Source organism: Ornithodoros turicata, chromosome 4, assembly GCF_037126465.1.
Source record: "Ornithodoros turicata isolate Travis chromosome 4, ASM3712646v1, whole genome shotgun sequence".
NCBI lineage: Eukaryota > Metazoa > Arthropoda > Arachnida > Ixodida > Argasidae > Ornithodoros > Ornithodoros turicata.
The window spans coordinates 3,128,183-4,247,273 of NC_088204.1; the positions used below are offsets into that span (position 1 = coordinate 3,128,183).

The 1,119,091-nt window shown below is 46.0% G+C and overlaps 85 protein-coding genes and 7 long non-coding RNA genes across 164 annotated transcripts in view; 40 read left to right on the forward strand and 52 right to left on the reverse strand.

Moving 5' to 3' along the window:
* LOC135390677 (crustacean hyperglycemic hormones-like) overlaps nt 1-32,628 on the forward strand; it is a 45,619-nt gene extending 12,991 nt beyond the window's left edge. Inside the window, exons 3-4 of one of the 2 annotated variants that reach the window (XM_064620488.1) lie at nt 24,510-24,721; nt 32,231-32,628. In XM_064620488.1, the coding sequence (XP_064476558.1) occupies nt 24,510-24,721; nt 32,231-32,339 (321 nt within the window). In that variant the 3' untranslated portion in view covers nt 32,340-32,628. Of the gene's footprint in view, nt 1-24,509; nt 24,722-26,030; nt 26,968-32,230 lie in introns of those variants that run through there. The other variant, XM_064620489.1, reaches the window with a different exon arrangement.
* Nucleotides 32,629-54,311: 21,683 nt separating this feature from the next.
* On the reverse strand, nt 54,312-68,713 carry LOC135390682 (membrane-associated protein Hem-like). 4 transcript variants are annotated; one of them, XM_064620495.1, is made up of 25 exons: nt 68,518-68,713; nt 68,023-68,133; nt 67,852-67,944; nt 67,718-67,774; nt 67,400-67,633; nt 67,202-67,339; nt 67,047-67,095; nt 66,371-66,483; nt 66,067-66,261; nt 65,164-65,508; nt 64,357-64,562; nt 64,016-64,148; nt 63,521-63,780; nt 62,673-62,804; nt 62,492-62,607; nt 62,301-62,403; nt 61,697-61,827; nt 61,516-61,613; nt 61,287-61,380; nt 58,290-58,372; nt 57,414-57,491; nt 57,269-57,289; nt 56,643-56,727; nt 55,575-55,685; nt 54,312-55,495 (listed from the first exon to the last, which is right to left on the reverse strand). In XM_064620495.1, the coding sequence occupies exons 1-25, from the start codon at nt 68,620-68,622 to the stop codon at nt 55,194-55,196; spliced, it is 3,393 nt and encodes a 1,130-aa protein (XP_064476565.1). In that variant the 5' UTR covers nt 68,623-68,713; the 3' UTR covers nt 54,312-55,193. The 4 variants fall into 4 exon arrangements, with proteins under 4 accessions (XP_064476565.1, XP_064476564.1, XP_064476566.1 ...); XM_064620494.1 differs by having other exon boundaries at nt 63,521-63,792; XM_064620496.1 differs by lacking the exon at nt 57,269-57,289 and having other exon boundaries at nt 63,521-63,792.
* A 117-nt stretch (nt 68,714-68,830) lies between these two features.
* Nucleotides 68,831-77,603, reverse strand: LOC135390681 (zinc finger FYVE domain-containing protein 16-like). The gene is made up of 14 exons (XM_064620492.1): nt 77,281-77,603; nt 76,845-76,936; nt 75,276-76,693; nt 74,821-74,925; nt 74,630-74,729; nt 73,801-74,190; nt 73,358-73,411; nt 73,148-73,216; nt 72,677-73,069; nt 72,221-72,303; nt 71,148-71,342; nt 70,776-71,053; nt 69,592-69,732; nt 68,831-69,525 (listed from the first exon to the last, which is right to left on the reverse strand). Exons 2-14 carry the CDS (start codon nt 76,900-76,902, stop codon nt 69,258-69,260), a joined length of 3,552 nt encoding a protein of 1,183 aa, XP_064476562.1. The 5' UTR covers nt 76,903-76,936; nt 77,281-77,603; the 3' UTR covers nt 68,831-69,257.
* Nucleotides 77,604-77,782: 179 nt separating this feature from the next.
* On the forward strand, nt 77,783-84,438 carry LOC135390683 (putative phosphatidate phosphatase). 3 transcript variants are annotated; one of them, XM_064620499.1, is made up of 7 exons: nt 77,783-78,059; nt 78,673-78,824; nt 78,894-79,213; nt 80,559-80,616; nt 80,689-80,871; nt 81,874-81,934; nt 82,000-84,438. In XM_064620499.1, the coding sequence occupies exons 1-7, from the start codon at nt 77,969-77,971 to the stop codon at nt 82,002-82,004; spliced, it is 870 nt and encodes a 289-aa protein (XP_064476569.1). In that variant the 5' UTR covers nt 77,783-77,968; the 3' UTR covers nt 82,005-84,438. The 3 variants fall into 3 exon arrangements, with proteins under 3 accessions (XP_064476569.1, XP_064476568.1, XP_064476570.1); XM_064620498.1 differs by having other exon boundaries at nt 81,874-84,438; XM_064620500.1 differs by lacking the exon at nt 77,783-78,059 and adding an exon at nt 78,156-78,324 and having other exon boundaries at nt 81,874-84,438.
* LOC135390680 (guanine nucleotide exchange factor subunit RIC1-like) lies at nt 84,287-99,862 on the reverse strand. The gene is made up of 25 exons (XM_064620491.1): nt 99,577-99,862; nt 99,372-99,479; nt 99,191-99,270; nt 99,012-99,119; nt 98,759-98,895; nt 98,477-98,610; nt 98,180-98,271; nt 97,822-98,092; nt 96,406-96,525; nt 96,178-96,324; nt 96,077-96,115; nt 95,871-95,981; nt 95,384-95,473; nt 95,162-95,315; nt 93,408-93,763; nt 91,907-92,057; nt 91,738-91,835; nt 91,598-91,644; nt 91,013-91,137; nt 90,769-90,959; nt 90,508-90,698; nt 89,158-89,304; nt 89,002-89,099; nt 87,926-88,313; nt 84,287-84,928 (listed from the first exon to the last, which is right to left on the reverse strand). The coding sequence occupies exons 1-25, from the start codon at nt 99,715-99,717 to the stop codon at nt 84,775-84,777; spliced, it is 3,678 nt and encodes a 1,225-aa protein (XP_064476561.1). The 5' UTR covers nt 99,718-99,862; the 3' UTR covers nt 84,287-84,774.
* Nucleotides 99,863-101,210: 1,348 nt separating this feature from the next.
* On the reverse strand, nt 101,211-103,493 carry LOC135392622 (protein mago nashi homolog). Its single transcript, XM_064623334.1, has 4 exons — nt 103,347-103,493; nt 102,993-103,051; nt 102,804-102,914; nt 101,211-101,493 (listed from the first exon to the last, which is right to left on the reverse strand). Exons 1-4 carry the CDS (start codon nt 103,435-103,437, stop codon nt 101,311-101,313), a joined length of 444 nt encoding a protein of 147 aa, XP_064479404.1. The 5' UTR covers nt 103,438-103,493; the 3' UTR covers nt 101,211-101,310.
* Nucleotides 103,494-103,720: 227 nt separating this feature from the next.
* On the forward strand, nt 103,721-108,677 carry LOC135390686 (pre-piRNA 3'-exonuclease trimmer-like). Its single transcript, XM_064620503.1, has 2 exons — nt 103,721-104,780; nt 105,104-108,677. The coding sequence occupies exons 1-2, from the start codon at nt 103,785-103,787 to the stop codon at nt 105,734-105,736; spliced, it is 1,629 nt and encodes a 542-aa protein (XP_064476573.1). The 5' UTR covers nt 103,721-103,784; the 3' UTR covers nt 105,737-108,677.
* LOC135390685 (ubiquitin-protein ligase E3C-like) lies at nt 106,401-116,231 on the reverse strand. The gene is made up of 19 exons (XM_064620501.1): nt 115,998-116,231; nt 115,761-115,830; nt 115,620-115,673; nt 115,474-115,548; nt 115,284-115,397; nt 113,949-114,055; nt 113,488-113,875; nt 112,783-113,004; nt 111,873-112,213; nt 110,918-111,069; nt 110,673-110,824; nt 110,435-110,539; nt 110,112-110,193; nt 109,939-110,033; nt 109,668-109,875; nt 108,859-109,247; nt 108,679-108,777; nt 107,878-108,165; nt 106,401-106,871 (listed from the first exon to the last, which is right to left on the reverse strand). Exons 1-19 carry the CDS (start codon nt 116,006-116,008, stop codon nt 106,701-106,703), a joined length of 3,123 nt encoding a protein of 1,040 aa, XP_064476571.1. The 5' UTR covers nt 116,009-116,231; the 3' UTR covers nt 106,401-106,700.
* Nucleotides 116,232-116,420: 189 nt separating this feature from the next.
* Nucleotides 116,421-119,309, forward strand: LOC135392623 (DNA excision repair protein ERCC-8-like). Its single transcript, XM_064623335.1, has 6 exons — nt 116,421-116,785; nt 116,846-116,947; nt 117,028-117,233; nt 117,945-118,093; nt 118,168-118,361; nt 118,926-119,309. Exons 1-6 carry the CDS (start codon nt 116,613-116,615, stop codon nt 119,215-119,217), a joined length of 1,116 nt encoding a protein of 371 aa, XP_064479405.1. The 5' UTR covers nt 116,421-116,612; the 3' UTR covers nt 119,218-119,309.
* A 596-nt stretch (nt 119,310-119,905) lies between these two features.
* Nucleotides 119,906-123,260, forward strand: LOC135390689 (histone deacetylase 3-like). Its single transcript, XM_064620509.1, has 6 exons — nt 119,906-120,051; nt 120,193-120,275; nt 120,342-120,484; nt 120,543-120,624; nt 120,986-121,324; nt 122,281-123,260. The coding sequence occupies exons 1-6, from the start codon at nt 119,994-119,996 to the stop codon at nt 122,800-122,802; spliced, it is 1,227 nt and encodes a 408-aa protein (XP_064476579.1). The 5' UTR covers nt 119,906-119,993; the 3' UTR covers nt 122,803-123,260.
* On the reverse strand, nt 123,200-131,059 carry LOC135390692 (dual specificity testis-specific protein kinase 2-like). Of its 6 annotated transcripts, none has more exons than XM_064620511.1 (5): nt 130,884-131,059; nt 126,163-126,468; nt 124,760-125,275; nt 124,007-124,139; nt 123,200-123,930 (listed from the first exon to the last, which is right to left on the reverse strand). In XM_064620511.1, the coding sequence occupies exons 1-5, from the start codon at nt 130,926-130,928 to the stop codon at nt 123,830-123,832; spliced, it is 1,101 nt and encodes a 366-aa protein (XP_064476581.1). In that variant the 5' UTR covers nt 130,929-131,059; the 3' UTR covers nt 123,200-123,829. The 6 variants fall into 6 exon arrangements, with proteins under 6 accessions (XP_064476581.1, XP_064476582.1, XP_064476587.1 ...); XM_064620512.1 differs by lacking the exon at nt 130,884-131,059 and adding an exon at nt 128,291-128,438; XM_064620517.1 differs by lacking the exon at nt 130,884-131,059 and adding an exon at nt 127,903-128,022.
* LOC135390690 (protein artemis-like) lies at nt 128,786-130,833 on the reverse strand. The gene has a single exon (XM_064620510.1). It carries the CDS (start codon nt 130,255-130,257, stop codon nt 129,112-129,114), a length of 1,146 nt encoding a protein of 381 aa, XP_064476580.1. The 5' UTR covers nt 130,258-130,833; the 3' UTR covers nt 128,786-129,111.
* LOC135390688 (uncharacterized) lies at nt 130,400-132,953 on the forward strand. Of its 2 annotated transcripts, XM_064620508.1 has the most exons (5): nt 130,402-130,707; nt 131,408-131,605; nt 131,663-131,988; nt 132,068-132,493; nt 132,562-132,953. In XM_064620508.1, the coding sequence occupies exons 1-5, from the start codon at nt 130,468-130,470 to the stop codon at nt 132,830-132,832; spliced, it is 1,461 nt and encodes a 486-aa protein (XP_064476578.1). In that variant the 5' UTR covers nt 130,402-130,467; the 3' UTR covers nt 132,833-132,953. The 2 variants fall into 2 exon arrangements, with proteins under 2 accessions (XP_064476577.1, XP_064476578.1); XM_064620507.1 differs by having other exon boundaries at nt 130,400-130,707; nt 131,408-131,988.
* A 1-nt stretch (nt 132,954) lies between these two features.
* On the reverse strand, nt 132,955-135,269 carry LOC135390695 (large ribosomal subunit protein eL15-like). The gene is made up of 4 exons (XM_064620521.1): nt 135,245-135,269; nt 134,683-134,868; nt 134,363-134,499; nt 132,955-133,305 (listed from the first exon to the last, which is right to left on the reverse strand). The coding sequence occupies exons 2-4, from the start codon at nt 134,852-134,854 to the stop codon at nt 133,000-133,002; spliced, it is 615 nt and encodes a 204-aa protein (XP_064476591.1). The 5' UTR covers nt 134,855-134,868; nt 135,245-135,269; the 3' UTR covers nt 132,955-132,999.
* Nucleotides 135,270-135,468: 199 nt separating this feature from the next.
* On the forward strand, nt 135,469-137,326 carry LOC135390693 (nuclear pore glycoprotein p62-like). Its single transcript, XM_064620518.1, has 7 exons — nt 135,469-135,727; nt 135,810-135,974; nt 136,035-136,065; nt 136,162-136,479; nt 136,543-136,654; nt 137,076-137,142; nt 137,204-137,326. The coding sequence occupies exons 1-7, from the start codon at nt 135,622-135,624 to the stop codon at nt 137,284-137,286; spliced, it is 882 nt and encodes a 293-aa protein (XP_064476588.1). The 5' UTR covers nt 135,469-135,621; the 3' UTR covers nt 137,287-137,326.
* A 120-nt stretch (nt 137,327-137,446) lies between these two features.
* Nucleotides 137,447-140,498, reverse strand: LOC135390696 (PHD finger protein 13-like). Of its 2 annotated transcripts, none has more exons than XM_064620522.1 (4): nt 140,326-140,498; nt 139,986-140,032; nt 139,285-139,480; nt 137,447-138,179 (listed from the first exon to the last, which is right to left on the reverse strand). In XM_064620522.1, the coding sequence occupies exons 1-4, from the start codon at nt 140,372-140,374 to the stop codon at nt 137,881-137,883; spliced, it is 591 nt and encodes a 196-aa protein (XP_064476592.1). In that variant the 5' UTR covers nt 140,375-140,498; the 3' UTR covers nt 137,447-137,880. The 2 variants fall into 2 exon arrangements, with proteins under 2 accessions (XP_064476592.1, XP_064476593.1); XM_064620523.1 differs by lacking the exon at nt 140,326-140,498 and adding an exon at nt 140,216-140,265.
* A 406-nt stretch (nt 140,499-140,904) lies between these two features.
* Nucleotides 140,905-150,426, reverse strand: LOC135390687 (rho GTPase-activating protein 39-like). 3 transcript variants are annotated; one of them, XM_064620505.1, is made up of 10 exons: nt 150,294-150,426; nt 149,671-149,772; nt 149,440-149,578; nt 148,536-148,631; nt 147,508-147,600; nt 145,457-145,632; nt 145,221-145,387; nt 144,043-144,164; nt 143,117-143,356; nt 140,905-142,399 (listed from the first exon to the last, which is right to left on the reverse strand). In XM_064620505.1, the coding sequence occupies exons 1-10, from the start codon at nt 150,305-150,307 to the stop codon at nt 141,419-141,421; spliced, it is 2,130 nt and encodes a 709-aa protein (XP_064476575.1). In that variant the 5' UTR covers nt 150,308-150,426; the 3' UTR covers nt 140,905-141,418. The 3 variants fall into 3 exon arrangements, with proteins under 3 accessions (XP_064476575.1, XP_064476574.1, XP_064476576.1); XM_064620504.1 differs by having other exon boundaries at nt 143,117-143,365; XM_064620506.1 differs by lacking the exon at nt 148,536-148,631 and having other exon boundaries at nt 143,117-143,365.
* LOC135390694 (glucose-induced degradation protein 8 homolog) lies at nt 149,422-152,137 on the forward strand. 2 transcript variants are annotated; one of them, XM_064620520.1, is made up of 4 exons: nt 149,422-149,599; nt 150,709-150,783; nt 150,871-151,244; nt 151,791-152,137. In XM_064620520.1, the coding sequence occupies exons 2-4, from the start codon at nt 150,750-150,752 to the stop codon at nt 152,076-152,078; spliced, it is 696 nt and encodes a 231-aa protein (XP_064476590.1). In that variant the 5' UTR covers nt 149,422-149,599; nt 150,709-150,749; the 3' UTR covers nt 152,079-152,137. The 2 variants fall into 2 exon arrangements, with proteins under 2 accessions (XP_064476590.1, XP_064476589.1); XM_064620519.1 differs by lacking the exon at nt 149,422-149,599 and adding an exon at nt 150,283-150,650.
* Nucleotides 152,138-153,280: 1,143 nt separating this feature from the next.
* Nucleotides 153,281-157,440, reverse strand: LOC135390699 (nucleoporin NUP35-like). The gene is made up of 7 exons (XM_064620525.1): nt 157,277-157,440; nt 154,780-155,027; nt 154,638-154,659; nt 154,443-154,524; nt 153,964-154,017; nt 153,818-153,887; nt 153,281-153,721 (listed from the first exon to the last, which is right to left on the reverse strand). Exons 1-7 carry the CDS (start codon nt 157,311-157,313, stop codon nt 153,377-153,379), a joined length of 858 nt encoding a protein of 285 aa, XP_064476595.1. The 5' UTR covers nt 157,314-157,440; the 3' UTR covers nt 153,281-153,376.
* An 812-nt stretch (nt 157,441-158,252) lies between these two features.
* LOC135390697 (ATPase ASNA1 homolog) lies at nt 158,253-160,073 on the reverse strand. The gene is made up of 2 exons (XM_064620524.1): nt 159,476-160,073; nt 158,253-159,027 (listed from the first exon to the last, which is right to left on the reverse strand). Exons 1-2 carry the CDS (start codon nt 159,971-159,973, stop codon nt 158,524-158,526), a joined length of 1,002 nt encoding a protein of 333 aa, XP_064476594.1. The 5' UTR covers nt 159,974-160,073; the 3' UTR covers nt 158,253-158,523.
* Nucleotides 160,074-160,302: 229 nt separating this feature from the next.
* Nucleotides 160,303-162,044, forward strand: LOC135390704 (alpha-1,3/1,6-mannosyltransferase ALG2-like). Its single transcript, XM_064620531.1, has 4 exons — nt 160,303-160,422; nt 160,538-161,050; nt 161,115-161,315; nt 161,409-162,044. The coding sequence occupies exons 1-4, from the start codon at nt 160,398-160,400 to the stop codon at nt 161,924-161,926; spliced, it is 1,257 nt and encodes a 418-aa protein (XP_064476601.1). The 5' UTR covers nt 160,303-160,397; the 3' UTR covers nt 161,927-162,044.
* LOC135390707 (E3 ubiquitin-protein ligase MARCHF4-like) lies at nt 162,030-166,492 on the reverse strand. The gene is made up of 2 exons (XM_064620535.1): nt 165,712-166,492; nt 162,030-163,787 (listed from the first exon to the last, which is right to left on the reverse strand). Exons 1-2 carry the CDS (start codon nt 165,922-165,924, stop codon nt 163,353-163,355), a joined length of 648 nt encoding a protein of 215 aa, XP_064476605.1. The 5' UTR covers nt 165,925-166,492; the 3' UTR covers nt 162,030-163,352.
* LOC135390710 (uncharacterized) lies at nt 166,389-167,735 on the forward strand. Of its 2 annotated transcripts, none has more exons than XR_010421809.1 (4): nt 166,389-166,754; nt 166,993-167,151; nt 167,524-167,593; nt 167,653-167,735. It is a non-coding gene; the product is annotated as an uncharacterized LOC135390710 (long non-coding RNA). The 2 variants fall into 2 exon arrangements; XR_010421810.1 differs by lacking the exon at nt 166,389-166,754 and adding an exon at nt 166,825-166,929.
* A 44-nt stretch (nt 167,736-167,779) lies between these two features.
* Nucleotides 167,780-175,231, reverse strand: LOC135390706 (forkhead box protein N1-like). 2 transcript variants are annotated; one of them, XM_064620533.1, is made up of 3 exons: nt 174,835-175,231; nt 170,166-170,793; nt 167,780-169,417 (listed from the first exon to the last, which is right to left on the reverse strand). In XM_064620533.1, exons 2-3 carry the CDS (start codon nt 170,729-170,731, stop codon nt 169,054-169,056), a joined length of 930 nt encoding a protein of 309 aa, XP_064476603.1. In that variant the 5' UTR covers nt 170,732-170,793; nt 174,835-175,231; the 3' UTR covers nt 167,780-169,053. The 2 variants fall into 2 exon arrangements, with proteins under 2 accessions (XP_064476603.1, XP_064476604.1); XM_064620534.1 differs by lacking the exon at nt 174,835-175,231 and adding an exon at nt 174,578-174,786.
* A 95-nt stretch (nt 175,232-175,326) lies between these two features.
* LOC135390700 (cell surface glycoprotein 1-like) lies at nt 175,327-180,994 on the reverse strand. The gene is made up of 6 exons (XM_064620526.1): nt 180,175-180,994; nt 179,961-180,096; nt 178,937-179,052; nt 178,112-178,478; nt 177,332-177,386; nt 175,327-177,251 (listed from the first exon to the last, which is right to left on the reverse strand). Exons 1-6 carry the CDS (start codon nt 180,651-180,653, stop codon nt 175,717-175,719), a joined length of 2,688 nt encoding a protein of 895 aa, XP_064476596.1. The 5' UTR covers nt 180,654-180,994; the 3' UTR covers nt 175,327-175,716.
* A 197-nt stretch (nt 180,995-181,191) lies between these two features.
* Nucleotides 181,192-188,640, forward strand: LOC135390702 (eukaryotic translation initiation factor 2D-like). Its single transcript, XM_064620529.1, has 8 exons — nt 181,192-181,316; nt 181,467-181,769; nt 182,121-182,472; nt 182,869-183,057; nt 183,155-183,360; nt 184,261-184,350; nt 184,433-184,703; nt 188,405-188,640. Exons 1-8 carry the CDS (start codon nt 181,261-181,263, stop codon nt 188,582-188,584), a joined length of 1,647 nt encoding a protein of 548 aa, XP_064476599.1. The 5' UTR covers nt 181,192-181,260; the 3' UTR covers nt 188,585-188,640.
* Nucleotides 188,641-190,991: 2,351 nt separating this feature from the next.
* On the forward strand, nt 190,992-192,599 carry LOC135390705 (calreticulin-like). The gene is made up of 2 exons (XM_064620532.1): nt 190,992-191,170; nt 191,285-192,599. Exons 1-2 carry the CDS (start codon nt 191,083-191,085, stop codon nt 192,442-192,444), a joined length of 1,248 nt encoding a protein of 415 aa, XP_064476602.1. The 5' UTR covers nt 190,992-191,082; the 3' UTR covers nt 192,445-192,599.
* A 696-nt stretch (nt 192,600-193,295) lies between these two features.
* LOC135390701 (ATP-binding cassette sub-family D member 3-like) lies at nt 193,296-203,505 on the reverse strand. Its single transcript, XM_064620527.1, has 15 exons — nt 203,197-203,505; nt 202,292-202,331; nt 202,164-202,210; nt 201,735-201,786; nt 201,485-201,643; nt 201,363-201,389; nt 200,636-200,776; nt 200,326-200,579; nt 199,660-199,729; nt 199,507-199,576; nt 196,874-197,231; nt 196,130-196,271; nt 195,768-196,043; nt 195,532-195,693; nt 193,296-194,076 (listed from the first exon to the last, which is right to left on the reverse strand). The coding sequence occupies exons 1-15, from the start codon at nt 203,304-203,306 to the stop codon at nt 193,999-194,001; spliced, it is 1,986 nt and encodes a 661-aa protein (XP_064476597.1). The 5' UTR covers nt 203,307-203,505; the 3' UTR covers nt 193,296-193,998.
* Nucleotides 203,506-204,126: 621 nt separating this feature from the next.
* Nucleotides 204,127-207,004, reverse strand: LOC135390703 (uncharacterized). Its single transcript, XM_064620530.1, has 9 exons — nt 206,765-207,004; nt 206,510-206,709; nt 205,837-206,103; nt 205,671-205,769; nt 205,490-205,606; nt 204,898-205,184; nt 204,570-204,627; nt 204,395-204,504; nt 204,127-204,315 (listed from the first exon to the last, which is right to left on the reverse strand). The coding sequence occupies exons 1-9, from the start codon at nt 206,787-206,789 to the stop codon at nt 204,186-204,188; spliced, it is 1,293 nt and encodes a 430-aa protein (XP_064476600.1). The 5' UTR covers nt 206,790-207,004; the 3' UTR covers nt 204,127-204,185.
* A 245-nt stretch (nt 207,005-207,249) lies between these two features.
* LOC135390711 (UDP-N-acetylhexosamine pyrophosphorylase-like) lies at nt 207,250-224,332 on the reverse strand. 4 transcript variants are annotated; one of them, XM_064620537.1, is made up of 13 exons: nt 224,096-224,332; nt 221,976-222,165; nt 216,687-216,809; nt 216,436-216,599; nt 214,692-214,896; nt 214,427-214,586; nt 213,408-213,596; nt 213,151-213,344; nt 212,038-212,172; nt 211,297-211,482; nt 210,534-210,584; nt 209,003-209,075; nt 207,250-208,258 (listed from the first exon to the last, which is right to left on the reverse strand). In XM_064620537.1, exons 2-13 carry the CDS (start codon nt 222,020-222,022, stop codon nt 208,157-208,159), a joined length of 1,629 nt encoding a protein of 542 aa, XP_064476607.1. In that variant the 5' UTR covers nt 222,023-222,165; nt 224,096-224,332; the 3' UTR covers nt 207,250-208,156. The 4 variants fall into 4 exon arrangements, with proteins under 4 accessions (XP_064476607.1, XP_064476608.1, XP_064476606.1 ...); XM_064620538.1 differs by lacking the exon at nt 224,096-224,332 and adding an exon at nt 223,062-223,083; XM_064620536.1 differs by lacking the exons at nt 221,976-222,165; nt 224,096-224,332 and adding an exon at nt 218,356-218,869.
* A 15-nt stretch (nt 224,333-224,347) lies between these two features.
* LOC135390712 (cell cycle control protein 50A-like) lies at nt 224,348-226,897 on the forward strand. The gene is made up of 8 exons (XM_064620541.1): nt 224,348-224,446; nt 224,875-225,008; nt 225,072-225,206; nt 225,273-225,465; nt 225,658-225,789; nt 225,870-226,076; nt 226,154-226,319; nt 226,389-226,897. Exons 1-8 carry the CDS (start codon nt 224,410-224,412, stop codon nt 226,429-226,431), a joined length of 1,047 nt encoding a protein of 348 aa, XP_064476611.1. The 5' UTR covers nt 224,348-224,409; the 3' UTR covers nt 226,432-226,897.
* A 1,681-nt stretch (nt 226,898-228,578) lies between these two features.
* LOC135390714 (uncharacterized) lies at nt 228,579-235,534 on the forward strand. The gene is made up of 2 exons (XM_064620544.1): nt 228,579-228,817; nt 234,606-235,534. The coding sequence occupies exons 1-2, from the start codon at nt 228,626-228,628 to the stop codon at nt 235,482-235,484; spliced, it is 1,071 nt and encodes a 356-aa protein (XP_064476614.1). The 5' UTR covers nt 228,579-228,625; the 3' UTR covers nt 235,485-235,534.
* LOC135390713 (uncharacterized) lies at nt 228,944-234,336 on the forward strand. Of its 2 annotated transcripts, XM_064620543.1 has the most exons (3): nt 228,956-229,152; nt 230,163-231,203; nt 234,251-234,336. In XM_064620543.1, the coding sequence occupies exons 2-3, from the start codon at nt 230,165-230,167 to the stop codon at nt 234,301-234,303; spliced, it is 1,092 nt and encodes a 363-aa protein (XP_064476613.1). In that variant the 5' UTR covers nt 228,956-229,152; nt 230,163-230,164; the 3' UTR covers nt 234,304-234,336. The 2 variants fall into 2 exon arrangements, with proteins under 2 accessions (XP_064476612.1, XP_064476613.1); XM_064620542.1 differs by lacking the exon at nt 234,251-234,336 and having other exon boundaries at nt 228,944-229,152; nt 230,163-234,241.
* Nucleotides 235,535-236,729: 1,195 nt separating the features above from the next.
* Nucleotides 236,730-244,159, reverse strand: LOC135390715 (uncharacterized). Of its 2 annotated transcripts, XM_064620546.1 has the most exons (3): nt 241,918-244,133; nt 239,867-240,907; nt 236,730-236,819 (listed from the first exon to the last, which is right to left on the reverse strand). In XM_064620546.1, exons 2-3 carry the CDS (start codon nt 240,903-240,905, stop codon nt 236,767-236,769), a joined length of 1,092 nt encoding a protein of 363 aa, XP_064476616.1. In that variant the 5' UTR covers nt 240,906-240,907; nt 241,918-244,133; the 3' UTR covers nt 236,730-236,766. The 2 variants fall into 2 exon arrangements, with proteins under 2 accessions (XP_064476616.1, XP_064476615.1); XM_064620545.1 differs by having other exon boundaries at nt 236,730-240,907; nt 241,918-244,159.
* A 1,462-nt stretch (nt 244,160-245,621) lies between these two features.
* On the forward strand, nt 245,622-262,183 carry LOC135390717 (mucin-2-like). 7 transcript variants are annotated; one of them, XM_064620551.1, is made up of 18 exons: nt 245,622-245,701; nt 247,240-247,443; nt 248,447-248,517; nt 249,113-249,161; nt 249,418-249,472; nt 249,673-251,157; nt 251,479-252,267; nt 254,430-254,663; nt 254,739-255,017; nt 255,872-256,096; nt 256,655-256,726; nt 256,789-256,917; nt 257,239-257,337; nt 258,164-258,219; nt 258,310-258,458; nt 258,531-258,625; nt 258,696-258,798; nt 258,948-262,183. In XM_064620551.1, the coding sequence occupies exons 3-18, from the start codon at nt 248,505-248,507 to the stop codon at nt 259,694-259,696; spliced, it is 4,581 nt and encodes a 1,526-aa protein (XP_064476621.1). In that variant the 5' UTR covers nt 245,622-245,701; nt 247,240-247,443; nt 248,447-248,504; the 3' UTR covers nt 259,697-262,183. The 7 variants fall into 7 exon arrangements, with proteins under 7 accessions (XP_064476621.1, XP_064476622.1, XP_064476623.1 ...); XM_064620552.1 differs by lacking the exon at nt 247,240-247,443 and having other exon boundaries at nt 245,684-245,701; XM_064620553.1 differs by lacking the exon at nt 245,622-245,701 and having other exon boundaries at nt 246,467-247,443; nt 256,792-256,917.
* Nucleotides 262,184-262,494: 311 nt separating this feature from the next.
* Nucleotides 262,495-267,734, reverse strand: LOC135390723 (RING finger protein 11-like). The gene is made up of 4 exons (XM_064620568.1): nt 267,287-267,734; nt 265,669-265,823; nt 265,408-265,580; nt 262,495-263,905 (listed from the first exon to the last, which is right to left on the reverse strand). The coding sequence occupies exons 1-3, from the start codon at nt 267,395-267,397 to the stop codon at nt 265,409-265,411; spliced, it is 438 nt and encodes a 145-aa protein (XP_064476638.1). The 5' UTR covers nt 267,398-267,734; the 3' UTR covers nt 262,495-263,905; nt 265,408.
* A 1,248-nt stretch (nt 267,735-268,982) lies between these two features.
* LOC135390716 (transcription activator BRG1-like) lies at nt 268,983-283,008 on the reverse strand. 3 transcript variants are annotated; one of them, XM_064620548.1, is made up of 29 exons: nt 282,900-283,008; nt 282,159-282,402; nt 281,459-281,716; nt 281,100-281,348; nt 280,715-281,031; nt 280,427-280,495; nt 279,788-280,003; nt 278,028-278,609; nt 277,841-277,971; nt 277,697-277,763; nt 277,105-277,211; nt 275,918-276,217; nt 275,670-275,847; nt 275,370-275,498; nt 274,328-274,441; nt 274,118-274,231; nt 273,906-274,013; nt 273,619-273,752; nt 273,390-273,532; nt 273,138-273,325; nt 272,441-272,671; nt 271,579-271,656; nt 271,372-271,479; nt 270,500-270,610; nt 270,158-270,417; nt 269,979-270,084; nt 269,599-269,844; nt 269,393-269,474; nt 268,983-269,329 (listed from the first exon to the last, which is right to left on the reverse strand). In XM_064620548.1, the coding sequence occupies exons 2-28, from the start codon at nt 282,385-282,387 to the stop codon at nt 269,397-269,399; spliced, it is 4,851 nt and encodes a 1,616-aa protein (XP_064476618.1). In that variant the 5' UTR covers nt 282,388-282,402; nt 282,900-283,008; the 3' UTR covers nt 268,983-269,329; nt 269,393-269,396. The 3 variants fall into 3 exon arrangements, with proteins under 3 accessions (XP_064476618.1, XP_064476617.1, XP_064476619.1); XM_064620547.1 differs by having other exon boundaries at nt 271,579-271,674; XM_064620549.1 differs by lacking the exon at nt 280,427-280,495.
* Nucleotides 283,009-283,196: 188 nt separating this feature from the next.
* LOC135390722 (phosphopantothenoylcysteine decarboxylase-like) lies at nt 283,197-285,749 on the forward strand. Its single transcript, XM_064620567.1, has one exon. It carries the CDS (start codon nt 283,282-283,284, stop codon nt 283,909-283,911), a length of 630 nt encoding a protein of 209 aa, XP_064476637.1. The 5' UTR covers nt 283,197-283,281; the 3' UTR covers nt 283,912-285,749.
* On the reverse strand, nt 283,937-286,635 carry LOC135390720 (prolyl 3-hydroxylase OGFOD1-like). The gene is made up of 10 exons (XM_064620563.1): nt 286,385-286,635; nt 286,179-286,327; nt 286,066-286,112; nt 285,757-285,857; nt 285,319-285,656; nt 285,135-285,248; nt 284,985-285,064; nt 284,484-284,788; nt 284,358-284,416; nt 283,937-284,283 (listed from the first exon to the last, which is right to left on the reverse strand). Exons 1-10 carry the CDS (start codon nt 286,557-286,559, stop codon nt 284,131-284,133), a joined length of 1,521 nt encoding a protein of 506 aa, XP_064476633.1. The 5' UTR covers nt 286,560-286,635; the 3' UTR covers nt 283,937-284,130.
* A 41-nt stretch (nt 286,636-286,676) lies between these two features.
* LOC135390724 (U6 snRNA-associated Sm-like protein LSm4) lies at nt 286,677-288,294 on the forward strand. The gene is made up of 5 exons (XM_064620569.1): nt 286,677-286,792; nt 287,016-287,057; nt 287,124-287,222; nt 287,361-287,547; nt 288,118-288,294. Exons 1-5 carry the CDS (start codon nt 286,790-286,792, stop codon nt 288,201-288,203), a joined length of 417 nt encoding a protein of 138 aa, XP_064476639.1. The 5' UTR covers nt 286,677-286,789; the 3' UTR covers nt 288,204-288,294.
* A 491-nt stretch (nt 288,295-288,785) lies between these two features.
* On the reverse strand, nt 288,786-332,643 carry LOC135390718 (rho family-interacting cell polarization regulator 2-like). Of its 4 annotated transcripts, none has more exons than XM_064620560.1 (23): nt 332,499-332,643; nt 318,527-318,609; nt 301,081-301,296; nt 300,394-300,538; nt 300,259-300,337; nt 300,101-300,130; nt 299,863-299,916; nt 299,356-299,566; nt 299,112-299,281; nt 297,940-298,088; nt 297,740-297,872; nt 296,768-297,051; nt 295,968-296,151; nt 293,828-293,955; nt 293,563-293,764; nt 293,367-293,499; nt 292,858-293,007; nt 292,637-292,777; nt 292,396-292,545; nt 292,277-292,323; nt 292,125-292,208; nt 291,956-292,049; nt 288,786-290,658 (listed from the first exon to the last, which is right to left on the reverse strand). In XM_064620560.1, exons 3-23 carry the CDS (start codon nt 301,283-301,285, stop codon nt 290,585-290,587), a joined length of 2,847 nt encoding a protein of 948 aa, XP_064476630.1. In that variant the 5' UTR covers nt 301,286-301,296; nt 318,527-318,609; nt 332,499-332,643; the 3' UTR covers nt 288,786-290,584. The 4 variants fall into 4 exon arrangements, with proteins under 4 accessions (XP_064476630.1, XP_064476629.1, XP_064476627.1 ...); XM_064620559.1 differs by lacking the exon at nt 332,499-332,643 and adding an exon at nt 325,411-325,656; XM_064620557.1 differs by lacking the exons at nt 318,527-318,609; nt 332,499-332,643 and adding an exon at nt 313,759-314,077.
* LOC135390519 (uncharacterized) lies at nt 326,486-328,266 on the reverse strand. The gene has a single exon (XM_064620213.1). It carries the CDS (start codon nt 328,264-328,266, stop codon nt 326,830-326,832), a length of 1,437 nt encoding a protein of 478 aa, XP_064476283.1. The 3' UTR covers nt 326,486-326,829.
* On the forward strand, nt 330,589-335,355 carry LOC135390721 (UDP-glucose 4-epimerase-like). 3 transcript variants are annotated; one of them, XM_064620565.1, is made up of 11 exons: nt 330,589-330,846; nt 330,900-331,055; nt 331,801-331,925; nt 332,004-332,119; nt 332,182-332,295; nt 332,889-333,065; nt 333,141-333,321; nt 333,382-333,467; nt 333,536-333,613; nt 333,940-334,054; nt 334,404-335,355. In XM_064620565.1, exons 3-11 carry the CDS (start codon nt 331,805-331,807, stop codon nt 334,538-334,540), a joined length of 1,125 nt encoding a protein of 374 aa, XP_064476635.1. In that variant the 5' UTR covers nt 330,589-330,846; nt 330,900-331,055; nt 331,801-331,804; the 3' UTR covers nt 334,541-335,355. The 3 variants fall into 3 exon arrangements, with proteins under 3 accessions (XP_064476635.1, XP_064476636.1, XP_064476634.1); XM_064620566.1 differs by having other exon boundaries at nt 330,918-331,055; XM_064620564.1 differs by having other exon boundaries at nt 330,589-330,839.
* Nucleotides 335,356-335,508: 153 nt separating this feature from the next.
* LOC135390719 (26S proteasome non-ATPase regulatory subunit 2-like) lies at nt 335,509-342,621 on the reverse strand. 2 transcript variants are annotated; one of them, XM_064620561.1, is made up of 21 exons: nt 342,523-342,621; nt 342,141-342,197; nt 341,889-342,053; nt 341,709-341,830; nt 341,248-341,478; nt 341,024-341,182; nt 340,124-340,329; nt 339,915-340,064; nt 339,733-339,839; nt 339,166-339,293; nt 339,001-339,088; nt 338,224-338,386; nt 338,048-338,149; nt 337,897-337,967; nt 337,646-337,807; nt 337,107-337,275; nt 336,818-337,039; nt 336,630-336,748; nt 335,917-336,031; nt 335,742-335,810; nt 335,509-335,617 (listed from the first exon to the last, which is right to left on the reverse strand). In XM_064620561.1, the coding sequence occupies exons 1-20, from the start codon at nt 342,604-342,606 to the stop codon at nt 335,743-335,745; spliced, it is 2,688 nt and encodes an 895-aa protein (XP_064476631.1). In that variant the 5' UTR covers nt 342,607-342,621; the 3' UTR covers nt 335,509-335,617; nt 335,742. The 2 variants fall into 2 exon arrangements, with proteins under 2 accessions (XP_064476631.1, XP_064476632.1); XM_064620562.1 differs by having other exon boundaries at nt 335,738-335,810.
* Nucleotides 342,622-342,824: 203 nt separating this feature from the next.
* On the forward strand, nt 342,825-348,855 carry LOC135390725 (UDP-N-acetylglucosamine transferase subunit ALG14 homolog). Its single transcript, XM_064620570.1, has 5 exons — nt 342,825-343,213; nt 343,313-343,515; nt 343,601-343,741; nt 343,817-343,876; nt 345,084-348,855. Exons 1-5 carry the CDS (start codon nt 343,015-343,017, stop codon nt 345,252-345,254), a joined length of 774 nt encoding a protein of 257 aa, XP_064476640.1. The 5' UTR covers nt 342,825-343,014; the 3' UTR covers nt 345,255-348,855.
* Nucleotides 348,856-350,154: 1,299 nt separating this feature from the next.
* On the reverse strand, nt 350,155-489,458 carry LOC135390726 (twitchin-like). Of its 4 annotated transcripts, none has more exons than XM_064620571.1 (134): nt 489,267-489,458; nt 479,994-480,335; nt 474,873-474,894; nt 452,391-452,553; nt 451,448-451,589; nt 451,222-451,351; nt 450,403-450,587; nt 450,040-450,055; nt 449,111-449,321; nt 448,938-449,028; nt 447,906-448,132; nt 447,737-447,827; nt 446,606-446,826; nt 445,856-445,946; nt 443,077-443,373; nt 441,386-441,434; nt 441,259-441,307; nt 441,099-441,175; nt 440,673-440,839; nt 439,477-439,850; nt 437,550-439,118; nt 430,917-431,023; nt 430,696-430,814; nt 429,363-429,599; nt 428,880-428,919; nt 428,448-428,541; nt 423,492-423,762; nt 423,200-423,339; nt 422,191-422,332; nt 421,923-422,064; nt 421,676-421,800; nt 421,459-421,597; nt 421,261-421,391; nt 419,791-419,877; nt 419,461-419,667; nt 419,085-419,387; nt 418,866-419,023; nt 418,633-418,777; nt 418,407-418,551; nt 417,641-417,777; nt 416,257-416,562; nt 415,868-416,170; nt 415,197-415,481; nt 414,502-414,801; nt 413,152-413,454; nt 412,042-412,166; nt 411,823-411,979; nt 410,532-410,837; nt 410,154-410,456; nt 409,791-410,072; nt 409,424-409,729; nt 408,883-409,185; nt 407,803-408,090; nt 407,381-407,680; nt 405,690-405,992; nt 404,526-404,807; nt 404,070-404,369; nt 403,123-403,425; nt 401,398-401,679; nt 400,995-401,294; nt 400,618-400,920; nt 399,334-399,615; nt 398,958-399,257; nt 398,516-398,818; nt 398,162-398,443; nt 397,429-397,605; nt 397,215-397,337; nt 396,490-396,789; nt 395,739-396,020; nt 395,137-395,327; nt 394,897-395,011; nt 394,620-394,755; nt 393,806-393,972; nt 392,759-393,040; nt 391,243-391,539; nt 388,082-388,381; nt 386,094-386,375; nt 384,640-384,939; nt 382,816-383,118; nt 381,516-381,794; nt 381,317-381,422; nt 380,594-380,799; nt 380,359-380,531; nt 380,009-380,138; nt 379,603-379,890; nt 378,770-379,069; nt 378,363-378,467; nt 378,082-378,279; nt 377,705-378,007; nt 377,405-377,565; nt 377,117-377,240; nt 376,746-377,045; nt 375,729-376,031; nt 374,677-374,795; nt 374,423-374,588; nt 373,982-374,124; nt 373,747-373,906; nt 372,813-373,001; nt 372,592-372,705; nt 371,620-371,724; nt 371,273-371,470; nt 371,090-371,201; nt 370,284-370,459; nt 369,761-370,212; nt 368,739-368,868; nt 367,322-367,627; nt 367,083-367,194; nt 366,352-366,524; nt 365,182-365,469; nt 364,476-364,641; nt 364,271-364,392; nt 363,580-363,615; nt 363,427-363,492; nt 363,257-363,347; nt 361,985-362,188; nt 361,408-361,549; nt 361,126-361,325; nt 360,911-361,063; nt 360,801-360,846; nt 359,926-360,006; nt 359,735-359,840; nt 359,550-359,667; nt 358,722-358,894; nt 358,576-358,621; nt 358,320-358,467; nt 357,332-357,509; nt 355,952-356,533; nt 355,744-355,883; nt 354,006-354,162; nt 353,771-353,896; nt 353,490-353,687; nt 352,304-352,417; nt 351,551-351,790; nt 350,155-350,906 (listed from the first exon to the last, which is right to left on the reverse strand). In XM_064620571.1, exons 2-133 carry the CDS (start codon nt 480,316-480,318, stop codon nt 351,591-351,593), a joined length of 27,240 nt encoding a protein of 9,079 aa, XP_064476641.1. In that variant the 5' UTR covers nt 480,319-480,335; nt 489,267-489,458; the 3' UTR covers nt 350,155-350,906; nt 351,551-351,590. The 4 variants fall into 4 exon arrangements, with proteins under 4 accessions (XP_064476641.1, XP_064476644.1, XP_064476642.1 ...); XM_064620574.1 differs by lacking the exon at nt 437,550-439,118 and adding an exon at nt 436,434-436,715 and having other exon boundaries at nt 489,267-489,457; XM_064620572.1 differs by lacking the exon at nt 489,267-489,458 and adding an exon at nt 481,198-481,325.
* Nucleotides 489,459-493,230: 3,772 nt separating this feature from the next.
* LOC135390728 (U11/U12 small nuclear ribonucleoprotein 35 kDa protein-like) lies at nt 493,231-499,798 on the reverse strand. The gene is made up of 5 exons (XM_064620575.1): nt 498,905-499,798; nt 498,534-498,632; nt 497,587-497,797; nt 495,052-495,412; nt 493,231-493,401 (listed from the first exon to the last, which is right to left on the reverse strand). Exons 1-5 carry the CDS (start codon nt 499,019-499,021, stop codon nt 493,383-493,385), a joined length of 807 nt encoding a protein of 268 aa, XP_064476645.1. The 5' UTR covers nt 499,022-499,798; the 3' UTR covers nt 493,231-493,382.
* Nucleotides 499,799-511,482: 11,684 nt separating this feature from the next.
* Nucleotides 511,483-542,852, forward strand: LOC135390729 (zinc finger protein GLIS3-like). Of its 3 annotated transcripts, XM_064620577.1 has the most exons (11): nt 511,483-511,782; nt 520,498-520,563; nt 521,526-521,806; nt 533,634-535,096; nt 538,895-539,056; nt 540,205-540,315; nt 541,493-541,646; nt 541,742-541,847; nt 541,908-542,038; nt 542,105-542,357; nt 542,425-542,852. In XM_064620577.1, the coding sequence occupies exons 3-11, from the start codon at nt 521,527-521,529 to the stop codon at nt 542,432-542,434; spliced, it is 2,670 nt and encodes an 889-aa protein (XP_064476647.1). In that variant the 5' UTR covers nt 511,483-511,782; nt 520,498-520,563; nt 521,526; the 3' UTR covers nt 542,435-542,852. The 3 variants fall into 3 exon arrangements, with proteins under 3 accessions (XP_064476647.1, XP_064476648.1, XP_064476649.1); XM_064620578.1 differs by lacking the exon at nt 520,498-520,563; XM_064620579.1 differs by lacking the exons at nt 511,483-511,782; nt 520,498-520,563; nt 521,526-521,806 and adding an exon at nt 529,103-530,021.
* Nucleotides 542,853-544,932: 2,080 nt separating this feature from the next.
* LOC135390731 (cold-inducible RNA-binding protein B-like) lies at nt 544,933-545,751 on the forward strand. The gene has a single exon (XM_064620582.1). The coding sequence runs from the start codon at nt 545,061-545,063 to the stop codon at nt 545,703-545,705; it is 645 nt and encodes a 214-aa protein (XP_064476652.1). The 5' UTR covers nt 544,933-545,060; the 3' UTR covers nt 545,706-545,751.
* Nucleotides 545,752-546,083: 332 nt separating this feature from the next.
* Nucleotides 546,084-550,841, reverse strand: LOC135390730 (A disintegrin and metalloproteinase with thrombospondin motifs adt-1-like). 2 transcript variants are annotated; one of them, XM_064620581.1, is made up of 16 exons: nt 550,440-550,841; nt 549,706-549,736; nt 549,550-549,600; nt 549,336-549,392; nt 549,101-549,234; nt 548,943-549,026; nt 548,731-548,855; nt 548,621-548,670; nt 548,244-548,385; nt 547,936-548,073; nt 547,692-547,866; nt 547,196-547,291; nt 546,981-547,135; nt 546,852-546,918; nt 546,645-546,762; nt 546,084-546,571 (listed from the first exon to the last, which is right to left on the reverse strand). In XM_064620581.1, the coding sequence occupies exons 1-16, from the start codon at nt 550,542-550,544 to the stop codon at nt 546,192-546,194; spliced, it is 1,908 nt and encodes a 635-aa protein (XP_064476651.1). In that variant the 5' UTR covers nt 550,545-550,841; the 3' UTR covers nt 546,084-546,191. The 2 variants fall into 2 exon arrangements, with proteins under 2 accessions (XP_064476651.1, XP_064476650.1); XM_064620580.1 differs by having other exon boundaries at nt 549,101-549,237.
* A 3,051-nt stretch (nt 550,842-553,892) lies between these two features.
* Nucleotides 553,893-558,390, reverse strand: LOC135392624 (A disintegrin and metalloproteinase with thrombospondin motifs adt-1-like). The gene is made up of 12 exons (XM_064623336.1): nt 558,220-558,390; nt 557,811-558,009; nt 557,662-557,745; nt 557,338-557,465; nt 557,211-557,260; nt 557,000-557,141; nt 556,811-556,942; nt 556,579-556,738; nt 555,918-556,013; nt 555,567-555,788; nt 555,375-555,486; nt 553,893-554,291 (listed from the first exon to the last, which is right to left on the reverse strand). The coding sequence occupies exons 1-12, from the start codon at nt 558,249-558,251 to the stop codon at nt 553,906-553,908; spliced, it is 1,743 nt and encodes a 580-aa protein (XP_064479406.1). The 5' UTR covers nt 558,252-558,390; the 3' UTR covers nt 553,893-553,905.
* A 31,310-nt stretch (nt 558,391-589,700) lies between these two features.
* On the forward strand, nt 589,701-602,241 carry LOC135390732 (vitellogenin-6-like). Its single transcript, XM_064620583.1, has 26 exons — nt 589,701-589,787; nt 590,667-590,687; nt 591,743-591,885; nt 591,966-592,100; nt 592,802-592,993; nt 593,056-593,241; nt 593,306-593,448; nt 593,568-593,751; nt 593,813-594,009; nt 594,773-594,941; nt 595,025-595,195; nt 595,259-595,459; nt 595,519-595,736; nt 595,813-595,922; nt 595,991-596,280; nt 597,052-597,172; nt 597,280-597,526; nt 597,621-597,909; nt 597,995-598,492; nt 598,561-598,698; nt 598,796-599,023; nt 599,106-599,397; nt 600,012-600,169; nt 600,247-600,501; nt 600,587-600,770; nt 601,776-602,241. The coding sequence occupies exons 1-26, from the start codon at nt 589,745-589,747 to the stop codon at nt 602,057-602,059; spliced, it is 5,097 nt and encodes a 1,698-aa protein (XP_064476653.1). The 5' UTR covers nt 589,701-589,744; the 3' UTR covers nt 602,060-602,241.
* Nucleotides 602,242-606,155: 3,914 nt separating this feature from the next.
* On the forward strand, nt 606,156-622,439 carry LOC135390733 (uncharacterized). Its single transcript, XM_064620584.1, has 25 exons — nt 606,156-606,289; nt 606,608-606,750; nt 606,810-606,944; nt 607,730-607,867; nt 607,931-608,110; nt 608,614-608,753; nt 609,586-609,769; nt 611,055-611,287; nt 613,085-613,253; nt 613,316-613,477; nt 613,893-614,090; nt 614,184-614,401; nt 615,735-615,841; nt 616,006-616,274; nt 616,363-616,492; nt 616,552-616,771; nt 618,857-619,139; nt 619,850-620,059; nt 620,130-620,387; nt 620,473-620,610; nt 620,676-620,918; nt 621,206-621,497; nt 621,557-621,714; nt 621,843-622,079; nt 622,164-622,439. Exons 1-25 carry the CDS (start codon nt 606,244-606,246, stop codon nt 622,317-622,319), a joined length of 4,647 nt encoding a protein of 1,548 aa, XP_064476654.1. The 5' UTR covers nt 606,156-606,243; the 3' UTR covers nt 622,320-622,439.
* A 3,862-nt stretch (nt 622,440-626,301) lies between these two features.
* On the forward strand, nt 626,302-644,447 carry LOC135390734 (vitellogenin-1-like). Its single transcript, XM_064620585.1, has 25 exons — nt 626,302-626,456; nt 627,585-627,727; nt 627,792-627,926; nt 628,247-628,384; nt 628,450-628,629; nt 629,430-629,569; nt 630,732-630,915; nt 632,535-632,767; nt 633,643-633,811; nt 633,877-634,038; nt 634,803-635,000; nt 635,102-635,319; nt 636,408-636,514; nt 636,965-637,233; nt 637,321-637,450; nt 637,513-637,732; nt 638,333-638,618; nt 640,372-640,581; nt 640,659-640,916; nt 641,003-641,140; nt 641,206-641,448; nt 642,634-642,925; nt 642,985-643,142; nt 643,848-644,084; nt 644,172-644,447. The coding sequence occupies exons 1-25, from the start codon at nt 626,411-626,413 to the stop codon at nt 644,325-644,327; spliced, it is 4,650 nt and encodes a 1,549-aa protein (XP_064476655.1). The 5' UTR covers nt 626,302-626,410; the 3' UTR covers nt 644,328-644,447.
* Nucleotides 644,448-646,109: 1,662 nt separating this feature from the next.
* Nucleotides 646,110-658,726, forward strand: LOC135390735 (vitellogenin-1-like). Its single transcript, XM_064620586.1, has 25 exons — nt 646,110-646,233; nt 647,807-647,943; nt 648,019-648,147; nt 648,214-648,351; nt 649,055-649,237; nt 649,337-649,476; nt 649,908-650,091; nt 650,577-650,773; nt 651,583-651,751; nt 651,815-651,976; nt 653,056-653,253; nt 653,322-653,539; nt 654,477-654,583; nt 654,647-654,915; nt 655,053-655,182; nt 655,351-655,570; nt 655,656-655,920; nt 656,019-656,228; nt 656,452-656,709; nt 656,981-657,118; nt 657,243-657,479; nt 657,562-657,850; nt 657,916-658,073; nt 658,161-658,400; nt 658,493-658,726. Exons 1-25 carry the CDS (start codon nt 646,188-646,190, stop codon nt 658,649-658,651), a joined length of 4,581 nt encoding a protein of 1,526 aa, XP_064476656.1. The 5' UTR covers nt 646,110-646,187; the 3' UTR covers nt 658,652-658,726.
* A 4,895-nt stretch (nt 658,727-663,621) lies between these two features.
* On the forward strand, nt 663,622-678,343 carry LOC135390736 (vitellogenin-like). The gene is made up of 25 exons (XM_064620587.1): nt 663,622-663,735; nt 665,234-665,376; nt 665,437-665,571; nt 666,099-666,236; nt 666,307-666,963; nt 667,091-667,230; nt 667,398-667,581; nt 667,997-668,193; nt 668,400-668,568; nt 669,413-669,574; nt 669,669-669,866; nt 669,916-670,133; nt 670,203-670,309; nt 670,806-671,074; nt 671,146-671,275; nt 671,682-671,901; nt 672,372-672,669; nt 673,641-673,850; nt 673,927-674,193; nt 674,283-674,420; nt 674,497-674,739; nt 675,620-675,905; nt 675,980-676,137; nt 676,647-676,877; nt 678,093-678,343. The coding sequence occupies exons 1-25, from the start codon at nt 663,690-663,692 to the stop codon at nt 678,249-678,251; spliced, it is 5,103 nt and encodes a 1,700-aa protein (XP_064476657.1). The 5' UTR covers nt 663,622-663,689; the 3' UTR covers nt 678,252-678,343.
* Nucleotides 678,344-679,673: 1,330 nt separating this feature from the next.
* Nucleotides 679,674-698,192, reverse strand: LOC135390737 (ras and EF-hand domain-containing protein homolog). 4 transcript variants are annotated; one of them, XM_064620590.1, is made up of 19 exons: nt 697,771-698,192; nt 691,843-691,985; nt 691,017-691,347; nt 687,893-688,042; nt 687,742-687,832; nt 687,543-687,638; nt 686,819-687,015; nt 686,696-686,764; nt 686,549-686,630; nt 685,901-685,971; nt 683,190-683,326; nt 682,405-683,011; nt 681,848-681,928; nt 681,444-681,790; nt 681,306-681,387; nt 681,136-681,250; nt 680,854-680,973; nt 680,672-680,748; nt 679,674-679,916 (listed from the first exon to the last, which is right to left on the reverse strand). In XM_064620590.1, exons 2-19 carry the CDS (start codon nt 691,895-691,897, stop codon nt 679,829-679,831), a joined length of 2,796 nt encoding a protein of 931 aa, XP_064476660.1. In that variant the 5' UTR covers nt 691,898-691,985; nt 697,771-698,192; the 3' UTR covers nt 679,674-679,828. The 4 variants fall into 4 exon arrangements, with proteins under 4 accessions (XP_064476660.1, XP_064476661.1, XP_064476659.1 ...); XM_064620591.1 differs by having other exon boundaries at nt 681,444-681,928; nt 682,405-682,514; nt 682,581-683,011; nt 697,771-698,191; XM_064620589.1 differs by having other exon boundaries at nt 681,444-681,928; nt 682,405-682,978.
* A 1,786-nt stretch (nt 698,193-699,978) lies between these two features.
* LOC135392625 (protein FAM32A-like) lies at nt 699,979-701,620 on the reverse strand. The gene is made up of 4 exons (XM_064623337.1): nt 701,471-701,620; nt 701,040-701,178; nt 700,871-700,924; nt 699,979-700,558 (listed from the first exon to the last, which is right to left on the reverse strand). The coding sequence occupies exons 1-4, from the start codon at nt 701,533-701,535 to the stop codon at nt 700,490-700,492; spliced, it is 327 nt and encodes a 108-aa protein (XP_064479407.1). The 5' UTR covers nt 701,536-701,620; the 3' UTR covers nt 699,979-700,489.
* A 207-nt stretch (nt 701,621-701,827) lies between these two features.
* On the forward strand, nt 701,828-708,234 carry LOC135390738 (mitochondrial potassium channel ATP-binding subunit-like). 2 transcript variants are annotated; one of them, XM_064620593.1, is made up of 19 exons: nt 701,828-702,060; nt 702,129-702,197; nt 702,251-702,554; nt 702,622-702,807; nt 702,877-703,022; nt 703,075-703,150; nt 703,209-703,349; nt 703,424-703,509; nt 703,568-703,665; nt 703,732-703,837; nt 703,908-703,980; nt 704,046-704,165; nt 705,837-705,909; nt 705,990-706,123; nt 707,350-707,421; nt 707,501-707,679; nt 707,757-707,815; nt 707,891-707,979; nt 708,049-708,234. In XM_064620593.1, exons 2-19 carry the CDS (start codon nt 702,130-702,132, stop codon nt 708,133-708,135), a joined length of 2,097 nt encoding a protein of 698 aa, XP_064476663.1. In that variant the 5' UTR covers nt 701,828-702,060; nt 702,129; the 3' UTR covers nt 708,136-708,234. The 2 variants fall into 2 exon arrangements, with proteins under 2 accessions (XP_064476663.1, XP_064476662.1); XM_064620592.1 differs by having other exon boundaries at nt 701,828-702,197.
* A 986-nt stretch (nt 708,235-709,220) lies between these two features.
* On the forward strand, nt 709,221-711,682 carry LOC135392626 (uncharacterized). Of its 4 annotated transcripts, XM_064623339.1 has the most exons (7): nt 709,221-709,294; nt 709,447-709,490; nt 709,752-709,903; nt 710,368-710,982; nt 711,055-711,161; nt 711,246-711,336; nt 711,398-711,682. In XM_064623339.1, exons 3-7 carry the CDS (start codon nt 709,782-709,784, stop codon nt 711,531-711,533), a joined length of 1,071 nt encoding a protein of 356 aa, XP_064479409.1. In that variant the 5' UTR covers nt 709,221-709,294; nt 709,447-709,490; nt 709,752-709,781; the 3' UTR covers nt 711,534-711,682. The 4 variants fall into 4 exon arrangements, with proteins under 4 accessions (XP_064479409.1, XP_064479408.1, XP_064479410.1 ...); XM_064623338.1 differs by lacking the exon at nt 709,221-709,294 and having other exon boundaries at nt 709,385-709,490; XM_064623340.1 differs by lacking the exon at nt 709,221-709,294 and having other exon boundaries at nt 709,393-709,490; nt 709,742-709,903.
* A 242-nt stretch (nt 711,683-711,924) lies between these two features.
* LOC135390739 (coatomer subunit alpha-like) lies at nt 711,925-720,349 on the forward strand. The gene is made up of 14 exons (XM_064620594.1): nt 711,925-712,267; nt 712,793-713,177; nt 713,449-713,620; nt 713,726-713,883; nt 713,981-714,143; nt 714,261-714,462; nt 714,841-714,983; nt 715,064-715,288; nt 717,348-717,510; nt 717,570-717,716; nt 717,863-717,949; nt 718,035-718,220; nt 718,296-718,560; nt 719,029-720,349. The coding sequence occupies exons 1-14, from the start codon at nt 712,040-712,042 to the stop codon at nt 720,159-720,161; spliced, it is 3,657 nt and encodes a 1,218-aa protein (XP_064476664.1). The 5' UTR covers nt 711,925-712,039; the 3' UTR covers nt 720,162-720,349.
* A 15,275-nt stretch (nt 720,350-735,624) lies between these two features.
* Nucleotides 735,625-748,641, forward strand: LOC135390740 (endoplasmic reticulum metallopeptidase 1-like). Its single transcript, XM_064620595.1, has 14 exons — nt 735,625-737,892; nt 738,961-739,088; nt 739,876-739,981; nt 740,448-740,594; nt 740,678-740,770; nt 740,886-741,101; nt 741,926-742,167; nt 742,808-742,997; nt 743,061-743,251; nt 743,978-744,130; nt 744,206-744,402; nt 744,887-745,002; nt 746,244-746,422; nt 746,491-748,641. The coding sequence occupies exons 1-14, from the start codon at nt 737,301-737,303 to the stop codon at nt 746,659-746,661; spliced, it is 2,721 nt and encodes a 906-aa protein (XP_064476665.1). The 5' UTR covers nt 735,625-737,300; the 3' UTR covers nt 746,662-748,641.
* LOC135390746 (uncharacterized) lies at nt 738,554-757,707 on the reverse strand. Its single transcript, XR_010421813.1, has 4 exons — nt 757,489-757,707; nt 757,308-757,395; nt 741,911-742,146; nt 738,554-739,082 (listed from the first exon to the last, which is right to left on the reverse strand). It is a non-coding gene; the product is annotated as an uncharacterized LOC135390746 (long non-coding RNA).
* Nucleotides 750,444-753,641, reverse strand: LOC135390745 (uncharacterized). The gene is made up of 3 exons (XR_010421812.1): nt 752,683-753,641; nt 751,977-752,032; nt 750,444-750,628 (listed from the first exon to the last, which is right to left on the reverse strand). It is a non-coding gene; the product is annotated as an uncharacterized LOC135390745 (long non-coding RNA).
* Nucleotides 753,272-757,054, forward strand: LOC135390744 (uncharacterized). 2 transcript variants are annotated; one of them, XM_064620599.1, is made up of 6 exons: nt 753,272-753,335; nt 754,881-755,104; nt 755,830-755,970; nt 756,166-756,240; nt 756,347-756,406; nt 756,804-757,054. In XM_064620599.1, the coding sequence occupies exons 2-6, from the start codon at nt 754,906-754,908 to the stop codon at nt 756,995-756,997; spliced, it is 669 nt and encodes a 222-aa protein (XP_064476669.1). In that variant the 5' UTR covers nt 753,272-753,335; nt 754,881-754,905; the 3' UTR covers nt 756,998-757,054. The 2 variants fall into 2 exon arrangements, with proteins under 2 accessions (XP_064476669.1, XP_064476670.1); XM_064620600.1 differs by lacking the exon at nt 753,272-753,335 and having other exon boundaries at nt 754,680-755,104; nt 755,830-755,967.
* On the forward strand, nt 757,637-765,040 carry LOC135390743 (phospholysine phosphohistidine inorganic pyrophosphate phosphatase-like). Of its 2 annotated transcripts, XR_010421811.1 has the most exons (9): nt 757,637-757,868; nt 757,935-758,122; nt 758,703-758,856; nt 759,271-759,334; nt 759,710-759,802; nt 759,870-759,961; nt 763,017-763,145; nt 764,262-764,314; nt 764,858-765,040. XR_010421811.1 is itself a non-coding variant. In XM_064620598.1 (7 exons), the coding sequence occupies exons 1-7, from the start codon at nt 757,744-757,746 to the stop codon at nt 761,005-761,007; spliced, it is 834 nt and encodes a 277-aa protein (XP_064476668.1). In that variant the 5' UTR covers nt 757,637-757,743; the 3' UTR covers nt 761,008-761,054. The 2 variants fall into 2 exon arrangements, 1 of the variants encoding a protein (XP_064476668.1); XM_064620598.1 differs by lacking the exons at nt 763,017-763,145; nt 764,262-764,314; nt 764,858-765,040 and adding an exon at nt 760,890-761,054.
* Nucleotides 765,041-765,211: 171 nt separating this feature from the next.
* Nucleotides 765,212-769,053, reverse strand: LOC135390742 (tRNA N(3)-methylcytidine methyltransferase METTL2-like). Its single transcript, XM_064620597.1, has 9 exons — nt 768,779-769,053; nt 768,577-768,704; nt 768,420-768,511; nt 767,626-767,825; nt 767,500-767,549; nt 767,181-767,241; nt 766,965-767,104; nt 766,244-766,416; nt 765,212-765,422 (listed from the first exon to the last, which is right to left on the reverse strand). Exons 2-9 carry the CDS (start codon nt 768,654-768,656, stop codon nt 765,229-765,231), a joined length of 990 nt encoding a protein of 329 aa, XP_064476667.1. The 5' UTR covers nt 768,657-768,704; nt 768,779-769,053; the 3' UTR covers nt 765,212-765,228.
* Nucleotides 769,054-770,465: 1,412 nt separating this feature from the next.
* On the reverse strand, nt 770,466-778,637 carry LOC135390741 (BTB/POZ domain-containing protein KCTD9-like). The gene is made up of 11 exons (XM_064620596.1): nt 778,430-778,637; nt 778,210-778,331; nt 778,054-778,097; nt 777,876-777,981; nt 776,971-777,155; nt 776,000-776,067; nt 775,714-775,809; nt 774,400-774,549; nt 773,573-773,678; nt 773,369-773,502; nt 770,466-772,765 (listed from the first exon to the last, which is right to left on the reverse strand). Exons 1-11 carry the CDS (start codon nt 778,505-778,507, stop codon nt 772,649-772,651), a joined length of 1,206 nt encoding a protein of 401 aa, XP_064476666.1. The 5' UTR covers nt 778,508-778,637; the 3' UTR covers nt 770,466-772,648.
* Nucleotides 778,638-779,151: 514 nt separating this feature from the next.
* LOC135390747 (mitogen-activated protein kinase kinase kinase 1-like) lies at nt 779,152-797,822 on the reverse strand. Of its 3 annotated transcripts, none has more exons than XM_064620601.1 (22): nt 797,775-797,822; nt 790,751-790,901; nt 790,602-790,652; nt 790,243-790,422; nt 789,165-789,398; nt 787,915-788,031; nt 787,660-787,841; nt 787,334-787,452; nt 787,176-787,260; nt 785,804-786,269; nt 785,616-785,740; nt 785,444-785,535; nt 784,970-785,178; nt 784,676-784,897; nt 784,301-784,501; nt 783,818-784,229; nt 783,641-783,735; nt 782,842-783,154; nt 782,258-782,389; nt 782,049-782,191; nt 781,832-781,963; nt 779,152-781,318 (listed from the first exon to the last, which is right to left on the reverse strand). In XM_064620601.1, the coding sequence occupies exons 2-22, from the start codon at nt 790,883-790,885 to the stop codon at nt 781,103-781,105; spliced, it is 3,861 nt and encodes a 1,286-aa protein (XP_064476671.1). In that variant the 5' UTR covers nt 790,886-790,901; nt 797,775-797,822; the 3' UTR covers nt 779,152-781,102. The 3 variants fall into 3 exon arrangements, with proteins under 3 accessions (XP_064476671.1, XP_064476673.1, XP_064476672.1); XM_064620603.1 differs by lacking the exon at nt 797,775-797,822 and adding an exon at nt 797,704-797,722; XM_064620602.1 differs by lacking the exon at nt 797,775-797,822 and adding an exon at nt 791,594-791,723.
* A 471-nt stretch (nt 797,823-798,293) lies between these two features.
* Nucleotides 798,294-802,729, forward strand: LOC135390750 (AP-1 complex subunit mu-1). Its single transcript, XM_064620607.1, has 12 exons — nt 798,294-798,448; nt 798,776-798,829; nt 798,885-799,041; nt 799,369-799,436; nt 799,496-799,626; nt 799,707-799,851; nt 800,384-800,510; nt 800,585-800,727; nt 800,826-800,897; nt 801,195-801,353; nt 801,417-801,542; nt 802,395-802,729. Exons 2-12 carry the CDS (start codon nt 798,788-798,790, stop codon nt 802,491-802,493), a joined length of 1,269 nt encoding a protein of 422 aa, XP_064476677.1. The 5' UTR covers nt 798,294-798,448; nt 798,776-798,787; the 3' UTR covers nt 802,494-802,729.
* Nucleotides 802,730-803,581: 852 nt separating this feature from the next.
* LOC135390749 (protein aurora borealis-like) lies at nt 803,582-809,294 on the forward strand. Of its 2 annotated transcripts, none has more exons than XM_064620606.1 (11): nt 803,582-803,802; nt 804,576-804,894; nt 805,908-805,996; nt 806,135-806,268; nt 806,345-806,401; nt 807,242-807,298; nt 807,364-807,508; nt 807,581-807,644; nt 807,728-807,845; nt 807,950-807,997; nt 808,670-809,294. In XM_064620606.1, the coding sequence occupies exons 1-11, from the start codon at nt 803,786-803,788 to the stop codon at nt 809,023-809,025; spliced, it is 1,404 nt and encodes a 467-aa protein (XP_064476676.1). In that variant the 5' UTR covers nt 803,582-803,785; the 3' UTR covers nt 809,026-809,294. The 2 variants fall into 2 exon arrangements, with proteins under 2 accessions (XP_064476676.1, XP_064476675.1); XM_064620605.1 differs by having other exon boundaries at nt 803,583-803,802; nt 806,342-806,401.
* Nucleotides 809,247-830,293, reverse strand: LOC135390748 (proteasome adapter and scaffold protein ECM29-like). Its single transcript, XM_064620604.1, has 47 exons — nt 830,242-830,293; nt 829,715-829,845; nt 829,362-829,597; nt 829,099-829,248; nt 828,526-828,780; nt 828,370-828,411; nt 828,213-828,291; nt 827,639-827,758; nt 826,658-826,746; nt 826,516-826,597; nt 825,752-825,868; nt 825,466-825,692; nt 825,262-825,379; nt 824,371-824,454; nt 824,086-824,275; nt 823,927-824,018; nt 822,822-822,956; nt 822,614-822,743; nt 821,561-821,766; nt 821,369-821,473; nt 821,178-821,291; nt 821,005-821,103; nt 820,827-820,941; nt 820,644-820,758; nt 820,511-820,579; nt 820,328-820,445; nt 819,586-819,756; nt 819,431-819,510; nt 817,436-817,541; nt 817,308-817,355; nt 816,253-816,374; nt 816,040-816,196; nt 815,441-815,500; nt 814,962-815,118; nt 814,774-814,865; nt 814,432-814,498; nt 814,162-814,296; nt 813,873-813,926; nt 813,112-813,326; nt 811,870-811,913; nt 811,478-811,541; nt 811,270-811,416; nt 811,026-811,167; nt 810,506-810,611; nt 810,349-810,443; nt 809,553-809,624; nt 809,247-809,489 (listed from the first exon to the last, which is right to left on the reverse strand). The coding sequence occupies exons 1-47, from the start codon at nt 830,264-830,266 to the stop codon at nt 809,353-809,355; spliced, it is 5,514 nt and encodes a 1,837-aa protein (XP_064476674.1). The 5' UTR covers nt 830,267-830,293; the 3' UTR covers nt 809,247-809,352.
* A 2,356-nt stretch (nt 830,294-832,649) lies between these two features.
* Nucleotides 832,650-850,520, reverse strand: LOC135392627 (adhesion G-protein coupled receptor G6-like). 2 transcript variants are annotated; one of them, XM_064623343.1, is made up of 10 exons: nt 850,238-850,520; nt 840,590-840,805; nt 840,487-840,515; nt 840,231-840,343; nt 840,067-840,172; nt 839,295-839,451; nt 838,471-838,540; nt 834,714-834,863; nt 834,474-834,651; nt 832,650-833,704 (listed from the first exon to the last, which is right to left on the reverse strand). In XM_064623343.1, exons 1-10 carry the CDS (start codon nt 850,323-850,325, stop codon nt 833,528-833,530), a joined length of 1,284 nt encoding a protein of 427 aa, XP_064479413.1. In that variant the 5' UTR covers nt 850,326-850,520; the 3' UTR covers nt 832,650-833,527. The 2 variants fall into 2 exon arrangements, with proteins under 2 accessions (XP_064479413.1, XP_064479412.1); XM_064623342.1 differs by having other exon boundaries at nt 839,295-839,454.
* A 3,829-nt stretch (nt 850,521-854,349) lies between these two features.
* On the reverse strand, nt 854,350-890,494 carry LOC135390751 (receptor-type tyrosine-protein phosphatase mu-like). 7 transcript variants are annotated; one of them, XM_064620609.1, is made up of 20 exons: nt 890,179-890,494; nt 868,688-868,735; nt 868,497-868,588; nt 867,470-867,627; nt 864,867-864,954; nt 864,724-864,800; nt 864,621-864,657; nt 864,450-864,547; nt 862,660-862,683; nt 862,406-862,522; nt 860,690-860,844; nt 859,901-860,036; nt 859,666-859,815; nt 859,491-859,590; nt 859,194-859,261; nt 858,945-859,079; nt 858,748-858,873; nt 858,511-858,665; nt 858,304-858,439; nt 854,350-857,523 (listed from the first exon to the last, which is right to left on the reverse strand). In XM_064620609.1, the coding sequence occupies exons 3-20, from the start codon at nt 868,573-868,575 to the stop codon at nt 857,440-857,442; spliced, it is 1,923 nt and encodes a 640-aa protein (XP_064476679.1). In that variant the 5' UTR covers nt 868,576-868,588; nt 868,688-868,735; nt 890,179-890,494; the 3' UTR covers nt 854,350-857,439. The 7 variants fall into 7 exon arrangements, with proteins under 7 accessions (XP_064476679.1, XP_064476680.1, XP_064476678.1 ...); XM_064620610.1 differs by lacking the exon at nt 890,179-890,494 and adding an exon at nt 889,689-889,737; XM_064620608.1 differs by lacking the exon at nt 890,179-890,494 and adding an exon at nt 884,786-885,116.
* An 879-nt stretch (nt 890,495-891,373) lies between these two features.
* On the reverse strand, nt 891,374-914,128 carry LOC135390752 (myb-related protein A-like). 5 transcript variants are annotated; one of them, XM_064620616.1, is made up of 19 exons: nt 913,911-914,127; nt 907,765-908,065; nt 904,426-904,529; nt 903,273-903,401; nt 903,015-903,174; nt 902,860-902,923; nt 901,258-901,483; nt 900,827-900,996; nt 900,619-900,749; nt 899,926-900,042; nt 899,610-899,852; nt 898,548-898,675; nt 897,857-897,974; nt 896,296-896,409; nt 896,078-896,215; nt 895,867-895,995; nt 894,769-894,837; nt 893,511-893,627; nt 892,590-892,729 (listed from the first exon to the last, which is right to left on the reverse strand). In XM_064620616.1, exons 1-18 carry the CDS (start codon nt 913,934-913,936, stop codon nt 893,520-893,522), a joined length of 2,475 nt encoding a protein of 824 aa, XP_064476686.1. In that variant the 5' UTR covers nt 913,937-914,127; the 3' UTR covers nt 892,590-892,729; nt 893,511-893,519. The 5 variants fall into 5 exon arrangements, with proteins under 5 accessions (XP_064476689.1, XP_064476686.1, XP_064476685.1 ...); XM_064620615.1 differs by having other exon boundaries at nt 902,860-902,926; XM_064620617.1 differs by lacking the exon at nt 913,911-914,127 and adding an exon at nt 912,805-913,150 and having other exon boundaries at nt 902,860-902,926.
* Nucleotides 914,129-915,475: 1,347 nt separating this feature from the next.
* LOC135390753 (aldehyde dehydrogenase, dimeric NADP-preferring-like) lies at nt 915,476-928,596 on the reverse strand. Of its 5 annotated transcripts, none has more exons than XM_064620622.1 (16): nt 928,510-928,596; nt 925,941-926,030; nt 923,857-923,897; nt 923,654-923,797; nt 923,456-923,551; nt 921,585-921,806; nt 920,708-920,871; nt 920,415-920,645; nt 920,220-920,346; nt 920,049-920,119; nt 919,764-919,879; nt 918,997-919,132; nt 918,274-918,433; nt 918,103-918,149; nt 917,007-917,023; nt 915,476-916,018 (listed from the first exon to the last, which is right to left on the reverse strand). In XM_064620622.1, exons 1-14 carry the CDS (start codon nt 928,529-928,531, stop codon nt 918,120-918,122), a joined length of 1,650 nt encoding a protein of 549 aa, XP_064476692.1. In that variant the 5' UTR covers nt 928,532-928,596; the 3' UTR covers nt 915,476-916,018; nt 917,007-917,023; nt 918,103-918,119. The 5 variants fall into 5 exon arrangements, with proteins under 5 accessions (XP_064476692.1, XP_064476691.1, XP_064476690.1 ...); XM_064620621.1 differs by having other exon boundaries at nt 917,004-917,023; XM_064620620.1 differs by lacking the exon at nt 917,007-917,023.
* Nucleotides 928,597-934,166: 5,570 nt separating this feature from the next.
* On the forward strand, nt 934,167-944,192 carry LOC135390754 (GTPase HRas). The gene is made up of 9 exons (XM_064620625.1): nt 934,167-934,440; nt 936,000-936,048; nt 936,691-936,719; nt 936,799-936,883; nt 937,351-937,453; nt 938,805-938,844; nt 938,960-939,120; nt 940,567-940,646; nt 941,714-944,192. The coding sequence occupies exons 1-8, from the start codon at nt 934,410-934,412 to the stop codon at nt 940,639-940,641; spliced, it is 573 nt and encodes a 190-aa protein (XP_064476695.1). The 5' UTR covers nt 934,167-934,409; the 3' UTR covers nt 940,642-940,646; nt 941,714-944,192.
* Nucleotides 944,193-951,401: 7,209 nt separating this feature from the next.
* On the forward strand, nt 951,402-952,520 carry LOC135390520 (neurofilament heavy polypeptide-like). The gene has a single exon (XM_064620214.1). The coding sequence runs from the start codon at nt 951,402-951,404 to the stop codon at nt 952,518-952,520; it is 1,119 nt and encodes a 372-aa protein (XP_064476284.1).
* Nucleotides 952,521-952,798: 278 nt separating this feature from the next.
* On the reverse strand, nt 952,799-972,094 carry LOC135390755 (receptor-type tyrosine-protein phosphatase S-like). Of its 2 annotated transcripts, none has more exons than XM_064620627.1 (42): nt 971,992-972,094; nt 968,445-968,517; nt 968,301-968,367; nt 968,084-968,229; nt 967,605-967,654; nt 967,391-967,549; nt 966,848-966,976; nt 966,512-966,751; nt 965,841-965,972; nt 965,626-965,778; nt 965,412-965,558; nt 964,228-964,358; nt 963,972-964,170; nt 962,874-962,944; nt 962,506-962,713; nt 962,124-962,423; nt 961,749-962,042; nt 961,430-961,677; nt 961,263-961,338; nt 960,719-960,825; nt 960,471-960,660; nt 960,215-960,308; nt 959,866-960,145; nt 959,563-959,605; nt 959,366-959,459; nt 959,247-959,302; nt 959,023-959,186; nt 958,873-958,960; nt 958,731-958,807; nt 958,635-958,671; nt 958,464-958,561; nt 958,279-958,395; nt 958,071-958,219; nt 955,900-956,035; nt 955,698-955,832; nt 955,526-955,625; nt 954,676-954,734; nt 954,472-954,609; nt 954,229-954,348; nt 954,044-954,165; nt 953,188-953,323; nt 952,799-953,101 (listed from the first exon to the last, which is right to left on the reverse strand). In XM_064620627.1, exons 1-42 carry the CDS (start codon nt 972,053-972,055, stop codon nt 953,030-953,032), a joined length of 5,499 nt encoding a protein of 1,832 aa, XP_064476697.1. In that variant the 5' UTR covers nt 972,056-972,094; the 3' UTR covers nt 952,799-953,029. The 2 variants fall into 2 exon arrangements, with proteins under 2 accessions (XP_064476697.1, XP_064476696.1); XM_064620626.1 differs by lacking the exon at nt 971,992-972,094 and adding an exon at nt 970,107-970,212.
* Nucleotides 972,095-976,626: 4,532 nt separating this feature from the next.
* Nucleotides 976,627-979,176, reverse strand: LOC135392628 (receptor-type tyrosine-protein phosphatase alpha-like). Of its 2 annotated transcripts, none has more exons than XM_064623345.1 (10): nt 979,036-979,176; nt 978,829-978,964; nt 978,606-978,752; nt 978,419-978,515; nt 978,068-978,144; nt 977,867-978,001; nt 977,678-977,803; nt 977,446-977,597; nt 977,253-977,372; nt 976,627-977,018 (listed from the first exon to the last, which is right to left on the reverse strand). In XM_064623345.1, the coding sequence occupies exons 1-10, from the start codon at nt 979,089-979,091 to the stop codon at nt 976,967-976,969; spliced, it is 1,098 nt and encodes a 365-aa protein (XP_064479415.1). In that variant the 5' UTR covers nt 979,092-979,176; the 3' UTR covers nt 976,627-976,966. The 2 variants fall into 2 exon arrangements, with proteins under 2 accessions (XP_064479415.1, XP_064479414.1); XM_064623344.1 differs by having other exon boundaries at nt 977,237-977,372.
* A 49-nt stretch (nt 979,177-979,225) lies between these two features.
* On the reverse strand, nt 979,226-981,444 carry LOC135390522 (receptor-type tyrosine-protein phosphatase kappa-like). The gene is made up of 9 exons (XM_064620215.1): nt 981,103-981,444; nt 980,799-980,892; nt 980,633-980,718; nt 980,196-980,347; nt 980,047-980,134; nt 979,870-979,943; nt 979,772-979,808; nt 979,518-979,603; nt 979,226-979,387 (listed from the first exon to the last, which is right to left on the reverse strand). The coding sequence occupies exons 1-9, from the start codon at nt 981,380-981,382 to the stop codon at nt 979,226-979,228; spliced, it is 1,059 nt and encodes a 352-aa protein (XP_064476285.1). The 5' UTR covers nt 981,383-981,444.
* A 6,388-nt stretch (nt 981,445-987,832) lies between these two features.
* On the reverse strand, nt 987,833-988,608 carry LOC135392629 (uncharacterized). The gene is made up of 3 exons (XR_010422182.1): nt 988,325-988,608; nt 988,006-988,253; nt 987,833-987,914 (listed from the first exon to the last, which is right to left on the reverse strand). It is a non-coding gene; the product is annotated as an uncharacterized LOC135392629 (long non-coding RNA).
* A 1,001-nt stretch (nt 988,609-989,609) lies between these two features.
* On the reverse strand, nt 989,610-1,000,013 carry LOC135390523 (phosphatidylinositol phosphatase PTPRQ-like). Its single transcript, XM_064620216.1, has 24 exons — nt 999,677-1,000,013; nt 999,305-999,598; nt 998,986-999,233; nt 998,819-998,894; nt 997,847-998,146; nt 997,475-997,768; nt 997,156-997,403; nt 996,989-997,064; nt 996,017-996,316; nt 995,645-995,938; nt 995,326-995,573; nt 995,159-995,234; nt 994,187-994,486; nt 993,815-994,108; nt 993,496-993,743; nt 993,329-993,404; nt 992,357-992,656; nt 991,985-992,278; nt 991,666-991,913; nt 991,499-991,574; nt 990,527-990,826; nt 990,155-990,448; nt 989,836-990,083; nt 989,610-989,744 (listed from the first exon to the last, which is right to left on the reverse strand). Exons 1-24 carry the CDS (start codon nt 1,000,011-1,000,013, stop codon nt 989,610-989,612), a joined length of 5,604 nt encoding a protein of 1,867 aa, XP_064476286.1.
* A 2,439-nt stretch (nt 1,000,014-1,002,452) lies between these two features.
* LOC135392630 (uncharacterized) lies at nt 1,002,453-1,003,222 on the reverse strand. Its single transcript, XR_010422183.1, has 3 exons — nt 1,002,939-1,003,222; nt 1,002,620-1,002,867; nt 1,002,453-1,002,528 (listed from the first exon to the last, which is right to left on the reverse strand). It is a non-coding gene; the product is annotated as an uncharacterized LOC135392630 (long non-coding RNA).
* A 575-nt stretch (nt 1,003,223-1,003,797) lies between these two features.
* LOC135390524 (receptor-type tyrosine-protein phosphatase F-like) lies at nt 1,003,798-1,005,547 on the reverse strand. The gene is made up of 5 exons (XM_064620217.1): nt 1,005,496-1,005,547; nt 1,005,114-1,005,413; nt 1,004,740-1,005,030; nt 1,004,422-1,004,669; nt 1,003,798-1,003,833 (listed from the first exon to the last, which is right to left on the reverse strand). Exons 2-5 carry the CDS (start codon nt 1,005,247-1,005,249, stop codon nt 1,003,798-1,003,800), a joined length of 711 nt encoding a protein of 236 aa, XP_064476287.1. The 5' UTR covers nt 1,005,250-1,005,413; nt 1,005,496-1,005,547.
* Nucleotides 1,005,548-1,016,288: 10,741 nt separating this feature from the next.
* Nucleotides 1,016,289-1,020,729, reverse strand: LOC135390525 (receptor-type tyrosine-protein phosphatase T-like). The gene is made up of 19 exons (XM_064620220.1): nt 1,020,450-1,020,729; nt 1,020,146-1,020,239; nt 1,019,980-1,020,065; nt 1,019,531-1,019,682; nt 1,019,382-1,019,469; nt 1,019,205-1,019,278; nt 1,019,107-1,019,143; nt 1,018,850-1,018,935; nt 1,018,603-1,018,719; nt 1,018,368-1,018,513; nt 1,018,161-1,018,296; nt 1,017,942-1,018,088; nt 1,017,755-1,017,851; nt 1,017,404-1,017,480; nt 1,017,203-1,017,337; nt 1,017,014-1,017,139; nt 1,016,788-1,016,939; nt 1,016,579-1,016,714; nt 1,016,289-1,016,360 (listed from the first exon to the last, which is right to left on the reverse strand). The coding sequence occupies exons 1-19, from the start codon at nt 1,020,727-1,020,729 to the stop codon at nt 1,016,289-1,016,291; spliced, it is 2,238 nt and encodes a 745-aa protein (XP_064476290.1).
* A 3,966-nt stretch (nt 1,020,730-1,024,695) lies between these two features.
* Nucleotides 1,024,696-1,026,396, reverse strand: LOC135392631 (uncharacterized). Its single transcript, XR_010422184.1, has 3 exons — nt 1,026,337-1,026,396; nt 1,026,170-1,026,245; nt 1,024,696-1,024,803 (listed from the first exon to the last, which is right to left on the reverse strand). It is a non-coding gene; the product is annotated as an uncharacterized LOC135392631 (long non-coding RNA).
* Nucleotides 1,026,397-1,027,540: 1,144 nt separating this feature from the next.
* On the reverse strand, nt 1,027,541-1,030,989 carry LOC135390526 (phosphatidylinositol phosphatase PTPRQ-like). Its single transcript, XM_064620221.1, has 10 exons — nt 1,030,980-1,030,989; nt 1,030,770-1,030,916; nt 1,029,615-1,029,745; nt 1,029,373-1,029,562; nt 1,029,002-1,029,072; nt 1,028,634-1,028,841; nt 1,028,252-1,028,551; nt 1,027,878-1,028,168; nt 1,027,637-1,027,807; nt 1,027,541-1,027,551 (listed from the first exon to the last, which is right to left on the reverse strand). The coding sequence occupies exons 1-10, from the start codon at nt 1,030,987-1,030,989 to the stop codon at nt 1,027,541-1,027,543; spliced, it is 1,530 nt and encodes a 509-aa protein (XP_064476291.1).
* LOC135392632 (uncharacterized) lies at nt 1,030,990-1,032,163 on the reverse strand. Its single transcript, XR_010422185.1, has 3 exons — nt 1,032,118-1,032,163; nt 1,031,197-1,031,328; nt 1,030,990-1,031,136 (listed from the first exon to the last, which is right to left on the reverse strand). It is a non-coding gene; the product is annotated as an uncharacterized LOC135392632 (long non-coding RNA).
* Nucleotides 1,032,164-1,049,118: 16,955 nt separating this feature from the next.
* LOC135390527 (receptor-type tyrosine-protein phosphatase mu-like) lies at nt 1,049,119-1,080,047 on the forward strand. The gene is made up of 39 exons (XM_064620222.1): nt 1,049,119-1,049,162; nt 1,059,785-1,059,860; nt 1,059,930-1,059,999; nt 1,060,418-1,060,566; nt 1,060,650-1,060,699; nt 1,060,768-1,060,935; nt 1,061,945-1,062,076; nt 1,062,364-1,062,642; nt 1,062,722-1,062,853; nt 1,063,980-1,064,138; nt 1,064,202-1,064,354; nt 1,064,419-1,064,552; nt 1,064,623-1,064,815; nt 1,065,241-1,065,311; nt 1,065,628-1,065,853; nt 1,065,913-1,066,224; nt 1,069,185-1,069,478; nt 1,069,651-1,069,904; nt 1,071,226-1,071,298; nt 1,071,370-1,071,480; nt 1,073,739-1,073,990; nt 1,074,452-1,074,545; nt 1,074,626-1,074,711; nt 1,075,008-1,075,159; nt 1,075,221-1,075,308; nt 1,075,415-1,075,488; nt 1,075,550-1,075,586; nt 1,076,970-1,077,067; nt 1,077,206-1,077,322; nt 1,077,412-1,077,557; nt 1,077,629-1,077,764; nt 1,077,836-1,077,982; nt 1,078,063-1,078,159; nt 1,078,430-1,078,506; nt 1,078,573-1,078,707; nt 1,078,771-1,078,896; nt 1,078,967-1,079,118; nt 1,079,189-1,079,324; nt 1,079,544-1,080,047. Exons 6-39 carry the CDS (start codon nt 1,060,788-1,060,790, stop codon nt 1,079,616-1,079,618), a joined length of 4,896 nt encoding a protein of 1,631 aa, XP_064476292.1. The 5' UTR covers nt 1,049,119-1,049,162; nt 1,059,785-1,059,860; nt 1,059,930-1,059,999; nt 1,060,418-1,060,566; nt 1,060,650-1,060,699; nt 1,060,768-1,060,787; the 3' UTR covers nt 1,079,619-1,080,047.
* A 4,230-nt stretch (nt 1,080,048-1,084,277) lies between these two features.
* On the forward strand, nt 1,084,278-1,112,828 carry LOC135390528 (receptor-type tyrosine-protein phosphatase F-like). Its single transcript, XM_064620223.1, has 29 exons — nt 1,084,278-1,084,353; nt 1,095,361-1,095,436; nt 1,095,508-1,095,577; nt 1,095,972-1,096,120; nt 1,096,205-1,096,254; nt 1,096,323-1,096,490; nt 1,096,944-1,097,073; nt 1,097,190-1,097,476; nt 1,097,559-1,097,690; nt 1,097,909-1,098,067; nt 1,098,132-1,098,284; nt 1,098,340-1,098,470; nt 1,098,527-1,098,719; nt 1,099,146-1,099,216; nt 1,099,715-1,099,943; nt 1,100,010-1,100,321; nt 1,103,180-1,103,473; nt 1,103,649-1,103,902; nt 1,105,138-1,105,210; nt 1,105,282-1,105,388; nt 1,108,805-1,109,009; nt 1,111,058-1,111,151; nt 1,111,232-1,111,347; nt 1,111,634-1,111,785; nt 1,111,847-1,111,934; nt 1,112,039-1,112,112; nt 1,112,174-1,112,210; nt 1,112,382-1,112,467; nt 1,112,591-1,112,828. The coding sequence occupies exons 1-29, from the start codon at nt 1,084,287-1,084,289 to the stop codon at nt 1,112,723-1,112,725; spliced, it is 4,092 nt and encodes a 1,363-aa protein (XP_064476293.1). The 5' UTR covers nt 1,084,278-1,084,286; the 3' UTR covers nt 1,112,726-1,112,828.
* Nucleotides 1,112,829-1,112,859: 31 nt separating this feature from the next.
* LOC135390759 (receptor-type tyrosine-protein phosphatase alpha-like) lies at nt 1,112,860-1,115,410 on the forward strand. The gene is made up of 10 exons (XM_064620630.1): nt 1,112,860-1,112,942; nt 1,113,014-1,113,149; nt 1,113,226-1,113,372; nt 1,113,463-1,113,559; nt 1,113,887-1,113,963; nt 1,114,030-1,114,164; nt 1,114,228-1,114,353; nt 1,114,425-1,114,576; nt 1,114,647-1,114,782; nt 1,115,002-1,115,410. The coding sequence occupies exons 1-10, from the start codon at nt 1,112,887-1,112,889 to the stop codon at nt 1,115,074-1,115,076; spliced, it is 1,137 nt and encodes a 378-aa protein (XP_064476700.1). The 5' UTR covers nt 1,112,860-1,112,886; the 3' UTR covers nt 1,115,077-1,115,410.
* Nucleotides 1,115,411-1,119,091: the final 3,681 nt, after the last annotated feature.

The following is a 1,119,091-nucleotide window of genomic DNA, read 5'->3' on the forward strand; positions in this document are numbered from 1 at the left end:
TTGGTAGACAGACTGAAACCGAAACAAATCGGAAGGGGAGGGCTGGGTTCCACGAATGGGCACTTGTTCGCTGCCTCCTATAGACCTCTACCCGAGCAACGTCATCATGACGTTGGTAGACAGACTGAAACCGAAACAAATCTGAAGGGGAGGGCTGGGTTCCACGAATGGCCACTTGTTCGCTGCCTCCTATAGACCTCTACCCGAGCAACGTCATCATGACGTTGGTAGACAGACTGAAACCGAAACAAATCGGAAGGGGAGGGCTGGGTTCCACGAATGGGCACTTGTTCGCTGCCTCCTATAGACCTCTACCCGAGCAACGTCATCATGACGTTGGTAGACAGACTGAAACCGAAACAAATCTGAAGGGGAGGGCTGGGTTCCACGAATGGCCACTTGTTCGCTGCCTCCTATAGACCTCTACCCGAGCAACGTCATCATGACGTTGGTAGACAGACTGAAACCGAAACAAATCGGAAGGGGAGGGCTGGGTTCCACGAATGGGCACTTGTTCGCTGCCTCCTATAGACCTCTACCCGAGCAACGTCATCATGACGTTGGTAGACAGACTGAAACCGAAACAAATCTGAAGGGGAGGGCTGGGTTCCACGAATGGGCACTTGTTCGCTGCCTCCTATAGACCTCTACCCGAGCAACGTCATCATGACGTTGGTAGACAGACTGAAACCAAAACAAATCGGAAGGGGAGGGCTGGGTTCCACGAATGGCCACTTGTTCGCTGCCTCCTATAGACGAGTTCAGAAAATCCCAGAGTGCTTAGCGTCGCTTTGAACTGTGGGAGTTTACTAATACGAAAGAAACGATTTCTCCCCTACCGGTCCATTGCCCACGACATGTCAAGGTCAGCGAAAGCGAAATGCGAAGGATTATCCTTGGTTCCCCCGCTCAGCAAGCGCCCAGGATGCAATGCGTGCGCAAAGACCACTGGGATTTTCTGAACTCGTCTATTGAAAGAAAAGTAGGACCGAAGGTCGCGTCCCTTTCAGGGATCACCGTAGTCTCCTCAAGACCATGGCTTTCGAGCGCGACCTTGTTCGCCCTTAGCTTCAAGCGTAGTTCAACTCTACCAAATTGGTGGCGCTGTCGAACACTATGCCGTCATTTGTTTACAAACTTTACAAACCGGGAGGGGTCTATTGAAAGAAAAGTAGGACCGAAGGTCGCGTCCCTTTCATGGGCCATCGCAATTCCCTCAAGAGCATGGCTTTCGGGGCGACCTTGTTCTCGCCTGCACTCTTAAAAATGAACTTCACCGCATAGCACGCTCCTAGCCAACCATCATCTCGAATGATATCGTTATCTGCCCTGATTTGCTGAAAACTGGATGCGTACGCCTTTTTGTGACACGTATGCTGTTCATAATTGTCACAAAAAAAGGCGTACGCCTCCCGTTTTCAGCAAATAAGGGCAGATAACGATATCATTCGAGATGATGGTTGGCTAGGAGCGTGCTATGCGGTGAAGTTCATTTCTAAGAGTGTACATGCACTGAATTGTACTCAATACGAATGCGTCGATGAAAGGCCGGTAAATATTAATTATGCGAGAAGCTAAAGCGGCTCTGTAGTAAAAGTCATAAACGCAGCAAGAAAGTAAAGTAAAAATAAACATTTTACGGGCAGGATGTAACAAACACATGGCTATAGCTTCGTCATATATTACTCAGAATTAAACGACGTCTGGCGCTTCGCGCCAGTCTTGTACAAAATACTCACGAAAATGTTTAAGTTACGTTATTGATTACCGGGCAAAAAAAAAAAGAAAAAGTAATTGAGGAGAGTACTAAATACCCTACCTTAAAAAATATACTTGAGTACAGTATACTAAAACACTCACAAAAGTAACTCGTTACTTTCAAGATAACATCAAGTTACAATTTCTGAGAGCCCGGATCGAGGGTTCAGTGCCCTCATGTATGTAAATGTATGAATGAATGAATGCGTTTATGTTATTAATGAATATTTGAATATTGAATGAATATTTATGTTATTAATTAATGAATGAACGAATGTGCCCAAGAAGATCCACAAGAGCCTTGGTGTTGGCGCACTATCAAATTACAGTAACGTACATCAGCAACACTCGCTAATGATATAAAGGAAATTGCAGGAAGGCAATAATCCGAGGCACTAGGAGGTTAAAAGAACATATAGGGTAAGGTGATCCATGTTGAAGATAGTTGAACTATTTTGTTAATAGCAGTCAGAATTATCGCCTAAAATTGTACCATAATTCGTTAACTGAATCCCCAAACCGTTAAGAAATGATCCACAAATTACTGTGGTGCGAAAACAGATATTTATTTCGTACGGGCCAAAAATGACAGGCTACATATTTTCATCAACTTACGCCACCCTATCTATGGGTAAGTCGAGGACATAAAAAAAAAATAGTGCCGGGTTTAAATTTTGTCCGTTGTTTGGGCCAGCGGAAACGGTCAGCCACGAGTAATGCACGTGGAATGCACGTGGAAACACAGGGCAATGACACAGCATCATAATGGTGAAGTCATATTTTATTAGCCGAGGAGCAGAAATGAGCAAATTGGAAGTCAATGCTCGCCAAAGTTACGGATGGGACAAAAAAAAAAAAAAAAGGGCCCCTCTTATCTCGACTACATCTGCAAAACGGCGTCTAAAGCCACGTGCAGAACATCAACACGTTACTTCAAAGCCCAGATGACGACTGCGCGCAGCCTGGTGTCACAGATGAGAAAAAAATATAAAAAAATATTGCGAAGAAAATGCCACGCGAAAAACCCAAACTGTCCTCAAATTACCCCCGTCTTCAAGTAGCAAACATATGGGGGATATATAACAACAAAATGACAGGGGAAGAGGCTCCAAAAGTGCAATATTTCGGGCAATATTTGAAAGAGTACAATGAAAAAGAGAAAACGAGGTAACTAGACAACAAAAATGAAGAGACAGCAGGAACAAATAAGTCGGGTGAGGATGACTGAATTTAAGACAAGCAATACGTAAAGCTGCTTTTAAAGGCAGTATATTAGGAAAAAATTATCACACGAGGTAAAAAAAAATAAAAATAAAAAGAGTTCACCAAAATTTGACGGCATGCGAGCGTGTCATATAAGGACAGGTTTTACGTACATATAGGAGGTCGGTGGATTGCGAAGAACGACAAGAATATCGAAAATTTACGCAGCTTAGTAAGAGTGGAATGCGGCATCAGGAATTTGACGCCGCGATGTCGGGGGTATTAGTTTAACGTCTTTTAAGAGGTAAGTGGTATAGAAAAAAAAAAAAAAAATACACAAAGTTAATCGTTCTCTCGTCCGTCCTTTCTGAGGGGAAAAAAAGAGAAGAAAAAAAATCAAGAAACAAATGAGGTGTCGTATAGGAGTAACTCACGAAATAAGTACAAATAACTCCGAAAAGTATATATTTACGTCGGGGTACTAAATACCCACTTTTAAACGTATTTGTAAGATACCAAGTTACTTCTCAAAGTATTTAAGATGGTATAAGAACTTGCCATAGTAATGCTGACGCTTTAAATTTTCTGCTGTGTTTCGACTACAAAGTTGCCATTTTGATTACGCGGCCTACACTCTTAAAAATGAACTTCACCGCATAGCACGCTCCTAGCCAACCATAATCTAAACGATATCGTTATCTGCCTTGGTTCGTTGAAAACGGGAGGCGTACGCCTTTATTGTGACAATTATGAACCGCATAAGTGTCACAAAAAGGCGTACGCCTCCCGTTTTTAACAAATCAGGGCAGATAACGATATCATTCGAGATGATGGTTGGCTAGGAGCGTGCTATGCAGTGAAGCTCATTTTTAAGAGTGTATGGTCCCATCAGGACCGACGGCGTTTACCACGGCATATACCCTGTAAAGTTGGCTTCTTGTAATGGCCTACACCTCCAAGTTCACGTTAGCCTCATTATCATTCCACACTTCCGTTTTGCAAAATACGTATGGGACACGTGACGAACACGTGACGAACACTCAACGTTTACTACCAGTCATTAATTTAATTAATAAAACCTGCTCTATATAGCTGGAAATATTTAGTTCGAAAGGTGGCTCAGCCACACTGGAGGTTCGAAAGCGGGAAAGCCAGCTTTACAGGAGGCTTTAGGGAGGCTTAAGAAGCTTACAGGAGGCTTAAAGGGAGCTTTACAGCTCCTCCTTTTACTGCATTCTCTGACGCTGGAGATAGCACGTTGCTATGGTAACGGTACAAGGTAACCATAGTGGAAGGAATGGCCAAATTGATTTGCTTTCTAAGTAAAGTGGTATATTTAACGATACTATAGTAACATCTACACTCTTAAAAATGAACTTCACCGCATAGCACGCTCCTAGCCAACCATTATCTCGAATGATATCGTTATCTGTCCTGATTTGTTGAAAACGGGAGGCGTACGCCTTTTCTGTGACAATTATGAACAGCATAAGTGTCACAGAAAAGGCGTACGCCTACCGTTTTCAACAAATCAGGGCAGATAACAATATCATTCAAGATGATGGTTGGCTAGGAGCGTGCTATGCGGTGAAGTTCATTTTTAAGAGTGTAGTTACCCTGTGTGTAGCTGTAATAGCAATTTAATTTACAAAATATTTAAATGTTTACGTTTCGTGTTCGTGCTTGTAGCATTTCTTTGTGATTAGAAGTTTCAGGAGAGCTGATATACCTGGACATGCTCTTCGATGGGGACCAGGTCTGTCCTGTATCGACCTAAATTCAATCACATATCCACAGATAAGCGGGGAGACAACAGAACATTGGCACATGCAAAATCAAAGTTACGATATCGGATACTATCAGTGTTGTATCGGCGTTTTACGGTATCTGTAACGGAAGTAACAAGGGCATGGAAGAACTGACGTAGACGCTTTAAAGAAAAGTATAACTGATGAGTGACACATTGCCGATAATTTCTTACGGAGTGGATGTGTCTATAGATCAAAGTGAGTTTTAATAGGTTCGATGGTGTCCACGATAACACTATACACTCTTAAAAATGAACTTCGCTCCATAGCACGCTCCTAGCCAACCATCATCTCGAATGATATCGTTATCTTCCCTGATTTATTGAAAACGGGAGGCGTACGCCTTTTTTGTGACAATTATGAACAGCATAAGTGTCACAAAAATGGCGTACGCCTCCCATTTCCAACAAATCAGGGCAGATAACGATATCATTCGAGATGATGGTTGGCTAGGAGCGTGCTATGCGGTGAAGTTCATTTTTAAGAGTGTAGGAATGAGCCGATCAAAGTGGCTGTCGTCATGTTGCTGATCTTTGATTTGAAAGCTTCTTTTATCCCATAACAACAACAACAACAACAACTGTGATCTATATTAAAACTATCTATAATGTATCCAAAACACACACCGGTGGCATATCTCGCAATATGCAGTGAACATACCGAACTGAAAGGGGGCCAATGTACATCCTGAAAGACTCGCGAATTAAGCGAATGAAAATTTATCTCGAAATCTCGCCGAATGCGAAACAGAAATTGGGGAAAGCGATTTCCCGGCGGGCTCGCAATAGCCAATCGCAGTCGGAGGTCCCGCAAATCCTAATCCCGGTTTCACTCTGCGGCTGTTCACATCACACGGGACGAGCGACAGACCACCCGCCGCGGCACGTCACATCAGGATATCACGTGATTGGGAAGGAGTGGATAGTTGGCAAAACAACACGCGTGCACGTCGTTGTATAGCCGTCGTGTAACTTCGTGACAAGTTCGCACCCCACCTCATAGCCACAAACACAGACAAAAAAGGCACATATACAGTGAACCCTCGTTAATATGACCCCCGATAATCTGACATACGCGCTTTACGACCGTACATCTGGGGAACAATGGGGTGAAACCTCTGCAAATCCCCCCGTTAATATGACAATTCCGCATTATGACCAAAATTTTCGGGAACGACCATGGTCATAATAACGAGGGTTCACTGTACATACAAGACAGGACGAACTGCAACTCACGACTATCACTCTAAGGAAAAAAAAAAGGAGTACTTTTACTCCTTTTGGGGACTAAATGCATTGCCACAAAAAATAGTCCCTTTCGGGAGTAAGTGCGCCGGAGTAAATGAATGTTACAGGGTGGAGTCTGCGTTTCACGCGCTGTTGTAAGAGTCCCAGGTACGTAATTGGTGTGCATGTGCATGAAAATACTTCGAAGCAAACCGTCAACCGTGATATATCGAGTGATATAAAATCTTGCGCCATACATAGGGCACAATTTGCGAAGAAAGAGGCGCTAACTGTTTCTTACTCTGTGTAGCTGGAAAATTGCTTCGTTGTCTGAGTTATACAGCCTTATGCCATCAAATTGACCGAGGGCACATATTTACCTAGACTATTGCATTCGGGAGACCATTCGCGAAGTTCAGTGACAATTTGCAGTCCTGGGGAGTAAATGTCGGGTTAGGGGACTAAAATGGCGAGTAATTGCAGACTAGGGGAGTAGAAGCTGCAATTACTCCCCGTTTTACTCCTTTTTTTCTTAGAGCGTACACTGTAAACGTTTTCACCAGTGATGGCCACTAACTACTTCTACAATAGTTTAACTATAACTACTAACTACTTCACGATGGAGTAGTTTAACTAGTATTCAACTACTTTTCAGGGGCGGTAGTTAAAACTACTTCTTTAACTACTGCAATGTATTTTAACTACATTTCTAACTACTTAACGTTGTCCATTCTCACCAATCCCATTCTGTAGTGTTATTGAACGCCTAAATATGAATCACAAGCATTGATGAAAGTGAAGATTTATTACACATGCACGGCACAATTGCTCTGCACCTCCATTCTCATCAAACAAGTAGCTCAAGGTAAAAGTCGGAAGCTCGCTAGTGCCGTAACGCTTGCGGCAAAATCAGAAGTACACTCTAAGAAAAAAAGGAGTAAAATGGGGAGTAATTGCAGCGTCTACTCCCCTAGTCTGCAATTACTCCCCATTTTAGTCCCCTAACCCGACATTTAGTCCCGACATTTACTCCCCAGGACTGCAAATTGTCACTAAACTTCGCTCTCTGGTCTCAAATGGTCTCCTGAATGCAACAGGCTAGGTAAATATGTGCCCTTGGTCAATTTGAACGACATAAGGCTGTATAACTCAGACAATGTTGCCATTTTCCAGCTACACAGAGTAAGAAACAGTTAGCGCATCTTTCTTCGCAAATTGTGCCCTAGTATGGCGCAAGATTTTATATCACTCGATATATCACGGTTGACGGTTTGCTTCAAAGTATTTTCATGCATGCTAACCAATTATGTACCTGGGACTCTTACAACAGCGCGTGAAATGCAGTCTGCACTCTGTGAGATTAATTTACTCCCGTGCATTTACTCCCGAAAGGGACTTTTTTGTGGCAATGCAATTACTCCCCAAAAGGAGTAAAAATACTCCTTTTTTTCTTAGAGTGTAGTTGGCACCTGCAGTAACCTAACTACTGTAGTTAACTACTCGAAATAGTCGTTTAACTAGTAGTTGCACACTACATTTCTGCAAGTAGTTGATAACTACTTTTTAACTACAATCAGGTAGTTTAACTAGTAGTTTAACTACATGTAGTTAACTATACTGGTCGTCACTGGTTTTCACACTCTTAAAGGTGTATGCACATTCAACCTGGTTGCGTAACAATTGTATCTTGTATCCCCGGGATGATGTTTTACAAAATTCGGAAAGCATTACAAAAGATCAGGTGTCAGTGCAAATCTTGCTTTCATTATGTCATGGATATCGGAGATACGTGCTAATGCATATACGTATATGCATCGCACTCTTAAAAATGACACAGCGTGCATCTAGCCAACCATCATCTCGAATGATATCGTTACCTGCCCTGATTTGTTGAAAGCGGGAGGCGTATACGCCTTTTCTGTGACACTTATGCTGTTCATAATTGTCACAAAAAAGGCGTACGCCCCCCGTTTCAACAAATCGGGGGCAAATAACGATATCATTCGAGATAATGATTGGCTATAGGAGCGTGCTATGCGGTGAAGTTCATTTCTAAGAGTGTGCGCTACCGATAATAGAGCACGTGCAAGTGTCTACAATACTGTTCAACAATGTTGAGACGTTGCAAGACTGAATTTTTGGAAGACAGACAAGATTCGGGTAAAGAAAATTAGCGCTAAACCGTGCTCCATTATGATGTTACCAAGATTACACCGAAAAAGGCTTACGCCATGCACATTATTGCACCTTTGTTACAGCGTATTTTACCAACCCATTCGACCTACTTTTTGAGATAATACAATTCCTCAGGAATGAGGAGGGTAATCGAGGGAGCCCTGACACATTTTCCCCCTTTTTTTTTTCCTGAATCAGAAAGGCTTCATATATATCTCTCGATCCCGCTAGGATCGGACAATAATTTCTATGGAAGTTTTTTTATCAAAGGAAGGCGTTGGAAAGGTAATGTATAAACGTGCAGCTCAGGGGAGTTTCGAATCTCAGCTGAGAAAAAAAAATATGGGTTGGGGGTAATCCCGAGGATCTATACTCGTCTCTGTGGCGGATTAAGGATCTATACGGATCTACTCATATCTGTTCGCAAATGTAAGGGCTTACCGAAGCTTGATGGGAACCGCGTGGAGGGTACACCGGTCTCGATTCCCCATTTTCCCTATTTCCCTATTTTCGCGGACTTGCACACATAACATAAAGAATGTAGGTGTTAGACATAATGTTCCCGTAGTTATCTCAGCCCCTTGCAAGTTGTATAGCCTTTGCCCTATCACACAGAAAAATAACCATTCTTCACGAGTTCTTAATCGTGCTATAGAACCTTTCTCTGAACTTTTCCTATCTTCGAGAATGAAAGAATGGCTAAGGATATCCTGTCGTCCTATACTTCTGAAGAACGTTTCCACGGTGAAAAATACTGACAAGCCGAAGAACTTTAAAACGTTCTTTCTCGAACGGTTATTTTTCTGTGTGTATAAGGTGAACGAGCGGCTAAAAAGACAGGTGTGTAACACCGAACACAAAAACAGGTGGGTTGATTTCCGCCACACTCTAGGGAAAAAAAAGGGGGGTACTTTTACTCCTTTTGGGGACTAAATGCATTGCCACAAAAAAATAGTCCCTTTCAGGAGTAAATGAATGTCACAGAATGGAAACTGCATTTCACACGCTGTTGTAAGAGGTACATCAGGTACATAATTCGTTAACTGTAAAAAATATTTCTAAAATTGAAGCAGTCCAAAAGAGAGCACTTCGCTTTATTTTTAATAGATACGAGAGACTGAGTTCAGTGTCAGATCTTTACTACAAAGCGGATTTGGAGAATTTGGTCAATAGACGTAAAATTGCAAGACTCAAGACTTTATTTCTTATCCTCAAAAAATAAGCTTAATATTAATAGGGATCAGTACATTATACAAGAGAGAAACTGATGTTCTGAGGCTGGGAACAACATAGAAGGGACAGATACAAACAAAGCCTAAGACATTATGTACATTATGTTCCAGGAAATGAGATCTATTCGTAGTGTCCACGCTCTGCAGTTAAAGCCATACCAATGTAGAATAGACGCGTTTAAATTATCTTTTTTTCCCAGGACGGTAGAGGAATGGAATAGCCTACCAGAGGAGGTTGTCACGGCGAAGACTGTAGTTCAGTTTTTGTCGTTGCTGTCAGGGCAGTTGGCATAGATGTATAATTCCGTCATTGTTCGGTTTTGTTGTCTTTTCCCATTCCTACTTAGGCTTCCAGTAGTATTTCAAATAATTAAATAAAATTCGTGCGCATGCATAAAAATACCTTGAAGCAATACGCCAAACGCGATATATCGAGTGATATAAAATCTTGCGCCATACATAGGGCACAATTTGGGAAGAAAGGTGCGCTAACTGTTTCTTACTCTGTGTGGCTGGAAAATTGCTACGTTGCCTGAGTTATACAGCCTTATGCCGTCAAATTGACCAAGGGCACATATTTACGTATAGACTGTTGCATTCGGGAGACCATTCGCGAAGTTCAGTGACAATTTGCGGTCCTGGGGAGTAAATGCCGGGGTTATGAGAACAAAATGGGGATTAATTGCAGTCTAGGGGAGTAGAAGCTGCAATTACTCCCCGTTTTACTCCCTTTTTTTTTTTCTTAGAGTGCAGGGTGTGGTTTATAGTATTCCATTGTCCTGTGGAAGAGTGTACATCGGCCATATACGGGCAGGTGTATCAACACTATAGGCTACGTGAACAGGCGACGTTGTTGAAAGGGATGCCCCTACACTCTTAGAAATGAACTTCACCACATAGCACGCTCCTAGCCAACCATCATCCCGAATGACAACGTTCTCGCCCCTGATTTGTTGAAAACGGCAGGAGGAGCCTATTTTGTGCTCATTATGCACGGCACAAAATAGGCTCCTCCTCCCGTTTTCGACAAATCTAGGGCGAGAACGTTGTCATTCGGGGTGATGATTGGCTAGGTGCGTGCTCTGTGGTGAAGTTCATTTTTAATAGTGTATAGTCGGGTCACTTAGCATTCCATTGTGATAGATGTGGATGCAGCCTTCTTTCGATAAAACTTCGGTAGAAATTATTCTCCGATCGCAGCGGGATCGAGAGATATATGAAGCCTTTCTGATTCGCGAAAAAGGGGGAAAAAAATCAGAGTTCGAGGTAACTCGTTACTGTAACTAAGTTCCTTTTTCTGGTAACTTGTAACTTAACTCGGTACTTTTGCGCCGTGGTATAACTTTCAGAGGAACTCGTTCCTTTTTCAGGTAACTTTGCCAAAGTAACTTAAGTTCCAAGTTACTTTTAACTCGATTTTCACTCACGTCCCCATATTTTCTTGCTTTCTCACCGGTTCCTTCATGGCATTTTTTTGCCATAAAACGTGATATTCAATCCATGGCAGTATTTTATTCAGGAAGTAAGGGCCGCTGCCATTGAAATGAAGCTGAATAGACCTCTACCCAAGAAACGTCATCATGACATTGGTAGACAGATTGAAACCGAAACAAATCGGAAGGAGCGGGCTGGGTTCCATGAACCGCACTTGTTCGCTGCCTCCCATTGAAAGAAAAGCAGGACCGAGGGTCGCGTCCCTTTAAGGGACCATATCGTAATCCCCTCAAGACCGTGGCTTTCGGGCGCAACCTTGTTCACGTCTATAGCTTCGAGCGTAGTTCAATTCTACCAAATTTGTAACGCTGTCAAACACTATGATGTCATTTGTTTACAAATAGGGAGAGCTCTATTGTTGGACATGAACGAAAACGATTTAAGCGTGTTGCACTTCTCCGCAGACAACTTAGGGTCTAACTCAACTGCTCACTCGCGCTGCACCTGCACTCTTAAAAATGAACTTCACCGCATAGCACACTCCTAGCCAACCATCATATCGAATGATATGATTGTCTTCCCTTCTTTCATCTTTCTTCCCTGATTTGTTGAGAACGGAAGGCGTACACCTTTTTTGTGACACTTATGCTGTTCATAATTGTCACAAAAAAGGCGTACGCCTCCCGTTTTCAACAAATCAGGGTAGATAACGATATCATTCGAGATTATGGTTGGCTAGGAGTGTGGTATGCGGTGAAGTTCATTTCTAAGAGTGTGCGTAATGCTATTTTGTGTCCGAAGTAACTTGGAAGTAACTCGTTCTTTTTTTTAAGTAACTCAGTAACTGCGAGTTACATTTCAGGCTGAAGAACTTCGTTATTAACTTAGTTACATTTTGCACACGGTAACTTAACTTGAAACGAGTTCTTTTTGACCGGTAACTTCTCAATCTATGGAAAAAATGTGTCAGGGCTCCCTCTTTCACCCTCCTCATTCGGGAGGAATCGTATTATCTCTAAAAGTAGGTCGGATGGGTTGGGGAAACGTGTACCTGCTCTGGTATTTAAGAGTGCCTAAGCAGCACAACATCTTGGCCCAATATTGGACCGATATTGGCAATACTCGCCCAATATTGGACCGATATTGGTCCCATATTGGACCAAGATGTTGTGCTGCTTGGGTGTGTGTGTATTGAACAGGATAAAGTAGAGCCGTGAGTTACAGTTCGTCCTGTCTTGTATGTGCCTTTTGTCTGTGTTTGTGGCTGCGGCGTAGCTTGGAACGGCGTATAACGAGGATTTCGTGACAATTTTTTTTTCCCGCAAGTTACGTCAATTTTATTCCGTAAGTGTACATTCCGTTGCAGTCATCTTGCAAGTAATCACCTTTAAGTTACGCTCCAGTGTCGATGTTTACCTGAAAGTAATATGCGTCGTCGTCCCTGTTAGGCCTAGTAACGACAGCGAACACAGGCAAATAGCAAGGAAAACGCTATGGATGGCCAAAAATTTATTTGCATTTTACGACATACTTTTATTCATATACACACCTGTGCCCGTTCTTGATTCAATCCGGCTATGTTTCATAGTTGAAATACGTATAATACCGACAGTCTGTTCCAAGTAGGGGTTCTGCCGGCCAATCAGTTCTGCTAATAAGCACTGCTGCTTCTGCTTCTTCCCGACATGCCCCTCTCCATCCAGATGGCGCTGTTAAAAGTGGACGCAAAATGGGTCGTCAGGGAATATCCTATTCAATCTAATCCAATCCATACTATTGAAGTTTCTAGCTCATTGTATGCTGTGGCTTGGACGGCAATGCTGCGACTCAGCAGCAACCGAGTTTATTTCCTTTTTTTTTTTTTTTTTTTCAATTTATCGGGGGGAAAAACAAAGAGCCGTTTTCGAGCGATTCAAAATTTCCGAAAATTTTTCATCTCTACTTTACGCAGAACTTTATGGATAAGACAAGTAACTAAAAAAATATGAACTTTATGGAACTTTAGATGGCGCTAGTGGCCGCTTGTGTAAATCGTATTACGGGCGAGAGAAATATTCGTGTAGAAAACACCGAAGCTCGAACAGAACATTTCTGCAGCGCCACCATATTGATCCTGCTTATAGCCAGCGACATTCGTACGGCATCGTGACAGCCGACTGTTACCATGAACGGATTGAAAGGTTAAATCAGTTTCTGGTCCTGCAAAGTGTTCTAGCCAATATTACCCCGCCTTCCGACATTGTTTGCTGGTTTTTATTTATTTTTAAGTCGTCGCTCGTATAGTTACAGCCACTGTATGCAAGGTGTCCCAGAAAACGTGTAATTGAATTTTAATTAAAAAAAAAAAAAACTACGCCACCTCGAATCATGCGGTCAACGGCATTTGTTCTTACTAGGTTTTTGCCACCTCCTGATGTACATGTCGTGTAACCTAAGCCTATAATTATGTAAATTTTTGCGAACTGAACTCGGAAATTTTTCAGCGGAATCATTGTCAGTGCGACGAAAGGAGGTTGGAAACCCAGCCCACACCGCAGCACGGCAGTGAGAGTAGGGTTGCCACCAGGCCGGTATTATACCGGCACGGCCGGTTATTTGCTTCCTCTGCCGGTTGCCGGTAGGAAGGTGATACCGGCAGCCTTTTGCCGGTATTTGTGGCTCAAGACCTTTCATAAGGGCTTTTACGGGGTTTTTCCTTCAACATTCCATTACAGCTTGAATAAATCTGGAGCACAGACCACACTCCGCAGTCACCAGTCGTTTTCTTAGTTATTCATTATTATTATTATTCATTGTTATTATTATTATCATTGTTATCCATTACGTCTTGTGTTCGGAGGGTGCAAGAACAGTGGTTGTGCAAAGCTGTTGGTGGTTGTGTCGAGCCAGCTAGAACGTTCCTCGTTCCTCACCCACTTACCCTTTCCCACGAGCCTTTCCTCCTTTCCATCTATTCCACCTCCTCTCCCTCAGCCGGTATTTTTCACTCCGAAGGGTGGCAACCCTAAGTGAGAGAGATAACACAGACATAGCTTATCGCGTCCGGCATCGGCTGGGACCATATACCTTCCCTCTCCCAATTTCAAGAACTGTCACTTTTTCTACTATCGCTCTGTGGGCTGCAGGGTTACCAACCTCCTTTCGTCGGACTGACAGCGAATTGCGCTAAAAAAAAAGTCCTCGCGCGTTGTACTGAAGTGCCCCGAGAAGCGTAATGTTCGGCTATTTTTCCCGATAGCATAGATCCTGAATATCACTGTCAATTATCATGGACCAGGGTAAATTCGGCACGCTCTTCATGTTGGTGAGGTAAAAAAAAGTGACCTTTACACTCTAGAAACAGAACGTCACCGCATAGCACGCTGTGCTCCAGCCATTGTCAAAAATGTTAGGGTTATCGCTTGTGATTCGAAGAGAGAGGGGGGCGTACGCCTTTTTGTGACAATTTGCATGAAAATTGCCACAAAACGGCGTACGCCCCTCTCTCTCTTCGAATCACAAGCGATAACCATATCATTCGCGGCAATGGTTGGCGCACAGCGTGTTATGCGGTGAAGTTCTGTTTTTTCAGAGCGTACTTGGTGAATTTCCGAGTTTACTTCGCAAAAAATTTACATAATTAAACTTAGGTTACACTCTTAAAAATGAACTTCACCTCATAGCACGCTCCTAGCCAACCATTATCTCGAATGATATCGTTATCTACCCTGATTTGTTGAAAACACGGGGCGTACGCCTTTTCTGTGACAATTATGAACAGCATAAGTGTCACAGAAATGGCGTACGCCCCCCGTTTTCAACAAATTAGGGCAGATAACGATATCATTCGAGATGATGGTTGGCTAGGAGCGTGCTATGAGGTGAAGTTCATTTTTAAGAGTGTACATGACATGTGCACATCAGGAGGTGGCAAAAACCTCGTAAGAACAAATGCCGTTGACCGCATGACTCTAGGTGTCGTAGCTTTTTTTTTTTCTTCTTAGAATTCAATGACACGTTTATACTGGGACACCCTGTATACACAGCCTATAATACACACCGTTTATGCCTACTATAGATGTTCACCAGCAGCCTTCGGATATCGACACAGGCGCACACAGCGTGACGAACAGCGGTCGAACGACCTCAAACACTTCCGCTACAGTCTTTCAACGGCTTCGCGTTATTTGAAGCATGACGTCACAGTGGCACGAGAAGCCAATCAAGAGGCAGCGTATTGCGTTCGCTTCCTTTTGAAGGCACGCGTCGTTATACTGAGCCGAGCCAGTCTAACTGCGTTTGAGTGAAATAGGGAAATTAAGCTACTGTAACCAATGCAGATGTCTTCGGCGTATACCCCTTGAAGCATATTGAACCTGTTTTAAATACACGCTTAACTGAATGTGGTTACCGTACACTCTTAAAAATGAACTTCACCGCATAGCACGCTCCTAGCCAACCATAATCTCGAATGATATCGTTATCTGCCCTGATTTGTTGAAAACGGTAGGCGTACGCCTTTTTTATGACAATTATGACCAGCATAAGTGTCACAAAAAAGGCGTACGCCTCCCGTTTTCAACAAATCAGGGCAGATAACGATATCATTCGAGATTATGGTTGGCTAGGAGCGTGCTATGCGGTGAAGTTCTGTTTTAACAGTGTATATTGTCCGGTGTATAAGGCGCCCTTGCTGATGCTCCATCGAGTGTAAATAGTGCATATCCCTCTTGTATCAGCGTAGCATAATGCATATATCGCCCCTCATAGCCTCATAAATTGTAAATATTGTTTTGAGGCGCTGTCCATGTACTGACCGTTCCACGTCGTATTAAATTTTCCTACAACACTTGAAAGTGAACTTCACCGCATAGCAAGCTCGCTGGCCAACCGTAATCTCGAACGATATCGTTATCTGCCCTGATTTGTTGAAAACGGGAAGGCGTACGCCTTTTCTGTGACACTTATGCCGGTCATAATTGTCACACAAAAAAGGCGTACGCCCCCCTTTTTCAACAAATCAGGGCAGATAACGATATCATTCGAGATTACGGTTACGGTTACGAGATTACGGGTGTTTTAGAGGATCGTAAGCGGCCCTCCGTTTCCGACTGGGTATCGCTGTCAGCCAGATACCATCAGATACCAGCAGCGTGACGTCAGCCACTCCAAAGGAGTCACGCGATTGGCTCATCATGTTTTGGGAAATGTTAGTAGCGATCGAGTTTTGGTACATCGGAAGGGATCAACGAAAACGATACAGGAAGTTATCAGATCCAGGCTTATAGCAGTGTGACGTCACTGGCTTCGAAGAAACGGGGCGATTGGCTTATCATGTTTTCGGAACTGTTATCGTGAACACCTTCCGATGTACTATATAGAGCTCTCTATTACGTCCGAAGAGCTCTACACTCTTAAAAATGAACTTCACCGCATAGCACGCTCCTAGCAAACCATCATCTCGAATGATATCGTTATCTTACCTGATTTGTTGAAAACTGGGGGCGTACTTCTTTTTTTGTGACAATTATGAACGGCATAAGTGTCACAAAAAAGGCGTACGCCTCCCGTTTCCAACAAATCAGGGCTGCAGATAACGATATCATTCGAGATGATGGTTTGCTGGGAGCGTGCTATGCGGTGAAGTTCATTTTTAAGGGTGTACGTAAACGATATGATAAAAGAAGTTATCAAGTCCAAGCTCAGCAATGTGATTTCACCCTCTTGAAAAAAAAAAGAAAGAAAGAAAGAAATGGGAGATTGGCTTATCGTATTTTCGGAACTGTTATCGTGAGCACCTTCTGATCTAATAGCGAGTTTTAGTTTTAGCGTTGGTAAGGTTATCGTGCCTATATCGGTACCAACCGCAGCGCGTCTGTGATTGGTTCCTATTGATACGGTTCGACGCAAGCCACGTTATCAACGGTCTGATAAAACTCTCTGTTAACTCGCTGGTTAGGCTAGTGTGTATTAGCAGACCGCTACAGGTGTAAGCTACCGCGTCTGTGGAAGGCACATTTAGTAAAAGTAGTACAACAAAACTGCATATTATGCGAGGAAATTGTTTTAAAAACAACTAACAAATTAAACACATTAAGAAACGAATTAAATATCGTAACAAAGTTTGCGTTACTTTACTTACTTACTTACTTCACTTACTTACTGCGTTACTTACCAGCTGTTCCTTATTTATTTTACTTTTCTGTCTCTTTTTCACAAAGAATTAGACCAAGTTGCAGTTCTCCCGTAAAATTTTAGCACATAATATATATTTCAATGTATAATTCAGCTGGCTTTTCGATCACCTTCACATATGGGGTTTGTATTTCGTTTCAAAAACAAAATATACATACCGCCATTTACTGGCAGGTTTACGGCCTCTCAACTGTCGTGGCTTCTTCCCTTTTGAAGCGTTAGGTTCCCGAAAAACAAACTGGAGCATATCTTTCGCGTTGTTATGTCGGTTTCTCGAATTACCCCACGTCCGTGCTGTGGCGCGGTCGGTGTATGAAATACAACCGTGGACACGAGATACAGACACAACACAGTGGCTAGTGACCACTACAATGAATTGACGTCATCACTGAGAGAAGACCGCGTAACCTTTGGTCGAACACGACCGCTTAGGAAATGATGGGAATTTTTTCTTCGTAAATAATTCGAGCCTCAAGTCGAGCCAAGCATTGTTGAGAGCGACGTTATAGAAAGAGATATCTACACACAGTGAAAACTTTGTAGGAAGAAATCACTCTAAGAAATAAGGGCGTCATTGGGGTGCAACCTCCAGCACATATACACCCCAGAACATCTATGTACACCCCAGCACTGCTTCAGTTTTGCTACATGTGTTGCATATTCGAAACTGCGAGAAAAACACTAGCCCCTTTTCCGTTTCTTTTCTGTCAACAAGTTGTCCCACTTCCTGATTTTAAATAGCAATTTTAATAAATACCGAGCGGTAAAGAATTTGTTACATGCTTCATGAATGATGTTACTGAAAACACTCATTCTATTGGAATGGCTACACATCTTGGATTGCGTTCCGTGATCCATACGATGAAAGAAGGAAGTCACTGAAAAGGTTAGCCAACCGTATAGGACTCGAACCCACATCTTCTGGATTACTAGTCTAGGGCTCTTACCAAATGAGCTAAGCTCCTTCTTTCATAATTAATTTCTTAGGCACTTGAGGCTTTGTGTGTATTTGTCCTTTCTATGTGTTCCAGCCTCAGAACATCAATTGCCATCGTGTTTTGATCACGAATGATACTATATTATAACGACCATGTCAAAATCGGCAACCCCCTATGAGGCGTCCGCACGATCCGCTAGGGGCGCTACTCATCGGCCCGCGAGATCTACATCACGATTGGACGACGGAGATTTGAATTTTGAACGCGCAGAATCGGATGTACGGCTACCGTAGCAGACGACAGCAACAGCTCCTATGTAAACGCGTCGAATGATGATGATAATCAACTTTATAAATTGAAACATCTTCCGTGGGATATCCACCGCTTGTGCAAAAAATACTAAGGTAAGCGGAAGTACAAAGTATTGTAGAAGTTGAGGAAGCAATAACCGGGCCGATGACTAGCGCCACCGCTAGCTTCCAAATGCGGCGCAGGGAAGAAGTGCCTATGAAGTGGTCGCTATAAAGCACCCCTAAAATGCAGATAGTGACGCATTCAAAAAGAACCTCGTCGAATATACTTTTGTACGAGGAATCTCATTTAGTTTGTTTGTCCTAATCCCCACCAACTGTCATCGTGTGCTTTCTGTTTCTCTTCTCTAATAACTGTCGTCTGCTTGTGCTGCCTGGGTGCCCTCACGCGCACGAGCATTCGTTGATCGGGACTTCTACGATTGGTCATTCTGGGAAAAGAGTTCATCGGTGCAGCAGTGCGAGGAAATGCGTGGCATATAGGCCCTCGAGTTCCAGGCACGTACCGCGTGGTGGCGACACTGTGAGACAGGAAAAAAAAAAAAAAAAAAAACGAAAACAAACATAAACCGTAATCCAAATCTGGCCGACAAAACATGCCGTTTGGAAATGACACGTTCTGAAATCGAGAGTAATCATAGAATTCCCAGAAGCGAGTGTTTGGCGTCGTGCACTGATGCATCGGTGCAACACGTAGCAGACGACAGGAAAGAAAAAAAAAAAGGGGCCGGAACGTCGCGCCTTCTAGCGTGCGAAGTATAAGTATAAAACGATAATATTCCTTTCTATTTTCGGCCTCCTGAAGCTAATCTCTGTGCTCTGAAGCGGGTTTTGTTGCTGTCATTGGCTGTTTGCTTCTGACAAAATTAAGCGCTTCGTCTGAGTCTGAGTCGACTGCACAAGTTTTGTGCAAGTGCTTCTCTCTTCTGTCAACTATAAGCGCAGCAAATGCCAGGTCCGGTGCGCGAAATGGTAACAAGGAAACTGACTAACAACTCTCCTCTCTTGCGATTCCATGCGCTTAAGTATGCCAATTATAGACATCTACTGCATTCTAGCCATCGACACCCGCAGGCGAGGTTATCGGAAAGCCATTTGTAGTGCATTCTCTCCGCCGTCTTGCTCAATGGAACATTCTTTGCAATTATATCCGCGAGGAGAGACCTAGCAATAGTAGCGCAGTGTTGCACTGGTCTTTTCTCTCTTCCAATTCCGAATTATTTATTCCGCTTTACTAACGACACAACAGTGTGCTTACACGGTCTCGGTGTGCACAATATTAGCAGTCGAACTGGAGCATAAACTCCTTAGCTCATGGTCCCGTAGAGACATGCATAACAAATGTATTTTGCTTTCTACCTTTTTCTTTTTTTCACGGCTGCATTATGAAAAAGATCGTCTCTCAAATGGCATATTTCCAAAACATTAAATACCGTGCGCGCCACCCTTTTGATTGCAGCAAAAAGCCGCTCTCTTTGAATTGTCATTGCGTGCTGTGCATACTGAACATAGCAGACGATCATCTGCCCGGGATAGCTTTCCGGTAAAAGCAGACGATCATCTGCGTGTCTTAGCTTCCCGACAACGCAGACGATCGTTTGTGCGGTGTCGCTTCCGGATAATGCGTGTCAAACCAGAGTGTGTGTACCATAATTCATTTTTAATAATGAATTATGTGAATTATGTGCCGTGATTAAAGAACAGTAACACGGCACAAATACGTGGAATCGTTGACTTCAATGACAATCCGAAATCAAGACGAAAATCGTTCCATCGAATGCCTCGCGTTGCGATGCTCGAAATCATCTATAGTTCATCACTGGTTCAATAAAATAATTCAGTTTCGTAGCCAAACATTCAGACAGAGAAATGCGCAGCGGTTTGAAATGTTCTTCTTCTTGCCGTCTCGAGGGTTATGCCTGAATACGACACATAGGTTCGCTAAAGTACATTGTCAACTTTGAGATACGAGTACAATAGAGTCTTCAATATGACATTCCTCATCGGACCCAGCCCACAGGCGTTAACCAAGCGTATCTTATTTCGATCCTTCCACAATGTGTCCTCGGCTAAAGAACAGGAAGCACGCGATACCTCAGCTGCAGTATGACATTGACTCTGTAAGACAGTACAGACACAGTGTGACGGACGTCACATGCATCGCGCGAACACCACGTGACGCTGCTATTATTATACGCGACGCGGTAATGCGTGCACCCGCTTACACACAGTTGTGTGTTTGCGCGGTTCGTTATACTGATGTCTGTTCGTTATATTGCAACGCGAAGCATTTAGGGTCCGCTTTGTGTCCAATCCACTCCAAAGCCATCTAAGCAATGGCGAATTACGACCTAGCGCTCCGAAATTGGTAGCCTTGCGCCCGCGGCAGGTCACGTGACAGTCGTCACCCACGCTAACTTCGGCGGGCGGGCCAATCGGGACCAATGCGGACCCTTGCGGTGCGGATGTGACGACACCGGATATAGTTGGGCATCCCGCTTCCCGTCTGTTTCGAGGCCGGGCGAAAAAAAAATTTTTTTAGCTGGCAAATTCCTGGCGCTATAGGAAAGCGCCACGAGAACGTGCGCGATTGCCACGGTTTTGACCAAAGTTGCCAGGAAATGATCACGCAAATTCGCCGTAAGTTATATACCTTGCAACATTGGTGAGTCAGTCTTCGGATCTGCTAAAATAATAATAATAGCGGTAACTTAATAATATTTGCGTTCTGTTGTACACTGGCATAACGGTGTTGTTTGGTAGTTTGGCACAACATGTTTTGTTCTTTCATGATACAGTCAAACTCCTGTACAACGAAACTCAGGGGACAGCTAAAAAAATTTGCAATAAAGGTATTTTCGTTAAAAAGGATGTACATTATTGGACCTATAAGGCTCCAGCGGGACCGCAAAAAAATTTGCTGTAGTGGTATTTTCGTTAAAAAGGTGTTCGCTGTAAAGGAGTTTGACCGTACTAACGTCTCCGGTATGGCACACATAATACTCCCCGCGAACGTGCGCACGAAGGCATGCGGCATTCTTCAGCATTTATTATTAAGTAATAAATGCTGAAGCTGAAGCAGCGTTCTTCAGCATGTTTTATTTAAGTAACAACAACCCGCGTATATAACTTAAATAATTGCAGAAGAACGCTGCACGCGAATTTCGCGATCGCGCGGTATATTTTATTGATTCAAATTCCAGCAGGTTCCGCTGACAGTACCGACACAGAGCTGAATTCGTACAAGAAACCGGCTAACGCAAGGTTACATCAGAAACTTCTCGGCACACAATGACCGCATTCTATCCCGCTTGCCCCAATGATGTATTCTCTCCCTTACTCTCTGCAGAGACAGGTAATCATGTCACGTGATGGCACGTGCTCCGCGTCACGCACAAAATTATAGTACGTGCAAGCGCTCGTTTATTAGGAAGACATTTCATCGTTATAACCGGTCACGTCACGGCGTCTCGTGACGATCAGGGAATTGTGGTTTTTCCGGCGAGATTCAATGAGAGTTCTGAGAACGGCTTTTGTATAGACCGTCTGGTAAGAGACTGGATGCGGCAGCTTGAAGTGACAAGCGCAGTCTCGCAACACTGAGCACGAAGAAAGCGGCTTCTTTCGGTAGGTTTCGGAAGCAAGCAAGGAGAGGAACTTCGCAAACGGAAGGCCTGATACGCTTGGCCTATGGGCTGACGTTGACGCAGTATCGAATGGTCGCCAATCGCATTCATGTCTGAAGGTCAATGCGTTGTTAAACGTTCATTCTGACGTCATTATTCGATTGAGCAGAATCTTAGCATCAATTTCAGCATATGCGTTTTGCCAGAAAATTTCGAATAAAAGCATAACTGTATTGAAGAAATAAAAAAGAAAAAACTTTCGATTTGTCTACCACGTTTTTGTGCCACTTAGCTAATAAATACAAATGCATTCTCTCCACAAATTCGTGAACCAATCAGCGAGCATGTTTGTCGTCGCACCACGTCTGTCCAATAAAAAAAAAAGTGTCGAACCCTAAAAAGGATGAAAGATCGTTCGCTTACGGTCTGGTGGATTTCCGCACACTACGCAGTTTCAAACGCTAAATAAATCGGCATGGTCAGTATCTGTCGTTATATATCGTTATGTCAATAAAGTTATATACGAGATCAGTGAAAACGCTGCGCAGTGTTATTAACCCCTTTTTATGAATTACACTGAGACTAGCAGCGAGAGAAAGGCCGGTTATTTTCCGCGTGACGACACCTGGACAATCTTTTTTTTTTTTTTCCTACACGACCAGGCAATTAGGAGACGGACGAAAAAAGAAGGAAATGGCATGGGAAAAAAATCCCAACTAGCACCGGATTGCGTCAGCAGCAGTTGCACTTGCCAGTTCCACACTAATTACCGACGCATTCTAGTTAGAGTATTGCTTCATGCGGAATCTACTGAGCTACCAAAGCAAGATTGTTCTTCCATTCAATATGTGATCGAAACGGTAGAGATATGACGGCGGCAATTGTTGTTTCGCGTCGTAGCACAGGTGATATTAAATCGAGTACTACATATCGCACATTTTCAGAGGATGCGATATAGCGATCGCACTACGTCGAACTAACCCATGGCGACGAGGAGCCCATACTTTATTCAGGGGCGGAACCAGACCATCACTTAAAGTGGGGGGGGGGGGGCGGTTCTTTGACGCCTAGCGGGGGAGGGGATCTCTAATTTTAACCTGATGATTTGAACCTGGCGATGGCACAACCCCTTCCCCCGGTCTTGTCGTGTAGGCGGTGCGGACATAATATTTTTACTCGTTTTTGAACTGTCCGTTTTTGTAAACAAATCTGTATATACAAACTTATAGTTTTGTTCGTTTTCAAAACAAAACCTGTCTCACACGTGCACCTTTGTTTATTTTCTTCCAATGCATTTCACGACCCAACAAACACCCTCGCTCTCTACTCGTTGAAGAGCTCTTTTTTTACTACGAAGTACAGCGGAATGAAAACACAGCCACAAAATTTCCCGCTCTGGCGTCATTCATACCCCAGGCCACGTGACAGGTCGACACGCCCTGCTTGTCGACCAATGAGAGGGCGTCATGCGCCAAGCCCCCGATCGTACGAGAAGCGTCCTCTTGCCCTTCTCGTCCTCAGAATATAAAACCTGTGAGCGCGGGCACTTACTCGGTGCGAAGTAATCCAGTTCGAATCTTCGACGAGATATTCCGCGGCATATTTTCCGGAAGAAAAGAAAAAAAAAAAGTGTCACTGCGTTCGTCGTATATTCCATATCAGACGTTCTCGTATTGGCAGAAGTGGACATATTTTTATTTCGTTGTCGGCTGCTATAGCCGTGTGGTTTTCGGAACGAGTGACAGATTATTCAGCGGACGATTTGCCAACGATTTGAATTGCAAAACAGGTACGTGTTTTTTTTTTCTCAAAACATACTCGATAACAACCACGTCCCGATTAGCGGACGCCATGTTTAGAAATACTACTCTGTTTTTTGGTGCTTCCTTTTTTACACGAATGCTGTTTCCGCAGTTTTTGTTGTGTGGTTGGCGCCAAATCTGGTGGCTGGTGGAGAGAAATTCCAGATGGCCCATTCCGGAACACAGATGATAGCGCGATGTGCTTGCTTCGGCGGGCTGCAACATGTGAGGGTTAAAGCCACGTTGTGAGCATTAGATTCTTTCTTACAGAGTGATAAATAGTAGTTTTTTTTTAGTTTACTCTAACAGCGATGCGCGTTTGATGTCGCAGCAGGCGACACGTAACAGAAAATAGTCAACAATGCCCCGACACAAACAGTAACGCCCTGTTTTCACTGCCAGTGCTTCGTAATCGCATTTTATCGACTGATCCCCTCTTACTTTATCTCGTTTTCCTTTCCTCTGATGGAAGATGATTCAAGCTTTTTTTGCCTTCTAATTATAGCTGTTCCTTTATAGGCTTGAACTATTTTGCGTTACTTCCGGTTAACCAACCTCTTCCCTCCTCCCCATATGTCGCTGCTTCTGTTATTGTTTACATCTCTCTGCTACTGTGCTTTCCTGTTTATGCCTGAGCCCATCGTTTCATATCGCCGTCCTTCTGATTCTAGTACTAGTATAAGCGTGTGTCCTTGCATCTTGCATGTGCCTATTAACATTCATTACGTAGTCTGCTTTGTTCCGGGAATAGTGTCGGACGGGAGGATGAGCTGAGAATGCTGATTGGCCGTTTTTTTTTGTTTTTTTTTTTTGTTCTTGCAGATGAACGCAAGCCTGACGGTGTGTCTGCGAGTGCTCGTGTTGTTGGTGGCCATTTGGAATGGCGTCCAGGCACAACGCAACCTGCACAAAAGGAGTTTTCTAGAGCTCGGCTGTCGGGGTAACTTCGAGCAATCCTACCTGGCGCGATTGGAACGTGTTTGTGAAGAGTGTTTCCAACTGTACAGGGAACCTCAGGTCTACAATATGTGCAGGTACATATAACCACTTTGTCTGCAGTTATATCGCTCGTCGGAACCCGCGACTTGGCTAGACGTAGAGTATAGCCTCACTGCACAATACTAATCCGTGAACTATGCGCATTTTATAAATTTTTTTTTTAAAAGGCTAGTTAAATCCTACCAGTGGATAGAAAAAGTCGGGAAAAGAAAAAAAAAGCTCTGTAGCATCCGCATCACCATTTTTTTTTTTCTAAGTAGACATTCTGCAAACAGCTTTGAATGCCATTAGGAGTCATCACTGTGGAATGCACGAGCTCCTGAGTACCGCCCGCCGATTTCGCCTGTCTTCACCCCGGCCGGCGTACGTGCCACTTACTGCTAGTATTTTTCCGCCGACGAGAATGCCCCGCGGTTTAAAAAGGCTCTCTCTCTCCCTCCTCTCTTCTTGGTTTTTCATTTTTCCCGCAGAGTCGCGTGATTTTGGGGCGGACCCCTCACGCTCTGTGCCCGCACGGTATGCCAATTTGCAAAGAATAGCCGCAACGTCTTTTCGAAAGCCGTACGCATGTTTCGTCAGATGGTCGCTAGAGGCGCTGCGGTAGCGATCGTGTCGCGTGTTTGTTAGCGGGCCAAGAAGAATCCATTGTTCGTCTGCGTTGCGTAGTATGCTTCACGCTGCCAGTTGACACGTCAGAAAGCACTTAACGACGTGCATAGCAATCGTGTGAGTCTCGTGATGATTTTGCGCTAGGATACAGTTTGATTGGCAGTTATGGACGGTATAAACGTCCTCTACAACGCTGGTGTCGTAGAAGTAGTCATTCATACGCGAAATCTCGGCCGTTGCGGCCACTTTTTGTTTTGCAGACGACAATGTGTAGCAGACGAACGCATTTTGGACCGTGCGCATTGCCAACACCGCCTCGATACAGAAAGTCTGCTTACTCGTCGACGTGACGTAACAACTAAGGGTCAGCCAATTAGGATCGTGTTCTCAACGGCGGTAGCGAATCACGAACGTGCTTTCATCAGTCGTAGCCATGCAGACGAACCACCGTCGTCTGCGAGTAGTGATCGAACTTTGAATGGGAAAACTTTAAAATAAAGCGCAAAACTGTCCAATATCTCAATCAATCAATCAATATCTCAAGATTGGGTCCCTGCCATCATTTGCAGAAGTGCGCTCTGACACATAACTTCGCAGCTACATTCGCAGACGACAACTTGAAGCCCATACTTTTTTGGCATAGTGGCCAACAAAATCCAATCAGAGTTGACCGTAGATAGAAGATGTAATGCCGTCGTCGTCGTCTTCTAACTTTTCAGCTTGCTTTCCACACAGGGCGAGCTGCTACAAGAACGAAAACTTCGACTCGTGTGCCACGGCCCTGCTAATCCAGAACGGTGAATTGGATGAGATACGACGAATGATCAACTTTGTCTTCGGGTGATGAGCTCCATGACGCGACGGGAGTCACGTGACCCGATAACGACGCCGTGCCCAACTAATTTATCGAAACAATTGTTCGTGATTTTTGTCACGAATATCAGTCATAATATGTAAAAAATATGTGATGGATGAGTATTTTATACACCTGTTGTTAAAAACACCAAATGCTATTTTTGTTTAAGGCATTTTTGTTAGCTCACTTTATTGTACATATTTTGTTCTACCATTTCACCTATTATTTGTACATACTTTATGTCCGACAGAGAGAATCTCTATGTACACATACAAATATATATATATATTTACATGATTTCCTACGACATTTTCATCTGCTGCTCTTGCCTATGAGATTATTATAAATTCAACAGAAATTTTGCTGTAAATATCACATTAATCCCTGGGCAGCGATACTCTCACACACGTATTTAAATGCAGATTTCACCATGTGATTGTACCTAAATACCACAAAATACTCACTAGTACATACCTGCCCGAGCTTGTACAGTGTATAAAACGCGGTATTCTAACGCGTATTATTTATTTTGTTTTGGTTTGCAGCTTTGATACAGTATTATTGAATTTGTTCTCATTGTCACGTTGAATTTCTTTTTCTTTTTTTTTTGTTTTTTTTTTGTTTGATTTTGTGATTTACAAACATGTCTGTCTCAAACTGTGTTCAACACTGGCAAACTGTGATACAAACGCAAGTGTCTGTGCAAAAAGAAAACGTGGAACAAAAGAAAAAAATCAATAAAAACGGGACTCATATTCGAGTAACAGCTGCTTTTGCCCGGAAGCAGCAGAAGTGCAAAAGTTTCCCTTTTGTTTTGTTTTGTTTCTCGTTTTGTTGAGCTGACTGAATTGCTTGAGTTTCCTTTTTTCCTGAAATCGAGTTTCAAAGATTGGTGCGTCAAGCAAAATGGCGATAGATGGCGCGCCATCTATGGAGAAAGCGAGCAACTAGGCTGAGCTAGGCTAGGGTAGCCGAGCCAAGCCGTCTGGAAGGTCACACGAAAACTCCATTCAAAAAAGAATGGGCGCCCCCATTAGTGCTGCCACCCTGTGGTAGTCACAGGAACTGTGCACGTGTGAACCGCTGTTTGCCGAGTTCCTTCCCGTCCTATTTTTCGTTCATTTTTGTGTTCGTTCGTGTTTATTTCGTGCCGGTTCATTTTCTCCCACTCCGGAACCGGTGTAGAATAGATTCACTGGTGTAGAGCAGATATCGCACCGGCCAGCACTCCTCGCGTAAACAACTGTGCATATCGCACGCGGACGCAAGCAATCTTCGTTTTTTCCTTTATCTTTCGAAAGTTGATATGCCACTCAGATGTTCACTGGACGGAATGTTAAGTTATCGTCAGTGATACTCATTAACGACGGCGGCCACCAGTATTCATTCCAATAGGAAGAGCGGTTTTGGCAGTCCACCCCTGTTAATTGTGTCGTCGCTGGGAACGAGGCTAAGGAGCGCACTGAGACTGGTGTTTTGAGCGTAATGCGACAAGGTCTCATGGACCTTGTCGCGTTACGCTCCGGGCGACATCTGGTGGGTAATTATCGCGCAATTTGTCAAGCAACAGTCCTTCCTCTATGTGCCCGACTGCTCGTGACGGCTACGTAGCCGGCTTCTTTTGTTTTATACACAGTGTTACGTGCATGCAATGCAGTTTTGCCGCCGTATTTACGCCGTTACAGACAACACTGTGTCGAAGTAGCCGCCAACTGCGCATTGCTCGTCAAATACGGCGGTAAAACTGCATTGCATGCGCGTAACACTGTGTATAAAACAAAAGAAGCTGGCTACGTAGCCGTCGCGAGCAGCAAGCCAGTCGGGCACATAGAGCACTGTTGCTTGACAAATTGGGGTTTGTTTCCCACCAGACGTCGCCCCGAGCAGTTTTACCGCCAATTTTACTTGCAAATTGAAAATATTTAGCGCTCCCTGCCACACGTAACACTTTTTGTGCCGGGTTTACAAGCAACAATCTGTTAAAACTGCGCGGGCAACATAACACGTCTGTCTGCTCAACATTACGGGGCTTTAGTATTGTGCACAGAAACAGGAAGTGCAGTATAAACGGCACTTGATCGCACAAGAAAGAATTCACGGGAGTTTTTAATTTTATTTCTTTATCGTCACTTCTACGGTTTTTCAGCTTCGAGCTTTCAAACGTGTCCAGAGTTACGCGATATTGCGCAATGTTCTCATGATCTGAAAATATTGAGTTCGTGTGATTTAGGAATGGGGCCCGATTATTACCGGTGTTCTGCTACCAAACACTGCATAGTGATTTTGGTAGACAATTAAGTTTTGCAATAATTACTCACGAAAAGCATTCTCCAACGCTCGACAATAGAACACTTTTGGCGTCGTGAAACCAGCAGGCTACGACGTCACATATCTAGTGCCGTCGTTAAATGCGACTATAACTATAAGGAAACAAAATAACGCTCATCCCTAACTCCTAAGGAAACGCTAATATATATCCCTAAGAATTTACAGCGTTAATTCACAAATTATACAAAAACCAAGACAACACGCTGCAAAAACAATCTGAAATTTTACACACAAGTGACCACTAACTCTGTTGCCGACTTGTGTGCCGTAAATAGTTATTGCAAAAAAGGAAGAAAAAAAAATGTTTGGAGTGCACACTGCGTAGCTCCCATATACGAAGAGAGAGCCACTTCCATTAAATCACCAACACCACCAACAACAAAATCACCACAACGATTGTGACATAGGAGTAACCTTTGGGGTGTTCGGAACATACATACGAAATAGCGCGTTCCCAGAGTGCGCAGATTTCATTCGAACGAATTATTACGAAGTAAGCGCTTCGCCTCTGTGAAGCAAGAGGGCGCTGAAAGCAACTCTGTCGACGTCATCCTGCATGGAAGAATGCAAGCTTTCGTAGCAGACGACAATGCCTGGTGACATCCCTTCGGGCGAACCGCTGTGCGCTTTGCATGGTGGTTTCGATTTTGTATTGTCATCATTTACGAATTAATTACTCGCACAAAATGAATGCGAATGTTGTATTCAGTATCAAGGGATTCACTATAACCGTGTATTCGCCGTGTTCGGTATGATGCTCAACTGTCTCTTTTTCATTTTTATTTTCTTTTTTCGAATCCTTCCGAAGTCCTTTATTATCCATTGGTTATCCATTTTGCGGTTATGCGTTATATGCATAGCATGTGTGCAAAATTTCGGTTAGCGAACCCTAGTACAGTCAAACTCCTTTACAACGAAACTCAGGCGACTGGAAAAAAAATTCGCAGTAAAGGTATTTTCGTTAAAAAGGATGTCCATTATTGGACCTATAGGGCTCCAGCGGGACAGCAAAAAAATTTGCTGTAGTGGTATTTTCGTTAAAAAGGTGTTCGCTATAAAGGAGTTTGAGGAGTTAAAGGAGTTTGAAAGGAAATCAGAATGTAAAGCGGACCAATAAATATACATGCGGTTTTGAAGTAGTTTACGGCATTGTCGCGTGTCTCCTAGGTTATAATAAGTAATCAAAATAATCTACATCAAATAATGTAAACAATTAATGGAAAATTGTTCCCTGGATAGCTGGGCTGAATAGTTAATGACGAACTTCGACGGTTTTTGGAACAAAAATCAGAACTTCCAGGAGATATGACAACGAGAAACCCGGAAGCAAAATTCTATAATTAATAATTGATTGTGACTGTCATGCGAGCACTTTGCGTGCGAACACTGAAGGTATCATAAGCTGCGTTTCAGTTTTGAAACGCTTTGGAACAACAAAGCTTTACGTCCCGGCTTCAGCCGTTAGCAGACGACAGTGAATTTGGAGATCGCGGGAATTTCGCAACCGGGAATATCGAGGTCCTCTCGACGGCATTACGGATATTCTAATGTCCACAGTGAGTCCTTGCAGACCTTGAGTCCCCCGAGTTATAGTCAAGGACAGCGAAGTATCATTTTGAGTCCAGAGCGGTTGCGCGTTACGCCCCCTAGCGTGCATTGTCAAGGTTTCTCTTTGACGCCGACTTGTCTAGGAAGTCTCACATGCACGATCTTGTAATTAAGCGCCTGTCGTCTGCGTTTTCTTTTCAGTGACAGAAGGACCTGCCGGGAATCGCAACGATTTATCGAGGACAACGGTCTTGGTCAGCCTTTGATAATCGGCTGCCTTGATCCTTACAGAACCTTCAGACAGGAAGGATGTGTCTGCAAGGGATGACTTAGATGTGCTGTATCAAGAATACATTATAGAATTATCCCTATAATTCTGTGTGTTCTTGTAATGATGCAGCTCATTAAGCTTGTGGTATTTACGAGCCGTATTAGTAACTAGTTGAATAATAAACTCGCCCGCTCTGGTCAGGATAGATTTTTTTACGTATTTTCAGTTGATATGTTGCATAATACTGAAAACCATTTTCTTCGTGTTTCTTTTTTTTTTTTTTTCTTTTCCTTTTTGAGGCATATCTCTTCCATGTGTTAGTGTCGTCTGCAAATACACTTTCGAAGCTGACATGTCAACCGTATACTTAATTCAATTGCCTCCCTCTTTTCATTTTGAACAATACCTCTTTCATTATGTTCTAAATACACTTTCGAAGCTGACATGTCAACCGTATACTTAATTCAATTGCCTCCCTCTTTTCATTTTGAACAATACCTCTTTCATTATGTTCTAAATACACTTTCGAAGCTGACATGTCAACCGTATACTTAATTCAATTGCCTCCCTCTTTTCATTTTGAACAATACCTCTTTCATTATGTTCTAAATACACTTTCGAAGCTGACATGTCAACCGTATACTTAATTCAATTGCCTCCCTCTTTTCATTTTGAACAATACCTCTTTCATTATGTTCTAAATACACTTTCGAAGCTGACATGTCAACCGTATACTTAATTCAATTGCCTCCCTCTTTTCATTTTGAACAATACCTCTTTCATTATGTTCTAAATACACTTTCGAAGCTGACATGTCAACCGTATACTTAATTTAATTGCCTCCCTCTTTTCATTTTGAACAATACCTCTTTCATTATGTTCTAAATACACTTTCGAAGCTGACATGTCAACCGTATACTTAATTCAATTGCCTCCCTCTTTTCATTTTGAACAATACCTCTTTCATTATGTTCTAAATACACTTTCGAAGCTGACATGTCAACCGTATACTTAATTCAATTGCCTCCCTCTTTTCATTTTGAACAATACCTCTTTCATTATGTTCTAAATACACTTTCGAAGCTGACATGTCAACCGTATACTTAATTCAATTGCCTCCCTCTTTTCATTTTGAACAATACCTCTTTCATTATGTTCTAAATACACTTTCGAAGCTGACATGTCAACCGTATACTTAATTCAATTGCCTCCCTCTTTTCATTTTGAACAATACCTCTTTCATTATGTTCTAAATACACTTTCGAAGCTGACATGTCAACCGTATACTTAATTCAATTGCCTCCCTCTTTTCATTTTGAACAATACCTCTTTCATTATGTTCTAAATACACTTTCGAAGCTGACATGTCGACCGTAATTCAATTTCCTCCTCCTTTTCATTTTGAGCCATGCATATTTCATTATGTTCGAAATACATTCTGGAAGCTGACATGTCGACCATAATTCAATTTCCTCATCCTTTTCATTTTGAGCCATGCCTATTTCACCGTGTTCGTCTGGAAATACATTCTGGCAGCTGACATGTCAACCGTAATTCAATTTCCTCCTGACATCACCTCATCCCATTTATGTAGTTGTTGTTGCTTGTCAACACTAATTCAAGTGTTTCTTCCTCATTTTGAACCATGCCTCTTTCATCGTGTCATAGTTCGTTTGGAAATGCATTCTGGCAGTTGACATCTCAACCGTAATTCAATTTCCTCCCCCTTTTCATTTTGTACCATGCATCTCTCATCGTATCATCTGCAAATACATTCTGGAAGGTGACATGTCAACCGCAATTCAATGTCCTCCTCTCCATTTGGAACCATGTCTCTTTCATCCTGTTATAGTGTCGTCTGCAAATACATTCTGGGAAGCCGACATGTGAACCGTAATTCAATTTCCTCTTCCTTTTCGTTAATTTTTTCAGGGTTAATTGTTTCAAGAATGAGAATTTCGGCAAGTGTGCAGAAGCGCTCCTTCTCCACGACGAAATGGAAAGCTTGAAGAACAAGGTCGACTACCTGTACAGCAGCTAAACTGCAGACGACGCCACCGACTGTGACAATGCGAGCGACGGCAGCGCCCCCCTGCAGCTTCGTTCCGAGCAGACGACGTCCGAGCAGACGACGTCAACGACTCTGCTTGCTTTTCGTATCCGTTTCTGCGCGATGTTTTTTCGACTGACGATCCCTGAAGTGCTTGGGGCCTGTTGTTGTTTACCCGAAAGGAAATTCTATCGTTTTTGTTGCTTCAAAAAAAGGAAATGTGTTTCTTAAAGTTTAAAGTGTATATTCGTGACGTTGTCAATAAAGGTTTTTAAAGGCATTACGCCGTCTTCAGAAAGCAGATATCGTGCAGAGTAGCCAATAATCACCCAAAGGAATGGGTGTAAGTAATGCCTACATACCAGGAACCAGCTTATGATCTGTCCTAGATGAGTAACCAATGAATGGAATGGACCAGTAAATGTTTGGTAACTATGGTAGTGGTGGTGGTAACGCTGAAAGAGGTGGGCAACGTCGCGACTAACGCTCTGGGGGAATGTGCGTCCTGGGCCGACTTCGAAGCTTGGTGACGCCCGAATACGGGGTCTGCTGCTCCATAACCACTAACCAGACTAACCAGAGCGCTTCTTCTTCTCTTAACTGGGTGTTTGCTGGAGCTATATGTGGTGACTTCATATGTCGCCCGCAGCTCCATTTCTTGTAGGTGGTATAGGTGGTGGTATCCACAGAAAAGTCTTTAGCATGTGTCACTCTTCAGTGGAATGACGCGTGACACTTTTGGTTTTGGGGTCTCACGTTTCTGAGTCCTGGTTTGGAAGCGGTCTGCGATGCCGCTTTCTTCAAGAAAAACGAAGAGGGCTTTCTCCGCTTTCTTTTGCAATAGACCTCTACCCGAGAAAAGTCATCATGACATTGGTGGACAGAGTGAGAACGAAACAAATCGGAAGGGCTGGGTTCCACGAATGGCCACTCGTTCGCTCCCTCTTATTGAAAGAAAAGTAGGACCGAAGGTCGCGTCCCTTTCAAGGACCATCGTGACTGCGGCTTTCGGGCGCGACCTCTAGTTCAACCAGCTGAACTCTACCAGATTGGTGGCGATGTCGAACGCTACGACGTCATTTGTTTATAAACAGGGAGAGGTCTATTTTGAGCAGGGCCATTTACCTATTAGCTTACAAGAACTGAAGGGGCGCGAATCGAGCTTGCTTAGGGCAGCTTCCAGTCCTTCTTGGTGCTGCTTGAAGGGTGGGCATTGGATGATCACTTGGAGCGTATCTTCCCGTGTCTTACATGTTGCGCATGCGCATGCGTCCTGATTCGGTAAAGAGTCGCCTGAGCTTAGAGTTGTCCCCAGCCGATGGCTGTTTGGATAGACCCATGTTGATTTCTAGGGATGATATACCATTTAGTTCTGGATCGATGTGGGACAGGTAGTCGGACAATCTGAGGTTGCTTTTCCACTGGTGTACCAATCGCTGTGCTGTCCGCGTTGTCGGATACATGATTTGGCGTCAGCTTTTGTGAAAGGAATTCTCTTGGCGAGCGCTTCTCTGGCCTCGTTCCCTTGGATTCCACAGTAGGAAGGAACCCACTGAAAGGCTACGCTGTGTCCTGTTTGGTTGACGTCGCGGTGACAGTATAGTAAGGAACGTAAGTATACGAGGATTTTGTCACTCCCTACACTGATCACGTGGAGGGAGGACAAGGACTCGCTGCAGATGATCCGTTCTTTTCGTGTATAGATTCTGATATGGCACAGGGCTTTGAAGATCCCACGCAATTCGGCCATAGTCGATGATATGCCATGGGAGAGCCGGTATCCTTTCCTGAGGTCTTCGGCAATAAAAGCACTCGCAGATTTTCCCTCCGAGCAGGAACCATCGGTATGTATATCATTGTCTTGGCTGGAAACTTTACTTGTAGAAGTGTCAGGGCCAAGGAACGGAGTACTGATGTCAGCCTTCTTATTGATTCCTGGAATTGTCACGTGTACTCCAGGTTCGTGGCAAGAGCCAAGGAGGTCGGTCTCGCTTTGTCGGTCTTGCTTGTCTTTTTCTTTGGGAAACTTCTCAGTAGTTGCGAGGGCAAATTGGCAATCCACTTGATGGAACCATATGGGTGGGATTGGCTGTCCAAAACGGAGGCAGCCTGACGGCGAAATGGAACACGGCAGCAGGAGGGCCGATGGACGTATTGTCTTCCCTATGCGATGGGACGTTGGCAGTAGGAGGTGGGAGCGCCTGGTTTCCTGCATGAGGAGGCTCCGAAGCCATAATCACGTTCGGGTCACCAGTTTGTATAGTTGCTGAAGCCCTACTGAGAAAGAGACTCAAATACCGGGAGTCACTGCCTTAAATCCAGGAAGACAGTCACCGTCATGTATGACAGGGCTTTACAGGGCTCAATATCGTCACTTTCCCAATACAGCTGGTGAGGCTGACATGGGACGATAGGAGCTGATGTCTGTAATCGGTTTGCCAGGTTTGAGGACTGGGACCACTTGTGCTGTTTCCCAGTCCTTGGGCAGCTGTCCAACTTGCCATATGGAGCTGTAGTGTGGTATAGTAGGCTGTTCGTGGCTGTTGGGCCCAGGTTTGGCGGTTATATATATGTGACCTTGTCAGGCTGTCTTCTTGCTTGCAGCCTCGTGTATTGCTTGTCGCAGCTCGTAAGTCTGCATCCAGTTCTGGAGTTGCAGAGGGCGTTTTGATATTGATGAATATGAATATTGATAAATATATATTGTTGGTATTGATGAATTGATGTGATATTGATGAACCAGAGCGCTAACCACTGAGCCACGCGGGCCGGTGTACTATCTATGGCATATCGAGATCCAGCCTATGAGCTATCCTAGAAAAGTAACCAATGAGTAGACTAATGAGCGATTGGGGCGGTCTGTATCCTAGATCAGTGCAGCCAATCAGCGGACAGCGGCGCCCGAAAATGCATGTGATTGGTGTGATTGGCCAGCTCATCAGCGATCAGTACCAATGACGAAGCCCTTTCAACATCACCACCACCACCACCACCAATGACGAATGAGCGGAATAGACCAATCAACATTAAGGGGAGGGTCTCAGACGTATCTGGGATCGACGAATCAACGGGCTTTGAAGTGACCTGAAGTAAATTAGAACTGGCTTTAATTTGATTAGAACTGTCTTGAGTTTAATTAGTACTAACTTGTACTGTATTAGAAAAAAATGTGTACTGGCCCCATGTTACTCATGCCTCGGGTTGGTCATACTGTTGACAGAGTGGGCAAGGGAACTATATTTATACTATGGACATAAAGAAATGTTACTTAAACATAAAAATAAGGGAATCAGACCAACATAAGATAGCTTTCGTTACATAGACCTCTACCCGAGAAGCGTCATCATGACGCTGGTAGGCATACTGAAACCGAAACAAATCGGAAGGGGAGGGCTGGGTTCCACGAATGGTCCCTTGTTCGCTGCCTCCTATTAAAAGAAAAGTAGGACCGAAGGATCCCGTAGGACCCCGTCAACACCGTGGCTTTCGCGCGCCACATTGTTCGCCCCTAGCTTCGAGCGTAGTTCAACTCTACCAAATTGGTGGCGCTGTCGCACACTATGACGTCATTTATTTACAGACAGGGAGAGGTCTATTGAAAGAAAGTAGGACCAAAGTTCGTGTCCCTTTCAGAGACCATCGCAATCCCCTCAAGATCGTGGCTTTCGGGTGCGACATTGTTCGCCCCTAGCTTCGAGCGTAGTTCAACTCTACCAAATTGGTGGCGCTGTCGCACACTATGACGTCATTTATTTACAGACAGGGAGAGGTCTATTGAAAGAAAGTAGGACCAAAGTTCGTGTCCCTTTCAGAGACCATCGCAATCCCCTCAAGATCGTGGCTTTCGGGCGCGACATTGTTCGCCCCTAGCTTCGAGCGTAGTTCAACTCTACCAAATTGGTGGCGCTGTCGCACACTATGACGTCATTTATTTACAGACAGGGAGAGGTCTATTGAAAGAAAGTAGGACCAAAGTTCGTGTCCCTTTCAGAGACCATCGCAATCCCCTCAAGATCGTGGCTTTCGGGCGCGACATTGTTCGCCCCTAGCTTCGAGCGTAGTTCAACTCTACCAAATTGGTGGCGCTGTCGCACACTATGACGTCATTTATTTACAGACAGGGAGAGGTCTATTGAAAGAAAGTAGGACCAAAGTTCGTGTCCCTTTCAGAGACCATCGCAATCCCCTCAAGATCGTGGCTTTCGGGCGCGACATTGTTCGCCCCTAGCTTCGAGCGTAGTTCAACTCTACCAAATTGGTGGCGCTGTCGCACACTATGACGTCATTTATTTACAGACAGGGAGAGGTCTATTGAAAGAAAGTAGGACCAAAGTTCGTGTCCCTTTCAGAGACCATCGCAATCCCCTCAAGATCGTGGCTTTCGGGCGCGACATTGTTCGCCCCTAGCTTCGAGCGTAGTTCAACTCTACCAAATTGGTGGCGCTGTCGCACACTATGACGTCATTTATTTACAGACAGGGAGAGGTCTATTGAAAGAAAGTAGGACCAAAGTTCGTGTCCCTTTCAGAGACCATCGCAATCCCCTCAAGATCGTGGCTTTCGGGCGCGACATTGTTCGCCCCTAGCTTCGAGCGTAGTTCAACTCTACCAAATTGGTGGCGCTGTCGCACACTATGACGTCATTTATTTACAGACAGGGAGAGGTCTATTGAAAGAAAGTAGGACCAAAGTTCGTGTCCCTTTCAGAGAACATCGCAATCCCCTCAAGATCGTGGCTTTCGGGCGCGACATTGTTCGCCCCTAGCTTCGAGCGTAGTTCAACTCTACCAAATTGGTGGCGCTGTCGCACACTATGACGTCATTTATTTACAGACAGGGAGAGGTCTATTGAAAGAAAGTAGGACCAAAGTTCGTGTCCCTTTCAGAGACCATCGCAATCCCCTCAAGATCGTGGCTTTCGGGTGCGACATTGTTCGCCCCTAGCTTCGAGCGTAGTTCAACTCTACCAAATTGGTGGCGCTGTCGCACACTGTGACGTCATTTATTTACAGACAGGGAGAGGTCTATTGAAAGAAAGTAGGACCAAAGTTCGTGTCCCTTTCAGAGACCATCGCAATCCCCTCAAGATCGTGGCTTTCGGGCGCGACATTGTTCGCCCCTAGCTTCGAGCGTAGTTCAACTCTACCAAATTGGTGGCGCTGTCGCACACTATGACGTCATTTATTTACAGACAGGGAGAGGTCTATTGAAAGAAAGTAGGACCAAAGTTCGTGTCCCTTTCAGAGACCATCGCAATCCCCTCAAGATCGTGGCTTTCGGGCGCGACATTGTTCGCTCCTAGCTTCGAGCGTAGTTCAACTCTACCAAATTGGTGGCGCTGTCGCACACTATGACGTCATTTATTTACAGACAGGGAGAGGTCTATTGAAAGAAAGTAGGACCAAAGTTCGTGTCCCTTTCAGAGACCATCGCAATCCCCTCAAGATCGTGGCTTTCGGGCGCGACATTGTTCGCCCCTAGCTTCGAGCGTAGTTCAACTCTACCAAATTGGTGGCGCTGTCGCACACTATGACGTCATTTATTTACAGACAGGGAGAGGTCTATTGAAAGAAAGTAGGACCAAAGTTCGTGTCCCTTTCAGAGACCATCGCAATCCCCTCAAGATCGTGGCTTTCGGGCGCGACATTGTTCGCCCCTAGCTTCGAGCGTAGTTCAACTCAACCAAATTGGTGGCGCTGTCGCACACTATGACGTCATTTATTTACAGACAGGGAGAGGTCTATTGAAAGAAAGTAGGACCAAAGTTCGTGTCCCTTTCAGAGACCATCGCAATCCCCTCAAGATCGTGGCTTTCGGGCGCGACATTGTTCGCCCCTAGCTTCGAGCGTAGTTCAACTCTACCAAATTGGTGGCGCTGTCGCACTATATGACGTCATTTATTTACAGACAGGGAGAGGTCTATTGAAAGAAAGTAGGACCAAAGTTCGTGTCCCTTTCAGAGACCATCGCAATCCCCTCAAGATCGTGGCTTTCGGGCGCGACATTGTTCGCCCCTAGCTTCGAGCGTAGTTCAACTCTACCAAATTGGTGGCGCTGTCGCACACTATGACGTCATTTATTTACGGACAGGGAGAGGTCTATTGAAAGAAAGTAGGACCAAAGTTCGTGTCCCTTTCAGAGACCATCGCAATCCCCTCAAGATCGTGGCTTTCGGGCGCGACATTGTTCGCCCCCTAGCTTCGAGCGTAGTTCAACTCTACCAAATTGGTGGCGCTGTCGCACACTATGACGTCATTTGTTTACGGACAGGGAGAGGTCTATATGGAAAGAAAGTAGGACCAAAGTTCGTGTCCCTTTCAGAGACCTCCGCAATCCCCTCAAGATCGTGGCTTTCGGGCGCGACATTGTTCGCCCCTAGCTTTCAGCGTAGTTCAACTCTACCAAATTGGTGGCGCTGTCGAACAGTATGACGTCATTTGTTTACGGACAGGGAGAGGTCCATATGGAAAGAAAGTAGGACCAAAGTTCGTGTCCCTTTCAGAGACCTCCGCAATCCCCTCAAGATCGTGGCTTTCGGGCGCGACATTGTTCGCCCCTAGCTTTCAGCGTAGTTCAACTCTACCAAATTGGTGGCGCTGTCGAACAGTATGACGTCATTTGTTTACGGACAGGGAGAGGTCCATATGGAAAGAAAGTAGGACCAAAGTTCGTGTCCCTTTCAGAGACCTCCGCAATCCCCTCAAGATCGTGGCTTTCGGGCGCGACATTGTTCGCCCCTAGCTTTCAGCGTAGTTCAACTCTACCAAATTGGTGGCGCTGTCGAACAGTATGACGTCATTTGTTTACGGACAGGGAGAGGTCCATATGGAAAGAAAGTAGGACCAAAGTTCGTGTCCCTTTCAGAGACCTCCGCAATCCCCTCAAGATCGTGGCTTTCGGGCGCGACATTGTTCGCCCCTAGCTTTCAGCGTAGTTCAACTCTACCAAATTGGTGGCGCTGTCGAACAGTATGACGTCATTTGTTTACGGACAGGGAGAGGTCCATATGGAAAGAAAGTAGGACCAAAGTTCGTGTCCCTTTCAGAGACCTCCGCAATCCCCTCAAGATCGTGGCTTTCGGGCGCGACATTGTTCGCCACTAGCTTTCAGCGTAGTTCAACTCTACCAAATTGGTGGCGCTGTCGAACAGTATGACGTCATTTGTTTACGGACAGGGAGAGGTCCATATGGAAAGAAAGTAGGACCAAAGTTCGTGTCCCTTTCAGAGACCTCCGCAATCCCCTCAAGATCGTGGCTTTCGGGCGCGACATTGTTCGCCCCTAGCTTTCAGCGTAGTTCAACTCTACCAAATTGGTGGCGCTGTCGAACAGTATGACCTCATTTGTTTACGGACAGGGAGAGGTCCATATGGAAAGAAAGTAGGACCAAAGTTCGTGTCCCTTTCAGAGACCTCCGCAATCCCCTCAAGATCGTGGCTTTCGGGCGCGACATTGTTCGCCCCTAGCTTTCAGCGTAGTTCAACTCTACCAAATTGGTGGCGCTGTCGAACAGTATGACGTCATTTGTTTACGGACAGGGAGAGGTCCATATGGAAAGAAAGTAGGACCAAAGTTCGTGTCCCTTTCAGAGACCTCCGCAATCCCCTCAAGATCGTGGCTTTCGGGCGCGACATTGTTCGCCCCTAGCTTTCAGCGTAGTTCAACTCTACCAAATTGGTGGCGCTGTCGAACAGTATGACCTCATTTGTTTACGGACAGGGAGAGGTCCATATGGAAAGAAAGTAGGACCAAAGTTCGTGTCCCTTTCAGAGACCTCCGCAATCCCCTCAAGATCGTGGCTTTCGGGCGCGACATTGTTCGCCCCTAGCTTTCAGCGTAGTTCAACTCTACCAAATTGGTGGCGCTGTCGAACAGTATGACGTCATTTGTTTACGGACAGGGAGAGGTCCATATGGAAAGAAAGTAGGACCAAAGTTCGTGTCCCTTTCAGAGACCTCCGCAATCCCCTCAAGATCGTGGCTTTCGGGCGCGACATTGTTCGCCCCTAGCTTTCAGCGTAGTTCAACTCTACCAAATTGGTGGCGCTGTCGAACAGTATGACGTCATTTGTTTACGGACAGGGAGAGGTCCATATGGAAAGAAAGTAGGACCAAAGTTCGTGTCCCTTTCAGAGACCTCCGCAATCCCCTCAAGATCGTGGCTTTCGGGCGCGACATTGTTCGCCCCTAGCTTTCAGCGTAGTTCAACTCTACCAAATTGGTGGCGCTGTCGAACAGTATGACGTCATTTGTTTACGGACAGGGAGAGGTCCATATGGAAAGAAAGTAGGACCAAAGTTCGTGTCCCTTTCAGAGACCTCCGCAATCCCCTCAAGATCGTGGCTTTCGGGCGCGACATTGTTCGCCCCTAGCTTTCAGCGTAGTTCAACTCTACCAAATTGGTGGCGCTGTCGAACAGTATGACGTCATTTGTTTACGGACAGGGAGAGGTCCATATGGAAAGAAAGTAGGACCAAAGTTCGTGTCCCTTTCAGAGACCTCCGCAATCCCCTCAAGATCGTGGCTTTCGGGCGCGACATTGTTCGCCCCTAGCTTTCAGCGTAGTTCAACTCTACCAAATTGGTGGCGCTGTCGAACAGTATGACGTCATTTGTTTACGGACAGGGAGAGGTCCATATGGAAAGAAAGTAGGACCAAAGTTCGTGTCCCTTTCAGAGACCTCCGCAATCCCCTCAAGATCGTGGCTTTCGGGCGCGACATTGTTCGCCCCTAGCTTTCAGCGTAGTTCAACTCTACCAAATTGGTGGCGCTGTCGAACAGTATGACCTCATTTGTTTACGGACAGGGAGAGGTCCATATGGAAAGAAAGTAGGACCAAAGTTCGTGTCCCTTTCAGAGACCTCCGCAATCCCCTCAAGATCGTGACTTTCGGGCGCGACATTGTTCGCCCCTAGCTTTCAGCGTAGTTCAACTCTACCAAATTGGTGGCGCTGTCGAACAGTATGACGTCATTTGTTTACGGACAGGGAGAGGTCCATATGGAAAGAAAGTAGGACCAAAGTTCGTGTCCCTTTCAGAGACCTCCGCAATCCCCCTCAAGATCGTGGCTTTCGGGCGCGACATTGTTCGCCCCTAGCTTTCAGCGTAGTTCAACTCTACCAAATTGGTGGCGCTGTCGAACAGTATGACGTCATTTGTTTACGGACAGGGAGAGGTCTATATGGAAAGAAAGTAGGACCAAAGTTCGTGTCCCTTTCAGAGACCTCCGCAATCCCCCTCAAGATCGTGGCTTTCGGGCGCGACATTGTTCGCCCCTAGCTTTCAGTGGTCTTGGCGCATTATGGTCGTAGTTACCGCTGCGCCATTAAAACACGAATCATCATCATCACCTAGCTTTCAGCGTAGTTCAACTCTACCAAATTGGTGGCGCTGTCGAACAGTATGACGTCATTTGTTTACGGACAGGGAGAGGTCTATATGGAAAGAAAGTAGGACCAAAGTTCGTGTCCCTTTCAGAGACCTCCGCAATCCCCCTCAAGATCGTGGCTTTCGGGCGCGACATTGTTCGCCCCTAGCTTTCAGCGTAGTTCAACTCTACCAAATTGGTGGCGCTGTCGAACAGTATGACGTCATTTGTTTACGGACAGGGAGAGGTCTATATGGAAAGAAAGTAGGACCAAAGTTCGTGTCCCTTTCAGAGACCTCCGCAATCCCCCTCAAGATCGTGGCTTTCGGGCGCGACATTGTTCGCCCCTAGCTTTCAGCGTAGTTCAACTCTACCAAATTGGTGGCGCTGTCGAACAGTATGACGTCATTTGTTTACGGACAGGGAGAGGTCTATATGGAAAGAAAGTAGGACCAAAGTTCGTGTCCCTTTCAGAGACCTCCGCAATCCCCCTCAAGATCGTGGCTTTCGGGCGCGACATTGTTCGCCCCTAGCTTTCAGCGTAGTTCAACTCTACCAAATTGGTGGCGCTGTCGAACAGTATGACGTCATTTGTTTACGGACAGGGAGAGGTCTATATGGAAAGAAAGTAGGACCAAAGTTCGTGTCCCTTTCAGAGACCTCCGCAATCCCCCTCAAGATCGTGGCTTTCGGGCGCGACATTGTTCGCCCCTAGCTTTCAGCGTAGTTCAACTCTACCAAATTGGTGGCGCTGTCGAACAGTATGACGTCATTTGTTTACGGACAGGGAGAGGTCTATATGGAAAGAAAGTAGGACCAAAGTTCGTGTCCCTTTCAGAGACCTCCGCAATCCCCCTCAAGATCGTGGCTTTCGGGCGCGACATTGTTCGCCCCTAGCTTTCAGCGTAGTTCAACTCTACCAAATTGGTGGCGCTGTCGAACAGTATGACGTCATTTGTTTACGGACAGGGAGAGGTCTATATGGAAAGAAAGTAGGACCAAAGTTCGTGTCCCTTTCAGAGACCTCCGCAATCCCCCTCAAGATCGTGGCTTTCGGGCGCGACATTGTTCGCCCCTAGCTTTCAGCGTAGTTCAACTCTACCAAATTGGTGGCGCTGTCGAACAGTATGACGTCATTTGTTTACGGACAGGGAGAGGTCTATATGGAAAGAAAGTAGGACCAAAGTTCGTGTCCCTTTCAGAGACCTCCGCAATCCCCCTCAAGATCGTGGCTTTCGGGCGCGACATTGTTCGCCCCTAGCTTTCAGCGTAGTTCAACTCTACCAAATTGGTGGCGCTGTCGAACAGTATGACGTCATTTGTTTACGGACAGGGAGAGGTCTAAATGGAAAGAAAGTAGGACCAAAGTTCGTGTCCCTTTCAGAGACCTCCGCAATCTCCCTCAAGATCGTGGCTTTCGGGCGCGACATTGTTCGCCCCTAGCTTTCAGCGTAGTTCAACTCTACCAAATTGGTGGCGCTGTCGAACAGTATGACGTCATTTGTTTACGGACAGGGAGAGGTCTATATGGAAAGAAAGTAGGACCAAAGTTCGTGTCCCTTTCAGAGACCTCCGCAATCCCCTCAAGATCGTGGCTTTCGGCCGCGACATTGTTCGCCCCTAGCTTTCAGCGTAGTTCAACTCTACCAAATTGGTGGCGCTGTCGAACAGTATGACCTCATTTGTTTACGGACAGGGAGAGGTCTATATGGAAAGAAAGTAGGACCAAAGTTCGTGTCCCTTTCAGAGACCTCCGCAATCCCCTCAAGATCGTGGCTTTCGGGCGCGACATTGTTCGCCCCTAGCTTTCAGCGTAGTTCAACTCTACCAAATTGGTGGCGCTGTCGAACAGTATGACGTCATTTGTTTACGGACAGGGAGAGGTCTATATGGAAAGAAAGTAGGACCAAAGTTCGTGTCCCTTTCAGAGACCTCCGCAATCCCCCTCAAGATCGTGGCTTTCGGGCGCGACATTGTTCGCCCCTAGCTTTCAGCGTAGTTCAACTCTACCAAATTGGTGGCGCTGTCGAACAGTATGACGTCATTTGTTTACGGACAGGGAGAGGTCTATATGGAAAGAAAGTAGGACCAAAGTTCGTGTCCCTTTCAGAGACCTCCGCAATCCCCCTCAAGATCGTGGCTTTCGGGCGCGACATTGTTCGCCCCTAGCTTTCAGCGTAGTTCAACTCTACCAAATTGGTGGCGCTGTCGAACAGTATGACGTCATTTGTTTACGGACAGGGAGAGGTCTATATGGAAAGAAAGTAGGACCAAAGTTCGTGTCCCTTTCAGAGACCTCCGCAATCCCCCTCAAGATCGTGGCTTTCGGGCGCGACATTGTTCGCCCCTAGCTTTCAGCGTAGTTCAACTCTACCAAATTGGTGGCGCTGTCGAACAGTATGACGTCATTTGTTTACGGACAGGGAGAGGTCTATATGGAAAGAAAGTAGGACCAAAGTTCGTGTCCCTTTCAGAGACCTCCGCAATCCCCCTCAAGATCGTGGCTTTCGGGCGCGACATTGTTCGCCCCCTAGCGTAGTTCAACTCTACCAAATTGGTGGCGCTGTCGAACAGTATGACGTCATTTGTTTACGGACAGGGAGAGGTCTATATGGAAAGAAAGTAGGACCAAAGTTCGTGTCCCTTTCAGAGACCTCCGCAATCCCCCTCAAGATCGTGGCTTTCGGGCGCGACATTGTTCGCCCCCTAGCTTAGTTCAACTCTACCAAATTGGTGGCGCTGTCGAACAGTATGACGTCATTTGTTTACAGACAGGGAGAGGTCTATATGGAAAGAAAGTAGGACCAAAGTTCGTGTCCCTTTCCGAGACCTCCGCAATCCCCTCAAGATCGTGGCTTTCGGGCGCGACATTGTTCGCCCCTAGCTTTCAGCGTAGTTCAACTCTACCAGATTGGTGGCGCTGTCGAACAGTATGACGTCATTTGTTTACGGACAGGGAGAGGTCTATATGGAAAGAAAGTAGGACCAAAGTTCGTGTCCCTTTCAGAGACCTCCGCAATCCCCTCAAGATCGTGGCTTTCGGGCGCGACATTGTTCGCCCCCTAGCTTTCAGCGTAGTTCAACTCTACCAAATTGGTGGCGCTGTCGAACAGTATGACGTCATTTCTTTACGGACAGGGAGAGGTCTATATCGAAAGAAAGTAGGACCAAAGTTCGTGTCCCTTTCAGAGACCTCCGCAATCCCCTCAAGATCGTGGCTTTCGGGCGCGACATTGTTCGCCCCCTAGCTTTCAGCGTAGTTCAACTCTACCAAATTGGTGGCGCTGTCGAACAGTATGACGTCATTTGTTTACAGACAGGGAGAGGTCTATATCGAAAGAAAGTAGGACCAAAGTTCGTGTCCCTTTCAGAGACCTCCGCAATCCCCTCAAGATCGTGGCTTTCGGGCGCGACATTGTTCGCCCCCTAGCTTAGTTCAACTCTACCAAATTGGTGGCGCTGTCGAACAGTATGACGTCATTTGTTTACAGACAGGGAGAGGTCTATATCGAAAGAAAGTAGGACCAAAGTTCGTGTCCCTTTCAGAGACCTCCGCAATCCCCTCAAGATCGTGGCTTTCGGGCGCGACATTGTTCGCCCCCTAGCTTTCAGCGTAGTTCAACTCTACCAAATTGGTGGTGCTGTCGAACAGTATGACGTCATTTGTTTACGGACAGGGAGAGGTCTATATGGAAAGAAAGTAGGACCAAAGTTCGTGTCCCTTTCAGAGACCTCCGCAATCCCCCTCAAGATCGTGGCTTTCGGGCGCGACATTGTTCGCCCCTAGCTTTCAGCGTAGTTCAACTCTACCAAATTGGTGGCGCTGTCGAACAGTATGACGTCATTTCTTTACGGACAGGGAGAGGTCTATATCGAAAGAAAGTAGGACCAAAGTTCGTGTCCCTTTCAGAGACCTCCGCAATCCCCTCAAGATCGTGGCTTTCGGGCGCGACATTGTTCGCCCCCTAGCTTAGTTCAACTCTACCAAATTGGTGGCGCTGTCGAACAGTATGACGTCATTTGTTTACAGACAGGGAGAGGTCTATATCGAAAGAAAGTAGGACCAAAGTTCGTGTCCCTTTCAGAGACCTCCGCAATCCCCTCAAGATCGTGGCTTTCGGGCGCGACATTGTTCGCCCCCTAGCTTTCAGCGTAGTTCAACTCTACCAAATTGGTGGCGCTGTCGAACAGTATGACGTCATTTCTTTACGGACAGGGAGAGGTCTATATCGAAAGAAAGTAGGACCAAAGTTCGTGTCCCTTTCAGAGACCTCCGCAATCCCCTCAAGATCGTGGCTTTCGGGCGCGACATTGTTCGCCCCCTAGCTTAGTTCAACTCTACCAAATTGGTGGCGCTGTCGAACAGTATGACGTCATTTGTTTACAGACAGGGAGAGGTCTATATCGAAAGAAAGTAGGACCAAAGTTCGTGTCCCTTTCAGAGACCTCCGCAATCCCCTCAAGATCGTGGCTTTCGGGCGCGACATTGTTCGCCCCCAAGCTTAGTTCAACTCTACCAAATTGGTGGCGCTGTCGAACAGTATGACGTCATTTGTTCACAAACAGGGAAAGGTCTATTTATTCGGATGCCTTCTGGTCCAGCTGGCGCCTCGGCTACTTGACAAACAGTAATGGACGAATCATTCTATTCCCTCAAGTGGAAAGACGTTGTAGAACTGTCTATTTTGACAACACGTGTTTCTCCACAGTAGACGAACATTGTTCTTGACCAATCCGTGTCCATACTAGAAAGTTGTGGCTTTAAACTTGGGAACAGTTTTTAGGTTTGGGAACGGGCACAGATGACGTACCCGTTTGGACGGACGAGATGTTGAGATGAAGGAGCGAACCAGCAGACGACTTGAAGAAAGGGAAGACAGAGGCCTCTGGGATGGTACAGGACCGTATTAAGAGTTCACGGAATATGGCTACTTGTCGACGATGCCCGAGGAACTCCAGAGCTGCCACACGACGGTGATGGATGACACTGTCGCTGGCCAGAACCATCATCATCATCATCATCATGAGCAGTGGCGTCCCCAAAGCATACACGCGCTCGTGTAGTTCCTCGTCTGTCAGGGTGTTACCGTATATGCCAATTTAGCCAATTATGTTATTTAGTTAATTTAGGTTATTCAGTGTACAAATTGCGGGGTATCACGTCCTTCGAGGTTCATGTCTTTCATTGTATGTATCATCCATCAGTCGAGTAATTGTGTCCGTGTGCCTTCGTAAGTCGTATTCTTGAATATTTTTTCTTTCTTTTTTAGTTCTAGGCACGCAGAGAGGGTCAATCACGTTTGGGTCCATCTATACATCTTTCCGTCCATCCATCCTCTTCGCACTCTGAATCTGTCTGCATTATTCTGAAAACTGCACTCTTTTGCAAACTCATGGTTTGTTTTGCAGAATAAAAAATCTGAAGACCTTTGGGTGTCGTGAGATGTGAAGATGAGGACGTCCTCAAGGTTTCAGCTGCCAAGCAAGAGGTCGCCAAAAATTTTAGAAAGGAAAGATAGATAATACAAAAAGATGATTCGAACGAAACGAGTCACTCTGACTGATACGAGTAATAAAATACTTTTTCTTAACACTGTAAGTTAACAATTTTACCTGTCACGTAAATAAATATCACGAAACATTGCTGGCCCGTTTCAGTAACTACAAATCATTGGGAGTGTACAATGTAATAATCTGAAGTAGAAATTAAAAATATAAAAACTGCTTCATGTTTTTTTGTTTTTTTTTTGCGAAAATATGAAGACTTCGAAAACTAAGCACGAAAAGTGCACATTTCGCATTAAAGTTCGTCTTTTTGCAATAAATTCAGAAGGCCACCTAGCAGGAACGTCCTGAACTAATTCAAGGCCACGTTAAAAGTCAAACAAGGTTGAACAATGGCAAACAAGGTCAACCGTCTTCCAAAACTTTTCGACAACTTTTGGAAAATCAAAGTGGACTCGTCCGGGGAGGGAAGGCCACCCCTTGGACGAGTCCATTAATGAACTCGTCCAAGGGGTAGCCTTCCCTCCCCGGACGAGTCCACTATAAAAAGTGCCATGTGATGAGTAAGCTTTGTAGAAATCTCAATTTTCTTCTTAAGCGGCTTTTTTTTTTTTTTTTTTTCAGGCCATCACTATAGATATATTTGAAGTTTATTAGATCTTGGGTTTTAGTATGCAGTACTTTTACTAATATTAATGGAAAAATTTTAGGCTGGACCATTTTCCCCCAAGTCTCAATACTTGAAAAATACACCTACCTTCTCCACTATAGTCTTGTGCGTCATCTTGTATAGTCTTGTGCATCCTCCTATCTGCATGTATTTAGTTACGGGTTTAATAGATGTAATAATGTTCTTCTACGCTTCGTAATTCTATTTACAATTTATTGTTCAATTCTTCTCCTTCATAATTTGTGCAGCGTTAATACGAAAACGCACTCTCTATCGTATTCGGGTGAGTAGACGCACCGCTTTCCAGATACCTCTATCCATCGTTACGTCATCTGAAGAACTGTAGCACCCAATCAGACGCGAACGCGGAGGTGGTGGTGGTGCTTGTGAAAGGGCTCGTTGTTGTCGGCCTCACAGAGGTGGGCAACGTCACGACTGACGTACGCCCTGGGTACACATAACATTCTGCTTTACCCTATTCAAGATGAACTACTTCTTCTTCATCATGTAACTGGACGGTGTCTGGAGCTATGTCTTCTTCTTCACTATAACTGAGCGGAAGTTGGAACTTGGTGGCTGCCCAAAAGGGCGCCTGCAGCTCCATTTCTAGTGAGTCTGCCTCCCGGTGGTCTCCCTGATGGGCACCTGCAGCTCCATTTCTTTTAAGCTTCAGAGTAGCCAACAATCATCCCGAATGACAACGTTCTTCTCAGTTGTCTCGTGACGTAAACACCCATTGCTTCGCGGCGCTAACACGCAATCAAAAAAAAAAAAAAAAAAAAAGTAAACACCCAATTATAATATATAATATATGTTTAGCGAATTGAATACGATACGCTCTTCTAGCGAACTGACCCGTTTACATGGGTCGATTCGATTCGACAACTGGATACGATACGCTTGTGTCGTATTCGTGTAAACGCGGCTTCTGATTTGTTAAAAACGGGAGGCGTAGCCCATTTTGTAGCCGTGCATAATAGGTAGATACATAATAGGCTCCGCCTCTTGTTATCAACAAATCATGGGCGAGAACATTGTCATTCGGGAAGATGGTTCGCTAGGGGCGTGCCGTGTGCTGAACATACGCACCTATCATATTCACATATTCACCTATACACCTGAATTTTAGCCTCGACTGCAAGGCGCCGGCGGCCATATTTGTACTCTCGATACGGGACACTAGGGAAAGCACATTGACTGCGGGAACGCCGGAAAGCCCCTCTCTGGGTGAAGCACTGATCTCTATCTATAAAGGCTGGATGGCGCATGGGAGAGGGGCTCGCGGGGGAGAGGCGTGCATTCGGGCCGCCATGTTGGGAGGCCCTAAAGCGCAGTGTGCGCCCATAGAAAACAATGGGAGGCAACGGAGATTGTGAGTATTTATAGCGCTGCAGGCGTTGATCGTTGCTTGTCATCACACAATTTTGTAAGGTGCCAGTATACTGATGTATCCTAACAGTGTTTCACAGGTGTCCTGCCGTTCGATTCTTAATTACGTTATGTTTTGCATTCCGAAACTAGACCGTCACAGCAGTGCAGCGCTGGGGATTGTACTACAGTACGTTTCCCAGCCAATATTTCAACAAGAAACGATGTGAGATTAACAACCACCATGTATGTAATATCCCGTGCTGCGTTCTGGACAAAAATTGTTCCATAAAGAACGGTCCGGGAAAGGATATACTCGCATGGCAGAAAGAGATCGTTCTGTAGAATCACAGCCGTTGTTTTAGCCGTGTATCGGTTTCGTATGATTTATATCAAGCACCGCCGCAGAAAGTGTCTTTTAGTGAACGACTGCGGTGCTTTGCCTCGCAAATATGGACACACCGAAGCAGCCCAAATACGTTGTGAGCGTGATTTAATTGCTTTACGCAATTAGAACACGCTCGTTAGGACAGTTAATGAGGTAGTGATGTAAGCTTAATCAATTAAGTTACTTAAAAGTGGTAACACCTCCTTGAGACACAAGATTTACCTCTTTTTGAAGTACAGCCCTTCTATGTTTGTTTGTTTCTTCCTTCATTTGTTCTGATTATTTGCAGGCGCGGTTGTGCCAAACTGAATGTCCTTCTCGAGTACTCACATGCTTTTGCTGAATACAACTGCAGCGTGAGCAAAGCTGCTTAGGAACGGGGCCTGCTATCCAGTGCTGACTTTGTCATGCTTGTTATGTGGAGCACGTTCGAAAAAATGCAGCTGCACATCTGAAACTCCAATGAGTATCATCGTCATCTAAAAGAGAGCGCCGTAGCACCGTTGTGAGACCAGACACGCTTTCTGAATATCTTCTATGGCACCTTCCGCAGTTTGCACAATTTTGTTCAGCATCAAAGTCTCTCATAGGAACCACTTTGCATTAACTGTGACTCCCATCTTACATTTTGATGTGCAAGGGCCTTCTTGCACTACACACGTATGGTCTGCAACAGGATAATTGCAGCAGGACGATTTGGAGCTTGAAACAGTTGTGATTTTGTCATTTTGGCCCTCGTGTACACCGTCTGTGAAACGTAAACAAAAAAAATCTAACACGATATGCTTTTGTAAAGAAGGTCACTGATGGTGAGTAAAGAGAATATACAAGTTCAAGTTTATTCAACATTTTATATCATACATTATATTATTCAACATTTTATATCAAGTTTATACAACATCAAGTTTATTCAAGTTATTTCTTGCACTTATGCGTTTCAGGATACAATGAACGTGCAGGGAGGTCACAAAAGACTACATTTATTGTTTTATGACCTTGCTACAATGACAATACATATATTTTAGGAATGACAATGGACAGGTACTCTCTCTAAATTTGTAGCACTCAATTTTAGGTTAGAATGAGCAATGAATAGCAACTTCCCTCCTGGTATTTTCTTATATATGATGAATTTTGAATTTAATGTGATCAAATATGTGTTAATATAATAATATATATAAGAATATAATATGTGATAAATGAATGTGATCAACAGTAGATGTAAACAACACCAGTAGCCAGAGAAGTGCATTCTCAAGAAATAATTTTCTTCTTATAGCATATATGTGCATGCCTATTAACTGAAACAATTATCACGGTTCTCACGGTTTTAATTTCTGAGAGTGTACTGTAGAGACGGCTTAGATCTACAACAGTTAATACAAGGTATTATATACTGTGAATCCCATGTTAAAAATTCCATGTGACACATACTTTTTGGAGGTGCTGTGGTAATCAAAGTTTGTGGGCATTACGCAGGTTCTGCACCCATTTCTTGAGTATGTCGAGGCAGCTGTGAAGTAACCTGCATTGATGATGATTATTCCAATTTTTATGGTGCATCGACAACAAAGGAAATAATACATCAGAACATTGGTTTGGGTGCAACCAGTTAAAAATGAATATGTTGTTTAATAAATGCATTGGACAAATGTTAAAACATCAGTTTAAAACATGGTTTACAATCCCTGTATCTTCTAAAAATTCAAAAGATTAAAAACTATTCTAAAAAGAATATGGGGAACTCTTCTAAAAAGAATTATAATTATTATATTGCTGGGTGAAGGAGCCTAAAGTGTAAGGTGTGTTTCTGATGTGAACATGTAAGAAAATATGCAAAACTGAGAGAGGCTAACCACAGTGTGTGCACTGAGGTTGTTCCTTCCTGTAAAGTAGAAACCAGTGGATGAGGAACGTGATACTTACCTGTACACCCAGCCGTATCACACTACACAGATTATTCACTGGGTAGCCCTCATGACGAAACCTGTATTGAGAGACCACCCTTAAAAACTGCTTCAAATAGCACGACACGCTACAAATTATTACTATCGTAACAAGCTGACGATACAGCTCAGACAAAGGCGTTATTCAAGTCGCGCCACACCACCGTTACGTAGGATTCTTTGTCACAAATCAAACCAAGGCACAAAACAATACCAATACATGAAAAAAGGTGACAATCGTGGTCTCATTATGACGTAATACCGAACTTGTGCGCGAAGGTAATTCAAAGAAATGAATGTGGCACTTGCTTCCGCAGAGAACACCATGTACCATGCTAGCAATGCATGCAAAAATGCGCTCGAGTGCTCGCACATATATTGATGACAACACTACCTGTGTAGTGCAACGTGTTCTTTCAAGCATATTATGCACTCAAACTGTATTTGCCGCCGGGTAAAATGCAAGTGTGCTCCATTGAACGTCGGAAGAGCGATCAAGCAACCTGCATCCAGTGCTCGTTTTGGGCAAAAAAACACTTCATAATGGTCAACTAAATATACAGAATGAACGCCTATTTATTCCTCGATAAAGAGTGACTCACCTGTATAAATTTAGGCCCTGTAACCTTGCCAGTACGGTTGGTACGACCGTAATTGCAAGAAGTTGCCATGATCGCTGCGGCGACTGTTGTGAGCACCGTAAGATGGCGGCCGGTTTCTTCACGCTCGCGCTCCCTATCCGCGATCCAGCCTTTTACAATCGAGATCAGTGGGGTGAAGCGGTGTGTTGACAACGTGTTTTTTTGTTTTTTTTTTAAGTGAGCCTGCCTTATGTATAAAAGCTACTCCTCCGGGCGTCACTGTTCCGTTGTTGGCCGTGCAAACAACCAACGCAAGCGGAAACTTCTTTTAGAAGAGGAATGCGAAGTTCACGCGTGCAGAAGACGCGATTGCTCGTGGGCTGCCCCCGAAAGACGACGAGGATAGATCATCGCCCTAAACAGAAAAGATTTCGTGCCAAGCAAATTTGCAAAAAACGACGGCGGAACGAGGAAGAACGTGTTTGCATAGCGCTCTTTCTCAGTATTCACCCCGAGTCCAGTGTTCTACTTCGAAGATGGTAAGGAAATGACGAATATGAAAAGTGAGAAGTATCTAAAGTTCCTTTCTTTTCAGCGCCTGAATCACCACTTCCAAGCTGTATATTATAGCGACATTTCGTTGATTTGATGTTAATATACGAGTCTCATTTCAGATGACTCAGTTTGTGTGGGAAGTAATGAAAGTATGTACCAGCATTTGACTTTGACTAGCTGATCTTAATTGCACGTATCTTTTTAGATAATCAGCGTGTACCACCACCGGAGAGAGAGTATAATTATAGGTTCTGATAATCAGGCTCAGCCTCACTCACCTCTCACTGTATGTATTAGTGAATGTTGCTATTATGTTATCTTTCAGATTATGTAGGTCTGTTGTCATATCATTTTATGTAGACAGTAATAATAGCTGTTGTCTTTTGTTTTCAGATTACCCTGGCCCCCCTATGCAGCGTATGTATTAGTGAATGGGAGTTTGGATGTTGTTCTTAATATTAGGTTCTCTTTCAGATCATTGCTGCTACTGCTGCAGTGAGTCATCCGGCAATCATCATCATCAGTGAGTCATCCATGCTGCAGTGAGTCATCCATGAGCAATGTGACGAATGCTGATTTTATGTTATCTTTCAGATCCGGACGCCCTTAGGGGGATAATTCGAGAGGCTCTCATTGAATCATCATTACGTTTATTAAATATGGAATAAAAATATTCTCTGTTGCAGAAATGTGTACTGGCGTGAAGGTTTTTCCGCTGGGGTTTTCTCCTTCATGCAGATTGGCAACTCAATTGGCAATCCCCAGCACCATTGGCTTCAATTGGCATTAATAAAATATTTTTTCGCTTGTACAAATGTGTATGTCTGTTGATTGCATATCTTAAGTCGTGAGGAGGAAAGTATGCTGTGTTAAGTGGGGTAGGAAAACTCCCCTCGTTTGGGGATGCAATAAATGATGGTGGAAAGGGAATAAGATGCATTTTGGTTGGTGGTTATGTACTTTGCATGTTGATGCATGTTCAACGCGAGAAGGAAAGCCATTTGTACTGGTGTTGCCCCCAAGAATGCAGAAAGGGGAAAAAAAATTCGAAGGCATTGTTTGATCACTATTAGATGCCCGGAAAACAAAGCACGTGTCCCGCTGAAAAACTGCGTCTAATTTTACATTTAATTACATCATGTTAATTACATTTATATTTTTTAATTTTTTGAGCATTTTTATTTTTCCACGAATAATGAGAAAAACCTGAAGGTATTTTTCGCCTGGAAAATAAAGCCCAAACGCTGCTGGGTAGCTGCACATAATCTAACACAAATCTGGGCATATCTATTTTTCCGCAAAAAATGGGAAAAACAGCAAGTGGTCAGTGTTGGTGTTTGTTGGGCTTGGGTGGTTAGTTTTGTAGGTAATCCTAGTTTGTACAGAAAACATTCTTAGACAATCATACAAAAATGCTTCACGAACTAATTCACTTCAAGCATGCATTCACATTAGATTTTGCGAGTCATGCCCTATGAAGGTCACACCTTTATGTAGGTACTAGGTAAAATAATAAATAATATTAATTGCTTCAAAAATAGATGCGTGCATCATACTATTAACGTGCAAAAATATCCACATCACGTACAAAGTGCAATTTGTTTATTGACCTTTTTTAATTTAGGTTATATATATATAAAATGCTAGAACTTATCCAACATGTGAACATGTCTGCTGGCTGCCTGCATCATTCATAAATTATAGGAGAAAAAAATTGTCTATTTACAATTAAACATGGCATTGATCACCTCACTTTACCTCTATAGTTCCAACCAATCAAATAGGCTATCAAAAGAAGTAATATCTAACTAAAATGACAAGTTAACTATGCTAATCTGGCAAGTGAAATGGCCTGACATCCCAGAATGCAGCATGGAGCTCCAAAACACCACAACAACGTTCTATGATGTGCAGCGAAGGTCCGTGACACCCGCAACAAAAGTGCATTGCACCTTCAGGGTGATGTTACATTGTGCCTTTTCAGGGTCCTGATGCTTACAGCCCTGTGTTACTGGGTTAAATACGGTATAACTCATTTTGTCCCCAGTTTCCATTAGCATCACTGTGGACAAAACAAGCCAAACAGAAAATTAACTTTGTAAAATACAAATTCAGCCACCAATACAGGCACTATGCACTGCACATTCACCATTGCCGCTTGGCATCTTATTGTCCACCTAAAATGTGAGAAACCGGTTTCGATTTCAATTTTCAATTTAAAAAATCCGCTTTACCGCGCTTACATCGCCAGAGTTTGCAGCTCCCAAATTTCACAAAAATATGAAACCCCCCTCCCCCTAAAAAAACACAAGGGTCTATTCGCGCTGCGGTTCGAAGATGCGTAATGCACGTAAGGTTCGTCCGCAAACTTTCTCAACCGCGCCAACGATGATCGGCGGAGCTCCGCGAAGCTTCCTCGACGCCCGGCGACGCTCCGCGCGAGAGATACAGTACAGCTATTCGAAAATCAAGCTTCAACCTTGTACACAGCGTGAGCGGCGTTGCGGAGCAGCGCGTACGGGAAGCACGACTCCAGCAGGTCCATCGTGAGGAACGGCGACTCTTCGACGATGAAGTGGAGCAAGAGGAAGACCGACTCCCTCGCCGTCTCCCGCTCCGCTTCCTGACCCAGCCTCAGGAGACTGGAGGAGGCCAGCGCTAGGAACTCCTTGAGACGGTCCTCGATGTCTCCCTGCCCACAAAGGGTGAAGAGGGATCCTGCCAAACCATTGATGGCTTGCGCGAGGCAGTGGATGTTGTTGCTGTGGGCTGTCACAGAGAGTGGGGGGGTGGGGGTTAAGGTGGGTGGGGTTACGAGTCCCGAGGGTTTGGGTGGCGGGTGCCTTACCTTCCATGCTCGCCTTGTAGACGGAACCCTCGCTTCTGGCGAGCTTGGGGAGTGACACAGCAATGAACACCATCAGCAGGCAAGCTATCTGATACTCGTCCTCTCCCAAATCTGTGCCATGCAAAAAAAAACAACAAAAAAACAGATGGACATGGTACGTCAGAGCGATGGGCTCGTATAATCTGGACTGGAATATTATTTGCGGATATCGCAGAAACACTGCAGTAAAAAAATTTGTAAATTTGTAGTAACTTTTTGTAAACGTAGTAATCTAAATGTAGTAAATGTAATGTAAAAAGTAAATGCAAATTTGTAAATGTAGTAATGTAAAAGTAAACGTAGTAAAAATTTGTAATTTTTTTAAATGTAGTAATATAAATGTAGTAGATGTAATGTAAAATGTAAACGTAAAAAATGTAAATTTGGAAATGTAGTAATGTAAATGTAGTAAATGTAAAAGTAAATGTAGTAAAAATGTGTAGTAAAAAAAAAAACACTAGTAAAAATCCTTTCGGGAACTTTGAAGTAACGTACCGATATTTGGAGCAGAGTGCATTTCACTGTGTGTCTTAACCATCGACAGTAACATCATTTGCGAATGACATTCTTTTTTCTTCGTGTAGCTCGATGAAACACGAACGAATGCGATTCAATTTGCCACGTGTCAGGTGTATCATTAAAGCTGTTGTGACACCTTGATAGACGTGGTTCATTACACCATGCACACATTGTACTACACTCCAGAGTACCGAGGAAAAAAAAAGAATTATTCTTCGTATTTGGCGAAACACGAACTTTCAACACGTGCCCGAGTAAAGCAGAGACGCTTCTGTTACTCACTTTCACTGTACAGCTTGGAATGCAGGCCCACGTCGGTGCAAAGAACCGTATTTTATGTTTATCTGGGATGCTGTGTCGCAACCCCCTTAATTTAATTCGTTAATGTAACAACCACAGCAACCGTGGCCATGTACTACGAGACTGTCCCTTTAAATCGAACGAAATAAACGCTGCCTCGCACCTGCTGCAAGTCTGACAACAATGGTGCAAAATGATCGGTTGTCTCACCATTCTTTTGTGATCTGAGCGCTCCAACCAATGCAGGGTCTACCTTGCAGAGAATTCCCGCTGCTGACGCCATCTCGCTCACAATCTGCAAAACATCGTTGCGTCACAACAGTTCAACATTTTGCAATATTACTTTTTTTTTTCTGCAGATGTAAGTGAGGTGGCTACATCTAGTTGCATTAGTCATTAAAAAAAGAAAACACACACACACACACAGACATTATGGTTAGGTACGTGTCTACGATATCCGATAAAGAGGAGGATATTGATCTAGGAATGTTGTGAGTTAGCCTGTCACAATATGACAACAAAATTTGGACAGTGTCATTAATGCTACCATGTTCTAAATGAGAACGCAAAAAAAATGTGCGCGCGGGTTGTCCGGAAATTAGCATCACGCAGCAGCGTGTACTTTACCCGTCTGCGAACAGTGATCAAAGAACGACACGTTTTTTCAGTGACACAGTGTAGTATGCACAATCCAGGTCACTTCCAGCAACCAGCAAGTGCATGCGATTGAGCCTCCGAGCTACAACTAACTAACTAACAACCACTAATCTAGTGCTGCTACCAGGATGTGCAAGCATAGCTTTGTGCACAGTTAACACAAAGAAAGAATGGCTGACCTGCTCTCGAACGTTTTCGAGCTGAAACAGCATCAGTTCATCCGTTGAGAATAACAGGAAGACACTTGCCCTTGCAGTGTAGTACACTGCCCTTTTAAAAGCACATTGCACTCTGGTGTAGGTAACGTGAATTACGATGACTTACGATTGAGTCTCCATTTGAAATGTGATGCTTGAAGTCCACGACAGAACTCAACAGGAATGGAATTCTCATAGATAAGACCTGCAATGTTGTTTCGTTTCTCTCTCAAAATGTTGCCGCCTAATGTCCAATTACGGCAGACAATCGTTAAAGCACACCTACTTGTCATTATGTAATTATGTATTACACTTAACAAAACATTTGGCCATCACTGACCACCAAAAGGGAACTTTGTTATTTCTTCTAAGATATGTTATTAATATTAGTACTGTTGTCCTTATTATGTAGAAAGCGTTAAAATTTTTAACGTACTGGTTATCAAACTTCTCACTGCCTATATAATTGTTGTTGTATCTTAATTAGATTTTTTTGTATATTGTTGCATCTGGTTAAGCTTAGTCAGTACTTGCATATATATGTGGTATAAAAAGAATGCCAATTCTGTTATTCCTATAATGGCTGGACAATGTAAATGAAGGAGGAGCCATTGTCAAGCCTGATTGGCTTTTGGCCTCCCATTAAGGAAAAATAAACTAAAATTGAAATTGAAAAATGCTTAATATACTGCAGCGCGCTATTGGCTGCTGAATTGGCACTTTGCCAAGTTCGTTTTCAGGTTTTACTCGAAGTGATGTTGATGCAAATCGGGGGGTGAAAGCGGGTTTTACCCTAAAATACTGCGGCCTATATATACGGGAATCATTCATGTTAAACCTCGGACATTTGGGACTCCGTAGCGAACGACCACTTGGAACGCGACAGCCACAGGACTCACGAAGCACACAACATCGTACGAGACATTCAAATAGCTGTAACGATTTCAGTGGGACACATTTTGTACTATACGGGAAGGTATACGGGAAGATGACAAGTTCTTACATCTCTCAATGCTTCTTGCGCCAGAGCTCGGAAACACAGGATCACACCAATGATGGTCATCCTCTGCAACACGCTGTCTACATCTAATATGGCAGAACACAGAGAAAAATTAATGCGAGTAATGTAACCCTTGACTCTACCGTAGAGCTAATGATAATGGGTGCATGTCCCCTACTGATAGTATCACACACGTGGTGCTTGGTACAAACAGTTGTTTACTCTGAGTCACAGTTACGTCCAAGAACACCTGCTGCACCGGTGCCGCATAAGCCACATACACAGAGATGGTAAGTTGTATTGACACAAACATTTTAAAGGAGCAATGAATGCCCATTCTTGCGGAGGAGCGATGACCGTAGCTAACACCCCTGACACACGGGCTGATTCAGTGTCACCTGAAGTGAAGTGCACTTCAACCAAGCGAATGTCACTTTCACTAAGTGCTTGCTGTTACACGGCTTAGGTAAATGTCACTTACTTGAGTGTGTTCACCACACTCTCAAGCAAAGATGGCAATTACGATAGATAAGAATAAACGGTGGCAAAATTTTTAGGCGCAATACCTTCCTCAGAATGTTTTTCTTTGGTTTAGAAACACTTCCTGCAAGTCTTCTTCCAACATTAAACAAACTGGCCTCAAATGCGAGCCACAACAAAGATGGCGACCGCCGAATTGCCGGGACCGCGAAGTTGTCGCGGGCTGTTAACGAGAGTAGTGACACGTTTTTTCGGCACGACGTCACACCGCACTAAAATAAAATAAACGCGCTGTTGAAAATACTTGTCGAAAAACATTGTGGTGCCCTCACTTTTAGTCAATATTTTTACCTGTACCACAAAGCCGCAGACAAGTGAATAAGTCGTTAGTGCGCTTTCAGCCAAGTGTCACTAAGAGATGTTGTGTGACAGCATACAAACAACACTAAGTGCAAGTGTCACTTGTTGAAAGTGACACTAACTAGTCCGTCTGACAGGGGTATTACCTTTAGCACGGGAGAGAGTCCTTTGACCTGCACACTCTCTAGAAAGCTCTCAGGCTCCTTCAGAGAGCCCGGAAGTGAATCAGCGATGAGGACATCGCTGCAAGCAGTGCCACACTGTGTCTGTGGCAGACAAATTTTCAGTGGGACCTAGCACTTGTTTGTTACGCCACACCGATTTCATTGCCGGGATATTGGGTATTTGATTGAGTCGTGCCGTACTGCTCGTGGTCGGTATTTGGGAGTGTTTTTGTGGATTGAATTGCACGGTGACCAGCAGGGGTTCGAGCAGCGCTAATTGCTCCTTTAATACGTAAAAACGATGCACATACCGGCAATACTTTAGCGTCTAATAGTGGAAATAGAGGAGAGTACGTGGTAAAAAAACAATGATGGAATTTGAGGTTCTACATCCCTCCAGGCCTCCAATTTCCACCAAACTTTGGGGACGGGGATTCTCTAGATGCGAATATATATCGGAAGTCACATTCACACGTTCTAGGCTGTACAGCGGCTCAGCAAAGATTACGTGACTCGACAGCAATTCGGAGGGCGTGCTGTGCCCTCTGGTGGAGGTGGTGGGCGAGTGCCCCCTGTCTGTTAAATGATGCCCCTTTTGCGAGTCATCGGTAAGCTGTGCCAGCGTGGCGTAATCGGTCGGCACACTTGAAACCGCAAGTGAGGGGAGCAGCGTTTATTCCTGCCTCTTGCTTTTTCAACATCTGCCTACCGACTTCTCTATCCACAAGGTTTGGTGAAGAATTGGACGGGATGCCGGCCCTCAGATCCCCGAACCTAAGTGCACGAGCAACGGCTTTCGTGTGCAGTGCCACAAGATATAGCGGTACTAGTGCCCCAGCATTGTTAGTAGCTTCTGTCTGCTGAACATTACTAGAGATGCAAAATTTCCGGAAATTTTGGATCGTTAGAAAAAAAAAACGTCTTTTTTCGGGGGGTTTTCCGAAAAATTGGAAAAAATGGAAGCAAACGCGGTTACTGCTGAGTCGAAGCATTGCCGGCCAAGCCACAGCATACAATGAGCTAGAAACCTTAGTTAGTGTTTACCCTCTAGGCATAAATGCGGAGCAGAGCATCCCATGAGACTGCTTTCTCTACTCAGCGACAGGTAATTGGAACGACCCGTCCACTCCGACCAGAACTCAGCCATTATGTGAACGCGATGGCGATCGCTTGGAGCAGCCAGCTGGAGCTCCAAGTTGGTGGTTGCTGGCGGATTAGAACGCATTGAAGGCACGAAAATTTACATTCTTGAATTTTGTCGCCCGGAAATTTTGGTCAATTATTTCCGGAGACGAGGAAAAAAACGAAAAGAACTGTTTTTTTTTCCCCAAAAATTTCCGGTTTTTTTTCCGGGCCTTCGCATCTCTAAACATTACTTCAACGAGAAGAGCTCTACAAAAACACTAGAGAAGGTTGTACAGAAGGCAAAGAAGATGCAAAACAAGAAAAAACACGAAGGTAATGTGGAAGCAGGACCATGTCAAAGCATATGCATCCCAGGAAACACAGGACGGATATATTGGGTGGGAAAAAGCTGAGGCGCACATTCTACAGAGCATAGACAGATAGGATACAGAAAGGAAGAAACTTGTGTGCAGCCCTTACTTTGGGCGATCCTCGGTCCTGTTGGCGGACAAGGACATTGAGACACAAAAGAAAAAGAGGAGGAGTAGGTAACCCATGTCAATCATGTCTGACAGATCAAAGAAATAGGCAAGAAGAAATCAAACACCAATTTGCATTTCAAAGGCACGCTCGGAAAAGAGAGAAGATTGTATAGAGCTGGCGAAAGAGAGAGAGAGACAGAGAAAAAGAAGATGGTCGTAAACAGCTCAAAGCATCTTAAAGCAACAAGTGCTGCAGCGGTCTTGCAAAGCGAGACACTGCAGCAGACAACTTATCGTATCCTCGTTAGATCTGAAACGACTGATTTCGACTGATTTCAGATTTTACGCGACGATATGATTAAAGACAGTCTCACGAAAACGTCACTCACGTTGCAACTTTCGGAAGAGCTCCTTCATTTGCTCGGGCTTGTCGTAGTTCGATCGTAGTTCCATGAGGATGTCTCGATTTTGTACGACAATTTTCTGAAATTATCAGCGGCATGAACTAGAACCCCCAACATAATATTGAAGCTTTAACACTAATACAAGTTAAGATGCTATTTGGCATTAAGTTCAGCCATTATAAGTTTTTAATGACATTAAACTAGTGTGTCTCACCTTGAGTTCGTTAACCTGGCTCGCAATGTGCCACATCAAGCTCTCGTTCAGAAACTTCATTCCGTAAGGACCAATCAGTTCGGCTAGCGATCGCAGCTCTGCAAGGGAATGCCGTCCCGTAACCGCATCCGTAACCATAGCCGCATCCGTAGCCAGTTTTGTTCTCGCACTACGTCCTTACCGTTGACATCGGAGAACTCCTCCGCGGTAAACGGCACCTGCCCGTCGTTGAGAAGGTTGACAAAGGCACTCTGGAAGGGCGAGTAGCAGATCTGCCCCGCTGTCACCTTTCGTAGCAGAACTTCCAGGTACCTGAATTTCAATTGAAATGTCGTGACATCTTCGTAAGTGCTCCTAACTAGAGCCTGAAGTATTCGGGAAATATCTTTTTTCTGAATTTGGGGGGGCTAAAAAATCGGGTCAATAAACGTGCGCTCTAAATTCGTGCGAATTCGGGTGGAAAAACTTCCGGTACGCTAAATTCGGGGAGAAATTGGGCTCAGTTATTCAAACTAACTGTACCGGTTCGGTACAAACGGTGACGTAACTGCATTTGCCGCCAAACAAGTTAGTGTGCATTCCTACGGACGTCTCGGAGAGGGCAATTCGCCGGGTAAAAAATCGGGTTTCACCCTAAAGAGCCAACCTTCAATTTGGGGTGCAAATTCTGGAAAGAGTCGGGTTAAACCCCAACACTTCAGGCTCTACTCATAACCTGTCACGTTACGTCCGCTCATCACGTGTCGGGTCACGCTCACAAGGAGCATTCAAAGAGTATTCCTTACCAGTTGGTGTAAAGCGTAGCGATAGTTTTGTCGCCGTGACTGTCCTGTGCCTGCGTCTGTTGCAACAGAACGTTGTTGAAAACCCGCGTGATGTCGAGGTTCACTGCGGAGAGCGACACTGAAGATTAAAACTACAAAAAATACAAAATACAAAAAAAATACACGACAGGTGTCGAGTTTGACGACAATACCGTAATTCTCGATGCTCTGGAGCACGCTCATGTACGCCTGAACACTCGACAGCAGCTCGGAAGGCTTGGCAATTTCGTTGTTGTCCGGGTTGTACATCACCATGCCCACCAGTGCCCTGCGGGACGTGCCCGGTGATTATCGGTAACAGCACTCGCAACGTCATCAGCGTCGAGAACTCACTTGTTGAAGCGGTTCTCCAGGTGTTGCGACAGGTACTCTCTGGGCGCAAACGTGTGCTCCCAGACGTGGATCGTGCTGCAGTAGTTGATCGCAAAGCACAGCTCTGTCAGAGCCATGTGCAGTTTGTCCATCCTGAAGAAAGTTGAAGGTGCTTAGTGTGCTACTTAATGCTCTATCAAAAAAATGTAGGTACTTACGAACACCCAGATCACGCGACACCATATCCCTCTACCGTCGTACAACGAGGAAACTAAGCTTCCGGCAGTGTTTATGTTGTAGGAGTAGTGTCAGTATCTACACTTGTCTAACAGCTTCATGGATAATGAATAGTACTAAGGAATAATAATAATACTAATGCTAATACTAAAGGATGAGTGCAGATAGTACTAATGCCGCTAAAGTTGCCACGGGCATGTTACCACACAATATTTTTTTAAATGTTTTTTTTTATGTTTTATTTTTTTTTAATGTTTTGTGGCAAAGAAAGAGAAAGACCACGCTCCGCGGAAGTGTACATTGTTGGAAATCCCTCGGTGAGGTGTCCAACGAACTCTCTCCACGAAGCGCTCTACAACTTTTCAATTGACATCCCTGCCTCTAAACCAATATTTTAAAAGTTAACTAATTTCTCCTATCCAATTGATTAATTACGCGAATGAAAAGCTACTCGCAACTACGATATGCAACAGCCAACAACCCTCAGCTGGTCCTTTTTTTTTTTTTTTAATATTGGTGAGTGCTAGATGGGACATCCTGTACAATATGCAATTACATTAGTACGTAATAACACCTACTTCAATTCAATACTGGCTAACGATACAAGACAATACCAAAGAAACGTCGCTCACGTGAACAACTCCTCCCGCGTCCTCCGGTAACTCTCTGCTCCCGGGCGATCCCGTTCGCTGGGAGGGGGTCGGGGCTTCTTGTCCCGCTTCTTCTTGTTCACCACATGGGCTATCTGCGGAGCCACGTGTTTGGGAAGCAGTCGGTCGCTGAGCATGCACTGCTCGTCGCAGATGGTCGTGATGATGTTCTTCGCCTCTTTCGACATCTCGTCGAGGAAGGCGTTGACCAGGGTCAGGCTCCGGTCTCCGATATGGTGGCGCTGCGGACAAAGCTTGCAATACTTAATGCATAGAGCCTCGTGTTTTAGGGTAAAACCCTCTTGGTAAAACCGAGAACCGGGTAAAAACCCTCATCTTGTGTGTTCTTTTTTTTTTTTCAACCTTTTTTTCTCGCAACATTAAATCCGTAAACATGGGAGAAACACCGTCGAGACACGCCATCGTATTTGCAATTTGGGCAAGGTGTACGGAGGTGTTTTTCTGAGCACTACTCACTTCTTCTGGACAAAGCTCGTGCGTGCAATTCATGAAGTGGGAACAGATAAGGGGAAACGCTATGATGTATCGCGTCTGCGCTGGGAACTCCAAGCACAGGTGGAACTGGTCTTCGAAGATACGACTGAAGAAACTGCGAAAAAAAAAGAGAGCTTTATAAAGTGTCAGTGTATACTATAGTGTCAATTACGGCAATCAAAGACTAGTTAGTATCATAATTATAATGTTAGTGCAATTAATGTATTATGGCAATTAAATTGCAAATTACAGCATCGTGGTAATTGTAAAATTATAACAGATCCCATTAAGTGCGTACTAAAAGCACGTAACTCGAAGCGTACCAGAAAATGGAAAGGTCCGAAGTATCGACGACTACCCTGTCTAGGTAGTCCACCATCTTGGTGTGAAACACTAACGTGTTCATGAGAACAGCGAGCTCGGGATGTTCTCGCAGGCTGAGCGGATAGCGCTGAGCACTAGCGTGCAGCTGCAGTCGAAACCAGTCGAGGCGCAGGCCGCGCAGGTCAAGGGTCTGCTTCTCTTCGACCTGGTGGTTAATTACGAGGAAGTTAAAGCAAAGGCACGACCTACTAGAATATAGCGACCATGTCATGCGGACCCCTTCCCAGCACCGCACTCGGAGGCCAGTGGTGGCGCTACTCATCGGCTCTGTTATTGGTTCCTCAATTTGTACAGTACTCTGTACTTTAGCTTACCTTAGTATTTTTGTACAGGCGGTGGATGCCCCACGAGAGATGCTTCTTTAAGTTGATTATCATCATCATTCTAGGCGTTTTCATGGGAACTGTTGCTGTCGTCTGCTACGGTAATCGTGCGTCCGCTTCTGCGCGTTCAAAATTCAAATTTCCATCGTCCAATCGTGATGCAGATCTTGTGGGCCGATGAGTAGCGCCCCGTGGTGGATCGTGCGGACGGGCTCCTCGTTGGGTTTGCCGATTACGCTATAATCTACAGGTTTTCCCTGCGATTTTAATCCAAGTGCCAGCTAAATTAATCCATGTCCCATAAAGTTTGCATGGCACACGGATTAATTTCGATGGCACTTGGACTAAAATCGGTGGGAAAACCCGTAGTAGGTCGTGAGCAAAGGTACAATGCAGGTGCTAAACCACAGACAGAGACTTCACCTGTCGTGGTCCCAAAGCTCCGATGGTCGCACACGCCGTGGAAAGGAGAGCAGCGTCTTCCTCGGGAATGCCAGACAGTTGCTGAAGCAGAAGGTTCAGGGCCGGAGCATCAAAGCCCGCCAGGTATTGCACGTAGTACAGTTGGAAGATCTGAGCATAGCGCCGGACCAGCCCGCGGAGCTCTTCCATGTGGAAGAGCAGTTCGGGGAGCTGGCGGTCAATCAGGTCTTCTCCCTGAAGGCTCCGCGACCGTGCCGGAGTACGTGTTGGAGGGTTCTCGCAGTGTCGGATCAACCAGCAAACTTCGTCACGAGCCAAGGACAGGCCCATGAAGACATAGAGGGCCTGCGACAATGGTAAAAGCATTATTCCCGAGTTATGAGTAATAAAGGTAACAAGAAAAATGATAACGTTGGCAAATCGCTTGCGACTTCAAAGCCCTCGTTCGATTTACTGGTTTTCACGGATACCTGGTTTACCGAAATTGGCGACAAATTCTCTGACACGTCCATTTAATTGCAGTAGTTACGGTATGTAAGCTACCCCGTATTTCATTTCAGGCTTTCGCACTTCACGCACACATACACCTAGACAGAATTACCTAATACTGACTGATCACTCATTTGTGTATCTTTACTGCGTAAGTTCTTTTTTTCCTTTTTTTTTCCCGTTGACTGTCACAAGCCTCTTGGCTTAGGCAGGCCTGTTTTGTATTGTTTTTGGTTTTATTGTTCAACATAAACGGTATCGTTACTATTATTTTCGCGTCGTAATATGCCCATCAATCTCTGGTGGTCCGTACTACTAACCACCTCTTAACGGTACAGGTAAGCTGAAGCAGTCAAATCCAATTTTATCCGACCAACTCTTTTTTGAGACAACATTCAAAAGATGAATCCTTACCTTGGGTCCTAAAAGACCGGGCTGTTCCGCCAACACCAAGGCGAGCTCCTTCAGCGCAGATCGGAGGAATTTCCTTCGCTCCCGATGCACCAGTGGAGCCGTCTGGAGGGCTGCGCTGAAGGCTTCCTTCACTTCAGAAGCCCTCTTTCCGTGTCCCTTGAGGCTTTCGAAGAACTGCTGGGCATACGCGTGAACCTGCGCACGTGCATCAACAAGTTGTGTGAGGAGGGCACTAATTGATTGATTGATTGATTGATTATGTGTTTAATGGGGCACTAATGTCAGTTGTCAACGAGAGGCTCACCTGCAAGACTTCATCTCGGAATAGCGTCACGGCCCAACCGTTGGACAGCGCCCCTTGAAACAGAGCTTGAGCCGGTGGCTGTTGCAGGTATGGATGAATGAGCAGGAAACCGACTGCAAAAAAAAAACAAAAAAACGTTAATGTGTTAAGGTTAATGTGTTAATGTGTGCGGCGTAATGACATGTGCATGTTAAGTGTCTGTGACTAATAGTTAAAATTATACTGCTTAAAATTACTAATAATAGTTAAAATTATCACTGTCAATCAATCAATCAACAGTTAAATTATCAATAGTTAAAATTATCACTGAAGCAGTCATCCATGTTTAACGGGAAAATAGTGTCGCTGCTCCAATTAGAAACAGACATTCGATAGATGCCTCTTCTTGAAGGCTAAAGAGAGTCCAGTCGAAAACAAGCAAACAAATGAAAAAGTTTTCAGCGAAAGTGGCAACAAAATAGCCAGCCTTACTTCACACATGCCCTGTAATTCAAAATCCATTATTTATCAATAATGGCAAGCACTTGCGGCACTACACATTCACTGCTACACAGCTCCGTGGTATCTACATATCACGTAAATGCAAACCATTACCATCATTTGCAGTATACGTTGGTAGATATATGAGTATTAACTGGAGTGTAGGCGCAGAACATAGTATGACCTATTGACGTACATATGATCCAACGTTCCATGGTTTCCAGAGACAGGTATTCGCACGGCATCTGAAACAAAAAAATTGTTGAAACCATATACATATTTAAATTTTTGATTTAATTTTTACACATTTAAAAAATGCTCAGAATTAAAAAAGAGAGAGCGAAGTATTACCGTTTCAGTCTGTGCTGGTGTCAGCATCTGCGCAGGAGCCACCAGAAGACTCAGCATCTGACTCTTGCGCCAGTCATCCGCGGTGAGGTTCCTCCGTGGGAAAACTTGCTGCAGTGACATCAGCACCTGGAACAGCATCTACGAAAAGAGAAGCACAGACGTTATGGCACCGTTTTGCCGTCTAAGACGCAGCCCCACCTTAGAATGCGGCACAAACTCGTCCGACAGCTTCTTCAGCGGCGGATCGTACTCAATGATCATGTGACCCAGGCGCGGAAAGCTGTTGTCACTGTGGCCGTGCGTCATCTCGTGCGCGGTGTTGAAGAGGCCGAGGACGGCCTTGCGGTCTTCGACGCGTGACAGCAGGATCATCAACGTGACGTACGACACTACCAAGTCGAGGTACCCTTTTGCTATGTCGAAGTTTAGGGCCTGCAAGTGGTACGGCGCTAGTTACAAATGAACTCGAAATTCAGCCCGATTAAACCTAATGAATTTCATGGACATCAAGCTCACAATGTCAAGGTGAAGTTGGAATGAATCCATCGTAGTAAGGAGTTCGTTGACATGGTCCTGGAAATAATGGTAACAAAAGTACCATGTACAACAAGAGTGCTGACAACAGAATTTTTGTAACGAAAGAAGCTTACTCTAAAGTCGAGGAGGTCAACAAACGTGTAGTAGTATAACGACAAAGACTTCATAATATCCTGTCTTATACTGTAAACCGCCGTTAGTTGTGCCTGCAAATAAGTGTACAACAGTATCACGTTACGGGCATGTAATACATGCGCGTCAATCTATGTGCAATGTATACTAACGCTGTTTCCCCGGATATCTATGTTGGGAAAGCGCCGGACGACATGCTTGATTGCAGACTCCAGACTTTTGTCCGAAAGAAAAGACGGCTTGGACTTTGCGTCTCCACATGCCTGTTTCAAAACGAGAACAGGCAGCTTTAATTGTGACGAGTAATAGCTAGTGTAACGTGACAATTTCTGCTCGAAAGAAGCTGTTTTTTTATTGATCATGAAGCTCAAAGTTTAAAACGCGAATTTAGCAACAGGGACACTTTAAAGCGCCTTCTGCTTGCGGTATTGCATTCCGTAACTACCCGATAGCGCTTCATAGACACCCCTGTGTTATCATAGCGTTAGACACTTCCACTGCGCTATCACTTTATTGTACGACTATGCGTTATGCAATAACAGATATGTATGTCAACCTCGTACATTTCAACGTCAAATTGTTCGGAGGGGTGTCAAAAATATTAGCCCTAGGAATAGAAGTAGGAGAGTCCGTAGTCCAAAGCTTACCTTCTTGATGTTATATATTCTCGTGAGCATTCCAATGCCACGATCATTTAATATGGTTAGCTTTTCAGCTATTCTCTGCTGAGAAACTTGCAGAGAGCGAGCCATTGCGGCTTTTTGAGGCACAAAATTACTAACGAGTTCACATCCGGACCAATGATTCAGACGCCATGACAACTCCCAACCGCGTAGCCGTAGACACAAAACTATCCAATAAAATCCGAACTATAGACTTCGGTCCCCCTAGCGTGGAAAACGCAGAATAGGGTGATGGTGATGTGATAACAGACACAATAGGAACAAGGTGAAACTCTGGTCGTTCTGTACATAATTTAATTATCAAATCGTTGCGTAGGCACAATTTAAAAGCACGCGCCTACAGTCGGTACACTAGAAAGCATACAAAGGAGCACCAGCAAGTCATTCCAGATACAATTTATATCCTAGCATTGCATTCCCCTATCGTTCTGCCAAAAACAAAACTAATCCGTGGCAAACTGAAATATAAAAATATAGAAGACTCCGTATCTCCTTAGCCAAAGGGGGGCAGTCGAGAAGACGGGGCAAAAACTCGAAGTGCATCCTCAAACGTTATCCATGTATGCTGTTTGACTACATTAGTGTTCCTCTTTTGATTATAATTTCCCCCTCCCCCCCCCCCCGCCCAACACTGCAGCTTCTCCATTCTTCTATTGCATCTCATACTTGTCCATTATTCCACACAATGTGTAACGCTTATCGCGTCACTTCAATAAAACGTGAAAGACAAGTTCCACGGCTAGCCGTTCTTGCGCCGTCGTCAAGAGCGGCACCAGAGCACAGTCCAGTTCGCTGAGGCATGACGCCGGAAGCGGCTTTCCGTTGGACCCGGCTTCGTAGCCGACTCGTTCGGGCCCTAATTCGACTCGCAAGCCAACTACTCCCAAAGAGTGCAGTTGGCTCAGATGAGGCAACATGGCCATAGAGAAGCTCTTGGCTAAAGCTTCGGACACACGCTGGGACTCCTCGGACCTGGACAGATTATTAGGGGGAAAAAAATTAGTCTCGAGAAGGTTACAAAAAGTCACGTATGCTCACGTCTTCTTAGCATCGTCCATGTGGAGGAAGAAGACTTCGGTCCATCGGATAACGTGTCTTTGCGACGAGTAGTCAGTTGCGTTTCGTATTCGGACGCTGGGTACGCCTTCTCTGCTCTGGTTGTCAATTGGGCTGGTCACTCTAAACACAAAATAATCCAGCTGTGAAGGACATGCATTAAAGGTGTTTGCTAAACTACAGAAACAACACTGCTACCAGCAACAGTAGCGGGGATGGAACGGCAGTGATATTGGGCAATGCCTAGGTTAGGTTAGTTTAGCTTATAGTTTAGTCTACTTTTTTAGTTCAGTCTACTTTTATAGTCTAGTTTATATAGTCTATAGTTTATATAGACTATAGTTTACAGCTAAGTTTACAGCTAAGTTTACAGTTCAGTTTACAGTTCAGTTTACAGTTCAGTTTACAGTTCAGTTTACAGTTCAGTTTATAGTTCAGTTTAGTTTAGGTTAGTTTAGGTTAGGTTCGTGCAGCTTGCCTCACGGCTATGGTATGAGATGAACTTGTGATTCACATCCTCCAGGCAGTGCCGCTGAAGTGTCATTGCCGTAGTTTATCCAAGGTTTCTTTGATTTCACTGTACTCGATACATTAGTTCTAGAAAGCTCCGTGATGGTGCCTTGAGTATGCAGTGCAGCTTTGGCAGTAGCACTCCGTGGTTGTTTAAAAAATGAACGATCAAGTACACAGTCTTCACTCTGCACTGCGGCCACTGTTCTGCTCCTTGTTCTGCTTCTCTAATTATACTGCTGCAAAAACTGTGCCAACCTTTTCGACGCAGCGGTACGACATCATCGCCTGCCTGACATACTCGCACTCTTGCTGCACCACTCAATACAGCAAGTGCAGACTGGCTGTGTACTTTTCCAGTATACTAGCTGCACACTTTTACGAAACAAACGGGAAGTGTGCACAACATGCGCGGCACTGGAAAAACACGTACGAAAGTGACGCACCGCCTGAACTGGTAAAGTGTGCACCTCGGCTGTACCGGTTCAAGCAGTGCACCACTGCACTGCACTGCTCTGCTAAATCAAAGAGATCATAAATCTACGTCTAGTCCGTCTACGTTGCCCCTGAACCTACACCAGCTTACCTGCACCCTCCCCCTTCTTTCTTTAGTCCAATAGACCTCATTATTCTCAGTCATGGATCCGTTTTCTTACCCCACATTGCACTGCCGATCGTCCTCTTCCCAGACGACAGTTATGCTTTCCTCCGGCCCGCTCTGCGCCTCCCAGTCCTTCATCGCGCGCAGTGCGGTCCGAAGCGCCGCCATCGCCGTCGGAGACAGCTGCACTAGGAGTCCGTCTTCGACGACGCTGCACTTGGCATCTCCGGTGCCTTTCAAGGCGCCGCTGAACACCACAAACGTAGCACCCGTTATCTTCTGCTCCTCGTGTGCGACATGTACCGCTTGCGTCCTGTAGGTGCCCTCGTCTCCCTGCAATTTAGTCGCGCACCCAGTCAGGCCCTCCACCCCCCAACGCTCTCTTCACGCCAGGGTTGCCAACCATCCACGTCTGAGCGTCCCTTACCTGTACACAGACAAGATGGGAGTCCGCGCTGGGGCTGAGGTTGGCCCCGAGGGCCAGGACGTGTTCGTTGCTGTCCAACACGCGGCACAACGCGTCGTAACGATTCCGCGGCACGTGGACGGTTGTGCGTTGCCCCTCAATGTGCACCACCAGTCCGCCCAGAGAAGGTAGACCGTACTGGAAGTTCCGAAAGTCCTGGAGGGAGGCGAATATGTGTGTCGATTTCGGAGATTGATAAAAAAAAAAAAAAAAAAGAGGATTGTACAAGGTATTTTTTGTTTTATTCGTCGCAGAGATTTTATTTTAAAAAAAAATCTATTAGAGCTGCATAAATTTTTTTCGCAGGTGGGTTATATGGCCCGTATGACAGCGTATGCAACTACTGGACAACTAATTAGGTAAAAATCATTAGCTAACTTATTAATTAGATGTTTTCTGACAAGCGAACGCAGCTTGAGATAGAAATTGCCGAATTTTGCTATGCAAATGAGCCGAAACCAGAACTACGTACTACTCGAGCACACAAAGGGCGACAGGCATTCCACATGAGGGGGCCATATGCTTTGGAGCGATGGAGCTGACTGGAGTAGGCGCTAATCTGTTGGCCAGATAGGCCTTTCCAACCCAGATAAGGAAAATACCGCGTCGCTTATGCTCTCGAAAAGTGCGTCGTTTTGATTTCAGCCCATTTGCATAGCGAAATTCGGCAATTTATATCTCGAGGTACGTCTGCTTCTTAGGCCGTTTAATAAGGGCGATGGATTTCAATAATTACTAGCTCCAATTTTGCTATCTCACATTTCCCAAAACTACATCTAATTAATAAGTTAACTAATGAATTTCAGCTAATTAGTCCTCCAGTGGTTGCATACACTGTCATATAGGATGTCTGCCTGGCCGCATAACCCGCCTGCCAAGGTGGGTTGCATCAGCGCTGCTCACAGCATTTTTAATAACAAATCTGCATAATAAAAAAAATCTGCGTAATAATAAAAAAATTGTGTAATAAAAAAACACCCCATATAAAAAATATGTATAAGCTGGAGACACCCCTTAATGCCAAACCTACTCACCAGTAGAACATTCATGATGGTATGTCCCACTTCTCCGTAGACTGGTTTGCGGAATCGAGTGCTCATCAAGGGACACGGATAATCTGCAGAAACATTTGTCAGCCTGTTTACTCAAATTGTCTAATAAATAAGTGCTGAGTCTGGGATGCATCAAGGCACACAACGCAGTGCACTGGAGTCTTGAAACTGTGCTGCCAAGAAGCTCTATAAGGGCTCCAAAAATGTAACCATCTGAAAGTAGTCCTACTTTCCCCCTGAGGAATGAAAAGGTACATTCAATTTCATTATTGTGGATGATTCTGACCGTGCTATGAGTGGAGTGAGGGCGTGCATTATCGTTCCAGCCTCGACGTAATGAACCATGTACACCAACGTGTCACAACCCCTTTGTGGATCTAATTTTTAACTTTAAGGGCCTAATAAAACTCGACAACACACGACAATACTGGCACTTACAACGATATTCACTACCGAGCCTCAGAACAAGCCGCAACGGCAACAGCTTGGCCCAGGGGACCTCCCACCGATGCACCAGCACGGCTGCAAGCCACGGCGCACGTGGGAGCGGCAGTTTCTTGACGCACTGAAGCGTAGGGGGGACGAAGAGGAACCCACTCTGGTCGCGGCTGCCCAAGACGCCATCCGGAAACAGCAGATGACCCATGGACCCTATGGGGCCTCCCCCGTGGACCGCATTGTCGTGGAGGGTGCTGAAGAGGCGTAGGGCATCGCGGGGCACCGTCGACTCCACTTCGGTGTGGTCAAACAGGAGCAGCACTTCGTCTTGCCCCAGGGACGACAGGCCAGAGCTGCTGAAGCACCAGCAATTGCAGTTCATGCAGCAGTCCACTGCAGGGGACACCAGCAACATGGTTCAGCTTCCAGTTTTTGGTTATTGTAAGAAAAGAGTAGAGGAGCAGTTCTCACATTTCACTATCTTTGCAAAGACATGGAGATTCTTGGTCAGCGCAAAAGTTACGGGCTCGGCATTCTCATCTGCATGATGAAGAGGGGTTAGTTGTAACATCTGGCTTAAGGTTAGGCCTAAGGTTAGGCCTAAGGTTAGGCCTAAGGTCAGGCCTAAGGTTAGGCCTAAGGTCTGGCTGAAGGTTAGGCCATCTGGAAAAGCACATTTACCTTTCAGTACACTCATCAGCTTTGTGGCGTCAAAGTTCTCGTTGGATATTGAACCTATATGGAGTAATGGACACGTTCAAGCGTGTAAAAAAAGCACGTATTGATTCGTGGGACTGTCGGGATTGTGTCGGGAGTTCAACGTTTTGCAACGAAAAGGAACCTGCCGCATTTGGTACAACACAAACGTACCTGGTGTTATTATTTTGATGCAATTGAAGGTTATTGCCACACAGTATAAAGCCAAGCTAAATTTATGGAGTATCTTAGTACCTTTTATTAGGTACTTTCATTGCTAGTGTACTTCTCTAACAATGGTTTTCAGTGATTTTAACTAACATTTGACATTTCCGATCCGATCCGATAGAAAAATTGTTATTGCACTTTCGAAATATGTTCGAAATAATTATGTCGACAACCAAACACAGAAATCCAAGTGATCCTACCTGTAAGAAGTATTGGCGGCAACGTGCCTTCGGCATCAGACACCACCACCTTCTTGGCATGACGCCCCTGAGACGGGGGCGTAGCTCCCTCGTCCTGACCCCCACCCGGCAACGTCACCTCTTTAATGCCCCTGGGGCGAGACGCGGGCATGACCGACGGCCCGTCCGCTATCTCGGACAGGTCTCCGCCGGGCCGTATGCCGTCCGAGAACACCACCTGTTTCGGTGGGTCCCCCCCTGGCCGCGGGCCTTTCCTCAGCACGGGGACCAGCACAGTTAGAGGGGGACCCTCTCCATTGGTGGGGCTGCTCTCGAGGGTGGGGGGACCACGCGAACAGTACTCCTCGGGGTTGTTGGGATTGGGGCTGCTGAGGCGTTCCACTGCAGCAACTGTAGAAACACGAAGAGGAAAGGGTCGAGGCGAGATCCCACGACACGCGACAAGGAACACGCCGCGGATACTGCCGCGGGTGCAGCTAGCCGGTCCATTTTTTGGGATGCGGCAGAACCATATTTGCGAAAGAAACGTGCGTACTTATTAATTAATAAGTATATAACTTACTAATTAATCACATTATTTAATTTATTAACTTATTAATTTATTAAGAACTTATTAATTATATTATTTAATGTATCAGCTTATCAATTTATTAATTATTTAATAACTTATCGACTTATTAATTAATTAATTATATAATAAAATTTTTATTGAAGCACCCCAGAGAAATAAACACTAAGAGAAATTTACACTACCGTAAATTCGTTATGATATGCGCGCCTATTATGGCACTGTAGTTCTATCCGTTAACACACAGCAGATAAGGTTCACCTCTGTTGAGCACGGTGAGACAAGGCTGGCAGACGCGACCCTCTTTGTTTTCCAGGCAGGGCAGCTTTGACTTGTACCTGCAGCAGTTGCCACACAGCACCTAACATGGGTGAGAGAACACAATGTTGCTCACACTTCACAGCTCTTCTGCGCCAAACGGCAATGAAAAAAAAAAAGGGGCGACGGCATACCTTTCCGCAGGCTCTGCAGTGATGCCGCCGCTTCAGCACTGTAAAGCGTGTGTCGCACAGCATGCAGGCTGGAGCGTCCACATCCGGTATCCAGAATGGCTTCACCTGTTGCGGTTAACGGGAAACAATTTTTAAAATTTGGCCGCGTCTTTGGGGACTTTGGGGACCTATTTAAATGCTGTGGCCTCGTAGGGACACCGTTGGTGGTAAATTTTTTGTGAATCTCTTTCCTAAGTGTTATGAAGTCTTTGCAGAAGGCCTTTTAATATTTCACCATTCTTTAGTGTTTCTCCTAATGGTTTCTTTTTTGGACATTGTTACCGTGGGGGTTTACGATTTCAGCGTCTTACCAGCACGGTCTGGCAACCGTGTGACAGTGGCACTGTCACACGATTATTGGACCCCTATCGCCTCAATAGAGTCATTCTAAGAGAAACTAAAACAGCAAAACCTACTTTGCCCAACAGTTGTTCCTCCTCGCTCAACGGCGGGAAGAAGCTCCTCTCCCCCTCTTCATCATCCTGAGGGCTGCTGACGCTCCCCCTCTCCTCTTCCTCCGCCAGTAACGCCTCCAACTCGCGATCCGTAGCTTCCGTGGCCGGCTCGAAGTTGAGACCGGTCCTCTCGTCCTCCGCGGCGGGAACTTCGTCCTCCGTAATTATGGTCGCCTCGCCCGTCAGCGAGCACAGCGAGCTGTTCGTCGCCTCCGACCGCGCGTTCTCCAAATCAATTCCGTCGCCCGAAAGAAGTTGGATTTCAACGCCGTTAGCGACAGACACCCTCAGAACTTCGTCCTCACTGAAGTCCGGCAGAGTCGCTGAAGACTCCGACGACACGGGCCCTGTTTTGACAGGATGTGCCGTACAATCATCCCTGGAGCTAGGCTGCGGTTCCGCCGTCAACTCTTTCACGCCATCGTTGGCACAATCCTGCGCGGAGTCTGATGAATCAGGGGGGTTGCGGACACATTCTTCTGGGATAGTGATCGGTTCGTCGAGAAGAACAGATAGAGAGGCGCCGTCGGACGCCGCCGGATTGGGTCCGTGCGTTGCAGTAAGAGCCGAGGCGAGAAGCTCCGCGGGCTCCATGGAATCCGTCTTGTCCGTCGCTTCTTCTGGCACTCTAGGATTGCTGTCCACTGATTGCGGCTCCCCCAAACTGTCGTTCTGCTCCTCTGTGTCCTTTGACTGACATAATGCTTCGGACCTGTCTGCGTCGCTCTTTCCTTCTTCGGACTGGACTTTTTGATCCGGCACTCTCCAAAGTTTGTCATCCGACACTGCGAGCATGTTCCTGTTAGAATCCAATGCCTGCTCCTTTTTAACGACATCGTCTTCCTTTGTTGCGAAACAGAGTCGTGGGACGTCACTGCTTCTCTCGCCTCTTCCCTCCGTTGGTGGATCGGATGCCTGAGATGTTGGCAGGACTGGAACAGGTTGCTGTTGTTCTTTGTCATTCCATCTTATTTCATCCAATGGGAACATCCTGTGGGGCTGACTGACCGCGACGGACTCTTCATTTTGCACCTCGCCACGGACGAGGTCGTCGTGCAACGTCGATCCATTTTTCGAAATGTCTGTCTCTGCACTGGCGAGCTCGCACTCGGTCGTGGCAGTGGCCTCGTGATTGAGACGAAAACGTTCACAGTCCAGCACTTGGGCCGTTAGTACTGGGTAGTCCGATTGAAAAGGAGGAGGACGATCTAGCACATGGTTGCCGTTTGTTGTCAGCTGAATGGATGGTCTGTGATCACCGTTTTGATCTGGAAGGCTGGTAAAGGCCTTCGGCAAGCTTGCAACATGGTTGATAACGGCTGTAGGGGCACTGTCCTTCGTGAGTGGATAATTAGCAGGAGGTGTGTCCCCGAGTAGACCTGGTGAAACAGCACGATGTTGACAACTCATAGAATACACGTCACACCCCCGTTTACATTACTCATGAAGCAATGACGGTTAAATGGCCCGTCATAAGCTAGACCGAGTGAAACGACATTAGAACAGAGCTCTAAAGTAGAAACACATTACCTTCCTTTTCTTCAAACTCATCGAGAACTTTGTCTAAATCCACAGCGAACTTTTCCATTGCAGCTTCACATCCATCACAATCGTGAAGACGTCTGGAAAATGAAAAAAAAAAAAAAGAAACGTCTGGCGCAAACTATCTCCCTAATGCAATCACGCGCAGGTGATCGTGGTGTTTCTAGAGATAAGAAGCAGTATACCATCTAGGGACAAAAACTGCAAGCGCGATAGTATAGTTTTGGCACTCAGAACTGGAATTGTCTGGCTCGGTCCTATCTTAGGGGGGATGTATCGCACAGCCAGTCGGTGAAGCAGAATCACAAACACACGCTTGTAACATAAAACTTGCACTTGATACGCAGTTGTGTAACATCCACCGCATGATGCACATCCGATCCCCAACTGAGAGCAGACACTTGTAAAAGATTAGCAAGCTTACCCGAGATCGCTGTGGAATTCTTCCTACAGCCAAATATCAGGAAGTCGATTGTTTTGTCATTTGTATGCGGTTCACGGCCGACAACGTTCTGTATCGTACACCACAGAGCAATGATTTTACGAGCAATCCCGCGAGGGCGGACGATGTTCGAGCGAGATCGGAACGCGGAAATATTGTCGCCGGTTATACATCCAGAATAAACACAATTCTTACATCACTTAGCATGAATTTGGGCATTCAACCTTGAAAATATCATCGAACTTATCGCACTAATACGTTTTACACCTCCACAATCACGGGGTACACAAAAAAAACAAGCAGAAAGATTTCGCTACCCTGGTGACGATTCGTGGAGATGATTTGTTTTGGGAAAAACTCGTACTTTCAAAACAATCTACTCATAATATGAGTGATTTTACTTAATTTATTGATATAAGAATTTGTACAATTATATTGACGAATTTTTGTTTTCGCGTTGTTTCGATTCCGAGGTCGAATCGAATTTTGGCGCTTGCGTCCGTGAGAGTCCCTCTGTTCGTCTTCTGCTTTTCTGTTCCGATCGGTTATCGCTATTTTGTGGCAATTTGCGGTCCACGGATTGCGATACATACACGAAACGCGGATCTCACTGGATTTCCCGTGCGTGTTCGTGAGATTGGAAAGCGCTCATCATTGCAAACTTTTGCACATGAGTGACAACAACGTTCGGAGGAACGCCATGGCTCTTGCAAATAATCTAGCATTTGTGGTCGCGTTTCACGCCGTCTGCATTGCGATAGGTGGGTTTCGGTTTTGGTATTACATTTGCGAATAGAGATCGCGTACAGTTTATTACGCAGTACGTGCAATTCATTACGCTCCCCCGAGGCGTGGGGCGGAGGTACTACTAGTTTCAGGGTTCAGGGTTTGCCTCATCAATTTTGTATGAGAGATGCCACGGGCGGAAACCAGACAACAGGACTTGATTTTAGGAGAAAGACATTAAATTTAGTCTCTTGTTCACAAGGCTCACACTCGTGCGTAGAGGTCGTCCTTCAAATTGGGGTAAGAAACATTTTTGTCTGCTGCAGAATCGCATTAGAAACACGCAGCGTCCTTGTGAACTAGCTTAAAAAAGTGACGTCAAATAAGGTCAGGTAAAATGCAGCAATAACGTAGCCAGAGTGGGTTTTTTTTTTCTTTTTTTTTGGGGGGGGGGGGTGCACCTTCCAAAAAATCGTACCTTTCGTAGTGCATTTGGGAGAGGGAAACGAGGGTGAAATCCTCCTCCCCAATATAAAATCCCCATATAGAAAGCCTCCCAAAATATTTTTCTCGCGACACCGTACCAATATTATGCAGATTTTTATAAAACATTTTTACGAAGCTTTTATAACACATTCCAACTTCCAGTGGGAATCCCGATACTCATCTATTTCGTTGCCGGAACACCTTTCAAGCGTGGCTTCTTCTGCAACGACGAGTCTCTCATGTACCCGTTCCGAGAGTCGACGATCACCTCAGCAATGCTGTACAGCTACGGACTACTGATCCCGTCCTGTTTCGTAAGTCTGCACGCCCCCCCCCCCCCCCCCCTCATCCGGCACAGCCACTAATAAGTCCACGCTGCCCAGTTCTTCGTAGTGGAGTTCCTCCGCGTTCGCACCAAGGTCCCGGAGACGCTGCGGCTGTCGTCGAGGTACCTCGGACGGTGGCCCGTACCGGCTTCGGTCCAGGTCCTGTACCAGGTCTTCGGGTCGTTCTTCTTCGGTGCTTGCGTGAGCCAGCTCATCACGGACATCGCAAAGTACAGCATCGGACGTCTGCGGCCGCATTTCTTTGACCTCTGCAAGCCCAGCAACCTGGACCTCCTCTGCGGCAACAATCGGCACGCTTACATAGAGGACTTCACGTGCGGCAGCGGAGCTAGCCCGAGGCTTCTTAAAGAAGTCAGGTGAGGTGCGGTTTGTTCCGTTCCGGTAGGAGTTCCTCTTATTGACAAAATACAGGGTATTTCACAAAACGTGTCATTCGGACTTTATAAAATAAAGGAAGCGACGAAAAAATACGGGGTAAGCTGCACTTCTGCGGTAACAAAATTTGCCACCTCGCAAAAATATTTTCGTTTGATTTTAGTTTAAAGAAATTGAATTTCTTTAAGTGAATTCCAAAATTTCTGAAGTCAGCCTAACGTGTGTTTTTTTTTTACAGAATTAGAGAGCCCATAGAGAACTTATTCAGATCCACCGAGAAATCTGCTCGATATTGCAAATGGAACTGCTAAAAAAAGTCCCGAAATTGAGGCTTCAAAGTTTCGGGTATTCGACGGCGCACCAAATCAGCCGCAAAGCTGCGCGGAGAGGAGGACATGCTCCTGCCCCCATGAAGCTAGAACAATTTATCGTCGGACCGGCGTGCAGCACAAGACGTGCTGATAACAAGGCGGGTGACATTCCGCCATACGTTGATAAGCGGCAAAAAAAAAAAAAAAACATTCTGCCTTTTTTTTTTCTCTACCTTCTATATTTCATGGGGGCAGGAGCACGTCCTCCTCTCCGCACATCTTTGCGACTGATTTGGTGTACCGTTGAATACCCGAAACTTTGAAGCCTCAATTTCGGGACTTTTTTTGGGCAGTTCCATTTGCAATAACGAGCGGATTTCAAGGTGGATCTGACTAAGTTCGCTACCGGCTCTCTAATTCTGTAAACAAAAAAAACAAAAAAAAAAACAAGAACGCTAGGTTGACTTGGGAAATTTTGGAGTTGAATTTAAAAAATTCAATTTCTTTTAATTAAAATCTAATGAAAATATTTTTGCGAGGTGGGAAATTTAGTTGCCGCACATGTTTACCCCGTACCCCGCCGTTTACCCCGTATTTTTTCGTAGCCCCGTTTTTTTTATAAAGTCCGAATGACACGTTTTCTGAAACACCCTGTTTCGTACAGGTTCACCTTGTTTTCGTTTTACATATAAGACTGTTGGCGGCCGAGGGAGCGATGTGTTTGAAATTATGTCGGCAACAATTCCTGCACAAAGGTGTAGCGTAATAAATAAATAAATAAATAATAGTTCACAACAGCGTCCTTGCGACCGTAAGGTGATAATATCTCGAAGCCTTTTCAAGAAATTACTTTTGGACCAGGACTCTAGAATGGACTATCTACCACTTCGAAAATATCGCCGAGTACGGGTATGAAATACCGACAGAAATTTGCATGAATTTTTGCATGTTCCAAAACTACTCGATCGTGCAATCGTGAACAGACGTGTTCATCTGTACCTTTTCCTTTTTCAAGGTTGTCGTTTCTCTCCGGTCACTCGTCGTTTTCAGCCTACACGATGTTTTTCGCTGTGGTGAGCACCCGTTACGACGCGCCACCCTTGCGCAGTGTCACTTATACGCGTACCTGACCTTATACCTCGCAGCTCTACCTGCAAGCTCGAGTCACGTGGCGGGGCGGAGCCGTGAGGATTGGACGAGCAGTGGTGCAGACGTCGCTCGTGTGCTTGGCCTGGTACACCGCACTGTCCCGTGTGTCGGACTACAAGCACCACTGGAGTGACGTGCTTGCAGGTGCTCTGCAGGGCTACATAGTGGCCATACTAATTGTAAGGTTCTCATCGTTTTCAATATCAAAAATTCGTAGGGCCTGAAGTTTTTGCGGGGAAATTTTTTTTCTTTCTAAAAATTCGGGGGAGTAAAAAAAATTGGGTAAATAAACGTGCGCCCAAAATTCACGCAAGTTTGGTTGAAAAGACTTCCGGTACGCTAAAATCGGGGAGAAATCGTGCTCAGTTACTCGAACTAACTCGAACAGCTTCGGTACAAATGGTGATGTAAACCGAGTTTGCTGCCAAACAAGTTGGTGTGCATTCCTACAGACGTCTCAGTGAGGGCAATTTGCTGGATAAAAATTGGGTTTCACCCTAAAGAGACAACCTTCTATTCGGGGTGCAAATTTGGGGAAAAATCGGGTTAAACCGTAAAACTTCAGGCTCTACAAATTCACAGCCACATCATAACTAGAGCCTGAAGTTTTAGGGTTTTACCCGATTCTTCCCCGAATTTGCACCCCGAATTGAAGGTTGCCTCTTTAGGGTGAAACCCGATTTTTACATGGCAAATTGCCCTCACTGGGATGTCTGTAGGAACGCATTAATTTACTTGTTTGGCAGAAAAATCCAGTTACATCACCATTTGTACCGAACCACTACAGTTAGTTGAGTAACCGAGCCCGATTTCACCCCGAATTTAACATACTGGAAGTTTTTTCACCCGAATTCACATGAATTTAGTGCACATGTTTATTTACCCAATTTTTACACCCCGAATTTAGAAAAAAATATTTCCCGAAAACTTCAGGCTCTAATCATAACCCATCACAGAACATTACGTTGTGTAATTGCCATCACGTTGTATAATTTCATGTTCTGGTTAACACCAGGCATATTGTCACTCATGCCGTAGTTCAATGTCACATTCCATCACGGAACATGATTTTATGTGGTGGCAAATTTTGGATTGCATGTGGAACCGGCATGTGTAACCAAATCCACATTCAAATGTAAGCACATTTAAACGCTGATCAGTGTATTTCCCCCCGATTGCAGGTTTTCGGCACGTCCCCGTTGTTCAACCGGCAACGCGCCGTCAAGGACATAGAGTCCCCAGGTGCGTCATCCACAACACAGTCTTGCAACATATTCCAGCCCGAACATGCTTTAACCGTTCCACAGAATGAAGTGGCCACAAGGCGAGAGGACCGCAACTAGCTGGAACGCACCAACGGGTCCGGCAACATGTTGAATTTTTATTTTTGCCAATGACATTGAGATGTAGTGGTAAGCTCGGTGCCTAAATAATACGGGTGCCTAAATTTCGAACGTGAACGTTGCAAAGAGCCTGAATGTGGAATTCCACATGTGTTCTAAAGTGCTACAATTTTGCACACACTGCTGATACATGTTTAACCTCTGGCACCTTTGTTTTCCCACTGAATTACGACATTGTTGATTGACATTATGACGATGAAAATATTGATAGGGATCATGTCAAGCTCTCCTGTGCACCGATTCGATGTTGTGCTGTGATTTTATTGGTTGTTATCATTCTCATGATTGACGTTTTATCATGCACTTCATTGTCTTTTTGTTTTCTAATATGTGCGAGGAACTTGTATAGTTTCACTTCATTCGGTTTAAATGGATTTACATATGCGTTAGACATTTTATGAATGCTCCTTTTGGCACCTTTATTTTGGGCACTTAGTGCATTGAGATGATGCGACGATGTTGATAGTTATTATTTCATTTAATTTCTCAGCATCATTTTTCGTTTCATAGTTTTTTTCTCTTTAATGCATGCACATATAATTCCACTTCATTTACTTCAGGTGCGCTTCATCACATTTTCACAAACACTGACGTAAGCTCAAGTGGCGTTCCTTTGACTTAGTAAGTGCAATACACCCTGGCGCTCCTGTTGCCATAACACTTTCCTCTTTTTTTTTCGTTTTGCTCATACACAACGAGAGTTGCACTACGTTCTGGCAACATGATATTGTGCACTCCTAATCGTTCTCATGCATGGCTTTCTGTAGCTGCAGTTCGATTATGGTGCATGTAATGCAGGAAACAACAGGGAAATCGTACTACATGGAGCATTATATATTACACGCTTTATGTACGTCGTGTAAATTTTGCTGCGCAGTGTTTACCTCGACCCTCTGTGCCTTCAGACGTTGCACTAGCGTTAGATAGGACCTTCACTTAAAGCTCAGCTTCACGCATTTTCTCTTAAAAGCACTCTTAATAAAACGCAAGCATATTTTTGTACGGCAATGTTTGCTGTAAACTACCGCTACGTCCTCTAAGTGCCCTTGCCACATTGCAAAAACCATGCATTTGAATGCCACTCCAAACGGCCTTTGATTAACTTACGCGGCAGAATCTCGATGATGCGATCGCAGATTATACAAATTTCGGGATGATACAAACTTTTTTTAAAAGTCCCGGCCGGAATGCCTTTTTGTGTAATGGGTTACGTTTCTGGATAGTACGAACACTTTTCTTGGCCATTGCGGATGATGCGAACGGGTAAGACGCCGGGATTGCGCCGGGAAAAGGACGGCACTCCCGATTATATGTGGCCGACGCAAGCCCGATCACTTGTGAACACTGCAAACAACCATCTTTTGCCCTGCCAACGCAGGATGGTTGGAGCACCAAAACGTGGTCTTTCAAACACGACAGTGATGAAAGAAGCAATGTCTGGGCCGTAAATGACACAAACAGGTGAGGCGCGTCTCCTGTACTTGCGCCGGAAACAATGCGACGCTCCGCGACTCAGCGACTCCGCATGTGCGTGATTTTATGTACCCCAAAGCTGTCCGCAGGTTGATCTTGCGGAAGAGACAACGTTAAAAACCTCCAACTTCTCTGATCACAAGTAGAGAAAAAATGTACATCAAGTATGCGTTTCCTGCACATTTTTTGTTTACTCATCGACATCATTTCTGATCATACGAATACAGTCAAACCTCGTTAGAACGAAACGCGACATAACGAAATTCGCGATAGAGCGAAATCAATTTGGATTCCGTGATTAGGGTCGGGAGGAATCTGGTGCCTACAAAAGGAAGTTGAGTCGTCGGAACGTGTTGGATTTTCCTTCTGAGGTTTTTCCTTACCGCATTGGTTTTGAACAGTCCGGTTGCAGCCAGTACAGGATCTTCTAGGCAGACGCAGACGCGAATTACCGGCTATTTCACGCAAGAGTAAAATGCCGTAGGTGCTGTTTGGCGCTGTATTTGTAGTTGTCGTAATTTAATAAGATCGCAATTCGTGACCTTCAATTCGATACAACGAAATAAAATTGCGGTCCCCGTGAGTTTTGTTATATCGAGGTTCGGCTGTATTCTGCGCGACCCCGAGATATTCGTATCATCGAGATTCTACCGTATTTCCCTATCTAGGTGACCTGTGATGTTTTTAGCCATGCACATGAAAGAGATGCACCCACATGTATGCGACGCTCTTGATGTCGTTTTATTTCCCCCGAGTTAAATGCAGTTACGGTAAAATTATTTTCTTATATACAACGGGTCGTTTTAGCAACTTGTACACTGCCCCACCGTCCAGGCCAGGGATTATAAATAAAAAATTTTTAAAACTTTATCTTTGTCATCGTGCACTTGTTTGTTTCACAAAATAAGATCTATCGCAACATGTGTGTTTGTACAACAGGCTCCAGTCAACTTGCTTCAACATGAAGTTTAACTAGCGTAACGTAACGTAACGTAACGTAACGGGACGGGACGAGAGACATCTGTACAGTTCACGGAGAAACATCTTCAACGTCGTGGAAGAAACGTAAAATCGATCGCACCTAGCTGCCTTGCCTTCGGCTTGTGGACAATGTACAATGGGGACGGTTAGTACTGGTACTGGCTGCAGTCTGTTTCTGTTTCTCCGCTAAGCGGCGACGGACGGCACAATTGGGGACGGTTTCGCCTACGCCACGCGGCAGCCTTCTTCCGCGGTTCCTTCTTGCGGAGGGGCAGTGCGTGGGAGCCGGGGAGCCGGAACGAGCTCCCCTGATGTTGGCAACGACGGCTCTTCCGGGGTGTGTCCGAGAACCATCTGCAGGAAGCCCACGTATCCTGGGCTGCGGGATAGACAAAAGGGGGAAAACTCGTAAATAGAGGCTGAAGTTTTCGGGAATTTTTTTTTTCTTTCTAAATTCGGGGGATAAAAATCGGGTAGATAAACATGTGCTCTAAATTCGAGTTCGGGAGAAAAAAACTTGCAGTACAGGTGAATCTTGTTTATAACGAATTTGACAGTCGTGCAAAAACTGTTATATATCCGAAAGTTTGTTATAAATGGAGTTGAATGCACCGAGTTAAATATTGAGTGTTGTTTACGGCGTGTTTGTTATAACCGGAAATTTGTTATAAGTAGGGCTGTTATAACTGGGATTTACTGTACGCTAAATTGGGGGAGAAACCTGGCTCAGTTACTCAAACAAGTTAGTGTGCACTCCTACAGACATCTCAGTGAGGGTAATTTCCTGGGTGAAAATCTGGTTTCGCCCCAAAGAGGCAACCTTCAATTCGGGGTGGAAATTCGGAGAAGAATCAGGTGAAATCCTAAAACTTCAGGCTCTACTAATAAATGACTCATAGTAATAATAATAATACATATATAACAAAATGGAAGAGAAACAAGCCAATAAAACAGTCCAAGCAGTACAATGTACTGAAAGTGTGAGTGCATAGGGTGGACGGGCGGCTCTGCAGAAGAAAGCATTGCGCCGATAAGACGCCAGCCAGCCATAGCTGTTTAAGATACCCACAAGAGGTGAATAAGCTACAGTTACATGGCTCTGAAAGTAATTTGCGTACAGCAAAAGTTACCGAAACCAAAATGTAAAATCACTTACAGATGTAACGTCAATCAAATGTAATTGAGTTACTTCGGGTGCTGTCCATTTAAAGTGGACAGATAGTACAACTAAAATGTCCATTTGGGCTTGTTGGTAAGATACTTCAGTTTCGCTAAAAGCGCTAAAAACAGGACAACGCACACAGAGAGCGCTTACAAACACAGGTGCTCTGTGTGTGTGTGTTGTCCTGTTTTTAGCGCTTTTAGTGGAATGGAAGATGTCACAACATCTCCCGTGACATATTTGAAAATGATAATGTTGTTCATGCCAGAAGTTCATAATTTATGCAATGTACTTGATTATACAAATGCTTATGCAAACAACGAAACTTACATGCAGAGTACAGAATACCTGAACAGAAGCATGAAAGCACATTTAACATGGATATGCCACTATAGACAACACCAACATACCACCATAAAACAAATTTATTAAAGAGAGTGGTTAAAAATCTACCTAATTGATTCGGTGCAGTGAATGTTCACACAAACAGTTGCTACATTGTTTCAGTATATCATGTTCTAAATGAATGCTAAAACCTGCGCAAAGCCAGCAGCTATATGGAAAATGAAAAACCTGATCGCAGTTGAAGAGACAATACTGTAAACAGAAGTTTACAAATTTTTTTTTTTTACAACAGGGTTTTTAAACTGCAACAGAAAGTAACAGTCCCTTGAGTACAAGATGCAGGCGGGATATAATTAAATTAATTAGTCATATTGGAAAGTATTTAGGCACAGCAATTAATTACTCTGAAAATAATTAATTGCAGTGACCTAATTACTTCATAGCTCTGCTGCCAGCCACCCCAACATACTTTCAGAACATTGTGCTACTTGGGAGCCAAGAAGGTTGTGATAACTTATTTTTTAACTAGGATAGATCATAAACGGAACCTTGTGGTTTTGGGTTTTATGTGTTTGAAAATTATGTTCTCTTTTTTCTTTTCTTTTTTTTTCGTGACTTAAAATGGGGTACAATAGGACGGCATCACATGGAAAAGAAAGAAGAAAAAGGATGATGCAAATTGGGACCCAAAGCATGAGCAAAGCTTTGCAATAAGGTGAAAATCAGGATGGCTGGTAATCTCGAATAAAATCATGTCACGAACACTCTAATCAAACACAGTTCCGCGATAACCTCAGCTCTGGCCAAACCCAGACCGTGAAGTGACTTTTCGACACCACAGCTGCCTGTTTTCTCCCGTATATGAGGGCAGTTCAAAGGGTATCCAGGATGGATTTATATTTTAACAAAAAGTATAAGATATACGGACGCTAATTTACTTTTTCTTTCAACTGCATTCCGATTTTTTAAAGGAGAAAAACTTGCAGGCGTCAACTCGCGAGCCGAGACTAAAAAAATTGTGAATACACCAAAGTGCGATTGAAAATTAAAATTTTGGGATGTTCTTAAAGAGTCAAACAAATGGGCAAGGTAGTTCTTCGCAATTTCAAAACGAGGCTTCAAAAATGTTTCGATCAACTGAAAATATCAAATTATTTGACTTTTCAAACAGCCCTCGTATTTTTCTTTTTATATATCACACGCATCTTGTCCTAAACTACGTCTGTAATTCGCAAGGGTTAGTCTACAGCATTGATTGAGAAGTTACTCGTCAAAAAGAACTCGTTACAAGTTAAGTTACCATTTGCAAAATGTAACTAAGTTAATAACGAAGTTCTTCAGCCTGAAATGTAACTCGCAGTTACTGAGTTACTTAAAAAAAAAAAGAACGAGTTACTTCCAAGTTACTTCGATTTGTTTCAGTTTCAGTCTGTCTACCAATGTCATGATGACGTTTCTCTGGGAGAGGTCTATTCGAACGCTAGCATGTTACTCCCTGTGGGCGCACAATGGTTCAGCTTCATTTCAGTGGCAGCGGTTCTTACTTCCTGAATAAAGTACTGTCGTTGATTGAATATCACGTTTTATGGCAAAAAAATGCCACGAAGGAACCGGAGAGAAAGCAAGAAAATGTGTGGACGTGAGTGAAAAGCAAGTTAAAAGTAACTTGCAACTTAACTTAACTTACTTTGGCAAAGTTACCTGAAAAAGGAACGAGTTCCTCTGAAAGTTACCACGGCGCAAAAGTATCGAGTTAAGTTACAAGTTACCAAAAAAAGGGACTTAGTTTCAGTAACGAGTTACCTCGAACTCTGGTCTACAGCGCAGAAAAACTAATAAAAAAAAAAAGAACTTTGACATCACCCTCACCATTCCTTGAGTGCCCACTCCTCGAGTGCGGCCAGTGTTCCGTCCGGTGCCACGAGTGGCGCCACGAGCGAATCCCGCAGCATCACCGCTAGCACGAGCGCCCAATCGCAGCAGCGAGCCTGTCCCAGCACCTGCAGCATGTGCCTCGCCTGCGCCTCCGCCTGCGGCGAGCCTCGCCAGTCCGGTATCGGAGTTGCGGGCGCCTCTTCTTCTTCTGGCCACCAGCTGTCTTCGGAGGCACTCTCGGACTCCGCGGGAGATTCCCGAGGGAACCCGCGTCCCGCCGAGTTGTTCCCTCTCTCCGGCGACTGGTCTGCTCCGCCGCCGTTCCGATGCTGTGGCGGAACGTGTTCTTCGGGTGGTGTCGGCGCTGTTGTGTGGTTTTCTCCTGGTACCAAGAATGACCAGCTCTTTTTATGTCTCGTGTCTAAGTTATGCGCGTGCGGAGTGTGAGACGTTATTACATCAATGCAGAGTTCTTCACATTTTTGAGTACCACGAAGACACTGCAATACGTTTAGAGTCTCGTCTTTTACAGTGAAACCTGGTGGAAACTTGCTTTTTGTCCCCCGATTTGCATTATCATCATGTAGAGTAAAACCGGAAAACCAAATGCAATTTTCATCTTTCTGCTTTTCGACCTGGTATCATCCGATTTTACCCTATTTTACAACTCCTACAATAAAACCCGTTTTTTGGCCCCCTACGTTTGTGCAGCACTGTGGCAATTCATGTGACATTTTTAAGGGAGCAGTAAAGGCCCTGATAAAAAAAAAAAAAGAAAATTATATTTTGCTCCTTCTGGATGAATGAAGCAAGTTATCGAGCAACCCTGAAGAGCAATGCAAGGAGGAGTGCGAGGGAGAACACACAGAACAAAGTCTTATCTCGCACGCACCATGCTGGCTACGATTATCGTTCTCAAGAAAGAGCACGCGATATTTGTCGTATAATCAGTCACTGCCGAAAACGAGATTTCAAGAAAAAAGCATTTCTCATATGTCCATGCTGTAAACATACGCAAGTGATAAAAATTAGCCCGCAATTAAATGGCGGAAAAAATATGTGGGACGTACCATTCACGTTTGGCATACTGACGGGAAGCGGCCACTCAAAGTCCTGATGAACAGCCTTCAAGGCCACGACATAGTCGTCCACACGGCCAGCTCGCGTCCTTAAAAAGGCAGACGCGAATTATGATTATGCGGGAGACAGCTAACGTGACAACAGACCTCTCTTTCTGAAGAAATTCATCGAGCGGGAAGTCCAAGTGAGCAGCGAAAGAACCGAGCTTGCGCAGGTGACCGGCTGCCAAGAGTTTCCTTGCGTGCCTCGACAGGATGACGTCGATGAAAACTTGGTTGATCGTTTCGTCGTCACTGCGGATCCACAGATTTTGAACTGTCTCCTCACAAATATGTGCACAATGCAAAATTTCACACGTCGCAATTTGCAAAACAATACAGTGTGTATACAGTGAACCCTCGTTAATATGACCCCCCGATAATCTTGCCTACGCGCTTGTGTGACCTACGCGCTTTGCGACCAAGCCCCTAGGGAACAATGCAGTGAAACCTCTGCGAATCTTCCCCGTTAATATGACAGTTCCGCATTATGACCAAAATTTTCGGGAACGACCATGGTCATAATAACGAGGGTTCACTGCACTAATAAAAACTGCACAATTTGCAAAAGGTATATTTTGTAAAATACTTCGCATGTACAAGCGTAAGTATGTTGAGCAAGCATATTGCAAAGCTGCATATATTACAAAAAATCACACAGAGAAGGTGCAGATTTGGCAGAAGAGCACACAAAAAGCTGCATATTTTGCAAAAGGTATATTTTGTAAAATACTTCGTATTGCCACGAATCATCTTCGAGAAACTTCCAGGGCAGGCACGAAACGGTACATCTCATCCCGGCGCGTGCTGAAGAAGAAGCAAGAAGCTTCCAGACACATCGCCTGCTCTCTGGAAAACGCACGTGCTGTTTCTAGACTTTTCGGCGCGACGCTTAAATGCTTGTGCCCTCCAAGCTGGAGCATTCATTCTTTGGACACAGTTGTGTTCAGAGAGCTATCACTCTTGTGTTTTGCTACCAAGTAGTCTAATAAACCGTTCGCTGTTTATTCGCCGACTCGCCGACCCATTTCGCTTCGTGACAGTATGTACAAGCATAAGTATGTTGAGCAAGCATATTGTAAAGCTGCATACATTACAAAGATCACACAGAAAAGGTGCAGATTTGGCAGAAGAGCACACAAACAGCTGCATAATTTGCAAAAGGTATATTTTGTAAAATACCTCGCATGTACAAGCATAAGTATGTTGAGCAAGCATATCGCAAAGCTGCATATATTTCAAAAATCACACAGAAAAGGTGCAGATTTGGCAGAAGGGCACACAAAAAGCTGCATAATTTGCAAAAGGTATATTTTGTAAAATACCTCGTATGCACAAGCATATTGCAAAGCTGTATATATTACAAAAAATCACAGAAAAGGTGCAGATTTGGCATAAGAGCACACAAAAAGCTGCATATTTTGCTAAAATAAAAAAATATAATAAAAAATTTCATACGTGTGTGGAAGAGGTGGAGGTGGCGGCCCCAGGGCAGCACGGGGTGGCGACTCAGCGTCCGCGGGGTCGATGGCCCTCAAAAACCGCACCAGGTCCTTGGCCAGGGCCCAGCAACCCGCATCGAGCGCAGCACCGAGAAGCAACGTCGCATGCTGTCTGCTCACTAGCGCCACCTCGAGATTTTGAAGAACCTAAAGCACCATCCGAGAAAGAGCTCCGTATCACGTTGCACGAAAAAGCAGACAAAAAACACTTCTGTACCAGAAGGTAGGAAGCCGCCGTATCGAGCTGTCCTTGAAGCAGACACTCCTGGAACAAGTCCTTGGGATTTCCCACGGCCGCAAAGAGGTGAGGCCAGAGCGCCAGCTCCGTCTTCCGAGCACACTGGACCACGGTCTGGAGGAAGACCGGGAACTCCCGGATGAAGTCGATGACCCGTGGCAACAGGGCATCTGCGCGACGACGTCCAGCTCGGTGTGACGTCTTTAATCGCGGCGTCACCTACCTGGAATGGGTTCGGACGACATGGCTTCCTCTTCTAGCACTTCGTGAAGGAGGAGTTCCAAGGAATGATGGAAGTACGGAAGAGCGGAACAGCTGCGGGCGATCTCCCAGGCGTGGTAGCCCAAGCTACGGAAAAAACCGTAAGCGGCGTCAGATTGGGAAACGATTCTACCATTTCTGGAGGAATCACTTTGACGTCATCGAGAAGGTATCGCACGTAGAAAACCTGGCGCTGTGGGAGAGGCACGTTCACTCTCTCTCCCTCATTTCTTGGAAATATAATACGTAGTATTACCGTAGAAAATGACACACGCTTGTGCTTATGGGAAGGCACGATGCTTGTTTGTTCCCACAATAACTACTTGCTCGAAAATCCCCCGCCTGGTATCACGCTCTGTCTGTCGAACTTTGGAGAGTGCATTTTTTTTGTTAATTTTTATTACAAAAGCAGTGTGCTCCAGAGACAGGTATTGCTTTGTGTATCGAGAAGTATATGAACTACAATATTACGGACAGTTTGTGAAACACATGTGAGATGGCTGCTCAAACTGTTCAAGGTGAAAGAAAACACTAAAAGAGAACCTACTTTCGGCACAGCAGCTGACGGAGTATCGGGTGCAGGTACACCTGGCTCTGAAAGTGTAACAAATAACTGCTATAGCCGATTGAAGACTTCGCCAGTCGGCAACACTGCAGCCAAAAAAAAAAGAAGCCTCCTCACGTTACCGATTTTGAAACGACGCATAAGGGAAACAGGTCGTTGCTGCCACACAGAGCAGTGTCGCTTTCCGCCCCCAATACCACGGCTTCCTCAAATAGCACAGCTGAGAAAGAACAAAGACTCACGTTGCCTGCACTGCCCACTTGTGGACATCACAAAAAAGGAGTCACAAACCTAACGGGTAAATGTGAACCGTGATCGGAAGCATGATCCTCTTTGCCATGAAGTTGTGCCGAGGGAGGAACCCCGTCGCCCCCGGGACGTTACTTCCTGCTGTCGGAGCGCCGTTGGCACCACTCGGAGGTGGGAACAGTGGCAGCCATACCTGGAACACGTTTGTCGCGATTTTGTTCGCAAATAAATCGCATTTTGTAATGTATAAAAGTAATTTAAACTGTCGAAAGTTTCCAACATGATTAGTTAATCACGGATTAGTATTCATCATCGCCGTAACGCGAATTACGTGTGTGTAAAATCAATTACAGCATTGCTGGCATGGCCAGGGTGATGTAGCCTGTGAGAAGCTGTCTAGTTTTTCATATCAGATATGATGTTCATACTTGCTATGCGCGCCATGTCTAGCTCAAAGCAGTGCTCCTGATAGTGCTAAGTCTGCTATGGCCCTTAAGCGATGATAAGTGATGATGGGCTAAATCTGCTATGCCCTTTGCACTGGGCTTTCAGTGGTGAGGCTCTCACCCAGACGGCACAGTATCACCTCCTAATTACCTTCTAACACCACCCACTCAAATGTTGCCGACATGCGCACTGCTGACGACGGCCCAATTAATGCAGAAACACCTGCCCAGTGTTGGTATGGAGATGTTTGAGTACTTACGAACAATTTCTACTGTATTACTAGGGCCTGACTTTTTAGGGTTAAACCCGTATCCGCCCTATATTTACCCCGCCAAACGAAATTTGTAAAATTCGGGTTTAACCCGAATCTACCCGAAAACATCCGGATCGCGTGGCACACTCGTAAGCGTGCATTAAAATAAAGCTTGATAACATTGCTAAACATTAGTTCCATGTTAAGACAAATTTTTATTAAACAAACAAAAAAAAAAATCACCCGAATACACCCGAATTCCTGACGACAGAATATGCTTAGGGCCTGACTTTTTAGGGTTAAACCCGTATCCGCCCGATATTTACCCCCCGAACGAAATCTGCAAAATTTGGGTTTAACCCGAATCTACCCGAAAATATCCGGGTTGCGTAGCACACCCATAAGCATTCATTAAAATAAAGTTTGATAACATTGCTAAGCATTAGCTCCACGTTAAGACAAATTTTTATTAAACAAAAAAAAATCACCCGAATACACCCGAATTCCTGACGACAGAATGTGCCGTAACGGGATTTAACCCGAATACACCCGAATTTTCAAATGAGAAATATCACCCGATATTTACCCCCCGAATTTGGCCAAAAATAAAACCCGAAAAAGTCAGGCCCTAAATATGCTGTAACGCGATTTAACCCGAATACACCCGAATATTCAAATGAAAAATATCACCCGATATTTACCCCCCGAATTTGGCCAAAAATAAAACCCGAAAAAGTCAGGCCCTACGTATTACAGAGTATTGTACTGTATTGTAGTATGCATGCGTCACTTCCTAATACACTTCACGACGACGTTCCTCGATGCTTCGGAGAGGACACCCACCTGCATGCCATTGACGCCGCACGCGATCCACAAGGCTTGCGTCAAATGAGGCATCCTCGGATCCGGACTTCTTCCCGCCACCCAGACCTTTTCCACGCACGATGCCAGCACTGTGGGGGTGCTCCACCTGGGCCCCACTCTCGGGGGAGGGGGAGGAGGAGGAGGGGGCGCCCCCGAACCGGCCGGGGCACCTCCCACGACGGGCGCCTGGTCCTGTTGCAGCAACACCAGCCGCCCGCACACGTTCAGCAGAATGCCGTGCTTGGCTCCTCCAACGTGGGCCAGGGTTGCCGACACGACACACAGGGGATGCGGGACGATGTTCGTCAGGTCCATGTCTTGCAGACGATCGAGTCCTGACAACACGTTTAAAAAGAGCAGCGAACTCAGGATCGCTCGAAATACTGCTCAAATCGTCAGGCAAGCATATCAGGAGCAACCAAGCAAAGTAGTTCTGCTCAAAACTCTTTTATCGATGCTCGTGCACAAAAATGTCCCAAAAAAGTCCCAAAAAAGTCAGCCGTTTGACACGACAGATCGCGAGCACAATTCGCCTCATCGGCACCCCCGATAGAGTCCTGCCTCACGACAAAGTGACGTCAACTTCACTCACTCTTTTACGGGATCTTAGTTGGAGAGCGAGGGTGTACAGACCAAAGACCTTTCACGCACTACAGATCAGTAACTACGCCATATTTCTTCGCATAAGTTGTGCACTTTTTCTAAAAAAAATTGTCCGAAACTTTGCAGGTGCGAAAAATTTTGCATGAACATTTGTAACAATATTCGAACGATATTTCCACATTTTGTATACCAGTCATGTCGGCTATTGACTGGCGATGGCCGGGAGGCAAAATGCCGGCGGGCCCACTACTCCTCAAACTACCGGTGAAATACGGCGAGACGCTGCAAAGCCGCTGAAAGTTGCTCCTAGTCGCACTAACAATCGAAAGCGTGCTATCTTGGCCAACTTTAACATGTTGCGTTACAAGTTCATAGCGTGTTTCTCAAAGTAAAGTTGTTGGAGTTGCTCGTAGCGTATTTTGTCAAGCGTTTCTTTCAGCGCTCGTTTAGTAGTTCGGGTGACAGTGGACCTTCATCCAAAAGCAGGGTGCAAATCACGAGGGTGAAAGCCACGTGAGTAGCAGAAACCAATCGCTGCAGGCGCACTGAGACGCGCTGGGCCAGAGATCTGCGTGCAAAAATTACGCGATTTTTTTTTTCCTTTCACCACATTTTTCGTGCGAAACTGGGGATGCGCAAATCATGCGAATAAATACCGCAATTATCGTGCGAGAGCACACAGTATTTATTGTACAACCTGCTGCAGCAAAAGTGGTCTTGCACTGCCCCTTTAATTGTCTGAAATGCGACATCTTGTGGAAGGGTGATTGATAACCCTGATAACCCTGTCACAAAAGGGATAGGACAAGACTACTACTACTACCACTATCACAGCCAAGTAAAGTCAAACTCCTTTACAACAAAACTCAGGGGACAGCAAAAAAAATTTGCAGTAAAGGTATTTTCGTTAAAAAGGATGTCCATTATTGGACCTATAGGGCTCCAGCGGGACCACAAAAAAATTTTGCTGTAGTGGTATTTTCGTTAAAAAGGTGTTCACTATAAAGGAGTTTGGCAGTACATAAATGATTATGAGAGGAGTAAGATTGGCAGAATTGACTGCATCTTAGCAACATCAATACCGAGAGTTAGAAAACCCTTCGCAACATAGACTGATCGCGTTTTCTCACCTCCAAGATGAAGCTGATAAAGCACAAGATGATAATCCGCCAGGAACACCAACAGCCTGTCTTCGGAAAGGGACATCTGCAGCACTTGGTCATTAACCTTACAAATTCTCGAGAATGAGTTGTCCAGCTTGGTGTTCCGTGGATAAACCCGAATCTGCACCCGAGAGCCACGTCGTTATCTCTCGAATCTAATCTGTAGGTCGGATAAGATAAGCCGCTTACCTCGTCCCTGCCATCTTTTACGTTCACGCATCCGAGCACGATGAAGCTGTCCCACCAGAGCAGGCCGCCGGTCACAACAAAGTCTTGCTCCTGTGAGTAGAATTGATTGATCGATAAATTGATTGATTTGGTGTTTTTTGGTGCAAGTAGAATAAGTATCGCAGTTCGGTCCTGCTTTTACGAGTAACAAAGTCAATTTCCTTTGACTGCGTCATTGTTACTCATAAAAGCATCACAATTTCTTTTACAATTTTACAATTTTTTTTTACTGCTTGTTCTGCTTTAAGGGAGGAGTGAAATGACACTTCATATTGCTCATTCATTAATAGAGGAAACATGAAATAACATTGGCCAACCCTGAAATAATGATAATGTGTTACATAAGCTGAACTTGTGCAGCATGTAAAGACACTATATGTCTTCACATCATATGGCACACCCCTACAAGTTCCCAAGATCTAACAAAATGTAGAGTTATATGTCTCACCTGCGTCTCGTTGCCAAACACTTTCCACTTGTTGTGTGCCAAAGAGAAATGGGCAAGGCCACCCCGACCCGCGACGGCTATGTGGTTGCAGCCGGCGTCAATTGCAGAATACTAGAGGACATATCGGAGACAAATTCCAAACTGTCAATTAGTTATCTGAAGCACTAAAATAAACACGGAAATAAGACTTAAGCAAGCAGACTTGCCCGAATCGGCCAGTTGATACTGAGGTATGTGTGGGGCACCTGCGAACATTTCGTGCAACGTGTTACGTGAGAAGTTCTTCGTTCAAATTGACGCGCCTCACCCTTTCAACGGTCCAGTGTTTGTTGCCACGAGATCCCGCCCTGTCCTGAGACCACGAAAGCCCCGGACCAGAGTCCGCGAGGTCCGACTCGGAACTGATGAGCACGCAGTCGGATCCTTGCAGAAGGACGTGCTGCCTGCCTGATTGCTGTATTTTTTTTTTATAAAGAGAAGAACCAGCCTTAGCAATATTTCTGCGGTACCTGCAACGTTACGTTATGCTACTCACAGGTCCAGGATTCACCGTCGATGCACTCTTCACGAAATTCATCAAAATAATATCACGCTCCTCCGGTTTACTGCTCGGTGAGGTTACCATCCACAAGTGATAACCTTCGGCACCCCATTCCTATAAGAAGGCCAGTAAAAAGTAATATATAACTTTTAAAAAAGTAAAAGTAACTTAGTAAAAAGTAACATTTAACTTTTAAAAAAGTAAAAACGAAAAGTCAAAAGTAAAAGTAACTTAGTCAAAAGTAATATATAACTTTAAAAAAGTAAAAACTAAAAGTAAAAAGTGAAAGTAACTTAGTAAAAAGTAATACATAACTTTAAGAAGCGAACTTACTTCATAAATGTGCAGCATAATTATTCTTATTCCATCTTTAACTTTTACTGATCATTTTCTTTTACTTTTTATTTGTTCAATTTTAAAATGTTGCACAGGTTTTATGCTGTAAAGATTGATACTGACACCCAACGGAATAAAAAGGTGTGCTAGAAAATATTATTTAGGTAAACTGTTTGCATCTGTCAGTCTAAATCAGTTACATCTAACAGGTGTATTTGAATATTCCCCAAATTTTAAAAGGAAAAGGTCACCTCATTGTACCCTTTTGCTTCGTTGTCCCATTACTTCCATAAGCTACTATGTGCTAACATAAATTCAAATCTGAGATTAATTCAACTTTTTACAGTGCACACTGTCAATGCATCTGCCGTATCCATTTTCAATCGTATGAGAAGATACAATAAATAGCTGGACAGCTCCTATTACAATTATGCTCAGTGTACTAAAGCGAGCGCAGCAAGTAATATATATAACAAAAGTAATATATAACTTTTAAAAAGTAATATATAACTTTTAAAAAGTAAAAACTAAAAGTAAAAAGTAAAAGTAACTTAGCAAAAAGTAATACATAACTTAAAAATGCGAACCTACTTCATAAATGTGTAGCATAATTATTCTTATTCCATCTAACTTTTACTGATCATTTTCTTTTACTTTTTATTTGTTCAATTTTAAAATGTTGCACAGGTTTTATGCTGTAAAGATTGATACTGACACCCAACAGAATAAAGAGGTGTGCTCATAAATATTATTTAAGTAAACTGTTTGTATCTATCAGCCTAAATCAGTTACATCTAACAGGTGTATTTGAATATTCCCCAAATTTTAAAAGGAAAAGGTCACCACATTGTACCCTTTTGCTTTGTTGTCCCATTAATCCCATAAGCTATGTGCCAACATAAATTCAAAACTGAGATTAATTCAACTTTTTACAGTGCACACTGTCAATGCATCTGCCGTATCCATTTTCAACCGTATCAGAAGATACAATAAATAGCTGGACAGCTCCTAGAGCTCCTATTGCAATTATGCTCAGTGCACTAAAGCGAGCGCAGCAGGAACTACGTCGCATACCATTGAATGGACAGCAAAGAGGTTTTTGCAGGACACGGACGCGTTCCAGTTGAGCGAGCACACAAGCAGAGAGCCAAAGACGCTCCACAGCGCGAAGCCTCCCTTTTCCCAGGATACGGCTACGGCTGTGCTATCCGGGGTCCACTGCATCAGAGCGACGGCGCCACCTACGCTGCCGGCGTCGGGAAAATCCTTCGCGGACAGCGCAAGACGGTGGGACGTTATGAACTGGCCGCTGGCGTCGTCCAAGTAGAACACCACACCTTCACCACTTGCAAAACAGAGAATGCGATGAATGTTGCACGTGTCGAAAGGGACACGCGCGTAGAAGCGTTCCGCGTAAATTTCGACATCCTACCTCCTGAGGCCATAGGCGACGAGACGATATCGGTGATTGACGGCCGTTACCGTGGCGTCAGTCACGTCTGGTATCCAGATGCCATTCACGTCCTGTACGTCAAGCAATGAGATATAAAGGCATGTTTGTCAAGATGAAAATTTCTAAAAAAAATTACAAAATCGAACGTGAAGCAGCTGTGAGCAACAGAGGTTCTGGCACGACACGGAAATGTAAAATGTTGCGTTGAAGCTACGCTACACAGACGTTAACGTTGAGGCTACGAGAGAAAATGTGCACCGAGAGCCATTTCCTCACCTTCGGTTCAAAGCCCTGACTGGACGTCATAAGAACTGCGGCCCTGCCGCAGGTGAAGACCACGGAGAGTCCGCCGAGCAGCGGAAGGTACTGGATGTCGCGGATCTCGAAGGCGTCCCCGTGACAACTTTGTCCTGAAATTTAAATATTGCGGCACTTTTGAATTCCCATCCTGCGAAGCAAGATCGTTCTTTCTTTTCTCGGCTTTTTTTTTTCTAGCCAATGTCATACTTGGACTAGCAAGCAAACAAACAAACAAAAAACAAAAAATACTACACTTACTGCAAGACCCGCCACATGTGAACGGAACGTCCCGCAGGTCCAGCGCGAAATCTTGGTGCACCGAGGCGTCCCATCCAATGCGAAGAATATGTCCACTGGTGCAAGCAACCAAGAGTTCATCACCCAGACTTAACACACTGCAAATTCAAGAGCGTTTATAAGATAAGAGATAGAGATAGATAAGAGATAGAGATAGATAAAGATAGATAAGAGATAGAGACAAAAAGCACGAGACTTGTTACTCTGATCGTACTTTGCCACTTCTCCAGAAACGCAGATGTGAGACGCAAACTTCATGTGCAGGGGCAACACCGCGTCCCGAACGAAAAGTTCCGAACTTTCTCGTTTCAACGTTGACACACTGCAGAACATGGCAGACGACAAGACGTTACAGAATACGTTTTAACGAAGAAGTGGATTTGATCATCTTACCTACTGTCAACTTGTTCAAACAGCGGAGAACCAGACTCCTCGGTCTCGAGGTGATATAGTAATAAGTGACTTTTTGACGTCTGCGGAATAAACAAAAGAGCAGCGAGGAGTACAGTACAGAGCCTATAGAGAGTGAGTACAGAAACTGAGCGGGTGAAATATGGCCCAAACAACAACTCACCAAAACTGCTACCATAGTCGAATCCCTTTTCCATACAAGTTTCCAATTTTTTCCGTGTTTTGCGATAGATTCTTGGTCTCTGTGATGGCAGACGATTTGGATACATAGCTGAAAGCATAAACCGCTTTAGTAATCCTAACTGGCATCACAAATCAACGCGGTCACAAAATATAACGTCGTCCGCGTTTTATTTCGATCTGCTTACTTTTTCTAGCCATATCCCTATGCTGTCTTCTGTCAGCACTGCGAACAAGATCCTGTTGTAATCCGAATTGACACATACTAACGTGGCTCTCTCCTCCTTGCTGATATTGAGGAACTTGGGCCAACGGATCGGAAAATACATGTTTCCACTACGTTAGTGGTAATATTGGGTCACAAACATCTCGGAAAGTCAGCAACATCACTTTGTAATGCTCTGGATTCATTTCCTACATTGGGACACATGATATTCACTTCTTTGCTACTTTTTCTTGTTGTTTTTGCGTATTTTGGCGAGAGTGGCGTTCTCTGGCGACATTTTTTTGCAAATTCAACCATAAAAAAAATAACAAGAAAAAGTACTAATTCAGTTATCAAAGAGCTTATTTCTTACTGATACCATAATTCGTAACGATTCGTATCTATCCAAGCCATGATAAGTGTGATATATGTGATACAGCGTACGCGGTGGTCGGTCGCTGGTGTCTGCTTCGGTGCGTGAGTGAGTGCCGAGTCAGAGTGCGTGCTGTTTTCTGCAGGAAGTACCGAGAACGTTGCTTGGAAATCAGCTTCAAAATGTCTCTGTACGCAGGAAAGGTTCGGTCTAAAAAGGAGAAATCCGGCGAAATCGTCGCGTACAGCGAAGCAGCCATGAGGCACAACGGAGCAATACTAGAATATTGCCGTACCTCGGTGTCAGCCCTATCCGGTTGTACAGCCGGGATCCTCGGCCTGACTGGACTCTGGGGATTCCTTTTTTACTTCGTCATTGCGGCCGCCCTGTGGTTTATGTTTGTGTTGAGGTCGATGACGACCTGGAGGAAGTTCTTGCGAACTCGCACCACATTCCTGACGACTGGCCTTTTTGGCGGACTCTTCACGTATGTCCTCTTTTGGACTTTCTTCTACGGAATTGTCCATGTGTACTGAACTTCAAAAACAACCCTTTCGGTGTCGGATGTTGTGTAAATAAAAAATAGTTGGACGTCTCAATGCTAATGAGTTTGCTGTGTAAGGCATTCAACGTTTACACTTCTTCGAGCGTGCCTAGATATTTTCTATATACTGCTTCAATAAAATAAGTGAGTCTGCTTCTGCCAGGAACCAAGCCCACTCCTCTTGATTGCTGTGTAGGTGCGCTACCATTATGCAATGCCAACGTCACATTCTTGTCGACGTACAGCGGAGACATGAACCTCAAAGAGACCTGAACACATTCTCACATTTGTTCCAAGCACTCTCACATTCACACTCAGATGTACAAACGCATTATTTCCAGATGGCAACGTAAATTGCACGGGCTGAACCAACAGCTGGGATACAAACACGCATCAAAGCTTCCCCCACCAATGCCCAGGCAATAATCCAAGGACAGATCTTTGCCTATTGGATATAAATTTGTTATAAATAACTGGATTAAAATTTAATCGAAATATTTTGCACAGTGACTATGAGAGCATCCACATCGGACTGTTTGATTCGCTTTCCTTTTTGTATTCAGATCCTTCAGATCATTGGGGAGACTTCAACGTTGTATTTGTCCTAGCTGTCTATTCAGCCGCTGCAATTTGGCACGGCAAACCATTTTTGGTTTAACCCCATCAAAACATCTACACAAATCATTGAGAGGCTGCGAGATGATATAGGATGATGTTTCATTATTTGACTTGAGAACAAAAAAACAAAAAAAAAGACAGCATGAAAAGCACTGTGAGAAAAAAAAAATGGGGATGAGACTTTAGATGGGCTTGATCTTGAAGTGAAGTCCGATGAGGGAGAAGACCAGGCACTTGAGGTCCTGCACCAGGTAATAAAAGCATCGCAGACCCTCCTGGTCCTTGCTCTGGTTCACGTCCACGAGGGAACCAATCTTGGACGTTGTGAACGAGACGTGCTCGTCGCCCATCACAATTTCCAGCTCCTTAAAAAAAAAAAAAAAATTTTTTAGAGGTGATTAATTAATTAATATGGTTGCTGTAACAGTTAAAAAAGCAAGCTGAAGTGACACAACATGCAACGAGACGGCTTCGAGCTACCCAGTCCGTGCCTGTTAACAAAATAATGTATAATTATAACAAACAAAAATGAACAAAATAATTAATAAAAACCTGGAGGTGACTGAGTGTGGCAGTACGTCTTCAAAAAAGAAAAAAAATCTACACAAATCTACTACGCAGGTATCTGTGTTTGAAATTGTCTATAGCATGCCTATTGTCATTGTCTATTCGTCTCTCCAACTACCTATTCACCCCGAGATCGTACGGTGTCGGCGCGCTGCGGAGAACGGAAAACTACGGTAGTGTGGACGCGTCGTCTGCTTTTACACGTTCATTCCGCATTCAGTGGAGCATTTCGAGCATCGGGGAACCGAACAGTATCGTACCGTCGCGGCACGAGTGATCTTCCGGTGAATATACGCAAGAATTACGGAAAAGAACCATCAACTGCAAACATCGGCCCACGTGTTAGACACACTAGAAAGGTGACAGTGTCGCCCCCTGTAGGTCGATCTCGCAGCGAATAGAGGCGCGTGTGTCGTCCTCAAGATGGCGGAGGAAAGAATGGCTGCCGACGAATAAATCGCCCTGCTTTATGCCTTCTTCCACGAGACACGCTTCAAAACCTGTACAAATCACGTAACATAACTCGTGCAGGGTTTCCTGCGGTCTTAGTTGTTTTTGTTCTCTGCGCTCCTATGATAGTATTATTTTCCTCTCAACGTTCTCGACATTGAATATTCTTTTCCGTAGTAGTTCTGCACTGCGGAATTGAGCGGTGCTGTTGCTGTTTGAGATCTGTGAGCCGGGACACTCCACCGCACACGGAGGGGAAGTTGCGGCAGTTTCGGGTCAGCGCGAAATATACCTGTCGTTTGCTGTTACTATCATTCACGGAGTGCTTCCGCTGGGGTCCGCTAGGTGGCGAGCTGTCAGCTGGAGAAGCGAATTAGCTTCGTTTCACAGCAAGGGACTTTAGTCCTGTCACAGTATCTAGTAAATCTATGGTTTCGAGCCAACACAAGCTACGTTTTGAAGGCATGGCAAGCACCGAGGTCATGTCACGCTCAACTCATTCCACACTCTGACATTTTTTTCCTTTCCCGGCATGACTAGAACCGAAATGAGTTCAGATTGGTATGCGTTGAACGCGACATGAATTGTTCCCGTATGGGCTCTCTCGGTAGGAGTTGCGTGTGTTACGAGTTGTCTTTCTGAATCCTATGTAGCATACCTGTCTGCCGACTCTGTCTGGTCTTGGCCAATGGCAGTCGTCTTCTCGCATGATTTCCGAGTCTTCAATAACGCGTTTCAATTCTTCCATCACACATTTGTGGACGTATGCCTGTAGATGCACAATAACAATAATGAAGCATATAAAGAATATGATAAGGAAGGTTAAAAGGAAGACTGCAAGGCTTACTTCTTTCCGAATCATCGTATCATTCTTGTAGTTCGAGTTATTGGCATAACGAAGTTTACCTTGGGAAGAAAAACGTACATGTTATGGTCAGTTCAAACTAAATCTTACGAACCGATTTATTATTCGAACTTCACGGACGCTGTCCGCATCATAATTCTACATACTAGTCGTATTTTACGTACGACGTAAGCGTGTGCTAAAAAGTTGAATCGGGGTAATCCCATGGGCCTCACATGCACAACACGACGACAGAATTTATGAATAATCATTGATATTAATATGCATTTCTTACCGCCTGCACAGCGCGAAAACTGGAGTCGAATTTTGAACAAAAAGATCGCAAAAACTGCTTACCGTCCGGTCTGAATTCAAACTCGAGAAATTCGTGACCGAATTTTCCTTTGTGACCGACGTAATACCTCAAATAAAAGTCTGACGAACTCATTGTCGTTTCCTAAGCGTGCCTATCACGTCCACAAAAAAGTAAAAACAACAAGATGATGCCAGCGATGGCGATCGTGCTGGAGGAGGGATCGGTAGCAGATGAGAAAATTAAGAGACTGAAAAATCAGAAAACTACACAAGTTGGCTGACTACGATATTATTCATTATTTTTGTACCATAAAGTGACATGCTGCGAGTGTGATTCGCGATGTTTTAAGATGTTTTAAGTCTGATCAAGCGCGATAATCAGATAAATCATGGCAGGCGGCATCGAGTCATCGATATCGTGTTGTAATGGCGCTGTCAGCGACAGAAATTCGTGAAAACTGGAAAAGTTTCTGAGGAATTATGTCCGGTATAACCGAAGTAACCGCTTCAAACTTCGACAATCTGGTCCCCCAGATTGAGGACGCAATCAAAGGAGCTGCATACATCTCTCTGGACACAGAATTCACAGGCTTGATACGGGAACCTGACCTGGCACCAACCTTATTTGACAGCCCGGACGCTCGCTACCAAAAGCTACGACAGACTGTTTCAAGCTACATCATCTGCCAGTTGGGCCTCTCAGCTTTTACTCCGATAACCGGTAAAAATGAGTACCGAGCTTCGGTTTTTAATTTTTACTTGTGCCCACGATCATTCGGCATCATCGACCCTCAGTTCAGCATTCAATCTTCTTCAATCGAGTTTTTATGCCAGAATGATTTTGACTTCAACAAATTCTTCTACCAAGGCGTACCTTACGTGAACAGCGTCGAACGCGACGCTATCGATCAGTTCCTCGAAAATGTCGAGGCAATTAATTACCCGGACGAGAAACGAGTGCAAGAAGTCTTCGCGGAGGTTAGGAAATGGAAAATGCAGAAGGACAGCGAAGACACTCTGCGTGTTAACGTTCCCAACGGAACGAACGGCCAACTCCTAGCGGCGGATCTCCGTACTAGGTTTCCAGGCCTGTCCTGCGATCTTACTCCTAGTGGTTGTCTTCTGCTAACGAGAGGCAAAGTGACAGCGCACGACAAGTCGACACTGAGGGACTCACTCGTTGGTTTTACGCGCGTGTTCGATACGTTGACGACGTCAAAGAAGCCGCTCGTCGGACACAACCTCTTCCTGGATCTCCTGCTGATGTTCCACCAGTTCCACGAGCCACTGCCAAAGTCCTACTCCAGGTTCAAGGCGGAGCTGCACGCGTTGTTTCCCGTCATCTACGACACGAAGCACATGTCGCTGTCGTTGCGGCAGGAAGCCGACCCGTGGATCAAGGACGTGCTGCGTGCCGGGGATCTCGTCGAGTTGTACCACGGACTGTCTGGCATAACTGCGTTTTTCTCGCCGCAGGTACATAGTTCTATAATCGCAGTTTCTACGTGATGCTGATCGTGAAACCATTATATTTGTTATGCTATGTCAGTGGAGAGTATACTACCGGAATTTACGACCATTTTGTTTATTGGGTACTCTGTCAGGGTGAGTACCCGAGTACCCTTTGCGATCCTGTGCCAGTGGAAAATGCACTATCGGAACTTATAGTCATTTTGCTCCTTGTGTCCTGTAATACGGTAATCCAGAGAACACTCTCTTGTAAAAACACCCAAAGCACTACTACAGCCCTGCGCAAGTTTTCTACCGCAAGTTATTCAACGACACCTTTCCCTTCACAGATCAGCGGCGGACCATCCGCGATCCGCGCTCACGAGGCCGGCTGCGACGCCTACGCTACGGGCGTTGTCTTCCTCAAGCTGGCCCACCTCATAGCGACCCACGAGATCTCTCCAGACGTCATCGCACCCGTCGGACCTCCGCGTCCTCTCCAGTGGCGCGCGCACAGCGCCGCGGTTCGACAGTTCGCAAATCGGGTCAACCTCATCCGCGCCCAGAGCCACCACGTCAGCCTCGAAGGATCCGACCCGGCCCTCGAACGTCCTCCCTGGCTCTGCGTCGAGACCTTGAACGGACATCGAAGCCTGGACGACCTCAGTCGCGTCCTGGCGCGCTGCGGAGCGGTCGACATCAGGCAACTTTCCAAGTCCTGCCTCCTGGTGGCCACGGGGAACTACGGCTGCGCGCGCGATCTCGTCTCGGCGTTTCGAGACGACAAAGAGGTCAGGGTGACGAAGTACCGCCGTTCGCGGCGTGACCACGGACTCAGGGCTGCCCTGTGGAGCTTGCTCGTAGTTTCGGCGACTCTTACCTCTTACTGCGTCCTCAAGTTGAAAGGGACGAGTCTCGCGGGACTTCCGGATCTGGGTACTCTCAAGCCATCGTGGGGATTCGGTATTTCTAAACAGGGTTAGGCTTTTGTTTGGGCAGCGCCGCGATACTTCCAGTGCCCGCGATCCACTTGACGAGGATATCATTTTTAGCCTAGATGGTAAAGTTCCCATATGATGTAAATATGTTTTGCCTCATAATGTAGGCTTTGGAATATGCACTTGTTAGCACGAGCAATATTGTATTGATTGTTGTTGAATTCCGGTAGCATAAAACTGCGCGCGCAATTTAACTGTTTCGAATTCCAAGTTGTTACTTCTCTTCGAAATACAAGGCAACACTACGTTATCATAAAACCTCCTGCTTGAAAATTACTGTGATGTGCCAGCCAAAATGCGTGTGTTTCGAACAAAATTATTCGTAGTGCACCGTTAGCTGACACTGCTTACTGCAACGGGTGAGCCATCGAAGTGCAATACATCAAACCCAATCTGCGTCTTATTATCGTTACTCCATCTTCATTAAAATGATTTCAAGGTGATTATTACCGAGGCTTCTTTGTTTTTTTGTTGTTTTTTTTACTGTTTTTGTGGCACCTGCGCTTCTATTGAATTTTATTTTATTGAATGTTGATTTATCGTCCGGTCCTATCGACTTTGTTATGACGAGGGTTTACTGTACTGTACTTTGCCATACAAAGTTTATCCAATGCGGACAATGAGAATTGGCCGAGGCAGGCCACAAGTATGGATGACACATAAACTTAGTAAGTTTATTCAACTTCACTGGTGTAGTATCGCACCTTAACCTTGCAGCACGTGATTTCCGAGAAAATCACCGAGCCGCCAGGCATGCTCATCGATCGAGTCACCATCACGGGAGAGCCGCAACACGGAAGCAGTTAACGTCCTAAGTCTGTTATGTACACATATATATTACGGCTTTTAAGTCCATTCTTACAAATGTGGTCGGCGTTACATTGTCCTCCTGCACATTGTTTTCATCACACGATCCACACCTGGATGTTGCGAGGATGGAAGCCGGATGCTAGCTCAGCTCAAATCCGGCTCCGGACTCGATGGCGTAGAGCAGTTTTTCCCTCAGCGCGTTCTCGTCGTTGATTTCTGGAAGTTTGAGCAGGTTCATGCATGTCGATGCAGTTGGTAAGCGACTGGGTTCGGCACCGGCTGACTGGATGCAGAATCCCGGTACCAGTTCCTGAGACATAAAAGCAGTGGTGCAGTGAAATGATGTCCCGTCAATCGAAAATATTATAGGCTAGGCGTGTTCAAATAGTCATTTTAAATCCAGATGGAATACAAAGCGAAATAATAGTTACCTAATTGAGCATGCATGATATTGTTAAGTACGGAATGACGATTAAGTCTGACAGGAGGAGAGATGCAATAGAAGGTACTGTTTATGATGACTGATGATGACGATCGTGATGATGATAATGGTGCAGATTCTGTCTCGCAATCGGGGATCGGAACCGGTATTTTTTTCAGTCCGGTTCGGGTTCAGGGATATTGGGTCGGTTCCGATTTAGCTCCGCTGGACCGAAATTATCAGCTCGAACTGGTTCGGGTATATCGGTCCGGGTTCGACTCAGGGAGAACCCCACCCCCCTTCCCGCACACATGCAGACAAAAAAAAAAAAATCTGCCAGCGGTCGGGACATTTACAGGGATTGGAACCCCTACTTTTTTCGGTCCCGGTTTAACCGGTTCATGGGCAGTAATTTCGCTACATGAAAGCGAGCTTACGCTCACCATATACACGGTTCAAAAAGTGTGAGGTAGCCGTTTCAGGTGAGTCAAAAAAAAAAAAGGTCGATCAGTCGTTAGTACAATTATTTCACCTCCGAACCGATTCCCGAACCGGTAACCGTACGAGTTTTTTTTTTTTTTTTCGGTTCAGGACAAGCAAAAAAATTCTTCCGGTTTGGTTTGGTTCGGGTTCGTCAGAAAACCTCTTTCTTTTCTCGTTTTTCGTTCCGGTTTCAGTTCCGGTTCCGATCCCTGCTCACAACATCAACATGTTCTCCTCTCTGACACTGCTCTAATTTCATCTTCACATCACTGACCTAATCTTGCAGTATCGTAGGTGCTATAGGACAGTATTACAGAGTTCAAAGTCCCAGATAATTACGAGGACTTTTACGGTCCCTCTAACCCGCTTGGTCCAAGCGTAGTTACGTTCCTCTTGTCTGTCTAGAGCTCACCCTAAATCCGAGTAGAGGTGGTCTCGAGCAACTGGTGACAAACTTGAGCAGCAGTCGTCTGCGTCGCTCGTCAAACTCGTAGACGACGCGCCAAAACGCCACGATGACCGGGTGACCGCTCGTGTAACCTCCCTCGTAGTGAGTGTGCGCTCGGAGGTCGTCGAGGTCCACGGGAGTGTGCGCTCCGGAAATCAGCGTCTGAAGCTCCCTCGCCGAGAATAATGCCAGCCACTCCGGCTGGAGCACCTCCGCCAGCCCGCGCTTGAATGCTAGACATTGCGTTCGTATCTACGGAAATGTGACGAAAAAAAAGAGAAGAGAAACCGGTTCGTTTGAGCACTACGTTTCTAACGAGGTTGTTTATTGATATGTTTGTCGTTGATTCGATCGCCGATTTCTCTGTTCTCCACGTTGTTTCTTAAAGAGACTGTTCAAAACGGTCGAAAAACATTGACGAAGACGACTACGAGACAGGTTTTGTTTCTCGTATACCAACAACGCAATATGTCTATAAAAGGAGTGTTTTTTTTTCTTAAATTTCTCTGTTTCTTTTATATATCTTGGTTGTTAGCCATAGTGGTGTTTCAAGTGAGAAGCGCAGGTGCACCACCCTGATATATGAAAAAAAAAAACTGTTCTATTAGCAGAGTGGAGCAAGAGGCCTCCTCCATCTATTATAACACTCGCATTTTGGGTCCTCTAATCTCCAAAATCCTATTCCAAAACACTGTTAATACGTTAAGAAATGTGGCACATATTTATACTGTGTGACAAAAAAAGAAAATAAAAAACATCACGTACCTGTTTATTTAACCTATAGTCTGCCATGAGATGGATGTACTCTATACGATTTGCAGCGGTCACAGGAATGCTTGCGCCGTTCGGTTTCAGCTCTTCTATCTACGGCGAAAACAACGTAAAAACGACGTAAAAACAACGTTTAAAAAAAAAACGATCCGTCCCGTCGCATCAGACACACACCTTGCTCTCTCCGAGGTCGCTATTCGTCACCGTGAAGTCCAGCCCCAAGTCCGAGACGTCTCCCTCGTAACGTTTTAAATAGAGCAGATTTCTATACACCAACGGATCGAGAGACGCCAAATGATGAATATCTAGGTCGCCGGGACACAAAATCTTCTCCAAGAAGAACACGGCCAGCGGCAGCTCGACCAGCATGCCCTCGTAGATGGCCTTTGCCAGCATGCGTCCCGCAAACGCGTAGTGCCTGGCGTAGTCCCTGTAGTCCGGAAGTAGTCCGACGCCGGGGTTGGGGTAGAGGCGTCGGTCGTTTGTGCAACGGAAGAGGCCGCGGTTCGGATCGAACGTGGTGCGGAGGAGCTCGTTCATGAATTCGCGGAACACGCCACCGCCTGCAACGATACACGTCCAGCCTGCTGAAGAAGCTTCGTCGCAAATTATAATTAGGGCCTGACTTTTTAGGGTTAAACCCGTATCCGCCCGATATTTACCCCCCGAACGAAATCTGTAAAATTCGGGTTTAACCCGAATCTACCCAAAAACATCCCAGTCACGTGGCACACTCGTAAGCGTGCATTAAAATAAAGTTTGATGACATTGTTAAACATTAGTTCCATGTTAAGACAAATTTTTATTAAACAAAAAAAAATCACCCGAATGCACCTGAATTCCTGACAACAGAATGTGCCGTAACGGGATTTAACCCGAATACACCCGAATTTTCGAATGAAAAATATCACCCGATATTTACCCCCCGAATTTGGCCAAAAATAAAACCCGAAAAAGTCAGGCCCTAATTATAATCAATTTACCGTCAATCCCCGCTTCTTCGAGGCCCGCCGTGTTGATGAGCTGGATGCGGACGCGGTGCTTGAGGTTGGGCTCGGCGGAAAGGTTGTCGAAGGCGTCTTCGTAGATGTAGTTGCGTCTTATCTGCAGTTGTATCTGGGGCCCCATCAGGAAGTTTGAAAGTTCCCGCTGATTTTCGTTCTTATCTTTCGAAATTAACTGCTGAAATATCTGTGACCGGAAGAGGGGTTTACTTCAGCAAATTGTTTTCCTGGAATACGGGACAGGACTTACCCTGACTCGAGTTGGAAATGGGATGACAAAGGGGATCTCTTGAAGCACGGTGATGCTACGAAGCTCGCTCGTTGATAAGGGGGGCCCTTCCTCTTCTATTAAGGATAAAGATTTATGTCACACATACAATGTTGTATGGATGTTGTTCCGACCACGTGGGGCGACACACTCACCAAACTGTTCTCGTGTTTTGACGATGTTAGCGCTGGAAGCTCGGGAACGCAGCTGGGACCTCGTCAGGTTCCAATCCACTGCCTGCGAGCCAGGGTCAACAATTATCGTTTACATTTAACGAAGATAACAATTCGCGTGTAATAATGATGATGTAAATCTGCACATACTAAAAATTACCTAATGCAGCCATTGTGCATCACATAATTTTTATTACACGAACTGGCATAAGTTTATGTCTAGCATTGTAAGAAGATACGTCTGTAAGTTAACTGAACAAGAATCATCTCGTTAATTAATCGACGGACATAAATTGTTGAGATACCCTCTCGGGAACGATGGACACCCGGGACGCGATCCAGTGGTCGTCCGGACAAAACGACCGCCTCGAGTCACGTGCATACAGCTGGCGCAGGAGGGCCACCGATGACTATAATGAAAAAAAAAATTAAAAATTCTTCAACCTTCGTTGTTCTTGCAGAACATGTGCCAGCTTCCGGATAAAACATAGTCGGGTCATCGTACGATGCAAGCGGAACAAAGGTTAACACATATTTACCCACCTTAAAGAGCTGCACCCACACGATCGGGCAACCGTGTTGGTCGTGCGATCGGGTGTCCGGAAAGCAGAGCTCTATGAGTCCGAGGCATAGGTTTCGTAACTGGGCGGATATCTTCACCAGTTCGACCAGGTCGAAGGGTACGGCGGTACTTTCTGAACGAGGCAGCAAGACAAGTCTCGCACATCACAACTTATTATGTAAAACAATAATAATAATTTTAAAAAAAAGGAGACGAGGTAGTTTACCAGTCTCGTAGAACTCCACGTCGTGCAAAGTCGGCAAGAGATGACACAGCAAGCTGCAGAAGAGGGTCAGCTTTGGCACAAAGTTTTCCACGTCCCCCGGCGCCGGAGGAAGTCCCGATGTGAGTACTTGGAGCAGAGGGGCTTGCAAGTTCCTGAAATTTAGGGGTTGTGTTCCTGTACGCAGTTTCAGCTCAATCGGAGGAACCGAACCAATTTTCAAATTTGGAATGCATAGACGTAGAAATGTGCGCACAAACGTACACAGACAAGGATGACGATGACAACAAGGCCCGCTTGCATACAAGATGAGTTCGAGTCTCTGACTCAATCTCAACAGTTTTGGTAGCGCTTCTCGCATGAGCAGTGAGTGCGTGCTCAATACATTGCCAAGGGTATTGAGATTGAGTCTCAGACTCGTACTCAACTCTTATGCAAACAGGCCCAAATTTTAATAGAGCATGCGCATCTCTTTTGATGTGCAATACTCAACTCTTATGCAAACAGGCCCAAATTTTAATAGAGCATGCGCATCTCTTTTGATGTGCAAATGATACTATAGGAGAGGTCAGCACTTGTAACCACCACTCCCTGCTTCTTAGTTGTCCTTTCGCTCACTCATGCTCATTCACTCCCTACTTAGCTGTCCTTTTGCTCACTCACTCCCTGCTGAGCTGTCCTTTTGCTCACTCACTCCCTGCTGAGCTGTCCTTTTGCTCACTCACTGCCTACTTAGCTGTCCTTTCGCTCACTCATGCTCACCTACTCCCTACTTAGCTGTCCTTTTGCTCACTCACGCTCACTCACTCCCTACTTAGCTGTCCTACTCACTCATGCTCAACTCTCCATTTGCTCACTCATGCTGAACTCATTCATCACACTGAGCGTGAGTGAACATGCTTATGAGCGAGTTTTGCTGAGGTGTGCACCACAGTAAAGAAAAAGTTCACAGACTCACGAGAAGACAGACGTAGCTCTAGCGTTGCCAATCTCTTCCCAAAGCCGACGTAGAAAAGCGGGTCGAAATGCAAGCGTGTACAGCAGACGATACCGATGCATTGCCAAGGGCTTGTAACACAGCAGAACGTGCGCCACTTTGCACAGGCAGCTCAGCGAAGTGGTGCACGTGGATGCAGCCTCCACCATCACCGTCACCGTTTCCGGACTGTTGATCCGCTCCACTGCGTCGTGGCGGACTTCGTCTTCCAGTAACTCAATGTCCGTCGATGTCTCCGCATCCTGCATCTCTTCGTCTTCGTTGTCCGGGTCTTTCAAGTCCCCGTTGCCGTTGAGGAACACCTGTCATGTAGAGTTGGTTCCATTTTAAAGGTACAGTGACAGGAGGAACAAGGGTACCGTCAAAGGTACCAGAGGAGACAGACAGGTTATGTTGGCGGCGTAGCTCGACAGGTTGTTGCTTGTAAACCCAGCACAACAAGTTATACGTGCAACGGCGAGTGCTAAACATTTTAAATTTGTGAGTAAAATTGTGGTAAGACGGCTTGGGCCGACATCTGGTGGGAAATAATCCTCAATTTGTCGAGCAACAGTGATCTATGTTCCCGACTGGCTTGCTGTTCATGACGACTACGTAGCCGGCTTCTTTTGTTTTAGGACCCGGCGTTATGCCGGTGTTTTACCGTCGTACTTGAGGGGCAATGCGCGGTTGGGTGGCAGCTTCGACGCAGTATTGCCCGTAATTTTCGAATTTAGTTTTCTTTAAAAAAAAACTATACAAGCACAACTGAGGAAAAGATTGTGACTCGGGAGTATCGAGGGCTCGGGCCGTATGAAATAAACAGTTTTTCTTCCTCTACAAAATTATCTGTAGATGCGCAAGGACCTGAGAATGGCCACGTGCCACTTACTGGGAATATTCCCTTGGGGTCGGACTGGCAGTTTGCTGAGGCGACCAGGCACGGAGCGACGTGTGCCAGAGTGAGCAAGAAACGGGGGTCTGTAGGTGGCGCCATCTGCATCAGGGCATGAAGACTCCAAGGGGATGGATCCAGAGAGAGGAGGCCACGCAAGAGAGGTTCCGTCGGGAGGCTCTTCTTTGCGGCCAATGCGGGCACCACAAATCGCACCACCTGGAAAGATTTTTTTTTTGTGATTGTGGTGGTTGTTTTTTATTAACGGAACAAAAAGGCGATAAAGAATTGTGGGTTTACGAATTTAACAAAGAAATAGCACTTATTTCCCACAGTTTTCTCAAGTCACCCTTTCCTTCCGTTTTCTCAAGTGCGCTCTTATCATTGACATTCACCGTCACATCGTGGAAAATGATGTGACATTGAGTGATGAGATGGGATCTTTAGGCTGATGTTGAATGATGGCTTATGATGTGGCATTGAAGTCAAATGATGGGTTTTGATGTCACATGATGGTTTATGATGTCACATGATGGTTTACGATGTTGGCAGGTTACGATGTTGATATCGAATGATGATTTATGACCTTGATGCGATATGATGGGCTGCGATGTGACGTTGAAAAAAATGTCCAGATATGTGACAACCTATGGTCCACATCAGCACTACAGAGGTAAGCGAGCGCAAAAAAGGGCAATTCACCTGTGGGCTATCACCGATCAACCCTTTGAGGAGAGCACCAATCATTGCATCCCTGTGGACGAAGACATCCCCATTTCCCACCAGAGGCAATTCTATTGGTCGAAGAGCGAGCGCGAGCACAGCTTCGGCCAATGGCGTAGGAGGCTTAGGTCCGGCCCCTTCAGGGCACGGATCGGGAACCCGCAGCCGCAGGAGGCAGCAGAGGTGGCCGTAGAAGTTACGCTGCAGGACGAGAAAGCTCCACAGTTCCCTCAACCACTTGAGGGACGGAAAATCTTCGGCAATGCCGCCGTTGCCTCCCGGAGCAGGTCCGTATACGTCCAAGGACGTGAAAACTTCCAGGAGACGGAGCGACGGAGCTACGGTGTGATCCGGTCTGCTTAGGTGTCTGGGTATTTTCGATAAAGAGGCACCCAGTCAAGGGGGAGGTTGGAAACGGTGAGACGAACGAATGAACTCACTCGACGCTGAGTCCCAGGAGTTTGCGGATTCGTAGGCGGCACACCGGGTCTTTCAAGTTCCCCGCTACTTGGTCCTTACGGGTCAGGACCTGCTGACTCAGCCAAACCTGCGGCATCCATTATACGTTCAAGTGCATGCGTCGAGTCACGTACAACTAAAACGTATCTTAAAAAAAGATGGAGCGGTCTACGTGACTGAAGCCCGCCGAACGTTGTTAGCTGTCCTGTCTCCTAGTCTCCAGTATTTTTGTTCATTTTGCCAAAAAATAAAAATTAAAAATTGATGAATTAACTTCGCACTAACCAAGCTCGTTCATGTAGAACACTCTGTTTTCTTTTCAAATCTTAGTGCACGTTATTTTGGTCACCGTGTACGCACTTTTTTTTTTTTTTTTGCATGTGTTGGGTCTGACTTTTTTTGACAGAACTCGATTCTATTTGAGATTTGACTGTGAATTGATTTTGATATTGGTGTGTGGTGTTTTGGTGCTTTATGGCACAAGAGCAACTGATTTTGATATTGTATTGAATACAAAACCTGTATGCAAAATGGACACTCAGTCAACGATTTGGGGGTGTGCCCCCCTGAATTTTTGTGAGATTGCACAATATTTTGTCAAAAAGCATGAAAATACATGAGGGCAACCTGCATGCTGTGAGTGCAAACCACTGCACGCAATATTTCCAAATATGCGTGTCATAAGAACGGTCTGCAAGCAGCATTTGTCATCAAAAAAATTATTTTTTTGTTTTTATCCTGTTTCATTCAGCAAACACTACTACTTCACGCTCAAAATCGAACTTCACCACATAGCCCGGTGGAGGCCAACCGCTGCACCGTTGTCACTCCCAATCTGTAGAAAGCGTGGGGGCAAAGACCTTTTTGTGACAATCAACGTCACTGCGCAAGTGTCACAAAAAAGCTACGACTCCCATTTTTTCAGGGGACAGAACGATGTCTTTTGGGATGGTGGTTGGCTAAGAGCGTGCTATGCGGTGAAGTTCCGTTTCAATGGTGTACCCGGCACTAATTTATACTTGCTCACCCAATTTTAACAACACACAAATGTGCAAGTCATACTACATCTTTTTCCGGCGATTTTAATCCAAGTGCCAGCTAAATTAATCCATGCCCCATAAAGTTTGCATGGCACATGGATTAATTTAGCTGGCACTTGGATTAAAATCGGCGCAAAAACTTGTAGATTTCACCTCGAAGTTCCGATTAGATATAGCACCCGACTTTTCCCCTCGTGAATTTGTGGAAGGGGTTCAACCGGTAAAGGTCACAACGACGTATACGTGTTGATAGAGTGCGTAGAAGAGAAGTCGTACCAACAGTTGCGCGTCTTGCTTGGGGTCGTAGAAGAAGATCAGCCTGTGCAACAGCTTATCCAGGTCTACAGACACTCTTGACGCTGCCGTGAACATCTGTCGTTGTTCGTTTGCCTGTTTGTCGTTAGAGGATAATACAAGTTGCACGGGTCAATACAAGCGTGTGTTGTCGAACGTGTGATAGTCATACCAGTCTCCTTCTCGCCAAGAACCCACGGACATATGACTGTATCGTCACAGCGGCCTGCTGTTGTCGTCTGCATTCCTGAAACAGGACAAAGAGCATTTTGTGTACATATCACCAATCCACAAAAAAAGAACGCGATCGTAACGTACCTCTCTGCTCTGCCTGTGATAAGCACTTTCTTTGAGAAGATTTTCCCTATCAACCTGGAGAATGCACAACAAGTTGACGATTACCGTGCCGATCGACTTATGAACAGCAACCATGACTAAACTAATCTGCAACGACAATACCTTGCGTTTGCTCGCTCCTCCAAACGACTGCTTGGGCCTCTGTCGAAAGTCGCCTTCAAAACTGTACATTCTAAAGCAAGAGAATGTTGCCATTTCAAATGCACAATCCTTCACGGCAAGATGAGTCGCCTAGCTGCGCTAATCAGTCACTTTGAACAGCTGAGCACGGAGTTAATGACATCCGATGATAACTTAATTACGAAAACGTAGGGATAACGAAGAGCATGATCATCCTACTTGGTTTTCATTAGTGATTAATGGCATCCCTCGTACGTGAAGATCCACACGGTTGTAACTCGTGAACCTCCCCCGTTTTTCTGTCTTCGAGTTCACCAGGGTTTACGCTGCACATCCAGACGCTGGCCTTTGAACAGTTAATTTTTTTTTTAGACGAAATTGCGTACTTTGACGCTCGGCAGACCTAACTTGAATGGACACCATGGACATCATACAGACAGACTGCAATAAAAATAAATTTGCACGTCATGACAACTGCACCATCTGCCGAACTATTTCGCAACCTCCTCGCTCGCAAACGGCACATCGATCAAGATGAATCGCAACGAACGCGAATATGATTACATCTATTTTCACTGCTTATTTCACAGCGGAAAGGAAAATTTATAAAGCTCCTCGAAGACTAGCAGGAATTCGGGAAAAAAGTTGCAGACGACACATGAATCTCAGCAGACGCCATATTGCGACGCTTTGGAATTTCGATGTTCTGTTCGCATCGTTCAGAACATTATTCCCGGTACTTTTTCATCTTTTCTCGACACCATGACTAAATTAACAGCATAGACTCGACCAAATAACGGGTTACACGCCTCGTGACATGAATTTCCAGGAGGGATGTTGAGTGCCTATACTCATGTCCAATGTGGCCTTATTTCGCATGCCGCATTCACTGCCACAGAGACCACGAAGAGAGAATACGACCTAGAATTAAGCAGATGCAAAGACATCGAAGTGGTTCACAGCGCCGGCGTTAACTCTCTGTCACTAGATCCCGTTGATGGACGATAGTGAGTATCTGTGGACGAACGATATAAAACAAACGTTCTGACGCGCACAATTTTGAACAGTTTATTATCAGGAGCCGCAGATGGAAGTCTCTACATTCATGACCTCTTCAACACGTCCGGGAAAGTCCAACATACATGTAAAGCCATTTGCAAAGTTGAAAGGTTAGCAACCTCCCACTTTTAAAATAACTTTTAAGTGTTTTTAATGTTACTTTTATGTGTTTTAATTCATTTTTCTTCAGGAAATCACGCTATGCTCATTCGTTCAGCGTCGGGACCGTGCAGTGGTACCCCTTTGACACTGGTCTCTTCACTTCATCGGGTATGGATGGGAGGCTCAAGGTGTGGGACGCAAACGCGCTTCGTCCTGCGGATGTCTTCCAACTCGGGGCGAAGGCTTACAGTCACCACATGTCTCCCACGGCAACCCGTCAGTCCATTGTGGCCGGTGACTATCCAGCTAACACTCGGATAATATATTGTCTTATGTGTTGACATATGTTGTGCTTCTGCCGACCAGCTACAGCCAGACACACGTAATAAGCAAAGTTACTTTGATTGATAGATTACGTACAGTGTGTAAAGATACCTTGATAGGGCTGTGAAGTAACATACGTAAAGTTGCCTATAAATATGTTGAGTAAAGTAAATGAGGTTAACCGAGCATACATGTCAATCGAATATGTTACTCGACAAAATTTTGCAAAATGTACAAAACTATTTACGTCCATATGTACTTAAAGCAAGCAAAGTTACTCACGTAAATAGGCAAAAGCAAGGTTACTACTTACTAAAGTTGCTCATATTACTTTCTCTTCAGATACGCTCAGTTTATTTACTTGTACGCTATCACTAAACAAGCGAAATAGCTTGGAAAACTTGGTTACATTTTTAAAAATTCCGCGTTAATGTAGCTCTCTGGCTATGAGGTTGGTGTACCGATGGGTGGGGGGATACATGAGAAATAGCCTCATGTTTCTAAGCAACAATGCTGTGAAACAGACTAACTACTACTACTAAACTACTACTAACTAACTACTACTAAAGTACTAGACTAAACTACTGAAGTAAACTACTGAAGCACTAAACTACTGACTACTAAACTAACTAACAAAAGCATAAGACAAACATAAAAGTAGTTCCCTTCTAATTCCCGCAGTTGGAACGACAAACCCCTGGGTCACGCTGGTCGACCTCCAGAGCGGGACAATCTGCCAGCAACTCAGAGGTCACAGCGGACGTGTCTTAGCCGTACGATGGAGCCCGTGCGCTCCGAACCTCCTCGCTTCGGGGTCGCAAGACAATCAGGTGGAAACAGTTTTGTGCAGTGTAAGTTAGTACGAATAGTTACCCACTTTTTTTTTTTTTTTTCGTTTCCCCAGGTCATGTTGTGGGACGTACGGTGCGCTAAAGGCGCCTTGGCAAAGATCGACGCGCACGGAGGGGCAGTCACGTCGCTCGCGTTTGAGCCGGGCGGATTCGTGCTCCTCAGCCTCGGCACTGATGAGCGCATGCGAGCTTGGGACGTGGCAAAAGCTAAAGCGCTGCCGCTCAACTTTGGCCTGGTGCCCGTGGCGTAGGTACTTTTTTTGAGTCGTCGGACGCTTGGTCAAGACGTTGAGACACAAAGAGCACAACGGCGCTATACATATATGCATATAAACATAAATAAGGAATCTTTAATGTTACATTGCCAATGTACAAACTGTTTTTTGTTTTGCATATGTTTATTATATTTATATGTGATTATTTGTGCATCCTGTAATCAGCAGTATACTACTTGAGACTGTTTTTAGAGAATTTATAGATATTTTTTCGCATTGTGCTATTTTTACTTTTTAAATATTAAGACATTTTGTGATGCTTCTTGACCACCCAAGCTCCTTCAATCACATTCAACATACACACTTATGTTTACTTGATAATTTATGGATATGTACCTTCACGTAATCAGGACTATATATATATATTCCATATAATCAATCAACAAATATACTGATTGTTTTTCACTCCAGACCTTTATGTCACTTTTCTATTATCGTACATTTTATATTATTTAATTACCTCCGAACCCCTTCTCGTCACATTACTTGTACATGTAGGTACCTTGCTCGCTCTATTTTTTTCCTTTTTTCTGCAGACAACGCCCCCTTGAGGTGGCCGTGTCGAACAACCTGGCCCTGGTTCCGTCGGAAGGTGTGGTTCTCGTGCTCGACATCCGTGCTGGCGAACCCGTTGGCTCCCTGCAGGGCCACTTCAACGAAGTCAACTGTGTCACCTTCTGTCCGTTGACGCTGACCGCGTACAGTGGTGCTAACGACCGCAGCGTCCTCTGTTGGACGTCTTCTCCCGAACTTGAACGCGCATACTGTGCAGAAACGGAAGCCAGCAAGCGTTTGGCCGATGCCTGGAGCAGCGACGAAGGTGCCTAAAGCAGGAACCTACTGATATGGAAAAAGAACATATGTACGCAAAGCAATTGTAAATATTTTGTAATAAAAATCTGTGTTCTCTGCGGCAAAAACCGGACGTTTAGTTTTGCATAATTAAGAAAAAGTTAATGCAAAATAATAAAGTAAATCAGGGGCGGGTCTAGACCTTCGGTTTGGGGAAGGGCAGTTCCTTTGTCGCAGGGCGTAGCGGGGCGAGGGGAGATAGGGAAATCCCATGTATAAACTGTCTTTTTTGGGGGGCGATCGCCCAACTGCCCCCCCCCCCCCCCCCTCCCTTGGATCCGCCACTGAAGTAAATATAGTTAGGTAAATGCTTTTAACTGCCAGTCAAACAGCGTTCTTTGCTGAACTTTGCCAGCGAACACTGGTAAGGGCATGTTCATGGAACAACGCCTAACTTGTGCAAAAGCAGGGGCAATTTGCCCCACTTCAGATGAGATATCAGATATCGGGACGCAAAGCGATTTCAAACAGAGCGCCAGCGCCACTTTCCCCCGGCGGACGTCACCGACGTCACAGACCGATAACCGTCACGGCATAAAACGTCACTGCACCGCAAAAAACTGCTTCGATAAATTTGATAACAATATATATTTACGATTCCGCGGTCACTACATTTTAGTTAGCGAATTTTTATATATTTTTTTACTTCACAAGTCATCTGCGGTCTGCAAATCTATCAGTCATGTCGCCATGGTATCGTTGACACAGCACCGTGATAAAGGGAAGATGGCTTGACTACATCACCCGAAATCATGTCAAAAAAGAGCGTGATGTATTTTTGGGATCCGGACGTAGGGAACTTTCACTACGGTAATAGAACGAACTGAATGTTTTGTAGGACAGCTTTGTCCTGTCAATTTGACGGAGTGCACTTGAACTTGTGACCCGAGAACGGCGAAAGCTCTTCGCCGGTCGCGTTCTAAATATATGTTCTATTTCCCAAAAATAAAGGTCCAGGTCATCCTATGAAGCCTCAGCGACTCTCTGTCACTCACAGCTTAGTTCTACACTATGGACTTTATAAGAAAATGAAGGTAAATTAACCGCCTGGATTATTAATAGCGAAGGCAGATGATGATGCTCTGATTTTGTACTTTCAGGTTTTTCGACCTTATCGAGCAAGCTCGCATGACATGTGTAGATTCCATTCTGAAGAATATATAGACTTTTTAGAGAGAGTCACTCCTCAAAACATTCAAATGTTCACGAAAAGTCTCAGCCACTTCAACGTTGGAGATGATTGGTGAGTCTCATTAGTGACATGGATTTTTTTCGTTAAAAATCTTGTCATTGCGTTGCAGCCCAGTATTCGACGGGTTGTACGATTTCTGCTCAATGTACACGGGTGCCTCGCTGGAAGGAGCTGTCAAGTTGAACAACGAGGTACGTAATATACGTGTCCCATCAAATCTTTATCCACAGTTCCTTATATATTTTATATTATTATATGATATATATATATATATATATATATATAAAGTACACAGTCCTGAGGAAGGCGGAGCTTCCGCCGCAAAGTCTATTTTTTTTTTTTTCAAAGTTTCATAGTATACTGTCCCTTAACTTTTCATATGTAAATAAATAACTTCCCCCCTTTTTCCTACTTCCTATGCCTTTGTTGTCTGCCTCTCGTTTTTTTCTATTACCTATATATATATACATATATACCATGTATATATATATATTTATATATTTTATTTTATATGTATATATATATTTTTTGTTTTTCATTATATTTTTTCAGTGCTGCGACATCGCTATCAACTGGTCCGGGGGCCTGCACCACGCAAAGAAGTTTGAGGCGTCCGGGTTCTGTTACGTAAACGACATCGTCATCAGCATATTAGAACTGCTCAAGTACCACCCGCGAGTGCTGTACATCGATATAGATATTCACCACGGAGATGGGGTGCAGGAAGCATTCTACCTCACCGACCGCGTAATGACCGTGTCGTTCCACAAGTACGGGAACTATTTTTTCCCCGGGACGGGCGACATGTACGAGCTGGGCGCGGAGAGCGGACGGTACTATTCCGTCAACGTACCGTTGAAGGAAGGAATCGACGATAATAGTTATTTCCAGGTGAGAGTAACGTTTTCCTGTTTTTACCGGTAATTCGGTGCTGCGTTATCCCATTTTACGTGCAACCTTGTACTGCATACAAAATTTTGCTACATGAGGTCTTTTAACGTAGCATTGTAAGCTGCAACTATTATTCTTATTTTAAAACGCACCTCTTCCTCTCATACCCATTTTCTGAATCTTACCTCTTCCTTTGCACTTACTTTCCTCCACTGTGCAGTTAAAATATGTACCTCTCCACTTTGCACTTCCTTTCCCCTTCCTCCATTGTGTAGTTAAAATATGTACCTTTCCACTTTGCACTTCCTTTCCCCTTCCTCGTGCAGTTAAAATATGTACCTCTCACTTTGCACTTCCTTTCCCCTTCCTCCATTGTGCAGTTCAAATATGTACCTCTCACTTTGGACTTCCTTTCCCCTTCCTCCATTGTGCAGTTCAAATATGTACCTCTCACTTTGGACTTCCTTTCCCCTTCCTCCATTGTGCAGTTCAAATATGTACCTCTCCACTTTGGACTTCCTTTCCCCTTCCTCCATTGTGCAGTTAAAACATGTACCTCTCACTTTGCACTTCCTTTCCCCTTCCTCCATTGTGCAGTTAAAACATGTACTTCCCACTTTGTATTTCCTTTCCTCCCACTGCAAATTTGTATATGTTTGCACAGTTTGTTGTATCAAAAGCTATGAGGCGAATTCCAGTACGTAATGAGCAAATGGAGATTTGAGGTAAGAAAGTGCAAAGGGCCAACCCTTGGGACGACGCCTCGCTGGTCACAATTTATTACAAAACTCCGTCGATTTAACCCCAGATGCTCGAAAGTGAAAGAACTGCTCTTTATGAACTTTCATCCGAAGTTAAATCAATGGAGTAATTGTAATAAATTTCTTACCTCAAATCTTCACTTGCTCATCCAGTTTCCGAAAGCCTCTCCAGTAACCACTTCGCTTCCCTTCCAGGTTTTCAAGCCGGTCATCCAAAGCGTCGTAGAGTTCTTCCAGCCAAACTGCGTGGTCTTACAGTGCGGAGCAGACTCGTTAGCCGGTGATCGCCTGGGCTGCTTCAACCTCAGCATCCGCGGCCACGGAGAGTGCGTCAAGTTCGTTAAAGAACTGGGACTTCCCCTCCTGGTACTGGGCGGCGGCGGATACACGGTGCGGAACGTGGCTCGTGCCTGGACCTACGAGACGTCTCTCTTGGTCGACGAGCACATCAGCAGTGAGATCCCCTACAATGAGTACTTCGAATACTTTGCCCCGGACTTCACCCTTCACCCCGAAGTGGTGACGCGTCAGGAGAACGCAAACAGCAAACAGTACCTCGAGGCGATAGTGCGTGCGGTGACGGAGAACTTAAAATGCCTGGTCCAGGCGCCAAGCGTCCAGATGCAGGACGTTCCGCAGGACTTCATTGAGTGCAGCCGCAAGGATCAACCGGACAAAGTGCAGTCTTCCGCGGCGGAAGACGGCGACGAGCCGTAGACGGCGGTCGGACGTGGCCTGGTGCATTGGTGGAAATTGTGGTCCGATAGAAAAAGGTGCTCGCGTTTATTTTTAACGATAGGGAGGTTACACTTCGGGCGGGGGAAGGTACGGAGAACGTAGGGTATGCCGCTTCAGAGACTTTCAGCTTTTACATACCCTGCAGCGGAGTTGCTGCGGTTGTGTTCAGCCTATTTTGTGATAAGCAACAATCACACGACCGTATAGCCCGTAGGAAGATAAGCCAGGACAGCATATTTTAGGATGAACGCGAAATACTATCACCTCCATAGCGTCTAAATACGTTACTACGATATTGTTTATACTCTGTTTAACGAGCAAAGTCCAAAAATGAGATTACGTATAACGCCACTGCCTCCTTTCACAAGCCAAAACCTCAAGATTGGAAACAAAGTTGATTTCACTCAACTTCAATTTTAATAAAGGATTACAAACCAGTATAAGTGCAGTGTGTGATTTGAATGGTGAACACAAGGGTCTTTCGTTGCCGGCACTGCCCAGGGTATTTTCTGGCACAACCGCTAAAAACAGTTCACGGCCCATCTACTTTGGCAACCCTTTCTGCGAAGACCGACAAACAGAAAAACTCCACCGTGAAGACATCACGCAAAAAAAAAAGTAAAAAGTTAACTTTCACACGTTATGGTAAAGTCCGGGATGCCTCGTGGCCGAACACGAGTGTTTTTGTACTGCACATTGTGTATGTACATGCAGCAGGAAGCCTGCACTTCGGGTCGGGGAAATGACGTCCCCGTTAATCTCACAGTCCAAATGTAACGAAATGGTGCGCAGCAATATTTACAAACTGTTTTGAGAGAGGTAACTCGGTGGCGTAAAAAAAAGAAAGATCTCGGGAAGAATAAAAAGTGACTCGGTGTTGCACGTGTGACGCGAAGAAGACTCGGTCCCCCCCGTGCAGCAAATAAATAAATTAATTAATTCGTGCGCTTCACTCTTCATCCGCGACACTTCACACACACGCACAGACTTCGGAAGTGGACGGAGTTCACGATTGACTAGGCTCTTCCTCAACGACCTTCCGACCGTCCTTGAAGCGGTGCGCGGCGAATGGGTTGGAGGTGCTGCAGCGTTCCTGTTCCCGCCCAACTAAAAATACAGAGAACATTGTGAGCAACGACAACGTTGACGTCGAGGCCCTCCTCCCACAGGTGGCGACACTCACATATTGCCTGCACGCTGACGATACTGTCGTCTCCGTCCGTTGGTGCGGGGCTGCTGATGACTGGTCCGCTCGCAAACATCGCCTCCAGCTGCTTGACAATCTCTTGGAAGGAAGGACGTAGACTCGGTTCAACCTGACAGTGAACCAGGAACAGAGAACCATGAGTATAGCAAGACAAGTGTTCGCTAAGACCAGATATACCTAGGATTCTTCGTTTTCGGGTTAAACCCGATTTTTTCACGCTCAAAATTACGCGCTACCATTCCGCAAGTCGGCTTCACCTAATGCCCGCATGCTTTAGGAGAAGCTCGGTTTAGAACGCTGTCGCGCGAATCGCGGTAAAGCATGTGGTGGGACTCTTGAACCATCTCACGATTTTGGGCAGCACTGGCCCAAAAACCAAGACACAAAAGCGTTACGACCGACCTCGTTCACTGACAGTAACGGGAAAATGTATCGAAAACAGTCGCTGCGTATTTTCTTGGCTCAATTTTTAGTTTGGTTTAATTCTTTTGATACAAATTTTTTCCACTACCCCGTGAGATTCGTATCATCGAGATTCTACCGTATTAGTATGGACACTGTTCCTATTCCAGCAATACCTTCCTGAGATGATGCTCTCCTGCTGCTTCTTTTTCCTTTCTACGAGATCCATCCTTTTACAGGTGCTTTACGGGTGCTATACGGGTGCTTTACGGGAGTAGTAGCTATCCACTGCTGCGAAGAGGAACGCGACAACAGCCGCCTGCTCACCTGACAACACGACAGCGCCAGTCGAAGGAACGCCGGCGGACAGTCCGGGCTTAACCGCAGGAGAGCCAGCTTGTCCACTCCAAAGTCCTCCGTCCGGCTCAAGACGTCTGGATCCGCTTCCACCCGGCCAATCAGCTCGCAGAGCACGATGCCGTAAGAGAAGACGTCCGCCCTCTGGTCGTACCAGGACCCGTTGAGACACTCCGGCGCCATCCAGTAGGGCGATCCGACGATGGGCAACCGTAACGAGCCCTCCCGCTTGTCCGGGATCCTGGCCGCCAGTCCGAGGTCTCCGACCACGGCGGTCATGCCTCCGCCGGACTCATTCTTAATCAGAACGTTTTTAGAAGTGAGATCGCGGTGGAAGACCCCGCGAGAGTGGAGGTACTCCATTCCGCGGGCGATGTCGAGCGCGAGCCGCAGCCGCAGAGCCCAGGGGAGGAGCTCGCTCTCTCGCTGAAGAAGCTGTTCCAGGCTCCCGCCGTTGATGTATTCGGTGAGAGCATGAAGCTGGCCCTAGAAAGACGTTCGTCGGGGTTTTACAGACAAGTCAGTTGCCAAGCCAAGCCAATCCAAGCCATTGTCAGTATTCAAGTATTCCTGACAGTTTCTTCCGCAATATGTCTCTATATCTTTCGGTGGTGAGCAGAAACTTTCGTTCTCTTTCTCTTTTGATTGTAAGGTTAAAATCCAATTCCCTCGGGTCTTCCTATGGGCACTACATTTCGTAGATTGCTGGCTATTGAGCTATCCATTTATGTTTTTTTTTAGAGCTATCACTCGAGGCGCAACAAATTCTTCACTGGCAAAAGGGGCAAGGACGCAGGCAGTATGGTTCGTGATGTGAGAGACACAAAACCAGGAGACGAGGGTCACTGTCCTGGGTTGTGCCTCTCAACTCATCACAAACCTTTGTAGCACAACAGAGCCAAATATAATGAAAATTTAGTTACACCTTTAGTGGTAAGTCACAGAAAACCATTCTAGTTGATGGCAAAGATTGCAGGCAAAGCTGTTTCAACCGCTAAAATTACTCTTTTTTTTTTTTTTTCAGTCTGCAAAAATAAAAAATGTTCACTTTTTTTCTTAAGAACTTCAAAACAGCACTGTTTTAACATGTGCAAGGATTTCATCATAGTTACTACATGAGATGACAAAGCCCTGCCAGGTTTTAAACGTTCAAATTGAAGATTTTTGTTTTTCAGAAATGTTCTCCTCCTTCAAAATTTGACCATTTCAACGTGCGTAAGGAGTCCAGGAAATACATAAACAACTATAAAAGTTTACCTTACACAATTACTCATACAGTGCATAATTTTGTACATAAAAAGTACCGCACATAATTCTGGAGGAGTTTTTTTTTTTTGTTTGTTTTTTGTTTTTGTTTTTTTTTCAACACAAACCTGATGAACACAGACTCCGAGGAACCTGAGGATGTTCTGGTGCGAGAGTCGGTTGAGAAGCTGCACCTCCCTCAGCATGTTGGGCCGATTGCTGGTTGAGGTGTTCATCTTGAGCACCATCACCTGGCCCGTGGTACGGTGGGTGACCTTGTACACCTCGGAGAAGAACCCCGCACCAATTTTTTCCGAGACAAAGTCGTCCAGGCGGGTGAGGTTAGCCACCGCATGGCGCAGAGCCTGGCACGAGGACCGTGGCGTCGGGGGCTCCAGCGCACAGCTCCGCACGCAGGGCATCACTTGCCGCCCCTGCAAGGGGTGCAACATGCACCGTGGAGCGCCACAAAATGCAATGAACCGCGCAGCAACGTTACACACTCAATATGGTAATACGTTGCTTAAAGGAGAATTGTAGGGGCCCTGACATGAATGTTGCGTTGCGGACTACGGCATACTGCGCAGTGAAAAGATGTGGCAGGAAAATATGGCAGGATGCTATCCACTATAATCGGGGAGTGACCTTTTCGGGTTAATCCCGATTCCGCCCGGTTATTACCCCCCCCGCCCCGAACTGACCACCGACCAATTCGGGTTAAACCCGATTTCCCCCCGAATCTAAGAAAGGCATTTAACCCGAAAAGGTCACTCCCCTGACTATAATACCCTAGTCAGACGGCACAACCTAAGGCCGTTAGCGGAACGGCCGTAACCTCACCTGTAGCCCAACCATCATTTCGAGTGACATCGTTCCCCAACCCGATTGGTTGAAAACGGGAGGTGTGTGTGTATATACGCCTTTTCTGTAACAATTCTGAACCGCATAATTGTCACAAAAAAGGTGCGCGCCTCGAAATTTTCAACAAATCGGGGCAGAGAACCATGTCACTCGAAATGATGGTTGGGCTACAGTCGAAGTTACGGCCGTTCCGCTAACGCCCTTTACTTTGCCGTCTGATTAGGGTATACATGACGTAAAAGCAAAAGAGAAAGTTGCATACAATTCATGACATAGTAAAGTGCGAAAAGACATGTGAGGAAGTAGGCAGGATGTCCAGTACCATATGCAAAGAACAAAAACGAAAAGAAAATTGCTCGCGGCAGCTACTTACTCAAGAAGGTGCTTAGAATGTATCCCTATATCCGCAGCACACGTAGAATCTGCTCTGCACACATAAATCTGGCTACGTTCCAGATAGATACACACTACGTATATTACATAACATCACGTATTTATCCGGAGCATAACCTTGGCCTCGGTGCCAGTTTTGATTAATTCGTTTCCTATAACCGTACGCTACGCTGATATGCTACATGCTGATATACGTATACATGTACACCGCGGGAGCTAAGACCGCCGAGAGTGAATGCCAAGCAGTGGAAAAACACACGAAGCTGTGATTTACACAACAACACACATTTGCAACTGACCTTGTTCCAGCTATCGATAGCTCAGGCTGCGATTGTGTCACACACACACACACACACACCGGCCCGTACTAACACAGCCTGAGAGCTATGAATAGCTGCCAAGAGGTTCAACGGAATGCAGACGAAAAAGAGACGTTTCGCCTCAGGAATACCGCTCAACATTCTGACACCCAGCCACTTAAGAGATCGGTCGGGAGGCAAATAAAATTTAAAGGCAATAAAATTTACTGCACCCACAGGCCAAAGTCATGTGCGTCTTCGAGCCTCATCCTCCTCCAACACACACACACACATACACAAAAACGCAGACGATACCTTCGTAGTCACCTGGGTTGTTTGTTTCTTGCCTTTTTGACACGCGTTTTGCCAAAAGGCATCGAGCCAGTAAGCGCAGGCGAACGCCGATCGGCGAAAGATGCAGAGGACGGAGTTTGCGCGTCTATAAAACGGTAACTAGGTCGACAGCTCATCTTCTCTTTAATCTGACTTGTTGACACGTTGATGTCGCGCGACAATTCTCACGCCACAACGCACGCACAGTGGGCTGGAAGGCGACGCATGTGTTGTTATTTTCTTAATATTTCTTGGAGACTGTTCAAGACGTAATAGGATAGCGCTAGCATAGGCCTAAGCTTGCCAGAGTTAACATGCAGAGAGATGGGAGGACGCAAACTTTCGGAGCGCTCGCAAAAATTTCACTCACCGTATTAAAGAAAGCGTGCTGATGCAGCCGCACGAACTAGTGTGTCTAGAGGGCTTCTGCACAATTAGGCAGGCATACTTGTCCATCGTTCTCCTTAATTTTACCGATGAAAAGTATGATGAGCGGAGAGAAATGCTACCGCTACTGTTTATTGCCTACATCGTTAGAGGGCGAAAGTGGACTTTTTGCCGGTGGCGCCACAGAAGCTCTCCGTGTCGTCTGCTTCGGCATTCTTTCAAAACGCGCCAGTTTTGAACACTACGAAACTAATAGCTTCATTTATTTGGAATCGTGAGCTATTTTTTGCAAAAAAAAAAAAAAAAAAGATTTGGTGATTTTGGAATGTCAAACTCGAATTTGCAGCACTTCATGCAAACAGTATATAATGATTTTCTACCAACCAACCCACTCAGCCACTCTATGATGATTTTCTATAAATGCATTGGATGTAACATTCGTAACAAATATTGATATATTAAAATACATGACGCTATAAAAGGCACACAAGATATTTTTCATGAATTTCCGTGGCATGCATAGACAGGTTGATTACCTGACAAACATACATTTCATAAGTCATTTGCACATATTATACCAATAAATTCGTATTTTAACAATAAGATTCTGTAAAGCTTATACAAGGGAAAATAAACAGGTTACAGAACCCTCACAGACTACAGAAACAGTAACAACAGAAAAATGGGATAGTATTATGGAATCCACATGCTTGCATATTGTTTTTTGTTCTACTCAATCTTCTTAGACTTTGTGCATGTGTGTCCACCACCATGATGATGGTCATGAGTCTACAGATAGTCCACTTAGTCATTGTCAGAGTCATTTTCGTCCGAGCTCCAATACGACCACACCGGACCGGATTTCTTATCCTCGCTTACACTTGACGAATGACCGTTGTCCACTTTGTGTCTCTTACAAACACTACTTGGCTGCACAAGCTTAACTACGTCCCAGCCATCCAGTTTCACATTTGCACAAATCCTCTCCGGCTGGAGATCTTCCAGAAGGTTCCTCACCTCTGTCAGTGACGCGTGCATCGAATAACACACCCTGTAACTGTTCTTCGCAATTCTTTCCACCAAATTATTGACGGTCACATGATTCACAAACCACATAGTTGACAGCTTTACAGCTACATAGTTCACTAAAGGACAACGGCAATTGGTATAGCCCACTTTTGCATGAAACCTAGTCGAGCTGGCATCCAGCGTCATAGCTTCTTGGATGGACTCCAGCCCTTTGTAACGATTCATTTTGCCGGCTCCCACGTGTACCTTCATCCCAAAAGTGTGCCAGAGTACTTGATATAGGTGTTCGTAGCCGTACTGCGCGAATGTATCCAACAGAATATGGCAGTCTGTTTCGGCCAGAAAAGGCTTTACGAGGTTGACCAGCGCTTCTGAACAGTCTATCCGACCAGGTATATAGTTTGCGCCGGGAAAACAGAAGGTCGTGTCAACGTATGCGCATTTCAGAGGCTTGGGTGACCCGTCTTCGTCGTACAAGACTTGGAGCTGACGTTCACTTCCACTCAGTCTGAAGTCGCCCGTATAGAGGACGTTGCCCTGAAGTCCTTCGAGGTAAAACATAGTTGAACCAGGGCAATGCTCGGCTGAAATCAAGGTGACGACCACGCTGTAAGCTGGCTTGCTGGTGTCACTGGGCACTTTGATCGTGGTTGGACAGTCAACCGGAATGGTCACCGTGTACGGTTTGAGGTGTTCGTATTCGGGGTCATTAAGTAACAGAATGCAGGACACCTCGGAGAGATACAGCTTAACGTCGCTTCTGCTTTGTAAACGATCAAAAAACGGTTGGGAGCTCAAACCGTTCATGTGGTCCTTGTGACAGTGCGATAGGAGGAAGACTGTTGATCTGAGGTTGTGTTCGGTGAAATTGTCGATGGATATGCGATCGTACTCCTGCAAGGTTCCACCGAACGTACTCATGGTGATAACCTGGTGATAGCGGTGGAAAGTGATAAGCCGCCCAGCCCCAAACAGACAAGCTCACACATGTCCAAACAAACTCCGACAGAAATCGCAGGCCCGCGGTTACGGCTGAACAGCTTGGATTGGATTAAGACAAGCCGGTAGCGAAGCCAATAAAAAAATGCGCGCATTCGTTTGTCAACTTTTCAACGCGTGAAGTTGTGAGTTATGTCTGATACCTGCTGCGTTTTCACAAACAGAATATTCGTTGCACGCCTCAAGTCCATGGGAAGGCAGTGTAAGGTGTACATCTACAGTCAGTTCTCGCAGGAATCCAACTCTTTCGCGCAAAGCGAAACGGTAACAGTCACCGGGCTAACAAACGCTCGGCAGTGCCAGCTCGCCCGCGTCGACGACTTCGAAAGTCTGCTCAGACAGCTCGTGTTAGCCGTTTGTTGCGCAGAAAGCGTACGTATCTTTCGGTATAATCAGACGGAAAATGATTTCACGCCTTTGAAGGCCTTCAAGGTGGCAGAAGCCTCACCGAAAACTTTCGTTGTGTCAAACGTTCCAGCTTGGACGACGTTGAAAAATCGGCAACTGACTGTTTATCAACAGAATGCTGTGCAGAGCTTCAAACTCACCTGTGCCGCGACTTTCGTGTTGCATGCTTGCAGCGTACAGCTCATCTCGGAATCCGATGAACAGGTTGTGACACTGTACGCACTAGCAACATACACCGGTGTGAAGTTTGTGTCTGCTACTAAAGGCACGTGCCGCGAGATTGCAGAAGGGCGCTTCTTGCCCGATGTGTTTTCAGCGAACGTCTGCGCGCTTTGTGTGCAGTTCGAGAACGTTGTTTGTTACGTCACCAATGACTGTGACTCAGAAGCAGCGCTGACGTCAGCGTTTGATAACACCACTATCGCGTGCACGCGTGCTGGAAGTTTACTTTTGTTCAGAAACGGTGCTGTGACGTCACGATGCGAAATACATTATCGGAATGCCAATCGGATCCAGTGTATTACACGAGGCGGACGAGTGACTCACGTAGTCGTGTGGTCCCCAACGGACGGCGCATGCGTAGTGCAAGCGAGCAACAGGGATTTAAAGGAAAGTAAGGTTTTTTAAGGTAGTCTTAATTTATTTTTTTACACGCGCATTATAGGTGGTGCAGACCTTTCCACCGAGCCACTCCGTGATAGTGGGAGACATACTTGGACAAGGCTACGAACAAGTCGTCGGATTTATCGTCGGTCAAATACTGTCGGACACACTGTGGTACGACGCAGGTGGTAAAGCAACTGCTGAGGCAGTGTCCTCCGGGCTCAAGGATACCATAGCTTCGCTCCAGAAGCAGTGTTGTGTGAGTTTCTGGGAATCCCACACTTGCAAACGGCCCATATCTTCGTCTTCAACGCAGATTGGACAAACTGCCGTGGAGAAAACTAACCGCACGATAGCGGAGACGGATGCCTTGATAGAAAACCTGGCACGCGCTTTGAGGGAGAAAAATTTACGAGGCCAGGTACAAATCGAGGCACCGGACGCACGGGAACTGGCTTTCATAAGGAGGAGCACGGGCCTCATCTCCATAGTACCGTCAGACGACGGAGTCATCGATCATCCACCAACGCTCAGGGACGACGGTCCTGGATCTCAAACGACGATTAAGCCGGCTTCGTCTTGGGCACAGTTGTACGGGCCGAGACTTCTACTCGGCTGGATATTCAACAAAGAAATGCTCGGGTTAGTAGGAAATGCTTTACAACGTGACTTTATCAGTCCTGGATCTCTTTTCCTCCGTAATGTCTCCTCTTGCTTTCAGGAGAGAGCCAGACGTCCACGTCACAAGCCCAGACGTAACCTTCGACGTCCACACTGCCCTCTCTACCGATGCCGTAACCGTAGGTGCATGCTGCCCGCTCCCAGACTTGGAAAAGCTTCCCGTAACAATCCTCGTAGACTTCGCGGTACACTCCTGCACCGTCGACGTTGCCACCGTTCCGTCGATATCTAACCCAACGACCGAAACTGTTCTCTCTCTCCGATCCCAACAACTTCGGCACGACCTTCTGGTCGAGTCCCGCTCTGTTTCCTTGCATCAAGAATGGGACCAGCTGGTCAAAGACCTGTTCTTTGGCACCGGTCCCGGAGTTTATCTCTGCAGCGTCGCATCGTCCGTGCTGTACGAAGTTAACTTCACGATAGAGTCCGGCGGAAATTCTTGTACAAAGTTACAAGTTTACGTAGGGTGAGTATTATTTGATGCGGCAACGTGCTTTTGTACGGGATACCTCGCATTAACGCTCAAATTTTCAGCTTGGCTTCTCAGTACTCTGCATTCAAACGGTGGCTGGCTGACATTCTCCCGGATGATGCTAGCGCAGCCCCGCCTCCGGACGGACCGTCGGACTTGCACCTGAACGTCAAGCGCCGCCTCATGCGCGAAGCAGACGTTGCTCGGTCCATCGTACAGCGTCCGACGCGCGAATACGCGAGCCTGCGGCGACACCTGCTGGCGGCGGAGTGCGACACCGATGAAGCGGTGCTGAGGCTCCTGCACTGCCTTCCGACAAACTATGTTTCATGAAGAAAATGATTTGCGCGTGTGAATGTGGTAGTGGAAGGAATATTGTAAAATACATCTTTAGGCAGGCTGGCTCACGCATAATAAATGTACGTGGAATGAGGAAGCCTAGGAGAAAACGCAAGTTACAGTGCCAACATCTTTTATTTCCAACCGTCCCCACAAAGTGCTTAGCGCTTGCGTCGCAGCTGCAGGGTGTTCCTGCGCTTCCAGGAGGCCTTGCGGGAACCTCCGATCGTCTTAGTGTAACGGTGACCCTTGCCCAGACCGCGAGACTTGCGGCCTGCCGAGGTGAGACCCCGCATCTCGCGGTGCTTGTGCACAGCCTTGCAGATCCAGTTGATCTTGGGGTCTCGCCTGATGGCCTTGTGGAAGGTGTCGACGAGGATGACCTCGTAGTACTTGAACGTGGAGTCCTGGGCCACCCAGTAGGAGTTGAGAACTCGTAGGGCCTTGCAGCGACGGCCTACGCGGTCCTGTCGAATGACGGGCATAAGACGGGGTTACAACTAGGAAGGAGCTTTTTGTGAGAGAACATTGACTCTGTTGAGTCAGACATCCAAGGAAGTGAATACATCATTGTATATCACGGAGGTGTAGGATATCATCATATGACACACTAATGGCGATGTCCCATCGATAATCCGGGGCAGAGCCACAGCGACGGCGGCGCCCTCGTGAGACAGGGGTCGACTTTGGCGGATGTATGCAACGACTGCTGGCAACTCCGCAGCTAGAGCACGGTTGTTTTCGCTAATGGATGTGGATTAAGTCCCTCAGGCTCCAGATTGCTACGTTTTTGCTCCACATTCAAGCTCTCACTCCAGTTCGACAGGTGGCATTCATCATGAGTGTAACTGCCAGAAGCCTTCTTATCGAAAGCAAGGCCCTCTGGTGGACAGCCAAACCCACAAAATTTCTCACCCATTGTAATCCACGGGCCATTTAATTTAAGCGATAAATTTAATCCAAACAGTAATTTACAGAAGTGCAGAATATAAAAGACTGATGCCCTGCACTGATTATGTGAGCAAACGTGAACATATGTCCCATGTGAGTAAATGTGTGAGATCAGCAAATGAACGACATACAGTGTGAATGTCATACGCTGGAAATTGCATTCAATTTCCTGTGGGACATGGGTATTAGAATATGAAGACCATTATATCCAGCTATTGCAATAAATCGCATACCATTGCTCTGGGCAAAAGTAGTCGCGAGAAGTCATGGATTCGCTACACGAAAATAGCAACGATATGTAACAATTGCACGTAATTGCGCAGCATTGCGTATAAACTGGGTTGAGGTCGAAATCCTGGGAGTTGACGTGATTTTTCTTAGAAGTGACATCCTATTATTAGCCCGTATCTGTGTGAGTCTCTGTGTGGGTTGACTGGCATATTAAATTCAGTATTGCCTACATTAAACTAAGCGACCCAGAAGTTGTACGGTGCAAACTCTTCGTGAAACACACAACAAATGTGGGCTGTCATATTACATACAGCAGACGGAAAAAATCTTTGCCAATCGTACCTCAGCCAGGGCCTGGTGATTGCGGACTGGCTTCAGACTGTTCACACCGTGGTTCCTGGGCTTGCCATAAGTTGCGCCCTTGGGCACCTGCTTCTTGCGGCCCCCGCGACGGATACGGATTCTGTAGATAACGTAACCTAAAATAAAAGAAAAAAAAAAAAAAAAACAAGTAAGCCATCTCCACATTTTCTAACATGATGTCCCTGTTCATCTTCCTTCAGACATCCAAGGAAGTGATAAGGATCATTGTGTTTCACTGGGTTTCTGTGTTGTCATCATTGCTTATTAGGTACGAAAGGCAAAAGGGATGGATCCAACACCTTGCTTAGCCCTGTATCCGAGACGACGGGCCTTGTCTGGCCTCAAGGGACGCGGGGCACGATGGCAAGTGCTCAGCTGCCGGAAGTACCAGCATCGGAGACGGAGCAGAAACCGCATAACATCGGACTGTTTTTTGCGCCACAGCTCTTGCATGTACTTGTAGGCCCCCATGATGAGCTTTGGGCCTGAAAAACAACACGGAGCTGGAGAGACCGGCCACGCACTTCGCTGTCCGATTTACCAAACAGGAGTCACGCACTACCAGACAAAACATTTCGAACATTCTTTATCATACAACACGTACACAGAAAGTGTTATTTGCAGTGAGGGTGCTCGTATTATCGATGTATACGTGCCGTTAAGTGACAGCACGTATGGACACACAGTTTGGTTCGAAGAGAAATTACGGGTCTCAATTAAATCATCTATTGTAAATACGCGTCACAGTGATATCGGGATAGATAATAGAGTGCTACACAAGTTGGAGAAGTCCTATTTCAAGTTAATTTTTGATGATAAAAAGCGATTTCCAAAATACAAAGCTATATCATTCTCACTCACCTCACGGAAAACGAAGAGAAAAGGGCCGATCTCGCGTCTTCTCGCAGCTGATGGTATCCGGCGTGATCGCTTTTAGCATTTGAGAAGTTTTCTGCTTGAGAAATTTACTTTGTCTGTTTTTCACTGTGTCAAACGAAATTTTTGAAGCCACGAACTCTGTCCAGCAACTAAAAACTTTACATTTTTCTGTAACAAAAAAAGTATCAACAACAAGGCAGAAATTTTAGTACCAATATTGACCGTCCTACGCCACCACTATCACGCGTCGTTCAAAAGTTGTCTTTCTGTGATTTCTGTCAGTAAGACCAGTAAAACATTCTTTATAGTAAAGACTGTGAGCGCTTCCGCTTTGTCTTCCCTACCGTGAATACGTCAAGATGCTATTCAATGCAACGACCACAACAACGCAATCTGCTCCAACATTTTCTTTTGGACAGCCTACGCAAAGCCCCCTCACAGTCACAACAACCACTTCAAACCCAGGTTAACACACATTTCGCTAACGTACTTACACCACGAATGATCGACGAGTAGTATTTACGGCGTAATTCTTACCGTCATGCAGGGTTCAACTTCTTAGCGAGCAAACCGAGCACGACATCGTCCACAACATTCTCTCTCGGTCAGACCGGCACCAGCTTCGGCGTTACACCGTCAACGGCTTCTACGACAGCAGCTGGGACTTTGGCACTCAGCACAACCCAACCAACCTTCGGAACTGCGACCACAAGTAAGTTTTCGAGGAATCTTGCGTCCCACACTTCATTATGGCTTCACGTTGCATTTACAGCTACTACACCAGCAACTTCGAGCACGCAGACGTACGTAACTACCCAAAACTAAGTACTAAATTATCTCAAAACGACCACCAAGTTTTTCTCAAAACGACCACCAAGACACTTCTGTTCTTCACGTAGGATGCATTATCGTCTATTAGAAGAATCCGTGAACAAATGGAAACTGGAGCTCGAAGAACACGAGTCCGCTTTCCTCCGCCAGGCCACTCAGGTCAATGCGTGGGACAGGCTGCTCGTGGCGAACGGAGAGAAGATTGCCGCGCTCAGCGAGCTCGTCGAAAAGCTCAAGCTGGACCAGCAGCGCCTCGACCATGAACTAGACTTCATAGTGTCTCAGCAGGGCGAGCTCGCTGAGCTCATCGAGCCGCTCGAGCGAGCGGTTCGCGATGCCCCGGAGCTGTCTCTGCAGCATCATGCTGATCTTGAACGTGAACACACGTACGTGCATTGCGGTTCATGCCTCAAAACTTAAACGCGGTAACCTGCGTTTTAATCTTGCAGGTATCACCTCGCAGAAAACGTCAACGCCCAGTTGAAGCGGATGTCTCAAGATATCAAAGAAATCATCGAGCATCTTAATTCGGCCAATACTGCTGTCATTGAGAACAAACCCGTGAGTTGTGAACTTGACCGTCGTACAGAAAATTTGACCCCAAACACTCAGATAATTCGAGGAAGGTTCCAAGCTTATATGAACCTTCCTTCTAGTTTTAAACGATGTCACACCCGACACAGCTTGAATTGCTTTTGCTTCGGGCATTAATCATTTCATCAGATACATAACAGCACTAGGTTTCCCATGTCTTCGAATGTATGAAATAAGGAACAAGTCTGCCTTCATGGGAGCTCGAAAAGCTTCAGAGGATAGTCTTTGAGGACACTGATATAGTCTCCAAGGGTTACCAGATGAGATACGTAAAATATGGCAAAAAATTGTAAGAGTATCTGATAAAAAACCACTAGCAACACAAGGTGGCATCAACACTACAAAATCTTACTGTAATGAGACTAACGATAGTCTCCCATGCTTGCAGATCCACCAGATATCGAAGGTCCTGGATGCGCACATGAATGCCTTGACGTGGGTACAACAGAATTCAGGTGCGTACAACACTCTGCACGCATCTTGGAAAAACCCACATTTTCCCTTCTTTTTTCGCAGCTCTTCTGCAGCGGAAGACTGAGGAGGTGGAGCGCGCTTTTCAGCAGCAACAGGTCGAGCAGAACAAGTTCCAGAATAGGTAGTCTCGAGTATTAAGTGCAAAATAAACTCTACTTCTCCAGACATTGCCTCCGAATACCTCCTGGCCCAGTTTCGTAAAGAAAGGACATCTTATCTGACTCTGATAAGATTCCAACCCACGTGGCCAAAGAAATCATTTCTTCCACGTTTCTCTCAGGGGAATAAGGTCTTCACACTTTTACTCAACCACCATTCACACTCAATGCTGTGGTTGCCAGCACAACAAAAAAAATAAGCCAGAGAAAGATGTCCAACAACAGAGGCAAACGTGAACAAAGGCATAAATCCACTCTTTTTTCTTGTCGGGAAAAATCCACAATTTTCCACCTTCCAGGGTTGCCGACTCCCGGAAAGACGTGCGTCAACGGATCAAAACTCCAGCTCCCCTCCCCCCCCAAACTCCGACGCACCGTAAGACTGTCACTCGAAGTGCACTCGACGTAGTCCGGCAACCACCGTACAAAAGTACCGCAAGTTTTTTTATCCAGGTCGTCACCCCGTTGTAAAAAAATATACAACCTATATGTTACACCGTTATTGCGGGATGATGACTAGAGGGGGGCCGACGTCTCGGCGCCGCCGCCGCCGCGGAACAGTCACGTGCTGGGTCGGCGCCGGGTGGGGATCACGTCCGAGAGGGACGTGCCGCGTATCCGCTGCGACCGCCGCGTCGTGTGCTTGGCCTCTCGGCACCTCTGGCAGGTGAACTCTTCCGGAATGTTGTTCCGCCGGATCTTGGCGCACGACAGGTGGATCCAGGTGAGGCACTCGGAACACTCGATCATGGGACGACCCGCAAACGGCTTCAGGCAGAAGCAGGTGATGAGGTCGTGAGAGTCCTCGTCCGACATGTTCGACGTCAGCGGCTCTTCCGTCCTGTCGCTGCGAGACTCCCCTGGTGGGTGAACAAGAACATTTCGTCATTTGCGATAGTGGGGACCTCGAAAAAGGGGGGACAACAGAGAACGCTTGTTCGCTCAGAAACGGCGTAAAGTATCGTCAAAACAGAAGTACCGGCGTGTTCTCCTTGCTTTGCCCTCGTCGATGACACGTTTTGTAGAATTCTGGGACTATCCATTGATTCGTGTTGAGCCCGAATTCGCTAATATTTTAGTGCGCGACACTCTGTCGAGACTGCAGCACGTGTTCGAGACACAATTTATTGAAAATCAACGGTTCAACCTTGAGCATCATACCGAACACTGACCTCTCCCTTGATACAGAGTACAGCATTCGCATTCATTTTGTGCGAGTAATTAATTCGTGAACGATGACTATACCAAACCGAAACCAAAATGAAAAGCGCACGACGGTTTGCCCGGAGGAAGATACTGCGACGTCACCCGGCACTGTCGTCTGCTACGAAAGCTCGCATTCTTCCATGCCGGATGACGTCCGCTGCGTTGCTTTCGGCGCCCTCTTGCTTCACGGAGGCGACGCGCTCGCTTCGTAATAATTCGTCCGAACAAAATCTGCGCGCTTTGGGAACGCGATATTTCGCAATGTACGTTCCTGACATCCGAAGGATTACTGCTATGTCACAATATTTGTGAAGATTTTGTTGCGGAGTCCCACTTTAACGGCACAATGCAACCACCCATGCTGCTTGTCACAGTTACAGAGACTTCTAGCAGACATTGGATATATGGGAAGGCGAAGACGATGGCAGCAACGTTTTTATGGTACACTAGGTACTATAGTACGTCAGCATCAAGCTATGCGAAGAGAAGATAAGGGACAAAATGTCCCTTGTCACACTTGTCCTCGTTTCATATTGCTCCAATCAGAGTTACTGCATCATTGTTTGGTTTTTCCGAGACACTTCTCCAACACATACACTTCGCAAAGCGATATAACTAACGAAGATATCGAATTCACCTTCAGGACACACCTGACAATGTCCCAGACTACCCGTACTAAGCTGCGGCGGGAAGGCACAATCGTACCTCTCCGATATCTCAACGTTTTGGAATATCCATCAAAGGGGCAAGGAACCTTACCCGATTCTGCTGCGCCATTCTCGAGCGGCTTAATCCCGCTATCGGTGCTGTCCGCTGAACTCTCCGACGGACTGGATGCCTTCTGACGCAGCTCTTCCTGCTTGATTGCCTCGTAGTTCTCATACTCGAGGATGAACTTGCAGAATGAAATGAAATCTTCCGAAGTTCGCTGCCTTTTCGTTGGTGGTGGTTGATCCTACAAATTACAAACAGCGTGAATGAAGGAAAAGAACGCCGTTGTCGCGAAACGCATCGCATTCGTCTGCTCAGGCGCCGCCATGTCAGATTTTTTTTTTATATACATATTTTTTTTATGTCTGTCTGCCGTTTAACTTCGCAGAAGACAAGGATCTGAAGTAAACAGTTGCAGCGATCGACTGACACTTGACGCTTTTTTTAGTTTTTTTTGCAAAACGTGAATTCGAACGGAACTTTGGAAACTATCGCCGAAAAACTGAAACATTTCGAGTGAGCAGCGTCGGGAACATTTGACTTTGGTCACATCATGGTTCTAACGTAAGCGGCTTAAGACGAGACAACGGGAACAAGACAGTCGTCAGGACGACGATCTAATAAGGCAGAACCCGGGTAGTGAACTACGAATACTAGCATGAAACGGGAAACACGCGTAGCCTCCTCAATCGAATCCCTTTCTAGGTGGCAGATGATACCATCGCACGCCAAGACGAGGCACAACTTACCCCAGAAGGGCTGTAGCGCTCGGACTTGAAAATTAGTCCCTTTGAACCTGGAAATAAGAGAACTGAAGTTCATAATAATGGCAGCAGACAAAACTGGCACAGAATCAGCGTAGAGTCTCATGCATCCTACGAAGCGTTTGCACTGAGACTCAGATCGTGACATAACAGTTTTGTCAAGCGTTGTACTCTGCTAGGACTTGGAATACGTCTCGTAAACCATTTATGGTTACCGGAAGGTCCTGCAAGAACAATGTCCTGCTGCATCGAACGTTTGGCCCAAGACCTCGTAGAACAACGCCTGACATACGACGGAAGAACGCAGCCAGCCACAGCGACTTACCATTAACTTCCTCTTCCATACTCTTTAAATTAACTTCTGGAATAATCATCACATCGCCTGTGTATCCAGAAAAGTTCTGTCAAAAACTCCACTCAACGCACACAATCAAGAGACACAGCTCAGATCTAAACCAAAGTGTCTTCCCGTGATGCTTCGCGCGGGTTGGTCCATTTTCAAAGGGGGAAGGAGGGTTGTTCTCGGAGTGCTTCTGTATATTTCCTTGTAGCTCAAATTACGAATACGGCGCTTAGATAATCATATGAGCTAAATAATAGGTTAAATGGACACTTTATCGTATTTAATGCCATTACAAGTGATTTCGGTTGCCGTTCTAAAGCGCGAGCGTTGCGCCACCTGTGGTTTCCCACGCCGGTCTGAAACTACTGGAACTGCGTCGAAAATAAGGTCGTTTATGAACAATTTTCGTAGAAACCAATTCGTGGTGGTCATAATAGTGAAAAGATAAGCCATTCGAGGTCTAGAGGAAGTCCCGAAAATCCGAGCCTTTATGGAATCGTTGCGAATTACCTACATATCGAACCACCACTTATTACGAATTCCGATTCGTAACCAACAAAATGCTCACGGCATCTCTTTATTGCCACTAAACCGAACTGCAGAAACAGGAGAGCGTTACAGAATAAATACTTCAATAGCAAAAGTACTGTTGTCAATATTTAATCAATCTCTTTGTATTATTTTAAAACTATCTAATAAAAGATGTACAAACCTCTCAGCTCTAACAAGGTAGTGACAAGCATCTTTGTTCGTGCTCTGTAATGAAGGTTAGTGCCGACAAGCAGTTCTTAACATAACCCTACTTTTTAACGCGACACAATGGCACTCTCTGCCAAGGACAATATACCCTCTCTTTAAGATAAGCTTAAATCTGCATTCAAGTGTCAACTATCGTAAGTGTAACGAACAGGCTAGAATTAAATGCACAATTATCAGAGTCCTTGTGCAGTAAACCACACTATGCCTGTCTCCACGACGGGACATCCGTCATTTTGGCATCGTACGGGTCAAAATGGCTACGACCGTGACGAACACAAGCGTTTTACGACTAGAGCGTTCCTGCCGAGCTGACGGGTCATAGCAGTCCTTCCATAAACTTTGTGTCGAGAGTCTGTATGAGAATCCTAACAAACGCCATCTCCTTTCGAGTGTTGTCGAAGATGACCTGAGGGTCGTCCGACGTGCACCGCAGGCAGTTCGGCGCCATCACCATCGCCAGGTTGCTCGAGTCCATCTTTGTGACCGCGGCGTTTTCGGGCGCCGCAAAGACCTGCAGGAAGCGCACGAGGTACGCGAGAACGTAGCGGTTTATCTCTGGCAGACGGCGCACGACAGACAGCGCCACCTGGGGGTTGTTGCAGTTCTCGATGCACTCCTCGTAGAACGCCGTCGGAATTAGCGGTTCGTGCAACTCGCGGTACCACAGTTTGAGCAGGGAAGCCGGAACGTGCGGATCCGCGCTGTCGACTGCCTGCCACTGGTCCATCCTGACCTTGAGAGCGTTGACCTCGTCGATGTCTCCCGGCACCCTGAAAATTCCCTCGGTCTGCGCTCCGTTGAGCCGCAGGACCGCTTCCGACAGCGTCGTCTGGATCCAGGGAAGACAACGCCGAGGATATCTTTCTTGCTGCAGCGCCATCACTTCGTCGAGGGTGTTTCCAAACATGGATGGCCTGAAGATGTGGGCACGGGATTGTTCCACTTCCTCAACGGTCGGACGTCGCAGTCCGCGTTTGGCTCCGCTTTGCGCTCCACGCTCCAACCGTTGCGCGCAGGCAGCAGCGTAAGCGGCGACTGGGCTACTTGGGTCTCGGTGTCGCTGTATGTAGCTCTCTAGGTACGGTTTAAAAGTAGCAGACGGCGGGAACAGGCCCAAGCAGACGGCCATGAGTTCCCAGCCCAGGACGAGGCTTTCCTGACGCGGATTTTCTGTCGTTTGACGGCAGATCTGGATGTAGAGCTCATCGCGGATGGCCTGCTTGCTCCATCCACGGGTTGCAATATCGAGAGCAACGGCGTTGAATGTGGCCTTGGACTTGCGGTCTCCCATGTAAGCCTGCAGATGGAAAATACAAATGTTGCAACAAAATTCTATTTAAAAAAAGTCAAATCCTTTCTCAACCTTTAATGTGTCACTCTAGACTAAAATACATACTCTATCTGCGCATTCACACAAGCGACGTTCCACGGAATACTCCAGCGGAAGATGGGCAAAACGTCACAGCTTTCTTCTGCCACGTGAGCGCAGGAACTCAATCTCGTGTTTTTCTGTGCTCTTTCAACCATGGGGAATATCCTGTGGCTCCGCCACAAGACAGTCCATAGCAGACGACATGGCCAATCATGTCGTCTGCTACGTGCGCGGCACGCCACCCTTAACGTTCTGGCACAGAGCGAAAGCTCAACCTCAGACGTGGCGGATATTCCACTCCAAGAGCAGTTGCTCGCTTTTTCTTCCACTAGAATATTCCGTGGCGATGTCGCTCGTGTGAACACACAGTATACATCATGGAGTGATGTGAAAATCACTTGTGGGCTCTCTGAAGGAGCACTTTCCCTCTTGCACTCTAGAGGTCAGCTACTGTCATCATTCTTGCACAAGAGCACACAATGCTAACCCAAGCAGCACGACATCTTGGCCCAATATTGGCAATATTGGCGCAATCTTGGTCCAATATGCGCTGCATGGGAAGCAGGCCAAGAGACAAGAAACATTTACGGAGGGTACTTTCACTGCGTGTCTAAAGGACTTGCTCTCGTGGGTACACTGTACCTGAATGAGTTTGAAGAGATCGCAGGCATCTTGTTTGAGCGACTTGTCCGTGGTCATAATCATGGGCTTCCTGATGGGATCCTTGGACCAGGACAGCATGTCCCGCAGGGAGAACTTCTTCCGGAAGATTCCTCGCTTGTGTCGGTTTATGTTGTCCTGGGCATACTGCACAATGTCGCTCTCCGAGGGAGGCTTGCGGTCGCTCGACAGGGGCCTCGTGACCATGTTGTTCCCAGATGCCTGGAATGACTTTGATAATTATGGTTAATGCGGTGGAGATTTTTACGTAAAACTGCGCATAATTATTTTTTATCACGCGAGTTCTTTCGTTATTACGCGAGCCTATGCAATTTTACAGCACTTGCATATTGCATTGGCCTTGACTGTTTTGTCCCCAGGTGCCTGGGTGGACTTCGATAAACACCGTTAATGCTGCGGGGAATTTCTACATAACATTGTACAAAAATATTTATATTATCTCTTCGAGTACGTAATTTATTCTATGTAACTTTAACAAATAAACCGAAACTATTTACCTAGTCTTAGAAAGTTTGCAAGTTCTCCATATTTTTTTAATTTTTCAATCACTCAATCAAGTTTGCAAAATGTTTGCATATTTGAAAACTATTGTTCAAAGTTACGTAGTGCAGCTTTATATCATTTTGCAGCTTTCAAACTTGTCGACGCGTGAAAGTGTTCTTAAAAATTGGGGTGCACTTACCAAACCCCCTCCCACCCCCCAGAAAAAAATATTTAAAAAAATGTCCACCCACGATCGAGACTCGCAAAGCATTACGGGGCTACAACCTATTGGGTTTCGTTGACCAAAAACATATGAACACATCTCTCATTGAACAGTTCATTCAACAGTTCATGGACTAGTTTCCTGGGCTAACATCTAGAGTGAGGATATCCGAGGTGCCCACCTGTGACTTCTCGAGGGCCGCAATAGGCTCACTGTTACGGCTGTATTTCCGTAACGACGTGTGCTGAACACAGGGCTGCTGGGAAGGGGAGTTGGAAAACCAGCTGCCTGCATCACTTTCTCCTGCAGGAGTGAATGACACCCTTACTTTCACTCTCGAATCTCGTGGCTGAACTGCGATTATTATTGATACAAATAATCCTGCAATACGCTGACCTCGCTATATGTGGGCCTAACAAAGAAAAAAAATTGAGGAAAACAGCTCCAACGGCGTAAGGGAGTTATCACCACGGATGTAAGACTTTTTTATTATTATTATTGATTTATTTATATATATATTTTTGATTTTATTTATTTTAATTATGGTATTATATTATTTATTATATATTATATTATTTTTATTTTTAATATTTATTTTTATTTTTTTCTGAGTTCCTAGGTATACTGCTTCGGTTTGGTCAAATGTTCGGTGTGTCGGCCAGCAAAAAAAAAAAACTACATGTCATTAACATGTAAAAAATGACACGACGATAATAGACTAACTAATCTACAAAATAAATGTGAAAATAAATAACTGTTACCTAATTTCTTAATGTCTGTAGTGTTGCTTTCCTAAACAGTACTGCATTACAGGTACCACAACCTCACAGTCCGTTAGTACAATAGAAGTATTTTTTAATTAAAAACAAGATTTTTTTGCTGGGCCTCACCAATCAGATTTTAACTACACTCTAAAGGTAAAAAGCTGTCTTCCAAAACTACCCTTGAGTACTAAATCAAGTTGTATGTAACTAGCTACTTTTCTCAGTAACTGTTTACAATAACAAGTTACTTTTGGAGGAAGTTACCTGTACCTACAATTAGTTTGCATTTTTTGTGACAGCTGTATTATAAAAGTAACTGTAATTAAGTTACCCAAGGATGGTCATATTTTTTCATGTGTCAATTTCCAAACATTTCCGAAGTAGGGCTTTTGAGGGTTGCATTTACTTGTGTTTTATTTCTTAATGGGTGACGACTCTAAAGTAGGTGAGCAACTTGTCAACTGTACGTGTAACTAGTTACATTTAGAAGAAAGTAACCACAATTACAACAGTGTTATTATTCTTGCAAGCTAGCTGTAACTGTAACTTAGTTTCTTTTTAAATGTAGCTTACCAACGACAGTCAAAAAGCTCACCTGACAGTTTCCTTCCCTCACAATAAGTATCTTCCTCCTCCTCTTCGTCCTCTTCATCTTCCGCGAGACACTCCTGAGAAGAGGAGTCCGGATGACTCATGGCTTCATCATCCGCAAAGTCTTCCTCGTCGTCGTCACCCCTGCCGTCGGAGTTGTCTTCCGAATCGCTATCGACAGAAAGATTGCGTTTTCTTTTTTTCACTTTGTTGCAAGCAATTTCTTAGTTGCTCACTCACCTAGGCGACAAAGAATCCCTGTCGTCGAGTAGATCCAGCCTGTATCCCAAGAGCTTGGCCTGCTCCATAATGTAGTGATGCAACGGAAGCTGCGTTCCAAAGTCCCACAAGCCACCCCCGCTCTCCAGGTTGTTGTAGAGGGGCGTCGGAGAAGATCCGCACTTCCGGTGATGATGCTGAACGATTGACAACGTTCGGTTAGGATGAGCGCGCGCAAATTTTCAAGGCACACAGAATGTGTTGAGACAGCACTCCGCGTACGCCTAGCTATATATTCCGCGGCTTTTGTTTCTTCATACAAATTTGCGTAGCAGTTCGTTGTATAAGGGAAAGAGAGAGAGAGATTTTATTGAACACAACATAAACTGATGTCATGTAACAACTGGGACTGCTAGGTAGCCCTGCAATGCAGAAAGAGCTTGCAGGCAAGAGCCCGGTGCACTGAAGAGGTGTTCTTGCCAGTCTTGGGTAGTTACTTTTATACAAAAGTAACTTCTAACTGTAACTACTTACTGCTTTTGGTTAAAGTAACTGTAACTAAGTCACTCGGGTATTGCGATCCTTTCCATGCGTCCGTTTCCTGACGTCGTTTTGTCGAGGCTTCAAATACCCTTCCGTTTCTCCCCGAGCAGGACTTCACGAATTTTGTCATTCCACACGCAGCCTGGGTGGCCTTAGACTAACACCCACCGCGCTGTTAGGGCCCATGGGAATTCTTCAGTTCACTGTACGTATAACTATGCTTGGAGAGTACAAGTGTCTAAAACAATTTTTTATAGTTACATTTATTCCACTCTTTTTCTTTCTTAAAATGTAACTGGAAGGTAACTAAGTTACTTTAACGTGGTAGCAGTAGCTGTAATTAGTTACATTTCGAAAAGCCTACCTGTAACGAATTCGGTTACTATTTTGTCAGGCTAACTGTAAATGTAACTTTGTTACTTTTTTTGAGTAACTCACCCATGACTGGTTTTTGCGCAGCCAAACACTGAAGGTGTAGCGTACTAACGACAATTTTTTAGTTACATTTATTCCACTCTTTTGCTTTCTTAAAACGTAACTGTAAGGTAACTAAGTTACTTTAACGTGGTAACAGTAGCTGTAATTAGTTACATTTCGAAAAGCCTACCTGTAACGAATTCGGTTACTATTTTGTCAGGCTAACTGTACATGTAGCTTTGTTACTTTTTTTTGAGTAACTTACCCATGACTGGCTTTTGCGCAGCCAAACACTGAAGGTGTAGCGTACTAACGACAATTTTTTATAGTTACATTTATTCCGCTATTTTTCTTTCTTAAAATGTAACTGTAAGGTAACTAAGTTACTTTAACGTGGTAACTGTAGCTGTAACTAGTTACATTTCAAAAAGAGTAACTGTAACAAACTCGGTTACTATTTTTGCAGGCTAACTGTAAATGTAACTTTGTTACTTTTTTTTTGGTAACTCACCCATGACTGGCTTTTGCGCAGCCAAACACTGAAGGTGTAGCGTACTAGCGACAATTTTTTTATAGTTACATTAATTCCACTCTTTTGCTTTCCTAAAATGTAACTGTAAGGTAACTAAGTTACTTTAATGCGGTAACTGTAGCTGTAACTAGTTACATTTCAAAAAGCGTAACTGTAACGAACTCGGTTACTATTTGTGCAGGCTAACTGTAAATGTAACTTTGTTACTTTTTTTTGAGTAACTCACCCATGACTGGCTTTTGCGCAGCCAAACACTGAAGGTGTAGCGTACTAACGACAATTTTTTATAGTTACATTTATTCCACTCTTTTGCTTTCTTAAAATGGAACTGTAACGAACTCGGGTACTATTTTTGCAGGCTAACTGTAAATGTAACTTTGTTACTTTTTTTTAGTAACTTACCCATGACTGGCTTTTGCGCAGCCAAACATTGAAGGTGGTAGCGTACTAACGTTGCACACACAAAACAATAGTGTACGGGGAACTAAGGTTCGCTACAGAAGTAACTTCTCCGAGTTACTACTTTTAACTTACTTTTAACTACTAACTTTTAACAGAGTTTACTTTTCCGAGTCCATACCTTGCGGTGGTCCTTTGGCGACACAACTGGACTTGTCTGAGTCGACACCGTGCACATCTGGGGTCGAATCTTCGGAGACATGTCTTCCCTCACCTGCGAGGATCGGACCCTTTCCTTCGTACGAGTATACAGTCAAACTCCTCTATAGCGAACACCTTTTTAACGAAAATACCACTACAGCAAATTTTTTTTGCGGTCCCGCTGGAGCCTATAGGTCCAATAATAGACATCCTTTTTAATGAAAATACCTTTACTGCGAATTTTTTTTGCTGTCCCCTGAGTTTCGTTGTAAAGGAGTTTGACTGTATCACCAATCAATGCATTAAACAATCGAGACAACTTTTCTAAGCTGCGCCTACGATCCCACGACAGAAAATCGTTGGCGGTAAACCTACATACCCCGCAACCAACTTTACTTTACGTCTTGCGCTCCCGTGGGACTCTACTGTAACCAAATCTTGTGCCAAGAAACAAGACTGAACAAAATTTTTAACAAACTAATTTTTAAAAAAAACTTAAAAAAAAAACAAATTGATACAACATAAAGCTCTACATGAAACAACAGGCAACATAGCACAAAAAAAAAAAACGTCCGCTCAAACATTACTATTATCCGTACCGTAAACTCTATGCAATGGGGATGCCCACAAAGAAACCGCGTCTCGGCACAGCCCCGAGGCACGGTGCGAGTATCGGGAGAATTTACAAATAATTTATAATTTATAATATATATTTATATATTATATATATAATATATATTTATATTTATAATTTATAAAGGACCGATTTACAGGGCCTGCGCTCTCGGTCCTTTATTTGATTATATGTACGTTTTTGATGTTTTCAATAAACTATTGAACTATTGAAAAAAAGGGCGTGGGGTTTAGTGGGTAGCACGTGCAGTAGGTGTTAGCGTAGATGATAAAGCAAGCAGAAAAACAAGGCGTAACAAGGGGGTAGCTACGTAACGGAAAGAGAGAGAGAGAGAACGGAAGCAAAAAACGTAAACTCAGGCCAAAAAAACTTACTCTCGTCTGAGTACCCACGGACTCTTTCCTAACGGAGATCTCCTGAGAACCACTGACCTCCTCACCCTCTTCCAGTTCCGTACTCTGTTTTAACGTCTGCAAATCAATTTCACAGGGACAGGTCACACTCCCCTTTTTGTTGTTGTTGTTGTTGTTGCTACTTTCCTAGTATTGCATGGATGATTTTATTTGTCAACAGCGTCAATACATACGTGGACAGTGCCGGAACCGCCCGTGAAAAGGACGGCATAGCATTTTTTTATGTTTTTTTTATTTGTTCAAATAAATACGGGCCGCCCGGTGAAAGAAACTGGGTCAACGAACTCTGATCTCCCGAATGCCACAGATCTAGGAGAGGCGTACAATTTGCCGCGCAAACATCCTAACGTTTCAAAAACAACACAAAATATTATCTTTCAAAGGTCGGCACAGTTTCTTGCTTTCTTTTTCCTCGAGAAATGTGTACAGGTAATAGTGCACGCAAAAGGAACACCGTCACAGCTGCAAGTGTGGAAGCACATTCTTATTGTTCCCTCACCAGTTGTTTCTTTTTTTAGAGGGACTATCTAGTCTGCTCAAGTAGTGCTGACAGAACCAAAATCACTAATCAGAAAAGGTTTTTTTTTTTTTCCATTTTCTCCTGTTTTTTTTTCTCTCTCTCTCACAAACATAGCAATAACAAAAGGAACATAACGGTGCTCTGTACGGCTTCTGGCAGCAGGGAAGTGATAAACGATTTGATAAAACGTAACGAGGTAACATAATCTACAACACTTGACGGCAGAGGAAAACATTACGACACCTTGTTGACCTGGACACTGATATCCCTCATTATCAACCTATCAGACACCCACGGTGAAGCCCACTGATTTCGTAGAGACTCGCAGAGCTTAAGAGCACCAACCTGAAGCTTGGCCAGTGGTATGATATCGCAGTTCTTTGGCCTGTGCCACACGGTGACCTGACTGGATGCATTGTAGTAGTAAAATCTCGAAGTATTCTGGTCGAACAGTTCCCACCACTGGCTGTCATCCGTTAGCTTTCTGCAATAGGCAGCGCAGAAGGCAAGTTTCCAAAAGCACTGCTGTGCATGCATGCATGGTTGTCGATGCTATTACCCCCCAAAAAAACTTACATTTTAACTCCGGGTGGAGGGTCCCAAACACATTCACCGGTTGTCAAGTTTGCGTACATGTGTTCTTTTGTTCTGGGCTCAATTATTTCGACCCATTCCGTCCTACAACGTCAAGAAAGGGGACGACAATTACAGGCTGGCAGCTCATCGCTTTCAATCAAGGAACACGCGGAGATCCCGAGCAGCGTTTTGGCCTTCACTTCAAACTCGGCAGATGAGTTATCCTTACAAGGTTTCAACTCGGACACAACATATTCGTGCAGAAACGCGCACAGAAACAGAGCCGAATGCGTGAAGCAGCCAAAACAGCTTACTCTAGGCTTAGACAACAAATGGTACGGCACCACCCTGCTTTTAATGTGGTCACGCTTTAATTATTTCTCCAGACTTTTAAAAACAACACAAGCAATCTTTATGCATAATAATAATTTCGATAAAGCATTAACTGAACGTCGAAGATCAACACACTTTCCTCGCTTGTGTTCTCAGCGTTGCTCTATTTTTTGTATTTGTTTTGCGATCGTAGGAGCAGGCCAAAAAGTCTAGCAGACATCGGATGCTCTTCCAGACGCTATTCAGCTAATAACAACCACAGCGGAAAAGCATTGCGTAACATGCTGTACCTTTCCGAATCCATGGTGCAAAAACGATGTTTCACACGCAAAACCACCTGTAAACAATTATAACTTAACAATTTCAACCATGACCGAGATCGCCAACCGCTCAAAGCTCGCCATCTTGAACGAGTTTACGCGGGGCATTATGGGATGCGCGATGAAGATGTAAGATGTCTGCTTCTGTCGCAGCGGCTGAAGTTGCGTTGTTTCTGTGAGCCCCACTTTGTAAGTCGATATTGAAGAGGAGTCTCGAGGCATATCCACTTTCTACTGATAACGCGAGGCAGGAAGAACTTCCCCAACTGTGGAATGGACGTGTAAAAGCTCGTCGTGCGACTCAGCGAAGCGCACAGCAGGCGCAGGGTGGTGTAAACAAGGGGAGCGTGCTAAGCAAATATTTATAAATTCTGTTCCCCAATAGTGACAGCACTTGAAACGCACCCGGTGAAAAAGACAACCACAATGAGTCAGCATATGACCCAAGCTCCGAAAACCAGTAAGCTACTTACCGTAAGCTTACCGAATATCCTTGACAACTTCTATTATTAGTTCGATTACAGACACGTTTCCCTTTTTTTTTTAGGATCTGCAGAGAAGACTGACGAACCCAGCCAAGCAGAATGGTTAGAACGGCTCGAAAACGTTCACATCCAAAGAGCAGACCTCAACAGACTTATCATGAACTACTTAGTCACGGAAGGGTTTAAAGAAGCAGCAGAAAAGTTCCGTCTCGAATCCGGCGCGCCTTGTTCCGTTGATCTGGATTCGCTGGACGAGCGGATCAGAATCCGCGATCACATACAGCAGGGTCGCATGCTGGAAGCTATTGCTCTCCTGAACAACCTCAGGCCGGAGCTGCTGGATAACGACAGGTACTTGCTGTTCCACCTGCAACAACAGCACCTGATAGAACTCATCCGGGACCAGAAGATCGAAGAAGTGCTTGCATACGCGCAGGTAATGCTTTGTCCTTTAGGCAGCGTTCACACGGAGCAACTTTTTCGAGCAGCTCGAACCAACGCCTCATGAGCAACTCGGCAGCACCACCCACGAGCAACCTTACAGCAATCGAAGATTGTGGGTTTGAATCCAACTGATGGTGTCTTTTTCTTTAGCTGCCGTTCATCAAACTTTAGTCAGCTTATTACGCAAAAAGATCATCTTAAAAAAATACATTTCACAAAAATTATATATAAAAAAAAATATATATTGAGAGGTTTGTGTGGCATCAGTTATAAGAAAAAAAGGCTATTTCTCAGCTGCACCCGCAGGATTTGAGCCCATGAACCCACGAACAAAATCACATCACGCTATCGGGAGTCACATGGCAATGCTCCTCTTGCTGATTGGCCGGTGCACGAGCAACTTGAGTAGCTGGAGGAGGTTGCTGGTGTCTGCCAACTGCCAGCAACGCTAAAATTGCTCTTAGTTCCTGGAAAAAAAGGTTGCCCCGTGTGAACGCTGCCTTACCAGATTCGCCGTGACACCGCCGTAATGTTTTAGGAACACTTAAGCGAACGTGGAGAAGAAAACCCGGACGTTCTCTGCGAGCTGGAGAGGACCCTCGCCCTCCTCGCCTTCGATGAGCCCCAGTCGAGCCCCTTCGGCGACCTGCTCCACCCGTCTCACCGGCAGAAGGTGGCCAGCGAAGTCAACGCGGCGCTGCTCGACGACGAGCAGCGACCGCAGCTCACGGTTCTCCTCTGTCTCTTACTCTGGGCACAGGAGCAGTTGGACAGCCGCAAAGTCAGATACCCCAAGGTCACTGACCTTGCCGAGCCTTTTAAGTGAGCTGATGGAGTGTGTATTGATGATGATGATGAATAAAGGTGTTTATTGTGTTTTGCTCAGCGGTTTTGTCTGTGTCATCCCAAGCGTCGAACAGAAAAATTTACGGGTCCAATTCGGGGATTTTGGTCCGGTTCCTGTTCCGGGGGTCATTCTTGTTCGTAACGGGTCGGCGCATTGCAGAAAAAGAATACCTTCTAGGTGAATGTCCGCGCAGTTCCCCCCTGAAGTCGGACCAGGACGCATAGTAACCCCCCCTCCCTCCCTCTGTCCACGTCCATATGTCGCTCATAGCAATAGTTGCTTTGAGGCGCTAACGCAAGACTTAAGAAAAATGGGGCTTCGCCCCAAACACAAAGCACATGACCAAAACGATTACATGCATCATGTGCCACATTCGCATGCAGATGGAACTTTAATTAAACATTTGCAGCAAGAGGCACTTTTAGCCTTCATCTAGGGTGTCCTTCACATCTTTCATATCATCCTTGTCCAAGTGCATCACGAAAAAAATAAAAATGCTCAACCGTTTGCCCAAACTGGTTCGGAACAGTACTTTTCATTAGTTGAGGTTCACTTCCAAGATAGCAAACAAAATAGTGGTCCAGTTCCGGTTTGGGAAAAAAAAATGGCAGTGCAGTACCCGTTTTCGGTTTGGTTCCGGTTTCGACACCCTGGTGTCGTCTGTGATGGTTACCGTCTGTTTCTCTGTTGCACAGTGTTGCTCCCTTCCAGATAATATCTTAATGTTGTTTCACAACAACGAGGTGTTCTTGCCTCACAAATGAATAGTAATGGCATAGACCTCATGGTGGTAGGACTTATAGTCCTGGCACCTTTGAGACTTTGTAGTCGTTGAAGATGAAATCTCTCACTAGCGCGTCAGATTACTGCGAGGCAACCAGGTGATGTAGGAATGCACAGAAGCAGACGACATCACAATCACTGGTGGATCCACTAGACCCTAGTGACTGTTTCACAATCTTTGAACACCCTTCCTCCCCAGGGACCAGGGGCGGATTTAGGGGGGGGGGCGACCCCCCCCCCCATATGGTTGTGTTCCCTATGTAAAAACCCTATCTCCTGGACGATGCTGCGCCGCAAAGCACGAAATTTTCTTAAGACCGCCCCCTCCATGACAGACCCTTAAATCCGCCCCTGCCAGGGACCCAATACCCTTTAATGATATTCACGGAGACACATCACAGAATTCATCACCTTTCATTGCTATCTCCCTCACATTCATTCCATGATTCACCCGTCATATTATCTCCCCAAATTGCAAGTGCCATTTGTCGATTCTACCACCCGAAAACATATTCCATTGCTTTCGATACCACCGTGCTGTTTTTCCTCGGTGTGCGTTCCAGTGTCGAGACGTCGCGCTCCGCCGCGGAGGCCTGGTAGGCGCGGCTCAGGGGCCGCATGCCACCCGGTGAAAGGGGACCCACGTTCTCCTTGTAGTCGGAAGTGTCTAGTAAAGTGGTTTGCTGGACGGGGCTCGAACTGGGCAATGTGGTTTCGAGGCACGGCTTCACGCCCACCATGATGTTACCTCCAAAGATTTTGCCGTTTCTGCTGAGCGCCTTCTTTGCTTGTAGCCTGGATTGGAAGCGGATGTGCATCCAGTTCCCGTTGGAACTCATCTGAAAAGTTTGGGTTCTAGTTGATACGCTTCGATTGTACGGTGAAAAAATTTTAAAAATATTGCGGAGTCACAGAAAGCCTTTGTTTTCCATTACCCTGTGTTCGACAATTGTACCGCAGTTCGAGAGCTGTTGTAGGATGTACGAGCTAGCAGCTGGAGGAAACCTGCAATAGAATCCAAATCCAATCCGAACCTATCCACTAATAAGATATATGTGCATGCTACATTATGACAACTCACCCAAACACTGTAACCCACGTCCTGTCCAGCTCTGTCGTTGGTGTCAGTTTATCGCTGTAGGAAGAGTTACAAAACAAAAAATGTTTCCACTTCCGTTTCTAGAATATTATGGTTTTTATGGATCAATTTTTTTTGTAGCAATAAATTTTGTTTTCGTTTTACGAATATCTTTCCCAGCTATAAACCACAGTTTTGGCTTCATGGGTTGATGCTGTAGCTCTAATTTATTTTGCTTTTACGGATTTACATCCGTAGATAATGATTAGTTTAGTCTTATGGATTTATTACGCATATATAACTTTGTTTTCTTTTTACCAATTGAGTTATATAGCTATAAATAACGTTTTTTTTTTGTTTTACGGATCAATTCCGTAGTAGCAATCTATTTTCACAGCTATAAATTAGTTTCCATTTTACAGATTAAGGCTACACAGCAAGTACAATTTTTTAAATGAGAATGAGATGACTGCAGTTCTTACCCCTGCGTATAAAATGGGTCCACTTGAGCCGGTGATGCAAAGCTTTGGCTTTCGTTGAAACTTTTGCAAAATGAGGGGGCCTCTGTTTGCGAATAAACAAACGCGAATTAAATAAATACTTAATAAACGTACCAACAAAATAAACACTTAAGCTGGTTAGAAAAAAAAAATGCTAACAAAAGCTTAATAACGTACCTTCTGAAGATTGATTAAGGTCCTGCACCACGGGAAAATATGTGAAATAGGCTTAAATAAGTTACGTGAACGTGGTAACGTCTCCAAAATGAAAATAAAAAATTAAAATTGAAAATAAAAATCATGGTGGGGGGCGACCAACCTTTGGTGAACCAGGCTTGTCGAAGAGTCCGGAAGTCGGCGGGCCGCTCCGTTTGCCGATCGTCGGGGTAATCCTGGCTTCCGTCCTCTGGGTTAATGGCGACAGGAGAGGACTCCCCACGAACGTGTGGCGCGCGTCCCTGGGCGTCCCCGCAATGGACCCGAAGCGCGTCGCAGCCATCCGATCTTGATCCACGACCATGCTTGTCTCCCCCGTCAAGAAGGAAGGCAAGTATGACCCCGGTGTCGCTGGAAAGACGTCGCGAAAAACGACGGGGTGAGATTTCCTGTTCAGCCGTGCCACACCGACACCACCCAGACACAAGATGGCCACCTCCATGCCTTCTCTCCACACTGAACATACATGAACATACATGAACATCAAGAAAGGAAGGGGAAGGGCCCTCCCGTTTCATTTGTGCTAACTTTTAACTCAACTTAGCATCCAAACTTTTACCCCCGTACATTTTAAAATATCGCTCTAAGGGCTGTGATGTCAGAACCATGTATATGGTAAATTGAATAAATTGAAAACATCCAACCGAGGTGCTTCCAACTTGGTACAATGTCTGTGCCTTTTTTTTTTTTTCAACCTAAAAAAAAAGCCAGCAGTATTATTAAAAGTGCGACGTGACAAAGTGCAACGCAATTGCAGTCTAATTGTGTCTCGTTAGACGAAATTAAAAAATACTGGCAACTATGATACACGACCGCCAAAGAGGCCCACCAGGGCACAAAGTTACAAAGAGGGCCACCAGGGGTGCCGCTACGAATCCATCCATCCATCCAAGACGTTCAGTTGGTTTCACTCAGAGGGCTCAGTCCTTATTTTGGAAACCCTGGTACATGTTAGTTGTGCATAGAAAGTTCTCGTTGCACCCTTCTTTGAAACCTGATAGGGGCTTTAGCCATTCCCTAATTTTCCCAATTTGCTTACCAAAAAAGTTCCAGCATGACACAACCCTGTGCTACTATAGAAGTACCGAGAGACGTGTTCAAATAAATACTGTTTATTATATGAATAGAGCAGCGTTGAAAAGGTACAATACAATTTTCAGGTACCTGTTCCCCTATTTGAGGTACAAATTGTCGATACGTCTTATATTATTATACTATATCAGTCGCGTACGTGTACTTTGTGCTTCCATATTTCGAACAAGCGTCGACCCAGTCAACGGCGGTTACTCGCCCGCTGTCATTATGACAGTGCCATTAACGTGAGCCAGAAATTAAAATCCCCCTTCTACCAGTCGCTTGCACAGTAATGGCAGAAAGTTCTGCCCCGGAATAAATACGTTAACGCTACATCCCGCCGTTATCTTCCGTCTGCACCTCCCTGTCTTCCAAGCCGGCAGATCCAGATTTCCTTCCGATGTCCAGCAGTTCGCGCAAGACTTCGTTCTCGACCTTCAACTGCGCCAACTGCTGAGCCTGCTCCGCGCCGCAGTCCTCGTCCACCTGCGCGGCTTTTCTCATCACGGCTGCCATTTCGGACACCTTATCCGCCAGGTGATGGCACTGCGGCATGCTGGCCGCAATTTTGGCCTCTGTGGCCTGCGACTGTCCGAGGCGGATGATGTGCTCGCGGTACTTTGCCATGATGAGCTCGAGCGCGGACTGGTGTTCTTCCAGGGCCGCTACGAGTTCCTTGTTCTCCTGCTGGAGTTCCCGGATGTGGCGGTTCTCTTGTTGAATGCTGAGGATGAGCGCCGATCGTGGCCGCTGCGAGGCGCTGTTCAGCTCGGCGAGTTCCTCATTGTACTGGCGCATGGCCTCGACGTTTCTGCCAAGTGCCTGCGCTTGAGCCAGTAGCTGGTCGGCCGTGGTGTCGTGTTCCCGGAGGCGACCCACCAGGCGTTTGGCATCGCCCAGGAGCTGCTGAACGCTCACAGACATCAGTTGTGTCCTGCAGAGAGGGGGGCTTTCAGTGGCGTCCTCTTCCGAATTTCTCTAAAACCAACCTTGCTTCAAGAGAACTGTAGAAGCGCATTCTGGCGCAATGTAATTCTTCGAGCACTAAACCTCTACGTCAAATCATACGAAAAAGTAAGCGACGTCGCACAATGCACCTCTGACGTAGGACGCCCTCTCGAGCGGTCATGCACGAACTAGAGCATGTTAGGTCATCCCATGGCACAGCACTAATTACAACCTCGCAGTACGAATGACTGAGAACGTGTGCACAACGTAAAAGCCGAATTTTTTAAACAATACAGTGTAAAGAGCAACTTGCTAGTAGAAATAAAAGCATCCGGTTCCCACGGGATATGTGGATTTCTGAGCGTTCAAACACAATCTCAACGGTCATATACATAAAGCAAACAACAGACTCATGAAACAATCACGCGAGGTCCATAATTATGTGTACACCGTACAAAGTATACATAAATTGCTGGATTCGTCGCGCCTAATGACAGCATTTGCACCTGCTAACAGCGGCTATACGAAGTGCACGCCCGAATATGATTAGCACGTTTACACAAAGTGCAGAAAGTTACCTTGGTGCGACGTGTCTAATGGAGATCCAAAGCTCATTCTTCGATTAAAGGTGATTTTTAATGGTAAAAACTGGCCCCCGAACCCGTCAACTACACAGAAATGCCCAACACGATCACACACAACCAACACAACCGCGAAATCGGTTTGCGCTTCTTCTTCTGCGATTCTGTTGTATTCATCCGCGTGCGCTGATTGGTGGAATCGTTGCACCAGACCGGAAGGTTAGTCATAAACTAGATCTTACTTTTCGCGTATTAGCGATATTTTGTAAATATTATAAACAGTTCGAGTCAGTATGATGAAATAATTTAGGCAAGACTGAGTTACGCTAATTTTCATGTATGGGTTTAATTTACAACGCGGAATATGATACATACAACAACGCACAACAGCCAATGAGGACGAAGCAGCAAATTTAAAGCGCTTGATTGATCGGGAAATGGATTGATTTATGCATGCCTGGATTTCGGCAGGGAATTTATGTATTTATCCCGACCAGTTCACATGGTTCAGTGGTTAGCGTCCTGGCCATGGTTCGAACAGTTCGAATCACTCAACACACAAACAGAGACGAACAGCCCAATTTTTAACCATTTTCGATATCCTTGAAGCACTTCTCAGACTCCACTTAATTTGACCCCCTTTCACTATTTTTATTGAACCCTCCCCCGTTTATGTGTTTCTTAGATGCAAGCTCTCATATCACTTCTCTTGCTGATTTTCCCCGACGGGTGCTTCTGTACCGACATCGTATTTTTTTTTTAGCTTGTAATTCGGTGTTGCACGTTCGTACCAACATGGAAAATAAACCTCAAATACATACCAGCTCGAATTAGCCACTGCTGATTTTTCTATGGGTGCGGCACTGCAAGCGCGACTACCCACACGCACCCTAATACTGTACCTTGGCTGCACACGGGTCTTTCTGGTAATCTCACCCGCACAACTCACTCCTCGTTTTCGATGACCGGCATATTGCGCTTCACCTCCAATGCTTTTATTTATGAAATACCGTGATAACCTAATCGGAACAAACCAAACAGAGTATGTAGCTCGAACGCGTAGAAAGGAGGGTAAGTCGAAGTTGGTATCTAAGAAAAAGTAAAACTGTAAATTAAATAACAATAAGACAACTCAGACTTTCTCATTGTTGCACGATGACTTTGTGAAGTCTGCTCCAGAATTTTTTTTGTTTTTCCAGCGAAACATCTGATCAGATTGAATGGGAAACTTAACAACGTACACTTCATTCTTCCTTCGACGGAACGTAAGGTACAACGAGGTGGTGCGAAAAGCACTTCACTTGTTCCGCCCCCCGGACCTCCCTGTCCAACAGCGGAAGACGAGTCACGTGAAAGTCTTCGTAGAGGTCCGCTATTTGATCCAGGTACTTGGCCTGCAATTTGTATCTCGCGGCACACATGCGGCAGGTCGACCGCGCACTCGGGAACAGCAGCTGGTTCACGATGATGTTGTGCGTGTCAATGCCGCACTTTGTGAGTTCCTGTACCAGTCGTTCCGTCTCGTAGAGGGAGAGGAACTCGGCAATGCAGACGCAGACGAACGTCGTCTGGTCGGGGTCGCGGAACTGCTCGTTCACCTGGCGGATGACGGGTAGCATTTCTTCGACCTTCGAGGACATCATGTCGGCGGTCAGGTCTTGCAGTCCGAGCAGACCTGCCACTTGAGAGATGAAGGGACTCAGGTGAGATTTGAGACGGAGCAGCTTTCCGAGACCTTTCTCCATTACCTGGAAGACGGAATAAACGGATCAGTTATCAAAGACTGATCTTTGAAGGATGATATTTGCATCCTAAAACGTGATAAACCCCAACAACACCGAATGTCCTATGGATGTACGAATAACGTCATAACGAGCTCTTACGTCCGATGGATGTCCCTCAGACATCCACAGGACGTACGAATCCGTTAGGAGATTATTCGTACATCCAGAGGACGTTCGGTGTTGTTGGGGAAGGGACTTTTGACAAAAGTGTGGAAATCTATAAACAAAAATACGAATTTGCAAGTCACCCCGCCAAGAATTTCCACGACAGCAGTTCCCCACCATTGCTGTCGCGCGGAATTCCACCCCCCCCCCTCTCATTTTCCAGACTTTTTCACTCTTGGACACACAGGTTTAACCAGGGTCCGTGGTTTAACTTAAGCTGAAAAGATCACAAACACAACAAGACTACCTGCGGAAATGACAACAGCCGTAGCGTGTGGCCAGTGGGCGCTGTATCGAAGATGACCACCGAAAAATTCATGCTCCGCACCAGCTTCATGACTTCGGCATAGCTCATGGCCTCGTCGATGCCCGGGAATGCGCCCAGGATTTCTTGCATCATGTTTTTGCTGGCCCGGAGGGGGTCCCCTTCTTCGAAGTACTCGTCGGGGAGCTCGGAGAACCCGAGGTTCGGGTCGATTTCCATGGCGTACAGGTTCTTGAAGCCGTTCACCATTGTGGGTACTTTAGAAAACTTCTGATCGAACGCGTCCGAGATATTGTGGGCAGGATCCGTGGAAATTATTAAAACACTTTCCCGTACAGCCGCTAGCTGGACGGCAAGGCTGCAGCTGCATGTAGTCTTCCCGACACCGCCTTTACCACCGACGAAGACCCACTTTAAGGATTTTTGGTCTATGATATTTTGAAGTGACGGATCTAACGGCACCATTTCTAGTTCGCTCATTCTGCTTACAGGGATATTTTTATCGGCTGCGTTATGATGACGACAGCCGTAGAATTTTGTGGATACCGTTGGCCGTTGGCTTTGGATCCGCTCCCCATCCTCTCTGTCGTAGTCACGTGGTTGTGATGATGCATAAGCAATGCGAGCAATGCAATGCCAACAAGCCGACAACCACTGACAACCTTGTAGGTCTTCAAAACATCTGAGATCTGAAAATTACTGTTTATGAAAACAATATAGAGTATTCTGACGTCTATTTCGCGAAATTTATTGCTGTATTCTGACTGGATCTCGTAGTGTCCGAAACGTTGCGCAGCATCCCATGCGCACATGCGTGATCACATGGGCAAACAAAATGGCAGCGTCCATGTTTCTGCAGTTTATGCGCACGTAAGCGGATGATAACAACCAACACCACATCGAAATGCGAAAGAATAAAGGGAGTGGCGGTAAGTCAGTTCTTGTTCGTGTTTAGTAAACGTTCAAAAATGATTCCATGACGAGCTTGTGAGTAGAATTGCGAAAGGAGGCACCAGATCTGCTCAAACATGTACCTCGTTGCAGACGATACCGCTGAGACGAAACGAAACATCACGTTTGTCCACCTCGACCTTGGTGTAGGAGGTGCGGAAAGGCTCGTCGTAGATGCAGCCCTGGCACTGAAGTGTTTAGGCCACAACGTCCAGTTTGTTACTACGCATCATGACGAAAGCCATTGCTTCCCCGAAACCGCAGACGGTTCTTTCCCTGTCACTACAGTTTGTGACTGGATGCCGAGAAGTGTTTTTGGTATTTTTTACGCAGTGTGCTCGTACTTTCGCATGATAGCAGCAGCACTGTATATCGTCTGCTTCAGCGACATGAAACCGGACATCGTCGTCTGCGATCAAGTCTCCGCCTGCATACCATTTTTAAAACTAGGCAAACACAAAGTGGTTTATTACTGTCACTTTCCGGATTTAATGCTCACAGATCGTAAAAGTTTCCTTAAAAAATTATATAGATGGCCAGTGGACAGGATTGAAGAATGGACCACAGGCATGGCTGACGTGGTGCTCGTTAACAGTCACTTTACCGGTAAGCAGACGACAGCCATCGCCGAGAGATCCTTTTGTGACTTGTCGCTGCTTGTATATTTCAGGCCGCGTTTTTCGTGAAGCGTTCCCGTCTTTAAAAGACATTCCAATTAAGGTAGTATATCCTACAGTAGGCCTGGCTTTGCTGGACAGCCCACTGGAAGGAACACTGGAAGACGTCGGAATCAGATCGGACGGCGCGGTGTTTCTTTCTCTCAACCGCTACGAGAGGAAGAAGAATGTTGGCCTGGCCATACATGCATTGGGTACGCAGAACGGGATGCGGGTTCATCTTCGTGAAATCTCGCCACTGCTTTCGCACGGAACGTTCCGCTTATGAACGGCTCCTCATTTTTTAGGTCTTGTCAGGGAACAAGCACCAGCGCACCTAATCGTCGCTGGTGGCTACGACCAGCAGTGCCGAGAGAACGTTGAACACTACGAAGAACTGCGAACACTAGCCAAGAAACTGGGGCTGGAAGACCACGTCACGTTCCTAAGGTCTCCGACCGACAAGACCAAACAACTTTTACTCCACAGTTGCCGAGCTGTCATCTACACGCCGGAGCGGGAGCACTTCGGCATCGTTCCGCTCGAGGCCATGTACATGCGACGAGCGGTCGTCGCCTGCGACAGCGGAGGGCCCACCGAAACGGTTGGCCACGAAGAAACCGGATACCTGTGCAAACCGGAACCGGGAGACTTTGCGCAGGCTATGGTTAGACTTGCCAAGGACAGGAGTCTTGCGCAAGAAATGGGGATCAGCGGCCGCGAGCGGGTGCTGGCGCTGTTTTCGAGGGACAGGTTCATGCACGAGCTGGCCAACGCCATCGACCTGGCGCGTACTTCCGCGGATGAAGGTCATTCTCGCAGATGAAGGTCGTTCCCGCGAATGAAGGCCTTTCCCGCGGGAGACGTTGAAACGTGTCTGCGGGTAATGTCGACAAAAAAAGTTACGAGTTTGAATAAAAACTGCGGAGTAGTTGAGAAAATTATATTTGTCCTAAATGTACTGTACAGCATTAGTGTGAAGGTGCACATCGTACAACAGATATGATAATGGAGGAGAAATATGCTGCTCAGCTTTGCACATGGGATCATACAAAAATGGCTTCGTACACGAGTCGAAAAAAGTGCAGTTTCTCGCACATTCATTATATAAACATTGCACACATACATATACACACACATACGGGGCCTTTCCGCAGTTACATAACGCGCGTCGGCCGACCCACGGACTTTGTGCAAACACACACGGCTCATGTTAGTTTACACGTGGATATAGCTGAAATAAATTAGAAGTGATAATGGCACGCGCAAAGATGAAATGTAATAACGTATCACACAACCAAACTTAAGACTCGGGGGGGGGGGGGGGGGGGGGGAAATGATAAGATGATTGCTCCCTCAAGTTACGGGATTGTCCGGCGACAATATATAAAAAAAAAAAAAAAAAAAGAGGGAGTAATCCTCTGGCACATGTACTGCAGAGATTGAGAGGCATGTAAGATTGGCTTCGGCATCGGCTAATAGTCCGTATCACAAGACAGTTAACCTACGGCCTTCGCATGCTCTAAAGTCAAGTGACGGCAGCGGAGCTGCCATGGAGTACGAAAAGTAGCATAGTACTCGGTTCAGATCGATCTTGTGTAGGAAGCAACTTTTTCTGCTCAAAGCGGCGCGGCAGGAAAATTGAAGTGTGCAAGTTGTGAAACTGCATTTGTGATCGCTGAAGCTTAAAGTTCCTTCCACCACGGCAAAAGTACTCCTTATAGCGCTGCAGTTCTGCCGATACCGCACGTTGCGGACTGTGCCACCGTATAGATGCTCAAGTGTGGTACGGCTGGATCGGATTTAAAAAAAACAACACAGACTGTGGAAGTGCGGAACAGGCTATTTCAGCTCACTCGTACCACTACAGGTTTTCCCGGCGATTTTAATCCAAGTGCCAGCTAAAGTAATCTACGTGCCGTGCAAACTTTATGGGGCATGGATTAATTTAGCTGGCACTCGGATTAAAATCGCCGGGAAAACCGTGGAGCCGTTCAGATAAGCGTTCAATGCAAGTCCATCATGCGCATTAAACGTGTGCTCTTCACGACACACGAGAGATAACGTATGGAATCGTTTTTGGGATCCGGACGCTCGCGGAGACTCCGCAAGAGCGGGATTCGGCCCTTTTATGCCGATTGGTTGTACCGCAACGATTCAAACGAGGGGCACCACAGTTCTACTCCGCTGATCGGTATAATCGAATGAAACGAGCGTATAAGATGATGCGTGACAGAAGGCACCTCAGGTGTCTACACCGCGACTGGCCCGCGTTTCGCGTCGTACTCATCGATGTACCACTGCTGATTGAGATAAATGAATTTGAGCAGGAGACGGTAGAGAGTGTTCCGAGCAGTCACTTCGACGTACATGGCCACGAAGAAGGCCAGGAAAAAGAGCACCCCGCAGACGAGCGTGATGACCTCGGAGTCGGTCAGCTCGCTCCGCTGCGCCTTGGCAGCCGCCGAGCCGCCGTCCTGTTTGAAGCAGACGATGGTGACCGTGGCGCAGGCGACCATCACTGCAACGGCGACGAGGAAAAGGGTGTGGAGCACTTTGTCACGCGGTGAGCACTGGGGTATCTGCCAGGCACCGGCCCGGAACTTCTTGTGCCACTGGTACTGGTACTGGCACAGCTCGCAGCTGGGGGGCTTGCGGGATTTCTTGTTCAGGATCTCGAGCCATCTCTGCGTAAGAGGGAGGAAAAAAAAGGAAAGAAAAAGCCAGTAACGATGGTGATCGTGGAAGTATCTAACGGTACGATACGACAGTGTTTTTGAGGTGTGGTACACAATGTACCCCAATGCCCAGTCAAATCTGGGAGGACTCTCACTAAATGTTGTACACTCTTACAACAGAACTCCACCACATAGCACGCTCCTAGCCAGCCATCATCTCGAATGATATCTTTATCTGTGCTGATTTGCTGAAAACAGGAAGCGTACGCCTTTTTTGTGACACTTATGCATAATTGTCACAAAAATGGCGTACGCCTCCCGTTTTCAGCAAATCAGGTAAGAGAACGATGTCATTCGAGATGATGGTTGGCTAGGAGCGTGCTATGCGGTGAACTTCTGTTTTAAGAGTGTAGAAACATCACGTAGCTTTCGCAACAAAGAAAAAGAAAACTGGCACAACAGCTGCACCTGAAGAGGAGGGTACGGGTTGACGACTGTCCTAGTTGAGCAAACGTGCGTTGTTGTGGCAGTTGTGTAGATGATAGCCAAATTATTTTTGTTTATTTTTTTCTTGCACCAGACAAGACACACACAAATGCTGACTAGGCAGATTTCAAAGCCTAAATTTACGAGAAAAAAAAAAAAAAGTTTAGTCTCTGCACCACAAGACTAGTAGTATTCAATGGAGCTCTATTCCTGGTATGGCTAGGAAGCTATCTCTTAACGATTTCACCAGCAAAGTACCCCTACTGCTGCTGTACCCTTTTTTTTAAAGGTACGTAGAAATAAAATAAAATAATGGCAATGCGAGGATTAGTGTCAACTGCAATATGTGTCAATTTTTTTTTTTTTTTCTTTCTGCACCAGATTCTCATTGGCATGCCTTGCACATGCCTGGCGCACCTTCCATGTCAAATAATTCCAAATTATGCACGATCATATTTATTAGGTACTGCACTAGTTCGCGCTGAGCATTTATGAGCGTTGGGACAGAATGTGTTGCAACACCATAAGCCACTCACTGATGCAGGGCCAGGATGTGAGATTTCTAAGTGGTTTTGATACGGAATAATTTATCTTTGCAGTAACTCTTGTACTTAAGGGTACGTTTGAGGCACAATTTTAACAACGAAGGAGAAAACAGTTGATAAAACAGTAGTGCAGAATCTACAAGGTAATGAAGCAGTTATCTGAGTGTTTAGTGGTTCCTAAAAGTCACTGAAGGGGACTACATTGATTTACCTTGTAGCCCAATTGTAGCACTTCCCCCAAGATCAGTCAACCCAAAAAAAATTGCATCGATATACGTAACAGCCTTCTTTGTTGCTAGCTGTATCTAATCAAATTTTGCAACCGCGTACGTTAACAAATACGCGGTGACGCGATTAACATGTCTACCAGCTCAAGCGGCCCGCAAATAAATCTCATTATACATTTCACGGTAATGCGACGATGATATACCGGGGCATGAATTATGAATACCACTTCCTGGTGTTGATGGGGTTGCCCTCAAAGAGCGTAAACAACCGTACCGTTTCGCGTATAACATCCGTTGTCTGCACACTTGGGAGTCTTCAAATGCTAAGGCTACTTCATTAAGAATGATTAACATCATTCGAATTGACTACAATTGGGCCTTCTTTTGTTGTTGCCAAACGCAACGACGTTGCCACAGGGGAGGAACAAAAGCAAGTATACGGCGAATGACGCCATACTAGGACGACGGCATCCCCCAAGTGCATTACGTGAGCAGACGCACATTAGCACTGCTCTGACCTTATTACAGAGCAGAATACCGGTAGTGCAGTTGAGCGCAGAAATGTCAACGCTCTATCTGAAGCTCGTCGTCTGCAAACTGAAGCTTGTCGTCTGCAAACAGTTTAGCATTGCGAAGAGAAAACGAATTGGAAAGAAACGAAAGGGGGGTACAAACCATCAAGCATCCGCAGTGAATGTACTGCATGGTCCCCGAACACTTGCAGGGTGAGATGAGGGGGTCCCCATCCTTCGCAGCCATGTGGCAGATCTTGCAAATTGGTCTCCCATCTTCTGGACGCAGTTCGTCTGCAACTTCGATGAGTTCCTCTGCCTCTGCGGTCGCACCGTCCCAGATATGAACCTCCGGCAAGCTAGACTCGCCATTCATGCCGATGCAAGTCCGCGCAGCGCATATCCCGCTATGCTACACCGCATCGCACACCACTACATGGCCTCCGCCAGCTGAGCTTGCGTACCGACAACATGTGTGTCCGCTTCGAGATCGACGCCCTGACAACAACGAACGGCAGACGACGGATCCGCGTCGACCAATCGGAGAGCGGCAAAGAGGGCGCGGAGCTTGGCAACAGCACAAACGCAAGTTCACAAAACGCTTTGCGGGCAATTTGATCGGGAAAATGAGCTTCCCCCAAGAAGCGAGCACGTCGAGAACGTCACAAGCGCGGGAGGTACAAAATTGAAAAACGCCAGCTGTTGTTTTCACGTCGTACGGAGGTCACAAGGCGACAAAAACAATACATAAATAAAAGAATACGCATGCGTGACGCCGCCAGCCGGCGAGTTGTCGAACAACGAAAGACGGCCTTTTTTTTTCTCTCTCTCGATCATACGATGGTGGTTTGTCCATCAGGCAACGTGATGCACTCCGTGCCGCTCACACGTAACCCAAATACAACGAGAAGACTCCACAGCGAAACACGTCGGGCGTTTAATTTGCACGCACACGCATGGCAATAAGATGGGCGACCCCAGCAACCATACCAAGCGCGATATTGCGTCCACAGCGGGTTCGTGAAAGATGATGGGGAGGCGGGGAGGGATCAGCGGTGCACCTGGTCGGTCGGTCGCCTCCTCTCTCCGCTCACCGGGGAACATCCGTCCGGCGGTTCCCCATGAGTAGACAAGATAGTTGGTTCATCAGTCGCGACATGCCGTAGTTCTTTGTTAGTGCTCAAGAATATATTCTCTGCCAAAAATGTAAGTTTCCCCATTTTGCGCAAAAAAAAATGTCTGATTGAACACCCTTGAACCCTAGACGTGATCGCCACCGCTCGTATCGCCTTGGCCTTGGATGTAGTTGTTTGTGCTAGAATATGCTGTGTAGACGCGCCTGTCGCGTGGATCACGGCTAAAGTTAATTAATACTTTTGAGGTGTCGTACTGTAGTGATGCTAGGAAGAGTGTGTTTCTAAAGGTGTGTACGCGCTTATTGCAGATGCAGAATGATTCCGACAAGCAGAGAATCCGAAGTTACGGGGACGGCATGAAGACTTGCGTATTGGATCAGAATGATCGACCCCAACGTGTTCGTCGCACTCATTGTCGCCCTGAGTTTGTTCATCGTCGGCGCTATCATTTCGGCTATTTTATACTTGTGAGTTGTGTTCTTTGCGAGCAGACGACACTTGAACAGTTTTGCGCCTTTTGGTTAGTTTTGATTATAAAACGCAGACGACAGTTCAGATGTCGCAACTTTTCTCCATTTACTGCATAGCTTCGTGTACAAAGCGGTGTTGTGTTTCTTCAGAAAACTTTGGAATTTGTGCAAAGCATAAAGTAAGACATAAAATACGTAATAAAAATTGCAGAAGCGAATCGCGTAAGCGTCAGCCAATCGCATGGAAGTTGCCTCATCCGCGCAAACCACCGCCGACACCTTATTGGTGCGCGCGTTTAGCGTGCGCTCAAGCGCACAACGTTTCATATTCCTGTATCTGTGTTCAATATCTCGATGTATCGTTAACAGGTGCAGAGTCCTGAAAAAGGATGCACGCAGTAGATACAAAGAGGAAGAAGATCAAGTCATTGTGCTGGATGTAAGTGTTAAATGGTAGCGACTAACAGCAGAAATGTTTACACAACCCATGTATTTCAGGGCACAGAACCTCCACCACCGTACGCATAGCTACCCATGTTGCCAGGCGTTATAGCCTCAATATAAAATTGTTGTTTTCAACAGTATGTGTTTTGCATGAGAGAGTGAGTCACCACACCACACCATACAAGATAAAAAAATGTTCATTTTCCAAATGTAGAAAAATACTACCAGTTGGAAAAAATGTCTTTGTACACTTCCTTCCAAAAGATGTCAGAACACGTAGAAAAAGTCTGTACACAGCTTGGGCATTCGAGTGTGCTGTACCACGATGTTGTATAAATATTACAAAAAAAAAAAAAGAAGAAGGATATGGCGGCTGCCCTTTGGCTACTGGCCACACTGTAGCGAGCATTAAATAAATAAAACAAAATTCATAGTCTTCAACAAACGATCATTGACTGGCCCCACTACAATGTGCCGTAGAAAATGTACTGAGATCTAACCCTATCACAGCTTGCCACAAAACATGTGACTGGAACGTGGTCTGTGACGATGCCATGGGAATGAAAGCAATGAGGAGCGATGTTGAACATCAACATGATGATGATGCGAGAATATTAAATGCACACGATGGATATGGTGGGACGATAGCTACCTTGAGCTGTTCCCTCTGTCAGAGAAGGTGGTCGCAACACTCAATGTTTTTCAAGATTTCTCTTACACCCCTGTCACATAGGAAATAGAATGTCATTTCCAGCAAATGACATTCACAAATAAAGTCATTAACAAATTATGGGAATGATGATCCACAAGCATTAGGTATCATACCACAGCACAGAGCCCATTTCTTATTAATGTTGTGTCTTTTTTTTTTCAAAAACTTTTCTTGTCAGAGCAGTAGCGAATGAGATCCCCAAACTCATTCAACAAGCTGAATATTCATCAGCTGAAAGGCTTAATTAGAAGAAAAAGGAGTTTTACATGCTCATTAACGCTGAATCCTTAAAAACTGGAATGCAACTCCACACACATGAAACACCATGCACGCTGCTCGTATGAAACAAATTGGACAATGTAATAATATGTAACAGAAAGTACCACATATTGCTCTTGTTCAAAATGATGCACGTGTAAAAGATGCACCTGGTGCTGACCAAATTCACGTCTAAAAAATGTTTCGCTGCCCTCAAACTGAACACAATTTTCGTACGTCTACATAAAAACAAAATAAAAAATTAAAAATTAAAAATTTTTAAAAAAAGAAAACACTTGCAAGCACAGATAAAAAGCAGGGAACTTCAATCTAAAAGAAACCGATACCCAGAAAGACAAAAGGACACCCTATGTACAGGGTTGCTCGACCGTCGAGGGCCAATCAGCTAAAACGAAAGAGATGATATCCTATGTACACACACGCAACATGACTAGGGGAAGGAGTGTGAGCGGGGGCCTCCGTTGTCAGTCGGCCGGAAGGTCATCTTCATCATCCTCATCCGAGACGGATGAGTCCGGAGCCATGATCTCTACGGGGACCCCGTCCATCAACTTGGGAGCACTGAAACATCCACGCTCAAGCAGTTCCAGGCGTTCGGGGTTGGCCATGCTCCGTCGGATTGCGATGGGATCTTTCTTGGACCACTTGAGGACCTCCTCGGCCATCTTGTGGACTTTCGCGGGGTTCATGGCCCACAAACATCCCTTGCGCTGTCCTCCGCCGCTGCCGGGTTTCTCAATCTTCTCAAAGCACTTGTTGAGCGACAGGTTGTGCCGAACAGAATTTTTCCACCCGTTGGGAGCCGTTCGGAAGTAGGGGAAGTTTTCTCTATTAAGGAGGATGGGGATAAGATGGGAGGGGGATACGACGGAGATATTTAAAAAATGCACCAGTAAAAACACCATAGAAGAGCGTTTTGCATTCCTACATCACGTACAATGTCCTCAATTGTTGATTAGATTAAATCCTCAAGGTATGACTGGTTAGACTTATCATGAGTTATGAGTGATATAAGTATAATACCCGGGTCACACGGGGAGTCTCAAAGGTCATTTAAACTAACGGTCATTGAACATGTGCGTTAGCGCCACCCAGTGTATCACGTGCCAACCTCGGAAGGAGCAATGGATCCAATGCTCCTTGAGAGTTTGACACGTTATACACTAGGTGGCGCTAACACACATGTCCAATGGCCGTTGGTTTAAATGACCCTTGAGACTCCCCGTGTGACTTGAGCATAAGAGGATGATAGCCTTACAGGACTGTCATAAATATTCCTTCCGCAACTTAACAGCTACGCAAGAAGTGTTAAAGGTATGTCGATGCACTACACAACATTAAGTATCGCTAATTAGATAACTATCATCTTTACTCAATTGTCTACGCGCAACAGATACGTTATCTGCGTACAATTTTTAGATACTTGTATTATGAGCACAGTACGGGCAAGATTTTTATTTTTATTCAAGATATTTATAGTCAAGAATCCTCAAAAACCACACCGCATTGTGCCACGCTTCCTTTTCTTCGTTGCTTCGCAAGACGTCATTTAAAAAGAAAAGGAAACTCAACTCACAGCATGAAATTGTAAATCTCGTTGACCGGTAAACTCCCGGTCTGGCTGTTTTTCAGGGCCATGGCTATGAGACAGGAGTAAGAATAGGCCGGTTTAGGGTACATCTTGTCCTCGTCAACACTCTGCTGCCTCGGCGAGGGCGTGGGAAGCAGCGAAGACGGTGCCGTCATGTACGTCACCGAGCCGACGTTCTCCTCTTTCACCGTCACGGGTGCGACGGACGACACCGTAACGTTCACCACGGTCGTCTGGGACACCGGCGCCATCGACGGTGCCGTTGCCTGGAGCTGGTGCGTGGGCAGCCCCGTCTGGGGATTGACCAGTAGGCCTTCGAGCCCGTCTAGATCCGAGATTAAGGAGATGCCGTGCGATTCCAGCCACACGGACGCGTCGGGAGCGAGGTTCGAATCCAGGGAGTCCAAGCTGTCGACGGAACCCATGTTTGGCAGGTCGCCGAGGTCGGAGCCCAGGTCCATTCCGTTGGCGTTCACGAAGCTGTCCAGCTCCGACTGTATGTCGGACTCTATCATTTCTTGGAGCTTAAAGGCATCTTCGTACAGCTCCATGATTGTGCGTTTCGTGTTGGCAGTGCTGTTTCTTTTCTTTTTTTCTTTCCCTTAAGCTTCACCTACGACGAAAATAGTTTTTTTTTTTCTTTTGTAAGTGAAGTAAAAGTTGTATGTGCGATAAATGTTGGGTGACCGATTTGATTATTGATGGTGTGACTATCTGATTGTGACCTTGAATAATCTGTTATCTCGGTTTTGGTTAGCAGCTCCATGAATAAATATGAACACCAGTGATGGCCAGTAGTTAACTACATGTAGTTAAACTACTAGTTAAACTACCTGATTGTAGTTAAAAAGTAGTTATCAACTACTTGCAGAAATGTAGTGGCAACTACTAGTTAAACTACTATTTTAAGTAGTTAACTACAGTAGTTAGGTTACTGAAGGTGCCAACTACTTCCGATTTTGCCGTAACCTTTACGGCACGATTGTGCTTCCGACTTTTACCTTGAGCTACTTGTTTGATGAGAACGGAGGTGCAGAGCAATTGTGTTGTGCATGTGTACTAAATCTTCACTTTTAATGCTTTTTTAAAACAAGTTGTTGAACGTACACCATAGCTGATCTGTTCTGTTTCCCACCACTGTACTACCGCACATGCTTTATCTGTTGTTTTTTTGTAACGTCCGCAGTTTGATTCCAAAGCGTAAGGATTTGTGTAGTTTGTTGCAATCCTGTGAATGTGACCTTGTTGCACTTACTGAAACTTGGTTATCGCCAGATATAAGAGACAGTGAGCTGTTACCAGAGTGTCCTGGCTTTACCTTCTATCGCTGTGATCGCGTAAATAGACGAGAAGGTGGTGTTTGACTCGCCTTTAAAAACTGTTTTAAATCATATGCTGTTCATTGTACACTTCCTATCGAAGTAACATGGGTATTGATTGACTGCGTCACGTGTAGATTAGTAGTTGGTGCATGCTATCGACCTCCCTCAAGCAATGCATTCATCCCAGAATTACACAAATCACTACATCATATATTTCACAAATTCCCAAATTCAAAGGTTATTCTTCTTGGTGATTTCAACTACCCCTCAATTAATTGGAGATCCACCTCAGCCTCTGGCAGTGAAGAACGTTCTTTCATTGATTTGTGTCATGTGTTTGACCTTCATCAGGTGGTTCATGAACCCACTCGTGTAACTCCCACCTCATCAAACATCCTAGACCTAATCCTCACTAACGACCCAGATATAGTAGGTTCTGTATTTTCTCCATGCGCCTTGAGTGATCACAAAGTACTACACTTTACAATACCTGTCCCCAGCGTGCCCCGTCGTTCCTCGTGCAAACGCATAAGATCGATAAGGGTAACTACGACCAAATAAATTCTGAATTATCCAATTACTTGGCTAACTTTCTCGCTAATTTTGAAGTACGGACAGTTGAGGAAAACTGGTATTTATACAAATCCAAGATTAATGCACTTATTGAAGCCTATATACCCTCCATTATCATCAAGACACATTGTCATGCCCCATGGTACAATCATGAAATCAAACTGCTCACCCGTAAAAAGAAACGTCTGTACAGGCTTGCTAAGCGCTGTAAGTCTGCATCATCACTGCTAATATCAAGAGTGCGCACGGAAATACATCTCATTGGTGACTTCTTCAAAACGCAGGTTCTATAGCGAGGGCCTCGTTAACCTCTTGAAGCACAACCCCAAAGCATTCTACAAAGTTATAAACCCAAAATCTCCATCGGTAAACATCCAACTGAAAGATCGTGATGGTAATTTTGTTATAGATAACCAATGTTCTCTTATCTTCAATAACGCATTTGCAAGCGTGTTCACCAACGAAGACACAACTCCCCCTGCCGCGCCTCCCACATCCATCTTCAATAGCATGTCACCGATAGCGATATCTCCTGCTGGCATTGAAAAGATTATCTCTTCCATCAAGGTTTCCTCCTCTGCTCGTTTCGATGGAATAAACAGCAAAATTCTTAAAAACACAAAGGCTCACTCGAGCAGATTTCTTGCTGCAATATTCCGACAATCACTTAATAGTTCATAGATGGGTAGAAATCCAGCGAACCGGTAGAGATGTAGGAAGGGAGTTGCCTCAGGACAGAAGCCGCCGATATTTCGAACAGAGACTGTTCTTCTTCTGGGCACCGTCCTCATCATTGGCATGATTTAAAGGGACAATTCGCATGAACCTTTGAACACGTCACACCTAACCCTTTATATACCATGCCAATGATGAGGACGGTGCCCAGAAAAAGAACAGTCTCTGTTCGAAATATCAGTGGCTTCTCTCCTGAGGCAACTCCCTTCCTACTTAATAGTTCAGTTCTGCCAGAAGACTGGCGTCGGGGAATGATAATACCAGTGCATAAAAGTGGTGTCACTCATTCACCGTTGAACTATAGACCAATCTCCATTACCCGCGTCCCCTGCAAAATCATGGAACACATTATATATTCGCAGGTAATCAACTTCCTAGAGTCAAATGCTTACTTTTCCCCCTGCCAGCATGGCTTCCATAAAAATTTCTCACAACTATATCGCTGGTTTTATCCACGACCTCCACTCAAATATGGACAGTTCTACTCAAACAGATGCCGTGTTCCTGGAATTTGCTAAAGCCTTTGATTCTGTACCGCACGCTAGATTAATGGTTAAACTCTCACAACTAGGCTTTGATGCACATGTTCTCTCCTGGATTAATATGTTCTTAAGTGACTGCCTCCAGTCCACTTTCGTGAACAACCATTCCTCGTCCTTTTGTCACGTATCAACTGGTGTCCCCCAGGGCATGGCCTTTGGGGTATGTGAATAAATAAATAAATAATGCTTGTCTAGTGAAGCCTCATTTGCTGTGAAATAATTCTGCAATTTAGTTTATCGCGTAGGCACAAAAAGAATTTCGCCGCAAGCTTTGTGTTTGACGATCGTAGCAATGGCAAGAGCCAAAGTTTATCATTGCTTGTGATTCATATTTAGGTGTCCAAGAACACTACAAGGGATTGGTGTTGATGGACAACGTTAAGTAGTTATAGATGCAGTTAAACTACATTGCAGTAGTTAAAGAAGTAGTTTTAACTACTCCCCTGAAAAGTAGTTGAACTACTAGTTAAACTACTCAATCGCAAAGTAGTTAGTAGTTATAGTTAAACTACTGTAGAAGTAGTTAGTGGCCATCACTGATGAACACCTTCACCAAGTTTTTATGAAGTTATGTATTACATATCATAGGGGCACATTGCTTTTGTACCAAGAACAATTAAAAAATTTGCATATTTCGAAGATTTTTAGTGCATAGTTGCATGCATATTTTTGGATTTTTTAGCGCATATTTATCCATGCTCTAGTCATGACAAATGATAAATATGTCCCACAGAACATTTCGCGAAGAAGAGGAAAAAAAAAACAACCCAAACTCTGATTATTAGATTACAGAATTTATGAAGCAAGCATGCGAAGCCCAATACAAAGTCGAAGACAACAAAAAAAATTTATTCCGTCAGTAACAACGCGAACTGTTCACTTTGAAATCGCGCATCGGATATACTTCAGTATCCGCGCTGCTTCACGCGACAGTCAATATATAAGTCATAAAACGAACCAAACGAACAATATCGCTCATATTAAGACGTTCACGGAGCAGCAAAACAGGAGGAGGGTTTCCCTGGTTTCCCCACTCGCACAGTCATGACAAAATCAATAGCAGACGGGGCTATTTGTTCGTGTCAGTCACGGGTTGATATTAATCGGAACTAATCACCTCCGCCGCCACTATATGCGTCGAGTAACTGCCAAATATTTCCTAACACTGTCGCTGCTAATGTCACAAAATGACTTTAGGAGCCGAAATACTGAAAGATGCACATACGTGAGCACCCGTCCATTGCTCGAGCGGAGCGGGAATCAGCACTTCAAAAACACGGTGTCAAAAATTGCCTTTTACAGGGCGGAACAAACACGAGCGAGCGAGCGAAGATGAATTTCGTGCAATACTTATTGTAACTAGCGCACGCAGACGACGTTGCACGAGACGTTTTTGAGTTTCTGCAAATCGACTTCATCCAACCTCTGCTTTGTTAGCAGGCATTAGAAGTAAACAAAAAGCTAAACATGCGCGCGTCTTACCTTGATTTCGTGGTCACGCTGGCTGCCGCCATAAACGGGCGAGTACAGAGGACGATATTTACAGCATTGCTCGAAGTAAATTGACACATTTAGATCATCCGGAGGCACACCGGTTATCCCTGAAGATCGAGCAAATATTCGTTGCACAGACAGGACAAAGGCCCGAGAAATTTTGAAAAAGGCGCTTCGCGATTGGCGGGGACGGATCACGTGGGTAAGAAGCGCGCGCTACTATTGGTGGATGATCTCTTCGTGCTCAACGAAAAGGTGTGCTTGCTCTCCGGAGCACATGGAAATGTTTTCCTCTTGCGAAGCAAAAATCCTTGAAGCATTCTCATCTTGAAGAGTTCACAGCCTAAGGAGCTCATCACAAAACGACCAGAATTCGATATGGCGGTTTATTATCTCTCGTCGTTTGTGCCCGCGATTGTGAGCGCCCGTGATACACAAGATGCAAAAGAAAAGTGCCAAGCCACATCCATAACTAGCAGCTCGGATAAATAATGAATTTATGATTATTGCCTCTGAAGTGATAGACACAAAGAGAGAGCACAAACCCTCTGAGTTTTGCTCAAATATTGTTAAGTAGAATAAATACACATTACAAGTCCATTAAGCAATGACCAGAAAAGTTGTGCAAAAACAATGACTTCAATTTTTTACAGAATGATTGCAAAATAAATAGTGTATAGTACCATCTGAGACCCCCAACAGTGATTTTGTTTTTTTGCTACAAATTTCGTGCAAAAAAATAGACAAAATATCAAATATAAAAGTATGCAGAAAACAAGTATCCAGGGCGTATAACAGTTGCCATTGCATCAGGGGTGTAACAGTGAAAGGGGTGTAAAAACCACACCTAACTGGGATTGCCAGCTAGGCCTATGTTGCACCGGCCTTTTGCCGCACACGAGGTTCAGACGTGGTCTTCGGGCACACAACGGCCCTACGTCGCCTCATTGGAGCTCCTTGCGGTTTCATGGGTGCACTAGTTTGTTTTGGAACTGCCTGAGGTGGTTGCACTGCAGTAAGGGATGCAGAATCTGCACAAGTGTTCTCTTTCACCAATGTCTGATCATTATCTGTGAGAGGCAGACCAGCTCTCAGCTGTGTCTGTACGGGTTCAGGGGTGTCTTTGGGTGAGGGTCCAGAATTCAACTCCTCCGACGTGCACGGTGCTGTCGCCTGTCCAGCACTCCGCGGCGCACACTTTTTGCTCACGGGCAAGGGCGGAGACATAGGTTTTAATGTGGCCTCACCGTCACTCACCAACATAGTGTTCTCTCTTGGGGGTGTAGACAGGGGTGTACCTTTCTGCAATTGCACATGAGCACTCACTGGAGAAAATTTCACTCTCACAGATGTGGTAATAGGCTCTGACGACCTCGCATCAGACGAGTCCTGACACGTGGTGGTTTCTGCAGATTTCTCGCTCAGGGGTGTAGGCACTTTCTGTGACTGCTCTGAAACGCTCACTGCTGTCCTTTGGCCTTTTAATTGCTCGGCTGATGGGGACTCGTGGGAACCAGTTTCCAGGGGAGTGAGCAGGGGTCCCATTTTTTCCTTCTGAGGAGCTTCACAAACACTGACACTCTCGGGTGTCAGGGGTGTATCAACCCCAAGAGGTGCGGACACAGGTAAGGGGTCTTCCTGCAATGTTGATTGACACTCACAAGCGCCCTCTTGCGACAACAAAGGCTGCATAGATGTTTCAGAAACAGGAGTGGTGCCCTTCTGGCACATGAACGTGCCCTGTTGCCCAGGTTGCAAAGGTGATGCGTTCAGGGGTGTTATACCCTTTGGCAAGAAACTAACCCCTGGTGTCCTATGAATTAGGGAATGACTGGGCACACCTGAATACGCCCCATTTGTGCTGGCTTGAGCAGGCGGAGATGCGAACCCAACAAGGGGTGACCTCCCAGGTGTCCTTTGGGGTGTCCCCTGCTGGGCCCCTTTCTGCTGGCTCAGGGGCGGAGTGTTGAGACGGCTCACAAGCTCAGAAGCACTCACGTTTGCCTGAGGCGACACCACAAACACGTGCACCACCTGCTCTTGAGAATGGCTCGCATAAAACACCAACTGCCCCTGGGACAACACCCCTGGTGCGGGCGAAGATGCCGCCAGGGGCGTAGCGCACGCTTGAGGCACCGGGGGCGGAGTTGGCGCACGTTCCTCCTCATCGAGAGGAACCACGTTGTCGGCTGCCGTGTCCTCCTCAACCACTTCCATTTCAACGTCGATGACCGATTCGTCCGGGTTTTTATCGGGGGTTTTCGGCTGCCTGCCCTTCCTGCGTTTACGTGGGGCAGGAGAGTCGTGTCCGTTTTGTAAACCTCTCGGGTCGTCGGGATCATCCACCCGCTCCTCTTCTTCTTCTTCATCCTCGAGACCAACGGTGTCGAACTGCGTGGGATCGTCTGCCGCGGGAAAACAGGTGATTTAATCGAAAGGTCAACCTTCAGACCCAATCTCAGCCAACATAAAAATCTGCACTCACTTATAGTCTTGTCCACAAGTTCTCTATTAATGCGTTCCTCACGTTTGAACTTGTTCTGTGGGTAAAATGAAAGTGCTTTTAGAATCTGATAACATTGATAACAGATTGATAACAGGCTGATAACAGATTGATAACAGGCTGATAACAGATTGATAACACGCTGATAATAGATTGATAACACGCTGATAATAGATTGATAACACGCTGATAACATTGATAACGCCTGAAAGGGTAACACCTTATCAGTAAATCTGGTGTGCCTGGAAGGATGTGAGCACACTTGGTCACGAATGGTGGCACTGCTTTTGACATAACACCACGCATAATAACGACAAACAAAGTTCAATACTGACAAAACCCTTATGCTCAAGAAGCAAGGAAGTGGAAAATGAGACAACCTCATAGTATGAGGTATTCCAAATACTATATTTAGTTGCATAAGTAAGGTGCTCTCATATTTCAAGGGGCAGTGAAATCAAACGTTTTCAAATCTGCACAGATATCCGCTTCACCGTGCACAAATAACCATTAGTGTCTCTGCCGACGTTCCCCAGATGCAGCCACAACGGAGTAGTTAGCAAATCCAAAATGGCGTGTCCAAGTGCGTTGTGCGTTGCACTGCTGCACAGTCTTGGACAACCGCGGATTGTAGATTGTAGCTGTGAATATTAAGAGCTCAGCGTGGATGCGGATACCGTCAATATTATCCGCGCCCACCCGTACCCACAAGCACCCCCAGATTTTTTTAAACACAATATTACGAATAGAAGGATAACAAACCTTAAGGTCCTGTCGCGTACGTTTCGGAAAGAACGTCGACATGAGGGTGAAATCTGTGCCGCAGACGCTCAGCGCCCGGTAGAACCTCGCGGTCTCCCTCGTCGTCCAAGTACGTTTTCCGCTCGTCTTCTTTCGGAACGAGCCGTAGTGGGTCTCCGTTCCCGTCTCGTAGACCACCGCTCGGCTGTCTTCCTTTGTGGGGCCGCGACGAATGACCAGCGATTCTTCGTCGATCGTAATCTCGCCGTCCGGTCCCACCCTCACCCGCGGTCCTACGGATTCCTCTTCCCCGTTTTCCTCCTCTTCTTCTGGCGGGGCTTCCGTCGTCGTCACTTCTTCGACTACCGTTGTTTTTGACGGCTTCTCGCTGCGGGTGGTACGAAAGAACAACAGTTCTGCGATGTGACTGACATTGAAATAATGATCAATCGCTATCGATAAATCTAGAAGATAATACGTATTGTTACAGAAAACGAGACTCGCAATTGTTCATGAAAAGGTGAGAGCTGTGTTTGTCACCATGGTAGCTGGCTACTTGTCTCGAGGAAAACTTCCCATCAGGCATTGAGCTCTTGAGTGCTCTTTTTCTAAATGTTATCACGAAAGCAGCATGCACTGGACATAAGTAAGGCAGGAGGCCCATGTTGAATATTTCCGCAATAATACTGGAAATAATGCCTAAAACACAGGTGGTCCGAAGTGGTGACCGCGCTGATTGAGTTTTTCTTCATTCGAAACAAATTAGTGTACTCAATAATACTGATACATACAATGACGTGCACAGACAGCTTGTCAAAAATTTTACGAAAAAACTAAAAATCTTACGGCATTGGGTTGCCCGGAGGATTGTAATAAATCAAGTCCAGCATGGTCATAGAACTGCGATCCGGAGGATTGCTTTTGCTTCCGGTCCGATACTGCCTTCGTTTACGAGCTTGGAGCTGAAAGAAACAATAATAAAAAAAAAGTGGAGCATTCTGTGTAGACTGCCTTTCTTTGCCACTTTATATAGCTGAATCAAGGTGCATCATTACATGTATATCAGGTTAAAATATGAAAGTTCTGATGATTTTCAAGGCACAAGGAAAGGAACGAAAAGATTGTGTACTTGTACTAAGTGTTGGTACACTCCAGGAGATGCTGCTGAAGAAGGCAGAGCCACTGATGTTAAGTAAGCATTTTTTTTTTCTTCTTATCCTCCCCCTAGCATTTTGACGTTTTAACGTTTCATTTCGGGGAGGAGGAAACCCCATATCTGCTGTTTTTGTGACATTTTTGGCCTTTCTTGCTGGTATTTTGTGGGGCTGTTGAAAGAGTTTTGAGGGGTGTTAAGGGGGGGGTACTGGAAAAATTGCCGAGTCCAACCATTTGGACCTGCAGAGGACGGAAGGACCTTCAGTCCCAAAGTTAGTCAAAAAGTCACCCGGGAGATCTCTAACTCGATGTGGACGGACATAATGAAACGTGTGCTATGATTTCTGACGAAGACGTCGTTGACATTACTGGTTGCAATGACGGCACTGAAGAACTGCATTTGGTGACACTTCGAAAGTCCCGAAATGCACTCTGAACTGCTTCGGTGCTTTTTTTAGCAAAAGAATAATGTTCCCCTCCAAGTTAGTGCCACAACTAAGAGCTTAGGAGAACTTTGTGCTTATAGTAATATTGCGCAGATGAGTATGGACAATTTAATACGCATTACAAAATAAATACGGCCCTCGTGAACACCTCAAAATAAAGTGTTTCACTTATCCAGATGCCCCGCTATCTCACTGACCGTCTCTCTGGGAACGGTCAAGTCCCAATAAACGGGGGATCGACTATATATGTATTATATTATTATATGTACCTCCTTGTTTTCTTTCCGTGCCCGTTTCTCGATGACAGCTTTTCCACTCGTCCTGGATGGAGGAAGCATCGGACTCTCTGCGGGCGATGTTTCTTCGACAACAACTACAGGTGGTTCGGTCCTACGCTCCGCTTGTCTGCAAATCAATGAACAAGATTACCTAAGAGGCAGAGATTTTTTTCGAGGAGATCTCTGTGGTACTAATGATACGTACACGACACTGTCCTCAACTTCCACAACAGGTTCTGGTTCCCGTCGTTTCACGCCGCGGCCCGACGCCCCACGAACGTTCGGTTGCGGCTTGGACACTCTCCTTTTTTTCTTCACCGGCTCGGAGTCCTTCGTCGCTGCATCCGAAACATTTTCCGTAGCAGCAGTGTCGACATCCTCGGCGGGTTTTTCGTTGACGATTTCTTTTTCCGGGACCACGGGTGGAACTTCCTGTCTCACAGGTGAACAAATTACGGGCTGGTCCACGGACGGGGTGACAGAATTCGCGGTTTCCGTCGCCTGCGGAGGGGCCACCGCTGTCGCGTTCGCGGTGTTTTCCGACTGTTCGACTTCAACGTTCGGCGGCTTGGACACGGTCGACTTCCGGGGTGACGCTTTCGCGGGTGCCGGTTTCGCCGGTCCAGCGCCTCCGACACGTCCCGTATTGGGTTTTACCTGAATCCTCGACCGCCTCGTTGCCATTGTAGCCCGCCGCCCTCGGTTCTTCCCCTTTAAAGAAGCTCCGGAGGTATCCACACGCAGCACATACGGTTAACGCTCTTTTCGCAGAGGAGCCACGCTTCGAAGGAATGCTGAACTCGCTGCTAATTATCGGGTTGATGCTATCGTTGCCGCGCTTCTGCTTCGAGGCGGTGTAATATTACGTCATTTATCATTTCATTATCTGTCCTTTCCAAGCAGTTCAGAGGCTCACAGGACGCAGGAAATGCGAAAATGCTCTCAAATAGCGAGCTCAGGACGATGCATTCCATGTCGGCCGCACACACAACCTTCCGCAACTCTTTCCTCTTTCTGCTGTTGTGAAATGTTCGGGAAAATGTGGAGCCACTTTATGTATCACAAACATGAAAAAGTGCATGATAGGGCGGGCACCAAACTGAACTAGCTTGAAACTATAGATCAAAATACGAGAGCGTTTGTTTATGCTACCTCTTTGAATATTTTGAGCTTTTCAGTGCCGACGGTACGCTTTCGTGAGTTAACTAAATCTGAGGTATTCGCATCGACATCGCAAGCAAGTAATGGCCGCTCTGACTTTGCCAAACGAGCTTCACACGGTGAAATAACGATGTTTTTAAAACAGTTTCGCGTAAAGTCGAACGTACGCATGAAAAGTTCTGACCGGTAGGTACTCATCTCCCATCCTATATTTTTTTCCTACGATTTTTATGCATGGCGAACGCATCAACTCATGTTAATAACGCACTACCCGTAGCGGACGTCACTTGATCCGTTACAGTCACTTATGCTTTTGTCTTTTGTCATCACATTCAGGAAAAAGTTACGGGGCCTCATCGAGACCAGATACGTTCATCTATCACCTGAGGAGGTCTCTCTGCTGTGTCCTCTCAAAGAAGACATCATACAGCTCAAGCTCACGTGTCACGGCGGAGCCGCAGTAACAGCTTACCTGATCGGCAACGATCCGATGCTGTTCGAGCTGATAGGCGAACGTTTGTTTCCAACTGTGTACGCCCTGTGGCGTGTCCCATCTCTTCTTCCGCACATCACCACGTGGACGAACGTCTTCGAAAGACTCGCTGGAGGGGCTGACCTTATGGCACCCGGGATAGTCAGGTCTGTTTTTCACGTATCAGTATCGGGAGTAGCACAGGGGAGAACATTTATGTTTACGACGATGATTGTATGTTTATAAAGAACCCTCGATAACGTCCCGTCCGCTTATAGCGATGAAAGCGACATCCGGTTGCTGTATCGTACTATGCGAGGCAGCGAAAATTTTGCGCGTTCATTCTGTGGTCAAGAGTGCGAAAATTGCAAGAATCACAGATGAATCTACAAAAATGATACACGCCCCCTAGATGCGTAAATTGTGCACTAGTGTCGGTCTTCGTTGCTGTTACGGAAGTAACTGCAAATGTGAGAAACTGGATTGAGAAACTCATTACTGCTATTGTGACCAAACAGAAGCTGTCTCGACGGAGCAAAGACTGGGGACCCCGTCGCCATACGGCTCACCAGCTCCGGCGACTCTGCCGTGGCCGTCGGATCGCTGCTCGTGGATCCCGTAGATCTGCTTGGTCCGGACAGAAAGGGCAAAGCAGTGGCCGTAACTCACGTGTACGGAGACATGCTTTGGGCTCACGGATCCAAGACGACTCTGCCGAAGGCTACAGAAGCAGAAGACAGTGACGAAGGAGAGGAGGTTGAGGGAGATGGAAGCAAGGAGGAAGGGGAGGGAGAGGACGAAGTTGCGGAACTTGAGAAGGAAACAACGGGAGAAGACGCGGCAGCGCAGCAGACAGATGACGTAGTTGAGGTATTTGCGAAAACATAGATTCCTTCTCATGCTAATAAGTAGCATCGAAGGTTTATGTTTATTAAATTTCAAGACCTAAGTTCAAAGGGCGGTTAAGAGAATTTGGATGGTGCAGAAACATAAAATGAAGAAACTTTAAAAACCCGCAAGAACATTTTTTTATGTGACAGACTGTGCGTGTGCAGATGCAGACAGAGATTTTTTTCTCGCATAATGAACAAACTTTTTGTACGAAAAATATTCGTTCAGCGAGCATGTTAATTATGCGAGTAAATACCATACATATCCGGGTAGAGGTTTCACATTCAAAAAAAGCTTCAAGAAACAGGCACTGTCAGTTCAAATTAGTCCTGATGTTACCTACATGACAGGAACAATATATCTTCTTCTCTGCAGGAAGAAGACATGGACGCGTTACTGGAAGCCTGCGTGATGTCGGCGCTCAGTCGGAAACCAAAACTGCCAATGTTAACGAGTACTTTCTACTCCGGCCACGTGCTGCCTTCAGTCCCACCTGGAAGGACCCTCGACATTAAAAAAACAGCGCACAAGAAGCTGACCCCATACCTTGCCCAACTGCAGAGGGTATGTTAGATTACAGCAAGACCCCAACTGTTCATCATCATCATCATCATCATCATCGAAACTCGATCAGATATTGAGAGTTCCTAAACTGTTCCAGGAAGGACTTCTAGAAGTGAAAGAACTGAGCCCTGGGGTGCAGAGCATTGTATCTGTGAACGCTGGACACCCCTTGTTGAGGGGTGCCAACATACTCCCCTTGGTAGTCAACGCCCCCGAAGAGACGGGGCCTCGGTACACATTCCCTACGGTCAGGGAGATGAGGACCGTGACGGCGGCCGTACTGCCCCTGTTTCGGGGGTACAGGTGGGATCTGTTTTCGGAGACATATAATCTGACAATGACGCTGCTATTACACACTTAAGGCGAGAGTGTGGACCCAAAGCAAACCTAAGATAAGATAAGACAAGATAAGGTAGGAGAGCCAGAATTACCACGCCAAATATTAGTTTCTGTTTGTACCCAGTTGCTTACAACAAGTGATAGTCAAGTATCTTGAACCGCTAAATAAATAATAGTCGTATGAATTTAAAGTTTTTAAAGGGCTATGTATTTATAATAATTTGCTAACAAAAATTAACATAATATAATACGCTGCCAGTGACAGCACTGTCACTGTCAGCGGATTCCAGTTTTTGCTCTGCGAGGCATTTTTTGTAAATCTAAGGTGCCTCTAATAATTCAGTCACACACCCTTGTGACAACTGCAAGGTCCGCCTGTACGTAACGTATAGTCACATTACAGAACACAGTGCAATCAAGACTGGATGTGCACTTGTGGCCTGTTTTTCGAATTTGTCTCAAGAACTGCTAGGCTCCGCAGAATGAAATCCGCTATAGAATATCTCCAACGGATGGAGAGAAATTGTGCAGGAAAACTTGTACTGACACGTAATAGGGAACTGAGAGGCTCATGGAGACAAGGAAGACAACAGACAACAGATCATGAGATCTTCCCCATTATGTAGAATATCTCACTCGATGTAGAATATCTCAAAACCAGTTTCCCACACTGCACTGTGCAAAGAGTTTACAGTTAAGGAAGCATTTGAAGAGAAAACTTGTTTCAAGACTGGGTTCTGCTGAATACACATAGGATTAAGTGTGTCACACTGCCTTGCTTGATACTCGAAGTGAGCTCGCGTTTCACCTCAAGCGAAATGCTCTTTCTTGCAACTCTTTCAAAAACAAAACTTCCTTGCACAGCAAAGGTCATCCCTTGAGCATCGAAGAAGTGCGTAACATCGTGAAAAGTTACGTCAAAGCGAACGACGTACGGCTCACTGCTGACCGCAGGTACGACATCGCTTTCATACGGCTTCACCATGTCTGCGGTGCCGTACTCCGTACTGACCGGTACCGTAATAATTTCGTGCAGATCCGTCGTGCTCGACCCTGTGCTAACGGACGTGGCAACGACGCGCGACAATCGACCCGAGACGCTCGCGTGGGAAGAGCTCTTCCAGAAGATCCTCTCACGCATGCAGTACGCTCACGAGATTACGTTTCCTGGAGAGAAGCCACAGGTGCGCAAGGGGGCGTTGGAGCCCATCACGGTGTCCGTCGCGCAAAGGACGGGGAACAAGAAGGTGACGCTGGTCGAGGGGCTCGAAACGTATGGGATTGATCCGCATCAACTTGCTCATGAGGTGTGTTTCTGCTGTTGTTCAACTTACTTGAGAGGAGAACCTGTAGAATTTTGCAGTTTTGCAACACCTTGGAAATTTATTGCACTTGGACCCTTATATTTTGGGTTTTTTTTTTTTTTCAAAATCACTTTTTAGTTGAGGATTCGTGAAATTGTAGAATAGTACTGTTCACAGGGGCGGATCTAGGATTTTTCCGAGGGGGGGGGGGGTCCGCTACGGATAAGTGCCAGGTGCATGCTGGGATTGGTCCATTGAACCCTATATTCAAGTCTGGAATTGGGGGGGGGGTCAGGGCATCCGGACCCTCCCCACCCCCCAAAATCCGCCCCTGACATGCCTAATAAATAGTTCGTAGCGTTTTTGCAGTCAGCTATTCAAATGCTCTGGAAATCAATTGCTACGAGGTAGCAGCTCATTTTACGGTGCAATCACGTTAATTCGAAATCTATTAATTCGAACTTCCGGATAATTCGGACTAGCGCTCAAGTTCGGTCAAAGCCTTGTGTATTTCAATGGTGGGATACGCCTGGTAATTCGAACGTGTTAACGTGCGCAACGGTTTATCCAAACGAGATTGCCCGGTCGCGCGCTCGACTTCCCGACTACGCATCGGTCCGGAAGCGACCGGCCGCGAACAGCTCCCGCGTCAGGAACACGTTTACTTATTAAGCGTCAAGTTCACTAATTACTTAAGAAGACCATTACTTGTAAAAGCGATACTTGTGCCGGCGGAAAGAGGAACAACGAACGAATTATCGGATGGCGCGCGCAAACGCGCAGAAACGATGCCGCTCGCGTTCGCAGGGTTCGCGATTGGGTTGGCCGCTTCAAAATCACGAACATCGTTGATGACGTTGATGAGTCGCGGCTGAAGAAGCGAATGCAAACGCGTATAACCGATTACTTAATTTCTGTTTAGATGTTAGATGTTTAGATGCTTTCCTTCCAAAATAAAATATTTTGGAATATTTCCGGCATTTCCTCGCTTCCGACATCGCGTGCGGCAAGGCCTAACGAGCCATGACGCGCTACGAACGCATCGAGCTCTCGTTCGGAGCAGCTCCCTTTAATTCGAACCCCGCGTTACTCGAACAAATCTTCGGTCCCTTCGAGTTCGAATTAATGGGATTGCACTGTAGAAATATTTCTAGGCTGAACTTCTAGGGAGCAAGTTAGATGAAGGATCTCGTCGGCGTCCACATATACGTTCAGCATAAGTCTGCAGCTGAAACAGCATAAGTCGGCAGCTGTGGGTTCCCCTCCCCTACTTCCCCCTCGCAAGAAGAAAGTTCCGTGTAAATCCCTGCAGCTTGAACTTCTGGTGTTATTGTGTTCTGTATAGGGTTGTCAATCGGGAATATCCCGGGATCCCGGCCAATTTTTGACGTCCCGAAGTCCCGGGATTTTCTGGAAGGAAATTCTGGAAAGGATTTTCCGGTTTGCAGCTGAACGAACCTTCAGTTCGGCAGCCAGCAAAAGGTCCCTCCGAACTGGGGGACACCACCCTCGACGCTATGTGCTTTCTCAGGTCGTAGCACGCAGCGACGGTGTTGGGAAACCGTTTACTGTTTCGTTTCTTTCCGTTCGGTTTCTTTTTCTTTTCTTTTTCTTTTTTTCTGTTCTTCATTCAAGTGGAATGTTACACCGTTTGAGGAAGTTATAAAGTAATATTTCCTGTTACTTCAAGTGCAGCGAGACTCGCCTTCTTTTCAATTGCAACAGTGAAATGCAGACGAATAAAGAAGGAAGAATAAAGGAGGAGTGGGCATTATCATGACCCGCACGTCATTGCGGGTGACGGGTCTATGTTTGCTGTGTCGTGCGGGTAGCGGGTGGGGTGCGGGTAAGCTTCAGCGGGTGCTTTTCTAACACTATTAGAAAGTACACCGAGTAATACCCCAGTCAGACGGCATGCTCGAAGGACTTCGGGGAATTTTCATTGGCAAAAAATGACCTGTGACAGCCGTGTCAGACGGCAGCTCAAAGGACCTTTCTAAGAAATGACCATCAACGCGAAAGGAGGCCCCCAGCGACATTTGAGGAGCAGAAAGGAGCAATCTCGACAACAGTGTTATGCCATTGTACCCTCGCTACCTTCGCAGCTGAATGTAGGTAAACCTATAAAATGCGGATAATGGAGTGAAACTGTGTAAACGCATTTAGATCCCATTTAGAGAAGTGCATATGGCTTCTGCATCTTGATTTGTGGCGCAAAGACCAACTTCAAATTTCCACAGCAGACAGGGAAAACGAAACCGAAAAAGGGAGGCTGTCTGGCAGGCGCCCCCGAACAAAGGTCATTTGAGAGGCCGAAGGCAATTTCTCGCAATTGGCATTTGAAATGCTGTCTGACTAGGGTATTACTCAATTTTTTACGCGTCTGTACTGCAGTCGCTCGAAATATGACGTAAAACGTCGCTATGACAAGGGCGGAACAAACGTTCACATCGTTAAAGGGTGCGACAGCGCGCCTGTGTGTCCTTCTTTTGTCCGCGTCACGTTTTCTATCCATCATGCCTCAAGTCACAAACCAGCACGCATTTGCACCTTTTTGCCCCCTGCGCTGATGTTGTACAAGAAACCGTGCACACAGACACATGTACAGTCAAACTCCTTTACAACGAAGCTCAGGGGACAGCAAAAAAAATTCGCAGTAAAGGTATTTTCGTTAAAAAGGATATCCATTATTGGACCTATAGGCTCCAGCGGGACCGCAAAAAAATTTGTTGTAGTGGTATTTTCGTTAAAAAGGTGTTCGCTATAAAGGAGTTTGACTGTAATCATCAGGCAAAGAATCTCAGTTTGCTCGCCAACGTTCATCGCGTTGCGGGTGCGGGTGCGGGTAAGCTTTTAGAGAAAAAAAAAATATGCGGGCTGCCTGCGGATGCGGGTCTCAATTTGTAACGGGACGCGGATTGCGTGTCGCGTGCGGATTTCAACCTGCAGGTACGGGTCGGATGCGGGACAGAGAATTCTGACCCGCATAGGGATTATACTTGGAAGCAGCATCTGAACTCGTTACAAAAATAGCTCGGGATTTACAGCCCTAGTTGTGTACCATTGCGTTATATACTTAGGGATTGACTTTTTCGGGTTAAACCCGATTCCGCCCGGTTATTTCTACTGAGCTGACCTCCGACCAATTGGGGTTAAAACCGATTTCTCCCCTAATTCCAGTCACTATGAAATCCTCAAGTGACGTTTCCACTGAAGACGAACAAAGGTCTCCACGTGTAACGAGTGTGGGTCACTTACGTTCCCAGCAATACACCCATGTGTGTCAACACTGTCTATATATGCCTTTGGGGAGTACCGCTGGAAGGTCACGATCTCGCAAAAAACAACAACAACAGCAACAAAAGAAGAAAAAAAACAAATTAGGAGAGGACTTAATAGACAAGTAGTAGTTACTAGTAACTACAAGTAGTTAATAGACTCTTCCTCCCTTTGATTAATAGACAAGAGCAGAAACAAAAAACACCCGATAACACCCGAAGGCACAATAATTATCGCCCGATTTCTCCTGGAATTACAGATTTAAAAATAGCGCCCGATTTTTACCCCCCTGAATCTGAGAAATAAGGCATTTAACCCGAAAAAGTCACCTCCTAGTTACACTGTCCACTATTGTTTGTACGTTCGCAGTATATGCAGTGCAGACAGAATTGCACGTTTTACGGAACATTTTTGCCTGTACGCAGGTGCAAGTGGGAGTAGCAGCCAGCACTGCTGTTAATCCGGCGGCACGGGGTGGACAGCAGGTGCTAGTGCAAGGAAATCAAGTGCTGTTTTTGGAGAGGCTTCTGACGGGGCCAGCGTACGGAGTTCATCGCAAGTACATCAAAGGACTCGAGAATGCCCCAAAAAAGAAAAAGAAATAGCGTTGCGAAAGGATCTAAAAAAAGAAAAAAAGAAAAGAAATGTATTTATTTTAGTCTGGATGCGTTCTGTTTTTAGTTACGGTAACAATTAAGCGAGTGCTTTTGTTACAATGACAAAACAACACAGGGTTGGTTACCGAAACTATTATTGTTTCCGGTAACTGAAAAACTAGGCTTTTCGTTTCCGTTTCTGAACGATTTTCGGTAGCGGTTTCTGTTTCCTTTTAAGAATTTCGTTTCCGTTTCCGAGGTAATTTCGGTACTGGTTTCTGTTTCTCACCCAGAACTCGTACTGTCTGGTTTTGGCTTTTTTCATGCCAGATATTATACTTACATAATAGATGCAAAAGGATAGCCACACCATACGCAAACACGTACTATAAGACTTTAATGCAAAGTTCGTCACGAATCTTATACACCGCAAGTAGATGCCTCTCTACGTTGCGGAAATACATGCCTTTAAATTTCAAAAGTATCCGCTCGTGCGCAAAAATAACACGTCAACCAAAACTTTCGCGTCCATCTAGCTGCCCAGTGGGCTCAACACTAAAGAAAGTCCCGAAAATAAACGAACGAATGAATGAATGATTGGAAGAATACTGCGGATATATATATAATTTTCATATTAACGCGAAAACCCTGAGGGAAACGTCCTGCGAATTTAGTTTCCGTTTCGGTTTCTGGTAAGTGGAAACTAAAACAATTTTGTTTCCGTTTCCATTTTCGTTTCCTGTTAAATTTCGGTAATTACCGTTTCTCGTTTCCGTTAGTCAACCCTGCTGTAGATGTGCAACGTTTCAGTGGAAGGAGTGTACCAGCAAGCGCAAGTTTTACTAAGAACAGGCACACACTGAAAGAGAAACCACGCTACTCTGTGTTGTGCTGTTCGTCCATGATTACTTTGCAGACTTTAATCGATGCTCAAAGGTTTTAATTCGTGATAGTATCTCACTGCTCTATCTGCTGGACTGATGATAAGTGGTGTAGCCAGGGAAATACTCCGGGTAGGGGGGGTGCAGACTTTTGCATGGGGGAGGAGGATTTACCCCTCATTACCATCTCCCAAATGCACTACCACAGCTACGACTTCGGGGGTCGAACCCCCCCAACCTTGCTGATGATGGGTAACAACGGTAATTATATAGAACTGAGTGCGGGTAGGTAAGTTCTCCCCCGCAACCGCTACCCGCGCCGTGTGGTATGGGAATATCAATATACCCGCGGATGCTGTGTGGGCGCACCCGTATTTTGCCCGTAGCGTCACCGTATTTCTGCTCGCAAACAGCAAAATAACTACGAAGCGAATCGGGAGAACGATACCATCTACAATGAGCGTGTCACATACCCATATTCTAACAAAGCTTCAACAAGAGGTCAGTGTAGTGAGTACACCTGCGAACCCGCCGTGACACTACGCAAATCGCGAAACTGTGTGGGTACACCCGCACTCCTTTCCATGTAGAACGTACAGCACTAAGGAAGGTTCAACAGATGGGTGCCATCTTTAAATGTTGGACCCGCCCGCCTGCACGTGAGAAAATCGCTTAAAGGACATGAACAATGTGCCGACAGGTTCTTGTGTGTTTGTATATATATATATATATATATATTACTCACAAACAACATGGTGTATTTAAGAAATGTACAATTTGATGCCTAAAATTTTTGACAACTCGCGGAAAACTGTTTAGTTTTAGGTGCCAGCGATGAACTTCCCACAGCGTTGTCACGTATAATTTTGAGTTAATTACCATAACTCAAAAACCGGTCAAACCACACTATAGTCGAACGGATTTTCTCCACGTCAGTAAACTGTACAAGGAGCCACGCGTCAAATACAAGGAAATACACTTCATCAGTTGCCTTCCTGCCATGCCAGCTGTTCAGCACTGTGCAAGAATAAAGCTATCAGCGTAAATACACGTGGACCGTCGACAATACAACACGCTGGCCGCCCAAACCGAAATGCACACGTCAGTGTATGTATATGACATCATGTTTGAACGAAGTCAGAGCGGCACCGAAATTTCACAACATCGCTATCACCGACACTAGCGCTCCAATACGTAGCGGCTAGGCAAGCAAGCAGTAGGAAGTCCTGACAAAAACTATTCACAATAGCTAAATACATCCGTACAATCAGTTTAAATACAATTCCATTATTGTATTTTTTATTTTCAATTTATAGACAAAGAAAGGATGAACGAAATATAGTCATTCCAAATCAGTGATAGCAGAAGGAAGAGAAAATGGGCCAACAAATAGACCGCGCGAATTCTGGTACCACTACTTCGCGCGATCCTATGCCGGCAAACGGGGGAGCGCAGAGCGTGGTGGACGACCATTGGCTGCCACTTTTGAGCCAATCGAAAGCCTACATCTGGAGGGTCACGTGATCTCTGAGCTTTGATTTACCAGCGCTGAGCAGACGTCTGCCGGGTCTTTGAACGTGGAGAACCGGGCTCGAAACTATTGGTGATCACAGTATTAATTTAAACATGCGGATTTTACTGGCGCTTTTGCCCCTCTTTGCCGTCGTATCAGCTGATCCTAAGATCTACTTCAAAGAAGAGTTCGCAGATGGAGGTAAGCAACGATTTTTTTCTGGTATCTGACACGCCACCGTGGCTCAATGTAGGGCGCTGGTCGTTAATATTTACGGTTCTGATCAATTTTTCTTTACGTTTTCTTTCATCGCAGATGCATGGACGAGCCGGTGGGTTCCCTCTGAACACAAAAGCGATCTAGGAAAGTTTGTACTTACGGCCGGTAGCTTCTACGGAGATGCGGAGAAAAACAAGGGTCTCAAAACTTCGGAAGATGCCAGGTTTTACGGGCTCTCCGCCAAGTTCGAGCCATTCTCCAACGAAGGCAAGACCCTGGTCGTGCAGTTCACTGTCAAGCACGAGCAGAACATCGACTGCGGAGGCGGCTACGTGAAGCTCTTCGACTGCTCCCTGGACCAGACCAAGATGCACGGTGAATCCCCGTACAACATCATGTTCGGCCCCGACATCTGCGGACCTGGCACCAAGAAGGTCCACGTCATCTTCAACTACAAGGGCAAGAACCTGCTCATCAGCAAGGACATCCGGTGCAAGGATGACGTGTACACGCACTTGTACACTCTGATCGTCAGGCCCGACAACACGTACGAGGTGAAGATCGACAACGAGAAGGTGGAGAGCGGTGAGCTTGAGAAGGACTGGAGCTTCCTTCCTCCCAAGAAGATCAAGGACCCGGAGGCGAAGAAGCCCTCCGACTGGGACGATCGCGCCAAGATCGACGATCCCGAGGACAAGAAGCCTGAGGACTGGGACCAGCCAGAGTACATCGCTGACCCCGACGCGACCAAGCCCGAAGACTGGGACGATGAGATGGACGGCGAGTGGGAGCCTCCTCAGATCAACAACCCGGCATACAAGGGCGAGTGGAAACCCAAGCAGATCGACAACCCCGCCTACAAGGGTGTCTGGGTCCACCCGGAGATCGACAACCCAGAGTACAGTCCCGACGCGGAGCTGTACAAGTACAAGGAGTTCTGCCACATCGGCTTTGACCTCTGGCAGGTGAAGTCCGGCACCATCTTCGACAACGTCCTCATCACCGACGACGAAGAGTACGCCAAGGTGTTCGGCGAGGAGACCTGGGGCGCCACCAAGGATGCCGAGAAGAAGATGAAGGAACAGCAGGAGGAAGAGGAGAGGAAGAAGACAGATGCTGAGGACAAGAAGGATGAAGATAAGGAGGATGAGGACTTTGATGAGGAAGAGGAGCCAAAGGATGAGGAAGAGTCCAAGGATGAAGAAGCCAAAGAGAAGGAAGAGGACGTTCATGAACATGAGCACGAAGAGCTCTGATGTGGTGCAGAGGGGGGCAGGGGACTGTTTGGGGGGAGGGGGGTGGCATCACCTTTGAGTGTAGCTGGCTTTGTACAGACATCTCTCCATTTTCATTGTATACCTTTGTTACTGGTGGTAAATAAAACTAAAAATACTGTACAGAATTTTTTTGAGGTCTGTGGCTGTCCTACTTCATTTCTCAAGGCCCTCCCTTAAAGGAGCAAGGAGGTGGCATCAATATGGGGCTTAACATTAGTCAAGCTGTCAATCAGGAATCACCATGCAGTCTATTGTCTGATATTGTCATACGGGTGACTGATGGCCCCTTTTGCTGGTTTTTCTTAGGTGGTTATGTCCTTGAGCAACACCTGCAGTGTGCAAAAAATCTCACCTCTGTCCTCCCTAAGAGGGATAGTTCCTTTAAAGGGAGACTCCACACAGTGCAACTCCTCCACAGAAAAGCAGTCTGGCAACAGTAGAGATTCATGCATACTACAGAAGGTCAGAAGTTTTGGTTTCATTTTGAGCTTCTCGACTGCCAAACCAGCTGTATTTCTGCTTATTTACACTGCCATTGTAATAGTTTGATTGCTCCGGAGTCTCCCTTCAAAGGGGATCTTGCAAGGGATAGTTTGCTCCGAAAGCACGAATCCATTCACCTCTGTTGCACATTTTGAACTTTCTCAGACCAGTGATTTGTTGTAGGCATCTAAAAAAATAAGCAGACTTTCCTGCAGCCACAGGAAAAGACTAAAAACTCCGGAATATACATCTACTTCGAACGAAAGGGATTGACGGAGGGTTGTTCATTGCCTATAGCACATGCCCAGCAGGTCCCAAAAGCCCAAAATAGTGTCCTCCATACAAACTGAACATGACCTTATCTTTATTGATGATTCAGTATGCACCGAGGATATCACAGTGAGAATGATCCAACCCCCTTTCCCCCAATATGAAAGCCAATAAAAATGAAGGTACTAAAATCTGTATCGTGAACTGTATCACAGACCCCACACCACAATCGCTACTACATTTTACACAATTCCAATCTTAATCAAGGTAGCTGTCAACTCGTATAAGACGGTCTTTTATTTACAGATGCGCGATCACTGGGAACCGACGACGGCACATACTACCCCCTTTGGCCACCACATTTCAAAAAAACAACACTCCTAGCTTTCTGTATAGTGTGCGTTTTTCCGCAACGATGGCCGCTGGTGTCTCAGAATGTTCTCGACAAAGCAGCAGCACCAAGATTACTGGGACAAAGGGGCGCGACCTTTCAAAGTGCTGAGTCATTCGTAAGGGCTAAGGCACGTTCCATACCCGTCTCTTCCACTTTCCTCAAAAAAAAAAAAAAAGGGGGGGTGGAGGACATGAATAAACGACGAGACTTGGGTCGCTCCACAATTCGACGCTTTCGGAACACCACGATTTTCATCACCGGACGCGACGACGACAGACAGTCTGAGGAACCGTACGAGAGTCCGTCTGCGGATGGGGGAAGGCACTGTGCGTTTCTATGCGACGGAACAACAAAGGCAAGTCAGCATGCGTGCCCGGGTGCTTGGCCTAGGATCCAAACTCTAGGGTGTCCGGCGTGATCTCCTTGAACTCGTACTTGCCACGGCCGTCCATGTACAGGCTGTACTGTAATTCAGACAGGACTGGGAGTCAGAATATACGTCCGTGTGAGACGCTTTGGGGATTGGGAGGAATGGGGGTATGTTTCACTACGACCGATAAGGTGCGAGAGTTTGAGGCGACCAAATGTTCCCTGGTGGTGTGTGGGAACACAAACTTGTACCCATGTCACAAAAAATAAATAAATAATAATAATGTCATTTCCGCCAAATGACATTCACGCTGAACGTCATTCATTTTGCGCCACACAGAACTGCACAGCAAAAAGAAAATGTTTGCAAATGATGGCAGTGACAATCTGTAAAGCATTACGACCGCACCTCTGCACCCCTCCGCTGCTTGGCTATCTAAAAAAACTCTGCTGAAGGGTCACTATCGCCAGTGACAACATAACTTGACTGTATAGTTACTGCAACAAAGTAACTAGTTGCCGATACCACATTAAAGTAGTTTAGTTACTTTACAGTTACCTTCTACAGAAGAGCCGAATAAATGTAACTCTCAAAAGCCAATGGAGGTATAGTTACTGCAGAAAGTAACTACTTGCAGTTACCACATTAAAGTAGTTTAGTTACATTACAGTTACCTTCTACAAAAGAGCCAAATAAATGTAACTAAATAACTGATGGAAGTATAGTTACTGCAAAAAGTAATTACCGTAATTTCACGCGTACAACCCGCACCGCAGATAAGCCGCAGGACGCGTTTTTAGGAACGCTTTGAATATTTTCTGGCAGATAAGCCGTGGGCAATACGAGACGACTGATTTGAGCGACAAAGGAGACCACAGAGAAGGCCATAAGCCCTGTGGTCCATACTCCGGGGGTCGGCATAGTGTACAACAAAGGGGGTCAGCTCTAGAGTTCTACCAAGATCGGATTGTGCCCTTGCTGGGCGTTCTTCATGTATTGATGGGTCAGTGGCCTTCCAGAAGACGTGAATCACTGTCACCAGTTTCGTTAAAGCTGCTTGGGGGAATGCACCAGGAAGATCAATCTACTCGAATGTGGACCTGTCCCTGTTACGCACTGGTTGTGCATCCGCAGGGCAGCGCCGTTCCACAGACACTGTCGGCCCTTTTGTTAAAACTGGCGTATGGGGAAAATGCCAGAAAAAAATAGTCATCAGATAAGCCGCAGAGCGCCCGTGAGAAAAAAAAATTTCGCATAAGTCGCGGCTAATATGCGTGAAATTACGGTAGTTGCAGTTACAAGTAACCCCACACAAGAATTGCTCCGCGCACGCGAATGGAGGCGCGCAACGGGAGGCTGGCACCACATCGCGAAACGAAGGCGTCGTGCAGAGGCTGGTAGCCAATCGCAGGAGCCTTCCACGGATGAGTGGGCGGTCCCAATTGTGGGGCTTAAGTTGTCACTGACTATAGGACCTTGGGGGTAAGACTCATCTCTGACCCACACAGGATGGAAACCAAGAACGACCGGTGCCTGCAGGTATACTTACATCGTGGTACTTCCAGAGCGACTTTCGATGCGACACGGTGAACAAGGTTATGCCCACTTGGCGACAGTACTGGTACATGGAACCCTCCACGTCCACGCTCACCGCACTTGTGCACTCGTCTAATATCGCAAACTGCGGCTGCCGATAGAACAGACGGGCCATCTGCAAGGTACACGCCGCATCGTTAGACCCTCGCATACGCAGCGGCATCAACTTCTACGTCGCCAAACACTCACTGCAATGCGCTGCTTCTCTCCCCCGCTGAGGAGGTCCATCCAGTCTTGGATGGCATCCCATCCGCCCTCGCGGTCCAGTACGTATCCCAGCTGCACGACGTCGAGGTACCGCGCCAGGTCCGCATCCGTGATGCCCCTCCGCCGCATGTCCATGTAGGTGTCTGGGTAGATGACTTGGTCTCTCAGCGTCCCCAACGTCATGTACGGCCGTTGAGGGATGTAGAAGAGCTTGTCCTTGGCGGGTTTGACGAGCGTGCCACCAAACAACGGCCACAGCTGGCGGAAGAAACGGGGGAAGTTAATTTTTGCGACGGTCTCCCCCCCGACAACGTAGCCGGGAGGTACGTAGAGGGTGACGATACCTCGCCGAGAACGCGGAAGAGGGAGCTCTTCCCGCACCCGTTGGGACCGCAGACGAGGACGTTGCCGCCAGACTTCACCTCGATGCTGAGTTCATCGACGAGGACATCACCGTTTGGAGTTACTAAAGGAACCCGCTGGAATCTGTGTCGGAGCATGATGAACATGGACATTAGAACCAGTCTTGGGAAGTAACTGAGCTACAAGTCGCTTGTAACTGCAACTAGTTACTTTTTGCAGTAACTATACTTCCATCAGTTTTTTAGTACATTTATTCGGCTCTTCTGTAGAAGGTAACTGTAAAGTAACTAAACTACTTTAATGTGGTAACTAAGTAGTTACTTTCTGCAGTAACTATACTTCCATTGGTTTTTGAGAGTTACATTTATTTGGCTCCTCTGTAGAAAGTAACTGTAAAGTAACTAAACCACTTTAGTGTGGCAACTGTAGCTAGTTACATTTCAAAAAGAGTAATTAACTGTAACTCAGTTGCTATTTTTGCAGGGTAACTAACCGTAACGTAGTTACTTTTTTTTGTAACTTATCCATGACAGATCAGAACTTGAGAATCAATATGAATACGATACCAACACATCCTTCTAGTGTACCCCAATAAAATGGGTCTTCCCGCATTATTTACTGTCAGGGACGAAAGCTTGACAGAAAGGTGTTCAGACGCACACGAGTGCAGACCTTAATGAAAAAAAAAAAGACCGTTAAGGAGACAAGCGGAGAAAAACAGGCACCTGATGATGTTGTCCTGCGTCACGACACGCCCGGCACCGGGCACGAGTTCCATCCTCCTCGCGGGCTTCTCCCTGGCTCCGTTCTGCAACTGTTCCTGGGAGAGCATGGAGCGGACGTAGTGGCCCCGCTTGATGTCGCGTAGCACCCGCCTCAGCTGAGACACGCGGGCCGTGAAGCCGGCCAGGCGGCTCATCTCCCGACCGGCCAGCACCACCCGTCCCACGGCCTCTGCCAGTTTGACCAGCATGCGGCCGCTCTTGTAGTATTCCTCCAGTCGCATGTTCTGGTCCAGGGTCAGGTGCTTCTTGCCGAGGAACGGACGGCTGATGAGGAGGTACCCCACGACGGTTGCCAGGTCTAAAAGAAGAAATGTTTACGAAAGTTTAAAGGACCAATGAATTGGCACTTTGGGTTGTTAGCAGTGATGGCCAGCAGTTAACTACATGTAGTTAAACTACTACAGGTTTTCCCGGCGATTTCAATCCAAGTGCCAGCTAAATTAATCCACGTGCCATGCAAACTTTATGGGGCATGGATTAATTTAGCTGGCACTTGGATTTAAACCGCCAGGAAAACCTGTAGTTAAACTACCAGATTGTAGTTAAAAAGTAGTTATCAACTACTTGCAGAAATGTAGTGGCAACTACTAGTTAAGCTACTATTTTAAGTAGTTAACTACAGTAGTTAGGTTGCTGAAGGCGCAAACTACTTCCGATTTTGCCGCAAGCTTTACGGCACGATTGTGCTTCCGACTTTTACCTCGAGCTACTTGTTTGATGAGAACGGAGGTGCAGAGCAATTGTGTCGTGCATGTGTACTACATCTTCACTGTTAATGCTTGTCCAGTGAAGCCTCATTTGCCGTGAAGTAATTCTGCAACTTAGTTTACCGCGTAGGCACAGAAAGAATCCCGCCGCAAGCTTTGTATTTGACTGTCGTAGCAGTGGCTTGAGCCAAAGTTTATCATTCCGTGTGATTCACATTTAGGTGTCCAGGAACACTACAAGGGATTGGTGTTGATGGACAACGTTAAGCAGTCATAGATGTAGTTAAACTACATTGCAGTAGTTATAGAAGTAGTTTTGACTACTCCCCTGAAAAGTAGTTGAACTACTAGTTAAACTACTCCATCGTGAAGTAATTAGTAGTTATAGTTAAACTACTGTAGAAGTAGTTAGTGCAGGAGGTTTTCAATAAGTAGCAACATTTGGGCGTCCAAGGAGTGTGTTAGTTACGCGAGTAAATACTATTATTATTGTACTGTACTGTTCGCTTGTTATTATAGTATTGCTGTGGGCAACTATACCCAGACCTGTAAAGTAATGAATTATACATAACACAATTAGTGTAATTATTACCTCTGTGACTGCTTTCGATATTATATAAACTGTAAGAGTAATTTAATTACTTTTAAGAGCATGTAGTTGTAATTCAGTTACTTCTGAAAAAGTAATTCTAACTTTACAATTTTACTTTGGACACCTTCAGCACCTGTGCCATAGCAACCGATCAGGATTTTCAGCAAAAAAATATTCCTGAAAAAAAAAAATATTCTCACTTAGCAACTTTTTCTAGCAATTAATTGACTCTGATTTAATCTCTCTTTCGCGGGGTAGCAGAGCAAGCCAAGACAATCTGTGTCTTTCCACGTTCATCGTCAGCGTATGGTTGGCTGGCATATTTACTAACCAAGAAGGTAATGTAGATAGGGATCTCATCCTCGTGAGATAGGGATCTCATCACAACTTTTATCACGCAATCCCACATTCAAACAGACCGGATTCAAGACAACAATCTGCAATTACACACCTTAAACATGCAACGAGAGCTGTAGCTTCTATGATGGAAGGTTATGACAAGGCATCTGATAAGGACGCCACTAAAAGTTTCTTTACGCCTGAGTGCCAGTATAGTGGCAGACAAGAACTCTGAGAATATGTACCTTGGTTCTGAAGGCCAACTAACACTCCTGTCAGACTAGCACACTTACGGCCTTAAGACTAACGGCCTTATGAAAAGATTGTGGGGGAAATACGGCCTTAAACATGGGAGGCTGTCTGACGATATCCGTGAAGGTGTTTTGACAGTGATGTCTACAGCGATAAACACATTTGTGAACATTAAATGGAGTGTAGTGAAATCAGATTTGTTCTCGCCATAAGTGCTCTGAAATGACGACACTAACAGCACTTAGCCAATTTGTAAAATACAACAGCAAACGAGATTTGCTTTGTATGCTTTGTTTTGCATGCAAAGTTTTGGATGCAGACGACACAGATTTGAGTGTGTCACTATGAACTGAATATCGAGATAGAATGAGAAGTAAAGTGCAAAAATGCACCAGGAAATCTCTAGGCATTGAACACGAAAAACCTTTTCAGAACATTATGTCTCGTAAAAACATTTTATTTAGAATTGAGCGATATCTGCGACATCCTGTTCCGGACGTTCCTGTTCAAGGGTTAATCCCACTCATGCACATTTGCCCAGAAAGGGCCCTCGCGCTGCCTCGAGCTGAGATTCAGGGCCATTTTTTATAGTTTCCTTCCAGGAACTATCGAGGACTATTACACTACTGAAGCGACTACCTATCCAAAAGAAAAAGAAGACAGTCAGAGAATGTAACACTTACATTTTGCGACTATATCGTCCACGATTCCCAAGGTAAACCGGTATTCAAGAAAATCCCTCAGGTGGTCGACCTAAGGAAGAGCCAATATTGAGTGGATAAGCATGTACGTTCAATCGATAACGTCAATCAATCAATCAATAACGTGAAACGCACCAGCCTTTGGAAAGTACCGTCAATGGTGGCCTTTTCACGTTCATTGCCCTGATAGAACGCTATCTCTTCGCTGAAAGAGTGATAAGATCAATTTTAAATAATGTCCACTAAGCAGGTTTGTTGATGCTAAGGTAATTCGTAAAATAAATTCCAGAGCCATCGCAACCATGGGGAGTGAGCCCAGAGAATTTCTCACAGTACTATCGCAAAATAAGTTTAATTAAAGCAAAATAAAAACTACAATTTTCAATTTCACATCATATTTACCGAAATTTCCTGAAGAGCTTTGAGGTGCAGAGCATTTACGCAGCAAAAGAAGTGACTCGTTACGTCAGTAAATATATGCTAGGTAAAATATGAAGCGCATATACGTAAATTTTACACCTAAAACTTCTTTATGGCTACTGCGCAATCTTTTTTTTTTTTTATACAGTACTTCAGGAGTAAAACTGCCGAGGATTCTTGCTTATCCTGCCTCGGGCCGAAGTCAGCCACACGACGGCCCTGCCTCCGCCTCCCAATTTTGTTACACGTCCCTTCAACTATGATAGTCCTTATTATTATTTTTCTTTCAATAAACATTAACCACAAACATACTGGGGAATGACAGGAGTAATCCAAAAGGAAAATAAATTGGAATTGAATTGAAATTAATCCCCGCGTCACCTGTTTGTGATTAGACGAGAGTTGACGTATCGAAGCTCTCCTTCCAGCTTCTGTTCCTGCATGGTCATCCGCCCGACCGGACGTCTCATGTGCGTAAGCAGGAGTCCGGCAAACACCAGATAAAGCAACATGGCCCCGGGAGCCTCCGTGCCAATGGCGACGGACAACCACCGGACATACAGGATGATGTCCAACAGGGGTTTGCTCAGGTTGGAATATAAGTCCGTCAGGCAGCCGCAAAACTTCTCTACATCCTGTAAAACAGAGACTGGTCAGTGTCGGGCGAAATTGTTTCGCGAAAGCGGCGTACCTGCGTGAGAAGTTGGTCGGGATTCGAGATCCGATTGTCGAGATTACTCATCCGGTAGTAGGTGATGCCGCTGAGGTATTCCGCGTAGAGGGCGTTGTAGAGCCGCGAGCGGAAACGCAACTTCAGTTCGCTTAAGCTGTACTGTAAAATAAATCGGGAATGGGTGTGCCATTTACCTTCACTGTATGAAACCGTGTGCCTGTTTGTCATCTGCGATCTGAATGATAGTCTCGCAACATAATGTGCACATTGCAACGTGTGCACTAACACTAACGGTGCTAGTACTAATAAAGTACGTCCAAGATATAACTGAAACGGAACGAGCCAAGGGAACAGGGAAAGTAACAGACCGTTTAATAGTGCAAGGATGTGTAGAGCATGTTCAGCGTTTAATACATAGTAGCTGACGAAGCATTTAAGGTACGAACGCTAGAGATGTCAATGTTGCAGTTGAAGCTCCGCGCTCGGCGCAAACTGGTCCACAAACAGAACCGTCCGTGAAACATTTAGCTCTGAATAATAATTATTGAACGATCAGCATTTAACGTTATCATTCAACAACCTGTTTACTGGTTATTTTCCCCGTTCTTGCTGCCCGTGGCCCCCTTTTTTTTTTTTTTAGATCTGATCACTTCGCGGACATCCGACCTCTCGCGTTTCGACACACGTCTACGAAATGGTGGTGATGACAATATGACTTGCTACGAGCATAAAAAAGAACACTTACTTTGAGGACATTGTTGACAATCGCCAGCTGTTATTAAAAAAAAAAAAAAGAACATTTTTTTCATGAATGCATGTCGCGACAATCAACCTCGCAGCGCGACAAAACCTTGTAGCGGCTCTCACCATGGGCATGGCGAAGATGAAGGCCTGGAGAGTCTCGCGGAAGAGAGAAAAGTTGCGAGATATGATGGCTCGCTCGATGACTGTGCCGTTCTTGATGAGCCAGATGTCGCACAGGGTCCTTCCCACCAGGGACCCTGCTACCATCATCATGTAGCCAAACTGTGTAAAAAAAAAAAAAAAAAGTTTCAGAAAGTCTCTCTCTTTTCTTTTGTTTTTTCCCTTCACTTTCACAAAGTTGACGAAAGCGTACCTCTTTTGTGAACACGCCGGGCACCACAACCTTTATGAGTTCTCGTAACTGCCTGTAAGGGCAGGATATTAGCGAAAATAGTTTGATGAAATGTGTGTGTGTGTGTGTGACTCGATACGGGGCAATATACAGCTCCAAAGTGCGCAAGATATCTCCGACAACGTCCGTTCGCTTTACGAAGTAGCGCTAACTTGAACCCATTGTGTTTAAGTACCTGGCTGATAACAAACAGTTGCTCTCTGGATGCGAAAAGTGTCGTGTACGGTACGTTTACGGTGCGTAACAACGTACTGCCTCGTAAACCCGAGCCAATTTTGAAACTCGAGTGGAAAGAGCAAAAAAAAAAAGTCGAAGAAAGTGATTCGATTGAAACGCTGTACTATGTATTAGAAATACGAAATACATAACCAAAGGCTCTAAGATTCCTACCCCAAGAATTCGGCGTCCACGTGTGCTTTTTCTTTCTTCGCATCTTTCTGTCAAATAAAAAGATCAATTATATGAGAACTCATGCGGAACTGCACAACACAATGCACATCCACTTCGATTGAGCTCACCTTGTCATACACCACGGCGACTGCTGCTAGTTCTCTGCTTCTACAGGAAGAGGGACAAATTGATGTTTATTAAGATCTCGATCATATATATCCCAAGTATTTATAGAATTCATGCAGCACGAGTGCAGAAAAAAGTTTTTATCTCCAGGATTGCAGAGGACAGCCACACTGATACCTGTTTTGATATACTAAACTAGAGAATATGGGAAATATAGCAATATCGACACAGCTTCCTGGTAAGCAGGAATTTCCTTAGCTCTTCAGACTGAGGAGCGTGCACTGAAAAACTCGTGAAGGAAAAAGGTACTCGTGAAGGAAAAAAGTGCTGGGCGTTCAGGAGCAATTATGAGCTCCACACAACGACGCGTCACAATACGAATTGTTTTGCCAAAAAACGCGACAATGCTCTCAACTAGGAAGAACACATAACCTATTCTGCCTGTTTATAACGTCAGCGACAAACACGCAAACAACTCTTTGCTCCCGCCTTGCTTTTATTGCAACGAGAGACCAGCAAAATAAAAGACCTTTTTCACCTTTTCTAATCTCTCGCGATCTGTAGATTGTGACTAGAAGGTAAACAGGTGAATAATAAGTAACCCAAGGACTGGTGGGTTAATTACCACTCAAGCGGATAGTAATGTAGCTTTGACACATGTTGCAAATACAGGGAAGTATGCCTACAGGAAAATCCTGGGACCAATATAGCGCTAAACATCACTCGATAATGGATAGTGGTCTTCACAGTTCGCTGCGGCATTTTAAAGGTGGAAAAACCCAGAGCTCCTGCAGTAATTTGCATGAAATGCCACCACTCGAGCTCACGACTGCAAACCTCGACTGTGTTTTACTACTCATTGCTTTCTAACGCCTCTACTTAATTCGTATGAATGAAGGCCACTTACTTCTTTTGTTTCCTCAGGAACCGAAAATACGAGGCGAAGTAGACAGCCGTCACAATTCCAGCAACAATCACCGGTTTTCGGTTTGTAAGCTTGCTGAGCACGGGCGCCATGTTCCCCCCAAACTGTGTGCCAGCTGAGATGGTCAGCTATCTGTCACCTGCTATCGCAGGATTTCGCTTTACTACCTGTCGAAAGGGAACCCTCGTGCACATAGAGTTAAGGAGTGCGTCAAACTTGATTCTTTCCGCAGAATTTTTTTTTTTTTTGAAGGCCACGTTCAAGCGGCCAAACGGGTAGCGAGTGAAGGCGCTTCTCTCCCGCGTCACGTGATGAGGAAAGGTTGCAGACGACGCGACGACGTGCATCAAAATTAAGTTTCACGCACACATTTGATTGAGCAAAACCTATATTACGAACAGGTTCGTGGGTTGCACAAGAAAGTCAGTCATCAGCTTTCATTAGCCTTTCGATCGCCTTGTATGATGCGCTCTTTCGTCTGCTAGCCAAAGTTGTCACTTCTGCGGGCTGCATAGTTACAGGAAATAGGAAGTGTTTGTATGATTCTTATTCTTTTGTGAGACTTGCTGCGCAGAATTTGGGTCTGCACGACCCAAATTTTGTGAAGTAGCCATTCGCTCCACTAGCTGTGTCTGTGATTCGCCAATTGCGTGCGGGGCAGAGCACGAGCTCCCGTGATCTAGTGGCTACGACGGTAGCATTCCGTGCCGAGAGTGGGAGGTAGGATGGGAGATGACCAGGTTCGAATCCGGGCACCTGCTGTGCTGTACTGGATTTTCGTCAGACCCTTCAAGACCAATGTCGGCACAGTTCTCTGTGAAGTCGGCCCAGAAGGAACGTCCCCCCCCCGTGGGGAAATGGGAAAGCCATTTTTTTATATATATATATTTAGAAGTAAGAGTGGTACCACCGTTACATGAGTACCGAACTTTATTTACACGAGGACTGAAAGCTGCCTCGGAGAAAGGCAGTCATGTTGAGGGCACAACATACTGGCACAGACCAGGCCGTAGCTTTTCGGCATATGCCAGCACAACCTCGAAGTCTGACAGGTACGGAAGTGCTAAGGCAGACTGCAGGTACTTTGTGGACATAGATCTCCTGCAAAAAAAAAGAAAAAAAGAAAAGAAAGAAAATATGTTTGTTGCGATATCGTGCTACAGCATAGTAGCACTCTTACCTTGAACGTGAAGCACATTTTATGAGAGCCATCGCTTTAACCCTGAGGAACTGTTTGAAGGAAAGGAGGACGTGCTCCACAGCCCGGTCGTTGCCGGACACTTGTAGCATCTAAATTGCGACGTATGTTTAAACTTAAAAGGTGCACAGCGCCTTTCGGGCGCCAAAGATCTTACTTGTTGCACAAATATCGAGACGTGGGATTCCGGCACCGGGGTTCGCGCAGTCTTCAACCTAATTTGAATTTTTTAAGACAAACGTCATTCAATGAAAAAAAAACGTATACCTAAAACATATACATACATAAAGGCATGCGTAAAACATATATGTAAACGCATACCTCAAACGTATATATAACATAAAAATGTATATATAAAGGCAGACGTCGTAAATGAAAAAAAAAAAACAAAGCTAATACCGTCTTGAGCGTATACAATAAAGCACCACCGGCGCCACCGGTGACAGAACGTGAAACTACGAGGAGTTTGCACAATGAGTACCAACTTTCGTGTGAGGGGCCCACGAAATCCAACGTGCAGGGGTGAACGCCACACGCGCCCCTGCGACGCGTCAACCACTGTCGAGGGGTGCGGTGCCCAGAGCAGTTCTCGCGCCGACAGGGGTGACGCCGAGCCGTGCCTGTTCCCGTCTGGCGGACCCACCACCAGTCCCTGCAGGTACAGACCGGGCCAGTACTGAGGGACCGGTTTGTGACGATGTCGGTCCCAGGAGGAACACAGAAGTTCTTCGTGGTCAAGAAGGGATGTCATCATGTTCAGCACACTGTCCACCTTTTCGGGACAAGACGAAACAGATTACAACTCAGGGCAAAGGGTCACGACTAGAGCCCTGGACGCGCCGACTTTTTTCCAGCTCGACCGGGATCGCACGCATAAAAAAAAAGAAGGAACTGTCGACTCAGTAACTCAGAATGTCACCGCATTCTCTTTGGCAAAACGAGACTTTGGAATTTTTGCAAAAAATATATTCTTGCAAAAAATTTATGTAATCGAAAATCCTTCTTTTGTAAAATATTACCTTCAAATCGGATACCTATTCTGGAGCAAGACTATAAGACAGACAGTCAGATCCAAACCTGAGGGACGTTGTCACCCATGATGATGGAACACCTCCTGGTCTGCAGGTGGGACTGGAGCGCTCTCCTTGTCACGTCATTTGGAAGGTTGTCTTTGCAGAGCGAATTCATCGACAGCTGTCAATCAAACCGTGTCAGTTTAACATGACGATTCATTGTCGATTCATAATGTCAGACCCACCCTTCGATCCAGAGTCCGCGTCTTGAGGAGGGACTCGGACAGCTCGAAATAGCGGTTGAGGAGGGTGGTCGCGGAACTTATGCTCTTCATAAACTCTTTCTGCAACGGCAAAGCATCAACAAAGTGATCATAACGCACGCTTTTTGGGAAGAGCAAGAGCCCTTACCCCGGAAGTCTGGCATATGAGGGAAAGGCGTGCGAGGGTGAGGTCGTTGAGAGTGAGGAGGTGCCACAAGTCTCGCAGCACGTGCAGTGGAAAAATGGCCGCTACACTGACGGGGACTCCGGCCAGGGGAAACGTCACCGCTTGGACGGCAACTCGTTTGTCCGGCAACACTAAGAAGCAGGACCGGGTCTGCAGGCGTTCCAAGCAGCCGTGCATGATTTGGAGGACGCTGTGGACATAGCCTTCCGTCGGAGCTTTTTGACTAATCTACGGGGACAGCAAATTACACGTTGAAGCACACAGACACTGCTGGACACAGGGGCAGATTTAAGGGTCTGTCATGGGGGGGGGGGGGGGTCTTAAGGAAATTTTGTGCTTTGCGGCACAGCATCATCCAGGAGATAGGGTATTTAGACAGGGAACACAGCCGTATTGGGTGGGCGGTCGCCCCCCCCCCCCCCCCCCCCCGCCCCTTTAAATCCGCCCCTGACTGGACGTAGGAGTCTAATAGTAGCTTCTGCGAGCAAATGACAGTGCAGAAGACAGATAAAGGCTGTCGTCTGCAAAGTCTGATCTGTCAGGTGACCTCCGTATTTACTTGATTCTCCGTACTCCTGTTTTCTGTTGTTTTTTTTCTATGTAATGGAGAAATCTAAGTTTACCTACTACGTACCTGGGGTGCTTCATTGCGCAATACGAATGCTTCGGGATTCTCCAGGTACTGATGGCATTTTAAATAATGGGGACAATCTCCTTCGGCGTCGTGGACTTGGCGAGGGCATTCTAAACGCCAGCAGAAGAGCAGCTGAGGACCCATAACATGGTTCCACGACGACAAGTAGACGCATATCACGCCCTTAATGTCAGTTGTTTCTGAAAATTTCACACTTTCACACTTCTGCTTGTATAAACGATAGCTGGTTCTTACCGTCTGCTTTCGGTAGGACAGACATGTCAGACGACGGGCGAATCGACAAGTCCAGCTGATCGTCTGCGGGCGCCCGAGCGAGCTACATGTTTCGTGCACTACTTCACTGTGAAGCACTTTTCGGTATCTGCCGGACCACGAACTCAAAGTATTTAAGATACGGCTCAAGATTCTATAAACGTCCGCATTCCCGCTCGCATCACATGATAATCTCCGCGATTTGAATATTGGGTACCGGAAGTAAAATGCTCAAAACGGAAGTTGCATCACTTCCATCGTGAACGTGAGCATGCGCACAATCGCAGAATACAAAGAAGCCTGTTTTAGTTTCGGTTTCGGACTCTGTTATTTAGTGGACCTACAGCGTTCGCTTTCAATGCTGTCTAAATTACATCCCCAAATATGGCATTTCGGTCTCGGACTTCTTTTTACTTCTAGTTAAGCACTTACCTGGATCTTTTATATATGGATATATTGTCATGCTGTTTAAATAAAAATAAAAATTTATTTTTGACGACATCCAGACATCTTCAAACAGATCTTCAGATCGAGCGCTAAAATACACATCTATCAGACTTCTCCTTCATGTATATTTCCACGATTAAGCACTTTGAACATGCGAACACATGGAACGCAACAGAATATATTGTACAGTGTGGCAGGACTTCTTGACACAAAATAATCTCTGCAGACCTGGTCAAATCTTAGACATGCAATAATACTGCAACAGCTGAAAGTGAAGCGAGACACACTGTTTTCGAGGCATCGATTCAGTGTAAAAAAAAAATTGCAAGAGAGCGAGAGATCAATACTAGAAAGATAAGGAATGTACTAAGTGTGCCCAACAGCCCAGCATGACAAAAGAGAAAGGAGGATATCAACTGGCATATCTAAAGAGAATTGTGAGACAAAGATGTAAGAAACAGAAAATGCAGCTGTACAAAACCAAGTTTACACCCTTCCCGCAATGAATTATTAGCAACACGCCACGACGCTACGACTCACCACAGTTCCACAGGACCTTGCACAAGCTGAAGCTAACCTCTTACGTCACCAATCGGTGCTGCACCATGCTGCCCCTTTCCGGCGCGTTGCGTCAGGAAATCCACACGTACGGTAGCATCAACTGACTGAACACTTGCGCAATATTTTCAGCGATACACTACCTCACTGAAACATACGCGAAACGCAGCCAATCGGCTGTTCCGTAATTTGCGGCATGATCCACGTCCGAAAAATGTCCAAACGAAGTCCAAAAAACGTCCAGCCGAAGACCAATTATACATGAATACCAGACGTAGCGTAGAGTGCCGTGCAATGGCCAGGGCAGGTGCTTTCGTATGCCGCACGGCCTCAAAAACTTTATGGACAGACATTGTAGAAAAAGCTGCGCTAGTCTTTGCGAATTCCGTTCTGGAAGATAGATTCTTCATCGGCACTCTTGAGATGCAGAGGTGGTGTGAATTTCTTGCCCTTGACGTAGTCTTCTAGTCCCTGAAAATCAAACATTTTCCCGCTTTACATTTGTACGCAAGCAACACGTGATAGACGTTGACTTTCATTTTCATAGATAAGAGTCACTAGAAATCTGTGATAAGGGAAGATGTAGTGCGCGATGGCCACCGTGGTCATGTGGCGTTGATGAATGAGGTGACAAGGCAGCATACTTGAGAAACGGGTTTTACCACGTTTTATGTACTATGCACTTTCCCCTGTGCCTCCTAGAGGTGCAGTAAAAGCCAGGGTTGTCGGAAGCCAGTGCAGCAGTCGCCCTCCCCGAGATTTGGCCCTCTCAGGATCCCGCCACCCCATCTTTTATCCGTGAGCGTTGTCCGAGACAGATTCACTTTCAGCTCTGCCGCCGCAGAATGAAAACGAACACCGGTATAAAAAGTACGACATATTCACCCAAACGGGTGCTATACTACCCAGACACCCTGTATGATACCGTATGTGCAGACCTGCTGCACGAAGAGTAGAGACACCTGTGCTTTAGAGGAGCTGGCAATGATTTTTGTCCGTTATACCATGTGTACCGCTTGATGCGCACAGACGTAAAACTTGTGAGAACACTGCAAGTTATCACACTGAATCACAATCAGCGAATTTGCAATGAAATTGGGTCGCAATGCATCAAGGGCTTCTGACTATGTCTCCCTCCCTCCTTGTACTGAAGGACTTCTGACACCCCTGTTGTGAAACGTCCCTATCTAGCACACGTAAAACTGAAGCACGTACCTCGCCATCGTATGAAAGGAGCGGTGAGATCTCGCAGACGATCGGGTTTTCGTACTTCAGGTGCTCCTTCTGACTGTGCCATGAAAGAAACCAAAACCAGGTCAGAAAAGGCACAGTTGAAGCAACTCAGGAGAGAGACTTGAGACTGCAGAGACTACAGGTTTTCCCACTCATTTTAACCCATTGGTCACTCAGAAAGCGCTACCCAATTTAATCCAAGCAACACGTGTACATGTATTCTGTATGCATTTCGTCATGAAAATTGTCATGACTCATATTTACATGATTACGTATGAGTATGTATCATGAGTTTGTGACTACAGATCCAACAACCCCTGGTTTTTGCAGTGTCATGAGATGTTTATGAGTGCATTTCATCATTATGACATTTAATGACTATCTTCATGATATGTGTAATGAATTCATTTTATGGGACTACCGCTGCTTCAAACAGTGTCATATGGTGCTTTGGACATTGTGACATTCCATTTACTATTTTTATGAAATGGGCCATGACTCAACTTTATGCAACTACTGTAGCTACATACAGTGTCATTAAGTGTTTTATGACTATCTACTAATATCATAATGACCGTCGGCAGTCATAAAACAGTGCATGGAACTGCGTGAAGCAGCGGCATAAAGTCAAGCCATGACCCGTATCATGAAAACAGTAATGGAATGTCAAGATGAGCATCGATAGTCGTAAAACTCTGGATGACGCTGTTTAAAACACCAGTAGTCCTACAAAATCGATTCATGGCACCTATCATGAAAATAATCACGAAATGTCATAACGACAAGCAGTACTCATAGATCATCGCTTGGCACTCTTTGAAGCAGCTATTGTCGTGGAAAGTTGAGCTATTACCAGTACCTAGGAAATAGTAATCAAATGTTATAACGACAAGCAGTAGTCATGAATATACTTGTGTAGAATATTGCAGATACCAATTTAGTCATCGAATTTAGAGTCCTGCTAAGAATGCTAAAAATTTTAATGCAAACTCCAGTTTGAGACACTGCATTATGAATAGAGCCTGAAGTTTTAGGGAAATATTTTTTTCTAAATTCGGGGGGTAAAAATCGGGTAAATAAACGTGTGCACTAAATTCATGCGAATTCGGGTGAAAAAACTTCCAGTATGCTAAATTCGGGGTGAAATCGGGCTCAGTTACTCAACTAACTGTAGTGGTTTGGTACAAATGGTGATTAATTTTTGTAATGGTGATTAATGATTTGTTAAAAGTGATGTAACTGAATTTTTCTGCCAAACAAGTAAATTAATGCATTCCTACAGACATCCCAGTGAGGGCAATTTGCCGAGTAAAAATCGGGTTTCACCCTAAACAGGCAGCCTTCAATTCGGGGTGCAAATTCGGGGAAGAATCGGGTAAAACCCTAAAACTCCAGGCTCTAATTATGAATATACTGTTACTCGGATTAACTTGGTTGACCACGGGACTAAATCGGGTAGCGCTTCATTAAAATGAGCGGGAAAACCTGTAGATAGACTACTAGCATGCAGTACCTGTTGTGGTCTCCATGCCCGTTGTGGGCGCCGTTCTGAGACTGTGCAGAGCTGCGGCAAGAACAAAACGAGAACGTCGTGCAAAAGCAATACACATGCAAAAGCGTTCAGGACACCTTTTTGTCGAGCATTTCTTCTAAAGATAAGCGTCATGCACTGTTGCTTGCAGCATTTGAAATTGTACTGTCAAGTCTAGCTAATCTAGTAATGTGTAACACATGGTAGTAGAACTAAAACACAGACATGCAAAATCTTCTGAACAAGAAAAGAAAAGAACACAACGAGCTTCGTGCACAATACACATGCGACGACGATACAATAAATCATGCCTTTAGGTCTTGCAAGGATTCAGGCAGAAACACAGATGTTTTGCTATGGTGGGTGATTTGTATTATTGCGATTAATTTCAACTAAAATTAATTACGTAAAATTGAACTGATATGTTTTCATTGAATTCAGCTGTGTGTGGTGTTTGTAATTGAACAGCAAGTCCATTCAATGCAGTTTTCTTGCAAATTATTGCAATTATTTGTAATTCAGATACTTTGGTAATTTATTTAGATATTGCAAATAGCACATGACTCCCCCTTTCCGTACAAAGCTCCATGGCATAGTAATGCTTGAAGTCGAACAACAATAAATCTGTCATGAACAACTACGTTCACCCTGACACTGATGCCGACTTGAGTGACATGATACAGTGCAATCACCAAATTCAATTATTCGAGAATAATTATTTGTGATAAAATTGTCAAATTCTCACCTGGGAATGAGAGAAATTGGAGTGTCATCTTCGTCGACAAATTTTCCGCCAGCCCCGAGGACGTATCGCTGATGCAAGTTGTAGAGCGAGTGGCGCGCCGTTGTCGGAGTGTCCTTCTCAGCACCTTCCGCGTTCTTCAGCGGCGAGAATTCGTCCTCTCTCAAAACTTCCCACACAAAGAAGTTGCTGCGCAAATGACACAGAAATGATGCAGGAACCTTTTCTGGGTATCAATAAATGCGAGAAAACTTGATCAACATTAAATTTATAATTAATTTATAAATAATAATAGTAATACATAGATATGTATAAATAAAAAATACTTGAACATCTTAATGCAAACCTACGATTGTTTACCTAAATATAGCCACTACGAAGTAATAGCCCCTTAACTTGCAACGTTGTTGTAACTAATGTCCTAGTTAACCGTAATTTCTTTTCCAAAGTCTCGGTAATTTTTATTTCTACATAAAAAATAAAGGGGTACATATATATATAAATATATAATCAATCAAATAAGATTAGATGATAAGGTAGACGGTTAGGTAAAGCAGGCATAAGATAAAATTATTGGACAAAACGAGAGGCGATAAAACCAGATAAATTAAGACTATATAAAATAACTCCCGTGTCCTTCTCGTCTCGTGTTTTCGTTTTCCTCACACTCGAGGCAATGTTACCGTCGTCAATGATAAAACAAGATAAAGATAAAATCAGCTAACACACGAAACATTTACTCACTCTGCGTATTCGAAGACGTCAAAAACAAACATCTCGAGCTTAATTCCGTTTGGCTTTTCGGGGCGAACGGTCTCGCCACCGTCATTCACGTGAGGTACCTTCTTCTTTGCAATGTGGTACTTCAGGCTTTTACCGCTGCACAACAAGCGAATACCAGTGATTAGACAAATGACTGACGATGATGACTTTGATGACTTAGATGAATGACCGACTTTGAATTATATATAATTCAAATTGTTTTCCTACGTAGTAACGTTCCGTGCTTGTGCTGAAAACACACTTCAGTAGGTGAAATATTAGATGATCCAACCCTAGTCTATCACAGTGAGCGATTCAGTTACAGTCAACCCTCGATTTATGAACACCCTCGGTTCCCCGAAAAATCGTTCATAAATCGAGGGATTCATAAATCGAAAATTCCGTTAAGTGAGTACTATCGAGCAAATGGAACAGTATTTCCGAATTGGTATTGTGTTTATAATGCAATATATTGTGTACTTTTGCTTTCGACCATGCCTTCTGCTGTATCAGTCTCACAAAGCACAGATGTTAGCGCATTCACACTCTGTTTATTATGCAATACTAAATAGTTTAATTTTGCTTTGGACCATGCCCTCCGCTGTGTCAATCTTGGAAAGAGGAGATGTCAGCACATTCGCACTTAACGGGTCTCGGATTTCCTCTGGGGCTTTTAACCTACGTTTATTAATCTCCGGGTGACAGCGGACACCTTATTCATGAATTGAGGTCAGGAACACTTCTGCAAAAACCCGTTTGTTGTTCGAGGGGTTAAGAACCGAGGGTGCAATACCTGGAAAAAGTTTCGTCTGTTTCGGCGTCATTCATAAGACCATAGAATAATCCCTTTGAAGGTTTCTGTTGACCTCGGAACGATCCGTTCATAAATTGAGGGCAAAAACGCTGGGCAACTCCTAGTTGGTTCCCAGAAATTCCATTCATTATTCGAATATCGAAGTTCATAAAACGAGGGGAAAACGCATGTAAAAAGTTTGGTTCCTCGTGCTAGTGTTCATAAAACGAGGGAATTCATAAATCGGAGGTTCATAAATCGAAGGTTGACTGTATTCATTATTGCAAACATAGACAACTCACACACAAACACTTTTCAAGAAATCCAACGTGAAAAAGTGGTTGCAGATGGAGCCAGCGTTGAACGTGAGCCGCCCGTCCGGATTCCTCTTCTGAGCAGTCCGCAGGGAGACTTCGCTGTACTCCACCACTTGGTAATGTCCCTTCACGTTGCAGACCACTCCTACGGCCTCCGTAGGAAACGCCTTCTCCACCACCTGCACGAAAAAAAATTGCGTTAAATTCGAACCAATCCAAAAAGGTTTTTCAAAATACGGTACCTTTGCCGCACAGTCGGCTCCTTGGGTGATGCAGTAGCCCATGAACGTCGGGTCCGCCATCTTCACTAGGATGTTGTCGACGCCGTAGACGTGGATGTAGCGGACGCCACGTCGTTCCATGTCGGCGAGGATTCCTTTGCTTTGAAGAACGCTGTACAGGCCACCGTTACCGTCTGGTGACAGCGATACCTTCGCAAATGGAATTCCGTCGATGAAACGTCTTATCTGTTTATATTTAAATAAATTTCCGCACGCAGCAAAAACAGGTCTTGTTCTCCCGGAAAGTTTTACGTCGTGTTTCTATGGCGATTGTCATAGCGGGAAAAAAAAAAAAAACTATAAATGTTTCACGTTCAACACGAAGGAGACTATAATTTCTGGTATCTCAACACGTAAATTAACTGTGATGGTAATGAAGAGCAGCTACGCTAATGTTTTTGCATAAAAAGGGTAAACCTTTTGTGCGAAGGTGGTCGCATTCGCTAAGTGGGGCATTTTCATCATTGTGATAAATTAAATGAGGATGCACGGAGTCTATTGGCAAATTTATTGGATCTGCTGTCCAACTTCGTGTGTATCAATGAGATAACATCATCCCATCCGTGCGATACTGTGCACCGTGTGCACCTTTACATAACCGCCGCAAACCCAAACAAATGCGATGTTAATTTGCGATTAATTAAAATGCAATGTTAATTTTAAAAAAACTCAAACAAATGCGATGATAACCACAGCTGATGGCAAGGCGGACACCCCCGCAGCACAAGTGGGACAGTCGAAACACTCTTTCCCTTTATGTCTCCTAAGCGCCGCTAGGGCGGCTCACTTTCCAGCTCCGCCGCCCGATACGGCGTTCAAGTTAACTCTGCTTCTAGCTGTACATCTATGTTGCTCCCTCGTAGCTTTTTTTTCAATAAAAATTTTGAAAAGGATGAAAAAAAAATATGCCATGCACAATACGTAGACATCATTTGTTGACATCTTATCATCAATCATATTCTGCTTTATTAGTCACTTACTTGGTGCGTATTCTCAAGGATAACCTTGCCATCGAAAGTGAAAGCGGGCATCATGTTTTGTTCAAAGACTACGAGACTGTCTTCTTGCAGGCCGAAGAAGTCGTGCTTTGCAAAGAACTCTAGGGTTGGCTCCCTGGTGTGTTCGCTTGTCATGATGTACCTGCACCGTAAATGTTACAAACTTTATATTCGCAATCACGAATATTGCACCAATATATTGCACGAATATTGCCCCAATATTGCAGGCCATCGGAGGTAAACGTACCACGGAATGGAGCCCCTCTTTCCGGTGAGGTCTTCAGCCAGCTGCTCCAGGCGCAAGATCCTTTCACCCTGAAGCTGGTACAGGGTCTTGTGAGAGGGCAAACCGACGTCGTACATTCCTTTGGGGTAGGGTACACCCAGACGGGTACCCTGGCCCCCGGCAAGGAGAAGGGCTGCGACTCTCCCTTCCGCGATGTGTTGCAGACCTGCATGGAAACATAGACCGGCTAACTGCTTGCTACTAAAGACCAGTTTTCCAACCAAAAACTAAATAACTCAATATTGTGCGTATACAGTCAACTAAGTTCACCTCGACTTGTTTGCCTATCATGTATATAAGCTGCAGGACAATTGTTTTAGCACCCGTAGCAACACTTTCGACATGTAAGCTGCACCCTGTGATAAACCGCTCTTTGTATGCCAGGGAAAAACAATGCTTGAGAATTAACTACATATTCACGCAAACTACCAGGTGACGAGAAGTAATTCACATGAGAAGTAATTCACACCACAGGGTCATAATTATCGCAGAAATTGAATTTAAAGCACGCCGGGAACCTCGCGCTAACGCTAGGAGGATCACGCTCGCTGATTGGTCCGGAGAAATGTTGTCTGCTACTCCGCTGTCGCCTGCTACTCCGCTGTTCGGGGTTCTGAGAAAGCATTGCTCCTGGCTCAGTCATGATTCTGCTACTCCTTCTATCTCCAATTTTCCGGGAGAACTGACAAAACTGGTTTACGGCCGCAAAGGGACAAGGCGCTGACCCCCGCTGACCGGCGAACCAGAACTAGTTCTCCTTGTAACATGATTGGTGACGCTGAATCATACTTTCCCCTCCTCGTAGTACCCGGAGTGGCGAGAGAGAAGGGTGAACGCACGGAGCCATGTTTATGCGAGTTTTTTTTTTTTTTTTTCTTCTGGGGAATAAGTTCCACGCATCAAAACCTTTCGCGCTATTCGGCACTTTCATCAGACATCTTAATCTGATTTTTTTTTTTTTTATGGCCCTCCGTACTCCTCTAACCGTGTAAACTCTTTTTCAGTAGCCATTCACATGTTTCTGGGTATGCAGTACACTCATCAGGCCTGACATCACCCTGTGTAAAAAAAAAACAAAGTTCTGAGCCATAGAACGGAGGGAAGGCTGGAATGTATTCCGTGGCGGGCCTCATCATCCCACTGACCTTGCTCACAACAACCACCTTTTATTTTAATGATGATGATGAGTGGGTGATCCACTTATCCAGTTATGGCTTTCGCGTACTACGGTAATTTACTTTTGCCCCAGTTAAGGGGGAATCGCTTCTGCGCAAGACGATAGAGAACGCTTGTTCGTGCGGCGTTCTGAAACGGCGTAAAATATCGTCAAAACAGAACTACTGGCGTGTTCTCATTGCTTTGCCCTTGTCAATGACACGTTTTGTAGAATTCCAAGACTATCCGTTGAACTGTATTGAGCCCGAATTCGCAAATATTTTAGCGCGCGACACTCTATCGAGATAGCAGCACATGTTCGAGACGCGATCGAGATTTAATTTATTAAAAATCAGCAGCTACACGTTGTCCTCTAAAAAATATGTCATTTACTAGAGAAAGGCTAAGAGAGTATGCCAGTACCAATCTTATGACGATAGCATTCACGTGTCTTGTGCGAACGAAGATCACCCATAGATTTCTGAAGAAGTGATTCCCCCTTGAGCACAATTCCCACTCAACCATACGTTTTGTTCTTCTTGCCACCGACCTTCTGCTCTGTAGGCTTCCAACTTCTCCGGCGAACACCGCGACACGGATCCGTGTCGCTCCGGGGGAATGGGCTCCAGTATCTCGTCCAACTTCTCTGAGTCGCACGACGCAGTGTTTGTGGCCTCTTGGAAAACCCTCGTGGCATGTTCAAAGTCGATGTATCTGCAATACGATCCGAGTTTTCCATATCCCAAATCAAAACCAAGACCGAGCTGATGAGAAAGTTAAAGCATTACGCCTTATACAAACCTGAGGTCTGTCATAAGTTTACATCTCTCTTCTTCGTTCAGCTGGGGCCAAAACTTGAGCAGGTGCGACTGGCCAGTCTGCTCAAGGACTTGTCGCATCTCGTCCAGGTCTGCATTAGTATACCTGAGTGAAAGAGGAACGTTTATTTATTTAAATTATTTATTTAATTATTAATTTATCAATATTATTTATTTATTATTTATTTATATTAATATTTAATTAATTTTAATATTAATTAATTGTTAATATATATTTAATTTATTAATTTATTTAATTAAAATTTACTGAGTCCCCTTATTGCTTACCTACTTATAATTTATGTTATTTATTACGTAAAATTATAGGTTATTTATCATTTATCGCTGGTTAAACTGATTTTATTGAAAAACCTGCAGGATAGTTCGGCTGTGATCGTTCACTCCCTTCATGACTCGCAGCTATGTGCCGACACATTGTGAAGTGGGAAACAAAGTACTGCAGTGTACCTGATATCTCTGTTAGGTTTGCAGTAATGTTATCTAGAATGCACTTTGCCTGCTGATGATTTAAAAAAATGCTGTGTACATATGCCGCCTTCAACACTTTTGCTGAATTAAGACAGAACAGAAATGCACCTGTAAAATAACAATGATATACAACATGATACCACATTAAAAATAAGGTCTCCCTTTCTCAGATTTAACCCGATGGCTCGTGACTATTTCTTCCCGAATCAGTTTGGGACCAGTGCGGGTTAAACCAGATTCCTCCCCAAATTTGCACCCAGTACCACGTGCACAATTTTGTAGTGATTTGTACGCACATATCTGATGTAAATATTGTTTGAGTGCCACAATAAAGTGTGCAAAGCACACCTGATGTTACAACATATGGTGCTCACGGCATATACATGTTTGACCTTGAACTGCGGGCAGCCTCCAGCACGGAGAACGGAAAAAAATAACACCCGAATGTACCAATAACACCAGATTTCACCCCAAATCACAGGTTCAAAAATAGCCAAGCGATTCTTCCCTCCCGAACCTGGTAAAGGCATTTAACCCCAGAAAATCAGACCCTAATTATAAGTTATAATACGCTACATGTCTTGATGACATGATTTGACACTTGAAGGTCTACGGCCTCTATATTCAATAACTCTGTCACTAAACCTTCATCAACAGTCAGGTGAATACCAGGAGAGACAGACCATCTGGAGTGCTTGCCCTAGATATGCCCAACACAAGTGCAACAGCAGCACTCTTGCACAGCAAAAGGTTATGCCCTAGTGCTTAGTGGGTCTTTTCGGTGGCACACAGCTCTGGATGTGCTGCACATCCAACAGGTCAGGTCGCTCAATTTTGTGAGAGAGAATTTTTCAGAGCAGATATCATTTGCCAACCACATCTTGCATGCACAGTGGACAAAATCCATGTTTTTGTCATGCTAGCTACATGGCTCATGGTCTATGCGTGCCCACAGCTCAATCCACCGGGATCTGTTCTGCAAAGATGTGCATTTTGTCCGTCGCCACAGACTTCACATGGAGCTGAAGAGACGTAAAAGGAGACAGGAGCTTCGCGCCTTTCCAAACTTGTTTACTAGTATACGTGCTACAGCAAATTGCACAACGAGCAGAAATTCCCCGCATAACATTGCCACCAAACAACGTAAACAACTTTCAACTCACGGCTTCGGCTGTCTGGGGTCATCCTCAATCGAAAGCGGGGCGATTTTCTCGAACTTGCGGCTCCGTACGACGTACAAGCTCATGTTTTTCACGCGCGTGTGACACGTAAACACTTGGAAATGCCGAACACTATACTCTACCGGGATAAACAATAGAAAAAAACTCGACACGTCTGCTCCGCGTGATTCAGTGACCAGTGCTACCCGAGCTTGCAGATGCTCTCATTTAAAATTATCTGCTCCGGGTTATCTTTACAGCACGTAGAGCTGACGCTGCTCCTGTCTTATCAAGCATAGCTTGTCTGACAGTTCCGTGGTGACTTCTGTTCGCGGACGAACCAAACCAGTGTGTTTTGCGGTCTCTTTGTGCGTTACTTGTCGACGGGCGTTACGACGGGTCTTCTGCGTTCTACTTATTCCTGCTTCATGTAGCGGAGGAATATGACACGACAGCAGAGAACAAGGCAGGTGCAACTAGAGGCAAACCAACGCCTCCCTTCGAAACCAAAACAAACGTGATGTTGATAACAGTGGTGCCGCTCGTTTTGGTGATTGTTCTGGTTTCGCTTTCAAACACCAGCCCGGTTATTGTCTTGGCAATGTAAGAGAAAAGTGAAGGTCAATATAAAAAGAGGTGTTGGTTTGTTTTCTTCTTCTTCTTCTGCACCCTGATATTTCTCGTTTTGACTTCGCATTTGATTTGAAAAATGTTTCCTAACATATTCACCGCTGACACCACACATGATAATATATCCTTCGTGCGCAATATCTAACGGGTATAAAGCACAGCGCAAATATTGAGACTTATACCTAAAATTTCGTTCATTCTCCTAACGGAGCCACATATACCTCATCATGGCACGCGACATTTTATACAGGGTGTTTCACGTAAAATGAGTCCAAGCTTTTTGTTTGTTTTAATAGGGCTTATCGCGCACCAAAAAGATTGACTGCATAGTGTCACCAGTGGGTGTGAGTACACTCCAACTATTTTTTTTTGTTTTGCAATTGATTAACTAAGTGAAATTAATTAAGTCATTATAAATTATAAGGATTAGAGCCGAAATTCCAATAAGAAAGTGTCAACATCTGGCCAAAATGTCAATGGGAACTGTGACTAGTCTTCGTTCGATAACAGGATGCTCGAGAGAGCGGTTTTTCTGTTTTACTTTATTTCAGATTTTTTATTATTTATTATTTTTATTTTTTCAGACCCGTAAGTTAGGCTTTGGAGCCGAAAAAAGAAAAAAAGAAGGATCCGTCAGAGGTACAAAGTTGCAATCAACGGGTTTCTCGTCGTTGTATCGCCCGGTACAACTTTCTCATTGGCATTTTGTCTCTAATCCTTATAATTTATAATGACTTAATTAATTTCGCTTAATTAATTAATTTATTGAAAACAAAAATAGTTGGAGTATACTCACACCACTGGTAACACTATGCCATTTTCGATATATATATATATAGCTGAAATGAAAATTGAAACACAGACTACGAAGGTACGGGAAGTAAGAAAAAAGGGATAATTTATTTACATTTAAGATACTTGGAATGCTAAAAGGGTTGTCGACGTTTCGACAGTGGCACTGTCTTCGTCAGGACTAAAAAACAGGACTAAACAGAGACTAAAAAAGACAGGACTAAAAAAGGACAGGTTTTTTTAGTCCTGACGAAGACAGTGCCACTGTCGAAACGTCGACAACCCTTTTAGCATTCCAAGTATCTTAAATGTAAATAAATTATCCCTTTTTTCTTACTTCCCGTACCTTCGTAGTCTGTGTTTCAATTTTCATTTCAGCTACATATATTCGCGGTCGTCCGAACCCCATTCACCAAGTATATATATATATATATATATATATTTAAACTTTGGCTCATTTTCGTGAAACACCCTGTAGTGTGAGAAGCATGGTGAGATGCATGCGGAAGGAAATTTTTTTTCTTTTTTCATTCCTTCGTTTTCCGTTCGCACAAACGCTCTTTGACAGGTCCGACGGCAAACGCTTTGACCTTACAGACCTCGTCGCGCTTTGGAGGGTTATGCTCCAGTGATCCCGGTATCAAGACACGCAGAAGTCGTGTCCGGTGAAACCAGTGTTGTGAGTTATATAGGACACGAAACGCTTACGAGAACACCCTGCTGACAGCTTACGGAACCGGCATGACTGCGTTGTTAGAGCTCAAAATCCTTCATTCAAGGTGGACCAGTTATTCAACCGGAAAGAGATAAGCCTGAGAATTTTTTTATTTTTATTTTTTCGTCAAGGCACTTTGCTAGAGAAATACGAGTAAGTCTTTTTCCTAAATTACCTCGACAACAGCTCGACCTCGCTTCAATGTCTGCGTTAATTAACTACACAGTTATTACTTCCGGTAGCGCGGTTCTTGCGCGTTTATGATTTAGATCTGGATCCTGTAGATCTGATCTGTATATTAGCGCGACTACGATAATGTAGTCATTTCTTTGTGAAAAAGCGTAGCATTTGAGCTTATTGACAAACGGTATTTTAAAGTGCCCCGCATCGCTTTACTTTCGTAATGACCTATAACTGTCCCAATTAGATTGTAAGTTACGTAATACATTTCCCGTAGCGAACGGGGTTATCCAACCACCAATTCGATATCGAGGCAGGCGACCCAGTGTCGATGTAAATTTCAACCCAAATGCCATCGTCTGCTCCAACAATGACAGAATCGTCGATACAATTTCGAGTAGAACTTCCGTTAAGATTTTAAATTACTTCTTAGGCTTACCTTTGGTTGGATGACGACATGGTTGTTAGTATCCAATTTCCGTCACAAAATTGCAGTTTCGCTCAAAGCAGACGACACGCTTTTTCGATACGAATCGAAGCAGACGTATGTACCCCTTACTGAAACGGTACACGTGTGCAAGCAACACTGTGAACGGTTTTCGTGCTTTCTGCTTATGATGACACACGAAGTTTCGCTTTTGAAATGCACTTTTTGCGCGGGGAAGTGTCACGCGAAAGAGCCAGCAGTCGCGAAAGCGAGAAAGCCAGCCGGCGAAAGCGAAGTGCCTAAAAACTCACGAAACCGCTTGGCGGGAGGAAGGAGGGGAAAACGGGAGGGAGAAATCATTGGGAGAGGTGGTACGTAAGAGAGGGGGGAGGTAAGAGAATATACAGCTTGAGTGACCGACTTTGCTTGATCTGACGTGGAAGGGAATACGAAAGTGAAGGTGTGTTTCTAAGAGGAGGAGGGAATTGGGAAAGGGAAACAATTCTTTCTGTTTTCTTCACCGATAACGGTCGCTGGATCTCAATCGGATTGGTGTTACTTCCGTTTCTGCTTTGTTTCTTTTCGCAGACGACATTCGGGTCTAGACAATTTTGCAGAAAACAATCGCGACCTGTTCAAGAAGGCGCGCCTCTAATGTGCCAAATACTGTAGCTCCAAACATAGATAGCGTGCACGTTCCACGTACCTACCTCAGATCGTTCAACTGCCCAGCCGTGGCAGAAACAAATACATAAATCGCAAGCTAGAGCGTCAAGGCAAGGTCAAAATTCAGATCACGTCTGCAACCCACTGCTGTGCATGCCCGTCTGCAAGGACACCTAGTGATTGCTGCTGTGACCACTCCGTCTGCATACTTACCTTTTTATGCCGTCGCTATGACGATGATGTAACGCTTGAACAGGCATCTTGTGCGCAGACGTCCCACAGAAAAGTCAGCATTCGACGCGCACACGTAAGCAGACGACAGCAGTTTGAGGCGCGCGCTCGATGCACCACGACTTCAGGACGTGGCAGTTGTTGGAACCATCTTCACCTTTCTATTTCGCACCTGCAGTAGATACGGCGATTCGCCGTGGATTACTACATCGTTATTGACTCTAGAACCAAATAACTGCTACACGCTGCTCAATATATCAACATCATAATTCATCAGACAATACGTCTGCATCGATAGACTCATTCCTTGTGTTTAGTAGAATACAAAGCCGGATCTCTGCTCACTTTGTGTGTGGAATACTTCCACAAACTTTCCTAAAGCTGCAAACACATAGTTTCACGTATGTACGTACGTTCTAAAAAACAAGCAAACAAGGCCTTTCACTTTTGTGTTCCTCCCCCGCACACTTAGCGAGTCATTCAATAGAGCAAAAACCAGCACGGCACGAAAAGGCCACAAAAACTTGTAGCAGGCAAAACGAGGCCACAGAGGGCGGGATCCGGGGATGGTCGACCTCCCTCACCTCTGTTGCTTATTCATTTAATTCCTACACGCAGATGAAAGCCGACAAAAATTTACTGAACCGGTTCGGACGTCCGCATAAATATAAAAGTTGCAGACGACAACTCGTTCGCCGTGAAGATCTCCGAACACATAAAATCAACGGTTTCGAATGGGAGGTTTTGGAAAAAGCGAACTGTAGTTCATTTTCATTGGCAATATCATATGCTAGGATATCCAAATGTCGCCGACACTCTCAGAAGCAAGGTCTGCTTGCGTCGGATGAACACAATAACGCGTTATAAAATGTCGTCTGCTTCAAGTATCTTCTGCTTCAGATTGGCAAGAGGAAAGCGGAACTGCAAAAAAATATAAAAGAAAACAAAATAAAGCGAACAGAAAATTTGATTGGTCGTCATGATCCCAAACTTCGTACATTCATTCTTCCGAAAGCGTCGTGGTACTTATAAACCGAAATATAATTTTTAAAAAATAATGCTACGTACCATCAAATCCTAGCTACCGCCTAAATCGCTTACACCTGACCTAGCCTTTCAACCGTTTTCCAGGAACATGCCAGCACACCGTAAGTACCTCTTCAAGCGTGACAGCATAATCACCCCTGGTCCTAGTGCCCTTTATATGCATGTGTACCATTTGCTCTAGTGGATTACGGCTTGATTTACAGCCGGATATGCATGTCTCATCTCGTTATCTAGATCCTAGTTCGTTCGCCAAGCAAACCATCACGTAAATCCACAGAAGAAGAAAAAAGAGGAATGTAACGCGAACAATACACAAAGGAGCAGTAAGATACAAGTATCACAAGTACTTTCGTTCGCTAAAACTAATAAAGTGGAGATTTATTACGACAACTTCCACGTTGTTAACATCAACCAACGAAAACACATGTTCCCTCCTTAATGTTATGAGTTATTTGGTCACGGCATCTGTATCAGAACCATACTATACTCACTCGAGTTCATTTTCCCGACAAATAATTTATAATAGGTATAAAAGCACTGCTGCGCTAGCAGACGAAAATAACTGAAGTCAAGGTCAGTCACCTGTCGTCTGCGGCTGCTACAGCGACTGTCGTCTGCTAGCATTTCGCAACGTCAGGAACGCAACTTCATTTCGCGGCAAAAAAATTCGTTTTAGTTTCATTGAGCTTGCATATACTTTTAAAAATCCCCCTTTGTTTTATGATTCATCATCAGGAATGTTTGCGATCGGTTTTGTTTTATTTTTTTGGAAGCCTTCAAAAAGGCTGCTCTAGGCTTACATTGTAAATTGCAGAATGCACGCATAAGAACTCTAGAAGTTCGCCGATTTTATTCGCAGAAGTCTGAAAAGATACTTTAATTTCTATACATAATGTAAGCAGCACGGGCGCATATCTCTCCCAGGGTTACAGGCGGCCGGTAGATATAGTGGAACGGCACTATTGCGTATGATCTCAGTCTCACGTACTCTGCGTTGGATATAACGGTCCTTAAAATAACTCTATAAATATGTAGCAGACAGCACAGTATCCTACCTTTACAGTTGGAGGGTCAAATAGGAAGCTTTCCTCATGCCGCTTGACGGGTCACTTATCTGCCCTCACACTACCATTTTCTTTGACAGAAGCAAGAAACATTTGACGCACTACGCTACAGTACATCCTATTCCGCACCCCATCTACAAAAATCGCCTGAGACTGTCTGGATATGTAAAAAAAATTGCCGGCAGAAGAGACCGCAAAATCGGCCGCTACGCCTACCTCTCGCGTAGCATAGCGGAAGTTGAAAGACGTTGCTATGTCATGTGATCTGGCAATCGTTACATCACATCCGTTCGACTGAACGCAAAATGTCGAATCCGGAACGGAAGAGTAAAAAACCTTCGAGTGAGTTGTTTATTTCTTTCGTACGCTGTAGTAGTTTCTTACAGAAATAATTGAAACATCGGTTGGTTAAAAAGTTTTTGCTGGTTGCGTAGTCGATGCCTCGTAGTCGAGAAATGTCGGTGAATAATTATAGCTTTGAGTCAAAACTGACATCAAAGAAAAGGGATTGTTTATTTTGCGTGCTGTGAAGATGATAGTAATTGCTAATACTTCGAATGCAGACGTCTCATTTTTCATAAACTATCGTCTGCATCGAACGTTCCGAGCCACGATATTTTCTTGCTAAAACTAGGCCTACGCCGCCCAATAATTTTGTTACACTTCCGATGCATATGTTTCTGCCGTGTTTTCTTCCCAGGAGGAGCACTAATTTCCTTGCTATCCTATATAGTAAATCCTATATAGTGTCCTACGATTGTACTGTGCAGGCAGTGCCTTCAAACAGCAGAGGCTTTCAGCATGGCAGCCCATCCTAACTGCTGGAACTGTCCTACCGACGTTCTTCGTAATCGGTTTAGCATTTATTCCCATTGGTATTGGCCTTCTGGTGTCATCCAATGAGGTAACGTTGACGTTGTGACGCATTCAGACCTGTCCAATTAGAGTTCTGGAACCTATTTCGCAGGTTCAAGAGTTCCAGTTTGATTACACCGATTGCAAGGAGAAAGGGAGAAATGTTACCTGTGCATCCATTCTTCAGAGCAACATCAGCCAGACGTGCACCTGCGTGGAAAGGATAACGCTGTCTGAAGATTTCAAGGTTGAGCCCCCTGTTTCGAACGTTGCAGAACACGTCACATAAAAGCGTGCTAACTTCTCCTTTCAGTCCGACGTCTACGTTTATTACGGGCTGACCAACTTCTACCAGAACCACCGACGTTACGTGAAGTCACGCGATGACACCCAGCTTCTCGGACGCCCGCTCGAGACCAATCTGGACTGCGAACCTTTTGCCAAGGACCCTAAGACCGGGAAAGTTATCGCTCCGTGCGGAGCGATTGCCAACAGCATATTCAACGGTACACGTTTCCCTAGCCCGTTACCAACATAAGCACGGTCTAATTGCCTTGGTAAGGTCGACAATGCCAACTTACGTCACTAAGGTTGTCGCCTTTCAGATGAGAAGAGTCTGAATACGTAAGGAACTCTGCGACGAGAGACGCATCGCTTTTGCATTCACCGTTGTTAACCGTTGTTCTAATCTTATCTAGATACCATCACGCTGAAGTACAGGCGTAAGGACGAGAACCACCACCCCAGCGACGACTATTCTTACGTCAACTTGTTGTTCGACAATATTGCTTGGCCGACGGACAGGAAGGTCAAGTTCAAGAACCCGCCAGGTATTCCAGTCGAAACCACTTTGACGAAAAAATATGTTATCGCATTGAAATGAACATATTCTGTTGTTTTTTATTTGAAGGAATGAACTTCAACGGGACTGCCAAGCCCCCGAACTGGCCGCTTCCCGCTTCCGAAGTTGGAGGTTTCCAGAACGAGTCCCTCATTGTCTGGATGCGAACGGCTGCCCTGCCCACGTTCCGCAAGCTCTACGCCCGCGTTGACCACTCGCGGGAATACTTCATCAGCTCTTTGCCCAAGGGGGACTACGACCTCGAAATTCAATATCGTATCCTTTTTCCTTTTAGAAATAAGTAGCGGATGGCGCGTAAGGTTAGTTACTTTTTTCCTGAGCTGTTCGTCCAGGCTATCCCGTGACGGCGTTCAAAGGAACAAAGCGCATCATCCTGTCCAATACGTCTTGGCTCGGAGGTCGGAACCCGTTCTTGGGCATCGCCTACATCGCGGTCGGCAGCCTCTGCCTGGCGCTGGCTTTTGTGTTTCTCATCATCCACAGCAAATTCGGCAGGAAGTGCGTTGCGCTGTAGTACTAATTAGTACTTGAACATTACTCTAATTCTCTGTGCCTTCTTTTTTTCAGCACGCACGACCTCGTCAATATCACTCAGCGAACCCCCTACTGAAGTCGGCTAGACGTCGGCTGCCGGACATTCCGCCGATCTGCCACAGGGCATCGTGGCAGCACTGTACATAAATGACGATGATGATGATGATGCGTGTGTCACGAATCGTGCAACGCCAGAGCCTGTTGTTATTATGCGCGATGATTACAACTGCCACATCGTTGTTTACTTGATTGCTTGGAACAAGTGATGCACACTTGTCACAGTGCCTGATAGAATGAGATGTAATAAATGCTAGTCATCGAAGGGCAATGGTTGCACACATGTGAAACAAAACGTTGCAACGTGCGGCAAATTTAAGGAGGATACGTGAATTGCTTCGTTTAATTTTATTGGGGAAGAAATGAGTAAGGACTTCCTGTGAGGGTCAGTGGTGGGGAAACCTGAATTTTAAATCTGTGTGTGTGTGTTAATTTTGGCTGCCACTTGTAGATGTTGATATTATTAAAAATGAAGTGATAGCGTCGATAGAAAGTCTTTGGAACAATTTTCTTGCACACTGACATCAGCGACAGCTCATACCCTGTCACACGGGAAATTGATTAATGGAAATTGAATGCCACGGGCCTTGGCATTGTGGGATAGGAATTTTTGGCATGGAATGTAACAGGCAGGTATCAGATAATAGGGTTAGAGTAGACAGACAACCACAACTGCTTGCTTCAAACTGCACAGGACCCTCACATATTTTGCAAGATGTAATGTGGAATGGACACTACTGAACTTTGAAAAATTGATAAGTTTTAAAAACCAACAAACAAAAGGAAACCACAAGATATTGTACTGTTGCAAAGAGTATTACTCTCAGGATTGTAGCCAGAAATATATATATATATATTTTTTTTTTTTGGGGGGGGGGGTTATAGTGACCTTACATGAGAGAGGAGGATTCCCCCTTGTTTCCCTCTCCCACCTACGATTTCGGGGGGTTCGAACCCCCTTTCCCGCTGGCTACGCCAGTTTCCTCTCTCTTCATGCCACCACAGAAACATGGAACGTTCAGCAGTTTGCTTTTTCTTTGTTCCTATCTATGAATTTCTGCAAAACAAAAACACCGGGATTTTTTAAATAAAATGCCTATTAAAAAAAAATCGACTGCTGCATATTTAGCGCTACTCTCTTAGAAATGAACCTCACCGCATAGCACGCTCCTAGCCAACCATAATCTCGAATGATACCGTTATCTGCCCTGATTTGTTGAAAACGGGAGGCGTACGCCTTTTTCTGTGACACTTATGCTGTTCATAATTGTCACAAAAAAGGCGTACGCCTCCCGTTTTCAGCAAATCACTGCAGATTACGGTATCATTCGAGATTATGGTTGGCTAGGAGCGTGCTATGCGGTGAAGTTCATTTTTAAGAGTGTACTTTGAGCACCTCCTATTTTCTGTTCTTTATGGTCAAAAGGCACATGGGCTGATGAGTGCCTTCTCCAACTGAGTGCGTCGAATGTTTGTGAGCGCCGATATTTTGCGTCACCTGGTTAGAAAATGGCGGGACAAATATTTTGTATGTTTTGATTGTTTTTTATGCACGTGACGGGGAACACACAAAATAAAACCTGATCACAAATCCGTGATTATCGGGCCACCGACTTTTCTGAACGCTACACAGAGGGAGAGGGAAGAGGACTTGGCACGCGTCCTGGGCCCGCTTCGTGGAGACGCCCGAGGAAAATGTCGCGCCTGGTGGACCAGGTCCACCAGGTACTTGGACCAAGTAGGGCGCACGCAAGCAAAATTCGCGCTGCGCTTATGAGTTTCCATGAAGTGCGTCCGGCGATTGCGGTATTTTCCAAGATCAAGATATTCTGAATCCCAAACCGAAAGACTCTAGGTCACTCTCGAACTCAGAAAGTGTTGTCATCGCCGGACGCACGGCGGCGAGAGAGGGACAACGATTGGGTACTTTCCTCGTTCCCCAAAAGGTGAGGCGCGTCCCCATGAGCCGCTCTGAGATTTATTTGCGGTAAAATTTTTCGTCCCAGGCGGTGACACAATAAGCAGTCCCCTCACCCCGCACAGTCTTTTGTACAATCTAGAAGTTACCACCAACGAGCAGATGCTGTGTCGTCTGCAACCTGTCGTCTGCAACCCATCGCGCAAATAGAGCAGACGATGAAGCGCTGGGGCGCGTGCCCTCCGGCTCTCTATAGCTATGCGCCACTTTTGACGAAGAAGAAGAAGCTCTCTAGATGGGGCTTGTGTGGCCGCGTTGGGCGATTACCGCCTGGTACGCCACAGCCTTGCTTCTGCTGCAGTCTGTCATAGCTATAAAGCCTCAATTATTTGCCCATGTTAATGACCTACTCGCTGACGAAGATGCTATCCATGTGGATGTACCGAAAAACTTACAGGGGATGCTGCACGGCTGGACGCAGTCGCAGGTACTGTTATTATAGGTAATGCCCATCACAGTCCACTGTGGCGGTTAAGCTGTCAGTGTGGTGTATGCATTGGTGCGGGACATACACGTTACTAGGCCAGTATACAATTATATATCAGTATCCTCCAGCACTTACTATCATGTTTCACATAGCATTTCCCTCATGTTTCCGCTACCTACAGCCGTTTCAAAGATTTGAGAAAACAACCCTGGTCTGCCTCACTCTCTCCACTTTTTTGTCCCACTTTGCCATCTTTCCTCTTGGCTTCGTGCCGTACAGTCGTTTCCTGTTTACACTCGTCACTCTGTTTCAGAGTTAGGCATTTTGCCCATCCGGTGAGTATATTTCAATTGTTCATACATGTTAGCATGATACCCCCCTCGTCAGCAATATACGTACACTCCTCGAGTTGCCTTCTGTACGTCGTAGTCCGTACTTTCGAAACCCCCACGTGGGTTCCGAAACCAGTCATTATGTGTTGGGGGTATTAGACGAGAAGGCATTTTAGAGCTGTGATGTCATATATACTCGCTGTGTCTCTAAGTATGGTTCTTTGCCTCGCATAGGGCGAGAGACTGCTCCCTTAAGGAGCACGTTGCTCTTGAACTTTGTCTTGCCTCGTGCGCGAGGCCGCCCTCCTGAGACAAAAGGGACAAAAGTAACCGTATTTGCCTCGCCTTGTGCGAGAGGCCATTCCCCTAAGGGATGAGCTGCCTTATTTCTCGGTGTACGAGAAACCGTTCCCTTGAGGAATGCGCTTCTCTTCACCCTTGTTTGCCTCTGCAAAGTTAAACTGCCTCACATTTGCCTCGCTTTACGCGAGAGGCCATCCCCGTAAGGGACGAGCTGACTTCTAGTTTCCCCTCGCCTTGAACGAGCGGTCGATCATATTTGCCTCGTGTCATACGACGGCCTTGCCTTGCCTTGTGCGAGAGGCCGTTCTCTTAAAGAGCGAGCTGCCTGACATCCTTGCTACACCGCATGTAAAGCGCAGTTCTTGCAGAGCGGAGCTACCTTGTATCGCATTGTGCGATAGCTACTGAGTAGCTACCTTGTCCGAGGAGCATTGACGCAATTATCCAAGATGTCCCCTTGCACTGGATATGATATTCTCACTGCAGTCAAACAATACTACGTACGTACTGCGTACTGACTTGCTGACACAGGGGCAATTGCAATTCAAACCAAAGTACCCATACAGAGAAAGGAGTGCACTGCACCCCACGCAACTGACTTGCCCAGTGTCATTTGTGTACTTTTAAGCACGGGGAGTGGTCCGCTCAGACGGACTCAGCTTTTACTGGAGCTTACAGCCATCCTACTCTTTTACTTTATTTTCTCACAGTCATGACTTCTCCCAAGAAGGATGAGAAGTCTCGCCTGGATTCAGTGGAGCAAAACATGTCATCCATGCAACAGGGAATGTCTACAATGCAGCATGAATTGACTGGCATCTCAGCCCTGCTACATAATCTCCTGGGCAACCAGGATGTAATCATCGAGGGTCATGAAGAGGTGCCCATAGTGGATGATGTGGCACACCAAGAAAGCAATGCACAGGATCAAGATGGCCAGGACCTTGAACTCCTTGAGCAGGTCGGCGCTCCCCCTCTCCAGGAGCATGCAGAGCCACCTGTTGATGACGAATCACCAGCTGACCCACGAGAGCAACCAGGGACTGCATTTTTGCTCCCCCAGCCGGAGGATTCCTCCACCTCTTACCCTGCAGAGGTGGCGGACTTCATCTCTCGGTCGTGGACTCTGGAGGGCAGGTCGGAGAGGTCTAAGAGGCCAAAAGGCACGCCTACACTTAAATTGCCCTGCCTCCAGACCCCAATCCTGGACCGTGAGATTCAAACATTCGGGGCCGGTCGCTGCTTTCCTGTCAACATTTCACGGGACAGGAAGCTGCAGCATATACAAGAGGCCTTCACAGAGGCCCTGGAACCCCTAGCCATGCTCCTCACGGCCACTGTTGATGGACCCCCCTCAAAGGCCACAGTGGCAGCGGCAGTGGCAAGGGCTACCGCGTTAGTGGCACACGCCAATGCTCTGATGACCCGCGAAAGGCGGGAGTGGGCCCTGACCACATTCCCGGACTCGATGAAGAGCCTTATTCCAGGACTCCCGGAGCCAGCGGGGGAGGACACCGGCCGCTTGTTCGGCCGGCAGTTCCTAACCCTTTTACAGGAGAATGCGCAGTTGCTACGCTCACTAGACACCGCAGTGGAGGCGGGTCTGCAGAGGCCAGCAGGTGACACTCTCCCGATGACATCCAAGCGCCTGAGGCTACCATTCAGAAGCCAGCTGTCCCGACAGCCCTTTCCGTATGCCCCCCCCTCGCATACAAGCTTCAGAGGGCGGGGGTATGCTCGTCGCGCCAACGGTAAGTTCCTCAACACTACCTTCCTCCCAAATCAAAACTGCGGGCAGAATAGCACAGTGTCTTCCGGAATGGTTAAAGTTGTCTCAGGACCCTTGGATCCTCCAAGTAGTTCAGGGTTACCGTTTAGACCTTCTTGGAGTCCCCCACCAGCCCTCTCGTCCCCCAGCTCCAGCTATGTCCCTTGCTCAATCACACCTGGTCGAAGAGGAGGTATCCGCGCTCATTGCAAAAGGGGCTATATCAGCAATTCCATGCAAGGAGGCCACATTTGTATCTCCCCTGTTTCTTGTCCCCAAGAAAGACGGAGGGGTTCGTCCGGTCCTCAACCTCCGCCACCTGAACCACTTCATAAGGTACGAGCACTTCAAAATGGAAGGCTGGCACACAGTGAGATCCTTAATCTTGCCGAACGACTTCATGACACGGATAGATCTAAAGGATGCCTACTTGTCGGTCCCAATCCACGTCAAGCACAGGAACCTTCTTTGCTTCCACTGGCGAATGTGCATGTATCAATGGAACGTCCTCCCATTTGGCCTCTCCTCAGCGCCAAGGGTATTCACGAAACTCCTCAAACCATTCGTGGCCTTCTTTCGATCCCAAGGAGCAAGGCTAGTGATTTATCTCGACGATATTTTGCTCTTTCACCAAACCGCGTCAGACCTTCTAGCATTAACCACGGAAGTGGTGGCAATGTTGTCCTCCCTCGGATTTCTGGTGAACATGACAAAATCGCAAACAGTACCGTGTCAGTCACTCCAATTCCTCGGATTCGTTCTAGACACATGTTCCATGCAGATATCCCTTCCTCTGGAAAAGAGGAATTTGCTGTTGGATGCCATACAGGAACTCCTACAGAAGAAAGTGGCGTCCGCCAGACAACTGTCTCGAGTAATAGGGAAGCTCAATGCAACGGTCCTAGCAGTTTTTCCAGCTCCATTGTACTACAGGGCCCTCCAACGCCTCAGGAACTCCACTCTTTTGCACGGATCCTGGGACTCTCAGGTTCATCTATCCAAGGTTGCCCTGGAGGAGCTCACCTGGTGGGTGACAAATATCCACTGTTGTCTGGGTCGCTCCTTGCTAGAGGACCAGATTGTTCGAGTAATTCAGTCGGACAGCTCCCTATCTCGGTGGGGAGCAGTTTGTGGGGAGGAAACAATTGGAAATCTGTGGGGCCCCCTGGAGGGCAGCATGCATATCAACGATCTCGAGCTGAAAGCAGCCTTTCTTGCCCTTCAAGCTTTTACCAAGGACCTCAAACAGGGCTGTGTCCTACTTCAGATGGACAATACGGCGGCGATAGCAGCAATCAACAAGCTCGGCAGTGCGCGATCTATAACACTTTCAACCACAGCTCGCGACCTCTGGTCTTGGTGCTTCCAACAGGGGATTTCAGTCAGGGCAGAGCACATTCCAGGCAGGCTGAATACCCATGCAGATTGGGCATCTCGTCACCTCCTCGACAGCAGCAGTTGGCAGCTGCTTCCTCTGGTCTTTGCACAAATCAAACACCTCTGGGGCCCATTTGGAGTGGACCTGTTTGCCGACCACACAAATTACCAACTGCCAATTTTTTACAGCTGGAAGCCAGACCCACTGTCGAGTGGAGTGGACGCCTTTACAAAGGACTGGAGCGGGATGTCCAAGTACGCATTCCCACCTTTTGCCCTGATAGGGCGCTGCCTTCAGAAACTCCAATCCTCTCGACTGATCCTGTGCTTGATCACCCCAGTTTGGCCAACACAGCCCTGGTACCCGTCCCTCCTCCATTTAGCAGTCGACTTCCCACGACTCCTCCCCCACTCTCCCAACCTGCTACTGAACAGAGCAAACGCTGGACACCCCTTAATTTTGAGAGATGGTCTTCGGTTAGCAGCTTGGAGGGTATCCAGCGACCCCTCCCACCAAGTCAATTTTCTCAGTCAGCTGCCGCTCTCCTCTCAGCAGCCTGGCGACCAAACACCAAAGCGGTCTATACGGCATGTTGGAAAAGGTGGTCTAGCTGGTGTGGTAGGCAGCAGATTAATCCACTTTCTCCCTCTCTAACCGAATTTGTCAACTTCTTAGCATCTCTCCATGATGAAGGCCTCTCGTATAGAACCATTGGATGCTACCGTTCAGCTATCTCTCAGTCAGTCAACTCGGTTGATGGTCAGGACTTAGGGACACACCGTGTAGTTTCAAAACTACTAAAGGGTATCTTCAACACTTCACCTCCACAGACCAGGTATGCTGAACTCTGGCCAGTATCACAGGTCACGGTCTACTTGCGGTCTTTGGGTAACAACTCTGACCTGGCTCTAACCATGTTGTCTTATAAGCTGTGCATGCTCTTGGCCTTGTCCACTGCAGGTAGATCAGCAGACCTAGCCCTGCTGTCGACTCAAATTCTGTCTAAATCGCAAGGCGGTTGGACCTTGGCCCTAATGGGGGTCAGGAAGACCTCACGACCAGGTCACCATTGTGGCTCTATGCTCGTCCCTTCTCTGCCTCCAGAGGAACTTCTGTGTCCAGTATCTTGCCTTCAAAGATACTTGAATTTGACAAAACCACTCAGAGGCACAACACCCCAGCTCTTAATTTCCACACGTAAACCTCACAGAGCAGCCTCTAGGGACACAATTGCTCAATGGTTGAAGCGAGTTCTTAAAGCAGCAGGTATAGACACACGACACTTCTCTGCCCATTCCACACGTGGTGCCTCGACTTCTACAGCCATGCAGAAGGGTGTATCGATTGCTGAGATTTTGAATGCAGCAGACTGGTCATCTGAATCTACCTTTCGGCGCTTCTATCACAGGTCGTGCACGACCACAAACTTTGCCTCTCAAGTGCTGAGCTAAGCGTTGAACATGCTATGTGAAACATGATAGTAAGTGCTGGAGGATACTGATATATAATTACCAGTTTTAACGAATGGTACTTACCTGAAGTTGAAGCTGGAATTATATGAAGTATCCGGAAGCACTTACTATCATGGGGAACACTCCCACCCTTCACCCGGCCCTTAGTGTCATTAATGTTTTGGCATTCATACTTTACAGCTACCTCTACCTTTCGAGGCAATGCACGGCCACACCAAGCTCCCAGGAACTAACCAGATCTGAACACAATAAATTTTTTTTTTTAAGCTTCAATCTTTGAGTCGTGTGTCTCTCCTCGGACGATCTGTGTCTTCTGGCTCCTCGCCAAGAGTCAGATGGCAAAGTGGGACAAAAAAGTGGAGAGAGTGAGGCAGACCAGGGTTGTTTTCTCAAATCTTTGAAACGGCTGTAGGTAGCGGAAACATGAGGGAAATGCTATGTGAAACATGATAGTAAGTGCTTCCGGATACTTCATATAATTCCAGCTTCAACTTCAGGTAAGTACCATTCGTTAAAACTGGTAATTGTACCGTAGGTTGGCGTGGACGAAGAACTCGAAGATGATTCTGCCTGGGTACCCTACTGGCAGCCTGAACAGCCTGACGAGGCAACGACACCCGTCATAAAACATGACTTGGACTTCAAAGGGCTTGTCACCACACCAAAACCCGCACGAGGTAACACCATGTCGCCAAACAGCCTCAATATCAACTATCTGCCCGTCGAGGTCCACGGTCCTGCTGGCGACACTGCTTCAGGAGACGCTGGAGGCTTCCGGCAAGAAGCTCCTTCAAGAGATCTTTCTACGAGGCTTCATGCAGTCCAGGTAGCGTTTCCCCCTACCGTCAAGACCGACCGCAAAGATCCGGTGGCTTTAAGTGATGTGAGACCCGATAAACGTAAACCAGAACTCAAGACTAGTGCTGCAGACCTCCCAAGCCTTCTCGTACATCTAGGAAGAACTCGCACTAATGCATCCAGTAAAACCTTCAGCAATTCGTCTTCGGAGCGAGGAAGTGGAGACATCCAGACACATCCAGAAGGTTCCGAATATGGCTCTGGGACCACACGAGGGATTTCGAGTCTTAATGGCGCGTTCAGCGGGTCTTCTTCAACAGCTTCCCTCTCTCGTTTCTCGAAGACGAAGACGTCAAAACCAGGGAGGGGTGACTGGAATGCTCTGGTCATGCGGGAATCGCGCCGAATTTATAACTTTATGAAAGCACCGCTATCACTGTGGCCCAGCTTTGGCTTCCAGAAACAACTAGCACTGTTTTGCACCATCTTTTTCGCATTTGTGTACGTTTATACATGCTGCGTACAGGCAGTGTATGCGAAGCATTTTTATGAGATTGCGTTCAAGCAAGACCTTCAATATGTATGGGGGTCAAGCGAGAGTCAACGAAGCATCTAAGCGTTTGCTTTGAAGTGGTCGCGTTATAAATCTTAGATCTTTATATCTGGTTCGTTTGCACTTGTGGTTATTCCAGTTGTCACGGCAAAGTTACTTTAAAAAAAGTCCATGGGCATTCCCAGGATTTTTTTTTTCGCTTGGAGGGTGGGGGGGCGAGGGGAGGGAAAGGGTTCAACCAATAGACACTATAGATACTAAAATAACCACACTTGGAATTTCTTATATGCAGCAGCTCTGGCGGGGAAGGTTTAGATTATATATGACGACATATCTTGAGTTTTAAACCTGCGTGTAAATAAAGAGGGCAATTTCTACGAGTGACCTTGGTGCTCCAGGAGGGGGCAACGGCCCCCTCTTGCACCTCTTTCGATACGCCCATGTAAAAAGTCGTCCGCATTTTAGAAGACGAAGGCAAGAAAGAGCTCATCGCCCACGGACGGGAAAAAGTACGAAGCAGACGACAAAAAATGCAAGCAGAAAAATTCGTATCGGTCCAATTACGGCTTCGGTTTTGCGTACGAAAATTAATTTCAAAGCAAGCTTCTCCATCATTACTTCCAGTTCCCGGTTTCCAGCGTTATTTTTCAATTTCGTTAACAGTTTCCTTCGTCTGTTTTGTGTTCCCAACATCCGCATCACCCGAACCACTTCTGCTTCTGCAGGCGGCCGCGTGGTACCTTTCTATAAACCTCCTCCTCCTCCTCCTCAACCTTTTCCTTCCCTTCCATCATTATTTCTCCCTTTCATTTTGAATATCATTCGGGTCCTCAAACAAAAGTTATTTTCCCTCTCTCACTGGCGAGGGGCCCAAGATACACAAGCAAAACACAACAAAAAAAGAACGCACTAGGCTGGGCGGAGCTTGTGGCAGCAGACGACAGATTTGACTCCGAGGAGGAGGAGCTTTTTCTCTCTCCTCCACTCGCCCTACCATCCTTTCTTCCACCCCCTGCCGTTCCTAAACTATACCCTCACTTCTCAAAGTTCCAAATAGTTACCAGTTTTAACGAATGGTACTTACCTGAAGTTGAAGCTGGAATTATATGAAGTATCCGGAAGCACTTACTATCATGTTTCACATAGCATTTCCCTCATGTTTCCGCTACCTACAGCCGTTTCAAAGATTTGAGAAAACAACCCTGGTCTGCCTCACTCTCTCCACTTTTTTGTCCCACTTTGCCATCTGACTCTTGGCGAGGAGCCAGAAGACACAGATCGTCCGAGGAGAGACACACGACTCAAAGATTGAAGCTTAAAAAAAATTTATTGTGTTCAGATCTGGTTAGTTCCTGGGAGCTTGGTGTGGCCGTGCATTGCCTCGAAAGGTAGAGGTAGCTGTAAAGTATGAATGCCAAAACATTAATGACACTAAGGGCCGGGTGAAGGGTGGGAGTGTTCCCCATGATAGTAAGTGCTTCCGGATACTTCATATAATTCCAGCTTCAACTTCAGGTAAGTACCATTCGTTAAAACTGGTAATTATATATCAGTATCCTCCAGCACTTACTATCATGTTTCACATAGCATGTTCAACGCTTAGCTCAGCACTTGAGAGGCAAAGTTTGTGGTCGTGCACGACCTGTGATAGAAGCGCCGAAAGGTAGATTCAGATGACCAGTCTGCTGCATTCAAAATCTCAGCAATCGATACACCCTTCTGCATGGCTGTAGAAGTCGAGGCACCACGTGTGGAATGGGCAGAGAAGTGTCGTGTGTCTATACCTGCTGCTTTAAGAACTCGCTTCAACCATTGAGCAATTGTGTCCCTAGAGGCTGCTCTGTGAGGTTTACGTGTGGAAATTAAGAGCTGGGGTGTTGTGCCTCTGAGTGGTTTTGTCAAATTCAAGTATCTTTGAAGGCAAGATACTGGACACAGAAGTTCCTCTGGAGGCAGAGAAGGGACGAGCATAGAGCCACAATGGTGACCTGGTCGTGAGGTCTTCCTGACCCCCATTAGGGCCAAGGTCCAACCGCCTTGCGATTTAGACAGAATTTGAGTCGACAGCAGGGCTAGGTCTGCTGATCTACCTGCAGTGGACAAGGCCAAGAGCATGCACAGCTTATAAGACAACATGGTTAGAGCCAGGTCAGAGTTGTTACCCAAAGACCGCAAGTAGACCGTGACCTGTGATACTGGCCAGAGTTCAGCATACCTGGTCTGTGGAGGTGAAGTGTTGAAGATACCCTTTAGTAGTTTTGAAACTACACGGTGTGTCCCTAAGTCCTGACCATCAACCGAGTTGACTGACTGAGAGATAGCTGAACGGTAGCATCCAATGGTTCTATACGAGAGGCCTTCATCATGGAGAGATGCTAAGAAGTTGACAAATTCGGTTAGAGAGGGAGAAAGTGGATTAATCTGCTGCCTACCACACCAGCTAGACCACCTTTTCCAACATGCCGTATAGACCGCTTTGGTGTTTGGTCGCCAGGCTGCTGAGAGGAGAGCGGCAGCTGACTGAGAAAATTGACTTGGTGGGAGGGGTCGCTGGATACCCTCCAAGCTGCTAACCGAAGACCATCTCTCAAAATTAAGGGGTGTCCAGCGTTTGCTCTGTTCAGTAGCAGGTTGGGAGAGTGGGGGAGGAGTCGTGGGAAGTCGACTGCTAAATGGAGGAGGGACGGGTACCAGGGCTGTGTTGGCCAAACTGGGGTGATCAAGCACAGGATCAGTCGAGAGGATTGGAGTTTCTGAAGGCAGCGCCCTATCAGGGCAAAAGGTGGGAATGCGTACTTGGACATCCCGCTCCAGTCCTTTGTAAAGGCGTCCACTCCACTCGACAGTGGGTCTGGCTTCCAGCTGTAAAAAATTGGCAGTTGGTAATTTGTGTGGTCGGCAAACAGGTCCACTCCAAATGGGCCCCAGAGGTGTTTGATTTGTGCAAAGACCAGAGGAAGCAGCTGCCAACTGCTGCTGTCGAGGAGGTGACGAGATGCCCAATCTGCATGGGTATTCAGCCTGCCTGGAATGTGCTCTGCCCTGACTGAAATCCCCTGTTGGAAGCACCAAGACCAGAGGTCGCGAGCTGTGGTTGAAAGTGTTATAGATCGCGCACTGCCGAGCTTGTTGATTGCTGCTATCGCCGCCGTATTGTCCATCTGAAGTAGGACACAGCCCTGTTTGAGGTCCTTGGTAAAAGCTTGAAGGGCAAGAAAGGCTGCTTTCAGCTCGAGATCGTTGATATGCATGCTGCCCTCCAGGGGGCCCCACAGATTTCCAATTGTTTCCTCCCCACAAACTGCTCCCCACCGAGATAGGGAGCTGTCCGACTGAATTACTCGAACAATCTGGTCCTCTAGCAAGGAGCGACCCAGACAACAGTGGATATTTGTCACCCACCAGGTGAGCTCCTCCAGGGCAACCTTGGATAGATGAACCTGAGAGTCCCAGGATCCGTGCAAAAGAGTGGAGTTCCTGAGGCGTTGGAGGGCCCTGTAGTACAATGGAGCTGGAAAAACTGCTAGGACCGTTGCATTGAGCTTCCCTATTACTCGAGACAGTTGTCTGGCGGACGCCACTTTCTTCTGTAGGAGTTCCTGTATGGCATCCAACAGCAAATTCCTCTTTTCCAGAGGAAGGGATATCTGCATGGAACATGTGTCTAGAACGAATCCGAGGAATTGGAGTGACTGACACGGTACTGTTTGCGATTTTGTCATGTTCACCAGAAATCCGAGGGAGGACAACATTGCCACCACTTCCGTGGTTAATGCTAGAAGGTCTGACGCGGTTTGGTGAAAGAGCAAAATATCGTCGAGATAAATCACTAGCCTTGCTCCTTGGGATCGAAAGAAGGCCACGAATGGTTTGAGGAGTTTCGTGAATACCCTTGGCGCTGAGGAGAGGCCAAATGGGAGGACGTTCCATTGATACATGCACATTCGCCAGTGGAAGCAAAGAAGGTTCCTGTGCTTGACGTGGATTGGGACCGACAAGTAGGCATCCTTTAGATCTATCCGTGTCATGAAGTCGTTCGGCAAGATTAAGGATCTCACTGTGTGCCAGCCTTCCATTTTGAAGTGCTCGTACCTTATGAAGTGGTTCAGGTGGCGGAGGTTGAGGACCGGACGAACCCCTCCGTCTTTCTTGGGGACAAGAAACAGGGGAGATACAAATGTGGCCTCCTTGCATGGAATTGCTGATATAGCCCCTTTTGCAATGAGCGCGGATACCTCCTCTTCGACCAGGTGTGATTGAGCAAGGGACATAGCTGGAGCTGGGGGACGAGAGGGCTGGTGGGGGACTCCAAGAAGGTCTAAACGGTAACCCTGAACTACTTGGAGGATCCAAGGGTCCTGAGACAACTTTAACCATTCCGGAAGACACTGTGCTATTCTGCCCGCAGTTTTGATTTGGGAGGAAGGTAGTGTTGAGGAACTTACCGTTGGCGCGACGAGCATACCCCCGCCCTCTGAAGCTTGTATGCGAGGGGGGGGCATACGGAAAGGGCTGTCGGGACAGCTGGCTTCTGAATGGTAGCCTCAGGCGCTTGGATGTCATCGGGAGAGTGTCACCTGCTGGCCTCTGCAGACCCGCCTCCACTGCGGTGTCTAGTGAGCGTAGCAACTGCGCATTCTCCTGTAAAAGGGTTAGGAACTGCCGGCCGAACAAGCGGCCGGTGTCCTCCCCCGCTGGCTCCGGGAGTCCTGGAATAAGGCTCTTCATCGAGTCCGGGAATGTGGTCAGGGCCCACTCCCGCCTTTCGCGGGTCATCAGAGCATTGGCGTGTGCCACTAACGCGGTAGCCCTTGCCACTGCCGCTGCCACTGTGGCCTTTGAGGGGGGTCCATCAACAGTGGCCGTGAGGAGCATGGCTAGGGGTTCCAGGGCCTCTGTGAAGGCCTCTTGTATATGCTGCAGCTTCCTGTCCCGTGAAATGTTGACAGGAAAGCAGCGACCGGCCCCGAATGTTTGAATCTCACGGTCCAGGATTGGGGTCTGGAGGCAGGGCAATTTAAGTGTAGGCGTGCCTTTTGGCCTCTTAGACCTCTCCGACCTGCCCTCCAGAGTCCACGACCGAGAGATGAAGTCCGCCACCTCTGCAGGGTAAGAGGTGGAGGAATCCTCCGGCTGGGGGAGCAAAAATGCAGTCCCTGGTTGCTCTCGTGGGTCAGCTGGTGATTCGTCATCAACAGGTGGCTCTGCATGCTCCTGGAGAGGGGGAGCGCCGACCTGCTCAAGGAGTTCAAGGTCCTGGCCATCTTGATCCTGTGCATTGCTTTCTTGGTGTGCCACATCATCCACTATGGGCACCTCTTCATGACCCTCGATGATTACATCCTGGTTGCCCAGGAGATTATGTAGCAGGGCTGAGATGCCAGTCAATTCATGCTGCATTGTAGACATTCCCTGTTGCATGGATGACATGTTTTGCTCCACTGAATCCAGGCGAGACTTCTCATCCTTCTTGGGAGAAGTCATGACTGTGAGAAAATAAAGTAAAAGAGTAGGATGGCTGTAAGCTCCAGTAAAAGCTGAGTCCGTCTGAGCGGACCACTCCCCGTGCTTAAAAGTACACAAATGACACTGGGCAAGTCAGTTGCGTGGGGTGCAGTGCACTCCTTTCTCTGTATGGGTACTTTGGTTTGAATTGCAATTGCCCCTGTGTCAGCAAGTCAGTACGCAGTACGTACGTAGTATTGTTTGACTGCAGTGAGAATATCATATCCAGTGCAAGGGGACATCTTGGATAATTGCGTCAATGCTCCTCGGACAAGGTAGCTACTCAGTAGCTATCGCACAATGCGATACAAGGTAGCTCCGCTCTGCAAGAACTGCGCTTTACATGCGGTGTAGCAAGGATGTCAGGCAGCTCGCTCTTTAAGAGAACGGCCTCTCGCACAAGGCAAGGCAAGGCCGTCGTATGACACGAGGCAAATATGATCGACCGCTCGTTCAAGGCGAGGGGAAACTAGAAGTCAGCTCGTCCCTTACGGGGATGGCCTCTCGCGTAAAGCGAGGCAAATGTGAGGCAGTTTAACTTTGCAGAGGCAAACAAGGGTGAAGAGAAGCGCATTCCTCAAGGGAACGGTTTCTCGTACACCGAGAAATAAGGCAGCTCATCCCTTAGGGGAATGGCCTCTCGCACAAGGCGAGGCAAATACGGTTACTTTTGTCCCTTTTGTCTCAGGAGGGCGGCCTCGCGCACGAGGCAAGACAAAGTTCAAGAGCAACGTGCTCCTTAAGGGAGCAGTCTCTCGCCCTATGCGAGGCAAAGAACCATACTTAGAGACACAGCGAGTATATATGACATCACAGCTCTAAAATGCCTTCTCGTCTAATACCCCCAACACATAATGACTGGTTTCGGAACCCACGTGGGGGTTTCGAAAGTACGGACTACGACGTACAGAAGGCAACTCGAGGAGTGTACGTATATTGCTGACGAGGGGGGTATCATGCTAACATGTATGAACAATTGAAATATACTCACCGGATGGGCAAAATGCCTAACTCTGAAACAGAGTGACGAGTGTAAACAGGAAACGACTGTACGGCACGAAGCCAAGAGGAAAGATGGCAAAGTGGGACAAAAAAGTGGAGAGAGTGAGGCAGACCAGGGTTGTTTTCTCAAATCTTTGAAACGGCTGTAGGTAGCGGAAACATGAGGGAAATGCTATGTGAAACATGATAGTAAGTGCTGGAGGATACTGATATATAATTCCCAGCCAACACTGCTTTCACCAGCAGACGGGCACATTCGACGAGATGAACTCTCACAGAACTCAAACCAGCCGAATAATTTTCGCACCAATTTCCTCGTATTGATACCAGGTCAAATTGTTTCACCAACACGAATTTCTTTCTGGCACAAAATTCAGTCAAAAGCAGACTATGTACTGACCTGCTGCCTTATTGTATTTCACGCATTTGCGAGGTCAAAATGCATGTTCGTTTGAAAGCTGGAACGACATATATATGTAAGCAACGTCCAAATTATTAACTATCACTACGTATTCTGCAAACCGCAGACCTCATTTTGATCCCCGATTATTACAATATCCCGTAAAAACCTTTAATTTCGTCAACTCTGGGTGCTAAAATTCGTAGTTTAATTGGCTTACTTCGCGACAACCCCGAGGTTGGCCCTATAGCACATTTGATGAAGGCGATATTGCACAAGCTGCTATATGCAGTCGAACAGTTTCCCAGTAACCCGTACAAAAAAACAGCGAATATATGCGATTTCGATATAGTTTTGAAAGCGTTATATGTTGGTCCACATTTTCGCGCGCCTTTCAGATTCGCTAGTAATTTTTCAATTAAGGGCATTTCAGAGAAACATTAAGGGCACGGGAAAGATAAGTGCTTTACAGCAGCTCGCAAAGGCAATCAATTCCTAAATATATATATCTGTGGAACTATTCGTATCAGGATCAGGATCTCCCTTTAGAAAAGCACTATACAAGCGTGACAAAATGCTGGTGACCTGTCGTCTGCTAACAAATGCGGGTGTATCGTAGTTCAATGCGCTAGGTCTCCGACCTGCTTTACTAAGACGTGGAAAGAAATCATGATCCACCTTTTTCTATAGTTCGGACACATGCACCAGCAATGCCAACGAAGCAAGCCATTGAAAGCCACAATTAGTGCAGCATGAGTGTGGTCATGGGGACGTGGAAAGAGGTGTGTACACCGTCTAATGTGTGCTCACATATCACGCACTAGCTCCCTGTGAAGTCCGCCCAGGATGCACAATCTCTCCCTCACTGCAATCATTACCCGCCTCAGCGTGGCCGCAGACCCAATGTGTCTCGATATGTTCCCCAATAAATATTTGAACAACATACACCGTGTACTGTTTATGTCACTTTCACGTTGGACGTTGACCAAACCAGTGCAACTTTCAATTAAACGAAGATGGCTGAGGTACTGCAGCGCGTACCTTGAATACATATCACGACAAGTGACCATATAACCAGCCATGTCCACAGCATCACCAAGGCCGCAGAAGAGTACCCAAAAGTGGACACATGGAGAACGGATACGCTCGGGTTGTCTCTTTAAAAAGGGAAACGCTGTGTGGATTTAGGCGGATTGTGCAGCATGGACAGCAGACGACACCGCATTGCGACGCGTATTACGTAACCGAAAGCGTAAGTAAAATTTTGCGAACACTACGCACACGATTACAACACTGCAATAAAGTTAGCTCAATGGTCATTTGTCAAAATCATTTGCAGTATACCCCAGGCGAAAGCAGAAAGAACCCGTTCCACGTGCACTATAGGAACGAATACGCGTCGTGTAGCAGAAAGCAGACGACACAAAAGTTGAAGCAGAAACGCGTATGCGCTTGGTTCGTTTTGGTATACGAAGTTTCAAAGCTGGTTTTCTTTTTTTGTTATTATTTCCTTTCATTAGTGTTGTCGTTTTGTTATCATTAGTTTTTTTTAAGAACATCTCTGGCTTGTAATGTGTGGTGTCCAGTTTTTTTCTTTTCTTTTTCTTCTTCCTAGTTTTCGGATTCTGGTCAGTTTGCTGCCACAGACTGACAAAAGACTGACACTGAGGGCAAGATCTCATTCTGTTGCAATGATCTGCTACTAACACCATTTTACGCATACTACACTCTTAAAAATGAACTTCACCGCATAGCACGCTCCGAGCCAACCATAATCTCGAATGATATCGTTACCTGCCCTGATTTGGGACACTTATGCTGTTCATAATTGTCACAAACAAGGCGTACGCCTCCCGTTTTCAACAAATCAGGGCAGATAACGATATCATTTGAGATGATGGTTGGCTAGGAGCGTGCTATGCGGTGAAATTCATTTTTAAGAGTGTATCACCAAACGTGAAGACAGCGAGCAATACCAGACACTTGTCAACGTTTCAAAGTACCGCGCTGAATATGTTTTCCCTAGTTGCGCCAAGAACTTCCCTATTCATATGCATGCATTGCGTAAATAAAATTCTAAATGCTACGACACAAGACATATGTCATTACTGTACCAATTGCGGGTGAAAAGTCTGCACTTAACGCAGTGAAGGCAATTATTATGTCAAAGATGATGAGCCGTAGGTAGGTGAGGGAGGCGTTGGTAGAGGAATAAGTTGCATTGCAGTCGGCCGCAGTGGCGGATATGCGACAGCACTTTGGCAAATGCAAAATATTACGCAATATTCGCAAACAATGTAAGGCAGCAAACGCTTTTCGCATTCGTTCAGCGTCTGTTACTGAAAAGATACGTAGTACGCGGAGTGCCAGTGTCTGCTGGTATCGGCACTGGATGTCATTCTTAAGCTCTACGTAAACATAATAAATCGGACAAAGTAACGGGATTTATGTCGCAAAAAGAAACTACGTGAAAATCCAGCATCCTGAGATCGTTTCACAAGCGTTGGCAACACTATCACACGTAGCAGAAATTTCTGCAAACACCCGCGGTAGAGAAATAACTCACAGGCACAAAAAGAATTAGCGGAAGGATACAAAAAGTTCGTTTCGGCTCAGGAATTGCAGACGATATTTAATGAACTTCTCCGAGACACTTTTAGTGTTCAATCTCAAAACGGACACCAAATCACTTACGGAGCATCCCATTTTCTAGCATAGTGTAGGAAAACCAACGACGGCTGGGTGAGAGGAAGCATGGATGACATATAAAACAAAACAAAAACATAGAATAACGAAGGGCACTTTCAGGGTGACCGCAGAAACAGAACGCAGGCAACTGTAAACTCTTGTCGTCGTATTCCAAGCGATTGTGACGTTCTCAGCCCACACCACACTCTGTCCTTTGGAGACTGCTTTGTAGGTTGGGTCCCACTACAAAATACGACCGCCCGAGTTTATTTTTTCTTTCGGAACACTAATCACACCCCTCCCGCTCGGTCCTCGCCATCCTTGCTCGGATTTGCTGGAAGAAGCTCGTCAACGAGTGACGTCACACCTTACCCACTTTCCCCTTGGTCGTACGTCATCATTTATTGAGCACAAACCTTGGAGATGAGAAAATTTTACCGCCGTTTTATGTCTCCGCCTTTAATTATCGGGTATATTTTTTCATTCCACTAAAGCATGCAGGGAAATAACAAACATCTAAAGCCAGTAATTGTTGATGAGTTCGAGATCCCACGTTACGCAAATCGCCGCTTGACATCACCACAGCTTCGTCCAATCAGAACGAGTAAAAGATCTAACACTGGGTTAAGCTTTCTCTAGCTCAGCCAATCAGAGCACGGTCGGATATTGGCATGTTACATGACGGGTGAGTGTGTTTCTGAATATTATTTTGCTGATAAAATTTTCGGGGAAAACAGCGCGTACACGAGCCAGAGGAACTGGGAATGCTAGCGGTTCATGATCTACTACGAGCACCGAATAACCATCACGTTGAAAGCTCGTGCCGGACCGCGATCGAGCTCGCGACGCGGTTGTCTCATTTTCCTCGAATCGCCACTGAGGAGGGAGGAGTACCGAGAGTGGGGGGGGAAGCGGGCATCTATACTCTCCGGGTCATGTGCTGTCTGCCGAGCCCAAACAACTTCACTGCTCTTTTGTGTACCTCCCACGACGATTTGATTGTCGTCCCGGCTTCAATCATATGTAAAATAAAACCGACACGCGTACGGCACGCGATGCGTGCTCTGGCGCACGTAACCCCGACGGGGGAAAAAATATCTGCAAATGCCGCTGAACACGCTGAATATATCCGCACTGAAATAGCCAGTGTTCATAAATAGCACGAACACCGACCCCTTAACAGCAGACCTGGGCGGAAGATACTCTCAATATTGATTTCCTCATATACAACGCCATGCATGAGACAGCCCTTTTTAAGCCTCAAAATGGCGAATTACCTCCGCAGTCATCCGTTGAATTTTGAAACAGACGACAATGAGTCGCGCTATTAAACGGTAATTGGAGGCGAATATTGATCAAGTTTGATGGCGATTTAAATAATTACCGTCCACAAATCACACTCTGGAAGTGGTCGGTTTTTAATATTTCTCACGGTGTGTCTCTAGGTGCGTTCTTTTCGCTTGCACCTCCTTGCACCCAGCAAACCGGTTCGGAGGGTGCAGCACCTTTTCGTTCTTTTCGTCCCCTCCTCGGCGCACTCTTGCCCCGCCCGCGTTCTTTTCGTAGTTCCCTCTGCCCCAGTTTCACGTTGAACCCAAAAACCTCTGCACCTTCCCGTACGTGGGTGAAAAAGTGTGGAAGCAGACGACATCGTGAAATGGCTGCGGCGTCGGTCTTCGAAATCTGGCCCCTGCTCGATGGGTAGAACTCGGAGGCCTCGTACATGTTGGCAAGTTGCTGGACACGGCGTGAAGACAGTCGGAACAAACGTTTGTACTCGAATTCCATGTACTTCGGCACGACAGTTTCATAATACAGAGGAATTCGACAGCATTCATGCCTCTCGAGAACTTTGATTGTAGCACAAACCAAGCGCGATTCATAACACTCGTCTTCTGAGTCCGAATCAACTAGCTCCATAAAGGCCGACAGACTCCCGTTACACGCCATTACCGTCACAAGAACCAGAAGAATGTGGGACTGCGCGTACGAACAAAACTCCACGCTCTACGAAAACTCAAAACTACGCAGCTACAGCCCTGCTTCGTAGCAGACGACAGCCCGTTGTCACTGTCATGTGATTGCATTCTTTTCAAGGGTTTAGTCCCTTTGCACCTTTCACTAAACTGGTTTTCGCGGTCTTCCCAACCCAGAAAACCGGGGATTTAGGTGCAGCACTTTTTTTGCCGAAAAGAACGCACCTTCTGTTGACCTGATTTACAGCTGAAATGGCCAGGCAGCGAGCATAACAAACATGGCGGCCATGGTGCAGCCACGATACTGGCATTCGCTCGCGGCCACTTGGCCCGCCTGAATCGGATGCCCGTGGACAAATCTACAGTGTGTATCTAAAGCCCATCCAGACGTGTTGAGACGCGGATGGGCCGAGACGTTGCTCAACGACTGTAGCCCACCACCGAAACGGAGGTAAAAAAATCTCGGAATGCAGACGAGACATTTGGATTTCCCCCCGTCCAGTGCTATGCCAAACGTGTGACCTTGGTTCCGTGTTCAAGTGCTGTATGTCACGTACCCCCATGACGAAAACAAAGGAAGACGTCACAATGTGATCTTTGACGTGTGGCTCAGCTGTGCGACTATGATGTGTGTACTCGGAGGCTTCGTAACGGCCTCAAGGCACAGATACCGGAAAATTCCCCCTCGCCGTTGTACCAGAGAGTAAAAATTGAGCCGTGAAACCAAGCGATAAGAGCTGTCTTCTCGACGGGTGGGCAGCGATAGCACCGGCAGAAGATACACGACCTCGAACATCATGAGACAAAGATTCATTCGGAGCTAATGTGTAGAATGTCACGTACTACATAGTGGCACGTGAAAGAAAACGCTCGTAAAACGATATCTACGACGATGAAAACGGGGCCACGCGATCCAAACAGACTGTTTGAATATCGCTTCCTTTGTGTCGAGATACTGATTAGATTTGGGGAAGAGGTCGTACTTCATATAAAAAAAAAAATGGGGAGCCAATGTTTTTAGCTTTGCCACTGTTCCTATAATAATAATGTTATGCTAACAGATGTTTAAAACATATCGCTGTTATCACAAACAGCAAAGGAGTTGAAGCTATATGATAAGTTGAGAAGTCAAAAATAAAAAAAAAGATATGGATAGAGGCTGCCTTTTTGGAAAGCTTTTTTTGTGCATATAGGACATTGCATATGATTAGATATGTAGTCTAGAAGATTTAACTCGCATTAATTAATTTTATTTCTGTCAATCGTACAGTATCATGTACAAGCTGCTTGAGATAAGACCTTTTGTCGCGTTGCTGTACCTGCTGTCGCTGTCCTTTGTACAGAGGAACAAGCACGGAAGATACGGATATTGCAGCGCATAATTTTGCTTGATTGTCATTGATTAGGGATTGACGTTGATTGATTGTAACGTTTGACCCCCTCCACACTTGTAGGGCTGCTGCCATAGAGCCTCAGTAGCATATTCTGCATGGCCTATTCCATGTTAGCAGCATGTTCAATCCAGGTGACTTATTTTGCAGCAGTATACTCTGAGTCTTTCCTATCGTTATCACTACTTGCCTATCACTACCTATCTGTACTTATTCGAGACGTGAAAAATGTTGAAGGGTGATGTGAACTGATGTTGACAGCTGTTCACACACAGTGATACTACCAAAGAACTGGAACCATGTATTGAAAGCGAAACATAAATAATTTAAAAGCAGTTCTGTTCAACACCAAGAATCAAATGTGGAATCGATAAAAATAAAGATGGCACAAATTTTGCCGAGTTTCCTAGTAGGCACCGTCTACAATTTTGATTATCAAGAATAAGCCAAACAGAATTTGAAAAAATTGATAGAGATGATGTAAAACAGCACAGAACGATATAAGTACATAAATAACGTGTATATTTTGGATAAGCTCGAAAGAAGAAACTCTGCTGTCCTACTTCTGGACAAAATGCAACTAACCCTCTTCTTGGTAGCAGTGTCGGTTCTTCCCTGCTTGCACTCCTCTGACTAACATACTTCCTCTGTCGTTCAACTCTCTGCATGGAACTATTCCTTTTATTACTTTTGCTACTTGTAAACAAATGTGCAAAACCTACTTGACAGGCGCCATTGCAATGGATGATGGGGGCCGATGTCTGCTTGACGTTATAAAGTAAGTCCTCAATGTTTTTTTGTTGTGTCGCAAACTCAGGGATATTCCCAGCACCCTCCTAATAATGCCCTCCCAAAAATCTCGCAAATACTGGCCATACCGGCCAAAAACAGCGCAAAAGTAGCAGATATGGACGTCCCCCCCGCCCCCCGATATGAAAATCCTGGGAATATCGCTGCGTAAACTCGCTATAGATAACAGAATTCAAGTGATTTGTTGACGTTATCTGAAGCGATGATTTATTTCAACTGTGTAGCGACCCCCTCCTACTCCAGTCCTTCCTCGAAGATAAGAGCGAGGAAAGCGCAAAGGTAACGCATTTCTCTGTCTCTGGCGCAAATGATAAGTTACGTGGACGGCTCACTTAACCTTGATTAAAAGCACTAAAACACACGGAAGGACTACACACACACACGTTGAGCGCTTTTTTTTTATGCAGAGTTTTAGAGCTTTTAATCGAGATGCAATACCCAACGAGCCCGGTGAAACGTTCCGTCTTCCCTTTCCCCAGGAGCTCGGCACCCTATCTTCCGCAGCACTGGAAAATGTCTTCCTGGGCCACCAACAGCAGCAGGACCACGTAACCAGCACCACCACAAACTTGCTCCTACGTCAGTCCCCTGACTCAATGGGGTTTGGTTTTGACAAGTCTCTCAACATCGCTGCAGGCGATAGCTCACCCCGCGTCGCGGTCTCTTCCACCGTCCCCCTCCCTCCAAACGGGCAGCAACACCCCTCCCCACATTCCACGGCTCCCTCCCCCGTCCCTCCTGGTGGATCCCGACCCCATTCTGCCTCCCCACTACCTCCGCCCCACACTCCTTCTCCGGGGGCTTGGTCCCCGCAGACGCCCGGCCCTTCCCCACGTAGCTGCCAGTCCACGCCCGCCCCGACTTCGAAGGTCTCCACCCAGCCTGTTCCGCGATCGACAGTGGTGCAAATAGTGTCATCTGCAGGCACCAGTGTAAGGACTACCAGTGCAGGGGTAGCTGCTCCCCCGCGGATTATTCAACCGAAGCAGCCTCAGCTCCTCCCGAAGCCTGCAGGAGGAAACCTTCCGCCGCCGACTCAGACTGCTCCTCCGCCGAGGGCGACCACGAAGCCCCCGCAGCCGGCGCCCCCTCCCAACACGGTGCAGCGGGCACCCAGTGTTGGGATGGGGGCGGCGCCGGCCGCGCCTAGCCCGCTGCTCATTGGCCAGCCGGGCCAGCCGACGGGGGTGTTTCCTGCGGGGGCACAGGGGACCTTCCTGCTTAACCAGTACATTCCCGGGATCGGACAGAGCCCCATCCTCATCCAGGGCTCCCTCGGCCAGATCCAGGGCGTGCAGCTGGCGCTGCGTCCGCAGGCCACGGGGCTCACGCTGCAGTCGCCACAGGGCCACAAGCCTCACGGCCAGCCGACGTTTGTCATCCCGCAGAACCTCGGGACACGGCCAAACATTATTCTGGCACCGAGGATGGTTTCGTCGCCCTTGTCCTTTGCGATTGCCCCGGGCCAACCGCTGACGCTGCAGCAGCTGCAGGCGATGTTGCCCGCCCAACACATGTTGGCAGCACAGCCGACGCTGGGCACGTTTGCGCAGCACGCGGATCAGCAGCCCATCATGCACATCCCGGCTTTCACCCAGCCGCAGATGCTGACTCAAGACCATCATCACCACCACCACGTGACGCAGCAGACGCTACTTCCAGCTCAGCCGCAGGTGTCTGCACCCACGGTGGTGGTTTCGCAACCGGTGACAGTGCAGCAGCCAACCATGACACCTCAGCCCGTGTCCACACCGTCGGAAAGGCCAAAGCCTCCGTCGGTGAACCTTGCGGAGCTCCTCAAGGAACATGGGATCATGCCGGAGTCCGATTCCACACCACCTCCATCGCCAACTACCATCCAGGACTCCGTGCAGGTCGAAGTGAACCAGACGTCGCACAACTGTACTGCGGTTCCTGCGCAGCCCCTGCAGGTCGTTGCGACGCCAGACACAAAGATATCAAAGGTGCGCATATTATTGTATTTACGAATACTGTACTTGCAGGTGCTTTTACTATGGGACTGAGGCCCTGTTGTACCAACGCTGATTAACTTTGAACCGCGATTTAATGCTCAATTGTTCTTCACTAAACGGAGCTATCGTTACTGAAATATTCATCATGTCACCAACTAACATTCACAAAAAATAATCGAGCGTTAACCTCAAGTTTTAACAACGCACGAGACTCGGGGCAGTTGTGTCTCGGCCATACAGCTTTTACCAGCTTGCTTGCATTCACTTTTACTAGCCCAGCCCTGCATCTAACAGTCGTGTTTACCGTCGTAGGATTCTACGAGCAAATCCACCCTGATCACGACCAGCACGGTCACCACAACCGCCGCACCGCCGAGGCAGGCCCAACTCTCCCTCGCGCACGATGGCAGCGTCATCCTCCGCCAACCCGAACCCGCCCAGTCCGAACTCCAGCCCGCCTCCGCGAGCGGACCCGCAAGCACCGTTCTCTCGAGGACCCACTCGGCCCTCCTGGAGCGGCTGTCCGCGGCCCCGCCTGTCAACGTCCCCGACCTGGCCACCCTGACGGCCGCGAGCCGGCCCCAGGCCATCCCCACCCCCATCGTCGCACCCCAACACCTGACCATCCACGGGATGAACAACGGACTGGTGACGGCGCAGACGCTCGCGTCGCCCCACTCCTTCGTCACGGTTCAGGGTCCAGGAGTTGCCGTCGCCAACGTGCTCTGCCACGGCCCCGCCACCAGCAGTGCGCAGGTGAACCACGTGGTGGTGAGGCACGCCCCCCTGGGGGGCCACGCCTGCCACTCGCAGATGGTGACGGCGTCTTCCGCGCTGCCGATGACACCCATGAGTTCCATCTCGACGTCGGTGATGGCGCCGACCGTGAAAATGGTGATGGCGACCGCTCCGCAACCGGTGGTGGTGACGTCACCCGCAGTGTTCACGACGACGCAGGCCCCCATGGTGCAGGCCTCACCGGTGAGGTCGACGACCCCGGCCACAGTGACGGTCGTGAGCCCCCCCACAACGGCAAACAATGTTGTGAGACACACTTGTCCCAAGCACGGAGGAATGCCGCTCAACTCGCAGAACCAGTTGGTGAGGGTTTCGGCTAAACTTTTTTAAGAAGTTTAAAATGTCGTAGATGCTTCTGTGTATTGTGTTCGTATTTCATTTGTTAGTAAGCGACCGTCTTTGCACTCGAACGCACTTCGTGACCTCGGTGTGGACGACGTGCTTAACAAAACAACCAGGATGCATTGGAGTTTGCATTTATGGAGTCAGTTTTGGATTGGATAGAGTTTCCTGCATGTGCTGCCTCTGGGCATTAATCAACAATACACAAACAAGGTATGACAAGGAAACGCAGATCAGTGAAACCCGGAGACCGCAAGCTACGTGTTCATTCAAGATTGATCATCACTTTATGTCGGTCAAAGAAGCAGACAACACCTCGAAACGACACGTTACAGTCGCCGCCCTCTAATTCGAACCCCAATAATTCTGACTTTCCAATATTTCGGACAAAAACTTTGGCTTCATCAAAGCGCCCATAGAGCCAATGCATTTTCACTTCGGACCGTCTTGGTGGAGTCGGTGCTCAATAATTCGTACGGATCTTGGCCCGACGTTTTTTGTGCAAATCTGCGTTTTGAACTCCAAAATCGTGAGATCGTACTTCCGAGGCTGCCCATAGGTCCACTGACACTCCAGACGCGTCCAGGGAGACAAAGCGTGTGCGTGTGCAAAGTTGTGTCTCACGCGGCACAAGAAGCGAAAGTGATAAAATGTCGGCATCTACGTCCAGTGACGATGATGGAACTAGTACAAACATTATGTGTATAGACGACGGAGGCCCCGCTCGACAATCGCTAACAGTTTTTGTCACGTTGGGTTTTCTGCTGGTAGTGGGAGCACTGGAAAAAGTGACAACGATGACAATAGTTCAGTGCACAGCCTGGCGTTGGTTGATGACCTCCGCGGCATGGGAACGGTGATTCCAGCTGGCGTAACATTCCACGCTTCCGCCGACGTTGACCGGTGCACCGAATCTTGCGGCAAAAATGACAGATGATGAGATCGTCGCCCAAGGTTCTTAACTTGGCCGCGGATGGATCGGACGACGACGATGACAGCGGGAGTGACGCGGATTTTCGTCATTGGTTACTAATTCTGACAAATTTTGCGGTTCCTACAAGTCCGAATTAACGGTCGGCGACTGTATTATTGTGTCATCAGCTTCTTGCGGAGTGAGACGTGCTCAGCTACAGAAAGTCTCCTGGCATATGTTTTGCGTCTCTGCCACATGGGCACAAACAAGATGAGACTAAACGCTTTATACATTTTGATGTTCATGCGGTGCCCCACGGACAGCTTTAATGACATTTGCCTTAATTCGATTTTTTTGATGAAATGCTTATTCTCATTCCCATTGTTTGTGTAGAGTAACAACCTTATTTTGCATAAAACCACTTTTTACTGCGTAAGACAGGATGACTTCTTTCAGCTCGAAGCAAATAATTTTAAAACAGTATTTTTCGAGAAAGCAAAGTTTGGGTTAGGAATTTTCTCTGTTGTAAGCATTTCATACTGCAACATGCTAAAATTGTCGTAAACGACGAGAGTTAGCCGAGACGGGCCACAAATATGGACAAACACAAACACGTAAGTGTCGAACGCCCAGAAATTGATCCGCATAAAAAGTCAGCTTAACGTTAATACATTTCAAAATGTTAACTGGCGATGAGACTCTCAATTGATCATCTCAAAAGTTTTGTTTGTTCAACTTGTAAACCACATCTAATGTACTAGTCACATGTGGTCCAACTTTAAAAGTAACTTTACTAATTTTACTTAGTACTTTATGATTAAAGGGGCTCTAAAATGCCAAAACAAGTTCACTTCAAATTATGTTACACGCTGTGTCCATTTTGCACTTGTTGTCATAATTGAAAACTTCGACAAACAGGTTGTAATGAAGCTTCATAAATAATGGCCTTTGGGATCGGAGCCTTTGACATTAGGTGACAATGTCATTTTTTGTGCCTGTGTGGGACGAGTGTAAAAGCTGACTAAATGCGTCTATGTCGCTGCGTGAGATTGGGTAGATGCTTAAGCAGGAGGGAGCACCACCACAAAGTATGTGAACAGTGTAGACAATGTAAAAACGTCTGTTGATTTATAGTTGAGGTGAAGAAGAAAAAAAATCTTTTATAGTTACCACATTAAATGACAAACGCCGCATTATTGACTCCTTCCAGCTGTACGAGCAGTTGCAGACGCAGATAGCGAACCTATGTGCAATCAAAAAGCCGAGCCTGCAGCAGAAGCTGCTTCTCCAGCAAATGCTCTCCGTGGAAGAGAAGCTGCGGGACTCCGCCAAGGTACACGTCACTTCCTCCGCAACGGAACCCGCTGCGCCCGCGGTTACCGCGACGACAGCGGCGACGATACAACGAACGCATTCTCCAAAGCCGGTCACGGTGCACGCTAAGGTATGTCAACGCAACTCTTGCAGTTTTTTCGATTTCCCCATTCGAAGTAACGCCGTGCAAATTTTATATATTCAGAAACACCAGATGAACCCGCAGAACATGGCGGTCAAGACGACGGTCGTCACGGTGTCGCCGGCGCTTCCCACTCCGGTGGCGGCTGCCGTCACGGTGCCGGTGCAGAAGCAGCCGTGCGGTCGTGCACAGGGTGAAACGGTCGTGCACAAGGTGAACCACGTAGATACGAAGCTGGTCAGCGTGGCAAAATGCACAACCACCACGACGGCCTGCTCCACGCAGCCGATTGTCAGCAGTCCCCTGGTGAACGCAGGGAAGGTGAATGCCGCACCTCACCCGGTGAGAGCACTTTACCCTTGCTGGTCTCGTGTAGCGCTTTTTTTGCTCGAATTAATAGTACAACGTGCTCTAACAGTCATCATCTGCTGCATGCATGCTTGCTCACTAACAAGCACAGCTGCCATCTTTTTTTTTTTTAAACTGATTACTTGGTGCTTACTACAGACGCCCACTTATTTTTCGAACTGCTAAGAGGCACGAGATTAGTCCGGAGAGTCCAGATTTTTGGGAGACCGAATTGATCGGTCGGCGCCCGCGTCGCTAGTTTGACTCAGTGTGGACCTTTTGCTACTTAGCAGATTTCTAGAAATTCATACTTGGGAACATCCAGGTACAGCTCCCATGAACCTTAATAATAACACTGGAAAAAAAAATTCGGTCTCGTCTCCGGGCGCGATAACGCTCGACCTGGAGGCACCCGGGGAATGTTAACGTGAACAAAAATCCTCGCGTTAAACTAACAGAAAAATTTTGTTCAACTAAGATTTCCTCAGGTCCCCAAGGGTTGCTGTAATTGCGCTCCGGAACGAGATCATATTTTCTCTGGCGTTATCGTTAAGGTTGACGGGGAGCTGTACATGTCGTCCTCGCCACACCACTTATTGCAACATGCGCGCGTAATTTTCCGAAGTTGCTAGTCAGGAACAGAGCAGACTTACCTAAATGACGATGCTTTTGACTGGAAAGAAAAAAACGGGAACAAAACTATAGATGCCCGGGAGGCTTTGAATCAGGTTTCATGAATGAGGTGCAGTTTAATTAGTCGTTACATAATCTCCCCTCCCAGCCATAACACCTCTAACTAACGCATCTCTGCTGCCTCTCCTCCTTTCTCTCTCTGGCCTTCCCTTCAGCTACGGGTGATAGCCCCTGCTCCAAGCACTAGCGCTGTCGTCACCGCTGCGCCCGCTGTACCTTGCACTAGCAATACTACAACGCTGAGCTGCACTAGCAGCAGCAGCAGCAGCAGCAGCACCAGTAGCACTTTCAGAAGTACTGTCCCTCTAACAACCACTGCTACCCCTACCATGGCTGCCCTGCCTCCCCGTCCACTGTCTGCTATTCCCCCTCACTTACGGGTGAGTGATGTGAACTAACCTCATTTGAGGTCATTAGCAGCCTCACGTTATTTTTCGTAATTGAGGTTTAACATTTTCGGTGATGCTTAATAACAGATAATCGCGTTATAAGTAGGGCCTGACTTTTTAGGGTTAAACCCGTATCCGCCCGATATTTACCCCCCGAACGAAATCTGTAAAATTCGGGTTTAACCCGAATCTACCCGAAAACATCCGTGTCGCGTGGCACACTCGTAAGCGTGCATTAAAATAAAGTTTGATAACATTGCTAAACATTAGCTCCATGTTAAGACAAATTTTTATTAAACAAATAAAAATCACCCGAATGCACCCGAATTCCTGAAGACAGAATATGCCGTAACGGGATTTAACCCGAATACACCCGAATTTTCAAATGAAAAATATCACCCGATTTTTACCCCCCGAATTTGGCCAAAAATAAAACCCGAAAAAGTCAGGCCCTAGTTATAAGTTAGTCCTACTGCCGCCTTGTCTTTGCAATTATACTCTTGTCCACAAAGATTTTTTGAGGCAATGTGTGTTACACTCTTCCTCTAGGTTGCCAACCAAATGGTGAAGTTGTCTCCTCAACAGCAGCACCATTTGCACCACCATCACCATCACCACCAGGTACCTAATAGCACTCTCGTATCAGAAAGCAGTCATGCTCATTGATCGTAACTGTTTAACAGCAGCATCAGCCGAGGTCCCAGACCGTGGTACTCAGGGTACAGCATCCAGCAAACCATGTCGTAAGCCCTCCGGCAGGTACCGGTATGAAGCAGATCATGGTTCAAGTACCCGGGGTGGTCAGCAAGCAGGTATGGTACCACAACCTGAAGAGTGTCGCCTTTTCTTTTTCTTTTTTTCCCCAGTGAGTTGTACAAAAAATGGTGTCCAAGGTCCCTCCACAAACTTTTTCCTGTTTGATTGTGATAGATAGTGCAACAAATAATGTGCGCTGTTGTGCAAGAGTAACAATCGTAGCTGACCTCTTGCACGCACACACGCACATACACGAGAGAGGGAAAGAGAGAGAGAGTCTTTCATCTCCACACCCTGTAGAAAAACCCTTAGCTCCTTCAGGAAGCTCATAAGTGAATGAGTGATGCTGACGTTCTGCTTCACTGCCACTTTAACAGGTTGTAAGCAAGAACAACAACGCATCGGCAAAAGCATCCGCGGTGGCGTTACCTGGTAAGGTGGAAGCTGCAGGGCCTCTCAACCAAGTGGTGGAACAGGTATGTCTATCAGTGGTGGGCATCATCTGCGACAGATAGTGCCATTTGGTGCACACTTTGGGAGCCGTACTGTAATTAGTGAAAATTCAGGAAAAAAAGATAACAGCACAGCACTGATGATGATGATGATTTGTGACTATGTAGACCTCCGTTCCACTTGAGGATTTGGTTTATTTGATTCTTCATTTTCATTGCATGTAATGGGTCGCATCTATTAATTGCTAAAGACATAATAATGATTGTTAGCTGAAGAACACTTTGTTTAAAGGGGTTGGGACACTTTCATACATGCGGTTCATTACATCATGGAACGCATTGTAGATCAGAGCCTGAAGTTTTCGGGAAATATTTTTTTCTAAATTCGGGGCGTAAAAATCGGGTAAATAAACATGTGCTCTAAACTCGCGCAAATTCGGCTGAAAAAAAAAAAAAAAAAAAAAGGAAACAAAAAGACTTCCAGTATGCTAAATTCGGGAAGAAATCGAGCTCAGTTACTCAAACTAAGTGTGCCGCCAAACAAGTAAGTTAGTACATTCCTACAGAATCATTCCGTCTCAGTGGGGGGCTATTTGCCGGGTAAAAGCCGGATTCGCCCTAATGATGCAACCTTCAATTCGGGGAAGAATCGGGTTAAACCCTAAAAATTCACGCTATAATTGTAGTGCATGCCAAAATCTTAGATTGCTCACACACACACACACATACACGCACAGGCTAAATATATAGTACGGAACGTACCTTCTGCCAGCAGCTGTACTAATGTGCTGCTGCTAATGTGATCCCTGGTACCTTTAGTAATTACAATGTCTTTCCTCTACAACTTTAGCCAAAAGCTTGCCCCATCAAACCCAAAGTTCCTGATCGATATCAAAAGCTACACATGTGAGTATGCTACCACTTCAAGACACCTTCATGTCGGGTACTTTCTTCGGTCCAGTCATGGGCCCTAACCCTGTTACTCTTTTTCCGTAGGTTCCACCAGCACCTGTCTGAAGATCAAAACTGTACCCTCCGTCCAGACGCAAAAGTACCCTTTGCTTCAAAGCGGGATGCCTGTCAGAGATTACTTAGGTATCATGTCTATAACACTAGGTTACCCAGGGAAGAGGATCTCAATAAATGTAAGGCAGCTACCTTTTGCGCTTCCATTCACGTTGCGACGGTGGGTTAATGTGAAACGGCTCCATCCGCAGCGGATGAAATCTTTGCGGAGGTGTCTGAACGGCTGCTAGAGGAACGGCGAAGGTTGTACGAAAAGTTCCAGTACCTGATGCTTCTGGAAAGCATGGTGAGGAGACCATGGTACCCAGTGAATCTGAACTATTGTCACGACGATCGTTTTTATCATTCTCGTGCAGCGGGAGTACCCAACTGCGGAAAAGATCATGGTGGAGAAGCTTTTCATCCAGCACGAGAACGAGGCACTCGCGCAGGAGAGGAAAGCAGCGGAGGAGGCAAGATGTAAGCATGTGCCAAAGATTCGGTGCAACGTTTTGTACAGTGTTTGACCGACCTGAGGTTTCGTTGTGTTTGGGTGCCCTAAGTGGAGCGTGACCACAGTGTCGAATGCACTACAATGTATAATGCTTGTTGCTCAATGTGTTTTCCAGTTGAAGAGTTACCTACCATCGACCCGTGGCCCACAAAAAGTCCAGTTCCAGTAGAAATTCCGGAGTTCCATAACAGTCGGACGTTTAAGAAGGAACCACCCGACCACTGGTTTGACGACGGCATCGACCTTGAGCCGGCCGCAAAGCGCCGTTCTGTCAAGGATGACGTGGAGGAGATCGACCATCAACACCACCATCATCACCACCATCACCATGCACCTCCAGACGACGACCTCATGTCGAGCATCCGCAAGGAACTCGAAATGTCTCCCTCAGACGAAGAAGAGTTTGTTGCGGGTGACCTGGCAGACTTTGAGCCCCCCGTGGTGAGGTTCACATCTCCGGAATCGAAACGGACTTTGGCCTCGGCCGCAGCGAGTGCGGTGGACTGGACTACAAAAGCCTCCGGGCTTCCCAAAGCTCCAGAGTTGGACTTGTCCGGAATAGCGGGATTGGACGACGACGAAGATGAGGACGAGGACAGCCGGGCGAGCAGCGCAGGAGGTCTGGGGCTCGGAGGCTTCAGTGGCTCCAGAGTGACGTTTGTTGATGACGACGACGTCGACGTGGGCGGAGAACTGCACAATCAGGTGCAGAGTGCTATCAACAGTATCCTGGACTTTAGGAGCGGTGGCGACTTGGGCTGCGACAGGGGCAACCGGGGCGAGTCGATGGACTACGAGACCGCGGACGACGACACCCCGACGGACTCTGCGCTCGATGAGGCTGTGCGGAGTATTCTATTGTGACGTATTTGTTGGCTTTGCGATGCTGGGATGTGTGCATGCACCCCTGTGACGGTGTGCGGAAGAGCGCGTTGCTGCGATCCGCGGAAGATGCTGTTCGATTCAGTCCAGCTGTATCATCCTTTTTTCTGGCAGGTGTTGATCGTTATTAGAGATGACCGCGGAGGGCCTCAGGGCAGACGTTTTAGTAGCATTACCTTTATAATTTAATAGGTAAACGTTTCTTTTACTGTTGTTGACAGTCTTTTTTAAAAGCGTGCTCATTGTGTTCGGTATGTTTTGAAAGTATGCAGCAAAGTGCAACAATTAACCAGTTTTGCTGCAAAAAAAGAAAAACAAAAGCTGCCGAAATAAATTGGACTACAATTAAGGACTACAAAGGACAAAACAGGAACACTTGTTTGAAGCAAACAGTGTTTAGTTGTTGCTGATACTTTGGATCGTGTGAAGAAAATTTTTTCAGCAAACTGAGAAAGTTAGACTTAATCTTGCATCCACTAATCTATTTTGCTGCACCTTTCACAGAGTCACAGAGAATGGTTCCCCCGGATGGTCAGCCGGCCTGAATGCAAGGTTTATTACTAATCTGTCACCTCGGTTGAATTTGCTACCGGTGTGTGAAAGACGCCGAATCCAAACACTCGTGACTTAAGCGCGGACCCCATGACAAGCGACATGCTATAGATTCTGTCGCGTGTGCTAGTGCTGCTGTTTTCCGACCCATTTGAGCGTCGACAAAACTGGGAAACAACATTTTAGGAAAAAAATCTGCATTTCCCAACAATAACACCTCTCGACGTGAAGTGATTTTAGTTTATATACACCACACAACCAAATGTGGAGTCATCAATTAATAGCGTCAAATTATGTGTACATGTATTTTACGGGGCCGGCTCTTGGTGGCGCTGCGGTTCCCTTGCTTTCGTCGTCTTGTTCGTTTTCGTTTTTTTTTCCCGGCACTTTTGCTTTCGAAAGATCGCTTGCTTCCCACATACTAGCTCGAAATTTCATGCCCCCCACATTTCTGTCCTTTATCATTCACTTCAGTTACATACCGCCAAATCTAGCGGATTTGGGCACGGTCTCTGGCGACAAGTGACAAATATCTACGGAGAGTAGATGCAAAATTTTGTAGCCGCGGCAGAGCTCTTTTGTCGCTAGCGTGGTGGCGCCGCCGTCGTCGATTTTGTCGCTTGTTATGGGGTCCGCGCTTTATGACTGAAGTCGTTTCTCGGTCATGCTTCAGCAATTTAAATTAAACAGGTCACACTGGCGGCCCTCTATTGGTGCAAAGTCGGTTGACAACACTGGTAGTTGTCCAAAAAATAAAAGCTTTCATCAGTGTCAATGGAAACTTTGCATTGAGCTCCTTCGTGGCATCACTTCAAACGAACGTTCGACCGAGGGAACCAAGCTCTGGTGCTCAGTTGAGGGTGCGTTACGTTTTGTTGGCAACACTGGTCAGCACACCTAGCTCGCGAGCAGAGACTGTCCATACAAAGAAAGAAAAAAAATTAAAACTATCGACGGAGAAGCGATTTGTCGAAAGCGCACACTGTGATTCTCGGGGACGGTTCTGCCCCCAACCCCACACGTCGTAATTTATAGCAGAAGTGCACACTTTGCCTTTCTTGCCAAGTGAGAGCCAGACTCGTGATAGAAAGGGCTGGTTGGGCCCGGAACGACACACACATGTACATACTAGCAAACAGATAACAAAATGGAGCATAGAGGGATATGCAAGTCACGGTTTTAAAGTGTGGACGAAAAGAAAAAGGCATTAGTCGTGTAACGCGGTGTATTCTTCTGTGTTACTTTTTTCCACCTCTCTCTCTACTAGGCAACATTGTGATCACCTCTTGGCTGGTTCTGAGAAACTGACTGTGATGTGCTATGTTTTTATTTTTATTTTTTTTCCCTTCGCTATGTGCGTATCACCTCATTATGCAAGAAAAGGATGTCATTTCTGTGTCGTAACCAGAGGAAACGTACGTGCACGTTTTTCGCAGAGCGACTGTCAACTTCATTGTGTCTCTCTCTCAAATTATGTTTTCTTGTAACGACAACCCTTTCCCTGTTGTATCGTGTCATGCAGCTTTTTCTGCTCAATTCAACTACTTAGGGTGATAAGCCCTTCTACGAGTCAGAGTGTACAAACGTTTCATTCCTCGCCTCTTGATTTGATCTTGGTTCAGAAGATATACATAATATAATTGAGGGTGTACATATTGTAAATGTTACGTGCAGCTGACCAATGCAGCGACCTGGCTGGAGGTGACCCAAGATTTCTGAAGCGCATTTTGATAGTGCCTCTTTGAAAACGACGTTTCTTTGTTCGCAAGTCCCACAACAAAGATAGCAGACGACGCACGTGTATGCACACTTCCCAGCATTGGAACTTTTTATGTACAGAGGTTTAAATTTTTTCTACAAAGGTGATGCAAAAAAAAAAAAGTGTAAATATTTTATTAAAACACCTGCAAAAATTGACTCTCACGTGGAGCTGCGTCTGGCATGTGAAATGTAGGTGCTGTAGGTCGGTGCTGAACAAACATTTAATTTGAAGGGATGCGGGATTTTTGTGTGGGAGGGGAAGGAAAGAAAATTTTGTCACATGGGGTATTTGGAAAGGGGGGTGGGGGGTGGGAGGTGCCAACTAAAAGGGGAAATGTTATTTTTTCATTGGTGTTATAGGGAATAAAGCAAAAAAAAAGTGGAGAGAGTTTTTTGTTCCTGCCACAGGGAGTTCAGAAATGGAAGGTTGAGGGAAAGGAGCTTTTTTTTTTATAAAAAATTTTAGAGCAACTTTGAAACACTTTTTATTTACATGTTGAAGGCAAACAGACTGTAACCCCACCGACTACTAATGACTAGGCCACGACTACGGTTGCACGTCGCAGGGCTCTGCCACGTCGGCCGTTGAGGACAAAAAACTGTGTGACCACACGATACGAGATGCATCACAAAACGGTTTATACGCAGGCACATGAACAGCGACGCATTCCCTTCCCTTCACTTTGCTCTGTGCTTTTTTTTTTTTTTGGGGGGGGGACCAACAAAACGAGAAATACTAACGCGTAGTGTTACAAACAGAGCTATAATTGGTTACGACGTCTCGCCGTTAAAAAAAAGGCGGCACACTCGGGAAGACGGAATATTCCTTCTTCGTCCTACGTGGGCAGAGCCACCTGCGATCCTTCTCACATTGGAAGACAGAATTCTGCCTGCCCCACTAAAACTTAAAAAGCATTAAAATCCTCTTAGTTAAAATCGAGTCGAGGAAAACAAACCCATGCTGCCTACGTGATAGGATAAAATAAATAAATGCGAGACAAACAACAGGGGTGGTGAAAACCCGAGAGAGCGACTTTCCGATCGTGCGCCCTTCCGCATTTTTTTTCGTGTAACGATGCCTTACGTGTCTCATCGTGTACTGGATAGATACATGCGTATATATTTATATATATGTAGAGCCGTCGCACCAAACGTAGTAATCTGGTGCAGTACCTTTGTCCCATTACGTTACTCGAGTATGGCATCTGCAAAACTAAAGCGATACGTCGGTTCCGACCGACACAGGATAAGTACGACTGCCAGGTCCATAGTCTAAATATATATATATATATATATATGTGTGTGTGGTCAAACTCATAAATAAAACGTTTTAAGAACAAACGGACCGAAAGCGCTGCACAGGGCCAACAATTTCGTTGCAACAATTGTCGCGAACAACAATCAGAAATGGAGTCACTCCAAAACATTACACGACGCTGATTATCTTATCCCACACGAGACGGATCTCGAAATCCTTTTCGAAAACGCCCGACGTCACACTAAATCGTCAATGATTCCGTTGTCTCAGCGTTGATATTACCCGACGCGTAATATAACAAAGACAGTGTTCCAAAACGAGGAACAAAAAAAAGGAACTTTGTGTCAGGTGGTGATCCACATCATGTACACGTCTGCAGATGTCCGTAGATATGTACAAACGGACTCTCTGTGGCGCTCACGTGCACAAGCGCCTCCGACGAGTTCTTTCCTTTCAGCCTTCGCTGTCGGTGACGTATGCTACTTGTAACACTCCTAGTGGGAAGTAGGCAGGTCTTCAAAAAGGCCATGGCTAACCCTCACTACTCCAGGCACCTGACGCGACCCGTGCCCGCTTCGCTTGGTTTGGAGTTGGTGGCCGGACGATGTGTTCACCTCCTCCTGCGTGAATGTGCAACATGATTGTGTCACTGCACGGGTAGGGAGAGGCCAGTCAGAAGAAAGTTACAAGGAATGCGGAAGAGATCGCTTGCAACGACTTACAGTGGTACCCATCAAGAACTTGCAGTGTTGTCAATTCTCACCAAGTTCTTGCTATATATGCAGGAACAGAAGTTAAACACATGCACGGAAAGTCGTACAAAAAATGCTCGCAGAAGACAACTTATGCAAGCTCTCTGGACAAGAATGCATTAAAATCGACAAAAAGGGCCAGTGCAGGGCAACACTTTGAATGGATGACACAAAATGCGGCAATGAACTGACAAACACTTTAACTTTAAACTTTAACCTAACACTAAGACTTTATTACTCAACTCTAGCTGCCTATATCTGGTTTTCCCATTCCCAAACAACTTCTTTCCACCTTTTTGATTGCTTTGGTTATTTTCTTTTGTTGTTTAGGATTATGCAGTCAGTCCTTCCCGATGTGGCCCCTTCGAGATAAACTGCTATATATCAGAGGATAGACTGATGGGTTGCTGATGCATCAAAATCACTTGCTCTTTTAAAAAATCTTTACAGCCTCCTGATATAGCGATGCTCCAACTTTCTTGTGCTCTCAAAATTTGGTTCGCACCCTTTACGTGCCTTAAGATGTTCTCTCAATTTACCAATTTACCTGTTTTTTTTTTGTATTTTTTTGCTAGCGTTATGTCCTTTTAACCGACAGTTCACACGCCTTTTCCGCACCGCAAAGGAATGGTGTAAACCACCTTAACTTTACAATCAATATATTTCTTTTCACGTTTAATTCCGCATTCTTCTGGCTTTTGTTTATTGACCGCATCTACCATTTCCCTTAACCCGGTACTTTTCTTAAAAACCACATCTACATCAAATCATCCTACTAACTTCTTCAACCTATGCAGTGCTTGATGAACATACGGAATTACTCCTACCTTCTTACTTTTCCCTTCCATCTGTCCCTTCCATTTTTCCTTCTTTAAGATTTTTTTATCAGCCTTTTTGCTATATATCGTTAATTAGGTCCCTTGGATACCCTGCGCCTTCCAGTCTTTTTACTTGTTTTTTCACAGCTTTACCCCATTTTATGCTGGCACGGCCTTTTTATTGCACGACTGATCACACATTGGATCACTGAGATTTTTTTACCACTTTATATTGACATTACCAAATAATGACAACAGAATACTGAAAGGCAAAAGCAAGGTAGCGTAATGGTGTTGCATGTAGCATTATCTTTGTTTGAGGAGGTGGAAAGCTGTGGTGACACAGCAATATCTATCTTCACAATATGGTGAAATTCACTAGGTTGGGGAAAGGAGGATATTAGTGTCATCATCATCATCTATACTTCTCAATATCTTTACATCTCCTCAAACTAACGTTACGCTCAACAATGCCATTCGTTGCTTTCCATCTCAGAAGCACAATTTCCTTTTATTCTGCATCGCTTTAGAACATCAGACACATGTGCTCACCTCAGTTGGTCTGGTAGGTGGTGAGGAGGGCCGCATCAACCGGTTCCATGCAGGAGGGACACGTGAAGGAACGCATCAGCCAGTCATCGATGCAGTCCGTGTGGTAGATGTGCATGCAGGGCAGGAACCGTACCGCGTCGCCCACAGAGAACTCTCCCATGCAGATGACGCACCTGCGTGATGGCACACACAAGTCAGCCATTTTTCTGCCACACACGTCGGCCATTTTTCTGCCACAATCGCCGCGACTCTTTCGCTTACTCCCTGTTCTTCTTGCTGCCATCGTAAAGACCCGTTGGAAGGTGCTGGATGAGACCGATGCGCTGAGCGATTATTACTTGTTCTTCCTCCGTCAGCTGACAGGCGGGACGACTCACGTTGGGGGATGGGTAGTACACGGGCATTGATACTGTCTCCTGATTTGAAAGATTAGTATCTTGTGAGTATTTGTTGCCACTCAAAATTACTCTGTGTAAACCAAACATTGACCGGTTCGTGCCAAGGAATGTGTGCTCACGCCATGAACCTCTAATTATGCAATGCAGGGATTTGAAAACACTGTTAGCATTCGTACAATGCAACCAGGAGGAATGTAATGAGAGATGCACCTTTTCGTTATTCGTTTTGTGCTAAGGGTCTGCAGGTGTACCTTAATTATACAAAGTTATAGAGAAAGCAGTGGCATGTTCTCAATTGCAAGGTATAGTTTTTTTTCCCCCTACTAGGAATGCACTCAGTCTGTTGCCAACTACTGAGATGTGCAACATCATTTGAGGCATGATGCAGGACCAACTATCAAACGGTAGCAAATAACTGCGGCACAAGCTGACACGCATTAGAAGAATTTCGTCGACGTAAATTTATTAGAATTGCTATTATTTTTTTAGGCATGTCCGCATTCGAATGCTGGACCCTCGTTACAAAGAGGCCCGCCAGGGGTGCCACTACAATCCATCCATCCATCCATGCAAAGAACCAACGTCCTGCTTAAGCTTTCGCAAGAAAGTTTGGTGGTTCTTTTGATGGTGAAATTATGCTGGTATTATCATTTTGGTTCTTGCATAGCCACAGCAAGACGAAGCCAACCGAAAATAAGCACATTGAGTAGAATGGGGCATAGCTCCCACGTCTGATGCAATTAGCTACGAGGCAGACGACCATCATAAACCTACGCGCAGACGGAGTTTATGTAGATTGCTCTTTTCCGACGTTGCCAAAAACAGCCTACTCCACAGTCCAACGATCGCTACGCAGGAGACCCGTCTTGCTTATCCCGTCTGCGATTTTTAGACGGCCAACGGAGCATTTTAAACGAGGGTATCCAGCAGCAGCTGCTCCAGTTTACGAATCACGAAAGTTGCACCTGGGCCTCCACGCACCTTTGTTTTTCAATGTCAGACATTATATTTAACAATAACCACTAGCTCGACACTGATTGTGCCAGATGCGATAACGCCTGCTATCGCTATCGCAGAATCGTCCGCGAAAAACGATACAACAGCGAGCTGTCTGGGCAAACATGCTGCGTCATTACTTCCTTATCGTAGGAGACATGGACAGTGTTATGCATAACAAAGAATGCGAGACTAAAAAAACGTCAGCATTTCCTTCGCCACGGAATGCAAGAGGAAGACAAAAACGCATGAAACATGTCTTCTCGATCGTCTGGTTCAAATTGCGAAGACGACAACAGAGGATTTAGATGTTGAACTTTGTACAGCAGTTGAAATTGTAGAAGGGGGAAAAGACAAAGAACAATGAAGTTGACAGACACATTCTGGCATCTAACGCTGCGAAAGCGACAACGAAATGATTTCTGTTATTGATAGAAAGAGATATTGAACGCCATTAGTTGCCATTAGTCGCGGTTGCAGCTCACCTGGTAAGGTGGAGGGGGCCCTAGCTGATCAGCTGATGAGTCTCTTGCCCCTTGATTATCTCGAAGTAGTGAGATGTCATCAGAGGACATCGATTTTAAACAATTTCCCATGGTTGCTTATGACTCAGAGAACGACACGCGAGCCACTGGAGAGTGCAGAAGTCATCTCAACTTGAAAAACCATGTCCTTGTGGCTAAGTTGACGTCGAAATCAAAACACGTATCAGTCGGTAGGCCTAACAATCCGAGTTGTCATTACGTCGTGCTCATCTAACATCACATATCCACGGACTTTTTTGCACGTCTTTCGTTGGGAATTGCGCGACTGTACGGATGATGTTCAGGACGATGCATCACAAACACACAATTTTGAGATATCCCCTCTCATGCCAGGGAGACAAATATCAGCACTCTTTCCCGCAAGGTCTTGGATTACCTTTGTCTGCTAGAAATCGGCCAGATCATATGACATTTTATGTTTTTATTATTCCACGTTTTTCAAATAATTATTGACGTACAGCGGAATTTTTCTCCACAAATTTTCAACTCTGGAACAAATGAAGCCGATAATATTTTTAAAGAAGTTGTCGAATACGAAAGTAATGGCGTTTAAATCTACCTACTCGCAGGCGGCACCTATTAATAGCTTAATAGCGCGAAATTACTGAAATTATTGTGAAAACGATCCTAGAAGGTTCTATACAGTCACATACACCTGTTTCATTTTTTCATTATGCGTCACTGAATTAGTGAGATACGTTTCAATCACGAAGCAACCAGACTTGCTATAGTAGCAGACGACGCTCAAGTTGCGACTCGCGAGTGCACAGTCACGGTTTGTCAACGTTTTAAAACATTAGGCAGTATGAATCGATCACATTTTCGTCCCACTCGACAGAGGTCGCACACTTCTTTGCAAACTACCCTGCCCTACGCAAGTACCTCTAGACCGAATGTTCCGTATCGGCCACCGGGCCCACCATCGCCAGCTCCTCGTCTAGGAATACTAAAGCCACCCAAACCGCAGTTATTACAGAATATCCAGAATATTCCTAAACCACCGCTCCCAGTATGGTCGGCACCAGTAGCGCCTCTGCCCCCACCCAGCACTTCGAGGGTGACTTTTGCAGACTCTATTGCTATACCCAGTACCCCAGTTATATGTGCCACTCAGTGGGGTGACGCCGACGCCAGCGGTCTCTTCAACAAGAACCAAGTGATATCAACCAGTGGCCCAAGTCAAGTGCGTTCTATGGAAGGGGTGACAGAGTTATTTGGAATCCTGGACTCCGGAATGACAGCTTATCGTCAGGGAACAGCGAAGCATTTCACGGTACGACATGAACGATTCAGCATCAACTGCATCTTTTACCAAATGGACAGAAGCCCGACGCCTCTGCAGAAAGGCCAGTGGATCCGATGTGTCGGAATGATGAACGGAGTCGGCCAATTCCTCGTAGTATCCGTTCGCCTCGCGACGGAGCAAGAAAAACGCTTCATGAACGGATTTCTGAACGTCCAGGAACTCGCTTCTGCTGCTAGCATGTAGTCGTTTTATGTTACAAGTAATTTTTTTTTATTGGTGCGTGCAATGACAAACACTGCCGATGAGTACCTTCGCCACATGTTGAGCTCGGAAAGAAAAAGCGACGTAAAAGGGGCGGGGTCTTGTGTCGTACCTCATCAACCCAGGATGTAACAGTCTCTGCCACTTTTATTTCTTCTGTGGCACGCGTACACAAGAACCGGGCACACGATTATCGTTAAAATGAAGCACGAAACAATGGAATTCTTGCACGGACGACATGACACAAAGTTGCGACTAACGTAAAAGATTGAGGGAGCCATAGTTGGGGCCCCGCACGATGGAACATATGTTTCCGGGCAGTTCCTACTGAGGAGAGAGAGCGCACCTTATCAAAATAAGGCCATTCATAAATAGACACCACCTATGATACCCATAAGATACTCGAAGGGAAAAAAACTGTCCTTTCGCGACCACGATTCTCGGAGAGTGCACTCTGCAGGGGGCGCCACTTCGGTCTACCTGAAATGAAGGGACAAAGTTGTCATTCGCTGATGGGACGTAAAAAGCGTGGGGAACACCTACCTAGTCGCTTTCCTCGGTGTCATCATCATCGCTGATGTATCTTTTCACTTGCCTACTTTTTCTCTTTTTTGTTCTTTCCTGAAATGTCAATTGACACTGTGTACCTCTTCAACTGAAGTAAACATTTGCTAACTAATGCAAGATCTCCAGATCAATCTACATCGCTATCCACACCAAAGTCGGAGGTTTTAGAGACCCCTACCTCGGGGGGAGGTTCGCTCGATGGCCCTGCACCGTCCAGGTCGGAGTCCTGGTCGTCGGGTCCAAGCGCCAAGTCACCGTCCTTTTCTATGCGCTCGCGGGCGCTGGTGAATACTGACTGCAGCACAATGGAATCCTCGTAGATGAGCGACCCTTCCACGTTGTACGTCTGTGCGTTGATGCACAATAGCATGAAGTCGTCCTCCAGGTCGTCCAGAGTGCGGTAACGGTGTTCGCGGATGCGTGCCTTCAAGCGAAGCTTCGTGTTAGCTCATTGCGAATTTATTTTTGAGGAGTTAAGTACACGTGTGCGCATCAACCGGGAGCGCATTTAAAATATTGCAAATACGATATCATGTTCACATCGCATCAAGCACATACCTTGATTTTCTTAAGATCAACAGGCTTCTTTATGACCTCGTAGTAGTCTGGAAGCTCGCGCTTCGATGGCAGCTGCATGAACGCCTCGCTCAGCACACGGCCGTCGCTGCGGAACGCATCCAAAGAGCAACGTTATCTTCCGCAACAAATCGAAAAAAAAAAAAAAGAGAAGACCTCACCTATCCCTATAGTTGATGACGATGTCGATGAGTTTTCGCATCTGCTTCGTGAGGCTGGGTGGATTCGGCGATGCCTTTTCGACGGGCGGTCTTCCGCGACGCTTCTTGGACACCGGCTCGTCTTCCACCGGGGCCTGCTTGCCCGACTTACGCTTGCGTTCGCCGTTGCCGCTTCCACTGTTGCTGCTGCTTCCTCCTACGTTTGACTTGCGCGAGCGTTTCCTCGTCTCCATCTCATCCAAGTTTCCATCTTCGATAGCCTGCACCAGAAAACAAAATCACGTGTGACCGGCACTTATCGAAAAAAGCCTCAGTGTAAAGTGCGAGACGATCGGTACGCACCCGAAGCCACTCCTTGTCGGTAAGCGCGTCGGAGTAGTCCACTTCTTTTCTTTGTCGATTTCCCCGACCAAATATCTTGTCTTCCTCCTCTTCATTGGTAAGGCGTTCCACCTGTTGAGTGATTTGAATTTTATTGCTTCGTTAAGCGTTGACTATGCCAGAAAGACTGCTATCCAATATGCTATTTGGATGGCGAAAATGGTAATTGGGGCTGTGCAAATAGTTACATAACCATTGCACTACAACCAGCTGTGTAGATAAATGCATACTGATCTTCATATGAAGCAGGATTCACTTTTATTTTATAACCTTTCTGGTGGCATTTCTAGGCTCACACGTGCAGCTTCGGAGCTGTTATAGAATATATTTAGGGCCTGACTTTTTCGGGTTTTATTTTTGGCCAAATTCGGGGGGTAAATATCGGGTGATATTTTTCGTTTGAAAATTCGGGTGTATTCGGGTTAAATCCCGTTGCGGCATATTCTGTCGTCAGGAATTTGGGTGATTTTTTTTTGTTTAATAAAAATTTGCCTTAACATGGAACTAATGTTTAGCAATGTTATCAAACTTTATTTTAATGCACGTTTATGAGTGTGCCACGCGACCCGGACGTTTTCGGGTAGATTCGGGTTAAACCCGAATTTTACAGATTTCGTTCGGGGGGTAAATATCGGGCGGATACGGGTTTAACCCTAAAAAGTCAGGCCCTAAATATATTCCGTTCGAAAGAGACATTCCTTCGGTTCCAAATTCAAATATTGAAACCCACACTTGATTCGCAATTATCCCAAATCCTAAAATTCACGCGGCTCTAATAATAATGATTATTCTAACGAGAGTCAAACCGGAAAAAATCTGCTGCAACGTCTCACCTCAGCATCATCCTTGAGCAGCCATTTGGGCAGCTCATCCTCTTCCATGAGCCTCGGCTTTCGTTTGACGCTTCGAGCTTCTTCTCGTCGTCGGTCAATGTCCATTTTCTACGTACAAAAAAAAAAATAAAAATAAAAAACGGACGTGAAATTTCCTTGCATCCACTGCCGGGACGGACACGCAAACGTAACCGTACTAATGGATACCTGAAACAAGTCCAGCTCTTCCTCGTTGCGAGCGATCATCTCGTTGATGGTCTCGTCGTCCGGAACTTCGTTCTCTTCCTGGAAGACAAACACCGACTACCCATTCAATTGTGGTGCCCTTATCACGGACGCAATCAGGGACGGATCGTGATCGGGCTTTAAATTTCCCCGCATACGGTAGCAGACGGATTACGGAAAAAAAAAGTCCTAATAATACGGCAGTCTAAAAAAAGTCTGGCGATCAATAAATTAAACTTTATTTCGCCTCAACTGGACTAAAGAGGTCTGTAATTGCGCCCCGGTGCATGTGGTGGCTGCGTGTGATGATATGCGTTCGCGATATCATATGTCATATGATAACGCATCAAAAGCTGGTGAACAGCGACAGTGACAAACAGAAACTCAACACTAGCGTCCTGCACGGCGCTGACACCTAAAGCCGCAACACGCGCTCACCGCCACCGTGGAGTCACCTAGTGGTACGGCTCTGAAGTTTCAGAGCAGTTTCGCCCGTCTCGCCTAGGATTCCAATTATACCAATACAAGAGCACAATCCAAAATGGCGGTTTCGAAGTTGTTGCCGTACGCTGAAAATGGACTTATTGGTGCGTGTACGACAGCATTTTAGTCCGGAAAATCGGGCTTTTGTACTTCAATCTGACCCAAAAAAAAAAGAAAAAAAAATTTTGCAAAAATGTATTATTCCTATGGCAAAGGTCATGGTTCTCTGTGCGAGTCCAAAAAATCTGTGTCCAAAAAATGAGTCTGCGACTCACAAAAATTTGTGCCTTCCCGTTCTACGATCCATCCCCGATTTCACCTGCACCTTCCCTCGCCCGTAAGGAACAAGGCTGGGACACACCTCTTCGTCGTTTTCATCCTGCGTCAGGATGGCCTGCAGGAACTGCTTCCTCTCCGTTCCCGTCGACTTCTGGTCAAACATTCCGGCCTGGATGACCTTCTCGTCCAGGTTGAGCTTGTACTTCGCTGCAGCGAGGATGCGCTCTTCCACAGAATTTACCGTGACCAGCCGCAAGACTCTCACTTCGTTCTTCTGCCCGATACGATGGGCTCTGTCTTGCGCTTGCAAGTCCTGCGGGCGCAAAGGGTCGTATTATTCCGCAGTAATTCGACACGTTATATTATGGCACAACGATGCACGCGTTTGACATGGAATGTAAGAAACCACCGAGACAGTAATTAAATGATGTCATCTTTGTTTCTACTCAGACACTTCACGTTATTTCTAACCCGATTCGGGAGCGATGAACGCAAGAACCAACGTACGTGATGCAGAACATACTAGTTCGCAGCAATTCCAATCAATTTACGTGAACTTCGAAATGAATCGTAAAAGTCAGTTGTATTATCTCAAATTGGGTCAGTACGCTCTGCAGTTACACAGACCCCATCTTGCATTGCAACAAAGTGAAACACACACCATCGGGAATGTTGTAAATTAATGTAAAGCATATACAAATGGAAAAAGAAATATCAATAAATATTGAAAAATAAATATCAATAGAACACTAAGAAATGGCAAAAACTGGGACACGTACCTGATGCGGATTCCAATCAGAGTCGAAAATGATGACTGTGTCAGCGGCCTGCAGGTTGAGACCCAAGCCACCTGCGCGTGTACTCAGGAGGAAAATGAAGTAGGGCGAGTCCTTGGCGTTGAACATTTCTAACAGCTGACCACGATCCTCTGCCTTAGTCGTACCGTCCAGACGCAGGTATCTGTAACCTGCATCCGCAAGGCAACGAGGGTTAGATGCACGTTCCGCGGCGCTTACCGCGGCATGCCGCACCTCTGTACGTTAGGTAATCCTCCATGATGGTCATCAACGTCGTCATCTGGCAGAAAAGCAGCACACGATGCTGCTTGGTGCGCAATTTAGGCAGGATGCGGTCGAGAAGTTCAAACTTGCCCGAGACTCGGTACAGGTCGGGTCTACATAATGGGGGGGAAAGGGAGGTTTGACCAGACCGTAAAATTTGCGGGCGAATCAAATCGTATTTACAGCTAACAGTGCTCACCCTTGGACCACGCCGCCGCTGCAGCCGATGTGTTCCGCGTACGCCTCTTCAATGTGTTGAAACATGAAGGGATGGTTGCAGATCTTCCGCAGTTGCATGATGGTGTTCATCAATGTCTTGGTACCCCCTTTACCCTAGATGGTAGCGAGGCACATACACTGGCTTAGGAACACCTTACCCTCGGGAACAAAAAATACCACGGGCACAAACACGCGTTACGCTATTTTTACGCATATTCTCCACAACCAAGTCAGTCTCCAAGCCAAAGCAGTCCAACAGAACCCAACCTTTTTGTCTTTCTCCGAGCCATCTGTCAGCAGCACTCCTTTGCTCTGCATGTGCCTGTAGAGCAATCTCTGCAACGCAGACATGTCGCATTTCACGACATATTCCACCTGAAACGCAACATTCACATTAGACAAAATAAAATAAAATAAAACTTGAGAGACGTTCTACGTGTACATGTGTAATGCTTTGTAATGAGACACGACTAAGGTACCTTTTCGGGCAGCTGCGACTCCACTTCCTTCTTTAGACGTCGAAGCAAGAACGGACGCAGGACTTTGTGCAGACGACGGATAATCAGGATCGTTTCTTCCTCGTTCAGTTCCACCTAAGTGGACCAGTGCAGCGAACACGTTTCAGCATGACAGAGAAAACACACTGGACAGCATAATGAAAACAAAGATGTATATATATATATATGTACCTTTTCACCAGTTGTGGCAAAAGGAGCATTGAACCACTGCTCGAATGTGTTGCAGCTCTTGAAGATGCTCGGAAGTAGAAAGTTGAGCAGTGCCCAGAGCTCAGGCAGTTTATTCTGTGAAACAACAGTGAAAACACACTGAAAATAACTCGTAACGTGCCACATTAGGAGGAGGAACTAGCAAATCACATACTGTCACTGACCAATACATCGGGCTATTTGGACTTAGCAATTTTTCGGACAAAACTGTTGGCACCATCAAATGCCCAATAGAACCAATGTATTTTAGTGTCCAATAATTTGGACCGTTCCTCGGAAGGTGTGCTCGATTATTCATACTCGTCTAGCTTCAAACCTGCATGGTTTTTAGGACTTATTGTCTCCTGAGCACCGGAAATACAGCAGCAACAACGTGCTTTCACGCACGGTATTTCGAACCGTGTTGTGCAACGAAGGTCATTCCTGACATGATGTATGCGCAGAAGCACGTGTGTGGGAAGGCGGAGTGTGCATTGCACGCGACTTCGACTCTCTTCGAATCACCAGCGGTAGAGTATCGGTAGAGGCGACTCAAATTCACTGACAATCAAGACAAACATGACGTAGCCGTTAGACGCTTCAGCAGTGTTGGCATTGTTTAGCATCAACCTCTTCTTCAGCACCGACAACATAGCAAAGGGCGAAAGGTAAAAACAACAGTGACGAGGATGTTGATGATGCACCCCCGTCCACAGCGGCAATCCTTGCTGCAGTGATTACGCTGATGAACGCATACAAAGACAGTATACTGCACTCGCTGAAATTCGCAGAGACGCGTTGTTGCGGATTCGCGCTGCGGAGCAGACACGTATAGATACTTTTTTTTAAAAGACACTTTCAATGCTCTGAGTGAAGGCTTTCGAATTTAAGTGAATCTATAAAATTGACTAAAAATTTGGACTGACTTCGTGGGTCCTAGAAGTACGAAAAATCCGTTGGGGACCGTAATTAAAAAACTTTAGAATCACTCACGATAAACAGACAAACACGGTTGAGCACTGACCTGAAGCGGAGTTCCCGTTAGGAGCAGACGATGAGGAGCGCTGTAGTGTGTGTTTAAAATCTGGGTCAGTTTGCAATGATGGTTCTTCATTCGATGACCTTCATCAATTATCATATACTTCCAGCGAATCTGAAACCAAACGGAAAGGAATTCATTAAAGGCTGCCGGAAATTCCCCAGGCGTTTTCAAGCTGCATCGTGGCAGCTTTTTTGTCTGGGACCACCGCCATCTCTTGATGGAAACGGAAAAAAATAAAAATAAAAATTTTAAAAAATTATCGTCGTGACCAAAACGCCTCACCTTCGCCAATACGGCCTTGTCCTTGATGACGTACTCGTAAGTCGTGATGAGCACGTTGAACTTGCTGCTGCGCAGCTGTTGGGCGACCTGACGTCGTACATTGGGCGATCCTTTGTAGGACACCTTGATGACCGATGGTGCCCAGCGGTCAAATTCCAACATCCAATTGGATAAAGTCCTGCAGAGGAGGATTTGAAGGTTAACCGCTCGTCAGAACCTCCGCAGCGCGCCTCTTCCGCGGCACTCACGAGAGAGGAACGATGATGAGGTAAGGCCCATTGATCCTCTTCTTCTCCATGAGGTAGGTGATGACCGCTATGGTCTGGATGGTCTTTCCGAGACCCATCTCATCCGCGAGGATCCCGTTGAGGTTGTTGTTGTAGAGCGACACCAGCCACTCGAGACCCTTCACTTGGTACTCCTTGAGGGACCCGTTGACCATGAGCGAGGACTGTTCCTTCACTTCTTCTCTGATGGCGTGGGCAATGTTGTAATAGTTCTGGTAGCCGCCTGCTTTGTTGTATTCGTCGTCTTCCGCCACGGCTGACCTGGGGCGGAGGCGATTCAGTCGGAGGTTATTTTAATAGCCCTTTTGCTATTTTTACTACCTTTCTTGTAATCAGTTTTCCAGTTTGTTAGTGAGACAGTAGATTGATTTGAAACGCTTCGATTTTTTGGGCGCAAAATACTGGCAGAGCCAAACACCTCATAGAGCCAATGCATCTCCACTTGCAGTATTATTTTCAACCATTTCTTTTAAAAGAACAGCTCAATTTTATTATACACATTTCCTTTCAGACTGCATTATCTCCCAAATGATGTAGGCACTGCGGAAACCAAGCTCAATGTTTCAGACAGTTTCACTGGACAGACAGACTCGGATATTTCCGGAAGTAGTGATGCACTCATGCGCGAGGAAGTTGAGCTCATACACACAGACTACAGCACCTCGAATGTGTTCCAACATTATTTCTAAGTACAGGAAATAACGGTAGTTAAATGTGACAATGGCTCCCACGCTTCTTAGGTCTCAAGTTTTATGGCTACCAGAAGTCATAAAAATGGGTCGTGTGACTGCATTTTTCGTACGTTCAATAATATGCTAGATTAGAAAAATAAATCAGGAGTAAAGAACAGGACATCCTATTACGCCACTTAGATATAATAATGCCCACTTGCACACCACACCATTTTAAATAATTAGCACCAAAATACGGCGAGTTTGCCAAAAATATGCGTCTCACAAATGATGTCAGGCCATTTATACATGCTTTTGTGTTGGTGCGCTTAGTTATCGCTAGCATTTGCTATAGTGGTCCATCATCCTTTTAACCTCACGAATCCTCTGTCAGGGGACACTGTCGGATATAGCGGTCACCCGTGGGACTCTGCGATGATCTCCAAGTCAGATCAAAGCGGTGTTGGGTGTACTCACTGAATGACACTCTTGACGTGATCGTCCGCAGTGTTGGTTTTGTGTTGTGGTGGCAGCGGTGGTGGTGGTGCATGTGTCTCGGCCGGTTCTTCCATCTCCTCCTCGGACTAGAATAAATAAAATACACAGTCGCAGTTTTAGCTCTCATCATCTGCGACAATATCTTGCAGTTAAATTTCACATTAGTACAGCTGGGCTACAGGTATCATGCTGAGAGCATCGGCCATATCTTGCCAAATCTCGGCCAAATCTTTTGAAAAAAAGAATAGAAAAATAACAGAGAAACACTGAGTAATAACAAAGAAGAAAAAAAAAAGGCATTTGCTTCCAACAAACGAACACTACGAAGTGCAAATCCCGGAGTACGGCAATAAAATAAAACTTTGAAGCGCTGTATCTCAACTATACACTACAAGTGGAGCTTCCGGAACAGTTCACGCAATAAAGCATAACTCGAATAACTCGACGACAAAACATGTAAAACACTCACCACTTTCTGTACAAAAAAAAAAAATAAGTAAAGAAAGGCAAAATATTTAATTGACATAAAACTCATCATCAACATAAAACTCAACGAAGCCTTGAAACGTACCTCAGTCGAGTCGTCCGTCTCGCCTTCGTCCTCGTCGTCACTCGCTTCCCTGGGTGCGACCTCATAACTGGAGCAATGACACAAAACTGTTATCAGCATTTCCGTTCAGCCGTTCAGCCAAAGCCGTCGCGGAACGGCATTTACCCGGGATGCATTTCGAGCCAGGCATCCAGCTGGCTGGCCAGCGGAGCATCCTTGCCGTCGATCACCCGCCCGGTTGCCGTCTCTATCACGTTGACGCGGAGGTCGCTGTGCTGCGAGCTCTCGTCCATCATCTGGGAAGAGTGCCCGTTAAGATTTAGACAATTTTGACCAATTTTGCATTCCTTACCCCCTCGACGACCCCTTCGCCTGTGGCCCCTTCACCTCCTTCCCCAGTCCCCAGCTGTTGCTTCTTCTTTTTCTTCTTCTTCTTCGCGCGGAGCTTGCGGCGTTGCTCCGCCTTGTGCTGCTTCACCATGTCCGTGAGGTTCTTGATGTACTCGTCCGTCTGCGACAGCAGGAACGCCAGACGACGGTCTTTCTTCTGGTCGATCAGCTTCCTGTAGCCCTCTTCATCCTCCGCCATGAGCCTGCGCATACGTTCCTTCTCGATGCGCTCCTGCTCTTTCTTCTGCTCCCGTTCCGTGTTGGCGTGGAACGTCGCCACGGCCTTGTTGGCCTTCGCCACCTTGGCCTGCACGGAGCGGTGGAACTCTCGGAAGTCCTTGCCGTGCTGCAGCACGGCCGCCAGGTACTCCTGGTGCTTCTGGCGGCGCTTGCGTTCCTGCTCCAGCTTCTGCTGCTTCTCCAGCTTTTCCGTGAGTCGGGCCTCGCGGAGGCTCTGCCTCTTGCTGCGCTTGTACAGCTTGGGGTTGAGGGAGGTCTCCAGGGTCGTGTCTCGGCGCATGCACTGCACAACTTCGGCACGAAGCTGCGTTGGCAAAGAGCAAAAGGTAAGGTGAGGTAAGAGCAAGAGGTAAGGTGAGGTAAGGTAAGAGGTGTGACCACGACCTACTAAGTTATACCGACCATGTCATAAACGGCAACTCCAACGCAGGAGCATGCAGGTGCCCATTCGCATGATCCGCTAGGGGCGCTACACACCGGCCCGCGATAACCTCCATCATAATTGGATGGTGAAAATTGGAATTTTGAACTGACAGAAGAGGACATACGGCCGTAGCAGACGACAGCGTACAGCTCCCATTAAATACTATGGCAACTCCCATGCAGGAGCCCGTAGCGTAATTTTTCTGCCATTAATTGACACAAGTGAGACATCTGAAGTTTCTGCGGGAATCCCCTACTCTTTAATTTGACGCGATAGTGTTTTCCAGCTTTCAGCAGGCTTTCTTAGCCTGCTGAAAGCTGATGAGTTCTTAGATGAGTAGCACCATCGCTAGCATCCGAATTGCGGCACTGTGGTGGGGTGCAAAAGACATGGTCGTTATAATCTATTACAGTAGAATCTCGACGATACGAATTATTTTACGGTCCCGGACGAAATGCCTATTCTTCCCATGTATTACAGTTCAGATGGTACGAACGCGTTATCTTGTCTTTACGGACGATACGAATGAGCTGAGGGGGCGACAGAGGTCATTCCCGAGAGCACGCCAGTCATGCTTTTGACGGAGGAAGGGAGACTCTCAAGATCCTCACCACAAACTCCTTTACATCATGTTACGCAATTCAAGCAATGACTATCCCTTTGGTGGTGAAGCTACGTGATGTCGCGCTGGTTTAGGAAAAGAGCAACCTGAACACGTCAAGGGAACATATCAGGGCCAACTTCTTGCAACATTAGAAGTCACCATTCCGTAAGTCGGCTTCACCTAACGCCTGCGTGCTTTAGGAGAAGCTTGCTTTACGACACTGTCGCATGACTCCTGGGTGGAAAGGCCGTTTCAATCATCTGGCGAATTTCGCCCAAACAAAGACGTAAAAGCGTTACGACTGACCTTCTTTGCCGTCTATTTTCTTGCCTCAATTTTTATATCTGGTTTCATTCTTTCGATACGAATACTTTCCGTCGTCCCGAGAAATTCGTATCGTCGAGATGCTACTGCAGGTCGTGCTTACGACAAATGGTTAAGTGAATGTGCTTGCCTGTCTCTGGAAGTTGAGTAACCGCAGGGCGCGCAGTTCGATCATGGCCTTGATGCGCAGGTCTTCGGGCAGGTTTGCCGGCAACTTGGAGAGCTCCTCGATGCGGTGGGCGATACGGCTGGTCAGCCTGTTCTCCTTCTCTTTCAAGATTTCTATGGGGTCTATACCCTGCGGTTTGGCCACAGGTGTCACCCTGTTCTGCTTCTGTTGCTGCATCTGTGCACAAACAAGCTCGCTCACCTCAGTGGTTTCCCCCAAGTTTTCAAAACATGCGCAGAGAGCAAACACCGCCGTCTAGACTAAAAAAAGGCCCGAAGAAGTACTCGAAAAAGCCCTTCCACCTTTCAATCACGCATTCAGCAGCCACGATCGGGCCGCCTTTTCAGCCACGTGGACAGTCAGTTGTAGCCACGGCTCGTGTCGTCTGCAGCGACTGGCTCGAGCAGACGACGCCGTGACTCTACGTGCAGTGAAAGGAGGAACGGAGGAGGTATCGACCAGGCCTTTTCCAGTCCAGACGGGGGTTGGTTGGAGACATAATTATCGGCCATAACCGCACAAGTTTCAGTATTATAAATGCTGTACACTTTGCACAATGATTCTCTGTGGCTTATCAAGGATGTATTTCTGCAAGCTTGCCTTGGCCAAGTAAAATGCCCGAAGATCTCGTGGGGTGGCGCTGCCTGCATTGCCCAACTGGTGACATCCCTCCAGTCATATGTCGGAAAGAGAGAGAAAATTGGCACGTCTACCGATACGCTGCTGCGATGACGCCTCTCTGCAGTTAGCCCACTGTTGCCGTTATTGCCGATAACTACGGTGCCCCGTTAAGAATTTTATTCCGCACTTTTAAAAAACAAATTCAGGCATACAGTTTTGTGCTAAATCTACCAGAAGCATCTACGCAGGACCAGCGCTTCCCCTTACCTGCATCATCGAGGGCACGTTGGGAGGTCCTTGCATCCCTCTTGAAGGTGGAACCGCAGATCCCGGTCTAGGACCCGTTGGTGGGGGACCCTGCATTGGTGGGGGCGTGGGAGCCCCTGATGATCCCTGTCCACCCATGGGGCCCCCTACTTGAGGGTGGGGAGGAGGAACCCCTTGCGACGGATGCTGTCCTCCCATCATGCCTGGGGGCCCACTGCTGGTGGGGGGACCATACTGGGGACCTCCACCGTATGGGCCCTGCTGAGAGGGGTGTCCCCCTGGCTGAGGGGAAGGGCGCATCGAAGGCGAGGGGGCACCTGAAATTTTGTTTGAAGGGAAGAGGTAAGGGGGGACGGATAAGGGATAAGTGCCCTCATGAACTGACCGGGTGGCCTATGATACGCCCCCGAAGACCCCTGAGGAACGCCCTGTGGCCCTCCAGACCCCTGTGCAGCCAAGTTGATGTGCTCGGGGACTGGCTGGTTGCGAGCCAGCAGCTTGTAGGCCATGATTTGGGCTCTCAGCTGGTTCAGCTGAGGAGGTGACAGGAGGGAAGGCTTCTGCGGCCCACTGCCCTGAGTGGACGCATTGCCTTCGCCTCCCGATCCATTGTGTCCGTTTGCGGAACTGTAACCTACAACGGTTCAGGTTGTAACTTTGTGACTCCATTCAAACACGTACTAGAGGCACTTCCACATCCTCGAAATATCACAAAAACCCTTAACAAAGGAATCGCTAAAGTACCCTGGCAATTTGGATCAGAAGGCATGTCTGGCCCGGGAGTCCCACCATGGTGCGGGGGTGGGGCCCCCTGATGAGGTCCCATCTGGGGTCCCCCTCCGGGTCCCCCATGTTGACCACCCGCAGGCCCTGGTGGGCCCTGCTGCGTGTAGGGGTGCGGCTGTTGATAAGGCTGACCTCCTGGATAGCCCTGAGGCTGGGGGGGCACGGAGCCCTGAGGTGGACCTCCCTGCTGAGGAGGCATGCCGTAACCTTGATTGCCTGCAACAAGTTGTTATTATGCTACAAATGTAACAAGATTTTTCAGATAAAGTACTACATTTCTTCTACACTGTAAAAAATACAGGTGGCATGGCAGCTGACGAAACTTTATTTAAAGATGTAAAGTGTGCTTGAAAATAATGTAGATATTTTTTAGGCTCCAGATCTGCTTCCAAAAATTAAAAACCAGTTCATCATAAACAGAGTCAATATCATATTCTGTCATGTCTTTGAGCTATCAAAGAAATGCTAAGCGGTCAGCATTTTTTTGCGATTCGTCGAAAGAGTATTGAACCCAATTTTTGCAAGTTTTGTACGATCCTTAAGTATCTAATACGTTCTTCAAGATGTGACCTAGCTTGTAAGCAAGCTTTTACCAAATAGCTGTTAGATTTTTTTTTTTAAAGAGAGAAAGAAAAAGAAAAGATAGAAACTGGGATACCAGATGTCACGTGGGGTGGTGGAGGTTGTCCGTATGCGTGTGGAGGTCCGCTGTCCGGACCCATGGGGACGTGTTGCTGCTGTTGTGGGGTCGGTGGGGGGCCCATGATTGGACTAGGAGTTCCAGAACCTGGCTGAGGGGCTCCGAGGGGACTGGGCTTGCCCCCACGGTTGCTCATGGCTAGCATTTGGGAGTACCGGGGATCGTCCTGCATCCCCTTCTCTTCCATGCTGCCTCGGTATATCTGCAACAATTCTTTGGTCTGTCAAACTACAGGATCGAGTACGTATGGCGCGAATACTGTATCGATGCTGCTGCGAATAGCATCCCCGATATGCCCCGTTCCCCACAACCTCGACACTTCAACATGTTTCTTTTTAAAGAATCGAAAGACAATAAAAACATTTAGCTGAACTCTTTAGATACGAATACGCTTGATGAGGTAGAACAACTGAGACCCCCCATTCAGGGCAACAATGTAAGATGCTTGTTCACAGCTCAGTGGTATTTGGTGTACCCATGCGAGATACTTCACTGCGCGGTACTTTGCCTTTGACGTCAAACGCTGGCTACGAACGAAATACGGCAAAAGAGTAATGCGCGAACAACCCCGAGCAAACTCGTCAATTATGCTGCCGCCTAAACCTAAGCCGGGGCAAGGTAAAGGTACAACGATATTATCCGTTGTTACAAAGAGACAAGGGAAGTTCGTGAGACGAAAACGAATTCCCAGCGACCTACTTGTCAATGAAGTCACCAGAGTTTTAAGTTTGGACGTGCGTCGAGACAGAGATTTTCATAGATTCGTTGCGCCCTGCAACCACAGGCTGCCACAATGGCGTCCCTTGCACTTCTCCTTCTCCGCAATGCACAAAACTTTCCTTGTATTGCCTCAAGCATTATCATGTAATTTCAGTCAGAAACGAGCCTAGAAGTTTATAAATGCTGAAGTAAATGAGTAGTAGTGGTACATTACCCTGTTTTTCTTCTTTCTTTATTTTTTTCTTAAAGCGAAACAGAAACACAAACAAGCAGAAATCCAATATGGCGCCTATCATTGTGCGGCTCATAGGAATCTCGCACTTCGTACTTCGTTTGCGATAACAGACACAATGACACGTGTATGTGCAGTTTTCTAGACAAAAACCACACCCCAAGGTTTTCCTCTGGAATGGCATCTACTTCGATGGAGCGATCTTATAACGTATTGGTCTGCTGCACCGGGAGCGTTGCATCCATCAAGATTCCTCAACTTGTCCAAGAACTACGCGACGTAAAGACAGCCACGCTAAACGTCAGAGTCGTCGCCACTGAAAAGTCCCTGCACTTCTTCGATCGCAGTGAGCTCGGCGACACCGAGTTGTTCCTAGACGAGCAGGAATGGACATCGTGGAAGCAAATCCCGGACCCGGTCCTTCACATCGAACTCCGCCGATGGGCCGATCTGATGGTGATCGCACCTCTGGACGCGAACACGTTGGCCAAAATGGCAGCGGGTATCTGCGATAACCTTTTAACCTGTATAATACGGGCTTGGGACATGAAAAGACCTTTACTCTTTTGCCCAGCTATGAACACATTTATGTGGGAACACCCGTTAACCGGTAGGCACATTCAATCCCTGAAGGAACTCGGGTATCGTGAAGTGCCGTGTGTGAAGAAGAAGCTCGCTTGTGGTGATACTGGATTCGGTGGCATGGCTGCGGTGGGAACCATAGTATCAGCTGTTACGAACGCTCTATTGCCCCCTTGAATTTTCGGTCATATAACTCAAGTAATGCGCCGTCGAACCAGTATTTTATATAGGGTCGTACAACCGCTACATATATATATATCGTCGTTTCTTTACACATTTACAAACTTCTGTATGGGCGGGCAATTTTTCAACTTATAGGCAAATATGAATATTTTTGCGATAGAAGTCTGTCTTCGCAATATCCCTTGCTGGTAACGATAGCAGATGCGCAACTTGTCATTCATAGTAGACGAGAAAGAGGTCGTGGAAGCACTGTGAGTCTTTTGGCAGCCTCGACACTTCGTCGTTGATGTGCTTCACGAAGCGAAGAATACCCTGGTCCCGGTACACCAGTGCCAGCGAATTGGACGCCGGCCCCACCGTCAGCAACTGCAAAAAAAAAAAAAAAAACTGCACATTCCTTACACAATTCTTCCGCGATAATTCCACTACGAGAGTATTACCTCTTCATCCTCGTCCCTAGTAATGTACGTCGTGAATCCGCCGTACTCTTGCTTCCAGTCTGGAGAAAAAGAAAGGTTAAAAAAAAAAAGGATGCTCCCAGTTTTGATCGAGACGCAACGTTTCACCTCCGCAGTTGAAGTAAAGGACGGCGTCGAGCGCGCTCTCTTCCATGTCTTTGTCGTCGTCGTGCGCCAAGGTGTAATTTCCGTGGCTCCACCTGCGGAGGCTGTAGCGGCATCGAGGCCCGTCACCGCCGCTCCCGGCATCGTTGCTGTCTTCCGCGTCGCTGTCCGAGTTGCCGAACGTCGCCAGCTCGTGGAGTTTCAGGCCGGTCAGACTGGAGAGGATGAGAAACATGGCCTCGGAACGGAAGACGCGGAGGCATTCGTCCACGATGGGTGGGAGCTCGCCGTCTGATTCGAATATGTTCCTGTTTGGAAGAATACGTAAATAAATGAGGGAATAAAATCTGATAAATATTTTTGAAAATCAAGGAAAATGAAAACATTTTACAGTCGATCCTCAATTTATGAATGGCTACCGCGGGGAGGTGTTTCCGTTCACAAAGAGTGGGAATTCGTAAATCGAAGGTTCGATAAGGTACGAAGAGTGCGACGTCTGCTAACCTACGATTCGGCGGACCTCTCTTTCTCCACTTCATATCCGAAGCTCTAAGTGCTGCTTCCACGGCCTTACACCTTTCCTCCTGAATAGAAAGGCATTTAGATTTTTTTAAGAATATCTGTTTCATTAGCACCAAGCTCTCAAAAACTAACCTGCAGAAAGTCCTCTAGATGAATCTCGGACTCGTTCTTGAACCTCGTTCGGATCTGCTCGCCAATTTCGTCGATTAGATAAGTCGGATTAATCCACGACCGAAAAACCTCTTCCTGTTTGACGGAAGTAATACAATTAAACACACTCTGTCGAACGTGTGCTTTTCGCGAGTAATACCCGTACCTCGATAGCACAGTGTCCGTACATCAACGGAAGAGGCTCGACGTAAGGTTCGGGACGTTCCACTGGCGGACCGTGGAACCATCCGCCGACGGAGAGACGGACTTTATCTTCGCTCAGTACCTCCGCTACTTGGTGGAACGAGACGGGAGTCACTTCGAAGAAGACGATGGTGTTGGATCGAGGGACGAGCGACGTGACGACGTCCCGAGGTTGTCCGTCGGAATCGGTGTCGAAGAGATCTAAAGTCCCGCCGTCTGCTTTCTCCCAGTTGGGAACAAGGTACAAGATGAACGCGATACGTCGTCCTTCGAGTTCGTCGTCGTGGCACAGTAATGTATCTGGACGTTTGTGGAGAAATTAAGTTACACGACGAAATTTCAGTTGCAATTGACGGTGAATGAAATTAAACGAAACACGTCGAAGCTTGCCAACTCTTACCAGTATGAGTGTATTTGGAGCACGTCAAACTGATTGTCCCGTCCAGTGGGATACCTGTCACCTCTTTGAGCCAGGGATGCAGTTGGGTTGTAAGACACTGTCTGAAGTATTCAAAAAGGTAAACAGCGATGTAGTTTGTCTATTTTAAGTTAGAAAAGTACAGGGTTCCCCCCCACCCGAGATAAAAGTTTTATATTTGTAATAAATTGATCATGAGTTAAAAGGCCTTTTAAGATCTGGACCATATGCTTCAGGCCGTATTAGTACCTTTGAAAGCATTTTATCTCGGGGTGTTTTATGGATACGAACCTGAAGGCTTGTATGTACGGAGTGTCATACTCCTTCAGATCACCTGACTGCAACGTCACAAGACGTGGTAATTACTACATCGTTTCGCTATCACTTGACGCGACCAAGTTTACCTGGTGGAACTTGTACAGGTCATTATTCTTTGGGTGCAGGTCTATGTCAAACAGCTCGTTTTTCAGACCCTCTATTGCATCGGTACTACTCAGAAAATTGTGCAGTGAACATAAAGTGAAGGGCTTGCAGATTAGTTCGGCAACGTTTTCTGTAACGTGAAAAACACTGTTAAACCTTAATTAGTTCGTATCTAACACGCTCTTACCAATATAGCATGGAACCTTGTCAGAAAATGCTTTCGTGAGAGCAGACTTCGTCTGCACCGCGTGAAGCTCCTTATTTATATCTACACATTGCGAAGATCCTTTCAGTCGCTTGAAATTCCCGGGCCTGTCTTCGTTACCAATGAGCTCTTTCTTAAATTTCTTTGAACTACTCATGATAGAACTTCAACGTTTACACAGCGACTACATGGAAGCTACGAAGCTACCGAAGAAACAGACCACGTGCTGCAACAAGCCGGAAGTTTAGCTCATGTGGCGCCCTCATATACAAGATGTTGACTTCCGGTAACTTTTGGCCGGTGTGCAGTTTGATTTTGTGACGATACTTGATACAGTTGTTGTTAAACTCGAAGTTGTAACTGTAACCTCGCACTAGTGATTCGAAGATGGTAAGTTGACGTATAAAATATGATCCAACGGTGAATTTTATCGTTTCTGATCGGGCAAGATGCGGGTGATACCTCGCAAAATAAGCCCACCTTACTTGAGCAGAAACGTATGTGCTACGTTTTGAGTGCGCACCTCAGCTGACAAAAATTATTTCTGAAAGTTGGCGATTGATAATCGTGATAAGGCCCTCGTGACTTCAACCGGTGCTTCTTTTTTACTTAGCTACCTTTATCGCTGCTGAGGACAGCGCAGAATCACCCCATGGTGCGTGGACCATCAATCAGGTAACAAATAATTGCAAACGCCGCAATAACAAAGTATTGTTTCCAGCTGGTAGAGCTTAAAAATGGGGAAACCTACAACGGACACCTGGTCAACTGCGATAACTGGATGAATATAAATCTCAGAGAGGTTATCTGCACATCTAGGGTAAGCTGTCACATTTTTCTTCTTTTGCACCACCTTTTACCTTGGCATACAAATGACGGGTGCAGTTTCTTACCCGCACTTATGCTTTTTAAAAAATTTCAACTTGTAGTCAGACAGTTTTTCTTTCGACACATAAAGGATGGTGACAAATTCTGGCGCATGCCGGAGTGCTACATCCGTGGCAGCACCATCAAATACCTGCGCATCCCCGACGAAGTCATCGACATGGTCAAGGAAGAGGTGCAGATGAAAAGCAGAGGCCGCGGAGACGGTGGGAAACGTGGTGGTGGTCCTGGCGGTCGTGGAGGACGGGGAGCTCCAAGAGGTACCAATCGTGTTACGCCACATCTTTGCGCTTTTCACAGTATTGGGGGTGATTGGAAAGTGAACCCGAGGTGACATCCGATAACATTTTGGGGAGGCTGGTTCATAAGCAGAAATTTTAGTCACTTTTAATCGCCGTGCTGTCTGTGATGTTGCCACACTGGACAAACCATAAAACGAAAAGCGAATATTTGAAACCTGCAAAGTTACATCACATCGGGTCTTTTTTTTTCTGTAATTCCCTTACACCGGGCAAACCGGGGCAAAATTTCTGAACATACTGGGACACACACCATACAGCAAAGGACTATAGTAGTCACGTTTTACCACAGAACGGCCTTGGCGGAGTACCTCCTGTCCCTTCTGTTTATTAGTTGGAGGGCAACATATTGTTTGAAATGTGCTATTGATTTTTCGAAGTATTACTTACGTGCCAGCAACGTGGAGAAAAGGAAAAAAAACACACACACAACGGAAATGTTTAAGGTTCCTTTCTAAGCTTATCCCACAAGTAGGCAGGGTCTTATTGTCTGCACAAGGGACTACATAAACGGGCGATAATGTTTTTCAGGCGGGACCTTTGGTGGCCGTGGTGGCGGAAGAGGCGGACCGGGCCGCGGAGGTCAAGGACGAGGTGGAAGAGGAAGGCCTAATTAACGTTCTCATCGCGATGCAGCAAAGGTGTACATGAAAGCTTGCGGAGTCTTGCGTGCAGCCACCATTTTGTAAATAAACGCCTCATTTCATACTGGTGAGAATTGTAGTTGACAGCTTTCAAAAAAGTACCTTTTGAAATGTTGAATTAGTGTAACACTATTTCAATAACACAAAACGATTCCCACACTTATGGGCAAAGTCCTACGCCAATGCGTTGCTGTGCTGCAGGAAACGTAAACACACAGGGCAAGGGAAACTGGAGAGGGCACTCTCGGGAGTTTCGGTGTAACATTTTCCCCGCAACTAAGAAGCAGCGTGAAGACAAATCAGGTTTGCTCCATTTCTGAAGAGCCCAGCTCTCAATCAATCAATCAATGCCTCTTAATCTTTCGGGAAGTCTCAAAACGTCACACATGCACAAAGTGGGGAAACTACATGCGGTACCAAAGGGTACCTACACATCATTGCACATCCAGGCATCCCATCATAGCCAATCTAGTGAAATCCAGACTGGTACAACCAGGTACAACCTTGGAAAGGGGCGTTCATTTATTTTTATTTTGAAAGAATTGAAATGCATCCTCAACTCTAACTTTACCTTTATTTGGAATGACTCAGTGTCTTACATGCTTCTAAAGCCTGGAATATCTCTACTCTCGGTACCAAATACACTTTTGGGAGTACCAACGTGACAAGAACTAGGACTTATGCAGTGAGGCAACTACATTCTCAGCATGGCTACCTTTCAGTCATTTATTAAACAAACTATTTAATTGACACTTTGACAATTTCGGCGATAAATTGCAACAAACTGACTCGTTAGAAGTCTGCAGTCACCAAACAAGTGCATCTCCGTCATCAACTGCCAAACTGATATGCTACACTGTTTTGGACTGAATGGAATGCTGACTAGATATGTTGTTCACATGGGCAAATTATTCTCCATGCACATATACAGGGTGCCCCAACTAAAATATGCCCATATTTTAAAAAAGACAGTGCTCTATGCAAGCGGAGCTGGCTCAATTTGTTACTGACCATGTACTGACAACGATACGTGACAATATTCAGTTACTCTCATTCGCATAGAGCATCCTGCCTTTAAAATCTTGGTGCACTTTAGTTGGGCACCTTGTACATACGCATATATATATATATATATATATATATATATGTCATAGGGTTGTGTCTGTACAGGTTAATGGCACGTTTAAAGCTCTGAAATAGATGCAGACGTTTTGCGACGACGAGGCGCGGAAAAATTGCACTTGATACATTTCGACACTCTCCGTAAAAAAGCTGCTCTTGAAACATGCCCACTCGCATTCGTGAAATGAGCTTGCATATCGTGGGGGTTGTCACACCTTCGTAACTACAGGAACCACTCAATTAATTTAGTTAAGTCTGCTTAAACTGCTGTACTTAGCAAGGTAGAAAAGATGAGGAGGGAAATATGGAGTGTTTCACGTAAATGTCTGCTTTCAGTCACGTAATGGGACCTCCAATGTAACCAATGCAACGAAAAAGCAAAAAAAAAAAAGGAGCCAAGAGGTAACGAGGAACGAAACAGCAATTTTGAAGTCGAAGAGCAAAGTTACAGATAAAGCATGGCCACTTTGGCAGTGCTTCAAATGTAACCTGTTTGTCGCGCAGAAACTGGGACCGTAATCAATCCAATGCAAAATATGCAATAATAATAATAATAGTAAAAAACTGGATCAAAATGCAAAAAATTACTTTGAGTTGAAATCAATAAAAGGGTAGCTGCTTACATGCATTTAAGACCTGGAAAATGGTTACATATACTGAAGCTTGACCACCGTGCATTTCAGCCTGAAAGCTACCTTAACTTCACTTTCAGAGGGCAAGTTCATTAAACGTTAATTCCCTCGCAGTTATGTACGCAGATCCTAAGAAACTGCAAGTTCTGTCGAAGGTGTGACAACCGTGTTAGGTTAAAACAATGAAAACAAAAAAGCATATTAAAATGGATAAATAGGGACAACTTTTAAAATCCAAAGAAATGGAGACAAGGAATGCATTTTCTTTCTTTCTTCGAAAAAGAAATAGAAAAATGGAAATGTTCGACAAAGTTCGAGGTAAAAAAAAAAAAAAACACATGGCGGATCAAACCCACTACACATAATTCCGCATTGAGTGGGAAGGGACCAAAAGATTCAAATTATGTACAAGAAAAAAAAGAATCCAACGTAGGAACTTGAGTAGATATGTTACAAACACGGCAATCTTTAGTTGCATCAAAGCAGCACACTTCAGCAAAGCTCCATTGTCAGCCAGATGGCCCCACTCGTAATGACGCGATTAAACGCGTGACACGGAATATCCGTTTTTATATATGTCGTCTGCTCGTAGTCTGTGTTTTACTTGACGCTCCGGCCTTGAAAGCCGTGCGTGACCAGCTGTGACTGTTTGTACTCCTTCCTCCCACTTTCACCTGTAATGGTAATGGTACAGGGTCACCTTGCTGCAGTTACGGCACTGCCGTAGTCACTTCAAATGGCGACACGCGAGAGCTGCGGGAAAAATAACTTTCCATTCAACGCGTTGTTCTTTCGCGAGCTTCCTCGTAATACATGGTGGCATTCCCCAGAAAATGTCAGTACACAAATACCCTAGGCTACCAGCAGGCACACCTTTGGGCTCAGATATTTGAATATTTAAAGTTTTTCTTTATTTTTTAGGTTTTATATTGCCTGTAGAGCATGCAATTCGAGTCGTGAACAACAATTACAGTCGAACTTCGATATACAACGAAACTCACGGGAACCGCAGTTTCTTTCGTTGTATCAAAAGTTTTGTTATATCGAGCCGAAGGTCGCGAATCGCGAAAGATGAGCGTCGAGAACTCCCGCTACGATCCCAACGAGTTTTCCATGAAAAACAACAACAATGACAGACATAGTGCCAAAAGGCGCCTAGAGAATTTTATTCTTGTATGAAATAGGCGGTTATTCACGTCTGCGTCATGACTAAAAGATGTGGTGTCACACATTGTTTGTTTGTGTGCCGCCAAAGCCTCCTGAGCTTTCTCCATATCGTGTTGCGATTCCACAAACCTCTATGTACGTCTGCCTAACGTCAAAGTACGTCAACCACCTGATGAGCCGTCAACACACAAGGCTCGATGTCTTAGTCATTGTGCTGTTAGTCACCATCGTTCTCGGCGCCTTGCCTGCAAGTGGCCGCGACCATCTCCTTTTCCATAATGCTCTCCATTGCAGACTCCTCCTGGCCCTAATCGCGAGTGCCCTTCCTTTGCTGCAGGAACAGGACGCCCCTTTGCTTTCGTGACCCCGAGAAGTTGGCCTTGGGGTCGTAAACCTTATCTCGTTCTTTCGCTGTAACGAGGTGGCGGCTGAGACGGTGGCTAAAAAGGCCATTTCGTTGCAGCGGGAGTTAAACTTATACCTTGGTCTCTATGGCCCTCTGCCGGGGGATGCATATTAGTTCGCTCTATCATTAATTTTGTTATATCGCATTTCATTGTAACGAGGTTTGACTGTATACACTTTTTCGTGATGTTTTCTTGCATATTATACATCACACTGAAATGCTGCGCACAACAAAATGTTGTCACGGTGAGGAAACTCATCTAGCAAAACAGAAAAATTTGCAGAAAGCCGTAGCCAGTGGCACTCGAGAGCATCACTGCTGGCATCCCTAGAATAGGGAAGGAGTGAACTGCCCTTCAACGTGATAAGGTAGCGTAGGATAAAGGACTAATATCTCACCAAAAGAAAAGAGGGCATCCTTTGCTTCCTGACGTACTTTGGGAGACTCGTCCGCATAGGACAGGTGGACGAGCTGCTCCATGAATTCCTGAGCCTGCACATTTACGGAAAACACGACCCCTTTATAGCGCCGTCTGCAAAATTTTTTGCGTCGTTTCTTCGCGCCTACCTGGATAAGAGACAGGGCTCTGCAACAACCTTGTCTGGTGACAGCTGCGTCAGCCTCCAGTCCTTCTAGTAGGATGTTGCATGCCTGTTGAAACAAACAGAGCAGCACATTTTTAAAGAATGCACCCCGGATAATGTTTGTCGGGCATTTACCTGCTTTCTACCAGCCGATTTTGCTGTCACCATCTTCAAGTGTTGCTCTAAATGCACAGTACAAAAAACAGATATGAGCACGCTTTCGCTCTGCCAAAACGAAACGGGGAAAAACTCACCCGCTTGGCTCACCAACTGCGGATCTCCGCAGACGAGCATCTGCATCACGGCGAAGAACGTCTCCTTCGACGGCAAAGAATTTCTTAGCTGTGAGAGAGCTCTCTTCACTGTTGGCACTTCCTTTGACGATAAAGCATCTAGAACTTTCACTGCGAGATAGAATTGGTCAAAACGTTAAAAAATAAGTAAGTAAATAGAAAAGAACCACCCAATAAATGTAGAACATTATCGGAGACTCACGTTCATCCTCTAAGGTGGCAACGTGGTCCTCAAATACCTCACCCAGCCCCATGAGGTAAGATTCAAACTGCAACGCTGTGACCACCAGGTTTGGCTCTAGCTTTGGGACGTCCAGCATGCTGAACAGCACTATTGCAGTCACTATCGAGAAGCAAAATGCAACGACTCAAAGTGTTAGGTCATCCACAATTTTTTTTTTAGGGTAAAATAGCATCTTGTACCTCGATCGCTGAAGCTGGCATGGTTGAGGCAGGATCGGACCAGCCTGGTCAGGTTCTCGCGGATCTGGCTGACGGTGGACACGATGGCGTCTGGTCCGACGAGCTGTTCCCAGATCCAGCGTGTTTTGCTGTCCTTTATTAGCTTTGACCCTAAACGGGGCAGACAACAAAGATATCTGTACTCTTGCTAGCAGATAACGTATTTTGGAATTTATTCGAGAGGCAGAAAAAGTCAGAAATTAAAGGGAAGCTCCACTCATGCTTGCATGTCATGCCAAACGTCATATAATATGTTTCACATTAAAAGCATTGCACATGAACAGCCTTAAAACGAGTTCTCTTTTTTTTTATCTCACAGATATATACTGATATATAGCCCGATTTTACCCTATTTTAAAGCACCCCTGATGTAAGACCAGTTTTTTACTGCCCCGATTTTTGAAAGACACAAAAACACGAGGGCCTAAGCACACTGTGTCACATTCCAAGACTTATACAGAAACACTAACCACATAAGGGCTTCTTGTCATCGGAAATCTGCTTTGCCAGCTGCAGGTACTTCTCGATAACCTTCGATTGGCGCCGTAATTTTTCGAGCGCGTGTCTTTCACGGCAATGCAGCGGCCCAAAGGAGCCTAGAGTCTGTGCAAGTAGAAAAGCAGTTTTTAAGAACTGTTCCCAGTTGCAATATGTACAGCAACTCACTTCGAGAAGGCGATGACAGTACCAGCAGTGCGTCGACAGAGCCAAGTCCAGATGCTCGGAACCGGTCGTGACCGGTACCGGACTCGAGGTCACGGAGCTAGGAGAGCCACGCCGGCCAACCAGCGAAGACAGCCCAGAGTCTGCAGTTCCAGTTGTAGTGTGAGAGTCCGGCACTCCGTTCTTCTGCGGTCGATGTCTCGGACTACAAGGCGACGCACGGATGATGTTTAGAATGATGTTGGGAGAACGACAAAAGCTCTCGTACCTTGCTTCGGAGACGTCGGAGTCTTCTCCTTCGATGGCGCTGTTGAGGAAGTCGAAGCAGCCCAGTGCGCTCTCTACGGATATGCTGGCGGCCGATCCGGTTGAGCCGCGACGGACTCGCTGATGTTTCTAAAGCGAAATGGAAATACATTTTCGTTTTGCTGCATTTTAAAGGTTATGTTGGGTATGAGCTTGTTAACAATCAGGACATAGTAGTAGCAAGTAACTCAACAATAGTGCAATGTAAGAATGTATTACGGACATCTTAGTTACGGTTTGTATTCTGGAATGTAAAGATATGTTGGGTGAGGCAATTAGCGTACATTTCCGCTGAAAGAGTGGTTAAAGGGCAAGCGAGCTGGTGGCATAGATCCGTCACAAAAAGCAGGCACTAGGGATGTCAAGAAAAACGTACACGAACAAGGTTGTGCGCATTTTTCTTGTCATCCCTAGTCTTGGGGTTCTTCGTTACGGATCTACTTTTATGGTTATGTTGTAATAGTTACAGCTTTGGAGGGTTAGTGTGTCAAAAGAGCTTAGAAAAAGATGGGTCGGCTCCTCTTTCCCCATGTCAACATAACCCTCTTGTACAGGGTGTGTGCAGAAAAACATGACCCGCATTTTTACATGTAACTCGCTGTCTACTTAGCCGAGGAACTTCCGGTGGCACACGACGGCGTATTTGTGCGTGCGAAAGCTACAAAAAAATCCTGGAAAGCATACTCAGTGTAAAAAAATAAACACAGCGCGAAAACATGAGCTTCCATGCATTAGAATAGGGTGGTCATGACAGTGCATGGTAGTGCATTTCGGTCTCAGGAGAGTTATGTGCAGGCACCGCTAGGGGTACTGCCGATGAGCATCCATGTGGGACATCGTTTCGATTTATGCACCTATAGCTCCCCTAGCGGTACTTGGACACAACTCTCCTACGTTAACCGTGTTGCCCTTTCACATACACCCTGTTGTCCACCATGTTGCCCTATTCTGATGCACGGAAGCCGACGTTTTCGTTGTTCCGTTTATTTTTTAAGCTGAGTATGGCTTCCACAATTTTTCTGCAGATTTCGAACGCATAAATGCGCCATCGTGCGCCACCGGAAGTTCGTTAGTTTGGTAGGCAACAAGCTATGTGCCTAAATGCGGGTCATGTTTTTCTGCACACACCCTGTATATTTGGAAATATAGCTGGTAGAAAAATTAGTAAAAAAAAAATGCCGACCCAAGAAAAAAAACTCCAAACAAGCTGGATCTGTCCTGGTCAAGATGCATGATATCCTGTTTCTTTCTTTCCTGTGTACATGCTGTAATAAAAGCTTTGCAAGACCACACAATGTTACTGATTAGAATACCTCGTACCACTCATACTTACCAGGTACGCTGACTCATTGAATGACTTTCGAGAGCTAAGAGGTCTGTCATTATTAAATTTCCCGATGCTCGGATACGAAAGTCTCTTTTATTACTGAACAGTAACACAGTGCACGGGCAGTGGAATACGCGTAAGACAGAAGACAGGAACAGAAGGAAAGATCTTCGTTTTCAACAAACTAAGGAAAGATGTGAGAGAACTGAGACAGAGAAAGAGACAGAACAGAAGTACAACCCAAAGCATCGTTTGTATGTATGGAAAAATGCAACAGAAAATGAATTAACAAACAAAATTGTCAGTAAGCAAAGAAACAGAAGACATCTATTTCACTAGACCGTAAAAGTAACATATATCCCCGAGTTTTGAGAAAAGACACATGAACAACTGTTCACTTCAGTGTTCTGTCTGTCTGTCTGTCTTTTTCCAAAACTCATGGATATGCTACCATTGTCATATATTTCACGTCAGTATGTATAATTCACACGTAACATAATTCACACATTCAGTATGTGAAATGTTGATGGGACCATCAAAATGTGTACTACAAAACCATTAATAAATGCAATAAACCTGAGTGGGTGTTCAAACGTGTGAAGCAGTCTCATCCTGCTGTCTGTCCCACACACTTTCGAAGACAGGAGCACGTGACATAGTCACACGCAGAATGTGAAATAATGAAACCACACATGAGCACACCATGACACTGTCGATGCGAGGCTAGTTCCTCGAGTCAGAAGAAGAGAGAGTTTGCCTGAGGGACATTCCTCACCCGAAGTATCCTATCCAGCTCGGCTATGCTTTGTTCTAGGGAGTGTAATTCAGGGTACTGCCCCTGGATGTCCTCCAGACCTGCATGGAGGCCACGGACACTTTGCTGCAGGGAAGACGACGATCCATCCGCAGTGTCCACGCTGCTGCAGCACTCAGATCCGCTGTCCGCAGTGCCAGACCACCTGCGTCCAGAAATCGGCACGTTTGCACACTCGGTGGCATACAAAAAAAAAAAAAAAAAGAGGCCTACGGTACAGCAGCAACGTAAATAAGAGAGAGGGAATGAAACAGGATGAATGGAGGACATATTTCATGCATAAAATTTGTACAGGAACTGTTATTTGGTTCTATTCATCACTGATAGAAATCAAACTAAAAAGAAAAAGAAAAAAAGCACCGCTCACATGTGTGCAGGTTCAGTTAGCATCAGAGCAGCATAGACTTTGTTACGATATTCCTTTTTCTTTTCTTTTGTGTGTATATGTGATTTTGAGCCGTAACATGCACTAGTTTTCAGTTCTAGCACACACTCCACATAGTGACTCCATGACAGCTCAAGGAAATGGCTATACATACAGGAGAGAGCAGTTTTAATCCTGTCTTAATTTATGAAGAGCCCCAACATTTTTGGACGATTCTTAGGCACTACGAGCACCATTCACTGTAGTTCGAACATCCGCCGTACGGGCGGTATTCTTTATGGCACAAAAGAAATGCAGTACTTTATCCTCCGGGCTTCCGGAGAAAGGGATAACGAAAAGTGCGTAGTAACGATGCAGACGACGCTGACGATCTCACCTGTGAGATACGGTGGTCTCAATGGGCTGCAGTGTTGGACTGTGAGTCCTCCCGTAGACGTAAGCGTTGAGGAGCACCGTCTGCCCGGCTATCCTCGGCAGCTCCCCGTTGGGACTCGTGGCCGCGGAGCTGGGGGCGGACACGCTGCCTCCGTTGCTCCCTTGGTAGCAATGGAAACGGTGACCCTCCAGCTCAACTGTGGTGCGCAAGTCCCTCCCAGCGTGTGTCCCCACACTGTTATGCTGCCACTGCTGCGGGAGCCCGTTGTCGTAGCAGGGAAGGCTCTGGTAGTGTTAAGTTAATGTGCGTGTATGAGCCCACATTTTGAAATACAACATAGCTGTACATGTAATAACCCTGTCAGACGGTATTCTAAATGACAGTTAACATAAAGGACCTTTTGAGCTTTAAATGCCCTTTACGGAGTAGACCCCGTCAGACGAGCCGTAAAGGAGCCCCTCGTTGCCGACTGCTTGCGCCGTCTAGTTCGTTTCCGCTTAAATCTGTACCCCCGTACTAAAGTTGTCGTCTTACCAAAACCTTACCGACGTGGTTGTGATCTGTGTCCGAAATCTTTGCCACATTTACAAGTTTTATCTTTCACTTTAGCATTGTCGGAAGCGATGTGATCGGATGCTGTTGTCGAGAATTTGAATCTTTTCGAGTCATAAAAGCTGTTGGGGAGCTCAGTCGGGCCACGGCAATTTCTAGAAAGCGCTTTCACGCTGACGTCTGACATGGTTGTCGAAGGTCATTTTTTGGAAAGGCCATTTCTTCAAATGCCTTTCGGCTTGCCGTCGGACAGGGGTGTAAGTCAAGAAATCCGTGGCAGGGATGCCAAGGGTGCCAGCTTCGCAACATATCAGTGGCATCATGTGCTCGCCTAGGCCGATCACAGACACATCTTTAGATTTCTGGCCAGAGCTGACTTGTCCCAACGTACAGTAACATTATTGTATGGAGTGTGCTTACCCCTGAGCGCTCTGTGCTGTCGCCACGGAACGGTGACACGCCCCTTCTCTTTGAGAACGGCGACTTTGGAACGGCAAGGATGGGTGTAGTCTGTTTGGACGCGTGCGTATCCTCCATGCAGCCGTGCAGAGGACTGCAACAGGACAAGAGGACAACAACGTAAGGACTGCGGCTGACAACCACAGTTCGGTACGACTTACTTCCACGTGATGACCAGGTTAAGCTTGAGAGAGCCGCTCGAGTTGAGGTTCACCGTCATCAGCTGGGAGTGGGAGCTGAAGAGGTCCTTGATCTCGCAGGACTTGTTCCCCAAGAGAACATTCTTGCCAAGACCACGAACTTCGACAGCCTTGAAGCGAGAATATGATTCTATATCCGCGAGCCATCAACATCCGTAAGACATCCGAAAGAAACCCGTTGCCTTCTCGCTGAATAGGCGACTCCGTTCCACCTGTGCATTTAGTACTGCAGTAGACATGCATCGCGGGAGGAGTGCCTTAACGCAAAGCGCCGCTAATAGTGTTTATTTATTTGCAATTTATTATTTAGTGACTGTTTATTTATTTTCTGAAATACTGATTGCAGCACATCGTTTGAACGGGCCCATCTAGGCTCAGCATGTGTGATACTAGGTGCTGGGGGAGTTGCGACATAAATTACACACAACCAAAGGTAGGACAATTCACCAGCTAGAAATCTGGTACGTACATTACCTTACAACGATGATAGTAATCATAACAACAACAACAACAATAATAACAGCAGCAATAATATACAAGCAGGGCCGGCAAGAGAAATCACGGGCCCTGGGAATGGGTCATGACCGGGTCCCCCCCTCGCCACATCTCGATGACATAGTCCATTTCGATGTTGATTTCCATGTCCCGATGACATAGACATTTCCTCATTATATGATTACGACGGGCCTTGGGTTGTGCGGGTCCCTGAAGAGGCCCCGGCTGCAGCCCCCCCCCCCCCCCCCTTCTCACCGGCCCCGTATATGAGCCTGGAACACCTGCTTGGTCACGTAGTTGAAATATTATAAAACGAAAATTAATAACAATTTGAGACTACATCGCGAGACAACTATGGACATGGATGGTGCTGCAGTGATTGCCCTACTGGTTTACATAGCAATCCCCGAGGGATCTTGAACGTGTACTGAAATCTTACATACGGGACCCATACATACAGGACATACGGGACAATGGCATATGGGACCCATACATACAGGACATATGGGGCAATGGCCGAGAACCACAATAATCAGCGAGGGAACGTGTTCACAACTCGTGCACTTCACTCCAAGTTACACCAAGAGTAAGGGTGCCGCTCGTATGAGACGGATGTACAAAGTTAGTCTCTGGCTCACCTTAATGTAGAGAAACTCCCCAAGGAGCGCCTTGACGAGCACCTGCTGGTTGTCCCACACCTGCTGGCCGTTCTTCTGGACTCTTCCTCGGCTCTTCCACTTCTGCTCGCCGTGCTTTACGGTTATCTCAAAGTTATCCCCCGCACAGAGACGCGCAAAACCCTGGATGCCTGCAAAAAAAAGCCGCACAGTCACAAAGCGAAGCCCCGTAGACCCGTAAGAATTTGTAAGGATGTGTCTTTGCCTCTCATCTGGAACTGAAGTGTTCCCATGAGTTGCTCCAAGTGAGCTTCCAGGAGGCAGAGAGAGTCCATGCATTCCCGGTACCCAGACCGGACTCCATGGAGCGCAGTGTCTTTCTCGTCTCCAGGACTGAGTACATAGGCGTACGCCATGCTCCGTACTCCCTCTCGCATCCGCTGTTGCACCTCATATTGCTCGCGGAGCTCTTCAACCTGGTGATTGGTTTTTCAGTTGTCAATAAGGTAGAAACTATAAGCATGCCACGCAATAAACGAAGAGCGTTCTGTTGCACAGAAGTGCAACAGAGCTTAGCTTGTGTTTTGGAGTGTGTTCTTTTCTTATTTTATGTCGTGACTGTGCGCCAAACAGCATAAACACAATGCTCAAGTACTCGTGCAATTAGTTACATTAAACGCAGTACTATTGCAGGAAGTGTGATTTTATATAGTGCTTTCTGTGCAAGCAGAACCTCAATTTAAATTATGATTCCATTCAATTAGACAAATACCTTTGAAAGCTGGAACTCTAGCCTCTTCAAATACCTTTCAGCTGTCTTCAATTGCTAGAATAAACAAATGCGTAAATTTTCAACCATTCTATACAACCTGTTCACATGCTGTTTTCAACATGCCCACTGGAAGCACACAAAATAAGGGGGCACCCTGAAGACATGCACCATGGCATAACATGAAATCATGCAGACAGCGACATGCTGCAACACTTGCCATGCTATGTGCATGTCTTACCTTATCGCAATCATACAGCTTTCCCTGAGACTAAGGCAAGGAGTGAAAGGGAAGGGAGAGAGCAAAGGTGAACAACAGTCAGACCACCACCACAAAGTATCCCAAAATGCCTTAAGTAACCATAGCAACCACTGGTCAAACACTGAAACCCCCCTCACCTGTGAAGAGGAAAGGGACAAGTTGTCCATCGAAGACCGTAGGTTGAGGATGTCTTCTTGAGCAATACCTATGCATTCCCTGTGTTTGATAGATTTTATTACTTATTATTTAAAAAAAAAAAGAAAATCAATCACCTGAGCCCCCTTTCGATCGCATGGCAGATTAGAAGAGTCCTGGCTGGACGCGGAGACCTAGGGGGTTTCCCAGACCACGTTGCTGACAGCCCTTGAATGATGCGACGAGAGGCGTGCGGACTATGGTGTTGGCCTAAGACTGATCCTGTGTGCAAAGTGGCAAATGAAACGTACATGTAAATGATGGTGGTGAAAGACAAAAAAAAAAAAAGATGAAGAAGAAATAAGGAAATGAAAATGTATCAACTGGACGTACTCTTAAGGTTGGTTTTGTAATGTGTTTTGTGAATGTGGGAAAAGCCAGCTTTTACAATCCAAAAACGGTGAGTAAATTTAAACTATAGGGAAGAAAAATTTTTATTCACAAATTCTTCCTTGATATGCAAGACATAAAAGTATTTGAAAATTGAGCAAAATTTGCCTCTCGTTAATTTCAACTCCGTCACCTCCCGCAAATATTCGCTGTATCCGAACCATCGCTATAAGTGGAACCATCGCTATAAGTGGAACTCATCGACAGCCAAGTGTACACTTTCAAGACCGATTGAACCTGGGCACGACACTCTGAATCTCTTAATCATTTCAGCTCTGTCGCCTCTCGCGAATATTCACTGTATCCGGACAATCGCTATAAACGGAATTCATCGACAAACGTGTGCGTAGACCGTGAACACCAAACGAATTTACCTTTGGAGACGGTGCCGTTGCTACTGGAACCGCTGCTGGAACCGAGGCTGCTGGAACCGTCCGTCATGCTGCCCGAGAAGGCGGGGGTGGAGGACGCCGTCCTGCGATGGCTCATGAGTCCAACGAAGGAGCGGCTTCGAGCAAGCACACCACCGGGCGGGGGATCGGGGGATCGACTGGTAGTCAGTGACTCGCTCAATGACATGTCGCGGTTCACTGACGGGAAAGAAAAACGATTGTCACGCACGTGGTCGACGCCTCTTTTCTCTGTAACTCGAAACGAACGTCCCCCAGCTGCGCCTAGTGTCGTTGTAAAAGGAGAGATGAAACGCGGCATTTCGAAATACACTAGTCCTGTAGAACAACAGCGTGGTGACAGACATATTGTTTTCATTTGACGTGAATTTTCCTTCGTGCTTACTTTTGTTGGGATACATATTCAATGGTAATAAGAGTCGTCTTCACGCATAAATATTTCCTTTTTTTTTTTTTCGCGTTCATTGACACATATACGCACTCGTGCCAACACAAACGTAAATATGGCGAACAAAATGCCACCAGATATCGTAAGCAGCGTTTTGTTTCGTTTGTTTTTAATGCAATACCCTCTAGTTGTACGTATACAGTCCCTCCCCCAACTCCTCCATCGCGCCATCCGGGAAACGCGTAGCCCTCTGTGACCCTAAAAAAACAACAACAAAAAAACACGTAATTTTTTTGCGCATCCCTTCGGTGAATAAGTACACACACACAAAAAAAAAAAAACATTTAACGAATATTTAGCTTCGCCTTACGACAGTATAACTAAAAGAACGACTTCTACGAAAGCCTCTTTCTTGAGGTACTACCGCTCCGAATATACGAGTCTCCGAAACAAAGCTCTCGATTGAGTTCTAAAAGAAGGAGAGCATTTGCATGGACGCGCGGGTTATTCTGAGAAGGTGCATGGCAGGGCACGCATCAACCGAGATCCCCTTCCTTCCTTCCGGAAAGGGACACGCCATCTGCTGGAAGATGTCAAAGGAGGCTTTCCCCCTGATACAAGGAGGTGGCTTCAAGGCCGCCTCCGTGGGGGAACACCAGTGGGACGATGGCTCCGAGAAGGCAGGAACTCGTCTGCCAACGAAAGCAAAAAAAAAAAAAAGGTCTGCAAGGAAGGGTCGAATAGAGTCACTAAATAAACTTATTTAGTGACTCTCTAGGGTCGAAGGGTAAGCTGGGCTATAGAGTCAGCTGAGCGGCTGCAGAGATGAGACAGGTTGAAAGATGTGCCAAACACAACCCAACTAATGATATAGTTCGTCTCGATTTTTTTTCTTGATTTTCGTGTAGTTATAAGACATTGGATGCGTAATTACAAAGGAGAATATATACGGTGGAAATTGATGTTCTGAGGCTGGAACACGGAAGAAATAGGACAACGCAACACACGAGCCTCAACTTGCCTGGGAACAATGAAAGAAGGAAGTCACTGAAAAGGTTAGCCTGCTGTAGGCTTGATTTTTAAGAAGTTCACAAGTTCCAAAATGATTTTTTTTTAAATTGTGTCCCGGCAAGCACGAAAGAAAACAGTTTGTGTCTGTGTGTTGTTCGTCACAAAAATAACTTTCTATTAATCGATCACATTTTTCAATATTTTGGCGTATTTGCTGTCCCGACTGATACGATGCATTCGGTCAACAAAATAAGGCGAAATCGACATCGCTCCGGGCAACACCTACAATACACACGTATAAAAAAATGCACGTGTGTTTTCCGTACTGGTACTGATCACGTTCAGGTACAACTTTACAGTATTGTACAGATGGCACGATTTGTTGCGAACCTACCAGGTAATGCAGGCGCTGCATTTGTTGGCTATGGCGCCTCCGAGCCTCTTTTGGCGCCGCTACAGTACACATAAACTCGAAAATGAATTCAGTAAGCAATCAGATTTACTCCAAATCAAACCAGAAGGTATTTTGAAGGTGGCAAATATCAGGCCGAATCGAGATGTCCACTCGTATAACGAAAGCCTCATATAACGTCGAAAAGTGGAAAATCCAGAAATCCGGTGAGGGTAGACGGAAGAAAATGTATCAAGTCGGGAGTCTCCGACATTTCAAACAAACTGTTCTTTTCTCAAACAAATCCTACAAATAACAAAACGAACCACGATGTAAAGAATTCTACTTGTAACGAAACTAACCCCGACATAACGAATTCTACTTGCGACGAAACGAACCCTGACATAACGCAATCTACTTTTAACGAAACGAACTCTGATATAACGAATTCTACTAGAAACGAAACGGACCCCGATATGACGAATTCTGTCGTTACAAAATTGACTTCTGATATAACGAATTCTACTAGAAACGAAACGAACTCTCCTAGTAACGAAACAAACCCCCATACAACGAATTCTACTAGAAACGAAACGAACTCTCCTAGTAACGAAACAAACCCCCATACAACGAATTCTACTAGTAACGAAATGCACCACAAACGGCATCAGCTAACACCGGAATGTGCGCTCGTTGGTATAGGAAAGCGAGAACACGCAGTACGAAAACCAAACCCAACGTGTGTTGTTCGTTTATTTTTTTAATTTTTTTTTCTGTGCGTAATTTTTAGCCTCTTCTTTCGTGATGTCCACAAACGGCGTTGCTTGCGACAACGGCGTCAAAAGAACCAGACTCTTCCAGAAGCAGGAGGAACAAGAGAGTGGCTATGTTATCTTCTCCAAAAGTATATGTCGAATAAAAAAAAAAGAAACCAATTTGTCAGTGAAAAGCGTTTCCCAGATACATGCGCAAGTGGTGATGGCGGCCGTGTCATGACACTTCTCTGACAGAGAGGAACACCTGGCACACAAAGGCGGGCTCGCTGCTTTGCTCGCGGCTTGTTTGTCGTTCGGTGTTTGGTGACAGGTCCTCGTATGGGGGGGGGGGGGGGGGGGGGGGGCAATATACGGACGGCGCTCGGGCAAAAGGCGTCAAGGAAACCGTGCCTACGAATCACAAGTAGTCCGCGCACAGGAAGCTATCTTTGTTCTCGTTCATATTTAGTTTTTTTTCTTATACGCAATTTGTTTTGGTCTTCATGTCACGTTCGAAATGTAAAATACGCGTGACGAATGCGGTGCCTCGTCGGTTATCAGTTTTCAGGCTGAACTGAAGGTGATGGAACTAATGTATTTGCTTGACTGGATATTAGCAGTTACACCGACGCCCTTATTGTGAGATACAAATAGACAATGGGTACTAAACATAGGCTGTTAACGCTTCACTTTGGGCACTTTGGTACAGACCCATACTGAGAGAGGGGGGACGAAGACAGGACGGCCCACACACACATGGTCGTTGTAAGCATGCGCTGTGTGTGCGCGCCGTCCTGGGGGGGGGACAAAATTTTAGGGGTATTCTCCTGATTTTTTTGGGGGGTGTAGGGGGTTCTGGATAAATCACTGTGCAGCCGTCCTATGTCTCCGTCCCTTCGTTAGACGCGCTTCTCATAGTATATGGGTGCTAAAAGCTACTAAATACATGCAACGAAGTGTTTGTTCCAGTCTAGAGAAGTAAAAATTACGAACAAAATTGTTTTTCTTTCACGTTTCTTTTATTCTTCAGAAAAAATTTGAAATTTTAAAAAGGGAAATGTCATCCAATATATTTATTTTTGTGAGAATCGTAACATTTTCTGAGTTACAAGGTGACACGGAACGAAGTGGACAGCAAAGATTCAAAACCAGAAACGAAGCGAGTTGAAATGATAAAAAGGATTTCGAAGCTACGAGAACTCAAAGCATGCAAACTGGAAAACATGGAAACACGAAGCAAACTAACCAACGCTGTTGTCAATCCTAAAAACCACGATCATTCAGCCAACCTACATATTTACCCCTCCATGTCTCTCTCTCCACACCACCCCATTCTAAAGGTAGACCCCAATCCCGACCCAGAAAAAGAAAACCCGAAAGAGGAAAGCCACCCTCGTAACAAGAAAAGCAACGCTGTGAGGTTTCAACCGGGGACCCACCCCAACTGTTTGGATGTGACAGACAAAATAAACAGAGCGAAAAGAACCCGAAGACAGACATAAGAAAAGACAGGCCACTTAAAAAGTTGCGCATGCGCAAAAGAATATGTGTAGACAAGAAAGGGTGCCACCTTTGGCTTCTCAAAAAGAGGCAGACGAGAAACAAAAATAAAAAATAAAAAATAAATGAAGGAAAAACACACTGGTTGAGAGACAGAAACACTCTCTGGGAGAATAGAGTAAAAAAAAAAAAGGCTAGGAGAAAAAGAAAGATAACCTAAAAATGGGCCTTTGTCTGTCTCTGGCTGCCCTGAGAGAAAAGAAAAAACAAAAAGTTTTAGAAAGACAGAAGTCCAGAGATAAGGCCACTGATCGCAGATAGTGTCGAAGCAGAACAGCTAAGTCAACTTCCGGTGGAGCTGGTCGCTCGCGGGAATGGAACGTTCAGAAAGTGGAACAGAGTCCGAGACGAAAAGCAATCATCAGTTGGGTGCAGACGTTCCATTCGATGCAACGCCCTCTAGGATACAAGGCATCTGCCTCTGACCCCTTAATGAAGCGTCACCGCACCCTGCTTAATTAGTGGCTCCGCAGACAACAACACTCGTCGTCTGCGAACAAATACAAAGATCCGCCCGCGTTTGTGCACGACTGTCGTCTGCTACGACTGCCCACGGCCGCGCAGACGACAACGTTAGTCTTTCGTCTGCAAAGATAGTGATGTTACGATGCAACTCCTGCGTTCCACACCTCTCTCTGCATGCTGTCTTCTCTCCATCCTCTATGTCGCTTCGATGTGCTAAGCCGAGATACTTTCAGAATATAATTACTCACCTCAAAACGTAAAAAATTTGAAGCGAGCAATGCATGTCACGGTGCTCTACCGCGACTCGAACCAGGAAAACGACTGAAAAGCTAGAAATTCGTAACGTATCCCTGCAGGGTTTTATGGAGGCCTACCACGTGCATCTGAAAGAAAGTAAAGAGAAACGAAAAACCCGGCGCGGCATATCACGCCCGTGGAGGAAAAGGCTAAACGCGTGTGAAGGCATGCGTAACGACCGGAGAGATGATGCTGCTACACGACGGCTTTCGAATTCGAAAGACTCGAAGCCGATGAAGTTTCGAAAGCAATCTCTATGCATGCACACACGCTGTGGGGATGAGCCACAGTGGGTTGGAGTGGGTGATTCTTGTACTTGGGTGTTATGATGTCATTGGCGGTTCCTGTTTGGGTGGCAATCCAAGGAAGGAAGGTAAAAAAGAACAAGGTGATGGGTTCGCCGTCCGACCTACACGGCCTCTGTGGCTCGGTTATTGCGTGGTTTTGTCTGTGCGTTGGGCGTTGCGTTGTGTGTTTTGTTTGTCTTTAAAAGAGTCTGTGTGGAGTCATTATAGTATTGAGGGGTTCGTGACTTCAGTCATTGTTGAGTTGGAAACGGCTACGTCTAAAGTACACCCCTATACGTATACTATAAAGTAAGACATTTATTTCTCGCATGCACGCAATATCGGTGGGAGTATGTCGAAATTTTTGCAAGTGGAGTACGGAGCACGCGAAAGTCTCGTGAAAAATTTCGAAGTCATAAATTTGCCTCCGTAAAATAACTATCGCACTAAAATGTCTTTATAGTAAAATAACGTGGAACTGGATTGGATTAAGGATAAAAAAAATACGATTTTTTTTTCTGTTGAATTCCCAAGCAGCTATTTATACTTTTATTTTTCTTTCAAGTACTTATTTATTTGCAAGTGCAGTGATCTATCCTATAGGAAGCCCTTTAGATGCAGAGGAATACTCCATGTCGCGACAGCGAGAAAAAAAAAAAAAAGAGACGGAACATCGCAAGAACGAATTTGCTCTCGGAGGAGGTTATCTCCTAAAACGAAAAAATCCGATCACATCCAACCGCGATTCTATCAGCCTTCCCAGCTCCCTCGAGCTATTTTCTATGTGCTCGCTGGGTAAACGTTATAAACGGTTTATCCCAGCGGCGGCCTCTTTAATTCTACGCACAAGCGGCTTCTTCCTCGCGAAAGAACGTACCAAACAGAGGAAAACTTTCCCGTGAGGTTGGAAGGCGGCAAGCAAAGCATCGCTGTGAAAACAAGCAAACGCCGCCGGCAAATGACCCTTGTCGGAAGGGAAGTAATCGTCGGCTGCTTATATATTATCGGCTGCTGTCAACGTTGCCGTCGGTCCTGGGCTTACTTCAGGGGGAACTGGGATTCGCGTGACGTAGCTAAGATGATCGCCTTCCATGTAGATTCGCCTTCCACGCGGGTTCGAAACCCTGTGCACCGGCTGTGCTGTCTGCACAGTTCCCCCTGAAGTCGGCCCAGGATTTATACTACCCCCCCCCCCCAAATGTCCACCTATACTGCTTCCTGCTGTCATCTCTCCATTTATCCTAAGCCTATACGCCGCTCATAGAGACGCGAACACGGAATTAACCGTGTATTCACACGAGCGACGTCCTCACGGAATATTCTAGCGGAAGAAAAAGCGAAAACACTGCTCACAGAGCCGAAGTTCCGTCCCGTGTTACGTTGAGCATTCACACGGTGCGGCATATCGGGAGTGGCGTATACTGCGCATTTAAGCAGACGACACTTAGCAGACGACACCGTCAGCGTGTTTTCCTGTCGTCTGCTACGGAATATCTTGTGGCGGTGTAGCAGGATATCCCCCACGGTTAGCAGTGTACGTGAAGACACGACGTTGAGCGCTCGCGCTTACGTGACAGCAGAAAGCTATACGACGCTTCTCGCATCTTCCGCTTCTGGGGGAATGTCGCTCGTGTGAACACACGGTAAGAAGAAGAAGAAGAAAAAAAAAAGGTGGTGAATATAAAAAGCAGAATAGATGAATGGATGATTTGGAGAACCGACGCAGGCCACAAAAGACGAAAACACAAACAAGACTGATGAACGTAAAGGCCCCGAAAGGCCACAAACAAGACTGATGAAACGTAAACGTCGAGCCGCGCCGTCGTCGCCGCCACTCGGGCGTCGTTCGTCAAGTCGTTAAATGCTATGTCGCCGGAATAGATAAATAAATGTTACGCTTACATTAATATGTTCAACGTGCCTTCTCCCGTGATACCGGCTAGACCACGCGTCTCTTACAATGTATGCGCATATATCGGAATAACGTCTCCACCGCGTACCTAAAGGCGCGGCATTTCCAGTGCGTGCAACCTGCAAGATTTTTAGTGAGTTTTTAGTGAGCTTTTGATTCTGCACACGCGCAAGACACAATCAGAGTTTTGCGCATTGCGCAGAACCACCACGCTATTCCTTACGTACGCAAAGGCGACAGCGTACGTTACACCACCTGCAACCTTAATTCCGTTTTAGGACCGCGATTCAACTGTGGCTATAAGCGCCCTAGGACAGCTGGAGAGAACACTTGGCAGCAGGAGAGGAGATGGAGACGGAAGGGGGTCAGTATGAGCCCACGGCCGAGCTCATATGAAACTGTGGCGTCATTCGTCCGGAGAGTCGGCCGGAAAAACCCGCGAAAACCCGGTTACAACGCTACTGTTATGATCGTCCCCGGATGCGATTCCGGATACACCGCTGCAATCAACGATCTGCCGTTTTACATAGCGGGTCAGCTATATGACGATGAGCTCCACCGCAGGCAGTTCCAACTCCGGTTAGTGTCCAAGTTATCGGCGCCCTCGGCGTGGTTCGAACCCGACGACACCCTGGGATCGACAAACGAACACTGCAGAATGAGAAGTCAGCTATAGTGCTGGTGGCGGCAATCCAACCCATATTACCTATTATCTGATTGTCGTTCAGTGTGTGTGCTACCGCTACAACACGTCGACATCGCACTCTCGTTCAACATACCGAGATGGTGAGGTCATCTGGCCTCCCTCGCTGTTGTTTTTTCTAATTAATGCCACTCCTCGCGTTGCTGAACCCGTTCGCCATCCAGACCCTGCTTCTCCGTGCCGGATAGAGCTTGTCAGCGTGCGCGTCTTTCACCTGCCAGACCCTCATATAGGAAAACATGCCCTTATATCCTATAGGCCACGAAATGAGTCACAGGAGCTTTCTGTGCTTTCTGCGAGTCTTCAACTCACCGGCGACATTCAGCGACACGCGCGGCATATAATGCGGGTGAAGGTTGCCAACATGGTTTTCGCTAGATTCGCGAAAAAAGAAGAAAAAAAAAAGGGGGGGGGAAGAAAACCGTGATGCGTATATACATTTTTCTTCCGAGACAAACTCGCGCGTGTGTCGTACATTCTGCAGAAAGGCGGGAAGAAAATGCGCGAACACGTTTTCGGAGAAAAGTTCGTGCAGCGGAAATCAAAATGCGCGTAAGACTATATTTGAAGATATTCGTACGAGAGTGCCGCAGAACGAAATAAGTTATTCGTCGGGTCTCGCGGAGGACGTTTTTTTCTTGCGCCAAGCGTGTTCCTCATTAAAGGGGCAGTGAAAATCCCGGCACCGGCTGCATGCGCTGTCTGAGGCTTTCCCTGGGTTTTCCCGGCAGGTTTTCTAGACGAACGTCGGTATAGCGACGTTCCCCCTGAAGTTCGCGGCGCTAACACTGTATCAAGAAAGAAGAAGAAAGAAGAAAGAAGAAGAAAGAAGAAGGAAGAAGAAGGAAGAAGAAGGAAGAAGAAGGAAGAAGAAGAAGGAAGAAGAAGGAAGAAGAAAGAAGAAGAAAGAAGAAGAAAGAAGAAGAACAGAACTACCATTACCCTTCCCACCTTTCTTGAAACTTCCTTTACCTACACATAACCCGAGGTAAACAAAGTGCTGCGCGGGCACTCGGACACGCACACGCTTCCAATGTTGCCATATCCTTGCCGACACACGTGTCCCTCCTCGGAATGGCATATCCTTACGAGTCCTGCGGGAACGCAACGCGACGCGTAACACCGCATCGATAATGTCTCCAAACTCCCATTTCCGCGCGTCTACCACCAGATGGCTGCCTTTCTTTCGGCTTCAATGGCATTCCGAAACCCCCCCCTACCATCCATACGTATATACGAGTCCCTCGCGTCCATTCTTTAGTAGTGAACGCCAAGAATGCCCCGCGTACACCGTGTCTCCCTCTCTTCAAGGCGACTATCTTTGCTATAGCGTTCCGCATACCGGACATAGCGACGTTAGCGTTGTCGGTGGGGAGCAGCGAAACAGGTGCATCCTATAGCGCCACTGTTTGGCGTTAATGGAGCGTAGCGTACGCATTGTTCGGCGTCGCATCGCTACCATACACGGGGAGTTCTAAATGTCTCAGTGACGGGGTGAACTAAATGCTCCACGGCGGCTGGCGTTAATTGCCGCTGCGCCAGCGACGACCGAAACGTCGTTTGCGTCGCGTTGGTTATTGGAATTTCTAGACGGAGCCACTGACGAGTCAAATAAAGTGTGACCAAAGAGTTTGCGTTTTCCTCAATAAAGCTGCAATGTAACTTCCAAAAAGTATTTTTTTTTTTTTTTTGTTGCTGGGAAGCAACTGTCTGGCTATGAGCGGCATCCAGAAAGTGGGTCCCGATCTTGAACATTCACATAGCGATCGTTATCGTTATATATCGATATACAGTCAAACTCCTTTACGACGAAACTCAGGGGACAGCAAAAAAAAAATTCGCAGTAAAGGTATTTTCGTTAAAAAGGATGGCTATTATTGGACCTATAGGCTCCAGCGGGACCGCAAAAAAAAAATTTGCTGTAGTGGTATTTTCGTTAAAAAGGTGTTCGCTATAAAGGAGTTTGACTGTATATATATATCGTTATATCGCGCTCCCAAGCGCTTTGGTAAGCTCCCGCAAGAGCTCCAGGAGAATCACGGGATGAAGAGAGGACAGCAGGAAGGCGTGAGGAACACGGGGGTTAGCATGAGTCCTGGGCCGACTTCAGGGGGAACTGTGCCGACATAAAAAGTATTTCTGCAGTAAGACCAGCTTGAACCCTACAGTATACACCTAATTACGTCGCTACCAGTATATATACCCGTTGCACCAGTTCCACCACCAGATATATGTACGAGTACCTCTTATGAGCCGGACCTCTCCTGGGGTCGTGCTGAACAATCCTGACGTTGACTTTCGACGACAGAGAATGCACAGCGACAACAACGCCGATAACACGAACATAACGCCGCAGCAGAAGTCTTCCTCACAGACACACGTCCTCCAGTTCTGCAGCAGAAGTGAATAGTTCCCGACAGGACGGCATCATTTCGGAAATACAAAAAAAAAAAAAAAACGACACCAGTTGACGGACTGTCAAGGTACGCGTCGCACGATCACTCGTTTTCCCGCAAACGAACGAATAACGGGCAGACAACGCAGCGGTAGCAGACGACAGGATTCGCCGCTGAGTCCGATCAGTCGGCTGCTCACACAAGGAAGCGGCATCGAAGATGTCATCAATGAGTTGTCGTCTGCTTATTAATGGACAGAATGACGTTTCTAACGATAGCAGACGAACGCAAGCAGTCATTTGTTCATGAATGAAGTCTTCAATGACGAACCCAAAGAGCGAAGCGGTCATCCGCGAGACAAATCGTCGACGTCCGTCTGGTACATCACAATCAACGCTCTTGTTGCAGGACGTAGAGCGATGAAAGTACCCTATGCAAACACACGGAATATAGATGAACTCTGCTGACGCACGGGTGTTTGTAGAACGCAGAAGTATATGCAGAGAACAGGCATAGACGACGGCCTGGCGGCTGTTCGACCAGACCACAATCGAGAGGGCGGTCTGTCGCAGTGGTATGGTCCAACACACATCATTGACACCGGGGGCGAAACGATAGAGTTGGGGGATGGACCCGGAAGTGCTGTCCGCCTCATTGCACTTCCGGTCTCGCGCCTGCTAATGAGGGTTGTCTTCTGTCTGGCACCAGTCGCGGACGAAGACAGCGCGAGACCTTTAATCCTCCTTCTAAACAATGCTACGAAAGCGCCATATTTATATCGCTCCATCCTTTAGCAGACGACAAGTATCCAAAACAGCCGCACTCAAGGATAAGAGTCGACTCAAAGTTCCGGCGACCTAACAGAACCCAATACGTGTGGAATGCCTGCAACGTGATATCTTTGCAAACGGTATACGTCAGACAGGACAAAAACCCTCTCCATCACTCAGGCGAGAGAACAAAGTGCAATCGGGCTCCGTGCCGTAACTCAATCAGTTAACCAGCACGCATCACGATCAACCCGTCGAATCGTTCAACTCGACGAATAATAGAGAATCTGGAACACGTACGGGGGCAACTAAAAAAATGTTTGCGCAGCTGTAACGCCATTGGGGAAGATTATAGTACGGAGCAATATATATAGGTCGTATAGGTGAAGCGCTGAAACGAAGTCGGAGTCGCAGTCCGTGGACTTTAATCTGAACCTGAACCTCGACAAGAACAAAAAAGCGGGGGAATTCTGGGAAAGGAGAGTAGGTCATGGAAGAGGGGCACGTTTTTTTTTTTTTTTTTAAGAGTCATTGCTCCCTTTAAGAAATATTTCGAAGTTTTGGAAAAGGAGGGACTTTAAGGACTTTTTGGTCCAATCAATACGAAATATCCCATCTTGATTCTTGATACCACGTCTTGATTCTTGAAACGCAACGTACAGTGTCACGAAATTAACGAATTAGCCAATGGCGAATTATTTGCCAACAGTAAACATATTTCGACATTACCAGCGTCCATGCGTTCGTTTATTGATAAAACTCGAAAAACTCGAGAGTGGAGGGAGAGTAGACTATTTGTAAAAAAAAAAAAAAAAGAAAAAAAGAAAAAGAGCGTTGGCGTGACGTCATGCCCGTGGCCGTGACTCACTCCCATTCCAAAACTCGAGGATTCGACAGAAGAGAAGAGATATGTTCCGAGAGTCGATTTTCAGCAACTCTACTCTGGATGCGCGTCGCTGGAGTCGATGACGTACGATATGACTCAGCCTACGTCACGACCCCGACTCGCTGGTGGCGCGAGTAGAATGACAAGGAACATTTTATTGTTCTCGGTAGACAGGTGGTCGCCGTTCTGCAAATCCACCGATGTCGAGACAGCTCCGAGTACATAATATGACAGCTCGTCGCGTATCACGTGTCCTATACAAAGGAACACACACACGAACGGAAAATGGAATCACGGCAGGGAGTTTCACATTTAACAAGAGAGAAACTGATGTTCTGAGGCTGGAACAACATAGAAGGGACAGATACAAACAAAGCCTCACATTGCCTAAGAAATCAACGATGAAAGATTAAAGTCACTGAAAGATGTGGGTTCGATCCCTACAGCTGGCTAACCTTTTCAGTGACTTTCATCTTTCATTTTCACATTTAATTTGCGTTAAAATCAACGACGAAGCTATATAGTTACTTAAGAGACGCAGTAAGATAATATAACTCCCGCTACTTTTCATTTCCCCAATTTCGAGCAACCTTATAAAGAGAGGTTTATGAAGCCGCAATGCATGGCGTGTTTTTTTTTGTTTTTTTTTTCTTTTTTCGTAACAGCAGTGTCAACTTGTGCGTTTGGCCTATAGTGAACACTCTTCACCTTTCGGTGATATTTTCTAATACATCAAATAACCACCAATCAAATTCACCCGCTGTCCTCCACTTGGGGGGGGGGAGGGTTATCCCCCCCTCCCCCAAACGTCGCCGACTCACCGACTTCAATAGGGAAGCTGAACCTGGACACCCCGCTGCGTTTATTCCTCATCCGACGCTCCATCACACCACAAAACACCGTCACTTCACCGTCACCTGTTCCACCTTCCAACTGTTGTCACCATTCACTCGCGGTCGAGGAGTCCCTCGCTCCACCAACCATTAAATGCGCACCTCAAAGTATGGAGTCACCTCAGCAGGGAGGGGATGAATCTTTATCGGAAGCCGCGATGATAAGCACATTATCGCGATGTTAGCGCTCGTGACGCGCGGCAGACGAGGGGGCTACGGTCTGCATGCGCGTATCGGCGGTTTATTGGTTGGCTGCACGCCCAGCGACATCTATGTGGAAACAGCATGGAGGCGTCCCATTGTTCTGCCGCGCGCGCGACTCATGCAACACATCGGTAATTGGCCTCGATAAACAAAGCCTGATTGGGTGACACTTTCGAAGCACGCTTTCTCTGCTTCCTCCAAACGGGTCAATCATCGATCCCATTAATCGTCTCCTGTCCTTATCTAAAACTTCAGACTGGGCCTGTTGGTAAGGCATGGCAGAATAAAAGCGCTAAAAAGACGAGGACAACGGACACACAGTTAGCGCACTAACAACATTTATTTTTTTCAACAACACCGTTCCTTAAAAGGGCTCACGAATTCCCTTTCCTTCGTTGTCAAACCAATGGAAGCGCTGCTGACGCACTTGTCACCCCCCTCTGCTATCAAAAAAGCTTCCCAGATTTCCCGTTCCCTGCTATCAGAGAACCTGCCCTTTATCTGCGTGTCCTGTCCTTATCCTTCTTTCATCATCTCATCTTCAAGCTACTTCATCATCATCATCATCATCATCATCTAGTATCCAGATTATCCTTTTTTTTTCATTCCTGTCCACTGCGTTGTTGCCCTACGCCTCCTCAAACTAGAGAAAACGATGCCTTTTTTGACGAATACACCGGCACAGCCAACAACAATAACAAAGTATGTGGAGCCTGACGGGCAGGTGGCGTATTTCGACATCGGGAGGAACGGCACAGCCTTGAAGCGAGTGACACAGGAACACGAAAAGACTGGCTCGATGACTCGCGGTGCCTTATAAATAGAGCCTGTAGTTTTTGGAAAATATTTTTTTCTAACTTCGGGGGGTAAAAATCGGGTAAATAAACATCTGCACTAAATTCATGTGAATTCGGGTGAAAAAACTTCCAGTATGCTAAATTCGGGGTGAAATGGGGCTCAGTTACTCAACTAACTGCAGTGGTTTGGTACAAATGGTGATGTAACTGAACTTTTCTTCCAAACAAGTAAATTAATGCATTCCTACAGACATCCCAGTGAGGGCAATTTGCCAGGTAAAAATCGGGTTTCACCCTAAAGAGGCAACCTTCAATTCGGGGTGCAAATTCGGGGAAGAATCGGGTAAAACCCTAAAACTTCAGGCTCTACTTATAAACTGAGCACTAAAATACACACAATGCAGATGCGCGCAGAAGTGTGAGGTGCTTCCTATAAAACCACCTCATATAGTGTAGCCAAGTTGTGGTATAGAAAGATCCGATTTCACGACCAAGTTCTTAGTATCGTTATAAAAAAATAAAAAAAAAGCTATAACGTGCCATTTAGCTGCTGTGCCTACTAATATACGTAACTCGATATCTCTCATTGCAGTTTCAATAACTCATATAGTGGGCCAATAAATCGGAAGCAATCATGAGACAGATGGCTTTCGGACAGGATCGGGAGGCTGACGGCTCTGGTTGTGAACTCAAAAGAGGATCTCACCAGGGCACTATCTTATCTTGAGGTAAGAGGGAAAGGTAAGAGGGAAAGGTAAACGCTTTCAGCAACATGGCAATATTCATTCCTGAAGACCCGCGTCAACGTTTCAGGCTTCCATGTAACCCGAAAGATTAGATATATATATAGACCCGCTCCATCACGTCAGACTGTCCAACGTAAAACAATGAACGTGGCGACCGAGGCAGCACAATGTACTGAAAGTCGAGTGCAATGGGGGTGGACGGGTAGGTGGAAGGCCTTGAACGCACTCGTGAAGCTAAAGAACATTGATAAGACACATACCGTCCACCCCTATTGCACTCAACTTTCAGTACATTGTGCTGCCTGGGTATGTGTCTTATCAATTTTCTTTAGTTTCACGGGCCTGTTCAAGGCCTTCCACCTACCCGTCCACCCCCATTGCACTCGACTTTCAGTACATTGTGCTGCCTGGGGAGATCCTGCAATCACTCTTGAGGTGCAGTATCATTACAAGTGGTGAACGACAACAACGCGGAGACTATAGTGCCAGCACTCTCCACAAAATATAAGCAAAAAGATAAGGACAAAGTGACTAACTGATTAATCAGTTAGTCATTAACTGATGTGATCCAGACAGTGGTACATCCAGAACCGCAAACATGGAGGTGGGGGTGCAAAAAAATTGGGGGTGAGGAGATTATTACGTAACAGCTATATGTGTAATTGCTGACATGTATCCAAAACTCAAATAAAACTGCCCCCCCCCTGTAGGGGGGTGCACGGAAGGAAAGAAAAGTTAGGGGGGGTCGCAATAAAATTTGGGGGGTGTTTGTGGAGAAGGGGTGCAGAGGGGGTCTGGATAAATACATTGGATCTAGACAAAAAGCGAGACAAATGCAGCCATATGCTTCCTTATGATGTTCCGGTTCACCGTGCAAATTATTTCAATTAAATTCGTTGTCAATTATTTATAACCGAATTTCACAGCTAGCGCTTTCGTCATCATGACGTCACCGTCAGCAACTTCTGGTTCCCCTTCTGCTATGCAATCGAGCCACCGATTCGAGACAAAGCTTGCCGACTGCTGTATATCAAGGCCGTCCGCAGTCATCGTTATATCGGACGGACGGACGGACGGACGGACGCACACACACACCTCGGTGACGTCCACCAGGGTGCAGTAGCTGACGCTTACGTCACCGTGAAACCGAAACCGGATATTCACGTTTATCACAGAATCTCCGATGCTCTGCAACTTCGCATTTAGCACCTGCACGTAACTTTGTCGAATACAGCTATTATCTCAAAATCAGTTAACAGCTCGATGACTGTCCTTGTTTTTTTTTTTTAATCCATAATTCAGCCGGAGCCTTAAAATAAGTCTGGCAACAGCCACTTCGTCACTGACGAGGTCAGCAGACATCAAACGCTCCCTCTTTATAAAGGCGGCACCGACAGGGAGCACATTGCTCGTAGAGCGCCGTTCGTTGTCCTCAACCATGTGACAACTCCAGAAGGAACAAACAAGATCATTTGGCTCTGACGTATGGAGAGTATAAATACACACTTTCAAATCGGCGCACCCATTCGGGAGCGGCTAAAAATAGAAGAGGAAACGCGCGTGCAATATGAAAGGAAAAACGATATATTAAAAAATAAACCATAGATGACAAAAACACGGCATTACAAGTAATGTTCAAATGATCAACGAGGGCTTTTTTCGTGTCAGACAGTCAGTTAACAAATCCAGAAAGCGTTTTCTTTTTTTTTCTTTTTTTTACATGCAGATATTGTATGGCTGTATTATTACGTTCCTTTGATTCCATGTTAGCATGGTTGAATGTGGATGTGCCGACGAGGAGAGGTGCAGAGGGGGACAGCAGGAAGGAATGGGAAACGAGAGAAGGGTTAGTAAGCGTCCTGGGCCGACTTCGAAGGAGCTGCACCGAAATGCACGGGAGAAACCTCAGTCGGCACAGTCGGTAGTTCGCTTGACGTGATTTTTTTAAAGATGCCTCGTCAGGTATCGACGTTGTCGATAACGTTTAAGAGACGGGTGTAGCATCAACAGAGGTAGTGACTTTTTTTTCTTCTTTTCTTTACTTCTAGACGAGAATATTATCGTAGTGTAATACGTTCGATATTCTTGGGAATGTTTGCCGGGCATGGAGTATATAAAAGATACGACCCAAAAAACGACTACACTGGCGGTACGGAGCGCGAGGCAAGAAATGCTTTCGATGGGGTCAGGGACACGCGTTCGGAGAATCACTCAAGCATGAAGGCGAAATGCATCCAATCCAGCATGCACGGCAGAGAAATATGCGGCCTCAGAGTGTCGGAAAGGAATTGAAAAGAACACACACAAGTATTTTTCTCATACAGGATACGCCTCCTGCCATTTGGCCCTATCTTCAGACCCTACTCGGGTTAATTCCCTTATCAGTGACAGCAAATAAGAGAGAGAAAGAGAGAGGGACTCACGTCATATGCGCATACGGCAAAAAATATGTTGACATGTCACCCTAACAACGCTCTATCGTAAAAGGGAGGCGTAGAAATACTATATTCTTGCACCGCTGACCATTTCTTCGTCCCTCCGACGTGCGAAATAATCCTTCCACACTCCTTCCGACCCCACCATAAATCTACCACCTGTCCTCGTTGACGCCGTAATCCAGTCGTGACGTTCCAAATACCGCCCTTAATCGAATTACGATCCATGCGGATAAAAATATACCCGAGAGTTCTAATCCACTGAGTGCAGTCCTGTACGTGTAGTATCTCGCGTAATCTCTTGCGGCAGTGGCGCGGGAGACTTGCGCAAATAGATACGTCACCACTCGTCGGCACGGGGATTTGCGAGGCAGTAGTATATCATATTGATATATTATACGTGGAGGTGTTACAGGTATAATATGTGTTGGGGTTGAGACAAGTGGTCCTGAAGGATAACCTTAAGTACCAGCATCAGGTTTACGGAGTGTTTATAGAATCGAAGCGTCCTTACCGCGTGGAGGCCTTAGCCTTGATCCACACTGTGACACGGCTTCATGAGGGCTCACTCCACTGCGGGGTGGTTATGCGGGAAACCTAAAGAAGAAGGAAAGAAATGCAAAGTTATTATCCTGCACTGTGCACCACGTGATCGCTTGCAAAACTCAATAAACAATTATCCAATTATCGTCGAAGCTACCCGCAAAGAGGGGCAACCAAGTCCAAGCAGACGACGAACAAACATGGCTGGCCTTAGCAGACGACAACGCGGACGACGCAGACGAGACTCTTGCAGACGTGTGTTCTGCTACGTTCCGTCATCCAATCTCTGTACTTCCATTCCCGAGCGATCCGCGTCTTCCCAACCGCTCGCTAATTCAATTCACGCCGAGCAATCTACGGAGAAATCGGTGGGAAACCTCGAGGGAAATCACTTCTTTGTACGTTTGCTCCCGTGCTTATCGCTCGTCGTCTGCACCGGGCACCTTCCAGTGTCTTTTACCGCACTTAAACATGGCGTCTTCGAAACCAAACAAACATTGCTTTTTTTTTTTCACCCTCTCAAGGTCAAGACCAGATAAGAGGGGGTTCGCCAGGGCAAAAGAAATTCAACGCGCCCTAGTTCGTATAAAGTGGAGTACAAGGCGAGCATAATTTTCTTCTCAAAGAGCCGCTGGAAGAGGAACAATCGTAGTGCATGCTGGGAAGCGTAGAGCACGCACGTAATTGCAGCTTTCAGTGGCTGACGGGCCGTTTAATTTCGTGTTGCCTATTTTCCGGGGTCTACTAAGTGATATGTGCGTAGATGCTACTACTGTCCCGACGGCTTGTGCTGTATGCGTTAAAGTGGCCCGCTGTGTATTTTGGTCTCCTCGCCACGTACAATGTCACGGTTATGTTTTTCTCTTCTTCCTCGACGTTTCCGCTTGGCCGATCAACGTAAAACATTGTAGCGGACGCAATTTACGGGGAAAAGGAGTGAAGATGCGCGCTGGAAACGTACGAACGCGCAGCTTTTTCTCTGTAAGGCTCATCTGTCGAGTAGAAACAGGCGCACGTACGATTCCGAATAAGCAGACTGTACAGCTGCGCGCGCGGACCGTCTGTGCGTTCCGCTTAGGCAGCAACGACTGTATTCAATGTGCGTGTACGTGAACGCGAGCAAATATAAGACTTGTGACTTAGTTCGCTGGACGTTTGCGCTGCTTGTATATAACGTCAGAGACTATAGGAAAAACACCACATTGCAAGCTTTGATGTTCAGCTGATGCCGCACACGCAAATGTAGGTGATATCATTTCCTTTCGCCGCTCGTGTGTAATGGAAAGACTCTTCTTTTATTTCTCCGCACCGTCGAGAACACTACTCCACCGACGCGACTGAAACAAAAAACAAAAAAGAAAGGAAAGAAAATGTAAGTATCAGCACTTGGCCGAAGCATCCAGAAATTTGGCAATCTGCCGAACAATACCCAACAATACCAAGGTTACGAAAGAGCCCATCGCACAATGATATGGAGTGCCTCAGCGATCAAAGCCATATCCTTGTTGCGAAACTCAGCCTTTCGGTCAACTGTTCCGACCTTCTGTCCCCTCGGACGTATCTATATTTACGCGCGGCATGAACGGGACTCAGGAAGCACAGCGAACGACACGGGGTGGGACACCTTTGACGAACCGGAAGTGACGTCTGGCAAGATACCGGAAGCAAACGTCTCATTATACGTGCTGTCGGTCACATATGGGCAGCCTGTCAGTCCCCGAGACGGTCGCCGTCAGACAGGAAGTCAGCCGCACTTAAAACGGGTGCGAACAGCCTGACTTCGACGCTGCACTTACAACTTGCGCGCGCGCCGTGTAAAAAAAAAAAAAAAAAAACACTTCTAAAAGAGAAATATATATTATAATTATAAAAAAAAAATTCGTTATTTTTTTTTTTGTTTCCGCATCGTAGTTGACGATTTGCGAAATCCTCCGACACACTTTCGCGTCAATCTCTAACATCAGGAGCTAGAGCAATTCCTATTGGTTCTCGTAAGCACGTGACCTCTCCGGCGGTCGCCGCACTGGCCGAGGATGTGTTCCGTGATGTTATTTAGCAGGATTGGATTGGGTTGGATGATAAAAGCGCGAAGGACAAAAGTAAGTTGGACGGTGCCCATGCATGTTGAAAGAACCCGGAGCAGGCAGTTGTGTACGTGCATATAAGACTGAAAGCAGACTGCCATTGATGTTCTCATAGCAACCGACAGAGGGGCTAAAAAAAACAAGATCCATTCCTCCACATACGGGCCGACACCACTACATATATATATATAAAAAAGTAGTTTGATAGTCTCGACGTCGTCCGCTGAGTCATCCAGTCGATCAGACCTTCCCTCCCGAGAAAACATGGACGATCCCACGCCTGGTTTTATACACTTCCCGAACAGTAGCACTCTGCTATATATTGGGGAGATAAATTTCCGCATCATCATTAAGGATTCCTCCAAAACTTGAAGGATCGTATGACGAGCCCTTTAAACATAGGGGAGGGGAGGGGGGGGTATATTCATTAAACGAAAGCAAAAAAAAAAAAAAAAAACGGGAGAAAGGTCAGCCAAACGGGACACCGGCTTGCTATTCCGCAACAAAAAGAAAATTAATGAAGATGAAGGAAGAAGATAAATAAAAAAGGAAAGAAGAAGAATGAAGAGGAAAGAAGAAGATAAATAAAAAAGGAAAGAAGAAGAATGAAGATGAAAGAAGAAGATAAATAAAAAAGGAAAGAAGAAGAATGAAGATGAAGAAAGAAGAACAAAGTAAATGAAAAGAAAGGAATGTAGAAGAAAGAAAAGAATATAAACCTAGCTCTATTACTGTTCTCACGCAAAACTGGACGAAAATAAGTCTGAAATCAACTGGATTGTTTTGCCCAGAATCACGGGCGACGACAGAATACCTTCCCATGGTTTCCGTCTTTGTGCCGGCAGGAAAGACAAATGGCCGATTTACAAAACCATGCCGTTCACTTGACGACCAAACAATGCGGAAAGGATCCGGCGGCGAAACTGATTACGTATTCTGCCGTTGCATATATCTCGGAGCCTCTAAACAATCGACTGAGGGGAAAAGAAAAACGAAAGGCCTTTCCAGAGAACAATGGCTGCTTTCTTATCACCTATAGGAATAAAAACCAATATCGCTCTTAATCGGAACTTTCATGTCTAGAGCAGGAAAAAATATCTCTTTAAAACCAGACACTAAAACGAATGAATAGAAGACTGGCAAAAATAAAGTGAGACGGCGCGCAGTGCATTCTGGGAGTTTATTCAAAGTACACAACGTACCTTCGGGGAAGAAGAAAAAAAAAAAATCATATGCGTCATTTTCCTGTTCAGATGGGCCGCGATGTGCGCTGCACTATTTTGTACCGCGCCTTTTAAACATTAAACGGAACGTTTTCAGTTTCGATTAGCGTCCCTTTATCATTCCCGTTTTCCTGCTTTTTTATTTCGAGTTGCTTATTGGCTATAGGGGTGGTGCTTCGGTGCCACTTTTACGCAGCACAGCAATATAGCCTCGGTGAGAACCGTTCAGCTTAATCAGGACTGGCCGTCATTTTCACAGCTCCAAAAGGTGAGATTTGGGGTTGCTGGACGACAAAAATCACGTATAAGGGAGCCTGCCAAAAGGACGACCTCGAAACTAACACAACTGAATGAACGCAATAGCTGCGAGGAGGAAATACATCGCGCAACTGGACTGTAGTTTTGTTTTGTTTAGTTTCGGTTTCGAATTTGTTTGGCAACGCGGCTCAGTCCGCTCCGACCCTCTCACAACGCACATTACGTGTGAACCGTTTCGCGAACCGGTAATCGCCTAAATTTATTTAGGTTCAGTTCCGGTTCGGTTCGACGCGAGAAAAATATTTCGGTTTCGTTTTCGATCGCTGCTCTCGATTGCCGGTGTAGTGCGCCAACCACTACGCTAGGCTGACATCTGCTCATCGACGACGACTTAGTAGTACGCCTCATTCAACTAATGAGACTTCACTATCTTCACATTCTCTTCTACATTTTCTCTCTCTCACACGCACACGAATACGCAAAACACAAGGAAGAGGCAGCGGCATAAGCCCAACAGTTGCTTTCTATCTCTTCCTTCATGTTTACACCTTCACCGAACTTGTATCGGCTAGATACCGTGTATTCACACGAGCGACATAGCTTTCACGTGTCACTTGAGCGCTCAACATCGTGTCTTCACGTACACTGCTAATCGTGGGGAATATCCTGCTACGCAGCCACAAGATGTTCTCGTAGCAGACGACAGGAAAACACGCTGACGGTGTCGTCTGCTGCTAAATGCGCAGTATACGCTATTCCCAATATTCCGCACCGTGTGAATGCTCAAAATAACAGGGGTCGGAACTTCGACTCTGTAAGCAGTGTTTTCGCTTTTTCTTCCACAAGAATATTCCGTGAGGATGTCGCTCGTGCGAATACACGGACAGTGTCGTTCGTACGTGCCCGCCCCCCTCTAGCGTCGTCTGCGGACTCTTCGCTGAGGACAATGGCGGTGGACAGACACGTGACACGACTTCGGCGCATATTGTGTTCGCCACCTGGAAATAGCTGGAGGGCCGAAACGTCTCTTCCGCGTGCCAAGCAAAGGATTCTCTTTCTCAAGGACTCTCTCATCGGGAGGCTCTGAGGCGATTATCGTCGGGGAAAGTAAGCGAGGCAAAACGACGACGAAGAGCTCGTTAAAGCTACAGGTAGATTGTGAGGAGATACGTCGGAAAGTCCGCTTTCGGGTATTAGGAGGATTATCATTCTTATCCCTCTGTATCGCGTAGGGGGTGTTAGGTGAAGGTGAAGAAGCTGTTCGAAGGCGACGAATGCACGTGCCGCGGGGTTTTACTTTACGTTTTACCACCATTTTTTTTTTTTTAGATTCCGTGTTGGCGCCGCGCAGCAACTGTGGCAGGGGGTTAGTTTGCGTCCTGGGCCGACTTCAGGCGGAACTGCGTCGACATTGGTGATAATGAGCGGGGTGCTTCATCGACAGAACCGCTGTAGGAACCGCACCTTGTTCAGCACCTACCTGACGTGTTCACAACCAAATCACCCCGGAATTGAAAGTGCAGTTGTGGCTGATGTTGACACGCACCAATCCCACTCGGGGTTCGGATGAGTGCGTTACGAAACGCCAGTCACGTGATCCATTACGCAAACACGCGCCGTCGACGCGTTTGACGGGCGAAGAGTCACGCGCGCACGTGACCCAAGGATGGGTGCGATATGGTAACTACTTTTCCCACTCACTTCGCTGTCGTTTGCGTTGGCAGTGTTTCAAAGGGCGGAGACCGAAGCCCGGGATGCGTTGCCCCACCCACCTGCTAAATATATATCCCACAACATTCATCCGGGTTAAAAGTCTCGTGCACGGTAAATGGAAAAAGGCAAAGGGGACAAAAAAGAGAGAGAGACTGAGCTATCGGCAAAATAGTCGAATAACTGAATGTTTTCAGCAGCCGTGTGCCGCTGTCGCAGGTATTTATTTCATTGCGCCTAATTAATTAATTCGGTAAGACTGAGTAGCTAACTTTAAAGGACTTCGTTAAAGGCAGAGGTTGGAAAGTTGTGTAGCGCGGTACCCTGCAGCTGTCCAGTTATGATAATTGCGATATAATGCAGTGCGCAGACTGACTGTCACTAAAACCGGACCATGACATCATGATCAGAACGTCTACCCGCCTCAAAGCTCCGACAAACAAAAACGTGAGCAATTACTAAAATTATACATTAAAAAAACGGTGTCCATAATCCCCTGCCTTATCCATCAACTACCTGACGTCATAGTGACGTCAAACGACCTTACAACGCACACCGGCGAAAATTCCCCACCTCATCTTCCTCTCCCGAGGCAAACGAAAAATCGATAATGAGCCGGTATCTTCACGCAAATGCTTCTGCCAACGAGCTATGACCTTGAGTGATACAAAGCGTAGTTGCATATTAAGCGACAAGTAGAGGAAGTTTGACATTAGACACATTCTGCGGTTCGCCAACCAGAGATCGCGGCTTGCGTCGTCTGTTGCGTCGTGTCGTCTGCAATCCGTCTTCAAGGTCTCGGGTAGCAGACGACAGCGTATGCATTCGAAAAACCTTCTGCTTTTGCGCAATTCATTCATGATATACGCTAGAAAACAACACAAATGTTGTGGAAGAGAATTAACGGTAATTATGGAATTTTAGTTCATTTGTTGCAAATATCGGTCAGCGCAATAAACACTTCCTTTGCGAGTAATCAGCACCAAGAGCCCTCAGTAGTCAAATGTCCCGAGGAAACTGAATAACGGCCTGATAAGATAAGACACCCGCAGAACAGGAGGTTATATTGAGTCATTCATATAAACTACGACACCTGTACTTGCTTCCAACGTTATCTAAACACGGTAACCCGGGTGCTGACAGCGTTTACCGCCTGCACACAGCAGCATTATCTCTCTCTCCATGGTCATAAAATCACGTGACACTGTGTAAAACCGAAGGAATCGTTTGATATTGCGAAGTCTCCATAGGGTTTCCACGGTTACCATCAGACTAAAACCTCCGCCCTCCTTTTTGTCAATATCGATTTTCGCCAAGTATCAACCTACTAACACGCGTAATTCCGATTTTAAATGCAGACGGAGTCTGACATTTTATCACTTCCAATGATTGTACATACAAAACACACGACGCAGTCGAACGTCGCTCTATACAAGAGCTGGCGACAAAACGAACCATTGCTGAAGTCGTCATAAGCTGCAGCTGTCGCTGCGCTTCTCGAAAGTACCCGAAAATAACGGAGAGCTTTGAAAACACAGAAGATGCATTAGTCATATTTACCAGTCATTGCCAAAACTCACCCGTCAAGTCGAAGTAAAAACGTTGCAGGTAACCCAAAGATGCACAACACGTCGATCAATGTAACATATCCGTTCGTCGAGACGTTGTTACCGGTTAGCGACAGCGAAGCAGAAACCAATCCTCATTGCAGACGACAGAACACATAAAAAGCTTTCACACTGGTAGCAGAAGACGCGCGCGGAGAAAACGGAACAGCAAGCAACCGGCGAGCGTACGGGCCTACCCCCAACCAACGGAGAAATGATGAAAGCGGCCGTTTAGAAAGAGCGCGAGGTACGACGATGGCGCCTTCTCGTAGACGGGAGTTGAAATTGCACAGCAGACGACACAACGTGTTCCCGCATAACTTCGCGTAAAAATACGTCAATGCGTGTGGATGTTATTGACTTATTCCTTTTTGCAAAATCCAATCAAAACTCGTCGTAGTTTCGCCTTGTTCAGTGAGTTGGCAACCAGTGGTTTACCCAGAAATTTCGTCCTTGCGGGGTGTTGCGCTCCACAAGGGGGCTTTTTACAAAATTTACACACTTTTGACAAAATACCATATTGTGCACTCACATCAAATTTTAGGGGGATGTCGCCCACATTTTGTGAGGGGGGTTGGGTCTGGATAAATCACTGCTGGCAACTATTTCCAGCTCCCGAAAGCCGAATTCAATAAAGTTGATGACGTAAATAAAGTTGTCTCAGTGCTCTCCCCAGTGTCAAGTTCTCAGTCTGCACACACACACAATCACACAGTCACAATAAACAAACAAACCAATAAATAATCGAAGTCTTTAAAAAACACACGCACAGCAAGACTCAAAAGTGGCACCCGTGCTCATATACAACATTTGCAGATATTTTTATTCACGAGCGTTCTGATGCGGCAGGCAAGGCAAAAGTAAGCAATAACAGCAAGAAGCAGAAGAAAAGACGCGGTCGTACATATTTACAAAACAAACAACAACTTTATTTGAATGATGATGAGTGGGCAGTTAGCATGTACTTTGTTTATGCTGTTCGAAAAAAAAGAAAAAGAAAAAACTATTGTTCCTCTATCCTCCGCCTATTTGTTTCATTACTCGAAATAATATGGCTCCCGGATCCATATACGTATATATATATATAAACGCAAAGTCCCTACATTAGCAATGCCGATCGCACTGCAACTACTTGTTGTTTTAATAGCGTTTTGCCCTTGGCAAGAAAAAGAGTACGTCTACTTGAAGCGAGTACTTCACAGAAATTGCGCCGTTCTTCATGGAAGCACGGAAGCTGCCATTAGAACTGGCAACGGGGACAATTTCCAGGTAATCGGCGTCAACCGAGAATAACAATTCGAACGGAGCCAGGCATCTCAACTATAACTTCTCAACTTGCTGTGTAGGTGCATCACTGAGGATAGTCCAAGTCACGAAGCATGGACACCAGCCTTATTGGTACAAATGTGCTTTTAGCCAAGCATTCAGCCACATAACACTTAACGCAGTTCTCTTCCAAGCATCATCGATCCAACCCTGTACTCTATCCCACACTCCATTTTTCTGATCATCCTCACGTTCATCGTTAGCATCTGTGAAAAAGACTCCGGCTTCAGCCGGGGCATATTCGCCATTAGGCCTTGTATCATCCCCTCCAAAGCTCACGGCAACAACGCCTCCAATATGATCTGCGGGACTTGGGTTACCGTTGGCACTTTCGTCGCCAGTTACTTGAGAACTCGTCGCTAAAGCGGCGGCACTATCAACATCGTTATCACCAACAGCGATCGGACCATCCATCCATCCATCCATCGGACTTTCCGACGATCCATAACCGAAACTATCGGAACTAATAATGTTGCCAGCAGGAATACGGGGGGAACTGATACTATCAGTGCTGAGAGGCATCGACCAATCGTAATTGGCAGTTTCCGCACGTTCACTTCCTACGTCACTGTCACGTGATCCTTCCGCTACACCCGTGCCGGCTGGACGCTTCGTCGATCCAATGCCCAAGACAGCCAAGTAGGCCTGATCAATAGCGGCATCGTCACCACTATCATCACGTGGTCCTTCCGTCGCTTCCTGTCCTCCAAGCTGCCTTCCTGGACCTCTAGAGGGCTCAAAATCAAAAGGCCACGTGACAGAAAGGACACCGTAGGGCTGTGGTTGAAATGAAACCGTAGTGGCTACGCCAGCAGACAGGCTGCACTTGCCACCGTCTTTAGGCGAAGCGTCAGAGCCGTCCACCGTCGATAAGGAATAATTACAGGTAGCATTATCGGGTGCGAGACAAGAAATGTCAACTATACCACCACGGTTCGCGATGATATCCACGTCGTACGTACCGTACGGGATGTTATCGTTAAACAGCACACCGTATCTCGTCGGTATATTGTCGCTGAGCGTTAGGCTTGCCTTGGACGTTCCCGATACTTTCTCCGTGACCGATACAGTCCAGTTTACGGTAATTTTATACGGGCTGCCTCCGTACAGCGGCTTGTAGACTATCAGGGCTTCCGTGGACAGCAGTGGGACCAGCGTTGTTTCGTGATGGCCGCTCAGCGACATTACCGGTACCGTTCCGTCTTCGACAAGCAACGTATCGTAAACGTTTACGGGAAAACCTGGTATGGCATTGTCCTTCATCGCAGTGTTGTCGTACGCTATCAGCAGCAGCTTCGCGGAAGACCTGAAGCGGAAGCGGCATTCTTCGATGTCTTCTTCGTTCGAGATCAGCTGCTGGATGAGGACGCTGTGAGTTTCCGAATTCAAGTCAAACGTACCACCGCACGATACGGCTGAAGCATCTCCAGAGGCCGACAACACTGAGAAGTGGATGATGCTGAAGAAGAAGGCGGCGACGAAGACTGGAATGGTTACGGGCATGATTCAACGCGTCTTCTGCAAAGTGGAAAATCACGTTTCGTATATGCTTGTGTGAGAACCACCAGCACCACCGCCAGGTGGTGTTCTATTTGTATGTTAGGTCACGTACCCGTATGGGACGAAAAGCAGACAGCGAAATAGCAAAACCTTGTTGGAACACGCACAGGGTGCATCGCACCTGTGGCACAGAAGGCCGATATGGCAGCTGGGATCAAAATGTCCCATTGCACGTTTTCTCTTTTACCTCCGTTGCATTTCTGTGCTCTAATAAATATAACAGGGAGACCTCGCTAACTTTCCTGAAGGGACCACAGGGAGCCCGTGAAAATGCGTGGAACACAGACGATATATGTATATACGCGTACAGCTCGCGTCAAAGTGAACTTGAACGCCGCTCCAGCCCGCGAAGCGCCTAGGAGAAAACGACGATATGATCACCGCTCGAACTGCAATGAGATCTAAGCAGGGACCGCAGGCCGGAATGGCGTTCAAGTTAACTCTCATGCGAGCTGTACACGAGTGGCCGACAATCTCCTTTTTACTGCGTCGTGGTGGAAATATGTCACAGCAGGTTCTGTTTCCAAGGTCTTTCGTGCGCCCGTTTCAGACAATCGCAGCCGATTCCGAATACAGGAAGCCTGTGCAATGATGGCGGCATCGTTTCCATGGATACACAACCGCTACAAGAGGCGGCTGTGATTGGACGAACTCCTAGCGATTACTCGAGTCGAGACTCAAATCAATTCTACGTCACCGTCAATACTTTAGGCTATGGATGCGCGAATCTCGTGTTTCTTTCAAGAAAGTACAGATCGACGCAGGTCCCTCCAAGACGAACCTTTCAAAGTCGCTTGACGTACAAACCTCCCCTGCTAAGATTTTCTGGGCAATGTTTTTTTTTTTTTTTTTCACGAACTTGAAGGACCTTTGACACGGCATCCGACGCTGCACAAAAGGCCTTGACAAGGTGTTAGTACGGCACCATGGCACGCTTCCAGTTTTAGGCATGATCCGTCAGGCGCATCGTGCGGCCCTGTAGTTGCGCGGCACGAGTGAATGCATAAACAATCTTGCCGCATGCTCAATTAGAACCAAAACTATGACTTCCACGGAAAGCGATGCGTCATATGACTTCGTGTAGCCTCACAGGGAGGCTCTTTCGGTCAGAAAAGAGCGTAGAAATCAGCATACACGTCGATGCTGCACATCTATTGATATACCGTATTTTCCGGTGTATAACGCGCACCCCTAAAAGCTGGCCGAATTTGAAAAATGGCCGCTGTATAACGCGCACCGCGACGGTGCTACATGCCTCTGTACTTGCCACCAGTATACGCAATATACCAAAGTGGTGCATGCATATGCTATATTTGAAACACATTTATTGAAATCCGTCCCTTCTCAATCACGCCATTATTCTGAAATGAATTCAAGATTATATTGACTGCTGAATAGCATCCTTAAGCGGCATCATTAACCTTTCATGAACTCCAGTGCCCTTTCGCCAGTTTTGTCAACTGGCTCTAAGAGATATGGGAGAAAGCCACAGCATACTCTGGAAGAGGCTAGAATTTGTAAGTCCCCGACCCGAAGAGGAACTCTGCAGGGAAATATTTCCGTGTACAACGCGCACCGTCAGATAACGCGAATGCCCTCTTCAGAACACTTTTTTACTGTATAACGGGCGCGTTATACACCGGAAAATATAAATACACTTGCACTGTTATTAGAATAGTGCGAAGATCTACGGTGCAGACAAAATACGGGACAAATCCTGAACCATTTCGGGACTTCTCAGAATAAGGCCCCGTGCTTGTTGCCAATGTACACACCGCACACATCCCATTCTTCAACCTCGAACAGTCTGCTGACAGTCCGCTCCAACAGTTTTGATGCTCGACTGAAGTACCCCTGAGTTGCCATCAATCAGCGGGTGTACAGCGATTAGAGAGCAATCAGTGCCAAGCCAACGTGTATCTGGTTTGACCAGAGTCTTCTCGGAATTGTGCGCGTATATTCGGTCAGATCGCTGACCTCCGATCGGAGAAGCTGTTTGCTTCTGCGAGAAGGGACAAGCGAGGCTTGCGGGCATCATATGCAAGCGCTGGACGTTGACACCAGCTGAGCTAGCAACTACCACAAGGCTGAAGTGTTGTCGCAGCAGGAGCGTGCTCCAACCGAAACCTTTCACAGAAAGTTCACAAACTCCTCGGATGATCCAGCTCTGCCGCTTCCCCTAGTCGCTTCCTTCTCCCCCAATCACTCCCGACACCCTCTCTCGCTAATCTCATCCGCTTTCTTTCCGAATACCCTTGCTGCTTCCTACGAGCCCCCTCCAACCCCCTCCTGTCAAATTCTAATCTCCTCACCACCACAGGCAATCCCCTTCCTTCCTCCCTTCTCTCACTTTCGCTTTCATCCGACGCAGACGACGAACACACAGCAGTCGTACCACCACGCCGTAGCAGACGGTACAGCCGACCGCGGCAGACATTTTGAAACGGTTCTGTCTATGCCTTTCTCGCCAAACTTATTTTCCATCAAAGCCTATTTCTCCGAGTTTTACGCAACAGGTGACAAGTAATCGAGAGATAAACTGATGTTCGATCCCTACAGCTGGCTAACCTTTTCAGTGACTTTCATCTTTCAAGTAATCGAGTTCCTGACGGATTACAACAAGCGGTGTCTGCAACATAGGCCATCGCTCCGGTCGTCTGCCATCGAAATCGGATTTGCAACTGTGGGAGCAGACGAACATTGTTTACAAGGAACCACCTGCGCCTTGCCAGGTCTGTCTCTCCCCTTTTATTATAGGTCCTTCGTGCTTTTTTACAATTTTCGGCATGGTGATGTACTGCCTGATCGATGAGGCCTCTCGGTCAGAACGCACGAGAGCTGTGGCAACCCCAGTTGTGACCAGAGGTCACGTGCACCTTGTGACGTGTACGCTGTGTGTCGAACGCACGAAAAATACACAAGGGGGCGTGGCTCAGGGGCACTGCCGAGGAGCATCACTTTTGTGCATGTAAGTGCGTGCATGACGCGAAGTAATCCGTTTGCTCGTCGCTGACGGCGAACAAATATTAGTGTTGGAAACCAGAAGATGAGATCAGGTCAAGTGAACGTCGTCTTGCGTATAATCAAAAAGAGGAAGCAAAAACGATCGCGTGACCGCTCATTGGCTCCAGGTCAACTCAAAAGGTCAAGTGAAATACTTTCCTACAGCGACGGCGCCTTGACATGGTTGCCGCCGAAGCTGCCATGTATCTTTCATGGCGAATTACTTGGTCAACTGATACATAGCGGTCAGCGCCAAAATAGGCCTTACTTATCTCCAAGCGTATCCCCTTTACTGGTGTCGCACGCCAGTGTGCACGAAGTAGTGACGTCACATAGCAGAGGCCTGACGTCATCGCCATACACCTCCCTCTTGTTCTGAAACACGGACGGTGACTCACCGAACATACTAAAAAAAAAGCTTGTACCACCTTGTTTGTTTCTTGAGCAGTCATCACAAAGCATCTCTTCCCGCAGAACTATGCCAAAGACAGTATTTGTAACGGGAGCTGCTGGCTTCATCGGAAGCCACACAGTGACAGAACTGCTCAGAGCGGGATACAGGGTGATTGCCATCGACAATTTCGCGAATGCAGTTCCAGGTATGGTATATGAGCTGACCATGTTCAGTACGTGGGTATCACCAGGTATCACAGAGGACGGTATTTTCATAAAAATAGGCGAAGATGGCCATGCCGCTAGCCTCACGCGAGCTGAGCAACTCACGGGCAGGTCAATTACCTTCTACCAGTGCGACCTGCTAGAAAAGCCGGAACTGACTAAAATATTTTCAAAAGTACGTCGCAATAAGCAACAAGTTAGTATATGGTGTGGTAAACAACGCTTGTCATCTTGCAGCACAAGATAGACTTCGTCATTCATTTCGCCGCTATGAAAGCAGTTGGAGAATCCATGCAGAAACCGCTCTTCTACTACAAAAACAACATCGTCAGTACAATAAACTTGCTCGAGGTAAGTATATGTTCCCAATTGAAACAAAAAATCGGGTTCTGATAATCACTTCTGAAAGTGCGGGTATCAATTCATTTCAAAGTCTACCGCACCATGTCGAATGATGTCGAAAGCATGCGCACTGCGTTCGGTTCTTCGTCGCTGACCTAGGCCTAACACAAACCTGTCTTTCGCGTAAGTAGGTAGCAAACAATACAACTTACCGCCATACGAACGACAGCTCACTTCGTTGACAGCTTCGTTTTCCGCCCAGAGTCGTACGTCTTATCGTTAATTCGTCATATTGTGCGGTCAGAACAGACGGATTTCAAAACTTAAGACGCAGATGATAGCCGCTGGAAACAGCCGCTTGGGGCTCTAAGCGCGAGCCGCGGTTTCAACGCCAGCTCGCTCGTGCGCGCTCGGGTGTTAGTTTCGGTTTCGCGCATAGGCCGCACGCGAGCAGATCACGAACGGAACACGAATGGAACAGGGAGAGACAGAAATCCACGAAACACCTATACTATAGCTGAGATTTTATGGTACTAGTATTTTAAATCACTATATTGCGATGTCCATTCAATGTGCACACAAGCACAACTTCCATATTACAGGTTATGAAGGAACATGGTGTGTACAACATGGTATTCAGCAGCTCCTGCGTGGTGTACGGAAACCCGCAGTACCTGCCGATTGACGAAGCACATCCAACGGGCAACGTCACCAACGTGTACGGAAGGACGAAATACGCGGTCGAACAGATGTTTGAAGACATCTGTCGAGCAGAGAAGGTTCTCTGAGCTATACTTTCAACCTTATCAACCGTCTTGCATATACATTTTTTTTCTCTCTCCCTCAAAATCCAGCAATGGAACATAATTCCGCTGCGCTACTTCAACCCTCTCGGAGCCCATCCTTCCGGAAAGATTGGTGAAGATCCGATTCGAGCGTTCACCAACCTCATGCCACTGATTGGCGAAGTCGCACTTGGCAAAAGGTCCGAGCTCACTGTGCTCGGGGGCGACTACGACACCGAAGATGGGACGAGTACGTCGTTTAGAGCTGTTACAGAGATGGGACTGTCTGACACGCTTACTCTCAAAACAGGTGCGCGAGACTTCATACACGTCATGGACCTCGCCACTGGCCATGTGGCTGCATTAAAAAAGCTCGAGGAAAATCCAAGGTACAAGGTAGGTTCTAATTTTGTTTTTTTTTTTGTTTTTTTTTTTGATGTGGTAAAATGTGACGTTTTCTGCAGGTGTACAACCTCGGCACGGGCAAAGGATGTACGGTCCTACAACTAATCAGTGCATTTGAAAAGGTGACAGGGCAAAAGGTAAGCGTGTACTACTGATTGTCAATAAGACTTCGTTTCAAACATAACAACCACCCAGTACTACACCTCCGTTATTTTTTAGCATTAGTTCTACGAGGAAAATACCAGCGTGAAGTAACAGCTGCACATGAACACCGTGACCTAGATCAGTAGCATGCCAAAAGCTTGTTTGTGTGTACAGCTGCTCCGTGTCCTGACATATTTTCCGCAAAACTTTTGCTCTGTTAGGTATTTTAAACCGGGGATACGAGATGAGTGATAATTTCGTATACCCCGTAATAACGTACATAGACCGTGGTGTGCCATGCATTACCTGGTGTCTGCAGATACCGTACAAGATACAAGACAGGCGTTTGGGCGACATCCCGGCCATCTGGGGCGACTGCTCCCTGGCGGAACGCGAGCTCAACTGGAAGGCCGAGCACACCATCGAACAAATGTGTAAGCGGACCAGTTTCAAAAATGTGTCGTCTGCTACTAGCACAAGATGACAAGCTTCACAGTTTTGCTGTTGGCAACCCTGGTAAAAACAGCGGGGAAAACCTTGAGCATTACAACGAATCACCAGTCAAATACTAATAGGATGTGCACGTTTGGGCGAGGTCACCCAGCAATTAATTTACCCCAATTAATACGTAAAACCTCAAAGCTTACCGTAAGGAATATGACAAACAGTCTCTGGAGACGGGCTCGGTTTAATGGTCATGAATCGAATGCAAATTGACGTGAGCGTTGTCTTCGTTTTCCCAACGCTTGCCTTCCACTTAGACCTACCAATCAATAATTTCAGGTGAGGACTTTTGGCGGTGGCTAACCTCGAACCCAGCTGGCTACCGGTCGGACGACCCTGCCGTTAGCGCCAAAGACCGAGCCATCATCGACAGCCATATTTCGCATTCCACGGCGCTAGAGAGTGGAGACAAGTGATCGTCTTCTACGTGGGAGGGTGCAATCTCAAAAGACCTGCTTCAGTATTCAAGTTGTGACCAATTTTGTGGGCGGGGCATTATGGGAACAGGGTAGGAGAAGGTGGTACGTATTCAGAAACAGTCACGTACATACCGAGTTTTGCCAGATAAGGTACGGTATATCGACTCTGTAAGACGAGTATCGCCAGCATGGCAGACGTCGAAACTTTCGTCGGTGATGTATGGAGTGCTAAAAAAATTGTGTCAAAAATTTCCAGCTTCCGGATGTGTTGTTGATTGATTGCTGCAGTAACTTAAGAAAAATTAAAAACTGGTCGTTTCAACATGTTGTCAATGCTCTTGCCATTTGCTTGAGCTGTCTGGCCATTGCTGATGTGAAATTAACTCTAGAAGGCATGTTTACGAGAAGTGGAATAACGCAAGTGCATTGTTATGGTTCAAAATTACAAAAATGCAGCAGAGTAAATACCACAGAAAATACTGTATCAAGGTTTTGACTGCTATGAAATTATGCCAGTCCTGCACACTTATGAGGCTAAGCCGGTCAATGGAAATGTTAATGAAGTGGCACCTTTTTAAGAATATTTACGACTCATCAGCAAAAAGCTGGACAAGATGAGAATTTTAACACAAATTTTTATCATATATTACCCTCTCCAACCATCAACATCTAAAGCACATAGGTGTAGCATCCAAAGGCCATTTTCATTCATTTTTTGTTTCATTTCAAACCCCATACTTTATCTTGGAAAGCAAAGCACGTATGTATGAAATAGAACTTGTGGCCGAATACATATTTTTTGGCACTCATCATTTTCTTTGTTTCTCACTTACTGTTTGTTCTGAGGTAACGTATTACTCTTAGTGCAGGAGGTCACGTGTACAAGAAAAAATGGGGTAACACTCAGACACTGCAGTTTTGTCGATTTGTGCATTTTTGTAGTGTTTTGTTGAAAGCTTCTTCGCCAGGATGTTTTTATTTTTATTAAATTATCGCACGAGCTGACATAATACAAAAAGAAGAAAAACAAGTTACAGAGGCAACCATTTCATCCCTAGTCTTCCACCAGCCCACCTGGCAAAATTAGAAAACACACACACACAGCAATTATCGTTTTGAAAAAGAGAGACTTTCTGGTCAACAAACTGATAATGCACAAACTCGAATAAAATGAACAAACTTTCAATGACGTACCCACCTCAGGAGGTGAAGTTGGGGTTTTTCCGGAGAATCACGAACCCTTCCAACACGGGCGTCAATGCCGTGTCTGTTGTTTCGAGAATCCGTTAGGGAAAGCAACGTGCAAGACTAATACAGACTTTAAAGATAGACACCACGCACCAAATAAAAATTGCATCTCAAAAGAAGGATACATTCTTCTGTTGCCAACTCCGCTCTTTCACCATGCGCCAACAGCACTGGTGTCGTATGCGTCTGGAAACCTGTGATCGTTTTTGGCTTACCCGCCTGTCCGACCACGTCGACGGCCTGAAACGTGCACGGGAGACGTTATTTTCGACGACACACACACGTTCAACGAGAAATGTTAAACGTACTGTAAAGCTGCAGAGCCGCAATCTCAGAAAATTTATCTATTCTATAGCCTCGGTCCTCAGTACCCTCGGGCCACAATTTTCGTCCCAATTGCGCTCAGTTTTTTTTATAGAAAAATTAAAATTGAAAATTACGTGCAATATTGTGTCGAAGTCGCAACCAACTGCGGATTGTTTGTCACGTAGGGTGAAAAAACTACATAACACTGTCTAAGGATCGATTGACACGATGCAACAGTTGCGTGCAACCCTAAAACACAAGAAGTCGGCTACGTAGCCATCATGAGCCAGTCGGGAATATAGGTAACTATTGCTCGATAAATTGGGGATTATTTCCCCACCAGATGGCGCCCCGAGCCGTTTTACCGCAATTTCACTAGCAAGTTCAAAATATTTACTGTTCCTTGTCACACTTATAACTTGTTGTGCTGGGTTTCCAAGCAACAAGCTGTTAAACTGCGCCACCAACACAACCTTTACAACACCGTCAATGTGAAGTCACAATTTTTTTCTTCGAGAAAGAGTAAGCTGACCTGTCCAACTCTGACGGGCACCGTAAGCGGCTGCACCTTCTCGTCGAACGTGACCAGCATCCGCGGCTGTATCGCCGTCACCAAGCAGTAGAGGAGGTAGTGTGACTTGCCGAGGATGACTGCACATAGGCAGTGAGTGACATATCGATCAATATGTTACCACGGCGACTATGCACGGTATGACTCACTGTTCTTGACGTCGAGGAATGCCAGCAGCGTGGCTAAGAGTCCGGCCAGGGCAACGGGACTGAGCAGTTGCCTGTCGCTGTGGTAGGGACTGAGGGTGAGGGTTCCCTTCCCCATGTGCGCCAGGCCTTGAGCCAGGCGAACCATGAAGAGGTTGTTGGGGTCCTTGGAGTGGTACTGCGCCAGCTGGCGGAGCATCGCGGCAAGGCGGGCGTTGTTTGTCCCTGCAATTAGACGCGGGATGAGCGTCAAGCTGCGAAAAAGCCGTCGGGACGAGACGTTGAGACGTACCCGCGCCTACAACACCTAGGCCAAAGATGGCGTTGTGGGCGACTTCGTGGTCACTGTCGTGCGAAAACTTGCTGAGCGTTTCGAGGATGTTGAGACGTGGGTTTGATACGGAGATGAGGGCCAGGGCCAGGGGGACGGAACGCTTGATGACTGGCTCGCCGTACCGTAACTGGAAGGGGCTGGATGTTACAACTACAGTGCATACCCTTCTTGACAGTCCTAGAGGACTAACTTTGTTACACTTACTAAGTAACTAGTTACTGTAAGTTGTTTACAGTAACCAGATATTTTCATAAAGCATCTTTCAAGTGTAACTAGCTACTTGTTTCAGACACTGATTACAAGTTTTACAATAGCAAATTTGAAACCATAATTTCTGAAATCCATTTAGATTTTCCTACTCTGCCTGGTTAGTTGCTTAGGTTACTTAGTGACATTTCAGAGTATCTTCCTCATGACTTCACTGCCATTCAAACACAAACACGTGCACACATGACATAGTATTAAGGTAGGTAACTGTGACAGGCAGTGTGGCTCACCAAATGCCCAAAAGCCCTGAATGCCATCTCGGACCCAATTTCCTCGCCCATGGCGATGAGTGCAATGCCCAGGACGGCTACACTCTGTTGACTTGACAGATCTGGAGGAGATTTCTCCTCCTTTTTGTCCTCCTTGTCTTTTTTGTCGTCTTTCTTCTCCTCCTGAGAGATCACAAATCGATTACTCGAATACAATGTCATAAAAAAATAAAATAAAAAAGAACTCTAGCTGGTACACTGCGTCAACTAACCTTTTCTTTTGCTTCATAATGCTCACTACAGATGTGAAGCAGATGCTGTATCTTCAGAACGTTTCCGGTGCCTACACGGAAGACAGACTCCATTGTTTTAACACAAAAACAATCCATCATTCACAACGCCAACTCTGGTGGCACCACCTACCCGCGTACGCGCAGATATCGACGAGAGTCGTCGCCATGCTTCGGAAAGGCTCGGGCAGGACCTCGAGGGCAGCGGTGATGGTTTCGGCTCCTTCTTGCTTGCCTGTTGTTAGTGTTGGTGCAAACAGATGGATGTCAGCCCAGCCTGCTTTAGTGCGCGAAAATCGAGTGACGTACCAAGGTAACACAGTCCGAGACCCAATGGCAGAAACCTGGCATAAGAATCTTTCAGGTCGGATTCAGACTTTTCGAGGAGCGCCGTCATGATGGTGGACGTCACGTCACCGTTGCACGATCCCACGGCAACCATGCCGAGGGCGATAGATGTCACCGCCAGCACCTGCGACAGGTTCTCGTTGTACCGTAATTTCATGCGTATAAGCCGCGAAACCCGTTTTTAGCAAAGTTTCGAAATATTTCGGACAGATAAGCCTCGGGAAATACGACGTGACTGATTTGTGCGACAAAGGAGACCACAGAGAAGGTCATAAACCCTGTGGTCCATACTCTGAGGTCGGCATGGCGTACATCAAAGCAGGTCAGTTCTAGTGTTCTACCAAGATCGGATTGTGCCCTTGCTGCGTGTTTTTCATGGATCGACGGGTTAGTGGCCTTCCAGAAGAGATGAACCACTGTCACTACTTTCGTTAAAGCTGCTTGGGGGAAGACAACAAGGAAGGTCAGTCTACTCGAATGTGGACGCGTCCCTCTTACGCACTGTTCGTGCATTGGCAGGACGGTGCTGTTCCAAAGACACTGTTGACCCTTTTTGTTAAAGCCGGCGTATGTGAAAAATACCAGGGAAAAATAGTCATGAGATAAGCCGCACAGGTGGATAAGCCGCAGAGCGACCACGAGAAAAAAAAAAAAAAAATTGTGCATAAGCCGCAGCTAATATGGGTGGAATTACGGTAAATAATCTGCCACGTTACTACTGGCTTGACTGAAACGCACCTCCATGGTCGACTTTGAGTCCGTGAAGACCGGAAGCAGCAACGGGATGACTTCTTTGTTGTTCGAGCCAGCATAAGCCAAGCCAAGGCTGGGAACAAGACATTGCGTTAACATCTACGAAATGTTACGTGGAATGTTTTGATAGTGTGCTGTCTTGCAACGTACCCCAGGATGGAGCCGACACGCATCAACGTGCTGGGGTGAAGTACGTAGTCGGAGAGAAGGGCGAGAGCGGGATCGCACTCGTTGCGCACTCCGCAGTTGACGATGCCACAGGCAAGAATTGCACCTGCCTGTTGACGGCGTAGAGAATAATGCGACAATTTTATAACAAGTGTGAAATAACACGTATTGGCAGTATGCTACAAAGAGGTGATAAACTGAAACTCGGACGGAAATGAATTTTGTGTAAAAGCAGTATTACTAAGTCTCAAACATTATGAATTTGAAACACGTATGCGATAATCTTGAAAACTACATAACTGGAGAAGTGTTAAAGCAACAGTTTTATGGGGTCCACCGACGTCTATAGTAGTGTAGGTCCGTCCATAACAGTTGTGGAGAGAGGAGGAGGAGGAGAGAATTTTCACAATGGCACCCGAAGATCAGGATCAGATGATGGCCCTATCGAGCTATAGCCTAATGCTCTGGCATAATGGCTAAACATGCAGCCAATTTTTCAGTACTGGTCTCCTTTAAAAGTATATTCTAAACAACTGAGCTTCCACCCACCTTGATGTAATCTTCCGTAGAATAGAGGTACTTGTCGATCTGAGTAAGGCCGCCGTCGACATTCCACAACAAGATGAGGCCCAGAGATGCTGTCGCGCTCAACATTCCTGCGAGACCGGACAATTCCTTTAGCGTTATTTTTAATAAGAGACAATCCTAAAAAGGCCTCGGCCAATACGTACCATGTTCCTTGTTCTTATACAACCATTTGTTGCCGTCCTCCATCAGCAACTTGTCCTGACCAAAGGCGGCATTGACAAAGCCGTTGACGAAACTGGACGCCAAGTTCTGCCTGGCGGAGTCCACGCTACCCCCAGGTCCAAACGACGGCCCTGGATGTTTCACGGTTAATGCTTCCGGACCAGATCTAAGCCCTGGATTCAAAACTCACGAGTGTTGTCCAGATGCGATTTGTAAATATCTTCCGGAGTCTTCGGTTCCATGATGTCCAACTCTCTGGCAAGAGCCATGAAGTGATCGTTGATCGATGTGTTAGATACGATTTCCGCCAGGTCCTCGTAGTTATCTATCTTATCGTCCTGCTCAAGGAATATCTGCTGCCGTCCCAGCATGAATGCCATCTGCTTCTGTACATCTCTGCACAGAGTAAGCGTAATGCAAGCGCTGAAACACGAACTAACAATTTTATTTAAATTTTGTGCCAGGACCGCGAAGCAACGTGGCTATGAGCGGCATTTAGACGTAGAAAGATGGAAGGAGCGGGGGACAGGAGGTTTAGTATGCATCCGGGGCCGACTTCAGCGGGAACTGTGACGACATTCGTCTGCCGGAAAACCCGGAGAAAACCTCAGAAAGCACAGACAGCGATGGAATTCTAACCCGTGACACCTCCCGGTCTAGGCATGGAACACGATCATCCTAGCCACTAACCTATGCCAAATGAGCTGGTGTGTTTTCTGTGTATTCACGCGAGCAACATGCTCACGGAATATTCCGGTGGAAGAAAAAGTGAAACCACTGCTCACAGAGACGAAGTTCCGTCCCGTGTTATGTCGAGGATTCACACGGTATGTAACATTGGGATTGGCATACTGCGCACTTAGCAGACGACACCACAGGCGTCTTTTCCTGTCGTCTGCTACGGAATATCTTGTGGCTGTGTTGCAGGATATTCACTACAGTTACCAGTGTACGTGAAATCTGGACGCTGAGTGCTCACGCTCAGAAAGCTATGAACGTTTTTCGCGTCTTCCGCTTCCGCGGGGAACGTCGCTAGTGTGTATACACGGTATCTCTAACCGACGAGCTGTAACACCTTCCGATCACTTACACATCTTTGCACCGTATGAAGATTTGCTGTATGGTTTCCAGGTCGTTCAGCTGCATGGCCAACCGCAGCGCCTCCGGAAACTTTTCGTACTTGAGGAATATCTGCAGGGCCGTGCGTAGCAGGTTGGTGTTCTCCGGTTCGGGGACGTACGGCACGCAACTGCGGATAAGATAACGCAGTTTCGACGCCGCACAGATAATGTCGTAGAGCGGGTTGCTCCGTACCTCGTGAGGTAGAGACAGACACGCGGATAGGCCTCCTGGTCGACGTACTGCTCCACTAGGTCGAGCCGCTCGATTTCCATGAGCAGGTCGCACGCCTCCGCCTCGGCGTTATGCGCCATGTGGTAGGGGACGATCTCTTGGGCCAACTTCAACAGCTGGACCTTGCGCTCTACTTCCTCTGGCTTCTCGCCGATGTCTCCCCATTCTTGTGCAATCTCTCCCGCAAGATGCCTTTTGATAGAAACAGTTGATTAAGTGCAACTAAAGAAAGGTAAGGTTTTTTTTAAATACAACTTAAAAAAAATAAACTCCCAATGCTGGGTACACATTTGGACGATACAGGCACATTGCCCAGCACTGAAGCTTGCAGAGGTGCTGCCACCGAGTGACGTAAGGCATAAACTTCATACTGAATCGCAAGAGTGACCCACATTACTTATAGTAGTACTACGAATACTCACCTTACATATTCGTGACCCCAGGCACCGATTTCCTCCCTCGATCCGAGGAGACGATATTTCAGGCACTCCCTCTCCTCGCTGATTGTCATTGCCAGGATCGACACGATGTCAGCGCAAAAACTCTGCAACAAAACCAAACTTCAAATCGAATGCCAGATTTGATGTCGTCAGACGGTGTACCCTGGTTTCACTGTCGGTGATTTTTTCGTAGACATCTTTGAGAGTTTTGTAATGAGGACGAAGGAATTTCAAGGGCTTTGGAACAGAAGTCATGGATGTGGTCGACGCCTTGATCTGTGTGCGCAGGCTTTCCAACGCGGCGAGGTACAGCTTTGTGTCGTCTTCCTGGTAATCAAACAGGCATTAATCGCAACATTTCCAACGACCATTAAGATACATCCTTCATATTTCCTTTCATTTGAACTAACTTACCACCAAACGCTGAACGAGCATTTCAAGTTCTTCTTGGAGCTGCTTGTCTTCATCAGACTGCAAAAACGAGATACAGAAATTATTTTTCTAGTGTTTGATTACGAACTGCCATAAAGCTACATAGCTCAAGAGGACGCGACGGACTGACAATACAAGTTTACTGATGCAATCAATTGTGTTTATGAAAGTTCTAGCTCTCTTTAGTGAGCTGATGGTGTATGGTGTGTACTTAAAGCAATATTTTCCGAAAAGTAAGCGCCATGAGACAGCAGGTTTATCGTGTCATGCACTGTCACTTCAGCTTTTTTGTACCACGTAAAAGACGTTGTTCTGCACTGTACTGGCAATATATGACGTATCGGTGTTAAAATTGTTATTTTACCAGATCCAGCTCCTTTTCGCCTTCATTTTTCTTCTCTTTTGTGGGCTGCTCGCCTTCTGCCGGTGCACTAGCCTTCGCTTTCATGTTTGAAACTCTCGAACCGTGGTGCACAATGCAACTAATCTCGAACCCAGTCACGCCTTTATATATGAAAGTATCTTTCGCATTGACTTGGGTTTTAATTTCACTCAAACAGCTTTAATTCAAAACGACATTAAAACACATAATACTGAAAAACTGCTGATGTAAAACTGGTAAAACTCTCAATGCTCTCAATCACCTGTGAGCAACGCTGTGCAAGTTTTGTCATGGCGACGACATATCGCATGCAGACACTGGTGATCAAAGTTATAATGCCTTATAATTAGCTTCCGTGGACGCAAACAAGCTGGAAGAAACTTGCAAGATCTCTCCCGATCTCTCTCACTGTCTTATCTGCAACATGTAGCACTATCACCGTCTGCAGCCGGAAAATATTGTGTATACGTGGACATGGAGTCTGCTGCCGAAACCAGTGCTGACGCAATGGATTTTGCCGAGACGATGTCGTATCTACATCATTTACTGATCACTCTAGTCGTACTTCTTGTTTTTCGAGTCTTTCTCACTATGTACCGAATTTGGAATGCAGACGATGCGTGTAAAACGAAACGGCCAAGGCCAGTGAAGCTTATGATCGTCCTGGGTTCAGGTGAACACTTCTTGAACGCTTTGCATCGCTTAGGGTGCCGATAGAGGGATAAAGGTCCAGTCGGCTTTGAGGTAAAATGTTACTCTATCATTTTCACAGGGGGCCACACCTTCGAAATGTTGAAGCTCGTCGAAAATGTATCGCCTGGCGCGTACAGCCCACGGATCTACGTGACAGCTACGAGCGACAGCATGAGTGCGGAAAAGGCGAAACAGCTGGAGATGTGGAGGGTTGCATCTTCGTCTCAGGTTTTGCTCTTGAGGTTCTTGTCCTCCAAGAAAGATTCGAGCGATAGTCCAGAGGTTAGCTTACCTTCTATGGTAACTTTGTCTCTTTTATTTTTTTCAGTAGTACGTTTATAGTCTCCCCGTTTTACTTTCTGCACAGATGGAAGAGCCGTCGGACTACATTGTCGAAAGAATTCCACGTTGCCGAGAGCTGCATCAGTCATGGTTCACGACGGTGCCCACGACGTTCTATGCCATCCTTCGTACGATCCCAGTTTTGTACAGGCACCTTCCAGATGTTGTAAGTGCTGTTCTGATTTCTTAGAAATGCTGATTATTAAAAGCTATATACTATTAATATATATATTTTTTGCAGATTGTGTGCAATGGTCCCGGTACTTGCTTCCCGGTCATTTTGGTCTCTTTTGTCTTTGCGGTAAGTTGCCTTCAAACGGTACGTTCGATGGACGCTACCGGTGCGCCATCTGTTAGGCAAGAGCAGAGGCCGCAGCGCCCCGCCTTCCGAGTCCTCCTATTGGTGCGCATTTTGGAGGCGGAGCCTCCCTCGTTCTTGGTCAGCAAACTCAAGTATAGTCACACGATGACACGGTATATGGCCTGCACGGAAATGGGCACCTTGGGAAGACTCGCTGGTTGTGCAGTGCAGATTTCGGAAAGATCTTTCTCAAGAATCTGCTTCCATTGGGGGACAGCCGGTGTTTCCGCTGTCACGAACGCCTGCTAACTATTTGGTACGCTTAAATGCATGGCTGCACCAGTTCTGGAAAGTTGTGCTACGGTGCAGTGCTGATTCAGACAGATTAAACGCAGCCGCTGTTGTTGGAAACAGTATTCAACCAGCTGGTTTTCCGTGGGATAAAGTTGTTCCACACGCAAGTGCAGCTTCGTGATCGTTTCCAAAACGAAAGAATGCGTGGGCTAGCCGTGGGGATCTCGTCCAGAAATAGGTGCGCACCTTTACAAACACGAACGAGAAAGTGCTGCTCTGCTTATACTGGTGCAGCTAGACTCACTAAATAAGCTATGCTTCAGAGTATCGACACTGACGCGGATGGGCGAGTTGGAGCCGCCATGTTGTTTCCGTTTGATCTCCAGCCCCACCTCCACTTCGTCAGTAGAAATAGATGAAGATGAGAAGTTCGGCAGTGGAAGAAGACAACACTTCGAAGAGCGCTCCATGGATGGCGCTGGAGGTCAAAAGGAAACAACATGGCGGCTCCAAGTGTCCCTATTGCCTCAGTGTCGATACTCTGAAGCGTAGCTTATTTAGTGACTCTAGGTGCAGCGAGTGAATCCAGTTTGAAGATACGTAAAAACGACTGTCATATCCGTTCCGGTCGATTCTGAAACTATAGTACAGCACCAGTGAATGCGTGGGCAAGTTCGTGGAATGGTCTCTAAACTAGTAGGAGAAGCTTTGCAGCTCCTCAAGACTTAAAAGACACCTTGAAATGCTGGTTGTCTGACAAAAGTACATTTATAATTTGGTTTGGTTAAATTTTTTAATTTTTAAAAATTTTTTCAAGCTTCTGGAAAGTGCCTAAAATCTACTAAAGAATCGACATGTAACCCACATGCGTTTTCTTGAGCGAAAGCTCTGACGTTACACCATCTGCCACCAGGTGCTCGGCATCAAGAAGACGGTACTCATCTACATTGAGAGCTTCTGCCGTGTCCAGACGCTGTCCACCACTGGCAGACTCCTCTACCACATTGTGGACCACTTTGTTGTCCAGTGGCCTCAGCTTACATCCAAGTACACGAGGGCAAAGTACCACGGCCTCCTGGTCTAGACGTAACACGGTTCGTCGAGCTAACAAGCGCTGTACCACCTCGGAGCCGTAGAAGGGCTGGGTTAATTTTGGGGGCAGCAGCAATGCCTAATCTGTGCTGTTAGATACTAATGATTTGTTTATGAGCTGAATGGCTGCTAGAACGTGGTGGAACGAGCGGGTTTTGAAACCGTCGTTTCAAGCTTGGGGAAATACCGAAGGAAAAGATGTATTCATATAAAGGAGGAACCATAGATACAGGAAGTGGGCAGGTCATTGCCGGACCAGCAGCAGTTATGGAGTCGAAGCCGTACATTCTGTCTGTCGCGATTTCTTACCTGTACTACAAAATTAACGCGCAACAACGAAAACATTTTAAGAACTCAATTGTTTGATAGAATTTGATTCTGGGCGTTAGAGGCTTACGTGTCTGTGTCGTCCGTGTTTGTGGCCCGCCTCAGCTAATTTCTCGTTGTTAGCAAAAACATATCTGCCACCGTAGCATCTTAAATTAAATGGAGTCGAAAGCTGCAGACGATTAGAAAACGATGGCCACGAAATCAACCACACACTAAATATACAGGGTGTCCAGTGAGAAAGTGTCATTAAATTTCTAAAAATAGGTTTAACTTCAGAAAATTATGAAACCACTTCGAATACTGTCAAATTTTTGTACAAATCTTGTGAAGAAACCTGTGATTTCGGTTGGAATAGTGTGCTATGACCATTGGCTTCCGAATTCATCCAGAAAAACGATACCTTTGCTTGGCTAATTTTTGAGTTCAATTAGCAAAATAAGCTTGATTCAGTCTGTGTGTGTGTATTCCAAGTAGTTTCATAATTTTCTTAAGTTAGACCTATTTTTAGAAATTTAATGACACTTTCTCACCGGGCACCCTGTATGTAGAAGCATGTAAAAGAAATGTGGGAAACATGTTGTGCAAGTGTTTGTATAGTTTTTCGCTTCCATACTGCTGCGCTTTTATCTAACAGTGACCTGGAACTCACGAGCCCCATAGATCATCCGAGACCGAATATTCCTCCGACGAGACTCTGCCTATTTTACCCAGAGCTGTTTTACTTTTGCATATCAGTGCACGTACCTCTTGGTCTGGAAAGTCAGCGGAAGAGCTGGCGTCTTCGTCTTCCCCGTGGAGGACTCTGGAAGAATCGCGGGTTCGACCTCCGGAGTCCATGACGGGGTCGACGCCATTTCCAGTCGGACCTTCCTTTTCTTTTTAAAGGGGTCCATTCGCGTTAGCCTAGTCTGTTAGTCGGAAGGCTCCAGTAGAGCCGTAGTCCGTTCTGCTTGCTATGAGAGAGCAGCTATAGTAGAGATGTTATTTTGCACACACGGGCCGTTGCCGTGGACAGTATCTGCGAGGTTGCTTGACGTGCATGCTGATGTAGCAGAAAAGCTGCACTGTACGCGTGGGATTTGCATCCTAAATAATTTCGTGCTTTTTAAAAAAAAATTGTGGGAGGGGGGGACAAAACCCGGTTTTATTTCGGGAGCCGTAAAATGGGTAAAGCCGGGAATGTCACGCAAAAGACGAGATTTACACTTGAAGGTACGAATAGAGCTCTTTTTTTTTCTTAAAACCTTGGGAAAAAACAATTTTTACAAGTTTTACCCTAAGTGATGGTGATAAAAATCTGGGGGTAAAAAAAAACAGGTTTTACCCTAGATCATGAGGCTCCCATCAAAAATTACACGCAAAATATTAAAGAGGCACTAAAGTGTAAAAAAAATTGTCCCGAAGGATTCAAAACTTGAACTTGTTTATCTGCAGAAAGCAAGTATTTTCTTCGATACATAAAAGCATGCACATTTGGCACGATTTAATGATAGTTGACAGCATTTCTGATACATCCCCATGCACATAAACCATGTACGAGTGTCGGACACGAAAAATGACGCACGAGCGGTTGTTTGCTCACAAAGATAACAAAATATTCTCTATTTTTGACATACTACCAGATCAAAAGAACATTATATTTACTAAGCACTTCCAGCTGTGGCACATGCCAGCCGTACTGTGGCGTGTTTCTTTTCCAAATTTGTGCTTTTAGAAATTTAGAAATTGCGGGAGAACTCGTTCGCTCTTTATTCTGGAATACGCTAGACTTTCGTTAACCCGACACCGACGGGACCACGAAATTGTGTCAAATTATCTCGAGGTTCAATTAGATGGTGAGAAACTCAAGGTCACAGTGATCACCAGCGGGATTTAAAAAAAAAAAGTTCTGCCGCTACGCTCCACCGAATGAACACGGGCCTCCCCTGTAGGCGAATAGGGGTCAGAGCTCTGGCTTTCCTCCTCACCATGGTTCATGCCGCAGGTGTTCATTTGTGCTGTAGTGCCAGAATGCAAACTGTGATTTTGGTGCTTTTTCGGCCTAATTTCAGGTCCGTACAAATGCGTGTGGGTGATCGCCGGGACCTTCGAGCGTAATCAAATTAAGCAAAAAAAAAAAAAAGGAACGAACGGAAGCCTACCGTATTTACAGACGTTTAAAGTGCGGTTCTCGATAGTATTTCTGTCAATGTGCCCAAAATTTCCAGCAAGTACCGTGCCACATGCCCTATACACAGAATGTTAACGGAACGCTTCTCGTCACCGCATCCGTGTGCATTTAGAGTCAGTATTGCCTAATTTTTTTACGGAGATACTACGATACTACTACAGTGAAAGAGAAGCAAACATTGCACTCCCTTTGCTCAAGAATTCTTCAAGGAGGAAACAATATCACACATCCCCATATAGCAAACACGTACCACATCAGCCTTTTTTTCTGGGCACACAGGTTTAGTACCGAAGGTATTGTCTCGGCAGCTGTACTCTTCATATTTCGACTTAAAAAGGAATGCATGTTAATCCCGAAACGGGTGTCGGTGCTTTCGAGCTGGTCTCTCGGTGCCGGCGTCTGTCGATGTACAGGGAATGAGTGTCGAAAAAAAAAAAAAAAAAGAGAGAAGAGATATAACTGTTACGCTATAATAACCTGGTGAGGTTTTTTGTTTTTTGGCTAGTCCTTTGGATTTACACGCACGTTTAGAGTGGCTAACTTGGCAGTATATATATTCTGTGCGATTCAGGAGACCCAGAACGGCAGGTCCGTCACGGGCGAATGAGTGGCGCGACCACTTATACTGCGACTACCCCTAGCTAGTTTCGAAACGGCAATTATTTTTAGTACCTGAAGTGACAGATAGATTACACACGCACATCTGTCTTTTTTTTTTTTTTTTTTCCTCTCTCAACTTTTTTGAGGTGTTCCCGGATTCTTTGTGTTCAGGCTCCAGCTTCTGTGAGTTTTCTTTCTTTCTTGCTTTCTTTCGTTCTCATAATTGACGCATGTCAGGGTTCTTGGGACTGTCCGTAGAGACGATGGTGGAGCTTGCGTTTTTTTCGCGCAAGTACCACGTTTTTGTGTTCTTTGTGTTTTTGTGGTGGAAATCCTGACTAGATGAGTAGAGGGAGAGGATATGTTCTTGCTTAGAAATGCAACACGTTGCATGCACTGTGCGTTGCTTTAAACAAGGTTTGCCAACTGAGTGCACATTCTCCATTTGTAACCATTCTCTTGGCCACGAAATAAATTTCCTTCACACACTCAATACTGCTTGACATGATGTGATTACTTGTATATACTGCGACCCCTGGTTTGCCAATTCCGAACGATGCGCAGCTACCCAGAGCTGACGAGCCGCAAACACGGCGAAACACGTGTCCTCTGGTGCTGTCGCATCGTTCCATGAGTATCTGTATATACTTGTATAGACAGCTACTGTTGTGGATTTGAAATCTCAACTTTGGTTTGAATCCCAATTTAAATCCACGTGAAAGGCACGTGTATCTGATTGGCAGTCAAATCACTGGCAGGATTTGGATTGAACCAGTCTATTGCACAGGGATTTGAATTTTGATCAAGTTATTATTATCAGTTATTATCCAAATCACTTTTACACTTCGAAGCCATTCCCAAGCTTCTCAACTGAGGTGTTTCAGAGCACAACTCTCCGGGTTTTATGAGGGATTTGAATAAAGCCAGATTTCTTTGTTTACAGGGTTTCTGCTTGCAACGGGAGATTAAAGGGGGGAGGGACATTTCTAAATTGCCCTGCCCTGGGCGCAAGCTCGGCACGCAATGGCTCTGCCATCAGCGCATGGTAGACATAGCATAACCAGCTGTGCTGAGCTCTCTTCGCTGTTTTTGCTCTTCACGACACGTTCTATAGACACACAGTGTTTATAGTTTTTTTTTTTTAGAGTTGCAGAACATCGCCGTCATCAGCCGTACTGGTGTATCGGGACTCTGTTCCTTTAGAAAGCAGCATTTCTTAAACAGCGAGCTGCATGATGAGTCTCTGATCTTCACAGACCATTCGGAGCTGGCAAAGGCAACAAGTTGTGGAGGAAATCGCGGGAAGTTCTAATAAAATCAGCGGCATGGCCCAGCGGGTTAAAGCGTTCACTCGGTGGTGGTAGCCAAGGTCGTGCTGAAGACTTAGAGGTGGTGGGTTCAAATCCTACCACAGGTTGTGCTATCTGGGATTTTCCCCGGGTTTTCTGGTAGACTTTCCAGACGAATGTCGGTTCAGTTCCTCTTGAAGTCAGCCCAGGACGCATACTAACCCCCCTGTCCCCCACTCCTTCCTGCTGTCCTCTCTCCATCTGTCCACGTCTGCATGCCCCTCATAGCCACAGTTGCCATGGTCTGTCCTGGCCCATGTCTCTCTTTCTAATTTATATATATATGAGCTCATTATATGTGTGATACTCAGAGTCACCTTTCTGGCCTCCTCTGCAGCGCCACACTCTGCACAAAACTCTGAGTTGGTATTGGCGACATTTTGTTTAACCTAGAAATAAGTTTGACATTAATATGATTAAAAAAAAAAAATCGAAACAAAACATTTCATTCTCCACCTTTATTCACATATGCAAAAAAGGCCAAGCTACAAATAAAACGTCGCTAACGAAAGGCTGCCGAGTCCCGGCGTTACCGTGCACCCTGTCGGGACCTCCTCGAAAGCTGCCCCACTTCCGAAGGCGGTACCGCAATTTCTGTCGTTCTCCTATTCCGCAGCATTAAAAAGAAAGAAAAAAAAAAGAAAAAGTGCACAGGCCACGGAAGGACTCGAGCAGGGCAGAAAAGCAAAAAATGTAAGGGAGAGTGCGCAGAAAAAAAAGATAGGGCGGAAAGCCACGTGATAATGTAGGGGGCGCTTCGTGTACGTAACGGTGGGGAAAACACTCCTTTAAAAAAAGCGAACGGGTCAAACAGGAGCATTATAAAACAAGAAAGGGTAACGTGTGAGAGAGAAGAAAACTTTTTTTTTGTAGCCTAGCTCAGTCTTGGCCAGACAGCCAGTTCTCCCCTGACTGCCTAGAATATTTATAAACTCACTTATTTGTATGTAATAGCTGTCAGTATAAATATGGCACCTTAGATACACACTACGAAATCAAAAGCATGCATCCTTGTACGTTGCTCAGCTGTTCAGTCGAGGAGATCGTGAGGCAATGAGGGTTGTTTCTTGCTCTTCTTTTTTTTTTTTTTTTAAGGGGGGGAGGGGGTGATGACCAACACCCTCGACTGCACGCACAATAGGAAAGGGTAGAGAGAGAGAGGTTGATGACAGAATGAGAGCCTTTATAAAAAGACCTGAAAAAAGGGGGGAGAAGGAAAGAGAGAGAGAAAGAGAAGCAGAGTGTGAGATAACTGTCGAACGTTTGTTCGAAATCTGGTCAATGTCACACATCATGTAATTAGAGATCTTGTTCACTTCAAAAGTAAAAGAGTAGAAGTAAAAAAGATGGAAGTGCAGTTTGACAAATGTAGACCAATCTACTCCGTTTAAAATAAAGCTGATTGCTTAGTGACCGCCTGGAATTATAAGAGCAATGAAGGAAAATTAATCAGTGGTGCGATGTCTTTGGGTAAAAAGTGCGTCTTGTACGTGAGTAAATACGGTACTCTGCAGAACGTACAACCGGGTGAAATGGCACTTTTATTAGATGTGGGCAACCTCGGGCTTGTGACGAAGTAAGCCAATCAAGGGACAAACTTTAGCATCTAGTATTTGCTAAATCTAGTGGCCGCAAAGCATCCTGTGCCTCATTCGCCAAGAATATTGGTGCCTCTAAGTTGAAGGGATTTATGGCAGTTTGTTTGTGAGTACGGATGTGACTGGTTTGTAGGGACACGAGACCCGTTCAACTCACCGGAATTTCCCTTACGACAACAATCGTACTTACCAAATATGATACAAGATGGTAAAATTTCACCGTTACACTCTGGATAGTTACCTCTTTTGAGCCATGTCACTTAAGATCCGGATGAAACGCCTCAGAGCTGATCCGACTCGGACAGCACGTTGAGGGCGAAGGCAGCGACGGTTTCTCCGGTCTTGTCGACGGCAACAGCGGTGTACTGTCCTACGTCCGTTGTCCTGGCTTGCGTTATGACTAGAGTGTAACTACGGCCGTCCTGAGTCGTCTGGTGACGTGGGTCTGTTTCGAGGGCCTTGCCATCCTTTTGCCACCGCACTGTGGGACATGGAAATGTGTTGCAGAGCAGATGTACTATATACTTAGGGCCCTGTTTTTTCGGGTTTTAAGTTTTTTATTTTGAAAATCGGGGGGAGGGGGGGGTAAAAATCGGTTTTTATTTCAGGGGCCGTAAAACAGGGTGATATCGGGGGAAAATAAAAAAGGAGCCGTTCTTGCACTTTAGATTGACATAAGATGGCGGCTTTACCGGGCTTTACCCTAAAAACACAGGGCCCTAACTATGCTAGTGCACACCGTAATAAAAACAATAATAATAATTAAAAAATAAACAATGAAAGAAATAAATGATAAACAAAAGGAAGCCTCGACAAACTGACACGGCAAATAAGTTCGACGCCTCGGAATTTTGGAATTTACGAATATAAGTTGATGCCTCAGATGGCACAGATATCCGGGTAATTTGAATCATTAGGGCAAAAGTTATTCGTATCTCGAATGCTCGAAAGCTTCATAGCGAGCGTTTGAGTCTTTCATCGTGACATTCCTTACCTCCTAGTGCTTCCTTATCCGTGACACACTTGAAAGTGGCAGGCTGACCTTCTCCGATAGTAGCCGAGCGTGGATAGATGGAGAATCCGGGGCCCACGACTGGTTCACCTGGCACTGCATTAAATGTACATTTAGAAGCTTTTATAATCTTAGAGGTCCACTTTAGACTCGGAAAGATTATCTGTCTCATCATGTACGTTATAATTATAAACCAACGTCACTCGGAGGCTCAATAGTCGATACGTGAAATATTTTTGCTATATATCGATGAACATCATGTGGTAGCTCCAAATCTTTGACGGAAATGTCTAGCTTTCATTTGTTCTGCTTTCCCAAAACTAATTAAGTTTGTCTCCTCACAACGATGGAGGCACCTTCCCGGTCTGCATTGCAGGACTGTAGTGGACAAGTGCTGGGGGCTCCATGAAACAATGTTGCCAGGCGAGAAAAAGATGGCGCACGTTCTGACGGCATATTTTGCAAAAAATTTTTTATGTAATCGTTGCGCACATAGAGAAACGATATTTTGCAATTTACGACACAATGTGGTCTTTAAAGGAGCACTGAGGTGATCCCCACAAGTTTTTTGTTTTGTTTTTCGGTGCAAAGTGTGTTCTCCCAACTAATAAAATGAGTTCCTGCGAAGGAACGATGAGCGTAGGTGACCTACAGATCGAGCGCTCTCTTCCGCACACCTTTGAGAAATCCTCTTCCTCGTGAAGAAAGAGCGCATCGCAGAACGAGAGGACGTCGTGACGTGTATGCTACTCCCCTCACGTGACCGGTGACGTACAGCGGCACAGCTCATGCATGTATAAGCGGCGCGTGAGCTGCGAAGAAACAACGAAGAAACAAGGCACGGAGCCTTCACCACGTGATGAGAGCATCGTGTCTGCCATCCGCGGCTGCTTTCTTCGACCGTTGTCTTTTTTGTTGTTGTTGTAAATTCGATTGCACAGCTATAACGCAGCACAGAACAAAAATATTTTGCATGGCGCCTCCTGATGGACAGCTTGACAGACGAGGCGGGATTTAGAGCAATGGTAAATGTCACCTCGTTGCTCCTTTAACGGCATAAATGAGGTCTGAAGTCCGGAGTGGGACTAAATTGAGACTAAGATGGGACTGGACCACTAAACGTGACAGCGTCCGCAATATATCCATATTGTTTCACGAAATAACTAACCTAGAACATGAAGGGTACACGTGCTGAACGCCTCTCCGATGTCGTTGAAGGCTTCGCACGTGTAGGTACCGCCGTCTTCGGGATAAACTTCCGCAATGACTAGCTTGTGCACATCACCGTCGGCCACGTATTGGAAGTCCTTGCTAGATTTTATTTCTTTTTCATTATGCAACCATACGACGTCGAATTTGCCAGCACCTAGGAGAGAGCATATACCGTGGATAAGACTGCGATCGAAGCGGCAAGAAAGTGAGCGAGGACGGTTAGCGTAATCTACTGACCCCTGATGGTGCACTGCAACGTGACCTCCTTGTCGCCGTCTTTAACGACCTGGCTCTTGAGGTGTTCCGAAAACCTGGGTGATTTTCCATCCAGCCCTTTCGCGTCGGCTTCTTCCTTTTCCATGGCTGCAAAGATAACGACGTGACTGAATTATAGCTACGTTGAGTACGGGGGTAAAATGTGGAAATGATTATACGACGTAGATGATGGGTGAAACAAATTGAATGTTCTTACGGAGGACCGTGAGCTTGCATCGGGTTTCACTCTTTCCCTCGGCGTTTGTCGCAACGCACACGTACTCGCCCTCGTCTTCGGGGTAGACCTCGCCGATTGATAACGAGGCTTCGCGGTTCTTGTACTTCAGGCTCATGATGTCGGACGACTTCAAACTCTGTAAAGCGGTGTCACACGTATGATAAAAATAATCGAGTCCACTCGTACATGAAAGCCCCTAGTTTTCTGCGGCAAAAAATTAACATTTCCATGAAGCGAGACTTACAAATCCGCAAAAGAAAATAAGAAAAAAAAAATTACAGCTTTCTGCCATGGTCACTTACCGATTCGTCCCGCACGCTTTTCCAGCCTTTCGTAACTTTTCAGTGCGCAAAGAAAATTATACTCAACTCTGACAATTTCACTCCGGGCGTTCCCGTCGTTAAATTTTCTTTCGTCGCGGCACGTTCAGCCGTCTAAGTTCCAGTAGTATCGGCTGCGCTAGGCATTGCAGTCGCGACTGATAGCGTTTAACCCGCGAAAATGTCGCAGATCCATTGCAAATATTACATAATTCCATAATACATCGAATATTCTGCGAAAAAAAAAAACACGCGATTCTGAGGGGAACAGCAGGTTCCGCGAGACACGGCCAATTCTGCGAGATTTCACTGAATCGTGGAAATCTAGGGGCTCTACTCATAGTAATTCCTTTCACTACAGTAGCACATATACAGTAAATCTCGGTTATAACAGCCCCACTTATAACGAATCTTCGGTTATAACGAATGCCTCACGAACGACCGTCAAAATTTGTATTGAGTCTATGGAAATTACCCCCGCCTATTATGAACGAATTGCCGGGGAGCCTTCGGTTACTGCGACCGAAAGAGCTCCCTCGACCACTGGAGAAGGCGAGCGCGCGACGTCAGACGCCCGCGGATTTGTCAGGCGCCGCTTGCACGTGACCTCGCTTTGCAGCCAATGCGCTGTCACCATCAGCGCGCGCTGCACGTGCACCCGTTTGGCCGATGATTAAGGCGTCATGGATGCAGGTGAAGCGGGAAACTTTGCGAAACTGCTTCAGAAAAGCTGGATTTGTTCATCAGGCGCTGGCTACAGACGCCGATCGTGAAGTGGACTTTGGTGTGCGTGATACCGACACAGAACTTTGGGACAGAGCAACGGCTGCGAATCTGACTGACGGCTGTCAGTCTTTCGAGGAGTTCGCGACAGCAGATGACTACGCACAGGCCGTCGCGGACTTCAGTGATTCGGACATCATTGCCGACGTGCGCCCGCCGCCAAACGAACTTTCCGATGACGATGATGATGACACAGTGTCTTCCCCTTCTTACATTTTAACTACAGCGGAGGCACTCAAGTACGTTGCTTCGCTCCACGATTTTGTGTACGCGAAGGCGCTCGCCGCGGCCCACCTGGACTACCTTGATGACTTAGAAAACGCCGTGATCTCCGCAACTGTGTATAAACAGGCGCCATTAACGATGTATTTTCAATGAACGGCATACATGACTCATGTTTCTTACACTGCTGGCCTTTTGGATCAAATTTTTTGTCCATTCCATTTATAGCGAACTTCGGATATAATGAACGGGTTGCGCGCGACCGTCGAGTTCGTTATAACCGAGATTTACTGTAAAGTGATTGAAGGGGATAGCAAAGCGAAGGGGGACAGCACAGCGAAGGGGGATAGCAAAGGGGAAGGGGATAGCCACGGAGAGGTAGCGTAACACACCTCGCCGTTCTTGAACCATTCCACAGACGGCTCGGGTTCGCCCTCTACGACGGCAACAAGGGAGAGGGCTTCGCCATCCCTGATCTTGAGGTCCTTCAGCCCGGTCTTAAACGATGGAGCTGATACCTCTGTGTCTGGAACTATCGAAACGCAGGTAATATCGCTTGTTGTTGTACACTAGACCAAGTTACATTGACGAGGCACTCACTCTGAAGTTCTTGTGTGGCACTCCTGGACCGCACTGGGCTCGTTGCGTCCTTGGCGTCTTTCTTTCCGTACGGCTTCTGCACCCTCTTTGTCGCCGCTTCGGCGGAGGCCGGTGACAGCTTTGACGCCGCTGCTGATAGCGTGCTCTCCACGTGATCCTTTTTTGATCCCCTCCTTCCTATTGACGACGACTTGTAGTCCGAGCTCGACTTGTAGTCCGACGACAATTTAGATTGATAGTCCGATTTGTAGTCCGACTTATAGTCCGACTTGTACGACGAGGAAGACTTGTAGTCGGACGACGACACGTGTCTACTGCTGGAGTAGTCTTTCACGGAGGAAGAATAGTCCCGAGCGCTGGACGAGTACTTTGATGAGCGGTCCGAGGAATATTTAGATGTGTAGTCAGAGGCGGACTTGAGGGAGGTGCGTAGTCCGTAGTCGGAAGACTTCTTGTAGGACGAGACACCCGTGTCGTAGCTGGGTAGCTTTGGCGACGACGGGTATGTTGTGGGCGTAGCTGGTGTGACGGCAGGGAGGACGACGGGAGCACCGCCTTGGGCGGCGGTTCCACGACGTCGGTCTGCGGAAAACGTTGAGGGTGAAAGCGTGTTATTTAAGTATACTGCCACTAGGCGTTACGACGAGAAGTGAGCATGGAGAGCAGCGACAGCATCTGCATCCATACGGCGCCCCGGGTCCGTAAGATCCACAACTGTGCTACTTCATGTAGGCACATCTGAATCCGCAAAGATATTGTGCACATCTGCACATCCATGATCATTGCATTCATAGGGCCTTGCACTTTTCAGAGTTGTGCGTAACTCGTTACAAGTAACTCGTTACTTGGTAACAGCTGCTTTTTTTGGTAACGAAGTAACGATTCAGTTACTTTTTAAAAATAGGAATATAGGAATAGGTTTATAGGAATTAAACCTACACAATTAAAATGCGCAGCGAAAGAACATATTTACTTCCGAGCATACAAATTATTTTGGAACATTATGATAATCTAATATTGCTTGTATATTACCCCAATAAAAATAGTGCAACCTGCCACGAAAAGAAGGTGACGACAAGAGAGAGAGGTAAAAACTCTGCGCTCTTAAAAATGAACTTCACCGCATAGCACGCTCCTAGCCAACCATCACCTCGAATGTTAACGTTATCTGCCCCGATTTGTTGGAAACTGGAGGCGTACGCCTTTTTTGTGACACTTATGCTGTCCACAATTGTCACAGAAAAGGCGTACGCCCCCAGTTTTCAACAAATCAGGGCATGCAGATAATGATATCGTTCGAGGTGATATGGTTGGCTAGGAGCGCGCTATGAGGTGAAGTTCATTTTTGAGAGCGTAGGGTAGGAGGATGAATTCTCTCACCTTCAATAATGAGGAAGCAGTTTGTCTCGTCTTCACCAAGCGAGTTGGTAGCCTTGCAGACGTACTTTCCAGCATCCTCTTTCCTACAGGTGAGGATCTCCAGAGTGACAACACCGTCCGAGTGGGACATGTTGTACTCGTATTTGTTCAACTCTTTGCCGTCCTTGTACCACTTGATCTGGTAACGTAGGATACGTAACGATCAATCACCTCTCGTTTTTGCGCAACATAGAAAAATTGAGTGTCACAGGGTCTAGTCCTCGGCGAATTGTTTGCGGCAGCCGTGTCAACGCTTTACTGGTTGATACTTAGTTAAATGACACTCTTATCAATGCAATGCTCTGCATGATGTCGACAAAACTGTTTTCCGTTAAGTGTGAATAACTATGAGAACAATGTCTTTACGACATCATCCTCCTAGCACGATCGTCGTGACGTACTCAACGTACGCACTATAAGGTGGACAAGAAAAGTAGATAACTCGGACTTAACATAACAAAATAACGAGGTTTACTCAAACGTTTCGTCCGTTGTGCGATGGACAACGTCAGTGCCAAACTGAATGAGACATTATACTCAACCGGTCGCTATTTTAGGAGATGGGAGTATTGTTCGGGAAGGGAGCCATAGTTTTTGTTACAAACCTAGGGGTCACAACGCATGCACCAAGACTCGAGAAGCTTTCTGGGTCCCCATCTTTGTTCTCAAGCCAACGTCAGCGCGTTGTCTAAGTCAAAACAATGTCCCGTGTCCCAACAATGTTCAGTAAGCTCCGCCTTAAACCGTGTGGCGTGCAACGTGCTCTTTGTGTCCCACTTATATGTTCTTTGAAACGAGCGTTCCGAGCACTATAAGGTTAATGCGGAAGAATTGCGTCATGTGGGGTGGCACTACGAGCAGGCTGTCCACAAAAAGGGGAAAGATGTACATGGTAGGAAATTGTGCTGTGCCAAAGGTTTCACTTTTATATCGAGTGAAAAGTGCTGACCTCTGGTGCAGGCTTGCCAGACAAGCAGCAGAGGAGCTTTACTCCGAGGTTGGTCTGGATCACACGGTGACGTAGATGGAATGTGAAGCACGGAGCACTGTCCGGGGGCTCCTCCCACAGCTTGTACTGGAGCGGCTCTCTGCGACGCCTACAGGAAGAGAGAGAAATTAGTACAAGGTACGTGAGTGTCTATCCCCGTGATTCGCCGATAAGGTGGCACTCCGCGTACGCAAAGAAAAAAAAATGGCTGCCTCACCTGACCGGCTCGTCCAGACGTACTTGTGGAATCGTAAGTGGCATCGCTACAAGGAATAAACGGAAAGAGTTCGAAGTTATATCGATGTTTTTGACACTCTACCACTCCGGTACGGGATCAGACTGATCACTTTGATGAGAGCTTACACTGGACGTTGAGGAAGACGGGCTCTTCCCGGTAGCCGTAGGAGTTCTCGGCACGAATAATGTACTCTCCGCGATCATCCAATCGGCACCGGTTGATGATGAAGTAGTAGTCGTCTCCCTCGTAACGCTTCATATACTTCACGCTTTGCCGCAGTTCTCCGCTGTCACGGTACCTGCAGACAAATATTAGGGTGTTCCTTTCACATTACTGTAAACGTATTTTTATTCGCGATCGCTAAAAAATCGCGAAAAATTGTACTCTCGAACACAGCTCGACGTTGATCCTACTAAGGAAACAGACCTGGAATCGCGAAATTAAATACTCGCGAATAACTTCCCAAATGCGATTCGCGAAAATTAATACATCGCGAATAAAAATATGTTTACAGTAAGTAAACAAAGCTTTCACAGGGATGGTCATGCTTCTTGACTCTCGTATGAACAGTGGTCCTGGCGACCAGAATGATCTGTATGTCAGAATGTCACGACGTCAAAACGTCATGTATACTGAAAAAAAAAGCACTGCAGCTGAACAGCGCACATGACTCTGTTCCAGGTATCGTCAGGCCTGAGGTCGCCCCATCCTGCCTTACGGCCAGTGGTTTATCCAAAAACACAAGCACGGGAATGAGGGGGGTTTCCAAAAATTGGGGGAGGGGTCATTATTACAGTTACATTGAAACTGGGTACATAGGAAAGAAAGTGAGGGCGCATGTTGACAAATATTTGTGGGGGGGGGGGGGGGGGGTTAGGAGTCACAGCAAAATGGCAAACAGTTAAAAAGTCGATGGAACAGGAATTTTTACAGCTATAGGTACTCCCACTCACCATGTAACAGTGGCAGGTGCTGCAGCAATAACCCTGCAGTAGAACTTTGCACTCTGGCCTTCGAAAGTGAAGCTACTAGCTGGCTTGATGACAAAGCGCGGAGCTGCTTGCCTTCGGTCTGTCGACAACAAAACGACGGACGCTTAGAACTGGGCCACTTAAGCGTAGCCTATCCTTATACGTACCAAAGTAGAAGTCGTGAATGTCGTATTTCTTTTCGTGCAGCTTGCGGAGGGAGCTGTAGTTCGAGATGTGACCAATAGGGACGGTGCATGTGTCCCAGTGGTGGCCCTGGGAGTCGTAAAACAAGAAGAACTATTACTGATGTGTCACGTTGACTATGAGAGGACGGGAATACTATGAGCCGCGTACGTACATATTTCTCGCGGATGTGGTCTCGGAACTTGATGTACCGCTTGTTGGGTATTGGAATGGTTGACGAGTCCTTGATGTCACCCTGGGAATAAAGGGTCGTTTAAGAACTGGTGTTTCAAAATTATTGCGATATAACTAGTTATCGCTGTAACCGTAATATCTTGTACCCCTGCTGCGTGGCAAAGTAAATGTCATTCCCAACGAATGACAGTCGCGTTGATTTGTTCGAGGAAAGTGGAACTACATGGCAAAGAAAGGTGTCATCCGCAGACGACGAAAAATCGGTGAATTTGTTTGGCCATGCTATGTGTGGTTATTGGTGGGCATTTCTTATAAATTTATTGCCTACTTTGAAAACTATACGTGCGGACATTGTAGGCACAACTAAATCAACTACCCTATTTGCTTCGCTTTGACGATCGTGGAAGGCACAAGCCTAGACAAGTACGTGACCGAATCTTAGTCGACAGGCAAGATGGCATCTAGTACGGCTGCATGGTGCGGGAGGTCGCGGACGTGTCTGTTGCCACGGTAACCAGCGCCCGCACGCATCCGCATACAGCAGAACGCACTAGTGTGAACCATGCTTAAAACTCACTAACAACTATCCATTCGCGTTTCTTTCTCTTTTTTTTGCTGCCTGTCTGCCATCAAGGGTACGCAGTCGGTGCGAGAGGGAAAAGGGAATGAGCTCCCGAAGCTCATTCGCCGAGCGAATGCCAGTTTCCTGAAATGCGATTTGGTGTCACTGTGTGGTACTGAACGAATGTCATTCAGTGCGAATGTCATTCTCTCGGAAGGACATTCAATTTTCCATGTGGCAAGTGCACTACCCGCTGCTGTAAGCATGAAGACTTTGAAAGCAGTTAGGCTTACCTTGAGCCAAGGATGTGCCAGACATTCGTGTGCCGTCATGCGTTTCCTAAGCAAACAGAAAGTGTGGTAAGAAAAGTAGCTGTCATGACCTGAAAACCTTCCAGACTTACTCCTTCTGCCTGGTAAGGAGGCGGCGGATGAAGTCTTTGCCTTCGTCCGAAACGTTGGCGAACGCCTCGTCGTCGAAGTCCCAGTCGCAGGCCCTGACGTTCTTCAGCGTTTCCACGTCGTTTTCGCCAGCGAAGGGAGACAGTCCGCTCAGGCTGAAACATCGACGCGAATCTATTCTAATCACCGCATACGTCACGGAGAGGCGAACACTTACAGCACGTAAGCGAGAACGCCCACGGCCCACATGTCCGTGTAGAACCCAACGGGCTCGCGTTCTACGATCTCCGGTGCTGCGAACTCTGCTGTGCCCGTGGAGATCTTGACCACCTCATTTGGATCTAACTTGGTTGCCAGACCGAAGTCGATGAGCTTGACGTTGTTGCTCTTCTTGGTCTGGCACATGATGTTCTCAGGCTGAAGGAGAGGTTTAGTTTGTTATATCGTTGCGAGAGTTGGGAGTCACTAGCGGTACGTAGAGGATGATTTCGGAGCATACCTTGATGTCAAGGTGGATGATGTTCTTCTCGTGCATGTGTTTGATGCCTTCGCAGATCTGTCGCATGTAGTTGATGACTTCCGCTTCGGACATCTTGTAGTCTTCGGCGGTGATGCGTTCGAATAGTTCTCCGCCAGACATGCTGATTTTCAAGAAATTTTTGTGTTAATTGATGTCTGAGGGCACTTTGAAAAGGGCATTCAATGACACTGATAGACAGTGTGTACTGCTTGCAGCACACTTGTCTGAAATCTTCATTCCAAGGTACAGCAGCCCGTATTGGCTTGGCCGCCCCCTGAAGGAGCTGTACCATTATCCTCTTTGAGGGTGGGCAGTATGCCGCATGAATCTATTAGTTGGAAGAAGGAACCTTACAAAACCTGGAGATTCCCGGCAGGATAAACAGCGAGCTGTCATTTTCAGACAAGTATGTCGCAAGCAGTACATAAGGTGTACGCAGGTGCACTTTTAATGACAACTGACATAATGGTTACTGAGAAATCTATAATGCTATCATGCCACAATTTACAATCAGGCAGGACAAAATGGACATGATTTAATTCGAAGGTGCGCTCACAATTCGTAGATGAGGACCATCTCATCATCATCTTCAAAGGCATCGTGAAGACGGATGAGCTTAGGATGATGCAGCTGGTTCATGATGTCGATCTCCTTGCGGATCAGCGACTTTTCAAGAGGATGAGACACTGGAATGAACTTGGCCGCAAATATGTGACCTGTCTTCTTCTCACGGCAGCGGTGCACCACACCAAATGCGCCCCTGCAATAGCGAGACACGCGAGTCATGATTATGATGTCATAATGGACCTTTTCCGACAACGCGTATGCGCATGCTCAGCCCCTGTGTCCGCCATCTTTGAGAGGAAAACATCGCTATGGACCCACCTGCGGGCGACTGTCATGTTCATTGTGGGGAGATAATCGGTTTGAAGGTTACGCGGGCGTTTGAGGTCTGGTAATGAGTACAATGCGCTTTCACTCTTTCCGCATTCTTCTTCCAATCTTCTCTTGCTTATACTTTCCCACGCAACGTACCAGTCCGAAAAGTGTCACCATTATTGGGGGGAAAGACACGACGTTCGACATTCTGTCGCCAGGGGCGACGCGAATATGGAAATGGTCCATTAGTCATGATTAGTGTGTTCGAACGGTGATGCGTCACACATGCCGTCACAGTGTGCGTCATATGTGCACCTCCGAGTCAAAGTATTACAACAAGCACTCCGAGTACCGCTATGCGTGCCATATCCTGCCGTTCGTCTGCAACGTATATTTAATAAAGAGACTCCAGAGGGCGCACAGCAAGACGGCGTGCGAATGGAATCGGCCGTAATAGCAGACGACAAGAATTTATCTTAGTTCCACATGGACACCGATGAAATTATGACCTTTTTATTGTTACTTTCATTGTTTCATAATTGTTTAATTGTTTCGCCAATTAAAAAATTGTCGTAAGTGCTAATGCGTATCTAACGTGACACACTAAACTTACAAGTGTAATCGTTCCACGCTGTTTTGCCTTCACGGTGCGCCAACAGTACGCCGCCATTTGTTCAAACAAAACAGCCACTGCAAACTGTCGTCTGCTAAATTTTTAGATGAGTGCACCCTCCTCTGAAAATTGGTGCTGGCGCGAAGAGCACTCGGTGAAGTTTGCATCGGAGGAGACTTCCCAAAGTGCGCCTTCTGTGACGCACATATGCGCCTGAGGAGAATTTGGATGACACACCAAGATGGCAGCACTTCCGGTGTGCGTTGGCGCATCTCTGACTATTTGAACGCACCCTATATAATCGCGTATAGTCATGGCTATTATATTATCACTTACACTCCAATCTCTTCCAGAATGTCATAGTAGTCGTATACGCTTGTGGTCTTGATGTCGATCGGCTGAGGAATGAGCTTGTCGAAGTCGTGGACTAGTGAAAGATGATTTCATGTTAGCACAAGGAGAGTTCCTATCTTACCGCATAGCTGAAAGAGATTGTGAATGCTTACCGAACTGATCGTAGTTGGATACGGCGCCCTCTGGCTTGCCTCGTATCCTCCTGCCGTGTTCATCAACTGCAGGGCAAATTAGGTTATCAACATGTGCCGTCACACTGGGACTTTAAAGAGAGGACACGTTTTTACAGTTATATCCACACTTACCCATGTAGTGCTTCTTAGCCTTGTCTTTCTCTGATGCTGTTTGAAGGAGTAATGTACGTTAATTTTGACACGTGCATTCCCATTAAACCACCATATATACAAAGTGCAAGTTACAATGGTAGGCATAGGCCACTGCTGCTGCTCATTTCATACCAACATTTGTCAGTACAATGCTGAACCAGTTTTTGTTTAAATTTTGGTTCATGGGGTTAAGCAGGTGTCAGCTTTCTTAGACATGGGTATGTTACTTTGAAAAAGGAACTAAGTTAGAGTTACGGATAGATTTTTGTGAAATACATGTTGTAGTAACTTTGTTATTTTACAGTTACCGTTTAAGAAATGAGTGGCGACTAAACGCGACTCTCAAAGACTTCATTTTAGCACTTGTACTGGCAGCTAGTTACAGTTAAAAGTTACCCAGCTGGGCATTACTGCATCTGAAAACCTGTCTGCGACTACATTACATACGACATGGTTAATAATAATGCTTATATTCGATTAATGCACAACGCTAGCCCTTCCATTTAAGTCAATTAACCTACTGCTTCTAAAACTGCAGACTCTGCCGTAAAAAGAAAAAATACATTAACGGGACTATGCTACAAAATAACAAATAACGCTTTAAGCTAGCTACGCTTCAAACAGCATAATAACCAGACTATGCTGCAAGGGATAAAAACGTAGGACATACGCTTGCTCATGATTGGCGTTGTCGGCTCGCTTGGTTCGCTACGGCCGAACACGTTTTCGGCGTAGACTCGGAACTGATACTCCTTCGATGGGTTCAGACCCGTTACTTGGTGTGTCAAGAACCTAAACGTGAAAGAAAGGGAAGAAAAGAAAAAAATCTCCCTTGTGAGGCTGCAGGGACGTGTGAAAATGCAGCTTGGTATTACCTGGTGTTGCCACAACGAACCCATGTGGTGAGAGGAGATTCCCGCTTCTCAATCATGTAGTTGGTGATGTGGCTTCCACCGTCCCACAAGGGAGCCTTCCAGGACAGGATGCAGTTATCGGCCTGGATTGTCTCTACGATGGGATGTCTTGGAGCATCGGGACGGTCTGCAAGTGAGTTGAAACCGTCAGGGAAGGACTCCATTTAAGAGGAAACCTCCGTAGGTCCTGCTGGTAATTTAGCTTAACGTTGCTTTAATTCAGCGGTAACATCGCTACGCTTTGCCAGATCCTTTCATATCGTCAGCAATCACTTAGCGCTGACAAAGGTGATGAAAGGGGCAGCCTACGTGAATAATCTTGCACTTATGCAAAATTTTGGACGCATTTAGTGTACCCTAGCAAATGCAAGGATTGAGATAGTAAGACTTCCAGAGCGACACATTTATTTTTTGTGATATTATTTTAGATGTTTTTGTCGGTCACCTCCGAATCCGTTTGTGCAGTTGTAGTCCCGTTGTCGTGACGTTACATGTTTTCACTTGCAAACCTCGAATATATGTCACAAAAATATTTTGTATACCCGCAATTGCAAGCACACTCTGTTCCTGCTGCTCCTACTCTACACATTCAAAAACTTTGTGAACAGCCAGCAGTTCAAATTATTATTATTGCAGAGAGTATCACAGATCGGACGTAGGTACGTACCGCTGATCTGGACCTTGATGATGGCAGAATCTACACCAAGCTCATTTTCAGCGACAAGCCTGTAAGGCCCACTGTCGGCCTTGCTAGCGTCACGGATGGTAAGAACGGCATGGCGTTCGCCGACCTGGATATCGAAGTGGCTACCGCTTTCGATCTCCTCGCCTTCTTTGAACCACCTGATGGTCGGTTTGGGGAAACCAGTGAAAGGAATCTTGAGGGTAACATTCTCGCCCTTTTCGAAGCAGGCCATGTCACGGAATCGTGGTGGGACATTGATGTGAGGTGCGGCTGAAAAAAAAAAATTCTGTTAGTACATGCAGAACAGGCACATTGCTATAAATAAAAAAACTGAATAGCAACGTATGAAGTGAACCGTAATAAGTAATACAGTAGACGACCAATTTTCCGGACTTGGTGGTGACAGGAAAAGAACGGAACGATACGGGAGTCTGAAAAATCCGACGGTCACTAAATTAAACTCTCAACTGCACTAAAAAAATCCGTAGTTGTGCCCTGCCGCATGTGGTGCCTGCACGTGATGATATCCGCTGGCATTTGCGTGAGCGTCATACGTTCGTCGAAACAAACTTGACAATGGCGACAACAGTCGAAAACGGTGACAGCGTACCCAAACAGAAACTCGACTTCCAAAAGTGCCGGCGCCAAGAGCTGCAGCACGCACTCGCCGCCGCCGTGGCGTCACCTAGCAGTACGGTTCGGAAGTTTTAGAGCAGTCTCGCCTAGGATTCTAATTACCAATCCAATCCAAGCGCACAATCCAAAATGGCAGTTGCGAAGTTGCCGCCATAGTGCTGAAACTACAGGTTTTCCCGGCGATTTTAATCCAAGCGCCATCGAAATTAATCCACGTGCCATGCAAACCTTATGGGGCATGGATTAATTTAGCTGGCACTTGGATTAAAACCGCCGGGAAAACCTGTAGTCGTATTGCTGCTTGTCCACAAGCATTTTTAGTCTGAGAAATCGAGGTCTTCGGACTTCGATCTAACTGAAAAAATCATAGTAAAAACGTATTAATCCTGTGGTGAAGGTCACGGTTCCCCGTGAGAGTCCGAAGTATCGAACAAGTCCGAATAATCCGCGTCCAAAAAACAGTCGGCTACTGTATCGTCTTAACGGAGCTCTGGTTGTGCTTATGTGGATGCTTACTCTTGATGAGAAGTTCCGCTCGAGAAGTGCGGTTGCCTCCCTTGTTGGACGCACGGCAGGCATACTCATCCGCATCTTCTCCGAAGATGTCCGAAATGATGAGCGTGCACGTTTCACCTTCACGTGTCATGCTGTACTTGCCGCCCTCATGCAGCTCTCGCATGCCTTTGTACCTGTGCATAGAATGTACAGACGGGAACAATAAAGAGCGTGTCGCAGGAGTGAATGGCGCAAACCAAGACATAGACCGTGTAAACACGAGCGACATTCCTTCAGAAGCGGAAGATGCGAAAAGCGTCGTAGCTTTCTGCTGTCTCGTGAGCGCAAGCGCTTAACGTCGTGTCTTCACGTACACTGCTAACTGTGGGGAATATCCTGCTACACAGCCACAAGATATTCCGTAGCAGACAACAGGAAAACACGCCGACGGTGTCGTCTGCTAAGCGTCGTCTGCTTAAATGGCGTACTGTGCATTTAAGCAGACGACGCTTAGCAGACGACAGGAAAACACGCTGATGGTGTCGTCTGCTAAATGCGCAGTACGCCACTCCCAATTTTCCGCACCGTGCGAATGCTAAACATCACACGGGACGGAACTTCGGCTCTGTGAGCAGTGTTCTCGCTTTTTCTTCCACTAGAATATTCCGTGGGGATGTCTCTCGTGTGACTACATGGAAAGCTGTCCATTCCATACTCGAAGACATAAAATAATTGTTTAACGGCGTTCTCACCAGGAGATTTCTGGAGTCGGCCGGCCGGTAACCTTGCACGTGAACTGGGCGCTCTTGCCCTCGACGCCCATGACCTGCCTGAGGGGCGTGACGAACTCGGGAGGTGTCGCCGCTGGAAACGTACAGATACAACGTCCTCAACATAGTCCTCAACATAGCGTAAATTAGTCCTCAACATAGCGTAAGGTACCAGAAGCGATTCCAACTGGCTTCTGCAGCTTTACGAACAAGGAACGTACCATGTGGGTCAGCTATCTTGACCTGAGTGGAGTTGGAAGACGGAGGACTCTGACCAGCCTCGTTGACGGCAAAGACGCGGAACTCGTACTGGCGACTCTCGATGAGGTTGGAGATGTTTATCTGTGTTGGGGCACACAGGGTGATGGGGTTCACCTGTTGCCAGGCCTGCGTTCCGACTTCTCTCTTGTCTATCCAGTAGCCCTGGATTCTGGATCCGCCATCCGACTGTGGCTTCTCCCACGACAGGTTGACAAAGTCTCCGCCCACTTCCGTTACTACTGGTGTACCAGGAGCTGATGGTGGGTCTGAAGTGGACACGTAAGAGTAAGTACACAGAAGACGGTGTGCCGAAAGAACTAGCCACTCTATCTGGTAGTACATTTAAAGTGACCAGATGTCCCGCTTTTACGGTCGTAGTCCCACTGTGCTTGTGGAACAGCCTTTTGTCCCACTTTGGCTGCGACAAACCCAAAATGGTAAAAAGATGCTGTTACAGAGTGGAAACACTTTAACGTGGTGATCTCGTATCCACTTAGTGTGTTGGCTATTGTGCCATTCCAACAGTCGAAACTTGGTCAAAACCAAGGCTAACTTTCGCATGCCTTGTTTATCAAGCTGCTTCGGCGGGAGCACTGTCTCAGTTTGAGTTCATCGTGATGCTTACGACAATGATAAAACGGAAGTGCTAGTTCAGTGAAGAGTCAGGGAGAGAGAGAGAGAGAGGTCCCTTCATATCTGCAAATGTGAGGACATACTAAAGGAAAATACATTCTAGTCAAAGTATTTTATGAGCGTGCTAGGCAATGCGTAAGACTCAAGAAAGGAAGGAAAATGGTCAGGAAAGGAAGGTAAGACTCAAGGAAAGGAAGGAAAAGGGTAAGGAAAGGAAGGTAAGACACAAGGAAAGGAAGGAAAGGTAGGTAAGACTCCAGGAACAAAGGAAAAAGGTAAGGAAAGGAATGTAAGACTCAAGAAAAGGAAAAAGGTAAGGAAAGGAAGGTAAGGCTCAAGGAAAGGAAGGAAAAGGGTAAGGAAAGGAAGGCAAGGCACAAGGAAAGGAAGGAAAAGGGTAAGGAAAGGAAGGTAAGACTCAAGAAAGCTATGAAAAAGGGAAGGAAAGGAAGGTAAGACTCAAGGAAAGGAAGGAAAAGGGTAAGGAAAGGAAGGCAAGACTCAAGAAAAAGAAGGTGCTGACGCCAGGAATCAGAAGACCCAGCTTTGATTCCTGGCGTCAGCGCCGTTTCCCTGAGTTGCTTGAATTCGAGAAAGAAAGAGTGTGATGTGTTGATTGACAACCCCCCACACTCTCTCTTACTTTCTCCCCGGATGTAAAAGTTACGGTTGTTATAACGCGATTCCCATCGTGATTCTCGTTTGGAACGTTGGAATGATAGAAAAACCCATGGGGTACTTTACCGAAAGGCAACTTTGCAATGATGGGGTTGAGGCCTTCCAGTGGAACACTCTGTCCGTTTTCGTTGACAGCCATGACACGGAATAGATACTCTCCATTCTCGGTGAGTCCTTGCACATTGCAGTTTGTGTCCTGAAATGTAACGTATCTATTAGCGTCCACACAAGAAATGTAATATATTGAAAGCATGAGGACATTTTATAACACAGACAAAAGGTGGTATCAATACTGCCAATGTCGCATTGAGCACACTATAAATATTCAGACAGTAGCAAAACTATGGGTATCATACGTTAATGTCCACAGTGTTCCTTTACTTTAGCTCCTGGTAAATTTTCTTAGTAGTCCAGCAATGAATAGTGTTAGTATTTATAACTTCTGCAATCGACAGTGAAGAGTCTCCGTAGTACAATATTACGGGCACTCACAGAGATCCATAGTTTTTCCGTCTGATACTATTTAAATCTGGCATTCGGTCCGATGTCACTTCCAAGCAGCTTGTGCATTTGTCAGTGATATCAATAATTTTCTATTCAAAGGCACTATCTGTAGTTTTACTTCCACGCTACATATTCTTCGGCCCCCATTGTTAACTATTAGTAGGGCCTGACTTTTTAGGGTTAAACCCGTATCCGCCCGATATTTACCCCCCGAACGAAATCCGTAAAATTCGGGTTTAACCCGAATCTACCCGAAAACATCCGGGTCGCGTGGCACACTCATAAGCGTGCATTAAAATAAAGTTTGATAACATTGCTAAACATTAGTTCCATGTTAAGACAAATTTTTATTAAACAAAAAAAAAATCACCCGAATTCCTGACGACAGAATATGCCGTAACGGGATTTAACCCGAATACACCCGAATTTTCAAATGAAAAATATCACCCGATATTTACCCCCCGAATTTGGCCAAAAATAAAACCCGAAAAAGTCAGGCCCTAACTATTAGCAGTTGGTCATTTTCCCACTCCTAATATCAGCAGTACACCCAGACAGTAATCTGCACGCTGTTTTGTACTTACCCTACAGTAGGAGCATGCAACAACCCACTGGTTATGAGTTGTCTCCCTACGCTCAACCACGTAGTGTGTGACCTTGCAGCCGCCATCGTGCTTAGGTGGGTGCCAGGACAGGTGGGCGGTGTGCTGCGTGATGTCTGAAACTTCCAGAGGGCCTTCAGGAGGTCCAGGGAGTCCGGTAACGTACAGGGTGAACTGGGCATCCGCGGAGCCGCTGCTGTTCTTGATGGTAAGCTGGTATTTGCCCTCATCTCCCTTTTCGGCTTCGTGGAGGTAGACAATGACGTAGTCGTCGAACACGGTGAATTTGAGGCGGTTGCTCTCGGGCACCTCCAGACCGCCCTTAAAGAGAGACACCTCCAGAGGTCCGGAACCGCTGAAGTAAATCTTGACCTTGCCGTTGTCTTTCTCGGGAACGTACACTTCGTTGGGGCAACGTTCGATCCGCGGAGGAGCTGCCGAAGAAAGGTTACGTTGGGGACGCAGTTAGGTGACGGCATCCCCAGTGCAATTCAAAGAGCCTAACCTGCAATGGCGATGTCAGCGCTGCAGCGTGCAGCACCGAGCGGGTTGCTTGCCTCACACGTGTACTCGCCCTCGTCTCCGTCCTCAACTTCGGAGATGATCAGCTGGAAGACGCCATCTTGTTTGTCGACGAGACGGAAGCGATTACCTGGCCGTACATCTCTGCCGTTCTTCAACCTGAAACAACGACGTCCATGCTTAGTTAGAATGACATCCCATGTGAGCACTGTCAAGAGTTTTCTTAGGGACCCAGCCAGGAACGCAGCCCACCAAACTGCCTGTGGATCCACAATCGTGGATTTTACGTTGTGTTCCTTAGAATTAGTCTTGTTTTGTCAGGTAGTGTCATATCTTGAATTTCACTAAATGCAACGTAATGTCACACAAATGTGTTATAAGCTCATATCTGCTGAGTAATGGTCACAATTTTCCCTTCAGCCAGAGCGTTATACTAACTGATTTAATTCGTTACATTTTTTTTACCGTTAAAGCGATTATCCAGATTCACCCTCATAAAACAAATGTTTGGGGTTGCCCCATATGTTTGTATCTTGTGTGCTCCCCACAGGGGGTAATTTGTTCTTTCAGCTTCAGACACACGTCAGCAATAGATCACAGAGCACACAATAGCACAGAGCTTTTACAACATAACTGTAACAATGACGTCTGCTCCCAATTTTTTTCTGACATCATCCGTGCTCGCGATTAAAAAACAAAAAAACAGAAAAAACACCGCAGGTAACCATATCGAAGCATTGACAGTGTGCATGAAAATAGGTGACTCTGCCTCAATAATGGAGAACTTACCATCTCGGTGTAGGCAATGGCTTGCCAATGGCTTCGCATTCCAGTGTCAGCTGCCTGCCCAAGCTCGCATTCTTGTTGAACAGACGACGCACAAATTCGGGCTTGACTCCATCTGGACAACGGTGTGACCCATCATGTTTGCATGACAGATTACAACCTAGGTAGCGTGACTCGATGACTCACCTTTGTACTCTGTGGCTTTGACGGGCGACGTGCACGTACTAGGCTCACTCTTGCCAGCGGCATTGACAGCGTACACGCGGAACTCGTATTCGTTGTTCTCCCTAAGCCTAATGTCGGTGTATTCCAGGTCCAGAATACTGTAGTCGCTAGCCACGACCCAGAAAGGACTGCCCACTTCACGTCGTTCCATGATGTATCCTGTACGAAAGAGATGCAACAGTTGATGATGATGATGATGATGATGATTGAGGTTCTGAGGTTGAGGTTGACGACGAGGTTAAGTTTCGAGTGATGACAGTTCTCAAACAGGACAGTGTCTGGTTGGACATCTGTTTTCCAGGGCTTACCTGTGATTTTGCTGCCACCGTCGGAACGTGGTTTCTCCCACCTGAGGTCGCAGTAGCTCTTGCCTACCTTAACGACTTGTAGGTTGAGAGGAGCTGATGGTACACCTGCGTAAGAAAGATGGTCGGTTACTTTAGTCCGCTACAGAATCCAGCGAAGAAACGTAGGCCCCTGATGGTGACCACAAGCTCATGCTCAGGATTTCACCGTGTGTGACTTTCAGGCTTGTAACATGCACGTACATTGGCTGCAGCCCAGTAAGTAAACCCTGCCATTTCTAGTTCCAGTTCTACCTATTTATGAGATGCCCGCGGGCTGCTGGAATAACAACATAGTGAAATAGACTCGGTACGTAGGACGAAGCCATGAGCATTCCTAGTTTAGGGTCGTCTTATTGCGTGTTCCATCGCTCATCACAGTCTGTCCCTGCTGACGCACTGATCTTACAGGACTCGCAACATTGGAATCTCGTGCGCGTTAATATATACCAGGCATTATTAGCGAATTCGGATTTGGATCACGTGACCGTTGCCACCCGAACATGATTGCTAGGAATCTAGCAGTTTTAGGTACTTGGATCATGCTAGCGGCATCCCGGTCGCCCGTCTTCGAGTTCTGTCGTCTGCTAAAACACGCGATTTCAACATGCGGGCTACTAACCCACTAACCGGTGCGGGCCACTAACCGTCGTTGCAGTGCGGATGTGACGACACCGGATACAGTTGAGCAATCCGCTGCTCGATCGTTTTGAGTCCGGGCAAAAAAAGCGCTAGCTGGCAAATTCCGAGCACTCGGAAAGCGCCACGCGAACGTGCGAGATTTGCTTCATTTTGACCGAGCGAACATGACTGCTCGAGATCTGGCAAAAAAAGTTGCTACGAAATGACCACCCGAATTCGCCATATGTGTAGCAGTTCCATATAAATTCGGCCAACCAAGAAAAAGTGGTAGACAGGGTTATGGGTCATACTTACTGAACTTGGGTTTCAGTCGCAGTGTGGCTGTCGGCTCGCTCGGGTTGCTGTAACCAGCCGCATTCTTAGCCTTCACTCGGAACTCGTAGTCGTGTCCCTCGATCAGGCCCGGGACTACAAGTGACAGACATGATTACTGTAGTGATAGTGTACAAACTTTGCAACGCACGTTTCATTTCGTTCGACTATATACCGCATTAACGAGGTGCGAGGAAACTTACCGGTGTAATTAGTGTCCTTGATTGGCTTGTCATTTGCTATCCTCCATTTGCCATCCATTGGATCCCGGTATTCCACCGTGTATCCCTGGATCTTGGAACCACCATCACTTACAGGACGGTCCCATGTTAGGCTTACGCTCGAGACGTCGTAGTCCACAATGTTGGGACGGCCAGGTGGGCTTGGTGCATCTGTATAACGACATAACGTATTGCGTAGTTTTACTATTCGTAGTCTTTAGGGGATATCATAGTATGTTCGAGACTGTGTCTATGACACATACACCTTTGACATACACCTTTGAAATACACATTTGACAATAGCGACAATACGTCAAAAGCTGGTGAACAGCGACAGCGTGCCCAAACAGAAACTGGACTAGCGTCCTGGCTTCCAAAAGAGTCGGTGCCGAAAGCAGTGGCATGCACACTGCCTCAGTGGCGTCACCTAGTGGTACGATTTGAAAGTTTGAGAGCAGACTCGGCTGCGATTCAGATTACCAATCGAAAGTGGCGGTTTCGAAGTAGCCGCCGTGGTGCTGAAAATAGTCAGATTGGTGCTTTTCCGCGAGTCTTTTAGCTCAGAAAACGCCTCGGAGTTCATTCTGACCAGAAAAATGGCAGTGAAAATGTATTTATCCTATGGCAAAGGTCACTGCTCCCCAGGGGAGTTCGAAGTATCGAATGAGTACGAATAATCTGCATCTGAGAAATTAGTATCAGTACAGTTCGCTACTGTATTTGATGGTCGTTAAAGAATAAGCAAAGGTGAAACAGCCAGAAGACAGAGATTATGAGTCTGTCACATCTGCCGTAATGAGGTGTCGGCCCACAGAATATTTTCACGCAGGCACACAAACTACTCCGACTTGACACTCTTTCTCAGCATAGACTCGAGCGTGTTTCAGAAAACAATCCGTTCAAGATCCTGCCATACCGAATGGGAACTTGGCAGTAATGGCACGGTCAGTCTCCAGGGGGCTGCTGACGCCGTACTGGTTCTCGGCTCGTACTCTGAAGTTGTACTTCTTCTTGGGCTCCAAGCCGATCACGTCGTAGTGGCAGCCACGGACAAAGCCGCTCATCTTCGTCCAGATCTGCGGCAGAGATTAGCGGCACGAGTTACAAACCCCTCTCCCGACCACGTTCTCATTTCGAGTCGCTTTAGTTACCGTGGTCGTTGGATCTTGCTTTTCAACGATGTAGTTTGTAATGGGGCTGCCGCCATCATCCAGTGGGGGCTTCCAGGACAGTGAGCAGGTCTCTGGGGTCACATCTGTGGCTTCCAGTGGTCCCTGCGGTGGGCCAGGCTTGTCTGAAATGGATTGAACACTTAATGAAACACTGGATCCCGCTTGCCTCATCCTGTGTTGTATTTATGTGGGGAGAAAATATGTAGGAGACAATGTGAAGAGTGGGAGTTGGCAAGTCGTAGGTAAGCCCATAGACATGGATATGACTATGAATGGATAGACCAGAGGTGTGATTTTTCAAACAAAACGTATACATATTTCAATCAAAAATGACGTCTTCCTACCCAGTGGTGGGACAAGAAATTAAGAGTGCTCAAAGCGTGCAAAATACTAGGAGACCTCACCAGCATGTCCACTTACCAACGACCAGCACTCTGCATGATGCACTGGCAGAGCCTTGAGGGTTCTTCAGCGTCAGCGTGTATTTGCCGCTGTCTTCACGCTTGGCCTTCTTGTTCAGGAACACGGTGAAAGCAACGTTAACCTCCGTGTGGATACGATCGTCTGGCAGCAAGGGATTTCCGTTCTGCAACGCGCAGTGTGAAACAACGTTGAGACACCACGAGCAACGGGGGCAAGGAATGACTGGTTAGGAAATTCAGCGGAACCCTTACGATCGTCCAAGAAGCTTCCGGAGCTGGACTTCCGGTGTAGGGAACACGGATGGTGAATTCTTCGCCGGCAACGACAACGATGTCTCGGAGGGAGAAGTTGGGATCGATCTTTGGAGCAGCTACGTTTGAAAACGGAGAAGATGCGCTTTAATACGGCAAAATCCTCACGATGCCATATGTCTTTATTTAACATCTCAGAGAAGTTTCAGCAAACTTTCAGACTGCTTTCATCGTATGTATTTGTATTTTTTCTCGAACCACAAACACTGGACTGAAACCTGAAACTAGACTTATGCCTGTGTAACACCGTACGACGCGAGTCTTTGGGCATGAAAGAAGCGGAACAGATGAAGGGGGCAACTCGCTGAACATGTGGTCGCCGCAAAACTAAGTCACCCACGCTTAGAGCCCCTAGGTTTATGCAAATCTGCGAAATATTGCAGAACTGTCTCTCTCTCGGAACCTGTTGTTTCCCTCAGAATCTTGTGTTTTTCATGGAATATTCGGTGTATCACAGTGTTACGTAAGGATTTCAATCGATCCGCGACATTTTTGTGGGTTAAACCAGATTAATCGCAACTGCCAGCTGCAACTGATACTGTTGGCACATACACGGCTGAATGTGCCACGGCGAAAGAATATTTAACAACAGGAACGCCCGGAGAGAAAATTGTCGAAAGTTAAGCCGAGTTTTTTTGGCACGCTGAAAAGTTACAAGAGACTGGAAAAGCGTATGGGATGGGTCAATAAGCAAATTTTGGAAGAATGCTACAACATTTTTTTACTTGTTTTCTCTTGCCTATGGAATCCCGCAGATTTGTAAATCCCATTTTGCTGAAACATTGATTTTCTACCGCAGAAAGCTTGGGGCTTTACCCATGCTGAGACCATGCTGGAACCCACATGGTCTACCTCAGAATTGTTTTTGTCCCCCTTATTTGAAGCACTACCAACGACAAACACATCCTTCACAAATGGGGAAAGAAGGAAGCGACGCGCATCCCATCGACCTACTTTCATAGCGTACAACCACGTCAACATTGAAACGTCACCTGGTGGAGGTCGCGCGAAGATCCCGTCAGAAGCGTTGCTCCAGGGTGACTGTCCGGCAGCATTGAGCGCACAGACACGGAACTCGTACTCCTGGTTCTCCGCGAGTCCAGGGATCTTGTGGTTGAGGTCGGGCACGGCAACGGGCGTGACACTGCTCCACTTGCTGTCACCGACCTTGCGCTTCTCGACGAGGTATCCCGTGATTGGTGATCCGCCATCATTGCGCGGCTTCGACCAGGCGATCGTGATGGAGTCCGGAGTCGTGTCGATGGAGTGAGGTGCGCTCGGGGCTCCTGGTGGGTCTGCGTTGGAATCCGCGTGTTTGGTTAGCGGTCCATTAAAGTTACCGTAAAGCGGCAGACAGGCAGTTCATGTTGACAGCATTAGCTTATCAGGAACATGGAACAGGTACAGGAACATGGAACACTTGATATTGTTAATTTCCTAGCAAAATTGATGTAAAATGGCGATGTCTGCTGGCACATAGTCCCCAATTAGTCGAGCAACAGTGATCTATGTTCCCCACTGGCTTTCTGGTCCTAATGGCTACATAGCCGACACGTAGCTGACTTCTTTTGGTTTTTTAGACCCAGTGTTGTCCGCACGAAATGTAGTTTTCTGACGTATTTGATGAGCTTTGCGCATTTGGTGACTACCTTGACACAGCGTTGCCCATAATTTTCAATTTAAATTTTCTAAAAAGCTACGAGTCCAACAAAGAAGACAATTATGTCGCAAAAGTACTGTGGGTTCGAGCTATCGAGATATGTATAGAGAAGTATAGATAAGTACAGAGAAGTAAGAGAGCTATAGAGATAAGTCTTCCGAGATTGCTCCTCCACAGCTTTACGGTATTAATTACGGTATTACCAAACTTATGGATGTGAGCTTTTTACCAACTTGTCATAGGAGTGAAGGAAGAATATTCCACCGCAATCAAAAATCGATTTTCTTTCTTCTTTCTTGGGATCATTCACCACTCCTCTAAACTTTGTCGGGAATGACATGAAACTTACCGTAAGGCAACTTGGCCAAGATGGGCTCCGCGGTGACGGCGGGATCACTGGTGCCGTACTGGTTCTCAGCCATGACGCGGAAGTTGTAACTGTGCCCAAGAGTAAGGCCGCGGACGCGGAACGACGTGCCCACAACGTAGGTACCCACACGTGACCACGACCTGGAGCCTTCTTCCTGCTTCTCCACGACATAATTCGTGATCTCTGCTCCGCCGTCGTCCTTTGGTGGGAGCCAGCGCAGCGTCAGGGACTCGCCGTCGACTTCCTCTCCGCGGAAGTTCTCAGGGGGCGCAGGACGGTCTGGAAGTAACATTACAGCGTGATGTCACTCAAGAGACCACGGGGGGGATAGTAGTCTCGACGTATCTTACCCAAGACGGTGACTTTGCAGTACACAGTGTCAAAGCCATGCTTGTTCTTCAGGAAAAGCTTGTACGGACCGGTGTCGTCTCTCTTAGCCTTGGTCACGGTCAATGAAGCATTGTCGTTTGTGATCTGTGAACAACAACAACAACTTTATTTTGCTGATGGTGATTGTGGTGTTTGATAGCCTGAGGTGATAGCCCATTGTTAGCGGTAATTTGGTTGACGAGCCTCGCATGATGATGATGGTGGTACATCATCTTGTGTATCTCAAAGTTTCTATGTCATAGACATACCTTGTATGTCCTCCTTGGATCCTTATTATCGAGGTCAAGGTCGCCCTTTGACCAGATGGCCTCTGGCTTGGGGAAGCCAGTGAAAGGCACAGTGATGTTGAAGTCCTGGCCGGCCTTCACAACAATGTCCTTCACAGCACCCGCGTTGATACGAGGCTTGTCTATGGAAAGAGAAGTATTGAGGCATCCAGCCTTACTGAAAAATTGTTCCTTACAACAGTGACGCAAGAACCTACAACTGCCACTGCAATGTCTGCCATTTGGTCAGACTCTGATCCAAACAGAAGACGATAACCATACCGGGCTGTTCTTCAACCAGGACAAGTCCAGTAGGCTTGCTGGGCGGGCTGTCGCCGATGTCGTTGACGGCCACAACGCGGAATTCGTACTCCTTGCCCTCTTCAAGGCCTGGTACGGTGAAGGTCGTGTCGGGATGCGGCAGTATGTTGACCGGAGTCCATTCGTCAGAGTCCTTGGGCTTCTTCTCGACGACGTATCCCTTGATCTTGCTTCCTCCATCATTTGTCGGCTTGTTCCACGAGAGTGTCACCGAGTCCTTGGTCACCTTGTCCACACGTGGCACATCCGGTGCAGCCGGAGCAACTGCGGATGGATGGACACAGCGTTGCAGTTTCTGTGGCCCGCGTTCTGTCACACGCGTGCGCATGCAAACTCACACTTGGGTTCCTTGGCGACCACAGCAGCGCTGGGACGGCTCGGTTTGCCGGGTCCGCCTTCGTTGACGGCCGTCACTCGGAACTCGTAGGTCTTGCCCTCGTTCAGGTGAGGCACGGTGTACTGGGTGCCGGGTGTCGGCACAGAGTTCACCTTCACCCATTCGGGGTGACCCCTCTCTCTTTTCTCCACGATGTACCCTGTTCATGTCACCATGCTCACGTTTGTAAAAAAAATAAAATAAAAGAACGTCGAACTACGCTGCTAGGACACACATACTAACCTTGAACGGGTCGCCCACCATCGCTGACTGGCGGCGTCCAGGCAATCGTAGCGGCAGTCGGGCCAATCTCGGTCACCTTAGGCTGACCAGGAGAGTCGGGTGTCTCTGTGGTTTGAAAGGAAAATGGACTTTAGTGACTGACAGTATGTGCCAGTATGCCAGTATGTGCTAGTATGCTAGCCATGTGCCAGTATGTGCCAGTATGACAGTATGTGCCATTGCTGCTAATGCGAAACAGACATTTGCTGGATGCCTGGTTAGATGTCAATTTTTTTTTTGTTCTAAGTGAAATATTCATTAGAATAAAACTGCAGTTTTGAATTTGTGAAATTAATAACTATTTAGAACATCAGTTCTGAAAAAAAAAAGCATGACCCAGGCAGTACCGCACTAGGACGCTGACTTACCGAATGGATTCTTGGCCACGACGGATTTGCCTTCGAGAGGCTCACTGGTACCGTAGATGTTCTCGGCACGAACGCGGAACTTGTACTGCTTTCCTTCTTCAAGGTTGCGTACCGTGTACGTGGTGTTCGGGCAGTACCCGGGTACCGGCGTCCAGAGGTCGGAGCCAGCTTCGCACTTCTCGACCACGTATCCAGTAATGTCAGCACCGCCATCATCTAGTGGTTTCTTCCACTTCAAAGTCACTGTGCCACTAGTGACATCAGTGTACTCGAGTGGACCTTGTGGTGGTCCGGGCTTGTCTGCATTTCAAGAAGAAGTTACCATAACGGTCACAGCCGTAGAGGTATGAAGGACAGGAACAAACAGGGTCAAACCAGACTCGAGAAGGTTAACAATGAAAGATGAAAGTCACTGAAAAGGTTAGCCAGCTGTAGGGCTCGAACCCACGTCTTCTGAATTACCAGTCCAGGGCTCTTTTACCAGTTCTGGGCACGTTTCATCATTAATTTCTTAGGCAATTTGAGGCTTTGTATGTATTTGTCCTTTCTATGTTGTTCCAGCTTCAGAACATCAGTTCTCTCATTGCGAAGGTTAGTTACTTTTAGCAAACCGTAGCCAGTTACAGATACAGTCACCACGTTAAAACAGCTTGGCTACTTTACAGTTACTTTTCAAGAGACAAAAGTGCAGTAAATGCAACTAGTACAGTAAAAACTGTATAAGGCAACTAGTGGCACTCACAAGTTACTTGTAACCTAGAATTATAACCCAAGAATGGTTCAGATCCCTACACATCAGACCCGAGAGTTCTCGCTACTACAGAACCACTTGCCATAGACGAGGACGTCAATGTCTGCAGACTCCTCGCCGTACATATTCTTGGCCTGGATGGTGTACTTTCCGCTGTCGCCACGCTGTGTCACTGGGATGTTGAGGCTCACAGCTTCATCAGCAGAGTCTGTGCGTATGCGGTTGGTTGGAGTGATGTGCTTGTCGTTGATCAGCCACGTCACCGCCGGTGTTGGGGCTCCAGTCACGGGGATGTTTATGCTGAGCGGATCTCCGGCACGAACACGAATCATCTTTCCGTAAAGGCCGTCCAGGTGAAGCTTGGGCTTCTCTGTTAGCGGGGGAAAGAGTTTGGCTTTGAGTCTCAACAAGGATTTCTTGTCTTTCTGCTGATTTTTAAAAGGCTTAAAAGAGGCAGTACGATGCAAAAGCATGAAAACTGGAGGTACCTTTCATTGGCTTAGCTGCGATGGGCTTGGAAGCCTTGCTTGGCTCACTGGGTCCAGCAGCATTCTTAGCAACAACTCTGTACTCATAGTTGTGTCCGTCGGTCACGTCCTTGTCCGTGTATTCTGGAGTCTGCATCGCAACGTAATGTTCAGTTTCTGTTCTGTCTACTCCTCGACAGTCTGTCACTGTTTATTCGCGTGAGCGACATTTCCCTGAATACTCCAGCAGAAGAATGTAATAGCCCCCTGCTCCCACATAAGTGTAAGTGTTCAACGCAACTAAAATATTCAGCGGGGATGTCATCCGCTTGAGTACATGGTCGGTCTTGAGGATGACAAATTTTACTCACTCGCACCGGGTCCCTGTTGACACGAACCCAACGGTTGGACTTAGTGTCGCGGCGTTCGACGTCGTATCCCGTGATCGGGGAGCCACCGTCATTGTAGGGGGGATCCCATTTAATTTTGATGAAGTCCCGGTCATGGTCCACGGCTTCGGGTTGTCCGGGCTTTGCAGGCGTTCCTATTGAAAAGGACAGCGCGATTATTCATATAGTGTTCCGAGGACACAAAGGGACAGCGTACCGTAGGGGCTCCTCGCTTGGACGGGACGCGTGGTGGTGAGTGGCTCCGATGTTCCTTGAGCATTTTCCGCCATGACGCGGAATTCGTACTCGGTTCCTTCGATCAATTTGGGTACAGTGGCACTCGTTGCAGTGGCTGGTACCGCAGTCAAAGCTGGTACCCAAACTCCGCCGTGAGTCTTGTCCCTCTTTTCGACTACGTAACCCCTGGAATCATGTTACGTTTTTTGTTGCATTATTATGCCATATCCTAGGAGTATGTTAGGAGAGCAACTATCGTACACCGAAGTCACTGGCGCAGCGGTCTACTAATTAGAGCCTGAAGTTTTAGGGTTTAACCCGATTCGTCCCCGAATTTGCACCCGAATTGAGGGCTGCCTCTTTAGGGAGAAACCCGATTTCTACCCGTCAAATTACCCTCACTGAGACGTCTGTACGAATGCGCCTTAACTTGTTTGGCAGAAAACGCAGTTACATCACCGTTTGTAGCAAAATCAGTATAGTTAGTCGGAGTAACTGAGCCCGATTTCTCCACAAATATAGCATATTGAAAGTTTTTCCACCGGAAATCGCATGAATTCAGAGCGCACATTTATTTACCCAATTTTTACACCTCAAATTCAGAAAAAAAACACTTCCCGTAAACTTCGTGCTCTATTTATACCTAGTTAGAGTGCTTTACGCAATATAAAGTAAACTAAGAAGGTCTAATGAAAACACTTACAGCACATCGCTGCCACCCGTATCCTTAGGAGGTTTCCACGACAGCTTCACATTGTCCTTGTCGACTGCATCGATGTTCAGAGGACCCTCAGGTGGGCTAGGCTTATCTGAAAGCATTCGTACGACGTCACCACTAAAAACACGGGCATTCTCGAGGTCTAAAAATCACTGGAACTCCCTAATGAAGACAGCCGTCGTACCTAGCACCGTGACCTGGAGAGTGCCAGTGTCCTCCCCGTGCTCGTTCTTGAGATGCAGCGTGTACGAACCGCTGTCCGAACGCTTGGCATCCACAGTGTTGATGACGGTGTAGTCGTCGAAGTTGGAGATGGTGCAGCGGTCGTTTGACGTGAGGGGCTTGCCGTCCACGGACCACGTAACGGTCGGAGGCGGAGCTCCGAGGAACTTCACGTCCACGTGGAGTGTCTGGCCGGCCTTCACCTTGACCTCCTTTAGAGGGCCAAGAACCTTTGGAGGCACTGTGGGAGCGTACGTCATCCGTTAACGGAAACCACTTAGGGTGAGCGCCGTTAGTAGTGTGCGCGGGTGCGGATATATCCGTAGAGACTGAAGTTTTCGGGAAGTATTTTTTTGTGTGTAGATTCGGAGTGTAAAAATCGGGTAAATAAACGTGTGCTCTAAGTTCATGCGGATTTGGGTGGAAAAACTTCCAGTATGCTAAATTTGGAGGAGAAATTGGTCTCAGCTATTCAAACTATAACTGTACTGGTTTGGTACAAACGGTGACGTAACTGCATTTGCAGTCAAACAAGTTAGTGCTTGTTCCTACCGACGTCTCAGTGAGAGTAATTTACCAGGTAAAAATCTGGTTTCGGCCTAAGGAGACAATTTTGTGTCCAAATTCGGAGAAGAATCGGGATAAGCCCTAAAACCTGAGGCTCTATATTTCCATTAACCTGCGCGGACATCCTGGCTTACAGACAGGGTGTTTTAACGTTTGGCAATCCGCAGACATAAAATGCGGATGCACGGCTCAGCAGATCACCACTCCTTTCAGGTTGTTGCCAGCACTTTTCAGACGTACCCTATAATTAGGGCCTGACTTTTTCGGGTTTTATTTTTGGCCAAATTCGGGGGGTAAATATCGGGTGATATTTTTCATTCGAAAATTCGGGTGTATTCGGGTTAAATCCCGTGACAGCATATCCTGTCGTCAGGAATTCGGGTGTATTCGGGTGATTTCTTTTTTTTGTTTAATAAAAATTTGTCTTAACATGGAACTAATGTTTAGCGATGTTATCAAACTTTATCTTAATGCACACTTATGAGTGTGCCACGCGACCCGGATGTTTTCGGGTAGGTTCGGGTTAAACCCGAATTTTACAGATTTCGTTCGGGGGGTAAATATCGGGCGGATACGGGTTTAACCCTAAAAAGTCAGGCCCTACCTATAATGTCTCACAGCAAGTGCCGTAGTAAAAAAAACCTCAGTTCACACAATGGAGATGAAATATTGTTAAGAAACGTAGATAAACTTACAGAAGCGTGGCTTGCAGGTGACCAACTCTGAAGGCTCCGAGGGTTCGCTGTCGCCACCTTCGTTGACGGCTATAACGCGGAACTCGTAGTCCTGACCCTCTTTGAGGTTTGGAACAGATGCTTTGGTCTGCGAGGCAGGGACCTCCTTTGCCTTGGTCCACATGGGGGATCCTCTCTCCTTCTTCTGGATGACGTAGCTCTTAATTGGGCAGCCACCGTCATCTTCCGGTTTCTTCCATTCCAGGTCAACATGGTCCTTGTCCCAGTCTGTAACCTCTGGGCGACCCGGTGGGCTCGATTTTTCTGAAATGCCACATAGCCGTACATGACGCAGAGAACTCTGTCAAGACTGTCGAGAGAGACCATCATAAATACGGCCCCTAGCTTTCCGCGAAATGTCGTGGAATTGGTCATGTCTCGTGAAACCTGTTGTTTCCCTCATAATTGTCCGTATTTCGTGGAATATTCAATATCTTACAGAAATATGTAAGTGTTCCAATCGATCTGCGACATTTACGTGGGTTAAAGCTGATCAGTCACGACTGCAATGCCGCGACGGAGGGTAGTGTAACGACAACAATGCCTGGAGGGAGATTTACAGAGTTGAGTCTAAATAGTTTTCTTTGCGCACTGAAGTTACGAAAGGTTGGAAAAGCGTGTGATCTTGGGAGAATGCTGCACTTTTTTTTTTCTTGTTTTCTCTTACTCACAGATTTGTAAATCCCACTTCGTGGCAAAGTAAATTTTCCACCGCAGAAAGCTAGGGCCTTTAATCGTAAACATGTAAAAAAATGCCACGTTACCGTATTTGCACGATTCTAACGCGCACATTTTTTCGGCAAAATTGGTGCTCAAAACCAGATGCGCGTTACAATCGGGTGCCAAGAACTGGCGGCTAAGTCAAATGCTAACGAGTACTCGGTGAAGGGCGGCTGGCCTATCGTCATCGGCACAACCACCTGGTCACATGATCACGCGTTTGCTGATATCGGATTCGGATATCTGTTACACGTGGTTTCGGACGTGTGACAACGTGCTCCACGATGCCACAGCACCGCCGTCATTATCAAGCTTGTTTCAAGCGAAAAGTAATCCAGTCAGCAGAAGAGGATGGAAATCGAGCAGCTTCACGTCTCTTCAGTGTTCCGGAAACGTGTGTCCGCTCATACGAGATACCGCCATCTTGCTTTCGAGCCAGCCGGAGCTGGATCTCGAAGTTCATGAAACGAAAAGGGTTTTCGCTGAGGCGAAAGACGAGCATCTGCCAAAGGCTTCCCGAGGAATATGAGGAGAAGTTGACTGCGTTCCAGCAGTTTGTTATCCGACTTCGCAGGGCAAACGAACGACTACATGCCGGGTCAGATTGGAAACGCTGACCAAACGCCAATATTTTTTTATATGCCGTCGAACTACAGTGTGGACACTAAGGTGGGTGTATGGTGCTTGGAAGTCACTGCCGACATCCATGGTTGCAAAAGCATTTAAAAAAATGCGGGATTTCCAACGCTTTGGATGGAAGTGAGGACGACTACTTGTGGTCACTCGACAGCGACAAAGAAAACTCGTCCGGCTCCGAGAGCGAAACTGAATTATCTGATAACTATCTTTTTACTTCTAGTCATATAGTACTCATTTTGCTTTTTCACTGTATATGTGCTGGTCATATTCTCACCTGATTTTCACCATGTAACTGCATCTTTTGGTCATAAATGTGTTTTTGAAGAGTTGTGTAGCATTTTTGGCAAGTTTTTGATTTTTCTCAGATAAATTCACCTGCGCGTTAGAATCGGGGGCGCGTTAGAATCGTGCAAATACGGTACTCACCGAACTGGTCCTTTGCCACAATCGACTCCTTCAATTCGAGCGGCTCAGATTCTCCAATCTCGTTCACGGCTCGTACACGGAACTGGTAGCTCTTGCGGTGCACCAGCTTCGGCACTTTGATGCTGCAGGTCGGTGACGTTCCAGCTTCAACCCACGTTCCGCGAGACGTGTCCATTTTTTCCACAGCGTAGTGCCTGATGGGGGCGCCACCGTCGTCGACGGGTGGCTTCCAGGTCAAAGTGGCAGAGTTCTTGGTCACCTCTGTCACTCCGAGAGGACCTTGAGGTGGTGATGGACGATCTGCAACAGTAAGATTGATGTGTGAACACTGTGGCCATGATTTCTCAATGACAGCTCCCGTGGGAAATTTGTCACAAGGATCTTATTAAAGCGACAGTCGCATCCGTTCCGATCTATTTCGAAACTATGGTATCACTTCATTCCTCGCGGACCACTGACCACAGCATCGAAAATCCCGCGCAAAATACTGGTGTAGTTTCACTGGTATTCTACAGAATATATGAGAAGAGCAGACGACGGATGCTGAGAGTGTGCCGGAATTGTCTCTCTGGAAAAGCGAGATAACGTCATTCCGTAACCGGCCAATGATGACAGGACTTTGAGAAAAGGGAATGCCGCGGCCGTGCGGACGTCTCGTAGAGTTACGGGGAGTCTGAACGGCGCCTTTCCTCCTCTCGCTTCCTCCGCCCTCTCGCTCCTCCGCTTACGGAGTCACTTCAACACCGCAGGAGCTACTGCAGCCGTGGAGGTGACGCCGGTCTTTAAAATTCGTTTAGTTAATATCTAAGCACTTTTCGGGCGAGAAAATTAGCCAGGTAGACCGGTAGAAGGTAGAAACAGTGGTACAGTCAAAACTCGTTAATATGACCACGGCTGTACTCGCAGATTTTGGTCATAAAGCGAATTGTCATATTAACGAACACCACGTGTTACGAGTCGTACCATATACCCTTTACGTAAGCTCAAAAAAGTAGAAAACGATGTAAGCCGGTAAGAGCAGCAGGTCACTACGACAATATGACCAAGGGCACAGCTCTCTTAAGCACGTCAGACAAGGGGGCATCATGAGTCACCCTCGAAAGCGGTCCGGCGTTTTGGCCGCCATAGGTTAGGATAACTGCCAGTTCAGTGGCCAACGGTCGCAGTAACGAGGGTAAAGTACACGTGTTAGCCCCTAGTTTTGTGCTGAAAATACTGGTCACTGTCATATAAACGAAATGTCGTAGTAACGAACAAGAGTGACATGCGGAGGCCACTGGGAGGGAACAGTTCATGAGAAAAACGCTAACAAAGCGTCGTATTAAAGCGGATGTCGTATTAACGAGTGTCATATTAACGAGGTTAGACTGTATTGGTGTGGTTTCATAGATGGGTTTGCGGGTGCGACCGCCCCTTTAAAGGGATGCTGAATTCACTCGAAGGTGAGCGCTCACCGAGTACAGTAACCTTGGCGGAGGCCACAGTCTTTCCAGAGGCGTTCTCCAGGACGAGGCTGTATTTGCCGGAGTCCGAGCGCAACGAAGAGGGAATGTCGAGAATGGTCTGGTGTGGAGTGCTGGTCACGTCGATACGCTTCTCCGTGATCACCGGTTTGTCGTTCACAAACCATTCCACAGTCGGCGTTGGCTCACCCTTGATCGGTATGGTGTAGTTAATGGGACGGCCAGCTCTTACTTTGATGTCCTTCAGTGCACTTCTATCCAGTGAAGGCGCCACTGCAAGACACAGCAAACAATTTGTAATAGAACCTCATATGTTAGCCTCATCTAATCCTTCTCATCAATGTATTCATCTCTATTCATCTCTACAATAAGACCAGAGGGAATATGCAAGAATTCTTCCCGCTTTGTGCTATTTCATGTGCCTCGTGTTTGTACATTTTCCTTAAACCTGCGTCATTTAAGGAGGCTGTCAAACAGCATTTTTACTACTTATATGTAAACTGCACATGCAATTTCTTTGATTTTTTTTTCTTTTCTAGCGTATGACAAGTGTGTTTGGTTATTGGCATTTCTCTCCAGTGCTTTGTTGTAAGTTCTTTACTATTATTCGTTTCTTTCATAGACATCACTTGTGTTCCTGATTCTCTGTAGTTTTCTTCCCCACAAATTCTGTAGGCTTTTGTACTATGTCTACTGTGTTGTATTATTTACTGTACTGTGCGTGTTCTATACTGTGTATTTCATTTTGGAACTGTTCAACAGGGCTTGCCCTCACTCTCAGTATTCTTATCAATGTACACTGTAAATATCATGGCATAATAAAGTTAATACAGTTGAACCTCTATATAACGAATTTGTAAATGCTGGCTCTTTATTTCGTTAAATCGAGATATTCGTTAAATGGAACACGCCAAGTTAAACAAAGATGGCCGCCGCACTACCAGCGCCGCGCGTACCGCAAAACGTCATTTGTCATAAAACAGGTACTAAGGTAAGAAGGGCACAAAATATCAAGCTTTATTCATTACATAACGCTAGGTAACGCGTAATTTGTGCACAATATCGTTCTGAGCATTCATAACCTTCGTAACTCCGGATGACCTCGACTGCTTTCTCCTACGCGATCGCGTATCGAAGTTTCTTGGTTGGTTCACTTGCACTCATGACGTCCGGAAAGAACAACCGTACACCGCCGAAAAGAACGAGAAACGGGTACATGTCACGTAGACGTCTGCGCAGATGGAACCTTGAACGGCAGCGGCATCATGCCCATTTTACCACCGTCAGCATCAGCGGCGCGAACAAAAACAAGTAATGAAAAGGCACAAAACCGCAACGTACTGTCGTCTTCATCAACACAAGCAAATTCGCGAGATGTGCGTGCTTTCTTGTCCGAAAACAGGTGCGAAGAGACCCTCGCGCCGGTTTCGAAACAGCGTCGGCGCAACGATTACCGGCGGCGGAGACGCATATGTCGGCACGCTCGTGCCTACAGCACGTGACAACCGAAGTAACCAACGAAAACTCGCGTAAGGACAACAGAGAGGGAAGGTTTCTCCTCCTTTTCTTCGTGGTGAAGGGGAAAGACACGCGCAGAAGAGCCCAGAGATTTCGTTAAATAGAGGTGACCAAACGAATGTATTTCGTTAAATCGAATGCAAAAATACATTGGCGTCTATAGGGATGCGTTCGTGCAACGGAAATTTTTCGTTAAACAGAGGATTTCGTTAAATCGACGTTCGTTATTGAGAGGTTCAACTGTACTAGAAAATCTGAAATCTTATTAGCACAAGGGAGAGATGATCATATAGTCACTAAAATGATTACAAGTTCAACGATGTTGAATAACTGAATAATGTTGTGTTGTGATGTTCTCTTAGAAGTAGAACACTCTCACTTTTTTCCCCTTTCTGTTGTCGCCTTCAATGCTTTCTCCCCATATTTGTCCTTACTTGCTACAAAGTAAAACCTGTACTTACACTTCCTAGGCTTAGCAACCACAGACTGTGACGGGTCACTTGGCTCGGAGGGGCCAGCCTTGTTGAGGGCAACGATGCGGAACTCGTACTCTTCACCTTCTTTCAGGTCTGGTACTCGGGCCTTGGTAGCGTCACCTGGAACGCGGGCAGCTTCTTCCCATGTGGGGCTACCCTTGGGACGCTTTTCGACCACGTAACCCATGATGGGGGCGCCACCATCTCTAGGCGCTCGCCACTCCAGGTCCACGTGATCAGCATCCCAGTCGGTCACCTCCGGCGGGGATGGCTTGCTTGGTGCATCTGAAAAGAAAATAATTTGTGGCTTTACGTTGCGAGACAACTACATTAGAAAGAAACAGACCATGTTATTTATTTGTTTAAAAAAAATGTCCGAAAGCTATTGCGATGATGTCGTTGATGCACCCCTGTCAGCAGGGGCAGTCCTTGCTGCGGTGGCTACACCGATGATGAATTCGCTGAAATTAGCCGCGATACGTTGTTGCGAGTTCATGCAGCGAAGCAGACATGTATAGATTCTCTTTAAGAACACTTTGTATGTTCTGGGCGGAGGCTTGTTAAGACAAAGAGGATTCGTGCCATTCACTAAAAATTTTGACTTGCCGATAATTCAGACTGATTTCGTGGCTTCTAGAAGTCTTAAAAATCGGTCGTCGACCGCAGAAGGTTGGAAAATTACTAAATTAGCGCTCACAACATCGTTAATAATGTGATATAAAGTTGGAAATTACACAGAGACAAAAGTATTAAAATATTAGGGCTGTGCGAATATTCGAAAATTTCGAATATCGAATCAAATAGTGCTGTATTCGATTCGGCGTTCGAATCGAATAGTGATATTCGAAAATATTCGAGTTTTCTTTCGAATATCGCGGTCGCGGGATTGCTACGTAAGTCACCACGCGTCCGACGGGGTTGGCTCCCTTCCAATGCATTCGGCCTATCCACAATCGTGGAACACGCCAAGCCACCCAGTTTCAACCGCGTTATCCCTCCCTGTCTGGGGAACGCGCTCACCAGCGCTCACGAGTGCAGACAGGAAACGCACGTGATCTGCCCGGCGTGTCAAACCGAGGAGAAGTGATCGCTGTGCGCATGCGCGAAGTTTTTTTCTGTTCTCGGGCACCGCCTGGCACCGCACCCGGGCGGCTGGAGCTTCAGGCAGGCTGTAGCATGGATGGTTCGCGGTGGAGACGAACGCGCCGAGGAAGAACAACCCATAATAAGGCAGGAAGGAAGAACAACAGCGTTCACACTGGGACGCGTGTGTGTCCTGCTTTATGCAGCTTTGTACCTGAAGCAAATGGCAACCTCCAGCGGCCCTGAAGAGGCACGCAGAAGCGTGATTTGGAACTTTTTTGACCCCCGCGATGGTGCATCGAAGTGTTTAGTCTGCGGCTCATTGTTGAAGACTCCAACGGGGACGACAACCACACTGGTGAACCATTTAAAACGGCACCCCACTCAGTTTAAGAGCTTTGAAAGCCTGAAAGCCCAGGCCCAACTGACGACATCCGAACCTGCCGTGAAAAAGCGACCCGCAGAGAATGACATTGCGTCTTTCAGTGCCTTCAAACCGAAACTATCGCCAGACTCTCCACGTGCACGAAGGATAACTGGGAGAATCGCATCGTTCATCGTACGTGGGATGCATTCATACAGCATCGTCGACGAGCCTGGATTTCGCAGTCTCCTGGACTTACTCGCTCCCGAATATAACGTTCCTGTGTGTACTACGTTCTCAAGATCGGCCATACCCAAGATGTACAAAGAAGCGAAACAACGCCTGCAGGACGAACTGCTCGCTGTTTTGGAAAGATCGCCGTGCTGGTATAGCATCACAAGTGACAGCTGGACATCACGTGCAGGTGACAGCTATGTCTCAGCTACTTTAGCATGCTCAGCAAAGTACCCCACACTATCTGAGGTCATTCCCCTGCTGCACTGTGTGCAGACCTTCCTTGAAAGAGTATTGGATAAGTCAGAAGCAGACACCATAATGTTTGCCAGAAACGTCGTAAAGTCACTGAAAACAAGGTTTCCGGACTACAAAATGACTCCCCTGTGCATTCTTGCAACACTTCTTGACCCGAGATTTAAGGACGTGTGTTTTGAGACAGGATCAGAAAAGAACTATGCGAAAGTTCTGTTATGCAGAGAAGTTGAAAAAGAATCAGTGGAAACTCTTCGTCCCCAAGACACAGCTGTGGCACAGACAAGTGCGACTCCCGGAGGCAAGTCAACTGTGTGGGAAGTGTTTGAGGAGTTGGCAACTAGAAAGGGAGCATCCTCACCTGGAACGGACACTACAGAAGAAGTTGCTGACTACCTTGGATCATCGCTCCTGCCTAGGGTGAACAACCCACTTACGTGGTGGAGAGAAGTAGGGCAAAAGAGGTACCCAAGATTGTGTAAGGCAGCCCCAAAATATCTGTCAATACCTGCAACCCAGGTTGCCAGTGAAAGACTGTTTTCCGCATGCTCCAACACAGTTACAGATCGTCTCACTGACCTGCTGCCAGAGCATGTGGAGCAGCTGGTGTTTTTGAATGGAAATACTCTTTGAGTGTTCTGTGTAGCCTACCTTGCTTCAATAAAAGTAAAATCTTTGTGTTCTACGCATCGATTATTCGTATTCGATTCGAATATATTCAGTATTCGATTCGGTGGTACTCCATATTCGATTCGTATTCGATTCGAACTTGAAAACCACTATTCGCACAGCCCTATAAAATATACATTTTTAGAAAAGCAAGTGCCACCTGTGGCATGCAAGGGCTCATGGGAACTTAGAGCGCATTGAAGTAGAGGAAGAACAACAACATTCCCAGTGTGTGCAGCAGCAGCAGCAGCAGCAGCATCGGACGGGGTAAACCATAACAGAAGCAGGCAACGGAGCAGTGTCCCCCAAAGTTCCCATGCTGCTTTGTGCCGAGCACTTGGTGGCGCGCGCATCTTTTTAAAATCGTCTATTATGAGTACTAAAAGCAGGCAAAATAACAATATTACAGTGAAAAGAAAAGCAAACACAATTACGCGTTAAACATACTAAAAAAAAAGCTGTGGGCAGTAAGAAAATGCCTATGTGGCAGAGAGAGGAGCTTCTGTTCCTTCCACCATTCTACTTGCATTTAATGACTCACCGAATGGATTCTTGGCAGTGATGGACTCCTTAGTATTGCAGTAGGGGGAATCCCCTTCGCGATTCACCGCCTTCACCCTGAAGTGGTACTGGTGCTGGTCCGCCAGCCGATCGGCGTGCAGCTTCGTGCCCATCGTCTCCCCGACCGGAGTCCAGATTCCAGTGTCAATGTCCTTCTTCTCCACCACGTAATGGGAAATATCTGTTCCTCCATTGTCCTTCGGTGGCTTCCAGCAGAGGTCGCAACCGTCCTTCGTGATGTTGTCCACCTTCAGGTACTCTGGCGCAGTTGGTGAGTCTGGAGCATCGTGTCAATAAATGAATGTTTTTTTAAATCATTTTTTTATTATTTTTATTATTGCAAGTTTTTCCATAATGCTTTTCCCAGGAGTTAAGCTCACATTCAGCATTATGAAGACATCTTTCAAAAAGCTGACTGGCCTCCGTAAACATTGTCAGCCAGTTTGGTCTACCTAACAGTTAATGAACATCACAGCCCTTCGCCTCCCTAAGTCTCATACAGAGATATTGGCTAAAGTGTACTACAGTAGAATCTGGATGGTAGGATCACGGATGATAAGAACTGTTTTCCGGTTGGTTGGTTAGTTGGTTTTAAGGAAAAAAATAAAATGGATGGAACAAATAGAATGCCTATTCTTTCCATGTATTACAGTTCAGATGATACAAACGTGTTATCTTTACGGATGTTCCTCCTCCTTTTGAGGAGGGAGGGGGACCCTCATCATCCTTTCCACAAACTCCCTCATACCATGTCACACAATGCAAGCAATGACTCTCCCTTTGGTGGTGGTGGAGGAGATAAGACCAAAGAGATTACACAGCCTGGAACCTTATCAACTTATCTCTGTTTCGACCTTTTTATCCCCCTCGCAACGATAAACCCCGAAGCTGTGGCCGTCGCACTGGTTTAGGGAACGAGCGACACATGGAGGGAACATATCAGGACAACTTCTGACAACATTAGGCGTCACCATTCCGCAAGTCGGCTTCACCTAACGTCAGCGTGCTTTAGGAGAAGCTCGCTTTACGACACTGCCGCGCGACTCTCGGTTGGGATGCCCCAATTTTTATATTTGGTTTAATTCTTTTGATACGAATTTCAGATGATACGAATATTTTCTGTCGTCCCGAGAGATTCGTATCATCGAGGTTCCACTGAGCCTGAGTACTGTCGTGGTGAGTCTCGCGATATAACTCAACCAATCAGAGCACGACACCACTGCATTGTCATTACACTGCATTTCTCCGAGCACGAAAAGTGCATGTTACATGCTCAATACTTGTCCTCGGAGCTCCTGATAATTCGAGCCACCTGATTGGTAAATCAGGTACTTTTGTTAACGCTTTAACTGTATCTTGAAGCACATTACAAACACACTACATCATGCTGTGGCAAACACGTTTGCTAGCTCGCACTTTTTCCTTAATCACGCCGGACTCATTCGAACAACACGCGAATCAAGGTTAATGTGAAGTCGACGCAAAAAAGTTCTTACCAAGCACGGTGACATTGATCTTGGCAGTGTCCGTGCCGTTGACATTAGTGGCTGTCAGTGTGAGTGTTCCACTGTCTCCACGCTCTGCATTACGCACAGCCAGCTTGGTCTTGTAAGGTTCATGAGAGATTGCCCAGCGTTTGTTGGTGTCCACATCCTTGCCCTCCATGCTCCACTTCTTGGTCGGAGGAGGCTCACCCTGAACGGGAACCTCGAATTCGAAGTTCTTTCCCGCGCGGATCTTGATGTCATGCAGGGCATTGCGGTCAATGCGTGGAGCCACTGCATAATCGGGGACACAAGATCAGTGTCTGTACAAAATTTTAAAGCGACAGCTTTATAGGGCCCCCCCAACGTGGACAGCCATGTAGGTCCGTCCATAACAGTTGTGGAGAGAGAAGAAGAGAAGAAGGAAGAGGTTACAATGGGCACCCAAAGATCAGGATTGGAACATGGCCCTACAAAGCTACTGCGTTTAATGGCATCTGGTAAAATGTTCAAAGATGTAGCCAGATTTTTTTTTAAAGATTTGAAACTTGTTGGCGTGATTAGATCAGATTTCGCCTCCACTACTTTTTGTGGGTCATAGCTCGAGCCTGAAGTTTTAGGGTTTAACCTGATTCTTCCCCAAATTTGCACCCCAATTTTCCACTTGAATTGAATTCGGGTGGAATCCGGTATGCTAAATTCGGGGAGACTAACCGTACTGGTTTGGTGCAAAATGTGGTGTAACTGCATTTTCCGCCAAATAAGTAATTTAGCGCATTCCTACATACATCCCAGTGAGGGCAATTTGCCGGGTAAAAAATCGGGGTTTCATCCTAAAGAGGCAACCTTCCATTCGGGGTGCAAAATTCGGGGAAGAATCGGGTAAAACTCTAGAACTTCAGGCTCTAACAATAATGCATTTTCATCTTTGATAAACAGTCTCGATATTTCTCACAATGTTGATAACATACTAACGTTCGGCAACGAAACAGGTCAAACGCCTGTGTCTTTGCTACTGATGCAATTCCTGCACCCCTTATTGGTCAAGAAATGACTCACTGTTCTTTGGCTTTGCAATATGCTGTCCCGTTGACTCGCTAGGTTCGCCTTGACCGCCCTTGTTAACAGCACGAACCCGGAACTCATATGGACATCCCTCCACGAGGTCGGGTACCTTAGCTGTGGTTGCGTCTCCCGGAACTTCCGTAACCGGAACCCAGTCGGGGCTGCAAGCGACCAACGTTATGTGTTACCAGTGCTGTAGCGCAACTTCACAAAGCAGAAACAAATGTTTCCTTCAGCAAAGTGCATCTGTGTTTCAAGTTAAAGGGGCACTTAAAATCCCCACCACAAGTTCGCTTCAAATTATGTTACACAATACGTTAATTTCGCATTTGTTGTCGTAATTCAAAACTTTGATTCCGTTACGAAGCTACAATCAGAATGATACCGGACTTTTTCTTGCTTCCGCACTATGCAGTGAACACTGCTTCAGCACGTGCATCGGGTATACATAATTTAAAAGTGTCAAAAAACCCCTGTGCTGGGTACGAACAAGGCAGTACACGAAAAGACACGAAAGGACACAGACGCAAGCACTGAGTATACGGGTATACGGGGCTGGGTATACGGGGGACCACGGGTATACATCAAGTGCCTTTAGTTCATCCCTTAGGATCCCATTCGTTGCCACCAAAGACGGCTCTGTTTTTTTCCTTCTAAACGGTAGCGCTGTGTGAACTAATTTTGCTTGCATTACGCTAATTGAAAGACGGACTTTCGTTTGAGAGCGAGTTGTTTCTGCATTCTAGTGCCCCTTTAAAAACTAACCAGACACACTTTAACAACAGCTAACCAGAGAAATTGTGCATACTTGTACTTATCCTTCTTCTCAACAACGTATCCCGTGATGGGTGATCCGCCGTCACTCTCCGGTGGTGTCCACTTCAGCTTCACAAAGTCTTTGTCGTAGTCTGCGATTTCTGGCTTACCAGGAGCACCTGGTTCATCTGCACAGATATAAGCAAACATTAATAACTTAATTAGGTTAATTAGCAAACATTAATAACTTAATTAGGTTAATTAGCAAACATTAATAACTTAATTAGGTTAATGAAGAAGTCAAGACGTATCCACATAAGGAGCCGTACCAAACGGATTCTTGGCCAAGATGGACTTGTCAGCCTCAAGAGGTGCAGATTCACCCTGCCTGTTGGCTGCGCGGACTCTGAATTTGTAGTGCTTGCCAGGCTGTAACCCCTTGACCTGCATTAGAAAAAGTATGTTCAAAAACAAACTGATGGGACAACAGCCAAAGGAAGTGCGCTACTACCTAGGGTACCTACAACACTAACTTGAACAAGGATTCTGTGTTACAAATGCTCATGTACCTTCATCTCTGTTTCAGGTCCAATGGTGTCACCAGCTGGAACCCAGAGACCCGTGTTTGGATCTTGCTTCTCAACCACGTAGTGGTCGATTGGAACGCCTCCGTCGTCAACGGGTGGCTTCCACTTGAGCGTGCAGCCATCAGCGTGGACGTCTTCAACCTTCAGTGGTCCTTCAGGAGCAGATGGTTTGTCTGCAGAAAACAGAACGTTCTGGGAACTACTCAGCACAGCTGTTACCTTTCCACGGAGGTCATACGAAAGTCATACGAAGATTATTTTGCACCTATAGCTACATGTTACATACTTTGTCCAGCCACATTGAAATTTTTCTGTAACTCTCGACCTTACCGAAAGCCTCAATGAACCTTTGCAAGAGATTACAACTAGAATTCCTCTCTGGAGAAACTAGCAGGGCTCTGGGCACCCTTGTTTCAAAGAGTCAATCCAATACAAATATAGTGAACCAATAGCAATGTTTTTCAAACTATATTTCAATCGCAGATGTCCACAGTAAATGCCAAGACTGAACCCTAGCACACGAAACAAACTTGAGGAATTGAGTCCTTCGACAATCCTGTCCATTGTATACCGTGAAGACTCACCAAGGATGATAACTTCAACCTCAGCAACATCCTTGCCGTGCTCGTTTGTAGCAGTGATGATGTAGGTTCCACTGTCTGCACGTGTTGCCTGACGCACGTTGAGCTTCGTGTTGTAGGGTTCGTTCACCAACTTCACATGGTCCGAAGGTGTCACCTTCCTGCCCTTCAACGTCCATGTCACTTCCGGCGGCGGTTCTCCGATCACGTTGACGTCAAAGTTGAAGTTCTGCCCAGCCTTAATGCGAACCTTGTCCAAGTTGGTGCGGTCAATCTTGGGAGCCACTGCGAGGCGCGGCACATTTTAGGCTCCGTATATTCTTTGCTCAAGAATATTTAGAGCCTCAAGTTTTTGGGAAATATTTTTTTCTAAATTCGGGGAGTAAAAATCGAGTTCATGCGAATTCGGGTGGAAAAACTTCCAGTGTGCTAAATTCGGGGGGAAATCGGGATCAGTTGCTCAAACTAACTGTTCTGGTGTGGTGCAAAAACGGTGACGTAACTGCACATGCTGCCAAACAAGTCAGTGTGCATTCCTAAGGACGTCCCAGTGAGGGCAATTTGCCGGGTAAAAATCGGGGTTCACCCTAAAGGGGCACCCTTCAATTCGGGGTGCAAGTTCGGGGAAGAATCGGGTTAAACCCTAAAACTTCAGGCTCTAAGAATATTGTGTAAACATGTTACGACAATCACGTTGAACAAACAGTTGAACAGTGGACGTGATGACGGCTGCTTGATTTATCGATTTACTCACGTTTACGTGGCTTAGTGACGACGGGCAGCGTAGCATCCGACGGTTCTCCGGGTCCAGCCTTGTTAACGGCCCGTACGCGGAATTCGTAGGGCTGGTTCGGTGCCAGGTTCCCGACTGTAGCCTTCGTCTGGTCGGCGGGGACTTCCGCTGCCTTCTCCCAGTCTCCCCACTTGTCTTTCTTCTCAATAACGTATTTTTCAATCGGGGCTCCTCCATCATTTGTGGGAGGTGTCCACTTGAGGTCGACATGGTCCTTGTCCCAGTCGGTGGCCTTCAAATCCCCAGGTTTGCCTGGTTCGTCTGACAGTGGAAAGAGTGGCACATTACAGATCAATAGAAGGGTTAAAAAGTCAAAAATAATAATAATAATAATAATAATAATAATAATAATAATAATAATAATAATAAAAAAGTAAGATGTGACGGAGTAGCTCCGTTCACTTGCAGCGTTTCCCTTGTGAGATAGAGGAGTTGCAGGAGAGGGAGTACGATCGCAGTTAGGACGATGCTAATTTCACATGCCATCTAAGTTGTACGTTTAACGACATTCCCTCACAAGTCTAAACACTGGCAAGCCTCGCTGCTATGTGGCAAAGTTTGCCTGCAGGCTTGTCTTTCAAGGCCACAGGCATATTTGTGAATTGCTGGGCATACAGAAATGGTCCCTGCTGTTGGCTACATTGTTAATACTTCGAAGGAAAAAATTTGTTTCAAGGTCTTCTTACCGAATGGATTCTTGGCAACAATGGGCTTGTCGGTTTCGAGCGGTTCAGACTCGCCCTCCTTGTTGAGGGCCTTCACACGGAACTTGTACTCCTTGCCAGGAGTCAGGCCCGTCACATCCATTCCTGATCGTGGAAGAGGACAGAAATACAGTAAGTGATACACATGAGCAAAGAAATAGACGGAATCACATCCGTGAGAATGATCCGTAGGTACCTGGTTCCCTCGTCTTTCCGACTGGTACCCAGACACCGGACTCGGGATCCATTTTCTCAACAAGGTAGCCATCGAGCGGCATGCCACCGTTATCCTTGGGTCGCTTCCATTTGAGTTTGCAGCCGTCTTTGTGGACGTCGGACACTTCCAGTGGGCCTTCGGGGCTTGTGGGTTTATCTGTCATCGAAGCAGAATACAGTTATTAAATTGAATCAAATTTATTTGCAGTATACACCGATGAACTATGGAACAAAAGACCATAAGGCCCGACGAAGCCCCAAGCCCTCAAGTGTTCGTCCATATTTGTGGCCTGTCTCAGCTAATTCTCGTTGTTTAAGTCATATCTGTCACACGCAGCCAAGTTTTGCAAAGCCTTCTGAAAAGATGTCTGAAGATGATTTTGGCAAAATCTCATTATAATTGTGAATCTTTCAAAAATCCAATTCCATGATGGATTGAAACAAAATTAATACATGATTCCAGCGGCCAAGTTGAAGAAAAATCGTACGTAATTCCGTAAGTCTCAAATGGAAATTCCAGGAAAGCATTAAACCAGAATGAAATAGAAAGCATCAAATGTTCTATGAAATTCTAGAGACATAAAGACGTTCCATAGTATGTAAAGTCTGCAGGCTGCCCTAACATGATTCCGTATAATTCCATAAATGCACGGCTAAGCTTCTGCAAAACTCCTTCGAGGCACTATACTGTAGAATCCACGCTCGAAACGTACCAAGTACGGTGATGGTGACAGTGGCCTCGTCTCTGCCAGAACTGTTGGTCGCAACAATGGCGTAGGTTCCCGTGTCCGAGCGTTCCGCACGGCGGACTGAGAGCTTAGTGTTGTAGTCCTCGTTGTCGATTGAACGATGGTTGTCGGTCTTGAGCGTCTGACCCTCCAAGGACCAGATAATTGTCGGCGGAGGTTCGCCCTGTACGTTGACGTCAAACTTGAGCGGCTGTCCCGCTTTTATCGTCATGTCACGCAGATTCTTGCGGTCGATGCGTGGCGCCACTGTTGCGGAAAACGATCGTTCAGGCATGTTTGAACAAACAACGCCATCTACAAGCGCAAAATGCAACTCACGGAAGCGTGGCTTGGCCACCACGGGCCTGGAGGCTTCGCTAGGTTCCCCTGGGCCTGCCTTGTTAACGGCAATGACACGGAACTCATACTCCTTCCCTTCTTCCAGGAAGGGGGCGGTTCCCTTGCACTGGTCACCCGGCACTTCGGCTGCCTTCTCCCACTTGGGGCTGCCTTTTTCTTTCTTTTCTATCAGATAGTGGGAAATGGGGGAGCCACCGTCCTCATCTGGGGCGCTCCATTTCAGGTCGACCTTGTCCTTTGTCCAGTCCGTTGGCTCAGGCTTGCCTGGCGCTGAGGGTGCAACTATGGGCAGCGGAATTACAAAGAGCATGAGGAGAATAAAAAAAAAATAACAACATACATATAGAAGATGATGAAAACAATGTTGCCAAACTCGGCAACACTCAATGCGCCGAAAGCGTCTGCGTCTTTTGTGCCTCACCGAAGGGGTCTTTGGCCAGCACCGGCAGGACTGTCTCCAGAGGTTCAGATTCCCCTTCCTTATTAACAGCCTTGACCCGGAACTGGTACTCCTTGCCTGGTGTGAGTCCCGTCACTTGCATCTCGGGGCCATGACTGGCACCTACTGGTACCCAGACACCGGTGTCGGGATCCTTCTTCTCCACGACGTACTTGGTGATGGGTTCTCCACCGTCATCCTTGGGCTTGTTCCAGGACAGCTTACAACCATCCTTGCGGACGTCCGCCACCTCCAGTGGGCCTTCGGGCTTTGAGGGCTTGGCTGATAGACGGGACAAATGCGGAACGCCATAAGCGGTCGTACAGAAAACGTAACATCAAACGTTTCTAAAACTTACAGACGACGGTAACGTCCACTTCAGCTTCGTCAGTGCCATACTGGTTCGTGGCTACAATGCGGTACGTGCCGTTGTCCTTGCGTTCGGCCTTGTCACAGGTCAGCTTCGAGTTGTAAGGAACGTTATTCACGCTGAGCGTTGACCGCTGCTCAACGGGCTTGGATCCAAGGTACCACGTCACCGTGGGAGCTGGTTCGCCTTGAACTTTGATGTCAAACTCGAACGGCTGACCGGCCTTTACTGTGACCGGTTTCAGGTTACGGCGTTCAATCTTAGGAGCCACTGTAGACAAGCAATGATGTGAAACAACAAAATTGAGTGTTTTGTATTGGATCAACTTTTTTCATAACGTACAATTCAAGCCACAGAGCCATCCTTAGTGAATTCATCTATAACAAGCCCAGCTAGCAGACAGTGTACAAGTTCTTCATTTCTGGGAAGCCCCCCAAGACGTGGACAGAACATATGTAGGGCCTGACTTTTTCGGGTTTTATTTTTGGCCAAATTCGGGGGGTAAATATTGGGTGATATTTTTCATTCGAAAAATCGGGTGTATTCGGGTTAAATCCCGTTCCGTTACGGCATATTCTGTCGTCAGGAATTCGGGTGTATTCGGGTGATTTTTTTTGTTTAATAAAAATTTGAGTTAACATGGAACTAATGTTTAGCAATGTTATCAAACTTTATTTTAATGCACGCTTATGAGTGTGCCACGCGACCCGGATGTTTTCGGGTAGATTCGGATTAAACCCGAATTTTACAGATTTCGTTCGGGGGGGATACGGGTTTAACCCTAAAAAGTCAGGCCCTAAACATATGGCGAGGCACCAGAAATGAAGAAGTTGTACCAGCAGGCCAACAGGTCGTTGTAACCAATCTACAAACCCAGTAAGAGCAAGACGGACACAAAGAATGATAAGGTACATGACTTAAAGCATTAAAAATTCCAGTGCTGGGTGAAAGAACAGGACTGTAAAAGAACAGGACTAAAAAAAAGGGCAGACACAACGACACAACCTTTTAGTCCTTTCACGACGACAACCTTTTTTAGTTCCGTTCTTTTACCATGTACCTACTAGCCCAATTTTGGACGTTGCGATAATGAGTATGCAAGTGAACATGACTCTACTTATGTCCACGTTATAAGAGAACAGAAAAACCAGAGAGGTGAAAAGACAAAATCTAGCGATGCCCCGACAGTACGACGAGAAGAAAGCCACAGCTAAGAAGCCACTGTTACATATATAAGTTGCTTTCAGGAAAACACTCCTGTATAGTACTCACTCTTTCGTGGTTTTGCGACCATGGGCTTTGTAGTGTTGGATGGTTCACCAGGCCCTGCAGCATTGACAGCACGAACACGGAACTCATAAGCTTCCCCGGGGATGAGGTCTGGGACGCGAGCTTCACAACTTTTGCCATCGACAGTAGCAGCCTTGGACCAGACTGGGCTGTCCTTTTCTTTCTTTTCAACAATGTACTTCTCAATGGGAGCTCCACCGTCCTTCGCTGGCGGCTGCCACTTCAGGTCCATGTGGTCCTTGTCCCAGTCAGTGACCTCGAGGGACATTGGTTTTCCAGGTGCATCTGTCGGGAGCATTTATTAGTAGGTCCGCAATAGGAGCCACGTGGGAGCATCCTCTGGAAGTGATGCGGCTTACCGTAGGGATTCTTGGCCAGGACGCCCTTCTCGGCTTCCAGTGGCTCGGACTCTCCCTCGGGGTTGACGGCTCGTACCCGGAATTTGTATTCTTTTCCCGGTTCGAGGTTGCTAACTTCCATCTCCGGCTTCGTGGGGCGGCCAATAGGAATCCAGCGGCCCGTCTCGGTGTCCATTTTCTCTACGATGTAATTGTCCACGGGCTGACCGCCGTCATCGGTTGGTGGCTTCCACTTCAACTTGCAGCCTTCGGCGTGAACATCCGATACCTCGAGAGGACCTTCTGGTGCGGTGGGCTTGTCTGCGCAGAATTTGCGAAGTTTCATGAAAGATGTAAAAAAAAGATTTCCCCAAAGTTTCGAAGAACTATAAATCTCACTATCACTGCGAGGATTTTAACTTACCAAGTACGACCAGCTTGATGGTAACCTCATCTTTGCCCGAGCTGTTTTCAGCCACCAGCTTATAGTCACCAGTGTCTTTGCGCTCGGCACTGTGAAGAGTGAGCTTAATACGGTGAGGTTCCTTTTCCAGGGTGTACCGGCCGCCTTCTTTGATCTCTTCTTTGTTGACGAACCACGTCTTGGTAGGTGAAGGTTCACCCGTTACGCGGGTATCCAATTTAATGCCCTGTCCAGCGTGGATCGTCATGTCCTTCAGTGTCGATCTGTCGATCTTAGGAGCCTCTGTAAATAAAATGCATTGTCGAGCAAATCAAGCCTGCTACGTATGTGTTCGCCTCAATGCCGCATTATCTCGTCAGGTAAGGTCACAGTTAGCTGCAGGGTTAGTCCAGCAAACGTTACACATTTTGATCGCATCGTAAAAATAGAAGGCAGGGTTTAGCCCACCACTAACTTTGCATCTAGACTGATAGCCATTTGTCTAAAGTTTCGTTGGAATTTTTCGCAAGCGTTATGGTCCTGTAGAAAAAATAAAATAAAAATCAAGCAAAATCTCACGCTATGCATTTTTTATAGCCAATCTCACTCAAAAAACGTCATTTTTTTTTCCCTGCGTGCGCTTCATTTTCATTTCAGCACCCACAGGTGGCACCAACATACAGAAAAAGTGGATTAGTGCATAACGTCAGCATGGGTATGTCAGATATTGTTATAGGCGGGGCTGTATGAGGTGATGCGAATCAAGACGCAAGAAAAAAGAAGGAAAAAAAGGCCGTGTTTGTGCGAGACATGCCACTGAAAATGCACGGGGCAAGATTTCGCTCGATTTTTATTTTTCTCTCAACATGACTATAACGCCTGCAAAAAATTCCAATGAAACTTCAGATAAATGGCTATCAGTCTACAAAGTTTGGGGCAGGCTAAACCCCAGTCTTCTATTTTTACGACGCCGACATCAAAATGCGTAATCTCTGCTAGATTAACCCCGTAGATCCGTATACAGTCGCCGACCGATTTTTTGGACCCCGGTTTTTCGGAAATGCTCGATTATTCGGACCCGTTCGCAGAATGGCCGCGGGTCCCATAGAGTTGACGTATGAGAGCGTTCAAAAATTTCGGACGCTGTGCAGCTCCGTCGCTCGATATTTCTGACTCTGTTTGCCCAACCAGCGAATTTCTCTCTTGGGGTGACGGATAAATATTGATATCGTCCAAAATACGTATCGAAAGAAATCAACCAAATAAAATATTGAGGCAAAATAATAGGCAGTGATGATTGTTCATTTTCCATTCCTCTGAGTAGAAGAGGTCTGTCATGGCGCCTTTGATTTGGTCAATGGTGGCCCAGCACGTGCTTTTCGGCCGCGAGTCGCGCGACGGCGCTGTAAAGCGAGCTTCACCTAAAGCACGCATGCGTTAGGTGAAGCCGACTTGCGGACTTGATGACGGCGGTGCCTTTGACAGTGTACATTGACGAAATGTCGCTTCGGGAAATAGAAGCTGATGTCATCAGGAGGAGCTGGAAGCGCGTTACGAAAGTATCAACATATTTTTCCAGCCTACTAGGGCTTAGTAAAGTTTACTTTGAACCGAAATTCGTTTTTTCGGACTGCTCGATTATTTGGACTTTTGCGCGATCCCCGCCGAGTCCGAAACATCGGACAGCGACTGTAATAAGGGGCCGTATAATATATGCCTTCCACGATAGAAAAAAAGTACTCGTACCGTAGCGTGCCTTAGCCTTAACCACTTCGCTGGAGTCGCTGGGAGCTCCTGGACCGGCCTTGTTGACAGCCTTCACCCTGAACTGGTACTCCATGCCCTCAATGAGGTCGGGCACACGGGCCTCGCACTTGTCACCAATGATTTCGGCGGCCTTTTGCCACTTGCTGCTGTACTTGTCTTTCTTCTCGATGATGTAGCTCGTGACCGGTGCTCCGCCATCTTCCTTTGGTGGCTGCCACGACAGGTCCACGTGGTGCTTGTCCCAGTCCTTGGCGGTTGGTTTTCCGGGTTTGCCGGGCTCGTCTGGCAAAGTGAGAATCGAGGACAGTGAAAATTTAGATCTGGCATCCTCAATGCTTTTCAGATTTAGTAGAAAATTTACTGTTAGGATTTCCTCTGGAATTGTGAGAAATCCTCAGGATTAGATTGTACAACCTCTATATAGTGAACCTGTACGTAGTGAAGATATAAACGTAGCTTTTTGGAACCCCAGCCATGAACTACTGATATAGCGAAGACACCATGGTGTAGCCAAGTTTCTTAGTAGTCCGACCAATGGTCCTACTGTGCGAATTTGCGGTGAACAACCGTTAGCGCCGTAGTGAAATTATGGTGTGCAGGGAATAACACAAATGCACATCTTGGCAACATAGCGTGTACAGTGTGGAACAAAAGTTTACGGAACACGGCACCAGCGTATTTCTTCATCGGATACACCCCTGCTTGATATCCGGAAGAGGTTGAATAAGAAACATTACTCTATCCATCTCGCTATCTCTGTCTGCTCCTGTTTGCTGCTAGGATGTCGTCCCAATGGTCAAATGTGTTACTGGGGTGTTCCGTAAACTTTTGTGCCAAGCCGTACAACCCAGTCCAGTACAATGCCAAGTCCATTTAAACTGAAAGAGTTCCAAAAAAAGCCAGCCACAGGCTTGAAGCCTGCTTACCGAATGGATTCTTAGCCACAATGGGTGTGTCTGTTTCCAGTGGTTCTGATTCTCCTTGAGGATTGACCGCACGGACGCGGAACTTGTACTCCTTGCCAGGTACTAGTCCCTGCACCTCAGCCTCGGGCGTTTTGGTCGTAGTAACGGGAACCCAGCGTCCAGTATCCATGTCCATCTTCTCCACAGCATACTGCTGAATTGGTTCTCCACCGTCATCCTCCGGTTTGTCCCATTTGAGCTTGCAGCCCTCAGCTGTTATGTCGGACACCTCCAATGGTCCCTTGGGTTTGGCTGGCTTGCCTATGTGTACATGTTTTAGATTACATCCTCAGAATCAATGTCATATGATTATAACTAAAGCCCGAAGTTTTAGGGTTTAACCTAGGGTTTAGCCCCAAAACACAAGGCCCTAATCATACCCAGTAAGAACTGATGATGTTGTCACAGAAGTCTTACCTAGCACCGTGAGATCAACAGTGGCCTCGTCTGTTCCATGAATGTTCTTGGCCGTGATGGTGTATTTACCCTTGTGGGCACGTTTGGCACCAGTGAGTATGAAGAGAGTGTGGTAGTCCTCAATGTCAATCTTAATCTTGTCTGTTTGCTTGAGCGGTTCACCGTTGTAGGACCATTCAATTGTTGGACACGGTTCGCCCTTGACATCGACGTCAAACTTGATTGCCTGTCCACTCTTGATAGTCGTGTCCTTGAGGTTCGTGCGGTCGATGCGGGGAGCCACTGTGGTATGAACAAAAAAAAAAATGGTTTGTGATAATTTGTTAAGAACACCCGTAAGGACAAAACTGGAGGCACAGAGGAATAATGACGACATGTTTCCGTTTGGAAGCAGAGAAAATTGTATTGACAAGAAGATGTTATGAAAGCATGAGACACTACTGAGGGGATAGTTGCCCTGAAATGCATGGAATTGTATTGTCTGGGAGTGTGTTATTCATGTTTCACAGTACAGTCAAACTCCTTTACAACGAAACTCAGGGGACAGCAAAAAAAAATTTGCAGTAAAGGTATTTTCGTTAAAAAGGATGTCCATTATTGGACCTATAGGCTCCAGCGGGACCGCAAAAAAATTTGCTGTAGTGGTATTTTCGTTAAAAAGGTGTTCGCTATAAAGGAGTTTGACTGTATTAAATACAAATGTAAGAACCCAGCTATGCGCACTGCAATCACATCACAATGCACTCCTAGCTTATTAATACCTTTTGAAAGAGTTGCAATGAGGTAAGAGAAATTAGTGTGATGAGCTCACCATCTTATTGACAAGTGATTTAGTCTGCAAAAATCGGAAAGTGTTCCGAATATGCTATTTTCATTTCATAAAAAAAAATGAGCATAATGAGCCATTAACCAGGAGAACTGCAGTTTACCACGCAAAACAAAAACAAAAACCCTGATAGAAGTAATGCTATCAATAATATTACGCAGCTACACAAGAGGAAACATCCTCATTATTAGAAAATTAGTACGGACAAAGATTCGAGGACAAGCGGAAAAGCTTATGGGATATACTTTCAAAAACTCTAAAATTTGTATGAACTCCAATTTACGGAATTTAGCCTTTTTCTTAGTCTTAATTTAGTCTTAGAGAATACGAGGGCTCACGTTTCCTGGGCTTGGCAACAACGGGTCGGGAGGCGTCGCTGGGCTCGCTGGGACCTTCCTTGTTGATGGCAATGACGCGGAACTCGTATTCCTCGCCTTCTTCCAAGTCATCGACCGTAGCTGTGGTCTGTCTCCCTGGCACTTCCTTGGCCTTCTGCCACTTGTGTGAACCCTTCTTGCGCTTCTCAACGGCATAAGCCGTGATGGGAGTCCCACCGTCTGACTGCGGTGCCGACCACTGGAGGTCGACATGGTCTGTGTCCCAGTCGGTGGGTTCTGGTCTTCCTGGCTTGCCTGGTTCATCTATGTGATATTTTTTTTATGTGTAAGTATGAGGATATTCCGACTAACATCGTTTGGAACACTAGTTAGTGTGCCCGATGATGTTTAGCAATCGACATTGTACTGTAACAAGTGCCCGACAGCCTAGTTTATGGTGACGCAGTAAACCCTCATTAAAACGCACTTGCGTAAGCCGTAGTTCCGCTTTAAAAGCGCTCAAGCTCATTCAATAACCGCTTAAACCACAGTAGTTTTTCGCGTACGTGTCGGTTAATCCGTACTGTTTTCAAGTTGACCTGTTGTATCGGCCACCATTTTGGTTGCGTACAGGTTAGAGGGACTGTGGAAAGTTATCACATTATCCCTTCAGTACAGTCGGGCATTCCTCCTTTCAAAGTGCGAGGTCGGCCGAGGTCATGCGGAAACTGTAAGAACAGAAGGTCTGCCTTGAGCTTCTGCCTGCCTTCCCCACTAAAGCCTAGCCAATTAAGATGTGGCCTTCATAAATTAGGAAAGAGAGGAAGCCACGGGAAAGCACAGGGCGCTGGTGTCTCAGCAAGCGAAAACAGGGAAACGCGCAACATGTTGGCAAGCGAAAATTACAGATTTCTGCCAGTCAGCATGAAATAAGGGGTTAGGACTAGTCATGGGGGGGGGGGTCATTATTATAGTTACATCATTACATGTGTCTAACCTGAAATCACAAACGTACCCCCTGTAGGGGGTACACAGGTGAAAAAGTAAGGGGGTGTCACTGAACATTTCGGGGAGGGGGTGCTAGGGGGATGCAGGGGGGGGGGAGGGGTCTGGATAAATCACTGGTTAGGGCTGTGCAGCTTTTGTAAGTTGCCTCTCGAACAGTCTTTCTGATACATGGGCTGGCAGATGAGTGCGTACGTGCGATTTTCGGTTATGCCGCAGTGCCACTTTGTACGCATTTCTTTAGCATCGCCGACAGGTATGCTTTAAAGGGATCTACTGTATGAGAATAATCTGAGTGACGTCGTTTGACAGTGGACACTAGATGATATGCCCAATGATGTTTGGCAGTCAACATGTATTGTGCCTAGGCCTACATGTATTACACAACGCCTGAATGCATTACGATGCTCCCATAGAAAACTTGCGCCAAACTTGGCTTACTTATTTACCGCAATGGCACTCGCTAAATCGCTACAGAATGGCGACGATGTCATTGGATAGCAATAAGTTTAAAATGTCAATAACAATATGGTAATGAAATAGCCATTTATAGCGCATGATTTTTCAGAATTCAATTCTAGCAATAATTGGAAAATGGGTGTAATGCATGTAGGACTACAGTACAGTTTATGGTGACATTAAGAAGCAGTACAGTACAGGACGGTACTAAATGGCATGGTATCAGGTAATATAATGTGCCGGCTCACCAAATGGATTCTTAGCCAGTGTGCCAGTTTCAGTCTCAAGCTCTTCCGAGTCCCCTTCCTTGTTGCAAGCGCGGACACGGAACTTGTATTTCTTGCCAGGCTGCAGGTTCTTGACCTCGAACTGGGGCTCTGTGGTTCTTCCAGCTGGAACCCAGAGTCCCGACTCTTCGTCCATCTTCTCAACCTCGTAGCATTCGATGGGAGATCCGCCGTCGTCTTTGGGTGGCTTCCATTTCAGAGAGCAGCCATCTTTGCGCACATCGGAGACCTCTAGTGGGCCTTCTGGCTTCGACGGTTTGCCTGAAAGGGACTGTACTGTTAGTCTATACTAAGACACCACAGCAACAAACTCGGCTGAACCGTTACACCAGTTCCGAAAAGACCGCTACAAAAGTTTTACGCCGACTGGGTGACGTACTGACCCAGTACTGTGATCTCCACCGTTGCCTCATCCGATCCTGAATCGTTGGTGGCCTTGATGTGGTAGATGCCGCTCTCCTTGCGTGTGGCGCGCAGGAGGAAGAACTTTGTGTTGTAGTCCACGTTGTCGATGCGGTACACCTCGTCGGACTGGAGCTCTCCCGGACGGTTCTCCAGGAACCATTCCACCTTCGGGGGCGGTTCGCCGATGACGTCGACGTCGAAGTTGATGGACTGCCCAACCTTGACCATCATGTTGCGCAGGTTTGTGCGGTCGATACGTGGTCTCACTGGAAATAATGGATGGTCCCTTCAATTACGATGCCCATGTTAATGCGCGGGGTGTGAAAGCAGTGGGTTGCTAAGCTGAATAAAGATTGCAAAGGGGCGAGCTGGTACACGTGGGATAAAAATAGGTTTTACTCGGGTTAACCCCCCCAAAATGCACGGCCCTAATTATTATGAAGGGTAATGAATAAATAAAGAAAATGGTCACGTGCACAGCCAGACGATGTCAACCTCAAATTTTTACAGCGGTAGCTGTTAACGGGAAGGCAACGGGAAATCGCTGTGGCTGTACCACGGAACCCTCAGTTTCAGTTTCAGTTTAGGTGATGCAAAACGAGTTAAAATAAATTAATAAAAGCAGTTTTGAAATACTCAGAGATGATCACGTTGTCCCAAAAAGTGTCCCAATTTTCCAGCGTTTCCTGTCCCGCTTTTGTCCTGATTTTATAGTACCGTAATGTTTTTGTCCCACTAGTCCCAGCTCTACACATCACCACTCACTTCAGAGGTCACAAGGCAGTACTTGTCACTCTAAAGTAGTTGCGCATATATCAGCAATAAAAGTGTCAACACCCACACATAACAGCTACAGATGATATTTGCGTTACACAATCATAACTGTACTGTAATTTTTTTTGTTTGCAGAGAGAAGTGTTTTGTAGCAGCCTGTAGATTATGCGCTTTATAACGCCACAAACTTTTTTTATTGTTATAGAAAGTAGTGTTATAGCTGAGCTCTACATCCAGAACTACAAACTGAACCACTACCACTGAACGAACTCAAAGATACATACGGTGTTTGTGCTTCATGAGATGTGGAGCGGTTGCGTCACTCGGTTCACCGGGACCAGCCTTGTTGAGAGCACGCACGCGGAACTCGTACTTGTCGCCTTCCTGCAGGTTCTTGACTTTTCCTTCAGGAACATTACCAATAACTTCGGCGCAGGGAACCCAGTTGTCGCTGTACTTGTCCTTCTTCTCGATTTGGTACCCAGTGATGGGGGCTCCACCGTCGTTCAATGGAGGGTCCCACTTGAGCTCCACAAAGTCCTTGTCGTAGTCCTTGATGGCAGGCATGCTTGGCGCTCCAGGGGCATCTGTTGCATGAGGCAGATGGTTAAACGTTAGCTCCTTACTACCAATCGCAGGAAGGATACCTCAAAACTGAACCTGAATGGTTCATAGTATAGTTCTAATAAATTCAACATACTGATGTACCACATACCAAGCATAAAATGTACTCAGTGAAGTACTAGGCAGAAGATGCTACATAGTATGCTACATAGTACACCAACTTGTGCCTGCCAGTACTTGCTGCTACTCTGATGTCCTTACCATAAGGATTCTTTGCAAGAGTGCTCCTCTCTGTCTCCAGAGGCTCCGATTCTCCTTCAGGATTGATTGCCTTGACCCTGAATTGGTACTTTCTTCCGGGCTCCAAGCCGGAAATCTTCAGTTCAGTGGTGTCCTTGTCGGCTTTTCCACAAGGCACCCAGCGGCCCGTCGCTGTGTCCATCTTCTCCACTTGGTAACCTTCTAGTGGCAGGCCACCATCATCCTTGGGCTTGTTCCAGGACAGCTTACAGCCCTTGGCATCAACATCTGTTACATCTAGTGGGCCTTCAGGCCTCGTTGGTTTGTCTGTGAACAAGGACGTAGTTAGCCGGAAGTCTAATGGCAAGGCTCGCAACTAGCTACTCACCAAGAACCAAGATCTCAATAGATGCCTCATCTTTTCCTGAAGAGTTCTCTGCTTTGAGAGTGTACTTTCCAGAGTTCTTGCGTGTAATGTTGGTGATGCAGAGGAATGTCTTGTAATCCTGGTCCTCAATCTTCACCTTATCTGTGGGTTCCAGCTCTTTGCTCTGGAACACCCATGTCGTCTTTGGAGGTGGTTCACCGATGACCTCTGCATTGACTTTGGCCAGGTGACCTGCTCGTACTGTGATGTTCTGCAGTGTGTCCCGTATGATCTTTGGTGCCACTGTTGCAGAAGACATAATGACATCAATCTACGGTACTATTAATAGAATAACCTCACATGCGTAATCAGGAGTCCACTTACGGAAGCGTTCCTTGCAGAGGTGCATTCCTGTAGGCTCGCTAGCTTCACTGGGTCCTGCCTTATTCACTGCCCGTACACGGAACTGGTACTGCTGCCCCTTAACCAGATCTTCCACCTTGGCTTCTGGCTTGGAGCCGGTAGTCTCCAGACATGGTTCCCAGTTGCCGCCGAGACGGTCCTTCTTTTCGACGATGTATCCAGTGATTGGAGCACCGCCATCGCTTTTGGGAGGATCCCACTTGAGGTCCACGTGCTTTTCGTCATAGTCGGCAATTTCCGGTTGTCCAGGCTTTGTGGGTTCGTCTGGCAGTCAACATGGTAAATATTAGGTTGCCGCATATTAATGAGACTTCACCCCTGCATTGCTACCATACTCACCATAAGGATTCTTTGCGAGTACGGGAGAGTCAGTGACAAGGGGCTCGGACTCTCCTTCGGGATTCACTGCCTTGACTCTGAACTGGTACTCCTTGCCTGGAATCAGTCCCGTGACTGGGCACTCGGTCTCGTCCGGATCCACGCGTGCGACTGGCACCCAGGTGCCAGTCTTGGTGTCCATCTTTTCCACGACGTACGCCTGGATCGGCTTGCCACCGTTGTCATCTGGCTTGTTCCATTTGAGCTTGCAGCCCTTGGCGGTGACGTCGGACACCTTCAGAGGTCCACCAGGGCGAGTGGGAGCCGCTGGAGAGATTCAACATTGGTAGACTGTTGACTAATACAGGGTCATACCTCCGATAACGTGTCACACTTTGAAAAAAGTCTGGAGATAAAATGGTTCCAAAAGCTGCAATTCACAACATTACTGAGAGTACTCCAGTGAAAAATGTGCATAGCACATGATTGCAAGCACTGGTCATGTCTTCTGTTCGTACGTATGGCAAATATTCTGTAGCTCAGCCACAGGATCCGCAACAGACGACAGGGCTGCTGGTGTCGTCTGCTACGCGCACGGTATATCATTCTCGATATTCCAATGCTGCGTGAAAGCTCAACATACCGTGTATTCTCACAAGCGACATTCCCCCAGAAGCGGAAGATGCGAAAATCATAGCTTTATGCTGCCACGTGAGCGTGAGCGTTCAAGCTCGTGTCTTCACATCCACTGCTAACCGTTGGGACTATCCTGCTATACAGCCACAAGATATTCTGCAGCAGACGACAGAAAAACACGCTGATGCTGTCGTCTGTTATAAGTGTCGTCTGCTAAATGCGCAGTACTCAACTCCCGATATTCCGCACCGTGTGAATGCTCAACATAACACGGGTCGGAACTTCGTCTCTGTGAGCATTGTGTTCGCTTTTTCTTCCACTAGAATATTCCGTGAGGATGTCACTCATGTGAATACACGGATAGGACAAGGCAGAAACTTGCACTCCCATGAACAGTATTCTTTGTTTTGCCTTCTCTTTCATTAGAATATTCCTGGGAATGTAACTGGTGTGTATTCACAGAAACAGTCGATAAACAGTATACTGGTAACATGACACCCCAGGGCTCTAGGTTCAAATATGCCGCCCAGACGCTTGCTCAGTGGCTTCCCGTCTGCAAAAAGGAATTTTCTTTCCTGTTCTGTGTAATGCAAACAAGCTCAAGTGAAGTCAGAAACCAAGCCAGTGAAAGCCACTGGGTAAGCCCCCATGGCAAGAGTGAAGGTACCAGACTCACCCAACACAACAATTTCAACGTCGGCTTCATCCTTTCCATGTTCATTTTCAGCAATGATAGTGTACATTCCACTGTCCTTTCTTTGTGAGTCGGTGATGCTGAGCTTGGTATTGTAGTCAACGTTGATGACCTCAACATTGTCCTTGGTCTCCACCACCTGTTGACACAAAGATATGGTGTGATAAACATGGACAATTATGTGCATTTCAAAGTACCTACCTTGTCCTTCAACTTCCATGTAATCTTCGGCGGTGGCTCACCCCTAACATTAACGTCCAGACGAACGGGTTTGCCTTTCTTTACCATGAGTGGGTCCAGGTTGGTTCGGTCTATGTAAGGCTTCACTGGAAGAACCATCAAGAGGATGTATTGATGTGACTAAAGTGAAACTTCACGAATTAGCAGCAAATTTTGGTAAATAAATATTCTGAATTAACGAGAACTCAAATTAGCCAATGTTCTAATTAACCTGGGTTCACACCAGCAAGGTTACACCATGACTAAAGGAAACTTCACTAATTAGCAGAAAATTTTGGTAAGTAAATATTCTGAATTAATGATAATTCAAATTAGCCAATGTTCTAATTAACCTGGGTTAACACCAGCAAGGTTGCACCGTGACTAAAGAAAAACTTCACAATTAGCAGCGAATTTTGGTAAGTAAATATTCTGAATTAATGAGAATTCAAATTAGCCAATGTTCTAATTAACCTGGGTTCACACCAGCAAGGCTGCACTGTGACTAAAGGAAAGCTTCACTAATTAGCAGCAAATTTTGGTAAGTAAATATTCTGAATTAATGATAATTCAAAATAGCCCATGTTCCAATTAACCTGGGTTCACACCAGCAAGGCTGGACTGTGACTAAAGGAAAATTTCACTAATTAGCAGCAAATTTTGGTAAGCAAATATTCTGAATTAACGATAATTCAAATTAGCCAATGTTCTAATTAACCTGGGTTCACACCAGCAAGGTTGCACTGTGACTAAAGAAACACTTCACTACTTAGCAGCAAATTTTGCTAAGTAAATATTCTGAATTAATGATAATTCAAATTAGCCCATGTTCTAATTAACCTGGGTTCACACCAACAAGGTTGTGCTGCATTCCTCAACTGCAAAGAAACAGGGCTTCCGTATGTACGGTGACAAAGCGACTTGAACGGTGCAGGTCTCTGCGGTGCCGTTGGTTAACGTACAACAGCCAGGTTTGAGCATAAAGATTCAAGCCCTGCTGATGTGACATGTACTTCTTGACATGCAGCTTCTTCGTAAACATTGTTGTACTTTCAAGAGACCCACATGAAATGAATGTGGAACAATACTTACGTTTACGGTGTTTAACCACGTGCATCTTAGTAGGTTCGCTGGGTTCACTTGGACCAGCCTTGTTGATGGCAACGACTCTGAACTGGATTTCGCTCCTCTCCTTAAGACCCGTGACTTTAGCCTCCGGCTTGTTGCCAGGAACTTCAACGGCCTTCTCCCACTCTGTGCCGAAACGATCCTTCTTTTCCACAACGTACTTCTCGATGGGAGCTCCTCCGTCGCTCTTGGGAGGTTCCCACTTCAGGTCCGCACTCGTGTTGTCGTAGTCCGTAAGTTCCGGAGTGCCAGGCTTCGACGGCTCGTCTGCAGGTAACATAAAGATTTGCTCATCATGTAGAAGTTGAGAAAAATGCATGGTGGTAGAAATTAAAGAAAACACCTAATCTATTATGCAACTGTTTCCTGTGATACACAAACAAATATGAAAACAGTACATTTGTCTTTTTTGTAACGCTAACCAGCATTCCCGTTCCTCCCTATACCCATGTCGGCGAATTTAACGGTTACGGCCTTCTTGCAAGACGGTCAGCCATACGGCCTTTGTGACGAAACTGAGGTGAAAGGGCAACAACGTTCCCACAAGACAGTTTTACGGCGTTCTCTTGAAACTCTCGGAGCCTCGTCACCAGACACCATGAACAGGATGGTGCAGCTTTGATTCAAATCGAAACAAAATGTTTGTGAAATTACGTGGCTTCTGCTGCACCCTCTGTGTGTACTCACTTCACAATTAATGGCAACCCTGGTTTGCGCCCCGCGTTCGGACAATGGTACATTGACGCAATGGACGATGCTGTCATTAGAACTACAAAAGAGGCATGGAAAGGAACGCTGGATAAGGATGTTATGAAGTTACAACAAACATAATATAGTTGGTGGACATTGCATGCTTTCGGCTGTCAGTGTGCCTCGAGGAGGTTACCAGACGCATCAGCCATATTATTTTACTTATACATCACATACATTATATACATTATACATATTATACATTATATTACATACATTATATATTGCTTGTTGCATTTTCGGACTCTGATTATTTGGACTCATTCGATAATTCGGACTCCCATGGGAACGGTCACCTTTGCCATAGCTTGATACACATTGCAACTGTTTTTCCGGACAGATAAGAGTTCGAAGGCTCGAAGGACCTTTTCCAACTCTTGCGCAAATTATGCGTGTAAACACAGTATGTGTATTTGTTTAGCTGCATGTTTAGTCACCAGGGAGCGCAACGAAAGGAAAGGCTGGCCCTCAACTGATCCCTTTCTAATTATAGACATGTTTCAGTGTTTTTACGATGAATATTGCTATATAAAACCATTCTAAGTTCCAATTAAAAGCACTTACCGTACGGATTCTTCGCAACAGTCCCTTGGAGGGTCTCGAGAGGTTCCGATTCGCCTTCCTCGTTGATCGCAGTAACACGGAACAGGTATTCCTTGTTCGGTGTCAAGCCAGACACTTCGATTTCCGGCTTGTCAGTCTTCCCTACACGAGACCAGCGTCCAGTCTCTTTATCCAACTTCTCCACCTCGTAATGTTGGATCGGAACGCCCCCATCGTCCTTGGGCTTGTTCCACTTCAGCTTGCAGCCTTCCTTGTGGACGTCCTTCACTTCCAGAGGACCTTCAGGCCTGTCCGGTTTGCCTGAAATTTATTCAAATGGCAGGCTTTAAAAGCTGCGCTCGATGTACAAGAGGAACCCGATACAACAGCGGTCCATAGAAGTTTTGTGGACATTACGCTTTGCTGCAGAGTGATGTTTTATCGAAACAGTTTTCAAGTATGGCGTTGACGTGTAGCCACTCACCTACGGCAACATAAAGTCTAGTGCTGTCAATGGAATAACATGGTTGCGTACTTGGTTACGTCAGAGGACTACAAGACTGTGGTCTGGACAACAGTAACAATGTTGAGACACAGTGTTGCAAGCTGGGTGCAACAAACAATTTAGTGTCAATTTGCAAGTTTCCACTTCCGTCTGGTGAACGGCTAGCGGGTGAACGGCTGAAAAACTACACACTATGAGCAAGTTTACTCACCAAGGATGGTAATATCGACCGAAACGGAGTCTCGACCATTTCGGTTGGTGGCCGTAATGGTGTATTTTCCGGACTGCTTGCGCAGAGCCTTGGTGACCGAGAAGTCAGAGTGGTAGTCCTTGTTCTCAATCTTGGTGTGTTCGTCATCGCTCAACTTGTGAGAGTCATTGAAGGTCCACGTCACTTCCGGCGGAGGCTCGCCGATGATGTCCACTTCGTAAGTGTGCGATCGGCCCACCTTCAACATCACGTTTCTCAGGTTTGTCCGGTCGATGCGTGGCTTCACTGAAGGAACAGAGAAAATGGTATGGTCATTTAAACAATGTACTACTTGTGTTGTACTAAAAGAAACATTGCAAGACAAGTACTGCAATGTTTCAGAGACAATGGGAAAGAGATAGAACAGCAAAAGTTGTTGGCTGTGGTGCATTAGGGGAGAAGGTACTGGCAATAATACCTTTCAAGAGAATTCGATTGAATGCTTTCCCATGCAAATTTTCAGCATTAAGGAATCCTGCAATGCCACACTTTTAGCTTTTGTCCAGACTGTTGCCCCAAGCAGCTCAAGCAATGTTTATGTTTAAGCATCAAGTACAAGATCATAAGCCTGTATCAAGCTTCAGAATATCCTTCTTCATTTCACACTCGGAAATATCCTAAATGTCACTCACAGTTGCGATGCTTGACGATGTGATTGGATGTCGGATCGCTAGGTTCACCAACACCGGCCTTGTTGACGGCACGGACTCTGAACTGCATGACAGTGTTCTCTTTGAGGTCCTTGACAGTTGCTTCGCAGACGTCGCCCGGAGTCTTGAGGGCTTCTTCCCAGTCTGGACTGTGCTTCTCCTTCTTTTCGATAACGTAGTGTAGGATGGGACGGCCACCGTCATTCTTTGGTTTCTCCCATTTCAGGTCCACCTTAGTGTTGTCATAGTCCACGATCTCTGGTACTCCAGGTTTGCCGGGCTCGTCTGTCAAAAAAAATTGAGAGTTTCAAAGCAGGACTCTCAAGGAAGGCATCATCCTAGTGATGAAGATAACTCAGAAATGAACGAACCGTAGGGATTCTTAGCCACGACGGGCTCCCCAATTTCCAACGGCTCAGATTCGCCTTCCTTGTTCACTGCCTTGACGCGGAACTTGTACTTCTTGCCCTTGGTGAGGCCGTCAACTCGGGCTTTCGTGTCGTTAGGGCCGACTTCTCCGGCGGGTATCCACCTGTCGTTCTCCGTGTCCAGTTTTTCGATGACGTAGCCCTTAAGGTCAGAGCCGCCACTGTCCGACGGTTTCTTCCAGGACAGGTCGACGTGGTCCGCACGGACTTCGTCAATCAACAGAGGCCCTCCAGGCATTGTGGGTTTGTCTGAGAAGAAATATTTATCGGGGGGGTTAGATATCTTAAAGCAACCATAAAATGATTTTTGCGAATTCCGTCCGATTTTTCGGACTTGGCGGGGATCACGCAAAAGTCCGAATAATCGAGCAGTCCGAAAAAAACAACAACGAATTTTGCTTCAAAGTCAACTTTACTAAGCACTAGTAGGCTGGAAAAATTTGTCAATACTTTCCTAATGTACTTCCAGCTCTTGCCTGATAACATCAGCTTCTATCTCCCGAAGCCACATTTCGTCACTGTACACTGACGGAGGCACTGCCGTCACCACCATTCTGCAAGTCGACTTCACCTAACGCATGCGTGTTTTAGGTGAAGCTCGCTTTACAGCACTGTCGCGCGACTCGCGAGCGGACAGCAGTGCTGGGCCTCTTGAATCATTCCATTGGTCAAACATGAAGACGCAAAAGCGTTACGACAGACCTTTTCTACTCAGAGGAATGGAAAATGAAGAATCATTGTCTATTTTCTTGCCTCAGTATTTTAGTTGGTTGAATAGTTTTGACACGAATTTCGGATGATACCAATATTTTTTTTTCGGCAGCCCAAGAGAGAGACTCGTTGGTTGGGCAAACAGAGTCCGAAATATCGAGCGAAGGGACTGTACGGTGTCCGAAATTTTTGACGTTCTTATACATCAACTTTACGGAGTCCGTGTCCGTTCCGCGAACGAGTCCGAATAATCGAGCATGTCCGAAAAATCGGTCGGAGACTGTACTACCAAACAGGTCAAATTAAAACATATTTCGTGGCAACGTTTGCAAGCTTGTTCGCTAATTTTGTAATTTGCTCGCGAAAGACCGTCCGCGAATCCACAACATTTCCCGTGTAGGATGTCACGGCCAGTTCGCCACGCAGGCAGGTCGTAGCAGCTGCCGTTCACGGCCGTGGTTAATATCCAATACTGAACGATTTTCAACTTCCTATTTCACAGGGCGAATTCTTTCGTACAGAGGAACAACTTGAAAATCACCGTGGGCTCGTCAAATATCCTTTCACAGTCCCTTTAAGCGACTACAGGCTTACAAGGATAACAAGAAGTGCTTACCCAAGACGACGACATCAGCCTCAGAAAAGACCGTGCCGCTGCTGTTGGTCAATTTCAATGTGTATCTACCGCTGTCAGCACGGACAGCGTTCTTGGTGAGCAACGAGGTAGACTTGTCTGTCACCTCGATGGTTGTCCTGTAAGATTTATAAGTAATTTCGGGTGGATGTTCTCCCAATATGCACACAGTTGCGTCTCATATGACACAACACGTCAACTGTGTATGCAGGTTATCGAACACTCCAATGTGCTCCACGAAAGTGCGAGGCATACTAGAACGGAAGCAATTCCTCAGAGCATGAGAAAATAAAGAGATGCAGCGTATTAAACGGAAGTGCACATTAATCGACCACACATATTATGAGGTAAACTTTTAAGCACAAGTCTACGTCACTCATTGAGAATTGAGAATCGTCAAAAGCTCGTCTTTGCTACCTTATGCTATGCTACCTACCTACCTATGCTTTGCTACCTTATGCTTACTTTGCTATTATGAGAAACAGAGTATATACATTAGCAAATTTGCCATAAAATGCCCCAGTACCATCTGCTCCAGCACATTGCAAAAGGATCTTCGGTATCGACTGAAAGCGCGTACTATCTTAAAGCGTGCATTAACGGGTTTCATATAGCAAATGACCACTATTCCCGGCATGCAAACTGAAGCTTACATTTGGAGAATTTGGCTGTATACTAGTACTTTTACTACAGTACTTCTGCACATTAACCAAGGCTGGACATTGCATCCCTACAGGGGAAGACTTACCTCTGACTGGACACAAGCTTCTTGCTGTTTTGTTCCCAGGTGACTTCCGGAGGTGGTTCACCCTTAAAGTCTATGTCATACTTGATGGTTCCTCCCTTCTTGATCATGATGCTCTTTAGGCCGTCTCCAAGGATGTAAGGCTTGACTGGGGAACACAGTAAGAAAACATACTTCAAGCACACAGCTTCACGTTCTGCTTAATATGTGAGAAAAATTTACCACTTACCAAATCTTGGCTTGCAGACAACCGGCTTTGTCGGGTCACTGGGTTCACCAGGACCAGCCTTGTTGACAGCGCGGACGCGGAACTCATACTGGACTCCCTCTTTGAGGTCGGCCACACGTCCCTTTGTCTTATCGGCTCCAACTCTCTATAAAGTATAAAAACAACAGAGAAGCCAAGTTATAGAAAACTATACGATGACCCGGCAACCCCGAGAAACATCTCGCACGACTTACCGCGCCTTCGACCCAGTCCTTTGAGAACTTGTCCTTGTATTCAATAATGTAAGCTTCAATGGGGGCGCCACCATCCTTCTCTGGCTTCTCCCACTTCAGGTCAACGCGATCCGCGTCCCAGTCGGTGACCTCGACAGAGCCGGGCTTGGACGGTTCATCTGTAAGCATGTAGTTGGCAGAGATATAAGTGAGATGATTTCGTCCAGACCAATATCTCACCGTAAGGATCCTTGGCTAACGTAGTCTTTTCTGCAGTCAGAGGTTCCGACGCTCCCTTTTTGTTGACCGCGCGCACGCGGAACTTGTACTCCTTCTTCGGAGTGAGGTCCTTGACGTCCACGGACGTGTTCTCGGTGGTGAGGACTTCGGTCCAGCCACCACGGGCTCCCAGGTCTTGTCGTTCCACAACGTAATGTTGGAGCGGGACGCCGCCAGTGTCCTTGGGTGGCTTCCATTTGAGCTTACAGCGATCCCTGTAGATGTCCGTGACCTCCAGAGGTCCTTCTGGTGCCGATGGCACATCTGCACGTGGAACAGTAATTGTTACGTCCGCACCGAGACGTTCCAATGTCAGGCTGTTGCTCGTGTCACCTACCCAGGATGTTGATGTTGAGAGGAACTTTGGCTTCGCCCTGAGAGTTGCTGAGGCTGAATTCGTATGGGCCGGTGGAGCCTCGAACGGGCTTACGGAATGTTAGAACCACCATATCGTTCTTTACGGCCATGTCAATCTCGTTCCTAGGTACCGGCTGTCCGTTGCGCAGCAGCTTGGGTACGACATCCGACGTTCGTACACCGGTAACTGTGGTAGACGAGTTTTTAAAACGGCAATTATTGGGCAAAGAAAGCGTCGTGCAGGCAACAACAACAACAACAACAAAAGAGTGGGAGTGAAAGAAATACATCTTTGAGAATATTAGCTCACCTTGGTAGGGAATTTCAATTACCAATGGCTTGCCAGTGTCACCAGTGAAGTTGGTCTTGTCCAGCTTGAGCACCGGAGCCTTTTCAGCTGAAGAAGGGCAAGGTAGTGAAGAATTGACACAACACGTCACAATAAGGCACAACGCGTCATCCCTGAGAACGGCCTACACAAATCCGTGCTGTCCGTACCTTACCCTGTGCACTCATTTTGCTGCCAACTCAATTGACATTAAAGGGGCACAGAAGCGCAAAAACATCTCCTCGCGGAATGAAAGATACGATTACCCTGACAGCAGAACAAAAGGAACTGGATCTATCCAAAAACACAACGCACGATTTAAGTGCCAAGGCGACAGCAACTCGCACTTTCCCCTCTTTTCTCCTTCTCACAGGGTGCAACACTATAGGGCGGCCTCACGTTGGTCTGCGCAAACGATTTCTCGCGATAAGTGGGGACCCTATCTGCACTGTGTCTTATGTGTTTTATGTTTTTTGTTTTAGTCAGGAGGCAAAAATCGGGTTTTATTTCAGCAGTCATAAAGCAGGGTAAAATCGGGTGATATGAGGTGGAAAAGTAGATTTTCGGGAAAATAAAAAAAGAGTGCTTCTCGCATCTTAGATTGACATAAGATGTGGAACAGCTGTGCTGAATGTACGGTGCTTAGCCATCTCCAGTGCCCATATTGATGGCTGAACTGGCACTTTGCAGGGTCCATTTATGGCATTTTTCGTGTTTTACCCTTAGTGATGACGATGCAAATTGGAGGGTAAAAACGGTTTTTACCCTAAAACACAGGGCCCTAACCATGCTCTTCACACCAGGTGTTGGTCAGCTCACCATCAGGTGAACAGCTCCATTTGCAAAAGAACACAGCACGTGCGAGGCTTCTGTTCTGCACACCTTTAAAAAATCCTCCACTCGTGAAAAGAGCGTAGCAGAGAACGAAGGAACGCTGTGACGTAACACGGTCCGCAGGTATAAGTGGTGTGTGGGCTGAGGAGTAAGAAACAATGAACACACGGGGACATCCATACGGGGACTACCATACGGGGACTACCATACGGGGACCACCATACGGTGACTTCCATATAGGGACTTTAGTGGGAGCTCCCATACGTCATGCGAGGAACGTGTTGGCCACCCGTGGCTGCTTTCTCAGACTGTTTTTGCAAGTTTGATTGTGCAGTTAGAATAGATCACACAGCGAAAATATTTTGACCGGTGGCTTCTGATGGACAGCTCGACAAAACGAGACAAGATTTTCGGGCCACGTTAAATGTCACCCCATTGCTCCTTTAAATCACAAACGACACAACGGATGAATTTAATTCCTTTTGTTTCGCTGTCAAGGTAATGACATATCTTTCATTCCGTGTGCAGAAACCCTCGCATTTCAGTTCTTCCTTAAGCATTTTACGGGCACCCTTAGAAGACCCATCGAGCACCGTTCAGAGCAGCATCATCACGAACCTTCATTGACTGTCAGCCTGGCGGAACACTTGAGATCCTTGCACTCGACCGTGTATTCAGCATCGTCTTCCATTTCACACTTTGTGAAAACGAGCTGCTGGCATCCATCGTCAGTCGTCCTCATGTTCACCCTGGAGGACCCAATGCCTCTGTTATAGCACACACATAGATATGATGCAGGGGGGAGAAGTCGTATACCTCTCGTTGGGCTTGAATTCTTCGCCGTTCTTGTACCACTTAATAGGGGCATAGCGGTCCAGGAACTCCACTTCCAGGATGGCTTGTTCACGTTCCAGCGCTGTCACGTCCTTCAGCTTCTTGTTGAACTTGTTGGCCGCTGGGAATTGACAAGCGACGTTGTACTCGAGAGCGCTTCAAGTACGGTGCTCTTGCGTTCGATGACGTGGATACTTACGTTCGACCAGAAGTTCTCCGGTTGTTTCGTCTGCATTCGTCTTGCAGGTGTAATGGCCTTCGTCGGTGACTTTGGCTGACTTGATGAAGATGCGGCGTTTTCGGCCTTCTGCCGTGATTTCTAGGCTGCATTGCGATCAAGTATCAGATGAGTGAAGTAACATTGCCACAGGCTTTTCCAAAGCGAGGCACTGTCCGGCACAGAGATGGATCGCGGAGCGACATCTTTGTGCTATAAGATGACTTACTGTTTGCCACTCTTGATCTCCTTGCCGTCCTTGAACCACTGAACGGGTGCTTCCCATTCATCGACTTCACATTCGAGAGTGATGGTCTCCTGTTCATTGATCTTGAAGCTTTTCAGTCCCTTCATGAACTGGAACTGTCGTTCTGAATAACAACGATAACAAGAAAAACATTGCGTGAAATTTGTGAGCGAAGAAAACTACATTCTAGAGTAAACAAAAGGAAAATCAAAAAGGTACATGCATGCATGCAGGGAGGCGAGACAAGTACCTGCTATGGTCACTTTGGTTTTGGTTAGTTCTTCTGGACTGATCTTGCACATGTATTCACCAGTGTCTTCCAAGGTACAATTTAAGACTCTCAAGATCTTCTTTCCAAACTGATCTTGCTCTACTAGATACTTGTCACTCGTCTGAAACACCAAAAGCAAATGTGATTGCTTCGACCACTTCACTTCTTGAAACAGCTTTGTACCAAAAACGATGAAAAGAACCTTGGAACGGACAACACTTCCTCATGCCTGAGGAAGCTAGGTGACAAATGAGGACGGAGACACGACCAAGTTGACATGGAGACTTGATGGTGTCTCCGTCCTTATTTGTTACCTTCTTTAGGCTCCAGGAAATGTTGTCGGTTCCACGATACCACCACACAAGCTTGGTTTCTTATTGGCCAGACGTCGGCCCTACATCTGTCAGGTCGGCTCTCTACATTGGCCCGAGCTTGTGCCGGATAAGTCGGCCCGAGAGAGGCCATTGTCAATCCCAAACCTTGGCCCAAGCTTTTTCTGCAAGCTTGGCCCGACAACTTTTAGGTTGGAAGTAGACGTCGGCCTGGCATTTTGCCGACGTTGTTTTTCCCGCTGGGCAGCTCGCTTGGCTCCTGCTGCTGATGCAGACAAACCTGATACCTAAGGACTTCGAAGCTCAAGCAATGGTGAAGCAGAGTAAACTGAATGCCAGGTAATCAGTTGAAGGGTACAGAATGAATCTCTCGATAATTTCAAGTAGAGCATATGTCAGTGTGCTGTAATGATTGCACCGCTGACCGTCAGTCAGACACATACGGCAACGAATCCTGCAATTGACACTGACTGGCCTCCTTCTTCAACTGCCCTTCTTTCATAGTAAGCACTATGGAGGAGCGGACTGAAGCAGCGAAAGTGCCGTCCAGTTTCCAAAGAGCACCACTGTTACGACAATACCGTCTTGCCTGATGGTATTTCTGAACTCACAGTCCCACGGCCACATGGAAGAAGTAGATAAGACACACAACTCACCGCAATCTTCTTCCCGTCCTTCAGCCACTGCACGCGAGCCTTGTGACTGTTGCAGGTACATTCGAGCACCAGTTCCTTCATGGTAAACTGTTCCGTGCGTGGCGGCAGTTTCTTGACAAACTTGTACACTGGGTCAGGGTCTGGACACGAAGACAACACGTGTAAACACACAAGGTATACGCTATGCAAGTAGGTCAGCTGTGGGTGCAGCTCCCCAGTTTCCCACTCTCCCCTATTGGTGCCTCGTGAGTGAACAACGGACATTTTGTCGCTTGGTTCCAACTCCCCTTACCGTCGACTTCCAGCATGGCAGCGCAGCTTGTGTCCAGACAGGTAAGCGTGTATCTTCCGGCATCGTCCACGGTTGGGTTCATGATCTCCAGGACGTGCAGATCGCCCTGGCTTGTCATGTGGAACTTCTTGCCCAAGAAGATTTCCTGTCGGTTTCGGAACCATTTGCCCTTGATGCCGCTCTTGGAGAAGACGGCTTGGAAGCGGGCCTGCTTGTCGAGGCCTTCCTTCACGTGCACATTCTCCAATGGCTGGATGAATGCGTCTGGTTTCTGTGGGATAAATAGCAGGGAAAGATTGTGGTGAACTGCTTATGTGTCAAGGTTGTGCTGAATGGCATTCTTCAGATATGTCATTTGTGAAACAGTGATGTCAGTTAAAAGGCACCAAAGCTATACTACTGCACTGTCCCAGTGGAAAACAGTTCATGTGCCACACACTACCCCAAAAAAGGACAGACAGGCCTTTGAGAGGATGAACGTAGAAATTCACACAAATTATATACGTAATACCTCTGTCACATAGCAAACTGAATGCAATTCACAGCGAATGACATTCGTTCAGTGCAACGTGGTTGCACCAAATGCCATTTCGTGAAACTGGCAATGAATGAGTTTGGGGAGCTCATTTGCTTTTCCTGCTCGCACCAACTGCGTGCCCTCGATGGCAGAGAGGCAGCAAAAAACAACAACATTAAGTAGCAAAAAGAAAAGACACGAATGGAAAGTTATTGTCCGATAAATTTTTCCTTGTTTCTTTATTTCCAAAGTTAAAGGTAGTCTTTACACAATTTTTGAAACTACCCCTGTTCCCAGTCAACTTGTTCAGTGCCAAGCTGATCCGTTTCATGCCTAAGCACCATACGACCGCACTAACCGCCATCCTGCCTTTCCATTGGGATTTGGATATGTATTCTTCTAGGATTGTGCCTTCAATCATCATCGAAGCAGAGCAGATAGTTTAGTTGTGCCAACGACATCCATTACTATAGTTCTTAAAGTAGACGGTACATTTATAAGGGATGCCCACCAATATTCACGCACAACACAGTCAAACTAGTATTTCACAGATCGTCATCATATCGTTAGCGAATGGCATCTTTCTTTGCGGTGAAGTTCCACCTTGCTCGAACAAATGGCATTCAATGTAACTGGCATTTGTTGGGAATGACATTCACTTTGCCGTGTGACAGCAGGGCTATAGACCACTTTACTGTTTACAAAGAAGAGGTGCCATCTGCGCATGCGCCAGGTTGGTGTGGGCAAAACACACTGAACACAAGTGCGACATTAGCCATGTTGCACTGCTACGCTGATCTCTACTGTCTCCTTCCACAGTACCCGAATAATTTAGAGTTCTGAAGGAATCAGACAAGTGTTGCTACAAGACCAAGTTGTTTACGAACGGTAGACAACATGGTGATTGCACTGCACGTCGACAACTGGACAGCCCAGCCACAAAATATGCCGCCGGTCACAATCGCATTGTAGGTTATCTAATTTTTTCGCCGAGCCAGTTCACTGCTGATACTGTGCAAGTTTACATGTCACTGGAAGCGCACAATTACTTCACCTTAGGCGAGCTGTTTGATCGGGGCGTTTCTGAAAACACTGCTGATTTGCTACCGCGCACCTATTCATGTTAGCGTCTTTTTATAAATCGTTTAAAATAACTAGCGTCGTTTATTTGTACACAGGTATCGTGAGGGAATCTCACAGAGGCGGTGCCAGGGAATCTTTCCGTTTAACTGATCAAAATGATTCAAACACACAAAGACGATTCGCAATCAAAGGATTTCTTCGTTCTGATGAAAAGTGATTTCGCCACTCTTTTCCAATCGTGGTGTGTACCCGAAGAATACCTGGCTTTGCAGGATGCCCACTTTGCATGAAAACAGTCAGTCCAATCGCTCCAATTGATTGCTGTTTTGCCCACACCAAGCAGACAATCTGCTCTCTCCCACAGAAATATTGAAGAATGTGCTAAAGTTGGGGACTTTTCAGATAAAACACTATACATGTACATACCACACACAAAGAACCACGCTTCAAGAGGAGGACACAACATCAAAGCATATGCGCCATACACAGCAAGGGGAAAGGCGTTTATGTGGAGTCAGTTAAAAAAGAAGTATAAAAGAATGCGCAGATTTTAGGACGTCGCTATAGCACACTCTTTTTGTTGTAGTGGCAAAGAAAAAAAAGAAAAGAAAAGAAATGCCATCGAATGCGTTGATGACAGCAGCAATAATTGTGCAGGTTACGGGTACTTTCATCCTTTCTCTAAATTTTAATTTTATTATTATTATTATTATTATTTCAATAAGAATTTAATTATTAAATCTTATATTTAAACTAAAAACTACCTAAATTATTTTAAAAAGCTGACTCCACTCGAAATGAACATCACTGCGAGTGAGGGAAATAATGACACTCCCCAAAGCGCACTTTAAGAATATAAAAAGCACAATCTTCTTGCAACAGAGGCGGCATAGGCACATCAAGCGGTTGCATATAAAGCAGAAGTTGGTGCAGAGTGTACACGTGGCAGGAAGAGCAGACGCATGAGACTCGGAATAACAGTTGAGGAACGCGAGCCACGAGGAAAGTGGGACAGCCGGAGGGTGGGTGTCGAGGTCGAAGCAATTCCGCAACAAACGCTCGCAGTGCAACAGATCTGTCGGCAACAACAGCCAGAGAACGACACCGCGCGTGAATGCTGGGAGTCATGGCCACATTGAAAGCCACATAATGAGAGACTGTGTCAGTCCAACCTCGCTTCTGCGAACACTTTGCAACGTGGGCCAGTCTGGAATGAGGTCCGCCAGCGACGGACGGCGAGAGTCCCGTTGAATGATGAGGTCGGTGCTCTGCGGCGTGTGCGTATCGTAAACATGGACAGGGGAAAGAGAACCGTACAACGAGACAAAGACACAGATGACTGTATCGTGTACACACCACATATTGCACATAAATAGAGCCTGAAGTTTTCGGGAAATTTTTTTTTCTTCTAAGTTCGGGGGGTAAAAATCGGGTGAATAAACGTGCGCTCTAAATTCGGGCGAATTCCGGTATTCCAAAACTTCCAGTATATGCTCAATTCGAAGAGAAATCGGGCCCAGTTACTTAAACTAACTGTACTTTACTAACCAGTAAACCGATACTTTACTAACTGTAAAGTATCGGTTTGGTACAAAACGTTGGTGTAACTGCACTTTGCTGCCAAACAAGTAAGTGTGCATTCCTACAGACGTCTCAGTGAGGGTAATTTGCCGGGTAAAAATCGGGTTTCACCCTAAAGAGGCAGCCTTTAAATTGGGGTGCAAATTCGGGGGAAGTATCCAGTTAAACCCTAAAACTTCAGGTTCTACACATAAAACAAAAAAAGGTCTGTCAACTAGTCCTGGTACCGCATGGTTGTTCCGAGCATTTTAAAGGTGCGCAGAAAAGGGAGCCATTGTCGTACTATAAGTTAAACTATGCTATTCAATCATCCATCCCTGAACTACATTTGGACTAGGATTGGATTAAAATTAACGAGGCACTGAATCTCATTTGTGCTACGTAGTGGCTATAAAAAAGGCGTGCGTCATCAGCGGCACAATCGTGTTGGTCGTAGTGTTGCCGCGTTTGCTTACTTTGCCGAGGACTTACTCTAAAAGAGGAGGGAAGGCGTCTGCGGAGATCTAACATCTGCTAAGAGTACCTAAACAAACAACGAACTCTACAACAACAAATTCTGCATGATATGTGACGCTGTTTTTGCCCAAAAAGTTGACCTTGCTCTGGAATTACCTCTGGGGACTTTTTGGCACAGATGATAATCGTGAGCAGAATTTTGAAGCTGTAAGTGCGGCTGCGCTCGACATGTAATGTCACACATTTGTGATACACACACAAAGACACGTAAATGGAACACAAACAAAACAAAAAACAAGACGAAGGAAACAGAAAAAGCTATTCACGGACAGAACGTAGACACACATGCTAATGCAACTCGTCTAGTATTTAATTTTTATTTTTTTTCAGTCGATATAATTTTGGCAATTCGTAGTTTATCTATACTGTTCAGGTTCTATTTAACCGTTATCTAATCGAATTTACGAACCCTACACACATACAGCAGACGACAAATACATGGACAACACAGGACAAGCACAAAAAGGACAGAGAAAGAAGGACAGGGGTCGGCTGTCTTTACTGGTGTAACGCTACTGCTGTAGCAGCAAGCAGTACCTTGCCTTTTGAACGCTAAGCTAAAAAGAGGAGCTCGTTTCGCAGCAGGACGAGCAAACTTTAAGGAAAGAGAGTGAAAGAGGGAGAGGGTGCGACAGCAGGGCTGGAAGGCAATTGGCCAACCTCTGACTTCTGCTTATGAACCCGCTGGAGCGTAGGCCAGTCAGGGATAATGTCGGCCAAAGAACGGCGTCGGACTGGCACGACTGGAAGGGACAGAAGGTCGTCTTCCTGGATGTGGGGGGGACGTCCAATGTTTCCTCCACAATCGCTACCACAGACAACTGTGCTAAACTCACAGAGAGAGAACTCACTGCAGGTGGAGGAACAGAAAAATGGTCCAAAACAATGTTGCCAGCTGGAAAAGACGTGTGCTGGACAAAAGTGGGCCGTCGGTTCAAAAAGGCCGGCCCGAATGCTGCTTACTTAGGAATACGAAAGGTCAAAACGGTGTCAGCAGAAAGGAAGTGAGCACACACAAAAAAAACTTGAAAAAAAAAAGAAATGGAAAAGTTTGCAACACAAAAGCTGCACCACACAGGGCCAAAAATGTGTAGCAAAACAAAACCGTTAGTAGTAAAACACACGTAAAAATTGCCAGCAAATATGACAAAATGCGTACCAAAATGTAACAAATGGTCTACAAAATGTTGTATTGACAGTGAGGCAACGCTGTATTCAAGAAACATGAGCTCTGAGGTAACACCACACGCTGGCCTTACCTTCTTTCGAAGGTTTGCCAGTTCATTTTCTTCTTCTTTTGCCTTAAGTTGCCAGTCTGGATCTCCCTTGTGCATGCCCCACTTTGCATATTGTCTGTACGGAAACATTTGTCGATAAGTTTCACACATATACCGTGTTCCTCAACGACGCGTAACAAAATATGGTAGGATTGTAAACAAGTAAACGTGTCAACAGACTACCACTGTATATCCAATAATATCCAATAAGACAATAAATGAAAAGATCTTCCATAAAACCTGCACAAAACAGGAGCGAACCAACAGGGTCCATATAGTAGGGCAACAAGATCAAGGACAAACAACAAAAAACACATAAAGTGGGAACACACCAACAAGGCTTCACTCCATACCGACGAGATAAATGAAAATCTTCAACTATTGATTGATTGATTGATTGATTGAGGACCTAACCTGTGCTTCAGCATAGCACGGAAATCCATTCCGCTCTCGTCTGAAAGTCAGAGAACCATCACGTTAGCAGCAGGGTCTTCAAATTTCACGTTTGGATTAGAGCCTGAAGTTTTACAGTTTAACCCGATTCTTCCCCGAATTTGCACCCCGAGTTGAAGGTTGCCACTTTAGGGTAAAACCCGATTTTTGCCTCGCAAATTGCCCTCACCGAAACATCGGTAGGAATGCACACTAGCTTGTTTGGCAGCAAACACAATTACATCACCGTTTGTACCAAACCAGTACAATTCGTTTGAGTAATAGAGCCCGATTTCTCCCCGAATTTTGCATAGTGGAAGTTTTCCTACCCGAATTCGCATGCATTTAGAGCACACGTTTATTTTCCCGATTTTTACACCCTGAATTTTGAAAAAAAAAATAAATCCTGAAAACTTCATGCTCTAATTTTAATGCATCTTGAGAGAAAGATGACCAAGAACTCACCACTAACGAAGAGGCTCATGTTGACAGAGTCCTCGCCGTGCTTGTTGTAGGCCACTACCTTGTATTTACCCTCATCGGTGGATTTTGCTTTGCGAATACAAAAGCAGACCGTGTTTGTCTCTCCGTCCGTCATCACCTGGTAGCGACCACCCTCGTAGATTTCTCCCACGCCTTTGTAGAAACGGAACTGTGGCACAGGGTTGCCTTCCACCTGTATTGATAGGTAGGCTGTGCCTCCTGCGTACAAATAAATGAATGATGATGATGATGATTGGAGTTTTAATGGCGCATTGACAACACAGGGCAATAAATTAATAAAGGGATTAACAGTGGACTGTTGTGCAGTAGTTTTACCTTTTGTTTTAAGTTATTCATGTGGCACGCATGGTGCCCCACCATGTAATGGTAGAGAGTTAAATGCCTGTTACTGAATGTAATGTCATGAGTAAGACTAATCTCTCAGCAAGTTGGTAAGACACCATGGGTGAAAGAGTGGAAAAGCAAAGACAAGGACGAAGGAGGCAGGAGTTTGTAGCATTAGTGCCGTGTGTCCGTCTCCTAAGTCCCTGTCTTTGTTTGCCCTTTTTTTCTCCCATTATGTACTATTGTCTGTTGCTTTTTACGGAACTTCTCACTTAATCTGTCATCTTCTTAAAACCACCTCAGAGACTGTGGCCAATACTAACGTCAAGCAATGCACAACTGACCCACTTCTTACACGAGGCTCTTGAACCATGTGACAGAGCCTCATCCGTGTTCCACTAATGTGAAAGCGTGTGCCTTGTAACCTTTACGTTCACAGATCTGACATACGATTGGTGCGTGTTAAGTTAATACATGCATTGCTTTGCTCTCCCCGACGAACTCATGCACCCTCACCACATCCCCATCCTTCATCCTCCTCTATCCTCCATCCGTCCGTCCTTTCTTTGTGTTTTGTGTCCCTTTTTTTGAGGGGCTATAGTCGTGACGACGCCCACTTCTGTGTGGCCAACAACGGCGAGCCTATCCTGCCATTACCCCCTCCCCTCCCCCTCCCACTTAGTATAGTAGTGTCTGGGATTTCTCCTGGGTTTTCTCTCAGATGCTTTCAGATGTCTGTCGGCACAGTCCCCTTAGAAGTCGGCCCACGATGCACATTCCCCAGGGCGTCAGTCGTGACACCGCCCAACTCTGTGAGGCCGACAACGGCGAACACTTTCGCTAGCACCACCACTACCACTCAGTATACACGCTTACAAATTACGCTGCAGTATAAACACATTAATAGTTGCATTCCACTGGCATGATAACCCTCCGTGGCGACAAAAGCAATGGCAAGCTCCAACGCTACCTTCGAGGGCAGAAACATTTTCCTGGTAGTCGACGATAATGGGAGGTCCTTCTTCGGTTTCTGGTATGGGCCTCAATGGGGTGGATTCCTTCTCCACCTTGTCTTGGAGCTCGGATACACTGTGTGTGAAGAAGAAGAAGAAGAAAAAGCAAAAAAGAGGAGGAGTCAGATAGCAAGTCACATGACATAGGTACGCCATATCCAAGACATCAGTACTTCACCTAGCACGTCTGAGGTCAATGCTGGAGCGACGTCGTTGACGAACCTCTACCACTTCACCGGGTCGGAGCTTCTTCACTTTGCCAGCTTCGTCCACGAGGAGGCCTTTCTGTTGTCGAATTGTAAGAAGGGCGTTAATGTATTGCAAGGAATGCTGCTTACAGTCATGTTTTGGAACAAGTCCACCTGACGGAGACCAATTCGTTAAGTGATGAATGAATTCGTCGAAATTATTTTCTTTGTAATTGAAATAAAGGTTTTTGATGTTCCCCTCCAATAATGTCACGAAAGAATGTGAAACGAAAACCCTAAGAGTCCGATAACAACGGTTGGTTGGTGGCAGTATACAGTGCAGGTATCAACATGATGGTGCAGCAGTAGTATAAAGATGGTGCCAGCTCTTGCACCATGTGTCAAAAAGCATTCTAGCATTCGTTTTTCGAGAAGTGAAGGGATGAAGCAAATCGATATTCATCGACTAGTGAAGGTTCAGTATGGTGACAAATGTTTGTCACTATACCAACTGCAGTAGGAAGTTCATGAAGGGGAGAACAAATACAAATAATAAAATGGCTCAGTCTAGCTGAAGGAGACATTGAAACAACAAAACAAAACAAAGACGAAAACCACAAAGAATCAAGGATGTGACAACAATCTTAATGAGTGACAAGCATTCGTGCAGACCTTGCATAAAAACAATTCACCAATGCAATTCATCAGGTGTTGATGAAGTGCAGGCTCTGCTTGTAACCAATTAAAACCGTTTTGAGATGTCTCATTCATTGCACAAAATGCTCATCAGTTTTTGGTGCATGTTGCAAGTACGGCCTCCATTTTTAGACTACTGCTCTGTCGCCACACTGTTTTGCTGAAGTTTATTACCACTTGTCAGTTGCCTTCAACTCACAAGCATGAATGTACTAGTCTACCGAATGACCGATGGCCGTCTAAAATTTTTATTATGCAACATTTAATTTTGATTGTGCCGCATTTATTTTTATTGTGCTACATTTAATTTTTATTATAAATTTTTTTTATTATGCTGTATTTTGTCACCACGTGTCAGCTACCTTCAGCTCACAAGTATGAATGTACCAGTCTACAAAACGACCGATGATAGTCTCGAATTTTTATTATTACCTTAATGAATTAATTTAATTATTATTATTACTACATTTTAGTCTTTCAGTTGAATTTCAGTTCCAAACTTGTTCTATACTTGTGTCTACCTTGTCTTTTTTCTTTGAATGTGAAACATCAGACTTCCAACACCATGCTCACCTACGTACTACAAAAACGTCTGAGCACTACACAACCAATCCTAAGCTAGCAACCAGTTCTACTTTATGTAGCCAAACATATCCTACATAAACAAATACACGCTAGACAAAGCAAAAGTTCTACAGATGCAGAGTGAAGGAAAGAAATATGAACTACACATGCAACATAGAGAAAACAAGATATGTGGGGGGGCACACGTACATGCATGGTGAGTAGCAAGCTCTCGCACAGTGAGAACAGACAAGATGAAACACAAAAGTAGCAATATAACAATACCACCCAGGCCACTGTCTACCAAATGCACTGTTGCTTGCGAATTTTTTAAATACAGCCGAACCTCGTTCATAACGAATAGATTTTTTATATCCAAAATTTTGTTACGTCAGTGCGATAGATTTGAAAGAACTGCATATGCGCTGATCACTTTACACTGTGCCAGACACTTCCAAAATTTATGCGCGACATTTTTATTTTATTTTATTTACTTATTTTATTATTTATCTTTTATTTATGAATTTTTTTGCATTATTTATGCACATGTGTGGTACCATTTGCTACGGCGAAAAATTAAAATACACGAGAAGTATGGCACACTGTGCATATTTGTGAGCTATAACGAGGTTCTGCTGCATTTGCCAGCCTGCAAAAAAGGCCGCTGAGCATGGATCTTCATTAGACTCAACATGTGCACACATGCACAGCAGAAGCAACATGGAAATGAAAAGAAGCAACATGGAAAAGCGACATGTTGGCGTGAATAGCACAGTAAGGAGACTGAGACACATGTGTGAAATAAATGGCATAACACTGCAGCAACATCCTACAATGTACTGGGACAGAATGACACATACACACACTGCTGCTACAGTATGTGCACATATCAACTGTATCAGCATCAACGATAATGACAACAAATATGACAGCTGGGATCGTGAGGCCCCTCTGATGCAAGTTTGAAATCATCGTAGAAAATTTCCGCAGGGATAAAATAATATGATGGTACGGAAAACTGCATCAGAGGTGTCTCACTGTCCGTGTCGCTAAACACATCAGTATGCTACAACAGTTCAATGCAACTACTGCAGAACAACAGATAACAGTAAAAACGGAATATTTTACAAGCGGCAGCCTTACTACGAGTGTAGTTTTCATGCAACATTTTTTTGAAATAGGACATTGCTAGAATACACTGACATAAATTTTCTGTAGCGAATCTCGCCGTGTCCAGTTACATAAAAGTGTCGCTTTTTCTGACCAATGTTGTTGAAGATCTTCCTTGAAACTTCCCAGAAAAACTCTAACAAAAGTCATCTTATGTACACACAGTGCTGTATATCTAAAGTTAGCCCCGTAACATAAAAATTGGGAGACATCACAGAGTCTATATTTGAGAGGATAACAGCACACAAAATGAAACAAAAGGGGTAATTAAAGAAATCGAAGTGGTCAGCAGTAGCCTTCAGTTGGATGAATTGGTTGAACTTTTCCCACGCAGGGTTCTTGAAGGGTGGGAGAATGCTGTCAATACTCTTTTGGCCTGGTCAGTTGTTACAATATTGTGTGTTGAGTTGCAGTAGTGTTGCTGTTGAGCTAGCTAAGTAATATTACGCAGAGTAAGGGCATTCTTCACTCTGTTGTATCATGCAACAGTAGAATGTCAGCGCATCTTAATAAACATTATATTCCATCTTTTCTTCTTTTTTTTTTAGAAGCAAGGCAATAAATGTGTCATACAGCATTTTTGCAATTTGTACATATGAGTACGTGTAGTTATAAGCGCTGAAGCATTACTTCTCAAAATATAGAGTTACAGTTCCCTCATGCATTCGAACAACGTATTACTGCTTTGCTTTTTCACGAATGCTAATTATATAGAGTACTTCTTGGAGTAGAGCCCTGTTAAAAATTACTGTGCAAGTATGGCTACTCAGAGCCCACAATGTTAGAAAATAGTTAAGTCATTGCACTAGTGCAGTATTACTTTCGATGTTTACCTATTTATTGATCTAGCCCGTGTTATATTCTATGAAATAGTTAATTTGCGAAGCAGATAAAAAAACAACTAAAACTGCAGTGGAGACAGCTTGTAACATCACTGAACAGAACATTATATATATCGTATAACCCAGCCTGGATGTAATGTAATTCATATAGTAATTAAGGTTCCAATGCTACAAATCATGCTACTAGTCTCTCCTTGTACTGTACTAACCCTTTCTGTCCTTGGGATAACTTAGAAACTGTCTCCACTGACAAAATAACGGGGCAGCAACAAAAAGCGCTGCCGCCCCCACTGCTTGGCTACAAAGGCCATAAAAAGTGGACGACGTTTTGTGGAAGGCTTAAAACGGTGTGCCCAACAGTACAAAACATAGGCTGCTGCGCTCAAAAGTTGCTACCTACCTATACATAAAGTTTACAAAAAGGTCTTCACTGCTGGTACACATCAAATTTTTCTGCAAGAGGGGGCAAACATACAAAAAGGTACAAACTGGAGGAGTGTCAAGATGTACTCCAAAAAGATCTTTCTTTTTTTTCTTGGGAGCAGATGTGTGGAGATAAGACATGGATGTGCAAAGCTGTTCATGAGGGCCATGCAAAGTTCATCCATTTACATGCTTTGAGGAAGCAGCATACGAAGCTGAGAAAGCAAGCGAAGATTCCGGGTCGAGCAGCGGAAGGCATGCGATGGACTCAACGTATTACGGGGACTGTGAAAAGACTGAGTTCCTCGTGGTTTGTACCTCGAAAACGTTGCCTTTCATTTACCGCTCAAAACAGGCTACCATGGCTAACAGATGGCTACCGTGACGTGTGGGAAAATTTTTATTGTATTGCACGTAGCGATACTTTAAAATATCTGTTCACAGTCCCTTAAAACATCTCAGTGACTTTGCATGTGCTTTGTGATTGGTATGTTTGTGACGATGCAAGCGCGACTACGAAGCAGAGACTTCGGCACACTCCAACTATACTTTCGCTGAACTTGTCTGAATGGTCTTCGAGGTTACACCAAAGCTGTTGAGATACACTATCGAGTCATTCCGTCAGGCTGATAACCATCACAGGTGCCGTGAATTTAAAAGCAACTGGGTACATTACTGTACCCTGCCATGCTACTAGCTAAGAACTGAATTGAGTCGCTTGAATCTGCTGAAAACAGAGCAATCCGCTTAATCGCAAAAAAATTACTCATCATTTACCTCAGTAACAACATCAAAACACAACGTCGATCTCTTTCTTCTGGAATGTCTGCGTTGCATAGTCGAGTTACCTCTCCCTAATTGATTTTTTTTCACGCATTTCCATCAAATCAAAGTCCCATTCCTTGTTCCATGGTTACTTTTCTGTGCCTTGAACATCCCAACAAAGTTAAATGTTTCAACTGCAACACTAACTTGTTCTCAGTCGTCTTTTTTTCTTCTTCTTTTTTTTTTTTTTGTTGTAACTCCGCCGTCGACTGGAATGACCTCTCCACAACCCCTGCACTCACTGACAAAAACTGTACCTTCCGCAAAAAAAATAGTACTTACTTATATCGTCACTCACATCAACGTATGTAATATTTGTTTTCTGTTCTATGTTTTTATTGTACATAGTGTATTGTTGTATCGTAAACTGTGTACGGTAAACACTGTATATACTATTCAAACATACTTTAATACTGTTTAATATCTGCGTATAGCTAGCTTTCTCAATTAATTAATTAAGGTACATGTACAGCCTGAAGTTTTCGAGAAATATTTTTTTCTAAATTCGGAGGGTAAAAATCAGGTAAATCAACGTGTGCACTAAATCCATGCGAATTCGGGTGGAAAAACTTCCAGTATGCTAAATTCGGGGAGAAATCGGGATCAGTTACTCAAACTAACTGTGGTGATTCGGTACAAACGGTGATGTAACTGCATTTACTGTCAAACAAGTTAGTTAGTGCTTTCCTACAGACATCCCAGTGAGGGGAATTTGCCGGGTAAAAATTGGGCTTCACCCTGAAGAATCAACTTTCAATTCGGGGAAGAATCGGGTAAAACCCTAAAACTTCAGGCTCTAGGTGAACGTTATAGCCCTACCCTGAGGTACTACGTAATAAACAAATAAATAAACTACATTGCTGGGAATGCAAGGTCACTGATTTCAATAAACTCAAGCATGCTGAAGGAGGTACGCCCACAGAGATGGAAACAACGACCAGGCCAAAACACGACGACGGTACTCCACGCCGTGCATACCACACCAACCTCGTCAGCGGTCATGATGACCGACCCACGGCGAGATCCACCGGGCGACTGCACGCCTGAACCTCTACGGCCGACTTCCAACGAATCCTTGCGGTTCGGCTCTGGAGTTGGCTCCTTGACAATGGGCACTTGCATCTTGCGCGGCTCATCCTTGACGGGCTCCTGGACGGAGATCTCTGGTACACTTTCCTTCTTCTTGGATGGCCTTCGCTTGAGATCGGTCTTGACCGCGAGCTTGTCTTGCGGAACGGGTTCCGGCTCGCCATTGGCGACTTCCTGAGGCTAATGAGACAGGGGGATTATGTGTGACTGCGTGTACTAAAATGGGTGACGAGAGCACATGAAGTACTTGTTGACGGAAGCGGTGCGTCGCTGACGTGGTTGTTTGCAGAATATCTGAAAGGCAAGTTCTTGTCAGGATGGCTGCACAGTGTGCCATGCAAGCGTGATTGCTGTTTTGTGGTCATGAGGGAAAGGACCTTCTAGCACTGTTACTGATTGCATTCAACACTCCAAGGACTTCACTTCACCACATACAACAGTCTTGCCAAATTCAAGCGCAATATCGTGGGAGCCATTTTATCCGCAAATTTATTTGGTGCTGAAGGATGGCACAAGACCTATGAGGCTTAGATTCTGCAACCCTGTCATTACATATTCACCTCCGAATAAAACTCTTAACTGAATGAAGTTTCTGGACAACCTACAGGTCCATTCCGCCAACATTCAGCGCCTGTGAACTTCTCGACATTCATCGCTTGTATAATCGAGAGCTGTGACATACTATAAGGTGGAGCTTTGTTCTTAGAGTGTTCACAAAATTTTTGAGCTCTCTTACCGATGCGCAATTTCAGAGATCACTGCAGGACACACAGAAAACACACACAGACGCATTCGCACACCAGCGGAGAACTCTACTGCACTACAGTGCTGGAAGGTTCCCACCGTCAGACCACTTCCGCGAGCTTTGCGGAGCCAGCAATGTGAGGACACAGAGGGGAGCAGGAGGACCCATGGGACTGAGCGAGAATCAGCCAACCGCTCGGTTAAAACAGCTCAGGACAGAGACAGAGGAGACGTTCGCGGATTATGGTTCTGCGCATCCACCTTTCATACCTCTAGCATTTTTTCGGCCTCGTCCACTGTGAGTGTCACTCCTTGGATCATGACCTTCGCTTCGGGATTCAACCTCTTCAGTTCCTCCGCAGCAACGGACGCGTCCATTGCTGTGCAAACCGAACTCCTTCGCTCCCGGCCCTTTGGCTGCTCTTCGACCTTTTTCTCGGGTGAACCCGCCCTTTGAATTTTCTTCATTTTGGGTTTGGGCTTCTTTTCCACAACTTCTTCCTCAATGTCCTTGATCGATATCTCGGGGATACTGTCCTTCTTGCGTGGCTTTCTGGTGGTGTCGTCGACCATTATTGTCGGTACGGACGACTTTCTCGGAGGCGACGGCTTCCTCGGAGGCGATGGCTCCTTCGCTGGCTCGGAAATGCTCGCTTCCTCGTCGGACTCCTCGGGAGAGGCTGAACGCAAGCTCTCCCTTCTCTCGGAAGGCTGAGACCTCAGCCTAAAGCCTAATAGGGAACGGGTGTATTTTCGTTGAGGCTGCGGAGAGACAGCGCGTTGGGGTTCGTGGGATGGCGGGCTGACGTGGCGTTCAATGAGAGAATCCAGTGGGGCGACTGGTGCTGGAGTTGGGGGAGGGGGGACTAGGTCTCGAATCAGGGGTGCCGGGTATTCTCCTGGTGGAGGCGACGGAGATTTGGGGCGCTGTATGGCAGGGGCAGGGACTTCAGGGGCGGGTTTCCTTGTGGGCGTTACTTCTGGTTCTGCTGGCTTAAGGTCGGGTTTTGGAGTAAGGACAGGTTCAGAGGCTTTTTCAGGTTCGGGTCTTAACCTTGAGCCTCTTCGTGCAGGTTCGACAGGTTTGGGCTCGATCTGGGGTTCAGGGGGTTTAGCGGCAGGTTCAACCTTTGGCTCGGAGGGACGTCGCGGTGACACAGCCTTTGGCTCCGCCTTGGGCTTGGCTTCAGGTTTAGGTTGAGGCTCTGGCTCAACCTCTGGTTTTGGTTCTGTAGTGGGTTCAGCTTTCGCTTTGGAAGGTCGTCGTGGTAACACAGTCTTTGGTTCAGCCTTGGGTTTGGGCTCAGGTTCAACACGAGGCTCTGGCTTGAGCTCTCGTTTTTCAGGCATGGGTTCAGGCTTCGATTCATCCTTAGCACCAGACACCCTACGAGCAATTTTTGTTGGTGGCTCACTGGGTTTCTCATCCGTGGCTGGTTCAACTTTCGTTGCAGATGGTCTTCGAGGTGACACTGCTTTCGGTTCAGGCCTTGCCTTTGGCTTTGTTTCAGGTTCTGGTTCAGGCTTAGCTTCAACCTTAGGCTCGCTTGGCTTTGCCTCAAGAGCCGGTTCAGCTTTAGCTGTGGATGGCCTACGTGGCGATATGGGCTTTGGCTCTGGTCTTGTCTTTGGCTTAACCTCGGGCTCAGGCTCAGCCTTGGCTTCAGAGACCCTACGAGCAATCTTTGATGGCGGTTCACTGGGTTCTTCTTTGGACTCTACAGCGGAGGTGGGTGCAGGTTCTACAACTGCAGGCTTTTCTGCAGGGGGCACCTCTGGAGGACCAGGTTTAGGCTCAACTTTTTTGCTACCTTTACGCTGTGGAAGGATTTCTGGAGGCTGTAAGATAAGTGCTAGCTGAGAAAAAAAGGAGGTGACAGCACCGTCCATGGCTACGGTGAACGGTAGCGACTTGTTCTGCTTAAGGCTAGGGAGAAAGCACAGTTATCTTCCCGTACCCCTTCGAAAAAGCGAAACAGCGCAAGAATATCACCAAACAAGTTTCAGACGTACATGCCTGTCCCATTTGTCGTTCTCACAACTGAAGTACGAATGATGTTTAAATGCTTTTTAACTGCCTACATCAAAATGCACACATGAACTAACTAACACTATAGCAACCTAACAATTTCTATGTCATGATGCAAGTGCAACACCAATATCTATCGTGCAGACAAAATCTAAGGCTCAGCTCTACCTTTGCTTCTTTCTTTTCTGGTTTCTTTTCTTCAGGTTTCTTGATCTCAGGCACTTTCTTCTCTTCGACCTTCTTAACTTCGGCCTTCTTCTCTTCAACTTTTTTCTCCTCAACCTTCTTGACCTCAGCTTTCTTCTCTTCAACCTTTTTCTCCTCAACCTTCTTGACCTCAGCTTTCTTCTCTTCCACTTTTTTCTCCTCAACCTTCTTGACCTCAGCTTTCTTCTCTTCAACCTTCTTGACTTCAGCCTTTTTCTCCTCGACTTTCTTCTCTTCCACTTTCTTTTCTTCAACCTTTTTCTCTTCCACTTTTTTCTCTTCCACTTTTTTCTTTTCTTCGGGCTTCTTCTCCTCGGGTTTCTTTTTGGGAGGCTCTACACGAATGATGAAACACAACGTTATGAACTGTTACATTTAAAAGTAATAGAATCGTAGCTATAGTTATGCAATGTAATGCAAATTTCTGGGCCTTGTCCGGTCAAAGTACCTTGCCGGGTCACTTACTGTTACTTCCTTGGCTGGTAAGACACGTGTATGGGGTACTCAGGCTGTATGCCTCGAAACGATCTTCGGAACAGTGGACACGTGCATATACAATGACAACCCAGACCTTTGCTTGAGTGCAGAGGGGAGCTGTGTACTCACACGAATGACATCACCAGAGAATATTCCAGAAAAAAAAAAAGAGCTGCTCACAGGGCAGATGCTCCAGCGCATGTTCTATTGAGCATGTGCCGGAATATCGGGAGTGTGTCCTGCACACTTAGCAGACGACAGTGTCTGCATCTTTACTTATCGTCTGCTACGGAATATCTTGTGGCTGTGCTGCAGAATATTCCAACCTTTAGTAGTGCAGGAAAAGACATGACTGTGAGCACTGGCAGCAGAAAGCATTGACATTTTTTTCTAATTTTCCACTGAAGTATTCTGGGGAATGTTGTTCGTGTGGATACACAGGAAACCTTACAAACCACGGGGAAAAAAAAAAGGCAAATCCACAAAGAGCTGGAAACAGCTGGCACAGGAAACAATTGTGTCATCCGAGAACGTATAATAAAGGTTTCACTGCAAATCACCTCCCATGAGATGCCCAGATACAGATGGTGCAGACGTTATGAACGCATGACAACAGTGCATGTACTCATCGACTGCAACTAAGTCACCAGGGAGCTGTTCTTTAGATGCGAGTGACTCACCCTTGACTGTGAGCTCCGCAGACGACTCAGACTTTCCGAATTCGTTGCTGAGTTCCACAGTGTATTCTCCAGCCATATCCTCTGTTACGTTGCTGAACACCAGTTTCGCTATCTTGCCATCAAACTGGGTCGAGATATCCCTGGTCTCACGAACTGTACGCTTGTTCCTTCACAAAACAGTTTCAATATTATAGTACCAGAAGCATTATCAAAAATCGCATTAATGCATTTTTTAGGTTTGTATTGAGGAGACTGAACTGTGTTAGCGCCAGTGTTGTGATAAGTTTCCAGTAATACCTTATCTCCTGTTTGTTTCCATTTGGGAAGCAATGGGGAAGGGAATCAAGACATTGATTACAGCACAGCAGAGGTGAGTCTATATCTATATTCCATCTATATCTAAACTTGATTACGTTACAAACTCACTTTATCCACTGCACCGTCGTCTTGGTGGTCGACTCGACGACGCAGGTGAACTCGCAGGACTTGCCCTTCTCGACCGTCTGTCAATCGAGGTTATTCAAAAGTGTTATCTTCCTCATCTTCCGCTTCACAATCGGAAAGATAACAAGGTGTCCTTTCTCACCTGCGACTTGAGTGCCTCAACCACCTTTGGCTTCTCTCCTTTAGGCTTACTACGAAATAAAGGTGAGGCGTTTGTCAGAGAGGCAAGGGCAAGGTGAGGCAAGATTCAGAAGATAATTTGCACTCACGGCTCTTCTTTCTTTTCTGGCTCTTTCTTTTTTACTTCTTTCTTCTCTTCTGTTAAAAGTCAAGCAAAATTGTTGGTTTGTGCTTGTTGGATCTACGAGACCTCTGCTTCCTTATTGAAGCAGGGTGTTTCTGCATTGAATCTAAGCTGAACGAAACATTGTATGGTCCAGCAGAGATTCAAGGATGATCCGTCCTGTCCCTAAATTCCTATTCTCCACTGGTTCCCTTCGTCATTATCCTGCTACTCCTCAGACCCAAGGAAGTGCTACCTTCCTTGTTACATTCCTCATTGTGTTTACACCAGCTGGCTTTCATACTTGTTCTATGTTCTATGAAGGTCTGCATTCAAAAATTGCAAATGTGCACTGTTCACTGACAGCATCTGCCTATATTTCTTTATACAGAGTACTTCAGTGTCATTGATTCTTCACACAAAGTAAAATAAATACAATTTGTTATCCATTGTGGCACTTTCGAGTAAAGACGCAGTAGAATCTCGATGATACGAAAACCTGATGACGGAAAATATTCGTATCGTCCGAAAATTCGCATCAAAAGAGTTAAACCAAACATAAAAATTGAGGCATGAGAATAGACAGTAACAGTTCATTTTTCATTACTCTCTATAAAAGAGGTCGGTGGCAACGTTTTGCGTGCTTTCCACCCGCGAGTCGCGCAACGATTAATCGAGCAGTCTGAAAAAACGAATTTTGCTTCAAAGTCAACTTTACTAAGCACTAGTAGGCTGGAAAAATTTGTGGTTACTCTCCTAACGAACTTCCAGCTCTGCCTGATAACATCAGCTTCTATTTCCCGAAGCCACATTTCGTCACTGTACACTGATGGAGGCACTGCAATCACCACCATTCCGCAATTCGACTTCACCTAACGCATGCGTGTTTTAGGTGAAGCTCGCTTTACAGCACTGTCACGCGACTCGTGGGAAGACAGCAGTGCTGTGCCTTTAGAATCATGCCGTTGGCCAAAAATGAAGACGCAAAAGCGTTACTTTTTACCCGCCCCCCCTCTCTCGCAAAATGGCTTGGTCCCTAGGCCACATCCAGCACACCAATGCTCTGCCCTCAAGGCTCTCTTCACCTTTCTGGACACCACAGGGCTTCGATCCTTATTGTGAAGGGGCTCATTATTTCATTCCCCGCTCCACCACCAGCAATGGGGTAGAGTATCGCCCCGGCGATGAAACTCCCCAGCCATCATCCCGTAATAAAGTTGTTGTTTGACAGATATCTTCTACTCGGAGGAATGAAAAATGAAGAATCATTGTCTATTTTCTTGCCTCACTATTATAGTTGGTTGAATTTTTTTAATACGAATTTCGGATGACACCGATATTTTTCGTCACCCCAAGAGAGAGATTCGCTGGTTGGGCAAACAGAGTCCGAAATATCAAGCGAAGGGGATGTACGGTGTCCAAAATTTTGGACGTTCTTATACATCAACTCTATGGGGCCTGTGGCCGTTCCGCGAATGAGTCTAAATAATTGAGCATGTCCGAAAAATCGGGGTCTGAAAAATCAGTCAGCTACTGCATATTGATGGGCAAATTGAGCTTTCGATTTGTGAACAACAGCAGACAATCTCTGCTTTTATCCCTGGTGCTCCAAGTCCGCTCTTCTGTGCTTGATTCACTTTTATAAATATGTGATGCATCAAACCAGATGACCCTCACCTTCAAACTCAACTGTCACCGTCTGTGAGGCAGCCTCTCCCTTGGTGTTCTTTGCCATGAGCTTGTAGACACCCTTGTCCTGATCTGCAGGCTTGTCAATTTCCAGGGCGACCGCGAACTCTCCCGCAGACACCTGCTTGATGCGCACCTGGTGACGGGTGTCCTCACGCACCTGCGTGTTCTCCTTGTACCAGACGACCTCCGGTTGGTTGGCCGACTGCACGTGACACTCGATCACGATGGTTCGTTGCTGCTCCCGGCGGACAACCTTGGGTCGTTCCTTGATCACAGGAGCCACTGGAAGTTGTTGGAACAATGTAAAATGTTGGACGCTGTAATGTTGGACACTGTAAAATGCTCTACATGCATTGCGGGAGGTGCACCTGGCATACGGAGCGTGTTTTAACATGTAGAATTAGGGGAATCTTTTCTCTGTAGCCACTTCGAAGATGCTGGAACAATGAGTTTAGCACTGTAAAGTGCTCTACGTGTATTGCGGGAGGTGCACCTGGCATACGGAGCGTGTTTTAACACGTGGAATTAGGGGAAACTTTTCTCTGTACCTAAAGACTGGCCCCTAACCAGTCCTTACAATAACAACACTGACAAACTCAAGACTTGGTGGCCTGAAAGTAGAGTCTCGTGTTTTCGGGTTAAACCCGGTAAAACCTGTTTTTACACCCAAATTTGCATTTTACAACCCCGAAAACAAACTTGCAAAAGTGCAAATTCAGCCACCAATTCGGGTACTGGAGGAGGCTAAGCTCTACACAAGCTCAGCACAGCCTCTCAGCATCTCGTGCTCATCTAAAATGTCAGAAGCGCTCCTTTATTTTCCACCTGAAAATCTGCTTTTCAACACAATTTTACCCTGTTTTACAGCCCCTGAAATAAAACCCGGTTTTTGCCCCCAATTTTCATAGAATGAACCCAAAAGCACAAGGGTCTATCCGTAAGCTGATAACGAGTCCCCAAGAAGACTTCATCACAAGAACCCTAAACATGCTTCAAGCTTGTTGATGTGCACCACTTAGCATGTACCATAATTTCACGCGTATAAGCCGCACCGCAGATAAGCCGCAGGAGGCGTTTTTTGGGACGTTTTGAAAATTTTCTGGCAGATAAGCCGCACCCGCAGATAAGCCGCGGGGAGACGACTGATTTGTGCGACAAAGGAGACCATAGAGAAGGCCATAAACCCTGTGGTCCATACTACGGGATCGGCACAGTGTACAACAGAGGAGGTCAGTTCTGGAGTTCTACCAAGATCGGATTGTGCCCTTGTCGGGTGTTTTTCGTGGACTGATGGGTGAGTGATCTTCCAGAAGGCGTGAATCACTGTCACCACCCAAGTAACAAACAAAGGTTGGGCCAAGCTTGGCAGTGGTCAGGCTGGCATACCTGGCCTTGGTTGGTACAGCATCGGCCAACAAGCGTGTTTCTTGATACGGGTCTGTTCCTTGGCCAATGACTTGCCAAGCACTGGCTAGCCTACATTGTGCCAAGAGAGACCAAAACATTCCTGCGACGTTGCTCATTTACATACTCAATTGTCTCGCAACACGACTTACCATTCTTTGTTTGTTGCTTGTATTTCCCACCACGGACAGTGAGCACGGCATTTTAAAGCGCATAAATTGCCCACAATGGACAATGTGCGCGGCTTTTCAAAGTAAAAAAAAAAAGAGCAAAATGCCTTGATCACTAGGACCAAAAGAGCCCACAAAGAATAGCAATTGCATTTCTTTCCTGAGGAAGAACTGATACTCTATATGGGTTGCCTCGCGAACTTTCACAAATTCGAGAGCCCTGTTCACCTGATAGTCAAAATAAAGGGTGAGGTGTCCAAGTTTAATTAAATGCATGCTCAAAGAACATTGGAATGATGAACTGCTTGTCGTACTAGCACCCCATGAAGATGACGCCTCTGTTTCTTACTGCTTTTGATTTGAGATATTCACTTGGTCCATCGAAAGTCGAGCTTATGCACTGCTACACCATTCTGCGTTACCCTTTCCACGAGGCGACATACCGAGATTGGACCAAGGTTAGCAAGAGCTTGGCCTGCCAACCTAGCCGTGCTTGGAAAGTGCTTGGCCAACGAGCTCGTTTCTTGGTACGGATCTGTTCCTTGGCCGACGGCTTGCCAAGTATGTCGCTCTGCCTACCAGTATGCAACATTACGCCAACGTTGGCTGGCCAAAGGAGTCGTTGGCCAGCTGTCATCCAACTTTTTGCCAACCGTCGGCCATCGGCCATTGCTTGCTTGGGCACTTTCCTTAAAGCTGCTTGGGGGAATGCACCACGAAGATCAATCTACCCGAATGTGGACCCGTCCCTGTTACGCCCTGTTCGTGCATCGGCAGGGCAGTGCTGTTCCAGAGACACTGTCGACCCTTTCGTTAAAATCGGCGTATGGGGAAAATACCAGGAAAAAATAGTCATCAGATAAGCCGCACCGGTGGATAAGCCGCAGGGCGCCCGTGAGAAAAAAAATCGCGCATAAGCCGCGGCTAATACGCGTGAAAATACGGTAATGTCCCTTAATAATAGGTTTGTGGTGATGGGACACAATTCGAGTAACATCAATCATCAGTCAGCCAAGAACAGAAAGCTCTATCACTAAACGTGAACCACAACATGTTCTTCACAACCTCCGAGGGCACAAGCCTATCAGACGTCCGTAGTATCAGACGTCCTACTCCTCGCAGGATAGAGTATCATTTCCCCAATAATATGAAACATGTTTTAAATTTGCATGTCTTCTGAAGACACTTACGTTCAATGTTCAAAGTGAGATTAGCGTTGCTCTCTCCAGCTGAGTTCTTGACATTGCACTTGTAGATGCCGGCATCCGCAAATTCAGGATCCTGCGTGTCAAGATGAACCAAGTGAGATTCTACGTCGTCTGCTAACCCATGTGAACTTCGTCGTGCAGGCCAATGAGGGCCTTCGCCACACTCGCGGTGTGGATGTGACGACACTGTATATAGTTGTGCAATCCGCTGCTCGGTCGTTTCGAGGCCGGGCGGAAAAAAGTGCTAGCTGGCAGATTCCTGGCGCTCTGAAAGCACCAAGAGAACACACGAGACTGCTCTCAAGCAGCACAACATCTTGGCCCAATATTGGTCCAAGATTGGACCGACTGGATTGGATTGGACTTGGCTGGACTGGGATTGCATTGGACTAAAATTGGGCCAAGATTGGCCCATTGGTCCAATCTCTGCCAATATTGGTCCAATCTTGGATCAATATTGGACCAAGATGTTGTGTCCAATACACAATGTTGTGTCCTAATATTGGTCCAATCTCGGACCAATATTAGGCCAGTATTGCCAATATTGGGCCAAGATGTTGTACTGGTTTATGCTACGTTTCGACCGAGCGAACGCGGTTGCTCGGAGTCTGGCAAAAAAATCTGCCAGCAAACGGCCACGCGAATTTACCGTAAATATGAACCGTCTATCTTAACATCTTTCCTCATTTCTGTTCACACTTCTCCAGTTGACACAGGGGAAGAACTGCCTACCGTGAGTTCGAGGCGGATGTGGTAGACGTCCTTCTCTTCCCTGACCGTCTGCTTGATACGACTGGACTCTTTGACGACGGCTCCTTCTTTGTACCACGTGATTGTGGGACGAGGATCTGCCTTCACCTTGCATTCCATGATAATGAGCTTTCCATCTCTCTCGGCAGAGATTTGGGGCTTTTCCACGAAAGAAGGCGCCGTGCCCGTTGGGGCAGCCGCACCTGTCGTGAGCAACGGGATAAGTCGCAGGAACTGGGTTGGTACATTAGTTTTGACAGTGATGCCGAGTACTTATTACTAGTACGTTGCTCAGCATGTAAAGTTCGTACATCACTGGTGCAAGCACTGAAGACACTCTATTAGAGTCAAGCACAAACTGAAACACCAATTTTTGCAAGAACTAAGGAAAAGTCGTGTTGTCTGAACAAGTGCAGAGAGTTGGGCTAGTTGGAGAGATAGCAGATAGATGTGTTGTCTGGGATACCATGTTATCCACGAAAAGCACATACAGGCAGAAGAAAAAAAAAGAGGGAAAGAAAAGAGGGATATTAAATGGGAAACTGTGTAATCTGGGATTGTATTGTTGAGGTTTTGCTGCATATTAATTAATATTTGTTTTTGTTTATGAAAAAAACAGCATATTCTGTGCCATAAAATACAGTCATATTAGAGCATTTTTAGCACAGGGTATTTAAAAAAAAAAAAACAGTCTATAAGGTTCTGAGTCATACAATGCTGCAAATGGTTCTGGTTGATACAACCGCACCTCATTGATGTTACCAAAACCTTGCTAAAACTGCCTATTGCTACTCTATTTTAAACTAGACATGCTAATTTTGAGGCTTGGGTTTGATATTACTCATTTCTGCAATTATATACCAAAAACAAAGCCTCAAATGTCTCATTGTCGCAGGAAAGATCGATCCCCAAAAAGAAAGAAAGAAAGAAGAATCTAGACCGACAGCCCTGACAGAATGGATGCAGAGAGGATAGGATGGAACAGAACATGAATGAAAACGTGGAAGGTCAGAGACGACACACACATGGAAGCGTTCAGGATAGGACATAGGAAGGATAAAGGAAGGACATAGGAAGCGGATAGGATAGGACATAAAAGTGATAGAAACTTACCGGCAATATTGAGATTCAAATTAGCGTTGATGTCGCCGTGTTCATTACGGATATTACACTTGTATGCACCACCGTGATCTTTTCCGGGGTTCTACGGAAACACAACACTGATATTTTCCTACACATCACGAAACCACACTGAACATGCAAGAAAGCCTGAGACACAAACCCTAATTTCGAGAACAATTAGGTACTCTTCTTCCTTCTCCTTGACCATTTTGAACTTAAAATGTGCATCCTCTTTGAGCTGTGTCGTGTCGTGGTACCACGTGAATTCGGGGGCAGATTTCGACTTCACGTGGCACTCCATCAAGATCAGAGCTCCGGAGTCCTTTGGAATGATTTTAGGCTTCTGTGTGAACGAAGGGGCATCACCTTTCTTGCTAGGCTCTGCTCCTGTAGGAAGAACAAAAAGCGAGAAATGTTATTACAGTCGTGTACTTGCGCACAAAGAGTAAAGCCCTTTACATTCTATTTTCTTGTCCCAAGCCTGTTCCATAAAGTTGACCTGGACTAAGTTATGCACTAACATGTTTGTTATCAACCACTCTTAAACATTATGGTTTCTCGAGGACGAAAGTGGACGGCACTGAAAATATTTTTCGGTTAATATAAAGCACGTAGTTACACTTTTTTTTTAACTATAAGAAGTAGCGAATTTTAGATATCATGCAATAGCTTTATAAGCCTGTCAATTCAAATTATTTTCCTTTTCCTGGCTAATATGGACCGGATAAGGTTAAAGTTTGTTTACAGATAGAGCATGAAGTTTTCGGGAAATATTTTTTTCTAAATTCGGGGAGTAGAAATCGGGTAAATAAAAAGTGTGCTCTAAATTCATGCGAATTCGGGTGGAAAAACTTCCAGTACGCTAATTTTGGGGAGAAATCAGTCTCAGCTACTCGAACTAACTGTACTGGTTTGGTACAAACGGTGAAGTAACTGCGTTTGCTGTCAAACAAGTTTGTGTTTGTTCCTACAGACGATCTCAGTCAGGGTAATTTGCCGGGTAAAAATCTGGTTCACCAACCTTCAATTCGGGGAAGAATCGGGTTAAACCCTAAAACCTCAGGCTCTAATTATCAGCCTGTCAACTCGAATTCTTTCCCTTTTTCTCACTAATATGGACCGGATAAGGTTAAAGTCCGTTTATAGAGTCAAATGAATGTGAAGATGTAACATCATGAGTAGCAAAATGCACCTTGTAAATTGAGCGTGATGTTTGCATTGCTGTCGCCCAGCTCATTTGCAGCGTTGCACCGATAGCTTCCGCCGTCCTCAGTCGTTGGGTCCTGAAAGAAACGAATATCATCGTCAGAGTGTCCCTACCAGAATTTATACGTATTCAATTACTGAACCAATTGCACCACTCACCCTAATTTCGAGCGAGAGCAGGTAAGTGTGCTTGGAGAGCTCTTTCTTGGCCATCTTGTGGCGAGCCCCATCGGCTATCTGTTTGGCTCCCAAGAACCAGCCGATCTCTGGGAATGGGTGAGCCTCCAGGATGCATTCTAGGATCAAGGAGTCGCCTTCCTGACGTATGGTCGGCTTCTTTGGAAAACGGGGCGCCTTGCCCTCGGGTATTCTGAAGCGACGGACACGAGTTAATGCAGGTCCACTTATCCCGTTTACTCGTATGGATTAGCCCAGTATGTGTCTGCCCAAGAATTAAGCACCATAGAGAGGTGTACGTTGATTAGAATCTCGACACTCAACGTACAGTTACAGTTGAACCTGTCAATAACGAACGTCGATTTAATGAAATCCTCCGTTTAATGAAGAATTTCCGTCGCTCGTACGTGTCCCCATAGACGCCAACGTATTTTTGCGCTCGGTTTAACAAAATACATTCGTTTGGTTGGCTCTGTTTAACGAAGTCTCTGGGCAATGAAAGCCGATGAAAGCCTTTGCACGTGTCTTTTCCTTTCTTTTGTTTCATTCCGTGTTTTTCATTCCACACAATCACGTGAATTATGTTCGTAGACATAGCAGCTCTTGTTTGAGGGGATCAGTACAGGTTGGAAAAAAAAGGGGCTCTGTTTCACCAATGTCGATTAACATTTGAACTGAGGCCAACAGTCCCTTAACTTGAATTTAACGCTGAACTCTGGTTCACTAAAGGGATTTACTGTCATCAAAACATTTATCACATCACCAACTAACGTTTGTAAACAAGAATTGAATGTTCACTTTGAGTTTTAGCAACCCTTGATCTCAGTTCAAAGTGAACCAGCATGGATGAAACAGGGCCGAAGATGCCTAACTTTCTTAGTGTCTTAAATTTTGCAAAAGTTGGTACTTACTTTGGCTTTCCCGAGTCTGTAAAGAGAAACCAAGTAAGCGAGATTATTACATCGCAGTTTTCACGTGGCATCATGCAATCACATAGTCACGCAATCACAATCAGAAATAAGAAGACCACGTGACATCTTTCGCCGATGCAGTGGAGTCAGTTAGGGTTCGCTAAACAGTGTACGGTTTCAATTATTGCTCCTGGTCGGTGTGAGGAAAAAAAAAGTTTTGTCGTTTACTTTACTTAGTACGATTTGCCAACGCACATTATGCTTTCTTTAGACAGCTCGAAATATTCCCGATCAAGTTAATTCCTGTGCACGCGAAAGAGTCTGCTTGAGAGGACCATACGAATGGTCAACAAATTTGCTCACCTTCAAAGTTAAGCGTGATGGTGGCATGGCCGTCACCATGCTCATTGGTGGCCACGACCTTGTATTCCCCGCCGTCCTCCGATTTGACATTGGACACTTCTAAGCACACTGTGTGGTTGTGCGTTTCAGATACTATGGTGTACTTGTGCCTGGGACCCTCCTTCACTGGTTTGCCTTTGAGGAACCTAAAGTGGCCAATCATATTGTAGTATGTATTGGCAGGCAAAGGATATGCATCTCTGCAATGACGTCCAGGTTGTAGTGTATGTCTATGCTTAAGAAGGAAAAAAATAGTGAGGCTGCCAACGTCAGTAGAAGTGAAAGCGTATAGTTATCCCGATTAAGCCACGTTATAATCATTACAGTACTAATCGTACGTTGTAATCGCTATAATTAAGGTACTCTATCAAAAGCTGAAATGTGACTTAATAGTCTCCCACTGCCTCAAGTACGGGACAGAAAACTCATCAACCCATTACCAATCCTCTCTTACATGCTTCCTTCTCTCTCACACAGTGACACACGAGACGAAAAGTAGCTCGTTATATTTACGCCGGGTGCATGTATGCGTCTCACATGTGAACGTGTGAGTAAAGCAAGAAATATGTCAGGAAGGATAAGCAGAAGTTGTCGCAGGACCTGCCCGACCTGATGCCGACCATAGACCTACCGGGTCCAGGTTAGGAGTCCCAGTGCCGCTACACAGTGACTTTTCTAAGAACTATCTCAATTCCAATGCACATTATGAACAGCAACATACACGAGACTGCCATATTATCAGTTGCTTATATAGAATCCAAAGCAAGCCAAGGGACTTACCATTCAATCTTTGGCGTAGGTTCCGCTATTAGCCGACATTCGAAAATGATTTTCTTCCCGTCGTCTGACTGCTTAATGACAGGTTTTTCTACAAACGTAGGCTTTGCGCCTTCGTCGCCAAGGTCGTCGCCTAGGTGACATTAAAAAAAAAAAAAATATCGGGTAATCAAATAACGAGTGCCATATAAGACTGCGTCCAGCAGGTGTGCTTTACGGGGAGACTTACTGTCGAAATTGAGGGCTATCGTAGCGTTGCTCTCTCCGAGCTCGTTCTTTGCGGTTACCTTGTACTTTCCAGCGTCCTCAACCGTCACATCATCGATCTGCAACGTCGCGCTGTAGGAGTTGCCGTCCTTCTCGACGAACACCTGGGTTGGGTTTCATACTTATTAGGTCATTACCGGGTCATCCCAACATCCCATTACATCCCATTACATCTTACTGGGTCATCCCAAAGAATAATTTACCAAGAGCATCCTGAGTGCTTTCGAAATGCCCTGCCTATTATGTAAGACTGTGTATGGCGGCTAAAAAAAAAGATGACCGTTCTCTAACATGGTGGGATTCAGACAGTAAGAGCGGTGAAACTGAAGCAGCTACGCGGATTATGTCAGGGAATCTTCACTAGTAAGATTACAATTTTCAGTTCAATTCAATTCAATTTTATTTCCATCCAGTAGATGGTGGAAGCCGGGGCTAAAAGCTACAGTAGCTTGAGGGACATTTAAATAAATAACTTACCAAATGAGACTTTTAAGTCGCTAAAACATCCATTTGGGCTTGTTTGTAAGATGCTCCCATTTCACTAAAAGCGCTAATAACAAGGACAACACATATACAGAGCGCTCTGTGTGTGTGTGTGTTGTCCTTGTTTTTAGCACTTTTAGTGAAATGGGAGGCTTTTAAGGAGCTTTTTAATGAGCTTTTTAATGAGCTTTTTAAATATCTGTGGTAAGTAACTGTGAACATAAAAAGCTTAGCTAACAACTTATAAACTTGTGGAACAAAATTTTTTTGATAAGTATTTCTCCTGCATATGTCATGCTCATGTACAAGAATAAAAACCGCAGTTCAACCGGTCTCTCCCAGTGTTCTCACAAAGCCTTAGTTGCCTTTGTGTTAAAAAGCAAAGGACATTTATAAAGGACACAAAGTGTGTCCAGACATACTTTAAACCTCCCTTTGGCCTCAACTGGAGTTCCATTGTGTGCCCAGGAAATCTGGGGCTGCGGATCGGCAAGAATTCGGCATTCGAACAGAAGCCTCTCTCCATCGTCTTCTTGCCGTATCGTCGGCTTCTTGGCGAATGTCGGCGCAATGCCGTCGATTTGCCTGAAAGACAGGACACACCTCGACTTAGTGTGAGTCTCAAATTAACAACCTGTGCACTAACAGCTTTCAAATGAGCCGCCCTTTTGACTAACACTGTTGAATAAAATGTAAGCACCAGTGTCACTAAGATGCTTTTGAATGCTGTGCTACAATGCTATGTGCTACGGTGCTTTATGACTACTAAAGCTTAAAGTTCATAGTTATCACAAATGAGAGTTAACAATGCAGATCAACATTTCTATCAACATATCCAATATTTATATAAACAGCTTTTCAACTATTAAACTGTTTCCTATCCCTATCCCTTTCCCTATCCTTGCTGTCTCCATCTCATTTGTTTTCCATTTGATTCGTGACCAATCTTTCATTCTGACACATATAAACGTCACCGTGGCAAACAAATAAATAAATAAATAATGGCTCGTAATCTAGCTGTGGTTAGATGGTAGACTATATCATGGACTTAACAACATGATGACTTTGAAACTGTCGTGTTGCAATCACACAATCAAGCTATCGGACAGGAACTTTTGCGAGTCTTGCCAAAGTGTATCGGCAGAGAGCAGTGCCACTTGTGTATGTTATGCAGTGCGACACATTTTCCGGCTAAATATTTTTAACGACGTTTTATTCTTAATTTCAGGTGAAATAAGGGGTGCTTGTGCATTCTGCATTATGGAGTTAAAGTAAAAAGAAGCTCGGGCAAACATTTCGGCAAGTCATTGCACGCTAAGCATTTGTGTGGGAATACGCACACCGTGCTTTTCCACATATTCTATTCTTATATATGTTTTTGTTGTTTTTATTTGCAATTTTTGTGCAGTAGTCTAATAAGGCTGAAAAGAAAGTACATATGCGGTTTTAGCCCGCCCATACCCTGATTTATTCGGGATATAAATATAGAGTAAAATCGAGTCAGATGGGCCTTATATGGGCACTTGGGCCCTAAAAATTTGAGGGTACAATGCCTTAAGGCATTTTCTTTCAATTGAATTCCATGTAGTGCAGGCAAAGCACTTATTTCTAAGTCACTTGGAACACTTTAAAGAACCCTCATGTGGCTAAAATTAATCAACAAATGACCACTGTGGCGTCGCTCACAATCATATACAGGTTTTCCCGGCGATTTTAATCCAAGTTCCAGCTAAATTAATCCATGCCCCATAAAGTTTGCATGGCACGTGGATTAATTTCGATGGCGCTTGGATTAAAATCACTGGGAAAATCTGTAGTTGTATCGCGACGTAAAGCCAAAACTTATCAGCTCTATATCAAGAAAGGAGATTATGGAAAAGACACCAAAGATACACATTATAAAAATCTGTTGTGGGGGACTGCCAAGGTGGGTAAAATCATGACCAGCGTGATACAACTGACTGCAAAGTCAAGGAGCTTCCAAGTGCCCCACAATCACGTTCCTTCTACACCCCCGTTCCGCATGCGCCGTTGAGTGACGTACGTACTACTCTCGCTGGCACTGCCTCGGAATTTATGTCTGAGACAGCTCTTTTTCTGCTAAAAGCCAGTGGGGAGAGGGACTACCCTATTTTAGAACCCCAGAGTGCCCTGACCTCTGAACTCACTCCGGGAACACTGGGCTCCCTTTCTTCCGTTTGCCCCCGGTTTGACCAAAAATGGAGAGGCTACATGTTCAAAGACTGAGGGAATGGTGAGCAGTAAATAGCTTGTACTTAGAAGTGAGTGGCACCAAATCATTATAGATCTTATCATAATAGATATATATCTTAGAGAGAGAGAGAGAGAGATAGAAAAGGAAAGAAAAAGTGTGGTGGGATGAGGCGGTGCAGCTCGTCTTGTTACTATTTGCTCCCTGCTGATCGGATATTGTCGAAGGGAACGTATTCGTTGTCAAAATTCTCACTGGGGGGGTCATGCTGGTCACATGTTCTACATCCAGTATAGGTCTAACGAGAAAGAAATGTGATTCAACTCTAGCACAATACCGATTGGAATTTGTATGTTGTTTAGAGGGTGCTCCTAAAAAAAACGAAAAAAAAAAAAAAACTGCAAATGCTTCTTGCGGCAAACATGTCATCTTCCAACTGGCAATTGGGTGATTATGATCTAGCCTAATTAGCATCTATGAACTGAATTTTCACACAGAAAGAATATTGCTAATTCCGGAGATTTTTAGACTGTTGTAACATTTGGATCAGGGACTTTTGGAAGAGGGATTCACTGACAATGTTTACTGATTACTCTTGCTTCTTATTATAGAAAGATGACTAAATACATACTTATGATACATATTTGTATTTATACATCTTGTATTTTTGTACATATTTATACGTATTTGAAATTATGTTATCATATTCTGAGCTACAAACAGACTATCTTCATTTTGTATATTTAGAAGTTAAAATATCTTATTTTATCACATATTATCATATTTAAAAATTTTCAATAGCATTTACATTAATTAATTCATTAATGTAATTAATGCATAAATTTTATCTAAGAATGGAGCTACAAAGACATACTTATTGCAGAAAGGCACATTTTGCTTTTTTGCTATGCCCAGGATGGCAAGTAATTTCATAATTTGCATATTTCTTGAGCTAATTACAAAAATTACTCTATTACTTCTGGAAATATATTAAAAAGGCATTCTGTAGTGCAGTACAAAAAGAGACTGGATCAAGAATCCAGAAATGATGTCATCCCTGTACGCTGAGGTACAAGACCAATTAGTATTAGTCATAGCTGGTCATTATTAATAACTGCAATTAATTATTTCAGAATAGTTATTCATGCACTTCTGTGTTGATGTGCTCTAGGCCCTCAGCTCTGTAAACCAACCTTACTTTGATATTTAATACAATCTCTGTTTGAACTTTTAAGTTCAGCCCAAAGATAAATAAAAAAATAAAAACACTGAAACTACTATTTATTAACTAAAAAACTTTAATAAATAATTGAATAAAAACTTTACTTAGATGCAGTCTGAACAGCATCAACCCTGTGTGAAGCACACAGCTGCACATTAACATTTCAAACATTTGTGTACAAGAGACACAAAATTGTAACAGCAGCGAGGTCGTCAAGGCTATCTGCTTCCTCCGAATTTTATGTTTAAAGCTGTGTTCTTTAAACTGTAAGTATGATGACTATGTTAATTACTATGTCATTTTAGCTCCACCTATAGGTACACCCTTTAATGTCAGGATTAAATGACCAAACTGAATCTGACATGATTGACACTCAAGCAACAGCCTGGACACCAACCAGAGCTAAACAAAATCAGTTCATCAAAGCTAATCGAATCACACGATTCCTTATGATGCTCAGAGTCGTCATGCTAAATATCTTAAAAGTCGCAACCAATTATTTATAATTGAATTTTTTGGCTAAAGCTTTCAAGCCGGGGCATAACAAAGAACCAAACCATTGACGCAAGACAAAACTTGCCGATTACTTTTTGGCATATCTCCAAACATTCCTCAAACAACTTTACCTCGTTCACACCTCCTCATGAAGTCCGCTAAGGTGCGATATCTAATGCTTAAGTCAGTGTGAAACCGAAACCAGATGTCAACATGTCGTCTGTTTGTTTTTCTTGTCCATCCTAAAAAACTAGGTAACTCTGGCAGCTGATGTTTTTCCTTCGGCGTCTATACGCAGCCTGCACAGTCGAATGCAACTCTAATTTCGAAACTGGCCTACAACTCAGGAGTGTCCCTATAAAGATGCACCTCCTGGGGCTTACTTCTATCCAAAACAGAAACCAGATGTACAAATGCATCTTTTTATCTCCCATCCCATACAGCGTCTGCAAGATCTCCACACACTAGGAAGCAACATCAATACCGGTGGGGGTGGCTCCGGGATGTTCCTTTTAAGTATCAGACGGGTTTAGAACTGTAAATAACGCCTCGCGAAAAGATGTCAGGTGCGATTTCTTTCACTTCGTTGATTTGGGAGCTGTATAAATATATAAATATGCTGTTGAATGATAAAACAGGGAAAGTACCAGACCTCGGAGACTCAAAAATATCGTTCCCTGTTGGCACAACCCTCTCACAAACTCCTTGGCTCTTTACTAGACGACAAAGAGCGGCCCTTTGAAAGTCAATTACCTTTTGTTTGCGTTTTACCTCACCCTACACCTGAGGCACATCCAGACTTATCTCATAATTTTATGATTTGTACCTTATCAAGGTCGGAGAATCAACTGATAAAATGATAACCAATGCATCGAGAGATAATTCCCCGCAGCTTTTTTTTTTATATGCCCGTTACAGTGCGCGGCTCAGATGCGACGCGCCAGATGATTCAACCTGTGAAGCGTGCTTCACCGCATAACACATGCGTAGCGTAAGGAAGCTAACATTACAGGATCACAGCATTTGATTCTTCCGTTCACTCGCACCGATTGAAATTCATCGACACACGTTGTGACGCACCACGTGACCTGAACCCGTAACTCCTCGATGCCCGCAACTGATCCCAGGCAGCACAAATTCATTCATTCAGCCCCTAATTATCGCGAATTGAAAAATTCGCCAATTGTAAGGTTCGAGAACGATGCTGCAACCGCAAACTTCAGTTTCACAGTTGGATGTAAAGTTTGCTAATAAACATTTTAACTGCTTTGCAGCACAGACATGCCCGATGCCACATTCATAATCTTGGGCTTATCGCGAAGTGAGCCAGTCCAATTAAAGCATGGATTTCGCGAAATTTACTGGCCCCGAATATGGACCCCGAGCTCGATCGAGGAATAACTGACGGCCGCAGAGTCAAACGGGTCTTACAATACAGTGAAACCCCGTTATTATGACCATGGTCGTTCCCGAAAATTTTGGTCATAATGCGGAATTGTCATATTAACGAGGGGCAATTTGCAGAGGTTTCACTGCATTGTTCCCCAGGAGTATGGTCGTAAGGCGCGTATGTCATATTATCGGGGGTCATAATAACGAGGGTTCACTGTATACGACACTTTTCCTGTTTCAGAGAGAGAGAGAGAGAGAAACCATGGGAAAGGGAAAAACGATCATCATGTTGAAACACCAACTTGTCGAAACGATTGAGGAGGCTTTCGTTTCAAAGTACGCACATCTATCTTTTCCTCTCGCAACAAGATTCACCTAATCTTATTTAGTTACGCTATGTGCATACTACACAGCATAATACTTGATTTTAATGGAGACGCAGTGACCCCTTTGGACACGAGCCGTCATGTCATGTTACAACCTGACATGGCGGACCAACACTGTGACACGACGCAGTCGAGAAAGAAGGGAGACCATTGACCAGAAACCGGAGTCAGCAGACCGGGACGGTTTGGTACCCGGCGTTAGCGTGTCGCATCGTGACACAATGGGGACAGGTAGGTGACGATTCACAAACAGCTCCACCGTTATGTCTTCTTTCCTCACGAATGGAAGTAGGTGTTGCATGGTCTAGGAGAGAAACAATCGGGTTTCGTACAGAATAGCAGCGAGTTCCTTATTGTGAAGGGCAGGGTGTCTACCAAATTGCAGCCTTCAAATTCCCTGACTTTTCCAGGTTTTCACTGACTATTTCAAGCTAATTCCCTGACAAAAACAAAAGGGAACTTGGTGCCTGCTCCTACGTTTTGACACAGAACCCTCATAAAACAGACCATTTATTAAGTATTAGTGAGGCTACCCTACTTTTCTGCGTCAGAGCTTGTCGTACTGGCGAACTGCTATTCGCGGCAACGTTGCTGCGGCGTCGCCGCTCAACCACCGGTCAACACTCGCGATTCGCCGCGCATCATCACGGCACTCGTCTGCGATTTTCCCTGCGACTTGAGCTGCTTTTTGGCCAAATTCCCTGACAATCCCCTGACTTTTCCAGTCACATCAAAATTCCCTGACAATTCCCTATTTTCCAGGTTGGTAGACACCCTGAAGGGGCCCATTACGCCATTTCTCGCATCACCACCAGCAATGGGGTAGAGTATCGTCCCTGGCGATGAAACCCCCCTTTCATCATCTCGCATTAAAGTTGTTGTTTAGTAGCGAGTTTTAGAAGATAGGAAGGTGTTCACGATAACGGCTCCGGAAACGTGATAAGCCAATGACCCTGTTTGTTTGAAGCGGGTGACATCATATTTGCTAAGCTTGGATTTGATAACTTATTTGGAAGCGGGTGACATCACATTTGCTAAGCTTGGATTTGATAACTTCCTTTGAAGCGGGTGACATCACATTTGCTAAGCTTGGATTTCATAGCTTCCTTTGAAGCGGATGACACCATATTGCTAAGCTTGATTTGATAACTTATTTGGAAGCGGCTGACACCACGTTGCTAAGCCTGGATTTGATAACTTCCTTTGAAGCGGGTGACATCACTTTGCTAAGCTTGGATTTGATAACTTCCTTTGAAGCGGGTGACATCACTTTTCTAAGCTTGGATTTGATAACTTCCTTTGAAGCGGGGTGACATCACATTTGCTAAGCTTGGATTTGATAACTTCCTTTGAAGCGGGTGCAGCCTCACACAAAGCTCGCGTACACTCTCAACACCACTCTCTCTCTCATTTCTTTCTATCTTACGCTTCGTTGAGACATCCCAAGTAGTACAATATACAGAACTATACTGTACTGTACTATATACTGAAAGCGGGACTGCATACGGCTGGGGGGAGGGGTTGATCAAGCTTCTTCTTCTTTCGTGGGCAGCTCCGCGAAATAAAGCGCCGCACTGATAAGCCAGCTACACCTATGTACTTCAACTTTCAGTACATTGTGCCGCTTGGGAATTTAAAAAGAATACATTGGCGCGAACACAGCCGGCTCGTTCTCCCCGAGGAAAATCGGTTCCGATCGTACAAGCGCTTCAAACGATGTCTCAGACATGGGAGACATTACTTGGAAATAACGCTAACACAAGCGTACGTGCATTGGAGAGCAGAAAAATGAAACCAGACGAGTTGTTCCTGTGAGGCGACCCAGCCACTTCCTAGGTGGCCCCCCGGAGATGACTCGAAAATAGACCAATCTTTTCTTGGGCGGAGGCACCAATCTGGGTTGGAGCCCTCGGGATTATCGCCTCCTAGCCTCCCTCCATCAGCGGTTACTCGTCGGGACAATGAGAAATTAAGGCCGCTTACACAATGCACTTCCGTCTTCCGAAACAGATCAAACACCGACAAACAGGGGAAGCTGGAATCGAGACGCAAATAACGGAACAACAAGTTACTATTCAAACGAAATAATGCACCTATGGACTAGTTAGTATCCAATTCATTCGCTCATGGGTGCCAAGGTCGTGGGTTCGAATACGACCGAGAACGCCATCAACTTGGAATACAGCATATATATGACAAGGCTGAGAGAGGAAAAACGCACCAACAAGAAACTGCAAAAGTTTTCCCCACATTACAGTCATGTCTTACAGGCAAAGCACGCTTTACAGGAGCGTGGCACGCCGCATTGCCCTTCTGACCCATTCAAAGTCTACGGTAAACAGAGGTTGCCTTCTCTACACTGCAGAAAAGCTCTACAGAGAAAGCACGCTTTACAGGAGTATGGCACGCCATATTGCCGTTGTAACCCCTAACCGAGGTTGTCTTCCCTACGTTGCAAGTATGCCCTACAGAGGAAGCACGCTTTACAGGAGTATAGCACGCACACATTGCCGTTGTGACACCTTCGAAGTCTACGACACGATAATTGAGAGTAGACCTACGCGGAATGTATGTCAGCCTGCATTCGTGTGGCTTTGTTGCACTACGTGCCGCAGGATGGGAATACGATACAAAATGAATAATAGTATCACACCTGCAATAAACAGTTAACTTGTTTTCCCCGCATCACACTAGTGTCCTACAGCCAAAGCACGCTTTACAGTATAATAGCAAGTTTCACTGTACAAAAGTTTTTACGTAATACCTTCGTTGTGACACATGTGATGGACGGCAGAACGTGCGCTAACACAGAATATGCTCTTTTGTTCATTTTACCTCAAACTCTACACCGCGGCAACTAAAACAGTCATTTCATTCGACACAACCATTGCGTTTTGAGCATAGCTTAGGCTTCAGGGGTACTATCGATAAGGCCCTATCGTCTACGTCTTGTTACGCGATAGCGAATCGAACACATGAGACAGGTAAGACATTTTTTTTAAAGAAATCGTACGCTGTACCTGATAAGGGCAGCCTTACTAGACCTACGCTTTGAGTTAACGCGACAATACTGGGTCCGAAACGTCGCGAAATGCTTTTGAAGCAGCGTTTGACAACACTTTAATGTTTTCGAAGAGACAAGGAAAATTGAAAAAAAAAAAAAAAAAAGAAACACTGAAAATCCGGAAGCCTGAATTCATCATTTTCTTGTAGCTCACGAACTCTAAGCTACCGAACTCCGACTAAAAGACCAACCAGATTTATCGTTCGACGCCGACCTCTACGTTATAACCGTAACCACCAGACGAACTCGAAAGTAACCTTCCCCAAAATAAATTCTCCTGTAACTAAAGAGATGCCCTTCGTCAACAAATAAGGAGAGCCTGAAGGTAAAGGGGGGGAGACGAGTGCAGAAAGAAAGAGAAAAAGCTAAAATGTCTCGGAGGCGGAGTGATTCACACAGGCGGGGAAAGTCGGCTTCGCGGTGGCTTTGGGAGCGACGGAAGTCACGGGAAAGGTTACAAACGAACGACAAAAGGAATGTGACTGAGAAGAAGTCTGAAGAAGACACGGAGGCTAAGAACGAAGTTTATACCGCGCTCTGCAATCGTTGGTAACGACAGGTTATGTAATTCGAGGGAACATCCCGTTAATTTTGTAGTTCTATTTGAAGCACAGTATCGTTAACGCTGGGTTCTTTCCTCTTTTTTTTTTTTAGGTGAAGAATTACGTCGTCAATTTGTTCGTAAAAGACACCGGAGGAATTACAGCTGGTATGAATCGTTCTCCAGAAGAAATTTACTATTAGCTAATGTCACTATAAGAGATACATATTATTCCTGTATGGACGAAAAAAAAAAAAAAACGTTCTCACTAAACTAATTGGTTCAATATAAGCCTTTCAAAGGATCGAGAAAGCGAGAGAGAGAGAGAGAGAGAAAAGGGGAGGGCCATGACTTGTGACGTAAGAAGCCACAAGTGATTAGAACTCCATCACATATTCATCGAACACATCTCCCTAACCAAATAAGAAAAAAAAGAAAGAAAGAAAGAAAGAAAGAACTACACAGAAGACACCCTCCGGTCTCAGCCCCTCCACTTTTCCTCTGTTTCTGCGAAAACCAAAACCGAAACCGAAACAGAGGGTAAGCCGTCCTTCCTTCCGTTTCGCAGATATGCGTTTTTTTTTTCATAATCCTGGTTCACGTACGATTAAAAACCTCTCGCACCCACGCACAAGGCACTGCACACTGCATGTCGGGACCGATCTTTCTAATCCGTGTGAGAAAGGTCGTGTCCATTTACCGTGACGTCATCGCTCGTCGAGGATCGCCCGGCTCGGACGGCGGCTTCCTTCGAGGTTTGCTTCGAGGCTCAGCGAGATGCACGCAGTATCCAAGCGGGCACTGAGCGATGCCACATGCTCACGAACGCGAAGACGACGCTCGACGAAAAGCTTCGGGCGCTGCTGCGATGGGATGCCGTTAGCTACTTTTAATTTTGCTTCCCTTTTTTTTTTTTGTTTCCAGCGGCAACCACCGCGGCGCGCGCGCGCGTTCTACTTGAGAGAAGGGCTCACCCTCACCCGGTTTTTGTTTCGAGGGAGAGAGGGGTGGGTGTTTTCTCGGGTGGGAAAAAGAGTAGGGGAGAGAGTGCCGCTTGGTTTGAAGTTGAAGGAGGGATCTTTAGAGAAATGCCAATTTCTTTCTCGTTAGCGGGTGGAAATTAGCGCGAGTGCTGCTCCTGGAAGGCAGGAATGGAATTTGGCTGCAGTACCGAAAAAAGCGTCCGGCTGCGTGCTGCACGTATTGCCAGCGGGAGTACTAAGAGTAGTATAGCTTTTAATATTGAATGTAATTTCCAGTGAGTGACATTCATACTGAATGTGATTCGTTCGTGCTGCGTTGAGCTACACTGAGCAAAAAAAAAAAAAGAAGTTTTTTTTTCCTTAGTACTATTTGACGTCGCGCTTTCTGTCACCGTACCCCTTCCATGGAGGGTACGCTGCTCGTGCCAGATATAAAAGCGAGTGAGTTCCTCAAACGCATTGCTATTGAGGATATCACGGAATCAAATCAAATCAATCAATCAATCATCTCCATGGAGCGACACGCTTCCCACAATTACGCGAAAACTCAGCTGAGGTCCCGAAGAAATCAACGATATGTGACTGCTCTCCCGAAGGACACGTCTCGCCCAGGAGACCACCTGTCCTTCAACGAGGATCCTGTTGGTCCTATAGTGCAGGACAGACGCGCGTGCATGGTCCAACGTGTAACTGCAGGGGCACGCGCTTTCATTTTTCATTACGGTTTGCGTGTGCCACCGAGGACAGGACTACAGCCCTATTTCCTCCCAATCACAGTTGATTTGATTTGATTTGATTTGGTTTTATTGTGCCCATTAACAGCCCAATAAAGCGACATGACATGACTTGATGACATGACAGAGACGACAGATATAACGATGGTGTGTCATGGCGCGCCCGGATTTCATCGTCATGAAGCGAAGAAGATTGCATTGACTGCAGCATGGGTGAGGATAATGTGTGACCAAATCCAAATATACCGGGAGAATTAGCGCGCTCTTTCTTTTGGTCTGCTTTCTTCGAGAGCCGTATACTTATCTCTGTACTTATCTATACCTAGAAGGGAGAGAGCGCAGAATAACTGGTGCGTGATTACCAAGGTCGAAAAAACCGAGAGGCGATCGTGTCTATTGGTCCGTGTCTCTCGGTGTGTTTCACCTTCCTCATACAGCTATATATGTGAATGGTACGAACAGCATGCCTCTTGCTCATTTTTGTGCTATTTTGATTATGTCATAGATTGGGTTCTGCGTGTTCGGTTTCAACCGTTTTTTTTTTCGGAAACCGAAAAAAAAAAGGTAGATTTTTTTCATCGTTCGGTTTCAACCGAAAAACACCGAATACAAATGAGTGTCCGAGGAAAGATTAGGGGCATTAAACGCTGTACACGCTAAATTTCACAAAAAAAAAAAAAGAGAGAGAAGAAATAGCTCTGCTTTCACGACGTAGATACCACCACTTCGCTGTTGAGTGTTCCTTTTGTAATGCCTCACCGGGGGCTAATGTTGTATCGGTTTTGGTTTTAAGGCTGCGCCGAGACGCACAGTTTTGAAATCACGTTACGATTTATATTCGCCGATAACTGCAGGGTAAACCATGTACGAGCCAGAAAAATCACCGATAAACGCCGACCGCACGAAAATAAATAAACACCGAAAAACATACGCCGAATTCGCCCTAAAATAAACACCGAAAGCACGGAACCCTATTGCCATAGATTATCCTCTCCCATGCTGCACCAGTTAAATACCAAACCTCCAAAAGACAAGATCGACAGAAGCGAAAGGATCAGTTATGATGCTGGAACGGTTTTTCTCACATTTCAAATGAAGGGAAAACCGGAATACGAAACCGAAACCAAACAACCCTTCATCTGACGTCACGAAATCCCTATCAGTTCGAAAAGGCCTACTTCAGCCTACTTCTTTTCGACCTATCGGCGTTAGATAAACGCCGTTTTAACCGCAACTCTACAATCAAGGCTGTTTAGATTTAATCCACATGAATTTTATCCGGTGGATTTTTTTTATTTTATCCGCACAATTTAATCCGGACTTTTTAGAGATTTAAAGAGAGAGTTTTAAAACTCCCGCAATATTTTATTGTACTGTTCGCTGTTTACAAAACTTTTTTTTTAACTTTTCAGATTTAGCATTTTCCCGTTTTCTTCTATACTTCTGCCCATTCGGGGAGAGGCTTTCTTCTGCTTCCCTGAGGCATTGTAAGTGAAGTACGACAGCTAATCCAGGCGTGTATAGCGTCTATACACCATTCACCCACGCGTGCACGAGACTCTACCTTTGGAAAAACAGTGGAAACTCATTCAATGTTACTGGGACTGGCAGCTTCATGAACCGAAACTATGAGAGGTCACCCGAAATCAAGAAGAACAGTAAAACGCATCTGTTGTTACTCTGTGTCACCTTTCTAGCCTTGTCTATATATTCTCCAAAAATATCAGGGTTTTATTGAAAAAAGCCCGCTGGAGAGGATCTTTTTTTACAAATATACGATTTTTTTTCAACTACAATACGGCCAGGTGTCCTTTGTCCCCCCCTCCCCCCCACTACGCGACTCTCATTACATACCTCGAGAAAACAGAGGACAAACAGCCTTCTGTTCCGAAATACAAGTCCTCCCCCCAGCGAATCTCTGAACTGAACCAAGATTTTGGACAACGTTAAAAACCATTTGATGCGCATCTAATGGCAGTAGGGTCTATCAAAGAAGTCTCTTTATCCCTGCGCACACATGTAAGGCAGATACGGAGAGATAACATCATCGCGAGACTAGTGTCGTCCTTGGGGGGAAGTTTGTCGTTGCTGTGCAGCCGAAAGGCCTAAGCTCATCCCCCCCCTCCCCTCCCCCCGTCCTTAAAATACTCTCCTCGTAAATAGCATCAGAAAAGTGGCTCCAGCAGACTCGAGCGATTCGAGGGTCACGGGCGAAGAAATGCACAGGGAGGCTCTGTTCCTTTGTAACACTGCGAGGAATGTGCAACGCTTCTTCTTCTTCTTTGTACCGGTCTTTAAATGCGGGATTAATACCGCTGTCGCACGGGCGAGCATTTCACAATGGTCATTCAAATGAATGGTAATCAGCCGCTGCTACACGGCCGTGTCCAATTGTTTGAAGTTTGAAGTTTATTGAAGTATGGAATTAAAATGACTAAATACAAAGCTTAGGGATGAAATTATGGGTGTCATTAGCACAGGCTAGTATTGACTCCCACAGCTCATCCTCAATAACCTTAATTCACAGTCAGATAGAAAGACACTGAGAAGCAGTGCAACGACATTAAAAATATTATCCACATACACTTACACTACAATTTTACAGCAAAATAATTAAGATGAAAGAATGTTTGAGCTGTTCATCACATAGCGACGTAAGCTGCGCACAAAATGCTTGCCATATTTTAAGTCGGATGGCAGCATATTCCACAATCTGATACCATAGCTTTCTAGCAACCGGCTCCCATAAACATTGTTTGCTCGAAAAGGTTTGAAAATAAGACGTTGTACACTCCTGTTATTTCTAGGGCACAAATTAAATTAAATTAAATTAAATTTAATTTAATTAAATTAAATTGTAATGGACTGCTGTCTGCAGCCCAAGAATTCCACACCGGGAGCCGGCGCTAACCACGGACAAATTAAAGGGTACACTCTTAGAAATGAACTTCACCGCATAGCACGCTCCTAGCCAACCATCATCTCAAATGATATCGTTATCTGCCCTGATTTGTTGAAAACAGGGGGCGTACGCCTTTTTTGTGACAATTATGAACAGCATAAGTGTCACAGAAAAGGCGTACGCCCCCCATTGTACGCCCCCCCAGTGTACATACAAGCTTTTTCATGCGCGATTTTCGTCTATTGCAGTAGGGGGTATATATTGCACTTTTGATTTTGCCGGTGAAAATGTTGAAAAAAAGAAATGAAAAAATATAAAATTCGGCGAAAACGGCTCCAGTTATTCCATAAGCAAAGAATATTCGCCTGACATCAAATTGGTTTTATGCAAGAATAAAATTGTTACTCTGCGCAGTCAATGGGAGAGAGAGAGTAGGCATTTCATCGGCGAATGAGTTGTGGCGATCTCGTTTAGCAGAAACTGTCATTTCATCGAACGCCATTTCGTCGAAAATGGACGTTTCATCGAACGCTGATTCATCGAACACCGTTTCATCGAATCGGTGGCCGCCGCTTTTTCTTGCGGCAACGTGTGAAATACGTAAAAGGCTCTCCTGACCTAAGCTTGGTCACGCGTCGATTGAAACGGTGTTCGATAAAACGGCGTTCGACGAAACGGCGTTCGACGAAATGGGCAGACACCAGGAATAACTGAAGCGGTTTTCACCGAATTCTCAGTTTTTCATTTTTATTTTTCACCTACAAAATCGAAAAAGATAGCGTGACGGCGCCAAAAGGGTGGCGTTTTTTACAATAGTGGCTTTTTTTCACAGCTTCCGCCACAATTTTTTTGTGGAAATAAAATCACATTACATTACATTACAATCGTCATCATGACCTTTAATGTCATTACAAACTGACATGTGGCACGACCTTCCTGGGTAATGTCATCCGAGACCCCAATGGCATTATGCGATAATATCATTTGTTCTAGCCGTGGGGCACAGGTATAAGTGAAACATGCACGCAAAGGCGTTACGTATAGTATTAAGCTTAAGATTGCCGTAAAAAAAAAAAAAAAGAAAACGAAAAATACGACTCGGAACGTCAATAAGCGGATAACCGATGCAGGCTAACCATTATGAGTACAGGATTACCCAAGTACGGCATTTCTTGAGCCCCGTAGAAAATATCGCGGACGACGAAACTTTCCCCAGTGGTACAGGGAGCGCTTAGAACTCCTAAAAATCGTGCTTTTCAAACGTATTTCTCTAAATTATGAAGAATTAAATCCAACTCTTTCAAATACATCGTCATTACACTGTTCCACGGTTGTCTCGATCTGTCGGGGCATCGGTGGCGTTTTTGAGTTAATTCTAAAAGCCATCTTTATCGGGAGTGTAACAACTTCTGCATGCTTGTGGCTGTTATGGCTGAAAATTGCAAACCGGCACGAAATAAATTTCGTACACACACACGAGGCTTTGCAAGCGATAGGTGTCACTGAGAACTGCGTTTCTTTTTTCTTTTTTTATGATTGATTGATAGCAGATATCGAGGGAACAAGGGAAGTCAAGTCCAAGATGAAATGTAGAACACTAATAATAATAATAATAATAATAGTAACACTGAAGCGTTAAACTTAGAAAGCTTCGGTGTTGTTTAACCGACAAAGACGTGCACCAAATGACAATTTTTCTCAAACAAATTTAGAGTACATTCAAGCCTCAGTTTACGAATTCCCTCGCTTTATGAACGGTGCCCTCTGCGAGAAAACACTTCCCCTTCCTCATTCTAAACATCCATTTATGAACGATTATTTCAAGAACCTCAACCGTTTCATAAGTCGAGGGTTGATTGTATACTAGACTCTCCAACGTATAGCATAACTTCCAAATGATCTTCTTATCTATTTTATCTTCGTTACAAGCCTCGTACATCATCTTAGCAACCTTTGCATAGTACTACAACTACTACTGCGACTACTTCAGTCCTTAAAGCGTGCTTCACCTCACACACGCGATGACTGTAAGCAAGCTATCGTCTTTTAATTTAACGAAAATACTTAAAAGCTGCTTAAAGGGGTTGTAATGTGGGCTGATAGTATATGTAGTTCGTTACAACATGCTCGCACGCGAAAGTATATTGAGGGGGAAATTTTTTTTTACGATACATTACAAGACATTTTTTTACGATTGTGAAATACAAACCCTTGAACACACGTCCGTGTAAAGCTCTGACGTCAAAGGAGAGAGAACTACGGCCGTTCTTATTGGTTCCCGTAAGCATGTGACCTCTCCCGCGCTGCCTGACCGACGAAGACGCCTGCAGTGACGTCAGAGCTGGATGAACCAATCGGCAGCCTTCGAGCTTTTCGCTTCATCATCGACATTTACCGAGTTGTTTGCCCGCCAATATGTCGGCATGCCGGTCAGGGGAGAGGGGCATGATACGTACCGGGTCGACTTCATAGGGTACTGCGCCGAAATTTGCCTTAGAGCGGTTTGGCCGGGTTCGAACCTGGCCACCTCTCAGTAACACAGAACAGTGCCTCGCGTCATACAACCGTTTATCAGCCAATCAGCCGCCTCCTTTCATTTCCACCTGCTCAACCACAGCGACTTCTAACACTCGGTGAGTCACAATCAACCTTGACTCGCAAAATAATCCTCATGATTCACCCGTACCTTTTTTTCGAACAATGCCGCACCTTTCACTCATCCGTGACTCACATGAAAATCACCGGACTCTTTAACTGCCAATAAAAATTCCACGCAGGCCGTGGGGCTATAAACTGTTGCTTACGCCAGCGAATCAGATGAATAAGGAGGCTAGTGCTGAAAGAGAGGATATGGGGCCATTGAGGAAAGGGGAGAGGGTTTCCCTCCAACGAAGGAGAGGAGGTAATGCTGGATTTAGCACGCTCGAATAACTCGGGACACGGAAACAACAACTGTCGGCATTTCTGGCAACGTTCTGTTCTATGTATGAGGTTTGCTGTCATTGGATGTAGAATTGGAAATGAGTAAGAAGGGAGCCCCAGCCTGGTGAAAGGTCGGAGGCTGGTTCACTGGCTTTGACGCGATGATAAAGTACAGCGCCGCGATGCGACTGCGGCTATAAGCGCTGTACAGACATGCGAGAGCACTTAGGTTAGGTTAGGTTAGGTTGGGTTGGGTTGGGTTAGGTTAGGTTGGGTTACCTAACCGAAGTGGAGGGAAGATATGGGAGACAAGGGGTTGGGGGGGAGAGGTTACCAGGTGCCTTTGATAGACATTTAGGGTGAAACTGTGACGACATCCGTCTAAAAAATTTGCCGGAGAAGCCAGGGAAAACCTCAGACACTGTTTTTTTCCAGAGAGGAATTTCCGGTAAGGATATCGGGCAAACGCTGTGGATCGTACGCTGTGAGGCCGCGCAGTCCCACATGCGGCAAATGCGCGCGGAAAATTCTTGCCGCGTTGCGGGAGAAGCCGCCTCCGCGTTCCGCTTTCCCCTCGACCGCGCGATGCACGATTTTTAGCGGCATGCCGCGCGTCGTCGGCCGGTCAGGTTGGTCAACGGCGACTGCGTCACGCTTTTGTTTTCTTCCAGCCTCCCACGCAGTCTGCAGCACGTTGACGGCGTCGTCAGCGTCGATATCTTGAGAGCCGCTGAACCCGCAGGCTGTATAGCGGCAGGCGGCCCGCAGGAACCCGCAGGCGGCAAGCACACTCTAAAAACAGAACTTCACCGCATAGCACGCTGTGCGCCAACCATTCCCACGAATGATAGTGTTATCGCTCCTGATTCGAGAAGAGATGGGGGTGTACCCCTCTTTGTGGCAATTTGGATATATGATAATTGCTACAAAAAGGCGTACGCCCTCCTCTCTCCTCGAATCAGAAGCGAGAATCCTATCATTCGTTGCAACGGTTGGTGCACAGTGCACTCTTAAGAATGAACTTCACCGCATAGCACGTTCCTAGCCAACCATCGTCTCGAATGATATCGTTATCTGCCCTGATTCGCTGAAAACGGGAGGCGTACGCCTTTTCTGTGACAATTATGAACAGCATAAGTGTCACAAAAAAGGCGTACGCCTCTCGGTTTCAACAAATCAGGGCAGATAACGATATCATTCCATATAATGGTTGGCTAGGAGCGTGCTATGCGGTGAAGTTCATTTTTAAGAGTGTGCGCTATGCGGTGAAGTTCTGCGGTGAGTGCAGAGCGCGTGCGATATCCCCGTGAAAACGCAACCGGATGAGAACGTGCCGTTATTGTTTCTCTTGTGATTCTATCCTGTCTATGAAGATGAATATACGATAGCGAGATAAGACGTGCATAAAGTAGAAAGCCCCGCACACCGCCCCGGACGTGTGTTGACCTTTTACAACGATCGACAAAGCCAACATCAGAGTGAATGCCGACTCCGAATTAGCATCGCCCTTCGTTGGTGGTGAACCGCTGCTGCCTTGGAGCCTTCCCAAAATGCCTTCAAAATCCATTTCTCGGCTCCACTGAGCAGTTTGCTTGGCACAATGTTCGTCAGCCACACTGTCATACATATTTCACGGGTATATCGGGAACGCGACGGACCTCAACTTAGAATGAGGCTGGCGTCGCGCAATGCTACGGGGTATTTAGACGGGCTCGTGGCTAAGCCTCACGGTGAGTTATAGTCAGTGATGGCCAGTAGTTAACTACATGTAGTTAAACTACCTGATTGTAGTTAAAAAGTAGTTACAAACTACTGAAATGTAGTGGCAACTACTAGTTAAACTACTATTTCGACTAGTTAACTACAGTAGTTAGGTTACGGCTGGCGCCAACTACTTCCGATTTTACCGCAAGCTTTAAGGCACGATTGTGCTTCCGACTTTTGTACTTGCTTGATGAGAACGGAGGTGCAGAACACTTGTGGCCGTGCATGTGCACTAAATCTTCACTTTTATCGCTGCTTGTGATTCATATTTAGCTCTGCAAGAACACTATGGAATGGGATTGGCGTTGATGGACAACGTTAAGTAGTTATAGATGTAGTTAAAATACATTGCAGTAGTTAAAGTAGTTTTAACTACCTCCCCTGAAAAGTAGTTGAACTCCTAGTTAAACTACTCCATCGCGAAGTAGTTAGTAGTTAGTGGCCATCACTGGTTACAGGCATAGTTACGCGAATTACTCTATGTTTAGCTGTCTGCACCGATGTGGTTGCCGCGTAGCAACAGGGGCGATGTGCGAAAGTGGCGTATGCGAGCGATGCATACTATATTACTCGGGTTATCTCGACTTTAAAAATAACTGATCGCGATAAAAGCGATTCGTTTATGACAATATGGGACGAATTGTAAAGACGATAAGAGGTTTCTACGCGGAAAGGAGGGGGGGGGGATTATATATCGAGATGCCCGGCGAATTTCCGACGATTATTCTTAATTTTGTTTTAAAGGAGTACAGAGGGCCATCCAAAAAAAATTCAGATTAAGACATTTGATGAAAGTGTGTGTGTCATTATACCGAATAGCGCGAAAGGTTTTGATGTGTGCAATTTGTTTCCCAGAAAAAAACTCACATAAACATAGCTCCGCGCGTTCACCCTTAACTCGCCACTCCAGCTATAACGAGGATGAGGAGGTATGATCGCACGTCACCGATGACGGCATAAGGAGACTCGTTCTGGTTTGCCGATCAGTGGGGGTCAGCGCATTGTTCCTTTGCCGCCGTAAACCTGTTTTGCCAGTTTTCCCGGAGAATTGGGGATACAAGGAGCGCCCGAAGCTTTACCGAGCAAGGAGAAAGGCTTTATCAGAACCCCGAACAGCCGAGTAGCAGACGACAGCGGAGCAGCAGACAACATTTTTCTAGGCCAATCAGCGAGCGAGTCCTTATAGCGTCAGCGCGAGGTTCCAGGCAGATCACAGGCTGGTACTGCTCTTCACCACCGTTGCGCACGGTCGCTTTTTGCGGCATATTTTAAATTCAGTTTCTGCGATAATTATGACTCTGTGGTGTAAATTACTTCGCATGGTGCATCTTACTGGCAAACTTAACAGTTTTATAAGAAGAAAACTGGGTGTTAAAAATGACTTCTGTGCTACTTTAAATTCCACGTTAGCACCGCGAAGCAAATGTCGCCCATGAGCGTGCGTGCTGGGATTTCAACCCGCGTCGCCTCCCTGTAACGCCATGCAAGCTGGTATTCTAAAAAAAAAAAAGAAAAAGAAAACAGAAAAGAAAGAGTAATAGATGCGTATAAAATCGGCGCCGCGAAAACCGATTATCATCCAGCCGCAACATGACGGCGAGCGCGTACCTCCGCCGGTGAGGCGGCCGCGGGGCAGGTCACGTGCTTACGAGAACCAATAGGAACCGCCGAGGCTCTTCGTTCACCGGCGTACGGAGCTCCACGGGGAAACGCGTTCGAGGACTTGTATCGCTTCCACCACGAAACGTAGAAAATTTGTTCTTTTTTTTTCTATCTCTCTCTCTATCTCTCTCTCATTGCTCTGGCGTGCAATACCGCGCATCGAGGATTCAGTGAAGCCCTTTCTATAACACCAAATCCCTCTTTCCCCCTTTCCTTTCTTTTCCCTCTTTGTCTTCCCCTTTTCTCTTCTTCTTTTCCTTTTGCTTTCTTTCCCCTTCTGTCCTTTTTCTCTTCTTCTTTTCTTTTCTCCCCTCATTTTCCTTTTTTTTTAATAGCAAGCCGACCTCCGTCAGGTTGACCTTTCCTCTCTTTTTTGTTATTAAACATACCCCCCCCCCTCTCCCTTTTAGTCGGCCCTGGTCGCATATTAACTCCCCTGTGCCCCCACTCCTTCCTGCTGTCCTCTCTCCATCTGTCCATGTCTGTACGCCACTCATTTCCACAGCTGCTTCGTGGCGCTAACATGGAACTAAAAAAAAACAAAGAAAAAAAAAACAGATCCCTTTCTAAACTAAGAAGACCTCGAACAAGCGTTCAAGGAGCGCTAGAGCTTTTTCAGAACTGTACGCGAGGCACTATATCTGAGTGACGGAATTACATTCCGCGATTACTTCCCAGAAAGTAGTTATAGAATACGAGCTGCCTGTGACACGGTTAGTACCCAAAAAAATGCAACGATTCGCGAGGGCAAGTAAAATTTCGAACTTTTCGCGGGTCCAAAACAAACTTTTCGCGGACCGCTTGTCAGTCCTCCTTGCCCCCGAAATTCTTCGCAGCTTCGCGGACTTGGTTTTATCCTGCCCCAGTACGCGTAAGAATAGCATTATACGGCTCAACTGTGCCATCTGTCAGGAAGTGACGAGCTTTAAACAAATATGTTTACAAATCCCGAAAGGACACCCATTTCGCAACCTTTTGCTCTCAACATTTTGCGCGCGGCCGACACTAATTTCTGGCATTCGTGCGTCTCTATGCGACGCGCGTTCATTTTTATTTTTTAATACTAATATTTAAAAAAAAAACAGCTGCCATTTCAAAAGTAAATTAACGAGATGACTGATTGAGCGCGTGACGAATTATGTCGCGGGTGAGGCTATTTTTCGAAAAAAGTGCCGCGGTGCTAAAAACGCGAGACGGGGAATTTTTCTTCTGCCCTTTTCTATTTAAACGTTTCTTTCGAAGCAAGAAAGTAGCACGTTCGCACGTTCGGTCTGTTTTCTAAAACTCGAGTGGGTGGGCTCGAAATAGAAATATGGGATAGCTGGGCCGACACAAGCAGGTCTCGCTATCGAGGCTCTATACGCGGCCGTCCAGGTTACAACGAGGATCGCCTTGTGCAATCGCAGGAGCTTCGTATAGGCCGGAGCAGTTGACGCGTTGAACGCCGTGATTAGATATCGTAATGACGAAAAACGGAACACACAGTGCAGGGAAGAAAGGGCACAGTAACCACCGTCACATTAACCACTGTCGCATTAACCGATGGCATATTAACCACTGTCGCATTAACCAACAACATATTACGGAATGTAGCCTACACAAACAAACAACATATCAGTCAACGTAGCATACACAAACAACATATTAGTCAATGTAGCGTTAACCAATAATATTAAGAAATGTCGCGTAACCGTACAACATACTGTAAAACCCTTTTATTTCGCGAGCCCTTAATTTTCGTGTCTTTTAAGGGCACGCGAAAATTTCAAAGTAGAGAAGGAGGAGCTTGAGGAGCTCGCGAAATTTAGTGGTCGCGAATATATTCCCTGTTACTCGATTCGCGAAAATTTAGGATCGGCGAAATTAAAGGGTTTTACAGTATTATGCAGCGTCTAACAGCAGCCATATCAATCAACAACGAAGTAAGTAATGTCGCATTAACTGGTAACAAATTAATTCCACTCGCAATAACCAGTAACGTATTAACCAACCACTGTCATATTAACCAGAAACATATTAACCGATGTTACATAACCGACGCGTACTGTGTGATATATCGCGCATCTCCTATATGTTTCAATGACCTACCCAGAAATCAACCACGTGTACTGCATGGTTCGCAACTGCGGCGCCCACGGAAACCGCTGACATTAAATAGCTTTCGCTGAGTTTCCTAATACAGTGAACCCTCGTTATTATGACCGTGGTCGTTCCCGAAAATTTTGGTCATAATGCGGAATTGTCATATAAACGGGGGGGATTTGCAGAGGTTTCACAGCATTGTTCCCCAGGAGTATGGTCGTAAAGCGCGTATGTCAGATTATCGGGGGTCATATTAACGAGGGTTCACTGTATTCGCTAAGCCACTAACTTTCGCGAAAGATATTGCCAAAATTTTCAAAGCTACGCTGATCTCTGCGCGCTGTTAACGTTGAACATGACACGTACAAGGCCCGCGTTTACGTTGGAATAGATCTCATACGACAGACAGACGGAGGAACGTCGACAGCAAGACTGAAAAACATTGAACTATATTTCTTGACTGATCTGCCAGGTTCTTGACACGGCAAAACACAAGATAAAGGAGGCCCAAGAGCAAAAGGTAAAAATGTCAGAACAACTTACTCATCGTGTGGTTGATCCGCAGCTGCAAATAAATAAATAAATATAATTAGACACGAATTAGGCACTGCAGCAGCAACCATAAAGCATATACATCACATAACAAGCAAACAGCACGGCAACGTACGAATTTTTATCGTTATATCACCGAGGTATATCGTCCTGCCTTCTATGTAGGGTTCTGCGTTTTCGGTTTTAATCGAAAAACGCCGAAAAACATACGCCGGGTAAATTTTCCCTCATTCGGCTTTAATCGAAATACGGAGGGACATTCCAGGACATGACAGAGATATAAACTGCTGCACATGCCCAGCAAGTTGTTGATGCAGATCGGAAAACCATACATAAATACCAGTGTTGTACCCGCTACCCGAAAAAGGTAGCGCAATACCGATACGCGCTACCTGAGCAAAAAGTAACGAAATCCCGATAGCGTTACACGTACCTAAAAGTAGCGGAATACCGCTACCGTTACCCGTAAATAGTAACGCGATACTTCATGCGCTACTTTTTAGGAAAGAAAGAAACAGTATCGTTGATGACGTACCTCAAACGTCTTAAAATAATAAATAATGAAATGAAACAATATAATAAATCTCAAAATAATAAATCGACGTCCAATGGAGGTTACACGTTACACGTAGGTTGCCTGAAAACTTAAATTTTGAAAACCGTTTTTTTACAGATTTACTAAAGCCTACTCGGTATCCTGCATATCTTTTTCTCTTCCTCTAAAGCAAATAAAGGACAAAGCATGTCTACCGATAAAAGGCTCAACAGCTTTGTCACAAAAAGAACTCGGATTGCCCGGAACGAGAAGTTGGTAAACATACCATGGTGTGCTTTTTTCAAATTGAACGTTGACTTCCTTGACGCACAGATAAAGCTTTCCCACCGAAGCGCATAGTAGACATCTGAACACCACGCTACTGTTTTGTACTGTAGCAGGCCATGGTCCCAACATTGCAGCGGATAAGAAATGGCAACTGTCAAGCACCTAAGCGCACGTGGTGCAATGTCACGTGGAATGTCATGACTCATAGCTAGCGAGGACGGCTCCAGAATGGAGTGACGTCAGTTTGCAGACAACTCCGACAATGCACCAATCAAGAAGGTTCATCCCAAATAGGGAACACGTGGAGGACACATAAGATAAGATTGTAAGATAACGGCCTCTGTGCCCTCCTTTCGGCTATTTGCCCGCTCTCCCCAGAATGAGTTGTGATATCGGGCAGCTTGATCGAAGGCAGGCAGAGTGGAGGTTTGATGATAGGTCGAAGTCGTGTTGTCGCGGACCCCAGCTCGGAAAGTAGCGGTAGCGCTCAAAGATTGCGCTACCGCAAATTTGTAGCGGAAGTACTTCTTTCGTTACCAGTTTAAAAAAGTAGCGCGATCTCTACTCCGCTACCGAAAAAAGTAACGGATACGGTAGCGCCGCTACTAGTAACGGCGCTACGTACAACACTGAATTAAATACGATGGTCGTGAAAAATGTCCGTTTACGTTTTCGTTGGCCGTAAAACGCGCACCGCAGCTAACAACGTCATGGTCAATGCGCATCGTGCGGAAATTTACATTGCGATTTTTATTCGCCGGTAACTGTCGGGTGAACCATGTACACGGCCAGAAGAAAAAAAAAAAAAAAAACACATCGAAAAACACCGATTTCGTTAAAATCAATAAACACCGAAAAACATACGCCGAATCCACCGAAAAATAAAAACCGAAAACGCGGAACCCTACACATGGCGGCATAGAGCTCGAGGGAAATTTTCATCTTACACTCTTAGAAAAAAAAAAAATTCACTTTAACTCATTTTTCTTTCCACATATATCACTCCCTTTTGGAGAGTACAATTACTCTCTAAAAGGGAGTCTCCTCACTCCCACAAAGGAGTAATATTACTCTCTTACTCCCTACAGGAGAGTAATATTACTCTCCAGTAGCGTAGTATTAGAGCGTAACCCCTTTTAGGGGGTTTAGACTCCTTTAGACTCCTTTCTGAGAGTAATTGTACTCTCCAAAAGGGTGTGATATATATGTGGGAGTGATGTATAAAAAAATGATATATAAGAAAAATGAGTTAAACTACGCCCTTTTTTTTAAGAGTGTAAGGGGTTTCGCTTCCAAGGGGGGGGGGGGGGTTCATATCAGCGGCCTACTGCCATGTACAGGGTCTCCCAAAATAAAAGAGAATTTTAGTTCTCCCTGGTTTTCTTTTAAATAATCAATCAATCAGAATTTTAGTGTTGCGCACTGAATCCGTTTGCGTACACAGGGAAATAGCGGGCGCACACTCTCCGCATGCGCAGAACTTAGCCTTTGTGCTTAGCGCGGGCTCAGTGTGAATTGACGTGCTATTTCCATGCGCACGCAAGACGATTGCGTATGCTACAACTAAAGCTATCTAAAGTACGGCATTCCTTCCGCTTTGTAAAACAATACCGCCGGCGTAGTAGACGCTTTCATCAACGACGTATGGGTGCTAAGATAAAAAAAATTCAGCTACTAGGTTTGTTTCAGTAAATTATGAAAATTTAAAAGCTGATCTTGGCTACACGGTGTCAAATATCTTATTGCGTCATTTTCTTGAGCTCTCGGGGCATCGATGACGTCCTCAAAGTAATTCTAGAACGAATATTTACCTGAAGTGTAACAAGAGAAGTGCATCACGCTACGCTTAGAAATTGTAAAAGCGATGGAAAATAAATATTGCTCAGCGACCAGTATAGGCCATTGAAAATGATAAGACAGCAGCGCTTTTTTAATGTTCACGATTTATAAAAAAATAAAAATAAATGGACCAAATGACAATTTTTAGCGTATATTACATCCTCATCTGTCTACAGCGTATAGACACCAATAAAGTATCTTTATTCGTTTTTGGTTTATTTCAAACCCCCATACAATGTCTTGGGAAGCCCTGCATTTTATGCATGCTATGCATTCGTATCGGAAAAGTCTATTTTTTAGAGGGGGGTGGGGGGCTGTTGCAAGATCTTGCGCGGTGGAGGGTGGGTTGCAAAACCGCGGGTTCTGCCATGATGGACCATTGACGGTTCTTGAACCGTGATGGAACACGGCATATACACTAAAGAGAGGAATGTCGCATTAACAAGCAACATATTAACGAACGGGGGAGACTTCGATATTCCCGGTTGCGAAATCCCCGACCTCAAAATTCACGTTCTCGAAACGAGGAAAATCACGTTGAATGCTGGATTGGTTCGTAAGATGCAGCATGTTAGTTAGTTCACAGAAATCCCCCTGCCTCATGTCTGAATGAGTGAGTGAGTGAGACAGATGTAAGAGAGAATGGAAATAGCGTGATTGGTTGTCCGTCACCTTGTACTTCAAGAACTCTAACTCGGGTGAATGTCGTGGTGTAGCGTATATCTGACCGGAAATCAGAAGACCCAGGTTCGATACCTAGCGTCAGCACCTTTTACCTGAATTACTTGATTATTCCCATATAAACTACCTCCCCAAAGAACGTAACTCGCACGAAAGGAGAAGGCACGATGTCGCATTAACCAGCAACACATTAACCAATGTCGCATTAACCGGCAACATATTAACCAAGATTACGTTAACTGGCAACATACTAACCGCCCAGCCACAGCACCTAACCCGCCACTAAAAGAAATTCATTCCGCAGACTTCCGCCTCATTTCACTGGCAAGAGTCCAGGCAACTTCCCATTTACAAACATAAAGCAACAACGGTGCTGCGTGCGGTCCCACCCTCCGCTGCAACATACAGACAGTAAGATACGTCTTGTGAAGCAGAAATGTTTTCAACACTGAGACCGTCTGCTAAGATTCGCCGCGGGAAGAAGTGTTTGCTCCCCCCCTCGGTCTTCGAAGAAGCCCAGACAGGAATTTAAGGGCAAATTGACGAGTGCAGAGGTTCTTTTCATAACAAACAGGTCAGGAATAGGAATAGGCGAAGGCTTGAAAGCATCAAGGGGTGCACGCGTGGCAGCAAGAAATAGCTTTCTTCTTACTGCGATAAATATGCGAGACTATTCGGAAGTGATGCGTAACTTGTGGGCTTCTATCTTTTCGGTAACCAGCTTAGCGGGGGAGGTGGCCATAGACAATGCTGTTACTACACTAAAAGCGGTAGCAGACAACAACGTAATACTTCGAGTACTGTAACTGAGCTTAAAAAATGTACATCAAAGTACCATTTAAGGTACACTCTTAGAAATGAACCTCACCACATAGTATGCTCCTAGCCAACCATCATCCCGAGTGACAACGTTCTCGCCCCTGATTTGTTGAAAACTGGAGGCGGAGCCTATTCTGTGCCGTGCATAATGAGCACAAAATAGGCTCCACCCCCGTTTTCAACCAATCAGGGGCGAGAACGTTGTCATTCGGGATGATGGTTGGCTAGGAGCGTGTTATGTGGTACAGTTCATTTTTAAGAGTGTAGGGTACGACTTTTCAGAGTTTTCATTTGGCAAATCTGCCGTGGACGCTCCCCAATTTTTTGCCAAATGAAAACTCGGAAAAATCGACATCCTAATTTTTAATTTAAAATTAAACAAATAAGTAAATTAAAATTCTTTATTTCGTAAATTTCTCTCTTCTTTAGTGGGTACCCGTCAGTAACGCTCGATTTACCATCAGCTTGACAGTGACGGCGCAAACGAAGGACCACAAGATAAACGTATCACAACAAATTAACAATTCAATTGCTACTGCGTTCCAGTATGTATTTCGCCGCTGATGACGCAACGCGTACATCCTCAAAGATAACTACAAGCAGTACACGTAAAGGGTACTTTCCCTCTAGCATACCCTCCATACGGGAAAGCTGGCCTTACGGTGCTTCACTCAAAGACAAGTGACCGATGATGTAGTCGCTAGAGTTGTCGGGGCCTATGAATTCAAAATAGCCCGCGAAATTCCAACTTTTATTCGGTAAGTCTGCGAACCTTTTCGGATGTGGCTGAATCTGACTGAAATTTAGTTGGAAAACTCCTTTGAAGAGCGCCAACTAACGAGCTGGGAACGGTCTGGTTCACGAAACGTTGACAGCACTCGTAATAACAGCGTATTGATGACAAAAAAACACCCGCGGGACTGATAAGGGGTAAAAAAGCAATGACTCACGGGTGAAGTTGAGGTTGAGCGACGAGCTGACCTCCCCCTCTCTGTTCTTGGCCGTGATGGTGTACAGCCCACTGTCCTTCTCGAAGACGTCGTTAATCTCCAGAGAAGCGTGGTACTTGTTGGGTTCCACTTCGACGAGCCGCGACGAGGTCCGAAGGTCGTCCTCCACCTTGTGTCCGTCCCGTATCCACGTCACCTCGGGTCGGGGACAGGAGGTCATGTGACACTCGAACACAATTCGGTTGCCGTCATCTTCCTGGCGAACCGTCGGCTTGTCCAAGAAGGACGGCGCGCGAGCCTCCGACTCGGTAGGGAGCACTCCCATGGCCGGTCGCTCGCTCGCTGAAATTAAGATGAAACGTTAAACGTATTACAGAGTTTTAGTGCATCGTACTATGCTATCGCCTTTGCGTACGATGCAATAAAACTCACTGATAGTGAGTGTCAGTATAGACCCTTGGTAACGTGGCTTTCGAAGTACCGTATCTACCGTAACCAATCAACCGGTAAGAATGGTCCGCTAAAACTGATTATTATCTATAGCCATTATCCTTATATATCTACGCCCGTGATCCATCGTCATCGACAGCCACGATCTACACAGAAGTAGCGATCCCTATTATAGTAGATAGGAAGGTGTCCAACGATATCGGTACCGAAAACAATGCAGTCAAACTCCTTTAGAACGAAACTCCGGGGACAGCAAAAAAAATTCGCAGTAAAGGTATTGTCGTTAAAAAGGATGTCCATTATTTGACCTATAAGCTCCAGCGGGACCGCAAAAAAAATTTGCTGTAGTGGTATTTTCGTTAAAAAGGTGTTCGCTATAAAGGAGTTTGACTGTATAAGCAAATCGCCTCACTACTTTTAAGTGGCTGCCATCACGTCGCTGATCTTTGATCTGTTATCGTATCCTTTTCGTAGAGCGCTTGCCATCTAGTAGAACTTTCTATTTTAGCGGACCGGAAGTAGATACCATACGCCAAAGAAAGCTGCCCAATCAAAGAACAACAACGCGATGTCAGCCGCTTCGAAAGAATAAGGCGAAAACTCGCTAAACGTAGAAGTTTTACGATAACGTTTCCGAAAACACTGATTCCTTTGGAATATAGGTGACGTCACGGTGCCGATATCCGATTGGCTGACAGCCACGCGAAGTTGGGAATCGAAAGGTGTTTTACGATTCTCTTTAAAACTCTCTCACCCGATAATGAAGACCAGACTCTACAGGAGGATATATCCTATATCGCCCGTACTCCAAGAGAGCCTTCGCAAGGAGAAGACAACGACGTCAGAGAGCACCACCACCACACACACATACACACACACGACGGTCCGAGGGCAGAAAGCCTTCGGGAACCCAACGGTTCCTCACTTTTCTTGGCGTGCCGATCACTGCGACGCCAACACGCTCAAAAGCAAACAAACACTAAAAACATACAGTCAGCGAGTTCGGGCAAGGAGTTGCGAAAGTATAAACGTGAGACGGGAAGTGGCAGATTTTTGTTTTTTTAGAAAAAGAGAGACAAGTTTTTTTCGTGGAGTATCTGTGTAAAGATTTTTGTGCGGCCATCAGAAGGAAGTTCTTCTGCCGTCGGAGACAGATCCCTATTTTTGGCTGAGGGTCGTCTGGTCTGGGCGTTTTTCTTCCTTTTATTTTCGTTCACGCTGAACGAGAAAAAATAAAAATAAAATAAAGGTTAATAATACTGGTGGAAGAAAGCATTTGCCAGTATAATTTTGTCCGCTGCCGACAACAAGTGCAGGTGTTGTTGGACTGCGAAGCGCACGCTATGCAGATTTGTTGCCTCTGGCCCGATGATGGTGATGAAAATAGGATTTAGGGGGAGATGCGTCAGACGCAGAGAGTTTGACGCAATGAAAGAGTGATTGCGTAAGAGACACAGGCACAGTTGGAGAAACTTACGTCCAGGGGCTCTCTCTACGACTCTGAAGCACTCCTTATCGAAAGGAGAACCGCAGATATAGCGTAAAAGTAGAACTTTTCGCGAATTTCGCGATCGAACTTTTTTCGCGAAATTAAGGTCCCGCGAAATATAGGCAGCGGGGATGTAAGGGCATGGGCACTAGAATTCGCGACGATATATGAGCTCCACAAAAACAAATCGACTTACTTGACGACCTTTGTCCTCGTCAAACACTTCTACAATTAAAACGCCACTTCAACATGAGTAGTTTATTCGCATAGAGTATCACTTGGCATTGCAGATACCCGCTTTCACGAAACCAGCACGTATGTCATTGTTACGGATTTGAGTTCACGGTAAGGTTCTATAAGCCAGCCGGCATGTAGATGCCGGCTAATTCTCGTTGTTTACTGTCGGCAGTGTCATCATCCCCCGATCTTCCCGATCCCGCAATTTCCGCTTCCGTCCGCTTCCACACGAATTCGCGAAATTAAGGTCCCGCGAAATATCCCCGAAACGCGCTCCCGCACGAATTCGCGAATTATTAAGACCACGAAATTAACCGCTTTTACAGTATACATCAGTGATGGCCAGTTGTTAACTACATGTAGTTAAACTACTAGTTAAACTACCTGATTGTAGTTAAAAAGTAGTTATCAACTACTTGCAGAAATGTAGTGTGCAACTACTAGTTAAACTACTATTTCGAGTAGTTAACTACAGTAGTTAGGTTACTGCAGGCGCCAACTACTTCCGATTTTACCGAAGCTTTACGGCACGATTGTGCTTCCGACTTTTACGTTGAGCTGCTTGTTTGATGAGAACGGAAGTGCAGAGCAATTGTGCCGTGCATGTGTACTAAATCTTCACTTTGATCAGTGCTTGTGACTCATATTTAGGTGTCCGAGAACACTATATAGAATGGGATTGGTGTTGACGGACAACGTTAAGTAGTTATAGATGTAGTTAAAATACATTGCAGTAGTTAAAGAAGTAGTTTTAACTACCTCCCCTGAAAAGTAGTTGAACTACTAGTTAAACTACTCCATCGCGAAGTAGTTAGTAGTTAGTGGCCATCACTGGTATACATGGCAATGCGTACCCAGAGTGTGGAACCGCCTGAGGCTTGTCGCGCGCATGTATGGCGCCTCCGCTGCTAAACCGCCTCCACCTGTGACTCTCCACGGGGAGTTCTCGTCAAAAATGAGAACTTCGGACAGTGCGTCTAAAAAGACGGCGAACGACAGCGAGGTCGGGTTAATAACTATATGCGCAGAATATTCACCATGGTGAACATGCTAACATCCGTCTTGGCATGTCAATCAACCAATCAACCTTTACGAGTCAAAAATGATTATCGCATTAGCGGGCACGATATTTTGTTTCCGCTACAAATTTGCCGGTCGAGAAGACGCGAATTTGGCAACCGGGAACACATCGGGGTCCTCCCTTCACATGGATATACAGTTCAGAAGGTTCTCTGTCTTCGAGTAGTTGGTTAAAAAAGGTATCATTACAGGTAAGTATTTAATTCCCCGATAGCGACTGTGGCTACGAGGGGTCGACAGCGAGAACTTATCGAATTACTGAGCGTCCATGGCCGACTTCAGGTGGAACTGTGTGGACATCTATCTTGAAAGTCTGCTCAGGACTGCAGAGGAAAACCCAAGGAAAGCCACTGACTGCAAGCACAACCAACATTCCATTCCATTTTACTACCCGCATAATCTTGGTGCTTTAAAGCCTCGCTCATAATATAGGCGGGTATCCGCAGGGTACCTCCGGCTACGGATACAGTATGAATAATCATTGAGGTACGCGTGCAGCATATAGCGTTCTGCAATGCATAGTTGATCGGGAGCCAATTAGGATAAACCGCGCCTAAGTACCGAACCAGCCACGATTTTTTTTGCATCGCGCATCGACATTAAAGGGTTGGTTATGCTCGATATCAACTTATGCCGCGTTTATATGAGAGGTGCTTATAGTTTTGAATGGTTTTACGAGAAAGGAGGTTAAAGGAGGCGTAGAAAATGGGTACAGCGAATATCGAAGCTCATCTGGGCTCGGAAATCAAGGCATAGGCGACAGCGGGATTCAGATTTCGTTCCGTGTTCCCGATCCTTTCTTTCTTTTTTTTTTTCTTCTTTATTATGGGTTGTAAGAGAGGTTAGCCGAGCTAGGGCTGGCTTGCTACTCCTTTCACCGACCAGCGGCATGGCCGAGCGGCAAACAGCATCGTCTCTTTTTTTTTTTCAATCAATCAAACATTTTTTAATTCATTCATTCATACAATGCATACAATGACATAGAGCTGAAGGAACCAGAGGGAAAACCCCCTTTCTTTTTTTTTTTTCAATATCCCGGCTTTTGTGCTTACTCCAAGGTCGTGCCGAAGAAAGGGAAGTGACGGGTTCAAATCCTACCTTCGGCTGTGCCGTCTCACGTTTTTCCCCGCGTTTTCCCGCATACTTTCATGACGAACGTCGGTACAGTTCCCCTAGAAGTCGGCCCAGGACGCAAACTATAATCCCCTTGTCCCCCACTCCTTCCCGCTGTCCTCTGTCCACGTCTCTACGCCGCTCATATAGCCACAGTTGCCTCGCCGCGCTAACAAGTAATTACCGTATTTTCACGCGTATTAGCCGCGGCTTATGCGCGATTTTTTTTTCTCACGGGCGCCCTGCGGCTTATCCACCGGTGCGGCTTATCTGATGACTATTTTTACCTGGTATTTTCCCCATACGCGGATTTTAACGAAAGGGCCGACAGTGTTTCTGGAACAGCACTGCCCTGCCGATGCACGAACAGTGCGTAACAGGGACGGGTCCACATTCGAGTAGATTGATCTTCCTAGTGCATTCCCCCAAGCAGCTTTAAGGAAAGTAGTGACAGTGATTCACGTCTTCTGGAAGATCACTGACCCATCAGTCCACGAAAAACACCCGACAAGGGCACAAGCCGATCTTGGTAGAACTCCAGAACTGACCTCCTCTGTTGTACACTGTGCCGATCCCGGAGTATGGACCACAGGGTTTATGGCCTTCTCTATGGTCTCCTTTGTCGCACAAATCAGTCGTCTCGTATTGCCCGCGGCTTATCTGCGGGTGCGGCTTATCTGCCAGAAAATTTTCAAAACGTCCCAAAAAACACGTCCTGCGGCTTATCTGCGGTGCGGCTTATACGCGTGAAATTACGGTAAAAGATCCTTCTGTCTCAGGTTTTCGCTCGTTTTTCTTTTTTCATTTTTTTCAGATGATTCGCGGTGCTAAAAGAACTAAAAAAAAGAAGAAGTAGTGTTTCTGCGCTCTCTTGGTACACTGGAGCCCTACGCTCTTAAAAATGAACTTCACCACATAGCACGCTCCTAGCCAACCATCATCCCGAATGACAACGTTCTCGCCTCTGATTTGTTGAAAACGGGAGGCGGAGCCTATTTTGTGCTCATTATGCACGGCACAGAATAGGCTCCGCCTCCCGTTTTCAACAAATCAGGGGCGAGAACGTTGTCATTCGGGATGATGGTCGGCTAGGAGCGTGCTATGTGGTGAAGTTCATTTTTAAGAGTGTAGTGCCGAAAGATCCGGGAGACAAAAGCGGTTCGGGCGGCATATATCGGGCTCAATCGGGTCGTACACGAAAATATTTAAAAAAAAAACACCTAAAACGGCACAGAATATAGGGGGATAAGAATCTGGTATAGAGCAAATTACGGGCTACGTGGTGTCTGCGAGGTTGTTCAACCACACACACACACACACACTCCCCGCCGAGAGAATATTTAGCTCGGCAGCCCTTCTCAACAGCGTGTCTAGCATTCGCTGCGCGTTCTTAACAGGTATATTTTCGTCCATGAGAAAAACAGGCGCCTTTCTTGCCTGTCAGGCGCTTTTCTCCGGGATTACTTCCATAATAAATGATGTAAAAAGAAGAAAAACGTCGTGAAAAAATGCCTACACGGTGTCTTCGACCGAGCGCAAGTTGGTGCGGAAAAGAGGTACAAGAAATTCGACAATCGTGAGTTATATATAGTTACGGAGTGACTTTTTTTTCGGCTTAAATGTCTCTCTCAGATTTCCGGTGGGGTAAAAAATCGGGAGCTATTTTTAAATCTGTAATTCGGGGAGAAATCGGACGATAATTGTGCCTTCGGGAGTTATCGGGTGTTTTTGTTTCTCCTCTTGTCTATTGAGTCCTTTCCTAGTACAGTGAACCCTCGTTATTATGACCATGGTCGTTCCCGAAAATATTGGTCATAATGCGGAATTGTCATATTAACGGGGGGATTTGCAAAGAATTCACTGCATTGTTCCCCAGGAGTATGTCGTAAAGCGCGTATGTCAGATTATCGGGGGTCATATTAACGAGGGTCTGTATCTCCTTTTTCTTTTTGCGGGATCGTGACCTTCCAGCGGTAATCCCCGAAGGCATAGACAGTGCACAGGCAGCACAATGTACTGAAAGTCGAGTGCCATAGGGGATGGACGGTATGTATCTTACCAATGTTCTTTAGTTTCATGACTCTGTTCAAGGCCTTCCAACTACCCGTCCAACCCCACTGCACTCGCCTTTCAGCACATTGTGCTGCCTGGGTGTTGACGCACATGGGTGTATTGCTGGGAACGTAAGTGACCCATCCTTACATGCGTTACACGTGGCGACCTTTGTTCGTCTTCAGTGGAAACGTCACTTGAGGATTTCATAGTGACCGGAATTCGGGGAGAAATCGGGTTCAACCCGAATTGGTCGTAGGTTCAGTTCCGGGGGTAATAACCGAGCGGAATCGGGTTTAACCCGAAAAAGTCACTCCCTAGTTTTAGTGCGTCGTACGCTATCGCTTTTGCGTACGTAAGGAATAGCGCTGGTGGTTCTGCGCATGCGCAAAATAAAGAGATACCACCACGCTATACTTTACGTACGCGAAGACAATAGGGTACAATGCACTGAAGCCCACTAATATTTCGGGAGAAGATCCTGCAGGAGCAGGCCCTATATGGTACGGTATATCAGCAAGGTCGTAGCAATGTCTTTATAAACAGTAAGTCAGAAATGATACGGAGTAATCTGGTAAAAGACTATATACACGCGTTATACGTGGTGTTTTTAATTTGTTTTGTTTCACTTTGTACAAAAAAAAAATTCGTGCCGTTTCCGCGGCCTCTACGCAAACTATGCGAGTGTACCTCGAAAAGAAGTGATCGAAGTCCCCGCTGCAAAATAAACTACTGGAAATAAACGTCATTTGACTATAAAATGCACAAATCGCGTGCGGGAAACTGCCAAAAGCGAACTTAGTCTAACCTGGACAGAAAAATGCAAACACCAAACTTGGACTAACCTAATAATAAACTAACCAACGCAGCAGTACGTGGTTCATCCAGAACCCCAAGCATGGAGGGGTGTTAAAATTTTTTTGGGTGGAGGGGTGTTAACATTTTTTGGGGGGAGGTCATTAGTATAGTTACGTCATTACAGCTTAACGTATCATTACCGACATGTGTCCAAAGCTGAAATCGCAAGGGCACCCCTTGTAGGGGGTACACAGGTGAAAAAGCTAGGGGGGTGTCGCTGAACATTTGGGGGGGGGGGTGTAGGGGGGGGGTCTGGATAAACCACTGCAACGCTGTCTTCCGTCGTGTCTGCCCCGCTAAGCCTAACGGCTGCTAAAATTTGGCTTTCGTTCGCTAAAACGACTTGGACAGACATCGAAAACCCGTGAATTTGGGTGGTTAATTTCTGATACCGTGTTTTTAAACACGGAATATACCATCTTAAGAAGCAAATCGAGCATTCTCCTTCGTTTTCCATGTTTCGAGAACGGGAATTTCCAGATCGGATATTTCGCAACCGGGAATATCGAGATCCACCCAACTACGCGGCAAGCTCCTATATGATGTCGGCTCATTTGCATAGCGAAATTGAGCGACGGATATTTCAACGTACGTGCTCGTTTCAGGGCTTCCTTTAAAAAAAATACACTGATTAAAGAGTTAATGAATGAATTTTAGCCAATTAGTCATCGGGTAGTTATACACTCCCTTCGAGAGAATATCTACCTGGTCGGAAAACCCATATGCAGAAACGATATCTACGCCGCTCTTTTTATTTAAAAAAAAAGTAAAGCATAATAAGAAAAGACATGTCTTTCCATGCTCTTAAAAAAATAAAAAATGAAAAAAGACGGAGCGCTCTACGCGAATGACATCAAATGAATGTTCTTAGCAGTCGTGCGCTGTGGTCGCCAGAATTTTTTTTCATTACGCCAAGTTAATTAATTAGTTAGATAAGACTAATTAGCTAACGTTTAAAACGTTGGTTTAAGGGCTGAGGTGTCACTACGAAAGTTGTACAGAGCTTTGAAAAACATCCAACCAAGGAGTTTTCAAGGATGCAATCTTTGTGTCACTTCCTTTTCTTAATTAAATTTAAATTAGACCATTCAATTTACGTAAGCGTTAATCTAATGTAGCGTTCACTACACCGTCATCCCGTTGGAAATCGGAACCTTTTCGCGAATGTTGCATTTAATAGGTGTCCGGTTCGAAATAGCGGAGCAACAAGCAGAATTCGTTATAAGAGGAGCTCGCTTTGTGCGGGGCAAAGGGTCCGTCACGGTTCTTGCTTTCTTTAAACGAAACTGACACGATACCAATAGCAAATACGTTCTGCACGTCTTGTCTACCTTCATTTAACGGGGATGAAACCAGCTTGAACGAAATAAGAAGATGGCGAGAAGAAAATTCGCTTCCAATTCACGAACAACAGACGTAGAATATAGAGCTGCGCGCACACACACTGGCTCCGAGTCTGCCGAATAAAAATATATCGTCACATGGGAGGGGGGGGGAGTATCGTCGAAAATAAAATCCTATATCGAACGCCTACGGGAACTAAACAACAAATAAGAAGTCTTAAGTGTGTCAAACGAGAGCCAACGGGCTCCCATCAAATGTCAAAGCAACAAGTGCTCTCGCAAATCTACAATAGGTGCTTAGAACGATCGAACGAGTCAGAAATTGAAACTAAAATAGCAGCATCGCCCCCCCCCCTTGCAAACGTTTTCGCATATACTCTCTCCCTCATCTTACATTACAGCCAATCAGGCTGTACGATCTAATCTCCACCCATCATCTCCACTTCCTCCTCGCCATGTGAAGGTGAAAACCGCAGCGAAAGGAAGGGTATCCACTTCCTCCAATTTGCACACCACCCACATTCACAAACACGTGCGCGCGCATCAAATGACAAACATTTAAAAAAATTGTATCGCACAAAAAAAGCTCGCAATGTGTCGACATTATTTGCACGCCATCCTCGTTGTTCAAGTAACTTATCTTTCGCTTACCTCAATGCTCCGCTTTCGTTATCGAAAAATATCTCGTATCGAACGCTATCTTCGCGCACATTCACAATCTCACGGGCACACAACACGGATACACCAGAAAGGGGCTGACCACTCCTCGTCCCGTGGAGACTAGCTACGTTGCGTGATCGACAGCCGGTTGCACGCGGCACCGCGGCTCAACGGAGAGACACGAGCTCCAGGAAAGAAGCAGTCACAAAAAACAAAAAAACAAGATGGCTGCCGCCATCAAAAGACGAATGTCGCTTCTGCGCGTGCGCGCCGGGGCGGTATTATCTAATTTTACGCGACGCAAAAAAAAAAAAAAAAAAAAGGAATAAAAGAACGAAAATTCGTCTCACCCCCGCAGAACAGAAGTCGCCCGAAATACCTAGCTAGGTGAAGAAAACAAAATTTAAGAAAGAAAAAATAAAGCTAAAAATCGCGACGAGGCTTAGAAGTCGTTTTGGGGAAGGGAGAGTTTTGGGCGTCTCCGGGACGGGCAGTAATCCAACACCCGCCGTGGTGGAAAGGGGGTTACTAGAGGGCTGGCAGAGGGTAACACAGCCTGCCTTATATGACAGTGGAAGTCCCCCTCACCCTCTACGACTTGGGTTTAGCTGCGAGGCGAGAACTTTTATTCTGCATGTCGGTTAAGCGCGGACAACACGTTGCCCAAACTAAAAAGCGGGTACTAGCAACTTTTCCGTAGTTTTTTATAGTATTCGACGACGTAAGTCGTGTACTACAGTGTACTAATGATTTTCAATTAGTAATTGGTCGTCGTGTCTGGAGGCTCTTTGCGTAATGAACTCAGTTACCAGCAAAGTGTCTTTTGCGTTGGGCTACAAATGATAAAAACGACACATAAAACTCAGGTGTTTCTGTTGGTCTCTGAAACACATAATATCGGTTAGTACCGGTTCGTTCCGACACACCGGCTACCACTGGTAGTGTACAACGGCAATGTCACTTCACTGCGTAGCACAGTTGTCATGCGGTGAAGCCAGCTTTAAACGACGCTACGGTCCTGGGCAGAACGACGATTAAAATTTTTACTTTGTTTATTTTAAACGTTATATTATTGTAATTAGCTCGCAGAATCGTTCGCTTTAAAATATCACGCGGGAGAAATGGCTCACTTTCACAATTTCTTCGGCAAACTTATTCGAAATCCAAAAAAACTTTGATCACTCAGATGTGCAGAATGGAAGACCGTGCTTTAAATATGCATAAATATCCGCGCAAAAAAAAAAGAGCTTATGATTATTACGGACTTCCTTCTGCAGAGGCCTCACAGCGGCCGAAAGAAGAGCGAAGCAACCGAAACGTCCTATTGAGGCGCTGTCCGAGTAACACAGAGATCTGGTAGCAAGCTCTGCTCTTTCCAGAGACAGGTAGGGCCAGGAAGCCCAGAATAGCAGGGAGCGGCGAAAAGGAATCGTCCGCATTTTCGAACCGCTGACATCATCAGCCGCCTCGTCGTGCCGCCCGATTTGGAACCAGCCGCGGCGCGGTGTCCCTTACCCCTCCCCAACACGCCGCATCACTCCTCACGCGCGCCGTTGGGCGCTACTGCCATCTGGCGGCGAAAGGATGCAGAGAGGCCGCGTCCGAGGAGCACGCAATAAGTGAGAGCGATGACAACCGCCTTCGGGGGAAAATGTGGCGCTTCAGAATTGACAAAATGGGTGAAGATGCGAAGAGACCAAAGTGAAATCTTCGAGCACAACTCCGTGTGAAGTCGGCCCAGGACAAAGAAATTCTATTGTGTTTTCGGACAAAGCATACCGTAACACAATGAATGCACCAGCACTCGATTGATCTAGGTGAGATCCTGGCCACGTGACTGTTGCTAAAAATTTATCTACAAACATGGTTGCCAGTTGGACTCTCCATTGTTCAAAAACGCCTGAAAATCACCCTTGGCCAGCAGGCCTACATTCTATCCGCGGGGCAGTCTTTTCGTAATGTATGATGTCAACTTGTCAAGTGATGCAATAAGCCTTGTCTGAACATTTAGGGGTGGGTACTGCAAAGAGCACTGCCACCACACTTTAAGAATAATTCCTCAACTTACATACAAAGATCGCTACAAGTGAAAAATTAACACATTAAAGGAAGAGTGAAAGCCCCCTCCATGAATTTTTCATTTTTAATTAATAACAATAAAATAAATAAAAAATTTGATCAATCAACCAATTTTTCGTTTCTTGGTTGCGGTGGATTTTGCAACAAATAACGTGTATCCTTGTGCAAGAACGCTACTTGTAGCTCACTTCTACTCATACACAACTGGCGGTAACCGTTCATACCACCTATCCCCTATTCCCCTAGTACTGTAGAACAAATCTGGATTCCCTCCATTATTTGTCTACGTCTTTCCTCCTGTTATTACACGCTGTAGACTACCGTGCTCGCTGCAAAAGTTCATAGTGTCCACCAATACCGACAGCCACGCAGGTCCTTCAGTAGCAATTGCGGAGAGGGAAGAGAAGGAAAGGGATCGGGGTGGGAAGTTGGCCCCGTAAAAGCACTGCATTTAAAATGCTCACAGGCACAGCTTTCTTCTTTCTTTTCGCACGTTCACTCCATTCTGTTCCCCTGAATGCTTCAGCAAGGCTTATATGAGTAACCGCATGGGTTCTTTGCCACCTGTACAACTCCAAGCACTCTGACGACAGGAAGACCGGCCCTACCTCTACGGAAGAGTTAGCGTCATTAGAGGTATATTGGATCCAAAGCACTCGGCCCAAGTTCTTATCGGAAGGATCTACGCATTTAGAGGACTTCCGTCACTACAGAGATAGTGATGGAGTCTGGAGCGACAGCGCCGGAAGCTTGGCTTACTTTGCTCATCATAATGAGAGAGCATTCGTGAATATCGTACGCTGGAGCGCAAGAAAGTTTGCATCAAGGAAAAGAGGACTTCTGGGTGATAAGGGGACGACAGTCAGCTAAAGTATGCTCTCCACCAATGTTTCTTGCGTCGAAGATTGAAGACCCATTTGTGCATCGAACATGAGGCATCCTTACCAGCCGACACAGTCACCCTGCAGGCAGAGCACGTTACTCAAGCTTGATTGTGCATTCCTGTTCTCGTTACCGTTGAGATCAGTAAACCTGTGTCTATCTTTGTGCTCGCCTGCTCTTCCTCTACATAACAGGCCCAATTCGAATAATTTCGAATATTTCATGTTGAAATATTTTGTGGTGTTGTGCTCATTCTATGCTGCTCCGCTCCAAACTTGTAGGCATTTTCATCCGGCACACCGTATTGTGAGAGAAGAGTCCGTCTCTGTTGTGTATGGTAGACTTGCATGGGACGATGCATGAGATGCATGAGAGATGCATGACTTACGATGGGACCCGAAACGTTAACTGTATTTTGTTATGTTTGTTGAAAGCCGGTGCGGTTCAAACTAGTAAAGGGGTAGACTTGCATTAGTGGGATGAGCTGCACTGAGAGCTAGTCAACATGTTCCATGCAGCCTGCTTTGTGTGCACTCTCATCAATCATTAAAATGTGGTATGAGGGAAAAGATGGGTTCCATGGTTCATGTACAGTACTGCTTCTTTGATAAGACTGTCACTTGTCTTGAACCATGAACATATGTAAGTTTTCGAAATTGTGTTCCTTTTGCAACGTCTAATGCGGACATAGAAAATGTGCACGTAGTGAGCATTCTTTACCTTGGTCCAACAATGTATATTAAACGCGTAGAAACAGTGCAGCCTACCACTACTCAGAGAAGTATAAAATGTTGAAATTTCACTTACAAAGAAACCATGATGAATGAACGATGAGGAATGCGGATGAGTCCGGTGAGAATGCATTATGGTGACAGATGACTTAGAATGAATGACAGCTGAAAGATCACGAACAGAACATCAACATCAACGAACAACTGTGTCAAGTACGTGTGTGGATGAGAAGCATAAGAGCATCGAGACACGGTCGCGTGTATGAAATTTATGCGAAAACTTTATTTACAACATGTTTTTCCGGGATACCTCACCTCGTCACGTGAAAATGTGCTCTAACAACATGTTAACCATGTTATGATTCAGTCTGGATGTGCTGCAAACACTGTCCTGGATCAGCACTAGCTCTGAGAGTCAGTCGTAGTCAGAATGCCTGTGGGGGGGGAAAAAAAAGCCTTCAATTACAACATAAATTGCGGAAGACAGGACACTAGGAAGCTGGGAAAATTAGGACACACATAACGTTCAAGCCTCAAAAAAGCCTGACAGCATCGTACGCAATGATCCAAGGATGGCAATTGACAAAGTCAATGAGTACCAGCGGCAGGAATCGCATTTGTTGCTATGCAATCAGCCCCTGCAATTTCTGTCGCTTGCAGATCCAAGCTGGCGCCTACCCACGAGCTACTAGATTATACCGACCATGTCATAATCAGCAACTCCTACGCAGAAGCGTTGTTCACATGATCTGCCAGGAGCACTACATATCGGCCCGCAAGATCTCCACCATGATTGGATAACGGAAATTTGAATTTTGAACATGCAGAAGCGGAAATATGACCCTAGCAGACGACAGCAAGAGCTGATGACAGCACTAAATTTATAATTTTAGCAAGAACGCTCCGCCCGTCGGACATCCGCCCGTTGTACAAAAATCCTGATGTAAGCTGAGGCACAAGGTATTATGGTAATTGAGGAAGCCATAAACGGGCAGATGAGCAGCGTCGCCGCTAGCTCGAAATGCGGCAGGGGGAAGGGCTGCATACGACATGGTCGCCATAATTTATGGCAAATTCCGGCAGCCATTCCGTGGCAACATGGTCCAGCGCTTAAAAACTGCTAGTGTGGCGCCCGCGCTGGATCACCTGGTTAGGCCCATTGCAGCTGCTCGCCTTTGGGTTTCGTCGTCTGCTAACCATCATGAACTTTGATGCGCTGGCCAATGCGGGCCATCAGCACCCTTGAAGTGCGGATGTAACGACACCGGATCGGATATAGTAGTTGGGTAACCCGCTGCCCAGTTGTATCGTGGCCGGGCGAAAAAAAGTGCTAGATGGCAAATCCCAAGCGAACCACCAAGCGAAACTGTAATGTAAGTGTAAATGTAATGTAAATGTAAGCGAGAAAGTGCGAGAGCATGTGAAAGAAAGCAAGAGTAAACGAGTGTCCGTGTGTTTTTGAATGAGGCCTCGGCACAGTGACAAGAAGTGTGGTGTCACGGTGGTGTAATTGTTGCGCAGCTGAGCAGCAATCAGAGGAGCGTGGGCTTGATTCCCACCAATTGCACTCGCAGACTGACAGTGATCGCTGCAGTGAATTTCGGTTACACCCGGTAATTTAGTATGAGGAGAACACCAGATTGCCCCGCATCTCACCCGCTGTGTGTCCACACACGAAATTACAGTACTTCCAAAAAAAAGATGAAGCATTCGGAATGAAATGTATTTTTACAGATTTCACGCACCTCAAAACTCTCAAGACCCACGTATTTTCGAGTTTTATTTTTTTGAAGAAGGCAACAATTGCGTTTTATGTCAAGATATGTAATATACCAAATCGGGCAATACTGGAAATAATTTTTAAAAAGTGCTTCTCGGGTTACAGGTGAACACAAGATGGTGAGCGATTGTGCTGAATGCACTGTGTTTAGCACTTTTCAGAGCCCATACTGGTGGTTGAAGTTCCATTTTGGAAAGTCCCCAGAGATGAAATTCCAAAACATAACTGAATTAATGATTCATCGAACTCTTTATTGAATAGAGACACGCACAACCTTAATCCTCTGAAAGATTTGACCACAAACCTGCTGTCGTGATGTGATCTCCGTGAACCATGCTTGTCCTCCTGCCGTCTCCACTGTTGCCAGCCTTCCCCCCTTTCCTCGTGCCTGCTTGGATGATGCCTTCCCCTGCCGTAGCGGTCCCCTTGGCGATCCTGCCACCTGTCTCCGTCCATCCTTTGGCGCCTCCAACCACCACCTCCTCCTCCTCCTCCCCTGTGCCGTCTATCGTCGGAGCCGTCATCCTCGAAATCTCGCTCGTGTCCTCCCCATCCTCTTGACCTCCCGCCACCCTTCTTGTTCAGAATGATGGGTTTCTTGAAGGGACGATCGCGACCTCCGAACCTCAGCTGACCCGATTCTTTCTTGCCTCCAAAACCTCCCCCTGTAATGTAAATTATGCAACTTCAAGGCAGAATCACTTCTGCGCAAGACAATAGAGAAAGTCTGTTCGCACACCGCTCAGAAACGGCATAAAATGTCGTAAAAACAGAAGCACTGGTGTGTTCGCCTTGCTTTACCCTTGTCAATGACACATTTTGTAGAATTCCAGGACTATGCGTTGATTTGTATTGAGCCCGAATTCGCAAACATTTTAGTGTGCGGCTCTCTATCGAGATGGCAGCACATGTTCGAGACGCGCCAAACTTTAATTTATTAAAAATCAACGGCTAAACCTTGTCCCCTAAAAATACGTCCTTGACTAGAGAAAAGCTAAGAGAACACGCCAGTACCAATCTTAAGATGATAGTTTAGAGCTATCACGTGTCTCGTGCGAACGAAAATCGCCCATAGACTTCTGAAAGGTGATTCCCCCTTAACAATAACTTTAAAAAATAGTATGTGTAGGACGCCCATCATTTTTGGTGATTTGGAGATTTCGGTAAGACGCAAGAAGCTGGGCTGCCACAGACAAAGTGAGATCCAGCAAGAGAGGACTCAACCAAGGCTTTCGACAGACTCAACACGTTGCGATGTGTCCAACCAGGTTCAGTCGTCTATCACGTTCCTCGGTGCTACTGACACTCAAGCTACGTGACATTTTCAAAATTACATTTGACATTACAACTACTAACGTTAGACATTACAATTACACCCACGTTCACCCTAAGGTGTGGTACGAGATGCAGTCTGGCGACCCTGACTAAGCCCCTTCCACCAGAGAAATTGCACTGCAGCACTGCCAGGTGTTGCCCATTAGTTTCAGGGTTGGCACACTACTCATTGCAATGTATAGTGGTGTGGCTAGCTACTGAAGCAAAGAGAAAAAAAGCATAAAGCGGTGCTTAAATGTGTCATTCTTAGGTTGCATACAGCTGTACAACGCCAATACATGGATGGGCAGTGGTTCTCAGATGGTACTCCGCAGAACTTCTATTGCTTTTCCACACACAAGATTGTGCCAACCTTGTCTTACATGTTTCTGCAGAAGTGCATCTGTCATCTGTAGTATTAGCATAGTCATAGGTTCCTTAAAGTTATGCTTGGAAGTTATGAAGCATATATTAAAATGGTTTCATGGACATGTAAGTGGCCAAAGATGATGGTTAGTACCAGCAATTAATAGTGTTACACTGCAAGGAAACTATAAAAGCGTGAGTGATACTATGGTGGTGGTTAGTATGTGCTTCAACAGTTTTGCACAATTTGGTTTCTCTGGGGGCGCTTTGTTAACGTATTTGTTTTACTCAAAGGACAGAAAATATATGCAACTACTTTTGCCAGTGAAAACACACGAGCGAAAAGCACTGTACGTAATCTGTCTGACAGCACCCAACATAAAACAACTAAGCTAGAAGCTTCTGGAAGGAGATTCAAGTGATGCCCCTACTCCAGGCCCATTAGGAAAGCGTTGGAAGAACGAAGTACTACGGTACAAACCTAAACAACTAAAAATATGTTCATGAGAATACATTGCGAACTGCTGATTTCTATCAAAGAGAGAGCTGTACTTCTAGAAAATGCTGAGCAATTAAAAGAGGAGAAACAGCCCACATGTCGCTGTGGCATACATCTTCCACAGACACTGTCGGACCTAGATTTGCGTGAATTGCCCTTGTGTCCCTAGATCTGGTGTAGACTGGACCATTTTCTTTTTCTTCCAAGTCCAAAATTACTGGGCGCACATAGGGTTGCCACCCTTCGTAGTGAAAAATACCGGCCGAGGGAAAGGAGGAAAGGCTCGCGGGAAAGGGAAGTGGGTGAGGGGTGGAAGAGCACACACAGAAAACAAGAGAGAGAGAGAGAGAGATCTCAAGACAAGGAAACGTGTTCCTGTGTGCAATAATATTAATAATGAATAACTAAGGAAACAACTGCTGACTGCGCGGAGTTGGGTCTGTGCTCCAGGTTTGTTCAAGCTGTAGTGGAATGTTGAAGGGAAAATCCCGCAAAAGCCCCCTATCAAAGGTCTCGAGCCACAAATACCGGCAAAAGGCTGCCGGTATCACCTTCCTACCGGCGACCGGCAGGGCGAGCAAATAACCGGCCGTGCCGGTATAATACCGGCCTGGTGGCAACCCTAGGCGCACATGGTAAGACGGAAGCCATCCCCCTCACCCAGACGGCGTGGTATCCAGCCGGGTAGAATCCTCTCCCGCTCGAAGTCCACAAAGATCTTGTACTCGTCAATGTAATCCTGGTTCGCGTCGTTGGCCTCGACGGCGTCACGCTTGTCGTAGAACTCCACGAAGCCGTAACACTTTGAAAATCCCGTTATGACGTCCCTCACCAGGTGGCATCGCTTCACTTCTCCGTACCTGGAAAAATACTGTAACGAAGCCAACATTGTGAAATGCCGAAGACAGACGTGGACTAAATTAAGACGCACAGGAGTACAACTTTGAGGGCTATTCAACGAGGTTCTCTCACTGCTTATGTGCAAACAGAAAGCCCAAACAAAGATATATAAACCATGAAACTGCTCATATTGCCTTGACTGCAGTGGAAGATGCGGACAAAGGCAAGTTAGCGACGTAAATGGGACAAACCACCTGCAAAAAGACGGTGAATGACATTTGATGGACCTTTGTGGGATCCACAAGGTCAGGAGTATGACTGTACCCGTACATTTACAGGTTTGTCCCATTTATGCTGCTAACTTACCTTTGTCCACGTCTTTTGCTGCACTCAAGCTGATGTGAACTTGTACAGACTACCCCGCTTTGTCCCTCTTGTGCATGAAACTGCAACAGCAATAAAGCCCTGAGGATAAATAATGAAACAAAGAAGAAGGAGAGAGAACAAGGAGAGAGAAAGGAGAGAGAAAAGGGAGAGAGAAAAGGGAGAGAGAAAAAGGAGAGGAAAAGGAGAGCAGAAGGAGAGCGAAAGGAGAGCAAAAGGACAGCAAAAGGACAAAAAGGAGAGGAAAGGAGAGGAAAAGGAAGAAGAAAGGCAGTATGCTGGTGATAAGGTAAAGGGTGGTAAATCGAGGGTACATGATGCCCCAAACTATTTACTTTCTTTCTTCAAGCTGATTATTGTGGTTGTGCCAAAAATGAACTCACTTTATGAAGTCTCTCTTCGGTAGTCGAAGGGTTGAGCCTCGCAACGAATAGTGTCGACTCAGGATCACCTTCAACGTGTTTGTTCGTCTTGTATGTCGCCTAAAAAACGAAACAGAACGCGAAAGTATGCAACACGCTTGACAGCGGAGGATACCATTAACGCTAATATCATACAATAAAGATAACATTGCAATAACAATAATGGCATATGAACCACACCATCCAAGAGACCACCAAACCTGCTTTCTATAACGTTAACTGTGGCCGACAATATTTTGTTCACGCTACAACAACCATAAGCCAAGACAACGGCGCATAACAACACAGCACGGAGTACACTGCGCGGCATGTTCAAAGCGGTCGTCACTTACCTCCATGGCTCGTACGATTCCATGATCGTGAGGTTTGACGTCTGTGCCGTCGATGGAGCCCGCTTTCAGGGGGTCATACGTTCGCGGAATCGGAGTCCAGTTAGCGAGGTCGTCCATTGTGTCTCTGATAGAACGTATGGCCAAAACTGTAGGCCAAAACGCAAAGATTAACACGTTAAAGTAATCAAAACTAAACGCCGAAAAACTTCAAACGAACGGAGGACGCCATAGCGAAATGGCCATGACGATGCCACTGACTCAAAAATGTCGCAAATTTTGACACACTCCGTTGGCCTTGGCCTCATTGGGAATAAAACCTTGATAAAACCAGGGGACAAAGCGAATAAAAAACCAAAGCAAGCGAGCGAGATATGAAAAAGCTCACTCTAAAGAGCATGATTTAAGAGGTTGAAAAGTTATTGCCCTGTACCTGAAAAATAGAAAGAATAAACATGAAAAAAAAAAAAAGGCTAGGAAGCAAGCGAGCCTGTGAAGATGACGCATAATGTAAAACCCCCAGACTAGGGAATACGAAGGGACAGCATAGCATGTTATGATAACATAGAAATGTTAAGCCAAGCCAGCCAGCTTGATATAAGAAGCTAAGTCTAATGAGAATGATATAAATGGTGAAGAGATCTTTCTAGGGCTACCTGAAAAATAGAAGAATAAACATAGCATATATGTCATGATAACACAAGAAATAAAAGCCAAGCCAGCCAGATATAAGAAGCTAAATCTAATGAGAATGATATAAATGGTGAAAAGAACTTTGTAGGGTACCTGAAAAATAGAAGAATAAACATAGCATATATATCATGATAACACAAGAAATAAACGCCAAGCCAGCCAGCCAGATATAAGAAGCTAAATCTAATGAGAATAATATAAATGGTGAAAAGAACTTTGTAGGGTACCTGAAAAATAGAAGAATAAGCATAGCATATATGTCATGATAACACAAGAAATAAAAGCCAAGCCAGCCAGCCAAATATAAGAAGCTAAATCTAATGAGAATGCTATAAATGGTGAAAAGAACTTTGTAGGGTACCTGGAAAACAGAAGAATAAACATAGCATATATGTCATGATAACACAAGAAATAAAAGCCAAGCCAGCCAGATATAAGAAGCTAAATCTAATGAGAATAATATAAATGGTGAAAAGAACTTTGTAGGGTACCTGAAAAATAGAAGAATAACCATAGCATATATGTCATGATAACACAAGAAATAAAAGCCAAGCCAGCCAGCCAGATATAAGAAGCTAAATCTAATGAGAATAATATAAATGGTGAAAAGAACTTTGTAGGGTACCTGAAAAATAGAAGAATAAACATAGCATATATGTCATGATAACACAAGAAATAAACGCCAAGCCAGCCAGCCAGATATAAGAAGCTAAATCTAATGAGAATAATATAAATGGTGAAAAGAACTTTGTAGGGTACCTGAAAAATAGAAGAATAAACATAGCATATATGTCATGATAACACAAGAAATAAAAGCCAAGCCAGCCAGCCAAATATAAGAAGCTAAATCTAATGAGAATGCTATAAATGGTGAAAAGAACTTTGTAGGGTACCTGGAAAACAGAAGAATAAACATAGCATATATGTCATGATAACACAAGAAATAAAAGCCAAGCCAGCCAGATATAAGAAGCTAAATCTAATGAGAATAATATAAATGGTTAAAATATCTTTCTAGGGTACCTGAAAAATAGAAGAATAAACATAGCATATATGTCTTGATAACACAAGAAATAAACGCCAAGCCAGCCAGTCAGATATAAGAAGCTAAATCTAATGAGAATAATATAAATGGTGAAAAGAACTTTGTAGGGTACCTGAAAAATAGAAGAATAAACATAGCATATATGTCATGATAACACAAGAAATAAACGCCAAGCCAGCCAGCCAGATATAAGAAGCTAAATCTAATGAGAATAATATAAATGGTGAAAAGAACTTTGTAGGGTACCTGAAAAATAGAAGAATAAACATAGCATATATGTCATGATAACACAAGAAATAAACGCCAAGCCAGCCAGCCAGATATAAGAAGCTAAATCTAATGAGAATAATATAAATGGTGAAAAGAACTTTGTAGGGTACCTGAAAAATAGAAGAATAAACATAGCATATATGTCATGATAACACAAGAAATAAACGCCAAGCCAGCCAGCCAGATATAAGAAGCTAAATCTAATGAGAATAATATAAATGGTGAAAAGAACTTTGTAGGGTACCTGAAAAATAGAAGAATAAACATAGCATATATGTCATGATAACACAAGAAATAAACGCCAAGCCAGCCAGCCAGATATAAGAAGCTAAATCTAATGAGAATAATATAAATGGTGAAAAGAACTTTGTAGGGTACCTGAAAAATAGAAGAATAAACATAGCATATATGTCATGATAACACAAGAAATAAACGCCAAGCCAGCCAGCCAGATATAAGAAGCTAAATCTAATGAGAATAATATAAATGGTGAAAAGAACTTTGTAGGGTACCTGAAAAATAGAAGAATAAACATAGCATATATGTCATGATAACACAAGAAATAAACGCCAAGCCAGCCAGCCAGATATAAGAAGCTAAATCTAATGAGAATAATATAAATGGTGAAAAGAACTTTGTAGGGTACCTGAAAAATAGAAGAATAAACATAGCATATATGTCATGATAACACAAGAAATAAACGCCAAGCCAGCCAGCCAGATATAAGAAGCTAAATCTAATGAGAATAATATAAATGGTGAAAAGAACTTTGTAGGGTACCTGAAAAATAGAAGAATAAACATAGCATATATGTCATGATAACACAAGAAATAAAAGCCAAGCCAGCCAGCCAGATATAAGAAGCTAAATCTAATGAGAATAATATAAATGGTGAAAAGAACTTTGTAGGGTACCTGAAAAATAGAAGAATAAACATAGCATATATGTCATGATAGCACAAGAAATAAAAGCCAAGCCAGCCAGCCAGATATAAGAAGCTAAATCTAATGAGAATGATATAAATGGTGAAAAGAACTTTGTAGGGTACCTGAAAAATAGAAGAATAAACATAGCATATATGTCATGATAACACAAGAAATAAAAGCCAAGCCAGCCAGATATAAGAAGCTAAATCTAATGAGAATGATGTAAATGGTGAAAAGAACTTTGTAGGGTACCTGAAAAATAGAAGAATAAACATAGCATATATGTCATGATAACACAAGAAATAAAAGCCAAGCCAGCCAGATATAAGAAGCTAAATCTAAGGAGAATGATATAAATGGTGAAAAGAACTTTGTAGGGTACCTGAAAAATAGAAGAATAAACATAGCATATATGTCGTGATAACACAAGAAATAAAAGCCAAGCCAGCCAGCCAAATATAAGAAGTTAAGTCTAATGAGAATGCTATAAATGGTGAAAAGAACTTTGTAGGGTACCTGAAAAACAGAATAATAAACATAGCATATATGTCATGATAACACAAGAAATAAAAAGCCAAGCCAGCCAGCCAGATATAAGAAGCTAAATCTAACAAGAATGATATAATGGTTAAAATATCTTTCCAGGGCTACTTGAAAAATAGAAGAATAAACATAGCATATATGTCATGATAACACAAGAAATAAAAGCCAAGCCAGCCAGCCAGATATAAGAAAACTATACCTAATGAGAATGATATAATGGTTAAAATATCTTTCTAGGGTACCTGAAAAATAGAAGAATAAACATAGCATATATGTCATGATAACACAAGAAATAAACGCCAAGCCAGCCGGCCAGATATAAGAAGCTAAATCTAATGAGAATGTTATAAATGGTGAAAAGAACTTTGTAGCTAGGGTACCTGAAAAATAGAATAATAAACATAGCATATATGTCATGATAACACAAGAAATAAAAAGCCAAGCCAGCCAGCCAGATATAAGAAGCTAAATGTAATGAGAATGATATCATGGTTAAAATATCTTTCTGGGGTACCTGAAAAATAGAAGAATAAACATAGCGCATATGTGATGATAACACAAGAAATAAAAAGCCAAGCCAGCCAGCCAGATATAAGAAGGTAAATCTAACGAGAATGATATTAAGGGTGAAAAGAACTTTGTAGGGTACCTGAAAAATAGAATAATAAACATAGCATATATGTCATGATAACACAAGAAATAAAAAGCCAAGCCAGCCAGCCAGATATAAGAAAACTATACCTAATGAGAATGATATAATGGTTAAAATATCTTTCTAGGGTACCTGAAAAATAGAAGAATAAACATAGCATATATGTCATGATAACACAAGAAATAAAAGCCAAGCCAGCCAGCCAGATACAAGGAGCTAAATCTAATGAGAATAATATAAATGGTGCAAAGAACTTTGTAGGGTACCTGAAAAATAGAAGAATAAACATAGCATATATGTCATGATAACACAAGAAATAAAAAGCCAAGCCAGCCAGCCAGATATAAGAAGCTAAATGTAACGAGAATGATATAATGGTTAAAATATCTTTCTGGGGTACCTGAAAAATAGAAGAATAAACATAGCGCATATGTGATGATAACACAAGAAATAAAAAGCCAAGCCAGCCAGCCAGATATAAGAAGGTAAATCTAACGAGAATGATATTAAGGGTGAAAAGACTTCTCTGGGATACCTGAAAACTAGTAATAAGCATAGCATATACGTTATGATAACACAAGAAGTAAAAAACCAAGCCAGCCAGCCCGATATAAAAAGCCAAATCTAATGAGAATGATAATAACAGAAGATATAGAAAGCCAAGTCAGCCAGCCAGATATAATAGCTAAATCTAACGAGAATGATATAAAGGGTAAAAAAATCCTTACAGGTATCTGGAATACAAGAACAAGCAAAACATATTGTAATGACATTGGGAATAACACTCTACTTAATTACACTGTAAAACGCACGTTAACATCACGGAAGCACAACAAGAAACTCGGAAATACTGTCGTCTGCTAGCAAGATTGAACCCCGTAGGGAAACTGGCGGCAGGGGCCGACTCCGTGTCGTCTCCTGTGATATCCAACTGCACAAGCCCTAAAAACACGAGAACAATAGCAGTAAGAAAAAATGGAAGGACTAGGAATGAAAATAACAAGAGGAACTTCGTGTTACTAGATTAAATCAATTGTTAAGCATAGTACTAGTTTTCGAGCTCCCTGGTTTCTGTTCAGTATATTCAATGAGACGCCATCTTCCTCTTATGCTAGTACAAGATACTTAGTACTAGGCAAAAAAGTAACTGAGTAGAGTACTAAATACTCAACATTGAAAAATATTTGAGTATAGGATACTAAATATACCGACAAAAGTAACTCGTTACTTTCAAGTTACAATTTGTGAAATGTACTGTCAAACAAATAAATACAAAATGGAGATAAAAAGATATGCTCGTATGGACAGTGTTCTTATCCCGCAATACCTTCTTGGAGGATGCCCTTCATATTTTTTTTAGTTAATAATTCTAGCTTGTAATTTCATTTACTAGTTCATAATTTTCTCGTCCTCCCTGTCTCCCGAGAAAAAAACAAAGATAATAAAAATATCATAAATTAAGTAAGTTAAGAGTATACTTAATTTGAAATTAATTCACGAAATGAGTACAAGTTACTCCCAAAACATTAATATCCCGATTTAAATTAGAATAGTAAATACTCACTTTTAAAAGTGTCAGCAAATAGAAGGTGATATGTGACTACAGGGTGTTACCCTATAAAAGTATACCCGTGCCGCCATGCCGTACTCGCCAATTACTCAATGCAGGTGGCACATTGTGCGATCTTCATATAGAGCTCATCAGGACATTTAATCTTGGTAAATTTCGAAGTGATTGAGCGCCGCAGCACGAAGTTACAACTCAAAACGTGCAATTCCCGTAGTCAAAACAATCAAGATGGCGACGTTGAGAAGAGCACTTGACATGCTGCTCCCCTTGCAGACGACGACGTGTCGCATATCCTGCCACCCGGATGGAACTGTAGTTTTCATTTCGCTTTCGTGTAACTGTCGTATTTTGCTCAGAAGTAAGCAACGTGAGCAACGAAAAATGCCGACGTACTCGGCAGACGACACCCAAAAGGGATGTCGTCTGCTTACTGAGAGGCACCATCTTGGCTGTTTTGACTACGGGAACCTCACATTTTGCGCTATAACTTCGCGTTACGGTGCTCAATCACTTCGATATTTACCATGATGGAATGTCCTTATGAGTTTTACACGTAGGCAGCACATTGTACCGCCTGCATTGAGTAATTGGCGAGCACGGCATGCCGGCGCGGGTAGACTTTTATAGGGTAACACCCTGTACATTTACAAACACCTACATGTTACTAACACATCAATTTCTAACACCTCCATTTTAAAAGGGACGAGGCGAACTTGACCTGAACCTCAATGAATGCAGATATCGTCTGGTCATTATCGTCTCACCACTTTCTTAGATGAATTGTCCAGATGACAGCTATTTTTTGCTTAGTTTGCTAGTTCACTCGTGCATGAAGGTTTGTTGAAATTACATAAAAAGCAGAAAATACGCGTCCGCGCCGTCTGCTTTGAAAATGGAGCCCGTAGCAGCCGCTAGGCGAAGGGGTTTCAGAAATGACATCTAGATGGCGTTGGGTCCGTGCGCTATGTCGTCTGTCAAGAGGTGCCGCGATCATAGAGGCCGCGATTCGCTCCCGCCGCACTAGTTAGCCCAAGCATTTAAATACGAATATAAAAAATAAAAAAACAATAAATAAAGACGGAAAATATAGATGTGCATACAGCTGTCCGATACTTGTCCTTCCTTTCTTTATGGGTGGATGGGAAACGTCGACCGCGGAGAAGTTTCGGTTTTCGTTCCTTTTTTGACGACACCGCGTAACCGACAGTGTGGTGGACACTGTGGCCAGCTTTCGTGAGCCCGCTATATTTGTAAGCGTGATAGATTTAGCACCAGTCCCATTACTAGGAGAGTGCTATGGGTCTGCACGTGTTCATTACTTATACACGATATAAATAAACAAAACATCGAGCTTCCAGTACACATTCGAGTACGACGTTTCTGCGAAAGAAACCTCGCACACGCTCTCATAATCACTACCTTAACGTTGAACTTCCTAGAAAATCTGGAATGTGAACACTCAAAGGTGCAAATATTTTTGAGAAAACCTGAAGCTCTTGAGAAAGTTCAATTTTAGAATACATGGGAACTTCGACGCATAGAACCTATACAGAGTGTTGCAACTAACGTACAACAGGATTTAAAACAGACGGAGCGCTCTACGTGAGTGACACCAACTGAATGTTGTCAGCGGTAGTGTATCGTAGCAGAGAGCATTCTTTTTTGTGCGCCTAATTGATTAATTAGGTAAGGTTAATTAGCTACCGTTTAACGTATTGGTTTAAGGACTGAGGTGTCAACTGGAAAGTTGAAGGACGCCTTGAGAAACATTTGGCCGAGCAGTTTCCAACATGGTAAGCTTTGTGTGGTTTTTTACAAAAAAGAAAAAAAGAAGAAGAAGAAAAAAGAAAAATGGCGTAAACTGCAGAAAATGTTGACGCCGTTGGCACTTATTTTTTCTAAGAAGGTGGAGTAGCAACCCGGTCAATAGCCTAACAGAGTTATAATCTGACAGAAGAAGGGTATATATGGCTGGCGTCTCGCTTTTTTTTTTCTAAAAAATTCTTCCATCATACATTAGAATGTTTCAGCACATTACAAAACCGCCTTCGAGCATCGAGAGACACATTTTGATGTTGCATATTTGACGAACTATTCGTGAACATGATGATATCTCACCCTGTGAGCCTATGTGATAATTGCAGTGAGCATTAACGGGTCCCTGGGGAAAACACGTCGCAATATGAGCTTGAAACCGTTCCATAATTGCTTAGTCCTGTTCACTGTACTGTGAATATTTCGAAAAGCACAACATTGTATGTGTATATAGATAAAGTACACTCCTAAACGGACAACTACTGTTACGCACCAACAACTAGGATTTCTGCGATACTGTCGTCTGCTTCGAAAACAGGACCCCGTAGCGGAATATGACAGCAGGGAGTGCAATCTTATGTCGTCTGATACGAATCTGCGTTCAATTATGTTTGAATAATAATAACAAAATACTACTACTACTACTAATAATAATAGCGCAGCAATATAATTTTGTATCTTTTGATTATGCCAGCACAATACTGACAGGCTAGCTAACCTTCGCAAAGCGGTTAGGTTCTAGTGTGTATTAAATAACAGAAACGCTTAGTGCTTCTGTGACCGTTCTTGTGCATGTTTGTAGAAATGTTCTTGAATATTTGCGGGCACCGTTACTCACGTTCACAGACAGATTGACGTACAACACAATGAATTGCAAATATGTAGAATAACTGTGTGAAGGATCCACTGCGAACGCACTGGCAAACACTGTCGTCTGCTTCGATGGGTCCCCCTGGCGAACGGAGCGCTGTGTGCTGTCGTCTGCTACTATGCCGTGGTTCCCTACTGTTTTACTTGAGTGGAATAATTAAAATAAGAACAGAAATGACACTCTATAGGAAAATAAGTTATTGTATACGCTTTAAAGCGGAGATGGGGTACATTATGGGATTGAGTGCGGATTGCCCGAAAGAATGTCAGGGTCGGGTTTCGGTTTCTGGGTCCCGATCATATCGGCGTTGCTTAATAGGAGGCAACAATAGGAGGTATGCATGTGTATAGTATACGCGAATATATAAAACCAGGATGAACGCACCATCAGCGTGGCCGAGTGAATACAGTTTGCGCTCTCTGGCGGTAAATCTAAGGGAATGCGAGGACTGGGTGGTGGTGTGTTCGAATCTTACCACTGGCTGTGCTGTGTCAGGTTTCCTCTGGATTCCCGGCTGGCTTTCCTGACGGATGACAGCACAGTTCCCATGAAGTAGGCTCAAGTTGCGCACTAACCCTCCTGACAACCACTGTGCTTTCAGCAGTCCTCTCTCCACCCGTCCACATCTGTACGGCGCCCTTAGCAGCAGTTGCTTCGTCCTGCTAGCAAGGAAGGGAAAGAAAGGAAATTGGATAAACGCGGGTGCGCTTTGGGAGGAAAAATTAAAATTGGCTCCGCGTCAAGTTCGCTTTAAAATTCGTATAGCTCCTCACGAAGGAAAAAATTCCTTCGCAGCCATGTTATGTCCAGCGGAATGGAGCCAGGATGGAGAACATTTGTGCTGCACCGTCAAAAGCTCGCGTTTGATACATTGCATTTTGGGGCGCTAGAGTCACGTGACTGCATAGATGCGGCATTCTTATACCTTTGGTATATTTTGGTACTATACCTTAGTAGCTCAATATACCTGAGGTATATTATGAGCCGTTTCATTTTGAAACGGCTCAAGCTGACCTCCTCTCCCAGAAAAGGGTACCGTTGGTAGTGCATTTGGGAGAGGGAGACGACGTGGAAATCCTCCTCCCCCATGTGCAAAGTTGCCATAGAACTCCTCCCGAAATATTTTTCTGGCTACTCCACTGGCTCTCGCGAACAGAGGGAAGAACCACGAAACAAAATCGGAGTCACCGCGAAGTTTAGGTAACTTCGCTAAAACCGTCATTCTCTCTAAACTGACTTTCGCTGGTGGTGGTGGTGGTGGTGGTGGTGGTGGTGATAGGGCTTGCCGTTGTCGGCCTCACGTATGTGGGCAACGTCACGACTGACGCCCTGGGGGAATGTGCGTCCTGGGCCGACTTCTAAGGGAACTGTGCCGACATATGTCTGACTTTCGCTATAAAACGCGACGCAGTCGCCATTTTCGCATATAAACCGTTATTCTCTAAAACGCGGCTTTCCAAGAAGAAACCTCTCTATATAACGAGGCTCGCTATATAAACGGATATGGGCTCCGAGCGTGGGACACGTTCACAACTCTGCATATTAGGAAAATTGAAGCTGTGCAGGCACGGGCACTCAGGTTCATATATAATCGATATGGACCAAACACACAGGTCTGTGACCTATATACTTCAGGACAGAGATTAATACACTGCAAATAAAGAAGAAGATGCGTCGATTATACGTCGACTTATATTCCATTATTCCAACGACGGATTATCCGCAATACTAATTCAAGAAATCTATAAGGGAGTTCAATGCCAGAATAGATACTTTTAAAGTACTCTATTTTTTTCGTTTTCTTTTTCATTTTTTTTTCACGCTCTATATCGGAACGGAACGCACTGCCACATGGCGTTGTCACTGCACCTTAAATTGATGTTTTTTTCTAATTGTATAAAGTGATTAGTTAAAGTGTTTAAAATTGTTTAAGGTGTACACTCTTAAAAATGAACTTCACCGCATAGCACGCTCCTAGCCAACCATCATCTCGAATGATATCGTTATCTACCCTGATTTGTTGAAAATGGGAGGTGTACGCCTTTTCTGTGACAATTATGAAAAGCATAAGTGTCACAAAAAAGGCGTACGCCTCCCGTTTTCAACAAATCAGGGCAGATAACGACATCATTCGAGATGATGGTTGGCTAAGAGCGTGCTATGCGGTGAAGCTCTCTTTTTAGAGTGTATACACTCTAAAAAGAGAGCTTCACCGCATAGCACGCTGTGCGCCAATCATTGCCACGAATGATAGGGTTATCACTTTTGATTCGAGGACAGAGGGAGGCGTACGCCTTTTTGTGGCAATTACCACATATCCAAACTGCCAGAGAAAGGCGTACGCCCCTCTCTGTCCTCGAATCAGAATCGATAACCCTATCATTCGTGGCAATGGTTAGCGCACAGCGTGCTATGCGGTGAAGCTCTGTTTTTAGAGTTTAGAATGTCCGTCGCAACCCTGCTTGAACGTGAATGAAAAAAAAAAAAATGAAAAAAAAAGAAGATGAAAAAAGTAGGAGCTGCTCGGAATTAGTATGGAATCCCAGCGTCGTGCCGTGCGCTGCCTCGGAACGATTGTGTTTTCAGCCTAACGACTTTGTGTTGGACTCCGTTGAAATGAACCACGCCTGCAAGCCAGAGGTCGCTATTCTTAGATTACTCGAGTTTATTTCCGAAATGCAGCCGTAACTGTGAGCCGTATGCTAAGGAGTTCGCTCAAGAAACATGCGTATGTCTATATCGTTTCCCGAGAATAGCTGGCTCGTCGGAGAGCGGTTGCGGAAGATTGTACCCCGTTTCCGAAGATGAGGTACATTATTTCTAAAGAAGTCCAAAAAAAAAAAAAAAAAAAAGAAAAGAAGAAAAGGCTGATTACGAGTTACACTATTCGTACAGGGCGTATCAGACGCTCATGTGCTCGGTAGCAGCACATTCACATGTCACATTCATAATTTCACATGGGCATCTACACTCTTAAAAATGAACTTCACCGCATAGCACGCTCCTAGCCAACCATAATCTCGAATGAGATCGTTATCTGCCCTGATTTGTTGAAAACGGTAGGCGTACGCCTTTTTTGTGACAACTATGAACAGCATAAGTGTCACAAAAAAGGTGTACGTCTCCCGTTTTCAACAAATCAGGGCAGATAACGATATCATTCGAGATTATGGTTGGCTAGGAGCGTGCTATGCGGTGAAGTTCATTTTTAAGAGTGTAGGGACAAATCATATTAGAATGTACGCTTACGATATTCATGTTTCAACGCCCGGTCGAGACGCGGAGCCACTGTTTTCTGGACGTTCCGACGCGACACTTGTACAGGTGAAGTTCTGTAATACCTTCTATTGCACACACACACATACTTAGAAATGAACTTCACCGCATAGCACGCTCCTAGCCAACCCTCATCTCCAATGATATCGTTATCTGCCCTGATTTGTTGAAAACGGGGGCGTACTCCTTTTTTGTGACAATTATGAACAGCATAAGTGTCACAAAAAAAAGGGTACGCCTCCCGTTTTCAACAAATCAGGACAGATAACGATATCATTCGAGATGATGGTTGGCTAGGAGCGTGCTATGCGGTGAAGTTCATTTTTAAGAGTGTAGGGACAAATCATATTAGAATGTACGCTTACGATATTCATGTTTCAACGCCCGGTCGAGACGCGGAGCCACTGTTTTCTGGACGTTCCGACGCGACACTTGTACAGGTGAAGTTCTGTAATACCTTCTATTGCACACACACACATACTTAGAAATGAACTTCACCGCATAGCACGCTCCTAGCCAACCCTCATCTCGAATGATATCGTTATCTGCCCTGATTTGTTGAAAACGGGGGGCGTACGCCTTTTTTTGTGACAATTATGAACGGCATAAGTGTCACAAAAAAGGCGTACGCCTCCCGTTTTCAACAAATCAGGACAGATAACGATATCATTCGAGATGATGGTTGGCTAGGAGCGTGCTATGCGGCGAAGTTCATTTCTAAGAGCGCAGATTCAACATCCAGCCAGGCCACAATTCCACAAGAGCGTCAAACCAACATTGAGGGTCATTAACAATCTCGCGGCCATCAACAAATGTTTTTTTAAAGCGAGACCATGTTCTCGTTGCTGACGTATAACCAAGGTGGCTCCTGCCAAAAACACGGGCGCGGATAATTTTAAAACCGGCCGAGGTCAGTCAGCAGCACCCTGGCGCCCTCGGCGCGAGTGACGAAAACGCGGTGCAAGACGCGCAAACTTGGGGCTTCGGGCCCTGGGTCTGTCACATAGCTTTCACTGCCTTACCGCTTACAATGTTCTTACCCTGAACAGCAGTCTCGCTTCGCTGTGACAATGTCTCCTTCTGCTATCGTGGTGTCGTCTGCATTCTGTGTCGGTGGATGTGAAAGTCGTCTGCTTAGTGTGAAGCGCCCAGTGTTGTGTTGACGTATTGACTTTATTCAGTCAAGGTTGGAGGAATTGGATACATGTCACGCGGAACAGGTGAGTGCAAGTCATTCTAATGGTTGTTCGTTCTTCGAAGACGTCTTCGGCGAGGAAGGGCGTGTGGCGTCTGAGTGCCGGTTGTGGTTTCTAGCTGATTAGTCAAAGCTGGAGGGAAAGTGGAACATCGATGCCAAAAATGTGACGCAATGTTAAAATGCAGCGACGTTTCGCAATAGAAGGGGGTGGTTGATCGAAGGTTTAGGATTGTCTCAATAGCGGTTTGGAGTGTAATCACCTCAATCACAGGCAAAGACATTCTGGGTGGAAATATAATTCGTGTTACGCTTTACAAATTGTTTGATACACTCAGCGTCAGTGGTTTATTCTGAATCCCAAGCAAGGAGGGGTGTTGGAAAAAATGGGGGGGGGGGTCATTATTACAGTTACGTTATTACAGCTCAACATATCATTACCGACATGTGTCTAAAGCTGAAATCGCAAGGGCACCTCCGTAGGGCGTACACAGGTGAAAAAGTTAGGGGGGTGTCACTGATCATTTGGGGGTGGGGTGGGGTGTTAGGAGGGTGTAGGGGGGGGGTTGGATAAATCACTGCTCAGCGTGATAAACCAGCACTGAAAGACAGGACCAAGTGCTAGACTTCCAACAAAATATGTAATAACAAAACGCCACAAGCTTTTTCTTCTTTTTTCGATTAAATAAGTAATATTTAGTTTATCATGTTCGACTTGTACCAAAGTTGTCCGGTTTGCCCCTGCGATGCTATCCTTTGATACAATGTTGCCAGCAATATACATACGCATCCGAGCTACATCCCGTCCATGATAACTATCGTTGAATTAATCTAATGTCATTCATCATGAATTAATTTAATTAATCATGAACTATCGGAAAATAAAATTAAGATGAAAATGGCTAAATGAAGAACAACATTACATCACAGTTTCTTTGAACGATGTAACCATTCCTTGTTGAGGACTGTCGACACAGTATGGGACACCGATATGGGACACCAATATGGGACGCCTTTGTTTATGGCCCATATGGACATATTGGACAATTATGATGCCATATTATGACACTTATGTGTACGTTGGAATTTTACAATGGTATTGACGTATTGTCGAGTTTGGGAGGGGGGGGGGGTATGTAGAGTTAAAATACGCGGAGGGCTACCGGTAATATTCAAAGGAACTAAAACTTGGGCCATCTGCCCTTGCAACTTCGTTACACGCGCCAAGCCACAGAAGATTGACAAGGTATACCCGCCAGTTCTGTTTGAGAACGTTTACCTATGCACTCACCTATTCTTAAAGCAATCACTGTTTAAAGGGACAGTCCACTTTATCTTTATCAATTAACCTGCCTGAATCATCCGTTTTTTCCCCCTAATACAATACTTCATTATCCGGAATATTCTCTCGTCACACTCTCGCTGCCGTCATACGTCACAGTTACTCGCGAAGTCGGCCAAGGCACATATTAACGCCCTCTAGCTATAGGAAGCTTTTGTGAAGCCCCGCGCACACCCGTTCACACATGCATATCTCTTATGGCCAGAGTTGCTTCGCGGAATCGACGCAAACAGGTGTCTGCATGGAAACACCAATGAGGAGCGTGCTGCTGCTGACGTCAGAAGGCTGCGCATGAACTTGATGCGACTATGCGAGACACGACGTATCAGGAAGGACACAAAAAGGACTAATGAAAAGCGATATTTTCGTGACACGATTCCTTTCGTCCTCGCCGTGCGAACAATCGAAACGAAACCGAAACCGTCGTCTTCTGCGCGTGTGCGGGCAAAATCACGTGACACGATTACTTGACGGAGCAGACAAGGTACGATGAAAAAGCATTGTCGTGTCACGAAGGGAGCTCGGCAACGAGGCCGCCCTGAATATGGGGCAGGGGGAATCTTCTTTTAGCCGATCAGTCGACGTGTACTTTTCCTCCACGTCGTGTTTTGAGGGCCGCTTCCAAAACACGCGCACTCAGGGACCCCGAAACGCGCGCGGTTCGCTCGTACAGACTTCGCATGTCGTATTTAGCGCTATACGAAGCAACGTTCCGCATTTTTGCGATCCGAAGGCAACACGGCGGTCGATAGATTGTCGCGAAATGTATTCAACGCTTCCAGGGGTCTCCTGAAGATGGAGTTTCGGTTAATCTCTCGCTTTTGGTGGCTTTTCGGTTCCTGCGGGCATATGCTCATATATCATTCTTGCTGCTCTGTACGATACCGGAGACAAGGTTTTGAGCGATAACTATCAAATGGTGTACCATGAAAGGGCCGCTGTCCGATTAGCGTCACCCTATAACAGCGGACGGGAATGGACACACTTTCTGAGAGGTGCGTGGAATACCCAGTCACCCGTCTATTACCGTGTATTCGCACGAGCGACATCCTCACGGAATATTCTGGTGGAAGAAGAAGCGAAAACACTGCTCGCAGAGCGTCCCGGGTTGAGTTGAGCATTCAGCGTTTAGCAGACGACACTTAGCAGACGACACCGTCAGCGTGTTTTCCTGTCGTCTGCTACGGAACATCTTGTGGCTGTGTAGCAGGATATTCCCCACGGGGAAATGTCGCTCGTGTGAATACACGGTAGTATAAGTCTATCTGCTCCCGTTTGCTGCATACGGTATCGCTCCGATGGCGATATACACCACTGCGGTGTTCCGTAAAGTTTTGTGGAGACCTGTAACAGTACGATGTGCAACTTGCAAGGGCGACATGGACGTCTGGCTGTTGTATTCCGAAGCCCTGTAGGTTACTATGCCTGATAACTTGCAGCAACGTTGTCGTCGTATAAGACGCCCGCTGTTATATACCGCTGCTCCAATACCCGCTGTTGGCATTCCCAGCACGGCTACGGCACTGAAGATCAATGGATGCAGGGCTATTCCCAAGATTTTCAACTTGAGGGGATGTCGGTCTCCCGTAAGAGGGTGGGGGACGTCAATATCTACTGCTTTTGTACGTTTTTCGCCTTTCTGACAGTTTTTTTTTCTTTTTCTTTGTAGGGGGGGGAGGGGGTTGCAAGATTTTTTGGGTGGCATTAGGCAGTGCGGGTGGGGTGCTGGGAAAATCCCTGTATGGATGTAATGTGAAGTCTTCGTGATGTATGCAGGGTCGAACACCAACTTTTCAGACACCGAACAAGTGCGACAAGGACTGAAACGACACTTTTTTTTTAAACGAACAGAAGCAAACAAAAATGGCCCGTGTATCAAATTAGTGTGAATAGGTGTAGGGTCTTTCAACGTTCCAGACTCAGCTGAAGTCCCTTCAAGTTCAGCCTAGAGTTCAACGTCCCCACCAGAAGTCAACCAACACATGCACTACAATGTGTTTCTAACGTACACTCAGAACAACACCGGAGCAAGCACCCACAAGCAACCCCGTTGGAATCAGAAAGCCTCAAGGGGTGAATGTTCTGCCAAGCATATCAAGTTGCAGATACTTAGCCCTAACGCGTCGCATTCCTCATCGTCTGCTGCCACCATGACATAAGGACGCAAAAAAACGCGCAACAGGTGGCGCCTAAAGCAGTCGTCTGAAACTGGATCGTCTGCTAGATTATAGAAAGCAGGGGAGAAAAAGCCGTATGAAAAAACTTTCTGCTTGCTCGCTCGAAAGGAAAATTAGGAAATAAAATACGGAATGAATGTGGTTGCAGAAGAGAAGGAGAGACAACTTAACGACAGATGACTTTGGGCACGTCTGGGCACGTTTCTGCGCGAAGGTTTCGCGTTAGGATCAGCAGCGAGGGGCCGTTGATAAGATGAGGAAGAACTACGGACATTGGGCTGCCATGTTGTCAGTTTGTGTGAAAGGTGTACCTCGAAATAAACCGATCGAAATCCCTGATGCAAAAATAAACTGCTGGAAATAAATGTTATCTGACTATAAAATGCACAGTCGTGCGCGGGAAAATGCCAACAGCGACCATGGACTATCCTGGACATAAAAATGCACCGAACTTGGACTAACCAACATGGACTAACAATAAACTAACCAACATGCTGTTTCGTCGTGGCCGCCCTGCTAAGCCTAATGGGCGCTAAAATGTTGCTTTCCTTCGCTAAAACGACTTGGAGGGACATCGAAAACCTGTGAATTTGACTGGTTAAATAGCGATATCGGATTTTTAGACGCGGCATGTTATCTTACGCATTCAACGCATTCTTACGCATCTTCAAGGAGTCTTCTTCTTCCTTGCTTCGAAACCGTGAATTTCGAGATCGGGGATTTCGCAACCGGGAAATTCGAGGTCCTCCCAATCAGCGATGTGCAGACAAGTGGAGAGAAGACGTTAGCGTGTGTCCTGGACTGACTCCAATCATTTGATAGATTCATTGAAATAGATATGATAAGGACATCTCTGAATGGAACTGGATGATCTTCCTGAAGGCCAAGACGACAGCCAAGCGCGTGCCCAATGTGTGATTAAGAACTTTCTCGATGTTTTCCTTTTTTGGGGGGTTTTCCTGTTTCACGTTTTTCCGCCGGTAGGAAGTAATGAGTTGTTAGTAGCGCAAGTTGTGCGTGCATGTCCCTTTATGTTCTCTGGTCTTTCTTTTTTTTTTTTGTAAAATCGTACCAGCGCTCAGTAGGCCAACTGGAATGGATCATTAATTAATTAATTAATTAATTCATTCATTCATTCATTCATTCATTCATTCATTCAGCACGGTGGGACTCGATCCGGCCACCTGATGATCTTCTAGATTGATCTGTGAGCTACTACAAAGAGCGGTGGCTGTCCCTTTGGGTGCCTGAATACTACTAGCCCCCTCTGCAGGGTGGAGTCACCCATTACAGAAACGAGCACCGAGTAGCCGCCATTTTGAAGCCCTCGGTCACCATGCTTGGATGCTGTGCTGCGGATGCGGCCGCTTTTACCGACTTATCTGAACGTATAGCTACAGCTGTCAGCGTGCAACACGTGAGCGTCAAAATGGAGGCTATCGTAGCAGACGACACGGTTCACGCTATGCTGGGGGAGCCACTAGTCAGGCACCGTATACCGGGTGTTTCAGTTAAATCCCCGGGCTAAATAATTCGCGAACCGGTGCACCAATCGAATAACTTTCTTTTTTACAAGTATCTGTCCAATACCGTCTACAAGATGCGCACCGCGTGAATGAGCGGGAGGCGCTCATTATTTATATAAAAATTCAAATTAGTTTCGTGAAAAAAGCTAACTTCTAAAGCAGGGCGCCGTCGGCATTAAAATGGGTACTACCCCTTTTGGGACCTTCAGTGGACACCTTTTCGAGAAAAATCTGCCACCGAAGCGGGTCATTTGTTGCAGTAATTAATTGGTTTCGGTTTACGTATTTTTGTCGCGGCAGTGTCCGATAGTCCGTCTGCCGTTCGTAAAATCCACAGAGTGCTACCATTTCCCAGTGCCTTAGTGTCCCCCCAGACGGAATGAATGCCCGCTATGAGAATGGAGCGCGAATAAGGCACGGTGGCCTTCACGGGGCGAGCATCAGCGCTGGAAAGAGCGTGGACACTATTTTGAGCGATGCCGCCGTTCGACACTGACACGGCTTCCTACTGAAGGATGCGATGTAATTCGGGACATAATCAAAAGGGGAGACAACCCTGACATCCCCGTGTGTCGTTTTAAGAAAGACTCACAAGGTTATGCAATGAGATAAGAGGTAAATTAGAAAGGAACTGCTTCCTTTACTCGAAACAGGAGGGTTCAAATAATGCTTGCATTCCACACGTACACTCTTAAAAATGAACTTCACCGCATAGCACGCTCCTAGCCAACCATCATCTCAAATGATATCGTTATCTGCCCTGATTTGATGGAAACGGTAGGCGTACGCCTTTTTTGTGACACTTATGCTGTTCATAATCGTCACAGAAAAGGCGTACGCCTCCCGTTTTCAACAAATCAGGGCAGATAACGATATCATTTGAGATGATGGTTGGCTAGGAGCGTGCTATGCGGTGAAGTTCATTTTTAAGAGTGTATAGCTTGCTAGGATAACGGTGATATTTACAGCTTGTTTATGTGCTGCCATGTGTGTGTATAGGAGTACTCTGCATCAGAGCCGTTGGACGGGTGGCGGGTGCTAGGCTGGGCAACAAAGCTTATTGGGTAAAGGTAATTTTTGAGTTCGGATATGCAGATGAGCTCTTTCTTCAGGTTCATCCTGCCCCAGGCTCTGCTCAGCACTTTTACGGTTTGATAGTACCTACTCCTGAGTACTCATGCCACCGCAGCGACAAGCAGTGACAATAACATATAGCCATACCAATACAGAAAATTATCTGGAGTGAAGCTGTCGAGAGGCGCCGATCTTTCTTCTTCTTCTTCTGGGCACCGTCCTCATCAATAGCAGTGTATTTAAATACGCTGCCATTGAAGCCACAATGGCGAGGCCGGGCTGTAGAAGAAGAAGAAGAAGAAAAAAAAAGCTGGATTGGATTGGATTGGAAAAAGAAAGAAAGATATGGAGAGGTTAGTCCCGACCCAGTCAGAACTGGCTACTCCAAAACGCGTTTGTGGGCGAAAAAAAAAAAAGAACAAACAAACAAACAAAAAGCTATCGTAACTCGAACTCGTTAACTGTCACTTATATGTATAGTGTCCTGACTTTTCAGGGTTAAACCAGATTCCGCCCGATAGTTACCTGTGGAATCAGTTTCGAACCAATTCGGCTTAAACCCGATTTCTGCCCGAATTTTAATCACGTATCACGTAGTACCGTGTATCACGTACACGGTTTGGCAGCAATCTGTGTGCACATCTGATGAAAATGTTATTTGAGTTCAACAATAAACTATGGGAAACACATTCCATGTTACATCGTGTACTGTCCGTGACTATAAATCGCGAGGAATGCAATTTGACCAACACGTGGACCTCTAACTATATAGGGGTCGCTTGCTGGACAGAAAGCAAAAAAGTAACCGGATAACACCCGATTTCCCCCGAATTTCAGACTTCAAAATAGCACCCGAATCAGGGAGGAGCGTGTAACCCGAAAAACTCAGACCCTACGTATATGTAACTCATCTCCCCAAAGTCATACCCGACACAACGAACCGACAGATACGTCAAAACCATCCGGTATCTTCCAAGCATCCCCACACACATCCACTTTTAACGCCTATTAAACCACGCAGAAGAAGAACCCACATATAACGCGCACTTCGTCTAAAGCGGAGAAATAAGAGATGGCGCTGTCGTCTGCACGTGTCGCTTCCTTACGCGGAATATAAAACCACCTTCTGCCACATGTGCGCGGACTAAAAGACATCACGATCCAAAGGCCCACCCGCATAACCAGATCTATCCACAACTGCTCAAAAGGCGAGCAACACGTTGCGCTTGATTTATATGTATAAAAAATGTCTTTCCTTCTCGCCCTCATCCACTGCTTTTCCCCCACATTTGTTCTTGTTGTATAGTATGTGTCTTGTCGACGTGACGCTTAAGCAAAAAAAGAAAAAAAAAGAAAAAGAAAAGACAATACGACGGGACTATAGATGAGTGAAAAATGCACTGTTGGTTGCTGAAGCTATATGATGAGGAAAAGGGACGCACTTGTGTTGACATTCCCGAGAAGATTTATCGTGAAAGTACACAAGGGCTGGAACTCGAAAGGGTGCGACGGAAATAACTCCAGATTTATTGGTCATAAAAGGTGCGACCATGTCGGGAAAGAACAGTAACAGTTCGGAAATAGAATACGCGACCGCCATAGTATACTAAAGTTCTAATTTAGATTTTAAGCACGTTATATCTCAAAACTATCAGATAAGTTTGGAAAGTATACGGCACAGTCCTCATCAATAGGCCACAATGACGAGGTCACACTCTTAAAAATGAACTTCACCGCACAGCAGGCTCCTAGCCAACCATAATCTCGAATGATATCATTATCTGCCCTGATTTGTTGAAAACGGGAGGCGTACGCCTTTTATGTGACACTTATGCTGTTCATAATTGTCACAAAAAAGGCGTACGCCTGCCCTTTTCAACAAATCAGGGCAGATAACGATATCATTCGAGATTATGGTTGGCTAGGAGCGTGCTATGCGGTGAAGTTCATTTTTAAGAGTGTAGCTCAAACTGGTTTCGAAAAAAAAAGCTTGTAGAGCGTTTGATAAACCCAGTTGGCAACAAGTACACTCTTAGAAATGAACTTCACCGCATAGCACGCTCCTAGCCAACCATAATCTCGAATCATATCGTTATCTTCCCTGATTTGCTGAAAACGGCAGGCGTACGCCTTTTTTGTGTGACAATTATGAACAGCATAAGTGTCACAAAATAGGCTCCGCCCCACGTTTTCAACCAATCAGGGACGAGAACGTTATCATTCGGAATGATGGTTTGCTAGGAGCGTGTTACGTGGTGAAACTCATTTTTAAGAGTCTACACTGTTAAAACAGAACTTCACCACATAGCACGCTCCTAGCCAACCATCATACCGAATGATATAATTCTGTGTCCTGATTTGTTCAAAACAGGGGGGAGGCGCCTATCTGGGACAAGATAATCTGTCCCAGATAGGCGCCTCCTCCCATTTTCAACAAATCAATGCACAGAATGATATCATTCGGTATGATGGTTGGCTAGGAGCGTGCTATGTGGTGAAGTTCTGTTTTAACAGTGTACATAACGAATAGGCAGACAAACCTTTCGTGTAACATCGCGGCACCACCATTATTATTTATATAACGAATAGTGACGGACATAATATTGGTTTCGTTCATGCAGGTAACGTTCGAGACCACCATCTCAACAGAATCAATCGGAAGTCCGTTCATGAAAGTACAACTGAGAGTAAGTGGAAGCTGAACATATTCGCAGCTAGATACACTCTTAGAAATGAACTTCACCGCATAGGACTCGCTGTTGGGCACGTTGGTGACTATACATGAAGATCCAAAACACAGCGCGAGAGGACACGACGGAAGAAGAGAGGACAGGACAGGCGCTGGGTTTTGTGTTATTAAACTGTTCGTCTGCGCTTTTGGACCAAGGTGGGGTGACAGGGTTGGCGGCTGTGCGCCTGCGTACTGGGTTTTGTGTTATTAAACTGTTCGGTGGAGTCAGCGCCTGTCCTGTCCTCTCTTCTTCCGTCGTGTCTTCTCGCGCTGTGTTTTGGATCTTCACCGCATAGCACGCTGTCAGCCACCCGTCATCTCGGATGATATCGTTATCTGCCATGCTTTGTTGAAAATGGGAGGCGTGCGCCTTTTTTGTGACACTTACGCACTTGTGACTTTTCAATGCTGGGAAACATCCTGCATCATCATTATCATCATCCATTCATCTATGTTGTTGTTGTTGTTGTTGTGACACCTACGCTGTTCATATTTGTCACAAAAAAGGCGTACGCCTCCCGTTTTCGACAAATCATGGCAGATAACGATATCATTCGAGATGATGGTTGGCTAACAGCGTGCTATGCGGTGAGGTTCATTTTTAAGAGTGTACGGTACACTCTTAAAAATGAACTTCACCTCATTGCACGCTCCTAGCCAACCACCATCTCGAATGATATCGTTATCTGACCTGATTTGTTGAAAACGGGAGGCGTACGCCTTTTCTGTGACAATTATGAACAGCATAAGTGTCACAAAAAGGCGTACGCCTCCCGTTTCCATCAAATCAGTGCAGATAACGATATCATTCGAGATGATGGTTGGCTAACAGCGTGCTATGCGGTGAGGTTCATTTTTAAGAGTGTAGCTCTCAGAGATAAACTGGTCGTTACTAAATCGAATGACGTCCTCCCGCAGGATGACGGGTAAGGTGCCTAGCTTTGACAACTGCAACACGGACGAGGCTGGAAAGGAAGCCATGTTCCAGAAGCCCCAGGACAGCAGCGCCATGGAGTCATCTGCGTTTTACACTGCGGGTGAACGTCGAAAGGAATATTCTACGAGGCACCAGAACGCCGGCCAATGGCCCTCTTCGAATCCATTCCACAGTGATCCACACAGCCAATCGGAGCGGGCCTCCTGTAGTTTCCACTCTTCCACCTCATCGCAACAAGATGACGCCGGTGACGTCACTAGAGGTAGGAAGGTATATTTTTCCTCCTCTGCGTGCGGGAGAGATACGTGTTGAAACGTGGCTTATAAACAAAATGTCGGGCACCGGGATGAGAAAGAACGAGAAGGGTGGCGCGAGTGAGGATAGACACCCGCATCCGCTGACGTCAGAAGCTTTGTTTTGTCTCGAAATAACCGCGTTTATTCGGAGGGGTTGACCGAAGAAGAAACTATGCATCCTTCGCTGTATACAGACTAAACACACTTTTCAGTTATAGAGAACATTCGTGACGTCATAGAATTAGCAACCAAAATAGCGAAACTCAGAATATCTCAGCATCAGGGTCGCCATATTAGCCTTCTTACCGACATCACATGAAGAAAGGACGAATACATAAACTGTGTGTTTCACGCGTTATTATTTCACATATTTCCATATAATTTGTGGTGGTATTTTCCAAACATTACTGATACAAAGATACGTATACTAGGATGCCTACAGGCAACACTTTAGGGTTCTGGTGTAGGTATACAATATTTGAAGGAAAATCTCGTTTTGTTTTGTTACTTGCAAAGCATGCGGGCGAATCACGAACAATGTTCACTGTACATGGATCCATGGATCCTTGGTAGATGTAGATGAAGTAGATGAAGAAGAAGCGCGCGTACACTCCTTCGTCCCTGAAGAAATGTGCCTATAGTGACGCAGAAAATTTGCAGAAAGCAGAAATTTCCCCATAAAATCCGTCTTTCAATCGACGCAATAGAAAATGATGTGCCTATATGTAGGTAACAGCCCTTAGATATAGGGCGGCCCTAACTATTGCGTCTGCTGTTGCAAGTTCCGAAAGCCACTTTTCGCAATAGGAGGCTTTCAGGATGCAAAAACCTCTGGAAAGTCGCCAAACCAGCACGCGGCACCTCTTGCACCTTAAAGAGTTTGTGACACTTTGATAGATTTGTTCGATTTCATCATGCACTGCGCACCAGAGTATTGAAGAAAAAAGAACAGTGTTCCTAAGTGTCAGACCTAGCGAGATATGAGCTCTTGAATGCATGTCCGCGTCGAACTCTGTCCTCAGAGAAGCAGGAGCCTCCGCCATTGGTTCTCGCATACGCACGTGATCTCTACCACGACCCCCTCTCACTGGTGGAGCTACTCGCCATGATGTCACAGCCGGTTGAGTTTCGGTATTTACTGTGCCGATTTTCTACATCATGTGCCGAGGTTCACATGGAGGCACATCTTTTAGATATATCAGGCACAACTTGGGGTGTCTCCTGTGTGTCACGTGCCTCACGTCGGACGACGTAGATGCGCAGACACTAGATATTCCGTAGCAGACGACAGCGCAGATGGTGTCGTCTGCTATGTATGCGCAGTGTGCCACTCGCCCGATATCACAAGACGCGCCCGTAGCTTCGCCTTGTGAGCAGTTTTTCGCTTTTTTTTTCTTTTCCGTCAGAATATTCCGTGCCGCTGTCGTTCTTATGAATACAGGGTAAGAAATTATCTCCATTGCCTGAGTCGTCGACTAGGGTTAGAGTCCGCCACCTCGCGGAGAAGACCAAAATAACGCAGTCACCGTAACAGCGAGACAGTGGCGGGATCCCAAACCCACACCTCTCAGATTGCCATTCAAGTACACTACCAATTACGCAACTTGTGACAGATTGCGCGAAGCTTACGAACCTGGGCGCAATTCACCTAAATGACGCCACACCGTGTGTCTTGGACCGTATCCACTTTACGAATTCGCTGTCGAGACTTCTAAACGACAGTTGAACGCTGTTCGTTGTCTTATTCATGGAACGGCATGACTATGACGTGTATTCCCGAAGACGAAGTAGAGCTCGTCCGCTGCGACCCGAGAGCTTTTTGACGTCTTTCCAAGATGGAGACTCTCCAAGAACGCCATACAATCGGCGCTGACGTCAAGCGGCTTGTGTGAATGGACCTGGCGAGCATTCTACCTGGCGGATGTTGACGTCATACAGGGCCAAAATATAGGACCAACTCACTCACACACACGTGCGGGAAGGTCGTTAATGACGGTTCCGAAATACAACCCAGCAGTCTTTCATTAATTCACTCGGGGAGTGGACCGTCTAATACACCTGTTACGATCCTTAGGAAAAATTAGGTTTTGCTTCTATACACTCACGCTACACTCTTAAAAATGAACTTCACCACATAGCACGCTCCTAGCCAACCACCATCCAGGGATCGGAACCGGAACTGAACCCGAACCGAAAACCGGAAAAAACCGTTATTTTCTGACGAACCCGAACCGAACCGAACCCGAACAATTTTTTTGCTTGTCCTGAGCCGAACCGGAACTGAACCGAAAAAAAATGATACGGTTACCGGTTCGGGAATCGGTTCAGAGGTGAATTAATTGTACTACTGACCGACCTTTTTTTTGCTCACCTGAAACGGTTATCTCACACCTTTCTCTTACAATCGTGTACGGTGAGCATAAGCTTGCTTGCATGTAGCAAAATTACTGCCCGTGGACCGGTTAAACCGAGGCCGAAAACAGTAACTGTTCCAATCCCTCTAAATGCCCCGACCGCTGACAGATTTTTTTTGTGTCTGTGTATGTGGGGGGGGGGGGGGGTTCCCCCTGAGTCGAACCCGAACCGAACCGAACCGATATACCTGAACCGGTTCAAGCTGATAATTTCGGTTCAGCGGAACTAAACCCGAACCGAACCAATATGCCTGAACCCGAACCCGAACCGGACCGAAAAAAATACCGGTTCCGATCCCTGACCATCCCGAATGACAACGCTCTCGCCCCTGATTTGTTGAAAACGGGAGGTGGAGCCTATTTTCTGCCATTATGCACGGCACAGAATAGGCTCCGCCTCCTGTTTTCAACAAATCAGGGGCGAGAACGTTGTCATTCGGGATGATGGTTGGCTACACTCTTAAAAATGAACTTCACCGCATAGCACGCTCCTAGCCAACCATCATCTTTACTGATATCGCTATTTGCCTTGATTTGTTGAAAACGGGGGGGGGGGGGGGCGTACGCCTTTTTTGTGACACTTATGCTGTTCATAATTGATTGTTCATATTTTCATTTTTCATTTCATTGTTCATCATTGAGTTCATTCGGGATGATGGTTGGCTAGGAGTGTGCTTTGTGGTGAATTCCATTTCTAAGAGTGTAGGACCTCCGGAGCGTTAATTGAAGCGGTGATATACTTGCTTGCACGTAAAATCACTCACACGTATATAGGCTTCTGCTCCTTATAATAAGAGATATAATCAAAAAGAGAGATAATCAACAATATTACATGAGACAATCAACCTTTTCTTTGTCCTTTTCCTGTATTCATTTCAGTTCACTACGATGAATACACGCAGGGACTTGCCAAAAAGCGGCAACACTTACAAGCTATTGGGCAAGTGCTATTGGCACTATCCCAATCGAGCGAGTCCCAATAGCGCTTTTTGTCAGCATATACACGGTGCAAATTATGACAGAAAAAAAGCTATAAGAAGTTGTTGACAGTAAAGTGAGTGTCACTGAACACGACAGGCAAAATAAAGCAATAATGATATGATTCAGCAAACAGCCAGGCTCGCGTAAATCGGTGAGAGAAATACGCTCTATGTAGACACCATCAACACAAAAGCCATGTAGCCATGTTATTCATTCTACAGGGTTAGTCTAGCAAACGTTACATATTTTGATCGCATCGTAAAAATAGAAGACGGGGTCTATCCTACACCAAACTTTGTAGACTGGTAGCCATTTGTCTGAAGTTTTGTTGGAATTTTTTGTGAGCATTATGCTCCTGTAGAAGAAAAATTAAAAATCGAGCAAAATTTCACTCTATGCATTTTCTATGGCCTATCTCGCTCAAAAGCCGCTATTATCTGCTGCGTCTGCTTCATTTTCATTTCACCACACACAGGTGGCACCAGCATACAGAACAAGACTAGAACAAGAGGATTGGTGCATAACGTCAGAATCGGCATGTGACATCGTAGTAGGCAGCACTACCTGTGTGAAGTGATCTGAATGTGAAGCAGACGCAAGAAAAAATGGCGGTGTTGGCGTGGGATAGGCCATTGAAAATGCATGGGGCGAGATTTTGCTTTGTTTTTAATGTCCTTTCTACATGACCATAGCGCTTACAAAAAATTCGAATGAAACTTCAGGTAAATGGCTATCAGTCTGCAAAGTCTAGGATGAATCAAACCTAGTCTTCTATTTTTACAGTGCGATCGAAATGTGTAACGTAGCTAGAATAATCCTGTATGTTATCAACTGGTTTCTCTGTATATACCACTGTCATTCGTTGTATGTTATTAACCGGTTTCACTGTATATACCACTGTTATTCACTGCTTGCACTGTGCGTACATATTATCAGGTTAATGTAATAAATTTTCTTTATATATATGTAGTATTCTGGGTAGAGTAATGGACAACGACTGGTCGCCATATTGGGTTCCGGACGCTGGAATTTTTCCACTGTAAAGTATGTCTGCTTCGCGACGCTAGGTGTCGTTCCAATGCAAATAATGATAATGCGATTAAGTTATCATGCTTTATCGCTAACAGATATGCTCTAAGCAAATAGTATGCGCAGAAGTTAATTATTTTTAAGAATATGAAATCTGCGGAACAAGGGGTGCGTGTGGGCCGACACCTATGACGTAACACGGACGGCCCGTTTGTGCATTACTAGCAAGCTGTGTAAGTTCTTTTGTGAGGTTGTTCCTCAGACAAGAAAACAATATCTTAGTGTGGAGAAGACGAGGCAGTCATAGATCGTCACTTTAACCTTTGTAGGCAAGGTATAGCGTAAGCGGTTCATGAACCCAATGGTCTGCCTGGTCTGCGATTATTTTGTATTGTTATTGTTGTTGTATTGTAATAATTATTGTATAATGCCTGGTTTTATAACGCACAGGTAACAACCGGAGTTTCTAGCGATACAAAATACACTCTTAAAAATGAACTTCACCGCATAGCACGCTCCTAGCCAACCATCGTCTCGAATGATATTGCTATCTGCCCTGATTTGTAGAAAACGGGAGGCGTACGCCATTTTTGTGACACTTATGCTGTTCATAATCGTCACAGAAAAGGCGTACGCCCCTGGTTTTCAACAAATAAGGGCCGATAACGATATCGAGATGATGGTTGGCTAGGAGCGTGCTATGCGGTGAAGTTCATTTTTAAGAGTGTAGTTCGACGTAAAGCAAGATGGTATCTGCGCAACACGCATTTGCGCAGCCTAACACATCATGCGTGCATTCTTATCATTTGGTTTTTGGGGACGACGCGGATCAGATGCGGATGAAGCGTTCCACTTTGCGGATAGGTAAGTGCACGAACAGTGCGGTGCGGATTATGTCTGCTTGGGTGTGGTTGGCAAAAACTTGTTTACTTGTAGATTTGTTGTCATAAGAGACTGGAACATCCTTGCCTGTTGTCACTTTACTCATAATGGCCTGCAGCGTTGCCACGGTAACGATATGTTGAAAGAAAAGCAGAAGATATAACGAATGCATTCCATACGTCACGTTCACGCTGAAAGCAGACTTAGATCAACATCGCTAGTATACTCTCGAAGCGGAAATCTTCACGCACTAAAGCTTATTTTAGACCAATAAACAAACGTTTCACATCCATCCACAAAAAAACATGCGGTCTGCTAAGCGAATAATGACTCACACAAAAATAGTGGAGATTCTTTCCAACTTATTTATGGCGAACGATTGTAAACCTCTTATGTGTTGAGCGAATCGTTTTATTTTAAGCAGACGACATCCTATGCAGCTAAATACACCTTCCTTCCCGCCCGTCTCTCGCATTGCGCGCCTAGCTGCCACGTGGGGGAGCTGTCGTCGTTGCGAGGCCTACGGCACAACTGAGAGTTCCATATTTTTGTTCCTATTTCTGTTGTTGCCGAATTACATCTATCGGTAGGCTACGCGTGGGGCAAGACGGCCCGCACGTGCTTAAGGCAACCTAGAATAAAGAATTTTCGTAGATCTGCTCGTGCGGTGGTGAACGCGGAAAGGGAGTGGCAGTCCAGATGCACAGTGTTGTGTGACGAAGTAAAGTTTTCGAGTGAAAACTTGCCCCGTATTTTCTTTCTGCATATACTCGTTAATTAAGGGAAGGTCTCTGAGAACGCACTTTTAGCGTGCCTTCACGCTGGTCCATGTATGCTTCAAAGAGGAATAAGTGCGTGAAATGTCGTTGCTTTCATTAACAGCTTTTTTATTATTATTTGATATCATCATCACCATCATTATTATTTTTTGTTCCCTTCCCTCATCCGGCTCGCACAAATTTGACTGGAGGCAGGAAGCGAGGAAACACAGCAAGAATATCACGAAGAGATGCTATATAAAAAACGAAACTAACGACAATGACGAATATTATAAAATGCTAAAAATGTACATGTAAAATGTGCACGCAGTTATGAAACTGGCAGAAGAGATACATTCATGCATTAGTACGAGAACCTAATAAATTATAAGACTTCATCGTAACGACACACTGCCGTTCCTCAAGTTTAACTCCGCTTGCTTGCAGGATACTCCATCGCGATTGGACGAGCTGAAGTTAATTATATCCGAAAACAACCAACCAACCAACCAGCCGATAACAAGAGCGCGCGGAGCGACACGTTCTGCCATTGAAACCGAAACCGCGCCCAAGCAGAAAGCAGAAGACAAAGAAAGAAAGAAAGAAAGAAAGTGTGCAGAAGGGATTGAAATATGCACGAGAGACCCCCAGCGGATCAGTTGGAACCAGATGCAGGCAACACGCTTAGGGTTACGGCGCATGGCCACCACGTTTTGCCTTAACGGGGAGAAAGAAAAGGGGAAGAGTCTCCGATTTCCATTCATATCGAAAACGTACACGACGACTTCCTGTTCTTCGATTTGTGAAGCGTCTCGCAAAATAAGTTATCTTCTCCAAACCCGCGCTATAGTACGCCTTGAAAGTATATACGGTATAGGCACTTCGCGAACTTAGCAGGACGTGAGGACTTCCATCATTTTCGTCTGGTATTCGGCCGGCACCACCGAATATTTAAGCATACTCTTGCGTAGCTCCAAAGTTACACTAACCGTGTATTCACCCATTCACCCAGAGGCGGTAGATGCGAAAAAGCGTCATGGCTTTCTGCTATCACGTGAGCGCGAGCGCTCAACGTCGTGTCTTCGCGTACACTGCTGGCCATAGAGAATACCCTACGACACAGCCACAAGATATTCCATAGCAGACGACAGGAAAACACGCTGACGGTGTCGTCTGCGAAGTGTCGTCTGCTAAATGCTGCATGCTCAACACAACACGCGGGACGGAACTTCGTCTCTGCGAGCAGTGTTTCGCTTTTTCTTCCACTAGAATATTCCGTGAGGATGTCGCTCGTGGGAAAACACGGTAAAGAGCGAGAGAGGAAGAATCTCAACCTTGAGCTTTTTTTTTCTTCGCCAACATCAACATCATCAGTCTCAGCTTCTGCTGTCCAGTCCTGGTCCTCCCAAAACCTTCCGCCAGACTTTTCAGACGGATGTTGGCTACAGTTTCCCTTTGAAGTCTGCCCAGGACGCGCACTAGGTCCTGTCTTCCACTAACCCCACCTGTCCTCCGTCCATCAGCCAACGTCCGCAACACCGCTCATATAGGCACAGGTGTTTCGTGGTGCTCAATACGTACTGCGGACGTGGGACGTGTATTCTGAACGACCTCTGTTGACAAAATAAAGAGACGAGTCAGTGCGAACAAGCGAGACAAAATGGAAAACAACGTACGTTCTGTCTTGCGTGCTTCGAGTCTTCCTCATCGGCTCTACCGCATCTGTGCCACACAATCATGGTTGCTACGTACGTTCGCCGTCATATTCATTTCCCTTCACTGTGGCAGAACCCTATACGAACCCTACTGGGAGATCTGACCACCGGCTCTATTCCTAGCAGGAGCCTTGGCAGATGTCCCAAAATCTTTTAAGCAACAACCTGTTGAGGACTCCAGCAGTGGTCCTCCGAAAAAGGAGACCCACTGAGTCAACCACCTGTTTATTTTGAGATCGGGGAAAGGGTTTAAAAGGGTTTCTGCGTCGCACTACGAAGCAGAAGACACTTGTTGAATGCAGGAGGCCCTTTGCAGACAAGGTACGCTGTAGCTTACGAAGTGTTCGTGCGGAACCTGAATGGCCGCGTCTGGGACCACAGTGTTAAAGCATCACTTTGGAAGTAAGTCTCTATCTCTTTACTAGTCTCTCTTCCGGCAACTTACTTTACGATTTATCGAGCTTACTTTAATTAGCGCTCTAAAAACAATGACGACTATAGGACTGCAGTGCCCTTTTTTTTTTATTCTGGTGGAGGTATGACTATATGCCTGTAATGCATTACTATCAACACTTGGAAGTTGATGGTCATATGCACCATATCGTTAGGGGCCTTCTTCTTATTGCACCTTTTACTTTTAATTCCGTGAATCAACTCTAACTATAAGCTGTATACAGAGGGGGGAGGGAGGGGGGAGAGAGGGCGGAAATGAGGGTTAGTACACGTCACTGTTGCAGAAAGAAGGTTGCCCGCTACGATGTCCCAGATCACACCCCATGACGTCATATGACGCGGACACTGCGTCACTAGAGCAAGTACATATCGTTATAACAGTCTGAAAATGTCGACGTTGATGCTGACGGTGCAGACCGACTTTGTTGCAAGGTTGGCTATGCACTATTCTAAATGCAGTGGGCAAAATCTGGAAAATTCTCGCAGAAGCCGGGTAGCTGCCGATGAGAAGACTCTCACGCCGCCATTTTGGTTGCTCAACAGGATTCCAGTCTGGCCACCGCAGAGCCGCATACCGTCATCGAGCAAACATAAAAAAAAAAAGCAACACCGAAAAACAACGAAACAAGCAACGTGAAGAACACATGAGATTGCGAGAGGAAAAAAAAAAGAAGAAAACACTTTCTCATACTAAGTAAAGGGCATCGATGACTAACTAAACTTCCATGCCGCGCTGCGCAGCTACCCTATGTTCTAAAGGGTCTGATGGGGTGGTCATGTGGTTGCTATGGCATTGCTACTCCGAGCTACAACGTTCTCAACCCCATATGCAAAACACACACGAAAATTGTCCCCACCTGTTTCACACGTTAATCACTGGCATCTTTCGTTTTTTTTTTTCCAAGCTTTCCCTTTCTCGCAATATTCCATTCGCTTAACTTAAATAAAAATTCAGCGGAGAGAGGGCAAACTGCGATGAATTTTCTGTGTATGTTTCCCGCCACAAACAACAACTTCTTCTTCTGTTTTTCTTGGTCGCCATCTGAGGGTGGTTCTCAAAGTGCAGTAGAAGCAGTGCACATAGGACACTATCTGCGCTGCACATGTTGTGCTTATGTGTGGCAGTCCCCATGTTTTGCAAGGCCTCGAAAGAAAAAAAAAAGGGGAAACCGAGGCTCCCAGAGCACATCTGGTTTGGCACTTGCGGTTATATCTGTGGAGACAACATGTTACGCAATCATTACGCTACTATAAATCACGGTGTTTCTTGAATGAGTGACAGCTTTCACATTTCCGGTTTGCAGGGACGTCTATATCAAAGTGTCTTCTCGTTTTGGCCAACTGACAAACTGGGCATAATTTCTCCAGGGTTCGAACCCTGTAGCGGAGGTCCTCGTGTCGAGCCTCAACAAGTACTCCCGTAAATTTGTTCGCTCAACTTCAGGTTTCAGTATCAGGTTTACGAAAGCAGAAGACGGAATACGTCTATTCGGGGACATACTTTTTGAGCAGTCATACGTATACCTACACTCTTAAAAACGAACTTCACCGCATAGCACGCTCCTAGCCAACCATAATCTCGAATGATATCGTTATCTGCCCTGATTTGTTGAAAACGGGAGGCGTACGCCTTTTCTGTGACAATTATGAACGGCATAAGTGTCACAGAAAAGGCGTACGCCTCCCATTGTGCTGTGCTGTCTGGGGTTTTTCCTGGGTTTTCCTCAGACGCTTTCAGACATATGTCGGCACAGTTCCCCTAGAAGTCGGCCCAGGACGCACATTTCCCCAGGGCGTCAGTCGTGACGTTGCCCACATACGTGAAGCCGATAACGGCAAGCCCTTTCACCATCACCACCACCATCATTTTTAAGAATGTATTCCTAACTAGTCATAAGTGGTGACATAAGTAGACGTGGCTATGCTGGTAACGTGCTGAAAAATTAGTTTCCGCGTTGTACGCCACGACTTCATCTCTGTAGAGATCACGGTGCAGTGCGTATTCTGAACACTGAGCAGGTGGAAATGGGATGTTTTTCGCGCTACCCAGCGGTAAAATAGCTGTAATACTGCAGCTTAAGGGTACTACGGAGGTACAGGATGATACTGGAGAGCATGGAGGCACTAGGAATACTGGATAAAGCTACACTTAGAACCGTTTATTGCAGCCGATCGAGTCACTGTGGTCGTAATTGCTACAGATAATCAGCTTCCACAATATGCCAAAGTTTACATCCATTTCTGCTTTGAATTTCTGCATTTCTGCTCACGTTTGAGACTTTAAACGCACGATTTTATGTACTCGTCTGCATTCTGTTGCGTTACGGATTGCTATCAATGTTTGTTTACGCATTGTACAGACATCACCCACCATCATCATCATCAAAAGTCGTCTACATAATGTTGCAGAAGCTGCAAAAAAGAAAAAAGAAAAAAAAAAAAGAAAAAAATCGATGTGGTGCGACACACGCTCGGCAACTTCTGCCGCACGTGTTCCCCTTACCCCATTTTTTTCTTTCTTGCTCCTTTTTTTTTTATCCTCGCTCTTTTTTGGCGGGCCTCAACTTTTGGGGCACCAACCTCCGAAACGTCGCGCAGAAAGAAACGTTTTCATTGGCTCTCGGGCGAATCGTCTGCACCCGCCAAGACGGTTTTGGATTGGCGGGATGATAGGGGTTCGGATGAAAGAGTTTGAACCTCGAACTGTCTTGTTGCGACGCGGTGACTTAAATTAGTGTTGATGCGTTGACAAGACGTCTTGACGCTTTTCTATGGTGGGTGCCTTCTCTTCGTTGCTGTCCTTACTTTTTGAGACATTTCTTGCCGAGGCATAGAGCGTTTGTTTGCTTTAACTGAAAGTATAAAAAAACTGTATAAAACGCAGGGAGTTCATTATTAAATGATGCTTCGTTGCACGTTTTCTTTTTATTGTTAAAATAGTGAAGGGCAGAGGAGAATGAAAAATACAACGACGAAGCAGTTATTTAAAAATATTAGAATATTTACGATATGATGATTGTGATAATGACATCTCACCATTCCCTTGAGTTTTCTTTTTTTTTCGCACATACACATTTGAGGGAGAGTGCACTCTTAAAAATGAACTTCACGCATAGCACGCTCCTAGCCAACCATAATCTCGAATGATATCGTTATCTGTCCTGATTTGTTGAAAACGGTAGGCGTACGCCTTTTTTGTGACAATTATGAACAGCATAAGTGTCACAAAAAAGGCGTACGCCTCCCGTTTTCAACAAATGAGGGCAGATAACAATATCATTCGAGATTATGGTTGGCTAGGAGCGTGCTATGTGGTGAAGTTCATTTTTAAGAGTGTGGCAGCATGATCCCACTGTTTATGTGACCCATACGCAACAAGGTGGTCTAACAGGCCCCTTGTTACAGATATTTCTGATGTTATATCTGTACGCACTCATGTAGAACCTGGGTATTTTTATGCTGACCAGTGTATGTGTCAGCGTCGTATATACGTCTAGTTCCATAGTATGTCTCACAGAGTGATAGGACGTAAGCGCTTACATTGCCGTTCTTTCTTTCCAGACCAGGACTTGAGACCACCAGCGTCGCGGGACCTGCAACGGCCGCGCGCCAAGTTGACCCGTTCTAAAGCAATCACCACTATGCACTTGGACTTCTTACCTTCTTCGGACTGTGATAGTGAAGGTGAATGTTCAGGTGTCGCTTCGGCGACGAACTACTTCTGTGACCCAAACAACTACTTCGCTCCGTCCTCATTCTCCGACGGCTCCCCGTGCGGCCTGTCTTCTCCGGGCGAGCAACACGCCGGCTCCAACTGCCTGCAAACCTTTCCAGAAGACCTGTTCCGGCTCCCCTTGTCTGCCAGAGACATCGAGAGGCGTCCCACGGACGATTACGAAAGAGACTTGAGTGTACTGGGAATATACCTGCAACAACAGGACCTTCAACGAGAAGACTACGCATCGAGCACGATATCGTCCACGCAGCGTCCCGTTGAAGAAGATTCTCCCCTTGCCGAGCTGTTTGCTGCGGACGAACAGAACCGTCTTGCGATGGCACCGGATGTAGGTTCGAGCTGCTCCGACCTGTCGGCCCTTACGGGGTCGTCGCCGACGTTATCGAACTTCGCCAGTAACAGGTCGTCTGCCCGGTCTTCCTTTACAAGCCGCGGATGCCGGAGGAAGAGGTCTTTATCGATATCGCCATCTTCGTCTGACGGATTTGATATCAATACGATCATTCGAAGTTCGCCAACGTCCTTAGTTGCGTACCTCAGCGGATCGAGGTGTTCGTCTTCGAGTAGCATCTCGTCCTGCCCCGGTGCATATGGCCATCTCTCAGCTCGTCCAAGCAGCATTGGAAGCCCTAGATCAGGAACGATGGGACATAAGCTTAGCTCCGTGTATTCCCCCACGTTCTTGAAGTCTCTCGCAGACTGTGCCGCCGTCGACAGTAACACGGTGACGCTGGAAGCGATACGCGAAGTGGAGCAAGTAGCCATGCGAGAAGACATCACGGACTTCTTCGATACACACGGCAACTTGGCCGTCGTGGAACAACCGCAAGTCAAACAGGAAGAACTCTTTCAAGCTGAAGAGGAACTCGAGGAAGATCGCCTGCTAACAGCCCTTGACCTTCCGAAGCTCCCGCCATCTTACGACCAGCACATGGCTCGTAAGACCTGCTTCCAGAAGACGCACTCTTCCGACAGTCAGCCTTCGAATTACTCCAGCTTCGAAAGCACGAGCTCTGCCGACGGCGTTGGAGAACTTGCCGAAGTCGACTCGACGACACCCGAGTCGACGCGGTCGTACGATTGCCAGTGGATCGACTGCAAGGGTCTGTTCACGGATCAGGACAGCCTCGTGCGACACATTGAGAAGTGCCATATTGATCAACGTGTCGGGGACGACTACACGTGTTTCTGGCAGGGCTGTCCGCGTCGTCATAAGCCTTTTAATGCGAGATACAAGTTGCTCATTCACATGAGGGTTCACTCGGGAGAGAAGCCCAACAGGTGTACGGTAAGATCTTTTTCTTTTCTTTTCTCCTTGCTCTCATAGATATCGAACATGGGATAAATAGAGAGACAACCTTGGACCAGGACACGTCAGGATTTTAGAAGGCTGTTCTTCTACGTGCACTGTAAACTGAAAAACACCCTTATGGGTGTAAATGGCTTGTCCTATAACTGACACCTCTTTTTACACCATATGGTCTTAGAACACCCTTTTCAGAGGGTGTATTCTGTGTAAGACACCCTTTGAAAGGGTGCTTTTCCTTGAAAATGCTTTCTTTTGCACCCTTTAAACACCCTTCTAGGAGGGTGTAAAGTTGTTAAACACCCTCCTAAAAGGGTGTTTAAAGGGTGCAAAAGAAGGCATTTTCAAGGAAAAGCACCCTTTCAAAGGGTGTCTTACACAGAATACACCCTCTGAAAAGGGTGTTCTAAGACCATATGGTGTAAAAAGAGGTGTCAGTTATAGGACAAGCCATTTACACCCATAAGGGTGTTTTTCAGTTTACAGTGTGCCCAGATTGGGGAACAGTTTTCTCTTCCGAGTATTTGTGGTCTCGACCTCAGGTGCCATGATACAGTGCCGCACGATTTTTCTTCCATATAGTATTTAGATAGCATTAAGGGCTGCCTTGCGCTTGCTGGAAAACCCGCCAAGCAATTTTCACATCACGAAGCAGAATATATTTAAATGAAATGGCATAGACGTCGCCAGTTATAATTCAAATACGCTTCAGGTCTCAATATACTCATGTCTTCCTGGCACATTTACCTCGTAAAGGAAAGTGCATAGCGTTACGTGGTGGTGGGGGTCTTGACTACAGCTAAGAATCCACAGGTTCAAAATCTCAGACGTTCAAGATACCAAATCGTCACAGTCTAATGCTGGCACGTATCGCCTCGAACACACACAGCCTGAAGTCAATAGAGACTTGAAACAACCTTGGTCCCACTACAGCACCATACATAAGACCTCTACCTGTTTGTAAACAAATGACGTCATAATGTTCGACAGCGCCACCAGTTTGGTAGAGTTGAACTACGTTCAATGCTAGTGGCGAACATGGTCGCGCCCGAAAGCCACGGTCTTGACGGGATTACGATGGTCTCTGAAGAGGACGCGACCTTCGGTCCTACTTTTCTTTCAATAGGAGGCAGCGAACAATTGCCCATTCGTGGAACCCAGCTCTCCCCTTTCGATCTGTTTTTGTTTCGGTTTGTCTTCCAACGTCATGATGACGTTTCTCGGGTAGAGGTTTATAAACTAACCAATACGTCGCTTCGTTTTGTATTTCTCCTGCGCGTCCGGCCCGCTTAAGACTGACCGTCGTTAAATTTCATTCGTTAGAACGACTTGGATTGACATCGAAAACACGCCAATCTGGCACGTCGTTCAGTCATATCATACTACTTTGAAACACGGTCATTCTCAGACCTCACAGAAAAAAAAAAAAAAAAAAGCTTTATTTCATTTTGCAATTTCTGATTTTGGTATTATGGATCTAGAAGGCTGTGATGTCGTGGCCAGTGTTACAAGCGTGTCGACAACTGTACACGAACAAGTACTTTATTAGGCAAATTGAGGCTTTGTATATGTATTTGTCCTTTCTATGTTGTTCCAGCCTCAGAACATCAGTTCTCTCAAGTAAACTCATTGGGTTCTCGTCAGTCGAAACCAATAAATGATGGTGGAAATAATACATTGAAGAGTTTGAGTACATCGTACGATATCACCTTTGCGTACGTAAGGGATAGGGTTGATGGTCTTGCGCACGCCCATAACAGAAAGAGAGCCTCGCGCATGCGCAGAACCACCTACCCTATCCCTTACATACGCAAAGGCGATAGTGTGCGACGTACTAAAACTCTATAGTGTCCTACTGACTATGATCGAGGCCTCTGGATGCCCTTCTCCAGCAGCGTGTTTTTCGTCATAGCGTTCAATTTGTTAGCGTCACTCCTCGAAGCGTATACCTAAGCAGATTTCTGCCACCGTGCCAAACTTCTGGCGCTTGGGCAGTGGACGATATGGAGCTCGCGGACATTCTTGTCAGTGAGCGAATACGTTTACCAAAGTATATCACTACCATCAGTGAAATCGCTAAAAAAATGGGCAATGCACCCCGGTTGTTTTGTCGCGTTATACCAACCAATCGTGTTGTATAGGAGAAGGAAAGGACCAGAAACAGGACCTCTATACTTTGACTTCATTCGCCAAGCGGTGGCTCTGGAGACACCGCATACTTATACCAGGGTTGTAGGTTATAGAACCTGACTGAAGATGCCAGCAACTTATTTGGGGGTGGACCTCGATGTTCCCGGTCGCGAAATCCCCGATCTTGAAATTCACGAAACAAGGAAAATGAAGGAGATTGCTTCGTAAGATGGTATATGCCGTGCTTTAAAACACTAACCACCCACTATTTAACCACCCAAATTCACGGGTTTTTCGATGTCTGTCCAAGTCGTTTTAGCGAACGATAAAGCCAAATTTTAGCGACCGTTAGGCTTAGCGGGGCAGACACGACGGAACACGCACGTTGTCCATGTTTGGTGTTTGCATTTTTCTGTCCGGGTCAGTCTAAGTTCGCTGTCGGCAGTTCCCCGCACGCGACTGTGCATTTTATAGCCAAATAACGTTTATTTCCTGTAGTTTATTTTGCAGCGGGGATTTCGATCACTTTATTTCGAGGAACACCCCTTATTTGGTAGCATCGTATACAAGTTGCTTGGGCATCCTTGGATGTTCTTCGCTGGAGGACGTTGGACACATTTCGGTGCACGCTAAAGGACCGTCAAGTGGGCACTAATTAATTAGCGTTATTAATAAATACTATAAATTAACATCAATCCGCAGAGCGGACACTGGGATGCAAGCTCGTCGTCGCCGTTTTCAACCGAGAACCAGAGGATGGCACAGCATATCAGGCGTCGCTCATGATCAAAGTCGTTTTGCTACGTAAATGCCAAGAATTATATTAAACCGGGCGGCGAGAAAGCGCGCAACAGCCTACGTGCGCTATCCATTAGATAAATATAACCGCGTGCTAAACTGCGCAGAAATAACCTGGTAGTGACGTAAGCGTGAAAATGGCCCAGTACATTTTCTCACGCGCCCAGAGGAGCGATAAAATCATTCCTCACCAGCTTTGCAATGTCGGCCTTAAAAAAAATAGAAAAATAATAATAATCAGACGCAAAGCGCCACCCTGCCAAGCACCCTCCGCAAAAGCAACAACTTAAGCAGAAGACAAAATAGAGGTCGCATATCTGGTTACGGGAATGACTCGTCCGTGTGTTCTAGCCGTGCTTCAATCTCTTCTCGTTAGGCGCCTTCACCGTGGGAACATGGTTACTCGAATAATATACTCCCGGGATGCACACGGGGTAAAGGGGTGGGCGACAGCGACGACTTTCAAGGGTGGGAAATCTGCGCCGTTAGATTAGGGTGACTGTGAGTTTTGCTTGGCGTGGTTCCTTGTTGTGATTTGGTATAGAAAGTGAGACACGTAAACAGGGCTCTCCCTCTGCCGTCTGAGTGAGACAACAGAAGGGAGCAAGTCGTATAGTGTCGTCTGCTAACATGCGCGTCTGCTTCGTTTGTGTCGTCTGCTAACATGCGCGTCTGCTTCGTTTGTGTCGTCTGCTAACATGCGCGTCTGCTTCGTTTGTGTCGTCTGCTAACATGCGCGTCTGCTTCGTTTTGTATCGGGTAATTGTAACAAAGAAGGGCTAGGGTTATACATAGCCGGTTATACGAGGACGTCAACGCGGAAAAATAACGGGATCTACTTTGTCTTTCCAGTTCGAAGGCTGCACAAAAGCATTTTCGAGGCTGGAAAACCTCAAGATCCATCTCCGATCTCACACTGGAGAGCGCCCTTACTCCTGTCAGTTCCCCGGATGTCCGAAAGCGTTCAGCAACTCTTCGGATCGAGCCAAACATCAAAGGACGCACCAGGACACGGTACACTACCTAAACATAGGTTAATTCCAGCCTTTACAGTGGGTGAACAGATTGGCGAGCTTTAGTGGAACGTACGAATTCGATGCGTCAAGTCCGAACTCAGCATTGTGATATCAGCCATTTCAAATGGAGAGCTGCAGCCTTGACAGTGCTGATTCACTGTACATAATTAATTAATTGGATGAGAGAGAACAGTTTTTGGTTTTGAAGCCACAATAACAAGAAAATTACTAGCGCCTATTTGTGCCATTCACGTATATATAAATATGGATATATTTTCTCAATAACGCGTCCTGGAGTAGCCAGTCCCGAGTAGCTCGAGACTAACATCTCCATTTTTTTTCTTTTAAAAATCAATCAATCAATATGGAGGCAACAGCGCGATTCTCGAGGAAAGGTTTATTATATGTTAGAGGTTTATTATAAAGTATTTTATGTATTTTTTTTAAAGCCTAAACTCCGAGGCTCTCAATGTAAGCAACACAAACCGAACGCAATCTGTTGTTCCCTGTCGTCTTCACTTATCCTGCTTCATTTTCTTGTCGGTATGATTCCGTCACCAACCCTTATCTCCCGTTACTCATGTCAATCAAATCCCCATTACCTGCTGAAGAGGGAAAAGCTTTAATACTCGCATTGACCGCTAGGGCCGCTTCAAGAGTCTCTTTCCTATATTCCTGCAGTCACGCATTGTATACTATCTGACCGTGCCTTCTTTAAACCGAACGATGTATATCACACAAACCCAATAACAATTTCGTCATTGTCGTCTGCTTTGAAGTGAAACTGAAATCGAGAGTGAAACTGAGAGGACCCATCGAGGCGCTCTTGGGGCTCTCGGGATCCCCGAGGAGCGCGGGGCGAGAATATATACGGCGGCAACACTCGGACCAACGCTCCATTACTCGCTCTTTCGGGAAGCATCCGAAATATTCCGCTTTGCCGCGCCGCGCTATTATGAGCCGACGGAGTCGTCAACACCAGAAACCTTCGTGCGTCCGCCCAAAATACAAACAAAAAGTTGCACTATTTTTGCAACTTCTCAGCAAAGATGCAAATGCCGCCGTGGTATAACCTTGGCGTATATACACAGTCCCCGAATGCTTTGTAGATGCTGGCAAACTAATGGGATTCTTGCTCTTCTTCAGAAGCCGTACGCGTGCCAAGTTCCCGGCTGCTCGAAGCGCTACACGGACCCGAGCTCATTGCGGAAACATTACAAGAATCACACAGCCAAGGACGACAGTGCCAGGAAAAAGGTGCGAGGAATCATGCCATTCAGTTCCCCTCCAAAGAAGAAAAAAGACGGGGGCGGAAAATAGAGCGCAGTTCTTGTTGTAGCTGTACTTATTAGTAGTAGCTTGTCCTGTCCTGCTTGTTTTTAGATAACGCATGCGGTCGTATATTTAATGCTCGTGCGGTTAGAGGGACGGATTTATGGCCTAAGAGACTACACTCTTAAAAATGAACTTCACCGCATAGCACGCTCCTAGCCAACCATCATCTCGAATGATATCGTTATCTGCTCTGATTTGTTTAAAACGGGAGGCGTACGCCTTTTCTGTGACAATTATGAACAGCATAAGTGTCACAAAAGAGGCGTACGCCTACCGTTTTGAACAAATCGGGGCAGATAAAGATATCACTCCCGATGATGGTAGGCTAGGAGCGTGCTATGCGGTGAAGTTCATTTTTAAGAGTGTAGGTAAGGCAGAAGAGAATTTTGGAACGTTATTTCTTGAGGAGGTTGGGATTCATTTTTAGAATTTCATTTGTGGCGGTTTCCGGACCGACGCTAGGTGGATACCATTAGTCATACTTTTTTTTTATTGACTATATTTATTGGCCACGGTCGTCATTAATGAGCGTTTAATTGGGCGTGGAGGGCACAGCAACGAGAACTGGCTATTCCACTGTCTATTTGCACTGGATGTTCGTCTTAGCGGAGATGTTGGAATATTGTAGGGGGGGGGGGGTACTCGTCTCTACTTTGGCACCTGTGTGTGATACCCGTATGGGCTTTATTGGCTTTTGGGTAGAAATTTTTTTTTGGGGGGGCGTTAGGGGGTTTTATAGGGTTGCTAGGAAAATCCGTAGTCTGTTCTACGCGCAGAAGCAATGTAAATTTAAATGGTTATACAATGATACGAAGAAAAATAGAAAGAAAACAGCAAAGCAGCTATCGCAATACAGAGAGCTCTGAATGAGGTCTGCTCCTACGCTGACCTCTCCTCAAACAACGACGTTGTCGTGTTTATACCCGAAACCCAAAAGTATCAGTATCGGCGTTTTCCTTATTAATTAATCGCCTAATCAATATATTATTTTTGTTCTTCTGTTTACGAGTAATGACCCGACCAGTCCTCGAAAACGCAGGAGGTCATTTCTAGACTTCCTGCAGCGCCTACGGCGTTCTCACAACTCTGTACCTTGTAGATTCGCAGCGAGAATGAGTCGGAAGCGGTGGCCATCAATGACTGCTTGGACGTGCCACCAGCCTCAAGAGGAGATCGACCAAAGCTGGAGCATGCAGACAGCGGCATCGGAAGATCGCCAGGCGGAAGCTCCGTCAACGAATCTTGTTACGCAGGTAAGCAAAGCATGCATCAACAGGTCATCAACAGTGGCGACTATCGACATGTATCAATATTAGATGCCATCGCACGTGTCTGTCTTTTCGTGCAGGTCCTGGATACCCTTACACACATCTGAGCACCAGCGACAACGAGCTCAGTTGTCAATCTTCGCCGAGCACACCGTATGATCCCATTTCTGGAGCTGCAGATGACATGTAGGAATCAAGACGACGAGCGTACATTCAGTATGTCACACTAGACTTCCCTCTTTACAGGCTTCAACCGGGACATCCCATTCCCCAACTAAGACGCAGTCCCTCAGCCAACTGTGCCAGAAGTCCCACGCAGAGCTTTATCTTAGAGGTTCCTTGCTCGGATACCATGTCTCTTCACAGCTTTGGCTCTTGTAAGTGCTTGTGGCACAAGAAAGATGTCGAGGACTTGACGTCACAATGTCCCGTATTTCACGCAGCGCCCTCTCCGATGGATCGGGAGGGACAAGTATCTGAGGTGCAAATAGACGGCGACCTGGAGCCACTGATGACGCTGAGCATGTCGGACTTGATGATGCTGAATGGCCTCGGGGACTCCATCAGCTCCAGAGAGGATTCTGCCGACGAAGCCGTGCCGCACGCAGAGCATGAGCAAGCGACCAACAACTACAAACCTCTACCACCGTTCGATGCCTTCTACGCTAGCCTGGACGATTTGACACATTTTGGAGGGTAAGCATCTTGCTCGTCATTCGCGGTCACGTGGCGCCCCTATAGAAACTGTCATCAACTTTTACAGAGTGTCTTGAAACACCGGTCTACCATAAGAAGCGGTATAATGTTGTGTAGACCCAAAGACAGGACACAGCACCCCCGAAGAGGACTCCGGTGCCCTCATGAACCACAGATGGACGTCGTCCTGTGACGGTGCTGGTGTTGATAACAACGCGTTCACACGAAGCCCTTAAGTTCACAGACTGTTAGTGGTTGGGAAGACGCTGCAACGAACAGTGCTGAACAGTGCTGAACAGTGCCGTTCGTGTGCCCTCTCAGTATACTGTCCTGCAGTTCCAGGCGCGGACACTGCGATGTCACCCTTATTTATAGCTTCCTTTCCTCACTTATTTTTATATGCTCACCGAGAGTTTATTGACCTGGTCTTCAGCAGTAGCTACTGTGCTACGGACCCAACATGATGTTGTAACAAATAAATTGTATTTTATGATGTTGAAACACCGGTGCCGTGTCTCTTCCGCATCCATGAAGTACAACAGCAGCGTGCACCATGACATAAGCATAGAGAAAATAAATGGAGCAACACATGATTTTAAAGGCGTAGAGAGAGTTAAATCCCATGGTAGAGCGCATTTTGTATAACGCGATAGGTGAGGGCATCAAGGAGCTAATTACAGTCGCAGGAGATATGCTAATGTGTCCGTAGGAGTTCTCTACGAGGGCACTGGACGGACGATTATTATTCTTATTCATCTTCTCAAAAGATGGCCGTGAGCTAGGACCATTGGGTGGAATTACGTCTATACGGTCGTGATCATATTTAATGCCCGTAATAACGTGAACACAAGTGTCAAGTGACGTATGACGCATGCGCGTGAAAACATGTATTTGGGAATGTGTGTACGTGTATGTGTGAGAGAGGACGGCGAAGGCGTCTAATAGCGGTTCGAGAGAAGAATGTAAGATACGAGACCTACTGTCACAGGCCTATTGCGCAGCGCTGTAATGGATGGTCCGAGGGACAGCAGTGAAGCTATAGAGACAAGGGCTCTCAATAAACGCGGAGGCGTACGGAAGAGTTGGCCGTTGGTCTGGCGGAGTTGATGGAGAGCGACCAGTACGGTAGAGGTAAGGGGTATATAGCGCAAGGCATTGGGATTGCGTCAACCAGACTTCTGTCTCTCTTGAGCTGTAGTGGTTAGCGTTCCACGAGAAAGAGACATGTTCATAGGGTGTCGCGGGGGGGGGGGGGCAGCTCAGGACAGGCTCGTGAGAGTCGTCGATACCTGGCAACGAAAGCACGCCCTAGAATAGGGAAGAGATCAAATATCTCGCCAGAGAGGGACGTTTTAGCTGGGGAGTAAGCGGTTTCGATAAAGGTGAGCCCACGGTGGCCAGGAATCCACGTAATGATGATATCGTTATTGTGCCGCGGTGCAAGATGTACTAAGATTGACTAGAATGACTCTAATGGCGGCACCAGACCCGAGGACGACGCCAAAGCAGAAATGACAAATATAGAGCCAGATAGCAAGAGAACCCTTTCAAAGGAGGAAGGGACCGTCCTGTGAGGTCAAGGGCCATAGCTAAAAATTCGTTGTCAAAGGGGGGGATAAAGTCTGGGAGCCGAACCCGAAACTGGAAGCCAAGCTGAGGCAAAAACAAGCCAGCTCCAGCGCGCTCAGTAGAGACCGTCGCGTCAGCTGCGACTATTAGGTATTCCGCATACCGGTTAGGTGGTCTGTCAATGTCCTCTGTAGAGTGACCAATGGAATATGTTTGGCATCCGCATTAAATATATCAATGATTCGAACAGTGCGGGGTTCCGTGCGGGTACCCAGTATGCACACATCCGCCAAAGAGATTCTCGGTGGCGCGAGGAGATGTTGGGCGAAAAGGAGCTGCGGCGAGTTAATTTCAACCGGCGCTGCCACCGGCGTATCACACTATCACTATCACGGTATCACACACAGTATCACTATCACGGTCACGGCGTATCAACTCTTCTTCTTCTTCTTCTTCCCATTGAGAATGGCCATTAGCCACAAGGGGGCTGGCCAGGACTAACTACACTATGACATGACTATAACAATTTGGACGGATAATATGATGGTTGAGGGGACGGAAATGGTGAATGAGGGCTACCTTTTTGTGCTCGCCATAACACTCAATGGATGATGATATAATTATTATTACGGTCGACGGTACCTTCTTCGTCTTCACATACGCAGTGGTCGTCCTTTTCGACGCTCGACACAATGATGCATAGCAACATAGAGATAATATAGATATATAGAGGCATATATATAAGATATAGAAGCATATATAGAAGATAATATAGAGGCATAGCAATGATGGAAGAAGTTCCAACACACTGACCAATAATCATACGGTGGCGCTAGCGACGATTCGAAAGATAGATCGCTGCAGACACGAACATGTTAGGCGATGTGCAGTAGTAGCCGGTCCAATGGCATTACTAACGCAAGCTATTTTTGCCGTGCCTATTATAATGTAACGTGGCGCCGGAAAAGAGGTAAGGATTAGTCAATGGCACCGAAAAAAGACGAGGCGACACAGCACGCAGAGCCGCGCGCCAGAGCGACGAAGACGACGGACAGAACGTTCTCAGAGAGCGGACCGGGTGGTTTAGCAGCGAGCGTTTAACGACCAGCATCGCATGCCGTGATCCGCCGGAGCATGTCCGCCGCTGCCAGCCCCCCACGGCCGAGCGCCGGCACGACGGCTGGACGAATCTTCGTCGGCGGCTTGGATTGCGTCATGTCCAGAGAAGACCTGGAGCGGGAGTTCGGCAAGTACGGAAAGCTCAAGGAAGTCTGGATGGCGCAGAACCCGCCGGGATTCGCTTTCGTCGAGTTCGAGGAAAACTCCCGCGTGGACGACGCAGTGAAAGAGATGAACGGCACCATAGTCAACGGGGCCCTCCTCCGTGTGGAGCGGGCCAGGGACAAAGCTCGGAAGACGGCCAGAGGTGGGGCTTCCTTTCGAAGGCTACGACGTGGAGGTTCCTATCAGGGCTTCGCCAATGACCGGAAGGTTCGCAGGGCTCCTACTCCGACGTCACCCACGGGACCGCCTGCCCAGCCACTGGCACCCTACCCTAGTGCATCGTACGCGCGTGGCGGCTACGGCGTGCCCTATGCTGGTGCTTGGGACCCGACCGCCTACGCGGCACCGTCTCCGTATTACGCGGCTCCTCCTGCCTACGGAGCGTACTACGGAGACTTCTACGGGATGGGCGCATTGGCTACGCCTGGCATGCCGACGATGGCAGCCGCCTGCGATCCTGCTTCGTTCCAGCCTCAGGACTATGGGCAAATGTGAACGCTCCTTGTGTGTACATATAAAGCAGTGTGTTTTTGGATATTCAGTAACGCTCGTTAATTCAGTAGAAGGTACCCAATCTGGATGCTTCTCGCAAAGAATGCGCACATAACTGTCCGGGAGTCTGTTCTGGCGGGAGCTTGTAACGCAAATGTCGCGGGTGACAGTGTAGCTCGGCGAAGCTCAACGCACCCTTGCGCTGTAAGACTTAACGTCTGTGGAGCTTAACTTTACGCTGTGGAACCGATCTATCTACTGTTAACGTCCATAACGTCAATGTGTATTCGCGGGCAGCTAACTGAAGAGTAACGCTAACAGCGCAACGTACAGTGCTGGAAATCTCCTGTGAAAGCGAGCGCACTAACGCTGGCATAACGTAACTCTGCGCATTCTGTATTTCGCGTTAGACTGTAGCACGAGCTTTATTAAACGAATGCGACGAGGGTCGTGTGACCGAAGCGCTACCGGCCACCGTATATAGTGTTGTCATCGAGGCTTTTCTGCTACATCATCTGGGTCGTAGATCCTGTACGGTTTGCGCGGTATTTTCTTCAGCGTCGGCAGCTTTCGGCCCGGCACGTACTCTAGGAACTCCTTGACGAGTTTCCTGCCTTCTGGGTTTAAAACCCAGTCTTCAACGTTTATGGTTAACTCGTCCGCAGCGGTCTCTTTGTGCATGCCATGCATTCCGCGGAGCAGGGAAGAGCACTGTCTGTTCTGGCAGTAGAAAGGACTGTCCGCGTGACAGCGAGCACCGTCCGGTAGATAGGTATCGACCTCTGATACGTCATTGGTGCTGAATTTGGCGTTGATAAACCTGTCGCCTTTGTAGGAGCAGTAGATGGCACAAGAACGCCATGTTACATCTGGAAAAAAGGGAAGGTCACACATTGGCTGGGCTTGTACTGTTTTCCATCGGGGTGAATGCGAAGCGCTCACTCTGATCGTAAGGTAGCTGTGTGCCAGGCGGATGCAGATCAGGCTTGATTTTTGAGAACTGTTCGCATTTTGTTGCTATGTATTCTTTGTTTGTCGTGGTTTTCTGACATTCCTTTTTCTGGAAGAAATCCATCGCTGTTCTGAGCGACTTGATAAGCCCCTTGACTTTTGTTAATAATAAAAAGACACAAAGAAAAGAAGCCCTACCATATCTGAATTGCAAGGCCTGAACATGACGTCGTCCCCCTCGCATCCGTCTTCTGTGTTTTTCTTTCTATGTGGCAGAAGGGTTACATAAAAGAGAGAACATATTCTTATAGTACACCTATTACGTACTGCGGGTTCGTGCATGACCGTTCAAAACGACGCAGTGAAACACTGTCTTGAAGACAGGAACTGGTACAGTTCTTCATTTCAGTCCAGTCAGTCCATCCTCCCCGGATTACTTTTACTCCTTTTGGGAATGGTGTACACTTTCCTAATTGACACCACTGCACCAAGATTAGCTATATGTATCACGTGTAACAATTGCGATGAAAAACTTAACTTACATTTTTCCCCCCACAATAGCTACCTTCAAGTGCTCCGCCTGCGCCGTACAGACTCATCCTTTTAGGAGTTCTGCACTTTAATATTCGACAAATTGACTGCGAACGAACAAAAAGCGTGTGTTAAAACGGGTAAACTGCATAGAAGGTGTCCAATATCAGCTGCGCCGTAATTACACGGCGCGCTCTGTTGCAGACGTAGCGCAATCTTGAATTAACTGAGTCGTCTGCTATGCTGCAGCGTTGTCGTCTGCAACGCTTTTGAAAATAGGGATAGGAATACATTCTCACGCATTCCCACGTGTATACCTCGCCATTTACGTTTCATACTGGTATAAACTTTATCGCTGATGTACATACTTTCGAGCTCCCTCTTGCCCCGGTGTATCCGGCTATACACCGCGTCCAACAGACACGCGCGGCACCTAACCTGGCAGCCTTATCGAAGGCACATTTTGAACATCCGTTGCAGAAGACATGAAATGATGTTGCCTCTTACACTCATATTATTGTACTTGATGGCGTGTTGAGCAGCATCGTCTTTGAGGAATATCTTGCACTGTTCATCAGCGTCCCACCTCTGTCCTGGAAGTTCGTCTAACTTCCACCGGTTCAGCAACCTAGAGTTGTCGTCGTCTGCTGCGGTATTCTGCAGGCACGATACTTTTCGCGATCTGCAGACGAACATAAAACAAAAGAACACATGCGGTTTAACAACGTACACATTTTCTCTTTCAATGTACCTGTTGAGTTCATCGAGGAACTTCCTGCTGCACTTTGACCAAATAGAAAGGACGTCGTGGCTTTTCCAGGAGGACATCAGGAACTTGCGGTCCATGCAAGGGTCGTTTTTCGGAGGACCGTCGTGGTATAATCCGAGGCTGGACAAAAAAAATAAACTAAAAAATTAAAATCTCTTAGCAATGGGTACACAGTAACCGCGGGCGGTGAAGATGCAGGACTGACAGCGGAGGATTCTGAAGATTGAGGCGAGGGACAAGGGCGTATCTGAGCAAGTGATCGTAAAATGACGACGAGGTAAGGTACTAACTTGTGTCCCAACTCATGCGCAAGCACATGGCTGGCCTGAATACCCGAAGACATGGCGGGAACACCTTCTGGCCCTGAAGCCCCGAACTCGATTACCAGGCCGCTGTACTTGGGTTCGCAGAAGCCGTTTACCCACGACTTGCCTAAACGCAGTAGAGAACAAATCATCAACGTTCTGCGCTTCCTGCAGGACTTTCATTCCTCCAATCTGAAGAAATTAGGTATGATTATTGTCACTGAACCGGCACCACTATGCCGGAGGCAGGGTGGTAAGATAGTTGAAGTGCATAGTATCTTAGTCTAAATATTGGACACCCTTCCTCCCTTTGTCTCCCCAAGACGCCAGGAGGCGTTCAAGTCGTCAAGGCCATGTCTCACCAACAACTGTACTTGACTTCTGGCCGTCCACAAAATGTGTCATGTCAAGCCTATACAAGAAGAAAGAAGGACAAACATCATGGGTGTTCTTCGAGGATGTGATCAGTTACCCTGTAAAGAGCACAGCAACATCCCAGTGGCCCGGTGTTCCATCTCTGGGGTTCCTTTCCTTCTGGTACTGGGAGAAGGACTCCAGGAGCTTATCAGAGTCCCCACCATAAGTGGGAAGGTCCAACTACGAACAACCGAATAGGCTTTGCGGCACAATGAACACATTGCCGTCGAGCCTCGAAGCATGTTGCGAGACGCTCCATAAACTCACGGGTTGCTTTTCCAAGATCTCCATGTGAACTATCTTCAGATCCAGCTGCAGCGCTACCGACGGCGACTTAAAGTAAACTTGCAGCTTAAAGATATATAGCGCAACGTAAGCACGGAATGATCCCGACGTGAAATTCATGTTGCGGGACCCCGACGTACCTGGCTGAACACTGCGGACATGATATCTCGTAGCTTCTCTTTCGATTTCAAGAAGTCTATGTAACCTCGATAACAGGCCTCATCGCAGAAGGCGCCGACTTCCAATACCAATCTCGAATGAGCTTTTGACTTTTCTGCTGAAGGTAAGCGACATGATTGAGATGCTATGCTCGTGCGTCCTTATCGATCATCATATTATCGATCGATGCAATATTTGAACGACGAAGTATATTACCTCTTCGACCATTGCAGCGTCTTTGACTTCGTGGGATGACATGATGGTGTCCAGCTCCTCACAACAGAAGACGCAAATAGGGTCATGATGGTCATGTCAAGACAATGGGAAGAGATACGAGATAAGGAAGAAATAGCCAGCGATATCACTATGGATCGTTAACACTCCTAGTTCATCTTCAGGAGCGAGTGTTCGTATTCAGCTAAATGCTTACGTTCAAATTGGAGGCGGAAGTTTCTGTCCAAGAAGTAGTTCATAACCTGGTCTTCAAGGGAAAAGGAGTTATTGTAGTCGAACTTGACATCGTTTCCAGAAAGCTACACACATGCAGGAAATATAAAAAAGCAATTTTTAACGAAAAAATTTTTACGCGGTCCAGAGAAGCCCTCAGTCACCAGATGCTGAAATTAGAAAGGAAATATTTTGAGTTCAAAGATTGCACACAGCTCTCAGGCAGAAGATGTGCATGACTAAACGTTCAAAAAAAAAAAAAAAAAAACAAAGAGAGAGAGAGAGAGAGAGAGAAAGGTTTTCGGGAGTGTTTCTGAAAGACTTTTTCCTGTGTACTCCAGGAGAAAGGTCAAGTTATGGAGAGAGACGGGGAGAGAGAGAACAATGGACGAAATTAGTTTTCAAAGCATAGCCGATAGTTCGTCCGTAGCTTTATCGGACAACGTAACAGTGATCAAGTGACGAAGAACTAACCTTGGAGAGAGATAGAAATACATGATGACGATGATATGGGGATGGATCTATAAAGCCACTGCATTTAAACACGCTTGCCGCACTGCTCAAAGATGTAGGCTTTTTTAAAATAAAAATTCCGTACTAGCACCGGGATGTAACTGCGGCCATGAACAGTGTACAGACGTTGACAGAAGGAGAAACATAGGAGACAGAGAGTTTAGCATACGCCCTTGTCTGACTTCAGAGGGAACCGCTCTTGCATTCGACTGAAAGGTCAGTCGGAAACTTCCACCAGATAGCACAGACGGCGACAGTAGGATTGGAGATCACAACCACCACCACCCAGTTTCCCTCATAAAGTTCACGTTGATAGTCACCAATCCAAAGCTGAATTCGCAGACATCACTCCCTCCTTACCTTCTTCCTCGTTGCTGCGCATTCTCTCCACGAGAAAGCGACCACTGCCAAGAGTAGCAGCAGACGACACCAAGGCAGACGAGCAAGGCAGACGACACCCTTCATTTCGTATCAAACTTGCAGACGAACTATGCAGACGTACACAAGTTTTCTTTTACGCTGTATGTTCAAAGCCCCCACCAATTAAGGCCTCAATTATGCCGCTACTTCGTAACATGACATCCTGGCTATCGGCATACAAGTGTGACAATCTCTTCGCAGCTGCCAAACAAAGCTGCGAAAGAGAGCTCAGCGAGCCGTCGTCCCTACGTTGTCCCGTGGACTTTTAATTCCTGGTACGCAGTTGTTCCTGTTTGCCACAACCTTCTGCGTGTCGGAAGCCCTCTCCACAAGGTCTGCGTGTTTCCGCTGCCGATGTGGGGCCAATAAATTGTGCAGGTCTTGTCAACCGACCAACGGCGGTTTCGTTTGACCTGACCGCGGTACCCAGTTTTGGGCAAAGTTTAACAAAAGACGCCGATGGCGTTGACGGCGTTGATATGGAATAAGTGAACAGACGTGAAAGAAGGAACAAGAGAGTGTTCGTTAGTCAGACGTGTGCAGGTCGAGAGATAGCTGGAAGGAGACAGGGTGGATGTTTAACATGCATCAACTTCTGGGTAACTATGCCGACATCGGCCTGGGAAATCTGCAGAAAACCAAGAGAGCTTTCGCACTTGGGAGGGACCTGCACTCAAAAAAAAAAAAAAAAAAGGACGTGTTTTCTGGGTGTAAAGGGCATCACTTACACCCCCACGCTCACTCTGTACTTCCGGTGGTGTCACAGAACACCGCTGCAGAACCTCTTTTTTTCTTTTCTTTGTTTCTTTCGATGGGTTTGGGATGTATATCCTGCCAACTACACCCATGAGCACTCAGTACGTGGAAAGCGCAAAAGGCAATCATCCAGTTTGGGGCGCGCGTGACATCTGAGTGCGAATGACACACGACTTCAGATTGTCCAGCGTTGTATATCTTCACGAACCTTCTGAACGCCATTTTGAGCTTGAAAGTTTATGTTCACATTGCGTGACCAATCGCATACTGAGCTTGCCGTCAGTGTTGCAAGTCATGCGTTCCAAATCAAGTTTCAAACCAGTTTATAGCATCGCGATGCAGAGTTACAATGCAGACCGCACAAAGTCTTATGGCAGAAAAATCAAAGTGGCAGCGTTGATAACAGCTGATGAGGTGTTGCTCACGAGCTATATCTGTATCAAAGAGCGCGCTTCCAATAGGATCTTGATTGATAATTGTTATTTGTTACCATTTTGTATAATAAGCTTATTTCCTCTGCTTTTGACAAAAGTTAATGGGAATGCTGCCATTTGATTATTTTGCCTTTGGACTTTGCACATACTGCGATGGTTGAGTGGTTTGAAATTTACCATGATCAACATGTGTCCTTAGGCTCGACAGGTGACCACAACAATATTTCACCTGTGTCAAGCAATTGGTGAGTATGACGATAAAGGTAAACTTTTATAATTAGTTGCCTCGTAGTAAACTAAACCGAAAGAAGAGGTACTGAAATCACCAGTGTCATACTCCGACAATTTGCTCACAAACCATACATTACATTAAAGAGTTTTTTTTTAGTTCTTGTTTCTTTGTTTCGTAAAAGCTTCCTGTACTCCAGCACTTCATTCCACCAAGTGTACAAATATGTGCAATGAACTGTTTGCAATGAGCATTGCATTTGTTGTGACTTCTTGTTCTATAATGAACCACCGACTCCCGTGGAGGGTTGGGGTGTAGCACTAACACCCTTCAGTAAAAGGGACGTATTAGTACTCCCTCGGGGAGAGTGTGCAAGAACACCTTTTCGTAAGACGGGGTGTACTACCACTCTCTCAAGGAGGGTGTACAAGAACACCCTCCGGTAAACAGGGGTGTACTTAGCACTCCCTCAGGGAGGGTGTACAAGAACGCCCTTCATTCTGGGGTGTTCTTTGACGCTTATGGGGCGTCACGTACGGTACAATCGACTACACCCAAAAAGGGTGTCGGGGAGCCCTACCTTTTTTCTTACAGTGTGGAGTAGTGTAGAGTGGCGCAGACGCAGTTGCTGTCCTTTCTCCCACGTGTTCTCGCTCTCGCTGTACAGATCGTAGCGCCGACTACAGGCCAACTTTCGCATTTTGGCATCATGTGCTTCCAACGTCGCTCGTCTCTTTCACTCAAGAACGCATTACACTTAGTCAAATGTTGTCTGTATGCGACGTTTTCGTTTAATTCACCTCTCGAGTGGTTGATGCGCCATGCTCCCGCTAGGTGACAGCAAATGGAGACCTCGATCCCCAATGTAAAGTGTGGACGACAAGGATCTGTAAAACCGGAACTCCAGGCAGGATTTGCTACATGCGCGGTTTGCAAAATTTCATGCAGTGTGAAGAAGCCGAAGGCAGACAACAAGGTCGTATTCAAGACAGGTTTATCACGAGCTGTACAGAACAGGAACGCAGTAGGACTAGAACAACTTGAGATCGGGCGTTACCGTTCGTGAGCAACAACCTGAGGGATCTGGTTTTCCAGTTAGATCATAGAAACACCACGGAATTTCGTCCGTATACAACTCCTGAAAATCCAAAACCGAGTCAGTGTCCAATGAACTTTCGAAGAACCTAACACGTAACCAGCGGTCGTCAAACGATGGTCTGAAGCTGTCTGATACTGTGAGACATCAGCGTAACGTGGGTTCCTAGCGCCCGGGGCGAAACGACTGTCGCGCCCCCAAACAAGACACATAACAGGAATGCATCAGGTACCATAGCTCCCCCATTCAGCAGAAGGCGCTTCGTGGACTTTGCGCTTCGGTTGCTTCACTTTGAGAATATGCGCTGATGTCTCAATGCACATAGTCTACTTCCGCACACAGCACAAGCACACAGGATGCAATTTGACACCGGCGTGGTATATCGAACCCCGCTTCAATCGCCTCCGTCTTTGAGAAGATCGTTCCAACAGTGCCCAATGTTAAAAAATTGAGGGTTTTTTTTTCAATTGATAAACAGTTTAACTGTTCTTATTTCGAACTTCTTCTTCGCTCTGTCGATAATTTGCCCCCCCCCCCCCGAAAAAAAAATCTTACGGGGTGACTACTCCTACGCAAACCCCACTCCCCCCCTCACCCCCGTCCACGCTACGCCACTGTAACGCGAACAGACCCTTTTACCACTAGGGACACAGAAGGCTCCTAAGCGGCCTAAGGATAGGGGACTAAGGATACCGCCGCGTCCTAGGAGACTAAGGATACCTGACATCATGTAAACAATGAGCATTGCCCAAATGACCGCGAAAGAATCGCGGCGCAATCTCTTTCATTCGCAGAGTCAGTGTCACGTAACCTTCCCCCCCTCCCCTCGAGAAGCCTACCCTGGAATGGAACCACTTCCCTCAAGTTGTAACCACAGATCGGTGAAGAACCTCACGCAAAAGATACATAATCGTCGTCTGTGTACTCCTCTTCGGAAGGAGCCTCCTCTTTCGGCAACGAATTGTCCGACTTTGTATCGTCGTCGTCGTAAGAAAAGAAGTCCCTGACACTCGAAGAAGGCTCCTGGTCGCTCGGATGCGCGTTGCCCAGGATAGGCACGTCCGCACCGCCCTCTACATCACGAAAGAACAAGGAGCGTCCTTGTGCTTCCGGTTGGCAGACATGGTTCCGGCAGTAGTAGTCCCTCTTGCCGTCGTTGTGGCACCATGTACCGTCGGGGAAGAAGGCGTCTCCTAGGTCATTCAGTTCAGCACGCGGCGTGTACCAGGGCCCGTTGGTGAACTTGCAGTAGACTGCGCATGCTTGCCATTTGCGGTCTGCGAGAAATGTATCGCGAAATAACGCTCTTTAGGATACACACGCACGGCACATTGTTACTGTGGAAGATGCCACAACACACGAACTTGGTGCGCGGCCATACTTGTAAACAGACCAGCAAGGGCCAGTAAACCTGCTTTCTACTTGTGCTGGGACGTTCGATTGCTACACAACGCTTTGCAGACAGCCAGTCGTCTGTCTACACACAGCTCGCGTCACAGTAGAATGCGTGCGCTGAATATACTACGTCACGGGTTTGGGAACCACGGTCTGCTGTCGCGCCAGGATCTCTCCCGCAAGTGTGGTGATTTAAAATCAAATGACTAGAAAAGTCGCTCATGGTTTCTGTTCCAGAGGGAAGATGTCCAACTGAACGTCATATGCTTTGATAAACGTGGCTTTGACTGGGGTCGTCCACCGCGCATCTAATTGTCATGTCTTGTTTCTCTCTGTTTCTTCGTAAATATGTGTTTTGCGGACTACGGGCCTCTTAAAGAAACGGTCGCGTTCTTTCCAGTCGATTTCGAAACTATGGTTCCATTTTATTCCTCGTTGACCAGTAACCATGGTATCGAAAATCTCACGCAAAATAGTGGCACAGTTCGATTGCTATTCGATGGGATACATGACAAGAGCGGGCGCCGGATTATGAGAGTATGCCGGAATTCCCTCTCTGGAAAAAGGCGAAAACGTCATTCCCTACAGCATCAATCAGAGCACGACCTTGAGAAAAGGGATGCAGCGATGGTGCTGGGCGTCTGGACGGCGCCTTTCTCCTCTGAGCGAGGCCCTCTCACTCATTCTGTTAGCGAGTGACGTCACGCTGATCTCGTTGTCATAGGAACTTCCGCAGTTCCCGGAGGAGCGCTGAACTTCGTTTAGCAAATGCGTTAGCAAATTAGCTAAATTCGTTTAGCACTTTTCGGACGAAAATGTGGGCCAAATAGATTGTCTGTTGATGCCGTACATAGTGGTACCTGTATCACAGATTTCATAGATTGGCTTCTGGATGCGACCGTCCCTTTAAGGCTACGAGCCTGATACATGAGGTACGCAACATGACAGCAATAAGCGTTACGTACCTTCTTTATGTTTCACCTGTGTACCAGTAGATGACAGGTCCTTGACAACCTTCTTCCATTCTTCGCACTTGCGACTCGCATAAGAGACTGCACTTTCACGATCGGAGCACAACTAATGAAGCAAGACCGTGTCACCAAAGAACAAAAAGGACACGTGATCAATACACATTGTTGTAAAGTGGTAGCGCTTACGCTGTTATCGTCACAGAGCTTAATCCTGAATGGATCTCCGTCGCAATAATAGGCTGTATTTCTCGGTCGGGGACTGTCGCAACTCCTGTGGTCCCTGATGAAGCCTTTAGAATTGCTGATGCAACCCGACGTGCAAGTTCCGTAAGACCAGTCGCTCCAGCCGCCCTCTACCGGAACAAGACTTTGGTCTTCAGCAGTGACGCATTTCCCGTTACGACACCACTGCAACCAGGCCAACAGAACATGTTGAAGACCGGAGCAATTGCAAGAAACAGCTACTGAGTCCGTCCGCTTTTGTTTTATGCGCTCTTTTATTCGACTATATAAGCATCTACTTGGTGGCGAACTTACCTTCTGATCCCCACAAAAGGTTCCTTCCAGTGCGGGTCCCGCCTTGTAATACCCCATCCTGTTAGGTGTCTTGCAGGTGACACGTTCACAAACCTTCTGTAATGTCATTAAAGGGTCTTGTGTTACATCGAAAGTGCCTGTACTGAGTGACCTTACGGCCGCCCTCTGATTTAAGGTATTGATGGTTCCTGTGGCGCGCGCGCACGAGAAGACCAGCAGGAAGGAGTGGGCGACAGGGGGTTCTGTATGCGTCCTGGGCAGACTTCATAGGGAGCTGTGGTGATCCATGTATGCAAGTGAATCGGTTTCCCCGAATAACGTAGCAGCATGAATAACATCATTGGCGTTATGTTACGCTGATGTAGAAGCGTACGTCTGTTTGTGGCGGGCAATACCTTTGTCATGGATCGAGTCAGACTCTTCTGAAGGCGGGAAAAACAGCTCGAGGGATCTAAACTTGAATTTCAGAAACTCTGTTGTGCACACTTTACGTGTGGATAGGCTGGAATCGCCCTTGCGGTGTTCAGAGATCGCTGAGCAAGGAAACCTCCTCAGCACGATATACCCCGCAATACAGGATAATATACTTTCAGCTACTGCGTCCCGCGTTTGAACGGACTTCTCGGTAGGCAATAGAGTAGAATACAACTGCAAAACTTACTCCAATAACGGATGAATTAAAGAGAGCAGCATCCTCGTCGCGCAGGAATATCTTGCACTGATCGTGCGAGTCCCACTCCTGCCCTGGAAGATTCCCGAACTTATCGTGCTGGAGGGCGTCTTGTATCCCGCTCGGTTTGTCCGACAAGCAGCTTGTGTCGCTAAAAAGGTAAAAGCGACCTCTTAACAGACGCGATACTCTTTGCCACAGGAAAACTAAAGTTCCCACTCACCCCATCTTGATGACAACTTCCGAACTGCAGTCAGACCACGTGGTCTCTCCCTTGGTTCCTCTGCTTGGAGACATTATGTAGCCGTCGGACGGGCAGGCGTTGTTCGGTGGGCCATCGTGGAGCATTCCTAAACTGCAGTAACATTATGAGAGACACCTGGCCAGGGTATATTTTGGAAGTCATAATTACTTGTGCCCGATCTCGTGAGCAGCAACGAACGTTGACGTCCATCCAGCTGACGGGTACGGCTTCCCGGTGTCTGTGGTACCGCCAAACTCGGTGATGACGCAGTTGTGGTCCTTGTGACAGACGCCTCCTACGGGGGCCAGACCTGAAGGGAGGGGGGGGGGGAGGCACAGTGCCGTCAGCACTCGCTTCGTGTACGGCCATACTGACGTACCCATAGTCACGGCGTTCTTTTTGCCTCCGTCCATGCCGTAGAAGTTCAGTCTGTGAATGACGGTGTGGACGACGAAATGCAGGATTGATAGAAATCGGAAAGCGTAGTGCAGGGAAGTCTTACGTACCCAGAGAGATAAAGGGCCGAATCCCAGTGACCCGGATCAGAGTCGTCGCCTGGGTTCCTCGATGCCTGGTATTTACAGAAGGATGACAGAAGACTGTCACGGTTACCGTCGTGATGCGGCAGGTCATTCTGCAAGTCGTGGGGATACATAAAGTTCATGGGATGCGTGATAGATTTGGCGTGTCCGCTTTATGATTTATACATGGCGTATACGACTCGTAGAAGAGGAGGAGGAGGAAAAATTCGAATTGGGAGTAGATTTACACGTAAGGTAGGATGAGGAGGAAGTTCACGACACAGATGACGGATAGAGGTAAGTTCTTACGGGTTGTTGTTCTTGTAACTCCATGTGAACTAGTGATACGTGCACCTTCTCCTTCATTGAAGGCTGGAGATAAAGTGCTTGAACCTGCATGGGACAACAACCGCACCTCGTAAGCCCCAGCACGAGAAGAATGCGTCCTGGATGCATACCTGGTTGATGTAGCCCAAGATGATATTGGAGAACTTAGCTTCATCCTTGGTGAAGTCCATGAACAGTTTATAAGCCGCCTCATCCACAAATACGGCAAGTTCCAGAAACTTTGGCTTAGCGTTACTGCGCTGCTGGAGGATCTCTGACACCAAATCCATGACACCGGGATCCCGCTTGTCCACAGTGGTAAAATTTCGTCTGCAAGACACCCAACGTACTTATACAATTAATTAAGAAACCTAAATTGCTGAGGTTGCCCCTCCAGTGACCCACCAGGAGGACGCTTGAATCCCACAATGCCGACACAGGAACGCTATACGAGCTCGCACAGTACTATTCCTTCATGAAAATATTCCACTGCCCTTATCAGGCTACTCTGAAATACGGTGACCATAAGAGATAACGCACCTTTGTGGATGGGGATACCTTCTTGGTGGCATTAGAGGTCGCTTCTGTGGCGGTCTTCTAGTCCATCTGTCAGGATGTGTGTGTCTCACAGGAGGTTGACGAGGGTAACCACGGTTATTCCAACTAGGTGGATGCCACTCGTCATTCCAATTGAAGGGCGTCTTTTCTGCGGGGTTCAAAACATAGAGCACCACTTTAGCAATACACGAAGAACGAAAGACAAACGAGTAGCTGCGGTAACAATGCACTATATATCATTCCCCTTAACCCTTTCGACCCCCGTATTCGACATAATGCAACGGTATACCGCCACTCCTGGTGCAGAGCAAAAGCCGCGGAGATTTACTTTGCTGTGTCATTACACGACGGGCGAGTTATTAAAACGAGAAGCCATAATCGCGCGCCATATACAATAGGAGGGTCGTCGACGTCTCGCGGCAAAAGTGGATGAAGAACAGTTCCGCCCGATGTCTCAGAGGGCGTCCGCTCTTAAAAACGACCTTGTACAAAGAGCCGACGTACAAGTGACGACCTCGACATCTGCAGCGTTGTTTTAGAAGGCAGTGACTCAGTGACACACATCTGTAGGAAAACAGGGAGTGGACTTTTTATGGGGCCGAGCGATTTTGGGAGATGCCCGCTCAACTGGCAAATTGAGATGCCATATTCCTGTACGGCCAGGGTATAGAACGGGTTAAAAGTAGGTTGGAGGTGTTCCTGGGCATGATCACTTGCATGCCGCTCTTTTTTAGTACTACACTTCCAGGACGGTGACTGTGCGCAAGGCATCGGTTCCTTAGAATAATAATGGTGCCGTGACGTCACACATAAGGTTTGTCTGCCTATAGTATGGCGACATATGTTGCATTTGCCGCAGTGTAGGACTGCGGATAATTTCGACCACCAGGGGTTCTTTTGACGTGCGCCGGAAATCTCCGACACACGGTGCTGGAAGCAACGTTTACCTTCCCCATATTGCTACCGTCCTCGGCCGGGTTTGAACCCGCGATCTTGAGCTCCGCAAGCCAACACGTTACCGAGTGAGGCCGGCTCGTCGGTTCCTTGATTGCGATCCCAGGCAAGACACACGGTGTAGCAAGCAAAATGTGGAGGTGTTGGCTCCTACAACCGAGGCTATTCCCAATCGCTTGTAGTGTGATGAAAGAACAGATCATCTGCTATATTTGTTAACGTAATATTTGTTAATATTTGTGGAACGCCACTCCTGTGGGAAATACCGTTGCTCGATGGTTCTTATATAAATTTGTAGATTTTACAGCATATATGTGCTGTCTGCATTCATTTAAATTTATTCGCCACATCCATTCAGTTCATTCATTAAATTCACTTTCATTTACCTTGCCTTAGCGTCGATATTATAGCTTTTTTTGTTTGTATGTTGTTTTGCGAGCTGCGAAATTTCCTACACATCAGAACCGTATATCCGTGTTTTCCACATCAACTTCGACATGAAGCAGCAGTCAGGAAAGACAGTTTAACGAGTCGATGGTATTTCCCGCGTGCAGTTTCATTTACTATCTATCGTTTTCTTTTCTTTTTTTCTTTTGTTGACTTGCCTCCCCCCTCGTTCGTTCACACTTCCAATTATTTACTTACCCTACCTCAACAACAACTCAATATCCTGAATATGCCAATCCCAACGGACATTACGGACAGGTGGGCCATTCCAGAGGGACGTCTACCCAGCACTCTGTGAGCAATGTCATCTGCGAGGCGACGCGTCGTTGGCATTCGCTAGGCAATTCGTCCCTGGGTGCATCTCTCCTGCCAAAGGACGGTCTATCAGCTCCCCGTTCCCCGAATCGATTCATTGTGGAGCGGAACAAAGGCCCCCATTTGGTCCTGGCAGCCTTCCAGTGGGCGGCCGGAAGGCCAAGGGCGCTGGGCTTCCGCCTTTTTCGTGCCTTCACGCAAGGGCGTCAACTTGAGCAATGTGCGTCTGCTCCACTGGCAATGACCCATATCATGTTGCAATTTCTCCATCGAGCGTGTCTTCCAAGGAGAAAAAACATTCGGAAACAGATATGCTTAGTCGGAAGGCGATGACATGTCTTCGTGGACTTTTTGCTCCCACGCGACAGCCTTTTGAGAAATGCTTCGTTTATTTATTGATTGATTGATATTTTTATGGTACCCATGAACAGCAGTTGCCTACGTGATGGTGCACCCCAAATTGAAACATAACCAACAACGTAATAGAAACTAGTAAATAGTAGTAGATGGGTAGAAATCCAGCGAACCGGTAGAATGTAGGAAGGGAGTTGCCTCAGGACAGAAGCCGCCGATATTTCGAACAGAGACTGTTCTTCTTCTGGGCGTTCTTCTTCAGAAGAAGAACAGTCTCTGTTCGAAATATCGGCGGCTTCTGTCCTGAGGCAACTCCCTTCCAGTAAATAGTAGTAGTTCGTTACGGGTTGGCGACTGACAGTGGTGTGCAATCTGATAGGGTTTCTGTTGGGCACAAAGTACATGGGGCAGGTTGGTACATGTCTTGGAGCGAGGCGGCACGCGGTAAAGGACTATACACAGACATCGACGTCGCTGTTTTGGGCGTCGCTTAGTACTCTTGGGGGTCTGGGGAAGACTCTAATCAGAACACAAATAGTACGTCCTGGTAACCAAACGGAAGTGAAACAATTGTTGCCCTAACTTGCTGGTGAAGAGACTTGGACGTTCAGGAAAATGGGCGAGTAGTGGCCCCATGCTTCACATACAAGAACCAGCTCTACACTGTGGAAGTGAGGGTACATTCGCAGCAACTCCGCGCCCCGGAAAATGGAGCGGCAGGTCCTCGAGACCACGACGCGCATCGCAATGTCGCAACCACAAGCTGCACAGTCACGTGGCCATCGACGATTGCCGTGCAAAGATATCGGCAAAATAGCAAAGATACTGTAATCTATATCTTAAACACCACAACCTAAAACCACGACTACTTAAAGTGCCGCGTTACCGCAGAGCACAGAGCTCAATGATATCGCTTCCAGTTCTCGCACAGGACGAGTTCCTCGTACTCATAAACACCGTACTAAAAAAATGACACCGACATTTTCCCATCAGCATAAATCGAAGCGACGACGGTATTTTATCAGCGGGATTGCATCGGCAGAGTGAGACGTTGTCGTGGTCAGTCGTAGTACGACGCCTCATTTGCAAACGTAGTTTACTGCAAGGATATGGGATAAAACTGAGTACGGGTGCTGAAAGAAGCTACAAAGCGACGCACAGAAACAGTCTGTCGTATAGTTTACAAACAGTTCTGACTATTTGTGCCCACACTCTTAAAAATGAACTTCACCGCATAGCACGCTCCTAGCCAACCAACATCTCGAATGATATCGTTATCTGTCCTGATTTGTTGAGAACGGGGGCCGGACGCCTTTTTTGTGACAATTATGAACAGCATAAGTGTCACAAAAAAGGCGTACGCCCTCCGTTTTCAACAAATCAGGGCAGATAACGATATCATTCGAGATGATGGTTAGCTAGGAGCGTGCTACACTCTTATATATGAACTTCACCGCATAGCACTCTCATAGCCAACCATAACTTCGAATGATATCGTTGTACGCCCTGATTTGTTGAAATCGGGAGGCGTACGCCTTTTCTGTGACAATTATGAACAGCATAAGTGTCACAAAAAAGGCGTACGCCTCCTGTTCTCAACAAATCAGGGCGGAAAACGATATCATTCGAGATTATGGTTGGCTAGGAGCGTGCTATGCGGTGAAGTTCATTTTTAAGAGTGTATGCGGTGAAGTTCATTTTTAAGAGTGCACGTGTATTTGAACATTTGCAGCTACGTGTGGCGGACTTGTGCAAAGTGCCTTGCGTTACTCCTGAACCCAGTTTCTCTCATTTCTCTCTCTCTCTTTCTTCATGATCTCTGCGATCTCTCGCATCATAGACGCATAGATCTATATCCGAACCGCGATTCACCAACAACAAAATCGAGTGTATCCCGGGGCCACTTGACACGAATATCTGACACCGGAAAATGACACATCTCTCGCGGGGGTGTCAACAGAGAGCAGGACGGAGAGTAACACATATGGGACACCTGCCACTCGGAAGCCACCTCGAAGGGCAATGAGCCGTATACTTGGCTTCGCTTCATCGGTTCCAATAGCGAAATGTTGCCCATCACACTCGTTTGAATCACTCAACAATCCCCTCACGTATGTATTGGATGATGATCGTTCGAAATCCGGATGAAACGAGGGTGAAGCGGGAGTGATGTCATCGTGTGACGTCATTTGAATGCCGTGGGCTCCGAATCCATTGAGTCATAATCACCGCAATGAACGGTCTTTTCAGACTGGACGTGAAGTTATTCCTACCAGCGGCATGACCGAGTGGGTTAAGGCGTCCTGACGCTCGTTGGTGGTAGCCAAGGTAGCGCTGAAGACTTGGAGGTAGTGGGTTCGAATCCTACCACCGGCTGTGCTGTCTGATGTTTTCCCCGGGGTTTTCCGAATACTTTCCGGACGAATATCGGCACAATTTCCCCCTGAAGTCGGCACAGGACGCATACTAACAGTCCCTGTCCCCCACTCTTTCCTGCTGTCCTCTCTCCATCTGTCCTCATCTGTACGCCGCTTATAGCCACGGTCGCTTCGCGGCGCTAACAGGGAATAAAAAAACAAAAAGTTATTCCTCATTACTTTATCCAATGATTCTTTGTTAACCTATATGCCCAGGCCTCGGAAACCACGAGCATCCAGTAAGAATTCACGTGACTATAGGCCAACTTTTGAGCCTAGTCCTTACGTTGAACTTATCGACATCGTCATCATGGTGGTGGTAGTGGTGATGGTGAAAGGGCTTGCCGTTGTCGGCCTCACGTATGTGGGCAACGTCACGACTGACGCCCTGGGGAAATGTGCGTCCTGGGCCGACTTCTAGGGGAACTGTGCCGACATATGTCTGAAAGCGTCTGAGGAAAACCCAGGAAAAACCCCAGACAGCACAGCGGGCACCGGGATTCGAACCCGGGTACCTCCCAGTCTCGACGTGACAGCCTTTGAGCCTAGTCCTTACGTTGAACTTATCGACATCATCATCATCATGGTAGAAGCAGCGCAGCACAGCGTCGGTCCAATGAGGACGTAACAATGTACCGAGCTAGTGTACCGTACGTATATACCGACAGAAGAGATCTTGTATCCTCTGTTATGTTGCTTATATGTATGTATACGTAGTGCCTGGACTGTTAAGGCGGATTGTTTAGGCCTTACCATTGGGGATCCGGTTGTCCCAGTAGGGGTGCCATGCACTGTAGACGATGTGGGGTACTTCTTCCGTCTCCACTTCCTCCGATCGAGAGTCCAGTTTCAGAGGGTCGTACACCATGTGCCTCACACGAAATGGAAGAGGTCGGACCTCGAGGACCTCTTCTGGCATAAGCATTATACCCGTCTGTTTAGAGTGAATAAAAAAAAAGGTATCGGTATACTCATACTTTTCCTTTTGTCATCGTTGAATGATAAAGCGAATGAATAGCAAAGAGTCAATGCGACAATGTGAGAGAAATACGAGTGTCAAGAGGTCGTGTTAAAAAATCAATGGACATGACCAAGCGAATACTTCGCATATATCTTAAGAAAGAAACACTCCTTCAATATGATGGGTCATGCTCGAAGAACGTCGTGTAACCTCCCACGGTTAAATTATCCTGAGCTCATAAGATGTAACAACAAAAATATAAAACACTGAAGCTTAATTTATATATATATATATACATTTTTTTTTTTTGTTGTTGTTGTTACCTTTGCCAAGTTGACCTTGACTCAAACCTCTACACTCTTCAACTTATAAGATGTAGAAAGGCTGCATTAATGTACTGCTGCAAAGACATTGTGTGCTGATAGCGCTCAATGCATAGCCGTTTTTATTGTCCTCATGCCTGACGATCATAGACTATTTTATGTTGATGTGCCACCTGTAACTTTATTAAACTATAAACAATAAACGTCATACAGCGAGACCTACCTTTGTAACATCAGCTACACATATAATAGCAAGGATATCTTCGTGAACTATCATTGAACGAAGCAGCCTTAGTTTCCTACTCAACGCCGGGTCCACACCTATGAGTATATTGTGCGCTACTTTTCGTGTGGGAGCACATAAACGATACCTACAAGTCCGCTTTCGTCTTCGCATTCACTGAATGCAGCCACAACGCTCTCGTTAAACCCGATGTAATGGCAGTTCCGGATTTCTCCAGGCAAGAATTCTCTAGAACCATCGGCTCTTGTCTTAATCACCTGCGAAGACAACATACACGGTGTTCACAGTTGTACTAACTGCCTTTGACACAAATTAGAAACTACTCCGAGTACTATCCCATTTCGCGGTGCTCTTACAATATGGAGAACTCTTTGCTTTATCAACATTATCATCAGCCTTGGATGTGGCTGAGAAGCTGATATTTACCGATTTGCTCCGTTTCTACCATATTTATTCGGTTGGGATTCACAAAACACTACCAAGGACCTATGTATGAGGGTCCGGTGCAACCTGTACCCTCTAGGTACCTGAGGTGCTTGCGATGGAACTTTCGAACCGTTTCTTTTCAATACTTAACTCCTTACGCGACCACTTATGTGATATACTTTTTTGTGAGGCGCAGGGATATTACGGACTTGTACACGATGACCTGACCTGAAGAAGTGCAGCCTTCTGCACGAAAGTGTCGTCTCATTAAAATTTAGATGTTCTCAATCGTCTTCTTTCTGCTTTGCATCTCCATCGACGGACACTTGCACATTGCTCTTCTACGTACTACGATTGTACACGATAGTATAAAAATGTATTTAAATACGACGCCAGAGGCCGTAGGCACGACGTAATGAATACTGTAGAAGTGGTTTTTTCCGCATGGAAAATATTTTCGCGTTTTCGAGCAGAGCTGCTTTGAGGATTGATTCGCGAGAACTTAAATTCGCGACACAGGTTTCCGGGAGTGCTTTGCTCTTGCATATCGTGCCGCCGTCAATACTCGGGCATATTTCGGCACGTACTAAGACATCCGTTGTTCACGTGGATTGCGGCATTCTAGGTCTATTCCTTTCTTCTCCTCACAGGAGGAAAGGTCCTGTCAAATGGCCTTTAAGGACCCTGTAGGAGGCCATAGTACTGGCCGTGTGCAAGTTAGCCAGTTTATTTTAGCAGTTCTTATTATTAATTATTACTCGGGGCACTGACCAGTTCGGTTGAGATGTAGTACTATCAAGCTGGTTTTGAGAATGCGGGGAAAGGCATGTTCTGGCTTCGTGGTATAGTGGTATATTGCATGTATAGTGCAAAGCATTTATAGGAGTAACAAAAGCATGATGAATTTTCATTTCTTTTCATCTTGCCTGATGGGATAAAACAATCTTCTGTGCTTGCTTAAACTGCCTACGCTACTTGGAGTAGAAAGGGTCAGGTAGTCGCGGTATAGCGTCGAAGGGCGAAAGATTTTCGCCCTCATATGGCCAGAGTTATTCGCGGGAACTTAAATTCGCGATTTTGGAGGTGTGCGCGAAAAACGCGAAAAATAATTCCACGCGAAAAAAACCACTTCTACAGTATACAATACAAATACTTGGAACTGAAAGTAATTACAGTAGTAAATACTTCAGAAAGTATATTTCAGTTATGTTTACAAAAAATAAATAAAAACGAAACCTAATTATAGTACTCAGTACAGAAAATACTGAAAAAAATAAAGAATATATTAAATAGAGTACAAATCCTTTTCTGCTGAAGTACTGAACATGACTTCGAAATATTTACAGACTATTTAAGATACAGTATCTCGAGTACTCCATATTGAAGGCAAGGCGTAAGCATATGTATTTATACTGTTAGTCCTAGTGGACCGTTACAGGGCGGAAAGGAGGGCAGTATACAGTATATACAGGGTGTTTCAAAAAACGTGTCATTCGGACTTTATAAAAAAACGGGGCGACGGAAAAATACGGGGTAAACGGCACTTGTGTGGCAACTGAATTTGCCACCTTGAAAAAATATTTTCATTTGATTTTAATTGAAATAAATTGAAATTCTTTAATTGAACTCCAAAATTTCCCAAGTCAACCTAACGTTTTTTTTACAGAATTAGAGAGCCCGTAGCGAACTTAGTCAGATCCACTAAGAAATCCGCTCGATATTGCAAATGGAACTGCCCAAAAAAATTCCCGAAATTGAGGCTTCCAAGTTTCGGGTATTCAACGGCGCACCAAATCAGACGCAAAGATTCGTGGAGAGGAGGATTGCTCCTGCCCCCATGAAAGATAGGAGGTCGAAAAAACACAGGGCGGGAAAAAAGAGGCGGAATCATTTTTGTTTGCCGCTTATCAACGTATGGTGGAATGTCACCTGCCTTGTTATCTGCGCGTCTTGTGCTGCACGCCGGTCCGGCGATAAACTGTTCTAGCTTCATGGGGGCAGGAGCGTGTCCTGCCCTCCGCGCATTTTTCCGACTGATTTGGTGCGCTGTTGAATACCCGAAACTCTGAAGCCTCAACTTCGGTACTTTTTTTGGGCAGTACCCTTTGCAATATCGAGCGGATTTCTTGGAGGATCTGACTAAGTTCGCTACAGGCTCTCTAATTCTGTAAAAAAAACGTTAGGTTGAGTTGGGAAATTTTGGAGTTCAATTAAAGAAATTCAATTTATGTTAATTAAAATCAAATTAAAATATTTTTGCAAGATCGCAAATTCAGTTGCCACACAAGTGCCCTTTACCCCGTATTTTTCCGTCGCCCCGTTTTTTTATAAAGTCCCAATGACACGTTTTTTGAAACACCCTGTATATATACAGTGAACCCTCGTTAATATGACCCCCGATAATCTGACATACGCGCTTTACGACCATACTCCTTGGGAACAATTTAATGAAACCTCTGCAAATCCCCCCGTTAATATGACAATTCCGCATTATGACCAAAATTTTCGGGAACGACCATGGTCATAATAACGAGGGTTCACTGTATAGTATATATATAGGGCAGTATATATAATAACGCTTCAACGCGTCTAATTAGATTGAACGTACGAGTCACAATAAAAAAACACTACATAGATACGTCAACTAGTGCATTAGTGAAAACGTTTACATCCTCTGTCATGATTACCGACCGGGGTAGGGCGTTCAAATTGCGCAGTATGTGGTGTAATGTGCTTATGATGGTTAGTCCGATGACTAAAAAAATAAAGAAATACAAAAAAATGACATATGAATCGCAAAAAAAAAAAAAAAGGTACCTGCAGATCTCTCCTGAGCAAGACATGATTCTTTCGAAGATTCATTTGAAGATCTTTTCCCGAAACTTGCGCCTGGTAGAGCAGAGAGGAATCGACGTTCTCCGATCTAAGATGGCGTCGAAATAGTCTCTCGTCTCCAGAGGGGTGTCTTGGTGGAAGGGACCGTCTCAGGCGGACGTTCACCACTTCGTACTTTGGCACTGCGGAAGTAACAGGGTACACATGACCTCCGGGTGGGGGATCTCCGATAATGTTTGAATAGTAAATAGAAGGTTGGATGGCGTACCCTGAGCGTGGGATTCCACTTGAAATAATTGGGCCAATTCCTCTTGGGTGAGCACAGTATGGATGTCATGTTTTAGCTGTAAGGAAGGAGACAGTGGGGTGTATAGCGTTGCTTTCGGTGTTTGACACAGGGGCCGCATTTGTAGATCATCTTCCAGAAAACGCCCTTGGAAGGCTCTTTTCCTCCGCAGACATTGAAAGTATTGACACGGGAGTGAAGAAGCGTGCAGGTGGACAATGTTAACCCCCCCAGCAGCGAATTATATTATTATGAGACACGAATTATCGTTATACAATTCGAAAGAAGTTTGCGAAGAAGATGGTATATTTTTTAAATAGGTCGGGGATATGTTTCGTACATTTATAATATATTTCTCGCGAACAATAAGAACATGCGCCGATTTTTGTGTTTCACGGTGTTAGGTGTATTAAGTTATAAGAACAAAGAACGACGAAGGAGGACTCAGTCAACTGTCGTCTGCTAACGGAAAACTAGCAGACGACGTATTTTTAATTCATCATTCATTTATTTATACGACAAATACTTAAATAAATAAATATCTAGCGAATATAAATAAAGAAATATTTATTTACATTCGTGAAATATTTATTTAATAAACGCATAATGTCGTTTCAAAATAGACAGAAGACGAAGTAAAGAAGCAGAACGGCATACGATTCTCATTCTTTCTGACACTCACTTCTGTAAAAAAAGAAAGCGAATGTTACGAGGAAATGACGGATGAATCTGATTCCATAATTAAACTTAGGCGTCTCTGGCTTTTTTTTCTTCTTCTTCTCCCCTCCAGGTGGAAAGGAAGTGGCGGATTATCATTCGGGCAATGCATCACATTAGACGTCGTATACCGCTCCCCCGCCAGAATACGTGAAGAGGTCTCGCGACCGCATACGCTGCCAGGTCGCGGATCAGCTGGCGGTATTTCCCGGTAAAAATAGCGGTGGAATCGATGACACATCTTCACCAACGGGCCGGGATTAACTCGGCGAGAAGAAGAAGGAAAGAAGAGAGTGAGAGAAATAGAGGACTTAAAAAATTCGGACCAACTCAGCTTCCAGGAAAGCTAGAGGCAGAGATAGAAGTTGTATTCATCTGATTCGGCAGTTACCGAGACACTTGCAAAAATAAATAAATAAATAAATAAAATAATAAATAACATTCTATGATTTAATGACATCGTGTCTTTCTCCAGTGTCGCGATTCTAGATATATATATATAAAGATGTCCAGTTTCGTTTCGTGCAAAGATATTGCCTCTCTCAGTAACATACCTTCGATGAACTTTTTTTTTTTTGCCCTCCCTAAGAAAGCAGCGTAGAGTTTCCTTCTCTCTTTGAATTTTGAATGCGGATTCGGTGTCAATAATTCAAATCAATTAGACATCTTCAACTTCTGTATGTTTCTCTGCTGCTCGAAAAACCAACGAATTTATTGTATGGACAGAAAAATTAAAAAGCATGAAGCCAGAAAATTTTAGCCGCATATCCGGAGCCTTTTATAAATGTGTTTGAGAACGTGCATCTCAGTTTTCAACACCCCGTAGTTACCTCCCCCCCACTCCCCCCATGAAAATATGATATCTTCGAAACTCCGTCTTTCTTTCTAATCAGATAACACACGCGAGAGACAACCGCGTTCCCTTACCTCTATAGAGACAGCTGACTCACCTTGCGTTCAGCATCTGCACTTTCAAGTAGAGTCACCACCATTATCATCATCATCACCCAGGACACCCATCTCGCACGAATAACACCCATGCTTGCACCGTGCACGCCCTTCGACTCCACACACATACACTCACTCCACTTATTATTATTATATTCACCACAACGAAAAACAAAATAACTGCTCACAATACACGAGGCGATGCACACTCAGTAGCGTGAGCTACCGGCATTTTTATGTCTTCTACCCGCAGATGCAACCCTGCCGAACACCCCTGTGCACCCCTCCCCTGTCATCCTTCTCACCCCTCATGTGAGGGTATGACCCCGATTTCGCTGCTTCATCCGACATTTCGTCACCTCCTCGCAATTATTCCCTCCTCCTCTTCGGAAACAGTTCGGTGTTTTTTATTTTTATTTTTTATCGTTTTTTTTCTTGTCCAGGTGCATAGCTAGCAGCTACGGAAGCGCTTTCCTTGGTGTGTTTGTTCGTTTTTGCTTTAGTTTCGATTTCGGTTGCAATATGGGTTGTTCTGCGTTCTGGGAAAGTTCTTCTGTGAGCCCCCCACCTTGAGGTGGTCTCTAATTACTGGATGGGCCGTTGTAGTCATAATTCGTTCCTGGAAGATGAATTATCATTAAAGTTTGGAAATAATTGGACACGATGAGCTTCAAATTAGGCGCAACAGATGCGTGATTCGTCGTCCTCGCTTGTCTATTTGTTCTGACGTGTTCTATTTGTTTGTTCGTTTTTAATGCAAAACTTATTGTGGATGCGAAAAATACTCTATAAAAATACTGGGAGGTACCCGGGTTCGCATCCCGGTGCCGGCTGTGCTGTCTGGGGTTTTTCCTGGGTTTTCCTCAGACGCTTTCAGACATATGTCGGCACAGTTCCCTTAGAAGTCGGCCCAGGACGCACATTCCCCCAGGGCGTCAGTCGTGACGTTGCCCACCTACGTGAGGCCGACAACGGCAAGCCCTTTCACCACCCACCACACACTCTATGATTAGTACAATACACCGTTGTACTTCATAAATCTCGTTAATAATCGGTGCCTAATTTCAATGCGCAGCGTAGACGCTTCTTTTTTCATAAATACCGTGTCAGGACCAATATTTCTCCAGAAGGTACTCGAAGCCCGCAGAATGAACACGCATTATCCAGGCATTGCCCTCCGCAATAAAATTATGGCGATCACGAAAAAAAAAAAAATGTTCGCATTTTTTGACGCACGAAACTCTTCATTTCGGAGTCAACCCGCGGCACGAGGGCATTATTCCGAGAGGAACATATATCGTATCCATCATCCGTATTCAGTGTCAGTTGTCAGTTTGGCGGTCATCCAGTCATTTGTTTTCATCAAGGGACATTCCCCTACGGCATAATAGTTATGCGGGACGCCTAACCAGACCTGTGGGTTAGACGACATGATAGATTGCGAATGGTGAAAGTGCCTTTGCGTCAATGTCGACGACCTCCTCACTCGACACGAGCGAGGAAAGAATTTACATTTATATGCCATTACGATTAAGCGCGCGAACATTATACGCGATTGGGATACACTGCGGAATTAAACAGAATGCGTTGTATGATCAAAGATATCCAATCCAATCCAATCCGGGATAAAAAGATACAGATCCGTGCGCAGACGATCTGTCTTATATGGATAAATCGGGCTACAGCTCAACATCGTTGTGTTTGCCGACCCTTTCTGATGTAGTACACGGGTACACTCTTAAAAATGAACTTCACCGCATAGCACGCTCCTAGCCAACCATCATCTTGAATGATATCTATTGATATATATTGAAAATGGGAGGCGTACGCCTTTTTTGTGACACTTATGCTGTTCATAATTGTCACAGAAAAGGCGTACGCCTCCCGTTTTCAATATATATCAATAGATATCATTCAAGATGATGGTTGGCTAGGAGCGTGCTATGCGGTGAAGTTCATTTTTAAGAGTGTAATATGTCTGTGTGAAAAGTCCGTGTAACAAGTCTGGCGATGAAATTCCCCATTTATCACCTTGAAATAAAGTTGTTGTTGTTGTTGTGGCTAACTACAATCCAATCGCGTTCTAACTTCTTTTCTTCGCCCAGGCGGTAAGATGTCCGCTGTGCCTGTTGTGTCCTGCGTGTTGCTTCACTCTTAAAAATGAACTTCACCGCATAGCACGCTCCTAGCCAACCATAACCTCGAATGATGTTATCTGCCTTGATTTATTGAAAACGGGAGGCGTACGCCTTTTTTGTGACACTTATGCTGTTTAACTGTCACAAAAAGGCGTACACCTCCCGTTTTCAACAAATCAGAGCAGATAACCATATCATTCGAGATGATGGTTGGCTAGGAGCGTGCTATGCGGTGAAGTTCATTTCTAAGAGTGTTGAACTGCATCTCACTTAAAAGAGAACTTCGCCACATAGCACGGTGAAGTTTAACCAATGCAAAGAATGATACTGTTTTGTCACTCCTGATTCGTGCAAAGCGCCTTGCGTACGCCTTTTTGTTAAAATTATCGTACCAGTATCATTGTCACAAAAAGGCGTACGCTTCCCGTTTTTAACCAATTAGAGGGCATCAGAACTATGTCATTCGAGATGGTGGTCGGCTAACAGCGTGCAATGCGGTGAAGTTCTAAGAGTGTACAGGCGTGTTGCTTGGACGCGTGTCTGAGAATAAATGTTAGAAAAAACTGTTACTCGTTCTGTGTACTCGTCACAATAAGCTACTGGTTGGATCCCAAGCACATCAGCAAATTGTTCTCCACGGCGCTGCGAGTTGCACTGAGATTTCAGCGCCCGTTAAAAAACCTCCAGGTACACACTTAGAAATGAACTTCACCGCATACCACGCTCCTAGCCAACCCTCATCTCGAATGATATCGTTATCTGCCCTGATTTGTTGAAAACGGGAGGCGTAGGCCTTTTTTTGTGACACTTATGCTGTTCATAATTATCACAAAAAGGGCGTACGCCCCCCGTTTTCAACAAATCAGGACAGATAACGATATCATTCGAGACGATGGTTGGCTTGGAGCGTGCTACGCGGCGAAGTTCATTTTTAAGAGTGTACACTCTTAAAAATGAACTTCACCGCATAACACGCTCCTAGCCAACCCTCATCTCGAATGATATCGTTATCTGCCCTGATTTGTTGAAAACCGGAGGCGTACGCCTTTTTTGTGACACTTATGCTGTTCATAATTATCACAAAAAGGGCGTACGCCCCCCGTTTTCAACAAATCAGGACAGATAACGATATCACTCGAGATTATGATTTACTAGGAGCGTGCTATGCGGTGAAGCTCATTTTTAAGAGTGTAGGAAAGCTTACTCTACAAACCCACTGTGGCAGCACCACTCCTGGCTATAGCTGTCTTGCGACGTAAAACTTTGTAATATTAATTCAATAAAAACGGAACAAAATAAGAAATATGTTTATGAGTAATGTATCACGTGCGTGCCGCAAACACTAACATCACCCCCCTCTTCATCAAGGTCATAACTAATGTGGAGTAGGAAGCCTAATTGAGGTCTGGGACACCCTTTCACTCATGGGCGACGGGGGGGGAAAAAAGCCACGTTGATTCTGCCGTTTCCGGCAGAAAACAAGGAAAACATCACCACCTTGGGCACACACACACACGCGCGCGCGCAGTAACAATTGAAAACGGCATCCGTGCCGATTGTAATTGATATTGGTTGAGCAGTGTTGCGTACCGGACTGAATCGGGTTAATCACTCTGTTTGGATGGAGGATCACTGACGTGTGTTTTCGTTCAAATGACGTCACACGCGTAGGAATTTTTTGTTATTACAAACTGGGGTGATTCCATCTCGACCCTGGCAAGGTGGTCCGGACACCGTCAGTGATTTTTATTGAAAAAAATATATGTAGTGGCCTGACTCAGATTGAGAATGGGACAGCTAGAATTTTTCCTATAGTTTTAACAGTTCCCGAGAAAAAAAAGAAAAAAAATCCGGAAGGATATGGCAGGACCGACGCACTTCTCAGGTATAGCGATTTTGACATTCAATATCTTTCCAACGAACGCGTTCAAGGCTTTGAATTTTTTTTTCCCTCGCACTGTCAGCTATGTTGGCTTCCAGTGCGTGGGTCCAGTTCCGGCGGGGATTTTGTTATTTTGCTGCTAAAAATTCGCAAAGTTGGTGGCGACGACGAAAATCGCTCATATTCTTGCGCCTATTGCGGCACTTGTGTATGTACATGCCGGTGAAACGATAAAGGCATCGCCACGTAGCTGAGACTGAGCTCTATAATTTGGTATCAAATTTAGGTGTCTAGGCCAGTTTGCTGTCACGCATAGAGGCGTCTACAATACGTGACATAAAAAAAAGCGGTTTTTAAGCGTTCATTTCTTAAAAGAAAAAACGAAGAAGAAAAAGAAAGAAACAGACCTCGAATATTCTTATATGGCCACGCAAACGCTGCGAGAAATTAAGTTGAGTGTATTCACATGGACATGTAAGCAGTCTCGGGTAATATAGTACCTTTTTCAGTAACCAATTCGTTGGTGGGTAGCCAAAGTCGTGCAGGAGACTTTGAGGTGCTGGGTTCGAATCCTACCAGCGGCTGTGCTGTCTCAGGTTTTCCCCGGGTTTTCCGGCAGACTTTCGAAACGAATGTCGGCACAGTTACCCTTGAAGTCGGCCCGGGATTAACACTACCCTCCCCCCCCCGTACCCGCACTCCTTCCTACTATCCTCTCTCCATCTGTTCACGTCTGTTCTCCGCTCATAGTCACGGTTGCTTCGCGGTGCTAACATGGAACAAAAAGAAAAAAAAGTAACCGGTTCCTCTTCCGAGAAAGTTACTTTTTGATATAGAATGCGTTTACACTCAAGTTATTTTGTCTAAAGTCTCTAAGTTAAGTGTCTATTATCTGTAGGTAAAGTCAGACTAAAGCTATAGAAACTTACTAATGGTAACTGTAAAACAAACAAAAAATACCATTTAATGTAACGAGGGTGTGATGTAACTGCTGCTCATAGTACAATGCTCAGATTTTTTTAAAAAAAAGGTTATTACTCGGATATTGTTTCTTAACATGAACTACTGTGTACTAGGCTTTAGTAGCTATTATTTTTCTACAGTGTGCTCACTATTGCCTCGTCTTACCCAACTTTAACGCGGTAACTGTTACTGTAACTAGTTACAATTTGGGGTGAAAAAAAAGTAACTGCAACTTAGTTATTCTTTTCACGAGCTAGTTGTAAGTTCGTTTCCTTTTCTAACGTAGCTTATATCGGTGACCGCGTGTAAGTAACAAACATTACGTTTTCTTATTTCACACATTTCCTCTTCGTTGTCTCAGCACAACAACTAGCGCTTCTGCATGAGTTCCACAACTTGAACCTCAGCGAAGTCTTAGGTTCTAAGAAAGCGAGGCCAACAACCTCTGACACGATCGAATACTTCCCGCAACATATAATCTTTACAGGCAACAAAGTCGCCTTTGTTTTGTCATCAATATTTCCACTCTCCTATCGAAAATGGCTACTATTTGTACCCGACCCAACATTTTATTTCGGCTGTTCCGAGAAAACGTATTTATTGAGGCGCAGCAATCCGAGCTCAGTGCGATTGTGATTGGCTTTATGGTCGAGTACTATACGTGCGAATTCTCCCAACTCGAAATGCTCCGAAAAGGCGGTGCGGATGCCGTGGTCGCGTCACTTGACCTTGATTAGAATGGTGCTTCGCTACCGCTACGTGAAGTACTCCCAGAAGAGGGATAAAAAGTATCGTGTTTTACTTTATTTATTTATTTCATTATTGCTATTTTTTTTTTTTTTTTTGCAGACAACCAAAATCTCTGTCGTATCGTGTCTGTTCTCTGTCGGCTTATGAGATTGTATCGTTTCAGTTTCGTTTCTTTCACTGCCGATTTTTTTTTGCTTCTCTCTCTCTTCAAGTACTGGTGCCCAGCAAAAAAGAAGAAGAACGCACTTGATACTCTGTTATTTATTGATATTTTGATGTCAATAAATTTAATAAATATTATATATATATATGTGTGTGTGACGTAACGACGAAGAGACCGAACTCACGCTCGTGCATGGGCAGGATTATTCATTAAACTGATATTGCTCGGGACGGATGTTCCAGTGTTCATCACATATATATATATATATATATATATATATATCATTTATAGATATACAAATATAAAAATAATAAATATTTCGATGTCCACACCTCTTCTTTAGAACATCACACCACCATACACCACCACATATGTTCCCGGAGCTTGTAGGGAGCTTTCCATCTGAAAGTGTTCACGATAACGGCTTCGAAAACATGATAAGCCAATCGCCCTGTTTCTTCGAAGCGAGTGACATCACATTGCTAAGCTTGGATTTGATAACTTCCGTTATCGTATCGTTTTCGTAGAGTTCTTCCGAAGTACTAAATTTGCTCGTTTCTCGATGGTTCTCACCATGGAAAACTGATAAGAAACACTCTTTTTTTTTTTTACAACTGGTGTAACGCGTGAGGGTCGCCTGATAGGCATAATATTATCTAGTGATCGAGTGCTGTCGGTCAGCATATAATAACTTCATAGCAGCCGATGCAAACGGAGCATAGAACCGCGCCAACTGCTTCCAGATTAAACAAATGTGGGGCCCACCAATTCACAGCGTCTTTTCTTTTTCTTCTTTTTTTAATAAAAACACTCAGCACTTGAGCGGGATTGTCGAGTGATTGAATGGCAAAACAGAGGGGGTTTTTTCTTCCTTTTTTCTTTTCTTTATAACCTTCTGAATTGGACGCAAGGAAGCGCTAGACCAAAACGGCCTTGTCATAACCAAAAATATCCACACCAAGCACGCGGAAGTTGAACAACGCAGACGACATTCGAAACGGTAGCAGACGACCAGCCACGCCGTTCCAGATTTTTGTCCGAACACGTGCACGCCATTTTGCAGACGACATTTTTGTTTTTCCCGCAAAGCTTCTGGCGGTACACTTGTCGTCTGCTTTGAACATAGCCCAGCTGAATATGAGATGCAGGGGAGCAGGATGATTTCCCGCGGCTTTTTATAATCTGTCGCATCGTCTGCTACGGCGGATTAGTTTCCGTTTCGTTTTAGGCTGAATCCCAAGGTGCGTCAGAGGATCAAGGGGTCACGTGACCCGAATGCCATCGGTCCGACAGAAAAGAAGAACTGAAAAAAAAAGAAAATAAAAAAGAAGAAGAAGCAGTGGAAGAGGAGATTTACCGCTGGAGTAAAAAAAAGAAGAAAGAAAAAGAAGCGTCCCCTTGCGGCGGTTCGTCCGAAGCAGGCAATAAAACTTGGAATTACCCGGTCAAACAACAGGATACCAGGGGACAACTTCCGAACGTATGTACATGTTTAGAAGTATGAGTCACGTGAAGGTATTGTTCACCGTTCGTTAATGTGTCAATGTAAAGAACTTTAAATAAAATTATAAATGTGAACGCATATTTTGTTTGCGTTTTGTTCCCATATTTATTTGTTTCTTGTTTCTTCCTTCGAGGTTTCCAGGAATATTCGTTGAACTGAGACATACATGGCTATGGCAATATACGTATTAGGATTAAGCCCTCTGGAGGGATAACGTCAGTGAATAAACAGAAATAATAATAAGATAAATGATAAGATAAATGACGTCCGACTATTAATAGGTATGAAATACACAGATATCGCATATAGAACAAAACATCAGGAACCTAATAGCACGAGTAATTTATTTGTATTTCCAAATTTAAAAGTATAAAATAGTAGTTTAAAAGTAAGTATAAAATAGTAGTATAAAAGTATAAAGTTCTGTGACGTCAAAGCCAGCGTGAGCCTTATAAGATCGAATAAAGTCTCGCCGCCATCACTCTAAGAAAAAAAGAAAAAAAAAAGGAGCAGTGTTAGTCCTTTTGTGGACTAAATGCATCGCCACAAAAGAAAATAATTTGAATTGAACCGTCAACCGTGATACCGCTTTTTATGTTATACTAATGTACTTGCAAAATCATTTTTTGCCGCACCGTCCTATAGAATGGAATGACCTTCTAAGCAACATCGCTATAATAATACAGTCAAACTCCTTTATAGCGAACACCTTTTTAACGAAAATACCACTACAGCAAATTTTTTTGCGGTCCCGCTGGAGCCCTATAGGTCCAATAATGGACATCCTTTTTAACGGAAATACCTGTACTGCGAATTTTTGTTGCTGTCCTCTGAGTTTCGTTGTAAAGGAGTTCTAAGAGTGTAGAAACTCAAGAGTTTCATCTCTGTTCGGTTGTCGTAGTTGGTATCCGGTTACCTTCGTATGGGTTATGGGTATGGGTTACGTACCCATTAAAGTGTATCACATGATCCATTTTCATCGTAGCTGATGATGTACCCCATTGCTGATCCATCGTGCATAGAGTTCGTTGTATGATACCTTATTACCTCACATCATCATGGCTTTTTATTTTTTTGTATTTTTCTGTACTAAAAGTTATGTACACTCGCGATGCACTACACTATTGCTGTATCCCACACCCTCATGTAATGTCCTTCAAGGGACATTTGGAGGTATATCGAAATAAATAAATAAATAAATAAATATGTCGAGCGATGTAAAATCTTGCGACACGCATAGGGCACAATTTCGCAGCAAAGAACCTCTAACTAGTTTTTTCTCTGTGTGGGTGGAAAGTTGCTAAGTTAGCTAATAACCTAATAGTTTAATATAATTAGACTATTAATAATAACTAGTAATAATAACTAGTAACCTAATTCCATCAAATTCACGAAGCGCACATATTTACGTACACTGTTGCATCAGGATACCAGTTGCGAAGTTCAGCGACTATTTGTAGTCCTGGAGAGTAAATTTCGCTGTTAAGGGACTAAAATGGGGAGTAATTGCAAGCTAGGGGACTAGGAGCTGCAACTCCTTGTTTTCTTTTTCTTTTTACATTTTCTACTCCTTTTTTATTTTTCCCTTTCCTTCTTCTTCTCTTCTTCTGCTTCTTCTTCTTCTTTTCTTTTTTTTTTAGTGACATGAGTCTCACTCATGAGACGTTCTTGGCATGCGCGCTAGGCTTCCCTTCGCCAGATGAAAGCGGAAGCTATAATGTCTCGATCGTGGCCTGTCTAGCTTTCAGCAAAACAACCTCTTACTCAAAAGGCCTATCTGTTTGCTCTCCGCGGAGATCGGAAAAAATATTGATGTCTTTCTCGCGACGGATACTTGTTCGCATACGCAAAACAGGGGACAGATATGGAGAGCGCGTCCTTCCAAAAAGTCATGCAACGGGCAGGATGTGGCTACTTGTGGACGCGCAAATTGCGTGTGCATGCAGACTTTGTTCGAGGATTGAAACGTCATCATGCATGGCCTTGCGAGGATATATTGTTATCGATGGGAACTTTACATGGGGAAGGAGGATTTCAGCCTCGCTTCCCTTTCCCAAATGCATGCACCAGTAAAGGTACGGTTTCGGGAGGGGGTTTGAACCCCCCAAATTCCCCCCCCCCCCTCCCGCTTGGCTATACGCCACTGTGTTATCGGGATGACCAAGAACACTGGTTGATGCAGAATACTCTTAGCCTGATACATATTGAAAAGCCCGATACTATATATAGAAATGAACTTCACCGCATAGCACGCTCCTAGCCAACCATCATACCGAATGATATCGTTATCTGCCCTGAATTGTTGAAAACGGGAGGCGTACGCCTTTTTTGTGACACTTAATTGTCACAAAAAAGGCGTACGCCTCCCGTCTTCAACAAATCACGGCAGACAACGATATCATTCGATATGATGGTTGGCTAGGAGCGTGCTATGCGGTGAAGTTCATTTCTAAGAGTGTAGGTACACGAATACAACACACAGTTAGTTAGGCCTAGTTAGGCCTAGAATAGTTAGGCCTAGGGTGGTTCTCTGTCGTACGTTAGCTTATGGGCGACACTATGTTCTGTACAACGAAACTCACGATATTAACGTATTTCATTCGTATCTCTCTACCATAATTAAGCGTGTTTCTTCCGATAATAGCTGACGAAACCGAAATATCCAGTCTGAACATGCAGAATTCTGCATGTTCAGACTGGATATTTCATACTGGACGCGTCTTAAGACGCGTATGAATAGCATGTGTTTCGAAGGGCTGACTTTGCGAAGTTCATTTTGACGCTGTGGATACGATTTATTTTTCAAAGTTTATTTTGCAAAGTCCGATTTTTAAGAGATTTCTGTTTCCACATTTTTTTTAAATAGCTTATATATCAGTGTCATCCATCTGGCGCTCTCGAGTTGGTTATAATTATGCTGTTATTGCCAATCTCCCATCGTCAATATATACCCAGTGTTCCCGAATGCAACCCTTTCTATATAGCTTCTAACATAGGCCATAGGAAATTTTAATATTTTGAAATATAAATTTAAAAGCTGTGCCCTTTCGTTAAACGCATTGCGCTCGAGTAATTCAAGGCTAAATTAAAAAAAAAGAAAAGAAAAGGAGAAGAAACCCAGCCGTGTATACGGCGCATGGATCTCTGTCTTTGTCCTGTCTTTGGTGGTTGTACACTCTTAGAAATGAACTTCACCACATAGCACGCTCTTAGCCAACCGAACGGGAGGAGGAGCCAATTTTGTGGCCATTATGCACGGCACAAAACAGGCTCCTCCTTCCGTTTTCATCAAATCAGGGGCGAAAACGTTGTCATTCGGGGTGATGGTTGGCTAGGAGCGTGCTATGTGGTGAAGTTCATTTTTAAGAGTGTAGTGGTGGTGGTAGTGGTGATGCTGGTGAAAGGACTCGCCGTTGTCGACCTCACAGAGGTCGGCAACGTCACGACTGACGCCCTGGGGGAATGTGCGTCCTGGGCCGACTTCTAAGGGAACTGTCTTTGATCTTACTATATATAGGTATTGATTTCGAATGATTTCAACCCACTATGTCCAATATAGTATATCGAACCTGTTAGTGTGTGTGTGGCCATAATGTGTAACTTATCACCGAGTTTGTTTCTCTCTTTATGATGGTTTATTCCGGATATTCTCTGCAGTTTCTTCATATTGTAGATGGATTTCACACCGCCTTTTGGGCCTGAGCTCTGGAGGCCAAGTACAAATAAATAAATACAGCATAGCGGGGTAAGATAGTATTGCACAAACAACTGCATACCGAACTGAGTACAAATTGTGAATTATAACTTGAGACGCGAAGCTAAAGGCACACTACTTTCTCAGCACTCGTCCACCGCTGATCTCAACTCATATACATCTACCGTAATTCAGTTTCCCTTTCTATTTCAACCTCCTTGAAAAAAGAAAAGAAAAATGTCTCCCAGCCGAAGACAGCACTGACCATCCATAGTGTTAACATTGCTCATTACCCGGTCCATCCTGGTTGCTCGTGAAAACCGATAAAATAAAATTGAATCAAATTTAAATTGAAATTGTCACATCGGCACTCGCTTGCACCAATCAAATTCGCTCATCGCTCTATACTGCCGCTGATTATCTGACGAAAGTCGTCGAAAGGCAAAGTGAGCACTCCTGGAGCATTCTCCTTGGATTAATTACTGGAAATTTTTTCACGCTTCCACCTATATCATCGGTGACTTTCCCTTTTCGAGTGGGGCGGAAGAAACATCTCCACGTGTTTATTTTCCCCACCCGACTGGTTACGGCCTTCATCGGCCTGTGTATCACCCTTATCAGACAGACAGATATAGTCTCGGGTGGAGAGTTGGGCCATGTATACCGTCTGGAAGTACACGGCGAGCTTATCTTACGCACCAGGGCGAACTCATGGAAGCCAGCCAGCCAGACATGACCATTGATGATACAAGAGGTTACTCCGCTGGAGAGACCGCTAGATACGCCATACCCTTTCACTCGGTATATGCTACACTCTTAAAAATGAACTTCACCACATAGCACGCTCCTAGCCAACCATCATCCCGAATGACAACGTTCTCACCCTACACTCTTAAAAATGATGGTGGTGGTGGTGGTGGTGGTGATGAAAGGGCTCTTAAAAATGAACTTCACCGCATAGCACGCTCCTAGCCAACCATGATCCGGAATGATATCGTTATCTGCCTTGATTGGTTGAAAACGGGAGGCGTACGCCTTTTTTTGTGTAATTATGAACTGCATAAGTGTCACAAAAAAGGTGTACGCCTCCCGTTTTCAACAAATCAGGGCAGATAACGATATCATTTGAGATGATGGTTGGCTAGAAGCGTGCTATGCGGTGAAGTTCATTTTTAAGAGTGTAGATTTGCTGAAAACGGAAGGCGGAGCCTATTTTGTGCTCATTATGCACGGCACAGAATAGGCTCCGCCTCCCGTTTTCAACAAATCAGGGGCGAGAACGGTGTCATTCGGGATGATGGTTGGCTAGGAGCGTGCTATGTGGCGAAGTTCATTTTTAAGAGTGATACTCATGTTCAGATGCTAAAGGTTTAAGCGTAAAGAGAGAGAGAGAAAGAAAGAGAGCTCTGTTTTGTTACCTGTTACCACCGCGAAGCAAATGTCGCTATATGAAGGTGCATATAAATGAGGACAATTTCACTATGGGAAGCGGGAACGGTTTCATGATTTTTCAGACGGCCGGTTTCGGTCTAGAACAACAACAACAAAAACAACAATAGATGATGACGAAGAGCATGCTACGTACACTGTCTATAATATCAAATCAATCACTCAATCAGCCAATGATAGGAAGAGGTAAAAGGAGTGGGAAACAGAGGCGAGGTTGTACGCGCCTCCTGGGATGACTTCACGGAGAACTGTCATCGCACGTGTCTGTGCGGTTCCGACGGTAAACTCGGAGGGTAACATCGTACAACAGTGGGGTACAACGGAGGGTTTCGCAGGCAGCTCAATATCTCGGTCCAATATCGGCACGGTCGAATATTTTACCAAGATTCAGCCAATATCGTGTCAAGATGTTGCGCAGCTTGGGTTAATACGGCCTTTAAGGATATAAGAGTACACGACACCCTTCAGCCTTCATGGGATCTCCGTTCTAAACTCACTTCTGTGACCGGCCCCAAAATAATATTGCCTCAAACGAGAACGCATCCAACAATATTTCGTCTACAATCACCTACCTCCTACACGACCTTTTGTCATGCATAATGAGCTAATTCGCCAAGGTTTCATATTCAAGCTATACACTCTTAAAAATGAACTTCACCACATAGCACGCACCTAGCCAACCATCATCCCGAATGACAACGTTCTCGCCCCTGATTTGTTGAAAACGGGAAGAGGAGCCTATTTTGTGCCGTGCATAATGGCCACAAAATAGGCTCCTCCTCCCGTTTTCAGCTAATCAGGGGCGAGAACGTTGTCATTCGGGATGATGGTTGGCTAGGAGCGTGCTATGTGGTGAAGTTCATTTTTAAGAGTGTACACTCTTAACAATGAACTTCACCGCATAGCACGCTCCTAGCCAACCATCATCTCGAATGATATCATTATCTGGCCTGATTTGTTGAAAACGGTAGGCGTACGCCTTTTCTGTGACACTTATGCTGTTCATAATTGTCACAGAAAAGGCGTACGCCTCCCGTTTTCAACAAATCAGGGCAGATAATGATATCATTCGAGATGATGGTTGGCTAGGAACGTGCTATGCGGTGAAGTTCATTGTTAAGAGTGTAGGTGCAAAGTGTAACATAGTGACATGATAAGTACATGACACCAGGGCCGGCGATAGGGGGGTAGGCGAGTAAGGCGACCGCCATAGTCCCCACGCTTGCATAGGCCCCGCGCACGAAGCCCTCAACCGGGGAATATTTTTATTTTTAAAAATTTTTAACACAAATTTTTAATATTAAATTATTCATTTTAAGGGGAGTTTTTAATATAAAGTATGCACTTAATCGTGTGAAACAGGCCCCGCGATGTGCCTTTGCCTGAGGCCCCGGACACCCCTAGCACCGGCCCTGCATGACACTGTTGTTGGAGAAACAAGGATGGAGTGCACGTCCATTGAGTTTAAAGGAACACGCCGCCATGTTGGTCCTCGTCTGGGTTCGAATCCGACAACTTTGGGATCAGTGTGCTTACACATTACATAACCAATCTATCCATCGTATCCACGAAAGAGTAACCTGAGCAAGACGTTATCCATTTCACGGTACCGCGGGTCAAGCATGACAAAAGTTGTTTCTTGAACTCTACAGAGAAAATGCCTATATCAGCCTATATATATTATATGCATATATATATACATATATATGTATTATGTGTTCAGTCTACGAACGGCCCAAAATTTAGCGATGCCAAATTTACATTTTCCAGATGATTTCAATGACGCAGAAGAAAAATTCTAAAGCTGTTCAGCTTTTCGCTCTCATCTTTGTAATTTCAAAGTGGAGCTTGCATCATTCTGCAGAGTCAGCTTTTTGGAGTGCATCTCTAATATTCACCGTTGAACGTCGCGTGTTGTTCTTGAATCTTCAGTGTGCAGATAACGGAGAGTTTCCTTCCAAAGATCAGCGTCTCTCACTTCATTCTCCTTCCCAACTGTGAACCCGAACGATACTGTTGTCAGTTCGCTGAGGAGAGCGCACTTGAGAAACCCCCTCTTATTGTGTTATCCTGACGAAACGGGTGTTTGCAAGCTTCACGCCCATGCAGAGCGTCAATACAATGAAGTGTACCCGCGTCTCTGATTCCGTTTCTTTTTAGAGGGAAACTCGTACCAGACTTGTGCGTAACGCGTTACTAGTAATGGCGTTACTTGTAATCAATTACCTTTTTGAGTAATTTTTCGAGTAATCAGTTACTTTAGTGTCAAAGTAATTTTTCGAGTAATCAATTACTTTTCTGAGTAATCGATTACTCAGTAATTGATTACTTTTCCGGCAGAGATTAGCTTATCTTTCAGGTGTTCTGCCCCAAGTCAAGCCCCTGGTGCCATCAGCCTTTGTTGGGCTGTTCTACTATAGCAAGCGGAGGTCATTGTAATAACGCTCTGAAATTTCAGAGTCTCTCTCCCTACACCAGTGTGATGGTACCTGAAGCTTTGGGGGTTTAGTGAGTCATGGAGAAGTTCCACGCAATGCTCTTCCACAATCGGGTCAACGTCTTCCCGGTCGTACAGTCAGATCTCCTTGTCCTACGTGTTTTTGTTTGTCTTGTTATTTCAGCTGTTCCGCTGTTGAGCCTTTTTTTTTTTTTCTGAGGCACACAAAGATGGTTAATTTGCGTGAATGCAGAGTAACGACCGAAGTAACGCGTTACTTTTCTACTCGTTACTCAATTACATTTGAAGTCGAGTAATTGGTAATGGTAATCAATTACTTTTTCCACAGAAGCAACGGTAACGGTAATCAGTTACATTTTTCGAGTAACGGGCACAAGTCTGACTCGTACACAACATTTCTTTTTTTTTTTTTTTTTCGCAAAGAGCAACAACTTCCAATATTGACCGTCTATGAAACACGATATGTCGTCTGCGAATAAACGATTTTAAAAAGGTGCGCGCGCCACCGAGCGCGTGGCGCAAAGCAACATGGGAACTTTGAGGGACACTGCTCCATCGTCTGCTGGGAATGTTGTTGTTCTTCTTCTACCTTCCCATGCGCCCTTGCGCATACCACAGGTGGCGCTTGCTTTTCTAAAAAGGTCTATTCATGTGCCAAAATAAACGCATATCGTTTCTCGTTTTTTTTCTTCTTCCCTCCTTCTATTTTTTTGTCATGTCACGCACAATGGAATCCCTCCAGAAATCGCTCCACGTCTTCACAACTGACCTGTTCGCGTTTCTGCATAGACAAGGTAGCAGCGAGCTCCTTAGAGTTTGAGAGTGGTCCTTTTGGGCCAACACATCGTTACATCATTTGACCATCGAAGATCTTACTCATTTGGAAGCCATCACAGCTACTGGATATCCCTGCTTTCATTTGGGAAGAATAGATGACAACCCACGAATGCTGAGCAGCAGATCGTAATTTTATTGACACCATCCTATCTGCGTAACCTCCTTTTACAATATCTTCCCCCCACCGCCAGTGGTTGTTTCTGTGACGCGCACGGACATCACTGAACATCGCTGAAGAGCACAAGACAAGACATTATCGCTCTTACTTTGGAAAAGCGACAAGACCGCGAAGGTCCGCGCTTCTAATTATTTTACGTTTTGTCAATACAAAATCATAATCCAGTAACGCGAAAATAAATGCACACGAAAGTGCGCTGCGAACTTGTTTCTCTGGCCTTGGAATACGTAAAGACCATCTTGCGTGTCGTCACAGCGAATCGACTGTGGTTATAAGTGATGTACAGATGGACAGAGAAGTGGGAGAAAAGGGGGTGTGTACGCCTCCTGGGACAACTTCAGGGGGCACCGCGCGGACATCCGGGTCGCAAGATCCCACGGAAAACTCAGGGATAAGCTTACACCACCAGTGAGATGTCCCTTTCTGCCCTCCTTTTTTTCTTGTTCATTCTCCTTTCCTTTTCCTACAGAACAGCAGATAGACCTTGCGTATGACTAACCATTCCTTCCCTTCTTCCTTGGAATATTCCCTCTCCCCTTCAGACAGCACAGCCGGTTCAAGTATTTGCCTCAACGAATAATAATAATAATAATAATAATAATAATAATAATAATAATAATAATAATAATAATAATAATAATAATAATAATAATAATAATAATAATAATAATAATAATAATAATAATAATAATAATAATAATAATAATAATAATAATAATAATAATAATAATAATAAAAGTGCAGCACTTTTTTTCTTCTCTACGTTACCATGCGTCTCTCTTTCCTACAAGACTCAAAAAAGGTAGACGCTGAAGCTTCCTACATTTATTTACGACATCACGTAGGAAATGTTCTCGCCTATGTCTCTTATGCTTATTTATTTATTTATTTAAACATACTGCGACCCCTTTAAGGGGTTATTGCAGGAGTGCATCAAAGAAGCATTCACAGGAGAACTGGCGGACGGAACCATCCGGAGCGTTCCAGTCTTCAACGCAACGAGAAAAAAAAGCTATACTTAAAAAACGTCAACACGGGTACAAATGTGGACGATATTTAGCTGATGAGAGCTTCTTAGTGAGGATGTTCCAGCGTATGATAAATATTTGCTAAAAGGAATTCTTACTTTACCATGAATAATAGAATGCAATGTTCTAAGGCGAAGAGCACGCGCCGTCGAACCTTTAGTGGAGTAATGTCAAGATCACGAAGTGCTGCACTTGGTGAAAACCATGGATCGTAACGCGATAATATAAAACGTACTGCCTTATTTTGGAATGCTTATGCTTATGCTTCTTCCATTCGCCCTCGATGAGGTGTAGTTAGCAGGACGTATGAAATACATACGTCTCGCTAACTACACCTCATCGAGGCTAGATCATTCTTGTCATCTGTTGTCATGATTCATAGTTCGTGCACTCGTTTGTTTTTTTTTGTTTTTTTTTTCAAAACTATATCCGACTGTATGGAACGACCTGCCGCAGTCAGTCGTATCTATCATTCACTTTACCTCATTTCGACGTAATCTTGTTGAATTTCTTGAATGCTAGAGGCCTGCATTAAGTTTGTAGGTATATTTATTGCATGTATCGCCCAAGAGGGCATTTAAGGTTTTGTCATAAATAAATAAATATACTACGGCTTCCACGTCATGATCCCGTGGTTTCCGAGCACGTGAAGCGGTCGTTCAACCTATATCTCACCCTTTGATCGAGTCAAGCGCATAGAGTCGAGCAGCAGTGCGAGGTTCATTATCAAGCCGACCCTGGATTGCTTTTCTTGTTGTCCAGGAGCTCTTTATCGTACGGATGGTCGGCCACTATGACAGAGCGCGAGATGCCGCTTCCCTTATCACTGGTTGTACGATTTGCATACAAGAGCCCCCCCTCTTCTGTTACCAAATTATCTCCACTCGCTCCGGCAATCTTTGTGCGGATGCCGCGAGAGTTGCCGATAGCGTGGCTAGACTCGATTTGCAAGAAAGCACAATGTACTAAAAGAGTGGCGCTTCAATTGGTATAACAGTGGACGAGTGCATGGGACAACCCCTTGAACTAACCCCTTCACAACTCTATCCACTGCCGTTTTCAGCGCATAGGGTTGCTCGCTGTTTTCGACGGCCTGTGCAAGCGGAATAATGCACTGAAAGTTCAAATACATGGAGGTGGCTGACTTTCTGTTGGGCATCGTTTCGTAGACCACGAGCCAGAAAATTAGTCGGAAACGTAGCCAGAAAAAAAAATCGGGGAAAGGGTTCTGCGGAAACCCCCGTTTTCCCTCCTTTCCGCGTTAGCGCCGCGAAGAAACTGTGGCCATGAGTGGCGTACAGACGTGGACACATGGAGAGAGGACAGCAGGAAGGAATGCGGGTAAGTGTGCGTCCTTGGCCGACTTCAGGGGGAATTGTGCCGACATGCGTCTGCAAAGTCTTCGGAAGGCCCAGGGAAGACCTGAGACTAGCACAGCCGGTGGTAGGTTTCGAACCCATGCACCTCCTCCCAGTCTTCAGCACAACCTTGGCTGGACCAAAAAAAATACAAAATAATAAAAAAGTAATGAAAAATAAAAAGAAATAAAGTTGTTGCTGCATCGAGAGAAGTTGTTCTGCGTGTATTTCCCTTCCTTCGCCTTGACTGTGGGAAACGCGAGTCAAAACGTAAGGATTGATAACGTAGGTTGATAGTTCACGAGGTACACTTGCTTCAAGATTCTGTGGTACCACCGCGAAGCAAATGGAGCCATGAGTTGGGGACAGAAAGGGGGGGAATATGTTTATTAAGAAAAAAGAAAGGATGGTCAGCCAGACGGAGGTCGGCTTGCTATTAAAAAAAAATGGAAAATGGGGGAAGAAAAGAAACGGAAAAGAAGAAAAGGAGAAGGAAAAGGAGAAAAGGGCAAGAAAAGAAAAGGGGACGAAGAAAAGAAAAGGAAAAGACAAAGAAGAAGAAGAAAAGAAAAGGGGAAGACAATGAAGAAAAGAAAGGACAGAAGGGAGTGCTAAAGTGCGCGCCTGGATATAGAGTTTTGTCCGAAAAATGTGGTGGAGAAATTATAAGAAACTCGAGACCCCACAGGCTGGGGTGAGATTCGATGCTGGACGTGCGTGATTGATCGATTTTTAAAAGAAAAAAAATGGAAATGTTAGTCTCGAGCTACTCGTGACTGGCTATTACGCGTTATTAAGAAAAGAAAGGGAAACTACACAAATTCATACAATTTGAAACGGAATGGAAACGGAATGGATGGACGTGCGAGACTCTGGTACGGTGGGTATTCTTTTGCCACTACAGCTTGCACAGGGAAAACGCAAAAAAAGAAAAGAAAGAAAAAAGAAAAAGAAAAGAAAGAAAGCTGCGGTGCTTATGCATCTGGGCAGAATTTTCGCGCCATCTTTGGATTTATAAGGTACGTACACAAAAATCTAGTTTAAAATAACGTTACATTGCGTCAGTTCGCATATACTACGAATAAATGTTACGCTCTCGTTAACAGAAAATTAGTTAGCTAAATACGTACACGGTAAATTCGCTCGCTTACGCAAATCACGTCTGTTGACGGTAGCTTACAGACATAGCTAAGAAAATGGGGACCTGCAGTTAGTTAAAAGCAGAGAGATGGTTAACGCTGACCCAGATCAAAAGCAATAATGCGTCCAGCTGTAGCGTAAGCATGGTGGGGTGGGAGACACTTAGCAAAAAAAAAAAAAAAAAAGAAAGGGGAAAAAAAGTGAAATATACAGGGAACCGCACAGTACGACCTCTTTCCCTGTAGGATGTTGATTTAATTGGTTAATTTACACGCTTTTAGGATTGTTACGCACGTACAGATTCGCATGTGTATTCACACATGCATGTACAAACAACAGCTCAAATATAAACCTGCCGCGTAAGAAATCGAGTTATGTCCTCCTATCGAAGTGTCATATTCTGGCGGTACTACACAACTATAGAACCTAACCCTGAAGAAGCCGACAAACATACGATAAGTTAAGTACGAGCAGCCGTTATCACTTTGAAACGACTGGGTACGTTTACCCTGGTGACTTTTATGGCAACTTTTTATTTTGATGCGGCAAGGAAACCACTTCATCTCAAGACGTCCTGCCTATCGTCTGGTCTCCTTTACTCCTATCTCGAAAAAGGAGAGGCGCTCCCCGATTGGACAGCTGGAAACCACGTGAGCGGCTAGCGGTGAATATAAATTAGTCAAATCCGTGCCATCACCCATTATTCGGGGTTGGAGGATCCTTCGACCGCCGTCTAACATGAAGCTCCTCTTGGGATTCCTGGCCCTGGTGGCCGCTGCCGGTAAGTCGAACCGTCCGCATATTTTAGGCTTAGATTTTTAGATCTTTAGGCTTAGGCTTAGATCTTCAGGCTTAGGCATCTTCTAGACGATTTTAAAAAGATGCTCGTGCCACCAAGCGCACGGCGCACAGCAGCATGGGAACTTTGAGGGACACTGTTCTGTCGTCTGCTACGGTTATGGTGTATCTCGGCTGACGCCGCTGCCGCACACACCGGGAATGTTGTTGTTGTTCTTCTTCCACCTCCGCCTCTGGCCGCCTCATACTGCTTTAAGGCGCTCTAAGTTCCCATGAACCCTTGCGCGCCACAGCTTCCTTTGCCGCAGGTGGCGCTTTATTTTTGAAGCATGATGTGGGCATGCTTACGCTTGTCCCATCCTACAGTTGGCAATACAAGGTCTATTGGGTCGTCAAGGGAAGTCTTTCATGTTTTTGATCATCTTCGATCGGGTCTAACATGTGCATGAATTCCGTTTATATACCATTGATGAGGCGTAGGATTGGAGAGTAAAACTCGTATATAGAACAGGGAGGTCCAGGAGGTCTACCGCTGTTTCTTTTACCGTTACTTTACGAAAATTCGCCGGTGTCGAATGCTGTGTCTAGTGGTCTTGCTTAACAGGGCATTACACGGCATACAAAGACGACGTTGTCGTCGTGATATTCTTTTCCTCTGTGCGAAAGCATTATGTAATGCATGGAACAGCAATGCCAACGCCTTCGTATATTACTGTAGCTCCTATGGCAAGCGCTCAAGTCTCTAGGAACTTCACTTTATTGACTTGAGCAGAAACTGTCTGCTGGTTTGATATCATGTTTGTGACCATTTTACTTCTTCATCACATTTAAATGATCCATCTCTTTCCTTTTTCTCTTACAGTGTCAACGGCGAACGGCATCGGTAAGTATTCCTCGGGTCCTCCCACTGCCTTCATCATTTGATGGGACGATCTCGCACAGTCGGAGTCCCAAATCTCAAACTCAGTCGATATTTTAACCGTGCGTGTTGTGTAGAAACACAGCTGGGTAAATTTAATTCCCAATATTAGCAGCCGCTGAGGGTAGAGAGCTCCTCGTTAACACGAAACTACAGCGAATAGGCGATTTCAGATATTGCCCTTGTGCTCCGCATGGGGGCCCTCCGTCGCGCAAGTCACGCGCATTGCGTTGTGGGAAATGGTTTGCATTCTTGCTCGTCTGCCTGTTGCTTGAAGGTGCGGGAGGTGAAGGAGAAAGAAAACCGAAACCGTTTGCGCTCTTCTTCTTCTCTCTGACTCATGAACACTAAGTCCCAAGGTGCAGCGGGGCTTTCGCAACACGGCGCTCTCTGGTGGGCCATCCATGCAATTTCTGAAATCGTCTATTAACGCCGCCTTGAATACGTGCCTGCAGTTTCTCGTGTTCCAAAGTTTTCTCCGAGTACAGCAAAAAAAAAAATTGTCTTTTTTGTAGGTAGTTACCCGACATTACAGCCCACTATATCCATCGCTTCCTATGTTTGTTGGTCGTCTGCTGCCGACAGCACAAAAGAATTCGAAATTTTCGTATTTCCTTTGTCAAGACTGTGGTTCTTGTTTTTGCCAGCCTAGCTTATTCTGATAACCTATACATTTTTTATTAACTTAATTTCGTTCTTTAATAACCAGGGATGACGCTTTCGGTTGAGACAATCGGAAAGAGAACGGTAAAACGAGCTGAGCTGCTTTCATACGAGAACGTCCCTTTAAATTCATTTGCGACCGAGGGAAAGCATATTAATGCGAGCAAACGCTAACAAGCAACGATATCTCTATGGTAGTCTAGCTCGTTCAAGATAAAACCGTTGTGCTACTGAGGGGCTGAGGTCGCCGTATACACGGGACCATAGCCTCCTAGCATATGGGAGGCTATGACTGGACTAACATGCGGATCCACGATGCGAACGTCGCTTTTATAAGCCGTCGTACTTTCCACCAGGCTACGAGGTCGGCAAAGAATATGTGTACGAATATGTCGGCAAGATGTACACGCACCTTCCTGAAATGGAGCAGCAGGTCTCCGGAGTAATCTTTAAAAGCAAGATCATCGTTCAACCGAAGGGCCAATACCTCCTCATCAAGGCAAGACATTGTCTTCGTTCTCTACAAGACCACGTTGTCAAGGCCATCGCTCTGAAGTCCGACATATTTTCTCATTTCAGCCTGAGGATGTTGTGTTTGAAAAGGTCCACAAGGACGTGGAAGATTTCGAACACAAGGTCTTTAACTACAGGACGATCGGCGATCTGACGGAGAACTTCACCAAGCCATTCAAGGTCTTCTACGACCACGGCAAGGTAAACAGAGAGTTTGTCCCTTTAAGGCGCATATATCTCCTCTGGGACGTTGCCTACAGTACTTACTCCCCCAAAGGGACAACGCAGTCAGTCAGTCAAAAGGAGCCCATGTAGTCTTGCACGTCTGAAAGAGCAGAAACACAAAGATGAAAGATGGCATTTTGAAAATCGATTGTTAAATATATATAGTGTCTTTTTTGATACTTTACGGGTTTTTATAAAAAGGGGCTTGAGAACAGCATATAAGTCATTTTTGTAGTTGAGTTATACGGCTAAGCGGACATCGTCTCGAAGAGACTATATGTTATCTACAAGATAACTAATTAACTAAAAATAATTAATGTACTCTTTAATTTGCGGATTTCGTGCAAAAGCGAGATGGCAGGACAGTAGACAAACAATGGGAGACATAGCTTTTCACAAAAAAACCTCTAAAGAATAAAAAACAACACCCTACATATTCAACTTGGTGATTAAATTTTTTTAATACGCTAAAAATTATTCAATATAAGAAGGTACTTTCATGGGAGTGTGCAGCCGGAGTAAAATTTTCTTGACGTTTGGTCGAGCAACCTGCCAATGAACCGCAAGAAACAATTTCTTTTAAAAATCAATCAATCAATCAATCAACAATTTCTCTATACTACCATCATCATCATCACCACCAACCAGCAACGACAACAACAATCTCCTTCCCACAGGTGCGTAACATCCAGATCGGTCGCACCGAACCCATATGGTCCATCAACCTCAAAAAGTCCATCGCCAGCATCTTCAACCTGGACCTGGAAGCCATTCAACCGATCCTCCCTAAAGAGGAGAAGTTCTACGGCGAAGACCCCAGGAGGTACTCCCATATTCATGAACTGCCCACCAGCTACCGCGTGTATGAGGTAAGGATCTGTACTCTTCAGCGTTCCCTCTTGAACACTAACAACGCATCCTTGGAACGCAGGATGGACTCTACGGCGAATGTGAAACGCTGTACGACGTCCAAACTCTACCGTGGCCAGGAACCGTCTTCTCCACCGTCCTCAACGTGACCAAAGTGAAGAACCTGGAGGAATGCCGCAACACTCCGTACATTTTCTTTGGCGAGAAACACGGTTACAAGTGTGTGGAATGCGAAGGAGACGAAACAGTAAGGATCCACTCGAAGCCCCCTTCACGATGTGCTAACGCACCGGTTCTTCCTTTCTGTCCAGCACCCCATCACCTCCAACGTAGCCTACCACTACAACATCAAGGGCACGCGACACAGCTTTATTATTGAAACTGTCAAGGCCGATGGAGAAGTCATGTACACTCCATACACACCTGAAGGAAACGTCATTAGGATGCTCCTCAAGTAAGTTTACTATATCATCTACTGCTCACCTAAGGTCCTGGTAGCCTCAATATAGTGCCCTCAGTTGTAGCCTCAATGGTGCGTTGCTAATTCGAGTTTTCGAATTATCCCTTTTCTAGCCGTACACTGACCCTCACCGAGGTGCACGATGTTCGACTTGACATCCACATGGTTCCTGACCTGTTCACCTACAACGACCTCGTCTACGAATTTGTCGACCCCAAGTTCAAAGGGCGCATCGTGGACCTGAAGGCAACGCACCCTCTGGTTGCCACGTACGGACTCCATGCAGACGTCGATGAAGTATGTCGTGGTTATCTTGTCCAAGCACGCATAATTTTAACAAACACGTTCGACTCTTTAGGTTGGAAGGCTCTTCAGAACGTTGGCTGACTTCTACTACGAAGAAGGCGATGTTCCAGTCGCTATCCAGAAGGAACAGATCCCCGTAAAATTCCTGCAGCTCATCTACGCCTTCGTTCTGCTCGACTACCAACAAATCGATGATTTCTACCACAAATTCGTGGAAACCGGATCCGAGGAAGAGAAAGAAGTGTACAAGTAGGTATCTAACGCCAAGGTGACCAGTGCATGACGTCACGTTACACCTGAGCTTCCGCAGTCATGTCTGTTATGCAGCCGAGACCTATGGACTGCTTTTCAGTTATATGGACCTAACACTTAAAGTGCAAAGGCAATAGGAGTCTGAAGCATATTACAGAACGATATCAAAAATGAGAACAAGAAAAGCAAAAGTAAGATAGACACGAACGTAAATGTGCAAGACTACCGACAATGGTAGTCGCTTAAGACGGAGAAGCACGTGTGTTTTCCTAAATGACCTGGAGTAGCCGGCTCTCGTAATGAGTGCTTATTTCTCTTTTTTTTTGTTATTTTCTTATCAACTCAACTCAACTGGGAGAAGCACGTGCGTAAAACGAACTTATCGTGCACCTTCCCTTATTTCGACCAGCATGTCATTGATAAAACGTCGTATTATTCGAACACAACGCCAATTGAATACATTAGAAGTATCCGAGGCTTTGGCCAGACGAACAGAGACCCCAGACCCAGTAGACGAACAGTCCCTGTTCGAAATATCAGCGGCTCCCTGGTGATTTCGCTTCATCCGCGGATCGCTGGATTCTTCTCTTTCTGCAAGTGAGCAGAGTTGTCTTCAGAGGGTTTATTCGACTATTCGACTTCAAGGGTTTTTTTTTCAGTCACCAGTAACCTGCAGGGCTGAAGGCTTCGCCTTAATTGCATGACTGTTTAGCGACGAAAACATCGAAGCGATACTAAGAGACGGTTTACGTTCACACAGGGACGTCTTCGCCGATCTTCTGAAGGTTGTCGGAACGAACCCTTCTTTCCTTTACTCCAAGCACTTGATCCACACGAAGAGGATTGGTGAGGATGAGGCTATTGAAATTTTGCGAGGAATGCCACTTCACATCCGCGAGCCATCCGAAATCCTCTTCGACGAATACTACGTAGGTGTTTGCGCGTAGCGTTCGACACTGTTCACCCTCAATGCGAAAGACGTGCATTACATACAAAAAACATCGAATTGCAGCGTCTCTGTGAGGGCAGCTCCGTCCGGGACAACAAGAACCTGCACTCTGCCTGCCTGCTCGGATTCAGTACCCTGGTATTCGAGACATGCATCGCCAAGTACCACAACACCTGGAACGCTGGCAAGGAAAAAGTTATCTGCACCCCCGCCGTTGCAGCCAAGTACTTCAACGTAAGTTTCCACATACAAAACCAGGCGGACCGTGCGTTCATGGATAACCTTTTTTATTTACAGTACCTCGTGCCTCAGTACGAGAGGGACTTGGAAACATACGATAGGCTCACCTACATCAAGGTTGCTGGCAATTTTGCCGTGAAGGAAGCCCTGCCGTACCTCGAGAAGTACGCCGATGACACTGCCCACAGGTACCCCAAGTACGTCCGTATGGCTGCCATTTGGGCTCTTGCCAAGGTCGCCTCATTTTACCCAGAAAAGGTACGGTTAATTCTCCCCTGAAATGCGATGCGAGGCCTAAAGGCTAATCTCAACTTCAGGTTCGTGAAATCGTCCTGCCAATGTACAACAACTACACTGAATCTCACGAAGTCCGACTTGGATCCTTCATCGTCTTGATGAAGACAAACCCAGACTTGTACCTACTCAAGGCCATTGTGGCTGGCTTGCTCAAGGAGCCCAACACCCAGGTCATCACCTATGTGTGGACCATGTTCAAGTACCTGCAGAAGTCAACACATCCCTGCCACTTTGAAGTGTGAGTAAGACGCGCCGTGTCCTGACACAGAAAAATAATACGCGAGTGGCCTGTAATATGTTTCCCGCCACTGTAGTGCCCAGAAGCTGTGGTACGCTCTACCCATCGCCGCGAATAACGAGACCATCAACAAGGAGAAGTTCGACTGGGCGTATTCCCAATTCTACATGGACGCTGGATACGAACGTACGTTACTGCGAGAACGCTTACGATTTTTCAGTTCTTCTACAAAGACTCTTTTTTTTTTACCACAGCAAAGTACGACTACGGAGGTTACACTCAACTATCCTACATCATGGCCGACGACAGCTACCTGCCCCGATCAATTTTCTTCAAGGAGAATGACTACAAGAACAATTTCAACTACGACACCTTTTCCATGTCCTTCGAGGGATGGGGCCTGGACGGTATTCTGGACAAGGTCTTCGGTCCCAAGATAAAGGGTGATGTGAGCCCATCCCGTAGCCTCTGGAACTACTTTGGAGGCAGGAGGTCAACGCGCGATATTACGGCCAACAAGGAGGTCAAGGAGATTGACCAGAGCGTGAGTGTACATTTAGTCACCTTGGTGCACCCTTGCGTGCATCTTAGGTTAATACGGTACAGGTGGGGACAGAAGTTTACGGAACACGCGAGAGGCGTACTTTTTCTTCGGTGCAGCACCGAAGCGGCTGGCTGAAGCGGGTGAGTTAACCGTTTCGGAGGGGCGGAAGGATGCGCTGTTAGCGACACACAGCGGTAGCTTCCACGTCCCAGACGCCCCCAAGCGACACCGGAACTGCCACTGTGTGTCGCTAAAAGCGCACCCTTCCATCCCTACGGAACAGTGAACTCACCGGCTTCCGCCAGCCGCTAGGGTGTCGCACCGAAGAAAGAGTACGCCGCTCGCGCGTTCCGTAAACTTTTGTCCCAACCTGTAGGTTTGGCTAGGAAAAGAAAGATGTAGCGATGTTGATCTAACGGCGTTCTTGTCATGATTCTACAATGTATGTTCAGAAAGTGGTGTTTGGCCAATGGGGCATCTTGTTTTCGTGATCCATTCAAGATCGCGTACCGACGCACTTTAACCATAGAAGTGTAGTTACTGATCAGGTACAAATGGGGTACTGCAATGGCGAAAGTCACAAAGGTCCGGAATTCCTTTGAAAATGCACTGAACGTGACTTTGTAGACAGGAGATAGATAAGTGCTTTATTAGATAGATAAGTGCTTTATTTAAACATTCTATACATTGCAAATTATAAGCGGGACCGCTAGGCACGCCTGTAAAGGGAGGGAGGGCTTATGCCAATGCTTAACGTTTACGCATTTACAGCTGCACATTGAGCCAAGGGAATACGAAGAGCCTTTCGGAACGTTCAAGTTTGAACTTTTCAACAACGAGATCGCCTTCTGGACATTCAACAGGACTACCTTCGAACATATCTTCGGTGAAGGTAAGATACGAAATACTCGTCTTGTAAGCTCTTAAAAAGCGTTTGCTTTTCGGTTTTAGTTTGTGTGGTATATTTGCTGACACTACTCCTCTTTCTTCCCTCTTTAGAGGAAAGAAGTTTGCCATGGATCAGGTCATTCGCCGGTGATGTCAAAGACTTCAAGATCACTTCATTCGACATGCAGCACGACATGTCCTTCTTCCTCCCTACCGAGATTGGTTTACCCTTCTACCTGGAGTACAAAGAGCCGACTTTCTTCTACTACAAGAACAAGGACATCACGTTTGACGTCAAGACTAACCCTGACGACAACACCGTCACAGAGGTCGGAGCCAAGGTGCACGCCCATGTCATGTAAGTTGAAAGAAAAAAAAAGTTGAAAAAAGAAACAGTGGCTTTGCACTTAAATTGCTTCAACGACGCTAAATGGCATTCCTTCCTTCCGCAGGCTAGACTCCCATGCCATTGAGACAGTCAGCATTCTAGTGCCCTTCGAGAAAGTCAGCGTCGGCGTAGGATACGAAAGTCGCACAGCTGTTTCTGTTCCAGTCAACATTGAGGGGTCAGTCGACCTCATTGGGCATAAGTTCGGCTTGAAGTCTAAGCCTCAGATCCCACACGATGTCTTCTACTACGACTTCAAGCCTTTCTCGTACATCGAAGACTACGAGAACGCTCTGCCCGTGGTTCACGAAGACACTAAGATTGACTTCTTCAGGGAAGAGGATTTGCACAAGGTAACTTCTACACCTCTGGTGTTAGATCCTTAGCTGCTTCAGGACTTTGCTTTCTCCTGCTAACTCTTGATGTTCTCTCGTTCAGTTTGAGAAGGAATACCTGCACGAGGTTCTTGGTGTTGGCATCAAGGTCGACGGACACTACATCGAAACTCCAGACTTCTGGGGAAGCTGGAAGAAGTTCTGGCACACCAACGACTTCCGTCAAAAGTACTACTATCTCTACGAGAACCCACACTGGCACCCACGTAAACTGAGGGTCGGGCTTACACCTGCGAACAGAGATGTCACCAACGAGATCGAGGTTGTCTTTGACTGGTCCACTCTTACACCTGAGACGCGCGGCAACACCATATTCAAATCCAAGCTCTTCCCAACGGAAGCCGATGGCACTTTCCCGATTAAGGATGAGCTCAAGTCTTACACCACTGTCATCGACACAGAAATCTTCCTGAGGGGACAGAAGGAACGCAAGATTAGCTCTGAAATCATTTACACTCGAACCAAGGACCTCCTTCTGCACAACATCAATTTCTTCGTAACTCGTACGCCGTTCAAGGTGACGGAGACAGATGACACGAAGGTATGTTATCTACGATAAAAAGCTAAAACAAAAACCGTGGCTGACCTTGCTGGTATGTGCATTTGTAGATATGCTTCCACGGCAGTGCTAAGTTCCCTGTCATCGATGAAGATACGGTTGACGACCTGAACGTGCTTACGCTGGACAACGTGATCAGCACAAACTTCGACCTATTCTTCGGCAAGGACTGCAAGACGGACCAGAAGGTATAGTCACGCAGTTGCTCAGAGTACCACGCGACATGTGATCTGCAACTGAAGCAATGACCTGAATTTTCTTGTCTTTTTTTTTTTTGCACATTAGGTAGTCCTACGAGGTATCTGGGAGCACACTGTGGAACAGAAATACCTCCTGGAAACTCGTGAACTTGAAGAGCCCGTCGGCAAATTCTTGAAGAACCCTTACAAGGAGACCTGGAAGAAGTGCCTGCGCTACAGAGAGAAGGGAGTCCTGTGGAACAAATTTTGCCTCATCCATTTGTACGAAGCATCGAAGCTCAACCACTTCAAGGGTGACTTGGAATACGAAAACGTAAGCTCAACCACGCAGGAACCTTTCTGACGTTGCTCGGATTCGCCGAAAGACTGTAGATTAATGGTAGGCTTTCGTTTAGCTGTCCGAGCAATTCCTGTGGTACGTAAACTACATCAGGCGCTACATCCGCCACAAGTACTTCCCATGGGTGCACCATGTCGACGACCTGCACGTCAACAACCCAGAAGGCCGCGTTCATGTTGCCGCCAACTTCAGCTACTACGACCCTGTCGTGGATGTCGAACTGCGTCTCCCGCACGAAAACATCTATTACAAGCAAGCTCCCGTGCCAGAATGGATCGTCACCCCGAGGCATTACAATTTCTTGGAGTACACCATGTTGTCGGAGTACAGCACACTATACAGACATCGTAAGTTCTTCAAAGCGCATTAAGCTACTGGGGCAGGTTTCTTCTACAAAAGTCATTGGTTCGGCGGCGTGCGTCTTTATACCGAAAGCTCAACAGTAGTGATGAGGTCATTCAGTCCATATCCATGTAAAAGACACAAGAGCAGAAGTGCTAAGGCTAAAGCCGCTCGCTCTTTATCGACAACTAAGAAAGAGAGGGACTGCCTCAGCTCAGGCGATGCTAGCTCTCCGGAAAAATATTATTCTCCATTCTTGCATTTCACTGGCACCAGGGGCGGATTTAAGGGGGGCGGGAGGGGGCGACCGCCCCCCATACGGCTGCGTCCCCTATGTAAAAACCCTATCTCCTGGATGATGCTCTGCCGCTAAGCACAAAATTTCCTTCAGACCGCTTCTTCCCCCCATGACAGATCCTTAAATCCGCCCATGACTGGCACTGTCCTCAACTGGTCGGTACCCATCAGGCACATGCGAACGAAAGCTACGCAATTTTGAACACGTTTCTAACTGAGTTTGTAAGTTGCAGAATGCCATTTTACGTCATCCTGCAATCCTGTGTGTCCGAGGCACGTGAAACATTACTTTTTCCTGACAGAAAACATTTTATTTATGTAGGTAACTGCGATGTCCAAGGCCCGTCTATCAAGACCTTCGACGGTGTCTTCTATGACCTGCCGGACACTGACTGCTTCAAGGTACTTGCCAAGGACTGCTCACCTCACGAACACTTCCTTGTCCTGGGCGCCAAGACCCACAACGTCAACTTCCAGAAGGTAAAGTATTCTTCGTAACTCCCGAATTATAGAAATTCTCGTGCAGCACTGACATGTACGATGCTGTCTCCCTGCAGGCCCTTCGAATGTTCATCAGCACATTCAAGATTGAGATCATGCCCGTAACTCCAGATACTGAGCCCATCGTGCGCATTAACGGAAAGAAGGTCCCCATAACTATTGAGGAGCCATTCAAGCAGTACATTAACACCGGAGTGCGCGACGTCGAGCTCTTCAACATTGAGCGACTTGGCCAAAACCATTTGTACAAGCTCGTCTCTGAAATCTACGGTCTCCGAATCTTCTACGACGGACAGGGCATCTTTGTCCAGGTACGTTACCTTACAACTTGGCCAAGGTTCACCACCAGATTCACTAGAATTACGATGCACAAAACACGTCTCCTTCGTTGGCCAGGTGGCGCCCTACTACAGAGGCAAGGTATGTGGCCTCTGCGGTGACTACAACATGAACAAGTTCAAGGAACTCGTCGGCCCCGACAAGTGCGAGCACTACAACACCACCACCTTTGGATATAGCTACGTTATTCCTTCGAGCGAGTGCACTGCCCCCGAGTACAAGAGCCCATGCACCATCAAGCGTAAGTGACAGATTTCTGATTTTTTTTCTTTTTCTGTGTGTGAATGAAACAAATTAGGTTGTGTAAGGTGCAGCTGCAAGAGCTTTCCGAAGAAACAAATTCCGAGATTGCAAAGTACCATTCCCCGTTCAGGATCACACTCGAAGGAAAAGTTCGCGTCTTTGAAGATAAGGAAGATAATGGCGGTTTGGCAAGCGGTTTGGTCAACTTACTTACCTGGGTTGTCATAATACGCTTCTAGAGCAGAGGCATCCTGGTACTAAACCGGCTATATCGCTTCGTTTTAACTTTCGCGTCGCTGTCTCACAGACGAGCGACTCAAGGAAATAACCGACGACAGAGCCTTAGGGCCGTATTGTTAAACTATCCTTGTCGGGACCTCGACGTTGCTCGAGTTGCTCCCCAAGACCGGTATTGAGCTTCAAAAATCGACCTTGACTCGAAACGTCCACGGAGCGCAGGGTATCCTTGGCACTTCCCTCGATGTACGGTACACTCGGTACTCCCCTCGGCGACACGGTAGCACCGGCGTTCCTATGAAGCCCCGTGGCGCCTCAAGAGGGGCACAGTGCCTTCCACTGACTGCAGTGGGTCGAGTGGCCGACGATCGTTTAAAAATACAGCCGTTACCGTACCGGTAACATTACCTTAGACGATGGTGGCATACCTTGAGCTTGAGGGAACGAGAAGACACACGAAGAAGTAGACAGGACGAGACTCAAAACCAGCAACGAAAACGTTTATTGATCAGGAAAGAGAACCAGGAGGGGGAGAGGAGGTTACAAAGGGCCTCAGGGAGAATGACCGAGGGCTGGCTGACGCAAGCATTATCCGAGTCCATTGCGGCGGCTTCAAGAATGACCCGGTTACCTTAGTTGGGACTCTCGAAGGCAAAGTCCCTGCCTTCCACGGTTCAGTATTCAGACGTGCGATACTATACGTAGGCGTATTTGAGCGTACCACTATGCCTTACATATGCTTCTACAACTCTCATCCTCGTTTCAGCTGGAGAAACATGCACGGTAATGCGCACCAAGACAATTGAACTTGGAACCGGCAAGAACCGCCAGGTGTGCTTCTCCATCGCCCCGGTTGCCCACTGCTCAGACTCCTGCATTGAGACCCGCTATGTGACCCGCGAAGTGAGCTTCCACTGCCTTCCGGCCAAGGACGCCACCACCAGGAACCTCGTAGCCCAGTCCAAGGTCCGACCACTCATGGAGTTCCGTCGCAAACGCGAGGACCACAGGGCCGTCATCGAGTACCCAGAGGGCTGCTACAAGCCCTGAACGTTCTCCAAGGTTCTCCGAGGAACCCCATGACAGCATTTAGAACCTTCATCGCGTCCTCAAGAACATTCCACTGTTCATATACATAGTGTGTAGTCCGTTTCCAGTCATGCTTGTTTCTTGTAAAAAAAGAACAAAGATCTAAGATGCCAATGTGAATAAAGAGAATGTGAATATATAAAGTTGAACTGTCATCAATTTGATTGGCGTGGGGAAACCATTTACGGAAGATTACGGATGTCTCGCATGAAAGCAAAAACCTGAGAACGGAAACCGTCGAGATTTCGGACAGACACCGTTTTTCGGCGTATATCTCACTTCTGCATGCCATCTGCAATGCAATGGGCTTTGCAGTATATAATTTGTGGGTACATGAGTTGTGAGTCGGGTAGTGGTGACTTCCACGACTAAGGATGATTGTTGGAAGCACTCGTTTCGCGAAATGCGCAAAAAAGTATGTGTTCTTGGCCTTATGGTGCAATTGCAGGGATTAGTAGACGACCCTATATGTTACTGCTGGAACGGTGTCCCCATTTGTTGCTATGGCATGACATTGGTGCGATTCGTTTATGGAACGAAGTTCAACAGCAATCCACGGTATCCGATGCGATGCCCATGCTCCAAATGTGGCGTCGTAGCGAACGTTGAGCACGTCCTAATAGAATGTAAGCTCTACGAAACGGAGAGTTGGCAACTCTCTGCTCAGATGAGTGGTGCTAGCCGACAGACGTTCAATCTGGCTGAAATGCTTGGCCCATGTCAGAGCTATGTGCAACACCGTGGAGGTCTTCTGATGTTCTTGGAGTTCCTATTGGCTACCGGTTTGCTCCAGACGCTGTAGGGTCCTCCCCTGCATCTTAAGGACCATTGGCGCTTCTTTCATGTGTTTCTTTCTTCCTTTTGTGTGAAGTAGCGCTGCACAGCCAGTGGAGGGGAGTTCAAGAGTTGTACTTGCACACAACTTCATTTTCATATTTCACATCTCATGTTTCGCGTGTAGCGTTGTAGTGTACTGTTCTCAATCGGTGAATCACCCCAGGCCATAGTCATGATTTATTTGTTGTTGACGCGAAAGTTGAGTTCGTCAACATTAGAACATAACTTTACATGCTTGGTAGCAAGTCTGAGCAACAGTCATGTTTCCACCACGTCAGCAGCTGGGTCAGCAGCTGGTCAGCAGCTGGAACAGTGATAATATCTGACGTCTCCACCTTGGCCGCCTCTTCCTATCGGACGGCATGTTTAAGGAAAAACTTGCATGATGCTACCGAATTACTAACGCACCATCTAACAACGGCGAGTCCAGTGAGCAGACACGTTCAGCAGACAGCCCCCCAAATGTGCATAAATGCGTCTTTTAGAGTCACCGACAGAAAGATAGTGCATCCGATTAAACAGTGCAGATTCATTGCTGGTGGCAAACGACCTTAGGGTGAATACTGTGTGAATGAACTGCGTGAATACTTAGATGAAATCTGCTCCATGAACAGACCAAGGGAACAACGACTGTCTGCAAACGGTCAGGTGAATATGCATAATTTCCAATCAGCTTACGACTCATGTTCAGTAGGCCCGTAACATCACGTTGGCGTAATGTTACGTCTAAAATATCACGGCACGGTGGAATGTGGCATCCACATCAATCTCGTTCGCTTCCTATACCAGCTGGCTGGCAACACTGCCGTCGAACCGCCGGTACCTGCACTATTTACTGTATTTATTTTCACTATACGATGTTGCAAGACAGCGCAGACTGCACACGACCGTTACGCTGTTGACAATGAGATAAAGGAACCTTCTTATCGTCCATATCAGACTTGTAGACCGGTCAATGTTATATCAACATGCCTCGTGCGGCTCTTATAAGGTGACTGACGGTCACTGAAACACCAGCCAGTTTATCTTAGCTCCTCGACTGGAGGAGATAGCGGTTAAACGTCATTCTTCACACGTGCATGAGGGGGTCCGACGGAACTGATCCAAACCCACTGAAGAGTAGTGAGCCACTACGGCTGACCACTAATGTATGTTTTGATTCCGTACGTCACAAACCTCTGTAACGTTTGCTTTTACTTTGTTGTCAGTGACCGATAATTTCAAACAGCTAAACATAAAGCTCTCAATCCTCGCTTAGAGATTTATAAATGGGCTCTGTGACTCATCTATAATTATACACTGCATCACCGCCCTTCCGCATATTAAGTTATTAACCACCGAAATGATCGTCTTACACTGTTAGACTCCCTGGTCCGACAACTAATTTTGGACTGTTTACTGCCGTATTTTATGATGCTGATGTTTGGAATTCGCTGCCTTTAAATATACGACCAGGCCACGTCAGTTCGTAAATTTAAACAGGATGTCAAGCAGTTATTTTGCGATGGCATACTCTTCATTTTTGATCTTGTAAATGTTGAACAATAGGCTGTAATTGTTGTTGTAATTAAAGTTGTTGTTGTTGTTGTTTAGTAACATGGTTGTATTGCGTGTAGTGTGTGCTATTACTCGTGACTGTTCCTATCGAGACAATGTTACTTTGTTGTATCATGTTTGAATAAGGGACTGCACCACGTGCTTGCCCTGCAGACCCAGTTGTTCCATGTCTATGTTCTCTCTGTCATGAAATAAACTGAAGCTGAAACTAGATTCGAACCCAACACCTCCCAGTCTTCAGTACGACCTTTTGGCTACCACCAACGCGAGGAACACTTGTTGAATGTATAATAAGCCAAATTTTTAAAAAGTCCTTGCTGTTCAAATTATTTGAAGAGGTGGAGTACCGTTAGTCGCGATGGAACACTCCGTTCCATCAGAGTGTCGTTTTAAAAGGCAGTCACAGAAGTTCTGGGACCTTCCCGATGTCGTTGCAGTAAAAACAAGAATTTGTAGTTGGCGGGCTCTCGCACTCATTCGTTGAAAGTTTCTTTTCTTCGTTGTACTTATTTCTTCGTTGAAAAATATTTTATTGTTGCGAGTCATTGGGGCCCTGTCATGCAGGCCTCTACTCGCTGGGTCACCGGGCGGGGACGGACCGAGCCACGTGAAAACAGGAAGGTTCGTGCCCAGAAAAGTCTGCTCGTGTAGAACTTTAGTCGTCCCAATATATCGTACACCAGGAAGGAGAGATTTTTTTTTTTCTCCCGTACTGGAGTTGTTCCTATGTGCAATCAAACAACAAATACGTGAAGTGACGATAAATGAGGAAATTTGACGCAAAACGTGTGGCCCAGTTCCAAAGGCAGGATCCACCGCATGCGCCTCGATGTGGCCTTTACAGCTCAGTGGCGTTACCGCTTGAGACAAATTGATTCTCCCACCTGTTGCCACTGCGGTGCTCTTGAGGATCTGGAGCACATTCTTCTTCATTGCCCTCACTACGAACCTTCCCGAATCACACTCTCCGAGTCTCTTCGTCAGCTGGACTCTCGCCCTTTCTCCCTACCGAAATTGCTTGGTCCCTGGCCCAATCCAGCCCAGCAACGCTCTGCGCTCAAAGCTCTTCTGACATTTCTGGACACCATCGGACTTCGATCGTTATTGTAAAGGGGCTCGTTATTTTATTCCCCCCATTCCACCAAGCACTGGGGTAGAGTATCGCCTGTTGCGATGAAACTCCCCACTCTCCAAGGCCGAAAATAAAGTTGTTGTTGTTGTTGTAGTTCCAAAGGGCAGTACGCTGGTCAGTTTGTGACATAAAATGATGATTGAATGATGATGTGAACGATGGCGATGGGTGAATAATGATCGAAGTCCTTGGTTTGTCACATAATGGAATCGACGGAATCGCTGATCGAAGCAGAACGTCCTGGTGGTAAGGAAAAAATAAAAAAAGAAAGAAAAGATGAATACGAATATGTTGTCCGCATCTTATAAATCGAATGTTTCGCCAACAGATAAGATACAGATGTTCTGGAAATCAAAAAGTAAAAGCAAGAAATAGGCAGCGTGTCTTTTTCGGAGAGCCTACACCAGTTGAAATCCATAGTCTCTCGAAGCAGGCTTGGAAATAGTGCCCTATCTGCGTCGGACTCTCATCCGGGCAGTCAAAAGAAACGCTTTCAAGAGTCTGCGAACGTATCAGTTCAGGAAAATCTTCGAGACAAGATAGGAGGAAAAATAACAGCGAGTCCATCAAGGTTCCATACAGAAGCAGGATGATCTGCTGGTGAGACTATACATCTACTATGGAACTCGTGCTACTATCCTTGCTGGTCATTGGATCCGTTTCAGGTAAGAATTTATGATAAAGTACAAACTTATAAAACATTACGGCAGCACTTGCTACTTTGTTTTTAAATTCGTCAATTACACCTCTCACCAAACCTTTAAAAAAAAGTCACCGCCGGGGCCTTCAAAGAGGGCCTTCGCTTAGATCCAGACGTTTTAGCTTTATACTGGGTCTTGTAATAACCATCGATGATGACGTTTCTCTCTCTCCTGTTTCGTCGTCCTTTTTGGTGTGTCTGCAGAGACACTTGCGCTAATTGCTTTCCTGAGATGCGACACGTCGGTGAGAATTGTGCCTCAGATAAGCATTTTGCTCTTCAGGCTTCCAAGTGGGCAAGGAATATCGCTATGACTACGACGGGACGATCCAGATCACCGAATCTGGCATACCGGCGGACACAGTCGGATTTGCCTTCAGGTGCGAGGTCATCGTACAACCTCAAGAGGATCACACGCACCTAAAGGTACGTCTCTCAATCTTCCACTGTTCAAAAGTCACGTGACTCGTTGCACCGTATCGCAGGTCGTGAATTTCGAACTGGACATCGTCGATAAAGGTGTCGCCGATTTCAACGCGTACGAATTTTCCTATCGGTCCTCGGCAAGCCTGACGGAACACATCGAGAAGCCGTTCGCCGTAAAGTTCACCAATGGAAAGGTCAGTTCAGCTTACGGACGGATACGTCATGCACCAGCATTCTCTCGTTAGTGGTAACATTCGCAAGGCCATGCTGAAGATTACTAGGTGGTAGGATCGAATGCTGTATTCCGCCCCCCCCCCCCCGTATTATCGTATTAATCCCCGGCCTTCCAGTGCTTCCTAATCTCCTCTATCAAGAGAGAACTGATGTTCTGAGGCTGGAACAACATAGAAAGGACAAACACCATACAAAGCCTCAATTTATCCTCCTCTATCAATTTGTCCACATCATGATCTCAAATTACATTAGAGCATGTAACTTCAGAACCACTGGAATTTATTTTAATGATTATGAATCCGGTGTATCACCGTAACTTCAAGTACGTTGAAATGGGAAACAAAAAAAAAGTAGAAAAGACACTGACAAGGATCCCGCAATGAGGGAATCACAAACGTAACATGAAAACGGTTACGGGCAACTAAGGTTTATTTGAACGACAGCGTTCGTGCAAGAAGATGTACTTCTTCAGGTTACACAAATAACTGCGACACAAGTACATGTAACCAAAGAAACGAAGATGCAATAAAAGGGGTTTCCAGGAACAAGTACACAGAACCACCGGACAGGAATACAATGTACCACACGAACAACCGTCACTTTTCCCACAGCTCACGTTCAAATAAACATTGGTTGCTCCTAACCGTTTCCATGTTACGTTTGTGATAACTTCAAATACGTTTAATTGCGAGAGCATCGGTTCTAAACTAACACCCTTCATAACTCTCCTCCTTTCAATGCCCAGTTTGTAAACATCGAACTGGACGAGGACGAACCGCTATGGTCTCAAAACGTGAAACGAGCATTGGCGAGCCTCTTTCAAGTTGACCTGACGGAAGGCAGAAACGCCGATCCTCATGCCAGAGAGTACAGCACTTTTGAGGTATTCTGATCAAGGATTCTTCCAAAATAGTGTTCCTGAACCATCACACTGCGTGTCCTTTAGGAGAGTATTAGTGGCAACTGCGAGACGCTGTATGTCCTCTCCGACGACGTCACTGACGACCACGAGGGCAACTTTGAAGTTACCAAAGCGAGGAACCTGGAGAACTGCACCTACACGGCCATGGCTTTTTACGGAAATTTCCATGCGAAGACATGCCAGTCGTGTGGCTCAAGGGAAGCAGTGAGTACCTGGGGTATCTATCTAGAGGAAACAACAAACAAACAAACAACAAATTCTGCCCCCACCCCCCACCACACACACGCATATACACACATAAAGAGATGATGATGAGATTGGGCTGACGCTTACTCCCACGAAATCATTACCTCTGCACATGCACCTCTGTATCAGCCAGTGGCGTATCTAGGGTGTGGCAGGTGTGGACAGGTGCCATGGGCGCCAGGTGAACAGGGGCGCCATTATGTGGTCGGGTGTGAATGTGCCAGGTCGGGCACTCAACCTGGCACATTCATAAATGATCTAAAGCACCCGCCATTAGAGAGGTTGTAGCGTGAAACCTAGTGCGGACCACACGAAAACGCATCCCCAAGGACATCATGTTAACCATGTTGCCATGGGCGCAGGTAGCTCTAGATACGCCACTGGTATCAGCTGTCCTGCAGCTCCGATAAAGTAGCGTAAAGTGCATGACACGTTGTGTTACATTTCCCTACCTCTTTCAGCGTCCTCTGATACTCAATGCTGAAGCGAAGTACAAACTTCACGGAACGCCCGCGAACTTCGTCGTTGAAAGTGCCGTTGCAACAGCAAGCAAAGTCCTCAATCCTTTTCGTAGTGGCAAAGTGACCACAATGCACGAACGGTACGTCAGTGCTTCTGATATGCTTCTGCACCGAGTTATCAACATTGTCTGGTTTTTACCAGTATGGTGATTCGACTAATTAACGACAATTTCACACGTTTCGCCACCGATCCGATGAGTGCCCGGGTGGCAGCTTTCGAGGAACAGTGGATCTTGAAGCGTATCTCGACACTTCACACTCGACATTTGCGCGAAGCTAATGAAAATATCGTGAGGCAGAAGACGCATGGCCAACACGGATCGACACGACTCAACGACTGGAGTCGTGTCTTCGTGTAGTTCCCCTGTGTGCCGAGACTGAGGCTTTTACATTATGGAGTTCAGGTCTAATAGCCCCTGGCACTATTGGACACGAAGAAACTGTGATGAGCTAATCATTTTACAACGCAGCGGACATTGGCTTCGTTAATTAATTAATTAATTATCAATAATAATCATTATAATAATCAATAATAATCATTATTATAATCAATTAATTATTAATCATATTAATCATACTCATTAATCAGCGCCTGGGGCCTGTCAAGCTACGTGAGCAGCTTTTTCGACAGTGCTCTGGGTTCATTTATTGGACCAAATAAAGTTGAAGTTGAAGTTGAAGTTAATCTAGGATTGGCTTTCGTAAAATTTCAGAAACCCGACTGACGAGCTCTTACCAGTAAAGCGTTCTTCAGGGAAGGACACTCGCAAACTTTCATTTCAGCCAAATGTGTTCTCGCGTTGTCTGTGCCATCGTCTTCCGTTATTATCGGGCTACTAAAGCACTAGGTCTCGAACAATCCATGAAGACGGCTTACTACCACTGACTCTGTATTGTTTGCCTCCGATACAGCCGCTCCCTCCACTTGGCTGCCGTAGAGGAAGCCATCACAGACACCGCAACCTCCGACAGTCTGCAAGTTCATACGAGTCTCGCAGAGAAGCAGCCTACCAGCACGTCGCTCCAGAAGAGGGAAGACCTCGGGAACAACAACGCATTTCTACATGGTTATAACATAAGCCTCAACAGACAGAAGGCAGGTGCAACTACTATTCTCGTATATTTGAGCTGATGCCGCGGCAAGAGTACTCGGTAGAAACGCAAAGCACGTTCCCCTTCACTTTTTTATCGTCGACCATATTGACAGCACTGGACCATTTCCCAGTAAGCGCATGCGCATGCGGAGCTGCATGCAGGCGGACGCTATGCTATAGTTGGGGGGGAAATCATGCGGCGCGTTAAGTAGCAACTCTGCAGAGCATGTTCTGCCCACTCTGTCCCTCTCGCTCCAGAGCATCTGCTACACTGGAGCGTTGCCCGTGCAAAGTATCTCTATCTCTACCCAGAAGGAGTGCTCTCAGCAAACACCACTTAGATAGAAAGCCTGCACACTCGTCGACGTGACGTAACTATTAAGGGTCAGCCAATCAGGATCGTGTTTTCAACGGCCGTAGCCAATCACGAACGTGCTTTCAGCGGTCGATGGTCATGGAGAAGAACCACTGTCGTCTGCGAGTTGTGATGGAACGTCCCCGCGTACTAAATAGGAAACTTTGAAATAAAGCGCAAAACGTGTCAATCTTTCTCAAAACTGATTGCACTTGCACTTTTTGGACTAAATACTGATTTAGGTCCGCAGGTTCCAGATCAGCTGCAATCATTTGCGGGTTATTGAATTCGCAGAACGGTGAATCGCAGTAGCAGACGATTTCTGACTCTTAATGGCCACGTAGGGTAGGAGGGAGAGGAGGCAATGCGCGGGCTTTCTCTATCCACTAGGTGGCGTTGTCTCAGCACAGGAGGGCGGAGAGCACGAGAAACACTCCCACTTGCAGGCAGGAGCACGGGAGCGTCACACTCTGCAAGAGGGGATGTCCCGTTTAGTAGGAAGGAGCGGAATCCCACGCGCTCCCGAACCACGGCCTAATGCTCCCGTGGACTTCCAAGGATGCGTAGACTAGAGACTCTAACGTAGACTTGAGACTAGAGGTCAAGACTTGACGACGCTTTTTAGTCTATGCGCATTCATTCTTTCCGTACGTCTTCTCTTGTTAGTTGGTCACATGGCGTGCCAGTGCGTATGAGCCAATCCGATGAGATTAATGGGGGTGGGGGGGCATGATGTTCGACAATGAGCCCCTATGGGGGCATTGCGTTTGTGGAGTTCCCGTACAACGACGAAAGGGACGAGGAGACAGACAGTCTCTTCCTCTACTTCCCTGTATGTTCGTCCTTTTCGTCATTCTTTCGGGACTCCACAAGCCCAAGGAGATGCTACCGTCGTCTCACTTTCTTATGGCTACTTTTCTTCTGGGGAACAGTACCCACAATATTTTGATGCACTGGCTGACCTGCACTTCAACGAGGATGACTACAAGGACGCTCTCCACAAAGGAAGTCCCGCCCAAAGGTTTGTAGGTGTGTACCACACATTCATCGGCTTCGACTACAATGAGACCGCCGGGCTTTTCAAGCCTGACTGGGATAGTCAGCTCGGAGGAGAACCGGAGGAAGACGACCAGAGTCCAGAACGGAAACACGAGAAAGACAAAAGGTATGCAACAGACGTCAACGAACTTGACAGGATACTATCGGTCCCCTGGCGGGAGGACCTCGATATTCTCGGTTGCGAAATCCTCGATCTCGAAATTCACGATTTGGAAACGCGGAAAATCAACGAGAATGCTCGGTTGCTTCGCAAGACGATATGCCGTATCTAAAAAAAAACACCACTCCACTATCAAATCACTGAAATTCACGAATTTTCGATGCCCCTACAAGTCTTTTCAGCGAACGAAAGTCACATTCTAACGGCCGTTAGGCCTAGCAGGACGGACACGACAGAAAAGCACGTTGATTAGTTTATTATTCGGTTAGTTACTCGATTAGTGCAAGTTCTGTGTTCGTTGCGGGCAGTTTCACGCGCGTGACTGTGCGTTATATAGTCAGATAATATTTATTGACAGCAGTTTATTTTGCAACGGGAATTTCAATTACTTCAGATCGAGGTACACTCCTACTGGCTAGCCCCCTTTAGCTCGAAAGACCGTGTAGGTGCTGTTCGAAAGGGCGCGCTGGTATCCTTGAAGGACAGGGTACCGGTCCATAAACATCGCTGTCCTTGCCTTCGTCTGTGAAGTCAGTCCCGAGACGAGGAGTTGAGACAAATTCTCCTTACACAGCAAAAGTTTATCTCTCTTTATTTAATTATTTTATTTGTTTTTTCTCTTTATTTTAAGCCTCGTTACACAGCAAAAAGCTAAGGAACAGCCTCTACTTTACCCCCGCCGCACATACGTAATTCATACGTTTGGTAGAAGTTGTAGACCGAGAATTGGATCTTCCAAAGGTTTTGTTCAGGTGTGGAAACAACGCATAGGGAAGCCTGTAATTTGCTCATTCCTTCCTCTTGATTCGTTTAGAGAGGATCTCCTGACTAATTTGTGCTGGAAAGCCTCAGAAAAAGGAAGGAAGGAACTGTACAAAATTAGTAGATGTTTTAACTATTCGTATTAAGTTGTGTCATTGCACATACTTTGGCCAGAGTGGAGGGGTCACAGTCCAACCCATGACTACCCTTTCCCCTCTTCGCCTTCCTCTCACCAACCCCTTCCCTCATCCTATAGACCCAATGGCAAGGTAGTAGCCTCGAGGGGGAGGAGGAGTGTCGTTGGGAGGAACCGAGAGGTCTGCCTGCCTGAATAGGCGGCATGTTTCTCGGGAGGGGAAAGGTGGTGGAGAGGAGGAGAGGAAAGGGTGAAGTGGAAGACCGAGCGGAATCCGCTCGGGGGGAGTATAGCTGCGTCCATGGGCCGACTTCAGGGGAACTGTGCCGGCATACGCCTATTACACATCTGAGGGAAACCCAGGAAAAACCCCAGACGGCACAGCCGGCCCGCGGATTCGAACCGCGGACCTCCCAGTCTCCGAGGAGGAGGAGTGTCGTTGGGAGGAACCCGAGAGGTCTGCCTGCCTGATTAGGCGGCATGTTTCTCGGGAAGGGAAAGATGGTGGAGAGGAGGAAAGGGTGAAGTGGAAGACCGAGCGGAATCCGCTCGGGGGGAGGATAGCTGCGTCCATGGGCCGACTTCAGGGGAACTGTGCCGGCATACGCCTATTACACATCTGAGGGAAACCCAGGAAAAACCCCAGACGGCACAGCCGGCCCGCGGATTCGAACCGCGGACCTCCCAGTCTCCAAGCGCACGCGTTACCGCTGCGCCACCGGAGCTGGTCCCAGTCTCCAAGCGCACGGAGCTGAGCATTTTCCCGCATCATCATCATCATCCTGTTGTTGTTGCTGTTGTTGTTATTGCTCCTATACTACTTGAGGAACCGGAATCGTTTCTAGAGCCCTTTTCCTGGACCTCCTGAAGGCTTCAGGTGTCAACCAACACATCAACCTGTTCATCAGCCTGGTAGAGGAACGCAAGCTCACCTCAGCGGAGGTCGAGGACTTCATCAGCAAACTTCCACTCAACGTGCTCGAGCCAAGCGAAGCCGTCCTGCACGGAATCATAGTAAGGAACCTTTTACGCGGAACTAAAAGCGGAACTCAAAACGAACGTATTTTTTGTGACAGGATCTTTGCAAGCTCCCTTTCGTCAAGGAACGCGAGCGCTTGGAAGGTGCCTGCCTTCTTGTATTGGGCACGCTTATCGAAAGGAACTGTCAGCGAGCTGATATCGATGATAAAGAAGACGGTGGATTTTGCAAGCCCGAAATTGTGGAAAGGTTCTACGACGTAAGTGAAACAATATAGGGAGATGGGAAGGTGTCCCCGATAGCGGTTCCGAAGATATCATGGGCCCAGGCAGCACAATGTACTGAAAGTCGAGCGCGGTGGGGGTGGACGGGTAGGCGGAAGGTCTTGAACAGACCCGTGAAACTAAACAACGTTGATAATACCCTAATACCCTCCACCCCTATTGCACTTGGCTTTCAGTACATTGTGCTGCTTGGGGGGCCCATTGCCTTATTCCTTTGATATGGGCGGCACAACGTTGGAGATGAGTCGGCGTCGCGTCGGCGTACAGCGCTTGCGATGTACCAGAACTCCGTTCTAAACGCTAAGCTACGAAACAATGTGGACTAGTGGACACTGCGTTCTCTGCCATAATCACGTATCAGCGTCTAACACCGCTGCCCTTACCTTCCAGTATAACATAGTTCCAGCGGATGTGAGGAATCAAAGCCACTACCTGTCCGGAGTTTATTTTGAAATAGCTGGAAGACTAGCTACGAGACGAGCTGTCCGCCAGCTGTCACGATTTGTCAGCCCACAAGTTCAATGCCCCGAGCTGCGGCAAGGATCAGCGTGGGGACTCGTACGTGCTGGTACCAAGCATCCGAACCTGGTATGCCTCCCTAATACACTCCTTAGCAGATTCAATCTCAATCCTCCCGGGGGCATTTACTTACTCGCTGACTTTCTGTATTCTGTTCCACAGGTACGACAAATCCTGCTCCCGATCTTCAAGAACACGAGCGAAAGTCATCCTATCCGTATCGCTGCTTTCGTCGGTGTGACAGCCACGCACCCCGACCTCTACCTTCTCCGCCATATTGCCCGAGAAATCATCCACGATCCCAGCGATCAAGTAGCGTCCTACGTCACTAGTTTCTTCCGGGAGATGGCCAAGTCCAAGCATCCGTGCTACGCGGATTTGTAAGTATACGCTCTTAAAAATGAACTTCACCACATAGCACGCTCCTAGCCAACCACCATCCCGAATGACAACGTTCTCGCCCCTGATTTGTTGAAAACGGGAGGTGGAGCCTATTTTGTGCTCATTATGCACGGCACAGAATAGGCTCCGCCTCCCGTTTTCAACAAATCAGGGGCGAGAACGTTGTCATTCGGGAGGATGGTTGGCTAGGAGTGTGCTTTGTGGTGAAGTTCATTTCTGAGAGTGTAGAAGCGCTACCGGACGTGTGGATACATTTCTATTTAGAACTTACTCCTAACAGACCCCTCTATTCAAAATGAAAGGACTACCTTTCGTTCCCGTTAAGAAACTTGACTATCCACGACGAAGGGATAGTGACAAATTTCCTATCTGAATCCTAAACAGGACATGCACTGGACGTCCCGAATGTCGTCCGTCTGAGATATCGAGGGGACATCCTCGGAACGTTACATCGGGATTTTTCCCTCTCCTGGATGTTATGGGGCCGTGGATATACCCGGAGGATTTTTTCTGTTGTCTGGGTTATTCCGAACAGAGTCGCCTATTCAAAATTGAACGGCTACCTTCACTGCGTTCACTTTATGAAACTGTCCACGATGTAGGGATTCGTCGTGATTGTTTAATCGAGCGCTTTGGTTCGGTGGTGTCTGGGTCTGATGGATAAACGTCCTTAGGTTGCTGTCAGACTCACCAGAGTAAAGTTCCCCCAATATTTCAGGAAATATATTGCAGCAGTCGACATTTAATAAGCGCAAACTTTATGCAACGAAGTCTACATGTACAACTTAGAGAAAGCACGTGAGCGTTGGGCCGACTCTCCTTGGTGGCCTCCGCTAAAACTAACCCTTGCTTTTCTGGTCTTTCTAGTTTTCTTTTCTTTTCTTTTTTTTTTTTTTTCGGTGTCGTTGACATCCCGTCGGCTCCTCTCAGAACGCAGCGCTCCCAAACTGACTGTACCTGACACCCCGAGCGGCTTCATCTATTCTCACTATCATATAAACACAACATCCACATGCCTATCCCGCATCCGTTTCAGATTCTAATAACCAGGCTCGAAGCTGAAATCATTCATCCAGCCTGCAGTTGCGAGTCATCAGTGACGTCTGCCTGATCCGTCCTCGTAATCATATTGTCGCTAGGCCATCCTGCATACGACTAAAACACGTGTATATTGTGTCATAAACAGCAGTATGCCACATTTCGGCACATTCCCACCAGCAATGGGGTAGTGTATCACACCTGGCGATGAAGCACTCCAATCATGATAAAAATAAATAAAATTAAGGATGTTGTTGTTATTATTATTTTCAGGTCACGTAAACTGGAGTACGTGCTCCCTGTCTGGAACGGGGTAAGTCGATTCGCCAGGACACCGGGACATACAGAATCTCGCTTCACTATGACAAACATCGATTACGGTAAGTTCCACTTCAAGACTGGTATTTATTGACCAGGGCACGGGCAATCTCGGAAACCGCACGCTGCGACTTCTCGCAATAAACGCCACGAATTGAAGGTTTCACGATAGACCTGCATATATTCTGACCGTGAACGCTTATACAAAACACCTTTCACATTGCAGAAGAGTACGGCTACTATGGAGCTGTACAAACTTCCATAATCATGTCCGAAGACAGCTACCTTCCATTGTCCGTTCACTACGCCAAGACCGATTGCTTCAATGGGTTCTGCTACGACACTATGTCACTAACCTATCAGGGCTACGGAGTCGACAGACTGTACGCGGCAATGGTTTCACCTCGCCCTGGTAAAAAGCAGAGCTTGTGGAACTTCTTCGGTAGACGGAGGACACCAAGGGGCGCGGAGGAGCACCAAAAGTTGGACAGCAGCGTACGTCCCAATTATTCATCTATGCGCTCCAGTGAACGGAACTACCTACAGAACTGGTCTCTCGTAATAAGACAACGGGTTGTTTCAGCTCCCGATCACCCCGAGAGATTTCAAGCCCATCAGTGCACGCTTCAAGTTGAACTTTTGGGGACATAGGATAGCAACTTGGGACTTGGAGGAGACGTTTTCGCACCTCCTCAGAGAGCCTTCCAAAATAGGTACGTATTCTCACACAAGACGAAGTCGGTACAACACAACTTCTATGTGACCTCAACAGGCGAGAACCTGGCACACCTGTTCATCACCAAGCTGCAACGCGCCGGGGAAAACAAGTACTTTTCTCTGTTCCCCGTTATGGTTGTGCAAATTCCCACCGACATGGGCTTGGCAGCCTATCTAGAACTAAAAGGGTCAGGCTTCTTTTACGTCAACCGCCGCCCAGCAACACTCGGGCAAGAATTCAACAAGATCCGGGTGGAGTTCCAGAGGCACTACCTGTAAGTAAGATAAGACCTCACTCTTAAAAATGAACTTCACCGCATAGCACGCTCCTAGCCAACGATTATCTCGAATGATATCGTTATCTGCCCTGATTTGTTGAAAACAGGGGGCGTACGCCTTTTCTGTGACAATTATGAACAGCATAAGTGTCACAGAAATGGCGTACGCCCCCCGTTTTCAACAAATCAGGACAGATAACGATATCATTCGAGATAATGGTTGGCTAGGAGCGTGCTATGCGGTGAAGTTCATTTTTAAGAGTGCTTGCGCCACACGCCTATGGCTGATAGCAGAGTTGTTCACGTTACTCGAAAAGAGTAATTGATTACAATTACTGTTACTACTGCGCGAAAAGCAATTCTTTACCGTTAGAAATTACTTCATCAAAAATGTAATACGTTACCGATTAAAAGTGCAACGCGTTACTTTTCCCGTTACTTTTAAATTGTGGGCCATAGCAAAGCCAACAAGCCTGGAGTGAATGCAATCATATGCAGCTCTTGTTGCAAATTCTAATATGAGACACCAACATACATGATAAGCGAAATTCCCAAATACATTTGAAAGCAACATACAAAACACATACACGCGTTTATTACAGATTTATATGCACATTTAAAACAACACCGAAACATCCGCTTCGTTTTGTTACTATCGTTATGTTCAGCCCGCACGATTTATCGATACACTATTTACTGTTGCTCCAGTAGGTCGCGGTTGTAAGGGATTATCATATTACTGTGGTGTGCGTGGAACACGTGTGGACTATAGAGATGACCGTCACAGTGACCTCTGCGTCATTGCTTCAGTCGAACTCGTGGTGGAACAGAAGAACAGATTGGCTCGCTGAAAAGGGTTGCCATTGTTGACAGAAGGTTAAAAAAGTACTCGATTACTCAGTAATTGATTACCGAAAATTGTAATGAGATTACTTGGAAAATTACTTGCTCACAAAATTAATTGGTTACGTTAAAAAATTACTGAAAAAAGTAATTGGTTACTAGTAATGCGTTACGTACAACTCTGGTTGATAGTAGGGACGTGCCAACCGAACCCGCGAATTCACGAATCCTCGAATCCTAGGCAGGGATTCGAGATTCGCCAATCCGAATCCCAGAACGGCGAACCGAATCTTTCGAATCCACCAACCACGTTCGTTCGTTTCTTTTTCAAGATGGCACCTCCGGAATCCGCCGAAAACCTCATTGACCGACGGGTGTTTCCTTGTTTGTTTGTTTACATTGCTCTGGACCGAAAGAGTTCACGCAGGAACTGTTACGTTACAAGTTTAAAAGTAACCTTGTTTTGCTTTCGATTGTTGCTTAGTTTTATGGAAATAAATTCAACACTCGAGAATTTATTAATTTCTTGTAGTCGATGAACAACGTGTGAAATAAATTACGTTTAAGAACTACACTCTTAAAAATGAACTTCACCGCATAGCACGCTCCTAGCCAACCATCATCTCAAATGATATCGTTATCTGCCCTGATTTGTTGAAAACGGGGGGCGTACGCCTTTTCTGTGACACTTATGCTGTTCATAATTGTCACAAAAAAGGCGTACGCCCCCTGTTTTCAACAAATCAGGGCAGATAACGATATCATTTGAGATGATGGTTGGCTAGGAGCGTGCTATGCGGTGAAGTTCATTTTTAAGAGTGTATACGCGTATATATTTGCTCCTGAAACTGAATTTTTTTAATTTGTATTTTCATTTTAAACAAATGTATCATGTTCTGCTTCAAAACACTTTTCAGTAGAAGTGTTTCTTATTTTATTTTTTCTGGCTTTTTAAACTCTTTTTCAAGAAAGGATTCGTAAGATTCGTGGATTCGTAGAACCTTCCTTGGATTCGGATTTGGATTCGGATTCGAAAAATTCTGGATTCGTCCCACCTCCAGTTGATAGAAAGCACGCCCCCATCTGTGATCCGCTTATACAGTGCACCCCCCACTTCGGATTCGAACAACTAAAAGACAATTTGAATAATAAGAATAGACTTAAGTCTAATGAGAAAACATAATAAGCCCCAATTCTTGCGAAGTATGTCTATAGACAGTAACGCGTCCTGTTGCGCAGAATGGACGTGTACCAGTACGGGTTCTTCGGCATCGATCTCCCGTTTGACCAGGCCTATGTTGGCGTCGGATTCGAAAAAAGAGTGGCTTTCTCGTTGCCTCTGCACCTGCGAGCGACCTACGACTTGATGGCGCACAAGCTAAAACTGGAAAGACCTCTGTCCCTTCCCATGGACGCGCTCAACTATTACTTCAAGCCTTACGCAGCTTTTGGATATTACAATGACTCGATTTCCATGGAAGATATTGGGCTGGCAACGTACAACGACGAGGAACTCACTTGGGTAACAGATTTGATACCTTATCAAAGCTTGTAGATTGTTCTCGTAGCATGAGCGCTCCCAAGCAGCACAACTAGAACTACTAGCTATGATAAGGTAGATGGGTAGAAATCCAGCGAACCGGTAGAACGTAGGAAGGAGTTGCCTCAGGACAGAAGCCGCCGATATTTCGAACAGAGACTGTTCTTCTTCTGGAGGAAGAACAGAACAGAAAGAACAGAAAGAACAGAAGAACAGAAAGAACAGAAGAAGAACAGTCTCTGTTCGAAATATCGGCGGCTTCTGTCCTGAGGCAACTCCTTCCTAGCTATGATAAGACATGATAAGATGGAAGAACAGCGGATAGAAAACGGCATTCTGGTACCCATCAAACGTTGTAGGTACATGAGGACTCTAAAATGGAATACGTTCAGACAGGATAACGAGCCTAGGCCAGCCCCCACGTAGGGACTAACACAAATACCGCACCATAAGAGCCTATGAGACAAAGTGAACAAGTAATTCAGGAAAAAGCCAACGAATGCCTTCGTAGGGGGATTCCTAGGTGATGTTGTATGTTCATAATTGTAATATCTCAAAAGAGTGGAACATGCAACTGAACACCTTTTACTTAAACAGTAAGAGGAGGGAGCAGTCAGCGTTACACATACGCTATGGAGAGTTTAATACTGGCTCGCGCACTAGCAATTCGTACAATTTGTCTCTTTGTCTAGCACAACAAGACGTATTTGACGGACTTCCTTGGCTTCGGTTACGACGTGAAGAGTCGGCTACTTGCTGGAGGTCTGAAGAAGTCACTGCATCATTTCTGGTACGACCTGAGCTTTTTCCAGAAAGCCTTCCACGTGGACGTAAATCCCCATGGGTACCAGAGGTACTTAAGTGTTCAGGTCGTCCCAGCAGAGGAAGACACCACCCACACTGTAGGGACCCACACGCTGGACCGTAATTTGTACACTGGTGCACCAAATAACTCGTAACATTCTTCGTCAGATTGAGGTTGACATTGACTACAAGGCGTACGGCCCAGACGACGTGGAACGTCACAGCAGCTACGCACCAGTCGAAGGCACTCCTGGAAACACAACATCGCGCGTTCTCATTGTGGACTTCGTTTACAAGGGGGAGACCAAGACCCGCACCGTAAGAGCAGAGCTGCAGGTGACACATACAAGAGACCTTCTCAAGCACTGGGTCAGATTTTACTATGACAGATCACCTTTTCACGATGTAGAGCTGAACCATACGACGGTGAGGGTCTCGCTACAGTAATACTTGACGAAAGACATTGGTTCAAGCCATTGGTTGGAGATCTAATCCACCCGCCTCTCCGTAGGTTTGCTTAGACACTGCTGTAACGTTCCCAGCAAAGGACTGGCAAAAGTTCAGCAATCTGGTCACATTCTACCAAGGAAGCACTGTCGAAGCCAAGGCTAATCTTATCTATGGTGCTAACTGCTCTCAGGGTTCCAGGGCAAGTATTTCAATCTCATAAGCCATAATAATCACTTCCTGACGCCCCATCGCAAATACGAGCAGATCTCCCTTCATGGTACATACGAGCACACTGATGCTGATGCTGAAGAGATCGAAGACATCGCCAGCGGCAAACCACCGAGCAAGAACAGATTCAAGCAGAACATACTGCGAAACCTGTACGAAAAATGCCGCTTCTACCAGGAACAAGGCATTCCTATGAACTACTTCTGCAATAAGTACCTGTACCAGAGCAGCCGCCTTGGAAAGCTCAACCTTGACGTCGAGTACCATAATCTCGAATCGGTATGTAGTATTTAACTCCTCGAACGCTACACATCAGACGCAAGGTCTTTGTGTTCTTGTGGAGTTTTTGCTCTCCATCAGTCTGGCCACAGATATTTAAAAGTACCCTTTGCATCACGAACCCCAATTCGTTTGCGAAAAAAAACAAAAAAAAACAATGGGGCAGTGTACTGCCACAACGGCGGCGAATCAACATCCAACATGTATCTGCGTATGTGTCTAACAGAATGCTTGTGAGTACGATTCAGGCGGCCAAGCTACATTTTGTCTTTCTCGTTGACATCCAGCCACACGGCCCTTACCTCCTCCACGTTCTCCATCATCACAGCAAGAAACATCCCGACTTCTTTAGCACCATTCTCTCCCACTTCCGCGGAACAGATGGCAAACTTCGTGTTGTTTCCCAAGTTCCGACACAAAAAGAGTCTCATCAGACGACGCGCCTCGTCGTCACAACTGCTGATGGTCACGTGTTCCATCATGACCACGTACCCGTCTACACGCATCTTCTAGAACCACGTGTCTTCCACATGCCTGGGTACACCAACCTCCAGGAGTGCCTTACGTCCTACAAGCACGGTAGGTGGTCATGTGTGAACTGCTCATATGGTATGTCATCTCCATGCTTCCTGTCGCAGAGCACTGTGACCTCCAGGGACACAGCGTGCGCACCTTCGACGGAGCCTTTACCACACTGCCCAATACGGACTGCTACAGCGTTTTTGCCAGAGACTGTTCGCCTGGCAACCACTTCGTCATTCTCGCTAGGGCAACAGACATCCCAACGTTCCCCAAGGTCTGCTACGTCCCTTCGTGTTCCCTAGTCTCTGTGCTTTACATTATGCATCAAATTCACCAGCTCACTAGCTTCTTCCACGCGGTTGTCCACATTGTACCTTGCTATAAATTTTCACAACCCCGCAGGCATTGAAGGTATTCATCGCAGACACCGTTATCGACATCTTACCCTCCAATGAGGGCACTGGAGGAGTTCTGCAAGTGGACGGCGAAGTAGTGTCAGTATCCCATGACCATCCGTACAGCCACGTCGTCAATGATGCTGAATTATTCTACGTTGAAGACGACGGCCCTTCCTTCTCGATCCATTCAGATACTCACGGGATCCACGTCGTCTTCGACGGCCGCATATTGCTTGCGCAGGTAAGACTCAATGTTCCTCGTGTGTGTGTGACTGGAGGGCACCCGTGTCGTCGTTGTTATTACACTTGAACCTCTCTGTGACAGGTTGCTCCATTCTACCGAGGCAAGGTCTGCGGTCTTTGTGGTGACTACAACTATGACAGATTCAACGAACTGCGTGGTCCTGACAACCGGATCTACAATGACACTGCTGAGTTCGCCAAAAGTTATGTCGTTCCGTCTGATACCTGTACCTTGTGATGTCATATTGCACGGAAACAATAATATTTGTCTCGTATAATAGGTCGTATAAGAAAAACGAAACGCTCTTTGTTATATAATGAATAAATGCAATAAAATGCATAATGTCGTGCACAATTATCCCCTTGTCATCGCCATATCGTCGTCATCATGTATTTCTCTCTCTCTCTCTACCTCCTTGTTTGTCGCTGCGACGCGCCCTGTGGCGGTTTCGTCTTGGTTCGAGGTGCCGGTGCAGAGTGCACGTATACGTATGTCCACGACGTGTCTCGTACCCTTGTACCTTGTACCCGCAACTTATACCCTGCCACCAAGTTGCTGGCGTCCATAGGTCGAGAAGTTACCCGTCAAAAAGAACTCGTTACGAGTTAAGTTACCGTGTGAAAACTAAGTTAATAATGAAGTTCTTCAGCCTGTAATGTAACTCGCAGTTACGGAGCTAATTAAAAAAAAGAACTAGTTACTTCCAAGTTACTTCGGATACAAAATAGCATTACGCAAGTGCAGCGCGCGTGAGTAGTTGAGTTAGACCTTGAGTTGCCTGCGGAGGAGTGCAACACGCTTAGATCGTTTTCGTTTATGTCCAACAATAGACCTCTCCCTGTTTGTAAAGAAATGACGTCATAGTGTTGGACAGCGCCACAAATTTGGTAGAGTTGAACTACGCTCGAAGCTAGAGGTGAACGAGGTCGCGCCCGAAAGCCATGATCTTGAGGGGATTACGATGGTCCCTGAAAGGGATGCGACCTACCTTCGGTCCTACTTTTCTTTCAATAGGAGGCAGCGAACAAGTGCCCGTTCGCTTAACCCAGCCCTCTCCTACCGATTTGTTTCGGTTTCAGACTGTCTACCAGGGTCATGATGACGTTTCTCCGGTAGAGGTTCATTCGAACGCTTTGCATCTTTTACTCCCTGTGGGCGCACAGTGGTTCAGCTTCATTTCAATGGCAGCGGTTCTTACTTCCTGAATAGAATACTGTCATTGATTGAATATCACGTTTTATGTCAAAAAATGCCACGAAGGAACCGGAGAGAAAGCAAGAAACTATGTGGACGTGAGTGAAAAGCGAATTAAAAGTAACTTGGAACTTAAGTTACTTTGGCGAAGTTACTTGAGAAAGGAACTTAGTTCCTCCATCGAGTTACCACAGCGCAAAAGTACCGAGTTAAGTTACAAGTTACCAAAAAAAGGAACTTAGTTACAGCAAAGAGTTAGTTGTAGCGAGTTACCTTGAACTCTGCTGGAGTCCTCGGCCGGGTTCGAACCCGCGATCTGATTAGGTAGTATAGGTAAGCATACTGTGCCACATATATCACCAAGATAACACCGCAGTGTTGCTTTTGTAACGTTGCTACAACGTAAAACAGCGGGTCACTAACAATGTTGCATTAAGATTGCAGTGTCACATTTTTGCAATGTTGTTTCTGTAACACTGTTGCGAAACAATTAAGGCGGTCCCTATAGCAAGGTCTCATTTTTGCAGTCTTGGTTTCAGAACATTGTTGCAGCATAACGAAGGTTGTCATTGGTAACGTGACATCAATATTGCAGGGGAATATTGGTGCAACGTCACTGCTACACTTTGTGCTGACTGGGACATTTGGTCTCAAGTTTGGCCACCGACTCGAAACTTGTATTTATGCCGCCGAATCGCTGACTCACCATCTTACAACTGTGAGGCCAGTGAGCAGAACCGTTCAGCCGGGTGCCGCAAAATTTGCAGTAATGCAAACGGTGCTGCTTTCAGGGTCATCGACAGAAATAGTGCAACCGGTTAAACAGAACAAATGCAGGGCTGGCGGCAAACGACCTCAGGATGAAAATTGCCAATGTTTTATCACAATGCCTCGTGCGGCTCTTATAACATGGCTGGCGCGGTCATTGAAATGCCAGGCCAGTTTATCTTACCTACTCGACTGGAGGAGATAGCGGATGAACGTCGCACTCCACGCATGAGGGGGTCCGACGGAACTGATACAAACCCATTGAAGAGTAGTTAGCCAGTAAGGCTGACCACTGTCAGTCCGAAGAGAAAGTTGAATGTATTTTTTATTCCGTGTTGGCGCCCCGAAGCAACTGTGGCTATGAAAGGCGCACGGGCGTGGACGGATGGAGAGAGGACAGAAGCAAAGAGTAGGGGACAGGGGGGGGGTTAGTATGCGTCCTTGGCCGGCTTCATTGGAAGTGCGCTGACATTCGTCTGGAAAGTCAGCCTGAAAAGCAAGAGAAAACCTGATACAATCCAGCCGGTGGCAGGTTTCGAACCCAGCCATAGCCTCCTATATACATATAGGAGGCTATGACCCAGCACCTCCAAGTCTTCAGCACGACCCTGGCCACCACCAACGAGCGAGACGCCTTGACCTGCTGGGCCATATGCTGACGGTTGAATGTATAATAAGCTGACTTGTGCCCGTTACTCGAAAAAAGTAATTGGTTACCGTTATACCGTTACTTCTACACAAAAGGTAATTGATTGCCGTTACCAATTACTCGACTCCAAATGTAATTGAGTAACGAGTACAAAAGTAACGCGTTACTCCGGTCGTTACTCTGCATTCGCGCAAATTATACCCGTCTTTGTGTGCCTCAGAAAAAAAAGAGAAAACAAACAAAAAAGTTAAAGAAAAATTAAACAGGGAAACAGCTAAAATAACACAAAAACAAAAACCGCGGGACAGACAGGTACATATGTACGTCTACCGTATTTATCGCCCGGGAAGACGTTGACCCGATTGTGAAAGAACAATGTGTGGATCTTCCCCATGACTCACTAAACCTCCAAAGCTTCAGGTACCACCACACTGGTGTTGTAGGAAGAGATTAAGGAGAGAGATCTTGAAATTCCGGAACGTTATTGCAATGACCTCCCAACAAAGGCTGACGGTATGAGGGGCTTGACATGGGACAGAACATCTGAAAGACAGGTTAATCTCTAAAGTAATCTCTAAAGGGAAAAGTAATCAATTACTGGGTAATCGATTACTCAGAAATCTAATTGATTACTGGAAAAATTACTTTGACAGTAAAGTAACTGATTACTCGAAAAATAACTCAAGTAATTGATTACAAGTAACGCAGTTACTAGTAACGCGTTACGCACAAGTCTGATTAATATGTCATGGAACAACGGCATACGCGATGGAACATTCCATTCCAAAGTGTTGTTTTAAAAGGTAGCACAGGAGCACTGAAACCTTTCCGACGTCGTTGCAGTAACAATGAGAATTTGTTGTTGGTAGTCTCCCGGATTGATTCGCAAAAGGTTTCCCGTGTTCTTGTAATCCTTTATCGTTGTGAGTCACCGGGCCCTGCCGTGCCGGGCTCAACCCACTGGGCCACCGTGCCGCGAGAAGGACCGGGCCGCATAAAAGCAGGAAGGTTCGGGCCCTGTCAGGGTTGGGCCAGGAAAAATGGAGCGTCCAGAGCTCTAGCCGTTCCAATACATCCTACACCAGGAATGAGAGATATGTTTTCTGTTCCGTACTTGATTTGCTCTTGGTAATCGTATAACGAATACGTAAATGTGACGATGAATCAGGAAATTTCACTCTATATTCGTGGCTGTAGTTTCAAAGGGCAGTGCACTGGCCAGTTTGTGGCATGAAATGATGAATGAATGATGATGTGAATAATGGTGACGCGTGAATCATTATCGGAGTCCTTGGTATGTCAGACAACGGAATTGAAGGAATTGCTGAAGAAGCAGGGAACAGAACGGTGTGGTGGTAACAAAAAAATGAATAGGGATATGTTGGCTGCGTCTTGTAAATCGAATGTCCCAACAACAGATAAAGCAGACAAGTTATGACAATCAATAAAAAAAAAAGAGAGAAAGAAAAACACGCAGTATGTCTTTTTCGGAGAACCTCCACCAGTTCAAATGAAGAGTCTCTTGAAGGAGGTTTGCAAATAGTGCCATATTTGCGTCGGACTCTCGTCCGGGCAATCAAACGAAACGCTTCCAAGAGTCTGCGAACGTATCAGTTCAGAGAAATCTTCGAGACAAGATAGGAGGAAAAATAACAGCGAGTCCATCAAGATTCCATACAGAAGCAGGATGACTGACTGGTGAGACTATACATCTACTATGGAACTCGTGCTACTATCTTTGCTGGTCATTGGATTCGTTTCAGGTAAGAATTTATGATAAAGTACAAACTTATAGAACATTAGGCCAACACTTGCTACAGTGGATATTTCTTTTAAGATTCGTCAATTGCACTTCCTATCAAGCATTTAAAAAATGTCAGGAATGGTAGACGTTGATGATAACTTAATCAAGGTTATTCTTGACATGGATCTGTAGAGGGAACATGGCGGAGATAAAGCGCTATTTTTAGCCCACTTCACGTCTCGTCAGAACCTCATGAAACGCCGCCGGGGCCCTCAAAGGTTTACGGAGTTGCTGACGACCATCGGTTTGCTCCAGACCTTTAGTCTTACGCTGGGACTATGTCCCTCGATGATGACGTTTCGCTCACCCCCGTTTTACTCTCTCTCTTCATTTCGTCCTCTTTTTGCTCTGCAGTGCAGAGCCTGCATTTCCTTTCCACTCCATTCTCCTACCATTCACCTAACAACCCTGGTATAATGTGGTAAGGTACAACCAAGAGAAACGCAGTGTCTCTCCAGGCTTTCCAAATTCAGTTTCGCAGGGCTTTCCCCTAAGATCGCACACCATATTCATCCCCTATACATGCTTAAACTTACTCCTGTTACCTTACTTTGTATCTCACTCTTTGCTCCGTCTGCATAAGTCCGTACATTGTCCTCCAATACTGTAAAAACGCTTCTTACAGCATGGTGTTCCTCCACAAGCTCGCCTGCATTTATTGCTGGCCACACTGTTCATCGCCAAGCTGGTAGGCGATGCCAGCACGGTATTAAGACCAGCCCCCGAGCTGTAGACATATTTCAGGGGGAGGTAAAGACGGGGACGTGGGCCTGTGCAGCCACCTGCTCCAGAAATACTGGTGTGTCTTTGCGAGCCCAAAGCGCTAATTGCTTTTCTGAGATACGCACCGTCGATGAGAAAGACACACACACACATATAAAGGGAGGGTGATGAGATATGAGGCAGATGCCGGCCAGCAGACTGGGCGCTTCGCCAGTGCGCCATTTGTAGATAGTGAAAGATGATGATGGAGAAGAGGGTTCAGATGATCAAAGCAGGGTGGAGAGGCCTGTCGATCGCAAAAAATCCCAAAGGTGACGGAGACCTTGGAGAACCGTGCCTCAAGAAAAGCGTTTTTCCGCTTCAGGCTACCAAGTGGGCAAGGAATACCGCTATATCTACGACGGGACGGTTCCGATCGCACAACCTGACATACCGGCGCACGCTGTCGGATTTGCCTTCAGGTGCAATGTCATAGTGCAACCTCAAGACGATCATACGCACTTCAAGGTAGGTCTCTCCACCTTCCACTGTTCAAAGTCACGTGACTCGGGTATATTGCACCGTACCACAGGTCGTGAATTTCGAACTGGACACCGTCGATAAAGGTGTCGCAAATTTCAACACGCACGAATTTTCCTATCGGTCCTGGGCAAGCCTAACGGAACACATCGAGGAGCCATTCGCCGTAAAGTTCACCAATGGAAAGGTCAGTTCAGTTTACGGATACATACGTCGTCAGGCACCGGAGGCACGACCAGGTGGGTTAGTGATACAGGGCCGCCCGTTAGGGTTACTCCAACCTCCAAGGTCAAGCAGAAGATTAGCAGTAGTGGGATCGAGCGCGCTGTCCTTGCTCTTCCGACAGACCTTCCAGACGGGTGTCGTCCCAGGACGAGTATGTCTTCTCCCAGTCCCTACAAGGACGCGTCTGTCTCCCGGTGCTTCCTGATGTCCTCCTGCCCTCGTCTAGCGACAGTGTCTGTTTTAGACTAACATTCTCACATCTCTCCTTCTTCCGATACCCAGTTCGTAAACCTCGAACTGGACAAGAACGAGCCGTTATGGTCTCAAAACATGAAACGAGCTTTGGCGAGCCTCTTTCAAGTTGACCTGACGGAAGGCAGAAGCGGTGACCCTCACGCGCGAGAGTACAGCACATTTGAGGTATATTCTGATCAAGGATCCTTCCAAAATAGTGTTCCTGAACCATCACACTGCGTGTCTTTTAGGAAAGTATTAGTGGCAACTGTGAGACCCTGTACGTTCTCAACGACGACGTCACTGATGACCACGAGGGCAACTTTGAAGTTACCAAAGTGAGGAACTTGGAGAACTGCACCTACGCGCCCAGGGCTTTTTACGGAAGCTTCCGTGCGAAGAGATGCCAGTCGTGTGGCTCAAGGGAAGCAGTGAGTATACTATATATAGTATCTAGATTAAGGATTAGGAAGTGGACGGGCGCTTGACCTTAGTATATACCCGCACCTTCGCTGAAGTAAGCTTCATATAGACCAGCGGCGTCTCCGAGCCGTCCAGCTCGATGGTGGTAGCCCAGGTCGTGCTGAAGATTGGGAGGTGGTAGGTTCGAACCCTGCCACCGGCTGAGCTGTCTCAGGTTTTCCCCAACTTTTCCGGCTGACTTTCTGGACGAATGTCGGCACAGTTTCCCCTGAAGTCGGCCCGGGACGCATACTAACCCCCCTGTCACCCCACTCCTTCCTGCTGTCCTCTCTACATCTGTCTACATCTGTACGCCGCTCATAGCCACAGTTGCTTCGCGGCGCTGACACGGAATAAAAAAGATTGGGAGGCGGGTTCTTGGGTGGCCGGACGGCAGCTTTGTCATGACAGGTACTGGGAGTACAAAACGATTAATCTACATAATGGAAATATACATAATTTGTAATGTATGGAAAAAGACACCTTTGTGTGTACCTACGATACGCAATCTTTTATTATTATTATTCGAATGGGTAAATAAAATAATAATAATAATTATTATTATATGGGTTCTTACCTTCACCGTTTCTGACAGAATAATCATGTCACCGTTGCTTTAGAAAGGACTGACGTCAGGTTCGATGCCGAACAACAGTCCGAAGCAATCATCATCACCTCTGCACATATATGTGCAGGCCGTCTTGCAGTGTCAAGAAAATTGCATAAAGTGCTACGACACCGTCGCTTTACTGTCTGTTATCTTTTTCAGCATCCTCTGATAGTGAACGCTGAAGTAAAGTACAAACTTCACGGAACATCTGCAAACTTCGTTGTTGAAGATGCCCATGCAACAGCTAGCCACGTCTTCAGTCCCCTTCCTGGTGGCAAAGTAATCGAAATGCACGAACAGTACGTCAGTACTTCTGATGCTTCTGTACCGAGTTACCCACATTGTCTGCGATTTATATAGGAATATGGGATATATGGGTCCTCTATATAGGAATTCAACTCATTAACGGCAATATCGCGCGTGTTCCATAGATTTCGAGGAACAGCGGGGGGTTCTCGACACTTCACACTCGACGTTTGGGCGAAGATAATGAAAACTTCGTGCGGCGAAGGACACACGTCTAACATGAAGCTTATATTTCATCAGTCCTCCTGTATGAATCTCAACAAGCTATGTCTCTGCATTATGTCATATTATTATTATTATTTTATCATTATTCCTCATTATTTACTCACCACCGGCAACTTGACGTCGACATTTCTTTTTTTTTTTTTTTGCCTTCTTATCTTCTTACGTCATACCAAGGAACTGGTTTATAGTCTCCTCGTCACGTCACACATCGTATTGGCCAGGGCGCCTGGAGGGGGGGGGGGAGGCACAAATTAAGTGGGAAATTTCCTCAGTCATCGTTACTGCATGCGTCTGCTCTTGTTCTGTGTGTTTGAGAGAAATTTAGTAAAATATAATTTAGTTTATATATATAATGTTATATAATTTAATATTTGTTGATGTCTGCATGTGCTCAGAGTGCCTCTTATCCATTAGTGCGCCCCTAATACCCCTGTCACACCGGCAGTTTTCAATGGTCATTGAACACGCGCGTGGCGCCACCAAGCGTGTAACGTGGCAACTTCGCAAAAGGCATTGGTTCCAATGCTCCCTGAAAGGTTGACACGTTACACCAGAGATGGCGCTACGCGCGTGTTCAATGACGATTGGTTTCAACGATCATTGAAGAGTGCACGTGTGGCAGGGGTATTATAGTTCTAATAGCCCCTAGTACTATTGGACACGTAGAAACAGTGACGTGCAAATCGTTTTGCTACGCAGCGGACACGTGCTTCAATAATGCCTAATTGGCTCTCGTACATTTTCAGGGAAACCTGATTAGCAAGCTCTTGTGAGCAAAGAAGTCTTTTCAGGAAAGGACACTCCAACATGCTCATCTTAGCAAAAATGTCACGCCTCGTTGTCTGTGCCACCGTCTTGCGCGTTCCCTAATTTAGCCTCGAACAATATCCATTAAAACGTCTCACTTTGTATTGCTTACTTTTGCTACAGCCGCTCTCTCCATTTGGCTGCCGTAGAGGAAGCTACCACAGACACCGCAACCTCCGACAGTCTGCAAGTTCACGCCAGTCTCGCAGAGAAGCAACCTACCAGCACGTCGCTCCAGAGGAGAGAAGACCTACGGTTCAACAACGAATTTCTACATGGTTATAACATAAGCCTCAACAGACAGAAGGCAGGTGCAACTACTATTCTCGTATATTTGAGCTGATGCCGCGGCAAGAGTACTCGGTAGAAACGCAAAGCACGTTCCCCTTCACTTTTTTATCGTCTGCTTATAACGTTAACCCTCAACAAGCAGAAGGCAGGTGTAACCATTATTTCGGTATATCTTAGCTTATACGGCAACGAAGGTATCCAGTAGAAACACAAAGCACGTTTTCTTTTCCTTTTTTTTTTTTTTTTATCGTGGAAAATAGTAACAGCATTGGACCATTTCTTAGTAAGCGCATGCGCAGCTGCTTGCGGGTGGCCGCTATGTTATAGTTTGGAGAAAGACATCGGCCGCGTTAAGTAGCCACTCTGTCCATCTCGCTCCGGATCCTCTGCTAAACGTGCTTTGAAAGCGTTGCCTGTGCGCGTGATGTGTGCACGTTGCGTGTGCAAAGCGCCTCTAGGCTCCCCGGTGTCACTGAATGTTCTTTTCCGGTAGAGACGGCTTCAGACCCGACTGTCCTGCAGCCGTTTAAAGTGGGGCTCTGCAACAAAATCACCACAAAGATTGTGGCATAGCACTGGTAACCCCTTGGGGTGTTGGGAACATACGTACATACGAAATATCGCGTTCCAAATGTGCGCGGATTTTATTCGAACGAATTATTACGAAGTGAACGCTTCGCCTCTGTGAAGCAAGAGGGCGCTGAAAGCAGCACTACTGACGTCATCCCAGCATGGAAGAATGCAAGCTTCGTAGCAGACGACAATGCTGGGCGACGTCACAGTGTGTTCCTCCGGGCGAACCGCTGTGCGCGTTGCATTTCGGTTTCGGTTTCGTATTGTCATCATTTACGGATTAATTACTCGCGCAAAGTGAATGCGAATGTTGAATTCGGTGTCAAGGGAGCGGTCCCTGTTCGCTGTGATGCTTACCTAATTTTTTTTCGAATCCTTGGGAAGTCTGCCTTTAAGGTGCAGATGCGTCCAGACGGAAAGGAGTGCGAGAACCACTCCGATTTGTCGGTATGAGCGCAGGAGCGCCACACTCCCGCAAAAGGAGCCCGCTGCCGGCTGTGCTGTCTGGGGTTTTTCCTGGGTTTTCCTCAGACGCTTTCAGACATATGTCGGCACAGTTCCCTTAGAAGTCGGCCCAGGACGCACAATCCCCCAGGGCGTCAGTCGTGACGTTGCCCACATACGTGAGGCCGACAACGGCAAGCCCTATCGCCACCACCACCACCACCACCACCACCGCAAAAGGAGATGTCCCATTTAGTAAAAAGGAGCGCTCTCCATGCGCTCCAGATCCGTATCCAGATCCGGTCTGTATGTCCTCTCTTGTTAGTTGGTTACATGACCTGCCAGTCCCTATGAGCGTCTCCATGATTACTGGGGGAGGGGGGACACGATCTTCGACACTGAGCCTCTAAGGACGACACGAATATTGATATGGTCCATTGCGACGAGTCCATTGCGTTCGTGGAGTTCCTGTACGACGACGAAAGGGACGAGGAGACAGACTCTTCCTCTTCTTCCCTGTCTGCTCGTCCTCTTCGTCCTTTTTTCGGGACTCCACAAGCCCACGGAGATCCTACCGTCGTCTCACTTTCTTATGGCTGCTTTTCTTCTCGGGAACAGTTCTTGCAATATTTTGATGCACTGGCTGATCTGCACTTCAATGAAGATGATTACAAGGACGCTCTCCACAAAGGAAGCCCCGCCCAAAGGTTTATGGGCGTGTACCACACATTCTTCGGCTTAGACTACAATGAGACTGCCGGACTTCTCAAGCCTGGCTGGGAGAGTCATCCTGGAGGAGAACAGGAGGAGGAGGACCAGGGGCCAGAACGGAAACACGAGAAAGACAGGAGGTAGGCAACAGTAGTACCCGCGCCGTCAACGAAATTGACAGGATGCTATCGAACCACTAGCTAGCCCCCTTGAGCTCGAGAGTTCACGTGCTCTGCGAAGAGGCATGCTGGTATACTTGGAGGACGGGGTACTAGTTCATAAAATCTTGATGTGTTTGCCCTTGTCCTTGAAAAAAACCGAAGAAGACTCGGATGACTTCGTGTAAGCTGGTGCGCGGTCTTCTGGTCTTCGTGAGCCATGAGCCTTCCTCTCACAAAGACCGAAATATATTCTCTCTATATCTTTGTGTGTGTATTTTGCACCTATTGCTGGGTATTTCCGCACGTGCGATTCGTACGTGAGGTGACAGTTTGTATACTGAACAATGGATCTTCCGAACGTCCAGTTGAAGTGTGGAAACGACGGAGGCACCCCTGTAATTTGCTTATACCTTCTTCTTGCTTTGTTGAACCATTATGTCTCGATTAAGTTGTGCTGAAAAGCCACAGCAGGAAGAAAGGAAGGAACGTATATGCGTATACGCTCTGCAAGTAACCGAGCGTTCCGCGCATATCTCCTCTCCCGGTTACTCCACTCGGGAAGCCCCATTGGCTACGGCGGCACCCTCCCTCTTCCCTCTCACTTCCTCCTCTCATGCGCAGACACGCACTTGCACAGCGTATAGACGCACGAGAGGGGCGACGTGACAGTCCAACCCATGACTACCCCTTTCTGAACCTTCTTCTATCGCCATCCCTTACTCTCACACTAGATCCAATGGCAAGGAAGCATACCTCTGCTTCCAGAGCTGAACATTTCCCCTCACCATCATAATTTTTTTGTCGTTGTTGTTGTTGTACCTATACAACTTGATGAACCGGAATCGTTTCTATAGATCCCTTTTCCTGGACCTCCTGAGTGCCTCGGGCAACAACCAACACATCAACTTGTTCATCGCGCTGGTAGAGGAATTCAAGCTCACCTCAGAAGAGGTCGAGAACTTCATCAGCAAACTTCCACTGCACGTGCTCGAACCAAGCGAAGCTGTCCTGCACGGGGTCATAGTAAGGACACACAGCCTTCTACGGAACTAAAAACGGGACTCAAAACGAACGTACTTTTGTGACAGGATCTTTGCAAGCTCCCTTTCGTCAAGGAACGCGAGGGCCTGAAAGGGGCCTGTCTTCTTGCACTGGCCTCGCTTATCGAAGGGAACTGTCAGCGAGCTGATATCGATGATAAAGAAGACGGTGGATTCTGCAAGCCCGAAATTGTGGAAAGGTTCTACGACGTAAGTGAAACAATATAGGGAGACGGGAAGGTGTCCCCGATAGCGGTTCCGAAGACCAATCAATATAATATGATCGCCCACTTCATATTGACTAAACTTGTTGCATTCAATATGGCAGACTGTCCCCTCAATCAATGGACAATTAGTTGTACACCCTAAATTTTACGAAATTCCTGCAAATTTATCAGAGTTAAACTTGGAAAAAGGCCTTGAAACATCTTCTTGGTTTTCAACTTGAATACTAACAGCAAAATACTCACTACCAGCAAAAGCATTCCCACTAAAAGATTGTTTATCAGGACAAAACGATACCAAAGGTGGCAACAAGGAATACCAGAGAAGCATACCATACAAGCAAACGGCTTTCTTTGTGCCAAATTTAAATATAGTCCCATCATAGAGCCCTGTGAAAAATCAATTATGATAGCATATTTATTAATTAAATTTAATTCTGTTTTTTAAATATCTTTGTAACTAGACCCCTATTTTTAGCAACTAATTCCATGAAGACAAGACGGGGCAATCGCATTATTCCTTTCAAGTTGGCATAACGTCGGGGATGAGTCGGCGTGACGTCGGCGTAGAGTGCTTCAGATCTACTAAAACCCTGTACTATAAACGCAAAGCTGCGAAACAATGTGGACACTTTGTTCTTCTGGACACTTTGTGGACACTTTGGCTCCAGAGGTCACAGTGTACTACCTAGATTTAGAGACTTCCCAAATAACCGCGTATGGACGTCTAACACTGCCCTTACCTTTCAGTATAACATAGCTCCAGCTGATGTGAGGAATCAAAGCCACTACCTGTCCGGAGTTTATATTGAAATAGCTGGAAGATTAGCTACGAGACGAGCTGTCCGCCAGCTGTCACGATTTGTCGGCCCACAAGTTCAATGTCCCGAGCTGCGGCAAGCATCAGCGTGGGGACTCGTGCGTGCTGGTACCAAGCATCCGGGCCTGGTATGCCTCCCTAATATACTCCTTAGTAGATTCAATCTCAATCCCCCCCCCCCCCCGAGGGTATTTACTTACTTGCTGACTTTCTGTATTCCGCTCCACAGGTACGACACGTCCTGCTCCCGATCTTCAAGAACACGAGCGAAAGTCATCCTATCCGTATCGCTGCTTTCGTCGGTGTGACAGCCACGCATCCCGACCTCTACCTTCTCCACCATATTGCCCGAGAAATCCTCCACGATCCCAGCGACCAAGTAGCGTCCTACGTCACTAGTTTCTTCCGGGAGATGGCCAAGTCCAAGCATCCCTGCTACACGGATTTGTAAGTATACGCTCTTAAAAATGAACTTCACCACATAGCACGCTCCTAGCCAACCACCATCCCGAATGACAACGTTCTCGCACCTGATTGGTTGAAAACGGGAGGTGGAGCCTATTTTGTGCCATTATGCACGGCACAGAATAGAAGAAGAAGTAGAAGCCCTAGGGGGCGTGGGATATATTTCTGTTTACAACTTATTCCAACTCTATTCAAACTGAAAGTGCTACCTCTCGCGTTCACTTTATGAAACTTGGTCATCCATGACGTAGGCATTTGTTGTGATTGGTTAATGGAGCGTCTTGGTTCGGTGGTGTCTGATTTTGCTCGGTAAATGTCATTATCTTGAAGCCAGATACGTCAGGCGCGCAACTGGAATCGTTTATCCAGCTTGTCGTTGGGAGTTCGTCAATGACGTACAAGTAAAAAGGCTGAAGTCGCCCAGACAAGCAAGCCAATCGAGAGTCGTCTGTTTAATCGCGTTCCTTGTCGGCGGTTGCCGATCGGCCGGGCTATTCTGCATATCCTCTATTGGCAAGGTGCTAGACAAATTATTAACATCGTACGCAGTACGCTCTACTCGTAAGTTCGCCATTCATGTGTTCTCTATATTCAGAGGTCCACTGTTCACATGTTCACTATTCGCAATTATCTACTATTCACAATTATCATAGGGTCATGCACAGAGAATCCTAGAAGGGGTATCCTTTATTTCCCAATTCTTTTATTTTCTTCTTCTTTTGCTTATTTTTTTCTTTTCTTTTTTTCTTTGTGGAATAGCAAGCCGGCGTCCCGTTTGGCTGATATTTCCCCTTTTGTTTCATTTGTCATAATAAACATATGCTCCCCATAGAAGGGGTGGGGGTGAGAATTTAAGGTAGGAGTAGCAGAACCAGTCGGAAGACGAGTTCAATTTCTTCTCTTTTTCTTTCCTTACCAACAAACATTATTAACATGCGAACGTTGCATCATAAACTGTAGTGGTTTGGCACGTTATCACCAGCAATGGGGTAGAGTATCGCCCCTGCGATGAAACTTCCCTTTCATCACGCAAATAAAAATAAAGTTGTTGTTGTTGTTCTCATCTTCAGGTCACGTAAACTCGAATACGTGCTCCCTATCTGGAACGGTGTAAGCCGCTTCGCCAGAACACCGGGACATACAGAATCTCGTTTCATTATGACACAAGTCTATTACGGTAAGTTTCTCTTCAAGATTGGTAATTAATTAATTAACCGTGGCACGGGCAATCGCGGCAACCGCGCACCCTTCACACAATTTGACTTCTCGCAAATAAGGTTGAAAAGTTCTCCTCCCCGAAAGAGGATGCCAGCAACTTTGTGCCAGCAGGGTACAAGTTGATTGGATACGCCGTCGTATCCCCGATGGACGTTAAATAAGGTGCCGTGTGCTGAGATTTTTTTAGTGCACGTTTTAGCCCTCATGCGGGCAAAATTGGTCCACCGACCGGCCCCTGCGTCCCGACGTAAAGCTACGTTCTTCTCTCACCCCTTTGATCAGACATACATTCTGATCCTGGCATCACGTTGGGGATGAGTCGGCGTCACGTCGGCGTGCGGCGCGAGCACGATAAACCTACATGTATTCTGATCGTAAACAGTGATGCAAAATACCCGTCACATTGCAGAAGAGTACGACTACTACGGAGATGTACAAACCTCGATAATCATGTCAGAAGACAGCTACCTTCCATTGTCCTTTCACCACGCCAAAAAGGATTGCTTCAGTGGGTTCTGCTACGACACCCTGTCACTAACCTATCAGGGCTACGGAGTCGACAGACTGTACGCGGCAATGGTTTCACCCCGCCCTGGTAGAAAGGAGAGCTTGTGGAACTTCTTCGGTAGACGGAGGACACCAAGGGGCGCCGAGGAGCACCAAAAGTTGGACAGCAGCGTATGTCCCAATTATTCATCTGTGCAGTTCAGTGAACGGAACTACCGCCAGAACTGTCTCTCGTAATAAGACAACGGGTTGTTTCAGCTCCCGATCACCCCGAGAGATTTCAAGCCCATCAGTGCACGCTTCAAGTTGAACTTTTGGGGACATAGGATAGCAACTTGGGACTTGGAAGAGACGCTTTTGGATCTCCTCAGAGATCCTTCCGAAATAGGTACGTATTCCCACACAAGACGAAGTCGGTACAACACAATTTTTTTTCTGTGTCCTCAACAGGCGAGAGACTGGCACACCTGTTCATCACCAAACTGCAACGCGCCGGGGAAAACAAGTACTTTTCTCTCCTTCCCGTTATGGTTGTGCAAGTGCCCACCGACCTGGGCTTGCCAGCCTTTCTAGAACTAAAAGCGTCGGGCTTCTTTTACGTCAACCGCCACCCGACAACATTGGAGCACGAAGACAACAAGATCCGGATGGAGTTCCAGAGGCACTACCTGTAAGTATGGGCGCGTTGAGGCTATATCCGGAAGCCGAGCGCCAGAGCCGCTGAGCGCGCGCCACCTGTCGAGCTTTCTTCTGTCGTCTGCTTTTAAGTAAACATAGCGGTTGACCATAGCAGTCCTCTATAATATTATAACTATTTACCGCCGACATCCGATGATTCCGGAAACACAAAGAGCATGGGCGGTTGCAACGTGTTGCAACGGTTGCGCCATTTCGAAAGGCAGTGCACCGCAACATGCGTCAAGCTCCGGAACTGGCCCCGCTCTTCTCCAGCGTTCCCTGGCTCCCCAGCACCGAAGAAGGGATGCGCATGGTGCACCCTGGAACGTGCACCGGAAGTCACTTTGGAGGTGTTAAGTGATCCCCTGAAAGAGGGAATGTTCCCGGAGCACGAACCTAACGCGCCCTATGTCATATTTTGCGCGACACGCCTATATATGGTTGATAGAAACCACACTCCCGCCTGTGAACCTCCCACAGTGCACCTTCCACTTCGAATTCGAATAATGAGAAGAAAATTTGAACAATAATCCTAATAAGCAAACATAATGAGCTATAGTATGTCTATAAACATTAACCTTCTATTGCGCAGAATGGATGTGTACCAGTACGCGTACTTTGGCGTCGTTCTCCCGTTTGACCAGGCCCACGTTGGCGCCGGATTCGAAAAACGAGTGGCTCTGTCGTTACCCCTGCACCTGCGAGCGACCTACGACTTGGAGACGCACAAGCTAAAGCTGGAAAGACCTTTGTCCTTTCCCATTGACCTTCTCAACTATTACTTCAAGCCTTACGCAGCTTTTGGACATTACAATGATTCGATTTCCATAGAAGATTATGGGCTGACAACAACGTACAACGAGGAGGAACTCACTTCGGTAAGTGCTTTGATGTAACTTATTGGAGCCTGTAGATTGTTCCCGTACACGAAAGCAAGAATTACTACTAAGAATTACTAGCTGAGGCAGGTATGATAAGCTGGAAGAACGGCCGATAGGCAAGCGGAATTTTAGTACCCGTCAAACGATCGATGTAAGGTATAGAGACCAGGGTTACGGAATGGGATCTCCCATTCCATTCCAATTCCATTCCTATCAATTCCTCGGAATGAAAATGTATGGTCATTTCCTACTCCTGGAATGGCGTGGCAACTCCATTCCATTCCTTTAATTCCACCAATAAAAGAATTAGGACCGCTAACCGTACTAGCTAGCCTAGCAGTGCTACACAGGAGATTGACATTACCCAGCACGGAAAAAGCACGAAGACGAGATTATTTCGCCTTCCTCCTCTCCTCCTCCTCCTCCTCTTCATTGGCATCACCATTACAGGATGACTGATTGATTATTTAAAAGAAAACCATTAAGGGCAACCTCGATGGAGCGAATCTTTGCAACGAAGTTCGCGCGGCAGACTGCCACGCGCGTTCCGCCGCCAGTTGTTCCCCGGCACCAGCTCCATGGAGCGAAAAACCAGCGGACGGCGTCGGGAAGTCATGCTGTAATGTCACTGTTGCCAGGGTATAAGGTGAAAGCTTAGTGAAATCAGTAGCTGGAAAAACTGCATTTAATGTCACAAATTTTGCAACTAAATCCAACATCTGTCTGAAAAGATGCGCCCAGTAACGTACCGAAAGGCATATTCACTACTGCGAAAGGAAAACATGTTTCTTGGCAGAGAATGCCTCACGTTCTAACGATGCAGTTGGCGAAACAGCGAGCAGACGACAGCATCCAGTTGCAAGAAGAGGACGATGACGATGATTCACGAGAGCAGACGACCACGTGCAGGCGATCTGGCGTAGATTCGTAGCGGAAGTGCACTTTGATTGGTTCATCTGCAGTTGACGCTTCCGGAATCGCGGACGCTGGGCGAAAATATCTGGCATGGGCAGATCGGCGGCGGACGCTCACATTTTTGACGCGTCGCCCAGGGCGTCTGACGCTGAGCGAAGTTCGCAGCTTTTTCGCTGTACATTCGCTCCATGGAGGTTGCCCTTTACAGGAGTTTTCCACTAAAGTAATTGGTGCAAGTGATGTGGGGTTGCGGGCCTCACACTTAGTGAAGCTAAAATCTCCATTTTATTTTTTTTTCTTAAAACCAAACCAAACCATCGTCCTTGACCGTGTGGCACCCAGACCATTACATTCCAATTCCATTCCGCCTGCGAAAAAAATGCCTAATTCGACTCCCATTTCATTCCCAGGACAGTTTCCGGGGTTCTGATAAATTTGGAATCATTCCGGAATCATTCCAACCCCGGAGTGGCAACTCCGCAAACCTGGTATAGATCACCTCCTTGACGGTGGCACTTGAGAAAGGACTCTAACATCGTATGTGTTCGGATAGGAAAACAAGCCGATCCGAGGCCCATCTAGGAACTCACACGACACAAAAAAAATGCCTCCTAGACAAAGTCAACAAGGAGTTTACGAAAGCGCAAATGAGTGCCTGCGCCAGGGGGATTCCTCGGTGACGTTGTATGTTCATTACTGTAGTAACTCAAGGGGTTGAATCATGGAACGGAACACAGTTATGTAAGCAGCAAGAGGAAAGTGTAAGCGTTACAGCTCTTCAATGTAAGATATCGATGCAGGCACTATAATTCGTACAATTTTTGTCTTTGTCTAGCACAACAAGACGTACTTGACGGACTTCCTTGGCTTTGGTTATGACGTGAAGAGTCGGCTACTTGCTGGAGGTCTGAGGAAGTCGCTGCGTCGCTTCTGGTACGACTTAAGCTTTCTTCAGAAGACCTTCTATCTGGACGTCAATCCCCATTGGCATCCGAGGTATTTAAGTATCCATGTCGTCCCAGCAGAGAAAGACACCACTCACACTGTAAGGACACACACTCTGGATCTCAATTTGTACAACAGCCACTGGTGCACCAAATAACTCGTAACGTTCTTCGTCAGATTGAAGTTGACATTGCGTACAAGGTGTACGGCCCAAATGACGTCGAACGCCACAGCAGCTATGCACCAGTCGAAGGCACTCCTGGAAACACAACGTCGCGCGTTCTCAGTGTGGACTTCGTTTACAAAGGAGACACCAAGACCCGCACCATAAGAGCAGAGCTGCAGGTGACACATACAAGAGACCTTCTCAAGCACTGGGTCAGATTCTACTATGACAGATCGCCTTTTAGCGATGAAGAGCTGAACCATACGACAGTAAGTGCTTCGTGAAAGCAAGGCTTCACAAAAGACATTGGCCCAAACCATAGAGTTGGAGATCTAATCCGCCCGTCTCTCTGTAGGTTTGCTTAGACACCGCTGTAACGTTCCCAGCGCAGGACTGGCAAAAGTTCAGCAATCTGGCCACATTCTACCAAGCAAGCACTGTCGAAGCCAAGGCTAATCTTATCTATGGTGCTAGCTGCTCTCAGGGCTCCAGGGCAAGTATTTCAATCTCATAAGCCATAATAATCACTTCCTGACGCCCCATCCCAAATACGAGCAGATCTCCCTTCATGGAACGTACGAGCACACTGATGCTGATGCTGAAGAGATCGAAGACATCGCCAGCGGCAAACCACCGAGCAAGAACAGATTCAAGCAGAACATACTGCGAAAGCTGTACGAAATATGCCGCTTCTACCAGGAACAAGGCATTCCTATGAACTACTTCTGCAATAAGTACCTGTACCAGAGCAGCCGCCTTGGAAAGCTCAACCTTGACGTCGAGTACCATAATCTCAAATCGGTATGTAGTATTCAACTCTTCGAACTCTACACACCAGATGCAAGGCCTTCGTGCTCCCAGACAGAACACCATCTCCCACAGACGTCCGAAATAGATCCCAATGTTCATACCCGAGAATGGACCTCCGTGGGACTCTCCTGAGATATTTATGGAGGGATATCCGCAGGAGGTCCTGTTACGACTGTTTCACGGATCGTCCGGATCACCTCCGTCATGGGATGCTGTATGGATCATGTATTGCAAGAGAGAGAAACGCGGGATGATGTAGCACTGCGCAAATTCGACTTTCTATGGATCAACTAACTTTCTGAAACCAAATGAGTAAGAAGCAGAGACTCCACGGTGACTTAATACGCCAAGCATCTTCTCATGTCATCGTTGTCTGTGTACGCAATCGAATTAAACTTAGACATCTCACCCTTCATTCCGACTCACAGGCGAACGGGGCTCTCGAATGTGCAGAAGCTCGCGAGAACACCCATATACAGTGTCTGTTTTCTGTTTCGAAGTGAATGCCACTTCATTTCCAAAGCTTTTCGGCTGAGTGGCCCAGTCGCTCGTTGCTGTTTCTTCTTTGTTGAAGCGCCGCGCTTGTTTTCCCTCATGGGAAAGAAAGCGGAGCAACAGAAAACAAAACCACGGGCGACGGCGGCAGATGTTAAAAAAATGGCGGAAAGACGCTTTATATTCTACTACAAAGCGTGTACTGACTTCTAAAAGATAAAAAAGTAACACGCGCTCGAGATACACGCTGCAACCCAAAGAGGTCCTGCTTACGTCCGTTCCTCCTGGTCATGTCCGCAAGGTGGACGTTCGTAGGAAGTTCGAATCCCGACCAAGTGGATCTCCGTAGTATACCCGCTGGAGGAATTTCATTATTCTGTGGATATCCGTATCTCCGTGAAAGTATATCCGATTGACATCCGTGGGACAGAATTTTCTGACTGGGCTCTCGCGTAGTTCTTGCGCTCCGTCAGGCTAGCGACCGATCTTTAAAGTGCCCTTTCTATCACCAACCCCAATTCGTTTGCAAAAAAAAAAGCAATCAGGAGATGTACCGCCACAACGGCGGTGAATCGCCCAGCTCGTCAACATTCAACGTGTATGTGCGTGTGTACTAACAGAATGCTTGTGAGCACTATTCAGGTGGCCAAGCTACATTTTGTCTTTCTCGTTGACATCCAGCCACACGGCCCTTACCTCCTCCACGTTCTCCATCATCACAGCAAGAAACATCCCGACTTCTTCAGTACCATTCTCTCCCACTTCCGCGGAACAGATGGCAAACTTCGTGTTGTTTCCCAAGTTCCGACACAAAAAGAGTCTCATCAGACGACGCGCCTTGTCGTCACAACTGCCGAAGGTCACGTGTTCCATCATGACCACGTACCCGTCTACACGCACCTTCTAGAACCACGTGTCTTCCACATGCCTGGGTACACCAACCTCCAGGAGTGCCTTACGACCTACAAGCACGGTAGGTGATCATGTGTGAACTGCTCATATGGTATGTCATCTCCATGCTTCCTGTTGCAGAGCACTGTGATCTGCAGGAACACCGCGTGCGCACCTTCGACGGAGCCTTTACCATACTGCCCAATACAGACTGCTACAGCGTCTTTGCCAGAGACTGTTCGCCTGGCAACCACTTCGTCATTCTCGCTAGGGCCACAGACACACCAACGTTCCCCAAGGTTGGTGTCTGCGGGTTATCCTGAGTCAAACATAAAGGTTTTGGCGAAAAATAACATAGTAAAGAGTCACTATGGACAAAAATACATGTAGTATTAATCTTATTTCTTATCATAAATCAACCTCTCTAAAAGCTTCACTGCGCGGTCTCCGCTCTCCATCCCACGTTCGAAGGCTGCCAGGAGCCGCGGTGAGTTTTCTCCAAAAAGATTTTTGGAGAATACATCGCGAGACACGTGGTTTGCAATAGCATGAACTAGGCAGGATTCTGTGGACAGTAGATTTAGATTAGCGTAGATTAGATTAGAGCTTAGGTTAGAGCTGATATTAGATGAGCTTCGAAACGGAAACTAGTGATAACAGTAGTATGGGTGCGCCACCGAGCTGTTTTGTTTGCGCATACGATGACATGCGGTGCGGAGAAGCATGCATCCCGGGCCGACTTCACGAGCGCCTTTTCCGATATCTCCCCGAGAGCGTCTGAGGAAAACACAGAGGAAGCACTCAGACAGCAACACCCGAACAGGAACTCTGTTATCGTTTGTGGCTTGAGAGGCAGTGTTCGCCAATGGTAGCCGAGGCTCCATTTTGCATCATTCCACATACTCGTCATCGAATACATAGAACGAAGTTCTCAAAAAAAGTGTCCGCGAGTTTCCCATGGTTGTCTACATTGTACCTTGCTATAAATTTTCACAAACTCGCAGGCATTGAAGGTATTCATCGCAGACACCGTCATCGATATTTTACCGTCCAATGAGGGCACTGGAGGAGTTCTACAAGTGAACGGCGAGGTAGTGTCAGTATCCCATGACCACCCGTACAGCCACGTCAAGGACGATGCTGAATTATTCTACGTGAACCACGACGGTCCTTCCTTTTCGATCCATTCAGACACTCACGGGATCCACATCGTCTTCGACGGCCGCATATTGCTTGCGCAGGTAAGACTGAATGTTCCTAGCGTGTGTGTGACTGGAGGGCACCCGTGTCGTCGTCGTTGTTGTTATACTTGTACCTCCCTGTGACAGGTTGCTCCATTCTACCGAGGCAAGGTCTGCGGTCTTTGTGGTGACTACAACTATGACAGACACAACGAACTGCGTGGCCCTGACAACCGGATCTATAATGACACTGCAGAGTTCGCCAAAAGTTACGTCGTTCCCTCTGATACCTGTACCTTGTGATGCGTTATTACACGGAAACAATAATCTCTGTCTCGAACAATAGGTCGTATAAGAAAAATGAAATGCTGTTTGTTATATAATGCATAAATGCAATAAAATTCGTAATGCCGTGTACAATTACCTCATTGTTTGTGAACGTCCTCTGCGTCCTCTGAACGTCCTCACGGCATTCTACTGCAGTCTTAAAAAAAAGGGTGTAGTTTAACTCCTTTTTCTTGCCACATATATGACTCCCTTTTGGAGAGTACAACTACTCTCAACAAAGGAGTCTGCACACTCCCTCAAGGGAGTAACATTACTCCCTTACTCCCTACCAGAGAGTAATATTACTCTCCAGTAGGGGGTTAGAGCGTAACCCCACTCTCTAAAGGCAGTGAGGAGACTTTCTTTTTTGAGAGTAATTGTACTCTCCAAGAGGGAGTTATATATGTGGCAAGGAAAGGAGTTAAACTACACCCCCCTTTTTTTTTAAGAGTGTGGCTCTTCGTCACGTTGCTTCTTCTCCAACACGCCTCTCGTGGGTGATATTCACTGATTCGCGGGCAAACTCGCTGGTAATTCGCACTGCCTTTTTTTTCCGTGTGTGTGGGAGAGATTTACTAGACGGATTTCACATGGTACTATACAACAAGCACAACACACACATAACATACACAACACAAGATCAACGATACAGGGCGATGCAAATTGCGGATATTAACAAATGAGAAGCAATGAATGATAAATGATCATGGATGGGTCAAAATATGGAAGGTGAAAAAAATATGTACAAAATATGAATTCGCCTATGACGGGACGCCGGCGATGGTGACGAGACCGCCGACAGCGAGAACAGAAGCGTGATGGCCCCAACAGGGCACAAAACCATCCTCCCCTATCCCCATCCTCCCCTTTTTTTTCCTTGTCGCAGTCTAGCACCTATTGCCCACGACGTCGTATGCCAGTATCACTCTACTGCTTCAAGAGGGCACGACATCGTTATGCAATTGATCCCAGCTCACGTATAGGCGTTCCCGGAAATGAAGCTGCCGGATGCTTTGGCTGTAAGGACACACTTGAAAACGAGCAAGACCCTTGTGTATACTCCACGGCGTCGGACGCCGAAAGAATGCTACGTAACATACATCACGATGCCGGCAGACGTACATTGGTTGGTTGACGCGGAGTCCAGCTTTCAAGCCAGAGTCGACACGAATTTACGCTTCTGTCTTCCGAGTCGCACGCCGCGTGCCATTGAATCATTAGTGCACCGCCATCGACTAGACGTCCCTTTCAGCCGTGCCCTGTTGTTCAAGATTGGAAAGGTAAACTCGCCGAACTGCGCGTTCCGTATCCAATGAAATGACAGAGCAGGATCCCAGTTACAATCTGCCCTGAAACGTGTGCCAGTAAAGAACGCGCACGATAAAAACAGAAATGCGTTGATCTCATCAAAATGCAAATCAATCAAAAATATCCAGCGCTTCGTTTCCTACAACCGGGGTCCACGGACAACATATGCCGTGCGCGATAAAGGTGAGCAGTATATAGGAACGTCATCGTTCTGCACAGAATGTATAGAATGAAGAATTGTAGTTACTGGAACTGGGGTTGCCAGGTGAACATCCTGAAAAGGCAGCGACGCCTGCCCTGAGGCAGAAGCCATTTCGCGCCAAAATAGACCCTTCTGGAAAACCTTGACGGGGAGCCTCAAAAGGAGCTCGTGATAACTAGCCTACCATTCTCACTACGATAAACACCTACCAACCACTCGAGATAACCCTATTTATAAGGAGAGTCGTTCAGAAAAGACACTGCTAAGCAGTTTCTTGCTACAAGACCTCTTCAAAAGCATGTCTTCTGGGAAATAAACCAACAAACATGATCGTCGTGCTCTTGCCTCTGCTTCTCGTTGGATCTGTCTCAGGTAGGAATATCGCTATAAAGCGACTAAAATTTATATGAGATATTCTCTTTCTATTGTCTACGTATATATATCTCTATTGGCCAGCCTTGGGGACCATGTCCGTTATACTGTCCGCAAGCTGTCACTTCCTTACGCGAATTCCGAATGTTTGTGAGCGGTAACTCATATACTCAAACACCCGTTGCGTTGTGCACTTCTTTTCTGGGCCTCAACGTCCGAGCAGTTCTCTCTGGTGTCAATTTGAACGCATACTCGTAACTGCACCACCGGTGTGTCCTGTGCTCAAACGTCTATATGGCAGGGTAATGCGCTGAATCAACTGCCAGAAAGATGAGGACACGGAACACAGAGTTAATCTAGACTTCTAGTACACTGTAAGGAAAAAAGGAGTAAATGCATTGCCACAAAAGATAGTCCCTTTCGGGAGTAAATGTATGTGACCGACTGGAGTCTGCATTTCACGCTCTGTTCTAAGAGTCCCAGGAACAAAATTCGTGTGCATGCATGAAAATACCTCGAATCAAACAGCCAACAGTGATATATGTCGAGTGATATAAAATCTTACGACTGACATATAGGGCACAATTTGCGATGAAAGAAGCGCTAACTGTTTCTTATTCTGTGAGGGTGGAAGACTGCTAAGCTGGCTGAGTAATACAGCCCTATGCCATCAAATTGACCAAGAGCGCACATTTACGTAGACTGTTGCATTCGGAAGACCATTTGTGAAGTTCAGTGACAATTTGCAGTCCTGGGGAGTAAATGTCGGGGTTAGGGGACCAAAATGGGAAGTAATTGCAGCCTAGGGGACTAGAAGCCGCAATTACTCCCCATTTTACTCCCTGGCTGTTTGAAATGCCGCTCTCCAACCGACAAAAGCATGGAGAGGGTTGAGAGTGGTGCTCCGGCCCTCCAACAGATGGCGCCACGCGTCCTTAATCGCATTTTCAAATTCGCGCGTATTTTCTACCTCGGGCCGGAAACTTATGGAACCACCCTCGTATATCTTCTTGCTCATTCTGTCAAGTTTTTCACTGCAATGGTTTCGTAACGAAGGATGTATGCCAACATCGCTACAATAATACATACTCAAGGATTTCACCATGCCATATACCTGTTCTGTTCTGGTAGTTGGTATCCGGTTACCTTCGTATAGGTTATCCTCGTGTCCACTTAGGTACCCATTAAAGTATATCACATTATCCATTTTCATCGTAGCTGATGATGTACGACATTGCTGATTTATTTATGCGTAAAGTTCGTTGTATGATACCTTATTAGCTCAAATCCTCATGGCTTTGTATAATTTCTATTTTTTTGTACTAAAAGTTATGTACATTCGCGATGCATTACACTATTTCTGTAACCCACACCCTCATGTAGTATCACCCAAGGGACATTTGGAAGTATATTGAAATAAATTGAAATAAATACCGTGGTCCTCCCAGTCCCTCTCCACTTTCACGGCTCTCCGGGATAGAAGAGATAGTGCTCACAAAGACGGCCTTACCAAACCCATTACCCTTTGTATTTGGCCTGTGTTGTATCTTTATACCGAATATTGGCATTTCAGGATATGACGTCGGTAAGGAGTACTTGTACACGTACGATGGAACACTTGAGGTTACCCAAGCTGATGCCCCATCTGTTGGACTCGCCTTCAAAAGTAAAGTCTTAGTCCAGCCAAAAGATGTGCATGTGCACTTAAAGGTAACATCAAATGTAAAAATTAGCGTCTGAAGAGGGATGCTTATAACTTTTTTTAATGATTTTTAATTTTTACAGATAGTAGACTTCGTGTTCGATACTGTCAGAACAGACGAATTCGCGAGGCATCATTTTTCCTACCATTCTTCACCGGCCTTAGAACGTGACCTTGAAAAAGTATTCGCCGTAAGGTTCACCGACGACAAGGTAAGCAGCCCAAAGCGATCCGAGCCGACAGATCGTTCCTGACGCGGATATTATCTGAATCTTCAGTTTGAAAACATCGAGTTCGATAAGAGCGACAGTCTCTTATCGAGAAACATAAAGCGAGCACTAGCAAGTCTTCTTCAAGTGGACCTCAGTCACGGAAGGAGCGACGATATTCGAGCTTCTGAGTACAATGTTTTCGAGGTAAGACGCGAAGGGGACACACACACTCATAATCATCCAAATAAGGTGCTCTTGTGGACAGGAAGCCCTAAGGTATAGCTTTATCAGATAAAGCACTACAAAATGCGCGTCATAAACGAACCGTTCACACCTTCGGCCATATTGACGGAAGAGCATGAACGCAGTTTCCTTCTTTAAAACCCGATTAAACCCGAATAAGCAGACTGGATGGAATGTTCACCGTTCGAGGCGACCGGATATGTGACGCCAACAGCGACGGGAAACACGTACAGGATGTGCTTCACAAAGAAAGTGCTCTACGACTTTTCGATTGAGACATCGACCATTGAAGTAATACTTTAAAACTTGGCTAGTTAATCTTATCTGATTAATTGATTAATTGGCCACAATGAGAGTAATACTGGCGACTAGAATATAAGGATTGGATTGGATTGGATTGGAAAAGAAAGAAAAATATGGAGAGGTTAGTCCCGACCCAGTCAGAACTGGCTACTCCAAAACGCGTTTGTTGGTAAACAAAAAGAAAGAAAAAGGTCAGCTACGAAAAATAGGACAAACAATATAAGGATTCTATCAACATTTTGTTGGTTTTTCTCATCTGAGAACGGCTTTTTTTTTCTCTCTCTCTCTCTTTTAAGGCAAGTTATTCGGGACAGCCTCTACATGTGTGTAGTTTTCGCTGTTCTTAATTATTATATTTCAGGAGGGCATCCACGGCGTTTGCGAAACGCAGTACGTCGTTTCCAATGCCGTCGATGGCGATGACGCTCAAGTTTTCCTCGATGTTACCAAAGTGAGGAACTTGCAGAACTGCTCGCACTCACCGGGGGCTTTCTACGGGAGTTTCCGCGGTCAGAAATGCGACTCCTGCGAATCGAAGGACAAGGTCAGTGTGAAATGGTGTAAATCAATAGGGGGTGTAAAGTACAATGGACCGAAAGACTAGCGCCATAAGTAAACGTCGCGTTTCTCATCCATTTTTCAGCATCCTCTTATCATGAATTCTGCCGTAGAATATCGTGTGCGTGGAATTGCGGACCGCTTCGTAATCGACAAAGCTCTTTCAACAGCCAGTAAGACCTATAATCCTTTCAACGAGGGCAAAGTGGTTGTCATAATCGAAAAGTAAGTACGCGGTAAACTCTGTTACAGCCTACAGTGTGTAACAGGGCTGTTTCTTTTTTTTTTCTTTTTTTTTTATAAATAAACACTCTTTTTCGCAACTGAAAGGTGTAGAAGAAGATAGTTGAAGAAGGTGTCTTCAAGACACCCGTCTGAAATAGTGTTTTAAATTGAATACACGTACCCTTATGGATGGTATTACAAGTGGGATAGGCCTTTTGAAATGGTGCTTTTTGTAGACCACACCATTTACAAGGGTGTTTTGGAAAACGTCCTCCTGTATGGTGTAAATCCTACACCACAAAAAGTACAGGTTATGCAACATATGACGAGACATTTGTACCCGAAAGGTGCAAAAGAATACCGTTAGCATGAGAGGTAAAACAACTAAGGATATCCGTAGAGGCAGTATAACTCGATTATTTACTTTGTAGCTCTGCCCTAAGCTTAGTCGAAGTACGGGAAGCTACCACAGACACAACAATGGCCGCCGATACAGATGTTCACACATCGCTGGGAGAAGAACAGCCCGTCAGCACCACACTCCGCGTCGCTGAAGACCTTAAACGCCCAAACAACTACGTCAGCACCTTCATAGGCGACTTCAGCATTGAGGAGGCAAGTCATTTCATCGTTATTGTTAGCCGCATATTTTTCATAAATAATTCGATAATAATTAGCAATGATTCCCATAACCGTGTGTATTCACACGAGCGACATTTCCCACAGAAGCGGAAGACGCGAAAAACGTCATAGCTTTCTGAGCGCGAGCGCTCAACGTCCAGTGCTCATGTATACAGTGCTAACCGCTAATGTCCTGCGACACAGCCACAAGATACTCCGTAGCAGACGACAGGAAAGACGCTGACGGCGTCGTCTGCAAAGTGTCGTCTGCTAAATGTCGTCTGCTAAATGCACAGTACGCCACTCCCGATATCCCGCACCGTGTGAATGCTCAACATAACACGGGACGGAACTTCGTCTCTGGGAGTAGAGTTCTCACTTTTTCTTCCACTAGAATGTTCCGTGAAGATATCGCTCGTGTGAATACACAGTAAATAGTGCACTATTAGAGAAAAGTCGTCTTGTTTTCTGTCCTACAGTTTCACAGAGGATTCCAGGAGCTGGTGAACGCGGACTTCACCGAGGAGGATTACCAAAACGCTTTGCACAGGGACAGCACTGCTTATAAGTTCATGAGCGCCTACTTTTTAGCCTTGGGCCTCAGTTACGATGCAACGGACGAATTTTATAAAAATTACGTCCAACATGCACCCGAAGAGCAGAAGGACAAAACCAAGTGAGCTATTAAGATAGTATAAATAATTGGGAATAGATTTACACGCAAGATGAGAACCGGGATATTTTGTTTATGCTTCGTGTACTGTCCCAGCAGCCATAGGCAAATGCACATTCTCATGGTCCAGGCACATTAGTACTCACATAGTTGATAAGTGGAAACTGCACTTCACGCTTTGGCCTGACAGTCCTGTCTACGTAGGCTCTGTGCATAAATGAAAACGTATTGACTGTGAATTGGACTGATATGTCAAGTTATAAAATCCTGTGATACGTATATAAGGGCACAATTTGGCAAGAAAGAACCCGTATAGGCAAAAAATTGATCAATTACATGTTTTTCCATTAAATTCCCGCAGAGCACATAATTACGTGGATTGTTGCAATCAGCAGGCCATTTACGATGTTCAGGGGGTGCTTGCAGTGCTGGGGAGGAAATCTCATTGTCAGGGGATTAAAATAATAAGTAATTGCAGTCTAGAGAACCACACTCAAAGAAAAAAAGGTAAATTTTCTACCCATCTCGGTAGAGCTGCATTGCAACCACATTTCTACTCAAACCAATTTTACCTTTACCGCGCGTGGACTGACCCGAAATGGTACCAGTTTGGGTAGGACATTCTACCTTTTTTTCTTAGAGTGTAGAATGTAATTACACGTTTTCACCTTGAGGTGTGCTTCTTTGAGAGCGGCGGCTTTATAGGAGCAACTGCCACGTGACACCCTATGACCACGTGGCGGCTACCTGTAAGGCTGCCATATTTAAACGCACGATGCTCGATGACGCAGCTTTATTTCCTTGTCTCTTAGACACCTGTTTCTAGACCTACTCAGCGCCACAGGTACAAACCGTCATCTAGTATACGGGCTGCACCTCATCCAAGAAGGACAGCTAACCGTTGAGCAGGCCAGGCGCTTTCTGAACCGAATCCCTTTCAACCTCATCGAACCCAGCGAAGCCGTCCTACGTGCCATCCTTGTGAGCACCGTATAAGGACCGTCTAAGTGTCCACTTAGGCCTTACGAAAATTTTGCTCTTCAGAACGCCTATGAGTCGGAATTCGTAAGGGCCGACGAGCACCTCGAAGGGACGTGTCTCCTGGCTGTGGGATCTCTGGTAGAGAGCGACTGTCAGCGGACTCAAACGGATGAAAAGAGCGACGGTGGGCTCTGCAGGCCGGATATTGTGCAGCTCTTCTTCAACGTTAGTAGCGTCTTTGTTTACTTTAACGGGAGGGAAACTGTAGAAAGTGTTGCTTCTTCGGTGTAGAAAACGCACCTTGGGGATTACGTCCTCTCTGCCTGTGAATGCGATGCTGAACAAGTCGTTCCATGTTCTGGCCGTGCGTTGAAGCACTGTGTTCTCGATACTATCGAGAGTAAACCGCTGACAACGTTACTTGCGTAGAACCGTACCAACCGGAACCAACAATCGGGGGATAAGATTCTGAGTCATACACGACTGCGATTGATTACCATAGGCACTATAACCTTATACCAATGGTTTACTAAAACTGCCTAAAACGTCTTGCAATGATGTCCGTGTGACCGATCTAGTTTCCTTTATGACTGGATTATTTCCAAAGACCTGTGACAACGCCTCCTAGACAGGGAAGGCCTGCTCGGTGCTCCCTGTGCTTCACCCAATCGCTGCAGACAATTTCAAGATTAGAAATGGCGTGGTTATCAGCGGTGGTCCATGTGACCGATGGCGGTTTGGACCATAAGTATGACTGCTAGATGCATGGCCGTGATTGGTGGAATCTTGTACGGGGTCTGACGTCTACATCACGTCGATAAAACGACCAAGCAATATGTACTGCGGAAGGTGTTTGTGGCCAGCAATATCATCGGATAGGATTCCAGCAGACTTTTTTCTTTCTTTCTCTCTTGTATTTTCTTTTTCTTTTTTTACGAGCTTCTCTGAAAGAAAGACTACACGTCATTGGACTTTGGATGATCCGAAGAACATTGCAGACGACACCAACGGTAGTGACAACACCATCCTCCAACGAACGGCTATATAGGAGCGACGTGTTCGTGTGTGTCTTCACATTGAGGGATGATAGTTTCAGCATTTATTGTAAAGAGAAGCGATTTCCAAGCAATATTCAACATTTGACAGGCCTTACCCTAGAGAAAACAAAGCGGCCCGTATACATACATCTCAACCGGTACTGCTACACGCAGAAGATTACCCTCAAAGAGAAATTGCCTATAGCCCATATAGGCGAAACTTATTAGATTTTCCTCGTGAGCATGGCATATTCTTCTTCTTTTCAGTATTCCACGTCTCCTAATGACGTGTGGGAGAAGAGCGATTACATGTGGGGAGTTTATCTGGAAAACGGCGGCAAACTTGCCACCAGACAAGCTATCCGCAAGTTGGCCCGATTTGCCAGCCCTCGGGTCCGTTGCCCCCTGAGACGACAGCTAGCGCTGTCGGCCCTTGCTCAAGCTGGCCCCAAGCAGCCCCGACTCGTACGTCACATCTACGACGCGGCATGTCACGTGATATTTTTTGACGTCACGTTCTCTGGCCTATACAGGTCCGCCATGTACTCTTGCCCATCTACGTGAATACAAGCGAGAGTCATCCGACACGCATAGCAGCATTTGTGGGGCTCGTCGCCACCAATCCCGACCTTCACCTTCTCCGCTACATTGCTCGAAAGATTATCCTCGACCCCAGCGACCAGTTAGCATCCTACGTCACGAGCTTCTTTCGAGAGATGGTCAAGACTAAGTATCCATGTTATTCTGCTCTGTGAGTACGTTTCCCTTGAGTACTTTCACCACTTCAAAGCACGAGACCCCGTGACACAACTTCAAACACTAAACAACTTGCTTTCGTTTAAAAGGTCCTTCCTTACGCATTGCTTTGCATCTGATGCGCCGTCTTCTCGTGGGGCAGAGTGCGTTTCTGTAATTCTGTCACTGCTCTCTTCAAGACAGGAAATTTTTGATTGGTCTGGCTTGATGGAAGGAAAAAATTAAATGAAGAGTGTGGAGCTCACGAAGGTTGTCGGCTACTCTAATTCTCGTCATTGCAAGGGGAAAGAAAACAAGTAATAGAACAAAAACAGAGTGGGGAGGAGGACACGGTGACTCCAGAAGTCACTGTCGTGGTCTCAGTAAGTCCGCCAACCATGTGTCTGTAAAAGACCGCACAAACCCTGCGGTCTTGGAGATGTTTTATGACAGACCAGGAACGCAGGATCTCCGTCATGCCAATAGGTCTGTTGCCCAGTCGTGCCAAGGCTGATGCTGTCGATGCTGATGACATCGTCGGCAAGAGAGCAAGGTACGCCCTGTGTCCTCAACAGCCCCACAGATTCGGCCAGCTAGGGAAATCCACCTTCCCAAGCCTGTACAGTAGTCCATAATCACAGGGATCAAACAAGCTCCACATTCAGCTGTACAAATAGTCGTCTGCTGTAGGACGCACTAACGCGAAGCCGGTGAAACAGCGTACAGAAGTACGGGTTAATTTTCTATGCGAATGAACCTTAATTTCGTGTGGATTTCATCAAGTCATTCGTATCTTTAGGCAGAGCTTATCTGTATCATTGCTTGACACCAGAAACGTGCCTTTAAACTATGTATTCTACAAGTACAATTTTCACATACACGCTTCGCTTAGTCAGCCCTTTGCCAGCGAAAAATATCCTGCGTCAATAGATGGTACGCTTTCATTCCTGAAGGGCGCGAAAGCTCAAGAACGTCGTTCCGCTCTGGAACCACGTCAGCCGCTTTGCCAAGAAACCGGAGTACACTCGATCTCGCTTCGTCATGACATCCACTTACAACGGTACGTGTTCCTCATACAGGCCTGCATCAAAGACGCTTATCATTCCGCCTTTAATCCCTGCAGAGAAGTACAACTACGGTGGGACCACCGAGGTGTCTACTGTCATGTCCAAGGACAGCTACCTTCCGCAGTCCTTCCACTACGTAGTCAAAGACTTTTTTGCGGGATTCTCCCATGACGCTTTGTCGATTACATATCAAGGCTGGGGGGTAGATAGGTTCTTCGCTGGACTCGTTGCACAGCGTCCAGCCACCAGGCGAAGCCTGTGGAACTTCTTTGGCAGACGCCGGATAGCCAGAGGTGCAGAGGAACGCCAGAGGGTCGATGCTAGTGTAAGTCTACGTTGATGACACGCGGAATTTTAGATTGATTGATTGATTGAAAAATAAAAATATGTATTTTAGATTGATCACGCGACTCGTGGGAAGCTAGCGATGTTGAGGTTATAATCTATTGTGTGTAATTCCAGCTACCTATCACTCCGAGGGATTTCAAGCCGTTTGTGGGGAGCGTCAAGTTGAAGATTTTTGACCATACCGTAGAGACATGGCCCTTTGACGAGAGACTCTTGGACGTCTTGAAGGAACCTTCGAAATTAGGTACGTTCTGCGGCGAAATACCTCACCCCATCCTCATGCACGTAGCCATTGTTGGGTAAATTCTGCTTTATAGTTTACGAAGCATTGAGTAAATCAACTTCTGTGTTGTTGACTGGGAATCCAGCCAAACAGGGAATAGGTAAAAGGAACTACTTGTTCTCTGCGTAGGCGAGAACCTTGCTGGAAGAGTCATCAACCTCCTGCAACGAGAAGGAAAGACTACGCACTTCTACCTCACCCCTACCTTGGTTTGGCAATTTCCCACTGAAATGGGCTTTCCTGCCTTTCTGGAACTAAAGCAAACCAACTTCTTTCACGTCAACCGGCAACAAACGACTTTCGCGACGGAAGACGACAAACTCCAGTTGGGCCTACAAAGACACTTCCTGTAAGCCGTTTCCTGTCGTACCAATGGGTTACTGTAACCTATGCTTCTAGCAGCCACATATTACGGCCATTATGCTATTGTGCAGGTACGACACCTACGCGTACATGTACTTTGGCTTCGGACTGCAGTCTGATCGCATCTACCTCGGCGCCGGATATGAAAAGAAGCTGTCCGTCTCTCTTCCATTGAAGTTCGAAGCGACCTACGACTTGCGGACGCACAAGTTGAGTTTGAAAAGACCGCTGCCCATTCCTGCCGACTTGGTCAAGTATTCCTTCAAGCCTTTCACTTCTCTCGACTATTACAATGCCAACTTCACTCCCATCTACAACGAAGAAGAACTTTCTTCGGTAAGTTATTGGGCAAGTCGTTAACGCACTGAATTATCTCGTGAGCTAGAATGGCCATTGCAATGCTCTTTCATGTGTGTTTCGTTTATTACCTATAGCACAACAAGAACTACCTCACAGGTAGCCTCGGATTTGGCTTTGATGTGAAAAGTCTGTTGTTTCCTAAACGGCTCAAAGAGTCTCTGCACCATTTCTGGCACGACTTGGACTTTCGCCAGAAGATCTACTATCTTGATGCCAACCCCCATTGGCATCCAAGATTCCTAAGTATACGGGCTGTTCCAGCTGAGAAAGATCCTACGCATACTGTAAGCGTGCACATCCCGTTGATTCTTGTTGTTGATACGTGGGAGAACACACCAACATCGTGGCAACAGTAGCCATATGCGGATACGATGTTTTCTATTCCAGAAGACCTCACTCAGCAAGTTGTGTTCACCAGAACCACACACTTTGTGATCCCAGATACCGTTGACATTCCTAAGGACACATTACCTAGCACTGCTATAAAATATGTCATTTTCACGTAAGGTGGAGGTGGACGTCGGCTACAAGTCCTACAAGCCAGAAGACGTCGAGCGCCACAGCAACTTTTTGGAGCACGAGAACGCCCCTGTCAACACAACATCGCATGTCTTCAACGTGGACTTTCGGTTCAAAGGAGACAACAAGACCCGATCCATAAGAACAGAGTTACAAGTAACGCACACCAAGGACCTCCTCAAGCATTGGGTCGCTTTGTACTACGACAGGTCACCGTTCCACGAGGACGAAGAGAACCATACGAAGGTAGCCTCCCTCTTAGCTCGGTTCAAACAACGCATGCTTACACAGGTCAAACCAAACGAACTCCGTGCACAATATAATGACGTCACTGCAACAGTGAGGAGGTACAACCTAGAGGGCGCTCGTGCACCTGTCTTGTACATAGGAGAGCTAGTCTTAACGGTGACGCGTACCCATAGTACATTATATGTGATAAAGGCTTTTCTCGATAATGCATTAGTGTAACGCGGACGGATTTGTAGTACTTGTGACAATGATGGGGCGTTTCGCGCAGGTCTGCCTACGTACCGCCGCCACGTTTCCGGCGACAGATTGGAACAGGACTGACAGGATCGCCACGTTTTACCAGGGCTTTACCATAAACGCGGAAGCCGAGCTCAACTACGGGACCGACTGCGTCCACGGATCGAGGGCGAGTTGCTATTTTACCCACCTTATATTAGTAAAGCTCTAATACCACTGAGTCACGTACGTAATTCAAAATCGCGAACACTTCACGCATCTGATGTACTTTCCGTTGCTGATCGATTGTGCAGATTTCCGCCCACGGAACGTATGAGCACACTGATGCAGAAGCTGAAGAAATAAACGACATCGTGCATGAGACGCCAGCGAACAGGTTCGAGCCCAGCTTACTCCGGAAACTCCACGACAAGTGCCGCATCTACCAGGAACAAGGCATCAAGTTGAACTACTTCTGTATCAAGTACATGTACCACACCAGCCGTCTTGGAAAGCTCAATTTAGACGTTGAGTACCATAACTTCGAACCGGTATGTGACATCTGGATTCCTCACGAGTCTTTGATGCTTCGTCAACGGAAACAATACCTTTCGTTATTTTGCTAACTTCTAGATACATTGTCCGTACCTCCGTGCTGCCCTTCACCGCGGCGAGGAGCGTCCCGGCTTCTTCAGCACAGTTCTCTCCCATATGCAAGGGGCTGAAGGCAGGTTACACGTTCTGTCCCAAGTCCCAGCACACACAGAACCTCATGGTACAGCAAGCGTCCTCGTCTCAACTGCCGATGGTCACGAGTTTGTCCACGACCACGTGCCCACATACACGCGTCTTCTGGAACCACGTGTCTTCAAAGTGCTTAGCTACACCAACCTTCAAGAGTACTCTACCAGATACAAGCACGGTGAGGTCTCTTGTTTAGTGCTTGGGTAGGTGTATGTCTTGGCGTGAACAGAGCTGTCTGCGCAGCGAGGTGTGACCTCCAGGGCCAGAGCGTCCGCACATTCGACGGTGTAGTGGTCCCTCTACCGGACACGGACTGCTATAAGCTAGTGGCCAGGGACTGTTCGCCGCACAACTCTTTCATCGTCATGGCTCGAACCACGAATGTAATCTCATTCCCCAAGGTACGTGTTGAAAGATAACCTGGGGAGGGTTCCCGCCTTGGTATTCGTATAGCATAACCTCCCACTGCTGTTCCTTTCGAACCTCAGGCCCTGAAGATGTTTATCGCCGACGCTGTCATCGATATATTCCCCTCCGACGGAACTGAAGGGGCAGTGTTGCAAATAAACGGAGAGACGGTTCCTTTGTCTCTCGACCATCCGTACAGCCATGTATCGGACGGTGCTGAATTATTCTACGTCGAAGGACAAGGTCGCTTCTTTCGCATCAACTCAAACTCTCGCGGTGTCTACGCTTTCTTCAACGCTCGACACGGCTTATTTGTTGAGGTAGAATTTATTATTTTTTATTTTTATTTTTTTATTTCACAACGACTAGAACGATTACGGATTTGTTGAGATGCGTATATCCTCTCTGGCAGGTTGCTCCATTCTACCGAGGCAAAGTGTGCGGCCTCTGCGGTGACTACAACTACGACAGGCAGAACGAGTTACGTGGTCCTGACAAGCGCCTCTACAATGACACCGCAGAATTCGCCAGGAGCTACGTCGTCCTCTCGGACGACTGTCGACTGCTTTAAAAGTCAATAAACCATCGCGTTGTTGATAAAGAACATTCCACTGTAACGACACATAAACCAGTGAGATATTGTTCAGAGCTTGTAAACTTTCGTTGCTGAACAGATGTGCTTGATGCCCGAAAACGCACAAAAAAATAACTTCAAGTGATGATGAGCGGTAGTCTTCCCCATTGCTGGCGGTAATGGTGAATGGCATTTAATTCCAGAGTCATTTAATGCTGGTGAAATAGAATAGTGAGTGACCTCACAGCGAGGACCGCAGTCCTACGGGGTCCCAAAACTTTAGAAGTGCTTTTAGAACACGCACATATGCAAGCGACGTACCGAGTTTTCAGTGTATAACTCAGCGTTATCGTATATCCTCTTGTGTACATCGGAGTTTTTCTCGGAAGAGCCGTTCCTAAGAAGACGTCGACTAATCTCTATCATCGCGCCTTGGTCCAGCCACTTGACTTGAATCATTCTTGTACGTGCCGTCACGCCCGAGAAAAAGGAGAAGAAAACTGGATGGAAGCCGATGAGCACGAGGACACGAAGAAAGAAAGGAAGGGGAGGGGAATATGTTTATTGAAAGGGGAAAAAAGCGGGGAAAGGTTAGACAGGCATAGGCCGACTTTCTATTCCTTCCATAAAAAGAAAACTTAAAAAGAAAGAAAAGGAAAAGAAACAAAGAGACAGACAGACACACACACAAAAGGGCCTTAGAGGCTGGTCGAGAGGCCGGTGGCACGGAGAAAGTTCAACAGGGTTGTCGTAACTGCCCCCGGTTTGTGCAGGTCCGAGCCGAGCAGGGTAGCCAAATGAGACGTTAAGGTAGCCAAGTTGTCGCAAGTGGCGTTGGAGGACGAGTCTTTGTGAGAGGTACCGGTTGCAGGATAGGAGGCAGTGCTCAATGTCGGCTTCCAAGAACGGATATGTGCATCTACACGCCGACGTATATCCAGCGCTATGGCGCGTTATTACTAATGTCCTGCGGACATCCCTTTATTGGCATATGTATCTCCTCTGGACATTCATGGGACATTACATCAGGGGTAAAATAAGGGCTCCTGGATGGTCCACGTACGTTTCTAGGCTTATATCCCAAGGATATTCGAATCTCCGCTCCGGGATATTACATGGATATCCCCAGGACGTCTGTGGTCTGCTGGGAAGTGGCTGCGGGAAGCATATGGGACGCTGTCGAGGTACCACTGGTCCTGAACTTGTTAAGAAGGCCAGTGTCACTGACAAGTTTGAAAAGAAAGTATCCATGGCTTCGAATGAATATTTCGTCCACGACAAACGTAATAAAAAGTACACATAGTCGTCACTGGGCTTTGATTATTGCAGGCACTAACGGCGTTGTAGTGTCTAGGGCTCCCGTGCACTGCTAGTGTAGCATTTCGACCTCTGTCGTGAGCATTATGCACTGGAAAATACGGGACGTAGTAAACACCTACACGCTATATAGTCGCATTCTTTCCATTTCCAAATTGTATGCTCTTCACACTAATCCTGAGCGTTGTATTCGGAAGCGTGTGGCAGAGTACACCGTAACGTCCAGACGAAACATGATAAGCTAACCCTCTTCTGGCTCTCACAGTATCGCACTTGCGATTCTATTTCAGTAGTACGGAGACGAAAGGGGAATTTGTGAGTAAGCCAAGCGCCCATGTCCACCTTATCTCCTCTGGATGTCAACCGGGCGTGGTCTGACATAGATAGCGGAGAGTCCTTCGAACTTGAACTTCATGACGCCGTGCGTAACCGGAGACTCGCTGAAAAACAGTTGCGGGAAATCATCGCTGCACATCGAGGGGATGTGTCAGACGCTTGACAACGTTCATGAGGACCACGGGTTTTTAGCCCGTTTGAATAACAACCGTTACATCTTGACCACGTATACCCAGCTGCGTTGATAACACGTGCTAATGTTTCTGTTACATATGTATGTTTATGTGACTGGATGATTTATTATTTCCCTAAAGTGCTCGAAAGTGCATGAGAGAACTGATGTTCTGAGGCTGGAACAACATAGAAGGGCCAATCACATAAAAACGCCTCAAGTTGCCTAAGAAATTAACGAGGAAAGATGGAAGTCACTTAAAAGGTTAGCCAGGCTGTAGGACTCGAACCCACTATCCATAACCCGGTAATCCAGAAGATGTGGGTCCGAGTCCTACAGCTGGCTGACCCTTTCAGTGACTTTCATCTTTCATTGTTCGGAAGTGCCATACTAAGAGAAGCGCGTCGAACGAAGGGACGAAGACAGGACGGCACACACACCTGGATCTGACACACAGATAGCTCCTGGATTAACGTTACATATATGTTCAGCATTCACCCCAGCACTGTTTGCTGTACCGCTCCTACACCAGATGCAGAAGTCACTGAGCGTGCAACATACAGGGCTTCCCAAAAATAACGTATGGGGTCTGATATGAAACAAAACTAACAGAAGTAGCTTTTGAGAACTCCCCAATACACCAGGAAGCCTGCTACACGCTGGAATTTTGTTTAAAAAATTCCCTTTTTTTTATAAGTCACTAAAATAAAGAAAGAAAAAAAAGCCGCCTTCTTAATATTTCCAATGGGCTGCGTACGTTCGTAGCTGTAGAAAGTTTGTCACCATATTTATTTTGCTGCTTTTTTTTACAATACACGCGGTTTTGCCGTTTCTTTAGCAAATACGAAAAATTCATCTTAATTAATTAATCCTTCCAGAATTAATTTGAAAGCACCAGCTCTAGATGCTTTAGCACATACGAAGAATTCATCTTAATTAATTAATCCTTCTAGAATTAATTTGAAAGCACCAGCTCTAGATGGGCGGAATAGTGCATTGACACCGTACAACGAAGATCAGCTTTTAGTTTTGCATAGTTTGCTTAAACAAATTTCAAAATTGTCTGACACGATTTTTTATCACTGCGTGCATCATAGATGAAAGTTTCAACACCAGAGCGTAAGTTTTTGCAGAACGTAAGAAATAGTATTCAGTCCCTTCATCGTATAAGCAACCACGTTGAAGTGGCAAGAACTGCTGGGTCACTATGCGAGGTCTTCAGCAACATCAAGTGCGGAGCACCAATTATTGCCTCCTTGTAGACGTTTTCTCTGGAGTTATTGGAGAACTAACCCATCAGAAAGCCGTCTGGCAACAGACGGGCAAGAAACGTCAGTCATCGTCTAGTTACTGACTCTCGAGACCCTAAGAGCGGAGGACGCTTATCACTGCATCGAGTGTCACCCTTGCGTTCTGATTACATACAGAGTGACCCGACCTTTGCCTTATCTTTCCAGAAGCTGTAACTTCCTATCGGAAGGCTTGTTGACGGTTAAACCGCAAGTTTGGTGACGGACAAAGGTAGTCCAGTTAAGGGTGGTTATCTGCTTCCTGGGGACATTGAGCTTTCTCTACTGTCACAGCTAGGGTAAACAGTCGTTCAGTTGGTGAACCAAGTTGGGTCAACATGGCGCGGAAAAGTTTCCGCAGCGATCGTTTGGTCAGCTGAGCTGTACTTGCATTACACCGTCGAGCAGGATGCTCCGTTGTCTGGTGCGTAAGCTGGAAGCGCCTGCATGTCTGTTACAGGAAGAACAAAAGGAGAAAGAGATTTTCAAATGCCTCCGTAGACAGCATGCACCTCGGCTTGTGGTGCGAAAAAGGAATACGCTTGGGAGTGTCACATCTATAGCCAAATGTTCTAAGAGGCCTCACACCATCGTCCGTTGTTTGCTGTCCGCATGATTTTTTTTTTCTTTTCTTTGATTGACTTTTTCTTTGATGTCAGAAGTGAACTTCGCGTACACCAGATACGTGTCTTTATCGCGAACGCCTAAATGCAGTCTGTTGCGTCTGGCCTGCGGTTTCTCGTTACTGCATAGCACAAAATAGCGGTCACGAGGCGAGACAGAGCCGAGAGGGTTGAGGCGTGCCTCTCTTTGGTGGTAGCCAAGGTCGTGCTGAAGAAGGGAGGTGGTGGGTTCGAATCTTACCACCGGGAGTGCTGCCCCCCCCCCACCCCCGTCTTATCAAACGACCGCGAATAGTAGTTTATTATAAGGAACGTGCGAAGTAATGGCATCGTTGAAAGTCAGCGCCACCAGCGGTTGACTGAGCATTCGACATCTTCGGCAAATTCGACATCTTCTCGTTAGTGCAAGCTCCAAAAGCATGCTAAAAACTGGAAGGTGGCGGGTTCGAATCCCACCACCGACTCTGTGCTGCCTGGGGATTTCCCTTAGGATTTCCCGACATTCCCGGTGACATTTCGAGGCGGAATGTCGCCGGCACAGTTTCTACACTGAACCATGTTCAACAACAGCAACAACAACAGATAAATTAGTGATGACGAATGGGGAAATTTCCCATAGGAGGTGAGTCCCATAGTAACATAGTAACTCTCCTATTTCCCATTCCTTCCTGCTACCATTTTGTCGTATGTCCACGCCTGTACTCCGTTTATAGCGACAGCTGCTTCGAGGTGCTAACTCAGCGTCACTATGTGTGCGCCTCTCGTTAAACTTCGCTGCACTGAACTACCCGAAAAATGCGAAAGCTGTCATTTAAGGTGGGGTGGGGGGGAACGCAGCCACCCATAGCAACAGTAGATGCTACGATGCCTTAACTGGCGTTGTCTTGTTTTGACTTTCGTTAAAGACTTTGGTGGAACTCCGAAAAAGCTAAAAAAATATATATAAAAAAGGCTTCTGAGCTGTTTAGTGTACATCCGATAGTGCTCGAAACTAGAGGCGTGTTGACATTCAAAACCTATTCCGTGCACAGTGGAGTGATATGCATGGAATTCCCCCCACAAGGGACTCGGGTGATCACTCGGTCCGTTACAGAGAGAGAGAGTTGGGGGAGAGAAGAGAGAGGGCCGGGTATCGTCTGCATCAGACCCTCCGTGGTCCATCGTTTTCTCGAATCTTCCTCCTCGCCGTAAATGGAGGGAAAGTGTATATAAGGAGCCAGCTTTGAAGGTCCGCTTGCTTCTGAAATCCGGCAGTGAAGTTTTCGGAGGATGAACTCAAGGTGAAAGAGTCCGTGACGATGAAGTTTTTCCTCCTCTCCATCTTTCTAGTCGGAGCCGTTACAGGTAGGGGAAGCATTGAGTGTACCTTTTTGTCACGAACCGCGTTCTTGGAGCTCATACGGGTATTCAGCAAAATGTAACGTCGGACCGCTCGGTTTAAACGTGGTAAAAACTTGCTTTCTTGTAAGCCTCGTGGGAAATGTGCTGTAGAAAGTCACACAAAAAAAACGGCAGGAAACTGGTATTAAATACTTCCAGTGAATTAGATTGATTGGAAAAATGAAAACATTGGGATGCTCGTGCAAAGCTTCCTGGTCCCCTGAAGTCGCTCATCCACGGGCTACGTCTGAATGTGGTCTTCACTCCGTTCTATCGCTACCAGCTATAGGCTGTGAGGCTAGCCCTATGTGGCAACGAGTGTGTTGTACTTGCCAACGTAGAACACATACTCATCCGCTGTCGGACTTTATATCAACGAGAGGCGTACACTGCAGTCACAGCTTGCCACCCTTGGCTGCCGCCCCTTCAACTTGTCGAGCATCCTCAGCCCTTGGGACACCGCGACCCACTACTCCAGGGCGGCCTTACGTCATGTAATTTGCTTTTTTGAGGAGACTGGCCTAGAGGATTCATTGTGACCCCAACAGCGCTCTCGGACATTCCCACCATCACGATCACGATCAGGAACGCCATCGCCGTTCCGATCATCCCCGTCATCGCTCATCATTGTCAACACTCATCATTGTCACCACTCATATTAGACACCCTAGCTATGGGGTAGCGTTCCACTCCCAGAGTGGAAAACCTCTCCACTTCATCGTCACAATATATCTGTTGTTGTTGTTGTTGTTGTTGTTGTTTGGATGCTCGCGGCATCAACGCCGGGTTGTATCAGCCTATCAGGGTAGTATGGTAGTAGTAGCACCGGGTAGTATGGACAGGACACCGGGTAGTATCAGGAACGTGCTGGATCCTGGAGCGAACTGTTTTAAACGTATCGAGGAACTTATTAACGTTTTTTTTTTACGTAACGTATTTTATATCATTTATTTTATTGACGTATTTTACGTTTTTTTTAAGTATTCATGTATTTTTATTGACGTAACGTAACTAACGAAACATATTGACGTTTTTAACGTATCTTAGCTTCCGAAAAATAAAATATACTTCGGGAACTCTGTACGTAACTGAAGGAGGTTCTGCGGTATCGGCGGTAGTTAGTTAGTTAATAAATTAGTAAAATTTATAATGTATAGTAATTTTTATATTGCGGAGGGAACGTTGTATATTATCTTGGGAAAATCCCATACGTGCCTGTGATACTTATTTGCTGCTGAATATATATGTTGTTGTTGTTATTTGCTGTGCAGAAGAAATTAAACATCAAATGAATGAATCGTGATGACGACACACTAAGCGTTGATAGTCACCGTTGGCTCATAATCATCAAAAGAAAGTGTTGTTTGTATCAAATTTTGATTCAAGGTTGAGGAAGGATTGAATGGCAATCACGCTTGCGCATTTCAACCTGAGGTGATTATGTGGACGAAACTCTTTGCAGGCTATCAAGTAGGAAAGGAATATGTTTACGAGTACGACGGAAAAATCCACGTGACTCAACCTGAGGTCCCGACCCAGTCTTCGGGACTTGCCTTCAAGGGTAAAGTCATCGTCCAGCCAAAGGCAGAACACCTGCACTTAAAGGTAAAAGACAGACGATCGCAGCAATGCGGTTCACCTTCATGACTTGGTCCGTGGCTCTAGATCGAAGACTTCGAAACGGCGACCGTCAACTGGGACGTCGTAGACGTTGCGACGCACCAGTTCCCCTACCAGACCCATCCGTCTCTGACGGAGAACCTCGGCAGGCCCTTTGGACTGAAGTTCACGGAGGGAAAGGTAAGGGGTACCAAGTACCAGAAAGTGGTGCCAGCATAAGGACGTCCGACTCCAATTACGCCAGACGAACTCACGTACACCATGAAGGGTACTGTGTATGGCAGATTAATACCTCGCGACAGTAATAGACCTGGGCTTGTGGCGCGACGGATACGGATCAGAAGATTCCAGGTTCAAATCCTGGCAGGCTCGGCGATTTCTTCTCCCTATCATCTCATATTTTTTCGTTGTGATTTCACATTAGTGTTTTTTCTTGTCAAGTGTTCAAATTGCTTCTCCTGTTCTGTATTATATACTTGCTGATGTAACCTCCTCCTCACACAACGCCCCCTGAGGGCACGTGAGGTATTGTCATAAATAAATAAATAATTTGATGTAGCCGGGGGGGGATATCTTGAAGCCCCTGAATAGCGCACTGTAGACTTCTTGGCCAAAAAGGGCGAACCTTGATTGTGATAAGAGCCAGTTCTTCACGCATTAGGTTTTACAGTCGTACGATGTTACAAGCGAATCCTTCGACTCTGCAGTTTGTGAACATCGAGCTCGGCAATCACGAACCTCTGTGGTCGCAAAACGTCAAGAAGGCTGTGGCAAGTCTCCTCCAGGTCGATCTCAGCCATGTGAAGCGCGCTCATCATGCTGATTCTGAGTACAGGGTCTATGAGGTGAGCGCGGCCTTTTGAACGTTCGATAGCTGTACAGATATTGACAGCGTTGCTTTGTCCTGTCTTCTAGGAAAACCTGGACGGTGTCTGCGAAACTCTGTACATTCTCTCTGCTGCAAGTCACGGTACCCCAACTCACCATGGCGGGCATGGCGAACATGCTGGACATGGTGGGCATGGGGGACATGATGGGCACGGCGAACACACTGGACATGGTGAGCATGGCGATCATGCTGGACATGGTGGGCATGGGGGACATGATGGGCACGGCGAACACACTGGACATGGTGAGCATGGCGATCATGCTGGACATGGTGGGCATGGGGAACATGGTGAGCATGGCGAACACACTGGACATGGTGAGCACGATGGACAAGGCGGACACACCGGACATGGTGAGCATGGCGAACACGCTGGACATGGTGAGCACGGTGGACAAGGCGAACACGCTGGACATGGCAAACACACCGGACATGGTGAGCATGGCGAACACGCTGAACATGGTGAGCACGCCGGACATGGTGGGCATGGCGAACACAGCGGACATGGTGAGCACGCCGGACATGGTGGGCATGGCGAACACAACGGACATGGTGAGCACGGTGGACACGGTGTGCGGTTGGAAATCACCAAAGTGAGGAACAGGGACAAATGCACAAAAGCCCCTGTGGCTTTCTACGGACATTTCCGCGGGGATAAATGCGAGAACTGCGAGTCGACGGAACACGTAAGTCCGCTGACGTCCTGCACGAGAACCTATGCTTCTCGAGGTCGTGCGTTTCTCGCGACTTTAACGCCGATTGGCTGGAAGAGCTAACAGGCCTTCTCGGTTTCCCTTTTGTTCCATCTTTCAGCGTCCTTTTGTAACCACCGCAGAAGTGAAGGTTGGCCTACATGGCACGCCGCAGAACTTTGTCGTCGATCACGCCTGCTCGACAAGTAGTCAAGTTTACGTTCCTTTCAATCAAGGAAAGGTGGTTACCATATACGTCAAGTAAGTTTCGTGAATGTGTCTTTCCATCCATTCCACACGTTCACAGATTCCTACTGATATGTGGGATGGTAATGTGCGTGGTCGCACGGCAGACACGTTGAAAAAATTTGCTGCATCGGACAGACAGTTTTACATGATTTAATCTGACAGTACATTTCGTCTCCTAGCCGAACCCTGGTTCTTCAAGAAGAAAGGGAAGCTACAACAGACACCTCACTTCCAGAAGAACGAGGAATTATCACGACTCTGTCTCAGACCCTACCCGAAACAGGAAACATTCAGAATCCAGACGATCTCAAGCACCGCAATGTCTTCTTCGATATCTTCCATCTTGCTGTTGATAAGGACAAGGTACCACGCGCCGTTTTATAGATCATGTTAAGAAGTCGTTTCAAGATGGAGAAAAAACATCGAGCCTTAACTGGTTACTGCCTCACTTTGCAGCAAATGAGTTATGTAAGACGTAAAACAACACACGAAGTGTTTTACAGTTAATGTTCTGCAGTCAAATACTCAACAACGACAACAAATAAATTAATGATAATGAATGGAGAAATTCGCCACGTAAGGTGCGGCCCACTACCCAGAGGCACAATGGGGCAGGATGAGAGGTGTCCTGATGATGAAATGATGAACGATGCTAGATAGGGTCGATAGTCAGTGCAGTCAGTTAGACATCAGAAGTACTCAAACAGCATCTTGTTCTAGTCAAATTGCGTGCATAGTTACTGAAATGCTGTCTTCATGCCTGATGATCTTCAAACAGCTCATCAAGGAGTTCAACGAACTGGCCGACGTCGATTTCACGGAAGAAGATTACAAGGACGCCCTGCACAAGGCGAGCGCACCTCAAAAGTTCACTGAACTATTTCACTCGTTCGGCGCCCTCACCTACGAAGAAGTCTCACAGTTCTACGAGAACAACGTTGTCAACGCCCCCGAAGAGAGGAAAGAGCATCTCTTGTGAGTCTGTCGTTCAATGATTCACTCACATAACCTTAGAGCAGTATCATCGCAGAAGTACTCCTCACGATATGTAGTAATACATTCTGCAAGAAGAACTGCTTCAAATAAGATTGTTCCAGAGCTGTGTGCTTGAGATATCGTCAGGACTGATGTTCACCTTTGGCATTTGTCCCTTCATTCGACCTTGTGTTGTCGATTTTCAGAGCCCTCTTCATCGACTTACTGAGTGCAACCGGCTGTAACCAACAAATCGCTTTCGGTCTTCACCTCATCAACGGAGGACACTTAAGGCATGAACATGCCAAGCGATTCCTCAGCAAGCTTCCTTACAACGTCAAGGAACTCAGCGACGCCCTTTTGAACGCCATTATTGTAAGTATTGTAAGCATAAAAGGATTATGCGAGCGAGCTGACGTAGGCAACATACCCCCGAGACTGGGGTGAAGACAAGGGTACGATGTGTGGTGCGTTCGTTTATTCGTCCCCTTGTCTTCACCCCAAACTCAGGGATATGTTGCCTACGTCATAGAAGACACCTTCCTTTTTACCGATTGGTCGCCACCTGGTCGCGGTGAAGGGTAAAGGGACGCTCTTCCACTCCCTTATCCACCCATGAGTTAAGTCCTTATACCAATGAGTTACAGTAAAGAATTACGGCGTTGTACCCTTTGTCGCGACCAATCGCGACAATAGTATGTAAACCTAATCCAATTAATGACTGCAAGAAATGACCCTGTAAGTTGGCAGATTTTTCTTTAAAAGGTGTCCACTGAAGGTCCCAAAAGGGATATCACCCATTTTAATGCCGACGGCGCCCTGTTTTAGAAGCCATGCTTTTTTTTTTTTCACGAAACTCATTTGAATTTTTATTCAAATAATGAGCGCCACCCATTCATTCACACGGTGCGCAGCCTGTAGTTGGTCTCAGACAGATATTTGAAAAAAAAAAATCTTCGATTGGTGCTTCTGTTCGCGAATCATACAGCCGGGAGATTTAACTGAAACACCCTGTGGATGCAACTACTATTGCACCACTCTCTCAGAGGATGTCTGTAAAATTGCTTGAAAGCAAATAAAGGCAGTCCTATAGAAAAGAAACGTGGTTAGCGACTATATCGAATTCACCAACAAGCGTAGACTGTGGTTATTTCTTTCGTCAATACTTAGGTTCTTTATGGTTCAGTAACATATTCTTTGTCGCTCTACGATACTTCAGGACACGTGCAAGACTGCCTTCGTTAAGTCCAACGACCGCGTCGAGGCTGCTTGTCTTCACGCTGTCGGTTCTCTGATCGAAACGTCCTGTCACCGGGCGAAGGCAGACGAGGAGGAAGACGGAGGGTTCTGCAAGCTGGACATTGTAGGAAGATTCTTCAATGTAAGTTCATAATTACCCTAGTACTGCGGGTTGCCGCCTAGGCGGCGCCACGTAGCCCGCCTCCAGCGCTGAAGGTCTCGTCGTTTCTCTATAGTACTCTGTGACACCGGAAGACGTCGCGCACCAGAGTGACTTCCTGAATACAGCCTACATCGAGATCGCCGGCAAGCTGGCCACGCGAGGCAGCATCCGAACCGTGGCACGGTTTGCCTCTCCCAGAGTGCACTGCCCCGTACAACGTACCGCGGCCCTGTGGGCACTTGCCCAAGCTGCACTAAAGCAGCCACAGCTGGTACGTTCCTCAGTTCGCCAAGCGCAACGCGTGACAGGTCATCTCGCAGGTCCGTCACATTGTCCTGCCCATCTACTTGAACACCAGCGAGGTACATTCCATTCGTATCGCCGCTTTTGTTGGCGTTGCGTCTACGTACCCTGAGCTGTCTCTTCTACGTCACATTGCTCTGGAGCTCATTCATGATCCCAGCGACCAGGTGGCTTCCTTCGTGACGAGCCTCTTCCGAGAGATCGAGAAGTCCAACTTCCCTTGTTACGCCGCTTTGTAAGTATACGATGCATCCCCCGGGCTCCGCGAGACAAGTACTGAAGTTTCTCTTCGAACACTCCTTAGGGCACGCCGGCTCAAGTACGTTGTGCCTCTCTGGAACAACGTCGTACGCTTCAACAAAAAGCAAAAGGAGACGTATTCGCGCTTTCAGATGTCCTCTGGTTACGACGGTAGGTAAAGTAATGTACTTACTCTGTATACCGTAGCTTAGCAATATCTTGTTTTTTTTTTGTTTTTTTTGTTAAGTCATTCGTACTCATAAGATATAACAATCTTGCAAGTTCCAATGCCCAACCGCTTTCCGCGGCTTTTCCCTATCCCTATATCCCCTTGGCAGTGGCCCATAACGTAAATAACTAAATATTTAGCGTCAATGGACGTTCGACAATTTTTTGCTTGCAGACATTTTATGGAAATATTTTGCGAAGCTGTCTTTGGACAAAAAAAAACAACTGTCAGTAACCGTCATATTCTGTTCTATTTCACCTACTGCAGCCAACCAATTTGCCTATAGAAACACGTTGCAATCTTTCAAGTTGACCAGATGCTACACTTGTGATAAGATATCACTAATATCTAATCATATGATACTCAGTAAAAAAAATGCACAAATGCGGATAACTTGATAATCTGTTGACTCAAGAAACTACACCGGTTTTCCTGCAGAAAAGTACAACTACGGTGGCGCCACCATGCTCTCTGTAATCCGATCGGAAGACAGCTACTTGCCACGGAGTGTCTATCTTGCCGCTCAGGATTACTTTGCTGGCTACACGCACGATACATTCTCGCTGGCCTACCAGGGCTGGGGCGTGGACAAGCTGGTCTCGCACATTGTGGCCCCTCGTCTTGGTTCAAAGAAAAACCTGTGGAACTTCTATGGCAAGCGAAGGACCCCCAGAGACACAGACGAACGGGAACAACTCAATCACGCTGTAAGTATATGTGGACTGTGGAGTAACAATGAGGCTCCTGCCCTGTCTGATGACCCGCTGCGTCCTTTCAGCTACCAATAACCACGCGGGGCTACGATCCGTTCCACGTGGACATCAAGGTCCACCTCTTTGGACACAATATAGAGACGTGGGAGTTCAATGAAAGAACTCTGGAGATGTTCCACAGGCCCGGAGATCCTGGTACGTTTTCTTCTTAAGAACGCTACAGGGTATAGGGGCAAAAGAATAAGGACAAGCTTGGTGTGTTGCCATGACCGGCTTTAGTACCTATCACAACAACCAAATAGTGTAGCTAAGGTACCTCAGCATTTTGGATGGGGATCAACATCCTTTTTCCTAAGGTGTGGCCCCAGGAAATCCTCGATGTGTAAATATGGATTCTAAATTTTTATTTTTATTTTTTTATGGAGCGCAAGGTAGGAAACAAAATTATTATAACTGTCATTTTGACAGTGAGCACGGACTTTGCTCCCTCCAGCATTTCGATCTTGCAGTTCTGCAGGGCCAGTGCTCGCCCTGGTGTCCCTATAGGGCCTGGCATTCTGACTCCAGGTTTAGGTAACGCAAGCGTTCTTATTTTCAACAGAAGGCGGTCTGGTTGACGTTTTCACGCGGGTCCTTGGCCGCGAAGTGAAGTCAAAGAACTTCTACATGTCCCGTGATCTCATCTGGATATTCCCCACCGATGTCGGATTTCCGGCTTTCTTGGACGTGAAACAGGCGAACTTCATTTATGCAAACCGTCATCAGATTACAGTCCAGGAGGAAGGACCTGCCTTACAGTTGGGGCTTCAACGTCATTACCTGTAAGTCTTCAATGGTACCGCGCTGTCTTGGAGACAACGCGGTATATTTCTGGATGGGGAAACTCGTAGAATACGTCGGGCCATATTCTTAAACGATCCTTAAATGGACCCTCCACTCAAGCCGCTCCTATCCAGACCGGTTTTATGCTTCAAGGACCGACCTTGACTCGAAACGCTTTCTGAGCTAGGGAAATCCCTCGCGCTTTCCTCAGGTACCACACGGTGATGCCGGGCTTTTCTTGAAGTCCCATTCCTCCTCAAGGGGTGCATTGCTTCTTTCCCCTACTCGCTGGAGTCCAGGCGGGGTGTCCTTTAAAAACACGGACCAAGAGATTCTAGTTCTTCTCTATCTTCTTCTAGCATCAATGTACCAGTGTCTCGTGCTGGCCGTTAGACGTGGCAGATATAAGTTTTATCTCTAAGCCCCAAAGAGTGTGTCGAGCACAACTAACCTAGCGTTACGTTCACAGCTACGACAGCTTCGCTTACGAAACCTTGGGAATCGGCCTGACTTTCAACAAGACTTCTTTCGGCGTTGGATACCACAAGCGTCTGGCTGTGTCCTTGCCTCTGAAACTCCACTCCACTTACGACTTCAAGACGCACAACTTCAAGTTGGAGAGGCCTCTGACACTCCCCGTCGACCTCTTCAATTATTACTTTAAACCTTATTCCTTCATCGAGCCTTTTGACGACACCGTAGGGAAGGGCAGTTCAGAGTTTGCGCTCACGGAACTCCCACTCTATAACGACGAAGAGCTCAGGCATGTAAGTCGGCGTGTGTTCTCCTCATACTTTACTACGCTCCCCTTTATGTTATCTTAGCTGAGCGAGCTTCTTCTGGTTGGCTACATGGTGAAGGCAAAGGCAGAGCATGATGTAGGAAGAATCGTGGTTATGGGATATGCTATGGGCATGAGCTACTAGATTATAGCGACCACGTCATACGGACCCATTCCCAGCGCCGCATTTGGAGGCTAGCGGTGGCGCTAGTCATCGGCCCGGTTATTGCTTCCTCAATATCTGCGATACTTTGTACTTCAGCTCACTTTAGTATTTTTGTACAAGCGGTGGATGTCCCACAGAAGATGCTTCCTTCTAAGGTTGATTATCATCATCATTCTACGCGTTTTCATAGGAACTGTTGCTGTCGTCTGCTACGGTAGTCGTGGTGGTGGTGGTGGTGGTGGTGATAGGGCTTGCCGTTGTCGGCCTCACGTATGTGGGCAACGTCACGACTCACGCCCTGGGGGAATGTGCGTCCAGGGCCGACTTCTAAGGGAGCTGTGCCGACATATGTCTGAAAGCGTCTGAGGAAAACCCAGGAAAAACCCCAGACAGCACAGCCGGCACCGGGATTCGAACCCGGGTACCTCCCTCTCGGTAGTCGTGGATCCACTTCTGCGCGTTCAAAATTCAAATTTCCATCGTCCAATCATGATGCAGGTCTCGCGGGCCGATGAGTAGCGCCCCTAGCGGATCGTGCGGACGGGCTCCTCATTGGCTTTGCCGTGTATGACATGGTCGCTATTATCTACTAGGTCGTGGCTTTAGGGTGTAGCCCAGGTAGAAACCAAAAGTAACCTAACCAATTCCTTCAGTAACCGCTGGCCGTTTGCGCCACTGACCTCAACTTTGTTTCGTTCCTGGCTTCATATGAACTGATAACACTAGACAATACTCCGCGGATTCGCTAAGGTATTCACGCCTTTCTTGTGATGGCTCCGTCTTTGTTCTAGTTCGATAGGACGTACTTCACTGACTTCTTGGGTTATGGAATCAACGTAAAAGGTCACTTGATCGACAAAGGTCGTCAGAAACACCTGCACCGGTTCTGGTACGAGATGGATTGGCGTCAGAAGTTTTACTATCTATACGTAAACCCGCACTGGCATCCGCGGGCTCTGGCCATTCAAGTCATTCCAGCGGAGCAGGATGCCACGAACACCGTAAGAATGAACGATCACCGGTTCTTTTCCGAGTTTGCATAAACGTGAACTATGAACGCGAGTAATTGCTCTTCAGATCGAGCTGGACATCGCCCCCAAGTGCTATGGACCAAAGGACGTTCAACGTCACAGCGAATTTGCCCCGAACGACATCGCGTCCTACGGAGGACACAATACTTCCGCTCACGTCCTCAACGTGAACTTACACCTGAAGGGAGAAACGAAGACGCGCTCTGTAAAGACTGAACTGACGTATACCTACAGCAACGACCTGCTCAAGCACTGGGTTCGCTTCTTTTACGACAGGACGCCTTTCCATGAACAAGAGAAAAACCACAAGAAGGTAAAGAACTGCGTGCTGAACAATAACTAGGTGTACATTGTATTTTTCTTTTTCTTTTTTCTGCTGCGAATAATTTTTCTACCCATCAGATCTGCATTGACACTACGGCGACGTTCCCAAGACCGGAATGGGCCAAACTGGAGAAATTGGCTGCTTTTTACCAGGGGAAGACTGTCGACGCCAAGGCCAACGTTGCATACGGTGCGGACTGCGCTCACGGATCGCGGGCAAGTATTCCAAGAATGCGCAAGCTCGGCCTGGAATCCCTACTAAACCAGTTTTTTTCAATCACTCTGCGTATAGATCTTCTTCCATGGCACCTACGAGCATACTAAATCTGACGCTGAAGAGATCAACGACGTTGCCAGCGGCGCACCGCCGAGCAAGAACAGGTTCAAGCAGAACGTCCTGCGAAGGCTGTACCAAAAATGTCGTTTCTACCAAGAACGAGGCATCAAGTTGAATTACTTCTGCGTTAAGTACCTCTATCACAGCAGTCGCCTCGGTAAACTCAACCTCGACGTTGAGTACCACAACCTCAAGCCGGTGAGTGACGACCATACGCACTTATATTCCTGGTTCCCCTTGTAAAAATTCGAGGATTTTCCTCTGAATGTCACACGGCACTTTCAATGCGGATTGAATCCGATCCGCATCGAGTTTCTCAAGAGCGTTCGGTGCGCGGTGCTACTACATGGTCCAACTCAATGCGTATTGAAAGGTTGGCTTGCGCTAACAGCCCCGGGGGCAGCACATTGAGACTGACAAATATGTTCCTAAACAGTCGACAATAACCGCTTCCGCATTGTGGTGTCTGCTAAGCCTTTATGTGGGGCGCGGTGTCGAGAATGGTCGAGATTAAACAAATTAGCAAACTCAGTCGCCCGTCATACCTAGACTAAAACTGTAACCGTGAAATTACATGGCAATTGTATAGAAACATTTGCAAATTAATGTGTTTTTTTGTTGTTGACTACAAAAAATTCGCTGAGTACGAGGATGCCAATGACGGTCTTCAAGCCGTCTCGAGAATCTCAATCTCTCTCCCCCTGTCACACGGGCAGTCTTCAACGATCATTGAAATCAATGACCATTGAAAATGTGTGTAGTGACACCAAGCTTGTAGCGTGTCAACTCCCCAAGGAGAATTGGATTCCGTGTTCCCCGACAGGTTTAACTCGTTACACGCTAGGTGGCGCTACGCGCATTTTCAATGACGATTGGTTTCAATGGTCATTGAAGACTCCCTGTGTCAAGAGGGTATAACAAACTGGATCGGGTTAGGCAGGATCGGAGTTGGATCCTACTCGAACGTGTCCGTGTAGCAGCGCCCGATCCGCATTGACGTCGATGAGCATTGGCTCAATGCGGATCGAAAGTGTCCGTGCGACAGGGGTATAATAAGATTCACGTTTATCGCAAGCAGTTGCTGCCACACCTACACCACGCCTACCACCAGCACAGCAAGAAACATCCTGGATTCTTCGCTGCCATCTTCGCACACGTGGGGGGACCACAAGGAAAGTTGCACGTCGTTTCCGAAGTGGAAGCGTTCAGCGGATGCCGATCTGCCGACGTTACCGTGACAACCGGTGACGGTCACGTCTTCCGGCATGAGGGCGTGCCCACGTTCTCCCACCTTCTGGAACCGCGTGTTCTCAACATGCTCAGTTACAGCAACCTCCAGGAATACTCGGAACAATACAAACTGAGTAAGTACCCGAGTAAGCTGCTGAATCATTCCGCGGCGTCATATATGTCACGGTTTGTACGCTCTCGCATGCAGGAACGTGTGATCTTCAGGGACACAGCGTCCGTACGTACGACGGGGTTGTAGTTGATCTACCGGAAACGGACTGCTACAAAGTGGTGACGAAGGACTGCTCCCCGCGCAATATCTTTACGGTGCTGGCTAGGGCAACGCAGTCTCCTACGTTTCCCAAGGTTAGCATCCCATATCTCATTAGCGAAACAACACAACACGCATACTTCCTCCACTATTCCGACCTTTAGGCCCTGTTGCGATTTCTAACGGCTTGAAAAACAATCTGTAACCATTTCTGACCAATGAACCAACGAACATTAGAGAGAACTGATGTTCTAAGGCTGGAACAACATAGAAGGGACAAATACATTCAAAGCCTCAAGTACTTCAGTGACTTCCATCTTCCATCTTTCAACGAACATTGTTCCCATATGCTCGAGACTACGTGTGCGGCAGGTTATTAACGTGATTCTCAAAACGACGATGTTTAATGCACCCTATTCTGCCACTATCTGCACAAGCATATACTTATCATTGTTTCGTTACGTTCCTGTTAAATCAGAAACAGGCAAGTGTGCCACCGTTGTCTTGAATGGCCATTGTAGCCGCATTAATGTTATCTCGCTGCAATTACATTATGGTACGATTGTAACCGCAGACACCGTGTGCTTGATGCATTTCTACCCAGGCGGTGAAAATCTTCCTGGCCAACGTGACAATTGAAATTGGTCCCAATGAATCTGGCCCCGTGGTCCTCGTGAACGGTGAGAGGGTGCCGGTCACCAAAGAGCAGCCATACAGCCACGTGGTGGAAGGTGCTGAGCTCTTCTACGTCGAAGCCGTCCAGAGGTACTACCTCCTCCAATCAAACTCTCATGGGCTCTACGTGCTCTTCAATGGACAGATGCTGTTTGTACAGGTAATGCACTCAATTAACTTCATGCGCCTTTGCGGCTTTAAGACTTTAGTGATTTGAGAAGGGCATTGGTGCTGACTGCGAAGGGGTTGGTAGGTGCGTGCAAAAGCGTTACAGCCGCCCCTCACTAAGCCTAAACGGCGGCCGCCTCGCCCCAGCTTCATGCACGGGTGTTGGACAGGGCGTTTCGCTTTAGGACGCAGAATTTTACGGGATTTGCGCATCCATTCGTATTAATCTCGCAGCTATCGTTCTCTGATGTAGTAAGGATACAATCAATTAAGTCGCATAAAGTATTCACTGATATTCACGTACAGAAAAAACTAGGCGTTGCGCAATAAGAAAATGTTGTAGGTTGGAACACGTTTTGAGTCACTCCGCAATGTGTGTGGTATATGTCCCCGTATTTTTAAGAGTAGCCCAGAAGTCATTTTTAACACCCTGTTTTCTTTCTATAAAGCTGTTAAGTAGGCCAGTAAAGTGCACCATGAGAAGTAATTCACCCCACAAAGTCATAATTATCGCAGAAATTAAAGCAGCCGGTGACCTTGCCCTGACGCTATACCGTCCGCGCTTGCTCATTGGTTCAGAGTATCGTCTGCTAGCCAGCATTTCAGGGCTCTGAAGAAACATTGCCCACAGGGAAACTCCCGCGGGACAATGAAATCCTTCATGCCCACGATCACCCTTTCAATCCCCCCCCCCCTCCCGAGGGAAAATGTTTACGGACTACAAAAGAAAAAAACAAAAAAGCCCTCACCCACAAAAAGGAAAAAAGACAGGCGCTGACCTCTACTGACCGTTATGACGTCATAAATCGTCCCTCTCCCGCTTGTCACACCCCGGGGGGCGAGTCGAGAGTGAACAACCGCGGCTGTGTTTGTGTACGTTTTCTTTTTTTTTTTTTTTCATCTTCTTCTTATTTTCTCTCTTTAAAAAAAATGTATGCATCAAAACATTTTGTGCTCGGCAAATTGATGCATATACTTTCATCGGATGTCTTGAACTGCAAATATTTTGGATGGCCCTCTGTACTCCTTCAATGTACCAATATTTCGAGTGTGTAGTCCTTCAGGCTTCGGCTTGCTGTTGTTCACAGAATTAAAAAAAAATCGTGCGAATCCTGCCTAGCTGACTATCAAACGGGTCGTTCGAATTCTGAGACTGGTATTCTTTCTTCTTCTTCTTTCTTTTTTTTTTTTTTTTTTTTACCTGCAGGCTGCACCATTCTACCGAGGCAAGCTGTGCGGTCTCTGCGGCGATTACAACTACGAGAGGCACGACGAGCTGCTCGGTCCCAACAAGCACCTTTACAACGACACGCTCGCGTTTGCGAGAAGCTACGTCGTTCCTTCTGACAACTGTCACTTGTCGTGAACATACCATCCAGTGTAATCATTCCATTTTCGTTGCCATTTTCATTTCCGGGGCAACGTTTGCTCGGGGAAATAAATGTGTCTTAAAGACTCCGTGCCGAGTTTCTTTGCGTTGGCAACACGTCCCTGAGCCTTGGAAGGAAGGACAAAAGACACAAACGAACAGCATTTACGTTCGTCGAAAAGACATGCGCTGCTAAGCCAGGTGCTTTGTGACGTATACCGCCGTAGCGTACTAAAAAGATTGTGTAGGTGTTACAAACCAGCGTTCTCTCGTTGACGGTATAGCCAGGGTCATGCTGAAGACTGTAAGGTGCCGTGTTCGAATCCAACCACCGGCTGTGGCGTCCGAGGTATTTCCCTGGGGTTTCCGCAAGGACATTCCGGAAGAATGTCGGCACGATGTTCCCTGTGAAGTCGGCCCAGGACGCACACTAACCCCCTCCTCCCCCCAACTCCTTCCTGCTGTTCTCTTTCCATCTTCCACGACTGTACGCCATTCATCATAGCAAGAGTTGCTTCGCGGCGCTAACACGAAATTTAAACGAAAAAATGTTACATAGTCAACGGTGCGATTGGAATTCCGGACTAATCCAGAATCCAACCTTAATTCGTGTGGTTAAAACCGACGCGTTCCACAAAGTACTGCTTAAAACAAAAACAAAAAAATGAGCACGATTCCGCCTGACAACAATGTTGCTCCAAGGTTGCCTTCGCACCCATTCCGGGAGCACGCCTGAGCCGTTGCTAGGAGACAACTCAATATCGTAAACTTAACAGAATCTTAATATCGCCACGTAAGAGGGGTTTATCTCAGAAGCATTCTTGTGAAGGCATTTTAATTGCAACGGAGGAAAACAGTGAGACAATGTGAGTAATACAGTAAGATCAGTAAGGCAAGACACAGAACTGAAGGGCTGGTATGCACGTTTTACGTTTCCAATGTAACACGTTGCGACTGTTCACCTCACGCGTGAACGTATTCACGAAATACCTTAATAATTCGCAAAATTGTTCATAAATTTATTCTGCAGTCTGCGAAATAACCCAATAATTCGTGCGATCATTGCACACGATTGATGTATTATTAGAGCGCGACACACACAAAGAAAAAAAAAACGTGTACAGTGACACGTAAATTACACGATTTTCACCTGAACACGCAAAATCGTATTAAGCAGGAAATCGTACTAAGCGGAAATTCGTATTAAGCAGGAAATCTCTATAAGAGGTACTCCTGTCGTCCTTCCTCACCAGCCTATCGCGGTTTTTCCAAGTTGACCCTTTCCCTTTTCGCAATGCAGCGTTAATTCGTATCATCGAAGTTTGATTCAATTCAATTCGTCGTACTTACTCGAAACACACGAATACCAAGTCGAAACCATGTGACAAAATATATCGTTCTCAAATGATATGTACAACATGTAGTTAAAAAATATATTCTTAACGCTCATTGTGTGCATTTATATATTCGCTATACTCCGCTTTAGAAATGAAGAGTTGAGGTTAGCCCATTCGATACGAGATGGTTCTCGCAAAAACTAGTTGTCGCGCGAGAGAAATCAAATGGCGTGATGGTCACTTGTTGCAGCACTTTGACTTGCTGGGCGTTTGTGCGAGTTGGACGTCTCCACTTTCCCGTGGAATCGATTTAGCGATCATGGCTCTGGAGAAAAAAAAATATATATCACAGGGAGGATTTTTAATCTATCTTCCATACACAATGCCAGACAGTGGCTGTAATGGCTCATATTACGCCTGTTCTAACGAGATATTGTTGTTACATCCACCTGTAAACCACCTGTCTATACAATAGGAGACATACAGACGGTTTTCGATTTTCAAATTATTTAAGCACCTGTTATTAATGTATCCCTGTATGCCAAATTGCGCATCATGAAGAAATGGCATGCTTCAGTCGTGCGCCTTCATAATGGAACATGCACGTGTGAACGTGCGAAAATGTGCATGTGAACATGTACACATGAATATGGGTATGCACACATGGAACATGTATGCACACACTAACATATAAAGGCTTGTGCATCTGAATATGTGCACTGGAACACGAACATGTGCATATAAATATGTGCACTAGGACATGTTTGCTAACATGTATAATTGGAACATGAACATGTGCACTGGAACATTTACCTATAGAAATATGACACGTGTATGCATACATAGGACACGCACATGTTAAAACATTAACGTGTGCATGTTATCACATGCATGTGAAAATGTATATTGGCATATTAATATGTGCACTGTGAAATGTGTATGTGCACTTGAACACGAACATGTGAAGGCACAGAGTGATACGTAAGTAGAGCTAAGAGGGGGAACAGGATTAAAATCTATTCATAGACCATTCATGAGGTGAGGTTAGGTTAGGTTGGGTTAGAAAAAGACAAGATATACCTCGTCAGCGATGCTACAGCCTCCTGGATGTTGGACCCGTCTTTGGCACTGGTTTCGATGAAAATGGCTTTAATTTCCTGAGTGTGTCCAAAAAACAGTGTGATCACCGAACGTCACGCACGAAGTCTTCGACATGAACCCGTTGAACATGTTGATCATGATAAATATACGGAAGTCGTTACCTCCGCTATCTTCTCTCCCTCCTCACGGCTGATAACAGTGTTGCCCTGCGATAGAGCCCACTCCCTCAGGTCCGTCTTGTTGCAGACTAGCATGATAGGGACGCCTCTGGAAGCGGCCTCCTGGCATTTGAAACAAACAAAAAAAAAGGATAATCTTATCCTTGCGTCACTATCTCGGACTAGGTCGATAAACGCCCCACGTGCCTGGGGACGCGGTGGGCGACAGCTCTGGAAGGGACGATGGCAGAAAAGAGGGTACCCTACACACATAACACGGCTTACCTCCAGGTCATTCGCCCACTGTCGGACATGGACGAAAGATTGTTCGTTGGTGCAGTCGTACATGAGCATGACGCCGTCGGCTTTCCGAAAGTACGACTGCGTGATGCACCGAAACCTAGAATATATGGCTGTCAAACAAACGCCGACCCCGAAGTCGTCGTCAGGTCTACCTTTCTTGGCCAGCCGTATCCCAAAGCTGAAGGCAGATGTTTTTCTCGTCTATGGACACGTTCTTCGTCTGAAAGTCAACGCCTGCAAAAAGAATTCTCTTGGACGTTATCGTTGCGACGCGGACAACGCGGACCTACCCAAAGTTGACGTCAGCTGCGGTAGGAAGATACCTTTGCTTAACCGCATGATGAATGATGACTTCCCGACAGAGGCGTCCCCGACAAAGACAACCTTGAACGTCTGTTCTGGAGGTCCGGAACAGAACCCGAAGACTTCCCCTGTAGCTTCCGTTGCCTTGGGTGACCCCGAATCACTCATGGTCGGCTGAGACGAAGACCTCCTCGACATCTTCCTCGGAACCGGTGTAGGGGGCTCCGAACTCGCTGAGACTTCTTCTTTGACGAATACGTCGTCGCATGAGGGACTTGAAGCCAGCTGTCGTGAGAGGTGCTTTCGGGGTCTCGTAGCAGGTTCTTGAGGTATGCTGCGTGTACGTGGTAACGGTACTGGAAGGGATACGGGCTTCTGGGGAGAGAGAGACCTCTGACGTCGTGTGTAGGCGGCGACGTTGGGATTGGATGGCCGCCGGAAGATGTCGACGGGGCTCGCCGTACGGTGGTACCTGCATTAGGACGACGGATGCATGTCAGTGTCCCGACAGAAATTATGAAGGTACGGCTAATCTCGATATGCCCATGTGCGCGTAAAAAGAGCGTCTAGAAAGCACAGTCCACAACACCTACGTATTTTACGTTTCAGTGCACTGCCCTGCTAAGGCAAACCACTTTCAAGTTACCTCGCGATGAAGGTTGTCACGTAAGCATCTAAGACACGGAAACAACGCCGGTGAAGAAAATAGCAGCGCGTTTCCAAACTTAGCCTGAAGACATGTGCTAGCGAAACTTCTGCTTCTTCGGAGAGGAAGGTCAAACACAGCCGAATCAACATGTGGCGCTGGTGTTTGTGCAGAAAGATTTATCTACAATATCGGAGAGCACAGGAGCTCAACTTCAGGATCACCTTCAGTTAGTAAAATGAGCGGTTCCATGCGCCTATGCATATATATATATATATGGCGTTATAGAGGGTTTTTCTTACCTCGCAGTGGTAGGATCCACACCCAACTGACGTTTAATCTCGCTGATCCTCCTGGACGACAGGGCCGCTCTGCTGGGCGTCGCCTGAGGTGAGGCTTCCACACTCTCCAGCTGTCGACATGAGTCATCTCCCCTTAATGACCCCCTCGCAACATTACCCACATTAACTTCACTCACACTGCACCAGGTGTTTCTGCTGCCTATTCCACTCTCACTGCTCGCAGAGATGCTCAAGTCCGGAGACACACTTTCACCGAGTGCAACGGGCAAGGATTCTGTCCCCCTCTCTGTCACGGAGGGACGCTTGGTCCTCGGGGCCGTCGGTGGAGGCGTCGCGGAAGCACGAGTTTGAACGGGAACGGTCACCATTGTTGGTTCAGGTTGAACCTCGTCTTCGGGAGTCGCTGCCTCTAGCGTCTGAACGGGAGACGAAAGGGACGAAGATGTCGAACTTCGCCGGCGTTGCCCAAGCGTCTCGTGGACGATGCGAGGCTTGAAGGTAAGGCTGTTCCCATCCTCTGGCTCGTCGAGCGATGAAAGTGGCGCCATCTCGGCAAGGCCCGGTTGATCAGCTTCTGCAACGGACCGAAGTGTGGACATGCCACTGTCTGAAACAGGATGGAAGAAGCGGAGGACGGCTGGCCTTAGTGTACAAGAGAGGATACCTCTTGTATCTGGTCCAGCCTTCTCGTTACAGAATACAGGTACTCCGGGGTCTTCTAGTCATCACTGTCTCTAAGACTTCTGTGTGTTTACTTCTGTGTTTACGATATGCAAGAGGAGTACCTGTGCCTTCAGAGACGGGAGCCAATGGGAGTTCGTTGGTCATCACTGGACTGGGTGGAGACCCTCCTTTTGACCATATTGCGGAAGCTCGCTCTTCTTCGTCAGGATCAAGGAAGTGAGGCCGATCCCGCAGGCTCCTATGAGAGTGATCACGTGTGAGGTCAGGAAACCGTGAACACTAACAGACCAACAGCATATGCTCTCAGCGCTCTAACCACTGCATCCATCTGAAACCGCAACCACTGAGACAAGTCTTCCCAATTGACGATTCCGCAAGCCAAGTCGTGGTGGAAGGTTTCCCCCTTTACCCATTTGGGAATCCCCCATATACGCGGGTTCAAACGGGTCTTACAACCCCCTCGCTTTAGTTACACGACCTGCCGCACAGATGGCGCTACGGAGGCAGATACCTGTCGCCCCACGTGATTTCCATCGAAGGCGATAGCCGCAAGCCCTTACAAATCACTTCACTGCACCTGCGACATCATCCATCAACTTCGCCGAAGATTCTTCGTTTCCTCAACAAAGACCTGACACAGACTCCGTCTTGCGTATATTGTTCTCACTTCGCTTGCAAAGATCGCGTCACTCAGGCGTTGTAGTTCACAGTCCCATCGCCAACACAGAAACTTGACGGCGTTATGTAATTTCAGCTCTGCGCCGAAATATCTGGCCGCATTGAGTGCGATCTGGAGCGTGATACAAGAAGCGGGACGCACCTGCGCGTGACTCTTCGATGACGGCTCGGAAGACAGGCGTATGCTAGTGCTGGAGGGGGAAAGGTTTCCGTGCACATGTGCGGCGAGACAGGTACACACTTGTGCACTTTTGTTCCTTCCTTATCCAAGGCCTCTTACTATGACAACTAAATTAGAAGTTTGTATACGCCGCTCAGGTCGTTCGAAATGAAAGAAATGAAAGCTGGAGACTATTCCTTCCACACTCTAAGAAAAAAAAAAGGAGTAATTTTACTCCTTTGGGGGAGTAAATGCTTTGCCACAAAAAAAAAAAAATAGTCCCTTTCGGGAATAAATGCACGGGAGTAAATGAATGTCGCAGATTTGAGACTGCATTTCACGCGCTGTTGTAAGAGTCCCAGGTACATAACTCGTGTGCATGCATGAAAATACGAGTACTATGAAGCAAACCGTCAACCGTGATGTATCGAGTGATATAAAACCTTGCGCCATACATAGGGCACAATTTGCGAAGAAAGATGCGCTAACTGTTTCTTACTCTGTGTGGCTGGAAAATTGCTACGTTTGCTGAGTTATACAGCCTTATACCATCAGATTGACCTAGGGCACATATTTATATAGACTGTTGCATTCTGGAGACCATTCGCGAAGTTCAGTGACAATCTGCAGTCTTGGGGAGTAAATGTCGGGACTAAAGGTCGGGTTAGGGGACCAAAATGGGGAGTAATTGCAGTCTAGGGGAGTAGAAGCTGCAATTACTCCCCGTTTTACTCCTTTTTTTTTCTTAGAGTGTAGGATGCCACAGTGCTTGCAGAGCTGTGTTACCAGAGTTTGTTTGTTTTTGTTGTTGTTTGTTTGTTTGTTTGTTTTTCCCTGATATCTTACGCGTGCTACATGTTGTTACGTATATACGTGTCACATGAGCGCTTGTTATCCAACGATAAATACTGAGCCTGCATTCCTAGTTTCACGCGCAAGGAGACAACAGCTGGACGCGAAGAAAATCAGCGCAGCTAACACCGAAAGTCGCGCGGCTGACATCTCCACCATTGTGAGGTGCCCGCGGGAGAGATCACGTGATTACGAGAACCAATAGGAATGGCCTAGGCTCTCGTTCCTCTGACGTCAGAGCTCTGCGCTCAAGTTTCTTCAAGTGCTTGTATCCCGGATTAATCGTTATTTCTTTCCTCGGTACTCTGGGGCGCAGTACGGTGTGCACCATGATTAACAAAAAAAACATATTACACCAAAGTGTCACAACCTGTTTGTGAGAAGAAAAAAAAAATATTTTGTTTTGGAGTCGTACTTGTTCTGACGTCATTGTGAACTTCGTGAGCAAAATTCGCTCATGGCAAGGATGGCTTCCTTGACGTGCTTCGACAGCGTCAGCGCATGTAGGACGCGCAGCAGGTACCTACACTGTAAACTGAAAAACACCCTTATGGGTGTAAATGGCTTGTCCTATAACTGACACCTCTTTTTACACCGTACATGGTCTGGAACACCCTTTTTAGAGGGTGCATCCCGTGTAAAACGCCCTTTGAAAGGGCGCTTTTTTCTTGAAAATGCCGTCTTTTGCACCCTTTATACACCTTTTAGGAGGGTGTTTAACGATCTTACACCCATCTAAAAGGGTGTTTAAAGGGTGCAAAAGAAGGCATTTTGAAAGAAAAGCGCCCTTCCAGGGGTGATTTACACGGAATACACCCTCTAAAAAGGGTGTTCCAGACCATGTACGGTGTAAAAAGAGGTGTCAGTTATAGGACAAGCCATTTACACCCATAAGGGTGTTTTCCAGTTTACAGTGATACCGCGCCCTTGCGTACCATAGAGCAAACACAGGAGGGCTCAGTGCTCGGCTCAACTGTATAACGTCACGATAGCTGTTGGAGGTAACTGTTGCGTACAGAGAGCAAGTGGTGAATACATAGTCATCAGGGTGACCTGCATAACCGTTTTAAACTCCGTGTCCTTCATTTGTGGAAGAAAGCGTTCCAAAGACTTGTCGCTCACCTGCTAGGGGCCCTAGGCGACAAGAAGTCCTGTCCAAAGTAGTCGGATAGGATTGATTCCCGGCGTGGCACCTAAACGACGAACGAAAATTTCCTTGAAATGTAGTAGGGGACACTCAATAGCGGAATATGGACAACAACGCAAGTGGGCAAACCGCTTATCGCGTGACTATTAGCGAATTCGGGTGGTCATTTCGTAGCAACACGTCCGAGGGCTTGGAAATTGCTAGTCGGCGACCGAGCTGGATCACGTGACCGTTGCCACCCGAACATGATTGCTAGGAATCTAGCGGTTTTAGGTACTCGGATCACGCTAGGGGTGTCGCGGTAGCAAGTCTTCGAGTTCTGTCGTCTGCTAAACCACGTGATTTCAACATGCGGGCCAATGAGGGCACTCGCCAACGTTGCAGAGCGGATGTGACGGCACCGGATACAGTTGAGCAATCTGCTGCTCGATCGTTTTGAGACCGGGCAAAAAAAGTGCTAGCTGGCAAATTCCGAGCGCTCGGAAAGCGTCACGCGAAATGCGAGATTGCTTCATTTTGACCAAGCGAACATGACTGCTCGAGATCTGGCAAAAAAGGTTGCTACGAAATGACCACCCGAATTCGCTATATGATGGAGTTAACGGACGCCCAAGACAACTTGCCTGTTGCGGCGACATTTTCTCGGCTTTTTCCAGCACGCTACGCAAGATATCGTTGGTGTCCTGCAGTCTCTTGTTAGCGTCCCTGGAAGCGATTAAAAAAAGGAGCTTCAACCTATACCACAGTTCCTTCTGCAGCCGAAGACTTACTGTAGATGCTGAAGCTGTCTCGTGACGAACCCTTGTTCTTGCAACACGTTCATGATCTTGTCGCGTTCGCTGCAAGGGCACATGAACGGTACAGTGGGGAAATAAGTGAGCGTGAACACTTACTCGTATAGCTGCTTGCACTTGTTTTCGTACTGGGTGCGTATCTGCGCAAGTTCGCTCCTGGTCAGGGCTACGTTGGACTGGGTGTCCATGAGGCTCAGTCTGAGCTGGCGATTTTCTTGGAGTGCTTCGTCCAGCTTAGAATGGACGGAAGTGAGCTTTTTGTCGTGGCTTTCATTCGCGCGAAGCCATTTTTCGACCTGAAAATGCAGTCACTGTTTTGCATGAAAGGGACACTCCGGTCTCGAGCACAAACCCGGAAACAACTGTCACCTCTGTACAATGTCCGCTCGTGATCGCGACCAGTATAAAACGAATATTTTGGAATGAATCCGTGACGTATAGTCAAAAGTCGAAAGGAAGCTGGAATTTTATTCCCAAATTGTATCCAAATTGTTCCAAACTGTTAAAGACTAGTGCAGAATAGCGAGATTGTTTCTACTATACGTATTTGTGCTATACGTAAGGAAGCTAAGAGATCATAGCAACGGGCCCTCAAAGATTGTGTCCAAGTGTTTCGTCTTCTTTTCTCGAGACGCAGTGTCGTAGCCAGGAAAATATTCCGGGTGGAGGGGGGGGGGATCCTATGGGGCCTTTATATGGGAAAACTCCCAAATAAAAAAAAAAATTCTTGGAACCCTCCCCCCAACCCCTGACTACGCCACTGTCAAACTGCACGTGTTCTTAGAGAGTCATGTTCTACCATGTACCAGGCCGTCTAATTTACCTTTTCGAAGAGCGACACGTGAGACTGCAGCTCGTCCATTTCTTCCGACATTCGAGCTTGCAGATTTTTTCTTTGAGCTTCAGCTTCTTCTTGGGCCTGTGAGGAAGGCTTCATTTGTCATATGCCGTCAACCCCCCACCCCTTCCCGACGGAGCTTGGGCTGCCTTGATATCGCTATACCATCCTTAACGCATGTTACCTTTTCTTTGGCCTGCTGCTCCATAATCTTGACCTGGCTGTCCATCTCTTCTTCCATTCTTCTAAGATGGCTCTCGTGTTCTTTCTTCTCTCTGCGTTACATTCGTCATTATCGTAGACAACGGGTGCATACAAGTAAGTAAGGCGCGTACCGTAGCCAAGTGCTTTCAAGTTGACAGTTCTCTTCCTGTAGCCTCTTCATGTTGTCCAGAAGATCCGCAATGACGTCTTCGAACCGTTCGACTACTTGAGGCCTGTCCGTCTTTTGCAGCTCCTTGTACAGAGCGTTGAGCGATTCTTGGCTAGGGGGTTCAAATGTTAATTAGTTCACGTATAATTATCGTTAATTCAGCATACACACACACATAAAGAGACGATGACGAAGTACGCGGATGCAGAACAGCGCAATCGCACGGATCGCAGGAAACAACACGCATAGCTGTCGTCTGCTAGAATAACAGCGAAAGACCTGGGCACCAATTGAAGAACTGCGCCAGTGACGCTGTTGCAACTATGGATATGGATATGGATATGGATATGGATACCCGGCTAGGGATCGTCATTCGTCAACTCTTTTACAATTCCGCGGGGCATGCAGGACTAACTTGACCAGCTATAAGAAAGTGAAGCCTGCTTTCGACGTACGAAGTTTAACACCGTTAACAATTAATGTCCGTATGTCGCGTGCAAACGAATTGTGTAGCAACTCTATGCTGAAGCATGCGACACCGTATTTATTTTATCATTACTGCCATGATATCAGTCTCTCTCCACACAAGCATCTTGTAAATAATTAATGGACTGGGTATATTTTTATTATTTTATTTTTATTTTTTATTATTCTAGTATGTTTTTTTTTATGCTGAGCAACCCATTTTCTTACTTAAGGGGACCATAGAAGAGACTCCCGAATAATCTGAGTTCTTAGCGGAGAATAGCTCTCAATGATGACTTTTATCCGAAACGTGTTTGATGTTTGTCATCATTCAACGCGGGTACAGTTCACGTGCAAAAGAAGCGTAAGTAATGCCCCCCCACCCTACATAAAGCGGCCTGGCGTCACTTCCATCATTGCAGCGTGGAAAGTCACCTGCTTCTGACGTCACATCTAGTTTCTCCGACGCGCCGGCAGTAGTCGGGTCGCAGCAGTCGCCTTTTTCTTTTCTTCTTTTTTTTGCCGTGGTTTTTAGAGAGTACCTCCGTTATTTTAACCAGTGTTTGGTTTATACTCCGCATGATGAATGTATTAGCGGCCGGATTGAGGCACATTTTTGTCTTTTGACTTTTCAGATGTATTTCAGATGTATTTTCGGGTCTACTGTGGCACTTGCAAAATAATAGCCTTTCACGTATTTCTTATATGGTACATAGGGTTCTATGCTACCCAACCAGTATGCTACCCAACAATTCAGCCATGTAGGACCAGCCGCGGTGTGCTTGCTTCACTGACGCTGTGTTTTCGTTCAGGTATTCCCATACCTGTTCCTGGTACAAATTTATGCGACCTGTAAGGTCTTTAGTTCATCCACTTTTCAAGAGCGGAAACGGGATGCCGTCTTTCTCGACTCATCGCCTCCCAACTTCTAACCAAATACCCTCGAACCCAGACGCGCGCCTCTTTCCTTTCAAGGGCGATAGGTGGCGCCAGTTCTTCCGCAAAAAGTGGTAACACAGCGAACAGCCAACTGTACTCTCAGGCGTCTCTCGTGATCACAGGTTTAATGCGCCACTAAGGTTATACGTATTATCATTATATTCTCGTATTACTCTCACTTTCCAGCTCAAGAGAGAAGAAAACCCGTGTTGCCCTCTTCTTCAGTTTCTGGGAACTCCAAGAACATATTTCGTCTCGTTGCAAAGAGACCGCGCAAGAGCCCAGGAAAAACGAAGTGCGCATATATCCACATCGTGACCCATTCCACCTGTTCTATTCACGACAGCGCCTTTCCAGCATTCAGCGTTGCCAACCTATTTGTTCGATAGGTTATGTGTTCACACGCATAAAAGAGTATCCTTGCCGCACGAATGCCGCTGGTGAAAGTGTACGCGAGATATATTGCCGCAACTAATATACCCTGCACATCGCCAGGGTTGTTATACCTAGATTGTAATTTATGAACCGTTGAGTGTGAACGAACAGTCCTTTTGCAGGAATGGTGAGATGACAAGCGAAGCTGGTGCCAAGGATTCACGACGAAAAAAAAAAACTGGAGACTACACAGAGAACGTAGAAACAACTAGAGAACGGTAATGATATCGGAAACCGAAACGCTTACCGCGGTCCTCCATTACCGTAAACAGAAATATCGTATGAGCGATTTTTCGTTTTATTTTTGTGTTTTGGTGATTCCGTTCCTCGTAATATATGCCCTGAATATCACACGAGAGCACGGAAAGCGCTCTTCTCAGTCTGCATGACTCATGACGCCAAACACATGCGACCTATACGCAACAGACTCCACGACATATGAAAACGCAAGCATATATATAGGTCGGGTCACGCCGCATCTTGAGTTGCTGGACTCGGACCTTGAGCGCGACACTGACGTGTTTGTGAAAACGACGATAAAAACCAGAGACACGAAACAGAAACAGACAACACGACACGACACGTTTGAGAACGTGTCGTGTTGTCTTTTTCTGTTCCGTGTCTCTGGTTTTTATCGTCGTTTTCAAAATGTACCAGCTCGCCTGCACCCTTGCACTTCTACCACTGACGTGTTTCTCCATATCTTTTTTTTTTTTAATCCTGCAAGTTGTATGCGTCCCACCGATGCGAAATTACATCTGTACAGTGTGTACGCGTGACACCGAAGCAGCACTTGGGCAAAATAAACGGTGTGCCCTACTGGGATGAACGAGCTGTCCTGCCGCTGCGCAGTAACAGCGGTTCCCATTACCGGAAACAGTAAAGGAAACGAAATTGAAAGGATTCTATCAGAAACGGATATAACGGAAACGAAAACACGCCCGTTCCCCTCCCTTGGAAATAACCTGGCTAGTGTTGTTCTTGCTGCATTCCCTAGTCTCGGAGGCAGGTATTTTGCTTCATTAATCCCCTTTGCTTAATCCGTTCGCCCAGTAGTTGATTTGCAAAAAAGAGCTGTCGAGGTTTTCTTTTCTTTTTTTTGTGAAGCTCTACAAGCGCGATGTGCTTCCTGTAGGTGCTTGCGCTTTTGGTTGCGGTGGAAAAAACTTCTTCTAAAACTCTCTATATTGACCTGTACATGACTCCATACTGGAAATACACTCGAAAGTATCTACAGATTAGCTCACTTGATCATGTTCCCTGCTTTGGCCAACTCGGTGGTTAAATTCTGCCAGGCCTTGTGAGTGGTCCACACCTTGTCTCCCAGCTGACCCACATCCGTGACAGACTCCCTGCGATCTGTCGCTTCCTCAACGGAGGAACTCCGCGAGGGACTCGGCGTGTCCCCGCACGTACCCGGGTACTGCGTTAGGAAATCCGAGAAACCCTGCTTGAAGTCGTTGAAGTCGATCTTGCCGTCACGGTCGTGGTCCAGGTCTTCAAAGATGGCGTCGGCGTCTTGGCTGGTGATGCTGAAGCGACTGCAAAGTTTGCGCAATTCTTCTTGGTCCAGGAAGCCTACAAATTAGAAATAGGGGTGGCGGGCGTGCCTCAAGAAGTGTATGGTAGTCTCCGAACGTTGATATTGAAGAAGCGAGGCTATGGTACGACAGACATACCATAGACGAGTATGTGCTCATAAACGCATGCGTGTGCTTACTCGTACCTCGGTTAGGCCTAACCGAGATACGAAGATGACACTGACCGTGTATTCACACGAGCGACATTCCCCTAGAAGCGGAAGGATGCGATATTCCGTAGCAGGCGACAGGAAAACACGCTGACGGCGCGTCGTCTGCTAAGTGTCGTCTGCTATAGGTGGGCAGTACGCCACTCCCAATATTCCGCACCGTGTGAGTGCTCAACGTAACACGGGGCTGAATTTCGGCTCTGTGAGCAGTGTTTTCGCTTTTTCTTCCACTAGAATATTCCGTGAGGACGTCGCTCGTGTGAATACGCGGTGAGAAGATATTCGGATGTCCGAGGCTCACATTCGGAGGAACATCTACTGACCTGTACCACTCGTGTCGCAAGCCTTGAAGAGTTGTTCCAGTTGCAGCGTAGCCATGTTTGTACAATTGTAACGGAGGCGTGAAAGTGCCTCACTGTCCGATAGCCAAACCCGACCAGTTCAGCTCAGTACAGACGGCCATCACCTGAGTATGCATAGAGAGAATAGTCTTATAATATTATATATTAATTATATATTCTCTAAATAAAAATGTGTAACTGTAGAGTGACTACAATTACACCTTTTGAGACGCCCATGCGATGTTTAGGGACCATGTGCAATGCAGTGGAGTAAATACCAGGCTCGGGGGACTAAAATGGGATGTAACTGGCGTGATAGGGGATGCGATAAAAGCTGTAATTAGTCTTCCAACACTATTCTTTTTTTTTTTCTCAGAGTGTATGGTTATGGCAAAGCCATTAACAATCAACGAGAACAATGCGAAGCATGTGCGCTTTGACGTAAATATTGCAGCACATTGCACACGGGCTCCGGTGGGCAGTTACGAACATATATTCCGCTCACCAAGCCAGTCACAAAGGAAGATTACGAGTAGAAAATATTGCCCACACTGACTGTGACAAGAACACAATGTGAGATTCACTTTTGAGGTCATTTTCGTCCCGAATATTTTTTTCTTCTAATCTATATCAATCACCTATAGCTGCTATTCACTTTCATCCCCGACATAAATGCCCTATATCCAAGCTGCAATTATGGATGAAATAAATACTCGAGAAATTTTATCAAATAAATCTGAATTAATTTAAAACTTTCAGCTGCGCTTTCTTGTTTGTTTGTTTGCTTAAGCACTGAACTGAAAGAGCTAAGGCAGGAACGCTTAGATTACAAGTATAAAAGTATCAGGGTTTCGCTTTTGATTGTGGAAAGAATTCAGACTCGAGAGTTTATGTATTTCCGATGAACAATACGTTAAATAAATTACATTTAAAAGTAAGTATGTGGGTATGTTTGCTCCTGAAAGTGAACCATTATTTAATTTCTTTTTCGTCAAACAAAGATACCAAATGCTGCTTCAAAACACTTTTCAGTTGAAGTGTTTTTCCACTGGCCTTTTTTAAACTCTTTTTCTTAAGAAAAACACAACAAAGGATTCGAAAGATTCGCGGGTTCGCAGAACCCATCCTTGGATTCGGAAACTTCTGTATTCGTCCCATCACTAATATAAATGTAGATACACTGTAAACTGGAAAACACCCTTATGGGTGTAAATGGCTTGTCCTATAACTGACACCTCTTTTTACACCGTACATGGTCTGGAACACCCTTTTTAGAGGGTGTATTCCGTGTAAATCACCCCTGGAAAGGGCGCTTTTCTTTGAAAATGCCCTCTTTTGCACCCTTTAAACACCCTTCTAGGAGGGTGTAAGATCGTTAAACACCCTCCTAAAAAGGTGTATAAAGGGTGCAAAAAACGGCATTTTCAAGGAAAAGCACCCTTTCAAAGGGCGTTTTACACGGGATACACCCTCTAAAAAGGGTGTTCCAGACCATACGGTGTAAAAAGAGGAGTCAATTATAGGACAAGCGATTTACACCCATAAGGGTGTCTTTCAGTTTACAGTGTATGCATATGTAAAAGAGAATGAGCGCACGGCCTCTCAGCTCTCTCACAGGTGGCTTCGAGTAGCAGAAATACGCCATTTTATGTTCTCCGGCACCTGTTTGCGGCAACTGCGAATGTGTTTCCCGGGAAATAAGAAACGCGTCTGCCCACTAGGGGGACGTCTCTCACTAAGTACGCACAACTCAAAACGTACGTTCTCGCACTGTAATCTGAAAAACACCCCTATGGGTGTAAATCGCTTGTCCTATATTTGACTCCTCTTTTTACACCGTATGGTCTGGAACACCCTTTTTAGAGGGTGTATCCCGTGTAAAACGCCCTTTGAAAGGGTGCTTTTTCTTGAAAATGCCGTCTTTTGCACCCTTTATACACCTTTTTAGGAGGGTGTTTAACGATCTTACACCCTCCTAAAAGGGTGTTTAAAGGGTGCAAAAGAGGGCATTTTCAAAGAAAAGCGCCCTTTCCAGGGGTGATTTACACGGAATACACCCTCTAAAAAGGGTGTTCCAGACCATGTACGGTGTAAAAAGAGGTGTCAGTTATAGGACAAGCCATTTACACCCATAAGGGTGTTTTCCAGTTTACAGTGCGGGAACGTATTCAAATGGCCTGCACGCAAACCTCGGTTTCCGCACTGTCGATCGCGTGGCTTATGTCCGGGTGCAAAGTATTCCCGGATTAAAGAGATTAAAGAAAGGGTTAAACAAGATAAAAGTGCGCAAAAGGAAAAGGGACGCAATACAAACAATTCTTCTCCGTTTTCGGTTTTAATCAAAAAACACCGTAAAACGTATGCCGGGTAAATTTTCCCTTATTCGGTTTTAATAAAAAAAACACCGAATACAGAGGGACATTCTAGGACATGACAGAGATGAATTGCTGCACATGCCCAGTAAGTAAGTTGTTGACGCAGAACAACGAACAGAACAACGTACAGGTGGTGGTGGTGGTGGTGATGATGGTGATGGTGAAAGGGCTTGCCGTTGTCGGCCTCACGTATGTGGGCAACGTCACGACTGACGCCCTGGGAAATGTGCGTCCTGGGCCGACTTCTAGGGGAACTGTGCCGACAAATGTCTGAAAGCGTCTGAGGAAAACCCAGGAAAAACCCCAGACAGCACAGCCGGCACCGGGATTCGAACCCGGGTACCTCCCAGTCCCAGGGGAACAACGTACAGAAATGCGATGGTTGCGTAAAATATCCGTCGAATAACGCGTCCTGGAGTAGACAGTCCCGAGTGGCTCGAGACTAACATCTCCATTTTTTTTTTTTTTTACAAATCAATCAACCAATCAATTCGTTTACTTTTTCGTTAGCCGTAAAACACTACCGCAGTGAACAACGCCATGTTGAATGAGCGTTGTGCGAAAATTGCATCGTGGTTTCTATATGCGCCGATAACTGTCCGGTAAACCATGCATACAAGCCAGAAAAAACGTCGAAAAACGCCGATTGCGTGAAAATCAATAAGCATCGAAAAACATACGCCGAATCTGCCCGAAAATAAAGACCGAAAATTCGGAACCCTATACCTATCAGTACTCCGCCGTCCCATATTACCGCAGTTGCGCTTTCAGGTTCAGGTTTCAGGTTTCCGGTTTTATTTACTCTTTCTGAGTTTCAATGAATTACAAATGGGACTGTGAGGGCATTAAAAGTGTTTAAAAAAGGCTTTAAAAGTGTTGTGCCAATATTGTAGTTGAAGGTGGACCATGTGGCTGCGCGTGTTTATTACTGGAAAGAAATAGTCTCGCAATACCTGGAGATAATTGAGATGAGATAAACCACTGAGTGCTGATTTTTAGACAGCCGTTTCCCCATACAGTACCTGCACACTCTCTCGCCTAATTATTTATGGTCTTCGGACTACCTTTGCGTTTGCTAGTGGTTTATCCAAAAGTGGAAAAATTCGGCTATCTGGTAAAGGCCTACACTCTTAAAAATGAACTTCACCGCATAGCACGCTCCTAGCCAACCATTATCTCGAATGATATCGTTATCTGCCCTGATTTGTTGAAAACACGGGGCGTACGCCTTTTCTGTGACAATTATGAACAGCATAAGTGTCACAGAAACGGCGTACGCCCCCCGTTTTCAACAAATCAGGGCAGATAACGATATCATTCGAGATGATGGTTGGCTAGGAGCGTGCTATGAGGTGAAGTTCATTTTTAAGAGTGTAGATAGAAGGAGAAACCTCGGGTCAGGAGGCGCCAATATTTCGAACGGAGTGTGTCGTTTCACCTGGCCCATTAGGCCCTTCTGCTTCAATAAGATAGCGCTTTATTTGCTAGGACGTCATCAAGACCAGCTTTCTTCTTCCTTTTTCGTGAAACTGACAGTTAGCAACAGAGTAGTTTTGCTTCTTTTTCAAGTAGAAGCAAGATCCTAAAGATTATCTTCCGGCTTTGCACGGAAACAAAGGAAAGTATGCCCTTCTGTCACTTTCGCTCGAAATTTGGGGTCTTGTCGAGGTTTGTGTCCCTTTAAGTACAATATAACGATACTCTAACCATCGGAAGAATCGGCAGAACGGAAGATGGTGACGTTTCGGCCAGATGGATTTCACCCGACGTATGGCACAACTTCAGCAACTATACCTTGAGCAACCAGCTAGAATTTCGTAGTTCGAGGTATCGTGCCTGTGCTGGATCGAAGGTACGGGGTACTCTCGGTGGATATGTTGCCAGGGGGAAGGGAGAAATTATGCGAGGGAACAACTCGAACGCCTATATGAAGGGAATAGACGATTTCAGAAAATCCCAGCGCTCCTTGCGGCTCGCATTGCATCCTGGGAAATTACTGGAGTAAGGAGTGGTGTACGTTTCGTTTTCGCTGACCTTGACTCCTCGTGGACAATCGGCTTAGAGAGAAAGAAACAAAACAGCCTAGAGACTTTCTCCTCAGCCTTTGTTTCCAGCAAGTTCCCAGAGTTCAAAGCGGCGCTAAGCTCTTTGGGATTTTCCTAGCAAACTCGGAGTTGGTCAATCAATATTTCCATAAATCAATTATTCACTCTCTCTCATGAAATGTGATTCCTTTTCTCTCTCTCTCTCTCTCTCAGCCCAAGTTCTCAGATAAATTGGTTTTAAAACAATAAAATTGATTTTAAGAAACAGCGTGTGCAGACGTTTGTGAAGTACTTCGCACCAAGTATATGCTGCCGAGAGTACTATAAGCTTAGCTGGTACATCACAAGCTGGGTCCCTCCCCCTCTTACCGCCCCTCCCACTCCTTCTCTCCAGATTGAAAAACACACCTTGACATAACGCGTGACCACGTTAAAAGTTGAGTTGTTAAATCTCCTGGAACAGGAGTATAGATGACAGCTCTGCGGGTGATTCTTCGCAAGCTTATATGACAACGAAAAGTGGGGGTTCTGTCCCCTTTTGCAGGTCAATAATGAATAAACAAACAAACAAGAAAAATGCCTGCGTGAATTTCTTTTTTTTCTTTCGGTATAATGAAGGACTCAAAGAGGACGGTAAACAGGACAGGGCACAGCTGTCCAAACCGATTAGTCATCGCTCCCGGGAAAGCCGTCGTCCTTGTGGAAACCGTTGCTGACGTATATCTACGTATCGATATACAGTCTACAAAACGGGGAATATGGGAGACAAGGATACCGATGAGCAGTGGAGTCCTTATCAGTTGCGCACATACTCCATCAAATTTGTCGAAGCACTCCAGATAAAAATGACCCGACGGAGCGGTATCACTAATAACAAAAAAAAGGATGGAGATGCCATACTCGTCATATTGCTACTGATCTATTTACTCTAGGTGAATTACTGTGAAAGTTATTTAGGAAATCGCCGTGTTATCTCGAAGAGTTTTAAAATTATTAGCGTGACAACATGCTGCAACAGCACTGGTACCATACGTCAATCAAATTCGACCAAAAATCCGAGACTGTGTATACTGCGCTACTTCGCAGTCGAAGCTTCAACATGTTACTTCCCTTAGCCCACAATGATTAATCGTGAAGAACGAGAATTAGCCGAGGCAGGCTACAAATATGGATGACACAAAGACGTGTGGCTCCATGTGCCCAAGAATCAATGAAATCAAACAAATCAGGCAAAGTGTGCTGACGACAGGACTCGAATCTACACTGGTGTAACCTGGTGTAAACGTAGGTGTAACGCACCGCTGTCGTGGTGTAATGGTAGCACCCCTGATCGCAGATCGGGAGGATCTAGGTCAGCACCTTCTTCCTGAGTCGTTTGATTTCAGTGATTATAATCGTGCGGTCTCAAATCTCCGCACGATATGGATTACGCTACAACGGTCTATACACATAGCAGCCTGGTTTCCTGGAGTGAGGCAACGGATACTCACAGAGATCCAGTGTTTGCACCACCTTTTTTAACGTCGGAAGACATACGCGCACTTGTTCGACGAATGGGTATCCACAAGCACTATATCCCCCACGTTGACGCATGCACGAACACAGATACAATAAAAGCAGATTGCAATATACAATTCCAGCGGCGCCACGACAGGTGCACAAGCTCTCTACGCGGGCTTTGACGCACGTCCAATGGTAAGGCGGGAGCAGTTAGCAGACGAACGGCAAAACGCGATACTTTCACTTTTCTTTCCTTTTTTCGATGCTTACTTGATACAGACTTTTTTTTTTTTTCCTTTCTACGAGAAATCACGTGATCTTAATACGAATCTCGCCCAGATTGGAGGAACATAGCGACAATCGCAAACTTGAGTAAACGAACGCAGCTGTGTATGCCTGTCGTCTGCTTCTGATGCTCACGCAGCGCGCTGGCCCTGGCGTGAGAGTATAGCCTCGTAGCATACTGAGTGAGGGCCGCAAGAGAGGGAACACGCGCTTGATATAGTAAATTTTTCCACATCATGCTGCAAAACATTTCGTTGTACGTCATCTTGTGTTCTGCTCCTCCGAGCTTCCGCGGAAACAGAAACCACATCACTCCCCTGGTATTCAACTAGCAGACGACAACTGACCGGGACATAAAATAGCATAAACCAACGCCTCCTGCATATAAACGCGGGCTAGCTGATGATGAAACGAGCCCAAGAGGCTTTTTGGAAGCCGCTTAGGTTGAGTTGGTTTCCCGAATTCTGTCTCGAAGTCAGTTTTCTCGAAACAGCAACGACAACAACTTTATTTTTAAGATGATGTATGGTTAGGTTCATCGCTGGGGACAATACTCTACCCCATTGCCGGTGGTGATGTGGAGAATGGAATAATGAGCCCCTTCACAACAAGTATCGAGCTTGAGACTTCGTTGTGTTTGTCCCCTTTTTCCGTGTCCAGCTTGGGAGAGAGTCCAGCTGATTAAGAGACGCGGAGAGAGTGCGAAAACAATGCTTGGTTGTCTGCGAAGAGGAAGAATCTTTTCCGCTCAATAAACCTCTACCCGAGAAACGTCATCATGACGTTGGTAGACAGACTGAAACCGAAACAGATCGGAAGGCGAGAGCTGGGTTAAACGAATGGCCACTTGTTCGCTGCCTCCTATTGAAAGAAAAGTAGGACCGAAGGTCGCGTCCCTTTCAGAGACAATCGTAATCCCCTCAAGACCGTGGCTTTCGGGCGCTACCTTGTTGACCACTAGCTTTGAACGTAGTTCAACTCTACCAAATTGGTGGCGCTGTCGAACACTATGACGTCATTTGTTTACAAACAGGGAGAGGTCTTACAGCAAGTGCTTCCTTCTCTGTTGTCGTATAATTTATTTCAGTGTTAGAGAACGTGTGTGAGTGGTATCCAATGACACTTAGTCGTTCGTCCTGTTTGTCTTTACGTCGCTGGTACAGGATGGCTCCAGTCCCGTTCAGTTTTCCCAATTTTTCATTGCTCAGTCTTCGTTTCATCATGGAATCCACCAGTCCTCGTGTGCTGTGCGCTCGCCACAAAAGACTGGAACTACAAGTCGAGCAAGATGACTTGCACGTAATATGACCGATTGGTCCCGGCAGTGGCGAGTCCAGGGGGCGATTGGGGGATTCCCCCCTCCCCAAAGTGGGGGTCTTGGTGATGGTCCGACCCAGAACTTGTCGTTATCCCGAAACGCGCGTGAAATACAGCACTTCGCCCGTGATTCGCTAAGAGCTCTCGCGCCAGGGCCAATCGCAACGTGTACTGCAATTGCGGCCTATCACAATGGTTTCCACCACGTGCTGGCGTGTGACGTTTGAAGCGGTTTGTAGCGCGCCGACTTTAAAAATAACGACAACGCTCGCTCTGCGAGAGTTGCGGGGGCCCTGGTATAGCTGTTGAGTTGAGTGCAGTGACGTGGCACAGTATATTGCGAGTCCAACCGCGTCCAGTGCAAATTAGAACTTTACAAGACACTCTGTTTCACATCATGTAGACTATATATTCAACTTGCAAAATGCTGACCGCCGTCTATAAATCACCAACAACAGCCTTTGGGAATCATGGGAAATATGTTCCTCATCCATATGATGCCCATAGAAAATGGAGTTCTTCCCTTTTTTTATTACTATTCCGCATTAGCGCTGTAACATTAATTTCACGTAACATTAATAACATGCAGTATCATATGTGGTGTGATGATTCCATTTATTTCATTCGCACATACATCAGGCAGTAGGTTCATTTTCACTGAAAAGTTTATTTCGAACACAGACAAAATTAATAGCAAAATGCTGTCCCGTTTTTTTCCTTTATGACTGACACAGGAAATGTTGTGTACGACATACTGGTCTGGAAAAAGTCGCGTTTAGACATCCCTCACGGCACCAGGGTTAACAGCACAATTTCAAGGGCACAGGCCACCTGTTCATGGAAACCCTGAATCCGGACACGTCTGCTGCTGTGTTACACATAAATGACTCATAGTCACAGCCTTGCCCCACTTTGTGAAACTCCGTATTCAATCACCCCACAACATGACTCTTCTGCAGTGTTCAATTCTTCCTTAAGACCCAACTTAATCTAATAGAACAAAAACCTCAAGATTAAAAAGAAAGTCCTCCTGGGAGGCTGTAGAATGTCCTCATATTTCGCAGGGTCTTTCACAGGGTGCACACAGCAACGTGCTGAGCAGTCGTTTCACTTGGTCCAGCTCACTTTGGGGATGTCGTAATGCTCGGTCAACAAATCCAAGTGCCGGTTAAATTCCTGAAACAAACAAGATGGCGTCAGTAGATAGTTTTTACGCACCAGCCCTTTCCAATGGCTTGCCCCGCTCATTTCTTCATGCATGTTTTTCCAGGCAACTGAGGCGCAACCCAATAAAATGGTGATCACAGAGTGATGGACTTACAAACGAGTTAGGTTTAGCCGAGCCCATTTTCGTAAACATTATATATGGTTTAAATAAAACTGCACGTCAAGCGATTCATTGACATTGCATGCCAATCGATTGATCTCTTGATTCCGTAACAATATCTGAAGTTTTCTTTTTAATAAAATAGTAAAATATAGCCTCACCTCCACCCTCTGCTTGTGGGTCTTTGATGCCTTCTCCATAATTCTCTCGATTTGCTAAAAATAGCAACGTATTGTACGTTAGAGTCCCATATCACAATGATGTTCCAAAGTATCATAATAAGATATTTCGATCAGACACTTCAATGGGATGGAGTGGTGTGGGTCATACCCTTTTCTCTTGCATCTTGAGAAATGCTTTTTCAGCTTTCGTTTTATGGATTGCGTTCACTTGCGGTGTATATGTCTCTGCCGGTGCTCTGGCAGCTTGTTCCATTTTCTTAGCAAGGTCCTTGTCCTTCTTCTTCTTCCTGCGGGGCGCAAATCGTATTCAGTGTGCCATGTTAGCACTGTCACGTCAACACCAAGCATGACTACAGTGCTGACGAGTAAAGTAAGCAACATGTCGATCAAAGTCAACAGTTATACAGTGGTACGTTCGAGTCAATATTCAGGATAATGTAAATGCAGTAGATTAAGGCGTAAGGTTGCGTGGGGAACGCAATATCCATACTGTTCTCATGTGTAAACAATGAACTGTACTGTTCGAGAAAGTGCTGGTAACTCACGCTAAATCAGATAAAGCAACGAAAATTCACTTACTTCTTGATACCCGAACTACTTTTGAACTTCAGAGGTCCTCTTGCAACGGCTTCGTACTCAGACATTTTCGATAATCCTGCTTTTACAGGAATCCGTAGACGTTCATAACACGCACAAACTCGGGAAAACGATATGAGAGATTCAGCCGGTATAATTCAACCGAAGCGTAGTACAAAACAGGTTGGAAAAACGAAAAACTATGGGAAAAACAAAGGGTACAAAATAGTTACATAGTTCGCATTTTTTTTACTCCCAAAATCAACTCTTTTTTTGAAAAGTGATTAATTAATTACATATAAAACTACCGCACTTTCTTATACGACACTTCTCCCCGGCTTGTTCAACTCGAGAGAGAATTCTAGCAGAAGACAGAACACTTTCCTCGCTTTTCCCTGTTTGGAAGTCACCTCTGCATGCGGGGTTCCTAATATGAATCCTGACCATCGCACATGTTGACCGCGAAGCCTGCGTTTTATTTATTTATTTTCGTCATGATCGCTTCTCATTATAGTACCTTATTTAACTACTATTCACCTGCACAAATAAAGTCGAGGGGCAGCTAGAGGCAGAAGCGATCTTCAGCGCGAAGAGTGAGAAATCGTTCTGTCACATCTGCTTTTGAAGCCAGACTTATCGCAAGTACTGCCACTTTTTACAGCATGATCTCGATAGCATCTGCATCGTGTAAGCATTGGTGTAACAATACGGTCAAAACACTTCTTGTGAGGTGAGCTTTATATAGCTGCCTTGTCCATAATCAGAGACAAGTTTCTATTTCAGGAGACCAACGTTGAATACTCATGTCTGGAAGCAGATCCCACGCAATGTTACAAGGTCCTTACACGCTCCGCCAAGCGGCAGGCAAACGAAACTTCCTTTCCCATCGGTTTGGCTCTTCGGCAGTGGCTGCGTTGTATTTGGAGCCGCCAAATGCGCGCTATCCCCAGCAGCACACTGCAGAGTGGGTGGCGGCCACAAGACCAGAGTATACGACGAACCCAGAAACAATAATGTGAAATTTGACTGGAAAACATTTTTCCACTACTTGAAACCTGACTGGCTCCTCTTACTTATCGCTGTCTTTGTGAGTATATTACCACTTTGTTTTTCAGATTAGATCGTAGATGCTCAATGTGGTATTCTACTTTCAGAGTGCACTGGCAGTGGCATTCGTCAATATCAAGATACCCGTATGCCTGGGCGATGTCGTCAACGTGCTGAGCCACTTCACGAGAAGCGCAGGTGATGAAGCCGCGGACCATGCCGACAGGGTGGCACAGTTCTTCGCAGAAATTCGAGAGCCGGCGCTGAAGCTTGTAGGCATCTACGTGATGCAGGTAACTATGCACATGTGAAAGGAAACACAAAGATTGTATTCCTGATGCACGACGTTCGCTTTCACACAGAGTGCCCTGACAACAATCTATATATCTACATTGGCTCACGCTGGCGAGAGGTTTGCTACCAGGCTCCGTCAAGCCATGATGGACGCTATTTTGAGACAAGATATAACTTTCTTCGATAAGACCAAAACAGGCGAAATTATGAGCAGGTACGTCCTGTGATGTAATCTCGGCCTCGTACAGACTTCGTGCTTTTTACAGCCTGAGCGGTGACGTACAAGACTTCAAAAGTGCCTTCAAACTCTGCATCTCGCAGGGCATACGGAGCGTCGCTCAAGTATGAGGCGATTGCACGGCTCCACGTCGCAATGCTCTGACGTAGCCTTCTCTTACAGACCGTAGGTTGTGTCATGTCCCTATATTACATTTCGCCAGAAATGACAACGCGAATGTTGACGGTACTGCCAGTCATCATCGCGGCTGGTACCGTCTTCGGGTCGCTTCTTCGATCACTGTCGAGAGCAGCTCAGGAACAGGTACTGAACAGGAACAGAAACCCTCAACAGGGATGATTTGAGTTTCTCGTTAACAGAAAATTTATATCTTTCAGACGGCAAAAGCTGTCGGAATCGCGGACGAAGCCATCGGTAACATACGAACGGTCAGAGCTTTTGCTATGGAGGATTCTGAAGCGAAGTAAGTATAACTTAACAACATAATTTAAAAGGTTTGTTAATATTGTTCGACTTTGTAGGTTCTTCGAGACAGAAACGAAAAAGGCTGAGCAGCTTCATGCCTCGCTCGGCGTCGGGATTGGTTGCTTCCAGGGCGTTACCAACTTGGCCATCAATGGTGAGGTGGCTCGGAACACCAATTATGCAGCGATTACTCAATTGATTGCATAATCAATTATTCCAGGAATAGTGCTCGGAGTCCTCTATATGGGGGGCAACATGATGGAAGCCAACCAGCTATCGCCAGGAAAACTCATGTCGTTTCTCGTCGCAACGCAGATGATTCAACGGTAACACAGTGTATTGAGCATCGTTGTTAAAACTATTATGCTAAATGGTTTCTGATGGACATACTTTCAGGTCCCTCGCACAGTTATTCATGCTCTTCGGCCACTATATTCGTGGAATTACATCTGGTGCCAGAGTGCTTGAGGTATGATGTTTTTGATGTCTTTAGAAGCAAATGTACTTCAGACGTGCTTCTCTTTTCTTGAACAGTATATCAACATGAAGGACAACATTACAATAACAGGAGGCATACAACTTCCCTTAGAAACATTGCGTGGCGACATTGTGTTCAAGAACGTATCCTTCGCGTACCCCAGCAGGCCAAAACAGGTAGGTTGCACGTTTTGGCACTCTGGGCAGAATGGCTTCTATTTGAAACCCATATGTAGATAGAGTAGTAGGCTCGTAATGAAGGGGAAAGTCAGCTTCGAATTGAGCTGCACGTATCAGGAGCACAAATTTCTTACAGAAATTTGGACTCTAGTCAGACCAGTCACTGTGCCCTGTGAATGCATGAGTTTGGGTAGCTTTGTGGAGGCGCTGTGTGTAGCAGCTCCGGTGGCGCAGCGGTAACGCGTGCGCTTGGAGACTGGGAGGTCCGCGGTTCGAATCCGCGGGCCGGCTATGCCGTCTGGGGTTTTTCCTGGGTTTCCCTCAGATGTGTAATAGGCGTATGCCGGCTCAGTTCCCCTGAAGTCGGCCCATGGACGCAGCTATCCTCCCCCCGAGCGGAATCCGCTCGGTCTTCCACTTCACCCTCTCCTCCTCTCCACCACCTTTCCCTTCCCGAGAAACATGCCGCCTAATCAGGCAGGCAGACCTCTCGGGTTCCTCCCAACGACACTCCTCCTCCTCCTCCTCCTCTTGTGGAGGCAAACTTTGTTACAATATTTCTTTCGCTGCATTATTGTACATTATAATGATGAATTTATTTATGTATCAACTTTTTAATGTCGAGTCCGTCTATTACGATGTTCGATATAACGGTAACTCCGATATTACGATATAAATGTTAGTTCCCGTCAGGTCACCCATTGAAGTGCACGCAAACCAGACATCGATATAACGATCGGCGTGAAAGCGTTTGTAGCGTATAGCGATCAGAATTCTCCCGGTGGTCGGTAAAACGTGTGAAAATCGAGAAGCAAGATTCAATTTTTCATTGCAAACGATTTAAGGAAATATTTTTAAGATCATCCATGAGCATCGAAGTGAGGACACTTGCATTTATTTGCACATCATTGAGGGGGAACGCGTTGATGAACCCGTTGACGACGTGCGTTCTAATGGGCGATGCAGTTCCGATAGTGAGAATGATGACGACTACGACAAGGTATGACGAACAACGGACGAAGTCGTCGATGTCAAAAGGCGCGAAGCCTCACGCGGCATCGGCTGTTATGTTGTCCTTGGACAAGCTTTCGACACAAAGCTACGTCAATTTAGAGCTAGATAAAATGATCTTGTGCCCTCAACAAAGGTGCATGTTCAGGAGCGTTCGTTTACGTAATCCCGACCGGCGATTTCGCGAACGTTCACGTATATAACGATATTCTGATATAACGATCGGATTTCCCGTTTCCGTCATTATCGTTGTAAGCGGGCTCGGTTATAATGTTTTTTTATATATTTTATAGGATTCTGATAGCTGAACTGCACTTAATATCAACCATAACATGCACTTTTGTTGTCTAAGATTCACAGCTTCAGTAAATATTCCTAAGCAGAGCTGGTTTCAAAGTGACAGTGATTCTCTGACATCTGAAGAACATAGTGAAATTGTCTACTAAACCTATATAGAAGAGAGAAGTTGTAATTTTTCTCATTCCACAAGAACGAGTCTGGAACCATAAAAATTCTGACAAGATTTTCGAGCATCTATATATATTGTTGAGAAATGATTGGTGTGCGTCATACCAGCGATATCGTTTACAGCGTAGGAGAGCCGTAGTACTTTATTTCAGCAAACCATGTAATTCGACGTCAAATTTATTTTCCCAGTACGTTCTCGAGGACTTCTCTCTGCAACTTCCTGCTGGCAAGGTGGTCGCAATTTGCGGGCCGTCTGGAAGTGGTAACGTTTGTACCCGAAGCATGTCGTCAGCATGCGTGGGGAGTTAACCGCACGTTTTAACCGTGCAATGAAATATTCAGGAAAGTCGACAGTCGCTGCTCTGCTCGAAAGGTTCTACGACCTCAAAGAAGGCAGTATTACCATAGATGGGCACAACTTGTCCGAACTCGACCCAACTTGGTTACGAGGAAAAGTGATTGGCTTTATCAGCCAGGTAAGTGGTTCCTGGTAATAAGGCTTGATCCTTTGAGGTACTTAGAGGGAATATGAAATTTCCCGAACACCCTACAAAATGTTCGCTGAAAACGGTTCTTCCTGTCTAGAAACTCGTACGCCATATTCCTCCTCCGCTCTTATGTTCCTCCTCTCTCTCTTCTCGACTATATACGCGCGTGTTCCCAGTGCCTTCTCATGTTGGGCTTGCACACGGCTCGCAGGAAGGAGCGTCGACCAATCATGGGTGTACCATTCGCTGAGAGATGACGTCGTCGATTGCGTAGTCGCGTACAGCGATGACAGGATCAAGTCTCTTCTGCCGCCGCTTGCCGTCGCCAGGTGTACCAGTTTCGCATAACTTCGGTACTTCGTTTGAAGGGAACCTCTCCGGAAACCCTCCTCCCCCTCTCTCTCCTCCCCCACTACGCGCTCCGACAAAGAAACCGCCCCCCCCCCCAAAAAAAAACGAGGGTCTGGATCCGCCCCTGTGTGCACCCCCTGCAGGGGGATATCTGTTATATCAGCTTCATGCTCCTGTCGATTTAAGCTGTTATGACGTAACTGTAATAATGACCCCCCCCCCCCCATTTTTTGCAATCTCCCCGTGCCTGCTATTCTGGACATACCACTAGGGAATGACGTTTTCGCCTTTCTCAAAAGAGGGAATTCCGGCATAGTCTCAACACCCGGCGTCTTCTCCCGTCATATATTCCATCGAATAACAGCGGGTCAAACTACGCTATTATTTCGCGTGGGATTTTCGATACCGTGGTCAGTGGTGCACGAGGTACGACACCATAGTTTCGAGATCTACTGGAGAGGATACGACTGTCACTCTAAATATTCGCTTAAAAAAACAAAAAAAAACGTTTGCTTTCTGAACTTTCGACTTTGCTTGTGTGGTTAGGAACGTCTCTTGTGGCAAACAAAAACGAGAAAAGGTCGTTTCAGCGTCCCTTTAAATGTGTATTTCGGTTGTTTATAACACATAAGTGCACGCATGCTTTTGTAGCTTTTGCTGTGCAGCTTTCCTGATCCCAGTTATTTGTGACCGTTATAAAGCAAGTGGCCAAATCCGGAAAATATATAGCTCCTAGATGGATGCATCGTTATATGTGGCATCGCTTTATCCGGCGTTCGCTTGCTTCGCGGGTTGTCGCTGCGCTCGTTGGCTATGCGAGACACAAAAGAGAGGCTAATATGGTTAATAATTGCAAATTTCAGGAACCGGTGTTGTTTGCCACGAGCATCATGGAAAATATACGCTATGGACGACCAGATGCGACTGATGAAGATGTAAGCCGTCGTAACGCTTGCTATTGGTATTGGCGGGAATTGTCATTATAGTTCAGTTCAAGCTGCACGGACGTTGCAGGTATACGAAGCAGCGAGACAAGCACACGCTCACGAGTTCATCACGTCCTTCTCCAAGAAATATGACACCGTCTTGGGAGAACGCGGTGTCACCATCTCCGGTGGACAGAAGCAACGAATCGCCATCGCCAGGGCGCTCCTAAAAAATCCCCACATTTTAATACTCGACGAAGCCACTAGGTGGAGCTACCTTCCCTTGCGTTTTATTCACCGTTCAAAATCTATCGCTCAGTATAACATTTATTTTGTGTCTCTAGTGCCTTGGATGCTGAATCCGAAAAAGTTGTACAAGCGACGCTGGATGAAGTTGTTAAGGGTACTTTTCTGAATTGCGCAATTAATGTTAATTCATATAATTACTCGCAACAATATAAAATAACTTTCACTACAGGTAGGACAGTGCTCGTGATCGCACACAGACTTTCGACCATCAGAAACGCGGACATAATTGCCGTGCTCTTGGACGGCAACATTGTCGAGGTATAGCTTTAGAGGAAGTTTAGAAGAAGTGTTAACAACCCTGTGTTAACAATGATCTTTGCTTTGCAGATCGGTGACCACAACTCCCTGACCCGGCAGAAGGGCATGTACTGGAAGCTGACGCACCATCACGAGCACGTGCGGCCTAGTGGCTAAGCCTAAGCATCGATAGCTACATATTTGAAGAAGATGAAGAAAAAGCTTGCCAAAATATATCGATGAACGACGCAAAATATATATTATTTACAATTACAACGTGCCTGAATGTTTGAGTGACAGCACTGGGTGATTTGGGGGAACACAAGCGTGTGTGGTTTGTCTTAGATATAGTGCTGCTGAATAATGCAATAGCCAGGGATTTACCAAATACTACTTACAGCACCAATGAAAAACAAAATGCAAGAAAGGCCGAAAACATGGCGAAAACAGTTGCTTCGCAAAGCTAACACACAGACTTAGATGCACCGGTACCGTATGGTCATAGCGCCAGATGGAAGCGTCTATTCCTACATATCCTTCCCCTACGCCTATCACCCACTAGTGGAGCCCCCACACAGAACCCTATGTACTGATTCACGACTTCGGACAACATCGATCACCATAGTACAGCACAACAAGCTACTCGCAGATTATGCGACGGATAGCAATAACCATACATCATTACAAGAACATGTGTGTACGGATTGTAAGCCTGACTTCGAACACTCGCAAATTCTGTACCAAGGATAAGGGATAGATCTTGCAGAAAACCTTACTCCTTCCCAAGCAGCACAATGTACTGAAAGTCGAGTGCAATAGGGGTGGACGGTATGTGTCTTATCGATGTTCTTTAGCTTCACGAGGCTGTTCAAGTCCTTCCACCTACCCGTCCACCCCTATTGCACTCGACTTTCAGTACATTGTGCTGCTTGGGTTCTTGATGCGAACTGAAGAGATAAAGATATCAGATTAATGGATGTCTACAAGAATCTGCCAGGAGGCGGGAAACGGTAAGGGAGTTGAAGAAGACATACTATTTCCATAATGTGTCTAAGGGCTGATTCACACTGCGTTTACGGTTGCGCTTGCGTATTACGTAAGCTGACAGCGAACCATTACAACGGAACATCTTTCAGGATAGAACGAAGGTACACGTAAGACGCTGTACGCAGCCGTAAACGCAGTAATGTGAATCAGCCTTTAGTTGTAAGTACAGCGCGTATCTTATGGTACCTGCCTTTTACGCAGCACTGGAAGTTTTGCAGATTTTGAGCAAGTAACACCACCTTATCGCCGCTGAAAAACTAATCTCGTGTCTTTCTTCAGATCGCAGACGGTAAAGCGTCTCTTATCTCCAATTACATGCGTCGGTGCATCATGCGGCCGATAGCAATGAATAAGCAGTTTCGTACCCTCGGCGAATTCGGGTGTTATCTTGATTGATATTTCGTTCTTCTGTTTTGGTGGCGTGTGTTCGTGTCTTTGCAGATTGACCAACGAAGCGGTGGCATCGTCTGCTGTTCAGACCCGAAGTAAGTGATCTTATAGTCGTCTGATACTTACTTCTAGATCGGAATCGATTTGCGGCTCGTGGATCGTATTTCTGATCAAGCAGAGCAGTTAGAAGCGTGGATTTGACACTCGTACAACACAGCGTTCGCTGTGCAATGATCGGTATGGCTAAAGCTGACAGTCTAACATTAGGCCTAACGTGATCTGCTGGGAAAGCCTGTCGATCTGCCAGTTGGGCTTGTTACACAAGAGGCATCTACGATATTCGCAGAATTTTTCAGAGAGGAGTATTGCTGAAGAGTTCGTCAACGATGCATCAAGCTGAGTTCGAGCGTCGTTGGGCCGCGCTTCACCACCACTCGACAGTCCGCGTCTGTGATGGTGCGCCGACGCAGGAAAGATCCAGCCGAGCAGGCTACGCAGCCCTGCCATGGTGAGTCTTTGCTCGAAGTGTTTTGAATGGATGATCGATTGACGTATAGGCTTGTTCCGTTGTGGGACTCTGCGATGATGGAGTTCTTGCTGAACCAGCTGCGTATTACATTTGAACACACCGTCTGTTCGTTGGTGGGTATATACCTTCGACGTCGTGCTAAGGGTCGTGCAGTCATCTATGATGTCACAGTGTGGAGTTTTTCCTGTTCACTCTGATATAAAAGGGGATCTGAATCTTCTGAGACTATAGGTGCACTACTACAGCTGTTACTCCCTTTCGGAACTACTCACACGGAAGTTTGTGCGTAGTTAACTCTTGCGTCGCTCAGGACGCTCTGGTTCCCATTGGGTAATCGTCGATGACGATATCAATTATATGAGAAACGTATATGTCACTGATTATTTTTGCAAGTGTTTGCCTTATCAGTTAAGCACTGTACAGTTCCACTATCTCCTCAACAGGTACAGACATATAGCACCTAGACTTCCTCTGCCCCCACCTTTGGCATTCACCGAAACACGACGGCTTGCCTCACTCCATGACTGGCATGTGGGCTACCCCAACGTCGTACCTAGACCCTTACCCGGCACAGAAGTCCAATTTCGAGCCGAACACCCACGCTTCAATCACTCGTGGACACCACAACCCTACACTGCTCCACACCAGAACGTCCAAGTCGCCTTCAAGCCATTAGACACCAGCCCTGTCAAGCAGACGCCGCAGCGAGCACATACGGCTGCTGTCGAATGCTCTGTCGACCACGGCAGTTCGCCGTGTTCTCTGTTGGAATGTCATACAAGCTCTGATGAAGCCGAGCCGTTCGATAGCAATCAAGAGTCAGAAAGATTGATCAAGATCCATAACCTTGCTGAAGAAATTGTGGCGAAAAATGCAAATACTGAAACAGATCAGGAGGACATAGAGTCAAAGCCGATCAACGTGCCACGAAGAAGAAAACAGAAGTCCCCAAGAAAGAGCGCTGTAGCTAATGATCCAGATTTTCGAGGAGCTGTGCTGGGCATGAAATTCAAAGTAGTCAGTGGAGAACCGAGACTATCGCTAGAGCATCATTTTATGTAAGTGTAGACAACTTGGAAGTTACGAGTTAGTAAATTTTTCCGGTACACAATTGGTCATTTGTTTTTCAGTAACCTGACGCGGAGACGTGTTCTGCGTCCGAGATTACGGTACTTTTCTGGCGACTTCAGTGATTCAGATGACGAGTATGGAATCAAGCTGCCCGCGGGCTCGTCAGGTATGTCGCCCTCTTTGAAGCAGACGACAGGATGTGAGGCCGTAAATTTAATTACTTTGCTCATGACTGTAAATGTTGCTTTAGGAAAGCAATGTGCCTCCTGCTCAACCAAGGTAACACCGCTGTGGAGAGACGCTGAGGACGGCACGCCGTTATGCAACGCTTGCGGGATCAGGTTGGTAGCAGACGCCTTAGTTTCGGTTTCAGTTCGCTGATGTTTCGACCTTTTTTTGCAGGTACAAAAAGTACAAAGTCCGATGCACTCGTTGCTGGCACATTCCAAGGAAGACTGAGAACACAGGGGTGCGGTGTAAGGTGTGTGGAGCATCGTACCGCTACCCAGTATTCAGAAAATCTTCTTTGCCATGCTGACGAGCGGCGAGTCGTCGAATAAACTCTTAATCTAATCCATAGTTTCTTTCCCATAACTCTGTTTCTGTTTCATCGTTCATTGTTACAGTTTTTATTTCATTGTTAATACGTTCAACATATTTGCAATAATAAATGTATTTGGCGTTACACGTCCACTTTTTTCGTTTTCGGAACTCTAGCAGACGACACGCAAACCTGCATGATTGATGCTTGTTTGCCGCTATTGTTTGTTTCTAGGTGTGTAAAATGTGTGTGTGTGTGTGAGTGTGTAACGTGTTAGTTTAACTATAGTTCTCCATAGTTTGACTGTGTCTCATAATTCGCACGCGCGTGAAGCAGACGACGCTCGAGCTTGTGATCGCAGCTGGCAGGGGGCATCCCAGCGGAAGTTGACACCAGAACGGAAATGATGGTGGAAGTTGGCTGCGGCGGCTGACGTGCCACGAAGCCGACGTTCATGTTTGGATGAAGTTTTTGCGTGAAAATACTACCGTATCAATTCCACAATGTTGACGAAGTTTGAGACTAAGTCGGCACGAGTCAAAGGACTGAGTTTTCATCCAAAAAGACCGTGGATCCTTGCCAGTCTTCACAATGGCATTATCCAACTCTGGGACTACCGAATGTGCACATTGCTCGATAAGTTTGACGAGCACGAAGGACCTGTAAGAGGCATTTGCTTCCATAACCAACAGCCCTTGTTTGTTTCTGGTGGCGATGACTACCAAATTAAGGTGAGTAGACGTCTGAGAACCTGCAGAAGTAATCACCCCGCCTACTGCGTCGCTGGGCAGTGTATCGCCGGACCGAATTGTTAAAACAGGCATAGAAAAGGCTTTAAAGTGAATCGTGTTGCTACTGTTTTACACAAATAATGTTTCGTGCAATTACATCTCTACTATTTTACGACTTCCACTGCTCGTCTCTGCACGTCGTGAGAGATTTGGCTGAATGCATGTTACAGCACCCAACCAGAGCACTCCATTCACCGAATATAACGTTTCTTCCTGTATATTTCACTTTTTGCATTTTATTATGCTACCACTTTTATGTCACGTGACATCACACACACGTGAGGACTATTAAATATGGAGCGCAGCTCACGAACGTAACAATATACGCAGGTAAGTTACCACTATGCTTTCAAGCTGGATATACAGTTGTGCTTTACATTTATGAGGTGTCGTTATTTTTATGAAGCTTCACACTCTTGAAGCACAGCCCAATATTTACCGAAACGTGTGTCTGTGAACCTACAGGTGTGGAACTACAAGCAGCGCCGCTGCATCTTCACTCTGCTGGGGCACTTGGACTACATCCGCACCACCACTTTCCACCACGAGTACCCGTGGATTTTGAGCGCTTCGGATGACCAGACCATTCGAGTCTGGAACTGGCAATCGCGGGCATGCATATGTGTGCTTACAGGCCACACGCACTATGTAATGTGTGCCCAGTTCCATCCCACGGAAGACCTCATGGTGTCAGCTTCACTGGACCAGTCCATCCGCGTGTGGGACATGGCAGGCCTCAGGAAGAAAAATGTTGCTCCAGGACCTGGTGGTCTCGAGGACCACCTCAAGAATCCTGGCCATACGGACCTGTTTGGAACGTCTGATGCCATTGTTCGGCACTTCCTTGATGGTGAGGATGATCACGTTCTGGATGTTTCCCGTAGCCAGAACTACAGTGGGTTAGTCTTGTTCCAGACAGAACATGACCAGCATGTGAACGTGCATAACCAAGTTATAACATACATGAAGAATATCCAGCATATTGCACGTTCACAAGCACATTGCAGCTGATAGCAGACTATCTCTATGGAGCTTGTTACTGCAGTTCTTTTTTTTTTAAATATATCCAAATAGCACTAGTAACCATATCTAATGAAGTGCTGCCACATTTCTCTCTGCAGGCCATGAGCGTGGTGTCAACTGGGCAGTCTTCCACCCCACCATGCCCCTGGTGGTGTCCGGTGCGGATGACCGTCAGATCAAGTTGTGGCGCATGAACGACACCAAGGCATGGGAGGTTGACACTTGCAGAGGTCACTATTGCAATGTGTCATGTGTTGTCTTCCACCCTAGGTAAATCATTTTCTGCATGGCATAGCACGGTACACAGTGTGGCAGTGTGTGGTACCAAATAGAATCCTGAACGAAAGCTCATTGTTACCATTTCAACGATTCTAGACAAGAACTGATCTTGAGCAACTCGGAAGACAAGAGCATCCGTGTATGGGACATGTCCAAACGCACCTGTCTTCACACCATGCGCCGCGAACAGGATCGCTTCTGGATTCTCGCTAGTCATCCCAGTCTGAACCTCTTTGCCGCAGGTCATGATAATGGTCAGTAATGTCTCTTAAGTAAAGTAATGTCTCAGTAAGTAAAGTCTTGTTTGCGAACTGGAACCTTGTGGTACTAGTCTCCTTGCTTTTTTTGCAGGCATGATTCTCTTTAAGCTGGAACGCGAGAGGCCGGCCTTTGCCCTGCACGGAAACCTGCTGTACTACGCCAAGGACCGTTACTTGAGACGCCTGGATTTCACCACTTCCAAGGACGTTGCTCTCCTGCAGTTCCGTGGAGGCAACCGCTGTCCAGTGTTCAGGTGTGCTAGAACATCTTATTCACGCGCGTCGTCTTTTTGTCTTGTAAGCCTCGAACACTTTTGAGACCTCCCTGGCTCTGTGCAATCTAAAAATAGTCTTTCCTCTTGCGGGGACAGCATGTCCTACAATCCTGCAGAGTCCTCTGTCCTGCTGAACACGCGGACTTCCAACGCTGACAACAGCACCTACGACCTCTGCTCTGTCCCACACACTGTGGACTCTCAAAACCCAGAGGTGGTAGAAGGGAAACGTTCTTCCGGACTCACCGCCGTCTGGGTGGCCAGAAACCGCTTTGCCGTGCTGGACCGCAATCACAATGTAAATATCACTCTTTTCCATTGTGTTTTATTTTTACTTTTCTTCCTTTGCAATTTTTCTTTTTTTAAGGTGTAAGAGCAGCACTGATGCCATTTTTGCGGGCAGATTACGCGGCCAATCATTAATTAACTGCTTAATTAGATGCTTTCGCAAAAATGTGAGACAGCAGAATTGGAGAAATCCTGAAACAAGCACATACCTTGAGATATAAATCACCAAACTTTGGTATGCAAATGAGGCTACTGTTACTCTGATAGAACCTAAATTTCCATTGTTATTCTGCGATAGAAGTCCCCTCGCAATATATTTTTTGTGCATTCATGCGACAATTCTTTTATTGGCATTTCGCCGTGCAGTGCTAACTTACCATACATCTAGGTTGTAATCAAAAACATGAGGAATGAAGTGAACAAGAAAGTGCAGACCCCACCAAACGTAGACGAGATCTTCTTTGCCGGAACCGGAATGCTGCTTCTCAGGGACTTCGACGGTCTCATCCTGTTTGACGTCACCCAAGGAAGGTGGGTTTCGTTGCTTTGGTGCCGGGAAGATTTCCGTTCGTGGTATGGAGCACGTGAGACGTCAACGCTGTCTTTCCCAGGCACCTGGGATCCGTGAAAGTGGCCAAGGTGAAGTACGTGGTGTGGAGCGTGGACATGAACCACGTGGCCCTGCTCTCGAAGCACACGCTGACTGTCTGCAACCGACGTCTCGAAGTCCTCTGTAGCGTCCAGGAGAGCACCAGGGTCAAGAGTGGCGCGTGGGACGACTCGGGCGTTTTTGTCTATACCACTTCCAACCACATTAAGTACACTCTCACAAATGGGTGAGCACTGAGCCGTTCCTATTGGTTCTCGTAATCATGTGACCTCTCGGGCATGCACCTCACTGGTTGAGATGCCTGCCGTAACGTTACGGCTGGATGAGTTTTGGTGTTTGTTGTGTCGATTTTCTGTGCGCGGGTTCACTTCGATGCGGAGAGCCATCTTTTCATTTATCCGGCATGACTTCGGGAGAAGTGTGACGAACCATTTAAAGGAGCATGGAAATCATTTGGAACATATATTTTTTCACCGCTTGATATGAACATACTACCTTCATAAACTGTTACGGAAAATATTTCCTTCGAAAAGCGCGAATTTCCTGAGAAAATTAGTTTGGAAGAATGCGCTCCGCGGCGACAGTCTCCCCCAAGCCGAGTCTGGCGTGTGGTGACGTCAGGCGTCCGAGCACTTCATTGGCTGCCGGAAGCGTCCGCTCCCCGCCAGAATCGTCTGCTAGCTCTGGAATCATGGCAACTTACCGACTGAGACGCTGTTGCTATTTATTTGCGTTTGACATTCACTTGCGTTCTTACGTGATTTGTCTCGTAAGTTTTGCATGAAACAAGACTGCGGGCAGTGTAAAAGGTGTAGCCAGGCCTCTGTGTTGCAGTGACGGCCCGGGTTGAGGTGGATCGTACGCGGTTGTGATTTCTGTCCCGATTGTGCTGAGGTGTCGTTCAGTAGTGAACAGTATTGTGCCTGTGTGTGCAGCATATATATATGTGATACGACTAAATACGTTCCTGTCAGTTGGAGATTTATTCCATGTGCCAGTGTTGTATTCTGCGTATGACCATTCAAAAAAGAAAATGATTATTTGACCATGTATTTTGGGGTTTCCCACAGATCGCTAGCAGATGAACTTTACTAACTTTATTTTGGTATTCATGTTGTAGTGTTTGTGGAGACGTTACGCTCCTGGTATCACTAAGATATGGTAAGCGCAATGTTACACAGCTATGCGTTCATCGGTCCGCTCTTTCGCCTCAGAGATGCCAGTGTCCATGCGGTTCAGAGCCCATAATGTTGACCACAACACGGAGAAGTCATGATGGTCGGCAACATCTTCAAGTGAAAACACTGGTCACTGCGCCGCGTCTTCATGACTATGCATTTGTAAACAAGAAGAAGCACTATATTTCAATCCGAATGTTCGTTCACACTTAGCAGCATCACTTACCAGCCTCCGGTACATTCGTGTGGCGAAATCGAAGCTCGAGGAACTTAGCCTCCAACTCCATAAAACGTTTCGTCGAGAAGAGCAGACGTGTCGCCTAAAGAGTGTTCAATTCATCACCTGTCCTTCGCACGGCGTCCGATGAGCAACAACGCTTCCTTCCCGGTCGGCTTGCCAGCGCGCGCCGGAGAAATCGCAAAAAATAAAGAAAAAGACGGCGCGGTCACATGACGTCAGCGGCTGACAGCCGCTGACAGTGAGTGAGGGGGCATTTCTGCCGCGAGATTCAAAGCTCCCTCGCGCTCCAGGATTGCGCGCTACGCTCAAACTTTTTGTGCGAATATGTATCACAGGGCTCAGAATCATAATTTCTACTTCTCCCGTCATATTTTATTCCGATCATTTCCATGCTCCTTTAAGGTGTTATGATCGGCAACATCGGCGCTATGATGCCTGAAGCGGCTAATATTACGGCTAATGTGTCATCAAAAGTCAACCTCCTATAAACCTGCTGTTACACTTACTGTGTATTCGCATGAGTGACATCTCCAAGGAATATTCTAGTGGAAGAAAAAAAGCAAAAAAGCTGCTCATGGGACTGAAGTTGCACTGGATCTTACGTTAAGCATTTCCACGGTGCTGGAATATCGGTTAGTGACAAAGTGTGCACAAAGCAGACGACACAATTGTCCACGTCGTCTGCTATGGCATATCTTGCGGTGAAGTAGCAGGATGTTCCCCCGTGGCTGAGAAGAGCACAAAATGACACAACGTTCACGAGCTATGACGTGCGCATCTTCTGCGGAACTATTCCGCGGAATATCATTCGTGTGAATACACAGTTAGCGATACTGTACGTCATGTTCCGCAACCTCCTCTTTCAGCGATCACGGAATAATCCGTACCCTCGACCTGCCCATCTACATCACCCGTGTCAAGGACTCTAGCGTTTACTGCCTGGACCGAGAGTGCAGACCCCGCGTCCTGGGCATCGACCCAACCGAATACCGCTTCAAGCTCGCTCTCGTAAACAGAAAGTACGAAGAGGTCAGTCCTTGCAAGGCAGTGACGAATCCTTGGCGCCGACATTACGCCGTTTTTTGCAGGTTCTACACATGGTGCGAAACGCCAAGCTCATCGGCCAGTCCATAATCGCCTACCTCCAGAAGAAGGGTTACCCCGAAGTTGCTCTGCATTTTGTTAAGGACGAGAAGACTAGGTTTGCACTGGCTCTCGAGTGTGGGAACATTGACGTAAGCTTTTTTTCTTCGTTGCGTTTTAGTTGTTACAGCGGAATTCGCGCTATTGTTACTTGATTGACGTGACATTGAACTTATTTGTTATGGTATGGCTAGTAGAGCTGCGGGGATCATGTTTTTTGTTTGTTTGTTTCAAAAAGGTCGCACTTGAAGCCGCCAGAACGCTGGACGACAAAACCTGTTGGGAGAAACTGGGAGAGGCAGCGTTGTTACAGGGAAATCACCAGGTATAGTTTTAATTGTCGCTAGTGAACACACAAAAAGATTTTAGGTGGCGAAACCTGCCGTAACCTACAAATATCGCCTCCGCAGGTGGTTGAAATGTCGTACCAGCGGACTAAGAATTTCGACAAGCTCTCTTTCCTGTACCTCATAACTGGCAACTTGACCAAGCTGCAGAAAATGCTGAAGATCGCAGAAATTCGAAAGGATGCCAGCGGACAGTTCACCAACGCCCTCTACCTGGGCGACATGCAGGAGCGTGTCAAGATCCTCAAGGTACGGTAAAAGGCGCGGGTACAAGCCAAGGAAAAGGTGGGAACGGTCACTAAAGGTCAGTTTGTTTTCCCGTAGTCCTGCGGACAGGTGTCCTTGGCGTACCTCTGTGCAAAGACCCACGGCCTGACTGAAGAGGCAGAGGCCCTGGCCCCACACATTCCAAACCTGGAGTCCTTGGGACAACCAGACCCTGATGCGGAGCTCCTGGTGCCTCCGCCACCTATCCAACCGTGTGACGAAAACTGGCCTCTCCTGAGCGTCACTCGTGGCTTCTTTGACGGAGTCAGCCACGGAAAGAAGACAGCTATGGCGGCTGAGGTCACAGAGGCAGAAGCCGAAGGTAAGTTAGCTGGGGTTATTTATTCTCTGACATTCACAAATTGTGGATCATCTCAACTAGTTGAATCCTCTGAGTGAAGTATGGAGAAAGGATTATGGGAGATGAAAACTCTCTCCCTCGACCTGTAATAAAACCAGCCAATAGAACGTTGCACTGATGAAACAGGCTCCAGTGGAACATAACCATTCTCAAGACCGTCGTCTGCTTAAATGCACCAGAAGAACAGGGCTGCTCTTAGAGCCTTGTGTTGAACAAGTTGCACTGTGTAATTGGCATGCATTATTTAGATAGATATATATTTTGCGGCAAACATTGTTATCATTTCTCAGTAAGTCTACACCCATCAAAAGCCAGAAACCACCTTTTTCTCACTTCTTCAAATTGACCATTTCTGGTCACTTCTGGTCCTTCTCTTTGGTGTGATGTGGTTACCATAGCCAGTCTGACCCTCTGAATTCCATCTTGCAGGCTGGGGCGACGACGCTGAACTTGCCCTCGACGAAGACGGTGTGTCGGGCGAATGCAAAGTTGTGGCTGACTCTATGGAAGCTGGTGAAGGTGGCTGGGACGTTGATGAAGACCTCGAGTTGCCACCAGAACTGGCAGAAGCTGGCGGCCCTTCCGCCGGAGCCGGCGACGAGGGCTACTTTGTTCCCCCTACACGTGGTGTGTCTCAGGGCCAGCTCTGGGTCAACAACTCCAAGCTCCCAGTGGACCACGTGCTTGCTGGATCTTTCGAATCCGCCTGCAGACTCCTCCACGACCAAGTGGGCGCCGTCTGCTTCGAGCCGTTGCGTTCCCTGTTTCTTTCCACGTATGCACGTTCCCACACAGCCTTCACCGGCCTTCCCCAGCTCCCGTGCCTCTACGGCTATCCGGTGCGCAAGGACCCATCCTCAGCCAAGGGAGGCTTACCAGCTGTTGGTTGCAAGCTGTCAGACCTGCTGGACCGTCTTCAGCTCTGCTACCAACTGACCACGTCTGGAAAGTTTGCTGAAGCCGTCGAAAAGTTCCGTTCCCTCCTCCTGTCCGTGCTCCTCCTGGCTGTCGACACGCGGCAAGAAGTGGCGGAAGCGCAGCAGCTTCTCGAAGTCTGCAGGGAGTACGTCATCGGGCTTTCACTCGAGACCGAACGGAAGAGTCAGCCCAGAGAGACGCTGGACCAGCAGAAGAGGGCGTGCGAGATGGCCGTGTACTTTACCCACTGCCAGCTGCAGCCAGTGCATCAGATCCTAACCCTACGAACGGCCCTGAACCTGTTTTTCAAGCTGAAGAACTACAAGACTGCTGGATCTCTGGCACGAAGACTCTTAGAGCTGGGGCCACGCCCAGACGTCGCCAGCCAGACGCGCAAGATCCTGCAGGCGTGCGACAAGACACCCACGGACATGCACGAGTTGAACTACGACGAGCACAATCCATTCTCGCTGTGCGCCAAGACCTACGTGCCCATCTACAGGGGAAAGCCCGAAGTGCACTGCCCGCTCTGTGGAGCCAGCTACGTGCCAGAGTTCAAGGGCACGGTGTGCACCGTCTGCAGTGTTGCGGAAGTCGGAAAGGATACGATCGGCCTGCGTATCAGCACCATCCAGTTCCGTTGAGACGAATCGGACAGGTTCCGTAAGACGGACGCTTAGAGGTCCCACGCCGGAGCTGTCTCGGAATTCCACTTTCATTTTCCTTTCGAGGTCCGCTCCAGTGGATTTGTATGTAAAGTTAACGCGATGTTTACACCAGTTGGGTGGCTTGTGGAGAAATATGCGTGAAATAAAAGATTTTTCTTCACATGCGTGGGTCCATGGGAAATTTTCTTTGTTTTCGTAATTTGTGAGCGGGTGTAAACGGCGCTGGGACTTTCCTAGGACTTTCATCTCGGGGGGGGTTGGGGGGGGGGGGGGGTTGGAACTTCGTAGGGGTGGTGACAGCCCACATCTGCTAGCTCTTCAGACTTTTTTCTTCCCCTTTTTGGCAGACATGTTAAGGGAATTGTAACATCCTTGGGGTGCTGAGGGGGGACTGTAGAGCACAGTTTTTGAAAAGTTTCATGTTCTCGTTCTCAAGTGCAAGAGGCAGCACCATTACCGAAACAGCCAGTGATGTGCAGTACCAAGTATAGTAAAGTGCTTCTTTACTTTGTACTGTACTTTAGTACTTTTGTCTGGTACTTTCCCATCCAGTACTCAACCTGAAATGCAGCGATGATTGGGGTTTTTATGGTGTACAAACTAAATGCAAAGACAAAAAATGGAAAATATCAAGCAAGTTTTCTGTCTAGAAGCAGCATTTTTGGACAAAATGGATCGCTGACCCCCCTTTTTCATAGCAGAGTGAATAAATCCGGAAATGAAAATAGTTTCCGCTAGCACAGCTTGTTGCCACAGCAGCTGTATGCGGAGATTATGCCATCTGTTACAGTTGATATTTGTGGGTAAGTACTAGCTAGCTGAGCTTTCGAACTAGCATTGGTCAAAATATGGGCACTTTATCAAATTTTGTCACCACCAAACATTGACACTTTGCGCTATATGCAAACTAATGTTGCAAATTAGAAGAGCGGAAAAAAAAACAGCACAAAAAAAAAAAAAAGCTCTGACCAATGAAAAGACTCAGCACGTCCTCTTCCTTAATCTCGTTCTCTGCATGCACGTGCATTACATTGCAAGTTTTCCCTCTTCCTGATGAACATTACTGCTGTAACTGGTGGTGGTGGTGATGGTGAAAGGGCTTGCCGTTGTCGGCCTCGCGTATGTGGGCAACGTCACGACTGACGCCCTGGGGAATGTGCGTCCTGGGCCGACTTCTAAGGGAACTGTGCCGACATATGTCTGAAAGCGCCTGAGGAAAACCCAGGAAAACCCTGTTCCTGCTGTAACTGAGTTGCAATTAAGTACATCGCTGTACTGTACTTCAGGAGCCAATGCCATTGATGCCAGGTACTTTGTACCTTATTTTAAGTACAATTTTAACCTGTTCCGTAATAGTGCCTAATCTGGTTATATAATATGAGGGATAGCGGGGGAACCAGGGATATTCCCAGGATTTTCGTGTTGTGTCGGGGTCCGTAGGTGGGGTGACACCATATTTGCTTTCTGGCTTTTTTTGCCCTTCTTGCACGCATTTTGGGGGTGTTGCAAGTTTGTTTTTTTTTGGGGGGGGAGGTTTTTTTATTCCGTGTTGGCGCCGCGAATCAACTGTGGCTATGAGCGGCGTGCAGACGTGGACAGATGGAGAGAGGACAGCAGGAAAGAGGAGGGGGGGGGGGGGGCGAGGACGAAATGCGTAAGTTCCTGTTGCTCGTAAATAAGATTGAAACAGTGGGGGGGTAACGCTCGTCCAAAAGCTCCCCCATGCCCGGAACCTATATAGCTACCCCCCACTGACTCACGATCCGTTGCACCTGAATTGAAAATCGTGAGCCCAGAGAAAGGAAACGGGAGCGTCAGTCAATTTAGAGGTCAGCAACAATAGAGAGCGCCACTGCGCAGACACGCGTGGCCTCATCGCGGGACGGAATTGGCAGCCGGCCAAAAAAGCAGTCATATGTATGGACTATGGAATATGCTTACGTTTATTACTTTCGTTTTCTCGCTTTCACCTTCCTCTCCTCTTTTACGTCCGCGGGGATCAAGGTAAAGACCTGTCTATTCGTAGACGGATGCGCGAGCTTGTATCGCTCTCCTACACGTACGCGTCTATTCCGGCTCGTGACAGCTCTGCTCTGTCAGTCTGTGAGGGGCGTTGTGTCCAGGAGATGCCTAGTCGTTCTGTTTGAAAGTACAAAAGGCATGCTGGGAAGGCAAGTGGTCATCCATCAGCCACGGAATCGGAGCGACCTGAGGGGGGGATACTTTGGACAAATATGGCTGGGTTTTAAGAATGCAGAACGCTGCGTGACGCAGCAGCATGCTGAAGAATGCAGACGACACTATATACTGGATGGACTCGTACTACGTTGTTTGGACACGTTCCGATTCCGCCGTACATTTACCGCCACGAATCAACTGTAGTGCGGACCGAGAAAAACCGATTTTGGGGGAATTATACCTTCTACACTCTTAAAAATGAACTTCACCGCATAGCACGCTCCTAGCCAACCATCATCTCGAATGATATCGTTATCTGCCCTGATTTGTTGAAAACAGGGGGCGTACGCCTTTTCTGTGACAATTATGAACAGCATAAGTGTCACAGAAATGGCGTACGCCCCCCGTTTTCAACAAATCAGGGCAGATAACGATATCATTCGAGGTAATGGTTGGCTAGGAGCGTGCTATGCGGTGAAGTTCATTTTTAAGAGTGTAGCGCGCGCGCACACACACACACACACACACAAACAAACAAACGAACAAAAAAGCAGAAAAGTGCTCTTCCAAGAAACACTCCCTGCGTGTACGGCATCTATTCCACGGTAATGGCAAAAACTGAGGCGTTCCTCGATTTTCCAGCACATTTAATGTTGACACGCGTTTGCACTGTTTCCCCCCTGAAGTCGGCCCAGGACGCGTGTAATAACCCTCTCCTCCTCTATCCTTACTCCTTCCTTCTCTCAATCTCTTAACGCCGTTCGTAGCGAGAGTTTCTTCGCGGCGCTGAAGCAGGACTTTCACGGCAAGGTGTGTGTCAAACAACATTATATAAATACTTATATAAAAAAAAACATTTTCTTTATATACGCGGCCACCCTAATAGAGTAGAATATATCTCTCTCGAATACAATGCGACTATAAGATAGTCGCCAAAAAGCAAAAAATAAAAATAAAAAACATCAAACAGCAACTGTGGCTCAATCTTCGCTGGACCGCCTTTCTCCACGCCAACCCCCCATTCCCGATGCCTACACAAAAAGTCGCTGTCCCTGACGTTGCGTGCATTCAGCCCAAGGCGGGCCCATCAAGTCAGTGTCAATCCTTTGACCGTTGCACGTGTTTATACGGTCCACATATTCGACGTATTGATCCAAAGGTGCCCATGCAGGAAAAACGCAAATGCGTCCACAAGCGCCCCGTATCGATTAGCTCAGTCCGATACACATGATGAATGTCGTGCTACATGGCGAACGGTCATCAAGTTATGATCCTGATATTGCTGATAAGGGACAGGTAGTATACGGGGTGTACAAGCACGCTTATAGAGGTATACGTTACTTTGTACGATAGCTACAAAAATGATAGCGTGCGCCGTGTACGGAAAACTGTACGGGAAGTTTATTGCCCGCAAAGAGCGCAAGAAGTCGCGGGAAGCGATCCGGGGAGAGAGACTTGTCGTGAAGCGACCCTGGGTTCGAATCTCGAATACAATGCGATTAGACTCGAATAAAATGTGGCTCGATTCGGTCGTGACGTTTTCGTGAACGTCGCTAGAAATGTTGGCAAAAGTTGCCCGCGAAGTCGGCCCAGGACGACAGCAACACCTCCCACGAGCAGCCCCCGGTGGGAGGCAGATCGCTCGGTAAATACGTATCCCGGGAGAAATAGAGGAGGGGGAGGGAAGGAGGGTTACGATGGCGCAGGAAGCCTCCTCCAGTTCAGCGCCTTCAAAAAGAAAAAGAAAGAAAAAAGAAGAAGAAGGAGAAAAGAGCGTAGGGGGTGGCTCTCTACGTCATGGAAGTCTGCAGGGTTTCGGGCGCGTAGAAGCTACATTGGTGACTTTTAACTTAATTAGCTTATTTTATTAACCATCTATGTAATACCCATTTATCTAATAATTCCGCCAATTTACACCACATACTAAACTAGTTAATTATACTGCAAATGGCATGGTTCTGAAATTGACTATTTTTAACTTTCGTACAGCCAAGGTGCGCGTATTGCCAAGCTCATCCTGAAGACTATAGGAGGTGCTGGGTTCGTGTCCGTCCACCGGCTCTGCTGTCCGAGGCTTTCCCCTTCTTTCTTTCTCTCTCTTTTTTTTTTTTTTTTGCACAGTTTCCAAGTGAAGACAGCCCAGGACGCATACTAACCCTTTCCTACTGTCCTCTCTTCATCTGTCTAGCCACAACAGCCTTATATATACTGCCCAGCAGGCTGTTATTCAGCTGTTGGCATGCGCGTCATTTCAATAAATACAAATACAGTTGATTCGCGGTGCAAACACACACACGTCCCGGCCCGAGCGAATCCACGACCGCCACTATAGCATCTGAGAATTAATCTTGATTACGCAATTAATGACCCGAAGGATGTGAGGCGCACGTCTTTTTCCGAGGCCGCCGCTCGGTGGGAGCTCCTCGGTCCGCGCAAGTGGTGTGCCACGTGCTCTTAGATTAATCTAATAATCTAATACAGCTGGGAAAATAAGAGAGGCCTACACGAACATGTGCATGTCTACAGACAAGTGAAAGCGCTCAGGCCCATCATCTCCGTTTGGGCAGTCTGCAAAAACGCGACCGGGATTTTCCCGATTCTGATCTTCGAGTACCGTTGATCTGATTACGTTTATCACGTACGTTGATCGTTGAGCTTATCAAAATAAAGTTGTTTGATTTTTCGAGCGCGTGCACCCGTTTCTGTAACTTCTTTATTCCCTCTCTCCACGACTGTTATGGACGGACAGACACGGCTGCGGATATTATTGGGTCAAAAATATGTGCCCGAAGGAGTTTTTGGCATTTATGTTAGGAAACCGAGAATAACCTAACGTGAAAACTCGAAATTATGGCAGTCGTCGCAGAGTGCGCTAAGCAATTACGCTACGCTGGCATATTCCTTTTTTCTTATGCTGATTTTAATGCGTCATTGGCATATACAAGATGTTGTGTAGAACAATACATATGTACATTACAGCACTAGTTTCCAGTGATACTCTGCGAACGGGCACCTAACATAGCGACCACGCCATAATCGGCAACCCGAATGAGGAGTCCGTCCGCACGATCCGCTAGGGGCGCTACTCATCGGCCCGCGAGATCTGTATCGTGATTGGACGATGGAAATTTGAATTTTGAACGCGCAGAAGCGGACCCCACGACTACCGTAGCAGACGACGGCAACAGCTCCTACGAAAACGCGTAGAATTCTGATGATGATCAACTTTAGAAAGAAGCATCTCCCGTGGGACATCCACCGCTTGTACAAGAATGTTAAGGTACGCTAAAGTACAGAGAACTGTAGAAATTGAGGAAGGCAATAACTGGCACGATGAGTAGCGCCACCGCTACTTTCTAAATGCGGCGCTGGGAAGGGGTGCCTATGACGTGGTCCTTATAATGTAGTAGGTCGTGCGCCTAACATACAACACCACCAAAAAGGGGCGGGAGGGATGGAACAGTACAAAGGGAAACACAACCACTGTCTCAGTAATCAACGGGTCCCGCCCGAAGGAGGTCAATCACGTGCAGCCACTTCTAGGATGTGTCCTCACAAGATGTGCTGATTAAAAAAAGCACCCAGCGAAAACAGCATTCGTCGAAATATGGGCCACAATCCTAGAAGACGGTTCGTTGGCGTCATATATCCTACTTTGCGACCCACAACGCATATAATCCCGATAGGATTAAAAGATCCCGGGGCAGTGCGCTACCACTCCGCACAGAGGAATAAGATAGCGTATTGAACGGGGAGAGAAGAAAATAGCTTCCGGGTAGTTTCATTTTAAATCGAACAACGTGTGAAAGTCGTATTTTTTAATTCGCCCAGAAAAAATATATGTTAGAGGACAGCTCAAACGACGCAAATTGCGCCACGTGCGACGCTCGTGCGTGTCGTATTTTCCGCGTAGGAGAGGGGGAAAGTCTGATGCTGCTTGAGCACGCTTTCTTCTGGACCGACTTTGGCGGGATCTAGCACCGCTAATTTTATGTCTACGAACTGGAGGTTTTTTGTGATTATAGGCTGCACCATAGACACTGTCGACAGTCACCCACAGAACTCTGAGAGCCACAGATTTTCTGTTAAAAAATACCAAACTTGGCGTAAACGTTCAAAAGGGCCAAACTTTGTTACCAATTTGCTTCATGACGGAACCTCTGAGAACATCGAGCTTAGTGCCATTCGATAGGACATTGAAAGAGCTTTCGTGCTGTATAGAGCTCATTTTTCTCAGCCCAGTTGTTTCTGTGTTATTAGCTTGAGAATCACACATGGTAGGCGAAAATTGCCAATGTTGCATCTCAGTTTTCTCAAAAATGCCATCTTCGATTTCCTTGATTATTTTTCAAAAGGTGGCGTCATGTCTCTACTTTAGGCGCCAAGTGAGACAATCTTTTATTTTTGCCTGAGAGATGCGCAGCGATTTTTTTTTTTTGTCAGGCAAGGTGCACGAGGCTGCGGCCTTGCGCGCCCCACTCACGAGCACGAGACCTTCAACCTCTTCTTTGCTACAAGTGTCCCGCTGACGGAGAAATCAATGACCACACTGCGTGAGCTTGTTGTAGTGTCCCCAGAGCATCACTTAACGTTTACCCAATGGCCTCCCAGTTCCGTCAGGCTCATTCAAACCGTGGGAGAGTACATGAGTTGTCTGTGCGCCCTTGACGAGAATCCCCAGTTCGACGAACATGCCGACAAAGCAGTGAGAAGAAACGAAGCGCTTCGTAGAGATCTTTATCCACGGGTAACATCTTAACTTTTGTTTCAGGTTGCCGCCAGTCCCCCAGGAAGTGTGGAAGTCACATCCTTTTCATTGGTAAAAGAACGAAAAACGGAAGTTTCGAAAAACGTAAAATGTGCCCATTGCGAGACCCCTGCAGGTGGTGGCTGCCACCATTGGATTAGCATCATCCGATAGCTTTACACATGTCCTTTCACATGATATAAAGTGAATGGGTTCAAGCGCATGGATGCCAGAAGGAGTACTGAAGACCACACCGAGGGTTTAAGGTACCTACGGCTACCGGAAACGAGGGATTTTAGTTGTGCGTTGTTCTGTCGGAAATTTGGATTCCCACGGTGACACTGACACATCTCGGTGAGGGCTAACGTGTTATACTTGAGAGCAGCAACTGTCATCACAGCGGTCTTACGGGTTTTGTACCACTCGTCGTGGTTCCGAAATAACGCTACGGAGCATAAAACTAATTAAAGAGAGCATGCACACCTTCGGAACTATCACTTATTGCGCCCAAGCTAAGAGGCGACTGCAACCACGCGACCACAAGTTTGTATTCTCAGATGTTGTAACTTTCTGTCCCCTGTGGCCGTAGTTCTGCCTTCTTAATATTAACTCGCACGACAGCCTCATAGCGTGCGTATGTGGAGGCTCAAGCACATGTGCGGGAGAATAGTGAATATGCGCACGTGCGTATACGCACACGTCGTGCGTGCGACTCCCATGAAAGTGCGTAATAGCAAGTTCAAGTCGCCCACGAAAGTATCGCCCTGCGTCTCCAAAGGAAAAAATAAACATACGTACCATAAGTGCAAAATAAGTACATAATGCAACATCTGGGCATTGAATTACAAAGCAAAGACTACGAAGCAAAACGCGCTCGTAAACATACGAAGAGCGCCTTTGTCTGGAAAAATCGCTCCGCGGAAAGGTAGACCTACGTCTCAATCAAAAAGAGAAAAGGTATTTTACCAGCAGCGCAAAGTACCGGCATAATTCTGCCCCTGTGGAATAAATCGTGAAAAATATTCCGGGTTTTCAGAAATAATTAAGATCGAACATGCAAAATTTTCGCGTACCACTCGTGGTTTTGCGATACTTGGCGGACAAGGAATGCGCTTGAACCCAGTCACTTTATATCATGTGAAAGGTCATGTCTAAAGCTATCGGATGATGCTAATCCAATTGTGGCAGCCACCACCTGCAGGCGTCTCGCAATGGGCACATTTTACGTTTTTCGAAACTTTCGGTTTTCGTTCTTTTACCAATGAAAAGGATGTGCCTTTCACACTGCCTGGGGGACTGGCGGCAACCTGAAACAAAAGCTAAGATGTTACCAGTGGATAAAGATCTCTACGAGGCGCTTCGTTTCTTCTCACTGCTTTGTCGGTATGTTCGTCGAACTGGGGCTTCTCGTCAAGGGCGCACAGGTAACTGAGCCTGACGGAACTGAGAGACCATTGGGTAAACGTAAAGTGATGCTCCGGGGACACTACAACAAGCTCACGCAGTGTGGTCATTGATTTCTCCGTCAGCGGGACACGTGTAGCAAAGAAGAGGTTGAAGGTCGCGTCCTCGTGGGTGGGGCGCGCAAGGCCGCAGCCTCGTGCACCCTGCCTGACAAAAAAAAATCGCTGCGCGTCTCTCAGGCAAAAATAAAAGATTGTCTCACTTGGCGTCTAAAGTAGAGACATGACGCCACCTTTTGAAAAATAATCAAGGAAATCGAAGATGGCATTTTTGAGAAAATTGAGATGCAACATTGGCAATTTTCGCCTACCATGTGTGATTCTCAAGCTAATAACGCAGAAACAACTGGGCTGAGAAAAATGAATTTTATACAGCACGAAATCTCTTTCAACGTCCTATCGAATGGCACTAAGCTCGATGTTCTCAGACGTTCCGTCATGAAGAAAATTGGTAACAAAGTCCTGCCTTTTTCAACGTTTACGCCAAGTTTGGCATTTTATAACAGAAAATCTGCGGCTCTCAGAGTACTGTGGGTGGCTGCCGACAGTGTCTATTGTGCAGCCTATAATCACAAAAATCCTCCAGCTCCTAGGCATAAAGTCAGCGGTGCTAGATCCCGTCAAAGTTGGTCCAGAAGAAAGCGCGCCCAAGCAGCCTCCGGCTTTCCCCCTCTCCTACGCAGGAACTACTACACGCACGAGCATCACACGTGGCGCGATTTGCGTTGTTTGAACTGTCCTCTAACATATATTTTTTCTGTGCGAATTAAAAAATACGACTTTCATACGTTGTTCGATTTAAAATGAAACTACCCTTCCCTGAATGTACGCTGGACGAAGATGGCATCCCTACAGCCAAGAAAGGCCCTCCTAAGGGCAGAGACGGCGATTGAAATTATTCCACGGAACCCAGAAGCACGCGCGTAGCAGGCATCCGCTTTCCGACGACTTATCAATCAACTAACGGGACATGCACTCACTCCAACATGCAACATCCCCTGCAACATGCAACGTCTCCTGCATGATTGATACATGCTTTCCTTCACCAAGATGCCGCTGTCTCGTACTTGTGTTGTATGTATGTACAGCTCGCATCACAGTTAAATTGAACGCTGAACGCAGTGACTTTCATCTTGCATCGTAAATTGAACGCCATTCCGGCCTGCGTGCCCTGATGGTGCATGGTGCTTAGTAGAAATAACGGCGGAGCGTGTTTTGGTACAGTTAGAGGTGTGACCCTCGTTATGAAGGCGTTGTTTTCTGCTAGGCGCTGCTAGAGTTACTAAGTAGGGGTAAAATAGAGTCACTAAATAGGGCTAGTAGGGGAAAGTAGTCGCTGAATAGGGGTGATAGGGGATAATAGAGTCACTAAATGGGGGTAATAGGGGAAAGTAGTCACTGAATAGGTGTGATAGGGGATAATAGAGTCACTAAATGGGGGTAATAGGGGAAAGTAGTCACTGAATAGGGGTGATAGGGGATAATAGAGTCACTAAATAGGGATAATAGGGGGAAGTAGTCACTGAATAGGGGTGATAGGGGATAATAGAGTCACTAAATAGGGCTAATAGGGGAAGTAGTCACTGAATAGGGGTGATAGGGGATAATAGAGTCACTAAATAGGGGTAATAGGGGAAAGTAGCACTGAATAGGGGTGATAGGTGATAACAGAGTCACTAAATAGGGGTAATGGGGGAAAATTGAGTCACTAAATGAACCCCCTATTTGGTGACTCTAGTCGCTACCAGGGTGGCTCTCTTCCCGCTTCACAGGTTGGAACGGTGTTCAAGTTAACATTGAAGCGAGCCGTACATGTGTATGTGTGTGTGTACGAGAAGAAATGTGGGAGAGAATGCAAAGAGAGAGAGAGTGTGTGTGGGGGGGGGACGTGTCCCCTGTTGGGAAGCCGTCGAAAAGCGGATGCAAGCGTAGCACGTATAGAACGTGGCACGTATTATATATATATAGAAAGCGATGCACGTGATTGGAGGCGAATATACATGCCGCGTTGAACTCTCATCGCTGCACGTACATCCGTGCAAGCAGATGGGGGAGCATGCGCAGAGACGTGGCCGATGCCATTGTTTTCACTGAGAGCCTTTTCACTTGGGAACACCTGTCGGTAGTTAAGAAGCAGCAGCCGTGCTGGGATACCGTTGAAAAGGTGTTTTCGCCACCTCTACATCCTCAGCTCACGGTTTACATAGCAGGAAGGCAAGCTTCTTCGCAGACTGGAGGTCAAAACGTCGCTTTACAGAATTGAATTGAATTGATACTTTACTGAACTTAATTAACTCGAACTTATTAACTGAACATTATCCAGCTCTTGTATTAGATCGACCTCTAAAAATGTCTTCATAAAGCTGCACGCCGTGGGTCAAGCGCGACCTTTATGGTTAAAAACGAGGCGATGTCCGACGTGTTTCTGGTCTGCAGAACCGCCTTCGTTTTCTAGACCGACTTCAAAAAAAAAAGGAAACTGTTCAACTCGAATTTTGACGTCGACTGGCAGCCGATCAAGTTTTCGGACCCGCAGAAAATCTGAACCATACCGTTGGAATGGGTTAATTGTTATGGATTGGATCTCTTTGGCTGACGCGGACAGCTGCGGCTAATCGGGAAGCGAACCTGAAGTTACCCCGGGAATACATCAAGTTAGCCGGGGACTGTGCGCCAGCAGGGACCATTGACGGTGTATAAACGCGTGGTTTATTGTTCTATCCGTTAAGAGGTATAGGAAAGTCCTCGAGCTCAGCAAATGACAGGAAACACAGTGTAGAGTAGACATGGTAAACTTAATCCTCCAAAGACTGCAATTCGCTCTATACTGTACCACGTGTCCGTGCAGTGTAAATGCTGGTAAATTGTAAATATAAAGTATCTTCCCTTAAAAAAAAAAAAAAAAAAAGACATGACAGCGTGGCGGAATTGGTGAACGCTCTCTACCAGTAACCGGGGAGTAATTGCAATATGCAGGGGACTAGAAGCTGCAATTGTTTCCATATTTCGTCGATTTTATTTTATTTATTTTGTTTTTAAGAGACGCGAACAGCGACTGACGTGGGCCGACAGTATTGTTAAATAAATAAATAAATAATAAACAGTCTGGCGATCACGTATAGCGGTGGTTGACGTGGTACACTGTGGCTGATACTTATAAAGCCATCCCCTTAGAAAAAAAAAAAAAAACGTAGTAAAAAAGATAAGAAAGAAAGCCCCGTGCGACAATCTCCAACCGACAACGACAGTCGTGCCAGAAACCAATTGGAGTGGCTTCCTATACTTTTGAACGGGGCTTCCCATACAGCATCGCGCGCACACAAAGCACGTCCGTGCATTAGAATACAATACAAGCTGTACACACACAGAGACAGAGGAACAATGGCCGGATAGGACGCCCTCTGTTGGCAGCTCGATGGAGCGTCGCATTAATCACATTGGGAGGACATGGACTAGAGCATGACAAGATAAAGAAAGCGATGCGCTGCAGCAGCAACGCCACGAAGCGCAGGTGGGAACTTTCCTTCCGCTTCGCTTTTTTTTTATATTTATTTATTTATTTATTTTTTTTTTTTTTTCTGACACTCGTACGTTGAAACAGTTGTTCCATGAGTCGCGTGGGTTAGCAACGAAAGGAAAGTTATACGCTGTGCGTGAACTGAACATGATTTGCTTCTCTTTTTTTTTTTTTTTTTTGTCTGAATATGGATTTTTCGGATTAAAAAGAGAGAAAACGAGGAAAACTTCGTAAATGTACCGCGGTAGCTGTTAAAAAAGAAACGCGATTTGTTCGAGGCATCAGACGTATATACAGAGCTGTAAGTCTGACGGCTTGTCTTCGTCGCTGCAGGTGATCAAACAGGAATATTCCTCAAAAATAGATATTTCGCGCGCGAATATTCGCCGAATAAATAAATATAAAGGCCCGATACTTACCAGAAATAGATATCAAACGCGAATAAATTATCAGAGTAGACGTGAAACACGAATGTGGCACATCGGTTTATATTTACGAGTTGCTTATATTTAGGGTTCCGCGTTTTCGTTTTTTATTTTTATTTTTTTATTTTTGGGCCGCATTCGGCGTATATGCTTTTCGGTGTTTATTGATTTTCACGAAATCGGAGTTTTTCGATGTTTTTCCTGGCGTGTACACAGTTTACCCGACAGTTACCGTCGAATAGAAATCACGATGTAATTTCCGCACGGCGATCATTCAACGTGGCGTTGTTCGCTGCGGTGGTGTTTTACGGCTAACGAAAAAATATATACGGATATTTTTCGCAACCATCGTATTTCTGCACGATTTTCTGATCTGCGTCAACAATTTGCTGGGAATGTACAGCAATTTACCTCGGTCATGTCCTGGAATGTCCCTCCGTGTTCGGTGTTTTTCGATTAAAAAACCGAATGAGGAAAAATTTACCTGGAGTATATTTTTCGGTGTTTTTCGATTAAAACCGAAAACGCAGAACCCTACGTAAGTGTGCCCTGTTACACTGCTCATCTCAAATAACAACGCGCCGATAAGCGCCTAAAAACGTATGCAGCAAAAAAAAAAGAAAAGAAAGAGAGAGAGAGAGAAAGAGAACGTTTCCTTTTTGCGACTCCGTTTTATTTTTATTTTTTATTTTTTTGAGTGGACCGTCCAAACATTCACTGCGTCAACGTAACAGACAGAGGTCATTTTCCTCGCTCGCTTGCCAACTCTATACTACTTAGTTTTCCTGGGTTTTCCTCAGACGCTTTCAGACATATGTCGGCACAGTTCCCTTAGAAGTCGGCCCAGGACGCACATTCCCCTAGGGCGTCAGTCGTGACGTTGCCCACATACGTGAGGCCGACAACGGCAAGCCCTATCACCACCACCACCACCACCACCACCACCACCATACTACTTAGTAAAATACATAATGCGAGCTTGCACTATAATTATGACCCGCAACTAAAACATCCGTTAACGATAATATCGGCGCTAGAGACAGACTTCGTGAGACAAGGATGCGATCGCATTGCACGATCAACGGACGGCGCCATATTCCGATAAAAAAACTAAAAAAAGAAAATTATCGGAGTAGTAGTAGTACTCATGAGGTCTTGAAAACACGTTATCGGCGCGTTCTTGCATGAACAATGAGAGCGAGCTTCGGAGATTTATCTCGTAAACGTTTTTACTAGCAAGCAGAACGAATGCGGATTACCACGAGAGTGACGTCAAACTCTGTAAGATATCGGAAGCAGACAAAGCGCTTGCAGAAAAGCAAAAGGTGGTTTATTCGCACTAACTGGGATAGGGGTGCCGACGTTTGGGCGCTGGCTTTCCCTCAGGACTGACCTCAATCAGAGAAGCCAAACAGGATCATACAATTGTACACAACACAGTATGTTACGCAACCACATTTCAGTGATTTATCCAGACCCCTCTTACACCCCTCCAAATGTTCAGTGACACACCCCTAACTTTTTCACCAGTGTACCTCCTACAGGGCGTGCCCTTGCGATTTCAGCTTTTTAGATGTGTGTCGGTAATGATGTGTTAAGCTGTAATGACGTAACTATAATAATGACACCCCCCCAATTTTTTCGAACTCCCTTCCATGCTTGGGATTCTGGATAAACCAGTGCCACATCTGTTAATCTCATGACGTAGGCGGGGTCTTTTTCTATTATTATTATTGTTATTAATTCCACGGTGACACCACTAAACAACTAGGTACAGTCACGGACTAATTGAGAGAGAGATGAAAGAACGGAGGCAACATGAAGAAGTAGAAGAAAGATATGCATCGTCCTGGGCAGACTTCAGGGGCAACTGTGCCTATACACAGCCATCCGGAAAGTGAAAAAATGGCTAGGAAGCAAGCGAGCTGGTGAAGATGATGCATAATGTAAAAAACCCCGAGACTAGGGAACACGAAGGGACAGACACAAACACGAAGTCTCAATAAGAGAGACTTCGTGTTTGTGTCTGTCCCTTCGTGTTCCCTAGTCTCGGGGTTTTTTACATTATGCATCCGGAAAGTGTCTTTTAAACCGAGAGAAAGCTCATATATACAGCACCGGTGCACACGGCCACCTTGCCTGTGTTTACGCGGCCGCAGAGACACGCGAGACAAGGAACGCAATAAGGACAAAAATACTTCCTCTCTCCCTCTTCACGTAAGATGAGATTCGTGGCAAGGTTAACTGCTGCAAATGAAGGAAAAACGTTGGCATATAGGCATGAGCTTTTTGTCTAGCGTTCGTCATACAACAGGAAGACTACACTCAACAGGAAGACACGCTGCGCTGGTTCAGGAAAAAGTGTTTCTTTTCCGAAATTTTGTCAGGGAGGCAAAACTTCGAGCAAGAAACTTCGTCGTATTGAAAAAAAATAAATAAATAAATAATAACTGGTAGTGGTAAGAGTGATGGAAATTGGAATCGTCTAACATGAAAATGTTAGCTTTATTTTCATCGGAACGCTGCGCTGTCGTGCAGGGTGTTTGGGCCGCTGCAAAGGTGGAATTAGGAACCATTCGCCGCCAACGCCGTTAGGAACCATTTTCTTCATATGACATAAACCGTGTTTTGTTTGACAGTTTGTTTCTCGGCTACAAATGCTTTGTTCCTGTTTGTTTGTTTGTTTTCTCACATGTATGAAGTTTCTCTTATCATTTGATTTTTTGCACTTGAGATTTTGTGCATTTCATATTGTGTCACCTTGTTTATTTTCTTTTTGGGTACAATTAGCTTATTTTATAGGTATTAACTCTCTTTTGCTGAATGACATATGTACTTACACTTTGCTTTCAGTTTTACTACTTTGTTATTACCACAATAACACGTATTTCCATTTTTCGTCTGCTGCTCAACCTCCACCTCCATACTTCTTTTTTTTTTCTGAACAATCCTCACAAGACTCATGTAACATTGTTATATACCCATGTTTCTTCCTGGGCTGTTCGACAGGGCTTGCCCTCTCAGCCCAATTTTCTATGTACTTGTACCGTACCATTTCTAAGCAATAATAAATAAATAAATAAATAAATAAATAAAAAAAATTAAAAAAACATAAAAAAAACAGTACGTTTGAACCAACAACGTTGGTTCGGTTCAATGCTCGAGCACGTGCACGACACGACAAATCTACCGGTGCCGGGCACGAGCCGGATATCCGCTACCTTTTCACAGTTCCAATCATTCCTCTGGTGCGTGAAGTCGAAGATGAGTTATGTAATGAAAAATAGAGAGATAGAGAGAGAGAGAGACCTTATTGTACATTCTTTGACACTCCCACATTCGTCATTATTACATTCCTGATTATTTGGACGGGCAGCCCAAGGAGAAAAATGAAAGAACGGCACGCGAAATGACCTGATTCCAAATCCATTCCGCCTCCGGTCACTCGGCTGACCCGAATGGAGAGAGAGTACGGCTTGTCGTGTCGGACAGCCGTTTTTTCTTTTTTGGTAAAGATGTTAGGGGAATAAAAGAGCGGGAAAGTGTCCGGAAACAGAAGACACTCGACGGCCGGATGGAGAGAGAGCGCTTCCGGACAAATTCGAGCAGTGGGTGTTAACTTCGACGCTACAACCTTACGGTTATTTGTGCCAGTGTGTTTCGTGTTCAGACAATAACTTCGCAATGTCCAGTACATGTATAGAGGACGCTAAAGCCCTGCACTAGCCGCAGGTGTACATCCGCGGGCATCGGTACATTACTTTCGGATCGCGGATAAAGTGTGAATAAATGCGTTTGCCTGCGTTTAGAACGCTTGCAATGCATCCCCTTTTGCAAGCACAAATAATAAAAGGAACATCTAGCAACACGAAAACGAGAAGATGAAGTCTCTATCTCGTGAATCGGATGCGGATATGAAAGTGAGCCACCACTGCGGATGCGGATTCTTCGCCGACCCAGATTTGGAAGACGTCCGTCGTCATACGTTGTATAAGGCAAAGCGGTTGTCGACCCCGTATCGACCCCTCCCTGTGCGCTTGACAACTGTCCGTCCGCGAACTTGATGACTGAAGAACGCCCATCCAATGCCAGGCGTGCGCCCGGCAGAGAGCCTTCAGCAGCACTCTGGCTTAACGACAATACAATGCCCCAAACAAGCAGAAACAGCGCCAAGAAGAAACCGCGCAACGCAGACGAAAGGGATAGCAGACGACGAGCACAACTTGACTAATGTCTCCACTATATACGGCTGCGCGCAAGATACATGTCCACCGTTACACTCGCAATAAAAGGTTCATCTAGCGGAACCACAGAGGGCCCATTTGTTCCACTTTCTCCTATCTTTCCCCGAGCAGAAACGTCGTTCGAGGTAACATCCGCTTCTTCCGCTGCGCCCAATCATTTATCTTCAATTGCAGAAAGAAAAAAAAAGTATTAGAGACATAAGACGGACAACGTCATAGTGACAAATCTTTTTCCATAAAACACAGTAATATGTGTTCGTTGCCAGCAGAAGACATGGGCAAGACGACACCGCGCTCGGACCTAAGATTGCAGACGAATTCCTGCAGCACCCTGTAGCAGATGTCAAGTAGCACTGCAGTCGAGATCCAACTTAAAATAACTCACCTCCCCATCAGAAAAGCCGAACGCACAACAAAATATGCGCGAAACAAAACTGACATGTCAAATTTTGGAAGAAAAAAAAAATGAAGATCCCCGGCGAGTGTCCACGTCAGCGTGACGTCACCCAGAGGGTCACGTGCGCCAGCATCGCGAACCAACATGGCGGGCGCGATGCAGGACGGCGTGCTTCGGTTCCGCCAAAAAGGCTCGAACGGTGTGCATAATTCCCATTGGAATGGAACATTAGAAGAAGGAGCGAAACATGAAAGTATGCGAAGGCGGCACTACCTCTTGAGTGGCGATTTTTACTTTTATTTGCTCCTGTTTTACATCATATCCGCGTGCGCGGCACACTACGCACAGAATACCCTGCCGGATGCCGTCAGAGAAGTTCCGGGGAATCAGCTGGGCCGAACAAAATTCATCGGCAAGCGGGCCAAAAATTTCTTGGTCGAAATCGTCTCGCTTGGTCCGCGTTCAGTGGGCAGCTACGAAAACGAAGTTGCTGCTGTTGACATCATTCAGCGGCAGCTGACGTACATTGAATCACAGGCCGATCCCGTGCACTTCATCGAGAGCGATGTGCAGAGAGCAAACGGATCCTTCTACCTGGATTTCATCGACGGATTCACATCCAGTTACCGTGCCGTGAAGAATGTTGTGGTTCGCCTCTCTCCCAAGGAAAATGCCTCTAGTGCGGGACCTACGCTTTTGCTCAACTGTCACTACGACAGCGCTCCTACGAGCCCAGGTAACGTGAACCAAATATTCTGATTACCGCTACTTTTTTTTTTTTTCCTTTTCTCTCAGACATTGACCCAGAAAAGAACGCTCTCTTGAAAGTGGGCAAGAGCAACCCCACCTTTAATGGCCAGCCGCAACCAGCTAACCCAACAATAAAGAAAAGGGCGCTATGCTAGCAGAAGCGCGGAACTTGCAGATAGTCTTCTTGGATTTTTCTGAAAACGGATTTTTTGCTTTCTCCTGTTTCTTTTTCCGAAGTTATCCCACCATGAGCGGATGCGAACATATAATGCAAGGGCGGGGTCCCGTTTAAAGAAACAGTGCGACAAAAATTGCGCTTTGTATGCACATTTATTCTTGTGTGATTTAAAAACGAAGTTTTAGTTTGGGGATATCGTCGTTTTTTTTCCGCGAACCGTTCAAAGCTAGCAAAAGCCGCGACACCGAAACTGTCGCCTGCGGTAGCAGACGACATTGACCCGTTACCGGAAGCGGGCTTCTTGAGTACCGTAAGTTGGCCGCACTGCAAAACGCGCTGTCAGCGCGGCTTTTGCAGAAGGTCGGTGGTGAACAATTTGCAATAAACAAACAAAATTACGCGAAATCACTGTGCGCTTTGCAATGGCAATTCATGTGGGTGAGCGCTAATACGACGGATTCCAATTGCTTTTTTATAAATTGATCCAAGTGATTCACTGTCAGATCCAGGGGGCGTTCCCCCCTCCCCCCCAAAAAAACGTCTGATTATACGTGGGATTTCCTTTTCTACCCCCCACAAACCGAGGGTCTAAACCCGCCCCTGAAGTAATTTCATTCCTGTACAGTATACTGTCCCTACTTTAAGTAATGCAATTTCTTTATTGTCACCACTTCAAGTAAGTTAAAAAAAAAAAAAAACTTTCATGGATCGACACAACAGCCATCATGTAACGATCAAGAATGGATAAAAATATCCAACCGGTGCCATTTTCAAACAAGCCATATCGGCACAGCAGTGAAACATTCGGGCCACTGGGAATGCCCTATGCCTCCAACATCGCCGGGCACTCATCACGTAACGTCGCATTAATTTCAGGAGCCAGCGATGATGCCATTAGCTGTGCCATCCTGATGGAGATCCTGCAGGTGCTTTCGCGGAGACCAACACCATTGCCCCACCCCATCATATTCTTGTTTAATGGAGCAGAAGAGAACATCCTGCAGGTAATCCAAATATAACATCCATTTCGACAGCGCAAATGACAGACAGCCATCATCTTTGACATGCCTATTTCAATGCACAATGCAAAGAGCACAATCAAGATTAGGTCTCTTGGCACAACAATAGGCAATATGGCATATATATCGCAATCAGTCCTTGTAGGTCCTCAGTGTTCTGAGGACCTCCAAATAGGAACACCTCATAAAATGACACACGCAAAACAGGATTTTCCCTGGACATATCTTGGAAATACTCTACTCAAGCTACTTTAACTTAAATACTTTTAAAAGTCAGTATTTAGTATGTAGCTTAAATACCTTTTTGGAAGTAAATTGTTGCTCAAGTTGCTCCAAAGGCACTTCCCTTCATTTTTTTTTTTTTTTGAGGGGAGACAAGGAGTTCGGGAAAAAGATGAACTGTGCGTGTTTTGGCTGGGCACTGTGTCAAACATTTCATCCGAGATACTCCGGGTTAACCACTTTTGAACGCATCAAAAACATTGAGTATCGAACAAGTATATTCTTTAATCTGCCCTTTTTTGTTTGTTTGTTTGCCAGTGAATTTAACATATTTAACTTGATAGTAATGAGCTACATTTATGAGTATTTAGTATTTGCTCAAATACTTATCTAGGTTGAGCATTCAGTACCTATCCAGTTACCCTCTTGCCAGGCACTCAGTAACTTAACTTAACTTATCAAAATACTTTTTTTGAGTTACTCTGAGTATTCGGAGTAGCAAGCCCAGCTTCCATCTGAACGGGCTTATGGTTTTCTTTCGCACACCAAGGGATCCCACGGTTTCATAACTCAACACAAGTGGGCGAAGGACGTCAAGGCATTTGTGAATCTCGAAGCATGTGGAGCTGGAGGGAAAGAGCTACTGTTTCAAGCCAGTAAGTCTGCTCAAAACGTTCTCTTTGTGAAATACTGCAGTGGACTGGGTTGTATAAGTAAAGAGTATGGTATCATGAACTGTAATGTGTTTTTCATTTTAACTGGTACTTAATTTCTTCAAGTTTTGGAAGCACAATGCTAGACAGACGAAGTCAGAGCGATGAACAACCACCGTTGGAACCTGCCTCGTAGTTGAACACTTTAAAGAAGCTTATGAACCAGAATTATTTGTAAATGCTACAAGCAAAGAATAGTTACAATAAGCTGCAAAATAAATACGCCGTTTTCTAAAGGCCGTTAGTGGACTCCGTTAGCCGAAAATGCCAGTTATTGCTAGGGGGTCATTTCTAAAGGTCACAGACACAAAGGTCCTTTATCCTAAAGGACAATTACTAAACTGCCATTTAGTGTGTTGTCTGACAAGGGTGTAAGACTGCTGGAAGAATTTTTAAAACTGGTCTGCAGGCTCCGGCGACCCCTGGCTCGTACGTGCGTACGTCGAGGGGGCCGTACGCCCCTTCGGCTCCATCGTGGCGGAAGAGATCTTTCGGAGCGGAGTGATCCTCTCGGACACGGACTTTCGAATCTTTAGGGACTTTGGCCACATACCTGGTTAGTGGTCATCTACACCGTACGATACATCCTGCTCTATATATTTATTATTTATTTATAAATTGTTTTCTTAAATTTTCCAGGCCTCGACTTTGCTTTTGCCAAGAACGGCTACGTGTACCACACAAAGTATGACAACATGGATTACATTGAAGACGGATCCATTCAACATGCAGGTAAGCGTGCTTTTTCTACAGTAGGGAGCAAAAAACACGTCCTCTACCCATGTATCACCAATGATCACACTCTGCCATGGCTGAAGTAGGCTAATCGTTTCCGCTTTGCATCCAGGCGACAACATACTGGGACTTGTCACGAAAATCCTGGAAGCACCAGAATTCGCAACCGATCTTCCGCGGACAAACAAGCCTCGCGCAGTCTATTTCGACTTCATGTGCATCTTTATGGTGACCTACTCGTATCCAATGGGCAACCTTCTTGCAAAGCTTGCCATTGCTATCACCTTCATTTCCTTGGCGTGGCGAATCAAAAAGGCTGCACCAAACGGTGAGCAGACGACAGACCTTCTCCTGACGGAACATGCTCGTGGTCAAACATTACAAAACACAGGGTCTGCTAAAATAAAGTACTGCACGCCTCCTCTGGAACAAAAATACTGCTGTATAGCATTTGTCAGGACTTTTCATCAGTGATGCCAGAAAATTGTATAAAAAATTTAGATTCCAAGCTTGTTGCCATAGCTTAGAAAGGAGTAACAAAATGCTCTCTACTGTACAGTGTCAGCGACGAATTCTACCATCTTAGCTCTCGGGAGAATCACTGTCACCTTGAAATTAACTCTCGAAAGCATACCTACAGAAGGCTAAAAGTTTGTGTTTCAAAATTATAATAAGGTGTTCAAAGTAACGCAGTAGGAAAGAGCGGCTAAAAAGCGGCCGAGCTGGTGGATAACGTATATCCATAACGAATCCTGAGACTGGGGCAAAAAGCATACAAACACAAGTCTTGTGTTTATATGCTTTGCCCCAGTCTCAGTGTTTGTTATGGAGATAGTAGCAAAGCTTACACTGCCACAAAACTAACCACACCAGTGTGCGCAGAAGGCTCACGAGGTCGGCAAGAGGTCGGCAACCAATTTCCACGATTCATACGAGGAAAATTAAACAGTGTGGCAATTTTCGTGCAAATCTTGGGCATCTGACACATCCCCCAATGCAGAGTTGTCTTCTAAGCCGCCTCTATCACCAATTTTATCACTCGGTGACGTGTAGTGTATTATTTTATCTGAGAGCTTCGTCGAGACGCACAAAAAATATACACGTAGCAAGGGGCGACACAGTCTCAGCAAATCTTACCCAATCTTCATCCAGGCAACAAGCACGGCATGATGCTTGTGGCCTGGTGTCGTGCCAGAGCCTTGGGAGTCATCCTCGCATCGATGGTCGCTGGTGTGCTGACCTCCGTGGCTGTGGCACTTGTCCTGACCCTGTTCGGCAGCACCATGTCCTGGTACGCCAGGCCGTACCTGACCATTGGCCTGTACTACTGCTCCTGCGTCGGTACCATGCTGGCAGTGCACTGGAGGATTGCGCTGTCGAGGAGAAAAGAGAGGGTACTCGAACACTTTGTCTTTTACTTCGACGAACACATTTGATGCTGTACACAGTAACTGGATGGACATCTAAGTCAAACAGCAGCTACACAAAATGAAAGCATCTCCTCTTCATTCTGTGGAGCTTCTCGATGCATTCTGTCGCAAAGTTGTTTGATCGTGGCATCCGCTGTTCAGCTGGATACCTGTATGTCATTATAATATGCAGTGGCTTTGAGTAGCTCGATACTGCGATGCAGGTGGAACAATTTTCTTGCACAAAAAAGAGGCTTCTCCAAGCCTTACGTCATGGCGGATCCAGGAGGGGCGCGGTTGGGTGATGCCCCCCCCCCCCCCCCCCCCCAAATTATAAGATTAAACATTAATGGTTTCTCCTCTCCCCTTCCAAAAGTGAGGGTCCAGATCTGTCCCTAGCTTTACGAGATGGATAATGGCCTGCTCATTTGAACTGCTGTTCGACTATGATATCCATATCTGTTACAATCTTCCCCTACATATGTAGGTTGGCAATGTCGGCTTAATATCGGGCCATGATTGGACCAATGTTTTGCCAGTATTGCCAATATCGGTCTAATATTGGGCCAACATGTTGTGCTGCTTGAGATTTCTGAAGCTATTCGATAGTAAACAAATGTTCCAGGACTGGGAAGATGGAGAGTGGACAGCCCTGGAGCACTACCAAGATGCCAACCAGCTACTGTGGATCGCTGCTCTGGTCGTGCTCATGGCTTCGGGTGTAAACGGCATCTACATTCCCATTGCTTGGGTTGTCTTCGCGGGCACTGTCTTTTCTGCTGCTTCCATCTGGTTCCTCAGGCTCGGAAAGCAAGGTATTTACCCCCCCTTTCGTGGAGGGGTTAGATTCCACAAAATGGTATCATCTTCCGTTCCAGGACAGCACGGGTGGCTGGTGCTCATCGTCATAGTGGCAAGCGTGATTCCTTTGCTGTTAACCATCTGCCTCAGCATGAACATCGAAGTAGCGCTGTTTCCCATCATGGGACGCATTGGCACACTGACAAATCCGGAGATTGTTGCAGCAGTCATCTGTTCGTTCCACGCCATTTTCTGCACGTCTTACATGGTAAGATAACGTTGATAAGATAGCTCTTTTAGGAGAATAAATTGCCTTTTGCCAGTGTTCTCACATTGTGGCTTGCCCACTTTGCTCATTGCGAGCAGCTGTGTAGTGATCGCGACCTACTAGATTATGGCGACCATGTCATACGGACCCCTTCCCAGCGCCGTATTTGGAGGCCATTTTTGGAAGGGAGTGGTGGCGCTACTCATCGGCCCGATTATTGCTTCCTCAATTTCTTCAGTACTCTGTACTTTAGCTCACCGTAGTGCTTTTGTACAAGCGGTGGATGCCCCACGAGAGATGCTTCCTTCTAACGTTGATTATCATCATCATTCTGTGCGTTTTCATAGGAACTGTTGCTGTCGTCTGCTACGGCAATCGTGCGTCTGCTTCTGCGCGTTCGAAATTCAAATTTCCATCATCCAATCCTGATGCAGATCTCGTAGGGTTCGTCGATTATGACATGGTCCCTATAATCTAGTAGGTCGTAGTAGTGACGTAGCATTTCTTTTGAAGCAGTACGGATATCAGCCACAATGCTACAAATAGTGCACTGAAGACAAGTTATCGCTGGTTTCTGAACCCTCCTTAACCCTGCTGTACATCTGCCAGACTTGTTTATAACTGCATCACAGCAAATCAAACAGCTCAGGAGGGTTATATGCCTGTGTCGTCCGTGTCTGCTCTCTTCGGCTCATTTCCCCATCGTTCTGTTTTACAAAAATGCAGATACCCTTCGTCCACGTTTCCAGCAATGGCTCCCGTTTGGTCTACGTTCTGCTTGGAGTGTGCGCAATCTCCATGGCGACAGCCGTTAGCCCACTCGGATTCCCCTACTCCGCTGCCAACGGCCGCGCGTCCCCGCAGAGGATACTGTTCTTTGTGAGCCTGTTCATTGGAACATTCCTTCCAGTCTCGCGCTAGATCGACAACTGACCCGCGTCCACTTTTACGCAGAACGTCGAACGGACTTTCCACAACCAACAGCAAGAAAGGATTGGAGAGGACAGTGGCATCTGGGCCGTGCCGCTCGACTACAACGGACCACGCAGCCTGAAGCAAGTCGCGAAGGGCCGTAAGATAGCGAAGGTTGACTGCACTCAGCACATCTACTGCGGCATGCCGTACTATTTTCCAGTCATCTCCAAATTAAGGTACACTGCACTGCTCGACCGAACGGCGTCATAAACAACACCACCTAGATACAGAAAGCCAGCACTCTCGTCGACGCGACGTAACAGTTAAGAGCCGGCCAATGAGGATCGTGTTTTCAACGGCCGTAGCCAATCACGAGCGTGCTTTCAGCGGTCGCGGCCACGGAGAAGAACCACCGTCGTCTGCGAGCTGTGATCGAACGTCACCGCGTACTAAATGGGAAAACGGTCTCAATCTTTCTCAAAACTGATTTTCTGGAAAGAGTCTCGCACTTTTTTGTCTAAATATTAGGTCTGCAGGTTCCAGGTGAGCCGCAATCATTTGCAGGTTCTTGAATTCGCGGAACAGTGAACCGCGGTAGCAGACTCTTCCGACTCTTATTTGGAAGAGGGAGAGGAGGCAATGCGCAGGCTTTCTCTGTCTAGGCGGTGTTGCCATATAAAGCTTGTCTCTCCACTAATTCGTAGTTCCTGTGCGTTCCAGAGAAACTTACTACATCGATGCACCAGGGCCCATCTTTCACAGACAGCGAAAGTTCCAGTTGGTATCTCAAAAAGCTGGAACTTTTGGCACGAGGAGGCTGACGTTTAACCTCACAGGCGAGTGGAACTATTTTTCAGTGATGGCCAGTAGTTGACTACATGTAGTTGAACTACTAGTTAAACTACCTGATTGTATAGTTAAAAAGTAGTTGTCAACTACTTGCAGAAATGTAGTGGCAACTACTATTTTGAGTTAACTACATGTAGTTAACTCGAAATAGTAGTTAGGTTGGGTTAGGTTAGGTTAGGTTAGGTTAGGTTAGGTTACTGCAGGCGCCAACTATACTTCCGATTTCGTCGCAAGCTTTACGACACGATTGTGCTTCTGACTTTTACCTTGAGCTACTTGTTTGATGAGAACGGAGGTGCAGCGCAATTGTGCCGTGCATGTGTACTAAATTTCACTTTAAATGCTTGTCTATAGTGAAGCCTCATTTGCATGAATTTGCACTGAAACCGCATACGATGGCTACATGGTCGTTCATTGTGGCTAAGCGACCATATTTTACGGTCCACAGTGACGCAATCGGGACCCACCACAATATTTGTACGTGGCGCATTGATCTGTGACGTAGTAGGAGCCTGAGTGTAATAACCCTGTCACACGGGCAGTCTTCAACGACCATTGAAACCAATGACCATTGGAAATGCACATAGCGCCACCAAGCGTGTAACGCGTCAACTTCTCCAAGAGCATTGGATCCAATGTTTCCTGACAGGTTGACACATTACACGCTAGGTGGTGCTACCTGCATTTTCAATGGTAATTGATCTCAATGGTCCTTGAAGACTGCCCGTGTGACAAGGGTATAAATCTTGTACATGGTCCGTCGCATGTTGTATACTACCTTTATAGCGGAAGCTTTCACTCCATAGAAAATATTTCCGCAGCAAGCTCTTTTGTCAGCGCGTACTATACAAGAGACAGGCAGTGGATTTTACGACATTACGTGAATTAAGCGACGTAGGCACGAGAGTATATTTTAAATATCGTTATCACCGCTCGTGATTCATATTTGGGTGTCCAAGAACACTACAAGGGATTGGTGTTGATGGACAACTTTAAGTAGTTATAGATGTAGTAAAAATACATTGCGGTAGTTAAAGAAGTAGTCTTAACTATTCCCCTGAAAGGTAGTTGAACTACTATATAGTTAAACTACTCCATCGTTAAGTACTTAGTAGTTATAGTTAAACTACTGTAGGAGTACGTTAGTGGCCATCACTGCTATTTTTACGCGTAGTATTTTTTGTAAAACGTAATGAGGTTATGCAAAGTCTTTCTTTCTTTCCGACAGGGCCAACGCACATGGGGATGACGCTGTCACCTCGGAAAGGCGTCAACCTGTCCGGCTGGTCGTTCACGAGGGGGCCCGTCGTGAAGGGGCATCCCTGGGATGGCGGACGCCCCACTTATTTTGTCTATTTGTCTCAGGGAGAGGACCTGGGACCGTGGGAATTCTGGATCGATCTTGACGTAAGAAACATGTTTCCATGCACGATGCTCATCCGTCATAAACCCTTCTTTCCCGTTCCCTGTTCCAGGTACCCACGGACAGACCAAGTTCGGAGCCCGTCGTCGACCTGGGGTACTACACGTATTACATGCAGCAAAATGATCACCGCCAAATGGCCTTCCAGCTTTTCCTCAAGGAACTGCCTGACTGGATACACCCCACACCGTGGGCAGCCAGTGCAGACTTCTATATTTTCTGAACAAGACGGTTGAAACGTTCCTTGTGGTTTTTAAAGACAAATCAACAGTGCTTGTGGCTGCAGTCAAGCAGGAGATGAGGGTCTAAGGTATTTATTTAGGAAGGTCACCGCACACATCTTTTTATAATGAATTCCAGCTGAAGTGTGGCAATTCTGGACGACTTCCGCTGTTGTTGTTTTTTTTCTTCTCTTTTTCCTTTTCATCTCAGTTTCGAAGAGTTACGTCTAGCTGAGCTGGGAGGTTGTTGCAGGTTCCCTTAAAGCATCTAAGCCACCCTGCCACTTTCGCATATCGCATCTCAAGTCGACTTGGTTGTGGACGTCGCGCTCCGCAACGAACTACATATAGGGACCTGAACCGTGCCGAGCAGACAGACATACAAAGCGTACACACGTTCTGTATGTCGGGCGAACAGTCTCACGTTCATCCGCCGTTGTGACTTCCCGACTCCTCAAGCTTCCTCGGCACGCAACGACGGGCTACACGTAGTCGACGGCGGCAGAGTAGAATTTCCGTAGCTTTTGAGCCGACGAGTTAGCCCTTTTTAACGCAGTTAGCGGAGTTATTAATGTGACTAGAAGTAATAAAGTAGCTGTCCCGGGTAAACTGAGGCACAGAAGTACCTGAGGAAGTATAGCGTGACTTAAGTTAGGAACTGTATTTCGATGAGGAAAAAGGTGGCTGCATCATGAACAAACGTGTGTGGTACTGCCCCCACTCTGTACCTTCACCACTCTGCGCATGTCTTTTAGTCGACAGCTCACGTGTGTGACCATCTATGCAACATATCATTGCTTTTCCCCCCTTCCCTCCGCAGTTGTTCTCAAGTACGAGGTTAGTTTTGACTGTGTTTGACTGCGACAGTTGTCAACATCGGTGTGGGAAAACACTGCCCTCTCATCTGCACACCGCAACGTGTGTGCAGGCAGCTGCACTGTCATGCCAACAGGTGCTTGTGCTATTAGCTAGTCAGTTTAATCCAACACCATTATAGTGCTGAACATGACACAGGACTGCACTTCTGCACGGTGAGGATAATGCATTCAGCCTCGTTCATTGTGCCTGTATGTGCGTGGTATTTGTTATCGTTTTTCTAGATAGAGTATTTATTTTGCTGTTATTGTTTCGACGCCATTTACCTAGCGCTCTGCTTGCGGTTGCAATGTTTTTTACCGAGTATTGACGCTATGCTGCCTTACTGTTGACTATGATTTGTTGCGTCCGCTCTCGATAAACTTTTTGCTGTGATTTCGTGCCGAACAGGGGGTGTGTGGCAGAGCTATTGTTGCGCACAGTGTTGTTGGCAATAACCTTGGAACAAACATTCCTTGTAATGCTGTAGCTGGCCACCACCAATGGTTTTGCACATTTCTTAGCTTTTGCACTTACAATCTAGCCTTGCGGAAGTGGTGTGTTGTGCCGGGATTGTTTAACGAGCTAGTTGAGCAAACAGAAATTTCCTTAACAATCTGTGACATCCACGATGAAATAACACGTTTCATGAAAGTGCGAAACGATATTTGTGGTCTCAATTCATGTTATATATAGCTCGGTATTTCTTCATCCTTCTTCATCCAGAGCCAAACAAAATTCAAATGTGAATTTTGCATTAGCTTTTTTCTTTGTGTCCATTAGCTCCAAAGTGCAAGGAGCCAAGTTTCAATCGATATTCTGAGAGGCTAGTCGTATATACGTGTGCTATTAGTAAACAAAAAAAAATGTGCACAACATACATAACTAGCGTACATTATGGACACGAGCACTAGATAGCACATTAACGTTAATTTGGAGTGGTGCTCCACATAGTGTGGTTACGTTTGTATATCAGACTGCAATGTACCTGTTGTGCGTGCGGGGACCAAGCCTTCGCGGTGTTGGTCTCAAAATGTTCTGTGCTTTGAGTACCATCGAACACTTGCCGTCGCAAGTGGGTGTTCTTGTGCCTTTGTTTCGCTGTCAATACATGTTTGCGCTTTTCATGGCTGTGTTCAACATTCCAGTGGTGTTTTTGAGAGCCTGTAGATACCTTGAGCTTGGGACCAATATGACAGTATGCTGTTATATAGTAGATGTTAGGATTTGATAAGTGTATTTCTAGTACGTTAATAAAATAGCTTTGGCAGCAAACGGTATACACATAAGCATGTCAGACATGGGCGACTGTCAGTCAAGAAAAGCTGCTGGCCATGCCTAGATGTCATTTTGCAGTAAGGAGAATAACAAAGGGGCAACAAGGTTCCAGCTGTGGAGGTTATATCCCGATAGGAATTTTTCGGAATGTGAATGTCCATATTTGGTTAATGGGAGCCAGGTAGTGCTTAAAGCTTTTGGTTGTGCTGTTTTCGGAACAGAAGTAATATACACTCACACATGTTCAGTGAATAGCCGTGTTGAATCATTTCACCTGCACCAGACCATGGGCGTCCGTTGTGGCAGACGACCGGAAACTGATTTGCGCGCCTTTTTAATCTTGCTGAGTCTGCTTTCGTGTTTTTAAATTGAGACCAACAGTTTTGTTTCTTAAACACCTTTACAATGTGTTAACCGTCGCTAACTTTCATTTCCTGCTGTGTCGGGAAACTCTGCTAAGTTTCCGGTTTCTGCGCTTTCTTTCTGATTAACGATAACGAGCAATCCCCCCTACCATTGACAAGTGCATCAACCGTTCGTTCATATGTTTGTCACTCACCACGCTTTGAAAACATGTACCCATACAAACCTGTGAGAAGCACTTTCCGCGAAATTTCTGCAACAATGCTGCTTTCTCGTAACTTGCAAGTGCGAGAGAGTGTCTGTGACGGTGAGATCTGTGCAAGAGAGACCCTGGCAAGCCTAGTTTCGGTTTCGCTGCTCTCACGCGCTCGTTTTGGTCGTATCACAGTTGCTAGACTGTCATCCGGTGTTGCGCTATCGAGCTTTATCTTTTTATCTGTATGGTCGAATCGAAAAGGTGGACCATACGAAATGGATCTGGGAGAGGGCTCATTCCAAGGAAGATCGACTGTGACGCTCAATCCAATCTACGCCGCCTAGATGCAGAAGGCCTGTTTATTGCCTCCTGCAGGCCTGAATATTTAGACCAAAAGTGGAACACGCTTTCCAGAAAATCAGTTTTGAGAAAGATTGGGACCATTTTGCGCTTTATTTTCAAGTTTTCCCATTTAGTATGCGGGGTACGTACAATTACCACTCGCAGACGACAGTGGTTCTTCTCCATGGCCACGACCGGTGAAAGCGCGTTCGTGATTGGCTGCCGCCGTTGAAAACACGATCCTGATTGGCTCATTTGGTTTATTTTGATTAAGTGTATTAATTGTTAGTTTGTTTTTATTAGTTGGCTCTCGTTTTATGAGTTGTTACATCACGTCGACGAGCAAGCAGGCTTTCTCTGGTGTTGGCTCAATGTGGCAGACAATAACGTGGTTTATTCAGAGTCCTCCTCCTTCAACCCGTAAAATATGGAGGAGACCCCTCCTAATATTTTGTGAGATCGCACAATATGTTGTCAAAAGCATGTAAAATACACCCCCTTGCGGAGCCGATGACCTTTTTGGACACCATAGGACTTCGATCCTCATTATTTCATTCTCCACACCCTGGCGATGAAACTCCCCATTCGTTATCTAAAATAAAGTTTTCGTTCTTTTCTTTTCTGTTCTTTTCGTGGTGTTCGTACATCCTGCGTCCTTGCATTGGCCTTACAAATGGCGCACATATATATGCAGCTTTTTTTGTAGGTTGGGGAACGTTTTGGATTCAATGCATTGAAACAATCCCACGCTAGCACGAAGTAAGATTTTTATTGACTCGTTCAGGGCCATCGATTTATGTAGTCCTCGGAGCAGAAATTTTTGCAGCTGTACTCGCAGCAGATGTACTGACAATCAGTGTCCGACTCACAAGAGTTGTAGAACATCATGTGGAGGCACTCCAAAAGGGAAATTTTCCCCGGACAGTGGAGAATTCCTAGGACGAGACGGAGATAACGGTAAAAAAATGGTAACCAATTATTTGAAGCACAAGAATTGGTTGCATCTTTGGGCATTGTGCCGCACGCGTTTAAAGTAGCGCGGAACTCATTTTCAACACCCTGTTTTCTTTCTATAAATGTGTTAAAATGCACCATGAGGAGCACCTCAATTGAAATTGAATTCAAAAATCGAAATTGAATTTAAAGTACGCCGCAAAAAAGCGACCGTCCGCAACGGTGGTGGAGAGTTGTATACCCAGCTTGTGATATCTGCCTGGCCTGTGACCTCACGCTGACGCTACACAGTCTGAGCTCGCTGATTGGTTCGGAGAAACGTTGCCTGCTACTCAGCTGTTCGGGGGTTTGAAAGAGCATTGCTCCTGGCTCGGTCATAGTTCGGCCGCTCCTTCTATCTCCAATTCTCTGGGGCCACTGGTAAAAATGGCTCAGTGGTAGCGTGCTGGCCATGTCACGTCGACACGTTGCCCACCGCTGTGAGGCCGACAACAGCGAGCCAGGACTACCACCACTGGTTTACGGCGGCAAAAGGACAGGGCCATGACCCTCCCATTAACCAGCAAACCAGAACGCGCGGAGCTATGTTTATGTGAGTGTTTTTTTTTTTTTTGAAACAAATTGCACACGTCAGAACCTTTCGTGCTATTCGGTAAAATGACACACACACACACACACACACACATATTCATCAGACGTCTTAATTCGATTTTTTTAAGGCCTTCTGTACTATCGCATCCGTCCGTCCCAGTCGATTTCGAAACTATATAGTGCCGTTTTTGCTCCGCCTTCGTCGCTGATAATAACCCCGAAAATCCGACGTGAATTGGAGACGTTGTCGTTGCCCAGTTTGATGTAACACATGGCAAGAGCAGACGACGCATGTTGAGAGTATTCGGGGATTCCCTCCGTGGAACATTCGAATTCTCCAAAAGTAGGCGGCGTCATCGGGCGCCTCCGCTCCCCGCCCAACGTTGGAAGACTGCGAGCAGCTGTGGTGAGGAGACGGAGATGGACCTTCGAGGAGCAATGTTACCAGACGCATTGTGGATTGCGCACCCTGTATGACGTCATTACTTCTCAAAACTTTATATTAATTTCTAAGATACTTCCGGCTCATCTCGATTATTCCGTACGATTCCACGCGAGGTTTATTCCGTGAGCGGCAAATTTTTCGGTCACGTGGTCCTCTAAAGCTATGGACGGACACACACGGTGGGAAAGGAGACCCTGCAGCAAAGCGGAACTGCAGTACAGGACTAGAAATTCGGTACCGCCAACATTGGAAATGACGGAACTGCAAACAAATAATGGAAAGCGTTATCTTACCGAGTGCTGTCGCGGAAAGGCCCAGCAGGAGAACGGTGAGGCCTACGATGCCCATCCTGTAGTAAAATTTACTAACATTTGAAAAAAAAAAAAAATATTACCTTGTCTCGTGGTCCCTGCTAAAACTAGGAGCTAGTTATATTGTGCTCTTGTCGAAGCTCTCACGAGATTAGTGGCCCACTGCTTGTACATCTCCATCGATTGCCTTTCTTTCTTTTTTTCTATAATGGACGCCATGGACGTACCGAGAGGGGGGGGGGGGGGGGCGTGGCCCCCGTGGAACTCCAAGGTCGCATGTGAAAACCGTGCACTCTTTAGTCATAGGCCGTAATGATTATTCTCAGATGTCATAATAGGAGCCTCTGAACACAGACACAGTGCGCGACGTCCACCTCTAGAAAAAGATGTGGTTGGGGGTTTGGACTCCTGACCCCCCCCCTAGAAGCGCTTTGCCCCCCCCCCTCCCAGGTAAAAAATCCTGGTAACGCCCATGATGGGCGCCAGGGGCGGATCTAGGATTTTTCCGAGGGGGGGGGGGGGGGTCCGCTATGGACAAGTACCAGGTGCATGCTGGGATTGGTCCATTCAACCCTATGTTCAAGTATGGAATTGAGGGGGGGGGGTCAGGACATCCGGACCCCCCCCCCCCCCACACACACTAAATCCGCCCCTGATGGGCGCGTAAACAAGTGCAGTAAATAACTACCTGAATGATTCGATGCGCAGTCACCCCCAGGGAATGAAAGCTCCTTACTGGTATTTGTCTGTGCTCCAGCAGACATCTGTGCTCAGTAAGTTGACTGCTTACGGACTTTACTTACTCTTTATAGCTCATTTCGTTCCGTTTAACAGGCTCGTGATAGAAACATGCTCATAAACGCCATGACTCTACTCATACTACGGCAAGCAGGTGTCGATGCAGAAGCAGTGATATATACAAGCGATCAGACGTGAGAGCTGATTTTAAGCCGTAAGATTTGAGCCGTGGCGTTCTTGGTCGGCTAAATTCGCTGTATTCCATTTTCAGCAATGGGCAATCGAATGGCGGACTTTATAGGGCAAGGTGGAACAAGACGCGACATTTTCTTCTTGCACGACACTTTCTTGCTCGACGCCGCCTGTCTCAGAGACGCGTTGCTCATTGCGCTTGAAACTTTACTCATAGGTGGCTCTACATGTCCGCTTTATTGCACGTGAGAATTGTGCGTATTGGTGTATACGTTGAAGAGAGAGAGAGAGAGAAAAAAAAATCTGTTAGTTTTGCCTGGAATGTAAAGACCCACCAAAAAGGCGCAATTTTTCTGTAGTCCATTTTCTTGTAATCTGTGCAGCCGCGTTTCGCAGGATTTTTCTGTCCGTGTAAGTTCACATCCTATTTCTTTATGCATTCGTCTAGATACGTATATACAAAATATGGGCACTCTTGGTTATCCGGCGTTGAACAGAAAAATTAATGCATCCGATGACATGCACGCGGGGCAAGACGCGACAATTTAATGGAATTTAAATTTAATGTGACATAGAAAGGGATAAGTCGACTATTAGGTGGCTTTGTGTTCGTTCCTCAGAGATTTTTTTTTTTTTTTTTTTTTGCATATTGCCTAGGATTTTCCATCAAGGTGCGACAATCTGCGTTTTCGAATTTTTCGTTTGTTTGTTCTGTGTTTACATTAGAACGGCTACGCTCGTTCTGCATTTATATATTAGAACCTCTAGACCGCTGAGAATGTGTCTGCCATTTTTTTTTAAACACAAAAATAAAAATTTCACGTTCAATTGCAAATTTCTGTCTCATCTTATCCCACCTTACCCTAAGTGGTCCAGAGTGTACGATTGGCATTCTCTTAATCACTCCTAACTTGCATTAGTGTCTCTGTTAGTGTGCGTTGCATTAATAATGATATGGTGCATTTAGATTAATGGTGATGGCTTCAATTATTTTCCCCGTGACCACTCGCATAACTTCTACCGTTTGTGTCGCATTATTGACTCTACAATATTCAGTTGCCTAATACTGGAAATACATTCATCAATTGAGTCTGTGCGTCCATAATTCATCTACGGAACGCGAGAAACACATCGCAAATACATCTTGACAATGAAAAAATGGCTAGGAAGCAAGCGAGCTGGTGAAGATGATGTATTATGTAAAAAAAACCCCGAGACTAGGGGACACGAAGGGACAGACACAAACACGTCGTGTTTGTGTCTGTCCCTTCGTGTTCCCTAGTCTCGGGGTTTTTTTTACATAATACATCTTCCCGAGTTGCATGTGCAATCACGCTTTCACCAAATCTTAGCTAAGGACCTCCCCCCCCCCTTTTTTTTTTTTTTTCTTTTCGGCAAACTTCCTGTTTCTTTGCAGAATGCGGAACCAAAGGTTCTGCACGCTTCCGCACGATTTCAGGCAGTACGAGGATTATGACGGCGCAATCGTGTTTTGTGACCCCTCAAAATATGACAATGAAAAAATGGCTAGGAAGCAAGCGAGCTGGTGAAGATGATGCATAATGTAAAAACCCCGAGACTAGGGAACACAAAAATTTACCGCGAAAGACAGATTTGAAAGAGGGCACCACCGGCGCCGTCCCAGTCGGTATAGCCGAGTAGCAGACGACAATAGCAGACGAGAGAATCGCCGCGAAGCGGAAGCGGAAGAAGCCACGAATAAAATGGCAGAAGAGGGGGACGAGGGAAACGCAAAGTGTGCGAGACGAAGTCCGCACTTCACATTCCAAGATTACTCAATAATTTATACGGCTTCACAACAAAACCGAACGGCTCCGAATGACTATTAATCAATAACACAGCGCCTCCCAAAGTAACTTTTATTTCCCCGATAAATACCGAAAAACGCCGAAATCCCGATCCTTCATTTCCGGTGCCCAACCATTTTTTCTTCAGGCATTCGGGAGGGCAGGCTTGCAACATGGGTCGCAAACGCAAAACAGTGCAAGAGTACGTTCTAGAGAACCAGGATTTCGAAATTTTGGAAACCAGCGAGACAGATATTATCTGCAAGTATTGCCACGTTGTTTTAAGTCTCGATAAATCACATTTGAGCACTCGAATCGCCGAGCATATCCACTCCGTCAGGCACCAGCGGCTGAAGAAGACCTGGGTTGATGGTAAGTCGATCAGTGCTCCACATATCAAGTTAGTTTTTTAGTTCTCGCTGACACCAATCGTAATATATCGCTGCTAGTCGAATCTTGCAACAGGACTTTGTGTTATATCACACAGATATTGTTCCACGTATGGTCAAAATGAGAGATAATAGCAGAGATGACTAAATGGACTACCCCCTAGGGGATTCCCCTCAAAGTTTGGCAAGTTGCCAATATCTTTTCTTGCGTGGAGGACCCTCTGGGGGTTGAAGATAGGGATGTATGGCTTGTTCTTATGAGTGTTAAGTTGCAATGCAATTATTATCATTATTCACGTCAAGGTCTGTGGATTTATTCTGACACACTGCATCCTGTATTTAACATCCTTTGAAGGGGATGATGTGTTCCAGCAACTTGTACCTGCATTGCTTGTAAATTGACAATAAAATGGACTCTCAGGTACACAAAACGAACTAATAAAACATCGGACCTGACGTATTCAAAGGGGAAGACGAAGAATGTGTGGGAAAATAACAGTTGACGTTGAAGAGCGAGTGTTTTTTTCTGATTAAGAGTGTTTGTTTGAACCGTCAACCGGTATTCCTGTTATTTTTTTACTAGTCCCGGTGTTTTACTCTTGCTTGTGAATTTACAACTTGTACCTGCTTCAACTTGGGGTGTAGAGCGCGCAAACAAAGTGCTCGTGGTGTGGCTGACATCTTTTTTTCATATATATGTTGTTGCAGGAATGGGCATTGCGGGGTACCTTGCTCAAACAGCTGCTGCAATGATGCCAGCTGCGACAGACCTTGGAAAAGACGTACCCGACATGGCCGAGCACTGCTGTGTCAGCATAAAGGAAGAAATTTGCAACAGTGGTCCAGGTGGTGAGAATTTTAATTGTTTCTCGAATTTTTGTTCGCCACAGCCTGTGAGTGGCCGAAACGTAGCTGGGGCGATACCTGCTTAGACTGCAGTTGCCTTGCTTTTACGTGCACGCTAGTACCATTGAATGTTATAAATGACATCGACATGTTTGTATCTTGTTCGGTATATAAATTAAATATGCTATTTGTTTTCAGAAGCAGAAGTGCCCGAGGAGCTAATCTCGCCGGATTTGACTGTGTCCGAAGAGGAGCCCCCGAGGGAGCAAAACAGTATGTGGGATTTGTGACCGCGCACATAATGATATAATGACCGCTTAAAGTAATATTAATAAAGTAAGACGTAAAGTTACTATACATAGGCTTCTAATTTTGGCAGGACTGCGCATACCGGAAGCAGACACCGCCGTCAAGAACAGTCCCGGTGCAGAATCTCCCGGTAAGCTTTATCAGTTCCAGATTTGCCTCGTCTTCAGTTACGTTTATTCGGTCGCTAAAAAAAAATCAAGATGCATCTCTGCATACTCGTAGTCCTGTAGTGTCCCTACCGTGGAATGACTATATAGTAGCGTCAGCGTTGCATAGTTACACAACACTGCTAGAACTCTGACGCGTTACCTGTTTGAAAGAAAACGTTATCTCAACTCGAGTGCAAACTGAAGTGCTGCTTCAAATATGGGGTACTCAACAGGTCACGGGTACCTGATTCTACAACTCTCTATTGGCTCCCGTAAAAATCCTGGAATGTACCTTGCATAATGTATCAGAGGCCGAAATTAAAAATGAAAATGTTCTGACAATTTTCAAAATCTATTTGTGTTGTGGATTTTTTTCAGCTGCAATCAAACCTAAGACGCATCGCCCCGAAAGGAACGCTGGTGACAGTCAGGGCGAGATCGTTTCCTGCCTACGTCGCATCATTGCGATTGGAGAACAACACATCCAGATACAGCGTGAACTTCTGAAGCTGAAGCGAGCAAAATATGCAAACACAGCTCTCATCAAAGATACCGGGCCTCCGAGTTCTTAGCACACTAGTCCTTTCTCGCCAAGTCTCACTAGTCAAAATAAAATGCGTATTTATGTGTCTCAGCAAAGCTGCATGTGTCATACAAACACTGTGAACATTGTGTTTCAGGGTAAAACCAGTAAAACGCGTTTTTGTATTATAGTAACCATGCATCATGCTCGCACGGGCGTCTCAGCATGATCACAGTTGTCTCTCGACGTAATGCCCCGAATTATTATATATCGTGAAGAATTATATCATGTGTTTGTCCTTTCTATGTTGTTCCAGCCTCAGAACATCAGTTCTCTAGCTCATATTATATCATGCTCACGGATCTACGGCTTGTCCATTCCCACTTTTCGTTGTTGCTGCTTTTACTGGGTAGTGGTGTGTAGTGAGCCTCAGACGCTCGAACAGACCTGTCACAAAAAAATGAATTCAATAAAATGTGACATCGGACGATCGGCTCAGGACGTAGCTGAGGCATCAAACTATGCAATGGTAGAACATACCGTTGACTGTGCGGACAACGTGGGTCCAAGACAAACTCACGACGTAATCAACGCAACATGCTGCGAGAGTGATGTCGTCTGCTAACGTTGTAGGCTTCGGCCCGTACTTGAATTGGATTGCATTTACATGAATATAGCCAGTCCGCAATCAATTCAATCCAAACCAATCCACACCGTTTTTCTGTTCGATTCTTGATCTTAATTCGTAGAGCGTAGAACGAACAGTAGAACTTACAGCACGATTACAAAGTCTTTATGCGCTTCAACATGATGTCATGGCTAAGAAAGCCGATCAAAGGCGTCCTAATGGACATCACTGGCGTTCTGTATGAAAGCGGTCAGAAGAAACCAATACAGGGATCGGTAGAAGCTGTAAAGATGTAAGTTGCCACAGTTCGTATTTGCTCCGCTTCACGTGTACATTTATTCGCGTTTTCTCATTGCAGGCTGCGAGACGCTAAAATACCATTTCGATTTGTCACAAACGAAACAACGAGAGCAGAGTTGGAGCTTCTGGAGTTGCTTCACCGTCTTGGGTTTGAGATAGCCGAAAATGAAATTTTATCGTGCGTCCCTGCAGCTTTGAGGCTCATCGAAGAAATGGAGTATCGTCCTTACCTGCTGGTACATCCTAGTGAGTAATGCAGAGTAACGTAACCAGGCTTAATTGTCGTTTACTGTTGCTATACGTCACTTGGGTAGAACGCGAGCCGCCGACTATTGGTCCTGAGATGAACGGGACCAGTGACGTCACAGCTGCGTAAGTTTCGGTATCCCCATGTATCCGATTTTCATGGTGGCTGTTGCTGCCTTTTTCTACCAAAGTTCTGCTTGGGAGTTGTCTTCCAACGTGGTGCGGACAGCGGAGAGCAGAGATGCGCATTGTTGGTAGGGGGTTGACGGGCAGTTGATGGTCATGTCACCACTCTTGGAGCATCCAAGAGTAGGTTTTGCAGCTTTCTTCGAATATCCGTGGAAGCACTGATGGCATTTTTATTTTCCCTATTGTGTCTTTAAGCGAGGCTTATTTCTTTAAAAATAATGAAGTGTGTATCTCATTTTTATATGTAATGGCACTTCAGATATTGTGTATTAATTGGATGTGTTATTGTTCTTGAAATAATTGTTTTAAACAGATATCTTGTTATTTCATGTTTACATTGCTGCAATTTCGTAGGCTTGTCTAAAACTAACACCAGTACACACTTTTACAGATATTTTACCAGAATTTGAAAATTGTAACACGACCAAGCCCAACTGTGTTGTACTTGGCGACGCTGGTGAAAATTTTTCCTACGAGAACTTGAACAGCGCCTTCGAAGTGCTGGTTGATAACCCTGATGCTGTCCTCATCACCTTAGGAAAGGGGTATGTTTAGGATCTTTTATCTGAAATTGTAGCGTCGATTGGTGAAGTGCCGCGTAGATGCCAGTTGATTCCCTCACTCCTGCTTTATTTTGCTCTTCGAATTAAATAGGCACTGCAATTTGTGTGTGCTTTACGGGTACTGCATTATTAAAAATGACATAATAGTAAGAGAAAAAAAAGTGATGCAAGATACAAAGTGGAGTTAGTCAAGTATAATAGACTCAGTGGAAGGCAGCCTGTATGTGTTGACTCATTAAATGGAGAATGCATATTTTTCATCTTTTCTCCGCACGTGCCGGATTATAAGCAGGCGCACACATAGAACATTTGTGTAGCCTAATACATAGCCTGCTTGTGGAGAACTGGCATACTCTTAATAAATCTGGACTTTATTGTATTTTTTTTTTATTACAGCAAATATTACAGGGAACAAGGTGAACTCGTTTTGGATGTTGGGGCATATGCAGCAGCCCTTGAAGTAAGTTTAGATTTTAAGCGGGAGTTCTAACCACAGAGAGGTACACCAGGCATCACACCTCGAACCACCTTTTGCTCCACTTCTCATATGTGCCGAATAACTTTAATTGCACAGCTGCAGTGCCATTCTTTAGCGGAAGAGAGTACTTAAATCAGATTCCTCTCAAATTATATTTTACATTCAAATCACTCTCAGTACATGAGTCGAAGTAAAAGCTGCTGACGTGGACCCCATGTATTTTGGACAAACAAATGTTTTTACCCGTGATTTTCTGGGTGAAGATTAGGTGAGATACTACGTACAAGACACACACGAGCACCTTATTCCGATGCATTAGTTGCGACTTTACTTGCTGAATCTTTTATCTTCGTACAGTACGCCTGCGATCGTCGAGCGATTGTCATCGGCAAGCCGGGAGAAAAATTCTTCAAAATGGCAGTGAATGACCTGAAATTGCGTACCGAGGAGGTATTTGCAGTTTTTGTCCGAGTGCTGCCAGTGAGTTGACTTCTTCTAAGCGACTGCGTTATCTCAGGTGGTGATGATTGGAGACGACGTCGTCTGCGATGTTGGTGGCGCCATGAGTGCTGGGATACGTGGTGTTCTTGTCAAAACAGGAAAATTTCGGTAAGCGGGATATCGACCAGTAAGAATATCAGTGAAGAGAAACGAAAGGTACGCACGAAGGAAGACGTGCAAGTGCCACATGCTTAGACCACGACCTACTAGATTATAACGACCACGTCATAATCAGCAACCCCTATGAGGTCCACACGATCTGCTAGGGACGCTACTCATCGGTACACGAGATCTGCACACGATTGGACGATGGAAATTTGAATTCTGAACGCGCAGAAGCGCATGTATGACTACCGTAGCAGACGACAGCAATAGCTCCTATGAAAACACGTAGAATGATGATGATAATCAACCTCAGAATGAAACATCCGTGGAATATCCACCGCTTGTACAGAAATACTAAGGTAAGCTGAAGTACAAAGTATCGTAGAAGTTGAGGAAGCAGTAACTGGGATGATTAGTAGCGCCACCACTACCTTCGAAAACTGTCAGCAGGTGATGGGAAACGCTAAAGACTTTCAGCTAAGGTGGCTTCAGTGCAACATCTCTTCTCTTTTTCCTATGTCCAATATGGCCGCATAAAAGTATATTTCACGATTGGAAGCTTCGCCGATTATTAAAATTGAACAGAAGGCGATATACCATTTAAAAATCGAGGCTGTAATGCCGTGAAACAGTTTCGGTTCCACGGGGTTCCGTCCTTCCATTACGCTACCTAGGAGTCGTGGCACAAACAAGGATCAAACGTTGCAGACGACGGCATTCCTTTTGCCCATCAAATATATCGGATAATGATTTAGTTTGGCTGAACACCCGCGTAAATGGAACTGAACCCATAACATTGGAACTGGAGCAATGTTTTTTTCAACCTGCTCAAAATAACACTTTTTATACATCCTTCAGTGTGATGGAATCTAATGTTTGGTGCAAGTAGTAGTGTTGTTCAGCTTTAGCAATTAATCTTTATAATTTACAGGCCAGGAGATGACGGTCGCACAGACGTGAGGCCAGACGGAGTGGTCGCCAACCTTCTAGAGGCGGTGCAGCGTATTGTTGCGCAGCGGCCACAGTCTCCTCCTGGTGCAGTGTTGTAGTTGTTTGTATGGAAGTACGATAGATTAAACGATTTTGTAAATGAACAGTCTGGCAACAGTGATTGTGTATCTCCACCTCCACACACATGTTCCACAGTTATGTAGTGGCAATCACAATAAAGGTTTGCAGGTGTGGAGTCCGGCCAGGTTTTTCTCTGGTTGTCAGTATCGCCCGAGAACCAAAAATGAGACTATGCGTGTAACTAATCGGAACCTCCTCAGCATTACAGCTTATACTGAATGACAGGCCTGCTCGAGCGGACACTCGAGTTGGTATTAACATCCTCAACAAGCGCTGGCGAGGACTCTATGCTCTGCCCGTAGAGTCCCATACAAGTCCAATGCTACAACGGGCCTCAACGGGAAAAAACAAACAATTCGACAAACTCCCCTTCGTTGCTGCGACGTCACCATTATTAAGGCTTACATATAGTTGTTCGTGGGCTCATTAAAATGAAGTTTAGTTTGAGTCACTGTTAGTGTCGTCACTTAATGAGTCACTGTAAAAATGTTAATAACATTTGGCTTCTATCATGCCAAGTGAACCACCGGTTCGCTCATAGCTAGGGTCCGACTTTTTCAGATTATTCCCGATTCTGCCAGATTGTTCCCTTTCCCTCCCGAATCGGTTTTGGACCAATTCGGGTTAAACCTGATTTCTCCCCGAATTCTAATCACGTATTATGTTGTATCACGCACACAATTTAGTAGCGACCTGTGCACGTGTCTTTTGAAAATATTATCTGAGGGCAACAATAAAACTATGCGAAACACATTAAACGTTAAATCATGCGCTGTTTGTGACTATAAATCATGAGGAATGCAAGTTTGACCAATATGTACACCTCTAACTCTGGGCCGCTTGGCGGACAGAAAGAAAAAAAAAAGTAAGCCGATAGCATCCGATAGTATGAACGGCACCCAAAATTCCAGATTTCAAAATAACACCAGATTTTGCATCAGCTCCAATAGCAGCTGAATCCACGCTACATCTATTATCCCCTTCGCTATAAGACTTTGAACGCAGGTTGATACAGGTGCATATAATCCTGTCCTGTAACGTATCATCTCACCTCAAACACACTTTGTTTTACCACCTGATATTAATATACAACCTACAGGAACCGTAAAATATTTCCATTGGGAAGCGTGGATTTCATGAGAAAATTGGTTTACACAGCGGCTTGTCCCAGCGCGTTGCAACATCAGCTCATCCAAGTTCTACAGCACGGTGACAAGTAAAACCGTAACAAAGAAAGAGGAAGAAGGTGCATGCCTGTTGGTCGGATGAGCTGATGTTGCAGTCGAGGGAAGAGGCTTTTCGGACACGCAACGTTGAAAGCTCTCTTGAGCACCAGGGTTGCGCACTCGACTCTTACTTCTTGCGCGAATATGTATCCCAGGGCTTGTAATCAGGCGTGGGTAAGTTACTAAAAAAGTAACTGAATTACAGCTACTTATTCTCTCAAATGTAACTGGTTACAACTCCAGTTTCAGTTTTTCTACTTTCTACAACAACTTTTTTGTCTGTTTTTCTTACGCACATGTCGGACACCACCGGAATTCTCCACCGGGGGGGCAACGGCTTCTCTTCACGCTTTCACTGTTTACTTCACTTAAACCCTTTCACTGCTTCCAAATAGTGAAAGGGTTTATCTCAAATGAGTGACACGGCGTGGCGCCACATGCAGCCACTCACTCTGGGAACCCTAGACAACTTCCGGTTGCGCCCTCTGTTTGTAAACAGTGAAAGGGTGAATAAAGGGTGCAAATGTCATTCAGCATCATTATGTACCTGATTACCACGGTGAAGGATGCTACGCAAATTACTAGTGGGTGCTACTTTGTTGCACTTGTATTGCAATCGTGGTTAAATGAACCTAATAAGCTCCCGTTGTGCTGCAACGAAAAGACACCCCTAGATTTTTTTGTTTTTTTAGTTGTGTTTTACTGTTTTTGTCTTTCCTCTTTAAGGATAATTTATTGCCACGCACGTATTTTACAACCAGGTGGTATAACGGCTGCTGCTAAGGATGGTTTTCTTCCAAGTTTACGAACTGCCGTGAAGGAGGAGTACTGCCGAAGAGATTTCAAAAGAATCTTCCACTACCTGGGGAGCAGTTGTTCAGAAAACAAAAGTAAGTCATTATCCTACGCAATATCGTTAACTTGCGCATCATACGTGTATGTACGAGCAGACACGACGGCATCCAATAAAACCCCCTTACGTTGAGCAAAACATGCACTCGTCCTACCTAAGCTCTTTATTTCATATCGCACGAACCACACCGTTTCGGAGAGCCGGATCAATGCCAATGTTAACGAGCAGACACGACGGCATCCAATACATTTACCCATTTACATTGAGCAAAACATGCACTCGTCCTACCTATGCTCTTTATTTCGTATCGCACGAACCACACCGTTTCCGAGAGCCGGATCAACGCCAATGTTCATGCCACAGGTGGGGTCATCCCACAAAAAATAACGAAGAAAATCGAAGACCCAGAGGGCGAGGACCTGCCGAAGTCCAAATGAAATTGCTTTGAAACGTTTGGAGTAATTACGTTGATGCAATTTTTGACTGATGCTATGGCAAGGGGCGAGGGAGGACAATACTGACCATCCACACCCGCAGTGCAACCACGCTTCAACCGCATACACAGTGCTTAAAATAGACGTGTCCATACGCTCGTGATCATATTACCTTCGTAGGGAAAAAAATCAAGAGGACGAAAATGTTACGTGACAAAGGCTTTTACTTCTGAGCATAAAAAGTGACGTTATATATCTCCCACCGTCGTCCAATAATAGCAGTTCACTGCGCAGCAACGACTGGTATTTTCCCAGCCTTCATACCCTCCCTCCCCTAGTGTTGGGATCCGGGATATCCCGAAATCTTGGCAGTTTTTTTACGTCCCAAAACCCCGGGACACCTCTACTCCTTTGAATCAGTAATGTTGTGACGTCCTTGGTTGTCGTACCTTTGATGCTACAGAACGGGGGATGAAGTGTGGCTGTGGCCACTCAAATGCCTCCCTCGTGCACCAGGCGAGACATTGCATAGATACCGTAGTGGAACTCTATGTTAATCATGCATCATAGATTTACATGTCCTATAGTCATAGTCATAGATCCAGTAATAATGTCCTAGGTCATTACGATGTATTCAGCGATTGTTTCGACAGGCGCATAGCGCATTGAAGAAAAAGTCTCAGAGCATCCTAAAACATAGGTGTTACGTCTTATTTCAGAATGCGCGCCACAGTAATCATTCTTGCGTTGTGCCTTTCCAAGGGAGTTTTCGGTACAGTAGCATTTCTCATTACTTAAATTGCTTTTTTCTCTCACATATGCAACATTGTCCACGAGAGACATTACATGGGGTATGCGTAACAGTTCAGCAGAAAGCATTAAAACATATCGTATACATGAAAGTAACGGACCAGGTACATAATAACAAAGAGATAATGAGTGAATGACAACACCTAAATTAATAATGTGCAGTACATATTACAAACAGAAGGATGAAGTAATTACAAAACTGAGATGCAGCAATGAAGCTCGTCAAGATCTGTTACCATTGTGATGTTGTCGGGTAAAGTTTTTCCATTCCAGCACTTCAAAGATAGTGGTCAAGTCTAATTTGGTGACCTGGACAAGGAAAAACAATGCCGCTACGGCCAATAGCATATTGTAGGAATGTTGAAAAAAAAGTTGAAAAAAAAATGTTGAAAAAAAAAAAAAAAAATTGCGGAAAAAAGTTAAATGTGTCAAGACAGCGGATAGTTATACCTAGTTCCTTTGGTCGTAAGTTGACCTGTTGTGTTAGTCTCTCGTTTCTTTCTAGGTGTTCTCAACTGCCCCCTAAAAATCACCCTTGGGTCGTGCATCGCGATGATGTTCTACAAATCCTGCAAGTCAGATGAAGACTGCGTGTACCTCTGTTGCGAGTACAAATGCAAGAATTTCTGCTCCGAAAACTACTAAAATGACCACAGGTTCGACGTGCGAATAAAATTTTTAAAAATTGGTCCTTGGCCCTGACATTTTTAGCAACTCGTATTATGTTTCAACTAATCAAGGTTAGCTAGCTCACCATCATAAAACTTGTAAACACTTGCCAAAATACAGCACACTGTGTCCTGTCCGTCCGTCCTGTGTCCTGTCCTGTCTGTCCGTAAGAGAGGCACCATTTAAGCTCTCTCGTTTAAAAACGTTTTAATGCCCCTTGTCTGTTTGTGGTAAGACGGGGTCAAGAGTCTCCTTCGTCACCACAAGTGGCTTTCTGTAGCGAGCTTGTACCCAAACCCTGTACATCTGTAGCAGCTTCCCTCTGTTGACTTGCAGCCTTCGGTCCAGATGATTGAGTTCTTCATATAGCCCAGCCTTCTCAAACATCTCCTTCAGTTCATCTGTGTGAGAAACCACATAAAATGCCGAGACTGTTTCTCGTCACGGATGGTGACAGACACCCGACAGGTGTTGCTCTTTTGCAGAAGGGGAAGACCGCCCTCTATCTGCGTATTCATGGGAGCGACATCCCCGCAGAATATTCCGGTGGAAGAGAAAGCAAGAAACTGCTCACAGGGCGGAAGTCCTACCTCATCTCGTGTTGAGCATTCGCACAGCACCAGAATATAGGGAGTGGCATACTGTGCACTAGCAGACGACACTATCAGATTTGTCGTCTGCTACGGAATATTTTGTGGATGAGCTGCAGGATGTTCTCAACAATCAAAAGAGCATGCAAAGACAGGAGCATAGGTGGGCTTCCTGGACGTTAAGGCACTAAGGTGATATTTATGCGTGATTGTGTGTATCGTGCCGTTTCGTGGTATAACGACATATAATGTACATAAGTTAGGCCAGGTGGCGCCACCCGCTATTAAAGAGGAAAGGCGCAGTATCTACCCTATAGCACGTATGACTCTATTATTTAGTGAGCTATTCACTAACATATTAGCTGGTTGTGATCAGTGCAGTGAGATTGTGATTCAGGAACCTTAAGATGCCCGACTATTGACGAGCGAAAGAGCCTTCATTAAGAACCATGAGCCTAATAACAAACAGGGCATTTGCAGCATCATGGTAGTAGAATGGCAGCTTGTTGACAGTTTGCTCAATGAAAACTAACAATATAAAGCTACGCTAGTTATCGTAAAGACACTGCATTCTTCCAAGGCAAGTTTCTTGCAGTAATGCAGCCCTTGCAGGTATAAACATGTCGGCTTACCTTGCGTAAAGAAGTAGCACCTGGTACCATCTCCTCGGACGTAGAAGTTGTCGCTGAGACACCGTCCGCGCTTGAAACGAAGCTGTGCCATATCGAAGCGCCCGTAGTCCCGAAAGATTATGCAGCCACCGGGCTTCAGGTATTGCGCTGCACGATTGATGACTCCCTGCATTCTAATGGCCAATCACGCAGTTATCAGCGGAGAGACGCAATGCTTGCTAGGCAGGGCGTATCTTATCATACGGCATACAAAAAGTACTACTGTGTTGAAATTGTGGTCATAAGGGGGGACAAAAGATACAAACGCACAGAAATGAGTGCGTCAGCCCAAAGATCAGAACATGAAGACTGCCCTATGGTGTTACCAGATTTGAACATGTCTGGCAGAATACTCTAAGGTGCAGCCAATTTTATAATAGCTGTCATGTACAGCACTCTTATGGTAACAAGCCCAAACAGAACTGTATGTGATAACATTGAGGCAATAAATGCACACCACAGGGAGTGTACCGTTAATGAAAGGTTGAATTTCAATACAGTAATCTTGAGTTTACCAAGATTTTTTAAGTTGACAAACGTATAAAAAAATCCTTTAAATTAGGCAAAATCTCGCGTCAACTGATATCAAAGAAGTTTAGCTACGTTATGAGGAGTGAGAGAGAGTGAAAAAAATAAAAAATCCTTTCTACACTAGCGGTGGTTATAAAAGACTTGCACTTACTTATCGGGGCTGACTGCACTCAGCACGAAGATAAGGATAATGATATCCAGGCTTTCGTTTGGAAACGGTGCATCCCAATTTTCTCGAGTAACATCGCACACAAAGGCTAGGCATCGCTGGGGATCGTATTCCTTGTGTTCCTGCGTCGGGTGAAACGGCAATATTATGAAAAGGCACGTGTGTGTGTCTGCCACATGGCACAGGCTAATCTCTCACCTTGAGCACTGACACAGCCGTTTCGGAGAAGTCGCAACAGTACAAAAACAACCCTGGGTCCCTGCGAACACGGACAAACAACATTTATTTCGAGCCCACGCTATAACAGTGGGTTCAAGTAGAGTGTGACCAGCGGAGCTTCTGCAGGCACGGACGCAGTGTTGACCTTTAAAATTTGTTTATTTAGCATCGAAGCACTTTTTGGATGAAAAAATCAGCTGGCTAGATTGTCGCCAGATACCAAACGCGGTGGTACTGGTCTCTTGTATGGGTTTCCGTTCGCGACCGTCCCTTTAAGAGCTCCACGTATGAAACTTACTTATTTATTTCCAAGATCGGGAATACTGTATTTCCAACTCCACACCCCACCTGAGAAAGATTGAAACATAGTTTGTTAGAGAAAAAAGAAAGACTCCTTATTCAGACACACAGTTAAGGCACGTACTTCCAAAACTCTGAACCTTGATGTTGAGCCCGGAAACGTTGCAGCCGGCAGAGAGTCATTTTCAGTGACAGTGGGAGGCGCATTTTCTGGGAGAAGTTCGGGAAATTCCACAAAGAGCCAGTGGCGGTCCTTGAAGAAACGGTTGCTGTGGATGCCATAGAACTTGTCCCAGTATTGCACAGCATCTTTCTCGTACTCCTCTGCAAGAACACGAAAAAGCAGCTCATTTGAGCTGTGTACGGTATGTCTGGATGCTGTCAAAAGTCCAATCCAAGCTTGATTCTTGTGATGGTCTCCAGTATGACCAGTCTGTATGTCGTTGATAATGGTCAGTCATACTAATACGTAGAAAATTAAACTAAAAAAGCTTAACCAGTACAGTACGTGGTGTCATGTGTAAGACACAATAAAAAAAAAAAGATGTTGGTACCTGCTGCCAGAAGGAACATGTTGAAATCTGTCAGAATGCATACTAAAGACCATGTCTGTAACAGCAGACGTTGAACATGTAGTGTGCATCAATGGCAGGAGTGGATAACGTGTGGAATGGGACATTAAAAATGCGTGATTATAACGAGCAAATGTAGTTATAACAGTTACTGCAGTAATTGGTGCATTATGCTAACACAGCATCAACTTGCATGTCATCATTGCAGTCGACAACACTACACTTTCATAGCTGACACTGTTTCTGCTGAATAAAGTTGTTGTTTGCTGAATAACGTAACCAAGCTTCTTGTTGGTCCGTATGAATCTAAAACAGTCACGCATTGTCGCTCTGGCAATTATCTCACCTTTCTGTGCAGCATCTACCTTTTCCTCCGCATTTTCTGAGATCTTTTTCTGAGCTGCGTCTAGCTGCTCTTGAGTCCAAACTACATCATCCCTGCATGAATGTCACAGAATTATTATGTGCAGCAACCGTCCTTAGAGTCAAGGTTAGATATTCACCATGCGTTATGCTCAAAGACCTTCTCCTTATCAGTGAGGTACCGTTGTCCGAACTGAGGTCTTTTGTCTTCGCAATTCATTGCTGTTTTCAGTGCTTTCTTCTCTCAGTGGTTGGTGTAGAACTCCGCCTAAATTGACCCGTTGTCAAGAATCATTCTCATCAATTTAACGCGACCAAAAGCGTGGAAATCCTTGAACGTACCATAAGCTGTGCGGATAATGCTTGTGTATGCTTCAAGCTTTTGGGCAGCTACCACATGGTTGATCCAAGCAACAGGCTGGGAGATATAAGTGGCATATCGGATGTTTTGAGGTCTTCGTGATCCTCTCTAGCGCATATCCTGTGTCCGGTACTTTTTTAAGAATGCGACACAGAGTTCTAGCTTCATATGTCAAGAAAGTACCCTGCCCGTTCTCCGAACCCGCATGTCGACTGCTCACGTTGTCGTCTGAAAGGTGTACTCGGATAGAAATCAGGTTGTGGATTCATATCAACAGCCAAGTCAATCCTCTGGCAGTTCAATCCAAGCCGGATAGTTCGTTTCGGTATGGTCGTATGGTTTTGTTCTTTTTTGATAGCGTGAGGACACGTGTACCGGAGTTTGTCTGACTCATGTCCTTAGATCTTGTTCTACCTTCCCAAGCAGCAAAACGTACTGAAAGTCGAGTGCAATAGGGGTGGACGGGTAGCTGGAAGGCCTTGAATTGACTCGCGAAAGTAAAAAACATTGATAAGACCACGACCTACTAGATTATAACGACCATGTCACAATCAGCAAACCCTATGAGGTGCCTGTCCGCACGATCCGCCAGGGGCGCTACTGACGCACCCTGGCAGACTGGCGCACGATTGGACGGTGGAAATTTGAATTTTGAACTCGCAGAAGCGTATGTACGACAACCGTAGCAGACGACAGCGATAGCTCCTATGAAAACGCGTAGAATGGTGATAATAATCAATCTCAGAATTAAACATCTGTGGAAGTCCACAGCTTGTACAGAAATACTAAGGTAAGCTGAAGTACAAAGTATTGTAGAAGTTGAGGAAGCAATAACAAGGACGATCAGAAGCGCCACCGCTGCCTTCCAAAAATGCGGCGCATGGGAGGGGTGCGCCTGACGTGGTCGTTATAATCTAGTAGGTCGTGGATAAGACACATACCGTCCACCCCTATTGCACTCTTCAGTACATTGTGCTGCTTGGGTTGGTGCCTTTTCCGGATTGTTATCTGCTTCTTTTTCTGTCTACGACTGTTTAAATTTGTCTGTGCACTGTGATCAGAGTTCAGTTGAGAGTTTGCAGTTTGTGTTCTCTGTCTAAGTGTGTGTCTGTTCTGGCTGCAATGAACACCACGTTGAACTTGAACCAACTACCCCAGCTTGCCACCCTTAACGAGAGGACAGAGAGGTTTCTTTGTCCCCTAGTCTCGGGTTTTTAAGTTATTGCTACCCTTGTCAACATATTCGAGACCCGCAGAAACCGTCCATCCCGCTCGGCGGTCGCAAGAGGCGCTCTGGCTGCTCCCTGATTGGACCGTACGCGCCAAACGGGGCTCACCCATTAGCCTTGTCCGGGTGACGTTTTCTCTCATTTCCAGAGAGGGAATTCCGGCATACCCTCAACGTCCGTCGTCTGCTCATACATTACATCAAATTGCACAGAAACTGAAGCTGCTAAAATAATTCGCGTCGGATTTTCGGGATTATTTTTGGTGATGATAGTAAAAATAACTGCACTATAGCTTCGTAGATGACAGTCCCGTATCATTTCGGTTTCTCACTGGTAGTTTTATTGATCGCTGTTGCTTTCACAGGTGAGATAAACTGAATGGAGCTGTACATGTGTGGCTGACATTGACTCAAACGCTTCAGCTGCACCAAGCCTAGGCTAGAGGAACCATCAATTTTATTCACAGATTCATTAGCACCATTCGACACACGTTTTGAACCAGAACACACGAAAATTCCAAGGGTTGTGACGTGAGCACAACTTCCCCCAAAGCTGAACAAGCCTTGCTCATGGCAAACAGCGTATGTTAAAGATCAGAACAACTCGGCTTTTTGAAGTTCTTTTTTGCTTCTTTGGTAGTGGGAATTCTGCGCATTCATGTTCTAGATAGTGAGAAGGTCAAGAGAATATATTTGTGATAACGCGCGCAGCATTCTGCCAGGCGAACAATGATTCTACTACATGTCCATAGGAGGTCCTGCTACGATATGTGACGAGAACACAAGGGCAGCACAGAGGAGAAGTACACGTCCAACGTGGAATGTTACCATATCCGGACCGCTAACAAAGCTTTGCTACTGGTACAAGCATAGTTGTGCTTTTTGCATATCACAGTTTATGCAAAGTGTGTCAGGAAAAATATACTGTGCCGCAGCTTTCCTCGCAGGTACGTAAATAATTTCATGATCCAAGATCAAAATCACATAAACAGTGCTAGAAGAGGCAAGGTGTGTACAGTTTCTATCCACACACACGTCAGGAAGCGGAAAGGAGAAAGCATAGCAGCATTTTGCAGTCCCAGTTACCAGTGGCAGATCTGGAGGGGGGATCGCCCCCACCCCCCTTCAATCTTAGTTTATACGTTGGATTTCCCTCTCTCCCCACCCCCAAACCGAGGGTCTGGATCCGCCCCTGTCAGGTTCACATGCCGTACTAAGGAGTAATATACAGATGCACATTGCACATGAAGCAAAACTATTCCTGGATAGTATTTCCTAAATGTTATACGAAATAACAGAGGGACAGTGACACGTCATCAACTGGTTGTTCGATTACACATCACATGGGGGTGGTCAAGATGAGACCCGTCGAAAAGTAATCTGCTAGTCCGATCTTGCATCGGAGCTTCCCAGAGGTTGGAATCTGATTGCATCAATGACATCACAACAAACCTGCTGGCTATACAATTAGATTGAAATTGGCTGTTTTTCCTTTTTTAGAATATTTTGCACAGTGTTTTTAAGCATCTCAAGAAGCTTTTGCTGTTGAAAGATGGAAGTCACTAAAGTCTTAAGTCACTAAGTCTTAGGCAAATTGAGGCTTTGTATGTGTTTGTCCCCTATATGTAGTTCCAGCCTCAGAACATCAGTTCTTTCAAGCTTTTGCTGTCTGGTTCTTCGGTCCAGAATGACGCATTGAATAGGGCCACAGTTATACTTTGATTTTGTGACAGAACCAAACAGGGATATGCACTGATATGGAAACTACGTGACTACCAGAAATAATCAGCAAAACTCCTCGTACGCTCTCAGTGAACACTTGAATAGGGTATGGCTACACGTGTGCTATATGTTATACAATGTATGTGGGAAGGTATTGCTGGTTCACCAACATCCACTATCTAGATAATTTAAGTTATATCGTCACGCATAAACGTCAGGAATTTGTATCAGTTTCCTGACAGATATGTTGCGTAGCACAACTGACAGCTAGTATACATGTGGTTGTGTTGCTAATTTCTCGATTGACAGACTACATATGCAGGCTACGATCAGCATGACATATGCAACGCCTTCAACGCAGGTAAATACGCTCTCTATACTTAAAAAGACTTCCTTCGCCTTTTCGCCAATTCAAGAAGAGTCAAGTATATTACCGAGGCTTATTCGAGCTTTGATTCTCGAAAAAAGAGAGGAGATCACCAAAATCTTCCACTGTGTCAGCTAGTGCAAGCACAAGAACAACAAGGTGCTCTTCCCTGCATGAGAAGAGGCTTCCCCTTAAAGCATGGAGCAATCCTATGACATGTTCTCCTCTGTTCCATCTGTTAGAGAGAACTATACCGCCAAGATCTTATCGTTATTCACGATTTCGGTTTTCACGGCCTTGTTCTTGCCGTCTGCAGTGAAGGACATAACGGTTTTTGCCTCGTGTTACGAGGTTTCGAAATAAATAGACAAATAAAGTATCCGTATCTAAGTTATTCTGGTAGCATTCAACATAGAAAGTCAGGAAAGGAAAAGTGGGTAAGACAGGATTATGGTCTCCCAACCATGGTCAGCCCCTCTCAGCCATCCATTATTGCTTATGCCCTCTTGTAGTGATAAACTGTTATAGCGATGTTCAGCGAATGGCCTGTGCCATGTGTAAGGGTGTCAACATGAGCTCCATGGTTGCATCCTTGAGGTTTGCGCCGCGGAGGTTGGCTTCGTGGAGGTCGCTGCCTGAGAGGTTGCAGTTCTGAAAGGAAAAACTTTATTAGGGTGAAGAGGCTTTCCTGCGACTTTTTTGTTTTCCTCTCGCAAGAGTGTTTTAATGTCTGAAACATCAGTTTGAGCTACGCCCATTCGACACAGTCTGTCTTCCCTTGAGTCCTCGATCAAAGGGACGGTCCAAATCTATTGACTGCCTCCGATGGTACAGACGTGTAGATCTCAGGCGCAAAATTCCATTCAGCAGAGCCTCATAATTTTTTAGAGTTCAGTTTCACTGTGAAGTGACCTGACATGCCATTGCAGTCTTCACAGAGGTGTGTCGCGAAGTTTTTTTTTAGATTTGCAAAAAAACGTAACTGGCAAGTGTCACCTCACACCAATATGGCTTCAATGCTTGGCTTAGTGCAAAATGGGGGACTCTGACCGCAACTCTACAATCGCATAATTTTAAAAAGTCGTGGTGCAGATATGTCGTGCGTGCAGTGAAGCCTTGGAAAGTAAATTGGATGAGAGGCCATCAAATATTTGCCAGTGTTCCATTGTGCTCCAGTGGAATGGTTATCAACGTGATCTCCAAACTACTCACACCATTTACATACTCTACACCTTTAGTTGTCTGCACCCTCACCTCAAGGTCAGCTCCGGCAAGCACGGCTTGGCGCAGGTGGCAGTTTTGCATGTTGGCGTTCTTTAGCGTGGCTACACGCAGGTTTACACCGGCCATTTGGCTGTTCTCTAGGTTGGCGTTTCGAAGAATCACACCTAGAGCAGGTAAAAGGTTGAAGCATGCATAAACCTTCCTATGTAGGCTTTGGACACGCCGATAAAGCACCTTCTAAGTTGGCACTGTTTCCGGCAGGATCTTCCATATTGCAGGACCTCAAGATGGCACCTTCCATGTTTGCACACATCACCTTTGCACCAATCAAAATAGCTCCCTGCATGAAACAGTGTTCATGTTCGTGTCAGACGGGATCGCAGGACCACAGAAAACGATGCAGCAGATTGTACAACTTTAACTGCCCGTGTTTATCAACATGAAATCGGACATCAAGAAAGGGATTAGAACTAAGCAATAAAGCTTTCGGTGCAGTCTTTTTAAAAAAGTCATTTTTTAAAAGCCTGTGTTGAAAGTTTTATAGCTTACAACCAACAAGCCTGGATTCTTATGGTCGGGGATGTAATATGTAACTGGAGCCTGACTTCTTCAGGTTTGCAATATAAAATTTCATCCAGTGGCAGATCCAGGGGAGGGGGCAATCGCCCCCACCCTCTAAAAACATCAGTTTATACATTGTATTTCCTCTGTCCCCTCTCCCACTACGCACTTCGACAAAGTAACCCCCCCACCCCCCCAAAAAACGCCCCCAGCCACCCACACACGCACACTAAAAAACTGAGGTTCTGGATCCCCCACTGATTTCATCCGGGCCGAGTTAAACCCGATTTTTTTCCCGAATGCCTGATAATATGATGATAATTTTTCAGTATTGTTATCACTTTGCCTGATCACAGAGTTTTGAAACATGTTTTAGTCCTTTCTTTTGACTGCCATCACACCTTACATATGCCTTGTGGTTTGTACATTTGGGAACCAACATCTCCTCGACCTTGAAAGCACCACATTTTGCCGCGACAGCCTTTTGCTGATGAACTTACCTCGAGATTAGCTCCTGACAGATCGGCACGCTCTAGACAGCAGTAGCTCAAATTTGCCCAAGTAAGCCTCGCCTTCTGCAGGTTGGAGTATTTGAAATTGATGTGCCTCAGGTCTAGTCGTGACAAGTCGGCTCCAGACAAGTTCACACTCTGGAAGGGGAGTTACGTGCACATCAGGAAAAGGTGACCTTTCCTGATTAGCCTTTTTTCCCCAAAATATTTACAAAATATACAGATACATTTCTATCCCTGAACAGCCCCTTCCTCTGGAATTTTTCTTCCCCAAAATAATGAACGGCTGAAACCTCCTTCCCTAACATTCCCTTTCACGCATCTCTTCTTCGACATAGAACCTCTAGCCGAACTCCTTTTTGTCTCGTTACGAAACAAAAAGGAGTTAGGAGGAGTTAGGATAAATCGCAGTGTAAAAGAATGGAGCTAAAAGCTTGGAACTTAACTGCTTGGTACTAAAAGCTTGTGTGAACCTTAGTTTGTTCAAGAGTAAGATAAAGAAATTTCTTTTGTGTACATAGTTCCAGTTGCAATATATGATCTACTTTGTCATTGTAGTAATTTTTTTTATATATTTTGCATAGCAGTGAACTTTTTATTTTCCGTTGCTGTTGTAATACCCCTGACTTATCTTGATATTTTTCTTGCTGGTTAACCTTGTGAATAGATGAAATGTTGAGTAGATAATGGATAAGTGGATAATGTCCCAGTGGGTCCTCCATCCTATTTGTATCTGATGGTACTGATGCTTTTGTACGCAAAATAAACTGTCTATCCATCCATCCTACATAGCCGTTTTACTCAAGAGGCAGCTACATCATCATTGGAGCCACACATTTCTTTATTAACATGCAAGATATCAGAATGTCCGCTATGTAGAGAACATTTTTCTTTAACATAGCCCATACTGGCGTCATGCTCATAACCCGTCATGAGCATGCAAACGTTATTAGCATGCCCCTTCAACAACAACAAAAAAAAAAAAATCCAGATAGTTTAGTCATATTAATTAATTAGTGATTATTACAAGCAGTAATTAGTAATAATTAGTGATTAATAAGTCTTTTAGTACATAATTTGTAATTAAAATATTATAATAAAAAAAGTCATTTTTTAAATTAAAATTAAAATTTTAAAAATTAAAAATTAAATTAAAAATTAATAAAAAAATTAACATGATTGATATTAAACAAAAATTGATATTAAAATTGACATTTTTCCAGGCAGTTTAGTAACGATAACTAATTTACTTTAATGACTTAATTGGTTTACCCCCTCTCGACTGCACAAGAGGAAGCCTACCTGAAAGCGGAGCTCGGCGAGGTGAGACGACGAAGTCAGGATCTGCACCACGTCCCGCCTTGTCAGCGGCGTGTGGTCGCCCGGCCCAGCATCCTTCTAATTTGTGCATCATAAACTGGTGTCACACACATCGTTATGCTAATACACGTATTCGTTACTCAAAAAGTATATAGAAAATAAAAAGTACTACTATAACAGAAAATATTCAAGTAGTGGGGGGGGCTACGGCATATAATTCGTGAAGCCCCTTGCAAGCACACAATGTGCAATGCATGTTTTTGCTCACCAAAACCATCTGTTCCAGCGTGGGTACGAGGGACTCGATGCCAAAAAACTTGGCCTCTTCCAGAACACCTGAAACAACCATTTATTTAGTGTTCTACGTCCTCGACGATCTTAGGTACATCATTAACATCATCATATTACGTAATCATTTGAGGCTGGTATTATCGTCGGTAACGTGCGTGTGGGTAAATGTACACGAGCATTTGTAAGCATACTGGATGAAAACTAAAGATGAGCATCCACAATGAGTTCGTAATCTTTACTTCATACTCAAGGAAAAAGATGAAGGGCCCAAAGTTCATCGTTTCATCACCCTGTTACGTACATCAAATGCATCACTTCTCGTTCAGTGACGCATCACGAGCTCCCACGTGAAGGCCAATTGCGACAGTTTTCACGTGACAGTAGGTTAAAAAGCAATAAAAATTTTATCGATTTTTAAAATTCAATTCAATTAAAAATAAGCGATTTTATCGCTTTTAGAATTCACGTGACGTTTGGAGCATGCCAACTTAAAAAATAACGGTAATGATTCTTACATGCTCAATTTAGTATAAGGCCCCACGATATGATCAAAAATACCTCTAATTTCAATTTAAATTTTATTTCCTTGCGGTTGGGAGGGTGGCAAAAAGCCAATGAGGCAATTAATATTAGATTATTAGAGCAATTATTATTATTATTATTAGAGCAATTATTATTATAGGTAATTATTACCAGATACACGTTTAAGAGAGGTCTTACACGAGCCTACACAGAACCTATGAAACCCGATGGACTCAGAGCCGTAACAGCATTGGATACATCACTGAGCCGAAGGAATACACAAACGACAACACAGAACGAAGTGTACGACATTCCATGCCTTCTCTGTGCTGTCGAGGAGATGCTACCGCATTCTACGGCACAACAGCTCGTTTGCACACTTGTTCACGTTTTTCCTCGTTATCGGACATCAAGTGAAAAACACACCTTGCGGAGAGATGTTCTTGTCCAAAATAAGCTGCCCGTGGCGAAGGTAATTTAAGATGGGCTCAAAGTAAGCCGGACATCGGTCAATCAAGTAGGCGCCGTCGGAGTCCATCGCGCTCGGCCACATCGTATCCGCAAACATGCGTGCCAGCATGGAATGCGGCTCTTTGGAAACGAGCGTGCTTCTGTAGAAGAAGCAAGGAGTCTATGAAACTCACGCAGCAACATTTCTTATGTGACCATGTGCGCGTCAATATAATATGAAATGTCTATACGGTTTCCTTATAGTTCTTCACAAAACTCCCTCGTATATGTCAAATGAGACAAAAGCCAGATTTAGCTGCTGCATGAACTCTAGGTTAAGGGAACACAGGTACACTGTGTCGACAAGATTGCAGACTCCTTTTGAGCATGTGTCATCCTGCGGGGATGTGTTCGGCGAAGTTTTGCAACAGTAGGGGAAAAGGGAAATTTGAGAGGCATATCTGATATCTTGGAGGGATAAGGAATGGGAATGTTTGCGTGATTTTAGGCGTGTCTGCGCGAATAAACTTTATCGTTAGCGTGCTACTTCTGTTGTCTCATCCTTTCTCGTTGTTTTAGCGCTTTTAGTTGCAACCTCAGACGTTGAATGCATGTTTCTGTGTGCACATAATTCCTGCAGATTTTCTGGCAGCTCTAGTCAACCTTGCGAAGTTGCTCAAGTTCCACAAACACACCGAAACAGTAAGCAATTCAGCTTAATCGTGATTACAAATGTGGTCCAATTTAGCAACTTTGTCGTCGCGTGTGCGCAACCAACAGCAGAGTTCTTGGGTCTGGTTGCACGCGAGAAAGTCGATATAAAATGGGACAATTTATTCATTCAAGGAAAGTAACCGCTAACTACAAGGCATATTCCTTACCTAGTAGTCGCAAACTGTCGACCACCAACATTGAGCAGAACCCATTCTGTATTGCCTGGTACTGAAGGCGGACCACTGAGTCGTCCATAGGTTCGCCTAACACTAGCTGTAAAGAGCAGGACACGTAAGTTTTTCTTGTTCATGTTTCGAGCAGCAGTGAATGAGCAATGCCCAGTACCTATAAAGTCCTCCCCCGTTGAAACATACAGAACATCTTCGTCCCTGAAAAATATAGCTTTTATGTACAGGTTTATGTGGAAATAGTCGAGCAGTAGCGATTCAGTCACTAAGATGGCATATTCACACAGCTGAGGGTATCGAATGCACACAGTACCTTATAAGTTGCACATCATCGACTTCTCCTCCCGTCGCCGTGAATACCCTTTTAGCAGTGATACGGAACTTTGTACTTGCTTCCTTAAGTAAATCTACTAGAGAGTTTCCTACAAGAAAGACCTGAGGGAAAAACAAGCGGACATTTCAGCTTGTACATTCGTAAGTCGTGACACTCAAAATCACAAGATGCGACCGTTTGCGAGGTCACGCTAGCTTACCTTGCCGTCAACTGTCGTACCGTTTCGGAATAACACGACTCTCTTCATGTTATGGTCAGTTAAACAAAACTGTGGCATGCATTAGGGCATACTGACACGCGAAAACAGCGAACGCCGCACAAAATTAATAATGAAAATGCATTGCACTCCACGGACGCTCCACCTTCGATCTCGAGTTTAGCGTTGCGTTGCCACGGCGCTTCGATCTGTTGTCGTCTGCTAACACAGTATCAACTGTAACAATTCAAAATCAATTGACCACGAAGAAACTATTTTCTTATGCATCATTTAAAGCAAAATATACTATGGTGCATTTTAATAGCAAGAATATTTAAATTAACGATTGTGCAGCCACCCTGCCACACATTTGCTACACTGTTCCGGTACGACACAGCGACATCGTTTCATTCAGTTTCTGTTTCGCAGTATTTATTCGCTTCGCTTTTTTTTATTGTTTGTTATTTGTTTATTGTTTTATGGCACTGAGATTGAAGATGAGAAGTTATCCCGGCACGTCAGGTTTTAGCGTCTTGTCACCTAAACCACTCATCTTCCTACTAAATCTCCCCAACCCATCCACGAAACGACTACGAGCGCCGGAAAACCTCGAAGATGGCTCCCAAAAAGCTATCGCATTTAAATTTGGATGCAGACAATACTTTTATTATTTCTTTGGTTGCCAACTCAGTTTAAGTGGGAAATTTAAGAAGAGAGGAACAGCATGAAAATCCCCAAACGGGGAGACTTAGTTTTATTTGAAAAATACTGTCACAAAGAGGCATATTATTATTTTTTATATGCTGCCGCACAACCTGTGCAGGTTTGACGCTCTTGTTCACAAGATTCACTAAGGCACCAGCGACTCGGACAAACTCTGACTTGGAGTACGCACATGTCACAACCCTGTTCCAATTGCGTGAGCTAAATGCACGACGTAGGTTTTCCGACACGGGAATGCGAACAATTTTTTTTAAACACAAATATCATCCGCCGCGTAAAAATATGATGAAAGGAAGAACACGGGAGACAAAAGATTATGATGATCTAAAATGCTAAAACCACTGTTCTTTGCTTGTCGAACACTAGACACAGACAGATGAAGGATAAATGACCTTAAATACAAAATCAACAATGATAACAGATTAACTTAATGACGTAACAATAAGTGTCTCGACTAAACAGGTTCAAAATCAGACACAAAAGGGGATACAAAGTGTGCACAAAAATCCTGCCACAAAATCTCAACTGGCAGCAACACAGCAGTAAAAATATATATATATATCATGCAACATGCATTGGTCCCACACTAGTATAATGACTATTTTTTCTGCTTTTTTCTTTTTGTTTGGATAGTAAAACAACTAAACATCACAAACATTCTCTCTACAAGATGAAGTGGTCCTCCAAAAATTCTGGTGACGATGGGTGCCTTGGTCCTTTCCACGCGAACAACATGAAAGTAATGAGAGATTCGTGCCCTAAAAATGAGAATTCAAATAAATAAGGACTTAAATGTGCTGGGTGATCACTTTAAACAAAGCTATATTTTCTTGTCCTTGATGATTTGTAAGTACAGAACAATGAATTTTTTTTTGTATTTTTCTAGCAGTCTTAGCAAATGTTTGTGCTATGCAAGTGACTATGACGAATGACGATGGTAGTGAAATGTGGACAAGCTTAAAACCCTGCAGGGAAGATTCACCCTTATGAGGTGAGCGTCTAAGAGTGGAACACGCATTTTTTTTTGTTAATGACGACCGGTCTTGGTGCTCCCGCACGATTTTTACGGCATCTAGCCGATGTGCCACCACACTTTTGTAAGGGATACATATCACAACTGAACTGAGGACAAAATCTTGCCCCAATGGCACAAATATTCTTTCCTTGAACTTGACTGTTTCTCTCTTTTTTTGTACGCAGTCACAGCTTGGAATACCGTTGCAACGAACGCTTCAACGCCAGGAGAAGCTGCTTTTTTTTTTTCAGAATGGCACCAAATTTTTGCCACGGTTGTGTGGTCGTTTTGGCACAAGGTGGGTACAAAGTGAGCATCCACAGAGTGAGAAAGAAAGAAAGAGAGAGAGAGGGAGAGCCACGGATGAAAGACGAAAGGATAATCGCAAAAATGGTGACAGTCACAGTGAATCAGGTCCCAACAGTTTGGCACTTGTGCATCGAAGAAGGGTATCACTGGCAAGCAGGTACCCGTAGGGGTATTCTAAGCCTCGCTGTGAAATGTATGCTCCGCGTTAACCAGGGATGCAGAGACAATTTTTTAAAATGTCTCTGGAATAAGGGGAAAAAGAGATTATGGGTTTCATGGCACAAAGGCAGCAAAGGCATAAGGGTGGAATACGGGTGTACGGGAATAAGGGTGTACGGGTGTAAGGGGTACGGATACGGCACACAGGAGAGGACAAGGTAGATGCTGCCTTGCAATGTGAAAAGACAACGTTCGCCGTATTAAAGGAACGCTCCACATCACATGCCTCCTCCTTTCGAGAAAAAACACGATACTATAAATTTCCCGTGTAGCCTTTCGCGGACAACGTGAAATCACACCCCTGCATATGTGGCTCTGAAAACAAAAAAACAGAGAAGGAACCCCATCAATATAAGAAGACAGCTTGACGGTAGGTGCGAGTCGGGAAAGGAAGATACGAGAAGAGCGCCTCAGCAAGTTGCAACAGCTTCTCCGCGGTCAGAGCTGGAGAACACGCCCGCGGAACTTTGAGGAATGATGCCCGCGTGCTTGAAGCAGGGGTGGGAGAGCAGCTGAGCTGCGGTGGGACGGGCTTCCGACTGGACACGCAGGCACTGCAGCACCATGTTACGAGTGGAGAAGCTCAGGTAGTCCGGGACGTCGGGAGGTGCCGTCGATCGCGCTATCTGTATCGAGAAAGAACAACATTTCGATGTGCACGTTGGCAGTGCCATACTCTGCCGAAGCTTCTGCCAGCACCGCCTAGATACAGAAAGCCTGCGCGCTAGTCGACGTAACGTAACAATTAAGAGTCAGCCAATCAGGATCGTGTTTTCAACGGCCGTAGCCAATCACGAACGCGGTTTCAGCGGTCGTGGCCACGGAGAGGAACCACTGTCGTCTGCGAGTCGTGATTGAACGTCCGCTCGTACTAAATGGGAAAACCCGGAAATTAAGCGCAAAACGGTCTCAATGTTTCTCAAAACTGATTTTCTGGAAAGCGACTCGCACTTTTTTTGTCTAAATATTTAGGTCGCGGGTTCCAGGTGAGCTGCAATCATTGGCGGGTTCTTCAGTTTGCAGAACGGTGAATCGCGGTAGCAGACGAATTCAGGCTCTTAACTCAAAGAGGGAAAGGAGGCAATGCGCAGGCCTTCTCTACCTAGGTGGTGTTGCTTCTGCTCGACCTTCGCACTCACTCTGAATATCAGCGCGAGGTGATTCGACATGTTCTCCGCGTCCCACGGGGCTAGCGTGGTGACCATCTCGATGACCACGCAGCCCACGCTCCAGATGTCGCAGGAGCGCCCGTAGCTTTCACCACGCAGTACCTACGTTAGACAAACGTTTTTCGAGCGTTAGGCCTAATCCGAGCCAAAGCAAGACCGGAAGAGCAACGACATCCGCGTCCATTACCTCCGGCGCCATGAACGCAACCGTGCCGAGCATCTGGCCCTGAAACTCTCCGGTCACCGTCGACTTGCTAGACAGCTTCGTAGCCGACCCGAAGTCGGCTATTTTCAGGTGACGTCCCGTGCTGTCCACCAGGAGGTTGGCGCCTGTGCGGGAAGAAGTTGAGGTTGTCAAGCTCATCCTTCCCCTCACTTCAGCTACGCGCTTCAAACCTTTGAGATCTCTGTGCACGATGTGGTTCTCGTGGAGGTAGGCCAGACCGTGGAGCACTTGGTGCACGTACCGCAGTGTCACCCCTTCCGAGAATGACCCGTACCTCTCCAGGAGGGACGACACCGAACCTCCTGCAAAAAATGCACCCCATTGTACTCCACGTACACGGCGCGTTTTATAAAATGTTTTGACGTACATGAACTACTCAACTCCAAAACTTTTTTTACTGAAATACTATCTTTGAAACTAACAGACTCGAGAGTGTATGTGGTCGATGCATGACACGTTAAATAAATTACATCTAAGAAGTAAATTTGTATGTTTTCTCGTGAGAGTGAACCGTTATTTAATGTGTTTTTCAAATAAAGATATGAAATTCTGCTTCAAAACACTTCTACTTCTCATTTTTTTAAGAAAGGATTCGAAAGGTTCGTGAATTCCCATAACCTTCCTTGGATTCGGATTCGGATTTGGATTCGGATTCGTCCCGTCTCTACTAAAAATCCGCTACTGCGACACGTGCTATCAGCAAAGGAAAGTTAGCTTGGAACCCAAGTTCCCCCGATACAGAACCTGTCCTCACCAGACATCCACTGCACGAAGACGTTGTAGTGGTTCCCGTGGCGCGTCGCCCCCACCAGGGGTAAAATGTTGCGGTGGTCGAGGCGGGACATCATGAGTATCTCGTCCCAAACCGACTCCATCACCTTCTCCTCTTCCTCCTCGCGGTTTCTGCAGAAGGACACCTGCTTGACGGCCAGCAGGGTACCCGTTGTACGATCCACTGCCTGGTAGCAGGTACTGAAGGCGCCCGAGCCCAGGGGAGGTCCCCGGAGCCAGTGTTCCCCTTCTGTGTACAGCCTCGTCTTCAGGTCGAAGCGAATCGGAAGGCTCTCCTGTCGAGGTTAAAAAAAAAAAAAAGTATTAAAGGTGCCGTCGCAAACTTATCAAGGGTTATCAGTAGAGCAGATGTTTTAGGGTTAAACCCGATTTTTCCCCGAATTTGCACCCCGAATTGAGGTTCACCTATCTCGGGTTAAACCCGATTTCTACCTGCGAAACTGCCCCTAGGCTAGGCACCTCAAGGCATCGACATACTAGTTACACACAAAATATGCGACTGCCCCTTACTTCTGGCACTCTGGATAAACGGTACGGTGAACGTTTATTCTACAATAATGCCCGATTTCTCCCCGAACTCAGTCTGATGGTAATTTTTCTGCCCGAATTTGCGTGAATTTTCGACATCAATTTAATGACCCGATTTCTACCCCCCGAATTTGAAAAAATATAAAACTCGAAAACTTCAGGGTCTAGTTACCAGGTCGAGGTTATCGACTAAAATATCCCGCTTCAACAAAATTTCGTCGGAGCAGACCTACCACCTGACGCAGGACAATGAACTGGTCTTCCACCGTGTCTTGCAGGATGGGCTCTTCCAGGGCTTTCTTTTCCTCCGCAGCTTTCAGGGGTGATCCTGAAGGAATGGCACAAAAGACTATCGTATTTTTCCCCAGAGCAATACTAAAGTGTCGCATGTACTGATAATAATATCTCACCGGCAGTTCTGACCACTCTCGTTTCCTGCGGAAGAGCGTTTCTGGCGTTGAGCCTCGTTGCTGCCAGGTCCGGCGAGCAAGGGGTGGCGATCTCCTTTTCGAACGAGACGGGGGTGTTGACGCTGCAGGGAGTGGTGGAGGACGGCGTGCAGTCTGCCGAGTTTGGAGTCCACCCGGACACAATGTACGAATTGTCAGGATACTCCGAGGAGGTAGTTCGGTAGAGGGGGAGGAAGTTTGGTCGACGTCCGACAGGGGGACTCGCGTGACTGAAGCTCACGGCGGAAGAGGAGCTCGACCAAGACGACCGCCCCGAAGACCTGTCCGACGAGTCGAGGCTTGCCATGAGTCGTCTTTCGAGTGTCGAAGGTTGCAGCCTCTTTGCAAAGGGACACTGCACTGGTGGCCTTGGCTATAAGGGAAGAAGAGTCGCAGGAAGTGTATAAAAGACGGAACGCAATTGTTTGGCAATGTAACATGTACCTTATCGGGAAGCAGAGGACGAACTGATGGTGATTTCTGCGCAATCCCCTCTTGGCCCCCAGGGTCCACTGTCGGAGGAGGTATCTCGAATGTCGGAACCCTGTGCACCGAGGAGGACCGCGTCGGACTCTTTGCGCAGCGAGACGGTGACCGAGAAACTGCTCCACAGTCCAACAACTTTGCCCGGACTAGAGCCGTCTCCTGCGACAAAACAGCTGCGGTCATCGTCTGCACGTAACAACTCAAGCAGCACATCTTGGCCCAATATTGGCAATGTCGGACCAGTATTGCCGATGTCTAGCCAATGTTGGGCCGTGATGTCGTGTTTTCCGGGAAGAGAGGAAAGGAAGGAGCACGCTGGATGCCGAGAGCTACCTGCAGTCGTTCCATCGAATTCCTCCGTACCACTGGGAAGCCGTGCGAATCTCTCAGCGCCCGACTGATGCGGCTGGCAAGGACTGTCCGCAGCGGTGACGGAAGGTCCGTCACCTTGCTCCAGATGTACGCCTCCGCTTCCGCACTCCTCCAGCACAGTCCCCCCAACGATACCAGCAGACTTCGGCCGTAACGCGACACCGTAGCGTGATTGTGCTTCACCTGCGTTGAATATACACGTAGCTCGATTAAAGGAGACAGAGGCGCGGAGGTAACGGAGTAAGAGAAACGTACAGCCTCTGCTGTAAGGTCGACGGCCTTTATCATGTTCGGGTTCACCGTGCTCGAGCCGGCGCAGGAAGGCATCAAGAGGTGCGGGAACTCTTCGGCAAGTCGCTGGACCACCATGACCCTTCCCAGAAGCCCCTGCCACAAGGACGTGGCCTTTGCACCGGCGTCCAGGACGACATCGATCACAAAGTCTGCCCCCAGACCATTTGGTGCTGCACATCAACGAACAAAAAAAAAGATTTGACAGGGCACATTCAAAAACTACAGCCAAGGACTAAAACAAGGACGGATATGTGGCTACTGTAAGGCATCAGCCGCAGGTAGGAGAAAAGAACAATTTCTTGTCCTTAACTAAACACTCCCCGCTGACTAGGCACGTGGCTCCTTGCGGACCAGAAATTTGTGTGTTTCTCTAAGATGCACACTGTCACTTTCTCTAAAGCGTAACAGTCACGCAACGAAGTGAGTGTCGCCTACCGGGATAGTCTGTCATGTTTCCCACAGGAAGCGCACCCGCTTGTCCTCGTGCAGCCTCGACCAGCGTCGCCACACTCAGCTGACGGCTCCTCCTGCATCAGCAACGTTTTTATCGTCTAAAATTGAGACCAGAAGTTCCGATGAAGGAGGAAGTGACGGAAGTGCTGCTCACTTATTTCTGCCATCAGCACACTGAAACAGCACCGCTGCCAGGACATGACGAACGTGAGACTGCAACTCGAACAGGTCTTCCTGCGTGCTGCATGGGCTGCACGACAGCATCTTCCGCAAGCAGCGCTGCATTCGCACGAAATAACATTTGCACTCCCTTTCCACTTGCAACCCGCTGGGTTCACTTACCAAAGCCTCAACGTAAACATTGTACACAGGGTCGGCCACCGCAGCTGCCAGCACGTCGCAGCACGCGCCCTGAATGGCGGAGCGGCCGCCCCAGGGGGTGAGCCGCGTCCGGTCGTCCTGCGACATCCGCAGGGCGTGGCCCACCTGCGCCCCGACCTCGCGGAGCGCGCTCTCGCGGTCCGACCAGCGATGAGATGCCAGGCATGCTGCAACGTCGTTGCCAAAGAAGTGACTCCAGAGTTCCGACGGGACGGCGCTCGCCCTGCCGTAAGGGGACGGGGGCCTTGGGAGCGGGCTCGGAAGAGAGGAACGCCGCAGGAGGCAGTGCAGGGGCCGCGGAAGCGGATGCAGGGGTAGCGGGGGACGGGATGGGTGTACACTGGCGGGAGGTACACTGTTGGGTTTATTGAGGGGCGAGAAGGTGGAGGGCGTTCCCTGAGGTGAAGGTTCCACTTCAGGCGAGGACCTTGAAAAGGTGTGGAGCAAGTGGGTTAGGACTAGGTAGCACCCATGATGTGGTTCATGACGCAGTTTTCAGGTAATGGGCACGTAAACGCTTTGGAATTTTAAACGCAATTACAGTAGCCGACCAATTTTCCAGACTTTCTGGTGACACACAAAAAAGAAAAGAACAAAACAATACCGCAGTCCGAAAAACCTGCCGATCACTAAATTAAACTTCATTTCACCTCAACCGCACTAAAAAAAGTCTGTAATTGTGCCCTGCCACACGCGGTGACTACGTATGACGATATCCGTCCTGACTCCCAAAAGATCGCCGAAAGCCACGACATCACCTAGCGGCATGGTTCGGAAGTTTAGCAGTCTCGCCCGGCATTCCAATTACCAATCCAATCCAAGATGGTAGTTTCGAAGATGCCGCCGTAGTGCCAAAAATAGTCGTATTGGTGCTTGCCCGCAAGCATTTTTGTCTGGAAAATTGGGCCTTCCGCGGCGATCTTTACGACCATTACTACGCTCGGGGAAGTGCATCGCGACAAGGCTGCGCTAGTAGACATTCATCGCAATGTCTTCTCCCGCGTGCGTGCGGCAGAGCAAACTTCCGCCGACAGTTATTTTAAGTCAGAGTGTGTGCTGAAATAAAGTTCCTTTCTTTCAATTTTTTTTTTTAAACGCTGCAGATTTAAGCCTTTGTCTAAAAATTCCCGACTGATTTGATGACTCCTTCAAGTCCTTCCTTCAAGAATTCTACGTGAGAGAACTGATGTTCTGAGGCTGGAACAACATAGAAGGGACAATCACATACAAGGCCCGAAGTTGCCTAAGAGTATTCTAGAGTATTCTATTCTATTCATTCTAGTATTCTAGAGTATTCTACATTTTGCGCATTGCCAGTTTGAGCCACACTTACAAAGAGTGAGAAGATTCGTCCTGCCAGGGACGACGACAGAGGGGGCACAGAACGACATCTCCGTTACGCTTGCATTCTTGAGCCCCTAAAAAGACGTAGACTTGTGAGTAACGGGTCAAACTCCGTGCTGCAAAATAGAAAAAAAAAAGGTCACTTACACACAGCAATGCAGTGATGATGAAGCCGGTTGCCGCAGCCTCTCTTGCAGACGACGACAGATTCTCCATCCAGCATCTCCAGGAGGCAAATCGGGCAGGTCGGACATTCTTCCGCAGGGCTTTAATGATGCCAATGTTGAAGTTCTTACACGCGTGTGACACTCGCGCGTCATTTCTAAGGCCCGACTCCCCCCCCCCCCCCCCCCCGATTCCACACATTTTAGGACGTATCACGGAATCTTGGGTTTTACGTGGAATCTCGCTGAACTACGCATCGTCCCTGAGGAACGCGGCTTGACGTGGCGGAAGAGAGGAAAAAACCTCACCTTTCTTTCAGCTCGGAGTCTGCTCCCTGCGTGGCCAGCGGAACGGAGGCTGACACCGAGAGCGATAGACTGTCACCCGACAGGGAGGAGGCCCTGTCGGTGTCGTGGGGTTTCGGCGAAGACGTGGTTGGGAGCGAAGCTCGTCTTCGTTGATTCGCATACTCCTTCAGCAGGTCGTCCACCTGGTGTCAGAAGACGCACTGCAGTTAGATGCGGTCTGCCAGAAAGAACTGCCGCTGAAATTAGATGCTTCACCTCGTAGTCCTTGAGTGTTTTGCTGAATAGCCTCGCGTCCACGTCGCTCAGCCTGAGCACTCGAAGCAACACAAAGAGCAAGTGGACGCAGTGTGGCCCTTTGCCGCAGGTGCACGTCTGCAAGGGAGAGTGTCAGGAGTGCGGACTTAACACTTTCCCCAACGTGTTTGTTCTGCTGTGTACTTTTCTTTCCTAACGAACGCGTCACTGGAGGCAACCCTTAGGTTGGACGTGAAAAACACGGAACACTTGGAACACTCGAAAGTGTCCTGCTCCATTTATCGACAACACTGAGCAAGTACAGCGGAGGCACTACTTCATTCCGTTGTGATCTGGGCCCGAAGTCAATTCATTGTGCAGAGTTCCAGTTATGAAATTAGTGGGGGCTGAAGAACATACCGATGCGAATGACAGCTAGGCATAACAGGATGTTCACCTTTGACATTAAAGTGTTGTAGCTATATAGTGTAGGCTGCTAGTAAACCTCACAGAAGTGTTATTATACATCCGCTTGTTTTCCCGTAAACACCAAATTGAAGTACAAAAAAGTTGCCATAATCACATCGAGGCTAGGTCTTTTACAGGTACACTGATAAGAATTTTACTGCCAATATGTACGATCACTTCAGACTCCCTCAGATAAATCCAAAGTGTATTACCGGCACGAAAGATGCGATACCGTCAAACCCCGATATAACAAAACTCGCGGGGATTTCTTGTGCCGAGCCTCACGAAATACGGAAGCCAACTGCGGCAGGGAATACCTATTGTTTCGCTGTACCGCGAATTTCGTTGTAAAGCGCTTCGTTATATCGAGGTTTGACTCAAACGTTGCAGTAATCAGGGAGAAACAACCGCAGCCACAAGAAGCACGTCACATGCTTAGAGCCTGAAGTTTTCGGGAAATATTTTTTTCTAAATTCGGGGGGTAAAAATCGGGTAAATAAACATGCGCACTAAATTCGTGCGAATTCGGGTGTAAAAACTTCCAGTACGCTAAATTCGGGGAGAAATCGGGCTCAGTTACTCAAACTAACTGTAGCGGTTTGGTACAAATGGTGATGTAACTGCATTTTTCTGCCAAACAAGTAAGTTAGTGCATTCCTACAGACATCCCAGTGGGGGCAATTTGCCGGGTAAAAATCGGGTTTCGCCCTAAAGAGTGAGCCTTCAATTCGGGGTGCAAATTCGGGGAAGAATCGGGTAAAACCCTAAAACTTCAGGCTCTACACATGCTTATCACGAAGTACCTGCGGTCCGACGACGACCCTGAACCGATGTTCGGGCATGTCAGCCGCGACGAGAAATGACCTGGGGCCCGGCTGGTGCAGCAGATAGAGCCTGGCGCCACGCTGCACCTGTGCCGCCCTGCGCCGAATGGCCGCCTGGACTGCTGGTGGAAAATCTTGGTGGCCTGGCGACGGACTGCGGCGGCGACCATTACAGGGTGACGGGCTACGCCGCCTCACAGGGGACTCTGGACGCTGAACGAAAGGGAGAATCTCGTGACGATGTACGATTGTGATACAGTCAAACTCCTTCATAGCGAACACGTTTTTAACGAAAATACCACTACAGCAAATTTTTTTGCGGTCCCGCTGGAACCCTATAGGTCCAATAATGGACATCCTTTTTAACGAAAATATCTTTACTACTTAATTTTTTTTGGTGTCCCCTGAGTTTCGTTGTAAAGGAGTTTCGACTGTACACGCAATGTAATCTCGCCTTCGTCAATTCAATCTGTCAACCGATTAAATCTATGTATGGAATCTTTCTGTGGTTCTTACAGTATCACACCGTCGAACTGCACTTCGGTCATGTTTAAATGCACACAAACACGCAGCACTTCCTTCATTAAGTAGCACTCACTCACTGTAGGTGGCATTCATTTCCATTCAATGCCTAGTAATAATAATGGGTTGGAAAATGATGTTCTGAGGCCGGAACACAGGAGGAAGGAGCCCCGTACCGGCAATCCAGAAGATGTGGGTTCGAGTCCTACAACTGGCTAACCTCTTCAGTGACTTCCTTCTTTTATTGCTCTCGGGTACTCGAGGCTTTCAATAATGGGTACTTTCAAAATACAATCGCTGATTGTAATTCTTTACTGCGGAGCACTGCCAGTCCTCAACGTTCTCACTTCAGTCCTCAATGTTTCCGCGATGCGTTGCACCGCCATTTTTCTGCGCATTTATCTTAGTGTACACCCTGCTACTACACCCCGAAGGGCCCTCGTGCGCACTTGGGGTGCAACGAAGTACACAAATAAACGTAAAAACAAACGAAAACAAAAAACAAAATTGGTGGCACTAAAATCTGCTGGCTCACCGAGGGCGGAGTGGGGGGTCGCTGAGGAGAAGCACGCCTGGATTCGCGTCGTCCCAGGTTCGAGGTTCGGGAGACTTCGGGGGTTCGGGAGACTTCGGGAGTTCGGACGGGAGACGGAGACCGTGGCCTCGCTGTCTGTTGTGGTTTGATAACGGGCTTCCTCGCCACTTGGGGCGCCACCTGTTACACAACGTGAGGAAGATAAGGAGTTCTGCAGGTTACTGCCAAAAAGGGAGCCTTAAGGGTGTCACAAAGTTCTTAAGAATTAAACGTCGCAAGAGATAAGTACGAAACAGAAATATGTGCTCATTAATGTGCCGTAAGCCCAGAGTGTTATCAAGGTAAATAAATATACCCACCAGCGAATCAGGAGGTGCTCCATCTAGGCTGATTGCTAGACGTCTGGCCACCTGGTGGTGAGAAAATGATGCTTTTGAAAAGGGGAAGGCTACGAGCGGGGGCAACGTTTAGAGACATAAAGAGAGCGGGTTACGATATTCCAACGAACCAGTGGCGCCGCCTGCTGGTGTCCGACCGCACCGAGCGAGCTTGGCTTTCGTTTCTTGAGAGCTTGGAGCTTTTCTTTAATGTCTTTTATGGACACTGGATGGATCTGTTGCAATCGATCCAGTTGAGCAGCCATCTTGTATCAATGGCTCCTGCACACGCAGAATGAATAACATATCAGGGCCGAGACAGATTTCGTTTAAGAAAAAGACACCTTATATTGGGCAGAGTTTTACTTTTTTACGGTGTAGCATATTTTACCACAATATCGTGTCACAGGTGTCTGTTTATGACAACACTGCTATTTCATGCACACTTGTGGGAACTTGAACAATTCATCCGGCGCACCAATGTGTTTAAAACAGCCTTTGGGGCCTGTGGGTAGATCACTGATGTGGTTAAAAGTGCCAAAAGAGGCGAGGACGAGCCACAAACACTGAGCGCCAGCTCTCAACGGTGTTAAGAGCTGGCGTTCGGTATCTGTGGTTCGTCCTTTCCTCTTTTAGCGCTTTTAACCACATCAATCCACCTGTGTGTGTTTTAGTGTAGCTATAACAATTCACAACGCCACAAATGCGCAGCAAAAATTGGCTGCGCATGCTGCTAGTAGAGACAAATCTGGCAAACATTTGCAGGAGAGCCTCCTGACATTTCTAGCCAACAGTCAACCAAGCTGCATCAAATGCATCCTACTGCATCAACTTGTGTAGTCAAAACCCGGGCAAATACGTTTACTTCTGACGAAATTCCACGCAGCTGAAGCACAATGTCGCATTGTACAGCACCTCCCTCAAACAAGATCATCCTACAGCTGCACCAGGCACTCCCTGTTAATGTTACGCACCGTCGAACATTACAGAAACGTTGTCCCTGCGCTGGTGAGCGTGCCATTGAGGAAGATTGCACTGCATATTGCACGACGAGCATCCCCCAGTCACACAACCGCTCTCACACAATGACCGAATGCATATATGCAAGCCAACATCGGCGGAAAGCAAAAAAAAAACAAAGAAAGAGAGGCATCCAGGAAGGAGGAACGAGAGAGGGAAAGCAACAAGGTCACACTGCGCACCTAGGCACACCTGCTGCTAGTTGCCGGGAAAACAGCCGTCAGCAGACGCCAAGCAGTCTCTCGAGTCAAGGCACTGAATTGCAGACCCACAACGTGCGTTTGATCAGGCGCATCTGGTCATGCGACCGCCGAGGCTTTGCGATACATTTTGTCCTCTCCACGTTAAATATTTTTCTGGTAAACTGGACAATCGTAAACTGGACAATCGGTTGTACGTGTTCATGTTCCCATCATATGTAATTTCTTCTTCGCACAATAATGCCTGGAACGCAGCTCAAACCCAGTCGTAGTACCTGGAGTCTACCTGGAATCGATCTATTGTTCTTAGAAAGTCAGTGTAATCAGTGTCAATTTCCTGCAGTAAACAACGGCAGAAGGTGAAAAGAATGTCAAAACACCTTCAAGTTGTGCAACCAAGCCCAGATTCACTGATTAATGCTTTTGCAACGCTACTGATATTTTACATTCAGACATAAACCCAGGAAAACAATTCCTAGTCACCTGATCTCACAAAAAAAAAAAAAAAAAAGGAAAGAGAGAAAAGAGAAAGGGAACACTTTTGCACCACTTTCCTTAAGGGGGAATCACTTCTTCAGAAATCTATGGGCGATTTTCGCTTGCACAAGACACGTGATAGCTCTAAACTACCATCTTAAGATTGGTACTGGCGTGTTCGCTTAGCTTTAGTTAGTCAATAGTTAGTCAATAGTCTTTAGTTAGTCTCTAGTCAATGACGTATTTTTTAGGGGACAAAGTTGAGCCGTTGATTTTTAATAAATTAAAGTTTGGAGCATCTCGAACGTGTGTTGCCATCTCGATAGAGCGTCGCGCGCTAAAATGTTTGCGAATTCGGGCTCAATACAAATCAACGGATAGTCCTGGAATTCTACAAAATGTGTCACTGACGAAGGTAAAGCAAGGACAACACGCCAGTGTTTCTGTTTTTACGACATTTTACGCCGTTTCTGAGCTGTGCGCGAACAAACTTTTTCTATTGCCTTGCGCAGAAGTGATTCCGCCTTAATGGAAGAGCCTTCTGTGTTAAGAACACTGTCGTCATAAGGCTGTAATGAGCGTAACCGCATCAATCAATCAATCAATCAATAACTTGCACCAATCTGCTTGTCCCTCAACGGAATGCACAAAGTACATTCTGTTTGTTTTTTTGTTTGTTTTTTTACCCTGTCCAGGGTTCTCGGTGGCTTACATGTAAAAATCGACCTTGTTCACGGCTGCTTATGCGCATGCGCTGCGGCGCCGGTGACCTTGGGGTCGCCGGACGGGGTTATCTCCGTACTCAATCGATGGCGCTGGATGGGGCCGACTAAACTCCAGGGACGACGGGAGTGGGGGGGGAGTGGGGGGAGTGGGGAGAGCGCGTGAACTCTTCCCCCGTTTTAATCCCCTGTGCTACCACGTGGGCTTGTTTTTGCGCGCGCCCAGGGTTATTGGATGGAGGGACGCCATGGCTAGGCTACGACGCGAGTGCGGAAAAGGTCCATCACTTTCCAGAAGCAACTGAATCACAATTACAACTACATCATCACAAAAGTAAATAAAGCAGCTACAATTGCGAAATCATAACGGTAACTGGATTACGATTACTACATTAATTGCGAATTTAATTTGGTAGTAATTTAAACAGAGTTACATTCATTGCAATATGTCATTTTGACGTTTTACCTCGTTCTTCCTCGAATAATGCTATACTCGTTGATAGGACAGGTGGAAATGACTAGCGTTGTACAATACCACGAAATATCGAAGGTAGCGACAACGGGTAAAAATCGCGGACGTCGTGAAAGTTACTCAATATTTCGATTCACGTCGAAATCCCCGAACTGCAAGTTATTCTAAATGTAACTCCACGTGCATTACAATTCACTCGCAAAAGTCAGCGGCAGTTACAACTGCACAATAGCGAAAGTAATCGTGGGACTAAATTGTTCGTGGAAATGTAATTTATTGCAGCAATTGCGTCATTTGTCATTAATCACTCTGCAGGTCTGGCTACAAGTCACTAATATCTCCGCCTGCCAGGAATCTCAGTCATCTTCTCACGCTTCCTTCCGAGAAAAGTGATTATGTGATTTCTGAGATATACAGGGTTCGCCAAGATAAACTTCGGGGTTTGTAGCGAAGATAAAACAAATAAGAACAGTGTCGGAAAGTTAAAGTAGACGTTAGAGGACGTATTATGCCCCCAAATTTTATGTCCATAATGCGGCCTGGTCTGTTACTCTGCGGATAAATCGTGAAAATTAAAAAACCGCCGCTGCCTAATCGGCTATACCTGTGTTCCAGCTACTCTCCTCAGCTAGCGACACGGTCGAAAGCGGCGTCGCAGAGAACTAGTCTGCATTCAGTTCCACATGTTCGATGTCGTCTGCAACATCGCGCTCGACTGCGTCGCCATCTACGGAAAGGAGCCGAAAATAATACGTCCTCTAACGTCTACTTTAACTTTCCGACACTGTTCTTATTTGTTTTATCTTCGTTACAAACCCCGAAGTTTATCGTGGCGAACCCTGTACTACAACACTGAGATCAGCTAGGAGAGGTAGACGTCGTAGACGCCAGCAACTACTCCGGGCATTCAATTCCAAATGGATTTTGCCTCCCAAAAATTATTGGGAAAGCAGCTCTGTGCTGTGCTTTGAGGAAAGAGAACATGTGAAACCTGAATAGCCATGCACCTAAAAGCGAGACAAAAGGAAAGATAAACTGCACAGGACCCCCAGGAGGAGGTCGAGTTACCCCCATGTGAGCTCAACCTTGCTCCCCTGACTTCTGAAATATGACAAAGCACCTCCGCCGCACCGGAAACCCTCCCTCTCCCCTGTGAAAGCCGATGTACTCCGTCTGGTAAACAATCGTCTTTCCGTCATGCAGGTGTATCGCTGAACTGAAAACGCTGTTGCACAACACAGGCAGAACGAGCTTACTGGTACAATGAAAAAAATGGCTAGTAGTACTGGTACATTCCCAGAAAGCATCATCTCCCCCTCTCGGCGCAAAAACAAACGAAATGTGTGGGGACAATTTGACGCTTGCGAACATTTGTTGATAAAAAAAAGAGAGAGAGAGAGAAAAAAGTGAAGGTTTCGAAACAGCAACGTATTACAGACTACAACGGTACCTAAGGTACCTAAGACGGTATAGTTGTTTGGCGGCAGGTGCGCGAACAGGATTATAAAAGATTCCTCATCAGCAGCTTCAAAGCTTTCGATGACTCATCCCCAGCACTTAACCTTGAACCCAACAACAACTCTTGGGAAAAGTGGTGGCTTTCCCGGAAGACTCCCCACACCGTCCGACCTGTCATTCTCCCGTGACCGGTGTGTTTCCGTGTTAGTATCCTGTAGAGAAGTTTTTGTTTCTTTCGGCGTGTGTGTTTCAGATTAAATAAGTGAAGAAGTCTTTCTCAAAAAGAAAGAAATCAAGACGAAGAAAAAAGTCCGTCAATATGTCCGTTGTATACCTTTAGCACGTTGCAGGAAAGGCCTTTCTATCAAACTGTAGCAACACTAAGCAAATGCTACACTGATACAGCGTTACTTGGAACCGTATTCACATAACTATTCAACCTCACACAGACAAAGTTTATTCGGAGCTCAATCAGACCCTGTTGGATTGTGCTAGCCGATACAAACACAAAGGCGATGCCGAAAAAATGAATAAAAAGAAATGACGTGTGTAAAATTACTGCGTGTATAATTTCGTAGATAGAAAGCTCTCAATAGTTCGTGTCGTTACGAGCGAAAAGCAGCGAAAGCCCAAACGTTGGCGGCAGGACACGGCAGCAGACGACAGTCTGCTGCCGTGTCTTTCTCTGCCGTGTCGTTCTCTTTTTGCAGCTAACGAAATAAACCAACACCCCATGCATGCTTGAAGACTTCTACTTGTGTCGAAGATGTTCACGTTCAATTCCACGATATCGCGCCCATGCACCAAAGCAGGGTAGACAAAGAAAAAAAAAAAAAAAGAAGAAGAAGAAGAAGAAGGGAGGGGATTATGGGGGACCGGAATTGAGGGAGGAGCAGATCTGCCGTAAAATCGACCGAATTATCTTTCGCAACTGCTTTATTCACATCGGGCCTCGTCTTCCTGCCCCGGGAACCGCAACGACTGTAATAAGACTTCTGATCCCCGCCAATTCGCCTTCCTTCGTGTGTAAACGCAACATCCGCGACTCAAAACCACAAGCAGACGATAGCACTAAAACGTGAAGCAGACGACAGCAGATCGCGGTTCGCATCTCAAAACAGGCTGAGAAATAAAAATAATCCCGCGGGCCCGCGTGGAAATAAAAGTCAATAAACAAATAAATAAGGGGAGTAAAAGAAAATATACACGCGCCGCCAAAAGTGGGGCTTCTCCTTCCTGTCGTAAAAAGGCCTCCCCGCAAAGAGAGGGCTGTTTTTCATGCTGAACGAGAACGGCAGAAAATGCAGTGCCCTCCCTTCGTAACCTCCACCCGTATCAACGCGAGGTCAATGCTTGATTTCCCCCTCCGTGGAGTCGAAAGAGAAGGCGCTGTTTAGAAACACAAAGGTCGAACTTGGCGTGCTTACAAAAGATCACATAGATAATACTGTACCGCAGATTATGTGATAAATTGTAATCTATCTATGCCGGCTAAGTGCCGACGGTCGTGCTGGTATAGAAACTGTAAACAAGCATCTGCCTGGAGGGGGCTGAGGATGTGTAGCTCGGCTCAGTGCCTCGCTGACCGAACACATGTAAATAGAGCATAACTCACATGTCCAACAATGGATAAGGACATGTTGTAATTAAAGTTGATTAGCTTACGAACAAAACGAAGTTGTGGGAACAAATTATTCACGATATTGTGTACGTGGTGGTGGGGGAATCATTTTCTGCATTTCACGAAATCGTCTGCAACTTTTCATTTTTTTCGTCAGTGCTATACCGAATGTTATCGGTGCCTTACTGATCACTCATTTTCCTCATGTGCCCCTAATGATAGGCGAAAGGGTTCAGTGACCTTCATACAATCTAACGGTTCTCAGTAGAGAATTAAGCGGCTCATTTGCACATTCATGAGGCCAACCGGTTTGCACAGTAGGGCACAAACATTACGAAGTTCGTATATTACGTATTGCTCGCCACCTGGGACGGTTCATAGATGACTGCCTTGAAAACATGTTTAGACGTGTGTAACGTAGCTTTCTGTGAAGAGCCTATTCTGGGAAACGGCGTACACCTGACCTCTCTGCCTTCAAGCCGCAGTAAAGTTTCTTGGGAACGTCCTAATAATCTAGACAGACAACGGTGACAGATGATGTGAAGTGGAGGCATTACAATGCTCAGCATTCCAGAATAAATATAGCGACCTCATTAAGAGTGAAAGAGAACGACTGCATGGACACCCGTCTTTTTACTTTAAAATAGAAGCAGGTAGTACGTTTGTACACACGCAACATTAATTGCTGATAAAACATGCCACAAAGATGTGCATTGTGTAACTGATGACAGTACAAAACTTGACAAGAGATCTCACATCTCGATCTCATTCCTACCAACAGTCCCGACGTGATTCCCCGGGGGACCTATCCTATTTCAGGAGGCCCGAATTCTCAGGTAAAACAAAAGATGTCATGAACCAACTGACGACTTAAACTGTTTTGTCATGCACAAACAGCAAGAAGAGACCATGATTTGCACCCGATATGGGTAACGCAAACGTTGACATGGAATGTTTACTACCAAAACCAATACTTGGACTTTACTCGCGCTAAGCGCTCAAGATTAGGCTTAACAAAGCCGCTCAAACGGCAAGACAGTGCAACGCAGAGTTCGTCAACATTAATAGAGATGTCTGCAACTTTACTGATGTGCATTGAAGAGAAATGACATACACGGTTCACGTGGTGCAGCACACGACCAAAAACACTCGCGCTTGTTGATAACATACAAAAAGTAAACTCACCCATAAAGGCAGGCACATCACAACAGCCAACTCTACAGTAATCGCAACGAAGGATGAAAGCGCGATTGTAGATTTAACAACTTTTTAAGCAGCTCCTATTTATCTAGTTAACCACTTTAATCATACAGTTGTGCAAATTATGCACGTTATTCACTGTAATTGCAGCATACCTGCGCGGATTAGTAAATAAATATTTATTTTCTTTTCAGCGCCTAGTAAAGTCACCAAAGTCACCGCAAGAAGGCGCAAGATTCGAAGTTCGAGTGGTGCAGTATAGAGTACGTCTATCCAATATGAGTTGCTGCGCGCCTAAAAGATCGTAACATCGAATCGTAGAAACATCCCATAAATACTGCAAGCTACCCCAACAAAATTTATGTGCGCAGTCACACAAGTTTGTTTTCTGAGTAGCTTAGGAGGCATAAACAAAATATTGTTTGTGAAAGCTAACATGTAAGTGTATTGCTACGCGACATCGGCTAGCGGTGATATTAGCGTGTCCGGCATAATATAGCTGGCAGCACCGTCGCTCTTTTACGGTGTCATGTCTGCTTAGAATGATAGCGAAGTAAAATATGTGTAATAATATAGGCCGTCTGATCTTAAACAACGATAAAAACTAATATTTTAGCCGCAGGACAACAGCTTCTAGTCGGTGCAGCCCCGCTGTTGCGGTAAGCTTTCTTTCCTGTACTGTGTACGCCCTATTATTTGATATATGATGCTACGCTGCTCGCAATCGTGTACTCACGCTGGATCTCGCACAACAGCAAAATTCATCTTGGAGTAGCCCGATTTTGATTGAGTTCATTTCGTCTCTACGTTTAATTCGTTCCACAACGACAATTCTGACATGTACCGGCTTGATTAGCCGCGTAATGTTGGAGTGTGCAACATCCTTGTGGACTTTGAAACAGGTGTGCTCACTGTAAATCGAGCGATCTGTTTGGTATTTCTTGTCACTGAAAGCCTACTCAGTGCTGCACTACACATTTATGCAGGACGAGTGCATCATGTCGGCTTCAGCTATCTACATACTGGACTTGAAGGGCAAGGTAAGAAGCTGGCGTGTAAGGGTACCGGTAAAGCGTCACAATGCAACACACGCAGGTGCTCATATCCCGAAACTACCGGGGTGACATTGACTTAACCTCGATCGACAAGTTCATGACACTTCTGATGGAGAAGGAAGAAGAAGGCTGTGTCACTCCCATTCTTCGTCACGGAGAGGTGGCCTTCATGTACATCAAACACAACAATCTTTACTGTATCCTTCTGCGTCATGTTTCCGACATGGAGCACATGGTACATGCTCTGATTTCAAGGATGTGTGAGAACTTTGCAGCATCAGTGTCACTCAAAGCAACACACAAACATCATGAAATTTTCAGGCACCGTCAATTACGGAAGCATTGTCATGTCCTAAAGATGTAGTTTTGAAGTCTTCTCTGCTACAAAGCACATTTCGGAGTTATAAAAAACATTTTACGGAGAACAGAACCATACTTTGGCTGAAATACAACGAGCACTGTGGTGAAAACAAATAGTATGTGCTCGAAACGCATTGTGGAAACCTTAACTTCACCATCACCAGTGGTGGCAACATCAAAGAAGAACGCCAATGTGGCTCTTATCTTTGCTTTCATGCACAAGATAGTGACGGTAAGTGCGCACTGTCCCTTATAAATGGATGGAATCACAAAAATGTCTTTAACCTCCAGGTGTTCAGCGAATACTTCAAAGAACTGGAAGAAGAAAGCATCCGGGACAATTTTGTCATCATCTACGAGCTGCTGGACGAACTCATGGACTTCGGCTATCCGCAAACTACGGATAGCAAGATACTCCAAGAGTAAATGTCGCCTCCTTATTTACAGAAATGTCTTCGGTAGATATAAAGTGCTGATAAGAGTTTATGCCTAACACACACAGGTACATCACACAAGAAAGCCACAAAATGGAGATCCAACCCAAGCTACCCATGGCAGTGACCAACGCCGTCTCCTGGCGCTCTGAGGGGATCAAGTACAGGAAGAACGAAGTGTTCCTCGACGTTATAGAATCAGTCAACCTCCTTGTAAGCAGGCAATTCAAAGACAACTAACAGGATATACGTACTAGGGCCTGACTTTTTTTAGTTATATTTGCCAGCAAAATAGGGGGGCTCCGCCGTCTTCAGGAGTCTTGAGGAAGGCGGAGCACCCGCTGAAACGTCAATCGTTTTTCTGCAATGTTTTTACTCTATTAACCTTAACCAGATACTTAATTTCCCCTTCATCTCCGTCTCAGACTCGTTCCTTTATATTATTTTGTAGCAATTTGACTCTTTTCTCATCTGCTTCCATACAGGGTGTTTGCTCTAACGTGTCCAGAAATTTAAAGCGAGCGATAAAAGAAAAGGCAAGTGGTACTTTTCTTCTGCTACTCGAGTAAGAAACAGGTACTGCTTTACTAGTAGTACCTGTTTCCTAGTCAAGTACCTGAAAAGTAGCGTTACTCTTTCATCGCTCGCTTTTTAATATAATTTCTGGACACGTCAGAGCAAACACCCTGTACATAGACATACACGTAAATGTACACGTTAATAAGGATGTTCCTTGCCCATGCAGGCGAACTCCAATGGCAATGTCTTACGCAGCGAAATTGTGGGTTGCATCAAGATGAGGGTTTATCTATCTGGAATGCCAGAGCTCCGCTTGGGTCTCAACGACAAGGTGCTCTTTGAGAGCACCGGACGTGAGTGCACGTCTCTTAATGTGATGTACTTCACGTGTCATTGCGTTCCCATACCCGTTTTATTTTTGGTGTAGGTGGCAAAAGCAAGTCCGTGGAACTAGAAGACGTCAAGTTCCACCAGTGTGTGCGGCTGTCGAGGTTCGAAAACGACCGGACGATCTCGTTTATTCCGCCGGACGGAGAGTTTGAGCTCATGTCGTACAGGCTCAACACTCACGTTAGTGTTCATTTTATCCAGCGTGAAATCAACGGTGGTTCAACCAACGGTGGTTCACACGGTAGGTGGATTTATGAAGTAATCGTGGCTTCTTGCAGGTGAAACCACTCATCTGGATTGAATCTGTCATTGAACGCCACGCTCACAGTCGAGTGGAATACATGGTCAAGGTGAGAGAATGCTGTTTGTTGTTTAGAGCTTGTTTTTTAGAACCTTGATATGTTTTTTCTTCCATGGGAGTGATGTGCTTAAAATTTCAAGTTATATGGGTTTGAACCGTGCAAAGCGTGTTGAAATTTGTTTATTTAATATCTAAGCACTCTTCGGACGAAAAAAAACTTTGTCGAGTAATTTGTCTTCCTGTGCTGAACATAGTGGTTTCTGTTTCATAAATGGGAGTGAACCCGTATATCTTATGGGAGTGAACCCGTAAAACCCCAGAAAGTTGAACGGAACAATCCTTTTAGGCAAAGAGCCAGTTCAAGCGACGCTCGACCGCAAACAACGTGGAGGTCGTTATACCAGTACCCACGGACGCTGACACGCCCAAGTTCAAGACGACCGTCGGCAACGTCAAGTACGCCCCCGAGCAGAGTGCAGTCATCTGGAGTATCAAATCGTTCCCTGTACGTTCTCTATCTGGCTGAAACCACCGTCGTCGTCTGCATTTTGGGTGTTTCTCTTCTTAGGGAGGCAAGGAGTACCTCATGAGGGCACACTTTGGCCTGCCAAGTGTCGAGAGTGAGGAGACAGAGGGACGCGCACCAATACAGGTCAAGTTCGAGATCCCATATTTCACGACGTCAGGCATACAGGTAAGCAGCGAGCTCCGACTAGCTTTAATGTACAGTTGTACCACGTTTATCCAGTCCAGACGGCTTCTACTGTTTGGATAGCTGACACTTCCAAATAGGCGATTTCAGATATTGCCCTTGTGCACCGCACGGGGGCCCTCCGTCGCCCAAGTCACGCGCATCGCGCAATGCGTTGTGGGAAATGGTTTGCATTCGTGCTCGTCTGCCTGTTGCTTGAAGGTGCGGGAGGTGAAGGAGAGAGAAAACCGAAACCGTTTGCGCTCTTGTTCTTCTCTCTGACTCATGAAAACTAAATCCCAAGGTGCACCGGGGCTTTCGCAACACGGCGCTCTCTGGTGGGCCATCCATGCAATTTCTGAAATCGTCTATTGATGAATGAAGTGTGGGAAAATGTGTGGCCTCTCACCCATCCCCAGTAACATAGCTAGAAAAATATGTCGGGAGGGGTTCTATGAGAATTTTACCTTCCTCTTCCGTTTCCCCAATAAACAAATTACCTTGAAGAGGAAAATGCATAACGTGCATAAAAGAGCTCCCTTTCATGCCATATAAAAGTGTGCGAAAGACACAGTAAAAAAAAAAGTCTTCCGACACAGGTAATTTCTCGGTGTGTGTTCTTTCTCCTTACATGCATGCGGCGAGATTTTGCTTTATTTTTAATTTTCTTTCTGCATCACCACGGCGCTTACAAAGAATTCCAACGAAACTTCAGATAAATGGCTATCAGTCTGCAAAGTTTGGGATGGGCCGAACCTAGTCTCGTATTTTTACGACGCGATCGAAATGTGTAACGTTTGCTAGAATAACGCTGTAGTAGGTCGTGCTCTGAACCCTCAACTGTTTCTCTTGTAGGTCCGCTACCTGAAGATAATCGAAAAGAGCGGCTACCAGGCGCTGCCCTGGGTGCGGTACATCACTCAGAACGGCGACTACCAGCTGAGGACAAACTGAGCAGACAAACATTCCATTTGTATCTTACTCTGCCACCCCCCCCTTCCAGACTGCTCTCCTGCTCCAACACATATAACTAGCGTGCTCCCCCCCCCTCCCTAGTAAATTATGTAAAAAAAAAAATGTTTGTTCTGTGTTCAAGTTATAAAAGATAGTAGAAATCTCGAACATGTTCTCACATATTTATTTTTGACGAGACTATTCATTTGATAAAATTAATAAAACAAATAAAATTAGTCGAATCGTGCAGAATAAATAGGTGACATCAACAAGACGAAATGCTGCTGTACGATGCGATGCTCAGCGTTCTACTTGAGGGGCATTCTGGAAAGAAAGTAACTCTGGTTTGTGTTGCGTATGCCAATGGACTTGTAAAATTGAACAATTCAAAGCTAGGTAGAAAACATCCAAGAGTCCAACCTGTGTGTTTGTGACGTACTGTCGTAAGCCTCTCACAACAGCGGCGAGAGCTACCGGGTCGATACCGTTTTCACACAGTCGAAGGCATATTGCGAGGGTTTCGGGGTCAAGGCCAGTATTTAACAGGTTTGATACCTCTTGAAGTACTGAAGCGAAAAAGAAAGTAAAGCTGACATTTTCCTGCATGTCGACGTGTTTGACATTCGTGATGATGCACCGCGCCAAACAACGATGTCCATCGATATGTGGTTCACAGCATATTTATTTTGAAGACTCCATCAAGGTAAGTTCACACGATCAAGTTGGAGATCAATTTGTTTAACACCTCCATAGCGTGTTCGAAGCTATTGCTGTCTGAACAAACCAACTACACAGCCGCCTGCAATACATGTCGTTACTTTTAATTCCCTGCGTTCAAGCGTTAGCAGACGACAACAATGTCACGTACTTTTCAATACAACTTCAAAAGCTCTAAGAACGAACGGAAACCTTTGTTACCTTCAAATGTTTCTTTGGCTTGAAATTTCGCATCACCGCCGGAATCCACCATGATTCTCGTGCAGGTTAGACGCTTCCTATTGGACAGTTCAAATAGGAGGTCGATGCTGATTGGTTGTTTCAAAAACTTCTTTCTTTCCTTTTTCAAAGGCCCGCACCGATTGGCGGCAGTTTTTAAAATCCAAGCACATGGATGTGCGAACTGCTTGCCATTGACCGCGCTGCATAGCTTTGCATTAGCAGGCTACTTGTAATCACTCCTACAGCCACAAAGGCACTGCACATGACTGACTTTTAAGTGTGAACGCGACCGGAAGCCTATTCAGCAACGAACTGTGATAGTAGAAGAAATATAACGCAACATTTTAGTGGCAATGACAGACTACAGCAGGTAAGTTTGCCAACGCTTGTATCGTTTTCAAATACGCGCATTTAGACTTCACCTTCCTTTCATTTCATGCAAGCATTGGTTGTGACAAAAGCCTATGTTTACGTTTACGTAACAGACAAGATTTTCTTTGCTGTCCAGTACACTTTGCACAGTTTGGACAACCCCTTAAACTGCTTATAGTTCCAGTTGAAGAGACGAAGCAGTTTGAAAATTTTGATGAAGTCTCGTAAAACTTTACAGACGTATAAGTTTACCATTCTTACTTTGAAAAATTGCGTAACTTCACCACTTGAATATGGGTAGTCATACGTACTGTTCCTTCCATTTTGTTGTATCTTTCGTTGTATCAAGTGGAGTACCCTGAAGAGGGATTGCTAGCCATGCTCCTCGACCAAAACCAAAGCAGCATCGAATCTTCTTTTGAAAAAATGGCTACCCCCCCCCCCCCCCCCCCCGCACACACACAATGAAGATTAATTTCTAATAATCATCCGCCGTAACATCATCACATGACATTGTTGCGAGATGCACACATACACTGCATTGCAATCGCACGATTTTTATCTTTTTATTTCCAAAACAAAAAAATTTCAAGAAAACAAGGTGTGGACTGCAAGGCAAAACACACATACACACTCCATTAGCGACTGTTCAGACCACCTAGAATTCCTAGACTTGTGGACAACATTTACATTCTTATAAGAATTCTCACACACTTGGCATCTGCGTTGTTATCTTGCCCATTTTCCAAACAAACGTCTCGTCCTGCCCAGGTTGCAGACGACACCCACTCGAACGACGTACTCCAGTACGGAGCGAACAAAGGGAGCACCTCACGGCTCGCACCCGACGCCCACGAGTCGCGTTCCAATCTATGTCCAGAGAAGTCCCAGAACCCCGGCGAATAAGCCTGGAGCCGGCTGGAAAAAGTGCAGCGTTCTCTGCACGAGCCCCTCCGAAACGGACCGGACGGCTTCCAACTCCACGTCCAACCCGTTTGATGTCGACCCTGACCAGCTGACGATGCCGTCTTGCTCGCCGTCTGTCTTTTCGTCGTTTTTCTCTTCAAAAAATAAACCGGGTTCTAGTTCCGTAAGTGGTTGTGTGAGAGACACGCCTGTTGTATCTCGTGCCAGTCTCTACTTGTTATCTACCAGAAAGCGTACGTCCATGCCCCCCTTTCTAGGCTGTTGACGTGATTTCTGATGAACCGTCGGTGCACGTCTAGCCTGATCGGAGGATTTTGATGCGTGTTGTTGTATTTGGTCTTACAATATTTGTTGTGCAACAATATCCGCGTTCTCAATTCTCTAATGTCCATACGATCAACGTAGGGGTGTAAATTCTTACGGAATGTTGTATTTGGCCTTACAATATTTGTTGTGCAACAATATCTGCGTTCTCAATTCTCTAATGTACGTACGATCAACATAGGGGTGTAAATTCTTACGGAATGTTGTATTTGGTCTTACAATATTTGTTGTGCAACAATATCCGAGTTCTCAATTCTCTCATGTACGTACGATCAACATAGGGGTGTAAATTCTTATGTAATGTTGTATTTCGTCTTACAATATTTGTTTTGCAACAATGTCCACATTCTCAATTCTCTAATGTAGATACGCTCAACTTAGGGGGTGTAAATTGTTACGTAGAACTGTCAGGTTTTTAATACAGCGGCACCTGCTACTGACAACGTTCACGGCGACGAAAAATCCCAGAAATTTTCCAAAATTCGCAGAAGCTGTATCGACGCCGTTTTAACGTCTCGTGGTAAGCCACCTAATTTAGCTGCGAAACCTACTTCAAGGTTAACAACTTTGTTAATCCATGCATTTCATTAATTTACAGAAGCGGGTAAGCCCAACATATTTTAAAATGTTTTCAGCGTACCTTATTTGTACCAGGGGCGGATTTAAGGCTCTGTCATGTGGGGGGTGGGGGGGGGGAGCATCATACAGGAGATAGGGTTTTTACATAGGGAACACAGCCATATGGGGGGGTCCCCCCCTATTAAATCCGCCCCTGAATATTACACACCCTAACGTACACCATTTTGAATTAACGCAACATGCTGCTAACCTTTGTTTATTCGCATTGTACAGAAAAAATCATTTCGGTGGTCGATTGAGCAACTGTCAACATTTTGGCCGGTGGACATCGATGAAGAGTCAATCCAGTATGTGTGCTCGAGGTACGCTATTTTGCTCTTCAAAATTGAGAATATACTTGCTTACAGGTCCTTACTGTCAGGTTCTTGTTGTTCCTTGTTTCCTCTCTTGTTGTTCAGGTTGTTTGTCAAAATCAGTAACAGTCAGTTTTCAATTAACAGGGACGACAACGAAGAATACGAGGTGCAATCGCAACAAGCCATTGAGAAGTACTTCTCTCAGAAAGACATTGTCCCGTCTCCGTGGGTTGTTTCCAACAAGAATGCAGTTCCGCTGAGTTCGTCGCCAATAAGCAGTGAGTACTTTCTAGATACGAAAATATGCCAGCTAAGAGAATTGTGCAATTTAAACGTGGGAAAACCTTGCAGCAGCCTCGTGCAAGACTGCAACCCGTCCCTTGCGTGACAGGAAGAGTCGAAAACGATCGGGTGAGTACGGCGGAAGGCAGTCGTTTGAAAGATTACGGGATATATCTTATCTCTGACTTTAGCTGCACATTAAAAAAGTTACTCGAATATAAAGCCCCTAGCTTTCCGTAAATTTTGCGGAATTGGCAGTGTCTTGCGGAACCTGCTGTTTCCCTCAGAATCGTGGAATCTTCAATAGGTTAGAGAATTATGTAAGGATTTCAATCTATCTGTGATGTTTTCACGGGTTAAACCCGATCGGTCGCGACTGATACTGCTGGCACTTACACTGTTGAATGTGTCGTGATGAAAAAAATTTATCAATTAAAATTTACGAATAAATAAATAATAATAAAATAAATATAGAATAAAATAAATAAAAACGAATAAAATTTAAAAAAAATCATCAAAATTTAAAAATTAAAAAAATGTTAAAAATTTAAAATCTAACAGGAACGCCCGGAGAGAAATTGGAGAAGTTACAAAACGCTGGAAAGCAATTGGGAGCAACATTTGTAAATCCCACTTTGTGGAAATTTTAATTTTCCACCGCAGAATGCTCGGGGCTTTACTCAGATGCCAGCATAGAGGATTGCAAATGGACATGCTGTATATATGTGTGACATTCAGGTAGTTTCATACAAAAATATTTACTGAAGAAAATCACACATATGTTGCACAAAATAGAGGGTGCCCCTTCATTCCAAATCCACCGGATCAACGTCCTTACAATATTCTACCACCTAAATTCCATATTTCCGTCTCTTTTTATTCAATGTACAATTTTTTTTCAACTGAACTGTTTTGTTAAGGCTTCAAAAGTTTCATTACATCATTCAACTGTTCTGCTAATTTTTCCAGTGTGGAGCCAGACTGTTCTTACAATTCCACCGTCCGTGGACGTGGAAGCTATTCTCGGTTAGTGTACAAAATAATTTCGAAATTTATTTTGCGTGTGTTGATTACTTGACTGTTATTTGTAGGTCAGTACTTTAAGTTTGACTGCGACCAACAGCAATCGGAGCCGCCGTCGGATCGTAGCATGTCGTTCCGCGATACTTCGAGCGGGTCGCTACGACGACGGCTCTTCTGCAATGGCATCAACGAACACAGCCCAGCTCCCGATGAGTAAGCATTTTGCTGGATGCATCTGATTTCTTCCAAAGAACACCGTTGCATAGACTGCACAAAATATTTCAGGAAGGCCACCACTTTTGCTTCTAGTCACGCGGAAGAATGCGGAAAAAATTGCTCACCGCAATCGGTAAGTGATTTTTCTCAAGTTTTTTTTCTCTCTCTCGAGTCACCCTTTTTTGCTGAAAAGAGAATTTCTTTTTAAAAAATCAGCTGAACCTGTGCTCAAGTCCGATTGGGCCGGTTCAAGCCAGCTTCCAAGCCGGCACACCAGACAGTGAGCCTATGCAGTTGTCCCCCATTTGTAGGACTGACAGACGGACCGCTCTTGGTGAGGTTTTTATGGATCTGTGTGGAGTGGCAATATTTCCTATTGTACAATACTGAACAAGTGTTTGTAATACATAAATTTTTATCGACGAATAAATGTTTTAGGTGACAGTGCCAAGAAAAGATCCGTGCCAATTAGGATTCCTTCTAAATGTAAGTTACTCCATGCACAACCCATTTTTGCTTAATGTCTCAATTCAACTGCGGAGACTGGGATCCAATACTGGACTGTGTCAGAATGTCCAAGGGATTGGGAGCGGACTTTTTGAGGCTTGAATGTCTTTGCATACCAGGTCAATCATCTTTAGTGGTTTTGGACGAAATCTGGCGCCATTTATGCATTCCGGTGTTATGGGGTTGCGTAAATAATATTTCGGACAAAGTGCATCAAATAACACTCATATTGCCGATATTTCAAACAGAGTATGTTCTTCTAGGCCAAGGAGAACATTATCTATCCGAAATATATTGGCAGCTCGCTCCTGTCCTCCCCTTCCCTTAACACTACAATGTGCAAGTGCTTTCTGGTGGAGAAAGGTCCCATCAGATAGAGTGTCGTGTCCTTTTAGTCCACCAGAGTTGTTTCAGTAAAAATGAGGTTTCTGGTTGTCTAACTTGATGCATGATGTGTGTTTTTCATGTCATCCTTGGTCGCTTTCTTTTTTTTTTTTTAAGTTATGGGTTAAAAGCGGATTTAAAAAAATATCGTATAAACTTTGCAGGTGGAATATAGTCCATTTCTGCAAGTGAATCTTGAAAATTTGTGGCCTATTTACTCCCAAAATTTTCTAGAACCGCAACTGACTTCTCTCTCTCTCTCTCAAGGTGTACATGACACACCTGAGAAGTCTGCCCCGGCCACGCCGCCTGATGAGGAGCCTTCTGAGATGACGTCTGCCGGGCTTCAAGACACGGACATGTCTACGAGGGAAAAGGACCCGAAGACCTCCGACCCGTTTGACAGCACGTCCTCCTCCTCGTCCGACATTGACTCTCAGTGCGGTCGGATAAGCCTCACGGGACCAAGGTTGTCCGACATGGACACCGGATATCAGACGTATAACTCAAACGGGAAGCTGGACTCCATCAACCTCCGCCTCCCGTCCGTCGGATGCAGTCGGACTGGGGAGTCCGGGGGATGGGGTTCCCTGGTGATCTCTCAGCAAACTGACTCCGTTTGACACAGGTGGCTTTTAGTCAATTTTAGAGAAGCACGAAAGGTGTATTTGTACAGTATTATTACAACGTAAAGTGACATTGTCTTAGAAGGCATGTGCCAATCGTGTGCGCACATTTTGGAGTCATAATCGCAGCATCACCGAAGCACGATACATTTTAGTCAATTTTATGAGGCAAGGGGAGAACCATCGATCATATTTTTTCACCGAGTCTACCTCGTGCATAGGTATTGAGGGTGAGGCTATTTATAATAAAACAGCTTTACAATCTTTCCAAGCATCTATTCACTCAACAAAAAGTTACCTAAGGGCACGTACGAGAACGTGCGCCTAATTTACGAGGACATCCGTCAGCAGTTCCTGCGCCAGGTCCTTCACCGCCACGTTGCCGTCGCTCGTCGCCATTTCTACGGACGTCCGCAGTTTGCTCGATGATGCTGAAGACAGGACGCCGGTCTGCTTGCTTTCTGCGTGACGGGAGTATGGAGCGTCAAGGAACATTGAACTCTGGAAGCGTCACAAAGTCTTACTTTTTAGGCGAGAGAGAAAAGCTTTGATAAGTTCTAAAGCTTCTGTCCTTAGCGTAGCATATTTTGTCATTTCTGGAAAAGAGGAGAGATTGACATTTTGTCTTTGACAAATGTGAGGGAACCGTGGGTAATAACTTTTTAATCGGATCAATTTGGCGGTTATTTCTCCTCGTAACATTTTCATCTTTACACACATTTCTGAATTCTTTGAGCCTCTTTGTCGAATCATCTATTGCTTGGAGAAGGTTGAGATGAAAGAGTGCATCTATCCTTATCAGTAGCGCATGACTTTTTAGGTTATACCCGATATTTTTCCCCCCCCAATTCAAATCAGCAAAACCAGGGTTTAACCTGATATCCCGAAAACTGCTGAACCAGGGGGATCCGAAGTCATCACAACTAACACAGAACTTTGGAAACAGTGTTGTAAATTCATAAATCTGCTCATGCAAACTGTCAATACAGGGACCCCACTGCTTCTTACATGCATGGACATATTGACACACTGTGGATGCTGGTGTGTCGGTTGTATTCCACCGAATAAACCGAAGATTTACACCTGGTTGAATCAGGTTCAGCTCAACCACATTACACCCGAATTACTGAAGCAAAATATGACCCGATATTTTCCCCCCAAATGTTGCTGAAAAATATAACCCGGAAAAGTCAGGCCCTAATCATACAGCATTCAGAGTCATGTCAAACTGTAATCTATTTATAGCAACGTCAGTGGAGTCTTAATTTCCACATCCCTACACCACAGAAACTGGTTCGAAACAGATGAGTCTTCTGTTACCTAGAGCATGGCAGGACACTGTGACAATTCCAGCAGAAATTGAAGCTAAGTGGTCACTCTTCCTTTCTTTGCATCCTGCTTGCAAACAATCCAACCTGCGGAACACATAGCCAACTTCATCGTTATTGCTGACTATTTTAAAAAGAATTGACCTCACCTCGTTACAAAATTCCTCAGTGACTTCAGTATGGAGAGTTGTACCTTCCATGTACTTGCAGAGAAATTACATACCAGCAGGTCACAAAAACGAGCCTGGTATTTGGCTGCAAAATGTTACGTTAAAAGCATCAAGTTGTTGACACGAATCCATAAAAACAATAGAACGGTGGCCTCACCTTAAGACAGTTGCCACACACAAAGCGATACTACAGGTTTTCCCGCCAATTTTAATCCAAGCGCCATCGAAATTAATCCATGTGCCATGCAAACTTTATGGGGCATGGATTAATTTAGCTGGCACTCGGATTAAAATCTCCAGGAAAACCTGTAGTTACAAAAGATTGCTATCTGCTTATCTCCACCTCGACTTTTTCCTGAACGTATGGAACATTTTTTGGTATATCTTTGCGTCTAAGGTCGAAAGATGACCTCCACGTATCCTTAATTCCAAATGTTGAGGCAACTAGCCAAATGTTGAGCCGACAATAGCATAGAATCAAGTACTACGGGTTTCAAACCTTGTGTGTCCGGTGTGAGGGGCCATGCTTGTCCGAGAGCCTCGTAGCAGACGGACTGGAACTGCAGCTTTGACTCGAGACCCTTTTTACTGTCGTCTTCGTCATCGCTGATCTCTTCGCCTGCCTGGTTTCTACCGGTAGCCTTAACAGTAAGACGGAAAAAACAAAAAAGAAGATAAGAAAAAAAAAAGAACGTGAGTACGAGGAGAGTGCAGACAACGACGGAAGCTAAATTTCGTCTCACCTTCCTAAGGAGGGGTTCCAAGATTTCTAGCAGGGGTGCAAAATAGTCGAGCTTATGCTTCTCTAGGACTGGTGCAATAGCCTGGATGGCTTCTTCCCTGTACACTGGGTTCTCTTTGCGGCATTCTCTTAACAGTGCCTCTGCAATCTGGGGAGGAGGGAAATAAGCACAGCAGAACTAACTAAATCCTGACGACGGCACAGCCTACCTTGTCCAGAAAAGCTCGTCGTGCGTTTGCGTCCTCGCCTTGTTCTGCTACCACAGTACAGCTTCTGGAGGAAAGACGCGTAACAAGCTCTAGTTACAGTCCCGCAACAAAAGTGCTAATGCAGCAGTCTCAGTTTTGTAATATGTTACGTCTGTCCATTTAACTGCGTCATCCAGTAGAACGTTAGAACATTACATGAGAAAGATCCCGCTTGCCACGAATGTGGGAGTGACTGGCAACAATGTAAGAAAGAATGTGTTGAGGGTGAGGTGCAATGTGGCTTTAAAGATGATTTTAATGCAACGAAAGTGATCCAAGGATTTCAGCTGACACCCATGCTGTTGCTCAGGGGGAACCTTTGACCCGATGGTACGTCAAATGTGCATACTTACATGCATTCCTTGCATATCGCAGAGATGGCCTTCAGTATAGATTCCTACAAAAAGAACAATTTGTATCGAATTAAAGTAATGGGAACTGTATTTATTGGCCTATGAGATGCATCGCGAAGGCGCATCGTCTGACTGATAGTACCAGGCCAACGTACACCATATCATCAATTTGCTCCGAGATCGACCTATAGGGGGAGACACCGTCACCTTTCTAGTGTCTATGACTAGAGCTCGAAGTTTTAGGGTTTTACCCGATTCTAACCCCGAATTGAAGGTTGACTCTTTAGGGTGAAATCCGATTTTTACCCGGCAAATTCCGCTCACTGGGACATCTGTAGGAATGCACTAACATACTTGTGTGGCAGCAAATGCAGTTCCATCACTGTTTGTACCAAGCCAGTACAGTTAGTTTGAGTAACCGCGCCCGATTTCTCCCCAAATTTAGCGTACTGCACATTTTTCCACTTGAATTCGCATGAATTTAGAGCACACGTTTGTTTACTCAATTTTTACCCCCTTAATTTAGAAAAAAATATTTCCCGAGAACTTCTGGCTTTATCTATAACTAGGGCCTGACTTTTTAGGGTTAACCCGTATCCGCCCGATATTTACCCCCCGAACGAAATCTGTAAAATTTGGGTTTAACCCGAATCTACCCGAAAATATCCGGGTCGCGTGGCACACTCGTAAGCGTGCATTAAAATAAAGTTTGATAACATTGCGAAACATTAGTTCCATGTTAACACAAATTTTTATTAAACAAAAAAAATCACCCGAATACACCCGAATTCCTGACGACAGAATATGCCGTAACGGGATTTAACCCGAATACACCCGAATTTTCGAATGAAAATTATCACCCGATATTTACCCCCCGAATTTGGCCAAAAATAAAACCCGAAAAAGTCAGGCCCTATCTATAACACATGGGCCGATGTTTGGCCGTCTTTCTCACGGAAGATCATTTGTGCTACGATGGTACGATACTGTTCGGTTCCCCAATGCTCCACCGACTGCACTGAACGCGGAATAAGCGTGTAAAAGCAGACGACGCGTCCACATTTAGGGTAGTTCTCCGTTCTCCGCAGCGCGCCGACACCGTTCGATCTCGGAGCGAATACCAGTACAGTACTACCATGCACTGACACTGGATGAACTCAGATGTTACCGCATGTCACGAAGGAACGGAGCAGCCAATTACATCACAGCGAACGCGAGTGAAGATTTTAGGATGCCACTGACCTTTCCTGTCCACGTTCTTCCCGAAAGGCTGGCCAGAAGGGCGTCCAAGAGCGGCCTCATATGAGGCGTCGTCCCCAGTGCGGGTCCCAGCTTTGCTCCGAGTTTGCAGGCAGTTTCGCCAGCCTGACGCTTTATGCCCCAGGACCCACTGTCCAGGCCCTGCTGTATGAGCGCGACCACTTCGGCCAGGTACAGCTTCAATCCGGATTCATACCCTGTATTTTTTTTTGCATTGACATTTCTTTACATTTAACATACACATTTTTACACTTTACATTAACATTTTTTACATTTAACATACATACATTTTTTACATTAACATTTTTTACTTTTTACACTTTTTACATTTTTTTTACATTTTATGTACACATTTTTTACATAATTTTTTTTACTTTTTAGCTTTTACATTAACATTTTTTTACATTTCACATACACATTGTTTACACTTTACATTAACATTTTTACATTTAACATACATATATCTTTTACATTAACATTTTTTACTTTTCACACTTTTTACATTTTACATACACATTTTTTTTACATTTACGTTTTTTCCACTTTACATTATCATTTCCATTCAAGTACAAGGGGCATAAGGACCTTCTCAAAATGCTGGTCAGGAGCGCAGAAAAGGGGCAGTGCCAAGAAGACATCAGCCCCAAATGCCCCTGCCCTCTCCCTGGATCTGACACTGTCACAAACCCCCTCCAAAGAAAATTCCTGGCTACGCCGCCCCCAGATTCGGGAATATTACTCACCTATTGTGAATTCATTCCATATGTCCTCCCAGAGGGCAGCAGGACTTTCCGCACCTGCAAACAAAAATGTTTTCGGAGAAATTTTTTTTAGAAAGAAAGCACACTGTAAGCTCCAAAGCCACCATCTTCCTACACCACTGGAGTACAGGGTGTAAGTTTACAGTTTACTCCGTGTGTCCTGAAACACTCACGCGCCTTTTAACTGTTCAACGGGAACAAGCGTGAAGTTTGTCCCTCAACACCCTGTACAAATGGTTTACTACGTTTCGTAAAGAAAGCGCCGACTCACCCGGCTCCAACACCGTGGCATGCATTGCAAAGAAGGACAACGGCAGGATGACAGCTGCGTGGTCCCGTACTACGTCGGGAGCGTACCTTGCCACCGCCTGCATCGTGTGCGCGACGGCCCACCGAACTGTGTCATCTGCAAGATGCTAATTGTCATGTCTCTTCGTAGCTGCACCTGGCTATTCGCATTGCCATAAAAAGAATGTGCTCTGGCACGATTTAATGTTTTGCATTTCATGTAAGAATCATTCTTCTCATGGTAACAGCTTACCATCTTTTTCCATGTACCACGTCTGCATTTTTCCCATCAACTTTTCGACACTGCTTGGTTTGGCCACCTATAATTTCACCCACGATTCCAACTTATGTTAATACACGTTATTTTGTAAATATTTAATGCAATGTGGGTCACTTACAGTAATCCCGCACACAGTTGCAGACACATTATTTTCACAAATAAAATATTCAGATTAAAAATAATGAAAAGCTTGCACAAAATATTGAACACACTATCAATGTATTACTAAACCAAATGCTTTAATCTAAAAAAAAAAAGTGCAGTAAACAAGCAATCAGAATAACCTGTTCAAATATAACATTCACAAAATCTCACCTTGGTTAAATTACCAATGGCAGTTGCGTAGCTCTTGCGCACTGTGGCGTTCTTGTCATTTAGACCGTGCACAAATGCACCTAGAAGCTTTCCTGGAAAACAGTTTGTACTTTACAAATAAAACAGTAAGCATTAAAAAATTCCAAAATTACTATTGCACCAAGATAATAATTTTTGCAGACGCTCACCCACGTGTGGCTGGAGCTGAATGGGTGCCTGATGAGTAAGGGATATGACCAAGTGCGAGCAACCAGCCTTTGTGCCAAGTCCGATGGAGCTCTTCATCTGGTCCACAAGTCGTGGGACAAGGTCTTGGAGCACACCTTCATCAACATATTGCACACACTGCAAGTAGAAGACATGGCAGTGGCTCTGCATATCCTCAGGATGCGTATCAACCATTCCTTCAAACATGTATCAGCCCAAGCAGCACAACGTGTTGGCCCAATATTGGACCAATATTGGCAATACTGGCCCAATCTTGTGCCAATATTGGGCCAACATGCTGTGCTGCTTGGGAGTGAACAGAGCACAGATATTGGCAGACGGAAAGAACATAGCAAGAAAAGACAGTGTGTGCTCCAAGAATACAGGTCAACTGTTAATCGGATATTTGTACTTTGACATTTGGAAGACAAGCTAGAAGATCGGTTCATTCTTTACTCACGTGGTTAATGGTTTCCATCATTGGTGAAGACCTGCAAGCTGCAACTCTGGCAGCATCCAGCTACATGGGGTGAATGAACAATTTTTTTTGTGAGTAAATTTCTCATTGCAGCACACCATATCCTGAAGAGTAAAAATCATGGCCACAGGACTAACACCATGGTATTTCTCAGAAAAAGAGCCGCCTTTACCAATGCCCAATTTTTACATTTCATGCATCGCATCTGAGCTGCAGACTAACGTCATCTAAACTGAACAAGGCCTGCCTGCTAATCAACGTGACATGGTGATTAGGAGTCCCGCCAATGACGGCGCACTCGTACCGGCCGTACTCGCGGAGATGAGCCGTTACCAGCTGGCAACCCGTTCCAGCCGCAGACTTTCAGCATATGAAACCATCTGCGTCAAGTGGCAGGAGCAGACGACACTCCGAGCACAGTGCGTGTTTACGTAGTATACAATGAACGGAGCAAGCCTTGTGTGCTCTAGAAGGCACCAACTAAACATGCTCTTACTCTTAAAATTACTTAGACTTATCATTAAGCTTATCATTTGTGGCCACTCTCAAGCTCCACACCATCACCTGCCCCATCACCTCACCTTGTCCTTGTTCTCTGCACTGGTTCGGACGCTGAGATAACTGAAGACCTGGGGCTCCAGCTCGCTCAGGGCATCCAGTAATGCGACGAACAGCAAGGGTAGATGGGGCCTCAGCAGGAGGCCCGCGCTCTTGCTGATTTTGACGACCGTGGAGAGGCTACAAGACGGTTGGCCACATCGTCCCTTCAAACCCCACTTGAAACGGGACCTTACCTAATTTCTCTCACTTCGCTCACTTGGTTAGTGAGCCCGGTTTGCACCAAGCAGGGCAAGATCACCGCGACGGCCTGCTCGCCCGACTTGCCGCTCGAGACGTCGCACAGCTTCACGCATGCCTGTTCGTCGGTACATCTTGTTAGATATAATTTTTGATAATAATAATAATTTTTAATGCGTCGATGTTAGGGCTGTGTGAATGGTAATTTCAAAACCGAACAAATACTAACTGCCACACTGAGTCAACAGTTCCGTAGTTAAAGCGGATAGATACATATACGACCGAACACATGTACGCTGTGTATATACGGATGCAGCATATACATAGGGGGAGTGACTTTTTCGGGTTAAGTGCCTTTCTCGGATTCGGGGGGTAAAAATCGGGCGCTATTTTTAAATCTGTAATTCGGGGAGAAATTGGGCGATAATTGTGCTTTCAGATGTTATCGGGTGTTTTTGTTTCTCCTCTTGTCTATTAAGTACTTTTCTAATCTGTATTTTTCTTTTCTTGTTTTTCTTTTTGTGGGTAACCCATTAGCACTAATCCCGGAAGGCACAGACAGTGCTGACGCGCATGGGTGTATTTCAGGGAACGTAAGTGACCCATTCTTACATGTGTTACACGTGGCAACCTTTGTTCGTCTTCAGTGGAAACGTCACTTGAGGATTTCATAGTGACTGGAATTCGTGGAGAAATCTGGTTTAACCCGAACTGGTCGGAGGTCACTTCGGGGGTGGGGAATAACCGGGCGGAATCGGGTTTAACTCGAAAAAGTCGCTCATATACAAGTAATACATGCACATGGATATCCGTATGAAGGAGCACTTTGTTTCATGTACACTCTCTTGCAGTATTTTTGGGCTTACAAATGCAGCTCTGAAACTATTCGAATATATTCGGTCTGAAATGTTCTATGTATTCGATCCAAAATTCGAATACGAAATTCCATATGCAATTCGAAGTTTGAGGATACACAGTTAATCGGTTCGGTACTCGAAAAAATCCTAATATTTACACAACCCTAGTTAATACATGGACAGCGAGTGTTTACCTTGCTCAGTGTCTTCAGTGCGCCATCGGCAGCATTTCGAACAGACTCCTGCGATTGCACGAGAATTTTCGTTACAGGCGTAAACTTTTCTCCACAATGCAACAACTCCCATGAGAGTTACCGCTCACTTTTATATCATCCCTGACTCTGAAAAGTGTCTCCCAGAGGGTAGGCAAAAATTGGAGAATGTCGTTGAGCCTTCTTCCTCGAAGCAGGTCACTCAAGGCTAGACAACTATGAGGCAGAAAGACGTACACGGTCAAGACACCAGTTACCCATAATCACTTGCGTGTAAATAAATGCTCAAAAATACTGTACTCCTTTTTTTACTCCGCATATTCGTTTTTACCGTTTACTCGCGTATTGAACACGTCCCAACTTCAGCGCCGAAACGCTAGTACCGTATTTTCACGCGTATTAGCCGCGGCTTATGCGCGATTTTTTTTTCTCACGGGCGCCCTGCGGCTTATCCACCGGTGCGGCTTATCTGATGACTATTTTTTCCTGGTATTTTCCCCATACGCCGATTTTAACGAAATGGCCGACAGTGTCTCTGGAACAGCACTGCCCTGCCGATGCACGAACAGTGCGTAACAGGGACGGGTCCACATTCGAGTAGATTGATCATCCTGGTGCATTCCCCCAAGCAGCTTTAAGGAAAGTGGTGACAGTGATTCACGTCTTCTGGAAGATCATTGACCCATCAGTCCACGAAAAACACCCGACAAGGGCACAATCCGATCTTGGCAGAACTCCAGAACTGATCTCCTCTGTTGTACACTGTGCCGATCCCGGAGTATGGACCACAGGGTTTATGGACTTCTCTATGGTCTCCTTTGTCGCACAAATCAGTCGTCTTGTATTGCCCCGCGGCTTATCTGCGGGTGCGGCTTATCTGCCAGAAAATTTTCAAAACGTCGCAAGAAACGCGTCCTGCGGCTTATCTGCGGTGCGGCTTATACGCGTGAAATTACGGTACTTTATTGTTCCTCGCACGTTAAACGCACCCAGACTTTAATAGCATGGCCGGATCGTGTCGTGCAGTGCCAGCCAGCATATCGTGGCCGCTCGTACCGCACTGTCAATGAGATGGTGCACCTGGTGCCAGGGTGATGAATGAGAAATGGGACAGACATCGAGGAGTATTTCATCCACGCCTGATACAACGGAAGACCGTTTGATGTGGGAGAATAGCGACGTTTGATTCCAGGGAGATCACCGTGGATATCTTGGAATAAAAACGGGAGTTAAGTGCACCTCAAGTGTTGGGATCCAATTTTCTCCCGCGTATTGAACACCCCCCTCAATGGCGCGATGCTTTTGGGTAAAAAAATGTGCATCTTATACGCAAGTGAATACGGTATGTGCATTCTAGTAGCAGCTACCACACGGATGACACAAAGTAAACTTTTCTCGCTGTAAAGTTTAATTTATAGTTAACTCCTAATCGAGCCCTTCCACCTGGCCACAGTGCATGTCTGGTACTGCAGCATAGTATTTGAGTTCTGAGACCTTTTGAAGGATTCAATGCATGCCAAAGTCTTGATGTAAGTCACAGATCAGACAAGGACAACTCTAAGACAAGACTAACTAATACGTCGTACCTGATACGTGGTAGCTGATGATAATTAGACCCTGATGTTTTAGGGTTAAACCCGATTTTTCCCCGAATTTGCACCCCGAATTGAGGTTCACCTCTCTAGGGTTAAACCCGATTTCTACCTGCAAAACTACACCTAGTCTAGGCACCTCAAGGCATCGACATACTAGTTTCTCACAAAATATGCGACTGCCCCTTACTTCTGGCACTCTGGATAAACGGTACTGTGAACGTTTATTCTACAATAATGCCCAATTTCTCCCCGAACTCAGTCTGATGGTAATTCTTCTGCCCGAATTTGCACGAATTTTCGACATCAATTTATTGACCCGATTTCTACCCCCCGAATTTGGAAAAATATAAAACCCAAAAACTTCAGGGTCTAATTATAATCAACACATAACAAGCATTTTATGCTATCTGATAACTGTATGTAACTGATGGTAACATACACGTTTGGCAATAATGGATAGGGTGAAGACAATTTATGTGCGATAGCTGATCAGCAAAAATTAACCCTAACCTGGACTCTCTCACTCTCCACTCATTGCTGGTCAAGTTCTGGATGAGGTCCTGCAGAATCTCACGAAGGTACTTGTCAACCTGCAAGTAATTCATCGTCTCAAAAACTACTTGTCGGAAGTACTTCGCACATTGTTTGAGAGAGGCACGGCTTACCGTCTTCTGAGGTTCCTTGACGAGTGCCCCCCAGATTGACGTGAAGGAGGCCCGGATGCCCGGATTGGGATCGTATTGGTACCTGTACAGCTTCGGCACGATCTCGCCCAAGTGTTCGGATAGTTGTTCTCCCGCCTTCTCGGCGATGCTGCCGAACCCAAATGCCGCTCCCTTTACGAACAATGTAAGTTTTTCTTAGAAGCATTAAAAATCACACTTTTTACATACGTAAACTTTCTCCGCAATTCTCGTACCATATAAAGGAGAAAGGTCGAACTCTCTTCAAAAAGCACATCGCAGAGTCCCCTCCCCTTACGCAGGGGTCACTGGCAGAAGAAGAGTCTCACAACAATGGGTGGCAGGCACAGTTACCAATCTAAGGTAGTCGTTTTGGGTACGAAGCTTCCTTTTTTTACAATTTGCGAGTTTTTTTCTGATTCACTTTGTTAGTCCTATACAGTTGCCGACCGATTTTTCGGACTAAAAAAACAATAAAATAATAATAATAACAAATAAACTAAAAAATGCCAATATTTAGGACAAAAGTTGTGGCTTTATCAGACGACCCATCGAGCCAAAGTATTTTGACGTCCGAAAATTCGGACCGTTTTTCGCGCATCTTCGCCTCAATTTTTTTTCCTTCTTTCCCTTCGCCTTTGCTGACGGCGCGCGCCTGTATTCCAGCTCGACCTCAGTTCCGGCCTTATATGGCCACAGTTCTATAAACAGAATCTCCTGGTACCTTTTTGGAGTTCCACATGGCATGATGATTGGCAAGATGCATAAACTTGTACATTAAGTCCGGCTGGTTGAGGTCAGTCGCGAGTGAGCAGAGTTCCTTGTAAGTCGTTAATCCACCGCTGAAAGTTTCGATAAAAGATTAATAAAGCGACGGTCGCTAACCCCCTACAGCCGCGTAACGTACCCAGTGGGGGTACTGCCCAGTGTACCCTCATCGAAGAGCCTCGTATCTTCCGTAACTGTGATATTGGCCCTGAAACGTTTTAAATAAATGGCAATTAGCTTTAATTATTGAGAGACAGATAAGTAATAAGTACTTCCTGCCCGTCGTAAGCGTTTCCAGGAGGAGAGACACGAGTTCCTTGCGATCTTCCTCGTTGCTCATTTCATAAAGCAGGCTAAGGCCCTTGGAAGCAATACTCTGGGTCAAGTCTGCGTGAAAGTAAAAGGCTCTCGGCTAACATATCTTGATCTAAAACACTGTCGTCTGCTGCGCTCACCACTCCGGTCTGCTAGGAGGTTCAACAGGGACGTCTGGATCAGCTTGAGCCTCGAAAGAACAGGGCCGTATCGGCTGCACCTCTTCAGCAAACTCAGTATCCAGATGCACGCGGCCTGTAACGATGACGCTCGTTGTATGCTCCTAAACGAATGTACCTCGCGTTTGAGCATGCATACCTGACGCACGGCAGGTTTAGGATTGCGAACAAATTTCTCCAAGATTTCGTTCACGAGCCAATCCATCGGTTCCATGGGAGGCGAGTAGTCCGACGGAGCCTTGAGAGAGAAAGCGGCGTCGGAGGTCAAATCTAAAGACGCCAGAAAGAGAGCGGGTCGAAAAAGCTGCTCACAACAAAGTCTTTCTCGGACACGGTCCAAAAATCTCGCGCTTGAGGCGAGGCCGGTCCCAGCAACGCAGAACAAATGGCCTCCCCAACCGTGAAGTGAACTTCAACATCTGCAGCCTGAAAATGAAAAAAAAAATGTTTGCTCTGGCAACACTACCTCTGCAAAACGTTGAACTCGTTGAATTAGACCTTACTTCGAAGGTGATGCCTAGAAGGACGTCCAAGACAGCCCTTGTATGAGGAAAGCCCTTATCCCCCAAGCACAAATACCCTAGCGTCTGTGCAGCCTTCTCCCTGGACTATAGGAAACGCAAAATTGGAAAGGGTATGTGATGTTACAGTGGCAAACATTCGTGGCCAATGAGAACGTCGAGAGACTCGCAAACCTTTGCCGGCAGCTTGTTGTTCTTGAGTATGTTTGCCACGGCAGTGACGACGGCCATCTTTGTGACCTCGGACTCGGAGGAACCCTTATCGTTATCGTTATCTCTGGCCCCGGGAGGCAACGGCAAGGCGCCGTGACGGCTCACTTCGCCCAAAGCGGTGCAGGATGCTGGCATGAGGGCCCCCTGGGTGTCCTTGAGGTGTCGAACTACATGCGAATGCAGAAGTATCAAAACCAGTAAGCATAAAGGGCCCTATGTTTTTGGGTAAAAACACCTGGGGCCCTGGGTAAAAATCTGGTTTTATTTCAGGATCCATAAAACAGGGTAAAATCAGATGATATCGCGTAAAAAGTTTATTTTCGGGTGGAACATAAAAAAACGAGCGCTTCTCGCATTTTAGATTGTCACAAGATGCAGAACAGCTGTGTCGAATGTCGAACGTGCTTAGTGTTCTCCAGTGTCCACATTGTTGGCTGAATCGGCACTTTGCAAAGTTCGTTTTCGCATTTTTTGGGTTTTACCCTAAGTGATGATGCTGCAAATCAGGGGGTAAAAATGGGTTTTATACCCTGAAACGCTGGACCTGCGTTGCTATAAATTTGTACAAGCCCACCCCGTTTATTCACTGCAATCGTGCAGGGCTCATCCGGCAGGGATACGACAGTGCCACAACAATACGGGTCTCGTCATTACAGATGTTCAGTAATAGATGTCGTTGCCTGAAAGCTTCACAACTTTCCTGAACATCCCAATAATGACACCAAAACGCTGGTCGCCAGACCCTTCTGTGTAATTCTTTTTTTTTTTTCGCGGATTACCGCAATCTTTCGTATCACGACAACAAAACGAGACACACACACCAGTATTACGAGGAATTTCGTACAACTATCAGAGCTGCTGAACTTCACAGACGAAAACTTATCAGGACAAATATACAACAGATGTCCATTTGGAAATGGTTAAAGGACGTAGCAAGTGAAAAAGCTTTTGAAAAGTGAGGTTTCAACTGGTTTCGATACCGGTAAGAGCATAATAATTAAATCTGAGCAGTACCAAAAAGGGAACAGGCGCCAGTGACGGCCTCTCTCATTTTGGGATCACCGAGCGAGCTATTGTTTGTGTAAAGTTTCCTGCCCAGTGCGTAACCCAATGCCAGAATGCTTCCTTGTTGAAGTTCTGGGTTCTAGAAAGAAAAGGAAAACACAATGAATACAGTCAAGAACGGTAACAAAATACTGAGAGAATGAAGCGACCGCATTACCTTTAGGCCAGCGTCAGTCCGAAGACCTTCGACCGAGCGAAGGAACGTTGTGTCGTCGCTCGTGTATGTCAGGATTAGGGCGTACAGCTGCGCGGCGTGTTCCCTCAAGTCTTCTTTGGACGATGCCAAGAGGTTCTGGAACGTAAATTTGAACTTTAGCACCGAGCGCTGCACTTATGCGTGGCCTCCAACAGGGTATCGTGCGTGATCAGTTCTGAAGCTGTCAAGTGCCTGTGGTTGACAACAGTATATTTAGGGCCCCGTGTTTTAGGGTAAAACCCGATTTAAACCCGTGTTTATCCCCCGATTTGCATCATCATCACTTTGGGGTAAAAACCCGAAGATGAACTTGCAAAGTGCCAATTCAGCCATTAATACGGGCACCACACACATAAGTTACTTTACTTACTTTACTTTATAAATATGAGGGCACCGGAGAATGCCAAATGGACACTCAGCACAGCTGTTCTGCGCCTCATGTTCATCTAAATGCGAGAAGCGCTTTTTTTCACCCGAAAATCTGCAATTCCACTCAATATCGCCCGATTTTACCCCGTTTTACGGCTCCTGGAATAAAACCAGATTTTCGAAAAACATAAAACCTGAAAGGGGCCCAGGTACATTGTGCCCTAACACAGGGCCCTAAGTATGTTGAACATTGCAACACATTATTTCAAGGAACAACTCCCACGAAGGTATTGGTCTCTCAGTGAACAAGAGATAGCTCCCACCCACCCTGCATTTGATATTTGCTGGGCAAGGACATACAGCACACATTGCACCTGATAAGACCTTAGCAACTTAGTATTATCTTAGACATCCTGAAAATTACTCAAGCATGGTCTTCAAAGAGATATGGACACATTTTTTTTGTAGGTGATAATGTGGATGAGACAATGTTCCAGGACATGATGAGATAAGATAAGGTGAGGTGAGGTGATGCTCATGATCAAGATAAGGCAATATACAGCATAAAGATAAGATGACCTAGTGATAACAACAGGGCAAGACACAAGTTGAGGAAAAGATAAATCAACATACTGCTGCTTCCTTGATGCACGGAAATGAACAACAAGAAAAAAACAAGCTCATCGGAGATCCTTACCTTGACAGTATTCATCCTACCAGTGAGGCCCGGCGCCACCTCATTCGGTATTAAAGCCGCAAGCTCCAAGAGTGCGTACAGTGCCGAAGCATCTGTGAGGGAATTCGAACATCGAAACTGCAGCTCACTAAGTTACGCGGGTACATTACGGAACCGTACCCGAGAGGCAGGGAAGGAAACGTTCCAACATGGAGCAGTAGAGGCGTGGAGCCGGAGAGGACTCCTCCGTCAATTTCCGGATGTACGCGGACACCAGTGGAGACTGGTCCTGGAGAGATCCGGTGTCGCGGACGTCCAGCGTCGGAATGCCCGCACTGGTACACAAGCAGCAGCGGAGGTACCGCAACACCTGCGAGATGTGTACGAGGAGAGAACCCCTGTGTTAGTGTGGGGTGCAGTGACTGTGGTCAACGACGACGTTATAATAAGAGTGACGATGCTGACCTCTATAAATTGTGGGGGATTGAACGGCAGCCGTACACCTCCCTTGACGTAAGCTGTCGTGTTGGAGGACATCCTCGATGTTGCCTGCCGAAATAATGCAGATTTAATAGCAGCGTGATTTTAATTTTTTTTTTTTTTTTTTGCAGAGAGGATTACAACACTACAAAATGTGCACTAAGTACTTAAGGGTAGACTAACCACACAAGATATGCACCAAACGATTAAAGGTAGACTAAACACTGCAAAATACACTGAATGCTTGAAGGTAGACTAAACACGGCCAAATATGCACTAAATGCTTAAAAGTGGACGAAATACTACAAATTGCACACTGAGCGTTTAAGGGTAGACTAAACGCTGCAAAATATACACCAAATGCTTACAGGTAGACTAAACACTGCAAAATACACTCAATGCTTGAAGGTAGAGTAAACGCTGCAAAATATGCACTAAATGCTCAAAGGTGGACAAAATAGTACAAATTACACACTGAGTGTTTAAAGGTAGACTAAACGCTGCAAAATATGCACCAAATGCTTAACGGTAGACTAAACACTGCAAAATACACTCAATGCTTGATGGTAGACTAAATGCTGCAAAATATGCACCAAATACTACAAATTACACACTAAGTGCTTAAAGGTAAACTAAACGCCACAAAATATGTATAAAATGCTTAAAGGTGCTCCGGTTCAAGTTTGCAAATCATCAGAAAACATTTGAAGTGGTTAGTTCAGAATTTTGGATAATCACTACAAGAATTTAAGTCTTCAATTGGGAGGGACCTTAAAAAATCTACTCCTCATTCAACCAAAAATACCTCAGAGTCTGAAGCGTTCGCACACTTCAAAGTTGATCACGCAAAACTGAAAGCACCACACAATGGATTACCTTCTCGCTTACATACTCCATGACTGCTGGAAACGACGGATAAATGTCGGCGGCCTTGGCCCCCTCCATCTGCTGCGGATGCAGCGCCTTGACTGCCTCACGCCTAATGTCCTCTTTACTGAAGAAACGAAAAAAAACATTCTTCACATTCTGAGTGAACTGCGAAACACGCTTTGGTCGATGCACATTTAACACAACACTTACGCATCTCCAGCGGCCAGCAGGAGCAAAAACTTTGACGGGATGTGCGTCGGCTGAAAGACGGTAGCTGCATAGTGAACGGCCGTCTGCCTGGCCATCGGGTCAATGCTCTCTATGGAAGATCCAATGAGGGACACCAAGAGGTTACCGGTGGCTTCGTCGACGTTGGTGAATGCCGGCGCCACCAACGAGAGGGCTTCTTGGACAGCTAAACGCGCGTCACCGTGCTCCTGTCCGATTTATATCGACATGAAAAGCGATCCAAGAAAGGCCGCACGAATCCGCTAACCTTGGTAAGGCCTTCGTACAGCCTGTACAGGTAGCTGAGGTCACCGGTCACGAGCTGTGGCACCCTGCTTCCGAGCTTCCCGATGGCAACGTACGCCAGGGCTCGTAGCTTGGCGTCCTGGAAGAATGGCACTTACGGTAAACCAAAGGTGTGGTACTACGTGAGAGCAACAATCCCCTGTAAGACTACAAATCTAGCAGCTGCTTCAATCTAGGGCTGCATGAAATACTTCAATTCACACATTAAACGTGCGTGTGTGATAAAATGCTTAGAGCCTGAAGTTTTAGGGTTTTACCCGATTCTTCACCGAATTTGCACCCCGAACTGAAGGTTGCCTCTTTAGGGTGAAACTCCGATTTTTACCTGGCAAATTGCCCTCACTGGGATGTCTGTAGGAATGCACTAACTAGCTTATTTGGCAGAAAAATGCAGTTACATCACCGTTTGTACCAAACCGCTTCAGTTAGTTTGAATAACTGAGCCCGATTTCTCCCCAAATTTAGCGTACCGGAAGTTTTTTTCACCCGAATTTGCACGAATTTAGTGCACGTGGTTATTTACCCGATTTTTAACCCCCGAATGTAGGAAAAAATTTTTCCCGAAAACTTCAGGCTCTAAAAATGCTCAGATATAACGATCGGACTTCGCATTCACGTTCAGCGTTGAAGCGTTCAGCGTCAGGTGTTCAGCGTCAGGTGTTCAGCGTTGTTATAAATTGGCTTGAGTGTATAAACAACAGTCGAAACAAAATATGTCGCACGTACTGGTTCCTCCTCATCCTGAGTGATGCGCACCATGCCTTGGATGAGAACTTTGGCCACAGCCTTCATCTGCTCTTGAGTATTGCTGGGAAAAAAGAAGAATGAACATTAATTTCCACGTGAGCACGGTGAACATTGTACTCACTGATGGCACATCATGTGAACAAACTGGAGTCCCATCGATTTCAACTTGGGGTTTGTGTCGGTCTGGCCGTAGATGGTGCCAAAGGTAACCTGGAAGACGTTTTGAGTTTACGATCGTTCGCATAAAAGCTGCATCGACCAACAGGGGTTCGTTACATCGTGTCACAGCTGGACGAGTCTTTCGTACTCAAGGTGCCAATTTTCTATGTGTCTATTACTCCTTTTGCTGTAAAATGTGGACAGCTGCTTCACGTCGATGCAAATAAGCATCTTTCACATTTCTTCGGGATATCCTGGAGCGAAGTGTCGCAGCTAGAGCCCCCAGCTTTCTGCGAATCCGTGGAAATTTCACGAAACTGGCCATGTCTCGCAGAACCTGCTGTTTCCCTCACAATAGTGTGTTTTTTCTTTTTTTTTTGCAGAATATACGATGTACTATAGAATTATGTAAGGATTGTAATCAATCTGCTACATTATGGGTGGGGGCTAAACCTGATCAGCCGTGACCGCAATGTCTGATGCAATGGATACTGCTGAATGTGACGAAAGAAAATTTAACGACAGGTATGCCCGGAGACAAATTGTCAGAGTTGATTCCAATTTTCTTTGCACACTGAAAGCTTTACGAAAGGCTGGAAAAGTGTGTGGGGTGAGTCAGTAAGCGATATTGAGAGAATGCTGCAACATTTTCTTGCCTGTTTTCTCTGGCCCAACTTCGCCGAAATGTGAATTTGCCACCGCGGAAGACTAGGGACTTTAATCACGATCATCACTACGCTTCGTATTATTAATACCAACTCTTCCTCCACAAGAGAGAGCACTTTGCAAGCATGATGTGTGCGATACGCAATTTTTTAGTGGATACGGCATACATCCATGTCATATCTTGATGAAGCTAGTACGTTTCATTTGTGGTAGCTCCATTACCTACTGTAGCTTTCACTATAACGTAAGGTGAAATAGCACCTGACAGGCCACTCACAAGCATGGCTCCTGGGAATTGCGTTGCTGCTTGCCGAGACTTGAGGAAGTAGGGGAAAAACTTGAGGCGAATCCTCGTGTTTGCTGGCGAGCGCCGATGTTCTGGTCGGACCGTGCTTTTCTGAGGAACGGACAAGAGCAACACAGCTCATTGTGACGACACCCTGTAAGTTAACCTTTCCGGCGCAACAAATAGCTACAACGCGGCAGAACGTCGATGACACGGATCTCTTAAGGTCGTGAAAAAACATTTGCGGAATCCAAAATTTATTAGATTCTTTCTATACACTTTCACGCTGCAGAAAAGAGTGTGCGTGTATCGCCGGTAACGTTAGCCGAGCTCACAATACGTCGTAAAATGTTGAATGCTTGTAATGTTTCATCTTCTGGCAGCTACTCATTACTTTGCCTTTCTGCTCATGAAACATGACCATCCCTGGGTCGTAACTGACTGCGTTTATTGCGCTGGCTGGGTAACGGCTGCAGACCGGCTCGCAACGGATTCGACCCTGAACGTGTCATCGACATCTGACTGTTGTTAGATCAGAGAAGATCTCGTTTAGTTTCAGTCCCACCTCATCTTTAGGCACCAGAGTGCCAAGGTAGATGTTGAACAATCTTGATATCAGCTGACTGTCGTTCCAGTCCACGGACCTAGAAGTGACGTACCCAATATTCGCGGATAGTTCAGTGCACGGAAAACATTTAAATACGACATCTACATCCGCTCACCCGTTCACGCGTTTCAGCTCCATTTCGGCTGCACTGGCCACACTGCCAAGAAAAAAAGAAACGTAGCTCGATTTCTCACAGTACGAAACTATGCGATCAACTAACGTTGTTACCGCTGTGAATTATCCTCGTCAGTAGTGACCAAATGGTTCCCACCTGTGTCTGGTATCTGCAGAAGCGACGAGCAGGTGCGGCAGAATAGACGAAACAGGGTAGACCCCACTGGCCACAAAACGCACTGCACCCAGCTTAGTCTTTTCCAACTCCTCCGGGGAGAACTGAGTCTCTCCGAGCAGGCGCTTGACGGCCAGCTCGCTCAGTCCTGCGGGAGCCTGTCGCGGAGCATCCGATGCAGCGCCACCTTCTGGAGTGACTTGAGCTGGTTTCGCCAAAGCAGTCTGCAGGGTCATGCTGCAGCGATTGCATAAAATATGAAATCACCATTTTTAAAGGGAAAGCTCAGTCCCCGTCGTAATTAAAATATGTCTGGCAGGAGCATTAGCCTGCAGCTTCTAATGAAGTGTTCTTTTAAGGCCTTAATGGTGACCTTTAAGGCCTTAATGGGTGTCTATTGTATAGACTCCTAAATGTCACTGTAACGCCCGTAACGCTGAACCCAAATGCCAAACGTCAATGCTACAGCAAGAAAGGGACTAGGTATTGGCTGTGTCCTTACCCATACTCCATCCCATCCCATCCCATCTTCTCTAATTTTAATCTAATCCTTACCCATACGGGAGGAAGAGGAGGTCGAGAATTATTTCGCTGAGCATCTTGGCAGCTTGAGGCTTGTCCGAAAGTCCCAAGAGGTGGACGCATTGCTCAGGGTCTTGGGGAATTTTAACGTGCGGCAACGTGAGCAGGGCCATGAGAAGGAGGCTGAAACGTCAACATTAGACAAGATTATAGAAATGTGCACATGCATCCTCCCTGCAGTGTCTCAAAGTATTACTACCAAGCTACCTCAACGCAAGAACAGCAGACTACTTCACCTGTCCTGGTGCTGCTGTGGCTTGCCCCTGATGCAGTTCAAGAGCACCGGCAGGAGCTCCACTCGGCGCGAGACTTCGAGTCGTGGATATCCCATTTTAATGTAGATCACAGCAAAGTTTATAACGAAAGACGTGGCGGCCGGGTCCTCATATTGCACGAGAAGGGCATCCATTGGAAGTTGGACCTGAGGTCTCGTCTTGAGGCGCTTGTTGACGTGAACCAATAGTTCCATGACCTATATATTGAAGTCGGAGACGAAAGGCAGACGAAATAGCTCAGGAAGGTACTTAGAAGGGCCATTAAATCTCTTACTTTCGTAAGCGATTACGGAAATTTCGTAAGTTCTATATACCTTTTTGCGAACACCGTCTTGAGGACTGGACAGCTTGAGCAAAACAGGTGGCAGGAACCTGGCCAGTGCATTCTGCAGTTGTTCGTCGGTGTCCGCAGCTGCGATTCTCAGGAAGACACGCTCGACGAGCACTAACGTAACATGAGAAGCTTTTCCTTAGCACGAATAAACGTCATACGCCACGTTATTCCAATCCAAACTCGCTACGCATGCATAAAACTCAAAATCGCAATCAACAGATCACACCCCGGCAATGTATCTAGTTTTAATTCGATTGCGGGACACTGATTGTCAAGTTGGATATCAGTAAGAGGGACGTCCTCTGGTAAGCCGGTCAGTAGCTCACTTCCGTGAGAAAACACTTGTCATGTTAGTTCCTTTCGCAGCAAGCATGCGTGCTGCTGCAGAATCGACTTGAATGAGTTGTTCTATTGCAGAAAGCATGCTTGACACACTTTAAATACAAGAAAAACATTGCAGAAAAGCACTTGATGCGGAGAATTTTTGCAGAAGTTTTTGTTTCTCACCCAACTCGTCCTGCGCCTCCGCCATGTTTAGAAAATTCTTTTGCGACTGGTGCGCCACCACACTTCGATTTTCTTGTTCTGCTACCACTATTACAATTAATGCAGTACTTCGCCAAGAATTGGCAAACGAGGCACGCAGAAACAGATGTTGCCCCGTGTCTACAACGTAGGTACGTTCGTGTTTCACAAAAACGAAAGTCCGGATGACGTCTGCTAAAGGTGCTGTGCCCAGCACCCCAGCAGTGGCCCAGGGGTGGATCCAGACCCTCGGTGTTTTTGTCTTTCTTTTTTATTTGGGGGGGGGCGGTTTCTTTGTCAGAGCGCATAGTGTGGGAGGGGAGAGATGGAAATCCAATGTACAAACTGACGTCTATGGGGGATCGCCCCCCCCCCCCCCTCCGATCCGACACTGCACGTACTTCACCGTGAAACCAGAGCAATGCAGATCTAGGGGCGGGGGGGGGGGGGGGAGATCTGGATGTCCTGACCCAATTTCAATTTCTATCGTCTCAACTTTATGTCAGATGTCTCAGACACGCAGCCCGCAATGGCCAATCTATGGGGCCCGATATAGGGCCATGAGCGATGACCTTGAACACCAAACAGAAGGAAGCTATAGCCTCTGAGAAACATTACTGAAGAATTAGGTATAGAACTATATTTTCAAGTATTGTTTTCATCTGTGCCCGGCGTAGTGCTGCCCCATATGACAGGCAAAACATACGCATTGTGAGCACTCCTTGCGGCAGCCTCTACAAGTATACGGACACAGCAACGTGGTCTTCGCGTGCACTTTGGTAGACTACCACTGTAACTAATGTGAGAATTAAGATGGGTTCATCTTATTACCTGAACAAGTGAAATATGACGCACTAAAAAATAGAGCTAATATAGTTTGAATAGTTTAGTGGTAAAAAATCGAGGCACTTGGCTAGCTGTCTCTCTCTATATGTATTTCCTTTTTCCAGGTTGAAACTGTGAGCAAAGGCAACGGTACAGTATGTAAATAGGAGACAGTGCTGATGAACACTCTCATCGTCGTTTCTGAAGAACTACGTATTTTTCTCGAACCGTTCTACATATTTTCAATGTCCGGTTTGGGAAGCTAAACTTATTTATTTCTCTTGATGTGTGGAGTTTTTCAGCAATTCTGCACACACCGTCCGGCTCCACGATAACTACACAACTCCTGTTTTTTTTGTATATTTTATTTTATGATATATTAGGGTACTTTGTGGTAATTACCGTCATTTCTGTTCTGTGTGGCACCCTATGATATGTGGTCTAAATGAGGGCAGACGCGGATCCAGGGGAGTGATCAGGATGTCCTGGTCCCCTCAAGTTCTGTTGTTACATACAGTGGCAATTGCCCAGCCTTTTCAAGGCAGCCCCCCCCCCCCCCCCTCAAAAAAAGAAAAAGAAATCCTGGCTCCGCCTCTGAATGCGGGCCGCGACTTTATTTCAGTTTGAGGTCCATGCTCCCTCTCATAAATATCCTGGATCCATCCCTGCGTGATGCTGAACCAGACATATGCCGTTAACTATACTTGTTTGTCTCAAAAACGACGACGTTCTGATAGAATAAATTTTCCAATAGGCTTAGGAGTCGAATGCAATTATTCTCTCAGAATCAGTCGCAGTCCCCGCTCTATACATTCCAGTTTCCACTAACGCCGACTCTGCATCGATGTGCTTTTCAACTTTCATGTCTGGAATATACTTCGATACAGTTGTGTGTTCTTCATTTGTTCGCACCTTGAGGATCAGAGTTAATTGGTTCTTTCACATTTAGGATTCATCTAATTAACGGTGAAAATTTGTTTGAATTCGTAATAAGTTCCGCTTTTATTACCCAATTCGCAAAAACGAAAACGCCGCAGGCAGCTCCTTGGTCGCCCTCTGGTCGTGGGTGTGTGAGCAGCAGGAAGGGCTAACAGTCCTCCTCTCTGGATTTCAAAAACACTGTTCCATTACCTGTCCATGTCCTGGGCCGACATCATGGGGAGTTGCTCGGACATTCGTCGGGAAAGCCTGCCGGAAAACCCAGGGAAAACCTCAGACAGCACAGCTGGTGATAGGACTCGAACCCACCACCTCCCTTTTCAGCACGACCCTGGCTACCACCAGGTAGCGGACGTTACACGCACGGCCATGTCGCTCTGGTTTCGTTTTCGTTTCTGTTAATTCGACAAAACAGAAAAAAAGAAAAAAAGGAATGACCTTACTCGATAGAAATACGCTACTAACTTGTACGGCTGCCACAATTAAAACTTTCAAATTTGTTTTAAAAGAGTTTCAAATTAGCACGGCGATTTAGCAAATTCGTGTGTCTCGAGATTTCATTTTCACCATATTTCATCATGTAGCCTGCGTTTCGTGTCTTCTCCTGTGTAGAAACGTACACTGTCTTTCATATATGTTTTTATTATCTTTCTCTTAGTAACAGGTCCTCTGAACCTCGTGTGAAGTAAATATGTGTCTCAGGTACACGGAAGATGAATGAAAAAGTATCTGTACTGGTAAGTAAATGCACAACGTATTAAAACTCACGAACCTATCTACGTGACGATCTTTACACGACCCCATTCCCTTTGACTCAGTCTTGCACCGTCGTCAGTGTAGATAACAAATGAAATACAGTGGAACTCCGGATACGCAATTTCCCGGGAAATCGTATTATCCGGAATAACGCATTATCCGAGAAATCGTATTACCGAAGATTCACCGTACGTCGCTTCGTGGACACAAAAACTTTAACAAAAGGCGACATTTCCAACCTTGCCAGATAGTTCACTCTTCCGTGGGTCTTAGTTTAAGGCACTTTCATCGCTATCTTTCAAACATTTTTCGCTCAACCAGCTATACATCTCTTATCGTTCGGCTTCATTACTCCTTGGCACTCAACTTCGGCAATGTCAGATTACGAAAGTGTCTGTGCGTATAAAATTGATTGTCATCATTAATTGAGTCAGGTGCCATCACTCTGGCACAGAAGGAACAGCTTTGCAGTATGGTGGTTGCATAAATGGCACTGAATGTACACTAGTCTTCATGATTCGGCATGGGTCACTTGGTGCAACAATGGCGGCAGCAAGTCACGTGCTCCTACGTGTGGTCGCGCTCTGTAGCTATTCAGTGTCTCTGAACACTAGACAAAGATTTCGGGACACGCTGCCAGACGTAAATTATAACAGACATCGTTGTGTGAGCAGTATAGAAGTGTCAGGCATCAGTCCTTCCGCAGTACCAGCTGCTATCCTTCCTAGTTGCATATTCGATGCAGCCATTACTTCTTAAAGACCTTGAGGCTTTGCTGAGAGCCGTAAGAACTGGTAACTGTTGACACACTTCCAGAGAGCGAAAAATCGCTGTCGATGCTTCTTCTCTGTGGCCACTGCTGAACCGCAGACGAGTCTCCCACGGAGCCGTTCAAGCCAACTTTAGTCATCAAATTCTTTCGAACCTGCAAACAGCAGACAGCTTTGTACAGATACAAAAAAAAAAAAAAGATGATCCAGATGATCCTTTTGACACACACACACACATTGGATGATGATGACGTGGGCGATTCGCCGCCGTTGAGGCGGTACACCGCTCTATTGACCCCTCCCTGTTTGTAAACAAATGACGTCATAGTGTTCGATTCGACAGCGCCACCAATTTGGTAGAGTTGAACTACGCTCGAAGCTAGAAGCGAACAAGGTCGCGCCCGAAAGCCACGGTCTTGAGGGGATTACGATGGTCTCTGAAAGGGACGCGACCTTCTGTCCTATACTTTTCTTTCAATAGGAGGCACCAAACAAGTGTCCATTCGTGGAACCTAGCCCTCGCCTTCGGATTTGTTTCGGTTTCATTCTGTCTACCAACGTCACGATGATGTTTCTCGGGTAGAGGCCTATTGCGCATTGGGAACGGATGAGGGGATGATGATGGGGACTTTCAGGGACAAGTACTCCGCAAGAAGACGAAGGCCTTGCCTGTGGTGGGCAGCGTTCGAACACGCGAGGTGTTGCGATTCTCTTGACAAAATTCGTATGCAGAGTGCATTCTCTGGTTTCGCTATGCCATCGCTGTGCCATCACGTTTATGACACATGTTGCACGTGCAACCGGTTGTGGTAAGACATTTGACTCGAAAACCAGCCCTTGGTTCATGTCCTGCTCGGTACATGAGATCATATGCCACAAAGATTCCGTGTTCTCCAAGTGAGAATGCATCTCAGACAAAGTTACCTGGTCTTCAGTGGATATCCTGAAGGTGATAAGGAACACGCCCAACATGACGCTAGACAAGGAAAAGGTGACGTAGAGCCCGCGTGACTTTTGCTGTTCCGCGACCACCCCCGTTGCCCAAGACACCGTGGTCGACACCAGAAGGACCATGGAGGCCCATTTGGAGGCCAGCTGGGTCCTGTGGGGAGATAAATGGTTAGCGGCGGCCATAACTGATATAGGGTCATATATATAGTGTACCTGGCTCTCCTGAATTCTAAGGATGTGAGGTAGTGCTGTGGTCCATCGGAAAAGAATACGACGAGCAAGCAAATGACGTGCACGGAGGCGAATGTCGCGATAGGGGCAATGGTGGCGTAAGAGACTACTTCGTCCATGTCCATCCAGCATCTGGAATCAACAAGAAGGAAGAAGCCAATGGAGCAAAAATGGATGAATGACCCAAAGGATGTGTTAGGTTGGACGTTTTCTGCAGTGATGGCTACTAACTACTTCTACAGTATTTTAACTGTAACTACTAACTACTTCGCCGATGGATTAATTTAACTAGTATAGTTCAACTACTTTTCGGGGGAGGTAGTTAAAACTACTTCTTTAACTACTGCAATGTATTGTAACTACATCTATAACTACTTAACGTTGTCCATCAACACCAATACCATTCTATAGTGTTCTTGGACACCTAAATATGAATCACAAAGCAGTGATAAAAGTGAAGATTTAGTTCGCATACACGGCACGATTGCTCTGCACCTCCATTCTCATCAAAGGAGTAGCTCGAGGTAAAAGTCGGAAGCACAATCGTGCCGTAAAGCTCGCGGCAAAATCGGAAGTAGTTGGCGCCTGCAGTAACCTAACTACTGTAGTTAACTACTCGAAATAGTAGTTTAACTAGTAGTTGCACGCTACATTTCTGCAAGTAGTTGATAACTACTTTTTAACTACAATCAGGTAGTTTAAGTACTAGTTTCGCTACATGTAGTTAAAACTACTGCGGCAATCACTGGTTTTCTGTAATGACGCTGGCACAGCGAATACACCCAAGGGCCATCGTCTGCCAAACATAAAAATGCAGATATATTTTGTTTCGTGAATGTTCCGCATTATAGTTTTGAGTTTTTATGAGTTTTTACCTTAAAAATTCTGACTATACACGTCCACACCTCATATCTCCTCTCCCGCAGACCCATCTCACAAAACTACGCCCATCATCGTAACCACAATAAACTTTAACAATCGGTTTTGTACCCTAAGGATCATTTTTGGCGAGCGGCCCATCGACCTGGAAAACGCGCAACCCGTACACAATGGTCCATATTGCACCTGCCCTTCCGTTTCATCTGACTGTAGCAAACGAAAAGAAAAAGAAAAACACGTCAACTCTATGACACTGCAGCGACTTATTGATTGATATCGACTTGAGAATATACAGCGAGGTTTCATGCGAGGGAACAGAGCTTGCCATTGTGACCTTCTCTGTGGCTCATCAGTGGGCGTGCTGAACGGTGTCTGGTATCGATTGGCAGAAATAAACCCTGGTATGCGGTAATGAAACCGAGGTATTACCAATGTGTTTTCTCGTTGTGTTTGTATATACTAGCTCTATCCAATCACATTGTAACTATGTGACCCAGCCCTTTGTCAACAAGGCTGGTGCCTGGAATATTGGAGGAGAGTAATCATGAGGCTACTGATGTTCTGAGGCTGGAACGCATATACGGGGTTAGTCTATAGCAAACGTTACACCTTTCCATCGCATCGTAAAAATAGAAGATGGGGTCTAGCCAACCCCAAACTTCGCAGACTGGTAGCCATTTGTCTCAAGTTTTGTTGGAATTTTTTTGTGAGCGCTATGGTCCTCTAGAAGAAAAATTAAAAATCAAGCAAAATCTCACTCTGCGCATTTTCTATGGCCTATCTCACTCAAAAGCCGCCATTTTCTCCCATGTGCGCCTCATTTTCATTTCTCCGCACACAGATGGCACCACCGTACAGAACAGGAGGATTAGTGCATAACGTTAGAATCATGGTCAGAATAAGCATGTCACATCGTTGTAGGCAGCGCCGCCTGTGTGAGGTGATATGAATGTGAAGCAGAGACAAGGAAAAATTGCGGTGTTTGCGTGAGATAGGCCATTGAAAATGCATGGGGCGAGTATTTGCTTGATTTTTAATTTTTTTTTCTACATGACTATGGTCCCTACAAAAAAATTACAATAAAACTTGAGATAAATGGCTATCAGTCTTCAAAGTTTGGGGCAGGCTAAACCCTGTCTTCTATTTTTACGATGCGATCGAAATGTGTAACGTTTGCTAGACTAACCCTGTAGAAAGGACAAATACATACAAAGCCTCAAATGCTTAAGAAATCTCTAAGCCTAAATGTCCTAAGTAATCGTCAGGGTAGTTTTCGTTTTTGTTTTTTCGTGGTAGCGCCACGAAGCAACTGTGGCTATATGAGCGGCGTACAAGCGTGGACAAATGGATAGAGGACAGCAGGAAGGACTGGGGGAATAGGGGGTTAATATGCATCCTGGTCCGACTTCAGGGGGGACTGTGCCGACATTCGTCTCGAAAGTCTGCGGAAAAACCGGCCGGTGGTAGGATTCGAACCCACCGCCTCCGCCAGTCTTCAGCACGACCTTGCTGGTAGGAGGCCTGATGTGCCCGCTTAGCCAATCACAGACGTTTCTAGCTTTGTGGGCGGGGTAGACCTGTAGGAGTTAACGTGTCCCGATGTATAGCGCTCTCATCATCATTAGGTTCTGCTAGTCTTGTTGATGGACGGACGTCTAGCATCTAACGAAAGACAGACGTGCATAGTGTTCTTCCTGGGCGGACTTCGTGGGAATGACAGCGTCGTGAGATGAGATTTGTGCAGATGCGGGCCACTTTCACAAAACTGTCATACCCTAGCAGCTTTTCAGCAAACGATAAATGGGGAGTTTCATCGCCAGTTTCAAACTGACGTCATCACCATTCCGCGCGTCTCAGTGGATTTCGAAGTGCCGTCATGTCGTCTGCTACCGCTGTGGTGGTGGTGATAGGGCTCGCCATTTTTGGCCTCACAGATGTGGGCAACGTCACGACTGACACCAAGAGGGGAATGTGCGTCCTGGGCCGACATATGTCTGAAAGCGCGTCTGAGGAAAACCCACGAAAAACTCCAGACAGTACACCCGGCGCCGGGATTCGAACCCGGGTACCTCCCAGTATCGACCTACCGCTGTGCGTCCGCTTCTGCACATTCAACATTCAAATTTCCACTGCCCAATCACGAATAAGATACCGCGGGTCGTTGCATAGCGCCTCTAGCGGATCGTGGACGGGATTCTGCATAGAAGTTGCGTATTATGACATCGTCGCCACATCACCACCAGCAATGGGGTAGAGTATCGCCCCCTGGCGATGAAACTCCTCATTCATCCGTTGTTGTAGACATCGTCGTTATAATCTAGTAGATCGTGGGCGCGGGCTAAAACAAAGCCGTCTAGATGCCTTGCGGATGTCATAGGCATAGCGCGTGTGCAATAACTATTGCACGTTGATGTTTTACTATCGCATAGGAAAAAAGAAAAGAAAAAGTAATATCCAGCAGAAAATCACCGATGAGTACCAATAGTGTCAAATAGAAAATCATCTCCAGCGTTACAGAATTTCATACAATATCGGATGTTGGAAATATTAATAACACGATATAAATACGTAGATAACACAATTATGAGCATTAAAACTATTGGGTTGTAATGACGACCGACCTTCGTGATCCTTTGGGTTTGTGGTGAACAAAAAATAAATAACCGAATTATCTAGATTATCGGTTCTGCTGATTCGCTGGTACACTTGCATTGTGCCAGCTGCAGCAAATTGAGCGGTATAACATGGCATGGTTATATCAACGCAAGAGACACGGATAGACGGCACACCGCTGAGCAGTACCATATCACGCAGATAAGATTAGCCGAGAGATTAGATTAGATTAGATATAGGTACTCACACGAGACCATTCTTCGTGTACCTGTCTGAGAAGGACGAAGCAAATACTCCGGCAATCACCGCAGGAATTCCTGTTCAAAAATAACACACACGCATACACAAAAAAGGTAAGTCACTGTCTGATGCAGAGCGTAAAATCAGTGCAGGTATATACAGTCAACCCTCGATTTATGAACACCCTCGGTTCCCTGAAAAATCGTTCATAAATCGAGGGATTCATAAATCGAAAATTCCGTTAAGTGAGTACTATCGAGCAAATGGAACAGTATTTCCGAGTTGATATTGTGTTTATAATGCAATATATTGTGTAATTTTGCTTTGGACCATGCCTTCTGCTGTATCAGTCTCACAAAACACAGATATTTGCGCATTCACACTCTGTTTATTATGCAATACTAAATAGTTTAATTTTACTTTGGACCATGCCTTCCGCTGTGTCAATTGAGGTCAGGAACACTTCTGCAAAAACCCGTTTGTTGTTCGGATTTCGAGGGGTTAAGAACAGAGGGTGCAATACCTCGAAAACGTTTTGTCTGTTCAGGCGTCACTCATAAGACCACGAATAATCCCTTTGAAGGTTTTTGTTGGCCTCGGAACGATCCGTTCATAAATTGAGGGCAAAAACACTGGGCAACTCCTAGTTGCTTCCCAGAAATTCCATTCATAATTCGAATATCGAGGTTCATAAAACGAGGGAAAAATGCATGTAAAAAGTTTGGTTCCTCGTGCTAGTGTTCATAAAACGAGGGAATTCATAAATCGAAGGTTCATAAATCGAGGGTTGACTGTAGATGTACTGAGATGAGATAAATGGCAGTGACGGACCCCATCCTGCAACGAGTACGGTAATCCAGGAAAACGGGAGTCCTTCTGGCACGCAGGACCCCAACAGGCGGACCATGTACAGAGCTTCCAGTAGTTGAAACAGGAACAGGCACAGGAAGAAATATTGCAGGCACACCGACACAGTTAGGCACTGCTTCTGCTGAAAATAGACATAAGTTGGATCAGAGTTTTGATCATTCCTATCTCACTGATATATAACAGTGTTGCACTCGCTGGTTTCAACTTGCACGGTTACTAATATCGTGTGTGTTCCTGCGCTTGTATATACACTACATGTGATGCATGCATGCCACTGGTATACCACCACACATTACACATGCGTATGTCGTAGCACCACTACACACGTATATCTAACATACGTGTGTAGTGGTGTGTACTGATGTGGAGCAGTAGGGTATGATCGATAAATAAATAAATAAATAAATACGTGTACATATTGGGTACTAAATACTGACTTTTAAACGTATTTTCAAGGTACCGAGTTAGTTACTTCCAAAAGTATCACAGGTAGAGTATAACTTAAGTATCTGAATTTATATCGCTCCTCAAATATGATAAACAATAACAAAACAAAAAGTCGGTTGATGGGAACGGAAAAAGCGTGGGATTTGAACTGAACGCGAAAGTTTTCGATTTCCGTTTTCGGTGCGATTATAACTGTTGCTGCTGTGAGACCAAGTATTTAAAATTCAGCATTCAACTATGGAAACACGGAGCAACGTTATACGACGTAAGACACGGTAATTGTCACCTGGGAAAGTATAGATGTATCTGTCGTTGTGAGTAGTATGCAGGTATAAGCAGCCATGATGCAGATCTCTGAGCACACCTGGGCCACGATGTCCGGGTACATTGGACTGCGTACCGTAAGCTTAAATATTAACGTCATCGTTTCACGGTGACGTCACTTCCTACCTTGACGTGAGGAAGACTATGAGGGTGAGTCCCGAGAGGATGAGCACAACTGAGCATCCAATGATCCTCAAGACGAGCACCGAGCGGCCCATTGGACGATCGGGCGGGTCCGGCTGGAGACAAAGAGACAGAGAGAGGGGAGAGAGGAGAGAGAGAGAGAGAGGAGAGAGAGGGGAGAGAGAGAGAGTCATTGTCACGTCGCAACTTCCCAAATAGTACACCGTTTGTTAAACCACGTGTGCTTCGTCGGACTTACCAGAACTTTTACGCTTCGAGATGATGGAGCTGTACGAAAGTGCGCGAATTAATAATTTCATTTTTAATTGAATTCGAAAGGAAGGTGCTTCTGAGCTGCTTACCTTGCTGACTAGCCTTCGCCCTAACAGAAACTGCACTGGAGACTACTGCGTAGGCATCGAGTGTAGTGACGCTATGTGATGGAAGCGGGTATTCTCGAAGCGATTCCGAAACCGGAACTCCTCCCGAGTCGTTAGCAGAAGATGTGAGGTTGTCAGACGACAACGAAAGGTTCCACCGCACGTCAGGCACGGTCGTGTTTTCTGCCTCATCGGCGGCTGAAAAGCAGAAGAAATTATTTTTTATTAAGTAGGTTAATGGTGGCGTGATATTGTGATATTTCTATCGGGGCTGTATGGATATTCGGATCTTTCGAATATCGAAGCGAATAATTGCGTATTCGACGCGAATTGCGAATCGAATATAGAGTTACATATTCAAATTTGGAATCGAAGCGAGATCTCTTCCGTACTGAATAGGCCCGAAACGTTCCCTATATCCCAATACGTGCTGTACATATTCCGTTAGGTTATATAACTATTAAAATTACTATTTGCGCGTGCCAGACCTAGTTCATACATACATACATACATATATGGTTCTTCAAGAGCTTCGCAATTTCACAAAGAGAAAGAAACAACGTAGCTTGGAAGGCGCCGCAAACGAGGCAAAGTTAAATGGGAGGCGTACACTGCCTGTTTTGAACGAGTCAAAAGACGGAACGATACTATCCAAAATGACGATTGGCTGCGGGCGGTGTTGTGTGGTGAAGTTCTGTCTTAACAGTGTAGGGTAGAATCAAGGACGAAGACAACACTTAAGCCTCGCAAAACATGGTGGCGCATTTAGAATAAAATAAAAGAACGAAAGAAACAAGATGAAGTGGAAGAAACGCAGATTACGCCATCTGAAAGACGAGAAAAAAAAAAGCAACCCTGTAAAGAGTACTTCACCGCATTAAGACACATGTTACGGCGAAGTATGATTTACAGAGGTGCCGGACGTGGCCGTTCGGTCAAATAGGTAATTAATGAAGGACGGATGTTGTATTAGTGCAACAATCGTTTGTGATTAACGGCGTTCGTGTGAGAGAGCTTATGAAAAAGAGCACAAATCTTTGCGGTGATATCGCGGTAGTTTTCGTTTATTGCATTTTTTAAAATGCTATTTATAATTTTTATTGGAAGACTTTTAATGCTTTGGGAAACGTTTATTTATTTTATTTTTATATTTTCAGCGGTGGTGGTTAGCTAAAGTTATCGCTTTAACAAGCAGTGCCCAAGTTTGTTATACACCTACTGTATACACTCCTTTCAAATGTCTCTGTCGAAATGCACTATAGCCTTATAGCCTTTGTCGCTGCTGCACCATAAAAATACCAATCACCATCATCATCGAAGTGCACTAATTCGCTGTCAGGAACGAGATGCTATGCGAGCGTACAAAATGGTACCGTACGTTCTTGTGAACAAACAATCTTGAAATCTGTTCGGTGAATTACTTATGAGCTAGCGCATACCACCAGTGGGTCTTACAATTACATGCATAATCCATGCTAGGGCGTAGCGGGTCGATGGAGCGATCGTCTCCGTTAGAGACTTGTTGCGCCAAGCGGTGAAATGGGTCCGTCAATATTTCAACGCGTGACGACGTTATCTGTGTTCCTGACAGCTGCGCAATGAAATATAATGGATTACTGCGCAATAAGAGATTACGGAGTTCAAGGCCTGCCTCTTAGCGCGGGGCATCCGAGTGCTTTGGGCGAAATTGAGGAGTGTCAGTTGCGTGTACCCGTAAGTTATTCCGCGTTTTGGGTTTTGGAGGGGCACGATATTTTTCGAAAATAGCGTGGCGAACCCCAAACTCTATGTCCAAATGAGCCGAAACCCAAACAAGCGCGTCGTAGAGCGCAGGAAAAAATACGCACATTTCATGTTGGAAGGCCATGTGCTCGATAAGGCTGATTGGAGTAGGCCCTGATCTGATGAGAGGATTTCAGAAAGTCTCACTGCTCCTTGCACACGCGTTGCATCCTGGGAGATTACTCGAATGAGGAAGGGAGAACTGCCCTTCGCGTTTCATTTTCGCTGACCTTGACTCCTCGTGGGCAATCGACCCGGGGGGGGGGGGGGTAAAAGGAACCAAAACAGCTTGGAGACCTTCTCCTCCTTTGTTATCAGCAAGTTCCCATAGTTCAAAGCGCCTCTGAGCTCTCTAAGATTTTCTGAAGTCGTCTATTTACGGCCCAAATAAGCCACCGACGCCGAAATACATGACTTCAGAAAATCCCAGAGAGCTTAGCATCGCTTTGAACTCTGGGAACTTGCTGACAACAAAGGGGGAGAAGGTCTCCAAGCTGTTTTGGTTCCTTTTACCCCCCGGTCGATTGCCCACGAAGAGTCAAGGTCAGCGAAAAACGAAACGTGAAGGACAATTCTCGCTTCCTCATTCCAGTAATCTCCCAGGGTACAACGCGTGCGCGAGGAACAGTGGGATTTTATGAAATCGTCTATTTACGGCCCAAATAAGCCACCGACGCCGAAATACACGACTTCAGAAAATCCCAGAGAGCTTAGCGCCGCTTTGAACTCTGGGAACTTGCTGACAACAAAGGAGGAGAAGGTCTCCAAGCTGTTTTGGTTCCTTTTACCCCCCCGGTCGATTGCCCACGAGGAGTCAAGGTCAGCGAAAAACGAAACGTGAAGGACAATTCTCGCTTCCTCATTCCAGTAATCTCCCAGGATACAACGCGTGCGCGAGGAACAGTGGGATTTTATGAAATCGTCTATTCATGTCCGTCCGGCGCTCTCGATCCGCTTGGTTTCGGTTTCGGATCATTTGTATAGCAAAATTTGGTCACGAATATCTCAATGTACGTGATGGGAAGTAATTGTTCTGAGGCAGGAAAATACAAAGGAAGAAGCACAACACGAGCCTCAAGTCAACTAGGGACAGAACGGTTCAAATATGGCAGTGGTCGAAAATTGTCGTGAACGACGCATGCGTGATTCACCAGATACGTGGTTCGAATCCTACCGCTGTCTTGCGTTTTCGACGACTGCCATATTTAAAAGTACGTGTACGTTTCAGGACATGTAAAGAAGAGCGTGGTTTCAGATGATGGCTTCCTCCAATTCTGCTATACCCATAAATATCGAAATAACGAGATAATTAATTAATTTTAGGTAATTATTCGACTAGCAGTTACGTACGATCTTCGACAGAATCTCCTCTGGCTGAATAACCAACGTGCAAAAACGGACATCTCGTAACTTAAAAATAAATAAAAAAATCTTTAACGAATAAAAAACACCCTGTAGATATTGAAGTAGCACAGACGTAATTTTTTGAACACCCTGTTTTCTTTCTATATAACTGTTAAGTAGGCCAGTAAAGTGCACCATGAGAAGTAATTCACCCCACAAAGTCATAATTATCGCAGAAGTTGAATTTAAAGTACGCCGCAAAAAGCGACTGTGCCCAACGGGGATGGAGAGCGGTGACCTTGCGTTGACGCTACACCGTCCGCGCTCGCTGATTGGTTCAGAGTATCGTCTGCTAGCCAGCTGTTCAGGGCTCTGAAGAGGCATTGCACACAGAGAATCTCCCGCGGGACTAGAGATGCGAAGCCCCAGAAAAAAAAGTTTTTTTTTTTCGGTTTTCTTCCTCGTTTCCGGAAAAATAGTTCAAAATTTCCAGGCGACAAAATTCAAAACTGTAAATTTTCGTGCCTTTGATGCGTTCCAACCCGCCAAGAGTGCCTTAGGTGCCTCTAATCCGCCAATAACTACCAACTTAGTGCTCCGTCTGGCTATTCAAAGCGATCGCCATCGCATTCACATAATGTCGGAGTTCTGGTCGGAGTGGACAGGTTGTCCTAACTACCTATCGCTGAGTAGACAGCAGTCTCATGGGATACCCTCCTCTGCATTTATGCCTAGAGGATGAACACTACTAAAGCATTCTAGATCATTGCATGCTGTGGTTTGGCCGGCAATGCTTCGACTCAGCAGTAACCACATTTGTTTCCACTTTGTCAAATTTTCCGGAAAAAAAAACGAAACAAACTGGTTTTTTTCGAGCGATTCAAAATTTCCGGAAATTTTGCATCTCTATACCAATGAAATCCTTCATGGCCATGGTTACCCTTTCAATTCCTAATCCCCCCCCCCCGTGAAACAGGTTTACTGACTACAAAAGAAGAAAGCCCTCGTACACAAAAAGAAAGAAACAGGCGCTGACCTCGACTAACCGTGCAGACATTATGACGTCATAGGCCGTCCCTCTCCTCCTTGTTACACCCCGGGGAGCAGTTCGAGAGTGAAAACGAGCGCGGTGGTGTTTGTGTACGTTTTTTTTTCTCTAAAAAAAACTGCATGCATCAACACCTTTTGTGCTAGCTGGTCGGCAAATTAACGCATGTACTTTCATCAGATGTACAGGGTGTTACCCTATAAAAGTCTACCCGTGCCGCCATGCCGTATTCGCCAATTACTCAATGCAGGTGGCACATTGTGCGATCTTTATATAAAGCTCATAAGGACAATTAATCTTGGTAAATTTCAAAGTGATTGAGTGCCGCAGCACGAAGTTATAACTCAAAACGTGCAATTCCCATAGTCAAAACAAACAAGACGGCGGCGTTGAGAAGAGCACTTGACATGCTGCTCCCCACACGACAACGTGTCGCATATCCTGCCAGCCAGATGGAACTGCAATTTTCATTTCGCTTTCGTGTAACTGTCCTATTTTGCTCAGAACTAAGCAACGTGAGGAACGAAAAATGCCAACGCATACTCAGCAGACGACACCCAAAAGGGATGTCGTCTGCTAACTGAGAGGCGCCATCTTGGCTGTTTTGACTACGGGAACCTCACGTTTTGCGCTATAACTTTGCGTTACGGTGCTCAATCACTTCGATATTTACCATGATGGAATGTCCTTATGAGTTTTATACGTAGGCAACACATTGTACCGCCTGCATTGAGTAATTGGCGAGCACGGCATGCCGGCGCGGGTAGACTTTTATAGGGTAACACCCTGTACTTTCATCAGATGTAAACTGAAAATATTTGGATGGCCCTCGATACTCCTTTAAAAATACGCGGACCCCTTCACGACGAAGTCCTTCAGGGCTTACCAAAACAACGCTATCTACCATCATAGATCACGCGCGTGCTTGACTTCCGTCCTTCAAACTTCCCTTCCTTGCATGACCAGAAAAAACAACATTCCTAGCTCACGCACTAGAGCGATTGGGTCGGTCCCATACATTCCTGTATTCACCGGTGTGTGGCGTGGCTGGAACCATTAAGCGAAGACGGCCACTGTTATTAGATTACATAAAGAGATGTCAGCTGGTCGTTACCAGATGCGAGGAATGTACCGCATTATTTGTCCCTGTGGACAGCACAAAAGATGTATTGCAACCAACACAATGCGCGTGTATTGACTGCGGAATAAAGGAGGATGTCGTGACTCCCAGCTGTTGTCTTGGGTTCAACATTTTCTTCCGTTGTGAAAGGGTCGGCGTGATTCTGTGCCATATGTGTTGGCAAAGGCAGTACTAGTGCTGTAGTTCATTATTTTTGGCACGGAAGGAAGCATCTGATATGTGGGAGAGAGAATTGAAGACATAGTATCGCAGGCAATGTTTACTGATGTAGTACGAGCTTTACGGGAGTACGACTACTTATTAATTCAAATTAATATGAATTAGTTCAATTCTAGCTAGTCGAGAAGCATTCTCGTTGTTTGTACTGAGCGTGTACGGGCGAACCGTGATTGTACCATTTTACGAAGACCCTCATTTCATTTATCATGGAGTTTTGAGGTCCAAATTGAATTCCTATTGTATTCGCAGCCAATCCTGTATTATTCTATTTTACAACTAGCACCTAGCACTTCTGCTGCTATCATGCCATGACGTCACTGTCAGTCTGCTGTCACTGCTACTCTGTTATGTGAGCAGAGCCCCGTAACAATCTTTGCTCTTTTTTATTTTTATTTTTTATTTTTTTTGCGTGAAGATGTCGCTCACGCGAATATGCGGGTAGAAGAACATGATGCCAGACATGTAGGTCTCAACGGCATATATTAGGGTAAGATTTCGAAGACAGCGTCTTTAGTGAAACATGGCATTTCTTTTGCGCAAAAACTCAGTTGAACGTTTCAGAGCAACACGCACTCCAGTCGCCAAGAACAGAACGACGCGGATCAGACTTCCAGGGAGAACCAATTGACTCGGATGACTGGTCACGTGACTGAAGTGAAAGATATGAGCACGTGGTGTCCTTGGGCCTTCATTTTCGAAATCGACCGCGCCTTCGTTCGGGACAGAAAATCGATGTGGGGGAAACCAGATAATATACTTTCTTATGAAGGTCAATATGCGTGTCTCGCGAAACTTCGGAATACTGTACCGTCCAGATTGTATCTCGCTTATCGGTAACCGAACGAGCTCTTCCACGAGCCGTTTAATGTAGGGCCGTATTGATTTCTTTTTCACATCGCACTGCCTCTTATGCGCTGCGGAGATTCGTAACGTGATTTATTTCGCCAAGGTTACTCGTATGGACAGGTGTATCATCCCGACATTTGGTGACGTCATATTTGGAGAAGAACTGCGCGGCTGTTTCGGAGTTTTCATTTTGAGGAAATTGCGGTAAATACGGGGTGTTTATTTTTATTCCTTAGAGAATTTTTATTAAAAAAGCTATAAGGAGCAGCACAGATATCGTTTTTCCAATTGAGCTACACGGCCAGGCCGGTATCCTCTGCTTCGAAGAGAGTATGTGACTACAAGGTGACTAATTACCTAAAATTGATTAATTAGCTCTTTAATTAGAAACTTTTGGGCCAAAGCGAAGTAGCTGAACGAGAGACAGTCCTCGTTGAAAACCATTCCATCGTTTAAAGCTCCAGAACAAAGCACGTGTCGTGAAACATGAATCCTTGAATTTCGGTATCCAAATGAGCCGAAACCGAAAATGCTCGCCTCAAGAGCGCGTCAGCTACGCCGATGGAAGCTTATCTGGGCCGGAAAGCGGCTTATCTGGCCAGCAGAACGGCACCTACTCGAATGACTTCCATTGCTCCAAATCACGTGACCCTCGACGTGAAATGAGCGCTGTGCTCTCGGCGTTCGCGGTTGCCGAGGTTTCGGTTTCGCCTACGCCTGGAAACGGCTACGGTATCAGGTGACCGAAGGGACATGATGTTCTCAATGGGACAACATCGTAGCTTTTATAATTAAAAAGCGAATTATTGAAAGTTAATTAGGTCATTGCCTTAGGAGTTTGCTGGTGCCCTCTTAAGGAGGGCCCTTCAGCATAAGCTATATTGCAACTGACTTCATCTCGAAAAAGTGATATATATATATATATATATATATAAGGAAAAAAAATGCCAGAGCTCTTTGGCTGCACGTATAGCATATGTTTGTAACTCAAACGTCGCCATGCCAGTACTGGACAGCTGTTTCGGCCTTGTTGGGCCTCATCAACAGTACGCAGGCAGGCAACGTTTGAGTGGATGGCGTCAGACGGTCACGTAACACGTGATTCCTCCCGTCAGGGTGAGATAACTCACTCACTGAAAGCCCAGTGCAAAGCCAGTGTATAATGCCATTATATAATGCTACTCTCATTAATGGTAATCTCATTAATGCTAGATTGCCGCGCTTCGACCAAGCGATCTTAACTGCCAGGGATCTGGCAAAAAAAGCTACTACGAAATGACCACACGAATTCGCCATAAGACAGGATGCAATGAGATAATACCTATATCATCCCTTATAGAAGCGCCATGGAGGGGGCTGTGTTTAAAGTCAGCACAGCTGACGTCATTGATAAAATGGGTCGATTGTGATTTTCAGGTTTTACAGATGGTAAGTTGACCTAGCGGGAAAGAGCACGCAGGCTATGCGAAGCACGCGATACAGTAGTTGGTTCGACATTGATCCGCCTTTTTGAATCCACTCAGCTGCACGCGCACGCGAATGAGGTTTTGTCACTGTATCACAACGTCGCAACCATCCTTTTTCAAAGTATGCACATACGAGACACGAACAAATAAATAAAATGTTTGCCAGCCTGACCGATTAGGTGAAGCGAAAGTGTCAAGGTCGGCTAGGAAGCACGCATTAAAGGGACGGTCCAGTCGTGGAAATGTATTAAGGCTAGTGAACCGCTGATCAACATAAAGTGCGATGTGAAAACGTGCTCATCATGTGTTAGAATGTGTGGGGGGGTGGGGAGGGGATTATGTGTGTATTCGAAGAAAAAAAAAGAAAAGGAAGAACGGAGGAAAAGTCAGACAAACGCAAGGCCAACTAGCTACGCCATTGGAAAAGAAAAATGATGAAAGAAAAAGAAGCAAACTTGTATGCTGTGTATAATGCTAGAATATGCACGCCGATGGGTTATGTGCATTGGTCATGGTGATAATGAGTCCAGAAAATGTATTGGAGTAACTCGATCTTTATCTGCTTCGACATACTAAACAAACAACAACAGCTTTGCTACTAATTGAGTGAGGGAGGTACAAAGTAGTTTGTTAATAAAACTTGAGTGATAAAACGATAAAAGAACTTCTATTTATTATCGTACAAGCTTTCATGCAGTGGATTGCATTTTATCGAGTACCTATTCCAATGCAGTCCACTGCGTGAAAGCTTGTACGCTAGTAGAGATAACTTTCGGCGTTTTTATCTTTTTATCACTTGTGTTCACCGTGCTTGACTGAAAGTTTTTACAGCAGCTGAAATAAAAAGTTACCAATGTTCCGCTTGATAATGTTCAGTTTGATAAATTCATCAATTAATTTTATTGGCTTACACGTTAAGCGATATTAAATACCTATCCGTCCCTTTTGAGACAATTCTAAGAAGCGTAAAGTTGGCTTCCCCACAGCAGTTTTCTTCCTAGCGGGAGAAACGGCTTTACAGGCTATTCGTAAACGTGTCTCGTCCAGGCACGCACTGGCAGACGACAGAAGCACTGTGCAGACACAGGTGCAAGACTTCCTGTTGTACAGGTACACATCGTCTGCGTGTCTCACCAAATATCCGACCGTACGTTGTCTAACCATTGTTGAAATACGAAGCGGCAACACTTTGTCGCATCCGTTCTTCGGCAACAAATGCGCTCGAGCAACATAAACCAGTATGGGGGTTTACAAAGTGACGTCTCACATAGAAGTCGAGTGTGTTATCTATCTGTATCACAGTGTAAACTTCAGACTCTTTGACTGTGCCATTGAATACTGGCGGATCTCATTAATGGCCTTGTGCAGTACACTTACAACGTTGTATTAAAGAGACAATAATATATTTTTGTGAGAAAATAAATGATAAGCACGTTCTCTTCTATGCATTTTTATGAGTATCACGGGGTCCTATTGCCCCTAGGAATTCAGCCGCTAATAGTTAAAAGAGAACACTCCCTCTGGCTTGGCAATACAGGTTGTCTGAAAACTTTTCTGAGACGGCACGAAGTGTTGAGCGGATGAAAGCAAAACGCCAGGTGAATAAAGTTCAACAACCCGCTTTCGGATTCCCTATGCACAGCACACTGCGTACCGAGAATCAATAAGCATCCGCTTGCGTGCATTTGCTTCACTGTGAAACGTTAATTCCCTACTTTTGATGACTTTTAAAAAGTAACAGACGTGAATTCCAGTAGCGCTGGACAGGTAAAAGTAATACTCACCGCTGCTGTCACAGAACACCATCACTGTCGACAGTGCAAGCAGCGAAACTTGAAAGCAGACGACAGTTTTCAGTCTGACATTCCGCATGCCTGCGTCGTCTGCTTCATGGAACCGCCAAATCTTTCTTCCTTGCACTCCACATTAATAAAAACGACGAGGAACAGTAAAATACGATCCTATTTTCACGGAACAACTAACGGCAAGTAATCACGAGCGTAAACGGCATGAAACTAAACGCGAGCTCCATAACTTTACGGCCGTACCGCGCTGCAAAATAATCAAACAAAAGTACGGATAGCAGACGACATTTTCGCATGCTCGCGCAGCGACGTCTAGCGGTTGCTACGGAAAATAAGAAAGCCAGCTTCTGATTGGCTGCTGTTGAATGAATGGCTGATATTGGGGGGAAAAGAAGCGCTTAAATACTGCTCTGTATTGACCCAACGGTGATGTCAAATGTATGGGAAGGCAAGGTAAAAGGAATAACTGGAAAGAGAAGCCATTCGGGAAGATAGGCTTTTGTGCGGCGCAAATCAATGGGTGATGGAAACGTTTCATGAACGTGCTCTTTCGAAACGAACGTGGTGCTTTCGAAAAGCTTTCTTTTTAGTTATCATCCCTGAGACATCGGCCAAGAGCTGAGCAGTGAGCGGCTCATTTGCATACGCTCATTATTTAAATAAAAGTACTAACTTTTAAATTGTACTTCGGACGCTTTCGGAACCTCTGATTTACCGATCGGGACATTCACCGAAAACTATATTCCAGGAAGAAACCCACGTCGACAGTTAGTGGTCTTTTCGAGTAGCTAATTGGTTTCTGTTTACATACTTTCACTCAGCTGTTCGGCTGCCAATTAGGTGTTCATCCGCCTGTTTCACACGCGGGGGTGACGGAAGACAGGCAGAAGAGACGCTTCCTGTCTGTTCTATACCTTCCGTCACCCCCCCCCCCCCCCCGTGTGAAACAGGCGGATTTGGGTATCCCAAATAAATAAGGGGTCGTCATGCTCAGGACCCAAACAGCGTTTTGAGCGATGCACAGTGACGACCCCTCTTTTTTTTTTTTTTTAGGTCCCCATAACACTTGAGCACCCAATTCTAAAACTGCATAATAGCGCTGTCAAAGCGAGAATACGGACGGACGTTAAAAAGTCCCTGTCGTGTCATGCCTCCTTGTGCTCGGAACCACGATGCAAACCCTGGAATACCAAGCCGGCTCTTTTCCTGGTTAACCTTTCCTTTTTCTATTTCTTTTTTTTATATAAACATATTCCCCTCCCCGTCTTCAATCAAGTTTATAGGGAATGATTTATAAACTTAATTTTAGCCTCATTTACTTATCATCTACATTTCATTTTAAATGACCACTATAGTTTCGAGTAAGGATGGTGGGTAACGTCACAGAGGTGGATAACGTCATGACTGACGCACCGGGGGATGTGTGTCCTGGGCCGTCTTCAGCACCGCTCTACAAACACCTCAGGAAGTGAGTGAGTGATGTGACGTCACTGAGCGTCAAGTAGCGCCGCACCGTGGTCGTAGCAAGCGAATTTTGTGTAGGAAAATGAGACAGCAAGCGTTGGAAGCATGACATCGGAGCGATATCCTTCTTGCAGTAAACAATGTAGTACGAAATATCATCCGACTTTTTTTAGTCGGATAGTTAGTTTTCGCTTAGTAGGTAAAGTACTAATAAAGAACGGGCAACCGATGAAAAGTTTTGTTCGTGTCATCGCCGCGAAGTAACGGTGGCTATAAGCAGCGTGCAGACGTGGACAGTTGGAGAGAGGACAGCAGGAAGGAGTGGGGGGGGGAGATTAGTATGCGTCCTGGGCCGACTTCAAGTCTGCTGCAGGGAAAGCCTGGGAAAACCTCAGACAGCACATAGCCGGTGCCGGGGCTGACGAAAAGGAATCGGCAAAGCATCACCAGCAGATTTGCACGTCCGTGTGTTAATGTGAGATGAGCATTGAGGATGAGCGCGAGAAAGAAGGTGACCCGAGTGAATGCGCGTGTCCGGTGTCTTGATCTATAGACTTCAGTATGTTCAAGAGAGCGCGATTTCAGCGTGGCACAATTTTAGTACACACTTCACTGACAATCAAAGAGGTGTGCGGGTTCGACTCACTGCCCTTGCTCATTTTTCGTCTACTGCAGTTTTCGTCTACTGCTATCCCAGTGCTCTTTGCGCACGCATTGCATCCTGGGAGCTTGCTGAGCGGGGGAACGAAGAATAATCCTTCACATTTCGCTTTCGCTGACCTTGACACGTCGTGGACAATGGACCGGTAGTGGAGAAATCGGAACAGTTTGGAGGCCACCCGTTTCTTTCGTATTAGTAAACTCCCACAGTTCAAAGCGTCGCTAAGCACTCTGGGGTTTTCTGATCTCGTCTCGAACAAAATTATTCCGTTAGTTTATCGCGAGGAATTTGGTCACTTAACATTCCTCCAGTGCCCCCAGGGTGGTTGTTATCACGCTCGAATATGAGGCAGAATTTTTTTTCCAGTTGTTGTTATTAAGTTTGACGTGAGTTGTACTACGTCCGTTTGCAGGTATACTTCCAGGGTTGCCGGGTGCGTACCGAGCAGAAAACGCCACGAGCCTGGGTCGACCACTACTGCGAGTTCTCAGTGGTAGTTGTTATAATTAGCAGTTATGTCGAAGAGACATACAATGCCGAATTACTACATACAGGCAGACATAGATCTGGAGGGTGCTTGTAACAAATAAATGCTGTAACAAATGTGACCAACTTAAAACTTTTAAAAGCGATAAAACCCCAGTGCAGGGGACACGGACGGACGAAACACAGACGAAGCACTGTCTGTCCGTGTCCGCTGCACTGGGGTTTTATCGCCTTTAGAATGTACCACCAAACAGTCCGGTTTTTATCGCTTTTTGAAGCTTTATATGGGGAACTGTACGGTGAACCGAAAGGGACCACCAGATGGCGCAGCCACCGAACTTTCCACTGAACGGACCATTGCTACGTGTCGTGTGTCTTGGTGTGTCCCGTTTTGTCGTTTTTTTTTCCTAGTTTTTTTCTCTCTCTGTGGCAACTTGTCGCTCGTCTTGGCAAGCAGACCGCTCTCTCTTTCTGACCTTATGTCTTTCTTTTTTTTTTTTTTTCGATAAATGATGCACCCTTGTGGTGATTTCTAGTGAAAAATATATACTTACCTGAATGAAAAAAAATGTAACTTCGTTAAAAACTCTCGATATGCTGATAAATGGACCATTTCCGACAACGCGTATGCGCATGCCCAGCCCTTGAGTCTGCCATTTTTGAGCGGAAAACATCGCCATGGACCTACGTGCGGCCGGGCGACTGTCAGGTTCATTGTGGGGAGATAATCGGTTTCAAGGTTACGCGGACGTTTGAGGTCTGGTAATGAGTACAATGCGCTTTCACTCTTTCCGCATTCTTCTTCCAATCTTCTCTGGCTACTTTCCCACGCAACGTACGAGCCAGTTCGAAAAGCGTCACCATTATTGTAGGGAAAGACACGATGTTCGACATTCCGCCGCCAGGGGCGACGCGAATATGGAAAAGGTCCATTTTGGACTGGAAAGGCACATCCGTCGGACGGCCACTGGATGTCCGCCCTTTATAATGCACCGAAGGATAAAACTCCAGTCCCAACAGTCAAAAAAATGAAGAGCTTTTTATTGCACAAATAAACTACTTTTACAAATGCTTCTTATGCCCCCCCCCCCCCCCCATATCGCTCTCAACAATAACTTTTTTTTCTTCCAAAATGTACAAAAATGTGCGTTATCATCCGGAAGAAAAGCACCAAAGAATAGAACATTGCTCAACATTCTGACGAAATAATTTACAGGGTGTCGAGAGATATGATCTGCAGTTGTTGACACCGACCATATATGATTGACTTAGGCGAGAAATCGGAACAGTTTGGAGGCCACCCGTTTCTTTCGTACTAGTAAACTCCCATAGTTCAAAGCGACGCTAAGCACTCTGGGATTTTCTGAATTCGTCTATTCCAAGAGAGACTCATCGCCTCCTAGCACAATCAGGAAGGATCTAGTCTTCAAACGAATGGATGGATGGATGCTGGAGCCCTTTTTTTCTTTTTTCTTCTTCGTCTTTGTTAGGGGTTCACGTGTCAACCATGGTTGGCGCTGCAGTGTAACACTCTCAACCGCCGTTGAGTTCAACTGTGGTCGACTCAACCGTGGTTGAGAGCGCTGTGTAACTATATAGGGTATTAGGCCCGGTTTCACCAACGCCGGTTAACTTTGAACCGTGATTAAGGGTTGCTAAAACCTGAACCCAACACTCAACGCTTTTTTTACAAACTTTAGTTTGCGACGTGATGAATGTTTCAATGACACAAACTCCCTTTATATAGTGAAGCAGAAGCGAGCGTCAAATTCAAGCTAAGTGACCGTCGATCTCGGTTCAGATGTTAATCGGCGCTGGTAAAACCGGGCCTTAGTATAAGTCTAGTTATGGGTGGTTTTAGGGAGGGTTTTAGGGAGGGTTTTAGGGTATAGGCTTGCGTGCATCTAGCAAGTTGCACGACTTCAACAGGTATATTCTACAGAAGACTCCATTTCGGGGGGTACGATCTGGAACAGTGTTTCAGAAGCACGGTTACCTGAACTTTCAGGAAACCTGAAGCCTGTGAAGTTAAAACAGGGGTGTTTCAACCCTTAAACGTGCCGAAAGGTATAAAAAATTACTGCGCAGTCCCATTATGGGGTTGCCAGTCCTACCCGAAATACAATCACCCGAATTAACGCAGTTAATGAAACGAAACTTTCCGTGACTCTTGCACAGGGACAGTCAAGAACACTCACAAGAACATACTCAACTCAAGGACAGTTCTGCGCAGAAACAACTGCGAATTTTATCTCCGAACATATTTCATAGTCAGCAATATACAAGAGCAAAATTTTTACCTTTATTGCGTGCCTATAAATGCAAGTATATATCACAATGAAGAAAACCGTAAGCAACATTGAAAATTGTGCTCGTGTAAAGAGGGTGTCTTCCGCTACTTCCTTTTTTGTATAAGGTGGAGCTAACTTTGAATAAAGTTCAAGCACACAGTCCCACTTACTATATCGACTAAATAACTTTGGATCAACTATGGTCTACACTATTTACACAGTCCTTTGTGCGTGCGAAACTATCTCGTGTCCAACAATATTCCTAGAACCTACGTGACTGCCGTATAGCACTAAAAACCGAACTACCACGGTGTGACTGTTGTAGCTATTGTCACTCACTACTGCACACGAAAGAAAGAAAAAAAAAGTGCGTAAAATAGATGATGTTTTGCCTGTACAACAAAATAAAGTAGAGGTTACAAAATGTACAACAAAAAATCACATGCAGGCTGTGAAAAAAAAATGTGACACAGTTCTGCCACAATTGTTGGACACCATCCCGATTGGCTGAAAAGTCATGACGTGTGGCGATGGGGTTGCATGATGGCTCCAAAGGCAACCAATCATCGTTTGGGACGGCATCAGAAAAGATGGAGGAGTCTTTATATGACCTAAGCGTCTGCAGTTAGGGTCTAACGCATCCAGAGTATTGCTTCACATACATTCGACAGGATAATAGTCACAATATACAGGGTGTTACCCTATAAAAGTCTACCCGTGCCGCCATGCCGTATTCGCCAATTACTCAATGCAGGTGGCAAATTGTGCGATCTTTATATAAAGCTCATAATGACATTTAATCTTGGTAAATTTCAAAGTGATTGAGTGCCGCAGCACGAAGTTATAACTCAAAACGTGCAATTCCCACAGTCAAAACAAACAAGATGGCGGCGCTGAGAAGGGCACTTGACATGCTGCTTCCCACACGACAACGTGTCGCATATCCTGTCAGGTGGATGGAACTGCAGTTTTCATTTCGCTTTCGTGTAACTGTCGTATTTTGCTCAGAAGTAAGCAACGTGAGGAACGAAAAATGACTACGCATACTCAGCAGACGACACCCAAAACAGATGTCGTCTGCTAACTGAGAGGCGCCATCTTGGCTGTTTTGACTACGGGAACCTCACGTTTTGTGCTATAACTTCGCTTTACGGTGCTCAATCACTTCGATATTTACCATGATGAAATGTCCTTATGAGTTTTATACGTAGGTAACATATTGTACCGCCCGCATTGAGTAATTGGCGAGCACGGCATGCCGGCGCGGGTAGACTTTTATAGGGTAACACCCTGTACAACTTTCTATGGCAGCTATATCGATACTCTAATAGTGTACGTTCTATCTACAAATATACTCTAAAAATTTCTTCTCCACAAACGCCGTCTGGCGGAGCGCAGCGCGGACTTTGAAAAACGAAACAGCTAGCGTCCTGGGATGATTCGTGATGAGGCATCGCGCAAGGGCATTCTACGTGGGCAATGAAACACTCATTAGCAGAAGATAAGGCAATAAGCTTGCTGCTATCGTCACTATATGTCGCTAACGTCGGGGCGGAATGAGATAACTTGTGCTTTGATTGCGCAACACAAGATGGCTGACACATACGTGACGTCGAACAGCGCTTGCATAACTCTTAGCAAGGCAAAAGACTAACATGATGGGGTCTTAAATGCATCAAAATGGCGACGTGTGTCGGTGATATCGATGACAATGACGATAAAAATTCGAGAATGGAACATCAGTGTACACTCATGACCACAGTTAACTGGAACAGGTTAGCTGCCCAGGCGTGCGCGTCTATTTGGGCGTGTAACATATTAAACGCGGGCGATTCCTCGATACTGCTGTACGCGTACGTGTCGTGGTACTTTTCGAAAGATCTCGAACCTCAGACTTCATCCGCGTATTTACCGTACTAAAATGCAGATCCCTGCCGCCTCGATACACACACATGTTCCGTGCATAGTTATGGATACTTAAAGTACACAACGTGTGATACAAATATACATCCGCCCAATCGCAGTCAGTCGCAGAAGTTACGTCAGTTCTCGGCTGTATCGTCCGTTCTTTGCCATGGCCCAGGAGAACTGTACGATGGGCTATAATTATACAGTGGGCTAGTTATCGTGACACACAACTTGATGGAACAATGATGATGGCCTGAAAAGTCCATGATGTCACAGGCACAAGTTGAATAACCTGCGCCTGCGGGTCATGGATCTTGCCGTACAGGTCATATAGCACATATAGTTACAGATCAAGGAATGTCTCGTGGGCTTCATTTCCTTTGGCTTCGACGGTTGTGGCCTTGCTTGGCTTCAACCAGGGCGCACGCTATCTCGTACAGCCATTTGTACTGGGTCTGGAATAAAGACACACCATTGAGAGAAGCGGTATTCTACGAGCGTGACAGTGTTTTATGGAAGTACCATAAGATTCCGCTAGCCCCGTGACCGATTCCATGTACTTGTACGGGTCCTTGTTCTCACAGAGAAGCCACCTTGGCCCTCACAATATACGCTCTGCAAGTAGGTTACGCCGCCGGACAAAGTCGCAGTCTAGGGGAATCTGGGAATTTTTTTCGTCCAATCCAATGAAAAAAAAAATGCGAATGTAGGTTGGCAACACTGGACCATGCGAACGAGGCTTAGCCCGAGACTCGTGAGACGCTTGGGTCAGGCTATCACGGCTGAGTACCTCAAAGTTCCTATAGTCTCTCGATTCCTTCAAAACGTATAGTCTCACCACTATCTAACAGTGCAGTCAGTTGAAACACAAAATGCTTGAAAGATGAAAGTCACTGAAAAGGTTAGCCAGCTGTAGGGATCGAACCCACATCTTCTGGATTGCCGGTCCAGGGCTCTACCAATTGAGCTAAGCTAACACGCCTCTCCAGCGACTTTCAGGGTGCGTCATCTGAAGGGACGACAAACCAGCCACTCACCCTCCTTTCACTCTTACATTGGACTGGCAATCCAGAAGATGTGGGTTCGATCCCTACAGCTGGCTAACCTTTTCAGTGACTTTCATCTTTCATCGTTGATTTCTTAGGCTATTTGAGGCTTTGTTTGTATCTGTCCCTTCTATGTTGTTCCAGCCTCAGAACATCAGTTTATCTCTTGTACAAAATGCTTGGCCGTACCAGATGTGGAATAAAGGTAGGTCTGTGTTCCCTCACAGTCCTCGCGGCCATAAGTATATCCACCTTGCGCTCCGCTTTCAGCTGGTCGGACAGGAAGGACGCCGCGCAGAAGAGGCCACACGCCGTGGCACCGTTACTGCAAGGACAGCATAATCTTGGAAGGTCTTCAGGCAACAATGGAGACTAACGAGAGTAAACGAAACTAACAAGCAAGACACTATAGTAGGCGTTTTCGAAGTCTTGTTCTGCCAGTGCTCCACTTTGCCCAGGAGCTTGAGCAGCAGTTCCACGGACGGAGGGGACAGTTCTCCCTTGTGCCACCCCTGTAGCTGGAACAGCTTCACGATACGGGACTTTGGAGACTGCACAGGTAAGAACGTACCGAGACTCTCAGCGCCGCCTTCTTGTAGGTGCCCTGTCCTGGACTGTCCGCCATATACGTACCTTGGCTGTGTTCTTTACTTTGAATTTTCTTAGCAAGACGCCGCTTGTAGAGTCATTAGACACGTGGTCTATCCGCAGGTGTCTATGGTGCATGCAGCCGGTCTGTGGCCAGAACTGCGGACATGACTGCGGGACATAGTTGATTTTTAGATGAAATTGTGTATGTCAGCAAGGAATCAAGAATGTGAACACCGTACGTCATCTTTTGGTTCAATGTCATTGAGCAAGACGATCGTTTGGGAGCCAGAGTCGTAAACCAGCTGCCAGAAGTCTTCGACGGTGATTAGAAGAGGGTACTGCGTGGCGATGTATTGTTTTCTCTTTGCGTATCCCTGCAATAATGTCCACATACAGTCTTAACTTCACCATTTCCGCGGTACAAAAAGAAGCAATATACGTAAGTACAGTAGTTGGTGGACGCAGCAAACGGAGTACCGTATGCTTACGTTAGCGTAAACCGCATTTATGTAGATGGATGAGGCTCCAGCGCCCAGAACCGGTCGACCAGTATCGTCTGCATGGGATATATCACGAGTTACCGAAGATAATTCGATTTTGCACTACGCCCAAGCAGCACAATGTACTGAGTCGAGTTGCAATAGGGGTGGACGGGTAGGTGTAAGGCCTTGAACAGCCTCGTGTAACTAAAGAACATTGATAAGACGCATACCGTCCACCCCTATTGCACTAGCCTTTCAGTACATTGTGCTCCTTGGGACAAGTCTTAGAGGGCTGAAATTTACCTGGTAAGATTTCGATGGATCGATTCTTGAGCCGGTTGTCAGGTGTAAGAGCGAATTTGCAGAGCTCTTGAGATAGCGGTGGGGATAGTTGCTTCAGTTTCTACGTGGGTAAAAATTACCGTTAGATAAAAGGGCCGTATGATGAGCTGGAGAAAACGCGTCAAAAGTGTCTTACATCATACTGAAGTTCGAGGTCGGTTTTCTTGCAGTCCGGTTTTTCTTGGCGAATACGATTGAAGTATGGAATGATCAGCTCCTGGTGCTTTCTGGTGGGCTCGGCAAACAGACGGTCCAATAAAGCTTCGTGAACGAATTGGTACTGTTCCTGAAAGTCACAATGAAAGCACGCGTGCGTGGACGTTGCAGAAATGTCTTCAGGAGTGGCACCCGCATCCTCATATTAGATTTACCAGAGTTTCGACAAGATTGACTCTCTGCTGGCGAAGCTTGTAGAGCAGACCCATGACGTCAACCCGTTTTTCGGCATTCGCCATCGCCAGTGCCATGTCCAAGAGGACGATCGTACCAGTACGTCCGACGCCAGCACTACAAACAGAAGTTCCGGTTCAGTCCTCTTACAACTATACTGTCGACACCAGTCTGAGCCCGCTTATAACGATGTTGTGAACATCAGTGTGTATGTTTCGCTTCAACGGAGTTGTAAACGTCGTATTCTGCCTTGCGTCAATGAAACGTGGTGCCAATTTTTTTGCTATTTTTTGGCGCAATGGCTGTGATGCGCAAAACTGGGTAGCGAGTGGTCCAGTGCTTTAGACAATGGTCTATGGTCTACTAAGATGACTTTCGGCCTACTCCCACTATTTGTGAGGTTCTACACAGTTTGTTACAGCTGAACTGCATTTGCGCAGTTAGGCAGCGCAAAAGTTCACACTGTACCACTCAGGAATGAGGCAGATACGCCGTGTCTACTCGGCATATTTCACTTTGCTAGGACTGAGTTAGGACACACATATGTTAGGACAGTGTTTATTCTGTTGGCAATGACAAAGACCAGATTTAACCGCATGTCCAAAAACTACAGGAGCTGCATTGCCCTGGTGTACTTCGTCCTATTCGACCATAAGCTGCAAAATGGTCTCAACCGAAGCAGACCACAGCAATGGCGTCTGCTTGGTTCGATGTCGTCTGCCAACAACGCACTTTTCTCGATATACAGTAGACGCTGTACTTTCGCTCACCTGCAATGCAACAAAAGCGGCGCCTTGCTAGAAGGAGCGGTAGCCTTCGCCAAGTCCAAGACTTCCATCAGAGAGAACGGGTAAGCCGGCACCCCGTGATCGGGCCAGGCCGTGAAATGAAACTGTTTCACCACCCGCTTTGCAGCTGCTCCAGACTGTAAGGAAGACACAGTGGTTCACGTGATCACGCGGCGGTCCCGTTACTTTCTATTGGCTATCCTGTTAGTGACGCATGTGACTGCACCCGAAAGGTTCCTGCTTTCCTGAACGCTTTATTGCTTTCCGGGCGTGCTGTTGAGGGGAAAGGGGGACCAGATTTCGTCTGTCCCGTGCCGATATTTACATGAAAGTAACTGCAAAGGAAACCCGCTGATGGCACCGCTGGTTCCGGGATTCGAAACCGAATCACCTGCACATCTTGTCTCGTTGGGCCGGATAACAAATAAAAGGCGAGAGAAGGAAACTTATGCACGACAACATGGCAGCGGCATAGATGTGATGTAAATGTACCTGGATATAAGAACATGACTATATCGTTTAAAGGGACGGTCGCACCCGGAAGCCCATCTATGAAACCGATACCAGTGTGTTCGGCATTAGAGTCACTAAATAGGGGCAGAGTAGCGACACTGAGCCACGCCGGCGAGCGAGCCCGCCATCTTGAGTCCGGCGAGGCTTCATTGCCTAGCAATGGGACACCAATCTCCTTCTTCGCCGAAGAACAGCGCAGTCGAGCCAGCCCGCAACCGCGGAAACAGATTTTGGAAGGAGGGGACTCAATATGGACGGCGCGTTCTTGGAAAGGGAAAACACGTGACACGATCAGCCCAATCGCAGACATCGAACGGCGGGTCCGGCGCGGAAAAGGAATGCGTACCCCTGTAATGTACCCCTATTTAGCGACTCCATTTAGCGACTCCATTTAGCGACTCCATTTAGCGACTCCATTTAGCGACTCCATTTAGCGACTCCATTTAGCGACTCCATTTAGCGACTCCATTTAGCGACTCCATTTAGCGACTCCATTTAGTGACTCCATTTAGTGACTCCATTTAGTGACTCCATTTAGTGACTCCATTTAGTGACTCCATTTAGTGACTCCATTTAGTGACTCCATTTAGTGACTCTATTTAGTGACTCTATTTAGTGACTCTATTTAGTGACTCTATTTAGTGACTCTATTCAGCATCGGCCGACAATCTACACGGCTGATTTTTTTCGTCCGAAAAGTGCTTAGATAATAACGAAACGAATTTTGAAGATCGGCGCTGCTTCTACGGCGGGAGCTCCGGCGGCGTGACGTCACAGCCTAAGTGGAGGAGTGAGAGTGCGGCGCTCAGAGGAGGAAAGGCGCCGTCCAAACGCACGGAACTCCATGAGACGACCGCACGGCGACGCGGTATTCCTTTTCTCAAGGTCGCACCCTCATTGGTTCTTATGGAGTGACGTTTTCTCTTTTTCTGAGAGAGGGAAATCCGGAACACTCTCAACATCCGGAGTCTGCTCTTGTCATGTATTCCATCAAATAGCGGTCAAGCTATGCCACTATATCACGTGGGATTTTCGATGCCTTAGCCAGTGGTCCACGAGCTTGTTTCAGTTCCATTTTTACTTCTCTCCTTTCTTCTGCATAAGTGTTAGTGACGGACATACATGGCTGTCGACGTCGGTGGGCCCTATAAAGCTTGCGCTTCAATATAAAGAAAATACACGAACCTTATGAAGTTTGAAGCTTCGAATAGTGTAGTCTACGAAGACATCCTCCGAGATGAGGGTGACCATGATGTCGCCGTACTTGCAACAGGATTCTGGCCAATAGCGTTCCACCTTGCGCTACACATTTCGAAAAAGGGGAGGTTTCAGAAATCACTTTCGTCATTTTTTTATATTGTCGGATGGAGTTGTACAAATAAGGAGATAACAAAGAGGGGACGGAATTAGTGCGGGAGATTAATGAGACAGGAACTCACAGAGACGTCGGTTATCTTGAGCGCCTTGAGAGCCAGAAGAAAGCAGAGATTAGAAAAAAGAAGAGATAAGATAAGCAAAGAAGAAGAAGAAAGATGTGCCAGTTTGAATAATAGATAGTGACATTCCTGGATCCATGCCAACCGTTTTACTGGAAGGTACTATTTTTCCAGGACAGACCTCATGGCCCGTGGGGTGAGAGGTGTCTTATCGCAGCATCTTTATCAATAACTCTTAACAGAAGGGATGCTACCTTCGTAAGGTTAGGAAACATTAATCAAGTTAATGTTAAGTTGTTGTTGTTATAAGGTTAAGCAAGGTAACAGATGTACCGAAGGGGCCACATGTGAGACCCAAGGTAAGCGGAGCCTTGCTGGGAACCATCATGCCAAGGGTACTCAAAACACATTCTTAATCCTAGTGCTTCCAACGCAGTGACCTTTTACGATAGATTGACTTCCATAGCAAAGACTAGAATAAGGCCATGGAAACACACATGTCACGTTGCAAATGTTCGTGATACCAAGAACTGGTGCATGTTTGTACCTGTGTGTGGATCTGCTCTGCTAATGAGCAACTAACAAGAGCACGCTGATAACAAAACGTCATTAATGTGGAAATGAGACTGCTACAATCATGCTTCCATATCCGGCAGAAAACATTGATGTCACGGGTAAGCTATTTGTGTGTCCATTCAAGTAGAACAGACACGCAGACGCGTGTGCTAGCTGCATCTGTTGAATAGTTGGAGGTTTCCCTGTATTGGCTATGGGCGCAACCGCTGCAGTAACAGTTAATTGGCGCACCCTAGGGCGGTTAATTCGCTTAATTAGCTTCCAGGAATTACGTCCTAATTGATGCGAACGTGTAGGAACGTGCATGTTTCGTGACATTCATGTTTTGCGATGAGGAGACAAAGAATTTAATAAGTACAGTGACGTGTGAAAATGGCATTGATGCCCCCTTGACAGATCAATGCATTTCACCCGTAATCACAGTCTCAGAATTAAACTAAAAAAAAAGGGGGGGTAAGTTGGGAAGTAATTGCAGCCTGTATAGTCCCCTATATGTTGTAATTATATGCTCCCCATTTTAGCTCCTGACCCTGAATTTTACTCACCAGCACAAAAGTCCCTAAATTTGGTACTATAAACTTTCATGCATTTAGTCCCAAACAGCCCACCAACGCTTTGACCATTTTGGACGTAATAGGAATTTGATCGTTATTGTGAAGGGGCCCATTATTTCATTCCCCACATCACCACCAGCGACGGGGTAGAGTATCGCCCCCTGGTGATGAATCTCCCCTGTTGTTGTTGTTTAGTCCTAAAAAGGACTAAAAGGTGATAATTTTCTCTCAGGGTGCAAGAAGTGCGAACTCTAATCCTGTCGTGGCATGGACGACGTCCCCGTGCGGTCACTTTGATTAGACGCCGTACCGAAGCATGCTTTCCTAACGGGTGAATAGACCTCTACCTGTTTGTAAACAAGTGACGTCATATAGTGTTCGACAGCGCCACCAATTTGGTAGAGTCGAACTACGTTCAAAGCTAGTGGCGAACAAGGTCGCGCCCGAAAGCCACGTTCTTGAGGGGATTGCGATGGTCTCTGAAAGGGACGCGATTTTCGGTCCTATACTTTTCTTTCAATAGGAGGCAGCGAACCATTTCCCATTCGTGGAACCCAGCCCTCCCCTTCCGATCTGTTTCGGTTTCGGTCTGTCTACCAATGTTATGATGACGTTTCTCGGGTAGAGGTTTATTGCACTCGAAATGTATAATTTTTATTCTACCTTTCCATCTTCGATTAAGTTTGCTGCCATGATGAACTTGGTAATTTCTTCTTGCCAAATGAGACGCCAGAAGTCAGCTACTGTCTTTTCGACGGGACCTGCGTTTCGTGAGAAGTGAGAATACAGTCTCGTAAAATTGTTGGTCAAACACTCGGCGCAGTACGAGGTTACCTTGAGTACAGATGTAGGCCTTCGGTCTGTCGTATCCCTAAAAGGGCGTTATTATTATTATTTTTTAATAGCAGCAGGGTTACGATCAATTAACATAACTTACGCTGATGTAGTTTGCATTGATGTAGTCAGAATGGGGATCATTCTTGAACGGATGCAAAATCACCCGTGTGTCATCGTCTGCAAAGAACGCGTCTCGTCAACGCACCAATCAGAGACGTGGGAAGCGGGTGTATAAGTACTTACAAGGCAGAAGGTCCGAATATCTGTTCTTATTTTTATTTTCCTGTTTTTGGCCCACCGTCCATGGTTTGAGTTGCCCAGTTTTTAGGGTCTGAAAAAAATAAATAAATAAGACACACGGACAATGTTAGTGTTTCGCGTGTTGTGGCTCGAGACTAGGTTAGTAACAGACTGTCTTCTGTTAAAGTGACACTGCGAACAAAAATTATGCTCGCGTTATTTCGTAGTGTAAATCAGGCTCGCGCAACGACTTAGTACGCAAAATACTATTGGCAACGAGGAATTGTAACAAGTAAATGGTAAGTAAGAGAGAGTCTTGGAGGCTGTATGGGTTGTGTTTGTCCTTAGATGGAGCCAGCCTCGGCTCGTATGCCTATCTATAAATGGCGTCAATACGGGCTTCTGCGAATAAAAGAAACGCAGAACTTCACAGTTTCTGGATCCTTTTCGCAACGGTGCGCGTCTCCGCTCCCCGGCCCACGTTGGAAGATCGCCAGTAGCTGCGGTGAGAAGGCGGAAATCGACCTTCGAGTTGCAACGTTGCCAGATGTGTGTCCTATATGACGAGATATTGCTAGAAATTAATTTTATGGTACTTCCGCGTCACACACACACACACACACAAAAAAAAAAGGAAAATGGGACAGTGTGAGCTGGGACACGCATAAATTCGGTACGATGCCTTTTGGCTCTTAAGGTATTCTCTTCAATTCAATTCATTTATTCCATTAAAATGAAAATGCTCAAGAGACGAAACGTATATAAGTAGTGGCACTTTAACGTCCGAGTTACTACCAGTGACGATTACGTATAGCTTTCTTCTCTTTGTTTCAAAATGTGTCGCATTTAATTGTTCCGTAACGCTTCTTCTGCTTTTTTAAACAGCGACCTCAGAGTCACACTTCCGTGAGGGAGCAACGAAACGTAATACGGGGCACAGCGTGTGAAACGAGCCGCCGCCACCGCCGGAAAAGCGCGCGCGCGCGAGCTACTTTCCGCGGCGCCTCCTGAACATCACGCGTCGGAAGAGTCCGCCCCTCCTCGTTTGCACAAAAGAAAAAAAAACGTGCAAGGAGTCTTAGAAACGCTAATATAAATCAATACAAATCAATTATTTTTCCTTTTTCGGAAGCGCGCTTCCCAACGCCCACATATTAAACGAGCGATGTAGAGAAAAATAAAGAAGCCGTTTGCGTTGAAAGCCGGGGAACTGACGCGTGCGCGCGCGCGGGCGGGCGTTCTTCGAAAGCGGACGCGTCGAAGCGAGATGGGAAACAGCTTCTACCGTTTCGTCATCACGACGAGCCGATCTTGTTCCAAGAGCGCGACCCGCACATACGATGTGAAGGGAACCAGGGGGGAAGAGCAGAAAGTTTTCGAACATATGTTGCTGTGACGTGATGCGAAAAAATCTTACTTTAGTTCGTGTGTTTTTGTGCGAGTCCCCGAAGTAAGTGCGTTGTTGGCGGTAAGAAGGTTTTGAGCGTTGCAAAGTGCTGGAAAGTGTTGAAGTAAACGAGGCTACTGTACTTGTCATAAATGACAAGTGTTGCGGGGAGAATTGGGGAGGCAAAACTAAAACAAGTTTTTCGATAAAACTGACAAAACAGGTTCTGTGTCGTGGTTGTCTCTTTGTGTATTCCCAGTCTCAGGGTTTTATGCTATGGAAGTTCATTGATTACTTCAAAACACGACGTTCGTACGCGAGGAGATTATACCGATGGCCACTAGATTACAGTAGGATTCAGTAGGATACAGTAGGATACAGTAGGATACAGTAGGATACAGTAGGTTACAGTAGGTTACAGTAGGTTACAGTAGGTTACAGTAGGTTACAGTAGGATACAGTAGGATACAGTAGGATACAGTAGGATACAGTAGGATACAGTAGGATACAGTAGGATACAGTAGGATACAGTAGGATACAGTAGGATACAGTAGGATACAGTAGGTTACAGTAGGTTACAGTAGGTTACAGTAGGTTACAGTAGGTTACAGTAGGTTACAGTAGGATTCAGTAGGATTCAGTAGGATTCAGTAGGATTCAGTAGGATTCAGTAGAATTCAGTAGAATTCAGTAGAATTCAGTAGAATTCAGTAGGATTCAGTAGAATTCAGTAGAATTCAGTAGGATTCAGTAGAATTCAGTAGGATTCAGTAGAATTCAGTAGGATTCAGTAGAATTCAGTAGGATTCAGTAGGATTCAGTAGGATACATACTCCATGTCATTAGTTATCATTTATCTGTTGTTGTTGTTGTTTTTTCTCGATATCCTGGTGTGTTTGATAAACCAAATAGTAATCTTTTCCACTCCACTCTAAATTCACGTCCTATTCCACTGACGTTCTGCAAGTTCAGCTGTAGGCAGGGGCGTATCCAAAGTAAGGGGGGGGGAACTAATGTGTAACCTATAGTGTGTGTGTTTTTTAGGGGGCAATAGCATCCCCCCCTCCCCCCTGGATCCGCAACTGCCTGTAGTGACTCAGATTCCGTGTCATTACATCCTTTTGTCGAAAGCAACCTTCAGTGCTGGGTTGTGACAAACAGAACGTGCTTCCGAATAAAACGGTCTCGTATAGGGCGTGAAAGTCACTTCCTGTCTTACCGACAACTGCTCTTGAAATCCTCCCGATTCTTTCATGGAAGCCACGTAGCGTTCGAGGTCTTCCAGAGGAACCACGTGTTGCTTCTCAGATCCAGGTGGCGCCTCGTATTTCTGTATCACCAACGTCATCTTTACCGAGCCCTCTTGCTTTACTTTCTCTGCAGACCGATAATTAGACAACTATAGAGACACACAGGGACAAGATAGGTAGATATGAATGCAGCGATTTTTCTTTTTTTTTTTTTTTTGCGTTCGGCAGGAAAGACAACGGACGGGAATACGGACCGCAACGATTGGTGCAACTACAGTGAACCCCCGATAATCTGACATACGCGCTTTACGACCATACTCTTGGGGAACAATGCTGTGAAACCTCTGCAAATCCCCCCGTTAATATGACAATTCCGCATTATGACCAACATTTTCGGGAACGACCATGGTCATAATAACGAGGGTTCACTGTATACATAGAAGCGATGTTCCAACATCTTCGTTGAGTATAACGCATTTGGACTACCGGCTGGGAAGAGATCCAAGACGCTTTAGATCTCTTACCAGTTTAGACCGAACAGAACCGCTTTAATCATGCTTTACCGTGCGCATGACGCGCAGATTTCGGCGACTAAAGGCATGTTCCGAACATATAGCGGCGCGCTAATATAGCGCTACAAAACAGCGCACAAAAACAGCGCTCACTGTTATTGGACGGCTCACACTTGCAAAGCGGCGCTAAGTGCAATAATTTAGCAGACGTTCGGTGGTTTCCGGTCTCTCTCATCATGGCACTGTAGTGAAAATACTGATTCGAGAAGCATGGGTACCGCGCGGATACTGTCAATAGAGTTTTAGCGTACCGTATACGCTATTGCCTTTGCGTGCGATGCATTAAAACTCACTAATGTTATCCGCGCTCACCTCTTTCTTCGACCGCTAATTATACCCCTGCCACAGTGACGTCACAGAGCTCGTTAAATCGCGCATCTAGAAAACTGGAAAGTATAACCGGACCAAACCGGTTCTTCCATACCGGTCTTGCTTCCATTGATGGTAAGTTTATTGCTGTTGCTCTGCTGGTTGTTGTTCTGTTCCTTGACAACCGACGTCATCTTGTACTTGCGGCTGAAATTACACACAAAGGCACAGATTGCGTTATACGCACCGAGTAAACTAAGTAGTTAAAAAAAAGACTACTATACTGAGTAGTTTAAAAGTATTTACAGCCTGTAGCTCGTCGCTTGGGTCAAAACACTCCGATTCCAGGCAGAGCTGCGTTATTGCCAGGTTTTTTCGGGTGGAGAAAAGAAAGAAAAAAACTATTTCACTTCATCTTCTATAGCTCACGTGCTCATTAATAAATGAAATGTGTCATTTAATAGTCGCACTGGATTGCACTCGTTATTTTTATTAGTTTATTATGGCCCTCCCTATGTATTTATTTATTATTTTATTTATATTTTTATGTATATTATTATTATTTATTTATTTACCTCGAGTTGACGAGCATGATACCATGGAATCTACTTATACTGCTACTACTATCTACGGGCAGGCCGGGCCCGGCACTGGAATTCTGACGACACCGAAAGCTCGGTGGCTAAAGCGCTACCAAGTACAAACTTCGATGCTAAATGGCTTCAAGGATGGGTTCATGGACAAATAGCATATACGTGACACACATCCTCCACAGACTAAAGCTTTAGGGGAGGCCGCATATCCCGGGTCTCTGCGTAGAAAACCTGACCACAGAAATCTCCTACGGTTTATACCATTGTTAGCGCTCGTTTCTGAAGCGGAACGCTTGGGTGCCATTAGGAATCAGCACGGAGAGAGTTAATGTGCGACGTTCCCATTGTCTAGAGATCAATTGTATACTTTCTCTCCATTACGAGAAAGGCCGGAGTAAAATGCGGAGTAAAATGCGGAGTAAAAAGCCAAAAGAAGGATTCGGCTCCTGGAAGGCAATATGTCTTTGGGATAAGAATGAAGCCTTCATCGAATGTGTATGACCGGTATATAGCTTCGGAGAGCCCCCCCCTTCAGATACATCCGTATTTATGGGTCCGCTATTTTCTTTTCTTTCTTTCTTTTTTTTTTTTTTTCTCACTGAGGATTTAAGTTGTCGGGGATGAACGGGTTAAGAGCGTATGACGCAAAACCGATGCGAACAGGAATTGAGAAGAAGAAAAAAAAAACTAATGGGACGGGATAGGTTGTTTCGAGTGTGTTTTTTTATTTTGCATTAGCACCGTGAAGTAACTGTGGCTATGAGGGCCTTACAGAAGTGGACAGATTGAGAGAGGAAAGCAGGAAGGAGTGGGGGTCAGGAGGGAGGTCACTGTGCGTCCTAGGCTGACTAAAGGGGGAACTGTGGTGACATTTGTCTGGAAGATCTGCTGCCGGAAAACCCAGGGAAAACCTCAGACAGCGCAGCCTGCTGGTGGGATTCGAACCCACAACCCTCCAGTCTTCAGCAAGACCTTGGTTACATCAACGATTTTTTACTTTAGTTACTTTACCTTACGTTACTTTGGTATCTATCCCTCGAATGCCAAGAAGGAATTTGGTGATTTGATCTTTTTACGCTTTTTGTGACGGTTTACCGTGCCCCGCTCGATAAGCGATCCGAAGACACTGTTTTATTTATTTATTTATCCAGTAATACTGTTAGCCCTACAGTATCGTTACCGGAGTGAAAAAAAAAAAAAGAATATAACACACAAACGAATACTGTTGCAAATGAGATATAATGAACATAACGTTATGTAATGTTATCAAGAAAACAATGTAGGTTATCTGAGTATACAAGTTTAGGAGGAAGATAATTACATTTCTGGCATATGTAAGGAAAAAAAATGAGTGCTCGTATTTTTTGTTGGACAGGGTTGAAGTTTGATGGTTCTGCTGTTATATTATTCGGTTATAATCAGTTATTATGCGGTCATATTCCTTCGAAGTGGGTTGGCATCACGTAGCTGATTTTTGACTTGACAGCTTCCTTTTCCGTATAGTTTCCGTAGAATTCTTCGCACCCACTTAAACACCCTAACCGCCTACCCAAGCAGCACAACATCTTGGTTCAATATTGGATCAATATTGGCAATACCGGTACAAGATTGATCCAAAGATTGGTCCAAAGATGTTGTGCTGCTTGGGTACTTTCATTTTTTACTGCCAAATTTTTTAGGTCACGTTTTGACTGTTGGTACAATTTATGATCTTTAATCGTTTCAGTTTTTATGATCATATTTTTATAATCGGCAATAATTGCTTCGCCCCATTTTTTTTTCTTTTTTACACAGGGTGTGGGTGGTGGTGATGGTGAAAGGATTCGCCGTTGTCGGCCTCACATTTGTGGGCAACGTCACGACTCACGCCCTGGGAAATATGTGTGTCCTGGGCCGACTTCTACGGGAACTGTGCCGACATATGTCTGAAAGCGTAATGGAGGATGTAATTTCTGCATCGCGAGTATGCGTTCAATAGGAAGTGAGGCGTAACCCTTATGACCTCCACTTTCTCTTCCTCGTAGTGGGGTGTCGACAGGCATTTCTGTAGATCTTTCATTCGTAACTGTATCGGAAACAGGTACATATAAAAGAGGGGCGCATACCCTGATAATTTTTTTTTCTCTCAGAGTCACGTGACCCTCTCAATCACTGTCTATAAATACTTGTAGAAACGTTCTGTCTCCTCCCCGCATCTCGATCTCTTCCTGGTTGTTCCATGTAACTAAATATCGTTTTTCTCCGCAACATTCCAAAGGGTGGGTAACATACTTATACGAACGTGCCTCGAGGGTACATCACACGGAATCGGAACAGGAACGAGAAAAAAAAGAAAAAGCAATAGAAACGATATATCGCTATCTCGACCATATAAATCGGCAACACTAAAATGAAAAAGACGAACAAAAAAATGCATAAAGCGACGACGAACGCGGAAATTTGCCACCGAATTTCTCGCTCCCTACTCCAGGGCACGCTGGCCAGTGAGATGAAATGATCCAAGTATAGTTCAAGATCTTACACCAGGGGGTGTAAGCTTCGCAACCGTCGTACGCGTGTAACTCCTGAGTAAAAGAAAAAAAAAAGAAACGGAATTCTCGTAGCTGTCGTAGGCCACATTATGTCCCAGGTCCCGCTCTGGCCAAGGGAGTCGAGGGAACACGTCTTCACACTTGGAGCTTCGAGAACAGACTCTCTTATTTCACGTCTATATGTACAGTAAACGGAAATCTAGGCATAGGATTACGTGAATTACCTGATTATGCTGTGTTGGGCACGTACGGACCACCCTGCCAGAGAGAAGAACCTTGACCCGTGGTACCACCTTGCAAGTTATGGTTAGGGCCTGACTTTTTAGGGTTAAACCCGTATCCGCCCGATATTTACCCCCCGAACGAAATCTGTAAAATTCGGGTTTAACCCGAATCTACCCGAAAACATCCGGGTCGTGTGGCACACTCGTAAGCGTGCATTAAAATAAAGTTTGATAACATTGCTAAACATTAGTTCCATGATACGACAAATTTTTATTAAACAAAAAAAAATCACCCGGATACACCCGAATTTCTGACGACAGAATATGCCGTAACGGGATTTAACCCGAATACACCCGAATTTTCGAATGAAAAATATCACCCGATATTTACCCCCCGAATTTGGCCAAAAATAAAACCCGAAAAAGTCAGGCCCTAGTTATGGTCTACATCACAAGGAGGGCAAACGCACACGCTAGCCGCGTTTATATCTCACGTGTCGGAGAGCAGCTGGTACGTATGACGTAAAGTTCCGACAGTGCGCTGTGTAAAATCCACAGCGAGACAGACGATCAATGAGTGGAGGTAATAGAAAATGTGTTTGTTACACTGGCTATCATCTATGACTCCTCGCCGCTAGAGTGTCTGCACAGTCACTCGGGATTAGGGTGCCTGAATAGGGAGCTAGTGTTCAGGCACCCTACTCGGAATGCTAGGATGGGATCCACAACGGAGAGCTCTTTTAGCACGGAGGGCAGCGGATAGGGTGGAAACACAGGATAGCCCTGTAGTTAGAAAGCGTCTACATGGACCTGTTATTGCACTGAAGTTTCGCCTGGTGACCGCAGCGCCAGCTAACTGCCCTCATCTAGTGCAGAGCGTCCTTACTAGACGGTCGTGTCCGGCATGCTCTCCCTGCCGTACCGCCGCACCGGGAAAGTCTTCTCTCTTGTGGATATCCTTGGACCACGATTTTTTCAGAGCCGCAGTGTAGGCGCGATACATACCTGTGTACGGGAAAGCATCCCGTTACACGACCACAAATGGCGCTGCAGAATACGGTTAGGAGCGCACCCAGACGTCGTGAAACAGGCCCATGGAGAAGTCAAAATTGGTAATGTCTATAGTGGCAGGCGGCGGGCAACCCTTGTGCCTCACAGAAAGGAGCGCTCGCCAAGTGATCTTTCGGTACGGTGTCCATGGGCTACATGATGTCTACTAAGGAAGGGTTTGCTGACCCCAGATCGGAGTGCTTCGAGAAGTTCATGCTGCTCTCGCGAGAATAGAGCGAGGCGCATGAGGGTCGCACACCTGGAGCCGTTGACGGGTTTCTTTTCTAGACCTCGGGTCTCGGTGCGGGAGATACGAATGACACATTAAAAGCGAATTGTCCTTAGAGAAGTCGGTAGTGGATGTAAAGGGGGCGGTGTGCTGCGTACGTGCCGTCTGCTGTTGGCTCGTATAGGTGAAATTTCCAGACGTGGTTTCATGTGACCTGTCGACGCACCTACATGAGCTTGGAGGAGCCATGAATGTTGGCGTGGCTCGATCTACTTGCGACGCAGTCAACCGTTTCCCCGTATGCACTTGTGGAAGGGTTCTGCTGCTTGGGTACTTTCATTTTTTACTGCTAATTTTTTCTGTAGCGCGATGGAAATGAGCACTAGTCAACGCATTTGAGTCCGAACTGAGCCCGATAAGAGGTATTCTTCGCACCTCGTAGTCACGTGAAATGCGATCCGTGGCTGCTTTGGACACACACACACATAAATGGGATGATGATGTGGTGGGTCAGGTGTGGTGGGACTTGCGCTTGTGGAAGGGATGAGAAAGTGATAGTGATGTAAAAGGTGTCTTATTAGAGTTCGTCCATTAGTTCAGTGCTGGAGAGGAACACAGCAACAGCTCGTAGGCCTTGCATCAGATGTGAGGGGTCCGACCATGGCCCGAGAATTTTGACTATGTCGAACTGGCGTTGATCGACGCGTTGGAGGCTGCTTTGGAGCCGATAAGGGATTACTGGCTTTCTTAGAAAGTACAGCCTGAGAGATGGCAGATAGCTCTGCCTCCGTTGAGGAGAGAACACCGGCAATGCACTCTGCCCAGGTGAAGCCGCGGAACGTAGTGGGCAATCGCGTTCGTCCGCCTGGGTTTCCCTGCACCTGTACCAGGGTGCGAGCCTGGTGCGAGCCACGCAGTCTACAACGGCGGATTCCTTAATGGATGCAGCGAAGTTGAGTGACAGTTTATGTCTGTAATGCTTCAGCTCTGCCTAATGCTCTGGGGCGTCCTGTGGGGGAGCACGGCAGGTCTGAGGAATTGGCTGTCAAAGATTAGCAATGTGACTGTAGGTCGATACTGTGCGCGGTTCTTTGATTGCGAAAGAGGGGCTTCTCCTGTTGTCTCATGCAGCTGCGCTATTTTGTAGAATACCTTGTTGAGTGGCAACAAGTTGTTGAGGAAGAGAGAAGTCTTCAGCGTGAGACGGCGTCGAAAGGCATCGTTTGCCCTTGAGGTGTGCCCTCACTATGCCGATCAGCATAGTGATCAGCATAGTGAGGTGCAAACGATGCCTTTGGCTACAGACGTGAACAAATGGAGAGAGGACAGTACCAAGGAGTGGGGGACAGGGGGGGGTTAGTGTGCGTCCTGGGCCGACTTCAGGGGGGAAACGTGCCGACATTCGTTTGGAAAGTCTTCGGAAAACCCAGGGAAAACCTCAGACAGCACAGCCGGTGACAGGATTCGAACCCAGCACCTCGAAGTCCTCAGCACGACGTTGGCTACCACCAACGAGCGGACACCTTAGCTCACTCAGCCATGCCCGCTTGTGCAATACTTTGGATATGCAGCATATCGGAGGTATATGGCCGTTCCCTTGGTTGAGCGCGCCATAAAGCAGTCGATAACAATGGAAATTTCATGGGGGCTTCCAGGGACGTTGCTGAAGCCAATGCTCTCCTTCTCGAATTCGCCGAAAAAAACAGATGAGACCTCCACATTTCACGACGCGCTCACGCAGAAGGATATAAACTGCCGTACTACGCACACACTGCACGAGAGCATTCGCTCCGAAGATTTTCCATCATCCATTCGGATGGGATCTTCGGACCATTTCGGCCGACCCGCTACGCGCGTCCCAACGAACACCCTCGCGGACAACGACCTTTTCCATTGTTGTGCGCCCTGAGAAAGTGTACGCTTAACGACCCTGCGCAGACGATATGCGCAGTGGACGAAAAAGGGGGGCACAAACGGACCGGTTACCCGGCGCATTCTGGAACAACCCGAATGGTGCAAGACACTTTGGAAAGTTTAGCCTCTTTTTATTTTTCGGCATATTAATTGGCAAGTCGAGAAACGCGGCGTGGAATTATATGCGCGAAAGGTATCCTGAATACTAAGCAGAAACCGAAACTGGGTTGGGGTCAGGCGGTGGAGGAAAGGAGTAAAAGTGAAGGTTGGTGCAGTGGATGGCTGTATTTATGTATGGATCTACATTTTTAAAAAAGGAAATGATGTTATTAAGATGCGGAGAAACCAGTCATACGTCCCAATTGAGAGGAGGACGCAGTTGACGAGATTGGGACTGAGAGGTGGCGCTGAAGCGTTCCTAGGGTGCCTCAATACTAAGTAGTATTGAGGCGCTAATATTGAAACACCCTAAGCTTTCCCATAAGGGTACCAGCTAGGGATAAGACGCATTAACTGATTAACGCATTAACTGCAGGCTGACACGAAAGATATGAAACTGAATCACTTGAACTCTGAACCACGTTTACACATAAAAGATGCGCTTTGCGATAAGGATCTATAATATTTCCATACCCGTTATCTCTATTCATATTTCGCTGTATACTACCATCATAGTAATCTTTTTTTTATTCTGTGTTAGCGCCGCGAAGCAACTGTAGCCATGAGCGGCGTACAGACGTGGATTGATGGAGAGAGGACAGCAGGAAGGAGTGCGGGACAAGGGGGATAGTGTGCGTCCTGGGTAGACTTCAGGGGAATCTGTGCCGACATTCCAGACTTCATACATTCGTTCGAAAAGTCTGCCGGAAACCTCATATCATCGTTATCATTCTATAATACTGTGCTTCGTTCATTCTATAATACTGTGCGTACAGTCGTGGGCAGGTGAAAGAAAATAAAAAGAAGAAAAGAGAAAGGATGCAAGACGGACGAATTAGTAATCGTCCTGGGCCTACTTCAATGGGAACCGTGAAAACAGCTACCCGGAATGCCCCCTGGAAAGTCCAGAGAATACAGCCTCAGGGGTTACTAGAATTGGAAGCCTTCCTGTCTTGACCTCGGAGATGACGATGTACCATCTACCATGCACTCAGCCACATCGATATCGACGCATTCTGGGTACAAAGAGTCGGCCGTTACTGAACACACACACACAATTTACGTATATGGAAACCACGACGATGTCGCATTTCAAATGGCTTGGATGACAACGTGTCATAAAATAAAACTAAGCAACAAACCTCAAATAGGGGGCGTTGCAGTCAGGCTTCCCATAATACCACTCCAACACCCCTCCACACGTCCAGGTACTATACAGATGAGGTATCCGAAAAATTACTCGCAATATGGACCCGGTCACTGCCCCTGTAATCAGCCGCACGAACCCTGTACATGGACCAGGTATACGCACGAGACATGGAACCCGTACACTATGGCATGAATACAAATGCAATTACCTCCCAGGAACATGTCGGCCACTCGCATGCTTGATTATGTTCCGACTATATGTATGGATGCAATCACGCGCTTATAATGCCGCTGCTTTCAGCGGGAACACAATCGATGTTGGAAACCTTGGGCGCGTGGTTGCGATCGAAGCGTACACCCTGGAAACGATAGTTGTCGTGTTTGTGCTTAAAACGAATCGAATAAGACCTACTTATCGATTAACCTTGGGAATTAATGGGCGGGGAAGAGAGACAGAAAAGCAGGACGGCTTCGCTCGATAGCTTATCAGGCTTTTCTTCACATCGCATTAAAGTGTTAATATCTGCCTGATATTTTATTTTATTAATATGAAGGCTAGTGTGGTGACGCATAGGTTTATAGAAACGCAAGGAAGAAAACAAATTAACGAGTAATTGATAGTGATGATGATGATGGTGGTGCGAACGAGTGATTGGAGAGAGAGGCAAGACGTCGAATTAGCGTATTGCGAATTAACCCATTTTGAATTTTGGCAAAACGCTTTCTTCTGGCACAACAATATCGATAAATCAAAACATTAAAATACAATAGCTCTGCGACAACACGTAAATAAATTAGTACAGATCAGTTAGTTAACGAATTTTCACGTTAATTTGCGATATCGGTATACGGTTGCCAACATCTGTCGGGGCACTGAAAATATAAGCGATGCACACGCAACGAGTAGGTTTGTTCATACACCTTGTTAATACGAATTTGTTAGCATAATGTACGGTTTATTCAATATTGATTTAAAAGCAATCAATCGCGTTCGTACGTTCCTTCTTTATTGTTTTTCACAAGCATCACTTCTCCTTGATAAATATCTTGTATATGAATGAGTAATTTGGTTAATTTGTTTGTTAACAGGAGGTTTAGGTTAATTCGAACATCTATCGGAAAGTGCGGGCCGTAGCGATCACACGTGAGTACATTTGCTTACATTGAAACTCGTTCTGCAGGCCCTGGGATACCGTTCTATTAGATTATGAGGAAGACAAAGCTGGAGATCTATATGGGTCTGCGCTGACAACTTTGCAGCTTCGATTACCTGTTAAATACGTATCGTCAAGCGCAACGTAACGTTGACCACTCTGGCGGCGATAGAGAAGTTAGGTCCGGGAAATAAGGACTGCGAAATGACGTCATTGCGACATCGGGGATGACCCACTGAGGAATTTGCTGCCGGCAAGATATAACTTCAGTCTACCGTATCAGAAACAGGCACCAGGAATATAACAGTTGAAATTATTATTTTCTCGATGTACATGCGGTTTAGTTTATTGACGGTACTTTTCATCGCAATTTATGAATTAAAATTATCAAAGTGTCATACGACCCCTTTCACTTGGATTGGCTCCTGTCATAAATGTCAATCCACAGTACACAGCGGCGTGGACGCTGCACCCTTTCTCCTGGTGGTGACTCCACTGAGGTTATGCTAAAGAATGGAAAGTACCGGGTTCGAATCCCACATCCAAGTATGCTGCGCTTGCAGCAAAAGAACTTCGGCACGGTCGTCCTTGACCATGAAGAGCAAAGTGACCAGCATAGTATATATTATTATCAGATTGACTAATGCTAGTTCATAAGTGTCCACACCCGGGCTTCCTGGTAATGCATTATGAAAACGATAACAATAGTTCAGTGCACAGTCAGACACACACCTACACAGCGCTGCACTTCCAACAACTGATTTTTTTTTTAAAGCTTGTAGCAAAGCTACCGGTCACACATAAGCTAGGAAGAGTATTGCCCGAGTAACAAGAAATATAGTTCATAAGTGGCCACATCCGGGCTTGTTGGTAATGCATTATAAAAGCGATAAAAAATAGCCCAGTGCAAACGTAACACCACACAATAAATCTGTTGTTGAAAGTGCAGTGGCAATGCTCTGTGTATGTGTGTGTCTGACTGTGCCCCTGCGTGATTTTAAGATTTTCACTGAACTATTTTTATCGCTTTTATAATCGACTAATGCTGCTGCGAATGCTACGTATCTATTATTAGGGCCTGACTTTTTCGGGTTTTATTTTTGGCCAAATTCGGGGGTAAAAATCGGGTGATATTTTTCATTTGAAAATTCGGGTGTATTCGGGTTAAATCCCGTTACGGCATATTCTGTCGTCAGGAATTCGGGTGCATTCGGGTGATTTTTATTTGTTTAATAAAAATTTGTCTTAACATGGAGCTAACGTTTAGCAATGTTATCAAACTTTATTTTAATGCACGCTTACGAGTGTGCCACGCGACCCGGATGTTTTCGGGTAGATTCGGGTTAAACCCGAATTTTACAGATTTCGTTCGGGGGGTAAATATCGGGCGGATACGGGTTTAACCCTAAAAAGTCAGGCCCTATCTATTATGCATGCCCTGCCGAGCCGAGAAAAGACACTACGCAGTAGCGACATATTATCAGTTTTTCCACTGCCACCACCAGGTCAGTAATTAACCTTCTCCGGAAACGAATCTGCACAGATCGATTCCGCAATCGATTTCCGCGCTCAGAAAAGAAATCACGCTTCTACCGTTTCTGTTTCCCCCCCCCCCCCCCCCCCAAAGGACATCATATCACGTGACCTCACACGGCAATTACTCCACCGCTAACGAGGCCTGACCAAGGATCGAGCAGACGACTCCCCTGCTTCCTTGGAAGGCATAGAAAGCGCGATTCTATCCACGCAGCGGCATATAGGAACTGGATGGGGGTCATCTTTTAAAACGACTGCAGGTCACACGAGGTGGCGTGTAAGTCCGCGACCGGTCAATCGTGAATGCTCCATCATGTGTGGTGGCCGCCGTCTCTCTTTTCTCTGCTTCGAGTCGCTTTCGGGTCGTTAAAGATGACCCACGTGGCCGTCGCGGATCGTTGTGCACAAAGCGCTCTGGCGGTTATTTGTTATTGTTTCACTGACCCTCGAGTGGGAAATAATGCAAAAATAATCGATAATACGGCGCACGTGCGAGGTGCTATGCCATGCGCCAATGACGGTGCCGTACAAGAAATGGCGCAGTTTTTCTCTGCAAGAAGTGGGAATGGGTGGACGTCGAGTAAATCTCTCATTCTCTCTCTCTCTTTTTTTTTCTTCTGCCTGGAGGATTTTCAAACGTGAACTGAGACCTCAGCACACCGCATCTTCCACCCTGCAGTTCAAACTGCCACACCTCTCTATATTCTCTCTATCTATCTCTCCACTTCTCCTTTCGCTCTCCAATCCTGATCGCGCTCCTAGCGAAGCATTCGAGAGCCTTTTTTTTCTCACAACTGAAAGTAAACGAAATGTCTGAAATAACTCAAAGCTCATCGGCATCGTAGAAGACGCACGATACGGGTGCGCGCCTGTCAGCAACCACACGCTGCCAGCAGCACGCGCAATGGCTCCTCTCATTATTTTTACGGCTCACATTTATGTACATATATACGATTATCATTTTATCTCTCCCCCTCTAGAAGACACTTGGCGTTCCGACATCGTCGTAAAAGAAGGCTCTCTCAATGCCACGTGCTTCCATAAATTAGCGGCGGAGGATCGAGCCATACCGGCTGCGTATGCGCGTAAGTGAGAGAGAGAGAATAAGGACCAACAAGTGAGAGCGGAATGGAAACGCGGGATTCGCCTTCGGCAACCATCTTTGGGCGACGAGGTCGCGGGAAAGTTGAGCAACGTCGCGATTGAATTCGGTCCTGGTGAGAAAAACAAGCGAAAGACAGACCTCAGTGACGTAGTATCGAGAATACGTCACGTATGGTTTCTGTAGGATATCAGTTAGGTTAGAGAAGGGTATAGGCTTCGAGGATAAATGGCGAAGTTTGCACTGACCGGAGCTAGTAATGTTCACCGGATTATAGAATTAGGTAAATAATGGCAAAAAGTTGTCAATTAGTGTAGCAAGAATAAGACAAGGGCTGTACCAGCAAAATAATGCGTTCGTAAATAGCGTATAAGGTACTTATAAATAAGGGGGTGACTTTTTCGGGTTAAACGTCTTTCTCAGATTCGGGGGGTAAAAATCGGGCGCTATTTTTAAATCTGTTTTTCGGGGAGAAATCGGGCGATAATTGTTGCTTCGGGTGTTTTTGTTTCTGCTCTTGTCTATTAGGTCCTTTCCTAATATCTCTCTTTTTCTTCTTTTTTTCTTTTTGTTTCTGTTTGCGGGATCGTGACCTTCCAGCGGTAATCCCCGAAGGCATAGACACAGTGTTGACACACATGGGTGTATTGCTGGGAACGTAAGTGACCCATTCTTGCATGTGTTACACGTGGCGACCTTTGTTCGTCTTCAGTGGAAACGCCAATTGAGGATTTCATAATGACTGGAATTCGGGGAGAAATCGGGTATAACCCGAATTGCTCGGAGGTCAGTTCGGGGGAGGGGGAATAACCGGGCGGAATCGGGTTTAATCCGAAAAAGTCACTTCCTTATTCCAAATACACCAAAAAGAACGAAAAATGAAACAGAAACGAACCAAACACGACCGAGTCCCGACTAAGTACCGACCAAGTACCGACCAAGTACCGACCAAGTACCGACCAAGTACCGAGAAGGAGTGGTCAAGTTCTATGTATAAAGTTCAAGTACTCTATACACAAAACAACACAAAAAGGTACTTGAAAGTGTGAGAGATGTTCAATTCGAAGATTGCTTCGGAACCCTGGGTTAAATTACTACGTACATTCGCCTAACAACGTGCGAGATGTCCTTATACAGTAAATAAACGATGTAATTACAAAATATGCCTCGGCTTCACATTCTCCTATGATAAAGTATACGTACTATTTACCTGCCGATTTTAACAACACAGGAGCCGTACAGTTCATGAACAATGTGAACAACAGGAGAGCACAGCGGAGCGTATAAAGACGCCGTGCGCCGAACTTCGAATTTAATTATTTTGTTGTCACTTATGTAACGTCTTAATAAGAGATTAGGCTCTTTATATCACTGATAGCTAATAGATGCAGCGAGTGGCCTTTGCATGTCCGTGCTCTCTATAGCGGCAATCGATTAATAGTTCAGCAGGGCCAAGATCAACCCGTCGATATTCCGTAGCGAGCGAAAGAATACATCTCCTTTCCATTCGTCATGATTCGCCAGGAGCTCAAACGCGAAGGCCAATCGAAAATGACATTCACGTGACGTAGCGTGACATTAGGAGCTCGAAACAAACTTTAAGAATAACGATAACCCTCGTTACATGCGAAGTTCAAGATCTCTGGGTCCTGAAAACTATTTCGAGGAACGCGGTGACCTTCACTTTTCTGTGTGTATACGTACTCTCACTCCCTCCTTGGTCATTTTGGTCATTAGTTCTTATCGGGACTAAATGCACGGAAGTGTACGCCAAATTTGGGGACTATATATTTGTAGTCTTCCTTTTTATTCCGTGTTAGCGCCGCGAAGCAACTGTGGCTATGAGTGGCGTATACAGACGTGGACAGATGGAGAGAGGACAGCAGAAAGGAGAGGGGGTTAGTAATATGCGTCCTGGGCCGACTTCAGGGGGAACTGTGCCGACATTCGTCCGGAAGGTCTGCTATAGGAAAACCCTGGGAAAGCCTCTCAGACGGCAGAGCAGGTGCCGGGATTGAAACCTGCGTCACTTCCTCTCTCTCAGCCTCCCTCACTCTCGGCGTGTGGAGGGGGGGGGGGCGATCACCCTGGACACTACGCCGCGCGAGCTGGTATATATTTACAGTGCTGCGAAGTAAATGTCAGTGTTTGGGGACTGAAATAGGAAGCAATTGGAATTCATGGGGACTATTGCTCCCCTAATGTAGTATTTTTTTTCTTCTTCTTCTTCCTTAAAGTACTGTTGGGAACACGCGGTTAGCTAAAATCACCTGTCAGTACTTCGCCGTCCCATATTAACTCTGTTGCGCTTGAAAGTGTTGTGCCAATATTGTATTATTTGGAGGTGGACCATGTGCTGCATGTGTTTATTATTCGAAAGAAATAGTATTGCACAACACCTGGAAATTTTTTTGAGATGAGATAAACTATGCACGGAGTGCTGATTTTAGACAAGCGTGTCCCCTATACAGTGCAATGGCGCAAGTTCCGAACGGTGCAAATGTATTCTTTCTCGATTTTTGTCACGCCTAGCCGGATATCTGTCTTTTTGGGCGGTGCTCTCCCAAGGGACTTCCTAGTAAACATACTCACTTTCCTTCAAAATTTCTCGAACCCTCGCCCTCGGTAGCGCGGTTCTTCTCCAGCACACCCGTAACTCGAACGAGCTTTCCTACAAAGCCTCGCTAATTCGAAGGATTGCCGCGCGAATTAGCGCTAATTCGAATTTGTGCCAGTTCCAATGAATGAGGTTTCTCTGCACTTACGTTACGAGAATGCTGACACACTGGTCGGTTTGTATACGCTGACTTAGATGGGCCTCTGTATATCCTCTGCCTTAGCGATTCCTCTTGCTGGTTTCAAGGCTGGGTGGTTTCAATTCTGCCGCAAACAGCTTGATGGCACGGTATAGCTTACACCCATCGCCCTCCGACGTTAAACACGTACACTCTAAAAAAAAGGAGTACTTTTACTCCTTTTGGGGAGTAATTGCATTGCCACAAAAAATAGTCCCTTTCGGGAGTAAATGCACTGGAGTAAATGAATGTCACAGAGTGAAGACCGCATTTCACGCGCTGTTGTAAGAGTCCCAAGTACATAATTGGTGCGCATGCATGAAAATACTTTGAAGTAAACCGTCAACCGTGATATATCGAGTGATATCAAATCTTGCGCCATACTAGGGCACAATTTGCGAAGAAAGATGCGCTAACTGTTTCTTACTCTGTGCGGCTGGAAAATTGCTACGTTGTCTGAGTTATACAGCCTTATGTCCTTCAAATTGACCAAGGGAACATATTTACGTAGACTGTTGCATTCAGGAGACCATTCGCGAAGTTTAGTGACAATTGGCAATCCTGGGGAGTAAATGTCGGGACTAAATGTTGGGTTAGGGGACTAAAATGGGGAGTAATTGCAGACTAGGGGAGTAGAAGCTGCAATTACTCCCCGTTTTACTCCTTTTTTTCTTAGAGTGTATAGTGCCGCAAAAAGAAAGTTTTACCTGTAGCGTACGCAATAACATCGCTTTCGCAAAACTGTTTCATATAGGAATGCTGTTCGAGACAGCGGTATCGTTTGCTATACATACACGACGGTTATGTCATCTTGTGCTCACGATTGCCAAGAGTTTCGAATTCGAATTAATTGCATGAACTACGAACGTCATACGTGTATAGCACGATGTTAGAGAGTTACTTCGACTTATCCCACTGTAACCCCCCCCCCCCCTCTCTCCCCCGCTGTCGTCACACTTTTCACCCGGTACCGCTTAGCGGCGCAAGGCAAACATATCAGACCATATAGGTCGTCGATTTATCTTATCAATCCTGGATAACAGGCGGTGAATCTGTTAGAATGGATAAGCTAAGATAGAGAGAGAGATCATGCTCGGCAAGGCGTTTTTGCTCACTCGTGAATTTGGTGAATATTGTGTCTTGGACTACGGATGTACGGTACGATCCGAGAGAGGTAAACATTGAAGGATGTGTATGGTTATAAATAATGTGCAGTTTCTTTTTTTATTTTTTTCTTTCACCCGAATGCCAGATATTGGGAGGACGAAGGAGGTCAAAATATTGTACATGAATGATACAGCTAATTGGAATACATACATGGACAATAAATTATATGCATATTCGCTTGGCAGTTGGTGGGCAAATACAGCAATAAACAACGTCTATATATACAAGGACTATTTGCTATGCATGGTGACATTTGTAGTTTGGCGCACTATAATCCAAATAGCTTTTGCGAACTCTAATCAGCAGCAGCAGCATGGTGACAATAGAGGTGACGACAACGTGACAGTACATGGCGTGCAACGTTATCTCAAAATATCGCCTTTATCTTTTTTTCCTGGCATCTTTCCTTGTTCTTTACGTTTGCCTTTCATTTTTTATATCATTTTAAGAACATTGTTGACCCGGTCGCATAGGTGTTAGTAGTCTGACAACACACGAAGAGCCGCGATTAAATTCTGGCAAGAAGCTCTCACAAATTTGCACTTGCGCACATTGGAAACATCGTCATTCTTGTGCTTTGAAACTTGTCGGTCTCCAGATAGATTGGACCGTTCTCGTCAACTGCACAGCTGGGTACGGTCAAGCACCCGTCAACGTCTCGAATCCTGCGGACGTAGCTGTACAGACCGTACCTTAAATTCTCCAACACAGAATTAGGTAATGTGTGTTTAGTCTAGCGTGCCATACGAAGCCGGCGAAACTGAAAACCGGTTCGACGCAAAACAAGCCAGAAAGACCCACCTCTGCAGTCCCACCGAAGAAAGCAAAAACGATGCAGACGGCAGCTGTAGCAGACGAGGAATTCCCTAGCAGACGACAGTGTTGGTCTGCATCGAGCGGGAAACTTGGAAGATGCACACACTGCCTGTTTCGTGAGGAAAAATATTTCCGCTTCTTTCAAGGATCTTCGTGATTCGCTTCCGGCTGCTTTTCGTGCAAAAATCCGCTCAGATACATGGCAGCCGAACAGACGGTAGAGTACGTAGAACGCGCGTGGTCGCTCCACTACATGCCTCTTCGAGAACGATATCAAAACCGTTCGAAACTGGGTGAAGGAGGAGGGGAGGAATAGGGGGAGGGAGACTCGGTAGTAGCGGCAGGTGGGGATAGGTGGCGCGAAGTGCGCAGGAGGAAAAATGGCGCGAAAACGCTAAGGGAAGGAGGGAGAGAGGGGGGAGCGAAAGAAGGAGGAGGAGTGACTGTTGTGCACGTTGCTCGAATGCTGATAATATGTGGGGAATACGAAGGTAATATCGGGGGTTTTATTGACTGATTCGTCGTCAGTGGAGGACATTATAGCGGTGGTAAATGGCGGTGTCTTTCTTGTTCGTGGGTAAGAGTGATGCTGAGGCTACAGCAGGGAATAATAAACGTATATACAAGCTTTCAATGTCTAATAGCTTTCAGTTAAAATATCAAACACGAGCCACTGGTATAGTATCGCGATTATACTCGTTATTTTAAGGGTTTTAATTAAATTTGTAATTTCGAGAATTATCTAGTTGGTCCTCAAATAATCATCTCGATACTGCAGAAGCCAATAAAGCTGCGAGCAGAAAATAATTAATCGTTACCACAAGAAGAAAGCAACGCTCCAGGATATGCTATAATCCATCCACAATCACCGACACATTAACAACAAATCACTAATTCTAATTTCCTAACACAACTCCGCAGTACCTTTACGGGTACATAAGACAGATGACCGATGCCCGAACGCAATACGACGACGCACAAATCAAACAGGTTCATCTCCGAGTTCAATGTTGGCAACCTTGCGTTGGGCGGAAAAACGTCACGGTCCCCTAACCATGTCCATGTCGGACTGGTCAATCGATCAGAAGGTCATTTAAGGGGAGATAAACAAGAAGAAGAAAATGTCGATGATAGCTCGCATGTTCGTGTTCGCGAACACTCAGAATAGAAAATTCGATCGCAAAGTGGATCGAGTCACCTTGTCAAGCGGTATTCGTCAACATGGCCGCCATTGAAGAAATGTTCTCATGAAAACAAACGGTTTGTGTATATATTGTGGTGGAAGGTCATTGGAGTAAGAAAGGGAAAAAGAAATGTTAGATGGGGGAGAAGGAAGAGAAGGGGAACATGGACACATCTCAACGTGAGACTTTTTTCGGTTCTATAGGCCACCAGATATCAATTCCAATTAATTAACATTCAAAACAGCAATGATATACCGATAAAAAAACAAGTTCGATCCGTCTTCATATACTTCAGAAAAGCTGCTGCACGCGCAAATATTTGTTTCCGACAAATATAATTTGGGACCGGATGACATATGGATTCCCGTGTGTTTATTTTTGTTCGTTTTATTACTGTCACTGTCTACGTGAAATAGTAATACTAAAGTATTATGGTACTGCCGATGCAGCTGCACGGTGCACGAGTTTCCTTTTTCCTTGCAAGACCAAGAACTATAAACAAAAAGGGTAAGGGAAGGATGAACGAGGGAGAGAAGGATGATGGTGGTACAGGAGAGAGAAAAAAAGAGAGAGAGAGGTAGTCCCTCTTGTGCTGGGATTCGGGTAGTCCCACGCAGAACTACCCACCACAGAAGACATGCCAGTATCCATCAGTAGCCTTCATTGGGATTCCCCCTGTGTATATACCAACGGTTTGTTTGTTTGGTTACGGGTGTAACGGTGATGTTAGCTGGAGACTAGCTGGCTTGTTACTCCTGAAACGCCAGCATTATATTGGCGGAGTTACCCAATCCCCTTTCATGGTGAGAGGGTCTGTGGAGCGTGCTATTCTGCACACCATCAAGACCAGGAGATGACGAAATCGTGGCGTGCGTCAGATGCTTCTACGAGCCGTTTCGTAGACAAAGATGTAACTTTTCCAACACCGAAGTTTCCTATACTGTTGGGCTAGTATGGCCCATTTAATAAACCAATAAACAATAGCTCCAGATAACAACCACAACGGAAACAATAAACCACGGAAACAATAAACGGAAACAATAAACCAAAAAATAGCTCCAGCTCCAAAGACAGTGTGTCTGAAGCTCGCCTCGGCACTGTCAAGGGTTGCCCTGGTATTGCACTACCTCCAGGTGTAGCCCACCCGTCTCAAAAAAAAAAAAAAAGCAGCACAGTACTTATTGATGGATTAGCATTGTCTCATCCACTGGTTTTCAATAAAGACACTAAAGCCCAGATTCACCAACGCTGATTTACTTTTAACCGAGATCAAGGGTGGTGTGAGGTGATCAATGTTTCAGCGACAATAACTACCTTTTGGTGAAGCAGAGTTATGGGTTCAATAGACCTCTCCCTGTTTCTAAACAATTAAATGACGTCAAAGTTTTAGATAGCGCCACCAATTTGGTAGCGTTGAACTACGCTCGAAGCATAGAGGCGAACAAAAGTCTCTGAAAGGGACGCGACCTTCGGTCCTACTTTACTTTCAATAGAAGCCAGCGAACGAGTGCCCATTCGTGGAACCCAGCCCTCTCTTTCCAATTTGTTTCGGTTTCAGTCTGTCTACCAACGTCATGATGACGTTTCTCGGGTAGAGGTCTATATTCAAGCTCAGGGACCGCCGATCTCAGTTCAAATGTTAATCGGGTTTGATGAAACCCGGCCTAAATAAGCTAGTTTCGATCAGCAGAGTTATTTTGCGGAATTACTCCTCTCAACCCTAACACCAACGGGTGTGGTCCATCCAGGTATAGGGTTGCCACCTTTCGGAGTGAAGAATACCGGCTGAGGCAGAGGAGGTGGAATAGAGTGGAAGGAGGAAAGGCTCGTGGAGAAGGGAAAGTACGTGAGGAACATTCTAGCTGGCTCGACACAACCACCAACAGCTTTGCACAACCAGTGCCCTTGTCTCCTCCGAACACAAGACTTAATGAATAACAATGAATAATAATAATAATAATAATAATAATAATAATGAATAACTAAGAAAACGACTGGTGACTACGGAGTTGGATCTGTGCTCCAGATTTATTCGAGCTGCAGTGGAATGTTGAACGGAAAACCCCGTAAAAGCCCTTATGAAAGGTCTTGAGCCACAAATACCGGCAAAAGGTTGCCGCGGTATCACCTTCCTACCGGCAACCGACAGAGTGCGCAAATAACCGGCCGTGCCGGTATATAATACCGGCCTGGTGGCAACCCTACCGTCCAGGTGACCACCAGTGTCTTTTTTACGCTGATGTCGGCTCAGATCCCAACCGAAGTCTGCTAAACCGTCCCATTCTTTTCTACTTTCACCATCTGCTCTCGTCCGTATCCGTGTATTCACACGAGCGACATCCTCACAGAATATTCTACTGGAAGAAAAAGCGAAAACACTGCTCACATAGACCAAGTTCCGACCAGTGTTATGTTGAGCATTCACACGGTGCGCAATATCGGGAGTGGCGTACTGCGCATTTAGCAGACGACACTAAGCAGACGACACCGCCAGCGTGTTTTCCTGTCGTCTGCTACGGAATATCTTGTGGCTGTGTAGCAGGATATTCCCCACGGTTAGCAGTGTACGTGAAGACACAACGTTGAGCGCTCGCAATCACGTGACAGCAGAAAGCTATGACGCTTTTCGCGTCTTCCGCTTCTGGGGGAATGTCGCTCGTGTGAATACACGGTATATGCATATATCGCTCAAGGCCACAGTCGCGTCGTGGTGCTAACGCGGAGTTTAAAAAGATTTAAAAAAAACATGTTATCCTACGTCACCCTGTATATTTTAGAGGCTGAACAATACGGAAGTTCACTTGACAAATTTCGCGAGATTCGATCGACGTCAGCATTCGAAACACCACCGATTATCCTTCGATTATCTGGTTTCTCCTACGTACAAAACACCGGAAATCACGTGCCGATATTATGCGCAACCTATACCTGCCAAGCCACGATGCACGACCAAAATGCGCGAATACATAGAAATCAAGGGGGGAAAGCCAGAGTAACACGTGACCTCCCCCCGAAGAATATGGAAAGAAGTGTCGATACTCCTCTTCCAGCTCGCACTTTCCGAATGACACAAGAACTGCGCTCTTTTACCTGATTTCGATCTGCTAGCACGAGAAGTGTGTTGGCGAAAATACTGTAGGTGCATCTGTGGCGCTGAGGTTTCAAAAGTCCATTGTCGAGCTAAAAGCCATTGTTACGCTATTTCTGCTATTGTTGTATTGTGTGGCATTAAAAAAAAGAAGAAAAAAAAAGAGAGATAATGAAAAAAAGTCGTGGCATTGAAGTTTAACTTATCCTATGGCGCTTTTTTTTTTTTTTTTACTTGTGACTGATTTAATGTAGTGGCCAGTGCTACATTTAACTTAAAAAAGTCGTGACATTGAAGTTTAAGTTATCCTATGGCGCTTTTTTTTTTTTTTTTACTTGTGACTGATTTAATGTAGTGGCCAGCGCTACATTTAACTTTCGTCCTCTGCTTAATACCCCACGTCTACAGCTGTAACTCGATCTATGGGTATCCAACTAATATAGCGGCATTATTATTTGACATTGTATTTGTCATAGCAAGATTTTATCACTTGTGATGTGAATACGATTGTGTCAATCAGCACAGGGGGGTGGGGTGGCGCCAGGTTTTGAATGTACAACAATTTGGGCTGCTATAGTTCTCTAACACTATGAAGCCTGAAAGTCTCTGCGCTTACCGTCATGTTCCACGTGGCTAGATCACTATTTTGCGCCGTGAGACAGCGAGCATTACCTTTTCCTGAATGACATTGCTATCGAACAATTCTCCAACATGTGGTCGATAACAATACCGCCTATAACTTTTATGTTTGTCTACGCAACGGCATAACACCTGTCGCCCAATGAATTTACCGGCAGCAGCAGGCTCCGAGAGTGCATATCGCTCACGCTAGAAACGTGTTTTCCAAGGCGCACAATTTGTGTGACACCTTTTTTTGCGTCCGTAACGTCGTAGAAGAAGCCCTTAAAAATCAACTGTAACAAACTTATAGCCTCTGTCCGTATAGGTAGAAAAATCAGTCAGTGCTGTCTCAGCTACACTTATGAGCAACATGTATTGAACTGCAACGCGAATTGCACGCCTAGACGCCAAAACATGCAGGTATTTTTCAATGTTACCTCATCCAACCGTAACCCCCAAAATACTTCCCTTATCGCGTGACTCACCAAGGCGGTCGTCTGCAACCATAAAGGTTGATTATCGGTCTCCCCAACTTGCGAGGTCGATGGCTAAGTACAGTGATGGGCGATAGCAGATGAAAAGCCAGCTTCCACGTCGAACAGAGCTTTCGCAGACGACACCACGCGAGCCACTCTTCTTGTCTTCTGCTTCAAAAGCGCACCCGAATTCCAATGTTGACGGAAGCGTGCAGGCCTAATCTGAGACGACCGCCGAGCAATTATGCCAGTAGGTGTTAGATCAGTCAATAAGCCACTGGATAAGCTGGTTTCTCTGAAGCCGCCTAAGCGACGCGATTTGACTGGAGGACAGAGTAGCGGTACAGTCGATCGAACATCGCGGGCTTTGCCTTTTTTTTTTTCTTTTCTGAAGATACTTTAAACTCGAGCGTCAAGCGCTCCAACTTTGACCCTCAAGCCTGAAATATATTCCACTACACAACACTGGAACACACCTTTATTCCGTGATTTTTATTTAGCAGGTGAAGCAAATTGCCAGTTTTCGTGCTTGCTTTCGATAGCAGACGACGCGAGCTGCAGTGAAATGCTGCGCGTGCGCACCGCGAGGAACCGCCGCTCGTATCCGTTCGCGGCTGAGATTTTTCGAAAATAGCTACGTATTCGGTATTAGTAGTTGTATATGTAGTTCCCTTCCTTTCTTTTTTTTTTTCTGTCACTTTTGTCAGTTCAGTATTTCACGTACCCCCTACCTGCCTTCCAAAGCAGACGACGCAGGGCAGATGCGCATGCTCACGCAGAAACCTCGGTTGCCTCAGTCTTTTTTTCTTCTTCCCGCTCGGCATTTTCACGCTCTCGCGTGGGTTGCTTGTTGTTACCCAATCGCCTTCGGCATATTTAGCAGTACCAGCTCCCGTAACATAGTAGTTGAATGATCGACTCTCACGTAGAGACTGGGAGGTGATGCGGGTTCGAATCCTTGCACCGGCTGTGCCGTCAGGCTTTTAGACCGCATACTAACCCCCCCTGTTCACCACTCCTTCCTGCTGTCCTCTCTCCCGCTAATACGGAATAAAAACAATATTAACCACTTCAGTCGGCGGAAGTGTTAGAAGGTTGGCAACCGTGTAAGAAACATACCCACTACAAGTGGCATTATCCGCACATTTCAAATGTTAGTTCTAGCACAACTCATCTTGAGAACTTTGGAAACAGCAATGACAAGTTTCCTTTAAACGACTTTATTTTCAACTAATCTAGTCAAGCGTTCACAGCTTCTGCTGCAGCATTGCCTTGCTGCCTCAGTTTGAAATGCAAAAGTTACACAATCTCTTTAAATGCTGCGCTTTGTCTTGAAAGGCGTTCTATAATACAGATCGTTCGACATCTACCGCTGCTGCGCAGTCGAGAGAAGCGCGTGCAACACAGGTTAAGTAAATGCGTAATACAAAATATGTGCTTTTTTTTTTCAATTTTTCTCTACCACAAACAAACGCCACAGGCATATGTACACAGGACGACAGACATCCACACCAAAGCTGTACAAACAAGTTTGAATTTGTGTCGAAGAAAGCACTGGTATTCGTCGGTTCTCAGAACTTCTAAGAATCGTGTTGGTGACACTCAACGTCTCTTGAGTGCGATATAAATTAATAATAAATGCTCTCTGATAAAACGTCTATCAAATGCTGGACAACTGCGTTGCCTCAGCAAAACATAACACAGGTCACGATACAGGGCTCACGGTCTCCGAGGCAGAAATTCTAGCCCAAAAGCTTTTTAAAAGGAGAGAAAAAGAAAAATGTACTCTCACCACAGCCACGGACGCTCAGGTCACGAGGCAGCATCACTCAAAAATACTTTACGCCAAGGTGTTCAATACTTGAGCACAACCAACTTTACGGTACCCTCAATATTGAACCGCTGCCAAAATATGCATTTCAATATCAAGTACCTACCACCAAAACATCGTATACAGCTTTACGACATTTTAACAATGAGCACTACAGATACTGTCAATTTCACACTGAATACTAGCGGTAAAATTATTGATGCCCACAATGCTTCTTGCATTGCCCTACTCCAGATATCTACAAACAATGTACTATGCCACAAAACACCAAAAAAATGAGCACACACTTTTTGTAGAGTGTCCTTTTTAAAAGCGTGGAATAATATACTTCCGTAAAAAAATTTTGGAGCTTCCAAAAGCTTGGCACCAGCCTGCCATAAAAAATATAGTATCAAAAGTCATGTGTGATAAAGCGACTGCCGCACGTAGTCCGCGAGAAAAGGTCTATACAAAGTTTAAAAAGGAGAGGCAAGCCATTTGTACTCAATATGGATCAGTTCCAAGCTTGCAAGGTTCACCTGCGGTTAGGCGAAGCAAGCCTTTTGCTCCGGGAATTTTAAAAATATGGACGATAGCTGTAAAAACGTAGTGCGCTAAAAAACATGGAGGGGGGGCTAAAAAGTATGCTAAAAACTGCTAAAAGTATTGTGTTGGCCCCGTGTAAGGCTCATAGTGCTGGGGATGCCTGTAGTGGGGGTAGAAGTGATGGTGCAGTCCCCCGAGGTCCACCTTTGGAAGGAAAAAAAAAAATTGAGCGGATTGTCAGAAAAAGAACTCGACCACGAAAAATAGAACTTTCAGTGCTGATGTGTTAGGTAAGCATGCAGTGAAGTCGGTGAAGTCTGCGAATTTCAGTCATGCGGCGGCAGAACGAAGTGCATCCGTCCAAAATGGGTGCACAGAGTGGAACGACAGAGTGCAGACAACTTGCATGCAGACACATTTGTGTGTATCATACTATGTAACACTTAACACTACCAGAGGTCTGACGGCTACTAAGTGTACTCCGCTGTACAGGCATACAGATGTACGTGAACATTAAAAGAAACCCCCGCTCGGAGCGTGCAGCAAAACCCTCTCAAAATAAACTCTCGCATTAGAGACTATGATGTTCGCGTTCATCCCAGAGCATCAAACCGAACCGGAACCGAAAATAATCGTTACTTTCTTGCCGGAACCAGAACCAAAAAAGCCGCCGCCATATTGGAGCTGAACCAGAACCGAAACCAACATACCTGCCCCAACAACACCAAATATCCTCTGGATGTACGAATAATGTCCTAACTGATTCGTACGTCCGATGGATGTCCCAGGGATGTCAATCGGACGTACGAATTCGTTAGAACATTATCCGTACATCCAGAGGATATTCGGTGTTGTTGGGGTGTACCCGAACCCAACCGGAAAACAATTTCGGTTTGATGCTCCGGTCCATTCTGGTGTCCGGCAAGCGTCCATTTTGTGAAGGTTTCGCCGCACCCGTCCGAAGCGCAGTTGTGTGGGGACGTACCTCCTGGTATCAGAGGTTGAGCGATCGGGGTCTGAGGGTCATCCAGAGTCGTGCCTGTTGGGTCAGTTCCACTTGGTCCCGCGTCTTCCCGCACAGGACGGCCCCGTACTTGTCCAACTAATTCACACACACACACACACTCGTCCTTAGCTACTGGCCTCGGATTGTCCAAATTCATGCATCAATCACATCATCAAATGAGAATACAAGGCTTATCACCGGGTAGAGCAATAATTGCTACCATAAATTACGGCTATAAGGTACGGTATGTTGCCACGTCGCAGTGTACCATGTGCGCGGTGCAATCTTTTCTCACAGTTACAACGATAATTGCTGCATGCACAAATCGTAAAATTTTTCGTTGCAATTCTCGGTGTTGACCGTGGGACAATGGCTTTGTAAGAAATCAACGCGGAAGAAAAGCTGTGCATCCTGCATTCTGAACTGACATAGTCTGTTAATTATTGACTTAGTCTCCAGCAAACAAACCAATGTTTTGGGGAGCAATAATTCCTTGCATATAGTGCGTATAGAGACAGAAACACCACCTCCCCGTCAGTACTTTTACAGTCTGCTGTTTAGTAATTAAAAGTAACTTAACTTGAACTGAAGGTTACTGAGCATTCACACAAGGCAAAGAAATCAAAACCAGTATCGTGAAAGTCACAGCGAGGCTAACGTTCTGCATACTATGCAATTCTAAACGTAGAGAACCCAGTATTCCCCATGTGATGTCGTAGCTCCTGACCAGTACATTCCCAGCAAGAAATACGGTGACAATGGCATGCAACTTTTTGTTACTGCAGAGCTTTTTAGACAAAGTGACAGGCACGTACGAATAACAAGTATTCTACGATTGAAAAGCAGAATGAAAACTGCATCCTAAATACCAATACTGCCTAAAAAACTTTAAAATCGCAATAAAATCGCGTGTGAGCTTAACTGCAAAAAAATTATGAAAAAATAAGAGTTAAAAATTAAAAATAAAAGTGTAATTAGCAAAAGAAAGTAATGCATACCCAAAACTGTAACCAAAGAGCTTTGAAATCCTGTGGTAACTAAAAGGCTAATCCCGCAAATTAAGATGGCTTGTTTACTGCGTCCCCGACGAACAGTTTCGGTCAAACACTCAATACGTACGCAGCAATAAATAAATAAATAAACAAACTACAAGAGGAACGTGTTCAAGGGTGCAGACTAAGCGAAAGAGAGGAAGAGGAGGAGGAGGGAAGAAAGGGTGAGGCTCGGGATCACCGACCTTGGAGCGAAGTTTGCGGGGTGTAACATCTGCAAGGGTGCGCGGTGCCATGCGGGAAGCGTGTTTCGGCTGCAACAGAGTGGGTGAGTTACCCGGACCCATCAACCAGAGAAGCTCCCACTAGTGCACGTACAGTATTTACCCGCTTCCAACGCACACCCAATCCTCGTGGTCGTGAAAACACAAAAAGCAAAATTCATACACCAGTGCCAGGCAACGTTGATTTCTTCGGCACTAGACCTGGTCCCTCTCGACCAGTTTTTCTTTTCTTTTTTACCACCGTCCTTGCACCACGGCGTATCGTCCTAACGTACCGGTTCTACCGTCTCCACCGAGACACCGGAGAAAAGGGTGCGCATTAGAATCGGGTAAATATGGTATCCTAAGTGCAGAGAAGTGCGGAGAAAACGTGAGAGCACACGGGACGGGATTATGGTGGACAAAGAACACATACATTTCACCTTGCAAACAATGTTAAACGTCTTCCTCTTACAGGTGGAGTCAAAGAGATTCCAAAATGAAAGTCTCATCAAAACGAGGCTACACTATCTCACTAATGAACCACAAAGGAGCCTAAACTATGCAGTTGTGACCAAATAAAAGGGTGGAGGTGCAATCTTAAAAAAAAAAAGTAGCCACAAGTACTGGCTACGCCATCAATTTTAGAATCTTTTTGCTTCCACATATGAAGCAGAAACAGAACTCAGGTGTGAACATTTACAGTTCTGTCTGCCTTTAACTATGACACAATTGTACAAGACGGTGGAAGAACCTCCATAACTTACGACTCGTGAAATAATTTTTTTAATTAAACAACATAAAATGATAATTTATTTTACGAAATATTGTGTTTAATCAAATGTTGTAACTGGACAGATTCCAAGTAAGGAGACAAGCTGCCGATGATCTACCAACATTCTGCGGAACAACTGCAAGAACGGATCTTCGCCGAAGTTATGGAAGTTCGTTCCACGTAGAAGAAGAACATACCCCTTTTTCTAACTGAACGTCCAGAACAAACTTTCCTCGCTACTGTGACTGCGGTACGTGCAACTGTGAAGCATGCACCTATGCAAAAAACCTGCTACACTCTCATACCTTAGGCTTTGAAGGCACGGGTTGAATAAATGCATCGTTCAGCGACTGCGGTTCTTCCTCGGGAAGAGTCTCGCGAATGATCGATGGCGGAGAGAACAGCACAGACGAATCTCCGAGCAGGGACTTACTCTGGACAAGCAAAAGAAATGAGACATTAGAAAGAAAAGATACTAGAAACATTGTCCGTCAACACGTCGAATTTTGAACGTACCGGAGTTTCTGGCAGAATGATAGAATCCGGTTCCAAAGCAGTAAACCCAGTGGCAGTGAGACCCGGGACCGGGATCTCGCCCGGCGTGGACCATGTTTGATGCAGGGCCTTTCGAACCCGTTTCGAGGGCGAGACATTCTGTACGAAGGGAGGATATTAAATGTACAGCGCGTAAATGGGAGGGCGTTCGGCGAAGGCGTATGTTGAGATAAGCTCACCTCTTTGTTGTTCCGCCGTTTCAACGCGTGCTCAGCGTCCAAGACGTTGGAGATGTGCTCTGTGTTCGTGAGAAGGTCCTGCAGGTCCTCCATGGTTATGATGGGTGTAAGTGGCTGCGTGAAGGAGAACATGGAAGACATTATATTCGCTGCAACGTACATCAAACACAATCCCACTGGGCAACAAAACACAGGACCGTGCAAAGAGTCACTTTAGGACCAAAGCGAACAGTTACGTAACCAAACTGAATGTAAAAATAACAGCAAACATACGTGATACACGTTTATGCGATCTTCGCATGGAAAACCACTCACTTCATCGTACTCACTTCATCGTATACCTTTCTAAAGCCAGGCTGACATCCTCTCGAAGAAAGTGTGCAACTACAAGATGACTAATTACATAAAATTCATTAACTCTTTAATTAGGCGATATCGGGCAAAACTGGGATAGCAGAATGAGAGACTATCCTAGTTGAAAGCCACTCAACGTTTAAAAAATCCTGAAACATGCACCTGCGTTTAGATTCCCGACTATTCCGAATAGACTATCCCCGAATTTTGATGTGCAAATGAGTCGAAACTGAAAAAGCCAGCCTAAGAAGTGCATCACCTTCGCCGACGGAGGCTTATCTGGGCGGGAAAGCGGTTCATCTGGCCCCGCAAGTCGGGACCTACTCCAATGATCTCCGTCGCCCCAAATCATGTGGCCCCCTGACGTGAGATGAGGGCTGTACCCCCTGCGTTCCAGGTCGCCGGGGTTTCGGTTTCGCCTCATTTGCATATCAAAATTTGGGGGTGGATATCTTCACGCACATGCACGTTTGACGACTTTTTAAACGTGGAATGGGGATAGTCTCTAATTCTGCTATCCCACTTTTGCCAGAAAGCCCCTTGTGAAAGAGTTCATTAATGAATTTTAGGTAATTAGTCATCTTGTAGTTGAACACTTTCTTCAAGAGGACGTCAGCCCGGCCAGAGACCTCAACCGCAAAAAACGACATCTATGCTGCTCTCATGGCTCTTTCATAAAAATTCTGTAACTGATTAAAAAAAACAAATGTATACTATTATTGTTATATACAGAGGAAGGATGCAGGAATTACTAAAACAAAGTCAGGGTGAAGGCATGTACGCAACAGAATATAATCTTGTGAAAGTCTTAAAAAAAGATAAAAGGCTCACCGACTACTACCCACTAAACAACAACTTTATTTAATGGTGGTGAATGGGGAGTTTCATCGCCAGGGGGCGACACTCTACCCCATTGCTGGTGGTGATGCGGGGGAATGAAATAATGAGCCCCTTCACAATAAGGATCCAGGTCCTATGGTATCCAGAAAGGTGAAGATCTCGAGCTTTGACGGCAGAGCATTGGTGGGCTGGATGTGACCAGGATTGAGGATGTGCCAAAGAGGATTGTGCCAATTGATTGAAACGTCGGTAAGCTACCCACCAGATACCCATTACATGACTGTAAGCAGCATCACCAGTAAAAACTGTATATTCACAAAGCCAAGCACACACTGAACTGACACACGCAAGCGTAGCTGCAACGTACCATCCTCCTAACTGGCCCGCTGCGCTTCTCCAGTTCTGCCATGGCGTCCTTGAAAGGTGTGGGTGTCCGCGGGGTGTACTCTGAACTGTTTCTTCTGGACTTGGGGGTCTGCAGGGCGCTGCACAACATAGATTCAACCGCATGTTACGTTACGTCTTCCTCGTTGACACACTAAGAACAGTGGCCTGCAATTCAAGGGACAGCGCGGACCCATGTCAAAGCTAGACAAACACCATCATGTTTTCTTACGATGCTCCTAACCACCGAGCAAAGTATTTCAACTGAATGCGTAGCCGCTTATTTGTGATTGAACTTTACATCAAGCGCTTTTGCTCCCAGTTTCCCTTTTGCCAAGCAATCGAGCCACTGATTAGAGACAAAACTTGATTAAGTTTTGATTACAATCCCCCAACCACCTCTATCTCTGTTGTGACATCTGCCAAAGTGCGGTAGCTCAAGCTTATGTCACTGTGAAATCAAAACTAGATGTGAAGATGACATTCGTTGTTATTCTTTATCTCAAAAACTATGACACTCTGCTAGACGAAACATTTCGTTTGGCATCGACACGTAACTTAGTAACATACTACCCTAATATCAAAATCGGTCAACAGGTCCAGGCTGCCCCTTTAATTTGGGCACTCAAAACCCTAAAAATGGGGCAACAAGGGCAGTGACAAATCAGCTATACTTTTCAGAGGGTGTTTCTTGCAGGTGGAACTCTTGAAGCCCGTTGTGAGGATGCTGGTGATTCCTGCTGCGCACAGGAGTGGAGGTAAGGTTCCCAGAGTTCATTTCGACACCAGGATTGTTGAGGAACTGTGACAAAAAAGAAACAGCTTTAGAGCTAATCCTCAGACACGAAGCCATACTTGTGCCGCAATACAGTACAAAACAAATACAGTACAAAATAGTTAGATTATATAACACATTACATATATATATATATTGTCTTTATAACACATAGTTCTATAGATTTTAGAAACATGCTCCGACTGAACCTCTGACAAATGGGAGGTTAGAAGTTGGCGTCTGCAATGTATGTGAGCAGACGACGACAATAGACACTCATTATTTCAGACAAAAGAGGTCAGTGCGGTTAGCTTGCTCTTTCTTATGCACCATAAGTAGAGCCAAAAGTTTTCGGGAAATTTTTTTTTCTAAATTCGGTAAAAATCAGGTAAATAAATATGTGCACTAAATTCATGCGAATTCGGGTCAAAAAACTTCCAGTATGCTAAATTCGAGGAGAAATCTGACTCAGTTACTCAAACTAAGTGTAGTGGTTTGGTACAAACGGTGATGAAACTGCATTTGCTGCCAAATAAGTAAGCTTGTGCATTCCTACAGAGATCCCAGTGAGGGCAATTTGCCGGGCAAAAATCGGGTTTCACCCTAGAGCGGCAACCTTCAATTCGGGATGCAAATTCGGGGAAGGATCGGGTAAAACCCTAAAGCTTCAGGCTCTAAAAATAGTTATCTATTATATAACACGTTACATATATATATGTCTTTATAACACATAGTTCTATAGATTTTAGAAACATGCTCCGACTGAACCTCCACCAAATGGGAGGTTAGAAGTTTGCGTCTGCAACGTATGTGAGCAGACGACGACAATAGACACTCATTATATCAGACAAAAGAGATCAGTCCGGTTATCTTGCTCTTTCTTATGCACCATAAGGTATATATACAGAGTTCTTCCGAATACCCCAGTTCCTTTACTCATGAACCAAGTGCCTCATAGTACCTGCGAGGGGGAGAACGGGAGAGACTTCTTGGGCGTCCCACTGTTGCCGGGGGACACCTCGCTCCGCCGACAGTCGTGAGAAGACATCAGGAGCTCCATTTCATTGGCTGCCAATAGCTGCACTGGGTACGGCCCCGCGGCGACGGAGTGGACCTCGACGTAGCTGTCACCGGAGTGGTGGATTGAGGGCACCGGGCGATCCAGTCCGGCTGCGCTCGCGCCACCTCCCCTTTCTTGATGGAGCTGCGGTGCAGATCGACGTGGTAAGACGTCTGCTCGAAAACTACAGATCTTTCTGCTTCGGGAGAGAACTTACAGAAGGAAACCCGATGGGATCCATTTCTAGCACTTCGTCCCTGCTCGGACAGTCGTCGAACGTGGTGCTGTCTGCCTCCAGGTGAGAATAGTCCGAATCTTGGGACTGCACAGAGCGCTGTTTGCGCCAGTGATTGAAACGTCAGTCATACAAAACGGGTCACAGTAAATTTCGAGGAGAGGCCACTGTATAAAATATGGTGCACCGTAATATTACACCTAGGCACGAAGTTTTCGGGAAATATTTTTTTCCCAACTCGGGAGGGGGGGTAAAAATCGGGAAAATAAACGTGCGCGCTGAATTCATGCGAATTCGGGTGGGAAAACTCCTACTATGCTGAATTCGTGGAGAAATCGGCATTCAGCAGTGCCCATATTGGTGGACGAACTGGCACTTTGCCAGGTTAGTTTTCACAAGTGCGACACAAGTATATGTGTGTCGCACTTAGTTGTGTAACCTGAAGAAGTGCAGTCTCTGGCACGAAAGTTCTTGTTCAAATAAATCTTAGTTGCTCCTAACAGTTTGTGATGTTACGTGTGTGATTCCCTCTTCGCGGGCTCCTTGACTGTTTTTTTTTTTTTTTCGACGTAAGTGAGGAAAGTACAAATCGGGGTAAAAACTGGTTTCATCTTAAAACACAGGGCCCTAAAATATATGACGACAGTACCTCAACATAGGAAAGTGGAAACTTACGAGCCTACGCCTTCTCCCTCGACGCAGTATCGGCGGAGTCACTAGCCGAGAGTTGTTCTGCGAGGTTGATGTGACTTCGACTATACCTTCGCGCTGCGTCGTTCCTTCCGAAGGAGTTTCCTCTTCGTTCCCTGTACGGACACAGTTAATTGCACCAACGAGCAATTCAATGACATTACGATTGAAATGTTGTCAAAATAAATTGTACCTGCAGTTTCTTTCTTCCGAATGGATGTGAACTTGATAGGAGTGACGCTGGGTGTGACCGTAGTGCCGCAGACCAGATCCAGCGCAGTCAGCATGCCGAAAGATCCCCTGCTGTCAGTAGATCCCACAGATCCCTGAGGAGCTGTCTGCAGTTCTTCCACATTAATGTCCCTGAAATGGATTAAATGACCGTTGTCACTTCCATTCAGCTGTCGAAAGATTACTGCAACCACCATCAGCATCTGCTATGTTGTGCGGTTGTTTCACATACACATACTTCTGCGCTGATCACACACCCTCTAACGCTAGAACGAGTGCAAAACATGAACCTTAGTACACTGTGTACACTGCCACATAAACCGTACTCGTGTAGTACTTCTGACTTGTCAGTCAGTGTCTGCCCTGTCACACTTGGGGGGGTCATCAACTTACTTTAGCGGCGACAAGAGGTCGTTGATGTCGACATATTCGGGTGTTGACTCCGAAGGCTGCGATTTTTCTACTTCCGCGGGAGCTTCCGGAGCTAGGATGGGTTCGAAGTCTGTCTGCCAATAAGATGGCTGCGTCGGGACGTCTGCTTCCACTTCTTGTTTACACAGCGACGTTGCCACATTTTGTATGAATGTTGTGTATTCCGGCGTAAACTCCACCTGAAGATCTATGGAGCAATACAAATTCCTTACTGCACACATTTATGTACCTCCAATGTTTCAGTAAGCCAGCAATATCCAAGGCCCAGCCCAAGAACATGGAGGAAGATGTGAGCACTAAGTATTGAATGAATGTTACACACATGAATATTTGGGACATAGCATTGATATCCGCATCTCCCCCAAATGCTGAAATGTAGTATTGACACTGCAGTCATCATAAAAAAAGATACAGGTATCATATGTAGTCTCTTCCAATACCATAGAAATTGTGCATGAAACGCTTCTAGTACAGTAAAACCCGCGGATAGCGATATCGCGTATCACGATATCCCTCGTAAAACGATGGTTCATGGTTTCACCGTCAAAATATAAATTGTTTCTATGGGGAAACGACCCGCGTATAGCGATGGAGACCGCACTTCCGAGTACTCATATTACGATGTTGTACACTGTCCCGTGCGCGTAACCTCGCGGCGAAAATCGCCGCGAGAAGATACAGCAGAATCTCGATGATGCGAATCTTACGGGGTAGCGGAAAAAATTCTTATCACCCGAAATTCAGATCAAAGGAATTAAACCAAAAATAAAAATTGAGGCAAGAAAATAGACAGCGACAGTTGATTTTCCAATACTGTCAGTGAAAGAGGTAGGTGGTAACGCTTTTGTGCCTCCGTATTTGGCCAATGCTGCTCAAATTCGCGAGATGTTTCGAAAGGCCCAGCACGTGCTTTCCACCCGCGGGTCGCGCGACAGTGTTCTAAAGCGAGCTTCTCCTAAAGCACGCAGGCGTTAGGTGAAGCAGACTTGCGGAGTGGTGACGTGTAGTGTTGCCAGAAGTTGTCCTGCTATGCTCCCTGGCTCCCTCCACGAGTTCTGATCACTGTTTTCCCAAGCCAGTGCGATGTCACACCGCCTTCGCGTTTTTTAAGCATCTGTTTCTTTTTCTTTTGCTACATGCAGGGTGCCTCGCGACCTTTCGGGACGCGCTGTTTAGGTCAGCCCTCGTTTAACGATGTACCCTGTATAACGGTGGAATTCGCGATTACAGTCAATATCGTTATATGCGGGTTTCACTGTATTCACATCCGCCATACGTTGCATTGTTGAGACATTTCTGTCCTGCATAAACACAACAGAGATTAAAAAGCTCCGCATATTTTTATACGTATTGACAGAGTTCATCGCCCACGGATTTCCAAATATATGGAACCTGAGCTCTAGTGCACATGTCCCAGATGTTATCTAGGACCCTTTGTTACTGTCAAAGATTATATGTGCGTCAGATTGATTTTTTTTAAAACGTTTTCTGGCACAACAACTGCATTGAAAGAGTTTGCGCATTTATGCTACAGCACTTTAACTGAATCAGCTGGATACGCACCTTTGGACGGCTGGCTCGCTTCAACTTTCACTGGGAAGACCTGATGTCTCACAACTGGTGCGGGCTGCTAACCAAGAAACACACCAACATGTTTTATAAGGCCCTCAAAAAAACCTTTTTTCTGTAAGAATCTGTTTCAGTAAAATGACACACACCCTCGGCGCTGATGTACTAGACGCGGTGCTCGCTGATATCTGACTGCTTTCCCTGGCCACTAGCTTTCTCCGTGGGGGTGGATCTGCCCTGTAACCTTCCTCGGACTCCACTCGTTTCTTCAACGTAGAATTCCAATGATTTTTGATGGCGTTGTCAGTCCTGCAATATCAGGATCCGAGGCATGCAATGAGGTGATGTCCCATGTGTGACCACACCGTGCACAGCTGGGTCAGTATTGAAATGCGGCGAATGCCTACCGTCCTGGAAGAAGCTTCGCAATCTTTGCCCACTGGTTTCCCCAAAGTTTGTGATACTCAAATATGATTGTCTCTTCTTCTTCAGTCCAGGCACTTTTCTTGATGGCTGGGTTCAAGTGGTTGTGCCAGCTGTAAAGTACCATAGCGATTGACTGATCCCTCCAAATCATATCATAAAAATTTACACTATTTTGTTGTGTTATTTAAAAAGCGTTTGTAACATTCGATAGACTTTTCATGAAAAATATGTGAGAGCAGCATATATGCTTTTTTTGCAGGTACTACTAGACTACAGTCAAACTCCTTTATAGCGAACACCTTTTTAACGAAAATACCACTACAGCAAATTTTTTTTTGCGGTCCCGCTGGAGCCTATAGGTCCAATAATGGACATCCTTTTGAACGAAAATACCTTTACTGCGAATTTTTTTTGCTGTCCCCTGAGCTTCGTTGTAAAGGAGTTTGACTGTACTAAGTACCTAAAATCCATTGATTTTGGGAAAATGTCATACAGAAGAATCAGAGCAAGTCATTAGTTAAAGCCACCTTTTTTTTTTATTATCTTGAAAGAGCTTGAGATATTCATCACCAAATAGTATTGTTATGGAGATGACCCGGAAATGACACCAGGCGTGTCAGAAAGGACAACGTCCATTCAACGTAGGAGGTCTGCATGCGCTGAAGCCGATTGGGGACAAGCGTCGATCTGCTGGTCAGATAAACCACTTTGGGACCCAGATAAGACATCGACGGTGAAGGCAGTGTCCTTCCTACACTTTTCATTGTGCTTACTTCCGGTTTCAGTTCATTTGTGTAGCAAAATTTTGTGATGGACATGTCAACGTACGTGCTCATATCAGGGCTTTAGAAAGTAGTGCGGCTTTAAATAATGACTGTTCCAACTCTACCCCACATTTATTTGAAAACCTATAAAGTTCATCATTGCATACTCGGTCTAGTAGTTAATAGTAGACCAGTAGTTAACTCTTTGACAGTGTGTTCACTCAGCCGTATAGCCCACCCGCAAAAACAGCGTCTATGCTGCCCTCACGGTTTTAAAAACACTATCGAACAGAAAATACCCCATATATTAATGACTGTCATTTATTCAAACACCTATTCTTCACAAAGATCACATTCAAACACTGCATACCGTTCCCTGCACTGTTTCCCAATACGGCCCTTCAGGTGCTTGGCGATTAGGGTCCACTTCTTGGGACCATACTTCTGAACAAGTTCCACAACTTTTTCATCTTCCTATGGGAAAACAATACCAATGTTGCATGTAAGTTATTATCCCACGTACGGATCATTACGTACGGTAATTGTAGTCGTCAAGTCGCACGCAAAGAGCTAGAAAAATGCACTTCAAGTTCAAGGTTATAAAGATACCACACAGGAAGTTGAGACAAAGGATGCGGGGAAAATACTACAGTGCTGTCAAACAGGTGAGAAGATAAAATACGTAAAGAGCTGCTTCAATCTGAAACCAGTTTTCATGCTGCTGGCCTTGAAGGGTTAAACGCGCACCGCCGACTGTTAGCGCGAGTAGCGCAAAGAGAGAAGGAAGTTTTCAAGATCGCAGCTTTCCCTTCTTCAGAAGATAGGCAATGCACGTTCCGTTATCAAACACGTGACGCTATGGACTTGACATACGTAAAAGACGAATGGCCACTTTTACGTTGAAATTAATATTTTGAGGATCCCCGTAACGCTTACTGTGGATTCACTTAAGCCGCATTTCCAGGTATACAGTATTGACGGAAATTCGTATTCTGTAATATTCTGAATACTACAGCGGAAGATGCGAAAAACGCCGTAGATATTTCGTAGCAGACGACAGGAAAAGACACCGTCGTCTGCTAAGTGCGCGGTTTCGCTACTCCCGACATTCCGGCACCACGCGGATGCTCAACACGACACGCGACGGAACTTCTGCACCGGGAGCGGTTTTCGCTTTTCTTCCACTAGAATATTCCGTGCGTACCCACTCGTCACTCGTGTGTACACATTACACGATTACCTGAAATAGCAGACGACATGACCACGTGACGTGTCGACGAACACCCAAGTTCGCCAGCATGTAACCATGACTACGTACCATGTACCATGTAACCACTTCCTGTCTCGTTTATATGCTGCACTTTCTAACAAACAATGCAGCGCTTTTAATTGTTTCGCGACGTCACCCTTGACTTTCAATCCCATTTTCTTTACAATGTTCGGCCGAGTGAAGTGACGTCTCGAAGCTGACCGTCCTCACTTCCGGTGCCAACATCCTCCATTCATTGAAGACTCGTCTGCTTGACCATTGTTTTCGCAGACGACATCCGGTTCCACAAAGGTGTGATCAGTGAACCGCGGACTGAGGGGCAATTCCTGTGTCCGGTGCAGAGAACAAGCCAAAGAGCTCTACTCTCGCGTTGACACCTACTAGAGCCACAAAGTACACGAAACTACTAAATGGGGTCTAAGGTAAAAGTCAGTGCATTTACCTTGTGGCGTCCGGGAAAGAGTTTCTTTTCCCCCTCTCCCCTTTTTTCGACGTATACTTCCCCCTGTGCGTCTCAATCACACGATTTTGTCTAACTGCATCTTTTCACGTTGCATATTTTCTGCTTTAGTGTTTGTAAAACGAGACCATCGTATATACGGATCAAGGTTCATTACGTCCAAAAGCACGTAAAATTTCCAAAATTAACAAATATTTGTGTGCGCTCGAACAGAAACACTACCGTGATATGGCAGAACTGACCGATGATGCACTTCGAAGGCCTTTTGTAATTTTTTTTGTATCCGTTTATTGCGAAATCCGAAAAAGAAAAAATAGTACGCGAACTGAATTCGAGAGATGCAAACCAGAAGACTAAAAGCAAAAAGCCGCTATCCCACGGTGCGAGAGTTGTATATCCTCTCTCCCACTCCACTGCAGGTGAAGAAATGCCACCACTTGCAGAACACCTGACAGACCCAATCAGGCGTAACGAACAGTAAACCAGAACAGAACTAAAACCCTCCTGACACTATACGACTTACGGACTTATTGTTTCGACACACTTCACGTACGTTTCGAAGGTAGATTCTACCCGCATACACAGGTCGCGCCACGCACTGTCAAGTCTACCTCATGACGTCACGGGCCATGCGGAAGATTTACACATCCCTGAACAATGCAGCCCATGCGAATCAGCGTCACGTGATCTAATTACACAAACAGCCATTCAACCTGCTGAGAGAGCTCATTAAAAATCGCGCCTTTCCCACACTGGCCAGCAGGCATGCAGCGCTACGCCACCTAGCGACAGAGGATGAAAAAACCCGCCATAATAATAATAAGAGGAAGTCAACCGTGAAGTCACTTCCGCAAGAAAGAGCACGCGCACACACACGCCAACTTCAGTACAGTAATTTGACTTCATGCGTCATGCGCACATGTTAAGATTTCACTTCATCTGCGAACCACTCAGCGATATACTAGAGCTATATTTAGCAGACGACGCGCAGCGAACACATTTCATCAAAATGGAACGGCCTTTGACTACACTGTATATGCCGTGCCATCGAACTGTGATCGCAAAGATGTGACAACAAGTGACATGTCCGAGAACAACTATCACTGCAATCACAACGCTCATTCTGGATTGACAGCAACAGCGCCATTAATCGCAGACAAGTTAGCAGACGACGTGAACCCTGGAGCCAAGCGAAGCAGACGAAAAATATGCGTGCCTTTCTCTTTCATCCCTCTTTTATGCGAAGAATTTTGTTTCGCAGTACCTCTAGGTGGTCCAAATGCTTTGACGTCCCGCGGTTCGAACCCTACTTTAGTTGACGTACAAGGATTCACGCTGCTCCATTATTTAGTAGGTCCCTGGGTCGCCTGCTAGAAAACGCTAGACTAAAGAACGACAGGAAGTGTACTCGTAAGTGGCTTCGTAATAGAATGTGGGAACTGTCGTCCTTTCATAGCTACAAGGTCACGGACGGAAGAGAACTCGGCGGGAATCGCTGGCAAGGGTCCACGTCATCGTTTTGCACTGAACCGTAGAGGAGGAATTTTGTAGTCTGTCCGTGTGTGAGATACGTAGCGTGTGACAAGGGTGTGATCCAGTTGAACGTGTATTATGGGACAAAAACCTTGTAGCACGGATACAAGAAATTTCCCATCGTCGTGTGTCATCATGAGATGTTAGCCATAAAATGAGAGAAAGAGAGAGAAAGAAAAAAAACGTGGTTAGCGCGGAAGACAGCGACATATGTAGCGGTTGCGAACACATCAACCAGTCGAAACTATCAGTAAACGGCGTGGCCCATCGCCATCGCGATACGCCGTTACAAGGACGACTCTCAACTGGCTTGTCTTGGCTATCACGAGCAGACGTCGTGAGTGCTCTATCATACAATTTCGTGACAGCTTCGCAGAGCGTCAGTTGTCGGGTCCCACGACAGCAACAATACAACGATTTCACACAGCTGCGCCGAGTCTACTGACCTCCTTAGACCAAGACCCCTTGACGAGATCAGGATTGACGACCTTCTGCCACCGCTGCTGACACTGGACGTCGGTGCGGTCAGGAAAGCAGAGCGCTATCGTTGCCCAGTCGGCAGTGCCGTGCACTTGGACGGTCCTCTTGAGTCGTTCATCCTCTTCTTTGGCCCATCGTCCCTTATTGACGGGCTTCCTGCCAGACCGCGACGAAGAAGGTAGACCGTGAAGCGGCAGGCTGGCCGTCTCATCCCCACTGCCGGACCCGTAGCTACTACGGCTGTCGTCGTCTGAGCTTGACTCCACCCTGGAATAACAACGGGTGTTGGGAAAAGGATAAAATGAGCTTATTTTTCGGGTATTCATAGCTTGTGTGTCTACCAGAATGCGCTTTTTAAAGCAGACGACACTATGAAAGGCAAAAAGGATTGATTTTCCAAAACGGGGCTCTTGCTTTGTGTGTATTTTTGTTGTATTACTGCACGACAAAACCAACACTAGGTTCTGAACTTTGCAGTCTCTTTGTAAGACTCGTACGACGCAGAGAAAAATAGCACGTGATAAAAGCATGCAAGAGCAGACGAGTGGGAGCAGAAGGGCTGCGTTCTGTGCAGTTCCTCTATAGTTATCTATATATGGCTTATCTTAATATCTTATCAATGTCTATAAAGGCGCATATATACCTTTGTCAGATTACCAAAAACTATTCCATCTACTACCATCCCCGTACCACAACGGTGCTAAACTCTCTCTCTCTCTCCCCCCTTCAAGAACCCTTCCCCACCACCACACTCTTCAGAAACAGAGTTCAAGACACCACCCACGCATTCATCGCGGCTCAGATGGCGCCCCCACGCGGTATCTCGTATCTCTATCGCTCGAGTAGGCCTAACTTTAGGCCAAACACCGTCGACAGCCAGGAGCATGTCCAGCAGACTCGCCAGAGCGTGTGCTGAATGCCCTCGGCCGGGGTCTGTATCCCTTCTGGCGATCAAACATCTGCTACGTCCCCGCTCAGCAGCTGGTTGCCACCCCTCCTCCCCTGCAACCCCTCTCTCTTCGCACAGAAAATAATGCCTCCCCTCTGAAACCCCCCTGGACAGGCATCAGCACTCCCCCCTCCACTGCTGCTAAGAAATAATAATAAATAATAAAAAAAAGTCACCCTAAGGATTCATTTCGGGAGCTTTGAGCTCGAGGGGTTTACATGGACACACACAGATGGGAAATTTCTGCTGTGAACGGGGGATATTCCGCATTATTTTTATTGTTGCGTTTACGTGAACTTCAACTATATATAGTTGCGTAGTCTGTTATGTATACAACTTTCTGCATACATATATAATAACTGCCTTACGCGAAATTTCGTGTAAATATACTTAGTTCCTTCGTAGGTAATTCTCACATATCACAGAGACCCGCTGCAAGCAACAATACTCAGAACAAAAGTCACACTCAACAACGTGAAACCTCAGAAATGATACGAAGTATCGCTTTGACGACACACAACGTGTCAGTTCTTGAACGTCACATGACCGACGACTTGAAAGTAACACATTTTGAACTCAGTTAGGCGCTTTTCTCCAAATAATCACTTTATCGCGCGCAAAAAATATAAAAAGTTTCTTGACCCTCAACGATGGCTGGTTCATTAAGAAGTCCGTCAGTATTATCTGAATCCTGTCTACCCATCGTAGCGCACACTATATAAAAAAAATAAAAAATAAGAGAAACTCTGCAGGCCTCTTGTTACACTTGACATTCGAATCGATCATTAGGAACAACCAACGAAAAGGTGCAAACGATTTCTCAAAGCGCCGCAACCAAAGCGAATTGCATAACATATATCGCGTTGCTGGGGGCAACCGTGATACAACAAACCCTGCACGCACTACGATTTTGGATTATCGGAGGTACGCCTCATTAAACAGTACCGCGCCAGATGGTGCCCTCCCGCTGTGTACATTAGCATGGCCCTCTTTCTTCCAGATATCCATCACGTGGGATAAAACCTATTAGTCCGCATTTCACGGCTGTTCGTTTGTTCATCAGATTACGTGGGGCGGTTCGTGTGAATCTCGCCTTCGTAGGCACATACAAAGTTGTGCGAAAACTGCCGAACCTTCCTCGCTAGGAAGCAGAACCTAAACCAGATGGTAAAAAAAAAAAAAAAGGATGGGCTTGCAGGGAGGAGAAACAGCGATTTGTTTGTTTGTTAGGTTAGGTTACGAGTTAGGTACACAGGCAATATTCCTGTACTTGCTCGTTTCGAACACATCAACAGATCAACGAAACAGCAGCGAATACAGTCTTTCACCTGCCCCTTTTGTGTGGAAAGAAAACTATTTGGCGATAGAATGTTCTTGCTGAAATGTCTTACAAATCACGCGATATGCTCAACATAAGGCGACGACAACATATTGACGAGGTTGATTGGTGGGTGTCCTCTCTTTCGTCGTGATAAGATAACAGCTGACTGTGAACTTGCCGATGCGCACGCATGCCACTGGCAACATTGGAAGCGAATCGATAAACGTGTAAACGCGTCAGTCATTATCACGCCATGAGAAAGTGCATTCGTAGAGGTAGTGCCTCCTAACTTTTATCTTATCACCAGAGGGAAGTATAAGGATGCAGTGGACGTCCAAAAAACGAACAGTGAAGTCTTCCTTATTTCACGAGCTTTCGTGTAGGCCACTGCATTTATACGTATTATATATGAAGAAATGTAGTCTCCTACATGAAAGCTTGTGTGAAACCCATCAATCACCATCGTCAAAATAATGTCCTCGACTTATATTCAGCATATCACGTGATTTGGTAGACACCTTTCCGGTAAGAGTGACTTTCAGCAAGAATATTAAATCGCCAGATAGTTTTCTTTCCATACAAAGGAGCAGGTGAAAGACTGTCGTTGTGCTTAGCACTCGTGCATCTGCTACGCCGCTCCCGTAGCAGACGAGTTGTGGTCGCAGACGACATTTGCCGTGGCACGTGGCAGACGACAGGTGGAACGCGACCGAAAGACTAATTGCGTCCATCATAGGCTTCACGCAGAGTTGCGCATCGCTTAAAATGGGCAGATCACGAAGAAATGCAGGGCTACGGTGAAAACTTTGACGCTGCGAATGTTTAGCATGACGAAATGCTGTACAACCTTGCAGAATTGCATCATTCCAGGGAACAGGAAAAAAATTTATAGCAACATAAAGGGGACAAAATGCGACAGTATCAGGACTAGACGTGTTCAAAAAGTATCAGAAGGTTTGAATGGTTGGAAACTTTCGCATCTCGGAGAGCATCGCGCACTCTACAGCTCACCATTATCCAGCTACTAAAGCAGACGACCGTATCGCGCCAATCAGAAGCTGCATTGATGAAGCCGCACGCGCGCCGCACGTGCCAGGAAGTTGTCACAATGTGGGCAGAAATGTATAGCACCACTAAATCGAACCAGCTATAGTACGGCCCATACAAGCCCCCCCCCCCCCCCAAAAAAAAAGAAGAGGAGGAAGACTATTCTCCTCCTTCTATGAGTATCCAAAATCAAAAGGTAGGGGGAGGGGGCTTTCGTTTTGCATCTTTCGCCTTATTTCCAGGTGGGACGCTGACGGCCTCCCTTTCACCTCTCGTGAGCATGTATACGAAAAGGGCAAATCGCATTGTAACAATTCCCTCCTCACCCTGCGACGAATTCAAGAAGTAATGGGCGGAAATGACAGCACGCGACGCTAGTCTGTCCTCCACCACCACCCCCTCGTTGTTTAGTCTTTTTTTTATCCATTTGAGAGAAGCAGACGAAGCAGATCGCCAAAAGCAGACGACATAGCACGCGTCCGTCGTCTGCCAAAACTCAGATAGCAATATACCAGAAACAAAGACTCAGTGCCTGGTTACACATCAGTGAAATAAAAATTGGAAACGAAATTTAGGCGGATTGGTAACTAATCATGACGAAGGGAACTGTAAACTGCGCACAGAAAGTGCGCGTTCAACGACATCTTCACAGTTCGCCTCGTTGTTTTTCACTGTCGCAGCAACGATATCTTGCTCAAAGTCGGCAAGCAGAAGAAACATCGCTAGTCGTGTTTCAAACGCAGACAAAACGTACCTAACAGGCGACGTTCAAAAAGGTGAGACAGAGCACGATTGTGAAATCCCCAGCCTCGGACCCCTAGTTCAAATTTTCCGATCCCAAATATGTTGCATCACATAACCGGAGGTCTGTACCCCCTCTAGACATTTCACAATACTATTCCCCTCCACGTCGCCGTACCCGTGCTTAGGCATGGGTTGTTACCCCTTTCTCGCTGCTCGTGAGGCAACGGGGCATAGTGTTGCGCTTCCCTGCAGACAAAAGAACAGGCTGATCGCAAACACAAAAGAAAATAAAGCACACATGCAAATCAGGAGACTGCAAGTGCCCATTCAACTGAACCACTTTTTCAGGATTGACTAGAGAGAAAAAAAAAAGACAAGGACCTGCTCCGTGAACACACCCTGAGAGAAAGAAAAAAAAAGAAAAGAAAAGAAAAAGCAGCAGTACGGGAGAACGGGAAGTTGCACAATTCCTCTATCTGAGGTCGATCCTAGGTGACCTCAGGATACCCTCCCTTGATATTCTTTCATTGGTTTTTTTTTCCTCAACTTTTTTTTTTTTATTATCTTGTGTATCTCACGACAATGGCTAAGAAAAGTGTGGCAGCATATCTACGAGGAGAAAGAAAAAAATACGCTGCCATTAAAAGTCGCCTCCACCTGTTCACAGCCCCTAAACGATGACCACAAAGGAAAACGTGCTCAAGCAGAAAATGGCGAATTCTTATCTATTGTCCTTCTACGCATCCCTGCCTCATCACATTTTCCGAACCGTGTGACACCACGATACAAAGGAGGGTGTGTCACATCCGACGGCAGGTCGTCATCTTTAGCTACCTTCTGCAACACCAGCGCTTCACAGTTGTGACATACCAGACGTACAAAAACAGACGACAAACTGCGCGTGTTTGTGCATCAAGACAAAACCTGCAACCCGTTGAAGCTCACCTGGAGGAATCAAATAACATCCTCCGGTTGTCAAGAGGTGGTCTGAGGAGGCGTCCGAAAAATGTTCACGTCATCTCGTCATAACAGGCACAGGGATCCCCACAAGTCGTCCCCACGAAGAAAAGCAGACGACAGTCAGACACACCACGCTGTTTCACGACACCGCTCGACACTGCATAGTTTCACGGTGGATATCATACCTCACGATATTGGAAGTTTTCAAAGACGCGCTGTATCTGCACAACCAGCATTTACCTTGTGTTTACTATCGCTAATAAAATAGACCGCCACAGCTCGCGAGACCCCAAGCCAAGACAATGAGCTTGGGCCACGCGCGCATACGCGTATTTCATACCTCATCGTCACATGACCAGACACAAGAAAAATACGCTTGGACGGTTTGCTGTTACGGACGAGGAACTGCGGTGGGAACAAACAAACACAACAGCGTACATCAGCAGAATCTCGTGCATGATAACGATTTGGAGACCAATGCAGAGAGATTTGCCGCATCCTCAAGCAGGGACTGTCCTTGCGCTTCCATCCTTTATCAGCTGCGTATTATTCAGCTGCAACGGGGCATTTGAAGGCGTTGCCATAATCGTGGTCATGCTCGAGTTGGATAACTCAGTTACGAGGATCCGATAATTTCACGAAGGTTGTCACGCTGTTTAATAAAGCACCGCGTGGCGCACAAACATGCGGTTGGACCATATCTGAAGGCGTCGATAACAGTATCAAAATGTAAATCGACATCTCGCGATTACGACAGACGTGGAACGCCCGGGTGTTATGGATCGTGGGAAACACTGCGAGTTCCCCGTATGTGTCAAATAATTAGGATCATATCCAATGACATGGGTTCACGCATCACAGGGCTGCGCCAGCTGTGCAATGGTACCGAAGAAAGGGAGTCAATCGTAAAGTTTACATGACTATTTACACTTGCAATTTCTTGTAAACTATGCACGTATTCGTACAAAGCACACTGAGTGGCTGACGAGACTCTTTGGAAAACAGTACAACAGCTACGTAAACCATTATGCCTTTCACATTGACGTCCGGGGGCAGTCCCACTATAAAACATCGCAATATCGGACACTTACCGGGAATGAAGCTCTTCTTTGACCATATTATTCGATCGCTAAGTGTCCATTGCTCGTTAACTTTCTTAGAAACTCGCAACACGTCTCAAATGTCGCGTACTCGCGCTGCTACGCACCACCACAAACTTTTTCTCGCGCCATGCTGAAAAATGTAATGGCGGCGTTGCAGTCTCGAATTTGCGCGCTCTGCTTCCAGGTAAGTTTCAACGCGTTCTATGATTGGTCCATTGATGCAATCTGAACTCTCTTTTCATTGGTGGTCTCTACAGGAAGCTTGCAAAGCACGAGACCGGAAGTAGAGTGCTGCCACCGCGCGCTAGAGCTGCGCAACTTTGCTTCGCCATATTGGAAGTTTTCTGCTGGAAAGGACGTTTCGAAGGTGATCGTTTGATTTTGAGCGCAGAATGTACAGACAAGTCACAAACAGCTCTTGGGCAAGATTTCTGTTCAAGCAGCGAGGGTATAACAAGCTTGGCCTGTTAGCACACGACATACTGAACGAAACCCCAGTAGTGGCCGAAGCAATCCGTCGTCTGCCTAAAGAGGTGCAAGACGTACGTAACTACAGGATCCTGCGTGCCGTACAGTGCAGTATCACCCATACCATCCTGCCACAGAGCGAGTGGACGAAGTTTGATGACGATGTTGCCTACTTGGAACCTTTCATTAAGGAGGTAGAGGCAGAAGAGGCAGAGAAGAAGGAATGGTACCGAACCCACTAAGACGTTGCAGCCTCGCAGTTTTTGAACTCTCTGCTGTAATGGCGTAAACGAAATCTGTAGGAATTATATTTGCTTCCTTGTAACAAAGCGTACGTTCTTAGTCCACCTTGTGCGTTTTGTACTCGTGTTCTGACGAACAGGTTCAAGGGCAGATAAAATGTCATAGTGAGTGCTACATATGAGTGAGTAGCTTCTCGAGTGAATTATGATTGATTCTTCAATCAGTTTTTCATGCTCAACACGGATAAGTATAATCCACAGCACTGCACTCAACCGAGAAACTCAAGAAAAACCCTTTTCACACTGTACTATCATTAGTGAAGATAGCTAAAATATCATACAGCATTTTGTCAGATCCTGGAACACGTCGTGTGTGATCATTTGTCATCGTGTCAGCACAGTTATTTTAAAGGGACGGTCGCACCCGTTCCAGTCGATCTCGAAACTAGTGCGTCACTTAATTTCTCGCGGACCTCTCTCCACGGTATCGAAAATCCCACGCGAAATACTGGTGTAGTTTCACTGTTATTCGACGGAACACGTGACAAGAGCAGACGACAGATATTGAGGGTACGCCGGGATTCCCTCTCTGGGAAAACGTCATTCTGTAACGGGCCAACGATGGCACGCCTTTGAGAAAAGGAATGGCACCTTTCCTCCTCTCCCCGTCACCCTCTCACTCCTTCTCTTACAGGGTGACATCACACCGCTGGAGCTTCTGCAGCCGCGGAGCCAGGTAGACAGTTGGCGGATGCCGAACACGGTGGTATCGGTTTCATAGATGGGTTTCCGGATGCCACCGTCCCTTTAAGGGGGGAAAAAACAGCCATGCCACACAACCAGATTTGTGTAAAATCCCTTTATTCGAGACATTTCCCCAAAAACTTTAGTCTTTCCCGCATCAAACTCGGGCACATACATCTCGGAGAGCTCGGAATGTGGTAAGAATGCTCTCTCATCTCCAGCATCTGATTTGCAAGACGTTCTTAAGTTCCCCAGCCGTTCGACCCCTTATATGCTGTACATATACTTTCTTAGCGTACGTATTTATCCAAACGTCCCTGAACTAGACGAGGCAAAAGTCGACGCTTCGAAGTTCGCACCAGAAAAAATGGTGCAAAAATGATAATACATACGCACTCTTAAAGTACATACAAGAGGTTAGCCTTTCGAAGTGAAATACAAAACTATTAAAACACAACCAGAAGCAATACATAATATAAACACAAGTTCAAGTGGTCCAGCCATTCAAAATCAACATAACAGATGACACTATCTCAAAGTGAGATGAGCCAGCAGAAGGTAAACCGTAATTGATGGTCGGATGGTGCAGCTAAACGTTTTGTATGTGTTTCCCCATCTTGCTCAGATATCCTTGCCGAATGCCTGCAAATTAAAAAAGAAGATAGTTGTAATTGTAAATTGTTTGCTTCTACAAGGTGTAGGAACATAAAGACACAGTTACAGCAATGTCCACATGTTATTTGCCAAATGTATGGCATTGTTCTGTGCTTTAGTTTGGGTTATGAAGGCCCTGTGAACCCTCTTTATCTCGCATACATATTTTCAAGGGCATATTTCATATGTATTTCACAGAAATGCCTGTAAGCCACACTGTGACCATTTGCAAGCAGAATTGCCCACGGATATGACCACAGATCAAATATTAGGCTCGTCCATGGATGCTGTGTAATGAGATGTCACACCCTACATGATCTAAAGAAATCCCTATAGATTTTCAAAATAAGATACGTACTAGCGTCACGAGGAATTGTTCAGTTTTCACTAAATTTGCTTTGTGACGTTAGATTGTGTGCCGTGAGCCTTAGAAACTTTTATATGGTAATGAAAAAATGGCTAGGAAGCAAGCGAGCTGGTGAAGATGATGCATAATGTAAAAAACCCCGAGACTAGGGAAGACGAAGGGACAGACACAAACACGAAGTCTCAAACGATTGAGACTTCGTGTTTGTGTCTGTCCCTTCGTGTTCCCTAGTCTCGGGGTTTTTTACATTATGCATCATTTTATATGGTGCTAAGATGATGACAAAAAAATATAATTTCATGATTTTTTTCACTCTTACAACCGCTCACAAAATAAAGATTCAACAGTTCTAATCCCGCATAAGGTAAAAACAATCATCTAAAATTGCTCTTGCGATTGGGGATAAATAAAATGAGAGGAATCAAATGAAAATCAATATACGTCCAAAACAATGCTGTATTTACTCTCGATACATGTTGCCGCATGAGGGAAAAACAATAAGAGCAATCCACGACTGCAGAAAGCAGACGTGGAAGCACACAAGAAGCAAGCAACTCAATGTGAAACACCAAGCAGTTTTTGGCAAAGCACGCCACACTGACTTACCACGAAGAGATGCTTGGATGCTGCAAAAACAAGAGGTGTTAGCTCACCTATAAACACCATATCCTTATCGTTTGTCACCAAAGCTAATGTTATCTCATGTTTCCAAGAGTCTTTAAAATTGACAAAACCCACTACGGTATAGGTAGGCACAACTTAAGGATGATGCAGGTCCGAGTGAACGCTGTCGCGTTAATGTACCGTAATTTCACGCATATTAGCCGCGGCTTATGAGAGTTTTTTTGTTTTTTTTTCTCCCGGGCGCTCTGCGGCTTATCCGATGACTATTTTTCCCTGGTATTTTCCACATACGCCGGTTTTAACGAAAGGGCCGACATTGTCTCTCAAACAGCACCGGCCTTCCAATGCACAAACAATGTGCAACAGGGGCGCGCGTCAACATTCCAGTACACTGACCATCCTGGTGCCTGCCCCAAAGCAGCTTTAACGAAAGTGGTGACAGTGATTCGTGTCTCCTGGAAGGTCACTGACCCGTCGATCCACGAAAAACACGCAACAAGGGCAGTCCGATCTTGGTAGGACACTGGAACTGACCTCCTTTGTTGTACACCATGCCGACGCCGGAGTGTGGACCACAGGGTTTATGGCCTTCTCTATGGTCTCCTTTGTCCCACAAATTAGTCGTGTTGTACTGCCCGCGGCTTATCTGCCCAAAAATTTTCAAAATGTTCCTAAAAACCGGTCCTGCGGCTTATACGCGTGAAATTACGGTAAGTTAATTGGGTGGAAAGGCTTCATTAGGTATTTCTCTTTGGGCCCTCGGGGTATGCTTCCCATAATATTACCTCGTAAAATATTGTTTATGTGATGCAGGAGCTGTACAAAACGCAGTTTGAATTGCAAATTCTGTACACAGCATTGGTAAGTTACGTGTAACATGTCTACCGGACTGAGAAGTCCACTGGAATTTTGTCTCAACTCCTTTCATAAACGATAAACCAATTAGAAGGTATATAAGCATACCATGACCTCACAATATGCATGCAGCACTGCCAAACCCAAGCAACATTACCGACGTAGAACGCATTGCAACTAAAGGCGTGTCGTAAGCAGGTGCTAGCGAAAATTGATCTCTCTCTACCTGTTAAAGTGCGAAACTCAATTCTTCATACTTTCTTCCTGTTTATTCTGCCGAGAAAAGGAACGTTAAGACAGTGAGATGCAGGGTGAGGGAAAGTGCCGGTGTTAACGACGTAGACAGTTTGAGAGAGACCTATGCCTATGCTGGGAGGGACTGTGCAAGATGACTTACGTGAAGGACGAAGCGCAGAAGGAATGCAGACGCAATGCCGAGCAGGAAGACTATGATGTAGCCCGTAAAGGAGAAAAAGCCGCCAAACGGAGACCCTCGTTTCAACAGGAGCTGCTTGAAGTAGGAGAGCTTGAAGTCGTCCAGTGGAGGGTATCGTTTCCTGATGGGATGAGCAATTTCTAAATCACTTTTTGGGGAGGGTCAAACATATATCCAGAGACTTAATGGAATTACACAAAGGGTGTGTATGAAGCAACCTTGAATTTCTGTAAAGCCCTTTCATTTTGTGGCCATATTTTTTTTTTTTTTTTACGGATCTAACACAGGACTCATATTCGTGGCCACTGAAGTTATCAGATGATATGTGATGGGTGATAAAACTCGTGGCTTCATTGGCTGCCACAATACTGCCTGAAGTTGCAATATACCACATTTGTTACAAGCAAAATCGTGTATGTTTGTGCTTTAAAGTAGTTCAAAATGCTTACCAGTAACCTGTACGACAAATTGTGAACACACAGTTTGCAATTCTAACGTAACCAAACTGTGCTAGAAAGTTTTATGAGCCTTAAAATTTGCATATTTTTTAATTAACAAAAATTAGGGGCTCTCAAATGTTAACGGTTTTAGAGTGTGGGCAATTTTGTGCTCTTATAAGCCTCAGATTTAAGTTCTTAAAATGTGAAAGTCCTTCAGAAGATACAATGTATGAACAATGCTTGCCTTCCGAATGCTTCTCCGATTGGATTGTAATTCCTAAGAAGAACTGCCTTCTTATTAGAGAAGGCATCGAAGGAATACTTCCCGTGGTAGCGACCCATCCCGCTCGGTCCAACGCCCCCGAAGGGCAGGGTGTCGACTGAAAGGTGAGACAGGCAACCTTAGAATCAAGACATATAGTCACTGGCCGATTTCAGATGCTTCTAGAAAATTGGTATCAATTATTCCATAGACTAAACTTTTTGTGGAAGGTCAACACTTAGTCTAATGGCAAATTCGATGTCGAACAGCTTCAATTTCTACGTTACACAGAGTAGCGTATTTTGCTCCCCAGCAGATAACGCAGGTTTCACTTTTGGATCTGGGTCGATTTCACGGGTGTTTCCAGGATTTTTTCGAAGGAGGGGCAAAGTGCTTCCGAGGTGGAGGTGGGAGCAAACCTTGCAACCCCCCCACCTCTTTTCTTAGAGAGAGATGTTACGGACCGTGCCGGCGTTCCGAGGTTCACATTATTATGACATCTGAGAAAGATCATGACGACCTATGAATAAAGAGTGCACAATTTGCACAAGTGACCTTGAGGCCTCAGGGAGGTGCCCCACCTTGCCCCCTCTCGGTATGCCCACGATCAGGTTTGCTTGTTTCCCTGGTTGTCTAACACCAACTCACTCCGCGGAAGACCACTCATCGTTGCTCTGGCACCACCTTCTTACTCCTTTAAAGCTAGCACACTAGACCTTGAGAAAGGCGTACAAAGAGAGTAGACCTACTGGAGAGATGAACAAGTGTGTCGTTAGCACACATGCTGCCGCTCGACGTCTCGTTCATGAACCTGTTGATAACTTTCTGATCCTTCGAAAATACGTACAGTGTCAATGGCTTCTCCCTGCATAGGAGAGGTAGTACTATACTTATAAAAAGTCCATCCATATTGCCGAGACAAGACTTGCATTTCAGGAACTTCTACGATGTTTTGCATCACCGGCACCACTGAATAAGTATCAATCTATCATATCAAAGCATCGATATATATTGTGATCAAAGAGTTGGCTTACCTTTCATTAATAAACTGAATGGCCTCATCAGCACTGCTAACTCGAAGGATCGGAAGCACGGGGCCAAAAATCTACACCAGGGAGTGAAAGCAATCTATGCTTATCTCTCTTAGCTCACATACTGCATAGATATCTCTCAGGATGAGAGATTAAGTAGGAACCTTCGCATACCTCCTCTTGCATAATGGGATCGTCCGGACCAACATCCGTCAAGAGCGTAGGAGCGACATATTTGTTGTCGATGTCCACCTGCCCACCGACAGCAACGTTTGAACCTTCAAGAAGCTTGGCTATCCTCCTAAAAAAACAAAAAAAAAACAAAGGTCGGCATCCCATCGGCCAAACGTCGTTCACAATGTAACGCACTTGACGTGGTTGCCGTTGACGATGCGGCCGAGATCTGCACTCTCCTTTGGATTTTCGGAGTAAAACTCAGTGATGACACGTTTGCAGGTCTCCACGAAGGCTCCGTAGACGGAACTCTGACAGAGGACGTAGTCTGGTGCCACGCACGTCTGCCCGGCATTTACGTATTTGCCCCACATCACTCTGTGACAGGCCACCTCCATGTCAACGGTCTCGTCGAGGTAGAGGGGACTATGGATACAGAGAAACCACTGTACTGAACCATAGTCGTTCAGCGTGAATTATTCTCTCACCTCTTGCCACCCAGCTCCAGTGTGACGGGCGTGAGGTGCTTCTGCGCTGCGGCGTAGATTATCTTTCCGACGTTGATTGAGCCCGTGTAGAAGATGTAGTCAAACCTCTCCTGGAGGAGTTCAGTGGACTCCTTCACTCCTCCGGAGACGACCATAAAGCACTCCTGCGGAAGTGACGCCAGACTTTAATTTATCTGCATTTCGAAACTTCTCTGTATGCGTTCGATCAATGTTCAAACCAGACAGAGCAGATGAGAGTCACTTATCGCCGTACCTAATTGGTTAGATGAGACTGATTAGATAACTTAAAATACTGGTTTAAAGGCGAAGATGACGTAGACTGCCTCCATAAATGCCTGGCTGAGGGCTTTCAACGAGGTTTGCTTTGCACGAAACATTAGTTTCCTTTTTTGTTCTTTGTGACCTACAAGACGCATGTGAATAAAAAGTGCAATGACAGATGAAAGTCACTGAAAAGGTTAGCCAGCTGTAGGACTCCAACCCATATCTTCTGGATTACCGGTCCAGGGCTCTACCAATTGAGCTAAGCTAACGCGCCTTTCTCAGCGACTTCCAGGGTGCGTCATCTGAAGGGACAAACCAGTCACTCTCTCTCTCACTCATCCTCCTTTCACTCTTACATTTTTGCACACTCATACGACAGGGATCGACGCAAGCGGCAATTGTTGAACATGAGAGAACTCTCATGTTCAAAAAGAGCAAGCCCATGTGCAGGAGCACACGGGCATATTGTCACGTGGCTTTCTTTTTGCGTATTTCACCTTTGACCAGGGCTGCGTATTTAAGGGACTAAACAAAACGTCAATAAGAATATATATCAGTGACAGCCTTATGATAGCAGCACAAGAAGACTTGCCGGATCGAGGTATTTCGGTACGAGTTCACCGATGACTTTAGCTGTGGCCGGAGCGTGCTCAGAAGGCTTCAACACGGCACAGTTTCCGGCTGCAATGGCTCCAATCAGGGGACAGAGAGTGAGCTGCAAGGGGTAGTTCCAAGCCCCAATGACGAGAGCGACCCCATAGGGCTCGCTGTGCACCAGAGCCTCGTCCATGATCAGCATCATGTTCTTTGGTGTCTGCATGAGGCACATTTTGTCAAATACAGGTATTTTGTTTTCCAGGCAGTCGCTGACATTGGCAACACTGTATTTCTAACAGCTATACACCAGTCTAAATTGGTTCTTAAATCTTGCATTTTTATGTACATGTATGTCAGAGTGGTGTGCAGGGAGATGTACAGAAGTAGGTAGTGGGAGACAGCGAGGTTAGCGTGCGACCTGGGCAGACTTCAGCGGGAACTGTGCAGACCTTTGATAAGAAGGCCTGCCAGAAAAAATAGGGAAAACCTTCAACAGCACAGCTGTTGGTAGGATTCCAAACCAACACTACCCAGTCTTGAGCCTAAACTGAGAAATACCACCACCGAACAACTGCTGTACCTGCTCAGTGGTACCAGTGTGGTTTATAAAAGAAGAGTTTGCAAAAAGACTTTTTCGAAACTTTATAGGTTTCTACCAAGTACCAAAATATCCACTCTTTGAAAAAAATTCCCAAGCGTCTAAAAGCGGGTATTTTCCCAGCATCTCGACGGAGCCCTCCCCAGAAATTGCCTGATCCAAAGTATGTCGTACGGGGCAGAAGGTACGTGAATTGGGCGTCGACACCCACTCCATGGAGTTCAGACACCCCTCCCGAATCGAGCCTACTCTTTGATGGCAAAAATTAAAATTCTGCACATCGCACTGCCTAGACGGTCTGTGTCAGCTCCTCCTGATACAGCTCCTTGGCCTCAAAGCTGCCATACTTTATTTTCTTGTGTGTTGCTTCCGAGCTAATCCTGTGTATTTGTACTCTGTTATCTGCGCTATTATCACGAAGACAGGAAAGCATTCCGGCCTTCGACCTTGTGGATGGAAAGGCAGATGTCCTTCCCCACGGCCTTTGTTGCAGAAATTTGTGGACGCTGTCCTCAATACTGGGTTTTTAGTCATTTCGTGGACCTTTAACATGAGAATCAAGTTGAGATTCTGTAACAAGTGAATCTGTTTGTGTGTTTGTACATGCCTATCGGGGCGGGGGAGAGAATGTGGAAACACATCGATTTGTTGTCCCAATTAACGACTGTGAATCAGCTGTTCTGAAAAGAGTGTTATTACTGCTGACTGGCGGCAGAACTTTTCGGGTGGACCATGGTATTTTACGCTTTAAAAAGGCAGGGGGGCTTTTGTTGTCTAACACTGTTGTAAACTAACTAATGTCTGACCCACGAGCGAACCATCTTGTATGAAGGACCATCCAGGTCTGTTATAAATAAATGTACGTATAGTCACTGCTATCGTCGCTCGAGTTCTTCACAAGGCGTCCGATGCAAGGAAAGTAACCAACGTTATCCCAAGAAAGGGAAAAACCAACTGTCTGGAAGGAAAATGTTTACAGAGGAAAGATTACAGATCGACCAAGGGCAGGGACAACTGACAAGACTTGTTTCCGAGGAAGGGGGCTCAGGCTTCCTTCATCATAGGGTCCGAATTATTACGCAACCTGAATTTTTAATGATACGCAAAACAGTTTGACTTGTGGCTAACTCGATCTGGAACAGTACTTTTTAATTTCTCCATGGTGGAGAATGCAGGTTTCAGTAGTTGTTCTGGGTAGGAATCTTATGACGAACTGGTCAAATGAATCATGTTACCACTGACTCCTATGTGACAGCACAAGATTTTACCTTCTCTGGCTTAACCCACTTGCTGAGTTCCATCAATGTCCCCTTGATTTCATTTCGGGTGAACTGAATCTCAAAGAGTACGCTTTCAAACTTGTTCTGAAAGGGGAAAGAACATATGAGTCGCACGCGCGAGAAAAACATTGGCAGGATACCAAGCCGTGATCGAAGCGTGGAAATACCGAAAAGAATGACACTGACCTTGTTCAGATCTTCCTTCAGCGCAAGAATGAGCGCTTGTTCATAGTCGACGAGGAATTTATCCAAAGCCTTCAACTGTTGCGTTCTGTAGCTAAGTGGCTTCGTTTTGCCAAGTTTAAAAGCCCGTCTGAGTTCGTTCAGTCTCTGAAAAGTCACGCGTGTTTGAAACCTACACATACGCAAATCATGTTCCATAGACATACCTTCGAGTACTGCGTTGTCATAGCTGTACTTCCTACGGGAGCTGAAGCAGAAAGCAGTCAACGTTCAATATCTTTGTTACAAAACAATCAGCTGACCGTAAAACTGCCCTCATCTACCGTGGAAACCCACAACACTGGCAGCGAAAATGAAAGCTTTAGAAAGTCGAGCCACGATCAGAGGCCGGTCGGAATTCTGCTTCGGGGAAGACTTTGACACCGAACAGGATGAAAGTGGAAGAATGAGCTAACCTAGATCCCGTTTCGCGAGCAATGAACGAAATAAGGTTGGTATTCAACTCACGCTATCATATAACCATTCATGTTACTCACCTGACAGCGACATGGTGCCCGAATAACGTCAATGAAAGAAAACCAAAAGAAACAGCCACTGCCGAAAGGTGATAATTGAACGTCTACTTGGAACAGATTGTACGCATTTCCGAACTTCTGCTATCGTCACTATCGTCTGCCTCCTTTCGTGAAAAACGATCGCAGCGCCATCGCAGCTGGGCTTGCCCGCGACAGAAAAATCAAGGACAACCGCTGACCTCTTCTCGGGGCAGGTAGACGCCTTCCGCGTCGGCTACTTGTTCACTTTCTTTCTCGCATTATTCACAACGCACAAACAAACACGAGGATAAACATCAAGTTCAAATGGTACACTCAGCAGAAGACTGCAAGCGCTGCGCTGCGAGCAGACGAGCAGGAACCGGAAATGGGCTCCTTGGCGCGAAAAAGTACGAATTCAAACGCGTCTTCTGCGTGAATCATAAGCGTTTTATCAGTGAACTGAAGCTGACCCGATAAACGTACTGGCTTGAAGCTGTTGAAACACATAGAGCCTTTCAACAAGATAATAAATGTTGGAAAAAGATGCAACGTGCATTTTGCATGGAATCATGATAGAAAAGACACGAACGTACATCACGGCTGCAGAGAGATGGGACGCACAGAAGTATGGTCGTACGCGCTCACTGCAGACGTTGACCGTGACTCTGCGTTTTGGTTCAAGCGAAATTTTGAGGAAAGGCTCCGGAGGAAACAGAAAACAAGCGCAGAAGACACACAGGAAAGAGCGGTCAATTACTCAGGAAAAGATAGATGCACCGAACACAAACTTTCCTACATCGACCCTCAAAGGCTGTTGGGAACGGTTGGCTCAGCTGGCAAGGGAAAAGGCAACTTGTGTAAAGGTGACGCGTGAATTATGGGGCAAGCACAAAAATAGCGAGTCCTACGTAGACACAGTGCATAGGATATTTATGTACGTTGAGAAACGAAAGGTCGGGCGGTCTCCAAGGTCTCATAAAATCACTGAGGTACAGAAAAGACTGTCAGGAAAAGTCGCAGACAGGAAGTTAACGAGAATAGCTACATAATTTTAATGAATATCGAGATATGACTAGGGTTTCGTGTTTTCGGTTTTAATCGAACAACACCGAAACACATACGCCGGGTAAATTTTCCCTGATTCGGTTTTAATCGAAAAACACCGAATAGAGAGGGACATTCCAGGAACGGTGACAGAGATAAGTTGCTGCACACGCCCAGCAAGTTGTTGATGCAGATCGGGAAAACCATGCAGAAATACGATGGTTGTGAAAAATGATCAGTTCACTTTTTCGTTAGCCGTAAAACGCCATGTTGAATGAGCGCCGTGCGGTAATTACATGGTCATTTCTATTCGCCGATAACTGTCAGGTAAACCATGTACACGCCAGAAAGAACACCGAAAAACATACACCCAATCCACCCAACAAAAAAAAGAAAAAAAAAAAAGAAAAACGGAAAACACGGAACCCTAGATATAACATATTTAGTATGATGAAAGTAACGATGAAAGCAGATCGGGATGAGAGAGATGAGAGGGATGAGAGATTCATGTTCATATTTAGTATATCTACGGTGAGAATATATATTTCAATATCTATGAATACACACAATTTCAGCTTTCAACGCTTTATAATCACACCATCCACATTGATGTACACACAGGTAATATATATATATATATAAATTTTAACTCGTCTGTTCATTCTTTATCTCGTCGGCCAAAACGAGGATAGAAAAAATAAGGCTCTCACGTGGTGTCGCTGTATTCGCAGGTGCATCGCCGTTGGGCATGTCAATCCTCACGTCGCCATTGCCATGATTCTCCACCACTTCTGCGGGAGCTGCAAATGTTTATTAGAAATTTAAAAAAAAAACATTCGTGTTTTTTGGCCATTGTACCAAAATAGTTTAAATGGGTTAGCTTGAGGGGACAATCGTTGGCAGTAAGTTCTTTTCTTTTTTTTAATTGAAAGTCGTTCTACTCGACTTCATTTCTTTTTCTTTTCTTTTTTTCGTTGTTCTTGCGGTGGTTGCACGAACATAGTCTGGTGATTACGTGATAGATCACTGTCACGTGATTTATGAAGTCGTGGACGAACACACACGGTCGTTGATCCCATAAAGCTGTGAGGACGATGACACACGGCCCGTCTTCCACAGCAGATCATCTACTGATCGAACAGACTAATGGTTTTCCCAGTAAATATAATTTATGCTCGTTTAAATGCTCCATTTAACGTTGAAGCTCGCGGCAAGATTCCTGATATTGCTGAGCATCGAAGCGTTTATCGAGAGAACACTTTCGTATGGTTACTCCTACAAGCGCAACACGAAGGAAACGCAGAAGCACAGTTGGCCCCGATGCATTTGTTTTCAAGGCGCTGTTGTATACTTCCTTGTGCAAAGATCTTTATGCTGTACTTATTGATTTATTCAGTTTATTCTCGTATCTTCGGGCATCTGGGATAGGATCATGCAACAGAAACACGCACAGCGGCTGAACATTCACTGTCTCGTATATTGTTTGATTGATTGATTGATTTTAAAAGAAAAAAAAATAGAAATAGAAAAAAAGAAATATTTCGACGATATACTTTACTTGCTCTTTCGCACGATATATTATACCAAGTGACAAGAAGATATAACGGCGAAAATAAATGAGTCCTTTACCACATTTTTCTTTCCATCTTGGTTCTTATCTTTTCTTTTTCTTTTTTTGTCTATGTACTGATTTTTTAAATATTTTTTTTTTAATTTCGACTTGGCATCTAACAATAAAAAGGCTTGTCAGAGAGTCCCCGATGGTGGTCACGAGATCGTGATAGAGCTAGCGGAGAAAAAAGAAACCCCGCGCTGCTTTTTGTTTTGTTTTTATTTTAGTGGAGTAGATATACGCAGGATATCTTTCTTATTCTTGACAGATTTTTTTTTTTTTACAAAAAAGCTATGAGACAGTGGAGTAGATAGAAAGGGGGGTTTCGTGGGCTCAAATTCCCCCCCCCCTCCCGGAATCGTACCGTTGATAGCGGATTTGAGAGAGGAAAACAAGGAGGAATCCTCCTCCCCCATGTAAAGTCCTTATAGAACCTCCCCGAATTTTTTATTTTTTAAATTTTTTTTTTCAGACTACGCCAATGCTATGAAAGCGGGATATACGGCGTTTTTGTCGTTGAACCATACGGCCAAGATGGACACCCTCTCGAAGAGGGTACGACTAGATGACTCGTTATGTAAAATTCGTCGATTAACGCTTTAATTAAGGGCCTTATCGGGCAAAAGTGAGGTAGCAGAATGGGAGACAATCCTCGCTGAAAGCATTTCCGTTCTGCCTTTCAAAAATCCTGAAAAGGCCACGTGCGTTGAAATATTTATAAATATTCAAATGAGCGCAAACCGAAACTGAGCGCCTCAGGAACGCATGAACTTCGTCGCCGTCGGCTTCTCTGAATCGCAAGAGCGACTGATCGGGCACCTATACTCATTGTCTCAATCATCTCCACCACATCATCTATGCTCCATCATCGTCTCCATCACCTTCTCCAACCTCTCAGGCCCCCTGACGTGGAATGAGCTTCTGACGTGGGCGGTGATAAGGACGGCGAGCGTGGCGCCATCTAGAATCGGGAAAATCGTGAATCGGAGTTGCTCCTCGACTGGTATGACCTCTTAAAAAAAATAATAATAATAAATAAAAGAAAACCTTCAACGAGGACTGTCTCTCATTTTTCAATCTCACTTTTACCCGAAAGCTCATCATTAAAGACTTAATTCGTATGTGTTCGTATAATTAACTCACCTGCAAAAACGGTATCTACACCGCTCTCATAGTTTTTAAATTAAAAAAAAATCTATAAACAACATGAAAAACACCCTGTACTGTCGATGCATTTTCAAAGACACTCATGTTACATGTAAAATTCTCCGTCCGTAAAATTCTGTTCTGGTGTTCTGCTGTTGAGCAAGAGATTCACAGTTCGAACTGAATATGAGCCACTCGTCGCACAAAATGGATGTCATAAGCAAAATTAAATGAATAACTCATTTGCTTCTGGAACTAGCTTGTGGCCCCTGAGCTCCAGGACAGACAAGAACTGTTTTGATGCCGTGCACTTTAGTTTGTTTGACTAGCTGTGTAAATACTCTACGGAAGGAAATGTGACCGGCAGACAACAATCGAGATCAAGGGCACATCTGCTTCTGTCGTCTGCTTTACGCAGATCTCCCATTGTTGTTGACTGTTCTAGCACTGAATCACGCGATAGTTAGCGTAAATAATTGTAATTACTCAGCAGAGCATAGAGGGAAACTGTGAATATTTACCAACTTCGTTGTTCTTCCCCATCCTTGCAGAACTTGCGTATTACCAAAAAGGCCTGAGGAGGTTGGTGGCCGTAGATGGACAGAAGGCACAGGGAAGAGCTAGCGCAAGCCGAAACGGCAGGGCGGTCGATGTTGACGTCGCGTGAGTAAAGACAGTTAGATGGTGTACAACCTGTGAAAATGAGGTGTCACTATAATCACATATATTATAAAAAGAAGGAAAAAAAGTAGTTGACGAAAATATCCCGGTTCACGTTTAATTTTTCTAGTTCCCTTTCCTCGGTGAGCACAATACGTGTGCTTTGCTGGTATATAGGTCTAAGCTACTACGTGAAAGTCGGTAATCAAATAGTGGTAGTGATTTGTCGGCATAATTGCACGTGATAGGCAGTCGTAGGACGAAGTGAACGATGAAATTCTGCATAAAAAGATGCCGGCAGTGTCTTCATTGCCGCAGCGTGATTTCTTGCGCAGACGAAGCATGAACCAGTAACCACCCGTAGCACGATCACGGTGACCGTCATATTACTGTCCTCAGCGTATCAGCTTCTTTTTACCAAACTATCCTCTCAAGCTGAAACATATCAGGCAAAATTTGGCACCTACCTCGTTTTTTTCGCGATGGTATCCCGACAAAGGAGTCGACCAACACTGTGCACGACAGCGTCGTCTGCTAAAAGTGAATCTTCTGCGATTCGCTAAGCCTGTCTTAACTTACGGCTTCTTTTGAAACCATTAGTGCGATTTACATGTAAATATATCCAAAGAAAGCCCTGGGCGTGGTAAACGAGCTTTTAATGCTAGGATGCGTCTCTTTAACTCGCAAATGTCACATCATGTGTACACCAAAGCTTCCATTAAATGGTCATCATCTTTTCGTTGTCTGCTTCTGAAATTCTGTTCCCTTTTACTGGTCACAATGCTTGCTGTCTTTTCGCACTGTGTTCTCGTATCTGCCGTTACGAATCGCTGAGTTCTGATTGCGGCCAAGATAACGCTTTTGCGTTTCGTGGCGCGGATCTAGCGATGAAGCACGGCCGGTATCTCAAATAAGGACAAGGAGAAATCAGACAACCTTGATGGTTGTGCCAAGGCTCAGTAATTGTATAATAATTTCCTAATTCTTTGTGCTACATAACGTAAAAAAAGGTGTTTACGCCGCGTAGTGTTTTAGTAATTTATATCGGAGGAATGGACAGCCCCTAAAAATATCACATTGTCCTAAAAACAAATACTATTTGAAATAGCCCGTTTGATAATCTTCTGAAACGACTTGCTTGATTCCCGTAGCTGGATGGCGCTTCTGGTGGACCACACGCCAGGTGACGTAATCAACTCCACTCTACGACAGTTCACTTCAGTGGATTGTCTCCTACTCGTGAAGTCTCAACTGGACTGTAAATATAGGTATAGTGGTAATATCACGTGACGGATTTCCGGATCAATAAAAACTATTCGAACGGCCATTCCCCGAAATGATCCCTTTAATGATAAAATGAACATGTCTCCTCTGTCGCATGATAAGAATTCTCGAGACGAAGCATTAATTATTTCTCGTTTTCAAGTCCCCTCTTCATTGATTTGTCAATGATGCATGCTTTGCACGTCATCCTATGTACATCTTACATTGTGGTACATGGAAGATTATTTCGTGCATTGACTGATTCGCCAAAAAATAAAAAATAAAAAATGAAATGAGGAAAATGATATTTCAAAGAATTTTAGATACGATACACTTTGAAAAGGCAAACCGACTTGGTTATTCGAATAGCAGACGATCGGATATTCGTGTAGCAGACGATCGGACATTCCCATAGCAGACGATCATTGCAACTGTCTGCTTCGAGATTATGCCTCAGATGGCTACACCTAAGCGATGCTCATGCCACAGTGCGTAAACAGGAAATACCGAAATAAATGATAAGCGTCTACCATCTTGTGATGTATTTATAGCTATATACTTGTTAGAACAGATATGACTTTTGTGCTACTGCCTTCTGCTTGCAATTCGGTGGCAGATGAAATGCGCGTTATTCAATGACGTGTGAGACGTTCTTTGTCATCGTTGGTGTTGATGACCAACTTTCCGGAATACACATCAGACAAAATTTTGTTTTGTCGGTTTGGAAATATGCCGAGAAATATGTATATTGTATCTGTATTGTAGATTGATTTGGTAATATGCATGTTCCTTTTGGTCGAGAAAGCCCAGACCGGTGATTTATCCACAACCCCCCCCCCCCCCTACACAGCTTTAGACACATGTCGGTAATCATATGTTAAGCTGTAATGACGTAACGATAATAATGCCCACCCCCAACTTTTTCCATACAGCCCTCCATGCTTGGGATTCTGGATAAACCACTGGCCCAGACTCCATCGTATCCGAAGTTTTTGCAAAACTCCGTCTCTGAAACGGTTCATGCTATTACGAAAGATGCCCTCAATTTGCGCAGTTCAAATACAAAATAGATATCTTATGTATCAAACCCATATTTTCGATAACTAAAGAAACAGGTTAACCTTATCGACTATTTGAGTAACTAGTGTGGGATGTTCAATATGCACACAGACGTGTAAACGCTTGCATCACATCGTTTTACAGACCGGTTTGATGAAGAAAAAAGTTTGGTGCTTCCACAGGAAGAAATGCATGAAACAACAAGTCCGAATGGTACAGCTTTCAGATTGTACAACTTCGTCCTTTCTTTTCTTTAGCGACCGAATAAAGTTATAACATTTATTTATTTGTTTTTCCCCGTAGTCACTGTCATTCATGACCACGTGCGAACGGCGTCCGTGAATCTCCCTCTGCTGAGGCCATGGCTGAGGCAGTATTTTTTTTTCCGGGTCTCAATATAGCATTCGGCCGTGAATCAACGAATGGGGTTGGCCACATTGGGAGCGAGAGTCGTCAAGAACGTGGTCGTCTGCTTGCAAAGTGGGCCACTGGGTGAGCGAGGAAAGTGTTCCTTCGGCGTGTCGTCTAGTCACGTGAGCTTTTTAGGTTTCTTTTTGCCGTTTTTATAGCAGTATTTCCATTCGTCGTCTGCTACGTAACGTGTAGACACGTAACGCCATCTGGATTCAGAAAAATATTGCATAGCAGACGAGCACGCGCCTGTAACAACATCCGTCACGTATAGCAAACGGAATTGATTGGCTTGGCTCAGCTCCGCGTAAAGCTGTAAATCCAATGCTTCTTGAGATGAAGCATCAATCCACCGAATGGATTCGAACCTGGTTGCATAATGCCAGTCTGGAGCGCAAGTATCTCGGTCCGAGAAGGTGGCCTCGGTTCTCACGTTATTTTACGGGCTTTCTGCAATTTCGCAGCACTTCCACTATGATTTCTGCGTGCCATGTACTCATACACCCTACAGTTTGAGCAATACGCGGGCTTATTTTATTATATTTTCTGAGGTATAACACAATGTGCTATGTCTATGCCCCTGTTATGTAGGGTTACGGTAGACCGTAAAACTCCCATACACTCCAAACTAATTTTCGTGCACTTCCAGGCAGTAAACAGAATATTAGAAAATTTTTGGGACCCGGAAAGTGATCGGAGCTGTTCCACTTCGTTAGGGCGCGCATCACCAGTAGTCACTTTTAAAGAACGTACTGTAGGTTGACGCTCTAGAATATTATTTATCACAAACAAAAAGAAGAAAAAGAAAGAAGGAAAAACTATTACCTGACCAAAATGATTTAATGCTAACGTTTTTCTTGTTGTTGTTTTACCACTAGTGTCACCCTGTACATTAGTATCAGTTCACCCCCCCCCCCCCCAATATCCACTCGCGATTTGATCTCCTCATATACACCCCGTGACAGGGTACACCCCTGTCACCCCTTGACACCCCTTCCAGCGCTCAGTCATCGGGGTTCTTGCCCCCCTTTCGTGCCCGCGGGGATTGGACTGTCCAGTATGTTTTTTTTTTGTTTTTTTTTACAGGGTTCGCATGCTCACTTGTATGAATTTTGTTTCACTGCAGGTAACGTTTTCTGAAGTGGCAAGAAAGAAACTTATACTGCACATGACCAAAAAAAACTGGCACAGCTTGGGACAAAAGTTTACTGAACACGGCACTGGCGTATTTCTTCACTGGAGCGGCCCCATATGCTAGCTATTAGGAAGAGATCGAATAAGAAACGGGAGACCGGCTATTGTATCCACCCCATAGTACGCGTGTCCGCTCCTGTTTACGGCTAGGGTGTCACCCCAATGGAGGAGAAATGCGACACCCCGGTGTTCCGTAAACTTTTGTCCCAAGCTGTACCACCGCCGTGGCATTGAACACACTTCAAGCCTATAGGAATGGCTAATGATGATGACGATGATGATGGATAGAAGCAAAAAATAGGGAGGTGAGTCACGACTAAATCGGACAGGCTATCCCAGTACAAGAGAGAGAGAGAGAGAAAAAGGAGAATGGCGGCAAGAAGAAGAGTTCCGTCGGTGAAAGAAAACGAACAGCCACACTCAGAGCAGAAAGTCAAATACTGTGTCAATTCTCTATTTTTGCAATACACGCATAGAAGAACTAGCCATTGCCCAATTAACCAAAGCTGAAGGCACAGGACATATTGGCACACGTCAATCCTTCGGACTTCAGTCCGCCCCCACCCACCCCACGCCCCCGCCGGCGGGGGACTCCCGACGCCCCTACACCATCCACAAGATATTTGACAAGTGAAAACGCGAACCAAAACTCACCGAAATCCCCGCACTGTCCTGTCGTCTGCCATTCGGACTGCGCCCTGGGGCGCCCCCTTTCGGCATCAGACGCATCACGTGGTCCCTCATAACGAGTCGCATAATTCATGGTTCCTGCATGTGTTTTTCTCATTCACTGAGCGATGTAAGATACATTCGTAAAGGGTGGGACCACATACTCGGAAAGTCCTTGAACTGTTGTCCGCAATCTGCTGCTTTACGACGGCGTCCTCTGGATGTGCTGTTTTGTCTACCATGACACCATGACTACCATGACATTGGCTAAACGTACCTGTCTCGTTCAGGATGTCGGACGGTATGATGCCGAAACACAGCAAGTCGAGCATTGTCGGATGCATGGAAAAAGAAAATGAGGAAGTGAAAGACAATTGTATTTGATCTTCACGCATGCAAGAATGATTGAGTACTGTCTCCAATAAAACGGATAAAAAGCTGTCGTGAAGTTGAGCTCAGCGTCTTCGAAGAAGTGTCAACTACCTTTGCTGTTGCCTGGAAGCAGTTACAATACAGGGAAAGGAATAACGTGCTGAATAAAAAGTGGCAACTTGAGTCGTGTTTTCGTCCTGTCCCTCTAGTAGTGCACAGACTTAGGCTTTTCACGATATGAAATTCGTCCACCAGATAGTTTGCATCTATGCCCTACACTCATTTGCGGCAATTTGTATGAAACGGAATGTAAATCTTAGAAAAGTATTAGAAAGTCTTAGAAAAGAAATCTAGAGAAAAGTTAGACGCCAGTCAGTCCAACGCTTACTGGTTGTGTGTGAAGTAGCAGGAAAAATTACTGAATTCGTCCCTAAAATAGAGTTGCAGAATACCGAACATTCCTAAACATTCGAATTGCCCGCCTACAACCAGTTTCTTCACTTTCTCGTTTCCCAGCCCACCCACTTAGCGCTACCATGGCGCCATCAAGTGGCGAACAGCTGCAACTTGCGCATGGTGGCTGGTTGCCGTTTTGTTTGATCCCATTGTCGCAGGCTACAAACACTACAACAGGTGCTGTGAGAAGTACAAGTGCGGACGCGCATGTGTTTTGAAGGTGCACGCGGATACGGAAAGCGCAACAGTGAACTGACCTTGAGACCCTGGACGTCGACCCGCAGCGTAGGACTTGTAGTGCTCCTCACCCAAGAGGAGTGGTGCCCCCCATCCTACAATGACGGAATATAAACTGGTGGTAGTCGGCGGTAAGTCGGATTTTCTATGTACCAAAGCTCAGAAAAGAAAAGTGCACCGACAGCATTTGTATCGGACCTAGAACTCAGACTTCCAAGGTGGGCAAACGCAGGGCGAATTCACGACATCGGTGCTTTTTATGCGGTTTAGGGTTAGAATTAGGCCTAAGCAGTGGTCGCCGTCTGCTCTCTTTGCTCTGCAGATATCCCACTCTCACGCATGTATTGTGTCAGTAGCGGCAAATCCTTCTTTGTAATGCTGAGAATATTGCGTGTATCAATTCTGACCGTATGGCAGCGCATAGTTTAGCTGAACACTTATTTTCACTTTGCATTCGGCTGGTTTCATCCATTGTCTCCCCATCCTTTTTTTTTCTTCTTGTGTTATGTTTTTAATCCGTGATGCACTTCTCCATTATAACGCCGTCCCCTCGTCACCCTCGTCCTCGTGCGGGTTTGTTTTTATTTTGTCGTTGTTACTTGTTCGCCGAAAAAAGACGGGAGAAGGTGAAAGCGTTTCTTCGGCAACCGCTGTTGTCCGGTTTCTTGCATGAGATGCTGCAACGCATGCGACATGTAGATTGCCCATATTTTTGATAACCCAAAGAAAAAAAAAATTGACATTTAAAAAACACCAGAAAAAAAATTTGTGTCACAAACACGCCTGCTTTTTTTATCTTGCGAAGTCTATGACAATCGCAGACGACAGACGTCAAACTGGTGAGGTGCTATTCCTACAATTTCACGGACTGCACTGCGTGTATTTTTGTACACCATTGCTCCGAGATGTGCAAAACAATGATGACGAAAAAGTGCAATCTCTCATCATTTCTTGTCACAGAACACTTTTTGTTTTGCTTCAAGGCGAAGCGCGTAGCGTGTTGCCGCTGACGTTGCCTTGAAAATCGTGATTCATTCAACAGAAGTGCGTGTATGAGTGGGTTGATTTCCTTTTTCTTGCAATGTCTCCGCTTCGTTGCCGGGTTTAATGACTACCCACAACAGCTACGGAAGTAGCTGGTGGTAGAAAACATTCTTTCCTCCTCATATTCATTTTCTCCATTCTTTGGGATGGGCATGTTGTCGGGATAAGATAAAACGAGCATCGCCGAGATTTGTACCGATGACGCAGAATGCTGTAGAGCCCATGACGTGCCTCACGATCTCTTCTTTGCTTTTCCAAATAAAACAGATACTCCATGCATGCCACACAGGTCAAGTAAAAAAAATAAAAATAAAAAAACGTGAAAAAAATGATCAAATTTAGTAGGTGTATATAAGGGCAGATGGATTTGGCTTTTGATAAAATACTAGGCAGTGCAGGCATGGGACTCTGCCACTGGTTGGGTCCTGGGAACCTCAGTAAACCGGCGATAAAATTTAATTTTTATACGTTTCAAACCTTATACAATGCTCATTCTTGTTTAATTTCTCATGTTATTTGTTCCTGTTTGAGGTCAAAACATATATTCTTTGTGTTAATCTTCTATCATTAAAACGAGTGGCCCTGATATGGAACTACATCCGATAAAATCATTTGTGGCAGTTGAGGCTATCTTTTCCTGTTCCAGCTGGAGGTGTTGGGAAGAGTGCCTTGACCATCCAATTAATACAGAACCAGTAAGTATGATTTGATAATCTTATAAATGCAGCAACAACAGTACACCACGGCCTTCTAGATTATAGCGACCATACCACTAGCACCCCTTCTCAGAGCCGCATTTGGACGCTAACTACTTGCTCATCATTATGCTTCCTCAATTTCTACAGCAACTTGTATTTCAGTTCACCTAGTATCTTTACCTTTACCTAGCTACCTTTTTATTTTTACCTAGTATTTGTACAAGTGGTGGATGTCCCATAGGGGATGCTTCTTGCTAAAATTGATCATCATCATCATTCTATGCTCTTTCGTAGGAGCTGCTGCCGTCGTTTGCTGCGGTTTGTTGTATGTCCGCCTCCTCCGCATTGAAAATTCAAATTTCCATTGTCCAATCACGATGGAGATCTCGCGGGCCAATGCGTAGCACTCCTAGCAGATCGTGTGGACAAGCTCCTGCATAGGAGTTGCCGGTTATCAGATTGTCGGTATAATCTAGTAGGTCGTAGGGTTCTGTTATTAATCTCTAACGAAATATATCTTATCTGTAGACGATCTTTTATCTTATCAGAGCATTTGTACTGCACGTAAGCATTCAAATGATGGGAGGGGATTGTAATTGTAATGCCTCGTAACAACCCTCTCGTTTTGTACTCTTCCAGCTTCGTGGATGAATATGATCCAACCATCGGTAAGCTTCAGTTCCTTGTTATGACTGCAGTTTGCAGCACTTTGCAGTTGCTCATGACATTGTTTCTCATGTCTTGCAGAGGACTCCTATCGCAAGCAAGTCGTCATCGACGGCGAAACGTGTTTGCTCGACATACTTGACACCGCAGGTCAAGAAGAATATAGGTTAGGATCCCTTGTGCTTAGGGTTGCATCTTTTTGCAGTATTTGTGTTTAGTCATTTGGACAGTATTATTTAAGATTAAATATCGGAGTGCAATTTGAAGCAAGCGACACCGAATGAACTCAACTTGAGGCTGTCACAATCAACAGTATCCAACAATGTGCCGGAGCATGTATCAGTTATCACGTATTTAAGATGCCACGTAAATACGTATGTGCGGATTGCATGTGCAATATGCCAGTGTTTATGTCGGTGCCTTTTTAAGTTTCCACACAATAATAGGTTGCACCTTCACTGTAGGAATGAATATTTGGTTGAGCGATTTGAACGATTTGATTGAATTTGATTGAATGATTTGATTTGATTGTTTAGTTTCTGCTTGTGGTTGGAGGGTACAGCAATGGGACGCTTTCTGCAGTGTTCCTAGAAGGCTGACGTTTCGTGTGCTGACGTTACCTTCTTGTTGCAGTGCAATGCGCGACCAGTACATGAGAACTGGGGAAGGTTTCCTCCTTGTGTTCGCAGTGAACAACAGCAAGTCATTCGAAGACATCAGTATGTACAGAGAACAGGTGAGGCGCGACCTGTTCTGCCTCCTGTAAATGCAATACTAGTACAAGGGCGCGCACTTGCTTGTGTACGGTAGAAATAAATTCCGAGGAGATGCAGTATAGCGAACAACGTAAACAACGAGAATGGGTTGAGGCAGACCGCAATTAGGGATGATGAAAGACACGTAAGCCTGAAGCACAGACAGACACAAACCTCTCGTGTACTTAACGTGATGAGCTGTAGTCGTTTGCAGCTCAGCTCCTGTGCCGGCATGTGCACCTCAATGTGATGTGATCATGTGATGCGATTCGTGTGAGCGATCATTACTTGGCAACGGTAGTAATTTACGCTCCATGTAGGTGGAAGCGTATACGAAGAGGGGAGTCAAGTCCTGTAGATCACATAAACAAAATACAGAAACCGACACTGAAGATTTTTGTTTAAGTTTAATTTGTACAAGCTTAAGCGTGGACCTCCACGCGAAAGCTTGTACAAATTAAACTTAAACAAAAATCTACAGTGTCGGTTTCTGTATTCCATGTAGGTGGCACAAAATAGCATTCTGTGAGAGCGATCAATGATGCCTGGCAAAACATGACAAATGCGGGGAAAAAAAGAGACGAATTGAGGTTTGTTTCTGGTATGTACAGCTCACATCAACCTTAATAATAACACACACAAAAAAAATATGGTCTCGTTCTCGAGCGCGATTACACCAACCCTCGGGGCTACGAGGAAATCTTAATCGAACAAAGTTATTACGTTAATTTAACGCGAGGATCTTGTTCACTTAACATTCCCACAGTGCCACCAGGGTGGATGTTATCGCGCTCGGAAATGAGACTAATTTTTTTTTTTTTCAGTGTTATTATTAAGGTTGACGGGAGCTGTACCACATTCTGTTCCGTGCTGGAAAGCTTACGTAGAGTGCTGCTATTTGAAATCGCGTAAGACTCAGGACATTGTGTCCTATGACAGAATGTTGCCCCGGGTTATAAATGGAGCCTGTAGCTTTAGGGTTTAACCTGATTCTTCCCCGAATTTACACCCCGAATTGAAGGTTGCCGCTTTAGGGGTGAAACCCGATTTTTACTCAGCAAAAATTGCCGTCACTTAGACGTGTGTAGGAAGGCACACCAACTTGTTTAACGCCAAATGCAGTTACATCACAGTTTGTACCAAACCAGTACAGTTTGTTTGAGTAACTGATTCGCCCGAATTCGCACGAATTTAGAGCACACATTGATTTACCCGATTTTTTACCCCCCCGAATTTAGAAAAAAATATTTCCCAAAAACTTGAGGCTCTAATTATAAAGCGTGACACCATCACATTACGACGCGTATTTAATGCAGCAAAATTACATTGCAGATAAAGAGAGTGAAAGATGCAGACGACGTTCCCATGGTTTGTAAGTACGGCATTCTAAAGCACAACTTTAGTTTGGATACGTGTGACGTTTTAATAACCGTATCATATCGAGTCGGCTCGTACAAAAAAGCAATCTCGTTATCCAATTTCTGCAGTGGTGGGCAACAAGTGCGACCTGCCAACGAGAGCGGTGGACATGAAGCAGGCCGGCGAAGTGGCACGCAACTACGGCATTCCCTTCATCGAGACCAGTGCCAAAACTCGCATGGGGGTCGACGACGCCTTCTACACCCTCGTCCGAGAGATACGCAAGGATGTGAGTGGCGCTTGTCTCGCGCAACCGGTTGAAACTGGGGGGGGGGGGGCTTTTATGTCCGGAGCTCCTACACTCTAAAAACAGAACTTCACCGCATAGCACGCTGTGTGCCAACCATTGCCACGAATGATAGGGTTATCGCTCCTGATTCGAAGAGAGAAGAGGGGCGTACGCCTTTTTGTGGCAATTTGGATATATGAAAACTGCCGCAAAAAGGCGAATGATAGAGTTACCGCTTGCGATTGGATGAGAGAGGGGGGTGTACGCCGTTTTGTGGCAATTTGGGTGTACGAAAACTGCCACAAAAAGACGAATGATAAGTTACCGCTTGCGATTCGAAGAGAGAAGGGGGCGTACGCCTTCTTGTGGCAGTTTTCGTATATCCAAATAGCCACAAAAAGGCGTACGCCCCCCTTCTCTCTTCGAATCAGGAGCGATAACCCTATCGTTCGTGGCAATGGTCGGCGCACAGTGTGCTATGCGGTGAAGTTCTGTTTTTAGAGCGTAGCTTTCCATGAATTCGCGCGGTTCCGCAAAATTACGCGGAGTCGGCCGTGTCTCCTGTCTCCCTTGGGATCGTCAGTTTTTTGCGGAATGTTCGACGTATTACGTGATTCCGCGAGCACCTCAATCCATCTGCTACACTTCCGAGGGTTAAACCGGATCAGTCCCAACTGCTGTGCCTCAGACCACTGATAGTGCGGGCACCACGACCTACTAGATTATGACGACCATGTCGTGATCGGCAACCCCTATGAGGAGCCCGTCTGCACGATCCCCTAGGGGCGCTACTCATCGGCACGCAAGATCTGCATCATGATTGGACGATGGAAATTTGAATCTTGAACACGCAGAAGCAGACGTACGACTACCGTAGCAGACGACAGCAACAGCTCCTACGAAAATGCGTAGAATGATGGTGATCATCAACTTTAGAAAGAAGCATCTCTTGTAGGACATCCACTGCTTGTACAAAAATACTAAGGAAAGCTGAAGCACTGCAGAAAGTATTATAGTATAGTATAAAGTATTGCAGAAATTGAGGAAGCAATAAGTGGGCCGACGAGTGGCGCCACCGCTAGCTTCCAAACGCGGCACGGGGAAGGGGTGCCTAAGACGTGGTCGTTATAATCTAATCGGTCGTGGCAGGCACACAGCAGGCTGAATGTGCCGCGATGTGGGGAAATTTAACCACAGCAAAGGCCGGAGAGAGATTGACAGAGTCTGAGTCCAGTTTTTCTTGCACACTTAAATGTTATGGAAGGCCGGTAAAGCTCGTGGGATGATCCTGTGTGCGATCTTGGGAGAATGCTGCACTTTTTGTTTTTGCTCGTTGTCTCCTGCCCGCGGAATCCTGCGGATTTGTGAATCCCACTTTGCGGAACAGTAAATTTTCCGCCGCAGAAAGCTAGGGGCTTCACTTACGTCTGCCCTTAATCATTCTAGCGGGAGTGGAAGGGCAAGGACAAGAAGCGACACCGCAAAGAGGGAGGCAGGAAGAAACGTTGCTTCATCTTATAGATCTTGTGAGTATCTTGTTTCTGTTGCACTGTGAGTAAGTTCTGTGCATTTCATATGTCTGTCATCGTAGTTCATTTGCTTGTTGGCTCATGCTTTGCATTGGGAACGTACAGCCGGTGGCGGTGGATTGTTTTGTGAATTTTGTAGGTGCTGAATCGGCGGCATAGCCAGAAAAATATCTTGGGAGGGGTCCTGGGGGAACTTCACATGGGAGAGGAGGATTTCTTCTTGTTCCTTCTCCCAAATACCCTACCAAAGGTACCATTTGGAGAGGGTTTGAAGGCCCAGGACACCTCCCTCTGGCTACGCCAGTGTGCTGAATGATGCATGGTGCTCATAAACACTATAATCTGCTTGCACGACGACCCTGCTTGTACCTGCTTGTATGTACGAGGTAGCACATGTATTGCATGTTGCACTTGCACGCGTGGGTCCCTGCCAGCCTCGTCCGCGTACTTGGACGTAGAAACTACAGGAAACTATTTCCTATAGTTGACGAAGCAACTCTGCATGTACAAACTACAAGTTTTTTTTTTAAGGTTTGCTTGCTTCTTTTAATTCCTTTGTGTGAGATGCGTGAACACGTTTGAATTGTAACAAACCGGGAAATGGCATTGCATTTTGTAACTGTACACGTGTTATGTCATTGTCAGCATCCCCTGTGACTGAATTTGCATCCACTATTATCACAGACTACTATTGCCGCATAATTCACTGTAGAATACTGCACTGTGCTTAAACTTCAGCATTCCTCAACGATCTACTTCAGCAAACCGTTTTTTTTACTACCGGCGGTCGTTGCCGAGCACTGCATGTTTCTATGGTCTGCTTCATTGCATTAACCAGCACTCATCAAGCGTCGCTTCTTTGGCTCTCTGGTTTCTGTGCACGTTGCTACTGCTGTCTCACATGCATGTTACACATTCACATCAAACGTGAGTTTCCGTGTGTTCACGTAGTCACAAATCCTCCTTTTTCGAAGCCGGTTTTGCAGTTTAGTCTCACTTTCATTGTATCGCTCTTTCAGAGTAACTTGAACTGAGATTGGTTCTGTCTTGTTTGTACATTACAGGAAGATTCATAGCTAGTGCTGGTGTGCTCAGTTAAACTAAAAAAAAAGAAATACGACAAAACAAAATGGACGGCAAGCAACAATGGGGGCGAAGAACAACGCTGTAAATGTGTCGGACACCAGGACTCCCTCGGACTGCTGGTGAAAAGTGTCGCAGAACCTCGGACCGCTCATTCCTTTTTCTGGACTCGTGCCTGGAACAGAATCCTACGGATTTACCTTCCTCTCTTTCATCTCTTTCTCTCTGTCCCGTCTCTGCCGCTGCCACCCGCAGCTCTCCGCCGTCCCTCGGTGCGGAAAAAACGAACGACATCGCCGTCTGCGACTGCATTGTACCAGCTTGGTGTTGCTCCCTTTCTTATCTTTAGCTTTATCTTATCTTATCTTTCCGTGTCTCCCACCTGTGTTGCTTGAGTTGCATTTTGTTTCCCAACCCGTCCCTCCCTCCCTCCCCTTCTCTCAACGCTGCACAAATCTTTCACTACATTAGAGCATCAACCCTCTGAAGCCAGAGATCTTGCTACGAGGGTTGGTTTGTGTAGATCCTTCCCCCATTTCTTTTTGTTATTGGTGGAGGTGTTAACGAATGCTGATTTGGGACTGCGTTCTCCGCGGCATCAACGGAAGTTGCATCATTGCGAGTGTGTACTCCCCCCCCCTAAAAAAAAGTTGTGAAGCAGCAATCATCCGCGCGATGCGATACACGTGCCATACTTAAGCATTCCTGCATGAATGGGGGAAACCCCACCCGAGTTCATCCTGGTATTGCGGAGGAATTTTAGGAAAGACAGAGGGGAAGCTCATTTTGTTTCGGCCCATCTTTGCAGACGCCGTACACTCATTGCATCATCAAAGTAATTAATTATTAATTAATTAATCTGTTTTACAGATAAGCTAAAAAACATTGCGCAGGAAGCCATCTTTGCCCCCCCCTTTCGGACCGCGTCGCACGTCGGTTATCTTTTGGTTGTGTTCTTGTGACCGCGGCGGAGGCGTCGGGAACTCACCGCCCTCGCCCGTCCGATAGATTGTTTATCTTTTTTGTTGCCGTTTTCACAGTTTCTCGCCGTCGTAGTGATGGACGTTGGTGGCGAGGTAGCACTTTTTTTTTTTCTTTACTCGTCATTTTGAGGCTGCGGTAGGATTCATGCCGATGTGCTTCGAAGTATTTGCAATCTGATTTTTTTAGGAAAGGGAAACACTTCCTACGATTTCTACATTTTCTGGCTCCGGTCGAGCAGGGACCGTCTACTTATGCACAACATGCCGAGAGACTGAATCGTTTGTGGGCTCCGCACCGTGGCCGTTTATCTACGTGGGGGTGATTGTTTTTTTTTTTTTTTATTCAAGTTGATACTTTATTATAACGTTTGCCCTTCGTCTGTGCTTGTCCAGTGTTGTCCTTCTGTGGCGTCGGGCGTCGGTAGATTTCTACCACGGCCACATGCCTTCCCGGGCATATCTCGGCACATACGGCCAGTTGCCGCTGTTCGATTTTAAGCTGCTTTAACATTTCTTTTAAACATTTTCGATTAACTTTCAATTAATTTTTTAACATTTTCAATTAACACTGGGGGGGGTTTCATGGAAATGCTTCGATGTCGGCGTTTGGCTCGATAGCGAGTCATTGCCCTCCAGCTCACAGGCACATATTTTTTCTGTGGGCATTGTGCGAGGCTCAAAAGATTTCACCCATGTTTGTGCGCTGGGAACATGTCCCGCTAGTAGATTAGTCTTGAACGACTAGGACAGTCCACTGGTCGGACACCAGGTGTTGTGACAACTAAATTTGCTACGGCTCCACGTGCGTACAGGCACGTGCTTTTCGACTGCAGTGAATTTAGTGGAGATGTTTCCACGAAAGAACGCTTTATTTTTACGGTAACAACAATCACGATATAATGCATGTAGAGTACGAAAACGATTCCCATCAATATCACCGAAAAACAGTTATGAAGGCGACTGGCAATATGACATCGGTGGCTGGACTGGCAAAACACGTTCTAGTTTCACAGCACGGATGTGATTCGTATTCTGCAGTCTGTGGGTGGAGCCAGTAGGGCAGCGACAACGGGCCGTCCCGATGTGCCCCGCGTGTGGCCGTGCCTCCGAGACTACTGCCATTCCTCATTTTGTGTGTCCAGCTGTTTAATCTCCCTGTTTTGCCCTTCTCTCGCAATATGCAATCTCACTTCTACAACCCTTCTCCCCCGTCCCATTCATTATCCGTTTTTGGTAGATTTTTTTGAATTTTTTTTTTTTGTCGTTGGTTTATTACTGTTGTTGACATCCCAGCATCATGGAGAAGAAATGGCGAAGAAGCTCCGCACTGAACGTTTCCCTCGTCTCTTCCTTCTCCGCGAACGTTTTCGAATCGTGGGGGAGAGAGAGAGGAAAAAAAAACAAAAAAACGAAATAATTGTTTTGAGTGTTTTTGGATATCGCATAATTTTTCCTAATAAAAAAAAAAGGAATCAAAGTTGTTTTCTTTTCAGCAGTTCAGACGGTATTCTCCATTCGATCAGCATGTGGGTGGTTATGGTCCATTGAGGTTCAAGGTCTGTTGAAGTGCGCGCTTCGTGTCCTTCCGAGAGTGTTGGAAAATTGGGAGTAGTATGGGAAACTGATGAAAGCAAGATGCTGAGAGGTCGTATTTGTGGTCTGTAACATAATGCAGATAAAAGAAGACTCGCTACGGTGCTGTTACTGATAAAAATATTTTTTTTTAAATTTCACCTTTGAAATATTGAATATTTGCACCTCTTCAAATATTCACTACACATGATGTGAATGAGGGTGATTGGGGTGTTACCTCGCCAGGTGCGACACTTTACCCCATTGCTGACGCTAATATGATGAAAGGGAAATGGAATGAGGAAGTCTCCTCAAGGTGGCGTGCCCACGAATTTCTGAAAGAACCCGCAAAATTTCGTAGTTCTTTTTTCCGAGAGTAGGTGACCATTCCATGAGCTCAGGTATCTGTCCCCCTAGCAACAGAGAATGAATGCACCTCCCAAGCGACATACCGAGATTGGGCCGTGCTTTGCCAACGAGCTCGTTTCTTGGTACTGGTCTGCCCTCTCGCCGACGGCTCGCCAACCATTGGCCCGCCTGTGTATTGCCAACCTAATGCCAAGCATGGCAAACTGTCTTCCTTTCGCGACGCCAGGCTGCGCCAGCGCGCGCCAACTGGAGGTGATGTGCTCCTGCTCCACGTAAGTCTTCTGGTTTGCGACGGTTGTTTGCAAAGACCCCCTTGCCGGCTCCGCGTCGCCAGGGTGCGCCAGCTAGCGTCAATCGGATTTGCCGTCCCTACGTGTTCCCGTCGTAATGTCATTCTGGCCTGAGGGATCCCTGCGCTTCCAGGGACCCTTTCAGGAGCTTTGGCAGCGTGGCTTCCTGCACGCGCAGCGAGCGCGTGCCCAATGCATTGCCAAAGCTACTGGAAGGGTCCCTCAAGGCACAGGGATCCCTTAGGGCTGAATGAGAATATGGCTGTTCCAGTTGGCGCCATTTGTTTGCAAACAGTGGAAGTGTCTGTAATGTGGGCATACAGACAATCACGTGACACCACTGAGACTGTACGCTGGCGCCAGCTGGGCGCCAACCCTCGTTCTGCGTAGCACTATGCAACATTGCGCCATCGTTAGCTGGCCGACGGATCGTCGGCCAACTGGCATGCGACTTTTTGCCAACCGTCGGCCATTGCTTGCTCGGGCTTCCCGCCCGGACTCCTCACAACGTTGAAAGGCTGCCAACAGCTGGGCCATTCCAGGCCAAATGATCCAAACAGATCGCTCGGCCATCAGGTATAGGGCTTCACGGGGAGGGTAGTTTCGAATGTCTCCGTTTAAAATATAAAAGTTTTGTCTTCAATATTTGAAATTGCTCGAAAGGTTGTGCCGAATGAGGAAAGTGTTGTCGGGACGTCACAAACAAGATAACGAGAGGAGGGAAGAACTGCCCTTCAAGAGGATTTCGTTTTGGAAAGCGCGACGTGTTGGGTGTCATTATGCCTCCTGTTCTCGCCTCTCATGCACGGATCGGTGTCGGCCGGCTCAGTTATTGCTTCATTTCAGTTTGTAGGCAGCATTGTAGAAACAACCATAAACTCCTTTCGCGTATACAGGGTGTCCCACCAAAAGAGGGCCATGGGCTAAAGAAATAACGGAGTGCTCTACACAAGTGGAACCAACTGTACATGCTTGGCAGTTGTGTGGTCTAGCCAAAAATATTTTTTTCATCGCCCCTCGTCAATTAATTAGCGGTAATTAATTTTCTAACTCTTTAATTATCGGTTTTAGCTCTCGGACGGCAATGAGGAAGTTGTAGTACATGTCGAAAAAGACGCAACTGAAGTGGTTCGAGGTCGCTATGGCGTGTGGTTTCATTCTTTCCCGGGTTTAAAAATTAGTTTCAGAAGCCGCGCGCACCACAGCTAGAGCGCTCCCCATAATTCGGCGCCCGCGCGCGACGATTCCAGCACCCTCCGGCGTACATTGACCTTGAGATTAGCGCTTGGAGACCATCCTTGGGCCACGTCACACAAGAGGAAGATATTTCACCTGTTTCACGGCACACCTATCAGAGTGCACAGCAATCGTCGCGGGCGGGGGCCGAATTATGGGGAGCGCTCTAGCTGTGGTGCGCGCGGCTCCTGAAACTAATTTTTCAACCCGGGAAAAAAACGAAACCACACGCCATAGCAACCTTGAACCACTTCAGTTGCTTCTTTTTCGACACATACTACAACTTCCTCATTGACATCTGAGAGCTAAAACCGATAATTAAAAATTTAGGAAATTAATTACCGCTAATTAATTGACGAGGGGCGATGAAAAAATATTTTTGGATAGACCACACAACTGCCAAGCACGTACAGTTGGTTCCATTTGTGCAGAGCACTCCGTTTTTTCTTTAGCCCCTGGCCCTTTTTCGGTGGGACACCCTGTATAAAGACCAGCACGGCAGGAAGGACGACGATGATGATTATGGGGACTATTCCCTTTTATATCGAGCGGACAGCGCATATGCGTACGACGATGATCACATCAGTTTGTTGTGATGATGACGATTGGGATGTTTCACCGAAGGAGTCTCCGCTTTCAGTTGTGCAAAAGAGTGGATTGCTTTGACAAACACTTCTCAAACGAGACGCTCGCCGTGAATGAACCCATTCTGTGAAAGAAAAGTAAAGTTGTATTATATTATATTGCCCTTGTCTCAAACTTCTAATATCTTCTCACTAACTGTCTACGCCTGTACACCGTCCATATGGCCACAGTTGCTGCACGCAACACCCCTGAAGTGGCATAGCCTGGTATGTTAGTGTTCTTACGTTATTGTATGCACAGCGTCGAATGGGTGCATCGGAACAGCTTGCTTCTGCGTGAAGATTGTGTTTAATACCCATTACTTAAAAAAAAAAAACAATTAAATTCTGCATATCGGAATACGCTAGTAGCTGTCGTATAAAGAGTGCCTACGAGCAGTGGCGTCACTATAGGGGGTGCGCTCCGCTCCAGTACCTCAGAGTACCCTGTATAGGGCTCTGCAGTACTTCTCTCTTTCTGCGTGCGCGTGATATTTTCTTTTTTCCTTTTTTTTTTTTACAGCAGTCTAGCAGCAGAGCAGTCTAGAGGCCCACAACTTTGTTTCTGTTTTTGGTCAGTATGGAATGTTAGGCGGCCGAAAACAGTTTTCCCACAGTTAGTGCAACCGTAGCGAAATTGGGACGCCTGCAATAGCTCCCCGAACCTCCCGTGCGCGAAACACCTTCCTTCGCCTTCACGATAGGCACGTGATGAGCGCCACCACGCGCGTCATTATGTGACGCAAGTGGTAAGGACGCTCCTCATTGGACCTGGGATCACATGACCGAGGTGAGCAACATCGCGCAGGCCGGAGCGTCTGCTACCGCTTCGGAGACGCCATGCGTTCTCCGGCTACGTGATGTCCGAAACGGAGGGTTTGAAGGCTGTCCACGACACAACCACGATTTTTTTTGGGACCGCAGACACCACGGGAAGAACGAGTGGTGCAGCCCGAAATTAACTGCGCTTGTACAGCGAAAACCCCGTGCTTCCTGACAGTGTGCAGCCAGTCCGACCGTTTTCACCGCGCAGTTGGTTCAGTGGCTAACAGGTGGCGCCACAATACCGCCTCTGGCCTCCATCGCTTGCTTTCTGCTACTGTGAATACTGAGATTGCACAGAAGCCACGGATATATTACTCTTGTGATCGTAATCTTATTTTCCCAGGCTGCATATATGCTTTGTTTTTTTTTTAGAAAGCGTGATATAAATCATAAAGAATAGAAGTAAACAGGAAACAGCTCGCAATGTTCGTAGCAGACGATTTTTCCTACGAACGAATGAGGGGCTCTCTACCACCAACGTCACAGTAGAGTGGGTGTGGTCTGCAGTTGGAGCGCTCCGGCCTGTCACCGCGGCAGCGATTTTCCAAATTAATTGCACCGTGGTGAAACAACTTTGGACAGAAATATTTTGTGGAAATGCTTTTCACATACTGCTTTACAAGATGACAGCAGTTTTTTGCCATGTTAGATACCACTTTAATGCTCCTTTAACGCGTCGACGTTGACACAAAACCCTCCCTTTGCGTTCCTCCTCCCTGCATTCGTGCGTGTGGTGTGGTCTCTCTTACAGTCAATAAATATGCTTGTTTAGTGACTCTAGTCTCTTCTGTTTGTGGAATGTGTTGTCTAGGCGCCGAAACAAGGGAGGCTTTCGCTCCTCCAAATCGTGGCGCAGAAGTTTGGGAGTCGCCCCCTGGTGTTCACCGAAGGAACCGCGTCGTGGGGATGTTCCCGGGCAGCATTCCCACATTGCATCGCGAATCAAGACATTGCACATCTAAGAGGCTGTCCAGCGTCGATATTTCCTGATAATGCATGACGAAAACGACATATGTGTTCGAAGTAAGTCGCATTTTCATTCCTATAGACCTCTACCTGTTTGTGAACAAATGACGTCATAATGTTCGACAGCGCCACGAGTTTGGTAGAGTTGAACTACGTTCAAAGCCAGTGGCGAACAAGGTCGCGCCCGAAAGCCACGGTCTTGAGGGGATTACTATGGTCTCTGAAAGGGGCGCGACCTTCGGTCCTACTTTTCTTTCAATAGGAGGCAGCGAACAATTGCCCATTTGTGGCACCCAACTCTCCCCTTCCGATCTGTTTCGGTTTCGGTGTGTCTACCAACGTCATGATGACGTTTCTCGGGTAGAGGTTTATTTGACAGTTTTTACTGTAAGTAACAGAAACGAAACCGAAACGAGGATCCCCACCAAGAGAGGCGGCACAGCGGGTGTCCCTAGTGAAGGTCAAATCTAGTCCGTCAGCTACATACGCCTTTGGGGATAAGGAGAAGCAATAGCGCGCCAGGAGAAATGCTGCAGCGCCACCATACGCCGTCAGTAGGGGAGCGCACTTTCTGCCGCAGCGTATGTCATGTGGCCAGTCCTAACAGCCAACACGGATGGCAGAGCGATTGTCGCTTGCACAACAAGCTGCCTCAAAAGAACCGCGCCGAGCCAAGCAACGAGAATGGATGCAACGAGCCACAAAGTAATTATTCTGCTGGATGATTTCAACGTGGCTGCTAATAAGACCACATCTCCAGCCGAGTTCGCCAACCAGATGGCATTGTATCTGTGCAACAGACTGACAGAATCCGCCACAAACTACAATTCGTGCATCGACCTGGTCTTCGAGAATCGAACATATTGGTGCAAGAAGCGTCAACTCTGACGACGCATTTCTCAGCTCACGAAGCTGTCATCGTCATGCTACGCGAGGGACAATGAAATAAAATACGCGCAGTAGAAACTCTGTTATAAAATTCTTTAATCACCATTTGTCAACAATGTAGCGACGAAGGTGTCTACCCCCCCCCCCCTCAGCGGCTGCCGCTGAAGGGTTCCTGAATTTTTTCTGCCTTTGGTATGATATTGTTATGTATCGCGTACCGTCTGGTATGGTGGGGGGGGGGGGGGGGGGGCGGGGAGGTGAAACAAAGAGCTGCAGCACTAGTTGATGCAGGACTCTGGGGTGATGCGTACCCTACACTGTAAACTGGAAAACACCCTTATGGGTGTAAATGGCTTGTCCTATAACTGACACCTCTTTTTACACAGTACATGGTCTGGAACACCCTTTTTAGAGGGTGTATTCCGTGTAAATCACCCCCGGAAAGGGCGCTTTTCTTTGAAAATGCCCTCCTTTGCACCCTTTAAACACCCTTCTAGGAGGGTGTAAGATCGTTAAACACCCTCCTAAAAAGGTGTATAAAGGGTGCAAAAGACGGCATTTTCAAGGAAAAGCACCCTTTCAAAGGGCGTTTTACACGGGATACACCCTCTAAAAAGGGTGTTCCAGACCATACGGTGTAAAAAGAGGAGTCAATTATAGGACAAGCGATTTACACCCATAAGGGTGTTTTTCAGTTTACAATGTAGTGACGCCACTGCCTATACAAGTGCTAAGTGTTGAAGGCATAGGCGGACAAAGCACTTGCCAAGTAGACTGTGCCGTCACTCTGCATGGGTACAAGTGCTTGCCGTCATGCTGGAGGGGGCTCCACACAGTGGGGCACGCATTTGCGCGGGAAATAACCACGTCTTCGAAACAATCAGGACCGTCTGCGAACAAATGTCTCACCACGGAACCAATGCTTCTTTCTAACACTGCTCCGAATGTCCAAGTCGCAGTTCAAGAACGCCTCTGATCGTTGTCTGTCTTCGTGTTGATTGCCGAGTCTAATGCGACGTATCCGCAACGTAAAAGAACTTTCGTTACTGGTGCTAGTAGTCTGTCTTCAAATTCATCTCCGATTAAAGATAACTACGCTGCAAGCGCGTGTAAACAAGTTAATCACTGAACGGGCTTGCTCTGTGTGCCTATTGTCGTCCTGTCTGATAAACATGGGAGCACACCGCGAGATGCCAGAACACACTGTACCACATGTTCAGCACGGTTAGCAGCTGTGGTCGATAACCCTCACGTGGGGCTTGACTGATAATCGCACAGTGATACCGTGGCTTCCCAAGCAGCACAGTGTACTGAAAGTCGAGTGCAATAGGGGTGGACGGGTAGGTGGAAGACCTTGAACACACTTTTGGAACTAAGGAACATTGATAAGACACATACCGTCCACCCCTATTGCACTCGACTTTCAGTACATTGTGCTGCCTGGGTTAACATTATCTGCTTCCCGACAACCGAATTGCAGTTGCGGTGGGGCGTCCTAAGAACCCACGTGATACAACATGATCAATATCAGATAAACCTACTTAAACGAGGGAGTTGCAAGTGCCGCTGCTCAGTCTGGCGAGGCAAAGCACCGGGGTGTCTGATTTCCATCTTGCTCACAGAATCTTGCGGTAAGCTCTTGTCTTGTGTCGTGTAGCCGGGGGGCGAGGTTGCTGACAGTGCCCGGTTTCTCCTTGCAGCTCATGAGTTCGGCAACAGTAGCTTTGCTGTCCTGCGTCTTGTACGGCGTATGGCTTCAGGTCGTTTTGGGAGGCACGTTGCTTCGCGTTGAACGGGATGAAGAGCCGCAGACGACAAATGTCACGGAGGCGGCCGATGGGACTATAGTGGCGGCGTCTGCTTCAGTGCTAGGGAGGGGAAGCTGGTCCGGCTACGGCGGAGGTCGGGGTTCCGGTTATGGCGGTGGACAAGGAACTGGGTACGGTGGTAGCAGAGGGCCATGCAATGGCGGCAATTGCGGAGGCTCCGGCTATGGCAGCGGTCAAGGATCTGGCTACGGTGGCGGACAGGGATCTTGTCAAGGTGGTAATTGCGGCGGAGGCCAGGGTTCCGGGTACGGCGGTGGCCAAGGATCTGGCTACGGTGGCGGACAAGGATCCTGCAAAGGCGGAAATTGCGGCGGAGGCCAGGGTTCCGGGTACGGCGGTGGCCAAGGATCTGGCTACGGCGGCGGACAAGGGCCCTGCCCAGGTGGAAATTGTGGCGGAGGCCAGGGTTCCGGATACGGCGGTGGCCAAGGATCTGGCTACGGCGGCGGTCAAGGGCCCTGCAAAGGCGGAAATTGCGGTGGAGGCCAGGGTTCCGGATACGGTGGTGGCCAAGGATCTGGCTACGGCGGCGGTCAAGGGCCCTGCCAAGGTGGAAATTGTGGTGGAGGCCAGGGTTCCGGATACGGCGGTGGCCAAGGATCTGGCTACGGCGGCGGTCAAGGGCCCTGCAAAGGCGGAAATTGCGGTGGAGGCCAGGGTTCCGGATACGGTGGTGGCCAAGGATCTGGCTACGGCGGCGGTCAAGGGCCCTGCAAAGGCGGAAATTGCGGTGGAGGCCAGGGTTCCGGATACGGTGGTGGCCAAGGATCTGGCTACGGCGGCGGTCAAGGGCCCTGCCAAGGTGGAAATTGTGGTGGAGGCCAGGGTTCCGGATACGGCGGTGGCCAAGGATCTGGCTACGGCGGCGGTCAAGGGCCCTGCAAAGGCGGAAATTGCGGTGGAGGCCAGGGTTCCGGATACGGTGGTGGCCAAGGATCTGGCTACGGCGGCGGTCAAGGGCCCTGCAAAGGCGGAAATTGCGGTGGAGGCCAGGGTTCCGGATACGGTGGTGGCCAAGGATCTGGCTACGGCGGCGGTCAAGGGCCCTGCCAAGGTGGAAATTGCGGCGGAGGCCAGGGATCTGGATACGGCGGCGGATCGGTGTCCTGTGTCGGTGGAAAGTGCAGTGGTTCCGGTTACGGCGGCGGTCAAGGTTCTGGACACGGTGGACACTATAGCCACGGACGCTAGCGTACTCTTTAGTTAGTTGAAATGTTTTTAATGCTTTTCGCGCTTGTGACCCGAAGTTTTTAAATCTGTATATTGCCTCGGCTTAGAAATAAAATGATTTTAAGGACCTCAACATGTCCTGCCGTTTGCAGTATGAAAACTGCAGCGAACACTAATTCCGCTCGCTTGCATCGCGCGCCAGATATCGAAAGTCTGGCGAACATATAACATTGAATTGACCGTTTATTCATTTAGTGAACCCCATACAAGTGTCTTGGGTTCTATAGTGAAGTAACTCTCAAGCTCGAAGATTGATCAAATCGCAGTGCACTTTATTTAAACTATTAACACACGTTAAAAATGCGTGCGGTGTGTCGAAACAACGGTCTTCATCAGTCTCTTCAGAACCTTAGGACTTGGCCGAAGGGTTCGCTTAGAAGCATCCGTATGACGTTTAACAGGCTGTGAGTATTCGGTTTCCCCATCAGTCGGCTCTTGCTATGTCCGCTTTATGTACAGTCGACTGTCCACGACTTGGCGCTTTCTTCAGAAGTTCGCATACATTTCGAAGGACTCGAGGAACGCTTGAGCCACGTTGTAGCAGAACTCGTACTGCTCCTGCGGAGAAATGTCTGGAGTTAGTCCTAAGTTTATTAACGCGGGGAATCCTATGTAAATTAGAACGCGCTCACGAGCAAACGTACCGCGTTCTTGATGAACTGTGGCCTGTTCTTACGAATGGCGCGGGCAGCGAGGAATACGTCCACCTCGTGTTCTCCTTTGAGCTTCTCGAGGAAGAAAGCGCAACAACAGAAGACACCGCTGGCGCTGCATCCGTCCCTGTGTGAGGAAGAAAACATGAAACTGCATTTCTTTAGGTATACGATATGTACACGCAGATTGCCGAATTAAAGGTATTGGAAAGCAGTCATACAGGCAGTTTATGTCAACGGCCTTAATCTAACAGCTCGTTGCTTGTAAACCCAGTGCAAGAAGTTACAAACGTGACAGAACGTTTACTATGTTTAATTTGTTAGCAAAATTGAGGTAAAATAGTGTGCCTCAGCCTCCTAGCGTAAAATAGAAAGAATACTAGTAGGGAACTATGGTATTCAGCCATCCTAAAATAAATAGGGTGCCTGAATACTAGTAATGAGGCATCATAAGGTAAAACTGCTGGTGGCGACGTATGGTGGCAAATAATCCCCAATTCGTCAAGCAACAGTGATGTATGTTCCCTGACTGACTTACTGCTCGTCATGGCTACGTAGCCAACTTATTTCGTTTTAGACAGTGTCGTTCGCACGTAATGTGGTTTTGCCGCAGTATTTGACGAGCAATGAGCAGTTAGTGACAGCTTTGACACAATGTTGCCCGTAAGTTTCAGTTTTAATAATAATCATAAAAAACTGCAATTGTGACGCAAGAATACTGAGGGATCAGACTATCGAATTGATAAATCTTCCGAGATTGCACCTTTAAAATCAAAGGAAAAGCATGCTGCAGCAGCTTGAAACCTCCTGGTGTAGCCCTGAAGGCAGTAGGACTGCCTTCACGTACCTGCATAGCACTATCGGGATGTTGTTGCCCGATTGCCGTTGCCAGCGTTCTACCGCGTCGATGAGACGTAGCATGATGCTCGGTGTGTCCCATTTCACCAAGTGGAAGTGCTTTATTGTTGTCTGCAATAAAGTCACGTCATCACGATTTACAATCATGCTGCTGCATTCGTCATGAATACATGCCTTCGATTTTGACGTAACCTTGAGCGTTTGCGTGCTCATCGCACCTTCCGAGCTCGATTCCACACACTCGACCCTCGAGTCTGAGTAGCGTACAGGGCCACTCACGGGCCAGAAGACAGTCTGCGTCGCGACAGAAAAAGGCGGGAACAATGATATTGCATGTTAGGCAAAGTTAGGCTTAATCACTCTGTGTTGAAAGCAGGCAAATATTCCACTCCCGGACAACGCTAGAAAGGAACCCACGGCATCGGAGTCCGGTGAGAAGTCTTCGAAAGTGACGATGGTTCTTGAACCGCATTCCTGGACCATTTTCCAGAAGTCCTCGACGGTCTCCGTCGAAGGTGTTTGCGTCACCACGAACGCTTTCTTCTTGTACATGCCCTGCAAGACATCGTGCCGTTTACCTTACCGCTGTTGCGTTCTTTGATTCTGGCCGTCATGACTCACGTTCACGTAGACAGCATTGATGAAGGAGCCATCTTTCAAAAACACGAGACCAGAGTTGGCTGCGAGGCGTTGAGTTGAGTTGAGAAGAAAAAAATGGAGAAATAGGCATTCATTACGAGAGCCGGCTACTCCAGATCACTTAGAAAAACAAAAATGACTACAATAAGAACAATGTGTGACAGAGACACTCAGTCAGTCACTCACACACACACTGTCACACACTGTCCGCCAACTTGGAGTCTGCGCAAAATCGCACAAATGCCTGGGTCGGGTGACCGAGGACCCAGACCCTTAGCAGCATCGAAGGGTCTGCCATCCAGCCGAGCTAAAGAAGCTTGTAGATACAGATCGGCGTTGCTGGTATCGTGGACATTTCATGCAACCGACACTAATTTCAGTGGTTATTGTAGACAAGGAACACGCAGGAGCGCACACTATTCCAGGACCTAGAAGACTGCGCACAGATTGATGACATGTCGTTCTCGCGCTCGTGAGGTGCTCTACTCCTTGAAGGAAAGCACAGTGAAGTCGGATAAGACATTACGGAGTTTTGAGTCAGAGAAAGGAGGAGGAGGAGTATTGGTCACTAATTCTACGGATATGAGCCGTATGCGATACGCGAACATGGGGCACAAATGAGCTACGATGCTTGATAGCCTTCAGGGTAAATGCGTAAGCCGCAAATGTCAGGCAGGAGCATTGCTACAGACAAATGGCTTTGGACGAACGGCACTGGCTCTCGTACGGCGGAGTTACATGCCCTACGCGCTTACATATACAGGACAGTGTAAACTGATGTACCTAGCGGACAACCATAGGTCCCATATTATCTGCAAAAGGGTATACTTACGAGGAAGAATGTTGGCGTATCTACACCTGTTGATATTCTCTGGTGCTTTGGCGATGGAGAAGTCCGAACTCATGAAGCGTGGTCTGAGCTCCTCCAATTTCTTGATGAACGGGAAAAGGTCAGTCTCCAACATGTTCCAGAATTTCAGAGTTTCCAATCGCAGTCTCGTTACCTGGAATTCGATGTACAGCTTCGGGGTCCGAGTACGTGCGTCGACGTGATACTGCACAAACTTGGAAGTGGACATGCAGAAGTCTGGCACGCAGATGCTCTCCGCAAGGGCAGAATGGAGGAAGTTGTACTGGCCCTGAAGTCAGGAGTGTTTTTAGTGTCCGGCACGACGCTCGACCCTCGTAGAGTATATCGTTGCTCACCAGCGTTTCTACCATGTTGATACGGCACGTTCTCAACTTGTACAACTGGCTCGATATGGTAACGGCATTTTCCGCCAGGGCTTGTTCGTGAAGTATGTCGAAGAGGATGTACGTACCGGTGCGTCCCACACCTGCGCTGTTGTGTTGGAAAAATTACGCGTTCTGGAATGCTTTGATAGGCCACTCTCATGTTAAAGGGACTATGAAACGATTTTTTTCTTGGTTTCGTTCGAAAGAAGACATTTTTCTGAGTCTAGAACCGAAATTTTACTTTCGTGGCGCGAGCGGATTTCTCGGGAGCGAATTTAAATGGAGCGGCGAAGGGAGGACAGCTGGCGCCGCGCCGTGACGAGCTGCCGAGCGGAGACACAACGGGTAACTTGACGCGACCGCGGCCGGCTCAGCAACACGTCATCGTGACGTGTTGCCGAGCCGAGGAATCCCGCCAGGAGCATGCGCCGTAGGATCCCGCGTATGCGTTCATCGGGAGTGGAAATCTCCATGACAGCAGCTTTAGCGCGATCGGCAGATTTCGGCAGTGGCGGCAGCCACAGCGCGAGCTCGCGGCATTACTTGCCATTGTGCAACACTGGTGACGTAACGGGGAACCAAAGAGCGGTCCGTACAGTTACACCATCGGCAGGGAAATATGCGCGGGAGAGGAGGAACGTGGAAGAGACATTTCCAGCGCGCGCTCCTCGCAGAGTGGAGCGATTTCGTCCGGAAAAATTTGTGGCATATTAGTTTCTCTGCGGGAAGAACAGTTTCCATCGAAAAAAAGTATGGGGGTTCGGGAAATTTCATAGTCCCTTTAAAGCAATCTTGTCGCTGCGATCCACACTTTATTTGTTGTAGTACTACCGGTGCTACACGAGCTTTAATCGGTGTTATTCGTAACTTTTTTTTTTTCGCAGTGGATCACAATTATGAACGTTCCGTGGCCAGCGTTCTCAGGTCTAGCTGGAAATGCTCGTAAAAGCGAACAGACCTCATAAAACAAATAAATGATGACAGTTGAAGAAAAGCCATCTCCGGTTTTTTCTTTTACAAATCAATCAATCAATCAAGAAAAGGCAAAAGCAGTGGGATTTGAACACACACCCTCTGATTGAAGCTTATAGATACTACCAATTACGCCATGCTAGCTACCCTCTCTTCAACTCCCCTCCCCCCCCACACACAAAAGTTGTCAATACGTTTTCAACTCATGCAGGGCAGAACGGCAATGCGTACAGCAGTACTACCAACACTCGCTTGATGCTTTTCCATAATTAAAGCGCTTTTGATACACGCTTAATGCTTATCGCCGCAAAACGGTACACGTGGAATGTATCTGTGCTTGGTAGTTCAGTGCTTGTAATGCACCATAATCAGTTGCATCATGAGAGCCATCATTAACATGGTGTACCAAAGTGGTCGTTACCAGACATGTACAAGATACTCAAAAATGTATTTAAGATAAGATAATAAATACTGAGGTTAGAATGTAATTAAGATAGAGTATAAATACATGAAAATTAAAGTAATTAAGATAGAGTACGAAATACTTCAAAAAGTATTTGAAATACAATTAAGATACTATTTATCCTTGAACGCAAAAAGTCACCAGTCACTGGTCAATGCGGCATGTCGCCGCTATGTCACGTGGATCACCTAAACCCCGCGTACTACGCAAGCCGTCCCTGTGTGATAGGAGTAATCTAAACACAAAGTCCCAAAAAGATGACAAAGGGACACCACATAACTCCACTAAGTATACGTGACCCAGAACAAAGCAAACTTCTAGCAGGTCCCTGCTCGGCGAGGTGAGAATTCGGCGTTACCGCGTCAGGGCACACATAATAGAACCCTGACTCGCAAAGGATTAGCACACGGGCTAAGATCTATGGAGACTTCCAAGAAAGGGCAATATCCGGGTCAAGTCTGAAAAATTCAGGAAATCTCCAATGACCAAGCAAGATAATGGAAAGACGACACACAGAAAGTTTGAGAAGGAGATCCAAAATATGTAATTAGAGTATTGAGTAGAAAATACCATAAAATGTATTTTAAATAGAGTACAAATACACAAAACAAAAAGTATTGAGTAGAGTACCAAAATACCGCAAATTGTATTTAAAATACAGTATTTTAAATACAATACTCCAAATACGTACAAGTCTGGTCGTTACCTGCAATGAACCACGATGGGCGCCTCGTTATACGTCCTGTAAGAGCTGACTTTCTTGTGGAAGGCAAGCAGGGTACTAGGGTACAGTGGCTCGCCGTGGTCCGGCCAGGTCTTCAGGTGGAAATGTTTTACCTCCCGGGTTGTCCCTTCCTGACAATGGCAAAAGACACTTCCATCATGCCGGGAGGTGGGGGAGACTCCCCGTTTACCTTAGCGACCTGAAGCAGGTTGACATCGTACTCCGGAAACACTTCGGTCTTCATGAGGGTCACACGGATGGCATTGTAGGTTTTCGATTTCTCGGGCCAATATTTTGCGCACTTTGACTAGGAGAGAACGTCATCAACGTAATTGATCCCAAAACGCATGTAAAGAGAATATATATGCCGTGTACCCGCGCTTCTTCGAAGATGTTGGTGAGCATAACAATTTTGCAGACGTTTTCCTGCCAGATCATTCTCCAGAAGTCTGCGCACGTCGAAGGTTTGGGACCTGCATCAAAGAGAGTCTGTGTGTCTCGTGTCTTGGGTACGATAGGGCGCATGTAGATAATGACAGGCCCTGCCTTGTGTCGCGATGTACTTCTTTTCGTCCTTGTAGCCCTGAAGCAGAAGGTTCACGCATACTCAGTGTGACCAAGCACGACAAGCCGATGACTTACGTCAATGTAGTTTGCATTGATGTAGTCCGAGCCAGGAAGGCCTTCAATGTCTTCCAGCTTCACACGGGTATGGTCAACTGTTATAGGACATGTTCGCACGTGTGACGATATGTGTGCAGTTCCATCAGCTTGCGGAACTTACATGGAAGCATGTTCCTGTACCGGTTCTTCCCTTTGTTCTCTGCTTTCTTCCCTTCATCAGATGGATACAGCTGCCCCTTGGGTACACTCTGGACAAGATGAAGGCAATTTAATGTTTGATTCTTCAGCAACAAACGCGGAAAACATGTACCATGTACTCGTGCTTGAGACCGTCGATGAGTATCATCCGTTGGACGTACTCCCAAAGCTGCGATAGGGGAAGTCTGGCAACAGTGACGGGCCCGTTGCAGGCGACTTCCTCCATTTCTATGTCATCTACCTCATCCAGACACTCAGCAGTACTAGAACTGTGACCTGGGACAGTTCGGTTAATTTGCGTGTTAGAAACTCGCAAAGTTTGACGGGTGTACCAACCCTTGTCGATGGACTGCTTCATCAAGAGCTGAGGAGCCAGACATCTTCTTGCTTTCCTGAAATTTAAATGATATAATATAAATTTGAGAGAGGGAGGCAAGACGTCAACGTAATCTTACCATGTACTCAAGAACACAGCCAGCACCACCACAAGAACGAGGGCTGCGACTATGCCTGTGATGACAGAGCTGGACACAACTGCAGTATCGTCCACTGTACAAATAAGTGTCACAGTATTTTTGCGCTAACTGCGCGTCCCCACATTGAAAAAAAAAAGAAAAGGAAAGGAAAGAGGTTTATAAGGCTATCCACTCACGGTTGATGGGTTCAGCAAGCAGGACATAAGACATGCGTGTGTCCTGGAAGGCACTGGCGTGTTATCATGTGGAGCACGAACAATAGCGCGAAGGACAAGAAACATGACAAGACCTCAACCATAGGTACACAGTCATAGTCATGAACCTTGCTTGAGTACATGTACATACTACCTTGTGGCGGTGTCCACAATGATTTGTAAATAGTGTTGACAGACGTCTAATAAATGTCCTTAACTGTCCTCACGTGGTGTACCTTCAATTTCTGTTTCCACATAGCGGTGCGGATTTATGCTTCCACGTACCCCGTTGAAGTCCACTTCCGCAGCCATGCCAATCTGGTAGGTGCTCCTGCTGTCAAGAGGTGCGTTGTAGTAAGCGCCGTAGTAACGACCGTCCCCAACGGTGAAGTCCTGCGCAGTGTGAATATCCTCTGGAGACAGTTCAGCAGCCATGTAGAAGGAAAGCCCCATAGCCATCGAACTATTGTAGTCTACTTTGCCATTGACCCACTCATTGGCAAAAACGTCATCGGCTGATCTTTTGGTTCTCGTCTTGAGTTTTTCTACGAGCACGTAATAGTTCCTATTGGAAATGGCAGGTCATATATCGTAGCTGTATTGAGGCGTAGTCACAAGGGGAAAGCGTCCTTACTTTATGTTGTATTTCGCATCTGCAGGCGTCAACGTCACCGTCACTGCGTTCTTCTGGATTGTCTTGACTTGTGGCCTAACCTTCAGGGCGATAACTTGAAGGAACAAAGAAAGAAGTTGGGTACCGTTTAGCATGTTACTTTAAAGTTTTCGAGCGGTTCGCCTCTTGGAGCATCGTCTTGCATTCCTGAGGACTTGGTGTAACACCCTACATGCGTTTTCTCCAAGCGTGCATATACTATTCGAAGCCAACGTACCAGGAGCTTTGGTGAAAGCAAGAATACTGATTGGATCTCCGTAACCCACAGCCGTCGCTGCTTCGATGGTGATGTTGTAGACAGAACCTGCCTGGAGACTACCTATAGTCTCGTTGAAGACCATACCTTCTAGAGTAACTGAAAACAGGAACTCTGTTTCGCCATCGTCTTGAACGCTGCTCACGTTCACCTGAACAGGGTAGACGCCAATTGTTATCTTGTGACCAACGTGGTGAGAAAACGCGTACCCTATAGTTCGTGATGGCACCATTGGGTTGCTGTGGTTCCTTCCAAGATACTGTAATTTCCTTGTGGCCCTTTGAAGTTTGAGAGAATTGGGTAGGTGGGCCAGGTGCTGAAGCAGAAAATTATGTGCACTGGATCAGTCATTACTTGGAAACTATAGTGAGGTGGACAAGAGATGTGGAACCTGTTTGCAGAGTCATTCTCAGAGCGGTATTGTGCTGAACGTAACTGCCGCAATTCTTTTGTTTGCTGTTTCATTCAGAACACAATGACTCGGGATTCCAGATGTCGCATACCCGCTACATGTCCACTGTAGCGGACACGAAAGCGGGGATAGGAATATACTGCACTCAATTGAGGACAGGCTGAACTGGCATCGCGCCCGCACTAGGACAGAGCACAAGGCACATTCTGCTGATGAACTCAACATTCCACACTTCCTCGCTCGCGCACTGTCCATTTCAGGATTAAAGACTGTTCCCCAGTTCTTCCTTACAGCTATCTTCGGCTCTGAAAGGATAAAAGGAGAGCGCTAATGGTCCTCACCAGCACTTGGTGTTGTCACAGTAATCTCGTTGCTTGGCTTGCTCCATTGGTCAACGAGCTCATTCTTGGCAGTCACCTATGCGTGTGTTGGAATAACAAAAAGAAAAATAAAAGAGACGTGGCCTGAGTGTCCCTCATGAGCTACAGACTAAGAAATATCTACTCACAAAAATGTGGTATCTAGTGTTATGCGTGAGGTCTTGAATGGCGAAGCACTGCCGTCCGGAGCGGGTTGTCGCATTACAGTATGCTGGTGCAGGAATCTCGTTAATAGTGGACTCCGCATGTTCTGACGTCCTGTAGTATACATGATAATGCTGTAACTTTCCCGTAAGCGGTTTCGGTGGAAGCCACGAGATGGCGATCGATGTGCTCGATGCGCTGTGCGACGTCAGGTTCGTCGGCGCGTTAGGCACTGAAACGGAACACGTGATTGGTCAGCATAATCGGTACTCTTCGTTCGTTGCTTGTGCCGTTTCGTCGTACCGGAGGGTCCTGTCCTGAATACTGCGAAGACTGCAGGTCCGTCCCCTGCTGTGTTCCATGCGGACAGCTCTAAACTGTAGTTGGTGAAGGGACTGAGCCCGTTGAAGGTGATAGATGTCACCGTGGTATTGTACGCACGATCCTGTCCTTTCTGCGGTGCGTCCATCCTCAGCTTTAGTTTGTAGCCCTTAATAGCGCCGTGACTGAGAGCACAGTCCGGTTCCTTCCACGTGACCGTAGCGCCCGCAACGAAGACGTCACGGACGTTTACGTCTCTGGGGGCAGCCTCGGGTACTGGAAACAAAGAAATACGAGACGCAAGCGCGCGACTGTAGTACTATGTTATCAGGTAGGGTGACAGCTGCGAGACACTACCTTCGTCGGGTGTCGTTACTCTTATAGACGTCCATCGCCCATCAGCGACAGTGCGTGCTCTCACACGAATGCTGTACTCGGCAGCGGGCATCAACGAGACATTGCGTGCCGTCTGGGTTCCGGATATATTGAACATCAGGTGTTCAGGCGGAGATCTTGTACAATGGAGCAGACGTTTCAGCTCCAGACCCAGTTGATATCCTCGTATGATGCCGTTGCGTATTTTGGGTGGCGTCCAGGACACTGTATACAACTTTGATGCCACACGGATGGCGACCAGGTTCTCAACTACTTCAGGAGCTGAACACAGAGCGGCAGAAAAGCGCACAAAAACCATTAAGTACCAGTATACACGTGTTCTTTCAGTATCAGTGGTCCTCACCTCGTTCGGCTGATGTGACATGGACCGTCGGAGACCATTCGCTCGCCGTGTTTTGTCCGGTGACTGTTCTCAGCTCTATGGTGTAAAGTGTGTTCGGCACAGTGGCGTACGAGTACCGTTCTGCATTTGGATCCGTTTGATAGATGCTTTGGTTGATGCGGATTTCAATACTGGCAGTGGAACATTGCCACGTGGTCGCATCAGGAATCTGATGAAACGATCATAAGCGTCTTTTGGAATCGTCCAATTGGTTTCGATCATTGTCGACAGCCAAGGAGATGGTACTCCGTACACTGTCGACACTGCGCTTATTGTTCGTGCGCCGTAATTTCTGAAGCCCAACTGGTAAACCATCTGCGAAGACCTACCTTCCATGTAACGACCATGTATCCTTCTTTGAGTTCTTCGACCGATATGTTCTGAGGGGGCACTTGGGGACCTTGGTTAGAAGAAGACATCGTGACATCAATCAACGTGAGTGTGAGGTCGAGCCCGCACATGCAGCATATATTTCTATTAGGGTATCATCGAAGTGGCTGTGAGTCGAACGCGTATAGGCGGTCTCGAATGCTTTGAGACGGAGAGGTTTATTTATTGACACATAAATTAATGTCACATGTCTTAATGGGGTCTCCAAGGTAATCCTACGACGCAGACCTTATTACGGGTTACCAGTCTGATGCGGACATACAAAACACGTCGAAAGCATACATATTACGAAACGATACAGAGATCAACCATTGTGAATTCACAGTAAATGAAATATCACAAGGTTAGCTTCAGTACATGTTTGGCGGCTTGTGAGATAACGCATTGAGCCACCACCTCCTTGATGGCAGAAGGCGTGCGCACACGTGACACAGCGTCAACCAGGAAGGCCTGCTGTGGATACTGCTATGACGTCAATGAAAGACCGAACAAGAAGAAAGCTCCATGCAGCTCGCGGGGGCCATGCAGGTACCCGATGCTGAACTTCCAGATAGCGATCGTTATAGTTTATTTAAAGTTAGCGCGCTATGGGATAACGACAACTGTCGTGCCACACGTGTAACGACAATAATTGTCGTTACTATGTCGTCGATGAACCTCCCCACTCTCCATCTCAAAATAAAGTTGTTGTTGTTGACAATTGTCGTTATCCCAACTGAAGATCGAGGGTGAAGTAAGCGCGCAGGCTTGATGCTGTCTAGGGCGATGTGAGGACAGACTTGGTCAATGGAAGCAGACTGTGTTTCAAGGACACGTGTCTCAATAATGACATCATCATCCGTGAAGTTAGTGTGGGGAGAACCTAGTTTCCCTAGAATTTCATCCTTTTTTTTTAGGGGGGGGGGAGGGCTTTATGTGCTTTTGACGAAATGTTGCGCAATCTCGCAAAATTTTTAAGGGACCTCCTTAAGGTTTTGAGAGTGTAAGTGGGGTCTGGATAAATCACTGGTCACCGCATAATGACACTCTTTACTTACTTCCACATGGCGTCGTAGCAGTTTTCCTTGGAGCACTTTCTTTATTCATGTGCCCGTCCCCATCTTTTACCAGAACGCGGACCATGTAACGAGTGTCAGGCTGAAGACCCGTTATGTTATAGTACACAGTGGTTCCTTGAGTGCCGTCTAGCTTAGCCGATAGCGAGCCGATGGTTTTCCACCTTGAAGTTGCATCTTCCTGGAAAATCGATGGCGTACTTTATTGATCGATAATGTACGGCGGGTAGTCTCTTACCTTAGATTGGACGATGTAAGATTCTGGATTCCCCACACCGTAGTCCTGCTGAGGGTCCCATTTGTTCCACCGCACTTGCAGGACCGTGGCGCGAAGGGGGGACAGATGAATGGTCTTGAGCACGGGGTACCCTGCAAACAGGTTCCACAATTTTGTATGTCACGCACAAGCAGGTCCCTGGTCAACGGCACCGGTATTGCGTCAATTTCCGTCATAATGTAGGCTCCTGTGGTCTACCGAGCGGATCGCATGCCTGAGTTGAGGGGCAGGGGTGATACTGAGCGGTCATCTTGCGGTATCAGTGGAAACTTGCCAAAAAAAAAAAAGAAAAGTCGTGGATGTTTGCTAGAATGCCTAGCGCATATGTTCTCAGACTTTTGGGGCCCAAGTGCGGAAGTAGTGCGGTGTTTATCACGTGGAATAGCGAAGCATTGTGGATATATGGACACACATACCACTAGTTTGGAAATGCTCGTGGAAGCGATACACTATACGGAGTACACCACACGCACGTGAAAGTAGGTTAGGAGCGGGTGTGTAGCCCTGCGTCTCGCAGGAAGGCGAGAAGCTCCTTCCGAAGGACATCTCGTCTTTCCGCGAGCTGCCTATGGGATAGACAATGTCTACTAAGGCGGGTTCTGTGACCCCCTCACACACCGAGGCATCGTGTGCCACTCTTGCTAGTAAGCCATCGCATTGCATGATCATGTGCGTACAGTTACTATCGCATTAGCATTATATTTGCAACTGTAGCATGAGCAGCGCAGTCGTGTTGAGATTCTTCGCCAAATGTTGTATCGCTGCAGTCCCCGGGTCGAGCGCTAGTACTGGGTGCCAAGTACTGGAGTAACTGGAGGATTAAGTAATAACTACTGGAGGAGTCAAGGACAGCGAAACGCGAAGGACAAGTTCATTCCAGTAATCTATCAGGGTGCAACGCGTACGCAGGGAGCACTGGGACTTTCTGAAATCGTCTATTGCGATGTAATACGATATGGAAATATGAAAGGAAGTTCCTCAGGACAAGAGCCGCCGATATTTCGAACAGAGGCCGTCCTTCTTCTGGGGTAAGGAAGTATGAAGGGAAGTGCCTCAGGACGAGAGCGACCAATATTTCGAACAGAGTGTGTTCTTCTTCTTCTTCTACCCGTCTAATATGGAAATATGTTAAGGGCGTCACTTACAGTTGTCGCAGTATGGCGGTTGGCGATACCCAGCACGGCACTTGTCATCCGTGCAGTGGCCCCACTGTGAATGACAAGGCTGACCATTGGCGCAACTACAGTTGCGACGCATGCTGCAGCCTGCGCCGTACGTTCCAGGAGGGCATCCTGTTGGAATTATACGATATTAAACCGAGGACATTGAGCCTACGAGAAACTGCCGTTCTTCACCCACTTTCATTGCAGTCTTGCCCCGTGTAACCAGGAAAGCAGGAACAGCCATAAGGATCAGGACGACAGAACAGGAGTCCGGCGCAGTTGAGTCGGTTGTGTTCCAGAACGCGGCAGTCGTGCTGACATTCTTCGCCGAATGTCGTGGCGCTGCAATCTGCGAACGAGCGCTAGTACTGAGTGCCGAGTACTGGTACACGTGTGAAACGCGTTACGTACGATTTTCGCAGAGTCTTCCTTTGAACCCAGCTGGACAGACGCACACACCCGTGATGTCATGGCAGATACCTCCATTCCTACACGGTGGGCATTGTCCGAAGCATTTGTCTCCGAATCGGCCACCAGGGCACGCTGCCGAAACGTGACACCAAAATGAATGAGTCTTTGCTATGCGCTTGGAGGTGTCATGGACACGATTTTCGTTGTCCAATAAAACCGTCGCAAAATAAACAACTGGAAATAAACGTTATTTGATCGATAAAATGCGCGGCTGCGCGTGTGAAAATGCCAACAGCGAACTTGGACTAACCTAATAATAAATCAACCAACAGGCCATAGGCGGAGAGTTTTCAATCTGCCGGAGGGGGCCGGGGCACGTGACGTTATGAGACGAACCTTGGCTCAGACCCCTAAGCCCCCCCGCAGTCGGCGCCTATGTAACAGGCTGTTCCGTCGTGTCCGCCCTACTAAGGCTAACGGCCGCTAAAATGTTTCGTTCGCTAAAACGACTCGGACACACATCGATAACAAACCCGTGGAGTGGTTAAATTGTGATGTCGGATTTTAAAACGCTGCATGTCATCTTATACGAAGCAATGGAACATTTACTTTGTTTGGAGGCCGTAAAATCGTGGATTTTCGGGGATCATGATCAAACAGCGGTGACTCACAGCGGACAATGATCCTAATGACAGCCTCTGGGTGCCTACTTCTGAGGTAGCCTGTGGTGCTCGCAACGTAGACTCCACCGTCTGCGAGCTCAGCTCGATGAACCCCTTTGACGCCATATCCTACATCCTGTAAGGTGATGTCTGTGCCATCCTTGGTCCAAACGAAACGTTGGCCGCTGGTGTCGGAGAAGCTGATACGGTCGTCAAGGTTGACGGTTAAGCTTCTCCAGTACATGGCGTCTGCCATATTCGAAACGGAAAGAACGCTATGATATTAGAAGCAGGTTAAATAATGATTCTGAGACATTGACAAACTGCTTTCAAGCGGGATTATACCTGAGTTTCCAGAAAAATCCCTGCCTTTTATGATGGCGATAGAGGTGACACTGGAGAGGACGTTCCAATCTACTGCGCAGGTGAAGCCTCGTATTCCAAGGTCTGACCTCCATGTCATGCTGTACAACCCTATAGGAACATGATAAACATGAGACCACCATGTCCACTTGCCACACAGCATTGTGGTTTTGTTATACTAATAGAGTATTCCCCCCTGTTTTGTTCGTCTTGTGCAAAACCACCAGTTTTGAGAAGCCTTTCAACTAATAAAAAAAAGTAATGTGAAAGATTGGGCTTGTTGGTGCAATGACTGGTTGACGCTTATTGTAGACAAGGACAGGTAGGAAGAGATGGCAGACGGGATAGGCGAGCATCGAGAAATGAGCTTCCGTTGAAGCTCATATCCCAGCGCCTGTCTCGTCTGCCTTGTTTGCCTACCTGTCCTTGTCTACAATGAGAGCTTTTCATCCAATAAAAGAAGCACACGGCATTATGGGAACGCCAATTAGATCTTAACTTTGCGTATGGTGATGGACCTCTCACCTCCTCTCATCTTTGTACCATACGCAGTTTCAGACACAGGGACGTCCCTGAAAATAATACTTCTGCTCCCGAGGTCGCTGACAAAGCAGAACTGGTGGTGGTTTTCAGGAGGCGTGTGCCGATAGTTGAGATGAACGGACGTAACGTCCCACAGGTCCTCTGTGGAAAATGAGCCACCGTTAAGGAAGGTTTCAGTAATATTAGATACCTGTACCTTTCGTTCTTGGTGACACAAATTCGAACCAACCACCGTAGCTCCGCAACCTAGTATGTAAGAAAGAAGTATCGTGTAGGCAAAAAATTAGCATAGTAAACGAGAACTCCTTAGAATTAGCTCTAGGGTTTCTCCGGTGTATAGGAATGCCTCGAGTTAAGAGCTCCATTAAAGGAGGTAAGAACTCCAATCTGCATGTATTTAGTTACGGGTTTAATAAATGTAATGTTGTTCTTCTACGATTCGTAACTCTATTTACAATTTATTGTTCAGTTCTCATCGTTCATAACGTGTTAGAATGAAAGAATGTTAGAAAGAAGCATCGTGTGGGCACAGAAATTAGCATAAGAAACCAGAACTCCTTAGAATTAGCTCCAGAGTTTCTCCAGTGCAAAGGAATGCTCCATTAAAGACCGTGAAGCTGAAGTAAAAGCCGAACTTGTCGGAAGATTGCAAACTTTAAACGAAAAGTGACCTACCACGATCGGGAAGTGATTCCGTTCCTGATGGAACCCTTATAAGCTAGAAGAGCACGATTGTAGCGGATAAAGCTCACATTCCACGTGGTCCTGTTCCAGTAGTTGAATCGCAAATCGTGCGCTGCGGCTGTGCACAACGACGATTTCTGATTAAGAAGCGGAAAATGTCTTCATTAACCAATTGCTTCGTGAATTTCCGAAATAATATATATATTACCTGAGTGTACTTCACTGTGCCCCAGATGGGGCTTCCCGCAGAAGTGCAGTCTTCTGTACAGGTGACGCTGCAACAATTAACGATTATCGTGGAATTGTTTCGGAAGATATATAAAGTCTCTTAATGATTGCTATTTTAGATCACCTGCAGAGTTGTTCAAAGTTGCACCTGGGATGTTCGTCTGTGAATGCACAGTTGACTTTGCCGAGGTACCTTTCTGTGGGGTCATAAAGGATCGTGGTTCATATAGACCGAATGCAAAGACAGCAGCTGAAGCTCATTCAATATAGAAGAGCTGATTGATTAATTGGTATCTTTATAATTTTTTGGGTGGGTAGCTGTACATACCGCGTATTGAACACCGTCTATAAATTTGGTGGGGAGTTGAGAGCTTACAAAGCAGGCTCAGTGAACTGATGTCTGTTTGTTGTCCCCTCGATTGGTTACAGAAGGCACCTTTGAAGTAAACTTCCGTTCCCTTTGTCCTTCTTGTCGTTAGCTCAGTTTAGCGCTAGAACAGTGGATGAACCAGTACCACAATTTCATTTTTTAATGTGTTTTCGATTTTTAAAAAAAATCTATTTTCAGATACGAACATCTCTGCAATTGTACTGAAGTAGAAGTCGTATTAGCAGCATTAATTACGTCTTCGGGAAACGCTGTCTTTCGGATCGACGACAAGTTTTGTCGGCGAATGATTGAAGAGGTAATTATTGCCGGAATAATAATAATAATAATAATAATAATAATAATAATAATAATAATAATAATAATAATAATAATAATAATAATAATAATAATAATAATTGGAATTGGAATTGGAACTTTTATTGCAATATATTAAATATACACATAATACAGGCCCCGCCTAAACCGATAGGCTTGTGGGCAGAACCTCGCGGTCAAGTGGCAAAACACTATGCACTAGCGAGACAAAACAAACATACACTGAAAAAACACAGACTGAAATACTAATAATAATAATAATAATAATAATAATAATAAATTATTAAAAAATAAAAAATAATTAAATTAATTCATTATTCACATTTTCAATGACATACTAGTAACAAAGAACAAGTTTAAAACCTGAAATAACGAAAGAAAACTTTAAGCGAAAGAAGTGCAATGTATCTTCTTTCAACTGCTGTTCGGTACGATGTAGCTAATCTTTAGCTAATCTGTCATACAAATACAGAACGTTAATGATCTTGTATTTCTCAAAGAGTCCTTGTGTGGTGTGACAGTGTGGAAGCGAATCTAATATATACGAAGTACTTTTTTCTGTGCAATCAGAAGGCTACTGAGGTCGTTTCCCCTACCCCACACCAAATGGCGGTAATTAAGTCGTGACTGTATTAGAGGATCCTGATGGTACTTGGTGTGAGTAGATTTATACTCCTGTGTAGAACACCAATGTACATTTGATAATTTCAATCTAACTTGCTCTACATGATATGAGCATGACATCGTATCTGAAAAATACACACCCAGTGTTTCAAGTACATTGCACAATTCAATAGTATCATTACCAATTTGAGTACCCAGAGTACCCCGTCTCGTAGGAGCATCTAAGACGGAGGCAAAAAGCGCCATCTCACGTTCCATCACGGTGAGACTGTTCACCCTTCAACGAATCGTCTACAAAACGTTCTCAAGACGAAAAGCACTTAGCGCTAACGTCTTGGAAAGGTAGAGTCCAACCTCAATTATCCTCGCAATACTTTAAATAGGGGCATCTCTTCTTGTCCACGAGCCGCGCGATATCCACTGGCGATGAAAGAGCAAGGATTTCACATCTCTTACCGGACATTGCTGACGCCTGGAGACACACGATCATTAACAAGCTCTCAGCGACGAGGAACACCATGTTCGTTTCTTTCACGTGGTTTTTGCTCATCCGCCGCTTCGATGAAACATCACGAAGGAAGTGTACGGTGAGGCTTGGCTCAGGATTTCCTGCCGCCCTTGCGTAACGCGTCTCTTGACGACGCCAGTCAAGTTAAATTTGGCGCTCTACGATAGTTCATTGTCATTGGAAGAGAGGCCTTCGAAAATGTTCCGTGTATTCACACGAGCGACATCCTCACGGAATATTCTAGTGGAAGAGAAAGCGAAAACACTGCTTACAGAGCCGAGGTTCCGTCCCGTGTTACGGTGAGCGTTCACACGATGAGAATATCGGGAGTGGCGTACTGCGCTCTTTGCAGACGACACTTCGCAGACGACACCGTCAGCGTGTTTTCCTGTCGTCTGCTGCGGAATATCTTGTGGCTGTGTAGCAGGATATTCCCCACGGTTAGCAACATACGTAAAGACACGACTTTGAGCGCTCACGTGTCAGCAGAGAGCTATGGGCGCTTTTCGCATCTTCCGCTTCTGGCGGAATGTCGCTCGTGTGAATACGCGGTATGGGTGATGCAGTTCAAGCACTACGGGCTCGCTCAGCAGCTCGCGCGGCTCAGTGGTTAGCCTGCTGACCATGTCACGTGGAGACTGGGAGGTATCCGGGTTAGAATCCCAGTGCTGTCTGTGCTGTCTGTGTTTTTTCCCCCTTCTTTCTGGGATTCCCTCAGATGCTTTCAGGCATATGTAAATTATGTCTACTACAGCCTCCTTCCTACGTATCTGAACGTCATGATCACGCAAATAACGTTTGCTTACGTAAGTATAATACCCTTTGCTGCTTCCAGTAGTTTATTCCCCGATTGTCAAGACTCTGGAATTATCTTCCCCGCCATGTAGCACTTTTCACTAATCACCCCCAGTTTCGGGTGGCCATCACCGATTTGTTATCTCTCTCATGACTCTTCTTTACGTTTTGTTTTGTTTTTCTCGCACTGTTGTTCGCGGCATCTATATGTGTACATCCTTGCTGGTTTTTGCTTTATGTCTTGATGACTTTTAGTGTTGTATTTCTTTTTTTATAGTATATTTGACGTTTCTTTTGCTGTTTGCCGATCACGTTGATTACTTTTCCGTTTTCTACAGTATTATTGTCGCACAATTTCTCCATTATCTTGTACCCGTTTCGGCCTTTAACGTATTCTAAATACAGTGAACCCTCGTTATTATGACCACGGTCGCTCCCGAAAATTTTGGTCTTAATGCGGAATTGTCATATTAACGGGGGATTTGCAGAGGTTTCACAGCATTGTTCCCCACAAGTATGGTCGTAAAGCGCGTATGTCAGATTATCGGGGGTCATATTAACGAGGTTTCACTGTAAATAAATATATCGGCACAGTTCCCTTAGAAGTCGGCCCACGACGCACATTCCCACAGGGCGTTAGTCGTGACGTTGCCCACCTATATGAGACCAACAACAGGGAGCCCCTTCACCATCACCACCCTCACACCACCACCAGCGCTGTGGGCCAGTTAGGCGTTCTACGGGGCAAGGAATGGGAATTACTGCAAGGACATAGGGGAAGGGAGATCGGGAGGATTTTGTGTTGCGTGCGGTGGATGTCTCGATAGCGCGTAGAACAACATGCTGTGGAAGAAAGGGGGATGCAGAATTTTTCTTCTTCCAAAGAAAATTTTTTTTCTTCTTCCAAGGGTACTTCTTCCAGAGTTTAGCAGCTTAGTTGTCTTTTTTCGGTTCAGAGGAATCCTAAGCGTGCGTGCATTCACGTTCTCATTTTTATCCACGAAATGATATCGAAAGAAGATAGACTGCTTTGCTTACCGTGCATTGCAGATACCTGAGAGCGAGCTATCACCATAATGTATAGAAACGCGATAGACACCATCGTAACGCTTCTTTCCTTTTCTCACAATGAGAACGTCCTTCTGCGTGAAGCTTCGGAAACATTTAGGAGGAACTAAACGCGAAAATTGTTCGAGGATTTCCTGTCGCGAATGACGCGCTGTTCTATCGGAGCCGCAATATATAGCAAATATATATTGCATTATATATAGAACACTGACATCCCGCCGAGACGCACTGTTAGCGCCGACCGAAGATCGTGTCACTCCCCTGCGCCGGGCTGACGAGCTCCAAGTGGAGCGAAACAGCTGTCCTCGGCTGGGAGTGCACGATCAAATTGTAAACGTACGCTCAACGTGCAGCCACAGAGCTTCGGCTATTTTTCTTTTGTATATAGCGTTATGTTATATCAGCATGATGACAGCAGCATAGATGTCGTTTTTTTCCAGTTGAGTTCTACGGCCAGGCGGACATCATTTCGAAGAAAGCGTGCAACTACAAGACGACTATAATTAACTAAAATTCATTAATTAACTTTTTAATTAGGGGATTCCAGGCAAAAGCGAGATGGCAGATTGAGAGCCTATCCTCGTTGAACACTATTCCAGTTTTAACAAATCCTGAAACACGCCACGTGCGCTCAAGTATCCGTCCCCGAATTTCGGTATGCAAATGAGCCGAAACCGACTAAGTGCACCTGAAGAGCGCATCACCCACGCGGACGGAGGCTTATGTGGCCAGCTGCGCGGCACCTACTCCAATTATCTCTACCACTCCAAATCACGTGGCCCTCTGACGTGAAATTTTCATAATTGTCCATGTTGTCATACTACCAGGGGACTGTTTAAGAAGCGTAGGATTCTTGATATCTGGATGCTATATGACTGTAAGCTGTCTACTACATATCGAATAGCTGTTAAATAACATAATAAGACGTTCTTGTCACTATTCCAACTTTTAACCTCAGCCCCTCACTATCCGATCCGGCCTGGTCCTAACTGGGTTACGCCACGCGTACTACGTACAAATTATGGCAAGCTGACCTTAGATGTTACATCGTCCCGACTGTTAAATTGCACCGAAAATGCGAAGCAACTGTAGCTATGAGTGACGTACAGACTAAGTGAGGACAGCAGGAGAGAGTGTGGTACAGAAGGGTTAATATGCATATAAGATGGCAAGGAATCAGGCAAGCTGGTGATGACGTACGGCTCGCGTCAAGGTTAACTTGAACATCGCTCCAGTCTGAGAAGCGGGAAGAGAGCAACCCTGGCAGCGCCTCTCAGAGAACGACGTTTTATCACACAGGGGTGGGATCCAATGTATTGATCAGTAGACGAACGCGTGCTGGGCGAGCGCAATGCATCCTGGACAGGTTCTGGTCGCACGTCACAGCAAACGTCAAGGCACACGTGACCTTAAAAATGGCGGCGCCCATGATCGGCGGCCAATCCGCTTGTGAACAATGCGGTTGTTGTTTCTGCGCAACGTTTTGGATGTTTTTCCATCACGGTAATTATTTTTATCCGATAGTCTCGCAGTAAAACGCACAGTTTTGCACATAAGGCCTCGTATTGTTGACGATGATGACCGCGCATTAAGACTCATTGAGTTGATGCGATGTACTTAAACTAGGGAGAAATGGGCTACCATGTTTCAGAAAAAGCACCGCATAGTTTACGCTGGCAAAATACGTTCATCTCTTGGCGTTATGACGATGGAAATATGTCGGTAAGCGGCAAAACGACATGTAAACAAAGTCACATGACCTCAAAATGACGTTTTCTATGACGTGCGACCAGGACAGGGTGACAGTTTTGTCAAAAGCACCCGCTTGAGGGTAGTTACAACAATGGCGAGTTTGTGTCAACCCTGTCTTTTATCACAACGACGGTCACACCCTCTATAGGCGTGTTCAACTGAAGGAAGAGAAATCCAGTCAGTCAGCCTCTCGAAATATTACTGCGCCGCAGATAGGATGACCGGGCACAAAGATGTCACTCTCCCTCCTCCGCCAGATCATATAATCCATCACACTCACTCTCCCGCGCTATAGTGTCCCCTTATCTCCAACGGCGTATGTATCGACGACTGACTTTTCCTTCTTAAGTTGAACTCGACTACAACTGTAAACACCCTCCGCCCTTATTTCTACTACGCACCACCAGGGACCGCAGGCCGGAATGGCGTTAAAGTTAACTCTTATGCGAGCTGTACATCCGCAATGAGCGCTGAGACGATGGTGTCCTTTGTTTTCTGTCTCTCAGTCCCAGGTTTGATTATAGAGATCAGAATGCGTCCTGGGCCGACTTCAGACGGAACTGTGCCGACATACATCTGGAGAGTCTTCCGGGAAAACCCGGGGAGAACCTCAGAGAGCACAGCCGGTGCCGAGATTAGAAACCGCGTCCCGTCCCAGTCTTGGCATGCTAGATGGTCATCTGGAAGTAACTGGAAGTTGACTCTCCCACCTGGCTGCCACTGTGGTGCTCTTGAGGATCTGGAGCATATTCTTCTTCATTGCCCCCACTACCAACCTTGCCGGACCGCACTCTCCGAGTCTCTTCGACAGCTGGACTCTCGCCCCTTCTCCCTATCGAAATTGCTTGGTCCCTGGCCCAATCCAGCACAGCAACGCTCTGCGCTCAAAGCTCTTTTGACATTTCTGGACACCATCGGACTTCGATCTTTATTGTGAAGGGACTCGTTATTTTTATTCCCCACATCCCCACCAGCAATTGGGTACAGTATCACCTCTGGTGATGAACCTCCCCACTTTCCGAAGTCAGAGTAAAGTTGTTGTTGTCGTAAGTAATTGTTGCCCAGACTCTGACTTTTCACATCATCGAAGATAATCATCCTAACCACTACTCGTATACTCGAGCTGGTAGAGGCGCTTCGTCATGAAAGCGTCACTTACTGCCGAAAAACATACACCGGGTAAATTTTGCCTCATTCGGTTTTAATCGAAAAACATCGAATACAGAAGGACATTCCAGGACATGACAGAGATAAATTGCTGCACGTGCCCAGCAAGTTGTTGACGCATATCAGAAAACCATACAGAAATGCGATGGCTGTGAAACATGTCCGTTTACTATTTCGTTAGCTGTAAAACGCCATCGCAGCGAATAATGTCACGTTGATTGACCGTCCTACGGAAATTACATGGGATTTCCATTCGCCGATAACCGTCGGGTAAACTGTGTACACTCCAGGAAAATCATCGAAAAACGCCGATTTCGTGGAAGTCAATAAACATCGTAAAAACATACACCGAATCCGCCCAAAAATAAAAACGGAAAACGCGGAGCCCTACTTATTGCTGAAGTCCATCTACCAGAAGTTAAAAACCGCGTGAGAACTGTACGACCGTGGTTGTGCGCGTTTCACTACGATTTAGAGAAGCGAAAGGATTAAAGGAGCAGTGAATGCCTCCCTTTAAAAAGTTTGTTTTTTGGCTGCGGTGGATTGTGCAGCAAAATACTACGCGTTCCCATACAAAAACAACGGTTGTAGCTGACATGTGACGGGTACCAGTATGACCAGTACACCCTCCAGACTAATCCCATGAAATCCTTCAGTGGTCCTGTAAGAGAATGCTAGTATGCTAGTGCTAGTGTGCCAGTATATTGAAACTGTATTGAAATTGTATCGAACCCGTACTATACAAGTTTACTTGGTCATGTTAGATATCCTGATCAGTATGTGCCAAATGGTTGCTGTTTAGTGTATTCGTCCTTGGTTTTCAGCAATAACTTCATCGCTCTACTTACCTGTTTCTTGTTACAGCTGAACGAGTAGGGCCGGTTTCACTTCTTGACGTTTTCCGTGTCCGTATTTTTGGCGGAGCCGAAACGGACTCATTCCCAAGCAGCACAATGTAATGAAAGTCGAGTGCAATAGGGGTGGACGGGTAGGGGGAAGACCTTGAACAGACTCGTGAAACTAAGCAACATTGATAAGACACATACCGTCCACCCGTATTGCACTCGACTTTCAGTACAGTGTGCTGCTTGGGTTGGAACCCAAGGGGCTCGATCGCCCTTAGGTTCTATTTTTGAAGCGAACGGACGAAAAAGGTGTTAGTGTGAAATTGGGGGGGGGGGGTATGTTCATTGAAAAAAGAAAGAGAAACAATAGTCAGGCGTAGGCGGACTTGCTATTCCTTGCTAATGCTTATAACAGAATGTGCCTACGTTATGGCTGATATTCCCGTGACAGCGATGACAATGTAAATTGGTAAAAGAACCTAAGATATAATACAGTCTTGTAGTCCCAGTATGCGTTGTAGTGCCGTGAGGTAATAGTTGTTCATGACTATAGCGTTAAGGTAAGTTGGATAAACTTTATCAATGTCATCGTTGTCACAGGCATATCAGTCATAAGGTAGGCACATTCAGTTATAAACATCATGTTTATAATAAGGACAATCCATCTATCCATTATCTCTTAGCGTTTAAATCGTTTAAATGGTCTCTTACCCCAAGCTGCATGTCGTACTTTTCTTAAAGGTTAATTCTATGTGTTGTAATTGTACTTGTAACCTCATTTGATGTTCAGAGCACTTGATGTAACTCTGCTTTGTTGTCATGGTCTACTGACTTGCTGACTGCGGATTGCATCACAGGCTTGACCCAGCAATCCTTTTAATTACATTGTACGCAATTCTACTGTTGCAAACAAAGACGACTTCTTTTTCCACAACTTGCACCTCTGTCACATGGGCAGTCTTCAATGATGATTGGAACCAATGGCCAAAGAACGCGCGCGTGATGGCGCTGCCCTCATATTCAGGGTCGGTTGGTTTCAAAGGTGATTGAAGGCTGCTCATGTTACAAGGCTATTACAATCATACACTCAACCAAACGCAGTGAACACTAGAAGCTTAAAAGGCGGCGAACATCATTAGCTAAATGAACTAGCCACAGTCACTAGAAGTTCGCGTAGGTGATTAAGTTGTCGACGAAAGCCAAGGCCACATCGTAGCAAAACTGGTACTGGACCTGTAAAGGAGGAACCCATGAGTTTTCGTGACATTTTGACATATTTCGTCACCTTTCTTACGCTAACATTGCCCCAAGACAAAGAAAAGCGCTGTTAGGCCTGTTCTCTCGGTAACAGTTCTTGTAACATCAGAGCGAGGCGTCAAGTAGAATGATAAACTCAGGCAACGTCTGCGACCTCTGCTTTACGATATTATATCCCCCTAAATAAATATTACCAGCTCTCGCACGAACTCTGTTCGACTTCTTCGAATGGTCTGCACGCTTTGAAAGACATCCACCATTTGTTTTGTCTTCATTCGTTTCCAGATGATACTCGAAGCGCAGAAGAGTCCACTCGCAAGACATCCGTCCCTGCATAACACGTACGAAAGGTGAGTTATCATTATAACGATCATCCCAGCGGGATTCCTGATAGGGAACTCACGTGCACTGAATGACTAGCACAGTGTTGGGCGATCGAGTCTGCCAGTCCTCTACTTGCTGAATGAGGTTCAATATGACTTCACAAGATGGCGGCACAGGGGTCGATCGCGGCCAACATTGCAGGTGGAACTGGCGCACTGCTCTAGAAGGTTGCTGGAACCACTCATCGATTATTTAAATATTCTTACTTCCTTACTTCCTTACACCGAAAAGGAAAACAACAGGTCCATTACCTCATTCTGCTCAACCCTAAAGGTTCGCACGACGATACCAGAGTTTACCGTCGTCGCTGTGTTGCAGACTGAGCAGCCATAGTTTCTCAGAGTCTGGTGAACTTCCGGCCAGAACTGGGGGCAGTTCTACAGCAATATTTAAGATAGAAACCTATTGTAATATGCAATACCTAATGTGTCCTTCCAAACCTTATCTCCCGGATTCAGGTTGTCCAAAGTGACGATGGTTGTCGTCTTGCTCATCGAGACCATTTGCCAAAAGTCCCCGACCGTGTCTGGTCTCGGGAACTGAGTCACCAGGAACGCGTTGCGGCGTCTGTAACCCTGCAAAATAGTCTCAGTGATTATTCCGAAACAAAAGAGATTTCCTACTGGACGAGGTAGTCTTACATCAACATAGACGGCGTTGATGTAGTCGGTACGACCAGAACCTTGCGGAGGGCACAGGAGGAATCGTTTGGAGTCGCCTGTAAAAATCCACGGCGAATCTTGGAGGAAGGCATGGGAAGATTTTTGAACACTGCTGTCTGTGTCAGAACCGAGGAATTGTACTAAGTTTTAAGTTTAGTTCAGCAGTCGCTTAACCCGGTTATAACGCGATTTAGAAGAGTCATAAACGGGAATACAGTAGGTGTACGGGATTATACAAACAAATGCGTGGTATGGGATTCAATAGAGCACAAGGTTATAGGGACCTCTATTGACATGCTTCAGTGCTCCGTCACGGACCACGGATTTTACCTGCCAGAACGTCACGTCTTTGATTTTTCCCGACGTTTTCGTAGCTGAGGGCGCTGTTGTAGGTTTCGTTACGTCGATATATTGGTCTGTTGAGTTCCTGCAAGAGGGAGGATTAAAAAAACCTTTAATGTACTCGTAGGCACGGATATTCAACACTTAATTCCGCTTATAACGATGTGCTCCTGACCTCAAACTCGTCTTCAATTATGCTTTTCCTCGAATCACTATTTGGAACTCTGAGTTCCTGCGCTCGCTTCCTGAAGTCTGTGACGCTTATCGAATGGCACGTTTTACAAAGGGCCTCGATCGCACGGTGCGCAAAGACGTACTGGTCCTATTCGGGAGACAGAGGGACGATGATGATATATAATATTCTCTGTTATACTCAGTCTAAGTCGCCGTAGTCATACCAATGACTCAACTAAGTTGGCCCGACATTGTCGCATAGCATCTAAGTGAGAGAAGACGTCCAACTGCTTCTGGGCTTCTGCTTGGTCTAGCACGCTGTCCATTAGAATGAAAGTACCGGTTGCACCAGTGCCTGCACTGCAATACATGGTGGGGACTCAACAACGGAATATTATATAGATATTGTCCAATTTATGTCAATAACTCACCTGCAGTGGACGATGATTGGAGAGTCTTCATGATGAAAGCCCCTTACCCGTTTCATAAATGAACATATGGCATCCAGACAAGTGGGAACGCCATGTTCGGGCCAACTGGTGAAGTGGAAGTGCAGGAGATGTCGGCGCTCCTTTTCCTACAATGAAGCAGACGTGAAGCGCTATCCGTATGGGTTGTGTACTAATGGGTACGCGACCATTTCAATTGTAACATGCTTCTACTTGCCCTTGACATAGCGAACTCTCTTATAACGAAGTCATCCGTGGTGTCGGTCTGATGGAGCCTGACTTCAATATCGCCGTATTGCTCCACTGATGCTGGCCAATACTTGACGCAATTTACCTATGTTGTAGACAACAACAAGACCTACATGAATGGCGATGATCAGGTGATTCCTCGCAACACCGCTACGTCGTAAGAAATATTGATGAGCTATGCATTATCAGGAAGAAGTGTTTGATATATTGAATACCACCAGACTGGTAAGCGTGACGATCTTGCAGCTACCAGATTCCCACACCATGCGCCAGAAGTCGGTGACCGTTGCGAGAGTTGGACCTTAGAATGATTAAAGTATTTTGTCCAGCATAACACTACACAACACAAATATATATTGCGAACTATAGGATTAGTAATACGATGGTATGGTCCGCATATAACGATCTGTGTGGAATAATTGAGGAACACGAAATAAACCTGAATGGCATCACAAAAATTCTGACCCACCTTGTGTTGCAATGTACCTTCTATCGTTATTGTAACCCTAAAAAAAGAAGCCATTCACTGACACAACGTTTCCATGAAATGTAAAGCTGAATACTCACAGTAACATAATTTGCGTTGATATAATCCGACCAACCGTCTGGGAGCTCTGACAAAATAACGCGCGAATGGTCGTCTGGAAAGTAAGGTAAATTTCGTACTATATGTGAGCGTTCTTTATCGGAAGATACTTATTGAGTTGTTTTCAATGCTGTCTTCAGGACACATGGCAGACTCACATGGCAGAATGTTCCCATATCGATTCTTATCTATGTTTTCTGGCCTTTCTGCAACTTCGCACGGATGCAGCTCACACGAGTCAATAGCCTGCCAACAGTGTGCCATAAAACTTGCTATATATCCACTTTTATATGTGTGTTCGGCATACCATGTACTCCTCCTTGAGCGTGCCGTTTGCCTCAGAGTTGATGATATGCGTCTGAAATTGTTGGACCGATATCAACGCTGCATTTCTTCCTTTTCTCCGCGGTGTATTCATGACAACGTACGCTTCTGCTTCCGGGGCATTGTGCACATAACCTGCAGATTGTTAAATGGTTGCTGAGTGTGAGGTGTGAGTGTGTGTTGATTGTGTGGCACAACATCTGGTAGCTCTTCTCAAGGTACGAGTTATTTGAAGCTTTTGTAACTCATTGCGTAGAAGGCAAGGGCGACAGACTGCGCATTCACACTAGGAATAGCTTTTAGAATGTCTCCGAAAGACAGTGTTTCAGGTCTCGCTCACTACATCGTTCGCCTCACTCCTTATTTTATTACTTTCAAGTTAAGTAAAGTTGTGTTAGTTGCTAAAAGCGAAAGTCATACCTGCAGAGGGTATGCCCAGAACCTCATTCATGGCAAAAGGTGCTAGTGTAGTTTTCAGTTCAGCGGACATGTTTCGCCTGCGTCTGCTGGACATGGAGAACAGGCGGTGAAAACACTTCAGAGTGGTGTTGTAGTCATGCGCAGAACTACATTAGTCAATTCTTACCTGTGGTAGTATAACGCCGTTGCTGAAATGGCTAATATGAGAAGAACGCTGACCACTACTGCCACGATGGTTTCTCTGTCTGGCCTAGGGCTGACTGCAGTAGAAAAGGGAAGATAAACTATGTGGAATGGAGTAAGGATCAGCACGTCCCACTGAACGATGAAACATTTCTCTATTCTGATTCCTCTATGTTGAACATAGCTAATACATCGAATCGCATTCAGTCATAGAGTTTCAGTCATTGGATTCATTCATGCATTGGATGCATTCAGTCAGTGGATTTGCATGATGAACCCGTACGTACCTGACGGTTTGGTGCTGACCTCTTTGCACTCAGCAGGTCCAAAACCTGCACTTGTGCTTGCTTGTATGCACACATTGTAACTGGAACCCGGGAACAGGGACTTCAGGTCATGCCATACGATGGAGGTATTCAGCAAGACAGGAGAGTAAGGACGACTTGCATTCAGCAGCTCCGCGTTGTATGAGTGCACCAACGATATGTTCAGCTGCAGGCAAGTTACAATAGATTGCAATAGATACAGCACGATTGTCAGAAGGGCTCCTGTGTGATCTCTAAACATTCATCTTCGTCATCCTTCACCATCTTCTCCCCCTCAAGCAATGGGACAGGGTGCTGCCTCAGCGGCGAAGCATCCCACTACATCATTATTGCGTATTTGTTGTTGTTGTTGTTGTTGTCACCCTCAAAATCATCTACAATACTTTAAGCTTATAGGTGAGTAACGCAGGTGCGCTTTCGGTAGCACGGTGTCCACTTTAAACGTTTATTACACTGTACGGACGGTTTGCTCATTATCGCTTTATTACATGTCTACTCTTAGGAATCTCCTGCTACAGTGGTGACTTTTCTGTTAGATTAAAGGCACCTATAGAAGGTTGTGAGATGGGGTAGTTCGCACATATTCAATTTGAGTCTAAATAGCCACATTCACAAGGGACTAGCAAGACGCAGACAACACCACACATAGCTAAAACTCTCAACTATCAGACATTCACTCTTTACACATGTATATGTAAATGCACAATGAACTGCTCTCGTCACTTCTAGGGTTTGTAGTTTTCGGCATTTTCATTCAAACTAATTCGGGGGGTGTTTATGGGCATATGATTCAGGAAAAATCAGATTCTTTCGGCATCTATATTCAGCCCCGAAAATAAATGCCCGAATGCGGGCATCTGTTCAGTACTCCACGTAAGTCTTGGTGGCTTGAGCGTGTTTTAACGGGCTTAAGAAACGAAAACAAGGGTCAGTCTAAGTGGTTACTGGAGGGTGTAGAGAGGAGTTCAAAGAGTACAAAGTCGAGCTAGAAGGATAGGGAGTGAGTGATCGGCTTTTGGATCTGTTTGCGATTTCCGAACATTCCCTGCCAGTAGTAAGTGACAGACAGGGACTGCAGTCAACACTACAAGGCCTCTAGACACGATTAATGAGTAATTAGAGCTAATTGGGAACCCCCACAGTAGTCAGCATCATCCAGTGAGTCATCACATGAATTGGGGAGCATCTAACTCGTGTCCAGACCATCCTGTGTGTTGGTGGCAACCTGTGTCCATAAAAAAGGGGAAAAAAAAATAGATAGATATATAGTGGAGAGATGAGTTTAGTCAAAGATAAATGACGCCATCTTGAAGAAACTGGTCCGAAACGGCCGCTGGCCATCGCTGGGCGACAGAGCACAGAGGCAGGTTGGAAAGCATCACACCAGGTGGCGCCACCGTCTGGACATCCTGTGACGTCAGCTGTGACGTCACCATGGCATGTCTGGGCAGGTTAGGACAGCTCTGGACATGCAAAGAGAATAACACTCATATAATACAGAGGAATGCAAACTGCTGTGAAAGCAAGAGTAAATATGCTAACAAGGGACACAATCAATAGCTATCAACAAAAGGAATCGGGCACAGAAGCAAAACAGCACACCACAACAACAGTCACGGGGAGCGAAGAACGATGCGACTGCTCCATCCGACAGCCAGGTACAGAACTGACTCGGAATGCTTTTTTCTCCTCTATAAAGCTACTCGTCTGCATGAGAGGGGGGAGAGGAGGCAACTGAGGGGTGTAGTCACATTCCGGTTTCTTCACGTTTATTCTTTGATTCACAGTAACGTGGTTGAAAGGGTGCGATCTGTCTCGTCCTTTGTTCACTGCGTCACAACTGTCAGCAGTATGTACTAACATGCCCGGTCCTTGTTACAATGATGCATCTAGCTTTGTATTTTTTGGACGTGAAAGATTCATGTTGACCATTTATGTCTTGACGATGATGCTAGCTCTACCCTGAATGGGAATAGCACTCGAACGATTCTTAATAATATTGGGATTAAATTAGTTCAGAAAGTAACCACAAGAGGGACAGATACATGACTTTATAGAGGAGAAAAAACATTGAGATTCAGTTCTGTGCCTGGCTGTTGGATGGAATGGATGCACCGTTTTGCACTCCTCGTGGCTGTCATTGTGGTGGGCTGATTTGTTGTGTAAGTAATTCTTTTGCACGTGGTAACTTTGTCCCCGCTTTCCCATTTTCATGCCCATGAATGTCAGCGCTGGTTGCTGTTGTACCTGTAAGGGCATCCCTGCCATTTTCTTCTGCCTTGGGAACGAGAGTAGCGCTGGCGTGATTCTTAATAACGTTGTCATAAAATTAGTTGAGAAAGTAACCGCTAGGGGGGTGCAGATGCGTGACTTTCTAGAGGTTAAAAAAGCATTCCGAGTCAGTTCTGTGCCTGGCTGTGGGATGGCGCAGTCGCATCGTTCTGCGCTCTCCATTGTGGTGGGCTGTTTTGCTTCTGTGCCTGATTCCTTTTGTTGACAGCTATTGATCGTGTCCCTTGTTAGCTTATTTACTGTTGTTTTCACAGCAGTTTGCATTCCTTTGTATTATGAGTGTCTTTCTCCTTGCATGTCCGTAACTGCCCTAACCTGCCCAGACATGCCATGAAAATGTCACAGCTGATGTCACAGGATGTGGGGAACTGGTGGTCAGAAGGACAGTACCACCACCTAGTGGCTTTCCAACCTGCCTCTGTGCTCCGTCGCACAGCGATGGTCAGCGGCCGTTCCGGACCGCTTTCTTCAAGATGGCGTCGTTGATCTTCAACTGAACTCCTTCTATCCACTCTAGTTTTATCTTTTTTTTCATTTATATGGACACAGGTTGCCGCCAAGACACAGAGTGGTCTAGACACGAGTTAGATGCTCTCCAATTCACGTGATAACTCACTGGATGATGATGATTACTGTGGGGGTTCAAAGTTAGCTCTCATTGATAATTAAACGTGTCTAGAGGCCTTGTAGTGTTGATGGCAGCCTGTGTCCGTCACTTACTACTCTTGACAATAACAGACCTCACAACCAGGTCATCCTTCTATGTATGACGTGTTCCGAAACATGTTCCGAAATATGGGCGCTGTCTGAAGATAATAGTGAGCATCAGTGCATCGTACGCCATCGTCTGAGCCTGTGCAAGGAATAGCTTGGTGGATCTGCGCACTGCGTGAAGCTCCATTTATGTTTTGCGCGTCCGCGGGGCCTTCAACGCTATCCCTTACGTACGCAAAGGCGATAGCGTACGATGCACTAAAGCTCTCTAATGTCAGGCTCTACATACGGTCCACAGGGGGGATTTCCTTTTCCCATTGGAAGGGTCGCAGCTGGCATGGTACTGCGTATTGGGATTTGTTTCAGAGCATTCCAAATTGAAAAAAAAAGAATCATTGGAAGGGGGGGGGGTTCGGCATATTTTGGCAAATTCCGAAAACCACAAACCCTACATGACGTCGTCCCACACGACTTTTTTAACCATCTGGTATGTAGAGCTGTGCAGTGAACTCCCAGTATGGTATGTAGATTCTTGTTCCGGTCTTTCGTAAAGATCAATCGAAGGACGCGTCACTTGCCCTGTACTGCTCGAGAACTCCACTCTTGCACAGCGGCTTCTTCCATTCTACCCTGATACTATGCTCTGTTCTGTCTGTGGCAGACAATTCTCTCGGTGGATCGGGAACTATAATGCAGGTCCGCTCCCCTCCTGGAAATAGAAGAAAGGATTTCATTGAGTTCTCAGCGCGCTTCTAATGAGATTCAGTGATGAATCAGACGGTAAATTCGTTCAATGTGTACAAGCCCAGTATTGCTCATTGAGGGAATTGGGAGTTTTGCAGAGAAGCTGCCTTCGCGACATGGTGCTCCGCCATGTTGTGTGGCGAAGACAACACCCAGGGAATAGTGCATCAGTCTCATCTCATAATTTTGTGTCTGTGTGTGAGTCCTCCTCCGCGTTGCAAAACAAAAGAAAACAACAACAACAAAAAGTCACTTGATTTCAAATCCTTGTGAATAATTCCTCAAAAGTAGAGTTCTCGTGGTAAGTTGGTATGGCTCTTCTTACTTGTGGGTATTGTTTTTGCAACGTATGCAACATATTGCACCGCACGTACGCTGGCGCTAGCCTAGAGTCACTGAAGACCTTGACAGTAGACCTCGTGTCTAAACACAACGGTTGTCGAGGAAAGGTAGGTCTTTAGTAGGCTGTCCAACTTTCCTAGAGTCATGGATGTATAGTTGCTACAAATCGTACCTCATCGATCGAATCCAGGCATTGCTGTAAAGGTCGAACAGCGTGGGAATGTTCATATTGAAGCATATTCCACGTTCATGGAAATCATTTTATATAATTCGAATGACACGGAGAAGCGAGACAGGGAACAACCATGTCCGAGTTAGAAATCAGGTAGGGGTCATGATTGATTGATTGAAAGAAAGAAAAAAATGGGGATTGTAGCAGGAAAGGAATTCCAGACACGTCCACCATCACCCACTGGAGATGTCGCGAAGCGGCGACGAACGCCACAGACAGGTCATAGCCCATCTAACAGCTTGGTGTCCCTTAAAAACTGTGTAACGGCTTGCAAAGCTGGCAGTTGAGTGCTCATTGGCCATGGGCCCAGCACCTTCTGCACTCCGAAGGGTCGATTGTCAACCCGGCCTAACGCGGCTACAAGTCTGTCACGACACTCAGAGTATCTTGGGCACGTAACTATAATATGTTCGACGTCTTCGATTGAGCCACAGACTGGACAATTAGGAGAGTTCGCCTTCCCAAGCCTGTACAGGAGTCTTGCACTGTATGGTGCATTGAGCCGGAGCCTGTGAAACAATGATGTAATCTGCCGTGGCATGGATGTTGGGAGGACCAGAGCTAGTTCGGGGTCAACCCGGTGCAGAAGGGAAGATCCAGCCTCGCCACAAAACCATTGATCTGTTGACAGCTTATGGCTCAGAGACTTTAAGGCACTCTTGGCGTCCACCTTCGTGAAGTAAACACTGCGGAATGTACTATTTCCATGTGCTTTCCGGGCGTCGTGATCGGCCGCATCATGTCCGGTGATCCCACAGTGGCCAGGTATCCACCGGAAAATCACGTCATGGCCAGCGATCACTGCTTTTTGGTGCGCTACTAGTGTGTCATTCAGTACAGGAGCTGAGAGGTGGTGTGTACCCGGTGTCATAACGGTCTGTAAAGCGGCTTTACAATCACAGAAAATCACCAATTTTCCCTGGGAAAGCGCGCACGAGATATGCTCTATGGCTAGAAGAAGAGCGTGTAGCTCTGCTGCTGTCGATGAAGTACGATGGGATAGTCGAGCACTGCGCGCAGTATTCGACGCTGGTACAACGAAGGCACAGGCGGATCCTGTAGATATTGTGGAGCCATCCGTATATACCGCCGTGCGATCATCCAGACGTTGGATCAATTCTAAGCTCAGCTGTCGCTGCATGCAAGGGGGTGAGGACTTCTTCGACGAAAGGCCTGGAACTTCTGCATTGACTCTGAGAGGCACAACACTCCACCATGGCAAAGGCGATGCTGGAATGCGTTTATATGATGGTGAGATGCCTCGGTATGGCAGAATGGCCTGGTGAAAAGTGGAATTATCTCTCTAATTAATTGCTTCAACAAGGTGGTGCCGACGATGACGCGTTGACAGTCGGATGAAGTGACGAAGTGATTCCTGAACTCTTAGAGCTGGTACCGGAGGTTCCTTCGCTTCTGCAACTGTGAGCTGGTTAGAAGCTGACCGATGAACCCCCAAGCACACTTTTAGGCTCCTTGCAACCACACTCTCGAGGATAGATTCTGAGGTGGGACACAGACCTTGTAGAAGTGGCAGGGAGTACGCCAACATCTGACGAATTAGTGAATGATGCAGACCGAGCATAGCCGTCGGAGACGCTCCCCGTCGACTGCCTGCGATGTAGCGCATGACATTAACGACGGATGTAGCTTTCTCCTTTATGCGCTGAACTTCGGCTGACCAGGACAGAGCTCTGTCCACGATGACCCCAAGGAACCTGTGATGTGTTACTCTTCGGAGGTAGGGGTCATACCGCGTTAGCATATCGTATCTTTTTCGTAGTACCCCATGTACAACGTATTGCCAGGAGTTTCTGATACGACAGCCTCGAACTCCCTGAAGATATTATAGCCCTGACAGCACTGAAGATATTGTAATTCCTTTGTCACCCTTCAAAGCTTGAGAGAGTTGACTAGGTGGGCCAGGTGCTGAAGCAGAAAATTATGTGCATTGGATCAGTCAGCACTTGGAAACTATAGTGAGATGGACAAGAGATGTGGCAGCTGTTTGCAGAGTCATTTTCAGAGCGGTATCGTGTTGAACGTAACTGCCGCAATTCTTTTGTTTGCCGCTCCATTCAGAACACGGTGACTCAGGATTGCAGATGTCGCATACCGCTACAAGTCCACTGTAGCGGACACGAAAGCGGGAATAGGAATACACCGCATTCGATAGAGATAGGACAGGCTGAACTAACATCGCGACCGCATTAGAAGACAGAGCACAAGACACATTCTGCTGATGAACCCAACATTTCACACTTCCTCGCTCGAGCCCTGGCCATTTGAGGATTAAAAACTGTTCCCCAGTTCTTCCTTACAGCAGACTATCTTGGGCACTGAAAGGATAAAAGGACAAGTGATAACGGTCCTCACCAGCACTTTGTGTTGTCACAGTAATCTCGTTGCTTGGCTTGCTCCATTGGTCAACGAGCTCGTTCTTGGCAGTCACCTGTACGTGTGTTGGAATAACAAAAATAAAAATAAAAGAGACGTGGACTGGGTGCCCCTCGTAAGCTACAGACTAAGGAATATCCACTCACAAAAACGTGATATCTAGTGTTAGGCGTGAGGTCTTGGATGGCGAAGCACTGCCGTCCGGAGCGCGTTGTCGCATTACAGTATGCTGGTGCAGGAATCTTGTCAATGGTGGACTCCGCATGTTCTGACGTCCTGTAGTATACACGATAACGCTGTAACGTTCCCGTAAGCGGTTTCGGTGGAAGCCACGAGATGGCGATCGATGTGCTCGATGCGCTGTGCGACGTCAGGTTCGTCGGCGCGTTAGGCACTGAAACGGAACACGTGATTGGTCAGCATAATCGGTACTCTTCGTTCGTTGCTTGTGCCACTTCGTCGTACCGGAAGGTCCTGTCCTGAATACTGCGAAGACTGCAGGTCCGTCCCCTGCTGTGTTCCATGCGGACAGCTCTAAACTGTAGTTGGTGAAGGGACTGAGCCCGTTGAAGGTGATAGATGTCACCGTGATGTTGTACGCACGATCCGGTCCTTTCTGCGGTGCGTTCATCCTCAGCTTTAGTTTGTAGCCCTTAATAGCGCCGTGACTAAGAGCACAGTCCGGTTCCTTCCACGTGACCGTAGCGCCCGCATCAGAGACGTCAGGGACGTTTACGTCCCTGGGGGCAGCCTCGGGTACTGGAAACAAGAAAATACGAGAAGTAAGTGCTGGACTGCAGCAACATGTTAGATAGGGTGACCGCTGGGAGACGCTACCTTCGTCAGATGTTGTTACCCTTATAGTCGCCCATTGTCCATCAGCAACAGTGTGTGCTTTCACACGAATACTGTACTCGGCAGCAGGCATCAACGAGACATTGCGTGCCGTCTGGTTTCCGGATATATTGAACATCAGGTGTTCAGGCGGAGATCTTGTACAATGGAGCAGACGTTTCGGCTCCAGACCCAGTTGATATCCTCGTATGATGCCGTTACGTATTTCGGGTGGCGTCCAGGACACTGTGTACAGCTTTGATGCCACACGGATGGCGACCAGGTTCTCAACTTTTCCAGGAGCTGGACACAGAGCGGCAGACAAGCACACAATAATCATTAAGTACATATTCTTTCAGTATATCGTATCTTTTTCGTAGTACCCCATGTACAACGTATTGCCAGGAGTTTCTGATACGACATATCCTCGAACTCCCTGAAGATATTATAGCCCTGACAGCACTGAAGATATTGTAATTCCTTTGTCACCCTTCAAAGCTTGAGAGAGTTGACTAGGTGGGCCAGGTGCTGAAGCAGAAAATTATGTGCATTGGATCAGTCAGTACTTGGAAACTATAGTGAGATGGACAAGAGATGTGGCAGCTGTTTGCAGAGTCATTTTCAGAGCGGTATCGTGTTGAACGTAACTGCCGCAATTCTTTTGTTTGCCGCTCCATTCAGAACACGGTGACTCGGGATTGCAGATGTCGCATACCGCTACAAGTCCACTGTAGCGGACACGAAAGCGGGAATAGGAATACACCGCATTCGATAGAGATAGGACAGGCTGAACTGACATCGCGACCGCATTAGAAGACAGAGCACAAGACACATTCTGCTGATGAACCCAACATTTCACAGTTCCTCGCTCGAGCCCTGGCCATTTGAGGATTAAAAACTGTTCCCCAGTTCTTCCTTACAGCAGACTATCTTGGGCACTGAAAGGATAAAAGGACAAGTGATAACGGTCCTCACCAGCACTTTGTGTTGTCACAGTAATCTCGTTGCTTGGCTTGCTCCATTGGTCAACGAGCTCGTTCTTGGCAGTCACCTGTACGTGTGTTGGAATAACAAAAATAAAAATAAAAGAGACGTGGACTGGGTGCCCCTCGTAAGCTACAGACTAAGGAATATCCACTCACAAAAACGTGATATCTAGTGTTAGGCGTGAGGTCTTGGATGGCGAAGCACTGCCGTCCGGAGCGCGTTGTCGCATTACAGTATGCTGGTGCAGGAATCTTGTCAATGGTGGACTCCGCATGTTCTGACGTCCTGTAGTATACACGATAACGCTGTAACGTTCCCGTCAGCGGTTTCGGTGGAAGCCACGAGATGGCGATCGATGTGCTCGATGCGCTGTGCGACGTCAGGTTCGTCGGCGCGTTAGGCACTGAAACGGAACACGTGATTGGTCAGCATAATCGGTACTCTTCGTTCGTTGCTTGTGCCACTTCGTTGTACCGGAAGGTCCTGTCCTGAATACTGCGAAGACTGCAGGTCCGTCCCCTGCTGTGTTCCATGCGGACAGCTCTAAACTGTAGTTGGTGAAGGGACTGAGCCCGTTGAAGGTGATAGATGTCACCGTGATGTTGTACGCACGATCCGGTCCTTTCTGCGGTGCGTTCATCCTCAGCTTTAGTTTGTAGCCCTTAATAGCGCCGTGACTAAGAGCACAGTCCGGTTCCTTCCACGTGACCGTAGCGCCCGCATCAGAGACGTCAGGGACGTTTACGTCCCTGGGGGCAGCCTCGGGTACTGGAAACAAGAAAATACGAGAAGTAAGTGCTGGACTGCAGCAACATGTTAGATAGGGTGACCGCTGGGAGACGCTACCTTCGTCAGATGTTGTTACCCTTATAGTCGCCCATTGTCCATCAGCAACAGTGTGTGCTTTCACACGAATACTGTACTCGGCAGCAGGCATCAACGAGACATTGCGTGCCGTCTGGTTTCCGGATATATTGAACATCAGGTGTTCAGGCGGAGATCTTGTACAATGGAGCAGACGTTTCGGCTCCAGACCCAGTTGATATCCTCGTATGATGCCGTTACGTATTTCGGGTGGCGTCCAGGACACTGTGTACAGCTTTGATGCCACACGGATGGCGACCAGGTTCTCAACTTTTCCAGGAGCTGGACACAGAGCGGCAGACAAGCACACAATAATCATTAAGTACATATTCTTTCAGTATATCGTATCTTTTTCGTAGTACCCCATGTACAACGTATTGCCAGGAGTTTCTGATACGACATATCCTTGAACTCCCTGAAGATATTATAGCCCTGACAGCACTGAAGATATTGTAATTCCTTTGTCACCCTTCAAAGCTTGAGAGAGTTGACTAGGTGGGCCAGGTGCTGAAGCAGAAAATTATGTGCATTGGATCAGTCAGTACTTGGAAACTATAGTGAGATGGACAAGAGATGTGGCAGCTGTTTGCAGAGTCATTTTCAGAGCGGTATCGTGTTGAACGTAACTGCCGCAATTCTTTTGTTTGCCGCTCCATTCAGAACACGGTGACTCGGGATTGCAGATGTCGCATACCGCTACAAGTCCACTGTAGCGGACACGAAAGCGGGAATAGGAATACACCGCATTCGATAGAGATAGGACAGGCTGAACTGACATCGCGACCGCATTAGAAGACAGAGCACAAGACACATTCTGCTGATGAACTCAACATTTCACACTTCCTCGCTCGAGCCCTGGCCATTTGAGGATTAAAAACTGTTCCCCAGTTCTTCCTTACAGCAGGCTATCTTCGGCACTGAAAGGATAAAAGGACAAGTGATAACGGTCCTCACCAGCACTTTGTGTTGTCACAGTAATCTCGTTGCTTGGCTTGCTCCATTGGTCAACGAGCTCGTTCTTGGCAGTCACCTGTACGTGTGTTGGAATAACAAAAATAAAAATAAAAGAGACGTGGACTGGGTGCCCCTCGTAAGCTACAGACTAAGGAATATCCACTCACAAAAACGTGATATCTAGTGTTAGGCGTGAGGTCTTGGATGGCGAAGCACTGCCGTCCGGAGCGCGTTGTCGCATTACAGTATGCTGGTGCAGGAATCTTGTCAATGGTGGACTCCGCATGTTCTGACGTCCTGTAGTATACACGATAACGCTGTAACGTTCCCGTAAGCGGTTTCGGTGGAAGCCACGAGATGGCGATCGATGTGCTCGATGCGCTGTGCGACGTCAGGTTCGTCGGCGCGTTAGGCACTGAAACGGAACACGTGATTGGTCAGCATAATCGGTACTCTTCGTTCGTTGCTTGTGCCACTTCGTCGTACCGGAAGGTCCTGTCCTGAATACTGCGAAGACTGCAGGTCCGTCCCCTGCTGTGTTCCATGCGGACAGCTCTAAACTGTAGTTGGTGAAGGGACTGAGCCCGTTGAAGGTGATAGATGTCACCGTGATGTTGTACGCACGATCCGGTCCTTTCTGCGGTGCGTTCATCCTCAGCTTTAGTTTGTAGCCCTTAATAGCGCCGTGACTAAGAGCACAGTCCGGTTCCTTCCACGTGACCGTAGCGCCCGCATCAGAGACGTCAGGGACGTTTACGTCCCTGGGGGTAGCCTCGGGTACTGGAAACAAGAAAATACGAGAAGTAAGTGCTGGACTGCAGCAACATGTTAGATAGGGTGACCGCTGGGAGACGCTACCTTCGTCAGATGTTGTTACCCTTATAGTCGCCCATTGTCCATCAGCAACAGTGTGTGCTTTCACACGAATACTGTACTCGGCAGCAGGCATCAACGAGACATTGCGTGCCGTCTGGTTTCCGGATATATTGAACATCAGGTGTTCAGGCGGAGATCTTGTACAATGGAGCAGACGTTTCGGCTCCAGACCCAGTTGATATCCTCGTATGATGCCGTTACGTATTTCGGGTGGCGTCCAGGACACTGTGTACAGCTTTGATGCCACACGGATGGCGACCAGGTTCTCAACTTTTCCAGGAGCTGGACACAGAGCGGCAGACAAGCACACAATAATCATTAAGTACATATTCTTTCAGTATATCGTATCTTTTTCGTAGTACCCCATGTACAACGTATTGCCAGGAGTTTCTGATACGACATATCCTCGAACTCCCTGAAGATATTATAGCCCTGACAGCACTGAAGATATTGTAATTCCTTTGTCACCCTTCAAAGCTTGAGAGAGTTGACTAGGTGGGCCAGGTGCTGAAGCAGAAAATTATGTGCATTGGATCAGTCAGTACTTGGAAACTATAGTGAGATGGACAAGAGATGTGGCAGCTGTTTGCAGAGTCATTTTCAGAGCGGTATCGTGTTGAACGTAACTGCCGCAATTCTTTTGTTTGCCGCTCCATTCAGAACACGGTGACTCGGGATTGCAGATGTCGCATACCGCTACAAGTCCACTGTAGCGGACACGAAAGCGGGAATAGGAATACACCGCATTCGATAGAGATAGGACAGGCTGAACTGACATCGCGACCGCATTAGAAGACAGAGCACAAGACACATTCTGCTGATGAACCCAACATTTCACACTTCCTCGCTCGAGCCCTGGCCATTTGAGGATTAAAAACTGTTCCCCAGTTCTTCCTTACAGCAGACTATCTTGGGCACTGAAAGGATAAAAGGACAAGTGATAACGGTCCTCACCAGCACTTTGTGTTGTCACAGTAATCTCGTTGCTTGGCTTGCTCCATTGGTCAACGAGCTCGTTCTTGGCAGTCACCTGTACGTGTGTTGGAATAACAAAAATAAAAATAAAAGAGACGTGGACTGGGTGCCCCTCGTAAGCTACAGACTAAGGAATACCCACTCACAAAAACGTGATATCTAGTGTTAGGCGTGAGGTCTTGGATGGCGAAGCACTGCCGTCCGGAGCGCGTTGTCGCATTACAGTATGCTGGTGCAGGAATCTTGTCAATGGTGGACTCCGCATGTTCTGACGTCCTGTAGTATACACGATAACGCTGTAACGTTCCCGTAAGCGGTTTCGGTGGAAGCCACGAGATGGCGATCGATGTGCTCGATGCGCTGTGCGACGTCAGGTTCGTCGGCGCGTTAGGCACTGAAACGGAACACGTGATTGGTCAGCATAATCGGTACTCTTCGTTCGTTGCTTGTGCCACTTCGTTGTACCGGAAGGTCCTGTCCTGAATACTGCGAAGACTGCAGGTCCGTCCCCTGCTGTGTTCCATGCGGACAGCTCTAAACTGTAGTTGGTGAAGGGACTGAGCCCGTTGAAGGTGATAGATGTCACCGTGATGTTGTACGCACGATCCGGTCCTTTCTGCGGTGCGTTCATCCTCAGCTTTAGTTTGTAGCCCTTAATAGCGCCGTGACTAAGAGCACAGTCCGGTTCCTTCCACGTGACCGTAGCGCCCGCATCAGAGACGTCAGGGACGTTTACGTCCCTGGGGGCAGCCTCGGGTACTGGAAACAAGAAAATACGAGAAGTAAGTGCTGGACTGCAGCAACATGTTAGATAGGGTGACCGCTGGGAGACGCTACCTTCGTCAGATGTTGTTACCCTTATAGTCGCCCATTGTCCATCAGCAACAGTGTGTGCTTTCACACGAATACTGTACTCGGCAGCAGGCATCAACGAGACATTGCGTGCCGTCTGGTTTCCGGATATATTGAACATCAGGTGTTCAGGCGGAGATCTTGTACAATGGAGCAGACGTTTCGGCTCCAGACCCAGTTGATATCCTCGTATGATGCCGTTACGTATTTCGGGTGGCGTCCAGGACACTGTGTACAGCTTTGATGCCACACGGATGGCGACCAGGTTCTCAACTTTTCCAGGAGCTGGACACAGAGCGGCAGACAAGCACACAATAATCATTAAGTACATATTCTTTCAGTATATCGTATCTTTTTCGTAGTACCCCATGTACAACGTATTGCCAGGAGTTTCTGATACGACATATCCTCGAACTCCCTGAAGATATTATAGCCCTGACAGCACTGAAGATATTGTAATTCCTTTGTCACCCTTCAAAGCTTGAGAGAGTTGACTAGGTGGGCCAGGTGCTGAAGCAGAAAATTATGTGCATTGGATCAGTCAGTACTTGGAAACTATAGTGAGATGGACAAGAGATGTGGCAGCTGTTTGCAGAGTCATTTTCAGAGCGGTATCGTGTTGAACGTAACTGCCGCAATTCTTTTGTTTGCCGCTCCATTCAGAACACGGTGACTCGGGATTGCAGATGTCGCATACCGCTACAAGTCCACTGTAGCGGACACGAAAGCGGGAATAGGAATACACCGCATTCGATAGAGATAGGACAGGCTGAACTGACATCGCGACCGCATTAGAAGACAGAGCACAAGACACATTCTGCTGATGAACCCAACATTTCACAGTTCCTCGCTCGAGCCCTGGCCATTTGAGGATTAAAAACTGTTCCCCAGTTCTTCCTTACAGCAGACTATCTTGGGCACTGAAAGGATAAAAGGACAAGTGATAACGGTCCTCACCAGCACTTTGTGTTGTCACAGTAATCTCGTTGCTTGGCTTGCTCCATTGGTCAACGAGCTCGTTCTTGGCAGTCACCTGTACGTGTGTTGGAATAACAAAAATAAAAATAAAAGAGACGTGGACTGGGTGCCCCTCGTAAGCTACAGACTAAGGAATATCCACTCACAAAAACGTGATATCTAGTGTTAGGCGTGAGGTCTTGGATGGCGAAGCACTGCCGTCCGGAGCGCGTTGTCGCATTACAGTATGCTGGTGCAGGAATCTTGTCAATGGTGGACTCCGCATGTTCTGACGTCCTGTAGTATACACGATAACGCTGTAACGTTCCCGTCAGCGGTTTCGGTGGAAGCCACGAGATGGCGATCGATGTGCTCGATGCGCTGTGCGACGTCAGGTTCGTCGGCGCGTTAGGCACTGAAACGGAACACGTGATTGGTCAGCATAATCGGTACTCTTCGTTCGTTGCTTGTGCCACTTCGTTGTACCGGAAGGTCCTGTCCTGAATACTGCGAAGACTGCAGGTCCGTCCCCTGCTGTGTTCCATGCGGACAGCTCTAAACTGTAGTTGGTGAAGGGACTGAGCCCGTTGAAGGTGATAGATGTCACCGTGATGTTGTACGCACGATCCGGTCCTTTCTGCGGTGCGTTCATCCTCAGCTTTAGTTTGTAGCCCTTAATAGCGCCGTGACTAAGAGCACAGTCCGGTTCCTTCCACGTGACCGTAGCGCCCGCATCAGAGACGTCAGGGACGTTTACGTCCCTGGGGGCAGCCTCGGGTACTGGAAACAAGAAAATACGAGAAGTAAGTGCTGGACTGCAGCAACATGTTAGATAGGGTGACCGCTGGGAGACGCTACCTTCGTCAGATGTTGTTACCCTTATAGTCGCCCATTGTCCATCAGCAACAGTGTGTGCTTTCACACGAATACTGTACTCGGCAGCAGGCATCAACGAGACATTGCGTGCCGTCTGGTTTCCGGATATATTGAACATCAGGTGTTCAGGCGGAGATCTTGTACAATGGAGCAGACGTTTCGGCTCCAGACCCAGTTGATATCCTCGTATGATGCCGTTACGTATTTCGGGTGGCGTCCAGGACACTGTGTACAGCTTTGATGCCACACGGATGGCGACCAGGTTCTCAACTTTTCCAGGAGCTGGACACAGAGCGGCAGACAAGCACACAATAATCATTAAGTACATATTCTTTCAGTATATCGTATCTTTTTCGTAGTACCCCATGTACAACGTATTGCCAGGAGTTTCTGATACGACATATCCTTGAACTCCCTGAAGATATTATAGCCCTGACAGCACTGAAGATATTGTAATTCCTTTGTCACCCTTCAAAGCTTGAGAGAGTTGACTAGGTGGGCCAGGTGCTGAAGCAGAAAATTATGTGCATTGGATCAGTCAGTACTTGGAAACTATAGTGAGATGGACAAGAGATGTGGCAGCTGTTTGCAGAGTCATTTTCAGAGCGGTATCGTGTTGAACGTAACTGCCGCAATTCTTTTGTTTGCCGCTCCATTCAGAACACGGTGACTCGGGATTGCAGATGTCGCATACCGCTACAAGTCCACTGTAGCGGACACGAAAGCGGGAATAGGAATACACCGCATTCGATAGAGATAGGACAGGCTGAACTGACATCGCGACCGCATTAGAAGACAGAGCACAAGACACATTCTGCTGATGAACTCAACATTTCACACTTCCTCGCTCGAGCCCTGGCCATTTGAGGATTAAAAACTGTTCCCCAGTTCTTCCTTACAGCAGGCTATCTTCGGCACTGAAAGGATAAAAGGACAAGTGATAACGGTCCTCACCAGCACTTTGTGTTGTCACAGTAATCTCGTTGCTTGGCTTGCTCCATTGGTCAACGAGCTCGTTCTTGGCAGTCACCTGTACGTGTGTTGGAATAACAAAAATAAAAATAAAAGAGACGTGGACTGGGTGCCCCTCGTAAGCTACAGACTAAGGAATATCCACTCACAAAAACGTGATATCTAGTGTTAGGCGTGAGGTCTTGGATGGCGAAGCACTGCCGTCCGGAGCGCGTTGTCGCATTACAGTATGCTGGTGCAGGAATCTTGTCAATGGTGGACTCCGCATGTTCTGACGTCCTGTAGTATACACGATAACGCTGTAACGTTCCCGTAAGCGGTTTCGGTGGAAGCCACGAGATGGCGATCGATGTGCTCGATGCGCTGTGCGACGTCAGGTTCGTCGGCGCGTTAGGCACTGAAACGGAACACGTGATTGGTCAGCATAATCGGTACTCTTCGTTCGTTGCTTGTGCCACTTCGTCGTACCGGAAGGTCCTGTCCTGAATACTGCGAAGACTGCAGGTCCGTCCCCTGCTGTGTTCCATGCGGACAGCTCTAAACTGTAGTTGGTGAAGGGACTGAGCCCGTTGAAGGTGATAGATGTCACCGTGATGTTGTACGCACGATCCGGTCCTTTCTGCGGTGCGTTCATCCTCAGCTTTAGTTTGTAGCCCTTAATAGCGCCGTGACTAAGAGCACAGTCCGGTTCCTTCCACGTGACCGTAGCGCCCGCATCAGAGACGTCAGGGACGTTTACGTCCCTGGGGGTAGCCTCGGGTACTGGAAACAAGAAAATACGAGAAGTAAGTGCTGGACTGCAGCAACATGTTAGATAGGGTGACCGCTGGGAGACGCTACCTTCGTCAGATGTTGTTACCCTTATAGTCGCCCATTGTCCATCAGCAACAGTGTGTGCTTTCACACGAATACTGTACTCGGCAGCAGGCATCAACGAGACATTGCGTGCCGTCTGGTTTCCGGATATATTGAACATCAGGTGTTCAGGCGGAGATCTTGTACAATGGAGCAGACGTTTCGGCTCCAGACCCAGTTGATATCCTCGTATGATGCCGTTACGTATTTCGGGTGGCGTCCAGGACACTGTGTACAGCTTTGATGCCACACGGATGGCGACCAGGTTCTCAACTTTTCCAGGAGCTGGACACAGAGCGGCAGACAAGCACACAATAATCATTAAGTACATATTCTTTCAGTATATCGTATCTTTTTCGTAGTACCCCATGTACAACGTATTGCCAGGAGTTTCTGATACGACATATCCTCGAACTCCCTGAAGATATTATAGCCCTGACAGCACTGAAGATATTGTAATTCCTTTGTCACCCTTCAAAGCTTGAGAGAGTTGACTAGGTGGGCCAGGTGCTGAAGCAGAAAATTATGTGCATTGGATCAGTCAGTACTTGGAAACTATAGTGAGATGGACAAGAGATGTGGCAGCTGTTTGCAGAGTCATTTTCAGAGCGGTATCGTGTTGAACGTAACTGCCGCAATTCTTTTGTTTGCCGCTCCATTCAGAACACGGTGACTCGGGATTGCAGATGTCGCATACCGCTACAAGTCCACTGTAGCGGACACGAAAGCGGGAATAGGAATACACCGCATTCGATAGAGATAGGACAGGCTGAACTGACATCGCGACCGCATTAGAAGACAGAGCACAAGACACATTCTGCTGATGAACCCAACATTTCACACTTCCTCGCTCGAGCCCTGGCCATTTGAGGATTAAAAACTGTTCCCCAGTTCTTCCTTACAGCAGACTATCTTGGGCACTGAAAGGATAAAAGGACAAGTGATAACGGTCCTCACCAGCACTTTGTGTTGTCACAGTAATCTCGTTGCTTGGCTTGCTCCATTGGTCAACGAGCTCGTTCTTGGCAGTCACCTGTACGTGTGTTGGAATAACAAAAATAAAAATAAAAGAGACGTGGACTGGGTGCCCCTCGTAAGCTACAGACTAAGGAATACCCACTCACAAAAACGTGATATCTAGTGTTAGGCGTGAGGTCTTGGATGGCGAAGCACTGCCGTCCGGAGCGCGTTGTCGCATTACAGTATGCTGGTGCAGGAATCTTGTCAATGGTGGACTCCGCATGTTCTGACGTCCTGTAGTATACACGATAACGCTGTAACGTTCCCGTAAGCGGTTTCGGTGGAAGCCACGAGATGGCGATCGATGTGCTCGATGCGCTGTGCGACGTCAGGTTCGTCGGCGCGTTAGGCACTGAAACGGAACACGTGATTGGTCAGCATAATCGGTACTCTTCGTTCGTTGCTTGTGCCACTTCGTTGTACCGGAAGGTCCTGTCCTGAATACTGCGAAGACTGCAGGTCCGTCCCCTGCTGTGTTCCATGCGGACAGCTCTAAACTGTAGTTGGTGAAGGGACTGAGCCCGTTGAAGGTGATAGATGTCACCGTGATGTTGTACGCACGATCCGGTCCTTTCTGCGGTGCGTTCATCCTCAGCTTTAGTTTGTAGCCCTTAATAGCGCCGTGACTAAGAGCACAGTCCGGTTCCTTCCACGTGACCGTAGCGCCCGCATCAGAGACGTCAGGGACGTTTACGTCCCTGGGGGCAGCCTCGGGTACTGGAAACAAGAAAATACGAGAAGTAAGTGCTGGACTGCAGCAACATGTTAGATAGGGTGACCGCTGGGAGACGCTACCTTCGTCAGATGTTGTTACCCTTATAGTCGCCCATTGTCCATCAGCAACAGTGTGTGCTTTCACACGAATACTGTACTCGGCAGCAGGCATCAACGAGACATTGCGTGCCGTCTGGTTTCCGGATATATTGAACATCAGGTGTTCAGGCGGAGATCTTGTACAATGGAGCAGACGTTTCGGCTCCAGACCCAGTTGATATCCTCGTATGATGCCGTTACGTATTTCGGGTGGCGTCCAGGACACTGTGTACAGCTTTGATGCCACACGGATGGCGACCAGGTTCTCAACTTTTCCAGGAGCTGGACACAGAGCGGCAGACAAGCACACAATAATCATTAAGTACATATTCTTTCAGTATATCGTATCTTTTTCGTAGTACCCCATGTACAACGTATTGCCAGGAGTTTCTGATACGACATATCCTCGAACTCCCTGAAGATATTATAGCCCTGACAGCACTGAAGATATTGTAATTCCTTTGTCACCCTTCAAAGCTTGAGAGAGTTGACTAGGTGGGCCAGGTGCTGAAGCAGAAAATTATGTGCATTGGATCAGTCAGTACTTGGAAACTATAGTGAGATGGACAAGAGATGTGGCAGCTGTTTGCAGAGTCATTTTCAGAGCGGTATCGTGTTGAACGTAACTGCCGCAATTCTTTTGTTTGCCGCTCCATTCAGAACACGGTGACTCGGGATTGCAGATGTCGCATACCGCTACAAGTCCACTGTAGCGGACACGAAAGCGGGAATAGGAATACACCGCATTCGATAGAGATAGGACAGGCTGAACTGACATCGCGACCGCATTAGAAGACAGAGCACAAGACACATTCTGCTGATGAACTCAACATTTCACACTTCCTCGCTCGAGCCCTGGCCATTTGAGGATTAAAAACTGTTCCCCAGTTCTTCCTTACAGCAGGCTATCTTCGGCACTGAAAGGATAAAAGGACAAGTGATAACGGTCCTCACCAGCACTTTGTGTTGTCACAGTAATCTCGTTGCTTGGCTTGCTCCATTGGTCAACGAGCTCGTTCTTGGCAGTCACCTGTACGTGTGTTGGAATAACAAAAATAAAAATAAAAGAGACGTGGACTGGGTGCCCCTCGTAAGCTACAGACTAAGGAATATCCACTCACAAAAACGTGATATCTAGTGTTAGGCGTGAGGTCTTGGATGGCGAAGCACTGCCGTCCGGAGCGCGTTGTCGCATTACAGTATGCTGGTGCAGGAATCTTGTCAATGGTGGACTCCGCATGTTCTGACGTCCTGTAGTATACACGATAATGCTGTAACTTTCCCGTAAGCGGTTTCGGTGGAAGCCACGAGATGGCGATCGATGTGCTCGATGCGCTGTGCGACGTCAGGTTCGTCGGCGCGTTAGGCACTGAAACGGAACACGTGATTGGTCAGCATAATCGGTACTCTTCGTTCGTTGCTTGTGCCACTTCGTCGTACCGGAGGGTCCTGTCCTGAATACTATGAAGACTGCTGGTCCGTCCCCTGCTGCGTTCCATGCGGACAGCTCTAAACTGTATTTGGTGAAGGGACTGAGCCCGTTGAAGGTGATAGATGTCACCGTGATGTTGTACGCACGATCCGGTCCTTTCTGCGGTGCGTTCATCCTCAGCTTTAGTTTGTAGCCCTTAATAGCGCCGTGACTAAGAGCACAGTCCGGTTCCTTCCACGTGACCGTAGCGCCCGCATCAGAGACGTCAGGGACGTTTACGTCCCTGGGGGCAGCCTCGGGTACTGGAAACAAGAAAATACGAGAAATAAGTGCTGGACTGCAGCAACATGTTAGGTAAGGTGACCGCTGGGAGACGCTACCTTCGTCAGATGTTGTTACCCTTATAGTCGCCCATTGTCCATCAGCAACAGTGTGTGCTTTCACACGAATACTGTACTCGGCAGCAGGCATCAACGAGACATTGCGTGCCGTCTGGTTTCCGGATATATTGAACATCAGGTGTTCAGGCGGAGATCTTGTACAATGGAGCAGACGTTTCGGCTCCAGACCCAGTTGATATCCTCGTATGATGCCGTTACGTATTTCGGGTGGCGTCCAGGACACTGTGTACAGCTTTGATGCCACACGGATGGCGACCAGGTTCTCAACTTTTCCAGGAGCTGGACACAGAGCGGCAGACAAGCACACAATAATCATTAAGTACATATTCTTTCAGTATATCGTATCTTTTTCGTAGTACCCCATGTACAACGTATTGCCAGGAGTTTCTGATACGACATATCCTCGAACTCCCTGAAGATATTATAGCCCTGACAGCACTGAAGATATTGTAATTCCTTTGTCACCCTTCAAAGCTTGAGAGAGTTTACTAGGTGGGCCAGGTGCTGAAGCAGAAAATTATGTGCATTGGATCAGTCAGCACTTGGAAACTATAGTGAGATGGACAAGAGATGTGGCAGCTGTTTGCAGAGTCATTTTCAGAGCGGTATCGTGTTGAACGTAACTGCCGCAATTCTTTTGTTTGCCGCTCCATTCAGAACACGGTGACTCGGGATTGCGGATGTCGCACGCGAAAGCGGGAATAGGAATACACCGCATTCGATACAGATAGGACAGGCTGAACTGACATCGCGACCGCATTAGAAGACAGAGCACAAGACACATTCTGCTGATAAACTCAACATTTCACACTTCCTCGCTCGAGCCCTGGCCATTTGAGGATTAAAAACTGTTCCCCAGTTCTTCCTTACAGCAGGCTATCTTCGGCACTGAAAGGATAAAAGGACAAGTGATAACGGTCCTCACCAGCACTTTGTGTTGTCACAGTAATCTCGTTGCTTGGCTTGCTCCATTGGTCAACGAGCTCGTTCTTGGCAGTCACCTGTACGTGTGTTGGAATAACAAAAATAAAAATAAAAGAGACGTGGACTGGGTGCCCCTCGTAAGCTACAGACTAAGGAATATCCACTCACAAAAACGTGATATCTAGTGTTAGGCGTGAGGTCTTGGATGGCGAAGCACTGCCGTCCGGAGCGCGTTGTCGCATTACAGTATGCTGGTGCAGGAATCTTGTCAATGGTGGACTCCGCATGTTCTGACGTCCTGTAGTATACACGATAATGCTGTAACTTTCCCGTAAGCGGTTTCGGTGGAAGCCACGAGATGGCGATCGATGTGCTCGATGCGCTGTGCGACGTCAGGTTCGTCGGCGCGTTAGGCACTGAAACGGAACACGTGATTGGTCAGCATAATCGGTACTCTTCGTTCGTTGCTTGTGCCACTTCGTCGTACCGGAAGGTCCTGTCCTGAATACTGCGAAGACTGCAGGTCCGTCCCCTGCTGTGTTCCATGCGGACAGCTCTAAACTGTAGTTGGTGAAGGGACTGAGCCCGTTGAAGGTGATAGATGTCACCGTGATGTTGTACGCACGATCCGGTCCTTTCTGCGGTGCGTTCATCCTCAGCTTTAGTTTGTAGCCCTTAATAGCGCCGTGACTAAGAGCACAGTCCGGTTCCTTCCACGTGACCGTAGCGCCCGCATCAGAGACGTCAGGGACGTTTACGTCCCTGGGGGCAGCCTCGGGTACTGGAAACAAGAAAATACGAGAAGTAAGTGCTGGACTGCAGCAACATGTTAGATAGGGTGACCGCTGGGAGACGCTACCTTCGTCAGATGCTGTTACCCTTATAGTCGCCCATTGTCCATCAGCAACAGTGTGTGCTTTCACACGAATACTGTACTCGGCAGCAGGCATCAACGAGACATTGCGTGCCGTCTGGTTTCCGGATATACTGAACATCAGGTGTTCAGGCGGAGATCTTGTACAATGGAGCAGACGTTTCGGCTCCAGACCCAGTTGATATCCTCGTATGATGCCGTTACGTATTTCGGGTGGCGTCCAGGACACTGTGTACAGCTTTGATGCCACACGGATGGCGACCAGGTTCTCAACTTTTCCAGGAGCTGGACACAGAGCGGCAGACAAGCACACAATAATCATTAAGTACATATTCTTTCAGTATATCGTATCTTTTTCGTAGTACCCCATGTACAACGTATTGCCAGGAGTTTCTGATACGACAGCCTCGAACTCCCTGAAGATATTATAGCCCTGACAGCACTGAAGATATTGTAATTCCTTTGTCACCCTTCAAAGCTTGAGAGAGTTGACTAGGTGGGCCAGGTGCTGAAGCAGAAAATTATGTGCATTGGATCAGTCAGTACTTGGAAACTATAGTGAGATGGACAAGAGATGTGGCAGCTGTTTGCAGAGTCATTTTCAGAGCGGTATCGTGTTGAACGTAACTGCCGCAATTCTTTTGTTTGCCGCTCCATTCAGAACACGGTGACTCGGGATTGCAGATGTTGCACGCGAAAGCGGGAATAGGAATACACCGCATTCGATAGAGATAGGACAGGCTGAACTGACATCGCGACCGCATTAGAAGACAGAGCACAAGACACATTCTGCTGATAAACTCAACATTTCACACTTTCTCGCTCGAGCCCTGGCCATTTGAGGATTAAAAACTGTTCCCCAGTTCTTTATTACGGCAGACAATCTTCAGTACTGAAAGGATAGACGGACAAGTGTTAACAGCCCTCACCAGCACTTGGTGTTTTCACAGTAATCTCGTTACTTGGCATGCTCCATTGGTCAACGAGCTCGTTCTTGGCAGTCACCTATACGTGTGTTGGAATAACAAAAATAAAAATAAAAGAGACGTGGATTGAGTGCCCCTCGTGAGCTACAGACTAAGAAATATCTACTCACAAAAATGTGGTATGTAGTATTAGGCGCGACATTGTGGATGACGAAACACTGCCGTTCGGAGCGGATTGTCGCATTACAGTATGCTTGTGCAGGAATTTCGTCTGTGGTGTACCTCGATTGTTCTGACGTCCTGTAGTATACACGATAACGCTGTAACTTTCCCGTAAGCGGTTCCGGTGGAAGCCACGAGACGGCGATCGATGTGCACGATACGCTGTGCCACGTCAGGTTCGTCGGCGCGTTAGGCACTGAAACGGAAGACATGATTGGTCAGCATAATCGGTACTCTTCGGCCGTTCCAGTGTCAGTTCGTCGTACCGGAGGGCCTTGTCATGAATACTGCGTAGACTGCAGGCCCGTACCCTGCTGTGTTCCATGCGGACAGCTCAAAGGTGTAGTTGGTAAAGGGACTGAGTCGGTTGAAGGTGATAGATTTCATCGTGGTGGTCCGCTCTAGTATTCCCTGCGGTGCTTTCCTTCTCCTCGGCTTTAGCTTGTAGCCCTTAATGGCGCCGTGACTAAGAGCACAGTCCGGTTCTTTCCACGTGATCGTAGCGCCCGCGTCAGAGACGTTGTGGACGTTTACGTCTCCGGGGGCAGCTTCCGGTGCTGGAAACAACAAAATATCAGAAGTAACAGCGTTACTGTAGAGCGACATGTTATTAGCTAGGGTGACAGCTGCGAGACGCTACCTTCGTCAGGTGTCGTTACTTTTATAGTCGTCCATTGTCCACCAGCGACAGTGCGTGCTCTCACACGAATACTGTACTCGGCAGCAGGCATCAACGAGACATTGCGTGCCGTCTGGTTTCCGGATATAATGAACATCAGGTGTTCAGGCGGAGATCTTGTACAATGGAGCAGACGTTTCGGCTCCAGACCCAGTTGATATCCTCGTATGATGCCGTTACGTATTTTGGGTGGCGTCCAGGACACTGTGTACAGCTTTGATGCCACACGGATGGCGACCAGGTTCTCAACTTTTCCAGGAGCTGGACACAGAGCGGCAGACAAGCACACAATAATCATTAAGTACATGTATACACATATTCTTTCAGTATCAGTGGTCCTCACCTTGTTCGGCTGATGTGACATGGAGCGTTGGAGACCATTCGCTCGTCGTGTTTTGTCCGTTGACTGTTCTCAGCTCTATGGTGTAAAGTGTGTACGGCACAGTGGGGAACGAGAACCTTTCTGCATTTGGATCGTTTCGATGGATACGTTGGTTGATGCGGATTTCAGTACTGGCAGTGGAACATTGCCACGTGGTCGCATCAGGAATCTGATGAAACGATCATAAGCGGCTTTTGGAATCGTCCAATTGGTTTCGATCAATGTCGACAGCCACGGAGATGGTACTCCGTACACTGTCGACACTGCGCTTATTGTTCATGCGCCGTAATTTCTGAAGCCCAACTGGTAAACCATCTGCGAATACCTACCTTCCATGTGACGACCATGTATCCTTGGGCGTGTTGTTTGACCGATACGTTCTGAGGGGGCACTTGGGGACCTTGGTTAGAAAAGACATCGTGACATCAGTCAACGTGAGTGTGAGGTGAAGCACGCACATGCAGCATATATTTCTATTAGGGTATCATCGAAGTGACTTTGACTCAGACGGCTTAATTACTGCAGAAATGACCCGCTTCGGTGGCAGATTTTTCTCTAGAAGGTGTCCGCTGAAGGTCCCAGAAGGGGCAGTACCCATTTTAATGCAGACGGCGCCCTGCTTTAGAAGTTAGCTTTTTTCACGAAACTCATTTGCATTTTTACTTAAATAATGAGCGCCTCTTGCTCATTCCGCGGTGCGCATCTTGTAGGCTGTATTGGATAGATACTTGTAAAAAAGAAAGTAATTGTATTGGTGCGCCGGTTCGCGGATTATTTAGCCCGGGGACTTAACTGAAACACCCGGTATATGGCATTAGCATTATATTTGCATCTCTGGCATTAGCAGCGCAGTCGTGTTGAGATTCTTCGCCAAATGTTGTATCGCTGCAGTTCGCGGGTAATACTGGGTGCCAAGTACTGGAGTAAGTACTGGAGGAGTCAAGGACAACGAAACCCGAAGGACAGTTCATTCCAGTAATCTATCAGGGTGCAACGCGTACGCAGGGAGCACTGGGACTTTCTGAAATCGTCTATTGCGATGTAATACGATATAGAAATATAAAAGGAAGTTCCTCAGGGCGAGAGCCGCCGATATTTTGAACAGAGGCCGTCCTTCTTCTGGGGTAAGGAAGTATGAAGGGAAGTGCTTCAAGACGAGAGCGACCAACATTTCGAACATAGTGTGTTCTTCTTCTTCTACCCGTCTAATATGGAAATATGTTAGGGGCGTCACTTACAGTTGTCGCAGTATGGCGGTTGGCGATACCCAGCGCGGCACCTGTCATCCGTGCAGTGGCCCCACTGTGGATGACAAGACTGACCATCCGCGCAACTACAGTTGTGACGCATGCTGCAGCCTGCGCCGTACGTTCCGGGAGGGCATCCTGTTGGAATTATACGATATTAAACCGAGGACATTGAGCCTACGAGAAACTGCCGTTCTTCACCCACTTTCATTGCAGTTCTCCCCGGTGTAACCAGGAAAGCAGGAACAGCCATAAGGATCAGGACGACAGAACAGGAGTCCGGCGCAGTTGAGTCGGTTGTGTTCCAGAAGGCGGCAGTCGTGCTGACATTCTTCGCCGAATGTTGTGGCGTTGCAATCTGCGGACGAGCGTGAGTACTGAATGCCAAGTACCGGTATCCGTGAAACGTGTTACGTACGACTTTCGCAGAGTCTTCCTTTGAACCCAGCTGGACAGACGCATACCCCAGTGATGTCGTGGCAGATACCTCCATTCCTGCAACGTGGACATTGTCCGGAACAACTGTCTCCGAATCGGTCACCAGGGCACGCTGCCGAAACGTGATACCAAAGTGAATTAGCCTTTTATATGCGCTTGGAGATGTGAGAGACACGATTTTCGTTGTCCAATAAGACCGTCGCAAAATAAAGAACCTGGAAATAAATGTTATCTGATCGATAAAATGCACGGTCGCGCGCATGAAAATGCCAACAGCGAAAACCAACAGGCCATAGGCGGAGAGTTTTCAATCTGCCGGAGGGGGCCGGGGCACCCCCCCCCCCCGCGATACAGAGAGGTCGGGCAAGGTATCAGGAATTCCGTGTAGTAGTATAGTACTAATTGACTGCAAAAACACACACACGCACACAAAAAAAGAAGAAAAAATGGGGGAAAGATTCGGAGCAAGGGGCTGCCCTAAGGGCGCCTGGAGCTCCATCTCATTTAGGTGGCTTTGAAGGTATATGATATGTGTGGCTGCTAGTAGCGGCAGTAGATACCGCTTTCTTTTAGTTAGACACACAATGCCTTGAGTGCCGTGTTGTGACGTTATGAGACGAACTTTTACAGGATTTTCATGATCACTTGCATGCAATACGCGATTAGCATATATCTCGAAACTTTCATCTTGAGTGTCAACTGGGTAGACTTCTCGGAGGGGGCGTGGCCCCCAAGGAACGTTCCGGGGGGATCAGGCCCCCCCCCCCCCCCCCCCCCCCCCCGCAGTCGGCGCCTATGCAACAGGCTGTTCCGTCGTGTCTGCTCTCGTAAGCCTAACAGCCGCTAAAATGTTTCTTTCGCTAAAACGACTCGGACACACATCGATAACAAACCCGTGGAGTGGTTAAATTGTGATGTCGGATTTTAAAACGCTGCATGTCATCTTATACGAAGCAATGGAACATTTACTTTGTTTGGAGGCCGTAAAATCGTGGATTTTCGGGGATCATGATCAAACAGCGGTGACTCACAGCGGACAATGATCCTAAGGACAGCCTGTGGGTGCCTTCTGAGGTAGTCTGTGGTGCTCGCAACGTAGACTCCACCGTCTGCGAGCTCAGCTCGATGAACCCCTTTGACGCCACGTTCTACATCCGGTAAGGTGATGTCTGTGCCATCCTTGGTCCAAACGAAACGTTGGCCGCTGGTGTCGGAGAGGCTGATAGGGTCGTCAAGGTTGACGGTTAAGCTTCTCCAGTACATGGCGTCTGCCATATTCGAAACGGAAAGAACGCTATGATATTAGAAACAGGTAAAATAATGATTGTGAGACCTTGACAAACTGTTTCCAAACGGGATTATACCTGCGTTTCCAGAAAAATCCCTGCCTTTTATGATGGCTATAGAGGTGACACTGGATAGGACGCTGCCTTCCACTGCGCAGGTGAAGCCTCGTATTCCAAGGCCTGACCTCCATGTCATGCTGTACAACCCTATAGGAACATGATAAACATGAGACCAATCAATCATCATCATCATCATCATCATGAGACCTGTCGTGGAGCATCACACCATCATGTCCACTTGCCACACAGCATTGTGGTTTTGTTATACTGCAAGAGTATTCCCCCCCTGTTTTGTTCGTCTTCTGCAAAACACCAGTTTTGAGAAGCTTTTCAACTAATAAAAAAAGTAATGTGAAAGATTGGGCTTGTTGGTGCGATGACTGGTTGACGCTTATTGTAGACAAGGATAGGAAGGAAGAGAAGGCCGATGGGATAGGCGAGCATCGAGAAATGAGCTTCCGTTGAAGCTCATATTCCAGCACCTGTCACGTCTGCCTTCTTTGCCTACCTGTCCTTGTCTAAAATGAGAGCTTTCATTCAATAAAAGAAGCACAGGGCATTATGAGAACGCCAATTAGATCTTAGCTTTGCGTACGGAGCTGGACCTCCCACCTTCTCTTATCTTTGTACCATACACAGCTTCAGACACAGGGACGTCCCTGAAAATAATACTTCTGTTCCCGAGGTCACTGACAAAGCAGAACTGCTGGTGGTTTTCACGACGCCTGTGCCGATAGTTGAGATGAACGGACGTAACGTCCCACAGGTCCTCTGTTGAAAGTAAGCCACCGTCAAGGAAGGTTTCAGTAATATTAGATACCTGTACCTTTCGTTCTTGGTGACACAAATTCGAACCAACCACCGTAGCTCCACAACCTAGTATGTTAGAAAGAAGCATCGTGTGGGCACAGAAATTAGCATAAGAAACAAGAACTCCTTAGAATTAGCTCCAGGGTTTCTCCAGTTCAAAGGAATGCCACGGGTTAAGAGCTCCATTAATGACCGTGAAGTCGAAGTAAAAGCCGAACTTGTCGGAAGATTGCAAACTTTAAACGAAAAGTGACCTACAACGAATGGGAAGTGATTCCGTTCCTGATGGAACCCTTATAAGCTGGAAGTGTACGATTGTAGCGGATAAAGCTCACATTCCACGTGGTCCTGTTCCAGTAGTTGAATCGTAAGTCGTGCGCTGCGGCTGTGCACAACGACGATTTCTGATTAAGAAGCGGAAAATGTCATCATTAACCAATTGCTTCGTGAATTTCCGCAATAATATATATATTACTCGAGTGTACTTTACTGTGCCCCTGATGCGTCTTCTCGCAGCAGTGCAGTCTTCTCTACACGTGACGCTGCAACAACGATTATCTTGGAATTGTTTCGGAAGATATAAAAGTCTCTTAATGATTGCTGTTTAGGTCACCTGCAGATTTCTTGAAAGTTGCATCCGGTATCTTCATCTGTGATTGCACAGTTGACTTTGCCGAGGTACCTTTCTGTGGGGTCATAAAGGATCGTGGTTCATAGACCGAATGCAAGGACAGCAGCTGAAGCTCATTCAATATAGAAGAGCTGATTGGTTGATTGGTATCTTTATAATTTGTTGGGTGAGTAGCTGTACATACCACGTATTGAGCACCGTCTATAAATTTGGTGGGGAGTTGAGAGTTTACAAAGCTAGCTTAATCAACTCATGTCTGCTTGCTGTCTCGGTCCCCCGAAACCCTTGAATTGAGCTTGCCTTCCCTTCGTTCTTCTTGTTGTTAGCTCAGTTTAGCGCTAGAACAGTGGATGAACCAGTACCACAATTTCATTTCTTAATGTGTTTTCGTTTCTTTTTAAAATCCATTTTTGGACACGAACATCTCTGCAATTGTACTGAAGTAGAAGTCGTATTAGCATAATTAATTACGTCTTCTGGCCGGCAATTATTGCCGGCATAATCAGAAAGGTAATTCGGGCTTGCTGGTACCTTGAGTATCCTGTCTCGTAAGAGCATCTAAGACGTAGGCAAAATGAACGCATTCCAGCTACGTAGCTCGCTACGGTCTCACGTTCCATAACGACATAACCCTTTAACAAATCGTCTACAAAACGTTCTCAAGACAACGGTTCCATAGCGCTGTCGTGTTGGAAGGTTATCGCACAGCCTCAAGTAAACTCTCTACTCTAAACTGGGGCATCTCTTCTTCTAACTGGGTGTCCACGACCGGTTAAGGATTTTACAGCTCTTACCGGACATTGCTGACGCTTGGAGACACACGATCATTAACAAGCTCTCAGCGACGAGGAACACCATGTTCGTTTCTTTCAAGTGGTTTTGCTCCTCCGCCGCTTCGATGAAACATCACGAAGGAAGTGTACGATGGAGCTTGGCTCAGGATTTCCTGCTGCCCTTGCGTGACGCGTCTCTTGACGACGCCAATCAAGTTAAATTTGGCGCTCTACGATAGTTCATTGTCATTGGAAGAGAGGTCTTCGACAATGTTCCTGCAGGTGGCTGTCCGTGTATTCACACGAGCGACATCCTCACGGAATATTCTAGTGGAAGAGAAAGCGAAAACACTGCTTACAGAGCCGAGGTTCCGTCCGGTGTTACGTTGAGCATTCACACGGTGAGAATATCGGGAGTGGCGTACTGCGCTCTTTGCAGACGACACTTCGCAGACGACACCGTCAGCGTGTTCTCCTGTCGTCTGCTACGGAATATCTCGTGGCTGTGGCGCAGGGTATTCCCCACGGTTAGCAACATACGTAAAGACACGACATTGAGCGCTCACGTGACACCTGAAAGCTATGGACGCTTTTCGCATCTTCCGCTTCTGGCGGAATGTCGCTCGTGTGAATACACGGTACGGGTCATGCAGTTCAAGCGCTACGGGCTCGCTCACCAGCTCGCGTGTCTCAATGATTAGCCTCCTGGCCATGTCATGTCGGGACTGTGAGGTACCCGGGTTCGAATCCCTGTGCTGTCTGGGGTTTTTTCCTAGGTTTTCCTCAGACGCTTTCAGACTTATGTCGGCACAGTTCCCTTAGAATTCGGCCCAGGACGCACATTCCCCCAGGGCGTCAGTCGTGACGTTGCCCACCTATCTGGGACCGACAACGGCGAGCCCTTTCACCACCACCACCCTTACCACCGCTACCAGCGCTATGGTCCAGTTAGGCGTTCTACGGGGCAAGAAATGGGAAATACTGCGAGGACATAGGAAGGGATATCGTGACGGGAATGTGTTGGGGGGATGGGTCGTGAGTTGTGTGTGGTGGATGCCCGGATAAGACGTAGAACAAAATGCTGGAAGAAAGGGGGGATTTTTTACGCCTCTTGGGAAGAACATCTATCTTCCCGTGTACGTCTTCGCATTCGTCAACGGTTCTGTAGGCGAATGTCTATCTGATATGATTGTGCAGTCCTATAATACCTTGTATCGCCAACTGTAGGATGGGACAAGCGTAATACCTTGCTATTAAAAGGGGCTACTTCTTCCAAAGTTTAGCAGCATAGTTGTCTTTTTTCGGTTCAGAGGAATCCTAAGCGCGCGTGCGGGTGCATTCACGTTCTCATTTTTATCCACGAAATGATATCGCAAGAAGATAAGTTGCTTAGCTTACCGTGCATTGCAGATACCTGAGAGCGAGCTATCACCATAATGCATAGAAACGCGATAGACACCATCGTAACGCTTCTTTCCTTTTCTCACAATGAGAACGTCCTTCTGCGTGAAGCTTCGGAAACATTTAGGAGGAACTAAAAGTGAAAATTGTTCGAAGATTTCCTGTCGCGAGTGACGCGCTGTTTTATCGGCGCCGCAATATATAGCAAATATATTGCATTATATATATAGCATTATATTATATATAAACAGCATATACCATTATATATTGCATGTATAATAGCAGATATATTTATTCTGCTGTTTCGAGGCGAGTCCATTCAAAATAGGTTTCATGCTGAGGATCGTTTCGAAAAGGTGCTTCGTGTATTCTTAAAAAAAAAGAAAAGAAAAAGAAAAGAAAGAAACCCGCGTTAGCGCCGCGAAGCAACTGCAGCTATGAGTGACGTACAGACTAAGAGAGGACAGCAGGAGAGAGTGTGGTACAGAAGGGTTAATATGCATATAAGATGGCAAGGAAGCAGGCAAGCTGGTGATGACATACGGCTCGCGTCAAGGTTAACTTGAACATCGCTCCAGTCTGAGAAGCGGGAAGAGAGCAACCCTGGCAGCGCCTCTCAGAGAACGACGTTTTATCACACGGGTGGCATCCGATGTATTGATCCGTAGACGAAAGCGTGCTGGGCGAGCGCAATGCATCCTGAGAAGGTCCTGGTCGCACGTCACAGCAAACGTCAAGGCACACGTGACCTTAAAAATGGCGGCGCCCATGATCGGCGGCCAATCCGCTTGTGAACAATGCGGTTGTTGTTTCTGCGCAACGTTTTGGATGTTTTTCCATCACGGTAATTATTTTTATCCGATAGTCTCGCAGTAAAACGCACAGTTTTGCACATAAGGCCTCGTATTGTTGACGACTTTTAAAGATGCGATGATGACCGCGCATTAAGACTCATTGAGTTGATGCGATGTACTTAAACTAGGGAGAAATGGGCTGCCATGTTGCGGAAGAAGCACCGCATAGTTTACGCTGGCAAAATACGTTCATCTCTTGGCGTTATGACGATGGAAATATGTCGGTAAGTGGCAAAACGACATGTAAACAAAGTCACATGACCTCAAAATGACGTTTTCTATGACGTGCGACCAGGACAGGGTGACAGTTTTGTCAAAAGCACCCGCTTGAGGGTAGTTACAACAATGGCGAGTTTGTGTCAACCCTGTCTTTTATCACAACGACGGTCACACCCTCTATAGGCGTGTTCAACTGACAAATCCAGTCAGTCAGCCTCTCGAAATATTACTGCGCCGCAGATAGGATGACCGGGCACAAAGATGTCACTCTCCCTCCTCCGCCAGATCATATAATCCATCACACTCACTCTCCCGCGCTATAGTGTCCCCTTATCTCCAACGGCGTATGTATCGACGACGGACTTTTCCTTCTTAAGTTGAACTCGACTACAACTGCAAACACCCTCCGCCCTTATTTCTACTACGCACCACCAGGGACCGCAGGCCGGAATGGCGTTAAAGTTAACTCTTATGCGAGCTGTACATCCGCAATGAACGCTGAGACGATGGTGTCCTTTGTTTCCTGTCTCTCAGTCCCAGGTTTGATTATAGAGATCAGAATGCGTCCTGGGCCGACTTCAGACGGAACTGTGCCGACATTCATCTGGAGAGTCTTCCGGAAAACCAGGGGAGAACCTCAGAGAGCACAGCCGGTGCCGAGATTAGAAACCGCGTCCCGCCCCAGTCTTGGCATGCTAGATGGTCAACTGGAAGTAACTGGAAGTTGACTCTCCCACCTGCTGCCACTGTGGTGCTCTTGAGGATCTGGAGCATATTCTTCTTCATTGCCCCCACTACCAACCTTGCCGAACCGCACTCTCCGAGTCTCTTAGTCAGCTGGACTCTCGCCCCTTCTCCCTATCGAAATTGCTTGGTCCCTGGCCCAATCCAGCACAGCAACGCTCTGCGCTCTTTTGACATTTCTGGACACCATCGGACTTCGATCTTTATTGTGAAGGGGCTCGTTATTTTATTCCCCACATCCCCACCAGCAATTGGGGTACAGTATCACCTCTGGCGATGAACCTCCCCACTTTCCGAAGTCAGAGTGAAGTTGTTGTTGTCGTAAGTAATTGTTGCCCAGACTCTGACTTTTCACATCATCGAAGATGATCATCCTAACCACTACTCGTACACTCGAGCTGGTAGAGGCGCTTCGTCATGAAAGCGTCACTTACTGCCGAAAAACATACACCGGGTAAATTTTGCCTCATTCGGTTTTAATCGAAAAACATCGAATACAGAAGTACATTCCAGGACACGACAGAGATAAATTGGTGCACGTGCCCAGCAAGTTGTTGACGCATATGAGAAAACCACACAGAAATGCGATGGTTGTGAAACATGTCCGTTTACTATTTCGTTAGCCGTAAAACGCCATCGCAGCGAATAATGCCACGTTGATTGACCGTCCTGCGGAAATTACACGTGATTTCCATTCGCCGATAACCGTCGGGTAGACTGTGTACACGCCAGGAAAATCATCGAAAAACGCCGATTTCGTGGAAATCAATAAACGTCGTAAAAACATACACCGAATCCGCCCAAAAATAAAAACGGAAAACGCGGAGCCCTACTTATTGCTGAAGTCCATCTACCAGAAGTTAAAAACCGCGTGAGAACTGTACGACCGTGGTTCTGCGCGTTTCACTACGATTTAGAGAAGCGAAAGGATTAAAGGAGCAGTGAATGCCTCCCTTTAAAAAGTTTGTTTTTTGGCTGCGGTGGATTGTGCAGCAAAATACTACGCGTTCCCGTACAAAAACAACGGTTGTAGCTGACATGTGACGGGCGCGCGAGATCTATGATCAGTACACTCTCCAGACTAATCCCATGAAATCCTTCAGGGGTCCTGTAACAGAATGCTAGTATGCTAGTGCTAGTGTGCCAGTATATTGAAACAGTAGTGAAATTGTGTCGAACCCGTACTATACAAGTTTACTTGGTCATGTTAGATATCCTGATCATTATGTGCCAAATGGTTGCTGTTTAGTGTATTCGTCCTTGGTTTTCAGCAATAGCTTCATCGCTCTACTTACCTGTTTCTTGTTACAGCTGAACGAGTAGGGCCGGTTTCACTTCTTGACGTTTTCCGTATTTTTGGCGGACCCGAAACGGACTCATTGGAACCTAAGGGGCTTGATTGCCCTTAGGTTCTATTTTTGAAGCGAACGGACAAGAAAGGTGTTAGTGTGAAATAGGGGGGGGGGGTATGTTCATTGAAAAAAGAAAGGGAAACAATAGTCAGGCGTAGGCGGACTTGCTATTCCTTGCTAATGTTTATAACTGAATGTGCCTACGTTATGGCTGATATTCCCGTGGCAGCGATGACAATGTAAATTGGTAAAATAACCTAAGATATAATACAGTCTTGTAGTCCCAGTGTGCGTTGTATTGCCGTTAGGTAATAGTTGTTCATGACTATAGCGTTAAGGTAAGTTGGATAAACTTTATCAATGTCATCGTTGTCACAGGAATATCAGTCATAAGGTAGGCACATTCAGTTATAAACATCATGTTTATAATAAGGACAATCCATCTATCCATTATCTCTTAGCGTTTAAATCGTTTAAATGGTCTCTTACCCCAAGCTGCATGTCGTACTTTTCTTAAAGGTTAATTCTATGTGTTGGGATTGTACTTGTAACCTCATTTGATGTTCAGAGCACTTGATGTAAGTCTGCTTTGTTGTCATGGTCTACTGACTTGCTGACTGCGGATTGCATCACAGGCTTGACCCAGCAATCCTTTTAATTGCATTGTACGCAATTCTACTGTTGCAAACAAAGACGACTTCTTTTTCCACAACTTGCACCTCTGTCACATGGGCAGTCTTCAATGATGATTGGAACCAATGGCCAAAGAACGCGCGCGTGATGGCGCTGCCCTCATATTCAGGGTCGGTTGGTTTCAAAGGTGATTGAAGGCTGCTCATGTTACAAGGCTATTACAATCATACACTCAACCAAACGCAGTGAACACTAGAAGCTTAAAAGGCAGCGAACATCATTAGCTAAATGAACTAGCCACAGTCACTAGAAGTTCGCGTAGGTGATTAAGTTTTCGACGAAAGCCAAGGCCACATCGTAGCAAAACTGGTACTGGACCTGTAAAGGAAGAACCCATGAGTTTTCGTGACATTTTGACATATTTCGTCACCTTTCTTACGCTAACATTGCCCCAAGACAAAGAAAAGCGCTGTTGGGCCTGTTCTCTCGGTAACAGTTCTTGTAACATCAGAGCGAGGCGTCAAGTAGAATGATAAACTCAGGCAACGTCTGCGACCTCTGCTTTACGATATTATATCCCCCTAAATAAATATTACCAGCTCTCGCACGAACTCTGTTCGACTTCTTCGAATGGTCTGCACGCTTTGAAAGACATCCACAATTCGTTTTGTCTTCATTCGTTTCCAGATGATACTCGAAGCGCAGAAGAGTCCACTCGCAAGACATCCGTCCCTGCATAACACGTACGTAAGGTGAGTTATCATTATAACGATAATCCCAGCGGGATTCCCGATAGGGAACTCACGTGCACTGAATGACAAGCACAGTGTTGGGCGATCGAGTCTGCCAGTCCTCTACTTGCTGAATGAGGTTCAATATGACTTCACAAGATGGCGGCACAGGGGTCGATCGCGGCCAACATTGCAGGTGGAACTGGCGCACTGCTCTTGAAGGTTGCTGGAACCACTCATCGATTATTTAAATATTATGTTACTTCCTTACACCGAAAAGGAAAACAACAGGTCCATTACCTCATTCTGCTCAACCCTAAAGGTTCGCACGACGATACCAGAGTTTACCGTCGTCGCTGTGTTGCAGACTGAGCAGCCATAGTTTCTCAGAGTCTGGTGAACTTCCGGCCAGAACTGGGGGCAGTTCTACAGCAATATTTAAGATAGAAACCTATTATAATATGCAATACCTAGTGTGTCCTTCCACACCTTATCTGCCGGATGCAAGTTGTCTAAAGTGACGATGGTTGTCGTCTTGCTCGTCGAGACCATCCGCCAAAAGTCCCCGACCGTGTCAGGTCTCGGGAACTGAGTCACCAGGAACGCGTTGCGGCGTCTGTAACCCTGAAAAATAGTCTCAGTGATTATTCCGAAACAAAAGAGATTTCCTACTGGACGAGGTAGTCTTACATCAACATAGACGGCGTTGATGTAGTCCGTACGACCAGAACCTTGCGGAGGGCACAGGAGGAATCGTTTGGAGTCGCCTGTAAAAATCCACAGCGAATCTTAAAGGAAGGCATGTGAAGATTTTTCAATAATGCTGTCTGTGTCAGAACCGAGGAATTGTACAAAGGTTCAAGTTTAGTTCAGCAGTCGCTTAACCCGGTTATAACGCGATTTAGAAGAGTCATAAACGGGAATACAGTAGGTGTACGGGATTATACAAACAAACGCGTGGTATGGGATTCAATAGCCCACAAGGTTATAGGGACCTTTATCGACATGCTTCAGTGCTCCGTCACGGACCACGGATTTTACCTGCCAGAACGTCACGTCTTTGATTTTTCCCGACGTTTTCGTAGCTGAGGGCGCTGTTGTAGGTTTCGTTACGTCGATATATTGGTCTGTTGAGTTCCTGCAACAGGGAGGATTAAGGAAACCTTTAATGTACTCGTAGGCACGGATATTCAACACTTAATTCCGCTTATAACGATGTGATCCTGACCTCAAACTCCTCTTCAATTATGCTTTTCCTCGAAGCACTATTTGGAACTCTGAGTTCCTGCACTCGCTTCCTGAAGTCTGTGACGCTTATCGAATGCCATGTTTTACAGAGGACCTCGATCGCACGGTGCGCAAAGGCGTACTGGTCCTATTCGAGAGACAGAGGGACGATGATGACTGAGGTCTCTGTTATACTCAGTCTAAGTCGTCGTAGCCCTACCAATGACTCAACTAAGTTGACCCGACATTGTCGCATAGCATTTAAGTGAGAGAAGACGTCCAACTGCTTCTGCGCTTCTGCTTGGTCTAGCACGCTGTCCATTAGAATGAAAGTACCGGTTGCACCAGTGCCTGTACTGCAATACATAATGGGGACTCAAGAACGGAATATTATGTAGATATTGTCCAATTTATATCAATAACTCACCTGCAGTGGACGATGATTGGAGAGTCTTCATGATGAAAGCCCCTTACCCGTGTCATAAATGAACATGTGGCATCCAGAGAAGTGGGAACACCATGATCGGCCCAACTGGTGAAGTGGAACTGCAGGAGATGTCGGCACTTCTCTTCCTACAGTGAAGCAACCGTGAAGCGCTGTCCGTATGGGTTATGTACTAGTGGGTACGCGACCATTTTAGTTGTTACATTCTTCTACTTGCCCGTGACATAGCGAACTCTCTTATAACGAAGTCATCCGTGGTGTCGGTGTGATGGAGCCTGACTTCAATATCGCCGTATTGCTCCACTGATGCTGGCCAATACTTGACGCAATTTACCTATGTTGTAGACAACAACAAGACCTACATGAATGGCGATGATCAGGTGATTCCTCGCAACACCGCTACGTCGTAAGAAATATTGATGAGCTATGCATTATCAGGAAGAAGTGTTTGATATATTGAATACCACCAGACTGGTAAGCATGACGATCTTGCAGCTACCAGATTCCCACACCATGCGCCAGAAGTCGGTGACCGTTGCGAGAGTTGGACCTTAGAATGATTAGAGTATCTTGTCCAGCATAACTGTACACGACACAAATATATATTGCGTGAACTATACAATTAGTAATACGATGGTATGGTCCGCATATAACGATCCGTGTGGAATAATTGAGGAACACGAAATAAACCTGAATGGCAGTCACAAAAATTCTGACCCACCTTGTGTTGCAATGTACCTTCTATCGTTATTGTAACCCTAAAAAAAGAAGCCATTCACTGACACAACGTTTCCATGAAATGTAAAGCTGAATACTCACAGTAACATAATTTGCGTTGATATAATCCGACCAACCGTCTGGGTGCTTTGACAAAATAACGCGCGAATGGTCGTCTGGAAAGTAAGGTAAATTTCGTACTATATGTGAGCGTTCTTTATCGGAAGATACTTATTGAGTTGTTTTCAATGCTGTCTTCAGGACACATGGCAGACTCACATGGCAGAATGTTCCCATATCGATTCTTATCTATGTTTTCTGGCCTTTCTGCAACTTCGCACGGATGCAGCCCACACGAGTCAATAGCCTGCCAAGAGTGTGCCATAAAACTTGCTATGTATCCACATTTATATGTGTACCCGGCATACCATGTACTCCTCCTTGAGCGTGCCGTTTGCCTCAGCGTTGAAGACATGCGTCAGAAATTGTTGATCCGATATCAACGCTGCATTCCTTCCTTTGCTCTGCGGTGTATTCATGACGACGTACTCTTCTGCGTCCGGGGCATAGTGCACATAACCTGCAGATTGTTAAATGGTTGCTGAGTGTGAGGTGTGAGTGTGTGTTGATTATGTTGAGGTGCAAACGGCAGAGCATCTGGTAGCACTTCTCAAGGTACGAGTTATTTGAAGCTTGTGTAACTCATTGCGTAGAAGGCAAGGGCGACAGACTGCGCATTCACACTAGGAATATCTTGTAGAATGTCTCCGAAAGACAGTGTTTCAGGTCTCGCTCACTACATCGTTCGCCTCACTCCTTATTTTATTACTTTCAAGTTAAGTAAAGTTGTGTTAGTTGCTAAAAGCAAAAGTCATACCTGCAGAGGGTATGTCCAGAACCTCATTCATGGCAAAAGGTGCTAGTGTAGTTTTCAGTTCAGCGGACATGTTTCGCCTGCGTCTGCTGGACATGGAGAACAGGCGGTGAAAACACTTCAGAGTGGTGTTGTAGTCATGCGCAGAACTACATTAGTCAATTCTTACCTGTGGTAGTATAACGCCGTTGCTGAAATGGCTAATATGAGAAGAACGCTGACCACTACTGCCACGATGGTTTCTCTGTCTGGCCTAGGGCTGACTGCAGTAGAAAAGGGAAGATAAACTATGTGGAATGGAGTAAGGATCAGCACGTCCCACTGAACGATGAAACATTTCTCTATTCTGATTCCTCTATGTTGAACATAGCTAATACATCGAATCGCATTCAGTCATAGAGTTTCAGTCATTGGATTCATTCATGCATTGGATGCATTCAGTCAGTGGATTTGCATGATGAACCCGTACGTACCTGATGGTATGGTGCTGACCTCTTTGCACTCAGCAGGTCCAAAACCTGCACTTGTGCTTGCTTGTATGCACACATTGTAACTGGAACCCGGGAACAGGGACTTCAGGTCATGCCATAGGATGGAGGTATTCAGCAAGACAGGAGAGTAAGGACGACTTGCATTCAGCAGCTCCGCGTTGTATGAGTGCACCAACGATATGTTCAGCTGCAGGCAAGTTACAATAGATTGCAATAGATACAGCACGATTGTCAGAAGGGCTCCTGTGTGATCTCTAAACATTCATCTTCGTCATCCTTCACCATCTTCTCCCCCTAAAGCAATGGGACAGGGTGCTGCCTCAGCGGCGAAGCATCCCACTACATCATTATTGCTTATTTGTTGTTGTTGTTGTTGTCACCCTCAAAATCATCTACAATACTTTAAGCTTATAGGTGAGTAACGCACGTGCGCTTTCGGTAGCACGGTGTCCACTTTAAACGTTTATTACACTGTACGGACGGTTTGCTCATTATTGCTTTATTACATGTCTACTCTTAGGAATCTCCTGCTACAGTGGTGACTTTTCTGTTAGATTAAAGGCACCTATAGAAGGTTGTGAGATGGGGTAGTTCGCACATATTCAATTTGAGTCTAAATAGCTACATTCACAAGGGACTAGCAAGACGCAGACAACACCACACATAGCTAAAACTCTCAACTATCAGACATTCACTCTTTACACATGTATATGTAAATGCACAATGAACTGCTCTCGTCACCTCTAGGGTTTGTAGTTTTCGGCATTTTCATTCAAACTAATTCGCGGGGTGTTTATGGGCATATGATTCAGGAAAAATCAGATTCTTTCGGCATCTATATTCAGCCCCGAAAATAAATGCCCGAATGCGGGCATCTGTTCAGTACTCCACTTAGGTCTTGGTGTCTTGAGCGTGTTTTAACGGGCTTAAGAAACGAAAACAAGGGTCAGTCTAAGTGGTTACTGGAGGGGTGTAGAGAGGAGTTCAAAGAGTACAAAGTCGAGCTAGAAGGATAGGCAGTGAGTGATCGGCTTTTGGATCTGTTTGCGATTTCCGAACATTCCCTGCCAGTAGTAAGTGACAGACAGGGACTGCAGTCAACACTACAAGGCCTCTAGACACGATTAATGAGTAATTAGAGCTAATTGGGAACCCCCACAGTAATTAGCATCATCCAGTGAGTCATCACATGAATTGGGGAGCATCTAACTCGTGTCCAGACCACCCTGTGTGTTGGTGGCAACCTGTGTTCATAAAAAAGGAAAAAAAAATAGATAGATATATAGTGGAGAGATGAGTTTAGTCGAAGATAAACGATGCCATCTTGAAGAAACTGGTCCGACACGGCCGCTGGCCATCGCTGGGCGACAGAGCACAGAGGCAGGTTGGAAAGCATCACACCAGGTGGCGCCACCGTCTGGACATCCTGTGACGTCAGCTGTGACGTCACCATGGCATGAGATAAACTGATGTTCTGAGGCTGGAACAACATAGAGGGGACAGATACACACAAAGCCTCAAATTGCCTAAGAAATCAACGATGAAAGATGAAAGTCACTGAAAAGGTTAGCCAGCTGTAGGGATCGAACCCACATCTGAACGAACTGAACGAACATCTGAACGAACCCACATCGGCAATCCAGAAGATGTGGGTTCGATCCCTACAGCTGGCTAACCTTTTCAGTGACTTTCATCTTTCATCGTTGATTTCTTAGGCAATTTGAGGCTTTGTGTGTATCTGTCCCCTCTATGTTGTTCCAGCCTCAGAACATCAGTTTATCTCTTGTTCAACAGGTGCCGCTTGCGTCGATTTCCGTCGTATGAATGTGTGTATGAGTGAGCAAAAATGTAAGAGTGAAAGGAGGGTGAGTGAGAGTGAGTGGCTGGTTTGTCGTCCCTTCAGATGACGCACCCCGAAAGTCGCTGGAGAGGCGTGTTAGCTTAGCTCAATTGGTAGAGCCCTGGACCGGCAATCCAGAAGATGTGGGTTCGATCCCTACAGCTGGCTAACCTTTTTAGTGACTTTCATCTTTCACCATGGCATGTCTGGGCAGGTTAGGACAGCTCTGGACATGCAAAGAGAAAAACACTCATATAATACAGAGGAATGCAAACTGCTGTGAAAGCAAGAGTAAATATGCTAACAAGGGACACAATCAATAGCTATCAACAAAAGGAATCGGGCACAGAAGCAAAACAGCACACCACAACAACAGTCACGGGGAGCGAAGAACGATGCGACTGCTCCATACGACAGCCAGGTACAGAACTGACTCGGAATGCTTTTTTCTCCTCTATAAAGCTACTCATCTGCATGAGAGGGGGGAGAGGAGGCAACTGAGGGGTGTAGTCACGTTCCGGTATCTTCACATTTATTCTTTGATTCACAGTAACGTGGTTGAAAGGGGCGATCTGTCTCGTCCTTTGTTCACTGCGTCACAACTGTCAGCAGTATGTACTAACATGCCCGGTCCTTGTTACAATGATGCGTCTAGCTTTGTATTTTTTGGACGTGAAAGATTCATGTTGACCATTTATGTCTTGACGATGATGCTAGCTCTACCCTGAATGGGAATAGCACTCGAACGATTCTTAATAATATTGGGATTAAATTAGTTCAGAAAGTAACCACAAGAGGGACAGATACATGACTTTATAGAGGAGAAAAAACATTGAGATTCAGTTCTGTGCCTGGCTGTCGGATGGAATGGATGCACCGTTCTGCACTCCTCGTGGCTGTCATTGTGGTGGACTGATTTGTTGTGTAAGTAATTCTTTTGCACGTGGTAACTTTGTCCCCGCTTTCCCATTTTCATGCCCATGCATGTCAGCGCTGGTTGCTGTTGTACCTGTAAGGGCATCCCTGCCATTTTCTTCTGCCTTGGGAACGAGAGTAGCGCTGGCGTGATTCTTAATAATGTTGTCATAAAATTAGTTGAGAAAGTAACCGCTAGGGGGGTGCAGATGCGTGACTTTCTAGAGGTTAAAAAAGCATTCCGAGTCAGTTCTGTGCCTGGCTGTGGGATGGCGCAGTCGCATCGTTCTGCGCTCTCCATTGTGGTGGGCTGTTTTGCTTCTGTGCCTGATTCCTTTTGTTGACAGCTATTGATCGTGTCCCTTGTTAGCTTATTTACTGTTGTTTTCACAGCAGTTTGCATTCCTTTGTATTATGAGTGTCTTTCTTCTTGCATGTCCGGAACTGCCCTAACCTGCCCAGACATGCCATGATAATGTCACAGCTGATGTCACAGGATGTGGGGAACTGGTGGTCACAAGCACAGTAGCGCCACCTAGTGGCTTTCCAACCTGCCTCTGTGCTCCGTCGCCCAGCGATGGTCAGCGGCCGTTCCGGACCGCTTTCTTCAAGATGGCGTCGTTAATCTTCAACTGAACTCCTTCTATCCACTCTAGTTTTATCTTTTTTTTCATTTATATGGACACAGGTTGCCGCCAAGACACAGAGTGGTCTAGACACGAGTTAGATGCTCTCCAATTCACGTGATAACTCACTGGATGATGATGATTACTGTGGGGGTTCAAAGTTAGCTCTCATTGATAATTAAACGTGTCTAGAGGCCTTGTAGTGTTGATGGCAGCCTGTGTCCGTCACTTACTACTCTTGACAATAACAGACCTCACAACCAGGTCATCCTTCTATGTATGACGTGTTCCGAAACATGTTCCGAAATATGGGCGCTGTCTGAAGATAATAGTGAGCATCAGTGCATCGTACGCCATCGTCTGAGCGTGCGCAAGGAATAGCTTGGTGGATCTGCGCACTGCGCGAAGCTCCCTTTATGTTTTGCGCGTCCGCGGGGCCTTCAACGCTATCCCTTACGTACGCAAAGGCGATAGCGTACGATGCACTAAAGCTCTCTAATGTCAGGCTCTACCTACGGTCCACAGGTGGGGCATTCCAGCGAGGATTTCCCTTTCCCATTGGAAGGGTCGCAGCTGGCATGGCACTGCGTATTCGGATTTGTTTCAGAGCATTCCAAATAAAAAAAAAAGAATCATTGGAAGGGGGGGGGGTGTTTTTTCGGCATATTTTGGCAAATTCCGAAAACCACAAACCCTACATGATGTCGTCCCACACGACTTTTTTAACCATCTGGTATGTAGTGCTGTGCAGTGAACTCCCAGTATGGTATGTAGATTCTTGTTCCGGTCTTTCGTAAAGATCAATCGAAGGACGCGTCACTTGCCCTGTACTGCTTGATAACTCCATTCTTGCGCAGCGGCTCCTTCCATTCTACCCTGATACTATGCTCTGTTCTGTCTGTGGCAGACAATTCTCTCGGTGGATCGGGAACTATAATGCAAGTCCGCTCCCCTCCTGGAAATAGAAGAAAGGATTTCATTGAGTTCTCAGCGCGCTTCTAATGAGATTCAGTGATGAATCAGACGGAAAATTCGTTCAATGTGTACAAGCCCAGTATTGCTCATTGAGGGAATTGGGAGTTTTGCAGAGAAGCTGCCTTCGCGACATGGTGCTCCGCCATGTTGTGTGGCGAAGACAACACCCAGGGAATAGTGCATCAGTCTCATCTCATCATAATTTTGTGTCTGCGTGTGTGTCCCCGTCCGCGTTGCAAAACAAAGAAAAAACAAACTAACAAAAATCACGTGATTTGAAATCCTTGCGAATAATTCCTCAAAAGTATAAGTGTCGTGGTAACTTGGTATGACTCTTCTTACTTGTGAATATTGTTTTTGCAACGCATGTAACATATTGCAGCGCACACGCGCTGGCGCTAGACTAGAGTCACTGAAGACCTTGACGGTAGACCTCGTGTCTAAACACAACGGTTGTCGAGGAAAGGTAGGTCTTTAGTAGGCTGTCCAACTTTCCTAGAGTCATGGAAGTATATAGTTGCTGGAAATCGTACCTCATCGATCGAATCCAGGCGTTGCTGTAAAGGTCGAACAACCTGTCCAGGTATCTAGTAAGGTCGAACAGCGTGGGAATGTTCATACTGAAGTATATTCCACGTTCATGGAAATAATTCGAAACATGGAAAAAGTTCGAATGACACAGAAAAGCGAGACAGGGAACAACCTTGTCCTAATTGGAAATCAGGTAGGGGTCATACCGCGTCAGCATATCCTATCCTAATCGTAGTACCCCATGTACAACGTATTGCCAGGAGTTTCTGATACGACAGCCTTGAACGCCGTGAAGATATTATAATTCCTTTGTCACCCTTCAAAGCTTGAGAGAGTTGACTAGGTGGGCCAGGCGCTTAAGCAGAAAATTAAGTGCACTGGATCAGTCAGTACTTGGAATATACTGTATTACTGTATACTTGGAGTATACTATACCGAGATGGAAAAGGGACGTGGAAGCTGTTTGCAGAGTCATTTTCAGAGCGGTATCGTGCTGAATGTAACTGCCGCAATTCTTTTGTTTGCCGTTCCATTCAGAACACGAGGACTCGGGATTGCAGATGTCGCATACCCGCTACAAGTCCACTGTAGCGGACACGAAAGCGGGAATAGAAATAAACTGCATTCGATAGAGATAGGACAGGCCGAACTGACGTTGCGACCGCATTAGAAGACAGAGCTGATAAACTCAACATTTCACACTTCCTCGTTCGAGCCCTGGCCATTTGAGGATTAAAAACTGTTCCCCAGTTCTTCCTTACAGCAGACTATCTTCGGCACTGAAAGTATAAAAGGACAGCGCTAGCGGTCCTCACCAGCACTTGGTGTAGTCACAGTAATCTCGTTGCTTGGCTTGCTCCATTGGTCAACGAGCTTGTTCTTGGCAGTCACCTATACATGTGTTGGAATAACAAAAATAAAAATAAAAGAGAAGTGGACTGGGTACCCCTCGTGAGCTAAAGACTAAGAAATATCTACTCACAAAAACGTGGTATGTAGCGTTAAGCGCGACAGCGTGGATGACGAAACACTGCCGTCCGGAGCGGATTGTCGCATTACAGTACGCCTGTGCAGGAATCTCGTCAGTGATGAACTCTGGATGTTCTGACGTCCTGTAGTATACACGATAACGCTGTAACTTTCCCGTAAGCGGTTCCGGTGGAAGCCACGAGACGGCGATCGATGTGCACGATACGCTGTGCGACGTCAGGTTCGTCGGCGCGTTGGGCACTGAAACGGAACACGTGATTGGTCAGCGTAATCGGTACTCTTCGGCCGTTCCAGTGTCAGTTCGTCGTACCGGAGGGCCTTGTCATGAATACTGCGTAGACTGCAGGCCCGTCCCCTGCTGCTACTTTTCCAGGAGCTGGACACAGAGCGGCAGACAAGCACACAATAATCATTAAGTACATATTCTTTCAGTATATCGTATCTTTTTCGTAGTACCCCATGTACAACGTATTGCCAGGAGTTTCTGATACGACATATCCTCGAACTCCCTGAAGATATTATAGCCCTGACAGCACTGAAGATATTGTAATTCCTTTGTCACCCTTCAAAGCTTGAGAGAGTTGACTAGGTGGGCCAGGTGCTGAAGCAGAAAATTATGTGCATTGGATCAGTCAGTACTTGGAAACTATAGTGAGATGGACAAGAGATGTGGCAGCTGTTTGCAGAGTCATTTTCAGAGCGGTATCGTGTTGAACGTAACTGCCGCAATTCTTTTGTTTGCCGCTCCATTCAGAACACGGTGACTCGGGATTGCAGATGTCGCATACCGCTACAAGTCCACTGTAGCGGACACGAAAGCGGGAATAGGAATACACCGCATTCGATAGAGATAGGACAGGCTGAACTGACATCGCGACCGCATTAGAAGACAGAGCACAAGACACATTCTGCTGATGAACTCAACATTTCACACTTCCTCGCTCGAGCCCTGGCCATTTGAGGATTAAAAACTGTTCCCCAGTTCTTCCTTACAGCAGGCTATCTTCGGCACTGAAAGGATAAAAGGACAAGTGATAACGGTCCTCACCAGCACTTTGTGTTGTCACAGTAATCTCGTTGCTTGGCTTGCTCCATTGGTCAACGAGCTCGTTCTTGGCAGTCACCTATACGTGTGTTGGAATAACAAAAATAAAAATAAAAGAGACGTGGATTGAGTGCCCCTCGTGAGCTACAGACTAAGAAATATCTACTCACAAAAATGTGGTATGTAGTATTAGGCGCGACATTGTGGATGACGAAACACTGCCGTTCGGAGCGGATTGTCGCATTACAGTATGCTTGTGCAGGAATCTCGTCAGTGATGAACTCTGCATGTTCTGACGTCCTGTAGTATACACGATAACGCTGTAACTTTCCCGTAAGCGGTTCCGGTGGAAGCCACGAGACGGCGATCGATGTGCACGATACGCTGTGCCACGTCAGGTTCGTCGGCGCGTTAGGCACTGAAACGGAAGACATGATTGGTCAGCGTAATCGGTACTCTTCGGCCGTTCCAGTGTCAGTTCGTCGTACCGGAGGGCCTTGTCATGAATACTGCGTAGACTGCAGGCCCGTACCCTGCTGTGTTCCATGCGGACAGCTCAAAGGTGTAGTTGGTAAAGGGACTGAGTCGGTTGAAGGTGATAGATTTCATCGTGGTGGTCCGCTCTAGTATTCCCTGCGGTGCTTTCCTTCTCCTCGGCTTTAGCTTGTAGCCCTTAATGGCGCCGTGACTAAGAGCACAGTCCGGTTCTTTCCACGTGATCGTAGCGCCCGCGTCAGAGACGTTGTGGACGTTTACGTCTCCGGGGGCAGCTTCCGGTGCTGGAAACAACAAAATATCAGAAGTAACAGCGTTACTGTATAGCGACATGTTATTAGCTAGGGTGACAGCTGCGAGACGCTACCTTCGTCAGGTGTCGTTACTTTTATAGTCGTCCATTGTCCATCAGCGACAGTGCGTGCTCTCACACGAATACTGTACTCGGCATCAGGCATCAACGAGACATTGCGTGCCGTCTGGTTTCCGGATATAATGAACATCAGGTGTTCAGGCGGAGATCTTGTACAATGGAGCAGACGTTTCGGCTCCAGACCCAGTTGATATCCTCGTATGATACCGTTACGTATTTCGGGTGGCGTCCAGGACACTGTGTACAGCTTTGATGCCACACGGATGGCGACCAGGTTCTCAACTTTTCCAGGAGCTGGACACAGAGCGGCAGACAAGCACACAATAATCATTAAGTACATGTATACACATATTCTTTCAGTATCAGTGGTCCTCACCTTGTTCGGCTGATGTGACATGGACCGTCGGAGACCATTCGCTCGTCGTGTTTTGTCCGGTGACTGTTCTCAGCTCTATGGTGTAAAGTGTGTACGGCGCAGTGCGGAACGAGTACCTTTCTGTATTTTGATCGTTTCGATGGATACTTTGGTTGATGCGGATTTCGGTACTGGCAGTGGAACATTGCCACGTGATCGCATCAGGAATCTGATGAAACGATGATAAGCGTCTTTTGGAATCGTCCAATTGGTTTCGATCATTGTCGACAGCCAAGGAAATGGTACTCCGTACACTGTCGACACTGCTCTTATTGTTCGTGCGCCGTAATTTCTGAAGCCCAACTGATAAACCATCTGCGAATACCTACCTTCCATGTGACGACCATGTATCCTTGGGCGTGTCCATTGACCGATACGTTCTGAGGGGGCACTTGGGGACCTTGGTTAGAAATGACATCGTGACATCAATCAACGTGAATGTGAGGTCAAGCCTGCACATGCAGCATATATTTCTATTAGGTCATCGAAGTGACTTTGGCTCAGACGCGTAGGCTGTCTTGAATGCTTTGAGAGGGAGAGGTGTATTTATTAACACAGAAATTAATGCCCACATGTCTTCTGCTTCTGACGAAATGTTGCGCAATCTCACAAAATTTTAAGGGGCCTCCTTAAGATTTTGAGGGTGTAAGTGGGGTCTGGATAAATCACTGGTCACCGCATAATGACTATCTTTACTTACTTCCACATGGCGTCGTAGCAGTTTTCTCTGGAGCTCGTTCTTTATTAATGTGCCCGTCCCAATCTTTTACCAGAACGCGGACCATGTAACGGGTGTCAGGCCGAAGACCCGTTATGTTATAGTACACAGTGGTTCCTTGAGTGCCCGTAGCCGATAGCGAGCCGATTTTCCACCTTGAAGTTCCATCTTCCTGGAAAATCGAGGGTGTATTGATCGATAATGTACGACAGGTAGTCTCTTACCTTGGATTGGACGATGTAAGATTCTGGATTCCCCACACCGTAGTCCTGCTGAGGGTCCCATTTGTTCCACCGCACTTGCAGGACCGTGGCGCGAAGGGGGGACAGATGAATGGTCTTGAGCACGGGGTACGCTGCAAAAACGTCCCCCCTTTTTGTATGTCACGCACAAGCAGGTCTCTGGTCAACGGCACCGGTATTGCGTCAATTTCCGTCTCAATGTAGGCTCCTGTGGTCTACCGAGTGGATCGCATGCCTGAGTTGAGGGGCAGGGGTGATACTGAGTGGTCATCTTGCCGTATCAGTGGAAACTTGCTCACACACAAAAAAAAGTAAAAAGAAGTCGTGGATGTTTGCTAGAATCCCAAGCGCATATGTTCTCAGACTTTTGGGGCCCAAGTGCGGAAGTAGTGCGGTGTTTATCACGTGGAATAGCGAAGCATTGTGGGTATATGGACACACATACCACTAGTTTGGAAATGCTCGTAGAAGCGATACACTATACGGAGTACACCAGACGCACGTGAAAGTAGGTTAGGAGCGGGTGTGTAGCCCTCCGCGTCGCAGGAAGGCGAGAAGCTCCTTCCGAAGGACACGTCGTCTTTCTGCGAGCTGCCTATGGGATAGACAATGTCTACTATAAGGCGGGTTCTGTGACCTCCTTACACACCGAGGCATCGTGTGCCACTCTTGCTAGTAAGCCATCGCATTGCATGAACATGCGCGTACAGTTACTATATATGGCAGTAGCATTATATTTCCATCTCTAGCATTAGCAGCGCAGTCGTGTTGAGATTCTTCGCCAAATGTTGTATCGCTGCAGTTCGCGGGTAATACTGGGTGCCAAGTACTGGAGGAGTCAAGGACAACGAAACCCGAAGGACCGTTCATTCCAGTAATCTATCAGGGTGCAACGCGTACGCAGGGAGCACTGGGACTTTCTGAAATCGTCTATTGCGATGTAATACGATATAGAAATATGAAAGGAAGTTCCTCAGGACGAGAGCCGCCGATATTTTGAACAGAGGCCGTCCTTCTTCTGGGGTAAGGAAGTATGAAGGGAAGTGCTTCAAGACGAGAGCGACCAAGATTTCGAACATAGTGTGTTCTTCTTCTTCTACCCGTCTAATATGGAAATATGTTCGGGGCGTCACTTACAGTTGTCGCAGTATGGCGGTTGGCGATACCCAGCGCGGCACCTGTCATCCGTGCAGTGGCCCCACTGTGGATGACAAGACTGACCATCCGCGCAACTACAGTTGTGACGCAAGCTGCAGCCTGCGCCGTACGTTCCAGGAGGGCATCCTGTTGGAATTATACGATATTAAACCGAGGACATTGAGCCTACGAGAAACTGCCGTTCTTCACCCACTTTCATTGCAGTCTTTCCCCGTGTAACCAGGAAAGCAGGAACAGCCATAAGGATCAGGACGACAAAACAGGAGTCCGGCGCAGTTGAGTCGACTGCGTTCCAGAACGCGGCAGTCGTGCTGACATTCTTCGCCGAATGTCGTGGCGTTGCAATCTGCGGACGAGCACTAGTACTGAGTGCCAAGTACTGGTATCCGTGAAACGTGTTACGTACGACTTTCGCAGAGTCTTCCTTTGAACCCAGCTGGACAGACGCACACACCCGTGATGTCGTGGCAGATACCTCCATTCCTGCACGGTGGACATTGTCCGGAACAACTGTCTCCGAATCGGTCACCAGGGCACGCTGCCGAAACGTGACACCAAAGTGAATGAGTCTTTGCTATGCGCTTGGAAGTGTCATGGACACGATTTTCGTTGTCCAATAAAGCCGTCGCAAGCTAAAAAACTGGACACAAGTGTTATCTGACCATAACATGCACGGTCGCGCGCGAGAAAATGCCCACAGCGAATTTGGATTAACCTAACAATAAATCAACCAACAGCGGGCTGTTCCGTCGTGTCCGCCCTGCTAAGCCTAACGGCCGCTAAAAATGTTTCGTTCGCTAAAACGACTCGGACACACATCGAAAACAAACCCGTGGAGTGGTTAAATTGTGATGTCGGATTTTTAAACACTGCATGTCATTGTCATCTTACGAAACAATGGAATGGAACAGAATTTTCTTTGTTTCGAGGCCGTAAAATCCTGGGATTTCGCAACGGGGGACCATGATGATGACCAGCTCCGGTGGCGCAGCGGTAACGCGTGCGCTTGGAGACTGGGAGGTCCGCGGTTCGAATCCGCGGGCCGGCTGTGCCGTCTGGGGTTTTTCCTGGGTTTCCCTCAGATGTGTAATAGGCGTATGCCGGCACAGTTCCCCTGAAGTCGGCCCATGGACGCAGCTATCCTCCCCACGAGCGGATTCCGCTCGGTCTTCCACTTCACCCTTTCCTCTGCTCCTCTCCACCACCTTTCCCTTCCCGAGGAACATGCCGCCTAATCAGGCAGGCAGACCTCTCGGGTTCCTCCCAACGACACTCCTCCTCCCCCCCCCCCTCCCCTCGGGACCATGATGAGACAGCGGTGACTCACAGCGGACAATGATCCTAATGATAGCCCGTTGTTGCTTTCTTCTGAGGAAGCCTCTGGTGCCTCTGGTGCTCGCGACGTAGACTCCACCGTCTGCGAGGTCAGCTCGATGAACCCCTTTGACGCCATATTCTACATCCTGTAAGGTGATGTCTGTGCCGTCCTTGGTCCAGATGAAACCTTGGCCGTTGGTGTCGGAGAAGCTGATACGGTCGTCAAGGTTGACGGTTAAGCTTCTCCAGTACATGTCGTCTGCCATATTCGAAACGGAAAGAACGCTATAATATTAGAAGCAGGTAAAATAATGATTCTGAGACCTTAACAAACTGTTTTCAAACGGGATTATACGTGAGTTTCCAGAAATTTCCCTGCCTTTTATGCTGGCGACAGAGGTGACACTGGAGAGGACACTGCCTTCCACTGCGCAGGTGAAGCCTCCTATTCCAAAGCGCGGCTCATATGTCATGTTGTACAACCCTATAGGAACATGATAAAAATGAAACTTGTCGTGGAGCATCACACCACCATGTCCACTTGCCACACAGCATTGTGGTTTTGTTATACTAAAAGAGTATTCCCCCGTTTTGTTCGTTTTGTGCAAAACCACCAGTTTTGAGAAGCCTTCCAACTAATAAAAGAAGTGTAGCAGACGGCGCGCCGCTCCGTGACACAAGTGTTGGCTTGTGACGCAGACGAAGCCAACAGAAGTAATGTAAAAGATTGGGCTTGTTGGTGCAATGACGCTTATTGTAGACAAGGACAGGCAGGAAGAGAAGGCAGACGGGATAGGCGAGCATCGAGAAATGAGCTTCCGTTGAAGCTCACATACTAGCGCCAGCCTCGTCTGCCTTCTTTACCTACCTATCCTTGCCTACAATAAGCGCCTTCACCCAATAAAAGAAGCACACAGCATTACGAGACGCCAATTAGATCTTAGCTTGGCGTGTAGTGCTGGACGTTTCAAACGCTGCGGCTCACCTTCCTTTGTGTCTGTACCATACACAGTTCCATACGCAAGGACGACCCTGAATATAATATGTCTGCTCTCGAGCCCACTGACAAAGCAGAACTGCTCGTGGCTTTCATAAGGCATGTGCTGATAGTTGAGATGAACGGACGTAACGTCCCACAGGTCCTCTGTGGAAAGTGAGCCACCGTCAAGGAAGGTTTCAGTGATATTAGATACCTGTACCTTTCGTTCTTGGTGACACAAATTCGAACCAGTCTCTGTAGCTCTGCAACCTAGTATGTAAGAAAGAAGCATCGTGTGGGCACAGAAATTAGCATAACAAACCAGCCTCCTTAGAATTAGCTCCAGGGTTTCTACAAATGAATGCCTCGAGTTAAGAGCTCCATTAAAGACCGTGAAGCCGAAGTAAAAGCCGAACCCGTCGGAATATTGAAAACTCTAAATGAAAATTGACTTACCACGGTTCGGAAATGATTCCGTTCCTGATGGAACCCTGGAACCTATAAGCTGGAAGTGGACGATTGTAACGGATAAAGCCCACATTCCACGTGGTCCTGTTCCTGTAGTTGAATCGCAAATCGTGCGCTGCGGCTGTGCACAATGACGATCCCTGAGTAAGAAGCACACTCTTAAACCCGTACCTTTTATTGTAACTTTTAGAAACATGTAACTTCTATATAGACGTAGATTTCCAAATTTCTTATAGGTTACACCACTGTAACGTATATTGAGAGGTTAAAAGCGACCAAAGTCATGTTTTTACAACACGAATAGAAGTTACATCTCGGAAAAAACAAAAACAGCTTGTTGTAACTTATAAATGTACCCTCTACTCCGACACTGTAACTTCTAAGCGATATCTCCAACGATAATTTCTTTGTTAGTTTCTTATCGTTTGTTTTCCTTTTGTTTTTCAGCATAATGCCGCGTTTCAGCCTCCCATTCGAGACGACAGTTGCGAATCTACGCTGTTATTTTTTATCTGTTTCAGCGTCATTTATACGTCGACTACATGTTATCAATGCTGTATGAACACAGATTATAAGTTCGCAGTCTGGAATACTGATAGTATGTTTCTTTCTAAAGGGTGGAAAACCATTGTCAATGCCGCAACCACCAAGATTTCCGATTTCGCTGCGTAGCCGAGCCTGGTCTAGGTCCATCCACACTGAGAGCGGTTTCCTTGAAACGCTTAACGCTCGTCGTCCGTCCGTTAACAAGTGTAATCTGTTTTAATCAGTGGTTTTCCTCGCGTTTATCATAGTATAGTCAGGAACAACGGAAAAGCTAGATGTCGCTAGCAAACAAGGATATTTTCGGTGTTCTCAGGGGAAAGTGTAGTGAGTGCGAAGATTGCAAAGAATATATAACCGAAAACGAACGTCACCACCGCAGCCCTAATTCACACACTTCATACACTGGGTAAGTGTACATTTTGTGCTAGGTACGTGCGTTATTTTGATAGCAAGAGCTCTTAGCGCATGTTTGCTGTGATTATGGCAAGCGTTTTGCGGTCCTGCATATGAACGCCACTTACGCTTGCTACTTTTCTGCTCTTACTTGGTCGCCAAGTCAATACACCGGCGTGCATTTTGCGAGCTGCGGATATATGCATCGAGATATATAATTCGCAGCTTCCTACTTGTTGTATTCTTACGATATTCTAAGACTCAATCTCGGAGTAAACGCCTTCCCGCATTTATGCTGCTTTGTACCTTGTGCTTTGTACGGATTTGAATGGTTCCGTAAATGTTACTCTCATTGCCCAAACTTTTGTTCCCAGGATCCTACATGCAGGTTCACATACCGTCACCAGCGCAATGCAGTACCTCACAAACTCGTCCCAGAGCGCCTCCAACGCTGATAACGCAGTAATGTAGTGTCTCCTGCGTTACTGTACACTCATATTACTCAAGGTTGTGTGCGTTTTATGTAATACTGTATTGCCATTTGCGCTCGCCTCTGCAACACGAATGTGGAATAAATTTTTTTCTGCTGCAATTCTCCATTTCGTTGGGTCTGTTCAGCTTAGCAAACATAGGTCAGTTGTTTTGACTCGCTGGCTTCCTCGCACTTTTATGCATTGCTTCTCACTTAGAAGATAGTTCTTTTTTCCACATATATGGTAAAGCGACCATGGTTTCTCCTCACATCAGAATCGCACTTGTGCACAATGTGTCACCTCTAGATAGACTTCTGTTTTGTAATATACATATGTGCAAGATCTCCTTTTCTGCTCGTGCATTTTGGTACCTCGGTGTGTTCTGTAAATGTCTGTTCATATCCCACGCACAGCGTGTTTGTTTTTATTCGCATCATAGCAGCGCTCATTTGACAGGTGGGTTGTGTTAATTTTCGCAAATTAACCCATCCGTAGTTACAAACATTTCCGACATTTCCTGACGCATGTGTTTGTAACTACGGATCGATTAATTAGCAAAAATTCACATAACCCACCTGCCAAATGAGCGCTACTCTGTTGCGAATAAAAATGAACATCCTGTATAAAAAGCCGCACGTTGGCGTAACCTTTACGGGCAGGTGCTGGATTGAAGGCCGTAACCTCTAATTAGTGGGTTTCCTTGTAACTTTTATAAAAGGTACTGCTCAGAGGGTACCTGGTAGCTTCTGAAATAAAGGGTAAAATATTGCGATTTTTTACCCTTTACTAAAGGGTACCGAGTTAAGAGTGCAGAGAGTATCACCAATAACCAGATGGTTCGTGAATTTCCGAAATAATATATATATTACTCGAGTGTACTTCACTGTGCCCCAGATGCGTCTTGTCGCAGCAGTGCAGTCTTCTGTACAGGTGACGCTGCAACAACGATTATCTTGGAATTGTTTCGGAAGATATAAAAGTCTCTTAATGATTGCTGTTTAGGTCACCTGCAGATTTCTTGAAAGTTGCATCCGGAATCTTCATCTGTGATTGCACAGTTGACTTCGCCGAGGTACCTTTCTGTGGGGTCATAAAGGATCGTGGTTCATAGACCGAATGCAAGGACAGCAGCTGAAGCTCATTCAATATAGAAGAGCTGATTGGTTGATTGGTATCTTTATGATTTGTTGGGTGAGTAGCTGTACATACCACGTATTGAGCACCGTCTATAAATTTGGTGGTGAGTTGAGAGTTTACAAAGCTAGCTTAATCAACTCATGTCTGCTTGTTGTCTCGGTCCCCCGAAACCCTTGAATTGAGCTTGCCTTCCCTTCGTTCTTCTTGTCGTTAGCTCAGTTTAGCGCTAGAACAGTGGATGAACCAATACCACAATTTCATTTCTTAATGTGTTTTCGTTTTTTTTAAAATCTATTTTGAGACACGAACATCTCTGCAATTGTACTGAAGTAGAAGTCATATTAGCATAATTAATTACGCCTTCGGGAAACGCTGTCTTCCGGACCGACGACAAGTTCTGTCGGCGAATGATTTAAGATGTAATTATTGCCGGCATAATCAGAAAGGTAATTCCGGCTTGCTGGTACCTTGAGTATCCTGTCTCGTAAGAGCATCTACGACGTAGGCAAAATGAACGCATTCCAGCTACCTAGCTCGCTACGGTCTCACATTCCATAACGACATAACCCTTTAACAAATCGTCTACAAAACGTTCTCAAGACAAAGGTTCCATAGCGCTGTCGTGTTGGAAGGTTATCTCACAGCCTCAAGTAAACTCTCTACTCTAAACTGGGGCATCTCTTCTTCTAACTTGGTGTCCACGACCGGTTGAGGATTTTACAGCTCTTACCGGACATTGCTGACGCTTGGAGACACACGATCATTAACAAGCTCTCAGCGACGAGGAACACCATGTTCGTTTCTTTCAAGTGGTTTTGCTCATCCGCCGCTTCGATGAAACATCGCGAAGGAAGTGTACGATGGAGCTTGGCTCAGGATTTCCTGCTGCCCTTGCGTGACGCGTCTCTTGACGACGCCAATCAAGTTAAATTTGGCGCTCTACGATAGTTCATTGTCATTGGAAGAGAGGTCTTCGACAATGTTCCTGCAGGTGGTTGCTACCAGCTCCCGTGGCTCAGTGGTTAGCGTGCTGGCCATGTCACGTCGAGACTGGGAGGTACCCGGGTTCGAATCCCGGTGCCGGCTGTGCTGTCTGGGGTTTTTCCTGGGTTTTCCTCAGACGCTTTCAGACATATGTCGGCACAGTTCCCTTAGAAGTCGGCCCAGGACGCACATTCCCCCAGGGCGTCAGTCGTGACGTTGCCCACATACGTGAGGCCGACAACGGCAAGCCCTATCACCACCACCACCACCACCAGGTGGCTGTCCGTGTATTCACACGAGCGACATCCTCACGGAATATTCTAGTGGAAGAGAAAGCGAAAACACTGCTTACAGAGCCGAGGTTCCGTCCCGTGTTACGTTGAGCATTCACACGGTGAGAATATCGGGAGTGGCGTACTGCGCTCTTTGCAGACGACACTTCGCAGACGACACCGTCAGCGTGTTCTCCTGTCGTCTGCTACGGAATATCTCGTGGCTGTGGCGCAGGATATTCCCCACGGTTAGCAACATACGTAAAGACACGACATTGAGCGCTCACGTGACACCTGAAAGCTATGGACGCTTTTCGCATCTTCCGCTTCTGGCGGAATGTCGCTCGTGTGAATGCACGGTACGGGTCATGCAGTTCAAGCGCTACGGGCTCGCTCACCAGCTCGCGTGGCTCAATGGTTAGCCTGCTGACCATGTCATGTCGGGACTGTGAGGTACCCGAGTTCGAATCCCGGTGCTGTCTGTGCTGTCTGGGTGTTTTTACTGGGTTTTCCTCAGACGCTTTCAGACATATGTCGGCACGGTTTCCTTAGAAGTCGGCCCAGGACGCACATTCCCTCAGGGCGTCAGTCGTGACGTTGCCCACCTATGTGGGACCGACAACGGCGAGCCCCTTCACCATCACCACCATTACGGGCCAGTTAAGCGTTCTACGGGGCAAGAAATGGGAAATACTGCGAGTACATAGGAAGGGATATCGTGACGGGAAGGTTCTGAGTTGTGTGTGGTGGATGCCCGGATAAGACGTAGAACAAAATGCTGGAAGAAAGGGGGATGCAGAATTCTTTACGCCTCTTGGGAAGAACGTCTATCTTCCCGTGTACGTCTTCGCATTCGTCAACGGTTCTGTAGGCGAATGTTTATCTGATATGACTGTGCAATCCTAAGATACCTTGCTGTTAAAGGGGGTTACTTCTTCGAAAGTTTAGCAGCTTCTTTGTCTTTTTCTTTCGGTTCAGAGGAATCCTAAGCGGGCGTGCAGGTGCATTCACGTTCTCATTTTGATCCACGAAATGATATCGCAAGAAGATAGATTGCTTTGCTTACCGTGCATTGCAGATACCTGAGAGCGAGCTGCCACCATAATGCATAGAAACGCGATAGACACCATCGTAAGGCTTCTTCCCTTTTCTCACAATGAAAGTGTCCTTCTGCGTGGAGCTTCGGAAACATTGAGGAGGAACTAAAAGCGAAAATTGTTCGAAGATTTCCTGTCGCGAATGACGCGCTGTTTTATCGGAGCCGCAATATGTAGCAAATATATTGCATAATATATATAGCATTATATTATATATAAATAGCATATACCATTATATATTGCATGTATAATAGCAGATATATTTATTCTGCAGTTTAGAGGCGAGTCCATTCAAAATAGGTTTCATGCTGAGGATCGTTTCGAAAAGGTGCTTCGTGTATTCTTAAAAAAAAAGAAAAGAAAAAGAAAAGAAAAGAACCCGCGTTAGCGCCGCGAAGCAACTGTAGCTATGAGTGACATACAGACTAAGAGAGGACAGCAGGAGGGAGTGTGGTACAGAAGGGTTAATATGCATATAAGATGGCAAGGAATCAGGCAAGCTGGTGATGACATACGGCTCGCGTCAAGGTTAACTTGAACATCGCTCCAGTCTGAGAAGCGGGAAGAGAGCAACCCTGGCAGCGCCTAGCGGAAAACAACCCCTTATCATATAACGAGGGTCACACACTCTATAGGCGTGTTCAACTTAAGCAAGAAAAAAAAAATCTTATCCGTCAGGTCTCAAAATATTACTGCGCCGCAGGTGGCATGGCTGGGCAGTGGGCACAGAGTCGTCCTTTGTTTTCTGTCTCTCAGTCTAGGAGATGATTATTGCTCGACTGCCTCATGTTCCCGGGTGATGTAATGGTACCCACTGCGGCAAGATAAAGGAACATTTTCCCGTCTGCAGAAAACTAAGCGGTTGCGGACAAGAACATCGCGACACATTAGCCTAATACGTGGAATCTACAAAAAACCAGGAGACATGAGACAGTCACTCCATCTCGGGCCATCCCTAGACCTGGCTTCCAAGTAGCTGGATTACAGGAGCGAGCCACCACTCCCAGCCTGTCATATCGTATACTTTTCAGGAATATACTTCCCGGAACGATCTCTTCAAGTCGAAATTGAATGCCGGGTGAGTTTGTTTTTTAATAATTGTGAAATTATGAGGTCTAGGTCTGGCATTATTGCTCGACTGCCTCATGTTCCCGTATGATGTAATGCTACCCACTGGGGCTAGATGAAGGAACATTTTCTCGTCTTCACACAATCAAGAGGTTGCGGACAAGAACATCGCGACCCATTAGCCTAATGCGGGGAATCTACAAACACCAGGAAACATGAGACAGTCACTCCAACTCGGGCCATCCCTAGACCTGGCTTCCAAGTAGCTGGATTACAGGAGCGAGCCACCACTCCCAGCCTGTCATATCGTATACTTTTAAGGAATATACTTCCCGGAACGATGTCTTCAAGTCGAAATTGAATGCCGGGGAGTTTTTTTTTTAATAATTGTGAAATTATGAGGTCTAGGTCTGGCATTATTGCTCGACTGCCTCATGTTCCCGGATGATGTAATGCTACCCACTGGGGCTAGATGAAGGAACATTTTCTCGTCTTCACACAATCAAGAGGTTGCGGACAAGAACATCGCGACCCATTAGCCTAATGCGGGGAATCTACAAACACCAGGAAACATGAGACAGTCACTCCAACTCGGGCCATCCCTAGACCTGGCTTCCAAGTAGCTGGATTACAGGAGCGAGCCACCACTCCCAGCCTGTCATATCGTATACTTTTAAGGAATATACTTCCCGGAACGATCTCTTCAAGTCGAAATTGAATGCCGGGGAGTTTTTTTTTAAATAATTGTGAAATTATGAGGTCTAGGTCTGGCATTATTGCTCGACTGCCTCATGTTCCCGGGTGATGTAATGCTACCCACTGGGGCTAGATGAAGGAACATTTTCTCGTCTTCACACAATCAAGAGGTTGCGGACAAGAACATCGCGACCCATTAGCCTAATGCGGGGAATCTACAAACACCAGGAAACATGAGACAGTCACTCCAACTCGGGCCATCCCTAGACCTGGCTTCCAAGTAGCTGGATTACAGGAGCGAGCCACCACTCCCAGCCTGTCATATCGTATACTTTTAAGGAATATACTTCCCGGAACGATCTCTTCAAGTCGAAATTGAATGCCGGGGAGTTTTTTTTTTAATAATTGTGAAATTATGAGGTCTAGGTCTGGCATTATTGCTCGACTGCCTCATGTTCCCGTATGATGTAATGCTACCCACTGGGGCTAGATGAAGGAACATTTTCTCGTCTTCACACAATCAAGAGGTTGCGGACAAGAACATCGCGACCCATTAGCCTAATGCGGGGAATCTACAAACACCAGGAAACATGAGACAGTCACTCCAACTCGGGCCATCCCTAGACCTGGCTTCCAAGTAGCTGGATTACAGGAGCGAGCCACCACTCCCAGCCTGTCATATCGTATACTTTTAAGGAATATACTTCCCGGAACGATGTCTTCAAGTCGAAATTGAATGCCGGGGAGTTTTTTTTTTAATAATTGTGAAATTATGAGGTCTAGGTCTGGCATTATTGCTCGACTGCCTCATGTTCCCGGATGATGTAATGCTACCCACTGGGGCTAGATGAAGGAACATTTTCTCGTCTTCACACAATCAAGAGGTTGCGGACAAGAACATCGCGACCCATTAGCCTAATGCGGGGAATCTACAAACACCAGGAAACATGAGACAGTCACTCCAACTCGGGCCATCCCTAGACCTGGCTTCCAAGTAGCTGGATTACAGGAGCGAGCCACCACTCCCAGCCTGTCATATCGTATACTTTTAAGGAATATACTTCCCGGAACGATCTCTTCAAGTCGAAATTGAATGCCGGGGAGTTTTTTTTTTAATAATTGTGAAATTATGAGGTCTAGGTCTGGCATTATTGCTCGACTGCCTCATGTTCCCGGATGATGTAATGCTACCCACTGGGGCTAGATGAAGGAACATTTTCTCGTCTTCACACAATCAAGAGGTTGCGGACAAGAACATCGCGACCCATTAGCCTAATGCGGGGAATCTACAAACACCAGGAAACATGAGACAGTCACTCCAACTCGGGCCATCCCTAGACCTGGCTTCCAAGTAGCTGGATTACAGGAGCGAGCCACCACTCCCAGCCTGTCATATCGTATACTTTTAAGGAATATACTTCCCGGAACGATCTCTTCAAGTCGAAATTGAATGCCGGGGAGTTTTTTTTTTTAATAATTGTGAAATTATGAGGTCTAGGTCTGGCATTATTGCTCGACTGCCTCATGTTCCCGTATGATGTAATGCTACCCACTGGGGCTAGATGAAGGAACATTTTCTCGTCTTCACACAATCAAGAGGTTGCGGACAAGAACATCGCGACCCATTAGCCTAATGCGGGGAATCTACAAACACCAGGAAACATGAGACAGTCACTCCAACTCGGGCCATCCCTAGACCTGGCTTCCAAGTAGCTGGATTACAGGAGCGAGCCACCACTCCCAGCCTGTCATATCGTATACTTTTAAGGAATATACTTCCAGGAACGATCTCTTCAAGTCGAAATTGAATGCCGGGGAGTTTGTTTTTTAATAATTGTGAAATTATGAGGTCTAGGTCTGGCATTGTTGCTCGACTGCCTCATGTTCCCGGGTGATGTAATGCTACCCACTGGGGCTAGATGAAGGAACATTTTCTCGTCTTCACACAATCAAGAGGTTGCGGACAAGAACATCGCGACCCATTAGCCTAATGCGGGGAATCTACAAACACCAGGAAACATGAGACAGTCACTCCAACTCGGGCCATCCCTAGACCTGGCTTCCAAGTAGCTGGATTACAGGAGCGAGCCACCACTCCCAGCCTGTCATATCGTATACTTTTAAGGAATATACTTCCCGGAGCGATCTCTTCAAGTCGAAATTGAATGCCGGGGAGTTTTTTTTTAATAATTGTGAAATTATGAGGTCTAGGTCTGGCATTATTGCTCGACTGCCTCATGTTCCCGGGTGATGTAATGCTACCCACTGGGGCTAGATGAAGGAACATTTTCTCGTCTTCACACAATCAAGAGGTTGCGGACAAGAACATCGCGACCCATTAGCCTAATGCGGGGAATCTACAAACACCAGGAAACATGAGACAGTCACTCCAACTCGGGCCATCCCTAGACCTGGCTTCCAAGTAGCTGGATTACAGGAGCGAGCCACCACTCCCAGCCTGTCATATCGTATACTTTTAAGGAATATACTTCCCGGAATGATCTCTTCAAGTCGAAATTGAATGCCGGGGAGTTTGTTTTTTAATAATTGTGAAATTATGAGGTCTAGGTCTGGCATTATTGCTCGACTGCCTCATGTTCCCGGGTGATGTAATGCTACCCACTGGGGCTAGATGAAGGAACATTTTCTCGTCCTAACAAAACCAAGAGGTTGCGGACAAGAACATCGCGACCCATTAGCCTAATGCGGGGAATCTACAAACACCAGGAAACATGAGACAGTCACTCCAACTCGGGCCATCCCTAGACCTGGCTTCCAAGTAGTTGGATTACAGGAGCGAGCCACCACTCCCAGCCTGTCATATCGTATACTTTTAAGGAATATACTTCCCGGAACGATCTCTTCAAGTCGAAATTGAATGCCGGGGAGTTTGTTTTTTAATAATTGTGAAATTATGAGGTCTAGGTCTGGCATTATTGCTCGACTGCCTCATGTTCCCGGATGATGTAATGCTACCCACTGGGGCTAGATGAAGGAACATTTTCTCGTCTTCACACAATCAAGAGGTTGCGGACAAGAACATCGCGACCCATTAGCCTAATGCGGGGAATCTACAAACACCAGGAAACATGAGACAGTCACTCCAACTCGGGCCATCCCTAGACCTGGCTTCCAAGTAGCTGGATTACAGGAGCGAGCCACCACTCCCAGCCTGTCATATCGTATACTTTTAAGGAATATACTTCCCGGAATGATCTCTTCAAGTCGAAATTGAATGCCGGGGAGTTTGTTTTTTAATAATTGTGAAATTATGAGGTCTAGGTCTGGCATTATTGCTCGACTGCCTCATGTTCCCGGATGATGTAATGCTACCCACTGGGGCTAGATGAAGGAACATTTTCTCGTCCTAACAAAACCAAGAGGTTGCGGACAAGAACATCGCGACCCATTAGCCTAATGCGGGGAATCTACAAACACCAGGAAACATGAGACAGTCACTCCAACTCGGGCCATCCCTAGACCTGGCTTCCAAGTAGCTGGATTACAGGAGCGAGCCACCACTCCCAGCCTGTCATATCGTATACTTTTAAGGAATATACTTCCCGGAACGATCTCTTCAAGTCGAAATTGAATGCCGGGGAGTTTGTTTTTTAATAATTGTGAAATTATGAGGTCTAGGTCTGGCATTATTGCTCGACTGCCTCATGTTCCCGGATGATGTAATGCTACCCACTGGGGCTAGATGAAGGAACATTTTCTCGTCTTCACACAATCAAGAGGTTGCGGACAAGAACATCGCGACCCATTAGCCTAATGCGGGGAATCTACAAACACCAGGAAACATGAGACAGTCACTCCAACTCGGGCCATCCCTAGACCTGGCTTCCAAGTAGCTGGATTACAGGAGCGAGCCACCACTCCCAGCCTGTCATATCGTATACTTTTAAGGAATATACTTCCCGGAATGATCTCTTCAAGTCGAAATTGAATGCCGGGGAGTTTGTTTTTTAATAATTGTGAAATTATGAGGTCTAGGTCTGGCATTATTGCTCGACTGCCTCATGTTCCCGGGTGATGTAATGCTACCCACTGGGGCTAGATGAAGGAACATTTTCTCGTCCTAACAAAACCAAGAGGTTGCGGACAAGAACATCGCGACCCATTAGCCTAATGCGGGGAATCTACAAACACCAGGAAACATGAGACAGTCACTCCAACTCGGGCCATCCCTAGACCTGGCTTCCAAGTAGCTGGATTACAGGAGCGAGCCACCACTCCCAGCCTGTCATATCGTATACTTTTAAGGAATATACTTCCCGGAACGATCTCTTCAAGTCGAAATTGAATGCCGGGGAGTTTTTTTTTTTAATAATTTTGAAATTATGAGGTCTAGGTCTGGCATTATTGCTCGACTGCCTCATGTTCCCGGGTGATGTAATGCTACCCACTGGGGCTAGATGAAGGAACATTTTCTCGTCTTCACACAATCAAGAGGTTGCGGACAAGAACATCGCGACCCATTAGCCTAATGCGGGGAATCTACAAACACCAGGAAACATGAGACAGTCACTCCAACTCGGGCCATCCCTAGACCTGGCTTCCAAGTAGCTGGATTACAGGAGCGAGCCACCACTCCCAGCCTGTCATATCGTATACTTTTAAGGAATATACTTCCCGGAACGATCTCTTCAAGTCGAAATTGAATGCCGGGGAGTTTTTTTTAAATAATTGTGAAATTATGAGGTCTAGGTCTGGCATTATTGCTCGACTGCCTCATGTTCCCGGGTGATGTAATGCTACCCACTGGGGCTAGATGAAGGAACATTTTCTCGTCTTCACACAATCAAGAGGTTGCGGACAAGAACATCGCGACCCATTAGCCTAATGCGGGGAATCTACAAACACCAGGAAACATGAGACAGTCACTCCAACTCGGGCCATCCCTAGACCTGGCTTCCAAGTAGCTGGATTACAGGAGCGAGCCACCACTCCCAGCCTGTCATATCGTATACTTTTAAGGAATATACTTCCCGGAACGATCTCTTCAAGTCGAAATTGAATGCCGGGGAGTTTTTTTTAAATAATTGTGAAATTATGAGGTCTAGGTCTGGCATTATTGCTCGACTGCCTCATGTTCCCGGGTGATGTAATGCTACCCACTGGGGCTAGATGAAGGAACATTTTCTCGTCTTCACACAATCAAGAGGTTGCGGACAAGAACATCGCGACCCATTAGCCTAATGCGGGGAATCTACAAACACCAGGAAACATGAGACAGTCACTCCAACTCGGGCCATCCCTAGACCTGGCTTCCAAGTAGCTGGATTACAGGAGCGAGCCACCACTCCCAGCCTGTCATATCGTATACTTTTAAGGAATATACTTCCCGGAACGATCTCTTCAAGTCGAAATTGAATGCCGGGGAGTTTTTTTTTAATAATTGTGAAATTATGAGGTCTAGGTCTGGCATTATTGCTCGACTGCCTCATGTTCCCGTATGATGTAATGCTACCCACTGGGGCTAGATGAAGGAACATTTTCTCGTCTTCACACAATCAAGAGGTTGCGGACAAGAACATCGCGACCCATTAGCCTAATGCGGGGAATCTACAAACACCAGGAAACATGAGACAGTCACTCCAACTCGGGCCATCCCTAGACCTGGCTTCCAAGTAGCTGGATTACAGGAGCGAGCCACCACTCCCAGCCTGTCATATCGTATACTTTTAAGGAATATACTTCCCGGAACGATCTCTTCAAGTCGAAATTGAATGCCGGGGAGTTTTTTTTTTAATAATTGTGAAATTATGAGGTCTAGGTCTGGCATTATTGCTCGACTGCCTCATGTTCCCGTATGATGTAATGCTACCCACTGGGGCTAGATGAAGGAACATTTTCTCGTCTTCACACAATCAAGAGGTTGCGGACAAGAACATCGCGACCCATTAGCCTAATGCGGGGAATCTACAAACACCAGGAAACATGAGACAGTCACTCCAACTCGGGCCATCCCTAGACCTGGCTTCCAAGTAGCTGGATTACAGGAGCGAGCCACCACTCCCAGCCTGTCATATCGTATACTTTTAAGGAATATACTTCCCGGAACGATCTCTTCAAGTCGAAATTGAATGCCGGGGAGTTTTTTTTTTAATAATTGTGAAATTATGAGGTCTAGGTCTGGCATTATTGCTCGACTGCCTCATGTTCCCGTATGATGTAATGCTACCCACTGGGGCTAGATGAAGGAACATTTTCTCGTCTTCACACAATCAAGAGGTTGCGGACAAGAACATCGCGACCCATTAGCCTAATGCGGGGAATCTACAAACACCAGGAAACATGAGACAGTCACTCCAACTCGGGCCATCCCTAGACCTGGCTTCCAAGTAGCTGGATTACAGGAGCGAGCCACCACTCCCAGCCTGTCATATCGTATACTTTTAAGGAATATACTTCCAGGAACGATCTCTTCAAGTCGAAATTGAATGCCGGGGAGTTTGTTTTTTAATAATTGTGAAATTATGAGGTCTAGGTCTGGCATTATTGCTCGACTGCCTCATGTTCCCGGGTGATGTAATGCTACCCACTGGGGCTAGATGAAGGAACATTTTCTCGTCTTCACACAATCAAGAGGTTGCGGACAAGAACATCGCGACCCATTAGCCTAATGCGGGGAATCTACAAACACCAGGAAACATGAGACAGTCACTCCAACTCGGGCCATCCCTAGACCTGGCTTCCAAGTAGCTGGATTACAGGAGCGAGCCACCACTCCCAGCCTGTCATATCGTATACTTTTAAGGAATATACTTCCCGGAATGATCTCTTCAAGTCGAAATTGAATGCCGGGGAGTTTGTTTTTTAATAATTGTGAAATTATGAGGTCTAGGTCTGGCATTATTGCTCGACTGCCTCATGTTCCCGGGTGATGTAATGCTACCCACTGGGGCTAGATGAAGGAACATTTTCTCGTCCTAACAAAACCAAGAGGTTGCGGACAAGAACATCGCGACCCATTAGCCTAATGCGGGGAATCTACAAACACCAGGAAACATGAGACAGTCACTCCAACTCGGGCCATCCCTAGACCTGGCTTCCAAGTAGCTGGATTACAGGAGCGAGCCACCACTCCCAGCCTGTCATATCGCATACTTTTAAGGAATATACTTCCCGGAACGATCTCTTCAAGTCGAAATTGAATGCCGGGGAGTTTGTTTTTTAATAATTGTGAAATTATGAGGTCTAGGTCTGGCATTATTGCTCGACTGCCTCATGTTCCCGGGTGATGTAATGCTACCCACTGGGGCTAGATGAAGGAACATTTTCTCGTCTTCACACAATCAAGAGGTTGCGGACAAGAACATCGCGACCCATTAGCCTAATGCGGGGAATCTACAAACACCAGGAAACATGAGACAGTCACTCCAAGTCGGGCCATCCCTAGACCTGGCTTCCAAGTAGCTGGATTACAGGAGCGAGCCACCACTCCCAGCCTGTCATATCGTATACTTTTAAGGAATATACTTCCAGGAATGATCTCTTCAAGTCGAAATTGAATGGCGGGGAGTTTTTTTTATAATTGTGAAATTATGAGGTCTAGGTCTGGCATTATTGCTCGACTGCCTCATGTTCCTGGGTGATGTAATGCTACCCACTGGGGCTAGATGAAGGAACATTTTCTTGTCTTCACACAATCAAGAGGTTGCGGACAAGAACATCGCGACCCATTAGCCTAATGCGGGGAATCTACAAACACCAGGAAACATGAGACAGTCACTCCAACTCGGGCCATCCCTAGACCTGGCTTCCAAGTAGCTGGATTACAGGAGCGAGCCACCACTCCCAGCCTGTCATATCGTATACTTTTAAGGAATATACTTCCCGGAATGATCTCTTCAAGTCGAAATTGAATGCCGGGGAGATTTTTTTAAATAATTGTGAAATTATGAGGGCTAGGTCTGGCATTATTGCTCAACTGCCTTATGTTCCCGGGTGATGTGATGGCACCCACTAGGGCTAGATAAAGGAAGATTTTCTCGTCTTCAGAAAACCAAGAGGTTGCGGACAAGAACATCGCGACCCATTAGCCTAATGCGGGGAATCTACAAACACCAGGAAACATGAGACAGTCACTCCATCTCGGGCCATCCCTAGACCTGGCTTCCAAGTAGCTGGATTACAGGAGCGAGCCACCACTCCCAGCCTGTCATATCGTATACTTTTAAGGAATATACTTCTCGGAACTTCTCTTCAAGTCGAAATTGAATGCCGGGGAGTTTTTTTTTTATAATAGTGAAATGGCGAGGTCTAGGTCTAGCATTATTGCTCGACTGCCTCATGTTCCCGGGTGATGTGATGTTACCCACTGGGGCTAAAGGAACATTTCTCGTCTTCAGAAAACCAAGAGGTTGCGGACAAGAACATCGCGACCCATTAGCCTAATGCGGGGAATCTGCAAACTCCAGGAAACTTGAGTCAGTCCATCTCGGGCCATCCCTAGACCTGGCTTCCAAGTAGCTGGATTGCAGGAGCCAGCAAGGTCAGTACGAAATCCTGAAAGAGAACTCGCAGAATATCAATGGTTAGTGCATTACCAAAACAAGACATACCTGTATATACACGCAGTCAAGACTGATTTGCAGATGGGATCTTGAACAAAGTCTTCCTCCTCTTCGTCTTTGGTGAACCCATGGTTGTATATTACGCCGTAATGCTTACGACGAAAACAACGACGAGGCTTTATTTGAATTCTGAAGACAACCCCCACCACCAAACCCCCGCCGCCGTCCCCGTCTTTACAACGCCCCCGATCGTCCCCCTGGAACTATTATCCCCCCCTCTCATACTGCTGGCCAATCGCCCTGTGTGGCTGAGGCCCATTTCCTTTGTGGCTGAAGAAGAAGAAGAAGACTGGAGCTTCCCACAGAGCATCGGGTGCCTCATTGCCTCGAGTTCTTGACACCGGCGGCTCTTGAACAGTGGTAAGGTGTGCGCCGATGCTGTTTTTGTCAGCGAGAATTGGGCCCATTTTTAGTCTGCGGCGGCGGGGCCATTCGGGGCATGTTCGCGTCACGCTGGTGTCAGCGGCAGCGTGATTACTACTGCCACGCTTTTCGTAAATTACATGTTTTTTTTTAATATACATACTCGAAGTATGGTTTGGCTTCATAGTGGTGACCGTTTCTGTTTCTTTTCTCTGTAGGAGCTAAAACAGCTTGGAAGTGATAGGACACTTGGTCATATTAAATATCCTAAAAAGAATGCTTATAGGTGGCGTGCATATGACGTCGCACCGTAGCTTTACCCGTGGGTTTTCCCTCTTTCTGGTGAACCGGCTTACGCAAATGCGCCCCACCTATAGAAAACACCGATTGGTATCACATATCCAGAAAGGAACATCCGAGATTGGGAGCGAGAAAGAAGCGGGAACAACAACACAGCTTGTTTGTGCACGTCGTTCCCGTGTTGACGTGTGTTTGAAGCTTCGTAACTTCAACGTGAATACCGTCGACATTGGACCGGCACGTCTGAAAAACTTTTGTTTCTCCTATCCGAATTACGGCTTTGCTATGCAATCACGACGGTCACGGGCTATGCAGCTGATGAACATTTCGGACCAATGGGTGAGGTACAAAAGCCAGTTCACAGAATTAATCTTAGTAATCGCGTCAAAATGACCGGGAACGCTGCCGGAAATATGCAGGCAAAAATATTCATCTGTAGAGAACGTTCGGCGTCAATTGAACTCCGATGTCTGCAAAGTGAATGTAACGTCGTTCTCATGAACCGAAAGCATATCTCACATTTACTTCATTCTATTAGAAGGTACATTCCGGACTATTCGCTGATACAATAGTAATCGCCGAACAATATCGTTAGGCAGTGTCATTGGATTTACCCGCTGTATTTCCAACTTGGATACCATTGTAGCGGGTGTGTTTCGTAATGGAATGGTGTTAGTCTTACATGAAATATTTCCTCTTTCTGGCAAAGGTACATCACCTTGGAAAATTTTGTCGTTACACTGAAGTAATTCAATTGCTTTCGAGTAAAATTACATAAAATTTATTATAATACGTAGCAAAGCGCTCTTCGAATAAATGTCATTGACCGCATAGCAGAGATAGAACAAAAACGGCGTGTTGGTTCAAACATACTAGCTGTAGTGAAACGTACTCTGCAAATCCCAAAAACGCAAAATGACGCGTGGTTTTCTGTAGCGTACTTTAATCTCCCGAACTTCATCACGTCCACCTGAACCGGCTGCAGCGGGGCGGCGATTGAAGCGACCACCGCCATCCGGCAGCGAACTTTTCAAGGGACCATGAAAGGATATTTGACAAGCCCGCGATCATTTCTAATTTGTTCCCTTGTACTAATGCACTCACTTTGTAAAATATGAAGTTAAAAATGGTTCAAATATCGAAGATGTTCTACAGGGTTCACCAAGATAAACTTCGGTTCGGATAAGGTTTTTAACGAATATAAAACGAATAAAAACAGTGTCGGGGAAACTGAAGTAGATGTTAGAGAACGTATTATGCCCCAAAAATATTTTGTCGATAATTGGTCTGTTCCTCTGCGGATAAATCGTGAGAATTAAAAAAAGAAAAAAACTCCGCTGCCTAATCGGTTATACCTGTGTTTCAGCTTCTTTCCGTCAGATGGCGAAGCCGTCGAGTGCGGCGTTGCAGACGACATCGAAACCGAGCGAACATGTGGAAGTGAATGCAGACTCGTACTCTGCATTCGACCGTGTCGCTATCTGACGGAAAGTAGCTGAAACATATAGGTATAGTATAGAGTAGGTATAGTATATATAGAGTAGGCAGCGGCGTTTTTTTTTAATTTTCACGATTTATTCGCAGAGAAACGGACTAAGCGGCATTGGACATAAAATTTGGGGCATAATACGTCCTCTAACATCAACTTTAGCTTTTCGACACTGGTCTTAGTTGTTTTATCGTCGTTACAAACCCCGAAGTTTATCTTTGCGAACCCTGTGTATAATACAGCCGTGTAGTTCCAATATGCGTTGTATTGCCGTTTGGTAGTCGTTGTTCATGACTATACCGTGAGGAGTGTTAAGGTGAAGCCGAGGACGTGTCCTTGCATTCACGGCGATGGAAACGGGAGAAACTTTATCAATGTCGTCGTTCTCAAAAGAAAATCAGCCATAACGTAGGCACGTTCAGTTATGCTCATTAGCATGACTAACCTTTCTCTTTCTTCTTCAATAAATATATCACCCCTCCCCTCCCCCAATTTCACACTAACGTCTTTGCCGTCCGTTGGCTTCAAAAATAGAGTCTAAGGGCAATCGAGCCCAGTAGAAGGGTTGAGGATTGGGCTACTTTAGGTAATGAGACATCTGAACTGAGAGCGCAAGAAACACTCACAAAGAACGAAAGTGAACATATTCGACACAAGTGTGTCTGGTTGGGTGAGAGCTATGATAGTAACGAAAATCTCCAACCAAGTTACAAGACGGGGATACCCGACGTTTCGGAGCCAGTTTGGCTCCTTCCTCAGGGGTGACTGTAGTGGCCGTTGGCAGCAGCGTTCTTGCCGTGGTTCGAATTTCGTGATTCGCCGGATTGTTTTTCAGTCACGTGACGGAGGCCGCTGACGTATACGCTTGGTAACGCTCCAACAGATCGGTGTTGCTTGCGCTCTCAGTTCAGATGAGCTCAGTAGGTTCCTAAGGGTCCCGCCAAAAATACGAACACGAAAAACGTTTAAATGAAACTAGCCTTACTCGTTTAGCTGTAACAAGAAATAGGTAAGAAGAGCGATAAACGAACAATGAGGTTATTGCTGAAAATCAGGGACGTATGCACTAAACAACAACCATTTGGCATATACTGATCAGGATATTTAATATGACCAAGTAAACTGGTATAGTACAGGTTCGATACAATTTCAATACAGTTTCAATATACTTATTGGCATACTAGCACTACCATACTGGCATTCTCTCACAGGACCACTGAAGGATTTCATGGGATTAGTCTGGAAGGTGTACCGGTCGTAGATCTCGCGCGCGCGTTTCTAGTCAGCTACAACCGTCGTTTTGGTACGAGAACGCGTGGTATTTTGCTGCACCGCAGTCGAAGACAGACTTTTTGGAGGGAGGCTTTCACTGCTCCTGTAATTCCTTCGCGTCTCTGTATCGTAGAGAAACACGCAGAAAGACGATCGCACAGTTCCCACGCGTTTTTTAACTTCTGGTAGATGAACTAGAGAATTAAGTGACGCTTTCATGACGAAGTGCCGGTATCAGGGGGATTTAAGAAAAACAAAGGAAAGGTCAGCCAGACGAAGGTCGGTTTGCTATTCAAAAAAAGAAAAAAAAAGTCGTATAGGAGTAGCAGTTAGGATCATGTGAGATGATGTGAAAAGTCCGAGCCTGGGAAACATCCTCTTCCAAATGATCATCTATGCCATACCGAGACTGGGACGCGACGCCGGTTCGAATCCTGGCACCAGCTGTCCTCTCTGAGGTTCTCCCCGGGTTTTCCGGAAGACTTTCCAGATGAATGCCGGCAAAGTTCGCTCTGAAGTCGGCCCAATACGTATGCCAATCTCTATAATTAAACCCGCGACTGTGAGACAGAAAACAAAGGACACCATCGTCTCAGCGTTCATTGTGGATGTACAACTCGCATCAGAGTTAACTTGAACGCCATTCCGCCGTGCGCACCCTGGTGGTGCGAAGTAGAAGTAACGGCGGAGGGTGTCTTGATGATCTATTTACCATTGTAGTCGTGTTCAACTTAAGAAGAAATCTAGTCTATCGTGTATTCATACGCCGTTGGAGATAAGGAGACATTATAGCGGGAGGAGTGAGTCTGCCTAATGCGGGGAATCTACAAACACCAGGAGACATGAGACAGTCACTCCATCTCGGGTCATCCCTAGACCTGGCTTCCAAGTAGCTGGATTACAGGAGCGAGCCACCACTCCCAGCCTGTCATGTCGTGTACTTTTAAGGAATATACTTCTCGGAACGATCTCTTCAAGTCGAAATTGAATGCCGGGGAGCTTTTTTTATTAATTGTGAAATTACGAGGTCTAGGTCTGGCATTATTGCTCGACTGTCTCATGTTCCCGGGTGGTGTGATGGTACCCACTGGGGCTAGATAAAGGAACATCTTCTCGTCTTCAGAAAACCAACAGGTTGCGGACAAGAACATCGCGACCCATTAGCCTAATGCGGGATGTCTACAAACACCAGGAAACAGTCACTCCATCTCGGGCAATCCCTAGACTTGCAACCAGGAACGACAAGGCAAACACACGGGAAGTATGAAGTCACAGCTTCGCACAAAAGGTCTCTGTCTTTTGCCCATCGCACCGTCGCCGAGGGTGTTGTCTCAAAGTGCATGGAGTGATATGGTGATGGTGGTCTTCGTGATGCGTCGCTGTCTCGTGCTCTGCTGTGTCGTCGTGTGTGGTTGGATTGGTGGCTCCTGCGGTGGCGGTGAGCGTTGTTTTAGAGTGGTGACACTTTTCTTTCTTTCCTTTCTTTTTTTCTTATCGGGTCTTAGATGAGACGATGAAGTTGCACATTTCTTGGCGAAATAGGGGGTTCCCTCTTTCCCCGCTGATCTATAGACTGATCTATATCAGGCCATGATTGAGTGACTAGTATGGGTCCCGACTTTTTTTATGGCATCGCCACGTCCCTTGGACGCCCTGAGGACCAGCAGGGCTGCTTTTATTCCTACTTTTTTTACTGTTCCACATGAATGCTGGAAACGTCTCTCTACTCCTTTTTCTCTATCTTTTTTTTCGATTTATTTCACCAGTGGGGCGCGGAGACACAGGCAAGGAGGCAGTGAGCGACGCAGCTTACTACACGTGACGTGGCCTCCATGCGGCAAATGAAGAGAAACAATAATGAATAGTCCAATTACACCATTACGCCCCTCTTTATATATATATATATGGATATATATGGACATCGTTCCATGAGTATCTGTTTTTCTGCGTGCAGCCATAGAAGCCATGTTAATCTGTAAGTTTGAATTACAAACACGTCTAGCACCATTTATTTGTTACTTCAATGGCTTTTCTTCCTGCATTATATATATATATATATATATATATATATATATATATATATAAGCAGGAAAAATCAGAAGACGACAAAGAGCTTACAGGAAAACACAAAGGGGTGTTTATTAACACATATGGGGATAGGGGACGACGTTTCGGCAGTCAGCGCTGCCTTCGACGGGACTGGGGTTTGGTGACAAGGACAAGCTTTATATATGGGAGAGGGTTATGTACGAGGGAAAGAGCAGCGCATGCGCTTTTGTCATGACCAACACAGGTTGGTGACTAAGTGAAAGGGGAATGGCCGGGTCTGTGCAGCAGGACCTTGAGGAAATACCAGTGAGCCTGAAAAAGAGACAAAAGAGCGTATGTATTGTGCTGGATTAGGAATGCAGACTGCGAATAGTAGAAATGATTCCTGGATCTTCGTTTATCTGACACTGGAATTTATGAATGAGATAAGATTCGCGCTGTTCCCTGAGCCGTTGGGAAGGAAAGCCTGACTGCAGGATGAAAATAGATATATTGGTGATTGAGTGTCCTGGTTTACTGAAATGGCGCGACACTGGCAGATTAGGTTTCTTCGCGACGTCAGATTTGTGGTTGTTGAATCGCGTTCTAAATGACGTCGCTGTCTGTCCGATATATTGGGCGTTGCATTCATTGCATTGAAGAAGATAGACAACATTAGAAGAATTACAGTTAAAGTCGCCATTAATGTTGACCCGATAATTAGAATTGGTACTTTCTGCAGAGTTAGCGGCTTGCATTGATTTACAAATTTGGCATCTACTTGCATTACAAGGGTGGCAGCCAATGCTATTTTCTGGAAGTTTGTTAATTTTGGCATTTACTAGTCTGTCTTGGATGTTCCGCGTCCGGCGATAACTTACGCGCGGTGGCTGTGAGAATATTTCCTTCATGCGATCAGATTGCGAAAGAATTGTGTAGTGGCGGTTGAGTATCCGGCTAATGTTAGGAACGCTGCCATTGAATGTGACAGTGAGATTTACTGCAGAGTTTCCATTGGTTCGAGGAGATCTTTGGAGCAATTGTTGGCGATCTGTGGATCTTGCCCTGGCTATAGCGTCTTTCACAAGTTTGTCCGGGTATTCACGATCAATGAAGGTTTGTTCTAGTCGTTGGAGATGGTTGTCTAGTTCGGCATCGTTAGTGCATATTCTGCGGTAGCGCAATGCCTGGCTATAAGGTATGGCTAACTTAGTATGTCTTGGATGGCAACTGCGGAACGATAAGTACTGCTGAGCATCTGTAGGCTTCCGGTATAAGTTGGTTGAGATACTGCCGTTTTGTAACTTGACTTCCACATCCAAGAAGGTAACAGTGGAGGCGGAGTAGTGGGAGGTAAATTGAATGTTAGGGTGAATTTGGTTGAACCGGTTGATGAACGTGAGAAGGTCGCTTTCAGAATGAGGCCATATGATAAAAATATCATCTAAAAATCTCTTGTACACAAGTGGTTTCAATACGGAACATTCGAGAAATGTTTCCTCCAGGGATGCCATGAAGATATTTGCATAGTTGGGGGCCATTCTCGTGCCCATAGCTGTCCCGTTAACTTGCAGATAATGCTTGTTATCAAATTCAAAGTTATTGGAGGTCAAAATAAGTGTTAGCAGTTCGGCGAGGACAGTCGGATCATACGGCTGGTCAGGTTGATTTTTGTATGCTGAAACGGCCGCTGCTATACCATCTGCGTGGGGAATATTAGTGTAAAGGGACGTGACGTCTAACGTTGCCAAGAGACAGCTTGAGGGAACGGTTACTTGCGATACAGTTTGAAAGAAATGGTTGGTGTCTTTGACGTAGGAAGGTAATTTAGGGGGGATAGATTTAAGAACGTGATCGACGAAGGACGATATATTTTCTGTAGCGGTACCGTTACTGGAGTATATATATATATAATAATAATTTCAAACACGTCTAGTATCTTCTATTTGTTTCTTTAATGGCTTTTTCCCCTGCATTATATATATATATATTCATATATCGTGTTTGAAATATCGAGGCTTAATAACTGAGGAAGAAAAATCTTGCGCATAAAGCATTTCAAACGCTGATGAAACCCTTCATACATATAACTTTTGAATCACATTGGTAGGCGACCAGGAACTACCAACGCCATTTCCGGAATAACATCGTCATGTCTCACTGGGTCTAAGTTTGTTAAATAGATGTGTACGTTGAACATAACTATAGAGTCAGCTATATTCCATGGGGTCGTTTTGTTTTCCCTGACACTTTTTTTTTCCACCACAGGAAGGACCAAGGGCGGATCTATGAGGGGTGTGTGTTTGTGGATGTCCTGACCCCCCCCCCCCCTTAATATCTGTCGTTGCATAGACTTTTAAGTGACATTGGTAGTGTAACAGCATGCTCTCCAAGCATGCCAGATTAGATATGACAGAAGATATGACAGGACAGAGAGAAAGGATGAAGATAAGCTGTTTATTCTACGAAGGTTGACGTTCTTCTTCTTCTTCCACCTCAGAGCAATGGTCGTTAGCCACTAAGGGCGATTGGCCATGGCTAGTCGTGACGTAACACGCGGAGCGAATCCGTGTGGTCATTTCGTAGCAACTTTGCCAGATTTCGAGCAGTCATGTTCGCTTGGTCAAAATGAAGCAATGTCGCATGTTCGCGTGGCGCTTTCCGAGCGCTCGGAATTTGCCAGCTAGCACTTTTTTTTTGCCCGGTCTCAAAACGATCGAGTAGCGGATTGCTCAACTGTATCCGGTGTCGTCACATCCGCACTGCAACGGTAGCGAGTGCCCTCATTGGCCCGCATGCTGAAATCACGTGGTTTAGCAGACGACAGAACTCGAAGACTTGCGACCGCGACGCCCCTTTCATGATCCGAGCATAGATTGAGAAGTTACCTGTCAAAAAGAACTCGTTACAGGTTAAGTTACCGTGTGAAAAATGTAACTACGTTAGTAACGAAGTTCTTCAGCCTGAAATGTAACTCGCAGTTACTGAGTTACTTAAAAAAAAGAACGAGTTACTTCCAAGTTACTTCGGACACAAAATAGCATTACGCAGGTGCAGCGCGCGTGAGCAGTTGAGTTAGACCTTGAGTTGCCAACGGTGGAGTGCAGCACGCTTAGATTGTTTTCGTTTATGCCCAATAATAGACCTCTCCCTGTTTGTAAACAAATGACGTCATAGTGTTCAACAGCGCCACAAATTTGCTAGAATTGAGCTACGCTCGAAGCTAGAGGTGAACAAGGTCGCGCCCGAAAGCCACGGTCTTGAGGGGATTACGATATGGTCCCTTAAAGGGACGCGACCCTCGGTCCTGTTTTTCTTTCAGTGGGAGGCAGCGAACAAATGCCCGTTCGTGGAACCCACTCCCTGTGGGCGCACAATGGTTCAGCGTCATTTGAATGGCAGCGGTTCTTACTTCCTGAATAAAATACTGTCACTCATTGAATATCACGTTTTATGGCAAAATATGCCATGAAGGAACCAGAGAGAAAGCAAGAAAATGTGTCGACATGAGTAAAAAGCGAGTTAAAAGTAACTTGGAACGTAACTTAAGTTACTTTGGCAAAGTTACAAAAAAAAAAAAAAGGAACGAGTTCCTCTGAAAGTTACCACGTCGCAAAAGTACCGAGTTACGTTACAAGTTACCAAAAAAAGGAACTTAGTTACAGTAACGAGTTACTTGTAACGAGTTACCTCGAACTCTGGATCCGAGTACCTAAAACTGCTAGATTCCTAGCAACCATGTTCGGGTGGCAATGGTCACGTGATCCAGCTCGGTCGCCGACCTAGCAATTTCCGAGCACTCGGCCGTGTTGCTACGAAATGACCACCCGAATTCGCTATAAGTGTGGTCCGAGATGATGTCCTGAACAAGCATACCCTGATCCTTCCATCAGAGTTCGGGAAACCCTTTTCCATTCTCCATTGTAGCCTGGTTTGGTTCGGTTCTTCAATGAGAACAACATCACCGACACTCACATCAGTCCCTTTTAAGCCTTTTGAGTGATGTGCTGAACCGGAAAGCTCGCTAAGATATTCTTTCCGCCATCTTTCCCATACGAATGCAAGGCGTTGTTGGCGCATCCTCCATGTGCTTCTCAGTAACTCCGTTGACCGGTTGAGCATCCGTTGAGCATCCTGCAATGCGTCCTCTGGTGGGGTCGATGTCGTTGAAGCGTGTGCGTGCTATTAGTCCTTTCCCAGTAATCATGTCTGCTGGTGTCAATGGCGTAGGCTGTGTGTGTGTTCGTTATAGACGTATGTGATTGGCCTGCAGTTAATCATGGCCTCCACTTCGGTGAGTAGTGTTTCCATCTCAGCGAGATGTACAATTGTCCTTGATAAGGCCTTCCGAATGGCGGATTTTACCGAGCGTATATAACCCGCTCATAGAAGCCACCCCACCACGGAGCCCGCTCTGCTATAAAACGCCATTTGATTGCTCTGATGGCTGCATAGTCTTGAATGATGGGAGCTCTTATTACACTCCATAGCGCGCAAAGTTCTTTAGCTGCTCTCTTGAAAGCCTTTGCGTTATCGCTATAAACTGTATGGCAAGTCCCCCCCGTTCAGAAAAATCCTGAATCCGCCTCTGGGGAGGAAACATTCGTGTTAGTTGGGTTCACGTAATTCTACACACTGCATTCACTTGTAGAATATCCTATTACATCTAATGTCAGAAGAAAAAGACAATACGCGTCCTGGAGTAGCCAGTCTCGAGTGGCTTTGAACTATCATCTCCACTTTTTCTTTTACAAAATCCATCAATCAAAAGATAATACACGCGCGATATACACTCTTAAATAGGTAGGATAGGTAATTGGAATAGATTTAGAGGTAAGGCCTCAGGCAGCCCATTTTTGTGGCGACATGCTGAACGTGGAGGGTATTGGACGGCGGATAATTTCGGCCACCTGGGGTACCATCGACTGCGCCGGAAGTCTCCGACACACGGCGCTAGAAGCACTGTCTACCCCCTCAACACTGCCATCGTCCTCGGCCGGAATCGAACCCGCAATCTTTTGAACTCGGAACAGAACTTGAGGTGATGGAACTCCATGCCGTATAGTCGGCCAAGCTCGCGGGGACAGCGTCATGACTATCACGAGGGAAATAGGATCGTGCGTATTGGGCCGACTTCACATGAAACTGTGCCGCCATACTTCAAACAGGTGTTGGCGACGGTGATGTGGGCAACGTCACGACTAACGCCTTGGGAGAATGTGCGTCCTGGGCCGACTTCTAAGGGAACTGTGCCGACATATATCTGAAGCGTCTTAAAAAAAGAGGGGGGAGGGGGGTAATGGCAGGATCGGCTCGTCGTTGTTGGCCACACAGAAGTGGGCGTCGTCACGACTATTGCAAAAAAAAATAAAATAAAATAAAAACGGAAGAAAGAAGCTAATTACCATCCAGAATGGCATCGTGCCCTCACCCGGTTCGTTGAAAGCTAGAGGCGTACGCCTTTCTGTGACACTTGTGCTGATACTTTAATATCGTCACTCACAAGTTAATTTCTTGATGCGTGATACAGGTGCAGATGCACGAAGTATTGACTGCAATGAGACAGCGGAGTCATTTCTGCGATCCAACATCTGCGAACGCTGCACGTGAGTGGTTCATTTCTTTGGGGACAAGAAATTTTGTGGTTATTTGACTGCAATGTCTTCTTTCCTCAGAGTGCACTGCAAGCATAGTTGTCATAATGACACCGAAGCGGATGTCATAGGCACTGAGTTCTACGCTCTGGTAAGGTGTATCATGGTAGCATTTAATGTCGAATAGATATTACCAGTTTTTGTGTTAACTGAAAGTTGTGAATTTTGTGCCGGTCACATGATAGTCGCACGTGTCTGCAAACTGAAGTACTGTATCAAAAAGCCTCCACACACACACACATACACACACAAAACAGTCGGTTTCAGGGGGTATCTGAGGGTGTGTTTACCAGTGTATGACGTGGTAAGGCACACGATGCAAGTGAAATTTCATTCGGAACTCTCGGAGAAAACGTACACAACATATTTTCTCGGACAAGGGTACGTATTTCAGCAAGCCGAATATCCAGTACTTTCATGAAGAAAGGTTAAAAGTGGCTATTGTTCAGAATTGTTCCTGCAAGGTTGAGCAGCTGTGTGTAGTTGATTTTCCTTTTGTGTTTTCATAGACCTCGTCCATCTGCAAGAGTGCACTGCATGACTTGCGCATTTCGTCCTGGAATGCCAGTGCAAGGACAATCACTTTCGTGGCCTCTCCACAGGATGACAGACGCAGTGACTTCTCAGGATCTGTCCGTTTTAACATCCCTTCAAAAGAGTACGTTCTCTGGGATTTTTATTGCATTGCCAAGGAAGAGAGAGGCCATAAAGAACTCGCTTAATTTATGTATCTTTCCACAGCGGTTTTCAGGCCTCTAGATATTTCAATTTCACCTCACCTAGGATCACCGGTGAGTAAAAAGATACCTGGATTGAGCAGATTGGCATGTACTCGCATTGATTTTATATTATCTTTCAGAGGAAGTGCTGGATGTCACCATGCTCCATCGTAACTTTATCTATTCCCTGAAAGAGACTCCTTCGCAAGAATGCCACGTGCCTCCTGGATATACGGCACACTTTGATTACACGCTTAAAGAACTAGACCTCAAGGGTGCTGTCGACCTCTCACCTAGGCCCAACAAGGGTACGTCACATTTTCCAATGGTCTCGCTCTTGCCATCTCTTCTGGATAGAGCAATGGAGCCCATTCTCTATGTTAAGAGGACAGTGATAGATCATAGTCCACATTAGTCCACTTTGATGGAAACGAGCCCTGTAAAAGTCAGGCTGTCGAAAGCCCTGGTGGGCGGGACCTCGAGGATGATGATGTACTGGGCGACGCTTTGCACTTTATTTATTTATTCCATAGTACGTCAAAGGCCCCAAAGGGGCATTACATAACGGAGTGAAAGCACAACACATGTATACACAAAAGGGAAAAAATGTAAACGTTAGTAAAAAAAAAAAAAAAAAGTAAGCATGTTGCGGCGAAAACAATAGGATGCAATTACAATGCGGCAAGAGAAGTAACAAAAAACCTCAGGTTTAGATTACAACATAAGAGCATAGCTACGCAAAGGAGACAGTAAAATGGTTATCAATTGCACGTTTAAATGATATGACTTTATGATATGACTTTGTTGGTGGTTCCTTAGGTTTTACGCTTTTCACTTGCACTCTATGCTACGATCATTAACCGGATAATGCTAATGGCTGCCTTTGAAACTGCAATTTTTGTGATCTTATTTGCATGTCTACAAAGGATACTATAGCATCACGTGGCCGAAGACAATTATCCCCGATATTGCTACTAACATGTTCTGGTGCAGAATTGCCAATAGGGCAATAGGGCCCATTCTCTATGTTAGGAGGACAGTGACGGATCATAGTCGACATTAGTCCACTTTTATAGAAAGGAGCCCCGTAAACATCGGGCTGTTGAAAGCCCTGGTGGACGGGACCTTCAGGATGATGATGTACTGTGCGACGCTTTGCACTGATTTACACGCTTTACACTTCACGATTTCTTTGTTGGTGGTGGCTTAGGCTTTACGCTTTCCACTTGAACTTTATGCTACCATCATTGGGCAGACAATGCTAATAACTGCCTTTGAAACTGCAATTTTCGTGATCTTATTTGCATGTCTACAAAGGATACTACAACATCACGTGGCCGAGTACAGTTTACCCTCATCTTCGTACCAACATATTCTGGTGCAGAATCCAGGGTAGAATGACATCAGACATTGCATCTCCCGCTATGTTCTTCGGTGACATCAAACCTGGTGAGCAGTTGACGGAAAGTCGCTAGCTATGACTTGAAAACCCGAGACGAGGTAGGGACGATAACAGACAAACACAAACACGGTCTCACGGTCGGTTTGTCTGTTATCGTCCCTACCTCATCTCGGGTTTTCAAGTCATAGATCGTCACCAGCAGCTCGCTTGTTACCTAACTTTCCTTTAGTCGCTAGCTATTCTTACTTCTTACCAAGTCTTCTTATTCATCGCCGTATAGCAGTGAAGACATTTCATCATCAAATGTCGTCTTTCCTTTTCTTTGGTAATACAGCCGCTCCGTTTCTTCCAAAACACTACACGATCACCGTAAGCCTGGATGAACCACTGGACATAGAAGTGGTTCCACAGGGACCAGGCGAGGTGACATCGTGGGTCAAGGTGGACGGGCGTGGCGATGGCCATCATCAGGTTGTGAACCACAGTGGTGTCAAAACGTATAATCTACATCGCGACAGAGCTGCGTTGCATGATGGCGGAGTATACGTCGTCAACGGGCCATACACAGGATATCCCGGAAAGAACCGTGCTCTGATGCGAGTCATCGTGCGAAGTGAGCGGACTCCTTCACGACGACCTTTACTGTAGTAGTTTAACTCGCGTTAAAAGCAAGTCTTGTCTATACCCTGTAGTGTGCAGAGCAAACAAGTACGGACCTCTGTGCGAATCCACGTGCCCTGACTGCAAGAACGGTGGCATTTGCCACGACATCAGCGGTCGCTGCATCTGTCCTCCAGGGTTTAAAGGAGAACGCTGCGAACAACGTGAGTTCATGATCTTGCTTTTGAATTCATAGATGTGATTTTATGATTTCGCTTCCATGAGGACATTCCATTACACTGTTATCGATCTATTGTTGTAACTTCCCCAGATGCAGGTGTACGCGGGTTTCGCTAAATTGTTGCGGCTCTTCATAGCCCTGTGCGGAAGACTGTGATCCGCGGCACGGGGTAATTTACACCGACTCCAAAGCAGCTCTCCTGTGCATTAAAAACATGGGCATCCGTGGTTCCCTTTCCTCAGTGGTGATATATATCCTGTGCGCCCTGAAGTCCCTACAAGATCGCTCCCACTCCATTGCCTTTCAGTGGGTTCCAGGGCTCTGCGGAATAACTGGAATCCACGAGGCCCACGCTGCCGCTGCACATCAACAACGGCGTTCTATGCGCATTATACTCTCGAGAGGAAACAGAAGATCCCTCCTCAGGCATTTGTCCGATGCCTGGTCTACCCTACAGTGGCAACACGACATTCCAACTAGGTCCACTTTGTGAAGTGTAGGCCCAACGCTGTCATACCGGCTGCCTGCAAAGCTTCCTCGTCCTCGGAAGTCGCTAATCCACAGGCTACGTCTGAATGTCGCCTTCACTCCGTTCTATCGCTGTCAGCTAGGCTGCGAGGCTAGCCCTATGTGCAACTCCTCCGCTGCCGGAGCTATATCAACGAGAGGCGTACACTGCAGTCACAGCTTCCTACCCTTGGCTGCCGCCCCTTCAACTTGTCGACCATCCTCGGCCCTTGGGACACCGTGGTCCACTCCAGGGCGGCCTTACGTCGTATGGTTGGCTTCTTTGAGGCGACAGGCCTAAAGGACTCCGACTCCAGCAGCGCTCTAGGACATTCCCACCATCACAATCACGTTCAGCATCTCCATCGCCGCTCTGATCATTCCCGTCATCTCTCATCATCATCACTCATGATTGTCACCACTCATATTAGGCCCCCTAGCTATGGGGTAGCGTTCCACTCCATAGAGTGGAAAACCTCGCCACTTTATCATCAGAATAGATATGTTGTTGTTGTCGTTCATAGCTCTGTATTTACTTGAGTACCACTCAGAGACGTCACTGAGACTTTTGGTTCCCTATACTGAATTGTTTACTGTTGCAGCTTGTGGCGATGACAACTTCGGCCAGAACTGCCAGAAGCGTTGTTCATACTCCAATCTCGACCCTAAGTCGAAAACCTGTTCTGGCATCATGATCTGTCTTCCCGATCCTTATGGCTGTTCATGCGGAACTGGTTTCAAAGGTCCCTTCTGCAATGAAAGTATGAAGACCGCTACTCAAATGTTCATTGCAATCACATCGTTCTTATTTTGTCATCATATAGCGTGTTCACCACACGAATACGGTGCCGACTGCAAGCAGAACCGGATCTGTTACTGCAAAAATGGCAGCACTTGCAATGGCTTCACCGGAACCTGCTTACAAGACAATGGACAATGTCTTGATGGAATGAAGAACTCACCCTTCTGCGATATCAGTAAGAAGGAGGTTTATCTGTTACAGAGCTAAAATACACAGGTTTCCCGCGTCTTTTCGTACAGGCTACCCCTTGCTTAGGGACAAACCTGAGCTTGAAGATATCAGTGGCACCAGCGCTAAAGTGTCGTGGAACGCCTGGCAGGCTGGGCCAGAAACTGGGGGAGGTGTCCCTAACGCGTACTTGCTACAGCACAGGGTAGAACTGCTGAATGATGCCTAAACGATAAACGCTAAGCGGTAAACGATGCTATGCTTCTGCGATGCAGGAAGCTACAACGGAGGATTGGACTACAGCTGTGGTTCCAGTTTCTCTCGGTTCCTCTACAGGAAGATACAGCCACACGCTCACAGGATTGACACCCCGCACATTCTACGACGTCCGAGTCCTGGTGAGAGACAGTGACAACAACTACCGGACAAGAGGAGCCCAAGAAGAACACTTTCGCACGCACTGTGGACGTGAGTACTCGAGTGCTGTGTACAAATACAAAAGTCAGCAACACGCTGTTATTGTAGACTTGTATCTGTCTTCCCCAAAGACATTTCGAATCAGAGAATGAATGGCGTAACAACAGGGCGACACTTTCCTCAAGGGCAACGTGCCGCTACCTTCGTATGCTCATCAATTAAATCGTCATTGTGTCTTGAGAGTGCTAGCTCGTGTCAAGGTCATTCTAATTAGAGAACACAGCTTTATATGTGACACCATTCAGACGGTATGGGATTTTCCATGTACTCCTAAACCGCCGGAGGACTTGTTCAGTTTGCGTGAAATATAGTCTCGGGTGGTATATTTCATCGAAATTGTTTTAACGCTCGACAGTGCCGTTATACGGGCCTATCGCTATTAAAATACTTCACCTAGTTTCTTTTCTTCTTTCAAGGTCCTTCGCAATCGCCTTCTTCCATATGGATCGATAATTCTCGCAGCAGACTGATCATTGTCAAGTGGGAGGTTTGTGACACCAATGCCTGCTTTTCTCTCAATGACTAAAAGACCTTTTCGCTTCCTGTACTTATGCCCAGACACAGGCTTTTCCAATTATGGAGTTTGTTCACCAGCTGGGCTGCATCTATGCCATACTCTCAGTTCTTGCTTAGCTTTACTATTACTTTACTCTGTTACTGTATGCATATAAAATGCTTTTTAAAGCAGATCTCGTTGAACTGTCCAGTGCCATCCTCTTCCAAACTGTGTCTTCGCATATACAATACCAGCAAGCATAACATGGCTGCACGAGAATTGTAATTTCTATTAACTCTGCTTACAGAATCCTCCTCGACACTCTTGGAACTGTTGGACCATCAATGTCACCCTCATGTACAACGGCTACATAGCTACATTCAATCTAACACATCCAGAATCCCATTCAAAAACTAATCACTCGTTCTCCACGAAGCCATATACCTTATGGAACATCAAACTTCGTATGGAAACTACAGATGGCGAACCAGGAGAATGGACTGCTATGGGAACAGTCGTCTCCGCTCAAGATGGTAACACGCAGCAACTAATACAACGCAGCGGCTAATACATCCGTTTCTTCGTCTTACAGCACCGTCTGAGGTTAGGGGTGTAGCCACAGTAAAGATACATGCTCGGAGTGCGACCATTGCATGGCTTCCACCCAGCGAGCCCAACGGGGTCCTCCGGAACTATGGGATTACGTACCAGGAGGAAAGGCTTTTGGCGCCACAATGCTACAGCATTGATAAGGGACGAATGAACAGCATCAACCTGACCTACGGTGCTCAACAGTTAAAGCTTACAGGGTTGAAGCCATACGCTGAATATGTCTTTGCGATCAGAGCTTTCACCATCAAAGCTGGGCCAGAGACCACGTTGAGGTTCCAGACTCTACAAGCAGGTGATTGGTTTCATGCTTTGACACAATCTTAACAGCGCGAGTGTACGAGGTTTTCAGAGAGGCAGGACTTTGAACTACACGTTAATGCTTTGAGAAAAAAAGAGCGATCGTGCTCTCCCATTTTTTTCCTCTTCTTGGATCTCTTGGTGACGTCACGTGACATAAGTAACGTAAGCACTACATGACTATTTCCCAATACCGCAAAGGGAGTAAAAGGTAAGGTAAGCACCCATGACCCATGAGTGCTTGCCTCGTGAGATATCGACAATACTATACAGTCCCAGTAGGCGGTTGGCTACTGCTACTTACGTCACGGAACAGAGAGAAGAAATAAAATGGTATTTCACGCGTGCGCTGCTGCAGGCTGCATCAGGCGTTTGTGTTCCGCACTCTAAAAACTGAGCTTCACCGCGTAGCACGCTCTGCGCCAACCACTGCTACCAATGGTAGGTTTGTCGCTTCTGATTCGAAGAGACTGGGAGGCGTACGCCCTTTTTGTGTCAGTTATCGTATATCCCAGTTGACGCAAAAAGGAAAAAACGCCATACTCTGTCTTTCATATCAGGAGCGATAACACGGTCATTCGTGGCTATCGTTGGGACGAGAGTGCTATGCGGTCAAATTCTTTTTCTTTAGAGGGCAGATTGGACACAAAACGTACAGTAGACCCCCCCTGCGGTGCCTTTGCCTTTCTTTCGTTTCTTTTTAGTGTGTTCCTCTTCGGATGCATTTCTGTGTACAAGAAAAGAGGAACAAAAAGGAATATTGAGTTGGGGGAGTAGCTCAGTGAATAAACCAGCACCAGTGAATGATCACGCTCGGTTTCAAAAGCGATGGTTAAGCGCGTCATCGACTATCTAAGCAAAATGACAGTGTTATCAGACGTATAGGGCTCTCTCTTGAGACAATAAAGTGGTAATTTCAGATTATGTGATCATGAGGGGTAAATATGGCTAAGGCTTTATGGCCTAAATTATGGTCATTAACTGAGTTAAGGCGTTGATTCAGTTTGTCATGTATGGTCATTCAGAGCGGTATTCACTAACGAGACTTTTTCCTTTTGTAATGCACAGGCTGTAGGTTACCGCTTCACAATTTTTCTCTAGGCAGCCTATCAATAAAAACCGAATTATGTGTATTCCAATTATTTTATTTCTAATGCAAGAACATGAAACATATTATGTAACCCTATGGAAAGAACAATGTCTTTGAATGGTCATATACTGGACTGGTCAACCTGGTACATGAACGTAGGGATATAAATAGATGTCTACCCAAGGAACGTCATCATGACGTTGGTAGACAGACTGAAGCCGAAACAAATCACAAGGGGAGGGCTGGGTTCAACGAATGGGCTGCCAATGTTCGCTGCCTCCTATTGAAAGAAAAGTAGGACCGAAGCTTGCGTCCCTTTCAGGGACCATCGTAATCACTTCAAGACCATGGCTTTCGGGCGCTACCTTGTTCGCCCCCTAGCTCCGGCCGTAGTTCAACTCTACCAAATTGGTGGCGCTCTCGAACACTATGACGTCATTTGTTTAAAAAAACTGAGCGGTCTATTAAAATGCGCTCGTGAAGTCTTCAGTGTCACATTGAAGGCAGATTCAGGACCTGTCTTGTCGACTCCAGAGCACGTCGAAATGGGAAACAAAAATAAAAGAGAGAGAGAGAGAGAGAGAAAACACTGTCGAGGAGCACGCGATGAAGGAATTACAAACGTAACATGAAAACGGTTAGGAGCAACAGAGGTTTTCTTTAAACAAGAACTTTCGTCCAAGAGGCGCTGCACTTCTTCAGGTCACACAACTAACAGCGACAGAAATATATATAATCAAAGAAACAGATACATTAAAACAGGTTTCCTGAACCAAGGGAATAGAATAACCGAACAGGAATACAATGCATCACGTGAGCAGCCGTCACATGACAATCCGGATAAGAGAAGCTGTAAGGGTAAATGAGACATTCCGGGAATTGGGGTTCAAATTTCACCAAACGCTGTGTACTCCACGTACGCGGCTAGACACACACTTGTGCCCCAGTTTTCATCACCAAGTCCTTCGAGCCTCAATTCTCCGAATGTCTCATTTACCCTTACAGTTTCTCTTTCCGGATTCTCATGTGACGGTTTCTCGTCTGAGCGTCGCTCGAGGGATGTCGAATCTGCCGCAGTCGAGGAGAAGATGTGAAATATCATCTTCAACGGCGCAAGTGGGGCAGACTGGAGGAGACTTGGAGAAGACTCACTTTTTATTGAGTTGTCCTGGCGACATAATGTTGCAGTCCGGTGTGGAATGGACGCGTCTCGACGCGAGCAGTGATGTGTGGCAACGGGATCCATCGACGGGTTGATGGACCAGAGGTGATCGTTTAATCGGACAGCGCCCTCTTGTAACTGCCGAGTGCCGCTGTGGCGGATTCGGCGTATCTGTAATCGACATGCTGAGGCTGAAATTGGTAGTGAACAGTTGGTAGTGACGACGTCCCCATTTGCCCGATGCGCTAAGGCGTCCGCGCGGTGTTTCCGTGGAAGTTGCTGTGACTATGGGTTCCCACCGAAAACATAGGCTATGATCCGAGGACGCCGGTAGTTCTGGTGCAATAATTTGCCAGAACCTCTAGCGCCACTCGATAGGCGCTGATGCTGATATGTGGTTCAACGCGATCACCATGACGAAGAGCTCTGACTCGGCCGGATGAGGAGCTTATGTCCCCATCAGTTACGACTGTCCTAAGTGCGTGATATATCTCATTTGCTCGTGTTATGTGTGTGTGTGTGTCTGTACGCCTCATATGTTTCATCGTAATCCCACTCATATATTATCCTACATGCACAGATGTATGGTACCACAACTGTCGCGGTGAAATACCTCATCTCATCGTCATTTTAGTAGTAGGTGTTATTGTTGTATTGTTGCTGATACAACTTCTCGGAATAGTAATCACATTGTTTTTATCAGTTCCTGATGGTATAGCATCATTCACGCCGTATACCATAAAACGAGAGTACGTGGAGATAAGATGGTCTGACGTTCCGTGCGACCAAGCCAATGGGATCATCTCTAGATATCACGTGACTGCCCGCAGCCTGGACCCATGGGACCCTGAAGTATACAATCAAACGACCACAAAGAACGTGATAACCTTCAATACCTTAGTGCCATACAACCGCTACGATGTGCGGGTGATTGCGGAAAATGGTGCTGGACTGTCGAGACTACACGATTACATGAACTTCACCACACTGCCAATAGGTGAGTACTCATGACGGCGATGGAAGAAAGTGCAAATACAGTGACGTATAGTCATTGGTAGTCATAAGAGGCAGGCTATAACAGAAAAATAACGGAGTAAGTCTATTTGTTCTAACAGCATTACGGGAAACCAGTGGTTGCTAAAGGTGTTGTTGTTGTTTTTGTCCTCCAGAGCCTCTTGCCCCCACCTCACTCGTAGTAGAAGAACAATCAAAAACGAGCATTTCCTTAACATGGGACGCTCCATACCCACCTTACGGTATACTGGAGAGGTATACGATTGAGCTTCGACCACAAAATCAAAGTTACTTTGAGATGAAGAAGGAAATCGGCCCCAAAGCCGCCATCTGTCGTGGAATGAAAGACCGGAAGAAACAGTGTTTTACCATCGAGGATCTTCAGCCGGACACCAAGTACTTCATTACGGTAACCACCCCTGCAACATCATTCGTACTCCCTTATGTGGACTCCGAGCTTGCGATGTAAAAAAGCAGCGTTTTGACGCCATTCCTACAACTCGGCCTACGACTGAATAACATCCCCCCCCCATTCGGGCTCTTTAAGCTTGTGTTCGTTCATTGGACTCTAGCAACTCGAGATCCCAGAGAGTCGACTCGTGCTGGGCCAAAATGCCCTGGTGAGGCCCTGGTGACGTCATCGCTCTGGCGGAGACTCCCGTTCGAAAATTCGAGGAATCAACAGAAGACGTGCTTGAGGTCGACTCCCAGAGAGTCTCATCACGATGCGGGTCGCTGGAGTCGATGACGTACGATGACACTCACACTTCATGGCTCCGACTGTCGGCTGGCGCGAGTTGAATACACGAACACAACTTAAGACTAGCCAGAAGAGCCAGTGCCACCTAGAATAATCCAAACATGATTGCTCAGTTGCGCTGGTTTATTAAACCCGAGTTACTCTAGAGTCGACTCATGGTGGACAAATATACCGCGGCGCGGCTCTATGACGTCATTCCCGACTCTTGTCACTGCCATGAAGGAAAAAACAACAACAACTTTACTTCAGGGTGGTGGGTGGGGAGTTTCATCGTCGTGGGCGATACTCTACCCCATTGCGGGAGGTGAAGCGGGGGATGAAGCAATGGGTCCCGTTACAATATCGAGGATTCAACAGTAGAGGTTTTCGAGGGTCAACTTGCACCGACTCTCCTTTCGAGATGGGTCGCTAGAGTCGAATGACATATACGATGACTCTCATACGTTACGACTCGAAGGTGGAACACACTCAATACGCGAGTACTCTCACGCGACTACTCAGAGTCCTGCGGGCCGGAGTCGTGGGTCATCGTACGTCATCGACTCCAGCTCCCCGCAACGAGACGAGAGTCGCAGGGAGTCGACCCTCGAGCACCTGTAGTAGTGGAGTCACAGTCGTGTGGATGACGTCACGAGAGCGGCGCCCAGGCATTTTCGCCCAGCAGGAGTCGACTCTTTGGGCTCTTGAGTTGATGGAATCCAGTAAACCAACACAAACACAATCGTGGCAGCGGCTTCATGGGCAGCAGCCACCACTTTTTCTTTTTCCTTTTTTTTTACTGCCTAATTTGTTCTCTTTATTTTTGCATTGACTTGGCCATTTCGCACGTCATCAATAACTAGACCATGGTTAAAAGAGACAACAAAGCTCTACGTTACATATGAGGGATTTGCTCTTTTCTCGTTCTTCGTTTACATTGTTGCTCATAACGTTTCGCTTTGCTGAGTAACTTGTCGAACGCTGTTTGCAGGTGTCTGCGACTAACGTAGGAACAATGACGGGACCCCCATCGGAGGAAATAGAAGCGGAAACGAAAGAATTACGTAAGTCGAAGCAAGGTCAATTAAAAGGGAAAGGATGACCGACTTATGCACCGAGTGAACGTGCTTTACAGCTCCCGATCCACCGAGAGAATTGTCTGCCACGGACCGAACAGAGCATAGTATCAGGGTAGAATGGAAGGAGCCGCTACGCAAGAATGGAGTTATCAAGCAGTACAGGGCAAGTGACGCGTCATTCGATTGATCTTTACGAAAGACGGAGACAAGGAACTACGTACCCACTGGGAGTTCACTGCACAGCACTACATACGAGATAGTTCAGAAAAGGCGGGTGGGACTACGTCATGTAGGGATCGCGGTTTTCGATATTTGCGGGAAAATGCCGAAAAGTGACCCTCCAACGCTTTTTACTTCAAATTTTGAATATGCCCTTTAAAGGGATAGCGTTGAAGCTAGCACGCTAAAAAAAACCTAAAGGGGGATCGCGCAGTGCACACAGCCACCACGCTCTTCCTTGCGTACGTTCAGAACGTAGCGTACAATGCACTAATACTCACTATTATCTTGGAACAGTGCCCTTGTTTTGGAGCATGTTTCCGAACACGTCATACATAGACGGATGACCTGGTTGTGAGGTCTGTTATCGGCAAGGAATGTTCGGAACACCCAAACAGTTCCAAAAGCTGATCACTGACTCCATAGCCTTTTAGCTCCACTTTGCATTCTTCTGGCTACACCATTCCAATAACGACTAAGACTCACCCTTGGTTTCGTTTCTCAGGCCCGTTAAAACACGGTCAAGCCAGCAAGGCCTTCGTGAAGAACTGAATAGATACCCGCATTCGGTCGTTTATTTTCGGGGCCGAATATAGCTGCTGAAAAAAATCCGATTTTTCCTGAGTCATATAAATGACGATCAACACCCATACGAATTGGTGTGAAAGAAAATGCTGAAAATCACAAACCCTAGAGGTGATGCTAGTAGTATAGTAGGGGGGAGAATTCGTTCCATTTCCTCCTTATACGCTAACGAGGGAGAAGGGGCGAGGAGGAGGAGTGTCGTTGGGAGGAACCCGAGAGGTCTGCCTGCCTGATTAGGCGGCATGTTTCTCGGGAAGGGAAAGGTGGTGGAGAGGAGGAGAGGAATGGGTGAAGTGGAAGACCGAGCGGAATCCGCTTGGGGGGAGGATAGCTGCGTCCATGGGCCGACTTCAGGGGAACTGTGCCGGCATACGCCTATTACACATCTGAGGGAAACCCAGGAAAAACCCCAGACGGCACAGCCGGCCCGCGTATTCGAACCGCGGACCTCCCAGTCTCCAAGCGCACGCGTTACCGCTGCGCCACCGGAGCTGGTGAGAAGGGGCGCCATACCACGCCACCAGGATTGTTGCCCCCATGAATTCAGCTCGTTCCGTCAGCCCGTTGACGAAAGTCGGTCCAACCTCCTTAAGTTTGAATTTCAGTCTACGCAGCCAGATTCACAAGTGACTACGGGGGGGGGGGGGGAATTTATTGGCAGAAAAATATAAGGAAAAAGAGAACATTGGCAGTTCATTCGTGGGTTGCCAGAGGGGTCACAAGGAGTCGAAATGGAGATGGACGATATCGGAGCATCAGTCTTTGCAGACATATATGCAAATTTAAAATATACAGGTTTCCACAGGATTCTCATTCTGTTATCCAAGTTAACTACCCATGACATTATCACTACTTCATTTATTATTGTTGCTGTTACGTTGCTGTGCGACGTCAACCTGGCGTCGGTATATACGATTATCAGTCACTGTTGGAGGATTTGAAATTTTTGATGAAGGAGCATTATTGACGATTGACTAATGCACTGATTTCTCCCAGAAGTGGAAAGAATAGTTGCTTCTAGTACGACTCAGGTAGTGTGGACTTTTAGTATGCCTTCCACAGTGGTCCTTCCAAAAAAGGGAGTTGCTCCCACAATACCGACAATCACACATTGATAACAGAATGCGGATCCTGTGGAAACCTCTTCATTGTTCATTTACATGTACCTGTGCAAAAAGTGAATATCTGATAGTTGAGTTTGAGCTGTGTACGTGTTGTCCACATCTCAATAGTCCCTTGTGAATCTGGCTATTTGGAATAAAATTCATTATGTGCAAACTACCCCACCTCACAACCTTCTATAGGTGCCTTTAATCTAACAGAAAAGCGACAACTGTAGCAGGCGATTCCAAAGAGCAGACATGTAATAAAGCGATAATGCACACACCGTACGTGCACTGTAATAAACGTTTAAATTGGACATCGTGCTCCCGGAATACGCACCTGCGTGACTCACCTATAACCTCAAAGTATTGTAGATGAGTTTGAAGGTGACAACAACAACAAATAACTAATGATGATGTCGTGGAATGTTTTACTGTTGATGCAGCACCCTATCCCATTTGTTGAGGGGGAGAAGATGGTGAGTGATGATGAAGATAAATGTTCAGAATTCATGCAGGAGCCTTGTTGACGATTGTGCTGTATCTATTGCAAACTTGCCTGCAGCTGAACATATCGTTGGTGCACTCATATAACGCGGAGCTGCTGAACACAAGCCGTCCATATTCTGCTGTCTTGCGGAATACCTCCATTCTATGGTATGACCTGAAGTCCCTGTTCCCGGGTTGCAGTTACAATGTGTGCATACAAGCAAGCACAGTTGCAGGCTTTGGACCTCCTCAATGCAGAGAAGTTAGCACCAAGGCATCAGGTACATACGGGTTCATCAAATCTGTGGAATGTGTAACTCTATCAACGAATGTGATTCGGTGTATGAGACTTGTTTGACAAGAAGAGTCAGTGCTGTTTTCATGTAGCCATTTCATGTAGCCATGTAGCTCCTTTTCATGTAGCCATAGTGAAGTCCACATTAGTCCCACAAGAGATGGTGCCCCTACAAAACACAGGAGCTGGCTACTCCAAAACACTTACAAAAGTAAAAAGTAGTATGCGCTGCAATGTGCACAAGGAATACGATTAAACCAGCTGTCGCATGTTGTCTAAGAACATACGACCATTCTCAAAGGAGCTTCACTGAGTCTAGAGAGTCTACGTCTAAGTGCGTCGTAAACATCACTCCTATGAATTGCTGTACAGGAAAGTTTCGTCGTTCAGTGGGACGTGCTGTTCTTACTCCATCCCACATAGTTTATCTTCCATTTTTTACTGCAGTCAGCCCCTGGCCAGACATAGAAACCACCGTGGCGTTAGTGGCCAGCGTTCTCCTCATATTAGCCATCTCAGCAACGGCGTTATACTACCGCAGGTAAGGATTGACTTATGTAGTCCTGCGCATGAATACACCACCACGATGGAGTGTTTTCACCACCTGTTCTCTATGTCCAGCAGACGCAAGCGAAACCTTTCCATCGAACGGGAAACTTCCGTAGCACTTTTTTCCGCGAACCAGGTTCTGGACATTCCCTCTGCAGGTATGACTCTCGCTTTTCGCAACTAACATAACTTTACTCAACTTGAAAGTGACAAAATAGGAAGTGAGGCGAACGATTTCGTGAGCGAGACCTCATATGAAACACTGTCTTTCGGAGACATTCTACAAGCTCTTCCTAGTGTGAATACACAGTCTGTTGACCTTGCCTTCTATGAAATTAGTTACACAAGTTTCAAATAACCCTTACCTTGAGATGTACTACCAGGTGCAGTGCCATTTGTACCTCAACACAATCAACACACACCTCACACTCAACAACCATTCAACAATCCGCAGGTTATGTGGACTGTGCCCCGGAAGCTGAAGAGGACGTCGTCATGAATGTACCGCGGAGCAAAGGAACGAATGCAGCGTTGATACCGGTCCAACAATTTCGGACGCATGTCATCAACGCTGAGGCAAACGGCACGCTCAAGGAGGAGCACATGGTATGCGGAGTACACATATAAAAGTGGATACATAGCAAGTTTTATGGCACACTGTTGGCAGGCTATTGACACGGGTGAGCTGCATACGTGCGAAGTTGCAAAAAGGCCGGAAAACATGCATAAGAATCGATACGGGAACATTCTGCCGTGTGAGTCTATCATATGTCCTGAAGGCAGCATTGAAAACAACTGAAGAAGTATCTTTCAATAACTGAAAACGCTCACATATAGTATTAAACTTTTCTTGCTTTCCAGACGACCATTCGCGCGTTATTTTGTCAGAGCTCCCAGATGGTGGGTCGGATTATATCAACGCAAATTATGTTGCTGTGAGCAGTCAGCTTTACATTACATGGAAACCTTGTCACAATGAATGGTTTCTTCTTCTAGGGTTACAATAACGATAGAAGGTACATTGCAACACAAGGTGGGTGAGGATTTTTGTGCCTACCATTCAATTTTATTTCGTGTTCCTCACATTCCTCAATTATTCCACACAGATCGTTAAATGTTGACCATACCATCGTATTACTAATTCTATAGTTCATAGAGTATATACAAGGGGTGTTCAATTCAAATCGGGACTTTTCATTTTTCGCCAAAGTAAAATGAACTTACGGTCGAGATATTAGTTTTATCTTTCAACGAAATCTTCAGCAGTAATAACGCACTTGTCTCAGCGTTTTGCAAGGGCATGGATGCCAGCAGCGTAGAAATTCTTACCGGCGCGTAGCAGTCATGATCAGACCACATTCTTGACCACGTCGTCGCAGCTGATGTGGCGGCCGCCAAGGGACGCCTTCAAGTCGGTGGCCCGAACAGATGGAAATCGCTGGGGGCAACGTCTTGACTGTAAGGGGGATGTGACAGCAACTCCCAGCCAAGTGCCCGTAAGGTGCGTGTCGTGAGATGTGCGCTATGCGGCGTGCATTGTCCTGTAGGAGGAGGACTCCTTTAGTGATGAGGCCCATCCGCTCTTGCTTCAGCGCCTTACGCACATCCTTGAGAACCTGGCAGTAATATGCAGTGTTGATGGTGGCACCACTGGGCAGAAAATCAACATGAACAACGCCAGCCTTGTCCCAGAAAACCATGGCCATGACCTTACCTACAGACAGGGTGCTTCGGAACTTCTTGGGAGCTCGGAGCACTGTTTTGATGCGCGTTTAGACTCAGCAGTGAAATGGTGCACCCACGTTTCATTACATGTGATGATCCGATCAAGGAACGTTGTCCTTCGGTGTCAAAAAGGTACCTTAGCTCTTGGGAGATTTTCAGTCTTCTCTGCCAGCCAAACATGGAGAGGTGCCTCGGGACCCGACGGGCATTAACTTTCCGAAACTGGAGGTGTCCATGACTGATAGTGTTCAATGCTCTCACAGAAAGAGCCAATTCGAGACATGTTATCCGTCGGTCCTTGAGGTTCAGGCGCTCCACAAGTTGGATGTTCTCGGGAACTCTGACACTGGGCTCTGAGCTGCCCCAGCTGGGATCGTCCTGTACTAATGTACGGCCGTCTCGGCGCCGTCTTTACGCCTTCATTCGCGAGAGGCTTCATGACAGTTCGCTGTTCGATGTGCGCGCTCACCTCGTTGTCGGTCATCTTGTCCAGTACGTGTCTTTTGTTTTGCTCAAACTTTGGACTACCACGTGGTGAATGCGGAGGCCTGTGGCGTGTGAAAATTACGAAAAAGTAGCAGCGCGAGGCATTTGTACACTAAGGAAACAGAAAGTCCCGATGTGACATGAACACCCCTCGTATTTCTGTCGTGTACAATTGTTCTGGACAAGGTACTTTAATGATCCTAAGGTCCAACACTTGGAACGGTCACCGACTTCTGGCGCATGGTGTGGGAATCTGGTAGCTGCAAGATCGTCATGCTTACCAATCTGGTGGAACAAAAAGTGGTATTCAATATATCAAGCACTGCTTCCTGGAAATGCATAGCTCGACAATATTTCTTACACCGTAGCGGTGGGGGGGGGGGGAATCACCTCATTCCATCGTCATTCATGTTGCTGTTGTTGTTGTTGTCTACAACGTAGGTAAAGTGCGTCAAGTATTGGCCAGATTCAGTGGAGCAGTACAGTGACATTGAAGTCAGGCTCCATCACGCCGACACCACGGATGACTTCGTTATAAGAGAGTTCGCTATGTCACGGGCAAGTAGAAGAATGTAACAACTAAAATGGTCGCGTACCCATTAGTACACAACCCATACGGATAGCGCTTCACGTCTGCTTCACTGTAGGAAAAGGAGCGCCGACATCTCCTCCAGTTCCACTTCACCAGTTGGCCCGGACATGGCGTTCCCACTTGTGTGGATGCCACATGTTCATTTATGAAACGGGTAAGGGGCTTTCATCATGAAGACTCTCCAATCATTGTCCACTGCAGGTGAGTTATTGATATAAATTGGACAATATCTACATAATATTCTGTTGGTGCGTCCCCACTATGTATTGCAGTGCAGGCACTGGTGCAACCGGTACTTTCATTCTAATGGACAGCGTGCTGGACCAAGCAGAAGACCTGAAGCAGTTGGACGTCTTCTCTCACTTAAATGCTATGCGACAATGTCGGGCCAAGTTAGTTGAGTCATTGGTACGAACACGGCTACTAGACTGTGGATAACAGGGACCTGAGTCACCATCGTCCCTCTGTCTCCCGAATAGGACCAGTACTTCTTTGCGCACCGCGCGATCGAGGCCCTCTGTACAACATGCCATTCCATAAGCGTCAAAGACTTTAGGAAGCGGCTGCAGGAACTTAGAGTTACAAATAGTGCTTCGAGAAAAAGTATAATTCTAGAGGAGTTTGAGGTCAGTGTTACATCGTTATAACTGGAATTAAGTGTTGAGTATCTGTGGCTACGAGTTTTTCTTAATCCTCCCTCTTGCAGGAACTCAACAGACCAGTATATCGACCTAACGAAACCTACAAGAGCGCCCTCAGCAACGAAAATGTCGGGAAAAATCAAACGCGTGACGTTCTGGCAGGTAAAATCCGTGGTCCGTGTCGTGGTGCTGAAGCATATCGATAAAGGTCCCTATAACCTTGTAGTCTGTTGAATTCCATGCTCCGTTTGTTTGTTTAATCCCGTACACATATTGTACTCCCGTTTGACTCTTCTTAATCGCGTTATAACCGGGTTAAGCGACTGTTGAACTAAACTTGAAACTTAGTGCAATTCCTCGGTTCGGACACAGACAGCGGTGTTCAAAAATCTTCACATGCCTTCCTCCAAGATTCACTGTGGATTTTCACAGGCGACTCCAAACGATTCCTCCTATGCCCTCCGCAAGGTTCTGGTCGTACGGACTACATCAACGCCGTCTATGTTGATGTAAGACTACATCGTCCAGTAGGAAATTTCTTTTGTTTCGGAATAATCACTAAGACTATTTTGCAGGGTCACAGAAGCTGCAACGCGTTCCTGGTGACTCAGTTCCCGAGACCAGACACGGTCGGGGACTTTTGGCAGATGGTCTCGACGAGCAAGACAACAACCATCGTCACTTTAGACAACCTGCCTCCGGGAGATAAGGTTTGGAAGGACACATTAGGTATTGCATATTACAATAGGTTTCTATCTTAAATATTGCTGTAGAACTACCCCCAGTTCTGGCCAGAAGTTGACCAGACTCTGAGAAGCTACGGCTGCTCAGTCTGCAACACAGCGACGACGGTAAACTCTGCAATCGTCGTGCGAACCTTTAGAGTTGAGCAGAATGAGGTAATGGTCTTTATATTCTTTTAGGTGTAAAGAAATGACATAAATTTAAATAATCGATGAATGGTTCCAGCAACCTTCTAGAGCAGTGCGCCAGTTTCACCTGCAACGTTGGCCGCGATCGGCCCCGGTGCCGCCATCTTGTGACGTCATATTGAACCTCATTCAGCAAGTAGAGGACTGGCAGAGTCGATCGCCGAACACTGTGCTAGTCATTCAGTGCTCGTAAGTTCCATAGTGCATATCCCGCTAAGATGATCGTTATAATAACTCGTCTGTCGTACGTGTTATGCAGGGACGGATGTCTTGCGAGTGGACTCTTCTGCGCTTCAAGTATCATCTGGAAAGGAATGAATTCAGAACAAATGGTGGATGTCTTTCAAAGCGTGCAGACCATTCGAAGAAGTCGAGCAGAATTCGTGCGAGAACTGGTAATATTTGTTTAGGGGGATATAATATCGTTAAGCGGAGGTTGCTGACGTTTCTTCCGTTGATCATTCTACTTGGCGCATCGCTCTGATATTACAAGAACTGCTACCGAGAGAACGTGCCTAACAGTGCTTTTCTTAGTCTTGAGGCAATGTTAGCGTAGGAAAGGTGACGAAATCTCTCAAAACTGTCACGATAACTCATGGGTTCCTCCTTTGCAGGTCCAGTACCAGTTTTGCTACGATGTGGCCTTGGCTTTCCTCGACAAATTGAGCACCTACGCGAACTTCCAGTGACTGTTGGCTGTTCATTTCGTTCATGATGTTCCCCACTTTTAAAGAGTTCACCGCATTGGGTGGAGGGTATGATTGTAATACCCTTGTAACATGGGCAGTCTCCAATCATCTTTGAAACCGACGGACACTGAATATGCGGTTAGCGCCATCAAGCGTGTAACATGTCAACCTGTCAGGAAGTATTGGATGCAATGATGTTTGAGAAGTTGCACGTTACTCGCTAGGTGACGCTATGCGCACGTTTTTTAGCCATTAGTTCCAATCATCATTGAAGACTGCCCATGTGACAGAGGCGTAGTTATGGAAGAAGAGATAATGGATGGATGGATGGATTGAAATAAAGCAAAATCCAAAGTAACCATTCAGTTCCACTTGTTGACTTGGTTTCGGATCGTCTGCAACGCCGCGCCAGACCGTTTCGCCATCTGATTGAAAGGAGCCGAAACACAAGTATTGTCGATGATGCAGCGGCGGTCTTTTAATTTTCACGATTTATCCGCAGAAAAACAGACTAAGCGGCATTGGACATAAAATTTGAGGGCATAATATACGTCATATAACGTCAACTTTAGCGTTCCGACACTGTTCTTAGTTGTTTACGTTATATATTCAGGATGTCTGCGATAACGGTAGAGGTGATCTCGCAGGCAAAGCGCTGTCAAAGAAAAACTGACACATTTGTATTACAAACGGACTGATCTTGAAATGCAGCGCCTGTTTCTGACACAAACGTCATAGGGGAGTGTCAGTTTCCCATTGACGGTGCAATGTACCAGCGATCATTTCTAGGTGGACACCCTGTGTATAGCTGACTATGTCACTTATTGACTACTACCCAAAACTGTCCCTAATGTCCTGGTGATCCCTAATTCTTATATATTACGCGATCCCTAATTCGTACTTCTGTCTGTTTCTATTTCGTGACTCGAGAACATCCAAATCATTGTTGCAGGGAACGACTTTTTCGGCAAGCAAGAGGATGTCTACGAAGCTAATAAATGAAAGATGAAGAAAAAATACGAAAAACAGTCTTTGTGTCCATGCACAACATCCAAAGTTTCGCACTGAATTCGCGTGAACAGTTATTTGAACCGAAAACCGGTATTTTTTACCGGTTTAATTCTGGTTCAGCTCCAAGATGGCGTCGACTCTTTCGGTTCGGTTCAGTTCCGGTTTGGCCACAAAATAACGGTTAATAACGGTTTTCGGTTCGGGTTCGGTTCGACCCTCCGCTTCCAACAGTGCGTGCCGGGGATTTCCGGCGTCGTCAAAAGAACCCCCAAGTGGTCCAAGTCATCCACAGTCCTGCCCTGCGGCACGTGCAACTAGTCGCCACAAAAATAGGCTGACTCACCCTACGTGTAAATGCATTTCCAATTTCATAATCGACCACGATGAAACGAAACCCTACGTGTAACATCACAGTACCATAACCTGTATAATACAGCCGTGTAGTCCCAATATGCGCTGTATTTCTGTTCGGTAATCGTTGTTCATGACTATACCGTCTGGAGCGTTAAGGTGTAGCCGGGGACGTGTCACGGCGGTGGAAACGGGAGCAATGTCGTCGTCAGAAGAAGAAAATCAGCCATAACGCAGGCACGTTCAGTTATGCCTATTAGAAAGGAATAGCAAGTCGGCCTATGCCTGACTAACATTTCCCTTTTCTTATTTCAGTAACCATATCACCTCCCCTCCCCGATTTCACACTAACGTCCGTTCGCTTCAAAAATAGAGCCTAAGGGCAATCGAGCCCAGTAGAAGGGTTGAGGATTGGGCTGGTTGGTGGTGAGACATCTGAACTGAAGAGAACTTCTTTGCCCGTGTTGCTTGCGCTCTCAGTTCAGAAGAGCGCGGTAGGTTCCAATGGGTCCGTTTCGACCCCGCCAAAAATACGGACAAGGAAAACGTTACATGTGAAACCGGCCTTACTCGTTCAGCTGTAACAAGAAACAAGCAAGAAGAGCGATAAACGAACGATGAAGTGATTGCTGAAAATCAGGAACGCATACACTAAACAACAACCATTTGGCGTATACTAATCAGGATATTTAATATGACCAAGTAAACTTATATAGTACAGGTTCGATACACTGATCTCAATGCAGTTTCAATATACTAGCATACTCTCACAGGTTCCCTGAAGGATTTCGTAGGATTAGATTGAGGGTGTACTCATAGATATCGCGCGCGCGTTACAAGTCGGCTACCACCGGTTCTTGTACGAGAACGCTAACGGGTACGGTATTTTCCAGCACAATACACCTCAGCCAGAAGACAATTTTTTTGGAGGGAGGCTTTCACTGCTCCTTTAATCCCTTCGCGTCCCTAAATCGTAGTGAAACGTGCAGAAACACGATCGCACAGCCCCCACGCGGTTTTGAACCTCTGGTAGTTGAGCTTCAGTAGTAAGTGACGCTTTCATGACGAAGCCACTGTATCAGCTTGCGTATAGACTAGCGGTTAGGATGATTATCTTCCACGACGTGAAAAGTCCGATCCCGGGCAACAATTACTTCCAGATGACCATTTACCATGCCAAGACTGGGACGGGACGCGGGGTTCGAATCCCGGCACCGGCTGTGCTCTCTGCGGTTCTCCCCGGGTTTTCCGGAAGACTTTCCAGATGAATGCCGGCACAATTCCCTCTGAAGACGGGCCAATACGTATGCTAATCTCTATAATCAAACCTTGGACTGAAAGACAGAAAACAAAGGACACCATCGTCTCAGCGTTCATTGTGGATGTACAGTTCGCATCAGAGTTAACTTGAACGCCAATCCGGCCTGCGCACCCTGGTGGTGCGTAGTAGAAATAACGGCGGAGGGTGTTTTGATCGTCTATTTACAGTTGCAGTCCTGTTCAACTTAAGAAGGAAAAGAAATCTAGTCCGTCGTGTATACATACGCCGTTGGAGATAAGGGGACACTACAGCGGGGGGAGTGAGTGTGATGGATTACATTATGTGGCGGAGGGGGAGAGTGACGTCTGTGTGCCCAGCCATGCCAACACCACCTAGATACAGAAAGCCTGCCCGCTCGCAGACCTGACGTAAGAGTTAAGAGTTAACCAATCAGGAACGTGTTTTCAACGGCCGTAGCCAATCACGAACGTGCTTTCAGCGGCCGTGGCCATGGAGACGAACCACCGTCGTCTGCGAGTTGCGATTGAAAGTCCCCGCGTGCTAAATGGAAAAACTTGAAAATAAAGTGGAAAACTGTCTCAATCTTTCTCAAAAGTGATTTTCTTAAAAGCACTTTTTGTCTAAATATTTAGGCTTGTACGTTCCAACTGAGCTGCAATCACTTGCGGGTTCTTGAATTTGCGGAGCGGTGAATCGCTGTAGCAGACGATTTCTGACTTTATATGTCCACGTAGCGAAGGAGGGAGAGGTAGCAATGCGCAGGCTTTCTCTATCTGGGGATGTTGGCCATGCCACCTGCGGCGCAGTAATCTTTTGAGAGCTGACGGACTAGATTTCTTTTCATTCAGTTCAACACGCCTATACTCTTCAAAATGAACTTCACCTCATAGCACGGTCCTAGCCAACCATCATTCCCAGCGACATCGCTCACACCCCTAATTTGTTGAAAACTGGAGGCGTACGCCTTTTCTGTGACAATTATGGACAGCATAAGAGTCACAGAAAGGGTGTACGCCTCCCGTTTTCAACAAATCAGGGCAGATAACGACATCATTCGAGGTTATGGTTGGCTAGGAGCGTGCTATGCGGTGCAATTCATTTTTAAGAGTGCACAGAGTGTGTGAACTCCGTTATGTTAAGGCGTCGTTCTCTGCTTAGCGCTGCCAGAGTTGCTCTCCTCCCGCTTCTCGGGCTGGAGCGCTGTTCAAGTTAAGTTTGACACGAGCCGTACGTCATCACCATCTCGCCTGCTTCCTTGCCACGTTATATGCGTATTAACCCTTCTCTCCTACACTCACTCCTGGTGTCCTCTCCTAGTCTGTACGGCGTTTATGGCTACATTTGCTTCGCGTTGCTAGTGGATGATCTTTTTATTCATTGGTGAGGAAAAGGTACAGCTGGGAAGGTGCATCTTCCCTTCAAGATGTCGTCCAGGTTTATCGGGACAGCCTCTTGAGGCTTTCGTTCACTAAGGACACCCCTTAAAGATGGTGTGGCCCAATTCCTAGACTTCAAAATCGAAAGTGTACTACATGTACTCCCTATTTTACTAACCTTCTCTTACTTCTTGGTGTGCGCGCATATGCGTTGCCATCAACTCATCGTTCAAATCAAAATCGTCAAATAAATCAACGTCCGACTTCAAAACACCGTTGACTTAATGTGTTCACCGCGACGCTTACCTCCCGTACACCCCACGCATCGTATTACCTGAGAATGTTGGTACAACTTTCTGCAGTGCGCTGAACCGTTACGAACACGAATAAACCGTAATGCACCGTTATTTCTGCGCTCTGTAAACTGAACCTGAACCGAACCAAAATCTTCGAACCTGAACATGCACCGAATACGTAATTGTTTCGGTTCGACACTCTGATTCCGTGCGATATCCGGAGCCTCACAACCAGGAACGGCAAGGCAAACACACGGGAAGTATGAAGTCACAGCATCCCACAAAAGGTCTGTCTTTTGCCCATCACACGGTCGCCGAGGGTGTTGTCTCAAAGTGGGGTGATATCTTCGTGATGCGTCGCTGTCTCGTGCTCTGCTGTTTCGTCGTGTGTGGTTGGATTGGTGGCTCCTGCGGTGGCGGTGAGTGCTGTTTTAGAGTGGTGACACTTCTTTTTTTTTTCCTCTTTCTTTTTTGTCTCGTCTTGGCTCTTGTGTTACACTTCAGTGCAAGGTAGTATATACCATCAATACGTTCCCTTTTGCATGTACAGAAACACCGTTAGTAATGTAATGAAGTTGCGCATTTCTTGGCGAAATATAGGGGGTTCCCTCTTTCCCCGTACATGAAACACTGATCTATATCAGGCCATGATTGAGTGACTAGTATGGGTCCTCACGGCATCGCGACGTCCCTTGGACGACCTGAGAACCAACAGGGCTGCCTTTATTCTTACTGGTTTTTACCGTTCCACATGAATGCCGGAAAAGACTCTCTGCTCCTTTGTCTCTATCTTTTTTATTTATTTCGATTTATTTCACCAATGGGGTGCCGAGACACAGGCAAGGAGGCAGTGAGCGACGCAGCTTTCTAGCGACGTGGCCTCCATGCGGCAAATAAAGAGAAACAACAATGAATAGTCCAATTACGCCATTACGCCTAGTACTGCCGTGGAGGCAGACGTCTCTAAAGGAACATGCCTCCATGCTCCAGACCCGCAAATAATATTTCCCAGCACACATTCATTTGTGTTTTCTTTACGTGCGTAACATATAGCCGTATAATTCGATACGTTGCAACAAAGAAAATTACAGCGGACTGTCAAAAACAGTGCTTCAGCGTGACGGCATGAGCCATCTCACTAATGTCTGTAGTCAGTCACTAGTCACTGCTATCGCTCATAAGCACACTCCTACATACGAACATTAATCCCGAACCGCTCATCCCCGCCTACTATTCGACCTTATAAACTCTTCCTGCTCTTTGTGTAGCAGTGTTCCAGAAATATGATTGGATATGACAGTAAGACAATCTGTCTATCAGTCATCATATCAGTCAGTCAGTACATCAGAATATCAATGACATTTTCGCGTGTGACGCGATGCCTACTTGACGGACAGACTTCGGCTGCCACATAGTGAAGGTTTTATGACAGAAAAGCCCACGAACAAAATTCTTCGCTGTACACTCTAAAAAATGAACTTCACTGCAATGAATGATATTGCTATCTGCCCCGATTTGTTGAAAACGGGAGGCGTACGCCTTTTTTGTGACAATTATGAACAGCATAAGTGTCACAAAAAAGGCGTACGCCTCTCGTTTTCAACAAATCATCGCAGATAACGATATCATTCGAGATGAGGGTTGGCTAGGAGCGTACTATGCGGTGAAGTTCATTTTTAAGAGTGTATGGCAGCGGAAGTCTGTCCGCCAAGTAGGCATCGCGTCACACGCGAAAATATCACCGGCCCTTTATTAGAGCATACACCCTGTATATACATGGTCCGAAACGTGCAGAAAGTCACTCCAAGACCAGGTTTGTATTCTTTCCTTCTTCTTCCTTCTTAACAGTAAATTACAAAACGAGCAAGAAGTGTCTTCTTTCTTCACTTTTGCTAGTGTGTTTCCTTAAAATGTTTCTAACGCAACGTCCGGCTGTTTTGAGTACGCAACAACAGATGAATTAATGATGATCAATGGGGAAATTCGCCACATGAGGTGCGGCCCACTTTCCCAAGCCACAGACGCAGCGCGTGGCCGAAATTGGGCTCGTCGAAGATGTGACAAACTCACAGCGGCGATAATCGCTCCAGGAACATTCCTAGAATTTTCTGTAACCACCGACACCGGGCACTTCACCGATATAGTTACCGATAGTGCGTCAGCGAACTATATGAGATTGACTATAGCCTAAATCGTGCTTTACGAGAGCGCTATTGATCTAGTAATTTGACGGCCAATAAATAATAAAGGGTTTGCGGGTGTTTGAAGAGCTGTGTTGCCGTCCCAGTCGTTGATCACTATATTTCTTCAAGAAACAACACTGAAGATAGACCAAAAGCCAGGGGACCATCATGAGGAAAACTTACGCACACAGGCTTGACGTAACAATGAAACAAAATGTAATATGACGTTTCGATGCCTGTTCGGGCATCATCATCATCAGAATGAAACAAGAAACAGTACGCCATCCGAGTTCTAGTTATAGCTTAGTCATGACCTTGTAGCAATCAGGTAGTGGCCCTTTGTGACTGTTACATGCGTTATCATCACGGTGAATGTGCCTAGATTCCAAAAATTTTCTTACGCCCCATCTATGCTCGTGTGCCACGGTCTTTGCATCGTGAAAGTCAAAAGAATATGACCTGTTTTTAGCACGTGCTCGACAAGTTCTGTGCGGTGATTCACTGCCGTCAGATATCAAAACCACCGGCAGTGAATCACCGCGCAGAACTTGTCGAACACGTTCCACGGGCATGTAAGTCCCCCTCGTTAATACGACAACCCGTTTATCGGACAATGACAAATATTTTTGACACAAGTAGGGTCAAACACAGGCATTATCTTCTCGTTAATATGACCGCCGCACATGACCCTTCGATTAACCCTCGGACCTCGGTAGAGGCTACCACGCTCTTCGCTCAGAGAGTGATATGTGTTAAAGGGGCCGTAAACAGGCCACCAAACATTTCTGAAATAATGATACTCCATGAAAGAACGCAGCTCATAATACCCAAATATACATTTCGTTTGGCTCGTGCCAGCTCATTGACCCGTATAACTGCTTTCAAAGATGAGTAACCAGCGAGCCTCTCTCCACAACGCATACGTCACATGGCTACGTAGCGTTTTGCCGTCCAATCGGGGGGCCGAGCTGCGCACATGACGTTTCAAATTACCAGCCAATAAACATACTTCGTTGTCAGCTGTGAGTCGGAGCGCTCAGTTTGTTCGTGTGAAACGACGTTTTGCGCTCCGTGGTTCCGAAATTCAACGTCATGACATCTTCAACATCTCCGGCTGGCGCAAACGTCAACAGCTGGGCTGCTATCACATGACGCGATTCGAACCCGGGATCCTTCCAGTCACGACGTGACATGGCCAGCACGCTATCCACTGTACCACGCGAGCTGGTGACGCAATGCCGCGTGGCTCAAGCCAAAGTACGGCAGCCCATTTGTCGGAACCATTCGAAGATGACGAAGATGTTCCATCGCGCACCCACCTAAGATTCCGGAACTGTAGTCCCGGATATTCATTCGCGCTCGCGGTGTGCTGCGTGCTACTGCCCAGAAAACGTAGTGCGCGTATGACACCTAAATTAAACGCATTTCTTTCTCAATTTCAGGCTGTAACTGTTTAGGTTTTGAATAGAAGAGGAATCACGTTCATCTAGTCCAATTCCGCATTTGAAATAAAATCGTACGTGGAACACTCAATCGTAATTGGTGGGGAAAGCGCTACGTCAAAATGACGTAAAGTTAGAGCGCGGGGCGGAGCTAATATGCGAAAGAGTGCAGTGAATATTTCATCCGTATGCAAGCGCCTTTTGTTTTTGAGCGTTAGTAATTGCAAGGAGTTTTCACTGCCCAAAATCCAATAATATAACACAAAGAAATGTGCACCTTTGGTACCTGTTTACAGCCCCTTTAAGGTAGGGTGTCAGGGTTTGTGATGATTTATATTTATACTCACATACGCTACACACTCCCTGTTTTTAAACTCACACTGGCTTTTCGTATCACCGGAAGCGCCTAAAAAGGCGATGAACACGGGATTATACACTGTGCTGGTGACGTCACGTTAGGATGGCCGGAACAAAGCGGAAGAGGTCTGATTGGGCCGCCAGAATGAAGGGCGGCGTTACTGGAACGAGGCAAGCGAAGCGCTACAAGTTTCCCTACGTTTCATTATTATTATTGATTTTTTGAATAACATGCCAACCTCTGGCTGACTTTTTCTTTGTGTTTGTCCTGTCTATGTTTGTTCCAGCCTCGGAATATCAGTTCACGCATTTAGCTTTCCTGTAATCTGTCGTCCACGTCTTCTTATTTTACTTATATACATATATACAGTGATGGCCACTAACTACTTCTACAGTAGTTTAACTATAACTACTAACTACTTCACGATGGAGTAGTTTAACTAGTAGTTCAACTACTTTTCAGGGGAGTAGTTAAAACTACTTCTTTAACTACTGCAATGTAGTTTAACTACATCTATAACTACTTAACGTTATCCATCAACACCAATCCCTTGTAGTGTTCTTGGACACCTAAGTATGAATCACACGGAATGATAAACTTTGGCTCAAGCCACTGCTACGACAGTCAAATACAAAGCTTGCGGCGGGATTCTTTCTGTGCCTACGCGATAAACTAAGTTGCAGAATTACTTCACAGCAAATGAGGCTTCACTGGACATGCATTAAAAGTGAAGATTAAGTACACATGCACGACACAATTGCTCTGCACCTCCGTTCTCATCAAATAAGTAGCTCAATTAGGTAAAAGTCGGAAGCGCAATCATGCCGTAAAGCTTGCGGCAAAATCGGAAGTAGTTTGCGCCTTCAGTAACCTAACTACTGTAGTTAACTACTCAAAATAGTAGTTTAACTAGTAGTTGCCACTACATTTCTGCAAGTAGTTGATAACTACTTTTTAACTACAATCTGGTAGTTTAACTACATGTAGTTAACTACTGGCCATCACTGCATATATATCGTGGCTTAATAACCGAGGAACTTTTGAATCACACTGATGCGCGACCAGGAACTACCGCCACCACTTCCGGAATAAGACTTCATGTGTCACTGGGTCTAAGTTTGTTAAATAGACGTGTACGTTGCACAAAACTGTAGAGTCAATTGTTTTCCACGAGGTCGTTTCGTTTTCCGTGACACTTTTTTTTTTCGCCACAGGGAGGATCAGGGGCGAATCTCTGGGGGGTCTCGATATCCTGACCTCCCTCAATCTCTGTCTCTGAGCAGAGTTTAAAGTGACCTCGATAGTGTAACAGCATGCTGTCCAGGGCCGGACATCACCCCTCAGAAAAATCCTGAATCCGCCTCTTGGGATGAAACATTCGTCTTAGTTGGATTCACGTGATTCTGCACACTGCGTTCACTTTTAGAATGTCCTATAGGTGTTACATCTAATGTCAGAAGAGAAGGACAATACGCGTCCTGGAGTACACTCTTAAAAAAAGGGTGTACAGTGAACCCTCGTTATTATGACCATGGTCGTTCCCGAAAATTTTGGTCAGAATGGGGAATTGTCATATTAACGGTGGGATTTGCAGAGGTTTCACTGCAGTGTGTCCCAGGAGTATGGTCGTAAAGCGCTTATGTCAGATTATCGAGGGTCATATTAACGAGGGGTCACTGTACTTTAACTCTTTTTCTTTCCACGTATATAACACCCTTTTAGAGAGTACAATTATGCTGAAAAGGGTGTCTCCTCACTCCTTTCAGGGAATGCCCTCCATAGAAGGAGTGAGAGTAATATTACTCCCCTTTTCCACCTACCTGGGGAATAATATTACTCCCCTGCAGAAAGAAGGTGTTATGCTACTCCCTTGAGGGAGTGAGGAGACTCCCTTTTTGGGAGTAATTGTACTCTCCAAAAGGGTGTTATATATGTGGCAAGGAAAGGAGATAAAGTACACCCTTTTTTTTAAGAGCGTAGCCCGTCCCTAGTGGCTGGGGACTAACGTCTCAATTTTCTTTTACAAATCATCAATTAGTTAGATAATACACGCGCGATATTGTGGTGTCGCGCAGAGACCATAGCGCGCGAGTGTAGGAAGCACCATGAGGATCGCTATGAATAAAGGATTCTGGAATGGGATGTCTGGCTGAGCGGACACAACATTTTGGCGACGTCGGGGAGAACCTACCTTCTGCGAGATGTTTTTGGATTGAGGACTCATTCGCCAACGTTACTTTCTAAACGTCATGAACTGCCCCGGACTTCCTGCTGTGCCGCCGTTTCTTGAGCGACCAGGCAAGCCTCCCGTTCCATGGAGTCAATGGCGGCGGATGTTCGATAATTATATGCTTGCCATCGACGGAATATCCTACAGGCCTGATCGTCAAAAGGCAATGCTCCTTCATGCTCTTGGGACAGAGGGACAAAGAATTTTCTACACGTTGTCAGTTCCTGCCGTACCGTCGGAACAAAGCAGCGGAGACTCCACCACAGCCACGGTAAATGTGTATAAAGAAGCTTTGGCAACACTTGAAAAGCGGTATGCCGAGAGTTATAACGTTATGGTGGAGCGCAGGAAATTCCGTCAGCGTTCTCAGCTGCCGGACGAAAGTATCGAGGAATACGTGACTGCTCTTCGAGGTCTCGCCATTACCTGCAATTACGGGACCATGCTTGACGAAACGCTACGGGACCAACTTGTGGACAAGGCCCTCCTACCCCAAGTACGCGAGCGACTTCTACTGGAAGGATCAACACTTACTTTGGAAAGGGCTACACAGATCGCGAGTCATGTTGAGCAGAGCCGCAAGGAAGCCCAGCGGATCTTGCAGGAGAACACAGCTGCGGTTGAAAAAGTGTTCAAGAAGCCGTTCAAGAGATCAGCTGGCAAGCCCGCAACTCCCAAGCCCCAAGCTCAAGGGAAGAATGCAACTACTTGCTTTCGTTGTGGTTCACCGTACCATCTGGCGAACTCGCAGGAATGCAAAGCCAGGTACAAAGAATGTTTCAAGTGCAAGAAAATTGGGCATTTCGGAGCCGTATGCAGAGGTGCAAAAAAGCAGCAACGCGGTGCCACTCGCGAAGTCGTAACTGAAGGCGCACATCACGAGGATTACCCGTCCAGGACAGAACCTGCAATACTATTGGAAGTGCAATCATCTGCGAAAAAGGCTATCCACATTACAGCAGAAGCCGGTGGAAAGGACGTCACGTTTTTAATAGACACGGGTTCGTCAGTTTCCATAATTTCGTCGGTTGTGTATCAGTCCACATACGCCGAGAAGTTCACCCTGCAGCCTGCGTCAATCGAACTTCACGACTATTCGAGGAAAGAGATCCCAGTGCGAGGGTGCGTCATCCTACCTGTCAAGTACAAGACACGTAGCGCGACCCTTCTCTTTTACGTCGTACATCATGGAACGACACTATTGGGGCTCGACGCAGTTGCTGCGCTAGACTTGCGGATTGACGGGGCACTCTTACAGTGCCTGGAGACAGCAGTTACAACCGGTGCCAGCGAGCGAATAGCAAAGTGCGAGTTTGCGAACCTGTTTTCACCGGAGCTGGGCCTAGCCAAAGGCTACGAACACAAAGTCAAAGTACGGACAGACGTGCAGCCTACAACTACTAAACTCCGAAGGCTACCCCTACAGATACGTGACGATGTGTCTAAAGAACTAAAGAAACTGCTGGATATGGGCGTCATTGAGGCTATTGATGCATCGCCCTGGGTATCGCCACTTGTCGTGGCCAAGAAAAAGGATGGTCGGATCAGGCTATGCGTAGATCTGCGGGCACCAAACAAAGCTGTCGTGCCAGATTGCTACCCATTGCCGAATATGGAAGAGCTGCTGAACAAGTTATCCGGTGCAAAGATATTTTCCAAGTTGGACTTAACAGCAGCATACCACCAGCTCGTACTGGCCGAAGAGAGTAGAGATCTCACTGCGTTTATAACGCACGAAGGTCTATTCCGGTACAAGAGATTGTGCTTCGGGCTGGCCTCCGCGCCATCTGCATTTCAGAAGCTTTTGGCTAATGTGCTGAAAGGATGTACAGGGGCGTTACACTATCTGGACGATATCATCATATTTGGGAAGAATGAAGAAGAGCATGAACAGAATCTACGTTCAGTTTTGCAACGGATCTCCAATGCAGGGTTACGGTTAAATCACAAGTGCGTTTTTGGCGTCAGCGAGCTCTCTTTTATCGGTCACACAGTAAAGGAAGGAAAACTGTTTCCACTCGACACCAACGTCAAAGCTATTTTAGAAGCCCCAGCACCATCAGATTTACGTACACTGAGGTCATTTCTGGGAATGAGTGGCCACTACGCCAAATTCATAAAGAATTATGCAGATGTGGTGGAACCTCTGCGTGAACTGCTGCGAGGTGCAGACGCTTTCCACTGGAATCCACGAGCTCAAGCAAGTTTTGAGAAGGTTAAAAGACACATCTCCACATGTTCAGCCCTCAGCATGTTCGAGCCAGCATTACCTGTTACCGTCACTACCGACGCATCCGCTTATGGGCTTGGTGCTGTTTTGCGTCAGCGGGATGGCAGCATTTTCCGCACGGTATCCTTCGCATCCCGGGCGTTAACTCCCCAGGAACGGAAATACTCAGCTGGAGAAAGAGAGGCCCTCGCATGCATTTGGGCAGTTGAACACTGGCATGTATACCTTTGGGGTCGTCCGTTCACATTAGAGACTGATCACCAAGCCCTTCAGACGTTGTTAAGCACTCAGGGCACCGGACACCGACCGCTTCGAATATCACGATGGGTCTCACGGCTTCTGAGTTACAATTTCACTGTCGTCTACAAAAAAGGGAAAGATAACGAGATTGCAGACGCGTTGTCGCGACTGCCACTTCCATATCATGCACAGGAGCCCTTCGAAGACGACGTGGTGTGCATCGTCACAGAATGCATCTCAAAGGAGCAGCTCCAGCGTGAGACAACTTCCGACTCAGTAATGCAGGACGTTCTGCGCTACATACGAACAGAATGGCCTTCGAAAGCGGCTCTTCGAGACAACGCTGTGCCGTTCTTCAAGGTTCGCACGGAGCTGTCAGAAGTTGATGGACTGCTGCTGCGAGGGGATAGGATTGTTGTGCCACCTGCGTTAGTGTCAAGGGTAATTGGTCTGGCGCATGAGGCACATCCGGGCATAGTGCGTACAAAGCAGCGCTTGCGTCAACTGTACTGGTGGCCTGCGATGGACAGCAACGTCGAAACTGCTATCCGGGGCTGCGACATATGCCAAACAGCGGACAAGTCCGCGAAGACGGCACCTGCTCCACTCACTCCTGTGAAACTTCCAGAGGAACCTTGGGAAAAAGTCAGCATGGACGTTGTTGGTCCTTTTGAAAAGGCCCCACAGAACTGCCGGTACATGATCACCTTGATAGACTACCATAGTCGGTGGCCCGAAGTGTGCTTTTCGAATACAGTCACAACTTCAACTGTTATCGGGTTTCTGCGCCAAATCTTCAGCAGGGAAGGTCATCCCGTTGAAATTGTGACTGATAACGGCTGCCAATTCATTTCCCACGAGTTTCGTGCTTTTCTCCAAGAACGAGGAATTCGCCACATACGCTCCTCAGTCTACCATCCACAAGGAAATGGTATGATCGAGAGGTTCAACAAGGTACTAAAAAGTTTCGTTCAAGTGGCACAGTTAGAGAACCGTCCAATCAAAGAGGCCGTACTGGAATACATCGGGGTGTATCGTGCTACACCTCACGCGTCAACGGGACTAGCCCCAGCTTTTCTGTTACATGGAAGAGACATACGAACACGACTAAATACCATCGGTTTTCCAACACGAAAATTTTTGACCGAGCCAGCATCGGAAATTAGTCGCCTCCGAGAGAGAATTGAGAAGAAACAAGCCCGTCTTAAAGCTTACATTGATGAGAAAAGAAGCGCAAAGCAACAACACCTCGAACCAGGGGACTTTGTGCGTGTCAAGCTTCCTGGACACATCTACAAAGGTCAACTCCGGTACTCCGAACCGAGGAAGATCATCAAAAAACGGAGCAACAATTCGTTCCTTCTAGACGATAACAGAATTTGGAACAGCAGCAAGCTTTCTAAGGTTCCGAAAGAAGCGTTGCCAAGACTACTCCGAAGGCCTACTTCCGGATCGGATGCAACACCAGTGGCTATGTACTGGAACGTACCTTCGGATGAAACTCCTCACCAGACTTCTCCAGACCCCAGTTGGCCGGATGACAACGGATCTGGATCCGGGGCCGCCACAGCCCAGTCCAGGCAAGCTGACGACGAACCTGCTCAAAACTCTGCCACCACGAGCGGAACGACTCAGCAAACGAAGACGGACAAGGTGGACGTTCCTGCTCAGGAAGTGCAGCTTAGACGTAGCTCAAGAACGAGGAAGCGACCTCAACGTTTGGGTTTTTGTTGAATGGGTTTATTGTGTGTGTTATCGTTGTTTTTGTCGCGAGGGGGAAATGTGGTGTCGCGCAGAGACCATAGCGCGCGAGTGTAGGAAGCACCATGAGGATCGCTATGAATAAAGGATTCTGGAATGGGATGTCTGGCTGAGCGGACACAACAGATATGCACTCTGAAAATAGGCAAGGTAAGGTTATTGGGATAGATTTACGGGTACGGCGCGTGTCAGCCTTTTTTTGTGGCGACATGCTGAACGTGGAGGGGTATAGGACCGCGGATAATTTCGGGCACCCGGGGTACCTTCGACTGCGCCGGAAGTCTCCGACACACGGTGCAAGAAGCAATGTCCACCTCCCTAACACCACCCGCGATCTTTTGAACTCAGAACAGAACTCGATGTGGTGGAACTCCATAGTTGGCCAAGCTCGGGGGGACAGCGTCGTGACGATCGAAATGGGATCGTGCGTATTGGGCCGACTTCACACGAAACTGTGCCGCCATACTTGAAGCAGGTGGTGGGTCGTGGCGACGGTGATGTGGCCAACGTCACGACTAACGCCTGGGGAGAATGTGCGTCCTGGGCCGACTTCTAAGGGAACTGTGCCGACATATATCTCAAGCGTCTTAAAAAAAGAGGGGGGAGGGGGTAATGGCAGGATCGGCTCGGCGTTGTTGGCCACACAGAAGTGAGCGTCGTCACTATACTATAGCAAAAAAAAAAAAAAAAAAAAAAAAAAAAAGAGAGGAAAAAAGAAAGAAAAGGAAACGGAAGAAAGAAGCCAATTACCAATAGCCTGTGCTAATGACACCCATAATTTCATCGCTAAGCTTTGTATTTAGTCATTTTAATTCCATACTTCAATAAACAATAAACAATAAACAATAGTTAATTACCGTGCAGAATGTCATCGTGCTCTCCCCCGGTTCGTTGAAAGCTAGAGGCGTACGCCTTTCTGTGACACTTGTGCCGATACTTTAATATCGTCACTCACAACTTAATTTCTTGATGCGTGATACAGGCGTAGAAGCACAGAGTATTGACTGCAAAGTGACAGCGGAGTCATTTCTGGAATCCAACAACTGCGGGACCTGCACGTGAGTGGTTCATTTCTTTGGGGGACAAGAAATTTTGCGGTTATTCGACTGGGATGTCTTTTTTTCCTCAGAGTGCACTGCAAGCATAGTTGTCATAATGACACCGAAGTGGATGTCTTAGGCACTGGGTTCTACCGTCTGGTAAGGTGTATCATTCTTGCATTTAATGTCGAATAGATATTATCAGTTTTTGTATTAACTGAAAGTTGTGAATTTGGTGCTGGTCACGTGATAGTCGCACGTGTCTGCAAACTGAAGTACGGTATCGAAAATCCTCCACAAAAGAAAAGCAGTCGATTTGAATGTGTATCTGAGGATGTTTTTACCAGTGTATGACCTGGTAAGGCACACACAGTGAAACTTCATTCGAAACTCTCGGAGAAAACGTACACAACATATTCTCTCGGACAAAGGCACGTAGCCAGCCGAATATCCAGCAGTTCCATGAAGAAAGGTTAAAAGTGGCTGCGTTCGGAATTGTACCTGCAAGGTAGAGCAGCTGTGCGTAGTTGATTTTCCTTTTGTGTTTTCATAGACCTCGTCCATCTGTAAGAGTGCCCTGCATGACTTGCGCATTTCGTCCTGGAATGCCAGTGCAAGGACAGTCACTTTCGTGGCCTCTCCACAGGATGACAGACGCAGTGACTTCTCAGGATCTGTCCGTTTTAACGTCCCTTCAAAAGAGTACGTTCCTTAAGATTTTTATTGTATTGCCAACGAAGAGCGAGGCCATAAAAGAACTCGCTTAACTTATGTATCTTTCCGCAGCTGTTCCCTGACCTCTAGATATTTCAATTTCACCTCACCTAGGATCACCGGTGAGTCAAAAGATACGTGTATTTAGCAGATTGGCATGTACTCGCATTGATGTTATATTATCTTTCAGAGGAAGTGCTGGATGTCACCATGCTCCATCGTAACTTTATTTATTCCGTGAAAGAGACTCCTTCGCAAGAATGCCACGTGCCTCCTGGATATACGGCACACTTTGATTACGCGCTTAAAGAACTAGACCTCAAGCGTGCTGTCGACCTCTCACCTTCGCCCAACAACGGTACGTCACATTTTCCCTTCGTCTCGCTCTTGCCATCTCTTCTGGATAGAGCAATGGAGCCCATTCTCTATGTTAGGAAGACAGTGATAGATCATAGTCCACATTAGTCCACTTTGATGGAAACGAGCCCTGTAAAAGTCAGGCTGTCGAAAGCCCTGGTGGGCGGGACCTCCAGGATGATGATGTACTGGGCGACGCGTTGCACTGACTTGCACGGTTTGCATCGGTTTAGATTACAACATAAGAGCACAGCTACGCAAAGGAGATTGTAAAATGGTTATCAATTGCACGTTTAAATTATATGACTTTATGACACTTTATGATTTCTTTGTTGGTGGTTCCTTAGGTTTTACGCTTTTCACTTGCACTCTATGCTACGATCATTAACCGGATAATGCTAATGGCTGCCTTTGAAATTGCAATTTTTGTGATCTTATTTGCATGTCTACAAAGGATACTACAGCATCGCATGGCCGAAGACAATTTACCGCCATATTCCTACCAACATGTTCTGGTGCAGAATCCAGGGCAGAATGACATCGGACATTGCATCTCCCGCTATGTTCTTCGGTGACGTGGAACCTGGTGAGCCGTTGACGGAAAGTCGCCAGCTATTCTTACTTGTTACCACGTCTTCTTATTCATCGCCGTATAGCAGTGAAGGCATTTCATTATCAGATGTCGTCTATTCCTTTTCGTTGGTGATACAGCCGTTCCGTTCCTTCCAAAACACTACACGACCACCGTAAGCCTGGATGAACGACTGGACATAGAAGTTGTTCCACTGAGACCAGGCGAGGTGACGTCGTGGGTCAAGGTGGATGGGAGTGGCCATGGCAACCAGCCTAGTGTGAACCACGGTGGTGTCAGAATGCATCTACATCGGGACAGAGCTGCATTGCATCATGGCGGAGTATACGTCGTCAACGGGCCATACACAAGATCTCCCAGAACGAACCGTGCTCTGATACGCGTTATCGTGCGAAGTGGGTGGATGCATGTCCTAAGAGTATAGGATCAGGAGGAGTCCTTAAAGTATAATTCAAACTCTTTATGTCTTCTGTGCAGTGTGCCACGCTAAGAGATACGGACCCTTGTGCGAGCATGCGTGTCCAGCCTGCAGGAACGGTGGCGTTTGCCACGACATCACCGGTCGATGTATCTGTCCACCAGGGTTTAAAGGAGAATTCTGCGAAGAACGTGAGTTCCTTTATGATTTTGCATGCATGAGGAAGCTTCTTCGGCAAATTCCATTACACTCTTAGTGTATTCCCCAGACGCATGTATTCGCGGATTTTGCTAAATTTTTGACAAACTTTTGCTGCTTTTCGTGCCTTATATTTACTTAAGTACCACTCCTTTGTGTCACGAATACTTTTTTTTTCCTTTTGTATACAGAATTGTTTTTACTGTTGTAGCTTGCGGCGATGACAAGTTCGGGCAGAACTGCCAGAAACGTTGTTCCGACACCAACCCCGACCCTGAGTCGAAAACCTGTTCTGGCATCATGATCTGTCTTCCCGATCCTTATGGCTGTTCTTGCGGAACTGGGTTCAAAGGTCCCTTCTGCAACGAAAGTATGTAGACCGCAACTCAAATGTTCATTTGGAATCACATTGTTCTCATTTTGTCATCATGTAGCGTGTTCTGCAGACGAATACGGGGCCGACTGCAAGCAGAACCGCACCTGTTTCTGCAAAAATGGCAGCCCTTGCAATGGCTTCACTGGAACCTGCCTACAAGACGATGGACAATGTCCCGATGGATGGAAAAACTCACCTTACTGCGATATCAGTAAGAGGGAGGTTTATCTGTCACAGAGCTAAAATACAAAGGTTTTCCGTGACAGGCTACCCACTTCTTAAGGACAAACCCAATATATATATCAGTAGCACCAGCGCTACGGTGTCCTGGAAGGCCTGGATGTCTGGACTAGACACTGGAGAAGGAGTCCCTAACGCGTACTTGCTGCAGCACAAGGTAAAGCTCCTGAATGATGCTTAAATGCTAAACAATGCTATGTTTCTGCGATGCAGGAAGCTACAGCGGAGGATTGGGTGACTGTGGTGTATCCTCGCGATTCATCTGTAAGATACGGATACGGATTCCATGTGCTCACAGGATTGAAACCCTACACATTCTACGATGTCCGAGTCCTAGTGAGAGACAGCGACAACAAGTTCCGGATAAGAGGAGCACAAGAAGCACACTTTCGCACGCCCTGTGGACGTGAGTGCTCGAGTGCTGTGTGCAAATACAAAAATCGTCACGGTGTTATCGTATACCCCTATCTGTCGACCCTAAAGGAATTTCGAATCATAACATGAATGACCGAACAACAGGACGACACTTTCGTCAAGGGCAACGTGCCGCCACCTTAGATATGTTCGTCAAATAAATCGTCATTATATCATGAGAGAGCTAGCTTGTTTCAAGGTCATTCTAATTGGAGAACATATAGCTTTATGCTACACCATTCAGCCGCTATGGGATTCTCCATGCACTTCTAAAACCGCCTGGAAGACTTGTTAAGTTTGCGTGAAATATGCTCTCGGGTGCTATATTTCATCGAAATTGTTTTAAACGTTCGACAGTGCCGTTATATGGGCCTATCGCCATTTGAATACTTAATGTCCTTTCTTATTTTCTTTCAAGGTCCTTCGGAATCGCCTTCTTCCATACGGATCGATAATTCTCGCAGCAGACTGATCATTGTCAAGTGGGAGGTTTGTGACACCGATGCTTGCTTTTCGCCCTTCGCATCATCTTTCGACTTGGTCAATACCGGTGCATTGCCTTTCTCAAATGCCGCCCAGTGTTGCCGCCCATCAATGATAGTGCCATTTCGTACTGTGATAACCTTTCCTTGATGTTCACGACATCAGTACCTGAAATATTACTAAACGTTGCCGAGTAGAATATTAAAGGCATAAGGGCAAAATTACTAAAACACCTTTTCGCTTCCCGTACTTATGCCCAGACTCATGCTTTTCAAATTATAGGGATTGTTCACCAGCTGGGGCTGCATCTATGCCATACTCTCAGTTTTTTCTTAACTCTACTGTTACTTTACTTTTTTACTTTGTACCTACAAAATGCTTTTTAAAGTAGGTCTCCTTGAACTGTCCAGGGCCATCCTCCTCCAAACTGTGTCTTCGCATATACCAATACCAAGCATAACAATGCTGTACGAGAATTGTAAGTTCCATGAACTCTGCTTACAGAATCCTCCTCGGCGGTCTTGGAACTGTTCGACCGTCAACGTCACCCTCATGTACAACGACAGCAGAGCTACATTCAATCTAACACATTACCCAGGATCCCACCCAAAAACTAATCACTCGTTCCCCACAAAGCCGTATACTTCATGGAACATCAAACTTCGTATGGAGACTCCAGATGGACAACCAGGAGAATGGACTGCTATGACTGCTATTTTCTCCGCTCAAGATGGTAACATGCAGCAGCGTGCCTACGTGGCTAATACAGTTCATTGACAGCCGTTTCTTCGTCTTACAGCTCCGTCTCCGGTTCTTGGTGTGACCGCAGTACAGATACATCCTCGGAGCGCAATCATTGGATGGCTTCCACCCAACGAGCCCAACGGGATCCTCCGTAACTATGGAATTACGTACCAGGCGGAAAGGCTCTTAGCGCCACAATGCTACAAAAGTGGAAAGGGACAGATGAACAGCATCAACGTGACCTACGGCGCTCAACAGATAACGCTTACAGGGTTGAAGCCATATGCTCAATACGTATTTGTGATCAGAGCTTTCACCATCAAAGCTGGACCAGAGACGACATTGAGATTCAACACCTCAGAAGCAGGTAATTGGTTTCATGCCTTGGTACAATTCTAACAGCGAGGGCGTGCGAGGTTTTCGAACAGGCGGGACTTTGAACTACACGTTAATGCTTTGAGAAAAAGCGGCGAATGTGGTCTCGCATTTTTTCCTCTTCTTGGTTCTCTTAGTGATGTCACATGACATAAGTAACATGAGCACTCCTTGACTACTATATATTTACTTTCTACCTATATACTATACTATACTAGATATCTACTTTATTTCTATTAGAACAAAGAAAAAAATATAGGGAGGAAAGGTAATCCAAACGATATGCTGGCTTGCTATTCCGCAAAAAAAAAGAAAAGAAGAAAAGAAAATGGAAAAATAAATAAAACTAGAATAGATAAAAGGAAACCAAAATAACTAAGAGCCGAACACTCTTCGAAATGAACTTCACCGCACGGCAGGCTCCCAGCCAACCATCATCTCGAATGATATCGTTAACTGCCATGATTTGTTGTAAACGGGGTGCGTACGCCTTTTTTGAGACACGTATGCTGTTCGTAATTGTCACAACAAAGGCGTACGCCTCCCGACTTGCAACAAATCAGGGCAGATAACGATATCATTCGAGATGATGGTTGGCTAGGAGCGTGCTACATGGTGAAGTTCATGTTTAAGATAGAAGGATAAACTAACAAAATGTGAAAGAAGGATGAGATAAAGACGAAGATGATTAAAAAAAGATTAGAGGAATGCGTATGAGGGGACGCTTAGGGGTAGGGGGTTGACGCTCCACGTATGGGTGACCGTGGGGCATAGACGAATCATATGACAAAACTTGGGTTCACAGCCTGTTCAGGAGGCCTGTGTCGCTGAGGAACGTCAAATCTGCTTTGATCACAGACCGCCGTGTGGGATGTCGTACCGGGCCGAGCAGAGTGACCAGAGAAAAGTCTGTGCGCCGTAGCTCGAGTAGGCGTCGTCTGAGCATCGCTCGAGGGGTGTGGTATCTGCCGCAGTCGGAGACAGAAATATCAGCTTCAACAGCGCAAGTACACTCTTAAAAATGAGCTTCCCCACATAGCACGATCCTAGCCAACCATCATCCCGAATCACAACGTTCTCGCCCCTGATTTGTTGAAAACGGGGGGCGGAGCCTATTCTGTGCCGTGCATAATGGCACAAATAGGCTCCACCTCCTGTTTTCAACAAATGAGGGGCGAGAACGTTGTCATTCGGGATGATGGTTGGCTAGGATCGTGCTATGTGGGGAAGCTCATTTTTAAGAGTGTAGGGCAGTTGGGCGAGTGGGGAAGACTTATTTTATAGATAAGCATGGCAACATCCATGTTGTAGTCGGGTGTATTATGGACGCTTCTCGACGCGAGCAATGGTGTGTGGCAACGAAATTAATCGACGGGTTGATGGACCAGAGGTGGTCGTTTCATCGGACAGCGCCCTCTTGAAACTGCCGAGTGCCGCTGTGGGGGATTCGCCGTGTCTGTAATCGACATGCTGAGGTTGAAATTGGTAATGAGCAGTTATGGAAGGTGACGTCCCCATGTGCCCAACGCGGTAAAGGTTGGTGTGACTATGGGTTCCCACTGAAAACATGGCCTATGATCCGAGGACAGAGGTCGGTTGTATGTTTCAACTATCATGGTGTCTATGCAGCCGATAGTTCTGGTGCAGTATTTTTCCAGAACCTCTAGCGCCGCCTTACTGTGTGTGAAGCGTGAACACAGCCCACGCGCCAGGTGCGCTGATCCCGCTGTGTGGTTCAATGCGATCAGCCCTGACTTCGCCGGATGAATTACTATCCCCATAAGATACGACGCACCCGCGTGTGTGATATCTGATTTGCGTGTGTCATGTGTGTGTGTGCGAGCGTATGCCTCATCTTTTTCATCGTAATCCCATTCATACAGTATATTATCTTACATGCACAGATGTACGGTACAGTCGACCCGCGTTTATCCGGACTTCATTTATCCGAATCCTGCGCTATCCGGCCAAAAAAGCATGGGGACGGATTTCTCCCGATGTATTTCGCCTTCCTTTAACCAGGCTCCAGCTTCCCGACTCGGACAGGAATTCCAGGGAGCAGAAGTGACCAATACCTAAGAACCGGCTTCAGTTATCCAGTCATTGTCCAGGAAGGACACCTGGCCCACACCTAGTCAAGCGAGGTCGAGAGCCCTGGTCGTGGCCTCCTTTTTACTGACACGAGGAAGGTGCTGCTAGGAAGAATTTTCTCCCTTTCCGACTTTGCAGGTTTTCGCAAAAGTAATCCACTGAGCAGTCTGGACATTTCAGACTGAGAAGGTCCGCAACGAGGACTCCTGCGCTGCAATCACGGATGACGACATCGTCAGTGTCGTCGCTTCCGCTAGTGTTCAAGAAGAATCTGACGATGAAAGCGGTGGATGCACCAGCTGTTACGTTACAAAATGCGCGGGCTGTGCTGGGAACAGGGCTAGTATTTTTCGAGCAACAGAACAATATTTCGCAAGTTAATGGCATTAGTAAAGGTTTGCAAGAACTGAATGCGTGTATTAGAATGAGACAGATGACTATGGATACTTTTTTGCGTAATGGTCAATAAAGATGTCCTTCTATATAGGATCACTCTGCATTTTCCTGTCTCACTTATCCGGTTCCCCCGCTATCCGGGCATTTCCACAGGAAATGGAGCCGTCCGGATAAACGCGGGTCGACTGTATCACAATTGTTGCGGTGAAACACCCCATCTCATCGTCATGCATGTAGTAGTTGTTGTTGTTGTTACTTGTTGTTGTTACTTACTACTTGTTGTTGTCATTTTAGTAGTAGGGGTTATTGTTGTGTTGTTGCTGATACAGCTTCTTGGAATAGTAATCACATTGTTTTTATCAGTTCCTGATGGAATGGCATCATTCACGTCTCCTACCATAAAACGAGAGTACGTGGAGATAAGATGGTCTGACGTTCCGTGCGACCAAGCCAATGGGATCATCTCTACATATCACGTGACTGCCCGCAGCCTGGACCCGTGGGACACGGAAGTATACAATCAAACGACCACAAAGAACAGGATAACCTTCAATACCTTAGTGCCATACAACCGCTACGATGTGCGAGTGATCGCCGAAAATGGTGCTGGACTATCGAGACTACACGATTACATGAACTTCACCACACTGCCAATAGGTGAGTACTCATCACGACGATGGAAGAAAGTGCAAATACAGTGACGTATAGTCATTGGTAGTCATAAGGGACAGGCTATAACTCAAAAATAACAGACTAAGTCTATTTGTTTTAGCAGCATTACGGGAAACCGGTGGTTGCTAAAGGTGTTGTTGTTGTTGTTTTTGTTCTCCAGAGCCTCTCGCCCCCACCTCGCTCGTAGCAGAACAAGAATCAAGGACGAGCATTTCCTTAACATGGGACGCTCCATCTCCACCTTACGGTATCATCGCGAACTATACGATTGTTTTTCGACCACAACAGCTAGGTTACTCTGAGATGAAGAAGGAAATCGGCGCCAAAGACGCCATCTGTCGTGGAATGAAAGATGGGAAGAAACAGTGTTTTACCATCGAGGATCTTCAGCCGGACACCAAGTACTCCATTACGGTAACCACTCCTGCAGCACCATTCGTATCCCTTTATGTGAACTCGGAGCTTGCGATGTAAAAAAACAGCGTTTTGATCCCATTCCTGTAAGTTGGCGTACGCCAGACTACGCCTTTCCTTCATCCTCTCCCCATTCCCGCTATTTAAGGTTGTGTTCGTTTATTGGACTCGAGCAACTCGAGAGCCGAGAGAGTCGACCCTTGCAGGGCGAAAATAGTGAGTTTTAGTATACCGTTGATAAAGTTATCGTGCCTATCGGAACCAATCGCAGTGGTGCGTGACTCACAATCTTATCCACTGATTGGTTCCGGTTGATACGGTTCGACGCAAGCCACGTTATCAACGGTCTGCTAAAACTCTATAATACCCTGGTTAGGCCCGCGTGACGTCATCGCCCTGACAAAGGCTCCTGTTCGAAAATCCGACGAATCAACACGAGGGGTGTTCGAGGTCGACTCCCAGCGACTCTCATGTGGATGAGAGCCGTTGGATTCGATGACGTACGATGACACACGTCACGACTCCGACTCTCAGGTCATGCGAGTTGAATATACGTACACAACCTAAGACAACAGCCAGAAGAGCCAGTGCCACCTAGAGTAATCCAAGCATTATCGCTCAGTCGCACTCGTTTATTGAGCTCGAGTAACTCGACAGACGACTCATGGTGGGCGAAAATGCTCACTTGCGCACAAAAAGCGACTTGCACCGACTCTCCTTTCGATGTGGGCCGCTAGAGTCGAATGACGTATACGATGACTCTCATACGTCACGACTCGAAGGTCGAACGCACCCAATACGCGAGTACTCTGACGCGACTACTCAGAGTATTGCGAGTCGGAGTCGTGGGTCATCGTGCGAGTCTTCGTACGTCATCGACTCCAGCTCAACGCAACGAGACGAGAGTCGCAGGGAGTCGACTCTCCAGCTCCGCTAGTGGTGGATCCTCAAATATAAATACGGGGGTCACAGTCATGGGGATGACGTCACCACCAAGAGTCGACTCTTTGTACTCTCGACTTGCTGGAATCCAGTTAACCAACACAACCGAATTTCCTCCTTTTTATGTTCTTTTTTTTTTTTTGCATTGACTTGGTCATTTCGCACCTCAATAACTCGAGCATGGATAAAAGAGACAAAAAGTTGTATGTTATAGAATTTGCTCTTTTCTCGTTCTACATTTGTTGATCATAACGTTTCGTTTTGCTGAGTAACTTGTCGAATGCTGTTTGCAGGTGTCTGCGACTAACGTAGGAACAATGAGGGGACCCCCATCGGAGGAAATAGAAGCGGAAACGAAAGAATTACGTAAGTCGAAGCAAGGTCAATTAAAAGGGAAAGGATGACCGACTTATGCCCCGAGTGAACGTGCTTTACAGCTCCCGATCCACCGAGAGAATTGTCTGTCACGGACAGAACAGAGCATAGTATCAGGGTAGAATGGAAGGAGCCGATACGCAAGAATGGAGTTCTCAGGCAGTACAGAGTAAGTATCGTCTCCTTCGATTGATCTTTACGAAAGACAGAAACAAGACACACACACACACACGTACATTGGATGATGATAGGGTGCGCGACTCACCGGCGCTGAGGCGGTACACTGACAGAAACGAGAAACTACATACCTACTGGGAGCTCATTGTACAGCACTACGTAGCACATAATTAAAAAGGCAGGTGGGACAACGTCGTGCAGGGTTTGTGGTTTTCGGCATTCGCCGAAAAATACCGAAACCGCCCCCCCCCACCCCAATGATACTTTTTTTTTTCTAATTTGGAATATTCTAAAAAAATCCGAATACGCAGTACCATGCCAGCTGAGACCCTTCCAATGGGAAAGGGAAATCCCCGCTGGAATGCCCCACCTGTGGACCGTAGGTAGAGCCTGGCATTAGAGAGTTTCAGTGCATCGTACGCTATCGCCTTTGCGTACGTAAGTGACCGCGTTGGTGTTTTCTGCGCACGCGCGCAACATAAAAGAGAGCTTCGTCTGGTGCACAGAACCACCACGCTATTCCCTTCTTTCGGAACATGTTTCGGAACACGTCATGCACAGAAGGATGACCTGGTTGTGAGGTCTGTTATCGGCAGGGAATGTTCGGAACACCCAAACAGTTCCAAAAGCCGATCACTGACTCCCTAGCCTTCTATAGCTCGACTTTGTGCTCTGTGAACTCTTCCGGCTACACCCCTCCAATTACGATTTCGACTCACCCTTGTTTTCGTTTCTGAGGCCCATTAAAACACGCTCAAGCCAGCAAGACTTTCGTGGAGAACTGAATAGATACCCGCATTCGGGAATTTATTTTCGAGGCTGAATATAGCTGCCGAAAGAAAGCCCCCCCCCCCCGAATTGGTTTGAAAGGAAGAGCCAAAAACTACAAACCCTAGAGGTGATGCTAGTAGTATAGTAGGGAGGAGAATACGTTCCATTCCCTCCTTATAAGGTAACGAGGAAGAAAGGGCTGAGGAGGAGGAGGAGGAGGAGTGTCGTTGGGAGGAACCCGAGAGGTCTGACCAGCTCCGGTGGCGCAGCGGTAACGCGTGTGCTTGGAGACTGGGAGGTCCGCGGGTCGAATCCGCGGGCCGTCTGTGCCGTCTGGGGTTTTTCCTGGTTTTTCCTCTCGGGTTCCTCCCAACGACACTCCTCCTCCGAGAGGTCTGCCTGCCTGAATAGGCGGCATGTTTCTCGGGAAGGGAAAGGTGGTGGAGAGGAGGAGAGGAAAGGGTGAAGTGGAAGACCGAGCGGAATCCGCTCGGGGGGAGGATAGCTGCGTCCATGGGCCAACTTCAGGGGAACTGTGCCGGCATACGCCTATTACACATCTGAGGGAAACCCAGGAAAAACCCCAGACGGCACAGCCGGCCCGCGGATTCGAACCGCGGACCTCCCAGTCTCCAAGCGCACGCGTTACCGCTGCGCCACCGGAGCTGGTAAAAGAAAGGGCGCCATACCACGCCACCAGGATTGTCGCCCCCACGAATTCAACTCGCTCCATCACCCCGTTGACGAAAGTTGGTCCAGCCTTCTTAAATTTGAATTTCAGTCTACGCAACCAGGTTCACAAGGGACTAGGAAGAAGCACACAACACACACAGAGCTGCAACTGTAAACTATCAGAGGTTCATTGTTTGCAACAACAACTTCATTACAAGATGATGGATGACTGGGGAGTCTCATCGTCAGGGGCCATACTCTACCCCATTGCTGGTGGTGATGCAGGGAATGAAACAATGAGCCCCTTCACAATATAGATTAAAGTCCTATAGTATCCAGAAAGGTTAAGAGAGCTTTCAGAGCACAGCGTTGGCGTGTTGGATGTGGCCAGGGACCAAGCAATTTTGTGAGAGAGAGGGGGCGAGAGTCTAGCGTTAAGGGACCCGGAGAGTTTAGTGTGGGTAGTGGAGAGGAATGTGTTCTAGATCTTCAACAGCATCGCAGTGACTGCAGTGGGGAGAGTCAACTTTCCTCAAGCGGTAACGCCACTCTGCTGTAAAACCCACATCGAGGCGCATTCGATGAACTAGTGTGGCATCTTGACGAAGGACATGGCGAGGCATGCAGAAAGTGAGCGTTGGATGAACTCTGCTCAGCATGGCGTGGGGAGGAGAAACCGTGTCAGCGGTCCATTGGCAGGTAGCCAAACAACGTAAACAACGAGATTTGGCCGAGGCAGACCACAATTAGGGACGACACAAACAAGTGAGCCTCAAACGCCCAGAAATCCGTGTATGAATGAGCGAGTGAGTGAGAAAGATGTAAGAGAGAATGGGAATAGCGTGGTTGGTTTTCCGTCCCCTTCGCTTCGTACTTGAGGCACTCAATGCCTCAAAGGAAACAACGTGCTGGTGTGGTGTAGTGGCTAGCATGTCTGACTGGAAATAAGAAGACCCAGGTTTGATTCCTGGCGTCAGCACCTCTTTTTCCTGAGTTGTTGCATTAGCCAGACAAGCCACGAGGCGTCGATGTACAGACGACGATCTCCTCTCAACATCATTCTTTGCAGACATATATGCAAATATGCAATATACAGGTTTCCGCAGGATTCTCATTCTGTTATCTAATATTTATGTCTTGCGGAATCTCATGACATCACCACTTCTTCATTCATTCTTGTTGTTGGTGTATCCAAGTTAACAATGTGTGAGGTCAACCTGGCGTCGATATATACGATTATCAGTCACTGTTGTAGGAATTGAAATTATTGATTTAGCAGCATTATCAACGATTGACTACTGCACTGATTTCTCCCGGAAATGGTGAGGAAGGCTGCTCCTAGTACGTCTCTGGTCGTGTAGACTTTTAGTATGCCTTTGGCAGTGGTCTTTCTGAAAAGGGACTTACTCGCAATCCCGACAATCACACATTGATAACAGGATGAAGATCCTGTGGAAACCTGCTCACTGTGCATTTACACGTACATTTGCAAAGAGTGAATGTCTGATAGTTGAGAGTTTCAGCTATGTGTGTGTTGTCTGCGTCTTGCTAGTCCGTTGTGAATCTGACTATTTATACTGAAATTGAATATATACGAACTCCCCCACCTCACAACCTTCTATAGGTTCGTTTAATCTAACAGAAAAGCGACCACTGTAGCAGGCGATTCCTAAGAGCAGACATGTTATAAAGCGATAACCAGCACATCGTACGTGCACCGGGAATAGCCGTTTAAATTGGGCACCGTGCTACCGAATGCGCACCTACGTTACTCACCTATAAGCTTAAAGTATTGTAGATGATTTTGAGGGTGACAACAACAACAACAAATAAGCAATGATGATGTAGTGGTATCCCATTGCTTGAGGGGGAGAAGATGGTGAAGGATGATGAAGATGAATGCTTAGAGTTCACGTAGGAGCCCTTCTGACAATCGGGCTGTATCTATTGCAAACTTACCTGCAGCTGAACGTATCGTTGGTGCACTCATCTAACGAGGAGCTGCTGAACACAAGCCGTCCATATTCTGCTGTCTTGCGGAATACCTCCATCCTATGGCATGACCTGAAGTCCCTGTTCCCGGGTTCCAGTTACAATGTGTGCATACAAGCAAGCACAAGTGCAGGTTTTGGACCTCCTCACTGCAAAGAGATCAGCACCAAACTATCAGGTACGTACGGGTTCATCGTGCAAATCTGTGGAATGTGTAACTCTATGACCGATTGCGATTCGATGTATGAGTTATGTTTTCAGTTTCAGTTTATTTCTCCTTTGCGGATGGAAGTCGGGATAAAAGCCATTAGGCTTGTCAGAGATCCCGCTCCCATTACACAACTCACAGCAGCAGTCACATGCAAACAAACAGAATGTTATACATATCAAGAACAAAGGCACAAAAAAAAAACAAAAAAAAACGAGTACGCTATTCCATATCTAGGAAAAAGGAAACAAGACTATTTTTAGACGTTAACAGGAAATCGGAAAACATACGACTGTATTTATTAAGAACAGTAGGTAGCAGATATTGCAATGATTGTTTGCCATAATTTGTTCGACATCGCCGGGCCGAAATTGATAGGGAGAAGGGCGTTTTTGAATGTTACAAAGTTGCAAAAACGCTGCATTGTCTTGCCGAGTGCTCACCGAGTATGTCAATGCAAGTCTGTAATGGAGGAACTTCTATATAGGGATATTGTTATACAGTCAAACTCCTTTACAACGAAACTCAGGGGACAGCAAAAAAAAAATAAATTGCAGTAAAGGTATTTTGTTAGAAAGGATGTCCATTATTGGACCTATAGGGCTCCAGCGGGAGCGCAAAAAAAATTTGCTCTAGTGGTATTTTCGTTAAAAAGGTGTTCGCTGTAAAGGAGTTTGACTGTAGTATCTAAATAAATCTGGAATCTGTGACAGACGGCGAATTCCAGCAATAACCCTAAGTGCTCTCCTTCGCAAACGGGATAACATATTTATATTACCAAGTGTAGTCGTGCCCCATACGAGAAAGCAGTAACTATATTTCGAGACGAACAAGGCATTCTAAATATGTAATTTTACCTTTTCCGGCAAGAAATATCGGTGCCTACTTAACATACCATTTATGGCAGCTAGTTTTTTTGCAACATTCCTAATATGTACGTATATTCCAGTTTATGCACTCTGAGAAAACAACGCTAAGGCTTTTAAAGGAGGGTACTAATTGGAGCTTTCTATTCGCGAAATAGACATTAATACCTGTAAGAACAGTCTTCTTCCTTGGTCGAAACAACATCATTTTGGTTTTATCTGTGTTAACACTTAAGGAGTTACAGTCCGTCCATAACTGTAGTGTTTGCATTACGTAGTTTGCAAACCTTTCCATTTTCCGTTATCGAAAATGCAGAAAAAAGAAGTGTGGCGTCGTCGGCATATATTATAAAATCTAATTTGACTGACCCATTTACTGCAGAGGATGCATTAACAATATCATTTATATAAATGCTGAACAGTAGAGGTCCTAATATGCTACCTTGAGGCACTCCTGATTTTACATATCCGAGGTCAGATGAAATATTGTTAAGAATTACGGCTTGCTTTCTGGACGACAGGTACGATTTTAGAAACTTGATGCAGTGCCCCGAATTCCATACCACTCCCAGTTATCAATTAATATGTTATGATTTATGCAATCGAATCGCTTCCGGAAATCTATGAAGACACCTAATGTTAGTCGCCTTTCCTCAAGATTTTGCAATAGTATCTCTTTTTGTTTCAGTAGACTTATTTTTTTGACAGCCAAACTGTTCATTAATGTCAACGTTGTGTTTGCTTAAAAATCGTGTAAGTCGAGTGCCAATAATTTTTTAAAGACCTTTAGAAAAAAATAGGCAGAACGGAAATAGGTCGGTAGTTAGAAAAGTCATTTTTATCACCTTTTTTATGTAATCACGACACTTTCGCATTTTTTAGTTGAGTCGGAAAGATGCCCGTTTTTAATGACGAGTTATAAATGTGAGCAAGAGCAGGGGCGATTATGTCGATGACATACTTAATAGGTGTGATTTGAAGTCGAGAGACATCGTAACTTTTCGTATTATTAAACAGCAGATAATTGCTAATTATTTCGTAGACATCATGTTCGACATGGAAGGATCAGAATACAGAAATGTTTCGTCGTCCAGTGGGACGTGCTGTTCCTTACTCCATTCCACATAGTTCATCTTCCATTTTCTACTGCAGTCAGCCCTAGACCAGGCGGAGAAACCATCGTGGCAGTAGGGGTCAGCGTTCCTGTCATATTAGCCATTTCAGCAACGGCGTTATACTACCTCAGGTAAGGATCGACTAATGTAGTTCTGCGTATGACTACAACACCACTACGAAGTGTTTTCACCGCCTGTTCGCCATGTCCAGCAGACGCAGGCGAAACATGTCCGTTGAACTGAAAACTGCCCCAGCACCTTTTGCCACAAATGAGGTTCTGGGCATACCCTCTGCAGGAAATGAGGTTCTGGACATACTCTCTGCAGGTATGACTTTCCCTTTTGGCAACTAACACGGCTTTACTTAACTTGAAACGATGTAGTGAGCGAGACCTCGTCTGAAACACTTGACACTAAGTCTTTCGGAGACATTCTACAAGCTATTCCTAGTGTGAATGCCCAGTCTGTCGGCCTTGCCTCCTACGCTATGCTTCACACGAGCATCAAATAACTCGTACCTTGAGAGGTGCTACCAGGTGCCGTGCCGTTTGCACCTAAAACACAATCAACACACATTCATACCTCACACTCAGCAACATTCAACAATCTGCAGAATATGTGGAGTGTGCCCCGGAAGCTGAAGGGTATGTCGTCATGAATACACCGCGGAGCAAAGGAAGAAATGCAGCGTTGATATCGGTCCAACAATTTCGGACGCATGTCATCAACGCTGAGGCAAACGGCGCGCTCAAGGAGGAGTACGTGGTATGCGGAGTACACACATAAAAGTGGATACATAGCAAGTTTTATGGCACACTGTTGGCAGGCTATTGACTCGGGTGAGCTGCATCCGTGCGAAGTTGCAGAAAGGCCAGAAAACACGCATAAGAACCGATATGGGAACGTTCTGCCATGTGAGTCTGCCATATGTCTTCAAGAGCATTGAAAACAACTGAAGAAGTATCTTCCAATAACTGAGAACGCTCACATATAGAATTAAATTTTTCTTGCTTTCCAGACGACCATTCGCGCGTTATTTTGTCAGAGCCTCCAGATGGTGGGTCGGATTATATCAACGCAAATTATGTTACTGTGAGTATTCAGCTTTAGATTTCAGGGAACCGTTGTGTCAAGGAATGCCTTCTTCTTCTAGGGTTACAATAACGACAGAAGGTACATCGCAACGCAAGGTGGGTCAGGATTTTCGTGCCTACCATCCAACTTTATTTCGAGCTCCTCGTGTTCCTCAATTATTCCACACTGATCGTTATATCCGGACCGTATCATCGTATTACTAATTCTATAGTTCACGCAATATATATTTGAGTCGTGTGCAGGACAAGATGCTTAATCTCTTTAAGGTCCAACTCTCGCAACAGTCACCGACTTCTGGCGCATGGTGTGGGAATCTGGTAGCTGCAAGATCGTCACGCTTACCAGTCTGGCGGTATTCAATATATCAAACACTTTTTCCTGATAATGCATAGCTCGTCAATATTTCTTAGCGGTGTTGCGAGGAATCACCTGATCATCGCCATTTATGTAGGTGTTGTTGTTATCTACAACATAGGTAAAGTGCGTCAAGTATTGGCCAGGATCAGTGGAGCAATACGGCGATATTGAAGTGAGGCTCCATCACACCGACACCACGGATGACTTCGTTATAAGAGAGTTCGCTATGTCACGGGCAAGTAGAAGCATGTAACAATTAAAATGGTCGCCTACCCATTAGTAGAGAACCCATACGGACAGCGCTTCACGGTTGCTTCACTGTAGGAAGAGAAGTGCCGACATCTCCTGCAGTTCCACTTCACCAGTTGGGCCGATCATGGTGTTCCCACTTGTCTGGATGCCATATGTTCATTTATGAAACGGGTAAGGGGCTTTCATCATGAAGACTCTCCAATCATCGTCCACTGCAGGTGAGTTATTGACATAAATTGGACAATATCTACATAATATTCTGTTGTTGCATCCCCACTATGTATTGCAGTGCAGGCACTGGTGCAACCGGTACTTTTATTCTAATGGACAGCGTGCTGGACCAAGCAGAAGCCCTGAAGCAGTTGGACGTCTTCTCTCACCTATGTGCTATGCGACAATGTCGGGCCAAGTTAGTCGAGTCATTGGTACGGCCACGGCTACTTAGACTGAGTATAACAGAGAATATTATATATCATCATCGTCCCTCTGTCTCACGAATAGGACCAGTACGTCTTTGCGCACCGCGCGATCGAGGCCCTCTGTAAAACATGGCATTCGATAAGCGTCAAAGACTTCATGAAGCGAGTGCAGGAACTCAGAGTTACAAATAGTGCTTCGAGGAAAAGCATAATTGAAGAGGAGTTTGAGGTCAGGATCACATCGTTATAAGCGGAATTAAGTGTTGAATATCCGTGCCTACGAGTACATTAAAGGTTTCTTTAATCCTCCCTGTTGCAGGAACTCAACAGACCAATATATCGACGTTGCGAAACCTACAACAGCGCCCTCAGCTACGGAAACGTCGGGAAAAATCAAACACGTGACGTTCTAGCAGGTAAAATCCGTGGTCCGTGATGTAGTGCGGAAGCACATCGATGAAGGTCCCTATAACCTTCTGCTCTATTTAATCCCATACTGCGCGTTTGTTTGTTTAATCCCGTACACCTATTGTATTCCGGTTTATGACTCTTCTGAATCGCGTTATAACTGGGTTAAGCGACTGCTGAACTAAACTTGAAGCTTAGTACAATTCCTCGGTTCTGACACAGACAGCAGTATTGAAAAATCTTTGAAAGATTTCTTCTTTGAAAGAGAGAATCTTTCTTTTGAGAAAGAATCTTTGAAAGAAAGAATCTGAAAGATTCGCTGTGGATTTTTACAGGCGACTCCAAACGATTCCTCCTTTGCCCTCCGCAAGGTTCTGGTCGTACGGACTACATCAACGCCGTATATGTTGATGTAAGAATACCTCGTCCAGTAGGAAATCTCTTCTGTTTCGGAATAGTCACTGAGACTATTTTGCAGGGTTACAGAAGCCGCAATGCGTTCCTGGTGACTCAGTTCCCGAGACCAGACACGGTCGGAGACTTTTGGCAGATGGTCTCGACGAGCAAGACAACAACCATCGTCACTTTAGACAACTTGCATCGGGCAGATAAGGTGTGGAAGGACACATTCGGTATTGCATATTATAATAGGTTTCTGTTTTAAATATTCCTGTAGAACTGCCCCAAGTTCTGGCCGGAAGTTCACCAGACTCTGAGAAACTACGGCTGCTCAGTCTGCAACACAGCGACGACGGTAAACTCTGGTATCGTCGTGCGAACCTTTAGACTTGATCAGAATGAGGTAATGGTCTTTATATTCTCTTTAGGTATAAAGAAATGACATAAATTTAAATAATCGATTAATGGTTCCAGCAACCTCCTAGAGCAGTGCGCCAGTTTCACCTGCAACATTGGCCGCGATCGGCCCCGGTGCCGCCATCTTGTGACGTCATATTGAACCTCATTCAGCAAGTAGAGGACTGGCAGAGTCGATCGCCAAACACTGTGCTAGTCATTCAGTGCACGTACGTCCCATAGTGCATATCCCGCTAAGATGATCGTTATAATAACTCGTCTGTCGTACGTGTTATGCAGGGATGGATGTCTTGCGAGTGGACTCTTCTGCGCTTCAAGTATCATCTGGAAACGAATGAAGACAGAACAAATGGTGGATGTCTTTCAAAGCGTGCAGACCATTCGAAGAAGTCGAACAGAATTCGTGCGGGAACTGGTAATATTTGTTGAGTGGTATATAATAGCGTTAAGCAGAGGTTGCTGACGTTTCTTCTGTTTATCATTCTACTTGGCGCATCGCTCTGATATTACAAGAACTGTTACCGAGAGAACGTGCCTAACAGCGCTTTTCTTAGTCTTGGGGCAATGTTAGCGTAAGAAAGGTGACGAAATCTCTCAAAACTGTCACGATAACTCATGGGTTCCTCCTTTGCAGGTCCAGTACCAGTTTTGCTACGATGTGGCCTTGGCTTTCCTCGACAAATTGAGCACCTACGCGAACTTCCAGTGACTGTGGGCTGTTCACTTAGTTCATGATGTTCTTCCGCTCTTAAAGAGTTTACCGCATTGGGTGGAGGGTATGATTGTAATACCCTTGTAACATTGGCAGTCTCCAATCATCTTTGAAACCAACGGACACTGAATATGCGGTTAGCGCCGTCAAGCGTGTAACATGTCAACCTGTCACGAAGCATTGGATGCAATGATGTTTGAAAAGTAGGCACGTCACTCTCTAGGTGGCGCTATGCGCACGTTCTTTGGCTATTGGTTCCAATCATCATTGAAGACTACCCATGTAACAGAGGCGTAAGTTGAGGCGTAAGAAGAGATAATGGACGGAGGGATTGGAATAAAGGAAAACCCTAAGTAACTGTGACTACAACTACAGTCCAGTGGTTTCTGACCGTGTACAATTACCGCTTGGCGCCTGCCCGTCTGACTCCCGATGCTCCTCAAAACTGCATGCCGAACGCATGTCCATTACCGCCTGTTGGTAGCATCGCTCTGTAGGCGTCCTCAGACGTTCTGAACGATGGAACGTCCTGCCCATGGCAAAACCTATTGAAGAATGGGGAATATGGGGAAGCGCTGACGCGAGTAGGTCTAAACTTGGTGCAAGCCAGGGTCCAAGGTTTCTTGCACACCACAGCAAGACCCGCCTACCTCAATGTCATAAACAAGGACAAGTGAATCACTTCACTTTTGGCAGGGTCACTTGTTCACGGTTTAATGTTTTCGATTAGGTAAATGTTGCAGTAAATGTGTCCGTTGTGAGCTTGTTGGATCAAAACACTGATCAAGTCGGAGGCCCGCTAGTAGAAAAGGACCTAAGATATAATACAGTCATATGTGTTTTATTGCCGTTAGGTAATAGTTGTTCATGACTATAGCGTTAAGGTTGAAGCCGAGGACGTGTCCTTGCATTCACGGCGGGGGAAATTCCATAAACTTTATCAGTGTCATCGTTGCGGGTATACCCGCATTACCCGCACTCTATGGCCAACTAAGTGATCCCTCTGTGTTACTGTAATGTGCTCCGGCTCCTGTGTGGATCCATATGGGGCCCGTCTTTTTCAAAGCATCATGAAAGGATATTTGACGAGCCCGCGATCATTTTTAATTTGTTCCCCTGTACTAAAGCACTCACTTTGTGAAATATGAAGTTGAAAATGGTTCAAATATCGAAGATGCTTTACAGAATCCGTAGAGAAACGGACGAAAATGGCAGTATCGACATAAAATTTTGGAGCGTAATACGTCCTCTAACATCTACTTTAGCTTCCCGACACTCTTCTTATTTGTTGCATCTTCGTTACAAAAGCCGAATTTTATCTTGGCGAACCCTGTATATTAACCATGGGCGTGAACGGCAGCTGCTACGGTGGGCCTCCGAGGCGAACTGGCCGTGACGTCGTACACGGAACATGTTACCGATTCGTGAACGGGCTTTTGCGAACAAACTGCAAAATTTTCAAACAAGCTCGCATATTTCGCCATGAAATACACATGACCTGGAGACAAGATTGTATCTAACCGTTGACACAGCATCCTACGAGAAAAGTAATATATAGCCGTTGACTGTCAGGTTGAGACATGTGTATAGATGCAAGTTGTCTGCTGCTCGAAGCTGGCGTCGCTCTACAGGTTCATGTGTAAAACGCTGCAATAAATACGTATTTGGCAATTGTTATTGGCAACTCGTCACAGCGACATTTTTCGTACTACACGCGTGTAGCTTGAGCACAGTCCGGAGAATCAAACGGATCAGTTTTTCTAGCGGAGTACCGTGATGTCATGCCGGCATTCTCGGAGTTCGCAACACAGTGTGAACGAGAGCGTTGCGAATGCCGTAGAAGCGGTTAATGCGTTCCCCGCGTTTGCGTCTTTCCATGACGTAGTGTGAACGTAGCATTACTATGCGTAATGGTTTAGGTTGTCTGTTGTTGGTTCCTCTGTATTTTCTCCATGGAGGACACTTCGCTCTCAAGATACGTTGTTCACGGCCTTCCCAAGCAACACAATGTACAGGAAGTCGAGTGCAATAGGTGTAGACGGGTAGGTGGAAGACCTTGAACAAACTCGTGGAACTAGAGAACATTGACAAGACATACCGACCACCCCCGTTGCACTCGACTTTCAGTACACTGTCCTGCTTGGGTTCTTGCCTGTGGTGCGGCAACTGTGGCGGGAACTGTGCCTCGGCACCCCATTGGTGAAATAAATCGAAATAAAAAAAAGATAGAGAGAAAGGGGTTGAAAGTCTTCTCCAGAGTTCATCTGGAACAGTAAAAACCAGTAAAAATAGAGGCAGCTCAGATCGGCCTGGGTGACATGGCAATGCCATCAAATAAAGAGAAAAAAAAGAAAAAAAACACATTAATAATAAACAAACAAATAGATAAAAGAAATCAGGACCCATGCTTGACACTCAATAAGGACCTCATATAGATCACTGTTTCATGTACGGGCAAACAGAGAACCCCCTATTTCGCATAGAAATATGCAACTACATTAAACTGCTAACGGTGTTTCTCTATATGCAAAGGGGAACGCATTGCTGGTATACACTACCTTCCAATGACGTCACCACAGAAGCCACCAATCCAACCACACACGACGAAACAGCAGAGCTCGAGATAGCGACGCATCACGAAGACAACACCATATCACTCCTCTTGGAAACAACACACTCGGCGACCGTGAAATGGGCAAAAGAGAGAGACCTTTTTTATGGGAAGCTGTGACTTCATACTTCCCGCATGTTTGCCTTGCCGTTCCTGGTTGAAGGTTCCGGATATTACACGGAATCAGGGTGTCGAACGGAAACGTTTACGGGTTAGGTTCAGGTTCGGGGATTTTGGCTCGGTTTCTGGTTCAGTTTACAGAGCGCAGAAGTAACGGTCCGTTTCGGTTTATTCGAGTTCGAAACGGTTCAGCACATTGCAGAAGGTCGTGACAACATTCTCTGGTAATACGATGCATGGGGTGTACGGAACAGGATGCAAACTTACGTCAACGTCCAACGTCAAAAAGCAGGAAGTCAACAGCGTCTTGACATAGGACGTTGATTTATTTAAGATATCCATGATGAGTTGAAGGCAGGTGTAAGAGAGGTTAGTAAAGTAAAGAGTACATGTAGTACTTTCCATTTTGAAGTCTAGGAATTGGAGCACTCTTGGTGAACGAAAGCCTAAAGAGGTTGTCCCGATTAACCTGCATGACATCTTCCCAGCTGAACCATTTCCTCGCCAATGAATAAAAAGATCATCCACCAGCGCCGGGAAGCAACTGTAGCCATAAGCGTACAGACTAAGAGACAACGATAGGAGGAAGTGTGGAGAGAAGGGTTAACATGCGTACAACATGGCAGGCATGCTGGTGATGACGTACGGCTCGTGTCAAACTTAACTTGTACATCGTTCCAGCCTGAGAAGAGGGAAGACAGCAACCCTGGCAGCGCCTAGCAGAAAACAATGCCTTATCATATCACGAGGGTCACACACTCTACAGGCTTGTTCAGCTTAAGAAAGAAAAGAAATCTAGTCCGTCAGCTCTCAAAATATTACTGCGCCGCAGGAGACATGGCTGGGCACAGAGACGACACTCTGCCCCTCCGCCAGATAATGTAATCCATCACTCACTCACTCACCCCCTATAGTGTCTTCTTATCTCCAACGGCGTATGTATAGACGACAGACTAGATTGCTTCCGGTCTTAAGTTGAACACGACTACAATGGTAAATAGATAATCAAGACACCCTCCGCCGTTACTTCTACTTCGCACCACCAGGGTGCGCACGCCGGAATGGCGTTCAAGTTAACTCTGATGCGGGTTGTACATCCGCAATGAACGCTGAGGCGATGGTGTCCTTTGTTTTCTGTCCCTCAATCCCAGGTTTGATTATAGAGATTAGCATACGTATTGGGGCGACTTCAGAGGGAACTGTGCCGACATTCATCTGGAAAGTCTTCCGGAAAACCAGGAGAGAACCGCAGAGAGCACAGCCGGTGCCGGGATTCGAACG

Excerpts from the sequence above, each read along its gene's own strand:
- LOC135392624 (XM_064623336.1), bottom strand. The coding sequence starts at position 558,251 with ATGCCACCAAGAAGGTATCCCCATCCACAAAG. Across the intron at positions 557,261-557,337 it reads TCGGCCCTTTATCTCTCTGG|ACTGAACTTCTACGGCATGG; the intron begins GTACGTAAGACT and ends CGTCATTCACAG. Across the intron at positions 556,739-556,810 it reads GAAGTTGTCATCAAGATGGG|CGACACAAGCTGCTTGTCGG; the intron begins GTGAGTGGGAAC and ends TTACCTTTTTAG.
- LOC135390743 (XM_064620598.1), top strand. The coding sequence starts at position 757,744 with ATGCGCTTCAACATGATGTCATGGCTAAGAAAGCCGATCAAAGGCGTC. Across the intron at positions 757,869-757,934 it reads TCGGTAGAAGCTGTAAAGAT|GCTGCGAGACGCTAAAATAC; the intron begins GTAAGTTGCCAC and ends TTCTCATTGCAG. Across the intron at positions 759,962-760,889 it reads GTCAAAACAGGAAAATTTCG|GCCAGGAGATGACGGTCGCA; the intron begins GTAAGCGGGATA and ends TATAATTTACAG.
- LOC135390527 (XM_064620222.1), top strand. The coding sequence starts at position 1,060,788 with ATGCTCCATCGTAACTTTATCTATTCCCTGAAAGAGACTCCTTCGCAA. Across the intron at positions 1,066,225-1,069,184 it reads GTTCCAGACTCTACAAGCAG|TTCCTGATGGTATAGCATCA; the intron begins GTGATTGGTTTC and ends TGTTTTTATCAG. Across the intron at positions 1,077,558-1,077,628 it reads CCAATCATTGTCCACTGCAG|TGCAGGCACTGGTGCAACCG; the intron begins GTGAGTTATTGA and ends TATGTATTGCAG.
- LOC135390724 (XM_064620569.1), top strand. Across the intron at positions 287,058-287,123 it reads CAGCGCAGAATCACCCCATG|CTGGTAGAGCTTAAAAATGG; the intron begins GTGCGTGGACCA and ends TATTGTTTCCAG. Across the intron at positions 287,548-288,117 it reads AGGACGGGGAGCTCCAAGAG|GCGGGACCTTTGGTGGCCGT; the intron begins GTACCAATCGTG and ends AATGTTTTTCAG.
- LOC135390740 (XM_064620595.1), top strand. The coding sequence starts at position 737,301 with ATGGCGGGCGCGATGCAGGACGGCGTGCTTCGGTTCCGCCAAAAAGGC. Across the intron at positions 742,998-743,060 it reads CCTCAGGCTCGGAAAGCAAG|GACAGCACGGGTGGCTGGTG; the intron begins GTATTTACCCCC and ends CTTCCGTTCCAG. Across the intron at positions 746,423-746,490 it reads AATTCTGGATCGATCTTGAC|GTACCCACGGACAGACCAAG; the intron begins GTAAGAAACATG and ends TCCCTGTTCCAG.
- LOC135390697 (XM_064620524.1), bottom strand. The coding sequence starts at position 159,973 with ATGAGCGAACTAGAAATGGTGCCGTTAGATCCGTCACTTCAAAATATC. Across the intron at positions 159,028-159,475 it reads GGCTGTTGTCATTTCCGCAG|GTAATGGAGAAAGGTCTCGG; the intron begins GTAGTCTTGTTG and ends TCCGTCTTCCAG.
- LOC135390719 (XM_064620561.1), bottom strand. The coding sequence starts at position 342,606 with ATGAAAGCGAAGGCTAGTGCACCGGCAGAAGGCGAGCAGCCCACAAAA. Across the intron at positions 340,065-340,123 it reads ATCGCATCTGGACAACACTC|GGCCGTCGTTTGGACCTGGG; the intron begins GTGAGTTTTGAA and ends TGAAACATCCAG. Across the intron at positions 338,387-339,000 it reads ACTCAAAGTCGACCATGGAG|GTGCTGGCGGTGACATCTAT; the intron begins GTGCGTTTCAGT and ends AACCTGTCGCAG.
- LOC135390714 (XM_064620544.1), top strand. The coding sequence starts at position 228,626 with ATGGGGCTTGTGTGGCCGCGTTGGGCGATTACCGCCTGGTACGCCACA. Across the intron at positions 228,818-234,605 it reads ACGGCTGGACGCAGTCGCAG|GTTGGCGTGGACGAAGAACT; the intron begins GTACTGTTATTA and ends ATTGTACCGTAG.
- LOC135390686 (XM_064620503.1), top strand. The coding sequence starts at position 103,785 with ATGTCCGGTATAACCGAAGTAACCGCTTCAAACTTCGACAATCTGGTC. Across the intron at positions 104,781-105,103 it reads CTGCGTTTTTCTCGCCGCAG|ATCAGCGGCGGACCATCCGC; the intron begins GTACATAGTTCT and ends TTCCCTTCACAG.
- LOC135390717 (XM_064620551.1), top strand. Across the intron at positions 252,268-254,429 it reads TCAACTCGCAGAACCAGTTG|CTGTACGAGCAGTTGCAGAC; the intron begins GTGAGGGTTTCG and ends GACTCCTTCCAG. Across the intron at positions 256,097-256,654 it reads CTATTCCCCCTCACTTACGG|GTTGCCAACCAAATGGTGAA; the intron begins GTGAGTGATGTG and ends CTCTTCCTCTAG.
- LOC135390705 (XM_064620532.1), top strand. The coding sequence starts at position 191,083 with ATGCGGATTTTACTGGCGCTTTTGCCCCTCTTTGCCGTCGTATCAGCT. Across the intron at positions 191,171-191,284 it reads AGAAGAGTTCGCAGATGGAG|ATGCATGGACGAGCCGGTGG; the intron begins GTAAGCAACGAT and ends CTTTCATCGCAG.
- LOC135390689 (XM_064620509.1), top strand. The coding sequence starts at position 119,994 with ATGTCAAAAAAGAGCGTGATGTATTTTTGGGATCCGGACGTAGGGAAC. Across the intron at positions 120,276-120,341 it reads GACTTTATAAGAAAATGAAG|GTTTTTCGACCTTATCGAGC; the intron begins GTAAATTAACCG and ends TTGTACTTTCAG. Across the intron at positions 121,325-122,280 it reads ACGATAATAGTTATTTCCAG|GTTTTCAAGCCGGTCATCCA; the intron begins GTGAGAGTAACG and ends CTTCCCTTCCAG.
- LOC135390703 (XM_064620530.1), bottom strand. The coding sequence starts at position 206,789 with ATGTCTGTCCTACCGAAAGCAGACG. Across the intron at positions 205,770-205,836 it reads TCATATGCCAGACTTCCGGG|AAAGAGTTTATGAAGAGCAT; the intron begins GTAAGGGCTCTT and ends TTGCCGTTGCAG. Across the intron at positions 204,316-204,394 it reads AAATGTGCTTCACGTTCAAG|GAGATCTATGTCCACAAAGT; the intron begins GTAAGAGTGCTA and ends TTTTTTTTGCAG.
- LOC135390690 (XM_064620510.1), bottom strand. The coding sequence starts at position 130,257 with ATGAGTACGTTCGGTGGAACCTTGCAGGAGTACGATCGCATATCCATC.
- LOC135390750 (XM_064620607.1), top strand. The coding sequence starts at position 798,788 with ATGTCGGCTTCAGCTATCTACATACTGGACTTGAAGGGCAAG. Across the intron at positions 799,627-799,706 it reads GATAGCAAGATACTCCAAGA|GTACATCACACAAGAAAGCC; the intron begins GTAAATGTCGCC and ends TAACACACACAG. Across the intron at positions 800,728-800,825 it reads CGTACAGGCTCAACACTCAC|GTGAAACCACTCATCTGGAT; the intron begins GTTAGTGTTCAT and ends GGCTTCTTGCAG.
- LOC135392628 (XM_064623344.1), bottom strand. The coding sequence starts at position 979,091 with ATGAAACGGGTAAGGGGCTTTCATCATGAAGACTCTCCAATCATCGTC. Across the intron at positions 978,753-978,828 it reads CCAACTTAGTTGAGTCATTG|GACCAGTACGTCTTTGCGCA; the intron begins GTATGACTACGG and ends TCTCCCGAATAG. Across the intron at positions 977,598-977,677 it reads TTAGGGTTGAGCAGAATGAG|CAACCTTCTAGAGCAGTGCG; the intron begins GTAATGGACCTG and ends GAGTGGTTCCAG.
- LOC135390699 (XM_064620525.1), bottom strand. The coding sequence starts at position 157,313 with ATGAGCTTTGGATCTCCATTAGACACGTCGCACCAAG. Across the intron at positions 154,525-154,637 it reads CCTTAATCAATCTTCAGAAG|AGGCCCCCTCATTTTGCAAA; the intron begins GTACGTTATTAA and ends ATTCGCAAACAG. Across the intron at positions 153,888-153,963 it reads ACGTGGGTTACAGTGTTTGG|GTTTCCTCCAGCTGCTAGCT; the intron begins GTGAGTTGTCAT and ends ATTCTATTGCAG.
- LOC135390755 (XM_064620626.1), bottom strand. The coding sequence starts at position 970,200 with ATGAGCAAAAACCACGTGAAAGAAACGAACATGGTGTTCCTCGTCGCT. Across the intron at positions 961,678-961,748 it reads ATTCAGGACAGGACCCTCCG|TGCCTAACGCGCCGACGAAC; the intron begins GTACGACGAAAC and ends GTTCCGTTTCAG. Across the intron at positions 960,309-960,470 it reads TGCTTTCACCAAAGCTCCTG|TTATCGCCCTGAAGGTTAGG; the intron begins GTACGTTGGCTT and ends TGTTCCTTCAAG.
- LOC135390525 (XM_064620220.1), bottom strand. The coding sequence starts at position 1,020,729 with ATGTTTAGAGATCACACAGGAGCCCTTCTGACAATCGTGCTGTATCTA. Across the intron at positions 1,020,240-1,020,449 it reads GGTCAGCACCATACCATCAG|TCAGCCCTAGGCCAGACAGA; the intron begins GTACGTACGGGT and ends TTTCTACTGCAG. Across the intron at positions 1,018,720-1,018,849 it reads TCATGCTTACCAGTCTGGTG|GTAAATTGCGTCAAGTATTG; the intron begins GTATTCAATATA and ends TCTACAACATAG.
- LOC135390704 (XM_064620531.1), top strand. The coding sequence starts at position 160,398 with ATGCGAAAGAATAAAGGGAGTGGCG. Across the intron at positions 160,423-160,537 it reads AAAGAATAAAGGGAGTGGCG|ACGATACCGCTGAGACGAAA; the intron begins GTAAGTCAGTTC and ends ACCTCGTTGCAG. Across the intron at positions 161,316-161,408 it reads CCTGGCCATACATGCATTGG|GTCTTGTCAGGGAACAAGCA; the intron begins GTACGCAGAACG and ends CTCATTTTTTAG.
- LOC135390728 (XM_064620575.1), bottom strand. The coding sequence starts at position 499,021 with ATGGACGACCTCGCTAACTGGACTCCGATTCCGCGAACGTATGACCCC. Across the intron at positions 498,633-498,904 it reads GAATCGTACGAGCCATGGAG|GCGACATACAAGACGAACAA; the intron begins GTAAGTGACGAC and ends TTCGTTTTTTAG. Across the intron at positions 497,798-498,533 it reads CCGAAGAGAGACTTCATAAA|TATTTTTCCAGGTACGGAGA; the intron begins GTGAGTTCATTT and ends GCTTCGTTACAG.
- LOC135390751 (XM_064620612.1), bottom strand. The coding sequence starts at position 868,575 with ATGACGTCGGTTGTCAAGGAACAGAACAACAACCAGCAGAGCAACAGC. Across the intron at positions 864,955-867,469 it reads GATTTCAAGAGCAGTTGTCG|ACCCTAAAAACTGGGCAACT; the intron begins GTAAGACAGGAA and ends TATTTTTTTCAG. Across the intron at positions 859,080-859,193 it reads TAAATGCGGTTTACGCTAAC|GGATACGCAAAGAGAAAACA; the intron begins GTAAGCATACGG and ends ACATTATTGCAG.
- LOC135390522 (XM_064620215.1), bottom strand. The coding sequence starts at position 981,382 with ATGTTTAGAGATCACACAGGAGCCCTTCTGACAATCGTGCTGTATCTA. Across the intron at positions 979,809-979,869 it reads TCAACGCAAATTATGTTACT|GGTTACAATAACGATAGAAG; the intron begins GTGAGTATTCAG and ends TTCTTTTTTTAG. Across the intron at positions 979,388-979,517 it reads TCACGCTTACCAGTCTGGTG|GTAAATTGCGTCAAGTATTG; the intron begins GTATTCAATATA and ends TCTACAACATAG.
- LOC135390753 (XM_064620620.1), bottom strand. The coding sequence starts at position 928,531 with ATGGGGAAGAACAACGAAGTTG. Across the intron at positions 923,898-925,940 it reads TGCGAATACAGCGACACCAC|CTCCCGTAGGAAGTACAGCT; the intron begins GTGAGAGCCTTA and ends TTTCTGCTTCAG. Across the intron at positions 919,133-919,763 it reads CACACTTGTTCATCTCTCCA|TCGACACCCTGCCCTTCGGG; the intron begins GTAGGTCTACTC and ends CTCACCTTTCAG.
- LOC135390695 (XM_064620521.1), bottom strand. The coding sequence starts at position 134,854 with ATGGGGGCCTACAAGTACATGCAAGAGCTGTGGCGCAAAAAACAGTCC. Across the intron at positions 134,500-134,682 it reads CGGATACAGGGCTAAGCAAG|GTTACGTTATCTACAGAATC; the intron begins GTGTTGGATCCA and ends CTTTTATTTTAG. Across the intron at positions 133,306-134,362 it reads ATCACCAGGCCCTGGCTGAG|GACCGCGTAGGCCGTCGCTG; the intron begins GTACGATTGGCA and ends GTCATTCGACAG.
- LOC135390749 (XM_064620605.1), top strand. Across the intron at positions 807,509-807,580 it reads CACAGCCCAGCTCCCGATGA|GAAGGCCACCACTTTTGCTT; the intron begins GTAAGCATTTTG and ends AAAATATTTCAG. Across the intron at positions 807,846-807,949 it reads TGACAGACGGACCGCTCTTG|GTGACAGTGCCAAGAAAAGA; the intron begins GTGAGGTTTTTA and ends TAAATGTTTTAG.
- LOC135390754 (XM_064620625.1), top strand. The coding sequence starts at position 934,410 with ATGACGGAATATAAACTGGTGGTAGTCGGCG. Across the intron at positions 936,049-936,690 it reads ATCCAATTAATACAGAACCA|CTTCGTGGATGAATATGATC; the intron begins GTAAGTATGATT and ends GTACTCTTCCAG. Across the intron at positions 936,720-936,798 it reads TGAATATGATCCAACCATCG|AGGACTCCTATCGCAAGCAA; the intron begins GTAAGCTTCAGT and ends CATGTCTTGCAG.
- LOC135390523 (XM_064620216.1), bottom strand. The coding sequence starts at position 1,000,013 with ATGATTATTGTGTGCTTGTCTGCCGCTCTGTGTCCAGCTCCTGGAAAA. Across the intron at positions 998,895-998,985 it reads ACACTAGATATCACGTTTTT|GTGACTGCCAAGAACGAGCT; the intron begins GTGAGTGGGTAT and ends ACACACGTACAG. Across the intron at positions 996,317-996,988 it reads TGTGACAACACAAAGTGCTG|CTCCTGGAAAAGTTGAGAAC; the intron begins GTGAGGACCGTT and ends CTCTGTGTCCAG.
- LOC135390713 (XM_064620542.1), top strand. The coding sequence starts at position 230,165 with ATGACTTCTCCCAAGAAGGATGAGAAGTCTCGCCTGGATTCAGTGGAG.
- LOC135390720 (XM_064620563.1), bottom strand. The coding sequence starts at position 286,559 with ATGAGTAGTTCAAAGAAATTTAAGAAAGAGCTCATTGGTAACGAAGAC. Across the intron at positions 285,657-285,756 it reads CTCCAAATACACTCATACTG|ATACATTACTGTGCCACGAC; the intron begins GTAAGAGTTGGC and ends ACAAACGTCCAG. Across the intron at positions 284,789-284,984 it reads AGAGGTCCGCCGAATCGTAG|GAACATATTCGAATCAGACG; the intron begins GTTAGCAGACGT and ends TCTTCCAAACAG.
- LOC135390693 (XM_064620518.1), top strand. The coding sequence starts at position 135,622 with ATGCTATTCAATGCAACGACCACAACAACGCAATCTGCTCCAACATTT. Across the intron at positions 135,975-136,034 it reads CTTCGGAACTGCGACCACAA|CTACTACACCAGCAACTTCG; the intron begins GTAAGTTTTCGA and ends TTGCATTTACAG. Across the intron at positions 136,066-136,161 it reads GCAACTTCGAGCACGCAGAC|GATGCATTATCGTCTATTAG; the intron begins GTACGTAACTAC and ends TTCTTCACGTAG.
- LOC135390722 (XM_064620567.1), top strand. The coding sequence starts at position 283,282 with ATGTGCAGTTTTCTAGACAAAAACCACACCCCAAGGTTTTCCTCTGGA.
- LOC135392622 (XM_064623334.1), bottom strand. The coding sequence starts at position 103,437 with ATGAGTTCGTCAGACTTTTATTTGAGGTATTACGTCGGTCACAAAGGA. Across the intron at positions 103,052-103,346 it reads GTTTGAATTCAGACCGGACG|GTAAACTTCGTTATGCCAAT; the intron begins GTAAGCAGTTTT and ends TTTCTTCCCAAG. Across the intron at positions 102,915-102,992 it reads ATACGATGATTCGGAAAGAA|GCATACGTCCACAAATGTGT; the intron begins GTAAGCCTTGCA and ends GTGCATCTACAG.
- LOC135390748 (XM_064620604.1), bottom strand. The coding sequence starts at position 830,266 with ATGGCGGAGGCGCAGGACGAGTTGG. Across the intron at positions 825,869-826,515 it reads CTCAGGATGAGGAGGAACCA|GACGCCAAGCTACGAGCCCT; the intron begins GTACGTGCGACA and ends CCATTCTTCCAG. Across the intron at positions 817,542-819,430 it reads TGGAGAGTGAGAGAGTCCAG|TTGTCTAGCCTTGAGTGACC; the intron begins GTTAGGGTTAAT and ends TCTGCCTCATAG.
- LOC135390696 (XM_064620522.1), bottom strand. The coding sequence starts at position 140,374 with ATGATTATTCCAGAAGTTAATTTAAAGAGTATGGAAGAGGAAGTTAAT. Across the intron at positions 140,033-140,325 it reads TATGGAAGAGGAAGTTAATG|GTTCAAAGGGACTAATTTTC; the intron begins GTAAGTCGCTGT and ends TCTTATTTCCAG. Across the intron at positions 138,180-139,284 it reads GAATGGCGCAGCAGAATCGG|GGGAGTCTCGCAGCGACAGG; the intron begins GTAAGGTTCCTT and ends TTCACCCACCAG.
- LOC135390759 (XM_064620630.1), top strand. The coding sequence starts at position 1,112,887 with ATGAAACGGGTAAGGGGCTTTCATCATGAAGACTCTCCAATCATCGTC. Across the intron at positions 1,113,150-1,113,225 it reads CCAAGTTAGTCGAGTCATTG|GACCAGTACGTCTTTGCGCA; the intron begins GTACGGCCACGG and ends TCTCACGAATAG. Across the intron at positions 1,114,577-1,114,646 it reads GTGCTAGTCATTCAGTGCAC|GGATGGATGTCTTGCGAGTG; the intron begins GTACGTCCCATA and ends CGTGTTATGCAG.
- LOC135390752 (XM_064620615.1), bottom strand. The coding sequence starts at position 913,936 with ATGGTCAAAGAAGAGCTTCATTCCCG. Across the intron at positions 899,853-899,925 it reads ATCCCATCGGGTTTCCTTCT|CTCCATCAAGAAAGGGGAGG; the intron begins GTAAGTTCTCTC and ends TCTGCACCGCAG. Across the intron at positions 898,676-899,609 it reads TCCCGTTCTCCCCCTCGCAG|TTCCTCAACAATCCTGGTGT; the intron begins GTACTATGAGGC and ends TTTTTGTCACAG.
- LOC135390701 (XM_064620527.1), bottom strand. The coding sequence starts at position 203,306 with ATGGCGCCCGTGCTCAGCAAGCTTACAAACCGAAAACCGGTGATTGTT. Across the intron at positions 201,390-201,484 it reads TCATCTTCGCCATGCCCATG|CTGGCGATTGTCAACAATGT; the intron begins GTGAGAGCCGCT and ends TTTTAATAACAG. Across the intron at positions 196,272-196,873 it reads ACGCAGGACAACATCATCAG|ATTCCAGCGGGTTCCTTTAG; the intron begins GTGCCTGTTTTT and ends GCTCCGACACAG.
- LOC135390733 (XM_064620584.1), top strand. The coding sequence starts at position 606,244 with ATGGAACTCGTGCTACTATCCTTGCTGGTCATTGGATCCGTTTCAG. Across the intron at positions 607,868-607,930 it reads GAGAGTACAGCACTTTTGAG|GAGAGTATTAGTGGCAACTG; the intron begins GTATTCTGATCA and ends CGTGTCCTTTAG. Across the intron at positions 608,754-609,585 it reads GTGACCACAATGCACGAACG|CCGCTCCCTCCACTTGGCTG; the intron begins GTACGTCAGTGC and ends CCTCCGATACAG.
- LOC135390723 (XM_064620568.1), bottom strand. The coding sequence starts at position 267,397 with ATGGGAAATTGTTTAAAATCGATGTCCTCTGATGACATCTCACTACTT. Across the intron at positions 265,824-267,286 it reads GGCCCCCTCCACCTTACCAG|GAGACAGTATCAATGCCCGT; the intron begins GTGAGCTGCAAC and ends CTTTCAAATCAG. Across the intron at positions 265,581-265,668 it reads GGCAGCAAGAAGAACAGGGA|GTGCGTCATCTGCATGGGAG; the intron begins GTAAGCGAAAGA and ends GCCATCACGCAG.
- LOC135390744 (XM_064620599.1), top strand. The coding sequence starts at position 754,906 with ATGGGTCGCAAACGCAAAACAGTGCAAGAGTACGTTCTAGAGAACCAG. Across the intron at positions 755,105-755,829 it reads GAAGAAGACCTGGGTTGATG|GAATGGGCATTGCGGGGTAC; the intron begins GTAAGTCGATCA and ends ATGTTGTTGCAG. Across the intron at positions 756,407-756,803 it reads TCCCGGTGCAGAATCTCCCG|CTGCAATCAAACCTAAGACG; the intron begins GTAAGCTTTATC and ends GATTTTTTTCAG.
- LOC135390739 (XM_064620594.1), top strand. The coding sequence starts at position 712,040 with ATGTTGACGAAGTTTGAGACTAAGTCGGCACGAGTCAAAGGACTGAGT. Across the intron at positions 713,884-713,980 it reads TGCCGCAGGTCATGATAATG|GCATGATTCTCTTTAAGCTG; the intron begins GTCAGTAATGTC and ends CTTTTTTTGCAG. Across the intron at positions 718,221-718,295 it reads AGCGTGTCAAGATCCTCAAG|TCCTGCGGACAGGTGTCCTT; the intron begins GTACGGTAAAAG and ends GTTTTCCCGTAG.
- LOC135390726 (XM_064620571.1), bottom strand. The coding sequence starts at position 480,318 with ATGGGAGTGCTCCCTACCGAGTCGGAGGCTCGCGCGCCGTCCTTCTTG. Across the intron at positions 403,426-404,069 it reads TGTGGCTAAGAATCCATTCG|ACGAGCCCGGCAAACCCGGA; the intron begins GTAAGCAGGCTT and ends TCACTTTGCCAG. Across the intron at positions 399,616-400,617 it reads GGTCGCAAAACCACGAAAGA|TGGCTCCTAAGATTGAACGC; the intron begins GTGAGTACTATA and ends GCTTGTCTACAG.
- LOC135390519 (XM_064620213.1), bottom strand. The coding sequence starts at position 328,266 with ATGCCCGTAACCATTCCAGTCTTCGTCGCCGCCTTCTTCTTCAGCATC.
- LOC135390706 (XM_064620533.1), bottom strand. The coding sequence starts at position 170,731 with ATGGAGCTGTACGAAGATGCCTTTAAGCTCCAAGAAATGATAGAGTCC. Across the intron at positions 169,418-170,165 it reads GAGATTTACAATTTCATGCT|AGAAAACTTCCCCTACTTCC; the intron begins GTGAGTTGAGTT and ends CCTCCTTAATAG.
- LOC135390731 (XM_064620582.1), top strand. The coding sequence starts at position 545,061 with ATGTCCGCCGCTGCCAGCCCCCCACGGCCGAGCGCCGGCACGACGGCT.
- LOC135390747 (XM_064620601.1), bottom strand. The coding sequence starts at position 790,885 with ATGGCTGCTCAACTGGATCGATTGCAACAGATCCATCCAGTGTCCATA. Across the intron at positions 783,736-783,817 it reads GAGAGTGGTCAGAACTGCCG|GATCACCCCTGAAAGCTGCG; the intron begins GTGAGATATTAT and ends CCATTCCTTCAG. Across the intron at positions 783,155-783,640 it reads TCATTGTCCTGCGTCAGGTG|GAGAGCCTTCCGATTCGCTT; the intron begins GTAGGTCTGCTC and ends TAACCTCGACAG.
- LOC135390732 (XM_064620583.1), top strand. The coding sequence starts at position 589,745 with ATGAAGCTCCTCTTGGGATTCCTGGCCCTGGTGGCCGCTGCCG. Across the intron at positions 593,242-593,305 it reads AATGCGAAGGAGACGAAACA|CACCCCATCACCTCCAACGT; the intron begins GTAAGGATCCAC and ends CTTTCTGTCCAG. Across the intron at positions 597,527-597,620 it reads AAGGTGCACGCCCATGTCAT|GCTAGACTCCCATGCCATTG; the intron begins GTAAGTTGAAAG and ends TTCCTTCCGCAG.
- LOC135390528 (XM_064620223.1), top strand. The coding sequence starts at position 1,084,287 with ATGCGTCGCTGTCTCGTGCTCTGCTGTTTCGTCGTGTGTGGTTGGATT. Across the intron at positions 1,103,903-1,105,137 it reads ACACCAAGTACTCCATTACG|GTGTCTGCGACTAACGTAGG; the intron begins GTAACCACTCCT and ends TGCTGTTTGCAG. Across the intron at positions 1,112,211-1,112,381 it reads AAGGTACATCGCAACGCAAG|GTCCAACTCTCGCAACAGTC; the intron begins GTGGGTCAGGAT and ends AATCTCTTTAAG.
- LOC135390707 (XM_064620535.1), bottom strand. The coding sequence starts at position 165,924 with ATGAATGGCGAGTCTAGCTTGCCGGAGGTTCATATCTGGGACGGTGCG. Across the intron at positions 163,788-165,711 it reads TTCACTGCGGATGCTTGATG|AGATGGCTCGAGATCCTGAA; the intron begins GTTTGTACCCCC and ends CCTCTTACGCAG.
- LOC135390702 (XM_064620529.1), top strand. The coding sequence starts at position 181,261 with ATGTTTTTAAAACAGTTTCGCGTAAAGTCGAACGTACGCATGAAAAGT. Across the intron at positions 182,473-182,868 it reads AGACAGATGACGTAGTTGAG|GAAGAAGACATGGACGCGTT; the intron begins GTATTTGCGAAA and ends TCTTCTCTGCAG. Across the intron at positions 184,704-188,404 it reads CGCATCAACTTGCTCATGAG|GTGCAAGTGGGAGTAGCAGC; the intron begins GTGTGTTTCTGC and ends GCCTGTACGCAG.
- LOC135390718 (XM_064620557.1), bottom strand. The coding sequence starts at position 313,822 with ATGGAGCGTCGGATGAGGAATAAACGCAGCGGGGTGTCCAGGTTCAGC. Across the intron at positions 300,539-301,080 it reads CAACGGCACCGTCTCCAAAG|GATCAGTCTTAGGCCAACAC; the intron begins GTAAATTCGTTT and ends CTTTGCACACAG. Across the intron at positions 297,873-297,939 it reads AACCTGGTCATCACGTGGAA|TCCTCTGCACGGCTGCATGG; the intron begins GTAAGTCGTACC and ends GTCCTGTTGCAG.
- LOC135390725 (XM_064620570.1), top strand. The coding sequence starts at position 343,015 with ATGGAGTCTGCTGCCGAAACCAGTGCTGACGCAATGGATTTTGCCGAG. Across the intron at positions 343,214-343,312 it reads TATGATCGTCCTGGGTTCAG|GGGGCCACACCTTCGAAATG; the intron begins GTGAACACTTCT and ends TCATTTTCACAG. Across the intron at positions 343,516-343,600 it reads ATTCGAGCGATAGTCCAGAG|ATGGAAGAGCCGTCGGACTA; the intron begins GTTAGCTTACCT and ends CTTTCTGCACAG.
- LOC135390734 (XM_064620585.1), top strand. The coding sequence starts at position 626,411 with ATGGAACTCGTGCTACTATCTTTGCTGGTCATTGGATTCGTTTCAG. Across the intron at positions 634,039-634,802 it reads TTGTGGAAAGGTTCTACGAC|TATAACATAGCTCCAGCTGA; the intron begins GTAAGTGAAACA and ends CTTACCTTTCAG. Across the intron at positions 640,917-641,002 it reads AAGAGCTGAACCATACGACA|GTTTGCTTAGACACCGCTGT; the intron begins GTAAGTGCTTCG and ends GTCTCTCTGTAG.
- LOC135390716 (XM_064620547.1), bottom strand. The coding sequence starts at position 282,387 with ATGGAAGAGAAGGGGATGCAGGACGATCCCCGGTACTCCCAAATGCTA. Across the intron at positions 278,610-279,787 it reads TACTCAACTTCCAGAGACAG|CTTCGTGCCGAAGTTGTGCA; the intron begins GCAAGCACATTC and ends TTGCCAACGCAG. Across the intron at positions 277,212-277,696 it reads AGACGGACGACTCGACTGAG|TCCGAGGAGGAGATGGAAGA; the intron begins GTACGTTTCAAG and ends TATTTATTCTAG.
- LOC135390685 (XM_064620501.1), bottom strand. Across the intron at positions 111,070-111,872 it reads AGAGCTACGTCTGTCTTCTC|GAACTTGCAAGCCCCTCTGC; the intron begins GTGAGTCTGTGA and ends CCTAAATTTCAG. Across the intron at positions 108,166-108,678 it reads ACTATAGGTTAAATAAACAG|ATACGAACGCAATGTCTAGC; the intron begins GTACGTGATGTT and ends ACATTTCCGTAG.
- LOC135390730 (XM_064620580.1), bottom strand. The coding sequence starts at position 550,544 with ATGAAGGGTGTCGTCTGCCTTGCTCGTCTGCCTTGGTGTCGTCTGCTG. Across the intron at positions 549,737-550,439 it reads GCGCAGCAACGAGGAAGAAG|CATCTGGTGACTGAGGGCTT; the intron begins GTAAGGAGGGAG and ends TTCTAATTTCAG. Across the intron at positions 546,763-546,851 it reads GGCCTTGCAATTCAGATATG|AAAAAGGAATGTCAGAAAAC; the intron begins GTAGGGCTTCTT and ends GATTTCTTCCAG.
- LOC135390735 (XM_064620586.1), top strand. The coding sequence starts at position 646,188 with ATGATCGTCGTGCTCTTGCCTCTGCTTCTCGTTGGATCTGTCTCAG. Across the intron at positions 654,584-654,646 it reads CATGACATCCACTTACAACG|AGAAGTACAACTACGGTGGG; the intron begins GTACGTGTTCCT and ends TAATCCCTGCAG. Across the intron at positions 656,710-656,980 it reads ACGAAGAGAACCATACGAAG|GTCTGCCTACGTACCGCCGC; the intron begins GTAGCCTCCCTC and ends CGTTTCGCGCAG.
- LOC135390680 (XM_064620491.1), bottom strand. The coding sequence starts at position 99,717 with ATGTATTTTCCGATCCGTTGGCCCAAGTTCCTCAATATCAGCAAGGAG. Across the intron at positions 98,896-99,011 it reads GTTTCTGGAGAAGTGGCAAA|TGTGTTAAGTCTGGGTGATG; the intron begins GTACGATCAGAG and ends TTGAATTTGCAG. Across the intron at positions 89,100-89,157 it reads GAATTTCTTCAGAAAGAGAG|GACGCGAGCTGGCCGTGTGG; the intron begins GTCTGTTGTCAC and ends TGCCTTTTTAAG.
- LOC135390715 (XM_064620545.1), bottom strand. The coding sequence starts at position 240,905 with ATGACTTCTCCCAAGAAGGATGAGAAGTCTCGCCTGGATTCAGTGGAG.
- LOC135390700 (XM_064620526.1), bottom strand. The coding sequence starts at position 180,653 with ATGGCAACGAGGCGGTCGAGGATTCAGGTAAAACCCAATACGGGACGT. Across the intron at positions 179,053-179,960 it reads CACGGAAAGAAAACAAGGAG|CTCCAAGCTCGTAAACGAAG; the intron begins GTACATATAATA and ends TGTTTCTTTCAG. Across the intron at positions 178,479-178,936 it reads CCTCCGGGCAACCCAATGCC|CGAGAAGCCGTCAAAAACAA; the intron begins GTAAGATTTTTA and ends TACCACCCGCAG.
- LOC135390526 (XM_064620221.1), bottom strand. Across the intron at positions 1,028,842-1,029,001 it reads ACATGGTCGTCACATGGAAG|ATTCCTGATGCGATCACGTG; the intron begins GTAGGTATTCGC and ends TCGTTTCATCAG. Across the intron at positions 1,028,169-1,028,251 it reads AGTAACGACACCTGACGAAG|CACCGGAAGCTGCCCCCGGA; the intron begins GTAGCGTCTCGC and ends TGTTGTTTCCAG.
- LOC135392626 (XM_064623339.1), top strand. The coding sequence starts at position 709,782 with ATGCATCAAGCTGAGTTCGAGCGTCGTTGGGCCGCGCTTCACCACCAC. Across the intron at positions 709,904-710,367 it reads GGCTACGCAGCCCTGCCATG|GTACAGACATATAGCACCTA; the intron begins GTGAGTCTTTGC and ends TCTCCTCAACAG. Across the intron at positions 711,337-711,397 it reads TGCAACGCTTGCGGGATCAG|GTACAAAAAGTACAAAGTCC; the intron begins GTTGGTAGCAGA and ends CTTTTTTTGCAG.
- LOC135392625 (XM_064623337.1), bottom strand. The coding sequence starts at position 701,535 with ATGTCTGAGTACGAAGCCGTTGCAAGAGGACCTCTGAAGTTCAAAAGT. Across the intron at positions 700,925-701,039 it reads TCAAGATGCAAGAGAAAAGG|CAAATCGAGAGAATTATGGA; the intron begins GTATGACCCACA and ends TGCTATTTTTAG. Across the intron at positions 700,559-700,870 it reads CCCACAAGCAGAGGGTGGAG|GAATTTAACCGGCACTTGGA; the intron begins GTGAGGCTATAT and ends TGTTTGTTTCAG.
- LOC135390741 (XM_064620596.1), bottom strand. The coding sequence starts at position 778,507 with ATGCCACAGTTTTGTTTAACTGACCATAACATGAAGAGAGTCGTGTTA. Across the intron at positions 777,982-778,053 it reads AACGGGGGAGGACTTTATAG|CTAGTGTTAGGCGAACCTAT; the intron begins GTACTGGGCATT and ends TGCTCTTTACAG. Across the intron at positions 774,550-775,713 it reads TCGCCGAGCTCCGCTTTCAG|AGTGTGAACTTGTCTGGAGC; the intron begins GTAGGCTTCCTC and ends CTCCCCTTCCAG.
- LOC135390738 (XM_064620592.1), top strand. The coding sequence starts at position 702,130 with ATGATCTCGATAGCATCTGCATCGTGTAAGCATTGGTGTAACAATACG. Across the intron at positions 702,808-702,876 it reads TAGGCATCTACGTGATGCAG|AGTGCCCTGACAACAATCTA; the intron begins GTAACTATGCAC and ends GCTTTCACACAG. Across the intron at positions 703,510-703,567 it reads ATGGAGGATTCTGAAGCGAA|GTTCTTCGAGACAGAAACGA; the intron begins GTAAGTATAACT and ends TCGACTTTGTAG.
- LOC135390688 (XM_064620507.1), top strand. The coding sequence starts at position 130,468 with ATGTCTGATACCTGCTGCGTTTTCACAAACAGAATATTCGTTGCACGC. Across the intron at positions 130,708-131,407 it reads CCGTTTGTTGCGCAGAAAGC|GTGGTGCAGACCTTTCCACC; the intron begins GTACGTATCTTT and ends CGCGCATTATAG. Across the intron at positions 131,989-132,067 it reads TTCAACAAAGAAATGCTCGG|GAGAGAGCCAGACGTCCACG; the intron begins GTTAGTAGGAAA and ends TCTTGCTTTCAG.
- LOC135390721 (XM_064620565.1), top strand. The coding sequence starts at position 331,805 with ATGCCAAAGACAGTATTTGTAACGGGAGCTGCTGGCTTCATCGGAAGC. Across the intron at positions 331,926-332,003 it reads TTTCGCGAATGCAGTTCCAG|GCGAAGATGGCCATGCCGCT; the intron begins GTATGGTATATG and ends TCATAAAAATAG. Across the intron at positions 333,468-333,535 it reads AGGAAAATCCAAGGTACAAG|GTGTACAACCTCGGCACGGG; the intron begins GTAGGTTCTAAT and ends CGTTTTCTGCAG.
- LOC135390729 (XM_064620577.1), top strand. The coding sequence starts at position 521,527 with ATGACGGGTAAGGTGCCTAGCTTTGACAACTGCAACACGGACGAGGCT. Across the intron at positions 539,057-540,204 it reads AAAGGACGCACCAGGACACG|AAGCCGTACGCGTGCCAAGT; the intron begins GTACACTACCTA and ends GCTCTTCTTCAG. Across the intron at positions 540,316-541,492 it reads ACGACAGTGCCAGGAAAAAG|ATTCGCAGCGAGAATGAGTC; the intron begins GTGCGAGGAATC and ends TGTACCTTGTAG.
- LOC135390520 (XM_064620214.1), top strand. The coding sequence starts at position 951,402 with ATGGCGGTGGACAAGGAACTGGGTACGGTGGTAGCAGAGGGCCATGCA.
- LOC135390687 (XM_064620504.1), bottom strand. Across the intron at positions 148,632-149,439 it reads TACCACTGGCCAAGCTTCAG|ACGTTAAAACAGAGTACGGA; the intron begins GTTGGTGCTCTT and ends ATTGATTTGCAG. Across the intron at positions 142,400-143,116 it reads ATCTCTTCAAACTCATTCAG|GCTTACATGGGAGACCGCAA; the intron begins GTACAGTGTACC and ends TTCCATCTGCAG.
- LOC135392623 (XM_064623335.1), top strand. The coding sequence starts at position 116,613 with ATGTTGAGTGCCTATACTCATGTCCAATGTGGCCTTATTTCGCATGCC. Across the intron at positions 116,948-117,027 it reads GCCATTTGCAAAGTTGAAAG|GAAATCACGCTATGCTCATT; the intron begins GTTAGCAACCTC and ends ATTTTTCTTCAG. Across the intron at positions 118,362-118,925 it reads TTTGGCCTGGTGCCCGTGGC|ACAACGCCCCCTTGAGGTGG; the intron begins GTAGGTACTTTT and ends TTTTTTCTGCAG.
- LOC135392627 (XM_064623342.1), bottom strand. The coding sequence starts at position 850,325 with ATGCGGAATGTCAGACTGAAAACTGTCGTCTGCTTTCAAGTTTCGCTG. Across the intron at positions 839,455-840,066 it reads ATACATCTATACTTTCCCAG|CAGAAGCAGTGCCTAACTGT; the intron begins GTGACAATTACC and ends GTCTATTTTCAG. Across the intron at positions 834,652-834,713 it reads TTAGAATTCAGGAGAGCCAG|GACCCAGCTGGCCTCCAAAT; the intron begins GTACACTATATA and ends ATCTCCCCACAG.
- LOC135390694 (XM_064620520.1), top strand. The coding sequence starts at position 150,750 with ATGAGTCAGCATATGACCCAAGCTCCGAAAACCA. Across the intron at positions 150,784-150,870 it reads GACCCAAGCTCCGAAAACCA|GATCTGCAGAGAAGACTGAC; the intron begins GTAAGCTACTTA and ends TTTTTTTTTTAG. Across the intron at positions 151,245-151,790 it reads AAGTGCTTGCATACGCGCAG|GAACACTTAAGCGAACGTGG; the intron begins GTAATGCTTTGT and ends GTAATGTTTTAG.
- LOC135390683 (XM_064620498.1), top strand. The coding sequence starts at position 77,969 with ATGAGTGACAACAACGTTCGGAGGAACGCCATGGCTCTTGCAAATAAT. Across the intron at positions 78,825-78,893 it reads TACTGATCCCGTCCTGTTTC|TTCTTCGTAGTGGAGTTCCT; the intron begins GTAAGTCTGCAC and ends CACGCTGCCCAG. Across the intron at positions 79,214-80,558 it reads AGGCTTCTTAAAGAAGTCAG|GTTGTCGTTTCTCTCCGGTC; the intron begins GTGAGGTGCGGT and ends TCCTTTTTCAAG.
- LOC135390742 (XM_064620597.1), bottom strand. The coding sequence starts at position 768,656 with ATGAATTGCGAAGACAAAAGACCTCAGTTCGGACAACGGTACCTCACT. Across the intron at positions 767,242-767,499 it reads CCGATCTTGGAAATAAATAA|GGACCCAGGGTTGTTTTTGT; the intron begins GTAAGTTTCATA and ends CCGTGTTCGCAG. Across the intron at positions 767,105-767,180 it reads CGGCTGTGTCAGTGCTCAAG|GAACACAAGGAATACGATCC; the intron begins GTGAGAGATTAG and ends CACCCGACGCAG.
- LOC135390711 (XM_064620536.1), bottom strand. The coding sequence starts at position 218,438 with ATGAGCTTGTACGTCGTACGGAGCCGCAAGTTCGAGAAAATCGCCCCG. Across the intron at positions 216,810-218,355 it reads GACCCCAGACAGCCGAAGCC|GTATACTAATGCAGACCTGG; the intron begins GTGAGTTGAAAG and ends TCTTTCACTCAG. Across the intron at positions 216,600-216,686 it reads AAACTTATGACAGACCTCAG|ATACATCGACTTTGAACATG; the intron begins GTTTGTATAAGG and ends ATCGTATTGCAG.
- LOC135390681 (XM_064620492.1), bottom strand. The coding sequence starts at position 76,902 with ATGGAAAAGTTCGCTGTGGATTTAGACAAAGTTCTCGATGAGTTTGAA. Across the intron at positions 72,304-72,676 it reads GCTCGGTAGTGAATATCGTT|ATTATCCGTGTCCCTTGATG; the intron begins GTAAGTGCCAGT and ends ATGTTTCTGCAG. Across the intron at positions 71,054-71,147 it reads CCCATCTTGTCTGTGTACAG|GGAGACGAGGGCACCTACAG; the intron begins GTAAGGGACGCT and ends ACTAAATTGCAG.
- LOC135390682 (XM_064620494.1), bottom strand. The coding sequence starts at position 68,622 with ATGGCTCGCTCTCTGCAAGTTTCTCAGCAGAGAATAGCTGAAAAGCTA. Across the intron at positions 68,134-68,517 it reads GAATATATAACATCAAGAAG|GCATGTGGAGACGCAAAGTC; the intron begins GTAAGCTTTGGA and ends GTTTTGAAACAG. Across the intron at positions 67,634-67,717 it reads TCCAACTTCACCTTGACATT|GCCCTAAACTTCGACATAGC; the intron begins GTGAGCTTGATG and ends TACCACTTGCAG.
- LOC135390692 (XM_064620511.1), bottom strand. The coding sequence starts at position 130,928 with ATGAGCTGTACGCTGCAAGCATGCAACACGAAAGTCGCGGCACAG. Across the intron at positions 125,276-126,162 it reads TCGGAGTCTGTGTTCATCAG|GGCCAGCTTCATGCTCTCAC; the intron begins GTTTGTGTTGAA and ends ACGTCTTTCTAG. Across the intron at positions 124,140-124,759 it reads TGGCGCTGTCGTGTTGTCAG|GTTGAACCGAGTCTACGTCC; the intron begins GTGAGCAGGCGG and ends GTTCACTGTCAG.
- LOC135390524 (XM_064620217.1), bottom strand. The coding sequence starts at position 1,005,249 with ATGTTCATTATATCCGGAAACCAGACGGCACGCAATGTCTCGTTGATG. Across the intron at positions 1,004,670-1,004,739 it reads ATTCATGACAAGGCCCTCCG|TGCCTAACGCGCCGACGAAC; the intron begins GTACGACGAACT and ends CTTCCGTTTCAG. Across the intron at positions 1,003,834-1,004,421 it reads ATACTACATACCACATTTTT|CACCTGGCCCACCTAGTCAA; the intron begins GTGAGTAGATAT and ends TTTCTGCTTCAG.
- LOC135390712 (XM_064620541.1), top strand. The coding sequence starts at position 224,410 with ATGTCGAATCCGGAACGGAAGAGTAAAAAACCTTCGA. Across the intron at positions 224,447-224,874 it reads GAAGAGTAAAAAACCTTCGA|GCAGTGCCTTCAAACAGCAG; the intron begins GTGAGTTGTTTA and ends TGTACTGTGCAG. Across the intron at positions 225,009-225,071 it reads TTCTGGTGTCATCCAATGAG|GTTCAAGAGTTCCAGTTTGA; the intron begins GTAACGTTGACG and ends CCTATTTCGCAG.
- LOC135390737 (XM_064620588.1), bottom strand. The coding sequence starts at position 691,897 with ATGGCTACGCTGCAACTGGAACAACTCTTCAAGGCTTGCGACACGAGT. Across the intron at positions 687,639-687,741 it reads AGCAGCAGGCCAAAGAAAAG|GCCCAAGAAGAAGCTGAAGC; the intron begins GTAACATGCGTT and ends CCTTCCTCACAG. Across the intron at positions 686,765-686,818 it reads AAGTGCAAGCAGCTATACGA|CGAACGCGACAAGATCATGA; the intron begins GTAAGTGTTCAC and ends GTGCCCTTGCAG.
- LOC135390736 (XM_064620587.1), top strand. The coding sequence starts at position 663,690 with ATGAAGTTTTTCCTCCTCTCCATCTTTCTAGTCGGAGCCGTTACAG. Across the intron at positions 671,276-671,681 it reads CCACAGGCCCGGAGATCCTG|AAGGCGGTCTGGTTGACGTT; the intron begins GTACGTTTTCTT and ends TATTTTCAACAG. Across the intron at positions 671,902-672,371 it reads GGGCTTCAACGTCATTACCT|CTACGACAGCTTCGCTTACG; the intron begins GTAAGTCTTCAA and ends TTACGTTCACAG.